Source organism: Myxine glutinosa, chromosome 6, assembly GCF_964187855.1.
Source record: "Myxine glutinosa chromosome 6, kmMyxGlut1.1, whole genome shotgun sequence".
Lineage (NCBI taxonomy): Eukaryota > Metazoa > Chordata > Myxini > Myxiniformes > Myxinidae > Myxine > Myxine glutinosa.
The window spans coordinates 26,178,940-27,274,634 of record NC_136266.1 but is presented as its reverse complement, the minus strand read 5'-3'; the positions used below and the strand labels follow the sequence as shown (position 1 = coordinate 27,274,634).

Here is a 1,095,695-nt window from a genome sequence, read left to right as displayed (position 1 = left end):
ATCTTTCCTTCTCCTTGGTTTCTTTGAGCCTGTAAATAGTAAATAAATTATATTCGTATTTCCAACCTTTTTGTCTTCTTCCTCTTCACATCCGTGTCGCCTTAGTCTTTTCCCTATTGAATATCTGTGGCGCGATCCGGCCAACGTTCGGGGATCGGGTGAATCGGGGAAACTATTAGGTCGCGGTGCCATCCGCTCGGCAAACCAATATCCTTAACCGCGGACCGTAACAATTGGTGTCTGGGAGTGAGATACGAGGCCCGAACCAAATTTTAAAAAAAACATCTAGAAAAAAATTTGGTCAAAATTTGGAGTGGCCGAAATTTGTTTTGTTTTACAAAACCCGAATTTTGAAATCGCGCCATGGCTGGTCAAGGCGACGGGATGTCGGTGGGAGAGATAGACGGGGTAGAATCGACCCAGGACCTCGGGGAAATGTATGTGGAGGAAAGAGAGGAGGAGAACATTGGCAATGTGGTTGAGGAGGTTTCAAGCGCACAAAATGGCGCTCTCGCGCAGGTGGTATCAGACGCACAAAGTGGCAGCTCGCACGAGCACGGGGTAGCCGCGCCCGCTGCGCAAATAGGGGGAATTGATGTGCGGGACCTCATGGCGCAGATTAATGCAGCCATACTAATGGCGAATATGGGGCTAGAAGCCAAAATGGAAGAGAACAGGGAGCGATTAGAGGACCAAATGAGGGACGAAGCGAGGGGTACCATTGAGGGGTTAGACAAGAAATTTGAGGGGTTAGACAAGAAATTTGAGGGGTTAGACAAGAAATTTGAGGGGTTAGACAAGAAATTTGAGGGGTTAGACAATGGGATAGAAGGGGTGAAACATGGGTTAACGGGGGTGGAAAATAGAATGGCTGCCCAGGAGAATCAGATAGAGGGGGTGAAAAATGGGTTGAGGGGGCTAGAAGATAGGATGGAAGACAAATTGCAGGAAATAGGGGAGCAATCCGCCCGAGAAATTAAACAAATGGGAGAGCAGATAGAGGAGGTGAAAATCGGGGTAGAAACCAAATTGGATGCTCAGAGGGATGAATTGGGACAGATGAGGGTGGCATCTACAAAAGAGAGGGAGGAGATGAAGGAGGAGATGAAGGAGGAGATGGAGGAGGAGATGAAGGAGGAGATGAAGGAGGAGATGAAGGAGGAGATGAAGGAGGAGATGAAGGAGGAGATGAAGGAGGAGATGAAGGAGGAGATGAAGGAGGAGATGAAGGAGGAGATGAAGGAGGAGATGAAGGAGGAGATGAAGGAGGAGATGAAGGAGGAGATGAAGGAGGAGATGAAGGAGGAGATGAAGGAGGAGATGAAGGAGGAGATGAAGGAGGAGATACGACGAGGTGTAAGCAAGGAGGTCTCGGGGGTACGCGAGGAGGTAAAGCGAGGTGCAAAGCGTATAGAGAAAGAGGTGAGAAATGGGACGGCAAAGTTACAAGGGGGCATAGAGGACTTGACGCAGGAGGTGGAACAGCTGACGGTGGGACAGACGGAGTTAGTGGAGCAGGTACAAAGGAACACTGCGGTACTAGGAGGGTTAAAAGCGACACAAAACGACATTAAAAATGTTTTGATAGCGACACAGAGGCAATGTCAGATGGTACGTGAGGGACTGACAATGAGGTTGGACGAGGTGACAGAAGTAATGGAGACGAAGGACCGGGAGGTGAGGACGCACATAGAGACGGTCAAGGTAGCCTTAGAGGACGAGATTGAGGAGACGCACCGGGAGATAAAAGGGGTGAAGCAAAAGTTAAAGGAGGTGGAAGAGGGGGTGAGTGAAATTAAGAAGAGATGGACAGAAACTAAGAGAGAAATACAGGAGGAGGTGATGGAATATGTACAAGGTCGGTGCTCAAATCATGATGATGTGCTCGCTAACCAAATAAAGAGTTTGCAGGTGGCGAAGGAGGTGCGGAGACGAGGTGCCAAGGTGAGTGGCGATATATTCGGAAATGCATATGATGTGAGGGGAGCTTCAGTCGGCTTGGGGGTTGATTTGGATCTGGGTGTTCGTGAGAGGCCATTGGTGAAGTGTGCGACAGGTACGGTGTGCGACCGAGGTGTGCGAGAATGTCCGACTCTGGGGTGTGTGAGGAAAAAGTGCGCGCCGAGGAGTGAGTGTGCTGTCGAGAGCGAGTCGGTCGTGGCGCGTGTGCAAGGGAGCACATGGAAGCGTGTAGTGAGGAGTGTTACAGAGGATGTAACAAGAAAGTGTACCCCTGTGGTGAGTGTTACGGAGGAAGTAACAGGAGAGTGTGCGCAAGAGGAAGTGCAAGAAAGGTGTGTAACAGACAGGTGCATGAGGAAAGAGTGCGCTGTCAAGAGTAAGGGAGAATGCACACCTGTGGTGAGTGTTACAGAGAGTGTAACGGGAGAGTGTGCGCAGAGTGTGCGCGAGAAAGGTGTGTAACGGACGGGTGCATGAGGAAAGAGTGCGCTGTCAAAAGTAAGGGCGAGTGCGCGACCAAAAGTGGTGGTGAGAGTAGTGAGAGTGACACGGAGCGTGAGTTGGTTGTGGCAGGTGAGAGAGGATGTACACCTGGAATGGAAGGATGCACACCTGGATTGGTAGAGCGTGTGTGGGAATGCACACTTGAGTTAGTAGTGAGGCACGTGGTTGGGTGTGCGAGTGAGAGCACACCTGTGATTGTCACGGAGGAGGTGACCGAGAAGGGGGCGCGAAGAGGTGTGTTGGTAAGGTGTGCGAACGACGAGTGTGTGCAAAGGTGTGCGGTGGTCAGGTGTGTGACCAAGTCTGTGAGCGAAAGAACGAGTGCCATAGCGAAGTACGCGGGGTGTACGGGCGGCGTTGGAGCACCGAGCTCGGTGAGGGTGAAAGGGGTAGCGTATGCGTGTGAGCATGCAGGTGAAGCATCGACGGTAACCGGGTTAGCGGTTAGAACGACATTTAGCCGAATCGGGCCCTCGGTGCGCGCCGAGCAGCTTCGCGTGCCGCGAGGACCAGCGGGGATCCGAACCACGGCTGTTTCGAAAGGACCGCCGTACGCGATCCATGCCGGGCCGCGCTTTGAACGGCCGCGTCCGTGCTCCACTAGGCGGAAAGGGCAGCCCGATAGGAAGGGTCGTCATGGCGACCCCCTTTTGTTGAGGCGTTCCGGCAGGTCGAGATCGGGCCATTGGATGGCTCCATGCCGAGGTGGTGCGTGGGATCTCGGCCCGGGTAAACCTCCTTCCCTTCACCGAGTGTCGGACGTATCCAACCGCCAACACCAAGCAACCCGCATTCATTGCTCGGCTGTACGAAGCCGAGCTTTAGAGATGAATTGGCGCACCGAGAGGATCTAGTAAGTAGACGGGTGATGAGGTTAGTGTTTTTGATCCGAAATTTAGAAAAGTGAATAGAATTGGCAGTAAATAGAAAATTTTTGATTGGTTGGAATTTGGAGAGCAAAATTGGTAGTGAGAGATACCCGATGTGATGGGATGGCAACTCTGCCATCTCTCACAGCGGGGGCAAAGGAGCACTAGATTTATGGGGTTTGGCAGTGAAAACTAGCCCGGGAGGGTTAGGATAAAATGATAGGGACCTAGAAGATGACAATAGGTAACGTTAAGATTAGTTAGTGACAATGATACCTGTAGTGGGGACGCAGGTAGATTAGTGTGGATGATAATGACGTGGTATGTGCTTAGTTTAAAGGGAAGACGGGGAGCACTAAGTTAGCAGGGCAACAGGTAGTTTAGATGATGCCGTGTGAGTGTTGGAGGTGTATTTAGAAGTGTATTGTGAAAAGTGTGTGAGGAACAGGTGTGATTGCACAGGTGTGCAACTGGACAGGTGAATGGAGCAGTGTATGAGTGAGTGATAGTGATGTGAGTTGTATTGACCGAATGGTCCAGGAAGGAAGGAGGGTGCAGGTGGCACCAGGTGTGATTGCACAGGTGTGCAACGACAGGTGTATGGAGAATGGTTGTGTGGAATAAATGGTAGTGTGGAATATCTGGAGTATTGGAATGGATGGTCGTGGAGTGAGTATGGTGGAAACTATGGAGTGGAGTGGATGGTGCGAAGGTGTGAATGGGGGAAGGATGGACCCCCATCACGAATACCCGGGGAGGGTAGTGTAAGTGTTAGGGAGAGGGTATAGGTAAATTGTGGTTGGATATTGGCATCTGTGGTGCGGGTGAAAGAATGGAATATGGATGGGTGCATTAGTGTTGTGGAAATGGCTGGGCGTGTAGCCTGTTAGTGTGTGTAGTTGGTTTGGGCACTCCACCACTGTGAGGATGTCGGCCAGGTGAGGCCGCAGGTGGGCTCTGGGAGCCGGTAGAGTTGTTGTGGATGGGGCCCGAGGATCCGGAGGACGGACCCGGGTAGCCCAGTGCCAGAGGGCACCGAGGGGTGACAGAGCCAGGAGGGGCCTTCCCCAATTAGATAGGTTAGGGTGAGGAGCTAGGTAAGCTCGGGTGGCAACTGCAGTGGTGGAGGTGTGCAGGTGGGTAGACCTGCCGGGAGAGCTACACGCCCCAGCCCTGAAATTGTGCAAGGGCACAGGGAGTTGAATCGGGGGAGTGAGACCCCAAATTGAGAAGCACCACAGTTTGGTCAATGGGAATTGGTTTTTAGAACCCATAGTGTAAGTGGCCAATGGATTGGCAGGGAAAGACCCCGGGTAGTGTAAAGTGTGTTGAAGTCATTTAGAGGATAGTTAGGATTGAAGTCTCCTCGCACCATCTACATCCACTCACCTGAGATGACGTACCTCCACACCATGCCAGGTGGTTTTTTATTATTTTTGATGCAAATGTTTGGATTGTGAGACGCATCATGACGTGGGTGTGACATTGTGCTTTGTTGTTCCATCTCTTCCTCCTTATGAGGATTGATGATGAATTGGGTGATGGCAAATTTTGGCTAGAGGGATTGTGAAGACGAATTTGGAATCGAAGAAATATGGGGAAGACGTGACAGTAGCGACGAATTTGTAAAGGTGTAGATTTTGTAAATATGGGGTAGGGGCAAGGGTAGAGTAGGTGACAGGGGAGGTGACGTACGGAAGGGACGAGCTTTTCTCACTTCGCTCTCCGTACGCATTTCGCCTTGCATTGCCTTGTTTGATGTGTACCCTTGTGACCTTACCCCTCGCTCATCTGTCTGTCCCCCCTTTTGTCTCCCACATGAGGACCTGTGCGCACTGGGCGCCGAGGGGAGCGTGCGTGAGTCCGCCATTGTGCGCCCGGAACTCCCAGAACCAGCTGTCTGCATCGATGCACCACATTATGGACCACATGTCTGTGGCCGAGCACCACTGATGGACCCCATGGGTTGGGGCATGGCCCCTCTGCTGGAACCGGCCATGAAGGCCCGAAATCTTGCTGGCGGACCTTGGCCACAGGGCACCGATGCCCCACAGGTGAACCACACTAGTCGGCCCTGTGGGCCATAAATAAAATAAATAGACATGGACACATTGGGTGCAAGTTTTATTACAAATAGGCCGCCAGCAAAGGAAGATGACAACACCAGGAAAATAGTAATAGCCAGCAGAGGGAGCCGAAGAGCAAGAGACCACCTGCAGGGTTAGGGGTTGTTTGGTTATTTTTATTATTGAACAGTGATGACTGTGCACCGATTGGTGCTTGAGGGTGCTTTGATGCGTTTTGGGTGCTTTCATGGTGCGTCGATGCAGAGCAGACTGTCTCCCCCCCAGAAAGAACAATCACAGGTCCTGGGTTGCGTTTTGTAAATAAAAGTAGCGTCAATTGTAAATAATGCTCCCCACCGTCAGTGTATAGTTTGAGGACCATTCCGCAATTCGGTTAGCTGTGGGTGTGAGTCTGTTAGGTAGGGTGCAATGGAGCAGCGGGACATATTTATTTATGTTTTAAAACTGTCGCACTCAGGGTCAGGTTAAATGTAGAGGGAACTACACCTACGTGTCACACTAAATTAAAGTTATAGGCCCGGGACGTGCCTAAGAGGAGGAGGGTGCAGTGTTGTGGATATGAGGATTGTGTTTTTTTGATTGTGTTTTTATTATTATTACTTTATTCTGAGCCCTCCTTGCTCCAGTGTGTATAAAGGTCAAAGGGCGTTCCCGTAGTTAGTTCCATAAAGCATACATGAAGGACACTATAATATCCCTGTTCAGTAGTTTATTTCCTTATTCTGTGTATTAGGTTAAGGCTTTGTCTTCCATTAAAATGACACTCCATTGCACCAAGTGAAATAAGATAGATTCCCTTCATTCTTCATTCCCATTCCCAAAACCTCCATTTCCCCTTTCGACATGGCCAAGCCTCGATTGCCAATATTACATCCCCTCCAAAACCACCATTGAACATGTGCTCGGGTCGGGGAAGAAAGGCGTGCCCGCCCGTCGTCATCAAGGGCGGAGCCAGAGGGTCGCGCGACCAACCAGGGCCGAGGTGAGCACACCAATGGGCCTGTCCCGAAGGCCGGCGGCTTGATCGCCGGAGGCGTTATAAAAGTGCGCGCGCAAGGTACTGCGTGAGAAGATCCAGATGAGCTTTGAAGAGAGAGAAGGTTCAAGGTCAATTACAAGCAGTTGCGCCAGAGACGGCAGACGCGTCCTGAGGTGAGGCAGAGAAGCAGCTTTGACTCCACCAGGCAGCTTCAACCCGTTACCCCGCGGGAACCAGATAGCGGTGGCATCGGTGGCCGTCGAGGTCCAGCCGACGTCCCGTGCGGGATCAAGCCCGAACCATCTGCCCCAGCTGAACCTTCCCATTCCTCCTTCCAGCATTCATTCCTGCCATTCCATCCTTCTTGTGTACGTGAGTTTGTTCTGTTTGTTCTGTCCTGGGTTAATTAAGACTGCATAGGTAAGCTAGCGATTTTCACTGTGTCCTTCTGGTCCGTCCCTCTGTCTATTTTATTTTATTATCTTTCCTTCTCCTTGGTTTCTTTGAGCCTGTAAATAGTAAATAAATTATATTCGTATTTCCAACCTTTTTGTCTTCTTCTTCTTCACATCCGTGTCGCCTTAGTCTTTTCCCTATTGAATATCTGTGGCGCGATCCGGCCAACGTTCGAGGATCGGGTGAATCGGGGAAACTGTTAGGTCGCGGTGCCATCCGCTTGGCAAACCAACATCCTTAACCGCGGACCGTAACAATATATATATATACACACACGTACACATATATCATATATTATTTATATATATATATATATATATATATATATATATATATATATATATATATATATATATATATATATATATATATATTAGGGTGCATCAAACGCCCCTATTATATGTCAAGAAAACAATCTGTCCCCAATTTTATTTTGTTCCAGTCATAAAATAAAGTTCCTATGCAAAATTTGGTAAGGTTTTGATATCATCTTCTGGGTCCACCTCAGCAAATTAGATTTTGAGTCGGTAGTATCAGAGTCAGAAATTTGACACGCAGCTGTTTTGAGGCCCATAAATAAAAATGAAAGGATTGACCGATTGCTACATACAATAGCTCTTTGGAAAGGTATTATTATGCTCTGTAGCAATATATAATCATCTTAGGGATAGGGATATAATTCACTTATACACAAATAGTCAAAATCATGATTTTATTGGTATAATCATATGTATTATAGATACCAGAATGATATAATTTTTATTACAGTAGAATCATATATACACAATCTTAGCATTTATCATCTTAATACGAGTACATCTGACTATGGATGAACATGAAAATAGAAACAAAACAAAGATACTGTAGTTTTCATGGATATTTCTGACAGTTTAGTCTTGAGCTGCTCGCCTTCGAAGATTCGGTTTCTCCTTGCGGTTGTGCTCAACAACTTGTAGCACATTTTGGTAGTGGTCTTCACTTCTGGCTGCTGAAAGGAAGTCAGAGCTAAGCTTAACTCCCCTTTCTGCAGAGTCATTCACCACATTCAAGGCTTCAACATTAGTCCATGATGTCTGGTAGGTTGCAGAGTTAGTCCATTCTTGAACATCGGTAACTAGAAATGCCCAGTCAAGCTTCAGATGATGAAATAGGTACCATGAATCTGGTCCAACAAAATCAGCCAGAGTGGTCTTCTCAGTCAAGTCATCAGGAAATCTGGGCTTTCCAAACCCAGTACCAAACCGTCCTTGTGGGTTGGTTACTGGAAAATCTGGCTGAACCTCCAGAAGTCTGTCTGCCAGAGCACGGCGATGGTCATGAGGAACAACTGAGCTGAAGAGGGCAAGTGGAACCATCTCTTCTGTGAGGTACCAGAGATGTCGTTTGAAGGCTTTCAGGGCACTTCTTGAGATTCCAGCATTGACAGCTTCATACTGTTTCAGTTTGGAGATGAGCTGCAGGTCATTCCATGGGGCATCGGTGACAGAGGTACATGTCATCCACCAGGAGCTGTATACTAGAGTGACAAACGTGACAAATTCTCTGATCTTTGGCACTTGTTTTTCTGTGGTAATTGTACCTGCTGGAAGATCAGCGATTTGTTTTTCGAAGAGACATAATTTGATTGAGTAGAGGAGCTTCGCCATCCATCTGGCTTTATGCAGTGCACCAGGATGCTTGAAGGTTATTTGATGTTCAGCTACTTCACCATCAAGGAATACAGTACACAGATCAACAAATTCCAAATAATCATCACGTCTTAGAGATTGCTCGGTGTGACAGAGTCTGAGAACATTATTTTGCCAGTCACTTGTCAAACTTGTTGCTGCTTCATTTAGTTGAGATGGATCAAATCGTGAAAGTGGTTCATTGAATGTGTGTGGAAACATTTCAAAGTTCTTGCGAAACCTTGAGAAGAGGAAGATATCTGGTGACTTAGATGCTTCAACTTTAAGATCAGTAAAAATGTGCGTAAGAATGACTTCACCAATGTGGTGTCTGCAGCCTGACCACAGAAGAGCTTTGTTAAGCCGTTGTTGAATTGTTACACAAGCTGCACTGATGTGGCCGGTGTTAGATGCAGTTGTGTCAAATGTCAAGTTGACAACATTCTCTTGGCAGTTCCATGATTCAAGTAGGTTATTAGTCAGCTGAGCAATTATATCTCCAGATTTACGGTCTGTTCCAGGCTTGTAGGATGGAACACCCAGCAGCTTCATATCAGTTTGAGAACCCAAAAGCACAGCCAGGCGTTCTTCAAAAGTGTTTTGGTTAGTTAAGCATGGAAGCAGCTTTGAGTCCCAGTGCAACGTAGCAAGCTTCGGAGGAATCCATTTGTCCTTACAGGTAGTAGCAATATGCTGTCCAATTTTGCGTCTTAATTTATCTGCTGTAGCATATGATGTTGACACCTTCGCTACATCCCCTCCTGTTTCTTCAATAAGAGCTTCTGTGAAAGCAGCCTGTTGGGTTGGTGTCATCTTCATCCTTGTTGCCAGTGAAACAAGACTGGGCCTCTTCAGGATGTCATGTGGAATGAAAACTGATGTGCCAGGTCTAACTAAACGATGATGACTTCTTGAGGTTGTTGGTGTGCTTGTTGAAGGTCCAAGAGTTACTTCTTCATCACTGTCACTAATATTATACACAGTGGTTGTAGTATTTATGTTGAACTCCAGCTCCATACTTGCTCGCCTCTCTGATTCTTTTTCCTCGCGGTTCACTTTACGCTGCATCTTATCTGCCAACAGTTTATCTTGGCAGCCAAATGTTGCACAGCGATCTGTCTTCATAGATTCCAGGAATGCTAAGTCTTCAGGATTCTTGATGTGAGAACTAGCATCATTGGGCCACAAGGGAAATGTCTCCATAAATTTCATCTCCATTTGATTCACCTTTGTGATGCTTGCTGGAGTTGTTCTTCGGTTGATAGGGATTGATCTAAGCTTGGAATTATCATCTGCAAGTTTGATAATTTTCTCAATAGCCTTGCGTTCAGAGATGATAGGAATATTAGCCTTGCCATAAAATGGTGTCACTTTCTGCAGTACAAGCTTTGCTGATTCCCACCGAGAGCGTCGTTCAAGTTTGCCATCTTCCGTGTGCCACATGAAACAACGTAGTACTTGTAAACAAGTTGGAAGTCTGGTGCCATTGATCTGGGAATCTTGTTCAGTTATGGCACTTCCAAGACCAAACACCTTGGTGGACTCTCTTGTTGCAACAGATGCTTTCTTTACTGTGCCATCCATTGTTTTATCTGAAAGAAAAAGGTAGTATTAGTAACAATAATGTCATTTCATAATTATGTACAACAAATAAATCAATTATCCAATTTTATTGGAGTATAGCCTAATAATTGTTTTAATCATCTTGTCTAGTTAAAAGATCTCTGTAAAGACAAGATGACTACAACATTCAGGATATTCTTTAATTTATATATTATATTTTAAAAATACTCTTCATTTAGCTTTATATCCATATTTTGAAAAAAATCATTATTTTGACTATTTGTATATAAATGAATTGTATCCCTATCCCTATGATGATGATATATTGCTACAGAGCACAATAATACCTTTACAAAGAGTTATTATATGTAGCAATCAGTCAATCCTTTCATTTTTATTTATGGGCCTCAAAACAGCTGCGTGTCAAATTTCCAACTCTGATACCACCGACTCAAAATATGAAATGGTGAGGTAGACCCAGAAGATGATGTCCAAACCTTACCAAATTTTGCATAGCAACTTTATTTTATGATTGGAACAAAATAAAATTTGGGACAGATCAATCCAACATCTTTTTAAAAATAGTTGGGCGTTTGATGCATATATATATATATATATACATATATATATACATATATATATATATATACTGTATATATATATATATATATATATATATATATATATATATATATATATATATATATATATATATATATATATATATATATATATATATATATATATATATATATAGAGTTACGGATCCGGGGGACGGCACTCCCGTTAGCAAGGGGGGGGGAGGGGAGGGGGTTAGTCCCCTTGTCCTGTTAAGCTGGCCGTCCGACCGGTCCTGGTACCTGTAACGCTCTTTTGCGGGGTGGGATTGATCAGGGTTATTGGTCCAGGGTTTATCCCGAATACCTTTATCAATCCCTCCGCAGAACAGGGAGACAAGTACCGCTCAAACCACAGACAAGATGGTATTTGCCGAACCGTTTAGCAATCCGCGGTTCGAGTCGTTATCAGCAGACTAAACCCGATTCCGAGCATTGGCCAAATCGTGCCACAGGTATTCAATCAGGAAAAGACTAAAGCGATCGGGGAAGAATGAAACCAAAAGGGTAAGAAATAACAGACATTTATAAATTATTTACAACAAACCAAAGGAAGAGACACGAAAGTAATATACAGTGAAGAAGAAGAAGATACACAGGGCAGCCTTAAACAGTCTTAATTATTGAATCCCAGACAACACACAGGACAGACCACGGACTTACATGACAAAGGGGAAATTGCAGGCAGGGATGCGCCAGGGAGCGAATGGTTCAGGCCGATGGTAAGGATGCGCCAGGGAGAGAATGGTTCAGGCAGGGTAAGCATTGAGGTTCACGCTCCGGGCTCGAAGCCAACAGCAGCCGGCAGCTCCGCGTCTCAACAGCCGGCGACAATAGGGCCCTAGAGGGTCTCGGTCTATTGCCGCAATACGAGCACCCCCTTTCGTCTCTCTCTCTCTTCTCTGGTTCGGCTGGATCACTCCTCTCCTTCTCGTGCCTTCTCACCGACTCCCCGAAGCAGTCCCTTGCAGTTGCTTTTATTGCCCTCTCCAAAATCAAGCCGCCGGCTGCGAGGGCACGCCTACCGGGTCGCTCACCGTGGTGCTGGTTGGCTGTTAGGGCTGGCCGACTCCACCTGCGATCATGACGACGTACCACGCCCGTGATTTCACGGCCCCTCCCCCCTTCTTCTCCGAGATGAGCACATGGGCAATGGCGGCGTGGTGCCAACAAAAACAGCCCAATGCAACGGCGGCGAACGCCGCCCTACGGTTACTTTGCGGAGACGTGGGTGAGGCGATTAGGGAATTGAAAGGGGCCTATCTTATTTGATTAATGCAACGTGGAGTCAAACTATTGGAAACACAGCCTTACCTGAAACACATAATAATGAAATAACTATTAAGAGGGCCTATGGTTCGCTACGTGTTGCGATGTGGACTAACTAGGGGACGACCTTTGACCTTTACAAGAAATGGAGGTATTTACAAAAAGAATTATTTACAAAGGGTATATTTACAACAATTTATACAGTGCAGGGTTCTCAAAACCCCAACAATATATATAGTGTTGCGGTTTTGAGTATTGTACAATAAAGGTTCAAATTTCCCCCTCATAGTTTAGACACACAACATGTGGCCTCGTGATAGTTCAGTTATCTCTTAGTATTTGTGAGCATAGTCCTTTTCCTGTGTTAGTCTTGCGTTGAGTAGGATAATGAGAGCAAGTCCTTCATTGTTCCATTGCCTTATGCCGCTTCCATTGCCTTTGCCACTTCCATTGCCTTATGCCGCCTTACGCCTCTTTGTGCTGCCTTTGGCTTTTTGGCGCGAATTGACATGAGGCGGGCCTGGCGGGTCGATTCGGGACCGAATGAGGGCGGCGAAGAAGTTGACGGTAAGCGCAAGCCGCCAATCAGGGCTCAAGGGGAGTGGCTGCGGCAATGCGTCACAGGGCGTGGTTGGAACGTTCGAGAGGGCTCAGGGCGTGTCCATATAACCCGTTGCGCAAAGCCCTCACCAGCAGTAGTTGAGGAGAGCAGTTGAGTTCAAGCAGTTCGCGCAGTTCGGGGAGAGGTGAGCTTGGTGCATTGAGCGATTGGAGAGGCGCGTATTGATGAAGAGTTACGAGATCGAAGAAAGACGTGCATGAACCAAGTATAAGCGCTGCTATTAAAGTGGACGCTCGGTTAAGCTTGAGGCTGAGCCTCTATTGCATTGGGTTACGTGAGTGACAGTGCGCTGGTGACAACGCGCTGTGGAAAGCCGCCGAGAGACGCGTACATTCCTTCCCGCCTTCCTGCCTCATCTGCTGCCTTTTGTTCGAGAGACGCGCTGCGAGGATCTTTTCCACCACCTGCTTGCCATCTTCGCGGGACGTGCTGGGACCGTGGAGAGCACGCTGGGCCGCCGTTCCTTGACGACCAAGGCAGTGCGTGGACACCATTCTACCTGCATTTCCCCTGTGTGAGTGTGATCGGGCCCGTGTCTGGGATTTAGTGTATAAGACTGATTAAGTTCTGCTCTGTGTATGCTTTCTACTGAATTGTACATTGTGTAAATAATAGTAATTAAATCCTGTTATTTCTTTATTCGACCGCCTCGTGTTTTCCCTCATTGACTAAGCGTGGAACGAATAGAACCGCTCGAATCGGGTTCCAATACTAACGGTAACTGCACAGACCACGTGGTACGCCATCCGCTCGGTGTACTCAAATTACACGTGGCTCGTGCGAGGCTTGTGTTACGGATTTGTCACTTCCGCTGTTGTGGTTTTCCTCCACTTGAAAGATTTCTGATTCTATGTACTATTATTGTCTTCCAAAGGTTTATTGTTTATGAACAGTTAGTAAAAGTTAAAAAGGTTAACGTAAAATGATACAGGAAACCGAACCGGAAGACAATGAGGTGAAGGAGAAGAGGCGGTGAGAAAAGTGGAGAAGAAGCTGGTTGCTTTGCGGTCTGCAACGCACGTTGTCGAGCATGAGTCACGTACTTTGGGATTCCTGGGAAAAAGGAATTCCTGCGATAAAGTTGTTATCGCTGTGACTGACCCTCCTGCGTGTCAGGGTTGGCGTTAGATTCCGAAGATTCATCGCTGGGTCGTGACGACTCGAGAACGAGCCAACGGCCATTTTGACTCGTGCGCTTCGCGCGTCGACCAAACTTTCCTTGCTACGTCAACCGTTTCAACCGCGTTCAGACGTATCTGTGGTGTGTGTGTGCACCGAGGTTTCTGACGATTACTTTGCAGCTCGCCGAGCGTGAACAGTGAAAGTTCGTACCTGGAGGGGGCCTTTGGATTTCCCAGTCGCCGTGAGTGCGCCTTTGTGCCACTTTAACCATGTGACCCTTTTCTCTGCATTGGGCCGCGTGCGCCTTGGTGCCGTTTTGGGCGGCGTGTCTGTGCCTGCCCTCGGAACGAGATTCTGGTTTAGAGTCTACATCGTTCCGTTGATCACTGGAGGGGACCAACTCTGAGCTCGAAGACGGGAATATAGAGACATTGGGGAAGGTTCTTTCCACTCACTTAGAACACTGTGAGTTACCTTATGCATGCTAGCTGATGGCATAGAGAGTGCACTCTTAATTGTCATTTGTGGTAATGTTATTCCTGTGTGATTTATAATATATTATTGGTTTGTTCATAACCATTGGTGTGGTTTCCTTATTGATTTCGACACGGAATAATATATTTTTCTGCCGTGGCTCCTCCCAGGGTTCGGAGGTATACCGAGACCAGGAGGTCGGGGAGGAACACATAACAGAAATTGGGGGCTCGTCCAATTGACTCGTGGGCTCAAAATTGGGTCTGCGTCCAGGATCTAAAATTCCATAAATTTAGTCCGGGAAATAATTCCCTAACATTTCCAGAATTTGGAACTTTTCCAACATTCCCAAATTTCCCCCCCCCCCCCCCCAAAAAGAAAAATTTTTTTTTTTTAAATTTCTTGTATTAAGGTTAACAGGTGTTAACAGTAGTCACCATGGAGTTTGACGCAGAGAAGTTTGCAGTGACCCCTAGTGAAGCACAGTTCAGAGCGTTAGTAAAATCGGACCTCTTGAAATTGGCCAAACATTTTAGCTTGGAGGACCGAACTAATATGAGGAAGGCAGAGATGCAGACAGTGGTGATACAATCTATGGTGGGATTAGGAACATGGGAAGAAGTAGCCTGGGATTGGTTACCCGAAGAACCAGAAGATGTGGAGCTCCGGAAACTGGAGTTGCAATTGCAGAGCCAGGAAAGGTTAAAAGCAGAGGAAAGGGAAGCAGAAAAGGAAAGAGCAGAACAGGAACGAGAACTCCAGGAAAGGTTAAAAGCAGAGGAAAGGAAAGCAGAAGAGAGAAGAGAGGAGAAACAAGCAGAGGAAAGGAGAGAGGAATGAGAACTCCAGGAAAGGTTAGAAGAGAAAAAAGCAGAGGAGAGAAAAGCCGAAAGGGAGTTAAGGGAAAGGGATTTGGCGCTTCAGCAGGAACTTAAACTCAAGGAGCTGGATTTAATGAAAGAACGGGGAGAGGTACCATCCATGCCGACTGGTTCGACACCCAGTCAGAACACCTGGGATGTTGGCAGACATGTGAGGCTGGTTCCACCCTTCAATGAAAAGGAGGTAGCCAATTTTCTTTCACACTTTGAGAAAGTGGCTCAACTGCTAAACTGGCCTGAGGAGTCCTGGACCATATTAGTGCAAAGTGTTCTGGTGGGTAAAGCTCAAGATATTTATTCGGCTTTACCGATTGGCCAATGTGAGAAATCGCCCTCAAAAGGGTTACCAACCATTTATTTCAAAGGGGTTGGTGTCACTGGGTGGAGACCCGACTAACCGGAGACCTGTTAGGGTGTTGAGGGACACAGGAGCACATCAATCTTTAATGCTGGAAGGCATCTTGCCATTGTCAGAGGAGACGGCAACTGGTGATAGTGTTCGTTTACAGGGGATTGGTGGCTGTGTTAGAGCTCCACTTCATGCCATCCATTTGGAGTCCGATTTGGTGTGAGGGCCGGTCACCGTAGGTTTACAAGCCACTCTTCCTGTAGAGGGAGTATCTGTTGTTATCGGGAATGATTTGGCCGGTGGTCAAGTTTATGCTAACCCGATGGTTGTTAAAAAGCCCAGTAGGGAAAATAACACCACACCAGTTATGGATGGCGACAAATGTAGCAAGTTATTTGTCGGTGGACTGAACTTCAAAACAAAGGAAGAAGTTCTGACATCTGTCTTCAGCAAATATGGACCGCTTTTGGAAGTGCGGTTGGTAAAAGACAGGGAAATGCACAAGTCAAGAGGGTTTGGCTTTGTCACGTTTGAAAGCACAAAGGCTGCCAAAGAGGCAGAGAAGAATTGGAATGGTAAGGATTTGGAGGGTCGGACCATAGCCGTAGAGAAGGCAGGCCGTAGGTGGCGAGGGGACAATGAGGTGAAGGAGAAGAGGCAGTGAGAAAAGTGGAGAAGAAGCTGGTTGCTTTGCGGTCTGCAACGCACGTTGTCGAGCATGAGTCACATACTTTGGGATTCCTGGGAAAAAGGAATTCCTGCGATAAAGTTGTTATCGCTGTGACTGACCCTCCTGTGTGTCAGGGTTGGCGTTAGATTCCGAAGACTCATCGCTGGGTCGTGACGACTCGAGAACTAGCCAACGGCCATTTTGACTCGTGCGCTTCGCGAGTCGAGCAAACTTTCCTTGCTTCGTCAACCGTTTCCACCGCGTTCAGACGTATCTGTGGTGTGTGTGTGCACCGAGGCTTCTGACGATTACCTTGCGGCTCGCCGACCGTGATCAGTGAAAGTTCGTACCTGGAGGGGGCCTTTGGATTTCCCAGTCGCCGTGAGTGCGCCTTTGTGCCACTTTAACCACGTGACCCTTTTCTCTGCTTTGGGCCGCGTGCGCCTTGGTGCCGTTTTGGGCGGCGTGTCTGTGCCTGCCCTAGGAACGAGATTCTGGTTTAGAGTTGACATCGTTCCGTTGATCACTGGAGGGGACCAACTCTGAGCTCGAAGACGGGAATATAGAGACATTGGGGAAGGTTCTTTCCACTCACTTGGAACACTGTGAGTTACCTTATGCATGCTAGCTGATGGTATAGAGAGTGCACTCTTAATTGTCATTTGTGGTAATGTTATTCCTGTGTGATTTATAATATATTGTTGCGGATATGGGATTTGGCCTCCATCCATATCCGCTTGTAAATATTCCCCTATTTCCCCAATACTCCCCAACTATCCCCAATCCCCCATTCCCTAGTCCCATTGCCTGTAAATAACACTCTGTAGAACCGACCTTCCCCTTTTTCCCCCATTAAATGTCATGCCCAGGTCCACCGCATCTCACGTAGACAACTTTCGGACATCTTGCTAGTTATTCTTAGTCTATGTCAGTTAAGGACTCGTTTCCATTAATTCTGACTCTTCGTTGCACCAGAATGTGATTGTATGGCACCAGTAGTGAGTTTAGGACCTTCCCTTACCTCCTCCCATCTTCCCCATGAAACAACAACAACAACAACAACTACAACTACAACAACAGAGGAGATTGGGGGCGGCGCGGCGGGGGAGTGTGCGTCCTCACACCGGCTCGGTTAGCCGCCATTGACCATGCGCTCCGACGGGGTTACCACGAAGGGGCTGGCTGTCAGCTCCTCGTCAAGGGCGGAGCCTGGTAACCCCCCCGCACCCAATAAGAAGGGCGGACCGATTCCATCTGGGGCGGAGCTAACGAGCCGAGGGCGTGTCACTCCCCGCCGGATATACGCGACGACTAACCGGATGTGACGTCAGATGCGCCCCCAGCTTGGAAAGAGAAGTCACTACCTCCGAGCGCTGAGAGACCTCCTGCATCTTTTGGGCCGCGCTATCCTGTCCCTGGGCACAAGGTGCACCTTGTGCTGGCCATCGAAGACCCGCTTTCCTTGCCATCAATCCCCGTGTGAGTCAGTTTTTGTCCTGTTTATCTGTCGTCTGTCGGGGCTATTATAAGACCGTGTTTAAGTGCCTATCTTCCTATGCTGTCCCTCTTGTCGTTGTAATCTGACCTTCCGCCATAATATAACCTCCTCCGGAGGTCTTGAGAACTGAACCCTTGGTGTCGTGTCATTTTAACCCAGCCGTTGTGTCTTTTTCCTCAATTGATTTAGCATAGCGCGATTTGGCCAACGTTCGAGTGGAATCGGGTAAACTGTGCAGACGTGGTCATACCAAACCGCTCGGTAAACCAACATCCACAACCGCGTCTGTAACAATATTATTGGTTTGTTCATAACCATTGGTGTGGTTTCCTCATTGATTTCGACACGGAATAATATATTTTTCTGCCGTGGCTCCTCCCGGGGTTCGGAGGTATACCGAGACCAGGAAGTCGGGGAGGAACACGTAACACTTGCTTCCCCGCTTCCGTGGTGGCGCAGGTATTTAGATATGTGTGAGACTTGGTCCCGAAACCCTACCTTGCGTTTGCCCGGAAGGGGCGTTTCAAGTCTCGGTTACGCCAGGCCCAGAAAGAACAAGGGACTTAATCTCCCCTTGGTAAGGGTAGGAAGGGCGGTGGAAAACCGTAACAATATATGTATACACTCGTGGGGTCACCCGTGAGAATCCCACGGGCATGGACGTGTGTGACATTTCGACATATTGAATTCGATGCTGCATATTCATTTTTACAAAATGGTTACTGGCAATTCATCATATCCAGAAATGGTGTAATGAACACAATTTATGTATTTCACCTAATATGTGACCCCTCACTCCTCTCCATCCTCACGCCTCTCCAATCCCACTCCTCCTCACAATCCTCTCCAATACCTCCTCACACTCCTCTCCAATACCTCCTCACACTCCTCTCCAAAACCTCCTCACCAATACCTCCTCACCCTCTCCAATACCTCCTCACACTCCTCTCCAATACCTCCGCACACTCTCCATTACCTCCTCACACTCCTCTCCAATACCTCCTCACACTCCTCTCCAATACCTCCTCACACTCCTCTCCAATACCTCCTCACACTCCTCTCCAATACCTCCTCACACTCCTCTCCAATACCTCCTCACACTCCTCTGCAATACCTCCTCACACTCCTCTCCAATACCTCCTCACACTCCTCTCCAATACCTCCTCACACTCCTCTGCAATACCTCCTCACACTCCTCTGCAATACCTCCTCACACTCCTCTCCAATACCTCCTCTCCAATCGCGACTCATTCGCCTCTCCAATCGCGACTCACTCGCTTCTCCAATCGCACCTCACTTGCCTCTCCAAGCGCTCCTCACTCTCCTCTCCAATCGCGCCTCACTCGCCTCTCCAATCGCTACTCACTACTCACTCTCCAATCGGCCCTTACTCTCCAACCCCTCGCTCCTCTCCAACTCCTCGCTCCTCTCCAACCCCTCGCTCCTCTCCAACCCCTCGCTCCTCTCCAACCCCTCGCTCCTCTCCAACCCCTCACTCCTCTCCAACCCCTCGCTCCTCTCCACCCCTCGCTCCTCTCCAACCCCTCACACTCCTCTCTAATACCTCCTCACACTCCTCTCCAATACCTCCTTACACTCCTCTCCAATACCTCCTCACACTCCTCTCCAATACCTCCTCACACTCTCCAATACCTCCTCCCTCTCCAACACCTCCTCACACTCCTCTCCAACACCTCCTCACACTCCTCTCCAACACCTCCTCACACTCCTCTCCAATCGCGACTCACTCGCCTCTCCAATCGCGACTCACTCGCCTCTCCAATCGCAACTCACTCGCCTCTCCAATCGCACCTCACTCGCCTCTCCAATCGCTCCTCACTCGCCTCTCCAATCGCTCCTCACTCGCCTCTCCAATCGCTCCTCACTCTCCTCTCCAATCGGCTTTTTCCCATTTCGTTTCTCTCGTTTTTCTCCCGTCTCGTTCTTTTTCTTGCTGCATAATGTTCAAGTTTGCATTGACGTTCGTCGACGGACTCATTCGCCAGTCTCATTCGTTTTCTTGCTGCATCCTGTTCAAGTCTGCGTTCTTCATCGATCGTCTCATTCATTTTGGAAATGGAAGTTTCCACGCAACGCATGAATTGTCACGATCCTCAAGAGGAAGTGCCTCGTAATCATCAAATGACAAATGGCAAGTAAATTACATTGTGAAAATTAAAGATTTCAAATAAACCTATTTAAAGTGTATGCGCACATAAATAATAAAAAAAGAAAATGAAGAAATATCTCTTGGTAATTTCCTGAAACATATTTTACTTCCGGATAATAATGTTGAATGAAATAAGAACGAAGAAATATAACGTCGTTTTTGTGACGACTGTCATCAAAAGTAAAAGTAATATATCTTAACGGAAAAGAAAAAGCGAATTTTTAATATATGTTGACATTTACCCCGTCTGTTATTTTAGGCGGTGTATTTTCGTGTATCATCATGGCGCGATTTTTATAAATATATCTCTGCATTTTCCAGTGTATGCGTGAATGTTCTCAATTATTTCTGACACCGAGTCTAAAACCATCGATAAAAATTAAATCAGATGGTGAATTCGACATAAAATCGTGAGGGTGACTCAATGAATGGGCTTTATTTTACAGGCCTTTGAGAAATAATTTCGTTCTATAAACGGAAACTTTCATGGGATTCTCTTCCCGTTTTTTTTCAACCGAGTCTAAAACTATGTTAGCGACTGTTAAAAATGAAATGATATATCGAATTAGAGTTGAAATAAACCTGTGTGAGAGAGAAAGACAGCACGGGCCTAACTAAACAGGCCTCAAAGCTATTCGAGTTAATAAAATGGTGGATATTTGTTTAAATGAAGCCTCTCCAAGAATGGGTGGAGCTACTCTGTAAACAGAGTAAGCCACACCCCCGGACAGACAGACAGACAGAATCACCGTAGCCTATTATAATAGATATTGTTACGTTTGTAGGGGTAGACAATGATTACCTTCGAGCCAGGTTGAGTGTACAGATTAGTGTGCTCTGACTCGTGAAGAGGAAGAAACCCCATGTAATAAGTAGGAAATTTGTATAGACCGTATGTTGTGGAAGAGCTTGTATCTTCGTCCCCATGAGAGGGGTGGGGTTTGTTAACTTGCGAGGGATTATGGGTCAATTAATCCCCTGTATGTAATTGCCTCTGTCATCTTTTCCTGTGTTCCTTATGACACCATACTAAACACCATAGCTAAGCCAAGCAAGCGACACCATAATTATTATAACGCTAAATAAAAAGCAACCAGAAACCAGGCATCGAACACTACCATGGATAACATCGACTTGGTGAGCACACAGGACAGGCAGGTTTGTGAGGCCATGCCTAGAAGAGCAGTGATTGGTCCTGGATTTGATTGGCACAAGGGCTAATAATATGGACTCTTGCTGATAGGAACTCGCTGATAGGACACGGAGACGTCGTGGGATGACGTCAAACCCTCAAGTACAAAACAATTAGAGCGGCGGACATTTTGTCTCTTTCGGGTTCTGGATCTGGTGGTGAACGGTCGTGTGCCAACATTTTCTGCTTCTCGTTCTGGATTCCATAGTGAACGGTCGCTATTGCTCTTGCGCAAGGAAGATTAATCACGAACGGTCGTGTTCAGACATCTTCATAGTGATCATGAGGAGGAAGGGCTGCGGACCACGAACTGCGGTTTCCCGCACACGGACGACAAAGACGAGCACGGCTGGGCAAATGCGGGTACGCGAGAGGCCCAGTTCGCGCCCACAGCAGTGCAGCCTGCACATTTTCCCGCCAAGGACACGAGGGGGTTTTGACGATTCCTGACGAGATTCAAGAGTCGATTCGAGCTAAGTGCCACAAACTACACATTTATTTTTCAGTTATATTATCCCTTGTCTGTATTTAGGTCTGTATGGGAGCGCTCCAATTAGGAATTTAGTTTATCGTGTATTTTCTTTGTTACCGGACTTTTGGTTAATAAAGCCGGCATTTTCTTATACATTTTAAATCCTGTGTCGGTGGAATTAATTATTGCAGGTTTTTGAGACTGCCGGTGGGATCCGTGAAGGGAAGCGCACACGGCTTCTCCCCCACTTGCTTCCCCATGCGTATAACGAAGGTCCGCCATTGGATTGAAAGCCTTGGAGTTTAAAGCTGGTTTGATAATCTGTGTCACCCTGCGGTGTTCACCACACAGGGTAGTCATGTGACAACTGGTGTCAGGAGTGGGATTCGGACTCGACTGGCACTCTGTGTTCGAGGGTTGCGAGTTTGACACCCGCTGAGGGCGAAATTGCGCTCAACCTTTCGGGAATCCAAAAATTAACGATTGTCTTTTCCTCGTAGAGGGGGAGGTAATCATAGTACCGGGGTGTCTACATTTTGTAGTTTATTGGTGAGCGAAGCACAACGTCGTGTTTTCGAACAATTAAAAAAAAATTTTTTCTTTGTCTGAGGTAAAATACGCGCGAGGGAGAACTGCTTTCTCACCGCAGATGGCAGAAGCGAGTAAGATGGCCGAGGGGGTTGGGAATTCCGAAGACTATGGAAGTGGGCCAGAGATAAAGGGATTAGAGGATATGATTGAAACCTCCCCGTTCCGAGCGTTCGAACCCCCTCCCCTGTAATGCCGGGGCCTGGAATGCTGTGAACGGCTGCGATGCCCGACCAGGTCTGGATGCAAATGTTTATTGAACAATTGGGTGAACAAATGAATGAAAAAATGAATGCCCATTATGAACGAATGGAAAATAATAAAAAAGGAAATGGGTAAACAATTAAGGGGAGAATTTAAGGGACGAATTAATGGAATGAAAACACAAAAGGAAGAAAAAAATAATGTTGCAATTGGGGCACAGGAGCAGAAGCCATGGGCAACAGAATATGAATCAAAACGGGAGGAATTAACATCAAAAATAGAAGAGGGTGACACCCAGTCTGACAGACTCGGGTCACAGGAGAAGCAGCCATGGGCAACAGAATTTGATTCAAAACGGGGGGCATTAACAGTGGGAATGGAAGAGTGTGAAAGCTGATCCACTTGGGGCCCAGGAGGGGGAAAATTTAAATAGGGAATGTTTGACTGAAAAAGACCTGGAAGGTTGTCGGGCTGGTGTGGATGTCACAATGCAACAACAGGGAGAGGAATTGGGACTTGAGCAGCACCAGTGCGGAGCAACGGGGGGGGGGGGGGGTGGGGGGAGGGGCGGAAGAACCCGAGGAAGGGGTCATCACCTGCAGCTGCGGTTGTTGGGCACACAAGGCCAAAATATTTAAAATAAAAAGTAAATTGAGATTTAAATGTGAGTTTAATTTGGCACAGCCTTGGAGCGAATTGATCCCGGGCTGCGGAATTCAGACCAGGAGAGGTCATTGGGGTTGGCCTCTGGAAAAATTTGATTACCTTATTTTCATTTTTATGTGTTTGTGTTGTTTTTTTTACCTCATTACCCTAACGTTTAGCGTACGCACGTCTGCATTTTTAAAATCCTTTTCTCAGCAACCGTTGGTCCGATTGACACAAAATGTTACCATAGGAGTGCCTCCACCTGTAGAATTTTTTTATTCATAATTATGACATCATAGGTTGCGTGGTACGGACACCATCTTGGAAAAACGTTACACCTCTATATCTCCGAAACAAGGCTCAATGTCAAGTACTCCCCATGGGAAATGAGATACGTTAATGAGGATGTTATTAGCCTGGTGTTGGGCTAGCGGCTAGGGTGCCAGCTTAGGATCCTAGGATCCTGGGTTCGAATCCCGGTGATCGCTGAATTAACGCCAGGGGGGTTGACTCAGCCTGTCATCCTTCCGAGGTCGGCTAATTGAGTACCAGTTCACTGGTAATTCCCTGTTTGTCGTAAAAAGGCGACAAAAAAGGTTGGCAGCAGGAAGGGCATCTTAGTCCTTGAGCCAACCGGCCATTTTTTGAAGTGAATGCTCCGGGGGGGGGGGGGGGGGGGGGGAGTAATTCTCATTATGATTTTCCATTAGACCAATGTCTCAAGTGTCAGAAAAGGTGTGATGGACATCTGAGAACGGTAGCTTAGTGCCCGGATGGACGCCATCTTTGAAACCACCCAGCTCGAAAATGCCCATTTGGTGGGGTACATTGTTGCACGTGTATCTGGACTTCTATACTAGCTATCGATGTGCGGTTGACGACTAAATATACGTCCGATGTGTACCGTCTAAATAAAAAATAATATGAAGCATTTTGTTTTAGATTAATTATTATAAAAATCAATTATCGAAAAAAAATCATATATTTTTCAATATTTTATTATTAGACTTGTACTTTTTTTAGTGAAACAACACTGGTATGATTTTCCAAATTATGCATTGTGCTACACCGTTTATCTGTCTATAAAAATAACTCAAAAACTAAAACATATCATCCACCACGAGTGTACACAAAAAATATATGAAAAGGCATGCACTTTCCACAAACCGAAACTATGTCAGTTGGAATTTCCCGCCGATAATCAACCCACAGAACCCAGTGCCGAAAGTGACGTCAGTCTATTCTATATCTATATTCTATATTCTATATCTCAGTCTGAGATTTGTTGCGTGATTAATTTCTGAGGGGGGGGGGGGGGGTGGGTGGCTTAAGAACTAAAAGTGAACATGTTAGATGGCGCCACATACAACTCTATTATAGAGTTGTATTGTGGCGCCATCTAACATGTTCACTGACTTGGATGAGTATGTCTATGTAAGCTGGCGAGCTTTTCGGATATCGGAGTAATCTAACGTCAGTCTTTTTGTTCTTTCAGCTGAGATGGCCGGTGTCGAGGCGAAACGGGCGAAGATTGAACCTGAGTCCGGAACGTGCATCCTGTGCAGCAAGAAGTCGCCACTCTCTGAACTAAGCAAGGCAGCGGGCAACAGTTCTTGGAAGACATTGTGTGACGCAGCCGCAGTTAGAAACTTTTATCCAATTCTAAAGCTAGTCCAAGAAGGCACAGTTGAACTTCCTAATATTCCAATATTATACCATAGGGCTTGTAGATCAGACTTCACTCACAAAAACCACCTAGCTACTTTGACCAATGCAGCTAGAAGTTCTTCAGTTGATACTGGCGATGCGGTGCGACGGCGATCATCACGGGAAGAGACAGGATCAACTTCAACGGTCTACGATGATAAATGCATTTTTTGCCAGCGTGCTTCAAAATTCATAAAAGGCAGTCGTACCCGTGAAACAGTTGTCTTGGCTGTTGAACTTCGAGCAGATAAGACAATAAGAGATGCTGCGACAGCTCGCAATGATGAGAGAGTTTTGGCATTGACTACACGAGATATGGTTGCAGCTGAGGCTCACTACCACTTCTCCTGCTATAGAAACTACACACGGCCCCAAAAACCTCAAGTAGAAACTGACATTGAAGATAATATCGAGAAAAAAGAAATGATACGATGTATATTCAATTTCATTCGCACTGACTTGTTCTTGAACCCGAGGATTGTTCCAATAGTTGATGTTGCAACAGATATCCTGTCTTCAGATACATTTTCAGTTGATGTTCGTGACTCCATCAAGAAGAATCTGCAGCGCACATTACAAAGAGAGTTTGGAGAATCGCTCATCTTCTTCAATGTGAAACACCGTGTATACTTGATGCCCGATAATCTGACAAAGCGAGAGATTGCTGCAGAGTGCGTAAACCTGAAAGCAGAAGTGAAAGCATTTGAACGAACGGACGGTGAAAGTAACATTGTGCGTGCAGCTACTTCACTGCGACACCAGATCAAAGATGCTCATTACAATGAACGTTGGCTGCCTCAGCCAGCAGAACTCACTTCAGATTACGTGAAGATACCAGATTCTCTTCGTGTATTTCTGCATACTTTGATTTGCGGGAGTGGGGGTAGCTCTGCGCGTGCCGACACACTGGTATGGTCGATGGCTCAAGATATCATCAATGCTGTACACCGGGGTACCATCAGAACATCGAAGCATGTCCTACTTCCGTGGGTCATGAAAACGCTCACCGGTAATACAGAGGTCATCAGAATATTGAATCGACTCGGGCACGGATGTTCGTACACAGTTCTGGAAGAAATCGAGACAGCGCTATGCATAGACAAATTAGCAAGTGTGGAGAAAGATACAGTACCACTTCCGTCACATGTGCACCCTTCGGTCCCGACTGTATTAGCATTCGATAACATCGACAGGCTAGAGGAATCGCTGAGTGGTGGCGGAACATCGCATCGCGTCAACGGTATCATCGTCCAACCGAAGTCGCAGTCGTGTTTGCCGCCCCAACCTCCATCGGCAGTATCCAAAGCAGATAAGAAGCGATCTATCCCGTCATCCAGCGATTTAGTTCCAATATACAGCGGTGGGAAACGAGAGGGCCCACCTGCAATCAAGCCTGCAGATCTTTCTGACACTCTTGCAGGCGCAACATCCCTTGCGCAGCGCCGAAATCACGTATGGATTATGACTCGCATGCTGGAACCATGCGACCAGACAATCAGTTCGTGGACTGGTTTCAACATCATGACTAGAGATCGTGTTCAGGTGACGGAAGATGTAGTTGGCTACCTGCCGACTATAAACGCGCCTGCCACAGATATGGCAACAGTGCAAGAAATCCTCAGAGAAGCTCTGAACATCATGTCATCACTTCAGCTTGAGCGTATACCGGTGGTGCTAGACCAGGCACTATTTGCTAAGGCGACCGAAATAGCATGGAAAGATGTCGATCGATATGGAAGAATCGTGCTCATGATGGGGAACTTCCATACCATCTGTAACTTCATGTCGAGCATTGGGAAAATGTTTGGAGATGCAGGCCTTCGGGATGTAGCTGTTGAGTCAGGAGTAATCGCTGAAGGTTCCATCAACAGGGTTCTGGAAGGCAAGCAATACAACCGTGCTGTGCGACTCCACAAGTTGATGTACGAGGCACTAATGCGCATCATTTGGAAGGGCTTCCAGGTGTGGATAGAAAGCAATCATCCTGACAAGGAACCCCAGATTCGAAGCACTGACCTCAAAATTCGCAGCATCAAGGAGAATGTTTGCCACGAGACTCTCGCTGCTGCTCTCGATGATGATTCATGTGTACAGAGCTTTGACATGTTCGCGAAATACCTACATTTTCTGCGAACCAAACATGGAGACCTGGCTCGCTTCTGGATGATGTATATTGATATGGTAGAGACCCTGCTGGGGTTGATTCGTGCGGATAGAGAAGGCGACTGGATGCTTCACTTGGCTTGTGTCAGAAGAGTGATCCCTTGGTGTTTCGCAATGAACAAGGTGAACTATGCTAGATATCTACCAGTGTACTATGCACAGATGACGCAACTCCACGAAACATGCCCCGAGTTGTACAGGCATTTCAATCAAGGCTACTTCTCCGTACAGCTTAGACCAGGGAATCCATTTGCCAGAATCGCTGTTGATCAGACAACAGAAGAAACAGTAAACAAAGATACGCAAACAGCTGGAGGAACACGAGGTTTTAGTCTTCGACAAGGGGCTGTGTCACGATACTATCTAACTGCAGAAAATCGGGCTACTGCACTGAGGCAACTACGAGAAACTATCCTTGTGAATGGCAGCGACACATCTCACGCCAAGCACCCTGACTTGTCTACTTCTCGCATCAAACGTGATGAGTCTGGCATCACAGCTATCTGTGATCTACTGGAAAATGACTGGACCAATCCATTCGCCGATGATCCGTCATGTCTTCTCAGTATATCTACCGGAGCGGCTGCGAGGGAGGACGTTTCTAATGACCTACTCAACACCCTGCAAAAGGGGGAAGCGGCGTATCAAAGCTTCCAGAAACGTCTTGAAGAGGGAACAGGCTTTCATGACACATTGAACAAGCTAAACTTGAAGACCTTTGGTAAGATCAAGCAGAAAGTTGTGAAGGGCACAAACAAGGAGATCGTCCTGAGAGCTGACAGACAACTGTTTGCCACCATGATACTCATCGCCAAGACAAGGAACCTCGACATGCAACTTGTCCTTTGTCACCCACTAGGGCCGTTACCATGGTCTTTGGCAAACGTTGATGGGTCAATGAAAAAAACGAACAAAGCTGCACTTGCGAAACACATGGAAGGTCTTGTGGAACCAGCCGAGAACGTTGACAAGCGAAGTGCAACAATAATTGATGCGATGGCTCTCATACAAAAGATGCATGGCGAGAACGACACGTTCGAAGAACTATCTGACCGCATCCTTGCTGCAGCGCTTCACGCTGGTCAAGGCAGTGAGCGCATCGATGTTGTCTTTGACACATACACAGAAGAATCCATCAAAGCAGCTGAGCGTGTGAACCGCGGTTCAAATGAAGGCATCAGTTTCAGCGAGATCAGACCCGCACACAAAATCATGAACTGGCGGCGTCTCCTTGCTTGCAGCCAGACAAAGGAGAAACTGGTTGTGTTTCTGGCGGAGTCGTGGAAACATGAAACAAATCGCGAAAAGCTAGGCAACAGAACACTGTATGTCACCTGTGGTGAAAAATGTCTGGTACTGACCCGCGATAGGTGGAAGTTGGTGCAAGCACTCGAATGTAGCCACGAGGAAGCAGACACGCGTATGTTTCTCCACGCAAAGCACGCCGCTACCCACTACAAGACGATCATCTTAGTGGCAGATGACACCGACGTTCTGATCATCAGTCTTCATCTCAGCAGAACCATCGATAGTCAGCTCTTCATCAGACGAGGAACAAAGGTTCGAGTCAGAATGATCGACGTTGGAAAGTTGGCTGCGGTATTGGGGTCTGGAGTTTGCAGTGCATTGCCAGGGCTTCATGCATGGAGCGGGTGTGACACTGTGAGTGCTCTGGCTAGCCAAGGAAAGATAAAGGCTTTGAAGCTTGTGCAAGCGAATGAGCTGTATCTTCAAGCATTCACAGATCTGGGATCTTCGTGGAATGTACCAACAGACGTCTTCAATAGCATTCAGGCCTTCACGTGTCAGCTGTACGCCAAGAACACGAAGATCGTCGGTGTTAATTCGCTCCGTTATCACATGTTCTGTGCAAAGAAGGGCCAGATCGAATCTGGACAATTGCCGCCTTGTGAAGACTCCTTGATGCAGCATACGCTTAGGGCCAACTATCAGGCGGATATCTGGCGACGCAGCCTTGAAAACCTACCAGACGTCCCAACACCATCAGCAGGACATGGTTGGGAACTCGATGATGGCGGTTCGCTCACAATCCGATGGATGGCGGGTCTACCAGCTCCAGATGTCGTCTTGAATCTCATCTCATGCACATGCAGAAGGACGTGTCGACCGTCAGATTGCTCCTGCATACTGAATGGGTTGAAGTGCACTGTTGTGTGTAAGCTGCAGGGATGCTCCAACATGGTGCAGGATGATGCTATCGTGGCTCAGGATGCCAATGACTCTGATGGCGACTCTGATGATTAACTTTGTGTGCACTGTATATTGTATAGCATATGTTGTTCTCTATTATAATGCAGGCCAAATTGCCTGAAAATCTTTAGAGACAGATAAACGGTTTAGCAAAATGTATAATTTGGAAGATCATACCGGTGTTATTTGACTAAAACATGACATGTTCAATGATACCTCCGCTTGCTTATTAGGAATATACATCGTATGGTGTTAAAATCAGCTCCATACGTCTTTCCAAACTCTAGTAATGAATAATTAATATAATTGGCGGCCATTTTGAAATCCAAGATGGCCACCAAAGTGCAGATTTCCTATGTAACAATTTCCGCCTGCTTATTAGATATCGTATGGTGTTAAAATCCTCTCCGTACGACATTCCTAACTTGCGTTATCGTCAGAATAGATAATGCCAGCGGCGGCCTAAGTCATTTTATGCCTCTTTACATTTATTTGTTGTAAACTCGTGGTGGATGATATGTTTTAGTTTTTGAGTTATTTTTATAGACAGATAAACGGTGTAGCACAATGCATAATTTGGAAAATCATACCAGTGTTGTTTCACTAAAAAAAGTACAAGTCTAATAATAAAATATTGAAAAATATATGATTTTTTTTCGATAATTGATTTTTATAATAATTAATCTAAAACAAAATGCTTCATATTATTTTTTATTTAGACGGTACACATCGGACGTATATTTAGTCGTCAACCGCACATCGATAGCTAGTATAGAAGTCCAGATACACGTGCAACAATGTACCCCACCAAATGGGCATTTTCGAGCTGGGTGGTTTCAAAGATGGCGTCCATCCGGGCACTAAGCTACCGTTCTCAGATGTCCATCACACCTTTTCTGACACTTGAGACATTGGTCTAATGGAAAATCATAATGAGAATTACTCCCCCCGCCGGAGCATTACTTTTGGTCTGGCTCAAGGACTATCTGGCTGTAAAACATTGCTTCAAAAAGGGGACCAAAAAACAACAACAACCACGGTCCCCGAAAAAGGCCAACCCCCACTTTGCGGGGAAAAATGGCCTCTAAAGGTGTTTTTTTTTTTTTAATGAGGATGTCATTGGTGCCATCATTATGACATCATAATTGGACAAGTGCAACGCTTGATATAAGTATGAATAAAAAAAAATTCTCTGCAACTGTTAGTCCGATGGACACGAAATTATGACCATAGGAGTGCCTACTCCTGTAGAATATTTAAATGATAATTATGTCATAGGTCACGTGATACAGGCGCCATCTTGGAAAAACGAAAAAGCGTTGCACCTCTATGTCTCTGAAGCCGCTGCATGGAAAAAATTGAAACGTGGCTCATTGTAAAGAACTCCGCATGGGGAATAAGTGTTGTTGACGACTTCTTAATTTGTACCTTAATTATGACGTCATAATTCGATACGGACAACAGTTAGTCTGATGAGTTTGAACTTTCTTGAGCCTGATCCTCATAACAATTATTTTAGAGAATATAAATGTATGCCATCATCGCTCACATGGTCTGGCAGACATATTGGATCAATTTTAAAAACCCTTCAAAAACAGAACAGTTGGCTCGCACCAAGTTGACTGTGTGAGGTAAGTATTCTATGAATACCATCTAGTTTCTAAAGTTGTCACATATTCCCCACTTTCTTTTAAAATCTCCTTCCACGGTAGCGAAGGAACTAGTCCAGACTCCCGAAGTACATATGCATTCAAAATTTTGTAAACATGTGAGCCCCGCACCTTCTCACTCTGTTGGAGCAATGTTGTCCTATTCACACAGTCGTACCCACAGTCGCAGCAATGTTGTCCTATCCAAGTCAATTCCCATTCTTCAATTTGCCAATTGCCATTATGGCTTCTCTCCTGCGTGAGCTCATTCCAAGATTGATGTCCATTTGTGTTTGAGAAGGTAATTACAGAGCATTAATTAGCGTGGAAACTAATGCATGCTGTGCAATTACATGTGACATTTGTATGCATGAAAAGAATGAGTACATTTGTTGCAAAAACAGGATGCGTTTAAAATGCGGTATAAATGAGACGGCCAGAATTCCTGCATTTCTTGCCTTATTATGTATGGCAAAGCTGAGCATATCTTTGGAGATAATAATGTACTCTTACTGCAGTGGTGGCCTAGGTGCCACAACTTGGGCTATGATATATATATATATATATATATATTGTTGCGGTTCTGAGAAATGTACATATTGATTAATGAAGGTTAAAGGTTTTGCCCCCATAGTTAGTCCACATGTAACACGTAGGCCACCGAAGAACGTTAGTTCTATTTCATAGTATATGTGAGATCAGGCCATTTTTCAATAGTGATACCTGCGTTGTGTAAAATAAATAAATAAGAGTAGGTCCCGTTCATTTTGCAGCCCACCCTCCAATCGACCTTGTTCGGCACCATCGAGTCTGCGCCCCATTCCCCATTGCGCACCATCCAGTCTGCGCCCCATTCCCCATTGCGCACCATCCAGTCTGCGCCCCATTCCCCAGTCACGTGAAAAAGTAAGTACACCCCATGTAAAGTTTTGACTTTTTCAACATATTTCAACATACAGATATTTGATCTTCATTTCAACAATATTGATAGATAAAGGTGATATAATACAACAAATATCATGAAACATTTACATTTTGTAGTCCATTGTATAATTTACATAAACATAAATGCAAATTTCGCATGTGGAAAAAGTAAGTACACCCCAACATTTATCACTACTTCAAATACCTAAAATTAGAATCAGGTGCACCAGCTCAGGTGCAAATGATTAGAACATCGTTAGAAAGGATCTTGGAGGAACCTGTCTTATTTAAACCTCAGACATTTAGTTTGGTTTGCTCTTTGTTGTTGAAGTGTGCGGCGTCAGCATGCCTAGATCAAAAGAGCTCTCTGAGGCCTTCAGAAAAAAGGTTATAGATGCCCACGAGTCTGGGAAGGGATTTAAAAAGATCTCCAAACCATTTGAAATCAATCACTCGACTGTCCGAAAGATCATCTACAAGTGGAGAAGATTCCAAACAACTGCCGACTTCTGCAGGACAGGCCGCCCCAGCAAGTTCAGCCCGAGAGCAGACCGCAAGATGCTGCCAGAAGTCTCAAAGAACCCCAGAATGTCATCACGGGACCTACAGGTAGCTCTTGCCACTGTGGATGTCAAAGTGCACGAGTCTACCATTAGAAAGAGGCTGCACAAATTTGATCCACAAGGGAGGTGGGCCAGGAAGAAACCTTTGCTGTCCAGAAAGAACATCAGGGCAAGACTAAAGTTTGCCAATGAACACCGAGGCAAATACCAGCACTTCTGGAACAATGTGCTCTGGACAGATGAGTCAAAGGTAGAGCTATTTGGCCACAGTACCAGAAGACATGCTTGGCGAAAACCAAAGACAGCATTTGACCACAAGAACCTGATAACAACTGTAAAGCATGGTGGTGTAAATGTTATGGTTTGGGCCAGCTCCCTCGCTCCTCCCCTCCTAGACTCCCCTCTCACCCCTCCTCCACCCCGCCTCTTCCCCCTTCCATCTTTCACCTTCATCTCCCTCAACCTTCTGCCTCACTCTTCCCCCTCCTCAAATAACACCTCACTGCGCCTCACCCAATCACCATCAAACCTTTTGTCCACCCCATTCTTCCCTTTCTCCAAGCTATTCTGAAATCTCTGACACACCTTCAACAGCTCTCCCTACCTCTTCCTCCTCTTCCACATCTTACCCTACCGCCCCCCCCCCCCCCTGTTCTGTATCCAATGCTCCCCCTTCCTCTTCTTTAACAGTATGGACCTCAAACATCCGGGGCCTTCGCTCAAACTTGACTGATCTCTCCATACAGGTTGCTTCTGACAAACCAGACGTGATCTGCTGAACAGAAACTTTCCTCCTTCATGATGTCTCTGATTCCTTGGTATCTCTCCCAGGTTACTCCCTCCTCCGGTATGATAGACCTGAGCCTCGTCCTGGAGGTGGGGTTGCTATCTTTATAAAAAAAACTCTCTTCCTCACTCGCCCTGCACTGCCCTCTCTCCACCTCACCCCCAGGAATACCTTTGGCTACGGATTCCCCTTCGCTCCCACCTTTTGTTCATATGTGTGTTGTACCGTCCACCAAACAGTGATGACTCCATCTCCATCTCGCTGTCTGATAATATGGACCAACTTCTATCTACCCATCCCAACTCTCTCTTCCTTATATGTGGTGATTTCAACTGTCACCATGCCAGTTGGCTGGGTGTGGGTACCTCTCTCACCAGCCATGGCTCTTCAGCAAAGGACTTCTGTGACTCACTGGGACTGACACAATCTGTCAATTTCCCGACCCGGATCTCAGTCAATGGAGCATCTTCTCTTCTGGACTTGGTTATGACTAACTTCCCTGAAAATGTCTGCTGCTCTTCTTCTGCTCCATTCGGCTCATCTGATCATGTGCTTCTTAAAGTGGACATCTCTCTGACCATTCTCAGAGAGCCTCCTCAGCGTCGACGAGTCTGGCATTTCACTCAGGCCAACTGGCACGGTCTTCAAGCAGCCATCAATCATCTGGACTGGTCTCCCATCTCTACCGCCTCTGACATCAACTCATCCTGGGAATGCTTCCAAAGTAAATTGCTCTCTCTCATGCACAGATTTATCCCATCTCATCTTCAGTTGTCATACCCTTCCTCCCGTCCATGGTACACGGAATCTTGTGGTGAGGCTATTGCCCAGAAACAACTTGCTTTCGTCTCCTGGAAAGCAAATCCAACGGAAGGAAATCTCATTTCCTTTCACAAAGCCCGAAACAAGTGTGTGTCCACCCTCAGGAGAGCCAGGAAACAATATCTCTCCGTTCTCAGGACCGAACTCTCTTATCTGTCTCCCTCTTCCAAATCCTGGTGGCGTCTGGTCAAATCTATTTCTGGTGTTTGTTCCCCCCTCCATCCCCTCCCTCACCTCAAATGGCCACACGGCTGACTCCGCACGTGAAAAAGCTGAATGCCTCAACTCTGTGTTTGCCTCTAAATCTTGTGTCCCAAACCCATCCCTCTCTGTACCCACCGTACCCAGTCGTACCCAGCTGCTCCTGGACTCTGTGTCCTTTCCTCCTGACAAGGTGGAAAAGTTTCTGTCAACCCTCGACTCTGATTCTGCAACTGGACCTGACGGCATCAGCCCACGGGTCCTAAAATCCTGTTCTTCCGCTCTTTCACTCCCTCTCTCTGTTCTCTTCACCCTCTCTTTTGCTCAAGGTCATCTTCCATCTGCTTGGAAATCTGACAACATCACCGCTTTGCACAAAAAAGGTGCAAAAACAGATCCCAGCAACTACAGACCAATCAGCCTTCTCCCAATTATCAGCAAAGTCATGGAATCCATCATTGCTTCAGATATGAAATCTTTCCTCTTCTCCAGTGGCTTGATCTCTGATCATCAATTTGGTTTCAGACCTGGTCACTTTACTCTGGACATGCTGCTTCTGCTTTCTCAACAATGGATGGAGGTCCTCAATGCCAAACAGGAAATTAGAGCAGTCTCCCTTGACATATCACGTGCCTTCGATACGGTCTGGCACCCCGCTCTGCTCACCAAACTCTCCTCTTTTGGTATCCATGGAAATCTCCACGCATGGCTGGCGGACTACCTCTCTAGTCGTAGTCAACGTGTGGCCATGAATGTGTTTCTCTCATCTCCTCTTCCTGTTCAGGCTGGAGTTCCCCAAGGCAGTGTTCTGGGCCCTGTGCTTTTTCTGGTCTACATCAATGATCTCTCTGACTCTCTTGAAAATCCTCTCTATCTCTTTGCTGATGAGTCTACTCTCTGTCGCTCCATTCTTCATCCCTCAGATCGGCAGTCTGCAGCCTCCTCACTCTCTGCAGACCTGGACAAAATCACAGACTGGGCAAACAAGTGGAACATGTCTTTCCATCCTGACAAATCTCACACTCTTACGATGTCTCTCCGAAAAGACCGACTGGACAACCCTCCCATCCACTTTCTGAATAATCCTCTCCAAGAAGTTCTGTCACTCAAGCTTTTGGGTCTCACTATCTGCCGTGATCTTTCCTGGGAAAACCACATTTCAAATCTGGCCTCCAATGCCAGTCGCCGACTGGGCATCCTCCGTCGTGCGAAGTCCTTCCTTGGCACACCTGATGAGCTCCTCACCACATACAAGGCTTTCATCCACAGCTCAATGGAATACTGCTCTCCCCTCTGGGCTGGTGCTCCTGCCTCACACCTAGCTCGTCTTTTTTTTTTTTTTTTTGTTATACAGAGGCGAGGCTCGTGAAAGAGCTAACATTTATCAAACAAACAAATCAAACAAACAAGCAAACAAAGTATATAAAAAGGGGAGCGGTCGACAAGATGGGGAGAGAAGGGGAGGAAGCACACAAACACAACATTTGAGAGCAGGGACATCCAGAGATGTTTAGGAGGGAGAGGGCCTGGGGGGAGGCAGGATAGGTATAAAACACAAGGACACCAATGACTTCCAGGAAAGAAGACAAAAGTCACCTCAAAAAAGTGGATTTGGGGTGAAATTAGCGGGGGTAGAAAAGATCAAGGTTTTGGATTGGGGAAGACAAGAGATGGTGGTGAACAGCCGTTTTAAAGACCTGGAGGGAGGAGTGGGATTGAAGAGAGTGAGGGAGTTTGTTCCAGAGGCGGGAGAAAAGAGGAATGAAGGAGTGAAGGTGAGCAGAGAGTCTTGATTTTGGCAGTTTAACCATAAGAGGGTTGCAGGCAGATCTTGTGCGACCTGCAGGAATATTTCGGGGACAGAGCCAAGAGAGAGCTGGGGGAGCAAGGCCGGAGAGGAGTCGGTAGAAGACGGAAAGACCACCAACCTGCCTGCGGTGAGTAAGTGAAAGGCCCTCGGAGATAGCGTCATCGCGTCTTCACGCTGTTGAAACCAAAGCATTCAGAATCATTGGAATCTCCCGCCATGAAGCTAACTCCAAGGGCCTCTCACTGACTCACCGCAGGCAGGTTGGTGGTCTTTCCGTCTTCTACCGACTCCTCTCTGGCCTTGCCCCCCCAGCTCTCTCTGGGCTCTGTCCCACAAATATTCCTACAGGTCGCACAAGATCTGCCTGCAAACCTCTTATGGTTAAACTGCCAAAATCAAGACTCTCTGCTCACCTTCACTCCTCTTTTCTCCCACCTCTGGAACAAACTCCCTCACTCTCTTCAATCCCACTCCTCCCTCCAGGTCTTTAAAACAGCTGTTCACCACCATCTCTTATCTTCCCCCATCCAAAACCTTGATCTTTTCTACCCCCGCTAATTTCACCCCAATTCCACTTTTTTGAAATACCAACTTGTCCTGGAAGTCCTTGTGTTTTATACTTCTCCCTACCCCCACGCCTCCTCCCCCCAAGCCTCTCCATTCCACACATCTCCCTGCTCTCAAATGTTGTGTTTGTGTGCTCCCCCTTCTCTCCCCATCTTGTCTTCCGCTCCCTGTTTTTATATATTTTGTTTGTCTGGTTGATTTGTTTGTGAAGTAAATGTTAGCTCTTTCACGAGCCTCGATTCAGTATTAAAAATAAAAAAAAATAAAAAAAATACAATGTTCTTCAATGTGTACACTTCATCCCTCGTCTCCATACACAGTGCGGATACCCTGATCAAGTGAAACGTCTTGGTGTGTTCATATGTGTCAGTATCACTTTCGTAACTATCAGTATCATCATCGCCTTCAGACTTCAGTAAAATACCCCGACACTTCATTCACCGAGGTCCCATTATTGTTACTTCCTCCGAAGCATACCTCTCAACTTGCTTCTGCTGACGGCCTCTTCCTCTTCCACCCCTGGCGGGACGGCCTCTTCCTCTTCCACACCTGGCGGGACGGCCTCTTCCTCTTCCACACCTGGCGGGACGGCCTCTTCCTCTTCCACCTCTTCCACCTCTTCCACCTCTTCCACCTCTTCCACCTCTTCCGCCAGCTCCGAGCTGGACCAGTCCATTGTCGGGAACTTCGCCATGTTGAAAAACCACGGAACGTGCTGCCACGATAATCCGCCAAGATCCAAAGTCCAAATTCGGGAAAGAAAAGAAGAGCAAAAGTCAAACTGCTTGTTGATCTTCACGATACCGCCGCTGCCACCATGTAGTAAGTTCAGGACTCTCCTTCAATCAAGTTGTTTATTAACGACGATACCAAGTTCTCACAGAAGTCAGAACAGACGGCCATCTTGACGAGCTGCCAGCAACCACTGAAGCCACGCCCCCAGACGTCACGACGCAGTACGTAATCGTCACGCAACATCGCAACAGTGACGTCACGTGCAGATTATCGGGGGTGTTCGTGCGAGGAGGTTGACGAGATCAAAATGAAAATAACACCTCATATTAAAACAGTTACAATGTATTAATTCAAGAAAGGATTTTAAAATTGACATTACTATGATAATGTTTAAAATAGAAATAGGTTGAACACACTTCCGGTGTCCCATACCACCCGAAAGCAACTGTTCCCCAAAATAAATATATAACGATTGATTTGTTTCAAAATTATTAATAAATAACGATGAAGAGTTGGAATCCACCAATCTGATCGCGGTTAGACGACTAGGAAGGTGTATGACGTCACAAATGTATCACGTGGCAACAACGGCATCATTTGGACGTGGATTTCTTGTGAAGTGTCGACGTCTTTTCGTTACCTCACGGATTTTTCAATTGATACGTTCTTTAAAAGCGATTTTTATTTCCCAAGATGTCGCTTTTTGAGAAGAAATCGCAAAGAAGGTACCAGGCACGGGTTTTCACAACATTCAGTGAATTTTATCGTTTCTTTTCACGTCGAGTATTGTTGTGCGCTAATCATCAATATACGAAATCACCTCAGGAAAACATGTCGTCACCTCGTTCGTGTCGTTAATTATTTATTAATGGTTGAGGATGAGACGCCATAGCATAATTGCGCACGGAAAGACTCATTGGGAGTTGTGGTATTTTCGGTACGAAAGGTGGTTTAAGCAAATTAAGCACAAACCACGAAACCCTGCGATCCATCGAAGAATCCGATTTTTTTAAATCCCCCATCAGAACCCCCGTAATCTCAATGGGGGAAAAGCGAACTCGGTGGTGTTTTGGTGAGGGCGTCCGCTGCGCGTGTGTGTGTGGAGACGTCGGTGGATCAAACCCCGGCCGAGTCGTACCGTGGACTTTAAAAATGGTACGTGCTGCCTCCTCACTCGTCATTCAGCATTTAAAAGGATGAGAACTACGGGTTTGACTCGTCAGAACTATTAACAGTAGTTTGACTCTGAAATTGGTACGGAATGTCGTCCCGAGCGCACACAGGATGACAGGAGAATAAAATATTGAAAATCATTCCAAACATGAAACTTCTTGTTTTAGTGTCGTCATAAAAAAAAACACAAACACCAGGCACAAATAACGAATTAAACGTGTTAAATAAGGTGGTGTAAAAATATCAATGGCGGTAAACTTCTGAAAAAAATAAGTTTCTCGAGCCTTTAAAACTTTTATTTTAAATTAATTAAATATTTGAACACTGCAGAACACAAATCACCTTTTTCACCTTCAGTTTCAAAAACGCTCCAGTTAAGCATTTGCAGTACTTGGACAAAATATTACCCCATCTCGACCAATCAAATTTGATGAGCTCGTGCTCTCTGCTTTGGGGAAATTGAGATTTGGACAAAATCCCGGCCTGAAGGAAATATACGTATAATATACGGAGATCGTGCTCGGAAAGGCAAAGCAAGATTTGAAAAGACGTTTCGTATGTCCTTTTTCTCAAGACTGCGGGGAGTAAGGTGTTCTATGAACTCTCTAGTTTACTTATGATCACTTGCCAGAGGGAGGGTGCGAGAGTGCGGACAACGTACAGGAGCATCATCAGGGAATGAGGTGTGTCAGCTGATGGATGAACAAACATCGAGAGCACATTCATTTGTCCACCTGCCCATCTCGACCAAAATAATGGGTTTTCTTTGTTATTCTTTCATGCACCTTTGCCCGATATTGTTTTATTTTACGTGATGTTTACTGGAGGGGACATTATTCTGTCATTTGTTGAAATGGAGAATGTATATGATTTCCGGTGAAGCACATTTGTCCACAGTTGTGGATTAAGAGTCCTTTTCTTTTGCAGGAAACCAAAGATGAAAAAGTCTTCATCAACCAAGCCAAATAAAATCAGTTGTTGGAAGCGTCTGAAGTAAATAATTTTCTTTTCCTCCTCTTGACCTTTTAAACTTGTTTTTGGATATATCTACCGTGACAAATGTACAATAAACTGACTTTTCAATATTTTTCAACCCAGGCAAAAGTTTACCACACATGATAAGAAGAACAAGTGTCGTGGTGACATTGCACATGACGTCTAAATAAGAGGAAATATCGCTTTGGAATGTCCTTTTATTTTATTTTATTTTTTTGAACACAGGATCGAGGCTCGTGAAAGAGCGAACATTTTTCACACAAAAAATCAAAACAGACACACAAAGTACGTAATAAGGGGAGCTATAAAATAAGGTGAGCGGTAGACAAGATGGGAATAGAAGGGGAAGCACACAAACACAGCATTTGAGAGCGGACATCGGGAGATCTGTGGGAGGGAGAGGGCTGGGGGGGAGGAGGCATGGGGAGGGGGTGGGGGTGTGAGATGTATAAAACACAAGGATACCACAAGGACTTCCAAGAAAAAAAGTTGGTATTTAAAAAAGTGGATCTGGGGTGAAATTAGCGGGGGTAGAAAAGATCAAGGTTTTGGATGGGGGAAGATAAGAGCTGGTGGTGAACAGCTGTTTTAAAGACCTGGAGGGAGGAGTGGGATTGAAGAGAGTGAGGGAGTTTGTTCCAGAGGTGGGAGAAAAGAGGAATGAAGGAGAGAAGGTGAGCAGAGGGTCTTGATTTTGGCAGTTTAACCATAAGAGGGTTGCTGGCGGATCTTGTGCGACCTTGAGGTATATATGGGGGACAGAAACCAGAGAGAGCTGGGGGAGCAAGGCCGGAGAGGAGTCGGTAGAAGACAGAAAGACCACCAACCTGCCTGCGGTGAGTAAGTGAGAGGCCCTCGGAGTTAGCTTCATCGCAGGAGATTCCAATGATTCTGAAAGCTTTCGTTTCAACAGCGTGAAGCCGAGCTAGGTGTGAGGCAGGAGCACCGGCCCAGAGGGGAGAACAGCATTCCATTGAGCTACGGATGAAAGCCTTATATGTGGTGAGGAGCTCAGGTGTGCCAAGGAAGGACTTCGCACGACGGAGGATGCGCAATCGGCGACTGGCTTTGGAGGCCAGATTTGAAATGTGGTTTTCACAGGAAAGATCATGGCAGATAGTGAGACCCAAAAGCTTGAGTGACAGAACTTATTGGAGAGGATTGTTCAGAAAGTGGATGGGAGGGTTGTCCAGTCGGTCTTTTCGGAGAGACATAGTAAGAGTTTGAGATTTGTCAGGATTGAAAGACGTGTTCCACTTGTTTGACCAGTCTGATTTTGTCCAGGTCTGCAGAGAGTGAGGAGGCTGCAGAATGCCGATCTGAGGGATGAGAAATGGAGTGGCAGAGAGTGGAGTCATCAGCAAAGAGATGGAGAGGATTTTCAAGAGAGTCAGAGAGATCATTGATGAAGACCAGAAAAAGCACAGGGCCCAGAACACTGCCTTGGGGAACTCCAGCCTGAACAGGAAGGGGAGATGAGAGAAACCCATCCAGGGCCACACGTCGACTACGACTAGAGAGGAAGTCCGTAAGCCATGCGTGGAGATTTCCATGGATACCATAGGAGCGTTTGGTGAGTGGAGCGGGGTGCCAGACCGTATCGAAGGCACGTGATATGTCAAGGGAGACGGCTCTAATTTCCTGTTTGGCATTGAGGACCTCCATCCATTGTTGAGACAGCAGAAGCAGCATGTCCAGAGTAGAGTGACCTGGTCCGAAACCAAATTGATCATCAGGGATCAAGCCTTTGGAGAAGAGGAAAGATTTGATATCCGAAGCAATGATGGATTCCATGACTTTGCTGATAATTGGGAGAAGGCTGATTGGTCTGCAGTTGCGAGGATCTGTTTTTGCACCTTTTTTGTGTAAAACGGTGATGTTGGCTGATTTCCAAGCTGATGGCAGATGACCTTGAGCAAAGGAGAAGGTGAAGGGAACAGAGAGAGGGAGTGAAAGAGCGGCAGAGCAGGATTTTAGGACCCGTGGGCTGATGCCATCAGGTCCAGTTGCAGAATAAGAGTCGAGGGTTGACAGAAACTTCTCCACCTTGTCAGGAGGAAACGACACAGACTCCAGGAGCAGCTGGGTACGACTGTGTACGGTGGGTACAGAGAGGGATGGGTTTGGGACACACGATTTAGAGGCAAACACAGAGTTGAGGCATTTAGCTTTTTCATGTGCGGAGTCAGCTGTGTAGCCGTTTGAGGTAAGGGAGGGGATGGAGGGGGAACAAACACCAGAAACAGATTTGACCAGACGCCACCAGGATTTGGAAGAGGGAGACAGGTTTCAGAGTTCAGTCTTGAGAGTGGAGAGATTTTGTTTCCTGGCTCTCCTGAGGGTGGACACACACTTGTTTCGGGATTTGTGGATGGAAATGAGATTTCCTTCCGTTGGATTTGCTTTCCAGGAGGCAAAGTCAAGTTGTTTCTGGGCAACTGCCTCACCACAAGATTCCGTGTACCATGGACGGGAGGAAGGGTATGACAACTGAAGATGAGATGGGATAAATCTGTGCATGAGAGAGAGAAATTTACTTTGGAAGAATTTTCAGGATGAGTTGATGTCAGAGGCGGTAGAGATGGTAGACCAGTCCAGATGATTGATGGCTCCTTGAAGACCGTGCCAGTTGGCCTGAGTGAAATGCCAGACTCGTCGACGCTGATCAGGCTCTCTGAGAATGGTCAGAGAGATCTGCACTTTAACAAGCACATGATCAGATGAGCCGATTGGAGCAGAAGAAGAGCAGCAGACATTTGCAGGGAAGTTGGTCATAACTAAGTCTCGAAGACAAGATGCTCCGTTGACTGAGATCCGGGTCGGGAAATTGACAGATTGTGTCAGTCCCATTGAGTCGCAGAAGTCCTTTGCTGAGGAGCCATGGCTGGTGAGAGAGGTACCCACACCCAGCCAACTGGCATGGTGACAATTGAAATCACCACATATGAGGAAGAGAGAGTTGGGATGAGTCGATACAAGTTGGTCCATATTATCAGACAGCGAGATGTAGATGGAGTCATCACTGTTTGGTGGACGGTACAACACACATATGAACAAAAGGTGGGAGCGTAGGGGAAGCCATAGCCAGATGTACTCCTGGGGGTGAGGTGGAGAGAGGGCAGTGCAGGATGAGTGAGGAATAGAGTTTTTGATAAAGATAGCAACCCCACCTCCAGGATGAGGCATTGTCTGACTTTGGCTCACTGCAGGCCAAGTCTCCCCCGAGCATTCGCTCGGCCAGATCTTAAATGGCCTCATGCCCCTGGCGGCCGACACCTTCAATTCCTCTTCTCCTTCATAACATTGATTGCACATTCACTTGTCCGTCTGCCCATCTTGACCAAATCATGGGTTTTTTATGTTTTATTTTCTGCACCTTTGCCCACATTGTTTTATTTTATGTGATGTTTACTGGAGGGGACATTATTTTGTCAGTTGTTGAAATGGAGAATGTATATGACAGCCGCTTTAGCACATTTGTCCTCAGTTGTGGATTAAGAGTTCTGTTCTTTTGCAGGGAACCAAAGATGACCAAGTCTTTATCAACCAAGACAAAGAAAATCAGTTGTTGGAAGCGTCTGAAGTAAATAATTTTCTTTTCCTCTTGACTTTTTAAACTTGCTTTTTTGGATATATCTACCATGAAAAATGCACAATAAACTGACTTTTCAATATTTTTCAACCTAGGCAAAAGTTTATCACACATGATAAGAAGAACAAGTGTCGCGGTGACATTGCAGATGACGTGTAAGTAAGAGGAAATATCGCTTTGGAATGCCCTTTTTTTTTGTTTGTTTACAGGATCGAGGCTCGTGAAAGAGCAAACATTTATCACACAAAAAATCAAAACAGACACATCAAGTATATAATAATGGGAGCGGTAGACAAGATGGGGGAGAGAAGGCGAAGCACACAAACACAACATTTGAGAGCAGGGACATCGGGAGATCTGTGGGAGGGAGAGGGCTTGGGGGGGAGGAGGCGTGGGAAGGGGGTGGGGGTGTGAGAAGTATAAAACACAAGGATACTACAAGGAATTCCAGCAAAAAAAGTTGGTATTTCAAAAAAGTGGATCTTGGGTGAAATTAGCGGGGGTAGAAAATATCAAGGTTTTGGATGGGGGAAGATAAGAGATGGTGGTGAACAGCTGTTTTAAAGACCTGGAGGGAGGAGTGGGATTGAAGAGAGTGAGGGAGTTTGTTCCAGAGGCGGGAGAAAAGAGGAATGAAGGATTGAAGGTGAGCAGCGAGTCTTGATTTTGGCAGTTTAACGACAAGAGGGTTGCACGCGGATGTTGTGCGACCTGTAGGAATATTTGGGGGCAGAGCCCAGAGAGAGCTGGGTGAGCAAGGCCGTAGAGGAGTCGGTAGAAGACAAAGACCACCAACCTGCCTGCGGTGAGTAAGTGAGAGGCCCTCGGAGATGGCTTCATCGTGGGAAATTCCAATGATTCTGAAAGCTTTGGTTTCAACAGCGTGAAGCCGAGCTATGTTTGAGGCAGGAGCACCGGCCCAGAGGGGAGAACAGTATTCCATTGAGCTGCGGATGAAAGCCTTGTGTGTGGTGAGGAGCTCAGGTGTGCCAAGGAAGGACTTTGCACGATGGAGGATGCCAGTCGGCGACTGGCTTTGGAGGCCAGCTTGGAAATGTGGTTTTCCCAGGAAAGATCATGGCAGATAGTGAGACCCAAAAGCTTGAGTGACAGAACTTCTTGGAGATGATTGTTCAGAAAGTGGATGGGAGGGTTGTCCAGTCAGTCTTTTCGGAGAGACATAGTAAGAGTGTGAGATTTGTCAGGATTGAAAGACATGTTCCACTTGTTTGACCAGTCTGTGATTTTATCCAGGTCTGCAGAGAGTGAGGAGGCTGCAGACTGCCGATCTGAGGGATGAGGAATGGAGCGGCAGAGAGTGGAGTCATCAGCAAAGAGATGGAGAGGATTTTCAAGACAGTCAGAGAGAACATTGATGAAGACCAGAAAAAGCACAGGGCCCAGAACACTACCTTGAGGAACTCCAGCCTGAACAGGAAAGGGAGATGAGAGAAACCCATTCAGGGCCACACGTTGACTCCAACTAGAGAGGAAGCCCGCCAGCCATGCATGGAGATTTCCATGGATACCATAGGAGGAGAGTTTGGTGAGCAGAGCGGGGTGCCAGACCGTATCGAAGGCACGTGATATGTCAAGGGAGACGGCTATAATTTCCTGTTTGGCATTGAGGACCTCCATCCATTGTTGAGACAGCAGAAGCAGCATGTCCAGAGTAGAGTGACCTGGTCTGAAACCAAATTGATGATCAGAGATGAAGCCATTGGAGAAGAGTAAAGATTTGATATCCGAAGCAATGATGGATTCCATGACTTTGCTGATAATTGGGAGAAGGCTGATTGGTCTGTGGTTACAAGGATCTGTTTTTGCACCTTTTTGTGTAAAGCGGTGATGTTGGCTGATTTCCAAGCTGATGGCAGATGATCTTGAGCAAAAGAGAGGGTGAAGAGAACAGAGAGAGGGAGTGAAAGAGCGGCAGAGCAGGATTTTAGGACCCGTGGGCTGATGCCATCAGGTCCAGTTGCAGAATAAGAGTCGAGGGTTGACAGAAACTTCTCCACCTTGTCAGGAGGAAACGACACAGACTCCAGGAGCAGCTGGGTACGACTGGGTATGGTGGGTACAGAGAGGGATGGGTTTGGGACACACGATTTAGAGGCAAACACAGAGTTGAGGCATTTAGCTTTTTCACGTGCGGAGTCAGCTGTGTAGCCGTTTGAGGTAAGGGAGAGGATGGAGGGGGAACAAACACCAGAAACAGATTTGACCAGACGCCACCAGGATTTGGAAGAGGGAGCCATGATTGATAGTTCCGTCTTGAGAGTGGAGAGATATTGTTTCCTGGCTCTCCTGAGGGTGGACACACACTTGTTTCGGGCTTTGTGAAAGGAAATGAGATTTCCTTCCGTTGGATTTGCTTTCCAGGAGGTGAAGGCAAGTTGTTTCTGGGCAACTGCCTCGCCACAAGATTCCGTCTACCATGGACGGGAGGAAGGGTTTGACAACTGAAGACGAGATGGGATAAATCTGTGCATGAGAGAGAGCAATTTACTTTGGAAGAATTCCCAGGATGAGTTGATGTCAGAGGTGGAAGAGATGGGAGACCAGTCCAGATGATTGATGGCTCCTTGAAGACCCTGTCAGTATGCCTGAGTGAAATGCCAGACTCGTCGACGCTGAGGAGGCTCTCTGAGAATGGCCAGAGAGATGTCCACTTTAACAAGCACGTGATCAGATGAGCCGATTGGAGCAGAAGAAGAGCAGCAGACATTTGCAGGGAAGTTAGCCAAAACCAAGTCAAGATGAGAAGATGCTCCGTTGACTGAGATCCGGGTCGGGAAATTGACAGATTGTGTCAGTCTCAGTGAGTCGCAGAAGTCCTTTGCTGAGGAGCCATGGCTGGTGAGAGAGGTGCCCACACCCAGCCAACTGGCATGATAACAATTGAAATCACCACATATGAGGAAGAGAGAGTTGGGATGAGTCGATAGAAGTTGGTCCATATTATCAGACAGCGAGATGTAGATGGAGTCATCACTGTTTGGTGGACAGCACAACACACATTTGAACAAAAGGTGGGAGCGTAGGGGAAGCCATAGCCAGAGGTACTCCTGGTGGTGAGGTGGAGAGAGCACAGTGCAGGATGAGTGAGGAAGAGAGTTTTTGATAAAGATAGCAACCCCACCTCCAGGATGAGGCATTGTCTGACTTTGGCTCACCACAGGCCAAGTCTCCCCCGAGCATTCGCGCGGCCAGATCTTAAATGGCCTCATGCCCCTGGCGGCCGACACCTTCAATTCCTCTTCTTCTTCATAACATTGATTGCACAATCACTTGTCCGTCTGCCTATCTTGACCAAATCATGGGTTTTTTATGTTTTATTTTCTTCACCTTTGCCCACATTGTTTTATTTTTTGTGATGTTTACTGGAGGGGACATTATTTTGTCAGTTGTTGAAATGGAGATTGTATATGACATCCGCTTTAGCACATTTGTCCTCAGTTGTGGATTAAGAGGTCTGTTCTTTTTCAGGGAACCAAAGATGACCAAGTCTTTATCAACCAAGACAAAGAAAACCAGTTGTTGGAAGCGTCTGAAGTAAATAATTACCTTTTCCTCGACTTTTTAAACTAGCTTTTTTGGATATATCTACCGTGACAAATGTACAATAAACTGACTTTTCAATATTTTTCAACCTAGGCAAAAGTTTACCAAACATTATAAGAAGAACAAGTGTCGTGGTGACATTGCAGATGACGTGTAAGTAAGAGGAAATATCGCTTTGGAATGCCCTTTTTTTTGTTTGTTTACAGGAGCGAGGCTCGTGAAAGAGCAAACATTTATCACACAAAAAATCAAAACAGACACACCATGTATATAATAAGGGGAGCTGTAGACAAGATGGGGGAGAGAAGGCGAAGCACACAAACACAACATTTGAGAGCAGGGACATCGGGAGATCTGTGGGTGGGAGAGGGCTTGGGGGGAGGAGGCGTGGGAAGGGGGTGGGGGTGTGAGAAGTATAAAACACAAGGATACTACAAGGAATTCCAGCAAAAAAAAAGTTGGTATTTCAAAAAAAAAGTGGATGAAATGAATATATGAATGAATATGATGAAATGAATGATCGTTTTAAGGCCATTTTCCCTGCCCGCTAGAGCAGGGGTTAGCCTTGCGGGCCCCATGACAATCATGGTTCCCTGTTCGAGGTAATGTTTTTATGGCCGGATGCCCTTCCTGACGCCAACCCTTGGTCACGGTCTTCGATGCGCAGGGATACTGTGTACCTATTCTAAACCGGGGTACACACCGAGATCATTCATCCCAGCAAGCTGGTACTCAATTTGCCGACCTCGGAAGTATGACAGGCTGAGTCAACCCCCTTGGCGTTAATTCAGCGATCGACCAGGGTTCGAACCCAGGATCCTAGGATCCCAAGTCGGCACCCTAACCGCTAAACCAACACCAGGCTTATTTTAGAAAAAAAAAAAAAAAGTGGATCTGGGGTGAAATTAGCGGGGGTAGAAAATATCAAGGTTTTGGATGGGGGAAGATAAGAGATGGTGGTGAACAGCTGTTTTAAAGACCTGGAGGGAGGAGTGGGATTGAAGAGAGTGAGGGAGTTTGTTCCAGAGGCGGGAGAAAAGAGGAATGAAGGATTGAAGGTGAGCAGCGAGTCTTGATTTTGGCAGTTTAACGACAAGAGGGTTGCAGGCGGATGTTGTGCGACCTGCAGGAATATTTGGGGGCAGAGCCCAGCGAGAGCTGGGTGAGCAAGGCTGTAGAGGAGTCGGTCGAAGACAAAGACCACCAACCTGCCTGTGGTGAGTAAGTGAGAGGCCCTCGGAGTTAGCTTCATCGCGGGAGATTCCAATGATTCTGAGAGCTTTGGTTTCAACAGCGTGAAGCCGAGCTATGTTTGAGGCAGGAGCACCGGCCCAGAGGGGAGAACAGTATTCCATTGAGCTGTGGATGAAAGCCTTGTAGTGGTGAGGAGCTCAGGTGTGCCAAGGAAGGACTTCGCACGATGGAGGATGCCAGTCGGCGACTGGCTTTGAAGGGCAGCTTGGAAATGTGGTTTTCCCAGGAAAGATCATGGCAGATAGTGAGACCCAAAAGCTTGAGTGACAGAACTTCTTGGAGATGATTGTTCAGAAAGTGGATGGGAGGGTTGTCCAGTCGGTCTTTTCGGAGAGACATAGTCAGAGTGTGAGATTTGTCAGGATTGAAAGACATGTTCCACTTGTTTGACCAGTCTGTGATTTTGTCCAGGTCTGCAGAGAGTGAGGAGGCTGCAGACTGCCGATCTGAGGGATGAGGAATGGAGCGGCAGAGAGTGGAGTCATCAGCAAAGAGATGGAGAGGATTTTCAAGACAGTCAGAGAGAACATTGATGAAGACCAGAAAAAGCATAGGGCCCAGAACACTGCCTTGAGGAACTCTAGCCTGAACAGGAAGGGGAGATGATAGAAACCCATTCAGGGCCACACGTTGACTCCAACTAGAGAGGAAGCCCGCCAGCCATGCATGGAGATTTCCATGGATACCATAGGAGGAGAGTTTGGTGAGCAGAGCGGGGTGCCAGACCGTATCGAAGGCACGTGATATGTCAAGGGAGACGGCTATAATTTCCTGTTTGGCATTGAGGACCTCCATCCATTGTTGAGACAGCAGAAGCAGCATGTGCAGAGTAGAGTGACCTGGTCTGAAACCAAATTGATGATCAGAGATGAAGCCATTGGAGAAGAGTAAAGATTTGATATCAGACGCAATGATGGATTCCATGACTTTGCTGATAATTGGGAGAAGGCTGATTGGTCTGTGGTTACAAGGATCTGTTTTTGCACCTTTTTTGTGTAAAGCAGTGATGTTGGCTGATTTCCAAGCTGATGGCAGATGATCTTGAGCAAAAGAGAGTGTGAAGAGAACAGAGAGAGGGAGTGAAAGAGCGGAAGAGCAGGATTTTAGGACCCGTGGGCTGATGCCGTCAGGTCCAGTTGCAGAATCAGAGTCGAGGGTTGACAGAAACTTCTTCACCTTGTCAGGAGGAAAGGACACAGAGTCCAGGAGCAGCTGGGCACGACTGGGTACGGTGGGTACAGAGAGGAATGGGTTTGGGACACACGATTTAGAGGCAAACACAGTTGAGGCATTTATCTTTTTCACGTGCGGAGTCAGCTGTGTCGCCGTTTGAGGTAAGGGAGGGGATGGAGGGGGAACAAACACCAGAAACAGATTTGACCAGACGCCACCAGGATTTGGAAGAGGGAGCCATGATTGAGAGTTCCGTCTTGAGATTGGAGAGATATTGTTTCCTGGCTCTCCTGAGGGTGGCCACGCACTTGTTTCGGGCTTTGTGAAAGGAAATGCGATTTCCTTCCGTTGGATTTGCTTTCCAGGAGGTGAAGGCAAGTTGTTTCTGGGCAACTGCCTCGCCACAAGATTCCGTCTACCATGGACAGGAGGAAGGGTATGACAACTGAAGACGAGATGGGATAAATCTGTGCATGAGAGAGAGAAATTTACTTTGGAAGAATTCCCAGGATGTGTTGATGTCAGAGGTGGAAGAGATAGGAGACCAGTCCAGATGATTGATGGCTCCTTGAAGACCCTGCCAGTTTGCCTGAGTGAAATGCCAGACTCGTCGACGCTGAGGAGGCTCTCTGAGAATGGCCAGAGAGATGTCCACTTTAACAAGCATGTGATCAGATGAGCCGATTGGAGCAGAAGAAGAGCAGCAGACATTTGCAGGGAAGTTAGTCAAAACAAGTCTAGAAGAGAAGATGCTCCGTTGACTGAGATCCGGGTCGGGAAATTGACAGATTGTGTCAGTCCCAGTGAGTCGCAGAAGTCCTTTGCTGAGGAGCCATGGCTGGTGAGAGAGGTACCCACACCCAGCCAACTGGCATGATAACAATTTAAATCACCACATATGAGGAAGAGAGATTTGGGATGAGTCGATAGAAGTTGGTCCATATTATCAGACAGCGAGATGTAGATGGAGTCATCACTGTTTGGTGGACAGCACAACACACGTATGAACAAAAGGTGGGAGCGTAGGGGAAGCCATAGCCAGAGGTACTCCTGGGGGTGAGGTGGAGAGAGGGCAGTGCAGGATGAGTGAGGAAGAGAGTTTTTGATGAAGATAGCAACCCCACCTCCAGGATGAGGCATTGTCTGACTTTGGCTCACCGCAGGCCAAGTCTCCCCCGAGCATTCGCGCGGCCAGATCTTAAATGGCCTCATGCCCCTGGCGGCCAACACCTCCAATTCCTCTTCTTCTTCATAACATTGATTGCACAATCACTTGTCCGTCTGCCCATCTTAACCAAATCATGGGTTTTTTATGTTTTATTTTCTACACCTTTGCCCACATTGTTTTATTTTATGTGATGTTTACTGGAGGGGACATTATTTTGTTAGTTGTTGAAATGGAGAATGTATATGACATCCGCTTTAGCACATTTGTCCTCAGTTGTGGATTAAGAGTTCTCTTCTTTTGCAGGGAACCAAAGATGACCAAGTCTTTATCAACCAAGACAAAGAAAATCAGTTGGTGGAAGCGTCTGAAGTAAATAATTTTCTTTTCCTCTTGACTTTTTAAACTTGCTTTTTTGGATATATCTACCGTGAAATGTCCAATAAACTGACTTTTCAATATTTTTCAACCCAGGCAAAAGCTTACCACACATGATAAGAAGAACAAGTGTCGTGGTGACATTGCACATGACGTGTATGTAAGAGGAAATATCGCTTTGGAATGTCCTTTTATTTTATTTTATTTTATTTTTTTGGATGCAGGATCGAGGCTCGTGAAAGAGCTAACATTTATCACACACAAAAAAATCAAAACAGACACACAAAGTACATAATAAGGGGAGCTATATAATAAGGGGAGCGGTAGACAAGTTGGGGGAGAGAAGGCAAAGCACACAAACACAACATTTGAGAGCAGGGACATTGGGAGATCTGTGGGCGGGAGAGGGCTTGGGGGGAGGAGGCGTGGGAAGGGGGTGGGGGTGTGAGAAGTATAAAACACAAGGATACCACAAGGACTTCCAGGAAAAAAAGGTGGTATTTCAAAAAAGTGGATCTGGGGTGAAATTAGCGGGGGTAGAAAAGATCAAGGTTTTGTATGGGGGAAGATAAGAGATGGTGGTGAACAGCTGTTTTAAAGACCTGGAGGGAGGAGTGTGATTGAAGAGAGTGAGGGAGTTTGTTCCAGAGGCGGGAGAAAAGAGGAATGAAGGAGTGAAGGTGAGCAGTGTCTTGATTTTGGCAGTTTAACCATAAGAGGGTTGCAGGTGGATCTTGTGCGACTTGTAGGAATATTAGGGGGACAGAGCACAGAGAGAGTTGGGGGAGCAAGGCCGGAGAGGATCTGTAGAACACAGAAAGACCACCAACCTGCCTGTGGTGAGTGAGTGAAAGGCCCTCGGCGTTAGCTTCATCGCAGGAGATTCCAATGATTCAGAAAACTTGGGTTTCAACAGCGTGAAGCCGAGCTAGGTGTGAGGCAGGAGCACCGGCCCAGAGGGGAGAACAGTATTCCATTGAGCTGCGGATGAAAGCCTTGTATGTGGTGAGGAGCTCAGGTGTGCCAAGGAAGGACTTCGCATGACGGAGGATACCCAGTCGGCGACTGGCTTTGGAGGCCAGATTTGAAATGTGGTTTTCCCAGGAAAGATCATGGCAGATAGTGAGACCCGAAAGCTTGAGTGACAGAACTTCTTGGAGAGGATTGTTCAGAAAGTGGATGGGAGGGTTGTCCAGTCGGTCTTTTCGGAGAGACATAGTCAGAGTGTGAGATTTGTCAGGATTGAAAGACATGTTCCACTTGTTTGACCAGTCTGTGATTTTGTCCAGGTCTGCAGAGAGTGAGGAGGCTGCAGACTGCCAATCTGAGGGATGAGGAATGGAGCGGCAGAGAGTGGAGTCATCAGCAAAGAGATGGAGAGGATTTTCAAGACAGTCAGAGAGAACATTGATGAAGACCAGAAAAAGCACAGGGCCCAGAACACTGCCTTGAGGAACTCCAGCCTGAACAGGAAGGGGAGATGAGAGAATGGAGAGAGAGGGGATGCAGGGGGAACAAACACCAGAAACAGATTTGACCAGATGCCACCTGGATTTGGAAGAGGGAGACAGGTTTGAGAGTTCGATCTTGAGAGTGGAGAGATATTGTTTCGTGGCTGTCCTGAGGGTGGACACACACTTGTTTTGGGCTTTGTGAAAGGAAATAAGATTTCCTTCCGTTGGATTTGTTTTCCAGGAGGCAAACGCAAGTTGTTTCTGAGCAACTGCCTCACCACAAGATTCCGTGTACCATGGATGGGAGGAAGGGTATGTCAACTGAAGACGAGATGGGATAAATCTGTGGATGAGAGAGAGCAATTTACTTTGGAAGAATTCCCGGGATGAGTTGATGTCAGAGGCGGCAGAGATGGGAGACCAGTCCAGATGATTGATGGCTCCTTGAAGACCGTGCCAGTTGGCCTGAGTGAAATGCCAGACTCGTCGATGCTGAGGAGGCTCTCTGAGAATGGTCAGAGAGATGTCAACTTTAACAAGCACATGATCAGATGAGCCGATTGGAGCAGAAGAAGAGCAGCAGACATTTGCAGGGAAGTTAGTCATAACCAAGTCTAGAAGAGAAGATGCTCCGTTGACTGAGATCCGGGTCGGGAAATTGACAGATTGTGTCAGTCCCAGTGAGTCCCAGTGAGTCGCAGAAGTCCTTTGCTGAGGAGCCATGGCTGGTGTGAGAGGTACCCACACCCAGCCAACTGGCATGGTGACAATTGAAATCACCACATATGAGGAAGAGAGAGTTGGGATGAGTCGATACAAGTTGGTCCATATTATCAGACAGCGAGATGTAGATGGAGTCATCACTGTTTGGTGGACGGTACAACACACATATGAACAAAAGGTGGGAGCGAAACCATAGGTGGGATGCCGGCTAGACTTGCGTAGTGAATCAGTGGGGTACAACCTCCCTTCTATTTATTGTAGAGTACGTCTGACCAATGAAGGAAAGAGACAATCACTCGCAAAAATCCCCTCCACTTCCACTTCGCTGTGAAGCTGTGTTGGATGCTTTTGTTTGAACCTGCACTTAAAATGAACAATAAAACAATTTAAATGATTCTCACTCAGATTTCAACATCACTGGAATGCACATTATCAAGTTGTTTAAACTTTCTTTGTACAAGAAAAAGATTATTTGGCATACCGGATACCGATGCCACCGGGTGGGACTAAACGATACACATTTACAGAGAGAGAATTTCGGTCACCTCCCCACTCTGAACCCACTCTCACAGATATGCTACCCAGACAGAAACCATACTTGGGGTACCCTTCGGCAACATGCAAACTTTGAGTGTTTTGTTTAGTTTTTGAAGAATATATATAACTCGAGCAATGTGACTGTGTCGCCAATATGCCTCTGCGTAGTCCCACAATGGGTAGATGCCAATGTTCACTGTCCTAAAAATAAACAAGTTTGATTTAAATCCCTTCAGCTGTTTTCAAGTATCACATTTTCACCAGCTATGACAGGTTTAACATCGATCGGTGAAGCGGTTTCAGAGAAGGGATTTTTTTTATATCGGCTTTCAAGCTAATATGGCTGCCAGGCCACGTGACATAGGATCTTAAAATGTACACTCTGCATATGTATGGGTAGGGGATCATGTTTGTGAAGTTTCTGTTGATTCGTTTTTCGTTTTTCGTTTCATTTTTCTTTCATAATGTTCGTTTTTCTATCCAGGATGGTTGTCAAACCACGTGACCTACGACATCATTTTCAAACTATATGCATTGTGTTCGATGATATTTGTAAAATTTCATTTTGATAGGGTAAGTGTTTTCAGAGATATAATTATTTCATATTTCCCTTCAATCCAATATGGCTGCCACACCATGTGACCAATGATGTTTTCGTGATTATCTTTTAATCACCATGCCGAGTCAATGACACTCGTAAAGTTTTGAGTCAATTGATCTGGTGGTTTGGAAGAAGATGTTTTTTTTTTTACAGATTTTAGGTTAAATCCAATATGGCTGCCAAACCATGTGACTTATGATGTCACAAATTTAATATTTCAAAACAAATGGGTCACAGATCATGTGCATGCAATTTCAGATTTTTAGGATAAGGAATTCAATTAAAACATTTTGGCTGGTATATCACTTCACCAATGATGACATAATTATCATGCTTTTGTCCCCCATTGGGAGTAATTGACAATGTGCCAGGTTTCAATTTTTTCCATTCAGCGGTTTCTGAGAAATAATTTTTAAAATTATTTGCATTTAATCCAAGATGGCTGCCATACCACGTGACCTATGATGTCACAATTATCATAAAAAACATTCTGCATGGGTGTCACTCCGACACTGAAAGTTTTGTTTCAATCGGACATGTGGTTGCTGAGAAAAACGAGGTTTAGCTGGAACGGACGGACGGATGGATGGACCGCCAGATGGACAACCTCAAAATGTAATGCCTCCGGCCACCTTCGGGGGCGGAGGCATAACAAAAACTATTTGCCTAAAACAAGGCTGAAAGCAACTACATGTAAAGAGCTACAAGGAAAAAGAAGAGGAGAAACTGGCAAAACCTTCACCTCATCCTGAAACAAGGAAACCTCTTCACAGGACCACTGTGCAGGAGGGAGTAACTAGGCCAGTGGAAAAATTAATTTTCCTACTCCCATTGGGTGTCTTTCAAGAGACCCCATCTCCACACTGGAAGGCCGTTGGCTCCTGAAGGGAGCTCATCCACCCTGATGGGTGTGGTTTAGTCACTAATGATAACAGGCCTTGTTCTGATTGATCCCCCAGGAACTCCATGACTTGCATCCTTCCAGGCAGACACTTTCCCATTCACAGCCACTCTTGGGTTCCTATCACTCCTCCAGTTAGTTCTTAGTTTAAACTTCTGATAGTTTAGATGCACTGCATGCATAACACTTCCCTCATCCATCCAATCTTGGACTTTCAAAATCAGCACTCGCTAATGTGGAGGATTGCTGGAAGTGAGTACTGCATTTGAAATTTGCATTTTGATGAAATGTTGGGCTGTTTCGACTCTCCATTAAAGCACTTGCCTCTTTGAGGTGCAGAGAAATCTTCTTTAGTATAATGCACATGGCTGTGGAAAGCATCATTTGCAGGCAGGTTTAACGTACAGTCGTGGCCAAAAATATTGGCACCCTTACACTTTTTTCAAATAATGCACCATTTCTTCCAGAAAATTGTTGAAATTAAAAAATATTTTGGTCTCCACATATGTATTTCTTTGGTTTGCAGTAGAACAAAACAAAAAAAGCTGAAAAAAATACTAAATCTAAGCTTATTCCACACAGAAATCCTAAAATGGCCAGGACAATTTTATTGGCACCTTTTAGAAGTTGTTAGAAATAATTAGATTTCAAGCAGGTGATTCTCCTTTTTTTATGGAATTTAACTCGTCGCCTTTGGGGAGTTGCAGATGCCTGCAATATAAATTTCACTCATTCAACCAGTTTGAATGGAGAAAAGGAGTCATTCTATTGTTTTGTGTCACTGTGTGTACCGCAATGAGCATGGAAAAAAGAAAGAAAACCAGAGAATTGTCTGAGGAGGTCAGACACAAGAGGACACTTGGCTACAGCCAAGCATGGACAATCTCAAGGCTACAAGTCCATCTCCAGAGACTTTGATGTTCATGTGTCCACTGTATGCAATGTTATCAGGAAGTTTAAGGTCCATGGCACTGTAGACAACCTCCCTGGACGTGGCCGCAAGAGAAAACTTGATCGAAGATTGCTGCGAAGGATTGTTCGAATGGTGGAGAAAGCACCTCTATCAATGACCAAACAGATTCAAGCTGACCTTCAGACACAAGGTACAACAGTTTCAACTCGCACCATCCGTTGCCAACTCAATGAAAAGGGGTTCTATGGTCGGAGACTGTTATGGATTTGTCACTTCCACCTTTGTTGTTATTATATATTTGTAGGATTTATAGTTTCAGCTAATATTGTTGTCAAGATTTCTGTGTGAAATGGAGATGACTAGTAAAAGGTAAAAATAAATGTTTGTGGAGAAAAAAGAAAAATGCGGTAAAGAAACCTGAAGAGGATAGAGGAAGAAATTAGGTGGGCTAAAGAGACAGCCGTAAGTTGCAACGAGGCTGCGAGCGGACTTCCTTGATATTGGTCGCGAATGAATTGAGGCTTCCCAGGAAAGGGATTGCCTGTGACATCATCCCATATTGCGATTGCAATTAAACCTGCGTCTCAGGTTTTGGTACCAAGCGTGAACTACTGTTGGCGGGAAAGCAAGAGCCTCCATTACAGGCCGATCTGCCATTTTTCCTCAAGGAGACTGTCCACCTAGTGCATCGGTTTTGTTGTTGAGATTCCCTTATCAACATCATCATGTGGATCGCCATTGGTTTCACTATCTGCTCAATTTCCATATCGACCTCTATCGTGTTGATTTCCGTTGGTTTCCAGATCGGATCAATTCCCATATCAACCTCTCACCTCATAACTCCTCATCCTCATCCACAGCCACGCCGATACCTGCCTATTGTTCATGTTATTCTGCACGACTTCGACCTTCACCCAGCGTGCGGATTCGTGCACGGACTTTGGGATTGTTACATTCCACTCACGTTTGGAATATTGTGAGTTTATTGCTTTGTGAGCATTAGGGAATGATGGTTCCATCATATGTATTATTCATTTGATGCAAGTGACATTTTCATGGTACATTCTTTAATAGTATTATTATTGTGTATGTGAGAGTGCTTAATACAATTACTTATTTTGTTCTACACGATTACATTGGTGTGGTTTTACCAGGGTTTATTAGAATGCTCAAAAATAACATCTTTCTGCTGCGCTCCCTCTCAAGACTCTGAGGGGCACCGTGACCGGAGTTTGGGGAGGTAACATGTAACGACCCAGGAGGACCCACCACTGAGAGACATAAGAAAGCCTGACTGGAGTTTGCCAAAACACCCCTGAACAAGCCAAAATCCTCTGTGGACAGATGAGACCAAATTAGAGCTTTTTGGTAAAGCACATCAACTCTATGTTTACAGAAAACAAAATGAAGCCTTCAATGAAAAGAACACCTTCCCTACAGTCAGACATGGAGGGCGTTCAGTGATCTTTTGGGGTTGATGTGCTGCCTCTGGCACTGGGTGCCTTTAATGGGTGCATGACATCATGAAATCAGGAGATTACCAAGGCATTTTGGAGGGCAATGTTCAACGCCGGGTCAGAAAGCTGGAGCTCCGTCGAGGGTCATGGGTCTTGCAGCAGGACAATGACCCCAAACACACTTCAAAAAGCACCCAGGAATGGTTCAATACAAAACGCTGGACTGTTCTGAAATGGCCAGCAATGAGTCCAGATCTAAATTCCATTGAACACCTGTGGGGAGATCTGAAAGCAGCAGTTGGGAGAAGGCATCCTTAAAATCTGGGAGAAATGGAGAAGAGTGGGCCAGTAGAAAGGTGTGGGAAGCTCAATCATGGGTATAGGAAGTGCTTGACTGGAGTTATTTTGTCCAAAGGCTTCCAAATATTAAGTCTAGGGTGTCAATAATTTTGTCAACGTCATTTTTTAAAATTTTCTGATTTAAAAGGATATATTAAGTTCTGAATCAAAAACAAAGGTTCTGTCATATTAACAGTGAAATAAAGAATTGTGGAGACCAAATACTTTTGTGAATTTCAACTTATTTTTGAGAAAATTGTGAGTTATTTGAAAAAAGTGCAAGGGTGCCAATATTTTTGTCCACGACTATACATCCGAAGGATGGCACACACATTTATAAATCATCCTTTCTGTGAATTACCAGGTTGAGAGTATATTGCTGAGCTGGGATTCAATCCCAGGTTAGATAGTTTGGGGGTGAGTGGAGCTTGGGATACGAAGGGGAAAGAAAAAGTGGTCTAAAAATTTTTTTTGGTGACCTTCACCCCCTCTTCACCACGTGACATTTCTTTGCTTCATTGGCAACTGTGTTTGAAGTTAGTTGGTCGGGTAGCACAGTGGAGTGGTGTTGTTTGCTGTCTGAATGTAGAAAACAAAGAATCAATGCAGTCTGATTTTCACCTGCCTGACTGCACATTTATTCTGACAGTTTCTTATTTAAGACATTTATTTAACGACAGCTTTACAAAATCTTTATTTTCTGCAGGAATGTTGAGCCTAAAGTGTCAAATGGATCTGTTGAGGAAGAGTCCGCTGGGCCTCAAGTGAAAAATGTATCTGTTGATGAAGAGCTGCTAACTGGTGAGTTTTGAGAATTAATCTTCACAAAATAAATTATTACAAGTAATAAATTATTACAAAATAAATTATGAAATTACATTATAAATTACATTATAAATTATTACATTATAAAATTACATTATAAATTATAAATTACAAAATTAACAATACAAAATAAATTATGTAATAATAAATTATTACAAAATTACAAGTACAATAAATGTTTGAAAATGTTTGTTGTTGTTTTGTATCTTTTTCAATTTTCCGGTGGTGTCTGTTTGTTCCTCGTGACAGTGGCACAAACAACTTCCTCTCATCACAGTAATCTTTCCCATACGTGCTCCAAACCTTTTTAGTACAGCGGATAAGCTCATATTCTAACAAATTGTGCATTTTTTGAGAAAAGCATAAAATTTCTAGCATAATTAGTATATACCATAAGGTTTATTTTCAGATGTGGAGGGAAGTCAGATTTGACCTCTGAGGACCGTGAGAGGTCAAATCCAAAATGGCCACCAGTCCACCGGGTCTAATGTTCAAACGTGCTTATAGGTGTCATTTCCAACTAAATTGGGGATACCCATTCATTTGGTGATACTTTTGAGATCGCCAGAACTCAAGGACATGCATTTAGGTCACGGTCAAGGTCAAATTACGTTAAATATCTATTTTTATGATACTGCAGTTGGAACTGCTATTGGAAAAAGTTCATTTGAACTTTTAAAACTTTATTTTTTCAGGTACAGGGATAGGTACAGAACACCCAAAGACCAGAAATGATGAAAAAAAAGTGTTTACACTGCAAGGAATGATGCAATAACCTCTGAAAAAATAACTGTAGTTAACCAAGTATGTCCACCAAAGCTTACATTAAATCAAGTGCAATGATGAAAATTGGTAATGATCTAAATCTAACAGTCTCCAGAACAGAAGCACAGTGCAGTGCACTTGAATGCAGCTTTGGCACACTTGCAGCATCCAGTGCACCCTTTCTTGCAGCCACAGTCGATCAATTCATGGCACGATTTTGATGCTTCAGGAAGAGTGGTCCAAAGAGGCTGCCATCCAGTTGTCTCCTTTGTCCAGCCCCAGTCAGGTGGGTCTGGTATCTCTGGATCCATGACCAATGCCTGGTTACAACAGTTGGCCTGGTAGCAAGTGCGCTTGATGTGCTGCTTGAGTGTTGCCTGGGTTGGAGGAATGTTCTCTAGAGTTCTACACTTCTGTGTGAAGAGCTGTTTCCTGGCATCATTCACTTCCGTGCTCTCACTGGTTCTATCGTACATCAGCACCACAAATCGCTCTAGCAGTAAAATTGAGCCTTCACTGACCTCACTTGGCATGCCTAGGAGTTCATTGAAAACATCATTCACCTCTGGGCATCCCCAATTTAGTTGGAAATGACACCGATAATGTTTTTCTACACTATTTGGTTCCAAAATTAAGCGCGTTTGAACATTAGACTCGGTGGACTGGCGGCCATTTTGGATGTGACCTCTCACGGTTCTCAGAGGTCAAATCTGACTTCCCTCCACATCTGAAAATAAACCTTATGGTATGCACTAACTATGTTCAAAATTTCATGCTTTTCTCATAAAATGCACAATTTTTGTGTTTATCTGCTGCACTATTTGTTTTGATCCTCCAGTAACGTCCTGACGGTGTTTTAACAGCTTCACTCGGTCACAGGTGTAACTATGGTGCAGAAGGCACCCAATGTTTAATATTTGGCCAAGTTCAGCATCACTTCAACCAATACAAAACAATACTGATTGGTAATATTACTGGTAGAGGAGGGAGGCAAGGATTAAAATGGACAGACAAGATGATGGAATAGATGAGGAATTTCAAGATCGAGCTGCTGGATATTATGTCTGGTAGCATTAGTTTGGAGACATTAAACATCTCTCGGTGTCTTTCATGGAGAGGATTAAAATGGACAGACAAGATGATGGAATAGATGAGGAATTTCAAGATCGAGCTGCTGGATATTCTGTCTGGTAGCATTAGTTTGGAGACATTAAACATCTCTCGGTGTTTTTCATGGAGAGTTGCCAAGTCAATGCCGGCACCCTGAACAAATTACAAATTCCTGCCTTTACCCACTACAATCATGTCAGGCTCAGCCAACCAGTTCCTGAAAGACGTGGGCCAATTCTGCATGTTCTGAGCCCTTGACCTCTTACTAGGGGATATGGTATGTGAACACCTGTCTGGCAAAGAAGAAGGTGAAGACTAATTTGTGAAATTGATCTCATCTTACTATAATTCACCAAATGTCCGTCTGTCCATTCGAAGGTACTGCAAAAACGGCTGAACCGATCACAACGATATTTTGGGTGGGTAATTCTGGGACCCCCTGGAGTAAAATAGGCTATATTGTTTTTCCAATTTTCCAGTTTTTCCAAACACAATGGAATAATATTTACTGATATGAACAGTGATGTGGCTTTTGTTTAAATTCTACAAATACTGTTTATTCTACGTACCAGGAGAGAGTAGATCGACTCCTGATGAACTCTTCCTATATAAACGTGTGGCTCACAAGGCAGCGTGTGCAAAGCGACTGAGAAACAGGTGTAGCGGCCGCTTCCGTGTTATAGATTCGGCGCGCACTCTTCACACATAAACGTGCGACTGAGAAAGACGTGTAGCGGCCGCTTCCGTTTTGCAGAATTCAATCTTTTTTCAAAATGGGCGTCATGTACTGTTTAGATTTTGATGATTTGCGTGTGATTTGATTCAACGGATGTTTATATGAATCGTTTAAAATAAAAAAGCCTTAAATTTCTGATATTTTGCCTTTTCATTTGGGCTTCCCAATTGAAGCCCTGCCCATAGGGCGGGTACTGTTGCTAGTTTGCACAATGCACACACATCTGAACATGGTGGTATTCTGTCCATTGATATTTTTCTGTCAGAATATCTGTTTTATGTTAATTTTCCCTCTTCTTTCCAGGATCTTCTCTCCGCCATGGAGAAGATGATAAGGTTGCTGTCAGCACCAACTTTCAGGGATGTTCTCTCTGTCATGGTGATGATGATGTGGTTGCTGTCAACACCAACTTTCAGGGATCTTCTCTCCGTCATGGTGAAGATGTTGAGAGTGCTTTCAGTGATGAGGATGAAGAGTGCCATGTGGGGCAGGTCATGGTAAGCAAGACATTTGATTACCTTTTTACAGTAATAGCTCGGTTTGCGTCGGGGATGCGTTCCTGAAAAGTGTGACAATTATCAAAACGACGTAAATTAGAACAATTTTTATAACTCTGGCGCCGAAGTCACCGGAGGCATTATGTTTTCAGGTTGTCCGTCTGTATGACCATCCCGTACGTCCGTGCATCCGTCCGTGATAGGATTTCATTACCGTGTTAACTTGAGAAGGGCTGAAGGGATCTCAGTCAAACTTGGTGCAGGTCCACGACCGGTCAAAAGTTAAAGAACACGTCAATTTTTCCAGTTTTTATTGAAATGTACGCAGTTTAATGTCTCAATGTACTCTGAAATTAAGCATGGAACAAATAAACAATTGGAGATAAAAAAAAGAAATCATAGAATCATTTGGTTTAACAAAATTTAATTTAATTTTTTGACTCGGCAAAGTAGCCACCTTTTGCAGAAAAACTGCCGAACGCACTCATGGCATTCTTTCTGCAATGGAAATCAAATATTGTTCGGGAAGTTCTTCCCAACACTGTTGCAGAAGTTCCCACAAATGTGTTGCACTTGTAGTTTACTTTGCTTTCACCCTTCTGTCGAGTTTATCCCAAACCAGCTCGATGGGGGTTAAGTCTGGAGACTGTGCTGGCCATTCCATGATTTGAAGCCTACCGTCTTGTTATTTTCCTCGAAGGTAGTTTTGACATAGCCTGGAGGCGTGTTTAGGGTCATTATCTTGCTGTACGATGAACCTCTGACCAACTAGGCGTATACCAGAGGGTATTGCATGGCGCTGCAAAATGCTGTGGTCGCCCTTTTGGTTCAGGGTGCCGGTCACTCTGTGCAAGTTTCCGACTCTGGATCCAGCAAAAGAGCCCCAGACCATCACGCTTCCTCCTCCATGTTTGACAGTTGGTGTCACACACTGAGGAACCATCCTTTCGCCTACTCGACGACGTACAAAAACCCTGCGTGACGAACCAAATATTTCAAATTTTGATTCATAGGTCCATAAGACCTTCTTCCAGTCTTCATTTGTCCACTGGCAGTGCTTCATGGCCCAGGCAAGCCTCTTTTTCTTATTTTGCCATCTTAGCAATGGCTTTCTTACTGCCACTCGACCTGTCAAACCTGCAGCTCGAAGTCTCTCTTCACAGTTGAAACTGAGACTTGCTTACTTCGACCAGTGTTAAGCTGTACTTGAAGCTGTTGTCCTGTGAGCCGCCTATCATGCAAGCTGTTGACTCTCAGAAACTTGTCTTCTGATTCTGTTGTAGCTTTGGGTCTGCCAGACCTCTTCCTGTCAGAGTTTCCACCAGTTTCCAACATACTACTTCCTGCAGTGCAATATTGTCCAAATAATGCTTCAGAGGGTGTAATAACAATCTGTTCCAATCCTGCTTTTATACAGACAGGGGGTTTGTAATCAAGTAATCAGCAGAGGTTGGGACACCTGCAGGAATTGTTTGCATCAACTTTCAAGGCTTAATTTACTTACATTGCTGCAGAACAGCTGCAAGTTGTTAACCCATTACTTGTTCCCTGAAGAAGGCTTTTTTTTTTTTAACAATATAACTGTGCAATTTACATTATTTTTCCGTTTTTAAAAAACCTAAGCTTTTTTTTTTTTTTTTTTACCTCGAGCAGTTTACTGCTTACCTTGGTACCATTTCAGTTTATTCACTGGACATTAAACTGCGTAAATTTCAATTAAAACTGGAAAAATTTAGGTGTTCTAAAACTTTTGACTGGTAGTGTATGTGTAATGAGTTAAAGATGAACTGATCCATTTTGTGGTCATGAGGTCAAAGGTCAGAGGTCATGCTAGGTAAAAGTTATGTTACCGCGATAACTTGTGAACCAGTGATGTGATTCTGACCATCGTTGGAACAAGTATGCATTATGATGCAAAAATGAACTTATTTGATTTTGGCATCAAAAGGTCAAAGGTCAAAGTCTGTGATAGTTCTCTAAGTTGAGAATGACTGAAGTGATCTAATTCAAACTTGGCACAGGAATGTGTAATGATTTAAAGATTAACTGATTAGATTTTCAAGTCAAGAGGTCAGAGGTCATGTTAAGTAAAAAATTATGTTGCTGCTCCAACTCGTGAATTCCGCTCCGCGGGGAAAAATGGCCTCTAAAGGTGGTTCTTTTTCTCCAACTCGTGAACCAGTAATGGGATTTTGAACAAACTTGGTATTAGTATATACGATGCAAAGATGAACTCATTGGATTGTGGCATCAACAGATCAAAGATCAGAGGTCATGTCAGGTAAAAATGTGACAACTTGAGAACAGCTGAAGTGATTTAAATCTAACTTTGTACAGCTATTATCATGATGTAAACATTAACTGATGAAATTTTGATGTCAAAGGTTAGAGGTTCCATTAAGTAAAAAAATCTGTCACTGTTCTAACTTGTGAATCGGTGATGCGATTTTGCCTAATCTTGGTATAAGTATATATTATGATGCAAAGATGAACTGAGTATTGCTATTAATTTTTGGGTAGGAATATCTAGATTTAGGTAGATCTGCATAGCTCGGTGTCCGGCTGTCGTGATGGGGAACCTCACCTGTAATTTCTGTGTTTAGGCGGTTTGTCGGGGTGAGTGTATACCTGTGATCATACAAGGATGTTTGTGTGTTAAATAGTTCTAGGGACTAAGATTATTCCTCTGTGTGTCAGACCTGGTGATCTACCCTTTGTCCCTTGTGGCAACGCACTCTTATAGACACTTAGATAGGCCCTTGGTGCACCACATTAATTAATTCCCCCCCTTACAATGACTGACCGGAAAAACCAACAGGCAACAGCCACGCAGTACGCCACCATGGCGACAAACATGGTACCAGGCAGGCTGGGAGCCATGCCCAGGAGAACATGTGATTGGTCAGGGAAGGGACTAAAAGCTTCCCTGTGATTGGGGGTGAGAAAGGTGAAGGAGCGGCACACTGATTGGCCACCGACCGATGACACCTCGGCTAATCAGTGCGGAAGGTGCGAACATTCGGCCAATTGGTGCGGAAGGCGCAAAACCACTACCTAGAAGCAGGTCGCTGTCGCTGATTGAAGGACAAGCGCCGGTGACGTCAGAAGGCGCGAAAGACCACCAAGAAACGACGCACTGGTTCGGGGAGATAGAGAGTGACGTCAGAAGACGATCAGAAAAACGACTGGCTCGCCAGCCTTTTGCCCTTCTCGCTTTGGCTTCGTTCCTGCCTGGACCTCCCTTCTGCTTTGCCTTCCGTTCCCGGTTGGACCTTCTTTTTGCGAACCGCAAATTATCTGTTGGAGAAACATTGGAGCACCATCGATTCTCCTCCTTGGCGTTCACGAAGCGAGCAAGGCTTGCCAATGGAGCGGGCAAGACCAGGGCGAGCGAGTGGCTCGGTGGCAGAGCAGCACGCGAATGGGTGCATCGAGGCCTACTTCCCGCCAAGCACGGAGCCGCGTCGGATGACGGCGCTCGAAGCTGACGAGTCCTGACTCCCCACAGACAGAGCTAAGTCCCCACGAACAACACAACATCTTATTTGCTTCATTCTCCCTTTGTCTCGTTTCTGAAGTCTGGTGTGGAGACGTCCCAACTTAGGATTTAGTTTGAGCATCGTGTTTCCCTGTCCCGAAAATTGTTTTAAATAAACCCTTTTATTATTTTATTTTCTATTCAACATCCTGTGTTCGTGTAAGTTTAATCACCATGCAGGTTGAAGACGCTGGCGCGCGCGGGCCGTGAGGTAAGAGCTCTCAACGCTTCTTCTTCTTCTTCTTCCGCCTGTGCTTGTATAGTCAAATCCGTCATTGAATAAACGCCTCCATTAAAGCTCGTTTGGCGATCCGCGATTCCAGGTCTTAACCAAGGGGCAATCGTGCGACAATATATTTTGGCATAAAATGTGAGAAATGAGGTGATTTTGTGATTTTGGTGAGGTTAGGTCATGTTAGGTAAAAATGTGATACTTGATGACAGCTGAATGGATTTAAATCAAACCTGCTGCAAGTATGTACAATGATGCAGTAATGTGGGCGGAGGCATATCAGTCGATGTTATGACGTCGAAGAGTGTCGTTCTAGTTATCATTAGCCTGAATAGGATAAGTGTGGGATACGTTCCAAACGTCGCCACTTCACGTATCGTATTCCACTTCTTAACGGTGATATTCCCCACTTTTTGATTAATGATAGCTTTATTCAAGTGCACAAACGTACAGTAGGTCTGTCAACGATTTTGCGATCTCCCAATTTTGTACTTTGCGATGTATTATGGCATTTCTATCAGTCTTGTAAGCTCTGTACTGTAGGTGTTCTGTGTTCTGTTCTGCAGTTTGTTAGTTGTTCTGGAAGTACGTTCGAGAATAGTATGTATGGATTGTAAAGCGATGCAAATGTGGGTTGAGGTGACGCGAGTCAGGTATTGGTATAATTACGTGATGACATAATGGGTGGTCTATTATATAGGTATTATATAATAGACCTTTAGGTATTAGGTATTACTATTATAAATAGGTATTACTCTATTTATTTATTTTACCAATTATTTCCTCCTTTTTAGTTCCCATGAGATTTCTTACAGTCGTTGACATGAGCTGCCTCGCCTGGGTTTAAATCTCAACCCAGCTATAAACTGTCATTCCAGTGTTTCATAGGCAGGGTGATTCATCAATGTGTGTGCCGTCCTTCGTATGGACGTTAAATTGGTCATCCGTATGCCGGAATTCGTTGGTGGACATGAAAGATCCCATGGTGTCCTTCACAAAGAGGAGGCAAACTATCGCTGTCACCCTGAACGCATTTCAAATTCCTTCCCTAACTTCCTGAGCCGGAGTGGCGACTTGACCAGAATTGTGGCCAAGTTTCTGCTCTGCCTCGAGTATGGTACATGAATATGAATATGATGATGATGATTATCGAGTTGATGTGAAATAATCATAAAAACATGGCTTTATTATTACCCTCGCCAGAGGAGAGGGTATTGCATTGAGTCCGTTTGTTTGTTTGTTTGTCTGCACAGAATAAATATAATTTTCTCTGCAACCGTTGATCAGATTGACAGGAAATATTCACCATCGGTGCTCCTCCTCCTGCAGAATTTGTAATGATAATGATGACCTCATCAGTCACGTGTTATGGGCTACATCTTGGAAAAAACGAAGAAGTTTGCACCTCTATATCTCCGAAAGTTCTGCATAGAAAAGATTGAGATATGGCTCATTGTAAAGAACTCTCCATGTGTAATAACATATGTTAATGATGATGTCATAGGTGCCTCCATCATGACGTCATAATTCAACAAGTACAAAACTTCATCCGATCAAGATCAAATTTATTGCAGTATTATCTAGGGATAAATTGGTGGAGAAAAATAATAATAATGATGACTTCATCGGTCACGTGGTTCGGCTGCCATATTTGTTTGAACACAAAAGCCTTAAAAACCATGAAAAAGACGTTCTGGAGAGGGTCTGCGATCTCTGATTGCTCTTTCTTGTTTCTATTTGATTTCAGAAGCACTGTTGTGAAGCTCTGTTTGTGCCTTTGTTTCAGGTCGGGATGTCCGAGGTTATCTCCAAAATTGGGGAAGCAGGTGCTGGATTCGTTTACAAAGCAAGGAATGCCAACTCTGCAGAAGAGGTACAAGCTTGTGATATACTTCCTGTGTCTTCATTTCACTTTCTGGGAAATGGAACAGCTTGTGGGAAGCGAGATGGAACACAGAACAGAACAGAACACGGTGGAAAATACAGATAGCAGGGTAGAGGGACACAATGGAGAGCCACATGGAAGAAGAATGATAGCAAAGGGATCGGGAAATTCTCCTGCATCTGAACGTATCTTCTCTATTTCTGATGAGATGAACGATGATTTTCTTTTGACTTGCAGGCCCCACATCACCTGTGGAATATTACATCATAGATGTGATGACGATGTACAAATAATGTGTAATCTGTGAGAGGTGATGGTTGTGTGTCAGAAATCTCACCAAAAATAATGGGAAAATCCCCGTGATGCAAAGTTGAGGGGGCTTCTTCATTCCTACCATTGCTTTTCACCTCTCAGCCCAATGGGCTAAGGGGTATTGTCACGGGCGTTGTCCGGGCCGGTGAGCTGGCGTCCGGGCGTGCGGGCGTCCGTCGACTTTTGGTTTCCGTCAATTTCAAGGAGAACGGCTTGTCCGATTAAATCCATTTTTGCAGTGTGTGTTGGGGTTGACTAGACGAAGGTTCCTTTCGAAAATGGGCGTGCTGCCATTTTCAATATGGCCACCACGGCAGCCATCCGGGCTTCCGTCAACTTTTGGTTTCCGTCAATTTCGAGCAGAACGGCTTGTCCGATTAAATCCATTTTTGCAGTGTGTGTTGGGGTTGAGTGGAGGAAGGCTCCTTTCGAAAATGGGCGCGCTGCGATTTTCAATATGGCCGCCACGGCAGCCATCTTGAAATTGGTTTCCATCAATTTTCAGCAGAATGGCTTGTCCGATTAAATCCATGTTTGCAGTGTGTGTTGGGGTTGAGTAGAGCAAGGTGCCTTTCGAAAATGGGTGCGATGTGATTTTCAATATGGCCGCCACGGCAGCCATCTTGAAATTGGTTTCCGTCAATTTCGAGCAGAACGGCTTGTCCGATTAAATCCATTTTTGCAGTGCGTGTCGGGGTTTTTTTTTTGTTTGTTTTTTGTTTTTTTTGAAAGATTTGAAGATTTGAAAGGAATGGGTGATTGGGAAGATTTGGAGGGGAGGGGCAAGGGGGAAGATTTGAAAGAGATGGGTGATGGGGATGATTTGGAGGGGAGGGGCAAGGGGGTAGATTTAGAGGGGAGGGGTGATGGGAATTTGGGGTGATGGGATTTTGAAAAATGTACGATTAATGGGAAACGAACATTTATTGCAAAATGAGTTTCTTGAGACATTCGAGTCAAAAATACGTTTGAGGACGTTGGAGGGAGGATGGAGTGCTGGAGAGTTTAGGGAATGAATGAAAGATGCACTGTAAGAGATGGAATTTTTTTTTGGAATGAATAGATTTGGTGAGCAAGTCGAAAGCATCCTTTTATAGAAGAAGAAAAAGGTGTTATATAAAATGACACGTGAATGCTGCGATTTTCAATATGGCCGCCACGGCACCCATCTTGAAATTGGTTTCCGTCAATTTTGAGCAGAACGGCTTGTCCGATTAAATCCATTTTTGCAGTGTGTGTTGGGGTTGAGTAGAGGAAGGTTCATGGGCATGAAATGGGTTAATGAGTTCATGGGCGAAAATTTCATGACTTGCAGTTCCTTCTCGGTACACAACTTCGCTTCAAATAACAAATTATCATCAATGCTTCCTTTCACTATGAATGGGCTGAGGGGTTACGCCCGCTTTGCGGTACTATTTATTATTTTCTTTTTTCCCCCAATTAACACTTCACTTGTGGTGTGTTGGTGTAATGGTTTACCTGTCCCCCTTTTATCCACCGTCTATGTGAAGTTGTTCATTTGTTACATTTATATCCAACGTTGACTTCCGTATAAACAGAAAAATAATTGTACATCACAACATACCAATATCGTATGTTTTACTCATTTTCCCACATTGTAACTGAGATGTTATAATCCGATCTCTCGTCACCTCTGTCAGGTTGCTTTGAAGAAGGCAAGATCTTTGGAAGATTCAGTACACGTAAGTTTGTGTTTATATGGAGATAGTGGGTTTTAACTGTTTTTAACTGGAGAACGAGCAACGCAGTTTAACTTACCCCTAAACTGTCCTGGTAGAGCCTTTGTCTGTGATACATATTTGTCTCTTGGCCCCTGAGGCTGTGCGTCTCTGTGTGTGAGTTACAATCTTGTGGTTTTTGTAATGGGTTGACTTAACTTTCATCCAGCTTACAATTCATTCATTCATTCAGCTTACAGAAGCAATTTGTATAATTTTCTCTTGCTCTTTTCTCCTTTCTTTTTTTGCAGGTCTGGCATGAAGCTCCGATAATGAAGGCGCTAAATCACGCAAACATTAGTAAGTATGGATTTCACTCAAACTTCAAATGAAGTTTGATTGAAATAGAATATACTAATATAATAATAATAATAATAATATGAATGCTTAGAATGAAATACACCTCGTTAAATCAACTTCAGTGACTTCAAGAAGGAATTTGATCGTGTTGATACAGCAAGCCTGTGGAAGACACGGAGATCTTATGGAATTCCAAAGAAGATGATCACTCTAATAAGCAAATTCTATGAACACTTTGAATGCAGTGTTATCATGAACACCCCCTTGTCAGAGTAGTTCCCGGGAGAGTCTGGAGTTCGCCATGGTTGTATTATATCACATATCCTCTTTCTGATTACTCTTGACTGGATCACGAGGAACACCACATCAGATAGACCTCGAGGCATTCATTGAACCCTTTACACCAAACTTGAAGATCTGGACTTTGCTGACGATGTAGCTGTTTTGTCATCAAGGAACACGCATTTGCAAGGAAAAATGACGGGCTAGCTAGCTTTGCCAGAAGAACAGGTCTTAATATCAACACCACCAAGACCAAGGTGATGAACATCAACATGGTACCTCATGCATCCATTACTGTAGATGAGTTTGAGAAGCCCTAGAGACTGTAGATGAGTTTACATACCTAGGCAGAGACTGTAAATGAGTTTACAAACCCAGGCAGAGACTGTAGATGAGTTTGCATACCTAGGCAGAGACTGTAGATGAGTTTGCATACCTAGGCAGAGACTGTAGATGAGTTTACATACCTAGGCAGAGACTGTAGATGAGTTTGCATACCTAGGCAGAGACTGTAAATGAGTTTACAAACCCAGGCAGAGACTGTAGATGAGTTTGCATACCTAGGCAGAGACTGTAGATGAGTTTGCATACCTAGGCAGAGACTGTAGATGAGTTTACATACCTAGGCAGAGACGGTAGATGAGTTTACAAACCTAGGCAGAAACTGTAGATGAGTTTACATTCCTAGGCAGAGACTGTAGATGAGTTTACATACCTAGGCAGAGACTGTAGATGAGTTTACATACCGAGGCAGAGACTGTAGATGAGTTTACATACCTTGGCAGAGACTGTAGATGAGTTTGCATACCTAGGCAGAGACTGTAGATGAGTTTGCATACCTCGGCAGAGACTGCAGATGAGTTTACATTCCTAGGCAGAGACTGGAAATGAGTTTACATACCTAGGCAGAGACTGTAGATGAGTTTACATACCTAGGCAGAGACTGTAGATGAGTTTGCATACCTAGGCAGAGACTGTAGATGAGTTTACATACCGAGGCAGAAACTGTCGATGAGTTTACATACCTAGGCAGAGACTGTAGATGAGTTTGCATACCTAGGCAGAGACTGTAGATGAGTTTACATACCGAGGCAGAGACTGTAGATGAGTTTACATACCTAGGCAGAGACGGAAGATGAGTTTACATACCGAGGCAGAGACTGTAGATGAGTTTACATACCTAGGCAGAAGACTGTAGATGAGGCAATCTAATCAGCAAAGACAATGCAGCCAAGAAAGACATCAAGGCAAGACTCCGCAAAGCTTGTCGTGCATTCGCTCATCTCCATATTATTATTATTTTTTTGTATACAGAGTCGACGCTCGTGAAAGAGCTAACATTTATCAAACATACAAATCAAACAAACAAGCAAACAAAGTACGTATATAAAAAGGGAAGCGGTCGACAAGATGGGGAGAGAAGGGGAGGAAGCACACAAGCACAACATTTGAGAGCAGGGACATCGGGAGATGTGTGGGAGGGAGAGGGCCTGGGGGGGGGGGGCAGGATAGGTATAAAAGGCTAGGACACCAAGGACTTCCAGGAAAGAAGTCGGCACCTCAAAAAGTGGATTTGGGGTGAAATTAGCAGGGGTAGAAAAGATCAAGGTTTTGGATTGGGGAAGATAAGAGATGGTGGTGAACAGCCGTTTTAAAGACCTGGAGGGAGGAGTGGGATTGAAGGGAGTGAGGGAGTTTGTTCCAGAGGCGGGAGAAAAGAGGAATGAAGGAGTGAAGGTGAGCAGAGAGTCTTGATTTTGGCAGTTTAACCATAAGAGGATTGCAGGCAGATCTTGTGCGACCTGTCGGAATATTTGGGGGACAGAGCCCAGAGAGAGCTGGGGGAGCAAGGCCAGAGAGGAGTCGGTAGAAGACGGAAAGACCACCAACCTGCCTGCGGTGAGTAAGTGAAAGTCGTAAGGTGAGTGAGTGGTGGTGTTTGGTGGTGAGTGAGTTGGTGGTGAGTAAGACCACCAACCATTCTATCTGGAAGTCGAAGCAGTACAGCCTGAAGACGAAAATAAGACTTTATAACAGCAGCGCCAAATCTGTTCTTCTGTAGAGCTCTGAGTGCTGGTGGGTAATTAAGTCAGATATGGGCAAGCTCGAATCTTTCCACGATGGAGGAAAGTGGAGAAAAGGAAAAAAAGGAAATGGAGGAAAGTCTGCCGCATCCTCTGGTGATATAAGCTATCCAACAAAGACTTGCATGAAAACTCCGGTTGTCACAGCATTACCCTTGGAATTAAGTGTCCCCACCTCCAATGGATACATATATACATGTATATGCCAAAGCTTAACTCATGGGGGTAGACACTTATTCTACCAAGATAAGCTAGTTTTGTATTTTTCATTAATTTTCTGAAATTCGTCGAATTGGTTTTTCATTTGGAAGTTGTGGGTTACGATGTGTAAATAAAAGTGGAAAAAGTCAGATTTAATGCAATTTAATTCCAGGCAAAAAGGCAACAAAAGGTTTGAAGTTTGAAGGGGGTGTAGACTTTCTATTGGGACTGTATGTGTGCGTATGCATCGTTAATGTCTGGCTTCCTTCTTGGGACTTACAGTGCAGTAATTGGCTTTATTTTGATTATCGCAGCATGAAAAAAATCATGTAACAAATTGTGCTTCTGTGGCGTGAATTTCTCACCTACCTCGACGATTGACTTTTCTTCAACTTTCTTCAACTTCACAGTTCAAGTTTACAAAAAAACCTTTTTGCTCCGTCTCTTCATACTCTGTCACAGAATGCCTTTGTCACCAAAGCAGCTTCCTCAGCAAGGATACTATGGGTCTTTAACCTCTACCAAGTAATTCTAGCAGACGGGATGCGAGTTTGACTTTCCTCCGTGGGATGGCACAATTATTGAATCACCCTGGCTGTGAAACACCCGGTTGACAGTTTATAGCTGGGCCGAGTTTCCAACCCAGGAGAGACGGTCTTGAGGCGAGTCTGCACACATCTGGAGCTCCAGGCCATCCTGTCATCCCCCTTTTGGATTGATTGTTCTTCAATAGAAATATCGCTTTCACTCTATCATATCCTGCGTCAGAGTGGCGACGTATCCAGGATGGTTCCTCCCACCACCTTCAGTGTTGTAGTCGAGTCCACCTGGTCCGAGTCAGAATCCGAGTCAGAGTCCAAGCTGTCAGAGCCTGAGTGCGAAGCATTCTGAGTCCAAGTCCTGTTATTTTTCCTTGTGCTTTGGACCTGCCTGTGTTTTCGATGGTCTCGGGTGCCAAATTTGGTGACGAGAAGCTATCTGTAATTTTTCTGCGATTTTCCATCCTCCGAACCTGAACATGCACATTTGTTGTGCTGTGCACTTGGTGGCACAAACGTCCCAGCTATTGTGTTTTTTTGTTTTTTTCATCGTGCAAGTGCATGCGAGCACTCGTTCTTCTCTGCAACATTCCATCCACACTGTGGTGACATTAAAATTTGATTTCGATATCGGGGACATTTTCTGAAGCCGAAAATGGGTGGTTATTCTTCTTTATCATGAAATCTCTGAACACAATTGATAAGTACTTGCAATGAAATGACCATCATCACAATTCCTTTCTCAGGGAGACTTGAATAACTAGTTTTAGATAATAAATGTACTTATTGAGATTGAAACGCAATTCTATTTGAGCTCTTGAGTCTGGGTGCAGATCCCACCATCAGACTGGTACTTCACCTATAACAGGGTAATGGACGGAAGAGGACAACGTTTGAAGGAAGATAGAGTGAGAGAAGGAGGAAGAGGACACAGATGCTGAACAAGCTGAATAAGGATGTTTTTTTTAGCGAGGATGGAAATCGTTGTTGTTTCGTATGCAGCCTCAGCTTGCTGGTTGCAACATTTTCTAGAAATGCGGCTGTGACGCTGACGAAGTGCCCCTGCTACCAGTAGGCCTTTACTCATTTTATGACGTCGGAAGGATAACAGGCTGAGTCAACCCACCTGGTGGTATTTCAGCGGCACGGCATGGGCTCAAATTCCACACAAGAAGATCTGCAGCCAGCCACCTTAACGGTTAAGCCAACAAAAGGCTTCATGAGGTCTAGTGATGGTGATTGACCATGCATTTCACTTTCATTTGTTTTTGTGAGATCAATAATGAGGCACCAACACACTGTAAATCAAGTGTACTCAGCAAACCGCATCTGAGCTGTGTGTTCGCCAAATGTTGTGTTATCGGAAGAATTCTCATCAGTTGTTTGCCGAAACTTAAGTCTACTCGATACCAATTGCGATTCGTGTACACACACTACCCAGATAACCCTATGCCGTTCCAGCCTCGTTTGGACCATTTGTATACTGGTATCGACCGTTCCCACACTCACCTATGCTTATTTAATCGATTAAATTATGAGTGTTGCTGTTCTACCCAAATGTTTACAGACAAGATCAGGAATGGTGATGGTGAAAGGACTATGTTGAGTGTCACCTGTTGACTACCTGTCATCACACAAAATGTGCATGTTTATCATGTCGTTTAAAGGTGTTTGACTTTGGATGGGTTTCTTAAGCCATATTAACTTATGCTCCACTATCTTGTTTCCCTTCAGTCAAGTTTATCGACAGCCCGATAAAAAATCCATTCCCGCACCGAGCGGTACTCATTTTGGAGTCTGGGGAAGCAGGTGAGGTTTCTGACGTCATTTTGCTGAAAATCCACTGTTTGTGTCTATCAAGTACACTTTTCCTTGAGTAGCTAAATATGTTAGTAATTAGTAAACATGAATTAATAGTCCTTATTTTTGGACCATCTCTTTCAGTTCTGACAAATCTCAGTTTCACCCTGTCACTGTGGCATGATTGTCAAAAACAACCAAATAATCTCTTTTTCAGGTCAGACACAGGAAGTGGTTTAGTTTCTTGACTGTATCTGCTTCACCATCAGCCATGATGTGGGTCACATATCAAAGCTGTTTTTCAAACTGAGCTGCAGATTCCATCACTCCAAATAATTCCTTGAACTCCTCGCATACACGGTGTCTGTGTTGTCCAATGGAGACCTCTTGAGAGCTTTATATTCCACAGGATCCAGGAGACCCGTTTGTGATTGTGCTTCCTCACATAGGTGATGAGATGGCAGCATCAAAAGCTGATTTGGTTTCTGTTCAATAAGAAGCTCATAATATAATCATGTCAGCTGATGAGGCTCAAACACATTACCGGTTCTTCACATGGCAGATGGGGTGGCTCATCTCATTTATACGGCATGTCAAAACACAGAGCGTCTTGGAAGAGACTGATAAGTCTCCCGCTCCTTCACTACACAAGTTCCTCCAGTAATCCCCTCCTGGTTCAACTCTCGCTCTTTTAAACTCTTAAATGAGTACCGGCCTACTGGCAGGTGGTGCCACCTCATGTCACCCTCCATCCTTTCCTCAATATTTTTTCCCCATGAATCCTCTTTTCATTCTACCCTTCACTTCCAGTGTCCTGTGTTTACTCCTCTCTCTCTCTCTCTCTCCCTCTCCCTCTCTCTCTCCCTCTCCCTCTCTCTCTCTCTCCCTCTCCCTCTCCCTCTCCCTCTCTCTCTCTCTCTCTCCCTTTTTTCCTGTTCTTTCTTTCCCCTACTTGTGTCCAATTGTGGCCCTCTTCCACCTTGCTCTTCCATGACCTTTGATTTTGCAAGCAAATTTTTATCTTCATCATTTTGTGTTTATTTTAACAATGAAAGATTCAACCACAAAACAACTTTTCCTCTACTCGTTTCTAAAAAATGAAAAATCTATGTTGCTGTCTGATGCGTGCAGGTTCACTTGCTTCCCATCTTCGTTTTCTGAGGAATCTTCCCGTAAGAGAGTTGTGGTTTCCCATGAAGCAGGTGAGCTGAAGCTGAAGTTGGCTTCAGCCTCAGTGTGATGTTTTTGACATGGTTTGAAATATGACAGAAAGAATTGCACTCAAAATTGTAAATTCTTAACAACCACAATCTGTGTCCATGTTTGAATATTTCATCTGTAAATGATGCACACCGTCCTCCCCCCCAGATGGCTGATGCTTTTGAGTACATGCACACCCGGAACTTCGTGCACAGGGATATAAAGGTAACCAACTACACCAGTGCAGACCGTGATACATTCTGCGTAACACTGCAATGAAAACCAATTTTTGTTCAAGCAAAGGAAGGAATGAGCGTGAGAAGTGGAGGGGGAAGGAAAGAACAAAATTGATATTGTTGGGTAATGACCTACAATGGAGGGAAAGAGGGGGAATCTGTCACATATGGATCCTTTTTGTGTTCATTACATAATTAATTAAACTTGAAATGTAAATAGAAAGTAATATATCACAATTAAATACTCATTCCAGCTTGGTTGTAGTCTGTGAAAAAGACAGCCCCCCACTGTTGGAATTTGTGTTTAATTTTGTTGTCTCTATTCACGGCGACATTGTGAAGATGTTGTTGCACATTTCTCTGATCCTGATTGCCCTCCTGGTAATTTATCCCAATTTAAGGCAACTCTCCTCATACTCTCAAAATTTATCTCCTGACGTCTGATAACCTCATCCTCCAATCTCAATCTTGTCTTCACAGAATCCACTTACACACACTATGTTATGGTCACTTGTCCATAAATGCTGTTCTTCCTCAACCTTGTCCACCATATTCAGATTATTACCTTAGAAGAGGTCAAACTCCTCATGGGATTATCAACAAACTCCATTAAAAAGCAATCCTGGACAAGATCACGAAATCCCTCCTCTGCCCTTTCCTTGTTTCTGAACCCAGTCTATCTATCCCTGGCAAATTAATACAACAACAACAACATGCATTTTAAAGGCCATTTTCCCTGCTAGAGCAGGGGTTAGCCTTGCGGTCCCTATGACAATCCTCCATTTTGCCCTATTTTCTGCATCTCTCCTTGTTAACCCCCTTGCCCGCATTTCTTCTTCCACCATCTTTAGCCAAGTCTTTCTCGGTCTTCCCCGTCCTCTGCTTCCTTCTACATTCATTTCCATCACTCTTCTCAACCAGTCACTTTCATCCTTCCTCAACACATGACAAAACCATCTCAACCTGTTCCTCTTCACAGCATCAATCACAGGCTCTCTTCCCATCATCTTTCGCAATTCATCATTTGTCTTCCTCTCTCTCAACGATACTCCGCACATCCGTCGAACCATTCGCATTTCCACCCTTTCCAACCTTCGTTGCTGCTCTACGTTCATTACCCATGTCTCGCTCCCATAAATCATAACACTTCTCACACATGCGGCATACACCTTTCCCTTCAGCTTCAACGACACTCCCCTCATCATCAGCACGCCACCCAGTTCCCGAAACTTCTTCCATGCACATCTCACTCGAGCAACCGTTGCCGAGTCTGATCCACCTTCTCCATTCAGCATGTCTCCGAGGTAGCAAAATGTTTTCACACCTTCCAGCTTCACGCTGTCTCCAAGATCCAACTCAACATTTCCTCCATCTGTAGCTCCCTCTGTGCACACCTTACATTTGAATGTAGCTGCCACACTGGTTAATGACCCTCTCAGACCACTACATTTTTGATGAACCCACTCAGCGCACATTGTACATTGAATGGAGTTCACTCCGACACCCTTCCTGCACACAGCACAGGGCCACTTCCCAGTTCTTTCCACCTCACCACATGCTTTACCACTTGCCATCACCTTCGTCTTTCCGATATTCACCTTCAAACCTTTTGTCTCCATACATTCCTTCCACGTGTTCATCTTTTCCTTCAGTCCATCCATACTTTCCGCAATCAACACCAGATCATCTGCATACAACAACTCCCACGGTAAACCCTCCTTTACGTTCTGAGCCAGCACCTCCATCACAGCCACAAATAGTAGTGGACTTAGTACCGACCCCTGATGCACTCCCACCTTCACCTCAAACTCACTACTGTTCCCGTCCTTCGTCCTTACAGCTGTGCGCGCTCTTTTGTACATTGCCATCACTACTCTGATCGACCATTCCTCCACTCCTAACTTCCTCAATGCCCATGTCAATACTTTGCGTGGTACCCTATCGAATGCTTTCTCCAGATCAACAAACCCAAGAAACAACTTCTTCCTCTTCTCCATGTACTTCTCCTGCAACTGCCTCACAATGAAAAGCGCGTCTGTCGTTCCTCTTCCTGGCATGAATCCAAACTGCATTTCGCCGATCTTCACTTTCTTCCTTATCCTCCTCTCCAACACCCTTTCCAATACCTTCATTCCATGCTCCAATAACTTTATCGCTCGGTACGAGCCACACTCCAGAGGGTCACCTTTCCCCTTGTATAGAGGGACGAGGGTACTCAGTTCCCAATCCACTGGAATGCGGCCTTCTTTCACCACCAGATTACAGATCTCTGTCATTCTCTTCACACCCCAACTTCCTGCTGCCTTCAACATATCTCCCACAACTCCCGTCGGCCCTCCCGCTTTTCTACCCTTCATTGCTTTTATCGCTTCCTCAACTTCCTTCTCAGTTATCTTCTCTGCCGGTCCTAAAACTGGGTTACTCTTTGTTGCCATCCCATTCATTCTCTGTTTTCAACAGCATTTCCATATATCTTTTCCATCTTCCTTTAATTCCATCTGGGTCGACAACGATTTGTCCCACTTCATCCTTCAAGCAACTCACCCCCATCACATCACACCTCTCTTTCGCCATCTGCTTTGCAATCCTGAATAATGCTTTCTGACCCTCTTCCGAATCCAAGCGTTCTCCGAACATTTTCCTACATGCCTCCTGCGCCTTTGCTACCTCTTTCTTTGCAGCCTTCCTGGCTGCCTTATAACTTTCATGCTCTGCTGTTTCTGCTCCTGTACCCTTCGCCTTCTGCCACTCCTTGAACTTCTTCCTCTTCTCGTCAATCCTCTTTCCAACTTCATCATCCCACCACCATGTTTCCGAGTGCCTCGGTGGTCCTTTTGTCCATCCACATACCTCACCAACGGCTCCCAACAGACTAGCTTTCAACGACATCCAACCACTTTCAAGCTCAACCACATCATCCTCGACCCTACTCAGCCTCTCTTTTAATGCCTCCCTTACTGTCACATCTTTCAACCTCCACACCTTCATTCTCGGTTGGTACTTCACCCGCCGAGCTCTCCTCGCACCTTTCACCCTGATGTCGCAGACAACCAAGTGGTGCTGTGAAACAGCCTCCTCCCCCGGGATCACCTTTGTGTCCCGGAGGTGCCCCCTATCTCGCCTACGCACCATCAGGTAGTCAACGGTTGTCGTCGACCCACCTGACGTGTATGTAACAAGCTTATTATCCTCTTTCTGGAACTGAGTATTACAAATCAACAAATCAGCTCCATCAGCAAACTCCAAAATCCTTTCACCTTCTCCATTTCTCACACCATATCCGTAACCCCCATGAACTCCGTCAAAACCATCCATACTCCTTCCCACATGTCCATTTAGGTCTCCTCCTACCACAACAATTTCCTCATCTTTCACGTTTTCCATCAGCTTCTCTATCGCACACCAGAACTTGTCCTTTTCTTCATCGCTTCGACCAACCTGCGGAGCATATCCCGAGATGACGTTCACCAAGAGCTTTCCAATCATCATTTTCACCATCATCAACCTATCACTCACTCGAGTCACACTCACCACACTGTCTGCAAACTCCTCAGAAAACAGGACACCAACACCATTCACGCCCTCCAGGCACCATTGCCACACAAACTTGTATTTCTGTCCCTGCCTACCCTTCACCACTCTCACACCACTTCCCTTCCATCTCGTCTCTTGCACACAACATATGTCCACTCTTCTTCTGACCAATACTTCCACCACTTCTCCTGATCTCCCTGTCATTGTCCCTACATTCCATGTCCCAAACCTCAGAAACCGATCTCCACTTCGGGCTGTACCCTGCCCATATGTAGTTGTAATTGTCATGGTTCTCCTTTTGAGGCAATGTTTTTCATGGCCGGATGCCCTTCCTGACGCCAACCCTCTTAGTCGTCTTTTACGACACGCAGGGATACAGTGTACCTATTCTTATCCAGGGTACACACCGGGAAACGTTTAAAACATGGAAATTCTGGGGGGTTGGGGGGGGGGCGGCGTCAAGGGAAAGATAAAATGAAAATAAACCCCTTCAGCCAGCACTTAGCTTGGCGTCCCAAAGAGTACTTTCAGGAGCTTGGCGGCTGTTAAAACTGGGGTAGCCACTCATGCGGGAAGTGGTCCAAAATGGCGGTGTCGAACACCGCGCGTCGAAGACACAACAAGCGTGAGGCGAGCAGATTAGACGGCCTCCTTTCGATTCTCTACCGTCAAGCCCAATGCGGCCTTCAGCTTCCAAGAGCCCAGCAGTTGTCCAAAACCTCGTGTGGGGAAATGTGGTATCTGTCCGTCGTCTTGTCCACCGTCCACACGCGGCTTCAAGCTCCGGCGCGAGGAAGCCCTCCGTCCACCCGCATGCTTCGCCAGGCCCCGATGCTTTATACGACTTGCTTTATACGCATTGTTAAAAGTAAATAATGACATGTTTTCTTTCACAATCTTGCGAGATTTCCAGAACTCCTCGGCGTCAAGGGAAAGATAAAATGAAAATAAACCCCTTCAGCCGGCACTTAGCTTGGCGTCCCAAAGAGTACTTTCAGGAGCTTGGCGGCTGTTGAAACTGGGTTAGCCACTCATGCGGGAAGTGGTCCAAAATGGCGGTGTCGAACACCGCGCGTCGAAGACACAACAAGCGTGAGGCGAGCAGATTAGACGGCCTCCTTTCGATTCTCTACCGTCAAGCCCAATGCGGCCTTCAGCATCCAAGAGCCCAGCAGTTGTCCAAAACCTCGTGTGGGTTAATCGAGATCAACGTTCGTATCTTTCCGGAGCCGTACAATTCCTGGAATTAACGTTTTTGAGCATCCAAATGAATGAATTCCGTTCATCTTTCATTAATCATCCACTTTCTAAACTCCCCCCTTGCCCCTCCCCTTCAAATCTCCCCCCCAACCATCCCTCCCAAATTCTCCCTCCTCCCACCTCCTTCTCAAAGCTGCCTCCTCCCCACTTCCTCTCCCTCCTATGTCATACCTCCACCTCCCCCAACCTTCTACTTTCCTCTGCCCCCCTCAAACAAACTCTCACTGTGCCTCATTCCATCACCATCAACCTTTTCGTCCTCCTCATCCTTCCCTTTCTTGTAACTCTTCTGTAATCTCTGACACACTATCAACTGCTCTTCCTACATCCCCCTCTCACCCTTCATCTGACCCTACCCCTCCCATCCCCTGTCCTGCAACCGATGCTCCCCCTCTCTCCTCACTAACGGTATGGACCTCAAACATCCGGGGCCTTCGCTCAAACCTGATTGATCTCTCCATTCAGGTTGATTCTGAAAATCTAGACTTGATCTGCTTAACAGAAACTTTCCTCCTTCAAGATGTCTCTGATTCCTTAATATCTCTTCCTGGTTACTCCCTCCTCCGGTACGATAGACCTGATCCTCGTCCTGGTGGTGGGGTGGCTATCTTTATCAAAAACTCTCTTCCTCACTCTCCCTGCACTGCCCTCTCTCCACCCCACCCACAGGAGTACCTCTGGCTACGGCTTCCTCTCCGCTCCCACCTTTTGTTCAGATGTGTTCTGTACCGTCCTCCAAACAGTGATGGCTCCATTTACATTTCTCTGTCGGACAACATGGACCAACTTCTATCAACTCATCCAAACTCTCTCTTCCTCATATGTGGCGACTTCAACTGTCATCATGCCAGCTGGCTGGGTGTGGGTTCATCTCTCACCAGCCATGGCACCTCAGCAAAGGACTTCTGCGACTCATTGGGACTGACACAATCTGTCAATTTCCCGACCCGGATTTCAGTCAATGGAGTATCTTCTCTTCTGGACTTGGTTATGACTAACTTCCCTGCAAATGTCTGCTGCTCTTCTTCTGCTCCAATCGGTTCTTCTGATCATGTGCTTGTTAAAGTGGACATCTCACTGGCCATTCTCAGAGAGCCTCCTCAGCGCCGACGAGTCTGGCATTTCACTCAGGCCGACTGGCACGGTCTGCAAGCAGCCATCAATCAACTGGACTGGTCTCCCATCTCTAATGCCTCTGACATCAATTCTTCCTGGGAATTCTTCCAAAGCAAACTGCTCTCTCTCATGCACAGATTTATCCCATCTCGTCTTCAGTTGTCTTACCCTTCCTCCCGTCCATGGTACACTGAATCTTGTGGTGAGGCTGTTGCCCTGAAACAACTTGCCTTTGGTCTTGGAAGGCAAATCCAACTGAAGGCATTCTCAGTTCCTTCCACTAAGCTCGAAACAAGTGTGTTTCTACCCTCAGGAGTGCCAGGAAGCACTATCTCTCCACACTCAAGATTGAACTCTCAAACCTGTCTCCTTCCTCCAAATCCTGGTGGCGTCTGGTCAAATCCGTTTCTGGTGTTTGTTCCCCCTCCATCTCCTCCCTTGAGGTAAGGGAGGGGATGGAGGGGGAACAAACACCAGAAACGGCTACACAGTTGACACCGCACGTGACAAAGCCGAATGCCTCAACTCTGTGTTTGCCTCAAAATCTTGTGTCCCAAACCCATCTCTCTCTGTTCCCACCTTTCCCAGTCGAACCCAACTGCTCCTGGACTCTGTGTCCTTCTCTCCTGACAAGGTGGAGAAGTTTTTATCAAACCTCGACTCTGATTCTGCACCTGGACCAGATGGCATCAGCCCTCGGGTCCTAAAATCCTGCTCTGCCGCTCTATCTCACCCTCTCTCTGTTCTTTTCACCCTCTCTTTTGTCAAGGTCATATGCCAGCATCTTGGAAATCAGCAAACATTACCGCTTTACACAAAAAGGTGCAAAAACAGATCCTTGCAACTACAGACCAATCAGCCTGCTCCCAATTATCAGCAAAGTCATGGAATCCATCATTGCTTCAGATATCAAATCCTTCCTCTTCTCCAATGGCTTGATCTCTGATCATCAATTTGGATTCAGACCAGGTCATTCTACTCTGGACATGTTGCTTCTGCTGTCTCAACAATGGATGGAGGTCCTCAATGCCAAACAGGAAATCAGAGCTGTCTCACTTGACATATCACGTGCCTTCGATACGGTCTGGCACCCAGCTCTGCTCACCAAACTCACCTCCTATGGTATTCAGGGAAATCTCCACTCATGGCTTGCGGATTTCCTCTCTGGTCGTAGGCAACGTGTGGCCCAGAATGGATTTCTCTCATCTTCCCTGCCTGTTCTGGCTGGAGTTCCCCAAGGTAGTGTTCTGGGCCCTGTGCTATTTCTGGTCTTCATCAATGACCTCTCCGACTCTCTGGAAAATCCTCTCTATCTCTTTGCTGATGACTCCACTATTCCTCATCCCTCAGATCGGCAGTCTGCAGCCTCCTCACTCTCTGCAGACCTGGACAAAATCACAGACTGGTCAAACAAATGGAACATGTCTTTCAATCCTGACAAATCTCACACTCTTACAATGTCTCTGCGAAAGGACCGACTGGACAACCCTCCCATCTACTTTCTCAACAATCCTCTCCAAGAAGTTCTGTCGCTCAAGCTTTTGGGTCTCACTATCTGCCATGATCTTTCTTGGGAAAACCACATTTCCAAGCTGGCCTCCAAAGCCAGTCGACGACTGGGCATCCTCCGTCGTGCGAAGTCCTTCCTTGGCACACCTGAGTTCCTCACCACATACAAGGCTTTCAGCCGCAGCTCAATGGAATACTGTTCCCCCGTCTGGGCTGGTGCTCCTGCCTCACACCTTGCTCGGCTTCACGCTGTTGAGGCCAAAGCTTTCAGAATCATTGGAATCCCCTGCTATGTAGTCAACTCCGAGGGCCTTTCACTCACTCACCGCAGGCAGGTTGGTGGTCTTTCTGTCTTCTACCGACTCCTCTCCGGCCTTGCTCCCCCAGCTCTCTCTGTGCTCTGTCCCTCCAATATTCCTTCAGGTCGCACAAGATCTGCCTGTAACCCTCTTATGGTTAAACTGCCAAAGTCTAGGCTCTTTGCTCACCTTCACTCTTTCATTCCCCTTTTCTCCCGCCTCTGGAACAAACTCCCCCACTCCCTTCAATCCCACTCCTCCCTCCAGGTCTTTAAAACAGCTGTTCACCACCATCTCTTATCTTCCCCCATCGAAAACCTTGATCTTTTCTACCCCCGGTAATTCACCCCAGAGTCCTTGCAGTGTTCATATGTTTTATTCCTCTCCCACCTCCCCCCAAGTCCTCCCGATGTCCCTGCTCTCAAATGTTGTGTTTGTGTCCTTCCCCCTCTCTCCCCATCTTGTCTGCCGCTCCCCTTGTTTTTTGTGTTTTGTGTGTCGGTTTGTCTTTTTGTGTGATTAATGTTAGCTCTTTCACGAGCCTCGATCTTGTATACAAAAAAAAAATAAAAAAAATCCAATGACCGTGCTCTCAGTCCGTGGTGAGAAGGAAGCAAGGCCGCGTCGCGAGCTCCCTGGCAAATTAATATCACTCACTTCACTTCAAAGCAAAAGTACTCTTCCTTCACCACAATCCTTTCTTAATTCTTGATGAACCTTTTAATCTTACTCTCCCGTCACACCAAGAGCCTGATCATACGTGCCAAAATACTCATCCATCACGAATCTCTATCCACACAGAACACTCTTCATTCACGCCCTGCTTCAGATCGCCCTTTTCTCTTGAGAAAATATTGTCCTTTACCTAGATTGCGACACTTTTCCGACTTTCTCTTTCTTTTCACACCTCTACATCTTGTGGCCTTCGATTCCTGTCATTTAGCTAAACCAAGTCTCACTTCCTGCGACTCTATCGTTTGTACTCCTCGCTATCTACTCTCGCTTCAACCTCCTCTCTATTATGTAAACTCCTGACTGACATTGGGAGAGGATGTTTTTTTAAGTTTTCTCTTTCTAGAATTTTCTGTCCTGTGTGCCCATCGCATTTATATTCGCATATTTCCTTCAACATAATTTATCACCAGAGGTTTTATGTTTTTAACATATCTATTTTTGTTTGATCTCCAGCCACAAAACATGCTTTTGAGCAATAAGGGGATCGTGAAGGTCATCGACTTTGACCTTTCCACACCTTTCAAACATGGCAGAAATTTTTACGAAAACAGGGGCACACCTGGTTATAAGGCACCAGAGGTGACAAAAGCGCATGGCTACGAAGGTCCCCCAGTCGATGTGTGGGCACTTGGCGTCCTATTCACGACATTATTTGGTGGACTTCACTTTGATGGACATAATATTATTGAAGTGAGTATTGTTTTTGATGGTGTCATGATCATGAATGTGGTGTGAAGGAGATGCAGTTGCTGAGGGTGTGTTGTGTGAAGGGAATCTTGAGTGTTTCATATGCAGTGCCTTGAGAAGGTATTCATGCCACTTAACTTTTTTCCCTTTTGTTGTGTTACAGCCTGAACTTAAAATGGATTAAATTCACATTTTTTGTAACTGATCTACACATACAACAACACAACATGCATTTTAAAGGCCATTTTCCCTGCTAGAGCGGGGGTTAGCCTTGCGGTCCTCATGACAATCCTCTCCATTTTGCCCTATTTTCTGCATCTCTCCTTGTTAACCCCCTTGCCCGCATTTCTTCTTCCACCATCTTTAGCCAAGTCTTTTTCGGTCTTCCCCGTCCTCTGCTTCCTTCTACATTCATTTCCATCACTCTTCTCAACCAGTCACTTTCATCCTTCCTCAACACATGACCAAACCATCTCAACCTGTTCCTCTTCACAGCATCAATCACAGGCTCTATTCCCATCATCTTTCGCAATTCATCATTTGTCTTCCTCTCTCTCAACGATACTCCACACATCCACCGAACCATTCGCATTTCCACCCTTTCCAACCTTCGTTGCTGCTCTACGTTTATTACCCATGTCTCGCTCCCATAAATCATAACACTTCTCACACATGCAGCATACACCTTTCCCTTCAGCTTCAACGACACTCCCCTCATCATCAGCACGCCACCCAGTTCCCGAAACTTCTTCCATGCACATCTCACTCGAGCAACCGTTGCCGAGTCTGATCCACCTTCTCCATTCAGCATGTCTCCGAGGTAGCAAAATGTTTTCACACCTTCCAGCTTCACGCCATCTCCAAGATCCAACTCAACATTTCCTCCATCTGCAGCTCCCTCTGTGCACACCTTACATTTGAATGTAGCTGCCACACTGGTTAATGACCCTCTCAGACCACTACATTTTTGATGAACCCACTCAGCGCACATTGTACATTGAATGGAGTTCACTCCGACACCCTTCCTACACACAGCACAGGGCCACTTCCCAGTTCTTTCCACCTCACCACATGCTTTACCACTTGCCATCACCTTCGTCTTTCCGATATTCACCTTCAGACCTTTTGTCTCCATACATTCCTTCCACGTGGTCATCTTTTGCTTCAGTCCATCCATACTTTCCGCAATCAACACCAGATCATCTGCATACAACAACTCCCACGGTAAACCCTCCTTTACGTTCTGAGCCAGCACCTCCATCACAGCTACAAATAGTAATGGACTTAGTACCGACCCCTGATGCACTCCCACCTTCACCTCAAACTCACCACTGTTCCCGTCCTTCGTCCTTACAGCTGTGCGCGCTCTTTTGTACATTGCCATCACTACTCTGATCAACCATTCCTCCACTCCTAACTTCCTCAATGCCCATGTCAATACTTTGCGTGGTACCCTATCGAATGCTTTCTCCAGATCAACAAACCCAAGAAACAACTTCTTCCTCTTCTCCATGTACTTCTCCTGCAACTGCCTCACAATGAAAAGCACGTCTGTCGTTCCTCTTCCTGGCATGAATCCAAACTGCATTTCGTCGATCTTCACTTTCTTCCTTATCCTCCTCTCCAACACCCTTTCCAATACCTTCATTCCATGCTCCAATAACTTTATCGCTCGGTACGAGCCACACTCCAGAGGGTCACCTTTCCCCTTGTATAGAGGGACGAGGGTACTCAGTTCCCAATCCACTGGAATGCGGCCTTCTTTCACCACCAGATTACAGATCTCTGTCATTCTCTTCACACCCCAACTTCCTGCTGCCTTCAACATATCTCCCACAACTCCCGTCGGCCCTCCCGCTTTTCTACCCTTCATTGCTTTTATCGCTTCCTCAACTTCCTTCTCAGTTATCTTCTCTGCCGGTCCTAAAACAGGGTTACTCTCTATGTTGCCATCCCATTCATTCTCTGTATTCAACAGCATTTCCATATATCTTTTCCATCTTCCTTTAATTCCATCTGGGTCGACAACGATTTGTCCCACTTCATCCTTCAAGCAACTCACCCCCATCACATCACACCTCTCTTTCGCTATCTGCTTTGCAATCCTGAATACTGCTTTCTGACCCTCTTCCGAATCCAAGCGTTCTCCGAACATTTTCCTACATGCCTCCTGCGCCTTTGCTACCTCTTTCTTTGCAGCCTTCCTGGCTGCCTTATAACTTTCATGCTAGTAGAACTGATCTACACATAATACCCCATAATGTCAAAGTGGATTAAAAAAATATATTTTTTACAAAATAATTTCAAATGAAAAGCTGAAATGTCAATAAGTCTTCAACCCCTTTGCGATGACACTCCAAATTGAGGTCATGTGCATCCAATTTCCTTTGATCGTCCTTGAGATTCTCCAGAACCTGATTAGGGTACACACGAGGCCAATTCAATTGATTGGACATTATTTAAAAAGAAACACACCTTTCTATATAAGGTCCCACAGTTGACATTGCATGTCATAGCAGAAACGCGACCATGAAGTCCAAGATACTGTCTGTAGAACTCTGAGATAGAATTCTGAGGAGGCATAGATCTGGGGAAGGAGATAAAACAATTTCTAGTGTTTTGAAAGTTCCCAAGAGCACAGTTAGTATGGCAGATAGGTGCAGGAATTGTGCCTTTGATGATACAAGTATGGCATTTTGCACACAGTCAGAGTACGTCCTAAGAAAGATATTTGGCTATAGGGCCATCGCAGATTTGTCCTTTTTTGAAAAATGGCCACCGTTGTCACAGGAAAAATCTGCGATGGCCCGACAGCCAATATCTTCCTTAGGGCATACTCTGTGTGCCAACTCTTGTGCTTCTATCATCAAAGGCACAATTCTCCCAAATATTTCATCTATCTGCCGTACTAAAAATTGGGTGCCATTTTTATTGGACACATCTGTGATGACTCCAATAGTCAGAATATTTAACTGTGTACCAAATACCATGCTGGGATGATTCAAACAGCAGTTTATACAAATGAATATGCCATATTCCATATACCATAATATACCATATAAATGATGGCCATTTTCAAATCATTGTTGTCACAGGACAAATATATGACAACCCGATAGTTAAGGGTCTTTAATTATGTGCCAAATGTCAAGCTTGTATGACCACAACAACAGTTTATACACAGTAATGTACCAAATATATGTAAAATAACAAGCAATGGAGGCCATTTTGAAAAATGGCCGCCATTGTTGTCACAGGACAAATCTGCAATGGCCCTTTCACCAAATATCTTCCTAAGGGCATACTCTAACTGTGTGCCAACTCTCGTGCTTGCATCATCAAAGTCACAATTCTCCCAAATATTTCACCTGTCTGCCGTACTAAGTGAGCTCCCCATGAGGAAATGCAAAGAATATGAAACTACCCAGACTTTTTCGGGGTTAGTCCCTTGTTGTCCGACCAAACTGAGCAACCCATCAAGAAGGACCTTTGTCAGAGAGGTGACCAAGAACGCAATGACCACTCTGAGAGAACCACAGAGTTCCTTGGCTGAGAAGGGAGAACCTGCCAGGTGGACAACAGTCGCTGCAGCACGTCACAAATCTATGCTTTATGGGAGAGTGGACAGACGGAGGCCTTTCCTGAGAAAAACGCATGACAGCATGCCTGGATTTTGCAAAAAGGCACGTGAAAGACTCAGAGCATGAGGTATATGATTCTGTGGTCTGATGAGACAAATATTGAACTATTTGGCCTGAATGCAAAGGGCCACGTCTGCAGGAAAAACAAACACAGCTCATCACCCATCTAACACCATCATTGCTGTGAAGCATGGTGGTGGCAGCATCATGCTATGAGGATGCTTTTCAGCGGCAGGGACGGGGAGACTTGCAAGGATAGAGGGGGTAATGTGGGTGGTTTGTGTACACCCACCCAGCTGCTGGTGGCATCATTTTTCTGTGGGCGCATCTGCCGCTGATGCAATGCCTCTCCTTAACCAGTTATCTGGGACTCGTTTTGCCGAGCTCGGAAGGATGACAGGCTGAGTCAACCCCACCTGGCGTTCATGCAACGGGATTCGAACTCAGGACCTTATAATCCCAAGCCCGCTGCCCTAACCATGAGGCCAACACCAGGTGATGAGGCAACAATGAATGGAGCCAAATACAGACAAATCCTTGAGGAGAACCTTCTTTTTCCTTTTGGAGAACCTTTTTTTTTCCTTGAGGAGAACCTTTTCTTCAGAGTATGCAAGACCTAAGAATGCAGCAGAGATTTACGTTCCAACAGGGCAATGACCCCAAGCATACTGCCAAACCAACACAGGAATGGCTTGATAACAAGAACGTGAAAGTCCTTCAGTGCCCCCAACCAGAGCCCAGACTTTAATCGCATTGAGAATCTGTGGGAAGACTTGAAGAATGATGTTCACTGACACTCCTCATCCAACTTGACAGAGCTTGAGCAAATCTGCAATGCAGAATGGAAGAAAGTCCCCAAATCCAGATGTGCAAAACCGAAAGATACCGAAGAAGACTCAAAGCTTTAAAAAAAAAACTTTTTTTTTTTTTTTTTGGTATACAAGATCGAGGCATGTGGAAGAGCTAACATCAATCACAAAAAAAAAACGGAAACACAAAATGGAGGAGCAGAGGACAAGATGGGGAGAGAGAGGGAAGCACACAAGTACAACAGAACAACACAGGGACAAAGAGAACAGGGACAATTGAATATCCGTGGGAGGGAGAGGGCTTGGGGGGAGGAGGCATGGGAAGGCGGGGGGTGGGGGGAAGGTATAAAACACATGGACACTGCTAGAACTTCCAGGAAAGAAAGAAGTCAGGATTTCAAAATAAGTGGATCTGGGGTGAATTAACGGGGGTAGAAAAGATAAAGGTTTTGGATGCGGGAAGACAAGAGATGGTGGTGAACAGCTGTTTTAAAGACCTGGAGGGAGGAGTGGAATTGAAGAGAGTGAGGGGGTTTTTTCCAGAGGCAGGAGTAAAGAAGAATGAAGGTGTGAAGGTGAGCAGAGAGTCTTGATTTTGGCAATTTCACCAGAAGAGGGTGACTGGCAGATCTTGTGCGACCTGTCGGAATATTTGGGGGACAGAACGCAGATAGAGCTGGGGGAGCTCGGCCGGATAGGAGTCGGTACAAGACAGAACTGTTCAATTTTAAAATGTTTAAACTTTCCCCTGAAGTGCTGTATTCTGTCGTATATTATAACACTTTTTTGTTCTTCTTCCTTAAAAGGGTGCTTTCGACTTGATCACCAAATCTATTCATTCCATCTCTCACAGTTCCTCCTTTCTACATTCCCTAAACTCACCAGCACTCCACCCCCCCTCCAGCGTCCTCAAACGTATCTCTGACTTGAAAGTCACAAGATACTCATTTTGCAATAAATGTTCGTTTTCCATTAATCGTACACTTTCTAAAATCCAAATTCACTCCTCCCCTCCAAATCTTCCCCATCACCCATCCCTTTCAAATCTCCCCCCTTGCCCCTTCCCTCCTAAACTCCAACCTGACCCCTCCCCTCCGAGACTCCCCCTCGCTCCTCCCCTCCTAAACTCCCCCCCACCCTCCCCTCCAAATCGCCCCCATCTCCCATCCCTTTCAAATCCCCCCCTTGCCCCTTCCCTCCTAAACTCCCCCATAACCCCTCCCCCTATAAAATCTGCCCTCACCCCTCCCCTCAAAATATCCCCACCCTCATTTTTTCTCCATTTCCCTCCTCTCACCCCACCTCCTCAAAGCGTCCTCCCCGCTTCTTCCCCCTTCCAACTTTCCCCTTCATCTCCCCCAAACTTCTTCCTCGCTCTGCCCCCTCCTCAAATAACACCTCACTGTGCCTCACCCAATCACCATCAAACCTTTTCTCCATCCCATCCTTCCCTTTCTCCTAGCTATTCTGAAATCTCTGACACACATTCAACAGCTCTTCCTCCTCTTCCACATCTTAACCTATTCCTCACCCCCCCCCCCCTGTTCTGCAGGTGGGGTTGCTATCTTTATCAAAAACTCTCTTCCTCACTCACCCTGCACTGCCCTCTCTCCACCTCACCCCCAGGAGTACCTCTGGCTACGGCTTCCCCTTCGCTCCCACCGTTTTGTTCATATGTGTGTTGTACCGGCCACCAAACAGTGATGACTCCATCGACATCTGGCTGTCTGATAATATGGACCAACTTCTATCTACTCATCCCAACTCTCTCTTCCTCATATGTGGTGATTTCAATTGTCACCATGCCAGTTGGCTGGGTGTGGGTACCTCTCTCACCAGCCATGGCTTCTCAGCAAAGGACTTCTGTGACTCACTGGGACTGACACAATCTGTCAATTTCCCTACCCCGATCTCAGTCAACGGAGCATCTTCTGTTCTTGAATTGGTTATGACTAACTTCCCTGCAAATGTCTGCTGCTCTTCTTTTGCTCCAATCGGCTCATCTGATCATGTGCTTGTTAAAGTGGACATCTCTCTGACCATTTTCAGAGAGCCTCTTCAGCGTCGACGAGTCTGGCATTACACTCAGGCCAACTGGCACGGTCTTCAAGCAGCCATCAATCATCTGGACTGGTCTCCCATCTCCACCGCCTCTGACATCAACTCATCCTGGGACTTCTTCCAAAGTAAATTGCTCTCTCTCATGCACAGATTTATCCCATCTCGTCTTCAGTTGTCATACCTTCCTCCCGTCCATGGTTCACGGAATCTTGTGGTGAGGCAGTTGCCCAGAAACAACTTGCCTTCGCCTCCTGGAAAGCAAATCCAACGGAAGGAATCAAACAAGTGTGTGTCCACCCTCAGGAGAGCGAGGAAACAATATCTCTCCTCACTCAAGACTGAACTCTCAAACCTGTCTCCCTCTTGCAAATCCTGGTGGTGTCTGGTCAAATCTGTTCCTGGTGTTTGTTCCCCCTCCATCCCCTCCCTTACCTCAAACGGCTACACAGCTGACTCCGCTCGTGAAAACGCTGAATTCCTAAACTCTGTGTTTGCCTCTAAATCTTGTGTCCCAAACTCACCCCTTCTCTGTATCCACTGTGCCCAGTCGAACCCAGCTGCTCCTGGACTCTGTGTCCTTTTCTCCTGACAAGGTGGAGAAGTTTCTGTCATCCCTCAACTCTGATTCTGCAATTGGACCTGACGGCCTCAGCCCACGGGTCCTAAAATCCTGCTCTGCCACTCTTTCACTCCCTCTCTCTGTTCTCTTCACCCTCTCTTTTGCTCAAGGTCATCTGCCATCAGCTTGGAAATCAGCCAACATCACCGCTTCACACAAACAAGGTGCATAAACAGATCCTTGCAACTACAGACCAATCAGCCTTCTCCCAGTTATCAGCAAAGTTATGGAATCTATGCACACCTGAGCTCCTCACCACATACAAGGCTTTCATCCGCAGCTCAAAGGAATAGGCCACGTGCAAAGGCCTCTGGGCCAGTGCTCCTGCCTCACACCTAGCTCGTCTTCACGCTGTTGAAACCAAAGCTTTCAGAATCATTGGAATCTCCCGCGATGAAGCTAACTCCGAGGGCCTTTTGACTCACTCGCCGCAGGCAGGTTTGTGGTCTTTCTGTCTTCGACCGACTCCTCTCCGGCCTTGCTCCCCCAGCTCTCTCTGTGCTCTGTCCCCCAAATATTCCGACAGGTCGCACAAGATCTGCCAGCAACCCTCTTATGGTTAAACTGCCAAAATCAAGACTCTCTGCTCACCTTCACTCTTTCATTCCTCGCTTCTCCCGTCTCTGGAACAAACTCCCTCATGCTCTTCAATCCCACTCCTCCCTCCAGGTCTTTAAAACAGCTGTTCACCATCATCTCTGATCTTCCCGCATCCAAAACCTTGATCTTTTCTACTGTTACGTGGTCCCCTCGGTGAATACCTGGTCTCGGTGACCCCCGGACCGTGAGAGGAACTTCGCCAGAAAGCTGTATTATATATGCGCTTTCGCCACGCAATCCATATGAATTTCACCCAAGAGACAACTGATGTTCAAGGATATATTTCAATGGTAATGATACCATACAATTTCAAGGATACAACCACGGAGATTTTCCCCGCGCAATCAACAATACACAACCATCAACAATTCCCAACCCACCATCAATTCCCTATGATTAAGATGGCCATCTTATATACGTGTGTCCCGGTGAGTACTCACGACCCCCTTTTGGTCTCGGTCCCGCACAATGTCTCTGGGCCCCTCCTGACCAAGATGATGGTCGGCGTCGCCGCACTCGGGCGGTTGAACGAACCCCGGGTGGACGTGTTTCCACCGGGCAGGTATCGTACCCGGCACCCCGGCTACAGCCCCTCGCGGCCACGCGAAGCGGGGACGGGAAAGCAAGCCAAAAGCCCCACGCCGCTTGCCAGGCGTGTTAGGCCCCAACGGGCGACCCGTACGCGTCTTTTTAGACGGGGTCGCGAACGGCGCCAAACGCTGGGTCGGTGCACGGCCACACGACCGTTTGACGTCCACCGGGCAGGTATCCGTCCCGGTAACTCCTCTCGCCAGACAGGCTCGGGAACGCCGCTTTTCCACATGGCTCAATCAATCCCACCTTTCGTCGGTGCGGGGCGAGGAAGAAGAATACTCGTCCTTTTTTCCTCGTGTCTTTTCCCTTCCGTTTCCGGTCACTTCCGTTTCCGGCCACTTTTTCAGAAGGGCTCCTGACCCTCCAACCACAACAACTACACAACAACTTAATATACTACACACGGATAAGCAAAGACCTGAATGGTAATTCACATACATTCACATAAATATGTAACACTCCCCCCCTTCAAGAAAGAAAGTTTGAACCCAGCGAAAACTTTCTTTGCCGGCCAATTTGGAGAAACAAACCAGATAACTCAACCCCCCCCCCACATTATCAGTTCCCCCCGGGTACAGTTATCACTTAAAAATAAAGCAACCAAAATTTCACCACAACCCCTCCAGATTACTCACTCTGGACTAAGCACCAGCAACGACATTGTCCCTGCCAAATCAAACTCCATCTCATGACCCTCTGACTTTGACCGTCAGTTTCTTGTGAATGAAGGTTAAGGGGTTGATCAAAGATCCAAAGTTAAGCCACTCGATAGCACTTTTTCCGGGAGGCCAAGCCGAGTATTCACTACATGGATGCCTTTAGGAACGTGGAGTTCATGGTTAGTCCGTGCAGGAAAGTTCTCTACATGGGCGCCTTGAGGAACGTGGAGTTCACGGTTAGTCCGTGCATGAAAGTTCACTACCTGGACGCCTTTAGGAACGGCGTTCACGGTTAATCCGTGTAGGAATCTTGGCTCGGCGGCTCCGCCGCATTCAGTGCTTCAACTTCTCAGAACTTCCTTAATAATGAGGGTGGGACCACTTGTCCCTGTAGTCCCATGAATAGCGGTCTCCTTCTCGGCCACTACTTTGCCCATCCTTCCTTCGGGAGCGGCCGTAACTCAGGGAGCCTCCATAATAATATTGATTGCGGCCACCACCAAAACTACCGCCCAGTTGTCCTCTCCTGTAGACCTCTCGACGCCTACGAAATGCCTTCCCTACTGTTATGGTCCGACCCTCCAAATCCTTGCCATTCCAATTCTTCTCTGCCTCTCTGGCGTCTTTTGTGCTGGCAAACGTGACAAAGCCGAACCCTCTTGACTGTTGCGTTTCCCAGTCTCTTACCAACCGCACTTCCACCAGCGGCCCATATCTGTTGAAGACAGAGGTCAGAACTTCTTCCTCTGTTTTGAAGTTCAGTCCCCCTACAAATAACTTGGCACTTTTGTCGCCATCCCGAGCTGGTGTGGTGTTATTTTCCCTGCTGGGCTCTGTACCAACCCTCAGGTTACCATAAACTTGACCCCCGGCCAAATCATTCCCGATAACCACAGATACACCCTCTACAGGAAGCGTGGCTTGTAAACCGACGGTGACCGGTCCTGACACCAAATCGGACTCCAAATGGATGACATGAAGGGGAGCACTAACACCGCCCCCGATCCCCTGTAAACGAACACTATCCCCCGTTGCCGTCTCCTCGGACCATGGCAAAATGCCTTCAAGCATTAAAGATTGATGTGCCCCTGTGTCCCTCAATATCCTAACCGGTTTCCGGTTAGTCGAGGCTCCATCCCGTGACACAAACCCCTCTGAAATAAATGGTTGGTAACCCTTTTGATGGCGATTTCTCACAATGGCCATTGCATTTGGAGTCGTAGTAGTCGGACTCCGCTCTGGGTCTTCGCTTTTCATGCGGTAACAACTGGACATCAAGTGTCCCGGTTTCTTGCAAAAAGCGCAAGTAGGCCCGGAGGAAAAACTCGTGGTCTGCCTCGGGCCCCCCGAACTATAAGTTTGTCTTGGGCCCGCATCCCTCTGATTTCGAACAGGTGGGGTATCATAGTTGTCCCCATAATCATCTCGAGGCCGCCGCCATGTATGGTCGTTCTCCGCACCTGCTGTTCCCCACCTCCCCTGCGGAGATCTAGGCGAGGAGTTAGGTTCGTGGACCCCTATTCGGTGGGTTAAGGCATAATCATCTGCCATGGTGGCTGCGTCCCACAACTTTGGTACTTTCTTTTCCTGCAGGTACACTTTGATGTCCTCGTGGACACACTGCTGGAATTCCTCCACCAGGATCAAGTCCCGCAATGTCTCGAAGTCTTTCCCGACTCCTTTTGACTCACACCACCGATCAAACATGTTTTCTTTCACTCTGGCAAACTCCACATGGGTCTCACTCTCCCTCTTCCTGGCATTCCTGAATTTTTGCCTGTAAGCTTCCGGAACCAACTCATACGCTTTGAGGATGTGCGTCTTCAGTACCTCATAATCTGCACATTGGTCCATTGGTAGCGCCGAATAAATTTCCTGAGCTTTCCCCACCAGCACACTTTGCACGAGTATGGTCCAGGCCTCCTCCGGCCAGTTTAATTGTCGAGCCACTTTCTCAAAGTGTGGAAAAAATTTCGCGACTTCTTTTTCACTGAACGGTGGAACCAGCCTCACATGTCTGCCCACATCCCAGGTTTTCTGGTTAGGTGTCGACCCCGTCAGCAAGGGTGGTGCCTCTCCCCGTTCTCTCATTAACTCCAGCTCCTTGAATTTGATTTCTTGCTGAAGCTCCATGTCACGTTCCTTTAATTCCCTTTCCGCTTTTCTCTCCTCTGCTTCGAGGTCCCTTGCAGCTCTCCTCTCCTCCGCTTTTCTCCCTTCTAACCTTTCCTGGAGTTCTCTTTCCACTCTCCTTTCCTCTGCTTGTTTCTCTTCTCTCCTCGCTTCTGCTTTCCTTTCCTCTTCTTTTAACCTTTCCTGGAGTTCTCGTTCCACTCTCCTTTCCTCTGCTTGTTTCTCTTCTCTCCTCTCTTCTGCTTTCCTTTCTTCTTCTGCTCTTTCCTTTTCTGCTTTCCTTTCTTCTTCTTTAATCCGTTCCTGGCTCTGTAATTGCAACTCCAGTTTCCGGAGCTCAACGTCTTCTGGTTCTTCGGGTAGCCACTCCCAGGCTAACTCGTCCCATGTTCCTAATCCCACCATAGATTCTATCACTGTGGCCTGCAACTCTGCCTTCCTCAAATTAGTTCGGACCTCCAAGTTAAAATGTTTGGCCAATTTCAAGAGGTCCGACTTTAGCAACGCTCGGAACTGTGCCTCACTCGGGGTTACCACAAAGTTCTGTGCCACAAACGCCATGGTGCCTATCGTTAACACCTGTTAACCTTCACCCAAGACTTTACCCCAATTTCTCAAAAATTTTTTTTTACCAATTAATAATTAATTAATAAATTTTAATTAATAAAAAATTATTATTTTATTATGTTATACAATTTTAAATCCCGGACGTAGACCCAATTGCGAAACCGCAAATCGTAATTTGGACGAGCCCCCAATTCTGTTACGTGGTCCCCTCGGTGAATACCTGGTCTCGGTGACCCCCGGACCGTGAGAGGAACTTCGCCAGAAAGCTGTATTATATATGCGCTTTCGCCACGCAATCCATATGAATTTCACCCAAGAGACAACTGATGTTCAAGGATATATTTTAATGGTAATGATACCATACAATTTCAAGGATACAACCACGGAGATTTTCCCCGCGCAATCAACAATATACAACCATCAACAATTCCCAACCCACCATCAATTCCCTATGATTAAGATGGCCATCTTATATACGTGTGTCCCGGTGAGTACTCACGTCCCCCTTTTGGTCTCGGTCCCGCACAATGTCTCTGGGCCCCTCCTGACCAAGATGATGGTCGGCGTCGCCGCACTCGGGCGGTTGAACGAACCCCGGGTGGACGTGTTTCCACCGGGCAGGTATCGTACCCGGCACCCCGGCTACAGCCCCTCGCGGCCACGCGAAGCGGGGACGGGAAAGCAAGCCAAAAGCCCCACGCCGCTTGCCAGGCGTGTTAGGCCCCAACGGGCGACCCGTACGCGTCTTTTTAGACGGGGTCGCGAACGGCGCCAAACGCTGGGTCGGTGCACGGCCACACGACCGTTTGACGTCCACCGGGCAGGTATCCGTCCCGGTAACTCCTCTCGCCAGACAGGCTCGGGAACGCCGCTTTTCCACACGGCTCAATCAATCCCACCTTTCGTCGGTGCGGGGCGAGGAAGAAGAATACTCGTCCTTTTTTCCTCGTGTCTTTTCCATTCCGTTTCCGGTCACTTCCGTTTCCGGCCACTTTTTCAGAAGGGCTCCTGACCCTCCAACCACAACAACTACACAACAACTTAATATACTACACACGGATAAGCAAAGACCTGAATGGTAATTCACATACATTCACATAAATATGTAACACTACCCCCGCTAATTTCACCCCAGATCCACTTTTGTGAAATACCAACTTCTTTCCTGGAAGGCCTTTCAGTGTCGATGTGTTTTCTACTTCTCCCACCTCCCCCCAAGCCCTCGACCTTCCGCAGATCTCCCGTTAACTCTGCTGTCAAATGTTGTACTTGTGTGCCCCCCTCTCTCCCCCTATCTTGTCCACTGCTCCCCATATTATATGTTTTATGTGTCTGTTTGATGTTTTGTGTGATTAATGTTTGCTCTTTCACGAGCCTCGATATTGTGTGCAAAAAATTATATATATATATATATATATATATATATATATATATATATATATATATTAGATATTTCTGTATTTCATTGTCAATTATTTTGCAAAAAATTCTTTTCAAAAAAAACTACTTTGGCATTATTTGGTGCCGTATTTTCGGTGTATTGACAGCGGCGGTGTATTAACCGCACCCTATTTTTCACCCTGCAAAAAAAAAATCATTAATCCTCCCGTCAAAGCTTGATGTAAGACTGGAAATGCGTCGTCTTATCAGCTGTGTCATCGTGTCGATGTTGGGTGATGTGTGTGCGACACCGAACCGACAGATCATGGCATGCCATTAACGAGTAGGCCCACGACGGGCTCGTCTTGATGTCCACAATGTCGTCCTCCTTGGCAAAGCTCCTTGCCTTCAGCCTGAGAGCAAGTGTTGAGCAATTGTTGCAAATGAAAACATGTAAATTAAAACTGCTTTCCCATTATATGAGGCAGAGGTTAATATGGAGGGTTTCCAGAAACTGAGAGAGCGGAAGACGATGGAGAGGGAAGGCAATCTAGCCAGAATCCGGGTGTTCTCACGAACACGTTTTCATGTTGTTCAGTGCGAAAATGTAATCGCAGCATTGCTTACGCACTCGAGTTACGCAATTCCTAAAAATGGTGTAAATGACAGATGCGCACGACTCCAAAAATGCGCAAACAGAACACACTTAAAACGCGAAGATACCAAACTGGACTGGAATTGTCACATTAAAGAGTGTGGTGATGTCACACGCGAGGAAATAGTGGTGTTTTTTTTTCATTTAAATCATGTATTTTTAGCCTTTCTGTGTGGAAGAAAAATTTAATCTGAATCACTTTACGAATTAATTTTGAAATCCAATGAAGCGATCTGCAGGGGAAGCGAAATGAGGCGCCCAAAATAGGTATTTGCTTTATTCTCAGAAACTACACACACAATTCTGATGAAACTTGACCACAACGTTGATTACCTGTGTTTTGCCAAAGTTTGTTCATGGCATTAAAAACTAGAACAATGCGACTGTGTCGCCAATATGCCTCCGCATAGAACTAACAATGGGTAGATGCCATCACTCTGCATATGTATGGGTTGGGGATTAATTTTGTGAAGTTTCGTGTTGATCGGATAACTTTCGGTTTTCTATCCAAGATGGCTACCAAATCACGTGTCCTATGACATCATCATTTTCAAACTATATGCAACAGTGCTGTTAGATGATGTTTGTAAAATTTCACATCGATAGGGTGAGCAGTTTCAGGGATACAATTATTTAAAATTTTCCTTCAATCCAATTTTGCTGCCAAATCATGTGACCTACGATGTCATGAATTTAATGTTTCAATGCAAATGGGTCATAGATCATGTGCATGCAATTTCAGATTTTTAGGATAAGTAATTCGATTAAAACATTTTTGGCTGGTATACCACTTCACCGATGATGTTATCATTATCATGCTTTTGTTCCCCATTGGGAGTACTTGACAATGTGCCAAGTTTCAAATTTTTCCATTCAGCGGTTTCCAAGAAATAATTTTTTTATTATTGCTTTTAATCCAAGATGGCTGCCATGCCAAGTGACCTATGACATCACAATTATCATAAAAACATTCTGCGTAGGTGTCACTCCTCCCCTGAAAGTTTTGTCTCAATCGGACATATGGTTGCTGAGAAAAACGAGGTTTTGCCCAGACGGACGGACGTACGGACGGACGGATGGATGGAACGACAGACAGACAGACAGACGGACGGATGGACAGACAACCTGAAAACATACTGCCTCCGGCGACTTTGTCGGTGGAGACATAAAAATCAGGCCCTATGAAGGTGTAGGAGGTTTGCCCCCCTCCCAAATTGGTATTTCCTTTCTTCTCAGAAACTGTACACACAATTTCGATGAATCTTGACCACAACCTTCATCACACGTGTTGTACAAAAAGTTTTTCACAGCATTTTAAAAAATCGGGCATTAGGAGGGTCTTTAGGGGGGGGGGGGGGTTGAAGGCAATGGGTGATTGACCACTATGGCCGGGCCCCTTCTGCTTGGGTGCCTGGCACAGAGGCGCCATAGGAGCCATTGTAAACCCGGCCCTGGAGCTCTAAACATTTCCCGATATGTAGAATGTAGATCCACTGGTATATGTGTGACAATTGGAATAGAATTGAGATTCAGCATTGATTGTTTCTAAGACTTTTTTTCTATATCTGTGGATTAACCACACCCCCCACTTTTAACTTTTTGTGGATAAAAAACGCAGTTAATACACCAGAGAATACGGTATTATGTGTCGTAATCAATGACAAAAAAAATCTCAATGTAATCCATTTTTAATTAACTGGTGAGGTACCCGTGCTACGCACAGGTGGGAGGACAGAAGCAAACAGACAATGCAGAAACGGCGAATGCTGAAGCATGAAACCAATAAATTCCACATTCCTGTAGCACCTTCAGTCACACGTCAGACATGGACAGCAAGTTTGTGAAGGACTTACATGAAAAACGTACCCGTTCGCAAACAAACGGGTACGTTTGTTCCATACCCAGTCAATGGTGAATCTGCACATGGCGATCCGTGAATTCACGTTTAGAAAGTAGAAACCATCACGGCATTTCGTCATTCACTTGAACTCGACATCTTTTTTGACTCCAAACAGCAAAACTCCAATCACAAATGAAATAACATTAATATCAAAAATAAACTTTTAACAACATTCGTGACATAAACAAATATTTAAATCCAGATGTGAAGTTCCGTACGGTTGGGTGAATACAATTACAAATTCAAAATCGTAATTGTATTCACTCAATTCCATTCATCAATTGATACTTTAACAAAACGATTAACACGATTAACGTTTAACGATTTAACATTACGATTGAATCACGGTTGAATTTGGATATGATCAAACCCGCGCATTGCCGTCATCTGTCCACTTCCGCATTCGCGGCAGGTTCATAATTGTCATCAAAATCTAAACAGTATTTCTATAATTTCAATTAAAGCCACATCACTGTTCTTGTCGGTAAATATTGTTGCGAATATGGAATTTGGCCTCCATATCCGCTTGTAAATATTCCCCTATCTTCTCCGATACTCCCCAACTCTCCCCTTACCCCATTCCCTAGTCCCATTGTCTGTAAACAACACCCATTAGAGCCGATCTTCCCCTTCATTCCCCCATTAAATGTCGTGCCCAGGTCCCCCGCACCACACGTAGACAATTATAGGACATCTTGCTAGTTATTCTTAATCTATGTCAGTTAAGGACTTGTTTCCATTAATTATGACTCTTCGTTGCACCAGAATGTGATGATATGGCACCAGTAGGAGTTTAGGACCTTCCCATACCTCCCCGCATCTCTTCCCATCATCTCAAGCTCCAACAACAACCACAACAACAGCGGCTTTGCGTCCTCACTCCGGCTCGGTTGGCCGCCATTGAACATGTGCTCGACGGGGTTACCCAGAAGGGGGCTCCCTGTCGGCCCCTCGTCAAGGGCGGAGCCGGTAACCCCCGCACCCAATGAGAAGCCATGGGCCGATGCCATATGGGGCGGAGCTAACGAGCGAGGGCGTGACTCCCCGCCGGATATACGCGGCCCCGCGCCGGACGTGACGTCAGATGCGCCCCGAGCTTGGAAGGACAAGACGCCACCCTCCCGAGCGCTGAGCGACCTCCCCGGCATCTCCACCAAAGTCGCGACCCACGAGCGCTGAGCGACCTCCCCGCATCTGCTGGACACCAACGTACGCGATTCTGTCCCTGAGCCAGGTGCACCTGAGCCATCGACTGCCGCTTTCCTGGCCATCAAACCCCGTGTGAGTGAGCCTTGTCCCGTTTATCTGTGGTCTGTCGAGGGTTAATATAAGAGTGTGTTTAAGTGCCCACCTTCCTATGTTTCCCTCTTGTCCCTGTAATCTAACCTTTTCCGCCTTAATATAACCTCCTCCGGAGGTCTTGAGAACTGAACCCCTGGTGTCGTATTGTGTGATTGTAATCCAGCCGGGTGTCTTCTTTTTCTTATTGAGCCAGCATAGCGCGGCTTCGTCGACGTTCGAGTACAATCGGGTAACTTGTACGGATACGGCGGCCATCCCGCTCGGCCCACCATACCATCAAAGTCGTATCTGTAACAATTGGTGTCGAGGAGTGAGATTGGACCCGGAGCGCGTTTACGCGCTCGAAATTATAACAGCGAAATTTGATTGTGTTTTACAAAAAAAAATAAATAATAAAAACCCGAATTTTGAAAGTCGCGCTATGGCGGATCAAGACGGCTGGGGTCCGGTAGGGGAGAGTGAAGCAGGGTCGGTCCAGGACCAAATTGAGGGACATGAGGGACATGAGGAGAGCGAAACAGCGGGGGTAGCAGACGCACGAAATTGCGCCTCGCACATAGCTACGGCGGCCGCACCCGCTGCACAAGTGGGAGGGATGGCCCAGATGCAGGTCCTCATGGAGCAATTTATGGCGCAAATGCAGGCGTCCCTCAAACTGCAGAGTAACCAATTGGGGAACCGGATGGATGCTCAGAGTGAGCAAATGAGGGTTGATAGTGGGCGAATGGAGGGCCAAATGGGGGTAATGAGGGACGAAGCGAGGGGTACCAGTGAGAAGTTAGACAATAATTTTGAGGGGTTAGACAACGGGATAAAAGAAGTGAAAAATGGGTTAACGGGGGTAGAAAACAGAATGGCCGCTCAAGAGAATCAAATGGAAGGGATGCAAAAGGGGTTAGAGGGGGTAGAAAATAGAATGGCTGCCCAGGAGAATCAGATAGAGGGAGTGAAAAATGGGTTAGAGGGGTTAGAAAACAGTATGGAAGGCAAATTGAGGGACATGAGGGACCAAGCGGAAAGGGAAGTTAAACAAATGGAGCAGCAGATAGAGGGGGTCAGAATGGGGGTAGAAACCAAACTGGATGCTCACAGGGAGGAAATGGAGCAGATGAGGGTGGCATCTGGGCAGGAGATGCAAGTGATGGGAGAGGAGATCAGAGGAGGAGTGAGTGAGGAGGTCGGAGGAGTGCGCGAGGAGGTGAGGCACTGTAAGGAGCGCATGGAGAAAGAGGTGAGAAAGGGGACTGTAAAATTGCAAGGTGGTATAGAGGAGTTGACGCTGGGAGTAGAACAACTGACAGTGGGACAAAAGGAGTTGGGGGACCAGGTAAAGAAGAACACAGCGGTAATAGAGGGTTTAAAATCGACACAGAAGGAGATGAAAAAGGACGTAGGGGTAATTAAAAAAGAGTGCCAGACGGTACATGAGGACCTGACGAGGAAAATGGACAAGGTGGTAGAGGTAATGGAGGTTAAAGAGCGGGAGGTGCGGGAGCACATAGAAAAAAATAAAGTGGAGTTAGAGGAAGAACTTAAAGGGGCGCACGAAGAGATGAAGGAGATGAAGCAAAAATTAGAGGAAGTGGAAGAAGGGGTGAGCGAAATTAAGAAGCGACGGAGAGAGGATAAGAAAGAGATAAAAGAGGAGATAAAAGAATTGGTCCAAAGTCTGTGTTTGGATCGTGATGATGTGCTCATTAACCGGATGAGGGATTCGCAGGTGATGGAGGAGAAGCGAAGAGGAAGAGGACCCGGTGTAAGTGGTGACCAATATGGTCGTGCGTATGATGCGCCAGGGGATTTAAGAAGCTTGGGGGTCGAGATGGACCCGGGTGTTCGTGAGAGGCCGCTGGTGAAGTGTGCGACAGGTCTGGTGTGCGAAAATGGAGGTGTGCAAGAAAGTCCGACTCTGGGGTGTGTGAGGAAAAAGTGCGTGCCAAGGAGTAGTGAGGGTGCTGGCGAGAGTGAGTCGGTCGTAGCGCGTGTGCGAGGGAGCACATGGAAGCGCGGTGTGGTAAGTGTTACAGAGGGTGTGACGGGAGAGTGTGCGCAGGAGTGTGCGCGAGAAAGGTGTGTGACGGACAGGTGCATGAGGAAGGAGTGCGCTGTCAGAAGTAAGGAAGAGTGTCCACCTGTGGTGAGTGTTACAGAGGGTGTAACGGGAGAGTGTGCGCGAGAAAGGGGTGTGACCGACAGGTGCATGAGGAAAGAGTGCGCTGTCAGAAGTAAGGAAGAGTGTCCACCTGTGGTGAGTGTTACAGAGGGTGTAACGGGAGAGTGTGCGCGAGAAAGGGGTGTGACCGACAGGTGCATGAGGAAAGAGTGCGCTGTCAGAAGTAAGGAAGAGTGTCCACCTGTGGTGAGTGTTACAGAGGGTGTAACGGGAGAGTGTGCGCGAGAAAGGTGTGTGACGGACAGGTGCATGGGGAAAGAGTGTGCTGTCAAGAGTAAGGGTGAGTGCGTTGTCACGAGTGGAGGTGAAAGTAGTGAGAGTGACATGGAGAGTGAGCTGGTTGTGACAGGTGAGCGAGGATGTACACCTGGGATGGAAGGATGCACACCTGGAATGGTGGAGCGTGAGTGGGAATGCACGCTGGAGTTGGTGGTGAGGCACGTGGTTGGGTGTGCGAATGAGGGCACGCCTGTGATTGTCACAGAGGAGGTGACCGAGGAGGGGGTGCGAAGCGGTGTGTTGGTGAGGTGTGCGACCAACGAATGTGTGCCAAAGTGTTCGGTGGTCAGGTGTGTGACCAAGGCTGTGAGTGGAATGGGTGCGCCTGGGTGTGTAAGGAACGGTACGAGGAGCATGGGCACGGCTGGATGTGTGAGCAAGGAACGGGCTGCGGGGTGTAAGCATGCAGGTGAAGCATCGACATTAAACGGGTTAGAGGTTAGAGCGACTTTTAGCCGAAGCAGGCCCTCGGTGCGTGCCGGGCCTCGCTTTGAACGGCCGCGTCCAGGCTCCACTAGGCGGAGCTGGCAGCCCGATAGAAAGGGTCGTCATGGCGACCACGTTTTGTTGAGACGTGCCGGCAGGTCGAGATCGGGACATTGGATGGCTCCACGCCGAGGTGATGCATGGGATCTCGGCCCGGGTAAGCCCCCGTCCCTGTCCCGAATGCCGGACGCATCCAGCCGCAGGCACAAAACAACCAGCATTCATTGTTTGGCTTTACGAAGCCGGGCTTTGGACGGGAATTGGCGCACCGAGAGGTATTAGTGAGTAGACTGGGTGATGAGGTTAGTGTTTTGGACCCAAAATTAGAGAAAAACAAAATTTGATGATTGGCAAGGGATTGGCAGTAGTGATTGGCAGATGATGGGCAGTGATTGGCAAATTTTTAATTTGTGGAAATTTGATGTGCAAAATTGGTAGTGAGAGACCCCCGATGTGGTGGGATGGCAAATCCACCATCCCTCACAGGTGTGGGGCAAAGGAGCACTAGATTATGGGGTGTATGGCAGTGAAAACTAGCCCGGGTGGGTTAGGATATGGTGTGTAGGGATCTAGCGAAGATTGACATTAGGTAACGTTAAGATTAGTTAGTGACTGATACCTGTAGTGGGGACGCAGGTAGATTAGTATGGATGATAATGACGAGGGAGCGCAATAGTTTAAAGGGACGACTGGGAAGCGCAAGTTTCAGAAGGGAGTAGTTAGCTGAGATGATGCCGTGTTTGTGAGAATTGAACAGGTGTGATTGCACAGGTGTGCAACTGGACAGGTGTGTGGAGCAGTGTATGAGTAGTGAGTGTTGTGGATCAGCGCGAATGCGCTTGGGGAGAGAAGGGTGCAGGTGGCACCAGGTGTGAGAGCACAGGTGTGTGGAGAGAGTTGGAGTGAGTGGTACGGAGTGGTGTGCATGGTGCGAAGGTGTGGATGGGGGAAGAGTGGACCCCTTTCACGAGTACCCGGGGCGGGTAGTGTAAGTGTTAGGTAGAGGGTGCAGGTAAATTGTGGTTGGATATTGGCATTTGTGGTGCGGTTGCAGAATGGTGTTGTGAATGGGTGCATTAGTGTTGTGGAAATGGCTGGGCGTGTAGCCTGTTAGTGTGTGTAGTTGGTTGGGCACTCCACCACTGTGAGGATGTCGGCCAGGTGAGGCCGCAGGTGGGCTCTGGGAGCCGGTAGTTGTGAGTGGGTGCCTGAGGATCCCGGGTGTGGATCGGGCAGCCCAGTGCCAGAGAGGGCACGGAGTGGGGAGAGAGCCAGAGGGCCTTCCCCTGGTAGTTAGGTTAGGGTAAGGAGCAGGTAAGCTCGGAGGCAACTGCAGTGGTGGAGGTGTGCAGGTGGGTAGACCCACTGGGAGAGGTACACGTCGCAGCCCAGAAATTGTACGAGGGCACCGGGAGATGAATCGGGGGAGTGAGACCCCAAATTGAAGAGCACCACAGTTTGGCCAATGGGAATTGGTTTTTAGAACCCATAGCGTAAGAGGGCCAATGGTTTGGCCGGAGAAAGACCCCGGGTAGTGTAAAGTTGTTAAAGTCATTTAGGAAATAGTTAGGATTGATGAACCTGTCGCACCATACGCAGCCACTTACCTGTGGTGATGATGATGACTCCACACCTGTGTTTTCTTTGTTTTGTGCAGGAAATGAGAATTGCTGTTGGATTTGTGAGACGCATCACGACGTGGATGAGACATTGGGGTGATTCCATCTCTCCCTCCCTAGGAGGGACTGATGATGAATTGGTGATGGCAAATTTTGATGTTGAGTTGGAGATGGCAAATTTTGATGAGAGTTGAAAATGGCAAATTTGATTGGTTAGGAGGGAGAGAAGACGAATTTGGTATATGGGAGGAACGGGGAAGACAGTAGGGATGTTTGTTGATTTGTAAAGTAGATGTTTATGAGTAGTGTTGTGTTGTGTGGATGCAGTAAGGGGTAAGGGAGGGGCCATGTAGGTTACCTGGTGGGGGGGGGGCGTACGATAGGAACGTACCTGTCTCACCTGGTTCCCATGTGCCCCCAGTGTGCATCATCTTGTATTGCGTGCACTTTTGCGCCCTTACCACCTTACTCACTTGTTTCTTCTGTTGTCTCCCACCTCCGAGGATCTGGCTTTGGGGTAGAGAGAGAGGAGAGAGAGGTGCTGGCGACGCAGTTGTGGGCCTGCACTTTCGCTGTTCGCTGCCTGGATCGGTACACCATATGGACCGCAATGTTTGTGGCCACCCACAATGGACCGCAGTTCGTTTGCGGCCAAGCACCACCCGGGGATGGACCTATGGGTCAACGTGGCACCTATGCCATACAGGTGAACCACTTTTAGTTAAACACCAAGTGCACCACAAGAAGAGCAAGAGACACCTGCAGGGTTAGGGGTTGTCGAATTTATTTTTATTCCAATGAACAATGGTGACTGCACCGATTGGTGGTGGGGTGGTGCTTTTGATGCTGGGAAAGGGTGCTCTGCACGTTATTAAAGGGCCGTCGGCCACAGAGCACTCGTGGGTTGGTGTATCGATGTTGGCAAGCGCGCTCTCTCTATGCATAACATCTGCATGTGTTCCTCCAAAGACAGGTCCTGGATCGTAGTGTAAATATCAGCGTAGTCTTGTAAATAATGCTCCCTACCGGCTGTATGTTTAGTTTGAGAATTCTTTCCGGATTCGGTTATCCTGTGGGTGTGTTTCTGAGAGGAGAAGGGTGCAACGTCGCAGGGGGACATATTTACTCATTTGTGAATATCTATAAAACTGTCGCACTCAGGGTAGAGTTAATAGTAGAGGGAACTACATTGCGTGCCACACTAAAGTAGGTAAAGATTTATCGGGTCGGGACGCCCCGAGGGTAGAGAAGGGTGCAATGTTGCGAATATGGAATTTGGCCTCCATATCCGCTTGTAAATATTCCCCTATCTTCTCCGATACTCCCCAACTCTCCCCTTACCCCATTCCCTAGTCCCATTGTCTGTAAACAACACCCATTAGAGCCGATCTTCCCCTTCATTCCCCCATTAAATGTCGTGCCCAGGTCCCCCGCACCACACGTAGACAATTATAGGACATCTTGCTAGTTATTCTTAATCTATGTCAGTTAAGGACTTGTTTCCATTAATTATGACTCTTCGTTGCACCAGAATGTGATGATATGGCACCAGTAGGAGTTTAGGACCTTCCCATACCTCCCCGCATCTCTTCCCATCATCTCAAGCTCCAACAACAACCACAACAACAGCGGCTTTGCGTCCTCACTCCGGCTCGGTTGGCCGCCATTGAACATGTGCTCGACGGGGTTACCCAGAAGGGGGCTCCCTGTCGGCCCCTCGTCAAGGGCGGAGCCGGTAACCCCCGCACCCAATGAGAAGCCATGGGCCGATGCCATATGGGGCGGAGCTAACGAGCGAGGGCGTGACTCCCCGCCGGATATACGCGGCCCCGCGCCGGACGTGACGTCAGATGCGCCCCGAGCTTGGAAGGACAAGACGCCACCCTCCCGAGCGCTGAGCGACCTCCCCGGCATCTCCACCAAAGTCGCGACCCACGAGCGCTGAGCGACCTCCCCGCATCTGCTGGACACCAACGTACGCGATTCTGTCCCTGAGCCAGGTGCACCTGAGCCATCGACTGCCGCTTTCCTGGCCATCAAACCCCGTGTGAGTGAGCCTTGTCCCGTTTATCTGTGGTCTGTCGAGGGTTAATATAAGAGTGTGTTTAAGTGCCCACCTTCCTATGTTTCCCTCTTGTCCCTGTAATCTAACCTTTTCCGCCTTAATATAACCTCCTCCGGAGGTCTTGAGAACTGAACCCCTGGTGTCGTATTGTGTGATTGTAATCCAGCCGGGTGTCTTCTTTTTCTTATTGAGCCAGCATAGCGCGGCTTCGTCGACGTTCGAGTACAATCGGGTAACTTGTACGGATACGGCGGCCATCCCGCTCGGCCCACCATACCATCAAAGTCGTATCTGTAACAATATTATTCCATCGTGTTTGGAAAATTGGAAAACTTGGAAAAATTGGAAAAACAATATAGCCTATTTTACTCCCAGGGGTCTCAGGAATACCCACCCAAAATATCGTTGAGATCGGTTGAGCCGTTTTTGCGGTACCTTCGAACGGACAGACAGACATTTGGTGAATAACACACCTACAACACAACTTGGAAAAATTGGAAAAACAATATAGCCTATTTTACTCCATTTTACTCCTTTCTAGTAAGATACTATAACACAACAAAATGTTTTTTTTTTTTAAGTCAAGGGGTGTGAATACTTTCTGAAGGCACTGTATCAGGAATAATTGATGAATGAAAATGTATTTTATTTGTTTCAAGTCAAACCTTGGTCATTGCATCAGTGAGTGCTTCTTTGGAATGTGCTTGTTATGCAAATGTAAGTATTCGATTGCGACAAATGTGTAGGATTCGGTCACAAATACATTTGTTTTGCTTCTTTGCAGATATCACATGACAAGACTGACTTCAATGTGGGAAGCAGTCCACCAACCTTTGCAAGGGATACATTGGTTTCCCTTCTGACTGCAATGCTTCGGAAGGATCCAATGGAGAGGCTCACCATGGCGGTGAGGGATTGATACCGTTTTGAACTGCAGTGTTTTAATTGCATGAACAAGAATGTTCATACATGCTGGAGTTACTGACCTCTTGTTATTGTTGATGAAAATACAATTGCTCACCAGTAGTCAGGGCCCTGAGGGATATTTTGGTTCAAATTCTTCCAAAAGCATCAAATTTGGCGCAGATGTTGCCCATGCCATACTCTTTCGATTTTTGACGGCACCAAGGGTGGTATGATCCGGGGACCATACCGGTCCATCCCGCCATGTCACCTGACGTATGACGTCATAATTAGGATATGCATCCAATCACATGGCGTACTATAAGTGGTCAAAGTTCAAAATGAATCGATCGAAAAATGAAGGCAGGGATCCATTTTAAAGGTTTTCATAAATCCAATATGGCCGCCAGGTCACATGACCTATGACGTCATATTTATGACATGTATACAATCATGTATACATGAACCCGGATCATGATTGCACAAAAATTCAACACAAGGAAATGGCATACAGTTCATAAAACATCAAAATCCGTACCTTTGTAATTAGACTGATGAACTGCATATGCCTGAAAATTAGGAAATAGACATGTAAATATTTCCTCTAATTGTCAAAAATAAGGTCAGAGTTCGATTACCCAACCCAGAAACATAAAATGGTGAACCTCGCGTAAATCTTGACAAAAAACTCAAAAACCGACATGTTTGACTCAAAAATGACCTTTAAGATGACCTTGAGGGTTGACCTTGACCTCGAATCATCAAAATAACATCATAATTGGATTCCTCGACCTCGAAAACCCCTGAAAAGTGGTATCATACATGATTCCATCCCTTTTGGTTATTTAACTGATTTTCCTCGAATCCGGGTGGCGGCCATTTAGTATTTCGCCAATATGGGGCCCCCGGGGGGGGGGGGTGCCCATCTTGGCGCCCGCCAAAAATCAAAAGAGTATGGCATGGGCAACATCTGGGCCAAATTTGGTGCTTTTGGAAGAATTTGAACCAAACAGCCCCAAAATATCCCTAAGGGCCCTGAATACAGTGCAGGTGTTTCCTGATCATGTTTATATTTGTTTCCAACACATCCAATGTTTTGCAGGAAATTGTGAACCACACATGGTTCAAGGAAAATCACCCGGTGAAATTTTTACGGTAACTGGCACTCCTTTTGTACTCTTTTTACATCTTCAATTCTTATTGTTTCACTGCAGAATGGAGCTTAATGGAAAAGCATGGTGATAGAGGACGTGAACTTATAATAGGGCAGCAGAGAAAGTCTTGAACAAAATAAACATGAACCTCCGGTTCCAGGTCCGAGTGTGTTAAACTTCAATCGTGCCACGTGTCTTTCCAGTTTATCAAAGCGAAGTGTTCAGACCAGATCCGTTGTCTCTCACTGTTTGTAGCTCTGCCACCATCAACGGGCGTAGGTTATGTTGTTGGCACTCCTGTCTGTCTATTTATTTGGTTGTCTGTGAAGAAGATATCTGAGTGTGGATGGATTTGGGCCAATTTGATTTTGGTTCACGTCTGGAATCGGATCCGGCCTATTGGTGGGATGCAGAACATAAACTGCTAAACCTTTCAGAGATATTGGCTCGACCGAATGCCCATTCTAGTCTATTTATCTGTTCTCCGCCAGTCTGTTTGTCTGTCTGTTCACTTAAAAATAAAGTCACCATCGCTTTTAAGCGGTGAAGCCGCTTCAATAGTTGGCTATCTCCTTTTGTCAATTATGAAGAAGAAGAACCTCTAACGCAATGTGTTTAGTTCCAAAGGGTAATTCTAATTGGTTCTAAAGGATAATTCTAAAGGTAGAAAAGAATAATTCCAATGGATTATCAAGGGTGATTCTAAAGGTTTCTGAAGGGTAATTATCATGAGTTCCAAAGGGTAATTCTCAAGGTATCTATATAATATTCTCCGTGGGTGATTCTGTCGAACGTCTGTCCGGGGGAGTGGCTACACCCGGTCTGGGAGGGTTTCACAAACAAATATCCACCATTTTGTTGACTCGCATAGCTTTGAGGCCTCTTTTGTTAGGCCTGCGGTGTCTTGCTCTCTCTCACAGTTTTCTTTTAACTCTAATTCGATATGTCATTTCATTTTTCACAGTCGCTAACATGGTTGCAGACTCGGTTGCAAAAAACGTGAAGAAAATTCAATTAAAGCTACCGTTTATAGAACAAAATGCATTTTCAAAGGCCTGTCACAGATAAAGGCCATTCATTGAGTCTCCATCACGGCGTTATCTCAACTCTAATTCACCATCTGATTTCATTTTTCACAGTCGCTGACATGGTTTTAGACTCGGTTGCACAAAACAGGAAGGAGATTTGTTGAAAGTTAACGCACAGGAAGGAAATAGACGAGATCGGCATGGTGCATCATATACCGCCCATATAACACAGACGAGAAATATTCAATGAAAGTTAACGTTTATAGAACAAAATGCATTTTTAATGAGAAGGCCTGTACAATGTAAACTAACTATGGAATACAATATTTATTAACAACGTTTGCTTTTAATCTATTTTTACTTTGAAAAGCGAAAAGTTTTCGATACATTCATGTTTAAAAATGAAGTCACCCATGACTGATGTGCATTTTAAGACTGAATTAACACGTCTTCGATCAAAAATTACTTTTTGAAGAAACAAAGGTACATTTAGATTACAACTCGAGCAAAGGAAACCAGGCAATGGCTGTTTCGTTCGGAGCGATTATACACCGTCCAAAGAAGATGCCTTTCTTTGCTATCGGAAATAAAACCGTGAAATCTTTCATAATTTTTTTGGGGGTTTTTGCACGGGTTTTCAAGGCTCAATCAATCATGTTCACATCCAGGCTTAATAAACGAACTCCATTTCACGTGTGCATGGACCTGCAATCACTTGTGTAAAATAAATAAATAAACAGACGGTAAATTGCCAAGAGGTTTTTTTCGTTCTTATTTTATAATTTATGTCCACGTACACTTCAAATAGGTTTATTTGAAATCTTTAATTTAAAACATGTCATTTTATATGCCCTAACGAAAAGAGTAACTTTGGTTTTCGTGGGGTATTAAGGTGCAATGTAATGTTCTTATACACCGCCCAAAATACTTTTTTCCCAGGGACTTTTCCATTTGAGCTGTATTCTTTATATCGTCGGAATGTTTCATTCTTTAGACGTTGTCACAATAAAAAATTGCAATTAGGTACTCTGCACATGGGGAGAATGGCGGAGCATCGTTTACGTGTCGCCACTCGTGTTTGTAAATGCTATCTTCAAAATGAATAAAAGAATGAGGGAATAGAACGAGACATTCAATGAACGTTAACCCAGACTTGCACGGGATGCTGAGCAACAAAGACATTGGAAGGTAATGTGTGCTCAGCAGACATATACAAGAGCAGCTTTAAAGAATCCGGATTAAGTATCGGATAATATTGTTGAAGATCATCATTGCTGTGCGAGTCTGATGACGTCACAAAGCTTGTGCTGTTCTGCGAAACATTTCATTCATGAATGAACAGGACGTGGGAGTGGATTTACACTGTGTTGCTCCAAGAGGAAAGTTAAATTACCTCTATTAAATATTTTCCGAACCTGCTTGATTGGAACAACTGTCGGAGTGAGAGGGGGGGAGGAGACTAGGGGAGGGGGCGAGGAGATTGAGGGAGGGCGAGGGGAGACTGGGGCGAGGAGGAGGGGAGACTGGGGGAGGGGGAGAGGAGTCTGGGGGAGGGTGAGAGGCGATGGGGGAGGGGGAGAGGAGACTGGGGGAGGGGGAGGTGAGACTGGGGGAGGGGAGAGGAGACTGGGGAAGGGGGAGAGGAGACTGGGGGAGGGGGAGAGGAGACTGGGGGAGTGGGAGAGGAGACTGGGGGAGGGGGAGAGGAGACGGGGAGCGGGAGAGGATACTGGGGGAGCGGGAGAGGAGACTGGGGGAGCGGGAAAGGAGACTGGGGGAGCGGGACAGGAGACTGAGGGAGCGGGACAGGAGACTGGGGGAGCAGGAGAGGAGACTGGGGGAGCAGAGAAGAGACTGGGGGAGGAGAGAGGAGACCGAGGGAGGGGAGAGGAGACCAAGGGAGGGGAGAGGAGACCGAGGGAGGAGAGAGGAGACCGAGGGAGGGGAGAGGAGACCGAGGGAGGGGGGAGAGGAGACCGAGGGAGGGGGGAGAGGAGACCGAGGGAGGGGGAAGAGGAGACCGAGGGACGGGGGAGAGGAGACCGAGCGAGTGGGGAGAGGAGACCGAGGGAGGGGGGGAGAGGCGACTGAGGGAGGGGGAGAGGAGACGGAGTGAGGGGGAGAGGAGACCGAGTGAGGAGGAGAGGAGACCGAGTGAGGAGGAGAGGAGACCGAGTGAGGAGGAGAGGAGACCGAGGGAGGGAGAGAGGGGAGCAGGGGGAGGGAGAGAGGGGACCGAGGGAGGTGGGAGAGGCGACTGAGGGAGGGGGAGAGGAGACCGAGGGAGGGGGAGAGGAGACCGAGGGAGGGGGAGAGGAGACTGAGTGAGGGGAGAGGAGACCGAGTGAGGAGGAGAGGAGACCGAGGGAGGGAGAGAGGGGAGCAGGGGGAGGGGGAGAGGAGACTCGGGGAAGGGAAGGGGAGACTGAGGGAGAGGAGACGAGACTGGGGGAGGGGAGGAGGAGACTGGGGGAGGAGGAGAGGAGACTGGGGGAGGAGGAGAGGAGACTGGGGGAGGGGGAGGTGAGACTGGGGGAGGGGGAGAGGAGACTGGGGGAGGGGAGAGGAGACTGGGGAAGGGGAGAGGAGACTGGGGAAGGGGGAGAGGAGACTGGGGGAGGGGGAGAGGAGACTGGGGGAGGGGGAGAGGAGACTGGGGAAGGGGGAGAGGAGACTGGGGGAGGGGGAGAGGAGACTGTGGGAGCGGGAGAGGATACTGGGGGAGCGGGAGAGGAGACTGGGGGAGCGGGAGAGGAGACTGGGGGAGCGGGAGAGGAGACTGGGGGAGCGGGACAGGAGACTGGGAGAGCGGGACAGGAGACTGAGAGAGCGGGACGGGAGACTGGTGGAGCGGGAGAGGAGACTGGGGGAGCGGGAGAGGAGACGGGGGGAGCGGGAGAGGAGACTGGGGGAGCTGGAGAGGAGACCGGGGGAGGAGAGAAGAGACCGAGGGAGGGGATAGGAGACCGAGGGAGGGGGAGAGGAGACCGAGGGAGGGGGGAGAGGAGACCGAGGGAGGGGGGAGAGGAGACCGAGGGAGGGGAGAGAGGAGACCGAGGGAGGGGGAAGAGGAGACCGAGTGAGGAGGAGAGGAGACCGAGTGAGGAGGAGAGGAGACCGAGTGAGGAGGAGAGGAGACTGAGGGAGGGGAGAGGTGACCGAGGGAGGGGGAGAGGAGACAGTGGGTGAGGGGAGCGGGGGGAGGGGGAGAGGAGACTTGGGGAAGGGGAGAGGAGACTAGGGGAAGGGGAGGGGAGACTGAGGGAGAGGAGACGAGACTGGGGGAGGGGAGGAGGAGACTGGGGGAGGAGGAGAGGAGACTGGGGGAGGAGGAGAGGAGACTGGGGGAGGAGGAGAGGAGACTGGGGGAGAGGGAGGGCAGACTGGGGGAGGGGGAGGAGGAGAGGAGACTGGGGGAGGGGGAGAGGAGACTGGGGGAGGGGGAGAGGGGACTGGGGGAGGGGGAGAGGGGACTGGTGGAGGGGGAGAGGACACCAGGGGAGGGGGAGAGGAGATTGGGTGAAGGGGGTGGGGAGAAGAGACTGGGTGAATGGGTAGAGGAGAGTTAGGGAAGGGGAGTGGAGACTGAGACTGAGGGAGAGGAGACTGGGGGAGGGGGGGAGGAGACTGGGGGAGGGGGGAGAGGAGACTGGGGGAGGGGGAGAGAAGTGAGGAGGAGTTTGAAAGGAATGACGGGAGAGTAGTAAAGCAACACCCACTCTCCCCCGTGTGTGTGCCCCATTCTCCCCCAGGTGTGTGCCCCAATCTCCCCCGTGTGTGTGACCCACTCTCCCCCGTGTGTGTGACCCACTCTCCCCCATGTGTGTGACCCACTCTCCCCCGTGTGTCCATAACTTTTTTCTCTCTGGGCCAATTCTTTTCAAATCTACACCAGCCTCCATGTGGACCCAAATTTTAGCTTGATCTTATGTCCTTTCATATTAAAAAAAACACATCATCCCCATTGACCCACAGATGGCCTCCAAAGTCCCCCATGAACAACATCATCGAGTCCAAAATCAAACACACTTTATTTAAATAATTGTGAATGTGAAACTGCATTCTTTTAACACAATCAAAAACAAAAACAGTGTTTAAAAACAAAATCTGTTTCGTAACAAAACAATCGTGCCAGGGCAGTCAGGCTATCAGTGTTACTTGGTGCTCTTGACCAGTTGATTTTTAGTGGCACTGGTTGGCAGAAGCTTCCGGTGATGCTCAAAGACCTGGTAGAGGAGCTGGCGCTGCTGGGCATTCTTGGTGAGGACTTCATTAAAGTCAGTAGCCAATTTGATTGCACGTTCTGTATAGTCGTTCACCACCTTCAGCTCACGAACAGTCTTGTACGCTGCAATGTTGTCATCAGCTCGAACCATGTGTGTACTGCGTCCGTCAGGAACTCCTGTGACAAATGAAGTGACTCAAAGAGGTTGAGCGAGCGCTGTGTGACAAACTGTGCCACGGGAAGGTTCCGGAACTCAGGGATCTTGTTTGGAGCCATACGTCGAACATCTTCTGGGAGTGGATCTCTCTGCAAAGCATTGACGATAGCCCCCTTATCTTCATCAGTGCGGTCATCGCTGAACAAAGGCAGTGCTGCAAGGTTCTCACTTAGGTACTACAAGTGCTACAACTTAGGTACCTCTCCCAGGAGCCAAAGTGTGAGTCTCGCAAACTCTCGGTCGTCTTCACGAGGTTGGACAGTCTCCAGGTGTTGTTGAAGGTTATGGACAACAAGAGTACGGCGAGATTCCAGCCATGCTTTCTCTGATGCACTCAAACTACCTGCACCAGCCTCGTCGCTATCAAGAGCATCAAACTTTGACTTGTCGATAACATCCCACTGTGACTTGATTCGACGAAAAAGCTCAATCTCTGGTCCCTTTGAGGTAAAGAAAGTATCGAAGACAAGAATTGTCTGAGAAGAAACAAAGTTATGGACACCAGAAATTTCACCGAATGCTGTCACACAGAGTACTTTTAGAGGGTTCTGGGAGACCACTTATTCTTGTTGGATTGCCATAAAACTTTTACTGTGTTATTTTTTCATCTAACCCCCTAGAATGACCGTGTGTGCGATATGAATGAATGAATGAATAAAATATGAATGAGCGTTTTAAGGCCATTTTCCCCGCTAGAGCGGGGGTTAGCCTTGCGGGCCCCATGACTATCATGGTTCCCTGTTTGAGGCAATGTTTTTATGGCCGGATGCCCTTCCTGACGCCAACCCTTAGTCGCCTCTTACGATGCGCAGGGATACAGTGTACCTATTCTAAACCGGGGTACACACCGTGAAAATGAGAAACGTGAAAAAAACGTGAAAACGTGAAACAAAGAAAAAAAATACGACATAAAAATTGGCCACCCGAATTCACATGTTATCAGAAGTAAATAAATTGTGTAGATTACATCCATTTGAGGATCTGATTAATTGCCAGGAACCATTTTGTAAAACAGAATGTGCAGGTGCAGCATCTAACCCAATATGTCCAAATGTCACACACGTCCATACCTGTGGGATTCCCATGGGTGACCCCATGAATGTAAAGGATAATTCTAATGGATTCTAAATGGTGATTCCAAAGGTTTAGAAAGTGCAATTCCAAAAAGTTCTAACGGGTAATTCTAGGGGGTTCCAAAGGTTTATTGTAAAGGTTTACAAAATGTAATTCTAATAGGGTTCCAAAGACTGTTTATATGTGATTATTAAAGGTAATTCTAATGGGTTTTGTGCGTTTCTCGGCTTTGCCAATTTCATATTAAAATGCCAAACGGAACCTCTTCCTTCAGACACTGGTGCGTTTTTGTCCCCGTCGCACAGCGTAGCGAAAGGGGGCTATGGCTTTCCCCTCCGTCCGTGTGTCCGTGCGTGCGTGCGTGTGTGCGTGCGGGCTTGCGTGTTTGTGTGCGGGCGTGCGTAAGCGAAGGACCGCATTCGAATTTGGTGTGTGGGTGCAACCCACGTCAAAATCCAAGATGGCCGCCGCCATGTATGTCTGATGCCATGTATGTCTTAACCTTGTGAGATGAATATCTTGAAAAATAAGCGAAGTACCAACGTCTAATCTGGTGTGTGGGTGTATCTAGGCATAAAGAAGAACGCTATTGAAAATTGGGTCGCCACGTCAAAATCCAAGATGGCCGCCACCATATATATGTCTGAAACGTGTGAGCGAAATATCTCGAAAAATAAGCGAAGTACCAACTGCTAATCTGGTGTGTGGGTGTATCTAGGCACAAGGAAGAACGCTGTTTAAAATTGGGTCGCCACGTCAAAATCCAAGATGGCCGCCGCCATGTATGTCTGAACCTTGTGAGATGAATATCTTGAAAAAATAAGCGATGTACCAACTTCTAATTTGGTGTGTGGGTGTATCTCGGCATAAGGAAGAACGCTATTGAAAATTGGGTCGCCACGTCAAAATCCAAGATGGCCGCCACCATATATATGTCTGAAACGTGTGAGCGAAATATCTCGAAAAATAAGCGAAGTACCAACTGCTAATCTGGTGTGTGGGTGTATCTAGGCACAAGGAAGAACGCTGTTTAAAATTGGGTCGCCACGTCAAAATCCAAGATGGCCGCCGCCATGTATGTCTGAACCTTGTGAGATGAATATCTTGAAAAATAAGCGAAGTACCAACTTCTAATATGGTGTGTGGGTGTATCTCGGCATAAGGAAGAACGCTATTGTAAATTGGGTCGCCAGGTCAAAATCCAAGATGGCCGCCACCATATATATGTCTGAAACTTGTGAGCATAATATCTTGAAAAATAAGCAAAGTACCAACTTCTAATCTGGTGTGTGGGTGTATCTAGGCATAAGGAAGAACGCTATTGAAAATTGGGTCGCCACGTCAAAATCCAAGATGGCCGCCACCATATATATGTCTGAAACTTGTGAGCATAATATCTTGAAAAATAAGCGAAGTACCAACTTCTAATATGGTGTGTGGGTGTATCTAGGCATAAGGAAGAACGCTATTGAAAATTGGGTCGCCACGTCAAAATCCAAGATGGCCACCGCCATGTATGTCTGAACCTTGTGAGTGGAATATCTTGAAAAATAATTGAAGTACCAACTTCTAATCTGGTGTGTGGGTGTATCTAGGCATAAGGAAGAACTCTATTGAAAATTGGGTGGCCACGTCAAAATCCAAGATGGCCGCCGCCATGTATGTCTGAACCTTGTGAGCGGAATATCTTGAAAAATAAGCGAAGTACCAACTTCTAATCTGGTCGGTGGGTGTATCTAGGCATAAGGAAGAACGCTATTGAAAATTGTGTGGCCACGTCAAAATCCAAGATGGCCGCCTCCATGTATGTCTGAACCTTGTGAGCGAAATATCATATCATAGCATGTTTTCTGCGTCTTCCACTTTGTCAACTCACATCACTTCACCGACGGGGGACCTAGGCGTAACGCTTGTTATTTTTAATTTATGGTTAAAAAGTCGAATTTTCTTGGGATTTGGTTGGGTTGAGTCTTAAACAATGTCAGTGGCAGTCAAAAATGATTTTAAAAAATTATCTCACAAGAATAGATCATGGAAGAGCCGAAAATGCTTTAGCTTTGTGAGGCCTCAAAGCACAGAACTTTTTAACATTAATAAAATCAAAACATGAGACCCCACAAACAAACCACTTTTTATGGCATAGCCCGTATTGCAAAGCCATCTAGAACAGTGTTTGTTTGTCCATATGTTCGTGTATGTATGTCCCTCACAAACGTACACCAATTAGAGCTGAGGATCTGGTCACATGACTGGGATGATGTGATGCGATTACGTCTGTGATGTCATTACGGTGTACAACGGCTGACGCCACACACCGCCATTTTGATTTCTATGCCGTTCAGACCGAACATATTGTCGAACCTGTCATATATCATCACAATCGCCATGCTCTACCTTTAGGTTTTTCATTCAGTGTGAAACACAAACAAACCCATTGTTCAAATGACCATCAAATATCGAAAGCATCGGCATTTCGGGTCTTCCAACAACACAGCACGTAAAGGCCTTCGGCTTCATGCCTTCATGCCTCACCTTCAGGCCACTTTGGACAAATTAGCCCAGGTTTCATAATACAGCAGTATCTTTTTCGTTATAACAATAATAATAACTAGCCGAAACCCGTGGAACATCCACGGAAGGGAGGATGTGGTGTATGGATAGAGTGCACCATGATGGATGGCATAGGGGATTTGCTTGTCCGAGTAAGAGTTAGGAAGAAAGATGAGAATGAAGAGTGCGTATATGAACAACGTATTTATTGCAATCTACTTAAATGACAACGCTACGATATACTTTTGAAAAATGAATGGATTCGTAATAGAATCGGCATAGCACCACTCTGGGATTGTCCCCTCAGTGGACGGCTTGCTGTCGCCTTCGACTGTCCAATCAGCGGACGGCTTGCTTCGCCTTCACCCAGCAGACGCCAATACGATGGCGTCGTAAGATGGCGTCGTATCGGCAGTTAATCGGATGCTTTTGGGCCCCAACGTCGGCTAATTCAGATTTTACGAGTATGCCTGTACTTGATAAACAAAGAGCGCGGTTCGTAGATCGTAAATCTATTAGTGCCGTGGGCATCGGGTCACTGGGTGCGGCGGAAAAGGGATATCAAAGTCGAGTCCTTACAGTATTATTATATAGACTAGCCGAAACCCGTGGAACATCCACGGAAGGGAGGATGTGGTGTATGGATAGAGTGTACCATTATGGATGGCATAGGGGAGCGCTCATGGGATCTTCTTCTTCCGTTGAGCTCCAATTTTTTCTCTTTAAGTTAAGTCCAATCAGTCCTCTCTGCTCGAAGTGCTCAGGCCATGCCTTCCCGCTCTCATACTTTTATTTCCATTTGGTGTAGAAAGAGATTGACATATCGTTTGTCTGTTTTCAGCTCGTTATCTTTAAGCTTCCTTACGTCTCGCCACCTGCTACACCTCTCTGAGTTACGAGGATTTATGCAACGTACCCTGAGTATCGCAACGTCACTCCATTTAACTTTATTAAAATGACGATAAAGACGTTTCCTTATATATCCTAATTTAAAATGTTCAAGGGAATAAAAAGACCATTTGGTTCACACCACTCGACTGTCCAATCAGCGGACGGCTCGCTTCGCCTTCGCCCAGCAGATGCCAATACGATGGCGTCGTAAGATGGTGTCGTATCGGCAGTTAATCGGATGCTTTTGGGCCCCAACGTCGGCTAATTCAGATTTTTCGAGTGTGGCTGTACGTGATAAACAAAGAGCGCGGTTCGTAGATCGTAAATCCATTAGTGCCGTGGGCATCGGGTCACTGGGTGCGGCGTAAAAGGGATAACAAAGTCGAGTCCTTACGCTATTATTATATAGCTAAAAAAAAAAAAAAAATTATATATAGATAATTATTATATCGATAATCGTAACATTATTAACATTAATAGAAATAATATAGTAAATATAATTGTAACACGGCAATCCCTTTGTCATGACTGCAAAGTTTGAAGCGGTGTATGGTTCATTGATGACTCAAAACAAATAGCATAAACCAGTGTCTCAGTGCAATGTCTTTATTGTCCCCCGTCGCACCACGGAGCGAAAGGGAGACTATGGTTTTCCCCTCCGTCCGTGTGTCCGTCCGTGTGTGCGGGCGTGTGTGCATGCGTGCGTAAGCGAAGGACCGCATTCAAATTTGGTGTGTGGGTGCAACCCATGTCAAAATCCAAGATGGCCGCCGCCATGTATGTCTGATGCCATGTATGTCTGAACCTTGTGAGCGGAATGTCTTGAAAAATAAGCGAAGTACCAACTTCTAATCTGGTGTGTCGCTGTATCTAGGCATAAGGAAGAACCCGATTGAAAATTGGGTCGCCAAGTCAAAATCCAAGATGGCCGCCGCCATGTATGTCTGAGCCTTGTGAGCAGAATATCTTGGAAAAATAAGCAAAGTACCAACTTCTAATCTGGTGTGTGGGTGTATCGAGGCACAACGAAGAAGGCTGTTGAAAATTGGGTCGCCACGTCAAAATCCAAGATGGCCGCCACCATATATATGTCTGAACCTTGTGAGCGAAATATCTTGAAAAATAAGCGAAGTACCAACTCCTAATCTGGTGTGTGGGTGTATCGAGGCATAAGGAAGAACCCTATTGAAAATTGGATCGCCACGTCAAAATCCAAGATGGCCACCGCCATGTATGTCTGAACCTTGTGAGCGGAATTTCTTGAAAAATAAGCGATGCACCAACTTCTAATCTGGTGTGTTGGTGTATCTAGACATAAGGAAGAACGTTATTGAAAATTGTGTCACCACGTCAAAATCCAAGATGGCCCCCTCCATGTATGTCTGAACCTTGTGAGCGAAATATCATATCACAGCATGTTTTCTGCGTCTTCCACTTTGTTTTCATGGTAACAGACAGCTTAGATACTTACAGTGATTCTAAATAATTTTACACTTACATTATTTGCTCCCCATGTCATATGATCCTCTTCAAGTGAAGTATCAAACAAGTCCGGCTGCACCGCTGGTGGACTTTTCGTCTTGCTTTCTTCTTTTCAAGAAACACTCGCCTCTCCAAATATCCACACTTGCACCCACTCACGTAACCACAGCACCGACGCTGGTAACTTGCAGCGATTCATGTATACCAGAGACCTGTGTGGCCTGAGAAACAACATGGAGAGAAAAAAGCAAAACCCATCAGAATTACCCTTTAGAACCCTGTAGAATGATCCTTTCGAACATTAGAACACTCTTGGATTCAAACCCAGGCTAAGGGGTGTTGCAAAATAAATGATACTTTTTTTTCTCCAAAGATGAAATGAAGTTTCAATCAGATGAAAATCCAGCCAAAGGCTTCATTTCATTCAAAAATTAAAAGCTCACTTTTAATATGCGTCAATATGTCCACCATTAGCTTCAGAAACCATTTGAAGTCGACTTATAAAAAATTTCACCGTATTCACGAACATTAGTTGCAAATATGACGGACACAACATGCAGGCAAAGTGCGCGACACGTCATGATGACGCAAGCAAAATTTGAATAAAAAAATCGCGGACATGTGGTCAATACAATCTGGGAGGGGAAAAGTATCATTTATTTTGCAACACCCTACAGACAGCTCACAGGTGAGTGTAGGAGCTTGGGACAATAAGGGGAAAGAAAGAAGTGTGGTTAAAAAAACAATGGTGATATTCATCCCCTCTTTACCACGTAACATTTCTTGGCTTCATTGGCAACTGTGTTTGAAGATAGTTGGACGGGTAGCACGGTGTAGTGGTGTTGTTTGCTGTCTGAATGTTGAAAACACAAAGTATGCAGTCTGATTTTCACCTGCCTGACTGCACTCTTATTCTGACATTGTTTCTTATTTGTGACATTTATTTAACGACACCTTTGCAAAATCTTTATTTTCTGCAGGAATGCTGAGCCTCAAGTGCAAAATGTATCTGTTGCTGAAGAGCTGCCAACTGGTGAGTTTTGAGAATTAATCTTCATAAAATATATTATTATCTCATTTACAGGTACAAGAAGAGACACCTGAAAATATTTGTTGTTGTTTTGTTTCTTTTTCAATTTGCCGGTGGTGGCTGCTTGTCCCTCATGACAGTGACACAAACAACTTCCTCTCACCACAGCAACCTTTCCCATGCATGCTCCAAACCAAATTGAGCATCACCTCAACCAATACAAAACAATACTGATTGGTAATATTAGTGGTGGAGGAGTAAGGCAAGGATTAAAATGGACAGACAAGATGATGGAATAGATGAGGAAGTTAAAGATCGAGCTGCTGGAAAAACATTTGAATGGCGTTCCCGAAGAGGCAACCTCTGGATCATAGATGGTACCAGATGATGGTGAGAAAGCAAATCAATTTCAATGAAAATGTAAAACGACATGATCAATGAGGTGGAGGAAACGCTGAAAGCAAGCAAGTAGTAGGTTTGGATTGGGAAGGATTAATGTTCCATAAATATTGTCATGTGGATGGCTCTATTAAGACAAAGCACCCACGGATGACAATCGAGCTTACTTTGAGGCGACGACCAAATACGGATTTCACTCGACAAGCACTGGAGGAAAAGAGAAGAAGAAGCGGCGAAGCTTTACCTGACACGACCCGCGCACAGTCTTCAACCCTACAGGAAATTAAACTCACGAACAAGGATTTTATATGTACAAAAATAAGACGGCTTTATTGCCGGACCCCGTGAACAAAGAGCACGATATCTAAAACCCATAATGAGCGCTTCTATATACAGACTTCTAACATGTACAGATGGGGAGGATATGAACGAAAATGCGTCGTTGTGTGTTCTGTGTGGTGTGAGCTTAGCTCTGTCTGGTTGAGGTGTGTCGGGGATCGTCAGGCTCGTTGGCGTCGTCCAGGCCCCAACCGTTCAAACCCGCCGCGGCACTGGTGTTGGCGGGAAGAAAAGCCGCCGTCCACCGTTCATGCTCTACTCGGCCCCCACTGAGCCACTCATTCGCCCCGGCCTCGTCCGCTGGCGTGCCACCGGCCCTCTGCGCGACTCGAACGGGTCGCGTGCAGCTCGCTCCTCCGGCCGTGCCTGGCTCCGAGCGCAGTCGTCCGACGCAATTCAATCTTTCAATCCTGACAAATCTCACTCTCACTATGTCTCTCCAAAAAGACCGACTGGACAACCCTCCCATCTACTTTCTGAACAATCTTCTCCAAGAAGTTCTGTCGCTCAAGCTTTTGGGTCTCACGATCTGCCATGATCTTTCCTTGGGAAACCACATTTCAAATCTGGCCTCCAAAGCCAGTCGCCGACTGGGCATCCTCCGTTATGCGAAGGTCCTTCCTTGGCACACCTGAGCTCCTCACCACATACAAGGCTTTCATCCGCAGTTCAATGGAATACAGCTCTCCCCTCTGGGCTGTTGCTCCTGCCTCACACCTAGCTCTTCTTCACGCTGTTGAAACCAAAGTGTTCAGAATCATTGGAATGTCCCGCGATGAAGCTAACTCCGAGGGCCTTTCACTCACTCACCGCAGGCAGGTAGGTGGTCTTTCTATCTTCTACCGACTCCTATCCGGCCTAGCTCCCCCAGCTCTACCTGTGCTCTGTCCCCCAAATATTCCTGCTGGACACACAAGATCTGCCAGCAATCCTCTTCGGGTGAAACTGCCAAAATCAAGACTCTCTGCTCACCTTCACTCCTTCATTCCTCTTTTCTCCTGCCTCTGGAACAAACTCGCACACATTTGAACATGGTGATATTTAGCCCATTTATATTTTTGTTTGATATCTGTCACAATATCTGTTTGATGGTCATTTTGCCTGTTTTTCCAGGATCTTTTCTCCATCATGGTGAAGATAAGGTTGCTGTCAGCCCAAACTTTCATGGTTATTTTGCCCCTCATGTTGAATATGATGAGAGTACTTCCAATGATGAGAGTGCTGCCAGTGATGACTATGCAGAGTACAATGTGGGGCAGGTCGTGGTAAGCAGTACATTTCATTATCTTTTCCAATAATAGCTCGGTTTGCGTCAGGGTTGCATTCCTTGAAAGTGTGACGATGATCAAACGACGTAAATCAAAACAATTTGTATGCCTCCGCCGACGAAGTCGCTGGAGGCATTATGTTTTCAGGTTATCCGTCCGGAGGTCTGTCCGTCCATTTCACCATCCCATCCGTAAGTCCATGATAGGAATTCGTTACCGCGTTAACATTAGAAGGGCTGAAGGGATCTTTGTCATACTTGATGCAGGTATGTATAATGAGTTAAAGATGAACTGATTCGATTTTGGGGTCAAAGGGCAAAGATCAGAGGTCATGTTAGGTAAAACTCCTGTTACAGTGATAACTTGTGAACCAGTGATGTGATTCTGACCAAAGTTAGTACAAGTTTGTATTATGACGTAAAGGTGAACTTGTTTGATTTTGGCATCAAGAGGTCAAAGGGCAAAGTCTGTGATTGGTCTATAAGTTGAGAATGACTGAAGTGATCTAATTCAAACTTGGCACAGGTAGTATGTATAATGATGTAAAGATTAACCGATTAGATTTTTGGGTAAATAGGTCAGAGGTCATGTTAAGTAAAAATTATGTTGCTGCACCAACTCGTGAACCAGTAATGGGATTTTGAACAAACTTGGTATTATTATATTCGAGCAGAAGTACCCGGCATTGCCGGACGGTGGAGGGGAGGGACAAGGGGAGGGGAGGAGAGGGGGGAGGGAGGGGAGAAGAGGGGGGAGGGGAAGGAGGGGGAGGAGGGGGGAGGTGGGGTAAGGGTGGAAGGGGGAGGGTAAGGGAGAAAGGGGAGGGGGTAGGGTGTAGGGGGAGGGGAGGGGAGGGGGTAGGGTGTAGGGGGAGGAAATCCTTCCGATGCCCATTGTAGTCTTTATAATATTGTCGTGCGATTCCCTCAATTAACACTGAGACAACCACGGAAGGCTTAAAGCAAGCTTTAACTTCGAGGTGACTATCAAATGCGGATTTTCTATACGTGCAGAGAAAGAAAGGCAAGGGCAAGCTGCAGAGCGCTTATTGTCCCCCGTTGCACTGCGGAGCGAAAGGGGGACTATGGTTTTCCCCTCCGTCCGTGTGTCCGCCCGTCCGTCCATGCGTGCGTGCGTGCGTGCGTAAGCGAAGGACCGCATTCGAATTTGGTGTGTGGGTGCAACCCACGTCAAAATCCAAGATGGCCGCCACCATGTATGTCTGATGCCATGTATGTCTGAACCTTGTGAGCTGAATATCTTGAGAAATAAGCAAAGTACCAACTTCGAATCTGGTGTGTGGGTGTATCGAGGCACAAGGAAGAACGCTATTGAAAATTGGGTCGCCACGTCAAAATCCAAGATGGCCGCCGCCATGTTTCTCTGAACCTTGAGATGAATATCTTGAAAAATAAGCGAAGTACCAACTTCGAATTTGGTGTGTGGGTGCAACCCACGTCAAAATCCAAGATGGCCACCGCCATGTATGTCTGATGCCATGTATGTCTGAACCTTGTGAGCTGAATATCTTGAAAAATAAGCGAAGTACCAACTTCTAATTTGGTGTGTAGGTGTATCTCGGCATAAGGAAGAACGCTATTGAAAATTTGGTCGCCACGTCAAAATCCAAGACGGCCACCACCATATATATGTCTCAACCTTGTGAGCGAAATATCTTGAAAAATAAGCGAAGTACCAACTTCTAATCTGGTGTGGGTGTATCTAGGCACAAGGAAGAACGCTATTGAAAATTGGGTCGCCACGTCAAAATCCAAGATGGCCACCTTGCGTCTTCCACTTTGTCAACTCGCGTCACTTCACCGACGGGGGACCTAGGTGTAACGCTTGTTTGTACGATCCCACTGGGCAGTCTTCCAACCTGCAAAAAGTAACTCAATCGGGAACAGGTTTAAAATGTACAGAAAATAACGAACGTGTTTATTCAAAAAAATATCGGGAACAAGAAAATGCGACGTGAAACTAAAACAAAATTCCTATCGTGGAGCGCTGCCGCACCAGACTTAAACACAGACAAAGTGATAGATAAAAAGAACTGGAAAATAATTGTGTTGAATTTAATTGTGAGGACTTAGCTCCGATCACTGGTAGGATCACTGGTGGGAATGATGATTCCCCCCACCATAGGTATTTGCTTTCTTCTTTGGAACTACACCCAATTTCGATGAAAATTGACCACAACCTTCGTCAACCGTGATGCATCAACGTTTGTTCACGGCATGAATGAATTAGGGTTGAAGGTGATGTACGGGGTGTTTGACCCCCTAAAATAGGTATTTGCGCTCTCCTCCGAAACTTCAAACGCAATTTTGTGAAGCTTGATCACAACTTTCATCACCCATGATGTACCAATGTTTGTTAAAAGCATTATATTAGAAAAATCAGGGTCGAAGCAGGTATATGGGTGGTTGGGTGGGGGCATTGCCCCCCAAAAAGAGTTTTTTTTGTTTGTTTAAAGCCTTATGATTACGTTAGTATGATTCTACATGCTGCCCTTTCTTCTAGCAATTGTTAAATTTGTTTGAAATCGGTGTTACTGGTAAAAAATACCTTCAGTCAGTGAAGTATACTGCTTTATTCTACCAGGTGAGCACCCAGAGGTATTGCCCCTATTTTTAAAAGCAGCATTATATTCTCCACATAATCTCTATTTGAACATAGCACAATGTGTACACTTTAACAAAAAAATCATTGGTCATGATCGGCCCCTTCTGATTGGGGGCCTGGCACCGAGGCGCCATAGCAGCCATTGTAAACCCGGCCCTGGAGCTCCAAATATTCCCCGATATGTAGAATGTAGATCTACTGGTGCATGTGTGACAATTGGAATATAATTGAAATTCAGCATTGATTGCTTTTAAGACTATTTTCTATATCTGTATATTAACCACACCCCCAACTTTTAACTTTTTTGCTGATAAAAAGCACGGTTATTGTCCCCCGTCGCACCGCGGAGCGAAAGGGGGACTATGGTTTTCCCCTCTGTCCGTCCGTCCGTCCGTCCGTGCGGGCATGCGTGCATGCGTGCGTGCGTGCGCGAAGGACCGCATTCGAATTTGGTGTGTGGGTGCAACCCACGTCAAAATCCAAGATGGCCGCCACCATGTATGTCTGACGCCATGTATGTCTGAACCTTGTGAGCGGAATATCTTGAAAAATAAGCGAAGTACCAACTTCTAATCTGGTGTGTGGGTGTATCTAGGCATAAGGAAGAACGCTATTGAAAATTGGGTCGCCACGTCAAAATCCAATATGGCCGCCGCCATGTATGTCTGAACCTTGTGAGCGGAATATCTTGAAAAATAAACGAACTACTAACATCTGGTGTGTGGGTGTATCTACGCATAAGGAAGAAAGCTATTGAAAATTGGGTCGCCAGGTCAAAATCCAAGATGGCCGCCGCCATGTGTGTCTGAACCTTGTGAGGGGAATATCTTGAAAAATAAACGAACTACTAACTTCTAATCTGGTGTGTAGGTGTATCTAGGCATAAGGAAGAAGGCTATTGAAAATTGGGTCACCACGTCAAAATCCAAGGTGGCCGCCACCATATATATGTCTGAACCTTGTGAGCAAAATATCTTGAAAAATAAACGAGCTGCTAACATCTGACCTGGTGCGTGGGTGTATCTACGCATAAGGAAGAATGCTATTGAAAATTGGGTCGCCAGGTCAAAATCCAAGATGGCCACCGCCATGTATGTCTGAACCTTGTGAGGGGAATATCTTGAAAAATAAACGAACTACTAACTTCTAATCTGGTGTGTGGGTGTATCTACGCATAAGGGAGAACGCTATTGAAAATTGGGTCGCCACGTCAAAATCCAAGATGGCCGCCTTGCGTCTTCCACTTTGTCAACTCGCATCACTTCACCGACGGGGGACCGAGGCGTAACGCTTGTTACACCAGAAAATACAGTATTATGTGTCAATCAGTGCCAAAAAATCTCAATTTAATCCATTTTAAATTCAGGTTGTGACACCAAAAAATGTTTTTAAAAAGTCAAGTGTGTGAATACTTTCTGAAGGCACTGTATCAGGAATAAACAGCCTTGTCCTCGCTTTGCTCGCCTTAGGCCGAATAAAGCCACATATACTTAATATCCAATTATTTAGATGACGGGGTTTCTTTTTCAGTTGAGAAAAAACTTTTGTGTTGCACACCATAACTTATTTGATGAATGCAAATGTATTTTATGAGTTTCGAGTCAAACCTTGGTCGTTGCATCAGTGAGTGCTTGTTTGGAATGTGCTTGTTATGCAAATGTAAGTATTCGATTGCGACAAATGTATAGGATTCGGTCACAAATACATTTGTTTTGCTTCTTTGCAGATATCACATGACAAGACTGACTTCAATGTGGGAAGCAGTCCACCAACCTTTGCAAGGTAAACATTGGTTTCCCTTCTGACTGCGATGCTTCGGAAGGATCCACTGACTGTGGCGGTGAGGGATTGATAGTTTTGAACTGCAGTGTTTTATTTGCATGAACAAGAATGTTCACACATGCTGGGGTTACTGATCTCTTGTTATTGTGGATCAAAATGCAATTGCTCACCAGTGGAGGTTTTTCCTGATCGTGTTCATATTTGATTCCAACACATACATTGTTTTGCAGGAGATTTTGAACCACACATGGTTCAAGGAAAATGGACTGTGATGGATTATTTCAGGTAACTGGCACTCCTTTTGTTCTGTTTTTACATCTTCCATTCTTATTATTCTCCGCAACATTGAGTCTCATGGAAAAGCATGGTGATGGAGAGCGTGAACTGATAATAGGGCAGCAGAGCAAATCTTGAACAAAATAAACATGAACTTCCGGTTCCAGGTCCGAGTGCATTTGACTTGAATCGTGCCATGTGTCTTTCCCGTTTATCAAAGCGAAGTGTTCGGGCCAGATCCGTTGTCTCTCCATGTTTGTAGCTCTGCCATGGTCGGTGGGTGCAGGTTATCTTGTTTCACTCCTGTCTGTCTATTTGTTTGTTTGTCTGTGAACAGGATATCTCAGAGAGTTGTGGATGGATTCGGAGAAATTTGGTGGAGAGGTTGAGTGTGTGACAAGGATGAAATGATGAAATTTTGGTTAAGATTCGGATCTGAGATTTTTTTCAAAGTGATTTCTCACAATTGAGTGATAAGCTTGGGCTAAAACCGATATGTAGCAGAATTGATTCAAATTTGGTGAATATCCAAATCCCAATACGAGAATTTTTAAAGTTTAGTGATTTTTTTTTACCATTGAGTGATAACGGCGAAAACCGATATTTAGCATGATATTTTGGACGAGTTACAACAAAACTCGATGCATGATTTGTATGGGTGACAAGAACAAGCCAATTTGATTTGGCTTCACGTCTGGAATCGGATCCGGCCTATTGGTGGGATACAAAACATAAACTGCTGAACCTTTCAGAGATGTTGGCTCTTCCGAATGCCCATTATAGTCTTTATAATATTGTCGTGCGATTACCTCAATTAACACTGAGAGAACCATGGTAGGCTTAAAGCAAGCTTTAACTCCGAGGCAACTATCAAATGCGCATTTTCTATACGTGCAGAGAAAGAAAGGGAAGGGCAAGCTGAAGAGCGCTTACTTGTACGATCCCACTGGGCAGTCTTCCAACCTGCAAAAAGTAACTCAAACGGGAACAGGTTTAAAATGTACAGAAAATAATGAGTGTTTATTCAAAAAAATATCGGTGACAAGAAAACGCGACGTGAAACTAAAACAAAATACCTATCGTGGAGCGCTCCCGCACCAGACTTAAACACAGACAAAGTGATAGATAAAAAGAACTGGAAAATAATTGTGTTGGATTTAATTGTGAGGACTTAGCTCCGATCACTGGTAGGATCACTGGTGGGAATGATGATTCCCCCCACCATAGGTATTTGCTTTCTTCTTTGGAACTACACCCAATTTCGATGAAAATTGACCACAACCTTCGTCAACCGTGATGCATCAACGTTTGTTCACGGCATGAATGAATTAGGGTTGAAGGTGATGTGCGGGGTATTTGACCCCCTAAAATAGGTATTTGCGCTCTCCTCCGAAACTTCAAACGCAATTTTGTGAAGCTTGATCACAACTTTCATCACCCATGATGTACCAATGTTTGTTAAAAGCATTAGAAAAATCAGGGTCGAAGCAGGTATAAGGGGGGTGGTTGGGTGGGGGGCATTGCCCCCCAAAAAGATTTTGTTTTGTTTGTTTAAAGCCTTATGATTACGTTAGTATGATTCTACATGCTGCCCTTTCTTCTAGCAATTGTTAAATTTCTTTGAAATAGGTGTTACTGGTAAAAAATACCTTTAGTCAGTGAAGTATACTGCTTTATTCTACCAGGTGAGCACCCAGAGGTATTGCCCCTATTTTTAAAAGCAGCATTATATTCTACACATAATCTCTATTTAAACATAGCACAATGTGTACACTTTTTTTTTTAAATCATTGGTCATGATCGGCCCCTTCTGATTGGGGGCCTGGCACCGAGGCGCCATAGCAGCCATTGTAAACCCGGCCCTGGAGCTCCAAATATTCCCCGATATGTAGAATGTAGATCTACTGGTGCATGTGTGACAATTGGAATATAATTGAAATTCAGCATTGATTGCTTTTAAGACTTTTTTTCTATATCTGTATATTAAGCACACCCCCAACTTTTAACTTTTTTGCTGATAAAAAGCACGGTTATTGTCCCCCGTCGCACCGCGGAGCGAAAGGGGGACTATGGTTTTCCCCTCCGTCCGTCCGTCCGTGCGTGCATGCGTGCGTAAGCGAAGGACCGCATTCGAATTTGGTGTGTGGGTGCAACCCACGTCAAAATCCAAGATGGCTGCCGCCATGTATGTCCGCCGCCATGTATGTCTGAACCTTGTGAGCGGAATATCTTGAAAAATAAGCGAAGTACCAACTTCTAATCTGGTGTGTGGGTGTACCTAGGCATAAGGAAGAACCCTATTGAAAATTGGGTCGCCACGTCAAAATCCAAGATGGCCGCCACCATATATATGTCTGAACCTTGTGAGCGAAATATCTTGAAAAATAAACGAACTACTAACGTCTAATCTGGTGTGTGGGTGTATCTACGCATGAGGAAGAACGCTATTGAAAATTGGGTCGCCACGTCAAAATCCAATATGGCCACCGCCATGTATGTCTGAACCTTGTGAGCGGAATATCTTGAAAAATAAGCGAAGTACCAACTTCTAATCTGGTGTGTGGGTGTATCTAGGCATAAGGAAGAACGCTATTGAAAATTGGGTCGCCACGTCAAAATCCAAGATGGCCACCTTGCGTCTTCCACTTTGTAAACTCACATCACTTCACCGACGGGGGGACCTAGGCGTCATGCTTCTTTATTGAAAATTGGCCAATTTAAACAAGTCAATTAAAAAATCGCCGTGACCCACGAGTTACCACAACAACGGCCATCTAGCTATGGTAACAGCTTACACAAACAGCTCTCCCGGGCTTATTTCAACCCCGATTTTAATTTTGTTTTCAACTCCAGTCCTACCTGGGGCAGGTTCACACTGGAACACAACAATCCGCTTCGAACGAGATAAAATAATGATTGTAGGTAATAGGCCGTGGACTTGACTAGTCAATAAAATGGTTTTAAAATATTTTCTCACGATTACTCGGTTATTTTATGATGCATGAGGTTACAAGGGACATGTGGGTGTATAAACTATTAATGCATGCATAAATTATTCACAAATCATGAATAACAGGAGTGTTACGTTACGGGAGTTTGCAATCTGCTTGGTGTGTTGTAATTTTTGCAAAGTCTAAATATGTCTTGGTATTCCTCGTGCAACAGTTGTGCAGATTGCAGGTCAACAAAAGTGAGTCCGGGTCCGAAGTCGTGTGCCCCCCAAGGTTATTGTGTTCAAGGAATCTCCACCAATGCTGTGTATATATCGTTGTATGCTATCGTTCTGGTTGTTGAAAGAAATAAGGAGTTGTGGCAAGCCCTGCTGACACGAGTATGAAGGTGCAGGGTACAGGTAAGCTAAGGTAAGTTGGTGTAAAGTGTCCTCACACCCTCAGCTTCACTCAAATCTCGTTCCACTCTCACCTCTTTCTCTCCCCTCTTCCTCCCTCTCACCCCCACTCTCTCTCTCTCTCCCAATTGGGGACAACCCCCCAAAATAAGACACCCCAAACAATGTGGGTACAAAGACCTCTCAATGGTGTAGTCCGACTTGTTTAATTATTTCTTACAACAAACTGACACACATTCGGTCAGCCTGTGGGGCTGTAAGTTATCATTGGGGGACCAAACAATTCTGAGTACTCCCATCTATAATTATGCCCACAGGAGCTCATGGTAAGTCTCTCCTCAATGAGAGGTGGGGTTGGGTTAGTTAACAAAATAATGGTAAATACTGTATGTCCAAGGTTTAGCCCAAGTTAAACGAAGTAAACTTCGTCGAAATTAAATTTATTTCCTCCGTCAACCCACTTCTAGGCAGTACGAGGTTAACACTACTTCCCCAATAAATTAACCAAGCTGTCTTCCCCAAATAGCGTGGGTACAAAGACCTTGAGGAAGGTAATCCGATTTATTGGATTATTTCCTACAAACTAACCGACTTGCATTGGTCAAGCCTGTGAGGTAACCATAGGGCTGGCTATAAGTTATCATTGGGGGATCAAATTACTTAGAAGACTCCCAACTACAATGAATGCCCACGGGAGCGAGTGGTAGGTCTCTCCTCTCGGGAGAGGTGGGGTTGGGTTAGTTGACAAAATAATTGCAAGTACTGTCGGGATAAGATCAAGGCAGAGTTTAACAAAGTAAACTCAGTCGAAATTAAATTGATTCCCTCCATCAACCCATTTCTCGGTTGTCTGAGGTTAACACTACCTCCCGAAGAAATTAACTAAGTTATCTTCCCCAAATACCATGGGTCTAAGATGTGTAGTGTTGGGGGCTCTGAAGGGATATAAGGGGTGGAAAGGGTCAAAAGGAGTCTGAGGGGTGTAAGGGGTGCAAGAGGTCTAAAGAGGTCTAAGGGGTTTAAAGGATCCAAGGAGAGTAAAGGGTATAAAGAGGTATAAGGGGTGTAAAGGGGTCTAAAGGTGTTCTCAGGGGTGTTTAGGGATCTAAGGGGGTGTAAAAGGTTGAAAGAGGTCTCAGTGGTTTAAAGGATCCAAGGAGAGTAAAGGGTATAAAGAGGTATAAGGGGTGTAAAGGTGTTTTAAGGGGTGTATAGGGATCTAAGGGGGGTGTAAAGGGTCGAAAGAGGTCTAAGGGGTTTAAAGGATCCAAGGAGAGTAAAGGGTATAAAGAGGTATAAGGGGTGTAAAGGGGTCTAAAGGTGTTCTCAGGGGTGTTTAGGGATCTAAGGGGGTGTAAAATGTCGAAAGAGGTCTCAGGGGTTTAAAGGGTCTAAGTTGTGTCGTGTAAGGGGTTTAAAGGGGGTCTGTCCCACCCCTCGCTCTCTTCCTCCCCCGTGGTCTCTCTCTCTCCCACCCATCTCAAGCCAATGATGCCTTTGTCACCCCTGTGTGAAGTGGGGCCATCGCCGTGAAATATAAAACACACAGGAAACGGTGCAATGTGCTGAGGCGCGGCGGTGATGGTCATGGTCATGGTTAACCCTCGGCCAGGCAAAGATCCCCGGAGGGTTAAACAGCACGGTGAAGTTTGCATGGCAGTTGTGAATGTTGCTCTGGTGGGGATGGTCTTTCATGTCGCAGTTATTCTTTCATGTAGCACGATGCCACGTTTCTTCCTCGGTGTCGATATTGTATGGTCAGGATTCACCTGTCTATCGGCCGCACTCAATTTGTGATGTGTGCTATCGTTCGAGCCCATAAGGCCAAGGTCCACTGCGTGTGTGAACTGATCTCTTGATCTGATCACTGATGAGTGAAAACTCATCTCTTCCCTCACTCCTACTTATTAATATTATCAGGACCATCATCCACCCTTGCATCTTGCTCACCTTTCCCATCGTTCTGCAAAAATGCCTCCTGACAATATGTACCGAAAATTCACTTAATCTTACCTTTGTCCTTGATGGCTGTGAATGACACTCGAGGATCTTGATGAGGTCCCATTCACCAAGGTTGAGAAGCATTCAGCCGCCGGAAATTCTTCCCCAGCACCACAAGCCTTCCCTTCACTCCAAGACAATCCCACACATCTCCATTTTAAATGGCCTTGTTCCACAGTTCACAACTTCAAACCACACCGTACCTCTCTTTGTCCATATGTCTTCACCTTGACATTGTACACATCAATGCATAAAGTTTCCTTTAAAAAAAACTCAATTTCCACCTCTGCCAGTTCATTGTGCGTCATGCAACAATCATTCATACATATCTAGCAATATGTACCAATAAAATAACAACATGTATGATCCTTTCTGTCCAATGAGACGTATGTTCGTGGATCGTTACCCACTTCATATGCCTTATTGAAGACTACCTAACTACCTCTACAGTTTAGAATCATACATATATTTATCCTTGTGCGGGTTTTCCCAGTATCTGTCAATACAATATTTATTTAAATACCTCCAAGCTTATCAGCCAGAACTACTGGGAAAAAGAAAAAAAAAACCCACTTCACCAACCATTTACGGCTGTTGTCCTTCAGTTTATGAGACAGCCAGCCGGTGAGTGAAATTTTTTATTTCCTTCTCAATTTAACCCTGTAGTTCCAAGAATGGTACGTTCAACAATCCATTGTGACAAAAAAAATTCATTCAAATTATAATACCCTGAAAGTCCAGAAAGCCTGTGATATCATCTATACCCTATTCCCTTCAGTTCGGCCATTTAATCATGATTCTAAATATGAGTGTCTCTTAATAATTCCAAGATGTTATTATTTATCTGAAGAAAAACTGTTATCACACCTTTTCCCATTCAATAACATTAAACATCCACTTTTCATATTCGTGAAGGTACTGCATAAAGTCTTGGATTTGGGAGGGGGTTGGTAGTGAAAATTGAGAGAAGGGGAGAGAAAAGGGTGGGGAGAGGGACTCGAAAGAAAGAAGAGGGAGAAAAGGAAGGTAGGAATGGAGGGAGGGAGGAAGGGGAATAGAGGGATTGGGAAGGTAGTATGGGGAAGGAAGGGGCGCAAATAGGAAAAGAAACAGAGAGAGAGAGAGACAGAGAGATCATACAGTTTGACCCCTCCCTCATCGGAGTGAGTTGCCATGACTAATTTATAGCACTTGTGAGGACTTCTTCTTTTTTAATAAAAAAGGTTAAAAAATAAATACAAATCAAACATTTAAACAGCCTTGGACATGCACCTTGACCCCACGGCCAAGGCACACCATCCATCAAGACTGTCCCATGAGCATACACATGCACCTCAACCATCCCTTCCCACGCCTCCTCCCCCCAAGCCCTCTCCCTCCCACACATCTCCCTGCTCTCAAATGTTGTGTTTGTGTGCTTCCCCTTCTCTCCCCATCTTGTCTTCCGCTCCCTCTTTTTATATATTTTGTTTGTCTGGTTGATTTGTTTGTGAAATAAATGTTAGCTCTTTCACGAGCCTCGATTCAGTATACAAAAAAAAAGAAGAAAAAAAAGGCTGAAGCACATGGTCAATCAGAACACATGCATCCTGATCCCGAAGGGTCATACGATTGGACCTCTCCTCCATAGGAGTGAGACCCCACGCCAGTCGTACCGGAGGACTCAGATTTACAGTAACTTTTTCCCCCTTTTAATCGCAGGACTTTATCTTCGATACTCCAGCTTTTGTTTCCGGTCATCATTTTGTTTTTACCTAAATTTTATGCACATATTGAACATTATGCAAATTGCATACTACAGATCTGACCCAAGACATTTCGTTTAATATTCTGACTTAGTTGCTTATAAAATTCCACCATTCGTTCCTATTTTTCAACGAATTGCAGTGAATATACATGCGACACTTATCAAACAAACTTCTCCAGCGTGATGACATGAATCGAACTCGATGACGTTCCTACGCAAATTACAATACCGGATAAAACCACCTTTAGAGGCCATTTTTCCCCGCAAAGCGGGGGTTGGCCTTTTTCGGGAACCGTGGTTGTTGTTGTTTTTTGGGTCCCCTTTTGAAGCAATGTTTTACGGCCGGATGCCCTTCCTGACGCCAACCCTTTTTGCCGCCTTTAACGACAAACAGGGAATTACCAGTGAACTGGTACTCAATTAGCCGACCTCGGAAGGACGACAGGCTGAGTCAACCCCCCTGGCGTTAATTCAGCGATCGACCAGGATTCGAACCCAGGATCCTAGGATCCTAAGCCGGCACCCTAGCCACTAGCCCAACACCAAATTACAATACCAGATGTGCGATACAAACCCATTCCTTGAACTCACTACGTCACCAAGTCACGTGCGCTCAACACTGAGCATGCAGTGATCGCACACGATTGGGTTAAACTTGATTGGCCAAACGAACACCATTGAAACCTATGTTGGCATCAATGGATGGCTACGTTAGCTACCTGACAGGAGTAGTACCTTGTCAGTGGACTCACTCCTATTGAGAGGAGTGGTCCAATTGTATGACCATGCATTGTGGCCCTTCGGGGTCAGGATGCATGTGTTTGAATGACCATGTGCTTCAGCCTTTGGGTTGAGGTGCATGTGTAATGTTATTGGGACAGCCTTGATAGACGTTGTGCCTTGGCCATGGGGTCAAGGTGCACGTCCAAGGCTGTTCAAATGTTTGATATTTTACCTTTTTTCATCGTAAAAAAAGGCAGGCCTTAGCTCTGGCCTCATAAGAGCCTTTGGGTTGAGGTGCATGTGTAATGTTATTAGGACAGCCTTGATAGACGGTGTGCCTTGGCCATGGGGTCAAGGTGCACATCCAAGGCTGTTCAAATGTTTGATTTTTTACCTTTTTTATTTTAAAAAAAGGCAGGCCTCAATGCTGGCCTCATAAGCACCATTGAAAAGCTAACCTTGTTCAAGTCTACCTTCTTACATACATGTCGATCTACCTATACCACTGGCGGATCCGACTCAAATGCACACAAAGGCGCCACGTCTCGAACATCAGGATAGCTATTAAAATCGAAGGTTATCTCGTGTCTGACACAGACAGAGACATCCGCCCTCCCATTTGTGCACCATTATCCGGTGTCCAGGATCCCTCAGTTATGATTTTGGGTTCATGCCTGCATATATGATCATACAGTATGCTTGCGCAGTACAGTGCACCCTGTTTACAATAAAGTCGGGTCGACCGTGAGGAGTCACAGCCCCCGGGGCATTTCTGCAGTTGCATTTTGAACGAACTTCACATCTGTATTGTTAAACTGTGTCCCATGTTCGCACACCACACGCGGAGAAACTGCCTCGGGCGGCGGTCGCTTCTATACCCACACGCGCACAGCACGAAGTTTCCATGTACGTCCCAGATCGATAGCTCCCCAGTACTTATTTGCATCAGTGATAGACGCTTCGTTTCAGCCACTCGTCCCTCTAAGTGTGACAACGCAAACAGACCGACCGTTATCGCAACGATCGTCGTTTGACTCGATGTGCTTCTTTTTTTTTTTTTTTGGTATCCAAGATCGAGGCTCTTGTAAGAGCTAACATCAATTACAAAAAAAAAAACGGACACACAAAACATACAATAAAGGGAGCAGGAGACAAGATAGGGAGAGAGAGGGAAGCACACAAGTACATCATTTGAGAGCAGGGAAAACGGGAGATCTGTGGGAGGGAGAGGGCTTGGGGGGAGGAGGCGTGGGAAGGGGGTGGGGGTGTGAGAGGTATAAAACACATGGACACTGCTAGAACTTCCAGGAAAGAAAGAAGTCGGGATTTCAAAAAAAAGTGGATCTGGGGTGAATTAACGGGAATAGAAGAGATCAAGGTTTTGGATGGAGGAAGATAAGAGATGGTGGTGAATAGCTGTTTTAAAGACCTGGAGGGAGGAGTTGGATTGAATAGAGTGATGGACTTTGTTCCACAGGCAGGAATAAAGAGGACTGAAGGAGTGAAGGTGAGCAGAGAGTCTTGATTTTGGCAATTTCACCAGAAGAGGGTTATTGGCAGATCTTGTGCGACCTGCAGGAATATTTGGGGGGGACAGAGCACAGACAGAGCTGGGGGAGCAAGGCCGGATAGCAGTCGATGGAAGACAGAAAGACCACCTACCTGCCTGCGGTGAGTGAGTGAAAGGCCCTCGCCGGTAGCTTCATCGCAGGAGATTCCAATGATTCTGAAAGCTTTGGTTTCAACAGCGTGAAGCCGAGCTAGGTGTGAGGCAGGAGCACCAGCCCAGAGGGGAGAACAGTATTCCATTGAGCTGCGGATGAAAGCCTTGTGTGTGGTGAGGAGCTCAGGTGTGCCAAGGAAGGACTTCACACGATGGAGGATGCCCAGTCGGCAACTGGCTTTGGAGGGCAGATTGGAAATGTGGTTTTCCCAGGAAAGATCATGGCAGATAGTGAGAACCAAAAGCTTGAGTGGCAGAACTTCTTGGAGAGGATTGTTCACAAAGTAGATGGGATGCTTGTCCAGTCGGTCTTTTTCGAGAGACATAGTAAGAGTGTGAGATTTGTCAGGATTGAAAGACATGTTCCACTTGTTTGACCAGTCTGTGATTTTGTCCAGGTCTGCAGAGAGTGAGGAGGCTGCCTAGGACGATGACTGCACTACACTGAGCTGGCCATCTGATGATACACGAAAGAAGAAGCAGAAGAAGAGGAGGCTGCAGACTGCCGATCTGAGGGATAAGGAAGAGAGCGGCACAGAGTGGAGTCATCAGCAAACAGACAGGATTTTCCAGAACACTGCCTTGGGGAACTCCAGCCTCAACATGAAGGGGAGATGAGAGAAACCCATTCACGGCCACACATTGACTACGACTAGAGAGGAAGTCCGCAAGCCATGCGTGGAGATTTCCATGGATAACATAGGAGGAGGGTTTGGTGAGCAGAGCGGGGTGCCAAACCGTATCGAAGGCATGTGATATGTCAAGGGAGACAGCTCTCATTTCCTGTTTAGCATTGAGGACCTCCACCCATTGTTGAGACAGCAGAAGCAGCATTGCTAGAGTAGAGTGACCTGGTGTGAAACCAAATTGATGATCAGAGATCAAGCCATTGGAGAAGAGGAAAGATTTGATATCCGAAGCAATGATGGATGGATTCCATGACTTTGCTGATAATTGGGAGAAGGCTGATTGGTCTTTATTTGTAAGGATCTGTTTTTGCACATTTTTTGTGTAAAGCGGTGATGTTGGCTGATTTCCAAGCTGATGGCAGATGACCTTGAGCAAAATAGAGGGTGAAGAGAACAGAGAGGGGAAGTGAAAGAGTGGCAGAGCAGGATTTTAGAACCCGTGGGCTGATGCCGTCTGGTCCAGTTGCAGAATCACATTTGAGGATTGACAGAAACTTCTCCACCTTGTCATGAGAGATGGACACAGAGTGCAGGAGCAGCTGGGTACGACTGGGTACGATGGGTACAGAGAGGGATGGGTTTGGGACACAAGATTTTGAGGCAAACACAGAGTTGAGGCATTCAGCTTTTTCAGATGCGGAGTCAGTTGTGTAGCCGTTTGAGGTAAGGGAGAGGATGGAAGGGGAACAAACACCAGAAAGAGATTTGACCACATGCCACCAGGATTTGGAAGAGGGAGACAGGTTTGAGAGTTCAGTCTTGAGAAAAAAAAAAAAAAACCACCTTTAGAGGCCATTTTTCCCCGCAAAGCGGGGGTTGGCCTTTTTCGGGAACCGTGGTTGTTGTTGTTTTTCGGTCCCCTATTTGAAGCAATGTTTTACGGCCGGATGCCCTTCCTGACGCCAACCCTTTTTGCCGCCTTTAACGACAAACAGGGAATTACCAGTGAACTGGTACTCAATTAGCCGACCTCGGAAGGATGACAGGCTGAGTCAACCCCCCTGGCGTTAATTCAGCGATCGACCGGGATTCGAACCCAGGATCCTAGGATCCTAAGCCGGCACCCTAGCCGCTAGCCCAACACCAGGGTTAGTCTTGAGAATGGAGAGATATTGCTTCCTGGCTCTCCTGAGGGTGGACACACACTTGTGTGTTCGGGCTTTGTGAAGGGAAATGAGATTTTGGATTTGCCTTTTGATTTTGCAAATCCAAAGTCCATTGGTGAAGGCAAGTTGTTTCAGGGCAACTGCCTCACCACACGATTCCATATACCATGGACAGGAGGAAGGGTATGACAACTGAAGACGAGATGGGATAAATTTGTGCATGAGAGAGCAATTTACTTTGGAAGAATTCCCAGGATGAGTTGATGTCAGAGGCAGTAGAGATGGGAGACCAGTCCAGATGATTGATGGCTGCTTGAAGACCGTGCCAGTTGGCCTGAGTGAAATGCCAGACTCGTCGACGCTGAGGAGGCTCTCTGAGAATGGCCAGAGAGATGTCCACTTTAACAAGCACATGATCATATGAACCCATTGGAGCAGAAGAAGAACAGCAGACATTTGCAGGGAAGTTAGTCATAACCAAGTCTAGAAGAGATGATGTACCGTTGACTGAGATCCGGGTCAGGTAATTGACAGATTATGTCAGTCCCAATGAGTTGTAGCAGTCCTTTGTTGAGGTGCCATGGCTGGTGAGAGAGGTATCTACACCCAGCCAGCTGGCATGGTGACAATTGAAGTCGCCACATATGAGGAAAAGAGAGTTGGGATGAATGGATAGAAGTTGGTCCATGTTGTTAGACAGCGAGATGTAAATGGCGATGAATGGATGTAAATCTGCATATGTCGCGAATTCACGTTTAGAAAGTAGAAACCATCATGGCATTTCGTCATTCACTTGAACTCGATATCTATTTTTTCATTCCAAACAGCACAACTCCAATCACAAAGTAAATAACATTAATATAAAAATAAACTTTTAACAACATTGGTGATGGAAACAAATATTTAAATCCTGATGTGAAGTTCCGTATGGTTGGGTGAATACAATTACGAATTCAAAATCGTAATTGTATTCACTCAATTCCAATCATCAATTGATACTTTAACAAAACGATTAACGTTTAAGGATTTAACATTACAATTGAATGACGGTTGTATTGGGATATATCAAACCCGCGCATTGCCGTCATCTGTCCACCTTCGCATTCGTGGCAGGTTCATAATTGTCATAAAAATCGAAACAGTATTTGTAGAATTTCAATAAAAGCCACATCACTGTTCATATCGGTAAATGTTATTCCATCATGTTTGGAAAATTGGAAAACTTGGAAAATTTGGAAAAACAATATAGCCTATTTTACTCCAGGTTGTCCCAGGATTACCCACCCAAAATTTCGTTGCGATCGGTTCAGCCGTTTTTGCGGTACCTGCGAACGGACGGACATTTGGTGAATTATAGTAAGATGGTATATCATATCAATCCACGTGAAATGGATTTTGCATTGAGAAAATATATCTAAAATCCGCATTTGTCCACTTTAATATAAAAGTGGTTGCAACATCAACTAATGGATTATGGGTGTCCAGGGATTTTTTTTTTTTTTAAATGCAAATTGCCCCAAACACGGCAGGAAGCCACTCGAGGGAAGGGGCTGCAGGAAAGTGAGATAAAGTTAAAGCAAAACAAGTAGAACTAGAATGGCACTCAGTAGAGAGCATATATCTCCACCAGACTGAATAGTTTACGTTTTGTATCCCACTGATAGGCCAGATCTGGATCCGGACATGAATCAAAATTGAATCGGCTTGTTCTTGTCACCTAACCAACTCATCCACAACTTTTTGAGATATCCTGTTCACAGACAAACAGACAGACAGGGATGAAAACATAACCCCCTACCACCAAAGGTGGGAGAAGAGATAAATAAAATAAAAGGTTAATAAAAATTTATTAATAAAATAAAAGAGGACAGAAGTAATAAAATAAAAAGAGGAAAAGAAGGGGAATAAAACATGTCCAAGACACAACCATAGAAGTACCAAAACACATTCACAAAAGAGGTGATAGCAATGCGAAGTCTCACTGAGGTGGGCGGCCATCTTGAAATCCAAGACAAATAATAAAATTAAATAAAGTTAGTTCAACGACAAAAGTGTGGTGAAATGGGATGAAACTTGAAAGGTTTAGAGAGCAGGAATTTATATTTCTCTTAAAGCTGAGTAGACCATCGGATGATGGGAATCACGTTACAGGAAGTGAATTCCAAAATATGACAGCATGAGGGGGGAAAAAAACAACTTTGCATCACACTTCGTTCGATACTTTGGATCAGATACAGTGTATGGATGCGCAGAGATGGCAAACAGAGTCCTGCGTTCAAACACTCGTCCAGAAGGAACCAAGTTAGAAAGGCCGGCGGGGCATTTCCTATGAAATATCTGTTGAACAACTCAAGAGTGGCTGTCCTACGGTTCTCCACACCAACCAAGTTAACTAAGCGTTTCTGTAGCCTATCAAGTAAGGGCACGTGGCAGGCTGGGGCGGTGGCAACAGTACTCCATGAAGGGATGTATAGTTGTCTTGTACAAGTACAAGACAGCATCAGGTGGTAAATACCTGTGCTTGCCATAGGAGATGATTGAGATATTTGGTCCTCAAGTACCACTTTCATCTCGCGATTTGTAAGGAGAGCTGAAATGATTGAATGCATACACCATATGACTGACGTTTGGGTAGCAGTCCCTAGTGCCACACCTTGTAAATGGCCTTCAATATATCAAAAACAACTAATGGAGCTTCACCCTTGTTGAGATCCAATGCCCTCTTGAAATGACAAGTAATGAAGGTCACCAACCAGTAGAGCGAAAATGGAAAAATCTCTATACCGTCAATGAGAAGTTCATCGTCCTCCAAGTGGCTGAGAAGTGTTGATTGATGAGTTATTCAAATACCTTACTTATTACAGGAAGCAGGCTGATGGGCGATAGTTACTTGGCTCAGAATGCTCACCGGCACCCATGAAAACAGGGACAACAGAAGCCACCTTCCAGGATGAAGGGAGCACCGACACAGACAAGCACAGGTTGAAGAGCTTGGCAAGAATCGATGACAGTTCAGGACAGCACATCTTCAACACAATAACAGGGATTCCATCAGGACCAGTCGCTTTTGAGGCATCTAGGGTATGAATAATTATGGCAAACTTCTTAGGAGTGATGAAGGGAACTGGAATATCAGTCTGTACAAGATGGATTAATTAGGAAGAGGATTTCCATGATCATTGAGGATTGAATTAGAAGCAAAGTGATCTGCAGAGGTTAGCCCTTTGGTATACATATTGTCATAGTTTAGTGAAAAACAATTGGCATTAAAATATATGTACGTAACTATATATGCGTAAATAGTAGTATTTTATTCATAAAAAGGGGATGTTCTCCTTATTGTATTTTGTTATACTTTTGATATTTTGTTAAGGGATGTCGTGGTAACATAACGGAAGTGTGGCCTGGCCCTAATTTACCCACTCAACTCCTGGACTACAAGAATGTTTTAATGTCTTCCAGGCCTTTTTTTATTTTGATTTTATGGGATATTTCCTGCCACAAAGCCAGAAGGCTTAGACCTTTATTGTCACCGTCAGAAAATGCAGCATCTTTGTGGATAAAACTTATTGCCTAATTAAAAAGAGGTGCAAAGGTGCTTGACCTTTTCTCCTGCCCCTCCTCTTTCCTCTCTCTCTCATTCTCTTCTCTCTCTCCAACCTCTTTCTCTCCAACCTCTCTCTCTCCAACCTCTCTCTTTCCAACCTCTCTCTCTCCAACCTCTCTCTTTCTCTCCAACCTCTCTCTTTCTCTCCAACCTCTCTCTCTCCAACCTCTCTCTCTCTCTCCAACCTCTCTCTCTCTCTCTCTCCAACCTCTCTCTCTCTCTCCAACCTCTCTCTCTCTCCAACCTCTCTCTCTCTCCAACCTCTCTCTCTCTCCAACTTCTCTCTCTCTCTCCAACCTCTTTCTCTCCTGCCCCTCCTCTTTCCTCTCTCTCTCCAACCTCTCTCTTTCCAACCTCTCTTTCTCTCCAACCTCTCTTTCTCTCCAACCTCTCTTTCTCTCCAACCTCTCTTTCTCTCCAACCTCTGTCTCTCCAACCTCTGTCTCTCCAACCTCTGTCTCTCCAACCTCTGTCTCTCCAACCTCTGTCTCTCCAACCTCTCTCTCTCCAACCTCTCTCTCTCTCCAACCTCTCTCTCTCCAACCTCTCTCTCTCTCCAATCTCTCTCTCTCTCTCTCTCTCTCTCTCTCTCTCTCTCTCTCTATCACTCTATCTCTCTATCTCTCTCTCTCCTATCACTCTCCCCACCCTGTCTCTCCTCCCCCCCCCTCTTTCTCTCTCTCCCCCTCTCTCTCTCGCACGCCTATCACTCTCCCCCTCCTCTCTCTCTCCCCCCCCCCTCCTCTCTCTCTCTCCCCCTCTCTCTCTTTCCCACCCCACTCTCCCCCCACCCCCACCCCTCTCTCTTAGTATTCTAGTCAGCGAAGCGATGCATGATATTGGGCAGTACTGAATATGTAGATGGCCCTTGTTCGAATAATTTAAATGAAAACATTTCTCTTGCTCTTCTAATGGTCATCATAATGCGCTCGAACCAGATTATTCTGCAATTACAATTACCGGGCTCAACAAGATTGGTTTACACTCGCATGTGGTCTGGGTTTGGAAACATGGGATTAAAGGGAAGTTTAAAGGTCACGCTCTCCTGAGGCTGCAGGTGCTCGAGGTGGTTGGAGACAACTTCATCACCACCAAATGATTCTTTATTATTGCAACAGCTTTCCTTTCTTGTTGCTATTATATCACAGGCCGGACAGGTCAGAAACCACAACAGAATGTTGAATAATCGTGCCTCGTCCCAGGAATACTCATTGCATAGGAATCGTCAGTTTGAATCAAAATTACATTTTATTATAATGTTTATATTGTCACGTGTATTCAGGTAAACTAAAATCCTTCAAGATGACAAGGTGGTGAAATTAACAACAATACCAAACTAATGTTATATGGTTTTTATTTTTTATTTTGATTGAAGGATCGTGGTCTCGCGAGGATGTAAATCAGATGAAGAACAACAACATGAGAAAACTAGAACGAAACTCGGTAGAGAGCATTCCTCCACCAGGCTTGACAGTTTACGTTTTGTATCCCAATAATAGGCCGGATCTGGATTCTGACCTGAACCAAACTCTCATCAGCTTGTTATTGTCACATACCAATCTCATCCACCAAGTTTTGTCCAAATCCGTCCATAACCTTTTGAGATATCCTGATTTGAGATACGACTCGCCACTTCGGTTAAAGGGAATCTCCAACCTCGACACCACGACAAATCACCAGTCTTGCTGAGTTGATGAATCAGCTTTTATTCACCAATCGCAATCATGCCGCACGAGGCAAAACCATAGCCAATCTCAACCCAACCCCTGCACGGTAACCCCGTGCCAGCCCTCACCAGTGGGTGTAATACACATCGTGGCGTGACCTCTTCTTACCCCTCTACATCCTTTCATTGTTGTACTCGTACCTTTAAGACAGTTCTCGAGGTTATACATGTAGAAAACAGGTGAGAGTAACTGGCTACTAACATTGATGGCTGAGTACAATAAAGGTAATGATCACCTACAATGTTGGAGGTCACGGATATTATGGACCACTGTATTGAGCGCACAGGGTCAACAAAACCCTTTACAGGTAAAACATTGAAAAACAAAACCCACTATAAACCAGGGATAAAGCACAAATAACAAATGAATAAGCAAAACATTTGGCAAATTACAATCTCACATACAGTCAACACTTCAAAGAAATGTACCAATTAGTCATGTATCTGCAAGTCTATTACAAGGTTTTTCCTCCGCTCCAACCTCAGGGACTATTCTGCTCCATTACAGGACTTAGGCAAGTACTATGACCATCATATGACGATCCTAAGCATCCAAAATATAATCCTTCAAGTACTTGGGCTGGTATCGTGGACGGCTGGAGCGTCCTGGTGCACAGTCGCTTGGAGACATTGTTGGATGATCCACACTGGTGTCACCGATGGCCTCAACAGATTGGGAGTGATCTGGTTGACGGGTGTTAAGCTTTGGGGGTGTAACGGAGATGTGATCCGGTGCTTGGCTGATAGGGATTGGTAAGGATTCAGAACTGTCAGCAGGTGTGGACAGCTCATCGGGGATATATGGGGGGTCTGGTGGTTTTGATGTTGGTTGGAGGCACACATCTTCAGTGTACAGAGAACAACCATGTACCCTATTGCGAGGAAGTGCGGGCATATCTTCCCAATAGTTGGATACCTTGTAGCATTCTGATTTTTTGACCCGATACGCTGCACTCCTCAATGGGGATCCGACAAACATACGTATGTTAGACCAGGTTCCATCGATGGCCGAAACGAGGTGGCGGTTTCTTGCGCATGACTTGTTGCGGTCAGAGTACAGATGGGCTAAATCACCAACTTCCACCAACGTGTTGGGCTTGACAGACCCCTTGGGCGCCTTGGCCTTCTCACTAAATGGGTGGTTTGTCGAACAAAGCTGGTGTTGGGTTTCTATCATTTGCAGGTCAGAGAACGGGATTTGTTGATTGGTGAACTGATCCCGCTGGCACCACATCTCACAGGCTGAGAGGCCCCGTGCATGAATTGCTGAATTCAGACTGGCAGTGCCCAGTGCGAGGGCGAGTCGGTTTACTGGTCCTCCCATAGGCTGCTGTTGTAAAAGTTCATCCTCAAGTTCACGAACTGCCTTCTCAGCGACGGGATTCTTGTTGGGATTTTTAATGTGACCAATCTCAATGCACATGTGATGACGTTTAAGAAGCTCGTCATGAACCAAATGTGTAAAGCCGGGGGCCGGATCGGTGCGGATGACAGCAGATGGACCATCCAATGGCTGGAGTTCTATGCATAAACGGACAGACCAAGTTATCGCGGAGTGTGCTGTGTTGTTCATTGTCCACAATACATGATGTTGTGTAAGAGGTGGTACATTCTCGCAATACAAGAATTAACTGGTGATTGCGTTTGATTGCATCTGCTGCGAAGGATACACCGACTGCACCGGGAGGGTCTCCAGTGGACTGTTTGATGATGCTGTGGGGTGTGTTGCACAATGCAGCTCACTGGTGGCACCGGGAGGGTCTCTCGTGGACTGTTTGATGATGGTGTGAGGTGTGTTGCGCAATGCAGCTCACTGGTGGCACCAGGAGGGTCTCCAGTGGACTGTTTGATGACTGTTTGGGGTGTGTTGCGCAATGCAGCACACTGGTGGCACTTGGATGTCACCTGATCAACTGCTCCATCCAAGTCGAGAGCGTAGAAATAGCGGTGAATGACGGATGAAATGACGGATTGATAACGACTCGGGTGATCCAACTGAATGTGTAATGCTGTTAGTAGGCCATTGAGTACCTGACGTGGGACAATGATGCACTGGTGTGCTGGGGACAGGGGCTCGTTATGACAAACTACTACTAGGCCATCTTTGGACACTGAAGCGACCTGGAGGTATCGTTTGACATCCTTGATCGTGGTCGCTTTCTTTGATGGGCGGGTGCCCTGAACGAGGTGGGCATGAGTCCGCCTTAAGTCTGGGCACTCCGCCTGCACTGCCAACCAAGCGGCTCTGTTGGTGAAGGGCAGTTTGGCACGACCGGAAATTATGTCCTGAGCTGATATATGCAGGACTACGGTTTCCTCCTCGCTTCTAATGAAGGCACAAATATGACAGGTGGTATCAGTGCAATTCGGAGCATTGCGGCTGGCAAAATCAGATGGAATGTTGGAGGACTGCGGCAGGACCACAGGTAAGCTCTTCAGCTTCTTATTCTTCTCTTTCTTCCTCCTGCGCATATATAGTAAAATCCCCATTTGATCATCGCCTTCGGAGTTAAAAGCTTGCTTTGGCTATCCATGATCCCTGCGGTGTTCACCTGGGGAATCACACGACAGTACCATTAGACCAGATCCAGCCCAAAATGGTAGTGCTCTTCGGGCATATAATAGTCTTTGAAGCAGAAAGGCTAAGTCGACATTTTTACCGAGCATGCAAAACCATTCGCCAGTTTTGGAGGAGCTCATCCAATGTGCTACCGCCACAATAGAGGTCTTCGCGAGCTTGGTGACGGTTCCCTTCTCCAAGAGATCAACAAGGATTCAAAATCACAGACTGGTCAAACAAGTGGAACATGTCTTTCAATCCTGACAAATCTCACACTCTTACTATGTCTCTCCAAAAAGACCGACTGGACAACCCTCCCATCTACTTTCTGAATAATCATCTCCAAGAAGTTCTGTCACTCAAGCTTTTGGGTCTCACTATCTGCCATGATCTTTCTTGGGAAAACCACATTTCAAATCTGGCCTCCAAAGCCAGTCGCCGACTGGGCATCCTCCATCGTGCGAAGTCCTTCCTTGGCACACCTGAGCTCCTCACCACATATAAGGCTTTCATTCGCAGCTCAATGGAATACTGTTCTCCCCTCTGGGCTGGTGCTCCTGCCTCACACCTAGCTCGGCTTCACGCTGTTGAAACCAAAGCTTTCAGAATCATTGGAATGTCCCGCGATGAAGCTAACTCCGAGGGCCTTTCACTCACTCACCGCAGGCAGGTTGGTGGTCTTTTTGTCTTCTACCGACTCCTATCCGGCCTTGCTCTCCCAGCTCTCTCTGTGCTCTGTCCCCCAAATATTCCTTCAGGTCGCACAAGATCTGCCAGCAACCCTCTTATGGTGAAATTGCCTTCTTTCCTGGAAATCCTACGTGTCCATGTGTTTTTTTTTTTACCTCTCCCACCCCCACCCCCCTTCCCATGCCTCCTCCCCCCAAGCCCTCTCCCTCCCACAGATCTCCTGATGTCCCTGCTCTCAAATGTTGTACTTGTGTGCTTCCCCTTCTCTCCCCATCTTGTCTCCCGCTCCCTTTATTTTGTCTCATGTGTCCGTTTGGTTTTTTTTGTCATTAATGTTAGCTCTTACATGAGCCTCGATCTTGTATAAATAAATAAAAAAAGACACGGCATGTGAGTTCTTCGAGAGCTGTTTCTGATCCAGGCATTCCCATTGCAGATCTGGTATACATGCGTATCCCACGGAAGGGTGTGGCCACACTGCAGTACTTCATGGACTTGTGGGATAATGGGATTTAATAGAAGGCACTCGTAAGGTCGGTCGTAACAAGGTACTTCCACTGCACAACCTTGCGGAGGATGGATTCGACATTTGGCAGAAGAGAGGGTTGGGGCTTCCCGTACCGGCCCACGTCAGCAAAGGCCGTGACCAAACGAAACCCACCATTGGGCTTCTTGATCAAGAATGGGGGACTCAGGTACTCCCCATGTATTCTGGGCGGGCACAGACTCCAAGTTTTTCCAAGTCATCAAACTTGCGTTGCAGTTCACATCATTTATCATGTGAATACTGTGGCAACCGGTCTTGCGCTGTGGGGGCCGAACGGGGCCCATGTTAACAAAAGCCTCGAAGGGACCTGCAGCGCCGTAGTAACCTTGGAAGACTGGGTCAAACACTTCATCATGTTCTTCCAGAAGTGCGCAAAACTTGGATCGCATTTCGGGAGTGAACATGTTGTCAGGGTCCAGGGTGACGGTTGTAGAGTGTTTTGTGGGCAAAATGGGTGTGCGTCTTACTTTAGGGGTGTTGGTCTCAGTATAAGCCCCTGATTGTTCTTTGGTCTATTCACGTATGTATATGGGGCGGATCTGGCAAAACTGCACCTGTCGTTTGAGAACTCGTGGTTCGTTGGTTAAATTGGGGATCCGAACCTTCCCACTGATGCTGTGAATAACACTGCGTGGAGGCCAGAGTTCACTGGATCGCAGTGACCTTGCAATAGGGGCATCCGTGCGAGGTTCAAGTGCAAACACCAAGTCCATATTCGACATGTCATTTGGGAGGAAGATTTCAACAAACTCTCCAGGCCACAGAGTACTTGAGTGAGGTGGGGCACGCAGGGGTGTAAATTCTCGATGTAAATGTGTACTGTGTAGCTCTACCCGGTGTTGGTGGCAGAGGGTATTACAATTTCCTTTTTTACCTGGGCAACACTCAGGTTAAAGCACTCTTTGCACGGGTAAATTTGTCCTCCTTCCCTTCCCCCCTCCCCTAAAACGGAGGGGCCTGTCAAAGCCACCCCCCCCCCCCCAAAGATGTATATGTAGTATATTTTCCCCTCCCTCTCCCCTCCCCCTTCCACTCCCCTCCCCCTTCCACTCCCTTCCTCACCCCTCCCTCTCCTGGGAGGAGACCCCTACCTTTCCAAAATTGGGCAGATGCTGTTGTTGACCACAAATCACATTCGACATGTGACTATCATAGGATGTCCAAGGCTACAAACAGATCGATGCAACATTCTCCCATGAAGCTACAGCCAACATTGCAAAAACGATAATGATATCTATCGTTAACTCTGAGTTTTGTGGCATGCAGGGCATTGCACCCAGGGGGCACAGGGATGATGACAGCGAAATATACAGTCGTAGCTTCACCAAGGGCAACTTTAAAGAGCTGCTGAAATTCTGAGTGGTTGCCGGAGATGATGTCTTGGAGGAACATTTTCTGAAGAGTTGTGCTAAGAATGCGACATACACATCTAAAACATCTCAAAACTAGAACGCCACTCAGTAGAGAGCATACATACCTACTCCTGGTTGGCCATAATCACTCAATGGTGAAGAATCACTCAAAAAATTCTACCAGCCGGATCCGGATCCAAATCTTTTTTTTTTTTTTTTTTGTATACAAGATCGAGGCTCGTGAAAGAGCGAACATTAATCACACAGAAAGACAAACTGACACATAAAACAAATAACATCGGGAGCGGTAGACAAGATGGGGAGAGAGGGGGAAGGACACAAACACAACATTTGAGAGCAGGGACCGAGAGACATGGAGACATCGAGAGATCTGAGAGAGGGCGAGGGCTTTGGGGGGGGGGGGGCATGGGAAGGGGGCGGTGGGAGAGGTATAAAACATATGGACACTGCCAGGACTTCCAGGAAAGAAGTTGGAATTTCAAACAAGGTGGATCTGGGGTGAATTAGCGGGGGTAGAAAAGATCAAGGTTTTGGATGGGGGAAGATAAGAGATGGTGGTGAACAGCTGTTTTAAAGACCTGGAGGGAGGAGTGGGATTGAAGGGAGTGAGGGAGTTTGTTCCGGAGGCGGGAGAAAAGAGGAATGAAAGAGTGAAGGTGAGCAGAGAGCCGAGATTTCGGCAGTTTAACCATCAGAGGGTTGCTGGCAGATCTTGTGCGACCTGTAGGAATATTTGGGGGACAGAGCACAGAGAGAGCTGGGGGTGCAAGGCCGGAGAGGAGTCGGTAGAAGACAGAAAGACCACCTACCTGCCTGCGGTGAGTGAGTGAAAGGCCCTCAGAGATAGCTTCATCACGGGAGATTCCAATAATTCTGAAAGCTTTGGTTTCAACAGCGTGAAGCCGAGCTAGGTGTGAGGCAGGAGCACCGGCCCATAGGGGAGAACAGTATTCCATTGAGCTGCGGATGAAAGCCTTGTATGTGGTGAGGAGCTCAGGTGTGCCGAGGAAGGACTTTGCACGACGGAGGATGCCCAGTCGGCGACTGGCTTTGGAGGCCAGCTTGGAAATGTGGTTTTCCCAAGAAAGATCATGGCAGATAGTGAGACCCAAAATCTTGAGCGACAGAACTTCTTGGAGAGGATTGTTGAGAAAGTAGATGGGAGGGTTGTCCAGTCGATCTTTTCGGAGAGACATAGTAAGAGTGTGAGATTTGTCAGGATTGAAAGACATGTTCCACTTGTTTGACCAGTCTGTGATTTTGTAACAGCCAGGAAATCTTCACCAAAATCGAATCGATTCTTCCTTGTCACACACTCATCATGTCCACCAGGTTTCGTACAAATCCGTCCACAACTTTTTGAGATATCCTGCTATATATGGGTTTTGCCATCTCTCAATGGTGAAGAATCACTTTTTTTTTTAAATCTTAGATACAGATTTTCAGCAAAATTTAATCATTTTCATCCGAATCTAATCATAATCTAATCACAATCACCAAATTTCATCCAATTCCGTCCACAACTTTGAGATATCCTGTTCACAAACAAACAAACAGCCAAACAAGAGATATGTCGTGCATAGCATGCATGATACTTGTGAAATTCCTAAAAATAATTTGTTGACCTTTGGCCGATGTTGACCTAAAAAAATAATTGGTGGTTGAATTCAGTGGCCTGACATGCAAATCCTATTCAAATTTCAAGTCAATCGGATGAAAATTGACAATTTTAGAAATTGCACCGAAGTTGTTGACCTTTGGCATATGTTGACCTTTTGATCTCAAAATCAATAGGATTCTTCCTTATGACTAACTCCACAATGTGGTGAAGTTTCATGAATTTTTCCTTTCACAAAGCCCGAAACAAGTGTGTGTCCACCCTCAGGAGAGCCAGGAAACAATATATCTCCGTTCTCAAGACCGAAATCTCTTATCTGTCTCCCTCTTCCAAATCCTGGTGGCGTCTGGTCAAATCTGTTTCTGGTGTTTGTTCCCCCTCCATCCCCTCCCTCACCTCAAACGGCTACACGGCTGACTCCGCACGTGAAAAAGCTGAATGCCTCAACTCTGTGTTTGCCTCTAAATCTTGTGTCCCAAACCCATCCCTCTCTGTACCCACCGTTCCCAGTCATACCCAGCTGCTCCTGGACTCCGTGTCCTTTCCTCCTGACAAGGTGGAAAAGTTTCTGTCAACCCTCGACTCTGATTCTGATTCTGCAACTGGACCTGACGGCATCAGCCCACGGGTCCTAAATCCTGTTTTTCCGCTCTTTCACTCCCTCTCTCTGTTGTCTTCACCCTCTCTTTTGCTCAAGGTCATCTGCCATCTGCTTGGAAATCAGCCAACATCACCGCTTTGCACAAAAAAGGTGCAAAAACAGATCCTAGCAAATACAGACCAATCAGCCTTCTCCCAACTATCAGCAAAGTCATGGAATCCATCATTGCTTCGGATATGAAATCTTTCCTCTTCTCCAATGGCTTGATCTCTGATCATCAATTTGGTTTCAGACCTGGTCACTCTACTGAGGACATGCTACTTCTGCTGTCTCAACAATGGATGGAGGTCCTCAATGCCAAACAGGAAATTAGAGCTGTCTCCCTTGACATATCACGTGCCTTCGATACGGTCTGGCACCCCGCTCTGCTCACCAAACTCTCCTCTTTTGGTATCCATAGAAATCTCCACGCATGGCTGGTGGACTTCCTCTCTAGTCGTAGTCAACGTGTGGCCCTGAATGGGTTTCTCTCATCTCCTCTTCCTGTTCAGGCTGGAGTTCCCCAAGGCAGTGTTCTGGGCCCTGTGCTTTTTTTTTTTTTAATCAATGATCTCTCTGACTCTTGAAAATCCTCTCTATCTCTTTGCTGATGACTCTACTCTCTGTCGCTCCATTCCTCATCCCTCAGATCGGCAGTCTGCAGCCTCCTCACTCTCTGCAGACCTGGACAAAATCACAGACTGGGCAAACAAGTGAAACATGTCTTTCAATCCTGACAAATCTCACACTCTTACGATTTCTCTCCGAAAAGACTGACTGGACAACCCTCCCATCCACTTTCTGAATAATCCTCTCCAAGAAGTTCTGTCACTCAAGCTTTTGGGTCTCACTATCTGCCATGATCTTTCCTGGGAAAACCACATTGCAAATCTGGCCTCCAAAGCCAGTCGCCGACTGGGCATCCTCCGTCGTGCGAAGTCCTTCCTTGGCACACCTGAGCTCCTCACCACATACAAGGCTTTCATCCACAGCTCAATGGAATACTGCTCTCCCCTCTGGGCTGGTGCTCCTGCCTCACACCTAGTCCTGGAAGTCCTTGGTGTCCTTGTGTTTTATACTTCTCCCACCCACCCTCCCTCCCTCCGCCTTCCCACGCCTCCTCCCCCCAAGCCCTCTCCCTCCCACACATCTCCTGATGTCCCTGCTCTCAAATGTTGTGTTTGTGTGCTTCCCCTTCTCTCCCCATATTGTCTACCGCTCCCTCTTTTTATATATTTTGTTTGTTTGATTTGTTTGTGAAATAAATGTTAGCTCTTTCACGAGCCTCGATTCTGTATACAAAAAAAAAAAAAGGTGATTTGAAATTGTGACCTGGATGCGATTAACATATAGACAAACAAACAGATGGGTGAAAACAATCTCCATCCGCCTTCTGTGGCGTAGGTAATAATAATACTAATTATAATAGCATAATATTAATGTTATTCCAAAATAATATTACTAATCTACTGTACTAATGATATCCCCTCTCCCCAAGGGATTTTTCCTCCCGGCATGGCCACCCCACCATAAGTAAAACATATAAATCGCAAGCAAGTGTGATTGCCCTTTAAAACAGTTGCTACTGCTGCTTAACACGACAAAAATTAATTTGGAGGAATCCTGACATCCTTGAGGCATTCTATGCTTATCACGTCCACCACAGATGAACGGACCTGAGCGTAGATCTACTGTAATATATATACACCACAGAGGACAGATAATACCATAACCCTTCCTGTCGCTTCTGTGGGTAGTGGGTGTACCAGTACACAAAAACTGCATTTCCTTTTCTCACGTTAAAAAACACACCTTTGTGCATAATTAAACACACCTGTGTGAACAATCAATGTGATGGAGGCACAATCGGCATGCTGCGCTGCAGCATTGCCCCCTAAGGGTGGCAGGTGGTAAAAGCTGGAGAACTAAATATCATCTTCGGCTGAAACTGGGCTTTCTAGCCAACAATCTTTCAATTACAAAGCACTCAGCTTTGAGTGATAGCCAGTGCTGGCGTATGGCACCCATAAAGGCAGAATGAGCTCTTGAAATACCATTAAAACCAAAAGGTCTACCTTCCCCTTGTTGATAAACCACAATGGAAGCAAAACAGATGTCAATGTAGTTGCTCCTTCTCATCAACTAAAGGCTTCGTTAAATGAATTTATTCTTACATTCTTTGAAACCTGTGCAGCATGAAAGTAGGTAAAAGCTCACCTCTGCACCACAAACACATGAACTAGGCAAAGACAACATGGTGGTCTTTTTTTGGTTAAAAATAAGCTAGTCTTTTCCTCAGGTCTTTTCCCCCGTTATTCTATTATACAGTGCTTATCTTGCTAGACTGGCACGCTGGATGGCTGTTTATTTCATACTAGTATAAAGCCCGTCAAAAATGACGGGTCGAAACAGTTTATTTGATGGTGCAACCGTATGAGCATACCAAAGTCTGAAGCTGAAGCCTCGTGTCAGGTGTGCTTACATCTCCTTTATTTATTAGACATCCCACAGACGAACATGATCACTCGATTTACTCTGCGCATGTTGCACATCACGTGCAGCGAATTTCACGTCACTGCGCCTTGTATTTATTGTTATTTTTAAAAACGCTTCTGTACACCGCCCTTGAGGCTCGGTTTGCAAGCCACCTTCTACAATTCCAATGTAAGAGACATAATTACTCTTCTTTTGGGTCTTCGGAGTCCTTGGGGCCTTTTGGGTCCTCTTGGTCATTTGGGTCTCTTGGGTGCTCATGGTCTTTTGCATCCTCAGGATCTTTTGTGTCCTTGGGATATTTTGGGTCCTCAGGGTCTTTTGTGTCTTCTGGTTCCTCAGGGTATTTCGGGTCATTTGAGTCTTTTGGGTCCTCTAGATCTTTGGGGTCCTCAGGTCTTTGGGCTATTTAAGGGTAGTTGGGGTATTTAAGGGCCATTGGGGTCTATGGGGACTTTTAGGTCTTTAAGGGTATTTTGGGTCTTTAGGGTATTTTGAGTCTTTGGGGTATTTTGGTTCTTTAAGGGTCTTTTCAGTCTTTTGGTTCTTCGAGGTCTTTAAAGTCTTTGGGGGTATTTTGGGTCTCCAGGGTCTTTTCAGTCTTTAGGGTCATTTGGGTGTTCCAGGTCTTTTGGGGCTTCAGGGTATTTGGGGTCTTTAGAGTCCTTGGGCTCTTCTGGGTCCTTGGGGTTTTCTGGGTCCCTTGGGGTATTTTGCATCCTCTGGTTCATTTATATCCTCGGGGTCATTTGGGTCTTTTGGATCATTGGGGTCTTTTTAGTCTTCTGGGTCCTTGGGGTATTTTGGGTCATTGGGTGCTCATGGTCTTTTGTATCCTCAGGATCTAAGTCTTTTAACCGGTGGACACACCGGTTTGATTGTGTGTGATTTGACACGTGTGCATTGTGTGTTTTGTCACATTGTGTCACAATCAATGTCACAATTGTGTCACAATCAATGTCACAATTGTGTCGCAATTTGTCACATTGTGTGTGATTGTGGTTTGATTTGACGTGTGCAAAGATTGCCCATTAAAACCCCACTCAAATCGCTCCTAAAGCGCTACGCAAAGCCTTTAAAACTTATGGGGACAGACATCACACAAATACACAAACACACATTGTGTTTTATATGGTAGATTTCATTTAATCTCTTTAAAAAGGCATGGATTTTACATTTAAGTCAAAGTAACTTAATAGCAACGGCTAACGAATGCAGCCACCAATACGTATCGATGAACATGAAACAGCACCAATGTATGAAAAAACGTCCATAAACAACATGTCGGTGACTAAAAATATTTTTAGGTCCCGCCTCTCTTCATCCCGCCCGGGTCTGGAGGGAACTGATCTGATAGGCTGGTGGTACAGTCGTGGCCAAAAATATTGGAACCCTTGCACTTTTTTCAAATAACTCACAATTTTCTCTAAAAATGGTATAGATGAACAATGGAACATGGACACATTTACAGATTTTTATAAATGTTTATAATGTTTTCTGTGTACACATTCATGTACAAATACACGGACACAGCCTTGGAATAAAGATATCGGTATATTTTTTTATAAATCATGTGCACTAAAGTGATTATTTGCTGTAATAAAATAATTATTTAGTAATTAATTAACATGGGAATTGATCGTCAATCACCATATATACAAACCATGCAAAAAAATTTTTTTTTTTAAATTAAAATAGTAGATTTTATTCTATCAGGAGCACAGTATATTTACCCAGCAACCATATCTCAGACTGATTTCTATGGTATTTTAAGGTGGCCATTTTGAATAAACTTAAGATAATATTCAAACCTTGCTTTACTAACACTGGCGCTCCAACAAAGAATCATCACCCCAAAATGAAGTGCTCGTAAGTGTGTTGGGGAAGTTGCAATGGAATTGTATGCCAAAATGGTCTTCAATCTACTTCTAGATTTTTCCAGACATTTTAGATTTTTTTTGCTCATAAAATCACCAAACTCTTTAGAGTTTAGAAGACAGGGTATGCCAAATTTTACTCAAAAATGCCTGGGGGTGTCACAATTCCTGAAAATGGGACTTGACTATGCAAAGCTTAGGGTTGGAGGAGAGGGGGGAGGCAGTTGGGAGCGGGGGACACAGATCCCTCTGTAATGCAAAAAAGGGCAAATGAGATATTGGGAACAGTTGAAGCACCTTGTGTTTGTAATAACCCAATCACAGTTATAGCGCTTCAGTCATGGAACAGATCAGAACGAACTTATGGTGAAGAATAACAAATAACAATTTGGAGGAATGTACAATTTTTATTTGTCTTCAGAATGCAAAATATTGCAGTGCTTATATTTTTGCATTGGATGCATTAAAGCTGAACAAAGTTTATAAAATACATATTTCAACTTTCTATTTACCAACAAATGCAACAGCACACAAGTCTTGCAACACAAGTGAGATGCATTAAGCTGCATTCTGTAGCAATTATCTGAAATTATTCCTTGAACTTCCTCAAACCATTGCACGTTACTGATCTTTTTTGAAAAGTTTGTTTTTTAAATTAACGATTGTCTTTTCCTCATAGAGGGGGAGGTAATCATAGTACCGGGGTGTCTACATTTTGTAGTTTATTGGTGAGCGAAGCACAACGTCGCGTTTTCAAACAATTTAAAATTTTTTTTTTCTTTGTCTGAGGTAAAATACACGCGAGGGAGAACTGCTTTCTCACCGCAGATGGCAGAAGCGAGTAAGATGGCCGAGGGGGTTGGGAATTCCGAAGACTATGGAAGTGGGCCAGAGATAAAGGGATTAGAGGATATGATTGAAACCTCCCCGTTCCGAGCGTTCGAACCCCCTCCCCTGTAATGCCGGGGCCTGGAATGCTGTGAACGGCTGCGATGCCCGACCAGGTCTGGATGCAAATGCTTATTGAACAATTGGGTGAACAAATGAATGAAAAAATGAATGCCCATTATGAACGAATGGAAAATAATATAAAGGAAATGGGTAAACAATTAAGGGGAGAATTTAAGGGACGAATTAATGGAATGAAAACACAAAAGGAAGAAAAAAATAATGTTGCAATTGGGGCACAGGAGCAGAAGCCATGGGCAACAGAATATGAATCAAAACGGGAGGAATTAACATCAAAAATAGAAGAGGGTGACACCCAGTCTGACAGACTCGGGTCACAGGAGAAGCAGCCATGGGCAACAGAATTTGATTCAAAACGGGGGGCATTAACAGTGGGAATGGAAGAGTGTGAAAGCTGATCCACTTGGGGCCCAGGAGGGGGAAAATTTAAATAGGGTATGTGTAGTGAAATTATACCAAGGTGAACCCAGGGTGTGCTCGCTACAGAAGGGGCGTCTATAAGACCCGGGACAACCGGGGCGCGCGGACACTCCAGCGGAACTCACTGTGACATAGTCCTGTAGTTTGAATGGTATGTACGCCCCTAAATGCTGCGCTGACTGTCCTCTCTGTTGGACCTTTGCTATATTGAATCGACCATTGCTCATGAAATACTCTGATTTTAATGCCTGTTGCATGCATGTATTCTTACAGGATGTACTACAGATCTAAATGATATTAAACCTACCCAGAGGTCAAGTTGTGTCTGAGCTTGATTTTCACGACATTTAATATCATTTAGATCGCCGGAATGGCTGACCACAAGATGATCGTGGTACCGATTCTCGGAGCCGACCCTCAAGCTGAGGGATCAGCATCGGAGTTCACTCACTGGCTCAAAACGCTGGAGAATTACTTTGCTGCTCACGAAACAGAGCCCACCGCAGCGATGAAGCTGTCCGTGTTACAGTCGAAGGTCTATCACACCGTTTTCCGGAACATTTCTCGATTTGGGACGTACGCTACGGCTCTAGCCGAGCTGAAGCGCCTCTACGTAAAGACACGGAGCGCTGTGCAACGGCCGGCATCAACTCTCTCAGCGGCGACAACAACCATCTGAATCGATCGATCGCTTCGCGCAGGAGTTGCGCTACCTGTTGGCAGACTGCGTGCAGGACGTCCGGACCCACGAGCAAGTGCAGGACGACTTGCTCCGAGATTCATTCATCTCCGGAATTAATTCTGGAGTCTTGCGGCTCCGACTCCTGGAGGTCGCGGATCTGACATTTACAGAGGCACTACGGCTGGCACGCGTATACACAGATGCCCGAGAACAATCCACCGCATATGATCACCCACGAGTCGTGGCGGGGACCTCGCAACTCGCGCGACCGGAGAGGGCTACCGCCGAGGATACGGAGGAGGACCCGACCACTACGGCCGAGTCTCTGGGAGCTCCTGAAGCGGACTCCGCTTCCGGCCTCACTGCTGCCGCCGCTGCCCGGCCACGGCCTGACCGGTATGCAAAATGTTATTTTTGCGGGAATCGGCAGCACCCTCGCTCTGAATGCCCGGCCCGGGAGGCTACATGCCACCTGTGCTCCACCAAGGGCCATTTTGCAAAGGTCTGCAGGAAGGCCGCTCGGGGCACGCGTCCCCCGCGCGACCTTGAATGGGCTCATCGCGGAGCCAACGGATCGAGCGCCGGACGGGGCGCCTCACTCGGCTTTGAAGAGCCGCTCTCCTTCTCGCGGGCCTCTGGCTACACGCCCGACCTTGGTGAGATACACCGGGCCGTCGAAACAAATGGCGCGAACGCGACCGGCCACCGCGCGACCGACCTTGACTGGCGTTTGAACGCCTACTTCAAACAAGCGACATGCTCCTGCTTTGGAAACTCCTCTCGATGTACGGCAAACGCAGCACGTGACTCGAGCCCCATCTGACGGCGGCTCTTACGAATTACATGCACCCACTTTGGCATATGAATCTGCAGACGGCAGAGATCTTTCTCACGTGACGCGAGCGCCATCTGGCGGCGGCTCTTACGAATTACATGCACCCACTTTGGCATATGAATCTGCAGACGGCAGAGATCTTTCTCACGTGACTCGAGCGCCATCTGGCGGCTGCTCTTACGACCTACACACACCCACTCTGGCAAATGAAACTGCTGATGAGCCAACTGACTTCAATGCTCCTGCTGAGGCCCAACCTGCCGACGCTGCCCGAAGGATTGCAGCCGGCGTGGGATCCACCCGCGAGGCGCGATCTTCTCGCCCGGCCGGTACAATACCTGCTGGGTCTGCCGGCCTTGCGCAGGCCATCATTCCGCTCACGGTCGCGGGCGTTTTTGCGCAAGCTTTGATTGACATGGGGTCCACGGATAGTTTTATCGATCAGCGACTCGTGCATCAACATGGGTGGCCGGTTCTCGGGACAACCCGCCGGATCTTCATGGCCTCTCAGGGACTTTGGTTGAGCACAAAAGGGGCGTGTCGATTGAAACTTGTGATAAAGGGACGCACGTTCCCGGACGTGTATCTCATGGTATTACCTGCTTTATGCGCTGACGTTCTGTTAGGACTTGATTTCCTTAAGCGGCATGGACGTTTGGAAATAGACTTCGGTGGGCCGGACACGCTCGCTGTGTGCGCCCTCGCTCAAATGGACATGGAGCCACTCTCACTGTTCCCCAACCTGACCACTGATTGTACCCCTGTAGCCGTCAAATCGCGGCGCTACTCTCGCGCGGACGCGCAATTCATTGCGGAAGAAACGGCCCTGCTCTTAAAGGACGGTATTATAGAACACAGTAGGTCACCGTGGCGGGCCCAAGTCTTAGTGGTGCGGAGTGAGGCCCACCGCCGGCGCATGGTAATCGACTATTCGCAGACGATTAATCGTTTTACACAGCTGGATGCCTACCCCTTACCGGGGATGGACGCCCTGGTACGCCAGGTGGCCCTGTATTCCGTTTATAGCACTCTCGATCTGCGTAGTGCGTATCATCAAGTCCCCATCTCTAGGGCTGATCGCGTCTTTGCAGCCTTTGAATCGGGTCAGCGGTTGTACCAGTTCACGAGACTTCCCTTTGGGGTAACTAACGGAGTCGCTTGTTTTCAGAGGGCTATGGATGACCTCGTTGCGAAGGAGAATTTGACCGATGTCTTTGTCTATCTGGACAATCTTACGGTTTGTGGGTATGACCAGGAGCATCACGACGCTAATCTGAAACGCTTCCTCGAGGTCGCGCGGAAATATCGCCTAACCATGAATGCGGCTAAGTGTCGATACTCTCTACGCACGGTAGACCTTTTGGGGTACACCGTGACCCATGGCTCCGTCTCTCCGGATAAGGAGCGTCTGCGCCCTTTGCTCGATATGGCTCCGCCTAGCGATCGGGCTTCGCTGAAACGCGCTCTAGGGCTGTTCGCCCACTACTCAAAGTGGGTGCAAAATTTCTCCACGAAGCTCCGCCCCCTCGTGGCCTGCGACACTTTCCCCATGGGCCCGGCCGCCCTGGCGGCCTTCGAGGGCCTTAAAGTCGACATCGCTGGCGCCGCTGTCGCGACGATTGACGAGAGTGCCTCTTTCGTTTTGGAGAGTGATGCCTCGGATCATGCGATAGCGGCGACTCTCTCCCAAGGAGGCCGCCCTGTGGCTTTCTTCTCGCGGACTCTCATCTCCGCCGAGCGGAGGCATTCGTCTGTCGAAAAGGAAGCGTACGCGATCGTCGAATCAATTCGGCGATGGCGGCCGTATCTGCTTGGGCGGAGTTTCCAAATCGTCACGGACCAACAGAGTGTTGTGTTTATGTACGACACCTTACATGCTCAGCGCATTAAGAATGAGAAAATCACCCGTTGGCGTATCGAACTCGCCGACTTCTGCTACACCATCAAATACCGCCCGGGGAAGGATAACCTGGTCGCTGACGCCTTATCGAGGCCGGCCACTTGCGCGGGGGTTGTAACTTTGGAGGGGCTGCGCACTTTGCACGGCACTATGTGTCATCCCGGGGTAACGCGCTTCGCGCATTTTGTGCGCGAGGGCAATCTGCCGTACTCGATTGAGGACATCCGCCGCATCTGCCGTGATTGCGCGATCTGTGCGGAACTCAAACCGCGTTTTTATAACCCTCCTATGGGGACACTCGTTAGGGCTACTAGACCGTGGGAGCGCTTGGCGATGGACTTCAAAGGGCCGCTGCCAATGTCGAGCAACTCTCGCTATCTGCTCACTATCGTCGATGAGTATTCCCGATTCCCCTTTGCTTACACGTGCGGGGATATGTCGGCTGCCACGGTTATTCGGTGCCTGCAGAATTTGTTTTCTATGTTCGGGTATCCGGCCTACGTGCATACCGATCGGGGTGCGGTGTTCCTGTCCCAGGAGGTGAGGGGCTACTTGCTCCAGCATAATGTCGCTTCGAGCTACACCACCCCGTACCGGCCCCAAGCGAATGGGCAGATCGAATGCTTTAATGGGATTATATGGAGGGCCGTCATGCTAAGCCTTCGGACCCTCGGCCGAGGCCTCGATAAATGGGCGTGGTCGCTACCTGCCGCTCTAAACTCGATCCGGGCTCTCCTATGTACTGCCACCAACCAGACTCCTCACGAACGACTGTTCCACCACCCTAGAAGCTCCGGCAGTATCCAATCTTTACCCAGCTGGCTCGCTGAACCGGGGCCCGCCTATCTCAAACGAGCGGTTCACGCTAGCAAGTACGACCCCCTTGTTGACAAGGTGCAGGTCCTCCAGGCTAATCCCGAGCATGCTCGCGTGTTAACGGCGGATGGCCGCGAGTCTACTGTCTCCGTACGCCATCTCGCCCCATGTGGGGACGACGACAGGGATATCGACGAACCCGTCTACGAGTCTATGGACTCTACCGAAGCTTCCCCTATGGAACTACCACCGTTACTCCCGTCGTTCCCCACTCCCGTGCCCGAAGGCGCAGGGGCGCCCCCTCCGACTCCCACCTAAGGCGGCTATTCCGACGCGGGGGACTCCGGGCTTGGGGCGGAAGAACCCGAGGAAGGGGTCATCACCTGCAGCTGCGGTTGTTGGGCACACAAGGCCAAAATATTTAAAATAAAAATTAAATTGAGATTTAAATGTGAGTTTAATTTGGCACAGCCTTGGAGCGAATTGATCCCGGGCTGCGGAATTCGGACCAGGAGAGGTCATTGGGGTTGGCCTCTGGAAAAATTTGATTACCTTATTTTCATTTTTATGTGTTTGTGTTGTTTTTTTTACCTCATTACCCTAACGTTTAGCGTACGCACGTCTGCATTTTTAAAATCCTTTTCTCAGCAACCGTTGGTCCGATTGACACAAAATGTTACCATAGGAGTGCCTCCACCTGTAGAATTTTTTTATTCATAATTATGACGTCATAGGTTGCGTGGTACGGACACCATCTTGGAAAAACGTTACACCTCTATATCTCCGAAACAAGGCTCAATGTCAAGTACTCCCCATGGGAAATAAGATACGTTAATGAGGATGTCATTAGCCTGGTGTTGGGCTAGCGGCTAGGGTGCCAGCTTAGGATCCTAGGATCCTGGGTTCGAATCCCGGTGATCAATGAATTAACGCCAGGGGGGTTGACTCAGCCTGTCATCCTTCCGAGGTCGGCTAATTGAGTACCAGTTCACTGGTAATTCCCTGTTTGTCGTAAAAAGGCGACAAAAAAGGTTGGCGGCAGGAAGGGCATCCGGCCGTAAAACATTGCTTCAAAAAGGGGACCAAAAAACAACAACAACCACGGTCCCTGAAAAAGGCCAACCCCCACTTTGCGGGGAAAAATGGCCTCTAAAGGTGTTTTTTTTTTTTTTAATGAGGATGTCATTGGTGCCGTCATTATGACGTCATAATTGGACAAGTGCAACGCTTGATATAAGTATGAATAAAAAAAAATTCTCTGCAACTGTTAGTCCGATGGACACGAAATTATGACCATAGGAGTGCCTACTCCTGTAGAATATTTAAATGATAATTATGTCATAGGTCACGTGATACAGGTGCCATCTTGGAAAAACGAAAAAGCGTTGCACCTCTATGTCTCTGAAGCCGCTGCATGGAAAAAATTGAAACGTGGCTCGTTGTAAAGAACTCCGCATGGGGAATAAGTGTTGTTGACGACTTCTTAATTTGTACCTTAATTATGACGTCATAATTCGATACGGACAACAGTTAGTCTGATGAGTTTGAACTTTCTTGAGCCTGATCCTCATAACAATTATTTTAGAGAATATAAATGTATGCCATCATCGCTCACATGGTCTGGCAGACATATTGGATCAATTTTAAAAACCCTTCAAAAACAGAACAGTTGGCTCGCACCAAGTTGACTGTGTGAGGTAAGTATTCTATGAATACCATCTAGTTTCTAAAGTTGTCACATATTCCCCACTTTCTTTTAAAATCTCCTTCCACGGTAGCGAAGGAACTAGTCCAGACTCCCGAAGTACATACGCATTCAAAATTTTGTAAACATGTGAGCCCCGCACCTTCTCACTCTGTTGGAGCAATGTTGTCCTATTCACACAGTCGTACCCACAGTCGCAGCAATGTTGTCCTATCCAAGTCAATTCCCATTCTTCAATTTGCCAAATGCCATTATGGCTTCTCTCCTGCGTGGGCTCATTCCAAGATTGATGTCCATTTGTGTTTGAGAAGGTAATTACAGAGCATTAATTAGCGTGGAAACTAATGCATGCTGTGCAATTACATGTGACATTTGTATGCATGAAAAGAATGAGTACATTTGTTGCAAAAACAGGATGCGTTTAAAATGCGGTATAAATGAGATGGCCAGAATTCCTGCATTTCTTGCCTTATTATGTATGGCAAAGCTGAGCATATCTTTGGAGATAATAATGTACTCTTACTGCAGTGGTGGCCTAGGTGCCACAACTTGGGCTATAAAAACCACCTTTAGAGGCCATTTTTCCCCGCAAGCGGGGGTTGGCCTTTTTCGGGAACTGTGGTTGTTGTTGTTTTTCGGTCCCCTTTTTGAAGCAATGTTTTACGGCCGGATGCCCTTCCTGACGCCAACCCTTTTTGCCGACTTTAACGACAAGCAGGGAATTACCAGTGAACTGGTACTCAATTTGCCGACCTCGGAAGGATGACAGGCTGAGTCAACCCCCCTGGCGTTAATTCAGCGATTGACCGGGATTCGAACCCAGGATCCTAGCCTAAGCCGGCACCCTAGCCACTAGCCCAACACCAGATATATATATATATATATATTGTTGCGGTTCTGCGAAATGTACATATTGATTAATAAAGGTTAAAGGTTTTGCCCCCATAGTTAGTCCACATGCAACACGTAGGCCACCGAAGAACGTTCTATTTCATAGTATATGTGAGATCAGGCCATTTTTCAATAGTGATACCTGCGTTGTGTAAAATAAATAAATAAGAGTAGGTCCCGTTCATTTTGCAGCCCACCCTCCAATCGACCTTGTTAGGCACCATCGAGTCTGCGCCCCATTCCCCATTGCGCACCATCCAGTCTGCGCCCCATTCCCCATTGCGCACCATCCAGTCTGCGCCCCATTCCCCAGTCACGTGAAAAAGTAAGTACACCCCATGTAAAGTTTTGACTTTTTCAACATATTTCAACATACAGATATTTGATCTTCATTTCAACAATATTGATAGATAAAGGTGATATAAAACAACAAATATCATGAAACATTTACATTTTGTAGTCCATTGTATAATTTAAATAAACATAAATGCAAATTTCGCATGTGGAAAAAGTAAGTACACCCCAACATTTATCACTACTTCAAATACCTAAAATTAGAATCAGGTGCACCAGCTCAGGTGCAAATGATTAGAACATCGTTAGAAAGGATCTTGGAGGAACCTGTCTTATTTAAACCTCAGACATTTAGTTTGGTTTGCTCTTTGTTGTTGAAGTGTGCGGCGTCAGCATGCCTAGATCAAAAGAGCTCTCTGAGGCCTTCAGAAAAAAGGTTATAGATGCCCACGAGTCTGGGAAGGGATTTAAAAAGATCTCCAAACCATTTGAAATCAATCATTCGACTGTCCGAAAGATCATCTACAAGTGGAGAAGATTCCAAACAACTGCCGACTTGTGCAGGACAGGCCGCCCCAGCAAGTTCAGCCCGAGAGCAGACCGCAAGATGCTGACAGAAGTCTCAAAGAACCCCAGAATGTCATCACGGGACCTACAGGTAGCTCTTGCCACTGTGGATGTCAAAGTGCACGAGTCTACCATTAGAAAGAGGCTGCACAAATTTGATCCACAAGGGAGGTGGGCCAGGAAGAAACCTTTGCTGTCCAGAAAGAACATCAGGGCAAGACTAACGTTTGCCAATGAACACCTAGGCAAAGACCAGCACTTCTGGAACAATGTGCTCTGGACAGTTGAGTCAAAGGTAAAGCTATTTGGCCACAGTACCAGAAGACATGTTTGGCGAAAACCAAAGACAGCATTTGACCACAAGAACCTGATACCAACTGAAAAGCATGGTAGTGCAAATATTATGGTTTGGGGCAGCTCACTATCATAGAATCCACTATGAATTCTTCATTGTACCAGAGGGTGCTTGAGGATAATGTGAGGCCATCTGTCAGGACGTTGAAGCTCAACCGAAGGTGGACCTTGCAGCATGACAATGACCCTAAACATACCAGTAAATCCACCAAGGAATGGCTGAAAAGAAAGAAATGGAGGGTTCTGGAATGGCCAAGTCAAAGCCCGGTTCTAAATCCCATCGAGATGTTGTGGGGATATTTGAAACGAGCTGTGCATGCAAGAAACCCCTCAAACATCGCAAAGCTGAAAGAATTCTGCATGGAGGAGTGGGCAAAAATTTCTCCCAGTCGGTCAGAGACTGGTCGACAGTTATAAGAAACGCCTACTTGAGGTTGTTTCTGCCAAAGGGGGCAATACCACCTATTAGAGCCAAGGGTGTACTAACTTTTTCCACATGCGAAATTTGCATTTATGTTTACTTAAATTATACAATGGACTACAAAATGTAAATGTTTCATGATATTTGTTATATTATATCACCTTTATCTATCAATATTGTTGAAATGAAGATCAAATAGCTGTATGTTAAAATATGTTAAAAAAGTCAAAACTTTACATGGGGTGTATTTACTTTCTCACGTGAATATATATATATATATATATATATATATATATATATATATATATATATATATATATATATATATATATCAGGGTGGAGCTTATTTTTGAACTTTTGAAATATGATCTTCTTACCGTCTCAATTTGTTCCTATATATGAAATAATAATTCAGGCAAAATATGAGCACAATTGAACAATATGTAGGGGTAGCTCAATGATGGTAAAGTTTCTGATACCCCAAAGCTGCGGCCACCCTTTTATTTCGCATACTACTGATAATAGATTAATTCTGTTGATAAATTAAGAACCCAATTTTAACTACTAAGTAAATTGACACTCTCTCCTATCATCATACACACAACGTGCAATCATTGTGGTAAAATTAATTCCTGGGAACACAGATAAAACCTTTAAGTTATAAAACTCTGTGCTCCATTAAATAAATAATTACAGTAGTAATATGTACATTGTACATACACAATATCTGTTATAATAAAAGAGTAAAATGTTCGTTGAGCTAGAGTCTGCTAGACAATAAATGCTAAAATGAGATGTAGCGCTGAGCTGGGAACGCTTATCACCATAGTATCTAAAAGTAAACACTGTACATAGGTGTATCACAGAACACTATTTGAAAATAAAAACGAAGTTATCACAGGCTTTGCAGAGAATCACAGACACAATGGGTGTATAAACATGGTATAATGTTATCACAGATTATAGAAGCATAATAATCATTGTGGTTCAACTGGTTCATATCTATTATCCAACCAATCATCCGAATCCCATTGTTTTGCTGATAAATTGATAATGCAAATTTTCCATGAATTTATATTCCAGACATGTTCAGACTTGTTTACTGTTTGGACTCAATGGACTGACTATGCTGACTAAGCAACAGTTGCAACACTGTTGCAGCAGTATGTTTGTGTAATTGCTTCAGGCATTGTGCTCACTGCTCAGTTATTAATAGAACTGTTTGAATTTTCTTGATTCTTAATTTCTTAATGCTATGTTCTATTTCTTTCAGATTCATATCTGATTGAAAATGTCATCTGTGGAAAAAGCAACAAGATCTCAAACCAAGTTGTATCTCCTTGGCGACTCTGTGACTGAATTAAGTGGCAGCAAGTTGCCATCATTGCGTATGGCTCTTGGATTTTTCCTACGTCACCATCTCGATCTGAAGGAGACTGTAAGACAATCGTCGGATGTTACCATCACGGAAATAGCTAACTTTTGGAAGAAAGCTGGAATCCCGATGAGAGCTCATCAAAACTGCCAAACCAAGCTTGAGCAGACATTTGAAGAATGGCGTCTTCTGAAAAAGAACAAAGCGCAAACGTCACCAACTCAACTCGCGAGAGAGTCGGCTTTTGTTTCCAGGCTTGAAGACCTTTTTGATGTCGCTCACGCTGATGCTCTGACCAATACGTCAGTATTACAAGAAGACAAGGATTTCTTGTTAGCCCAGCGAGAAAAGGGAAGAAGGGGGTCGCTGGCTGGAGTAGATGTAAAGCTTGCTGCGAAGGAGAAAACGGCGTCCAAAAGAGAGAAGGAAATGTTTGCCAGGCGACAGCGAATGGAGCAAATGAAACAGTTAGCAGCTTCTACAGCTGAACTGATTTCATCTGGTTCTGAATCTGAAAACAGCTCAGCAGAAGATAGTGAAAAGATGGAAACTGGGGACAATGCAAGTGAGGGAGCTGCTGGAGGCATCACATTTCAGACACGAAAAAGAAAGAGGGGGCGAAAAACTGTCGTTACTGAAGAACTCGCAGCCGCTCTAGATCGCACAAAAGTGTCAGACCGCAAAGCCGTTTTTGTTATAGCAGAAACTGCCAAAAGCTTGGGACAAAACATTGATGAACTTGCTCTAAACAGAGACTCAATTCGCCGACAAAGAGTACAACACCGAGTCCAGAGATCTGCAAATATAAAGGCGGAGTTTCAGGGTAACGTTCCCCTTGTTGTTCACTGGGACGGCAAACTGATCCTTGATCTAATTGGAAAAGAGAAGGTTGATCGCCTGCCAGTATTGGTTTCAGGGAAAGGAGTTTCTCAGCTACTCACAGTTGCCAAGCTTCCATCTGGAACAGGCGAGGCTCAGGCTGCTGCTGTCTTTGGAGCCATTGAAGACTGGGGCGTAGCCGACAGCATCCGAGCTATGTGTTTTGACACGACCAGCTCAAACACTGGTCGGATCGCTGGTGCCTGTGTCCTCCTAGAGCAGAAGCTTGAGAAGGAGCTCTTGTCACTAGCTTGCAGGCATCACATTATGGAATTGATAATTGGTGCAGTGTTCCAAGTGTGTATGGGATTGGGAGCCAAATCTTCTCCCGAGGTTCCACTCTTCAAACGCTTCCAGGAATACTGGGGATTCATAGACACAGCCAAGTATGAACCAGGGATTGCAGCTGATGACGTGGCAAGTCTAGTGGAAGACATAAAGCAAGGCACTATCGATTATGCCAACAAGCATCTTGAACAGAGTCAGCCGAGAGATGATTATAAAGAATTCTTGGAACTTGTGATTGTCTTTCTCGGTGCTGCTCCTGCCAGAGGAGTGCGATTCATGTCACCCGGAGCAATGCACCACGCCCGCTGGATGTCCAAAGTAATATACTGTCTCAAGATCTGGATGTTCAAGGCTCAATTCAAACTGACTCATGCAGAAAAGAGAGGATTACGTGATGTGTGTGTAATCACAGTACGTGTCTACCTGACAGCCTGGATCTCTGCACCTCAAGCATCAGGTGCTCCTTACAGTGACCTGCTGCTGCTGAAGTCACTGCTTGAATACTCATCAATCCATCCAGCCATCTCAAAGTCAACATCACGCAAGTTTTCCAATCACGTGTGGTACTTGTCACAGGAACTTGTTAGCTTGGCTTTCTTCGACAGTCGGGTCAGTTCGGCAACCAAGAGACTGATGGTGAGTGCCATGAAGAATGAAGAAGACCAAGATCAGGATCATTCCAAGCAAATCACTGTTGCTCTTGATTCATTCAAGGACAAGAACTTGGAAGATTTTGTCACAGCAAGGTCAATGAAACTTCTGCGAATGATGGAACTTCCAGATGGATTTCTCGCGGTTGATCCGGACTTGTGGGATGACAGAGATGACTACAAGCAGGCTGCAGAAAGTCAACTCTCTAAAAGTTGTCAATGACTACGCTGAACGTGGAGTGGCACTCATTCAGGAGTACAGTGGGTTGATAACCCGCGATGAAACTCAGCTGCAATTCCTGCTGCAAGTTGTCGAGGACCATCGCAGAATGTACCCTGATAGCAGAAAACATACACTGTCCGGGATGCCATGAAAATAATAAATTTGGGGTTTGCTGGACATTGTCAGACTGATAATAATAATAATAATTCATTTATTTTGTATAGCGCTTTTCCAGAAGCCCAAAGGCGCTTTGACAGAGTGGCAAACATAATGCATAACAATACATGAAAACAACAATTGCAAAAAGACAAGAATCAATAGGGAAATATTTAAAGCAAAAGGAGGGAGAAGGAGAAGAGATAGTCAGGGGTTAAATGCTGTGGGTTGAATGTTGAATGCAGTGTTGAACAGGTGGGTCTTGAGTGATGTTTTGAATGTGGTGAGTGAGGAGGAGTCTCTGATGGTGTGAGGTAGCGAGTTCCAGAGGGTGGGAGCAGCGATGGAGAAGGCCCTGTCCCCCCAGGATCTAAATTTGGTCCGGATGGAGGGGGTCAGGAGGTTGGTACCAGCAGAGCGGAGGTTGCGGGTGGGAGTGTGTCTGGAGAGGAGGTCAGCCAGGTAGGATGGGGCCAGGTTATGGAGGGCTTTGTATGTCAAGAGGAGGATTTTGTACTGGATTCTCTGGGGGATGGGGAGCCAGTGAAGCTTGTAAAGGACGGGGGTGATGTGGTCACGGGTCCGGGAATGGGTGAGTAGACGGGCAGCGGAGTTCTGAATGTATTGGAGTTTATTGGTGATTTTTGAGGGTGAACCATAGAGGAGGCTATTGCAGTAGTCCAGACGGGAGGTGATGAAGGCGTGGATGAGGGTTTCTGCAGCCGTGGAGGAGAGGGATGAGCGGAGACGGGCAATGTTTTTCAGGTGAAAGAAGGCTGACTTTGTGATCTGTTTAGTGTATTTGTCGAAGGAAAGGGTTTGGTCAAAGATGACGCCAAGATTCCGGATGTGAGGGGAGGTGGATACTGGGATACCGTCGATGTTGAGGGCAAAGTTATGGGTGGATTTTGTGAGCGTTTTTGGGCCAATGATGATTATTTCAGATTTATCACAGTTAAGCTTGAGGAAGTTGATTTGAAGCCAGGATTTTATTTCAGTGATGCAGTTTGTCAGGATAGAGTGGGTGTCGGTGGAGACGGACTTGGTGGAGATGAAAAGCTGGATGTCATCGGCGAAGCAGTGGAATTGGAGACCATGACGGCGGATTAAGTGACCGAGCGGGGACAGGTAAAGGATGAAGAGGAGGGGGCCAAGAACTGAACCTTGGGGGACACCTTGGGGGAGGGGAGCAGTGGGGGATTTGCAGTTATTGATGGAGATGAACTGGCATCTGTCAGAGAGGTATGATTTAATCCAAGAGAGGGCAGTGCCGGTAACGTTAAAGGTGGATTCAAGTCGGGTGAGGAGGATAGTGTGATCGATGGTGTCAAAGGCGGCGCTGAGGTCGAGGAGGACGAGAATGTTGAGGTTGCCAGCGTCAGAGGAGAGGAGAAGGTCGTTGGTGATTTTGAGGAGAGCAGTTTCAGTAGTGTGGTTGGACCGGAATCCGGATTGGAATGTTTCATACAGGTTATTGGCAGAGAGATGATGTTTGAGTTGAGTGGCTACAGTGCGTTCCAAAACTTTTGACAGAAAGGGTAGGTTGGAGATGGGTCTGAAGTTGTTTAGGGTGTCAGGGTTTAGACCAGGTTTTTTTAGAATGGGGGTAACAGCAGCAATTTTGAGGGAAGGTGGGACGATGCCTGTAGACAGGGAGGAGTTTATTGTTGCAATGATAAGTGGAGAGAGAGCAGGGAGGGAGGCTTTGACAAAGCTGGAGGGGATGGGGTCAAGAGTGCAGGTGGCAGTTTTCATTCCTATGAGGAGTTCAGATAGGTCAGTAGGGGAGATTGGGGAGAACCGAGACAGGGGATGGCAGGACAAGGGGGGGCAGGTGGTTGGAGGGGGAGCGGGTGCGGCGGTGGTCAAGCTGTTGTAGATGTTGTCAATTTTGCGTTGGAAGAAAGAGAGGAAGGAGATGCAGTTGTCTACTGTGAATGACTGGGTGGTGGTGTTCAGGGGGCGGAGGAGTTTGTTTATTGTCGAGAAGAGTGCTTTTGGGTTTCCGGAGCCAGAGTGGATAATTTGAGAGTAGTAGGCAGAGCGGGCGCGGGAGAGGGCATCTTTGTAGTGTTGTAGGTGGTCCTTGTAGGCTTGGGAGTGAACTGTGAGACCCGTTTTATTGCGGAGTCTTTCAAGTTGGCGAGCACGAGTTTTCATCAGGTGGAGTTCAGGGGTAAACCAGGGAGCAGAATGGGTGAAAGAAACTGTTTTGGTTTTTACAGGCGCAAGCTGGTCAAGGCAGGAGGAGAGAGTGTGGTTGTAGTAGTCAGTGAGGTCGGAAGGGGTGTGGAGGTCAATGAAGGGAGAAGTGGACATATTTTCAGAGAGGGTGGATGAGAATGAGGTAGGTGAAAGAGCGTTTAGCTTACGGAAGTTGATTGTGCGATAATGCCTTGGTGTTGGGGCGGGGATGTTGATGGTCAGAGTGATGGCTAAGTGGTCAGAGAGGGTGAGGTCGGAGCCATAGAGATGGTGCAAATTTAATCCAGTGGAGCAGACAAGGTCCAAAATGTGACCACGGATATGGGTAGGAAAGTCGACATGTTGAGTGAGGTTAAAGCAGGTGAGTAAATCAGTGAAGTCAGTGGTTATTGTGGAGTCAGTGGAGTCCATGTGGATATTGAAATCACCAAGGAGGAGGATTGAGGGGGAGAGGGAACATAGCTGGGTCAGAAAGTAGGAGAAGTCAGACAGGAATGATGGGTGTGGTTTGGGAGGGCGGTAGACGACAGCCATGACTGACTGCGTGCGACCAGAGAGTTTTAAAGCCAGGTGTTCAAATGATGGAGCAGATGAGATGGAGATGAGGTTGGTCTTGATGTCTTGTCGGTGGATAACGGCAATTCCACCACCTCGGCCCTCCGAGCGTGGTTTATTGACGTAGGAATATCCATTGGGTGTGGTGAGGTTAAGTGTGTAGTAGTCCAGAGGTTGTTGCCAGGTTTCGGTGAGACAGAGAAAGTCCAGTTTGTTATCCAGGATGTATTCGTTCAGGATGAGGCATTTGTTGTTGAGGGACCGGGTGTTGAACAGGGTGAGCTTGATGTTGTTTTGAACAGCAGGGATGAATTCAGGTGATTTAGCCAGGGTTCGTAGGCAGGAGGTGCGATCGTGTGCGTTGCTGTGACCAGGTGCGCTGGGACGAAGAGTGAGAGTGCGCTGAGCCGACCAGAGGATGGGGATGGAGTGACCTGATTGCAAATAAACAAACTTACGACCGGAGCCACGGTGAATGTACCTGGGTCGTCGGAGGAGTCCATTTGATTTGATGGCAGAGATGCATGATGGGGTGGAGCGGGTATTGAGCAGAAGAAGCCTTGCGGCGGAGTACCTCAGAGCCATGCCAGGCAGGAGCGAAGGGACGAGTACGAGGCCAAGGTCGAGGAGGCAAAGCGGCAAACGCAGCGGCAAACGACTGCAGCCGCTAATCAAGACCACAGCGGCAAACAGCCACCGCCGCAAACAACGGGAGCGGGCCTGAGGAAACAGTGGAGGAGCCGGGCAGGCGAAGCCAGGAGCAGAGGGCAGACCCAATGGTCAAAAATCCGCCACGACCACCAGAAAAGCAAACTATGTACAATGGCCCAGTCGGAGAAGCGGCGAACAAGTAACGCCAGCGTCCTCTCCAGACCGGACCGGAAGCGGAAATCGATACTGTTTTCAAATCTGGATTGGCGGCTCTGCTTGATGTTTAGCCAATGGGGACCAATGAATAAATCTCTGTCTGTTGACAGAGTGGCCGGGCTGAAGCCTCCAGAAGACCCTTTGGGTCGGAGGTGACGCTTTGGTCTAGGACTTCGGTCCACAGGAGATCGGGACAGCGCTCGTCACGCTGTTATGTTCGTTGATTATTATCCCCGCCGATCGCACCGCACCCCCTGGTTTTGGTTTGCACTGGTGGGAACGATGGTCTGTGTGGCAGACAGGCTGTTGGTTCCTTGCGGGTTATGCGGTATTTACCGTGTGAGACATAATTCGTGGCTGGTGCTCACCATTAAAGCTAGGAGGTGCCTTGATCATATATATATATATATATATATATATATTGGTATATATATATTGGTATATATATATTGGGGTGTATCATGATGGTGAATAACGACCATCAGAAATCAGCCCTTGTTGCTTGTAATGTTGGTGCAGAGACAATCCGTTGATTGAAATGGCGGACATTGGAATGATTCTGCGTTTTCTGTGTTTTAGCTAATCATACTGAGCAGTAATTACATTTTTCATGTCAGGGCATACAAGTACTGCGCATGCGCAAGATTTGAGGTCACGTCTCTTCAAAGCTGTCCATGTGCGCACGCTTTCGAAGTTAAGTAATTTTTCACAATTGTGTTTTTGTCGAAACTGTATCATTCTTTCAGTGTATGTACCTATAGTGTAGCAGCATAGCAAACCTGTTGTGCATTTTGTGATACAAGCACCAAATTTGGCACAAATGTACATTAATATGTTGCGAACATTTTCAGATATTGGGCCACTTGAAATTCTCTCTTTATGTCCGCCATATTGGATTTCAAAATGGCCGCCACTTGAAATCTACATTTGCTATTATCTCTGGACGTAATGCAGCTATTGACTTGATTCTGGTATCTAAATGTATGTTTTTGGGGGCAAGGAATCCAATGGTACCAATTTCAACTTAATATTATCTATCACAGTCTGTTATATAATTTTATTTGGAAATTATCTAGGCAAATATTGGATTCAACACAATACTTTGAAAAGAATGTCTTAGTTCTGTAAATGTCTTAGGTATAATACTGACATGCTACATGGTCTAGTATTTGAGGCTAGGTGTACTGGTATCTGAGGCTAGGTATATACCGGTACTGAAGATACGTGTACATAAACAGTGTCATGTTAACAAGTTCAGCATTGCCACAAGTACATGTATGTTGTTGACTCATCGTCATGTGCAGTCCCCTTCACACACACAGAGGGCTGTGCACTGAAGGGCAGCCTTTTTGCACTTGCAGCACCTCACACACCCTTTCTTGCACTTGCAAGAAACCAGCTCAATGCAGCTGTGAGCTGCCTCAGTTAGCCTGGTCCAGTAAGGTGTGTACTGTCCTTCTCCAGTCCTTGACCAACCCCAGTTGGTTGGTGGAGGGAGCTCTGGTGCTGGCAGCAGTATCTGACCCCACACATGTCCACCTTGATACACTGCCCTCTTGACATGTTCCTCCAGAGCTGCCTTCGTTGGAGGGATGAGCTGCACATTGTTCTTCCTTGCAAAGAGTTTCCTCCTGGCCTTGTCAATGTCTGTGCATTTGCTGGTTCGATCATACAACAGGATCACGAACCTCTCGATGATGCGCATTGCATCGTCTGGTATGTCACGAGGTGCAGAGGACAGCAGCAGCAGCGCCTCAGTGAGTTCTGGCAGTACCGTCCAGACTGCCCACGCAGTGTTCTTGCCATGTCTATGAAAACTAGACACAGTGTCGCATCCAGTTAGAGCGTGGAACATTGGCAGTGCACGAGCCTTCTCTCGTCCCAATCCAGCTGCTATTTCGTGTGCTGCTAGGTATCGGAAACTCTGGCCTGTTCCGAATGCCAGCCACAGTTTGTCTTCTGGTTGCAACTCCTGTGCCAGGGACACTGCCAACAAGAAGGATGTTGTATGAGGGAGATAGCGGTACCATGGAAGGAGTCCTTTGATGTTGTTGCACTGGGGTTGTGATCTATGTTGTCTACAGCGGCAGTTGTAAACACTTTGCCACGCATCTTCGGAGGGCAGACCACTCGTTCTCTGTGAAACTGTTGGCAGACACTGTTGCCCATCTGTGCTGAGAGCTGGAGCACTCTATCATAGGAGATGCTCAGGCCAAGGTGTGACAGTCTGTCGACCAATTCCTTCTTGCGTGTATGAGCATGCAGCATCATCCCTATGTATATTGGAAGTGGGGTCTCCTGTGCAACACTGTGCCTGACACTGGTGGATGATGTGGTGCCACGTGTTCGCTTGTGTTTGATGCTGTTGAACTTCAGTATCTGAGCTGTGGCAATTGCTGCAGGGTTAGTGTCTGCCATCTGTTCCTTGATGCTGGGTCCCTCTAGGATCATACTGACTAGGACAAGCAGCAACGGTGGCACAGATTCTTCTTGACATACTTCAGGGAATCCTGTGAAGGGCTTGACTTCTCCAAACATGTGACGGCGAACAATCTGTGCAGCATGGGCAAGATGGACTGCATCACTATCACTGTCCAGCTCGCAGGCTTTGGCAAGAGCAGCACCGACATCTTCTTCAAATGCCATCAGGATGTCTCTCCCCTTGGTGTGTGCCCGCATGTCAGGAAACTGAGCCAACAGTCTCTGTTTCAGTCGTGTGGAGTGGACTCTCGTGTCGAGCTGGACTCCTAGCTGTTCCATTCTGGACTGATAGAGCTGGACAAGGTCAGCCAATCTGAATACTGGTGCCGTCTCCTCATCTTTTCTGGTTTCTTCAATGTAGAGGACGAGTTCAGCGAAGACAACTGCCGACATTGCTCGCTCTTGTTTTGTGTCCTGTGATCCTGTTGACTGGGCCTTTCTTGTGCGATTGTAAAGTCCTATCAAGCACCGTGGGTGATACTGGGCGTCCAACGCTATCATGTCCCCACCACTGAGACGGCCCAGCAGTTCTGTATCACCAAGAAGGGTTGCACAGGCACGCACCCGTTTGTCCATTTGGAATGTTGCAGCTTTCCGAAGACTGTCAGCCCCAGCAGGTTGTTCACAGAAGAAACAATTTTCTGGGACCTTCTTCTCTGTACTCGATGAGCGTGAATGTAACCTGGTGCGTTTGCATGCAGCTTGTTCCTCATCGCTCTCACATTCTTTCTTGAGTGCTCTCTTTTGTGCTCTCTGCAGTTTGGTGTTGTTGTACTGGAGCCTGCATGTCTGATGATATTTTGCACCGTGTGCAACCATCGCAGCTTCAATGCCATGACCATCATCGAGTCTTTCCAGGTGAAATGATCCTGGAAGCTCTCCAAGTTCACTGAATTTGACCAAGTTCTCTGCGAGTGAACTGTACCCACTCCCAATGTCTTTTCTCTTTGATTGGTCAGGTTTGGTCAGTGTCTCCGTCTTGTCCTCTTGACATATAAGGCATAACTTCCAGTCAGTTGTGGTGAGGTGTTGTGATGTTGATGGTGAAGTTCGCTCAACATCAGCTAGTCTGAAGCTCTTGGACATGGTGGAACTGTCTTCTGAATCTGCAACGATACAATGATATAATGTTAACATTTTGTTATATATATAATAGAGGGGTTTCCTCCGCCATACTAATGGAGAGGAGGATAATTCCTCTATATCGTAGAGCATTTAGCTTGGCACACTTAGGGAATTAGTTTTGTGAGATTATGCCGGAATTAAATTTTCACCCATACCGGAGGCAAGAAGAGAAATAAAATCACATGAGATTCTTTAGTGAAAAAATATTCCCAAATTTATTGAATATTTACAAAACATTTGAATTCATAAATTCTTACAATATTTACACAGCCAAGATTTAAATATAAATCAGTCTAAACTCTTATTAGGTTGGACAGTACATTTTCCAGACATACCCCGTTCTGTTAATTACAGCCTTCGTGTTAAATTCAGAACATGTCAAAACTGTCAGTGTGGAATACACACTTCACTCAAAATACTACTTTATATAAAACATTTCTAATTTAAAGCCATATAGTAAGAATTTCAGATAAACCCCAAAAAAGTAAGACCAGGTTGGCTATTAGACAACCTGCCTCTGTCGTGCCCACCAGACAAGTGGTTTTAGCCAGCACACATGTGTATCAGGTAAGCTTGTGCTGAGTACATCATACCTGAACAACTCAGTGAGGCAGAACACAGCAGTGCACACCAGGGTGACCCCTTCAGTGCATAAACCAATTAACCTGTCCACTGCAGGGCATATAGAAATGAAGTTATTTTCTGCATATAATAATAATATAAGTTCAGTTCTATATAACAATTTCTGTTATCACCACTACCACTACAACTACCACTACTACAAGCTTTGTCTGGAATTTTGTGGACTAACAGACAAACAGACATACAGACAAGCTGGGATCAAAACATTACCTCCTTCCACCATTGAGTGTAGAGGTAAACATCATGGAAATTATATCATGCCCTAGATTTAATTCATGCTTACCCGTGTATTTGCTTCACTGGTTCACAAGGTCTTTTGCATACATGTAATTCAGACTCTCGTCTTCATTGCTGACCACACAATGTTGTCTAGCTGAGCCCAGATTGTATGTAATTAACTCATTTATGTGGAGTCACAAGGTGATTTAAACACAGCCACACACAAAGAACACAGTTGATGTGGGTCAACACACATGCAGCCTCTCTACTCTTTTATTTGGGTCAGGGCTGTGATTAAAGACATGTAGTGGAGTCATGTTTGTAAACATTGTTAAAGACATGCTACAGTGCATTGTTAAGGAAACAAGACAGATGGAAGCCTATACAAGAAATTTCTGTACTCTAGAAACACAAAAGATGGCTTAAAGGGTCTAGGAAAAGGGGATTATGCATGTTTGGTATTTATTGACAATATGAATGTAATGTTACATAAAATATGCATATGAAAAACACAAATGAATGGGTCACTTTGTTTCCTAATGGGATATGAATTTATATTTTAGACTGCCAGTATATATGAGCTTGTCTGAGTTGTTACTAGTGATTTAGTATAGTTTTTTTTATTATTTATATTTACAGAACTAAGACATTCTTTTCAAAGTATTGTGTTGAATCCAATATTTGCCTAGATAATTTCCAAATAAAATTATATAACAGACTGTGATAGATAATATTAAGTTGAAATTGGTACCATTGGATTCCTTGCCCCCAAAAACATACATTTAGATACCAGAATCAAGTCAATAGCTGCATTACGTCCAGAGATAATAGCAAATGTAGATTTCAAGTGGCGGCCATTTTGAAATCCAATATGGCGGACATAAAGAGAGAATTTCAAGTGGCCCAATATCTGAAAATGTTCGCAACATATTAATGTACATTTGTGCCAAATTTGGTGCTTGTATCACAAAATGCACAATTCTTTTGAATATTTGGGCTAAGCCGCCCCACTACTATTGGTGTGTCTTTAATAGGATTCTCGGTGTTGGTTTTTCATACCTGTGTACAGAATCGTCGGTTAGTTCGTGTCGTGTATTCTGAGGCCTAGTGTAGAAGGCTACCGTGTCCGACCTTGGCTTGAGGCTTTGTTTTTGTCTCAGCGGTTCTTCTATCGCGCTGCAATTACTTTCGGTCTCTGTTTTTCCCGGTCTTTTCACCCCATACTTCCTTGTTTTAAAATCTCCTCAAAAAAAAAAAACCAAAAAAATATTTCCTTCTCTGTTCTTATCCGTTTGTTCGTTCTTATTTGTTCGTTCGTTCTTCGACCATGTTGTTCGTGATAACGTGATCACGTTGTTAAAAAATGTTTAATCTGTCCCCTGAAGAACTGTGTTCTGTCGTATTCTATAACACCTTTTCTTCTTCTTCTATAAAAGGATGCTTTCGACTTGCTCACCAAATCTATTCATTCCAAAAAAAAATTCCATCTCTTACAGTGCCTCTTTCATACATTCCCTAAACTCTCCACCCATCCTTCAGCATCCTCAAACGTATTTTTGACTCGAATGTCTCAAGAAACCCATTTTGCAATAAATGTTTGTTTCCCATTAATCGTACACTTTTCAAAATCCAATCTCACCCCTCCCCTCCAAATCTTCCCCATCACCCCTTCCCTCCAAATCTACCCCCTTGCCCCTCCCCTCCAAATCTTCCCCATCACCCATCTCTTTCAAATCTTCCCCCTTGCCCCTCCCCTCCAAATCTTCCCCATCACCCATCCCTTTCAAATCTCCCCTCTTGCCCCTTCCCTCCTAAACTCCCCCCACACCAGTCCCCTCCGAGACTCTCCCTCGCTCCTCCCCTCCTAGACTCCCCTCTCACCCCTCCTCCTCCCCGCCTCTTCCCCCTTCCATCTTTCACCTTCATCTCCCTCAACCTTCTGCCTCACTCTTCCCCCTCCTCAAATAACACCTCACTGCGCCTCACCCAATCACCATCAAACCTTTTGTCCGCCCCATTCTTCCCTTTCTCCAAGCTATTCTGAAATCTCTGACACACCTTCAACAGCTCTCCCTACCTCTTCCTCCTCTTCCACATCTTACCCTACCGCCCCCCCCCCCCCCACTGTTCTGTCTCCAATGCTCCCCCTTCCTCTTCTTTAACAGTATGGACCTCAAACATCCGGGGCCTTCGCTCAAACTTGACTGATCTCTCCATACAGGTTGCTTCTGACAAACCAGACGTGATCTGCTGAACAGAAACTTTCCTCCTTCATGATGTCTCTGATTCCTTGGTATCTCTCCCAGGTTACTCCCTCCTCCGGTATGATAGACCTGAGCCTCGTCCTGGAGGTGGGGTTGCTATCTTTATATAAAAAAACTCTCTTCCTCACTCGCCCTGCACTGCCCTCTCTCCACCTCACCCCCAGGAATACCTTTGGCTACGGATTCCCCTTCGCTCCCAACTTTTGTTCATATGTGTGTTGTACCGTCCACCAAACAGTGATGACTCCATCTCCATCTCGCTGTCTGATAATATGGACCAACTTCTATCTACCCATCCCAACTCTCTCTTCCTCATATGTGGTGATTTCAACTGTCACCATGCCAGTTGGCTGGGTGTGGGTACCTCTCTCACCAGCCATGGCTCTTCAGCAATGGACTTCTGTGACTCACTGGGACTGACACAATCTGTCAATTTCCCGACCCGGATCTCAGTCAATGGAGCATCTTCTCTTCTGGACTTGGTTATGACTAACTTCCCTGAAAATGTCTGCTGCTCTTCTTCTGCTCCATTCGGCTCATCTGATCATGTGCTTCTTAAAGTGGACATCTCTCTGACCATTCTCAGAGAGCCTCCTCAGCGTCGACGAGTCTGGCATTTCACTCAGGCCAACTGGCACGGTCTTCAAGCAGCCATCAATCATCTGGACTGGTCTCCCATCTCTACCGCCTCTGACATCAACTCATCCTGGGAATTCTTCCAAAGTAAATTGCTCTCTCTCATGCACAGATTTATCCCATCTCGTCTTCAGTTGTCATACCCTTCCTCCCGTCCATGGTACACGGAATCTTGTGGTGAGGCTATTGCCCAGAAACAACTTGCTTTCGTCTCCTGGAAAGCAAATCCAACGGAAGGAAATCTCATTTCCTTTCACAAAGCCCGAAACAAGTGTGTGTCCACCCTCAGGAGAGCCAGGAAACAATATCTCTCCGTTCTCAGGACCGAACTCTCTTATCTGACTCCCTCTTCCAAATCCTGGTGGCGTCTGGTCAAATCTGTTTCTGGTGTTTGTTCCCCCTCCATCCCCTCCCTCACCTCAAATGGCCACACGGCTGACTCCGCACGTGAAAAAGCTGAATGCCTCAACTCTGTGTTTGCCTCTAAATCTTGTGTCCCAAACCCATCCCTCTCTGTACCCACCGTACCCAGTCGTACCCAGCTGCTCCTGGACTCTGTGTCCTTTCCTCCTGACAAGGTGGAAACGTTTCTGTCAACCCTCGACTCTGATTCTGCAACTGGACCTGACGGCATCAGCCCACGGGTCCTAAAATCCTGTTCTTCCGCTCTTTCACTCCCTCTCTCTGTTCTCTTCACCCTCTCTTTTGCTCAAGGTCATCTTCCATCTGCTTGGAAATCTGCCAACATCACCGCTTTGCACAAAAAAGGTGCAAAAACAGATCCCAGCAACTACAGACCAATCAGCCTTCTCCCAATTATCAGCAAAGTCATGGAATCCATCATTGCTTCAGATATGAAATCTTTCCTCTTCTCCAATGGCTTGATCTCTGATCATCAATTTGGTTTCAGACCTGGTCACTCTACTCTGGACATGCTGCTTCTGCTTTCTCAACAATGGATGGAGGTCCTCAATGCCAAACAGGAAATTAGAGCAGTCTCCCTTGACATATCACGTGCCTTCGATACGGTCTGGCACCCCGCTCTGCTCACCAAACTCTCCTCTTTTGGTATCCATGGAAATCTCCACGCATGGCTGGCGGACTTCCTCTCTAGTCGTAGTCAACGTGTGGCCCTGAATGTGTTTCTCTCATCTCCTCTTCCTGTTCAGGCTGGAGTTCCCCAAGGCAGTGTTCTGGGCCCTGTGCTTTTTCTGGTCTACATCAATGATCTCTCTGACTCTCTTGAAAATCCTCTCTATCTCTTTGCTGATGAGTCTACTCTCTGTCGCTCCATTCTTCATCCCTCAGATCGGCAGTCTGCAGCCTCCTCACTCTCTGCAGACCTGGACAAAATCACAGACTGGGCAAACAAGTGGAACATGTCTTTCCATCCTGACAAATCTCACACTCTTACGATGTCTCTCCGAAAAGACCGACTGGACAACCCTCCCATCCACTTTCTGAATAATCCTCTCCAAGAAGTTCTGTCACTCAAGCTTTTGGGTCTCACTATCTGCCGTGATCTTTCCTGGGAAAACCACATTTCAAATCTGGCCTCCAATGCCAGTCGCCGACTGGGCATCCTCCGTCGTGCGAAGTCCTTCCTTGGCACACCTGATGAGCTCCTCACCACATACAAGGCTTTCATCCGCAGCTCAATGGAATACTGCTCTCCCCTCTGGGCTGGTGCTCCTGCCTCACACCTCGCTCGTCTTTTTTTTTTTTTTTGGTTATACAGAGTCGAGGCTTGTGAAAGAGCTAACATTTATCAAACAAACAAATCAAACAAACAAGCAAACAAAGTATATAAAAAGGGGAGCGGTCGACAAGATGGGGAGAGAAGGGGAGGAAGCACACAAACACAACATTTGAGAGCAGGGACATCCAGAGATGTTTAGGAGGGAGAGGGCCTGGGGGGAGGCAGGATAGGTATAAAACACAAGGACACCAATGACTTCCAGGAAAGAAGACAAAAGTCACCTCAAAAAAGTGGATTTGGGGTGAAATTAGCGGGGGTAGAAAAGATCAAGGTTTTGGATTGGGGAAGACAAGAGATGGTGGTGAACAGCCGTTTTAAAGACCTGGAGGGAGGAGTGGGATTGAAGAGAGTGAGGGAGTTTGTTCCAGAGGCGGGAGAAAAGAGGAATGAAGGAGTGAAGGTGAGCAGAGAGTCTTGATTTTGGCAGTTTAACCATAAGAGGGTTGCAGGCAGATCTTGTGCGACCTGCAGGAATATTTGGGGGACAGAGCCCAGAGAGAGCTGGGGGAGCAAGGCCGGAGAGGAGTCGGTAGAAGACGGAAAGACCACCAACCTGCCTGCAGTGAGTAAGTGAAAGGCCCTCGGAGATAGCTTCATCGCGTCTTCACGCTGTTGAAACCAAAGCATTCAGAATCATTGGAATCTCCCGCCATGAAGCTAACTCCAAGGGCCTCTCACTGACTCACCGCAGGCAGGTTGGTGGTCTTTCCGTCTTCTACCGACTCCTCTCTGGCCTTGCCCCCCCAGCTCTCTCTGGGCTCTGTCCCGCAAATACTCCTACAGGTCGCACAAGATCTGCCTGAAAACCTCTTATGGTTAAACTGCCAAAATCAAGACTCTCTGCTCACCTTCACTCCTTCATTCCTCTTTTCTCCCACCTCTGGAACAAACTCCCTCACTCTCTTCAATCCCACTCCACCCTCCAGGTCTTTAAAACAGCTGTTCACCACCATCTCTTATCTTCCCCCATCCAAAACCTTGATCTTTTCTACCCCCGCTAATTTCACCCGAATTCCACTTTTTTGAAATAGCAACTTCTGTCCTGGAAGTCCTTGTGTTTTATACTTCTCCCTACCCCCACGCCTCCTCCCCCCAAGCCCTCTCCCTTCCACACATCTCCCTGCTCTCAAATGTTGTGTTTGTGTGCTCCCCCTTCTCTCCCCATCTTGTCTTCCGCTCCCTGTTTTTATATATTTTGTTTGTCTGGTTGATTTGTTTGTGAAGTAAATGTTAGCTCTTTCACGAGCCTCGATTCAGTATTAAAAAAAAATAAATAAATAAATAAATACAATGTTCTTCAATGTGTACACTTCATCCCTCGTCTCCATACACAGTGCGGATACCCTGATCAAGTGAAACGTCTTGGTGTGTTCATATGTGTCAGTATCACTTTCGTAACTATCAGTATCATCATCGCCTTCAGACTTCAGTAAAATACCCCGACACTTCATTCATCGAGGTCCCATTATTGTTACTTCCCCCGAAGCATACCTCTCAACTTGCTTCTGCTGACGGCCTCTTCCTCTTCCACCCCTGGCGGGACGGCCTCTTCCTCTTCCACCCCTGGCGGGACGGCCTCTTCCTCTTCCACCTCTTCCACCTCTTCCGCCAGCTCCGAGCTGGACCAGTCTAGAGTCCCTGTATAAAGAGAGTTGCGCCATGCGCTGACCCGAGATTTCTGGTCACGTGATTTCGTGGCGCCATTTTGTGTCTAACTTCACCGTGCGTGAACGTCAGCTTGGTACGGGAATGTTGTTTATTGCCAAACAAAATGACTGGTTGTTCTGCTTTTGGTTGTTCAAACCAATCTGGGAAATATAAGATGTATAGATTTCCAAGTGATAAAGTCAGAAGACAAATTTGGGAAGCGAAAGTCAGACGAAAGAGCTGGAAAGCGATCGACTCCTCGAGACTCTGCCAGGTAGGCCCACGCCGCTTGATGATCGATGTTCAAAAGCAATTCTATCTGCTCGGTTTTTTTTTGGTTGTCTGTCCGTTGAAACCCCTTTTAAAGGGAAGTGATTTGTGTTTGTTTATAATCTTCAAGGAGCTGACCAAAAATGCATTTCCGTGGGAAGAACCCTGCTCAATTTTTTTCGGGTAGTCCTAGCGGACCGCATATTGTCATTGATTGATGAAATGTCCCGGTACAGTGACATTGCCTGGTCTGCGGTTGGGTAGTCTGCGGGCAATGTCACTGTACTTTTTCAGAGGGAATTAATTTTGATTTTATAGGGGTGGGAAACCCATGGTCCGTTTTGTTTTCAGTTGTCTGTCCGTCCATTCAAAACTTATTCCGAGGCAAGTTATTTTTTTGGTTTAAAATCTTTAGCCTAATCGGCAATCATAAAAGCAATTTTAGGGGGGGACCTGCTCAATTTTTTTGCGGGTTGTGCAGCCATCCATACGTCCAAAATTTGACGAGTTATTGTTTGCTTTGTACAGTGCTCATGCGTCTTGTGAGGGGGATGCTCACTTGTGAGGAGTGAACGGAGTAGTGATGAGTCTCACTTGTGAGGAGTGAACGGAGTAGTGATGAGTCTCACTTGTGAGGAGTGAACGGAGTAGTGATGAGTCTCACTTGTGAGGAGTGAACGGAGTAGTGATGAGTCTCACTTGTGAGGAGTGAACGGAGTAGTGATGAGTTTCACTTGTGAGGAGTGAACGTAGTGGGATGAAGTGTTGGTCTGGTCAGAGTGTTGTATTACGGGCAGAGTTTTCTTACGGTCTGAATGTATGAATCATGTTCTGTACTGAATGTATGAACCAAGTTTTGTACTGAATGTTTACTGTGTTGGCCTCATCGTGTTCCTGGTGAAATTAAACAAGTGATGGTGAATACGACGTCTTATCTGTGCTTTTCCATATCTGTTCGACTAGACGAACCGTGCACACTGCAGGTATTTTATTAAAAAAATTTCTCTGTTTAATTACGGCTTGGCGCAGTCGAAAATTAAGTGTTAATTAAGTCGCCAGCTATGAAACATATTGTTACAGACGCGGTTTTGGATGTTAGTTTACCGAGCGGTTTGGTATGACCGCGTCTGCACAGTTTACCCGATTATACTCGAACGTTGGCCGAGTCGCGCTACGCTAAATCAATTAAGGAAAGGACACAACGGCTGGGCTAAATGACACGACACCAGGGGTACAGTTCTCAAGACCTCCGGAGGAGGTTATAATATTTGTATGCGGAACGTTTAGATTACAAGGACAAGAGGTACAGCATAGGAAGGTAGGCACTTAGACACACTTATCTTAATCCCGACAGACCACAGATAAACGGGACAAGACTGACTCACACAGGGATTGATGGCAAGGAAGGGCAGGTAGTCGATGGACAGCACAAGGTGCACCTTGGCTCAGGGACAGGATAGCGCGGTCCAAAAGATGCAGGGAGGTATCGTCGCGCTGGAGGTGGCGTCTGGTTCTCTTCAAGCTGGGGGCGCATCTCACGTCACCTCCGGTAAGTGGTTGCGTATATCCAGCGGGGAGTGACACGCCCTCGGCTCGTTAGCTCCGCCCCAGATGGAATCGGCCCGCCGCTTCTTATTGGGTGCGGGGGGTTACCGGGCTCCGCCCTTGACGAGGAGCTGACAGTCAGCCCCTTCGTGGTAACCCCGCCGGAGCACATGGGCAATGGCGGCTAACCAAGCCGGAGTGAGGACGCACACTCCCCGCGCGCTGTTGTTGTAGTTGTTGTTGTTGTTGTAGTTTCATGAGGAAGATGGGAGGAGGTATGGGGAGGTCCTAAACTCACTACTGGTGCCATACAATCACATTCTGGTGCAACGAAGAGTCAGAATTAATGGAAACGAGTCCTTAACTGACATAGACTAAGAATAACTAGCAAGATGTCCTATAGTTGTCTACGTGAGATGCGGTGAACCTGGGCACGACATTTAATGGGGGAAAAAGGGGAAGGTCGGTTCTACAGAGTGTTGTTTACAGACAATGGGACTAGGGAATGGGGGATTGGGGATAGTTGGGGAGTATTGGGGAAATAGGGGAATATTTACAAGCGGATATGGATGGAGGCCAAATCCCATATCCGCAACATTGCACCCTTCTCTACCTCGGGGCGTCCCGACCCGATAAATCTTTACCTACGTTAGTGTGGCACTCAGATGTAGTTCCCTCTACTATTAACTCTACCCTGAGTGCGACAGTTTTACAGATGTTCACAAATGAGTAAATATGTCCCCCTGCGACGTTGCACCCTTCTCCTCACAGAAACACACCCACAGGATAACCGAATCGCGGAAAGAATTCTCAAACTAAACATACAGCCGGTAGGGAGCATTATTTACACAAGACTACGCTGATATTTACACTACGATCCAGGACCTGTTTTTGGAGGAACACATGCAGATGTTATGCATAGAGAGAGCACGCATGCCAGCATCGATACACCAACCCACGAGTGCTCTGTGGCCTTACGGCCTTTAATAATGTGCAGAGCACCCCATCCAAGCACCAAAAGCACCACCCCATAACACAGTCAGCACCATCCGGTGCACCAATAAAGCGTTCATAAATCACCGGTGGTGTCGCAGCCGGCCGATGTTCTGCCGCTGGTCTTGCCTTCGTGTGGTGCACTTGGCCTTCTGGCTTCTTTAAAAAAATAAAGAAAGGCGCCAACCGCGTCCATTTCCTTATTGTGGCCGTCAGGGGGCCAACTATTAGTGGTTCACCTGGATGGCATAGGTGCCATGTTGACCCAGAGGTCCATCCACGGGTGGTGCTTGCCCGCAAGAGAACTGCGGTCCATGGTGGGCGGCCACAAAAATTGCGGTCCATATGGTGTATCGATCCCGGCAGCAAGCAGCGAAAGTGCAGGCCCACAACTGCGGAGCCAGCACCTCTCTCTCCTCTCTCTCTGCCCCAAAGCCAGATCCTCGGAGGTGGGAGACAAAAGAAAAGACAAGTGAGTAAGGTGGTAAGGGCGCAAAAGTGCACGCAATACCAGGTAATGCACACTGGGGGCACATGGGAACCAGGTGAGACAGGTACGTTCCTACCGTACGCCCCCCCCTCCCCACCAGGTAACCTACATTGCCCCCCCCCTTACCCCTTACTGTATCCACAAAACACAACACTACCCATAAACATCTACTTTACAAATCAACAAATGTCCCTACTGTCTTCCCCGTTCCTCCCATAAACCAAATTCGTCTTCTCTCCCTCCTAACCAATTAAATTTGCTATTTCCAACTCTCATCACAATTTGCCATCTCCAATTCAACATCAAAATTTGCCATCACCAATTCATCATCAGTCCCTCCTAAGGAGGGAGAGATGGAATCACCCCAACGTCTTATCCACGTCGTGATGCATCTCACAAATCCTCACAGCAATTCTCATTTCCTGCACACAGAACAAAGAAACACAGGTGTGGAGTCATCATCATCACCACAGGTAAGTGGCTGCGTATGGTGCGACAGGTTCATCAATCCTAACTATTTCCTAAATGACTTTAACAACTTTACATTACCCGGGGTCTTTCTCCTGCCAAACCATTGGCCCTCTTACACTATGGGTTCTAAAAACCAATTCCCATTGACCAAACTGTGGTGCTTTTCAATTTGGGGTCTCACTCCCCCGATTCATCTCCCGGTGCCCTCGCACAATTTCTGGGCCGCGACGTGTAGCTCTCCCAGCCGGTATACCCACCTGCACACCTCCACCACTGCAGTTGCCTCCGAGCTTACCTGCTCCTCACCCTACCCTATCTACCTGGGGAAGGCCCTCTGGCGCTCTCCCCACTCGGTGCCCTCTCTGGCACTGGGCTACCCGGGTCCGTCCCCCGGATCCTCGGGCCCCATCCACAACTCTACCGGCTCCCAGAGCCCACCTGCGGCCTCACCTGGCCGACATCCTCACAGTGGTGGAGTGCCCAACCAACTACACACACTAACAGGCTACACGCCCAGCCATTTCCACAACACTAATGCACCCATCCGCAATACCATTCTGTCACCCGCACCACCGATGCCAATATCCAACCACAATTTACCTATACCCTCTACCTAACACTTACACTACCCGCCCCGGGTACTCGTGAAAGGGGTCCACTCTTCCCCCATCCACACCTTCGCACCATGCACACCACTCCGTACCACTTACTCCAACTCTCTCCACACCACTCATTCTCTGCTCCATATATTCCACACACCTGCACTTGCACACCTGTGCTCTCACACCTGGTGCCACCTGCACCCTTCTCTCCCCAAGCGCATTCGCACTGATCCACAACACTCACTACTCACACCCTGCTCCACACTGCTCCACACACCTGTCCAGTTCTCACACAGCATCATCTCATCTAACTACTCCCCTCTGAGACTTGCGCTTCCCAGTCGTCCCTTTAAACTATTGCGCTCCCACGTCATTATCATCCATACTAATCTACCTGCGTCCCCACTACAGGTATCAGTCACTATCTAACCTTAACGTCACCTAATGTCATCTTCTAGGGCCCTATCAATATCCTAACCCACCCGGGCTAGTTTTCACTGCCATACACCCCATAATCTATTGCGCATTTGCCCCACAAATGGGAAGGATGGTGGATTTGCCATCCCACCACATCGGGGGTCTCCCACTACCAATTTTGCCCATCAAATTTCAAACAAATCAAAAATTTGCCAATCACGACTCATCATCTGCCAATCATTACTGCCAATCCTTTGCCAATCATCAAATTTTGTTTTTCTAATTTCGGGGCCAAAACACTAACCTCGTCACACAGTCTACTCACTAATGCCTCTCGGTGCGCCAATTCCTGTCCAAAGCCCGGCTTCGTAAAGCCGAGCAATGAATGCGGGTTGTTTGGTGCCAGCGGCTGGATACGTCCCGCATTCGGGGCAGGGACGGGGGCTTACCCGGCCCGAGACCCCACGCACCACCTTGGCGTGGAGCCATCCAATGTCCCGACCTCGACCTGCCGGCACGTCTCAACAAAAAGGGGTCGCCATGACGACCCTTCCTATCGGGCTGCCCGCTCCGCCTAGTGGAGCACGGACGCGGCCGTTCAAAGCGAGGCCCGGCACGCACCGAGGGCCCGATTCGGCTAAAAGTCGCTCTAACCTCTAACCCGGTTACTGTCGATGCTTCCCCTGGATGCTTACATGCATACGCTACCCCTTTCTTGCTCACACCCCCAGCCGTTTCCATGCTCCTCGTCGTACCTTCTCTTCCACACCCAGGTACACTCATTCCACTCACAGCCTTGGTCACACACCTGACCACCGAACACTTTGGCACACATTCGTCGCTCGCACACCTCACCAACACACCTCTTCGCGCCCCCTCCTCGGTCACCTCCTCTGTGACAATCACAGGTGTGCTCTCACTCGCACACCCAACCACGTGCCTCACTACCAATTCCAGCGTGCATTCCCACTCACGCTCTACCATTCCAGGTGTGCTTCCTTTCTCACCTGTCACCACCAACTCACGCTCCGTGTCACTCGTACTACTCTCACCTCCACTCTTGACAGTGCACTCACCCTTACTCTTGACAGCGCACTCTTTCCTCATGCATCCGTCCGTTACACACCTTCCTCGCGCACACTCTCCCGTTACACCCTCTGTAACACTCACCACAGGCATGCATTCTCCCTTGCCTTTGACAGCGCACTCTTTCCCCATGCACCTGTCCGTCACACACCTTTCTCGCGCACACTCTCCTGTCACACCCTCTGTAACACTCACCACAGGTGTGCATTCTTCCTTGCCTTTGACAGCGCACTCTTTCCCCATGCACCTGTCCGTCACACACCTTTCTCGCGCACACTCTCCCGTCACACCCTCTGTAACACTCACCACACCGCGCTTCCATGTGCTCCCTCGCACACGCGCTACGACCGACTCACTCTCGCCAGCACCCTCACTCCTTGGCACGCACTTTTTCCTCACACACCCCAGAGTCGGACTTTCTCGCACACCTCCTTTTTCGCACACCAGACCTGTCGCACACTTCACCAACGGCCTCTCACGAACACCCGGGTCCATCTCGACCCCCAAGCTTCTTAAATCCCCTGGCGCATCATACGCACGACCATATTGGTCACCACTTACACCGGGTCCTCTTCCTCTTCGCTTCTCCTCCATCACCTGCGAATCCCTCATCCGGTTAATGAGCACATCATCACGATCCGAACACAGACTTTGGACCAATTCTTTTATCTCCTCTTTTATCTCTTTCTTATCCCCTCTCCGTCGCTTCTTAATTTCGCTCACCCCTTCTTCCACTTCTTCTAATTTCTGCTTCACCTCTTTTATTCCCCGGTACGTCTCCTCAAGCTCGTCCTCCAAGGCTACCTTGACCGTTTCCATGTGGGTCCTCACCTGCCGGTCCTTCGTCTCCATTACCTCTATCACCTCGTCCAACCTCGTTGTCAGTCCCTCACGTACCATCTGACATTCCCTCTTTGTCGCTATCAAGTCGTTTTTTATGTCGTTTTGTGTCGCTTTTAACCCTCCTAATACCGCAGTGTTCCTTTGAACCTGCTCCGTTAGTCCTTTTTGTCCCTCCGTCAGCTGTTCCACCTCCTGCGTCAGGTCCTCTATGCCCCCTTGCAATTTTACAGTCCCCTTTCTCACCTCCTTCTCCATGTGCTCCTTACAGTGCCTCACCTCCTCGCGCACTCCTCCGACCTCCTCACTCACACCTCTTCTGATCTCCTCTCCCATCACTTGCATCTCCTGCCCAGATGCCACCCTCATCTGCTCCATTTCCTCCCTGTGAGCATCCAGTTTAGTTTCTACCCCCATTCTGACCCCCTCTATCTGCTGCCCCATTTGTTTAACTTCCCTTTCCGCTTGGTCCCTCATGTCCCTCAATTTGCCTTCCATCCTGTTTTCTAACCCCTCTAACCCCTTTTGCATCCCTTCCATTTGATTCTCTTGAGCGGCCATTCTGTTTTCTACCCCCATTAACCCATTTCTCACCTCTTTTATCCCGTTGTCTAACCCCTCAAAATTATTGTCTAACTTCCCAAATTTCTTGTCTAACTCCTCAAAATTATTGTCTAACTTCCCAAATTTCTTGTCTAATCCCTTAAAATTATTGTCTAACCCCTCACTGGTACCCCTCGCTTCGTCCCTCATTCCCACAATTTGGTCTCCCATTCGTTCCATAAGGGCCCTCATTTGCAGGAGGAAAAGGTTTGAATCCACCAGCGGCGCTACCACGGTCGCGGGCGTGGTCGCCGTGGCCATGTGCGAGGCGCCATTTTGCGCGCCCGCAACCTCGTGCGCGACGACGCTATTTTGCGAATCTGCTACCCTCACTGCTTCGCTCTCCTCTTGTCCCTCAATTTGGTCCTGGATCGACCCTGCCTCACTCTCTTCTACCGGTACCCAGCCGTCTTGGTCTGCCATAGCGCGACTTTCAAAATTCGGGTTTTTATTTTTTTTGTAAAACACAATTAAATTTCGCTGTTATAATTTCGAGCGCGTGAAACGCGCTCCGGATCGAATCCCACTTCCCGACACCAAATGTTACTCTAATAGTACAATTGGTGTTCCAAAATTTGGGCCTAACAAATTTAGTCCCAGGTCCGAATCCAACTCCTCGACACCAAATGTTACAGACGCGGTTTTGGATGTTGGTTTACCGAGCGGTTTGGTATGACCGCGTCTGCACAGTTTACCCGATTATACTCGAATGTTGGCCGAGTCGCGCTACGCTAAATCAATTAAGGAAAGGACACAACGGCTGGGCTAAATGACACGACACCAGGGGTACAGTTCTCAAGACCTCCGGAGGAGGTTATAATATTTGTATGCGGAACGTTTAGATTACAAGGACAAGAGGTACAGCATAGGAAGGTAGGCACTTAGACACACTTATCTTATTCCCGACAGACCACAGATAAACGGGACAAGACTGACTCACACAGGGATTGATGGCAAGGAAGGGCAGGTAGTCGATGGACAGCACAAGGTGCACCTTGGCTCAGGGACAGGATAGCGCGGTCCAAAAGATGCAGGGAGGTATCGTCGCGCTGGAGGTGGCGTCTGGTTCTCTTCAAGCTGGGGGCGCATCTCACGTCACCTCCGGTAAGTGGTTGCGTTTATCCAGCGGGGAGTGACACGCCCTCGGCTCGTTAGCTCCGCCCCAGATGGAATCGGCCCGCCGCTTCTTATTGGGTGCGGGGGGTTACCGGGCTCCGCCCTTGACGAGGAGCTGACAGTCAGCCCCTTCGTGGTAACCCCGCCGGAGCACATGGGCAATGGCGGCTAACCAAGCCGGAGTGAGGACGCACACTCCCCGCGCGCTGTTGTTGTAGTTGTTGTTGTTGTTGTAGTTTCATGAGGAAGATGGGAGGAGGTATGGGGAGGTCCTAAACTCACTACTGGTGCCATACAATCACATTCTGGTGCAACGAAGAGTCAGAATTAATGGAAACGAGTCCTTAACTGACATAGACTAAGAATAACTAGCAAGATGTCCTATAGTTGTCTACGTGAGATGCGGTGAACCTGGGCACGACATTTAATGGGGGAAAAAGGGGAAGGTCGGTTCTACAGAGTGTTGTTTACAGACAATGGGACTAGGGAATGGGGGATTGGGGATAGTTGGGGAGTATTGGGGAAATAGGGGAATATTTACAAGCGGATATGGATGGAGGCCAAATCCCATATCCGCAACAATATTAATCGATCAGGCAATATCCATCAGAGTTCTGGGCAAGGGTGTAGTAATAAATGAACGTTTCAATCTTACTAGATGCCGATGACGTTTTCCTTATGTCAGAGACAGAAGCTGACTTGCAGCTTGTTAAATCATTACAATGGAAATTGAATATAAATGTCGATAAAACTAAAGTTGTACACTATAGAAATATGGCAATACCACGTACAGAATTTGTTTTAAGTGTGTTAGACTATATGTCGGCTGGAAGTCCTACACCGGAATTGCTCTCGGCACCCTTTAAAAAATATTGGATATGCCCACACTCCTTTCTAAAAGTTATTAAAATTCAGAGAACGACAGCATTGGTTTGTCTTACTTATAATGTTAGCTCTTATATGCAGTGTTGGCTTGTAATATGCATTGCCGTACCACTTTTAATATCACCGCACAGCTCTTTTTCACGGCAATAGCTGAGTTTTTGACAAAACAAATATCACCTGTATGTAATAATAAGACTAAATATGTGTAGTAAATTTTTTTTTAGCAGGTTTAGAATATATCACCCCATATCGCGAATGTACATGGATATCTAATCCGACACACTTAGACACAAAATGGCGTCCAAATTTGAGTTGACACAACTCTCTATATACAGGGACTCTAGACCAGTCCATTGTCGGGAACTTCGCCATGTTGAAAAACCACGGAACGTGCTGCCACGATAATCCGCCAAGATCCAAAGTCCAAATTCGGGAAAGAAAAGAAGAGCAAAAGTCAAACTGCTTGTTGATCTTCACGATACCGCCGCTGCCACCATGTAGTAAGTTCAGGACTCTCCTTCAATCAAGTTGTTTATTAACGACGATACCAAGTTCTCACAGAAGTCAGAACAGACGGCCATCTTGACGAGCTGCCAGCAACCACTGAAGCCACGCCCCCAGACGTCACGACGCAGTACGTAATCGTCACGCAACATCGCAACAGTGACGTCACGTGCAGATTATCGGGGGTGTTCGTGCGAGGAGGTTGACGAGATCAAAATGAAAATAACACCTCATATTAAAACAGTTACAATGTATTAATTCAAGAAAGGATTTTAAAATTGACATTACTATGATAATGTTTAAAATAGAAATAGGTTGAACACACTTCCGGTGTCCGGTGTCCCATACCACCCGAAAGCAACTGTTCCCCAAAATAAATATATAACGATTGATTTGTTTCAAAATTATTAATAAATAACGATGAAGAGTTGGAATCCACCAATCTGATCGCGGTTAGACGACTAGGAAGGTGTATGACGTCACAAATGTATCACGTGGCAACAACGGCATCATTTGGACGTGGATTTCTTGTGAGTGTCGACGTCTTTTCGTTACCTCACGGATTTTTCAATTTATATGTTCTTTAAAAGCGATTTTTATTTCCCAAGATGTCGCTTTTTGAGAAGAAATCGCAAAGAAGGTACCAGGCACGGGTTTTCACAACATTCAGTGAATTTTATCGTTTCTTTTCACGTCGAGTATCGTGCGCTAATCATCAATGTACGAAATCACCTCAGGAAAACATGTCGTCACCTCGTTCGTGTCGTTAATTATTTATTAATGGTTGAGGATGAGACGCCATAGCATAATTGCGCACGGAAAGACTCATTGGGAGTTGTGGTATTTTCGGTACGAAACGTGGTTTAAGCAAATTAAGCACAAACCACGAAACCCTGCGATCCATCGAAGAATCCGATTTTTTTTAATCCCCCATCAGAACCCCCGTAATCTCAATGGGGGAAAAGCGAACTCGGTGGTGTTTTGGTGAGGGCGTCCGCTGCGCGTGTGTGTGTGGAGACGTCGGTGGATCAAACCCCGGCCGAGTCGTACCGTGGACTTTAAAAATGGTACGTGCTGCCTCCTCACTCGTCATTCAGCATTTAAAAGGATGAGAACTACGGGTTTGACTCGTCAGAACTATTAACAGTAGTTTGACTCTGAAATTGGTACGGAATGTCGTCCCGAGCGCACACAGGATGACAGGAGAATAAAATATTGAAAATCATTCCAAACATGAAACTTCTTGTTTTAGTGACGTCATAAAAAAAACACAAACACCAGGCACAAATAACGAATTAAACGTGTTAAATAAGGTGGTGTAAAAATATCAATGGCGGTAAACTTCTGAAAAAAATAAGTTTCTCGAGCCTTTAAAACTTTTATTTTAAATTAATTAAATATTTGAACACTGCAGAACACAAATCGCCTTTTTCACCTTCAGTTTCAAAAACGCTCCAGTTTAGCATTTGCAGTACTTGGACAAAATATTACCCCATCTCGACCAATCAAATTTGATGAGCTCGTGCTCTCTGCTTTGGGGAAATTGAGATTTGGACAAAATCCCGGCCTGAAGGAAATATACGTATAATATACGGAGATCGTGCTCGGAAAGGCAAAGCAAGATTTGAAAAGACGTTTCGTATGTCCTTTTTCTCAAGACTGCGGGGAGTAAGGTGTTCTATGAACTCTCTAGTTTACTTATGATCACTTGCCAGAGGGAGGGTGCGAGAGTGCGGAGTACGTACAGGAGCATCATCAGGGAATGAGGTGTGTCAGCTGATGGATGAACAAACATCGAGAGCACATTCATTTGTCCACCTGCCCATCTCGACCAAAATAATGGGTTTTCTTTGTTATTCTTTCATGCACCTTTGCCCGATATTGTTTTATTTTACGTGATGTTTACTGGAGGGGACATTATTCTGTCATTTGTTGAAATGGAGAATGTATATGATTTCCGGTGAAGCACATTTGTCCACAGTTGTGGATTAAGAGTCCTTTTCTTTTGCAGGAAACCAAAGATGAAAAAGTCTTCATCAACCAAGCCAAAGAAAATCAGTTGTTGGAAGCGTCTGAAGTAAATAATTTTCTTTTCCTCCTCTTGACCTTTTAAACTTGTTTTTGGATATATCTACCGTGACAAATGTACAATAAACTGACTTTTCAATATTTTTCAACCCAGGCAAAAGTTTACCACACATGATAAGAAGAACAAGTGTCGTGGTGACATTGCACATGACGTCTAAATAAGAGGAAATATCGCTTTGGAATGTCCTTTTATTTTATTTTATTTTTTTGAACACAGGATCGAGGCTCGTGAAAGAGCGAACATTTTTCACACAAAAAATCAAAACAGACACACAAAGTACGTAATAAGGGGAGCTATAAAATAAGGTGAGCGGTAGACAAGATGGGAATAGAAGGGGAAGCACACAAACACAGCATTTGAGAGCGGAGATCGGGAGATCTGTGGGAGGGAGAGGGCTGGGGGGGGAGGAGGCATGGGGAGGGGGTGGGGGTGTGAGATGTATAAAACACAAGGATACCACAAGGACTTCCAAGAAAAAAAGTTGGTATTTAAAAAAGTGGATCTGGGGTGAAATTAGCGGGGGTAGAAAAGATCAAGGTTTTGGATGGGGGAAGATAAGAGCTGGTGGTGAACAGCTGTTTTAAAGACCTGGAGGGAGGAGTGGGATTGAAGAGAGTGAGGGAGTTTGTTCCAGAGGTGGGAGAAAAGAGGAATGAAGGAGAGAAGGTGAGCAGAGGGTCTTGATTTTGGCAGTTTAACCATAAGAGGGTTGCAGGCGGATCTTGTGCGACCTTGAGGAATATATGGGGGACAGAAACCAGAGAGAGCTGGGGGAGCAAGGCCGGAGAGGAGTCGGTAGAAGATGGAAAGACCACCAACCTGCCTGCGGTGAGTAAGTGAGAGGCCCTCGGAGTTAGCTTCATCGCAGGAGATTCCAATGATTCTGAAAGCTTTCGTTTCAACAGCGTGAAGCCGAGCTAGGTGTGAGGCAGGAGCACCGGCCCAGAGGGGAGAACAGCATTCCATTGAGCTACGGATGAAAGCCTTATATGTGGTGAGGAGCTCAGGTGTGCCAAGGAAGGACTTCGCACGACGGAGGATGCGCAATCGGCGACTGGCTTTGGAGGCCAGATTTGAAATGTGGTTTTCACAGGAAAGATCATGGCAGATAGTGAGACCCAAAAGCTTGAGTGACAGAACTTCTTGGAGAGGATTGTTCAGAAAGTGGATGGGAGGGTTGTCCAGTCGGTCTTTTCGGAGAGACATAGTAAGAGTTTGAGATTTGTCAGGATTGAAAGACGTGTTCCACTTGTTTGACCAGTCTGATTTTGTCCAGGTCTGCAGAGAGTGAGGAGGCTGCAGAATGCCGATCTGAGGGATGAGAAATGGAGTGGCAGAGAGTGGAGTCGTCAGCAAAGAGATGGAGAGGATTTTCAAGAGAGTCAGAGAGATCATTGATGAAGACCAGAAAAAGCACAGGGCCCAGAACACTGCCTTGGGGAACTCCAGCCTGAACAGGAAGGGGAGATGAGAGAAACCCATCCAGGGCCACACGTCGACTACGACTAGAGAGGAAGTCCGTAAGCCATGCGTGGAGATTTCCATGGATACCATAGGAGCGTTTGGTGAGTGGAGCGGGGTGCCAGACCGTATCGAAGGCACGTGATATGTCAAGGGAGACGGCTCTAATTTCCTGTTTGGCATTGAGGACCTCCATCCATTGTTGAGACAGCAGAAGCAGCATGTCCAGAGTAGAGTGACCTGGTCTGAAACCAAATTGATCATCAGGGATCAAGCCTTTGGAGAAGAGGAAAGATTTGATATCCGAAGCAATGATGGATTCCATGACTTTGCTGATAATTGGGAGAAGGCTAATTGGTCTGCAGTTGCGAGGATCTGTTTTTGCACCTTTTTTGTGTAAAACGGTGATGTTGGCTGATTTCCAAGCTGATGGCAGATGACCTTGAGCAAAGGAGAAGGTGAAGGGAACAGAGAGAGGGAGTGAAAGAGCGGCAGAGCAGGATTTTAGGACCCGTGGGCTGATGCCATCAGGTCCAGTTGCAGAATAAGAGTCGAGGGTTGACAGAAACTTCTCCACCTTGTCAGGAGGAAACGACACAGACTCCAGGAGCAGCTGGGTACGACTGGGTACGGTGGGTACAGAGAGGGATGGGTTTGGGACACACGATTTAGAGGCAAACACAGAGTTGAGGCATTTAGCTTTTTCATGTGTGGAATCAGCTGTGTAGCCGTTTGAGGTAAGGGAGGGGATGGAGGGGGAACAAACACCAGAAACAGATTTGACCAGACGCCACCAGGATTTGGAGGAGGGAGACAGGTTTCAGAGTTCAGTCTTGAGCGTGGAGAGATTTTGTTTCCTGGCTCTCCTGAGGGTGGACACACACTTGTTTCGGGATTTGTGGATGGAAATGAGATTTCCTTCCGTTGGATTTGCTTTCCAGGAGGCAAAGTCAAGTTGTTTCTGGGCAACTGCCTCACCACAAGATTCCGTGTACCATGGACGGGAGGAAGGGTATGACAACTGAAGATGAGATGGGATAAATCTGTGCATGAGAGAGAGAAATTTACTTTGGAAGAATTTTCAGGATGAGTTGATGTCAGAGGCGGTAGAGATGGTAGACCAGTCCAGATGATTGATGGCTCCTTGAAGACAGTGCCAGTTGGCCTGAGTGAAATGCCAGACTCGTCGACGCTGATCAGGCTCTCTGAGAATGGTCAGAGAGATCTGCACTTTAACAAGCACATGATCAGATGAGCCGATTGGAGCAGAAGAAGAGCAGCAGACATTTGCAGGGAAGTTGGTCATAACTAAGTCTCGAAGACAAGATGCTCCGTTGACTGAGATCCGGGTCGGGAAATTGACAGATTGTGTCAGTCCCATTGAGTCGCAGAAGTCCTTTGCTGAGGAGCCATGGCTGGTGAGAGAGGTACCCACACCCAGCCAACTGGCATGGTGACAATTGAAATCACCACATATGAGGAAGAGAGAGTTGGGATGAGTCGATACAAGTTGGTCCATATTATCAGACAGCGAGATGTAGATGGAGTCATCACTGTTTGGTGGACGGTACAACACACATATGAACAAAAGGTGGGAGCGTAGGGGAAGCCATAGCCAGATGTACTCCTGGGGGTGAGGTGGAGAGAGGGCAGTGCAGGATGAGTGAGGAATAGAGTTTTTGATAAAGATAGCAACCCCACCTCCAGGATGAGGCATTGTCTGACTTTGGCTCACCGCAGGCCAAGTCTCCCCCGAGCATTCGCTCGGCCAGATCTTAAATGGCCTCATGCCCCTGGCGGCCGACACCTTCAATTCCTCTTCTCCTTCATAACATTGATTGCACATTCACTTGTCCGTCTGCCCATCTTGACCAAATCATGGGTTTTTTATGTTTTATTTTCTGCACCTTTGCCCACATTGTTTTATTTTATGTGATGTTTACTGGAGGGGACATTATTTTGTCAGTTGTTGAAATGGAGAATGTATATGACAGCCGCTTTAGCACATTTGTTCTCAGTTGTGGATTAAGAGTTCTGTTCTTTTGCAGGGAACCAAAGATGACCAAGTCTTTATCAACCAAGACAAAGAAAATCAGTTGTTGGAAGCGTCTGAAGTAAATAATTTTCTTTTCCTCTTGACTTTTTAAACTTGCTTTTTTGATATATCCACCGTGACAAATGTACAATAAACTGACTTTTCAATATTTTTCAACCTAGGCAAAAGTTTACCACACATGATAAGAAGAACAAGTGTCGTGGTGACATTGCACATGACGTGTAAGTAAGAGGAAATATCGCTTTGGAATGTCCTTTTATTTTATTTTTTTGTATTTTTTTGTATGCAGGATCGAGGCTCGTGAAAGAGCGAACATTTTTCACACAAAAAATCAAAACAGACACACAAAGTACGTAATAAGGGGAGCTATAAAATAAGGTGAGCGGTAGACAAGATGGGAATAGAAGGGGAAGCACACAAACACAGCATTTGAGAGCGGACATCGGGAGATCTGTGGGAGGGAGAGGGCTGGGGGGGGGAGGAGGCATGGGGAGGGGGTGGGGGTGTGAGATGTATAAAACACAAGGATACCACAAGGACTTCCAAGAAAAAAAGTTGGTATTTAAAAAAGTGGATCTGGGGTGAAATTAGCGGGGGTAGAAAAGATCAAGGTTTTGGATGGGGGAAGATAAGAGCTGGTGGTGAACAGCTCTTTTAAAGACCTGGAGGGAGGAGTGGGATTGAAGAGAGTGAGGGAGTTTGTTCCAGAGGTGGGAGAAAAGAGGAATGAAGGAGAGAAGGTGAGCAGAGGGTCTTGATTTTGGCAGTTTAACCATAAGAGGGTTGCAGGCGGATCTTGTGCGACCTTGAGGAATATATGGGGGACAGAAACCAGAGAGAGCTGGGGGAGCAAGGCCGGAGAGGAGTCGGTAGAAGACGGAAAGACCACCAACCTGCCTGCGGTGAGTAAGTGAGAGGCCCTCGGAGTTAGCTTCATCGCAGGAGATTCCAATGATTCTGAAAGCTTTCGTTTCAACAGCGTGAAGCCGAGCTAGGTGTGAGGCAGGAGCACCGGCCCAGAGGGGAGAACAGCATTCCATTGAGCTACGGATGAAAGCCTTGTATGTGGTGAGGAGCTCAGGTGTGCCAAGGAAGGACTTCGCACGACGGAGGATGCGCAATCGGCGACTGGCTTTGGAGGCCAGATTTGAAATGTGGTTTTCACAGGAAAGATCATGGCAGATAGTGAGACCCAAAAGCTTGAGTGACAGAACTTCTTGGAGAGGATTGTTCAGAAAGTGGATGGGAGGGTTGTCCAGTCGGTCTTTTCGGAGAGACATAGTAAGAGTTTGAGATTTGTCAGGATTGAAAGACGTGTTCCACTTGTTTGACCAGTCTGATTTTGTCCAGGTCTGCAGAGAGTGAGGAGGCTGCAGAATGCCGATCTGAGGGATGAGAAATGGAGTGGCAGAGAGTGGAGTCGTCAGCAAAGAGATGGAGAGGATTTTCAAGAGAGTCAGAGAGATCATTGATGAAGACCAGAAAAAGCACAGGGCCCAGAACACTGCCTTGGGGAACTCCAGGCTGAACAGGAAGGGGAGATGAGAGAAACCCATCCAGGGCCACACGTCGACTACGACTAGAGAGGAAGTCCATAAGCCATGCGTGGAGATTTCCATGGATACCATAGGAGCGTTTGGTGAGTGGAGCGGGGTGCCAGACCGTATCGAAGGCACGTGATATGTCAAGGGAGACGGCTCTAATTTCCTGTTTGGCATTGAGGACCTCCATCCATTGTTGAGACAGCAGAAGCAGCATGTCCAGAGTAGAGTGACCTGGTCTGAAACCAAATTGATCATCAGGGATCAAGCCTTTGGAGAAGAGGAAAGATTTGATATCCGAAGCAATGATGGATTCCATGACTTTGCTGATAATTGGGAGAAGGCTGATTGGTCTGCAGTTGCGAGGATCTGTTTTTGCACCTTTTTTGTGTAAAACGGTGATGTTGGCTGATTTCCAAGCTAATGGCAGATGACCTTGAGCAAAGGAGAAGGTGAAGGGAACAGAGAGAGGGAGTGAAAGAGCGGCAGAGCAGGATTTTAGGACCCGTGGGCTGATGCCATCAGGTCCAGTTGCAGAATAAGAGTCGAGGGTTGACAGAAACTTCTCCACCTTGTCAGGAGGAAACGACACAGACTCCAGGAGCAGCTGGGTACGACTGGGTACGGTGGGTACAGAGAGGGATGGGTTTGGGACACACGATTTAGAGGCAAACACAGAGTTGAGGCATTTAGCTTTTTCATGTGTGGAGTCAGCTGTGTAGCCGTTTGAGGTAAGTGAGGGGATGGAGGGGGAACAAACACCAGAAACAGATTTGACCAGACGCCACCAGGATTTGGAAGAGGGAGACAGGTTTCAGAGTTCAGTCTTGAGAGTGGAGAGATTTTGTTTCCTGGCTCTCCTGAGGGTGGACACACACTAGTTTCGGGATTTGTGGATGGAAATGAGATTTCCTTCCGTTGGATTTGCTTTCCAGGAGGCAAAGTCAAGTTGTTTCTGGGCAACTGCCTCACCACAAGATTCCGTGTACCATGGACGGGAGGAAGGGTATGACAACTGAAGATGAGATGGGATAAATCTGTGCATGAGAGAGAGAAATTTACTTTGGAAGAATTTTCAGGATGAGTTGATGTCAGAGGCGGTAGAGATGGTAGACCAGTCCAGATGATTGATGGCTCCTTGAAGACCGTGCCAGTTGGCCTGAGTGAAATGCCAGACTCGTCGACGCTGATCAGGCTCTCTGAGAATGGTCAGAGAGATCTGCACTTTAACAAGCACATGATCAGATGAGCCGATTGGAGCAGAAGAAGAGCAGCAGACATTTGCAGGGAAGTTGGTCATAACTAAGTCTCGAAGACAAGATGCTCCGTTGACTGAGATCCGGGTCGGGAAATTGACAGATTGTGTCAGTCCCATTGAGTCGCAGAAGTCCTTTGCTGAGGAGCCATGGCTGGTGAGAGAGGTACCCACACCCAGCCAACTGGCATGGTGACAATTGAAATCACCACATATGAGGAAGAGAGAGTTGGGATGAGTCGATACAAGTTGGTCCATATTATCAGACAGCGAGATGTAGATGGAGTCATCACTGTTTGGTGGACGGTACAACACACATATGAACAAAAGGTGGGAGCGTAGGGGAAGCCATAGCCAGATGTACTCCTGGGGGTGAGGTGGAGAGAGGGCAGTGCAGGATGAGTGAGGAATAGAGTTTTTGATAAAGATAGCAACCCCACCTCCAGGATGAGGCATTGTCTGACTTTGGTCCACCGCAGGCCAAGTCTCCCCCGAGCATTCGCTCGGCCAGATCTTAAATGGCCTCATGCCCCTGGCGGCCGACACCTTCAATTCCTCTTCTCCTTCATAACATTGATTGCACATTCACTTGTCCGTCTGCCCATCTTGACCAAATCATGGGTTTTTTATGTTTTATTTTCTGCACCTTTGCCCACATTGTTTTATTTTATGTGATGTTTACTGGAGGGGACATTATTTTGTCAGTTGTTGAAATGGAGAATGTATATGACAGCCGCTTTAGCACATTTGTCCTCAGTTGTGGATTAAGAGTTCTGTTCTTTTGCAGGGAACCAAAGATGACCAAGTCTTTATCAACCAAGACAAAGAAAATCAGTTGTTGGAAGCGTCTGAAGTAAATAATTTTCTTTTCCTCTTGACTTTTTAAACTTGCTTTTTTGGATATATCTACCGTGAAAAATGCACAATAAACTGACTTTTCAATATTTTTCAACCTAGGCAAAAGTTTATCACACATGATAAGAAGAACAAGTGTCGCGGTGACATTGCAGATGACGTGTAAGTAAGAGGAAATATCGCTTTGGAATGCCCTTTTTTTTTGTTTGTTTACAGAATCGAGGCTCGTGAAAGAGCAAACATTTATCACACAAAAAATCAAAACAGACACAGCAAGTATATAATAAGGGGAGCGGTAGACAAGATGGGGGAGAGAAGGCGAAGCACACAAACACAACATTTGAGAGCAGGGACATCGGGAGATCTGTGGGAGGGAGAGGGCTTGGGGGGGAGGAGGCGTGGGAAGGGGGTGGGGGTGTGAGAAGTATAAAACACAAGGATACTACAAGGAATTCCAGCAAAAAAAGTTGGTATTTCAAAAAAGTGGATCTTGGGTGAAATTAGCAGGGGTAGAAAATATCAAGGTTTTGGATGGGGGAAGATAAGAGATGGTGGTGAACAGCTGTTTTAAAGACCTGGAGGGAGGAGTGGGATTGAAGAGAGTGAGGGAGTTTGTTCCAGATGTGGGAGAAAAGAGGAATGAAGGATTGAAGGTGAGCAGCGAGTCTTGATTTTGGCAGTTTAACGACAAGAGGGTTGCAGGCGGATGTTGTGCGACCTGCAGGAATATTTGGGGGCAGAGCCCAGCGAGAGCTGGGTGAGCAAGGCTGTAGAGGAGTCGGTCGAAGACAAAGACCACCAACCTGCCTGCGGTGAGTAAGTGAGAGGCCCTCGGAGTTAGCTTCATCGCGGGAGATTCCAATGATTCTGAGAGCTTTGGTTTCAACAGCGTGAAGCCAAGCTATGTTTGAGGCAGGAGCACCGGCCCAGAGGGGAGAACAGTATTCCATTGAGCTGTGGATGAAAGCCTTGTAGTGGTGAGGAGCTCAGGTGTGCCAAGGAAGGACTTCGCACGATGGAGGATGCCAGTCGGCGACTGGCTTTGAAGGGCAGCTTGGAAATGTGGTTTTCCCAGGAAAGATCATGGCAGATAGTGAGACCCAAAAGCTTGAGTGACAGAACTTCTTGGAGATGATTGTTCAGAAAGTGGATGGGAGGGTTGTCCAGTCGGTCTTTTCGGAGAGACATAGTCAGAGTGTGAGATTTGTCAGGATTGAAAGACATGTTCCACTTGTTTGACCAGTCTGTGATTTTGTCCAGGTCTGCAGAGAGTGAGGAGGCTGCAGACTGCCGATCTGAGGGATGAGGAATGGAGCGGCAGAGAGTGGAGTCATCAGCAAAGAGATGGAGAGGATTTTCAAGACAGTCAGAGAGAACATTGATGAAGACCAGAAAAAGCACAGGGCCCAGAACACTGCCTTGAGGAACTCTAGCCTGAACAGGAAGGGGAGATGAGAGAAACCCATTCAGGGCCACACGTTGACTCCAACTAGAGAGGAAGCCCGCCAGCCATGCATGGAGATTTCCATGGATACCATAGGAGGAGAGTTTGGTGAGCAGAGCAGGGTGCCAGACCGTATCGAAGGCACGTGATATGTCAAGGGAGACGGCTATAATTTCCTGTTTGGCATTGAGGACCTCCATCCATTGTTGAGACAGCAGAAGCAGCATGTGCAGAGTAGAGTGACCTGGTCTGAAACCAAATTGATGATCAGAGATGAAGCCATTGGAGAAGAGTAAAGATTTGATATCAGACGCAATGATGGATTCCATGACTTTGCTGATAATTGGGAGAAGGCTGATTGGTCTGTGGTTACAAGGATCTGTGTTTGCACCTTTTTTGTGTAAAGCAGTGATGTTGGCTGATTTCCAAGCTGATGGCAGATGATCTTGAGCAAAAGAGAGTGTGAAGAGAACAGAGAGAGGGAGTGAAAGAGCGGCAGAGCAGGATTTTAGGACCCGTGGGCTGATGCCGTCAGGTCCAGTTGCAGAATCAGAGTCGAGGGTTGACAGAAACTTCTTCACCTTGTCAGGAGGAAAGGACACAGAGTCCAGGAGCAGCTGGGCACGACTGGGTACGGTGGGTACAGAGAGGAATGGGTTTGGGACACACGATTTAGAGGCAAACACAGTTGAGGCATTTATCTTTTTCACGTGCGGAGTCAGCCGTGTCGCCGTTTGAGGTAAGGGAGGGGATGGAGGGGGAACAAACACCAGAAACAGATTTGACCAGACGCCACCAGGATTTGGAAGAGGGAGCCATGATTGAGAGTTCCGTCTTGAGATTGGAGAGATATTGTTTCCTGGCTCTCCTGAGGGTGGCCACGCACTTGTTTCGGGCTTTGTGAAAGGAAATGCGATTTCCTTCCGTTGGATTTGCTTTCCAGGAGGTGAAGGCAAGTTGTTTCTGGGCAACTGCCTCGCCACAAGATTCCGTCTACCATGGACAGGAGGAAGCGTATGACAACTGAAGACGAGATGGGATAAATCTGTGCATGAGAGAGAGAAATTTACTTTGGAAGAATTCCCAGGATGTGTTGATTGCAGAGGTGGAAGAGATAGGAGACCAGTCCAGATGATTGATGGCTCCTTGAAGACCCTGCCAGTTTGCCTGAGTGAAATGCCAGACTCGTCGACGCTGAGGAGGCTCTCTGAGAATGGCCAGAGAGATGTCCACTTTAACAAGCATGTGATCAGATGAGCCGATTGGAGCAGAAGAAGAGCAGCAGACATTTGCAGGGAAGTTAGTCAAAACCAAGTCTAGAAGAGAAGATGCTCCGTTGACTGAGATCCGGGTCGGGAAATTGACAGATTGTGTCAGTCCCAGTGAGTCGCAGAAGTCCTTTGCTGAGGAGCCATGGCTGGTGAGAGAGGTACCCACACCCAGCCAACTGGCATGATAACAATTTAAATCACCACATATGAGGAAGAGAGAGTTGGGATGAGTCGATAGAAGTTGGTCCATATTATCAGACAGCGAGATGTAGATGGAGTCATCACTGTTTGGTGGACAGCACAACACACGTATGAACAAAAGGTGGGAGCGTAGGGGAAGCCATAGCCAGAGGTACTCCTGGGGGTGAGGTGGAGAGAGGGCAGTGCAGGATGAGTGAGGAAGAGAGTTTTTGATAAAGAGAGCAACCCCACCTCCAGGATGAGGCATTGTCTGACTTTGGCTCACCGCAGGCCAAGTCTCCCCCGAGCATTCGCGCGGCCAGATCTTAAATGGCCTCATGCCCCTGGCGGCCAACACCTCCAATTCCTCTTCTTCTTCATAACATTGATTGCACAATCACTTGTCCGTCTGCCCATCTTGACCAAATCATGGGTTTTTTATGTTTTATTTTCTCCACCTTTGCCCACATTGTTTTATTTTATGTGATGTTTACTGGAGGGGACATTATTTTGTTAGTTGTTGAAATGGAGAATGTATATGACATCCGCTTTAGCACATTTGTCCTCAGTTGTGGATTAAGAGTTCTCTTCTTTTGCAGGGAACCAAAGATGACCAAGCCTTTATCAACCAAGACAAAGAAAATCAGTTGTTGGAAGCGTCTGAAGTAAATAATTTTCTTTTCCTCTTGACTTTTTAAACTTGCTTTTTTGATATATCCACCGTGACAAATGTACAATAAACTGACTTTTCAATATTTTTCAACCTAGGCAAAAGTTTACCACACATGATAAGAAGAACAAGTGTCGTGGTGACATTGCACATGATGTGTAAGTAAGAGGAAATATCGCTTTGGAATGTCCTTTTATTTTATTTTTTTGTATTTTTTTGTATGCAGGATCGAGGCTCGTGAAAGAGCGAACATTTATCACACAAAAAAAATCAAAACATACACACAAAGTATATAATAAGGGGAGCTATATAATAAGGGGAGCGGTAGACAGAGGGGGAGAGAAGGCGAAGCACACAAACACAACATTTGAGAGCAGGGACATCGGGAGATCTGTGGGCGGGAGAGGGCTTGGGGGGAGGAGGCGTGGGAAGGGGGTGGGGTTGTGAGAAGTATAAAACACAAGGACACCACAAGGACTTCCAGGAAAAAAAGGTGGTATTTCAAAAAAGTGGATCTGGGGTGAAATTAGCGGGGGTAGAAAAGATCAAGGTTTTGTATGGGGGAAGATAAGAGATAGTGGTGAACAGCTGTTTTAAAGACCTGGAGGAAGGAGTGGGATTGAAGTGAGTGAGGGAGTTTGTTCCAGAGGTGGGAGAAAAGAGGAATGAAGGAGTGAAGGTGAGCAGAGTCTTGATTTTGGCAGTTTAACCATAAGAGGGTTGGTTGCATGTGGATCTTGTGCGACCTGTCGGAATATTTGGGGGACAGAGCCCAGAGAGAGCTGGAGAAGCAAGGCCGGAGAGGAGTCGGTAGAAGACAAAGACCACCAACCTGCCTGCGGTGAGTAAGTGAGAGGCCCTCGAAGTTAGCTTCATCGCGGGAGATTCCAATGATTCTGAAAGCTTTGGTTTCAACAGCGTGAAGCCGAGCTATGTCTGAGGCAGGAGCACCGGCCCAGAGGGGACAAGAGTATTCCATTGAGCTGCGTATGAAAGCCTTGTATGTGGTGAGGAGCTCAGGTGTGCCAAGGAAGGACTTCGCACGATGGAGGATGCCACTCGGCGACTGGCTTTGGAGGCCAGCTTGGAAATGTGGTTTTCCCTGGAAAGATCATGGCAGATAGTGAGACCCAAAAACTTGAGTGATAGAACTTCTTGGAGATGATTGTTCAGAAAGTGGATGGGAGGGTTGTCCAGTCGGTCTTTTCGGAGAGACATAGTAAGAGTGTGAGATTTGTCAGGATTGAAAGACATGTTCCACTTGTTTGACCAGTCTGTAATTTTGTCCAGGTCTGCAGAGAGTGAGGAGGCTGCAGACTGCCGATCTGAGGGATGAGGAATGGAGCGGCAGAGAGTGGAGTCATCAGCAAAGAGATGGAGAGGATTTTCAAGAGAGGCAGAGAGATCATTGATGAAGACCAGAAAAATCACAGGGCTCAGAACACTGCCTTGAGGAACTCCAGCCTGAACAGGAAGGGGAGATGAGAGAAACCCATTCAGGGCCACACGTTGACTCCAACTAGAGAGGAAGCCCGCAAGCCATGTGTGGAGATTTCCATGGATACCATAGGAGGAGAGTTTGGTGAGCAGAGCGGGGTGTCAGACCGTATCGAAGGCACGTGATATGTCAAGGGAGACGGCTATAATTTCCTGTTTGGCATTGAGGACCTCCATCCATTGTTGAGACAGCAGAAGCAGCATGTCCAGATTAGAGTGACCTGGTCTGAAACCAAATTGATGATCAGAGATGAAGCCATTGGAGAAGAGTAAAGATTTGATATCCAAAGCAATGATGGATTCCATGACTTTGCTGATAATTGGGAGAAGGCTGATTGGTCTGTGGTTACAAGGATCTGTTTTTGCACCTTTTTTGTGTAAAGCAGTGATGTTGGCTGATTTCCACGCTGATGGCAGATGATCTTGAGCAAAAGAGAGGGTGAAAATAACAGAGAGAGGGAGTGAAAGAGCGGCAGAGCAGGATTTTAGGACCCGTGGGCTGATGCCGTCAGGTCCAGTTGCAGAATCAGAGTCGAGGGTTGACAGAAACGTCTTCGCCTTGTCAGGAGGAAAGGACACAGAGTCCAGGAGCAGCTGGGTACGACTGGGTACGGTGGGTACAGAGAGGGATGCGTTTGGGACACCCGATTTAGAGGCAAACACAGAGTTGAGGCATTTAGCTTTTTCACGTGCGGAGTCAGCTGTGTAGCCGTTTGAGGTAAGGGAGGGGATGGAGGGGGAACAAACACCAGAAACAGATTTGACCAGACGCCACCAGGATTTGGAAGAGGGAGCCATGATTGAGAGTTCCTTCTTGAGAGTGGAGAGATATTGTTTCCTGGCTCTCCTGAGGGTGGACACGCACTTGTTTCGGGCTTTGTGAAAGGAAATGCGATTTCCTTCCGTTGGATTTGCTTTGCAGGAGGTGAAGGCAAGTTGTTTCTGGGCAACTGCCTCGCCACAAGATTCCGTCTACCATGGACGGGAGGAAGGGTATGACAACTGAAGACGAGATGGGATAAATCTGTGCATGAGAGAGAGCAATTTACTTTGGAAGAATTCCCAGGATGAGTTGGTGGAAGAGATGGGAGACCCGTCCAGATGATTGATGGCTCCTTGAAGACCCTGCCAGTTTGCCTGATTGAAATGCCAGACTCGTCGATGCTGAGGAGGCTCTCTGAGAATGGCCAGAGAGATGTCCACTTAAACAAGCACGTGATCAGATGAGCCGATTGGAGCAGAAGAAGAGCAGCAGACATTTGCAGGGAAGTTAGTCAAAACCAAGTCTAGAAGAGAAGATGCTCTGTTGACTGAGATCCGGGTCGGGAAATTGACAGATTGTGGCAGTCCCAATGAGTCGCAGAAGTCCTTTGCTGAGGAGCCATGGCTGGTGAGAGAGGTACCCACACCCAGCCACCTGGCATGATAACAATTGAAATCACCACATATGAGGAAGAGAGAGTTGGGATGAGTCGATAGAAGTTGGTCCATATTATCAGACAGCGAGATGTCGATGGAGTCATCACTGTTTGGTCGACAGCACAACACACATATGAACAAAAGGTGGGAGCGTAGGGGAAGCCATAGCCAGATGTACTCCTGGGGGTGAGGTGGAGAGAGGGCAGTGCAGGATGAGTGAGGAAGAGAGTTTTTGATAAAGATAGCAACCCCACCTCCAGGATGAGGCATTGTCTGACTTTGGCTCACCGCAGGCCGTCTCCCCCGAGCATTCACGCGGCCAGATCTTAAATGGCCTCATGCCCCTGGCGGCCGACACCTTCAATTCCTCTTCTTCTTCATAACATTGATTGCACAATCACTTGTCCGTCTGCCCATCTTGACCAAATCATGGGTTTTTTATGTTTTATTTTCTACACCTTTGCTCACATTGTTTTATTTTATGTGATGTTTACTGGAGGGGACATTATTTTGTCAGTTGTTGAAATGGAGAATGTATATGACATCCGCTTTAGCACATTTGTCCTCAGTTGTGGATTAAGAGTTCTGTTCTTTTGCAGGGAACTAAAGATGACCAAGTCTTTATCAACCAAGACAAAGAAAATCAGTTGTTGGAAGAGTCTGAAGTAAATAATTTTCTTTTCCTCTTGACTTTTAAAACTTGCTTTTTTGGATATATCTACCGTGAAATGTCCAATAAACTGACTTTTCAATATTTTTCAACCCAGGCAAAAGCTTACCACACATGATAAGAAGAACAAGTGTCGTGGTGACATTGCACATAACGTGTATGTAAGAGGAAATATCGCTTTGGAATGTCCTTTTATTTTATTTTATTTTATCTTATTGTTTTGGATGCAGGATCGAGGCTCGTGAAAGAGCTAACATTTATCACACACAAAAAAATCAAAACAGACACACAAAGTACATAATAAGGGGAGCTATATAATAAGGGGAGCGGTAGACAAGATGGGGGAGAGAAGGCGAAGCACACAAACACAACATTTGAGAGCAGGGACATCAGGAGATCTGTGGGCGGGAGAGGGCTTGGGGGGAGGAGGCGTGGGAAGGGCGTGGGGGTGTGAGAAGTATAAAACACAAGGACACCACAAGGACTTCCAGGAAAAAAAGGTGGTATTTCAAAAAAGTGGATCTGGGGTGAAATTAGCGGGGGTAGAAAAGATCAAGGTTTTGTATGGGGGAAGATAAGAGATGGTGGTGAACAGCTGTTTTAAAGACCTGGAGGGAGGAGTGTGATTGAAGAGAGTGAGGGAGTTTGTTCCAGAGGCGGGAGAAAAGAGGAATGAAGGAGTGAAGGTGAGCAGAGTCTTGATTTTGGCAGTTTAACCATCAGAGGGTTGCAGGTGGATCTTGTGCGACTTGTAGGAATATTAGGGGGACAGAGCACAGAGAGAGTTGGGGGAGCAAGGCCGGAGAGGATCTGTAGAACACAGAAAGACCACCAACCTGCCTGTGGTGAGTGAGTGAAAGGCCCTCGGCGTTAGCTTCATCGCAGGAGATTCCAATGATTCAGAAAACTTGGGTTTCAACAGCGTGAAGCCGAGCTAGGTGTGAGGCAGGAGCACCGGCCAAGAGGGAGGGAACAGTATTCCATTGAGCTGCGGATGAAAGCCTTGTATGTGGTGAGGAGCTCAGGTGTGCCAAGGAAGGACTTCGCACGACGGAGGATGCCCAGTCGGCGACTGGCTTTGGAGGCCAGATTTGAAATGTGGTTTTCCCAGGAAAGATCATGGCAGATAGTGAGACCCAAAAGCTTGAGTGACAGAACTTCTTGGAGAGGATTGTTCAGAAAGTGGATGGGAGGGTTGTCCAGTCGGTCTTTTCGGAGAGACATAGTCAGAGTGTGAGATTTGTCAGGATTGAAAGACATGTTCCACTTGTTTGACCAGTCTGTGATTTTGTCCAGGTCTGCAGAGAGTGAGGAAGCTGCAGACTGCCGATCTGAGGGATGAGGAATGGAGCGGCAGAGAGTGGAGTCATCAGCAAAGAGATGGAGAGGATTTTCAAGACAGTCAGAGAGAACATTGATGAAGACCAGAAAAAGCACAGGGCCCAGAACACTGCCTTGAGGAACTCCAGCCTGAACAGGAAGGGGAGATGAGAGAATGGAGAGAGAGGGGATGCAGGGGGAACAAACACCAGAAACAGATTTGACCAGATGCCACCTGGATTTGGAAGAGGGAGACAGGTTTGAGAGTTCGGTCTTGAGAGTGGAGAGATATTGTTTCGTGGCTCTCCTGAGGGTGGACACACACTTGTTTTGGGCTTTGTGAAAGGAAATAAGATTTCCTTCCGTTGGATTTGTTTTCCAGGAGGCAAACGCAAGTTGTTTCTGAGCAACTGCCTCACCACAAGATTCTGTGTACCATGGTTGGGAGGAAGGGTATGTCAACTGAAGACGAGATGGGATAAATCTGTGGATGAGAGAGAGCAATTTACTTTGGAAGAATTCCCGGGATGAGTTGATGTCAGAGGCGGCAGAGATGGGAGACCAGTCCAGATGATTGATGGCTCCTTGAAGACCGTGCCAGTTGGCCTGAGTGAAATGCCAGACTCGTCGATGCTGAGGAGGCTCTCTGAGAATGGTCAGAGAGATGTCAACTTTAACAAGCACATGATCAGATGAGCCGATTGGAGCAGAAGAAGAGCAGCAGACATTTGCAGGGAAGTTAGTCATAACCAAGTCTAGAAGAGAAGATGCTCCGTTGACTGAGATCCGGGTCGGGAAATTGACAGATTGTGTCAGTCCCAGTGAGTCGCAGAAGTCCTTTGCTGAGGAGCCATGGCTGGTGTGAGAGGTACCCACACCCTGCCAACTGGCATGGTGACAATTGAAATCACCACATATGAGGAAGAGAGAGTTGGGATGAGTCGATACAAGTTGGTCCATATTATCAGACAGCGAGATGTAGATGGAGTCATCACTGTTTGGTGGACGGTACAACACACATATGAACAAAAGGTGGGAGCGAAACTATAGGTGGGATGCCGGCTAGACTTGCGTAGTGAATCAGTGGGGTACAACCTCCCTTCTATTTATTGTAGAGTACGTCTGACCAATGAAGGAAAGAGACAATCACTCGCAAAAATCACCTCCACTTCCACTTCGCTGTGAAGCTGTGTTGGATGCTTTTGTTTGAACCTGCACTTAAAATGAACAATAAAACAATTTAAATGATTCTCACTCAGATTTCAACATCACTGGAATGCACATTATCAAGTTGTTTAAACTTTCTTTGTACAAGAAAAAGATTATTTGGCATACCGGATACCGATACCACCGGGTGGGACTAAACGATACACATTTACAGAGAGAGAATTTCGGTCTCCTCCCCACTCTGAACCCACTCTCACAGATATGCTACCCAGACAGAAACCATACTTGGGGTACCCTTCGGCAACATGCAAACTTTGAGTGTTTTGTTTAGTTTTTGAAGAATCTATCTATAATTCCACTAATCTCTGTGTGTATGTTTGTTTGTATGTTTGTATGTTTGTATGTCTGTGACCGCTGTTTCTCGACAACTACCGGTCCGATATACTTTAAACTTGCCAGGTATATTGCTGGGGACCCGAGGATGTGCCTTTTCAAGGTTTGAAATTAATCGGACAAGTAGTTACCGAGCTATGTCCAAAAACGATTCAACCAATCAGAGAGCAGCGAGCTATCACGTGTGCCGAACGTGGCGAACAGACTCTGCCTCGGACGGCACATTTGAGAGCGTATTCATTTATTTGACGTTGGCAAACTATGTTGGCGTTAAACTATGTTTTAAAACGAATTAAAACTACTTTGCGATTCATCGTAACTGCGATTCGTAACTGCCGTTCGCTTTGGCTTTGCGAATGGACCAAACCATTTCATGTAAATAGAGGGGGGGGATTGTCACCGTACTCGCAAGCCGTTCGCTTTGGACCAAACCATTTCATGTAAATAGAGGGGGGGGATATAATTTTAGATATAGATATAGTACGGGCATGCCCTAGTATATATAACTCGAGCAATGTGACTGTGTCGCCATATGCCTCTGCGTAGTCCCACAATGGGTAGATGCCAACGTTCACTGTCCTAAAAATAAACAAGTTTGATTCAAATCCCTTCAGCTGTTTTCAAGTATCACATTTTCACCAGCTATGACAGGTTTAACTTCGATCGGTGAAGCGGTTTCAGAGAATGGATTTTTTTTATATCGGCTTTCAAGCTAATATGGCTGCCAGGCCACGTGACATAGGATCTTAAAATGTACACTCTGCATATGTATGGGTAGGGGATCATGTTTGTGAAGTTTCTGTTGATTCGTTTTTCGTTTTTCGTTTCATTTTTCTTTCGTAATGTTCGTTTTTCTATCCAGGATAGTTGTCAAACCACGTGACCTACGACATCATTTTCAAACTATATGCATTGTGTTCGATGATATTTGTAAAATTTCATCATTGCAGGGAAGCTACAAACTACAGCTACAGGGAAACTACAAAGCTACAAAACAAAATCATGTTTGTGAAGTTTCTGTTGATTCGTTTTTCGTTTTTCGTTTCATTTTTCTTTCGTAATGTTCGTTTTTCTATCCAGGATAGTTGTCAAACCACGTGACCTACGACATCATTTTCAAACTATATGCATTGTGTTCGATGATATTTGTAAAATTTCACTTTTTTTTTTTTTTTTTTTTTTTTTTTCTTTGTATACAAGATCGAGGCTCGTGAAAGAGCTAACATTAATCACACAAAAAGACAAACCGACACACAAAACACAAAAAACAAGGGGAGTGGGAGACAAGATGGGGAGAGAGGGGGAAGGACACAAAAGAGAGGGGGAAGGACACAAACACAACATTTGAGAGCAGGGACATCGGGAGGACTTGGGGGGAGGTGGGAGAGGATTAAAACATATGAACACTGCAAGGACTCTGGGGTGAATTACCGGGGGTAGAAAAGATCAAGGTTTTCGATGGGGGAAGATAAGAGATGGTGGTGAACAGCTGTTTTAAAGACCTGGAGGGAGGAGTGGGATTGAAGGGAGTGGGGGAGTTTGTTCCAGAGGCGGGAGAAAAGGGGAATGAAAGAGTGAAGGTGAGCAGAGAGCCTAGACTTTGGCAGTTTAACCAGAAGAGGGTTGCAGGCAGATCTTGTGCGACCTGAAGGAATATTGGGGGGACAGAGCACAGAGAGAAAAGATAGGGTAAGTGTTTTCAGAGATATAATTATTTCATATTTCCCTTCAATCCAATATGGCTGCCACACCATGTGACCAATGATGTTTTCGTGATTATCTTTTAATCACCATGCCGAGTCAATGACACTCGTAAAGTTTTGAGTCAATTGATCTGGTGGTTTGGAAGAAGATGTTTTTTTTTTACAGATTTTAGGTTAAATCCAATATGGCTGCCAAACCATGTGACTTATGATGTCACAAATTTAATATTTCAAAACAAATGGGTCACAGATCATGTGCATGCAATTTCAGATTTTTAGGATAAGGAATTCAATGAAAACATTTTGGCTGGTATATCACTTCACCAATGATGACATAATTATCATGCTTTTGTCCCCCATTGGGAGTAATTGACAATGTGCCAGGTTTCAATTTTTTCCATTCAGCGGTTTCTGAGAAATAATTTTTACAATTATTTGCATTTAATCCAAGATGGCTGCCATACCACGTGACCTATGATGTCACAATTATCATAAAAAACATTCTGCATTTGTTTCAAACAAACAAAGTTTTGTTTCAATCGGACATGTGGTTGCTGAGAAAAACGAGGTTTAGCTGGAACGGACGGACGGATGGATGGACCGCCAGATGGACAACCTGAAAATGTAATGCCTCCGGCCACCTTCGGGGGCGGAGGCATAACAAAAACTATTTGCCTAAAACAAGGCTGAAAGCAACTACATGTAAAGAGCTACAAGGAAAAAGAAGAGGAGAAACTGGCAAAACCTTCACCTCATCCTGAAACAAGGAAACCTCTTCACAGGACCACTGTGCAGGAGGGAGTAACTAGGCCAGTGGAAAAATTAATTTTCCTACTCCCATTGGGTGTCTTTCAAGAGACCCCATCTCCACACTGGAAGGCCGTTGGCTCCTGAAGGGAGCTCATCCACCCTGATGGGTGTGGTTTAGTCACTAATGATAACAGGCCTTGTACTGATTGATCCCTCAGGAACTCCATGACTTGCATCCTTCCAGGCAGACACTTTCCCATTCACAGCCACTCTTGGGTTCCTATCACTCCTCCAGTTAGTTCTTAGTTTAAACTTCTGATAGTTTAGATGCACTGCATGCATAACACTTCCCTCATCCATCCAATCTTGGACTTTCAAAATCAGCACTCGCTAATGTGGAGGATTGCTGGAAGTGAGTACTGCATTTGAAATTTGCATTTTGATGAAATGTTGGGCTGTTTCGACTCTCCATTAAAGCACTTGCCTCTTTGAGGTGCAGAGAAATCTTCTTTAGTATAATGCACATGGCTGTGGAAAGCATCATTTGCAGGCAGGTTTAACGTACAGTCGTGGCCAAAAATATTGGCACCCTTACACTTTTTTCAAATAATGCACCATTTCTTCCAGAAAATTGTTGAAATTAAAAAATATTTTGGTCTCCACATATGTATTTCTTTGGTTTGCAGTAGAACAAAACAAAAAAAGCTGAAAAAAATACTAAATCTAAGCTTATTCCACACAGAAATCCTAAAATGGCCAGGACAATTTTATTGGCACCTTTTAGAAGTTGTTAGAAATAATTAGATTTCAAGCAGGTGATTCTCCTTTTTTTATGGAATTTAACTCGTCGCCTTTGGGGAGTTGCAGATGCCTGCAATATAAATTTCACTCATTCAACCAGTTTGAATGGAGAAAAGGAGTCATTCTATTGTTTTGTGTCACTGTGTGTACCGCAATGAGCATGGAAAAAAGAAAGAAAACCAAAGAATTGTCTGAGGAGGTCAGACACAAGAGGACACTTGGCTACAGCCAAGCATGGACAATCTCAAGGCTACAAGTCCATCTCCAGAGACTTTGATGTTCATGTGTCCACTGTATGCAATGTTATCAGGAAGTTTAAGGTCCATGGCACTGTAGACAACCTCCTTGGACGTGGCCGCAAGAGAAAACTTGATCGAAGATTGCAGCGAAGGATTGTTCGAATGGTGGAGAAAGCACCTCTATCAATGACCAAACAGATTCAAGCTGACCTTCAGACACAAGGTACAACAGTTTCAACTCGCACCATCCGTTGCCAACTCAATGAAAAGGGGTTCTATGATCGGAGACTGTTATGGATTTGTCACTTCCACCTTTGTTGTTATTATATATTTGTAGGATTTATAGTTTCAGCTAATATTGTTGTCAAGATTTCTGTGTGAAATGGAGATGACTAGTAAAAGGTAAAAATAAATGTTTGTGGAGAAAAAAGAAAAATGCGGTAAAGAAACCTGAAGAGGATAGAGGAAGAAATTAGGTGGGCTAAAGAGACAGCCGTAAGTCGCAACGAGGCTGCGAGCGGACTTCCTTGATATTGGTCGCGAATGAATTGAGGCTTCCCAGGAAAGGGATTGCCTGTGACATCATCCCATATTGCGATTGCAATTAAACCTGCGTCTCAGGTTTTGGTACCAAGCGTGAACTACTGTTGGCGGGAAAGCAAGAGCCTCCATTACAGGCCGATCTGCCATTTTTCCTCGAGGAGACTGTCCACCTAGTGCATCGGTTTTGTTGTTGAGATTCCCTTATCAACATCATCATGTGGATCGCCATTGGTTTCACTATCTGCTCAATTTCCATATCGACCTCTATCGTGTTGATTTCCGTTGGTTTCCAGATCGGATCAATTCCCATATCAACCTCTCACCTCATAACTCCTCATCCTCATCCACAGCCACGCCGATACCTGCCTATTGTTCATGTTATTCTGCACGACTTCGACCTTCACCCAGCGTGCGGATTCGTGCACGGACTTTGGGATTGTTACATTCCACTCACGTTTGGAATATTGTGAGTTTATTGCTTTGTGAGCATTAGGGAATGATGGTTCCATCATATGTATTATTCATTTGATGCAAGTGACATTTTCATGGTACATTCTTTAATAGTATTATTATTGTGTATGTGAGAGTGCTTAATACAATTACTTATTTTGTTCCACACGATTACATTGGTGTGGTTTTACCAGGGTTTATTAGCATGCTCAAAAATAACATCTTTCTGCTGCGCTCCCTCTCAAGACTCTGAGGGGCACCGTGACCGGAGTTTGGGGAGGTAACATGTAACGACCCAGGAGGACCCACCACTGAGAGACATAAGAAAGCCTGACTGGAGTTTGCCAAAACACCCCTGAACAAGCCAAAATCCTCTGTGGACAGATGAGACCAAATTAGAGCTTTTTGGTAAAGCACATCAACTCTATGTTTACAGAAAACAAAATGAAGCATTCAATGAAAAGAACACCTTCCCTACAGTCAGACATGGAGGGCGTTCAGTGATCTTTTGGGGTTGATGTGCTGCCTCTGGCACTGGGTGCCTTTAATGGGTGCATGACATCATGAAATCAGGAGATTACCAAGGCATTTTGGAGGGCAATGTTCAACGCCGGGTCAGAAAGCTGGAGCTCCGTCGAGGGTCATGGGTCTTGCAGCAGGACAATGACCCCAAACACACTTCAAAAAGCACCCAGGAATGGTTCAATACAAAACGCTGGACTGTTCTGAAATGGCCAGCAATGAGTCCAGATCTAAATTCCATTGAACACCTGTGGGGAGATCTGAAAGCAGCAGTTGGGAGAAGGCATCCTTAAAATCTGGGAGAAATGGAGAAGAGTGGGCCAGTAGAAAGGTGTGGGAAGCTCAATCATGGGTATAGGAAGTGCTTGACTGGAGTTATTTTGTCCAAAGGCTTCCAAATATTAAGTCTAGGGTGTCAATAATTTTGTCAACGTCATTTTTTTAAATTTTCTGATTTAAAAGGATATATTAAGTTCTGAATCAAAAACAAAGGTTCTGTCATATTAACAGTGAAATAAAGAATTGTGGAGACCAAATACTTTTGTGAATTTCAACTTATTTTTGAGAAAATTGTGAGTTATTTGAAAAAAGTGCAAGGGTGCCAATATTTTTGTCCACGACTATACATCCGAAGGATGGCACACACATTTATAAATCATCCTTTCTGTGAATTACCAGGTTGAGAGTATATTGCTGAGCTGGGATTCAATCCCAGGTTAGATAGTTTGGGGGTGAGTGGAGCTTGGGATACGAAGGGGAAAGAAAAAGTGGTCTAAAAATTTTTTTGGGTGACCTTCACCCCCTCTTCACCACGTGACATTTCTTTGCTTCATTGGCAACTGTGTTTGAAGTTAGTTGGTCGGGTAGCACAGTGGAGTGGTGTTGTTTGCTGTCTGAATGTAGAAAACAAAGAATCAATGCAGTCTGATTTTCACCTGCCTGACTGCACATTTATTCTGACAGTTTCTTATTTAAGACATTTATTTAACGACAGCTTTACAAAATCTTTATTTTCTGCAGGAATGTTGAGCCTAAAGTGTCAAATGGATCTGTTGAGGAAGAGTCCGCTGGGCCTCAAGTGAAAAATGTATCTGTTGATGAAGAGCTGCTAACTGGTGAGTTTTGAGAATTAATCTTCACAAAATAAATTATTACAAGTAATAAATTATTACAAAATAAATTATGAAATTACATTAAAAATTACATTATAAATTATTACATTATAAAATTACATTATAAATTATAAATTACAAAATTAACAATACAAAATTAATTATGTAATAATAAATTATTACAAAATTACAAGTACAATAAATGTTTGAAAATGTTTGTTGTTGTTTTGTATCTTTTTCAATTTTCCGGTGGTGTCTGTTTGTTCCTCGTGACAGTGGCACAAACAACTTCCTCTCATCACAGTAATCTTTCCCATACGTGCTCCAAACCTTTTTAGTACAGCGGATAAGCTCATATTCTAACAAATTGTGCATTTTTTGAGAAAAGCATAAAATTTCTAGCATAATTAGTATATACCATAAGGTTTATTTTCAGATGTGGAGGGAAGTCAGATTTGACCTCTGAGGACCGTGAGAGGTCAAATCCAAAATGGCCACCAGTCCACCGGGTCTAATGTTCAAACGTGCTTATAGGTGTCATTTCCAACTAAATTGGGGATACCCATTCATTTGGTGATACTTTTGAGATCGCCAGAACTCAAGGACATGCATTTAGGTCACGGTCAAGGTCAAATTACGTTAAATATCTATTTTTATGATACTGCAGTTGGAACTGCTATTGGAAAAAGTTCATTTGAACTTTTAAAACTTTATTTTTTTCAGGTACAGGGATAGGTACAGAACACCCAAAGACCAGAAATGATGAAAAAAAGTGTTTACACTGCAAGGAATGATGCAATAACCTCTGAAAAAATAACTGTAGTTAACCAAGTATGTCCACCAAAGCTTACATTAAATCAAGTGCAATGATGAAAATTGGTAATGATCTAAATCTAACAGTCTCCAGAACAGAAGCACAGTGCAGTGCACTTGAATGCAGCTTTGGCACACTTGCAGCATCCAGTGCACCCTTTCTTGCAGCCACAGTCGATCAATTCATGGCACGATTTTGATGCTTCAGGAAGAGTGGTCCAAAGAGGCTGCCATCCAGTTGTCTCCTTTGTCCAGCCCCAGTCAGGTGGGTCTGGTATCTCTGGATCCATGACCAATGCCTGGTTACAACAGTTGGCCTGGTAGCAAGTGCGCTTGATGTGCTGCTTGAGTGTTGCCTGGGTTGGAGGAATGTTCTCTAGAGTTCTACACTTCTGTGTGAAGAGCTGTTTCCTGGCATCATTCACTTCCGTGCTCTCACTGGTTCTATCGTACATCAGCACCACAAATCGCTCTAGCAGTAAAATTGAGCCTTCACTGACCTCACTTGGCATGCCTAGGAGTTCATTGAAAACATCATTCACCTCTGGGCATCCCCAATTTAGTTGGAAATGACACCGATAATGTTTTTCTACACTATTTGGTTCCAAAATTAAGCGCGTTTGAACATTAGACTCGGTGGACTGGCGGCCATTTTGGATGTGACCTCTCACGGTTCTCAGAGGTCAAATCTGACTTCCCTCCACATCTGAAAATAAACCTTATGGTATGCACTAACTATGTTCAAAATTTCATGCTTTTCTCATAAAATGCACAACTTTTGTGTTTATCTGCTGCACTATTTGTTTTGATCCTCCAGTAACGTCCTGACGGTGTTTTAACAGCTTCACTCGGTCACAGGTGTAACTATGGTGCAGAAGGCACCCAATGTTTAATATTTGGCCAAGTTCAGCATCACTTCAACCAATACAAAACAATACTGATTGGTAATATTACTGGTAGAGGAGGGAGGCAAGGATTAAAATGGACAGACAAGATGATGGAATAGATGAGGAATTTCAAGATCGAGCTGCTGGATATTCTGTCTGGTAGCATTAGTTTGGAGACATTAAACATCTCTCGGTGTCTTTCATGGAGAGTTGCCAAGTCAATGCCGGCACCCTGAACAAATTACAAATTCCTGCCTTTACCCACTACAATCATGTCAGGCCCAGCCAACCAGTTCCTGAAAGACGTGGGCCAATTCTGCATGTTCTGAGCCCTTGACCTCTTACTAGGGGATATGGTATGTGAACACCTGTCTGGCAAAGAAGAAGGTGAAGACTAATTTGTGAAATTGATCTCATCTTACTATAATTCACCAAATGTCCGTCTGTCCATTCGAAGGTACTGCAAAAACGGCTGAACCGATCACAACGATATTTTGGGTGGGTAATTCTGGGACCCCCTGGAGTAAAATAGGCTATATTGTTTTTCCAATTTTCCAGTTTTTCCAAACACAATGGAATAATATTTACTGATATGAACAGTGATGTGGCTTTTGTTTAAATTCTGCAAATACTGTTTATTCTACGTACCAGGAGAGAGTAGATCGACTCCTGATGAACTCTTCCTATATAAACGTGTGGCTCACAAGGCAGCGTGTGCAAAGCGACTGAGAAACAGGTGTAGCGGCCGCTTCCGTGTTATAGATTCGGCGCGCACTCTTCACACATAAACGTGCGACTGAGAAAGACGTGTAGCGGCCGCTTCCGTTTTGCAGAATTCAATCTTTTTTCAAAATGGGCGTCATGTACTGTTTAGATTTTGATGATTTGCGTGTGATTTGATTCAACGGATGTTTATATGAATCGTTTAAAATAAAAAAGCCTTAAATTTCTGATATTTTGCCTTTTCATTTGGGCTTCCCAATTGAAGCCCTGCCCATAGGGCGGGTACTGTTGCTAGTTTGCACAATGCACACACATCTGAACATGGTGGTATTCTGTCCATTGATATTTTTCTGTCAGAATATCTGTTTTATGTTAATTTTCCCTCTTCTTTCCAGGATCTTCTCTCCGCCATGGAGAAGATGATAAGGTTGCTGTCAGCACCAACTTTCAGGGATGTTCTCTCTGTCATGGTGATGATGATGTGGTTGCTGTCAACACCAACTTTCAGGGATCTTCTCTCCGTCATGGTGAAGATGTTGAGAGTGCTTTCAGTGATGAGGATGAAGAGTGCCATGTGGGGCAGGTCATGGTAAGCAAGACATTTGATTACCTTTTTACAGTAATAGCTCGGTTTGCGTCGGGGATGCGTTCCTGAAAAGTGTGACAATTATCAAAACGACGTAAATTAGAACAATTTTTATAACTCTGGCGCCGAAGTCACCGGAGGCATTATGTTTTCAGGTTGTCCGTCTGTATGACCATCCCGTACGTCCGTGCATCCGTCCGTGATAGGATTTCATTACCGTGTTAACTTGAGAAGGGCTGAAGGAATCTCAGTCAAACTTGGTGCAGGTCCACGACCGGTCAAAAGTTAAAGAACACGTCAATTTTTCCAGTTTTTATTGAAATTTACGCAGTTTAATGTCTCAATGTACTCTGAAATTAAGCATGGAACAAATAAACAATTGGAGATAAAAAAAAGAAATCATAGAATCATTTGGTTTAACAAAATTTAATTAAATTTTTTGACTCGGCAAAGTAGCCACCTTTTGCAGAAAAACTGCCGAACGCACTCATGGCATTCTTTCTGCAATGGAAATCAAATATTGTTCGGGAAGTTCTTCCCAACACTGTTGCAGAAGTTCCCACAAATGTGTTGCACTTGTAGTTTGCTTTGCTTTCACCCTTCTGTCGAGTTCATCCCAAACCAGCTCGATGGGGGTTAAGTCTGGAGACTGTGCTGGCCATTCCATGATTTGAAGCCTACCGTCTTGTTATTTTCCTCGAAGGTAGTTTTGACATAGCCTGGAGGCGTGTTTAGGGTCATTATCTTGCTGTACGATGAACCTCTGACCAACTAGGCGTATACCAGAGGGTATTGCATGGCGCTGCAAAATGCTGTGGTCGCCCTTTTGGTTCAGGGTGCCGGTCACTCTGTGCAAGTTTCCGACTCTGGATCCAGCAAAAGAGCCCCAGACCATCACGCTTCCTCCTCCATGTTTGACAGTTGGTGTCACACACTGAGGAACCATCCTTTCGCCTACTCGACGACGTACAAAAACCCTGCGTGACGAACCAAATATTTCAAATTTTGATTCATAGGTCCATAAGACCTTCTTCCAGTCTTCATTTGTCCACTGGCAGTGCTTCATGGCCCAGGCAAGCCTCTTTTTCTTATTTTGCCATCTTAGCAATGGCTTTCTTACTGCCACTCGACCTGTCAAACCTGCAGCTCGAAGTCTCTCTTCACAGTTGAAACTGAGACTTGCTTACTTCGACCAGTGTTAAGCTGTACTTGAAGCTGTTGTCCTGTGAGCCGTCTATCATGCAAGCTGTTGACTCTCAGAAACTTGTCTTCTGATTCTGTTGTGGCTTTGGGTCTGCCAGACCTCTTCCTGTCAGAGTTTCCACCAGTTTCCAACATACTACTTCCTGCAGTGCAATATTGTCCAAATAATGCTTCAGAGGGTGTAATAACAATCTGTTCCAATACTGCTTTTATACAGACAGGGGGTTTGTAATCAAGTAATCAGCAGAGGTTGGGACACCTGTAGGAATTGTTTGCATCAACTTTCAAGGCTTAATTTACTTACATTGCTGCAGAACAGCTGCAAGTTGTTAACCCATTACTTGTTCCCTGAAGAAGGCTTTTTTTTTTTTAACAATATAACTGCAATTTACATTATTTTTCCGTTTTTAAAAAACCTAAGCTTTTTTTTTTTTTTTACCTCGAGCAGTTTACTGCTTACCTTGGTACCATTTCAGTTTATTCACTGGACATTAAACTGCGTAAATTTCAATTAAAACTGGAAAAATTTAGGTGTTCTAAAACTTTTGACCGGTAGTGTATGTGTAATGAGTTAAAGATGAACTGATCCATTTTGTGGTCATGAGGTCAAAGGTCAGAGGTCATGCTAGGTAAAAGTTATGTTATCGCGATAACTTGTGAACCAGTGATGTGATTCTGACCATCGTTGGAACAAGTATGCATTATGATGCAAAAATGAACTTATTTGATTTTGGCATCAAAAGGTCAAAGGTCAAAGTCTGTGATAGTTCTCTAAGTTGAGAATGACTGAAGTGATCTAATTCAAACTTGGCACAGGAATGTGTAATGATTTAAAGATTAACTGATTAGATTTTCAAGTCAAGAGGTCAGAGGTCATGTTAAGTAAAAAATTATGTTGCTGCTCCAACTCGTGAATTCCGCTCCGCGGGGAAAAATGGCCTCTAAAGGTGGTTCTTTTTCTCCAACTCGTGAACCAGTAATGGGATTTTTAACAAACTTGGTATTAGTATATACGATGCAAAGATGAACTCATTGGATTGTGGCATCAACAGATCAAAGATCAGAGGTCATGTCAGGTAAAAATGTGACAACTTGAGAACAGCTGAAGTGATTTAAATCTAACTTTGTACAGCTATTATCATGATGTAAACATTAACTGATGAAATTTTGATGTCAAAGGTTAGAGGTTCCATTAAGTAAAAAAATCTGTCACTGTTCTAACTTGTGAATCGGTGATGTGATTTTGCCTAATCTTGGTATAAGTATATATTATGATGCAAAGATGAACTGAGTATTGCTATGAATTTTTGGGTAGGAATATCTAGATTTAGGTAGATCTGCATAGCTCGGTGTCCGGCTGTCGTGATGGGGAACCTCACCTGTAATTTCTGTGTTTAGGCAGTTTGTCGGGGTGAGTATATACCTGTGATCATACAAGGATGTTTGTGTGTTAAATAGTTCTAGGGACTAAGATTATTCCTCTGTGTGTCAGACCTGGTGATCTACCCTTTGTCCCTTGTGGCAACGCACTCTTATAGACACTTAGATAGGCCCTTGGTGCACCACATTAATTAATTCCCCCCCTTACAATGACTGACCGGAAAAACCAACAGGCAACAGCCACGCAGTACGCCACCATGGCGACAAACATGGTACCAGGCAGGCTGGGAGCCATGCCCAGGAGAACATGTGATTGGTCAGGGAAGGGACTAAAAGCTTCCCTGTGATTGGGGGTGAGAAAGGTGAAGGAGCGGCACACTGATTGGCCACCGACCGATGACACCTCGGCTAATCAGTGCGGAAGGTGCGAACATTCGGCCAATTGGGGCGGAAGGCGCAAAACCACTACCTAGAAGCAGGTCGCTGTCGCTGATTGAAGGACAAGCGCCGGTGACGTCAGAAGGCACGAAAGACCACCAAGAAACGACTCATTGGTTCGGGGAGATAGAGAGTGACGTCAGAAGACGATCGGAAAAACGACTGGCTCGCCAGCCTTTTGCCCTTCTCGCTTTGGCTTCGTTCCTGCCTGGACCTCCCTTCTGCTTTGCCTTCCGTTCCCGGTTGGACCTTCTTTTTGCGAACCGCAAATTATCTGTTGGAGAAACATTGGAGCACCATCGATTCTCCTCCTTGGCGTTCACGAAGCGAGCAAGGCTTGCCAATGGAGCGGGCAAGACCAGGGCGAGCGAGTGGCTCGGTGGCTGAGCAGCACGCGAATGGGTGCATCGAGGCCTACTTCCCGCCAAGCACGGAGCCGCGTCGGATGACGGCGCTCGAAGCTGACGAGTCCTGACTCCCCACAGACAGAGCTAAGTCCCCACGAACAACACAACATCTTATTTGCTTCATTCTCCCTTTGTCTCGTTTCTGAAGTCTGGTGTGGAGACGTCCCAACTTAGGATTTAGTTTGAGCATCGTGTTTCCCTGTCCCGAAAATTGTTTTAAATAAACCCTTTTATTATTTTATTTTCTATTCAACATCCTGTGTTCGTGTAAGTTTAATCACCATGCAGGTTGAAGACGCTGGCGCGCGCGGGCCGTGAGGTAAGAGCTCTCAACGCTTCTTCTTCTTCTTCTTCCGCCTGTGCTTGTATAGTCAAATCCGTCATTGAATAAACGCCTCCATTAAAGCTCGTTTGGCGATCCGCGATTCCAGGTCTTAACCAAGGGGCAATCGTGCGACAATATATTTTGGCATAAAATGTGAGAAATGAGGTGATTTTGTGATTTTGGTGAGGTTAGGTCATGTTAGGTAAAAATGTGATACTTGATGACACCTGAATGGATTTAAATCAAACTTGCTGCAAGTATGTACAATGATGCAGTAATGTGGGCGGAGGCATATCAGTCGATGTTATGACGTCGAAGAGTGTCGTTCTAGTTATCATTAGCCTGAATAGGATAAGTGTGGGATACGTTCCAAACGTCGCCACTTCACGTATCGTATTCCACTTCTTAACGGTGATATTCCCCACTTTTTGATTAATGATAGCTTTATTCAAGTGCACAAACGTACAGTAGGTCTGTCAACGATTTTGCGATCTCCCAATTTTGTACTTTGCGATGTATTATGGCATTTCTATCAGTCTTGTAAGCTCTGTACTGTAGGTGTTCTGTGTTCTGTTCTGCAGTTTGTTAGTTGTTCTGGAAGTACGTTCGAGAATAGTATGTATGGATTGTAAAGCGATGCAAATGTGGGTTGAGGTGACGCGAGTCAGGTATTGGTATAATTACGTGATGACATAATGGGTGGTCTATTATATAGGTATTATATAATAGACCTTTAGGTATTAGGTATTACTATTATAAATAGGTATTACTCTATTTATTTATTTTACCAATTATTTCCTCCTTTTTAGTTCCCATGAGATTTCTTACAGTCGTTGACATGAGCTGCCTAGCCTGGGTTTAAATCTCAACCCAGCTATAAACTGTCATTCCAGTGTTTCATAGGCAGGGTGATTCATCAATGTGTGTGCCGTCCTTCGGATGGACGTTAAATTGGTCATCCGTATGCCGGAATTCGTTGGTGGACATGAAAGATCCCATGGTGTCCTTCACAAAGAGGAGGCAAACTATCGCTGTCACCCTGAACGCATTTCAAATTCCTTCCCTAACTTCCTGAGCCGGAGTGGCGACTTGACCAGAATTGTGGCCAAGTTTCTGCTCTGCCTCGAGTATGGTACATGAATATGAATATGATGATGATGATTATCGAGTTGATGTGAAATAATCATAAAAACATGGCTTTATTATTACCCTCGCCAGAGGAGAGGGTATTGCATTGAGTCCGTTTGTTTGTTTGTTTGTCTGCACAGCATAAATATAATTTTCTCTGCAACCGTTGATCAGATTGACAGGAAATATTCACCATCGGTGCTCCTCCTCCTGCAGAATTTGTAATGATAATGATGACGTCATCAGTCACGTGTTATGGGCTACATCTTGGAAAAAACGAAGAAGTTTGCACCTCTATATCTCCGAAAGTTCTGCATAGAAAAGATTGAGATATGGCTCATTGTAAAGAACTCTCCATGTGTAATAACATGTGTTAATGATGATGTCATAGGTGCCTCCATCATTACGTCATAATTCAACAAGTACAAAACTTCATCCGATCAAGATCAAATTTATTGCAGTATTATCTAGGGATAAATTGGTGGAGAAAAATAATAATAATGATGACTTCATCGGTCACGTGGTTCGGCTGCCATATTTGTTTGAACACAAAAGCCTTAAAAACCATGAAAAAGACGTTCTGGAGAGGGTCTGCGATCTCTGATTGCTCTTTCTTGTTTCTATTTGATTTCAGAAGCACTGTTGTGAAGCTCTGTTTGTGCTTTTGTTTCAGGTCGGGATGTCGGAGGTTATCTCCAAAATTGGGGAAGCAGGTGCTGGATTCGTTTACAAAGCAAGGAATGCCAACTCTGCAGAAGAGGTACAAGCTTGTGATATACTTCCTGTGTCTTCATTTCACTTTCTGGGAAATGGAACAGCTTGTGGGAAGCGAGATAGAACACAGAACAGAACAGAACACGGTGGAAAATACAGATAGCAGGGTAGAGGGACACAATGGAGAGCCACATGGAAGAAGAATGATAGCAAAGGGATCGGGAAATTCTCCTGCATCTGAACGTATCTTCTCTATTTCTGATGAGATGAACGATGATTTTCTTTTGACTTGCAGGCCCCACATCACCTGTGGAATATTACATCATAGATGTGATGACGATTTCCAAATAATGTGTAATCTGTGAGAGGTGATGGTTGTGTGTCAGAAATCTCACCAAAAAGAATGGGAAAATCCCCCTGATGCAAAGTTGAGGGGGCTTCTTCATTCCTACCATTGCTTTTCACCCCTCAGCCCAATGGGCTAAGGGGTATTGTCACGGGCGTTGTCCGGGCCGGCGAGCTGGCGTCCGGGCGTGCGGGCGTCCGTCGACTTTTGTTTTCCGTCAATTTCAAGGAGAACGGCTTGTCCGATTAAATCCATTTTTGCAGTGTGTGTTGGGGTTGACTAGACGAAGGTTCCTTTCGAAAATGGGCGTGCTGCCATTTTCAATATGGCCACCACGGCAGCCATCCGGGCTTCCGTCAACTTTTGGTTTCCGTCAATTTCGAGCAGAACGGCTTGTCCGATTAAATCCATTTTTGCAGTGTGTGTTGGGGTTGAGTGGAGGAAGGCTCCTTTCGAAAATGGGCGCGCTGCGATTTTCAATATGGCCGCCACGGCAGCCATCTTGAAATTGGTTTCCATCAATTTTCAGCAGAATGGCTTGTCCGATTAAATTCATCTTTGCAGTTTGTGTTGGGGTTGAGTCGAGGAAGGTTCCTTACGAAAATGGGTGCGCTGCGATTTTCAATATGGCCGCCACGGTAGCCATCTTGAAATTGGTTTCCGTCAATTTCTAGCAGAACGGCTTGTCCGATTAAATCCATGTTTGCAGTGTGTGTTGGGGTTGAGTAGAGCAAGGTGCCTTTCGAAAATGGGTGCGATGTGATTTTCAATATGGCCGCCACGGCAGCCATCTTGAAATTGGTTTCCGTCAATTTCGAGCAGAACGGCTTGTCCGATTAAATCCATTTTTGCAGTGCGTGTCGGGGGTTTTTTTTTTTTTCTTTTGTTTTTTTTTTTTTGAAAGATTTGAAGATTTGAAAGGAATGGGTGATTGGGAAGATTTGGAGGGGAGGGGCAAGGGGGAAGATTTGAAAGAGATGGGTGATGGGGATGATTTGGAGGGGAGGGGCAAGGGGGTAGATTTAGAGGGGAGGGGTGATGGGAAATGGGAATTTGGGGTGATGGGATTTTGAAAAATGTACGATTAATGGGAAACGAACATTTATTGCAAAATGAGTTTCTTGAGACATTCGAGTCAAAAATACGTTTGAGGACGCTGGAGGGAGGATGGAGTGCTGGAGAGTTTAGGGAATGAATGAAAGATGCACTGTAAGAGATGGAATTTTTTTTTGGAATGAATAGATTTGGTGAGCAAGTTGAAAGCATCCTTTTATAGAAGAAGAAGAAAAAGGTGTTATATAAAATGACAGAATACAGGTCTTCAGGGGTCAGATGAGACATTTTTTAACAACGTGATCACGTGATCACAAACAACGTGGTCGAAGAAAGAACGAACAAATAAGAACGAATAAACGAATAAGAACAGACGGAAATGTTTTTGGTTTTTTTTTTTTTTTTTGAGATTTTAAAACAAGGAAGTATGGGATGAAAAGACCGTGAAAAACAGAGACCGGAAAGTAATTGCAGCGCGATCGGAGAACCGCTGAGACAAAAACAAAGCCTCAAGCCAAGGTCGGACACGGTAGCCTAGTACTACACTTAGGCCTCAGAATACGCGATAAGAAAGACCGACGATTCTGTACACAGGTATGAAAAACCAACGCCAAGAATACTATTAAAGACACACCAATAGTTACATACACCGAGAGAAAGATACAGTTTCGACAAAAACACAATTGTGAAAAGTTACTTAACTTCGAAAGCGAGCGCGCATGGACAGCTTTGAAGAGACGAGACCTCCAATCTTGCGCATGCGCAGATCGGTTGAGTAGAGGAAAGTGCCTTTCAAAATTGGGCGTGCTGCGATTTTCAATATGGCCGCCACGGCACCCATCTTGAAATTGGTTTCCGTCAATTTTGAGCAGAACGGCTTGTCCGATTAAGGGAGCATTACACTGAACACAGTAAAAACAACACAAAATCACAGTAATGCACTTTTTGATAAAATGTCTTGATTGAAAATATGCAAAACTATATATGTACATGTTGCTTGATATATGAACATTACATTGGTATACATTACATAGCATTATATTATGCATGGTTACCATGGTAACCAGATGCATACAAATGATGAATTACCACTTTTCAGCTTATATCTTCTCTATGACAAGTCCATTTACGTTCAAACTTGGTACATATATACAATACTAGGAAACAAACATTTTAATTGATGCATTTGTATAATTGGCATTTCGTGTTGCCATGGCAACCATTAATCGTCCAATGAGAATTGACATCCTTTAAATTAAAAACCCAAGGTCATAATACAATAAAACTCTATTAATATCTTTGTTGGGTCATTATCAATATCTGTGCCAAATTTGAAGTGAAAAGAATTAAGAATTCCAAAGTTATAGGGGAAAATGTAAACTAATATTATGTAAACACACATTTGCTGTAAGTGGCCATTGAAATCAGGATTCCGTTTCCTATACATTGAAATTACAATTGCGTACAATGTTTGTCCATTATTTCATGAATCTGGAGTTCACTTTGCAAGTTGTTTCAAATTTGCAAGTTTGCAACTTTGCAAATAATGCCCCCTTAAATCCATTTTTGCAGTGTGTGTTGGGGTTGAGTAGAGGAAGGTTCATGGGCATGAAATGGGTTAATGAGTTCATGGGCGAAAATTTCATGACTTGCAGTTCCTTCTCGGTACACAACTTCGCTTCAAATAACAAATTATCATCAATGCTTCCTTTCACTATGAATGGGCTGAGGGGTTACGCCCGCTTTGCGGTACTATTTATTATTTTCTTTTTTCCCCCAATTAACACTTCACTTGTGGTGTGTTGGTGTAATGGTTTACCTGTCCCCCTTTTATCCACCGTCTATGTGAAGTTGTTCATTTGTTACATTTATATCCAACGTTGACTTCCGTATAAACAGAAAAATAATTGTACATCACAACATACCAATATCGTATGTTTTACTCATTTTCCCACATTGTAACTGAGATGTTATAATCCGATCTCTCGTCACCTCTGTCAGGTTGCTTTGAAGAAGGCAAGATCTTTGGAAGATTCAGTACACGTAAGTTTGTGTTTATATGGAGATAGTGGTTTTTAACTGTTTTTAACTGGAGAACGAGCAACGCAGTTTAACTTACCCCTAAACTGTCCTGGTAGAGCCTTTGTCTGTGATACATATTTGTCTCTTGGCCCCTGAGGCTGTGCGTCTCTGTGTGTGAGTTACAATCTTGTGGTTTTTGTAATGGGTTGACTTAACTTTCATCCAGCTTACAATTCATTCATTCATTCAGCTTACAGAAGCAATTTGTATAATTTTCTCTTGCTCTTTTCTCCTTTCTTTTTTTGCAGGTCTGGCATGAAGCTCCGATAATGAAGGCGCTAAATCACGCAAACATTAGTAAGTATGGATTTCACTCAAACTTCAAATGAAGTTTGATTGAAATAGAATATACTAATATAATAATAATAAATAATAATAATATGAATGCTTAGAATGAAATACACCTCGTTAAATCAACTTCAGTGACTTCAAGAAGGAATTTGATCGTGTTGATACAGCAAGCCTGTGGAAGACACGGAGATCTTATGGAATTCCAAAGAAGATGATCACTCTAATAAGCAAATTCTATGAACACTTTGAATGCAGTGTTATCATGAACACCCCCATGTCAGAGTAGTTCCCGGGAGAGTCTGGAGTTCGCCATGGTTGTATTATATCACATATCCTCTTTCTGATTACTCTTGACTGGATCACGAGGAACACCACATCAGATAGACCTCGAGGCATTCATTGAACCCTTTACACCCAACTTGAAGATCTGGACTTTGCTGACGATGTAGCTGTTTTGTCATCAAGGAACACGCATTTGCAAGGAAAACTGACGGGCTAGCTAGCTTTGCCAGAAGAACAGGTCTTAATATCAACACCACCAAGACCAAGGTGATGAACATCAACATGGTACCTCATGCATCCATTACTGTAGATGAGTTTGAGAAGCCCTAGAGACTGTAGATGAGTTTGCATACCTAGGCAGAGACTGTAGATGAGTTTACAAACCCAGGCAGAGACTGTAGATGAGTTTACATACCGAGGCAGAGACGGTAGCTGAGTTTACATACCTAGGCAGAGACTGTAGATGAGGTTACAAACTGAGGCAGAGACTGTAGATGAGTTTACATACCTAGGCAGAGACTGTAGATGAGTTTACATACCTAGGCAGAAACTGTAGATGAGTTTACATACCGAGGCAGAGACTGTAGATGAGTTTACATACCGAGGCAGAGACTGTAGATGAGTTTACATACCGAGTCAGAGACTGTAGATGCGTTTGCATACCTAGGCAGAGACTGTAGATGAGTTTACATACCGAGGCAGAGACTGCAGATGAGTTTGCAAACCTGGGCAGAGACGGTAGTTGAGTTTACAAACCTAGGCAGAGACTGTAGATGAGTTTACAAACCGAGGCAGAGACTGTAGATGAGTTTACAAACCTAGGCAGAGACTGTAGATGAGTTTACATACCGAGGCAGAGACTGTGGATGAGTTTGCAAACCTAGGCAGAGACTGTAGATGAGTTTACATACCTAGGCAGAGACTGTAGATGAGTTTGCAAACCTAGGCAGAGACTGTAGATGAGTTTACAAACCTAGGCAGAGACTGCAGATGAGTTTGCAAACCTAGGCAGAGACGGTAGCTGAGTTTACATACCTAGGCAGAGACTGTAGATGAGGTTACAAACTGAGGCAGAGACTGTAGATGAGTTTACATACCTAGGCAGAGACTGTAGATGAGTTTACATACCTAGGCAGAAACTGTAGATGAGTTTACATACCGAGGCAGAGACTGTAGATGAGTTTACATACCGAGGCAGAGACTGTAGATGAGTTTACATACCGAGTCAGAGACTGTAGATGAGTTTGCATACCTAGGCAGAGACTGTAGATGAGTTTACATACCGAGGCAGAGACTGCAGATGAGTTTGCAAACCTGGGCAGAGACGGTAGTTGAGTTTACAAACCTAGGCAGAGACTGTAGATGAGTTTACAAACCTAGGCAGAGACTGTAGATGAGTTTACAAACCTAGGCAGAGACTGTAGATGAGTTTACATACCGAGGCAGAGACTGTGGATGAGTTTACATACCGAGGCAGAGACTGTAGATGAGTTTACATACCTAGGCAGAGACTGTAGATGAGTTTACATACCGAGGCAGAGACTGTAGATGAGTTTACATACCTAGGCAGAGACTGTAGATGAGTTTGTATACCTAGGCAGAGACTGTAGATGAGTTTGCATACCTAGGCAGAGACTGCAGATGAGTGTACATACCTAGGCAGAAACTGTGGATGAGTTTACATACCTAGGCAGAGACTGTCGATGAGTTTACATACCTAGGCAGAGACTGTAGATGAGTTTGCATACCTAGGCAGAGACTGTAGATGAGTTTGCATACCTAGGCAGAGACTGTAGATGAGTTTACATACCTAGGCAGAGACGGTAGATGAGTTTACAAACCTAGGCTGAGACTGTAGATGAGTTTACAAACCTAGGCAGAGACTGCAGATGAGTTTACAAACCTCGGCAGAGACTGTAGATGAGTTTACATACCTAGGCAGAAACTGTAGATGAGTTTACATACCTAGGCAGAGACTGTAGATGAGTTTGCATACCTCGGCAGAGACTGCAGATGAGTTTACATTCCTAGGCAGAGACTGGAAATGAGTTTACATACCTAGGCAGAGACTGTAGATGAGTTTACATACCTAGGCAGAGACTGTAGATGAGTTTGCATACCTCGGCAGAGACTGTAAATGAGTTTACATACCTAGGCAGAGACTGTAGATGAGTTTACATACCTAGGCAGAGACTGTAGATGAGTTTACATACCGAGGCAGAAACTGTCGATGAGTTTACATACCTAGGCAGAGACTGTAGATGAGTTTGCATACCTAGGCAGAGACTGTAGATGAGTTTACATACCTAGGCAGAGACGGAAGATGAGTTTACATACCGAGGCAGAGACTGTAGATGAGTTTACATACCCAGGCAGAAGACTGTAGATGAGGCAATCTAATCAGCAAAGACAATGCAGCCAAGAAAGACATCAAGGCAAGACTCCGCAAAGCTTGTCATGCATTCGCTCATCTCCATATTATTATTATTTTTTTGTATACAGAGTCGACGCTCGTGAAAGAGCTAACATTTATCAAACATACAAATCAAACAAACAAGCAAACAAAGTATATAAAAAGGGAAGCGGTCGACAAGATGGGGAGAGAAGGGGAGGAAGCACACAAGCACAACATTTGAGAGCAGGGACATCGGGAGATGTGTGGGAGGGAGAGGGCCTGGGGGGGGGGGCAGGATAGGTATAAAACGCTAGGACACCAAGGACTTCCAGGAAAGAAGTCGGCACCTCAAAAAGTGGATTTGGGGTGAAATTAGCAGGGGTAGAAAAGATCAAGGTTTTGGATTGGGGAAGATAAGAGATGGTGGTGAACAGCCGTTTTAAAGACCTGGAGGGAGGAGTGGGATTGAAGGGAGTGAGGGAGTTTGTTCCAGAGGCGGGAGAAAAGAGGAATGAAGGAGTGAAGGTGAGCAGAGAGTCTTGATTTTGGCAGTTTAACCATAAGAGGATTGCAGGCAGATCTTGTGCGACCTGTCGGAATATTTGGGGGACATAGCCCAGAGAGAGCTGGGGGAGCAAGGCCAGAGAGGAGTCGGTAGAAGACGGAAAGACCACCAACCTGCCTGTGGTGAGTAAGTGAAAGTCGTAAGGTGAGTGAGTGGTGGTGTTTGGTGGTGAGTGAGTTGGTGGTGAGTAAGACCACCAACCATTCTATCTGGAAGTCGAAGCAGTACAGCCTGAAGACGAAAATAAGACTTTATAACAGCAGCGCCAAATCTGTTCTTCTGTAGAGCTCTGAGTGCTGGTGGGTAATTAAGTCAGATATGGGCAAGCTCGAATCTTTCCACGATGGAGGAAAGTGGAGGAAAGGAAAAAAAGGAAATGGAGGAAAGTCTGCCGCATCCTCTGGTGATATAAGCTATCCAACAAAGACTTGCATGAAAACTCCGGTTGTCACAGCATTACCCTTGGAATTAAGTGTCCCCACCTCCAATGGATACATATATACATGTATATGCCAAAGCTTAACTCATGGGGGTAGACACTTATTCTACCAAGATAAGCTAGTTTTGTATTTTTCATTAATTTTCTGAAATTCGTCGAATTGGTTTTTCATTTGGAAGTTGTGGGTTACGATGTGTAAATAAAAGTGGAAAAAGTCAGATTTAATGCAATTTAATTCCAGGCAAAAAGGCAACAAAAGGTTTGAAGTTTGAAGGGGGTGTAGACTTTCTATTGGGACTGTATGTGTGCGTATGCATCGTTAATGTCTGGCTTCCTTCTTGGGACTTACAGTGCAGTAATTGGCTTTATTTTGATTATCGCAGCATGAAAAAAATCATGTAACAAATTGTGCTTCTGTGGCGTGAATTTCTCACCTACCTCGACGATTGACTTTTCTTCAACTTTCTTCAACTTCACAGTTCAAGTTTACAAAAAAACCTTTTTGCTCCGTCTCTTCATACTCTGTCACAGAATGCCTTTGTCACCAAAGCAGCTTCCTTAGCAAGGATACTATGGGTCTTTAACCTCTACCAAGTAATTCTAGCAGACGGGATGCGAGTTTGACTTTCCTCCGTGGGATGGCACAATTATTGAATCACCCTGGCTGTGAAACACCCGGTTGACAGTTTATAGCTGGGCCGAGTTTCCAACCCAGGAGAGACGGCCTTGAGGCGAGTCTGCACACATCTGGAGCTCCAGGCCATCCTGTCATCCCCCTTTTGGATTGATTGTTCTTCAATAGAAATATCGCTTTCACTCTATCATATCCTGCGTCAGAGTGGCGACGTATCCAGGATGGTTCTTCCCACCACCTTCAGTGTTGTAGTCGAGTCCACCTGGTCCGAGTCAGAATCCGAGTCAGAGTCCAAGCTGTCAGAGCCTGAGTGCGAAGCATTCTGAGTCCAAGTCCTGTTATTTTTCCTTGTGCTTTGGACCTGCCTGTGTTTTCGATGGTCTCGGGTGCCAAATTTGGTGACGAGAAGCTATCTGTAATTTTTCTGCGATTTTCCATCCTCCGAACCTGAACATGCACATTTGTTCAGGCAAATTTGTTGTGCTGTGCACTTGGTGGCACAAACGTCCCAGCTATTGTGTTTTTTTGTTTTTTTCATCGTGCAAGTGCATGCGAGCACTCGTTCTTCTCTGCAACATTCCATCCACACTGTGGTGACATTAAAATTTGATTTCGATATCGGGGACATTTTCTGAAGCCGAAAATGGGTGGTTATTCTTCTTTATCATGAAATCTCTGAACAAAATTGATAAGTACTTGCAATGAAATGACCATCATCACAATTCCTTTCTCAGGGAGACTTGAATAACTAGTTTTAGATAATAAATGTACTTATTGAGATTGAAACGCAATTCTATTTGAGCTCTTGAGTCTGGGTGCAGATCCCACCATCAGACTGGTACTTCACCTATAACAGGGTAATGGACGGAAGAGGACAACGTTTGAAGGAAGATAGAGTGAGAGAAGGAGGAAGAGGACACAGATGCTGAACAAGCTGAATAAGGATGGTTTTTTTAGCGAGGATGGAAATCGTTGTTGTTTCGTATGCAGCCTCAGCTTGCTGGTTGCAACATTTTCTAGAAATGCGGCTGTGACGCTGACGAAGTGCCCCTGCTACCAGTAGGCCTTTACTCATTTTATGACGTCGGAAGGATAACAGGCTGAGTCAACCCACCTGGTGGTATTTCAGCGGCACGGTATGGGCTCAAATTCCACACAAGAAGATCTGCAGCCAGCCACCTTAACGGTTAAGCCAACAAAAGGCTTCATGAGGTCTAGTGATGGTGATTGACCATGCATTTCACTTTCATTTGTTTTTGTGAGATCAATAATGAGGCACCAACACACTGTAAATCAAGTATACTCAGCAAACCGCATCTGAGCTGTGTGTTCGCCAAATGTTGTGTTATCGGAAGAATTCTCATCAGTTGTTTGCCGAAACTTAAGTCTACTCGATACCAATTGCGATTCGTGTACACACACTACCCAGATAACCCTCTGCCGTTCCAGCCTCGTTTGGACCATTTGTATACTGGTATCGACCATTCCCACACTCACCTATGCTTATTTAATCGATTAAATTATGAGTGTTGCTGTTCTACCCAAATGTTTACAGACAAGATCAGGAATGGTGATGGTGAAAGGACTATGTTGAGTGTCACCTGTTGACTACCTGTCATCACACAAAATGTGCATGTTTATCATGTCGTTTAAAGGTGTTTGACTTTGGATGGGTTTCTTAAGCCATATTAACTTATGCTCCACTATCTTGTTTCCCTTCAGTCAAGTTTATCGACAGCCCGATAAAAAATCCATTCCCGCACCGAGCGGTACTCATTTTGGAGTCTGGGGAAGCAGGTGAGGTTTCTGACGTCATTTTGCTGAAAATCCACTGTTTGTGTCTATCAAGTACACTTTTCCTTGAGTAGCTAAATATGTTAGTAATTAGTAAACATGAATTAATAGTCCTTATTTTTGGACCATCTCTTTCAGTTCTGACAAATCTCAGTTTCACCCTGTCACTGTGGCATGATTGTCAAAAACAACCAAATAATCTCTTTTTCAGGTCAGACACAGGAAGTGGTTTAGTTTCTTGACTGTATCTGCTTCACCATCAGCCATGATGTGGGTCACATATCAAAGCTGTTTTTCAAACTGAGCTGCAGATTCCATCACTCCAAATAATTCCTTGAACTCCGAGCATACACGGTGTCTGTGTTGTCCAATGGAGACCTCTTGAGAGCTTTATATTCCACAGGATCCAGGAGACCCGTTTGTGATTGTGCTTCCTCACATAGGTGATGAGATGGCAGCATCAAAAGCTGATTTGGTTTCTGTTCAATAAGAAGCTCATAATATAATCATGTCAGCTGATGAGGCTCAAACACATTACCGGTTCTTCACATGGCAGATGGGGTGGCTCATCTCATTTATACGGCATGTCAAAACACAGAGCGTCTTGGAAGAGACTGATAAGTCTCCCGCTCCTTCACTACACAAGTTCCTCCAGTAATCCCCTCCTGGTTCAACTCTCGCTCTTTTAAACTCTTAAATGAGTACCGGCCTACTGGCAGGTGGTGCCACCTCATGTCACCCTCCATCCTTTCCTCAATATTTTTTCCCCATGAATCCTCTTTTCATTCTACCCTTCACTTCCAGTGTCCTGTGTTTACTCCTCTCTCTCTCTCTCTCTCTCTCCCTCTCCCTCTCTCTCTCCCTCTCCCTCTCTCTCTCTCCCTCTCCCTCTCCCTCTACCTCTCTCTCTCTCTCTCCCTTTTTTCCTGTTCTTTCTTTCCCCTACTTGTGTCCAATTGTGGCCCTCTTCCACCTTGCTCTTCCATGACCTTTGATTTTGCAAGCAAATTTTTATCTTCATCATTTTGTGTTTATTTTAACAATGAAAGATTCAACCACAAAACAACTTTTCCTCTACTCGTTTCTAAAAAATGAAAAATCTATGTTGCTGTCTGATGTGTGCAGGTTCACTTGCTTCCCATCTTCGTTTTCTGAGGAATCTTCCCGTAAGAGAGTTGTGGTTTCCCATGAAGCAGGTGAGCTGAAGCTGAAGTTGGCTTCAGCCTCAGTGTGATGTTTTTGACATGGTTTGAAATATGACAGAAAGAATTGCACTCAAAATTGTAAATTCTTAACAACCACAATCTGTGTCCATGTTTGAATATTTCATCTGTAAATGATGCACACCGTCCTCCCCCCCAGATGGCTGATGCTTTTGAGTACATGCACACCCGGAACTTCGTGCACAGGGATATAAAGGTAACCAACTACACCAGTGCAGACCGTGATACATTCTGCGTAACACTGCAATGAAAACCAATTTTTGTTCAAGCAAAGGAAGGAATGAGCGTGAGAAGTGGAGGGGGAAGGAAAGAACAAAATTGATATTGTTGGGTAATGACCTACAATGGAGGGAAAGAGGGGGAATCTGTCACATATGGATCCTTTTTGTGTTCATTACATAATTAATTAAACTTGAAATGTAAATAGAAAGTAATATATCACAATTAAATACTCATTCCAGCTTGGTTGTAGTCTGTGAAAAAGACAGCCCCCCACTGTTGGAATTTGTGTTTAATTTTGTTGTCTCTCTTCACGGCGACATTGTGAAGATGTTGTTGCACATTTCTCTGATCCTGATTGCCCTCCTGGTAATTTATCCCAATTTAAGGCAACTCTCCTCATACTCTCAAAATTTATCTCCTGACGTCTGATAACCTCATCCTCCAATCTCAATCTTGTCTTCACAGAATCCACTTACACACACTATGTTATGGTCACTTGTCCATAAATGCTGTTCTTCCTCAACCTTGTCCACCATATTCAGATTATTACCTTAGAAGAGGTCAAACTCCTCATGGGATTATCAACAAACTCCATTAAAAAGCAATCCTGGACAAGATCACGAAATCCCTCCTCTGCCCTTTCCTTGTTTCTGAACCCAGTCTATCTATCCCTGGCAAATTAATACAACAACAACAACATGCATTTTAAAGGCCATTTTCCCTGCTAGAGCAGGGGTTAGCCTTGCGGTCCCTATGACAATCCTCCATTTTTCCCTATTTTCTGCATCTCTCCTTGTTAACCTCCTTGCCCGCATTTCTTCTTCCACCATCTTTAGCCAAGTCTTTCTCGGTCTTCCCCGTCCTCTGCTTCCTTCTACATTCATTTCCATCACTCTTCTCAACCAGTCACTTTCATCCTTCCTCAACACATGACAAAACCATCTCAACCTGTTCCTCTTCACAGCATCAATCACAGGCTCTCTTCCCATCATCTTTCGCAATTCATCATTTGTCTTCCTCTCTCTCAACGATACTCCGCACATCCGTCGAACCATTCGCATTTCCACCCTTTCCAACCTTCGTTGCTGCTCTACGTTCATTACCCATGTCTCGCTCCCATAAATCATAACACTTCTCACACATGCGGCATACACCTTTCCCTTCAGCTTCAACGACACTCCCCTCATCATCAGCACGCCACTCAGTTCCCGAAACTTCTTCCATGCACATCTCACTCGAGCAACCGTTGCCGAGTCTGATCCACCTTCTCCATTCAGCATGTCTCCGAGGTAGCAAAATGTTTTCACACCTTCCAGCTTCACGCTGTCTCCAAGATCCAACTCAACATTTCCTCCATCTGTAGCTCCCTCTGTGCACACCTTACATTTGAATGTAGCTGCCACACTGGTTAATGACCCTCTCAGACCACTACATTTTTGATGAACCCACTCAGCGCACATTGTACATTGAATGGAGTTCACTCCGACACCCTTCCTGCACACAGCACAGGGCCACTTCCCAGTTCTTTCCACCTCACCACATGCTTTACCACTTGCCATCACCTTCGTCTTTCCGATATTCACCTTCAAACCTTTTGTCTCCATACATTCCTTCCACGTGTTCATCTTTTCCTTCAGTCCATCCATACTTTCCGCAATCAACACCAGATCATCTGCATACAACAACTCCCACGGTAAACCCTCCTTTACGTTCTGAGCCAGCACCTCCATCACAGCCACAAATAGTAGTGGACTTAGTACCGACCCCTGATGCACTCCCACCTTCACCTCAAACTCACTACTGTTCCCGTCCTTCGTCCTTACAGCTGTGCGCGCTCTTTTGTACATTGCCATCACTACTCTGATCGACCATTCCTCCACTCCTAACTTCCTCAATGCCCATGTCAATACTTTGCGTGGTACCCTATCGAATGCTTTCTCCAGATCAACAAACCCAAGAAACAACTTCTTCCTCTTCTCCATGTACTTCTCCTGCAACTGCCTCACAATGAAAAGCGCGTCTGTCGTTCCTCTTCCTGGCATGAATCCAAACTGCATTTCGCCGATCTTCACTTTCTTCCTTATCCTCCTCTCCAACACCCTTTCCAATACCTTCATTCCATGCTCCAATAACTTTATCGCTCGGTACGAGCCACACTCCAGAGGGTCACCTTTCCCCTTGTATAGAGGGACGAGGGTACTCAGTTCCCAATCCACTGGAATGCGGCCTTCTTTCACCACCAGATTACAGATCTCTGTCATTCTCTTCACACCCCAACTTCCTGCTGCCTTCAACATATCTCCCACAACTCCCGTCGGCCCTCCCGCTTTTCTACCCTTCATTGCTTTTATCGCTTCCTCAACTTCCTTCTCAGTTATCTTCTCTGCCGGTCCTAAAACTGGGTTACTCTTTGTTGCCATCCCATTCATTCTCTGTTTTCAACAGCATTTCCATATATCTTTTCCATCTTCCTTTAATTCCATCTGGGTCGACAACGATTTGTCCCACTTCATCCTTCAAGCAACTCACCCCCATCACATCACACCTCTCTTTCGCCATCTGCTTTGCAATCCTGAATAATGCTTTCTGACCCTCTTCCGAATCCAAGCGTTCTCCGAACATTTTCCTACATGCCTCCTGCGCCTTTGCTACCTCTTTCTTTGCAGCCTTCCTGGCTGCCTTATAACTTTCATGCTCTGCTGTTTCTGCTCCTGTACCCTTCGCCTTCTGCCACTCCTTGAACTTCTTCCTCTTCTCGTCAATCCTCTTTCCAACTTCATCATCCCACCACCATGTTTCCGAGTGCCTCGGTGGTCCTTTTGTCCATCCACATACCTCACCAACGGCTCCCAACAGACTAGCTTTCAATGACATCCAACCACTTTCAAGCTCAACCACATCATCCTCGACCCTACTCAGCCTCTCTTTTAATGCCTCCCTTACTGTCACATCTTTCAACCTCCACACCTTCATTCTTGGTTGGTACTTCACCCGCCGAGCTCTCCTCGCACCTTTCACCCTGATGTCGCAGGCAACCAAGTGGTGCTGTGAAACAGCCTCCTCCCCCGGGATCACCTTTGTGTCCCGGAGGTGCCCCCTATCTCGCCTACGCACCATCAGGTAGTCAACAGTTGTCGTCGACCCACCTGACGTGTATGTAACAAGCTTATTATCCTCTTTCTGGAACTGAGTATTACAAATCAACAAATCAGCTCCATCAGCAAACTCCAAAATCCTTTCACCTTCTCCATTTCTCACACCATATCCGTAACCCCCATGAACTCCGTCAAAACCATCCATACTCCTTCCCACATGTCCATTTAGGTCTCCTCCTACCACAACAATTTCCTCATCTTTCACGTTTTCCATCAGCTTCTCTATCGCACACCAGAACTTGTCCTTTTCTTCATCGCTTCGACCAACCTGCGGAGCATATCCCGAGATGACGTTCACCAAGAGCTTTCCAATCATCATTTTCACCATCATCAACCTATCACTCACTCGAGTCACACTCACCACACTGTCTGCAAACTCCTCAGAAAACAGGACACCAACACCATTCACGCCCTCCAGGCACCATTGCCACACAAACTTGTATTTCTGTCCCTGCCTACCCTTCACCACTCTCACACCACTTCCCTTCCATCTCGTCTCTTGCACACAACATATGTCCACTCTTCTTCTGACCAATACTTCCACCACTTCTCCTGATCTCCCTGTCATTGTCCCTACATTCCATGTCCCAAACCTCAGAAACCGATCTCCACTTCGGGCTGTACCCTGCCCATATGTAGTTGTAATTGTCATGGTTCTCCTTTTGAGGCAATGTTTTTCATGGCCGGATGCCCTTCCTGACGCCAACCCTCTTAGTCGTCTTTTACGACACGCAGGGATACAGTGTACCTATTCTTATCCAGGGTACACACCGGGAAACGTTTAAAACATGGAAATTCTGGCGGGTTGGGGGGGGGGCGGCGTCAAGGGAAAGATAAAATGAAAATAAACCCCTTCAGCCAGCACTTAGCTTGGCGTCCCAAAGAGTACTTTCAGGAGCTTGGCGGCTGTTAAAACTGGGGTAGCCACTCATGCGGGAAGTGGTCCAAAATGGCGGTGTCGAACACCGCGCGTCGAAGACACAACAAGCGTGAGGCGAGCAGATTAGACGGCCTCCTTTCGATTCTCTACCGTCAAGCCCAATGCGGCCTTCAGCTTCCAAGAGCCCAGCAGTTGTCCAAAACCTCGTGTGGGGAAATGTGGTATCTGTCCGTCGTCTTGTCCACCGTCCACACGCGGCTTCAAGCTCCGGCGCGAGGAAGCCCTCCGTCCACCCGCACGCTTCGCCAGGCCCCGATGCTTTATACGACTTGCTTTATACGCATTGTTAAAAGTAAATAATGACATGTTTTCTTTCACAATCTTGCGAGATTTCCAGAACTCCTCGGCGTCAAGGGAAAGATAAAATGAAAATAAACCCCTTCAGCCGGCACTTAGCTTGGCGTCCCAAAGAGTACTTTCAGGAGCTTGGCGGCTGTTGAAACTGGGTTAGCCACTCATGCGGGAAGTGGTCCAAAATGGCGGTGTCGAACACCGCGCGTCGAAGACACAACAAGCGTGAGGCGAGCAGATTAGACGGCCTCCTTTCGATTCTCTACCATCAAGCCCAATGCGGCCTTCAGCATCCAAGAGCCCAGCAGTTGTCCAAAACCTCGTGTGGGTTAATCGAGATCAACGTTCGTATCTTTCCGGAGCCGTACAATTCCTGGAATTAACGTTTTTGAGCATCCAAATGAATGAATTCCGTTCATCTTTCATTAATCATCCACTTTCTAAACTCCCCCCTTGCCCCTCCCCTTCAAATCTCCCCCCCAACCATCCCTCCCAAATTCTCCCTCCTCCCACCTCCTTCTCAAAGCTGCCTCCTCCCCACTTCCTCTCCCTCCTATGTCATACCTCCACCTCCCCCAACCTTCTACTTTCCTCTGCCCCCCTCAAACAAACTCTCACTGTGCCTCATTCCATCACCATCAACCTTTTCGTCCTCCTCATCCTTCCCTTTCTTGTAACTCTTCTGTAATCTCTGACACACTATCAACTGCTCTTCCTACATCCCCCTCTCACCCTTCATCTGACCCTACCCCTCCCATCCCCTGTCCTGCACCCGATGCTCCCCCTCTCTCCTCACTAACGGTATGGACCTCAAACATCCGGGGCCTTCGCTCAAACCTGATTGATCTCTCCATTCAGGTTGATTCTGAAAATCTAGACTTAATCTGCTTAACAGAAACTTTCCTCCTTCAAGATGTCTCTGATTCCTTAATATCTCTTCCTGGTTACTCCCTCCTCCGGTACGATAGACCTGATCCTCGTCCTGGTGGTGGGGTGGCTATCTTTATCAAAAACTCTCTTCCTCACTCTCCCTGCACTGCCCTCTCTCCACCCCACCCACAGGAGTACCTCTGGCTACGGCTTCCTCTCCGCTCCCACCTTTTGTTCAGATGTGTTCTGTACCGTCCTCCAAACAGTGATGGCTCCATTTACATTTCTCTGTCGGACAACATGGACCAACTTCTATCAACTCATCCAAACTCTCTCTTCCTCATATGTGGCGACTTCAACTGTCATCATGCCAGCTGGCTGGGTGTGGGTTCATCTCTCACCAGCCATGGCACCTCAGCAAAGGACTTCTGCGACTCATTGGGACTGACACAATCTGTCAATTTCCCGACCCGGATTTCAGTCAATGGAGTATCTTCTCTTCTGGACTTGGTTATGACTAACTTCCCTGCAAATGTCTGCTGCTCTTCTTCTGCTCCAATCGGTTCTTCTGATCATGTGCTTGTTAAAGTGGACATCTCACTGGCCATTCTCAGAGAGCCTCCTCAGCGCCGACGAGTCTGGCATTTCACTCAGGCCGACTGGCACGGTCTGCAAGCAGCCATCAATCAACTGGACTGGTCTCCCATCTCTAATGCCTCTGACATCAATTCTTCCTGGGAATTCTTCCAAAGCAAACTGCTCTCTCTCATGCACAGATTTATCCCATCTCGTCTTCAGTTGTCTTACCCTTCCTCCCGTCCATGGTACACTGAATCTTGTGGTGAGGCTGTTGCCCTGAAACAACTTGCCTTTGGTCTTGGAAGGCAAATCCAACTGAAGGCATTCTCAGTTCCTTCCACTAAGCTCGAAACAAGTGTGTTTCTACCCTCAGGAGTGCCAGGAAGCACTATCTCTCCACACTCAAGATTGAACTCTCAAACCTGTCTCCTTCCTCCAAATCCTGGTGGCGTCTGGTCAAATCCGTTTCTGGTGTTTGTTCCCCCTCCATCTCCTCCCTTGAGGTAAGGGAGGGGATGGAGGGGGAACAAACACCAGAAACGGCTACACAGTTGACACCGCACGTGACAAAGCCGAATGCCTCAACTCTGTGTTTGCCTCAAAATCTTGTGTCCCAAACCCATCTCTCTCTGTTCCCACCTTTCCCAGTCGAACCCAACTGCTCCTGGACTCTGTGTCCTTCTCTCCTGACAAGGTGGAGAAGTTTTTATCAAACCTCGACTCTGATTCTGCACCTGGACCAGATGGCATCAGCCCTCGGGTCCTAAAATCCTGCTCTGCCGCTCTATCTCACCCTCTCTCTGTTCTTTTCACCCTCTCTTTTGTCAAGGTCATATGCCAGCATCTTGGAAATCAGCAAACATTACCGCTTTACACAAAAAGGTGCAAAAACAGATCCTTGCAACTACAGACCAATCAGCCTGCTCCCAATTATCAGCAAAGTCATGGAATCCATCATTGCTTCAGATATCAAATCCTTCCTCTTCTCCAATGGCTTGATCTCTGATCATCAATTTGGATTCAGACCAGGTCATTCTACTCTGGACATGTTGCTTCTGCTGTCTCAACAATGGATGGAGGTCCTCAATGCCAAACAGGAAATCAGAGCTGTCTCACTTGACATATCACGTGCCTTCGATACGGTCTGGCACCCAGCTCTGCTCACCAAACTCACCTCCTATGGTATTCAGGGAAATCTCCACTCATGGCTTGCGGATTTCCTCTCTGGTCGTAGGCAACGTGTGGCCCAGAATGGATTTCTCTCATCTTCCCTGCCTGTTCTGGCTGGAGTTCCCCAAGGTAGTGTTCTGGGCCCTGTGCTATTTCTGGTCTTCATCAATGACCTCTCCGACTCTCTGGAAAATCCTCTCTATCTCTTTGCTGATGACTCCACTATTCCTCATCCCTCAGATTGGCAGTCTGCAGCCTCCTCACTCTCTGCAGACCTGGACAAAATCACAGACTGGTCAAACAAATGGAACATGTCTTTCAATCCTGACAAATCTCACACTCTTACAATGTCTCTGCGAAAGGACCGACTGGACAACCCTCCCATCTACTTTCTCAACAATCCTCTCCAAGAAGTTCTGTCGCTCAAGCTTTTGGGTCTCACTATCTGCCATGATCTTTCTTGGGAAAACCACATTTCCAAGCTGGCCTCCAAAGCCAGTCGACGACTGGGCATCCTCCGTCGTGCGAAGTCCTTCCTTGGCACACCTGAGTTCCTCACCACATACAAGGCTTTCAGCCGCAGCTCAATGGAATACTGTTCCCCCGTCTGGGCTGGTGCTCCTGCCTCACACCTTGCTCGGCTTCACGCTGTTGAGGCCAAAGCTTTCAGAATCATTGGAATCCCCTGCTATGTAGTCAACTCCGAGGGCCTTTCACTCACTCACCGCAGGCAGGTTGGTGGTCTTTCTGTCTTCTACCGACTCCTCTCCGGCCTTGCTCCCCCAGCTCTCTCTGTGCTCTGTCCCTCCAATATTCCTTCAGGTCGCACAAGATCTGCCTGCAACCCTCTTATGGTTAAACTGCCAAAGTCTAGGCTCTTTGCTCACCTTCACTCTTTCATTCCCCTTTTCTCCCGCCTCTGGAACAAACTCCCCCACTCCCTTCAATCCCACTCCTCCCTCCAGGTCTTTAAAACAGCTGTTCACCACCATCTCTTATCTTCCCCCATCGAAAACCTTGATCTTTTCTACCCCCGGTAATTCACCCCAGAGTCCTTGCAGTGTTCATATGTTTTATTCCTCTCCCACCTCCCCCCAAGTCCTCCCGATGTCCCTGCTCTCAAATGTTGTGTTTGTGTCCTTCCCCCTCTCTCCCCATCTTGTCTGCCGCTCCCCTTGTTTTTTGTGTTTTGTGTGTCGGTTTGTCTTTTTGTGTGATTAATGTTAGCTCTTTCACGAGCCTCGATCTTGTATACAAAAAAAAAAAAAAAAAAATCCAATGACCGTGCTCTCAGTCCGTGGTGAGAAGGAAGCAAGGCCGCGTCGCGAGCTCCCTGGCAAATTAATATCACTCACTTCACTTCAAAGCAAAAGTACTCTTCCTTCACCACAATCCTTTCTTAATTCTTGATGAACCTTTTAATCTTACTCTCCCGTCACACCAAGAGCCTGATCATACGTGCCAAAATACTCATCCATCACGAATCTCTATCCACACAGAACACTCTTCATTCACGCCCTGCTTCAGATCGCCCTTTTCTCTTGAGAAAATATTGTCCTTTACCTAGATTGCGACACTTTTCCGACTTTCTCTTTCTTTTCACACCTCTACATCTTGTGGCCTTCGATTCCTGTCATTTAGCTAAACCAAGTCTCACTTCCTGCGACTCTATCGTTTGTACTCCTCGCTATCTACTCTCGCTTCAACCTCCTCTCTATTATGTAAACTCCTGACTGACATTGGGAGAGGATGTTTTTTTAAGTTTTCTCTTTCTAGAATTTTCTGTCCTGTGTGCCCATCGCATTTATATTCGCATATTTCCTTCAACATAATTTATCACCAGAGGTTTTATGTTTTTAACATATCTATTTTTGTTTGATCTCCAGCCACAAAACATGCTTTTGAGCAATAAGGGGATCGTGAAGGTCATCGACTTTGACCTTTCCACACCTTTCAAACATGGCAGAAATTTTTACGAAAACAGGGGCACACCTGGTTATAAGGCACCAGAGGTGACAAAAGCGCATGTCTACGAAGGTCCCCCAGTCGATGTGTGGGCACTTGGCGTCCTATTCACGACATTATTTGGTGGACTTCACTTTGATGGACATAATATTATTGAAGTGAGTATTGTTTTTGATGGTGTCATGATCATGAATGTGGTGTGAAGGAGATGCAGTTGCTGAGGGTGTGTTGTGTGAAGGGAATCTTGAGTGTTTCATATGCAGTGCCTTGAGAAGGTATTCATGCCACTTAACTTTTTTCCCTTTTGTTGTGTTACAGCCTGAACTTAAAATGGATTAAATTCACATTTTTTGTAACTGATCTACACATAATACCCCATAATGTCAAAGTGGATTAAAAAAATATATTTTTTACAAAATAATTTCAAATGAAAAGCTGAAATGTCAATAAGTCTTCAACCCCTTTGCGATGACACTCCAAATTGAGGTCATGTGCATCCAATTTCCTTTGATCGTCCTTGAGATTCTCCAGAACCTGATTAGGGTACACACGAGGCCAATTCAATTGATTGGACATTATTTAAAAAGAAACACACCTTTCTATATAAGGTCCCACAGTTGACATTGCATGTCATAGCAGAAACGCGACCATGAAGTCCAAGATACTGTCTGTAGAACTCTGAGATAGAATTCTGAGGAGGCATAGATCTGGGGAAGGAGATAAAACAATTTCTAGTGTTTTGAAAGTTCCCAAGAGCACAGTTAGTATGGCAGATAGGTGCAGGAATTGTGCCTTTGATGATACAAGTATGGCATTTTGCACACAGTCAGAGTACGTCCTAAGAAAGATATTTGGCTATAGGGCCATCGCAGATTTGTCCTTTTTTGAAAAATGGCCACCGTTGTCACAGGAAAAATCTGCGATGGCCCGACAGCCAATATCTTCCTTAGGGCATACTCTGTGTGCCAACTCTTGTGCTTCTATCATCAAAGGCACAATTCTCCCAAATATTTCATCTATCTGCCGTACTAAAAATTGGGTGCCATTTTTATTGGACACATCTGTGATGACTCCAATAGTCAGAATATTTAACTGTGTACCAAATACCATGCTGGGATGATTCAAACAGCAGTTTATACAAATGAATATGCCATATTCCATATACCATAATATACCATATAAATGATGGCCATTTTCAAATCATTGTTGTCACAGGACAAATATATGACAACCCGATAGTTAAGGGTCTTTAATTATGTGCCAAATGTCAAGCTTGTATGACCACAACAACAGTTTATACACAGTAATGTACCAAATATATGTAAAATAACAAGCAATGGAGGCCATTTTGAAAAATGGCCGCCATTGTTGTCACAGGACAAATCTGCAATGGCTCTTTCACCAAATATCTTCCTAAGGGCATACTCTAACTGTGTGCCAACTCTCGTGCTTGCATCATCAAAGTCACAATTCTCCCAAATATTTCACCTGTCTGCCGTACTAAGTGAGCTCCCCATGAGGAAATGCAAAGAATATGAAACTACCCAGACTTTTTCGGGGTTAGTCCCTTGTTGTCCGACCAAACTGAGCAACCCATCAAGAAGGACCTTTGTCAGAGAGGTGACCAAGAACGCAATGACCACTCTGAGAGAACCACAGAGTTCCTTGGCTGAGAAGGGAGAACCTGCCAGGTGGACAACAGTCGCTGCAGCACGTCACAAATCTATGCTTTATGGGAGAGTGGACAGACGGAGGCCTTTCCTGAGAAAAACGCATGACAGCATGCCTGGATTTTGCAAAAAGGCACGTGAAAGACTCAGAGCATGAGGCATATGATTCTGTGGTCTGATGAGACAAATATTGAACTATTTGGCCTGAATGCAAAGGGCCACGTCTGCAGGAAAAACAAACACAGCTCATCACCCATCTAACACCATCATTGCTGTGAAGCATGGTGGTGGCAGCATCATGCTATGAGGATGCTTTTCAGCGGCAGGGACGGGGAGACTTGCAAGGATAGAGGGGGTAATGTGGGTGGTTTGTGTACACCCACCCAGCTGCTGGTGGCATCATTTTTCTGTGGGCGCATCTGCCGCTGATGCAATGCCTCTCCTTAACCAGTTATCTGGGACTCATTTTGCCGAGCTCGGAAGGATGACAGGCTGAGTCAACCCCACCTGGCGTTCATGCAACGGGATTCGAACTCAGGACCTTATAATCCCAAGCCCGCTGCCCTAACCATGAGGCCAACACCAGGTGATGAGGCAACAATGAATGGAGCCAAATACAGACAAATCCTTGAGGAGAACCTTCTTTTTCCTTTTGGAGAACCTTTTTTTTTCCTTGAGGAGAACCTTTTCTTCAGAGTATGCAAGACCTAAGAATGCAGCAGAGATTTACGTTCCAACAGGGCAATGACCCCAAGCATACTGCCAAACCAACACAGGAATGGCTTGATAACAAGAACGTGAAAGTCCTTCAGTGCCCCAACCAGAGCCCAGACTTTAATCGCATTGAGAATCTGTGGGAAGACTTGAAGAATGATGTTCACTGACACTCCTCATCCAACTTGACAGAGCTTGAGCAAATCTGCAATGCAGAATGGAAGAAAGTCCCCAAATCCAGATGTGCAAAACCGAAAGATACCGAAGAAGACTCAAAGCTTAAAAAAAAAAACTTTTTTTTTTTTTTTTTGTATACAAGATCGAGGCATGTGGAAGAGCTAACATCAATCACAAAAAAAAAACGGAAACACAAAATGGAGGAGCAGAGGACAAGATGGGGAGAGAGAGGGAAGCACACAAGTACAACAGAACAACACAGGGACAAAGAGAACAGGGACAATTGAATATCCGTGGGAGGGAGAGGGCTTGGGGGGAGGAGGCATGGGAAGGCGGGGGGTGGGGGGAAGGTATAAAACACATGGACACTGCTAGAACTTCCAGGAAAGAAAGAAGTCAGGATTTCAAAATAAGTGGATCTGGGGTGAATTAACGGGGGTAGAAAAGATAAAGGTTTTGGATGCGGGAAGACAAGAGATGGTGGTGAACAGCTGTTTTAAAGACCTGGAGGGAGGAGTGGAATTGAAGAGAGTGAGGGGGTTTTTTCCAGAGGCAGGAGTAAAGAAGAATGAAGGTGTGAAGGTGAGCAGAGAGTCTTGATTTTGGCAATTTCACCAGAAGAGGGTGACTGGCAGATCTTGTGCGACCTGTCGGAATATTTGGGGGACAGAACGCAGATAGAGCTGGGGGAGCTCGGCCGGATAGGAGTCGGTACAAGACAGAACTGTTCAATTTTAAAATGTTTAAACTTTCCCCTGAAGTGCTGTATTCTGTCGTATATTATAACACTTTTTTGTTCTTCTTCCTTAAAAGGGTGCTTTCGACTTGATCACCAAATCTATTCATTCCATCTCTCACAGTTCCTCCTTTCTACATTCCCTAAACTCACCAGCACTCCACCCCCCCTCCAGCGTCCTCAAACGTATCTCTGACTTGAAAGTCACAAGATACTCATTTTGCAATAAATGTTCGTTTTCCATTAATCGTACACTTTCTAAAATCCAAATTCACTCCTCCCCTCCAAATCTTCCCCATCACCCATCCCTTTCAAATCTCCCCCCTTGCCCCTTCCCTCCTAAACTCCAACCTGACCCCTCCCCTCCGAGACTCCCCCTCGCTCCTCCCCTCCTAAACTCCCCCCCACCCTCCCCTCCAAATCGCCCCCATCTCCCATCCCTTTCAAATCCCCCCCTTGCCCCTTCCCTCCTAAACTCCCCCATAACCCCTCCCCCTATAAAATCTGCCCTCACCCCTCCCCTCAAAATATCCCCACCCTCATTTTTTCTCCATTTCCCTCCTCTCACCCCACCTCCTCAAAGCGTCCTCCCCGCTTCTTCCCCCTTCCAACTTTCCCCTTCATCTCCCCCAAACTTCTTCCTCGCTCTGCCCCCTCCTCAAATAACACCTCACTGTGCCTCACCCAATCACCATCAAACCTTTTCTCCATCCCATCCTTCCCTTTCTCCTAGCTATTCTGAAATCTCTGACACACATTCAACAGCTCTTCCTCCTCTTCCACATCTTAACCTATTCCTCACCCCCCCCCCCCCTGTTCTGCAGGTGGGGTTGCTATCTTTATCAAAAACTCTCTTCCTCACTCACCCTGCACTGCCCTCTCTCCACCTCACCCCCAGGAGTACCTCTGGCTACGGCTTCCCCTTCGCTCCCACCGTTTTGTTCATATGTGTGTTGTACCGGCCACCAAACAGTGATGACTCCATCGACATCTGGCTGTCTGATAATATGGACCAACTTCTATCTACTCATCCCAACTCTCTCTTCCTCATATGTGGTGATTTCAATTGTCACCATGCCAGTTGGCTGGGTGTGGGTACCTCTCTCACCAGCCATGGCTTCTCAGCAAAGGACTTCTGTGACTCACTGGGACTGACACAATCTGTCAATTTCCCTACCCCGATCTCAGTCAACGGAGCATCTTCTGTTCTTGAATTGGTTATGACTAACTTCCCTGCAAATGTCTGCTGCTCTTCTTTTGCTCCAATCGGCTCATCTGATCATGTGCTTGTTAAAGTGGACATCTCTCTGACCATTTTCAGAGAGCCTCTTCAGCGTCGACGAGTCTGGCATTACACTCAGGCCAACTGGCACGGTCTTCAAGCAGCCATCAATCATCTGGACTGGTCTCCCATCTCCACCGCCTCTGACATCAACTCATCCTGGGACTTCTTCCAAAGTAAATTGCTCTCTCTCATGCACAGATTTATCCCATCTCGTCTTCAGTTGTCATACCTTCCTCCCGTCCATGGTTCACGGAATCTTGTGGTGAGGCAGTTGCCCAGAAACAACTTGCCTTCGCCTCCTGGAAAGCAAATCCAACGGAAGGAATCAAACAAGTGTGTGTCCACCCTCAGGAGAGCGAGGAAACAATATCTCTCCTCACTCAAGACTGAACTCTCAAACCTGTCTCCCTCTTGCAAATCCTGGTGGTGTCTGGTCAAATCTGTTCCTGGTGTTTGTTCCCCCTCCATCCCCTCCCTTACCTCAAACGGCTACACAGCTGACTCCGCTCGTGAAAACGCTGAATTCCTAAACTCTGTGTTTGCCTCTAAATCTTGTGTCCCAAACTCACCCCTTCTCTGTATCCACTGTGCCCAGTCGAACCCAGCTGCTCCTGGACTCTGTGTCCTTTTCTCCTGACAAGGTGGAGAAGTTTCTGTCATCCCTCAACTCTGATTCTGCAATTGGACCTGACGGCCTCAGCCCACGGGTCCTAAAATCCTGCTCTGCCACTCTTTCACTCCCTCTCTCTGTTCTCTTCACCCTCTCTTTTGCTCAAGGTCATCTGCCATCAGCTTGGAAATCAGCCAACATCACCGCTTCACACAAACTAGAACGGGCACTCGGTAGAGCGCATACCTTCGCCGCAGCTACTGTTCTGTACTTGCCATGGGAGTGTAGGGAACAGAACAGTGAACAGTTTGGTGCTGATTTCATGCAAATCGGATAAGAATTGACCGAGTTATGACAAATAAAAATACGATTTTGACCTTTTCGTGACCTTGACCTTGACCTTTGACCCGATTGCTCCCAAAATCTAATCAAATGTGTCCCGTATAATAACCAATCATCCCACCAAATTTCATGCAATTCGGTTGAATACTTTTTGAGTTATGCGAATAACATACACACACACACACACACACACAGACATACAAATAAATACACAGCGATCAAAACATAACCTTCCGCTTTTGCGAAGGTAACAAGGTGCATAAACAGATCCTTGCAACTACAGACCAATCAGCCTTCTCCCAGTTATCAGCAAAGTTATGGAATCTATGCACACCTGAGCTCCTCACCACATACAAGGCTTTCATCCGCAGCTCAAAGGAATAGGCCACGTGCAAAGGCCTCTGGGCCAGTGCTCCTGCCTCACACCCAGCTCGTCTTCACGCTGTTGAAACCAAAGCTTTCAGAATCATTGGAATCTCCCGCGATGAAGCTAACTCCGAGGGCCTTTTGACTCACTCACCGCAGGCAGGTTTGTGGTCTTTCTGTCTTCGACCGACTCCTCTCCGGCCTTGCTCCCCCAGCTCTCTCTGTGCTCTGTCCCCCAAATATTCCGACAGGTCGCACAAGATCTGCCAGCAACCCTCTTATGGTTAAACTGCCAAAATCAAGACTCTCTGCTCACCTTCACTCTTTCATTCCTCTCTTCTCCCGTCTCTGGAACAAACTCCCTCATGCTCTTCAATCCCACTCCTCCCTCCAGGTCTTTAAAACAGCTGTTCACCATCATCTCTGATCTTCCCGCATCCAAAACCTTGATCTTTTCTACTGTTACGTGGTCCCCTCGGTGAATACCTGGTCTCGGTGACCCCCAGACCGTGAGAGGAACTTCGCCAGAAAGCTGTATTATATATGCGCTTTCGCCACGCAATCCATATGAATTTCACCCAAGAGACAACTGATGTTCAAGGATATATTTCAATGGTAATGATACCATACAATTTCAAGGATACAACCACGGAGATTTTCCCCGCGCAATCAACAATACACAACCATCAACAATTCCCAACCCACCATCAATTCCCTATGATTAAGATGGCCATCTTATATACGTGTGTCCCGGTGAGTACTCACGACCCCCTTTTGGTCTCGGTCCCGCACAATGTCTCTGGGCCCCTCCTGACCAAGATGATGGTTGGCGTCGCCGCACTCGGGCGGTTGAACGAACCCCGGGTGGACGTGTTTCCACCGGGCAGGTATCGTACCCGGCACCCCGGCTACAGCCCCTCGCGGCCACGCGAAGCGGGGACGGGAAAGCAAGCCAAAAGCCCCACGCCGCTTGCCAGGCGTGTTAGGCCCCAACGGGCGACCCGTACGCGTCTTTTTAGACGGGGTCGCGAACGGCGCCAAACGCTGGGTCGGTGCACGGCCACACGACCGTTTGACGTCCACCGGGCAGGTATCCGTCCCGGTAACTCCTCTCGCCAGACAGGCTCGGGAACGCCGCTTTTCCACACGGCTCAATCAATCCCACCTTTCGTCGGTGCGGGGCGAGGAAGAAGAATACTCGTCCTTTTTTCCTCGTGTCTTTTCCCTTCCGTTTCCGGTCACTTCCGTTTCCGGCCACTTTTTCAGAAGGGCTCCTGACCCTCCAACCACAACAACTACACAACAACTTAATATACTACACACGGATAAGCAAAGACCTGAATGGTAATTCACATACATTCACATAAATATGTAACACTCCCCCCCTTCAAGAAAGAAAGTTTGAACCCAGCGAAAACTTTCTTTGCCGGCCAATTTGGAGAAACAAACCAGATAACTCAACCCCCCCCACATTATCAGTTCCCCCCGGGAACAGTTATCACTTAAAAATAAAGCAACCAAAATTTCACCACAACCCCTCCAGATTACTCACTCTGGACTAAGCACCAGCAACGACATTGTCCCTGCCAAATCAAACTCCATCTCATGACCCTCTGACTTTGACCGTCAGTTTCTTGTGAATGAAGGTTAAGGGGTTGATCAAAGATCCAAAGTTAAGCCACTCGATAGCACTTTTTCCGGGAGGCCAAGCCGAGTATTCACTACATGGATGCCTTTAGGAACGTGGAGTTCACGGTTAGTCCGTGCAGGAAAGTTCTCTACATGGGCGCCTTGAGGAACGTGGAGTTCACGGTTAGTCCGTGCATGAAAGTTCACTACCTGGACGCCTTTAGGAACGGCGTTCACGGTTAATCCGTGTAGGAATCTTGGCTCGGCGGCTCCGCCGCATTCAGTGCTTCAACTTCTCAGAACTTCCTTAATAATGAGGGTGGGACCACTTGTCCCTGTAGTCCCATGAATAGCGGTCTCCTTCTCGGCCACTACTTTGCCCATCCTTCCTTCGGGAGCGGCCGTAACTCAGGGAGCCTCCATAATAATATTGATTGCGGCCACCACCAAAACTACCGCCCAGTTGTCCTCTCCTGTAGACCTCTCGACGCCTACGAAATGCCTTCCCTACTGTTATGGTCCGACCCTCCAAATCCTTGCCATTCCAATTCTTCTCTGCCTCTCTGGCGTCTTTTGTGCTGGCAAACGTGACAAAGCCGAACCCTCTTGACTGTTGCGTTTCCCAGTCTCTTACCAACCGCACTTCCACCAGCGGCCCATATCTGTTGAAGACAGAGGTCAGAACTTCTTCCTCTGTTTTGAAGTTCAGTCCCCCTACAAATAACTTGGCACTTTTGTCGCCATCCCGAGCTGGTGTGGTGTTATTTTCCCTGCTGGGCTCTGTACCAACCCTCAGGTTACCATAAACTTGACCCCCGGCCAAATCATTCCCGATAACCACAGATACACCCTCTACAGGAAGCGTGGCTTGTAAACCGACGGTGACCGGTCCTGACACCAAATCGGACTCCAAATGGATGACATGAAGGGGAGCACTAACACCGCCCCCGATCCCCTGTAAACGAACACTATCCCCCGTTGCCGTCTCCTCGGACCATGGCAAAATGCCTTCAAGCATTAAATATTGATGTGCCCCTGTGTCCCTCAATATCCTAACCGGTTTCCGGTTAGTCGAGGCTCCATCCCGTGACACAAACCCCTCTGAAATAAATGGTTGGTAACCCTTTTGATGGCGATTTCTCACAATGGCCATTGCATTTGGAGTCGTAGTAGTCGGACTCCGCTCTGGGTCTTCGCTTTTCATGCGGTAACAACTGGACATCAAGTGTCCCGGTTTCTTGCAAAAAGCGCAAGTAGGCCCGGAGGAAAAACTCGTGGTCTGCCTCGGGCCCCCCGAACTATAAGTTTGTCTTGGGCCCGCATCCCTCTGATTTCGAACAGGTGGGGTATCATAGTTGTCCCCATAATCATCTCGAGGCCGCCGCCATGTATGGTCGTTCTCCGCACCTGCTGTTCCCCACCTCCCCTGCGGAGATCTAGGCGAGGAGTTAGGTTCGTGGACCCCTATTCGGTGGGTTAAGGCATAATCATCTGCCATGGTGGCTGCGTCCCACAACTTTGGTACTTTCTTTTCCTGCAGGTACACTTTGATGTCCTCGTGGACACACTGCTGGAATTCCTCCACCAGGATCAAGTCCCGCAATGTCTCGAAGTCTTTCCCGACTCCTTTTGACTCACACCACCGATCAAACATGTTTTCTTTCACTCTGGCAAACTCCACATGGGTCTCACTCTCCCTCTTCCTGGCATTCCTGAATTTTTGCCTGTAAGCTTCCGGAACCAACTCATACGCTTTGAGGATGTGCATCTTCAGTACCTCATAATCTGCACATTGGTCCATTGGTAGCGCCGAATAAATTTCCTGAGCTTTCCCCACCAGCACACTTTGCACGAGTATGGTCCAGGCCTCCTCCGGCCAGTTTAATTGTCGAGCCACTTTCTCAAAGTGTGGAAAAAATTTCGCGACTTCTTTTTCACTGAACGGTGGAACCAGCCTCACATGTCTGCCCACATCCCAGGTTTTCTGGTTAGGTGTCGACCCCGTCAGCAAGGGTGGTGCCTCTCCCCGTTCTCTCATTAACTCCAGCTCCTTGAATTTGATTTCTTGCTGAAGCTCCATGTCACGTTCCTTTAATTCCCTTTCCGCTTTTCTCTCCTCTGCTTCGAGGTCCCTTGCAGCTCTCCTCTCCTCCGCTTTTCTCCCTTCTAACCTTTCCTGGAGTTCTCTTTCCACTCTCCTTTCCTCTGCTTGTTTCTCTTCTCTCCTCGCTTCTGCTTTCCTTTCCTCTTCTTTTAACCTTTCCTGGAGTTCTCGTTCCACTCTCCTTTCCTCTGCTTGTTTCTCTTCTCTCCTCTCTTCTGCTTTCCTTTCTTCTTCTGCTCTTTCCTTTTCTGCTTTCCTTTCTTCTTCTTTAATCCGTTCCTGGCTCTGTAATTGCAACTCCAGTTTCCGGAGCTCAACGTCTTCTGGTTCTTCGGGTAGCCACTCCCAGGCTAACTCGTCCCATGTTCCTAATCCCACCATAGATTCTATCACCGTGGCCTGCAACTCTGCCTTCCTCAAATTAGTTCGGACCTCCAAGTTAAAATGTTTGGCCAATTTCAAGAGGTCCGACTTTAGCAACGCTCGGAACTGTGCCTCACTCGGGGTTACCACAAAGTTCTGTGCCACAAACGCCATGGTGCCTATCGTTAACACCTGTTAACCTTCACCCAAGACTTTACCCCAATTTCTCAAAAAATTTTTTTTACCAATTAATAATTAATTAATAAATTTTAATTAATAAAAAATTATTATTTTATTATGTTATACAATTTTAAATCCCGGACGTAGACCCAATTGCGAAACCGCAAATCGTAATTTGGACGAGCCCCCAATTCTGTTACGTGGTCCCCTCGGTGAATACCTGGTCTCGGTGACCCCCGGACCGTGAGAGGAACTTCGCCAGAAAGCTGTATTATATATGCGCTTTCGCCACGCAATCCATATGAATTTCACCCAAGAGACAACTGATGTTCAAGGATATATTTCAATGGTAATGATACCATACAATTTCAAGGATACAACCACGGAGATTTTCCCCGCGCAATCAACAATACACAACCATCAACAATTCCCAACCCACCATCAATTCCCTATGATTAAGATGGCCATCTTATATACGTGTGTCCCGGTGAGTACTCACGTCCCCCTTTTGGTCTCGGTCCCGCACAATGTCTCTGGGCCCCTCCTGACCAAGATGATGGTCGGCGTCGCCGCACTCGGGCGGTTGAACGAACCCCGGGTGGACGTGTTTCCACCGGGCAGGTATCGTACCCGGCACCCCGGCTACAGCCCCTCGCGGCCACGCGAGGCGGGGACGGGAAAGCAAGCCAAAAGCCCCACGCCGCTTGCCAGGCGTGTTAGGCCCCAACGGGCGACCCGTACGCGTCTTTTTAGACGGGGTCGCGAACGGCGCCAAACACTGGGTCGGTGCACGGCCACACGACCGTTTGACGTCCACCGGGCAGGTATCCGTCCCGGTAACTCCTCTCGCCAGACAGGCTCGGGAACGCCGCTTTTCCACACGGCTCAATCAATCCCACCTTTCGTCGGTGCGGGGCGAGGAAGAAGAATACTCGTCCTTTTTTCCTCGTGTCTTTTCCCTTCCGTTTCCGGTCACTTCCGTTTCCGGCCACTTTTTCAGAAGGGCTCCTGACCCTCCAACCACAACAACTACACAACAACTTAATATACTACACACGGATAAGCAAAGACCTGAATGGTAATTCACATACATTCACATAAATATGTAACACTACCCCCGCTAATTTCACCCCAGATCCACTTTTGTGAAATACCAACTTCTTTCCTGGAAGGCCTTTCAGTGTCGATGTGTTTTCTACTTCTCCCACCTCCCCCCAAGCCCTCGACCTTCCGCAGATCTCCCGTTAACTCTGCTGTCAAATGTTGTACTTGTGTGCCCCCCTCTCTCCCCCTATCTTGTCCACTGCTCCCCATATTATATGTTTTATGTGTCTGTTTGATGTTTTGTGTGATTAATGTTTGCTCTTTCACGAGCCTCGATATTGTGTGCAAAAAATTATATATATATATATATATATATATATATATATATATATATATATATATATATATTAGATATTTCTGTATTTCATTGTCAATTATTTTGCAAAAAATTCTTTTCAAAAAAAACTACTTTGGCATTATTTGGTGCCGTATTTTCCGGTGTATTGACAGCGGCGGTGTATTAACCGCACCCTATTTTTCACCCTGCAAAAAAAAAATCATTAATCCTCCCGTCAAAGCTTGATGTAAGACTGGAAATGCGTCGTCTTATCAGCTGTGTCATCGTGTCGATGTTGGGTGATGTGTGTGCGACACCGAACCGACAGATCATGGCATGCCATTAACGAGTAGGCCCACGACGGGCTCGTCTTGATGTCCACAATGTCGTCCTCCTTGGCAAAGCTCCTTGCCTTCAGCCTGAGAGCAAGTGTTGAGCAATTGTTGCAAATGAAAACATGTAAATTAAAACTGCTTTCCCATTATATGAGGCAGAGGTTAATATGGAGGGTTTCCAGAAACTGAGAGAGCGGAAGACGATGGAGAGGGAAGGCAATCTAGCCAGAATCCGGGTGTTCTCACGAACACGTTTTCATGTTGTTCAGTGCGAAAATGTAATCGCAGCATTGCTTACGCACTCGAGTTACGCAATTCCTAAAAATGGTGTAAATGACAGATGCGCACGACTCCAAAAATGCGCAAACAGAACACACTTAAAACGCGAAGATACCAAACTGGACTGGAATTGTCACATTAAAGAGTGTGGTGATGTCACACGCGAGGAAATAGTGGTGTTTTTTTTTCATTTAAATCATGTATTTTTAGCCTTTCTGTGTGGAAGAAAAATTTAATCTGAATCACTTTACGAATTAATTTTGAAATCCAATGAAGCGATCTGCAGGGGAAGCGAAATGAGGCGCCCAAAATAGGTATTTGCTTTATTCTCAGAAACTACACACACAATTCTGATGAAACTTGACCACAACGTTGATTACCTGTGTTTTGCCAAAGTTTGTTCATGGCATTAAAAACTAGAACAATGCGACTGTGTCGCCAATATGCCTCCGCATAGAACTAACAATGGGTAGATGCCATCACTCTGCATATGTATGGGTTGGGGATTAATTTTGTGAAGTTTCGTGTTGATCGGATAACTTTCGGTTTTCTATCCAAGATGGCTACCAAATCACGTGTCCTATGACATCATCATTTTCAAACTATATGCAACAGTGCTGTTAGATGATGTTTGTAAAATTTCACATCGATAGGGTGAGCAGTTTCAGGGATACAATTATTTAAAATTTTCCTTCAATCCAATTTTGCTGCCAAATCATGTGACCTACGATGTCATGAATTTAATGTTTCAATGCAAATGGGTCATAGATCATGTGCATGCAATTTCAGATTTTTAGGATAAGTAATTCGATTAAAACATTTTTGGCTGGTATACCACTTCACCGATGATGTTATCATTATCATGCTTTTGTTCCCCATTGGGAGTACTTGACAATGTGCCAAGTTTCAAATTTTTCCATTCAGCGGTTTCCAAGAAATAATTTTTTTATTATTGCTTTTAATCCAAGATGGCTGCCATGCCAAGTGACCTATGACATCACAATTATCATAAAAACATTCTGCGTAGGTGTCACTCCTCCCCTGAAAGTTTTGTCTCAATCGGACATATGGTTGCTGAGAAAAACGAGGTTTTGCCCAGACGGACGGACGTACGGACGGACGGATGGATGGAACGACAGACAGACAGACAGACGGACGGATGGACAGACAACCTGAAAACATACTGCCTCCGGCGACTTTGTCGGTGGAGACATAAAAATCAGGCCCTATGAAGGTGTAGGGGGTTTGCCCCCCTCCCAAATTGGTATTTCCTTTCTTCTCAGAAACTGTACACACAATTTCGATGAATCTTGACCACAACCTTCATCACACGTGTTGTACAAAAAGTTTTTCACAGCATTTTTAAAAATCGGGCATTAGGAGGGTCTTTAGGGGGGGCGGAGTTGAAGGTTGAAGGTTGAAGGTTGAAGGTTGAAGGCAATGAAGTGGTATACCAATGTTGAACAAAACCAGGTTGAAGGCAATGGGTGATTGACCACTATGGCCGGGCCCCTTCTGCTTGGGTGCCTGGCACAGAGGCGCCATAGGAGCCATTGTAAACCCGGCCCTGGAGCTCTAAACATTTCCCGATATGTAGAATGTAGATCCACTGGTATATGTGTGACAATTGGAATAGAATTGAGATTCAGCATTGATTGTTTCTAAGACTTTTTTTCTATATCTGTGGATTAACCACACCCCCCACTTTAACTTTTTGTGGATAAAAAACGCAGTTAATACACCAGAGAATACGGTATTATGTGTCGTAATCAATGACAAAAAAAATCTCAATGTAATCCATTTTTAATTAACTGGTGAGGTACCCGTGCTACGCACAGGTGGGAGGACAGAAGCAAACAGACAATGCAGAAACGGCGAATGCTGAAGCATGAAACCAATAAATTCCACATTCCTGTAGCACCTTCAGTCACACGTCAGACATGGACAGCAAGTTTGTGAAGGACTTACATGAAAAACGTACCCGTTCGCAAACAAACGGGTACGTTTGTTCCATACCCAGTCAATGGTGAATCTGCACATGGCGATCCGTGAATTCACGTTTAGAAAGTAGAAACCATCACGGCATTTCGTCATTCACTTGAACTCGACATCTTTTTTGACTCCAAACAGCAAAACTCCAATCACAAATGAAATAACATTAATATCAAAAATAAACTTTTAACAACATTCGTGACATAAACAAATATTTAAATCCAGATGTGAAGTTCCGTACGGTTGGGTGAATACAATTACAAATTCAAAATCGTAATTGTATTCACTCAATTCCATTCATCAATTGATACTTTAACAAAACGATTAACACGATTAACGTTTAACGATTTAACATTACGATTGAATCACGGTTGAATTTGGATATGATCAAACCCGCGCATTGCCGTCATCTGTCCACTTCCGCATTCGCGGCAGGTTCATAATTGTCATCAAAATCTAAACAGTATTTCTATAATTTCAATTAAAGCCACATCACTGTTCTTGTCGGTAAATATTATTCCATCGTGTTTGGAAAATTGGAAAACTTGGAAAAATTGGAAAAACAATATAGCCTATTTTACTCCCAGGGGTCTCAGGAATACCCACCCAAAATATCGTTGAGATCGGTTGAGCCGTTTTTGCGGTACCTTCGAACGGACAGACGGACATTTGGTGAATAACACACCTACAACACAACTTGGAAAAATTGGAAAAACAATATAGCCTATTTTACTCTATTTTACTCCATTTTACTCCTTTCTAGTAAGATACTATAACACAACAAAATGTTTTTTTTTTTTAAGTCAAGGGGTGTGAATACTTTCTGAAGGCACTGTATCAGGAATAATTGATGAATGAAAATGTATTTTATTTGTTTCAAGTCAAACCTTGGTCATTGCATCAGTGAGTGCTTCTTTGGAATGTGCTTGTTATGCAAATGTAAGTATTCGATTGCGACAAATGTGTAGGATTCGGTCACAAATACATTTGTTTTGCTTCTTTGCAGATATCACATGACAAGACTGACTTCAATGTGGGAAGCAGTCCACCAACCTTTGCAAGGGATACATTGGTTTCCCTTCTGACTGCAATGCTTCGGAAGGATCCAATGGAGAGGCTCACCATGGCGGTGAGGGATTGATACCGTTTTGAACTGCAGTGTTTTAATTGCATGAACAAGAATGTTCATACATGCTGGAGTTACTGACCTCTTGTTATTGTTGATGAAAATACAATTGCTCACCAGTAGTCAGGGCCCTTAGGGATATTTTGGTTCAAATTCTTCCAAAAGCATCAAATTTGGCGCAGATGTTGCCCATGCCATACTCTTTCGATTTTTGACGGCACCAAGGGTGGTATGATCCGGGGACCATACCGGTCCATCCCGCCATGTCACCTGACGTATGACGTCATAATTAGGATATGCATCCAATCACATGGCGTACTATAAGTGGTCAAAGTTCAAAATGAATCGATCGAAAAATGAAGGCAGGGATCCATTTTAAAGGTTTTCATAAATCCAATATGGCCGCCAGGTCACATGACCTATGACGTCATATTTATGACATGTATACAATCATGTATACATGAACCCGGATCATGATTGCACAAAAATTCAACACAAGGAAATGGCATACAGTTCATAAAACATCAAAATCCGTACCTTTGTAATTAGACTGATGAACTGCATATGCCTGAAAATTAGGAAATAGACATGTAAATATTTCCTCTAATTGTCAAAAATAAGGTCAGAGTTCGATTACCCAACCCAGAAACATAAAATGGTGAACCTCGCGTAAATCTTGACAAAAAACTCAAAAACCGACATGTTTGACTCAAAAATGACCTTTAAGATGACCTTGAGGGTTGACCTTGACCTCGAATCATCAAAATAACATCATAATTGGATTCCTCGACCTCGAAAACCCCTGAAAAGTGGTATCATACATGATTCCATCCCTTTTGGTTATTTAACTGATTTTCCTCGAATCCGGGTGGCGGCCATTTAGTATTTCGCCAATATGGGGCCCCCGGGGGGGGGGGGGTGCCCATCTTGGCGCCCGCCAAAAATCAAAAGAGTATGGCATGGGCAACATCTGGGCCAAATTTGGTGCTTTTGGAAGAATTTGAACCAAACAGCCCCAAAATATCCCTAAGGGCCCTGACTACAGTGCAGGTGTTTCCTGATCATGTTTATATTTGTTTCCAACACATCCAATGTTTTGCAGGAAATTGTGAACCGCACATGGTTCAAGGAAAATCACCCGGTGAAATTTTTACGGTAACTGGCACTCCTTTTGTACTCTTTTTACATCTTCAATTCTTATTGTTTCACTGCAGAATGGAGCTTAATGGAAAAGCATGGTGATAGAGGACGTGAACTTATAATAGGGCAGCAGAGAAAGTCTTGAACAAAATAAACATGAACCTCCGGTTCCAGGTCCGAGTGTGTTAAACTTCAATCGTGCCACGTGTCTTTCCAGTTTATCAAAGCGAAGTGTTCAGACCAGATCCGTTGTCTCTCACTGTTTGTAGCTCTGCCACCATCAACGGGCGTAGGTTATGTTGTTGGCACTCCTGTCTGTCTATTTATTTGGTTGTCTGTGAAGAAGATATCTGAGTGTGGATGGATTTGGGCCAATTTGATTTTGGTTCACGTCTGGAATCGGATCCGGCCTATTGGTGGGATGCAGAACATAAACTGCTAAACCTTTCAGAGATATTGGCTCGACCGAATGCCCATTCTAGTCTATTTATCTGTTCTCCGCCAGTCTGTTTGTCTGTCTGTTCACTTAAAAATAAAGTCACCATCGCTTTTAAGCGGTGAAGCCGCTTCAATAGTTGGCTATCTCCTTTTGTCAATTATGAAGAAGAAGAACCTCTAACGCAATGTGTTTAGTTCCAAAGGGTAATTCTAATTGGTTCTAAAGGATAATTCTAAAGGTAGAAAAGAATAATTCCAATGGATTATCAAGGGTGATTCTAAAGGTTTCTGAAGGGTAATTATCATGAGTTCCAAAGGGTAATTCTCAAGGTATCTATATAATATTCTCCGTGGGTGATTCTGTCGAACGTCTGTCCGGGGGAGTGGCTACACCCGGTCTGGGAGGGTTTCACAAACAAATATCCACCATTTTGTTGACTCGCATAGCTTTGAGGCCTCTTTTGTTAGGCCTGCGGTGTCTTGCTCTCTCTCACAGTTTTCTTTTAACTCTAATTCGATATGTCATTTCATTTTTCACAGTCGCTAACATGGTTGCAGACTCGGTTGCAAAAAACGTGAAGAAAATTCAATTAAAGCTACCGTTTATAGAACAAAATGCATTTTCAAAGGCCTGTCACAGATAAAGGCCATTCATTGAGTCTCCATCACGGCGTTATCTCAACTCTAATTCACCATCTGATTTCATTTTTCAGTCGCTGACATGGTTTTAGACTCGGTTGCACAAAACAGGAAGGAGATTTGTTGAAAGTTAACGCACAGGAAGGAAATAGACGAGATCGGCATGGTGCATCATATACCGCCCATATAACACAGACGAGAAATATTCAATGAAAGTTAACGTTTATAGAACAAAATGCATTTTTAATGAGAAGGCCTGTACAATGTAAACTAACTATGGAATACAATATTTATTAACAACGTTTGCTTTTAATCTATTTTTACTTTGAAAAGCGAAAAGTTTTCGATACATTCATGTTTAAAAATGAAGTCACCCATGACTGATGTGCATTTTAAGACTGAATTAACACGTCTTCGATCAAAAATTACTTTTTGAAGAAACAAAGGTACATTTAGATTACAACTCGAGCAAAGGAAACCAGGCAATGGCTGTTTCGTTCGGAGCGATTATACACCGTCCAAAGAAGATGCCTTTCTTTGCTATCGGAAATAAAACCGTGAAATCTTTCATAATTTTTTTGGGGGTTTTTGCACGGGTTTTCAAGGCTCAATCAATCATGTTCACATCCAGGCTTAATAAACGAACTCCATTTCACGTGTGCATGGACCTGCAATCACTTGTGTAAAATAAATAAATAAACAGACGGTAAATTGCCAAGAGGTTTTTTTCGTTCTTATTTTATAATTTATGTCCACGTACACTTCAAATAGGTTTATTTGAAATCTTTAATTTAAAACATGTCATTTTATATGCCCTAACGAAAAGAGTAACTTTGGTTTTCGTGGGGTATTAAGGTGCAATGTAATGTTCTTATACACCGCCCAAAATACTTTTTTCCCAGGGACTTTTCCATTTGAGCTGTATTCTTTATATCGTCGGAATGTTTCATTCTTTAGACGTTGTCACAATAAAAAATTGCAATTAGGTACTCTGCACATGGGGAGAATGGCGGAGCATCGTTTACGTGTCGCCACTCGTGTTTGTAAATGCTATCTTCAAAATGAATAAAAGAATGAGGGAATAGAACGAGACATTCAATGAACGTTAACCCAGACTTGCACGGGATGCTGAGCAACAAAGACATTGGAAGGTAATGTGTGCTCAGCAGACATATACAAGAGCAGCTTTAAAGAATCCGGATTAAGTATCGGATAATATTGTTGAAGATCATCATTGCTGTGCGAGTCTGATGACGTCACAAAGCTTGTGCTGTTCTGCGAAACATTTCATTCATGAATGAACAGGATGTGGGAGTGGGTTTACACTGTGTTGCTCCAAGAGGAAAGTTAAATTACCTCTATTAAATATTTTCCGAACCTGCTTGATTGGAACAACTGTCGGAGACTCGGAGTGAGAGGGGGGGAGGAGACTAGGGAGGGGGCGAGGAGATTGAGGGAGGGCGAGGGGAGACTGGGGCGAGGGGGAGGGGAGACTGGGGGAGGGGGAGAGGAGTCTGGGGGAGGGTGAGAGGCGATGGGGGAGGGGGAGAGGAGACTGGGGGAGGGGGAGGTGAGACTGGGGGAGGGGAGAGGAGACTGGGGAAGGGGGAGAGGAGACTGGGGGAGGGGGAGAGGAGACTGGGGGAGTGGGAGAGGAGACTGGGGGAGGGGGAGAGGAGACGGGGAGCGGGAGAGGATACTGGGGGAGCGGGAGAGGAGACTGGGGGAGCGGGAAAGGAGACTGGGGGAGCGGGACAGGAGACTGAGGGAGCGGGACAGGAGACTGGGGGAGCAGGAGAGGAGACTGGGGGAGGAGAGAAGAGACTGGGGGAGGAGAGAGGAGACCGAGGGAGGGGAGAGGAGACCGAGGGAGGGGAGAGGAGACTGAGGGAGGAGAGAGGAGACCGAGGGAGGGGAGAGGAGACCGAGGGAGGGGGGAGAGGAGACCGAGGGAGGGGGGAGAGGAGACCGAGGGAGGGGGAAGAGGAGACCGAGGGACGGGGGAGAGGAGACCGAGCGAGTGGGGAGAGGAGACCGAGGGAGGGGGGAGAGGCGACTGAGGGAGGGGGAGAGGAGACGGAGTGAGGGGGAGAGGAGACCGAGTGAGGAGGAGAGGAGACCGAGTGAGGAGGAGAGGAGACCGAGTGAGGAGGAGAGGAGACCGAGGGAGGGAGAGAGGGGAGCAGGGGGAGGGAGAGAGGGGACCGAGGGAGGTGGGAGAGGCGACTGAGGGAGGGGGAGAGGAGACCGAGGGAGGGGGAGAGGAGACGGAGTGAGGGGAGAGGAGACCGAGTGAGGAGGAGAGGAGACCGAGGGAGGGAGAGAGGGGAGCAGGGGGAGGGGGAGAGGAGACTCGGGGAAGGGAAGGGGAGACTGAGGGAGAGGAGACGAGACTGGGGGAGGGGAGGAGGAGACTGGGGGAGGAGGAGAGGAGACTGGGGGAGGAGGAGAGGAGACTGGGGGAGGGGGAGGTGAGACTGGGGGAGGTGAGACTGGGGGAGGGGGAGAGGAGACTGGGGGAGGGGAGAGGAGACTGGGGAAGGGGAGAGGAGACTGGGGAAGGGGGAGAGGAGACTGGGGGAGGGGGAGAGGAGACTGGGGGAGGGGGAGAGGAGACTGGGGAAGGGGGAGAGGAGACTGGGGGAGGGGGAGAGGAGACTGTGGGAGCGGGAGAGGATACTGGGGGAGCGGGAGAGGAGACTGGGGGAGCGGGAGAGGAGACTGGGGGAGCGGGAGAGGAGACTGGGGGAGCGGGACAGGAGACTGGGAGAGCGGGACAGGAGACTGAGAGAGCGGGACGGGAGACTGGTGGAGCGGGACGGGAGACTGGTGGAGCGGGAGAGGAGACTGGGGGAGCGGGAGAGGAGACTGGGGGAGCGGGAGAGGAGACTGGGGGAGCTGGAGAGGAGACCGGGGGAGGAGAGAAGAGACCGAGGGAGGGGATAGGAGACCGAGGGAGGGGGAGAGGAGACCGAGGGAGGAGGGAGAGGAGACCGAGGGAGGAGGAGAGGAGACTGAGGGAGGGGAGAGGTGACCGAGGGAGGGGGAGAGGAGACAGTGGGTGAGGGGAGCGGGGGGAGGGGGAGAGGAGACTTGGGGAAGGGGAGAGGAGACTAGGGGAAGGGGAGGGGAGACTGAGGGAGAGGAGACGAGACTGGGGGAGGGGAGGAGGAGACTGGGGGAGGAGGAGAGGAGACTGGGGGAGGAGGAGAGGAGACTGGGGGAGGAGGAGAGGAGACTGGGGGAGGAGGAGAGGAGACTGGGGGAGAGGGAGGGCAGACTGGGGGAGGGGGAGGAGGAGAGGAGACTGGGGGAGGGGGAGAGGAGACTGGGGGAGGGGGAGAGGGGACTGGGGGAGGGGGAGAGGGGACTGGTGAAGGGGGAGAGGACACCAGGGGAGGGGGAGAGGAGATTGGGTGAAGGGGGTGGGGAGAAGAGACTGGGTGAATGGGTAGAGGAGAGTTAGGGAAGGGGAGTGGAGACTGAGACTGAGGGAGAGGAGACTGGGGGAGGGGGGGAGGAGACTGGGGGAGGGGGGAGAGGAGACTGGGGGAGGGGGAGAGAAGTGAGGAGGAGTTTGAAAGGAATGACGGGAGAGTAGTAAAGCAACACCCACTCTCCCCCGTGTGTGTGCCCCATTCTCCCCCAGGTGTGTGCCCCAATCTCCCCCGTGTGTGTGACCCACTCTCCCCCATGTGTGTGACCCACTCTCCCCCATGTGTGTGACCCACTCTCCCCCGTGTGTCCATAACTTTTTTCTCTCTGGGCCAATTCTTTTCAAATCTACACCAGCCTCCATGTGGACCCAAATTTTAGCTTGATCTTATGTCCTTTCATATTAAAAAAAACACATCATCCCCATTGACCCACAGATGGCCTCCAAAGTCCCCCATGAACAACATCATCGAGTCCAAAATCAAACACACTTTATTTAAATAATTGTGAATGTGAAACTGCATTCTTTTAACACAATCAAAACCAAAAACAGTGTTTAAAAACAAAATCTGTTTCGTAACAAAACAATCGTGCCAGGGCAGTCAGGCTATCAGTGTTACTTGGTGCTCTTGACCAGTTGATTGCAAAGCATTGACGATAGCCCCCTTATCTTCATCAGTGCGGTCATCGCTGAACAAAGGCAGTGCTGCAAGGTTCTCACTTAGGTACTACAAGTGCTACAACTTAGGTACCTCTCCCAGGAGCCAAAGTGTGAGTCTCGCAAACTCTCGGTCGTCTTCACGAGGTTGGACAGTCTCCAGGTGTTGTTGAAGGTTATGGACAACAAGAGTACGGCGAGATTCCAGCCATGCTTTCTCTGATGCACTCAAACTACCTGCACCAGCCTCGTCGCTATCAAGAGCATCAAACTTTGACTTGTCGATAACATCCCACTGTGACTTGATTCGACGAAAAAGCTCAATCTCTGGTCCCTTTGAGGTAAAGAAAGTATCGAAGACAAGAATTGTCTGAGAAGAAACAAAGTTATGGACACCAGAAATTTCACCGAATGCTGTCACACAGAGTACTTTTAGAGGGTTCTGGGAGACCACTTATTCTTGTTGGATTGCCATAAAACTTTTACTGTGTTATTTTTTCATCTAACCCCCTAGAATGACCGTGTGTGCGATATGAATGAATGAATGAATAAAATATGAATGACCGTTTTAAGGCCATTTTCCCCGCTAGAGCGGGGGTTAGCCTTGCGGGCCCCATGACTATCATGGTTCCCTGTTTGAGGCAATGTTTTTATGGCCGGATGCCCTTCCTGACGCCAACCCTTAGTCGCCTCTTACGATGCGCAGGGATACAGTGTACCTATTCTAAACCGGGATACACACCGTGAAAATGAGAAACGTGAAAAAAACGTGAAAACGTGAAACAAAGAAAAAAAATACGACATAAAAATTGGCCACCCGAATTCACATGTTATCAGAAGTAAATAAATTGTGTAGATTACATCCATTTGAGGATCTGATTAATTGCCAGGAACCATTTTGTAAAACAGAATGTGCAAGTGCAGCATCTAACCCAATATGTCCAAATGTCACACACGTCCATACCTGTGGGATTCCCATGGGTGACCCCATGAATGTAAAGGATAATTCTAATGGATTCTAAATGGTGATTCCAAAGGTTTAGAAAGTGCAATTCCAAAAAGTTCTAACGGGTAATTCTAGGGGGTTCCAAAGGTTTATTGTAAAGGTTTACAAAATGTAATTCTAATAGGGTTCCAAAGACTGTTTATATGTGATTATTAAAGGTAATTCTAATGGGTTTTGTGCGTTTCTCGGCTTTGCCAATTTCATATTAAAATGCCAAACGGAACCTCTTCCTTCAGACACTGGTGCGTTTTTGTCCCCGTCGCACAGCGTAGCGAAAGGGGGACTATGGCTTTCCCCTCCGTCCGTGTGTCCGTGCGTGCGTGCGTGTGTGCGTGCGGGCTTGCGTGTTTGTGTGCGGGCGTGCGTAAGCGAAGGACCGCATTCGAATTTGGTGTGTGGGTGCAACCCACGTCAAAATCCAAGATGGCCGCCGCCATGTATGTCTGATGCCATGTATGTCTTAACCTTGTGAGATGAATATCTTGAAAAATAAGCGAAGTACCAACGTCTAATCTGGTGTGTGGGTGTATCTAGGCATAAAGAAGAACGCTATTGAAAATTGGGTCGCCACGTCAAAATCCAAGATGGCCGCCACCATATATATGTCTGAAACGTGTGAGCGAAATATCTCGAAAAATAAGCGAAGTACCAACTGCTAATCTGGTGTGTGGGTGTATCTAGGCACAAGGAAGAACGCTGTTTAAAATTGGGTCGCCACGTCAAAATCCAAGATGGCCGCCGCCATGTATGTCTGAACCTTGTGAGATGAATATCTTGAAAAATAAGCGAAGTACCAACTTCTAATATGGTGTGTGGGTGTATCTCGGCATAAGGAAGAACGCTATTGTAAATTGGGTCGCCAGGTCAAAATCCAAGATGGCCGCCACCATATATATGTCTGAAACTTGTGAGCATAATATCTTGAAAAATAAGCAAAGTACCAACTTCTAATCTGGTGTGTGGGTGTATCTAGGCATAAGGAAGAACGCTATTGAAAATTGTGTGGCCACGTCAAAATCCAAGATGGCCGCCTCCATGTATGTCTGAACCTTGTGAGCGAAATATCATATCATAGCATGTTTTCTGCGTCTTCCACTTTGTCAACTCACATCACTTCACCGACGGGGGACCTAGGCGTAACGCTTGTTATTTTTAATTTATGGTTAAAAAGTCGAATTTTCTTGGGATTTGGTTGGGTTGAGTCTTAAACAATGTCAGTGGCAGTCAAAAATGATTTTAAAAAATTATCTCACAAGAATAGATCATGGAAGAGCCGAAAATGCTTTAGCTTTGTGAGGCCTCAAAGCACAGAACTTTTTAACATTAATAAAATCAAAACATGAGACCCCACAAACAAACCACTTTTTATGGCATAGCCCGTATTGCAAAGCCATCTAGAACAGTGTTTGTTTGTCCATATGTTCGTGTATGTATGTCCCTCACAAACGTACACCAATTAGAGCTGAGGATCTGGTCACATGACTGGGATGATGTGATGCGATTACGTCTGTGATGTCATTACGGTGTACAACGGCTGACGCCACACACCGCCATTTTGATTTCTATGCCGTTCAGACCGAACATATTGTCGAACCTGTCATATATCATCACAATCGCCATGCTCTACCTTTAGGTTTTTCATTCAGTGTGAAACACAAACAAACCCATTGTTCAAATGACCATCAAATATCGAAAGCATCGGCATTTCGGGTCTTCCAACAACACAGCACGTAAAGGCCTTCGGCTTCATGCCTTCATGCCTCACCTTCAGGCCACTTTGGACAAATTAGCCCAGGTTTCATAATACAGCAGTATCTTTTTCGTTATAACAATAATAATAACTAGCCGAAACCCGTGGAACATCCACGGAAGGGAGGATGTGGTGTATGGATAGAGTGCACCATGATGGATGGCATAGGGGATTTGCTTGTCCGAGTAAGAGTTAGGAAGAAAGATGAGAATGAAGAGTGCGTATATGAACAACGTATTTATTGCAATCTACTTAAATGACAACGCTACGATATACTTTTGAAAAATGAATGGATTCGTAATAGAATCGGCATAGCACCACTCTGGGATTGTCCCCTCAGTGGACGGCTTGCTGTCGCCTTCGACTGTCCAATCAGCGGACGGCTTGCTTCGCCTTCACCCAGCAGACGCCAATACGATGGCGTCGTAAGATGGCGTCGTATCGGCAGTTAATCGGATGCTTTTGGGCCCCAACGTCGGCTAATTCAGATTTTTCGAGTATGCCTGTACTTGATAAACAAAGAGCGCGGTTCGTAGATCGTAAATCTATTAGTGCCGTGGGCATCGGGTCACTGGGTGCGGCGGAAAAGGGATATCAAAGTCGAGTCCTTACGGTATTATTATATAGACTAGCCGAAACCCGTGGAACATCCACGGAAGGGAGGATGTGGTGTATGGATAGAGTGTACCATTATGGATGGCATAGGGGAGCGCTCATGGGATGATCTTCTTCCGTTGAGCTCCAATTTTTTCTCTTTAAGTTAAGTCCAATCAGTCCTCTCTGCTCGAAGTGCTCAGGCCATGCCTTCCCGCTCTCATACTTTTATTTCCATTTGGTGTAGAAAGAGATTGACATATCGTTTGTCTGTTTTCAGCTCGTTATCTTTAAGCTTCCTTACGTCTCGCCACCTGCTACACCTCTCTGAGTTACGAGGATTTATGCAACGTACCCTGAGTATCGCAACGTCACTCCATTTAACTTTATTAAAATGACGATAAAGACGTTTCCTTATATATCCTAATTTAAAATGTTCAAGGGAATAAAAAGACCATTTGGTTCACACCACTCGACTGTCCAATCAGCGGACGGCTCGCTTCGCCTTCGCCCAGCAGATGCCAATACGATGGCGTCGTAAGATGGTGTCGTATCGGCAGTTAATCGGATGCTTTTGGGCCCCAACGTCGGCTAATTCCGATTTTTCGAGTGTGGCTGTACGTGATAAACAAAGAGCGCGGTTCGTAGATCGTAAATCCATTAGTGCCGTGGGCATCGGGTCACTGGGTGCGGCGTAAAAGGGATAACAAAGTCGAGTCCTTACGCTATTATTATATAGCTAAAAAAAAAAAAAAAATTATATATAGATAATTATTATATCGATAATCGTAACATTATTAACATTAATAGAAATAATATAGTAAATATAATTGTAACACGGCAATCCCTTTGTCATGACTGCAAAGTTTGAAGCGGTGTATGGTTCATTGATGACTCAAAACAAATAGCATAAACCAGTGTCTCAGTGCAATGTCTTTATTGTCCCCCGTCGCACCACGGAGCGAAAGGGAGACTATGGTTTTCCCCTCCGTCCGTGTGTCCGTCCGTGTGTGCGGGCGTGTGTGCGTGCGTGCGTAAGCGAAGGACCGCATTCGAATTTGGTGTGTGGGTGCAACCCATGTCAAAATCCAAGATGGCCGCCGCCATGTATGTCTGATGCCATGTATGTCTGAACCTTGTGAGCGGAATGTCTTGAAAAATAAGCGAAGTACCAACTTCTAATCTGGTGTGTCGCTGTATCTAGGCATAAGGAAGAACCCGATTGAAAATTGGGTCGCCAAGTCAAAATCCAAGATGGCCGCCGCCATGTATGTCTGAGCCTTGTGAGCAGAATATCTTGGAAAAATAAGCAAAGTACCAACTTCTAATCTGGTGTGTGGGTGTATCGAGGCACAACGAAGAAGGCTGTTGAAAATTGGGTCGCCACGTCAAAATCCAAGATGGCCGCCACCATATATATGTCTGAACCTTGTGAGCGAAATATCTTGAAAAATAAGCGAAGTACCAACTCCTAATCTGGTGTGTGGGTGTATCGAGGCATAAGGAAGAACCCTATTGAAAATTGGATCGCCACGTCAAAATCCAAGATGGCCACCGCCATGTATGTCTGAACCTTGTGAGCGGAATATCTTGAAAAATAAGCGAAGTACCAACTCCTAATCTGGTGTGTGGGTGTATCTAGGCATAAGGAAGAACGCTATTGAAAATTGTGTCGCCACTTCAAAATCCAAGATGGCCGCCACCATATATATGTCTGAACCTTGTGAGCGAAATATCTTGAAAAATAAGCGATGTACCAACATCTAATCTGGTGTGTGGGTGTATCTAGGCATCAGGAAGAAACCTATTGAAAATTGGATTGCCACGTCAAAATCCAAGATGGCCACCGCCATGTATGTCTGAACCTTGTGAGCGGAATTTCTTGAAAAATAAGCGATGCACCAACTTCTAATCTGGTGTGTTGGTGTATCTAGACATAAGGAAGAACGTTATTGAAAATTGTGTCACTACGTCAAAATCCAAGATGGCCCCCTCCATGTATGTCTGAACCTTGTGAGCGAAATATCATATCACAGCATGTTTTCTGCGTCTTCCACTTTGTTTTCATGGTAACAGACAGCTTAGATACTTACAGTGATTCTAAATAATTTTACACTTACATTATTTGCTCCCCATGTCATATGATCCTCTTCAAGTGAAGTATCAAACAAGTCCGGCTGCACCGCTGGTGGACTTTTCGTCTTGCTTTCTTCTTTTCAAGAAACACTCGCCTCTCCAAATATCCACACTTGCACCCACTCACGTAACCACAGCACCGACGCTGGTAACTTGCAGCGATTCATGTATACCAGAGACCTGTGTGGCCTGAGAAACAACATGGAGAGAAAAAAGCAAAACCCATCAGAATTACCCTTTAGAACCCTGTAGAATGATCCTTTCGAACATTAGAACACTCTTGGATTCAAACCCAGGCTAAGGGGTGTTGCAAAATAAATGATACTTTTTTTTCTCCAAAGATGAAATGAAGTTTCAATCAGATGAAAATCCAGCCAAAGGCTTCATTTCATTCAAAAATTAAAAGCTCACTTTTAATATGCGTCAATATGTCCACCATTAGCTTCAGAAACCATTTGAAGTCGACTTATAAAAAATTTCACCGTATTCACGAACATTAGTTGCAAATATGACGGACACAACATGCAGGCAAAGTGCGCGACACGTCATGATGACGCAAGCAAAATTTGAATTAAAAAATCGCGGACATGTGGTCAATACAATCTGGGAGGGGAAAAGTATCATTTATTTTGCAACACCCTACAGACAGCTCACAGGTGAGTGTAGGAGCTTGGGACAATAAGGGGAAAGAAAGAAGTGTGGTTAAAAAAACAATGGTGATATTCATCCCCTCTTTACCACGTAACATTTCTTGGCTTCATTGGCAACTGTGTTTGAAGATAGTTGGACGGGTAGCACGGTGTAGTGGTGTTGTTTGCTGTCTGAATGTTGAAAACACAAAGTATGCAGTCTGATTTTCACCTGCCTGACTGCACTCTTATTCTGACATTGTTTCTTATTTGTGACATTTATTTAACGACACCTTTGCAAAATCTTTATTTTCTGCAGGAATGCTGAGCCTCAAGTGCAAAATGTATCTGTTGCTGAAGAGCTGCCAACTGGTGAGTTTTGAGAATTAATCTTCATAAAATATATTATTATCTCATTTACAGGTACAAGAAGAGACACCTGAAAATATTTGTTGTTGTTTTGTTTCTTTTTCAATTTGCCGGTGGTGGCTGCTTGTCCCTCATGACAGTGACACAAACAACTTCCTCTCACCACAGCAACCTTTCCCATGCATGCTCCAAACCAAATTGAGCATCACCTCAACCAATACAAAACAATACTGATTGGTAATATTAGTGGTGGAGGAGTAAGGCAAGGATTAAAATGGACAGACAAGATGATGGAATAGATGAGGAAGTTAAAGATCGAGCTGCTGGAAAAACATTTGAATGGCGTTCCCGAAGAGGCAACCTCTGGATCATAGATGGTACCAGATGATGGTGAGAAAGCAAATCAATTTCAATGAAAATGTAAAACGACATGATCAATGAGGTGGAGGAAACGCTGAAAGCAAGCAAGTAGTAGGTTTGGATTGGGAAGGATTAATGTTCCATAAATATTGTCATGTGGATGGCTCTATTAAGACAAAGCACCCACGGATGACAATCGAGCTTACTTTGAGGCGACGACCAAATACGGATTTCACTCGACAAGCACTGGAGGAAAAGAGAAGAAGAAGCGGCGAAGCTTTACCTGACACGACCCGCGCACAGTCTTCAACCCTACAGGAAATTAAACTCACGAACAAGGATTTTATATGTACAAAAATAAGACGGCTTTATTGCCGGACCCCGTGAACAAAGAGCACGATATCTAAAACCCATAATGAGCGCTTCTATATACAGACTTCTAACATGTACAGATGGGGAGGATATGAACGAAAATGCGTCGTTGTGTGTTCTGTGTGGTGTGAGCTTAGCTCTGTCTGGTTGAGGTGTGTCGGGGATCGTCAGGCTCGTTGGTGTCGTCCAGGCCCCAACCGTTCAAACCCGCCGCGGCACTGGTGTTGGCGGGAAGAAAAGCCGCCGTCCACCGTTCATGCTCTACTCGGCCCCCACTGAGCCACTCATTCGCCCCGGCCTCGTCCGCTGGCGTGCCACCGGCCCTCTGCGCGACTCGAACGGGTCGCGTGCAGCTCGCTCCTCCGGCCGTGCCTGGCTCCGAGCGCAGTCGTCCGACGCAATTCAATCTTTCAATCCTGACAAATCTCACTCTCACTATGTCTCTCCAAAAAGACCGACTGGACAACCCTCCCATCTACTTTCTGAACAATCTTCTCCAAGAAGTTCTGTCGCTCAAGCTTTTGGGTCTCACGATCTGCCATGATCTTTCCTTGGGAAACCACATTTCAAATCTGGCCTCCAAAGCCAGTCGCCGACTGGGCATCCTCCGTTATGCGAAGGTCCTTCCTTGGCACACCTGAGCTCCTCACCACATACAAGGCTTTCATCCGCAGTTCAATGGAATACAGCTCTCCCCTCTGGGCTGTTGCTCCTGCCTCACACCTAGCTCTTCTTCACGCTGTTGAAACCAAAGTGTTCAGAATCATTGGAATGTCCCGCGATGAAGCTAACTCCGAGGGCCTTTCACTCACTCACCGCAGGCAGGTAGGTGGTCTTTCTATCTTCTACCGACTCCTATCCGGCCTAGCTCCCCCAGCTCTACCTGTGCTCTGTCCCCCAAATATTCCTGCTGGACACACAAGATCTGCCAGCAATCCTCTTCGGGTGAAACTGCCAAAATCAAGACTCTCTGCTCACCTTCACTCCTTCATTCCTCTTTTCTCCTGCCTCTGGAACAAACTCGCACACATTTGAACATGGTGATATTTAGCCCATTTATATTTTTGTTTGATATCTGTCACAATATCTGTTTGATGGTCATTTTGCCTGTTTTTCCAGGATCTTTTCTCCATCATGGTGAAGATAAGGTTGCTGTCAGCCCAAACTTTCATGGTTATTTTGCCCCTCATGTTGAATATGATGAGAGTACTTCCAATGATGAGAGTGCTGCCAGTGATGACTATGCAGAGTACAATGTGGGGCAGGTCGTGGTAAGCAGTACATTTCATTATCTTTTCCAATAATAGCTCGGTTTGCGTCAGGGTTGCATTCCTTGAAAGTGTGACGATGATCAAACGACGTAAATCAAAACAATTTGTATGCCTCCGCCGACGAAGTCGCTGGAGGCATTATGTTTTCAGGTTATCCGTCCGGAGGTCTGTCCGTCCATTTCACCATCCCATCCGTAAGTCCATGATAGGAATTCGTTACCGCGTTAACATTAGAAGGGCTGAAGGGATCTTTGTCATACTTGATGCAGGTATGTATAATGAGTTAAAGATGAACTGATTCGATTTTGGGGTCAAAGGGCAAAGATCAGAGGTCATGTTAGGTAAAACTCCTGTTACAGTGATAACTTGTGAACCAGTGATGTGATTCTGACCAAAGTTAGTACAAGTTTGTATTATGACGTAAAGGTGAACTTGTTTGATTTTGGCATCAAGAGGTCAAAGGGCAAAGTCTGTGATTGGTCTATAAGTTGAGAATGACTGAAGTGATCTAATTCAAACTTGGCACAGGTAGTATGTATAATGATGTAAAGATTAACCGATTAGATTTTTGGGTAAATAGGTCAGAGGTCATGTTAAGTAAAAATTATGTTGCTGCACCAACTCGTGAACCAGTAATGGGATTTTGAACAAACTTGGTATTATTATATTCGAGCAGAAGTACCCGGCATTGCCGGACGGTGGAGGGGAGGGACAAGGGTAGGGGAGGAGAGGGGGGAGGGAGGGGAGAAGAGGGGGGAGGGGAAAGAGGGGGAGGAGGGGGGAGGTGGGGTAAGGGTGGAAGGGGGAGGGTAAGGGAGAAAGGGGAGGGGGTAGGGTGTAGGGGGAGGGGAGGGGAGGGGGTAGGGTGTAGGGGGAGGAAATCCTTCCGATGCCCATTGTAGTCTTTATAATATTGTCGTGCGATTCCCTCAATTAACACTGAGACAACCACGGAAGGCTTAAAGCAAGCTTTAACTTCGAGGTGACTATCAAATGCGGATTTTCTATACGTGCAGAGAAAGAAAGGCAAGGGCAAGCTGCAGAGCGCTTATTGTCCCCCGTTGCACTGCGGAGCGAAAGGGGGACTATGGTTTTCCCCTCCGTCCGTGTGTCCGCCCGTCCGTCCATGCGTGCGTGCGTGCGTGCGTAAGCGAAGGACCGCATTCGAATTTGGTGTGTGGGTGCAACCCACGTCAAAATCCAAGATGGCCGCCACCGTGTATGTCTGATGCCATGTATGTCTGAACCTTGTGAGCTGAATATCTTGAGAAATAAGCAAAGTACCAACTTCGAATCTGGTGTGTGGGTGTATCGAGGCACAAGGAAGAACGCTATTGAAAATTGGGTCGCCACGTCAAAATCCAAGATGGCCGCCGCCATGTTTCTCTGAACCTTGAGATGAATATCTTGAAAAATAAGCGAAGTACCAACTTCGAATTTGGTGTGTGGGTGCAACCCACGTCAAAATCCAAGATGGCCACCGCCATGTATGTCTGATGCCATGTATGTCTGAACCTTGTGAGCTGAATATCTTGAAAAATAAGCGAAGTACCAACTTCTAATTTGGTGTGTGGGTGTATCTCGGCATGAGGAAGAACGCTATTGAAAATTTGGTCGCCACGTCAAAATCCAAGACGGCCACCACCATATATATGTCTCAACCTTGTGAGCGAAATATCTTGAAAAATAAGCGAAGTACCAACTTCTAATCTGGTGTGGGTGTATCTAGGCACAAGGAAGAACGCTATTGAAAATTGGGTCGCCACGTCAAAATCCAAGATGGCCACCTTGCGTCTTCCACTTTGTCAACTCGCGTCACTTCACCGACGGGGGACCTAGGTGTAACGCTTGTTTGTACGATCCCACTGGGCAGTCTTCCAACCTGCAAAAAGTAACTCAATCGGGAACAGGTTTAAAATGTACAGAAAATAACGAACGTGTTTATTCAAAAAAATATCGGGAACAAGAAAATGCGACGTGAAACTAAAACAAAATTCCTATCGTGCAGCGCTGCCGCACCAGACTTAAACACAGACAAAGTGATAGATAAAAAGAACTGGAAAATAATTGTGTTGAATTTAATTGTGAGGACTTAGCTCCGATCACTGGTAGGATCACTGGTGGGAATGATGATTCCCCCCACCATAGGTATTTGCTTTCTTCTTTGGAACTACACCCAATTTCGATGAAAATTGACCACAACCTTCGTCAACCGTGATGCATCAACGTTTGTTCACGGCATGAATGAATTAGGGTTGAAGGTGATGTACGGGGTGTTTGACCCCCTAAAATAGGTATTTGCGCTCTCCTCCGAAACTTCAAACGCAATTTTGTGAAGCTTGATCACAACTTTCATCACCCATGATGTACCAATGTTTGTTAAAAGCATTATATTAGAAAAATCAGGGTCGAAGCAGGTATATGGGTGGTTGGGTGGGGGCATTGCCCCCCAAAAAGAGTTTTTTTTGTTTGTTTAAAGCCTTATGATTACGTTAGTATGATTCTACATGCTGCCCTTTCTTCTAGCAATTGTTAAATTTGTTTGAAATCGGTGTTACTGGTAAAAAATACCTTCAGTCAGTGAAGTATACTGCTTTATTCTACCAGGTGAGCACCCAGAGGTATTGCCCCTATTTTTAAAAGCAGCATTATATTCTCCACATAATCTCTATTTGAACATAGCACAATGTGTACACTTTAACAAAAAAATCATTGGTCATGATCGGCCCCTTCTGATTGGGGGCCTGGCACCGAGGCACCATAGCAGCCATTGTAAACCCGGCCCTGGAGCTCCAAATATTCCCCGATATGTAGAATGTAGATCTACTGGTGCATGTGTGACAATTGGAATATAATTGAAATTCAGCATTGATTGCTTTTAAGACTATTTTCTATATCTGTATATTAACCACACCCCCAACTTTTAACTTTTTTGCTGATAAAAAGCACGGTTATTGTCCCCCGTCGCACCGCGGAGCGAAAGGGGGACTATGGTTTTCCCCTCTGTCCGTCCGTCCGTCCGTCCGTGCGGGCATGCGTGCATGCGTGCGTGCGTGCGCGAAGGACCGCATTCGAATTTGGTGTGTGGGTGCAACCCACGTCAAAATCCAAGATGGCCGCCACCATGTATGTCTGATGCCATGTATGTCTGAACCTTGTGAGCGGAATATCTTGAAAAATAAGCGAAGTACCAACTTCTAATCTGGTGTGTGGGTGTATCTAGGCATAAGGAAGAACGCTATTGAAAATTGGGTCGCCACGTCAAAATCCAATATGGCCGCCGCCATGTATGTCTGAACCTTGTGAGCGGAATATCTTGAAAAATAAACGAACTACTAACATCTGCTGTGTGGGTGTATCTACGCATAAGGAAGAAAGCTATTGAAAATTGGGTCGCCAGGTCAAAATCCAAGATGGCCGCCGCCATGTGTGTCTGAACCTTGTGAGGGGAATATCTTGAAAAATAAACGAACTACTAACTTCTAATCTGGTGTGTAGGTGTATCTAGGCATAAGGAAGAAGGCTATTGAAAATTGGGTCACCACGTCAAAATCCAAGGTGGCCGCCACCATATATATGTCTGAACCTTGTGAGCAAAATATCTTGAAAAATAAACGAGCTGCTAACATCTGACCTGGTGCGTGGGTGTATCTACGCATAAGGAAGAATGCTATTGAAAATTGGGTCGCCAGGTCAAAATCCAAGATGGCCACCGCCATGTATGTCTGAACCTTGTGAGGGGAATATCTTGAAAAATAAACGAACTACTAACTTCTAATCTGGTGTGTGGGTGTATCTACGCATAAGGGAGAACGCTATTGAAAATTGGGTCGCCACGTCAAAATCCAAGATGGCCGCCTTGCGTCTTCCACTTTGTCAACTCGCATCACTTCACCGACGGGGGACCGAGGCGTAACGCTTGTTACACCAGAAAATACAGTATTATGTGTCAATCAGTGCCAAAAAATCTCAATTTAATCCATTTTAAATTCAGGTTGTGACACCAAAAAATGTTTTTAAAAAGTCAAGTGTGTGAATACTTTCTGAAGGCACTGTATCAGGAATAAACAGCCTTGTCCTCGCTTTGCTCGCCTTAGGCCGAATAAAGCCACATATACTTAATATCCAATTATTTAGATGACGGGGTTTCTTTTTCAGTTGAGAAAAAACTTTTGTGTTGCACACCATAACTTATTTGATGAATGCAAATGTATTTTATGAGTTTCGAGTCAAACCTTGGTCGTTGCATCAGTGAGTGCTTGTTTGGAATGTGCTTGTTATGCAAATGTAAGTATTCAATTGCGACAAATGTATAGGATTCGGTCACAAATACATTTGTTTTGCTTCTTTGCAGATATCACATGACAAGACTGACTTCAATGTGGGAAGCAGTCCACCAACCTTTGCAAGGTAAACATTGGTTTCCCTTCTGACTGCGATGCTTCGGAAGGATCCACTGACTGTGGCGGTGAGGGATTGATAGTTTTGAACTGCAGTGTTTTATTTGCATGAACAAGAATGTTCACACATGCTGGGGTTACTGATCTCTTGTTATTGTGGATCAAAATGCAATTGCTCACCAGTGGAGGTTTTTCCTGATCGTGTTCATATTTGATTCCAACACATACATTGTTTTGCAGGAGATTTTGAACCACACATGGTTCAAGGAAAATGGACTGTGATGGATTATTTCAGGTAACTGGCACTCCTTTTGTTCTGTTTTTACATCTTCCATTCTTATTATTCTCCGCAACATTGAGTCTCATGGAAAAGCATGGTGATGGAGAGCGTGAACTGATAATAGGGCAGCAGAGCAAATCTTGAACAAAATAAACATGAACTTCCGGTTCCAGGTCCGAGTGCATTTGACTTGAATCGTGCCATGTGTCTTTCCCGTTTATCAAAGCGAAGTGTTCGGGCCAGATCCGTTGTCTCTCCATGTTTGTAGCTCTGCCATGGTCGGTGGGTGCAGGTTATCTTGTTTCACTCCTGTCTGTCTATTTGTTTGTTTGTCTGTGAACAGGATATCTCAGAGAGTTGTGGATGGATTCGGAGAAATTTGGTGGAGAGGTTGAGTGTGTGACAAGGATGAAATGATGAAATTTTGGTTAAGATTCGGATCTGAGATTTTTTTCGAAGTGATTTCTCACAATTGAGTGATAAGCTTGGGCTAAAACCGATATGTAGCAGAATTGATTCAAATTTGGTGAATATCCAAATCCCAATACGAGAATTTTTAAAGTTTAGTGATTTTTTTTTACCATTGAGTGATAACGGCGAAAACCGATATTTAGCATGATATTTTGGACGAGTTACAACAAAACTCGATGCATGATTTGTATGGGTGACAAGAACAAGCCAATTTGATTTGGCTTCACGTCTGGAATCGGATCCGGCCTATTGGTGGGATACAAAACATAAACTGCTGAACCTTTCAGAGATGTTGGCTCTTCCGAATGCCCATTATAGTCTTTATAATATTGTCGTGCGATTACCTCAATTAACACTGAGAGAACCATGGTAGGCTTAAAGCAAGCTTTAACTCCGAGGCAACTATCAAATGCGCATTTTCTATACGTGCAGAGAAAGAAAGGGAAGGGCAAGCTGAAGAGCGCTTACTTGTACGATCCCACTGGGCAGTCTTCCAACCTGCAAAAAGTAACTCAAACGGGAACAGGTTTAAAATGTACAGAAAATAATGAGTGTTTATTCAAAAAAATATCGGTGACAAGAAAACGCGACGTGAAACTAAAACAAAATACCTATCGTGGAGCGCTCCCGCACCAGACTTAAACACAGACAAAGTGATAGATAAAAAGAACTGGAAAATAATTGTGTTGGATTTAATTGTGAGGACTTAGCTCCGATCACTGGTAGGATCACTGGTGGGAATGATGATTCCCCCCACCATAGGTATTTGCTTTCTTCTTTGGAACTACACCCAATTTCGATGAAAATTGACCACAACCTTCGTCAACCGTGATGCATCAACGTTTGTTCACGGCATGAATGAATTAGGGTTGAAGGTGATGTGCGGGGTATTTGACCCCCTAAAATAGGTATTTGCGCTCTCCTCCGAAACTTCAAACGCAATTTTGTGAAGCTTGATCACAACTTTCATCACCCATGATGTACCAATGTTTGTTAAAAGCATTAGAAAAATCAGGGTCGAAGCAGGTATAAGGGGGGTGGTTGGGTGGGGGGCATTGCCCCCCAAAAAGATTTTGTTTTGTTTGTTTAAAGCCTTATGATTACGTTAGTATGATTCTACATGCTGCCCTTTCTTCTAGCAATTGTTAAATTTCTTTGAAATAGGTGTTACTGGTAAATAATACCTTTAGTCAGTGAAGTATACTGCTTTATTCTACCAGGTGAGCACCCAGAGGTATTGCCCCTATTTTTAAAAGCAGCATTATATTCTACACATAATCTCTATTTAAACATAGCACAATGTGTACACTTTTTTTTTTAAATCATTGGTCATGATCGGCCCCTTCTGATTGGTGGCCTGGCACCGAGGCGCCATAGCAGCCATTGTAAACCCGGCCCTGGAGCTCCAAATATTCCCCGATATGTAGAATGTAGATCTACTGGTGCATGTGTGACAATTGGAATATAATTGAAATTCAGCATTGATTGCTTTTAAGACTTTTTTTCTATATCTGTATATTAAGCACACCCCCAACTTTTAACTTTTTTGCTGATAAAAAGCACGGTTATTGTCCCCCGTCGCACCGCGGAGCGAAAGGGGGACTATGGTTTTCCCCTCCGTCCGTCCGTCCGTGCGTGCATGCGTGCGTAAGCGAAGGACCGCATTCGAATTTGGTGTGTGGGTGCAACCCACGTCAAAATCCAAGATGGCTGCCGCCATGTATGTCCGCCGCCATGTATGTCTGAACCTTGTGAGCGGAATATCTTGAAAAATAAGCGAAGTACCAACTTCTAATCTGGTGTGTGGGTGTACCTAGGCATAAGGAAGAACCCTATTGAAAATTGGGTCGCCACGTCAAAATCCAAGATGGCCGCCACCATATATATGTCTGAACCTTGTGAGCGAAATATCTTGAAAAATAAACGAACTACTAACGTCTAATCTGGTGTGTGGGTGTATCTACGCATGAGGAAGAACGCTATTGAAAATTGGGTCGCCACGTCAAAATCCAATATGGCCACCGCCATGTATGTCTGAACCTTGTGAGCGGAATATCTTGAAAAATAAGCGAAGTACCAACTTCTAATCTGGTGTGTGGGTGTATCTAGGCATAAGGAAGAACGCTATTGAAAATTGGGTCGCCACGTCAAAATCCAAGATGGCCACCTTGCGTCTTCCACTTTGTAAACTCACATCACTTCACCGACGGGGGGACCTAGGCGTCATGCTTCTTTATTGAAAATTGGCCAATTTAAACAAGTCAATTAAAAAATCGCCGTGACCCACGAGTTACCACAACAACGGCCATCTAGCTATGGTAACAGCTTACACAAACAGCTCTCCCGGGCTTATTTCAACCCCGATTTTAATTTTGTTTTCAACTCCAGTCCTACCTGGGGCAGGTTCACACTGGAACACAACAATCCGCTTCGAACGAGATAAAATAATGATTGTAGGTAATAGGCCGTGGACTTGACTAGTCAATAAAATGGTTTTAAAATGTTTTCTCACGATTACTCGGTTATTTTATGATGCATGAGGTTACAAGGGACATGTGGGTGTATAAACTATTAATGCATGCATAAATTATTCACAAATCATGAATAACAGGAGTGTTACGGGAGTTTGCAATCTGCTTGGTGTGTTGTAATTTTTGCAAAGTCTAAATATGTCTTGGTATTCCTCGTGCAACAGTTGTGCAGATTGCAGGTCAACAAAAGTGAGTCCGGGTCCGAAGTCGTGTGCCCCCCAAGGTTATTGTGTTCAAGGAATCTCCACCAATGCTGTGTATATATCGTTGTATGCTATCGTTCTGGTTGTTGAAAGAAATAAGGAGTTGTGGCAAGCCCTGCTGACACGAGTATGAAGGTGCAGGGTACAGGTAAGCTAAGGTAAGTTGGTGTAAAGTGTCCTCACACCCTCAGCTTCACTCAAATCTCGTTCCACTCTCACCTCTTTCTCTCCCCTCTTCCTCCCTCTCACCCCCACTCTCTCTCTCTCTCCCAATTGGGGACAACCCCCCAAAATAAGACACCCCAAACAATGTGGGTACAAAGACCTCTCAATGGTGTAGTCCGACTTGTTTAATTATTTCTTACAACAAACTGACACACATTCGGTCAGCCTGTGGGGCTGTAAGTTATCATTGGGGGACCAAACAATTCTGAGTACTCCCATCTATAATTATGCCCACAGGAGCTCATGGTAAGTCTCTCCTCAATGAGAGGTGGGGTTGGGTTAGTTAACAAAATAATGGTAAATACTGTATGTCCAAGGTTTAGCCCAAGTTAAACGAAGTAAACTTCGTCGAAATTAAATTTATTTCCTCCGTCAACCCACTTCTAGGCAGTACGAGGTTAACACTACTTCCCCAATAAATTAACCAAGCTGTCTTCCCCAAATAGCGTGGGTACAAAGACCTTGAGGAAGGTAATCCGATTTATTGGATTATTTCCTACAAACTAACCGACTTGCATTGGTCAAGCCTGTGAGGTAACCATAGGGCTGGCTATAAGTTATCATTGGGGGATCAAATTACTTAGAAGACTCCCAACTACAATGAATGCCCACGGGAGCGAGTGGTAGGTCTCTCCTCTCGGGAGAGGTGGGGTTGGGTTAGTTGACAAAATAATTGCAAGTACTGTCGGGATAAGATCAAGGCAGAGTTTAACAAAGTAAACTCAGTCGAAATTAAATTGATTCCCTCCATCAACCCATTTCTCGGTTGTCTGAGGTTAACACTACCTCCCGAAGAAATTAACTAAGTTATCTTCCCCAAATACCATGGGTCTAAGATGTGTAGTGTTGGGGGCTCTGAAGGGATATAAGGGGTGGAAAGGGTCAAAAGGAGTCTGAGGGGTGTAAGGGGTGCAAGAGGTCTAAAGAGGTCTAAGGGGTTTAAAGGATCCAAGGAGAGTAAAGGGTATAAAGAGGTATAAGGGGTGTAAAGGGGTCTAAAGGTGTTCTCAGGGGTGTTTAGGGATCTAAGGGGGTGTAAAAGGTTGAAAGAGGTCTCAGTGGTTTAAAGGATCCAAGGAGAGTAAAGGGTATAAAGAGGTATAAGGGGTGTAAAGGTGTTTTAAGGGGTGTATAGGGATCTAAGGGGGTGTAAAGGGTCGAAAAAGGTCTAAGGGGTTTAAAGGATCCAAGGAGAGTAAAGGGTATAAAGAGGTATAAGGGGTGTAAAGGGGTCTAAAGGTGTTCTCAGGGGTGTTTAGGGATCTAAGGGGGTGTAAAATGTCGAAAGAGGTCTCAGGGGTTTAAAGGGTCTAAGTTGTGTCGTGTAAGGGGTTTAAAGGGGGTCTGTCCCACCCCTCGCTCTCTTCCTCCCCCGTGGTCTCTCTCTCTCCCACCCATCTCAAGCCAATGATGCCTTTGTCACCCCTGTGTGAAGTGGGGCCATCGCCGTGAAATATAAAACACACAGGAAACGGTGCAATGTGCTGAGGCGCGGCGGTGATGGTCATGGTCATGGTTAACCCTCGGCCAGGCAAAGATCCCCGGAGGGTTAAACAGCACGGTGAAGTTTGCATGGCAGTTGTGAATGTTGCTCTGGTGGGGATGGTCTTTCATGTCGCAGTTATTCTTTCATGTAGCACGATGCCACGTTTCTTCCTCGGTGTCGATATTGTATGGTCAGGATTCACCTGTCTATCGGCCGCACTCAATTTGTGATGTGTGCTATCGTTCGAGCCCATAAGGCCAAGGTCCACTGCGTGTGTGAACTGATCTCTTGATCTGATCACTGATGAGTGAAAACTCATCTCTTCCCTCACTCCTACTTATTAATATTATCAGGACCATCATCCACCCTTGCATCTTGCTCACCTTTCCCATCGTTCTGCAAAAATGCCTCCTGACAATATGTACCGAAAATTCACTTAATCTTACCTTTGTCCTTGATGGCTGTGAATGACACTCGAGGATCTTGATGAGGTCCCATTCACCAAGGTTGAGAAGCATTCAGCCGCCGGAAATTCTTCCCCAGCACCACAAGCCTTCCCTTCACTCCAAGACAATCCCACACATCTCCATTTTAAATGGCCTTATTCCACAGTTCACAACTTCAAACCACACCGTACCTCTCTTTGTCCATATGTCTTCACCTTGACATTGTACACATCAATGCATAAAGTTTCCTTTAAAAAAAACTCAATTTCCACCTCTGCCAGTTCATTGTGCGTCATGCAACAATCATTCATACATATCTAGCAATATGTACCAATAAAATAACAACATGTATGATCCTTTCTGTCCAATGAGACGTATGTTCGTGGATCGTGACCCACTTCATATGCCTTATTGAAGACTACCTAACTACCTCTACAGTTTAGAATCATACATATATTTATCCTTGTGCGGGTTTTCCCAGTATCTGTCAATACAATATTTATTTAAATACCTCCAAGCTTATCAGCCAGAACTACTGGGAAAAAAAAAAAAAAACCCACTTCACCAACCATTTACGGCTGTTGTCCTTCAGTTTATGAGACAGCCAGCCGGTGAGTGAAATTTTTTATTTCCTTCTCAATTTAACCCTGTAGTTCCAAGAATGGTACGTTCAACAATCCATTGTGACAAAAAAATTCATTCAAATTATAATACCCTGAAAGTCCAGAAAGCCTGTGATATCATCTATACCCTATTCCCTTCAGTTCGGCCATTTAATCATGATTCTAAATATGAGTGTCTCTTAATAATTCCAAGATGTTATTATTTATCTGAAGAAAAACTGTTATCACACCTTTTCCCATTCAATAACATTAAACATCCACTTTTCATATTCGTGAAGGTACTGCATAAAGTCTTGGATTTGGGAGGGGGTTGGTAGTGAAAATTGAGAGAAGGGGAGAGAAAAGGGTGGGGAGAGGGACTCGAAAGAAAGAAGAGGGAGAAAAGGAAGGTAGGAATGGAGGGAGGGAGGAAGGGGAATAGAGGGATTGGGAAGGTAGTATGGGGAAGGAAGGGGGGCAAATAGGAAAAGAAACAGAGAGAGAGAGAGAGACAGAGAGATCATACAGTTTGACCCCTCCCTCATCGGAGTGAGTTGCCATGACTAATTTATAGCACTTGTGAGGACTTCTTCTTTTTTAATAAAAAAGGTTAAAAAATAAATACAAATCAAACATTTAAACAGCCTTGGACGTGCACCTTGACCCCACGGCCAAGGCACACCATCCATCAAGACTGTCCCATGAGCATACACATGCACCTCAACCATCCCTTCCCACGCCTCCTCCCCCCAAGCCCTCTCCCTCCCACACATCTCCCTGCTCTCAAATGTTGTGTTTGTGTGCTTCCCATTCTCTCCCCATCTTGTCTTCCGCTCCCTCTTTTTATATATTTTGTTTGTCTGGTTGATTTGTTTGTGAAATAAATGTTAGCTCTTTCACGAGCCTCGATTCAGTATACAAAAAAAAAGAAGAAAAAAAAGGCTGAAGCACATGGTCAATCAGAACACATGCATCCTGATCCCGAAGGGTCATACGATTGGACCTCTCCTCCATAGGAGTGAGACCCCACGCCAGTCGTACCGGAGGACTCAGATTTACAGTAACTTTTTCCCCCTTTTAATCGCAGGACTTTATCTTCGATACTCCAGCTTTTGTTTCCGGTCATCATTTTGTTTTTACCTAAATTTTATGCACATATTGAACATTATGCAAATTGCATACTACAGATCTGACCCAAGACATTTCGTTTAATATTCTGACTTAGTTGCTTATAAAATTCCACCATTCGTTCCTATTTTTCAACGAATTGCAGTGAATATACATGCGACACTTATCAAACAAACTTCTCCAGCGTGATGACATGAATCGAACTCGATGACGTTCCTACGCAAATTACAATACCGGATAAAACCACCTTTAGAGGCCATTTTTCCCCGCAAAGCGGGGGTTGGCCTTTTTCGGGAACCGTGGTTGTTGTTGTTTTTTGGGTCCCCTTTTGAAGCAATGTTTTACGGCCGGATGCCCTTCCTGACGCCAACCCTTTTTGCCGCCTTTAACGACAAACAGGGAATTACCAGTGAACTGGTACTCAATTAGCCGACCTCGGAAGGACGACAGGCTGAGTCAACCCCCCTGGCGTTAATTCAGCGATCGACCAGGATTCGAACCCAGGATCCTAGGATCCTAAGCCGGCACCCTAGCCACTAGCCCAACACCAAATTACAATACCAGATGTGCGATACAAACCCATTCCTTGAACTCACTACGTCACCAAGTCACGTGCGCTCAACACTGAGCATGCAGTGATCGCACACGATTGGGTTAAACTTGATTGGCCAAACGAACACCATTGAAACCTATGTTGGCATCAATGGATGGCTACGTTAGCTACCTGACAGGAGTAGTACCTTGTCAGTGGACTCACTCCTATTGAGAGGAGTGGTCCAATTGTATGACCATGCATTGTGGCCCTTCGGGGTCAGGATGCATGTGTTTGAATGACCATGTGCTTCAGCCTTTGGGTTGAGGTGCATGTGTAATGTTATTGGGACAGCCTTGATAGACGTTGTGCCTTGGCCATGGGGTCAAGGTGCACGTCCAAGGCTGTTCAAATGTTTGATATTTTACCTTTTTTCATCGTAAAAAAAGGCAGGCCTTAGCTCTGGCCTCATAAGAGCCTTTGGGTTGAGGTGCATGTGTAATGTTATTGGGACAGCCTTGATAGACGGTGTGCCTTGGCCATGGGGTCAAGGTGCACATCCAAGGCTGTTCAAATGTTTGATTTTTTACCTTTTTTATTTTAGAAAAAGGCAGGCCTCAATGCTGGCCTCATAAGCACCATTGAAAAGCTAACCTTGTTCAAGTCTACCTTCTTACATACATGTCGATCTACCTATACCACTGGCGGATCCGACTCAAATGCACACAAAGGCGCCACGTCTCGAACATCAGGATAGCTATTAAAATCGAAGGTTATCTCGTGTCTGACACAGACAGAGACATCCGCCCTCCCATTTGTGCACCATTATCCGGTGTCCAGGATCCCTCAGTTATGATTTTGGGTTCATGCCTGCATATATGATCATACAGTATGCTTGCGCAGTACAGTGCACCCTGTTTACAATAAAGTCGGGTCGACCGTGAGGAGTCACAGCCCCGGGGCATTTCTGCAGTTGCATTTTGAACGAACTTCACATCTGTATTGTTAAACTGTGTCCCATGTTCGCACACCACACGCGGAGAAACTGCCTCGGGCGGCGGTCGCTTCTATACCCACACGCGCACAGCACGAAGTTTCCATGTACGTCCCAGATCGATAGCTCCCCAGTACTTATTTGCATCAGTGATAGACGCTTCGTTTCAGCCACTCGTCCCTCTAAGTGTGACAACGCAAACAGACCGACCGTTATCGCAACGATCGTCGTTTGACTCGATGTGCTTCTTTTTTTTTTTTTTTGGTATCCAAGATCGAGGCTCTTGTAAGAGCTAACATCAATTACAAAAAAAAAAACGGACACACAAAACATACAATAAAGGGAGCAGGAGACAAGATAGGGAGAGAGAGGGAAGCACACAAGTACATCATTTGAGAGCAGGGAAAACGGGAGATCTGTGGGAGGGAGAGGGCTTGGGGGGAGGAGGCGTGGGAAGGGGGTGGGGGTGTGAGAGGTATAAAACACATGGACACTGCTAGAACTTCCAGGAAAGAAAGAAGTCGGGATTTCAAAAAAAAGTGGATCTGGGGTGAATTAACGGGAATAGAAGAGATCAAGGTTTTGGATGGAGGAAGATAAGAGATGGTGGTGAATAGCTGTTTTAAAGACCTGGAGGGAGGAGTTGGATTGAATAGAGTGATGGACTTTGTTCCACAGGCAGGAATAAAGAGGACTGAAGGAGTGAAGGTGAGCAGAGAGTCTTGATTTTGGCAATTTCACCAGAAGAGGGTTATTGGCAGATCTTGTGCGACCTGCAGGAATATTTGGGGGGGACAGAGCACAGACAGAGCTGGGGGAGCAAGGCCGGATAGGAGTCGATGGAAGACAGAAAGACCACCTACCTGCCTGCGGTGAGTGAGTGAAAGGCCCTCGCAGGTAGCTTCATCACAGGAGATTCCAATGATTCTGAAAACTTTGGTTTCAACAGCGTGAAGCCGAGCTAGGTGTGAGGCAGGAGCACCAGCCCAGAGGGGAGAACAGTATTCCATTGAGCTGCGGATGAAAGCCTTGTGTGTGGTGAGGAGCTCAGGTGTGCCAAGGAAGGACTTCACACGATGGAGGATGCCCAGTCGGCAACTGGCTTTGGAGGGCAGATTGGAAATGTGGTTTTCCCAGGAAAGATCATGGCAGATAGTGAGAACCAAAAGCTTGAGTGGCAGAACTTCTTGGAGAGGATTGTTCACAAAGTAGATGGGATGCTTGTCCAGTCGGTCTTTTTCGAGAGACATAGTAAGAGTGTGAGATTTGTCAGGATTGAAAGACATGTTCCACTTGTTTGACCAGTCTGTGATTTTGTCCAGGTCTGCAGAGAGTGAGGAGGCTGCCTAGGACGATGACTGCACTACACTGAGCTGGCCATCTGATGATACACGAAAGAAGAAGAAGAAGAAGAGGAGGCTGCAGACTGCCGATCTGAGGGATAAGGAAGAGAGCGGCACAGAGTGGAGTCATCAGCAAACAGACAGGATTTTCCAGAACACTGCCTTGGGGAACTCCAGCCTCAACATGAAGGGGAGATGAGAGAAACCCATTCACGGCCACACATTGACTACGACTAGAGAGGAAGTCCGCAAGCCATGCGTGGAGATTTCCATGGATACCATAGGAGGAGGGTTTGGTGAGCAGAGCGGGGTGCCAAACCGTATCGAAGGCATGTGATATGTCAAGGGAGACAGCTCTCATTTCCTGTTTAGCATTGAGGACCTCCACCCATTGTTGAGACAGCAGAAGCAGCATTGCTAGAGTAGAGTGACCTGGTGTGAAACCAAATTGATGATCAGAGATCAAGCCATTGGAGAAGAGGAAAGATTTGATATCCGAAGCAATGATGGATGGATTCCATGACTTTGCTGATAATTGGGAGAAGGCTGATTGGTCTTTATTTGTAAGGATCTGTTTTTGCACATTTTTTGTGTAAAGCGGTGATGTTGGCTGATTTCCAAGCTGATGGCAGATGACCTTGAGCAAAATAGAGGGTGAAGAGAACAGAGAGGGGAAGTGAAAGAGTGGCAGAGCAGGATTTTAGAACCCGTGGGCTGATGCCGTCTGGTCCAGTTGCAGAATCACATTTGAGGATTGACAGAAACTTCTCCACCTTGTCATGAGAGATGGACACAGAGTGCAGGAGCAGCTGGGTACGACTGGGTACGGTGGGTACAGAGAGGGATGGGTTTGGGACACAAGATTTTGAGGCAAACACAGAGTTGAGGCATTCAGCTTTTTCAGATGCGGAGTCAGTTGTGTAGCCGTTTGAGGTAAGGGAGAGGATGGAAGGGGAACAAACACCAGAAAGAGATTTGACCACATGCCACCAGGATTTGGAAGAGGGAGACAGGTTTGAGAGTTCAGTCTTGAGAAAAAAAAAAAAAAACCACCTTTAGAGGCCATTTTTCCCCGCAAAGCGGGGGTTGGCCTTTTTCGGGAACCGTGGTTGTTGTTGTTTTTCGGTCCCCTATTTGAAGCAATGTTTTACGGCCGGATGCCCTTCCTGACGCCAACCCTTTTTGCCGCCTTTAACGACAAACAGGGAATTACCAGTGAACTGGTACTCAATTAGCCGACCTCGGAAGGATGACAGGCTGAGTCAACCCCCCTGGCGTTAATTCAGCGATCGACTGGGATTCGAACCCAGGATCCTAGGATCCTAAGCCGGCACCCTGGCCGCTAGCCCAACACCAGGGTTAGTCTTGAGAATGGAGAGATATTGCTTCCTGGCTCTCCTGAGGGTGGACACACACTTGTTTCGGGCTTTGTGAAGGGAAATGAGATTTTGGATTTGCCTTTTGATTTTGCAAATCCAAAGTCCATTGGTGAAGGCAAGTTGTTTCAGGGCAACTGCCTCACCACACGATTCCATATACCATGGACAGGAGGAAGGGTATGACAACTGAAGACGAGATGGGATAAATTTGTGCATGAGAGAGCAATTTACTTTGGAAGAATTCCCAGGATGAGTTGATGTCAGAGGCAGTAGAGATGGGAGACCAGTCCAGATGATTGATGGCTGCTTGAAGACCGTGCCAGTTGGCCTGAGTGAAATGCCAGACTCGTCGACGCTGAGGAGGCTCTCTGAGAATGGCCAGAGAGATGTCCACTTTAACAAGCACATGATCAGATGAACCCATTGGAGCAGAAGAAGAACAGCAGACATTTGCAGGGAAGTTAGTCATAACCAAGTCTAGAAGAGATGATGTACCGTTGACTGAGATCCGGGTCAGGTAATTGACAGATTATGTCAGTCCCAATGAGTTGTAGCAGTCCTTTGTTGAGGTGCCATGGCTGGTGAGAGAGGTATCTACACCCAGCCAGCTGGCATGGTGACAATTGAAGTCGCCACATATGAGGAAAAGAGAGTTGGGATGAATGGATAGAAGTTGGTCCATGTTGTTAGACAGCGAGATGTAAATGGCGATGAATGGATGTAAATCTGCATATGTCGATCCGCGAATTCACGTTTAGAAAGTAGAAACCATCATGGCATTTCGTCATTCACTTGAACTCGATATCTATTTTTTCATTCCAAACAGCACAACTCCAATCACAAAGTAAATAACATTAATATAAAAATAAACTTTTAACAACATTGGTGATGGAAACAAATATTTAAATCCTGATGTGAAGTTCCGTATGGTTGGGTGAATACAATTACGAATTCAAAATCGTAATTGTATTCACTCAATTCCAATCATCAATTGATACTTTAACAAAACGATTAACGTTTAAGGATTTAACATTACAATTGAATGACGGTTGTATTGGGATATATCAAACCCGCGCATTGCCGTCATCTGTCCACCTTCGCATTCGTGGCAGGTTCATAATTGTCATAAAAATCGAAACAGTATTTGTAGAATTTCAATAAAAGCCACATCACTGTTCATATCGGTAAATGTTATTCCATCATGTTTGGAAAATTGGAAAACTTGGAAAATTTGGAAAAACAATATAGCCTATTTTACTCCAGGTTGTCCCAGGATTACCCACCCAAAATTTCGTTGCGATCGGTTCAGCCGTTTTTGCGGTACCTGCGAACGGACGGACATTTGGTGAATTATAGTAAGATGGTATATCATATCAATCCACGTGAAATGGATTTTGCATTGAGAAAATATATCTAAAATCCGCATTTGTCTACTTTAATATAAAAGTGGTTGCAACATCAACTAATGGATTATGGGTGTCCAGGGATATTTTTTTTTTTTAAATGCAAATTGCCCCAAACACGGCAGGAAGCCACTCGAGGGAAGGGGCTGCAGGAAAGTTAGATAAAGTTAAAGCAAAACAAGTAGAACTAGAATGGCACTCAGTAGAGAGCATATATCTCCACCAGACTGAATAGTTTACGTTTTGTATCCCACTGATAGGCCAGATCTGGATCCGGACATGAATCAAAATTGAATCGGCTTGTTCTTGTCACCTAACCAACTCATCCACAACTTTTTGAGATATCCTGTTCACAGACAAACAGACAGACAGGGATGAAAACATAACCCCCTACCACCAAAGGTGGGAGAAGAGATAAATAAAATAAAAGGTTAATAAAAATTTATTAATAAAATAAAAGAGGACAGAAGTAATAAAATAAAAAGAGGAAAAGGAGGGGAATAAAACATGTCCAAGACACAACCATAGAAGTACCAAAACACATTCACAAAAGAGGTGATAGCAATGCGAAGTCTCACTGAGGTGGGCGGCCATCTTGAAATCCAAGACAAATAATAAAATTAAATAAAGTTAGTTCAACGACAAAAGTGTGGTGAAATGGGATGAAACTTGAAAGGTATAGAGAGCAGGAATTTATATTTCTCTTAAAGCTGAGTAGACCATCGGATGATGGGAATCACGTTACAGGAAGTGAATTCCAAAATATGAGAGCATGAGGGGGGAAAAAAACAACTTTGCATCACACTTCGTTCGATACTTTGGATCAGATACAGTGTATGGATGCGCAGAGATGGCAAACAGAGTCCTGCGTTCAAACACTCGTCCAGAAGGAACCAAGTTAGAAAGGCCGGCGGGGCATTTCCTATGAAATATCTGTTGAACAACTCAAGAGTGGCTGTCCTACGGTTCTCCACACCAACCAAGTTAACTAAGCGTTTCTGTAGCCTATCAAGTAAGGGCACGTGGCAGGCTGGGGCGGTGGCAACAGTACTCCATGAAGGGATGTATAGTTGTCTTGTACAAGTACAAGACAGCATCAGGTGGTAAATACCTGTGCTTGCCATAGGAGATGATTGAGATATTTGGTCCTCAAGTACCACTTTCATCTCGCGATTTGTAAGGAGAGCTGAAATGATTGAATGCATACACCATATGACTGACGTTTGGGTAGCAGTCCCTAGTGCCACACCTTGTAAATGGCCTTCAATATATCAAAAACAACTAATGGAGCTTCACCCTTGTTGAGATCCAATGCCCTCTTGAAATGACAAGTAATGAAGGTCACCAACCAGTAGAGCGAAAATGGAAAAATCTCTATACCGTCAATGAGAAGTTCATCGTCCTCCAAGTGGCTGAGAAGTGTTGATTGATGAGTTATTCAAATACCTTACTTATTACAGGAAGCAGGCTGATGGGCGATAGTTACTTGGCTCAGAATGCTCACCGGCACCCATGAAAACAGGGACAACAGAAGCCACCTTCCAGGATGAAGGGAGCACCGACACAGACAAGCACAGGTTGAAGAGCTTGGCAAGAATCGATGACAGTTCAGGACAGCACATCTTCAACACAATAACAGGGATTCCATCAGGACCAGTCGCTTTTGAGGCATCTAGGGTATGAATAATTATGGCAAACTTCTTAGGAGTGATGAAGGGAACTGGAATATCAGTCTGTACAAGATGGATTAATTAGGAAGAGGATTTCCATGATCATTGAGGATTGAATTAGAAGCAAAGTGATCTGCAGAGGTTAGCCCTTTGGTATACATATTGTCATAGTTTAGTGAAAAACAATTGGCATTAAAATATATGTACGTAACTATATATGCGTAAATAGTAGTATTTTATTCATAAAAAGGGGATGTTCTCCTTATTGTATTTTGTTATACTTTTGATATTTTGTTAAGGGATGTCGTGGTAACATAACGGAAGTGTGGCCTGGCCCTAATTTACCCAATCAACTCCTGGACTACAAGAATGTTTTAATGTCTTCCAGGCCTTTTTTTATTTTGATTTTATGGGATATTTCCTGCCACAAAGCCAGAAGGCTTAGACCTTTATTGTCACCGTCAGAAAATGCAGCATCTTTGTGGATAAAACTTATTGCCTAATTAAAAAGAGGTGCAAAGGTGCTTGACCTTTTCTCCTGCCCCTCCTCTTTCCTCTCTCTCTCTCATTCTCTTCTCTCTCTCCAACCTCTTTCTCTCCAACCTCTCTCTCTCCAACCTCTCTCTTTCCAACCTCTCTCTCTCCAACCTCTCTCTTTCTCTCCAACCTCTCTCTTTCTCTCCAACCTCTCTCTCTCCAACCTCTCTATCTCTCTCCAACCTCTCTCTCTCTCTCCAACCTCTCTCTCTCTCTCCAACCTCTCTCTCTCTCCAACCTCTCTCTCTCTCCAACCTCTCTCTCTCCAACTTCTCTCTCTCTCTCCAACCTCTTTCTCTCCTGCCCCTCCTCTTTCCTCTCTCTCTCCAACCTCTCTCTTTCCAACCTCTCTTTCTCTCCAACCTCTCTTTCTCTCCAACCTCTCTTTCTCTCCAACCTCTCTTTCTCTCCAACCTCTGTCTCTCCAACCTCTGTCTCTCCAACCTCTGTCTCTCCAACCTCTGTCTCTCCAACCTCTGTCTCTCCAACCTCTCTCTCTCCAACCTCTCTCTCTCTCCAACCTCTCTCTCTCTCCAACCTCTCTCTCTCCAACCTCTCTCTCTCTCCAATCTCTCTCTCTCTCTCTCTCTCTATCTCTCTATCTCTCTCTCTCCTATCACTCTCCCCACCCTGTCTCTCCTCCCCCCCCCTCTTTCTCTCTCTCCCCCTCTCTCTCTCGCACACCTATCACTCTCCCCCTCCTCTCTCTCTCCCCCCCCTCCTCTCTCTCTCTCCCCCTCTCTCTCTTTCCCACCCCACTCTCCCCCCACCCCCACCCCTCTCTCTTAGTATTCTAGTCAGCGAAGCGATGCATGATATTGGGCAGTACTGAATATGTAGATGGCCCTTGTTCGAATAATTTAAATGAAAACATTTCTCTTGCTCTTCTAATGGTCATCATAATGCGCTCGAACCAGATTATTCTGCAATTACAATTACCGGGCTCAACAAGATTGGTTTACACTCGCATGTGGTCTGGGTTTGGAAACATGGGATTAAAGGGAAGTTTAAAGGTCACGCTCTCCTGAGGCTGCAGGTGCTCGAGGTGGTTGGAGACAACTTCATCACCACCAAATGATTCTTTATTATTGCAACAGCTTTCCTTTCTTGTTGCTATTATATCACAGGCCGGACAGGTCAGAAACCACAACAGAATGTTGAATAATCGTGCCTCGTCCCAGGAATACTCATTGCATAGGAATCGTCAGTTTGAATCAAAATTACATTTTATTATAATGTTTATATTGTCACGTGTATTCAGGTAAACTAAAATCCTTCAAGATGACAAGGTGGTGAAATTAACAACAATACCAAACTAATGTTATATGGTTTTTATTTTTAATTTTGATTGAAGGATCGTGGTCTCGCGAGGATGTAAATCAGATGAAGAACAACAACATGAGAAAACTAGAACGAAACTCGGTAGAGAGCATTCCTCCACCAGGCTTGACAGTTTACGTTTTGTATCCCAATAATAGGCCGGATCTGGATTCTGACCTGAACCAAACTCTCATCAGCTTGTTATTGTCACATACCAATCTCATCCACCAAGTTTTGTCCAAATCCGTCCATAACCTTTTGAGATATCCTGATTTGAGATATGACTCGCCACTTCGGTTAAAGGGAATCTCCAACCTCGACACCACGACAAATCACCAGTCTTGCTGAGGTGATGAATCAGCTTTTATTCACCAATCGCAATCATGCCGCACGAGGCAAAACCATAGCCAATCTCAACCCAACCCCTGCACGGTAACCCCGTGCCAGCCCTCACCAGTGGGTGTAATACACATCGTGGCGTGACCTCTTCTTACCCCTCTACATCCTTTCATTGTTGTACTCGTACCTTTAAGACAGTTCTCGAGGTTATACATGTAGAAAACAGGTGAGAGTAACTGGCTACTAACATTGATGGCTGAGTACAATAAAGGTAATGATCACCTACAATGTTGGAGGTCACGGATATTATGGACCACTGTATTGAGCGCACAGGGTCAACAAAACCCTTTACAGGTAAAACATTGAAAAACAAAACCCACTATAAACCAGGGATAAAGCACAAATAACAAATGAATAAGCAAAACATTTGGCAAATTACAATCTCACATACAGTCAACACTTCAAAGAAATGTACCAATTAGTCATGTATCTGCAAGTCTATTACAAGGTTTTTCCTCCGCTCCAACCTCAGGGACTATTCTGCTCCATTACAGGACTTAGGCAAGTACTATGACCATCATATGACGATCCTAAGCATCCAAAATATAATCCTTCAAGTACTTGGGCTGGTATCGTGGACGGCTGGAGCGTCCTGGTGCACAGTCGCTTGGAGACATTGTTGGATGATCCACACTGGTGTCACCGATGGCCTCAACAGATTGGGAGTGATCTGGTTGACGGGTGTTAAGCTTTGGGGGTGTAACGGAGATGTGATCCGGTGCTTGGCTGATAGGGATTGGTAAGGATTCAGAACTGTCAGCAGGTGTGGACAGCTCATCGGGGATATATGGGGGGTCTGGTGGTTTTGATGTTGGTTGGAGGCACACATCTTCAGTGTACAGAGAACAACCATGTACCCTATTGCGAGGAAGTGCGGGCATATCTTCCCAATAGTTGGATACCTTGTAGCATTCTGATTTTTTGACCCGATACGCTGCACTCCTCAATGGGGATCCGACAAACATACGTATGTTAGACCAGGTTCCATCGATGGCCGAAACGAGGTGGCGGTTTCTTGCGCATGACTTGTTGCGGTCAGAGTACAGATGGGCTAAATCACCAACTTCCACCAACGTGTTGGGCTTGACAGACCCCTTGGGCGCCTTGGCCTTCTCACTAAATGGGTGGTTTGTCGAACAAAGCTGGTGTTGGGTTTCTATCATTTGCAGGTCAGAGAACGGGATTTGTTGATTGGTGAACTGATCCCGCTGGCACCACATCTCACAGGCTGAGAGGCCCCGTGCATGAATTGCTGAATTCAGACTGGCAGTGCCCAGTGCGAGGGCGAGTCGGTTTACTGGTCCTCCCATAGGCTGCTGTTGTAAAAGTTCATCCTCAAGTTCATGAACTGCCTTCTCAGCGACGGGATTCTTGTTGGGATTTTTAATGTGACCAATCTCAATGCACATGTGATGACGTTTAAGAAGCTCGTCATGAACCAAATGTGTAAAGCCGGGGGCCGGATCGGTGCGGATGACAGCAGATGGACCATCCAATGGCTGGAGTTCTATGCATAAACGGACAGACCAAGTTATCGCGGAGTGTGCTGTGTTGTTCATTGTCCACAATACATGATGTTGTGTAAGAGGTGGTACATTCTCGCAATACAAGAATTAACTGGTGATTGCGTTTGATTGCATCTGCTGCGAAGGATACACCGACTGCACCGGGAGGGTCTCCAGTGGACTGTTTGATGATGCTGTGGGGTGTGTTGCACAATGCAGCTCACTGGTGGCACCGGGAGGGTCTCTCGTGGACTGTTTGATGATGGTGTGAGGTGTGTTGCGCAATGCAGCTCACTGGTGGCACCAGGAGGGTCTCCAGTGGACTGTTTGATGACTGTGTGGGGTGTGTTGCGCAATGCAGCACACTTGTGGCACTTGGATGTCACCTGATCAACTGCTCCATCCAAGTCGAGAGCGTAGAAATAGCGGTGAATGACGGATGAAATGACGGATTGATAACGACTCGGGTGATCCAACTGAATGTGTAATGCTGTTAGTAGGCCATTGAGTACCTGACGTGGGACAATGATGCACTGGTGTGCTGGGGACAGGGGCTCGTTATGACAAACTACTACTAGGCCATCTTTGGACACTGAAGCGACCTGGAGGTATCGTTTGACATCCTTGATCGTGGTCGCTTTCTTTGATGGGCGGGTGCCCTGAACGAGGTGGGCATGAGTCCGCCTTAAGTCTGGGCACTCCGCCTGCACTGCCAACCAAGCGGCTCTGTTGGTGAAGGGCAGTTTGGCACGACCGGAAATTATGTCCTGAGCTGATATATGCAGGACTACGGTTTCCTCCTCGCTTCTAATGAAGGCACAAATATGACAGGTGGTATCAGTGCAATTCGGAGCATTGCGGCTGGCAAAATCAGATGGAATGTTGGAGGACTGCGGCAGGACCACAGGTAAGCTCTTCAGCTTCTTATTCTTCTCTTTCTTCCTCCTGCGCATATATAGTAAAATCCCCATTTGATCATCGCCTTCGGAGTTAAAAGCTTGCTTTGGCTATCCATGATCCCTGCGGTGTTCACCTGGGGAATCACACGACAGTACCATTAGACCAGATCCAGCCCAAAATGGTAGTGCTCTTCGGGCATATAACAGTCTTTGAAGCAGAAAGGCTAAGTCGACATTTTTACCGAGCATGCAAAACCATTCGCCAGTTTTGGAGGAGCTCATCCAATGTGCTACCGCCACAATAGAGGTCTTCGCGAGCTTGGTGACGGTTCCCTTCTCCAAGAGATCAACAAGGATTCAAAATCACAGACTGGTCAAACAAGTGGAACATGTCTTTCAATCCTGACAAATCTCACACTCTTACTATGTCTCTCCAAAAAGACCGACTGGACAACCCTCCCATCTACTTTCTGAATAATCATCTCCAAGAAGTTCTGTCACTCAAGCTTTTGGGTCTCACTATCTGCCATGATCTTTCTTGGGAAAACCACATTTCAAATCTGGCCTCCAAAGCCAGTCGCCGACTGGGCATCCTCCATCGTGCGAAGTCCTTCCTTGGCACACCTGAGCTCCTCACCACATATAAGGCTTTCATTCGCAGCTCAATGGAATACTGTTCTCCCCTCTGGGCTGGTGCTCCTGCCTCACACCTAGCTCGGCTTCACGCTGTTGAAACCAAAGCTTTCAGAATCATTGGAATGTCCCGCGATGAAGCCAACTCCGAGGGCCTTTCACTCACTCACCGCAGGCAGGTTGGTGGTCTTTTTGTCTTCTACCGACTCCTATCCGGCCTTGCTCTCCCAGCTCTCTCTGTGCTCTGTCCCCCAAATATTCCTTCAGGTCGCACAAGATCTGCCAGCAACCCTCTTATGGTGAAATTGCCTTCTTTCCTGGAAATCCTACGTGTCCATGTGTTTTTTTTTTTTACCTCTCCCACCCCCACCCCCCTTCCCATGCCTCCTCCCCCCAAGCCCTCTCCCTCCCACAGATCTCCTGATGTCCCTGCTCTCAAATGTTGTACTTGTGTGCTTCCCCCTCTCTCCCCATCTTGTCTCCCGCTCCCTTTATTTTGTCTCATGTGTCCGTTTGGTTTTTTTTGTCATTAATGTTAGCTCTTACATGAGCCTCGATCTTGTATAAATAAAATAAAAAAGACACGGCATGTGAGTTCTTCGAGAGCTGTTTCTGATCCAGGCATTCCCATTGCAGATCTGGTATACATGCGTATCCCACGGAAGGGTGTGGCCACACTGCAGTACTTCATGGACTTGTGGGATAATGGGATTTAATAGAAGGCACTCGTAAGGTCGGTCGTAACAAGGTACTTCCACTGCACAACCTTGCGGAGGATGGATTCGACATTTGGCAGAAGAGAGGGTTGGGGCTTCCCGTACCGGCCCACGTCAGCAAAGGCCGTGACCAAACGAAACCCACCATTGGGCTTCTTGATCAAGAATGGGGGACTCAGGTACTCCCCATGTATTCTGGGCGGGCACAGACTCCAAGTTTTTCCAAGTCATCAAACTTGCGTTGCAGTTCACATCATTTATCATGTGAATACTGTGGCAACCGGTCTTGCGCTGTGGGGGCCGAACGGGGCCCATGTTAACAAAAGCCTCGAAGGGACCTGCAGCGCCGTAGTAACCTTGGAAGACTGGGTCAAACACTTCATCATGTTCTTCCAGAAGTGCGCAAAACTTGGATCGCATTTCGGGAGTGAACATGTTGTCAGGGTCCAGGGTGACGGTTGTAGAGTGTTTTGTGGGCAAAATGGGTGTGCGTCTTACTTTAGGGGTGTTGGTCTCAGTATAAGCCCCTGATTGTTCTTTGGTCTATTCACGTATGTATATGGGGCGGATCTGGCAAAACTGCACCTGTCGTTTGAGAACTCGTGGTTCGTTGGTTAAATTGGGGATCCGAACCTTCCCACTGATGCTGTGAATAACACTGGGTGGAGGCCAGAGTTCACTGGATCGCAGTGACCTTGCAATAGGGGCATCCGTGCGAGGTTCAAGTGCAAACACCAAGTCCATATTCGACATGTCATTTGGGAGGAAGATTTCAACAAACTCTCCAGGCCACAGAGTACTTGAGTGAGGTGGGGCACGCAGGGGTGTAAATTCTCGATGTAAATGTGTACTGTGTCGCTCTACCCGGTGTTGGTGGCAGAGGGTATTACAATTTCCTTTTTTACCTGGGCAACACTCAGGTTAAAGCACTCTTTGCACGGGTAAATTTGTCCTCCTTCCCTTCCCCCCTCCCCTAAAACGGAGGGGCCTGTCAAAGCCACCCCCCCCCCCCAAAGATGTATATGTAGTATATTTTCCCCTCCCTCTCCCCTCCCCCTTCCACTCCCCTCCCCCTTCCACTCCCTTCCTCACCCCTCCCTCTCCTGGGAGGAGACCCCTACCTTTCCAAAATTGGGCAGATGCTGTTGTTGACCACAAATCACATTCGACATGTGACTATCATAGGATGTCCAAGGCTACAAACAGATCGATGCAACATTCTCCCATGAAGCTACAGCCAACATTGCAAAAACGATAATGATATCTATCGTTAACTCGGAGTTTTGTGGCATGCAGGGCATTGCACCCAGGGGGCACAGGGATGATGACAGCGAAATATACAGTCGTAGCTTCACCAAGGGCAACTTTAAAGAGCTGCTGAAATTCTGAGTGGTTGCCGGAGATGATGTCTTGGAGGAACATTTTCTGAAGAGTTGTGCTAAGAATGCGACATACACATCTAAAACATCTCAAAACTAGAACGCCACTCAGTAGAGAGCATACATACCTACTCCTGGTTGGCCATAATCACTCAATGGTGAAGAATCACTCAAAAAATTCTACCAGCCGGATCTGGATCCAAATCTTCACCAAAATCGAATCGATTCTTCCTTGTCACACACTCATCATGTCCACCAGGTTTCGTACAAATCCGTCCACAACTTTTTGAGATATCCTGCTATATATGGGTTTTGCCATCTCTCAATGGTGAAGAATCACTTTTTTTTTTAAATCTTAGATACAGATTTTCAGCAAAATTTAATCATTTTCATCCGAATCTAATCATAATCTAATCACAATCACCAAATTTCATCCAATTCCGTCCACAACTTTGAGATATCCTGTTCACAAACAAACAAACAGCCAAACAAGAGATATGTCGTGCATAGCATGATACTTGTGAAATTCCTAAAAATAATTTGTTGACCTTTGGCCGATGTTGACCTAAAAAAATAATTGGTGGTTGAATTCAGTGGCCTGACATGCAAATCCTATTCAAATTTCAAGTCAATCGGATGAAAATTGACAATTTTAGAAATTGCACCGAAGTTGTTGACCTTTGGCATATGTTGACCTTTTGATCTCAAAATCAATAGGATTCTTCCTTATGACTAACTCCACAATGTGGTGAAGTTTCATGAATTTTTCCTTTCACAAAGCCTGAAACAAGTGTGTGTCCACCCTCAGGAGAGCCAGGAAACAATATATCTCCGTTCTCAAGACCGAAATCTCTTATCTGTCTCCCTCTTCCAAATCCTGGTGGCGTCTGGTCAAATCTGTTTCTGGTGTTTGTTCCCCCTCCATCCCCTCCCTCACCTCAAACGGCTACACGGCTGACTCCGCACGTGAAAAAGCTGAATGCCTCAACTCTGTGTTTGCCTCTAAATCTTGTGTCCCAAACCCATCCCTCTCTGTACCCACCGTTCCCAGTCATACCCAGCTGCTCCTGGACTCCGTGTCCTTTCCTCCTGACAAGGTGGAAAAGTTTCTGTCAACCCTCGACTCTGATTCTGATTCTGCAACTGGACCTGACGGCATCAGCCCACGGGTCCTAAATCCTGTTTTTCCGCTCTTTCACTCCCTCTCTCTGTTGTCTTCACCCTCTCTTTTGCTCAAGGTCATCTGCCATCTGCTTGGAAATCAGCCAACATCACCGCTTTGCACAAAAAAGGTGCAAAAACAGATCCCAGCAAATACAGACCAATCAGCCTTCTCCCAACTATCAGCAAAGTCATGGAATCCATCATTGCTTCGGATATGAAATCTTTCCTCTTCTCCAATGGCTTGATCTCTGATCATCAATTTGGTTTCAGACCTGGTCACTCTACTGAGGACATGCTACTTCTGCTGTCTCAACAATGGATGGAGGTCCTCAATGCCAAACAGGAAATTAGAGCTGTCTCCCTTGACATATCACGTGCCTTCGATACGGTCTGGCACCCGCTCTGCTCACCAAACTCTCCTCTTTTGGTATCCATAGAAATCTCCACGCATGGCTGGTGGACTTCCTCTCTAGTCGTAGTCAACGTGTGGCCCTGAATGGGTTTCTCTCATCTCCTCTTCCTGTTCAGGCTGGAGTTCCCCAAGGCAGTGTTCTGGGCCCTGTGCTTTTTTTTTTTTTAATCAATGATCTCTCTGACTCTTGAAAATCCTCTCTATCTCTTTGCTGATGACTCTACTCTCTGTCGCTCCATTCCTCATCCCTCAGATCGGCAGTCTGCAGCCTCCTCACTCTCTGCAGACCTGGACAAAATCACAGACTGGGCAAACAAGTGAAACATGTCTTTCAATCCTGACAAATCTCACACTCTTACGATTTCTCTCCGAAAAGACTGACTGGACAACCCTCCCATCCACTTTCTGAATAATCCTCTCCAAGAAGTTCTGTCACTCAAGCTTTTGGGTCTCACTATCTGCCATGATCTTTCCTGGGAAAACCACATTGCAAATCTGGCCTCCAAAGCCAGTCGCCGACTGGGCATCCTCCGTCGTGCGAAGTCCTTCCTTGGCACACCTGAGCTCCTCACCACATACAAGGCTTTCATCCACAGCTCAATGGAATACTGCTCTCCCCTCTGGGCTGGTGCTCCTGCCTCACACCTAGTCCTGGAAGTCCTTGGTGTCCTTGTGTTTTATACTTCTCCCACCCACCCTCCCTCCCTCCGCCTTCCCACGCCTCCTCCCCCCAAGCCCTCTCCCTCCCACACATCTCCTGATGTCCCTGCTCTCAAATGTTGTGTTTGTGTGCTTCCCCTTCTCTCCCCATATTGTCTACCGCTCCCTCTTTTTATATATTTTGTTTGTTTGATTTGTTTGTGAAATAAATGTTAGCTCTTTCACGAGCCTCGATTCTGTATACAAAAAAAAAAAAAGGTGATTTGAAATTGTGACCTGGATGCGATTAACATATAGACAAACAAACAGATGGGTGAAAACAATCTCCATCCGCCTTCTGTGGCGTAGGTAATAATAATACTAATTATAATAGCATAATATTAATGTTATTCCAAAATAATATTACTAATCTACTGTACTAATGATATCCCCTCTCCCCAAGGGATTTTTCCTCCCGGCATGGCCACCCCACCATAAGTAAAACATATAAATCGCAAGCAAGTGTGATTGCCCTTTAAAACAGTTGCTACTGCTGCTTAACACGACAAAAATTAATTTGGAGGAATCCTGACATCCTTGAGGCATTCTATGCTTATCACGTCCACCACAGATGAACGGACCTGAGCGTAGATCTACTGTAATATATATACACCACAGAGGACAGATAATACCATAACCCTTCCTGTCGCTTCTGTGGGTAGTGGGTGTACCAGTACACAAAAACTGCATTTCCTTTTCTCACGTTAAAAAACACACCTTTGTGCATAATTAAACACACCTGTGTGAACAATCAATGTGATGGAGGCACAATCGGCATGCTGCGCTGCAGCATTGCCCCCTAAGGGTGGCAGGTGGTAAAAGCTGGAGAACTAAATATCATCTTCGGCTGAAACTGGGCTTTCTAGCCAACAATCTTTCAATTACAAAGCACTCAGCTTTGAGTGATAGCCAGTGCTGGCGTATGGCACCCATAAAGGCAGAATGAGCTCTTGAAATACCATTAAAACCAAAAGGTCTACCTTCCCCTTGTTGATAAACCACAATGGAAGCAAAACAGATGTCAATGTAGTTGCTCCTTCTCATCAACTAAAGGCTTCGTTAAATGAATTTATTCTTACATTCTTTGAAACCTGTGCAGCATGAAAGTAGGTAAAAGCTCACCTCTGCACCACAAACACATGAACTAGGCAAAGACAACATGGTGGTCTTTTTTTGGTTAAAAATAAGCTAGTCTTTTCCTCAGGTCTTTTCCCCCGTTATTCTATTATACAGTGCTTATCTTGCTAGACTGGCACGCTGGATGGCTGTTTATTTCATACTAGTATAAAGCCCGTCAAAAATGACGGGTCGAAACAGTTTATTTGATGGTGCAACCGTATGAGCATACCAAAGTCTGAAGCTGAAGCCTCGTGTCAGGTGTGCTTACATCTCCTTTATTTATTAGACATCCCACAGACGAACATGATCACTCGATTTACTCTGCGCATGTTGCACATCACGTGCAGCGAATTTCACGTCACTGCGCCTTGTATTTATTGTTATTTTTAAAAACGCTTCTGTACACCGCCCTTGAGGCTCGGTTTGCAAGCCACCTTCTACAATTCCAATGTAAGAGACATAATTACTCTTCTTTTGGGTCTTCGGAGTCCTTGGGGCCTTTTGGGTCCTCTTGGTCATTTGGGTCTCTTGGGTGCTCATGGTCTTTTGCATCCTCAGGATCTTTTGTGTCCTTGGGATATTTTGGGTCCTCAGGGTCTTTTGTGTCTTCTGGTTCCTCAGGGTATTTCGGGTCATTTGAGTCTTTTGGGTCCTCTAGATCTTTGGGGTCCTCAGGTCTTTGGGCTATTTAAGGGTAGTTGGGGTATTTAAGGGCCATTGGGGTCTATGGGGACTTTTAGGTCTTTAAGGGTATTTTGGGTCTTTAGGGTATTTTGAGTCTTTGGGGTATTTTGGTTCTTTAAGGGTCTTTTCAGTCTTTTGGTTCTTCGAGGTCTTTAAAGTCTTTGGGGGTATTTTGGGTCTCCAGGGTCTTTTCAGTCTTTAGGGTCATTTGGGTGTTCCAGGTCTTTTGGGGCTTCAGGGTATTTGGGGTCTTTAGAGTCCTTGGGCTCTTCTGGGTCCTTGGGGTTTTCTGGGTCCCTTGGGGTATTTTGCATCCTCTGGTTCATTTATATCCTCGGGGTCATTTGGGTCTTTTGGATCATTGGGGTCTTTTTAGTCTTCTGGGTCCTTGGGGTATTTTGGGTCATTGGGTGCTCATGGTCTTTTGTATCCTCAGGATCTAAGTCTTTTAACCGGTGGACACACCGGTTTGATTGTGTGTGATTTGACACGTGTGCATTGTGTGTTTTGTCACATTGTGTCACAATCAATGTCACAATTGTGTCACAATCAATGTCACAATTGTGTCGCAATTTGTCACATTGTGTGTGATTGTGGTTTGATTTGACGTGTGCAAAGATTGCCCATTAAAACCCCACTCAAATCGCTCCTAAAGCGCTACGCAAAGCCTTTAAAACTTATGGGGACAGACATCACACAAATACACAAACACACATTGTGTTTTATATGGTAGATTTCATTTAATCTCTTTAAAAAGGCATGGATTTTACATTTAAGTCAAAGTAACTTAATAGCAACGGCTAACGAATGCAGCCACCAATACGTATCGATGAACATGAAACAGCACCAATGTATGAAAAAACGTCCATAAACAACATGTCGGTGACTAAAAATATTTTTAGGTCCCGCCTCTCTTCATCCCGCCCGGGTCTGGAGGGAACTGATCTGATAGGCTGGTGGTACAGTCGTGGCCAAAAATATTGGAACCCTTGCACTTTTTTCAAATAACTCACAATTTTCTCTAAAAATGGTATAGATGAACAATGGAACATGGACACATTTACAGATTTTTATAAATGTTTATAATGTTTTCTGTGTACACATTCATGTACAAATACACGGACACAGCCTTGGAATAAAGATATCGGTATATTTTTTTATAAATCATGTGCACTAAAGTGATTATTTGCTGTAATAAAATAATTATTTAGTAATTAATTAACATGGGAATTGATCGTCAATCACCATATATACAAACCATGCAAAAAAATTTTTTTTTTTAAATTAAAATAGTAGATTTTATTCTATCAGGAGCACAGTATATTTACCCAGCAACCATATCTCAGACTGATTTCTATGGTATTTTAAGGTGGCCATTTTGAATAAACTTAAGATAATATTCAAACCTTGCTTTACTAACACTGGCGCTCCAACAAAGAATCATCACCCCAAAATGAAGTGCTCGTAAGTGTGTTGGGGAAGTTGCAATGGAATTGTATGCCAAAATGGTCTTCAATCTACTTCTAGATTTTTCCAGACATTTTAGATTTTTTTTGCTCATAAAATCACCAAACTCTTTAGAGTTTAGAAGATAGGGTATGCCAAATTTTACTCAAAAATGCCTGGGGGTGTCACAATTCCTGAAAATGGGACTTGACTATGCAAAGCTTAGGGTTGGAGGAGAGGGGGGAGGCAGTTGGGAGCGGGGGACACAGATCCCTCTGTAATGCAAAAAAGGGCAAATGAGATATTGGGAACAGTTGAAGCACCTTGTGTTTGTAATAACCCAATCACAGTTATAGCGCTTCAGTCATGGAACAGATCAGAACGAACTTATGGTGAAGAATAACAAATAACAATTTGGAGGAATGTACAATTTTTATTTGTCTTCAGAATGCAAAATATTGCAGTGCTTATATTTTTGCATTGGATGCATTAAAGCTGAACAAAGTTTATAAAATACATATTTCAACTTTCTATTTACCAACAAATGCAACAGCACACAAGTCTTGCAACACAAGTGAGATGCATTAAGCTGCATTCTGTAGCAATTATCTGAAATTATTCCTTGAACTTCCTCAAACCATTGCACGTTACTGATCTTTTTTGAAAAGTTTGTTTTTTAAATTAACGATTGTCTTTTCCTCATAGAGGGGGAGGTAATCATAGTACCGGGGTGTCTACATTTTGTAGTTTATTGGTGAGCGAAGCACAACGTCGCGTTTTCAAACAATTTAAAAAAATTTTTTTCTTTGTCTGAGGTAAAATACACGCGAGGGAGAACTGCTTTCTCACCGCAGATGGCAGAAGCGAGTAAGATGGCCGAGGGGGTTGGGAATTCCGAAGACTATGGAAGTGGGCCAGAGATAAAGGGATTAGAGGATATGATTGAAACCTCCCCGTTCCGAGCGTTCGAACCCCCTCCCCTGTAATGCCGGGGCCTGGAATGCTGTGAACGGCTGCGATGCCCGACCAGGTCTGGATGCAAATGCTTATTGAACAATTGGGTGAACAAATGAATGAAAAAATGAATGCCCATTATGAACGAATGGAAAATAATATAAAGGAAATGGGTAAACAATTAAGGGGAGAATTTAAGGGACGAATTAATGGAATGAAAACACAAAAGGAAGAAAAAAATAATGTTGCAATTGGGGCACAGGAGCAGAAGCCATGGGCAACAGAATATGAATCAAAACGGGAGGAATTAACATCAAAAATAGAAGAGGGTGACACCCAGTCTGACAGACTCGGGTCACAGGAGAAGCAGCCATGGGCAACAGAATTTGATTCAAAACGGGGGGCATTAACAGTGGGAATGGAAGAGTGTGAAAGCTGATCCACTTGGGGCCCAGGAGGGGGAAAATTTAAATAGGGTATGTGTAGTGAAATTATACCAAGGTGAACCCAGGGTGTGCTCGCTACAGAAGGGGCGTCTATAAGACCCGGGACAACCGGGGCGCGCGGACACTCCAGCGGAACTCACTGTGACATAGTCCTGTAGTTTGAATGGTATGTACGCCCCTAAATGCTGCGCTGACTGTCCTCTCTGTTGGACCTTTGCTATATTGAATCGACCATTGCTCATGAAATACTCTGATTTTAATGCCTGTTGCATGCATGTATTCTTACAGGATGTACTACAGATCTAAATGATATTAAACCTACCCAGAGGTCAAGTTGTGTCTGAGCTTGATTTTCACGACATTTAATATCATTTAGATCGCCGGAATGGCTGACCACAAGATGATCGTGGTACCGATTCTCGGAGCCGACCCTCAAGCTGAGGGATCAGCATCGGAGTTCACTCACTGGCTCAAAACGCTGGAGAATTACTTTGCTGCTCACGAAACAGAGCCCACCGCAGCGATGAAGCTGTCCGTGTTACAGTCGAAGGTCTATCACACCGTTTTCCGGAACATTTCTCGATTTGGGACGTACGCTACGGCTCTAGCCGAGCTGAAGCGCCTCTACGTAAAGACACGGAGCGCTGTGCACGGCCGGCATCAACTCTCTCAGCGGCGACAACAACCATCTGAATCGATCGATCGCTTCGCGCAGGAGTTGCGCTACCTGTTGGCAGACTGCGTGCAGGACGTCCGGACCCACGAGCAAGTGCAGGACGACTTGCTCCGAGATTCATTCATCTCCGGAATTAATTCTGGAGTCTTGCGGCTCCGACTCCTGGAGGTCGCGGATCTGACATTTACAGAGGCACTACGGCTGGCACGCGTATACACAGATGCCCGAGAACAATCCACCGCATATGATCACCCACGAGTCGTGGCGGGGACCTCGCAACTCGCGCGACCGGAGAGGGCTACCGCCGAGGATACGGAGGAGGACCCGACCACTACGGCCGAGTCTCTGGGAGCTCCTGAAGCGGACTCCGCTTCCGGCCTCACTGCTGCCGCCGCTGCCCGGCCACGGCCTGACCGGTATGCAAAATGTTATTTTTGCGGGAATCGGCAGCACCCTCGCTCTGAATGCCCGGCCCGGGAGGCTACATGCCACCTGTGCTCCACCAAGGGCCATTTTGCAAAGGTCTGCAGGAAGGCCGCTCGGGGCACGCGTCCCCGCGCGACCTTGAATGGGCTCATCGCGGAGCCAACGGATCGAGCGCCGGACGGGGCGCCTCACTCGGCTTTGAAGAGCCGCTCTCCTTCTCGCGGGCCTCTGGCTACACGCCCGACCTTGGTGAGATACACCGGGCCGCCGAAACAAATGGCGCGAACGCGACCGGCCACCGCGCGACCGACCTTGACTGGCGTTTGAACGCCTACTTCAAACAAGCGACATGCTCCTGCTTTGGAAACTCCTCTCGATGTACGGCAAACGCAGCACGTGACTCGAGCCCCATCTGACGGCGGCTCTTACGAATTACATGCACCCACTTTGGCATATGAATCTGCAGACGGCAGAGATCTTTCTCACGTGACGCGAGCGCCATCTGGCGGCGGCTCTTACGAATTACATGCACCCACTTTGGCATATGAATCTGCAGACGGCAGAGATCTTTCTCACGTGACTCGAGCGCCATCTGGCGGCTGCTCTTACGACCTACACACACCCACTCTGGCAAATGAAACTGCTGATGAGCCAACTGACTTCAATGCTCCTGCTGAGGCCCAACCTGCCGACGCTGCCCGAAGGATTGCAGCCGGCGTGGGATCCACCCGCGAGGCGCGATCTTCTCGCCCGGCCGGTACAATACCTGCTGGGTCTGCCGGCCTTGCGCAGGCCATCATTCCGCTCACGGTCGCGGGCGTTTTTGCGCAAGCTTTGATTGACATGGGGTCCACGGATAGTTTTATCGATCAGCGACTCGTGCATCAACATGGGTGGCCGGTTCTCGGGACAACCCGCCGGATCTTCATGGCCTCTCAGGGACTTTGGTTGAGCACAAAAGGGGCGTGTCGATTGAAACTTGTGATAAAGGGACGCACGTTCCCGGACGTGTATCTCATGGTATTACCTGCTTTATGCGCTGACGTTCTGTTAGGACTTGATTTCCTTAAGCGGCATGGACGTTTGGAAATAGACTTCGGTGGGCCGGACACGCTCGCTGTGTGCGCCCTCGCTCAAATGGACATGGAGCCACTCTCACTGTTCCCCAACCTGACCACTGATTGTACCCCTGTAGCCGTCAAATCGCGGCGCTACTCTCGCGCGGACGCGCAATTCATTGCGGAAGAAACGGCCCTGCTCTTAAAGGACGGTATTATAGAACACAGTAGGTCACCGTGGCGGGCCCAAGTCTTAGTGGTGCGGAGTGAGGCCCACCGCCGGCGCATGGTAATCGACTATTCGCAGACGATTAATCGTTTTACACAGCTGGATGCCTACCCCTTACCGGGGATGGACGCCCTGGTACGCCAGGTGGCCCTGTATTCCGTTTATAGCACTCTCGATCTGCGTAGTGCGTATCATCAAGTCCCCATCTCTAGGGCTGATCGCGTCTTTGCAGCCTTTGAATCGGGTCAGCGGTTGTACCAGTTCACGAGACTTCCCTTTGGGGTAACTAACGGAGTCGCTTGTTTTCAGAGGGCTATGGATGACCTCGTTGCGAAGGAGAATTTGACCGATGTCTTTGTCTATCTGGACAATCTTACGGTTTGTGGGTATGACCAGGAGCATCACGACGCTAATCTGAAACGCTTCCTCGAGGTCGCGCGGAAATATCGCCTAACCATGAATGCGGCTAAGTGTCGATACTCTCTACGCACGGTAGACCTTTTGGGGTACACCGTGACCCATGGCTCCGTCTCTCCGGATAAGGAGCGTCTGCGCCCTTTGCTCGATATGGCTCCGCCTAGCGATCGGGCTTCGCTGAAACGCGCTCTAGGGCTGTTCGCCCACTACTCAAAGTGGGTGCAAAATTTCTCCACGAAGCTCCGCCCCCTCGTGGCCTGCGACACTTTCCCCATGGGCCCGGCCGCCCTGGCGGCCTTCGAGGGCCTTAAAGTCGACATCGCTGGCGCCGCTGTCGCGACGATTGACGAGAGTGCCTCTTTCGTTTTGGAGAGTGATGCCTCGGATCATGCGATAGCGGCGACTCTCTCCCAAGGAGGCCGCCCTGTGGCTTTCTTCTCGCGGACTCTCATCTCCGCCGAGCGGAGGCATTCGTCTGTCGAAAAGGAAGCGTACGCGATCGTCGAATCAATTCGGCGATGGCGGCCGTATCTGCTTGGGCGGAGTTTCCAAATCGTCACGGACCAACAGAGTGTTGTGTTTATGTACGACACCTTACATGCTCAGCGCATTAAGAATGAGAAAATCACCCGTTGGCGTATCGAACTCGCCGACTTCTGCTACACCATCAAATACCGCCCGGGGAAGGATAACCTGGTCGCTGACGCCTTATCGAGGCCGGCCACTTGCGCGGGGGTTGTAACTTTGGAGGGGCTGCGCACTTTGCACGGCACTATGTGTCATCCCGGGGTAACGCGCTTCGCGCATTTTGTGCGCGAGGGCAATCTGCCGTACTCGATTGAGGACATCCGCCGCATCTGCCGTGATTGCGCGATCTGTGCGGAACTCAAACCGCGTTTTTATAACCCTCCTATGGGGACACTCGTTAGGGCTACTAGACCGTGGGAGCGCTTGGCGATGGACTTCAAAGGGCCGCTGCCAATGTCGAGCAACTCTCGCTATCTGCTCACTATCGTCGATGAGTATTCCCGATTCCCCTTTGCTTACACGTGCGGGGATATGTCGGCTGCCACGGTTATTCGGTGCCTGCAGAATTTGTTTTCTATGTTCGGGTATCCGGCCTACGTGCATACCGATCGGGGTGCGGTGTTCCTGTCCCAGGAGGTGAGGGGCTACTTGCTCCAGCATAATGTCGCTTCGAGCTACACCACCCCGTACCGGCCCCAAGCGAATGGGCAGATCGAATGCTTTAATGGGATTATATGGAGGGCCGTCATGCTAAGCCTTCGGACCCTCGGCCGAGGCCTCGATAAATGGGCGTGGTCGCTACCTGCCGCTCTAAACTCGATCCGGGCTCTCCTATGTACTGCCACCAACCAGACTCCTCACGAACGACTGTTCCACCACCCTAGAAGCTCCGGCAGTATCCAATCTTTACCCAGCTGGCTCGCTGAACCGGGGCCCGCCTATCTCAAACGAGCGGTTCACGCTAGCAAGTACGACCCCCTTGTTGACAAGGTGCAGGTCCTCCAGGCTAATCCCGAGCATGCTCGCGTGTTAACGGCGGATGGCCGCGAGTCTACTGTCTCCGTACGCCATCTCGCCCCATGTGGGGACGACGACAGGGATATCGACGAACCCGTCTACGAGTCTATGGACTCTACCGAAGCTTCCCCTATGGAACTACCACCGTTACTCCCGTCGTTCCCCACTCCCGTGCCCGAAGGCGCAGGGGCGCCCCCTCCGACTCCCACCTAAGGCGGCTATTCCGACGCGGGGGACTCCGGGCTTGGGGCGGAAGAACCCGAGGAAGGGGTCATCACCTGCAGCTGCGGTTGTTGGGCACACAAGGCCAAAATATTTAAAATAAAAATTAAATTGAGATTTAAATGTGAGTTTAATTTGGCACAGCCTTGGAGCGAATTGATCCCGGGCTGCGGAATTCGGACCAGGAGAGGTCATTGGGGTTGGCCTCTGGAAAAATTTGATTACCTTATTTTCATTTTTATGTGTTTGTGTTGTTTTTTTTACCTCATTACCCTAACGTTTAGCGTACGCACGTCTGCATTTTTAAAATCCTTTTCTCAGCAACCGTTGGTCCGATTGACACAAAATGTTACCATAGGAGTGCCTCCACCTGTAGAATTTTTTTATTCATAATTATGACGTCATAGGTTGCGTGGTACGGACACCATCTTGGAAAAACGTTACACCTCTATATCTCCGAAACAAGGCTCAATGTCAAGTACTCCCCATGGGAAATAAGATACGTTAATGAGGATGTCATTAGCCTGGTGTTGGGCTAGCGGCTAGGGTGCCAGCTTAGGATCCTAGGATCCTGGGTTCGAATCCCGGTGATCAATGAATTAACGCCAGGGGGGTTGACTCAGCCTGTCATCCTTCCGAGGTCGGCTAATTGAGTACCAGTTCACTGGTAATTCCCTGTTTGTCGTAAAAAGGCGACAAAAAAGGTTGGCGGCAGGAAGGGCATCCGGCCGTAAAACATTGCTTCAAAAAGGGGACCAAAAAACAACAACAACCACGGTCCCTGAAAAAGGCCAACCCCCACTTTGCGGGGAAAAATGGCCTCTAAAGGTGTTTTTTTTTTTTTTAATGAGGATGTCATTGGTGCCGTCATTATGACGTCATAATTGGACAAGTGCAACGCTTGATATAAGTATGAATAAAAAAAAATTCTCTGCAACTGTTAGTCCGATGGACACGAAATTATGACCATAGGAGTGCCTACTCCTGTAGAATATTTAAATGATAATTATGTCATAGGTCACGTGATACAGGTGCCATCTTGGAAAAACGAAAAAGCGTTGCACCTCTATGTCTCTGAAGCCGCTGCATGGAAAAAATTGAAACGTGGCTCGTTGTAAAGAACTCCGCATGGGGAATAAGTGTTGTTGACGACTTCTTAATTTGTACCTTAATTATGACGTCATAATTCGATACGGACAACAGTTAGTCTGATGAGTTTGAACTTTCTTGAGCCTGATCCTCATAACAATTATTTTAGAGAATATAAATGTATGCCATCATCGCTCACATGGTCTGGCAGACATATTGGATCAATTTTAAAAACCCTTCAAAAACAGAACAGTTGGCTCGCACCAAGTTGACTGTGTGAGGTAAGTATTCTATGAATACCATCTAGTTTCTAAAGTTGTCACATATTCCCCACTTTCTTTTAAAATCTCCTTCCACGGTAGCGAAGGAACTAGTCCAGACTCCCGAAGTACATACGCATTCAAAATTTTGTAAACATGTGAGCCCCGCACCTTCTCACTCTGTTGGAGCAATGTTGTCCTATTCACACAGTCGTACCCACAGTCGCAGCAATGTTGTCCTATCCAAGTCAATTCCCATTCTTCAATTTGCCAAATGCCATTATGGCTTCTCTCCTGCGTGGGCTCATTCCAAGATTGATGTCCATTTGTGTTTGAGAAGGTAATTACAGAGCATTAATTAGCGTGGAAACTAATGCATGCTGTGCAATTACATGTGACATTTGTATGCATGAAAAGAATGAGTACATTTGTTGCAAAAACAGGATGCGTTTAAAATGCGGTATAAATGAGATGGCCAGAATTCCTGCATTTCTTGCCTTATTATGTATGGCAAAGCTGAGCATATCTTTGGAGATAATAATGTACTCTTACTGCAGTGGTGGCCTAGGTGCCACAACTTGGGCTATAAAAACCACCTTTAGAGGCCATTTTTCCCCGCAAGCGGGGGTTGGCCTTTTTCGGGAACTGTGGTTGTTGTTGTTTTTCGGTCCCCTTTTTGAAGCAATGTTTTACGGCCGGATGCCCTTCCTGACGCCAACCCTTTTTGCCGACTTTAACGACAAGCAGGGAATTACCAGTGAACTGGTACTCAATTTGCCGACCTCGGAAGGATGACAGGCTGAGTCAACCCCCCTGGCGTTAATTCAGCGATTGACCGGGATTCGAACCCAGGATCCTAGCCTAAGCCGGCACCCTAGCCACTAGCCCAACACCAGATATATATATATATATATATTGTTGCGGTTCTGCGAAATGTACATATTGATTAATAAAGGTTAAAGGTTTTGCCCCCATAGTTAGTCCACATGCAACACGTAGGCCACCGAAGAACGTTCTATTTCATAGTATATGTGAGATCAGGCCATTTTTCAATAGTGATACCTGCGTTGTGTAAAATAAATAAATAAGAGTAGGTCCCGTTCATTTTGCAGCCCACCCTCCAATCGACCTTGTTAGGCACCATCGAGTCTGCGCCCCATTCCCCATTGCGCACCATCCAGTCTGCGCCCCATTCCCCATTGCGCACCATCCAGTCTGCGCCCCATTCCCCAGTCACGTGAAAAAGTAAGTACACCCCATGTAAAGTTTTGACTTTTTCAACATATTTCAACATACAGATATTTGATCTTCATTTCAACAATATTGATAGATAAAGGTGATATAAAACAACAAATATCATGAAACATTTACATTTTGTAGTCCATTGTATAATTTAAATAAACATAAATGCAAATTTCGCATGTGGAAAAAGTAAGTACACCCCAACATTTATCACTACTTCAAATACCTAAAATTAGAATCAGGTGCACCAGCTCAGGTGCAAATGATTAGAACATCGTTAGAAAGGATCTTGGAGGAACCTGTCTTATTTAAACCTCAGACATTTAGTTTGGTTTGCTCTTTGTTGTTGAAGTGTGCGGCGTCAGCATGCCTAGATCAAAAGAGCTCTCTGAGGCCTTCAGAAAAAAGGTTATAGATGCCCACGAGTCTGGGAAGGGATTTAAAAAGATCTCCAAACCATTTGAAATCAATCATTCGACTGTCCGAAAGATCATCTACAAGTGGAGAAGATTCCAAACAACTGCCGACTTGTGCAGGACAGGCCGCCCCAGCAAGTTCAGCCCGAGAGCAGACCGCAAGATGCTGACAGAAGTCTCAAAGAACCCCAGAATGTCATCACGGGACCTACAGGTAGCTCTTGCCACTGTGGATGTCAAAGTGCACGAGTCTACCATTAGAAAGAGGCTGCACAAATTTGATCCACAAGGGAGGTGGGCCAGGAAGAAACCTTTGCTGTCCAGAAAGAACATCAGGGCAAGACTAACGTTTGCCAATGAACACCTAGGCAAAGACCAGCACTTCTGGAACAATGTGCTCTGGACAGTTGAGTCAAAGGTAAAGCTATTTGGCCACAGTACCAGAAGACATGTTTGGCGAAAACCAAAGACAGCATTTGACCACAAGAACCTGATACCAACTGAAAAGCATGGTAGTGCAAATATTATGGTTTGGGGCAGCTCACTATCATAGAATCCACTATGAATTCTTCATTGTACCAGAGGGTGCTTGAGGATAATGTGAGGCCATCTGTCAGGACGTTGAAGCTCAACCGAAGGTGGACCTTGCAGCATGACAATGACCCTAAACATACCAGTAAATCCACCAAGGAATGGCTGAAAAGAAAGAAATGGAGGGTTCTGGAATGGCCAAGTCAAAGCCCGGTTCTAAATCCCATCGAGATGTTGTGGGGATATTTGAAACGAGCTGTGCATGCAAGAAACCCCTCAAACATCGCAAAGCTGAAAGAATTCTGCATGGAGGAGTGGGCAAAAATTTCTCCCAGTCGGTCAGAGACTGGTCGACAGTTATAAGAAACGCCTACTTGAGGTTGTTTCTGCCAAAGGGGGCAATACCACCTATTAGAGCCAAGGGTGTACTAACTTTTTCCACATGCGAAATTTGCATTTATGTTTACTTAAATTATACAATGGACTACAAAATGTAAATGTTTCATGATATTTGTTATATTATATCACCTTTATCTATCAATATTGTTGAAATGAAGATCAAATAGCTGTATGTTAAAATATGTTTAAAAAGTCAAAACTTTACATGGGGTGTATTTACTTTCTCACGTGAATATATATATATATATATATATATATATATATATATATATATATATATATATATATATATATATATATATATATATATATATCAGGGTGGAGCTTATTTTTGAACTTTTGAAATATGATCTTCTTACCGTCTCAATTTGTTCCTATATATGAAATAATAATTCAGGCAAAATATGAGCACAATTGAACAATATGTAGGGGTAGCTCAATGATGGTAAAGTTTCTGATACCCCAAAGCTGCGGCCACCCTTTTATTTCGCATACTACTGATAATAGATTAATTCTGTTGATAAATTAAGAACCCAATTTTAACTACTAAGTAAATTGACACTCTCTCCTATCATCATACACACAACGTGCAATCATTGTGGTAAAATTAATTCCTGGGAACACAGATAAAACCTTTAAGTTATAAAACTCTGTGCTCCATTAAATAAATAATTACAGTAGTAATATGTACATTGTACATACACAATATCTGTTATAATAAAAGAGTAAAATGTTCGTTGAGCTAGAGTCTGCTAGACAATAAATGCTAAAATGAGATGTAGCGCTGAGCTGGGAACGCTTATCACCATAGTATCTAAAAGTAAACACTGTACATAGGTGTATCACAGAACACTATTTGAAAATAAAAACGAAGTTATCACAGGCTTTGCAGAGAATCACAGACACAATGGGTGTATAAACATGGTATAATGTTATCACAGATTATAGAAGCATAATAATCATTGTGGTTCAACTGGTTCATATCTATTATCCAACCAATCATCCGAATCCCATTGTTTTGCTGATAAATTGATAATGCAAATTTTCCATGAATTTATATTCCAGACATGTTCAGACTTGTTTACTGTTTGGACTCAATGGACTGACTATGCTGACTAAGCAACAGTTGCAACACTGTTGCAGCAGTATGTTTGTGTAATTGCTTCAGGCATTGTGCTCACTGCTCAGTTATTAATAGAACTGTTTGAATTTTCTTGATTCTTAATTTCTTAATGCTATGTTCTATTTCTTTCAGATTCATATCTGATTGAAAATGTCATCTGTGGAAAAAGCAACAAGATCTCAAACCAAGTTGTATCTCCTTGGCGACTCTGTGACTGAATTAAGTGGCAGCAAGTTGCCATCATTGCGTATGGCTCTTGGATTTTTCCTACGTCACCATCTCGATCTGAAGGAGACTGTAAGACAATCGTCGGATGTTACCATCACGGAAATAGCTAACTTTTGGAAGAAAGCTGGAATCCCGATGAGAGCTCATCAAAACTGCCAAACCAAGCTTGAGCAGACATTTGAAGAATGGCGTCTTCTGAAAAAGAACAAAGCGCAAACGTCACCAACTCAACTCGCGAGAGAGTCGGCTTTTGTTTCCAGGCTTGAAGACCTTTTTGATGTCGCTCACGCTGATGCTCTGACCAATACGTCAGTATTACAAGAAGACAAGGATTTCTTGTTAGCCCAGCGAGAAAAGGGAAGAAGGGGGTCGCTGGCTGGAGTAGATGTAAAGCTTGCTGCGAAGGAGAAAACGGCGTCCAAAAGAGAGAAGGAAATGTTTGCCAGGCGACAGCGAATGGAGCAAATGAAACAGTTAGCAGCTTCTACAGCTGAACTGATTTCATCTGGTTCTGAATCTGAAAACAGCTCAGCAGAAGATAGTGAAAAGATGGAAACTGGGGACAATGCAAGTGAGGGAGCTGCTGGAGGCATCACATTTCAGACACGAAAAAGAAAGAGGGGGCGAAAAACTGTCGTTACTGAAGAACTCGCAGCCGCTCTAGATCGCACAAAAGTGTCAGACCGCAAAGCCGTTTTTGTTATAGCAGAAACTGCCAAAAGCTTGGGACAAAACATTGATGAACTTGCTCTAAACAGAGACTCAATTCGCCGACAAAGAGTACAACACCGAGTCCAGAGATCTGCAAATATAAAGGCGGAGTTTCAGGGTAACGTTCCCCTTGTTGTTCACTGGGACGGCAAACTGATCCTTGATCTAATTGGAAAAGAGAAGGTTGATCGCCTGCCAGTATTGGTTTCAGGGAAAGGAGTTTCTCAGCTACTCACAGTTGCCAAGCTTCCATCTGGAACAGGCGAGGCTCAGGCTGCTGCTGTCTTTGGAGCCATTGAAGACTGGGGCGTAGCCGACAGCATCCGAGCTATGTGTTTTGACACGACCAGCTCAAACACTGGTCGGATCGCTGGTGCCTGTGTCCTCCTAGAGCAGAAGCTTGAGAAGGAGCTCTTGTCACTAGCTTGCAGGCATCACATTATGGAATTGATAATTGGTGCAGTGTTCCAAGTGTGTATGGGATTGGGAGCCAAATCTTCTCCCGAGGTTCCACTCTTCAAACGCTTCCAGGAATACTGGGGATTCATAGACACAGCCAAGTATGAACCAGGGATTGCAGCTGATGACGTGGCAAGTCTAGTGGAAGACATAAAGCAAGGCACTATCGATTATGCCAACAAGCATCTTGAACAGAGTCAGCCGAGAGATGATTATAAAGAATTCTTGGAACTTGTGATTGTCTTTCTCGGTGCTGCTCCTGCCAGAGGAGTGCGATTCATGTCACCCGGAGCAATGCACCACGCCCGCTGGATGTCCAAAGTAATATACTGTCTCAAGATCTGGATGTTCAAGGCTCAATTCAAACTGACTCATGCAGAAAAGAGAGGATTACGTGATGTGTGTGTAATCACAGTACGTGTCTACCTGACAGCCTGGATCTCTGCACCTCAAGCATCAGGTGCTCCTTACAGTGACCTGCTGCTGCTGAAGTCACTGCTTGAATACTCATCAATCCATCCAGCCATCTCAAAGTCAACATCACGCAAGTTTTCCAATCACGTGTGGTACTTGTCACAGGAACTTGTTAGCTTGGCTTTCTTCGACAGTCGGGTCAGTTCGGCAACCAAGAGACTGATGGTGAGTGCCATGAAGAATGAAGAAGACCAAGATCAGGATCATTCCAAGCAAATCACTGTTGCTCTTGATTCATTCAAGGACAAGAACTTGGAAGATTTTGTCACAGCAAGGTCAATGAAACTTCTGCGAATGATGGAACTTCCAGATGGATTTCTCGCGGTTGATCCGGACTTGTGGGATGACAGAGATGACTACAAGCAGGCTGCAGAAAGTCAACTCTCTAAAAGTTGTCAATGACTACGCTGAACGTGGAGTGGCACTCATTCAGGAGTACAGTGGGTTGATAACCCGCGATGAAACTCAGCTGCAATTCCTGCTGCAAGTTGTCGAGGACCATCGCAGAATGTACCCTGATAGCAGAAAACATACACTGTCCGGGATGCCATGAAAATAATAAATTTGGGGTTTGCTGGACATTGTCAGACTGATAATAATAATAATAATTCATTTATTTTGTATAGCGCTTTTCCAGAAGCCCAAAGGCGCTTTGACAGAGTGGCAAACATAATGCATAACAATACATGAAAACAACAATTGCAAAAAGACAAGAATCAATAGGGAAATATTTAAAGCAAAAGGAGGGAGAAGGAGAAGAGATAGTCAGGGGTTAAATGCTGTGGGTTGAATGTTGAATGCAGTGTTGAACAGGTGGGTCTTGAGTGATGTTTTGAATGTGGTGAGTGAGGAGGAGTCTCTGATGGTGTGAGGTAGCGAGTTCCAGAGGGTGGGAGCAGCGATGGAGAAGGCCCTGTCCCCCCAGGATCTAAATTTGGTCCGGATGGAGGGGGTCAGGAGGTTGGTACCAGCAGAGCGGAGGTTGCGGGTGGGAGTGTGTCTGGAGAGGAGGTCAGCCAGGTAGGATGGGGCCAGGTTATGGAGGGCTTTGTATGTCAAGAGGAGGATTTTGTACTGGATTCTCTGGGGGATGGGGAGCCAGTGAAGCTTGTAAAGGACGGGGGTGATGTGGTCACGGGTCCGGGAATGGGTGAGTAGACGGGCAGCGGAGTTCTGAATGTATTGGAGTTTATTGGTGATTTTTGAGGGTGAACCATAGAGGAGGCTATTGCAGTAGTCCAGACGGGAGGTGATGAAGGCGTGGATGAGGGTTTCTGCAGCCGTGGAGGAGAGGGATGAGCGGAGACGGGCAATGTTTTTCAGGTGAAAGAAGGCTGACTTTGTGATCTGTTTAGTGTATTTGTCGAAGGAAAGGGTTTGGTCAAAGATGACGCCAAGATTCCGGATGTGAGGGGAGGTGGATACTGGGATACCGTCGATGTTGAGGGCAAAGTTATGGGTGGATTTTGTGAGCGTTTTTGGGCCAATGATGATTATTTCAGATTTATCACAGTTAAGCTTGAGGAAGTTGATTTGAAGCCAGGATTTTATTTCAGTGATGCAGTTTGTCAGGATAGAGTGGGTGTCGGTGGAGACGGACTTGGTGGAGATGAAAAGCTGGATGTCATCGGCGAAGCAGTGGAATTGGAGACCATGACGGCGGATTAAGTGACCGAGCGGGGACAGGTAAAGGATGAAGAGGAGGGGGCCAAGAACTGAACCTTGGGGGACACCTTGGGGGAGGGGAGCAGTGGGGGATTTGCAGTTATTGATGGAGATGAACTGGCATCTGTCAGAGAGGTATGATTTAATCCAAGAGAGGGCAGTGCCGGTAACGTTAAAGGTGGATTCAAGTCGGGTGAGGAGGATAGTGTGATCGATGGTGTCAAAGGCGGCGCTGAGGTCGAGGAGGACGAGAATGTTGAGGTTGCCAGCGTCAGAGGAGAGGAGAAGGTCGTTGGTGATTTTGAGGAGAGCAGTTTCAGTAGTGTGGTTGGACCGGAATCCGGATTGGAATGTTTCATACAGGTTATTGGCAGAGAGATGATGTTTGAGTTGAGTGGCTACAGTGCGTTCCAAAACTTTTGACAGAAAGGGTAGGTTGGAGATGGGTCTGAAGTTGTTTAGGGTGTCAGGGTTTAGACCAGGTTTTTTTAGAATGGGGGTAACAGCAGCAATTTTGAGGGAAGGTGGGACGATGCCTGTAGACAGGGAGGAGTTTATTGTTGCAATGATAAGTGGAGAGAGAGCAGGGAGGGAGGCTTTGACAAAGCTGGAGGGGATGGGGTCAAGAGTGCAGGTGGCAGTTTTCATTCCTATGAGGAGTTCAGATAGGTCAGTAGGGGAGATTGGGGAGAACCGAGACAGGGGATGGCAGGACAAGGGGGGGCAGGTGGTTGGAGGGGGAGCGGGTGCGGCGGTGGTCAAGCTGTTGTAGATGTTGTCAATTTTGCGTTGGAAGAAAGAGAGGAAGGAGATGCAGTTGTCTACTGTGAATGACTGGGTGGTGGTGTTCAGGGGGCGGAGGAGTTTGTTTATTGTCGAGAAGAGTGCTTTTGGGTTTCCGGAGCCAGAGTGGATAATTTGAGAGTAGTAGGCAGAGCGGGCGCGGGAGAGGGCATCTTTGTAGTGTTGTAGGTGGTCCTTGTAGGCTTGGGAGTGAACTGTGAGACCCGTTTTATTGCGGAGTCTTTCAAGTTGGCGAGCACGAGTTTTCATCAGGTGGAGTTCAGGGGTAAACCAGGGAGCAGAATGGGTGAAAGAAACTGTTTTGGTTTTTACAGGCGCAAGCTGGTCAAGGCAGGAGGAGAGAGTGTGGTTGTAGTAGTCAGTGAGGTCGGAAGGGGTGTGGAGGTCAATGAAGGGAGAAGTGGACATATTTTCAGAGAGGGTGGATGAGAATGAGGTAGGTGAAAGAGCGTTTAGCTTACGGAAGTTGATTGTGCGATAATGCCTTGGTGTTGGGGCGGGGATGTTGATGGTCAGAGTGATGGCTAAGTGGTCAGAGAGGGTGAGGTCGGAGCCATAGAGATGGTGCAAATTTAATCCAGTGGAGCAGACAAGGTCCAAAATGTGACCACGGATATGGGTAGGAAAGTCGACATGTTGAGTGAGGTTAAAGCAGGTGAGTAAATCAGTGAAGTCAGTGGTTATTGTGGAGTCAGTGGAGTCCATGTGGATATTGAAATCACCAAGGAGGAGGATTGAGGGGGAGAGGGAACATAGCTGGGTCAGAAAGTAGGAGAAGTCAGACAGGAATGATGGGTGTGGTTTGGGAGGGCGGTAGACGACAGCCATGACTGACTGCGTGCGACCAGAGAGTTTTAAAGCCAGGTGTTCAAATGATGGAGCAGATGAGATGGAGATGAGGTTGGTCTTGATGTCTTGTCGGTGGATAACGGCAATTCCACCACCTCGGCCCTCCGAGCGTGGTTTATTGACGTAGGAATATCCATTGGGTGTGGTGAGGTTAAGTGTGTAGTAGTCCAGAGGTTGTTGCCAGGTTTCGGTGAGACAGAGAAAGTCCAGTTTGTTATCCAGGATGTATTCGTTCAGGATGAGGCATTTGTTGTTGAGGGGCCGGGTGTTGAACAGGGTGAGCTTGATGTTGTTTTGAACAGCAGGGATGAATTCAGGTGATTTAGCCAGGGTTCGTAGGCAGGAGGTGCGATCGTGTGCGTTGCTGTGACCAGGTGCGCTGGGACGAAGAGTGAGAGTGCGCTGAGCCGACCAGAGGATGGGGATGGAGTGACCTGATTGCAAATAAACAAACTTACGACCGGAGCCACGGTGAATGTACCTGGGTCGTCGGAGGAGTCCATTTGATTTGATGGCAGAGATGCATGATGGGGTGGAGCGGGTATTGAGCAGAAGAAGCCTTGCGGCGGAGTACCTCAGAGCCATGCCAGGCAGGAGCGAAGGGACGAGTACGAGGCCAAGGTCGAGGAGGCAAAGCGGCAAACGCAGCGGCAAACGACTGCAGCCGCTAATCAAGACCACAGCGGCAAACAGCCACCGCCGCAAACAACGGGAGCGGGCCTGAGGAAACAGTGGAGGAGCCGGGCAGGCGAAGCCAGGAGCAGAGGGCAGACCCAATGGTCAAAAATCCGCCACGACCACCAGAAAAGCAAACTATGTACAATGGCCCAGTCGGAGAAGCGGCGAACAAGTAACGCCAGCGTCCTCTCCAGACCGGACCGGAAGCGGAAATCGATACTGTTTTCAAATCTGGATTGGCGGCTCTGCTTGATGTTTAGCCAATGGGGACCAATGAATAAATCTCTGTCTGTTGACAGAGTGGCCGGGCTGAAGCCTCCAGAAGACCCTTTGGGTCGGAGGTGACGCTTTGGTCTAGGACTTCGGTCCACAGGAGATCGGGACAGCGCTCGTCACGCTGTTATGTTCGTTGATTATTATCCCCGCCGATCGCACCGCACCCCCTGGTTTTGGTTTGCACTGGTGGGAACGATGGTCTGTGTGGCAGACAGGCTGTTGGTTCCTTGCGGGTTATGCGGTATTTACCGTGTGAGACATAATTCGTGGCTGGTGCTCACCATTAAAGCTAGGAGGTGCCTTGATCATATATATATATATATATATATATATATTGGTATATATATATTGGTATATATATATTGGGGTGTATCATGATGGTGAATAACGACCATCAGAAATCAGCCCTTGTTGCTTGTAATGTTGGTGCAGAGACAATCCGTTGATTGAAATGGCGGACATTGGAATGATTCTGCGTTTTCTGTGTTTTAGCTAATCATACTGAGCAGTAATTACATTTTTCATGTCAGGGCATACAAGTACTGCGCATGCGCAAGATTTGAGGTCACGTCTCTTCAAAGCTGTCCATGTGCGCACGCTTTCGAAGTTAAGTAATTTTTCACAATTGTGTTTTTGTCGAAACTGTATCATTCTTTCAGTGTATGTACCTATAGTGTAGCAGCATAGCAAACCTGTTGTGCATTTTGTGATACAAGCACCAAATTTGGCACAAATGTACATTAATATGTTGCGAACATTTTCAGATATTGGGCCACTTGAAATTCTCTCTTTATGTCCGCCATATTGGATTTCAAAATGGCCGCCACTTGAAATCTACATTTGCTATTATCTCTGGACGTAATGCAGCTATTGACTTGATTCTGGTATCTAAATGTATGTTTTTGGGGGCAAGGAATCCAATGGTACCAATTTCAACTTAATATTATCTATCACAGTCTGTTATATAATTTTATTTGGAAATTATCTAGGCAAATATTGGATTCAACACAATACTTTGAAAAGAATGTCTTAGTTCTGTAAATGTCTTAGGTATAATACTGACATGCTACATGGTCTAGTATTTGAGGCTAGGTGTACTGGTATCTGAGGCTAGGTATATACCGGTACTGAAGATACGTGTACATAAACAGTGTCATGTTAACAAGTTCAGCATTGCCACAAGTACATGTATGTTGTTGACTCATCGTCATGTGCAGTCCCCTTCACACACACAGAGGGCTGTGCACTGAAGGGCAGCCTTTTTGCACTTGCAGCACCTCACACACCCTTTCTTGCACTTGCAAGAAACCAGCTCAATGCAGCTGTGAGCTGCCTCAGTTAGCCTGGTCCAGTAAGGTGTGTACTGTCCTTCTCCAGTCCTTGACCAACCCCAGTTGGTTGGTGGAGGGAGCTCTGGTGCTGGCAGCAGTATCTGACCCCACACATGTCCACCTTGATACACTGCCCTCTTGACATGTTCCTCCAGAGCTGCCTTCGTTGGAGGGATGAGCTGCACATTGTTCTTCCTTGCAAAGAGTTTCCTCCTGGCCTTGTCAATGTCTGTGCATTTGCTGGTTCGATCATACAACAGGATCACGAACCTCTCGATGATGCGCATTGCATCGTCTGGTATGTCACGAGGTGCAGAGGACAGCAGCAGCAGCGCCTCAGTGAGTTCTGGCAGTACCGTCCAGACTGCCCACGCAGTGTTCTTGCCATGTCTATGAAAACTAGACACAGTGTCGCATCCAGTTAGAGCGTGGAACATTGGCAGTGCACGAGCCTTCTCTCGTCCCAATCCAGCTGCTATTTCGTGTGCTGCTAGGTATCGGAAACTCTGGCCTGTTCCGAATGCCAGCCACAGTTTGTCTTCTGGTTGCAACTCCTGTGCCAGGGACACTGCCAACAAGAAGGATGTTGTATGAGGGAGATAGCGGTACCATGGAAGGAGTCCTTTGATGTTGTTGCACTGGGGTTGTGATCTATGTTGTCTACAGCGGCAGTTGTAAACACTTTGCCACGCATCTTCGGAGGGCAGACCACTCGTTCTCTGTGAAACTGTTGGCAGACACTGTTGCCCATCTGTGCTGAGAGCTGGAGCACTCTATCATAGGAGATGCTCAGGCCAAGGTGTGACAGTCTGTCGACCAATTCCTTCTTGCGTGTATGAGCATGCAGCATCATCCCTATGTATATTGGAAGTGGGGTCTCCTGTGCAACACTGTGCCTGACACTGGTGGATGATGTGGTGCCACGTGTTCGCTTGTGTTTGATGCTGTTGAACTTCAGTATCTGAGCTGTGGCAATTGCTGCAGGGTTAGTGTCTGCCATCTGTTCCTTGATGCTGGGTCCCTCTAGGATCATACTGACTAGGACAAGCAGCAACGGTGGCACAGATTCTTCTTGACATACTTCAGGGAATCCTGTGAAGGGCTTGACTTCTCCAAACATGTGACGGCGAACAATCTGTGCAGCATGGGCAAGATGGACTGCATCACTATCACTGTCCAGCTCGCAGGCTTTGGCAAGAGCAGCACCGACATCTTCTTCAAATGCCATCAGGATGTCTCTCCCCTTGGTGTGTGCCCGCATGTCAGGAAACTGAGCCAACAGTCTCTGTTTCAGTCGTGTGGAGTGGACTCTCGTGTCGAGCTGGACTCCTAGCTGTTCCATTCTGGACTGATAGAGCTGGACAAGGTCAGCCAATCTGAATACTGGTGCCGTCTCCTCATCTTTTCTGGTTTCTTCAATGTAGAGGACGAGTTCAGCGAAGACAACTGCCGACATTGCTCGCTCTTGTTTTGTGTCCTGTGATCCTGTTGACTGGGCCTTTCTTGTGCGATTGTAAAGTCCTATCAAGCACCGTGGGTGATACTGGGCGTCCAACGCTATCATGTCCCCACCACTGAGACGGCCCAGCAGTTCTGTATCACCAAGAAGGGTTGCACAGGCACGCACCCGTTTGTCCATTTGGAATGTTGCAGCTTTCCGAAGACTGTCAGCCCCAGCAGGTTGTTCACAGAAGAAACAATTTTCTGGGACCTTCTTCTCTGTACTCGATGAGCGTGAATGTAACCTGGTGCGTTTGCATGCAGCTTGTTCCTCATCGCTCTCACATTCTTTCTTGAGTGCTCTCTTTTGTGCTCTCTGCAGTTTGGTGTTGTTGTACTGGAGCCTGCATGTCTGATGATATTTTGCACCGTGTGCAACCATCGCAGCTTCAATGCCATGACCATCATCGAGTCTTTCCAGGTGAAATGATCCTGGAAGCTCTCCAAGTTCACTGAATTTGACCAAGTTCTCTGCGAGTGAACTGTACCCACTCCCAATGTCTTTTCTCTTTGATTGGTCAGGTTTGGTCAGTGTCTCCGTCTTGTCCTCTTGACATATAAGGCATAACTTCCAGTCAGTTGTGGTGAGGTGTTGTGATGTTGATGGTGAAGTTCGCTCAACATCAGCTAGTCTGAAGCTCTTGGACATGGTGGAACTGTCTTCTGAATCTGCAACGATACAATGATATAATGTTAACATTTTGTTATATATATAATAGAGGGGTTTCCTCCGCCATACTAATGGAGAGGAGGATAATTCCTCTATATCGTAGAGCATTTAGCTTGGCACACTTAGGGAATTAGTTTTGTGAGATTATGCCGGAATTAAATTTTCACCCATACCGGAGGCAAGAAGAGAAATAAAATCACATGAGATTCTTTAGTGAAAAAATATTCCCAAATTTATTGAATATTTACAAAACATTTGAATTCATAAATTCTTACAATATTTACACAGCCAAGATTTAAATATAAATCAGTCTAAACTCTTATTAGGTTGGACAGTACATTTTCCAGACATACCCCGTTCTGTTAATTACAGCCTTCGTGTTAAATTCAGAACATGTCAAAACTGTCAGTGTGGAATACACACTTCACTCAAAATACTACTTTATATAAAACATTTCTAATTTAAAGCCATATAGTAAGAATTTCAGATAAACCCCAAAAAAGTAAGACCAGGTTGGCTATTAGACAACCTGCCTCTGTCGTGCCCACCAGACAAGTGGTTTTAGCCAGCACACATGTGTATCAGGTAAGCTTGTGCTGAGTACATCATACCTGAACAACTCAGTGAGGCAGAACACAGCAGTGCACACCAGGGTGACCCCTTCAGTGCATAAACCAATTAACCTGTCCACTGCAGGGCATATAGAAATGAAGTTATTTTCTGCATATAATAATAATATAAGTTCAGTTCTATATAACAATTTCTGTTATCACCACTACCACTACAACTACCACTACTACAAGCTTTGTCTGGAATTTTGTGGACTAACAGACAAACAGACATACAGACAAGCTGGGATCAAAACATTACCTCCTTCCACCATTGAGTGTAGAGGTAAACATCATGGAAATTATATCATGCCCTAGATTTAATTCATGCTTACCCGTGTATTTGCTTCACTGGTTCACAAGGTCTTTTGCATACATGTAATTCAGACTCTCGTCTTCATTGCTGACCACACAATGTTGTCTAGCTGAGCCCAGATTGTATGTAATTAACTCATTTATGTGGAGTCACAAGGTGATTTAAACACAGCCACACACAAAGAACACAGTTGATGTGGGTCAACACACATGCAGCCTCTCTACTCTTTTATTTGGGTCAGGGCTGTGATTAAAGACATGTAGTGGAGTCATGTTTGTAAACATTGTTAAAGACATGCTACAGTGCATTGTTAAGGAAACAAGACAGATGGAAGCCTATACAAGAAATTTCTGTACTCTAGAAACACAAAAGATGGCTTAAAGGGTCTAGGAAAAGGGGATTATGCATGTTTGGTATTTATTGACAATATGAATGTAATGTTACATAAAATATGCATATGAAAAACACAAATGAATGGGTCACTTTGTTTCCTAATGGGATATGAATTTATATTTTAGACTGCCAGTATATATGAGCTTGTCTGAGTTGTTACTAGTGATTTAGTATAGTTTTTTTTATTATTTATATTTACAGAACTAAGACATTCTTTTCAAAGTATTGTGTTGAATCCAATATTTGCCTAGATAATTTCCAAATAAAATTATATAACAGACTGTGATAGATAATATTAAGTTGAAATTGGTACCATTGGATTCCTTGCCCCCAAAAACATACATTTAGATACCAGAATCAAGTCAATAGCTGCATTACGTCCAGAGATAATAGCAAATGTAGATTTCAAGTGGCGGCCATTTTGAAATCCAATATGGCGGACATAAAGAGAGAATTTCAAGTGGCCCAATATCTGAAAATGTTCGCAACATATTAATGTACATTTGTGCCAAATTTGGTGCTTGTATCACAAAATGCACAATTCTTTTGAATATTTGGGCTAAGCCGCCCCACTACTATTGGTGTGTCTTTAATAGGATTCTCGGTGTTGGTTTTTCATACCTGTGTACAGAATCGTCGGTTAGTTCGTGTCGTGTATTCTGAGGCCTAGTGTAGAAGGCTACCGTGTCCGACCTTGGCTTGAGGCTTTGTTTTTGTCTCAGCGGTTCTTCTATCGCGCTGCAATTACTTTCGGTCTCTGTTTTTCCCGGTCTTTTCACCCCATACTTCCTTGTTTTAAAATCTCCTCAAAAAAAAAAAACCAAAAAAATATTTCCTTCTCTGTTCTTATCCGTTTGTTCGTTCTTATTTGTTCGTTCGTTCTTCGACCATGTTGTTCGTGATAACGTGATCACGTTGTTAAAAAATGTTTAATCTGTCCCCTGAAGAACTGTGTTCTGTCGTATTCTATAACACCTTTTCTTCTTCTTCTATAAAAGGATGCTTTCGACTTGCTCACCAAATCTATTCATTCCAAAAAAAAATTCCATCTCTTACAGTGCCTCTTTCATACATTCCCTAAACTCTCCACCCATCCTTCAGCATCCTCAAACGTATTTTTGACTCGAATGTCTCAAGAAACCCATTTTGCAATAAATGTTTGTTTCCCATTAATCGTACACTTTTCAAAATCCAATCTCACCCCTCCCCTCCAAATCTTCCCCATCACCCCTTCCCTCCAAATCTACCCCCTTGCCCCTCCCCTCCAAATCTTCCCCATCACCCATCTCTTTCAAATCTTCCCCCTTGCCCCTCCCCTCCAAATCTTCCCCATCACCCATCCCTTTCAAATCTCCCCTCTTGCCCCTTCCCTCCTAAACTCCCCCCACACCAGTCCCCTCCGAGACTCTCCCTCGCTCCTCCCCTCCTAGACTCCCCTCTCACCCCTCCTCCTCCCCGCCTCTTCCCCCTTCCATCTTTCACCTTCATCTCCCTCAACCTTCTGCCTCACTCTTCCCCCTCCTCAAATAACACCTCACTGCGCCTCACCCAATCACCATCAAACCTTTTGTCCGCCCCATTCTTCCCTTTCTCCAAGCTATTCTGAAATCTCTGACACACCTTCAACAGCTCTCCCTACCTCTTCCTCCTCTTCCACATCTTACCCTACCGCCCCCCCCCCCCCCCCACTGTTCTGTCTCCAATGCTCCCCCTTCCTCTTCTTTAACAGTATGGACCTCAAACATCCGGGGCCTTCGCTCAAACTTGACTGATCTCTCCATACAGGTTGCTTCTGACAAACCAGACGTGATCTGCTGAACAGAAACTTTCCTCCTTCATGATGTCTCTGATTCCTTGGTATCTCTCCCAGGTTACTCCCTCCTCCGGTATGATAGACCTGAGCCTCGTCCTGGAGGTGGGGTTGCTATCTTTATATAAAAAAACTCTCTTCCTCACTCGCCCTGCACTGCCCTCTCTCCACCTCACCCCCAGGAATACCTTTGGCTACGGATTCCCCTTCGCTCCCAACTTTTGTTCATATGTGTGTTGTACCGTCCACCAAACAGTGATGACTCCATCTCCATCTCGCTGTCTGATAATATGGACCAACTTCTATCTACCCATCCCAACTCTCTCTTCCTCATATGTGGTGATTTCAACTGTCACCATGCCAGTTGGCTGGGTGTGGGTACCTCTCTCACCAGCCATGGCTCTTCAGCAATGGACTTCTGTGACTCACTGGGACTGACACAATCTGTCAATTTCCCGACCCGGATCTCAGTCAATGGAGCATCTTCTCTTCTGGACTTGGTTATGACTAACTTCCCTGAAAATGTCTGCTGCTCTTCTTCTGCTCCATTCGGCTCATCTGATCATGTGCTTCTTAAAGTGGACATCTCTCTGACCATTCTCAGAGAGCCTCCTCAGCGTCGACGAGTCTGGCATTTCACTCAGGCCAACTGGCACGGTCTTCAAGCAGCCATCAATCATCTGGACTGGTCTCCCATCTCTACCGCCTCTGACATCAACTCATCCTGGGAATTCTTCCAAAGTAAATTGCTCTCTCTCATGCACAGATTTATCCCATCTCGTCTTCAGTTGTCATACCCTTCCTCCCGTCCATGGTACACGGAATCTTGTGGTGAGGCTATTGCCCAGAAACAACTTGCTTTCGTCTCCTGGAAAGCAAATCCAACGGAAGGAAATCTCATTTCCTTTCACAAAGCCCGAAACAAGTGTGTGTCCACCCTCAGGAGAGCCAGGAAACAATATCTCTCCGTTCTCAGGACCGAACTCTCTTATCTGACTCCCTCTTCCAAATCCTGGTGGCGTCTGGTCAAATCTGTTTCTGGTGTTTGTTCCCCCTCCATCCCCTCCCTCACCTCAAATGGCCACACGGCTGACTCCGCACGTGAAAAAGCTGAATGCCTCAACTCTGTGTTTGCCTCTAAATCTTGTGTCCCAAACCCATCCCTCTCTGTACCCACCGTACCCAGTCGTACCCAGCTGCTCCTGGACTCTGTGTCCTTTCCTCCTGACAAGGTGGAAAAGTTTCTGTCAACCCTCGACTCTGATTCTTCAACTGGACCTGACGGCATCAGCCCACGGGTCCTAAAATCCTGTTCTTCCGCTCTTTCACTCCCTCTCTCTGTTCTCTTCACCCTCTCTTTTGCTCAAGGTCATCTTCCATCTGCTTGGAAATCTGCCAACATCACCGCTTTGCACAAAAAAGGTGCAAAAACAGATCCCAGCAACTACAGACCAATCAGCCTTCTCCCAATTATCAGCAAAGTCATGGAATCCATCATTGCTTCAGATATGAAATCTTTCCTCTTCTCCAATGGCTTGATCTCTGATCATCAATTTGGTTTCAGACCTGGTCACTCTACTCTGGACATGCTGCTTCTGCTTTCTCAACAATGGATGGAGGTCCTCAATGCCAAACAGGAAATTAGAGCAGTCTCCCTTGACATATCACGTGCCTTCGATACGGTCTGGCACCCCGCTCTGCTCACCAAACTCTCCTCTTTTGGTATCCATGGAAATCTCCACGCATGGCTGGTGGACTTCCTCTCTAGTCGTAGTCAACCCCTGAATGTGTTTCTCTCATCTCCTCTTCCTGTTCAGGCTGGAGTTCCCCAAGGCAGTGTTCTGGGCCCTGTGCTTTTTCTGGTCTACATCAATGATCTCTCTGACTCTCTTGAAAATCCTCTCTATCTCTTTGCTGATGAGTCTACTCTCTGTCGCTCCATTCTTCATCCCTCAGATCGGCAGTCTGCAGCCTCCTCACTCTCTGCAGACCTGGACAAAATCACAGACTGGGCAAACAAGTGGAACATGTCTTTCCATCCTGACAAATCTCACACTCTTACGATGTCTCTCCGAAAAGACCGACTGGACAACCCTCCCATCCACTTTCTGAATAATCCTCTCCAAGAAGTTCTGTCACTCAAGCTTTTGGGTCTCACTATCTGCCGTGATCTTTCCTGGGAAAACCACATTTCAAATCTGGCCTCCAATGCCAGTCGCCGACTGGGCATCCTCCGTCGTGCGAAGTCCTTCCTTGGCACACCTGATGAGCTCCTCACCACATACAAGGCTTTCATCCGCAGCTCAATGGAATACTGCTCTCCCCTCTGGGCTGGTGCTCCTGCCTCACACCTCGCTCGTCTTTTTTTTTTTTTTTGGTTATACAGAGTCGAGGCTTGTGAAAGAGCTAACATTTATCAAACAAACAAATCAAACAAACAAGCAAACAAAGTATATAAAAAGGGGAGCGGTCGACAAGATGGGGAGAGAAGGGGAGGAAGCACACAAACACAACATTTGAGAGCAGGGACATCCAGAGATGTTTAGGAGGGAGAGGGCCTGGGGGGAGGCAGGATAGGTATAAAACACAAGGACACCAATGACTTCCAGGAAAGAAGACAAAAGTCACCTCAAAAAAGTGGATTTGGGGTGAAATTAGCGGGGGTAGAAAAGATCAAGGTTTTGGATTGGGGAAGACAAGAGATGGTGGTGAACAGCCGTTTTAAAGACCTGGAGGGAGGAGTGGGATTGAAGAGAGTGAGGGAGTTTGTTCCAGAGGCGGGAGAAAAGAGGAATGAAGGAGTGAAGGTGAGCAGAGAGTCTTGATTTTGGCAGTTTAACCATAAGAGGGTTGCAGGCAGATCTTGTGCGACCTGCAGGAATATTTGGGGGACAGAGCCCAGAGAGAGCTGGGGGAGCAAGGCCGGAGAGGAGTCGGTAGAAGACGGAAAGACCACCAACCTGCCTGCGGTGAGTAAGTGAAAGGCCCTCGGAGATAGCGTCATCGCGTCTTCACGCTGTTGAAACCAAAGCATTCAGAATCATTGGAATCTCCCGCCATGAAGCTAACTCCAAGGGCCTCTCACTGACTCACCGCAGGCAGGTTGGTGGTCTTTCCGTCTTCTACCGACACCTCTCTGGCCTTGCCCCCCCAGCTCTCTCTGGGCTCTGTCCCGCAAATACTCCTACAGGTCGCACAAGATCTGCCTGCAAACCTCTTATGGTTAAACTGCCAAAATCAAGACTCTCTGCTCACCTTCACTCCTTCATTCCTCTTTTCTCCCACCTCTGGAACAAACTCCCTCACTCTCTTCAATCCCACTCCACCCTCCAGGTCTTTAAAACAGCTGTTCACCACCATCTCTTATCTTCCCCCATCCAAAACCTTGATCTTTTCTACCCCCGCTAATTTCACCCGAATTCCACTTTTTTGAAATAGCAACTTCTGTCCTGGAAGTCCTTGTGTTTTATACTTCTCCCTACCCCCACGCCTCCTCCCCCCAAGCCCTCTCCCTTCCACACATCTCCCTGCTCTCAAATGTTGTGTTTGTGTGCTCCCCCTTCTCTCCCCATCTTGTCTTCCGCTCCCTGTTTTTATATATTTTGTTTGTCTGGTTGATTTGTTTGTGAAGTAAATGTTAGCTCTTTCACGAGCCTCGATTCAGTATTAAAAAATAAAAAAAAATAAAAAAAATACAATGTTCTTCAATGTGTACACTTCATCCCTCGTCTCCATACACAGTGCGGATACCCTGATCAAGTGAAACGTCTTGGTGTGTTCATATGTGTCAGTATCACTTTCGTAACTATCAGTATCATCATCGCCTTCAGACTTCAGTAAAATACCCCGACACTTCATTCATCGAGGTCCCATTATTGTTACTTCCCCCGAAGCATACCTCTCAACTTGCTTCTGCTGACGGCCTCTTCCTCTTCCACCCCTGGCGGGACGGCCTCTTCCTCTTCCACCCCTGGCGGGACGGCCTCTTCCTCTTCCACCCCTGGCGGGACGGCCTCTTCCTCTTCCACCTCTTCCACCTCTTCCGCCAGCTCCGAGCTGGACCAGTCTAGAGTCCCTGTATAAAGAGAGTTGCGCCATGCGCTGACCCGAGATTTCTGGTCACGTGATTTCGTGGCGCCATTTTGTGTCTAACTTCACCGTGCGTGAACGTCAGCTTGGTACGGGAATGTTGTTTATTGCCAAACAAAATGACTGGTTGTTCTGCTTTTGGTTGTTCAAACCAATCTGGGAAATATAAGATGTATAGATTTCCAAGTGATAAAGTCAGAAGACAAATTTGGGAAGCGAAAGTCAGACGAAAGAGCTGGAAAGCGATCGACTCCTCGAGACTCTGCCAGGTAGGCCCACGCCGCTTGATGATCGATGTTCAAAAGCAATTCTATCTGCTCGGTTTTTTTTTGGTTGTCTGTCCGTTGAAACCCCTTTTAAAGGGAAGTGATTTGTGTTTGTTTATAATCTTCAAGGAGCTGACCAAAAATGCATTTCCGTGGGAAGAACCCTGCTCAATTTTTTTCGGGTAGTCCTAGCGGACCGCATATTGTCATTGATTGATGAAATGTCCCGGTACAGTGACATTGCCTGGTCTGTGGTTGGGTAGTCTGCGGGCAATGTCACTGTACTTTTTCAGAGGGAATTAATTTTGATTTTATAGGGGTGGGAAACCCATGGTCCGTTTTGTTTTCAGTTGTCTGTCCGTCCATTCAAAACTTATTCCGAGGCAAGTTATTTTTTTGGTTTAAAATCTTTAGCCTAATCGGCAATCATAAAAGCAATTTTAGGGGGGGACCTGCTCAATTTTTTTGCGGGTTGTGCAGCCATCCATACGTCCAAAATTTGACGAGTTATTGTTTGCTTTGTACAGTGCTCATGCGTCTTGTGAGGGGGATGCTCACTTGTGAGGAGTGAACGGAGTAGTGATGAGTCTCACTTGTGAGGAGTGAACGGAGTAGTGATGAGTCTCACTTGTGAGGAGTGAACGGAGTAGTGATGAGTCTCACTTGTGAGGAGTGAACGGAGTAGTGATGAGTCTCACTTGTGAGGAGTGAACGGAGTAGTGATGAGTTTCACTTGTGAGGAGTGAACGTAGTGGGATGAAGTGTTGGTCTGGTCAGAGTGTTGTATTACGGGCAGAGTTTTCTTACGGTCTGAATGTATGAATCATGTTCTGTACTGAATGTATGAACCAAGTTTTGTACTGAATGTTTACTGTGTTGGCCTCATCGTGTTCCTGGTGAAATTAAACAAGTTATGGTGAATACGACGTCTTATCTGTGCTTTTCCATATCTGTTCGACTAGACGAACCGTGCACACTGCAGGTATTTTTAAAAAAAAATTTCTCTGTTTAATTACGGCTTGGCGCAGTCGAAAATTAAGTGTTAATTAAGTCGCCAGCTATGAAACATATTGTTACAGACGCGGTTTTGGATGTTAGTTTACCGAGCGGTTTGGTATGACCGCGTCTGCACAGTTTACCCGATTATACTCGAACGTTGGCCGAGTCGCGCTACGCTAAATCAATTAAGGAAAGGACACAACGGCTGGGCTAAATGACACGACACCAGGGGTACAGTTCTCAAGACCTCCGGAGGAGGTTATAATATTTGTATGCGGAACGTTTAGATTACAAGGACAAGAGGTACAGCATAGGAAGGTAGGCACTTAGACACACTTATCTTAATCCCGACAGACCACAGATAAACGGGACAAGACTGACTCACACAGGGATTGATGGCAAGGAAGGGCAGGTAGTCGATGGATAGCACAAGGTGCACCTTGGCTCAGGGACAGGATAGCGCGGTCCAAAAGATGCAGGGAGGTATCGTCGCGCTGGAGGTGGCGTCTGGTTCTCTTCAAGCTGGGGGCGCATCTCACGTCACCTCCGGTAAGTGGTTGCGTATATCCAGCGGGGAGTGACACGCCCTCGGCTCGTTAGCTCCGCCCCAGATGGAATCGGCCCGCCGCTTCTTATTGGGTGCGGGGGGTTACCGGGCTCCGCCCTTGACGAGGAGCTGACAGTCAGCCCCTTCGTGGTAACCCCGCCGGAGCACATGGCCAATGGCGGCTAACCAAGCCGGAGTGAGGACGCACACTCCCCGCGCGCTGTTGTTGTAGTTGTTGTTGTTGTTGTAGTTTCATGAGGAAGATGGAAGGAGGTATGGGGAGGTCCTAAACTCACTACTGGTGCCATACAATCACATTCTGGTGCAACGAAGAGTCAGAATTAATGGAAACGAGTCCTTAACTGACATAGACTAAGAATAACTAGCAAGATGTCCTATAGTTGTCTACGTGAGATGCGGTGAACCTGGGCACGACATTTAATGGGGGAAAAAGGGGAAGGTCGGTTCTACAGAGTGTTGTTTACAGACAATGGGACTAGGGAATGGGGGATTGGGGATAGTTGGGGAGTATTGGGGAAACAGGGGAATATTTACAAGCGGATATGGATGGAGGCCAAATCCCATATCCGCAACATTGCACCCTTCTCTACCTCGGGGCGTCCCGACCCGATAAATCTTTACCTACGTTAGTGTGGCACTCAGATGTAGTTCCCTCTACTATTAACTCTACCCTGAGTGCGACAGTTTTACAGATGTTCACAAATGAGTAAATATGTCCCCCTGCGACGTTGCACCCTTCTCCTCACAGAAACACACCCACAGGATAACCGAATCGCGGAAAGAATTCTCAAACTAAACATACAGCCGGTAGGGAGCATTATTTACACAAGACTACGCTGATATTTACACTACGATCCAGGACCTGTTTTTGGAGGAACACATGCAGATGTTATGCATAGAGAGAGCACGCATGCCAGCATCGATACACCAACCCACGAGTGCTCTGTGGCCTTACGGCCTTTAATAATGTGCAGAGCACCCCATCCAAGCACCAAAAGCACCACCCCATAACACAGTCAGCACCATCCGGTGCACCAATAAAGCGTTCATAAATCACCGGTGGTGTCGCAGCCGGCCGATGTTCTGCCGCTGGTCTTGCCTTCGTGTGGTGCACTTGGCCTTCTGGCTTCTTTAAAAAAATAAAGAAAGGCGCCAACCGCGTCCATTTCCTTATTGTGGCCGTCAGGGGGCCAACTATTAGTGGTTCACCTGGATGGCATAGGTGCCACGTTGACCCAGAGGTCCATCCACGGGTGGTGCTTGCCCGCAAGAGAACTGCGGTCCATGGTGGGCGGCCACAAAAATTGCGGTCCATATGGTGTATCGATCCCGGCAGCAAGCAGCGAAAGTGCAGGCCCACAACTGCGGAGCCAGCACCTCTCTCTCCTCTCTCTCTGCCCCAAAGCCAGATCCTCGGAGGTGGGAGACAAAAGAAAAGACAAGTGAGTAAGGTGGTAAGGGCGCAAAAGTGCACGCAATACCAGGTAATGCACACTGGGGGCACATGGGAACCAGGTGAGACAGGTACGTTCCTACCGTACGCCCCCCCCCCCACCAGGTAACCTACATTGCCCCCCCCTTACCCCTTACTGTATCCACAAAACACAACACTACCCATAAACATCTACTTTACAAATCAACAAATGTCCCTACTGTCTTCCCCGTTCCTCCCATAAACCAAATTCGTCTTCTCTCCCTCCTAACCAATCAAATTTGCTATTTCCAACTCTCATCACAATTTGCCATCTCCAATTCAACATCAAAATTTGCCATCACCAATTCATCATCAGTCCCTCCTAAGGAGGGAGAGATGGAATCACCCCAACGTCTTATCCACGTCATGATGCATCTCACAAATCCTCACAGCAATTCTCATTTCCTGCACACAGAACAAAGAAACACAGGTGTGGAGTCATCATCATCACCACAGGTAAGTGGCTGCGTATGGTGCGACAGGTTCATCAATCCTAACTATTTCCTAAATGACTTTAACAACTTTACATTACCCGGGGTCTTTCTCCTGCCAAACCATTGGCCCTCTTACACTATGGGTTCTAAAAACCAATTCCCATTGACCAAACTGTGGTGCTTTTCAATTTGGGGTCTCACTCCCCCGATTCATCTCCCGGTGCCCTCGCACAATTTCTGGGCCGCGACGTGTAGCTCTCCCAGCCGGTATACCCACCTGCACACCTCCACCACTGCAGTTGCCTCCGAGCTTACCTGCTCCTCACCCTACCCTATCTACCTGGGGAAGGCCCTCTGGCGCTCTCCCCACTCGGTGCCCTCTCTGGCACTGGGCTACCCGGGTCCGTCCCCCGGATCCTCGGGCCCCATCCACAACTCTACCGGCTCCCAGAGCCCACCTGCGGCCTCACATGGCCGACATCCTCACAGTGGTGGAGTGCCCAACCAACTACACACACTAACAGGCTACACGCCCAGCCATTTCCACAACACTAATGCACCCATCCGCAATACCATTCTGTCACCCGCACCACCGATGCCAATATCCAACCACAATTTACCTATACCCTCTACCTAACACTTACACTACCCGCCCCGGGTACTCGTGAAAGGGGTCCACTCTTCCCCCATCCACACCTTCGCACCATGCACACCACTCCGTACCACTTACTCCAACTCTCTCCACACCACTCATTCTCTGCTCCATATATTCCACACACCTGCACTTGCACACCTGTGCTCTCACACCTGGTGCCACCTGCACCCTTCTCTCCCCAAGCGCATTCGCGCTGATTCACAACACTCACTACTCACACCCTGCTCCACACTGCTCCACACACCTGTCCAGTTCTCACACAGCATCATCTCATCTAACTACTCCCCTCTGAGACTTGCGCTTCCCAGTCGTCCCTTTAAACTATTGCGCTCCCACGTCATTATCATCCATACTAATCTACCTGCGTCCCCACTACAGGTATCAGTCACTATCTAACCTCAACGTCACCTAATGTCATCTTCTAGGGCCCTATCAATATCCTAACCCACCCGGGCTAGTTTTCACTGCCATACACCCCATAATCTATTGCGCATTTGCCCCACAAATGGGAAGGATGGTGGATTTGCCATCCCACCACATCGGGGGTCTCCCACTACCAATTTTGCCCATCAAATTTCAAACAAATCAAAAATTTGCCAATCACGACTCATCATCTGCAAATCATTACTGCCAATCCTTTGCCAATCATCAAATTTTGTTTTTCTAATTTCGGGGCCAAAACACTAACCTCGTCACACAGTCTACTCACTAATGCCTCTCGGTGCGCCAATTCCTGTCCAAAGCCCGGCTTCGTAAAGCCGAGCAATGAATGCGGGTTGTTTGGTGCCAGCGGCTGGATACGTCCCGCATTCGGGGCAGGGACGGGGGCTTACCCGGCCCGAGACCCCATGCACCACCTTGGCGTGGAGCCATCCAATGTCCCGACCTCGACCTGCCGGCACGTCTCAACAAAAAGGGGTCGCCATGACGACCCTTCCTATCGGGCTGCCCGCTCCGCCTAGTGGAGCACGGACGCGGCCGTTCAAAGCGAGGCCCGGCACGCACCGAGGGCCCGATTCGGCTAAAAGTCGCTCTAACCTCTAACCCGGTTACCGTCGATGCTTCCCCTGGATGCTTACATGCATACGCTACCCCTTTCTTGCTCACACCCCCAGCCGTTTCCATGCTCCTCGTCGTACCTTCTCTTCCACACCCAGGTACACTCATTCCACTCACAGCCTTGGTCACACACCTGACCACCGAACACTTTGGCACACATTCGTCGCTCGCACACCTCACCAACACACCTCTTCGCGCCCCCTCCTCGGTCACCTCCTCTGTGACAATCACAGGTGTGCTCTCACTCGCACACCCAACCACGTGCCTCACTACCAATTCCAGCGTGCATTCCCACTCACGCTCTACCATTCCAGGTGTGCTTCCTTTCTCACCTGTCACCACCAACTCACGCTCCGTGTCACTCGTACTACTCTCACCTCCACTCTTGACAGCGCACTCACCCTTACTCTTGACAGCGCACTCTTTCCTCATGCATCCGTCCGTTACACACCTTCCTCGCGCACACTCTCCCGTTACACCCTCTGTAACACTCACCACAGGCGTGCATTCTCCCTTGCCTTTGACAGCGCACTCTTTCCCCATGCACCTGTCCGTCACACACCTTTCTCGCGCACACTCTCCTGTCACACCCTCTGCAACACTCACCACAGGTGTGCATTCTTCCTTGCCTTTGACAGCGCACTCTTTCCCCATGCACCTGTCCGTCACACACCTTTCTCGCGCACACTCTCCCGTCACACCCTCTGTAACACTCACCACACCGCGCTTCCATGTGCTCCCTCGCACACGCGCTACGACCGACTCACTCTCGCCAGCACCCTCACTCCTTGGCACGCACTTTTTCCTCACACACCCCAGAGTCGGACTTTCTCGCACACCTCCTTTTTCGCACACCAGACCTGTCGCACACTTCACCAACGGCCTCTCACGAACACCCGGGTCCATCTCGACCCCCAAGCTTCTTAAATCCCCTGGCGCATCATACGCACGACCATATTGGTCACCACTTACACCGGGTCCTCTTCCTCTTCGCTTCTCCTCCATCACCTGCGAATCCCTCATCCGGTTAATGAGCACATCATCACGATCCGAACACAGACTTTGGACCAATTCTTTTATCTCCTCTTTTATCTCTTTCTTATCCCCTCTCCGTCGCTTCTTAATTTCGCTCACCCCTTCTTCCACTTCTTCTAATTTCTGCTTCACCTCTTTTATTCCCCGGTACGTCTCCTCAAGCTCGTCCTCCAAGGCTACCTTGACCGTTTCCATGTGGGTCCTCACCTGCCGGTCCTTCGTCTCCATTACCTCTATCACCTCGTCCAACCTCGTTGTCAGTCCCTCACGTACCATCTGACATTCCCTCTTTGTCGCTATCAAGTCGTTTTTTATGTCGTTTTGTGTCGCTTTTAACCCTCCTAATACCGCAGTGTTCCTTTGAACCTGCTCCGTTAGTCCTTTTTGTCCCTCCGTCAGCTGTTCCACCTCCTGCGTCAGGTCCTCTATGCCCCCTTGCAATTTTACAGTCCCCTTTCTCACCTCCTTCTCCATGTGCTCCTTACAGTGCCTCACCTCCTCGCGCACTCCTCCGACCTCCTCACTCACACCTCTTCTGATCTCCTCTCCCATCACTTGCATCTCCTGCCCAGATGCCACCCTCATCTGCTCCATTTCCTCCCTGTGAGCATCCAGTTTAGTTTCTACCCCCATTCTGACCCCCTCTATCTGCTGCCCCATTTGTTTAACTTCCCTTTCCGCTTGGTCCCTCATGTCCCTCAATTTGCCTTCCATCCTGTTTTCTAACCCCTCTAACCCCTTTTGCATCCCTTCCATTTGATTCTCTTGAGCGGCCATTCTGTTTTCTACCCCCATTAACCCATTTCTCACCTCTTTTATCCCGTTGTCTAACCCCTCAAAATTATTGTCTAACTTCCCAAATTTCTTGTCTAACTCCTCAAAATTATTGTCTAACTTCCCAAATTTCTTGTCTAATCCCTTAAAATTATTGTCTAACCCCTCACTGGTACCCCTCGCTTCGTCCCTCATTCCCACAATTTGGTCTCCCATTCGTTCCATAAGGGCCCTCATTTGCAGGAGGAAAAGGTTTGAATCCACCAGCGGCGCTACCACGGTCGCGGGCGTGGTCGCCGTGGCCATGTGCGAGGCGCCATTTTGCGCGCCCGCAACCTCGTGCGCGACGACGCTATTTTGCGAATCTGCTACCCTCACTGCTTCGCTCTCCTCTTGTCCCTCAATTTGGTCCTGGATCGACCCTGCCTCACTCTCTTCTATCGGAACCCAGCCGTCTTGGTCTGCCATAGCGCGACTTTCAAAATTCGGGTTTTTATTTTTTTTGTAAAACACAATTAAATTTCGCTGTTATAATTTCGAGCGCGTGAAACGCGCTCCGGATCGAATCCCACTTCCCGACACCAAATGTTACTCTAATAGTACAATTGGTGTTCCAAAATTTGGGCCTAACAAATTTAGTCCCAGGTCCGAATCCAACTCCTCGACACCAAATGTTACAGACGCGGTTTTGGATGTTGGTTTACCGAGCGGTTTGGTATGACCGCGTCTGCACAGTTTACCCGATTATACTCGAACGTTGGCCGAGTCGCGCTACGCTAAATCAATTAAGGAAAGGACACAACGGCTGGGCTAAATGACACGACACCAGGGGTACAGTTCTCAAGACCTCCGGAGGAGGTTATAATATTTGTATGCGGAACGTTTAGTTTACAAGGACATTGTACAGCATTGTACAGCATAGGAAGGTAGGCACTTAGACACACTTATCTTATTCCCGACAGACCACAGATAAACGGGACAAGACTGACTCACACAGGGATTGATGGCAAGGAAGGGCAGGTAGTCGATGGACAGCACAAGGTGCACCTTGGCTCAGGGACAGGATAGCGCGGTCCAAAAGATGCAGGGAGGTATCGTCGCGCTGGAGGTGGCGTCTGGTTCTCTTCAAGCTGGGGGCGCATCTCACGTTACCTCCGGTAAGTGGTTGCGTATATCCAGCGGGGAGTGACACGCCCTCGGCTCGTTAGCTCCGCCCCAGATGGAATCGGCCCGCCGCTTCTTATTGGGTGCGGGGGGTTACCGGGCTCCGCCCTTGACGAGGAGCTGACAGTCAGCCCCTTCGTGGTAACCCCGCCGGAGCACATGGGCAATGGCGGCTAACCAAGCCGGAGTGAGGACGCACACTCCCCGCGCGCTGTTGTTGTAGTTGTTGTTGTTGTTGTAGTTTCATGAGGAAGATGGGAGGAGGTATGGGGAGGTCCTAAACTCACTACTGGTGCCATACAATCACATTCTGGTGCAACGAAGAGTCAGAATTAATGGAAACGAGTCCTTTACTGACATAGACTAAGAATAACTAGCAAGATGTCCTATAGTTGTCTACGTGAGATGCGGTGAACCTGGGCACGACATTTAATGGGGGAAAAAGGGGAAGGTCGGTTCTACAGAGTGTTGTTTACAGACAATGGGACTAGGGAATGGGGGATTGGGGATAGTTGGGGAGTATTGGGGAAATAGGGGAATATTTACAAGCGGATATGGATGGAGGCCAAATCCCATATCCACAACAATATTAATCGATCAGGCAATATCCATCAGAGTTCTGGGCAAGGGTGTAGTAATAAATGAACGTTTCAATCTTACTAGATGCCGATGACGTTTTCCTTATGTCAGAGACAGAAGCTGACTTGCAGCTTGTTAAATCATTACAATGGAAATTGAATATAAATGTCGATAAAACTAAAGTTGTACACTATAGAAATATGGCAATACCACGTACAGAATTTGTTTTAAGTGTGTTAGACTATATGTCGGCTGGAAGTCCTACACCGGAATTGCTCTCGGCACCCTTTAAAAAATATTGGATATGCCCACACTCCTTTCTAAAAGTTATTAAAATTCAGAGAACGACAGCATTGGTTTGTCTTACTTATAATGTTAGCTCTTATATGCAGTGTTGGCTTGTAATATGCATTGCCGTACCACTTTTAATATCACCGCACAGCTCTTTTTCACGGCAATAGCTGAGTTTTTGACAAAACAAATATCACCTGTATGTAATAATAAGACTAAATATGTGTAGTAAATTTTTTTTTAGCAGGTTTAGAATATATCACCCCATATCGCGAATGTACATGGATATCTAATCCGACACACTTAGACACAAAATGGCGTCCAAATTTGAGTTGACACAACTCTCTATATACAGGGACTCCAGACCAGTCCATTGTCGGGAACTTCGCCATGTTGAAAAACCACGGAACGTGCTGCCACGATATAAATCCGCCAAGATCCAAAGTCCAAATTCGGGAAAGAAAAGAAGACCAAAAGTCAAACTGCTTGTTGATCTTCACGATACCGCCGCTGCCACCATGTAGTAAGTTCAGGACTCTCCTTCAATCAAGTTGTTTATTAACGACGATACCAAGTTCTCACAGAAGTCAGAACAGACGGCCATCTTGACGAGCTGCCAGCAACCACTGAAGCCACGCCCCCAGACGTCACGACGCAGTACGTAATCGTCACGCAACATCGCAACAGTGACGTCACGTGCAGATTATCGGGGGTGTTCGTGCGAGGAGGTTGACGAGATCAAAATGAAAATAACACCTCATATTGAAACAGTTACAATGTATTAATTCAAGAAAGGATTTTAAAATTGACATTACTATGATAATGTTTAAAATAGAAATAGGTTGAACACACTTCCGGTGTCCGGTGTCCCATACCACCCGAAAGCAACTGTTCCCCAAAATAAATATATAACGATTGATTTGTTTCAAAATTATTAATAAATAACGATGAAGAGTTGGAATCCACCAATCTGATCGCGGTTAGACGACTAGGAAGGTGTATGACGTCACAAATGTATCACGTGGCAACAACGGCATCATTTGGACGTGGATTTCTTGTGAGTGTCGACGTCTTTTCGTTACCTCACGGATTTTTCAATTTATACGTTCTTTAAAAGCGATTTTTATTTCCCAAGATGTCGCTTTTTGAGAAGAAATCGCAAAGAAGGTACCAGGCACGGGTTTTCACAACATTCAGTGAATTTTATCGTTTCTTTTCACGTCGAGTATCGTGCGCTAATCATCAATGTACGAAATCACCTCAGGAAAACATGTCGTCACCTCGTTCGTGTCGTTAATTATTTATTAATGGTTGAGGATGAGACGCCATAGCATAATTGCGCACGGAAAGACTCATTGGGAGTTGTGGTATTTTCGGTACGAAACGTGGTTTAAGCAAATTAAGCACAAACCACGAAACCCTGCGATCCATCGAAGAATCCGATTTTTTTAAATCCCCCATCAGAACCCCCGTAATCTCAATGGGGGAAAAGCGAACTCGGTGGTGTTTTGGTGAGGGCGTCCGCTGCGCGTGTGTGTGTGGAGACGTCGGTGGATCAAACCCCGGCCGAGTCGTACCGTGGACTTTAAAAATGGTACGTGCTGCCTCCTCACTCGTCATTCAGCATTTAAAAGGATGAGAACTACGGGTTTGACTCGTCAGAACTATTAACAGTAGTTTGACTCTGAAATTGGTACGGAATGTCGTCCCGAGCGCACACAGGATGACAGGAGAATAAAATATTGAAAATCATTCCAAACATGAAACTTCTTGTTTTAGTGTCGTCATAAAAAAAACACAAACACCAGGCACAAATAACGAATTAAACGTGTTAAATAAGGTGGTGTAAAAATATCAATGGCGGTAAACTTCTGAAAAAAATAAGTTTCTCGAGCCTTTAAAACTTTTATTTTAAATTAATTAAATATTTGAACACTGCAGAACACAAATCGCCTTTTTCACCTTCAGTTTCAAAAACGCTCCAGTTTAGCATTTGCAGTACTTGGACAAAATATTACCCCATCTCGACCAATCAAATTTGATGAGCTCGTGCTCTCTGCTTTGGGGAAATTGAGATTTGGACAAAATCCCGGCCTGAAGGAAATATACGTATAATATACGGAGATCGTGCTCGGAAAGGCAAAGCAAGATTTGAAAAGACGTTTCGTATGTCCTTTTTCTCAAGACTGCGGGGAGTAAGGTGTTCTATGAACTCTCTAGTTTACTTATGATCACTTGCCAGAGGGAGGGTGCGAGAGTGCGGAGTACGTACAGGAGCATCATCAGGGAATGAGGTGTGTCAGCTGATGGATGAACAAACATCGAGAGCACATTCATTTGTCCACCTGCCCATCTCGACCAAAATAATGGGTTTTCTTTGTTATTCTTTCATGCACCTTTGCCCGATATTGTTTTATTTTACGTGATGTTTACTGGAGGGGACATTATTCTGTCATTTGTTGAAATGGAGAATGTATATGATTTCCGGTGAAGCACATTTGTCCACAGTTGTGGATTAAGAGTCCTTTTCTTTTGCAGGAAATCAAAGATGAAAAAGTCTTCATCAACCAAGCCAAAGAAAATCAGTTGTTGGAAGCGTCTGAAGTAAATAATTTTCTTTTCCTCCTCTTGACCTTTTAAACTTGTTTTTGGATATATCTACCGTGACAAATGTACAATAAACTGACTTTTCAATATTTTTCAACCCAGGCAAAAGTTTACCACACATGATAAGAAGAACAAGTGTCGTGGTGACATTGCACATGACGTCTAAATAAGAGGAAATATCGCTTTGGAATGTCCTTTTATTTTATTTTATTTTTTTGAACACAGGATCGAGGCTCGTGAAAGAGCGAACATTTTTCACACAAAAAATCAAAACAGACACACAAAGTACGTAATAAGGGGAGCTATAAAATAAGGTGAGCGCGAGACAAGATGGGAATAGAAGGGGAAGCACACAAACACAGCATTTGAGAGCGGAGATCGGGAGATCTGTGGGAGGGAGAGGGCTGGGGGGGGAGGAGGCATGGGGAGGGGGTGGGGGTGTGAGATGTATAAAACACAAGGATACCACAAGGACTTCCAAGAAAAAAAGTTGGTATTTAAAAAAGTGGATCTGGGGTGAAATTAGCGGGGGTAGAAAAGATCAAGGTTTTGGATGGGGGAAGATAAGAGCTGGTGGTGAACAGCTGTTTTAAAGACCTGGAGGGAGGAGTGGGATTGAAGAGAGTGAGGGAGTTTGTTCCAGAGGTGGGAGAAAAGAGGAATGAAGGAGAGAAGGTGAGCAGAGGGTCTTGATTTTGGCAGTTTAACCATAAGAGGGTTGCAGGCGGATCTTGTGCGACCTTGAGGAATATATGGGGGACAGAAACCAGAGAGAGCTGGGGGAGCAAGGCCGGAGAGGAGTCGGTAGAAGATGGAAAGACCACCAACCTGCCTGCGGTGAGTAAGTGAGAGGCCCTCGGAGTTAGCTTCATCGCAGGAGATTCCAATGATTCTGAAAGCTTTCGTTTCAACAGCGTGAAGCCGAGCTAGGTGTGAGGCAGGAGCACCGGCCCAGAGGGGAGAACGGCATTCCATTGAGCTACGGATGAAAGCCTTATATGTGGTGAGGAGCTCAGGTGTGCCAAGGAAGGACTTCGCACGACGGAGGATGCGCAATCGGCGACTGGCTTTGGAGGCCAGATTTGAAATGTGGTTTTCACAGGAAAGATCATGGCAGATAGTGAGACCCAAAAGCTTGAGTGACAGAACTTCTTGGAGAGGATTGTTCAGAAAGTGGATGGGAGGGTTGTCCAGTCGGTCTTTTCGGAGAGACATAGTAAGAGTTTGAGATTTGTCAGGATTGAAAGACGTGTTCCACTTGTTTGACCAGTCTGATTTTGTCCAGGTCTGCAGAGAGTGAGGAGGCTGCAGAATGCCGATCTGAGGGATGAGAAATGGAGTGGCAGAGAGTGGAGTCGTCAGCAAAGAGATGGAGAGGATTTTCAAGAGAGTCAGAGAGATCATTGATGAAGACCAGAAAAAGCACAGGGCCCAGAACACTGCCTTGGGGAACTCCAGCCTGAACAGGAAGGGGAGATGAGAGAAACCCATCCAGGGCCACACGTCGACTACGACTAGAGAGGAAGTCCATAAGCCATGCGTGGAGATTTCCATGGATACCATAGGAGCGTTTGGTGAGTGGAGCGGGGTGCCAGACCGTATCGAAGGCACGTGATATGTCAAGGGAGACGGCTCTAATTTCCTGTTTGGCATTGAGGACCTCCATCCATTGTTGAGACAGCAGAAGCAGCATGTCCAGAGTAGAGTGACCTGGTCTGAAACCAAATTGATCATCAGGGATCAAGCCTTTGGAGAAGAGGAAAGATTTGATATCCGAAGCAATGATGGATTCCATGACTTTGCTGATAATTGGGAGAAGGCTAATTGGTCTGCAGTTGCGAGGATCTGTTTTTGCACCTTTTTTGTGTAAAACGGTGATGTTGGCTGATTTCCAAGCTGATGGCAGATGACCTTGAGCAAAGGAGAAGGTGAAGGGAACAGAGAGAGGGAGTGAAAGAGCGGCAGAGCAGGATTTTAGGACCCGTGGGCTGATGCCATCAGGTCCAGTTGCAAAATAAGAGTCGAGGGTTGACAGAAACTTCTCCACCTTGTCAGGAGGAAACGACACAGACTCCAGGAGCAGCTGGGTACGACTGGGTACGGTGGGTACAGAGAGGGATGGGTTTGGGACACACGATTTAGAGGCAAACACAGAGTTGAGGCATTTAGCTTTTTCATGTGTGGAGTCAGCTGTGTAGCCGTTTGAGGTAAGGGAGGGGATGGAGGGGGAACAAACACCAGAAACAGATTTGACCAGACGCCACCAGGATTTGGAGGAGGGAGACAGGTTTCAGAGTTCAGTCTTGAGCGTGGAGAGATTTTGTTTCCTGGCTCTCCTGAGGGTGGACACACACTTGTTTCGGGATTTGTGGATGGAAATGAGATTTCCTTCCGTTGGATTTGCTTTCCAGGAGGCAAAGTCAAGTTGTTTCTGGGCAACTGCCTCACCACAAGATTCCGTGTACCATGGACGGGAGGAAGGGTATGACAACTGAAGATGAGATGGGATAAATCTGTGCATGAGAGAGAGAAATTTACTTTGGAAGAATTTTCAGGATGAGTTGATGTCAGAGGCGGTAGAGATGGTAGACCAGTCCAGATGATTGATGGCTCCTTGAAGACAGTGCCAGTTGGCCTGAGTGAAATGCCAGACTCGTCGACGCTGATCAGGCTCTCTGAGAATGGTCAGAGAGATCTGCACTTTAACAAGCACATGATCAGATGAGCCGATTGGAGCAGAAGAAGAGCAGCAGACATTTGCAGGGAAGTTGGTCATAACTAAGTCTCGAAGACAAGATGCTCCGTTGACTGAGATCCGGGTCGGGAAATTGACAGATTGTGTCAGTCCCATTGAGTCGCAGAAGTCCTTTGCTGAGGAGCCATGGCTGGTGAGAGAGGTACCCACACCCAGCCAACTGGCATGGTGACAATTGAAATCACCACATATGAGGAAGAGAGAGTTGGGATGAGTCGATACAAGTTGGTCCATATTATCAGACAGCGAGATGTAGATGGAGTCATCACTGTTTGGTGGACGGTACAACACACATATGAACAAAAGGTGGGAGCGTAGGGGAAGCCATAGCCAGATGTACTCCTGGGGGTGAGGTGGAGAGAGGGCAGTGCAGGATGAGTGAGGAATAGAGTTTTTGATAAAGATAGCAACCCCACCTCCAGGATGAGGCATTGTCTGACTTTGGCTCACCGCAGGCCAAGTCTCCCCCGAGCATTCGCTCGGCCAGATCTTAAATGGCCTCATGCCCCTGGCGGCCGACACCTTCAATTCCTCTTCTCCTTCATAACATTGATTGCACATTCACTTGTCCGTCTGCCCATCTTGACCAAATCATGGGTTTTTTATGTTTTATTTTCTGCACCTTTGCCCACATTGTTTTATTTTATGTGATGTTTACTGGAGGGGACATTATTTTGTCAGTTGTTGAAATGGAGAATGTATATGACAGCCGCTTTAGCACATTTGTCCTCAGTTGTGGATTAAGAGTTCTGTTCTTTTGCAGGGAACCAAAGATGACCAAGTCTTTATCAACCAAGACAAAGAAAATCAGTTGTTGGAAGCGTCTGAAGTAAATAATTTTCTTTTCCTCTTGACTTTTTAAACTTGCTTTTTTGATATATCCACCGTGACAAATGTACAATAAACTGACTTTTCAATATTTTTCAACCCAGGCAAAAGTTTACCACACATGATAAGAAGAACAAGTGTCGTGGTGACATTGCACATGACGTCTAAATAAGAGGAAATATCGCTTTGGAATGTCCTTTTATTTTATTTTATTTTTTTGAACACAGGATCGAGGCTCGTGAAAGAGCGAACATTTTTCACACAAAAAATCAAAACAGACACACAAAGTACGTAATAAGGGGAGCTATAAAATAAGGTGAGCGCGAGACAAGATGGGAATAGAAGGGGAAGCACACAAACACAGCATTTGAGAGCGGAGATCGGGAGATCTGTGGGAGGGAGAGGGCTGGGGGGGGAGGAGGCATGGGGAGGGGGTGGGGGTGTGAGATGTATAAAACACAAGGATACCACAAGGACTTCCAAGAAAAAAAGTTGGTATTTAAAAAAGTGGATCTGGGGTGAAATTAGCGGGGGTAGAAAAGATCAAGGTTTTGGATGGGGGAAGATAAGAGCTGGTGGTGAACAGCTGTTTTAAAGACCTGGAGGGAGGAGTGGGATTGAAGAGAGTGAGGGAGTTTGTTCCAGAGGTGGGAGAAAAGAGGAATGAAGGAGAGAAGGTGAGCAGAGGGTCTTGATTTTGGCAGTTTAACCATAAGAGGGTTGCAGGCGGATCTTGTGCGACCTTGAGGAATATATGGGGGACAGAAACCAGAGAGAGCTGGGGGAGCAAGGCCGGAGAGGAGTCGGTAGAAGATGGAAAGACCACCAACCTGCCTGCGGTGAGTAAGTGAGAGGCCCTCGGAGTTAGCTTCATCGCAGGAGATTCCAATGATTCTGAAAGCTTTCGTTTCAACAGCGTGAAGCCGAGCTAGGTGTGAGGCAGGAGCACCGGCCCAGAGGGGAGAACGGCATTCCATTGAGCTACGGATGAAAGCCTTATATGTGGTGAGGAGCTCAGGTGTGCCAAGGAAGGACTTCGCACGACGGAGGATGCGCAATCGGCGACTGGCTTTGGAGGCCAGATTTGAAATGTGGTTTTCACAGGAAAGATCATGGCAGATAGTGAGACCCAAAAGCTTGAGTGACAGAACTTCTTGGAGAGGATTGTTCAGAAAGTGGATGGGAGGGTTGTCCAGTCGGTCTTTTCGGAGAGACATAGTAAGAGTTTGAGATTTGTCAGGATTGAAAGACGTGTTCCACTTGTTTGACCAGTCTGATTTTGTCCAGGTCTGCAGAGAGTGAGGAGGCTGCAGAATGCCGATCTGAGGGATGAGAAATGGAGTGGCAGAGAGTGGAGTCGTCAGCAAAGAGATGGAGAGGATTTTCAAGAGAGTCAGAGAGATCATTGATGAAGACCAGAAAAAGCACAGGGCCCAGAACACTGCCTTGGGGAACTCCAGCCTGAACAGGAAGGGGAGATGAGAGAAACCCATCCAGGGCCACACGTCGACTACGACTAGAGAGGAAGTCCATAAGCCATGCGTGGAGATTTCCATGGATACCATAGGAGCGTTTGGTGAGTGGAGCGGGGTGCCAGACCGTATCGAAGGCACGTGATATGTCAAGGGAGACGGCTCTAATTTCCTGTTTGGCATTGAGGACCTCCATCCATTGTTGAGACAGCAGAAGCAGCATGTCCAGAGTAGAGTGACCTGGTCTGAAACCAAATTGATCATCAGGGATCAAGCCTTTGGAGAAGAGGAAAGATTTGATATCCGAAGCAATGATGGATTCCATGACTTTGCTGATAATTGGGAGAAGGCTAATTGGTCTGCAGTTGCGAGGATCTGTTTTTGCACCTTTTTTGTGTAAAACGGTGATGTTGGCTGATTTCCAAGCTGATGGCAGATGACCTTGAGCAAAGGAGAAGGTGAAGGGAACAGAGAGAGGGAGTGAAAGAGCGGCAGAGCAGGATTTTAGGACCCGTGGGCTGATGCCATCAGGTCCAGTTGCAGAATAAGAGTCGAGGGTTGACAGAAACTTCTCCACCTTGTCAGGAGGAAACGACACAGACTCCAGGAGCAGCTGGGTACGACTGGGTACGGTGGGTACAGAGAGGGATGGGTTTGGGACACACGATTTAGAGGCAAACACAGAGTTGAGGCATTTAGCTTTTTCATGTGTGGAGTCAGCTGTGTAGCCGTTTGAGGTAAGGGAGGGGATGGAGGGGGAACAAACACCAGAAACAGATTTGACCAGACGCCACCAGGATTTGGAGGAGGGAGACAGGTTTCAGAGTTCAGTCTTGAGCGTGGAGAGATTTTGTTTCCTGGCTCTCCTGAGGGTGGACACACACTTGTTTCGGGATTTGTGGATGGAAATGAGATTTCCTTCCGTTGGATTTGCTTTCCAGGAGGCAAAGTCAAGTTGTTTCTGGGCAACTGCCTCACCACAAGATTCCGTGTACCATGGACGGGAGGAAGGGTATGACAACTGAAGATGAGATGGGATAAATCTGTGCATGAGAGAGAGAAATTTACTTTGGAAGAATTTTCAGGATGAGTTGATGTCAGAGGCGGTAGAGATGGTAGACCAGTCCAGATGATTGATGGCTCCTTGAAGACAGTGCCAGTTGGCCTGAGTGAAATGCCAGACTCGTCGACGCTGATCAGGCTCTCTGAGAATGGTCAGAGAGATCTGCACTTTAACAAGCACATGATCAGATGAGCCGATTGGAGCAGAAGAAGAGCAGCAGACATTTGCAGGGAAGTTGGTCATAACTAAGTCTCGAAGACAAGATGCTCCGTTGACTGAGATCCGGGTCGGGAAATTGACAGATTGTGTCAGTCCCATTGAGTCGCAGAAGTCCTTTGCTGAGGAGCCATGGCTGGTGAGAGAGGTACCCACACCCAGCCAACTGGCATGGTGACAATTGAAATCACCACATATGAGGAAGAGAGAGTTGGGATGAGTCGATACAAGTTGGTCCATATTATCAGACAGCGAGATGTAGATGGAGTCATCACTGTTTGGTGGACGGTACAACACACATATGAACAAAAGGTGGGAGCGTAGGGGAAGCCATAGCCAGATGTACTCCTGGGGGTGAGGTGGAGAGAGGGCAGTGCAGGATGAGTGAGGAATAGAGTTTTTGATAAAGATAGCAACCCCACCTCCAGGATGAGGCATTGTCTGACTTTGGCTCACCGCAGGCCAAGTCTCCCCCGAGCATTCGCTCGGCCAGATCTTAAATGGCCTCATGCCCCTGGCGGCCGACACCTTCAATTCCTCTTCTCCTTCATAACATTGATTGCACATTCACTTGTCCGTCTGCCCATCTTGACCAAATCATGGGTTTTTTATGTTTTATTTTCTGCACCTTTGCCCACATTGTTTTATTTTATGTGATGTTTACTGGAGGGGACATTATTTTGTCAGTTGTTGAAATGGAGAATGTATATGACAGCCGCTTTAGCACATTTGTCCTCAGTTGTGGATTAAGAGTTCTGTTCTTTTGCAGGGAACCAAAGATGACCAAGTCTTTATCAACCAAGACAAAGAAAATCAGTTGTTGGAAGCGTCTGAAGTAAATAATTTTCTTTTCCTCTTGACTTTTTAAACTTGCTTTTTTGATATATCCACCGTGACAAATGTACAATAAACTGACTTTTCAATATTTTTCAACCTAGGCAAAAGTTTACCACACATGATAAGAAGAACAAGTGTCGTGGTGACATTGCACATGACGTGTAAGTAAGAGGAAATATCGCTTTGGAATGTCCTTTTATTTTATTTTTTTGTATTTTTTTGTATGCAGGATCGAGGCTCGTGAAAGAGCGAACATTTTTCACACAAAAAATCAAAACAGACACACAAAGTACGTAATAAGGGGAGCTATAAAATAAGGTGAGCGGTAGACAAGATGGGAATAGAAGGGGAAGCACACAAACACAGCATTTGAGAGCGGACATCGGGAGATCTGTGGGAGGGAGAGGGCTGGGGGGGGGGAGGAGGCATGGGGAGGGGGTGGGGGTGTGAGATGTATAAAACACAAGGATACCACAAGGACTTCCAAGAAAAAAAGTTGGTATTTAAAAAAGTGGATCTGGGGTGAAATTAGCGGGGGTAGAAAAGATCAAGGTTTTGGATGGGGGAAGATAAGAGCTGGTGGTGAACAGCTCTTTTAAAGACCTGGAGGGAGGAGTGGGATTGAAGAGAGTGAGGGAGTTTGTTCCAGAGGTGGGAGAAAAGAGGAATGAAGGAGAGAAGGTGAGCAGAGGGTCTTGATTTTGGCAGTTTAACCATAAGAGGGTTGCAGGCGGATCTTGTGCGACCTTGAGGAATATATGGGGGACAGAAACCAGAGAGAGCTGGGGGAGCAAGGCCGGAGAGGAGTCGGTAGAAGACGGAAAGACCACCAACCTGCCTGCGGTGAGTAAGTGAGAGGCCCTCGGAGTTAGCTTCATCGCAGGAGATTCCAATGATTCTGAAAGCTTTCGTTTCAACAGCGTGAAGCCGAGCTAGGTGTGAGGCAGGAGCACCGGCCCAGAGGGGAGAACAGCATTCCATTGAGCTACGGATGAAAGCCTTGTATGTGGTGAGGAGCTCAGGTGTGCCAAGGAAGGACTTCGCACGACGGAGGATGCGCAATCGGCGACTGGCTTTGGAGGCCAGATTTGAAATGTGGTTTTCACAGGAAAGATCATGGCAGATAGTGAGACCCAAAAGCTTGAGTGACAGAACTTCTTGGAGAGGATTGTTCAGAAAGTGGATGGGAGGGTTGTCCAGTCGGTCTTTTCGGAGAGACATAGTAAGAGTTTGAGATTTGTCAGGATTGAAAGACGTGTTCCACTTGTTTGACCAGTCTGATTTTGTCCAGGTCTGCAGAGAGTGAGGAGGCTGCAGAATGCCGATCTGAGGGATGAGAAATGGAGTGGCAGAGAGTGGAGTCGTCAGCAAAGAGATGGAGAGGATTTTCAAGAGAGTCAGAGAGATCATTGATGAAGACCAGAAAAAGCACAGGGCCCAGAACACTGCCTTGGGGAACTCCAGGCTGAACAGGAAGGGGAGATGAGAGAAACCCATCCAGGGCCACACGTCGACTACGACTAGAGAGGAAGTCCATAAGCCATGCGTGGAGATTTCCATGGATACCATAGGAGCGTTTGGTGAGTGGAGCGGGGTGCCAGACCGTATCGAAGGCACGTGATATGTCAAGGGAGACGGCTCTAATTTCCTGTTTGGCATTGAGGACCTCCATCCATTGTTGAGACAGCAGAAGCAGCATGTCCAGAGTAGAGTGACCTGGTCTGAAACCAAATTGATCATCAGGGATCAAGCCTTTGGAGAAGAGGAAAGATTTGATATCCGAAGCAATGATGGATTCCATGACTTTGCTGATAATTGGGAGAAGGCTGATTGGTCTGCAGTTGCGAGGATCTGTTTTTGCACCTTTTTTGTGTAAAACGGTGATGTTGGCTGATTTCCAAGCTAATGGCAGATGACCTTGAGCAAAGGAGAAGGTGAAGGGAACAGAGAGAGGGAGTGAAAGAGCGGCAGAGCAGGATTTTAGGACCCGTGGGCTGATGCCATCAGGTCCAGTTGCAGAATAAGAGTCGAGGGTTGACAGAAACTTCTCCACCTTGTCAGGAGGAAACGACACAGACTCCAGGAGCAGCTGGGTACGACTGGGTACGGTGGGTACAGAGAGGGATGGGTTTGGGACACACGATTTAGAGGCAAACACAGAGTTGAGGCATTTAGCTTTTTCATGTGTGGAGTCAGCTGTGTAGCCGTTTGAGGTAAGTGAGGGGATGGAGGGGGAACAAACACCAGAAACAGATTTGACCAGACGCCACCAGGATTTGGAAGAGGGAGACAGGTTTCAGAGTTCAGTCTTGAGAGTGGAGAGATTTTGTTTCCTGGCTCTCCTGAGGGTGGACACACACTAGTTTCGGGATTTGTGGATGGAAATGAGATTTCCTTCCGTTGGATTTGCTTTCCAGGAGGCAAAGTCAAGTTGTTTCTGGGCAACTGCCTCACCACAAGATTCCGTGTACCATGGACGGGAGGAAGGGTATGACAACTGAAGATGAGATGGGATAAATCTGTGCATGAGAGAGAGAAATTTACTTTGGAAGAATTTTCAGGATGAGTTGATGTCAGAGGCGGTAGAGATGGTAGACCAGTCCAGATGATTGATGGCTCCTTGAAGACCGTGCCAGTTGGCCTGAGTGAAATGCCAGACTCGTCGACGCTGATCAGGCTCTCTGAGAATGGTCAGAGAGATCTGCACTTTAACAAGCACATGATCAGATGAGCCGATTGGAGCAGAAGAAGAGCAGCAGACATTTGCAGGGAAGTTGGTCATAACTAAGTCTCGAAGACAAGATGCTCCGTTGACTGAGATCCGGGTCGGGAAATTGACAGATTGTGTCAGTCCCATTGAGTCGCAGAAGTCCTTTGCTAAGGAGCCATGGCTGGTGAGAGAGGTACCCACACCCAGCCAACTGGCATGGTGACAATTGAAATCACCACATATGAGGAAGAGAGAGTTGGGATGAGTCGATACAAGTTGGTCCATATTATCAGACAGCGAGATGTAGATGGAGTCATCACTGTTTGGTGGACGGTACAACACACATATGAACAAAAGGTGGGAGCGTAGGGGAAGCCATAGCCAGATGTACTCCTGGGGGTGAGGTGGAGAGAGGGCACTGCAGGATGAGTGAGGAATAGAGTTTTTGATAAAGATAGCAACCCCACCTCCAGGATGAGGCATTGTCTGACTTTGGCCCACCGCAGGCCAAGTCTCCCCCGAGCATTCGCTCGGCCAGATCTTAAATGGCCTCATGCCCCTGGCGGCCGACACCTTCAATTCCTCTTCTCCTTCATAACATTGATTGCACATTCACTTGTCCGTCTGCCCATCTTGACCAAATCATGGGTTTTTTATGTTTTATTTTCTGCACCTTTGCCCACATTGTTTTATTTTATGTGATGTTTACTGGAGGGGACATTATTTTGTCAGTTGTTGAAATGGAGAATGTATATGACAGCCGCTTTAGCACATTTGTCCTCAGTTGTGGATTAAGAGTTCTGTTCTTTTGCAGGGAACCAAAGATGACCAAGTCTTTATCAACCAAGACAAAGAAAATCAGTTGTTGGAAGCGTCTGAAGTAAATAATTTTCTTTTCCTCTTGACTTTTTAAACTTGCTTTTTTGGATATATCTACCGTGAAAAATGCACAATAAACTGACTTTTCAATATTTTTCAACCTAGGCAAAAGTTTATCACACATGATAAGAAGAACAAGTGTCGCAGTGACATTGCAGATGACGTGTAAGTAAGAGGAAATATCGCTTTGGAATGCCCTTTTTTTTTGTTTGTTTACAGGATCGAGGCTCGTGAAAGAGCAAACATTTATCACACAAAAAATCAAAACAGACACACCAAGTATATAATAAGGGGAGCGGTAGACAAGATGGGGGAGAGAAGGCGAAGCACACAAACACAACATTTGAGAGCAGGGACATCGGGAGATCTGTGGGAGGGAGAGGGCTTGGGGGGGAGGAGGCGTGGGAAGGGGGTGGGGGTGTGAGAAGTATAAAACACAAGGATACTACAAGGAATTCCAGCAAAAAAAGTTGGTATTTCAAAAAAGTGGATCTTGGGTGAAATTAGCAGGGGTAGAAAATATCAAGGTTTTGGATGGGGGAAGATAAGAGATGGTGGTGAACAGCTGTTTTAAAGACCTGGAGGGAGGAGTGGGATTGAAGAGAGTGAGGGAGTTTGTTCCAGATGTGGGAGAAAAGAGGAATGAAGGATTGAAGGTGAGCAGCGAGTCTTGATTTTGGCAGTTTAACGACAAGAGGGTTGCAGGCGGATGTTGTGCGACCTGCAGGAATATTTGGGGGCAGAGCCCAGCGAGAGCTGGGTGAGCAAGGCTGTAGAGGAGTCGGTCGAAGACAAAGACCACCAACCTGCCTGCGGTGAGTAAGTGAGAGGCCCTCGGAGTTAGCTTCATCGCGGGAGATTCCAATGATTCTGAGAGCTTTGGTTTCAACAGCGTGAAGCCAAGCTATGTTTGAGGCAGGAGCACCGGCCCAGAGGGGAGAACAGTATTCCATTGAGCTGTGGATGAAAGCCTTGTAGTGGTGAGGAGCTCAGGTGTGCCAAGGAAGGACTTCGCACGATGGAGGATGCCAGTCGGCGACTGGCTTTGAAGGGCAGCTTGGAAATGTGGTTTTCCCAGGAAAGATCATGGCAGATAGTGAGACCCAAAAGCTTGAGTGACAGAACTTCTTGGAGATGATTGTTCAGAAAGTGGATGGGAGGGTTGTCCAGTCGGTCTTTTCGGAGAGACATAGTCAGAGTGTGAGATTTGTCAGGATTGAAAGACATGTTCCACTTGTTTGACCAGTCTGTGATTTTGTCCAGGTCTGCAGAGAGTGAGGAGGCTGCAGACTGCCGATCTGAGGGATGAGGAATGGAGCGGCAGAGAGTGGAGTCATCAGCAAAGAGATGGAGAGGATTTTCAAGACAGTCAGAGAGAACATTGATGAAGACCAGAAAAAGCACAGGGCCCAGAACACTGCCTTGAGGAACTCTAGCCTGAACAGGAAGGGGAGATGAGAGTAACCCATTCAGGGCCACACGTTGACTCCAACTAGAGAGGAAGCCCGCCAGCCATGCATGGAGATTTCCATGGATACCATAGGAGGAGAGTTTGGTGAGCAGAGCAGGGTGCCAGACCGTATCGAAGGCACGTGATATGTCAAGGGAGACGGCTATAATTTCCTGTTTGGCATTGAGGACCTCCATCCATTGTTGAGACAGCAGAAGCAGCATGTGCAGAGTAGAGTGACCTGGTCTGAAACCAAATTGATGATCAGAGATGAAGCCATTGGAGAAGAGTAAAGATTTGATATCAGACGCAATGATGGATTCCATGACTTTGCTGATAATTGGGAGAAGGCTGATTGGTCTGTGGTTACAAGGATCTGTGTTTGCACCTTTTTTGTGTAAAGCAGTGATGTTGGCTGATTTCCAAGCTGATGGCAGATGATCTTGAGCAAAAGAGAGTGTGAAGAGAACAGAGAGAGGGAGTGAAAGAGCGGCAGAGCAGGATTTTAGGACCCGTGGGCTGATGCCGTCAGGTCCAGTTGCAGAATCAGAGTCGAGGGTTGACAGAAACTTCTTCACCTTGTCAGGAGGAAAGGACACAGAGTCCAGGAGCAGCTGGGCACGACTGGGTACGGTGGGTACAGAGAGGAATGGGTTTGGGACACACGATTTAGAGGCAAACACAGTTGAGGCATTTATCTTTTTCACGTGCGGAGTCAGCTGTGTCGCCGTTTGAGGTAAGGGAGGGGATGGAGGGGGAACAAACACCAGAAACAGATTTGACCAGACGCCACCAGGATTTGGAAGAGGGAGCCATGATTGAGAGTTCCGTCTTGAGATTGGAGAGATATTGTTTCCTGGCTCTCCTGAGGGTGGCCACGCACTTGTTTCGGGCTTTGTGAAAGGAAATGCGATTTCCTTCCGTTGGATTTGCTTTCCAGGAGGTGAAGGCAAGTTGTTTCTGGGCAACTGCCTCGCCACAAGATTCCGTCTACCATGGACAGGAGGAAGCGTATGACAACTGAAGACGAGATGGGATAAATCTGTGCATGAGAGAGAGAAATTTACTTTGGAAGAATTCCCAGGATGTGTTGATTGCAGAGGTGGAAGAGATAGGAGACCAGTCCAGATGATTGATGGCTCCTTGAAGACCCTGCCAGTTTGCCTGAGTGAAATGCCAGACTCGTCGACGCTGAGGAGGCTCTCTGAGAATGGCCAGAGAGATGTCCACTTTAACAAGCATGTGATCAGATGAGCCGATTGGAGCAGAAGAAGAGCAGCAGACATTTGCAGGGAAGTTAGTCAAAACCAAGTCTAGAAGAGAAGATGCTCCGTTGACTGAGATCCGGGTCGGGAAATTGACAGATTGTGTCAGTCCCAGTGAGTCGCAGAAGTCCTTTGCTGAGGAGCCATGGCTGGTGAGAGAGGTACCCACACCCAGCCAACTGGCATGATAACAATTTAAATCACCACATATGAGGAAGAGAGAGTTGGGATGAGTCGATAGAAGTTGGTCCATATTATCAGACAGCGAGATGTAGATGGAGTCATCACTGTTTGGTGGACAGCACAACACACGTATGAACAAAAGGTGGGAGCGTAGGGGAAGCCATAGCCAGAGGTACTCCTGGGGGTGAGGTGGAGAGAGGGCAGTGCAGGATGAGTGAGGAAGAGAGTTTTTGATAAAGAGAGCAACCCCACCTCCAGGATGAGGCATTGTCTGACTTTGGCTCACCGCAGGCCAAGTCTCCCCCGAGCATTCGCGCGGCCAGATCTTAAATGGCCTCATGCCCCTGGCGGCCAACACCTCCAATTCCTCTTCTTCTTCATAACATTGATTGCACAATCACTTGTCCGTCTGCCCATCTTGACCAAATCATGGGTTTTTTATGTTTTATTTTCTCCACCTTTGCCCACATTGTTTTATTTTATGTGATGTTTACTGGAGGGGACATTATTTTGTTAGTTGTTGAAATGGAGAATGTATATGACATCCGCTTTAGCACATTTGTCCTCAGTTGTGGATTAAGAGTTCTCTTCTTTTGCAGGGAACCAAAGATGACCAAGCCTTTATCAACCAAGACAAAGAAAATCAGTTGTTGGAAGCGTCTGAAGTAAATAATTTTCTTTTCCTCTTGACTTTTTAAACTTGCTTTTTTGATATATCCACCGTGACAAATGTACAATAAACTGACTTTTCAATATTTTTCAACCTAGGCAAAAGTTTACCACACATGATAAGAAGAACAAGTGTCGTGGTGACATTGCACATGATGTGTAAGTAAGAGGAAATATCGCTTTGGAATGTCCTTTTATTTTATTTTTTTGTATTTTTTTGTATGCAGGATCAAGGCTCGTGAAAGAGCGAACATTTATCACACAAAAAAAATCAAAACATACACACAAAGTATATAATAAGGGGAGCTATATAATAAGGGGAGCGGTAGACAGAGGGGGAGAGAAGGCGAAGCACACAAACACAACATTTGAGAGCAGGGACATCGGGAGATCTGTGGGCGGGAGAGGGCTTGGGGGGAGGAGGCGTGGGAAGGGGGTGGGGTTGTGAGAAGTATAAAACACAAGGACACCACAAGGACTTCCAGGAAAAAAAGGTGGTATTTCAAAAAAGTGGATCTGGGGTGAAATTAGCGGGGGTAGAAAAGATCAAGGTTTTGTATGGGGGAAGATAAGAGATGGTGGTGAACAGCTGTTTTAAAGACCTGGAGGAAGGAGTGGGATTGAAGTGAGTGAGGGAGTTTGTTCCAGAGGTGGGAGAAAAGAGGAATGAAGGAGTGAAGGTGAGCAGAGTCTTGATTTTGGCAGTTTAACCATAAGAGGGTTGCATGTGGATCTTGTGCGACCTGTCGGAATATTTGGGGGACAGAGCCCAGAGAGAGCTGGAGAAGCAAGGCCGGAGAGGAGTCGGTAGAAGACAAAGACCACCAACCTGCCTGCGGTGAGTAAGTGAGAGGCCCTCGAAGTTAGCTTCATCGCGGGAGATTCCAATGATTCTGAAAGCTTTGGTTTCAACAGCGTGAAGCCGAGCTATGTCTGAGGCAGGAGCACCGGCCCAGAGGGGACAAGAGTATTCCATTGAGCTGCGTATGAAAGCCTTGTATGTGGTGAGGAGCTCAGGTGTGCCAAGGAAGGACTTCGCACGATGGAGGATGCCACTCGGCGACTGGCTTTGGAGGCCAGCTTGGAAATGTGGTTTTCCCTGGAAAGATCATGGCAGATAGTGAGACCCAAAAACTTGAGTGATAGAACTTCTTGGAGATGATTGTTCAGAAAGTGGATGGGAGGGTTGTCCAGTCGGTCTTTTCGGAGAGACATAGTAAGAGTGTGAGATTTGTCAGGATTGAAAGACATGTTCCACTTGTTTGACCAGTCTGTAATTTTGTCCAGGTCTGCAGAGAGTGAGGAGGCTGCAGACTGCTGATCTGAGGGATGAGGAATGGAGCGGCAGAGAGTGGAGTCATCAGCAAAGAGATGGAGAGGATTTTCAAGAGAGGCAGAGAGATCATTGATGAAGACCAGAAAAATCACAGGGCTCAGAACACTGCCTTGAGGAACTCCAGCCTGAACAGGAAGGGGAGATGAGAGAAACCCATTCAGGGCCACACGTTGACTCCAACTAGAGAGGAAGCCCGCAAGCCATGTGTGGAGATTTCCATGGATACCATAGGAGGAGAGTTTGGTGAGCAGAGCGGGGTGTCAGACCGTATCGAAGGCACGTGATATGTCAAGGGAGACGGCTATAATTTCCTGTTTGGCATTGAGGACCTCCATCCATTGTTGAGACAGCAGAAGCAGCATGTCCAGATTAGAGTGACCTGGTCTGAAACCAAATTGATGATCAGAGATGAAGCCATTGGAGAAGAGTAAAGATTTGATATCCAAAGCAATGATGGATTCCATGACTTTGCTGATAATTGGGAGAAGGCTGATTGGTCTGTGGTTACAAGGATCTGTTTTTGCACCTTTTTTGTGTAAAGCAGTGATGTTGGCTGATTTCCACGCTGATGGCAGATGATCTTGAGCAAAAGAGAGGGTGAAAATAACAGAGAGAGGGAGTGAAAGAGCGGCAGAGCAGGATTTTTGGACCCGTGGGCTGATGCCGTCAGGTCCAGTTGCAGAATCAGAGTCGAGGGTTGACAGAAACGTCTTCGCCTTGTCAGGAGGAAAGGACACAGAGTCCAGGAGCAGCTGGGTACGACTGGGTACGGTGGGTACAGAGAGGGATGCGTTTGGGACACCCGATTTAGAGGCAAACACAGAGTTGAGGCATTTAGCTTTTTCACTTGCGGAGTCAGCTGTGTAGCCGTTTGAGGTAAGGGAGGGGATGGAGGGGGAACAAACACCAGAAACAGATTTGACCAGACGCCACCAGGATTTGGAAGAGGGAGCCATGATTGAGAGTTCCTTCTTGAGAGTGGAGAGATATTGTTTCCTGGCTCTCCTGAGGGTGGACACGCACTTGTTTCGTGCTTTGTGAAAGGAAATGCGATTTCCTTCCGTTGGATTTGCTTTGCAGGAGGTGAAGGCAAGTTGTTTCTGGGCAACTGCCTCGCCACAAGATTCCGTCTACCATGGACGGGAGGAAGGGTATGACAACTGAAGACGAGATGGGATAAATCTGTGCATGAGAGAGAGCAATTTACTTTGGAAGAATTCCCAGGATGAGTTGGTGGAAGAGATGGGAGACCCGTCCAGATGATTGATGGCTCCTTGAAGACCCTGCCAGTTTGCCTGATTGAAATGCCAGACTCGTCGATGCTGAGGAGGCTCTCTGAGAATGGCCAGAGAGATGTCCACTTAAACAAGCACGTGATCAGATGAGCCGATTGGAGCAGAAGAAGAGCAGCAGACATTTGCAGGGAAGTTAGTCAAAACCAAGTCTAGAAGAGAAGATGCTCTGTTGACTGAGATCCGGGTCGGGAAATTGACAGATTGTGGCAGTCCCAATGAGTCGCAGAAGTCCTTTGCTGAGGAGCCATGGCTGGTGAGAGAGGTACCCACACCCAGCCACCTGGCATGATAACAATTGAAATCACCACATATGAGGAAGAGAGAGTTGGGATGAGTCGATAGAAGTTGGTCCATATTATCAGACAGCGAGATGTCGATGGAGTCATCACTGTTTGGTCGACAGCACAACACACATATGAACAAAAGGTGGGAGCGTAGGGGAAGCCATAGCCAGATGTACTCCTGGGGGTGAGGTGGAGAGAGGGCAGTGCAGGATGAGTGAGGAAGAGAGTTTTTGATAAAGATAGCAACCCCACCTCCAGGATGAGGCATTGTCTGACTTTGGCTCACCGCAGGCCGTCTCCCCCGAGCATTCACGCGGCCAGATCTTAAATGGCCTCATGCCCCTGGCGGCCGACACCTTCAATTCCTCCTCTTCTTCATAACATTGATTGCACAATCACTTGTCCGTCTGCCCATCTTGACCAAATCATGGGTTTTTTATGTTTTATTTTCTACACCTTTGCTCACATTGTTTTATTTTATGTGATGTTTACTGGAGGGGACATTATTTTGTCAGTTGTTGAAATGGAGAATGTATATGACATCCGCTTTAGCACATTTGTCCTCAGTTGTGGATTAAGAGTTCTGTTCTTTTGCAGGGAACTAAAGATGACCAAGTCTTTATCAACCAAGACAAAGAAAATCAGTTGTTGGAAGAGTCTGAAGTAAATAATTTTCTTTTCCTCTTGACTTTTAAAACTTGCTTTTTTGGATATATCTACCGTGAAATGTCCAATAAACTGACTTTTCAATATTTTTCAACCCAGGCAAAAGCTTACCACACATGATAAGAAGAACAAGTGTCGTGGTGACATTGCACATAACGTGTATGTAAGAGGAAATATCGCTTTGGAATGTCCTTTTATTTTATTTTATTTTATCTTATTGTTTTTGATGCAGGATCGAGGCTCGTGAAAGAGCTAACATTTATCACACACAAAAAAATCAAAACAGACACACAAAGTACATAATAAGGGGAGCTATATAATAAGGGGAGCGGTAGACAAGATGGGGGAGAGAAGGCGAAGCACACAAACACAACATTTGAGAGCAGGGACATCAGGAGATCTGTGGGCGGGAGAGGGCTTGGGGGGAGGAGGCGTGGGAAGGGGGTGGGGGTGTGAGAAGTATAAAACACAAGGACACCACAAGGACTTCCAGGAAAAAAAGGTGGTATTTCAAAAAAGTGGATCTGGGGTGAAATTAGCGGGGGTAGAAAAGATCAAGGTTTTGTATGGGGGAAGATAAGAGATGGTGGTGAACAGCTGTTTTAAAGACCTGGAGGGAGGAGTGTGATTGAAGAGAGTGAGGGAGTTTGTTCCAGAGGCGGGAGAAAAGAGGAATGAAGGAGTGAAGGTGAGCAGAGTCTTGATTTTGGCAGTTTAACCATCAGAGGGTTGCAGGTGGATCTTGTGCGACTTGTAGGAATATTAGGGGGACAGAGCACAGAGAGAGTTGGGGGAGCAAGGCCGGAGACGATCTGTAGAACACAGAAAGACCACCAACCTGCCTGTGGTGAGTGAGTGAAAGGCCCTCGGCGTTAGCTTCATCGCAGGAGATTCCAATGATTCAGAAAACTTGGGTTTCAACAGCGTGAAGCCGAGCTAGGTGTGAGGCAGGAGCACCGGCCAAGAGGGAGGGAACAGTATTCCTTTGAGCTGCGGATGAAAGCCTTGTATGTGGTGAGGAGCTCAGGTGTGCCAAGGAAGGACTTCGCACGACGGAGGATGCCCAGTCGGCGACTGGCTTTGGAGGCCAGATTTGAAATGTGGTTTTCCCAGGAAAGATCATGGCAGATAGTGAGACCCAAAAGCTTGAGTGACAGAACTTCTTGGAGAGGATTGTTCAGAAAGTGGATGGGAGGGTTGTCCAGTCGGTCTTTTCGGAGAGACATAGTCAGAGTGTGAGATTTGTCAGGATTGAAAGACATGTTCCACTTGTTTGACCAGTCTGTGATTTTGTCCAGGTCTGCAGAGAGTGAGGAAGCTGCAGACTGCCGATCTGAGGGATGAGGAATGGAGCGGCAGAGAGTGGAGTCATCAGCAAAGAGATGGAGAGGATTTTCAAGACAGTCAGAGAGAACATTGATGAAGACCAGAAAAAGCACAGGGCCCAGAACACTGCCTTGAGGAACTCCAGCCTGAACAGGAAGGGGAGATGAGAGAATGGAGAGAGAGGGGATGCAGGGGGAACAAACACCAGAAACAGATTTGACCAGATGCCACCTGGATTTGGAAGAGGGAGACAGGTTTGAGAGTTCGGTCTTGAGAGTGGAGAGATATTGTTTCGTGGCTCTCCTGAGGGTGGACACACACTTGTTTTGGGCTTTGTGAAAGGAAATAAGATTTCCTTCCGTTGGATTTGTTTTCCAGGAGGCAAACGCAAGTTGTTTCTGAGCAACTGCCTCACCACAAGATTCCGTGTACCATGGTTGGGAGGAAGGGTATGTCAACTGAAGACGAGATGGGATAAATCTGTGGATGAGAGAGAGCAATTTACTTTGGAAGAATTCCCGGGATGAGTTGATGTCAGAGGCGGCAGAGATGGGAGACCAGTCCAGATGATTGATGGCTCCTTGAAGACCGTGCCAGTTGGCCTGAGTGAAATGCCAGACTCGTCGATGCTGAGGAGGCTCTCTGAGAATGGTCAGAGAGATGTCAACTTTAACAAGCACATGATCAGATGAGCCGATTGGAGCAGAAGAAGAGCAGCAGACATTTGCAGGGAAGTTAGTCATAACCAAGTCTAGAAGAGAAGATGCTCCGTTGACTGAGATCCGGGTCGGGAAATTGACAGATTGTGTCAGTCCCAGTGAGTCGCAGAAGTCCCTTGCTGAGGAGCCATGGCTGGTGTGAGAGGTACCCACACCCTGCCAACTGGCATGGTGACAATTGAAATCACCACATATGAGGAAGAGAGAGTTGGGATGAGTCGATACAAGTTGGTCCATATTATCAGACAGCGAGATGTAGATGGAGTCATCACTGTTTGGTGGACGGTACAACACACATATGAACAAAAGGTGGGAGCGAAACCATAGGTGGGATGCCGGCTAGACTTGCGTAGTGAATCAGTGGGGTACAACCTCCCTTCTATTTATTGTAGAGTACGTCTGACCAATGAAGGAAAGAGACAATCACTCGCAAAAATCACCTCCACTTCCACTTCGCTGTGAAGCTGTGTTGGATGCTTTTGTTTGAACCTGCACTTAAAATGAACAATAAAACAATTTAAATGATTCTCACTCAGATTTCAACATCACTGGAATGCACATTATCAAGTTGTTTAAACTTTCTTTGTACAAGAAAAAGATTATTTGGCATACCGGATACCGATACCACCGGGTGGGACTAAACGATACACATTTACAGAGAGAGAATTTCGGTCTCCTCCCCACTCTGAACCCACTCTCACAGATATGCTACCCAGACAGAAACCATACTTGGGGTACCCTTCGGCAACATGCAAACTTTGAGTGTTTTGTTTAGTTTTTGAAGAATCTATCTATAATTCCACTAATCTCTGTGTGTATGTTTGTTTGTATGTTTGTATGTTTGTATGTCTGTGACCGCTGTTTCTCGACAACTACCGGTCCGATATACTTTAAACTTGCCAGGTATATTGCTGGGGACCCGAGGATGTGCCTTTTCAAGGTTTGAAATTAATCGGACAAGTAGTTACCGAGCTATGTCCAAAAACGATTCAACCAATCAGAGAGCAGCGAGCTATCACGTGTGCCGAACGTGGCGAACAGACTCTGCCTCGGACGGCACATTTGAGAGCGTATTCATTTATTTCACGTTGGCAAACTATGTTGGCGTTAAACTATGTTTTAAAACTAATTAAAACTACTTTGCGATTCATCGTAACTGCGATTCGTAACTGCCGTTCGCTTTGGCTTTGCGAATGGACCAAACCATTTCATGTAAATAGAGGGGGGGGATTGTCACCGTACTCGCAAGCCGTTCGCTTTGGACCAAACCATTTCATGTAAATAGAGGGGGGGGATATAATTTTAGATATAGATATAGTACGGGCATGCCCTAGTATATATAACTCGAGCAATGTGACTGTGTCGCCAATATGCCTCTGCGTAGTCCCACAATGGGTAGATGCCAACGTTCACTGTCCTAAAAATAAACAAGTTTGATTCAAATCCCTTCAGCTGTTTTCAAGTATCACATTTTCACCAGCTATGACAGGTTTAACTTCGATCGGTGAAGCGGTTTCAGAGAATGGATTTTTTTTATATCGGCTTTCAAGCTAATATGGCTGCCAGGCCACGTGACATAGGATCTTAAAATGTACACTCTGCATATGTATGGGTAGGGGATCATGTTTGTGAAGTTTCTGTTGATTCGTTTTTCGTTTTTCGTTTCATTTTTCTTTCGTAATGTTCGTTTTTCTATCCAGGATGGTTGTCAAACCACGTGACCTACGACATCATTTTCAAACTATATGCATTGTGTTCGATGATATTTGTAAAATTTCACTTCTTTTTTTTTTCTTTTTTTTTTTTTCTTTGTATACAAGATCGAGGCTCGTGAAAGAGCTAACATTAATCACACAAAAAGACAAACCGACACACAAAACACAAAAAACAAGGGGAGTGGGAGACAAGATGGGGAGAGAGGGGGAAGGACACAAAAGAGAGGGGGAAGGACACAAACACAACATTTGAGAGCAGGGACATCGGGAGGACTTGGGGGGAGGTGGGAGAGGATTAAAACATATGAACACTGCAAGGACTCTGGGGTGAATTACCGGGGGTAGAAAAGATCAAGGTTTTCGATGGGGGAAGATAAGAGATGGTGGTGAACAGCTGTTTTAAAGACCTGGAGGGAGGAGTGGGATTGAAGGGAGTGGGGGAGTTTGTTCCAGAGGCGGGAGAAAAGGGGAATGAAAGAGTGAAGGTGAGCAGAGAGCCTAGACTTTGGCAGTTTAACCAGAAGAGGGTTGCAGGCAGATCTTGTGCGACCTGAAGGAATATTGGGGGGACAGAGCACAGAGAGAAAAGATAGGGTAAGTGTTTTCAGAGATATAATTATTTCATATTTCCCTTCAATCCAATATGGCTGCCACACCATGTGACCAATGATGTTTTCGTGATTATCTTTTAATCACCATGCCGAGTCAATGACACTCGTAAAGTTTTGAGTCAATTGATCTGGTGGTTTGGAAGAAGATGTTTGTTTTTTTACAGATTTTAGGTTAAATCCAATATGGCTGCCAAACCATGTGACTTATGATGTCACAAATTTAATATTTCAAAACAAATGGGTCACAGATCATGTGCATGCAATTTCAGATTTTTAGGATAAGGAATTCAATGAAAACATTTTGGCTGGTATATCACTTCACCAATGATGACATAATTATCATGCTTTTGTCCCCCATTGGGAGTAATTGACAATGTGCCAGGTTTCAATTTTTTTCATTCAGCGGTTTCTGAGAAATAATATTTTTAATTATTTTTTTTTTTTTTTTTTTTTTTTTTGTATACAAGATCGAGGCTCGTGAAAGAGCAAACATTAATCACACAAAAAGACAAACTGACACACAAAACACAAAAAACAAGGGGAGCGGCAGACAAGATGGGGAGAGAGGGGGGAGGACACAAAAGAGAGGGGGAAGAAGGGGAAGGACACAAACACAACATTTGAGAGCAGGGACATCGGGAGGACTTGGGGGGAGGTGGGAGAGGATTAAAACATATGAACACTGCAAGGACTCTGGGGTGAATTACCGGGGGTAGAAAAGATCAAGGTTTTCGATGGGGGAAGATAAGAGATGGTGGTGAACAGCTGTTTTAAAGACCTGGAGGGAGGAGTGGGATTGAAGGGAGTGGGGGAGTTTGTTCCAGAGGCGGGATAAAAGGGGAATGAAAGAGTGAAGGTGAGCAGAGAGCCTAGACTTTGGCAGTTTAACCATAAGAGGGTTGCAGGTAGATCTTGTGCGACCTGAAGGAATATTGGGGGAACAGAGCACAGAGAGAGCTAGGGGAGCAAGGCCGGAGAGGAGTCGGTAGAAGACAGAAAGACCACCAACCTGCCTGCGGTGAGTTTTTTTTTTTTTTTTTTTTTTTTTTTTTTTGTATACAAGGTCGAGGCTCGTGAAAGAGCGAACATTAATCACACAGAAAGACAAACCGACACATAAAACATATAACATAGGGAGCGGTAGACAAGATGGGGAGAGAGGGGGAAGGACACAAACACAACATTTGAGAGCAGGGACCGAGAGACATGGAGACATCGAGAGATCTGAGAGAGGGCGAGGGCTTTGGGGGGGGGGGGCGTGGGAAGGGGGCGGTGGGAGAGGTATAAAACATATGGACACTGCCAGGACTTCCAGGAAAGAAGTTGGAATTTCAAACAAGTTGGATCTGGGGTGAATTAGCGGGGGTAGAAAAGATCAAGGTTTTGGATGGGGGAAGATAAGAGATGGTGGTGAACAGCTGTTTTAAAGACCTGGAGGGAGGAGTGGGATTGAAGGGAGTGAGGGAGTTTGTTCCAGAGGCGGGAGAAAAGAGGAATGAAAGAGTGAAGGTGAGCAGAGAGCCGAGATTTCGGCAGTTTAACCATCAGAGGGTTGCTGGCAGATCTTGTGCGACCTGTAGGAATATTTGGGGGACAGAGCACAGAGAGAGCTGGGGGTGCAAGGCCGGAGAGGAGTCGGTAGAAGACAGAAAGACCACCTACCTGCCTGCGGTGAGTGAGTGAAAGGCCCTCAGAGATAGCTTCATCGCGGGAGATTCCAATAATTCTGAAAGCTTTGGTTTCAACAGCGTGAAGCCGAGCTAGGTGTGAGGCAGGAGCACCGGCCCATAGGGGAGAACAGTATTCCATTGAGCTGCGGATGAAAGCCTTGTATGTGGTGAGGAGCTCAGGTGTGCCGAGGAAGGACTTCGCACGACGGAGGATGCCCAGTCGGCGACTGGCTTTGGAGGCCAGCTTGGAAATGTGGTTTTCCCAAGAAAGATCATGGCAGATAGTGAGACCCAAAATCTTGAGCGACAGAACTTCTTGGAGAGGATTGTTGAGAAAGTAGATGGGAGGGTTGTCCAGTCGATCTTTTCGGAGAGACATAGTAAGAGTGTGAGATTTGTCAGGATTGAAAGACATGTTCCACTTGTTTGACCAGTCTGTGATTTTGTCCAGGTCTTCAGAGAGTGAGGAGGCAGCAGACTGCCGATCTGAGGGAAGAGGAATGGAGCGGCAGAGAGTGGAGTCATCAGCAAAGAGATAGAGAGGATTTTCGAGAGAGTCAGAGAGATCATTGATGAAGACCAGAAAAAGCACGGGGCCCAGAACACTGCCTTGGGGAACTCCAGCCTGAACAGGAAGAGGAGATGAGAGAAACCCATTCAGGGCCACACGTTGACGACGACTAGAGAGGAAGTCCGCCAGCCATGCGTGGAGATTTCCATGGATACCAAAGGAGGAGAGTTTGGTGAGCAGAGCGGGGTGCCAGACCGTGTCGAAGGCACGTGATATGTCGAGGGAGACAGCTCTAATTTCCTGTTTGGCATTGAGGACCTCCATCCATTGTTGAGACAGCAGAAGCAGCATGTCCAGAGTAGAGTGACCTGGTCTGAAACCAAATTGATGATCAGAGATCAAGCCATTGGAGAAGAGGAAAGATTTCATATCCGAAGCAATGATGGATTCCATGACTTTGCTGATAATTGGGAGAAGGCTGATTGGTCTGTAGTTGCTAGGATCTGTTTTTGCACCTTTTTTGTGCAAAGCGGTGATGTTGGCTGATTTCCAAGCAGATGGCAGTTGACCTTGAGCAAAAGAGAGGGTGAAGAGAACAGAGAGAGGGTGAGATAGAGCAGCAGAGCAGGATTTTAGGACCCGTGGGCTGATGCCGTCGGGTCCAGTTGCAGAATCAGAGTCGAGCGTTGACAGAAACTTTTCCACCTTGTCAGGAGGAAAGGACACGGAGTCCAGGAGCAGCAGGGTACGACTGGGTATGGTGGGTACAGAGAGGGATGGGTTTGGGACACAAGATTTAGAGGCAAACACAGAGTTGAGGCATTCAGCTTTTTCACGTGCGGAGTCAGCTGTGTAGCCGTTTGAGGTAAGGGAGGGGATGGAGGGGGAACAAACACCAGAAACGGATTTGACCAGGCGCCACCAGGATTTGGAAGAGGGAGACAGATAAGAGAGTTCGGTCTTGAGAACGGAGAGATATTGTTTCCTGGCTCTCCTGAGGGTGGACACACACTTGTTTCGGGCTTTGTGAAAGGAAATGAGATTTCCTTCCGTTGGATTTGCTTTCCAGGAGACGAAGGCAAGTTGTTTCTGGGCAACAGCCTCACCACAAGATTCCGTGTACCATGGACGGGAGGAAGGGTATGACAACTGAAGACGAGATGGGATAAATCTGTGCATGAGAGAGAGCAATTTACTTTGGAAGAATTCCCAGGATGAGTTGATGTCAGAGGTGGTAGAGATGGGAGACCAGTCCAGATGATTTATGGCTGCTTGAAGACCGTGCCAGTTGGCCTGAGTGAAATGCCAGACTCGTCGACGCTGAGCAGGCTCCCTGAGGATGGTCAGAGAGATGTCCACTTTAACAAGGACATGATCAGATGATCCGATCGGAGCAGAAGAAGAGCAGCAGACATTTTCAGGGAAGTTAGTCATAACCAAGTCCAGAAGAGAAGATGTTCCGTTGACTGAGATCCGGGTCGGGAAATTGACAGATTGTGTCAGTCCCAGTGAGTCGCAGAAGTCCTTTGCTGAGGAGCCATGGCTGGTGAGAGAGGTACCCACACCCAGCCAACTGGCATGATGACAGTTGAAATCACCACATATGAGGAAGAGAGAGTTGGGATGAGTAGATAGAAGTTGGTCCATATCATCAGACAGCGAGATGTAGATGGAGTCATCACTGTTTGGTGGACGGTACAACACACATATGAACAAGAGGTGGGAGCGAAGGGGAAGCCGTAGCCAGAGGTATTCCTGGGGGTGAGGTGGAGAGAGTGCAGTGCAGGGCGAGTGAGGAAGAGAGTTTTTGATAAAGATAGCAACCCCGCCTCCAGGACGAGGCTCAGGTCTATCATACCGGAGGAGGGAGTAGCCCGGGAGAGATACTATGGAATCAGAGACATCATAAAGGAGGAAAGTTTCTGTTAAGCAGATCACGTCTGGTTTGACAGAAGCAACCTGTATGGAGAGATCAGTTAAGTTTGAACGAAGGCCCCGGATGTTTGAGGTCCATACCGTTAATGAAGAGGAAGGGGGAGCATCAGATACAGAACAGGGGGGAGGAGGGGTAGGGTAAGATGTGGAAGAGGTGGAAGAGGTAGGGAGAGCTGTTGAAGGTGTGTCAGAGATTTCAGAATAGCTCGGAGAAAGGGAAGGATGGGGCGGACAAAAGGTTTGATGGTGATTGGGTGAGCCACAATGAGGTGTTATTTGAGGAGGGGGAAGAGCGAGGCAGAAGGTTGGGGGAGATGGAGGTGAGAGTTTGAAGGGGGAAGAAGCGGGGAGGACGCTTTGAGGAGGGGGTGTGAGAGGGGGGAAATTGAGAAGCAATGAGGGTGGGGAGATTTGAAGGGGAGGGGTGAGGGGGGAGTTTGGGAGGGAAGGGGCAAGGGGAGGGATTTGAAAGGGATGGGATATAGGGGAGATTTGGAGGGGAGGGGTGAGGCAGGAGTCTAGGAGGGGAGGGGCGAGGGGGCGTCTTGGCGGGGAGGGGTGAGGGGGTAGTTTAGGAGGGAGGGGGCAAGGGGGGAGATTTGAAAGGGATGGGTGATGGGGAAGATTTGGAGGGGAGGGGTGATGGGGAAGATTTGGAGGGGAGGGGTTATGGGGAAGATTTGGAGGGGAGGGGTGAGATTGGATTTTTGAAAGTGTACGATTTATGGGAAACGAACATTTATTGCAAAATGAGTTTCTTGTGACCTTCGAGTTAAAAATACGTTTAAGGACACTGGATGGAGGATGGAGTGCAGGAGAGTTTAGGGAATGTAGAAAAAAGGCACTATACGAGATGGATATTTTTTTTGGGATGAATTGATTTGGTGAGCAAGTCGAAAGCAGCCTTTTAAAGAAGAAGAAGAAAAAGGTGTTATAAAATATGACGGAATACATACCTTGAGGGGAAAGTGTAAACATTGAAGGTTAATGAGTGAAAACTATCTGGGGAAATGGGGGAGAAACACGTGGTCGAAGAACGAACGAACGAATAAGAATGAATAAACGAATGAGAACAGAGAAGGAAAATGTTTTTTTTTTTTTTTTTTTTTTTTTTTTTTTTTGAGTTGAGATTTACACAAGGAAGTAGGCTATGGGTGAAAAGACTGGGAATACAGAGAACGAAAGTTATTGGATCACAAAAGACGGACCGCTGAGAGAAAAACAAAGCCTCAAGGTTGTACAGTGCACACTGTACAAGGCCTCAAGACACGACACGGCAAACAGACGATCAATTTATGAAAGATAAACACCGAGAAACAACCAAAGTTGCACACAATAACTTCACACACCGAAAGATAAATACAGTTTCGACAAAATACAATTGTGAACAGACTTAACTTCGAAAAACGTGGAGACCGTGTGGAGCTTCGAAAATCCCTGCCGCCGTCTCTAAGATCTCGCGAGATCTTAGGAGTGAGTGAAAGGCCCTCGGCGTTGACTACATCGCAGGAGATTCCAATGATTCTGAAAGCTTTGGCCTCAACAGCGTGAAGCCGAGCAAGGTGTGAGGCAGGAGCACCAGCCCAGAGGGGGGAACAGTATTCCATTGAGCTGCGGATGAAAGCCTTGTATGTGGTGAGGAGCTCAGGTGTGCCAAGGAAGGACTTCGCACGACGGAGGATGCCCAGTCGGCGACTGGCTTTGGAGGCCAGCTTGGAAATGTGGTTTTCCCAAGAAAGATCATGGCAGATAGTGAGACCCAAAAGCTTGAGCGACAGAACTTCTTGGAGAGGATTGTTGAGAAAGTAGATGGGAGGGTTGTCCAGTCGGTCCTTTCGGAGAGACATTGTAAGAGTGTGAGATTTGTCAGGATTGAAAGACATGTTCCACTTGTTTGACCAGTCTGTGATTTTGTCCAGGTCTGCAGAGAGTGAGGAGGCTGCAGACTGCCGATCTGAGGGATGAGGAATGGAGCGACAGAGAGTAGAGTCGTCAGCAAAGAGATAGAGAGGATTTTCAAGAGAGTCAGAGAGATCATTGATGAAGACCAGAAAAAGCACAGGGCTTGCATTATTTGCATTTAATCCAAGATGGCTGCCATACCACGTGACCTATGATGTCACAATTATCATAAAAAACATTCTGCATGGGTGTCACTCCGACACTGAAAGTTTTGTTTCAATCGGACATGTGGTTGCTGAGAAAAACGAGGTTTAGCTGGAACGGACGGACGGATGGATGGACCGCCAGATGGACAACCTGAAAATGTAATGCCTCCGGCCACCTTCGGGGGCGGAGGCATAAAAAAAACTATTTGCCTAAAACAAGGCTGAAAGCAACTACATGTAAAGAGCTACAAGGAAAAAGAAGAGGAGAAACTGGCAAAACCTTCACCTCATCCTGAAACAAGGAAACCTCTTCACAGGACCACTGTGCAGGAGGGAGTAACTAGGCCAGTGGAAAAATTAATTTTCCTACTCCCATTGGGTGTCTTTCAAGAGACCCCATCTCCACACTGGAAGGCCGTTGGCTCCTGAAGGGAGCTCATCCACCCTGATGGGTGTGGTTTAGTCACTAATGATAACAGGCCTTGTACTGATTGATCCCTCAGGAACTCCATGACTTGCATCCTTCCAGGCAGACACTTTCCCATTCACAGCCACTCTTGGGTTCCTATCACTCCTCCAGTTAGTTCTTCGTTTAAACTTCTGATAGTTTAGATGCACTGCATGCATAACACTTCCCTCATCCATCCAATCTTGGACTTTCAAAATCAGCACTCGCTAATGTGGAGGATTGCTGGAAGTGAGTACTGCATTTGAAATTTGCATTTTGATGAAATGTTGGGCTGTTTCGACTCTCCATTAAAGCACTTGCCTCTTTGAGGTGCAGAGAAATCTTCTTTAGTATAATGCACATGGCTGTGGAAAGCATCATTTGCAGGCAGGTTTAACGTACAGTCGTGGCCAAAAATATTGGCACCCTTACACTTTTTTCAAATAATGCACCATTTCTTCCAGAAAATTGTTGAAATTAAAAAATATTTTGGTCTCCACATATGTATTTCTTTGGTTTGCCGTAGAACAAAACAAAAAAAGCTGAAAAAAATACTAAATCTAAGCTTATTCCACACAGAAATCCTAAAATGGCCAGGACAATTTTATTGGCACCTTTTAGAAGTTGTTAGAAATAATTAGATTTCAAGCAGGTGATTCTCCTTTTTTTATGGAATTTAACTCGTCGCCTTTGGGGAGTTGCAGATGCCTGCAATATAAATTTCACTCATTCAACCAGTTTGAATGGAGAAAAGGAGTCATTCTATTGTTTTGTGTCACTGTGTGTACCGCAATGAGCATGGAAAAAAGAAAGAAAACCAGAGAATTGTCTGAGGAGGTCAGACACAAGAGGACACTTGGCTACAGCCAAGCATGGACAATCTCAAGGCTACAAGTCCATCTCCAGAGACTTTGATGTTCCTGTGTCCACTGTATGCAATGTTATCAGGAAGTTTAAGGTCCATGGCACTGTAGACAACCTCCCTGGACGTGGCCGCAAGAGAAAACTTGATCGAAGATTGCAGCGAAGGATTGTTCGAATGGTGGAGAAAGCACCTCTATCAATGACCAAACAGATTCAAGCTGACCTTCAGACACAAGGTACAACAGTTTCAACTCGCACCATCCGTTGCCAACTCAATGAAAAGGGGTTCTATGGTCGGAGACTGTTATGGATTTGTCACTTCCACCTTTGTTGTTATTATATATTTGTAGGATTTATAGTTTCAGCTAATATTGTTGTCAAGATTTCTGTGTGAAATGGAGATGGCTAGTAAAAGGTAAAAATAAATGTTTGTGGAGAAAAAAGAAAAATGCGGTAAAGAAACCTGAAGAGGATAGAGGAAGAAATTAGGTGGGCTAAAGAGACAGCCGTAAGTCGCAACGAGGCTGCGAGCGGACTTCCTTGATATTGGTCGCGAATGAATTGAGGCTTCCCAGGAAAGGGATTGCCTGTGACATCATCCCATATTGCGATTGCAATTAAACCTGCGTCTCAGGTTTTGGTACCAAGCGTGAACTACTGTTGGCGGGAAAGCAAGAGCCTCCATTACAGGCCGATCTGCCATTTTTCCTCGAGGAGACTGTCCACCTAGTGCATCGGTTTTGTTGTTGAGATTCCCTTATCAACATCATCATGTGGATCGCCGTTGGTTTCACTATCTGCTCAATTTCCATATCGACCTCTATCGTGTTGATTTCCGTTGGTTTCCAGATCGGATCAATTCCCATATCAACCTCTCACCTCATAACTCCTCATCCACAGCCACGCCGATACCTGCCTATTGTTCATGTTATTCTGCACGACTTCGACCTTCACCCAGCGTGCGGATTCGTGCACGGACTTTGGGATTGTTACATTCCACTCACGTTTGGAATATTGTGAGTTTATTGCTTTGTGAGCATTAGGGAATGATGGTTCCATCATATGTATTATTCATTTGATGCAAGTGACATTTTCATGGTACATTCTTTAATAGTATTATTATTGTGTATGTGAGAGTGCTTAATACAATTACTTATTTTGTTCTACACGATTACATTGGTGTGGTTTTACCAGGGTTTATTAGAATGCTCAAAAATAACATCTTTCTGCTGCGCTCCCTCTCAAGACTCTGAGGGGCACCGTGACCGGAGTTTGGGGAGGTAACATGTAACGACCCAGGAGGACCCACCACTGAGAGACATAAGAAAGCCTGACTGGAGTTTGCCAAAACACCCCTGAACAAGCCAAAATCCTCTGTGGACAGATGAGACCAAATTAGAGCTTTTTGGTAAAGCACATCAACTCTATGTTTACAGAAAACAAAATGAAGCCTTCAATGAAAAGAACACCTTCCCTACAGTCAGACATGGAGGGCGTTCAGTGATCTTTTGGGGTTGATGTGCTGCCTCTGGCACTGGGTGCCTTTAATGGGTGCATGACATCATGAAATCAGGAGATTACCAAGGCATTTTGGAGGGCAATGTTCAACGCCGGGTCAGAAAGCTGGAGCTCCGTCGAGGGTCATGGGTCTTGCAGCAGGACAATGACCCCAAACACACTTCAAAAAGCACCCAGGAATGGTTCAATACAAAACGCTGGACTGTTCTGAAATGGCCAGCAATGAGTCCAGATCTAAATTCCATTGAACACCTGTGGGGAGATCTGAAAGCAGCAGTTGGGAGAAGGCATCCTTAAAATCTGGGAGAAATGGAGAAGAGTGGGCCAGTAGAAAGGTGTGGGAAGCTCAATCATGGGTATAGGAAGTGCTTGACTGGAGTTATTTTGTCCAAAGGCTTCCAAATATTAAGTCTAGGGTGTCAATAATTTTGTCAACGTCATCTTTTAAAATTTTCTGATTTAAAAGGATATATTAAGTTCTGAATCAAAAACAAAGGTTCTGTCATATTAACAGTGAAATAAAGAATTGTGGAGACCAAATACTTTTGTGAATTTCAACTTATTTTTGAGAAAATTGTGAGTTATTTGAAAAAAGTGCAAGGGTGCCAATATTTTTGTCCACGACTATACATCCGAAGGATGGCACACACATTTATAAATCATCCTTTCTGTGAATTACCAGGTTGAGAGTATATTGCTGAGCTGGGATTCAATCCCAGGTTAGATAGTTTGGGGGTGAGTGGAGCTTGGGATACGAAGGGGAAAGAAAAAGTGGTCTAAAAATTTTTTTGGGTGACCTTCACCCCCTCTTCACCACGTGACATTTCTTTGCTTCATTGGCAACTGTGTTTGAAGTTAGTTGGTCGGGTAGCACAGTGGAGTGGTGTTGTTTGCTGTCTGAATGTAGAAAACAAAGAATCAATGCAGTCTGATTTTCACCTGCCTGACTGCACATTTATTCTGACAGTTTCTTATTTAAGACATTTATTTAACGACAGCTTTACAAAATCTTTATTTTCTGCAGGAATGTTGAGCCTAAAGTGTCAAATGGATCTGTTGAGGAAGAGTCCGCTGGGCCTCAAGTGAAAAATGTATCTGTTGATGAGCTGCTAACTGGTGAGTTTTGAGAATTAATCTTCACAAAATAAATTATTACAAGTAATAAATTATTACAAAATAAATTATGAAATTACATTATAAATTACATTATAAATTATTACATTATAAAATTACATTATAAATTATAAATTACAAAATTAACAATACAAAATAAATTATGTAATAATAAATTATTACAAAATTACAAGTACAATAAATGTTTGAAAATGTTTGTTGTTGTTTTGTATCTTTTTCAATTTGCCGGTGGTGTCTGTTTGTTCCTCGTGACAGTGGCACAAACAACTTCCTCTCATCACAGTAATCTTTCCCATACGTGCTCCAAACCTTTTTAGTACAGCGGATAAGCTCATATTCTAACAAATTGTGCATTTTTTGAGAAAAGCATAAAATTTCTAGCATAATTAGTATATACCATAAGGTTTATTTTCAGATGTGGAGGGAAGTCAGATTTGACCTCTGAGGACCGTGAGAGGTCAAATCCAAAATGGCCACCAGTCCACCGGGTCTAATGTTCAAACGTGCTTATAGGTGTCATTTCCAACTAAATTGGGGATACCCATTCATTTGGTGATACTTTTGAGATCGCCAGAACTCAAGGACATGCATTTAGGTCACGGTCAAGGTCAAATTACGTTAAATATCTATTTTTATGATACTGCAGTTGGAACTGCTATTGGAAAAAGTTCATTTGAACTTTTAAAACGTTATTTTTTCAGGTACAGGGATAGGTACAGAACACCCAAAGACCAGAAATGATGAAAAAAAAGTGTTTACACTGCAAGGAATGATGCAATAACCTCTGAAAAAATAACTGTAGTTAACCAAGTATGTCCACCAAAGCTTACATTAAATCAAGTGCAATGATGAAAATTGGTAATGATCTAAATCTAACAGTCTCCAGAACAGAAGCACAGTGCAGTGCACTTGAATGCAGCTTTGGCACACTTGCAGCATCCAGTGCACCCTTTCTTGCAGCCACAGTCGATCAATTCATGGCACGATTTTGATGCTTCAGGAAGAGTGGTCCAAAGAGGCTGCCATCCAGTTGTCTCCTTTGTCCAGCCCCAGTCAGGTGGGTCTGGTATCTCTGGATCCATGACCAATGCCTGGTTACAACAGTTGGCCTGGTAGCAAGTGCGCTTGATGTGCTGCTTGAGTGTTGCCTGGGTTGGAGGAATGTTCTCTAGAGTTCTACACTTCTGTGTGAAGAGCTGTTTCCTGGCATCATTCACTTCCGTGCTCTCACTGGTTCTATCGTACATCAGCACCACAAATCGCTCTAGCAGTAAAATTGAGCCTTCACTGACCTCACTTGGCATGCCTAGGAGTTCATTGAAAACATCATTCACCTCTGGGCATCCCCAATTTAGTTGGAAATGACACCGATAATGTTTTTCTACACTATTTGGTTCCAAAATTAAGCGCGTTTGAACATTAGACTCGGTGGACTGGCGGCCATTTTGGATGTGACCTCTCACGGTTCTCAGAGGTCAAATCTGACTTCCCTCCACATCTGAAAATAAACCTTATGGTATGCACTAACTATGTTCAAAATTTCATGCTTTTCTCATAAAATGCACAATTTTTGTGTTTATCTGCTGCACTATTTGTTTTGATCCTCCAGTAACGTCCTGACGGTGTTTTAACAGCTTCACTCGGTCACAGGTGTAACTATGGTGCAGAAGGCACCCAATGTTTAATATTTGGCCAAGTTCAGCATCACTTCAACCAATACAAAACAATACTGATTGGTAATATTACTGGTAGAGGAGGGAGGCAAGGATTAAAATGGACAGACAAGATGATGGAATAGATGAGGAATTTCAAGATCGAGCTGCTGGATATTCTGTCTGGTAGCATTAGTTTGGAGACATTAAACATCTCTCGGTGTCTTTCATGGAGAGGATTAAAATGGACAGACAAGATGATGGAATAGATGAGGAATTTCAAGATCGAGCTGCTGGATATTCTGTCTGGTAGCATTAGTTTGGAGACATTAAACATCTCTCGGTGTCTTTCATGGAGAGTTGCCAAGTCAATGCCGGCACCCTGAACAAATTACAAATTCCTGCCTTTACCCACTACAATCATGTCAGGCCCAGCCAACCAGTTCCTGAAAGACGTGGGCCAATTCTGCATGTTCTGAGCCCTTGACCTCTTACTAGGGGATATGGTATGTGAACACCTGTCTGGCAAAGAAGAAGGTGAAGACTAATTTGTGAAATTGATCTCATCTTACTATAATTCACCAAATGTCCGTCTGTCCATTCGAAGGTACTGCAAAAACGGCTGAACCGATCACAACGATATTTTGGGTGGGTAATTCTGGGACCCCCTGGAGTAAAATAGGCTATATTGTTTTTCCAATTTTCCAGTTTTTCCAAACACAATGGAATAATATTTACTGATATGAACAGTGATGTGGCTTTTGTTTAAATTCTACAAATACTGTTTATTCTACGTACCAGGAGAGAGTAGATCGACTCCTGATGAACTCTTCCTATATAAACGTGTGGCTCACAAGGCAGCGTGTGCAAAGCGACTGAGAAACAGGTGTAGCGGCCGCTTCCGTGTTATAGATTCGGCGCGCACTCTTCACACATAAACGTGCGACTGAGAAAGACGTGTAGCGGCCGCTTCCGTTTTGCAGAATTCAATCTTTTTTCAAAATGGGCGTCATGTACTGTTTAGATTTTGATGATTTGCGTGTGATTTGATTCAACGGATGTTTATATGAATCGTTTAAAATAAAAAAGCCTTAAATTTCTGATATTTTGCCTTTTCATTTGGGCTTCCCAATTGAAGCCCTGCCCATAGGGCGGGTACTGTTGCTAGTTTGCACAATGCACACACATCTGAACATGGTGGTATTCTGTCCATTGATATTTTTCTGTCAGAATATCTGTTTTATGTTAATTTTCCCTCTTCTTTCCAGGATCTTCTCTCCGCCATGGAGAAGATGATAAGGTTGCTGTCAGCACCAACTTTCAGGGATGTTCTCTCTGTCATGGTGATGATGATGTGGTTGCTGTCAACACCAACTTTCAGGGATCTTCTCTCCGTCATGGTGAAGATGTTGAGAGTGCTTTCAGTGATGAGGATGAAGAGTGCCATGTGGGGCAGGTCATGGTAAGCAAGACATTTGATTACCTTTTTACAGTAATAGCTCGGTTTGCGTCGGGGATGCGTTCCTGAAAAGTGTGACAATTATCAAAACGCCGTAAATTAGAACAATTTTTATAACTCTGGCGCCGAAGTCACCGGAGGCATTATGTTTTCAGGTTGTCCGTCTGTATGACCATCCCGTACGTCCGTGCATCCGTCCGTGATAGGATTTCATTACCGTGTTAACTTGAGAAGGGCTGAAGGGATCTCAGTCAAACTTCGTGCAGGTCCACGACCGGTCAAAAGTTAAAGAACACGTCAATTTTTCCAGTTTTTATTGAAATTTACGCAGTTTAATGTCTCAATGTACTCTGAAATTAAGCATGGAACAAATAAACAATTGGAGATAAAAAAAAGAAATCATAGAATCATTTGGTTTAACAAAATTTAATTAAATTTTTTGACTCGGCAAAGTAGCCACCTTTTGCAGAAAAACTGCCGAACGCACTCATGGCATTCTTTCTGCAATGGAAATCAAATATTGTTCGGGAAGTTCTTCCCAACACTGTTGCAGAAGTTCCCACAAATGTGTTGCACTTGTAGTTTGCTTTGCTTTCACCCTTCTGTCGAGTTCATCCCAAACCAGCTCGATGGGGGTTAAGTCTGGAGACTGTGCTGGCCATTCCATGATTTGAAGCCTACCGTCTTGTTATTTTCCTCGAAGGTAGTTTTGACATAGCCTGGAGGCGTGTTTAGGGTCATTATCTTGCTGTACGATGAACCTCTGACCAACTAGGCGTATACCAGAGGGTATTGCATGGCGCTGCAAAATGCTGTGGTCGCCCTTTTGGTTCAGGGTGCCGGTCACTCTGTGCAAGTTTCCGACTCTGGATCCAGCAAAAGAGCCCCAGACCATCACGCTTCCTCCTCCATGTTTGACAGTTGGTGTCACACACTGAGGAACCATCCTTTCGCCTACTCGACGACGTACAAAAACCCTGCGTGACGAACCAAATATTTCAAATTTTGATTCATAGGTCCATAAGACCTTCTTCCAGTCTTCATTTGTCCACTGGCAGTGCTTCATGGCCCAGGCAAGCCTCTTTTTCTTATTTTGCCATCTTAGCAATGGCTTTCTTACTGCCACTCGACCTGTCAAACCTGCAGCTCGAAGTCTCTCTTCACAGTTGAAACTGAGACTTGCTTACTTCGACCAGTGTTAAGCTGTACTTGAAGCTGTTGTCCTGTGAGCCGCCTATCATGCAAGCTGTTGACTCTCAGAAACTTGTCTTCTGATTCTGTTGTGGCTTTGGGTCTGCCAGACCTCTTCCTGTCAGAGTTTCCACCAGTTTCCAACATACTACTTCCTGCAGTGCAATATTGTCCAAATAATGCTTCAGAGGGTGTAATAACAATCTGTTCCAATACTGCTTTTATACAGACAGGGGGTTTGTAATCAAGTAATCAGCAGAGGTTGGGACACCTGTAGGAATTGTTTGCATCAACTTTCAAGGCTTAATTTACTTACATTGCTGCAGAACAGCTGCAAGTTGTTAACCCATTACTTGTTCCCTGAAGAAGGCTTTTTTTTTTTTTAACAATATAACTGTGCAATTTACATTATTTTTCCGTTTTTAAAAAACCTAAGCTTTTTTTTTTTTTTACCTCGAGCAGTTTACTGCTTACCTTGGTACCATTTCAGTTTATTCACTGGACATTAAACTGCGTAAATTTCAATTAAAACTGGAAAAATGTAGGTGTTCTAAAACTTTTGACCGGTGTATGTGTAATGAGTTAAAGATGAACTGATCCATTTTGTGGTCATGAGGTCAAAGGTCAGAGGTCATGCTAGGTAAAAGTTATGTTACCGCGATAACTTGTGAACTAGTGATGTGATTCTGACCATCGTTGGAACAAGTATGCATTATGATGCAAAAATGAACTTATTTGATTTTGGCATCAAAAGGTCAAAGGTCAAAGTCTGTGATAGTTCTCTAAGTTGAGAATGACTGAAGTGATCTAATTCAAACTTGGCACAGGAATGTGTAATGATTTAAAGATTAACTGATTAGATTTTCAAGTCAAGCGGTCAGAGGTCATGTTAAGTAAAAAATTATGTTGCTGCTCCAACTCGTGAATTCCGCTCCGCGGGGAAAAATGGCCTCTAAAGGTGGTTCTTTTTCTCCAACTCATGAACCAGTAATGGGATTTTGAACAAACTTGGTATTAGTATATACGATGCAAAGATGAACTCATTGGATTGTGGCATCAACAGATCAAAGATCAGAGGTCATGTCAGGTAAAAATGTGACAACTTGAGAACAGCTGAAGTGATTTAAATCTAACTTTGTACAGCTATTATCATGATGTAAACATTAACTGATGAAATTTTGATGTCAAAGGTTAGAGGTTCCATTAAGTAAAAAAAATCTGTCACTGTTCTAACTTGTGAATCGGTGATGCGATTTTGCCTAATCTTGGTATAAGTATATATTATGATGCAAAGATGAACTGAGTATTGCTATGAATTTTTGGGTAGGAATATCTAGATTTAGGTAGATCTGCATAGCTCGGTGTCCGGCTGTCGTGATGGGGAACCTCACCTGTAATTTCTGTGTTTAGGCGGTTTGTCGGGGTGAGTGTATACCTGTGATCATACAAGGATGTTTGTGTGTTAAATAGTTCTAGGGACTAAGATTATTCCTCTGTGTGTCAGACCTGGTGATCTACCCTTTGTCCCTTGTGGCAACGCACTCTTATAGACACTTAGATAGGCCCTTGGTGCACCACATTAATTAATTCCCCCCCTTACAATGACTGACCGGAAAAACCAACAGGCAACAGCCACGCAGTACGCCACCATGGCGACAAACATGGTACTAGGCAGGCTGGGAGCCATGCCCAGGAGAACATGTGATTGGTCAGGGAAGGGACTAAAAGCTTCGCTGTGATTGGGGGTGAGAAAGGTGAAGGAGCGGCACACTGATTGGCCACCGACCGATGACACCTCGGCTAATCAGTGCGGAAGGTGCGAACATTCGGCCAATTGGTGCGGAAGGCGCAAAACCACTACCTAGAAGCAGGTCACTGTCGCTGATTGAAGGACAAGCGCCGGTGACGTCAGAAGGCGCGAAAGACCACCAAGAAACGACGCACTGGTTCGGGGAGATAGAGAGTGACGTCAGAAGACGATCGGAAAAACGACTGGCTCGCCAGCCTTTTGCCCTTCTCGCTTTGGCTTCGTTCCTGCCTGGACCTCCCTTCTGCTTTGCCTTCCGTTCCCGGTTGGACCTTCTTTTTGCGAACCGCAAATTATCTGTTGGAGAAACATTGGAGCACCATCGATTCTCCTCCTTGGCGTTCACGAAGCGAGCAAGGCTTGCCAATGGAGCGGGCAAGACCAGGGCGAGCGAGTGGCTCGGTGGCCGAGCAGCACGCGAATGGGTGCATCGAGGCCTACTTCCCGCCAAGCACGGAGCCGCGTCGGATGACGGCGCTCGAAGCTGACGAGTCCTGACTCCCCACAGACAGAGCTAAGTCCCCACGAACAACACAACATCTTATTTGCTTCATTCTCCCTTTGTCTCATTTCTGAAGTCTGGTGTGGAGACGTCCCAACTTAGGATTTAGTTTGAGCATCGTGTTTCCCTGTCCCGAAAATTGTTTTAAATAAACCCTTTTATTATTTTATTTTCTATTCAACATCCTGTGTTCGTGTAAGTTTAATCACCATGCAGGTTGAAGACGCTGGCGCGCGCGGGCCGTGAGGTAAGAGCTCTCAACGCTTCTTCTTCTTCTTCTTCCGCCTGTGCTTGTATAGTCAAATCCGTCATTGAATAAACGCCTCCATTAAAGCTCGTTTGGCGATCCGCGATTCCAGGTCTTAACCAAGGGGCAATCGTGCGACAATATATTTTGGCATAAAATGTGAGAAATGAGGTGATTTTGTGATTTTGGTGAGGTTAGGTCATGTTAGGTAAAAATGTGATACTTGATGACAGCTGAATGGATTTAAATCAAACTTGCTGCAAGTATGTACAATGATGCAGTAATGTGGGCGGAGGCATATCAGTCGATGTTATGACGTCGAAGAGTGTCGTTCTAGTTATCATTAGCCTGAATAGGATAAGTGTGGGATACGTTCCAAACGTCGCCACTTCACGTATCGTATTCCACTTCTTAACGGTGATATTCCCCACTTTTTGATTAATGATAGCTTTATTCAAGTGCACAAACGTACAGTAGGTCTGTCAACGATTTTGCGATCTCCCAATTTTGTACTTTGCGATGTATTATGGCATTTCTATCAGTGTTGTAAGCTCTGTACTGTAGGTGTTCTGTGTTCTGTTCTGCAGTTTGTTAGTTGTTCTGGAAGTACGTTCGAGAATAGTATGTATGGATTGTAAAGCGATGCAAATGTGGGTTGAGGTGACGCGAGTCAGGTATTGGTATAATTACGTGATGACATAATGGGTGGTCTATTATATAGGTATTATATAATAGACCTTTAGGTATTAGGTATTACTATTATAAATAGGTATTACTCTATTTATTTATTTTACCAATTATTTCCTCCTTTTTAGTTCCCATGAGATTTCTTACAGTCGTTGACATGAGCTGCCTAGCCTGGGTTTAAATCTCAACCCAGCTATAAACTGTCATTCCAGTGTTTCATAGGCAGGGTGATTCATCAATGTGTGTGCCGTCCTTCGGATGGACGTTAAATTGGTCATCCGTATGCCGGAATTCGTTGGTGGACATGAAAGATCCCATGGTGTCCTTCACAAAGAGGAGGCAAACTATCGCTGTCACCCTGAACGCATTTCAAATTCCTTCCCTAACTTCCTGAGCCGGAGTGGCGACTTGACCAGAATTGTGGCCAAGTTTCTGCTCTGCCTCGAGTATGGTACATGAATATGAATATGATGATGATGATTATCGAGTTGATGTGAAATAATCATAAAAACATGGCTTTATTATTACCCTCGCCAGAGGAGAGGGTATTGCATTGAGTCCGTTTGTTTGTTTGTTTGTCTGCACAGAATAAATATAATTTTCTCTGCAACCGTTGATCAGATTGACAGGAAATATTCACCATCGGTGTTCCTCCTCCTGCAGAATTTGTAATGATAATGATGACGTCATCAGTCACGTGTTATAGGCTACATCTTGGAAAAAACGAAGAAGTTTGCACCTCTATATCTCCGAAAGTTCTGCATAGAAAAGATTGAGATATGGCTCATTGTAAAGAACTCTCCATGTGTAATAACATATGTTAATGATGATGTCATAGGTGCCTCCATCATGACGTCATAATTCAACAAGTACAAAACTTCATCCGATCAAGATCAAATTTATTGCAGTATTATCTAGGTATAAATTGGTGGAGAAAAATAATAATAATGATGACTTCATCGGTCACGTGGTTCGGCTGCCATATTTGTTTGAACACAAAAGCCTTAAAAACCATGAAAAAGACGTTCTGGAGAGGGTCTGCGATCTCTGATTGCTCTTTCTTGTTTCTATTTGATTTCAGAAGCACTGTTGTGAAGCTCTGTTTGTGCCTTTGTTTCAGGTCGGGATGTCGGAGGTTATCTCCAAAATTGGGGAAGCAGGTGCTGGATTCGTTTACAAAGCAAAGAATATCAACTCTGCAGAAGAGGTACAAGCTTGTGATATACTTCCTGTGTCTTCATTTCACTTTCTGGGAAATAGAACAGCTTGTGGGAAGCGAGATAGAACACAGAACAGAACAGAACACGGTGGAAAATACAGATAGCAGGGTAGAGGGACACAATGGAGAGCCACATGGAAGAAGAATGATAGCAAAGGGATCGGGAAATTCTCCTGCATCTGAACGTATCTTCTCTATTTCTGATGAGATGAACGATGATTTTCTTTTGACTTGCAGGCCTCACATCACCTGTGGAATATTACATCATAGATGTGATGACGATGTACAAATAATGTGTAATCTGTGAGAGGTGATGGTTGTGTGTCAGAAATCTCACCAAAAATAATGGGAAAATCCCCGTGATGCAAAGTTGAGGGGGCTTCTTCATTCCTACCATTGCTTTTCACCTCTCAGCCCAATGGGCTAAGGGGTATTGTCACGGGCGTTGTCCGGGCTGGCGTCCGGGCGTGCGGGCGTCCGTCGACTTTTGGTTTCCGTCAATTTCAAGGAGAACGGCTTGTCCGATTAAATCCATTTTTGCAGTGTGTGTTGGGGTTGACTAGACGAAGGTTCCTTTCGAAAATGGGCGTGCTGCCATTTTCAATACTAGGGCATGCCCGTACTATATATATATCTAAAATTATATCCCCCGCCTCTATTTACATGAAATGGTTTGGTCCAAAGCGAACGGCTTGCGAGTGGTGACAATCCCCCCCCCCCTCTATTTACATGAAATGGTTTGGTCCAAAGCGAACGGCTTGCGAGTACGGTGTTTTTTATCGGACCCGTGGAATTATATATAGTAGTTTTAATTAGTTTTAAAACATAGTTTAACGGCAACATAGTTTTCCAACGTGAAATAAATGAATACGCTCTCAAATGTGCCGTCCGAGGCAGAGTGTGTTCGCCACGTTCGGCACACGCGATAGCTCGCTGCTCTCTGATTGGTTGAATCGTTTTTTGGACATAGCTCGGTAAGTAATTGTCCGATTAATATGAAACCTTGAAAAGGCACATCCTCGGGTCCCCAGCAATATACCTGGCAAGTTTAAAGTATATCGGACCCGTGGTTGTCGAGAAACAGCGGTCACAGACAAACATACACACATACACACATACACACATACACACATACACACAGAGATTAATGGAATTATAGATAGATGGCCACCACGGCAGCCATCCGGGCTTCCGTCAACTTTTGGTTTCCGTCAATTTCGAGCAGAACGGCTTGTCCGATTAAATCCATTTTTGCAGTGTGTGTTGGGGTTGAGTGGAGGAAGGCTCCTTTCGAAAATGGGCGCGCTGCGATTTTCAATATGGCCGCCACGGCAGCCATCTTGAAATTGGTTTCCATCAATTTTCAGCAGAATGGCTTGTCCGATTAAATCCATGTTTGCAGTGTGTGTTGGGGTTGAGTAGAGCAAGGTGCCTTTCGAAAATGGGTGCGATGTGATTTTCAATATGGCCGCCACGGCAGCCATCTTGAAATTGGTTTCCGTCAATTTCGAGCAGAACGGCTTGTCCGATTAAATCCATTTTTGCAGTGCGTGTCGGGGGTTTTTTTTTTTGTTTGTTTTTTGTTTTTTTTGAAAGATTTGAAGATTTGAAAGGAATGGGTGATTGGGAAGATTTGGAGGGGAGGGGCAAGGGGGAAGATTTGAAAGAGATGGGTGATGGGGATGATTTGGAGGGGAGGGGCAAGGGGGTAGATTTAGAGGGGAGGGGTGATGGGAATTTGGGGTGATGGGATTTTGAAAAATGTACGATTAATGGGAAACGAACATTTATTGCAAAATGAGTTTCTTGAGACATTCGAGTCAAAAATACGTTTGAGGACGTTGGAGGGAGGATGGAGTGCTGGAGAGTTTAGGGAATGAATGAAAGATGCACTGTAAGAGATGGAATTTTTTTTTGGAATGAATAGATTTGGTGAGCAAGTCGAAAGCATCCTTTTATAGAAGAAGAAGAAAAAGGTGTTATATAAAATGACACGTGAATGCTGCGATTTTCAATATGGCCGCCACGGCACCCATCTTGAAATTGGTTTCCGTCAATTTTGAGCAGAACGGCTTGTCCGATTAAATCCATTTTTGCAGTGTGTGTTGGGGTTGAGTAGAGGAAGGTTCATGGGCATGAAATGGGTTAATGAGTTCATGGGCGAAAATTTCATGACTTGCAGTTCCTTCTCGGTACACAACTTCGCTTCAAATAACAAATTATCATCAATGCTTCCTTTCACTATGAATGGGCTGAGGGGTTACGCCCGCTTTGCGGTACTATTTATTATTTTCTTTTTTCCCCCAATTAACACTTCACTTGTGGTGTGTTGGTGTAATGGTTTACCTGTCCCCCTTTTATCCACCGTCTATGTGAAGTTGTTCATTTGTTACATTTATATCCAACGTTGACTTCCGTATAAACAGAAAAATAATTGTACATCACAACATACCAATATCGTATGTTTTACTCATTTTCCCACATTGTAACTGAGATGTTATAATCCGATCTCTCGTCACCTCTGTCAGGTTGCTTTGAAGAAGGCAAGATCTTTGGAAGATTCAGTACACGTAAGTTTGTGTTTATATGGAGATAGTGGTTTTTAACTGTTTTTAACTGGAGAACGAGCAACGCAGTTTAACTTACCCCTAAACTGTCCTGGTAGAGCCTTTGTCTGTGATACATATTTGTCTCTTGGCCCCTGAGGCTGTGCGTCTCTGTGTGTGAGTTACAATCTTGTGGTTTTTGTAATGGGTTGACTTAACTTTCATCCAGCTTACAATTCATTCATTCATTCAGCTTACAGAAGCAATTTGTATAATTTTCTCTTGCTCTTTTCTCCTTTCTTTTTTTGCAGGTCTGGCATGAAGCTCCGATAATGAAGGCGCTAAATCACGCAAACATTAGTAAGTATGGATTTCACTCAAACTTCAAATGAAGTTTGATTGAAATAGAATATACTAATATAATAATAATAATAATAATATGAATGCTTAGAATGAAATACACCTCGTTAAATCAACTTCAGTGACTTCAAGAAGGAATTTGATCGTGTTGATACAGCAAGCCTGTGGAAGACACGGAGATCTTATGGAATTCCAAAGAAGATGATCACTCTAATAAGCAAATTCTATGAACACTTTGAATGCAGTGTTATCATGAACACCCCCTTGTCAGAGTAGTTCCCGGGAGAGTCTGGAGTTCGCCATGGTTGTATTATATCACATATCCTCTTTCTGATTACTCTTGACTGGATCACGAGGAACACCACATCAGATAGACCTCGAGGCATTCATTGAACCCTTTACACCCAACTTGAAGATCTGGACTTTGCTGACGATGTAGCTGTTTTGTCATCAAGGAACACGCATTTGCAAGGAAAACTGACGGGCTAGCTAGCTTTGCCAGAAGAACAGGTCTTAATATCAACACCACCAAGACCAAGGTGATGAACATCAACATGGTACCTCATGCATCCATTACTGTAGATGAGTTTGAGAAGCCCTAGAGACTGTAGATGAGTTTGCATACCTAGGCAGAGACTGTAGATGAGTTTACAAACCCAGGCAGAGACTGTAGATGAGTTTCCATACCTAGGCAGAGACTGTAGATGAGTTTACATACCGAGGCAGAAACTGTAGATGAATTTACATACCGAGGCAGAGACTGCAGATGAGTTTGCAAACCTAGGCAGAGACTGTAGATGAGTTTACAAACCTAGGCAGAGACTGCAGATGAGTTTGCAAACCTAGGCAGAGACGGTAGCTGAGTTTACATACCTAGGCAGAGACTGTAGATGAGGTTACAAACTGAGGCAGAGACTGCAGATGAGTTTGCAAACCTAGGCAGAGACGGTAGCTGAGTTTACATACCTAGGCAGAGACTGTAGATGAGGTTACAAACCGAGGCAGAGACTGTAGATGAGTTTACATACCTAGGCAGAGACTGTAGATGAGTTTACATACCTAGGCAGAAACTGTAGATGAGTTTACATACCGAGGCAGAGACTGTAGATGAGTTTACATACCGAGGCAGAGACTGTAGATGAGTTTACATACCGAGTCAGAGACTGTAGATGAGTTTGCATACCTAGGCAGAGACTGTAGATGAGTTTACATACCGAGGCAGAGACTGCAGATGAGTTTGCAAACTTGGGCAGAGACGGTAGTGGAGTTTACAAACCTAGGCAGAGACTGTAGATGAGTTTACAAACCTAGGCAGAGACTGTAGATGAGTTTACAAACCTCGGCAGAGACTGTAGATGAGTTTACATACCGAGGCAGAGACTGTGGATGAGTTTACATACCGAGGCAGAGACTGTAGATGAGTTTACATACCTAGGCAGAGACTGTAGATGAGTTTACATACCGAGGCAGAGACTGTAGATGAGTTTACATACCTAGGCAGAGACTGTAGATGAGTTTGTATACCTAGGCAGAGACTGTAGATGAGTTTGCATACCTAGGCAGAGACTGCAGATGAGTGTACATACCTAGGCAGAAACTGTGGATGAGTTTACATACCTAGGCAGAGACTGTCGATGAGTTTACATACCTAGGCAGAGACTGTAGATGAGTTTGCATACCTAGGCAGAGACTGTAGATGAGTTTGCATACCTAGGCAGAGACTGTAGATGAGTTTACATACCTAGGCAAAGACGGTAGATGAGTTTACAAACCTAGGCTGAGACTGTAGATGAGTTTACAAACCTAGGCAGAGACTGCAGATGAGTTTACAAACCTCGGCAGAGACTGTAGATGAGTTTACATACCTCGGCAGAGACTGCAGATGAGTTTACATTCCTAGGCAGAGACTGGAAATGAGTTTACATACCTAGGCAGAGACTGTAGATGAGTTTACATACCTAGGCAGAGACTGTAGATGAGTTTGCATACCTCGGCAGAGACTGTAAATGAGTTTACATACCTAGGCAGAGACTGTAGATGAGTTTACATACCTAGGCAGAGACTGTAGATGAGTTTACATACCGAGGCAGAAACTGTCGATGAGTTTACATACCTAGGCAGAGACTGTAGATGAGTTTGCATACCTAGGCAGAGACTGTAGATGAGTTTACATACCTAGGTAGAGACGGAAGATGAGTTTACATACCGAGGCAGAGACTGTAGATGAGTTTGCATACCTAGGCAGAGACTGTAGATGAGTTTACATACCTAGGCAGAGACGGAAGATGAGTTTACATACCGAGGCAGAGACTGTAGATGAGTTTACATACCTAGGCAGAGACGGAAGATGAGTTTACATACCTAGGCAGAGACTGTAGATGAGTTTGCATACCTAGGCAGAGACTGTAGATGAGTTTGCATACCTAGGCCGAGACTGTAGATGAGTTTACATACCTAGGCAGAGATGGAAGATGAGTTTACATACCGAGGCAGAGACTGTAGATGAGTGTACATACCCAGGCAGAAGACTGTAGATGAGGCAATCTAATCAGCAAAGACAATGCAGCCAAGAAAGACATCAAGGCAAGACTCCGCAAAGCTTGTCATGCATTCGCTCATCTCCATATTATTATTATTTTTTTGTATACAGAGTCGACGCTCGTGAAAGAGCTAACATTTATCAAACATACAAATCAAACAAACAAGCAAACAAAGTATATAAAAAGGGAAGCGGTCGACAAGATGGGGAGAGAAGGGGAGGAAGCACAGAAGCACAACATTTGAGAGCAGGGACATCGGGAGATGTGTGGGAGGGAGAGGGCCTGGGGGGGGGGGGGGGCAGGATAGGTATAAAACGCTAGGACATCAAGGACTTCCAGGAAAGAAGTCGGCACCTCAAAAAGTGGATTTGGGGTGAAATTAGCAGGGGTAGAAAAGATCAAGGTTTTGGATTGGGGAAGATAAGAGATGGTGGTGAACAGCCGTTTTAAAGACCTGGAGGGAGGAGTGGGATTGAAGGGAGTGAGGGAGTTTGTTCCAGAGGCGGGAGAAAAGAGGAATGAAGGAGTGAAGGTGAGCAGAGAGTCTTGATTTTGGCAGTTTAACCATAAGAGGATTGCAGGCAGATCTTGTGCGACCTGTCGGAATATTTGGGGGACATAGCCCAGAGAGAGCTGGGGGAGCAAGGCCAGAGAGGAGTCGGTAGAAGACGGAAAGACCACCAACCTGCCTGTGGTGAGTAAGTGAAAGTCGTAAGGTGAGTGAGTGGTGGTGTTTGGTGGTGAGTGAGTTGGTGGTGAGTAAGACCACCAACCATTCTATCTGGAAGTCGAAGCAGTACAGCCTGAAGACGAAAATAAGACTTTATAACAGCAGCGCCAAATCTGTTCTTCTGTAGAGCTCTGAGTGCTGGTGGGTAATTAAGTCAGATATGGGCAAGCTCGAATCTTTCCACGATGGAGGAAAGTGGAGGAAAGGAAAAAAAGGAAATGGAGGAAAGTCTGCCGCATCCTCTGGTGATATAAGCTATCCAACAAAGACTTGCATGAAAACTCCGGTTGTCACAGCATTACCCTTGGAATTAAGTGTCCCCACCTCCAATGGATACATATATACATGTATATGCCAAAGCTTAACTCATGGGGGTAGACACTTATTCTACCAAGATAAGCTAGTTTTGTATTTTTCATTAATTTTCTGAAATTCGTCGAATTGGTTTTTCATTTGGAAGTTGTGGGTTACGATGTGTAAATAAAAGTGGAAAAAGTCAGATTTAATGCAATTTAATTCCAGGCAAAAAGGCAACAAAAGGTTTGAAGTTTGAAGGGGGTGTAGACTTTCTATTGGGACTGTATGTGTGCGTATGCATCGTTAATGTCTGGCTTCCTTCTTGGGACTTACAGTGCAGTAATTGGCTTTATTTTGATTATCGCAGCATGAAAAAAATCATGTAACAAATTGTGCTTCTGTGGCGTGAATTTCTCACCTACCTCGACGATTGACTTTTCTTCAACTTTCTTCAACTTCACAGTTCAAGTTTACAAAAAAACCTTTTTGCTCCGTCTCTTCATACTCTGTCACAGAATGCCTTTGTCACCAAAGCAGCTTCCTCAGCAAGGATACTATGGGTCTTTAACCTCTACCAAGTAATTCTAGCAGACGGGATGCGAGTTTGACTTTCCTCCGTGGGATGGCACAATTATTGAATCACCCTGGCTGTGAAACACCCGGTTGACAGTTTATAGCTGGGCCGAGTTTCCAACCCAGGAGAGACGGCCTTGAGGCGAGTCTGCACACATCTGGAGCTCCAGGCCATCCTGTCATCCCCCTTTTGGATTGATTGTTCTTCAATAGAAATATCGCTTTCACTCTATCATATCCTGCGTCAGAGTGGCGACGTATCCAGGATGGTTCCTCCCACCACCTTCAGTGTTGTAGTCGAGTCCACCTGGTCCGAGTCAGAATCCGAGTCAGAGTCCAAGCTGTCAGAGCCTGAGTGCGAAGCATTCTGAGTCCAAGTCCTGTTATTTTTCCTTGTGCTTTGGACCTGCCTGTGTTTTCGATGGTCTCGGGTGCCAAATTTGGTGACGAGAAGCTATCTGTAATTTTTCTGCGATTTTCCATCCTCCGAACCCGAACATGCACATTTGTTCAGGCAAATTTGTTGTGCTGTGCACTTGGTGGCACAAACGTCCCAGCTATTGTGTTTTTTTGTTTTTTTCATCGTGCAAGTGCATGCGAGCACTCGTTCTTCTCTGCAACATTCCATCCACACTGTGGTGACATTAAAATTTGATTTCGATATCGGGGACATTTTCTGAAGCCGAAAATGGGTGGTTATTCTTCTTTATCATGAAATCTCTGAACACAATTGATAAGTACTTGCAATGAAATGACCATCATCACAATTCCTTTCTCAGGGAGACTTGAATAACTAGTTTTAGATAATAAATGTACTTATTGAGATTGAAACGCAATTCTATTTGAGCTCTTGAGTCTGGGTGCAGATCCCACCATCAGACTGGTACTTCACCTATAACAGGGTAATGGACGGAAGAGGACAACGTTTGAAGGAAGATAGAGTGAGAGAAGGAGGAAGAGGACACAGATGCTGAACAAGCTGAATAAGGATGTTTTTTTTTAGCGAGGATGGAAATCGTTGTTGTTTCGTATGCAGCCTCAGCTTGCTGGTTGCAACATTTTCTAGAAATGCGGCTGTGACGCTGACGAAGTGCCCCTGCTACCAGTAGGCCTTTACTCATTTTATGACGTCGGAAGGATAACAGGCTGAGTCAACCCAACTGGTGGTATTTCAGCGGCACGGTATGGGCTCAAATTCCACACAAGAAGATCTGCAGCCAGCCACCTCAACGGTTAAGCCAACACCAGGCTTCATGAGGTCTAGTGATGGTGATTGACCATGCATTTCACTTTCATTTGTTTTTGTGAGATCAATAATGAGGCACCAACACACTGTAAATCAAGTGTACTCAGCAAACCGCATCTGAGCTGTGTGTTCGCCAAATGTTGTGTTATCGGAAGAATTCTCATCAGTTGTTTGCCGAAACTTAAGTCTACTCGATACCAATTGCGATTCGTGTACACACACTACCCAGATAACCCTCTGCCGTTCCAGCCTCGTTTGGACCATTTGTATACTGGTATCGACCGTTCCCACACTCACCTATGCTTATTTAATCGATTAAATTATGAGTGTTGCTGTTCTACCCAAATGTTTACAGACAAGATCAGGAATGGTGATGGTGAAAGGACTATGTTGAGTGTCACCTGTTGACTACCTGTCATCACACAAAATGTGCATGTTTATCATGTCGTTTAAAGGTGTTTGACTTTGGATGGGTTTCTTAAGCCATATTAACTTATGCTCCACTATCTTGTTTCCCTTCAGTCAAGTTTATCGACAGCCCGATAAAAAATCCATTCCCGCACCGAGCGGTACTCATTTTGGAGTCTGGGGAAGCAGGTGAGGTTTCTGACGTCATTTTGCTGAAAATCCACTGTTTGTGTCTATCAAGTACACTTTTCCTTGAGTAGCTAAATATGTTAGTAATTAGTAAACATGAATTAATAGTCCTTATTTTTGGACCATCTCTTTCAGTTCTGACAAATCTCAGTTTCACCCTGTCACTGTGGCATGATTGTCAAAAACAACCAAATAATCTCTTTTTCAGGTCAGACACAGGAAGTGGTTTAGTTTCTTGACTGTATCTGCTTCACCATCAGCCATGATGTGGGTCACATATCAAAGCTGTTTTTCAAACTGAGCTGCAGATTCCATCACTCCAAATAATTCCTTGAACTCCGAGCATACACGGTGTCTGTGTTGTCCAATGGAGACCTCTTGAGAGCTTTATATTCCACAGGATCCAGGAGACCCGTTTGTGATTGTGCTTCCTCACATAGGTGATGAGATGGCAGCATCAAAAGCTGATTTGGTTTCTGTTCAATAAGAAGCTCATAATATAATCATGTCAGCTGAGGAGGCTCAAACACATTACCGGTTCTTCACATGGCAGATGGGGTGGCTCATCTCATTTATACGGCATGTCAAAACACAGAGCGTCTTGGAAGAGACTGATAAGTCTCCCGCTCCTTCACTACACAAGTTCCTCCAGTAATCCCCTCCTGGTTCAACTCTCGCTCTTTTAAACTCTTAAATGAGTACCGGCCTACTGGCAGGTGGTGCCACCTCATGTCACCCTCCATCCTTTCCTCAATATTTTTTCCCCATGAATCCTCTTTTCATTCTACCCTTCACTTCCAGTGTCCTGTGTTTACTCCTCTCTCTCTCTCTCTCTCCCTCTCCCTCTCTCTCTCCCTCTCCCTCTCTCTCTCTCCCTCTCCCTCTCCCTCTCCCTCTCTCTCTCTCTCTCCCTTTTTTCCTGTTCTTTCTTTCCCCTACTTGTGTCCAATTGTGGCCCTCTTCCACCTTGCTCTTCCATGACCTTTGATTTTGCAAGCAAATTTTTATCTTCATCATTTTGTGTTTATTTTAACAATGAAAGATTCAACCACAAAACAACTTTTCCTCTACTCGTTTCTAAAAAATGAAAAATCTATGTTGCTGTCTGATGTGTGCAGGTTCACTTGCTTCCCATCTTCGTTTTCTGAGGAATCTTCCCGTAAGAGAGTTGTGGTTTCCCATGAAGCAGGTGAGCTGAAGCTGAAGTTGGCTTCAGCCTCAGTGTGATGTTTTTGACATGGTTTGAAATATGACAGAAAGAATTGCACTCAAAATTGTAAATTCTTAACAACCACAATCTGTGTCCATGTTTGAATATTTCATCTGTAAATGATGCACACCGTCCTCCCCCCCAGATGGCTGATGCTTTTGAGTACATGCACACCCGGAACTTCGTGCACAGGGATATAAAGGTAACCAACTACACCAGTGCAGACCGTGATACATTCTGCGTAACACTGCAATGAAAACCAATTTTTGTTCAAGCAAAGGAAGGAATGAGCGTGAGAAGTGGAGGGGGAAGGAAAGAACAAAATTGATATTGTTGGGTAATGACCTACAATGGAGGGAAAGAGGGGGAATCTGTCACATATGGATCCTTTTTGTGTTCATTACATAATTAATTAAACTTGAAATGTAAATAGAAAGTAATATATCACAATTAAATACTCATTCCAGCTTGGTTGTAGTCTGTGAAAAAGACAGCCCCCCACTGTTGGAATTTGTGTTTAATTTTGTTGTCTCTATTCACGGCGACATTGTGAAGATGTTGTTGCACATTTCTCTGATCCTGATTGCCCTCCTGGTAATTTATCCCAATTTAAGGCAACTCTCCTCATACTCTCAAAATTTATCTCCTGACGTCTGATAACCTCATCCTCCAATCTCAATCTTGTCTTCACAGAATCCACTTACACACACTATGTTATGGTCACTTGTCCATAAATGCTGTTCTTCCTCAACCTTGTCCACCATATTCAGATTATTACCTTAGAAGAGGTCAAACTCCTCATGGGATTATCAACAAACTCCATTAAAAAGCAATCCTGGACAAGATCACGAAATCCCTCCTCTGCCCTTTCCTTGTTTCTGAACCCAGTCTATCTATCCCTGGCAAATTAATACAACAACAACAACATGCATTTTAAAGGCCATTTTCCCTGCTAGAGCAGGGGTTAGCCTTGCGGTCCCTATGACAATCCTCCATTTTGCCCTATTTTCTGCATCTCTCCTTGTTAACCCCCTTGCCCGCATTTCTTCTTCCACCATCTTTAGCCAAGTCTTTCTCGGTCTTCCCCGTCCTCTGCTTCCTTCTACATTCATTTCCATCACTCTTCTCAACCAGTCACTTTCATCCTTCCTCAACACATGACAAAACCATCTCAACCTGTTCCTCTTCACAGCATCAATCACAGGCTCTCTTCCCATCATCTTTCGCAATTCATCATTTGTCTTCCTCTCTCTCAACGATACTCCGCACATCCGTCGAACCATTCGCATTTCCACCCTTTCCAACCTTCGTTGCTGCTCTACGTTCATTACCCATGTCTCGCTCCCATAAATCATAACACTTCTCACACATGCGGCATACACCTTTCCCTTCAGCTTCAACGACACTCCCCTCATCATCAGCACGCCACTCAGTTCCCGAAACTTCTTCCATGCACATCTCACTCGAGCAACCGTTGCCGAGTCTGATCCACCTTCTCCATTCAGCATGTCTCCGAGGTAGCAAAATGTTTTCACACCTTCCAGCTTCACGCTGTCTCCAAGATCCAACTCAACATTTCCTCCATCTGTAGCTCCCTCTGTGCACACCTTACATTTGAATGTAGCTGCCACACTGGTTAATGACCCTCTCAGACCACTACATTTTTGATGAACCCACTCAGCGCACATTGTACATTGAATGGAGTTCACTCCGACACCCTTCCTGCACACAGCACAGGGCCACTTCCCAGTTCTTTCCACCTCACCACATGCTTTACCACTTGCCATCACCTTCGTCTTTCCGATATTCACCTTCAAACCTTTTGTCTCCATACATTCCTTCCACGTGTTCATCTTTTCCTTCAGTCCATCCATACTTTCCGCAATCAACACCAGATCATCTGCATACAACAACTCCCACGGTAAACCCTCCTTTACGTTCTGAGCCAGCACCTCCATCACAGCCACAAATAGTAGTGGACTTAGTACCGACCCCTGATGCACTCCCACCTTCACCTCAAACTCACTACTGTTCCCGTCCTTCGTCCTTACAGCTGTGCGCGCTCTTTTGTACATTGCCATCACTACTCTGATCGACTATTCCTCCACTCCTAACTTCCTCAATGCCCATGTCAATACTTTGCGTGGTACCCTATCGAATGCTTTCTCCAGATCAACAAACCCAAGAAACAACTTCTTCCTCTTCTCCATGTACTTCTCCTGCAACTGCCTCACAATGAAAAGCGCGTCTGTCGTTCCTCTTCCTGGCATGAATCCAAACTGCATTTCGCCGATCTTCACTTTCTTCCTTATCCTCCTCTCCAACACCCTTTCCAATACCTTCATTCCATGCTCCAATAACTTTATCGCTCGGTACGAGCCACACTCCAGAGGGTCACCTTTCCCCTTGTATAGAGGGACGAGGGTACTCAGTTCCCAATCCACTGGAATGCGGCCTTCTTTCACCACCAGATTACAGATCTCTGTCATTCTCTTCACACCCCAACTTCCTGCTGCCTTCAACATATCTCCCACAACTCCCATCGGCCCTCCCGCTTTTCTACCCTTCATTGCTTTTATCGCTTCCTCAACTTCCTTCTCAGTTATCTTCTCTGCCGGTCCTAAAACTGGGTTACTCTTTGTTGCCATCCCATTCATTCTCTGTTTTCAACAGCATTTCCATATATCTTTTCCATCTTCCTTTAATTCCATCTGGGTCGACAACGATTTGTCCCACTTCATCCTTCAAGCAACTCACCCCCATCACATCACACCTCTCTTTCGCCATCTGCTTTGCAATCCTGAATAATGCTTTCTGACCCTCTTCCGAATCCAAGCGTTCTCCGAACATTTTCCTACATGCCTCCTGCGCCTTTGCTACCTCTTTCTTTGCAGCCTTCCTGGCTGCCTTATAACTTTCATGCTCTGCTGTTTCTGCTCCTGTACCCTTCGCCTTCTGCCACTCCTTGAACTTCTTCCTCTTCTCGTCAATCCTCTTTCCAACTTCATCATCCCACCACCATGTTTCCGAGTGCCTCGGTGGTCCTTTTGTCCATCCACATACCTCACCAACGGCTCCCAACAGACTAGCTTTCAACGACATCCAACCACTTTCAAGCTCAACCACATCATCCTCGACCCTACTCAGCCTCTCTTTTAATGCCTCCCTTACTGTCACATCTTTCAACCTCCACACCTTCATTCTCGGTTGGTACTTCACCCGCCGAGCTCTCCTCGCACCTTTCACCCTGATGTCGCAGACAACCAAGTGGTGCTGTGAAACAGCCTCCTCCCCCGGGATCACCTTTGTGTCCCGGAGGTGCCCCCTATCTCGCCTACGCACCATCAGGTAGTCAACGGTTGTCGTCGACCCACCTGACGTGTATGTAACAAGCTTATTATCCTCTTTCTGGAACTGAGTATTACAAATCAACAAATCAGCTCCATCAGCAAACTCCAAAATCCTTTCACCTTCTCCATTTCTCACACCATATCCGTAACCCCCATGAACTCCGTCAAAACCATCCATACTCCTTCCCACATGTCCATTTAGGTCTCCTCCTACCACAACAATTTCCTCATCTTTCACGTTTTCCATCAGCTTCTCTATCGCACACCAGAACTTGTCCTTTTCTTCATCGCTTCGACCAACCTGCGGAGCATATCCCGAGATGACGTTCACCAAGAGCTTTCCAATCATCATTTTCACCATCATCAACCTATCACTCACTCGAGTCACACTCACCACACTGTCTGCAAACTCCTCAGAAAACAGGACACCAACACCATTCACGCCCTCCAGGCACCATTGCCACACAATCTTGTATTTCTGTCCCTGCCTACCCTTCACCACTCTCACACCACTTCCCTTCCATCTCGTCTCTTGCACACAACATATGTCCACTCTTCTTCTGACCAATACTTCCACCACTTCTCCTGATCTCCCTGTCATTGTCCCTACATTCCATGTCCCAAACCTCAGAAACCGATCTCCACTTCGGGCTGTACCCTGCCCATATGTAGTTGTAATTGTCATGGTTCTCCTTTTGAGGCAATGTTTTTCATGGCCGGATGCCCTTCCTGACGCCAACCCTCTTAGTCGTCTTTTACGACACGCAGGGATACAGTGTACCTATTCTTATCCAGGGTACACACCGGGAAACGTTTAAAACATGGAAATTCTGGGGGGTTGGGGGGGGGCGGCGTCAAGGGAAAGATAAAATGAAAATAAACCCCTTCAGCCAGCACTTAGCTTGGCGTCCCAAAGAGTACTTTCAGGAGCTTGGCGGCTGTTAAAACTGGGGTAGCCACTCATGCGGGAAGTGGTCCAAAATGGCGGTGTCGAACACCGCGCGTCGAAGACACAACAAGCGTGAGGCGAGCAGATTAGACGGCCTCCTTTCGATTCTCTACCGTCAAGCCCAATGCGGCCTTCAGCTTCCAAGAGCCCAGCAGTTGTCCAAAACCTCGTGTGGGGAAATGTGGTATCTGTCCGTCGTCTTGTCCACCGTCCACACGCGGCTTCAAGCTCCGGCGCGAGGAAGCCCTCCGTCCACCCGAACGCTTCGCCAGGCCCCGATGCTTTATACGACTTGCTTTATACGCATTGTTAAAAGTAAATAATGACATGTTTTCTTTCACAATCTTGCGAGATTTCCAGAACTCCTCGGCGTCAAGGGAAAGATAAAATGAAAATAAACCCCTTCAGCCGGCACTTAGCTTGGCGTCCCAAAGAGTACTTTCAGGAGCTTGGCGGCTGTTGAAACTGGGTTAGCCACTCATGCGGGAAGTGGTCCAAAATGGCGGTGTCGAACACCGCGCGTCGAAGACACAACAAGCGTGAGGCGAGCAGATTAGACGGCCTCCTTTCGATTCTCTACCGTCAAGCCCAATGCGGCCTTCAGCATCCAAGAGCCCAGCAGTTGTCCAAAACCTCGTGTGGGTTAATCGAGATCAACGTTCGTATCTTTCCGGAGCCGTACAATTCCTGGAATTAACGTTTTTGAGCATCCAAATGAATGAATTCCGTTCATCTTTCATTAATCATCCACTTTCTAAACTCCCCCCTTGCCCCTCCCCTTCAAATCTCCCCCCCAACCATCCCTCCCAAATTCTCCCTCCTCCCACCTCCTTCTCAAAGCTGCCTCCTCCCCACTTCCTCTCCCTCCTATGTCATACCTCCACCTCCCCCAACCTTCTACTTTCCTCTGCCCCCCTCAAACAAACTCTCACTGTGCCTCATTCCATCACCATCAACCTTTTCGTCCTCCTCATCCTTCCCTTTCTTGTAACTCTTCTGTAATCTCTGACACACTATCAACTGCTCTTCCTACATCCCCCTCTCACCCTTCATCTGACCCTACCCCTCCCATCCCCTGTCCTGCACCCGATGCTCCCCCTCTCTCCTCACTAACGGTATGGACCTCAAACATCCGGGGCCTTCGCTCAAACCTGATTGATCTCTCCATTCAGGTTGATTCTGAAAATCTAGACTTGATCTGCTTAACAGAAACTTTCCTCCTTCAAGATGTCTCTGATTCCTTAATATCTCTTCCTGGTTACTCCCTCCTCCGGTACGATAGACCTGATCCTCGTCCTGGTGGTGGGGTGGCTATCTTTATCAAAAACTCTCTTCCTCACTCTCCCTGCACTGCCCTCTCTCCACCCCACCCACAGGAGTACCTCTGGCTACGGCTTCCTCTCCGCTCCCACCTTTTGTTCAGATGTGTTCTGTACCGTCCTCCAAACAGTGATGGCTCCATTTACATTTCTCTGTCGGACAACATGGACCAACTTCTATCAACTCATCCAAACTCTCTCTTCCTCATATGTGGCGACTTCAACTGTCATCATGCCAGCTGGCTGGGTGTGGGTTCATCTCTCACCAGCCATGGCACCTCAGCAAAGGACTTCTGCGACTCATTGGGACTGACACAATCTGTCAATTTCCCGACCCGGATTTCAGTCAATGGAGTATCTTCTCTTCTGGACTTGGTTATGACTAACTTCCCTGCAAATGTCTGCTGCTCTTCTTCTGCTCCAATCGGTTCTTCTGATCATGTGCTTGTTAAAGTGGACATCTCACTGGCCATTCTCAGAGAGCCTCCTCAGCGCCGACGAGTCTGGCATTTCACTCAGGCCGACTGGCACGGTCTGCAAGCAGCCATCAATCAACTGGACTGGTCTCCCATCTCTAATGCCTCTGACATCAATTCTTCCTGGGAATTCTTCCAAAGCAAACTGCTCTCTCTCATGCACAGATTTATCCCATCTCGTCTTCAGTTGTCTTACCCTTCCTCCCGTCCATGGTACACTGAATCTTGTGGTGAGGCTGTTGCCCTGAAACAACTTGCCTTTGGTCTTGGAAGGCAAATCCAACTGAAGGCATTCTCAGTTCCTTCCACTAAGCTCGAAACAAGTGTGTTTCTACCCTCAGGAGTGCCAGGAAGCACTATCTCTCCACACTCAAGATTGAACTCTCAAACCTGTCTCCTTCCTCCAAATCCTGGTGGCGTCTGGTCAAATCCGTTTCTGGTGTTTGTTCCCCCTCCATCTCCTCCCTTGAGGTAAGGGAGGGGATGGAGGGGGAACAAACACCAGAAACGGCTACACAGTTGACACCGCACGTGACAAAGCCGAATGCCTCAACTCTGTGTTTGCCTCAAAATCTTGTGTCCCAAACCCATCTCTCTCTGTTCCCACCTTTCCCAGTCGAACCCAACTGCTCCTGGACTCTGTGTCCTTCTCTCCTGACAAGGTGGAGAAGTTTTTATCAAACCTCGACTCTGATTCTGCACCTGGACCAGATGGCATCAGCCCTCGGGTCCTAAAATCCTGCTCTGCCGCTCTATCTCACCCTCTCTCTGTTCTTTTCACCCTCTCTTTTGTCAAGGTCATATGCCAGCATCTTGGAAATCAGCAAACATTACCGCTTTACACAAAAAGGTGCAAAAACAGATCCTTGCAACTACAGACCAATCAGCCTGCTCCCAATTATCAGCAAAGTCATGGAATCCATCATTGCTTCAGATATCAAATCCTTCCTCTTCTCCAATGGCTTGATCTCTGATCATCAATTTGGATTCAGACCAGGTCATTCTACTCTGGACATGTTGCTTCTGCTGTCTCAACAATGGATGGAGGTCCTCAATGCCAAACAGGAAATCAGAGCTGTCTCACTTGACATATCACGTGCCTTCGATACGGTCTGGCACCCAGCTCTGCTCACCAAACTCACCTCCTATGGTATTCAGGGAAATCTCCACTCATGGCTTGCGGATTTCCTCTCTGGTCGTAGGCAACGTGTGGCCCAGAATGGATTTCTCTCATCTTCCCTGCCTGTTCTGGCTGGAGTTCCCCAAGGTAGTGTTCTGGGCCCTGTGCTATTTCTGGTCTTCATCAATGACCTCTCCGACTCTCTGGAAAATCCTCTCTATCTCTTTGCTGATGACTCCACTATTCCTCATCCCTCAGATCGGCAGTCTGCAGCCTCCTCACTCTCTGCAGACCTGGACAAAATCACAGACTGGTCAAACAAATGGAACATGTCTTTCAATCCTGACAAATCTCACACTCTTACAATGTCTCTGCGAAAGGACCGACTGGACAACCCTCCCATCTACTTTCTCAACAATCCTCTCCAAGAAGTTCTGTCGCTCAAGCTTTTGGGTCTCACTATCTGCCATGATCTTTCTTGGGAAAACCACATTTCCAAGCTGGCCTCCAAAGCCAGTCGACGACTGGGCATCCTCCGTCGTGCGAAGTCCTTCCTTGGCACACCTGAGTTCCTCACCACATACAAGGCTTTCAGCCGCAGCTCAATGGAATACTGTTCCCCCGTCTGGGCTGGTGCTCCTGCCTCACACCTTGCTCGGCTTCACGCTGTTGAGGCCAAAGCTTTCAGAATCATTGGAATCCCCTGCTATGTAGTCAACTCCGAGGGCCTTTCACTCACTCACCGCAGGCAGGTTGGTGGTCTTTCTGTCTTCTACCGACTCCTCTCCGGCCTTGCTCCCCCAGCTCTCTCTGTGCTCTGTCCCTCCAATATTCCTTCAGGTCGCACAAGATCTGCCTGCAACCCTCTTATGGTTAAACTGCCAAAGTCTAGGCTCTTTGCTCACCTTCACTCTTTCATTCCCCTTTTCTCCCGCCTCTGGAACAAACTCCCCCACTCCCTTCAATCCCACTCCTCCCTCCAGGTCTTTAAAACAGCTGTTCACCACCATCTCTTATCTTCCCCCATCGAAAACCTTGATCTTTTCTACCCCCGGTAATTCACCCCAGAGTCCTTGCAGTGTTCATATGTTTTATTCCTCTCCCACCTCCCCCCAAGTCCTCCCGATGTCCCTGCTCTCAAATGTTGTGTTTGTGTCCTTCCCCCTCTCTCCCCATCTTGTCTGCCGCTCCCCTTGTTTTTTGTGTTTTGTGTGTCGGTTTGTCTTTTTGTGTGATTAATGTTAGCTCTTTCACGAGCCTCGATCTTGTATACAAAAAAAAAAAAAAAAAAAATCCAATGACCGTGCTCTCAGTCCGTGGTGAGAAGGAAGCAAGGCCGCGTCGCGAGCTCCCTGGCAAATTAATATCACTCACTTCACTTCAAAGCAAAAGTACTCTTCCTTCACCACAATCCTTTCTTAATTCTTGATGAACCTTTTAATCTTACTCTCCCGTCACACCAAGAGCCTGATCATACGTGCCAAAATACTCATCCATCACGAATCTCTATCCACACAGAACACTCTTCATTCACGCCCTGCTTCAGATCGCCCTTTTCTCTTGAGAAAATATTGTCCTTTACCTAGATTGCGACACTTTTCCGACTTTCTCTTTCTTTTCACACCTCTACATCTTGTGGCCTTCGATTCCTGTCATTTAGCTAAACCAAGTCTCACTTCCTGCGACTCTATCGTTTGTACTCCTCGCTATCTACTCTCGCTTCAACCTCCTCTCTATTATGTAAACTCCTGACTGACATTGGGAGAGGATGTTTTTTAAAGTTTTCTCTTTCTAGAATTTTCTGTCCTGTGTGCCCATCGCATTTATATTCGCATATTTCCTTCAACATAATTTATCACCAGAGGTTTTATGTTTTTAACATATCTATTTTTGTTTGATCTCCAGCCACAAAACATGCTTTTGAGCAATAAGGGGATCGTGAAGGTCATCGACTTTGACCTTTCCACACCTTTCAAACATGGCAGAAATTTTGACGAAAACAGGGGCACACCTGGTTATAAGGCACCAGAGGTGACAAAAGCGCATGGCTACGAAGGTCCCCCAGTCGATGTGTGGGCACTTGGCGTCCTATTCACGACATTATTTGGTGGACTTCACTTTGATGGACATAATATTATTGAAGTGAGTATTGTTTTTGATGGTGTCATGATCATGAATGTGGTGTGAAGGAGATGCAGTTGCTGAGGGTGTGTTGTGTGAAGGGAATCTTGAGTGTTTCATATGCAGTGCCTTGAGAAGGTATTCATGCCACTTAACTTTTTTCCCTTTTGTTGTGTTACAGCCTGAACTTAAAATGGATTAAATTCACATTTTTTGTAACTGATCTACACATAATACCCCATAATGTCAAAGTGGATTAAAAAAAAATATTTTTTACAAAATAATTTCAAATGAAAAGCTGAAATGTCAATAAGTCTTCAACCCCTTTGCGATGACACTCCAAATTGAGGTCATGTGCATCCAATTTCCTTTGATCGTCCTTGAGATTCTCCAGAACCTGATTAGGGTACACACGAGGCCAATTCAATTGATTGGACATTATTTAAAAAGAAACACACCTTTCTATATAAGGTCCCACAGTTGACATTGCATGTCATAGCAGAAACGCGACCATGAAGTCCAAGATACTGTCTGTAGAACTCTGAGATAGAATTCTGAGGAGGCATAGATCTGGGGAAGGAGATAAAACAATTTCTAGTGTTTTGAAAGTTCCCAAGAGCACAGTTAGTATGGCAGATAGGTGCAGGAATTGTGCCTTTGATGATACAAGTATGGCATTTTGCACACAGTCAGAGTACGTCCTAAGAAAGATATTTGGCTATAGGGCCATCGCAGATTTGTCCTTTTTTGAAAAATGGCCACCGTTGTCACAGGAAAAATCTGCGATGGCCCGACAGCCAATATCTTCCTTAGGGCATACTCTGTGTGCCAACTCTTGTGCTTCTATCATCAAAGGCACAATTCTCCCAAATATTTCATCTATCTGCCGTACTAAAAATTGGGTGCCATTTTTATTGGACACATCTGTGATGACTCCAATAGTCAGAATATTTAACTGTGTACCAAATACCATGCTGGGATGATTCAAACAGCAGTTTATACAAATGAATATGCCATATTCCATATACCATAATATACCATATAAATGATGGCCATTTTCAAATCATTGTTGTCACAGGACAAATATATGACAACCCGATAGTTAAGGGTCTTTAATTATGTGCCAAATGTCAAGCTTGTATGACCACAACAACAGTTTATACACAGTAATGTACCAAATATATGTAAAATAACAAGCAATGGAGGCCATTTTGAAAAATGGCCGCCATTGTTGTCACAGGACAAATCTGCAATGGCTCTTTCACCAAATATCTTCCTAAGGGCATACTCTAACTGTGTGCCAACTCTCGTGCTTGCATCATCAAAGTCACAATTCTCCCAAATATTTCACCTGTCTGCCGTACTAAGTGAGCTCCCCATGAGGAAATGCAAAGAATATGAAACTACCCAGACTTTTTCGGGGTTAGTCCCTTGTTGTCCGACCAAACTGAGCAACCCATCAAGAAGGACCTTTGTCAGAGAGGTGACCAAGAACGCAATGACCACTCTGAGAGAACCACAGAGTTCCTTGGCTGAGAAGGGAGAACCTGCCAGGTGGACAACAGTCGCTGCAGCACGTCACAAATCTATGCTTTATGGGAGAGTGGACAGACGGAGGCCTTTCCTGAGAAAAACGCATGACAGCATGCCTGGATTTTGCAAAAAGGCACGTGAAAGACTCAGAGCATGAGGCATATGATTCTGTGGTCTGATGAGACAAATATTGAACTATTTGGCCTGAATGCAAAGGGCCACGTCTGCAGGAAAAACAAACACAGCTCATCACCCATCTAACACCATCATTGCTGTGAAGCATGGTGGTGGCAGCATCATGCTATGAGGATGCTTTTCAGCGGCAGGGACGGGGAGACTTGCAAGGATAGAGGGGGTAATGTGGGTGGTTTGTGTACACCCACCCAGCTGCTGGTGGCATCATTTTTCTGTGGGCGCATCTGCCGCTGATGCAATGCCTCTCCTTAACCAGTTATCTGGGACTCATTTTGCCGAGCTCGGAAGGATGACAGGCTGAGTCAACCCCACCTGGCGTTCATGCAACGGGATTCGAACTCAGGACCTTATAATCCCAAGCCCGCTGCCCTAACCATGAGGCCAACACCAGGTGATGAGGCAACAATGAATGGAGCCAAATACAGACAAATCCTTGAGGAGAACCTTCTTTTTCCTTTTGGAGAACCTTTTTTTTTCCTTGAGGAGAACCTTTTCTTCAGAGTATGCAAGACCTAAGAATGCAGCAGAGATTTACGTTCCAACAGGGCAATGACCCCAAGCATACTGCCAAACCAACACAGGAATGGCTTGATAACAAGAACGTGAAAGTCCTTCAGTGCCCCAACCAGAGCCCAGACTTTAATCGCATTGAGAATCTGTGGGAAGACTTGAAGAATGATGTTCACTGACACTCCTCATCCAACTTGACAGAGCTTGAGCAAATCTGCAATGCAGAATGGAAGAAAGTCCCCAAATCCAGATGTGCAAAACCGAAAGATACCGAAGAAGACTCAAAGCTTTAAAAAAAAAACTTTTTTTTTTTTTTTTTGTATACAAGATCGAGGCATGTGGAAGAGCTAACATCAATCACAAAAAAAAACGGAAACACAAAATGGAGGAGCAGAGGACAAGATGGGGAGAGAGAGGGAAGCACACAAGTACAACAGAACAACACAGGGACAAAGAGAACAGGGACAATTGAATATCCGTGGGAGGGAGAGGGCTTGGGGGGAGGAGGCATGGGAAGGCGGGGGGTGGGGGGAAGGTATAAAACACATGGACACTGCTAGAACTTCCAGGAAAGAAAGAAGTCAGGATTTCAAAATAAGTGGATCTGGGGTGAATTAACGGGGGTAGAAAAGATAAAGGTTTTGGATGCGGGAAGACAAGAGATGGTGGTGAACAGCTGTTTTAAAGACCTGGAGGGAGGAGTGGAATTGAAGAGAGTGAGGGGGTTTTTTCCAGAGGCAGGAGTAAAGAAGAATGAAGGTGTGAAGGTGAGCAGAGAGTCTTGATTTTGGCAATTTCACCAGAAGAGGGTGACTGGCAGATCTTGTGCGACCTGTCGGAATATTTGGGGGACAGAACGCAGATAGAGCTGGGGGAGCTCGGCCGGATAGGAGTCGGTACAAGACAGAACTGTTCAATTTTAAAATGTTTAAACTTTCCCCTGAAGTGCTGTATTCTGTCGTATATTATAACACTTTTTTGTTCTTCTTCCTTAAAAGGGTGCTTTCGACTTGATCACCAAATCTATTCATTCCATCTCTCACAGTTCCTCCTTTCTACATTCCCTAAACTCACCAGCACTCCACCCCCCCTCCAGCGTCCTCAAACGTATCTCTGACTTGAAAGTCACAAGATACTCATTTTGCAATAAATGTTCGTTTTCCATTAATCGTACACTTTCTAAAATCCAAATTCACTCCTCCCCTCCAAATCTTCCCCATCACCCATCCCTTTCAAATCTCCCCCCTTGCCCCTTCCCTCCTAAACTCCAACCTGACCCCTCCCCTCCGAGACTCCCCCTCGCTCCTCCCCTCCTAAACTCCCCCCCACCCTCCCCTCCAAATCGCCCCCATCTCCCATCCCTTTCAAATCCCCCCCTTGCCCCTTCCCTCCTAAACTCCCCCATAACCCCTCCCCCTATAAAATCTGCCCTCACCCCTCCCCTCAAAATATCCCCACCCTCATTTTTTCTCCATTTCCCTCCTCTCACCCCACCTCCTCAAAGCGTCCTCCCCGCTTCTTCCCCCTTCCAACTTTCCCCTTCATCTCCCCCAAACTTCTTCCTCGCTCTGCCCCCTCCTCAAATAACACCTCACTGTGCCTCACCCAATCACCATCAAACCTTTTCTCCATCCCATCCTTCCCTTTCTCCTAGCTATTCTGAAATCTCTGACACACATTCAACAGCTCTTCCTCCTCTTCTACATCTTAACCTATTCCTCACCCCCCCCCCCCCTGTTCTGCAGGTGGGGTTGCTATCTTTATCAAAAACTCTCTTCCTCACTCACCCTGCACTGCCCTCTCTCCACCTCACCCCCAGGAGTACCTCTGGCTACGGCTTCCCCTTCGCTCCCACCGTTTTGTTCATATGTGTGTTGTACCGGCCACCAAACAGTGATGACTCCATCGACATCTGGCTGTCTGATAATATGGACCAACTTCTATCTACTCATCCCAACTCTCTCTTCCTCATATGTGGTGATTTCAATTGTCACCATGCCAGTTGGCTGGGTGTGGGTACCTCTCTCACCAGCCATGGCTTCTCAGCAAAGGACTTCTGTGACTCACTGGGACTGACACAATCTGTCAATTTCCCTACCCCGATCTCAGTCAACGGAGCATCTTCTGTTCTTGAATTGGTTATGACTAACTTCCCTGCAAATGTCTGCTGCTCTTCTTTTGCTCCAATCGGCTCATCTGATCATGTGCTTGTTAAAGTGGACATCTCTCTGACCATTTTCAGAGAGCCTCTTCAGCGTCGACGAGTCTGGCATTACACTCAGGCCAACTGGCACGGTCTTCAAGCAGCCATCAATCATCTGGACTGGTCTCCCATCTCCACCGCCTCTGACATCAACTCATCCTGGGACTTCTTCCAAAGTAAATTGCTCTCTCTCATGCACAGATTTATCCCATCTCGTCTTCAGTTGTCATACCTTCCTCCCGTCCATGGTTCACGGAATCTTGTGGTGAGGCAGTTGCCCAGAAACAACTTGCCTTCGCCTCCTGGAAAGCAAATCCAACGGAAGGAATCAAACAAGTGTGTGTCCACCCTCAGGAGAGCGAGGAAACAATATCTCTCCTCACTCAAGACTGAACTCTCAAACCTGTCTCCCTCTTGCAAATCCTGGTGGTGTCTGGTCAAATCTGTTCCTGGTGTTTGTTCCCCCTCCATCCCCTCCCTTACCTCAAACGGCTACACAGCTGACTCCGCTCGTGAAAACGCTGAATTCCTAAACTCTGTGTTTGCCTCTAAATCTTGTGTCCCAAACTCACCCCTTCTCTGTATCCACTGTGCCCAGTCGAACCCAGCTGCTCCTGGACTCTGTGTCCTTTTCTCCTGACAAGGTGGAGAAGTTTCTGTCATCCCTCAACTCTGATTCTGCAATTGGACCTGACGGCCTCAGCCCACGGGTCCTAAAATCCTGCTCTGCCACTCTTTCACTCCCTCTCTCTGTTCTCTTCACCCTCTCTTTTGCTCAAGGTCATCTGCCATCAGCTTGGAAATCAGCCAACATCACCGCTTCACACAAACAAGGTGCATAAACAGATCCTTGCAACTACAGACCAATCAGCCTTTTCCCAGTTATCAGCAAAGTTATGGAATCTATGCACACCTGAGCTCCTCACCACATACAAGGCTTTCATCCGCAGCTCAAAGGAATAGGCCACGTGCAAAGGCCTCTGGGCCAGTGCTCCTGCCTCACACCTAGCTCGTCTTCACGCTGTTGAAACCAAAGCTTTCAGAATCATTGGAATCTCCCGCGATGAAGCTAACTCCGAGGGCCTTTTGACTCACTCACCGCAGGCAGGTTTGTGGTCTTTCTGTCTTCGACCGACTCCTCTCCGGCCTTGCTCCCCCAGCTCTCTCTGTGCTCTGTCCCCCAAATATTCCGACAGGTCGCACAAGATCTGCCAGCAACCCTCTTATGGTTAAACTGCCAAAATCAAGACTCTCTGCTCACCTTCACTCTTTCATTCCTCTCTTCTCCCGTCTCTGGAACAAACTCCCTCATGCTCTTCAATCCCACTCCTCCCTCCAGGACTTTAAAACAGCTGTTCACCATCATCTCTGATCTTCCCGCATCCAAAACCTTGATCTTTTCTACTGTTACGTGGTCCCCTCGGTGAATACCTGGTCTCGGTGACCCCCGGACCGTGAGAGGAACTTCGCCAGAAAGCTGTATTATATATGCGCTTTCGCCACGCAATCCATATGAATTTCACCCAAGAGACAACTGATGTTCAAGGATATATTTCAATGGTAATGATACCATACAATTTCAAGGATACAACCACGGAGATTTTCCCCGCGCAATCAACAATACACAACCATCAACAATTCCCAACCCACCATCAATTCCCTATGATTAAGATGGCCATCTTATATACGTGTGTCCCAGTGAGTACTCACGACCCCCTTTTGGTCTCGGTCCCGCACAATGTCTCTGGGCCCCTCCTGACCAAGATGATGGTCGGCGTCGCCGCACTCGGGCGGTTGAACGAACCCCGGGTGGACGTGTTTCCACCGGGCAGGTATCGTACCCGGCACCCCGGCTACAGCCCCTCGCGGCCACGCGAAGCGGGGACGGGAAAGCAAGCCAAAAGCCCCACGCCGCTTGCCAGGCGTGTTAGGCCCCAACGGGCGACCCGTACGCGTCTTTTTAGACGGGGTCGCGAACGGCGCCAAACGCTGGGTCGGTGCACGGCCACACGACCGTTTGACGTCCACCGGGCAGGTATCCGTCCCGGTAACTCCTCTCGCCAGACAGGCTCGGGAACGCCGCTTTTCCACACGGCTCAATCAATCCCACCTTTCGTCGGTGCGGGGCGAGGAAGAAGAATACTCGTCCTTTTTTCCTCGTGTCTTTTCCCTTCCGTTTCCGGTCACTTCCGTTTCCGGCCACTTTTTCAGAAGGGCTCCTGACCCTCCAACCACAACAACTACACAACAACTTAATATACTACACACGGATAAGCAAAGACCTGAATGGTAATTCACATACATTCACATAAATATGTAACACTCCCCCCCTTCAAGAAAGAAAGTTTGAACCCAGCGAAAACTTTCTTTGCCGGCCAATTTGGAGAAACAAACCAGATAACTCAACCCCCCCCCCCACATTATCAGTTCCCCCCGGGTACAGTTATCACTTAAAAATAAAGCAACCAAAATTTCACCACAACCCCTCCAGATTACTCACTCTGGACTAAGCACCAGCAACGACATTGTCCCTGCCAAATCAAACTCCATCTCATGACCCTCTGACTTTGACCGTCAGTTTCTTGTGAATGAAGGTTAAGGGGTTGATCAAAGATCCAAAGTTAAGCCACTCGATAGCACTTTTTCCGGGAGGCCAAGCCGAGTATTCACTACATGGATGCCTTTAGGAACGTGGAGTTCACGGTTAGTCCGTGCAGGAAAGTTCTCTACATGGGCGTCTTGAGGAACGTGGAGTTCACGGTTAGTCCGTGCATGAAAGTTCACTACCTGGACGCCTTTAGGAACGGCGTTCACGGTTAATCCGTGTAGGAATCTTGGCTCGGCGGCTCCGCCGCATTCAGTGCTTCAACTTCTCAGAACTTCCTTAATAATGAGGGTGGGACCACTTGTCCCTGTAGTCCCATGAATAGCGGTCTCCTTCTCGGCCACTACTTTGCCCATCCTTCCTTCGGGAGCGGCCGTAACTCAGGGAGCCTCCATAATAATATTGATTGCGGCCACCACCAAAACTACCGCCCAGTTGTCCTCTCCTGTAGACCTCTCGACGCCTACGAAATGCCTTCCCTACTGTTATGGTCCGACCCTCCAAATCCTTGCCATTCCAATTCTTCTCTGCCTCTCTGGCGTCTTTTGTGCTGGCAAACGTGACAAAGCCGAACCCTCTTGACTGTTGCGTTTCCCAGTCTCTTACCAACCGCACTTCCACCAGCGGCCCATATCTGTTGAAGACAGAGGTCAGAACTTCTTCCTCTGTTTTGAAGTTCAGTCCCCCTACAAATAACTTGGCACTTTTGTCGCCATCCCGAGCTGGTGTGGTGTTATTTTCCCTGCTGGGCTCTGTACCAACCCTCAGGTTACCATAAACTTGACCCCCGGCCAAATCATTCCCGATAACCACAGATACACCCTCTACAGGAAGCGTGGCTTGTAAACCGACGGTGACCGGTCCTGACACCAAATCGGACTCCAAATGGATGACATGAAGGGGAGCACTAACACCGCCCCCGATCCCCTGTAAACGAACACTATCCCCCGTTGCCGTCTCCTCGGACCATGGCAAAATGCCTTCAAGCATTAAAGATTGATGTGCCCCTGTGTCCCTCAATATCCTAACCGGTTTCCGGTTAGTCGAGGCTCCATCCCGTGACACAAACCCCTCTGAAATAAATGGTTGGTAACCCTTTTGATGGCGATTTCTCACAATGGCCATTGCATTTGGAGTCGTAGTAGTCGGACTCCGCTCTGGGTCTTCGCTTTTCATGCGGTAACAACTGGACATCAAGTGTCCCGGTTTCTTGCAAAAAGCGCAAGTAGGCCCGGAGGAAAAACTCGTGGTCTGCCTCGGGCCCCCCGAACTATAAGTTTGTCTTGGGCCCGCATCCCTCTGATTTCGAACAGGTGGGGTATCATAGTTGTCCCCATAATCATCTCGAGGCCGCCGCCATGTATGGTCGTTCTCCGCACCTGCTGTTCCCCACCTCCCCTGCGGAGATCTAGGCGAGGAGTTAGGTTCGTGGACCCCTATTCGGTGGGTTAAGGCATAATCATCTGCCATGGTGGCTGCGTCCCACAACTTTGGTACTTTCTTTTCCTGCAGGTACACTTTGATGTCCTCGTGGACACACTGCTGGAATTCCTCCACCAGGATCAAGTCCCGCAATGTCTCGAAGTCTTTCCCGACTCCTTTTGACTCACACCACCGATCAAACATGTTTTCTTTCACTCTGGCAAACTCCACATGGGTCTCACTCTCCCTCTTCCTGGCATTCCTGAATTTTTGCCTGTAAGCTTCCGGAACCAACTCATACGCTTTGAGGATGTGCGTCTTCAGTACCTCATAATCTGCACATTGGTCCATTGGTAGCGCCGAATAAATTTCCTGAGCTTTCCCCACCAGCACACTTTGCACGAGTATGGTCCAGGCCTCCTCCGGCCAGTTTAATTGTCGAGCCACTTTCTCAAAGTGTGGAAAAAATTTCGCGACTTCTTTTTCACTGAACGGTGGAACCAGCCTCACATGTCTGCCCACATCCCAGGTTTTCTGGTTAGGTGTCGACCCCGTCAGCAAGGGTGGTGCCTCTCCCCGTTCTCTCATTAACTCCAGCTCCTTGAATTTGATTTCTTGCTGAAGCTCCATGTCACGTTCCTTTAATTCCCTTTCCGCTTTTCTCTCCTCTGCTTCGAGGTCCCTTGCAGCTCTCCTCTCCTCCGCTTTTCTCCCTTCTAACCTTTCCTGGAGTTCTCTTTCCACTCTCCTTTCCTCTGCTTGTTTCTCTTCTCTCCTCGCTTCTGCTTTCCTTTCCTCTTCTTTTAACCTTTCCTGGAGTTCTCGTTCCACTCTCCTTTCCTCTGCTTGTTTCTCTTCTCTCCTCTCTTCTGCTTTCCTTTCTTCTTCTGCTCTTTCCTTTTCTGCTTTCCTTTCTTCTTCTTTAATCCGTTCCTGGCTCTGTAATTGCAACTCCAGTTTCCGGAGCTCAACGTCTTCTGGTTCTTCGGGTAGCCACTCCCAGGCTAACTCGTCCCATGTTCCTAATCCCACCATAGATTCTATCACCGTGGCCTGCAACTCTGCCTTCCTCAAATTAGTTCGGACCTCCAAGTTAAAATGTTTGGCCAATTTCAAGAGGTCCGACTTTAGCAACGCTCGGAACTGTGCCTCACTCGGGGTTACCACAAAGTTCTGTGCCACAAACGCCATGGTGCCTATCGTTAACACCTGTTAACCTTCACCCAAGACTTTACCCCAATTTCTCAAAATTTTTTTTTAACCAATTAATAATTAATTAATAAATTTTAATTAATAAAAAATTATTATTTTATTATGTTATACAATTTTAAATCCCGGACGTAGACCCAATTGCGAAACCGCAAATCGTAATTTGGACGAGCCCCCAATTCTGTTACGTGGTCCCCTCGGTGAATACCTGGTCTCGGTGACCCCCGGACCGTGAGAGGAACTTCGCCAGAAAGCTGTATTATATATGCGCTTTCGCCACGCAATCCATATGAATTTCACCCAAGAGACAACTGATGTTCAAGGATATATTTCAATGGTAATGATACCATACAATTTCAAGGATACAACCACGGAGATTTTCCCCGCGCAATCAACAATACACAACCATCAACAATTCCCAACCCACCATCAATTCCCTATGATTAAGATGGCCATCTTATATACGTGTGTCCCGGTGAGTACTCACGACCCCCTTTTGGTCTCGGTCCCGCACAATGTCTCTGGGCCCCTCCTGACCAAGATGATGGTCGGCGTCGCCGCACTCGGGCGGTTGAACGAACCCCGGGTGGACGTGTTTCCACCGGGCAGGTATCGTACCCGGCACCCCGGCTACAGCCCCTCGCGGCCACGCGAAGCGGGGACGGGAAAGCAAGCCAAAAGCCCCACGCCGCTTGCCAGGCGTGTTAGGCCCCAACGGGCGACCCGTACGCGTCTTTTTAGACGGGGTCGCGAACGGCGCCAAACGCTGGGTCGGTGCACGGCCACACGACCGTTTGACGTCCACCGGGCAGGTATCCGTCCCGGTAACTCCTCTCGCCAGACAGGCTCGGGAACGCCGCTTTTCCACACGGCTCAATCAATCCCACCTTTCGTCGGTGCGGGGCGAGGAAGAAGAATACTCGTCCTTTTTTCCTCGTGTCTTTTCCCTTCCGTTTCCGGTCACTTCCGTTTCCGGCCACTTTTTCAGAAGGGCTCCTGACCCTCCAACCACAACAACTACACAACAACTTAATATACTACACACGGATAAGCAAAGACCTGAATGGTAATTCACATACATTCACATAAATATGTAACACTCCCCCCCTTCAAGAAAGAAAGTTTGAACCCAGCGAAAACTTTCTTTGCCGGCCAATTTGGAGAAACAAACCAGATAACTCAACCCCCCCCCCACATTATCAGTTCCCCCCGGGTACAGTTATCACTTAAAAATAAAGCAACCAAAATTTCACCACAACCCCTCCAGATTACTCACTCTGGACTAAGCACCAGCAACGACATTGTCCCTGCCAAATCAAACTCCATCTCATGACCCTCTGACTTTGACCGTCAGTTTCTTGTGAATGAAGGTTAAGGGGTTGATCAAAGATCCAAAGTTAAGCCACTCGATAGCACTTTTTCCGGGAGGCCAAGCCAAGTATTCACTACATGGATGCCTTTAGGAACGTGGAGTTCACGGTTAGTCCGTGCAGGAAAGTTCTCTACATGGGCGCCTTGAGGAACGTGGAGTTCACGGTTAGTCCGTGCATGAAAGTTCACTACCTGGACGCCTTTAGGAACGGCGTTCACGGTTAATCCGTGTAGGAATCTTGGCTCGGCGGCTCCGCCGCATTCAGTGCTTCAACTTCTCAGAACTTCCTTAATAATGAGGGTGGGACCACTTGTCCCTGTAGTCCCATGAATAGCGGTCTCCTTCTCGGCCACTACTTTGCCCATCCTTCCTTCGGGAGCGGCCGTAACTCAGGGAGCCTCCATAATAATATTGATTGCGGCCACCACCAAAACTACCGCCCAGTTGTCCTCTCCTGTAGACCTCTCGACGCCTACGAAATGCCTTCCCTACTGTTATGGTCCGACCCTCCAAATCCTTGCCATTCCAATTCTTCTCTGCCTCTCTGGCGTCTTTTGTGCTGGCAAACGTGACAAAGCCGAACCCTCTTGACTGTTGCGTTTCCCAGTCTCTTACCAACCGCACTTCCACCAGCGGCCCATATCTGTTGAAGACAGAGGTCAGAACTTCTTCCTCTGTTTTGAAGTTCAGTCCCCCTACAAATAACTTGGCACTTTTGTCGCCATCCCGAGCTGGTGTGGTGTTATTTTCCCTGCTGGGCTCTGTACCAACCCTCAGGTTACCATAAACTTGACCCCCGGCCAAATCATTCCCGATAACCACAGATACACCCTCTACAGGAAGCGTGGCTTGTAAACCGACGGTGACCGGTCCTGACACCAAATCGGACTCCAAATGGATGACATGAAGGGGAGCACTAACACCGCCCCCGATCCCCTGTAAACGAACACTATCCCCCGTTGCCGTCTCCTCGGACCATGGCAAAATGCCTTCAAGCATTAAAGATTGATGTGCCCCTGTGTCCCTCAATATCCTAACCGGTTTCCGGTTAGTCGAGGCTCCATCCCGTGACACAAACCCCTCTGAAATAAATGGTTGGTAACCCTTTTGATGGCGATTTCTCACAATGGCCATTGCATTTGGAGTCGTAGTAGTCGGACTCCGCTCTGGGTCTTCGCTTTTCATGCGGTAACAACTGGACATCAAGTGTCCCGGTTTCTTGCAAAAAGCGCAAGTAGGCCCGGAGGAAAAACTCGTGGTCTGCCTCGGGCCCCCCGAACTATAAGTTTGTCTTGGGCCCGCATCCCTCTGATTTCGAACAGGTGGGGTATCATAGTTGTCCCCATAATCATCTCGAGGCCGCCGCCATGTATGGTCGTTCTCCGCACCTGCTGTTCCCCACCTCCCCTGCGGAGATCTAGGCGAGGAGTTAGGTTCGTGGACCCCTATTCGGTGGGTTAAGGCATAATCATCTGCCATGGTGGCTGCGTCCCACAACTTTGGTACTTTCTTTTCCTGCAGGTACACTTTGATGTCCTCGTGGACACACTGCTGGAATTCCTCCACCAGGATCAAGTCCCGCAATGTCTCGAAGTCTTTCCCGACTCCTTTTGACTCACACCACCGATCAAACATGTTTTCTTTCACTCTGGCAAACTCCACATGGGTCTCACTCTCCCTCTTCCTGGCATTCCTGAATTTTTGCCTGTAAGCTTCCGGAACCAACTCATACGCTTTGAGGATGTGCGTCTTCAGTACCTCATAATCTGCACATTGGTCCATTGGTAGCGCCGAATAAATTTCCTGAGCTTTCCCCACCAGCACACTTTGCACGAGTATGGTCCAGGCCTCCTCCGGCCAGTTTAATTGTCGAGCCACTTTCTCAAAGTGTGGAAAAAATTTCGCGACTTCTTTTTCACTGAACGGTGGAACCAGCCTCACATGTCTGCCCACATCCCAGGTTTTCTGGTTAGGTGTCGACCCCGTCAGCAAGGGTGGTGCCTCTCCCCGTTCTCTCATTAACTCCAGCTCCTTGAATTTGATTTCTTGCTGAAGCTCCATGTCACGTTCCTTTAATTCCCTTTCCGCTTTTCTCTCCTCTGCTTCGAGGTCCCTTGCAGCTCTCCTCTCCTCCGCTTTTCTCCCTTCTAACCTTTCCTGGAGTTCTCTTTCCACTCTCCTTTCCTCTGCTTGTTTCTCTTCTCTCCTCGCTTCTGCTTTCCTTTCCTCTTCTTTTAACCTTTCCTGGAGTTCTCGTTCCACTCTCCTTTCCTCTGCTTGTTTCTCTTCTCTCCTCTCTTCTGCTTTCCTTTCTTCTTCTGCTCTTTCCTTTTCTGCTTTCCTTTCTTCTTCTTTAATCCGTTCCTGGCTCTGTAATTGCAACTCCAGTTTCCGGAGCTCAACGTCTTCTGGTTCTTCGGGTAGCCACTCCCAGGCTAACTCGTCCCATGTTCCTAATCCCACCATAGATTCTATCACCGTGGCCTGCAACTCTGCCTTCCTCAAATTAGTTCGGACCTCCAAGTTAAAATGTTTGGCCAATTTCAAGAGGTCCGACTTTAGCAACGCTCGGAACTGTGCCTCACTCGGGGTTACCACAAAGTTCTGTGCCACAAACGCCATGGTGCCTATCATTAACACCTGTTAACCTTCACCCAAGACTTTACCCCAATTTCTCAAAAAATTTTTTTTACCAATTAATAATTAATTAATAAATTTTAATTAATAAAAAAATATTATTTTATTATGTTATACAATTTTAAATCCCGGACGTAGACCCAATTGCGAAACCGCAAATCGTAATTTGGACGAGCCCCCAATTCTGTTACGTGGTCCCCTCGGTGAATACCTGGTCTCGGTGACCCCCGGACCGTGAGAGGAACTTCGCCAGAAAGCTGTATTATATATGCGCTTTCGCCACGCAATCCATATGAATTTCACCCAAGAGACAACTGATGTTCAAGGATATATTTCAATGGTAATGATACCATACAATTTCAAGGATACAACCACGGAGATTTTCCCCGCGCAATCAACAATACACAACCATCAACAATTCCCAACCCACCATCAATTCCCTATGATTAAGATGGCCATCTTATATACGTGTGTCCCGGTGAGTACTCACGTCCCCCTTTTGGTCTCGGTCCCGCACAATGTCTCTGGGCCCCTCCTGACCAAGATGATGGTCGGCGTCGCCGCACTCGGGCGGTTGAACGAACCCCGGGTGGACGTGTTTCCACCGGGCAGGTATCGTACCCGGCACCCCGGCTACAGCCCCTCGCGGCCACGCGAAGCGGGGACGGGAAAGCAAGCCAAAAGCCCCACGCCGCTTGCCAGGCGTGTTAGGCCTCAACGGGCGACCCGTACGCGTCTTTTTAGACGGGGTCGCGAACGGCGCCAAACGCTGGGTCGGTGCACGGCCACACGACCGTTTGACGTCCACCGGGCAGGTATCCGTCCCGGTAACTCCTCTCGCCAGACAGGCTCGGGAACGCCGCTTTTCCACACGGCTCAATCAATCCCACCTTTCGTCGGTGCGGGGCGAGGAAGAAGAATACTCGTCCTTTTTTCCTCGTGTCTTTTCCCTTCCGTTTCCGGTCACTTCCGTTTCCGGCCACTTTTTCAGAAGGGCTCCTGACCCTCCAACCACAACAACTACACAACAACTTAATATACTACACACGGATAAGCAAAGACCTGAATGGTAATTCACATACATTCACATAAATATGTAACACTACCCCCGCTAATTTCACCCCAGATCCACTTTTGTGAAATACCAACTTCTTTCCTGGAAGGCCTTTCAGTGTCGATGTGTTTTCTACTTCTCCCACCTCCCCCCAAGCCCTCGACCTTCCGCAGATCTCCCGTTAACTCTGCTGTCAAATGTTGTACTTGTGTGCCCCCCTCTCTCCCCCTATCTTGTCCACTGCTCCCCATATTATATGTTTTATGTGTCTGTTTGATGTTTTGTGTGATTAATGTTTGCTCTTTCACGAGCCTCGATATTGTGTGCAAAAAATTATATATATATATATATATATATATATATATATATATATATATATATATATATATATATATATATATATTAGATATTTCTGTATTTCATTGTCAATTATTTTGCAAAAAATTCTTTTCAAAAAAAACTACTTTGGCATTATTTGGTGCCGTATTTTCCGGTGTATTGACAGCGGCGGTGTATTAACCGCACCCTATTTTTCACCCTGCAAAAAAAAAATCATTAATCCTCCCGTCAAAGCTTGATGTAAGACTGGAAATGCGTCGTCTTATCAGCTGTGTCATCGTGTCGATGTTGGGTGATGTGTGTGCGACACCGAACCGACAGATCATGGCATGCCATTAACGAGTAGGCCCACGACGGGCTCGTCTTGATGTCCACAATGTCGTCCTCCTTGGCAAAGCTCCTTGCCTTCAGCCTGAGAGCAAGTGTTGAGCAATTGTTGCAAATGAAAACATGTAAATTAAAACTGCTTTCCCATTATATGAGGCAGAGGTTAATATGGAGGGTTTCCAGAAACTGAGAGAGCGGAAGACGATGGAGAGGGAAGGCAATCTAGCCAGAATCCGGGTGTTCTCACGAACACGTTTTCATGTTGTTCAGTGCGAAAATGTAATCGCAGCATTGCTTACGCACTCGAGTTACGCAATTCCTAAAAATGGTGTAAATGACAGATGCGCACGACTCCAAAAATGCGCAAACAGAACACACTTAAAACGCGAAGATACCAAACTGGACTGGAATTGTCACATTAAAGAGTGTGGTGATGTCACACGCGAGGAAATAGTGGTGTTTTTTTTTCATTTAAATCATGTATTTTTAGCCTTTCTGTGTGGAAGAAAAATTTAATCTGAATCACTTTACGAATTAATTTTGAAATCCAATGAAGCGATCTGCAGGGGAAGCGAAATGAGGCGCCCAAAATAGGTATTTGCTTTATTCTCAGAAACTACACACACAATTCTGATGAAACTTGACCACAACGTTGATTACCTGTGTTTTGCCAAAGTTTGTTCATGGCATTAAAAACTAGAACAATGCGACTGTGTCGCCAATATGCCTCCGCATAGAACTAACAATGGGTAGATGCCATCACTCTGCATATGTATGGGTTGGGGATTAATTTTGTGAAGTTTCGTGTTGATCGGATAACTTTCGGTTTTCTATCCAAGATGGCTACCAAATCACGTGTCCTATGATATCATCATTTTCAAACTATATGCAACAGTGCTGTTAGATGATGTTTGTAAAATTTCACATCGATAGGGTGAGCAGTTTCAGGGATACAATTATTTAAAATTTTCCTTCAATCCAATTTTGCTGCCAAATCATGTGACCTACGATGTCATGAATTTAATGTTTCAATGCAAATGGGTCATAGATCATGTGCATGCAATTTCAGATTTTTAGGATAAGTAATTCGATTAAAACATTTTTGGCTGGTATACCACTTCACCGATGATGTTATCATTATCATGCTTTTGTTCCCCATTGGGAGTACTTGACAATGTGCCAAGTTTCAAATTTTTCCATTCAGCGGTTTCCAAGAAATAATTTTTTTATTATTGCTTTTAATCCAAGATGGCTGCCATGCCAAGTGACCTATGACATCACAATTATCATAAAAACATTCTGCGTAGGTGTCACTCCTCCCCTGAAAGTTTTGTCTCAATCGGACATATGGTTGCTGAGAAAAACGAGGTTTTGCCCAGACGGACGGACGTACGGACGGACGGATGGATGGAACGACAGACAGACAGACAGACGGACGGATGGACAGACAACCTGAAAACATACTGCCTCCGGCGACTTTGTCGGTGGAGACATAAAAATCAGGCCCTATGAAGGTGTAGGGGGTTTGCCCCCCTCCCAAATTGGTATTTCCTTTCTTCTCAGAAACTGTACACACAATTTCGATGAATCTTGACCACAACCTTCATCACACGTGTTGTACAAAAAGTTTTTCACAGCATTTTAAAAAATCGGGCATTAGGAGGGTCTTTAGGGGGGGGGGGGGGGGTTGAAGGCAATGGGTGATTGACCACTATGGCCGGGCCCCTTCTGCTTGGGTGCCTGGCACAGAGGCGCCATAGGAGCCATTGTAAACCCGGCCCTGGAGCTCTAAACATTTCCCGATATGTAGAATGTAGATCCACTGGTATATGTGTGACAATTGGAATAGAATTGAGATTCAGCATTGATTGTTTCTAAGACTTTTTTTCTATATCTGTGGATTAACCACACCCCCCACTTTTAACTTTTTGTGGATAAAAAACGCAGTTAATACACCAGAGAATACGGTATTATGTGTCGTAATCAATGACAAAAAAAATCTCAATGTAATCCATTTTTAATTAACTGGTGAGGTACCCGTGCTACGCACAGGTGGGAGGACAGAAGCAAACAGACAATGCAGAAACGGCGAATGCTGAAGCATGAAACCAATAAATTCCACATTCCTGTAGCACCTTCAGTCACACGTCAGACATGGACAGCAAGTTTGTGAAGGACTTACATGAAAAATGTACCTGTTCGCAAACAAACGGGTACGTTTGTTCCATACCCAGTCAATGGTGAATCTGCACATGGCGATCCGTGAATTCACGTTTAGAAAGTAGAAACCATCACGGCATTTCGTCATTCACTTGAACTCGACATCTTTTTTGACTCCAAACAGCAAAACTCCAATCACAAATGAAATAACATTAATATCAAAAATAAACTTTTAACAACATTCGTGACATAAACAAATATTTAAATCCAGATGTGAAGTTCCGTACGGTTGGGTGAATACAATTACAAATTCAAAATCGTAATTGTATTCACTCAATTCCATTCATCAATTGATACTTTAACAAAACGATTAACACGATTAACGTTTAACGATTTAACATTACGATTGAATCACGGTTGAATTTGGATATGATCAAACCCGCGCATTGCCGTCATCTGTCCACTTCCGCATTCGCGGCAGGTTCATAATTGTCATCAAAATCTAAACAGTATTTCTATAATTTCAATTAAAGCCACATCACTGTTCTTGTCGGTAAATATTATTCCATCGTGTTTGGAAAATTGGAAAACTTGGAAAAATTGGAAAAACAATATAGCCTATTTTACTCCCAGGGGTCTCAGGAATACCCACCCAAAATATCGTTGAGATCGGTTGAGCCGTTTTTGCGGTACCTTCGAACGGACAGACGGACATTTGGTGAATAACACACCTACAACACAACTTGGAAAAATTGGAAAAACAATATAGCCTATTTTACTCTATTTTACTCCATTTTACTCCTTTCTAGTAAGATACTATAACACAACAAAATGTTTTTTTTTTTTAAGTCAAGGGGTGTGAATACTTTCTGAAGGCACTGTATCAGGAATAATTGATGAATGAAAATGTATTTTATTTGTTTCAAGTCAAACCTTGGTCATTGCATCAGTGAGTGCTTCTTTGGAATGTGCTTGTTATGCAAATGTAAGTATTCGATTGCGACAAATGTGTAGGATTCGGTCACAAATACATTTGTTTTGCTTCTTTGCAGATATCACATGACAAGACTGACTTCAATGTGGGAAGCAGTCCACCAACCTTTGCAAGGGATACATTGGTTTCCCTTCTGACTGCAATGCTTCGGAAGGATCCAATGGAGAGGCTCACCATGGCGGTGAGGGATTGATACCGTTTTGAACTGCAGTGTTTTAATTGCATGAACAAGAATGTTCATACATGCTGGAGTTACTGACCTCTTGTTATTGTTGATGAAAATACAATTGCTCACCAGTAGTCAGGGCCCTTAGGGATATTTTGGTTCAAATTCTTCCAAAAGCATCAAATTTGGCGCAGATGTTGCCCATGCCATACTCTTTCGATTTTTGACGGCACCAAGGGTGGTATGATCCGGGGACCATACCGGTCCATCCCGCCATGTCACCTGACGTATGACGTCATAATTAGGATATGCATCCAATCACATGGCGTACTATAAGTGGTCAAAGTTCAAAATGAATCGATCGAAAAATGAAGGCAGGGATCCATTTTAAAGGTTTTCATAAATCCAATATGGCCGCCAGGTCACATGACCTATGACGTCATATTTATGACATGTATACAATCATGTATACATGAACCCGGATCATGATTGCACAAAAATTCAACACAAGGAAATGGCATACAGTTCATAAAACATCAAAATCCGTACCTTTGTAATTAGACTGATGAACTGCATATGCCTGAAAATTAGGAAATAGACATGTAAATATTTCCTCTAATTGTCAAAAATAAGGTCAGAGTTCGATTACCCAACCCAGAAACATAAAATGGTGAACCTCGCGTAAATCTTGACAAAAAACTCAAAAACCGACATGTTTGACTCAAAAATGACCTTTAAGATGACCTTGAGGACCTTGACCTCGAATCATCAAAATAACATCATAATTGGATTCCTCGACCTCGAAAACCCCTGAAAAGTTGTATCATACATGATTCCATCCCTTTTGGTTATTTAACTGATTTTCCTCGAATCCGGGTGGCGGCCATTTAGTATTTCGCCAATATGGGGCCCCCGGGGGGGGGGGGGGGTGCCCATCTTGGCGCCCGCCAAAAATCAAAAGAGTATGGCATGGGCAACATCTGGGCCAAATTTGGTGCTTTTGGAAGAATTTGAACCAAACAGCCCCAAAATATCCCTAAGGGCCCTGACTACAGTGCAGGTGTTTCCTGATCATGTTTATATTTGTTTCCAACACATCCAATGTTTTGCAGGAAATTGTGAACCACACATGGTTCAAGGAAAATCACCCGGTGAAATTTTTACGGTAACTGGCACTCCTTTTGTACTCTTTTTACATCTTCAATTCTTATTGTTTCACTGCAGAATGGAGCTTAATGGAAAAGCATGGTGATAGAGGACGTGAACTTATAATAGGGCAGCAGAGAAAGTCTTGAACAAAATAAACATGAACCTCCGGTTCCAGGTCCGAGTGTGTTAAACTTCAATCGTGCCACGTGTCTTTCCAGTTTATCAAAGCGAAGTGTTCAGACCAGATCCGTTGTCTCTCACTGTTTGTAGCTCTGCCACCATCAACGGGCGTAGGTTATGTTGTTGGCACTCCTGTCTGTCTATTTATTTGGTTGTCTGTGAAGAAGATATCTGAGTGTGGATGGATTTGGGCCAATTTGATTTTGGTTCACGTCTGGAATCGGATCCGGCCTATTGGTGGGATGCAGAACATAAACTGCTAAACCTTTCAGAGATATTGGCTCGACCGAATGCCCATTCTAGTCTATTTATCTGTTCTCCGCCAGTCTGTTTGTCTGTCTGTTCACTTAAAAATAAAGTCACCATCGCTTTTAAGCGGTGAAGCCGCTTCAATAGTTGGCTATCTCCTTTTGTCAATTATGAAGAAGAAGAACCTCTAACGCAATGTGTTTAGTTCCAAAGGGTAATTCTAATTGGTTCTAAAGGATAATTCTAAAGGTAGAAAAGAATAATTCCAATGGATTATCAAGGGTGATTCTAAAGGTTTCTGAAGGGTAATTATCATGAGTTCCAAAGGGTAATTCTCAAGGTATCTATATAATATTCTCCGTGGGTGATTCTGTCGAACGTCTGTCCGGGGGAGTGGCTACACCCGGTCTGGGAGGGTTTCACAAACAAATATCCACCATTTTGTTGACTCGCATAGCTTTGAGGCCTCTTTTGTTTGGCCTGCGGTGTCTTGCTCTCTCTCACAGTTTTCTTTTAACTCTAATTCGATATGTCATTTCATTTTTCACAGTCGCTAACATGGTTGCAGACTCGGTTGCAAAAAACGTGAAGAAAATTCAATTAAAGCTACCGTTTATAGAACAAAATGCATTTTCAAAGGCCTGTCACAGATAAAGGCCATTCATTGAGTCTCCATCACGGCGTTATCTCAACTCTAATTCACCATCTGATTTCATTTTTCACAGTCGCTGACATGGTTTTAGACTCGGTTGCACAAAACAGGAAGGAGATTTGTTGAAAGTTAACGCACAGGAAGGAAATAGACGAGATCGGCATGGTGCATCATATACCGCCCATATAACACAGACGAGAAATATTCAATGAAAGTTAACGTTTATAGAACAAAATGCATTTTTAATGAGAAGGCCTGTACAATGTAAACTAACTATGGAATACAATATTTATTAACAACGTTTGCTTTTAATCTATTTTTACTTTGAAAAGCGAAAAGTTTTCGATACATTCATGTTTAAAAATGAAGTCACCCATGACTGATGTGCATTTTAAGACTGAATTAACACGTCTTCGATCAAAAATTACTTTTTGAAGAAACAAAGGTACATTTAGATCACAACTCGAGCAAAGGAAACCAGGCAATGGCTGTTTCGTTCGGAGCGATTATACACCGTCCAAAGAAGATGCCTTTCTTTGCTATCGGAAATAAAACCGTGAAATCTTTCATAATTTTTTTGGGGGTTTTTGCACGGGTTTTCAAGGCTCAATCAATCATGTTCACATCCAGGCTTAATAAACGAACTCCATTTCACGTGTGCATGGACCTGCAATCACTTGTGTAAAATAAATAAATAAACAGACGGTAAATTGCCAAGAGGTTTTTTTCGTTCTTATTTTATAATTTATGTCCACGTACACTTCAAATAGGTTTATTTGAAATCTTTAATTTAAAACATGTCATTTTATATGCCCTAACGAAAAGAGTAACTTTGGTTTTCGTGGGGTATTAAGGTGCAATGTAATGTTCTTATACACCGCCCAAAATACTTTTTTCCCAGGGACTTTTCCATTTGAGCTGTATTCTTTATATCGTCGGAATGTTTCATTCTTTAGACGTTGTCACAATAAAAAATTGCAATTAGGTACTCTGCACATGGGGAGAATGGCGGAGCATCGTTTACGTGTCGCCACTCGTGTTTGTAAATGCTATCTTCAAAATGAATAAAAGAATGAGGGAATAGAACGAGACATTCAATGAACGTTAACCCAGACTTGCACGGGATGCTGAGCAACAAAGACATTGGAAGGTAATGTGTGCTCAGCAGACATATACAAGAGCAGCTTTAAAGAATCCGGATTAAGTATCGGATAATATTGTTGAAGATCATCATTGCTGTGCGAGTCTGATGACGTCACAAAGCTTGTGCTGTTCTGCGAAACATTTCATTCATGAATGAACAGGACGTGGGAGTGGATTTACACTGTGTTGCTCCAAGAGGAAAGTTAAATTACCTCTATTAAATATTTTCCGAACCTGCTTGATCTATCTATAATTCCAGTAATCTCTGTCTGTCTGTCTGTACGTTTGTTTGTTTGTCTGTGACCGCTGTTTCTCGACAACTACCGGTCCGATATACTTGAAACTTGCCAGGTATATTGCTGGGGACCCGAGGATGTGCCTTTTCAAGGTTTCATATTAATCGGACAATTACTTACCGAGCTATGTCCAAAAAACGATTCAACCAATCAGAGAGCAGCGAACGATCGTGTGTGCCGAACGTGGAGGACACACTCTGCCTCGGATGGCACATTTGAGAGCGTATTCATTTATTTCACGTTTGCAAACTATGTTGGCGTTAAACTATGTTTTAAAACTAATAAAACCGAATTTGCGATTCATTCGCTTTCCTGCGCGTTTGTGCACGCGATGGCGATTTCTTTACCAAACTCCGGAAGCCGTTCGCTTTGGACCAAACCATTTCATGTAAATAGAGGGGGGGGATATAATTTTAGATATAGATATAGTACGGGCAATGCCCTAGTTGGAACAACTGTCGGAGTGAGAGGGGGGGAGGAGACTAGGGGAGGGGGCGAGGAGATTGAGGGAGGGCGAGGGGAGACTGGGGCGAGGGGGAGGGGAGACTGGGGGAGGGGGAGAGGAGTCTGGGGGAGGGTGAGAGGCGATGGGGGAGGGGGAGAGGAGACTGGGGGAGGGGGAGGTGAGACTGGGGGAGGGGAGAGGAGACTGGGGAAGGGGGAGAGGAGACTGGGGGAGGGGGAGAGGAGACTGGGGGAGTGGGAGAGGAGACTGGGGGAGGGGGAGAGGAGACGGGGAGCGGGAGAGGATACTGGGGGAGCGGGAGAGGAGACTGGGGGAGCGGGAAAGGAGACTGGGGGAGCGGGACAGGAGACTGAGGGAGCGGGACAGGAGACTGGGGGAGCAGGAGAGGAGACTGGGGGAGCAGGAGAGGAGACTGGGGGAGGAGAGAAGAGACCGGGGGAGGAGAGAGGAGACCGAGGGAGGGGAGAGGAGACCGAGGGAGGGGAGAGGAGACCGAGGGAGGAGAGAGGAGACCGAGGGAGGAGAGAGGAGACCGAGGGAGGGGGGAGAGGAGACCGAGGGAGGGGGGAGAGGAGACCGAGGGAGGGGGAAGAGGAGACTGAGGGACGGGGGAAGAGGAGACCGAGGGACGGGGGAGAGGAGACCGAGCGAGTGGAGAGAGGAGACCGAGGGAGGGGGGAGAGGCGACTGAGGGAGGGGGAGAGGAGACGGAGTGAGGGGGAGAGGAGACCGAGTGAGGAGGAGAGGAGACCGAGGAGGAGAGTAGACCGAGTGAGGAGGAGAGGAGACCGAGGGAGGGAGAGAGGGGAGCAGGGGGAGGGAGAGAGGGGACCGAGGGAGGTGGGAGAGGCGACTGAGGGAGGGGGAGAGGAGACCGAGGGAGGGGGAGAGGAGACCGAGGGAGGGGGAGAGGAGACGGAGTGAGGGGAGAGGAGACCGAGTGAGGAGGAGAGGAGACCGAGGGAGGGAGAGAGGGGAGCAGGGGGAGGGGGAGAGGAGACTCGGGGAAGGGAAGGGGAGACTGAGGGAGAGGAGACGAGACTGGGGGAGGGGAGGAGGAGACTGGGGGAGGAGGAGAGGAGACTGGGGGAGGAGGAGAGGAGACTGGGGGAGGGGGAGGTGAGACTGGGGGAGGGGGAGAGGAGACTGGGGGAGGGGAGAGGAGACTGGGGAAGGGGAGAGGAGACTGGGGAAGGGGGAGAGGAGACTGGGGGAGGGGGAGAGGAGACTGGGGGAGCGGGAGAGGATACTGGGGGAGCGGGAGAGGAGACTGGGGGAGCGGGAGAGGAGACTGGGGGAGCGGGAGAGGAGACTGGGGGAGCGGGACAGGAGACTGGGAGAGCGGGACAGGAGACTGAGAGAGCGGGACGGGAGACTGGTGGAGCGGGAGAGGAGACTGGTGGAGCGGGAGAGGAGACTGGGGGAGCGGGAGAGGAGACTGGTGGAGCTGGAGAGGAGACCGGGGGAGGAGAGAAGAGACCGAGGGAGGGGATAGGAGACCGAGGGAGGGGGAGAGGAGACCGAGGGAGGGGGGAGAGGAGACCGAGGGAGGGGGGAGAGGAGACCGAGGGAGGGGAGAGAGGAGACCGAGGGAGGGGGAAGAGGAGACCGAGTGAGGAGGAGAGGAGACCGAGTGAGGAGGAGAGGAGACTGAGGGAGGGGAGAGGTGACCGAGGGAGGGGGAGAGGAGACAGTGGGTGAGGGGAGCGGGGGGAGGGGGAGAGGAGACTTGGGGAAGGGGAGAGGAGACTAGGGGAAGGGGAGGGGAGACTGAGGGAGAGGAGACGAGACTGGGGGGGGGGAGGAGGAGACTGGGGGAGGAGGAGAGGAGACTGGGGGAGGAGGAGAGGAGACTGGGGGAGGAGGAGAGGAGACTGGGGGAGGAGGAGAGGAGACTGGGGGAGAGGGAGGGCAGACTGGGGGAGGGGGAGGAGGAGAGGAGACTGGGGGAGGGGGAGAGGAGACTGGGGGAGGGGGAGAGGGGACTGGGGGAGGGGGAGAGGGGACTGGGGGAGGGGGAGAGGGGACTGGTGGAGGGGGAGAGGACACCAGGGGAGGGGGAGAGGAGATTGGGTGAAGGGGGTGGGGAGAAGAGACTGGGTGAATGGGTAGAGGAGAGTTAGGGAAGGGGAGTGGAGACTGAGACTGAGGGAGAGGAGACTGGGGGAGGGGGGGAGGAGACTGGGGGAGGGGGGAGAGGAGACTGGGGGAGGGGGAGAGAAGTGAGGAGGAGTTTGAAAGGAATGACGGGAGAGTAGTAAAGCAACACCCACTCTCCCCCGTGTGTGTGCCCCATTCTCCCCCAGGTGTGTGCCCCAATCTCCCCCGTGTGTGTGACCCACTCTCCCCCGTGTGTGTGACCCACTCTCCCCCATGTGTGTGACCCACTCTCCCCCGTGTGTCCATAACTTTTTTCTCTCTGGGCCAATTCTTTTCAAATCTACACCAGCCTCCATGTGGACCCAAATTTTAGCTTGATCTTATGTCCTTTCATATTAAAAAAAAACACATCATCCCCATTGACCCACAGATGGCCTCCAAAGTCCCCCATGAACAACATCATCGAGTCCAAAATCAAACACACTTTATTTAAATAATTGTGAATGTGAAACTGCATTCTTTTAACACAATCAAAAACAAAAACAGTGTTTAAAAACAAAATCTGTTTCGTAACAAAACAATCGTGCCAGGGCAGTCAGGCTATCAGTGTTACTTGGTGCTCTTGACCAGTTGATTTTTAGTGGCACTGGTTGGCAGAAGCTTCCGGTGATGCTCAAAGACCTGGTAGAGGAGCTGGCGCTGCTGGGCATTCTTGGTGAGGACTTCATTAAAGTCAGTAGCCAATTTGATTGCACGTTCTGTATAGTCGTTCACCACCTTCAGCTCACGAACAGTCTTGTACGCTGCAATGTTGTCATCAGCTCGAACCATGTGTGTACTGCGTCCGTCAGGAACTCCTGTGACAAATGAAGTGACTCAAAGAGGTTGAGCGAGCGCTGTGTGACAAACTGTGCCACGGGAAGGTTCCGGAACTCAGGGATCTTGTTTGGAGCCATACGTCAAACATCTTCTGGGAGTGGATCTCTCTGCAAAGCATTGACGATAGCCCCCTTATCTTCATCAGTGCGGTCATCGCTGAACAAAGGCAGTGCTGCAAGGTTCTCACTTAGGTACTACAAGTGCTACAACTTAGGTACCTCTCCCAGGAGCCAAAGTGAGTCTCGCAAACTCTCGGTCGTCTTCACGAGGTTGGACAGTCTCCAGGTGTTGTTGAAGGTTATGGACAACAAGAGTACGGCGAGATTCCAGCCATGCTTTCTCTGATGCACTCAAACTACCTGCACCAGCCTCGTCGCTATCAAGAGCATCAAACTTTGACTTGTCGATAACATCCCACTGTGACTTGATTCGACGAAAAAGCTCAATCTCTGGTCCCTTTGAGGTAAAGAAAGTATCGAAGACAAGAATTGTCTGAGAAGAAACAAAGTTATGGACACCAGAAATTTCACCGAATGCTGTCACACAGAGTACTTTTAGAGGGTTCTGGGAGACCACTTATTCTTGTTGGATTGCCATAAAACTTTTACTGTGTTATTTTTTCATCTAACCCCCTAGAATGACCGTGTGTGCGATATGAATGAATGAATGAATAAAATATGAATGATCGTTTTAAGGCCATTTTCCCCGCTAGAGCGGGGGTTAGCCTTGCGGGCCCCATGACTATCATGGTTCCCTGTTTGAGGCAATGTTTTTATGGCCGGATGCCCTTCCTGACGCCAACCCTTAGTCGCCTCTTACGATGCGCAGGGATACAGTGTACCTATTCTAAACCGGGGTACACACCGTGAAAATGAGAAACGTGAAAAAAACGTGAAAACGTGAAACAAAGAAAAAAAATACGACATAAAAATTGGCCACCCGAATTCACATGTTATCAGAAGTAAATAAATTGTGTAGATTACATCCATTTGAGGATCTGATTAATTGCCAGGAACCATTTTGTAAAACAGAATGTGCAGGTGCAGCATCTAACCCAATATGTCCAAATGTCACACACGTCCATACCTGTGGGATTCCCATGGGTGACCCCATGAATGTAAAGGATAATTCTAATGGATTCTAAATGGTGATTCCAAAGGTTTAGAAAGTGCAATTCCAAAAAGTTCTAACGGGTAATTCTAGGGGGTTCCAAAGGTTTATTGTAAAGGTTTACAAAATGTAATTCTAATAGGGTTCCAAAGACTGTTTATATGTGATTATTAAAGGTAATTCTAATGGGTTTTGTGCGTTTCTCGGCTTTGCCAATTTCATATTAAAATGCCAAACGGAACCTCTTCCTTCAGACACTGGTGCGTTTTTGTCCCCGTCGCACAGCGTAGCGAAAGGGGGACTATGGCTTTCCCCTCCGTCCGTGTGTCCGTGCGTGCGTGCGTGTGTGCGTGCGGGCTTGCGTGTTTGTGTGCGGGCGTGCGTAAGCGAAGGACCGCATTCGAATTTGGTGTGTGGGTGCAACCCACGTCAAAATCCAAGATGGCCGCCGCCATGTATGTCTGATGCCATGTATGTCTTAACCTTGTGAGATGAATATCTTGAAAAATAAGCGAAGTACCAACGTCTAATCTGGTGTGTGGGTGTATCTAGGCATAAAGAAGAACGCTATTGAAAATTGGGTCGCCACGTCAAAATCCAAGATGGCCGCCACCATATATATGTCTGAAACGTGTGAGCGAAATATCTCGAAAAATAAGCGAAGTACCAACTGCTAATCTGGTGTGTGGGTGTATCTAGGCACAAGGAAGAACGCTGTTTAAAATTGGGTCGCCACGTCAAAATCCAAGATGGCCGCCGCCATGTATGTCTGAACCTTGTGAGATGAATATCTTGAAAAATAAGCGAAGTACCAACTTCTAATATGGTGTGTGGGTGTATCTCGGCATAAGGAAGAACGCTATTGTAAATTGGGTCGCCAGGTCAAAATCCAAGATGGCCGCCACCATATATATGTCTGAAACTTGTGAGCATAATATCTTGAAAAATAAGCAAAGTACCAACTTCTAATCTGGTGTGTGGGTGTATCTAGGCATAAGGAAGAACGCTATTGAAAATTGGGTCGCCACGTCAAAATCCAAGATGGCCACCGCCATGTATGTCTGAACCTTGTGAGTGGAATATCTTGAAAAATAATTGAAGTACCAACTTCTAATCTGGTGTGTGGGTGTATCTAGGCATAAGGAAGAACTCTATTGAAAATTGGGTGGCCACGTCAAAATCCAAGATGGCCGCCGCCATGTATGTCTGAACCTTGTGAGCGGAATATCTTGAAAAATAAGCGAAGTACCAACTTCTAATCTGGTCGGTGGGTGTATCTAGGCATAAGGAAGAACGCTATTGAAAATTGTGTGGCCACGTCAAAATCCAAGATGGCCGCCTCCATGTATGTCTGAACCTTGTGAGCGAAATATCATATCATAGCATGTTTTCTGCGTCTTCCACTTTGTCAACTCACATCACTTCACCGACGGGGGACCTAGGCGTAACGCTTGTTATTTTTAATTTATGGTTAAAAAGTCGAATTTTCTTGGGATTTGGTTGGGTTGAGTCTTAAACAATGTCAGTGGCAGTCAAAAATGATTTAAAAAAATTATCTCACAAGAATAGATCATGGAAGAGCCGAAAATGCTTTAGCTTTGTGAGGCCTCAAAGCACAGAACTTTTTAACATTAATAAAATCAAAACATGAGACCCCACAAACAAACCACTTTTTATGGCATAGCCCGTATTGCAAAGCCATCTAGAACAGTGTTTGTTTGTCCATATGTTCGTGTATGTATGTCCCTCACAAACGTACACCAATTAGAGCTGAGGATCTGGTCACATGACTGGGATGATGTGATGCGATTACGTCTGTGATGTCATTACGGTGTACAACGGCTGACGCCACACACCGCCATTTTGATTTCTATGCCGTTCAGACCGAACATATTGTCGAACCTGTCATATATCATCACAATCGCCATGCTCTACCTTTAGGTTTTTCATTCAGTGTGAAACACAAACAAACCCATTGTTCAAATGACCATCAAATATCGAAAGCATCGGCATTTCGGGTCTTCCAACAACACAGCACGTAAAGGCCTTCGGCTTCATGCCTTCATGCCTCACCTTCAGGCCACTTTGGACAAATTAGCCCAGGTTTCATAATACAGCAGTATCTTTTTCGTTATAACAATAATAATAACTAGCCGAAACCCGTGGAACATCCACGGAAGGGAGGATGTGGTGAAAATGAATGGATTCGTAATAGAATCGGCATAGCACCACTCTGGGATTGTCCCCTCAGTGGACGGCTTGCTGTCGCCTTCGACTGTCCAATCAGCGGACGGCTTGCTTCGCCTTCACCCAGCAGACGCCAATACGATGGCGTCGTAAGATGGCGTCGTATCGGCAGTTAATCGGATGCTTTTGGGCCCCAACGTCGGCTAATTCAGATTTTTCGAGTATGCCTGTACTTGATAAACAAAGAGCGCGGTTCGTAGATCGTAAATCTATTAGTGCCGTGGGCATCGGGTCACTGGGTGCGGCGGAAAAGGGATATCAAAGTCGAGTCCTTACGGTATTATTATATAGACTAGCCGAAACCCGTGGAACATCCACGGAAGGGAGGATGTGGTGTATGGATAGAGTGTACCATTATGGATGGCATAGGGGAGCGCTCATGGGATCTTCTTCTTCCGTTGAGCTCCAATTTTTTCTCTTTAAGTTAAGTCCAATCAGTCCTCTCTGCTCGAAGTGCTCAGGCCATGCCTTCCCGCTCTCATACTTTTATTTCCATTTGGTGTAGAAAGAGATTGACATATCGTTTGTCTGTTTTCAGCTCGTTATCTTTAAGCTTCCTTACGTCTCGCCACCTGCTACACCTCTCTGAGTTACGAGGATTTATGCAACGTACCCTGAGTATCGCAACGTCACTCCATTTAACTTTATTAAAATGACGATAAAGACGTTTCCTTATATATCCTAAATTAAAATGTTCAAGGGAATAAAAAGACCATTTGGTTCACACCACTCGACTGTCCAATCAGCGGACGGCTCGCTTCGCCTTCGCCCAGCAGATGCCAATACGATGGCGTCGTAAGATGGTGTCGTATCGGCAGTTAATCGGATGCTTTTGGGCCCCAACGTCGGCTAATTCAGATTTTTCGAGTGTGGCTGTACGTGATAAACAAAGAGCGCGGTTCGTAGATCGTAAATCCATTAGTGCCGTGGGCATCGGGTCACTGGGTGCGGCGTAAAAGGGATAACAAAGTCGAGTCCTTACGCTATTATTATATAGCTAAAAAAAAAAAAAAAATTATATATAGATAATTATTATATCGATAATCGTAACATTATTAACATTAATAGAAATAATATAGTAAATATAATTGTAACACGGCAATCCCTTTGTCATGACTGCAAAGTTTGAAGCGGTGTATGGTTCATTGATGACTCAAAACAAATAGAATAAACCAGTGTCTCAGTGCAATGTCTTTATTGTCCCCCGTCGCACCACGGAGCGAAAGGGAGACTATGGTTTTCCCCTCCGTCCGTGTGTCCGTCCGTGTGTGCGGGCGTGTGTGCGTGCGTGCGTAAGCGAAGGACCGCATTCGAATTTGGTGTGTGGGTGCAACCCATGTCAAAATCCAAGATGGCCGCCGCCATGTATGTCTGATGCCATGTATGTCTGAACCTTGTGAGCGGAATGTCTTGAAAAATAAGCGAAGTACCAACTTCTAATCTGGTGTGTCGCTGTATCTAGGCATAAGGAAGAACCCGATTGAAAATTGGGTCGCCAAGTCAAAATCCAAGATGGCCGCCGCCATGTATGTCTGAGCCTTGTGAGCAGAATATCTTGGAAAAATAAGCAAAGTACCAACTTCTAATCTGGTGTGTGGGTGTATCGAGGCACAACGAAGAAGGCTGTTGAAAATTGGGTCGCCACGTCAAAATCCAAGATGGCCGCCACCATATATATGTCTGAACCTTGTGAGCGAAATATCTTGAAAAATAAGCGAAGTACCAACTCCTAATCTGGTGTGTGGGTGTATCGAGGCATAAGGAAGAACCCTATTGAAAATTGGATCGCCACGTCAAAATCCAAGATGGCCACCGCCATGTATGTCTGAACCTTGTGAGCGGAATATCTTGAAAAATAAGCGAAGTACCAACTCCTAATCTGGTGTGTGGGTGTATCTAGGCATAAGGAAGAACGCTATTGAAAATTGTGTCGCCACTTCAAAATCCAAGATGGCCGCCACCATATATATGTCTGAACCTTGTGAGCGAAATATCTTGAAAAATAAGCGATGTACCAACATCTAATCTGGTGTGTGGGTGTATCTAGGCATCAGGAAGAAACCTATTGAAAATTGGATTGCCACGTCAAAATCCAAGATGGCCACCGCCATGTATGTCTGAACCTTGTGAGCGGAATTTCTTGAAAAATAAGCGATGCACCAACTTCTAATCTGGTGTGTTGGTGTATCTAGACATAAGGAAGAACGTTATTGAAAATTGTGTCACCACGTCAAAATCCAAGATGGCCCCCTCCATGTATGTCTGAACCTTGTGAGCGAAATATCATATCACAGCATGTTTTCTGCGTCTTCCACTTTGTTTTCATGGTAACAGACAGCTTAGATACTTACAGTGATTCTAAATAATTTTACACTTACATTATTTGCTCCCCATGTCATATGATCCTCTTCAAGTGAAGTATCAAACAAGTCCGGCTGCACCGCTGGTGGACTTTTCGTCTTGCTTTCTTCTTTTCAAGAAACACTCGCCTCTCCAAATATCCACACTTGCACCCACTCACGTAACCACAGCACCGACGCTGGTAACTTGCAGCGATTCATGTATACCAGAGACCTGTGTGGCCTGAGAAACAACATGGAGAGAAAAAAGCAAAACCCATCAGAATTACCCTTTAGAACCCTGTAGAATGATCCTTTCGAACATTAGAACACTCTTGGATTCAAACCCAGGCTAAGGGGTGTTGCAAAATAAATGATACTTTTTTTTCTCCAAAGATGAAATGAAGTTTCAATCAGATGAAAATCCAGCCAAAGGCTTCATTTCATTCAAAAATTAAAAGCTCACTTTTAATATGCGTCAATATGTCCACCATTAGCTTCAGAAACCATTTGAAGTCGACTTATAAAAAATTTCACCGTATTCACGAACATTAGTTGCAAATATGACGGACACAACATGCAGGCAAAGTGCGCGACACGTCATGATGACGCAAGCAAAATTTGAATTAAAAAATCGCGGACATGTGGTCAATACAATCTGGGAGGGGAAAAGTATCATTTATTTTGCAACACCCTACAGACAGCTCACAGGTGAGTGTAGGAGCTTGGGACAATAAGGGGAAAGAAAGAAGTGTGGTTAAAAAAACAATGGTGATATTCATCCCCTCTTTACCACGTAACATTTCTTGGCTTCATTGGCAACTGTGTTTGAGGATAGTTGGACGGGTAGCACGGTGTAGTGGTGTTGTTTGCTGTCTGAATGTTGAAAACACAAAGTATGCAGTCTGATTTTCACCTGCCTGACTGCACTCTTATTCTGACATTGTTTCTTATTTGTGACATTTATTTAACGACACCTTTGCAAAATCTTTATTTTCTGCAGGAATGCTGAGCCTCAAGTGCAAAATGTATCTGTTGCTGAAGAGCTGCCAACTGGTGAGTTTTGAGAATTAATCTTCATAAAATATATTATTATCTCATTTACAGGTACAAGAAGAGACACCTGAAAATATTTGTTGTTGTTTTGTTTCTTTTTCAATTTGCCGGTGGTGGCTGCTTGTCCCTCATGACAGTGACACAAACAACTTCCTCTCACCACAGCAACCTTTCCCATGCATGCTCCAAACCAAATTGAGCATCACCTCAACCAATACAAAACAATACTGATTGGTAATATTAGTGGTGGAGGAGTAAGGCAAGGATTAAAATGGACAGACAAGATGATGGAATAGATGAGGAAGTTAAAGATCGAGCTGCTGGAAAAACATTTGAATGGCGTTCCCGAAGAGGCAACCTCTGGATCATAGATGGTACCAGATGATGGTGAGAAAGCAAATCAATTTCAATGAAAATGTAAAACGACATGATCAATGAGGTGGAGGAAACGCTGAAAGCAAGCAAGTAGTAGGTTTGGATTGGGAAGGATTAATGTTCCATAAATATTGTCATGTGGATGGCTCTATTAAGACAAAGCACCCACGGATGACAATCGAGCTTACTTTGAGGCGACGACCAAATACGGATTTCACTCGACAAGCACTGGAGGAAAAGAGAAGAAGAAGCGGCGAAGCTTTACCTGACACGACCCGCGCACAGTCTTCAACCCTACAGGAAATTAAACTCACGAACAAGGATTTTATATGTACAAAAATAAGACGGCTTTATTGCCGGACCCCGTGAACAAAGAGCACGATATCTAAAACCCATAATGAGCGCTTCTATATACAGACTTCTAACATGTACAGATGGGGAGGATATGAACGAAAATGCGTCGTTGTGTGTTCTGTGTGGTGTGAGCTTAGCTCTGTCTGGTTGAGGTGTGTCGGGGATCGTCAGGCTCGTTGGCGTCGTCCAGGCCCCAACCGTTCAAACCCGCCGCGGCACTGGTGTTGGCGGGAAGAAAAGCCACCGTCCACCGTTCATGCTCTACTCGGCCCCCACTGAGCCACTCATTCGCCCCGGCCTCGTCCGCTGGCGTGCCACCGGCCCTCTGCGCGACTCGAACGGGTCGCGTGCAGCTCGCTCCTCCGGCCGTGCCTGGCTCCGAGCGCAGTCGTCCGACGCAATTCAATCTTTCAATCCTGACAAATCTCACTCTCACTATGTCTCTCCAAAAAGACCGACTGGACAACCCTCCCATCTACTTTCTGAACAATCTTCTCCAAGAAGTTCTGTCGCTCAAGCTTTTGGGTCTCACGATCTGCCATGATCTTTCCTTGGGAAACCACATTTCAAATCTGGCCTCCAAAGCCAGTCGCCGACTGGGCATCCTCCGTTATGCGAAGGTCCTTCCTTGGCACACCTGAGCTCCTCACCACATACAAGGCTTTCATCCGCAGTTCAATGGAATACAGCTCTCCCCTCTGGGCTGTTGCTCCTGCCTCACACCTAGCTCTTCTTCACGCTGTTGAAACCAAAGTGTTCAGAATCATTGGAATGTCCCGCGATGAAGCTAACTCCGAGGGCCTTTCACTCACTCACCGCAGGCAGGTAGGTGGTCTTTCTATCTTCTACCGACTCCTATCCGGCCTAGCTCCCCCAGCTCTACCTGTGCTCTGTCCCCCAAATATTCCTGCTGGACACACAAGATCTGCCAGCAATCCTCTTCGGGTGAAACTGCCAAAATCAAGACTCTCTGCTCACCTTCACTCCTTCATTCCTCTTTTCTCCTGCCTCTGGAACAAACTCGCACACATTTGAACATGGTGATATTTAGCCCATTTATATTTTTGTTTGATATCTGTCACAATATCTGTTTGATGGTCATTTTGCCTGTTTTTCCAGGATCTTTTCTCCATCATGGTGAAGATAAGGTTGCTGTCAGCCCAAACTTTCATGGTTATTTTGCCCCTCATGTTGAATATGATGAGAGTACTTCCAATGATGAGAGTGCTGCCAGTGATGACTATGCAGAGTACAATGTGGGGCAGGTCGTGGTAAGCAGTACATTTCATTATCTTTTCCAATAATAGCTCGGTTTGCGTCAGGGTTGCATTCCTTGAAAGTGTGACGATGATCAAACGACGTAAATCAAAACAATTTGTATGCCTCCGCCGACGAAGTCGCTGGAGGCATTATGTTTTCAGGTTATCCGTCCGGAGGTCTGTCCGTCCATTTCACCATCCCATCCGTAAGTCCATGATAGGAATTCGTTACCGCGTTAACATTAGAAGGGCTGAAGGGATCTTTGTCATACTTGATGCAGGTATGTATAATGAGTTAAAGATGAACTGATTCGATTTTGGGGTCAAAGGGCAAAGATCAGAGGTCATGTTAGGTAAAACTCCTGTTACAGTGATAACTTGTGAACCAGTGATGTGATTCTGACCAAAGTTAGTACAAGTTTGTATTATGACGTAAAGGTGAACTTGTTTGATTTTGGCATCAAGAGGTCAAAGGGCAAAGTCTGTGATTGGTCTATAAGTTGAGAATGACTGAAGTGATCTAATTCAAACTTGGCACAGGTAGTATGTATAATGATGTAAAGATTAACCGATTAGATTTTTGGGTAAATAGGTCAGAGGTCATGTTAAGTAAAAATTATGTTGCTGCACCAACTCGTGAACCAGTAATGGGATTTTGAACAAACTTGGTATTATTATATTCGAGCAGAAGTACCCGGCATTGCCGGACGGTGGAGGGGAGGGACAAGGGGAGGGGAGGAGAGGGGGGAGGGAGGGGAGAAGAGGGGGGAGGGGAAGGAGGGGGAGGAGGGGGGAGGTGGGGTAAGGGTGGAAGGGGGAGGGTAAGGGAGAAAGGGGAGGGGGTAGGGTGTAGGGGGAGGGGAGGGGAGGGGGTAGGGTGTAGGGGGAGGAAATCCTTCCGATGCCCATTGTAGTCTTTATAATATTGTCGTGCGATTCCCTCAATTAACACTGAGACAACCACGGAAGGCTTAAAGCAAGCTTTAACTTCGAGGTGACTATCAAATGCGGATTTTCTATACGTGCAGAGAAAGAAAGGCAAGGGCAAGCTGCAGAGCGCTTATTGTCCCCCGTTGCACTGCGGAGCGAAAGGGGGACTATGGTTTTCCCCTCCGTCCGTGTGTCCGCCCGTCCGTCCATGCGTGCGTGCGTGCGTGCGTAAGCGAAGGACCGCATTCGAATTTGGTGTGTGGGTGCAACCCACGTCAAAATCCAAGATGGCCGCCACCATGTATGTCTGATGCCATGTATGTCTGAACCTTGTGAGCTGAATATCTTGAGAAATAAGCAAAGTACCAACTTCGAATCTGGTGTGTGGGTGTATCGAGGCACAAGGAAGAACGCTATTGAAAATTGGGTCGCCACGTCAAAATCCAAGATGGCCGCCGCCATGTTTCTCTGAACCTTGAGATGAATATCTTGAAAAATAAGCGAAGTACCAACTTCGAATTTGGTGTGTGGGTGCAACCCACGTCAAAATCCAAGATGGCCACCGCCATGTATGTCTGATGCCATGTATGTCTGAACCTTGTGAGCTGAATATCTTGAAAAATAAGCGAAGTACCAACTTCTAATTTGGTGTGTGGGTGTATCTCGGCATAAGGAAGAACGCTATTGAAAATTGGGTCGCCACGTCAAAATCCAAGATGGCCACCTTGCGTCTTCCACTTTGTCAACTCGCGTCACTTCACCGACGGGGGACCTAGGTGTAACGCTTGTTTGTACGATCCCACTGGGCAGTCTTCCAACCTGCAAAAAGTAACTCAATCGGGAACAGGTTTAAAATGTACAGAAAATAACGAACGTGTTTATTCAAAAAAATATCGGGAACAAGAAAATGCGACGTGAAACTAAAACAAAATTCCTATCGTGGAGCGCTGCCGCACCAGACTTAAACGCAGACAAAGTGATAGATAAAAAGAACTGGAAAATAATTGTGTTGAATTTAATTGTGAGGACTTAGCTCCGATCACTGGTAGGATCACTGGTGGGAATGATGATTCCCCCCACCATAGGTATTTGCTTTCTTCTTTGGAACTACACCCAATTTCGATGAAAATTGACCACAACCTTCGTCAACCGTGATGCATCAACGTTTGTTCACGGCATGAATGAATTAGGGTTGAAGGTGATGTACGGGGTGTTTGACCCCCTAAAATAGGTATTTGCGCTCTCCTCCGAAACTTCAAACGCAATTTTGTGAAGCTTGATCACAACTTTCATCACCCATGATGTACCAATGTTTGTTAAAAGCATTATATTAGAAAAATCAGGGTCGAAGCAGGTATATGGGTGGTTGGGTGGGGGCATTGCCCCCCTAAAAAGAGTTTTTTTTGTTTGTTTAAAGCCTTATGATTACGTTAGTATGATTCTACATGCTGCCCTTTCTTCTAGCAATTGTTAAATTTGTTTGAAATCGGTGTTACTGGTAAAAAATACCTTCAGTCAGTGAAGTATACTGCTTTATTCTACCAGGTGAGCACCCAGAGGTATTGCCCCTATTTTTAAAAGCAGCATTATATTCTCCACATAATCTCTATTTGAACATAGCACAATGTGTACACTTTAACAAAAAAATCATTGGTCATGATCGGCCCCTTCTGATTGGGGGCCTGGCACCGAGGCGCCATAGCAGCCATTGTAAACCCGGCCCTGGAGCTCCAAATATTCCCCGATATGTAGAATGTAGATCTACTGGTGCATGTGTGACAATTGGAATATAATTGAAATTCAGCATTGATTGCTTTTAAGACTATTTTCTATATCTGTATATTAACCACACCCCCAACTTTTAACTTTTTTGCTGATAAAAAGCACGGTTATTGTCCCCCGTCGCACCGCGGAGCGAAAGGGGGACTATGGTTTTCCCCTCTGTCCGTCCGTGCGGGCATGCGTGCATGCGTGCGTGCGTGCGCGAAGGACCGCATTCGAATTTGGTGTGTGGGTGCAACCCACGTCAAAATCCAAGATGGCCGCCACCATGTATGTCTGACGCCATGTATGTCTGAACCTTGTGAGCGGAATATCTTGAAAAATAAGCGAAGTACCAACTTCTAATCTGGTGTGTGGGTGTATCTAGGCATAAGGAAGAACGCTATTGAAAATTGGGTCGCCACGTCAAAATCCAATATGGCCGCCGCCATGTATGTCTGAACCTTGTGAGCGGAATATCTTGAAAAATAAACGAACTACTAACATCTGGTGTGTGGGTGTATCTACGCATAAGGAAGAAAGCTATTGAAAATTGGGTCGCCAGGTCAAAATCCAAGATGGCCGCCGCCATGTGTGTCTGAACCTTGTGAGGGGAATATCTTGAAAAATAAACGAACTACTAACTTCTAATCTGGTGTGTAGGTGTATCTAGGCATAAGGAAGAAGGCTATTGAAAATTGGGTCACCACGTCAAAATCCAAGGTGGCCGCCACCATATATATGTCTGAACCTTGTGAGCAAAATATCTTGAAAAATAAACGAGCTGCTAACATCTGACCTGGTGCGTGGGTGTATCTACGCATAAGGAAGAATGCTATTGAAAATTGGGTCGCCAGGTCAAAATCCAAGATGGCCACCGCCATGTATGTCTGAACCTTGTGAGGGGAATATCTTGAAAAATAAACGAACTACTAACTTCTAATCTGGTGTGTGGGTGTATCTACGCATAAGGGAGAACGCTATTGAAAATTGGGTCGCCACGTCAAAATCCAAGATGGCCGCCTTGCGTCTTCCACTTTGTCAACTCGCATCACTTCACCGACGGGGGACCGAGGCGTAACGCTTGTTACACCAGAAAATACAGTATTATGTGTCAATCAGTGCCAAAAAATCTCAATTTAATCCATTTTAAATTCAGGTTGTGACACCAAAAAATGTTTTTAAAAAGTCAAGTGTGTGAATACTTTCTGAAGGCACTGTATCAGGAATAAACAGCCTTGTCCTCGCTTTGCTCGCCTTAGGCCGAATAAAGCCACATATACTTAATATCCAATTATTTAGATGACGGGGTTTCTTTTTCAGTTGAGAAAAAACTTTTGTGTTGCACACCATAACTTATTTGATGAATGCAAATGTATTTTATGAGTTTCGAGTCAAACCTTGGTCGTTGCATCAGTGAGTGCTTGTTTGGAATGTGCTTGTTATGCAAATGTAAGTATTCGATTGCGACAAATGTATAGGATTCGGTCACAAATACATTTGTTTTGCTTCTTTGCAGATATCACATGACAAGACTGACTTCAATGTGGGAAGCAGTCCACCAACCTTTGCAAGGTAAACATTGGTTTCCCTTCTGACTGCGATGCTTCGGAAGGATCCACTGACTGTGGCGGTGAGGGATTGATAGTTTTGAACTGCAGTGTTTTATTTGCATGAACAAGAATGGAACACACATGCTGGGGTTACTGATCTCTTGTTATTGTGGATCAAAATGCAATTGCTCACCAGTGGAGGTTTTTCCTGATCGTGTTCATATTTGATTCCAACACATACATTGTTTTGCAGGAGATTTTGAACCACACGTGGTTCAAGGAAAATGGACTGTGATGGATTATTTCAGGTAACTGGCACTCCTTTTGTTCTGTTTTTACATCTTCCATTCTTATTATTCTCCGCAACATTGAGTCTCATGGAAAAGCATGGTGATGGAGAGCGTGAACTGATAATAGGGCAGCAGAGCAAATCTTGAACAAAATAAACATGAACTTCCGGTTCCAGGTCCGAGTGCATTTGACTTGAATCGTGCCATGTGTCTTTCCCGTTTATCAAAGCGAAGTGTTCGGGCCAGATCCGTTGTCTCTCCATGTTTGTAGCTCTGCCATGGTCGGTGGGTGCAGGTTATCTTGTTTCACTCCTGTCTGTCTATTTGTTTGTTTGTCTGTGAACAGGATATATCAGAGAGTTGTGGATGGATTCGGAGAAATTTGGTGGAGAGGTTGAGTGTGTGACAAGGATGAAATGATGAAATTTTGGTTAAGATTCGGATCTGAGATTTTTTTCAAAGTGATTTCTCACAATTGAGTGATAAGCTTGGGCTAAAACCGATATGTAGCAGAATTGATTCAAATTTGGTGAATATCCAAATCCCAATACGAGAATTTTTAAAGTTTAGTGATTTTTTTTTACCATTGAGTGATAACGGCGAAAACCGATATTTAGCATGATATTTTGGACGAGTTACAACAAAACTCGATGCATGATTTGTATGGGTGACAAGAACAAGCCAATTTGATTTGGCTTCACGTCTGGAATCGGATCCGGCCTATTGGTGGGATACAAAACATAAACTGCTGAACCTTTCAGAGATGTTGGCTCTTCCGAATGCCCATTATAGTCTTTATAATATTGTCGTGCGATTACCTCAATTAACACTGAGAGAACCATGGTAGGCTTAAAGCAAGCTTTAACTCCGAGGCAACTATCAAATGCGCATTTTCTATACGTGCAGAGAAAGAAAGGGAAGGGCAAGCTGAAGAGCGCTTACTTGTACGATCCCACTGGGCAGTCTTCCAACCTGCAAAAAGTAACTCAAACGGGAACAGGTTTAAAATGTACAGAAAATAATGAGTGTTTATTCAAAAAAATATCGGTGACAAGAAAACGCGACGTGAAACTAAAACAAAATACCTATCGTGGAGCGCTCCCGCACCAGACTTAAACACAGACAAAGTGATAGATAAAAAGAACTGGAAAATAATTGTGTTGGATTTAATTGTGAGGACTTAGCTCCGATCACTGGTAGGATCACTGGTGGGAATGATGATTCCCCCCACCATAGGTATTTGCTTTCTTCTTTGGAACTACACCCAATTTCGATGAAAATTGACCACAACCTTCGTCAACCGTGATGCATCAACGTTTGTTCACGGCATGAATGAATTAGGGTTGAAGGTGATGTGCGGGGTATTTGACCCCCTAAAATAGGTATTTGCGCTCTCCTCCGAAACTTCAAACGCAATTTTGTGAAGCTTGATCACAACTTTCATCACCCATGATGTACCAATGTTTGTTAAAAGCATTAGAAAAATCAGGGTCGAAGCAGGTATAAGGGGGGTGGTTGGGTGGGGGGCATTGCCCCCCAAAAAGATTTTGTTTTGTTTGTTTAAAGCCTTATGATTACGTTAGTATGATTCTACATGCTGCCCTTTCTTCTAGCAATTGTTAAATTTCTTTGAAATAGGTGTTACTGGTAAAAAATACCTTTAGTCAGTGAAGTATACTGCTTTATTCTACCAGGTGAGCACCCAGAGGTATTGCCCCTATTTTTAAAAGCAGCATTATATTCTACACATAATCTCTATTTAAACATAGCACAATGTGTACACTTTTTTTTTTAAATCATTGGTCATGATCGGCCCCTTCTGATTGGTGGCCTGGCACCGAGGCGCCATAGCAGCCATTGTAAACCCGGCCCTGGAGCTCCAAATATTCCCCGATATGTAGAATGTAGATCTACTGGTGCATGTGTGACAATTGGAATATAATTGAAATTCAGCATTGATTGCTTTTAAGACTTTTTTTCTATATCTGTATATTAAGCACACCCCCAACTTTTAACTTTTTTGCTGATAAAAAGCACGGTTATTGTCCCCCGTCGCACCGCGGAGCGAAAGGGGGACTATGGTTTTCCCCTCCGTCCGTCCGTCCGTGCGTGCATGCGTGCGTAAGCGAAGGACCGCATTCGAATTTGGTGTGTGGGTGCAACCCACGTCAAAATCCAAGATGGCTGCCGCAATGTATGTCCGCCGCCATGTATGTCTGAACCTTGTGAGCGGAATATCTTGAAAAATAAGCGAAGTACCAACTTCTAATCTGGTGTGTGGGTGTACCTAGGCATAAGGAAGAACCCTATTGAAAATTGGGTCGCCACGTCAAAATCCAAGATGGCCGCCACCATATATATGTCTGAACCTTGTGAGCGAAATATCTTGAAAAATAAACGAACTACTAACGTCTAATCTGGTGTGTGGGTGTATCTACGCATGAGGAAGAACGCTATTGAAAATTGGGTCGCCACGTCAAAATCCAATATGGCCACCGCCATGTATGTCTGAACCTTGTGAGCGGAATATCTTGAAAAATAAGCGAAGTACCAACTTCTAATCTGGTGTGTGGGTGTATCTAGGCATAAGGAAGAACGCTATTGAAAATTGGGTCGCCACGTCAAAATCCAAGATGGCCACCTTGCGTCTTCCACTTTGTAAACTCACATCACTTCACCGACGGGGGGACCTAGGCGTCATGCTTCTTTATTGAAAATTGGCCAATTTAAACAAGTCAATTAAAAAATCGCCGTGACCCACGAGTTACCACAACAACGGCCATCTAGCTATGGTAACAGCTTACACAAACAGCTCTCCCGGGCTTATTTCAACCCCGATTTTAATTTTGTTTTCAACTCCAGTCCTACCTGGGGCAGCTTCACACTGGAACACAACAATCCGCTTCGAACGAGATAAAATAATGATTGTAGGTAATAGGCCGTGGACTTGACTAGTCAATAAAATGGTTTTAAAATATTTTCTCACGATTACTCGGTTATTTTATGATGCATGAGGTTACAAGGGACATGTGAGTGTATAAACTATTAATGCATGCATAAATTATTCACAAATCATGAATAACAGGAGTGTTACGGGAGTTTGCAATCTGCTTGGTGTGTTGTAATTTTTGCAAAGTCTAAATATGTCTTGGTATTCCTCGTGCAACAGTTGTGCAGATTGCAGGTCAACAAAAGTGAGTCCGGGTCCGAAGTCGTGTGCCCCCCAAGGTTATTGTGTTCAAGGAATCTCCACCAATGCTGTGTATATATCGTTGTATGCTATCGTTCTGGTTGTTGAAAGAAATAAGGAGTTGTGGCAAGCCCTGCTGACACGAGTATGAAGGTGCAGGGTACAGGTAAGCTAAGGTAAGTTGGTGTAAAGTGTCCTCACACCCTCAGCTTCACTCAAATCTCGTTCCACTCTCACCTCTTTCTCTCCCCTCTTCCTCCCTCTCACCCCCACTCTCTCTCTCTCTCCCAATTGGGGACAACCCCCCAAAATAAGACACCCCAAACAATGTGGGTACAAAGACCTCTCAATGGTGTAGTCCGACTTGTTTAATTATTTCTTACAACAAACTGACACACATTCGGTCAGCCTGTGGGGCTGTAAGTTATCATTGGGGGACCAAACAATTCTGAGTACTCCCATCTATAATTATGCCCACAGGAGCTCATGGTAAGTCTCTCCTCAATGAGAGGTGGGGTTGGGTTAGTTAACAAAATAATGGTAAATACTGTATGTCCAAGGTTTAGCCCAAGTTAAACGAAGTAAACTTCGTCGAAATTAAATTTATTTCCTCCGTCAACCCACTTCTAGGCAGTACGAGGTTAACACTACTTCCCCAATAAATTAACCAAGCTGTCTTCCCCAAATAGCGTGGGTACAAAGACCTTGAGGAAGGTAATCCGATTTATTGGATTATTTCCTACAAACTAACCGACTTGCATTGGTCAAGCCTGTGAGGTAACCATAGGGCTGGCTATAAGTTATCATTGGGGGATCAAATTACTTAGAAGACTCCCAACTACAATGAATGCCCACGGGAGCGAGTGGTAGGTCTCTCCTCTCGGGAGAGGTGGGGTTGGGTTAGTTGACAAAATAATTGCAAGTACTGTCGGGATAAGATCAAGGCAGAGTTTAACAAAGTAAACTCAGTCGAAATTAAATTGATTCCCTCCATCAACCCATTTCTCGGTTGTCTGAGGTTAACACTACCTCCCGAAGAAATTAACTAAGTTATCTTCCCCAAATACCATGGGTCTAAGATGTGTAGTGTTGGGGGCTCTGAAGGGATATAAGGGGTGGAAAGGGTCAAAAGGAGTCTGAGGGGTGTAAGGGGTGCAAGAGGTCTAAAGAGGTCTAAGGGGTTTAAAGGATCCAAGGAGAGTAAAGGGTATAAAGAGGTATAAGGGGTGTAAAGGGGTCTAAAGGTGTTCTCAGGGGTGTTTAGGGATCTAAGGGGGTGTAAAAGGTTGAAAGAGGTCTCAGTGGTTTAAAGGATCCAAGGAGAGTAAAGGGTATAAAGAGGTATAAGGGGTGTAAAGGTGTTTTAAGGGGTGTATAGGGATCTAAGGGGGTGTAAAGGGTCGAAAGAGGTCTAAGGGGTTTAAAGGATCCAAGGAGAGTAAAGGGTATAAAGAGGTATAAGGGGTGTAAAGGGGTCTAAAGGTGTTCTCAGGGGTGTTTAGGGATCTAAGGGGGTGTAAAATGTCGAAAGAGGTCTCAGGGGTTTAAAGGGTCTAAGTTGTGTCGTGTAAGGGGTTTAAAGGGGGTCTGTCCCACCCCTCGCTCTCTTCCTCCCCCGTGGTCTCTCTCTCTCCCACCCATCTCAAGCCAATGATGCCTTTGTCACCCCTGTGTGAAGTGGGGCCATCGCCGTGAAATATAAAACACACAGGAAACGGTGCAATGTGCTGAGGCGCGGCGGTGATGGTCATGGTCATGGTTAACCCTCGGCCAGGCAAAGATCCCCGGAGGGTTAAACAGCACGGTGAAGTTTGCATGGCAGTTGTGAATGTTGCTCTGGTGGGGATGGTCTTTCATGTCGCAGTTATTCTTTCATGTAGCACGATGCCACGTTTCTTCCTCGGTGTCGATATTGTATGGTCAGGATTCACCTGTCTATCGGCCGCACTCAATTTGTGATGTGTGCTATCGTTCGAGCCCATAAGGCCAAGGTCCACTGCGTGTGTGAACTGATCTCTTGATCTGATCACTGATGAGTGAAAACTCATCTCTTCCCTCACTCCTACTTATTAATATTAACAGGACCATCATCCACCCTTGCATCTTGCTCACCTTTCCCATCGTTCTGCAAAAATGCCTCCTGACAATATGTACCGAAAATTCACTTAATCTTACCTTTGTCCTTGATGGCTGTGAATGACACTCGAGGATCTTGATGAGGTCCCATTCACCAAGGTTGAGAAGCATTCAGCCGCCGGAAATTCTTCCCCAGCACCACAAGCCTTCCCTTCACTCCAAGACAATCCCACACATCTCCATTTTAAATGGCCTTGTTCCACAGTTCACAACTTCAAACCACACCGTACCTCTCTTTGTCCATATGTCTTCACCTTCACATTGTACACATCAATGCATAAAGTTTCCTTTAAAAAAAACTCAATTTCCACCTCTGCCAGTTCATTGTGCGTCATGCAACAATCATTCATACATATCTAGCAATATGTACCAATAAAATAACAACATGTATGATCCTTTCTGTCCAATGAGACGTATGTTCGTGGATCGTTACCCACTTCATATGCCTTATTGAAGACTACCTAACTACCTCTACAGTTTAGAATCATACATATATTTATCCTTGTGCGGGTTTTCCCAGTATCTGTCAATACAATATTTATTTAAATACCTCCAAGCTTATCAGCCAGAACTATTGGGAAAAAAAAAAAAAAACCCACTTCACCAACCATTTACGGCTGTTGTCCTTCAGTTTATGAGACAGCCAGCCGGTGAGTGAAATTTTTTATTTCCTTCTCAATTTAACCCTGTAGTTCCAAGAATGGTACGTTCAACAATCCATTGTGACAAAAAAATTCATTCAAATTATAATACCCTGAAAGTCCAGAAAGCCTGTGATATCATCTATACCCTATTCCCTTCAGTTCGGCCATTTAATCATGATTCTAAATATGAGTGTCTCTTAATAATTCCAAGATGTTATTATTTATCTGAAGAAAAACTGTTATCACACCTTTTCCCATTCAATAACATTAAACATCCACTTTTCATATTCGTGAAGGTACTGCATAAAGTCTTGGATTTGGGAGGGGGTTGGTAGTGAAAATTGAGAGAAGGGGAGAGAAAAGGGTGGGGAGAGGGACTCGAAAGAAAGAAGAGGGAGAAAAGGAAGGTAGGAATGGAGGGAGGGAGGAAGGGGAATAGAGGGATTGGGAAGGTAGTATGGGGAAGGAAGGGGGCAAATAGGAAAAGAAACAGAGAGAGAGAGAGAGACAGAGAGATCATACAGTTTGACCCCTCCCTCATCGGAGTGAGTTGCCATGACTAATTTATAGCACTTGTGAGGACTTCTTCTTTTTTAATAAAAAAGGTTAAAAAATAAATACAAATCAAACATTTAAACAGCCTTGGACGTGCACCTTGACCCCACGGCCAAGGCACACCATCCATCAAGACTGTCCCATGAGCATACACATGCACCTCAACCATCCCTTCCCACGCCTCCTCCCCCCAAGCCCTCTCCCTCCCACACATCTCCCTGCTCTCAAATGTTGTGTTTGTGTGCTTCCCCTTCTCTCCCCATCTTGTCTTCCGCTCCCTCTTTTTATATATTTTGTTTGTCTGGTTGATTTGTTTGTGAAATAAATGTTAGCTCTTTCACGAGCCTCGATTCAGTATACAAAAAAAAAGAAGACAAAAAAGGCTGAAGCACATGGTCAATCAGAACACATGCATCCTGATCCCGAAGGGTCATACGATTGGACCTCTCCTCCATAGGAGTGAGACCCCACGCCAGTCGTACCGGAGGACTCAGATTTACAGTAACTTTTTCCCCCTTTTAATCGCAGGACTTTATCTTCGATACTCCAGCTTTTGTTTCCGGTCATCATTTTGTTTTTACCTAAATTTTATGCACATATTGAACATTATGCAAATTGCATACTACAGATCTGACCCAAGACATTTCGTTTAATATTCTGACTTAGTTGCTTATAAAATTCCACCATTCGTTCCTATTTTTCAACGAATTGCAGTGAATATATACACAAAGAATTAAGTTAAGCACCCCCCCCGTTTTTTTACAACCTCGCACATTACAAGTTTGTTGTCGTCAAAACAGTGTAATATACCCATGATATTGCTATATTTTCTGGAGAAGTGATATTATGGTCACATAAAAACATAACAATCATGCCGTTTTCAATATTTTATTCTGAATAATTTAAGGTGAAATTTTTTGGGAATTTTAGGCATATTTTCACCTCAATTTAAGTATGGAGCTATAGGTCCATCACGGACAGTGTGGATGACGTTTATGTTTTCTAACGTACAGTCATTGTTCTGAGAAGACCTCTAGCGATCTTTGCGTCAATAACGTGTGTAGGACCCACGTGATCGGATCACTGACTCAACCAATCACTTTTTTTCACTTTGATCACTCAATTTCATCAATGGATAATTGCTAATGTCATACCAATCATTATTTGATCTCACATACCTTAGAATATATGCCAATGTATACATATACACAAAGAATATATATTAGGGGGTGCTTACCTTAATTCGTTGTGTAGGGGTGCTTAACTTAATTCTTTGTGTATACATGCGACACATATCAAACAAACTTCTCCAGCGTGATGACATGAATCGAACTCGATGACGTTCCTACGCAAATTACAATACCGGATAAAACCACCTTTAGAGGCCATTTTTCCCCGCAAAGCGGGGGTTGGCCTTTTTCGGGAACCGTGGTTGTTGTTGTTTTTTGGGTCCCCTTTTGAAGCAATGTTTTACGGCCGGATGCCCTTCCTGACGCCAACCCTTTTTGCCGCCTTTAACGACAAACAGGGAATTACCAGTGAACTGGTACTCAATTAGCCGACCTCGGAAGGACGACAGGCTGAGTCAACCCCCCTGGCGTTAATTCAGCGATCGACCAGGATTCGAACCCAGGATCCTAGGATCCTAAGCCGGCACCCTAGCCACTAGCCCAACACCAAATTACAATACCAGATGTGCGATACAAACCCATTCCTTGAACTCACTACGTCACCAAGTCACGTGCGCTCAACACTGAGCATGCAGTGATCGCACACGATTGGGTTAAACTTGATTGGCCAAACGAACACCATTGAAACCTATGTTGGCATCAATGGATGGCTACGTTAGCTACCTGACAGGAGTAGTACCTTGTCAGTGGACTCACTCCTATTGAGAGGAGTGGTCCAATTGTATGACCATGCATTGTGGCCCTTCGGGGTCAGGATGCATGTGTTTGAATGACCATGTGCTTCAGCCTTTGGGTTGAGGTGCATGTGTAATGTTATTGGGACAGCCTTGATAGACGTTGTGCCTTGGCCATGGGGTCAAGGTGCACGTCCAAGGCTGTTCAAATGTTTGATATTTTACCTTTTTTCATCGTAAAAAAAGGCAGGCCTTAGCTCTGGCCTCATAAGAGCCTTTGGGTTGAGGTGCATGTGTAATGTTATTAGGACAGCCTTGATAGACGGTGTGCCTTGGCCATGGGGTCAAGGTGCACATCCAAGGCTGTTCAAATGTTTGATTTTTTACCTTTTTTATTTTAAAAAAAGGCAGGCCTCAATGCTGGCCTCATAAGCACCATTGAAAAGCTAACCTTGTTCAAGTCTACCTTCTTACATACATGTCGATCTACCTATACCACTGGCGGATCCGACTCAAATGCACACAAAGGCGCCACGTCTCGAACATCAGGATAGCTATTAAAATCGAAGGTTATCTCGTGTCTGACACAGACAGAGACATCCGCCCTCCCATTTGTGCACCATTATCCGGTGTCCAGGATCCCTCAGTTATGATTTTGGGTTCATGCCTGCATATATGATCATACAGTATGCTTGCGCAGTACAGTGCACCCTGTTTACAATAAAGTCGGGTCGACCGTGAGGAGTCACAGCCCCCGGGGCATTTCTGCAGTTGCATTTTGAACGAACTTCACATCTGTATTGTTAAACTGTGTCCCATGTTCGCACACCACACGCGGAGAAACTGCCTCGGGCGGCGGTCGCTTCTATACCCACACGCGCACAGCACGAAGTTTCCATGTACGTCCCAGATCGATAGCTCCCCAGTACTTATTTGCATCAGTGATAGACGCTTCGTTTCAGCCACTCGTCCCTCTAAGTGTGACAACGCAAACAGACCGACCGTTATCGCAACGATCGTCGTTTGACTCGATGTGCCTCTTTTTTTTTTTTTTTGGTATCCAAGATCGAGGCTCTTGTAAGAGCTAACATCAATTACAAAAAAAAAAACGGACACACAAAACATACAATAAAGGGAGCAGGAGACAAGATAGGGAGAGAGAGGGAAGCACACAAGTACATCATTTGAGAGCAGGGAAAACGGGAGATCTGTGGGAGGGAGAGGGCTTGGGGGGAGGAGGCGTGGGAAGGGGGTGGGGGTGTGAGAGGTATAAAACACATGGACACTGCTAGAACTTCCAGGAAAGAAAGAAGTCGGGATTTCAAAAAAAAGTGGATCTGGGGTGAATTAACGGGAATAGAAGAGATCAAGGTTTTGGATGGAGGAAGATAAGAGATGGTGGTGAATAGCTGTTTTAAAGACCTGGAGGGAGGAGTTGGATTGAATAGAGTGATGGACTTTGTTCCACAGGCAGGAATAAAGAGGACTGAAGGAGTGAAGGTGAGCAGAGAGTCTTGATTTTGGCAATTTCACCAGAAGAGGGTTATTGGCAGATCTTGTGCGACCTGCAGGAATATTTGGGGGGGACAGAGCACAGACAGAGCTGGGGGAGCAAGGCCGGATAGGAGTCGATGGAAGACAGAAAGACCACCTACCTGCCTGCGGTGAGTGAGTGAAAGGCCCTCGCAGGTAGCTTCATCGCAGGAGATTCCAATGATTCTGAAAGCTTTGGTTTCAACAGCGTGAAGCCGAGCTAGGTGTGAGGCAGGAGCACCAGCCCAGAGGGGAGAACAGTATTCCATTGAGCTGCGGATGAAAGCCTTGTGTGTGGTGAGGAGCTCAGGTGTGCCAAGGAAGGACTTCACACGATGGAGGATGCCCAGTCGGCAACTGGCTTTGGAGGGCAGATTGGAAATGTGGTTTTCCCAGGAAAGATCATGGCAGATAGTGAGAACCAAAAGCTTGAGTGGCAGAACTTCTTGGAGAGGATTGTTCACAAAGTAGATGGGATGCTTGTCCAGTCGGTCTTTTTCGAGAGACATAGTAAGAGTGTGAGATTTGTCAGGATTGAAAGACATGTTCCACTTGTTTGACCAGTCTGTGATTTTGTCCAGGTCTGCAGAGAGTGAGGAGGCTGCCTAGGACGATGACTGCACTACACTGAGCTGGCCATCTGATGATACACGAAAGAAGAAGAAGAAGAGGAGGCTGCAGACTGCCGATCTGAGGGATAAGGAAGAGAGCGGCACAGAGTGGAGTCATCAGCAAACAGACAGGATTTTCCAGAACACTGCCTTGGGGAACTCCAGCCTCAACATGAAGGGGAGATGAGAGAAACCCATTCACGGCCACACATTGACTACGACTAGAGAGGAAGTCCGCAAGCCATGCGTGGAGATTTCCATGGATACCATAGGAGGAGGGTTTGGTGAGCAGAGCGGGGTGCCAAACCGTATCGAAGGCATGTGATATGTCAAGGGAGACAGCTCTCATTTCCTGTTTAGCATTGAGGACCTCCACCCATTGTTGAGACAGCAGAAGCAGCATTGCTAGAGTAGAGTGACCTGGTGTGAAACCAAATTGATGATCAGAGATCAAGCCATTGGAGAAGAGGAAAGATTTGATATCCGAAGCAATGATGGATGGATTCCATGACTTTGCTGATAATTGGGAGAAGGCTGATTGGTCTTTATTTGTAAGGATCTGTTTTTGCACATTTTTTGTGTAAAGCGGTGATGTTGGCTGATTTCCAAGCTGATGGCAGATGACCTTGAGCAAAATAGAGGGTGAAGAGAACAGAGAGGGGAAGTGAAAGAGTGGCAGAGCAGGATTTTAGAACCCGTGGGCTGATGCCGTCTGGTCCAGTTGCAGAATCACATTTGAGGATTGACAGAAACTTCTCCACCTTGTCATGAGAGATGGACACAGAGTGCAGGAGCAGCTGGGTACGACTGGGTACGGTGGGTACAGAGAGGGATGGGTTTGGGACACAAGATTTTGAGGCAAACACAGAGTTGAGGCATTCAGCTTTTTCAGATGCGGAGTCAGTTGTGTAGCCGTTTGAGGTAAGGGAGAGGATGGAAGGGGAACAAACACCAGAAAGAGATTTGACCACATGCCACCAGGATTTGGAAGAGGGAGACAGGTTTGAGAGTTCAGTCTTGAGAAAAAAAAAAAAAAACCACCTTTAGAGGCCATTTTTCCCCGCAAAGCGGGGGTTGGCCTTTTTCGGGAACCGTGGTTGTTGTTGTTTTTCGGTCCCCTATTTGAAGCAATGTTTTACGGCCGGATGCCCTTCCTGACGCCAACCCTTTTTGCCGCCTTTAACGGCAAACAGGGAATTACCAGTGAACTGGTACTCAATTAGCCGACCTCGGAAGGATGACAGGCTGAGTCAACCCCCCTGGCGTTAATTCAGCGATCGACCGGGATTCGAACCCAGGATCCTAGGATCCTAAGCCGGCACCCTAGCCGCTAGCCCAACACCAGGGTTAGTCTTGAGAATGGAGAGATATTGCTTCCTGGCTCTCCTGAGGGTGGACACACACTTGTTTCGGGCTTTGTGAAGGGAAATGAGATTTTGGATTTGCCTTTTGATTTTGCAAATCCAAAGTCCATTGGTGAAGGCAAGTTGTTTCAGGGCAACTGCCTCACCACACGATTCCATATACCATGGACAGGAGGAAGGGTATGACAACTGAAGACGAGATGGGATAAATTTGTGCATGAGAGAGCAATTTACTTTGGAAGAATTCCCAGGATGAGTTGATGTCAGAGGCAGTAGAGATGGGAGACCAGTCCAGATGATTGATGGCTGCTTGAAGACCGTGCCAGTTGGCCTGAGTGAAATGCCAGACTCGTCGACGCTGAGGAGGCTCTCTGAGAATGGCCAGAGAGATGTCCACTTTAACAAGCACATGATCAGATGAACCCATTGGAGCAGAAGAAGAACAGCAGACATTTGCAGGGAAGTTAGTCATAACCAAGTCTAGAAGAGATGATGTACCGTTGACTGAGATCTGGGTCAGGTAATTGACAGATTATGTCAGTCCCAATGAGTTGTAGCAGTCCTTTGTTGAGGTGCCATGGCTGGTGAGAGAGGTATCTACACCCAGCCAGCTGGCATGGTGACAATTGAAGTCGCCACATATGAGGAAAAGAGAGTTGGGATGAATGGATAGAAGTTGGTCCATGTTGTTAGACAGCGAGATGTAAATGGCGATGAATGGATGTAAATCTGCATATGTCGATCCGCGAATTCACGTTTAGAAAGTAGAAACCATCATGGCATTTCGTCATTCACTTGAACTCGATATCTATTTTTTCATTCCAAACAGCACAACTCCAATCACAAAGTAAATAACATTAATATAAAAATAAACTTTTAACAACATTGGTGATGGAAACAAATATTTAAATCCTGATGTGAATTTCCGTATGGTTGGGTGAATACAATTACGAATTCAAAATCGTAATTGTATTCACTCAATTCCAATCATCAATTGATACTTTAACAAAACGATTAACGTTTAAGGATTTAACATTACAATTGAATGACGGTTGTATTGGGATATATCAAACCCGCGCATTGCCGTCATCTGTCCACCTTCGCATTCGTGGCAGGTTCATAATTGTCATAAAAATCGAAACAGTATTTGTAGAATTTCAATAAAAGCCACATCACTGTTCATATCGGTAAATGTTATTCCATCATGTTTGGAAAATTGGAAAACTTGGAAAATTTGGAAAAACAATATAGCCTATTTTACTCCAGGTTGTCCCAGGATTACCCACCCAAAATTTCGTTGCGATCGGTTCAGCCGTTTTTGCGGTACCTGCGAACGGACGGACATTTGGTGAATTATAGTAAGATGGTATATCATATCAATCCACGTGAAATGGATTTTGCATTGAGAAAATATATCTAAAATCCGCATTTGTCTACTTTAATATAAAAGTGGTTGCAACATCAACTAATGGATTATGGGTGTCCAGGGATATATATTTTTTTTAAATGCAAATTGCCCCAAACACGGCAGGAAGCCACTCGAGGGAAGGGGCTGCAGGAAAGTTAGATAAAGTTAAAGCAAAACAAGTAGAACTAGAATGGCACTCAGTAGAGAGCATATATCTCCACCAGACTGAATAGTTTACATTTTGTATCCCACTGATAGGCCAGATCTGGATCCGGACATGAATCAAAATTGAATCGGCTTGTTCTTGTCACCTAACCAACTCATCCACAACTTTTTGAGATATCCTGTTCACAGACAAACAGACAGACAGGGATGAAAACATAACCCCCTACCACCAAAGGTGGGAGAAGAGATAAATAAAATAAAAGGTTAATAAAAATTTATTAATAAAATAAAAGAGGACAGAAGTAATAAAATAAAAAGAGGAAAAGAAGGGGAATAAAACATGTCCAAGACACAACCATAGAAGTACCAAAACACATTCACAAAAGAGGTAATAGCAATGCGAAGTCTCACTGAGATGGGCGGCCATCTTGAAATCCAAGACAAATAATAAAATTAAATAAAGTTAGTTCAACGACAAAAGTGTGGTGAAATGGGATGAAACTTGAAAGGTATAGAGAGCAGGAATTTATATTTCTCTTAAAGCTGAGTAGACCATCGGATGATGGGAATCACGTTACAGGAAGTGAATTCCAAAATATGAGAGCATGAGGGGGGAAAAAAACAACTTTGCATCACACTTCGTTCGATACTTTGGATCAGATACAGTGTATGGATGCGCAGAGATGGCAAACAGAGTCCTGCGTTCAAACACTCGTCCAGAAGGAACCAAGTTAGAAAGGCCGGCGGGGCATTTCCTATGAAATATCTGTTGAACAACTCAAGAGTGGCTGTCCTACGGTTCTCCACACCAACCAAGTTAACTAAGCGTTTCTGTAGCCTATCAAGTAAGGGCACGTGGCAGGCTGGGGCGGTGGCAACAGTACTCCATGAAGGGATGTATAGTTGTCTTGTACAAGTACAAGACAGCATCAGGTGGTAAATACCTGTGCTTGCCATAGGAGATGATTGAGATATTTGGTCCTCAAGTACCACTTTCATCTCGCGATTTGTAAGGAGAGCTGAAATGATTGAATGCATACACCATATGACTGACGTTTGGGTAGCATTCCCTAGTGCCACACCTTGTAAATGGCCTTCAATATATCAAAAACAACTAATGGAGCTTCACCCTTGTTGAGATCCAATGCCCTCTTGAAATGACAAGTAATGAAGGTCACCAACCAGTAGAGCGAAAATGGAAAAATCTCTATACCGTCAATGAGAAGTTCATCGTCCTCCAAGTGGCTGAGAAGTGTTGATTGATGTGTTATTCAAATACCTTACTTATTACAGGAAGCAGGCTGATGGGCGATAGTTACTTGGCTCAGAATGCTCACCGGCACCCATGAAAACAGGGACAACAGAAGCCACCTTCCAGGATGAAGGGAGCACCGACACAGACAAGCACAGGTTGAAGAGCTTGGCAAGAATCGATGACAGTTCAGGACAGCACATCTTCAACACAATAACAGGGATTCCATCAGGACCAGTCGCTTTTGAGGCATCTAGGGTATGAATAATTATGGCAAACTTCTTAGGAGTGATGAAGGGAACTGGAATATCAGTCTGTACAAGATGGATTAATTAGGAAGAGGATTTCCATGATCATTGAGGATTGAATTAGAAGCAAAGTGATCTGCAGAGGTTAGCCCTTTGGTATACATATTGTCATAGTTTAGTGAAAAACAATTGGCATTAAAATATATGTACGTAACTATATATGCGTAAATAGTAGTATTTTATTCATAAAAAGGGGATGTTCTCCTTATTGTATTTTGTTATACTTTTGATATTTTGTTAAGGGATGTCGTGGTAACATAACGGAAGTGTGGCCTGGCCCTAATTTACCCAATCAACTCCTGGACTACAAGAATGTTTTAATGTCTTCCAGGCCTTTTTTTATTTTGATTTTATGGGATATTTCCTGCCACAAAGCCAGAAGGCTTAGACCTTTATTGTCACCGTCAGAAAATGCAGCATCTTTGTGGATAAAACTTATTGCCTAATTAAAAAGAGGTGCAAAGGTGCTTGACCTTTTCTCCTGCCCCTCCTCTTTCCTCTCTCTCTCTCATTCTCTTCTCTCTCTCCAACCTCTTTCTCTCCAACCTCTCTCTCTCCAACCTCTCTCTTTCCAACCTCTCTCTCTCCAACCTCTCTCTTTCTCTCCAACCTCTCTCTTTCTCTCCAACCTCTCTCTCTCCAACCTCTCTCTCTCTCTCCAACCTCTCTCTCTCTCTCCAACCTCTCTCTCTCTCTCCAACCTCTCTCTCTCTCCAACCTCTCTCTCTCTCCAACCTCTCTCTCTCCAACTTCTCTCTCTCTCTCCAACCTCTTTCTCTCCTGCCCCTCCTCTTTCCTCTCTCTCTCCAACCTCTCTCTTTCCAACCTCTCTTTCTCTCCAACCTCTCTTTCTCTCCAACCTCTCTTTCTCTCCAACCTCTCTTTCTCTCCAACCTCTCTTTCTCTCCAACCTCTCTTTCTCTCCAACCTCTGTCTCTCCAACCTCTGTCTCTCCAACCTCTGTCTCTCCAACCTCTCTCTCTCCAACCTCTCTCTCTCTCCAACCTCTCTCTCTCCAACCTCTCTCTCTCTCCAATCTCTCTCTCTCTCTCTCTCTCTCTCTCTCTATCACTCTATCTCTCTCTCTCCTATCACTCTCCCCACCCTGTCTCTCCTCCCCCCCCCCCTCTTTCTCTCTCTCCCCCTCTCTCTCTCGCACACCTATCACTCTCCCCCTCCTCTCTCTCACCCCCCCCTCCTCTCTCTCTCTCCCCCTCTCTCTCTTTCCCACCCCACTCTCCCCCCACCCCCACCCCTCTCTCTTAGTATTCTAGTCAGCGAAGCGATGCATGATATTGGGCAGTACTGAATATGTAGATGGCCCTTGTTCGAATAATTTAAATGAAAACATTTCTCTTGCTCTTCTAATGGTCATCATAATGCGCTCGAACCAGATTATTCTGCAATTACAATTACCGGGCTCAACAAGATTGGTTTACACTCGCATGTGGTCTGGGTTTGGAAACATGGGATTAAAGGGAAGTTTAAAGGTCACGCTCTCCTGAGGCTGCAGGTGCTCGAGGTGGTTGGAGACAACTTCATCACCACCAAATGATTCTTTATTATTGCAACAGCTTTCCTTTCTTGTTGCTATTATATCACAGGCCGGACAGGTCAGAAACCACAACAGAATGTTGAATAATCGTGCCTCGTCCCAGGAATACTCATTGCATAGGAATCGTCAGTTTGAATCAAAATTACATTTTATTATAATGTTTATATTGTCACGTGTATTCAGGTAAACTAAAATCCTTCAAGATGACAAGGTGGTGAAATTAACAACAATACCAAACTAATGTTATATGGTTTTTATTTTTAATTTTGATTGAAGGATCGTGGTCTCGCGAGGATGTAAATCAGATGAAGAACAACAACATGAGAAAACTAGAACGAAACTCGGTAGAGAGCATTCCTCCACCAGGCTTGACAGTTTACGTTTTGTATCCCAATAATAGGCCGGATCTGGATTCTGACCTGAACCAAACTCTCATCAGCTTGTTATTGTCACATACCAATCTCATCCACCAAGTTTTGTCCAAATCCGTCCATAACCTTTTGAGATATCCTGATTTGAGATACGACTCGCCACTTCGGTTAAAGGGAATCTCCAACCTCGACACCACGACAAATCACCAGTCTTGCTGAGGTGATGAATCAGCTTTTATTCACCAATCGCAATCATGCCGCACGAGGCAAAACCATAGCCAATCTCAACCCAACCCCTGCACGATAACCCCGTGCCAGCCCTCACCAGTGGGTGTAATACACATCGTGGCGTGACCTCTTCTTACCCCTCTACATCCTTTCATTGTTGTACTCGTACCTTTAAGACAGTTCTCGAGGTTATACATGTAGAAAACAGGTGAGAGTAACTGGCTACTAACATTGATGGCTGAGTACAATAAAGGTAATGATCACCTACAATGTTGGAGGTCATGGATATTATGGACCACTGTATTGAGCGCACAGGGTCAACAAAACCCTTTACAGGTAAAACATTGAAAAACAAAACCCACTATAAACCAGGGATAAAGCACAAATAACAAATGAATAAGCAAAACATTTGGCAAATTACAATCTCACATACAGTCAACACTTCAAAGAAATGTACCAATTAGTCATGTATCTGCAAGTCTATTACAAGGTTTTTCCTCCGCTCCAACCTCAGGGACTATTCTGCTCCATTACAGGACTTAGGCAAGTACTATGACCATCATATGACGATCCTAAGCATCCAAAATATAATCCTTCAAGTACTTGGGCTGGTATCGTGGACGGCTGGAGCGTCCTGGTGCACAGTCGCTTGGAGACATTGTTGGATGATCCACACTGGTGTCACCGATGGCCTCAACAGATTGGGAGTGATCTGGTTGACGGGTGTTAAGCTTTGGGGGTGTAACGGAGATGTGATCCGGTGCTTGGCTGATAGGGATTGGTAAGGATTCAGAACTGTCAGCAGGTGTGGACAGCTCATCGGGGATATATGGGGGGTCTGGTGGTTTTGATGTTGGTTGGAGGCACACATCTTCAGTGTACAGAGAACAACCATGTACCCTATTGCGAGGAAGTGCGGGCATATCTTCCCAATAGTTGGATACCTTGTAGCATTCTGATTTTTTGACCCGATACGCTGCACTCCTCAATGGGGATCCGACAAACATACGTATGTTAGACCAGGTTCCATCGATGGCCGAAACGAGGTGGCGGTTTCTTGCGCATGACTTGTTGCGGTCAGAGTACAGATGGGCTAAATCACCAACTTCCACCAACGTGTTGGGCTTGACAGACCCCTTGGGCGCCTTGGCCTTCTCACTAAATGGGTGGTTTGTCGAACAAAGCTGGTGTTGGGTTTCTATCATTTGCAGGTCAGAGAACGGGATTTGTTGATTGGTGAACTGATCCCGCTGGCACCACATCTCACAGGCTGAGAGGCCCCGTGCATGAATTGCTGAATTCAGACTGGCAGTGCCCAGTGCGAGGGCGAGTCGGTTTACTGGTCCTCCCATAGGCTGCTGTTGTAAAAGTTCATCCTCAAGTTCACGAACTGCCTTCTCAGCGACGGGATTCTTGTTGGGATTTTTAATGTGACCAATCTCAATGCACATGTGATGACGTTTAAGAAGCTCGTCATGAACCAAATGTGTAAAGCCGGGGGCCGGATCGGTGCGGATGACAGCAGATGGACCATCCAATGGCTGGAGTTCTATGCATAAACGGACAGACCAAGTTATCGCGGAGTGTGCTGTGTTGTTCATTGTCCACAATACATGATGTTGTGTAAGAGGTGGTACATTCTCGCAATACAAGAATTAACTGGTGATTGCGTTTGATTGCATCTGCTGCGAAGGATACACCGACTGCACCGGGAGGGTCTCCAGTGGACTGTTTGATGATGCTGTGGGGTGTGTTGCACAATGCAGCTCACTGGTGGCACCGGGAGGGTCTCTCGTGGACTGTTTGATGATGGTGTGAGGTGTGTTGCGCAATGCAGCTCACTGGTGGCACCAGGAGGGTCTCCAGTGGACTGTTTGATGACTGTGTGGGGTGTGTTGCGCAATGCAGCACACTGGTGGCACTTGGATGTCACCTGATCAACTGCTCCATCCAAGTCGAGAGCGTAGAAATAGCGGTGAATGACGGATGAAATGACGGATTGATAACGACTCGGGTGATCCAACTGAATGTGTAATGCTGTTAGTAGGCCATTGAGTACCTGACGTGGGACAATGATGCACTGGTGTGCTGGGGACAGGGGCTCGTTATGACAAACTACTACTAGGCCATCTTTGGACACTGAAGCGACCTGGAGGTATCGTTTGACATCCTTGATCGTGGTCGCTTTTTTTGATGGGCGGGTGCCCTGAACGAGGTGGGCATGAGTCCGCCTTAAGTCTGGGCACTCCGCCTGCACTGCCAACCAAGCGGCTCTGTTGGTGAAGGGCAGTTTGGCACGACCGGAAATTATGTCCTGAGCTGATATATGCAGGACTACGGTTTCCTCCTCGCTTCTAATGAAGGCACAAATATGACAGGTGGTATCAGTGCAATTCGGAGCATTGCGGCTGGCAAAATCAGATGGAATGTTGGATGACTGCGGCAGGACCACAGGTAAGCTCTTCAGCTTCTTATTCTTCTCTTTCTTCCTCCTGCGCATATATAGTAAAATCCCCATTTGATCATCGCCTTCAGAGTTAAAAGCTTGCTTTTTCGCATAAATGCAAATTTCGCATGTGGAAAAAGTAAGTACACCCCAACATTTATCACTACTTCAAATACCTAAAATTAGAATCAGGTGCACCAGCTCAGGTGCAAATGATTAGAACATCGTTAGAAAGGATCTTGGAGGAACCTGTCTTATTTAAACCTCAGACATTTAGTTTGGTTTGCTCTTTGTTGTTGAAGTGTGCGGCGTCAGCATGCCTAGATCAAAAGAGCTCTCTGAGGCCTTCAGAAAAAAGGTTATAGATGCCCACGAGTCTGGGAAGGGATTTAAAAAGATCTCCAAACCATTTGAAATCAATCATTCGACTGTCCGAAAGATCATCTACAAGTGGAGAAGATTCCAAACAACTGCCGACTTGTGCAGGACAGGCCGCCCCAGCAAGTTCAGCCCGAGAGCAGACCGCAAGATGCTGACAGAAGTCTCAAAGAACCCCAGAATGTCATCACGGGACCTACAGGTAGCTCTTGCCACTGTGGATGTCAAAGTGCACGAGTCTACCATTAGAAAGAGGCTGCACAAATTTGATCCACAAGGGAGGTGGGCCAGGAAGAAACCTTTGCTGTCCAGAAAGAACATCAGGGCAAGACTAACGTTTGCCAATGAACACCTAGGCAAAGACCAGCACTTCTGGAACAATGTGCTCTGGACAGTTGAGTCAAAGGTAAAGCTATTTGGCCACAGTACCAGAAGACATGTTTGGCGAAAACCAAAGACAGCATTTGACCACAAGAACCTGATACCAACTGAAAAGCATGGTAGTGCAAATATTATGGTTTGGGGCAGCTCACTATCATGGAATCCACTATGAATTCTTCATTGTACCAGAGGGTGCTTGAGGATAATGTGAGGCCATCTGTCAGGACGTTTAAGCTCAACCGAAGGTGGACCTTGCAGCATGACAATGACCCTAAACATACCAGTAAATCCACCAAGGAATGGCTGAAAAGAAAGAAATGGAGGGTTCTGGAATGGCCAAGTCAAAGCCCGGTTCTAAATCCCATCGAGATGTTGTGGGGATATTTGAAACGAGCTGTGCATGCAAGAAACCCCTCAAACATCGCAAAGCTGAAAGAATTCTGCATGGAGGAGTGGGCAAAAATTTCTCCCAGTCGGTCAGAGACTGGTCGACAGTTATAAGAAACGCCTACTTGAGGTTGTTTCTGCCAAAGGGGGCAATACCACCTATTAGAGCCAAGGGTGTACTAACTTTTTCCACATGCGAAATTTGCATTTATGTTTACTTAAATTATACAATGGACTACAAAATGTAAATGTTTCATGATATTTGTTATATTATATCACCTTTATCTATCAATATTGTTGAAATGAAGATCAAATAGCTGTATGTTAAAATATGTTAAAAAAGTCAAAACTTTACATGGGGTGTATTTACTTTCTCACGTGAATATATATATATATATATATATATATATATATATATATATATATGTGTGTGTGTATGTATATATATATATATATATATATATATATATATATATATATATATATATATCAGGGTGGAGCTTATTTTTGAACTTTTGAAATATGATCTTCTTACCGTCTCAATTTGTTCCTATATATGAAATAATAATTCAGGCAAAATATGAGCACAATTGAACAATATGTAGGGGTAGCTCAATGATGGTAAAGTTTCTGATACCCCAAAGCTGCGGCCACCCTTTTATTTCGCATACTACTGATAATAGATTAATTCTGTTGATAAATTAAGAACCCAATTTTAACTACTAAGTAAATTGACACTCTCTCCTATCATCATACACACAACGTGCAATCATTGTGGTAAAATTAATTCCTGGGAACACAGATAAAACCTTTAAGTTATAAAACTCTGTGCTCCATTAAATAAATAATTACAGTAGTAATATGTACATTGTACATACACAATATCTGTTATAATAAAAGAGTAAAATGTTCGTTGAGCTAGAGTCTGCTAGACAATAAATGCTAAAATGAGATGTAGCGCTGAGCTGGGAACGCTTATCACCATAGTATCTAAAAGTAAACACTGTACATAGGTGTATCACAGAACACTATTTGAAAATAAAAACGAAGTTATCACAGGCTTTGCAGAGAATCACAGACACAATGGGTGTATAAACATGGTATAATGTTATCACAGATTATAGAAGCATAATCATTGTGGTTCAACTGGTTCATATCTATTATCCAACCAATCATCCGAATCCCATTGTTTTGCTGATAAATTGATAATGCAAATTTTCCATGAATTTATATTCCAGACATGTTCAGACTTGTTTACTGTTTGGACTCAATGGACTGACTATGCTGACTAAGCAACAGTTGCAACACTGTTGCAGCAGTATGTTTGTGTAATTGCTTCAGGCATTGTGCTCACTGCTCAGTTATTAATAGAACTGTTTGAATTTTCTTGATTCTTAATTTCTTAATGCTATGTTCTATTTCTTTCAGATTCATATCTGATTGAAAATGTCATCTGTGGAAAAAGCAACAAGATCTCAAACCAAGTTGTATCTCCTTGGCGACTCTGTGACTGAATTAAGTGGCAGCAAGTTGCCATCATTGCGTATGGCTCTTGGATTCTTCCTACGTCACCATCTCGATCTGAAGGAGACTGTAAGACAATCGTCGGATGTTACCATCACGGAAATAGCTAACTTTTGGAAGAAAGCTGGAATCCCGATGAGAGCTCATCAAAACTGCCAAACCAAGCTTGAGCAGACATTTGAAGAATGGCGTCTTCTGAAAAAGAACAAAGCGCAAACGTCACCAACTCAACTCGCGAGAGAGTCGGCTTTTGTTTCCAGGCTTGAAGACCTTTTTGATGTCGCTCACGCTGATGCTCTGACCAATACGTCAGTATTACAAGAAGACAAGGATTTCTTGTTAGCCCAGCGAGAAAAGGGAAGAAGGGGGTCGCTGGCTGGAGTAGATGTAAAGCTTGCTGCGAAGGAGAAAACGGCGTCCAAAAGAGAGGAGGAAATGTTTGCCAGGCGACAGCGAATGGAGCAAATGAAACAGTTAGCAGCTTCTACAGCTGAACTGATTTCATCTGGTTCTGAATCTGAAAACAGCTCAGCAGAAGATAGTGAAAAGATGGAAACTGGGGACAATGCAAGTGAGGGAGCTGCTGGAGGCATCACATTTCAGACACGAAAAAGAAAGAGGGGGCGAAAAACTGTCGTTACTGAAGAACTCGCAGCCGCTCTAGATCGCACAAAAGTGTCAGACCGCAAAGCCGTTTTTGTTATAGCAGAAACTGCCAAAAGCTTGGGACAAAACATTGATGAACTTGCTCTAAACAGAGACTCAATTCGCCGACAAAGAGTACAACACCGAGTCCAGAGATCTGCAAATATAAAGGCGGAGTTTCAGGGTAACGTTCCCCTTGTTGTTCACTGGGACGGCAAACTGATCCTTGATCTAATTGGAAAAGAGAAGGTTGATCGCCTGCCAGTATTGGTTTCAGGGAAAGGAGTTTCTCAGCTACTCACAGTTGCCAAGCTTCCATCTGGAACAGGCGAGGCTCAGGCTGCTGCTGTCTTTGGAGCCATTGAAGACTGGGGCGTAGCCGACAGCATCCGAGCTATGTGTTTTGACACGACCAGCTCAAACACTGGTCGGATCGCTGGTGCCTGTGTCCTCCTAGAGCAGAAGCTTGAGAAGGAGCTCTTGTCACTAGCTTGCAGGCATCACATTATGGAATTGATTAATTGGTGCAGTGTTCCAAGTGTGTATGGGATTGGGAGCCAAATCTTCTCCCGAGGTTCCACTCTTCAAACGCTTCCAGGAATACTGGGGATTCATAGACACAGCCAAGTATGAACCAGGGATTGCAGCTGATGACGTGGCAAGTCTAGTGGAAGACATAAAGCAAGGCACTATCGATTATGCCAACAAGCATCTTGAACAGAGTCAGCCGAGAGATGATTATAAAGAATTCTTGGAACTTGTGATTGTCTTTCTCGGTGCTGCTCCTGCCAGAGGAGTGCGATTCATGTCACCCGGAGCAATGCACCACGCCCGCTGGATGTCCAAAGTAATATACTGTCTCAAGATCTGGATGTTCAAGGCTCAATTCAAACTGACTCATGCAGAAAAGAGAGGATTACGTGATGTGTGTGTAATCACAGTACGTGTCTACCTGACAGCCTGGATCTCTGCACCTCAAGCATCAGGTGCTCCTTACAGTGACCTGCTGCTGCTGAAGTCACTGCTTGAATACTCATCAATCCATCCAGCCATCTCAAAGTCAACATCACGCAAGTTTTCCAATCACGTGTGGTACTTGTCACAGGAACTTGTTAGCTTGGCTTTCTTCGACAGTCGGGTCAGTTCGGCAACCAAGAGACTGATGGTGAGTGCCATGAAGAATGAAGAAGACCAAGATCAGGATCATTCCAAGCAAATCACTGTTGCTCTTGATTCATTCAAGGACAAGAACTTGGAAGATTTTGTCACAGCAAGGTCAATGAAACTTCTGCGAATGATGGAACTTCCAGATGGATTTCTCGCGGTTGATCCGGACTTGTGGGATGACAGAGATGACTACAAGCAGGCTGCAGAAAGTCAACTCTCTAAAAGTTGTCAATGACTACGCTGAACGTGGAGTGGCACTCATTCAGGAGTACAGTGGGTTGATAACCCGCGATGAAACTCAGCTGCAATTCCTGCTGCAAGTTGTCGAGGACCATCGCAGAATGTACCCTGATAGCAGAAAACATACACTGTCCGGGATGCCATGAAAATAATAAATTTGGGGTTTGCTGGACATTGTCAGACTGATAATAATAATAATAATTCATTTATTTTGTATAGCGCTTTTCCCGAAGCCCAAAGGCGCTTTGACAGAGTGGCAAACATAATGCATAACAATACATGAAAACAACAATTGCAAAAAGACAAGAATCAATAGGGAAATATTTAAAGCAAAAGGAGGGAGAAGGAGAAGAGATAGTCAGGGGTTAAATGCTGTGGGTTGAATGTTGAATGCAGTGTTGAACAGGTGGGTCTTGAGTGATGTTTTGAATGTGGTGAGTGAGGAGGAGTCTCTGATGGTGTGAGGTAGCGAGTTCCAGAGGGTGGGAGCAGCGATGGAGAAGGCCCTGTCCCCCCAGGATCTAAATTTGGTCCGGATGGAGGGGGTCAGGAGGTTGGTACCAGCAGAGCGGAGGTTGCGGGTGGGAGTGTGTCTGGAGAGGAGGTCAGCCAGGTAGGATGGGGCCAGGTTATGGAGGGCTTTGTATGTCAAGAGGAGGATTTTGTACTGGATTCTCTGGGGGATGGGGAGCCAGTGAAGCTTGTAAAGGACGGGGGTGATGTGGTCACGGGTCCGGGAATGGGTGAGTAGACGGGCAGCGGAGTTCTGAATGTATTGGAGTTTATTGGTGATTTTTGAGGGTGAACCATAGAGGAGGCTATTGCAGTAGTCCAGACGGGAGGTGATGAAGGCGTGGATGAGGGTTTCTGCAGCCGTGGAGGAGAGGGATGAGCGGAGACGGGCAATGTTTTTCAGGTGAAAGAAGGCTGACTTTGTGATCTGTTTAGTGTATTTGTCGAAGGAAAGGGTTTGGTCAAAGATGACGCCAAGATTCCGGATGTGAGGGGAGGTGGATACTGGGATACCGTCGATGTTGAGGGCAAAGTTATGGGTGGATTTTGTGAGCGTTTTTGGGCCAATGATGATTATTTCAGATTTATCACAGTTAAGCTTGAGGAAGTTGATTTGAAGCCAGGATTTTATTTCAGTGATGCAGTTTGTCAGGATAGAGTGGGTGTCGGTGGAGACGGACTTGGTGGAGATGAAAAGCTGGATGTCATCGGCGAAGCAGTGGAATTGGAGACCATGACGGCGGATTAAGTGACCGAGCGGGGACAGGTAAAGGATGAAGAGGAGGGGGCCAAGAACTGAACCTTGGGGGACACCTTGGGGGAGGGGAGCAGTGGGGGATTTGCAGTTATTGATGGAGATGAACTGGCATCTGTTAGAGAGGTATGATTTAATCCAAGAGAGGGCAGTGCCGGTAACGTTAAAGGTGGATTCAAGTCGGGTGAGGAGGATAGTGTGATCGATGGTGTCAAAGGCGGCGCTGAGGTCGAGGAGGACGAGAATGTTGAGGTTGCCAGCGTCAGAGGAGAGGAGAAGGTCGTTGGTGATTTTGAGGAGAGCAGTTTCAGTACTGTGGTTGGACCGGAATCCGGATTGGAATGTTTCATACAGGTTATTGGCAGAGAGATGATGTTTGAGTTGAGTGGCTACAGTGCGTTCCAAAACTTTTGACAGAAAGGGTAGGTTGGAGATGGGTCTGAAGTTGTTTAGGGTGTCAGGGTTTAGACCAGGTTTTTTTAGAATGGGGGTAACAGCAGCAATTTTGAGGGAAGGTGGGACGATGCCTGTAGACAGGGAGGAGTTTATTGTTGCAATGATAAGTGGAGAGAGAGCAGGGAGGGAGGCTTTGACAAAGCTGGAGGGGATGGGGTCAAGAGTGCAGGTGGCAGTTTTCATTCCTATGAGGAGTTCAGATAGGTCAGTAGGGGAGATTGGGGAGAACCGAGACAGGGGATGGCAGGACAAGGGGGGGCAGGTGGTTGGAGGGGGAGCGGGTGCGGCGGTGGTCAAGCTGTTGTAGATGTTGTCAATTTTGCGTTGGAAGAAAGAGAGGAAGGAGATGCAGTTGTCTACTGTGAATGACTGGGTGGTGGTGTTCAGGGGGCGGAGGAGTTTGTTTATTGTCGAGAAGAGTGCTTTTGGGTTTCCGGAGCCAGAGTGGATAATTTGAGAGTAGTAGGCAGAGCGGGCGCGGGAGAGGGCATCTTTGTAGTGTTGTAGGTGGTCCTTGTAGGCTTGGGAGTGAACTGTGAGACCCGTTTTATTGCGGAGTCTTTCAAGTTGGCGAGCACGAGTTTTCATCAGGTGGAGTTCAGGGGTAAACCAGGGAGCAGAATGGGTGAAAGAAACTGTTTTGGTTTTTACAGGCGCAAGCTGGTCAAGGCAGGAGGAGAGAGTGTGGTTGTAGTAGTCAGTGAGGTCGGAAGGGGTGTGGAGGTCAATGAAGGGAGAAGTGGACATATTTTCAGAGAGGGTGGATGAGAATGAGGTAGGTGAAAGAGCGTTTAGCTTACGGAAGTTGATTGTGCGATAATGCCTTGGTGTTGGGGCGGGGATGTTGATGGTCAGAGTGATGGCTAAGTGGTCAGAGAGGGTGAGGTCGGAGCCATAGAGATGGTGCAAATTTAATCCAGTGGAGCAGACAAGGTCCAAAATGTGACCACGGATATGGGTAGGAAAGTCGACATGTTGAGTGAGGTTAAAGCAGGTGAGTAAATCAGTGAAGTCAGTGGTTATTGTGGAGTCAGTGGAGTCCATGTGGATATTGAAATCACCAAGGAGGAGGATTGAGGGGGAGAGGGAACATAGCTGGGTCAGAAAGTAGGAGAAGTCAGACAGGAATGATGGGTGTGGTTTGGGAGGGCGGTAGACGACAGCCATGACTGACTGCGTGCGACCAGAGAGTTTTAAAGCCAGGTGTTCAAATGATGGAGCAGATGAGATGGAGATGAGGTTGGTCTTGATGTCTTGTCGGTGGATAACGGCAATTCCACCACCTCGGCCCTCCGAGCGTGGTTTATTGACGTAGGAATATCCATTGGGTGTGGTGAGGTTAAGTGTGTAGTAGTCCAGAGGTTGTTGCCAGGTTTCGGTGAGACAGAGAAAGTCCAGTTTGTTATCCAGGATGTATTCGTTCAGGATGAGGCATTTGTTGTTGAGGGACCGGGTGTTGAACAGGGTGAGCTTGATGTTGTTTTGAACAGCAGGGATGAATTCAGGTGATTTATCCAGGGTTCGTAGGCAGGAGGTGCGATCGTGTGCGTTGCTGTGACCAGGTGCGCTGGGACGAAGAGTGAGAGTGCGCTGAGCCGACCAGAGGATGGGGATGGAGTGACCTGATTGCAAATAAACAAACTTACGACCGGAGCCACGGTGAATGTACCTGGGTCGTCGGAGGAGTCCATTTGATTTGATGGCAGAGATGCATGATGGGGTGGAGCGGGTATTGAGCAGAAGAAGCCTTGCGGCGGAGTACCTCAGAGCCATGCCAGGCAGGAGCGAAGGGACGAGTACGAGGCCAAGGTCGAGGAGGCAAAGTGGCAAACGCAGCGGCAAACGACTGCAGCCGCTAATCAAGACCACAGCGGCAAACAGCCACCGCCGCAAACAACGGGAGCGGGCCTGAGGAAACAGTGGAGGAGCCGGGCAGGCGAAGCCAGGAGCAGAGGGCAGACCCAATGGTCAAAAATCCGCCACGACCACCAGTAAAGCAAACTATGTACAATGGCCCAGTCGGAGAAGCGGCGAACAAGTAACGCCAGCGTCCTCTCCAGACCGGACCGGAAGCGGAAATCGATACTGTTTTCAAATCTGGATTGGCGGCTCTGCTTGATGTTTAGCCAATGGGGACCAATGAATAAATCTCTGTCTGTTGACAGAGTGGCCGGGCTGAAGCCTCCAGAAGACCCTTTGGGTCGGAGGTGACGCTTTGGTCTAGGACTTCGGTCCACAGGAGATCGGGACAGCGCTCGTCACGCTGTTATGTTCGTTGATTATTATCCCCGCCGATCGCACCGCACCCCCTGGTTTTGGTTTGCACTGGTGGGAACGATGGTCTGTGTGGCAGACAGGCTGTTGGTTCCTTGCGGGTTATGCGGTATTTACCGTGTGAGACATAATTCGTGGCTGGTGCTCACCATTAAAGCTAGGAGGTGCCTTGATCATATATATATATATATATATATATATATATATTGGTATATATATATTGGTATATATATATTGGTATATATATATTGGTATATATATATTGGGGTGTATCATGATGGTGAATAACGACCATCAGAAATCAGCCCTTGTTGCTTGTAATGTTGGTGCAGAGACAATCCGTTGATTGAAATGGCGGACATTGGAATGATTCTGCGTTTTCTGTGTTTTAGCTAATCATACTGAGCAGTAATTACATTTTTCATGTCAGGGCATACAAGTACTGCGCATGCGCAAGATTTGAGGTCACGTCTCTTCAAAGCTGTCCATGTGCGCACGCTTTCGAAGTTAAGTAATTTTTCACAATTGTGTTTTTGTCGAAACTGTATCATTCTTTCAGTGTATGTACCTATAGTGTAGCAGCATAGCAAACCTGTTGTGCATTTTGTGATACAAGCACCAAATTTGGCACAAATGTACATTAATATGTTGCGAACATTTTCAGATATTGGGCCACTTGAAATTCTCTCTTTATGTCCGCCATATTGGATTTCAAAATGGCCGCCACTTGAAATCTACATTTGCTATTATCTCTGGACGTAATGCAGCTATTGACTTGATTCTGGTATCTAAATGTATGTTTTTGGGGGCAAGGAATCCAATGGTACCAATTTCAACTTAATATTATCTATCACAGTCTGTTATATAATTTTATTTGGAAATTATCTAGGCAAATATTGGATTCAACACAATACTTTGAAAAGAATGTCTTAGTTCTGTAAATGTCTTAGGTATAATACTGACATGCTACATGGTCTAGTATTTGAGGCTAGGTGTACTGGTATCTGAGGCTAGGTATATACCGGTACTGAAGATACGTGTACATAAACAGTGTCATGTTAACAAGTTCAGCATTGCCACAAGTACATGTATGTTGTTGACTCATCGTCATGTGCAGTCCCCTTCACACACACAGAGGGCTGTGCACTGAAGCGCAGCCTTTTTGCACTTGCAGCACCTCACACACCCTTTCTTGCACTTGCAAGAAACCAGCTCAATGCAGCTGTGAGCTGCCTCAGTTAGCCTGGTCCAGTAAGGTGTGTACTGTCCTTCTCCAGTCCTTGACCAACCCCAGTTGGTTGGTGGAGGGAGCTCTGGTGCTGGCAGCAGTATCTGACCCCACACATGTCCACCTTGATACACTGCCCTCTTGACATGTTCCTCCAGAGCTGCCTTCGTTGGAGGGATGAGCTGCACATTGTTCTTCCTTGCGAAGAGTTTCCTCCTGGCCTTGTCAATGTCTGTGCATTTGCTGGTTCGATCATACAACAGGCTCACGAACCTCTCGATGATGCGCATTGCATCGTCTGGTATGTCACGAGGTGCAGAGGACAGCAGCAGCAGCGCCTCAGTGAGTTCTGGCAGTACCGTCCAGACTGCCCACGCAGTGTTCTTGCCATGTCTATGAAAACTAGACACAGTGTCGCATCCAGTTAGAGCGTGGAACATTGGCAGTGCACGAGCCTTCTCTCGTCCCAATCCAGCTGCTATTTCGTGTGCTGCTAGGTATCGGAAACTCTGGCCTGTTCCGAATGCCAGCCACAGTTTGTCTTCTGGTTGCAACTCCTGTGCCAGGGACACTGCCAACAAGAAGGATGTTGTATGAGGGAGATAGCGGTACCATGGAAGGAGTCCTTTGATGTTGTTGCACTGGGGTTGTGATCTATGTTGTCTACAGCGGCAGTTGTAAACACTTTGCCACGCATCTTCGGAGGGCAGACCACTCGTTCTCTGTGAAACTGTTGGCAGACACTGTTGCCCATCTGTGCTGAGAGCTGGAGCACTCTATCATAGGAGATGCTCAGGCCAAGGTGTGACAGTCTGTCGACCAATTCCTTCTTGTGTGTATGAGCATGCAGCATCATCCCTATGTATATTGGAAGTGGGGTCTCCTGTGCAACACTGTGCCTGACACTGGTGGATGATGTGGTGCCACGTGTTCGCTTGTGTTTGATGCTGTTGAACTTCAGTATCTGAGCTGTGGCAATTGCTGCAGGGTTAGTGTCTGCCATCTGTTCCTTGATGCTGGGTCCCTCTAGGATCATACTGACTAAGACAAGCAGCAACGGTGGCACAGATTCTTCTTGACATACTTCAGGGAATCCTGTGAAGGGCTTGGCTTCTCCAAACATGTGACGGCGAACAATCTGTGCAGCATGGGCAAGATGGACTGCATCACTATCACTGTCCAGCTCGCAGGCTTTGGCAAGAGCAGCACCGACATCTTCTTCAAATGCCATCAGGATGTCTCTCCCCTTGGTGTGTGCCCGCATGTCAGGAAACTGAGCCAACAGTCTCTGTTTCAGTCGTGTGGAGTGGACTCTCGTGTCGAGCTGGACTCCTAGCTGTTCCATTCTGGACTGATAGAGCTGGACAAGGTCAGCCAATCTGAATACTGGTGCCGTCTCCTCATCTTGTCTGGTTTCTTCAATGTAGAGGACGAGTTCAGCGAAGACAACTGCCGACATTGCTCGCTCTTGTTTTGTGTCCTGTGATCCTGTTGACTGGGCCTTTCTTGTGCGATTGTAAAGTCCTATCAAGCACCGTGGGTGATACTGGGCGTCCAACGCTATCATGTCCCCACCACTGAGACGGCCCAGCAGTTCTGTATCACCAAGAAGGGTTGCACAGGCACGCACCCGTTTGTCCATTTGGAATGTTGCAGCTTTCCGAAGACTGTCAGCCCCAGCAGGTTGTTCACAGAAGAAACAATTTTCTGGGACCTTCTTCTCTGTACTCGATGAGCGTGAATGTAACCTGGTGCGTTTGCATGCAGCTTGTTCCTCATCGCTCTCACATTCTTTCTTGAGTGCTCTCTTTTGTGCTCTCTGCAGTTTGGTGTTGTTGTACTGGAGCCTGCATGTCTGATGATATTTTGCACCGTGTGCAACCATCGCAGCTTCAATGCCATGACCATCATCGAGTCTTTCCAGGTGAAATGATCCTGGAAGCTCTCCAAGTTCACTGAATTTGACCAAGTTCTCTGTGAGTGAACTGTACCCACTCCCAATGTCTTTTCTCTTTGATTGGTCAGGTTTGGTCAGTGTCTCCGTCTTGTCCTCTTGACATATAAGGCATAACTTCCAGTCAGTTGTGGTGAGGTGTTGTGATGTTGATGGTGAAGTTCGCTCAACATCAGCTAGTCTGAAGCTCTTGGACATGGTGGAACTGTCTTCTGAATCTGCAACGATACAATGATATAATGTTAACATTTTGTTATATATATAATAGAGGGGTTTCCTCCGCCATACTAATGGAGAGGAGGATAATTCCTCTATATCGTAGAGCATTTAGCTTGGCACACTTAGGGAATTAGTTTTGTGAGATTATGCCGGAATTAAATTTTCACCCATACCGGAGGCAAGAAGAGAAATAAAATCACATGAGATTCTTTAGTTAAAAAATATTCCCAAATTTATTGAATATTTACAAAACATTTGAATTCATAAATTCTTACAATATTTACACAGCCAAGATTTAAATATAAATCAGTCTAAACTCTTATTAGGTTGGACAGTACATTTTCCAGACATACCCCGTTCTGTTAATTACAGCCTTCGTGTTAAATTCAGAACATGTCAAAACTGTCAGTGTGGAATACACACTTCACTCAAAATACTACTTTATATAAAACATTTCTAATTTAAAGCCTTATAGTAAGAATTTCAGATAAACCCCAAAAAAGTAAGACCAGGTTGGCTATTAGACAACCTGCCTCTGTCGTGCCCACCAGACAAGTGGTTTTAGCCAGCACACATGTGTATCAGGTAAGCTTGTGCTGAGTACATCATACCTGAACAACTCAGTGAGGCAGAACACAGCAGTGCACACCAGGGTGACCCCTTCAGTGCATAAACCAATTAACCTGTCCACTGCAGGGCATATAGAAATGAAGTTATTTTCTGCATATAATAATAATATAAGTTCAGTTCTATATAACAATTTCTGTTATCACCACTACCACTACAACTACCACTACTACAAGCTTTGTCTGGAATTTTGTGGACTAACAGACAAACAGACATACAGACAAGCTGGGATCAAAACATTACCTCCTTCCACCATTGAGTGTAGAGGTAAACATCATGGAAATTATATCATGCCCTAGATTTAATTCATGCTTACCCGTGTATTTGCTTCACTGGTTCACAAGGTCTTTTGCATACATGTAATTCAGACTCTCGTCTTCATTGCTGACCACACAATGTTGTCTAGCTGAGCCCAGATTGTATGTAATTAACTCATTTATGTGGAGTCACAAGGTGATTTAAACACAGCCACACACAAAGAACACAGTTGATGTGGGTCAACACACATGCAGCCTCTCTACTCTTTTATTTGGGTCAGGGCTGTGATTAAAGACATGTAGTGGAGTCATGTTTGTAAACATTGTTAAAGACATGCTACAGTGCATTGTTAAGGAAACAAGACAGATGGAAGCCTATACAAGAAATTTCTGTACTCTAGAAACACAAAAGATGGCTTAAAGGGTCTAGGAAAAGGGGATTATGCATGTTTGGTATTTATTGACAATATGAATGTAATGTTACATAAAATATGCATATGAAAAACACAAATGAATGGGTCACTTTGTTTCCTAATGGGATATGAATTTATATTTTAGACTGCCAGTATATATGAGCTTGTCTGAGTTGTTACTAGTGATTTAGTATAGTTTTTTTTATTATTTATATTTACAGAACTAAGACATTCTTTTCAAAGTATTGTGTTGAATCCAATATTTGCCTAGATAATTTCCAAATAAAATTATATAACAGACTGTGATAGATAATATTAAGTTGAAATTGGTACCATTGGATTCCTTGCCCCCAAAAACATACATTTAGATACCAGAATCAAGTCAATAGCTGCATTACGTCCAGAGATAATAGCAAATGTAGATTTCAAGTGGCGGCCATTTTGAAATCCAATATGGCGGACATAAAGAGAGAATTTCAAGTGGCCCAATATCTGAAAATGTTCGCAACATATTAATGTACATTTGTGCCAAATTTGGTGCTTGTATCACAAAATGCACAATTCTTTTGAATATTTGGGCTAAGCCGCCCCACTACTATTGGTGTGTCTTTAATAGGATTCTCGGTGTTGGTTTTTCATACCTGTGTACAGAATCGTCGGTTAGTTCGTGTCGTGTATTCTGAGGCCTAGTGTAGAAGGCTACCGTGTCCGACCTTGGCTTGAGGCTTTGTTTTTGTCTCAGCGGTTCTTCTATCGCGCTGCAATTACTTTCGGTCTCTGTTTTTCCCGGTCTTTTCACCCCATACTTCCTTGTTTTAAAATCTCCTCAAAAAAAAAAAACCAAAAAAATATTTCCTTCTCTGTTCTTATCCGTTTGTTCGTTCTTATTTGTTCGTTCGTTCTTCGACCATGTTGTTCGTGATAACGTGATCACGTTGTTAAAAAATGTTTAATCTGTCCCCTGAAGAACTGTGTTCTGTCGTATTCTATAACACCTTTTCTTCTTCTTCTATAAAAGGATGCTTTCGACTTGCTCACCAAATCTATTCATTCCAAAAAAAAATTCCATCTCTTACAGTGCCTCTTTCATACATTCCCTAAACTCTCCACCCATCCTTCAGCATCCTCAAACGTATTTTTGACTCGAATGTCTCAAGAAACCCATTTTGCAATAAATGTTTGTTTCCCATTAATCGTACACTTTTCAAAATCCAATCTCACCCCTCCCCTCCAAATCTTCCCCATCACCCCTTCCCTCCAAATCTACCCCCTTGCCCCTCCCCTCCAAATCTTCCCCATCACCCATCTCTTTCAAATCTTCCCCCTTGCCCCTCCCCTCCAAATCTTCCCCATCACCCATCCCTTTCAAATCTCCCCTCTTGCCCCTTCCCTCCTAAACTCCCCCCACACCAGTCCCCTCCGAGACTCTCCCTCGCTCCTCCCCTCCTAGACTCCCCTCTCACCCCTCCTCCTCCCCGCCTCTTCCCCCTTCCATCTTTCACCTTCATCTCCCTCAACCTTCTGCCTCACTCTTCCCCCTCCTCAAATAACACCTCACTGCGCCTCACCCAATCACCATCAAACCTTTTGTCCGCCCCATTCTTCCCTTTCTCCAAGCTATTCTGAAATCTCTGACACACCTTCAACAGCTCTCCCTACCTCTTCCTCCTCTTCCACATCTTACCCTACCGCCCCCCCCCCCCCCCCCCACTGTTCTGTCTCCAATGCTCCCCCTTCCTCTTCTTTAACAGTATGGACCTCAAACATCCGGGGCCTTCGCTCAAACTTGACTGATCTCTCCATACAGGTTGCTTCTGACAAACCAGACGTGATCTGCTGAACAGAAACTTTCCTCCTTCATGATGTCTCTGATTCCTTGGTATCTCTCCCAGGTTACTCCCTCCTCCGGTATGATAGACCTGAGCCTCGTCCTGGAGGTGGGGTTGCTATCTTTATAAAAAAAAACTCTCTTCCTCACTCGCCCTGCACTGCCCTCTCTCCACCTCACCCCCAGGAATACCTTTGGCTACGGATTCCCCTTCGCTCCCAACTTTTGTTCATATGTGTGTTGTACCGTCCACCAAACAGTGATGACTCCATCTCCATCTCGCTGTCTGATAATATGGACCAACTTCTATCTACCCATCCCAACTCTCTCTTCCTCATATGTGGTGATTTCAACTGTCACCATGCCAGTTGGCTGGGTGTGGGTACCTCTCTCACCAGCCATGGCTCTTCAGCAAAGGACTTCTGTGACTCACTGGGACTGACACAATCTGTCAATTTCCCGACCCGGATCTCAGTCAATGGAGCATCTTCTCTTCTGGACTTGGTTATGACTAACTTCCCTGAAAATGTCTGCTGCTCTTCTTCTGCTCCATTCGGCTCATCTGATCATGTGCTTCTTAAAGTGGACATCTCTCTGACCATTCTCAGAGAGCCTCCTCAGCGTCGACGAGTCTGGCATTTCACTCAGGCCAACTGGCACGGTCTTCAAGCAGCCATCAATCATCTGGACTGGTCTCCCATCTCTACCGCCTCTGACATCAACTCATCCTGGGAATTCTTCCAAAGTAAATTGCTCTCTCTCATGCACAGATTTATCCCATCTCGTCTTCAGTTGTCATACCCTTCCTCCCGTCCATGGTACACGGAATCTTGTGGTGAGGCTATTGCCCAGAAACAACTTGCTTTCGTCTCCTGGAAAGCAAATCCAACGGAAGGAAATCTCATTTCCTTTCACAAAGCCCGAAACAAGTGTGTGTCCACCCTCAGGAGAGCCAGGAAACAATATCTCTCCGTTCTCAGGACCGAACTCTCTTATCTGACTCCCTCTTCCAAATCCTGGTGGCGTCTGGTCAAATCTGTTTCTGGTGTTTGTTCCCCCTCCATCCCCTCCCTCACCTCAAATGGCCACACGGCTGACTCCGCACGTGAAAAAGCTGAATGCCTCAACTCTGTGTTTGCCTCTAAATCTTGTGTCCCAAACCCATCCCTCTCTGTACCCACCGTACCCAGTCGTACCCAGCTGCTCCTGGACTCTGTGTCCTTTCCTCCTGACAAGGTGGAAAAGTTTCTGTCAACCCTCGACTCTGATTCTGCAACTGGACCTGACGGCATCAGCCCACGGGTCCTAAAATCCTGTTCTTCCGCTCTTTCACTCCCTCTCTCTGTTCTCTTCACCCTCTCTTTTGCTCAAGGTCATCTTCCATCTGCTTGGAAATCTGCCAACATCACCGCTTTGCACAAAAAAGGTGCAAAAACAGATCCCAGCAACTACAGACCAATCAGCCTTCTCCCAATTTTCAGCAAAGTCATGGAATCCATCATTGCTTCAGATATGAAATCTTTCCTCTTCTCCAATGGCTTGATCTCTGATCATCAATTTGGTTTCAGACCTGGTCACTCTACTCTGGACATGCTGCTTCTGCTTTCTCAACAATGGATGGAGGTCCTCAATGCCAAACAGGAAATTAGAGCAGTCTCCCTTGACATATCACGTGCCTTCGATACGGTCTGGCACCCCGCTCTGCTCACCAAACTCTTCTCTTTTGGTATCCATGGAAATCTCCACGCATGGCTGGCGGACTTCCTCTCTAGTCGTAGTCAACGTGTGGCCCTGAATGTGTTTCTCTCATCTCCTCTTCCTGTTCAGGCTGGAGTTCCCCAAGGCAGTGTTCTGGGCCCTGTGCTTTTTCTGGTCTACATCAATGATCTCTCTGACTCTCTTGAAAATCCTCTCTATCTCTTTGCTGATGAGTCTACTCTCTGTCGCTCCATTCTTCATCCCTCAGATCGGCAGTCTGCAGCCTCCTCACTCTCTGCAGACCTGGACAAAATCACAGACTGGGCAAACAAGTGGAACATGTCTTTCCATCCTGACAAATCTCACACTCTTACGATGTCTCTCCGAAAAGACCGACTGGACAACCCTCCCATCCACTTTCTGAATAATCCTCTCCAAGAAGTTCTGTCACTCAAGCTTTTGGGTCTCACTATCTGCCGTGATCTTTCCTGGGAAAACCACATTTCAAATCTGGCCTCCAATGCCAGTCGCCGACTGGGCATCCTCCGTCGTGCGAAGTCCTTCCTTGGCACACCTGATGAGCTCCTCACCACATACAAGGCTTTCATCCGCAGCTCAATGGAATACTGCTCTCCCCTCTGGGCTGGTGCTCCTGCCTCACACCTCGCTCGTCTTTTTTTTTTTTTTTGGTTATACAGAGTCGAGGCTTGTGAAAGAGCTAACATTTATCAAACAAACAAATCAAACAAACAAGCAAACAAAGTATATAAAAAGGGGAGCGGTCGACAAGATGGGGAGAGAAGGGGAGGAAGCACACAAACACAACATTTGAGAGCAGGGACATCCAGAGATGTTTAGGAGGGAGAGGGCCTGGGGGGAGGCAGGATAGGTATAAAACACAAGGACACCAATGACTTCCAGGAAAGAAGACAAAAGTCACCTCAAAAAAGTGGATTTGGGGTGAAATTAGCGGGGGTAGAAAAGATCAAGGTTTTGGATTGGGGAAGACAAGAGATGGTGGTGAACAGCCGTTTTAAAGACCTGGAGGGAGGAGTGGGATTGAAGAGAGTGAGGGAGTTTGTTCCAGAGGCGGGAGAAAAGAGGAATGAAGGAGTGAAGGTGAGCAGAGAGTCTTGATTTTGGCAGTTTAACCATAAGAGGGTTGCAGGCAGATCTTGTGCGACCTGCAGGAATATTTGGGGGACAGAGCCCAGAGAGAGCTGGGGGAGCAAGGCCGGAGAGGAGTCGGTAGAAGACGGAAAGACCACCAACCTGCCTGCAGTGAGTAAGTGAAAGGCCCTCGGAGATAGCGTCATCGCGTCTTCACGCTGTTGAAACCAAAGCATTCAGAATCATTGGAATCTCCCGCCATGAAGCTAACTCCAAGGGCCTCTCACTGACTCACCGCAGGCAGGTTGGTGGTCTTTCCGTCTTCTACCGACTCCTCTCTGGCCTTGCCCCCCCAGCTCTCTCTGGGCTCTGTCCCGCAAATACTCCTACAGGTCGCACAAGATCTGCCTGAAAACCTCTTATGGTTAAACTGCCAAAATCAAGACTCTCTGCTCACCTTCACTCCTTCATTCCTCTTTTCTCCCACCTCTGGAACAAACTCCCTCACTCTCTTCAATCCCACTCCACCCTCCAGGTCTTTAAAACAGCTGTTCACCACCATCTCTTATCTTCCCCCATCCAAAACCTTGATCTTTTCTACCCCCGCTAATTTCACCCGAATTCCACTTTTTTGAAATAGCAACTTCTGTCCTGGAAGTCCTTGTGTTTTATACTTCTCCCTACCCCCACGCCTCCTCCCCCCAAGCCCTCTCCCTTCCACACATCTCCCTGCTCTCAAATGTTGTGTTTGTGTGCTCCCCCTTCTCTCCCCATCTTGTCTTCCGCTCCCTGTTTTTATATATTTTGTTTGTCTGGTTGATTTGTTTGTGAAGTAAATGTTAGCTCTTTCACGAGCCTCGATTCAGTATTAAAAAAAAAAAAATAAATAAATAAATACAATGTTCTTCAATGTGTACACTTCATCCCTCGTCTCCATACACAGTGCGGATACCCTGATCAAGTGAAACGTCTTGGTGTGTTCATATGTGTCAGTATCACTTTCGTAACTATCAGTATCATCATCGCCTTCAGACTTCAGTAAAATACCCCGACACTTCATTCATCGAGGTCCCATTATTGTTACTTCCCCCGAAGCATACCTCTCAACTTGCTTCTGCTGACGGCCTCTTCCTCTTCCACCCCTGGCGGGACGGCCTCTTCCTCTTCCACCCCTGGCGGGACGGCCTCTTCCTCTTCCACCTCTTCCACCTCTTCCGCCAGCTCCGAGCTGGACCAGTCTAGAGTCCCTGTATAAAGAGAGTTGCGCCATGCGCTGACCCGAGATTTCTGGTCACGTGATTTCGTGGCGCCATTTTGTGTCTAACTTCACCGTGCGTGAACGTCAGCTTGGTACGGGAATGTTGTTTATTGCCAAACAAAATGACTGGTTGTTCTGCTTTTGGTTGTTCAAACCAATCTGGGAAATATAAGATGTATAGATTTCCAAGTGATAAAGTCAGAAGACAAATTTGGGAAGCGAAAGTCAGACGAAAGAGCTGGAAAGCGATCGACTCCTCGAGACTCTGCCAGGTAGGCCCACGCCGCTTGATGATCGATGTTCAAAAGCAATTCTATCTGCTCGGTTTTTTTTTGGTTGTCTGTCCGTTGAAACCCCTTTTAAAGGGAAGTGATTTGTGTTTGTTTATAATCTTCAAGGAGCTGACCAAAAATGCATTTCCGTGGGAAGAACCCTGCTCAATTTTTTTCGGGTAGTCCTAGCGGACCGCATATTGTCATTGATTGATGAAATGTCCCGGTACAGTGACATTGCCTGGTCTGCGGTTGGGTAGTCTGCGGGCAATGTCACTGTACTTTTTCAGAGGGAATTAATTTTGATTTTATAGGGGTGGGAAACCCATGGTCCGTTTTGTTTTCAGTTGTCTGTCCGTCCATTCAAAACTTATTCCGAGGCAAGTTATTTTTTTGGTTTAAAATCTTTAGCCTAATCGGCAATCATAAAAGCAATTTTAGGGGGGGACCTGCTCAATTTTTTTGCGGGTTGTGCAGCCATCCATACGTCCAAAATTTGACGAGTTATTGTTTGCTTTGTACAGTGCTCATGCGTCTTGTGAGGGGGATGCTCACTTGTGAGGAGTGAACGGAGTAGTGATGAGTCTCACTTGTGAGGAGTGAACGGAGTAGTGATGAGTCTCACTTGTGAGGAGTGAACGGAGTAGTGATGAGTCTCACTTGTGAGGAGTGAACGGAGTAGTGATGAGTCTCACTTGTGAGGAGTGAACGGAGTAGTGATGAGTTTCACTTGTGAGGAGTGAACGTAGTGGGATGAAGTGTTGGTCTGGTCAGAGTGTTGTATTACGGGCAGAGTTTTCTTACGGTCTGAATGTATGAATCATGTTCTGTACTGAATGTATGAACCAAGTTTTGTACTGAATGTTTACTGTGTTGGCCTCATCGTGTTCCTGGTGAAATTAAACAAGTTATGGTGAATACGACGTCTTATCTGTGCTTTTCCATATCTGTTCGACTAGACGAACCGTGCACACTGCAGGTATTTTTTTAAAAAAATTTCTCTGTTTAATTACGGCTTGGCGCAGTCGAAAATTAAGTGTTAATTAAGTCGCCAGCTATGAAACATATTGTTACAGACGCGGTTTTGGATGTTAGTTTACCGAGCGGTTTGGTATGACCGCGTCTGCACAGTTTACCCGATTATACTCGAACGTTGGCCGAGTCGCGCTACGCTAAATCAATTAAGGAAAGGACACAACGGCTGGGCTAAATGACACGACACCAGGGGTACAGTTCTCAAGACCTCCGGAGGAGGTTATAATATTTGTATGCGGAACGTTTAGATTACAAGGACAAGAGGTACAGCATAGGAAGGTAGGCACTTAGACACACTTATCTTAATCCCGACAGACCACAGATAAACGGGACAAGACTGACTCACACAGGGATTGATGGCAAGGAAGGGCAGGTAGTCGATGGACAGCACAAGGTGCACCTTGGCTCAGGGACAGGATAGCGCGGTCCAAAAGATGCAGGGAGGTATCGTCGCGCTGGAGGTGGCGTCTGGTTCTCTTCAAGCTGGGGGCGCATCTCACGTCACCTCCGGTAAGTGGTTGCGTATATCCAGCGGGGAGTGACACGCCCTCGGCTCGTTAGCTCCGCCCCAGATGGAATCGGCCCGCCGCTTCTTATTGGGTGCGGGGGGTTACCGGGCTCCGCCCTTGACGAGGAGCTGACAGTCAGCCCCTTCGTGGTAACCCCGCCGGAGCACATGGGCAATGGCGGCTAACCAAGCCGGAGTGAGGACGCACACTCCCCGCGCGCTGTTGTTGTAGTTGTTGTTGTTGTTGTAGTTTCATGAGGAAGATGGGAGGAGGTATGGGGAGGTCCTAAACTCACTACTGGTGCCATACAATCACATTCTGGTGCAACGAAGAGTCAGAATTAATGGAAACGAGTCCTTAACTGACATAGACTAAGAATAACTAGCAAGATGTCCTATAGTTGTCTACGTGAGATGCGGTGAACCTGGGCACGACATTTAATGGGGGAAAAAGGGGAAGGTCGGTTCTACAGAGTGTTGTTTACAGACAATGGGACTAGGGAATGGGGGATTGGGGATAGTTGGGGAGTATTGGGGAAATAGGGGAATATTTACAAGCGGATATGGATGGAGGCCAAATCCCATATCCGCAACATTGCACCCTTCTCTACCTCGGGGCGTCCCGACCCGATAAATCTTTACCTACGTTAGTGTGGCACTCAGATGTAGTTCCCTCTACTATTAACTCTACCCTGAGTGCGACAGTTTTACAGATGTTCACAAATGAGTAAATATGTCCCCCTGCGACGTTGCACCCTTCTCCTCACAGAAACACACCCACAGGATAACCGAATCGCGGAAAGAATTCTCAAACTAAACATACAGCCGGTAGGGAGCATTATTTACACAAGACTACGCTGATATTTACACTACGATCCAGGACCTGTTTTTGGAGGAACACATGCAGATGTTATGCATAGAGAGAGCACGCATGCCAGCATCGATACACCAACCCACGAGTGCTCTGTGGCCTTACGGCCTTTAATAATGTGCAGAGCACCCCATCCAAGCACCAAAAGCACCACCCCATAACACAGTCAGCACCATCCGGTGCACCAATAAAGCGTTCATAAATCACCGGTGGTGTCGCAGCCGGCCGATGTTCTGCCGCTGGTCTTGCCTTCGTGTGGTGCACTTGGCCTTCTGGCTTCTTTAAAAAAATAAAGAAAGGCGCCAACCGCGTCCATTTCCTTATTGTGGCCGTCAGGGGGCCAACTATTAGTGGTTCACCTGGATGGCATAGGTGCCATGTTGACCCAGAGGTCCATCCACGGGTGGTGCTTGCCCGCAAGAGAACTGCGGTCCATGGTGGGCGGCCACAAAAATTGCGGTCCATATGGTGTATCGATCCCGGCAGCAAGCAGCGAAAGTGCAGGCCCACAACTGCGGAGCCAGCACCTCTCTCTCCTCTCTCTCTGCCCCAAAGCCAGATCCTCGGAGGTGGGAGACAAAAGAAAAGACAAGTGAGTAAGGTGGTAAGGGCGCAAAAGTGCACGCAATACCAGGTAATGCACACTGGGGGCACATGGGAACCAGGTGAGACAGGTACGTTCCTACCGTACGCCCCCCCCCTCCCCACCAGGTAACCTACATTGCCCCCCCCTTACCCCTTACTGTATCCACAAAACACAACACTACCCATAAACATCTACTTTACAAATCAACAAATGTCCCTACTGTCTTCCCCGTTCCTCCCATAAACCAAATTCGTCTTCTCTCCCTCCTAACCAATCAAATTTGCTATTTCCAACTCTCATCACAATTTGCCATCTCCAATTCAACATCAAAATTTGCCATCACCAATTCATCATCAGTCCCTCCTAAGGAGGGAGAGATGGAATCACCCCAACGTCTTATCCACGTCGTGATGCATCTCACAAATCCTCACAGCAATTCTCATTTCCTGCACACAGAACAAAGAAACACAGGTGTGGAGTCATCATCATCACCACAGGTAAGTGGCTGCGTATGGTGCGACAGGTTCATCAATCCTAACTATTTCCTAAATGACTTTAACAACTTTACATTACCCGGGGTCTTTCTCCTGCCAAACCATTGGCCCTCTTACACTATGGGTTCTAAAAACCAATTCCCATTGACCAAACTGTGGTGCTTTTCAATTTGGGGTCTCACTCCCCCGATTCATCTCCCGGTGCCCTCGCACAATTTCTGGGCCGCGACGTGTAGCTCTCCCAGCCGGTATACCCACCTGCACACCTCCACCACTGCAGTTGCCTCCGAGCTTACCTGCTCCTCACCCTACCCTATCTACCTGGGGAAGGCCCTCTGGCGCTCTCCCCACTCGGTGCCCTCTCTGGCACTGGGCTACCCGGGTCCGTCCCCCGGATCCTCGGGCCCCATCCACAACTCTACCGGCTCCCAGAGCCCACCTGCGGCCTCACCTGGCCGACATCCTCACAGTGGTGGAGTGCCCAACCAACTACACACACTAACAGGCTACACGCCCAGCCATTTCCACAACACTAATGCACCCATCCGCAATACCATTCTGTCACCCGCACCACCGATGCCAATATCCAACCACAATTTACCTATACCCTCTACCTAACACTTACACTACCCGCCCCGGGTACTCGTGAAAGGGGTCCACTCTTCCCCCATCCACACCTTCGCACCATGCACACCACTCCGTACCACTTACTCCAACTCTCTCCACACCACTCATTCTCTGCTCCATATATTCCACACACCTGCACTTGCACACCTGTGCTCTCACACCTGGTGCCACCTGCACCCTTCTCTCCCCAAGCGCATTCGCACTGATCCACAACACTCACTACTCACACCCTGCTCCACACTGCTCCACACACCTGTCCAGTTCTCACACAGCATCATCTCATCTAACTACTCCCCTCTGAGACTTGCGCTTCCCAGTCGTCCCTTTAAACTATTGCGCTCCCACGTCATTATCATCCATACTAATCTACCTGCGTCCCCACTACAGGTATCAGTCACTATCTAACCTTAACGTCACCTAATGTCATCTTCTAGGGCCCTATCAATATCCTAACCCACCCGGGCTAGTTTTCACTGCCATACACCCCATAATCTATTGCGCATTTGCCCCACAAATGGGAAGGATGGTGGATTTGCCATCCCACCACATCGGGGGTCTCCCACTACCAATTTTGCCCATCAAATTTCAAACAAATCAAAAATTTGCCAATCACGACTCATCATCTGCCAATCATTACTGCCAATCCTTTGCCAATCATCAAATTTTGTTTTTCTAATTTCGGGGCCAAAACACTAACCTCGTCACACAGTCTACTCACTAATGCCTCTCGGTGCGCCAATTCCTGTCCAAAGCCCGGCTTCGTAAAGCCGAGCAATGAATGCGGGTTGTTTGGTGCCAGCGGCTGGATACGTCCCGCATTCGGGGCAGGGACGGGGGCTTACCCGGCCCGAGACCCCACGCACCACCTTGGCGTGGAGCCATCCAATGTCCCGACCTCGACCTGCCGGCACGTCTCAACAAAAAGGGGTCGCCATGACGACCCTTCCTATCGGGCTGCCCGCTCCGCCTAGTGGAGCACGGACGCGGCCGTTCAAAGCGAGGCCCGGCACGCACCGAGGGCCCGATTCGGCTAAAAGTCGCTCTAACCTCTAACCCGGTTACCGTCGATGCTTCCCCTGGATGCTTACATGCATACGCTACCCCTTTCTTGCTCACACCCCCAGCCGTTTCCATGCTCCTCGTCGTACCTTCTCTTCCACACCCAGGTACACTCATTCCACTCACAGCCTTGGTCACACACCTGACCACCGAACACTTTGGCACACATTCGTCGCTCGCACACCTCACCAACACACCTCTTCGCGCCCCCTCCTCGGTCACCTCCTCTGTGACAATCACAGGTGTGCTCTCACTCGCACACCCAACCACGTGCCTCACTACCAATTCCAGCGTGCATTCCCACTCACGCTCTACCATTCCAGGTGTGCTTCCTTTCTCACCTGTCACCACCAACTCACGCTCCGTGTCACTCGTACTACTCTCACCTCCACTCTTGACAGTGCACTCACCCTTACTCTTGACAGCGCACTCTTTCCTCATGCATCCGTCCGTTACACACCTTCCTCGCGCACACTCTCCCGTTACACCCTCTGTAACACTCACCACAGGCGTGCATTCTCCCTTGCCTTTGACAGCGCACTCTTTCCCCATGCACCTGTCCGTCACACACCTTTCTCGCGCACACTCTCCTGTCACACCCTCTGTAACACTCACCACAGGTGTGCATTCTTCCTTGCCTTTGACAGCGCACTCTTTCCCCATGCACCTGTCCGTCACACACCTTTCTCGCGCACACTCTCCCGTCACACCCTCTGTAACACTCACCACACCGCGCTTCCATGTGCTCCCTCGCACACGCGCTACGACCGACTCACTCTCGCCAGCACCCTCACTCCTTGGCACGCACTTTTTCCTCACACACCCCAGAGTCGGACTTTCTCGCACACCTCCTTTTTCGCACACCAGACCTGTCGCACACTTCACCAACGGCCTCTCACGAACACCCGGGTCCATCTCGACCCCCAAGCTTCTTAAATCCCCTGGCGCATCATACGCACGACCATATTGGTCACCACTTACACCGGGTCCTCTTCCTCTTCGCTTCTCCTCCATCACCTGCGAATCCCTCATCCGGTTAATGAGCACATCATCACGATCCGAACACAGACTTTGGACCAATTCTTTTATCTCCTCTTTTATCTCTTTCTTATCCCCTCTCCGTCGCTTCTTAATTTCGCTCACCCCTTCTTCCACTTCTTCTAATTTCTGCTTCACCTCTTTTATTCCCCGGTACGTCTCCTCAAGCTCGTCCTCCAAGGCTACCTTGACCGTTTCCATGTGGGTCCTCACCTGCCGGTCCTTCGTCTCCATTACCTCTATCACCTCGTCCAACCTCGTTGTCAGTCCCTCACGTACCATCTGACATTCCCTCTTTGTCGCTATCAAGTCGTTTTTTATGTCGTTTTGTGTCGCTTTTAACCCTCCTAATACCGCAGTGTTCCTTTGAACCTGCTCCGTTAGTCCTTTTTGTCCCTCCGTCAGCTGTTCCACCTCCTGCGTCAGGTCCTCTATGCCCCCTTGCAATTTTACAGTCCCCTTTCTCACCTCCTTCTCCATGTGCTCCTTACAGTGCCTCACCTCCTCGCGCACTCCTCCGACCTCCTCACTCACACCTCTTCTGATCTCCTCTCCCATCACTTGCATCTCCTGCCCAGATGCCACCCTCATCTGCTCCATTTCCTCCCTGTGAGCATCCAGTTTAGTTTCTACCCCCATTCTGACCCCCTCTATCTGCTGCCCCATTTGTTTAACTTCCCTTTCCGCTTGGTCCCTCATGTCCCTCAATTTGCCTTCCATCCTGTTTTCTAACCCCTCTAACCCCTTTTGCATCCCTTCCATTTGATTCTCTTGAGCGGCCATTCTGTTTTCTACCCCCATTAACCCATTTCTCACCTCTTTTATCCCGTTGTCTAACCCCTCAAAATTATTGTCTAACTTCCCAAATTTCTTGTCTAACTCCTCAAAATTATTGTCTAACTTCCCAAATTTCTTGTCTAATCCCTTAAAATTATTGTCTAACCCCTCACTGGTACCCCTCGCTTCGTCCCTCATTCCCACAATTTGGTCTCCCATTCGTTCCATAAGGGCCCTCATTTGCAGGAGGAAAAGGTTTGAATCCACCAGCGGCGCTACCACGGTCGCGGGCGTGGTCGCCGTGGCCATGTGCGAGGCGCCATTTTGCGCGCCCGCAACCTCGTGCGCGACGACGCTATTTTGCGAATCTGCTACCCTCACTGCTTCGCTCTCCTCTTGTCCCTCAATTTGGTCCTGGATCGACCCTGCCTCACTCTCTTCTACCGGAACCCAGCCGTCTTGGTCTGCCATAGCGCGACTTTCAAAATTCGGGTTTTTATTTTTTTTGTAAAACACAATTAAATTTCGCTGTTATAATTTCGAGCGCGTGAAACGCGCTCCGGATCGAATCCCACTTCCCGACACCAAATGTTACTCTAATAGTACAATTGGTGTTCCAAAATTTGGGCCTAACAAATTTAGTCCCAGGTCCGAATCCAACTCCTCGACACCAAATGTTACAGACGCGGTTTTGGATGTTGGTTTACCGAGCGGTTTGGTATGACCGCGTCTGCACAGTTTACCCGATTATACTCGAATGTTGGCCGAGTCGCGCTACGCTAAATCAATTAAGGAAAGGACACAACGGCTGGGCTAAATGACACGACACCAGGGGTACAGTTCTCAAGACCTCCGGAGGAGGTTATAATATTTGTATGCGGAACGTTTAGATTACAAGGACAAGAGGTACAGCATAGGAAGGTAGGCACTTAGACACACTTATCTTATTCCCGACAGACCACAGATAAACGGGACAAGACTGACTCACACAGGGATTGATGGCAAGGAAGGGCAGGTAGTCGATGGACAGCACAAGGTGCACCTTGGCTCAGGGACAGGATAGCGCGGTCCAAAAGATGCAGGGAGGTATCGTCGCGCTGGAGGTGGCGTCTGGTTCTCTTCAAGCTGGGGGCGCATCTCACGTCACCTCCGGTAAGTGGTTGCGTTTATCCAGCGGGGAGTGACACGCCCTCGGCTCGTTAGCTCCGCCCCAGATGGAATCGGCCCGCCGCTTCTTATTGGGTGCGGGGGGTTACCGGGCTCCGCCCTTGACGAGGAGCTGACAGTCAGCCCCTTCGTGGTAACCCCGCCGGAGCACATGGGCAATGGCGGCTAACCAAGCCGGAGTGAGGACGCACACTCCCCGCGCGCTGTTGTTGTAGTTGTTGTTGTTGTTGTAGTTTCATGAGGAAGATGGGAGGAGGTATGGGGAGGTCCTAAACTCACTACTGGTGCCATACAATCACATTCTGGTGCAACGAAGAGTCAGAATTAATGGAAACGAGTCCTTAACTGACATAGACTAAGAATAACTAGCAAGATGTCCTATAGTTGTCTACGTGAGATGCGGTGAACCTGGGCACGACATTTAATGGGGGAAAAAGGGGAAGGTCGGTTCTACAGAGTGTTGTTTACAGACAATGGGACTAGGGAATGGGGGATTGGGGATAGTTGGGGAGTATTGGGGAAATAGGGGAATATTTACAAGCGGATATGGATGGAGGCCAAATCCCATATCCGCAACAATATTAATCGATCAGGCAATATCCATCAGAGTTCTGGGCAAGGGTGTAGTAATAAATGAACGTTTCAATCTTACTAGATGCCGATGACGTTTTCCTTATGTCAGAGACAGAAGCTGACTTGCAGCTTGTTAAATCATTACAATGGAAATTGAATATAAATGTCGATAAAACTAAAGTTGTACACTATAGAAATATGGCAATACCACGTACAGAATTTGTTTTAAGTGTGTTAGACTATATGTCGGCTGGAAGTCCTACACCGGAATTGCTCTCGGCACCCTTTAAAAAATATTGGATATGCCCACACTCCTTTCTAAAAGTTATTAAAATTCAGAGAACGACAGCATTGGTTTGTCTTACTTATAATGTTAGCTCTTATATGCAGTGTTGGCTTGTAATATGCATTGCCGTACCACTTTTAATATCACCGCACAGCTCTTTTTCACGGCAATAGCTGAGTTTTTGACAAAACAAATATCACCTGTATGTAATAATAAGACTAAATATGTGTAGTAAATTTTTTTTTAGCAGGTTTAGAATATATCACCCCATATCGCGAATGTACATGGATATCTAATCCGACACACTTAGACACAAAATGGCGTCCAAATTTGAGTTGACACAACTCTCTATATACAGGGACTCTAGACCAGTCCATTGTCGGGAACTTCGCCATGTTGAAAAACCACGGAACGTGCTGCCACGATAATCCGCCAAGATCCAAAGTCCAAATTCGGGAAAGAAAAGAAGAGCAAAAGTCAAACTGCTTGTTGATCTTCACGATACCGCCGCTGCCACCATGTAGTAAGTTCAGGACTCTCCTTCAATCAAGTTGTTTATTAACGACGATACCAAGTTCTCACAGAAGTCAGAACAGACGGCCATCTTGACGAGCTGCCAGCAACCACTGAAGCCACGCCCCCAGACGTCACGACGCAGTACGTAATCGTCACGCAACATCGCAACAGTGACGTCACGTGCAGATTATCGGGGGTGTTCGTGCGAGGAGGTTGACGAGATCAAAATGAAAATAACACCTCATATTGAAACAGTTACAATGTATTAATTCAAGAAAGGATTTTAAAATTGACATTACTATGATAATGTTTAAAATAGAAATAGGTTGAACACACTTCCGGTGTCCGGTGTCCCATACCACCCGAAAGCAACTGTTCCCCAAAATAAATATATAACGATTGATTTGTTTCAAAATTATTAATAAATAACGATGAAGAGTTGGAATCCACCAATCTGATCGCGGTTAGACGACTAGGAAGGTGTATGACGTCACAAATGTATCACGTGGCAACAACGGCATCATTTGGACGTGGATTTCTTGTGAAGTGTCGACGTCTTTTCGTTACCTCACGGATTTTTCAATTGATACGTTCTTTAAAAGCGATTTTTATTTCCCAAGATGTCGCTTTTTGAGAAGAAATCGCAAAGAAGGTACCAGGCACGGGTTTTCACAACATTCAGTGAATTTTATCGTTTCTTTTCACGTCGAGTATCGTGCGCTAATCATCAATGTACGAAATCACCTCAGGAAAACATGTCGTCACCTCGTTCGTGTCGTTAATTATTTATTAATGGTTGAGGATGAGACGCCATCGCATAATTGCGCACGTAAAGACTCATTGGGAGTTGTGGTATTTTCGGTACGAAACGTGGTTTAAGCAAATTAAGCACAAACCACGAAACCCTGCGATCCATCGAAGAATCCGATTTTTTTAAATCCCCCATCAGAACCCCCGTAATCTCAATGGGGGAAAAGCGAACTCGGTGGTGTTTTGGTGAGGGCGTCCGCTGCGCGTGTGTGTGTGGAGACGTCGGTGGATCAAACCCCGGCCGAGTCGTACCGTGGACTTTAAAAATGGTACGTGCTGCCTCCTCACTCGTCATTCAGCATTTAAAAGGATGAGAACTACGGGTTTGACTCGTCAGAACTATTAACAGTAGTTTGACTCTGAAATTGGTACGGAATGTCGTCCCGAGCGCACACAGGATGACAGGAGAATAAAATATTGAAAATCATTCCAAACATGAAACTTCTTGTTTTAGTGACGTCATAAAAAAAACACAAACACCAGGCACAAATAACGAATTAAACGTGTTAAATAATGTGGTGTAAAAATATCAATGGCGGTAAACTTCTGAAAAAAATAAGTTTCTCGAGCCTTTAAAACTTTTATTTTAAATTAATTAAATATTTGAACACTGCAGAACACAAATCACCTTTTTCACCTTCAGTTTCAAAAACGCTCCAGTTTAGCATTTGCAGTACTTGGACAAAATATTACCCCATCTCGACCAATCAAATTTGATGAGCTCGTGCTCTCTGCTTTGGGGAAATTGAGATTTGGACAAAATCCCGGCCTGAAGGAAATATACGTATAATATACGGAGATCGTGCTCGGAAAGGCAAAGCAAGATTTGAAAAGACGTTTCGTATGTCCTTTTTCTCAAGACTGCGGGGAGTAAGGTGTTCTATGAACTCTCTAGTTTACTTATGATCACTTGCCAGAGGGAGGGTGCGAGAGTGCGGAGTACGTACAGGAGCATCATCAGGGAATGAGGTGTGTCAGCTGATGGATGAACAAACATCGAGAGCACATTCATTTGTCCACCTGCCCATCTCGACCAAAATAATGGGTTTTCTTTGTTATTCTTTCATGCACCTTTGCCCGATATTGTTTTATTTTACGTGATGTTTACTGGAGGGGACATTATTCTGTCATTTGTTGAAATGGAGAATGTATATGATTTCCGGTGAAGCACATTTGTCCACAGTTGTGGATTAAGAGTCCTTTTCTTTTGCAGGAAATCAAAGATGAAAAAGTCTTCATCAACCAAGCCAAAGAAAATCAGTTGTTGGAAGCGTCTGAAGTAAATAATTTTCTTTTCCTCCTCTTGACCTTTTAAACTTGTTTTTGGATATATCTACCGTGACAAATGTACAATAAACTGACTTTTCAATATTTTTCAACCCAGGCAAAAGTTTATCACACATGATAAGAAGAACAAGTGTCGTGGTGACATTGCACATGACGTCTAAATAAGAGGAAATATCGCTTTGGAATGTCCTTTTATTTTATTTTATTTTTTTGAACACAGGATCGAGGCTCGTGAAAGAGCGAACATTTTTCACACAAAAAATCAAAACAGACACACAAAGTACGTAATAAGGGGAGCTATAAAATAAGGTGAGCGGTAGACAAGATGGGAATAGAAGGGGAAGCACACAAACACCGCATTTGAGAGCGGACATCGGGAGATCTGTGGGAGGGAGAGGGCTGGGGGGGAGGAGGCATGGGGAGGGGGTGGGGGTGTGAGATGTATAAAACACAAGGATACCACAAGGACTTCCAAGAAAAAAAGTTGGTATTTAAAAAAGTGGATCTGGGGTGAAATTAGCGGGGGTAGAAAAGATCAAGGTTTTGGATGGGGGAAGATAAGAGCTGGTGGTGAACAGCTGTTTTAAAGACCTGGAGGGAGGAGTGGGATTGAAGAGAGTGAGGGAGTTTGTTCCAGAGGTGGGAGAAAAGAGGAATGAAGGAGAGAAGGTGAGCAGAGGGTCTTGATTTTGGCAGTTTAACCATAAGAGGGTTGCAGGCGGATCTTGTGCGACCTTGAGGAATATATGGGGGACAGAAACCAGAGAGAGCTGGGGGAGCAAGGCCGGAGAGGAGTCGGTAGAAGACAAAGACCACCAACCTGCCTGGGGTGAGTAAGTGAGAGGCCCTCGGAGTTAGCTTCATCGCAGGAGATTCCAATGATTCTGAAAGCTTTCGTTTCAACAGCGTGAAGCCGAGCTAGGTGTGAGGCAGGAGCACCGGCCCAGAGGGGAGAACAGCATTCCATTGAGCTACGGATGAAAGCCTTATATGTGGTGAGGAGCTCAGGTGTGCCAAGGAAGGACTTCGCACGACGGAGGATGCGCAATCGGCGACTGGCTTTGGAGGCCAGATTTGAAATGTGGTTTTCACAGGAAAGATCATGGCAGATAGTGAGACCCAAAAGCTTGAGTGACAGAACTTCTTGGAGAGGATTGTTCAGAAAGTGGATGGGAGGGTTGTCCAGTCGGTCTTTTCGGAGAGACATAGTAAGAGTTTGAGATTTGTCAGGATTGAAAGACGTGTTCCACTTGTTTGACCAGTCTGATTTTGTCCAGGTCTGCAGAGAGTGAGGAGGCTGCAGAATGCCGATCTGAGGGATGAGAAATGGAGTGGCAGAGAGTGGAGTCATCAGCAAAGAGATGGAGAGGATTTTCAAGAGAGTCAGAGAGATCATTGATGAAGACCAGAAAAAGCACAGGGCCCAGAACACTGCCTTGGGGAACTCCAGCCTGAACAGGAAGGGGAGATGAGAGAAACCCATCCAGGGCCACACGTCGACTACGACTAGAGAGGAAGTCCGTAAGCCATGCGTGGAGATTTCCATGGATACCATAGGAGCGTTTGGTGAGTGGAGCGGGGTGCCAGACCGTATCGAAGGCACGTGATATGTCAAGGGAGACGGCTCTAATTTCCTGTTTGGCATTGAGGACCTCCATCCATTGTTGAGACAGCAGAAGCAGCATGTCCAGAGTGGAGTGACCTGGTCCGAAACCAAATTGATCATCAGGGATCAAGCCTTTGGAGAAGAGGAAAGATTTGATATCCGAAGCAATGATGGATTCCATGACTTTGCTGATAATTGGGAGAAGGCTGATTGGTCTGCAGTTGCGAGGATCTGTTTTTGCACCTTTTTTGTGTAAAACGGTGATGTTGGCTGATTTCCAAGCTGATGGCAGATGACCTTGAGCAAAGGAGAAGGTGAAGGGAACAGAGAGAGGGAGTGAAAGAGCGGCAGAGCAGGATTTTAGGACCCGTGGGCTGATGCCATCAGGTCCAGTTGCAGAATAAGAGTCGAGGGTTGACAGAAACTTCTCCACCTTGTCAGGTGGAAACGGCACAGACTCCAGGAGCAGCTGGGTACGACTGGGTACGGTGGGTACAGAGAGGGATGGGTTTGGGACACACGATTTAGAGGCAAACACAGAGTTGAGGCATTTAGCTTTTTCATGTGCGGAGTCAGCTGTGTCGCCGTTTGAGGTAAGGGAGGGGATGGAGGGGGAACAAACACCAGAAACAGATTTGACCAGACGCCACCAGGATTTGGAAGAGGGAGACAGGTTTCAGAGTTCAGTCTTGAGAGTGGAGAGATTTTGTTTCCTGGCTCTCCTGAGGGTGGACACACACTTGTTTCGGGATTTGTGGATGGAAATGAGATTTCCTTCCGTTGGATTTGCTTTCCAGGAGGCAAAGTCAAGTTGTTTCTGGGCAACTGCCTCACCACAAGATTCCGTGTACCATGGACGGGAGGAAGGGTATGACAACTGAAGATGAGATGGGATAAATCTGTGCATGAGAGAGAGAAATTTACTTTGGAAGAATTTTCAGGATGAGTTGATGTCAGAGGCGGTAGAGATGGTAGACCAGTCCAGATGATTGATGGCTCCTTGAAGACCGTGCCAGTTAGCCTGAGTGAAATGCCAGACTCGTCGACGCTGATCAGGCTCTCTGAGAATGGTCAGAGAGATCTGCACTTTAACAAGCACATGATCAGATGAGCCGATTGGAGCAGAAGAAGAGCAGCAGACATTTGCAGGGAAGTTGGTCATAACTAAGTCTCGAAGACAAGATGCTCCGTTGACTGAGATCCGGGTCGGGAAATTGACAGATTGTGTCAGTCCCATTGAGTCGCAGAAGTCCTTTGCTGAGGAGCCATGGCTGGTGAGAGAGGTACCCACACCCAGCCAACTGGCATGGTGACAATTGAAATCACCACATATGAGGAAGAGAGAGTTGGGATGAGTCGATACAAGTTGGTCCATATTATCAGACAGCGAGATGTAGATGGAGTCATCACTGTTTGGTGGACGGTACAACACACATATGAACAAAAGGTGGGAGCGTAGGGGAAGCCATAGCCAGATGTACTCCTGGGGGTGAGGTGGAGAGAGGGCAGTGCAGGATGAGTGAGGAATAGAGTTTTTGATAAAGATAGCAACCCCACCTCCAGGATGAGGCATTGTCTGATTTTGGCTCACTGCAGGCCAAGTCTCCCCCGAGCATTCGCTCGGCCAGATCTTAAATGGCCTCATGCCCCTGGCGGCCGACACCTTCAATTCCTCTTCTCCTTCATAACATTGATTGCACATTCACTTGTCCGTCTGCCCATCTTGACCAAATCATGGGTTTTTTATGTTTTATTTTCTGCACCTTTGCCCACATTGTTTTATTTTATGTGATGTTTACTGGAGGGGACATTATTTTGTCAGTTGTTGAAATGGAGAATGTATATGACAGCCGCTTTAGCACATTTGTCCTCAGTTGTGGATTAAGAGTTCTGTTCTTTTGCAGGGAACCAAAGATGACCAAGTCTTTATCAACCAAGACAAAGAAAATCAGTTGTTGGAAGCGTCTGAAGTAAATAATTTTCTTTTCCTCTTGACTTTTTAAACTTGCTTTTTTGGATATATCTACCGTGAAAAATGCACAATAAACTGACTTTTCAATATTTTTCAACCTAGGCAAAAGTTTATCACACATGATAAGAAGAACAAGTGTCGCGGTGACATTGCAGATGACGTGTAAGTAAGAGGAAATATCGCTTTGGAATGCCCCTTTTTTTTTGTTTGTTTACAGGATCGAGGCTCGTGAAAGAGCAAACATTTATCACACACAAAATCAAAACAGACACATCAAGTATATAATAATGGGAGCGGTAGACAAGATGGGGGAGAGAAGGCGAAGCACACAAACACAACATTTGAGAGCAGGGACATCGGGAGATCTGTGGGAGGGAGAGGGCTTGGGGGGGAGGAGGCGTGGGAAGGGGGTGGGGGTGTGAGAAGTATAAAACACAAGGATACTACAAGGAATTCCAGCAAAAAAAGTTGGTATTTCAAAAAAGTGGATCTTGGGTGAAATTAGCGGGGGTAGAAAATATCAAGGTTTTGGATGGGGGAAGATAAGAGATGGTGGTGAACAGCTGTTTTAAAGACCTGGAGGGAGGAGTGGGATTGAAGAGAGTGAGGGAGTTTGTTCCAGAGGCGGGAGAAAAGAGGAATGAAGGATTGAAGGTGAGCAGCGAGTCTTGATTTTGGCAGTTTAACGACAAGAGGGTTGCACGCGGATGTTGTGCGAGCTGTAGGAATATTTGGGGGCAGAGCCCAGAGAGAGCTGAGTGAGCAAGGCCGTAGAGGAGTCGGTAGAAGACAAAGACCACCAACCTGCCTGCGGTGAGTAAGTGAGAGGCCCTCGGAGATAGCTTCATCGTGGGAAATTCCAATGATTCTGAAAGCTTTGGTTTCAACAGCGTGAAGCCGAGCTATGTTTGAGGCAGGAGCACCGGCCCAGAGGGGAGAACAATATTCCATTGAGCTGCGGATGAAAGCCTTGTGTGTGGTGAGGAGCTCAGGTGTGCCAAGGAAGGACTTTTCACGATGGAGGATGCCAGTCGGCGACTGGCTTTGGAGGCCAGCTTGGAAATGTGGTTTTCCCAGGAAAGATCATGGCAGATAGTGAGACCCAAAAGCTTGAGTGACAGAACTTCTTGGAGATGATTGTTCAGAAAGTGGATGGGAGGGTTGTCCAGTCAGTCTTTTCGGAGAGACATAGTAAGAGTGTGAGATTTGTCAGGATTGAAAGACATGTTCCACTTGTTTGACCAGTCTGTGATTTTATCCAGGTCTGCAGAGAGTGAGGAGGCTGCAGACTGCCGATCTGAGGGATGAGGAATGGAGCGGCAGAGAGTGGAGTCATCAGCAAAGAGATGGAGAGGATTTTCAAGACAGTCAGAGAGAACATTGATGAAGACCAGAAAAAGCACAGGGCCCAGAACACTACCTTGAGGAACTCCAGCCTGAACAGGAAAGGGAGATGAGAGAAACCCATTCAGGGCCACACGTTGACTCCAACTAGAGAGGAAGCCCGCCAGCCATGCGTGGAGATTTCCATGGATACCATAGGAGGAGAGTTTGGTGAGCAGAGCGGGGTGCCAGACCGTATCGAAGGCACGTGATATGTCAAGGGAGACGGCTATAATTTCCTGTTTGGCATTGAGGACCTCCATCCCTTGTTGAGACAGCAGAAGCAGCATGTCCAGAGTAGAGTGACCTGGTCTGAAACCAAATTGATGATCAGAGATGAAGCCATTGGAGAAGAGTAAAGATTTGATATCCGAAGCAATGATGGATTCCATGACTTTGCTGATAATTGGGAGAAGGCTGATTGGTCTGTGGTTACAAGGATCTGTTTTTGCACCTTTTTGTGTAAAGCGGTGATGTTGGCTGATTTCCAAGCTGATGGCAGATGATCTTGAGCAAAAGAGAGGGTGAAGAGAACAGAGAGAGGGAGTGAAAGAGCGGCAGAGCAGGATTTTAGGACCCGTGGGCTGATGCCGTCAGGTCCAGTTGCAGAATCAGAGTCGAGGGTTGACAGAAACTTCTTCACCTTGTCAGGAGGAAAGGACACAGAGTCCAGGAGCAGCTGGGTACGACTGGGTATGGTGGGTACAGAGAGGGATGGGTTTGGGACACACGATTTAGAGGCAAACACAGAGTTGAGGCATTTAGCTTTTTCACGTGCGGAGTCAGCTGTGTAGCCGTTTGAGGTAAGGGAGGGGATGGAGGGGGAACAAACACCAGAAACAGATTTGACCAGACGCCACCAGGATTTGGAAGAGGGAGCCATGATTGATAGTTCCGTCTTGAGAGTGGAGAGATATTGTTTCCTGGCTCTCCTGAGGGTGGACACACACTTGTTTCGGGCTTTGTGAAAGGAAATGAGATTTCCTTCCGTTGGATTTGCTTTCCAGGAGGTGAAGGCAAGTTGTTTCTGGGCAACTGCCTCGCCACAAGATTCCGTCTACCATGGATGGGAGGAAGGGTTTGACAACTGAAGACGAGATGGGATAAATCTGTGCATGAGAGAGAGCAATTTACTTTGGAAGAATTCCCAGGATGAGTTGATGTCAGAGGTGGAAGAGATGGGAGACCAGTCCAGATGATTGATGGCTCCTTGAAGACCCTGTCAGTTTGCCTGAGTGAAATGCCAGACTCGTCGATGCTGAGGAGGCTCTCTGAGAATGGCCAGAGAGATGTCCACTTTAACAAGCACGTGATCAGATGAGCCGATTGGAGCAGAAGAAGAGCAGCAGACATTTGCAGGGAAGTTAGCCAAAACCAAGTCAAGATGAGAAGATGCTCCGTTGACTGGGATCCGGGTCGGGAAATTGACAGATTGTGTCAGTCTCAGTGAGTCGCAGAAGTCCTTTGCTGAGGAGCCATGGCTGGTGAGAGAGGTGCCCACACCCAGCCAACTGGCATGATAACAATTGAAATCACCACATATGAGGAAGAGAGAGTTGGGATGAGTCGATAGAAGTTGGTCCATATTATCAGACAGCGAGATGTAGATGGAGTCATCACTGTTTGGTGGACGGCACAACACACATTTGAACAAAAGGTGGGAGCGTAGGGGAAGCCATAGCCAGAGGTACTCCTGGTGGTGAGGTGGAGAGAGCACAGTGCAGGATGAGTGAGGAAGAGAGTTTTTGATAAAGATAGCAACCCCACCTCCAGGATGAGGCATTGTCTGACTTTGGCTCACCGCAGGCCAAGTCTCCCCCGAGCATTCGCGCGGCCAGATCTTAAATGGCCTCATGCCCCTGGCGGCCGACACCTTCAATTCCTCTTCTTCTTCATAACATTGATTGCACAATCACTTGTCCGTCTGCCCATCTTGACCAAATCATGGGTTTTTTATGTTTTATTTTCTTCACCTTTGCCCACATTGTTTTATTTTTTGTGATGTTTACTGGAGGGGACATTATTTTGTCAGTTGTTGAAATGGAGATTGTATATGACATCCGCTTTAGCACATTTGTCCTCAGTTGTGGATTAAGAGGTCTGTTCTTTTTCAGGGAACCAAAGATGACCAAGTCTTTATCAACCAAGACAAAGAAAACCAGTTGTTGGAAGCGTCTGAAGTAAATAATTTTCTTTTCCTCGACTTTTTAAACTAGCTTTTTTGGATATATCTACCGTGACAAATGTACAATAAACTGACTTTTCAATATTTTTCAACCTAGGCAAAAGTTTACCAAACATTATAAGAAGAACAAGTGTCGTGGTGACATTGCAGATGACGTGTAAGTAAGAGGAAATATCGCTTTGGAATGCCCTTTTTTTTGTTTGTTTACAGGAGCGAGGCTCGTGAAATAGCAAACATTTATCACACAAAAAATCAAAACAGACACACCAAGTATATTGTTATGAATTTGGTAATGCAACATCTAGAGCTAGGTAGATCTGAATAGGTAGGTATTCGGCTGTCGTGACAGGGACTCTACATGTAATAAGTTATTGATGTTCAGGCGGTTGTCGGGGTAAGATGTATGAGTGTGGATCTACCTGGAGATTCGAGTGTTAAATAGTGAGGGATTAAAGGTAACGCCCCTGTGAGTCTCACCTAGTAGTCAAACCTTTGTCCATTATGGCACTGCAAACCACATAAACATTAGTTAGGTCCTTAGCGCAACATTAAATAATCCCCTTTCCCTGACAAGGACTTCGTATTAAATTGACAGGAAACCAGGTCAAAAACACCGCCACGATTGGCCGCCACCGTGTACACCTCCAAAGGCCTACAAACCTGGCCGGCACGTGTTATGCCAGGACCGCAGGGTCGCGTAACGGGGGAGATGTCAGGAGTCGCGGGAGGCTTTGATTGGCTGAGGAGTGCGCAATGTGACGTCATCGGCCACCAATATAGGCGACGGTCGGACGCCATTTCAGTAGTTGAGTTGAGTTCGTGGCAGGCACTGCAGACGCAGGCAGGCACCAGAGAGTTGAGCGGTGGTGGAGAGTTGGAGAGGACACGCCATTCCAGTCGCAGTTCGAGTGCAGTTCGGGTTGTAGGGAGTCGCAGGAGACACACGAGAGCACACCCAGTTGGCACTGAGCAGTTCGTTGGCACTTGGCTGCCAGCACTCCCGCGTCGTCGAGTCGAGGAGTTGAAAGGAGTCCTTCCTGTCCCTGGTCAAGTGGAGCCGCTGGCCTGCGTCGGACGCGTGGTGCTTGGAGCGAGGGGCCTCGTGGTGTGCGATCGGGCCGGAAGGAGCGGTGCTGGACACCAACAATACAAGACGACAAAGACAGATAAGCCCGATCTCCGCGTATATTTTGAACGACGGGACGTGTTATTTTCGTGATTAATCTCCCTCGTTTGTGTTTGCTGTCAGTCGTGTGGGGACGTCCCGATTTAGGTTTATTAGAATTATTAGATTTACCGGCGGGCTTTTTCACTGGCTTTACTTTTCCTAATAAACCCTTATATTACTTTTTGTACATAATATCTGAACGCAGTTTTCCTGGGTGTTTGATTTTAATAGATAAGGTTGCGGAGCCTTCGCTGCGCCCCGCCATTCCGCGCGTTGGTGTTGAACTTGAGTCCGCCATTGAGTGTTCGCCTCGGGAGTTAAAGTCTCGCAAACCGGTCATCCGTAACTGTGGTGTTAATCACGGTTACGCGACAATATAATAAGGGGAGCTGTAGACAAGATGGGGGAGAGAAGGCGAAGCACACAAACACAACATTTGAGAGCAGGGACATCGGGAGATCTGTGGGTGGGAGAGGGCTTGGGGGGAGGAGGCGTGGGAAGGGGGTGGGGGTGTGAGAAGTATAAAACACAAGGATACTACAAGGAATTCCAGCAAAAAAAAAGTTGGTATTTCAAAAAAAAAGTGGATGAAATGAATATATGAATGAATATGATGAAATGAATGATCGTTTTAAGGCCATTTTCCCTGCCCGCTAGAGCAGGGGTTAGCCTTGCGGGCCCCATGACAATCATGGTTCCCTGTTCGAGGCAATGTTTTCATGGCCGGATGCCCTTCCTGACGCCAACCCTTGGTCACGATCTTCGATGCGCAGGGATACTGTGTACCTATTCTAAACCGGGGTACACACCGGGATCATTCATCCCAGCAAGCTGGTACTCAATTTGCCGACCTCAGAAGGATGACAGGCTGAGTCAACCCCCTTGGCGTTAATTCAGCGATCGACCAGGATTCGAACCCAGGATCCTAGGATCCCAAGCCGGCACCCTAACCGCTAAACCAACACCAGGGTTATTTAAAAAAAAAAAAAAAAAAGTGGATCTGGGGTGAAATTAGCGGGGGTAGAAAATATCAAGGTTTTGGATGGGGGAAGATAAGAGATGGTGGTGAACAGCTGTTTTAAAGACCGGGAGGGAGGAGTGGGATTGAAGAGAGTGAGGGAGTTTGTTCCAGAGGCGGGAGAAAAGAGGAATGAAGGATTGAAGGTGAGCAGCGAGTCTTGATTTTGGCAGTTTAACGACAAGAGGGTTGCAGGCGGATGTTGTGCGACCTGCAGGAATATTTGGGGGCAGAGCCCAGCGAGAGCTGGGTGAGCAAGGCTGTAGAGGAGTCGGTCGAAGACAAAGACCACCAACCTGCCTGTGGTGAGTAAGTGAGAGGCCCTCGGAGTTAGCTTCATCGCGGGAGATTCCAATGATTCTGAGAGCTTTGGTTTCAACAGCGTGAAGCCGAGCTATGTTTGAGGCAGGAGCACCGGCCCAGAGGGGAGAACAGTATTCCATTGAGCTGTGGATGAAAGCCTTGTAGTGGTGAGGAGCTCAGGTGTGCCAAGGAAGGACTTCGCACGATGGAGGATGCCAGTCGGCGACTGGCTTTGAAGGGCAGCTTGGAAATGTGGTTTTCCCAGGAAAGATCATGGCAGATAGTGAGACCCAAAAGCTTGAGTGACAGAACTTCTTGGAGATGATTGTTCAGAAAGTGGATGGGAGGGTTGTCCAGTCGGTCTTTTCGGAGAGACATAGTCAGAGTGTGAGATTTGTCAGGATTGAAAGACATGTTCCACTTGTTTGACCAGTCTGTGATTTTGTCCAGGTCTGCAGAGAGTGAGGAGGCTGCAGACTGCCGATCTGAGGGATGAGGAATGGAGCGGCAGAGAGTGGAGTCATCAGCAAAGAGATGGAGAGGATTTTCAAGACAGTCAGAGAGAACATTGATGAAGACCAGAAAAAGCACAGGGCCCAGAACACTGCCTTGAGGAACTCTAGCCTGACCAGGAAGGGGAGATGAGAGAAACCCATTCAGGGCCACACGTTGACTCCAACTAGAGAGGAAGCCCGCCAGCCATGCATGGAGATTTCCATGGATACCATAGGATGAGAGTTTGGTGAGCAGAGCGGGGTGCCAGACCGTATCGAAGGCACGTGATATGTCAAGGGAGACGGCTATAATTTCCTGTTTGGCATTGAGGACCTCCATCCATTGTTGAGACAGCAGAAGCAGCATGTGCAGAGTAGAGTGACCTGGTCTGAAACCAAATTGATGATCAGAGATGAAGCCATTGGAGAAGAGTAAAGATTTGATATCAGACGCAATGATGGATTCCATGACTTTGCTGATAATTGGGAGAAGGCTGATTGGTCTGTGGTTACAAGGATCTGTTTTTGCACCTTTTTTGTGTAAAGCAGTGATGTTGGCTGATTTCCAAGCTGATGGCAGATGATCTTGAGCAAAAGAGAGTGTGAAGAGAACAGAGAGAGGGAGTGAAAGAGCGGCAGAGCAGGATTTTAGGACCCGTGGGCTGATGCCGTCAGGTCCAGTTGCAGAATCAGAGTCGAGGGTTGACAGAAACTTCTTCACCTTGTCAGGAGGAAAGGACACAGAGTCCAGGAGCAGCTGGGCACGACTGGGTACGGTGGGTACAGAGAGGAATGGGTTTGGGACACACGATTTAGAGGCAAACACAGTTGAGGCATTTATCTTTTTCACTTGCGGAGTCAGCTGTGTCGCCGTTTGAGGTAAGGGAGGGGATGGAGGGGGAACAAACACCAGAAACAGATTTGACCAGACGCCACCAGGATTTGGAAGAGGGAGCCATGATTGAGAGTTCCGTCTTGAGATTGGAGAGATATTGTTTCCTGGCTCTCCTGAGGGTGGCCACGCACTTGTTTCGGGCTTTGTGAAAGGAAATGCGATTTCCTTCCGTTGGATTTGCTTTCCAGGAGGTGAAGGCAAGTTGTTTCTGGGCAACTGCCTCGCCACAAGATTCCGTTTACCATGGACAGGAGGAAGGGTATGACAACTGAAGACGAGATGGGATAAATCTGTGCATGAGAGAGAGAAATTTACTTTGGAAGAATTCCCAGGATGTGTTGATGTCAGAGGTGGAAGAGATAGGAGACCAGTCCAGATGATTGATGGCTCCTTGAAGACCCTGCCAGTTTGCCTGAGTGAAATGCCAGACTCGTCGACGCTGAGGAGGCTCTCTGAGAATGGCCAGAGAGATGTCCACTTTAACAAGCATGTGATCAGATGAGCCGATTGGAGCAGAAGAAGAGCAGCAGACATTTGCAGGGAAGTTAGTCAAAACCAAGTCTAGAAGAGAAGATGCTCCGTTGACTGAGATCCGGGTCGGGAAATTGACAGATTGTGTCAGTCCCAGTGAGTCGAAGAAGTCCTTTGCTGAGGAGCCATGGCTGGTGAGAGAGGTACCCACACCCAGCCAACTGGCATGATAACAATTTAAATCACCACATATGAGGAAGAGAGAGTTGGGATGAGTCGATAGAAGTTGGTCCATATTATCAGACAGCGAGATGTAGATGGAGTCATCACTGTTTGGTGGACAGCACAACACACGTATGAACAAAAGGTGGGAGCGTAGGGGAAGCCATAGCCAGAGGTACTCCTGGGGGTGAGGTGGAGAGAGGGCAGTGCAGGATGAGTGAGGAAGAGAGTTTTTGATAAAGATAGCAACCCCACCTCCAGGATGAGGCATTGTCTGACTTTGGCTCACCGCAGGCCAAGTCTCCCCCGAGCATTCGCGCGGCCAGATCTTAAATGGCCTCATGCCCCTGGCGGCCAACACCTCCAATTCCTCCTCTTCTTCATAACATTGATTGCACAATCACTTGTCCGTCTGCCCATCTTGACCAAATCATGGGTTTTTTATGTTTTATTTTCTACACCTTTGCCCACATTGTTTTATTTTATGTGATGTTTACTGGAGGGGACATTATTTTGTTAGTTGTTGAAATGGAGAATGTATATGACATCCGCTTTAGCACATTTGTCCTCAGTTGTGGATTAAGAGTTCTCTTCTTTTGCAGGGAACCAAAGATGACCAAGTCTTTATCAACCAAGACAAAGAAAATCAGTTGGTGGAAGCGTCTGAAGTAAATAATTTTCTTTTCCTCTTGACTTTTTAAACTTGCTTTTTTGGATATATCTACCGTGAAATGTCCAATAAACTGACTTTTCAATATTTTTCAACCCAGGCAAAAGCTTACCACACATGATAAGAAGAACAAGTGTCGTGGTGACATTGCACATGACGTGTATGTAAGAGGAAATATCGCTTTGGAATGTCCTTTTATTTTATTTTATTTTATTTTTTTGGATGCAGGATCGAGGCTCGTGAAAGAGCTAACATTTATCACACACAAAAAAATCAAAACAGACACTCAAAGTACATAATAAGGGGAGCTATATAATAAGGGGAGCGATAGACAAGATGGGGGAGAGAAGGCAAAGCACACAAACACAACATTTGAGAGCAGGGACATCGGGAGATCTGTGGGCGGGAGAGGGCTTGGGGGGAGGAGGCGTGGGAAGGGGGTGGGGGTGTGAGAAGTATAAAACACAAGGACACCACAAGGACTTCCAGGAAAAAAAGGTGGTATTTCAAAAAAGTGGATCTGGGGTGAAATTAGCGGGGGTAGAAAAGATCAAGGTTTTGTATGGGGGAAGATAAGAGATGGTGGTGAACAGCTGTTTTAAAGACCTGGAGGGAGGAGTGTGATTGAAGAGAGTGAGGGAGTTTGTTCCAGAGGCGGGAGAAAAGAGGAATGAAGGAGTGAAGGTGAGCAGAGTCTTGATTTTGGCAGTTTAACCATAAGAGGGTTGCAGGTGGATCTTGTGCGACTTGTAGGAATATTAGGGGGACAGAGCACAGAGAGAGTTGGGGGAGCAAGGCCGGAGAGGATCTGTAGAACACAGAAAGACCACCAACCTGCCTGTGGTGAGTGAGTGAGAGGCCCTCGGCGTTAGCTTCATCGCAGGAGATTCCAATGATTCAGAAAACTTGGGTTTCAACAGCGTGAAGCCGAGCTAGGTGTGAGGCAGGAGCACTGGCCAAGAGGGAGGGAACAGTATTCCATTGAGCTGCGGATGAAAGCCTTGTATGTGGTGAGGAGCTCAGGTGTGCCAAGGAAGGACTTCGCATGACGGAGGATGCCCAGTCGGCGACTGGCTTTGGAGGCCAGATTTGAAATGTGGTTTTCCCAGGAAAGATCATGGCAGATAGTGAGACCCGAAAGCTTGAGTGACAGAACTTCTTGGAGAGGATTGTTCAGAAAGTGGATGGGAGGGTTGTCCAGTCGGTCTTTTCGGAGAGACATAGTCAGAGTGTGAGATTTGTCAGGATTGAAAGACATGTTCCACTTGTTTGACCAGTCTGTGATTTTGTCCAGGTCTGCAGAGAGTGAGGAGGCTGCAGACTGCCGATCTGAGGGATGAGGAATGGAGCGGCAGAGAGTGGAGTCATCAGCAAAGAGATGGAGAGGATTTTCAAGACAGTCAGAGAGAACATTGATGAAGACCAGAAAAAGCACAGGGCCCAGAACACTGCCTTGAGGAACTCCAGCCTGAACAGGAAGGGGAGATGAGAGAATGGAGAGAGAGGGGATGCAGGGGGAACAAACACCAGAAACAGATTTGACCAGATGCCACCTGGATTTGGAAGAGGGAGACAGGTTTGAGAGTTCGGTCTTGAGAGTGGAGAGATATTGTTTCGTGGCTCTCCTGAGGGTGGACACACACTTGTTTTGGGCTTTGTGAAAGGAAATAAGATTTCCTTCCGTTGGATTTGTTTTCCAGGAGTCAAACGCAAGTTGTTTCTGAGCAACTGCCTCACCACAAGATTCCGTGTACCATGGATGGGAGGAAGGGTATGTCAACTGAAGACGAGATGGGATAAATCTGTGGATGAGAGAGAGCAATTTACTTTGGAAGAATTCCCGGGATGAGTTGATGTCAGAGGCGGCAGAGATGGGAGACCAGTCCAGATGATTGATGGCTCCTTGAAGACCGTGCCAGTTGGCCTGAGTGAAATGCCAGACTCGTCGATGCTGAGGAGGCTCTCTGAGAATGGTCAGAGAGATGTCAACTTTAACAAGCACATGATCAGATGAGCCGATTGGAGCAGAAGAAGAGCAGCAGACATTTGCAGGGAAGTTAGTCATAACCAAGTCTAGAAGAGAAGATGCTCCGTTGACTGAGATCCGGGTCGGGAAATTGACAGATTGTGTCAGTCCCAGTGAGTCCCAGTGAGTCGCAGAAGTCCTTTGCTGAGGAGCCATGGCTGGTGTGAGAGGTACCCACACCCAGCCAACTGGCATGGTGACAATTGAAATCACCACATATGAGGAAGAGAGAGTTGGGATGAGTCGATACAAGTTGGTCCATATTATCAGACAGCGAGATGTAGATGGAGTCATCACTGTTTGGTGGACGGTACAACACACATATGAACAAAAGGTGGGAGCGAAACCATAGGTGGGATGCCGGCTAGACTTGCGTAGTGAATCAGTGGGGTACAACCTCCCTTCTATTTATTGTAGAGTACGTCTGACCAATGAAGGAAAGAGACAATCACTCGCAAAAATCACCTCCACTTCCACTTCGCTGTGAAGCTGTGTTGGATGCTTTTGTTTGAACCTGCACTTAAAATGAACAATAAAACAATTTAAATGATTCTCACTCAGATTTAAACATCACTGGAATGCACATTATCAAGTTGTTTAAACTTTCTTTGTACAAGAAAAAGATTATTTGGCATACCGGATACCGATGCCACCGGGTGGGACTAAACGATACACATTTACAGAGAGAGAATTTCGGTCTCCTCCCCACTCTGAACCCACTCTCACAGATATGCTACCCAGACAGAAACCATACTTGGGGTACCCTTCGGCAACATGCAAACTTTGAGTGTTTTGTTTAGTTTTTGAAGAATATATATAACTCGAGCAATGTGACTGTGTCGCCAATATGCCTCTGCGTAGTCCCACAATGGGTAGATGCCAACGTTCACTGTCCTAAAAATAAACAAGTTTGATTTAAATCCCTTCAGCTGTTTTCAAGTATCACATTTTCACCAGCTATGACAGGTTTAACATCGATCGGTGAAGCGGTTTCAGAGAAGGGATTTTTTTTATATCGGCTTTCAAGCTAATATGGCTGCCAGGCCACGTGACATAGGATCTTAAAATGTACACTCTGCATATGTATGGGTAGGGGATCATGTTTGTGAAGTTTCTGTTGATTCGTTTTTCGTTTTTCGTTTCATTTTTCTTTCATAATGTTCGTTTTTCTATCCAGGATGGTTGTCAAACCACGTGACCTACGACATCATTTTCAAACTATATGCATTGTGTTCGATGATATTTGTAAAATTTCATTTTGATAGGGTAAGTGTTTTCAGAGATATAATTATTTCATATTTCCCTTCAATCCAATATGGCTGCCACACCATGTGACCAATGATGTTTTCGTGATTATCTTTTAATCACCATGCCGAGTCAATGACACTCGTAAAGTTTTGAGTCAATTGATCTGGTGGTTTGGAAGAAGATGTTTTTTTTTTACAGATTTTAGGTTAAATCCAATATGGCTGCCAAACCATGTGACTTATGATGTCACAAATTTAATATTTCAAAACAAATGGGTCACAGATCATGTGCATGCAATTTCAGATTTTTAGGATAAGGAATTCAATTAAAACATTTTGGCTGGTATATCACTTCACCAATGATGACATAATTATCATGCTTTTGTCCCCCATTGGGAGTAATTGACAATGTGCCAGGTTTCAATTTTTTCCATTCAGCGGTTTCTGAGAAATAATTTTTAAAATTATTTGCATTTAATCCAAGATGGCTGCCATACCACGTGACCTATGATGTCACAATTATCATAAAAAACATTCTGCATGGGTGTCACTCTGACACTGAAAGTTTTGTTTCAATCGGACATGTGGTTGCTGAGAAAAACGAGGTTTAGCTGGAACGGTGCCTTTTGGCGGCTGGAATTTCCCCCCCCTTCACATGCCTCCCCCCCCAAATCCCTCTCCCTCCCACAGATCTCTCGATGTCTCCATGTCTCTCGGTCCCTGCTCTCAAATGTTGTGTTTGTGTCCTTCCCCCTCTCTCCCCATCTTGTCTACCGCTCCCGATGTTATTTGTTTTATGTGTCTGTTTGTCTTTCTGTGTGATAAATGTTCGCTCTTTCACGAGCCTCGATCTTGTATACAACAAAAAAAAAAAAAAAAAAAAAAAAAAAAAAAAAAACGGACGGACGGATGGATGGACCGCCAGATGGACAACCTGAAAATGTAATGCCTCCGGCCACCTTCGGGGGCGGAGGCATAACAAAAACTATTTGCCTAAAACAAGGCTGAAAGCAACTACATGTAAAGAGCTACAAGGAAAAAGAAGAGGAGAAACTGGCAAAACCTTCACCTCATCCTGAAACAAGGAAACCTCTTCACAGGACCACTGTGCAGGAGGGAGTAACTAGGCCAGTGGAAAAATTAATTTTCCTACTCCCATTGGGTGTCTTTCAAGAGACCCCATCTCCACACTGGAAGGCCGTTGGCTCCTGAAGGGAGCTCATCCACCCTGATGGGTGTGGTTTAGTCACTAATGATAACAGGCCTTGTACTGATTGATCCCTCAGGAACTCCATGACTTGCATCCTTCCAGGCAGACACTTTCCCATTCACAGCCACTCTTGGGTTCCTATCACTCCTCCAGTTAGTTCTTCGTTTAAACTTCTGATAGTTTAGATGCACTGCATGCATAACACTTCCCTCATCCATCCAATCTTGGACTTTCAAAATCAGCACTCGCTAATGTGGAGGATTGCTGGAAGTGAGTACTGCATTTGAAATTTGCATTTTGATGAAATGTTGGGCTGTTTCGACTCTCCATTAAAGCACTTGCCTCTTTGAGGTGCAGAGAAATCTTCTTTAGTATAATGCACATGGCTGTGGAAAGCATCATTTGCAGGCAGGTTTAACGTACAGTCGTGGCCAAAAATATTGGCACCCTTACACTTTTTTCAAATAATGCACCATTTCTTCCAGAAAATTGTTGAAATTAAAAAATATTTTGGTCTCCACATATGTATTTCTTTGGTTTGCAGTAGAACAAAACAAAAAAAGCTGAAAAAAATACTAAATCTAAGCTTATTCCACACAGAAATCCTAAAATGGCCAGGACAATTTTATTGGCACCTTTTAGAAGTTGTTTGAAATAATTAGATTTCAAGCAGGTGATTCTCCTTTTTTTATGGAATTTAACTCGTCGCCTTTGGGGAGTTGCAGATGCCTGCAATATAAATTTCACTCATTCAACCAGTTTGAATGGAGAAAAGGAGTCATTCTATTGTTTTGTGTCACTGTGTGTACCGCAATGAGCATGGAAAAAAAGAAAACCAGAGAATTGTCTGAGGAGGTCAGACACAAGAGGACACTTGGCTACAGCCAAGCATGGACAATCTCAAGGCTACAAGTCCATCTCCAGAGACTTTGATGTTCATGTGTCCACTGTATGCAATGTTATCAGGAAGTTTAAGGTCCATGGCACTGTAGACAACCTCCCTGGACGTGGCCGCAAGAGAAAACTTGATCGAAGATTGCAGCGAAGGATTGTTCGAATGGTGGAGAAAGCACCTCTATCAATGACCAAACAGATTCAAGCTGACCTTCAGACACAAGGTACAACAGTTTCAACTCGCACCATCCGTTGCCAACTCAATGAAAAGGGGTTCTATGGTCGGAGACTGTTATGGATTTGTCACTTCCACCTTTGTTGTTATTATATATTTGTAGGATTTATAGTTTCAGCTAATATTGTTGTCAAGATTTCTGTGTGAAATGGAGATGACTAGTAAAAGGTAAAAATAAATGTTTGTGGAGAAAAAAGAAAAATGCGGTAAAGAAACCTGAAGAGGATAGAGGAAGAAATTAGGTGGGCTAAAGAGACAGCCGTAAGTCGCAACGAGGCTGCGAGCGGACTTCCTTGATATTGGTCGCGAATGAATTGAGGCTTCCCAGGAAAGGGATTGCCTGTGACATCATCCCATATTGCGATTGCAATTAAACCTGCGTCTCAGGTTTTGGTACCAAGCGTGAACTACTGTTGGCGGGAAAGCAAGAGCCTCCATTACAGGCCGATCTGCCATTTTTCCTCGAGGAGACTGTCCACCTAGTGCATCGGTTTTGTTGTTGAGATTCCCTTATCCAACATCATCATGTGGATCGTCATTGGTTTCACTATCTGCTCAATTTCCATATCGACCTCTATCGTGTTGATTTCCGTTGGTTTCCAGATCGGATCAATTCCCATATCAACCTCTCACCTCATAACTCCTCATCCTCATCCACAGCCACGCCGATACCTGCCTATTGTTCATGTTATTCTGCACGACTTCGACCTTCACCCAGCGTGCGGATTCGTGCACGGACTTTGGGATTGTTACATTCCACTCACGTTTGGAATATTGTGAGTTTATTGCTTTGTGAGCATTAGGGAATGATGGTTCCATCATATGTATTATTCATTTGATGCAAGTGACATTTTCATGGTACATTGTTTAATAGTATTATTATTGTGTATGTGAGAGTGCTTAATACAATTACTTATTTTGTTCTACACGATTACATTGGTGTGGTTTTACCAGGGTTTATTAGAATGCTCAAAAATAACATCTTTCTGCTGCGCTCCCTCTCAAGACTCTGAGGGGCACCGTGACCGGAGTTTGGGGAGGTAACATGTAACGACCCAGGAGGACCCACCACTGAGAGACATAAGAAAGCCTGACTGGAGTTTGCCAAAACACCCCTGAACAAGCCAAAATCCTCTGTGGACAGATGAGACCAAATTAGAGCTTTTTGGTAAAGCACATCAACTCTATGTTTACAGAAAACAAAATGAAGCCTTCAATGAAAAGAACACCTTCCCTACAGTCAGACATGGAGGGCGTTCAGTGATCTTTTGGGGTTGATGTGCTGCCTCTGGCACTGGGTGCCTTTAATGGGTGCATGACATCATGAAATCAGGAGATTACCAAGGCATTTTGGAGGGCAATGTTCAACGCCGGGTCAGAAAGCTGGAGCTCCGTCGAGGGTCATGGGTCTTGCAGCAGGACAATGACCCCAAACACACTTCAAAAAGCACTCAGGAATGGTTCAATACAAAACGCTGGACTGTTCTGAAATGGCCAGCAATGAGTCCAGATCTAAATTCCATTGAACACCTGTGGGGAGATCTGAAAGCAGCAGTTGGGAGAAGGCATCCTTAAAATCTGGGAGAAATGGAGAAGAGTGGGCCAGTAGAAAGGTGTGGGAAGCTCAATCATGGGTATAGGAAGTGCTTGACTGGAGTTATTTTGTCCAAAGGCTTCCAAATATTAAGTCTAGGGTGTCAATAATTTTGTCAACGTCATTTTTTAAAATTTTCTGATTTAAAAGGATATATTAAGTTCTGAATCAAAAACAAAGGTTCTGTCATATTAACAGTGAAATAAAGAATTGTGGAGACCAAATACTTTTGTGAATTTCAACTTATTTTTGAGAAAATTGTGAGTTATTTGAAAAAAGTGCAAGGGTGCCAATATTTTTGTCCACGACTATACATCTGAAGGATGGCACACACATTTATAAATCATCCTTTCTGTGAATTACCAGGTTGAGAGTATATTGCTGAGCTGGGATTCAATCCCAGGTTAGATAGTTTGGGGGTGAGTGGAGCTTGGGATACGAAGGGGAAAGAAAAAGTGGTCTAAAAATTTTTTTTGGTGACCTTCACCCCCTCTTCACCACGTGACATTTCTTTGCTTCATTGGCAACTGTGTTTGAAGTTAGTTGGTCGGGTAGCACAGTGGAGTGGTGTTGTTTGCTGTCTGAATGTAGAAAACAAAGAATCAATGCAGTCTGATTTTCACCTGCCTGACTGCACATTTATTCTGACAGTTTCTTATTTAAGACATTTATTTAACGACAGCTTTACAAAATCTTTATTTTCTGCAGGAATGTTGAGCCTAAAGTGTCAAATGGATCTGTTGAGGAAGAGTCCGCTGGGCCTCAAGTGAAAAATGTATCTGTTGATGAAGAGCTGCTAACTGGTGAGTTTTGAGAATTAATCTTCACAAAATAAATTATTACAAGTAATAAATTATTACAAAATAAATTATGAAATTACATTATAAATTACATTATAAATTATTACATTATAAAATTACATTATAAATTATAAATTACAAAATTAACAATACAAAATAAATTATGTAATAATAAATTATTACAAAATTACAAGTACAATAAATGTTTGAAAATGTTTGTTGTTGTTTTGTATCTTTTTCAATTTTCCGGTGGTGTCTGTTTGTTCCTCGTGACAGTGGCACAAACAACTTCCTCTCATCACAGTAATCTTTCCCATACGTGCTCCAAACCTTTTTAGTACAGCGGATAAGCTCATATTCTAACAAATTGTGCATTTTTTGAGAAAAGCATAAAATTTCTAGCATAATTAGTATATACCATAAGGTTTATTTTCAGATGTGGAGGGAAGTCAGATTTGACCTCTGAGGACCGTGAGAGGTCAAATCCAAAATGGCCACCAGTCCACCGGGTCTAATGTTCAAACATGCTTATAGGTGTCATACTTTTGAGATCGCCAGAACTCAAGGACATGCATTTAGGTCACGGTCAAGGTCAAATTACGTTAAATATCTATTTTTATGATACTGCAGTTGGAACTGCTATTGGAAAAAGTTCATTTGAACTTTTAAAACTTAATTTTTTCAGGTACAGGGATAGGTACAGAACACCCAAAGACCAGAAATGATGAAAAAAAAGTGTTTACACTGCAAGGAATGATGCAATAACCTCTGAAAAAATAACTGTAGTTAACCAAGTATGTCCACCAAAGCTTACATTAAATCAAGTGCAATGTTGAAAATTGGTAATGATCTAAATCTAACAGTCTCCAGAACAGAAGCACAGTGCAGTGCACTTGAATGCAGCTTTGGCACACTTGCAGCATCCAGTGCACCCTTTCTTGCAGCCACAGTCAATCAATTCATGGCACGATTTTGATGCTTCAGGAAGAGTGGTCCAAAGAGGCTGCCATCCAGTTGTCTCCTTTGTCCAGCCCCAGTCAGGTGGGTCTGGTATCTCTGGATCCATGACCAATGCCTGGTTACAACAGTTGGCCTGGTAGCAAGTGCGCTTGATGTGCTGCTTGAGTGTTGCCTGGGTTGGAGGAATGTTCTCTAGAGTTCTGCACTTCTGTGTGAAGAGCTGTTTCCTGGCATCATTCACTTCCGTGCTCTCACTGGTTCTATCGTACATCAGCACCACAAATCGCTCTAGCAGTAAAATTGAGCCTTCACTGACCTCACTTGGCATGCCTAGGAGTTCATTGAAAACATCATTCACCTCTGGGCATCCCCAATTTAGTTGGAAATGACACCGATAATGTTTTTCTACACTATTTGGTTCCAAAATTAAGCGCGTTTGAACATTAGACTCGGTGGACTGGCGGCCATTTTGGATGTGACCTCTCACGGTTCTCAGAGGTCAAATCTGACTTCCCTCCACATCTGAAAATAAACCTTATGGTATGCACTAACTATGTTCAAAATTTCATTCTTTTCTCATAAAATGCACAATTTTTGTGTTTATCTGCTGCACTATTTGTTTTGATCCTCCAGTAACGTCCTGACGGTGTTTTAACAGCTTCACTCGGTCACAGGTGTAACTATGGTGCAGAAGGCACCCAATGTTTAATATTTGGCCAAGTTCAGCATCACTTCAACCAATACAAAACAATACTGATTGGTAATATTACTGGTAGAGGAGGGAGGCAAGGATTAAAATGGACAGACAAGATGATGGAATAGATGAGGAATTTCAAGATCGAGCTGCTGGATATTCTGTCTGGTAGCATTAGTTTGGAGACATTAAACATCTCTCGGTGTCTTTCATGGAGAGGATTAAAATGGACAGACAAGATGATGGAATAGATGAGGAATTTCAAGATCGAGCTGCTGGATATTCTGTCTGGTAGCATTAGTTTGGAGACATTAAACATCTCTCGGTGTCTTTCATGGAGAGTTGCCAAGTCAATGCCGGCACCCTGAACAAATTACAAATTCCTGCCTTTACCCACTACAATCATGTCAGGCCCAGCCAACCAGTTCCTGAAAGACGTGGGCCAATTCTGCATGTTCTGAGCCCTTGACCTCTTACTAGGGGATATGGTATGTGAACACCTGTCTGGCAAAGAAGAAGGTGAAGACTAATTTGTGAAATTGATCTCATCTTACTATAATTCACCAAATGTCCGTCTGTCCATTCGAAGGTACTGCAAAAACGGCTGAACCGATCACAACGATATTTTGGGTGGGTAATTCTGGGACCCCCTGGAGTAAAATAGGCTATATTGTTTTTCCAATTTTCCAGTTTTTCCAAACACAATGGAATAATATTTACTGATATGAACAGTGATGTGGCTTTTGTTTAAATTCTACAAATACTGTTTATTCTACGTACCAGGAGAGAGTAGATCGACTCCTGATGAACTCTTCGCATATAAACGTGTGCTCACAAGGCAGCGTGTGCAAAGCGACTGAGAAACAGGTGTAGCGGCCGCTTCCGTGTTATAGATTCGGCGCGCACTCTTCACACATAAACGTGCGACTGAGAAAGACGTGTAGCGGCCGCTTCCGTTTTGCAGAATTCAATCTTTTTTCAAAATGGGCGTCATGTACTGTTTAGATTTTGATGATTTGCGTGTGATTTGATTCAACGGATGTTTATATGAATCGTTTAAAATAAAAAAGCCTTAAATTTCTGATATTTTGCCTTTTCATTTGGGCTTCCCAATTGAAGCCCTGCCCATAGGGCGGGTACTGTTGCTAGTTTGCACAATGCACACACATCTGAACATGGTGGTATTCTGTCCATTGATATTTTTCTGTCAGAATATCTGTTTTATGTTAATTTTCCCTCTTCTTTCCAGGATCTTCTCTCCGCCATGGAGAAGATGATAAGGTTGCTGTCAGCACCAACTTTCAGGGATGTTCTCTCTGTCATGGTGATGATGATGTGGTTGCTGTCAACACCAACTTTCAGGGATCTTCTCTCCGTCATGGTGAAGATGTTGAGAGTGCTTTCAGTGATGAGGATGAAGAGTGTCATGTGGGGCAGGTCATGGTAAGCAAGACATTTGATTACCTTTTTACAGTAATAGCTCGGTTTGCGTCGGGGATGCGTTCCTGAAAAGTGTGACAATTATCAAAACGACGTAAATTAGAACAATTTTTATAACTCTGGCGCCGAAGTCACCGGAGGCATTATGTTTTCAGGTTGTCCGTCTGTATGACCATCCCGTACGTCCGTGCATCCGTCCGTGATAGGATTTCATTACCGTGTTAACTTGAGAAGGGCTGAAGGGATCTCAGTCAAACTTGGTGCAGGTCCACGACCGGTCAAAAGTTAAAGAACACGTCAATTTTTCCAGTTTTTATTGAAATTTACGCAGTTTAATGTTTCAATGTACTCTGAAATTAAGCATGGAACAAATAAACAATTGGAGATAAAAAAAAGAAATCATAGAATCATTTGGTTTAACAAAATTTAATTTAATTTTTTGACTCGGCAAAGTAGCCACCTTTTGCAGAAAAACTGCCGAACGCACTCATGGCATTCTTTCTGCAATGGAAATCAAATATTGTTCGGGAAGTTCTTCCCAACACTGTTGCAGAAGTTCCCACAAATGTGTTGCACTTGTAGTTTGCTTTGCTTTCACCCTTCTGTCGAGTTCATCCCAAACCAGCTCGATGGGGGTTAAGTCTGGAGACTGTGCTGGCCATTCCATGATTTGAAGCCTACCGTCTTGTTATTTTCCTCGAAGGTAGTTTTCACATAGCCTGGAGGCATGTTTAGGGTCATTATCTTGCTGTACGATGAACCTCTGACCAACTAGGCGTATACCAGAGGGTATTGCATGGCGCTGCAAAATGCTGTGGTCGCCCTTTTGGTTCAGGGTGCCGGTCACTCTGTGCAAGTTTCCGACTCTGGATCCAGCAAAAGAGCCCCAGACCATCATGCTTCCTCCTCCATGTTTGACAGTTGGTGTCACACACTGAGGAACCATCCTTTCGCCTACTCGACGACGTACAAAAACCCTGCGTGACGAACCAAATATTTCAAATTTTGATTCATAGGTCCATAAGACCTTCTTCCAGTCTTCATTTGTCCACTGGCAGTGCTTCATGGCCCAGGCAAGCCTCTTTTTCTTATTTTGCCATCTTAGCAATGGCTTTCTTACTGCCACTCGACCTGTCAAACCTGCAGCTCGAAGTCTCTCTTCACAGTTGAAACTGAGACTTGCTTACTTCGACCAGTGTTAAGCTGTACTTGAAGCTGTTGTCCTGTGAGCCGCCTATCATGCAAGCTGTTGACTCTCAGAAACTTGTCTTCTGATTCTGTTGTGGCTTTGGGTCTGCCAGACCTCTTCCTGTCAGAGTTTCCACCAGTTTCCAACATACTACTTCCTGCAGTGCAATATTGTCCAAATAATGCTTCAGAGGGTGTAATAACAATCTGTTCCAATACTGCTTTTATACAGACAGGGGGTTTGTAATCAAGTAATCAGCAGAGGTTGGGACACCTGTAGGAATTGTTTGCATCAACTTTCAAGGCTTAATTTACTTACATTGCTGCAGAACAGCTGCAAGTTGTTAACCCATTACTTGTTCCCTGAAGAAGGCTTTTTTTTTTTTAACAATATAACTGTGCAATTTACATTATTTTTCCGTTTTTAAAAAACCTAAGCTTTTTTTTTTTTTTTACCTCGAGCAGTTTACTGCTTACCTTGGTACCATTTCAGTTTATTCACTGGACATTAAACTGCGTAAATTTCAATTAAAACTGGAAAAATTTAGGTGTTCTAAAACTTTTGACTGGTAGTGTATGTGTAATGAGTTAAAGATGAACTGATCCATTTTGTGGTCATGAGGTCAAAGGTCAGAGGTCATGCTAGGTAAAAGTTATGTTACCGCGATAACTTGTGAACCAGTGATGTGATTCTGACCATCGTTGGAACAAGTATGCATTATGATGCAAAAATGAACTTATTTGATTTTGGCATCAAAAGGTCAAAGGTCAAAGTCTGTGATAGTTCTCTAAGTTGAGAATGACTGAAGTGATCTAATTCAAACTTGGCACAGGAATGTGTAATGATTTAAAGATTAACTGATTAGATTTTCAAGTCAAGAGGTCAGAGGTCATGTTAAGTAAAAAATTATGTTGCTGCTCCAACTCGTGAATTCCGCTCCGCGGGGAAAAATGGCCTCTAAAGGTGGTTCTTTTTCTCCAACTCGTGAACCAGTAATGGGATTTTGAACAAACTTGGTATTAGTATATACGATGCAAAGATGAACTCATTGGATTGTGGCATCAACAGATCAAAGATCAGAGGTCATGTCAGGTAAAAATGTGACAACTTGAGAACAGCTGAAGTGATTTAAATCTAACTTTGTACAGCTATTATCATGATGTAAACATTAACTGATGAAATTTTGATGTCAAAGGTTAGAGGTTCCATTAAGTAAAAAAATCTGTCACTGTTCTAACTTGTGAATCGGTGATGCGATTTTGCCTAATCTTGGTATAAGTATATATTATGATGCAAAGATGAACTGAGTATTGCTATTAATTTTTGGGTAGGAATATCTAGATTTAGGTAGATCTGCATAGCTCGGTGTCCGGCTGTCGTGATGGGGAACCTCACCTGTAATTTCTGTGTTTAGGCGGTTTGTCGGGGTGAGTGTATACCTGTGATCATACAAGGATGTTTGTGTGTTAAATAGTTCTAGGGACTAAGATTATTCCTCTGTGTGTCAGACCTGGTGATCTACCCTTTGTCCCTTGTGGCAACGCACTCTTATAGACACTTAGATAGGCCCTTGGTGCACCACATTAATTAATTCCCCCCCTTACAATGACTGACCGGAAAAACCAACAGGCAACAGCCACGCAGTACGCCACCATGGCGACAAACATGGTACCAGGCAGGCTGGGAGCCATGCCCAGGAGAACATGTGATTGGTCAGGGAAGGGACTAAAAGCTTCCCTGTGATTGGGGGTGAGAAAGGTGAAGGAGCGGCACACTGATTGGCCACCGACCGATGACACCTCGGCTAATCAGTGCGGAAGGTGCGAACATTCGGCCAATTGGTGCGCAAAACCACTACCTAGAAGCAGGTCGCTGTCGCTGATTGAAGGACAAGCGCCGGTGACGTCAGAAGGCGCGAAAGACCACCAAGAAACGACGCACTGGTTCGGGGAGATAGAGAGTGACGTCAGAAGACGATCGGAAAAACGACTGCCTCGCCAGCCTTTTGCCCTTCTCGCTTTGGCTTCGTTCCTGCCTGGACCTCCCTTCTGCTTTGCCTTCCGTTCCCGGTTGGACCTTCTTTTTGCGAACCGCAAATTATCTGTTGGAGAAACATTGGAGCACCATCGATTCTCCTCCTTGGCGTTCACGAAGCGAGCAACGCTTGCCAATGGAGCGGGCAAGACCAGGGCGAGCGAGTGGCTCGGTGGCAGAGCAGCACGCGAATGGGTGCATCGAGGCCTACTTCCCGCCAAGCACGGAGCCGCGTCGGATGACGGCGCTCGAAGCTGACGAGTCCTGACTCCCCACAGACAGAGCTAAGTCCCCACGAACAACACAACATCTTATTTGCTTCATTCTCCCTTTGTCTCGTTTCTGAAGTCTGGTGTGGAGACGTCCCAACTTAGGATTTAGTTTGAGCATCGTGTTTCCCTGTCCCGAAAATTGTTTTAAATAAACCCTTTTATTATTTTATTTTCTATTCAACATCCTGTGTTCGTGTAAGTTTAATCACCATGCAGGTTGAAGACGCTGGCGCGCGCGGGCCGTGAGGTAAGAGCTCTCAACGCTTCTTCTTCTTCTTCTTCCGCCTGTGCTTGTATAGTCAAATCCGTCATTGAATAAACGCCTCCATTAAAGCTTGTTTGGCGATCCGCGATTCCAGGTCTTAACCAAGGGGCAATCGTGCGACAATATATTTTGGCATAAAATGTGAGAAATGAGGTGATTTTGTGATTTTGGTGAGGTTAGGTCATGTTAGGTAAAAATGTGATACTTGATGACAGCTGAATGGATTTAAATCAAACTTGCTGCAAGTATGTACAATGATGCAGTAATGTGGGCGGAGGCATATCAGTCGATGTTATGACGTCGAAGAGTGTCGTTCTAGTTATCATTAGCCTGAATAGGATAAGTGTGGGATACGTTCCAAACGTCGCCACTTCACGTATAGTAACGGTGATATTCCCCATTTTTTGATTAATGATAGCTTTATTCAAGTGCACAAACGTACAGTAGGTCTGTCAACGATTTTGCGATCTCCCAATTTTGTACTTTGCGATGTATTATGGCATTTCTATCAGTCTTGTAAGCTCTGTACTGTAGGTGTTCTGTGTTCTGTTCTGCAGTTTGTTAGTTGTTCTGGAAGTACGTTCGAGAATAGTATGTATGGATTGTAAAGCGATGCAAATGTGGGTTGAGGTGACGCAAGTCAGGTATTGGTATAATTACGTGATGACATAATGGGTGGTCTATTATATAGGTATTATATAATAGACCTTTAGGTATTAGGTATTACTATTATAAATAGGTATTACTCTATTTATTTATTTTACCAATTATTTCCTCCTTTTTAGTTCCCATGAGATTTCTTACAGTCGTTGACATGAGCTGCCTCGCCTGGGTTTAAATCTCAACCCAGCTATAAACTGTCATTCCAGTGTTTCATAGGCAGGGTGATTCATCAATGTGTGTGCCGTCCTTCGTATGGACGTTAAATTGGTCATCCGTATGCCGGAATTCGTTGGTGGACATGAAAGATCCCATGGTGTCCTTCACAAAGAGGAGGCAAACTATCGCTGTCACCCTGAACGCATTTCAAATTCCTTCCCTAACTTCCTGAGCCGGAGTGGCGACTTGACCAGAATTGTGGCCAAGTTTCTGCTCTGCCTCGAGTATGGTACATGAATATGAATATGATGATGATGATTATCGAGTTGATGTGAAATAATCATAAAAACATGGCTTTATTATTACCCTCGCCAGAGGAGAGGGTATTGCATTGAGTCCGTTTGTTTGTTTGTCTGCACAGAATAAATATAATTTTCTCTGCAACCGTTGATCAGATTGACAGGAAATATTCACCATCGGTGCTCCTCCTCCTGCAGAATTTGTAATGATAATGATGACCTCATCAGTCACGTGTTATGGGCTACATCTTGGAAAAAACGAAGAAGTTTGCACCTCTATATCTCCGAAAGTTCTGCATAGAAAAGATTGAGATATGGCTCATTGTAAAGAACTCTCCATGTGTAATAACATATGTTAATGATGATGTCATAGGTGCCTCCATCATGACGTCATAATTCAACAAGTACAAAACTTCATCCGATCAAGATCAAATTTATTGCAGTATTATCTAGGGATAAATTGGTGGAGAAAAATAATAATAATGATGACTTCATCGGTCACGTGGTTCGGCTGCCATATTTGTTTGAACACAAAAGCCTTAAAAACCATGAAAAAGACGTTCTGGAGAGGGTCTGCGATCTCTGATTGCTCTTTCTTGTTTCTATTTGATTTCAGAAGCACTGTTGTGAAGCTCTGTTTGTGCCTTTGTTTCAGGTCGGGATGTCGGAGGTTATCTCCAAAATTGGGGAAGCAGGTGCTGGATTCGTTTACAAAGCAAGGAATGCCAACTCTGCAGAAGAGGTACAAGCTTGTGATATACTTCCTGTGTCTTCATTTCACTTTCTGGGAAATGGAACAGCTTGTGGGAAGCGAGATAGAACACAGAACAGAACAGAACAGAACACGGTGGAAAATACAGATAGCAGGGTAGAGGGACACAATGGAGAGCCACATGGAAGAAGAATGATAGCAAAGGGATCGGGAAATTCTCCTGCATCTGAACGTATCTTCTCTATTTCTGATGAGATGAACGATGATTTTCTTTTGACTTGCAGGCCCCACATCACCTGTGGAATATTACATCATAGATGTGATGACGATGTACAAATAATGTGTAATCTGTGAGAGGTGATGGTTGTGTGTCAGAAATCTCACCAAAAAGAATGGGAAAATCCCCCTGATGCAAAGTTGAGGGGGCTTCTTCATTCCTACCATTGCTTTTCACCCCTCAGCCCAATGGGCTAAGGGGTATTGTCACGGGCGTTGTCCGGGCCGGCGAGCTGGCGTCCGGGCGTGCGGGCGTCCGTCGACTTTTGGTTTCCGTCAATTTCAAGGAGAACGGCTTGTCCGATTAAATCCATTTTTGCAGTGTGTGTTGGGGTTGACTAGACGAAGGTTCCTTTCGAAAATGGGCGTGCTGCCATTTTCAATATGGCCACCACGGCAGCCATCCGGGCTTCCGTCAACTTTTGGTTTCCGTCAATTTCGAGCAGAACGGCTTGTCCGATTAAATCCATTTTTGCAGTGTGTGTTGGGGTTGAGTGGAGGAAGGCTCCTTTCGAAAATGGGCGCGCTGCGATTTTCAATATGGCCGCCACGGCAGCCATCTTGAAATTGGTTTCCATCAATTTTCAGCAGAATGGCTTGTCCGATTAAATTCATCTTTGCAGTTTGTGTTGGGGTTGAGTCGAGGAAGGTTCCTTACGAAAATGGGTGCGCTGCGATTTTCAATATGGCCGCCACGGTAGCCATCTTGAAATTGGTTTCCGTCAATTTCTAGCAGAACGGCTTGTCCGATTAAATCCATGTTTGCAGTGTGTGTTGGGGTTGAGTAGAGCAAGGTGCCTTTCGAAAATGGGTGCGATGTGATTTTCAATATGGCCGCCACGGCAGCCATCTTGAAATTGGTTTCCGTCAATTTCGAGCACAACGGCTTGTCCGATTAAATCCATTTTTGCAGTGCGTGTCGGGGGTTGTTGTTTTTTTCTTTCTTTTTTTTTTTTTGAAAGATTTGAAGATTTGAAAGGAATGGGTGATTGGGAAGATTTGGAGGGGAGGGGCAAGGGGGAAGATTTGAAAGAGATGGGTGATGGGGATGATTTGGAGGGGAGGGGCAAGGGGGTAGATTTAGAGGGGAGGGGTGATGGGAAATGGGAATTTGGGGTGATGGGATTTTGAAAAATGTACGATTAATGGGAAACTAACATTTATTGCAAAATGAGTTTCTTGAGACATTCGAGTCAAAAATACGTTTGAGGACGCTGGAGGGAGGATGGAGTGCTGGAGAGTTTAGGGAATGAATGAAAGATGCACTGTAAGAGATGGAATTTTTTTTTGGAATGAATAGATTTGGTGAGCAAGTCGAAAGCATCCTTTTATAGAAGAAGAAGAAAAAGGTGTTATATAAAATGACAGAATACAGGTCTTCAGGGGTCAGATGAGACATTTTTTAACAACGTGATCACGTGATCACAAACAACGTGGTCGAAGAAAGAACGAACAAATGAGAACGAATAAACGAATAAGAACAGACGGAAATGTTTTTTTTTTTCTTTTTTTTTTTTCTTTTTTTTGAGATTTTAAAACAAGGAAGTATGGGATGAAAAGACCGTGAAAAACAGAGACCGGAAAGTAATTGCAGCGCGATCGGAGAACCGCTGAGACAAAAACAAAGACTCAAGCCAAGGTCGGACACGGTAGCCTAGTACTAACCTTAGGCCTCAGAATACGCGATAAGAAAGACCGACGATTCTGTACACAGGTATGAAAAACCAACGCCAAGAATACTAGTAAAGACACACCAATAGTTACATACACCGAGAGAAAGATACAGTTTCGACAAAAACACAATTGTGAAAAGTTACTTAACTTCGAAAGCGAGCGCGCATGGACAGCTTTGAAGAGACGAGACCTCCAATCTTGCGCATGCGCAGATCGGTTGAGTAGAGGAAAGTGCCTTTCAAAATTGGGCGTGCTGCGATTTTCAATATGGCCGCCACGGCACCCATCTTGAAATTGGTTTCCGTCAATTTTGAGCAGAACGGCTTGTCCGATTAAATCCATTTTTGCAGTGTGTGTTGGGGTTGAGTAGAGGAAGGTTCATGGGCATGAAATGGGTTAATGAGTTCATGGGCGAAAATTTCATGACTTGCAGTTCCTTCTCGGTACACAACTTCGCTTCAAATAACAAATTATCATCAATGCTTCCTTTCACTATGAATGGGCTGAGGGGTTACGCCCGCTTTGCGGTACTATTTAGTATTTTCTTTTTTCCCCCAATTAACACTTCACTTGTGGTGTGTTGGTGTAATGGTTTACCTGTCCCCCTTTTATCCACCGTCTATGTGAAGTTGTTCATTTGTTACATTTATATCCAACGTTGACTTCCGTATAAACAGAAAAATAATTGTACATCACAACATACCAATATCGTATGTTTTACTCATTTTCCCACATTGTAACTGAGATGTTATAATCCGATCTCTCGTCACCTCTGTCAGGTTGCTTTGAAGAAGGCAAGATCTTTGGAAGATTCAGTACACGTAAGTTTGTGTTTATATGGAGATAGTGGTTTTTAACTGTTTTTAACTGGAGAACGAGCAACGCAGTTTAACTTACCCCTAAACTGTCCTGGTAGAGCCTTTGTCTGTGATACATATTTGTCTCTTGGCCCCTGAGGCTGTGCGTCTCTGTGTGTGAGTTACAATCTTGTGGTTTTTGTAATGGGTTGACTTAACTTTCATCCAGCTTACAATTCATTCATTCATTCAGCTTACAGAAGCAATTTGTATAATTTTCTCTTGCTCTTTTCTCCTTTCTTTTTTTGCAGGTCTGGCATGAAGCTCCGATAATGAAGGCGCTAAATCACGCAAACATTAGTAAGTATGGATTTCACTCAAACTTCAAATGAAGTTTGATTGAAATAGAATATACTAATATAATAATAATAATAATAATATGAATGCTTAGAATGAAATACACCTCGTTAAATCAACTTCAGTGACTTCAAGAAGGAATTTGATCGTGTTGATACAGCAAGCCTGTGGAAGACACGGAGATCTTATGGAATTCCAAAGAAGATGATCACTCTAATAAGCAAATTCTATGAACACTTTGAATGCAGTGTTATCATGAACACCCCCTTGTCAGAGTAGTTCCCGGGAGAGTCTGGAGTTCGCCATGGTTGTATTATATCACATATCCTCTTTCTGATTACTCTTGACTGGATCACGAGGAACACCACATCAGATAGACCTCGAGGCATTCATTGAACCCTTTACACCCAACTTGAAGATCTGGACTTTGCTGACGATGTAGCTGTTTTGTCATCAAGGAACACGCATTTGCAAGGAAAACTGACGGGCTAGCTAGCTTTGCCAGAAGAACAGGTCTTAATATCAACACCACCAAGACCAAGGTGATGAACATCAACATGGTACCTCATGCATCCATTACTGTAGATGAGTTTGAGAAGCCCTAGAGACTGTAGATGAGTTTGCATACCTAGGCAGAGACTGTAGATGAGTTTACAAACCCAGGCAGAGACTGTAGATGAGTTTCCATACCTAGGCAGAGACTGTAGATGAGTTTACATACCGAGGCAGAAACTGTAGATGAATTTACATACCGAGGCAGAGACTGCAGATGAGTTTGCAAACCTAGGCAGAGACTGCAGATGAGTTTGCAAACCTAGGCAGAGACTGTAGATGAGTTTACAAACCTAGGCAGAGACTACAGATGAGTTTGCAAACCTAGGCAGAGACTGTAGATGAGTTTACAAACCTAGGCAGAGACTGCAGATGAGTTTGCAAACCTAGGCAGAGACGGTAGCTGAGTTTACATACCTAGGCAGAGACTGTAGATGAGTTTACAAACCTAGGCAGAGACTGCAGATGAGTTTGCAAACCTAGGCAGAGACGGTAGATGAGTTTACATACCTAGGCAGAGACTGTAGATGAGGTTACAAACTGAGGCAGAGACTGTAGATGAGTTTACATACCTAGGCAGAGACTGTAGATGAGTTTACATACCTAGGCAGAAACTGTAGATGAGTTTACATACCGAGGCAGAGACTGTAGATGAGTTTACATACCGAGGCAGAGACTGTAGATGAGCTTGCATTCCTAGGCAGAGACTGTAGATGAATTTACATACCGAGGCAGAGACTGCAGATGAGTTTGCATACCTCGGCAGAGACTGCAGATGAGTTTGCAAACCTAGGCAGAGACGGTAGATGAGTTTACATACCTAGGCAGAGACTGTAGATGAGTTTACAAACCCAGGCAGAGACTGCAGATGAGTTTGCAAACCTAGGCAGAGACTGTAGATGAGTTTACAAACCTAGGCAGAGACTGCAGATGAGTTTGCAAACCTAGGCAGAGACTGCAGATGAGTTTCCATACCTAGGCAGAGACTGTAGATGAGTTTCCATACCTAGGCAGAGACTGTAGATGAGGTTACAAACTGAGGCAGAGACTGCAGATGAGTTTACATACCGAGTCAGAGACTGTAGATGAGTTTGCAAACCTAGGCAGAGACGGTAGATGAGTTTACATACCTAGGCAGAGACTGTAGATGAGGTTACAAACTGAGGCAGAGACTGTAGATGAGTTTACATACCTAGGCAGAGACTGTAGATGAGTTTACATACCTAGGCAGAGACTGTAGATGAGTTTACATACCTAGGCAGAAACTGTAGATGAGTTTACATACCGAGGCAGAGACTGTAGATGAGTTTACATACCGAGGCAGAGACTGTAGATGAGTTTACATACCGAGTCAGAGACTGTAGATGAGTTTGCATACCTAGGCAGAGACTGTAGATGAGTTTACATACCGAGGCAGAGACTGCAGATGAGTTTGCAAACCTGGGCAGAGACGGTAGTTGAGTTTACAAACCTAGGCAGAGACTAGATGATGAGTTTACAAACCTAGGCAGAGACTGTAGATGAGTTTACAAACCTAGGCAGAGACTGTAGATGAGTTCACATACCGAGGCAGAGACTGTGGATGAGTTTACATACCGAGGCAGAGACTGTAGATGAGTTTACATACCTAGGCAGAGACTGTAGATGAGTTTACATACCGAGGCAGAGACTGTAGATGAGTTTACATACCTAGGCAGAGACTGTAGATGAGTTTGTATACCTAGGCAGAGACTGTAGATGAGTTTGCATACCTAGGCAGAGACTGTAGATGAGTTTGCATACCTAGGCAGAGACTGTAGATGAGTTTGCATACCTAGGCAGAGACTGTAGATGAGTTTACATACCTAGGCAGAGACGGTAGATGAGTTTACAAACCTAGGCAGAGACTGTAGATGAGTTTGCATACCTAGGCAGAGACTGTAGATGAGTTTACAAACCTAGGCAGAGACTGCAGATGAGTTTACAAACCTCGGCAGAGACTGTAGATGAGTTTACATACCTAGGCAGAAACTGTAGATGAGTTTACATACCTAGGCAGAGACTGTAGATGAGTTTACATACCTAGGCAGAGACTGTAGATGAGGTTGCATACCTCGGCAGAGACTGTAGATGAGTTTACATACCTAGGCAGAGACGGTAGATGAGTTTACATACCTCGGCAGAGACTGTAGATGAGTTTGCATACCTAGGCAGAGACTGTAGATGAGTTTGCATACCTCGGCAGAGACTGCAGATGAGTTTGCAAACCTGGGCAGAGACAGTAGATGAGTTTACATACCTAGGCACTAGGCAGAGACTGTGGATGAGTTTACATACCTAGGCAGAGACTGTAGATGAGTTTACATACCTAGGCAGAGACTGTAGATGAGTTTACATACCTTGGCAGAGACTGTAGATGAGTTTGCATACCTAGGCAGAGACTGTAGATGAGTTTGCATACCTCGGCAGAGACTGCAGATGAGTTTACATTCCTAGGCAGAGACTGGAAATGAGTTTACATACATAGGCAGAGACTGTAGATGAGTTTACATACCTCGGCAGAGACTGTAAATGAGTTTACATACCTAGGCAGAGACTGTAGATGAGTTTACATACCTAGGCAGAGACTGTAGATGAGTTTACATACCGAGGCAGAAACTGTCGATGAGTTTACATACCGAGGCAGAGACTGTAGATGAGTTTACATACCTAGGCAGAGACTGTAGATGAGTTTGCATACCTAGGCAGAGACTGTAGATGAGTTTGCATACCTAGGCCGAGACTGTAGATGAGTTTACATACCTAGGCAGAGATGGAAGATGAGTTTACATACCGAGGCAGAGACTGTAGATGAGTTTACATACCTAGGCAGAAGACTGTAGATGAGGCAATCTAATCAGCAAAGACAATGCAGCCAAGAAAGACATCAAGGCAAGACTCCGCAAAGCTTGTCGTGCATTCGCTCATCTCCATATTATTATTATTTTTTTGTATACAGAGTCGACGCTCGTGAAAGAGCTAACATTTATCAAACATACAAATCAAACAAACAAGCAAACAAAGTATATAAAAAGGGAAGCGGTCGACAAGATGGGGAGAGAAGGGGAGGAAGCACACAAGCACAACATTTGAGAGCAGGGACATCGGGAGATGTGTGGGAGGGAGAGGGCCTGGGGGGGGGGGGGGGCAGGATAGGTATAAAACGCTAGGACACCAAGGACTTCCAGGAAAGAAGTCGGCACCTCAAAAAGTGGATTTGGGGTGAAATTAGCAGGGGTAGAAAAGATCAAGGTTTTGGATTGGGGAAGATAAGAGATGGTGGTGAACAGCCGTTTTAAAGACCTGGAGGGAGGAGTGGGATTGAAGGGAGTGAGGGAGTTTGTTCCAGAGGCGGGAGAAAAGAGGAATGAAGGAGTGAACGTGAGCAGAGAGTCTTGATTTTGGCAGTTTAACCATAAGAGGATTGCAGGCAGATCTTGTGCGACCTGTCGGAATATTTGGGGGACATAGCCCAGAGAGAGCTGGGGGAGCAAGGCCAGAGAGGAGTCGGTAGAAGACGGAAAGACCACCAACCTGCCTGCAGTGAGTAAGTGAAAGTCGTAAGGTGAGTGAGTGGTGGTGTTTGGTGGTGAGTGAGTTGGTGGTGAGTAAGACCACCAACCATTCTATCTGGAAGTCGAAGCAGTACAGCCTGAAGACGAAAATAAGACTTTATAACAGCAGCGCCAAATCTGTTCTTCTGTAGAGCTCTGAGTGCTGGTGGGTAATTAAGTCAGATATGGGCAAGCTCGAATCTTTCCACGATGGAGGAAAGTGGAGGAAAGGAAAAAAAGGAAATGGAGGAAAGTCTGCCGCATCCTCTGGTGATATAAGCTATCCAACAAAGACTTGCATGAAAACTCCGGTTGTCACAGCATTACCCTTGGAATTAAGTGTCCCCACCTCCAATGGATACATATATATATGTATATGCCAAAGCTTAACTCATGGGGGTAGACACTTATTCTACCAAGATAAGCTAGTTTTGTATTTTTCATTAATTTTCTGAAATTCGTCGAATTGGTTTTTCATTTGGAAGTTGTGGGTTACGATGTGTAAATAAAAGTGGAAAAAGTCAGATTTAATGCAATTTAATTCCAGGCAAAAAGGCAACAAAAGGTTTGAAGTTTGAAGGGGGTGTAGACTTTCTATTGGGACTGTATGTGTGCGTATGCATCGTTAATGTCTGGCTTCCTTCTTGGGACTTACAGTGCAGTAATTGGCTTTATTTTGATTATCGCAGCATGAAAAAAATCATGTAACAAATTGTGCTTCTGTGGCGTGAATTTCTCACCTACCTCGACGATTGACTTTTCTTCAACTTTCTTCAACTTCACAGTTCAAGTTTACAAAAAAACCTTTTTGCTCCGTCTCTTCATACTCTGTCACAGAATGCCTTTGTCACCAAAGCAGCTTCCTTAGCAAGGATACTATGGGTCTTTAACCTCTACCAAGTAATTCTAGCAGACGGGATGCGAGTTTGACTTTCCTCCGTGGGATGGCACAATTATTGAATCACCCTGGCTGTGAAACACCCGGTTGACAGTTTATAGCTGGGCCGAGTTTCCAACCCAGGAGAGACGGTCTTGAGGCTAGTCTGCACACATCTGGAGCTCCAGGCCATCCTGTCATCCCCCTTTTGGATTGATTGTTCTTCAATAGAAATATCGCTTTCACTCTATCATATCCTGCGTCAGAGTGGCGACGTATCCAGGATGGTTCCTCCCACCACCTTCAGTGTTGTAGTCGAGTCCACCTGGTCCGAGTCAGAATCCGAGTCAGAGTCCAAGCTGTCAGAGCCTGAGTGCGAAGCATTCTGAGTCCAAGTCCTGTTATTTTTCCTTGTGCTTTGGACCTGCCTGTGTTTTCGATGGTCTCGGGTGCCAAATTTGGTGACGAGAAGCTATCTGTAATTTTTCTGCGATTTTCCATCCTCCGAACCTGAACATGCACATTTGTTCAGGCAAATTTGTTGTGCTGTGCACTTGGTGGCACAAACGTCCCAGCTATTGTGTTTTTTTGTTTTTTTCATCGTGCAAGTGCATGCGAGCACTCGTTCTTCTCTGCAACATTCCATCCACACTGTGGTGACATTAAAATTTGATTTCGATATCGGGGACATTTTCTGAAGCCGAAAATGGGTGGTTATTCTTCTTTATCATGAAATCTCTGAACACAATTGATAAGTACTTGCAATGAAATGACCATCATCACAATTCCTTTCTCAGGGAGACTTGAATAACTAGTTTTAGATAATAAATGTACTTATTGAGATTGAAACGCAATTCTATTTGAGCTCTTGAGTCTGGGTGCAGATCCCACCATCAGACTGGTACTTCACCTATAACAGGGTAATGGACGGAAGAGGACAACGTTTGAAGGAAGATAGAGTGAGAGAAGGAGGAAGAGGACACAGATGCTGAACAAGCTGAATAAGGATGTTTTTTTTTAGCGAGGATGGAAATCGTTGTTGTTTCGTATGCAGCCTCAGCTTGCTGGTTGCAACATTTTCTAGAAATGCGGCTGTGACGCTGACGAAGTGCCCCTGCTACCAGTAGGCCTTTACTCATTTTTTGACGTCGGAAGGATAACAGGCTGAGTCAACCCACCTGGTGGTATTTCAGCGGCACGGTATGGGCTCAAATTCCACACAAGAAGATCTGCAGCCAGCCACCTCAACGGTTAAGCCAACACCAGGCTTCATGAGGTCTAGTGATGGTGATTGACCATGCATTTCACTTTCATTTGTTTTTGTGAGATCAATAATGAGACACCAACACACTGTAAATCAAGTGTACTCAGCAAACCGCATCTGAGCTGTGTGTTCGCCAAATGTTGTGTTATCGGAAGAATTCTCATCAGTTGTTTGCCGAAACTTAAGTCTACTCGATACCAATTGCGATTCGTGTACACACACTACCCAGATAACCCTCTGCCGTTCCAGCCTCGTTTGGACCATTTGTATACTGGTATCGACCGTTCCCACACTCACCTATGCTTATTTAATCGATTAAATTATGAGTGTTGCTGTTCTACCCAAATGTTTACAGACAAGATCAGGAATGGTGATGGTGAAAGGACTATGTTGAGTGTCACCTGTTGACTACCTGTCATCACACAAAATGTGCATGTTTATCATGTCGTTTAAAGGTGTTTGACTTTGGATGGGTTTCTTAAGCCATATTAACTTATGCTCCACTATCTTGTTTCCCTTCAGTCAAGTTTATCGACAGCCCGATAAAAAATCCATTCCCGCACCGAGCGGTACTCATTTTGGAGTCTGGGGAAGCAGGTGAGGTTTCTGACGTCATTTTGCTGAAAATCCACTGTTTGTGTCTATCAAGTACACTTTTCCTTGAGTAGCTAAATAAGTTAGTAATTAGTAAACATGAATTAATAGTCCTTATTTTTGGACCATCTCTTTCAGTTCTGACAAATCTCAGTTTCACCCTGTCACTGTGGCATGATTGTCAAAAACAACCAAATAATCTCTTTTTCAGGTCAGACACAGGAAGTGGTTTAGTTTCTTGACTGTATCTGCTTCACCATCAGCCATGATGTGGGTCACATATCAAAGCTGTTTTTCAAACTGAGCTGCAGATTCCATCACTCCAAATAATTCCTTGAACTCCTAGCATACACGGTGTCTGTGTTGTCCAATGGAGACCTCTTGAGAGCTTTATATTCCACAGGATCCAGGAGACCCGTTTGTGATTGTGCTTCCTCACATAGGTGATGAGATGGCAGCATCAAAAGCTGATTTGGTTTCTGTTCAATAAGAAGCTCATAATATAATCATGTCAGCTGATGAGGCTCAAACACATTACCGGTTCTTCACATGGCAGATGGGGTGGCTCATCTCATTTATACGGCATGTCAAAACACAGAGCGTCTTGGAAGAGACTGATAAGTCTCCCGCTCCTTCACTACACAAGTTCCTCCAGTAATCCCCTCCTGGTTCAACTCTCGCTCTTTTAAACTCTTAAATGAGTACCGGCCTACTGGCAGGTGGTGCCACCTCATGTCACCCTCCATCCTTTCCTCAATATTTTTTCCCCATGAATCCTCTTTTCATTCTACCCTTCACTTCCAGTGTCCTGTGTTTACTCCTCTCTCTCTCTCTCTCTCTCCCTCTCCCTCTCTCTCTCCCTCTCCCTCTCTCCCTCTCCCTCTCTCTCTCTCCCTCTCCCTCTCCCTCTCTCTCTCTCCCTTTTTTCCTGTTCTTTCTTTCCCCTACTTGTGTCCAATTGTGGCCCTCTTCCACCTTGCTCTTCCATGACCTTTGATTTTGCAAGCAAATTTTTATCTTCATCATTTTGTGTTTATTTTAACAATGAAAGATTCAACCACAAAACAACTTTTCCTCTACTCGTTTCTAAAAAATGAAAAATCTATGTTGCTGTCTGATGTGTGCAGGTTCACTTGCTTCCCATCTTCGTTTTCTGAGGAATCTTCCCGTAAGAGAGTTGTGGTTTCCCATGAAGCAGGTGAGCTGAAGCTGAAGTTGGCTTCAGCCTCAGTGTGATGTTTTTGACATGGTTTGAAATATGACAGAAAGAATTGCACTCAAAATTGTAAATTCTTAACAACCACAATCTGTGTCCATGTTTGAATATTTCATCTGTAAATGATGCACACCGTCCTCCCCCCCAGATGGCTGATGCTTTTGAGTACATGCACACCCGGAACTTCGTGCACAGGGATATAAAGGTAACCAACTACACCAGTGCAGACCGTGATACATTCTGCGTAACACTGCAATGAAAACCAATTTTTGTTCAAGCAAAGGAAGGAATGAGCGTGAGAAGTGGAGGGGGAAGGAAAGAACAAAATTGATATTGTTGGGTAATGACCTACAATGGAGGGAAAGAGGGGGAATCTGTCACATATGGATCCTTTTTGTGTTCATTACATAATTAATTAAACTTGAAATGTAAATAGAAAGTAATATATCACAATTAAATACTCATTCCAGCTTGGTTGTAGTCTGTGAAAAAGACAGCCCCCCACTGTTGGAATTTGTGTTTAATTTTGTTGTCTCTATTCACGGCGACATTGTGAAGATGTTGTTGCACATTTCTCTGATCCTGATTGCCCTCCTGGTAATTTATCCCAATTTAAGGCAACTCTCCTCATACTCTCAAAATTTATCTCCTGACGTCTGATAACCTCATCCTCCAATCTCAATCTTGTCTTCACAGAATCCACTTACACACACTATGTTATGGTCACTTGTCCATAAATGCTGTTCTTCCTCAACCTTGTCCACCATATTCAGATTATTACCTTAGAAGAGGTCAAACTCCTCATGGGATTATCAACAAACTCCATTAAAAAGCAATCCTGGACAAGATCACGAAATCCCTCCTCTGCCCTTTCCTTGTTTCTGAACCCAGTCTATCTATCCCTGGCAAATTAATACAACAACAACAACATGCATTTTAAAGGCCATTTTCCCTGCTAGAGCAGGGGTTAGCCTTGCGGTCCCTATGACAATCCTCCATTTTGCCCTATTTTCTGCATCTCTCCTTGTTAACCCCCTTGCCCGCATTTCTTCTTCCACCATCTTTAGCCAAGTCTTTCTCGGTCTTCCCCGTCCTCTGCTTCCTTCTACATTCATTTCCATCACTCTTCTCAACCAGTCACTTTCATCCTTCCTCAACACATGACAAAACCATCTCAACCTGTTCCTCTTCACAGCATCAATCACAGGCTCTCTTCCCATCATCTTTCGCAATTCATCATTTGTCTTCCTCTCTCTCAACGATACTCCGCACATCCGTCGAACCATTCGCATTTCCACCCTTTCCAACCTTCGTTGCTGCTCTACGTTCATTACCCATGTCTCGCTCCCATAAATCATAACACTTCTCACACATGCGGCATACACCTTTCCCTTCAGCTTCAACGACACTCCCCTCATCATCAGCACGCCACCCAGTTCCCGAAACTTCTTCCATGCACATCTCACTCGAGCAACCGTTGCCGAGTCTGATCCACCTTCTCCATTCAGCATGTCTCCGAGGTAGCAAAATGTTTTCACACCTTCCAGCTTCACGCTGTCTCCAAGATCCAACTCAACATTTCCTCCATCTGTAGCTCCCTCTGTGCACACCTTACATTTGAATGTAGCTGCCACACTGGTTAATGACCCTCTCAGACCACTACATTTTTGATGAACCCACTCAGCGCACATTGTACATTGAATGGAGTTCACTCCGACACCCTTCCTGCACACAGCACAGGGCCACTTCCCAGTTCTTTCCACCTCACCACATGCTTTACCACTTGCCATCACCTTCGTCTTTCCGATATTCACCTTCAAACCTTTTGTCTCCATACATTCCTTCCACGTGTTCATCTTTTCCTTCAGTCCATCCATACTTTCCGCAATCAACACCAGATCATCTGCATACAACAACTCCCACGGTAAACCCTCCTTTACGTTCTGAGCCAGCACCTCCATCACAGCCACAAATAGTAGTGGACTTAGTACCGACCCCTGATGCACTCCCACCTTCACCTCAAACTCACTACTGTTCCCGTCCTTCGTCCTTACAGCTGTGCGCGCTCTTTTGTACATTGCCATCACTACTCTGATCGACCATTCCTCCACTCCTAACTTCCTCAATGCCCATGTCAATACTTTGCGTGGTACCCTATCGAATGCTTTCTCCAGATCAACAAACCCAAGAAACAACTTCTTCCTCTTCTCCATGTACTTCTCCTGCAACTGCCTCACAATGAAAAGCGCGTCTGTCGTTCCTCTTCCTGGCATGAATCCAAACTGCATTTCGCCGATCTTCACTTTCTTCCTTATCCTCCTCTCCAACACCCTTTCCAATACCTTCATTCCATGCTCCAATAACTTTATCGCTCGGTACGAGCCACACTCCAGAGGGTCACCTTTCCCCTTGTATAGAGGGACGAGGGTACTCAGTTCCCAATCCACTGGAATGCGGCCTTCTTTCACCACCAGATTACAGATCTCTGTCATTCTCTTCACACCCCAACTTCCTGCTGCCTTCAACATATCTCCCACAACTCCCGTCGGCCCTCCCGCTTTTCTACCCTTCATTGCTTTTATCGCTTCCTCAACTTCCTTCTCAGTTATCTTCTCTGCCGGTCCTAAAACTGGGTTACTCTTTGTTGCCATCCCATTCATTCTCTGTTTTCAACAGCATTTCCATATATCTTTTCCATCTTCCTTTAATTCCATCTGGGTCGACAACGATTTGTCCCACTTCATCCTTCAAGCAACTCACCCCCATCACATCACACCTCTCTTTCGCCATCTGCTTTGCAATCCTGAATAATGCTTTCTGACCCTCTTCCGAATCCAAGCGTTCTCCGAACATTTTCCTACATGCCTCCTGCGCCTTTGCTACCTCTTTCTTTGCAGCCTTCCTGGCTGCCTTATAACTTTCATGCTCTGCTGTTTCTGCTCCTGTACCCTTCGCCTTCTGCCACTCCTTGAACTTCTTCCTCTTCTCGTCAATCCTCTTTCCAACTTCATCATCCCACCACCATGTTTCCGAGTGCCTCGGTGGTCCTTTTGTCCATCCACATACCTCACCAACGGCTCCCAACAGACTAGCTTTCAACGACATCCAACCACTTTCAAGCTCAACCACATCATCCTCGACCCTACTCAGCCTCTCTTTTAATGCCTCCCTTACTGTCACATCTTTCAACCTCCACACCTTCATTCTCGGTTGGTACTTCACCCGCCGAGCTCTCCTCGCACCTTTCACCCTGATGTCGCAGACAACCAAGTGGTGCTGTGAAACAGCCTCCTCCCCCGGGATCACCTTTGTGTCCCGGAGGTGCCCCCTATCTCGCCTACGCACCATCAGGTAGTCAACGGTTGTCGTCGACCCACCTGACGTGTATGTAACAAGCTTATTATCCTCTTTCTGGAACTGAGTATTACAAATCAACAAATCAGCTCCATCAGCAAACTCCAAAATCCTTTCACCTTCTCCATTTCTCACACCATATCCGTAACCCCCATGAACTCCGTCAAAACCATCCATACTCCTTCCCACATGTCCATTTAGGTCTCCTCCTACCACAACAATTTCCTCATCTTTCACGTTTTCCATCAGCTTCTCTATCGCACACCAGAACTTGTCCTTTTCTTCATCGCTTCGACCAACCTGCGGAGCATATCCCGAGATGACGTTCACCAAGAGCTTTCCAATCATCATTTTCACCATCATCAACCTATCACTCACTCGAGTCACACTCACCACACTGTCTGCAAACTCCTCAGAAAACAGGACACCAACACCATTCACGCCCTCCAGGCACCATTGCCACACAAACTTGTATTTCTGTCCCTGCCTACCCTTCACCACTCTCACACCACTTCCCTTCCATCTCGTCTCTTGCACACAACATATGTCCACTCTTCTTCTGACCAATACTTCCACCACTTCTCCTGATCTCCCTGTCATTGTCCCTACATTCCATGTCCCAAACCTCAGAAACCGATCTCCACTTCGGGCTGTACCCTGCCCATATGTAGTTGTAATTGTCATGGTTCTCCTTTTGAGGCAATGTTTTTCATGGCCGGATGCCCTTCCTGACGCCAACCCTCTTAGTCGTCTTTTACGACACGCAGGGATACAGTGTACCTATTCTTATCCAGGGTACACACCGGGAAACGTTTAAAACATGGAAATTCTGGGGGGTTGGGGGGGGGGGGGGCGGCGTCAAGGGAAAGATAAAATGAAAATAAACCCCTTCAGCCAGCACTTAGCTTGGCGTCCCAAAGAGTACTTTCAGGAGCTTGGCGGCTGTTAAAACTGGGGTAGCCACTCATGCGGGAAGTGGTCCAAAATGGCGGTGTCGAACACCGCGCGTCGAAGACACAACAAGCGTGAGGCGAGCAGATTAGACGGCCTCCTTTCGATTCTCTACCGTCAAGCCCAATGCGGCCTTCAGCTTCCAAGAGCCCAGCAGTTGTCCAAAACCTCGTGTGGGGAAATGTGGTATCTGTCCGTCGTCTTGTCCACCGTCCACACGCGGCTTCAAGCTCCGGCGCGAGGAAGCCCTCCGTCCACCCGCACGCTTCGCCAGGCCCCGATGCTTTATACGACTTGCTTTATACGCATTGTTAAAAGTAAATAATGACATGTTTTCTTTCACAATCTTGCGAGATTTCCAGAACTCCTCGGCGTCAAGGGAAAGATAAAATGAAAATAAACCCCTTCAGCCGGCACTTAGCTTGGCGTCCCAAAGAGTACTTTCAGGAGCTTGGCGGCTGTTGAAACTGGGTTAGCCACTCATGCGGGAAGTGGTCCAAAATGGCGGTGTCGAACACCGCGCGTCGAAGACACAACAAGCGTGAGGCGAGCAGATTAGACGGCCTCCTTTCGATTCTCTACCATCAAGCCCAATGCGACCTTCAGCATCCAAGAGCCCAGCAGTTGTCCAAAACCTCGTGTGGGTTAATCGAGATCAACGTTCGTATCTTTCCGGAGCCGTACAATTCCTGGAATTAACGTTTTTGAGCATCCAAATGAATGAATTCCGTTCATCTTTCATTAATCATCCACTTTCTAAACTCCCCCCTTGCCCCTCCCCTTCAAATCTCCCCCCCAACCATCCCTCCCAAATTCTCCCTCCTCCCACCTCCTTCTCAAAGCTGCCTCCTCCCCACTTCCTCTCCCTCCTATGTCATACCTCCACCTCCCCCAACCTTCTACTTTCCTCTGCCCCCCTCAAACAAACTCTCACTGTGCCTCATTCCATCACCATCAACCTTTTCGTCCTCCTCATCCTTCCCTTTCTTGTAACTCTTCTGTAATCTCTGACACACTATCAACTGCTCTTCCTACATCCCCCTCTCACCCTTCATCTGACCCTACCCCTCCCATCCCCTGTCCTGCACCCGATGCTCCCCCTCTCTCCTCACTAACGGTATGGACCTCAAACATCCGGGGCCTTCGCTCAAACCTGATTGATCTCTCCATTCAGGTTGATTCTGAAAATCTAGACTTGATCTGCTTAACAGAAACTTTCCTCCTTCAAGATGTCTCTGATTCCTTAATATCTCTTCCTGGTTACTCCCTCCTCCGGTACGATAGACCTGATCCTCGTCCTGGTGGTGGGGTGGCTATCTTTATCAAAAACTCTCTTCCTCACTCTCCCTGCACTGCCCTCTCTCCACCCCACCCACAGGAGTACCTCTGGCTACGGCTTCCTCTCCGCTCCCACCTTTTGTTCAGATGTGTTCTGTACCGTCCTCCAAACAGTGATGGCTCCATTTACATTTCTCTGTCGGACAACATGGACCAACTTCTATCAACTCATCCAAACTCTCTCTTCCTCATATGTGGCGACTTCAACTGTCATCATGCCAGCTGGCTGGGTGTGGGTTCATCTCTCACCAGCCATGGCACCTCAGCAAAGGACTTCTGCGACTCATTGGGACTGACACAATCTGTCAATTTCCCGACCCGGATTTCAGTCAATGGAGTATCTTCTCTTCTGGACTTGGTTATGACTAACTTCCCTGCAAATGTCTGCTGCTCTTCTTCTGCTCCAATCGGTTCTTCTGATCATGTGCTTGTTAAAGTGGACATCTCACTGGCCATTCTCAGAGAGCCTCCTCAGCGCCGACGAGTCTGGCATTTCACTCAGGCCGACTGGCACGGTCTGCAAGCAGCCATCAATCAACTGGACTGGTCTCCCATCTCTAATGCCTCTGACATCAATTCTTCCTGGGAATTCTTCCAAAGCAAACTGCTCTCTCTCATGCACAGATTTATCCCATCTCGTCTTCAGTTGTCTTACCCTTCCTCCCGTCCATGGTACACTGAATCTTGTGGTGAGGCTGTTGCCCTGAAACAACTTGCCTTTGGTCTTGGAAGGCAAATCCAACTGAAGGCATTCTCAGTTCCTTCCACTAAGCTCGAAACAAGTGTGTTTCTACCCTCAGGAGTGCCAGGAAGCACTATCTCTCCACACTCAAGATTGAACTCTCAAACCTGTCTCCTTCCTCCAAATCCTGGTGGCGTCTGGTCAAATCCGTTTCTGGTGTTTGTTCCCCCTCCATCTCCTCCCTTGAGGTAAGGGAGGGGATGGAGGGGGAACAAACACCAGAAACGGCTACACAGTTGACACCGCACGTGACAAAGCCGAATGCCTCAACTCTGTGTTTGCCTCAAAATCTTGTGTCCCAAACCCATCTCTCTCTGTTCCCACCTTTCCCAGTCGAACCCAACTGCTCCTGGACTCTGTGTCCTTCTCTCCTGACAAGGTGGAGAAGTTTTTATCAAACCTCGACTCTGATTCTGCACCTGGACCAGATGGCATCAGCCCTCGGGTCCTAAAATCCTGCTCTGCCGCTCTATCTCACCCTCTCTCTGTTCTTTTCACCCTCTCTTTTGTCAAGGTCATATGCCAGCATCTTGGAAATCAGCAAACATTACCGCTTTACACAAAAAGGTGCAAAAACAGATCCTTGCAACTACAGACCAATCAGCCTGCTCCCAATTATCAGCAAAGTCATGGAATCCATCATTGCTTCAGATATCAAATCCTTCCTCTTCTCCAATGGCTTGATCTCTGATCATCAATTTGGATTCAGACCAGGTCATTCTACTCTGGACATGTTGCTTCTGCTGTCTCAACAATGGATGGAGGTCCTCAATGCCAAACAGGAAATCAGAGCTGTCTCACTTGACATATCACGTGCCTTCGATACGGTCTGGCACCCAGCTCTGCTCACCAAACTCACCTCCTATGGTATTCAGGGAAATCTCCACTCATGGCTTGCGGATTTCCTCTCTGGTCGTAGGCAACGTGTGGCCCAGAATGGATTTCTCTCATCTTCCCTGCCTGTTCTGGCTGGAGTTCCCCAAGGTAGTGTTCTGGGCCCTGTGCTATTTCTGGTCTTCATCAATGACCTCTCCGACTCTCTGGAAAATCCTCTCTATCTCTTTGCTGATGACTCCACTATTCCTCATCCCTCAGATTGGCAGTCTGCAGCCTCCTCACTCTCTGCAGACCTGGACAAAATCACAGACTGGTCAAACAAATGGAACATGTCTTTCAATCCTGACAAATCTCACACTCTTACAATGTCTCTGCGAAAGGACCGACTGGACAACCCTCCCATCTACTTTCTCAACAATCCTCTCCAAGAAGTTCTGTCGCTCAAGCTTTTGGGTCTCACTATCTGCCATGATCTTTCTTGGGAAAACCACATTTCCAAGCTGGCCTCCAAAGCCAGTCGACGACTGGGCATCCTCCGTCGTGCGAAGTCCTTCCTTGGCACACCTGAGTTCCTCACCACATACAAGGCTTTCAGCCGCAGCTCAATGGAATACTGTTCCCCCGTCTGGGCTGGTGCTCCTGCCTCACACCTTGCTTGGCTTCACGCTGTTGAGGCCAAAGCTTTCAGAATCATTGGAATCCCCTGCTATGTAGTCAACTCCGAGGGCCTTTCACTCACTCACCGCAGGCAGGTTGGTGGTCTTTCTGTCTTCTACCGACTCCTCTCCGGCCTTGCTCCCCCAGCTCTCTCTGTGCTCTGTCCCTCCAATATTCCTTCAGGTCGCACAAGATCTGCCTGCAACCCTCTTATGGTTAAACTGCCAAAGTCTAGGCTCTTTGCTCACCTTCACTCTTTCATTCCCCTTTTCTCCCGCCTCTGGAACAAACTCCCCCACTCCCTTCAATCCCACTCCTCCCTCCAGGTCTTTAAAACAGCTGTTCACCACCATCTCTTATCTTCCCCCATCGAAAACCTTGATCTTTTCTACCCCCGGTAATTCACCCCAGAGTCCTTGCAGTGTTCATATGTTTTATTCCTCTCCCACCTCCCCCCAAGTCCTCCCGATGTCCCTGCTCTCAAATGTTGTGTTTGTGTCCTTCCCCCTCTCTCCCCATCTTGTCTGCCGCTCCCCTTGTTTTTTGTGTTTTGTGTGTCGGTTTGTCTTTTTGTGTGATTAATGTTAGCTCTTTCACGAGCCTCGATCTTGTATACAAAAAAAAAAAAAAAAAAATCCAATGACCGTGCTCTCAGTCCGTGGTGAGAAGGAAGCAAGGCCGCGTCGCGAGCTCCCTGGCAAATTAATATCACTCACTTCACTTCAAAGCAAAAGTACTCTTCCTTCACCACAATCCTTTCTTAATTCTTGATGAACCTTTTAATCTTACTCTCCCGTCACACCAAGAGCCTGATCATACGTGCCAAAATACTCATCCATCACGAATCTCTATCCACACAGAACACTCTTCATTCACGCCCTGCTTCAGATCGCCCTTTTCTCTTGAGAAAATATTGTCCTTTACCTAGATTGCGACACTTTTCCGACTTTCTCTTTCTTTTCACACCTCTACATCTTGTGGCCTTCGATTCCTGTCATTTAGCTAAACCAAGTCTCACTTCCTGCGACTCTATCGTTTGTACTCCTCGCTATCTACTCTCGCTTCAACCTCCTCTCTATTATGTAAACTCCTGACTGACATTGGGAGAGGATGTTTTTTTAAGTTTTCTCTTTCTAGAATTTTCTGTCCTGTGTGCCCATCGCATTTATATTCGCATATTTCCTTCAACATAATTTATCACCAGAGGTTTTATGTTTTTAACATATCTATTTTTGTTTGATCTCCAGCCACAAAACATGCTTTTGAGCAATAAGGGGATCGTGAAGGTCATCGACTTTGACCTTTCCACACCTTTCAAACATGGCAGAAATTTTGACGAAAACAGGGGCACACCTGGTTATAAGGCACCAGAGGTGACAAAAGCGCATGGCTACGAAGGTCCCCCAGTCGATGTGTGGGCACTTGGCGTCCTATTCACGACATTATTTGGTGGACTTCACTTTGATGGACATAATATTATTGAAGTGAGTATTGTTTTTGATGGTGTCATGATCATGAATGTGGTGTGAAGGAGATGCAGTTGCTGAGGGTGTGTTGTGTGAAGGGAATCTTGAGTGTTTCATATGCAGTGCCTTGAGAAGGTATTCATGCCACTTAACTTTTTTCCCTTTTGTTGTGTTACAGCCTGAACTTAAAATGGATTAAATTCACATTTTTTGTAACTGATCTACACATAATACCCCATAATGTCAAAGTGGATTAAAAAAAAATATTTTTTACAAAATAATTTCAAATGAAAAGCTGAAATGTCAATAAGTCTTCAACCCCTTTGCGATGACACTCCAAATTGAGGTCATGTGCATCCAATTTCCTTTGATCGTCCTTGAGATTCTCCAGAACCTGATTAGGGTACACACGAGGCCAATTCAATTGATTGGACATTATTTAAAAAGAAACACACCTTTCTATATAAGGTCCCACAGTTGACATTGCATGTCATAGCAGAAACGCGACCATGAAGTCCAAGATACTGTCTGTAGAACTCTGAGATAGAATTCTGAGGAGGCATAGATCTGGGGAAGGAGATAAAACAATTTCTAGTGTTTTGAAAGTTCCCAAGAGCACAGTTAGTATGGCAGATAGGTGCAGGAATTGTGCCTTTGATGATACAAGTATGGCATTTTGCACACAGTCAGAGTACGTCCTAAGAAAGATATTTGGCTATAGGGCCATCGCAGATTTGTCCTTTTTTGAAAAATGGCCACCGTTGTCACAGGAAAAATCTGCGATGGCCCGACAGCCAATATCTTCCTTAGGGCATACTCTGTGTGCCAACTCTTGTGCTTCTATCATCAAAGGCACAATTCTCCCAAATATTTCATCTATCTGCCGTACTAAAAATTGGGTGCCATTTTTATTGGACACATCTGTGATGACTCCAATAGTCAGAATATTTAACTGTGTACCAAATACCATGCTGGGATGATTCAAACAGCAGTTTATACAAATGAATATGCCATATTCCATATACCATAATATACCATATAAATGATGGCCATTTTCAAATCATTGTTGTCACAGGACAAATATATGACAACCCGATAGTTAAGGGTCTTTAATTATGTGCCAAATGTCAAGCTTGTATGACCACAACAACAGTTTATACACAGTAATGTACCAAATATATGTAAAATAACAAGCAATGGAGGCCATTTTGAAAAATGGCCGCCATTGTTGTCACAGAACAAATCTGCAATGGCCCTTTCACCAAATATCTTCCTAAGGGCATACTCTAACTGTGTGCCAACTCTCGTGCTTGCATCATCAAAGTCACAATTCTCCCAAATATTTCACCTGTCTGCCGTACTAAGTGAGCTCCCCATGAGGAAATGCAAAGAATATGAAACTACCCAGACTTTTTCGGGGTTAGTCCCTTGTTGTCCGACCAAACTGAGCAACCCATCAAGAAGGACCTTTGTCAGAGAGGTGACCAAGAACGCAATGACCACTCTGAGAGAACCACAGAGTTCCTTGGCTGAGAAGGGAGAACCTGCCAGGTGGACAACAGTCGCTGCAGCACGTCACAAATCTATGCTTTATGGGAGAGTGGACAGACGGAGGCCTTTCCTGAGAAAAACGCATGACAGCATGCCTGGATTTTGCAAAAAGGCACGTGAAAGACTCAGAGCATGAGGCATATGATTCTGTGGTCTGATGAGACAAATATTGAACTATTTGGCCTGAATGCAAAGGGCCACGTCTGCAGGAAAAACAAACACAGCTCATCACCCATCTAACACCATCATTGCTGTGAAGCATGGTGGTGGCAGCATCATGCTATGAGGATGCTTTTCAGCGGCAGGGACGGGGAGACTTGCAAGGATAGAGGGGGTAATGTGGGTGGTTTGTGTACACCCACCCAGCTGCTGGTGGCATCATTTTTCTGTGGGCGCATCTGCCGCTGATGCAATGCCTCTCCTTAACCAGTTATCTGGGACTCATTTTGCCGAGCTCGGAAGGATGACAGGCTGAGTCAACCCCACCTGGCGTTCATGCAACGGGATTCGAACTCAGGACCTTATAATCCCAAGCCCGCTGCCCTAACCATGAGGCCAACACCAGGTGATGAGGCAACAATGAATGGAGCCAAATACAGACAAATCCTTGAGGAGAACCTTCTTTTTCCTTTTGGAGAACCTTTTTTTTTCCTTGAGGAGAACCTTTTCTTCAGAGTATGCAAGACCTAAGAATGCAGCAGAGATTTACGTTCCAACAGGGCAATGACCCCAAGCATACTGCCAAACCAACACAGGAATGGCTTGATAACAAGAACGTGAAAGTCCTTCAGTGCCCCAACCAGAGCCCAGACTTTAATCGCATTGAGAATCTGTGGGAAGACTTGAAGAATGATGTTCACTGACACTCCTCATCCAACTTGACAGAGCTTGAGCAAATCTGCAATGCAGAATGGAAGAAAGTCCCCAAATCCAGATGTGCAAAACCGAAAGATACCGAAGAAGACTCAAAGCTTTAAAAAAAAAACTTTTTTTTTTTTTTTTTGTATACAAGATCGAGGCATGTGGAAGAGCTAACATCAATCACAAAAAAAAAACGGAAACACAAAATGGAGGAGCAGAGGACAAGATGGGGAGAGAGAGGGAAGCACACAAGTACAACAGAACAACACAGGGACAAAGAGAACAGGGACAATTGAATATCCGTGGGAGGGAGAAGGCTTGGGGGGAGGAGGCATGGGAAGGCGGGGGGTGGGGGGAAGGTATAAAACACATGGACACTGCTAGAACTTCCAGGAAAGAAAGAAGTCAGGATTTCAAAATAAGTGGATCTGGGGTGAATTAACGGGGGTAGAAAAGATAAAGGTTTTGGATGCGGGAAGACAAGAGATGGTGGTGAACAGCTGTTTTAAAGACCTGGAGGGAGGAGTGGAATTGAAGAGAGTGAGGGGGTTTTTTCCAGAGGCAGGAGTAAAGAAGAATGAAGGTGTGAAGGTGAGCAGAGAGTCTTGATTTTGGCAATTTCACCAGAAGAGGGTGACTGGCAGATCTTGTGCGACCTGTCGGAATATTTGGGGGACAGAACGCAGATAGAGCTGGGGGAGCTCGGCCGGATAGGAGTCGGTACAAGACAGAACTGTTCAATTTTAAAATGTTTAAACTTTCCCCTGAAGTGCTGTATTCTGTCGTATATTATAACACTTTTTTGTTCTTCTTCCTTAAAAGGGTGCTTTCGACTTGATCACCAAATCTATTCATTCCATCTCTCACAGTTCCTCCTTTCTACATTCCCTAAACTCACCAGCACTCCACCCCCCCTCCAGCGTCCTCAAACGTATCTCTGACTTGAAAGTCACAAGATACTCATTTTGCAATAAATGTTCGTTTTCCATTAATCGTACACTTTCTAAAATCCAAATTCACTCCTCCCCTCCAAATCTTCCCCATCACCCATCCCTTTCAAATCTCCCCCCTTGCCCCTTCCCTCCTAAACTCCAACCTGACCCCTCCCCTCCGAGACTCCCCCTCGCTCCTCCCCTCCTAAACTCCCCCCCACCCTCCCCTCCAAATCGCCCCCATCTCCCATCCCTTTCAAATCCCCCCCTTGCCCCTTCCCTCCTAAACTCCCCCATAACCCCTCCCCCTATAAAATCTGCCCTCACCCCTCCCCTCAAAATATCCCCACCCTCATTTTTTCTCCATTTCCCTCCTCTCACCCCACCTCCTCAAAGCGTCCTCCCCGCTTCTTCCCCCTTCCAACTTTCCCCTTCATCTCCCCCAAACTTCTTCCTCGCTCTGCCCCCTCCTCAAATAACACCTCACTGTGCCTCACCCAATCACCATCAAACCTTTTCTCCATCCCATCCTTCCCTTTCTCCTAGCTATTCTGAAATCTCTGACACACATTCAACAGCTCTTCCTCCTCTTCCACATCTTAACCTATTCCTCACCCCCCCCCCCCTGTTCTGCAGGTGGGGTTGCTATCTTTATCAAAAACTCTCTTCCTCACTCACCCTGCACTGCCCTCTCTCCACCTCACCCCCAGGAGTACCTCTGGCTACGGCTTCCCCTTCGCTCCCACCGTTTTGTTCATATGTGTGTTGTACCGGCCACCAAACAGTGATGACTCCATCGACATCTGGCTGTCTGATAATATGGACCAACTTCTATCTACTCATCCCAACTCTCTCTTCCTCATATGTGGTGATTTCAATTGTCACCATGCCAGTTGGCTGGGTGTGGGTACCTCTCTCACCAGCCATGGCTTCTCAGCAAAGGACTTCTGTGACTCACTGGGACTGACACAATCTGTCAATTTCCCTACCCCGATCTCAGTCAACGGAGCATCTTCTGTTCTTGAATTGGTTATGACTAACTTCCCTGCAAATGTCTGCTGCTCTTCTTTTGCTCCAATCGGCTCATCTGATCATGTGCTTGTTAAAGTGGACATCTCTCTGACCATTTTCAGAGAGCCTCTTCAGCGTCGACGAGTCTGGCATTACACTCAGGCCAACTGGCACGGTCTTCAAGCAGCCATCAATCATCTGGACTGGTCTCCCATCTCCACCGCCTCTGACATCAACTCATCCTGGGACTTCTTCCAAAGTAAATTGCTCTCTCTCATGCACAGATTTATCCCATCTCGTCTTCAGTTGTCATACCTTCCTCCCATCCATGGTTCACGGAATCTTGTGGTGAGGCAGTTGCCCAGAAACAACTTGCCTTCGCCTCCTGGAAAGCAAATCCAACGGAAGGAATCAAACAAGTGTGTGTCCACCCTCAGGAGAGCGAGGAAACAATATCTCTCCTCACTCAAGACTGAACTCTCAAACCTGTCTCCCTCTTGCAAATCCTGGTGGTGTCTGGTTAAATCTGTTCCTGGTGTTTGTTCCCCCTCCATCCCCTCCCTTACCTCAAACGGCTACACAGCTGACTCCGCTCGTGAAAACGCTGAATTCCTAAACTCTGTGTTTGCCTCTAAATCTTGTGTCCCAAACTCACCCCTTCTCTGTATCCACTGTGCCCAGTCGAACCCAGCTGCTCCTGGACTCTGTGTCCTTTTCTCCTGACAAGGTGGAGAAGTTTCTGTCATCCCTCAACTCTGATTCTGCAATTGGACCTGACGGCCTCAGCCCACGGGTCCTAAAATCCTGCTCTGCCACTCTTTCACTCCCTCTCTCTGTTCTCTTCACCCTCTCTTTTGCTCAAGGTCATCTGCCATCAGCTTGGAAATCAGCCAACATCACCGCTTCACACAAACAAGGTGCATAAACAGATCCTTGCAACTACAGACCAATCAGCCTTCTCCCAGTTATCAGCAAAGTTATGGAATCTATGCACACCTGAGCTCCTCACCACATACAAGGCTTTCATCCGCAGCTCAAAGGAATAGGCCACGTGCAAAGGCCTCTGGGCCAGTGCTCCTGCCTCACACCTAGCTCGTCTTCACGCTGTTGAAACCAAAGCTTTCAGAATCATTGGAATCTCCCGCGATGAAGCTAACTCCGAGGGCCTTTTGACTCACTCACCGCAGGCAGGTTTGTGGTCTTTCTGTCTTCGACCGACTCCTCTCCGGCCTTGCTCCCCCAGCTCTCTCTGTGCTCTGTCCCCCAAATATTCCGACAGGTCGCACAAGATCTGCCAGCAACCCTCTTATGGTTAAACTGCCAAAATCAAGACTCTCTGCTCACCTTCACTCTTTCATTCCTCTCTTCTCCCGTCTCTGGAACAAACTCCCTCATGCTCTTCAATCCCACTCCTCCCTCCAGGTCTTTAAAACAGCTGTTCACCATCATCTCTGATCTTCCCGCATCCAAAACCTTGAACTTTTCTACTGTTACGTGGTCCCCTCGGTGAATACCTGGTCTCGGTGACCCCCGGACCGTGAGAGGAACTTCGCCAGAAAGCTGTATTATATATGCGCTTTCGCCACGCAATCCATATGAATTTCACCCAAGAGACAACTGATGTTCAAGGATATATTTCAATGGTAATGATACCATACAATTTCAAGGATACAACCACGGAGATTTTCCCCGCGCAATCAACAATACACAACCATCAACAATTCCCAACCCACCATCAATTCCCTATGATTAAGATGGCCATCTTATATACGTGTGTCCCGGTGAGTACTCACGACCCCCTTTTGGTCTCGGTCCCGCACAATGTCTCTGGGCCCCTCCTGACCAAGATGATGGTCGGCGTCGCCGCACTCGGGCGGTTGAACGAACCCCGGGTGGACGTGTTTCCACCGGGCAGGTATCGTACCCGGCACCCCGGCTACAGCCCCTCGCGGCCACGCGAAGCGGGGACGGGAAAGCAAGCCAAAAGCCCCACGCCGCTTGCCAGGCGTGTTAGGCCCCAACGGGCGACCCGTACGCGTCTTTTTAGACGGGGTCGCGAACGGCGCCAAACGCTGGGTCGGTGCACGGCCACACGACCGTTTGACGTCCACCGGGCAGGTATCCGTCCCGGTAACTCCTCTCGCCAGACAGGCTCGGGAACGCCGCTTTTCCACACGGCTCAATCAATCCCACCTTTCGTCGGTGCGGGGCGAGGAAGAAGAATACTCGTCCTTTTTTCCTCGTGTCTTTTCCCTTCCGTTTCCGGTCACTTCCGTTTCCGGCCACTTTTTCAGAAGGGCTCCTGACCCTCCAACCACAACAACTACACAACAACTTAATATACTACACACGGATAAGCAAAGACCTGAATGGTAATTCACATACATTCACATAAATATGTAACACTCCCCCCCTTCAAGAAAGAAAGTTTGAACCCAGCGAAAACTTTCTTTGCCGGCCAATTTGGAGAAACAAACCAGATAACTCAACCCCCCCCCACATTATCAGTTCCCCCCGGGTACAGTTATCACTTAAAAATAAAGCAACCAAAATTTCACCACAACCCCTCCAGATTACTCACTCTGGACTAAGCACCAGCAACGACATTGTCCCTGCCAAATCAAACTCCATCTCATGACCCTCTGACTTTGACCGTCAGTTTCTTGTGAATGAAGGTTAAGGGGTTGATCAAAGATCCAAAGTTAAGCCACTCGATAGCACTTTTTCCGGGAGGCCAAGCCGAGTATTCACTACATGGATGCCTTTAGGAACGTGGAGTTCACGGTTAGTCCGTGCAGGAAAGTTCTCTACATGGGCGCCTTGAGGAACGTGGAGTTCACGGTTAGTCCGTGCATGAAAGTTCACTACCTGGACGCCTTTAGGAACGGCGTTCACGGTTAATCCGTGTAGGAATCTTGGCTCGGCGGCTCCGCCGCATTCAGTGCTTCAACTTCTCAGAACTTCCTTAATAATGAGGGTGGGACCACTTGTCCCTGTAGTCCCATGAATAGCGGTCTCCTTCTCGGCCACTACTTTGCCCATCCTTCCTTCGGGAGCGGCCGTAACTCAGGGAGCCTCCATAATAATATTGATTGCGGCCACCACCAAAACTACCGCCCAGTTGTCCTCTCCTGTAGACCTCTCGACGCCTACGAAATGCCTTCCCTACTGTTATGGTCCGACCCTCCAAATCCTTGCCATTCCAATTCTTCTCTGCCTCTCTGGCGTCTTTTGTGCTGGCAAACGTGACAAAGCCGAACCCTCTTGACTGTTGCGTTTCCCAGTCTCTTACCAACCGCACTTCCACCAGCGGCCCATATCTGTTGAAGACAGAGGTCAGAACTTCTTCCTCTGTTTTGAAGTTCAGTCCCCCTACAAATAACTTGGCACTTTTGTCGCCATCCCGAGCTGGTGTGGTGTTATTTTCCCTGCTGGGCTCTGTACCAACCCTCAGGTTACCATAAACTTGACCCCCGGCCAAATCATTCCCGATAACCACAGATACACCCTCTACAGGAAGCGTGGCTTGTAAACCGACGGTGACCGGTCCTGACACCAAATCGGACTCCAAATGGATGACATGAAGGGGAGCACTAACACCGCCCCCGATCCCCTGTAAACGAACACTATCCCCCGTTGCCGTCTCCTCGGACCATGGCAAAATGCCTTCAAGCATTAAAGATTGATGTGCCCCTGTGTCCCTCAATATCCTAACCGGTTTCCGGTTAGTCGAGGCTCCATCCCGTGACACAAACCCCTCTGAAATAAATGGTTGGTAACCCTTTTGATGGCGATTTCTCACAATGGCCATTGCATTTGGAGTCGTAGTAGTCGGACTCCGCTCTGGGTCTTCGCTTTTCATGCGGTAACAACTGGACATCAAGTGTCCCGGTTTCTTGCAAAAAGCGCAAGTAGGCCCGGAGGAAAAACTCGTGGTCTGCCTCGGGCCCCCCGAACTATAAGTTTGTCTTGGGCCCGCATCCCTCTGATTTCGAACAGGTGGGGTATCATAGTTGTCCCCATAATCATCTCGAGGCCGCCGCCATGTATGGTCGTTCTCCGCACCTGCTGTTCCCCACCTCCCCTGCGGAGATCTAGGCGAGGAGTTAGGTTCGTGGACCCCTATTCGGTGGGTTAAGGCATAATCATCTGCCATGGTGGCTGCGTCCCACAACTTTGGTACTTTCTTTTCCTGCAGGTACACTTTGATGTCCTCGTGGACACACTGCTGGAATTCCTCCACCAGGATCAAGTCCCGCAATGTCTCGAAGTCTTTCCCGACTCCTTTTGACTCACACCACCGATCAAACATGTTTTCTTTCACTCTGGCAAACTCCACATGGGTCTCACTCTCCCTCTTCCTGGCATTCCTGAATTTTTGCCTGTAAGCTTCCGGAACCAACTCATACGCTTTGAGGATGTGCGTCTTCAGTACCTCATAATCTGCACATTGGTCCATTGGTAGCGCCAAATAAATTTCCTGAGCTTTCCCCACCAGCACACTTTGCACGAGTATGGTCCAGGCCTCCTCCCGCCAGTTTAATTGTCGAGCCACTTTCTCAAAGTGTGGAAAAAATTTCGCGACTTCTTTTTCACTGAACGGTGGAACCAGCCTCACATGTCTGCCCACATCCCAGGTTTTCTGGTTAGGTGTCGACCCCGTCAGCAAGGGTGGTGCCTCTCCCCGTTCTCTCATTAACTCCAGCTCCTTGAATTTGATTTCTTGCTGAAGCTCCATGTCACGTTCCTTTAATTCCCTTTCCGCTTTTCTCTCCTCTGCTTCGAGGTCCCTTGCAGCTCTCCTCTCCTCCGCTTTTCTCCCTTCTAACCTTTCCTGGAGTTCTCTTTCCACTCTCCTTTCCTCTGCTTGTTTCTCTTCTCTCCTCGCTTCTGCTTTCCTTTCCTCTTCTTTTAACCTTTCCTGGAGTTCTCGTTCCACTCTCCTTTCCTCTGCTTGTTTCTCTTCTCTCCTCTCTTCTGCTTTCCTTTCTTCTTCTGCTCTTTCCTTTTCTGCTTTCCTTTCTTCTTCTTTAATCCGTTCCTGGCTCTGTAATTGCAACTCCAGTTTCCGGAGCTCAACGTCTTCTGGTTCTTCGGGTAGCCACTCCCAGGCTAACTCGTCCCATGTTCCTAATCCCACCATAGATTCTATCACCGTGGCCTGCAACTCTGCCTTCCTCAAATTAGTTCGGACCTCCAAGTTAAAATGTTTGGCCAATTTCAAGAGGTCCGACTTTAGCAACGCTCGGAACTGTGCCTCACTCGGGGTTACCACAAAGTTCTGTGCCACAAACGCCATGGTGCCTATCGTTAACACCTGTTAACCTTCACCCAAGACTTTACCCCAATTTCTCAAAATTTTTTTTTTACCAATTAATAATTAATTAATAAATTTTAATTAATAAAAAATTATTATTTTATTATGTTATACAATTTTAAATCCCGGACGTAGACCCAATTGCGAAACCGCAAATCGTAATTTGGACGAGCCCCCAATTCTGTTACGTTGTCCCCTCGGTGAATACCTGGTCTCGGTGACCCCCGGACCGTGAGAGGAACTTCGCCAGAAAGCTGTATTATATATGCGCTTTCGCCACGCAATCCATATGAATTTCACCCAAGAGACAACTGATGTTCAAGGATATATTTCAATGGTAATGATACCATACAATTTCAAGGATACAACCACGGAGATTTTCCCCGCGCAATCAACAATACACAACCATCAACAATTCCCAACCCACCATCAATTCCCTATGATTAAGATGGCCATCTTATATACGTGTGTCCCGGTGAGTACTCACGACCCCCTTTTGGTCTCGGTCCCGCACAATGTCTCTGGGCCCCTCCTGACCAAGATGATGGTCGGCGTCGCCGCACTCGGGCGGTTGAACGAACCCCGGGTGGACGTGTTTCCACCGGGCAGGTATCGTACCCGGCACCCCGGCTACAGCCCCTCGCGGCCACGCGAAGCGGGGACGGGAAAGCAAGCCAAAAGCCCCACGCCGCTTGCCAGGCGTGTTAGGCCCCAACAGGCGACCCGTACGCGTCTTTTTAGACGGGGTCGCGAACGGCGCCAAACGCTGGGTCGGTGCACGGCCACACGACCGTTTGACGTCCACCGGGCAGGTATCCGTCCCGGTAACTCCTCTCGCCAGACAGGCTCGGGAACGCCGCTTTTCCACACGGCTCAATCAATCCCACCTTTCGTCGGTGCGGGACGAGGAAGAAGAATACTCGTCCTTTTTTCCTCGTGTCTTTTCCCTTCCGTTTCCGGTCACTTCCGTTTCCGGCCACTTTTTCAGAAGGGCTCCTGACCCTCCAACCACAACAACTACACAACAACTTAATATACTACACACGGATAAGCAAAGACCTGAATGGTAATTCACATACATTCACATAAATATGTAACACTACCCCCGCTAATTTCACCCCAGATCCACTTTTGTGAAATACCAACTTCTTTCCTGGAAGGCCTTTCAGTGTCGATGTGTTTTCTACTTCTCCCACCTCCCCCCAAGCCCTCGACCTTCCGCAGATCTCCCGTTAACTCTGCTGTCAAATGTTGTACTTGTGTGCCCCCCTCTCTCCCCCTATCTTGTCCACTGCTCCCCATATTATATGTTTTATGTGTCTGTTTGATGTTTTGTGTGATTAATGTTTGCTCTTTCACGAGCCTCGATATTGTGTGCAAAAAATTATATATATATATATATATATATATATATATATATATATATATATATATTAGATATTTCTGTATTTCATTGTCAATTATTTTGCAAAAAATTCTTTTCAAAAAAAACTACTTTGGCATTATTTGGTGCCGTATTTTCCGGTGTATTGACAGCGGCGGTGTATTAACCGCACCCTATTTTTCACCCTGCAAAAAAAAAATCATTAATCCTCCCGTCAAAGCTTGATGTAAGACTGGAAATGCGTCGTCTTATCAGCTGTGTCATCGTGTCGATGTTGGGTGATGTGTGTGCGACACCGAACCGACAGATCATGGCATGCCATTAACGAGTAGGCCCACGACGGGCTCGTCTTGATGTCCACAATGTCGTCCTCCTTGGCAAAGCTCCTTGCCTTCAGCCTGAGAGCAAGTGTTGAGCAATTGTTGCAAATGAAAACATGTAAATTAAAACTGCTTTCCCATTATATGAGGCAGAGGTTAATATGGAGGGTTTCCAGAAACTGAGAGAGCGGAAGACGATGGAGAGGGAAGGCAATCTAGCCAGAATCCGGGTGTTCTCACGAACACGTTTTCATGTTGTTCAGTGCGAAAATGTAATCGCAGCATTGCTTATGCACTCGAGTTACGCAATTCCTAAAAATGGTGTAAATGACAGATGCGCACGACTCCAAAAATGCGCAAACAGAACACACTTAAAACGCGAAGATACCAAACTGGACTGGAATTGTCACATTAAAGAGTGTGGTGATGTCACACGCGAGGAAATAGTGGTGTTTTTTTTTCATTTAAATCATGTATTTTTAGCCTTTCTGTGTGGAAGAAAAATTTAATCTGAATCACTTTACGAATTAATTTTGAAATCCAATGAAGCGATCTGCAGGGGAAGCGAAATGAGGCGCCCAAAATAGGTATTTGCTTTATTCTCAGAAACTACACACACAATTCTGATGAAACTTGACCACAACGTTGATTACCTGTGTTTTGCCAAAGTTTGTTCATGGCATTAAAAACTAGAACAATGCGACTGTGTCGCCAATATGCCTCCGCATAGAACTAACAATGGGTAGATGCCATCACTCTGCATATGTATGGGTTGGGGATTAATTTTGTGAAGTTTCGTGTTGATCGGATAACTTTCGGTTTTCTATCCAAGATGGCTACCAAATCACGTGTCCTATGACATCATCATTTTCAAACTATATGCAACAGTGCTGTTAGATGATGTTTGTAAAATTTCACATCGATAGGGTGAGCAGTTTCAGGGATACAATTATTTAAAATTTTCCTTCAATCCAATTTTGCTGCCAAATCATGTGACCTACGATGTCATGAATTTAATGTTTCAATGCAAATGGGTCATAGATCATGTGAATGCAATTTCAGATTTTTAGGATAAGTAATTCGATTAAAACATTTTTGGCTGGTATACCACTTCACCGATGATGTTATCATTATCATGCTTTTGTTCCCCATTGGGAGTACTTGACAATGTGCCAAGAAATAATTTTTTTATTATTGCTTTTAATCCAAGATGGCTGCCATGCCAAGTGACCTATGACATCACAATTATCATAAAAACATTCTGCGTAGGTGTCACTCCTCCCCTGAAAGTTTTGTCTCAATCGGACATATGGTTGCTGAGAAAAACGAGGTTTTGCCCAGACGGACGGACGTACGGACGGACGGATGGATGGAACGACAGACAGACAGACAGACGGACGGATGGACAGACAACCTGAAAACATACTGCCTCCGGCGACTTTGTCGGTGGAGACATAAAAATCAGGCCCTATGAAGGTGTAGGGGGTTTGCCCCCCTCCCAAATTGGTATTTCCTTTCTTCTCAGAAACTGTACACACAATTTCGATGAATCTTGACCACAACCTTCATCACACGTGTTGTACAAAAAGTTTTTCACAGCATTTTAAAAAATCGGGCATTAGGAGGGTCTTTAGGGGGGGGGGGGTTGAAGGCAATGGGTGATTGACCACTATGGCCGGGCCCCTTCTGCTTGGGTGCCTGGCACAGAGGCGCCATAGGAGCCATTGTAAACCCGGCCCTGGAGCTCTAAACATTTCCCGATATGTAGAATGTAGATCCACTGGTATATGTGTGACAATTGGAATAGAATTGAGATTCAGCATTGATTGTTTCTAAGACTTTTTTTCTATATCTGTGGATTAACCACACCCCCCACTTTTAACTTTTTGTGGATAAAAAACGCAGTTAATACACCAGAGAATACGGTATTATGTGTCGTAATCAATGACAAAAAAAATCTCAATGTAATCCATTTTTAATTAACTGGTGAGGTACCCGTGCTACGCACAGGTGGGAGGACAGAAGCAAACAGACAATGCAGAAACGGCGAATGCTGAAGCATGAAACCAATAAATTCCACATTCCTGTAGCACCTTCAGTCACACGTCAGACATGGACAGCAAGTTTGTGAAGGACTTACATGAAAAACGTACCCGTTCGCAAACAAACGGGTACGTTTGTTCCATACCCAGTCAATGGTGAATCTGCACATGGCGATCCGTGAATTCACGTTTAGAAAGTAGAAACCATCACGGCATTTCGTCATTCACTTGAACTCGACATCTTTTTTGACTCCAAACAGCAAAACTCCAATCACAAATGAAATAACATTAATATCAAAAATAAACTTTTAACAACATTCGTGACATAAACAAATATTTAAATCCAGATGTGAAGTTCCGTACGGTTGGGTGAATACAATTACAAATTCAAAATCGTAATTGTATTCACTCAATTCCATTCATCAATTGATACTTTAACAAAACGATTAACACGATTAACGTTTAACGATTTAACATTACGATTGAATCACGGTTGAATTTGGATATGATCAAACCCGCGCATTGCCGTCATCTGTCCACTTCCGCATTCGCGGCAGGTTCATAATTGTCATCAAAATCTAAACAGTATTTCTATAATTTCAATTAAAGCCACATCACTGTTCTTGTCGGTAAATATTATTCCATCGTGTTTGGAAAATTGGAAAACTTGGAAAAATTGGAAAAACAATATAGCCTATTTTACTCCCAGGGGTCTCAGGAATACCCACCCAAAATATCGTTGAGATCGGTTGAGCCGTTTTTGCGGTACCTTCGAACGGACAGACGGACATTTGGTGAATAACACACCTACAACACAACTTGGAAAAATTGGAAAAACAATATAGCCTATTTTACTCTATTTTACTCCATTTTACTCCTTTCTAGTAAGATACTATAACACAACAAAATGTTGTTTTTTTTTAAGTCAAGGGGTGTGAATACTTTCTGAAGGCACTGTATCAGGAATAATTGATGAATGAAAATGTATTTTATTTGTTTCAAGTCAAACCTTGGTCATTGCATCAGTGAGTGCTTCTTTGGAATGTGCTTGTTATGCAAATGTAAGTATTCGATTGCGACAAATGTGTAGGATTCGGTCACAAATACATTTGTTTTGCTTCTTTGCAGATATCACATGACAAGACTGACTTCAATGTGGGAAGCAGTCCACCAACCTTTGCAAGGGATACATTGGTTTCCCTTCTGACTGCAATGCTTCGGAAGGATCCAATGGAGAGGCTCACCATGGCGGTGAGGGATTGATACCGTTTTGAACTGCAGTGTTTTAATTGCATGAACAAGAATGTTCATACATGCTGGAGTTACTGACCTCTTGTTATTGTTGATGAAAATACAATTGCTCACCAGTAGTCAGGGCCCTTAGGGATATTTTGGTTCAAATTCTTCCAAAAGCATCAAATTTGGCGCAGATGTTGCCCATGCCATACTCTTTCGATTTTTGACGGCACCAAGGGTGGTATGATCCGGGGACCATACCGGTCCATCCCGCCATGTCACCTGACGTATGACGTCATAATTAGGATATGCATCCAATCACATGGCGTACTATAAGTGGTCAAAGTTCAAAATGAATCGATCGAAAAATGAAGGCAGGGATCCATTTTAAAGGTTTTCATAAATCCAATATGGCCGCCAGGTCACATGACCTATGACGTCATATTTATGACATGTATACAATCATGTATACATGAACCCGGATCATGATTGCACAAAAATTCAACACAAGGAAATGGCATACAGTTCATAAAACATCAAAATCCGTACCTTTGTAATTAGACTGATGAACTGCATATGCCTGAAAATTAGGAAATAGACATGTAAATATTTCCTCTAATTGTCAAAAATAAGGTCAGAGTTCGATTACCCAACCCAGAAACATAAAATGGTGAACCTCGCGTAAATCTTGACAAAAAACTCAAAAACCGACATGTTTGACTCAAAAATGACCTTTAAGATGACCTTGAGGGTTGACCTTGACCTCGAATCATCAAAATAACATCATAATTGGATTCCTCGACCTCGAAAACCCCTGAAAAGTGGTATCATACATGATTCCATCCCTTTTGGTTATTTAACTGATTTTCCTCGAATCCGGGTGGCGGCCATTTAGTATTTCGCCAATATGGGGCCCCCTGGGGGGGGGGGGGGTGCCCATCTTGGCGCCCGCCAAAAATCAAAAGAGTATGGCATGGGCAACATCTGGGCCAAATTTGGTGCTTTTGGAAGAATTTGAACCAAACAGCCCCAAAATATCCCTAAGGGCCCTGACTACAGTGCAGGTGTTTCCTGATCATGTTTATATTTGTTTCCAACACATCCAATGTTTTGCAGGAAATTGTGAACCACACATGGTTCAAGGAAAATCACCCGGTGAAATTTTTACGGTAACTGGCACTCCTTTTGTACTCTTTTTACATCTTCAATTCTTATTGTTTCACTGCAGAATGGAGCTTAATGGAAAAGCATGGTGATAGAGGACGTGAACTTATAATAGGGCAGCAGAGAAAGTCTTGAACAAAATAAACATGAACCTCCGGTTCCAGGTCCGAGTGTGTTAAACTTCAATCGTGCCACGTGTCTTTCCAGTTTATCAAAGCGAAGTGTTCAGACCAGATCCGTTGTCTCTCACTGTTTGTAGCTCTGCCACCATCAACGGGCGTAGGTTATGTTGTTGGCACTCCTGTCTGTCTATTTATTTGGTTGTCTGTGAAGAAGATATCTGAGTGTGGATGGATTTGGGCCAATTTGATTTTGGTTCACGTCTGGAATCGGATCCGGCCTATTGGTGGGATGCAGAACATAAACTGCTAAACCTTTCAGAGATATTGGCTCGACCGAATGCCCATTCTAGTCTATTTATCTGTTCTCCGCCAGTCTGTTTGTCTGTCTGTTCACTTAAAAATAAAGTCACCATCGCTTTTAAGCGGTGAAGCCGCTTCAATAGTTGGCTATCTCCTTTTGTCAATTATGAAGAAGAAGAACCTCTAACGCAATGTGTTTAGTTCCAAAGGGTAATTCTAATTGGTTCTAAAGGATAATTCTAAAGGTAGAAAAGAATAATTCCAATGGATTATCAAGGGTGATTCTAAAGGTTTCTGAAGGGTAATTATCATGAGTTCCAAAGGGTAATTCTCAAGGTATCTATATAATATTCTCCGTGGGTGATTCTGTCGAACGTCTGTCCGGGGGAGTGGCTACACCCGGTCTGGGAGGGTTTCACAAACAAATATCCACCATTTTGTTGACTCGCATAGCTTTGAGGCCTCTTTTGTTAGGCCTGCGGTGTCTTGCTCTCTCTCACAGTTTTCTTTTAACTCTAATTCGATATGTCATTTCATTTTTCACAGTCGCTAACATGGTTGCAGACTCGGTTGCAAAAAACGTGAAGAAAATTCAATTAAAGCTACCGTTTATAGAACAAAATGCATTTTCAAAGGCCTGTCACAGATAAAGGCCATTCATTGAGTCTCCATCACGGCGTTATCTCAACTCTAATTCACCATCTGATTTCATTTTTCACAGTCGCTGACATGGTTTTAGACTCGGTTGCACAAAACAGGAAGGAGATTTGTTGAAAGTTAACGCACAGGAAGGAAATAGACGAGATCGGCATGGTGCATCATATACCGCCCATATAACACAGACGAGAAATATTCAATGAAAGTTAACGTTTATAGAACAAAATGCATTTTTAATGAGAAGGCCTGTACAATGTAAACTAACTATGGAATACAATATTTATTAACAACGTTTGCTTTTAATCTATTTTTACTTTGAAAAGCGAAAAGTTTTCGATACATTCATGTTTAAAAATGAAGTCACCCATGACTGATGTGCATTTTAAGACTGAATTAACACGTCTTCGATCAAAAATTACTTTTTGAAGAAACAAAGGTACATTTAGATTACAACTCGAGCAAAGGAAACCAGGCAATGGCTGTTTCGTTCGGAGCGATTATACACCGTCCAAAGAAGATGCCTTTCTTTGCTATCGGAAATAAAACCGTGAAATCTTTCATAATTTTTTTGGGGGTTTTTGCACGGGTTTTCAAGGCTCAATCAATCATGTTCACATCCAGGCTTAATAAACGAACTCCATTTCACGTGTGCATGGACCTGCAATCACTTGTGTAAAATAAATAAATAAACAGACGGTAAATTGCCAAGAGGTTTTTTTCGTTCTTATTTTATAATTTATGTCCACGTACACTTCAAATAGGTTTATTTGAAATCTTTAATTTAAAACATGTCATTTTATATGCCCTAACGAAAAGAGTAACTTTGGTTTTCGTGGGGTATTAAGGTGCAATGTAATGTTCTTATACACCGCCCAAAATACTTTTTTCCCAGGGACTTTTCCATTTGAGCTGTATTCTTTATATCGTCGGAATGTTTCATTCTTTAGACGTTGTCACAATAAAAAATTGCAATTAGGTACTCTGCACATGGGGAGAATGGCGGAGCATCGTTTACGTGTCGCCACTCGTGTTTGTAAATGCTATCTTCAAAATGAATAAAAGAATGAGGGAATAGAACGAGACATTCAATGAACGTTAACCCAGACTTGCACGGGATGCTGAGCAACAAAGACATTGGAAGGTAATGTGTGCTCAGCAGACATATACAAGAGCAGCTTTAAAGAATCCGGATTTAAAGTATCGGATAATATTGTTGAAGATCATCATTGCTGTGCGAGTCTGATGACGTCACAAAGCTTGTGCTGTTCTGCGAAACATTTCATTCATGAATGAACAGGATGTGGGAGTGGGTTTACACTGTGTTGCTCCAAGAGGAAAGTTAAATTACCTCTATTAAATATTTTCCGAACCTGCTTGATTGGAACAACTGTCGGAGTGAGAGGGGGGGAGGAGACTAGGGGAGGGGGCGAGGAGATTGAGGGAGGGCGAGGGGAGACTGGGGCGAGGGGGAGGGGAGACTGGGGGAGGGGGAGAGGAGTCTGGGGGAGGGTGAGAGGCGATGGGGGAGGGGGAGAGGAGACTGGGGGAGGGGGAGGTGAGACTGGGGGAGGGGAGAGGAGACTGGGGAAGGGGGAGAGGAGACTGGGGGAGGGGGAGAGGAGACTGGGGGAGTGGGAGAGGAGACTGGGGGAGGGGGAGAGGAGACGGGGAGCGGGAGAGGATACTGGGGGAGCGGGAGAGGAGACTGGGGGAGCGGGAAAGGAGACTGGGGGAGCGGGACAGGAGACTGAGGGAGCGGGACAGGAGACTGGGGGAGCAGGAGAGGAGACTGGGGGAGGAGAGAAGAGACTGGGGGAGGAGAGAGGAGACCGAGGGAGGGGAGAGGAGACCGAGGGAGGGGAGAGGAGACCGAGGGAGGAGAGAGGAGACCGAGGGAGGGGAGAGGAGACCGAGGGAGGGGGGAGAGGAGACCGAGGGAGGGGGGAGAGGAGACCGAGGGAGGGGGAAGAGGAGACCGAGGGACGGGGGAGAGGAGACCGAGCGAGTGGGGAGAGGAGACCGAGGGAGGGGGGAGAGGCGACTGAGGGAGGGGGAGAGGAGACGGAGTGAGGGGGAGAGGAGACCGAGTGAGGAGGAGAGGAGACCGAGTGAGGAGGAGAGGAGACCGAGTGAGGAGGAGAGGAGACCGAGGGAGGGAGAGAGGGGAGGCAGGGGGAGGGAGAGAGGGGACCGAGGGAGGTGGGAAAGGCGACTGAGGGAGGGGGAGAGGAGACCGAGGGAGGGGGAGAGGAGACCGAGGGAGGGGGAGAGGCGACGGAGTGAGGGGAGAGGAGACCGAGTGAGGAGGAGAGGAGACCGAGGGAGGGAGAGAGGGGAGCAGGGGGAGGGGGAGAGGAGACTCGGGGAAGGGAAGGAGAGACTGAGGGAGAGGAGACGAGACTGGGGGAGGGGAGGAGGAGACTGGGGGAGGAGGAGAGGAGACTGGGGGAGGAGGAGAGGAGACTGGGGGAGGGGGAGGTGAGACTGGGGGAGGGGGAGAGGAGACTGGGGGAGGGGGAGAGGAGACTGGGGGAGGGGAGAGGAGACTGGGGAAGGGGGAGAGGAGACTGGGGGAGGGGGGAGAGGAGACTGGGAAGGGGGAGAGGAGACTGGGGGAGGGGGAGAGGAGACTGTGGGAGCGGGAGAGGATACTGGGGGAGCGGGAGGGAGAGGAGACTGGGGGAGCGGGAGAGGAGACTGGGGGAGCGGGAGAGGAGACTGGGGGAGCGGGACAGGAGACTGGGAGAGCGGGACAGGAGACTGAGAGAGCGGGACGGGAGACTGGTGGAGCGGGAGAGGAGACTGGGGGAGCGGGAGAGGAGACTGGGGGAGCGGGAGAGGAGACTGGGGGAGCTGGAGAGGAGACCGGGGGAGGAGAGAAGAGACCGAGGGAGGGGATAGGAGACCGAGGGAGGGGGAGAGGAGACCGAGGGAGGGGGGAGAGGAGACCGAGGGAGGGGGGAGAGGAGACCGAGGGAGGGGGGAGAGGAGACCAAGGGAGGGGAGAGAGGAGACCGAGGGAGGGGGAAGAGGAGACCGAGTGAGGAGGAGAGGAGACCGAGTGAGGAGGAGAGGAGACCGAGGGAGGGTAGAGGTGACCGAGGGAGGGGGAGAGGAGACAGTGGGTGAGGGGAGCGGGGGGAGGGGGAGAGGAGACTTGGGGAAGGGGAGAGGAGACTAGGGGAAGGGGAGGGGAGACTGAGGGAGAGGAGACGAGACTGGGGGAGGGGAGGAGGAGACTGGGGGAGGAGGAGAGGAGACTGGGGGAGGAGGAGAGGAGACTGGGGGAGGAGGAGAGGAGACTGGGGGAGGAGGAGAGGAGACTGGGGGAGAGGGAGGGCAGACTGGGGGAGGGGGAGGAGGAGAGGAGACTGGGGGAGGGGGAGAGGAGACTGGGGGAGGGGGAGAGGGGACTGGGGGAGGGGGAGAGGGGACTGGTGGAGGGGGAGAGGACACCAGGGGAGGGGGAGAGGAGATTGGGTGAAGGGGGTGGGGAGAAGAGACTGGGTGAATGGGTAGAGGAGAGTTAGGGAAGGGGAGTGGAGACTGAGACTGAGGGAGAGGAGACTGGGGGAGGGGGGGAGGAGACTGGGGGAGGGGGGAGAGGAGACTGGGGGAGGGGGAGAGAAGTGAGGAGGAGTTTGAAAGGAATGACGGGAGAGTAGTAAAGCAACACCCACTCTCCCCCGTGTGTGTGCCCCATTCTCCCCCAGGTGTGTGCCCCAATCTCCCCCGTGTGTGTGACCCACTCTCCCCCGTGTGTGTGACCCACTCTCCCCCATGTGTGTGACCCACTCTCCCCCGTGTGTCCATAACTTTTTTCTCTCTGGGCCAATTCTTTTCAAATCTACACCAGCCTCCATGTGGACCCAAATTTTAGCTTGATCTTATGTCCTTTCATATTAAAAAAAAACACATCATCCCCATTGACCCACAGATGGCCTCCAAAGTCCCCCATGAACAACATCATCGAGTCCAAAATCAAACACACTTTATTTAAATAATTGTGAATGTGAAACTGCATTCTTTTAACACAATCAAAAACAAAAACAGTGTTTAAAAACAAAATCTGTTTCGTAACAAAACAATCGTGCCAGGGCAGTCAGGCTATCAGTGTTACTTGGTGCTCTTGACCAGTTGATTTTTAGTGGCACTGGTTGGCAGAAGCTTCCGGTGATGCTCAAAGACCTGGTAGAGGAGCTGGCGCTGCTGGGCATTCTTGGTGAGGACTTCATTAAAGTCAGTAGCCAATTTGATTGCACGTTCTGTATAGTCGTTCACCACCTTCAGCTCACGAACAGTCTTGTACGCTGCAATGTTGTCATCAGCTCGAACCATGTGTGTACTGCGTCCGTCAGGAACTCCTGTGACAAATGAAGTGACTCAAAGAGGTTGAGCGAGCGCTGTGTGACAAACTGTGCCACGGGAAGGTTCCGGAACTCAGGGATCTTGTTTGGAGCCATACGTCGAACATCTTCTGGGAGTGGATCTCTCTGCAAAGCATTGACGATAGCCCCCTTATCTTCATCAGTGCGGTCATCGCTGAACAAAGGCAGTGCTGCAAGGTTCTCACTTAGGTACTACAAGTGCTACAACTTAGGTACCTCTCCCAGGAGCCAAAGTGTGAGTCTCGCAAACTCTCGGTCGTCTTCACGAGGTTGGACAGTCTCCAGGTGTTGTTGAAGGTTATGGACAACAAGAGTACGGCGAGATTCCAGCCATGCTTTCTCTGATGCACTCAAACTACCTGCACCAGCCTCGTCGCTATCAAGAGCATCAAACTTTGACTTGTCGATAACATCCCACTGTGACTTGATTCGACGAAAAAGCTCAATCTCTGGTCCCTTTGAGGTAAAGAAAGTATCGAAGACAAGAATTGTCTGAGAAGAAACAAAGTTATGGACACCAGAAATTTCACCGAATGCTGTCACACAGAGTACTTTTAGAGGGTTCTGGGAGACCACTTATTCTTGTTGGATTGCCATAAAACTTTTACTGTGTTATTTTTTCATCTAACCCCCTAGAATGACCGTGTGTGCGATATGAATGAATGAATGAATAAAATATGAATGATCGTTTTAAGGCCATTTTCCCCGCTAGAGCGGGGGTTAGCCTTGCGGGCCCCATGACTATCATGGTTCCCTGTTTGAGGCAATGTTTTTATGGCCGGATGCCCTTCCTGACGCCAACCCTTAGTCGCCTCTTACGATGCGCAGGGATACAGTGTACCTATTCTAAACCGGGGTACACACCGTGAAAATGAGAAACGTGAAAAAAACGTGAAAACGTGAAACAAAGAAAAAAAATACGACATAAAAATTGGCCACCCGAATTCACATGTTATCAGAAGTAAATAAATTGTGTAGATTACATCCATTTGAGGATCTGATTAATTGCCAGGAACCATTTTGTAAAACAGAATGTGCAGGTGCAGCATCTAACCCAATATGTCCAAATGTCACACACGTCCATACCTGTGGGATTCCCATGGGTGACCCCATGAATGTAAAGGATAATTCTAATGGATTCTAAATGGTGATTCCAAAGGTTTAGAAAGTGCAATTCCAAAAAGTTCTAACGGGTAATTCTAGGGGGTTCCAAAGGTTTATTGTAAAGGTTTACAAAATGTAATTCTAATAGGGTTCCAAAGACTGTTTATATGTGATTATTAAAGGTAATTCTAATGGGTTTTGTGCGTTTCTCGGCTTTGCCAATTTCATATTAAAATGCCAAACGGAACCTCTTCCTTCAGACACTGGTGCGTTTTTGTCCCCGTCGCACAGCGTAGCGAAAGGGGGACTATGGCTTTCCCCTCCGTCCGTGTGTCCGTGCGTGCGTGCGTGTGTGCGTGCGGGCTTGCGTGTTTGTGTGCGGGCGTGCGTAAGCGAAGGACCGCATTCGAATTTGGTGTGTGGGTGCAACCCACGTCAAAATCCAAGATGGCCGCCGCCATGTATGTCTGATGCCATGTATGTCTTAACCTTGTGAGATGAATATCTTGAAAAATAAGCGAAGTACCAACGTCTAATCTGGTGTGTGGGTGTATCTAGGCATAAAGAAGAACGCTATTGAAAATTGGGTCGCCACGTCAAAATCCAAGATGGCCGCCACCATATATATGTCTGAAACGTGTGAGCGAAATATCTCGAAAAATAAGCGAAGTACCAACTGCTAATCTGGTGTGTGGGTGTATCTAGGCACAAGGAAGAACGCTGTTTAAAATTGGGTCGCCACGTCAAAATCCAAGATGGCCGCCGCCATGTATGTCTGAACCTTGTGAGATGAATATCTTGAAAAAATAAGCGATGTACCAACTTCTAATTTGGTGTGTGGGTGTATCTCGGCATAAGGAAGAACGCTATTGAAAATTGGGTCGCCACGTCAAAATCCAAGATGGCCGCCACCATATATATGTCTGAAACGTGTGAGCGAAATATCTCGAAAAATAAGCGAAGTACCAACTGCTAATCTGGTGTGTGGGTGTATCTAGGCACAAGGAAGAACGCTGTTTAAAATTGGGTCGCCACGTCAAAATCCAAGATGGCCGCCGCCATGTATGTCTGAACCTTGTGAGATGAATATCTTGAAAAATAAGCGAAGTACCAACTTCTAATATGGTGTGTGGGTGTATCTCGGCATAAGGAAGAACGCTATTGTAAATTGGGTCGCCAGGTCAAAATCCAAGATGGCCGCCACCATATATATGTCTGAAACTTGTGAGCATAATATCTTGAAAAATAAGCAAAGTACCAACTTCTAATCTGGTGTGTGGGTGTATCTAGGCATAAGGAAGAACGCTATTGAAAATTGGGTCGCCACGTCAAAATCCAAGATGGCCGCCACCATATATATGTCTGAAACTTGTGAGCATAATATCTTGAAAAATAAGCGAAGTACCAACTTCTAATATGGTGTGTGGGTGTATCTAGGCATAAGGAAGAACGCTATTGAAAATTGGGTCGCCACGTCAAAATCCAAGATGGCCACCGCCATGTATGTCTGAACCTTGTGAGTGGAATATCTTGAAAAATAATTGAAGTACCAACTTCTAATCTGGTGTGTGGGTGTATCTAGGCATAAGGAAGAACTCTATTGAAAATTGGGTGGCCACGTCAAAATCCAAGATGGCCGCCGCCATGTATGTCTGAACCTTGTGAGCGGAATATCTTGAAAAATAAGCGAAGTACCAACTTCTAATCTGGTCGGTGGGTGTATCTAGGCATAAGGAAGAACGCTATTGAAAATTGTGTGGCCACGTCAAAATCCAAGATGGCCGCCTCCATGTATGTCTGAACCTTGTGAGCGAAATATCATATCATAGCATGTTTTCTGCGTCTTCCACTTTGTCAACTCACATCACTTCACCGACGGGGGACCTAGGCGTAACGCTTGTTATTTTTAATTTATGGTTAAAAAGTCGAATTTTCTTGGGATTTGGTTGGGTTGAGTCTTAAACAATGTCAGTGGCAGTCAAAAATGATTTTAAAAAATTATCTCACAAGAATAGATCATGGAAGAGCCGAAAATGCTTTAGCTTTGTGAGGCCTCAAAGCACAGAACTTTTTAACATTAATAAAATCAAAACATGAGACCCCACAAACAAACCACTTTTTATGGCATAGCCCGTATTGCAAAGCCATCTAGAACAGTGTTTGTTTGTCCATATGTTCGTGTATGTATGTCCCTCACAAACGTACACCAATTAGAGCTGAGGATCTGGTCACATGACTGGGATGATGTGATGCGATTACGTCTGTGATGTCATTACGGTGTACAACGGCTGACGCCACACACCGCCATTTTGATTTCTATGCCGTTCAGACCGAACATATTGTCGAACCTGTCATATATCATCACAATCGCCATGCTCTACCTTTAGGTTTTTCATTCAGTGTGAAACACAAACAAACCCATTGTTCAAATGACCATCAAATATCGAAAGCATCGGCATTTCGGGTCTTCCAACAACACAGCACGTAAAGGCCTTCGGCTTCATGCCTTCATGCCTCACCTTCAGGCCACTTTGGACAAATTAGCCCAGGTTTCATAATACAGCAGTATCTTTTTCGTTATAACAATAATAATAACTAGCCGAAACCCGTGGAACATCCACGGAAGGGAGGATGTGGTGTATGGATAGAGTGCACCATGATGGATGGCATAGGGGATTTGCTTGTCCGAGTAAGAGTTAGGAAGAAAGATGAGAATGAAGAGTGCGTATATGAACAACGTATTTATTGCAATCTACTTAAATGACAACGCTACGATATACTTTTGAAAAATGAATGGATTCGTAATAGAATCGGCATAGCACCACTCTGGGATTGTCCCCTCAGTGGACGGCTTGCTGTCGCCTTCGACTGTCCAATCAGCGGACGGCTTGCTTCGCCTTCACCCAGCAGACGCCAATACGATGTCGTCGTAAGATGGCGTCGTATCGGCAGTTAATCGGATGCTTTTGGGCCCCAACGTCGGCTAATTCAGATTTTTCGAGTATGCCTGTACTTGATAAACAAAGAGCGCGGTTCGTAGATCGTAAATCTATTAGTGCCGTGGGCATCGGGTCACTGGGTGCGGCGGAAAAGGGATATCAAAGTCGAGTCCTTACGGTATTATTATATAGACTAGCCGAAACCCGTGGAACATCCACGGAAGGGAGGATGTGGTGTATGGATAGAGTGTACCATTATGGATGGCATAGGGGAGCGCTCATGGGATCTTCTTCTTCCGTTGAGCTCCAATTTTTTCTCTTTAAGTTAAGTCCAATCAGTCCTCTCTGCTCGAAGTGCTCAAGCCATGCCTTCCCGCTCTCATACTTTTATTTCCATTTGGTGTAGAAAGAGATTGACATATCGTTTGTCTGTTTTCAGCTCGTTATCTTTAAGCTTCCTTACGTCTCGCCACCTGCTACACCTCTCTGAGTTACGAGGATTTATGCAACGTACCCTGAGTATCGCAACGTCACTCCATTTAACTTTATTAAAATGACGATAAAGACGTTTCCTTATATATCCTAATTTAAAATGTTCAAGGGAATAAAAAGACCATTTGGTTCACACCACTCGACTGTCCAATCAGCGGACGGCTCGCTTCGCCTTCGCCCAGCAGATGCCAATACGATGGCGTCGTAAGATGGTGTCGTATCGGCAGTTAATCGGATGCTTTTGGGCCCCAACGTCGGCTAATTCAGATTTTTCGAGTGTGGCTGTACGTGATAAACAAAGAGCGCGGTTCGTAGATCGTAAATCCATTAGTGCCGTGGGCATCGGGTCACTGGGTGCGGCGTAAAAGGGATAACAAAGTCGAGTCCTTACGCTATTATTATATAGCTAAAAAAAAAAAAAAAATTATATATAGATAATTATTATATCGATAATCATAACATTATTAACATTAATAGAAATAATATAGTAAATATAATTGTAACACGGCAATCCCTTTGTCATGACTGCAAAGTTTGAAGCGGTGTATGGTTCATTGATGACTCAAAACAAATAGAATAAACCAGTGTCTCAGTGCAATGTCTTTATTGTCCCCCGTCGCACCACGGAGCGAAAGGGAGACTATGGTTTTCCCCTCCGTCCGTGTGTCCGTCCGTGTGTGCGGGCGTGTGTGCGTGCGTGCGTAAGCGAAGGACCGCATTCGAATTTGGTGTGTGGGTGCAACCCATGTCAAAATCCAAGATGGCCGCCGCCATGTATGTCTGATGCCATGTATGTCTGAACCTTGTGAGCGGAATGTCTTGAAAAATAAGCGAAGTACCAACTTCTAATCTGGTGTGTCGCTGTATCTAGGCATAAGGAAGAACCCGATTGAAAATTGGGTCGCCAAGTCAAAATCCAAGATGGCCGCCGCCATGTATGTCTGAGCCTTGTGAGCAGAATATCTTGGAAAAATAAGCAAAGTACCAACTTCTAATCTGGTGTGTGGGTGTATCGAGGCACAACGAAGAAGGCTGTTGAAAATTGGGTCGCCACGTCAAAATCCAAGATGGCCGCCACCATATATATGTCTGAACCTTGTGAGCGAAATATCTTGAAAAATAAGCGAAGTACCAACTCCTAATCTGGTGTGTGGGTGTATCGAGGCATAAGGAAGAACCCTATTGAAAATTGGATCGCCACGTCAAAATCCAAGATGGCCACCGCCATGTATGTCTGAACCTTGTGAGCGGAATATCTTGAAAAATAAGCGAAGTACCAACTCCTAATCTGGTGTGTGGGTGTATCTAGGCATAAGGAAGAACGCTATTGAAAATTGTGTCGCCACTTCAAAATCCAAGATGGCCGCCACCATATATATGTCTGAACCTTGTGAGCGAAATATCTTGAAAAATAAGCGATGTACCAACATCTAATCTGGTGTGTGGGTGTATCTAGGCATCAGGAAGAAACCTATTGAAAATTGGATTGCCACGTCAAAATCCAAGATGGCCACCGCCATGTATGTCTGAACCTTGTGAGCGGAATTTCTTGAAAAATAAGCGATGCACCAACTTCTAATCTGGTGTGTTGGTGTATCTAGACATAAGGAAGAACGTTATTGAAAATTGTGTCACCACGTCAAAATCCAAGATGGCCCCCTCCATGTATGTCTGAACCTTGTGAGCGAAATATCATATCACAGCATGTTTTCTGCGTCTTCCACTTTGTTTTCATGGTAACAGACAGCTTAGATACTTACAGTGATTCTAAATAATTTTACACTTACATTATTTGCTCCCCATGTCATATGATCCTCTTCAAGTGAAGTATCAAACAAGTCCGGCTGCACCGCTGGTGGACTTTTCGTCTTGCTTTCTTCTTTTCAAGAAACACTCGCCTCTCCAAATATCCACACTTGCACCCACTCACGTAACCACAGCACCGACGCTGGTAACTTGCAGCGATTCATGTATACCAGAGACCTGTGTGGCCTGAGAAACAACATGGAGAGAAAAAAGCAAAACCCATCAGAATTACCCTTTAGAACCCTGTAGAATGATCCTTTCGAACATTAGAACACTCTTGGATTCAAACCCAGGCTAAGGGGTGTTGCAAAATAAATGATACTTTTTTTTCTCCAAAGATGAAATGAAGTTTCAATCAGATGAAAATCCAGCCAAAGGCTTCATTTCATTCAAAAATTAAAAGCTCACTTTTAATATGCGTCAATATGTCCACCATTAGCTTCAGAAACCATTTGAAGTCGACTTATAAAAAATTTCACCGTATTCACGAACATTAGTTGCAAATATGACGGACACAACATGCAGGCAAAGTGCGCGACACGTCATGATGACGCAAGCAAAATTTGAATTAAAAAATCGCGGACATGTGGTCAATACAATCTGGGAGGGGAAAAGTATCATTTATTTTGCAACACCCTACAGACAGCTCACAGGTGAGTGTAGGAGCTTGGGACAATAAGGGGAAAGAAAGAAGTGTGGTTAAAAAAACAATGGTGATATTCATCCCCTCTTTACCACGTAACATTTCTTGGCTTCATTGGCAACTGTGTTTGAAGATAGTTGGACGGGTAGCACGGTGTAGTGGTGTTGTTTGCTGTCTGAATGTTGAAAACACAAAGTATGCAGTCTGATTTTCACCTGCCTGACTGCACTCTTATTCTGACATTGTTTCTTATTTGTGACATTTATTTAACGACACCTTTGCAAAATCTTTATTTTCTGCAGGAATGCTGAGCCTCAAGTGCAAAATGTATCTGTTGCTGAAGAGCTGCCAACTGGTGAGTTTTGAGAATTAATCTTCATAAAATATATTATTATCTCATTTACAGGTACAAGAAGAGACACCTGAAAATATTTGTTGTTGTTTTGTTTCTTTTTCAATTTGCCGGTGGTGGCTGCTTGTCCCTCATGACAGTGACACAAACAACTTCCTCTCACCACAGCAACCTTTCCCATGCATGCTCCAAACCAAATTGAGCATCACCTCAACCAATACAAAACAATACTGATTGGTAATATTAGTGGTGGAGGAGTAAGGCAAGGATTAAAATGGACAGACAAGATGATGGAATAGATGAGGAAGTTAAAGATCGAGCTGCTGGAAAAACATTTGAATGGCGTTCCCGAAGAGGCAACCTCTGGATCATAGATGGTACCAGATGATGGTGAGAAAGCAAATCAATTTCAATGAAAATGTAAAACGACATGATCAATGAGGTGGAGGAAACGCTGAAAGCAAGCAAGTAGTAGGTTTGGATTGGGAAGGATTAATGTTCCATAAATATTGTCATGTGGATGGCTCTATTAAGACAAAGCACCCACGGATGACAATCGAGCTTACTTTGAGGCGACGACCAAATACGGATTTCACTCGACAAGCACTGGAGGAAAAGAGAAGAAGAAGCGGCGAAGCTTTACCTGACACGACCCGCGCACAGTCTTCAACCCTACAGGAAATTAAACTCACGAACAAGGATTTTATATGTACAAAAATAAGACGGCTTTATTGCCGGACCCCGTGAACAAAGAGCACGATATCTAAAACCCATAATGAGCGCTTCTATATACAGACTTCTAACATGTACAGATGGGGAGGATATGAACGAAAATGCGTCGTTGTGTGTTCTGTGTGGTGTGAGCTTAGCTCTGTCTGGTTGAGGTGTGTCGGGGATCGTCAGGCTCGTTGGCGTCGTCCAGGCCCCAACCGTTCAAACCCGCCGCGGCACTGGTGTTGGCGGGAAGAAAAGCCGCCGTCCACCATTCATGCTCTACTCGGCCCCCACTGAGCCACTCATTCGCCCCGGCCTCGTCCGCTGGCGTGCCACCGGCCCTCTGCGCGACTCGAACGGGTCGCGTGCAGCTCGCTCCTCCGGCCGTGCCTGGCTCCGAGCGCAGTCGTCCGACGCAATTCAATCTTTCAATCCTGACAAATCTCACTCTCACTATGTCTCTCCAAAAAGACCGACTGGACAACCCTCCCATCTACTTTCTGAACAATCTTCTCCAAGAAGTTCTGTCGCTCAAGCTTTTGGGTCTCACGATCTGCCATGATCTTTCCTTGGGAAACCACATTTCAAATCTGGCCTCCAAAGCCAGTCGCCGACTGGGCATCCTCCGTTATGCGAAGGTCCTTCCTTGGCACACCTGAGCTCCTCACCACATACAAGGCTTTCATCCGCAGTTCAATGGAATACAGCTCTCCCCTCTGGGCTGTTGCTCCTGCCTCACACCTAGCTCTTCTTCACGCTGTTGAAACCAAAGTGTTCAGAATCATTGGAATGTCCCGCGATGAAGCTAACTCCGAGGGCCTTTCACTCACTCACCGCAGGCAGGTAGGTGGTCTTTCTATCTTCTACCGACTCCTATCCGGCCTAGCTCCCCCAGCTCTACCTGTGCTCTGTCCCCCAAATATTCCTGCTGGACACACAAGATCTGCCAGCAATCCTCTTCGGGTGAAACTGCCAAAATCAAGACTCTCTGCTCACCTTCACTCCTTCATTCCTCTTTTCTCCTGCCTCTGGAACAAACTCGCACACATTTGAACATGGTGATATTTAGCCCATTTATATTTTTGTTTGATATCTGTCACAATATCTGTTTGATGGTCATTTTGCCTGTTTTTCCAGGATCTTTTCTCCATCATGGTGAAGATAAGGTTGCTGTCAGCCCAAACTTTCATGGTTATTTTGCCCCTCATGTTGAATATGATGAGAGTACTTCCAATGATGAGAGTGCTGCCAGTGATGACTATGCAGAGTACAATGTGGGGCAGGTAAGCAGTACATTTCATTATCTTTTCCAATAATAGCTCGGTTTGCGTCAGGGTTGCATTCCTTGAAAGTGTGACGATGATCAAACGACGTAAATCAAAACAATTTGTATGCCTCCGCCGACGAAGTCGCTGGAGGCATTATGTTTTCAGGTTATCCGTCCGGAGGTCTGTCCGTCCATTTCACCATCCCATCCGTAAGTCCATGATAGGAATTCGTTACCGCGTTAACATTAGAAGGGCTGAAGGGATCTTTGTCATACTTGATGCAGGTATGTATAATGAGTTAAAGATGAACTGATTCGATTTTGGGGTCAAAGGGCAAAGATCAGAGGTCATGTTAGGTAAAACTCCTGTTACAGTGATAACTTGTGAACCAGTGATGTGATTCTGACCAAAGTTAGTACAAGTTTGTATTATGACGTAAAGGTGAACTTGTTTGATTTTGGCATCAAGAGGTCAAAGGGCAAAGTCTGTGATTGGTCTATAAGTTGAGAATGACTGAAGTGATCTAATTCAAACTTGGCACAGGTAGTATGTATAATGATGTAAAGATTAACCGATTAGATTTTTGGGTAAATAGGTCAGAGGTCATGTTAAGTAAAAATTATGTTGCTGCACCAACTCGTGAACCAGTAATGGGATTTTGAACAAACTTGGTATTATTATATTCGAGCAGAAGTACCCGGCATTGCCGGACGGTGGAGGGGAGGGACAAGGGGAGGGGAGGAGAGGGGGGAGGGAGGGGAGAAGAGGGGGGAGGGGGAGGAGGGGGGAGGTGGGGTAAGGGTGGAAGGGGGAGGGTAAGGGAGAAAGGGGAGGGGGTAGGGTGTAGGGGGAGGGGAGGGGAGGGGGTAGGGTGTAGGGGGAGGAAATCCTTCCGATGCCCATTGTAGTCTTTATAATATTGTCGTGCGATTCCCTCAATTAACACTGAGACAACCACAGAAGGCTTAAAGCAAGCTTTAACTTCGAGGTGACTATCAAATGCGGATTTTCTATACGTGCAGAGAAAGAAAGGCAAGGGCAAGCTGCAGAGCGCTTATTGTCCCCCGTTGCACTGCGGAGCAAAAGGGGGACTATGGTTTTCCCCTCCGTCCGTGTGTCCGCCCGTCCGTCCATGCGTGCGTGCGTGCGTGCGTGCGTAAGCGAAGGACCGCATTCGAATTTGGTGTGTGGGTGCAACCCACGTCAAAATCCAAGATGGCCACCGCCATGTATGTCTGATGCCATGTATGTCTGAACCTTGTGAGCTGAATATCTTGAAAAATAAGCGAAGTACCAACTTCTAATTTGGTGTGTGGGTGTATCTCGGCATAAGGAAGAACGCTATTGAAAATTTGGTCGCCACGTCAAAATCCAAGACGGCCACCACCATATATATGTCTCAACCTTGTGAGCGAAATATCTTGAAAAATAAGCGAAGTACCAACTTCTAATCTGGTGTGGGTGTATCTAGGCACAAGGAAGAACGCTATTGAAAATTGGGTCGCCACGTCAAAATCCAAGATGGCCACCTTGCGTCTTCCACTTTGTCAACTCGCGTCACTTCACCGACGGGGGACCTAGGTGTAACGCTTGTTTGTACGATCCCACTGGGCAGTCTTCCAACCTGCAAAAAGTAACTCAATCGGGAACAGGTTTAAAATGTACAGAAAATAACGAACGTGTTTATTCAAAAAAATATCGGGAACAAGAAAATGCGACGTGAAACTAAAACAAAATTCCTATCGTGGAGCGCTGCCGCACCAGACTTAAACACAGACAAAGTGATAGATAAAAAGAACTGGAAAATAATTGTGTTGAATTTAATTGTGAGGACTTAGCTCCGATCACTGGTAGGATCACTGGTGGGAATGATGATTCCCCCCACCATAGGTATTTGCTTTCTTCTTTGGAACTACACCCAATTTCGATGAAAATTGACCACAACCTTCGTCAACCGTGATGCATCAACGTTTGTTCACGGCATGAATGAATTAGGGTTGAAGGTGATGTACGGGGTGTTTGACCCCCTAAAATAGGTATTTGCGCTCTCCTCCGAAACTTCAAACGCAATTTTGTGAAGCTTGATCACAACTTTCATCACCCATGATGTACCAATGTTTGTTAAAAGCATTATATTAGAAAAATCAGGGTCGAAGCAGGTATATGGGTGGTTGGGTGGGGGCATTGCCCCCCAAAAAGAGTTTTTTTTGTTTGTTTAAAGCCTTATGATTACGTTAGTATGATTCTACATGCTGCCCTTTCTTCTAGCAATTGTTAAATTTGTTTGAAATCGGTGTTACTGGTAAAAAATACCTTCAGTCAGTGAAGTATACTGCTTTATTCTACCAGGTGAGCACCCAGAGGTATTGCCCCTATTTTTAAAAGCAGCATTATATTCTCCACATAATCTCTATTTGAACATAGCACAATGTGTACACTTTAACAAAAAAATCATTGGTCATGATCGGCCCCTTCTGATTGGGGGCCTGGCACCGAGGCGCCATAGCAGCCATTGTAAACCCGGCCCTGGAGCTCCAAATATTCCCCGATATGTAGAATGTAGATCTACTGGTGCATGTGTGACAATTGGAATATAATTGAAATTCAGCATTGATTGCTTTTAAGACTATTTTCTATATCTGTATATTAACCACACCCCAAACTTTTAACTTTTTTGCTGATAAAAAGCACGGTTATTGTCCCCCGTCGCACCGCGGAGCGAAAGGGGGACTATGGTTTTCCCCTCTGTCCGTCCGTCCGTCCGTCCGTGCGGGCGGGCATGCGTGCATGCGTGCGTGCGTGCGCGAAGGACCGCATTCGAATTTGGTGTGTGGGTGAAACCCACGTCAAAATCCAAGATGGCCGCCACCATGTATGTCTGACGCCATGTATGTCTGAACCTTGTGAGCGGAATATCTTGAAAAATAAGCGAAGTACCAACTTCTAATCTGGTGTGTGGGTGTATCTAGGCATAAGGAAGAACGCTATTGAAAATTGGGTCGCCACGTCAAAATCCAATATGGCCGCCGCCATGTATGTCTGAACCTTGTGAGCGGAATATCTTGAAAAATAAACGAACTACTAACATCTGGTGTGTGGGTGTATCTACGCATAAGGAAGAAAGCTATTGAAAATTGGGTCGCCAGGTCAAAATCCAAGATGGCCGCCGCCATGTGTGTCTGAACCTTGTGAGGGGAATATCTTGAAAAATAAACGAACTACTAACTTCTAATCTGGTGTGTAGGTGTATCTAGGCATAAGGAAGAAGGCTATTGAAAATTGGGTCACCACGTCAAAATCCAAGGTGGCCGCCACCATATATATGTCTGAACCTTGTGAGCAAAATATCTTGAAAAATAAACGAGCTGCTAACATCTGACCTGGTGCGTGGGTGTATCTACGCATAAGGAAGAATGCTATTGAAAATTGGGTCGCCAGGTCAAAATCCAAGATGGCCACCGCCATGTATGTCTGAACCTTGTGAGGGGAATATCTTGAAAAATAAACGAACTACTAACTTCTAATCTGGTGTGTGGGTGTATCTACGCATAAGGGAGAACGCTATTGAAAATTGGGTCGCCACGTCAAAATCCAAGATGGCCGCCTTGCGTCTTCCACTTTGTCAACTCGCATCACTTCACCGACGGGGGACCGAGGCGTAACGCTTGTTACACCAGAAAATACAGTATTATGTGTCAATCAGTGCCAAAAAATCTCAATTTAATCCATTTTAAATTCAGGTTGTGACACCAAAAAATGTTTTTAAAAAGTCAAGTGTGTGAATACTTTCTGAAGGCACTGTATCAGGAATAAACAGCCTTGTCCTCGCTTTGCTCGCCTTAGGCCGAATAAAGCCACATATACTTAATATCCAATTATTTAGATGACGGGGTTTCTTTTTCAGTTGAGAAAAAACTTTTGTGTTGCACACCATAACTTATTTGATGAATGCAAATGTATTTTATGAGTTTCGAGTCAAACCTTGGTCGTTGCATCAGTGAGTGCTTGTTTGGAATGTGCTTGTTATGCAAATGTAAGTATTCGATTGCGACAAATGTATAGGATTCGGTCACAAATACATTTGTTTTGCTTCTTTGCAGATATCACATGACAAGACTGACTTCAATGTGGGAAGCAGTCCACCAACCTTTGCAAGGTAAACATTGGTTTCCCTTCTGACTGCGATGCTTCGGAAGGATCCACTGACTGTGGCGGTGAGGGATTGATAGTTTTGAACTGCAGTGTTTTATTTGCATGAACAAGAATGTTCACACATGCTGGGGTTACTGATCTCTTGTTATTGTGGATCAAAATGCAATTGCTCACCAGTGGAGGTTTTTCCTGATCGTGTTCATATTTGATTCCAACACATACATTGTTTTGCAGGAGATTTTGAACCACACATGGTTCAAGGAAAATGGACTGTGATGGATTATTTCAGGTAACTGGCACTCCTTTTGTTCTGTTTTTACATCTTCCATTCTTATTATTCTCCGCAACATTGAGTCTCATGGAAAAGCATGGTGATGGAGAGCGTGAACTGATAATAGGGCAGCAGAGCAAATCTTGAACAAAATAAACATGAACTTCCGGTTCCAGGTCCGAGTGCATTTGACTTGAATCGTGCCATGTGTCTTTCCCGTTTATCAAAGCGAAGTGTTCGGGCCAGATCCGTTGTCTCTCCATGTTTGTAGCTCTGCCATGGTCGGTGGGTGCAGGTTATCTTGTTTCACTCCTGTCTGTCTATTTGTTTGTTTGTCTGTGAGCAGGATATCTCAGAGAGTTGTGGATGGATTTGGAGAAATTTGGTGGAGAGGTTGAGTGTGTGACAAGGATGAAATGATGAAATTTTGGTTAAGATTCGGATCTGAGATTTTTTTCAAAGTGATTTCTCACAATTGAGTGATAAGCTTGGGCTAAAACCGATATGTAGCAGAATTGATTCAAATTTGGTGAATATCCAAATCCCAATACGAGAATTTTTAAAGTTTAGTGATTTTTTTTTACCATTGAGTGATAACGGCGAAAACCGATATTTAGCATGATATTTTGGACGAGTTACAACAAAACTCGATGCATGATTTGTATGGGTGACAAGAACAAGCCAATTTGATTTGGCTTCACGTCTGGAATCGGATCCGGCCTATTGGTGGGATACAAAACATAAACTGCTGAACCTTTCAGAGATGTTGGCTCTTCCGAATGCCCATTATAGTCTTTATAATATTGTCGTGCGATTACCTCAATTAACACTGAGAGAACCATGGTAGGCTTAAAGCAAGCTTTAACTCCGAGGCAACTATCAAATGCGCATTTTCTATACGTGCAGAGAAAGAAAGGGAAGGGCAAGCTGAAGAGCGCTTACTTGTACGATCCCACTGGGCAGTCTTCCAACCTGCAAAAAGTAACTAAAACGGGAACAGGTTTAAAATGTACAGAAAATAATGAGTGTTTATTCAAAAAAATATCGGTGACAAGAAAACGCGACGTGAAACTAAAACAAAATACCTATCGTGGAGCGCTCCCGCACCAGACTTAAACACAGACAAAGTGAAAGATAAAAAGAACTGGAAAATAATTGTGTTGGATTTAATTGTGAGGACTTAGCTCCGATCACTGGTAGGATCACTGGTGGGAATGATGATTCCCCCCACCATAGGTATTTGCTTTCTTCTTTGGAACTACACCCAATTTCGATGAAAATTGACCACAACCTTCGTCAACCGTGATGCATCAACGTTTGTTCACGGCATGAATGAATTAGGGTTGAAGGTGATGTGCGGGGTATTTGACCCCCTAAAATAGGTATTTGCGCTCTCCTCCGAAACTTCAAACGCAATTTTGTGAAGCTTGATCACAACTTTCATCACCCATGATGTACCAATGTTTGTTAAAAGCATTAGAAAAATCAGGGTCGAAGCAGGTATAAGGGGGGTGGTTGGGTGGGGGGCATTGCCCCCCAAAAAGATTTTGTTTTGTTTGTTTAAAGCCTTATGATTACGTTAGTATGATTCTACATGCTGCCCTTTCTTCTCGCAATTGTTAAATTTCTTTGAAATAGGTGTTACTGGTAAAAAATACCTTTAGTCAGTGAAGTATACTGCTTTATTCTACCAGGTGAGCACCCAGAGGTATTGCCCCTATTTTTAAAAGCAGCATTATATTCTACACATAATCTCTATTTAAACATAGCACAATGTGTACACTTTTTTTAAAAATCATTGGTCATGATCGGCCCCTTCTGATTGGTGGCCTGGCACCGAGGCGCCATAGCAGCCATTGTAAACCCGGCCCTGGAGCTCCAAATATTCCCCGATATGTAGAATGTAGATCTACTGGTGCATGTGTGACAATTGGAATATAATTGAAATTCAGCATTGATTGCTTTTAAGACTTTTTTTCTATATCTGTATATTAAGCACACCCCCAACTTTTAACTTTTTTGCTGATAAAAAGCACGGTTATTGTCCCCCGTCGCACCGCGGAGCGAAAGGGGGACTATGGTTTTCCCCTCCGTCCGTCCGTCCGTGCGTGCATGCGTGCGTAAGCGAAGGACCGCATTCGAATTTGGTGTGTGGGTGCAACCCACGTCAAAATCCAAGATGGCTGCCGCCATGTATGTCCGCCGCCATGTATGTCTGAACCTTGTGAGCGGAATATCTTGAAAAATAAGCGAAGTACCAACTTCTAATCTGGTGTGTGGGTGTACCTAGGCATAAGGAAGAACCCTATTGAAAATTGGGTCGCCACGTCAAAATCCAAGATGGCCGCCACCATATATATGTCTGAACCTTGTGAGCGAAATATCTTGAAAAATAAACGAACTACTAACGTCTAATCTGGTGTGTGGGTGTATCTACGCATGAGGAAGAACGCTATTGAAAATTGGGTCGCCACGTCAAAATCCAATATGGCCACCGCCATGTATGTCTGAACCTTGTGAGCGGAATATCTTGAAAAATAAGCGAAGTACCAACTTCTAATCTGGTGTGTGGGTGTATCTAGGCATAAGGAAGAACGCTATTGAAAATTGGGTCGCCACGTCAAAATCCAAGATGGCCACCTTGCGTCTTCCACTTTGTAAACTCACATCACTTCACCGACGGGGGGACCTAGGCGTCATGCTTCTTTATTGAAAATTGGCCAATTTAAACAAGTCAATTAAAAAATCGCCGTGACCCACGAGTTACCACAACAACGGCCATCTAGCTATGGTAACAGCTTACACAAACAGCTCTCCCGGGCTTATTTCAACCCCGATTTTAATTTTGTTTTCAACTCCAGTCCTACCTGGGGCAGGTTCACACTGGAACACAACAATCCGCTTCGAACGAGATAAAATAATGATTGTAGGTAATAGGCCGTGGACTTGACTAGTCAATAAAATGGTTTTAAAATATTTTCTCACGATTACTCGGTTATTTTATGATGCATGAGGTTACAAGGGACATGTGGGTGTATAAACTATTAATGCATGCATAAATTATTCACAAATCATGAATAACAGGAGTGTTACGGGAGTTTGCAATCTGCTTGGTGTGTTGTAATTTTTGCAAAGTCTAAATATGTCTTGGTATTCCTCGTGCAACAGTTGTGCAGATTGCAGGTCAACAAAAGTGAGTCCGGGTCCGAAGTCGTGTGCCCCCCAAGGTTATTGTGTTCAAGGAATCTCCACCAATGCTGTGTATATATCGTTGTATGCTATCGTTCTGGTTGTTGAAAGAAATAAGGAGTTGTGGCAAGCCCTGCTGACACGAGTATGAAGGTGCAGGGTACAGGTAAGCTAAGGTAAGTTGGTGTAAAGTGTCCTCACACCCTCAGCTTCACTCAAATCTCGTTCCACTCTCACCTCTTTCTCTCCCCTCTTCCTCCCTCTCACCCCCACTCTCTCTCTCTCTCCCAATTGGGGACAACCCCCCAAAATAAGACACCCCAAACAATGTGGGTACAAAGACCTCTCAATGGTGTAGTCCGACTTGTTTAATTATTTCTTACAACAAACTGACACACATTCGGTCAGCCTGTGGGGCTGTAAGTTATCATTGGGGGACCAAACAATTCTGAGTACTCCCATCTATAATTATGCCCACAGGAGCTCATGGTAAGTCTCTCCTCAATGAGAGGTGGGGTTGGGTTAGTTAACAAAATAATGGTAAATACTGTATGTCCAAGGTTTAGCCCAAGTTAAACGAAGTAAACTTCGTCGAAATTAAATTTATTTCCTCCGTCAACCCACTTCTAGGCAGTACGAGGTTAACACTACTTCCCCAATAAATTAACCAAGCTGTCTTCCCCAAATAGCGTGGGTACAAAGACCTTGAGGAAGGTAATCCGATTTATTGGATTATTTCCTACAAACTAACCGACTTGCATTGGTCAAGCCTGTGAGGTAACCATAGGGCTGGCTATAAGTTATCATTGGGGGATCAAATTACTTAGAAGACTCCCAACTACAATGAATGCCCACGGGAGCGAGTGGTAGGTCTCTCCTCTCGGGAGAGGTGGGGTTGGGTTAGTTGACAAAATAATTGCAAGTACTGTCGGGATAAGATCAAGGCAGAGTTTAACAAAGTAAACTCAGTCGAAATTAAATTGATTCCCTCCATCAACCCATTTCTCGGTTGTCTGAGGTTAACACTACCTCCCGAAGAAATTAACGAAGTTATCTTCCCCAAATACCATGGGTCTAAGATGTGTAGTGTTGGGGGCTCTGAAGGGATATAAGGGGTGGAAAGGGTCAAAAGGAGTCTGAGGGGTGTAAGGGGTGCAAGAGGTCTAAAGGGGTCTAAGGGGTTTAAAGGATCCAAGGAGAGTAAAGGGTATAAAGAGGTATAAGGGGTGTAAAGGGGTCTAAAGGTGTTCTCAGGGGTGTTTAGGGATCTAAGGGGGTGTAAAAGGTTGAAAGAGGTCTCAGTGGTTTAAAGGATCCAAGGAGAGTAAAGGGTATAAAGAGGTATAAGGGGTGTAAAGGTGTTTTAAGGGGTGTATAGGGATCTAAGGGGGTGTAAAGGGTCGAAAGAGGTCTAAGGGGTTTAAAGGATCCAAGGAGAGTAAAGGGTATAAAGAGGTATAAGGGGTGTAAAGGGGTCTAAAGGTGTTCTCAGGGGTGTTTAGGGATCTAAGGGGGTGTAAAATGTCGAAAGAGGTCTCAGGGGTTTAAAGGGTCTAAGTTGTGTCGTGTAAGGGGTTTAAAGGGGGTCTGTCCCACCCCTCGCTCTCTTCCTCCCCCGTGGTCTCTCTCTCTCCCACCCATCTCAAGCCAATGATGCCTTTGTCACCCCTGTGTGAAGTGGGGCCATCGCCGTGAAATATAAAACACACAGGAAACGGTGCAATGTGCTGAGGCGCGGCGGTGATGGTCATGGTCATGGTTAACCCTCGGCCAGGCAAAGATCCCCGGAGGGTTAAACAGCACGGTGAAGTTTGCATGGCAGTTGTGAATGTTGCTCTGGTGGGGATGGTCTTTCATGTCGCAGTTATTCTTTCATGTAGCACGATGCCACGTTTCTTCCTCGGTGTCGATATTGTATGGTCAGGATTCACCTGTCTATCGGCCGCACTCAATTTGTGATGTGTGCTATCGTTCGAGCCCATAAGGCCAAGGTCCACTGCGTGTGTGAACTGATCTCTTGATCTGATCACTGATGAGTGAAAACTCATCTCTTCCCTCACTCCTACTTATTAATATTATCAGGACCATCATCCACCCTTGCATCTTGCTCACCTTTCCCATCGTTCTGCAAAAATGCCTCCTGACAATATGTACCGAAAATTCACTTAATCTTACCTTTGTCCTTGATGGCTGTGAATGACACTCGAGGATCTTGATGAGGTCCCATTCACCAAGGTTGAGAAGCATTCAGCCGCCGGAAATTCTTCCCCAGCACCACAAGCCTTCCCTTCACTCCAAGACAATCCCACACATCTCCATTTTAAATGGCCTTGTTCCACAGTTCACAACTTCAAACCACACCGTACCTCTCTTTGTCCATATGTCTTCACCTTGACATTGTACACATCAATGCATAAAGTTTCCTTTAAAAAAAACTCAATTTCCACCTCTGCCAGTTCATTGTGCGTCATGCAACAATCATTCATACATATCTAGCAATATGTACCAATAAAATAACAACATGTATGATCCTTTCTGTCCAATGAGACGTATGTTCGTGGATCGTTACCCACTTCATATGCCTTATTGAAGACTACCTAACTACCTCTACAGTTTAGAATCATACATATATTTATCCTTGTGCGGGTTTTCCCAGTATCTGTCAATACAATATTTATTTAAATACCTCCAAGCTTATCAGCCAGAACTACTGGGGAAAAAAACAAAAAACCCACTTCACCAACCATTTACGGCTGTTGTCCTTCAGTTTATGAGACAGCCAGCCGGTGAGTGAAATTTTTTATTTCCTTCTCAATTTAACCCTGTAGTTCCAAGAATGGTACGTTCAACAATCCATTGTGACAAAAAAAATTCATTCAAATTATAATACCCTGAAAGTCCAGAAAGCCTGTGATATCATCTATACCCTATTCCCTTCAGTTCGGCCATTTAATCATGATTCTAAATATGAGTGTCTCTTAATAATTCCAAGATGTTATTATTTATCTGAAGAAAAACTGTTATCACACCTTTTCCCATTCAATAACATTAAACATCCACTTTTCATATTCGTGAAGGTACTGCATAAAGTCTTGGATTTGGGAGGGGGTTGGTAGTGAAAATTGAGAGAAGGGGAGAGAAAAGGGTGGGGAGAGGGACTCGAAAGAAAGAAGAGGGAGAAAAGGAAGGTAGGAATGGAGGGAGGGAGGAAGGGGAAGAGAGGGATTGGGAAGGTAGTATGGGGAAGGAAGGGGGGCAAATAGGAAAAGAAACAGAGAGAGAGAGAGACAGAGAGATCATACAGTTTGACCCCTCCCTCATCGGAGTGAGTTGCCATGACTAATTTATAGCACTTGTGAGGACTTCTTCTTTTTTAATAAAAAAGGTTAAAAAATAAATACAAATCAAACATTTAAACAGCCTTGGACGTGCACCTTGACCCCACGGCCAAGGCACACCATCCATCAAGACTGTCCCATGAGCATACACATGCACCTCAACCATCCCTTCCCACGCCTCCTCCCCCCAAGCCCTCTCCCTCCCACACATCTCCCTGCTCTCAAATGTTGTGTTTGTGTGCTTCCCCTTCTCTCCCCATCTTGTCTTCCGCTCCCTCTTTTTATATATTTTGTTTGTCTGGTTGATTTGTTTGTGAAATAAATGTTAGCTCTTTCACGAGCCTCGATTCAGTATACAAAAAAAAAGAAGAAAAAAAAGGCTGAAGCACATGGTCAATCAGAACACATGCATCCTGATCCCGAAGGGTCATACGATTGGACCTCTCCTCCATAGGAGTGAGACCCCACGCCAGTCGTACCGGACTCAGATTTACAGTAACTTTTTCCCCCTTTTAATCGCAGGACTTTATCTTCGATACTCCAGCTTTTGTTTCCGGTCATCATTTTGTTTTTACCTAAATTTTATGCACATATTGAACATTATGCAAATTGCATACTACAGATCTGACCCAAGACATTTCGTTTAATATTCTGACTTAGTTGCTTATAAAATTCCACCATTCGTTCCTATTTTTCAACGAATTGCAGTGAATATACATGCGACACTTATCAAACAAACTTCTCCAGCGTGATGACATGAATCGAACTCGATGACGTTCCTACGCAAATTACAATACCGGATAAAACCACCTTTAGAGGCCATTTTTCCCCGCAAAGCGGGGGTTGGCCTTTTTCGGGAACCGTGGTTGTTGTTGTTTTTTGGGTCCCCTTTTGAAGCAATGTTTTACGGCCGGATGCCCTTCCTGACGCCAACCCTTTTTGCCGCCTTTAACGACAAACAGGGAATTACCAGTGAACTGGTACTCAATTAGCCGACCTCGGAAGGACGACAGGCTGAGTCAACCCTCCTGGCGTTAATTCAGCGATCGACCAGGATTCGAACCCAGGATCCTAGGATCCTAAGCCGGCACCCTAGCCACTAGCCCAACACCAAATTACAATACCAGATGTGCGATACAAACCCATTCCTTGAACTCACTACGTCACCAAGTCACGTGCGCTCAACACTGAGCATGCAGTGATCGCACACGATTGGGTTAAACTTGATTGGCCAAACGAACACCATTGAAACCTATGTTGGCATCAATGGATGGCTACGTTAGCTACCTGACAGGAGTAGTACCTTGTCAGTGGACTCACTCCTATTGAGAGGAGTGGTCCAATTGTATGACCATGCATTGTGGCCCTTCGGGGTCAGGATGCATGTGTTTGAATGACCATGTGCTTCAGCCTTTGGGTTGAGGTGCATGTGTAATGTTATTGGGACAGCCTTGATAGACGTTGTGCCTTGGCCATGGGGTCAAGGTGCACGTCCAAGGCTGTTCAAATGTTTGATATTTTACCTTTTTTCATCGTAAAAAAAGGCAGGCCTTAGCTCTGGCCTCATAAGAGCCTTTGGGTTGAGGTGCATGTGTAATGTTATTAGGACAGCCTTGATAGACGGTGTGCCTTGGCCATGGGGTCAAGGTGCACATCCAAGGCTGTTCAAATGTTTGATTTTTTACCTTTTTTATTTTAAAAAAAGGCAGGCCTCAATGCTGGCCTCATAAGCACCATTGAAAAGCTAACCTTGTTCAAGTCTACCTTCTTACATACATGTCGATCTACCTATACCACTGGCGGATCCGACTCAAATGCACACAAAGGCGCCACGTCTCGAACATCAGGATAGCTATTAAAATCGAAGGTTATCTCGTGTCTGACACAGACAGAGACATCCGCCCTCCCATTTGTGCACCATTATCCGGTGTCCAGGATCCCTCAGTTATGATTTTGGGTTCATGCCTGCATATATGATCATACAGTATGCTTGCGCAGTACAGTGCACCCTGTTTACAATAAAGTCGGGTCGACCGTGAGGAGTCACAGCCCCCGGGGCATTTCTGCAGTTGCATTTTGAACGAACTTCACATCTGTATTGTTAAACTGTGTCCCATGTTCGCACACCACACGCGGAGAAACTGCCTCGGGCGGCGGTCGCTTCTATACCCACACGCGCACAGCACGAAGTTTCCATGTACGTCCCAGATCGATAGCTCCCCAGTACTTATTTGCATCAGTGATAGACGCTTCGTTTCAGCCACTCGTCCCTCTAAGTGTGACAACGCAAACAGACCGACCGTTATCGCAACGATCGTCGTTTGACTCGATGTGCTTCTTTTTTTTTTTTTTTGGTATCCAAGATCGAGGCTCTTGTAAGAGCTAACATCAATTACAAAAAAAAAAACGGACACACAAAACATACAATAAAGGGAGCAGGAGACAAGATAGGGAGAGAGAGGGAAGCACACAAGTACATCATTTGAGAGCAGGGAAAACGGGAGATCTGTGGGAGGGAGAGGGCTTGGGGGGAGGAGGCGTGGGAAGGGGGTGGGGGTGTGAGAGGTATAAAACACATGGACACTGCTAGAACTTCCAGGAAAGAAAGAAGTCGGGATTTCAAAAAAAAGTGGATCTGGGGTGAATTAACGGGAATAGAAGAGATCAAGGTTTTGGATGGAGGAAGATAAGAGATGGTGGTGAATAGCTGTTTTAAAGACCTGGAGGGAGGAGTTGGATTGAATAGAGTGATGGACTTTGTTCCACAGGCAGGAATAAAGAGGACTGAAGGAGTGAAGGTGAGCAGAGAGTCTTGATTTTGGCAATTTCACCAGAAGAGGGTTATTGGCAGATCTTGTGCGACCTGCAGGAATATTTGGGGGGGACAGAGCACAGACAGAGCTGGGGTGAGCAAGGCCGGATAGGAGTCGATGGAAGACAGAAAGACCACCTACCTGCCTGCGGTGAGTGAGTGAAAGGCCCTCGCAGGTAGCTTCATCGCAGGAGATTCCAATGATTCTGAAAGCTTTGGTTTCAACAGCGTGAAGCCGAGCTAGGTGTGAGGCAGGAGCACCAGCCCAGAGGGGAGAACAGTATTCCATTGAGCTGCGGATGAAAGCCTTGTGTGTGGTGAGGAGCTCAGGTGTGCCAAGGAAGGACTTCACACGATGGAGGATGCCCAGTCGGCAACTGGCTTTGGAGGGCACATTGGAAATGTGGTTTTCCCAGGAAAGATCATGGCAGATAGTGAGAACCAAAAGCTTGAGTGGCAGAACTTCTTGGAGAGGATTGTTCACAAAGTAGATGGGATGCTTGTCCAGTCGGTCTTTTTCGAGAGACATAGTAAGAGTGTGAGATTTGTCAGGATTGAAAGACATGTTCCACTTGTTTGACCAGTCTGTGATTTTGTCCAGGTCTGCAGAGAGTGAGGAGGCTGCCTAGGACGATGACTGCACTACACTGAGCTGGCCATCTGATGATACACGAAAGAAGAAGAAGAAGAGGAGGCTGCAGACTGCCGATCTGAGGGATAAGGAAGAGAGCGGCACAGAGTGGAGTCATCAGCAAACAGACAGGATTTTCCAGAACACTGCCTTGGGGAACTCCAGCCTCAACATGAAGGGGAGATGAGAGAAACCCATTCACGGCCACACATTGACTACGACTAGAGAGGAAGTCCGCAAGCCATGCGTGGAGATTTCCATGGATACCATAGGAGGAGGGTTTGGTGAGCAGAGCGGGGTGCCAAACCGTATCGAAGGCATGTGATATGTCAAGGGAGACAGCTCTCATTTCCTGTTTAGCATTGAGGACCTCCACCCATTGTTGAGACAGCAGAAGCAGCATTGCTAGAGTAGAGTGACCTGGTGTGAAACCAAATTGATGATCAGAGATCAAGCCATTGGAGAAGAGGAAAGATTTGATATCCGAAGCAATGATGGATGGATTCCATGACTTTGCTGATAATTGGGAGAAGGCTGATTGGTCTTTATTTGTAAGGATCTGTTTTTGCACATTTTTTGTGTAAAGCGGTGATGTTGGCTGATTTCCAAGCTGATGGCAGATGACCTTGAGCAAAATAGAGGGTGAAGAGAACAGAGAGGGGAAGTGAAAGAGTGGCAGAGCAGGATTTTAGAACCCGTGGGCTGATGCCGTCTGGTCCAGTTGCAGAATCACATTTGAGGATTGACAGAAACTTCTCCACCTTGTCATGAGAGATGGACACAGAGTGCAGGAGCAGCTGGGTACGACTGGGTACGGTGGGTACAGAGAGGGATGGGTTTGGGACACAAGATTTTGAGGCAAACACAGAGTTGAGGCATTCAGCTTTTTCAGATGCGGAGTCAGTTGTGTAGCCGTTTGAGGTAAGGGAGAGGATGGAAGGGGAACAAACACCAGAAAGAGATTTGACCACATGCCACCAGGATTTGGAAGAGGGAGACAGGTTTGAGAGTTCAGTCTTGAGAAAAAAAAAAAAAACCACCTTTAGAGGCCATTTTTCCCCGCAAAGCGGGGGTTGGCCTTTTTCGGGAACCGTGGTTGTTGTTGTTTTTCGGTCCCCTATTTGAAGCAATGTTTTACGGCCGGATGCCCTTCCTGACGCCAACCCTTTTTGCCGCCTTTAACGACAAACAGGGAATTACCAGTGAACTGGTACTCAATTAGCCGACCTCGGAAGGATGACAGGCTGAGTCAACCCCCCTGGCGTTAATTCAGCGATCGACCGGGATTCGAACCCAGGATCCTAGGATCCTAAGCCGGCACCCTAGCCGCTAGCCCAACACCAGGGTTAGTCTTGAGAATGGAGAGATATTGCTTCCTGGCTCTCCTGAGGGTGGACACACACTTGTTTCGGGCTTTGTGAAGGGAAATGAGATTTTGGATTTGCCTTTTGATTTTGCAAATCCAAAGTCCATTGGTGAAGGCAAGTTGTTTCAGGGCAACTGCCTCACCACACGATTCCATATACCATGGACAGGAGGAAGGGTATGACAACTGAAGACGAGATGGGATAAATTTGTGCATGAGAGAGCAATTTACTTTGGAAGAATTCCCAGGATGAGTTGATGTCAGAGGCAGTAGAGATGGGAGACCAGTCCAGATGATTGATGGCTGCTTGAAGACCGTGCCAGTTGGCCTGAGTGAAATGCCAGACTCGTCGACGCTGAGGAGGCTCTCTGAGAATGGCCAGAGAGATGTCCACTTTAACAAGCACATGATCAGATGAACCCATTGGAGCAGAAGAAGAACAGCAGACATTTGCAGGGAAGTTAGTCATAACCAAGTCTAGAAGAGATGATGTACCGTTGACTGAGATCCGGGTCAGGTAATTGACAGATTATGTCAGTCCCAATGAGTTGTAGCAGTCCTTTGTTGAGGTGCCATGGCTGGTGAGAGAGGTATCTACACCCAGCCAGCTGGCATGGTGACAATTGAAGTCGCCACATATGAGGAAAAGAGAGTTGGGATGAATGGATAGAAGTTGGTCCATGTTGTTAGACAGCGAGATGTAAATGGCGATGAATGGATGTAAATCTGCATATGTCGATCCGCGAATTCACGTTTAGAAAGTAGAAACCATCATGGCATTTCGTCATTCACTTGAACTCGATATCTATTTTTTCATTCCAAACAGCACAACTCCAATCACAAAGTAAATAACATTAATATAAAAATAAACTTTTAACAACATTGGTGATGGAAACAAATATTTAAATCCTGATGTGAATTTCCGTATGGTTGGGTGAATACAATTACGAATTCAAAATCGTAATTGTATTCACTCAATTCCAATCATCAATTGATACTTTAACAAAACGATTAACGTTTAAGGATTTAACATTACAATTGAATGACGGTTGTATTGGGATATATCAAACCCGCGCATTGCCGTCATCTGTCCACCTTCGCATTCGTGGCAGGTTCATAATTGTCATAAAAATCGAAACAGTATTTGTAGAATTTCAATAAAAGCCACATCACTGTTCATATCGGTAAATGTTATTCCATCATGTTTGGAAAATTGGAAAACTTGGAAAATTTGGAAAAACAATATAGCCTATTTTACTCCAGGTTGTCCCAGGATTACCCACCCAAAATTTCGTTGCGATCGGTTCAGCCGTTTTTGCGGTACCTGCGAACGGACGGACATTTGGTGAATTATAGTAAGATGGTATATCATATCAATCCACGTGAAATGGATTTTGCATTGAGAAAATATATCTAAAATCCGCATTTGTCTACTTTAATATAAAAGTGGTTGCAACATCAACTAATGGATTATGGGTGTCCAGGGATATATATTTTTTTTAAATGCAAATTGCCCCAAACACGGCAGGAAGCCACTCGAGGGAAGGGGCTGCAGGAAAGTTAGATAAAGTTAAAGCAAAACAAGTAGAACTAGAATGGCACTCAGTAGAGAGCATATATCTCCACCAGACTGAATAGTTTACGTTTTGTATCCCACTGATAGGCCAGATCTGGATCCGGACATGAATCAAAATTGAATCGGCTTGTTCTTGTCACCTAACCAACTCATCCACAACTTTTTGAGATATCCTGTTAACAGACAAACAGACAGACAGGGATGAAAACATAACCCCCTACCACCAAAGGTGGGAGAAGAGATAAATAAAATAAAAGGTTAATAAAAATTTATTAATAAAATAAAAGAGGACAGAAGTAATAAAATAAAAAGAGGAAAAGAAGGGGAATAAAACATGTCCAAGACACAACCATAGAAGTACCAAAACACATTCACAAAAGAGGTGATAGCAATGCGAAGTCTCACTGAGGTGGGCGGCCATCTTGAAATCCAAGACAAATAATAAAATTAAATAAAGTTAGTTCAACGACAAAAGTGTGGTGAAATGGGATGAAACTTGAAAGGTATAGAGAGCAGGAATTTATATTTCTCTTAAAGCTGAGTAGACCATCGGATGATGGGAATCACGTTACAGGAAGTGAATTCCAAAATATGAGAGCATGAGGGGGGAAAAAAACAACTTTGCATCACACTTCGTTCGATACTTTGGATCAGATACAGTGTATGGATGCGCAGAGATGGCAAACAGAGTCCTGCGTTCAAACACTCGTCCAGAAGGAACCAAGTTAGAAAGGCCGGCGGGGCATTTCCTATGAAATATCTGTTGAACAACTCAAGAGTGGCTGTCCTACGGTTCTCCACACCAACCAAGTTAACTAAGCGTTTCTGTAGCCTATCAAGTAAGGGCACGTGGCAGGCTGGGGCGGTGGCAACAGTACTCCATGAAGGGATGTATAGTTGTCTTGTACAAGTACAAGACAGCATCAGGTGGTAAATACCTGTGCTTGCCATAGGAGATGATTGAGATATTTGGTCCTCAAGTACCACTTTCATCTCGCGATTTGTAAGGAGAGCTGAAATGATTGAATGCATACACCATATGACTGACGTTTGGGTAGCAGTCCCTAGTGCCACACCTTGTAAATGGCCTTCAATATATCAAAAACAACTAATGGAGCTTCACCCTTGTTGAGATCCAATGCCCTCTTGAAATGACAAGTAATGAAGGTCACCAACCAGTAGAGCGAAAATGGAAAAATCTCTATACCGTCAATGAGAAGTTCATCGTCCTCCAAGTGGCTGAGAAGTGTTGATTGATGAGTTATTCAAATACCTTACTTATTACAGGAAGCAGGCTGATCGGCGATAGTTACTTGGCTCAGAATGCTCACCGGCACCCATGAAAACAGGGACAACAGAAGCCACCTTCCAGGATGAAGGGAGCACCGACACAGACAAGCACAGGTTGAAGAGCTTGGCAAGAATCGATGACAGTTCAGGACAGCACATCTTCAACACAATAACAGGGATTCCATCAGGACCAGTCGCTTTTGAGGCATCTAGGGTATGAATAATTATGGCAAACTTCTTAGGAGTGATGAAGGGAACTGGAATATCAGTCTGTACAAGATGGATTAATTAGGAAGAGGATTTCCATGATCATTGAGGATTGAATTAGAAGCAAAGTGATCTGCAGAGGTTAGCCCTTTGGTATACATATTGTCATAGTTTAGTGAAAAACAATTGGCATTAAAATATATGTACGTAACTATATATGCGTAAATAGTAGTATTTTATTCATAAAAAGGGGATGTTCTCCTTATTGTATTTTGTTATACTTTTGATATTTTGTTAAGGGATGTCGTGGTAACATAACGGAAGTGTGGCCTGGCCCTAATTTACCCAATCAACTCCTGGACTACAAGAATGTTTTAATGTCTTCCAGGCCTTTTTTTATTTTGATTTTATGGGATATTTCCTGCCACAAAGCCAGAAGGCTTAGACCTTTATTGTCACCGTCAGAAAATGCAGCATCTTTGTGGATAAAACTTATTGCCTAATTAAAAAGAGGTGCAAAGGTGCTTGACCTTTTCTCCTGCCCCTCCTCTTTCCTCTCTCTCTCTCATTCTCTTCTCTCTCTACAACCTCTTTCTCTCCAACCTCTCTCTCTCCAACCTCTCTCTTTCCAACCTCTCTCTCTCCAACCTCTCTCTTTCTCTCCAACCTCTCTCTTTCTCTCCAACCTCTCTCTCTCCAACCTCTCTCTCTCTCTCCAACCTCTCTCTCTCTCTCCAACCTCTCTCTCTCTCTCCAACCTCTCTCTCTCTCTCCAACCTCTCTCTCTCTCCAACCTCTCTCTCTCCAACTTCTCTCTCTCTCTCCAACCTCTTTCTCTCCTGCCCCTCCTCTTTCCTCTCTCTCTCCAACCTCTCTCTTTCCAACCTCTCTTTCTCTCCAACCTCTCTTTCTCTCCAACCTCTCTTTCTCTCCAACCTCTCTTTCTCTCCAACCTCTGTCTCTCCAACCTCTGTCTCTCCAACCTCTGTCTCTCCAACCTCTGTCTCTCCAACCTCTGTCTCTCCAACCTCTCTCTCTCCAACCTCTCTCTCTCTCCAACCTCTCTCTCTCCAACCTCTCTCTCTCTCCAATCTCTCTCTCTCTCTCTCTCTCTATCACTCTATCTCTCTATCTCTCTCTCTCCTATCACTCTCCCCACCCTGTCTCTCCTCCCCCCCCCCTCTTTCTCTCTCTCCCCCTCTCTCTCTCGCACACCTATCACTCTCCCCCTCCTCTCTCTCCCCCCCCCTCCTCTCTCTCTCTCCCCCTCTCTCTCTTTCCCACCCCACTCTCCCCCCACCCCCACCCCTCTCTCTTAGTATTCTAGTCAGCGAAGCGATGCATGATATTGGGCAGTACTGAATATGTAGATGGCCCTTGTTCGAATAATTTAAATGAAAACATTTCTCTTGCTCTTCTAATGGTCATCATAATGCGCTCGAACCAGATTATTCTGCAATTACAATTACCGGGCTCAACAAGATTGGTTTACACTCGCATGTGGTCTGGGTTTGGAAACATGGGATTAAAGGGAAGTTTAAAGGTCACGCTCTCCTGAGGCTGCAGGTGCTCGAGGTGGTTGGAGACAACTTCATCACCACCAAATGATTCTTTATTATTGCAACAGCTTTCCTTTCTTGTTGCTATTATATCACAGGCCGGACAGGTCAGAAACCACAACAGAATGTTGAATAATCGTGCCTCGTCCCAGGAATACTCATTGCATAGGAATCGTCAGTTTGAATCAAAATTACATTTTATTATAATGTTTATATTGTCACGTGTATTCAGGTAAACTAAAATCCTTCAAGATGACAAGGTGGTGAAATTAACAACAATACCAAACTAATGTTATATGGTTTTTATTTTTAATTTTGATTGAAGGATCGTGGTCTCGCGAGGATGTAAATCAGATGAAGAACAACAACATGAGAAAACTAGAACGAAACTCGGTAGAGAGCATTCCTCCACCAGGCTTGACAGTTTACGTTTTGTATCCCAATAATAGGCCGGATCTGGATTCTGACCTGAACCAAACTCTCATCAGCTTGTTATTGTCACATACCAATCTCATCCACCAAGTTTTGTCCAAATCCGTCCATAACCTTTTGAGATATCCTGATTTGAGATACGACTCGCCACTTCGGTTAAAGGGAATCTCCAACCTCGACACCACGACAAATCACCAGTCTTGCTGAGGTGATGAATCAGCTTTTATTCACCAATCGCAATCATGCCGCACGAGGCAAAACCATAGCCAATCTCAACCCAACCCCTGCACGGTAACCCCGTGCCAGCCCTCACCAGTGGGTGTAATACACATCGTGGCGTGACCTCTTCTTACCCCTCTACATCCTTTCATTGTTGTACTCGTACCTTTAAGACAGTTCTCGAGGTTATACATGTAGAAAACAGGTGAGAGTAACTGGCTACTAACATTGATGGCTGAGTACAATAAAGGTAATGATCACCTGCAATGTTGGAGGTCACGGATATTATGGACCACTGTATTGAGCGCACAGGGTCAACAAAACCCTTTACAGGTAAAACATTGAAAAACAAAACCCACTATAAACCAGGGATAAAGCACAAATAACAAATGAATAAGCAAAACATTTGGCAAATTACAATCTCACATACAGTCAACACTTCAAAGAAATGTACCAATTAGTCATGTATCTGCAAGTCTATTACAAGGTTTTTCCTCCGCTCCAACCTCAGGGACTATTCTGCTCCATTACAGGACTTAGGCAAGTACTATGACCATCATATGACGATCCTAAGCATCCAAAATATAATCCTTCAAGTACTTGGGCTGGTATCGTGGACGGCTGGAGCGTCCTGGTGCACAGTCGCTTGGAGACATTGTTGGATGATCCACACTGGTGTCACCGATGGCCTCAACAGATTGGGAGTGATCTGGTTGACGGGTGTTAAGCTTTGGGGGTGTAACGGAGATGTGATCCGGTGCTTGGCTGATAGGGATTGGTAAGGATTCAGAACTGTCAGCAGGTGTGGACAGCTCATCGGGGATATATGGGGGGTCTGGTGGTTTTGATGTTGGTTGGAGGCACACATCTTCAGTGTACAGAGAACAACCATGTACCCTATTGCGAGGAAGTGCGGGCATATCTTCCCAATAGTTGGATACCTTGTAGCATTCTGATTATTTGACCTGATACGCTGCACTCCTCAATGGGGATCCGACAAACATACGTATGTTAGACCAGGTTCCATCGATGGCCGAAACGAGGTGGCGGTTTCTTGCGCATGACTTGTTGCGGTCAGAGTACAGATGGGCTAAATCACCAACTTCCACCAACGTGTTGGGCTTGACAGACCCCTTGGGCGCCTTGGCCTTCTCACTAAATGGGTGGTTTGTCGAACAAAGCTGGTGTTGGGTTTCTATCATTTGCAGGTCAGAGAACGGGATTTGTTGATTGGTGAACTGATCCCGCTGGCACCACATCTCACAGGCTGAGAGGCCCCGTGCATGAATTGCTGAATTCAGACTGGCAGTGCCCAGTGCGAGGGCGAGTGGGTTTACTGGTCCTCCCATAGGCTGCTGTTGTAAAAGTTCATCCTCAAGTTCACGAACTGCCTTCTCAGCGACGGGATTCTTGTTGGGATTTTTAATGTGACCAATCTCAATGCACATGTGATGACGTTTAAGAAGCTCGTCATGAACCAAATGTGTAAAGCCGGGGGCCGGATCGGTGCGGATGACAGCAGATGGACCATCCAATGGCTGGAGTTCTATGCATAAACGGACAGACCAAGTTATCGCGGAGTGTGCTGTGTTGTTCATTGTCCACAATACATGATGTTGTGTAAGAGGTGGTACATTCTCGCAATACAAGAATTAACTGGTGATTGCGTTTGATTGCATCTGCTGCGAAGGATACACCGACTGCACCGGGAGGGTCTCCAGTGGACTGTTTGATGATGCTGTGGGGTGTGTTGCACAATGCAGCTCACTGGTGGCACCGGGAGGGTCTCTCGTGGACTGTTTGATGATGGTGTGAGGTGTGTTGCGCAATGCAGCTCACTGGTGGCACCAGGAGGGTCTCCAGTGGACTGTTTGATGACTGTGTGGGGTGTGTTGCGCAATGCAGCACACTGGTGGCACTTGGATGTCACCTGATCAACTGCTCCATCCAAGTCGAGAGCGTAGAAATAGCGGTGAATGACGGATGAAATGACGGATTGATAACGACTCGGGTGATCCAACTGAATGTGTAATGCTGTTAGTAGGCCATTGAGTACCTGACGTGGGACAATGATGCACTGGTGTGCTGGGGACAGGGGCTCGTTATGACAAACTACTACTAGGCCATCTTTGGACACTGAAGCGACCTGGAGGTATCGTTTGACATCCTGGATCGTGGTCGCTTTCTTTGATGGGCGGGTGCCCTGAACGAGGTGGGCATGAGTCCGCCTTAAGTCTGGGCACTCCGCCTGCACTGCCAACCAAGCGGCTCTGTTGGTGAAGGGCAGTTTGGCACGACCGGAAATTATGTCCTGAGCTGATATATGCAGGACTACGGTTTCCTCCTCGCTTCTAATGAAGGCACAAATATGACAGGTGGTATCAGTGCAATTCGGAGCATTGCGGCTGGCAAAATCAGATGGAATGTTGGAGGACTGCGGCAGGACCACAGGTAAGCTCTTCAGCTTCTTATTCTTCTCTTTCTTCCTCCTGCGCATATATAGTAAAATCCCCATTTGATCATCGCCTTCGGAGTTAAAAGCTTGCTTTGGCTATCCATGATCCCTGCGGTGTTCACCTGGGGAATCACACGACAGTACCATTAGACCAGATCCAGCCCAAAATGGTAGTGCTCTTCGGGCATATAACAGTCTTTGAAGCAGAAAGGCTAAGTCGACATTTTTACCGAGCATGCAAAACCATTCGCCAGTTTTGGAGGAGCTCATCCAATGTGCTACCGCCACAATAGAGGTCTTCGCGAGCTTGGTGACGGTTCCCTTCTCCAAGAGATCAACAAGGATTCAAAATCACAGACTGGTCAAACAAGTGGAACATGTCTTTCAATCCTGACAAATCTCACACTCTTACTATGTCTCTCCAAAAAGACCGACTGGACAACCCTCCCATCTACTTTCTGAATAATCATCTCCAAGAAGTTCTGTCACTCAAGCTTTTGGGTCTCACTATCTGCCATGATCTTTCTTGGGAAAACCACATTTCAAATCTGGCCTCCAAAGCCAGTCGCCGACTGGGCATCCTCCATCGTGCGAAGTCCTTCCTTGGCACACCTGAGCTCCTCACCACATATAAGGCTTTCATTCGCAGCTCAATGGAATACTGTTCTCCCCTCTGGGCTGGTGCTCCTGCCTCACACCTAGCTCGGCTTCACGCTGTTGAAACCAAAGCTTTCAGAATCATTGGAATGTCCCGCGATGAAGCTAACTCCGAGGGCCTTTCACTCACTCACCGCAGGCAGGTTGGTGGTCTTTTTGTCTTATACCGACTCCTATCCGGCCTTGCTCTCCCAGCTCTCTCTGTGCTCTGTCCCCCAAATATTCCTTCAGGTCGCACAAGATCTGCCAGCAACCCTCTTATGGTGAAATTGCCTTCTTTCCTGGAAATCCTACGTGTCCATGTGTTTTTTTTTTTACCTCTCCCACCCCCACCCCCCTTCCCATGCCTCCTCCCCCCAAGCCCTCTCCCTCCCACAGATCTCCTGATGTCCCTGCTCTCAAATGTTGTACTTGTGTGCTTCCCCCTCTCTCCCCATCTTGTCTCCCGCTCCCTTTATTTTGTCTCATGTGTACGTTTGGTTTTTTTTGTCATTAATGTTAGCTCTTACATGAGCCTCGATCTTGTATAAAAAAAAAAAAAAAGACACGGCATGTGAGTTCTTCGAGAGCTGTTTCTGATAGGCATTCCCATTGCAGATCTGGTATACATGCGTATCCCACGGAAGGGTGTGGCCACACTGCAGTACTTCATGGACTTGTGGGATAATGGGATTTAATAGAAGGCACTCGTAAGGTCGGTCGTAACAAGGTACTTCCACTGCACAACCTTGCGGAGGATGGATTCGACATTTGGCAGAAGAGAGGGTTGGGGCTTCCCGTACCGGCCCACGTCAGCAAAGGCCGTGACCAAACGAAACCCACCATTGGGCTTCTTGATCAAGAATGGGGGACTCAGGTACTCCCCATGTATTCTGGGCGGGCACAGACTCCAAGTTTTTCCAAGTCATCAAACTTGCGTTGCAGTTCACATCATTTATCATGTGAATACTGTGGCAACCGGTCTTGCGCTGTGGGGTCCGAACGGGGCCCATGTTAACAAAAGCCTCGAAGGGACCTGCAGCGCCGTAGTAACCTTGGAAGACTGGGTCAAACACTTCATCATGTTCTTCCAGAAGTGCGCAAAACTTGGATCGCATTTCGGGAGTGAACATGTTGTCAGGGTCCAGGGTGACGGTTGTAGAGTGTTTTGTGGGCAAAATGGGTGTGCGTCTTACTTTAGGGGTGTTGGTCTCAGTATAAGCCCCTGATTGTTCTTTGGTCTATTCACGTATGTATATGGGGCGGATCTGGCAAAACTGCACCTGTCGTTTGAGAACTCGTGGTTCGTTGGTTAAATTGGGGATCCGAACCTTCCCACTGATGCTGTGAATAACACTGGGTGGAGGCCAGAGTTCACTGGATCGCAGTGACCTTGCAATAGGGGCATCCGTGCGAGGTTCAAGTGCAAACACCAAGTCCATATTCGACATGTCATTTGGGAGGAAGATTTCAACAAACTCTCCAGGCCACAGAGTACTTGAGTGAGGTGGGGCACGCAGGGGTGTAAATTCTCGATGTAAATGTGTACTGTGTAGCTCTACCCGGTGTTGGTGGCAGAGGGTATTACAATTTCCTTTTTTACCTGGGCAACACTCAGGTTAAAGCACTCTTTGCACGGGTAAATTTGTCCTCCTTCCTTTCCCCCCTCCCCTAAAACGGAGGGGCCTGTCAAAGCCACCCCCCCCCCAAAGATGTATATGTAGTATATTTTCCCCTCCCTCTCCCCTCCCCCTTCCACTCCCCTCCCCCTTCCACTCCCTTCCTCACCCCTCCCTCTCCTGGGAGGAGACCCCTACCTTTCCAAAATTGGGCAGATGCTGTTGTTGACCACAAATCACATTCGACATGTGACTATCATAGGATGTCCAAGGCTACAAACAGATCGATGCAACATTCTCCCATGAAGCTACAGCCAACATTGCAAAAACGATAATGATATCTATCGTTAACTCGGAGTTTTGTGGCATGCAGGGCATTGCACCCAGGGGGCACAGGGATGATGACAGCGAAATATACAGTCGTAGCTTCACCAAGGGCAACTTTAAAGAGCTGCTGAAATTCTGAGTGGTTGCCGGAGATGATGTCTTGGAGGAACATTTTCTGAAGAGTTGTGCTAAGAATGCGACATACACATCTAAAACATCTCAAAACTAGAACGCCACTCAGTAGAGAGCATACATACCTACTCCTGGTTGGCCATAATCACTCAATGGTGAAGAATCACTCAAAAAATTCTACCAGCCGGATCCGGATCCAAATCTTCACCAAAATCGAATCGATTCTTCCTTGTCACACACTCATCATGTCCACCAGGTTTCGTACAAATCCGTCCACAACTTTTTGAGATATCCTGCTATATATGGGTTTTGCCATCTCTCAATGGTGAAGAATCACTTTTTTTTTTAAATCTTAGATACAGATTTTCAGCAAAATTTAATCATTTTCATCCGAATCTAATCATAATCTAATCACAATCACCAAATTTCATCCAATTCCGTCCACAACTTTGAGATATCCTGTTCACAAACAAACAAACAGCCAAACAAGAGATATGTCGTGCATAGCATGATACTTGTGAAATTCCTAAAAATAATTTGTTGACCTTTGGCCGATGTTGACCTAAAAAAATAATTGGTGGTTGAATTCAGTGGCCTGACATGCAAATCCTATTCAAATTTCAAGTCAATCGGATGAAAATTGACAATTTTAGAAATTGCACCGAAGTTGTTGACCTTTGGCATATGTTGACCTTTTGATCTCAAAATCAATAGGATTCTTCCTTATGACTAACTCCACAATGTGGTGAAGTTTCATGAATTTTTCCTTTCACAAAGCCCGAAACAAGTGTGTGTCCACCCTCAGGAGAGCCAGGAAACAATATATCTCCGTTCTCAAGACCGAAATCTCTTATCTGTCTCCCTCTTCCAAATCCTGGTGGCGTCTGGTCAAATCTGTTTCTGGTGTTTGTTCCCCCTCCATCCCCTCCCTCACCTCAAACGGCTACACGGCTGACTCCGCACGTGAAAAAGCTGAATGCCTCAACTCTGTGTTTGCCTCTAAATCTTGTGTCCCAAACCCATCCCTCTCTGTACCCACCGTTCCCAGTCATACCCAGCTGCTCCTGGACTCCGTGTCCTTTCCTCCTGACAAGGTGGAAAAGTTTCTGTCAACCCTCGACTCTGATTCTGATTCTGCAACTGGACCTGACGGCATCAGCCCACGGGTCCTAAATCCTGTTTTTCCGCTCTTTCACTCCCTCTCTCTGTTGTCTTCACCCTCTCTTTTGCTCAAGGTCATCTGCCATCTGCTTGGAAATCAGCCAACATCACCGCTTTGCACAAAAAAGGTGCAAAAACAGATCATAGCAAATACAGACCAATCAGCCTTCTCCCAACTATCAGCAAAGTCATGGAATCCATCATTGCTTCGGATATGAAATCTTTCCTCTTCTCCAATGGCTTGATCTCTGATCATCAATTTGGTTTCAGACCTGGTCACTCTACTGAGGACATGCTACTTCTGCTGTCTCAACAATGGATGGAGGTCCTCAATGCCAAACAGGAAATTAGAGCTGTCTCCCTTGACATATCACGTGCCTTCGATACGGTCTGGCACCCCGCTCTGCTCACCAAACTCTCCTCTTTTGGTATCCATAGAAATCTCCACGCATGGCTGGTGGACTTCCTCTCTAGTCGTAGTCAACGTGTGGCCCTGAATGGGTTTCTCTCATCTCCTCTTCCTGTTCAGGCTGGAGTTCCCCAAGGCAGTGTTCTGGGCCCTGTGCTTTTTTTTTTTTTAATCAATGATCTCTCTGACTCTTGAAAATCCTCTCTATCTCTTTGCTGATGACTCTACTCTCTGTCGCTCCATTCCTCATCCCTCAGATCGGCAGTCTGCAGCCTCCTCACTCTCTGCAGACCTGGACAAAATCACAGACTGGGCAAACAAGTGAAACATGTCTTTCAATCCTGACAAATCTCACACTCTTACGATTTCTCTCCGAAAAGACTGACTGGACAACCCTCCCATCCACTTTCTGAATAATCCTCTCCAAGAAGTTCTGTCACTCAAGCTTTTGGGTCTCACTATCTGCCATGATCTTTCCTGGGAAAACCACATTGCAAATCTGGCCTCCAAAGCCAGTCGCCGACTGGGCATCCTCCGTAGTGCGAAGTCCTTCCTTGGCACACCTGAGCTCCTCACCACATACAAGGCTTTCATCCACAGCTCAATGGAATACTGCTCTCCCCTCTGGGCTGGTGCTCCTGCCTCACACCTAGTCCTGGAAGTCCTTGGTGTCCTTGTGTTTTATACTTCTCCCACCCACCCTCCCTCCCTCCGCCTTCCCACGCCTCCTCCCCCCAAGCCCTCTCCCTCCCACACATCTCCTGATGTCCCTGCTCTCAAATGTTGTGTTTGTGTGCTTCCCCTTCTCTCCCCATATTGTCTACCGCTCCCTCTTTTTATATATTTTGTTTGTTTGATTTGTTTGTGAAATAAATGTTAGCTCTTTCACGAGCCTCGATTCTGTATACAAAAAAAAAAAAAGGTGATTTGAAATTGTGACCTGGATGCGATTAACATATAGACAAACAAACAGATGGGTGAAAACAATCTCCATCCGCCTTCTGTGGCGTAGGTAATAATAATACTAATTATAATAGCATAATATTAATGTTATTCCAAAATAATATTACTAATCTACTGTACTAATGATATCCCCTCTCCCCAAGGGATTTTTCCTCCCGGCATGGCCACCCCACCATAAGTAAAACATATAAATCGCAAGCAAGTGTGATTGCCCTTTAAAACAGTTGCTACTGCTGCTTAACACGACAAAAATTAATTTGGAGGAATCCTGACATCCTTGAGGCATTCTATGCTTATCACGTCCACCACAGATGAACGGACCTGAGCGTAGATCTACTGTAATATATATACACCACAGAGGACAGATAATACCATAACCCTTCCTGTCGCTTCTGTGGGTAGTGGGTGTACCAGTACACAAAAACTGCATTTCCTTTTCTCACGTTAAAAAACACACCTTTGTGCATAATTAAACACACCTGTGTGAACAATCAATGTGATGGAGGCACAATCGGCATGCTGCGCTGCAGCATTGCCCCCTAAGGGTGGCAGGTGGTAAAAGCTGGAGAACTAAATATCATCTTCGGCTGAAACTGGGCTTTCTAGCCAACAATCTTTCAATTACAAAGCACTCAGCTTTGAGTGATAGCCAGTGCTGGCGTATGGCACCCATAAAGGCAGAATGAGCTCTTGAAATACCATTAAAACCAAAAGGTCTACCTTCCCCTTGTTGATAAACCACAATGGAAGCAAAACAGATGTCAATGTAGTTGCTCCTTCTCATCAACTAAAGGCTTCGTTAAATGAATTTATTCTTACATTCTTTGAAACCTGTGCAGCATGAAAGTAGGTAAAAGCTCACCTCTGCACCACAAACACATGAACTAGGCAAAGACAACATGGTGGTCTTTTTTTGGTTAAAAATAAGCTAGTCTTTTCCTCAGGTCTTTTCCCCCGTTATTCTATTATACAGTGCTTATCTTGCTAGACTGGCACGCTGGATGGCTGTTTATTTCATACTAGTATAAAGCCCGTCAAAAATGACGGGTCGAAACAGTTTATTTGATGGTGCTGAAGGAGCTGTGGCTCCCACGTCGATCGAAAGAATGGACGCGACAAAAAGCTTGAATTCATCTGAGTTGCTTTAATGAAATCAAACACTCAGGCACTCTGGGAAAAACGTTTTACGGTCGGCAATATATATCTATTCCGCCAGGGGGTTTGCCCAGGCCTGGCGCCAGGGGGCGTGGCCCCGCGGGCCGGCTGCGGCCTGGCAAGCCGAGGGCGAGCCTGCCCGGGCGTCCCGACCGAGGCCTGGCAAGTCGAGCGCGGGCCTGCCCGGGCGTCCTGGACGAGCCCGGCCTGGTGATCGCTCCGCGTCCTTGATAGGTGCAAGGCGATTGTGTAACCCCAGCGGCAGCCGCTACACACGTCCCCCCAGAATCGACTTGCACCGGCAGGGTCAACTTGAGGGGGGTCCTGATGACCCGGCCGAAGCGACCCCTGGTGGGTCGTGGGAGGGGGTCCGGTGAGGTGGTGGGCGGTCGAGTGGGGGGCACCGTGGACGGGGGGCGGCCTCGCCGCGGCGGGAGGGCCACCCGTGGTGGGTGGTCGACGTCCACGTGCGCCGGCTTGAGGCGGTCCACTGCAATCCGGTCCGACCTGCCGCCGATGTCGATTACGAACGACTTGTCGTCCCGTCGCAGCACCCGGAAGGGCCCGTCGTACGGCGGCTGGAGTGGCCGCCGATGTGCGTCGTGACGCACAAAAACATACTCCGCGGTGCGGAGTGCTGGGGGGACGTAGGACTGGGGGTCACCGTGGTGGGATGTCGGCACGGGGGCAAACCGTCGGGCGGCCTCCTGGAGGTCCGAGCGCTGGCGAGCTGCGGACCAGGGGCTGGTAGCGTCGGGCACGAATTCGCCCGGGACGCGTAGCACCTGGCCATAGACCAGCTCGGCGGTGGATGCCTGGAGGTCCTCCTTGGGGGCCGTGCGAAGGCCCAAAAGGACCCACGGCAGCCGGTCGGCCCAACCGCCGTCTTGAAGGCCGGCCATGAGCGCGGCCTTCATGGAGCGGTGGAATCGCTCGCACAACCCGTTTGCTTGGGGGTGGTAGGCCGTAGTACGGTGGAGCTTGACCCCCAGGTTGCGGGCGACCGCGCCCCACAGCTCGGAGGTGAACTGTGGTCCGCGGTCTGACGAGATGTCCGCCGGTGCGCCGAAGCGGGCGACCCAGGTGGCGATGAAGGCCTGCGCCACGTCGGCGGTGGTGGTGGAGACGAGGGGAACGGCCTCCGGCCACCTGGTGGTCCTGTCCACCATGGTGAGCAGGTGTGTGAACCCTCGTGATGGGGGAAGGGGGCCCACCAGATCCACGTTGACGTGGTCGAAACGTCGTTCGGGCACGGTGAAAGGTGCCAGCGGGGCCTGGGTGTGTCGGTGGACCTTGGCCCGTTGGCAGGCGGTGCAGGCGCTGGTCCAATCGCGGACGTCCCGACGAAGGCCGTGCCAGACGAAACGCGCCGACACCAGCTTCTGGGAAGCTTTCCGGCCCGGGTGGGAAAGGCCGTGGAGGGAGGCGAAGATGCGGCGTTGCCAGGTGACGGGCACGATGGGGCGAGGCCGGCCTTGGGAGACGTCGCAGAGCAGGACAGTGTCCGCGCAGGGGATGTCGGCCAGGCGGAGGCCCGTGTCCGCCGCCCGGAGGGCTTGCACCGTGGTGTCGGTGGTTTGGTCCGCCGCCATAAGCGCAAAATCCACGCCCAGGTGGACCGCGTTCGCGCTGGCCCGGGAAAGACAGTCGGCCACGGCGTTGTTTTTGCCGGCGACGTGCCGGATGTCCGTGGTAAACTCCGACACGGCGGAGAGGTGGCGCTGTTGGCGGGCCGACCATGGCTCCGTGACCTTGGCCATGGCGTAAACCAACGGCTTGTGGTCGACGAACGCCGTGAAAGGTCGACCCTCCAGGAGGTGGCGGAAATGGCGGACGGCCAGGTGTAGACCGAGGAGCTCCCGGTCAAACGTGCTGTATTTGAGCTCGTTCGGCCGGAGCTGCCGGCTGAAAAAAGCGAGTGGCTGCCAAACCCCGTTCACCCATTGCTCATGTACGGCGCCCACCGCGTAGTCGGAGGCATCCGTGGTGAGGGCGATGGGAGCGTTGAGCACCGGGTGAGCGAGCAGTGTTGCGTCGGCGAGGGCCCGCTTTGAGCTTTGGAAGGCCGCATCCATTGCTGCGGACCAGGCGATGTCGTGCTTGGCCGGCTTGCCCCGGAGGGCTTCGTAGAGGGGCCGCATGAGTTGAGCAGCGCGGGGCACGAAGCGGTGATAAAAATTCACCATTCCCAGGAATTCCTGCAGGGCCTTTATGGTGCGGGGACGCGGGAAAGTGGTGATGGCCTCGACCTTGGTTGGCAGCGGCACAGCCCCGTTCTTGGTGATGTGGTGGCCCAAAAAATCAACGGCCGTCGTGCCGAAGTGGCATTTGGCCGGGTTGACGATGAGGCCGTGCTCGCTGAGGCGCCCGAACAGTGTTCGGAGGTGGAGGAGGTGCTCGGCCCGGGACGTGCTGGCGACGAGGATGTCGTCCAGGTAAACGAAAAGGAACGGCAGGTCACGCAGCACGCCGTCCATCAAGCGCTGGAACGCCTGAGCCGCGTTCTTGAGACCAAACGGCATCCGCAAGAACTCGAATAAGCCGAACGGCGTGATGACTGCCGTTTTAGGGACGTCGGCCGCCCTGACAGGTACCTGGTGATATCCCCGTATGAGATCAATTTTCGAAAAAATGACCCGTCCCGCCAGACGGGCGGAGAAGTCTTGGATATGCGGGATCGGGTACCTGTCGGGTGTTGTAGCGTCATTAAGACGGCGGTAGTCGCCACACGGGCGCCATCCACCCCCCGGCTTTGGCACGATGTGCAGTGGCGAGGCCCACGCGCTATCGGAGCGCCGCACGATGCCGAGGTGCTCCAACGCGTCGAATTCGGCCTTCGCAACGGCAAGCTTGGCTGGGTCGAGGCGGCGGGCCCTGGCGTAGACCGGCGGGCCCGTGGTTGGTATGTGGTGCTCGATCCCATGCCGTACTGCGACGGCCGAAAACGTCGGCCGCGTGAGGGCCGGGAACTCCGCGAGCAGGCGAGCAAACTCGTTCGCCGCCGGGACGGTGCGTGCCAGCTCGGTCGGCGCGGAGCGGCTTAATGTGCATACCAGGGAGCTGAAGGTTTCAGCGTTGATTAAACGACGCCGTTGGACGTCCACCAGCAGTCCGTGTGCGCAGAGGAAGTCGGCGCCTAGCAGAGCCATGGGCACGTTGGCGGTTACAAACGTCCAAGCAAAGCGTTGGCCGCCGAAGCAGAGGGTGACGTTGCGCGGGCCGAAGGTGCGGATAGTCGATCCGTTGGCCGCAACCAAGGAGGGGCCGCAAACCGCGGATTGCCTGTCCTGGTCAGAGGCGGGCATGACGCTCAGTTGGGCGCCGGTGTCGCACAGGAAGCGCCGTCCGGACGCTTTGTCCGTGATGAACAGTAAGTTGCCCGTGTGACTGTGGCCGGCGCTCATGGCAGGTAATGAACGCCGGCCTGGCCGTTTCCCGACCCGCCGAAGGTGCACGGGGGTCGGCATGTCCGGGCCTTCTGTCCGAACCTGGCATGATAGGAACACCACGCTTGGTCGGGTGGAGGCTTCGGACGTCGTGCTGGACGTGGTCGGCTCGGTATAGCGGCCGCCAATGGCGTCGGCAGTTCGGCCGTCGAACGCGCCGGGTGCTCGGGCGCCATGGATGGTGCATCAGGCGGCGGCGGGTCCCATGTCGCCGCTGCGATGCGCTGTCCCGCGGCGGAGATTTTGTCGGCTTCTCTGGCAAGGGCCCGGGGATCTGTGATCGTCGTGCTTGCCAGGGCGAGGCGTACCGGGTTAGGCAGCTGACGGAGGAACAGCTCCCGGAACAGGAATGCCGGAGAGTGCTCGCCGAGCAGCGAAAGCATGTAGTCCATTCGCTCGGAAGGGCGCGTGTCGCCGAGCTCGGGCAAATCGAGCAGGCGCCGTGCGCGTTCCGCCGCTGGGAGGGCGAAAGCATCGAGTAGAAGCTTCTTAATCGCGCCGTATTTGTCAGCAGCCGGCGGGTGCTCGAGGAGGCTCAAGGCGCGGGCCGCGGTGGCGGAACCAAGCGCCGCCACAACATGGTGGAAGCGGGTGTCGTCCGCGGTGATGCCTCGCAGGGCGAACTGAGAGTCCGCCTGAGCGAACCAAACAGCCGCGTGAGCCTCCCAGAAGGTAGGCAGTTTAAGCGTCACTGCCGTGTCCATGTCGGTAGGTCACCAATGAAGGAGCTGTGGCTCCCACGTCGATCGAAAGAATGGACGCGACAAAAAGCTTGAATTCATCTGAGTTGCTTTAATGAAATCAAACACTCAGGCACTCTGGGAAAAACGTTTTACGGTCGGCAATATATATCTATTCCGCCAGGGGGTTTGCCCAGGCCTGGCGCCAGGGGGCGTGGCCCCGCGGGCCGGCTGCGGCCTGGCAAGCCGAGGGCGAGCCTGCCCGGGCGTCCCGACCGAGGCCTGGCAAGTCGAGCGCGGGCCTGCCCGGGCGTCCTGGACGAGCCCGGCCTGGTGATCGCTCCGCGTCCTTGATAGGTGCAAGGCGATTGTGTAACCCCAGCGGCAGCCGCTACAGTGCAACCGTATGAGCATACCAAAGTCTGAAGCTGAAGCCTCGTGTCAGGTGTGCTTACATCTCCTTTATTTATTAGACATCCCACAGACGAACATGATCACTCGATTTACTCTGCGCATGTTGCACATCACGTGCAGCGAATTTCACGTCACTGCGCCTTGTATTTATTGTTATTTTTAAAAACGCTTCTGTACACCGCCCTTGAGGCTCGGTTTGCAAGCCACCTTCTACAATTCCAATGTAAGAGACATAATTACTCTTCTTTTGGGTCTTCGGAGTCCTTGGGGCCTTTTGGGTCCTCTTGGTCATTTGGGTCTCTTGGGTGCTCATGGTCTTTTGCATCCTCAGGATCTTTTGTGTCCTTGGGATATTTTGGGTCCTCAGGGTCTTTTGTGTCTTCTGGTTCCTCAGGGTATTTCGGGTCATTTGAGTCTTTTGGGTCCTCTAGATCTTTGGGGTCCTCAGGTCTTTGGGCTATTTAAGGGTAGTTGGGGTATTTAAGGGCCATTGGGGTCTATGGGGACTTTTAGGTCTTTAAGGGTATTTTGGGTCTTTAGGGTATTTTGAGTCTTTGGGGTATTTTGGTTCTTTAAGGGTCTTTTCAGTCTTTTGGTTCTTCGAGGTCTTTAAAGTCTTTGGGGGTATTTTGGGTCTCCAGGGTCTTTTCAGTCTTTAGGGTCATTTGGGTGTTCCAGGTCTTTTGGGGCTTCAGGGTATTTGGGGTCTTTAGAGTCCTTGGGCTCTTCTGGGTCCTTGGGGTTTTCTGGGTCCCTTGGGGTATTTTGCATCCTCTGGTTCATTTATATCCTCGGGGTCATTTGGGTCTTTTGGATCATTGGGGTCTTTTTAGTCTTCTGGGTCCTTGGGGTATTTTGGGTCATTGGGTGCTCATGGTCTTTTGTATCCTCAGGATCTAAGTCTTTTAACCGGTGGACACACCGGTTTGATTGTGTGTGATTTGACACGTGTGCATTGTGTGTTTTGTCACATTGTGTCACAATCAATGTCACAATTGTGTCACAATCAATGTCACAATTGTGTCGCAATTTGTCACATTGTGTGTGATTGTGGTTTGATTTGACGTGTGCAAAGATTGCCCATTAAAACCCCACTCAAATCGCTCCTAAAGCGCTACGCAAAGCCTTTAAAACTTATGGGGACAGACATCACACAAATACACAAACACACATTGTGTTTTATATGGTAGATTTCATTTAATCTCTTTAAAAAGGCATGGATTTTACATTTAAGTCAAAGTAACTTAATAGCAACGGCTAACGAATGCAGCCACCAATACGTATCGATGAACATGAAACAGCACCAATGTATGAAAAAACGTCCATAAACAACATGTCGGTGACTAAAAATATTTTTAGGTCCCGCCTCTCTTCATCCCGCCCGGGTCTGGAGGGAACTGATCTGATAGGCTGGTGGTACAGTCGTGGCCAAAAATATTGGAACCCTTGCACTTTTTTCAAATAACTCACAATTTTCTCTAAAAATGGTATAGATGAACAATGGAACATGGACACATTTACAGATTTTTATAAATGTTTATAATGTTTTCTGTGTACACATTCATGTACAAATACACGGACACAGCCTTGGAATAAAGATATCGGTATATTTTTTTATAAATCATGTGCACTAAAGTGATTATTTGCTGTAATAAAATAATTATTTAGTAATTAATTAACATGGGAATTGATCGTCAATCACCATATATACAAACCATGCAAAAAAAATTTTTTTTTAAAATTAAAATAGTAGATTTTATTCTATCACGAGCACAGTATATTTACCCAGCAACCATATCTCAGACTGATTTCTATGGTATTTTAAGGTGGCCATTTTGAATAAACTTAAGATAATATTCAAACCTTGCTTTACTAACACTGGCGCTCCAACAAAGAATCATCACCCCAAAATGAAGTGCTCGTAAGTGTGTTGGGGAAGTTGCAATGGAATTGTATGCCAAAATGGTCTTCAATCTACTTCTAGATTTTTCCAGACATTTTAGATTTTTTTTGCTCATAAAATCACCAAACTCTTTAGAGTTTAGAAGACAGGGTATGCCAAATTTTACTCAAAAATGCCTGGGGGTGTCACAATTCCTGAAAATGGGACTTGACTATGCAAAGCTTAGGGTTGGAGGAGAGGGGGGAGGCAGTTGGGAGCGGGGGACACAGATCCCTCTGTAATGCAAAAAAGGGCAAATGAGATATTGGGAACAGTTGAAGCACCTTGTGTTTGTAATAACCCAATCACAGTTATAGCGCTTCAGTCATGGAACAGATCAGAACGAACTTATGGTGACGAATAACAAATAACAATTTGGAGGAATGTACAATTTTTATTTGTCTTCAGAATGCAAAATATTGCAGTGCTTATATTTTTGCATTGGATGCATTAAAGCTGAACAAAGTTTATAAAATACATATTTCAACTTTCTATTTACCAACAAATGCAACAGCACACAAGTCTTGCAACACAAGTGAGATGCATTAAGCTGCATTCTGTAGCAATTATCTGAAATTATTCCTTGAACTTCCTCAAACCATTGCACGTTACTGATCTTTTTTGAAAAGTTTGTTTTTTAAATTAACGATTGTCTTTTCCTCATAGAGGGGGAGGTAATCATAGTACCGGGGTGTCTACATTTTGTAGTTTATTGGTGAGCGAAGCACAACGTCGCGTTTTCAAACAATTTAAAAAATTTTTTTTCTTTGTCTGAGGTAAAATACACGCGAGGGAGAACTGCTTTCTCACCGCAGATGGCAGAAGCGAGTAAGATGGCCGAGGGGGTTGGGAATTCCGAAGACTATGGAAGTGGGCCAGAGATAAAGGGATTAGAGGATATGATTGAAACCTCCCCGTTCCGAGCGTTCGAACCCCCTCCCCTGTAATGCCGGGGCCTGGAATGCTGTGAACGGCTGCGATGCCCGACCAGGTCTGGATGCAAATGCTTATTGAACAATTGGGTGAACAAATGAATGAAAAAATGAATGCCCATTATGAACGAATGGAAAATAATATAAAGGAAATGGGTAAACAATTAAGGGGAGAATTTAAGGGACGAATTAATGGAATGAAAACACAAAAGGAAGAAAAAAATAATGTTGCAATTGGGGCACAGGAGCAGAAGCCATGGGCAACAGAATATGAATCAAAACGGGAGGAATTAACATCAAAAATAGAAGAGGGTGACACCCAGTCTGACAGACTCGGGTCACAGGAGAAGCAGCCATGGGCAACAGAATTTGATTCAAAACGGGGGGCATTAACAGTGGGAATGGAAGAGTGTGAAAGCTGATCCACTTGGGGCCCAGGAGGGGGAAAATTTAAATAGGGTATGTGTAGTGAAATTATACCAAGGTGAACCCAGGGTGTGCTCGCTACAGAAGGGGCGTCTATAAGACCCGGGACAACCGGGGCGCGCGGACACTCCAGCGGAACTCACTGTGACATAGTCCTGTAGTTTGAATGGTATGTACGCCCCTAAATGCTGCGCTGACTGTCCTCTCTGTTGGACCTTTGCTATATTGAATCGACCATTGCTCATGAAATACTCTGATTTTAATGCCTGTTGCATGCATGTATTCTTACAGGATGTACTACAGATCTAAATGATATTAAACCTACCCAGAGGTCAAGTCGTGTCTGAGCTTGATTTTCACGACATTTAATATCATTTAGATCGCCGGAATGGCTGACCACAAGATGATCGTGGTACCGATTCTCGGAGCCGACCCTCAAGCTGAGGGATCAGCATCGGAGTTCACTCACTGGCTCAAAACGCTGGAGAATTACTTTGCTGCTCACGAAACAGAGCCCACCGCAGCGATGAAGCTGTCCGTGTTACAGTCGAAGGTCTATCACACCGTTTTCCGGAACATTTCTCGATTTGGGACGTACGCTACGGCTCTAGCCGAGCTGAAGCGCCTCTACGTAAAGACACGGAGCGCTGTGCACGGCCGGCATCAACTCTCTCAGCGGCGACAACAACCATCTGAATCGATCGATCGCTTCGCGCAGGAGTTGCGCTGCCTGTTGGCAGACTGCGTGCAGGACGTCCGGACCCACGAGCAAGTGCAGGACGACTTGCTCCGAGATTCATTCATCTCCGGAATTAATTCTGGAGTCTTGCGGCTCCGACTCCTGGAGGTCGCGGATCTGACATTTACAGAGGCACTACGGCTGGCACGCGTATACACAGATGCCCGAGAACAATCCACCGCATATGATCACCCACGAGTCGTGGCGGGGACCTCGCAACTCGCGCGACCGGAGAGGGCTACCGCCGAGGATACGGAGGAGGACCCGACCACTACGGCCGAGTCTCTGGGAGCTCCTGAAGCGGACTCCGCTTCCGGCCTCACTGCTGCCGCCGCTGCCCGGCCACGGCCTGACCGGTATGCAAAATGTTATTTTTGCGGGAATCGGCAGCACCCTCGCTCTGAATGCCCGGCCCGGGAGGCTACATGCCACCTGTGCTCCACCAAGGGCCATTTTGCAAAGGTCTGCAGGAAGGCCGCTCGGGGCACGCGTCCCCGCGCGACCTTGAATGGGCTCATCGCGGAGCCAACGGATCGAGCGCCGGACGGGGCGCCTCACTCGGCTTTGAAGAGCCGCTCTCCTTCTCGCGGGCCTCTGGCTACACGCCCGACCTTGGTGAGATACACCGGGCCGCCGAAACAAATGGCGCGAACGCGACCGGCCACCGCGCGACCGACCTTGACTGGCGTTCGAACGCCTACTTCAAACAAGCGACATGCTCCTGCTTTGGAAACTCCTCTCGATGTACGGCAAACGCAGCACGTGACTCGAGCCCCATCTGACGGCGGCTCTTACGAATTACATGCACCCACTTTGGCATATGAATCTGCAGACGGCAGAGATCTTTCTCACGTGACGCGAGCGCCATCTGGCGGCGGCTCTTACGAATTACATGCACCCACTTTGGCATATGAATCTGCAGACGGCAGAGATCTTTCTCACGTGACTCGAGCGCCATCTGGCGGCTGCTCTTACGACCTACACACACCCACTCTGGCAAATGAAACTGCTGATGAGCCAACTGACTTCAATGCTCCTGCTGAGGCCCAACCTGCCGACGCTGCCCGAAGGATTGCAGCCGGCGTGGGATCCACCCGCGAGGCGCGATCTTCTCGCCCGGCCGGTACAATACCTGCTGGGTCTGCCGGCCTTGCGCAGGCCATCATTCCGCTCACGGTCGCGGGCGTTTTTGCGCAAGCTTTGATTGACATGGGGTCCACGGATAGTTTTATCGATCAGCGACTCGTGCATCAACATGGGTGGCCGGTTCTCGGGACAACCCGCCGGATCTTCATGGCCTCTCAGGGACTTTGGTTGAGCACAAAAGGGGCGTGTCGATTGAAACTTGTGATAAAGGGACGCACGTTCCCGGACGTGTATCTCATGGTATTACCTGCTTTATGCGCTGACGTTCTGTTAGGACTTGATTTCCTTAAGCGGCATGGACGTTTGGAAATAGACTTCGGTGGGCCGGACACGCTCGCTGTGTGCGCCCTCGCTCAAATGGACATGGAGCCACTCTCACTGTTCCCCAACCTGACCACTGATTGTACCCCTGTAGCCGTCAAATCGCGGCGCTACTCTCGCGCGGACGCGCAATTCATTGCGGAAGAAACGGCCCTGCTCTTAAAGGACGGTATTATAGAACACAGTAGGTCACCGTGGCGGGCCCAAGTCTTAGTGGTGCGGAGTGAGGCCCACCGCCGGCGCATGGTAATCGACTATTCGCAGACGATTAATCGTTTTACACAGCTGGATGCCTACCCCTTACCGGGGATGGACGCCCTGGTACGCCAGGTGGCCCTGTATTCCGTTTATAGCACTCTCGATCTGCGTAGTGCGTATCATCAAGTCCCCATCTCTAGGGCTGATCGCGTCTTTGCAGCCTTTGAATCGGGTCAGCGGTTGTACCAGTTCACGAGACTTCCCTTTGGGGTAACTAACGGAGTCGCTTGTTTTCAGAGGGCTATGGATGACCTCGTTGCGAAGGAGAATTTGACCGATGTCTTTGTCTATCTGGACAATCTTACGGTTTGTGGGTATGACCAGGAGCATCACGACGCTAATCTGAAACGCTTCCTCGAGGTCGCGCGGAAATATCGCCTAACCATGAATGCGGCTAAGTGTCGATACTCTCTACGCACGGTAGACCTTTTGGGGTACACCGTGACCCATGGCTCCGTCTCTCCGGATAAGGAGCGTCTGCGCCCTTTGCTCGATATGGCTCCGCCTAGCGATCGGGCTTCGCTGAAACGCGCTCTAGGGCTGTTCGCCCACTACTCAAAGTGGGTGCAAAATTTCTCCACGAAGCTCCGCCCCCTCGTGGCCTGCGACACTTTCCCCATGGGCCCGGCCGCCCTGGCGGCCTTCGAGGGCCTTAAAGTCGACATCGCTGGCGCCGCTGTCGCGACGATTGACGAGAGTGCCTCTTTCGTTTTGGAGAGTGATGCCTCGGATCATGCGATAGCGGCGACTCTCTCCCAAGGAGGCCGCCCTGTGGCTTTCTTCTCGCGGACTCTCATCTCCGCCGAGCGGAGGCATTCGTCTGTCGAAAAGGAAGCGTACGCGATCGTCGAATCAATTCGGCGATGGCGGCCGTATCTGCTTGGGCGGAGTTTCCAAATCGTCACGGACCAACAGAGTGTTGTGTTTATGTACGACACCTTACATGCTCAGCGCATTAAGAATGAGAAAATCACCCGTTGGCGTATCGAACTCGCCGACTTCTGCTACACCATCAAATACCGCCCGGGGAAGGATAACCTGGTCGCTGACGCCTTATCGAGGCCGGCCACTTGCGCGGGGGTTGTAACTTTGGAGGGGCTGCGCACTTTGCACGGCACTATGTGTCATCCCGGGGTAACGCGCTTCGCGCATTTTGTGCGCGAGGGCAATCTGCCGTACTCGATTGAGGACATCCGCCGCATCTGCCGTGATTGCGCGATCTGTGCGGAACTCAAACCGCGTTTTTATAACCCTCCTATGGGGACACTCGTTAGGGCTACTAGACCGTGGGAGCGCTTGGCGATGGACTTCAAAGGGCCGCTGCCAATGTCGAGCAACTCTCGCTATCTGCTCACTATCGTCGATGAGTATTCCCGATTCCCCTTTGCTTACACGTGCGGGGATATGTCGGCTGCCACGGTTATTCGGTGCCTGCAGAATTTGTTTTCTATGTTCGGGTATCCGGCCTACGTGCATACCGATCGGGGTGCGGTGTTCCTGTCCCAGGAGGTGAGGGGCTACTTGCTCCAGCATAATGTCGCTTCGAGCTACACCACCCCGTACCGGCCCCAAGCGAATGGGCAGATCGAATGCTTTAATGGGATTATATGGAGGGCCGTCATGCTAAGCCTTCGGACCCTCGGCCGAGGCCTCGATAAATGGGCGTGGTCGCTACCTGCCGCTCTAAACTCGATCCGGGCTCTCCTATGTACTGCCACCAACCAGACTCCTCACGAACGACTGTTCCACCACCCTAGAAGCTCCGGCAGTATCCAATCTTTACCCAGCTGGCTCGCTGAACCGGGGCCCGCCTATCTCAAACGAGCGGTTCGCTCTAGCAAGTACGACCCCCTTGTTGACAAGGTGCAGGTCCTCCAGGCTAATCCCGAGCATGCTCGCGTGTTAACGGCGGATGGCCGCGAGTCTACTGTCTCCGTACGCCATCTCGCCCCATGTGGGGACGACGACAGGGATATCGACGAACCCGTCTACGAGTCTATGGACTCTACCGAAGCTTCCCCTATGGAACTACCACCGTTACTCCCGTCGTTCCCCACTCCCGTGCCCGAAGGCGCAGGGGCGCCCCCTCCGACTCCCACCTAAGGCGGCTATTCCGACGCGGGGGACTCCGGGCTTGGGGCGGAAGAACCCGAGGAAGGGGTCATCACCTGCAGCTGCGGTTGTTGGGCACACAAGGCCAAAATATTTAAAATAAAAATTAAATTGAGATTTAAATGTGAGTTTAATTTGGCACAGCCTTGGAGCGAATTGATCCCGGGCTGCGGAATTCGGACCAGGAGAGGTCATTGGGGTTGGCCTCTGGAAAAATTTGATTACCTTATTTTCATTTTTATGTGTTTGTGTTGTTTTTTTTACCTCATTACCCTAACGTTTAGCGTACGCACGTCTGCATTTTTAAAATCCTTTTCTCAGCAACCGTTGGTCCGATTGACACAAAATGTTACCATAGGAGTGCCTCCACCTGTAGAATTTTTTTATTCATAATTATGACGTCATAGGTTGCGTGGTACGGACACCATCTTGGAAAAACGTTACACCTCTATATCTCCGAAACAAGGCTCAATGTCAAGTACTCCCCATGGGAAATGAGATACGTTAATGAGGATGTCATTAGCCTGGTGTTGGGCTAGCGGCTAGGGTGCCAGCTTAGGATCCTAGGATCCTGGGTTCGAATCCCGGTGATCACTGAATTAACGCCAGGGGGGTTGACTCAGCCTGTCATCCTTCCGAGGTCGGCTAATTGAGTACCAGTTCACTGGTAATTCCCTGTTTGTCGTAAAAAGGCGACAAAAAAGGTTGGCGGCAGGAAGGGCATCCGGCCGTAAAACATTGCTTCAAAAAGGGGACCAAAAAACAACAACAACCACGGTCCCTGAAAAAGGCCAACCCCCACTTTGCGGGGAAAATGGCCTCTAAAGGTGTTTTTTTTTTTTTAAATGAGGATGTCATTGGTGCCGTCATTATGACGTCATAATTGGACAAGTGCAACGCTTGATATAAGTATGAATAAAAAAAAATTCTCTGCAACTGTTAGTCCGATGGACACGAAATTATGACCATAGGAGTGCCTACTCCTGTAGAATATTTAAATGATAATTATGTCATAGGTCACGTGATACAGGTGCCATCTTGGAAAAACGAAAAAGCGTTGCACCTCTATGTCTCTGAAGCCGCTGCATGGAAAAAATTGAAACGTGGCTCGTTGTAAAGAACTCCGCATGGGGAATAAGTGTTGTTGACGACTTCTTAATTTGTACCTTAATTATGACGTCATAATTCGATACGGACAACAGTTAGTCTGATGAGTTTGAACTTTCTTGAGCCTGATCCTCATAACAATTATTTTAGAGAATATAAATGTATGCCATCATCGCTCACATGGTCTGGCAGACATATTGGATCAATTTTAAAAACCCTTCAAAAACAGAACATTTGGCTCGCACCAAGTTGACTGTGTGAGGTAAGTATTCTATGAATACCATCTAGTTTCTAAAGTTGTCACATATTCCCCACTTTCTTTTAAAATCTCCTTCCACGGTAGCGAAGGAACTAGTCCAGACTCCCGAAGTACATACGCATTCAAAATTTTGTAAACATGTGAGCCCCGCACCTTCTCACTCTGTTGGAGCAATGTTGTCCTATTCACACAGTCGTACCCACAGTCGCAGCAATGTTGTCCTATCCAAGTCAATTCCCATTCTTCAATTTGCCAAATGCCATTATGGCTTCTCTCCTGCGTGGGCTCATTCCAAGATTGATGTCCATTTGTGTTTGAGAAGGTAATTACAGAGCATTAATTAGCGTGGAAACTAATGCATGCTGTGCAATTACATGTGACATTTGTATGCATGAAAAGAATGAGTACATTTGTTGCAAAAACAGGATGCGTTTAAAATGCGGTATAAATGAGATGGCCAGAATTCCTGCATTTCTTGCCTTATTATGTATGGCAAAGCTGAGCATATCTTTGGAGATAATAATGTACTCTTACTGCAGTGGTGGCCTAGGTGCCACAACTTGGGCTATAAAAACCACCTTTAGAGGCCATTTTTCCCCGCAAGCGGGGGTTGGCCTTTTTCGGGAACTGTGGTTGTTGTTGTTTTTCGGTCCCCTTTTTGAAGCAATGTTTTACGGCCGGATGCCCTCCCTGACGCCAACCCTTTTTGCCGACTTTAACGACAAGCAGGGAATTACCAGTGAACTGGTACTCAATTTGCCGACCTCGGAAGGATGACAGGCTGAGTCAACCCCCCTGGCGTTAATTCAGCGATTGACCGGGATTCGAACCCAGGATCCTAGCCTAAGCCGGCACCCTAGCCACTAGCCCAACACCAGATATATATATATATATATATTGTTGCGGTTCTGAGAAATGTACATATTGATTAATAAAGGTTAAAGGTTTTGCCCCCATAGTTAGTCCACATGCAACACGTAGGCCACCGAAGAACGTTCTATTTCATAGTATATGTGAGATCAGGCCATTTTTCAATAGTGATACCTGCGTTGTGTAAAATAAATAAATAAGAGTAGGTCCCGTTCATTTTGCAGCCCACCCTCCAATCGACCTTGTTAGGCACCATCGAGTCTGCGCCCCATTCCCCATTGCGCACCATCCAGTCTGCGCCCCATTCCCCATTGCGCACCATCCAGTCTGCGCCCCATTCCCCAGTCACGTGAAAAAGTAAGTACACCCCATGTAAAGTTTTGACTTTTTCAACATATTTCAACATACAGATATTTGATCTTCATTTCAACAATATTGATAGATAAAGGTGATATAAAACAACAAATATCATGAAACATTTACATTTTGTAGTCCATTGTATAATTTAAATAAACATAAATGCAAATTTCGCATGTGGAAAAAGTAAGTACACCCCAACATTTATCACTACTTCAAATACCTAAAATTAGAATCAGGTGCACCAGCTCAGGTGCAAATGATTAGAACATCGTTAGAAAGGATCTTGGAGGAACCTGTCTTATTTAAACCTCAGACATTTAGTTTGGTTTGCTCTTTGTTGTTGAAGTGTGCGGCGTCAGCATGCCTAGATCAAAAGAGCTCTCTGAGGCCTTCAGAAAAAAGGTTATAGATGCCCACGAGTCTGGGAAGGGATTTAAAAAGATCTCCAAACCATTTGAAATCAATCATTCGACTGTCCGAAAGATCATCTACAAGTGGAGAAGATTCCAAACAACTGCCGACTTGTGCAGGACAGGCCGCCCCAGCAAGTTCAGCCCGAGAGCAGACCGCAAGATGCTGACAGAAGTCTCAAAGAACCCCAGAATGTCATCACGGGACCTACAGGTAGCTCTTGCCACTGTGGATGTCAAAGTGCACGAGTCTACCATTAGAAAGAGGCTGCACAAATTTGATCCACAAGGGAGGTGGGCCAGGAAGAAACCTTTGCTGTCCAGAAAGAACATCAGGGCAAGACTAACGTTTGCCAATGAACACCTAGGCAAAGACCAGCACTTCTGGAACAATGTGCTCTGGACAGTTGAGTCAAACGTAAAGCTATTTGGCCACAGTACCAGAAGACATGTTTGGCGAAAACCAAAGACAGCATTTGACCACAAGAACCTGATACCAACTGAAAAGCATGGTAGTGCAAATATTATGGTTTGGGGCAGCTCACTATCATAGAATCCACTATGAATTCTTCATTGTACCAGAGGGTGCTTGAGGATAATGTGAGGCCATCTGTCAGGACGTTGAAGCTCAACCGAAGGTGGACCTTGCAGCATGACAATGACCCTAAACATACCAGTAAATCCACCAAGGAATGGCTGAAAAGGAAGAAATGGAGGGTTCTGGAATGGCCAAGTCAAAGCCCGGTTCTAAATCCCATCGAGATGTTGTGGGGATATTTGAAACGAGCTGTGCATGCAAGAAACCCCTCAAACATCGCAAAGCTGAAAGAATTCTGCATGTTGGAGTGGGCAAAAATTTCTCCCAGTCGGTCAGAGACTGGTCGACAGTTATAAGAAACGCCTACTTGAGGTTGTTTCTGCCAAAGGGGGCAATACCACCTATTAGAGCCAAGGGTGTACTAACTTTTTCCACATGCGAAATTTGCATTTATGCTTACTTAAATTATACAATGGACTACAAAATGTAAATGTTTCATGATATTTGTTATATTATATCACCTTTATCTATCAATATTGTTGAAATGAAGATCAAATAGCTGTATGTTAAAATATGTTAAAAAAGTCAAAACTTTACATGGGGTGTATTTACTTTCTCACGTGAATATATATATATATATATATATATATATATATATATATATATATATATATATATATATATATATATATATATATATATATACATATATATATATATATATATATATATATATATATATATATATATATATATATATATATATATATATATGTGTGTGTGTGTATGTATATATATATATATATATATATATATATATATATATATATATATTTATATATATATATATGTGTATATATATATATATATATATATATATATATATATATATATATCAGGGTGGAGCTTATTTTTGAACTTTTGAAATATGATCTTCTTACCGTCTCAATTTGTTCCTATATATGAAATAATAATTCAGGCAAAATATGAGCACAATTGAACAATATGTAGGGGTAGCTCAATGATGGTAAAGTTTCTGATACCCCAAAGCTGCGGCCACCCTTTTATTTCGCATACTACTGATAATAGATTAATTCTGTTGATAAATTAAGAACCCAATTTTAACTACTAAGTAAATTGACACTCTCTCCTATCATCATACACACAACGTGCAATCATTGTGGTAAAATTAATTACTGGGAACACAGATAAAACCTTTAAGTTATAAAACTCTGTGCTCCATTAAATAAATAATTACAGTAGTAATATGTACATTGTACATACACAATATCTGTTATAATAAAAGAGTAAAATGTTCGTTGAGCTAGAGTCTGCTAGACAATAAATGCTAAAATGAGATGTAGCGCTGAGCTGGGAACGCTTATCACCATAGTATCTAAAAGTAAACACTGTACATAGGTGTATCACAGAACACTATTTGAAAATAAAAACGAAGTTATCACAGGCTTTGCAGAGAATCACAGACACAATGGGTGTATAAACATGGTATAATGTTATCACAGATTATAGAAGCATAATCATTGTGGTTCAACTGGTTCATATCTATTATCCAACCAATCATCCGAATCCCATTGTTTTGCTGATAAATTGATAATACAAATTTTCCATGAATTTATATTCCAGACATGTTCAGACTTGTTTACTGTTTGGACTCAATGGACTGACTATGCTGACTAAGCAACAGTTGCAACACTGTTGCAGCAGTATGTTTGTGTAATTGCTTCAGGCATTGTGCTCACTGCTCAGTTATTAATAGAACTGTTTGAATTTTCTTGATTCTTAATTTCTTAATGCTATGTTCTATTTCTTTCAGATTCATATCTGATTGAAAATGTCATCTGTGGAAAAAGCAACAAGATCTCAAACCAAGTTGTATCTCCTTGGCGACTCTGTGACTGAATTAAGTGGCAGCAAGTTGCCATCATTGCGTATGGCTCTTGGATTCTTCCTACGTCACCATCTCGATCTGAAGGAGACTGTAAGACAATCGTCGGATGTTACCATCACGGAAATAGCTAACTTTTGGAAGAAAGCTGGAATCCCGATGAGAGCTCATCAAAACTGCCAAACCAAGCTTGAGCAGACATTTGAAGAATGGCGTCTTCTGAAAAAGAACAAAGCGCAAACGTCACCAACTCAACTCGCGAGAGAGTCGGCTTTTGTTTCCAGGCTTGAAGACCTTTTTGATGTCGCTCACGCTGATGCTCTGACCAATACGTCAGTATTACAAGAAGACAAGGATTTCTTGTTAGCCCAGCGAGAAAAGGGAAGAAGGGGGTCGCTGGCTGGAGTAGATGTAAAGCTTGCTGCGAAGGAGAAAACGGCGTCCAAAAGAGAGGAGGAAATGTTTGCCAGGCGACAGCGAATGGAGCAAATGAAACAGTTAGCAGCTTCTACAGCTGAACTGATTTCATCTGGTTCTGAATCTGAAAACAGCTCAGCAGAAGATAGTGAAAAGATGGAAACTGGGGACAATGCAAGTGAGGGAGCTGCTGGAGGCATCACATTTCAGACACGAAAAAGAAAGAGGGGGCGAAAAACTGTCGTTACTGAAGAACTCGCAGCCGCTCTAGATCGCACAAAAGTGTCAGACCGCAAAGCCGTTTTTGTTATAGCAGAAACTGCCAAAAGCTTGGGACAAAACATTGATGAACTTGCTCTAAACAGAGACTCAATTCGCCGACAAAGAGTACAACACCGAGTCCAGAGATCTGCAAATATAAAGGCGGAGTTTCAGGGTAACGTTCCCCTTGTTGTTCACTGGGACGGCAAACTGATCCTTGATCTAATTGGAAAAGAGAAGGTTGATCGCCTGCCAGTATTGGTTTCAGGGAAAGGAGTTTCTCAGCTACTCACAGTTGCCAAGCTTCCATCTGGAACAGGCGAGGCTCAGGCTGCTGCTGTCTTTGGAGCCATTGAAGACTGGGGCGTAGCCGACAGCATCCGAGCTATGTGTTTTGACACGACCAGCTCAAACACTGGTCGGATCGCTGGTGCCTGTGTCCTCCTAGAGCAGAAGCTTGAGAAGGAGCTCTTGTCACTAGCTTGCAGGCATCACATTATGGAATTGATAATTGGTGCAGTGTTCCAAGTGTGTATGGGATTGGGAGCCAAATCTTCTCCCGAGGTTCCACTCTTCAAACGCTTCCAGGAATACTGGGGATTCATAGACACAGCCAAGTATGAACCAGGGATTGCAGCTGATGACGTGGCAAGTCTAGTGGAAGACATAAAGCAAGGCACTATCGATTATGCCAACAAGCATCTTGAACAGAGTCAGCCGAGAGATGATTATAAAGAATTCTTGGAACTTGTGATTGTCTTTCTCGGTGCTGCTCCTGCCAGAGGAGTGCGATTCATGTCACCCGGAGCAATGCACCACGCCCGCTGGATGTCCAAAGTAATATACTGTCTCAAGATCTGGATGTTCAAGGCTCAATTCAAACTGACTCATGCAGAAAAGAGAGGATTACGTGATGTGTGTGTAATCACAGTACGTGTCTACCTGACAGCCTGGATCTCTGCACCTCAAGCATCAGGTGCTCCTTACAGTGACCTGCTGCTGCTGAAGTCACTGCTTGAATACTCATCAATCCATCCAGCCATCTCAAAGTCAACATCACGCAAGTTTTCCAATCACGTGTGGTACTTGTCACAGGAACTTGTTAGCTTGGCTTTCTTCGACAGTCGGGTCAGTTCGGCAACCAAGAGACTGATGGTGAGTGCCATGAAGAATGAAGAAGACCAAGATCAGGATCATTCCAAGCAAATCACTGTTGCTCTTGATTCATTCAAGGACAAGAACTTGGAAGATTTTGTCACAGCAAGGTCAATGAAACTTCTGCGAATGATGGAACTTCCAGATGGATTTCTCGCGGTTGATCCGGACTTGTGGGATGACAGAGATGACTACAAGCAGGCTGCAGAAAGTCAACTCTCTAAAAGTTGTCAATGACTACGCTGAACGTGGAGTGGCACTCATTCAGGAGTACAGTGGGTTGATAACCCGCGATGAAACTCAGCTGCAATTCCTGCTGCAAGTTGTCGAGGACCATCGCAGAATGTACCCTGATAGCAGAAAACATACACTGTCCGGGATGCCATGAAAATAATAAATTTGGGGTTTGCTGGACATTGTCAGACTGATACTATGAACTCTGTCAGAAACTGAACAAAGAATTCACTATTAACGTGTTCAAAAATAAATACTGTGTTCAAGTGTGTTGTTTAAAATAAATTAAGATATAGTCTGATATACTCGTAATTCGTTGAATTTTTATAATTTTCATAATCTTTGCGGCCCTTGAGCTACCCCTAAACATAATAATTTAGTGCTCAAACGTTTTATACAGTGTTCCTATATTATATGGAACAGATTAAGGCGGTAAGACTTTCAAAAATAAAAATTTAGTTTTTTTTAAATTTTAAGCTCCACCGTAATATATATGTATATATATATATATATGTATATATATATATATATATATATGTATATATATGTATATATATATTATATGTATATATAATATACTCCACTGGCTCCCCATCCCCCAGAGAATCCAGTACAAAATCCTCCTCTTGACATACAAAGCCCTCCATAACCTGGCCCCATCCTACCTGGCTGACCTCCTCTCCAGACACACTCCCACCCGCAACCTCCGCTCTGCTGGTACAAACCTCCTGACCCCCTCCATCCGGACCAAATTCAGATCCTGGGGGGACAGGGCCTTCTCCATCGCTGCGCCCACCCTCTGGAACTCACTACCTCACACCATCAGAGACTCCTCCTCACTCACCACATTCAAAACATCACTAAAGACCCACCTGTTCAACACTGCATTCAACATTCAACCCACAGCATTTAACCCCTGACTATCTCTTCTCCTTCTCCCTCCTTTTGCTTTAAATATTTCCCTATTGATTCTTGTCTTTTTTGAAATTGTTGTTTTCATGTATTGTTATGCATTATGTTTGCCACTCTGTCAAAGCGCGTTTGGGCTTCTGGAAAAGCGCTATACAAAATAAATGAATTATTATTATTATTATTATTATTATATATATATATATATATATATATATATATATATATATATATATATATATATATATATATATATAATCAACGAACATAACAGCGTGACGAGCGCTGTCCCGATCTCCTGTGGACCGAAGTCCTAGACCAAAGCGTCACCTCCGACTCAAAGGGTCTTCTGGAGGCTTCAGCCCGGCCACTCTGTCAACAGACAGAGATTTATTCATTGGTCCCCATTGGCTAAACATCAAGCAGAGCCGCCAATCCAGATTTCGGGCTTATTAACCTGTATTGGGGGCCACAGGGAAGCCCTGCCTTTTTTACAAGAAAAAAGGTAAAAAGTCAAACATTTGAACAGCCTTGGACATGCACCTTGACCCCATGGTCAAGGCACATCGTCAACAAGGCTGTCCCCATAACAATACACATGCGCCTCAACCCCGAGGGGGAAACGCATGGTCATTCAAACGCATGCATCATGCCCCCGGAGGGCCACAATGCATGGTCATACAGGTGGGACCACTCCTCTTAATAGGAGTGAGACCCCTTAATCCACCGGCAGGGAATTACTCCTGCCAGGTCCGATTTGCATGCAGTTCTTTGCTCATTTAGGGCCCGCACAGAAGGCCTGCCTTTTTTGCAGTGAAAAAAGGTAAAAACTCAAACATTTGAACAGCCTTGGACGTGCATCTTGACCCCATGGTCAAGGCACATCGTCAACAAGGCTGTCCCCAAAACAATACACATGCGCCTCAACCCCGAGGGGGAAGCACATGGTCATTCAAACGCATGCATCATGCCCCCGTAGGGCCACAATGCATGGTCATACAGATGGGACCACTCCTCTTAATAGGAGTGAGACCCCTTAATCCACTGGCAGGGAATTACTCCTGCCAGGTCCGATTTCCATGCAGTACTTGCGCACATGTTTAGGGCCCACACGGAAGGCCTGCCTTTTTTACAAGAAAAAAGGTAAAAATTCAAACATTTGAACAGCCTTGGACGTGCACCTTGACCCCATGGTCAAGGCACATCGTCAACAATGCTGTCCCCATTACAATACACATGCGCCTCAACCCCGAGGGGGAAACGCATGGTCATTCAAAACGCATGCATCATGCCCCCAGAGGGCCACAATGCATGGTCATACTGGTGGGACCACTCCTCTTAATAGGAGTGAGACCCCTTAATCCACTGGCAGGGAATTACTCCTGCCAGGTCCGATTTCCATGCAGTACTTGCGCATTTAGGGCCCGAACAGAAGGCCTGCCTTTTTTGCAGTGAAAAAAGGTAAAAACTCAAACATTTGAACAGCCTTGGACGTGCACCTTGACCCCATGGTCAAGGCACATCGTCAACAAGGCTGTCCCCAAAACAATACACATGCGCCTCAACCCCGAGGGGGAAGCACATGGTCATTCAAACGCATGCATCATGCCCCCGAAGGGCCACAATGCATGGTCATACAGGTGGGACCACTCCTCTTAATAGGAGTGAGACCCCTTAATCCACTGGCAGGGAATTACTCCTGCCAGGTCCGATTTCCATGCAGTACTTGCGCATTTAGGGCCCGCGCGAAGGCCTGCCTTTTTTGCAGTGAAAAAAGGTAAAAACTCAAACATTTGAACAGCCTTGGGCATGCACCTTGACCCCATGGTCAAGGCACATCGTCAACAAGGCTGTCCCCAAAACAATACACATGCGCCTCAACCCCGAGGGGGAAGCGCATGGTCATTCAAACGCATGCATCATGCCCCCCAAAGGGCCACAATGCATGGTCATACAGGTGGGACCACTCCTCTTAATAGGAGTGAGACCCCTTAATCCACCGGCAGGGAATTACTCCTGCCAGGTCCGATTTCCATGCAGTACTTGCGCATGTTTAGGGCCCACACGGAAGGCCTGCCTTTTTTACAAGAAAAAAGGTAAAAATTCAAACATTTGAACAGCCTTGGACGTGCACCTTGACCCCATGGTCAAGGCACATCGTCAACAAGGCTGTCCCCATTACAATACACATGCGCCTCAACCCCGAGGGGGAAACGCATGGTCATTCAAAACGCATGCATCATGCCCCCAGAGGGCCACAATGCATGGTCATACTGGTGGGACCACTCCTCTTAATAGGAGTGAGACCCCTTAATCCACTGGCAGGGAATTACTCCTGCCAGGTCCGATTTCCATGCAGTACTTGCGCCCGTTTTAGGGCCCCGGACAGGGCCTGCCTTTTTTACAAGAAAAAAGGTAAAAAGTCAAACATTTGAACAGCCTTGGACGTGCACCTTGACCCCATGGTCAAGGCACATCGTCAACAAGGCTGTCCCCATAACAATACACATGCGCCTCAACCCCGAGGGGGAAGCGCATGGTCATTCAAACGCATGCATCATGCCCCCGAAGGGCCACAATGCATGGTCATACAGGTGGGACCACTCCTCTTAATAGGAGTGAGACCCCTTAATCCACCGGCAGGGAATTACTCCTGCCAGGTCCGATTTCCATGCAGTACTTGCGCATGTTTAGGGCCCACACGGAAGGCCTGCCTTTTTTACAAGAAAAAAGGTAAAAATTCAAACATTTGAACAGCCTTGGACGTGCACCTTGACCCCATGGTCAAGGCACATCGTCAACAAGGCTGTCCCCATTACAATACACATGCGCCTCAACCCCGAGGGGGAAACGCATGGTCATTCAAAACGCATGCATCATGCCCCCAGAGGGCCACAATGCATGGTCATACTGGTGGGACCACTCCTCTTAATAGGAGTGAGACCCCTTAATCCACTGGCAGGGAATTACTCCTGCCAGGTCCGATTTCCATGCAGTACTTGCGCCCGTTTTAGGGCCCCGGACAGGGCCTGCCTTTTTTACAAGAAAAAAGGTAAAAAGTCAAACATTTGAACAGCCTTGGACGTGCACCTTGACCCCATGGTCAAGGCACATCGTCAACAAGGCTGTCCCCATAACAATACACATGCGCCTCAACCCCGAGGGGGAAGCGCATGGTCATTCAAACGCATGCATCATGCCCCCGAAGGGCCACAATGCATGGTCATACAGGTGGGACCACTCCTCTTAATAGGAGTGAGACCCCTTAATCCACCGGCAGGGAATTACTCCTGCCAGGTCCGATTTGCATGCAGTTCTTTGCTTCCGTTTTAGGGCCCCGGACAGGGCCTGCCTTTTTTACAAAGAAAAAAGGTAAAAAGTCAAACATTTGAACAGCCTTGGACGTGCACCTTGACCCCATGGTCAAGGCACATCGACAACAAGGCTGTCCCCATAACAATACACATGCGCCTCAACCCCGAGTGGGAAGCGCATGGTCATTCAAACGCATGCATCATGCCCCCCGAAGGGCCACAATGCATGGTCATACAGGTGGGACCACTCCTCTTAATAGGAGTGAGACCCCTTAATCCACCGGCAGGGAATTACTCCTGCCAGGTCCGATTTCCATGCAGTTTTTCGCGTCCGTTTTAGGGCCCCGGACAGGGCCTGCCTTTTTTACAAAGAAAAAAGGTAAAAAGTCAAACATTTGAACAGCCTTGGACGTGCACCTTGACCCCATGGTCAAGGCACATCGTCAACAAGGCTGTCCCCATAACAATACACATGCGCCTCAACCCCGAGGGGGAAGCGCATGGTCATTCAAACGCATGCATCATGCCCCCGAAGGGCCACAATGCATGGTCATACAGGTGGGACCACTCCTCTTAATAGGAGTGAGACCCCTTAATCCACCGGCAGGGAATTACTCCTGCCAGGTCCGATTTCCATGCAGTTTTGCGGTCCGTTTTAGGGCCCCGGACAGGGCCTGCCTTTTTTACAAGAAAAAAGGTAAAAAGTCAAACATTTGAACAGCCTTGGACGTGCACCTTGACCCCATGGTCAAGGCACATCGTCAACAAGGCTGTCCCCATAACAATACACATGCGCCTCAACCCCGAGGGGGAAGCGCATGGTCATTCAAACGCATGCATCATGCCCCCCGAAGGGCCACAATGCATGGTCATACAGGTGGGACCACTCCTCTTAATAGGAGTGAGACCCCTTAATCCACCGGCAGGGAGTTACTCCTGCCAGGTCCGATTTCCATGCAGTTTTTCGCGTCCGTTTTAGGGCCCCGGACAGGGCCTGCCTTTTTTACAAGAAAAAAGGTAAAAAGTCAAACATTTGAACAGCCTTGGACGTGCACCTTGACCCCATGGTCAAGGCACATCGTCAACAAGGCTGTCCCCATAACAATACACATGCGCCTCAACCCTGAGGGGGAAGCGCATGGCCATTCAAACGCATGCATCATGCCCCCCGAAGGGCCACAATGCATGGTCATACAATTGGGACCACTCCTCTTAATAGGAGTGAGACCCCTTAATCCACCGGCAGGGCATTACTCCTGCCAGGTCCGATTTGCATGCAGTTCTTGTATTGGGGGCCACAGGGAAGCCCTGCCTTTTTTACAAGAAAAAAGGTAAAAATTCAAACATTTGAACAGCCTTGGACGTGCACCTTGACCCCATGGTCAAGGCACATCGTCAACAAGGCTGTCCCCATTACAATACACATGCGCCTCAACCCCGAGGGGGAAACGCATGGTCATTCAAAACGCATGCATCATGCCCCCAGAGGGCCACAATGCATGGTCATACTGGTGGGACCACTCCTCTTAATAGGAGTGAGACCCCTTAATCCACTGGCAGGGAATTACTCCTGCCAGGTCCGATTTCCATGCAGTACTTGCGCATTTAGGGCCTGCGCGAAGGCCTGCCTTTTTTGCAGTGAAAAAAGGTAAAAACTCAAACATTTGAACAGCCTTGGACGTGCACCTTGACCCCATGGTCAAGGCACATCGTCAACAAGGCTGTCCCCAAAACAATACACATGCGCCTCAACCCCGAGGGGGAAGCACATGGTCATTCAAACGCATGCATCATGCCCCCGAAGGGCCACAATGCATGGTCATACAGGTGGGACCACTCCTCTTAATAGGAGTGAGACCCCTTAATCCACCGGCAGGGCATTACTCCTGCCAGGTCCGATTTGCATGCAGTTTTTGCCAACTGGTTTAGGGCCGCAGTCAGGGCCTGCCTTTTTTACGTGTGAAAAAAGGTAAAAAGTCCAAACATTTGAACAGCCTCGGACGTGCACCTTGACCCCATGGCCAAGGCACAACGTCAACAAGGCTGTCCCCATAACAATACACATGCGCCTCAACCCCGAGGGGGAAGCACATGGTCATTCAAACGCATGCATCATGCCCCCGAAGGGCCACAATGCATGGTCATACAGTTGGGACCACTCCTCTTAATAGGAGTAAGACCCCTTAATCCACCAGCAGGGCATTACTCCTGCCAGGTCCGATTTGCATGCAGTTTTTGCCAACTGGTTTAGGGCCACAGTCAGGGCCTGCCTTTTTTACGTGTGAAAAAAGGTAAAAATTCAAACATTTGAACAGCCTTGGACGTGCACCTTGACCCCATGGTCAAGGCACATCGTCAACAAGGCTGTCCCCAAAACAATACACATGCGCCTCAACCCCGAGGGGGAAGCGCATGGTCATTCAAACGCATGCATCATGCCCCCCGAAGGGCCACAATGCATGGTCATACAGGTGGGACCACTCCTCTTAATAGGAGTGAGACCCCTTAATCCACCGGCAGGGCATTACTCCTGCCAGGTCCGATTTGCATGCAGTTTTTGCCAACGCCACAGGGCGGCACACTGCGAAAAATCTAACCAATGAGGACCAAAATCGTCTATTAAGATGATCAAGGCACCTCCTAGCTTTAATGGTGAGCACCAGCCACGAATTATGTCTCACACGGTAAATACCGCATAACCCGCAAGGAACCAACAGCCTGTCTGCCACACAGACCATCGTTCCCACCAGTGCAAACCAAAACCAGGGGGTGCGGTGCGATCGGCGGGGATAATAATCAACGAACATAACAGCGTGACGAGCGCTGTCCCGATCTCCTGTGGACCGAAGTCCTAGACCAAAGCGTCACCTCCGACCCAAAGGGTCTTCTGGAGGCTTCAGCCCGGCCACTCTGTCAACAGACAGAGATTTATTCATTGGTCCCCATTGGCTAAACATCAAGCAGAGCCGCCAATCCAGATTTCGGGCTTATTAACCTGTATTGGGGGCCACAGGGAAGCCCTGCCTTTTTTACAAGAAAAAAGGTAAAAAGTCAAACATTTGAACAGCCTTGGACGTGCACCTTGACCCCATGGTCAAGGCACATCGTCAACAAGGCTGTCCCCATAACAATACACATGCGCCTCAACCCCGAGGGGGAAACGCATGGTCATTCAAACGCATGCATCATGCCCCCCAAAGGGCCACAATGCATGGTCATACAGTTGGGACCACTCCTCTTAATAGGAGTGAGACCCCTTAATCCACCGGCAGGGCATTACTCCTGCCAGGTCCGATTTGCATGCAGTTTTATTTACCTGTATTGGGGGCCACAGGGAAGCCCTGCCTTTTTTACTATGAAAAAAGGTAAAAAGTCAAACATTTGAACAGCCTTGGACGTGCACCTTGACCCCATGGTCAAGGCACAACGTCAACAAGGCTGTCCCCATAACAATACACATGCGCCTCAACCCCGAGGGGGAAACGCATGGTCATTCAAACGCATGCATCATGCCCCCCAAAGGGCCACAATGCATGGTCATACAGTTGGGACCACTCCTCTTAATAGGAGTGAGACCCCTTAATCCACCGGCAGGGAATTACTCCTGCCAGGTCCGATTTCCATGCAGTTTTTCGCGTCGCCACAGGGCGGCACACTGCGAAAAATCTAACCAATGAGGACCAAAATCGTCTATTAAGATGATCAAGGCACCGTGGCTGGTGGCTGGTGCTCACCATTAAAGCTAGGAGGTGCCTTGATCATCTTAATAGACGATTTTGGTCCTCATTGGTTAGATTTTTCGCAGTGTGCCGCCCTGTGGCGTTGGCAAAAACTGCATGGAAATCGGACCTGGCAGGAGTAATTCCCTGCCGGTGGATTAAGGGGTCTCACTCCTATTAAGAGGAGTGGTCCCACCTGTATGACCATGCATTGTGGCCCTTTGGGGGGCATGATGCATGCGTTTGAATGACCATGCGCTTCCCCCTCGGGGTTGAGGCGCATGTGTATTGTTTTGGGGACAGCCTTGTTGACGATGTGCCTTGACCATGGGGTCAAGGTGCACGTCCAAGGCTGTTCAAATGTTTGAATTTTTACCTTTTTTCACACGTAAAAAAGGCAGGCCCTGACTGTGGCCCTAAACCAGTTGGCAAAAACTGCATGCAAATCGGACCTGGCAGGAGTAATGCCCTGCCGGTGGATTAAGGGGTCTCACTCCTATTAAGAGGAGTGGTCCCACCTGTATGACCATGCATTGTGGCCCTTCGGGGGCATGATGCATGCGTTTGAATGACCATGTGCTTCCCCCTCGGGGTTGAGGCGCATGTGTATTGTTTTGGGGACAGCCTTGTTGACGATGTGCCTTGACCATGGGGTCAAGGTGCACGTCCAAGGCTGTTCAAATGTTTGAGTTTTTACCTTTTTTCACTGCAAAAAAGGCAGGCCTTCGCGCGGGCCCTAAATGTGCGCAAGTACTGCATGGAAATCGGACCTGGCAGGAGTAATTCCCTGCCAGTGGATTAAGGGGTCTCACTCCTATTAAGAGGAGTGGTCCCACCAGTATGACCATGCATTGTGGCCCTCTGGGGGCATGATGCATGCGTTTTGAATGACCATGCGTTTCCCCCTCGGGGTTGAGGCGCATGTGTATTGTAATGGGGACAGCCTTGTTGACGATGTGCCTTGACCATGGGGTCAAGGTGCACGTCCAAGGCTGTTCAAATGTTTGAATTTTTACCTTTTTTCTTGTAAAAAAGGCAGGGCTTCCCTGTGGCCCCCAATACAGGCGCGAAAAACTGCATGGAAATCGGACCTGGCAGGAGTAATTCCCTGCCGGTGGATTAAGGGGTCTCACTCCTATTAAGAGGAGTGGTCCCACCTGTATGACCATGCATTGTGGCCCTTCGGGGGCATGATGCATGCGTTTGAATGACCATGCGCTTCCCCCTCGGGGTTGAGGCGCATGTGTATTGTTATGGGGACAGCCTTGTTGACGATGTGCCTTGACCATGGGGTCAAGGTGCACGTCCAAGGCTGTTCAAATGTTTGACTTTTTACCTTTTTTCTTTGTAAAAAAGGCAGGCCCTGTCCGGGGCCCTAAAACGGACGCGAAAACTGCATGCAAATCGGACCTGGCAGGAGTAATGCCCTGCCGGTGGATTAAGGGGTCTCACTCCTATTAAGAGGAGTGGTCCCAATTGTATGACCATGCATTGTGGCCCTTCGGGGGGCATGATGCATGCGTTTGAATGACCATGCGCTTCCCCCTCGGGGTTGAGGCGCATGTGTATTGTTATGGGGACAGCCTTGTTGACGATGTGCCTTGACCATGGGGTCAAGGTGCACGTCCAAGGCTGTTCAAATGTTTGACTTTTTACCTTTTTTCTTTGTAAAAAAGGCAGGCCCTGTCCGGGGCCCTAAAACGGACGCGAAAAACTGCATGCAAATCGGACCTGGCAGGAGTAATGCCCTGCCGGTGGATTAAGGGGTCTCACTCCTATTAAGAGGAGTGGTCCCAACTGTATGACCATGCATTGTGGCCCTTCGGGGGGCATGATGCATGCGTTTGAATGACCATGCGCTTCCCCCTCGGGGTTGAGGCGCATGTGTATTGTTATGGGGACAGCCTTGTTGACGTTGTGCCTTGACCATGGGGTCAAGGTGCACGTCCAAGGCTGTTCAAATGTTTGACTTTTTACCTTTTTTCAGTGTAAAAAAGGCAGGCCCTGTCCGGGGCCCTAAAACGGACGCGAAAAACTGCATGCAAATCGGACCTGGCAGGAGTAATTCCCTGCCGGTGGATTAAGGGGTCTCACTCCTATTAAGAGGAGTGGTCCCAACTGTATGACCATGCATTGTGGCCCTTTGGGGGGCATGATGCATGCGTTTGAATGACCATGCGCTTCCCCCTCGGGGTTGAGGCGCATGTGTATTGTTATGGGGACAGCCTTGTTGACGTTGTGCCTTGACCATGGGGTCAAGGTGCACGTCCGAGGCTGTTCAAATGTTTGGCTTTTTACCTTTTTTCATCGTAAAAAAGGCAGGCCTTCCGTGTGGGCCCTAAACACGCGAAAAACTGCATGGAAATCGGACCTGGCAGGAGTAATTCCCTGCCGGTGGATTAAGGGGTCTCACTCCTATTAAGAGGAGTGGTCCCACCTGTATGACCATGCATTGTGGCCCTTCGGGGGGCATGATGCATGCGTTTGAATGACCATGCGCTTCCCCCTCGGGGTTGAGGCGCATGTGTATTGTTATGGGGACAGCCTTGTTGACGATGTGCCTTGACCATGGGGTCAAGGTGCACGTCCAAGGCTGTTCAAATGTTTGACTTTTTACCTTTTTTCTTTGTAAAAAAGGCAGGCCCTGTCCGGGGCCCTAAAACGGGGGCCCTTCGGGGGGCATGATGCATGCGTTTGAATGACCATGCGCTTCCCCCTCGGGGTTGAGGCGCATGTGTATTGTTATGGGGACAGCCTTGTTGACGATGTGCCTTGACCATGGGGTCAAGGTGCACGTCCAAGGCTGTTCAAATGTTTGACTTTTTACCTTTTTTCTTTGTAAAAAAGGCAGGCCCTGTCCGGGGCCCTAAAACGGGCAAAAAAACTGCATGCAAATCTGACCTGGCAGGAGTAATTCCCTGCCGGTGGATTAAGGGGTCTCACTCCTATTAAGAGGAGTGGTCCCACCTGTATGACCATGCATTGTGGCCCTTTGGGGGGCATGATGCATGCGTTTGAATGACCATGCGCTTCCCCCTCGGGGTTGAGGCGCATGTGTATTGTTTTGGGGACAGCCTTGTTGACGATGTGCCTTGACCATGGGGTCAAGGTGCACGTCCAAGGCTGTTCAAATGTTTGACTTTTTACCTTTTTTCAGTGTAAAAAAGGCTGGCCTTTTTTGAGCGGGCCCTAAACGCTTAAAGACCTGCATGCAAATCGGACCTGGCAGGAGTAATTCCCTGCCGGTGGATTAAGGGGTCTCACTCCTATTAAGGGGAGTGGTCCCAACTGTATGACCATGCATTGTGGCCCTTCGGGGGCATGATGCATGCGTTTGAATGACCATGTGCTTCCCCCTCGGGGTTGAGGCGCATGTGTATTGTTATGGGGACAGCCTTGTTGACGTTGTGGCTTGGCCATGGGGTCAAGGTGCACGTCCGAGGCTGTTCAAATGTTTGGACTTTTTACCTTTTTTCACACGTAAAAAAGGCAGGCCCTGACTGCGGCCCTAAACCAGTTAAAGACCTGCATGCAAATCGGACCTGGCAGGAGTAATTCCCTGCCGGTGGATTAAGGGGTCTCACTCCTATTAAGAGGAGTGGTCCCAATTGTATGACCATGCATTGTGGCCCTTCGGGGGGCATGATGCATGCGTTTGAATGACCATGCGCTTCCCCCTCGGGGTTGAGGCGCATGTGTATTGTTATGGGGACAGCCTTGTTGACGATGTGCCTTGACCATGGGGTCAAGGTGCACGTCCAAGGCTGTTCAAATGTTTGACTTTTTACCTTTTTTCAGTGTAAAAAAGGCTGGCCTTTTTTGAGCGGGCCCTAAACGCTTAAAGACCTGCATGCAAATCGGACCTGGCAGGAGTAATTCCCTGCCGGTGGATTAAGGGGTCTCACTCCTATTAAGGGGAGTGGTCCCAACTGTATGACCATGCATTGTGGCCCTTCGGGGGCATGATGCATGCGTTTGAATGACCATGTGCTTCCCCCTCGGGGTTGAGGCGCATGTGTATTGTTATGGGGACAGCCTTGTTGACGTTGTGGCTTGGCCATGGGGTCAAGGTGCACGTCCGAGGCTGTTCAAATGTTTGGACTTTTTACCTTTTTTCACACGTAAAAAAGGCAGGCCCTGACTGCGGCCCTAAACCAGTTAAAGACCTGCATGCAAATCGGACCTGGCAGGAGTAATTCCCTGCCGGTGGATTAAGGGGTCTCACTCCTATTAAGAGGAGTGGTCCCAATTGTATGACCATGCATTGTGGCCCTTCGGGGGGCATGATGCATGCGTTTGAATGACCATGCGCTTCCCCCTCGGGGTTGAGGCGCATGTGTATTGTTATGGGGACAGCCTTGTTGACGATGTGCCTTGACCATGGGGTCAAGGTGCACGTCCAAGGCTGTTCAAATGTTTGACTTTTTACCTTTTTTCAGTGTAAAAAAGGCTGGCCTTTTTTGAGCGGGCCCTAAACGTTTAAAGACCTGCATGCAAATCGGACCTGGCAGGAGTAATGCCCTGCCGGTGGATTAAGGGGTCTTACTCCTATTAAGAGGAGTGGTCCCAACTGTATGACCATGCATTGTGGCCCTTCGGGGGCATGATGCATGCGTTTGAATGACCATGTGCTTCCCCCTCGGGGTTGAGGCGCATGTGTATTGTTATGGGGACAGCCTTGTTGACGTTGTGCCTTGGCCATGGGGTCAAGGTGCACGTCCGAGGCTGTTCAAATGTTTGGACTTTTTACCTTTTTTCACACGTAAAAAAGGCAGGCCCTGACTGCGGCCCTAAACCAGTTAAAGACCTGCATGCAAATCGGACCTGGCAGGAGTAATGCCCTGCCGGTGGATTAAGGGGTCTCACTCCTATTAAGAGGAGTGGTCCCAACTGTATGACCATGCATTGTGGCCCTTTGGGGGGCATGATGCATGTGTTTGAATGACCATGCGTTTCCCTCTCGGGGTTGAGGCGCATGGGTATTGTTATGGGGACAGCCTTGTTGACGATGTGCCTTGACCATGGGGTCAAGGTGCACGTCCAAGGCTGTTCAAATGTTTGACTTTTTACCTTTTTTCTTGTAAAAAAGGCAGGGCTTCCCTGTGGCCCCCAATACTGGACAAATAACTGCATGCAAATCGGACCTGGCAGGAGTAATTCCCTGCCGGTGGATTAAGGGGTCTCACTCCTATTAAGAGGAGTGGTCCCAATTGTATGACCATGCATTGTGGCCCTTCGGGGGCATGATGCATGTGTTTGAATGACCATGCGCTTCCCCCTCGGGGTTGAGGCGCATGTGTATTGTTATGGGGACAGCCTCGTTGACGTTGTGCCTTGGCCATGGGGTCAAGATGCACGTCCGAGGCTGTTCGAATGTTTGACTTTTTACCTTTTTTCATTGTAAAAAAGGCAGGCCTTCTGTGCGGGCCCTAAACGTACAAATAACTGCATGCAAATCGGACCTGGCAGGAGTAATTCCCTGCCGGTGGATTAAGGGGTCTCACTCCTATTAAGAGGAGTGGTCCCAATTGTATGACCATGCATTGTGGCCCTTCGGGGGGCATGATGCATGCGTTTGAATGACCATGCGCTTCCCCTTCGGGGTTGAGGCGCATGTGTATTGTTATGGGGACAGCCTTGTTGACGATGTGCCTTGACCATGGGGTCAAGGTGCACGTCCAAGGCTGTTCAAATGTTTGACTTTTTACCTTTTTTCTTTGTAAAAAAGGCAGGCCCTGTCCGGGGCCCTAAAACGGAAGCATAAAACTGCATGCAAATCTGACCTGGCAGGAGTAATTCCCTGCCGGTGGATTAAGGGGTCTCACTCCTATTAAGAGGAGTGGTCCCACCTGTATGACTATGCATTGTGGCCCTTTGGGGGGCATGATGCATGCGTTTGAATGACCATGCGCTTCCCCCTCGGGGTTGAGGCGCATGTGTATTGTTTTGGGGACAGCCTTGTTGACGATGTGCCTTGACCATGGGGTCAAGGTGCACGTCCAAGGCTGTTCAAATGTTTGAGTTTTTACCTTTTTTCACTGCAAAAAAGGCAGGCCTTCGCGCGGGCCCTAAATGCGCAAGTACTGCATGGAAATCGGACCTGGCAGGAGTAATTCCCTGCCAGTGGATTAAGGGGTCTCACTCCTATTAAGAGGAGTGGTCCCACCTGTATGACCATGCATTGTGGCCCTTCGGGGGCATGATGCATGCGTTTGAATGACCATGTGCTTCCCCCTCGGGGTTGAGGCGCATGTGTATTGTTTTGGGGACAGCCTTGTTGACGATGTGCCTTGACCATGGGGTCAAGGTGCACGTCCAAGGCTGTTCAAATGTTTGAGTTTTTACCTTTTTTCACTGCAAAAAAGGCAGGCCTTCTGTGTGGGCCCTAAATGCGCAAAAACCTGCATGCAAATCGGACCTGGCAGGAGTAATGCCCTGCCGGTGGATTAAGGGGTCTCACTCCTATTAAGAGGAGTGGTCCCAATTGTATGACCATGCATTGTGGCCCTTCGGGGGGCATGATGCATGCGTTTGAATGACCATGCGCTTCCCCCTCGGGGTTGAGGCGCATGTGTATTGTTATGGGGACAGCCTTGTTGACGATGTGCCTTGACCATGGGGTCAAGGTGCACGTCCAAGGCTGTTCAAATGTTTGACTTTTTACCTTTTTTCATTGTAAAAAAGGCAGGCCCTGTCCGGGGCCCTAAAACGGACGTGAAAAACTGCATGCAAATCGGACCTGGCAGGAGTAATTCCCTGCCGGTGGATTAAGGGGTCTCACTCCTATTAAGAGGAGTGGTCCCACCTGTATGACCATGCATTGTGGCCCTTCGGGGGCATGATGCATGCGTTTGAATGACCATGTGCTTCCCCCTCGGGGTTGAGGCGCATGTGTATTGTTTTGGGGACAGCCTTGTTGACGCTGTGCCTTGACCATGGGGTCAAGGTGCACGTCCGAGGCTGTTCAAATGTTTGAATTTTTACCTTTTTTCTTGTAAAAAAGGCAGGCCTTCGGTCAGGCCCTAAACGGACGCGAAAAACTGCATGGAAATCGGACCTGGCAGGAGTAATTCCCTGCCGGTGGATTAAGGGGTCTCACTCCTATTAAGAGGAGTGGTCCCACCTGTATGACCATGCATTGTGGCCCTTTGGGGGGCATGATGCATGCGTTTGAATGACCATGCGTTTCCCCCTCGGGGTTGAGGCGCATGTGTATTGTTATGGGGACAGCCTTGTTGACGATGTGCCTTGACCATGGGGTCAAGGTGCACGTCCAAGGCTGTTCAAATGTTTGACTTTTTACCTTTTTTCTTGTAAAAAAGGCAGGGCTTCCCTGTGGCCCCCAATACAGGTAAATAAAACTGCATGCAAATCGGACCTGGCAGGAGTAATACCCTGCCGGTGGATTAAGGGGTCTCACTCCTATTAAGAGGAGTGGTCCCAACTGTATGACCATGCATTGTGGCCCTTCTGGGGGCATGATGCATGCGTTTGAATGACCATGCGCTTCCCCCTCGGGGTTGAGGCGCATGTGTATTGTTATGGGGACAGCCTTGTTGACATTGTGCCTTGACCATGGGGTCAAGGTGCACGTCCAAGGCTGTTCAAATGTTTGACTTTTTACCTTTTTTCATAGTAAAAAAGGCAGGGCTTCCCTGTGGCCCCCAATACAGGTTAATAAGCCCGAAATCTGGATTGGCGGCTCTGCTTGATGTTTAGCCAATGGGGACCAATGAATAAATCTCTGTCTGTTGACAGAGTGGCCGGGCTGAAGCCTCCAGAAGACCCTTTGGGTCGGAGGTGACGCTTTGGTCTAGGACTTCGGTCCACAGGAGATCGGGACAGCGCTCGTCACGCTGTTATGTTCGTTGATTATTATCCCCGCCGATCGCACCGCACCCCCTGGTTTTGGTTTGCACTGGTGGGAACGATGGTCTGTGTGGCAGACAGGCTGTTGGTTCCTTGCGGGTTATGCGGTATTTACCGTGTGAGACATAATTCGTGGCTGGTGCTCACCATTAAAGCTAGGAGGTGCCTTGATCATATATATATATATATATATATATATATTGGTATATATATATTGGGGTGTATCATGATGGTGAATAACGACCATCAGAAATCAGCCCTTGTTGCTTGTAATGTTGGTGCAGAGACAATCCGTTGATTGAAATGGCGGACATTGGAATGATTCTGCGTTTTCTGTGTTTTAGCTAATCATACTGAGCAGTAATTACATTTTTCATGTCAGGGCATACAAGTACTGCGCATGCGCAAGATTTGAGGTCACGTCTCTTCAAAGCTGTCCATGTGCGCACGCTTTCGAAGTTAAGTAATTTTTCACAATTGTGTTTTTGTCGAAACTGTATCATTCTTTCAGTGTATGTACCTATAGTGTAGCAGCATAGCAAACCTGTTGTGCATTTTGTGATACAAGCACCAAATTTGGCACAAATGTACATTAATATGTTGCGAACATTTTCAGATATTGGGCCACTTGAAATTCTATCTTTATGTCCGCCATATTGGATTTCAAAATGGCCGCCACTTGAAATCTACTTTTGCTATTATCTCTGGACGTAATGCAGCTATTGACTTGATTCTGGTATCTAAATGTATGTTTTTGGGGGCAAGGAATCCAATGGTACCAATTTCAACTTAATATTATCTATCACAGTCTGTTATATAATTTTATTTGGAAATTATCTAGGCAAATATTGGATTCAACACAATACTTTGAAAAGAATGTCTTAGTTCTGTAAATGTCTTAGGTATAATACTGACATGCTACATGGTCTAGTATTTGAGGCTAGGTGTACTGGTATCTGAGGCTAGGTATATACCGGTACTGAAGATACGTGTACATAAACAGTGTCATGTTAACAAGTTCAGCATTGCCACAAGTACATGTATGTTGTTGACTCATCGTCATGTGCAGTCCCCTTCACACACACAGAGGGCTGTGCACTGAAGGGCAGCCTTTTTGCACTTGCAGCACCTCACACACCCTTTCTTGCACTTGCAAGAAACCAGCTCAATGCAGCTGTGAGCTGCCTCAGTTAGCCTGGTCCAGTAAGGTGTGTACTGTCCTTCTCCAGTCCTTGACCAACCCCAGTTGGTTGGTGGAGGGAGCTCTGGTGCTGGCAGCAGTATCTGACCCCACACATGTCCACCTTGATACACTGCCCTCTTGACATGTTCCTCCAGAGCTGCCTTCGTTGGAGGGATGAGCTGCACATTGTTCTTCCTTGCGAAGAGTTTCCTCCTGGCCTTGTCAATGTCTGTGCATTTGCTGGTTCGATCATACAACAGGATCACGAACCTCTCGATGATGCGCATTGCATCGTCTGGTATGTCACGAGGTGCAGAGGACAGCAGCAGCAGCGCCTCAGTGAGTTCTGGCAGTACCGTCCAGACTGCCCACGCAGTGTTCTTGCCATGTCTATGAAAACTAGACACAGTGTCGCATCCAGTTAGAGCGTGGAACATTGGCAGTGCACGAGCCTTCTCTCGTCCCAATCCAGCTGCTATTTCGTGTGCTGCTAGGTATCGGAAACTCTGGCCTGTTCCGAATGCCAGCCACAGTTTGTCTTCTGGTTGCAACTCCTGTGCCAGGGACACTGCCAACAAGAAGGATGTTGTATGAGGGAGATAGCGGTACCATGGAAGGAGTCCTTTGATGTTGTTGCACTGGGGTTGTGATCTATGTTGTCTACAGCGGCAGTTGTAAACACTTTGCCACGCATCTTCGGAGGGCAGACCACTCGTTCTCTGTGAAACTGTTGGCAGACACTGTTGCCCATCTGTGCTGAGAGCTGGAGCACTCTATCATAGGAGATGCTCAGGCCAAGGTGTGACAGTCTGTCGACCAATTCCTTCTTGCGTGTATGAGCATGCAGCATCATCCCTATGTATATTGGAAGTGGGGTCTCCTGTGCAACACTGTGCCTGACACTGGTGGATGATGTGGTGCCACGTGTTCGCTTGTGTTTGATGCTGTTGAACTTCAGTATCTGAGCTGTGGCAATTGCTGCAGGGTTAGTGTCTGCCATCTGTTCCTTGATGCTGGGTCCCTCTAGGATCATACTGACTAGGACAAGCAGCAACGGTGGCACAGATTCTTCTTGACATACTTCAGGGAATCCTGTGAAGGGCTTGGCTTCTCCAAACATGTGACGGCGAACAATCTGTGCAGCATGGGCAAGATGGACTGCATCACTATCACTGTCCAGCTCGCAGGCTTTGGCAAGAGCAGCACCGACATCTTCTTCAAATGCCATCAGGATGTCTCTCCCCTTGGTGTGTGCCCGCATGTCAGGAAACTGAGCCAACAGTCTCTGTTTCAGTCGTGTGGAGTGGACTCTCGTGTCGAGCTGGACTCCTAGCTGTTCCATTCTGGACTGATAGAGCTGGACAAGGTCAGCCAATCTGAATACTGGTGCCGTCTCCTCATCTTGTCTGGTTTCTTCAATGTAGAGGACGAGTTCAGCGAAGACAACTGCCGACATTGCTCGCTCTTGTTTTGTGTCCTGTGATCCTGTTGACTGGGCCTTTCTTGTGCGATTGTAAAGTCCTATCAAGCACCGTGGGTGATACTGGGCGTCCAACGCTATCATGTCCCCACCACTGAGACGGCCCAGCAGTTCTGTATCACCAAGAAGGGTTGCACAGGCACGCACCCGTTTGTCCATTTGGAATGTTGCAGCTTTCCGAAGACTGTCAGCCCCAGCAGGTTGTTCACAGAAGAAACAATTTTCTGGGACCTTCTTCTCTGTACTCGATGAGCGTGAATGTAACCTGGTGCGTTTGCATGCAGCTTGTTCCTCATCGCTCTCACATTCTTTCTTGAGTGCTCTCTTTTGTGCTCTCTGCAGTTTGGTGTTGTTGTACTGGAGCCTGCATGTCTGATGATATTTTGCACCGTGTGCAACCATCGCAGCTTCAATGCCATGACCATCATCGAGTCTTTCCAGGTGAAATGATCCTGGAAGCTCTCCAAGTTCACTGAATTTGACCAAGTTCTCTGCGAGTGAACTGTACCCACTCCCAATGTCTTTTCTCTTTGATTGGTCAGGTTTGGTCAGTGTCTCCGTCTTGTCCTCTTGACATATAAGGCATAACTTCCAGTCAGTTGTGGTGAGGTGTTGTGATGTTGATGGTGAAGTTCGCTCAACATCAGCTAGTCTGAAGCTCTTGGACATGGTGGAACTGTCTTCTGAATCTGCAACGATACAATGATATAATGTTAACATTTTGTTATATATATAATAGAGGGGTTTCCTCCGCCATACTAATGGAGAGGAGGATAATTCCTCTATATCGTAGAGCATTTAGCTTGGCACACTTAGGGAATTAGTTTTGTGAGATTATGCCGGAATTAAATTTTCACCCATACCGGAGGCAAGAAGAGAAATAAAATCACATGAGATTCTTTAGTTAAAAAATATTCCCAAATTTATTGAATATTTACAAAACATTTGAATTCATAAATTCTTACAATATTTACACAGCCAAGATTTAAATATAAATCAGTCTAAACTCTTATTAGGTTGGACAGTACATTTTCCAGACATACCCCGTTCTGTTAATTACAGCCTTCGTGTTAAATTCAGAACATGTCAAAACTGTCAGTGTGGAATACACACTTCACTCAAAATACTACTTTATATAAAACATTTCTAATTTAAAGCCTTATAGTAAGAATTTCAGATAAACCCCCAAAAAGTAAGACCAGGTTGGCTATTAGACAACCTGCCTCTGTCGTGCCCACCAGACAAGTGGTTTTAGCCAGCACACATGTGTATCAGGTAAGCTTGTGCTGAGTACATCATACCTGAACAACTCAGTGAGGCAGAACACAGCAGTGCACACCAGGGTGACCCCTTCAGTGCATAAACCAATTAACCTGTCCACTGCAGGGCATATAGAAATGAAGTTATTTTCTGCATATAATAATAATATAAGTTCAGTTCTATATAACAATTTCTGTTATCACCACTACCACTACAACTACCACTACTACAAGCTTTGTCTGGAATTTTGTGGACTAACAGACAAACAGACATACAGACAAGCTGGGATCAAAACATTACCTCCTTCCACCATTGAGTGTAGAGGTAAACATCATGGAAATTATATCATGCCCTAGATTTAATTCATGCTTACCCGTGTATTTGCTTCACTGGTTCACAAGGTCTTTTGCATACATGTAATTCAGACTCTCGTCTTCATTGCTGACCACACAATGTTGTCTAGCTGAGCCCAGATTGTATGTAATTAACTCATTTATGTGGAGTCACAAGGTGATTTAAACACAGCCACACACAAAGAACACAGTTGATGTGGGTCAACACACATGCAGCCTCTCTACTCTTTTATTTGGGTCAGGGCTGTGATTAAAGACATGTAGTGGAGTCATGTTTGTAAACATTGTTAAAGACATGCTACAGTGCATTGTTAAGGAAACAAGACAGATGGAAGCCTATACAAGAAATTTCTGTACTCTAGAAACACAAAAGATGGCTTAAAGGGTCTAGGAAAAGGGGATTATGCATGTTTGGTATTTATTGACAATATGAATGTAATGTTACATAAAATATGCATATGAAAAACACAAATGAATGGGTCACTTTGTTTCCTAATGGGATATGAATTTATATTTTAGACTGCCAGTATATATGAGCTTGTCTGAGTTGTTACTAGTGATTTAGTATAGTTTTTTTAATTATTTATATTTACAGAACTAAGACATTCTTTTCAAAGTATTGTGTTGAATCCAATATTTGCCTAGATAATTTCCAAATAAAATTATATAACAGACTGTGATAGATAATATTAAGTTGAAATTGGTACCATTGGATTCCTTGCCCCCAAAAACATACATTTAGATACCAGAATCAAGTCAATAGCTGCATTACGTCCAGAGATAATAGCAAATGTAGATTTCAAGTGGCGGCCATTTTGAAATCCAATATGGCGGACATAAAGAGAGAATTTCAAGTGGCCCAATATCTGAAAATGTTCGCAACATATTAATGTACATTTGTGCCAAATTTGGTGCTTGTATCACAAAATGCACAATTCTTTTGAATATTTGGGCTAAGCCGCCCCACTACTATTGGTGTGTCTTTAATAGGATTCTCGGTGTTGGTTTTTCATACCTGTGTACAGAATCGTCGGTTAGTTCGTGTCGTGTATTCTGAGGCCTAGTGTAGAAGGCTACCGTGTCCGACCTTGGCTTGAGGCTTTGTTTTTGTCTCAGCGGTTCTTCTATCGCGCTGCAATTACTTTCGGTCTCTGTTTTTCCTGGTCTTTTCACCCCATACTTCCTTGTTTTAAAATCTCCTCAAAAAAAAAAAACCAAAAAAATATTTCCTTCTCTGTTCTTATCCGTTTGTTCGTTCTTATTTGTTCGTTCGTTCTTCGACCATGTTGTTCGTGATAACGTGATCACGTTGTTAAAAAATGTTTAATCTGTCCCCTGAAGAACTGTGTTCTGTCGTATTCTATAACACCTTTTCTTCTTCTTCTATAAAAGGATGCTTTCGACTTGCTCACCAAATCTATTCATTCCAAAAAAAAATTCCATCTCTTACAGTGCCTCTTTCATACATTCCCTAAACTCTCCACCCATCCTTCAGCATCCTCAAACGTATTTTTGACTCGAATGTCTCAAGAAACCCATTTTGCAATAAATGTTTGTTTCCCATTAATCGTACACTTTTCAAAATCCAATCTCACCCCTCCCCTCCAAATCTTCCCCATCACCCCTTCCCTCCAAATCTACCCCCTTGCCCCTCCCCTCCAAATCTTCCCCATCACCCATCTCTTTCAAATCTTCCCCCTTGCCCCTCCCCTCCAAATCTTCCCCATCACCCATCCCTTTCAAATCTCCCCTCTTGCCCCTTCCCTCCTAAACTCCCCCCACACCAGTCCCCTCCGAGACTCTCCCTCGCTCCTCCCCTCCTAGACTCCCCTCTCACCCCTCCTCCTCCCCGCCTCTTCCCCCTTCCATCTTTCACCTTCATCTCCCTCAACCTTCTGCCTCACTCTTCCCCCTCCTCAAATAACACCTCACTGCGCCTCACCCAATCACCATCAAACCTTTTGTCCGCCCCATTCTTCCCTTTCTCCAAGCTATTCTGAAATCTCTGACACACCTTCAACAGCTCTCCCTACCTCTTCCTCCTCTTCCACATCTTACCCTACCGCCCCCCCCCCCCCCCCCCACTGTTCTGTCTCCAATGCTCCCCCTTCCTCTTCTTTAACAGTATGGACCTCAAACATCCGGGGCCTTCGCTCAAACTTGACTGATCTCTCCATACAGGTTGCTTCTGACAAACCAGACGTGATCTGCTGAACAGAAACTTTCCTCCTTCATGATGTCTCTGATTCCTTGGTATCTCTCCCAGGTTACTCCCTCCTCCGGTATGATAGACCTGAGCCTCGTCCTGGAGGTGGGGTTGCTATCTTTATTAAAAAAAACTCTCTTCCTCACTCGCCCTGCACTGCCCTCTCTCCACCTCACCCCCAGGAATACCTTTGGCTACGGATTCCCCTTCGCTCCCAACTTTTGTTCATATGTGTGTTGTACCGTCCACCAAACAGTGATGACTCCATCTCCATCTCGCTGTCTGATAATATGGACCAACTTCTATCTACCCATCCCAACTCTCTCTTCCTCATATGTGGTGATTTCAACTGTCACCATGCCAGTTGGCTGGGTGTGGGTACCTCTCTCACCAGCCATGGCTCTTCAGCAAAGGACTTCTGTGACTCACTGGGACTGACACAATCTGTCAATTTCCCGACCCGGATCTCAGTCAATGGAGCATCTTCTCTTCTGGACTTGGTTATGACTAACTTCCCTGAAAATGTCTGCTGCTCTTCTTCTGCTCCATTCGGCTCATCTGATCATGTGCTTCTTAAAGTGGACATCTCTCTGACCATTCTCAGAGAGCCTCCTCAGCGTCGACGAGTCTGGCATTTCACTCAGGCCAACTGGCACGGTCTTCAAGCAGCCATCAATCATCTGGACTGGTCTCCCATCTCTACCGCCTCTGACATCAACTCATCCTGGGAATTCTTCCAAAGTAAATTGCTCTCTCTCATGCACAGATTTATCCCATCTCGTCTTCAGTTGTCATACCCTTCCTCCCGTCCATGGTACACGGAATCTTGTGGTGAGGCTATTGCCCAGAAACAACTTGCTTTCGTCTCCTGGAAAGCAAATCCAACGGAAGGAAATCTCATTTCCTTTCACAAAGCCCGAAACAAGTGTGTGTCCACCCTCAGGAGAGCCAGGAAACAATATCTCTCCGTTCTCAGGACCGAACTCTCTTATCTGACTCCCTCTTCCAAATCCTGGTGGCGTCTGGTCAAATCTGTTTCTGGTGTTTGTTCCCCCTCCATCCCCTCCCTCACCTCAAATGGCCACACGGCTGACTCCGCACGTGAAAAAGCTGAATGCCTCAACTCTGTGTTTGCCTCTAAATCTTGTGTCCCAAACCCATCCCTCTCTGTACCCACCGTACCCAGTCGTACCCAGCTGCTCCTGGACTCTGTGTCCTTTCCTCCTGACAAGGTGGAAAAGTTTCTGTCAACCCTCGACTCTGATTCTGCAACTGGACCTGACGGCATCAGCCCACGGGTCCTAAAATCCTGTTCTTCCGCTCTTTCACTCCCTCTCTCTGTTCTCTTCACCCTCTCTTTTGCTCAAGGTCATCTTCCATCTGCTTGGAAATCTGCCAACATCACCGCTTTGCACAAAAAAGGTGCAAAAACAGATCCCAGCAACTACAGACCAATCAGCCTTCTCCCAATTATCAGCAAAGTCATGGAATCCATCATTGCTTCAGATATGAAATCTTTCCTCTTCTCCAATGGCTTGATATCTGATCATCAATTTGGTTTCAGACCTGGTCACTCTACTCTGGACATGCTGCTTCTGCTTTCTCAACAATGGATGGAGGTCCTCAATGCCAAACAGGAAATTAGAGCAGTCTCCCTTGACATATCACGTGCCTTCGATACGGTCTGGCACCCCGCTCTGCTCACCAAACTCTCCTCTTTTGGTATCCATGGAAATCTCCACGCATGGCTGGCGGACTTCCTCTCTAGTCGTAGTCAACGTGTGGCCCTGAATGTGTTTCTCTCATCTCCTCTTCCTGTTCAGGCTGGAGTTCCCCAAGGCAGTGTTCTGGGCCCTGTGCTTTTTCTGGTCTACATCAATGATCTCTCTGACTCTCTTGAAAATCCTCTCTATCTCTTTGCTGATGAGTCTACTCTCTGTCGCTCCATTCTTCATCCCTCAGATCGGCAGTCTGCAGCCTCCTCACTCTCTGCAGACCTGGACAAAATCACAGACTGGGCAAACAAGTGGAACATGTCTTTCCATCCTGACAAATCTCACACTCTTACGATGTCTCTCCGAAAAGACCGACTGGACAACCCTCCCATCCACTTTCTGAATAATCCTCTCCAAGAAGTTCTGTCACTCAAGCTTTTGGGTCTCACTATCTGCCGTGATCTTTCCTGGGAAAACCACATTTCAAATCTGGCCTCCAATGCCAGTCGCCGACTGGGCATCCTCCGTCGTGCGAAGTCCTTCCTTGGCACACCTGATGAGCTCCTCACCACATACAAGGCTTTCATCTGCAGCTCAATGGAATACTGCTCTCCCCTCTGGGCTGGTGCTCCTGCCTCACACCTCGCTCGTCTTTTTTTTTTTTTTTGGTTATACAGAGTCGAGGCTTGTGAAAGAGCTAACATTTATCAAACAAACAAATCAAACAAACAAGCAAACAAAGTATATAAAAAGGGGAGCGGTCGACAAGATGGGGAGAGAAGGGGAGGAAGCACACAAACACAACATTTGAGAGCAGGGACATCCAGAGATGTTTAGGAGGGAGAGGGCCTGGGGGGAGGCAGGATAGGTATAAAACACAAGGACACCAATGACTTCCAGGAAAGAAGACAAAAGTCACCTCAAAAAAGTGGATTTGGGGTGAAATTAGCGGGGGTAGAAAAGATCAAGGTTTTGGATTGGGGAAGACAGGAGATGGTGGTGAACAGCCGTTTTAAAGACCTGGAGGGAGGAGTGGGATTGAAGAGAGTGAGGGAGTTTGTTCCAGAGGCGGGAGAAAAGAGGAATGAAGGAGTGAAGGTGAGCAGAGAGTCTTGATTTTGGCAGTTTAACCATAAGAGGGTTGCAGGCAGATCTTGTGCGACCTGCAGGAATATTTGGGGGACAGAGCCCAGAGAGAGCTGGGGGAGCAAGGCCGGAGAGGAGTCGGTAGAAGACGGAAAGACCACCAACCTGCCTGCGGTGAGTAAGTGAAAGGCCCTCGGAGATAGCGTCATCGCGTCTTCACGCTGTTGAAACCAAAGCATTCAGAATCATTGGAATCTCCCGCCATGAAGCTAACTCCAAGGGCCTCTCACTGACTCACCGCAGGCAGGTTGGTGGTCTTTCCGTCTTCTACCGACTCCTCTCTGGCCTTGCCCCCCCAGCTCTCTCTGGGCTCTGTCCCGCAAATACTCCTACAGGTCGCACAAGATCTGCCTGCAAACCTCTTATGGTTAAACTGCCAAAATCAAGACTCTCTGCTCACCTTCACTCCTTCATTCCTCTTTTCTCCCACCTCTGGAACAAACTCCCTCACTCTCTTCAATCCCACTCCACCCTCCAGGTCTTTAAAACAGCTGTTCACCACCATCTCTTATCTTCCCCCATCCAAAACCTTGATCTTTTCTACCCCCGCTAATTTCACCCGAATTCCACTTTTTTGAAATAGCAACTTCTGTCCTGGAAGTCCTTGTGTTTTATACTTCTCCCTACCCCCACGCCTCCTCCCCCCAAGCCCTCTCCCTTCCACACATCTCCCTGCTCTCAAATGTTGTGTTTGTGTGCTCCCCCTTCTCTCCCCATCTTGTCTTCCGCTCCCTGTTTTTATATATTTTGTTTGTCTGGTTGATTTGTTTGTGAAGTAAATGTTAGCTCTTTCACGAGCCTCGATTCAGTATTAAAAAATAAAAAAAAATAAAAAAAATACAATGTTCTTCAATGTGTACACTTCATCCCTCGTCTCCATACACAGTGCGGATACCCTGATCAAGTGAAACGTCTTGGTGTGTTCATATGTGTCAGTATCACTTTCGTAACTATCAGTATCATCATCGCCTTCAGACTTCAGTAAAATACCCCGACACTTCATTCATCGAGGTCCCATTATTGTTACTTCCCCCGAAGCATACCTCTCAACTTGCTTCTGCTGACGGCCTCTTCCTCTTCCACCCCTGGCGGGACGGCCTCTTCCTCTTCCACCCCTGGCGGGACGGCCTCTTCCTCTTCCACCCCTGGCGGGACGGCCTCTTCCTCTTCCACCTCTTCCACCTCTTCCGCCAGCTCCGAGCTGGACCAGTCTAGAGTCCCTGTATAAAGAGAGTTGCGCCATGCGCTGACCCGAGATTTCTGGTCACGTGATTTCGTGGCGCCATTTTGTGTCTAACTTCACCGTGCGTGAACGTCAGCTTGGTACGGGAATGTTGTTTATTGCCAAACAAAATGACTGGTTGTTCTGCTTTTGGTTGTTCAAACCAATCTGGGAAATATAAGATGTATAGATTTCCAAGTGATAAAGTCAGAAGACAAATTTGGGAAGCGAAAGTCAGACGAAAGAGCTGGAAAGCGATCGACTCCTCGAGACTCTGCCAGGTAGGCCCACGCCGCTTGATGATCGATGTTCAAAAGCAATTCTATCTGCTCGGTTTTTTTTTGGTTGTCTGTCCGTTGAAACCCCTTTTAAAGGGAAGTGATTTGTGTTTGTTTATAATCTTCAAGGAGCTGACCAAAAATGCATTTCCGTGGGAAGAACCCTGCTCAATTTTTTTCGGGTAGTCCTAGCGGACCGCATATTGTCATTGATTGATGAAATGTCCCGGTACAGTGACATTGCCTGGTCTGCGGTTGGGTAGTCTGCGGGCAATGTCACTGTACTTTTTCAGAGGGAATTAATTTTGATTTTATAGGGGTGGGAAACCCATGGTCCGTTTTGTTTTCAGTTGTCTGTCCGTCCATTCAAAACTTATTCCGAGGCAAGTTATTTTTTTGGTTTAAAATCTTTAGCCTAATCGGCAATCATAAAAGCAATTTTAGGGGGGGACCTGCTCAATTTTTTTGCGGGTTGTGCAGCCATCCATACGTCCAAAATTTGACGAGTTATTGTTTGCTTTATACAGTGCTCATGCGTCTTGTGAGGGGGATGCTCACTTGTGAGGAGTGAACGGAGTAGTGATGAGTCTCACTTGTGAGGAGTGAACGGAGTAGTGATGAGTCTCACTTGTGAGGAGTGAACGGAGTAGTGATGAGTCTCACTTGTGAGGAGTGAACGGAGTAGTGATGAGTCTCACTTGTGAGGAGTGAACGGAGTAGTGATGAGTTTCACTTGTGAGGAGTGAACGTAGTGGGATGAAGTGTTGGTCTGGTCAGAGTGTTGTATTACGGGCAGAGTTTTCTTACGGTCTGAATGTATGAATCATGTTCTGTACTGAATGTATGAACCAAGTTTTGTACTGAATGTTTACTGTGTTGGCCTCATCGTGTTCCTGGTGAAATTAAACAAGTTATGGTGAATACGACGTCTTATCTGTGCTTTTCCATATCTGTTCGACTAGACGAACCGTGCACACTGCAGGTATTTTTTTTTAAAAATTTCTCTGTTTAATTACGGCTTGGCGCAGTCGAAAATTAAGTGTTAATTAAGTCGCCAGCTATGAAACATATTGTTACAGACGCGGTTTTGGATGTTAGTTTACCGAGCGGTTTGGTATGACCGCGTCTGCACAGTTTACCCGATTATACTCGAACGTTGGCCGAGTCGCGCTACGCTAAATCAATTAAGGAAAGGACACAACGGCTGGGCTAAATGACACGACACCAGGGGTACAGTTCTCAAGACCTCCGGAGGAGGTTATAATATTTGTATGCGGAACGTTTAGATTACAAGGACAAGAGGTACAGCATAGGAAGGTAGGCACTTAGACACACTTATCTTAATCCCGACAGACCACAGATAAACGGGACAAGACTGACTCACACAGGGATTGATGGCAAGGAAGGGCAGGTAGTCGATGGACAGCACAAGGTGCACCTTGGCTCAGGGACAGGATAGCGCGGTCCAAAAGATGCAGGGAGGTATCGTCGCGCTGGAGGTGGCGTCTGGTTCTCTTCAAGCTGGGGGCGCATCTCACGTCACCTCCGGTAAGTGGTTGCGTATATCCAGCGGGGAGTGACACGCCCTCGGCTCGTTAGCTCCGCCCCAGATGGAATCGGCCCGCCGCTTCTTATTGGGTGCGGGGGGTTACCGGGCTCCGCCCTTGACGAGGAGCTGACAGTCAGCCCCTTCGTGGTAACCCCGCCGGAGCACATGGGCAATGGCGGCTAACCAAGCCGGAGTGAGGACGCACACTCCCCGCGCGCTGTTGTTGTAGTTGTTGTTGTTGTTGTAGTTTCATGAGGAAGATGGGAGGAGGTATGGGGAGGTCCTAAACTCACTACTGGTGCCATACAATCACATTCTGGTGCAACGAAGAGTCAGAATTAATGGAAACGAGTCCTTAACTGACATAGACTAAGAATAACTAGCAAGATGTCCTATAGTTGTCTACGTGAGATGCGGTGAACCTGGGCACGACATTTAATGGGGGAAAAAGGGGAAGGTCGGTTCTACAGAGTGTTGTTTACAGACAATGGGACTAGGGAATGGGGGATTGGGGATAGTTGGGGAGTATTGGGGAAATAGGGGAATATTTACAAGCGGATATGGATGGAGGCCAAATCCCATATCCGCAACATTGCACCCTTCTCTACCTCGGGGCGTCCCGACCCGATAAATCTTTACCTACGTTAGTGTGGCACTCAGATGTAGTTCCCTCTACTATTAACTCTACCCTGAGTGCGACAGTTTTACAGATGTTCACAAATGAGTAAATATGTCCCCCTGCGACGTTGCACCCTTCTCCTCACAGAAACACACCCACAGGATAACCGAATCGCGGAAAGAATTCTCAAACTAAACATACAGCCGGTAGGGAGCATTATTTACACAAGACTACGCTGATATTTACACTACGATCCAGGACCTGTTTTTGGAGGAACACATGCAGATGTTATGCATAGAGAGAGCACGCATGCCAGCATCGATACACCAACCCACGAGTGCTCTGTGGCCTTACGGCCTTTAATAATGTGCAGAGCACCCCATCCAAGCACCAAAAGCACCACCCCATAACACAGTCAGCACCATCCGGTGCACCAATAAAGCGTTCATAAATCACCGGTGGTGTCGCAGCCGGCCGATGTTCTGCCGCTGGTCTTGCCTTCGTGTGGTGCACTTGGCCTTCTGGCTTCTTTAAAAAAATAAAGAAAGGCGCCAACCGCGTCCATTTCCTTATTGTGGCCGTCAGGGGGCCAACTATTAGTGGTTCACCTGGATGGCATAGGTGCCACGTTGACCCAGAGGTCCATCCACGGGTGGTGCTTGCCCGCAAGAGAACTGCGGTCCATGGTGGGCGGCCACAAAAATTGCGGTCCATATGGTGTATCGATCCCGGCAGCAAGCAGCGAAAGTGCAGGCCCACAACTGCGGAGCCAGCACCTCTCTCTCCTCTCTCTCTGCCCCAAAGCCAGATCCTCGGAGGTGGGAGACAAAAGAAAAGACAAGTGAGTAAGGTGGTAAGGGCGCAAAAGTGCACGCAATACCAGGTAATGCACACTGGGGGCACATGGGAACCAGGTGAGACAGGTACGTTCCTACCGTACGCCCCCCCCCCCCCACCAGGTAACCTACATTGCCCCCCCCTTACCCCTTACTGTATCCACAAAACACAACACTACCCATAAACATCTACTTTACAAATCAACAAATGTCCCTACTGTCTTCCCCGTTCCTCCCATAAACCAAATTCGTCTTCTCTCCCTCCTAACCAATCAAATTTGCTATTTCCAACTCTCATCACAATTTGCCATCTCCAATTCAACATCAAAATTTGCCATCACCAATTCATCATCAGTCCCTCCTAAGGAGGGAGAGATGGAATCACCCCAACGTCTTATCCACGTCGTGATGCATCTCACAAATCCTCACAGCAATTCTCATTTCCTGCACACAGAACAAAGAAACACAGGTGTGGAGTCATCATCATCACCACAGGTAAGTGGCTGCGTATGGTGCGACAGGTTCATCAATCCTAACTATTTCCTAAATGACTTTAACAACTTTACATTACCCGGGGTCTTTCTCCTGCCAAACCATTGGCCCTCTTACACTATGGGTTCTAAAAACCAATTCCCATTGACCAAACTGTGGTGCTTTTCAATTTGGGGTCTCACTCCCCCGATTCATCTCCCGGTGCCCTCGCACAATTTCTGGGCCGCGACGTGTAGCTCTCCCAGCCGGTATACCCACCTGCACACCTCCACCACTGCAGTTGCCTCCGAGCTTACCTGCTCCTCACCCTACCCTATCTACCTGGGGAAGGCCCTCTGGCGCTCTCCCCACTCGGTGCCCTCTCTGGCACTGGGCTACCCGGGTCCGTCCCCCGGATCCTCGGGCCCCATCCACAACTCTACCGGCTCCCAGAGCCCACCTGCGGCCTCACCTGGCCGACATCCTCACAGTGGTGGAGTGCCCAACCAACTACACACACTAACAGGCTACACGCCCAGCCATTTCCACAACACTAATGCACCCATCCGCAATTCCATTCTGTCACCCGCACCACCGATGCCAATATCCAACCACAATTTACCTATACCCTCTACCTAACACTTACACTACCCGCCCCGGGTACTCGTGAAAGGGGTGCACTCTTCCCCCATCCACACCTTCGCACCATGCACACCACTCCGTACCACTTACTCCAACTCTCTCCACACCACTCATTCTCTGCTCCATATATTCCACACACCTGCACTTGCACACCTGTGCTCTCACACCTGGTGCCACCTGCACCCTTCTCTCCCCAAGCGCATTCGCGCTGATCCACAACACTCACTACTCACACCCTGCTCCACACTGCTCCACACACCTGTCCAGTTCTCACACAGCATCATCTCATCTAACTACTCCCCTCTGAGACTTGCGCTTCCCAGTCGTCCCTTTAAACTATTGCGCTCCCACGTCATTATCATCCATACTAATCTACCTGCGTCCCCACTACAGGTATCAGTCACTATCTAACCTTAACGTCACCTAATGTCATCTTCTAGGGCCCTATCAATATCCTAACCCACCCGGGCTAGTTTTCACTGCCATACACCCCATAATCTATTGCGCATTTGCCCCACAAATGGGAAGGATGGTGGATTTGCCATCCCACCACATCGGGGGTCTCCCACTACCAATTTTGCCCATCAAATTTCAAACAAATCAAAAATTTGCCAATCACGACTCATCATCTGCCAATCATTACTGCCAATCCTTTGCCAATCATCAAATTTTGTTTTTCTAATTTCGGGGCCAAAACACTAACCTCGTCACACAGTCTACTCACTAATGCCTCTCGGTGCGCCAATTCCTGTCCAAAGCCCGGCTTCGTAAAGCCGAGCAATGAATGCGGGTTGTTTGGTGCCAGCGGCTGGATACGTCCCGCATTCGGGGCAGGGACGGGGGCTTACCCGGCCCGAGACCCCACGCACCACCTTGGCGTGGAGCCATCCAATGTCCCGACCTCGACCTGCCGGCATGTCTCAACAAAAAGGGGTCGCCATGACGACCCTTCCTATCGGGCTGCCCGCTCCGCCTAGTGGAGCACGGACGCGGCCGTTCAAAGCGAGGCCCGGCACGCACCGAGGGCCCGATTCGGCTAAAAGTCACTCTAACCTCTAACCCGGTTACCGTCGATGCTTCCCCTGGATGCTTACATGCATACGCTACCCCTTTCTTGCTCACACCCCCAGCCGTTTCCATGCTCCTCGTCGTACCTTCTCTTCCACACCCAGGTACACTCATTCCACTCACAGCCTTGGTCACACACCTGACCACCGAACACTTTGGCACACATTCGTCGCTCGCACACCTCACCAACACACCTCTTCGCGCCCCCTCCTCGGTCACCTCCTCTGTGACAATCACAGGTGTGCTCTCACTCGCACACCCAACCACGTGCCTCACTACCAATTCCAGCGTGCATTCCCACTCACGCTCTACCATTCCAGGTGTGCTTCCTTTCTCACCTGTCACCACCAACTCACGCTCCGTGTCACTCGTACTACTCTCACCTCCACTCTTGACAGCGCACTCACCCTTACTCTTGACAGCGCACTCTTTCCTCATGCATCCGTCCGTTACACACCTTCCTCGCGCACACTCTCCCGTTACACCCTCTGTAACACTCACCACAGGCGTGCATTCTCCCTTGCCTTTGACAGCGCACTCTTTCCCCATGCACCTGTCCGTCACACACCTTTCTCGCGCACACTCTCCTGTCACACCCTCTGTAACACTCACCACAGGTGTGCATTCTTCCTTGCCTTTGACAGCGCACTCTTTCCCCATGCACCTGTCCGTCACACACCTTTCTCGCGCACACTCTCCCGTCACACCCTCTGTAACACTCACCACACCGCGCTTCCATGTGCTCCCTCGCACACGCGCTACGACCGACTCACTCTCGCCAGCACCCTCACTCCTTGGCACGCACTTTTTCCTCACACACCCCAGAGTCGGACTTTCTCGCACACCTCCTTTTTCGCACACCAGACCTGTCGCACACTTCACCAACGGCCTCTCACGAACACCCGGGTCCATCTCGACCCCCAAGCTTCTTAAATCCCCTGGCGCATCATACGCACGACCATATTGGTCACCACTTACACCGGGTCCTCTTCCTCTTCGCTTCTCCTCCATCACCTGCGAATCCCTCATCCGGTTAATGAGCACATCATCACGATCCGAACACAGACTTTGGACCAATTCTTTTATCTCCTCTTTTATCTCTTTCTTATCCCCTCTCCGTCGCTTCTTAATTTCGCTCACCCCTTCTTCCACTTCTTCTAATTTCTGCTTCACCTCTTTTATTCCCCGGTACGTCTCCTCAAGCTCGTCCTCCAAGGCTACCTTGACCGTTTCCATGTGGGTCCTCACCTGCCGGTCCTTCGTCTCCATTACCTCTATCACCTCGTCCAACCTCGTTGTCAGTCCCTCACGTACCATCTGACATTCCCTCTTTGTCGCTATCAAGTCGTTTTTTATGTCGTTTTGTGTCGCTTTTAACCCTCCTAATACCGCAGTGTTCCTTTGAACCTGCTCCGTTAGTCCTTTTTGTCCCTCCGTCAGCTGTTCCACCTCCTGCGTCAGGTCCTCTATGCCCCCTTGCAATTTTACAGTCCCCTTTCTCACCTCCTTCTCCATGTGCTCCTTACAGTGCCTCACCTCCTCGCGCACTCCTCCGACCTCCTCACTCACACCTCTTCTGATCTCCTCTCCCATCACTTGCATCTCCTGCCCAGATGCCACCCTCATCTGCTCCATTTCCTCCCTGTGAGCATCCAGTTTAGTTTCTACCCCCATTCTGACCCCCTCTATCTGCTGCCCCATTTGTTTAACTTCCCTTTCCGCTTGGTCCCTCATGTCCCTCAATTTGCCTTCCATCCTGTTTTCTAACCCCTCTAACCCCTTTTGCATCCCTTCCATTTGATTCTCTTGAGCGGCCATTCTGTTTTCTACCCCCATTAACCCATTTCTCACCTCTTTTATCCCGTTGTCTAACCCCTCAAAATTATTGTCTAACTTCCCAAATTTCTTGTCTAACTCCTCAAAATTATTGTCTAACTTCCCAAATTTCTTGTCTAATCCCTTAAAATTATTGTCTAACCCCTCACTGGTACCCCTCGCTTCGTCCCTCATTCCCACAATTTGGTCTCCCATTCGTTCCATAAGGGCCCTCATTTGCAGGAGGAAAAGGTTTGAATCCACCAGCGGCGCTACCACGGTCACGGGCGTGGTCGCCGTGGCCATGTGCGAGGCGCCATTTTGCGCGCCCGCAACCTCGTGCGCGACGACGCTATTTTGCGAATCTGCTACCCTCACTGCTTCGCTCTCCTCTTGTCCCTCAATTTGGTCCTGGATCGACCCTGCCTCACTCTCTTCTACCGGAACCCAGCCGTCTTGGTCTGCCATAGCGCGACTTTCAAAATTCGGGTTTTTATTTTTTTTGTAAAACACAATTAAATTTCGCTGTTATAATTTCGAGCGCGTGAAACGCGCTCCGGATCGAATCCCACTTCCCAACACCAAATGTTACTCTAATAGTACAATTGGTGTTCCAAAATTTGGGCCTAACAAATTTAGTCCCAGGTCCGAAGCCAACTCCTCGACACCAAATGTTACAGACGCGGTTTTGGATGTTGGTTTACCGAGCGGTTTGGTATGACCGCGTCTGCACAGTTTACCCGATTATACTCGAACGTTGGCCGAGTCGCGCTACGCTAAATCAATTAAGGAAAGGACACAACGGCTGGGCTAAATGACACGACACCAGGGGTACAGTTCTCAAGACCTCCGGAGGAGGTTATAATATTTGTATGCGGAACGTTTAGATTACAAGGACAAGAGGTACAGCATAGGAAGGTAGGCACTTAGACACACTTATCTTATTCCTGACAGACCACAGATAAACGGGACAAGACTGACTCACACAGGGATTGATGGCAAGGAAGGGCAGGTAGTCGATGGACAGCACAAGGTGCACCTTGGCTCAGGGACAGGATAGCGCGGTCCAAAAGATGCAGGGAGGTATCGTCACGCTGGAGGTGGCGTCTGGTTCTCTTCAAGCTGGGGGCGCATCTCACGTCACCTCCGGTAAGTGGTTGCGTATATCCAGCGGGGAGTGACACGCCCTCGGCTCGTTAGCTCCGCCCCAGATGGAATCGGCCCGCCGCTTCTTATTGGGTGCGGGGGGTTACCGGGCTCCGCCCTTGACGAGGAGCTGACAGTCAGCCCCTTCGTGGTAACCCCGCCGGAGCACATGGGCAATGGCGGCTAACCAAGCCGGAGTGAGGACGCACACTCCCCGCGCGCTGTTGTTGTAGTTGTTGTTGTTGTTGTAGTTTCATGAGGAAGATGGGAGGAGGTATGGGGAGGTCCTAAACTCACTACTGGTGCCATACAATCACATTCTGGTGCAACGAAGAGTCAGAATTAATGGAAACGAGTCCTTAACTGACATAGACTAAGAATAACTAGCAAGATGTCCTATAGTTGTCTACGTGAGATGCGGTGAACCTGGGCACGACATTTAATGGGGGAAAAAGGGGAAGGTCGGTTCTACAGAGTGTTGTTTACAGACAATGGGACTAGGGAATGGGGGATTGGGGATAGTTGGGGAGTATTGGGGAAATAGGGGAATATTTACAAGCGGATATGGATGGAGGCCAAATCCCATATCCGCAACAATATTAATCGATCAGGCAATATCCATCAGAGTTCTGGGCAAGGGTGTAGTAATAAATGAACGTTTCAATCTTACTAGATGCCGATGACGTTTTCCTTATGTCAGAGACAGAAGCTGACTTGCAGCTTGTTAAATCATTACAATGGAAATTGAATATAAATGTCGATAAAACTAAAGTTGTACACTATAGAAATATGGCAATACCACGTACAGAATTTGTTTTAAGTGTGTTAGACTATATGTCGGCTGGAAGTCCTACACCGGAATTGCTCTCGGCACCCTTTAAAAAATATTGGATATGCCCACACTCCTTTCTAAAAGTTATTAAAATTCAGAGAACGACAGCATTGGTTTGTCTTACTTATAATGTTAGCTCTTATATGCAGTGTTGGCTTGTAATATGCATTGCCGTACCACTTTTAATATCACCGCACAGCTCTTTTTCACGGCAATAGCTGAGTTTTTGACAAAACAAATATCACCTGTATGTAATAATAAGACTAAATATGTGTAGTAAATTTTTTTTTAGCAGGTTTAGAATATATCACCCCATATCGCGAATGTACATGGATATCTAATCCGACACACTTAGACACAAAATGGCGTCCAAATTTGAGTTGACACAACTCTCTATATACAGGGACTCCAGACCAGTCCATTGTCGGGAACTTCGCCATGTTGAAAAACCACGGAACGTGCTGCCACGATAATCCGCCAAGATCCAAAGTCCAAATTCGGGAAAGAAAAGAAGACCAAAAGTCAAACTGCTTGTTGATCTTCACGATACCGCCGCTGCCACCATGTAGTAAGTTCAGGACTCTCCTTCAATCAAGTTGTTTATTAACGACGATACCAAGTTCTCACAGAAGTCAGAACAGACGGCCATCTTGACGAGCTGCCAGCAACCACTGAAGCCACGCCCCCAGACGTCACGACGCAGTACGTAATCGTCACGCAACATCGCAACAGTGACGTCACGTGCAGATTATCGGGGGTGTTCGTGCGAGGAGGTTGACGAGATCAAAATGAAAATAACACCTCATATTAAAACAGTTACAATGTATTAATTCAAGAAAGGATTTTAAAATTGACATTACTATGATAATGTTTAAAATAGAAATAGGTTGAACACACTTCCGGTGTCCGGTGTCCCATACCACCCGAAAGCAACTGTTCCCCAAAATAAATATATAACGATTGATTTGTTTCAAAATTATTAATAAATAACGATGAAGAGTTGGAATCCACCAATCTGATCGCGGTTAGACGACTAGGAAGGTGTATGACGTCACAAATGTATCACGTGGCAACAACGGCATCATTTGGACGTGGATTTCTTGTGAGTGTCGACGTCTTTTCGTTACCTCACGGATTTTTCAATTTATACGTTCTTTAAAAGCGATTTTTATTTCCCAAGATGTCGCTTTTTGAGAAGAAATCGCAAAGAAGGTACCAGGCACGGGTTTTCACAACATTCAGTGAATTTTATCGTTTCTTTTCACGTCGAGTATCGTGCGCTAATCATCAATGTACGAAATCACCTCAGGAAAACATGTCGTCACCTCGTTCGTGTCGTTAATTATTTATTAATGGTTGAGGATGAGACGCCATAGCATAATTGCGCACGGAAAGACTCATTGGGAGTTGTGGTATTTTCGGTACGAAACGTGGTTTAAGCAAATTAAGCACAAACCACGAAACCCTGCGATCCATCGAAGAATCCGATTTTTTTTAATCCCCCATCAGAACCCCCGTAATCTCAATGGGGGAAAAGCGAACTCGGTGGTGTTTTGGTGAGGGCGTCCGCTGCGCGTGTGTGTGTGGAGACGTCGGTGGATCAAACCCCGGCCGAGTCGTACCGTGGACTTTAAAAATGGTACGTGCTGCCTCCTCACTCGTCATTCAGCATTTAAAAGGATGAGAACTACGGGTTTGACTCGTCAGAACTATTAACAGTAGTTTGACTCTGAAATTGGTACGGAATGTCGTCCCGAGCGCACACAGGATGACAGGAGAATAAAATATTGAAAATCATTCCAAACATGAAACTTCTTGTTTTAGTGTCGTCATAAAAAAAAACACAAACACCAGGCACAAATAACGAATTAAACGTGTTAAATAAGGTGGTGTAAAAATATCAATGGCGGTAAACTTCTGAAAAAAATAAGTTTCTCGAGCCTTTAAAACTTTTATTTTAAATTAATTAAATATTTGAACACTGCAGAACACAAATCGCCTTTTTCACCTTCAGTTTCAAAAACGCTCCAGTTTAGCATTTGCAGTACTTGGACAAAATATTACCCCATCTCGACCAATCAAATTTGATGAGCTCGTGCTCTCTGCTTTGGGGAAATTGAGATTTGGACAAAATCCCGGCTTGAAGGAAATATACGTATAATATACGGAGATCGTGCTCGGAAAGGCAAAGCAAGATTTGAAAAGACGTTTCGTATGTCCTTTTTCTCAAGACTGCGGGGAGTAAGGTGTTCTATGAACTCTCTAGTTTACTTATGATCACTTGCCAGAGGGAGGGTGCGAGAGTGCGGAGTACGTACAGGAGCATCATCAGGGAATGAGGTGTGTCAGCTGATGGATGAACAAACATCGAGAGCACATTCATTTGTCCACCTGCCCATCTCGACCAAAATAATGGGTTTTCTTTGTTATTCTTTCATGCACCTTTGCCCGATATTGTTTTATTTTACGTGATGTTTACTGGAGGGGACATTATTCTGTCATTTGTTGAAATGGAGAATGTATATGATTTCCGGTGAAGCACATTTGTCCACAGTTGTGGATTAAGAGTCCTTTTCTTTTGCAGGAAACCAAAGATGAAAAAGTCTTCATCAACCAAGCCAAATAAAATCAGTTGTTGGAAGCGTCTGAAGTAAATAATTTTCTTTTCCTCCTCTTGACCTTTTAAACTTGTTTTTGGATATATCTACCGTGACAAATGTACAATAAACTGACTTTTCAATATTTTTCAACCCAGGCAAAAGTTTACCACACATGATAAGAAGAACAAGTGTCGTGGTGACATTGCACATGACGTCTAAATAAGAGGAAATATCGCTTTGGAATGTCCTTTTATTTTATTTTATTTTTTTGAACACAGGATCGAGGCTCGTGAAAGAGCGAACATTTTTCACACAAAAAATCAAAACAGACACACAAAGTACGTAATAAGGGGAGCTATAAAATAAGGTGAGCGGTAGACAAGATGGGAATAGAAGGGGAAGCACACAAACACAGCATTTGAGAGCGGAGATCTGTGGGAGGGAGAGGGCTGGGGGGGGAGGAGGCATGGGGAGGGGGTGGGGGTGTGAGATGTATAAAACACAAGGATACCACAAGGACTTCCAAGAAAAAAAGTTGGTATTTAAAAAAGTGGATCAGGGGTGAAATTAGCGGGGGTAGAAAAGATCAAGGTTTTGGATGGGGGAAGATAAGAGCTGGTGTTGAACAGCTGTTTTAAAGACCTGGAGGGAGGAGTGGGATTGAAGAGAGTGAGGGAGTTTGTTCCAGAGGTGGGAGAAAAGAGGAATGAAGGAGAGAAGGTGAGCAGAGGGTCTTGATTTTGGCAGTTTAACCATAAGAGGGTTGCAGGCGGATCTTGTGCGACCTTGAGGAATATATGGGGGACAGAAACCAGAGAGAGCTGGGGGAGCAAGGCCGGAGAGGAGTCGGTAGAAGATGGAAAGACCACCAACCTGCCTGTGGTGAGTAAGTGAGAGGCCCTCGGAGTTAGCTTCATCGCAGGAGATTCCAATGATTCTGAAAGCTTTCGTTTCAACAGCGTGAAGCCGAGCTAGGTGTGAGGCAGGAGCACCGGCCCAGAGGGGAGAACAGCATTCCATTGAGCTACGGATGAAAGCCTTATATGTGGTGAGGAGCTCAGGTGTGCCAAGGAAGGACTTCGCACGACGGAGGATGCCAGTCGGCGACTGGCTTTGGAGGCCAGATTTGAAATGTGGTTTTCACAGGAAAGATCATGGCAGATAGTGAGACCCAAAAGCTTGAGTGACAGAACTTCTTGGAGAGGATTGTTCAGAAAGTGGATGGGAGGGTTGTCCAGTCGGTCTTATCGGAGAGACATAGTAAGAGTTTGAGATTTGTCAGGATTGAAAGACGTGTTCCACTTGTTTGACCAGTCTGATTTTGTCCAGGTCTGCAGAGAGTGAGGAGGCTGCAGAATGCCGATCTGAGGGATGAGAAATGGAGTGGCAGAGAGTGGAGTCATCAGCAAAGAGATGGAGAGGATTTTCAAGAGAGTCAGAGAGATCATTGATGAAGACCAGAAAAAGCACAGGGCCCAGAACACTGCCTTGGGGAACTCCAGCCTGAACAGGAAGGGGAGATGAGAGAAACCCATCCAGGGCCACACGTCGACTACGACTGGAGAGGAAGTCCGTAAGCCATGCGTGGAGATTTCCATGGATACCATAGGAGCGTTTGGTGAGTGGAGCGGGGTGCCAGACCGTATCGAAGGCACGTGATATGTCAAGGGAGACGGCTCTAATTTCCTGTTTGGCATTGAGGACCTCCATCCATTGTTGAGACAGCAGAAGCAGCATGTCCAGAGTAGAGTGACCTGGTCTGAAACCAAATTGATCATCAGGGATCAAGCCTTTGGAGAAGAGGAAAGATTTGATATCTGAAGCAATGATGGATTCCATGACTTTGCTGATAATTGGGAGAAGGCTGATTGGTCTGCAGTTGCGAGGATCTGTTTTTGCACCTTTTTTGTGTAAAACAGTGATGTTGGCTGATTTCCAAGCTGATGGCAGATGACCTTGAGCAAAGGAGAAGGTGAAGGGAACAGAGAGAGGGAGTGAAAGAGCGGCAGAGCAGGATTTTAGGACCCGTGGGCTGATGCCATCAGGTCCAGTTGCAGAATAAGAGTCGAGGGTTGACAGAAACTTCACCACCTTGTCAGGAGGAAACGACACAGACTCCAGGAGCAGCTGGGTACGACTGGGTACGGTGGGTACAGAGAGGGATGGGTTTGGGACACACGATTTAGAGGCAAACACAGAGTTGAGGCATTTAGCTTTTTCATGTGCGGAGTCAGCTGTGTAGCCGTTTGAGGTAAGGGAGGGGATGGAGGGGGAACAAACACCAGAAACAGATTTGACCAGACGCCACCAGGATTTGGAAGAGGGAGACAGGTTTCAGAGTTCAGTCTTGAGAGTGGAGAGATTTTGTTTCCTGGCTCTCCTGAGGGTGGACACACACTTGTTTCGGGATTTGTGGATGGAAATGAGATTTCCTTCCGTTGGATTTGCTTTCCAGGAGGCAAAGTCAAGTTGTTTCTGGGCAACTGCCTCACCACAAGATTCCGTGTACCATGGACGGGAGGAAGGGTATGACAACTGAAGATGAGATGGGATAAATCTGTGCATGAGAGAGAGAAATTTACTTTGGAAGAATTTTCAGGATGAGTTGATGTCAGAGGCGGTAGAGATGGTAGACCAGTCCAGATGATTGATGGCTCCTTGAAGACCGTGCCAGTTGGCCTGAGTGAAATGCCAGACTCGTCGACGCTGATCAGGCTCTCTGAGAATGGTCAGAGAGATCTGCACTTTAACAAGCACATGATCAGATGAGCCGATTGGAGCAGAAGAAGAGCAGCAGACATTTGCAGGGAAGTTGGTCATAACTAAGTCTCGAAGACAAGATGCTCCGTTGACTGAGATCCGGGTCGGGAAATTGACAGATTGTGTCAGTCCCATTGAGTCGCAGAAGTCCTTTGCTGAGGAGCCATGGCTGGTGAGAGAGGTACCCACACCCAGCCAACTGGCATGGTGACAATTGAAATCACTACATATGAGGAAGAGAGAGTTGGGATGAGTCGATACAAGTTGGTCCATATTATCAGACAGCGAGATGTAGATGGAGTCATCACTGTTTGGTGGACGGTACAACACACATATGAACAAAAGGTGGGAGCGTAGGGGAAGCCATAGCCAGATGTACTCCTGGGGGTGAGGTGGAGAGAGGGCAGTGCAGGATGAGTGAGGAATAGAGTTTTTGATAAAGATAGCAACCCCACCTCCAGGATGAGGCATTGTCTGACTTTGGCTCACTGCAGGCCAAGTCTCTCCCGAGCATTCGCTCGGCCAGATCTTAAATGGCCTCATGCCCCTGGCGGCCGACACCTTCAAATCCTCTTCTCCTTCATAACATTGATTGCACATTCACTTGTCCGTCTGCCCATCTTGACCAAATCATGGGTTTTTTATGTTTTATTTTCTGCACCTTTGCCCACATTGTTTTATTTTATGTGATGTTTACTGGAGGGGACATTATTTTGTCAGTTGTTGAAATGGAGAATGTATATGACAGCCGCTTTAGCACATTTGTCCTCAGTTGTGGATTAAGAGTTCTGTTCTTTTGCAGGGAACCAAAGATGACCAAGTCTTTATCAACCAAGACAAAGAAAATCAGTTGTTGGAAGCGTCTGAAGTAAATAATTTTCTTTTCCTCTTAACTTTTTAAACTTGCTTTTTTGGATATATCTACCGTGAAAAATGCACAATAAACTGACTTTTCAATATTTTTCAACCTAGGCAAAAGTTTATCACACATGATAAGAAGAACAAGTGTCGCGGTGACATTGCAGATGACGTGTAAGTAAGAGGAAATATCACTTTGGAATGCCCTTTTTTTTTGTTTGTTTACAGGATCGAGGCTTGTGAAAGAGCAAACATTTATCACACAAAAAATCAAAACAGACACACCAAGTATATAATAATGGGAGCGGTAGACAAGATGGGGGAGAGAAGGCGAAGCACACAAACACAACATTTGAGAGCAGGGACATCGGGGGATCTGTGGGAGGGAGAGGGCTTGGGGGGGAGGAGGCGTGGGAAGGGGGTGGGGGTGTGAGAAGTATAAAACACAAGGATACTACAAGGAATTCCAGCAAAAAAAGTTGGTATTTCAAAAAAGTGGATCTTGGGTGAAATTAGCGGGGGTAGAAAATATCAAGGTTTTGGATGGGGGAAGATAAGAGATGGTGGTGAACAGCTGTTTTAAAGACCTGGAGGGAGGAGTGGGATTGAAGAGAGTGAGGGAGTTTGTTCCATAGGCGGGAGAAAAGAGGAATGAAGGATTGAAGGTGAGCAGCGAGTCTTGATTTTGGCAGTTTAACGACAAGAGGGTTGCAGGCGGATGTTGTGCGACCTGTAGGAATACTTGGGGGGCAGAGCCCAGAGAGAGCTGGGTGAGCAAGGCCGTAGAGGAGTCGGTAGAAGACAAAGACCACCAACCTGCCTGCGGTGAGTAAGTGAGAGGCCCTCGGAGATAGCTTCATCGTGGGAAATTCCAATGATTCTGAAAGCTTTGGTTTCAACAGCGTGAAGCCGAGCTATGTTTGAGGCAGGAGCACCGGCCCAGAGGGGAGAACAGTATTCCATTGAGCTGCGGATGATAGCCTTGTGTGTGGTGAGGAGCTCAGGTGTGCCAAGGAAGGACTTTGCACGATGGAGGATGCCAGTCGGCGACTGGCTTTGGAGGCCAGCTTGGAAATGTGGTTTTCCCAGGAAAGATCATGGCAGATAGTGAGACCCAAAAGCTTGAGTGACAGAACTTCTTGGAGATGATTGTTCAGAAAGTGGATGGGAGGGTTGTCCAGTCAGTCTTTTCGGAGAGACATAGTAAGAGTGTGAGATTTGTCAGGATTGAAAGACATGTTCCACTTGTTTGACCAGTCTGTGATTTTATCCAGGTCTGCAGAGAGTGAGGAGGCTGCAGACTGCCGATCTGAGGGATGAGGAATGGAGCGGCAGAGAGTGGAGTCATCAGCAAAGAGATGGAGAGGATTTTCAAGACAGTCAGAGAGAACATTGATGAAGACCAGAAAAAGCACAGGGCCCAGAACACATACCTTGAGGAACTCCAGCCTGAACAGGAAAGGGAGATGAGAGAAACCCATTCAGGGCCACACGTTGACTCCAACTAGAGAGGAAGCCCGCCAGCCATGCGTGGAGATTTCCATGGATACCATAGGAGGAGAGTTTGGTGAGCAGAGCGGGGTGCCAGACCGTATCGAAGGCACGTGATATGTCAAGGGAGACGGCTATAATTTCCTGTTTGGCATTGAGGACCTCCATCCCTTGTTGAGACAGCAGAAGCAGCATGTCCAGAGTAGAGTGACCTGGTCTGAAACCAAATTGATGATCAGAGATGAAGCCATTGGAGAAGAGTAAAGATTTGATATCCGAAGCAATGATGGATTCCATGACTTTGCTGATAATTGGGAGAAGGCTGATTGGTCTGTGGTTACAAGGATCTGTTTTTGCACCTTTTTGTGTAAAGCGGTGATGTTGGCTGATTTCCAAGCTGATGGCAGATGATCTTGAGCAAAAGAGAGGGTGAAGAGAACAGAGAGAGGGAGTGAAAGAGCGGCAGAGCAGGATTTTAGTACCCGTGGGCTGATGCCGTCAGGTCCAGTTGCAGAATCAGAGTCGAGGGTTGACAGAAACTTCTCCACCTTGTCAGGAGGAAACGACACAGACTCCAGGAGCAGCTGGGTACGACTGGGTACGGTGGGTACAGAGAGGGATGGGTTTGGGACACACAATTTAGAGGCAAACACAGAGTTGAGGCATTTAGCTTTTTCATGTGCGGAGTCAGCTGTGTAGCCGTTTGAAGTAAGGGAGGGGATGGAGGGGGAACAAACACCAGAAACAGATTTGACCAGACGCCACCAGGATTTGGAAGAGGGAGACAGGTTTCAGAGTTCAGTCTTGAGAGTGGAGAGATTTTGTTTCCTGGCTCTACTGAGGGTGGACACACACTTGTTTCGGGATTTGTGGATGGAAATGAGATTTCCTTCCGTTGGATTTGCTTTCCAGGAGGCAAAGTCAAGTTGTTTCTGGGCAACTGCCTCACCACAAGATTCCGTGTACCATGGACGGGAGGAAGGGTATGACAACTGAAGATGAGATGGGATAAATCTGTGCATGAGAGAGAGAAATTTACTTTGGAAGAATTTTCAGGATGAGTTGATGTCAGAGGCGGTAGAGATGGTAGACCAGTCCAGATGATTGATGGCTCCTTGAAGACCGTGCCAGTTGGCCTGAGTGAAATGCCAGACTCGTCGACGCTGATCAGGCTCTCTGAGAATGGTCAGAGAGATCTGCACTTTAACAAGCACATGATCAGATGAGCCGATTGGAGCAGAAGAAGAGCAGCAGACATTTGCAGGGAAGTTGGTCATAACTAAGTCTCGAAGACAAGATGCTCCGTTGACTGAGATCCGGGTCAGGAAATTGACAGATTGTGTCAGTCCCATTGAGTCGCAGAAGTCCTTTGCTGAGGAGCCATGGCTGGTGAGAGAGGTACCCACACCCAGCCAACTGGCATGGTGACAATTGAAATCACCACATATGAGGAAGAGAGAGTTGGGATGAGTCGATACAAGTTGGTCCATATTATCAGACAGCGAGATGTAGATGGAGTCATCACTGTTTGGTGGACGGTACAACACACATATGAACAAAAGGTGGGAGCGTAGGGGAAGCCATAGCCAGATGTACTCCTGGGGGTGAGGTGGAGAGAGGGCAGTGCAGGATGAGTGAGGAATAGAGTTTTTGATAAAGATAGCAACCCCACCTCCAGGATGAGGCATTGTCTGACTTTGGCTCACTGCAGGCCAAGTCTCCCCCGAGCATTCGCTCGGCCAGATCTTAAATGGCCTCATGCCCCTGGCGGCCGACACCTTCAAATCCTCTTCTCCTTCATAACATTGATTGCACATTCACTTGTCCGTCTGCCCATCTTGACCAAATCATGGGTTTTTTATGTTTTATTTTCTGCACCTTTGCCCACATTGTTTTATTTTATGTGATGTTTACTGGAGGGGACATTATTTTGTCAGTTGTTGAAATGGAGAATGTATATGACAGCCGCTTTAGCACATTTGTCCTCAGTTGTGGATTAAGAGTTCTGTTCTTTTGCAGGGAACCAAAGATGACCAAGTCTTTATCAACCAAGACAAAGAAAATCAGTTGTTGGAAGCGTCTGAAGTAAATAATTTTCTTTTCCTCTTGACTTTTTAAACTTGCTTTTTTGGATATATCTACCGTGAAAAATGCACAATAAACTGACTTTTCAATATTTTTCAACCTAGGCAAAAGTTTATCACACATGATAAGAAGAACAAGTGTCGCGGTGACATTGCAGATGACGTGTAAGTAAGAGGAAATATCGCTTTGGAATGCCCTTTTTTTTTTGTTTGTTTACAGGAGCGAGGCTCGTGAAAGAGCAAACATTTATCACACAAAAAATCAAAACAGACACACCAAGTATATAATAATGGGAGCGGTAGACAAGATGGGGGAGAGAAGGCGAAGCACACAAACACAACATTTGAGAGCAGGGACATCGGGAGATCTGTGGGAGGGAGAGGGCTTGGGGGGGAGGAGGCGTGGGAAGGGGGTGGGGGTGTGAGAAGTATAAAACACAAGGATACTACAAGGAATTCCAGCAAAAAAAGTTGGTATTTAAAAAAAGTGGATCTTGGGTGAAATTAGCGGGGGTAGAAAATATCAAGGTTTTGGATGGGGGAAGATAAGAGATGGTGGTGAACAGCTGTTTTAAAGACCTGGAGGGAGGAGTGGGATTGAAGAGAGTGAGGGAGTTTGTTCCAGAGGCGGGAGAAAAGAGGAATGAAGGATTGAAGGTGAGCAGCGAGTCTTGATTTTGGCAGTTTAACGACAAGCGGGTTGCAGGCGGATGTTGTGCGACCTGTAGGAATATTTGGGGGCAGAGCCCAGAGAGAGCTGGGTGAGCAAGGCCGTAGAGGAGTCGGTAGAAGACAAAGACCACCAACCTGCCTGCGGTGAGTAAGTGAGAGGCCCTCGGAGATAGCTTCATCGTGGGAAATTCCAATGATTCTGAAAGCTTTGGTTTCAACAGCGTGAAGCCGAGCTATGTTTGAGGCAGGAGCACCGGCCCAGAGGGGAGAACAGTATTCCATTGAGCTGCGGATGATAGTCTTGTGTGTGGTGAGGAGCTCAGGTGTGCCAAGGAAGGACTTTGCATGATGGAGGATGCCAGTCGGCGACTGGCTTTGGAGGCCAGCTTGGAAATGTGGTTTTCCCAGGAAAGATCATGGCCGATAGTGAGGCCCAAAAGCTTGAGTGACAGAACTTCTTGGAGATGATTGTTCAGAAAGTGGATGGGAGGGTTGTCCAGTCAGTCTTTTCGGAGAGACATAGTAAGAGTGTGAGATTTGTCAGGATTGAAAGACATGTTCCACTTGTTTGACCAGTCTGTGATTTTATCCAGGTCTGCAGAGAGTGAGGAGGCTGCAGACTGCCGATCTGAGGGATGAGGAATGGAGCGGCAGAGAGTGGAGTCATCAGCAAAGAGATGGAGAGGATTTTCAAGACAGTCAGAGAGAACATTGATGAAGACCAGAAAAAGCACAGGGCCCAGAACACATACCTTGAGGAACTCCAGCCTGAACAGGAAAGGGAGATGAGAGAAACCCATTCAGGGCCACACGTTGACTCCAACTAGAGAGGAAGCCCGCCAGCCATGCGTGGAGATTTCCATGGATACCATAGGAGGAGAGTTTGGTGAGCAGAGCGGGGTGCCAGACCGTATCGAAGGCACGTGATATGTCAAGGGAGACGGCTATAATTTCCTGTTTGGCATTGAGGACCTCCATCCCTTGTTGAGACAGCAGAAGCAGCATGTCCAGAGTAGAGTGACCTGGTCTGAAACCAAATTGATGATCAGAGATGAAGCCATTGGAGAAGAGTAAAGATTTGATATGCGAAGCAATGATGGATTCCATGACTTTGCTGATAATTGGGAGAAGGCTGATTGGTCTGTGGTTACAAGGATCTGTTTTTGCACCTTTTTGTGTAAAGCGGTGATGTTGGCTGATTTCCAAGCTGATGGCAGATGATCTTGAGCAAAAGAGAGGGTGAAGAGAACAGAGAGAGGGAGTGAAAGAGCGGCAGAGCAGGATTTTAGGACCCGTGGGCTGATGCCGTCAGGTCCAGTTGCAGAATCAGAGTCGAGGGTTGACAGAAACTTCTTCACCTTGTCAGGAGGAAAGGACACAGAGTCCAGGAGCAGCTGGGTACGACTGGGTATGGTGGGTACAGAGAGGGATGGGTTTGGGACACACGATTTAGAGGCAAACACAGAGTTGAGGCATTTAGCTTTTTCACGTGCGGAGTCAGCTGTGTAGCCGTTTGAGGTAAGGGAGGGGATGGAGGGGGAACAAACACCAGAAACAGATTTGACCAGACGCCACCAGGATTTGGAAGAGGGAGCCATGATTGATAGTTCCGTCTTGAGAGTGGAGAGATATTGTTTCCTGGCTCTCCTGAGGGTGGACACACACTTGTTTCGGGCTTTGTGAAAGGAAATGAGATTTCCTTCCGTTGGATTTGCTTTCCAGGAGGTGAAGGCAAGTTGTTTCTGGGCAACTGCCTCGCCACAAGATTCCGTCTACCATGGATGGGAGGAAGGGTTTGACAACTGAAGACGAGATGGGATAAATCTGTGCATGAGAGAGAGCAATTTACTTTGGAAGAATTCCCAGGATGAGTTGATGTCAGAGGTGGAAGAGATGGGAGACCAGTCCAGATGATTGATGGCTCCTTGAAGACCCTGTCAGTTTGCCTGAGTGAAATGCCAGACTCGTCGACGCTGAGGAGGCTCTTTGAGAATGGCCAGAGAGATGTCCACTTTAACAAGCACGTGATCAGATGAGCCGATTGGAGCAGAAGAAGAGCAGCAGACATTTGCAGGGAAGTTAGCCAAAACCAAGTCAAGATGAGAAGATGCTCCGTTGACTGAGATCCGGGTCGGGAAATTGACAGATTGTGTCAGTCTCAGTGAGTCGCAGAAGTCCTTTGCTGAGGAGCCATGGCTGGTGAGAGAGGTGCCCACACCCAGCCAACTGGCATGATAACAATTGAAATCACCACATATGAGGAAGAGAGAGTTGGGATGAGTCGATAGAAGTTGGTCCATATTATCAGACAGCGAGATGTAGATGGAGTCATCACTGTTTGGTGGACAGCACAACACACATTTGAACAAAAGGTGGGAGCGTAGGGGAAGCCATAGCCAGAGGTACTCCTGGTGGTGAGGTGGAGAGAGCACAGTGCAGGATGAGTGAGGAAGAGAGTTTTTGATAAAGATAGCAACCCCACCTCCAGGATGAGGCATTGTCTGACTTTGGCTCACCGCAGGCCAAGTCTCCCCCGAGCATTCGCGCGGCCAGATCTTAAATGGCCTCATGCCCCTGGCGGCCGACACCTTCAATTCCTCTTCTTCTTCATAACATTGATTGCACAATCACTTGTCCGTCTGCCCATCTTGACCAAATCATGGGTTTTTTATGTTTTATTTTCTTCACCTTTGCCCACATTGTTTTATTTTTTGTGATGTTTACTGGAGGGGACATTATTTTGTCAGTTGTTGAAATGGAGATTGTATATGACATCCGCTTTAGCACATTTGTCCTCAGTTGTGGATTAAGAGGTCTGTTCTTTTTCAGGGAACCAAAGATGACCAAGTCTTTATCAACCAAGACAAAGAAAACCAGTTGTTGGAAGCGTCTGAAGTAAATAATTTTCTTTTCCTCGACTTTTTAAACTAGCTTTTTTGGATATATCTACCGTGACAAATGTACAATAAACTGACTTTTCAATATTTTTCAACCTAGGCAAAAGTTTACCAAACATTATAAGAAGAACAAGTGTCGTGGTGACATTGCAGATGACGTGTAAGTAAGAGGAAATATCGCTTTGGAATGCCCTTTTTTTTGTTTGTTTACAGGAGCGAGGCTCGTGAAAGAGCAAACATTTATCACACAAAAAATCAAAACAGACACACCAAGTATATAATAAGGGGAGCTGTAGACAAGATGGGGGAGAGAAGGCGAAGCACACAAACACAACATTTGAGAGCAGGGACATCGGGAGATCTGTGGGTGGGAGAGGGCTTGGGGGGAGGAGGCGTGGGAAGGGGGTGGGGGTGTGAGAAGTATAAAACACAAGGATACTACAAGGAATTCCAGCAAAAAAAAAGTTGGTATTTCAAAAAAAAAGTGGATGAAATGAATATATGAATGAATATGATGAAATGAATGATCGTTTTAAGGCCATTTTCCCTGCCCGCTAGAGCAGGGGTTAGCCTTGCGGGCCCCATGACAATCATGGTTCCCTGTTCGAGGCAATGTTTTTATGGCCGGATGCCCTTCCTGACGCCAACCCTTGGTCACGATCTTCGATGCGCAGGGATACTGTGTACCTATTCTAAACCGGGGTACACACCGGGATCATTCATCCCAGCAAGCTGGTACTCAATTTGCCGACCTCGGAAGGATGACAGGCTGAGTCAACCCCCTTGGCGTTAATTCAGCGATCGACGAGGATTCGAACCCAGGATCCTAGGATCCCAAGCCGGCACCCTAACCACTAAACCAACACCAGGCTTATTTAAAAAAAAAAAAAAAAAGTGGATCTGGGGTGAAACTAGCGGGGGTAGAAAATATCAAGGTTTTGGATGGGGGAAGATAAGAGATGGTGGTGAACAGCTGTTTTAAAGACCTGGAGGGAGGAGTGGGATTGAAGAGAGTGAGGGAGTTTGTTCCAGAGGCGGGAGAAAAGAGGAATGAAGGATTGAAGGTGAGCAGCGAGTCTTGATTTTGGCAGTTTAACGACAAGAGGGTTGCAGGCGGATGTTGTGCGACCTGCAGGAATATTTGGGGGCAGAGCCCAGCGAGAGCTGGGTGAGCAAGGCTGTAGAGGAGTCGGTCGAAGACAAAGACCACCAACCTGCCTGCGGTGAGTAAGTGAGAGGCCCTCGGAGTTAGCTTCATCGCGGGAGATTCCAATGATTCTGAGAGCTTTGGTTTCAACAGCGTGAAGCCGAGCTATGTTTGAGGCAGGAGCACCGGCCCAGAGGGGAGAACAGTATTCCATTGAGCTGTGGATGAAAGCCTTGTAGTGGTGAGGAGCTCAGGTGTGCCAAGGAAGGACTTCGCACGATGGAGGATGCCAGTCGGCGACTGGCTTTGAAGGGCAGCTTGGAAATGTGGTTTTCCCAGGAAAGATCATGGCAGATAGTGAGACCCAAAAGCTTGAGTGACAGAACTTCTTGGAGATGATTGTTCAGAAAGTGGATGGGAGGGTTGTCCAGTCGGTCTTTTCGGAGAGACATAGTCAGAGTGTGAGATTTGTCAGGATTGAAAGACATGTTCCACTTGTTTGACCAGTCTGTGATTTTGTCCAGGTCTGCAGAGAGTGAGGAGGCTGCAGACTGCCGATCTGAGGGATGAGGAATGGAGCGGCAGAGAGTGCAGTCATCAGCAAAGAGATGGAGAGGATTTTCAAGACAGTCAGAGAGAACATTGATGAAGACCAGAAAAAGCACAGGGCCCAGAACACTGCCTTGAGGAACTCTAGCCTGAACAGGAAGGGGAGATGAGAGAAACCCATTCAGGGCCACACGTTGACTCCAACTAGAGAGGAAGCCCGCCAGCCATGCATGGAGATTTCCATGGATACCATAGGAGGAGAGTTTGGTGAGCAGAGCGGGGTGCCAGACCGTATCGAAGGCACGTGATATGTCAAGGGAGACGGCTATAATTTCCTGCTTGGCATTGAGGACCTCCATCCATTGTTGAGACAGCAGAAGCAGCATGTGCAGAGTAGAGTGACATGGTCTGAAACCAAATTGATGATCAGAGATGAAGCCATTGGAGAAGAGTAAAGATTTGATATCAGACGCAATGATGGATTCCATGACTTTGCTGATAATTGGGAGAAGGCTGATTGGTCTGTGGTTACAAGGATCTGTATTTGCACCTTTTTTGTGTAATGCAGTGATGTTGGCTGATTTCCAAGCTGATGGCAGATGATCTTGAGCAAAAGAGAGTGTGAAGAGAACAGAGAGAGGGAGTGAAAGAGCGGCAGAGCAGGATTTTAGGACCCGTGGGCTGATGCCGTCAGGTCCAGTTACAGAATCAGAGTCGAGGGTTGACAGAAACTTCTTCACCTTGTCAGGAGGAAAGGACACAGAGTCCAGGAGCAGCTGGGCACGACTGGGTACGGTGGGTACAGAGAGGAATGGGTTTGGGACACACGATTTAGAGGCAAACACAGTTGAGGCATTTATCGTTTTCACGTGCGGAGTCAGCTGTGTCGCCGTTTGAGGTAAGGGAGGGGATGGAGGGGGAACAAACACCAGAAACAGATTTGACCAGACGCCACCAGGATTTGGAAGAGGGAGCCATGATTGAGAGTTCCGTCTTGAGATTGGAGAGATATTGTTTCCTGGCTCTCCTGAGGGTGGCCACGCACTTGTTTCAGGCTTTGTGAAAGGAAATGCAATTTCCTTCCGTTGGATTTGCTTTCCAGGAGGTGAAGGCAAGTTGTTTCTGGGCAACTGCCTCGCCACAAGATTCCGTCTACCATGGACAGGAGGAAGGGTATGACAACTGAAGACGAGATGGGATAAATCTGTGCATGAGAGAGAGAAATTTACTTTGGAAGAATTCCCAGGATGAGTTGGTGGAAGAGATGGGAGACCCGTCCAGATGATTGATGGCTCCTTGAAGACCCTGCCAGTTTGCCTGAGTGAAATGCCAGACTCGTCGACGCTGAGGAGGCTCTCTGAGAATGGCCAGAGAGATGTCCACTTTAACAAGCATGTGATCAGATGAGCCGATTGGAGCAGAAGAAGAGCAGCAGACATTTGCAGGGAAGTTAGTCAAAACCAAGTCTAGAAGAGAAGATGCTCCGTTGACTGAGATCCGGGTCGGGAAATTGACAGATTGTGTCAGTCCCAGTGAGTCGCAGAAGTCCTTTGCTGAGGAGCCATGGCTGGTGAGAGAGGTACCCACACCCAGCCAACTGGCATGATAACAATTTAAATCACCACATATGAGGAAGAGAGAGTTGGGATGAGTCGATAGAAGTTGGTCCATATTATCAGACAGCGAGATGTAGATGGAGTCATCACTGTTTGGTGGACAGCACAACACACGTATGAACAAAAGGTGGGAGCGTAGGGGAAGCCATAGCCAGAGGTACTCCTGGGGGTGAGGTGGAGAGAGGGCAGTGCAGGATGAGTGAGGAAGAGAGTTTTTGATAAAGATAGCAACCCCACCTCCAGGATGAGGCATTGTCTGACTTTGGCTCACCGCAGGCCAAGTCTCCCCCGAGCATTCGCGCGGCCAGATCTTAAATGGCCTCATGCCCCTGGCGGCCAACACCTCCAATTCCTCCTCTTCTTCATAACATTGATTGCACAATCACTTGTCCGTCTGCCCATCTTGACCAAATCATGGGTTTTTTATGTTTTATTTTCTACACCTTTGCCCACATTGTTTTATTTTATGTGATGTTTACTGGAGGGGACATTATTTTGTTAGTTGTTGAAATGGAGAATGTATATGACATCCGCTTTAGCACATTTGTCCTCAGTTGTGGATTAAGAGTTCTCTTCTTTTGCAGGGAACCAAAGATGACCAAGTCTTTATCAACCAAGACAAAGAAAATCAGTTGTTGGAAGCGTCTGAAGTAAATAATTTTCTTTTCCTCTTGACTTTTTAAACTTGCTTTTTTGGATATATCTACCGTGAAATGTCCAATAAACTGACTTTTCAATATTTTTCAACCCAGGCAAAAGCTTACCACACATGATAAGAAGAACAAGTGTCGTGGTGACATTGCACATGACGTGTATGTAAGAGGAAATATCGCTTTGGAATGTCCTTTTATTTTATTTTATTTTATTTTTTTGGATGCAGGATCGAGGCTCGTGAAAGAGCTAACATTTATCACACACAAAAAAATCAAAACAGACACACAAAGTACATAATAAGGGGAGCTATATAATAAGGGGAGCGGTAGACAAGATGGGGGAGAGAAGGCGAAGCACACAAACACAACATTTGAGAGCAGGGACATCGGGAGATCTGTGGGCGGGAGAGGGCTTAGGGGGAGGAGGCGTGGGAAGGGGGTGGGGGTGTGAGAAGTATAAAACACAAGGACACCACAAGGACTTCCAGGAAAAAAAGGTGGTATTTCAAAAAAGTGGATCTGGGGTGAAATTAGCGGGGGTAGAAAAGATCAAGGTTTTGTATGGGGGAAGATAAGAGATGGTGGTGAACAGCTGTTTTAAAGACCTGGAGGGAGGAGTGTGATTGAAGAGAGTGAGGGAGTTTGTTCCAGAGGCGGGAGAAAAGAGGAATGAAGGAGTGAAGGTGAGCAGAGTCTTGATTTTGGCAGTTTAACCATAAGAGGGTTGCAGGTGGATCTTGTGCGACTTGTAGGAATATTAGGGGGACAGAGCACAGAGAGAGTTAGGGGAGCAAGGCCGGAGAGGATCTGTAGAACACAGAAAGACCACCAACCTGCCTGTGGTGAGTGAGTGAAAGGCCCTCGGCGTTAGCTTCATCGCAGGAGATTCCAATGATTCAGAAAACTTGGGTTTCAACAGCGTGAAGCCGAGCTAGGTGTGAGGCAGGAGCACTGGCCAAGAGGGAGGGAACAGTATTCCATTGAGCTGCGGATGAAAGCCTTGTATGTGGTGAGGAGCTCAGGTGTGCCAAGGAAGGACTTCGCATGACGGAGGATGCCCAGTCGGCGACTGGCTTTGGAGGCCAGATTTGAAATGTGGTTTTCCCAGGAAAGATCATGGCAGATAGTGAGACCCGAAAGCTTGAGTGACAGAACTTCTTGGAGAGGATTGTTCAGAAAGTGGATGGGAGGGTTGTCCAGTCGGTCTTTTCGGAGAGACATAGTCAGAGTGTGAGATTTGTCAGGATTGAAAGACATGTTCCACTTGTTTGACCAGTCTGTGATTTTGTCCAGGTCTGCAGAGAGTGAGGAGGCTGCAGACTGCCGATCTGAGGGATGAGGAATGGAGCGGCAGAGAGTGGAGTCATCAGCAAAGAGATGGAGAGGATTTTCAAGACAGTCAGAGAGAACATTGATGAAGACCAGAAAAAGCACAGGGCCCAGAACACTGCCTTGAGGAACTCCAGCCTGAACAGGAAGGGGAGATGAGAGAATGGAGAGAGAGGGGATGCAGGGGGAACAAACACCAGAAACAGATTTGACCAGATGCCACCTGGATTTGGAAGAGGGAGACAGGTTTGAGAGTTCGGTCTTGAGAGTGGAGAGATATTGTTTCGTGGCTCTCCTGAGGGTGGACACACACTTGTTTTGGGCTTTGTGAAAGGAAATAAGATTTCCTTCCGTTGGATTTGTTTTCCAGGAGGCAAACGCAAGTTGTTTCTGAGCAACTGCCTCACCACAAGATTCCGTGTACCATGGATGGGAGGAAGGGTATGTCAACTGAAGACGAGATGGGATAAATCTGTGGATGAGAGAGAGCAATTTACTTTGGAAGAATTCCCGGGATGAGTTGATGTCAGAGGCGGCAGAGATGGGAGACCAGTCCAGATGATTGATGGCTCCTTGAAGACCGTGCCAGTTGGCCTGAGTGAAATGCCAGACTCGTCGATGCTGAGGAGGCTCTCTGAGAATGGTCAGAGAGATGTCAACTTTAACAAGCACATGATCAGATGAGCCGATTGGAGCAGAAGAAGAGCAGCAGACATTTGCAGGGAAGTTAGTCATAACCAAGTCTAGAAGAGAAGATGCTCCGTTGACTGAGATCCGGGTCGGGAAATTGACAGATTGTGTCAGTCCCAGTGAGTCGCAGAAGTCCTTTGCTGAGGAGCCATGGCTGGTGTGAGAGGTACCCACACCCAGCCAACTGGCATGGTGACAATTGAAATCACCACATATGAGGAAGAGAGAGTTGGGATGAGTCGATACAAGTTGGTCCATATTATCAGACAGCGAGATGTAGATGGAGTCATCACTGTTTGGTGGACGGTACAACACACATATGAATAAAAGGTGGGAGCGAAACCATAGGTGGGATGCCGGCTAGACTTGCGTAGTGAATCAGTGGGGTACAACCTCCCTTCTATTTATTGTAGAGTACGTCTGACCAATGAAGGAAAGAGACAATCACTCGCAAAAATGACCTCCACTTCCACTTCGCTGTGAAGCTGTGTTGGATGCTTTTGTTTGAACCTGCACTTAAAATGAACAATAAAACAATTTAAATGATTCTCACTCAGATTTCAACATCACTGGAATGCACATTATCAAGTTGTTTAAACTTTCTTTGTACAAGAAAAAGATTATTTGGCATACCGGATACCGATGCCACCGGGTGGGACTAAACGATACACATTTACAGAGAGAGAATTTCGGTCTCCTCCCCACTCTGAACCCACTCTCACAGATATGCTACCCAGACAGAAACCATACTTGGGGTACCCTTCGGCAACATGCAAACTTTGAGTGTTTTGTTTAGTTTTTGAAGAATATATATAACTCGAGCAATGTGACTGTGTCGCCAATATGCCTCTGCGTTGTCCCACAATGGGTAGATGCCAACGTTCACTGTCCTAAAAATAAACAAGTTTGATTTAAATCCCTTCAGCTGTTTTCAAGTATCACATTTTCACCAGCTATGACAGGTTTAACATCGATCGGTGAAGCGGTTTCAGAGAAGGGATTTTTTTTATATCGGCTTTCAAGCTAATATGGCTGCCAGGCCACGTGACATAGGATCTTAAAATGTACACTCTGCATATGTATGGGTAGGGGATCATGTTTGTGAAGTTTCTGTTGATTCGTTTTTCGTTTTTCGTTTCATTTTTCTTTCATAATGTTCGTTTTTCTATCCAGGATGGTTGTCAAACCACGTGACCTACGACATCATTTTCAAACTATATGCATTGTGTTCGATGATATTTGTAAAATTTCATTTTGATAGGGTAAGTGTTTTCAGAGATATAATTATTTCATATTTCCCTTCAATCCAATATGGCTGCCACACCATGTGACCAATGATGTTTTCGTGATTATCTTTTAATCACCATGCCGAGTCAATGACACTCGTAAAGTTTGGAGTCAATTGATCTGGTGGTTTGGAAGAAGATGTTTTTTTTTTTACAGATTTTAGGTTAAATCCAATATGGCTGCCAAACCATGTGACTTATGATGTCACAAATGTAATATTTCAAAACAAATGGGTCACAGATCATGTGCATGCAATTTCAGATTTTTAGGATAAGGAATTCAATTAAAACATTTTGGCTGGTATATCACTTCACCAATGATGACATAATTATCATGCTTTTGTCCCCCATTGGGAGTAATTGACAATGTGCCAGGTTTCAATTTTTTCCATGCAGCGGTTTCTGAGAAATAATTTTTTTAATTATTTGCATTTAATCCAAGATGGCTGCCATACCACGTGACCTATGATGTCACAATTATCATAAAAAACATTCTGCATGGGTGTCACTCCGACACTGAAAGTTTTGTTTCAATCGGACATGTGGTTGCTGAGAAAAACGAGGTTTAGCTGGAACGGACGGACGGATGGATGGACCGCCAGATGGACAACCTGAAAATGTAATGCCTCCGGCCACCTTCGGGGGCGGAGGCATAACAAAAACTATTTGCCTAAAACAAGGCTGAAAGCAACTACATGTAAAGAGCTACAAGGAAAAAGAAGAGGAGAAACTGGCAAAACCTTCACCTCATCCTGAAACAAGGAAACCTCTTCACAGGACCACTGTGCAGGAGGGAGTAACTAGGCCAGTGGAAAAATTATTTTTCCTACTCCCATTGGGTGTCTTTCAAGAGACCCCATCTCCACACTGGAAGGCCGTTGGCTCCTGAAGGGAGCTCATCCACCCTGATGGGTGTGGTTTAGTCACTAATGATAACAGGCCTTGTACTGATTGATCCCTCAGGAACTCCATGACTTGCATCCTTCCAGGCAGACACTTTCCCATTCACAGCCACTCTTGGGTTCCTATCACTCCTCCAGTTAGTTCTTAGTTTAAACTTCTGATAGTTTAGATGCACTGCATGCATAACACGTCCCTCATCCATCCAATCTTGGACTTTCAAAATCAGCACTCGCTAATGTGGAGGATTGCTGGAAGTGAGTACTGCATTTGAAATTTGCATTTTGATGAAATGTTGGGCTGTTTCGACTCTCCATTAAAGCACTTGCCTCTTTGAGGTGCAGAGAAATCTTCTTTAGTATAATGCACATGGCTGTGGAAAGCATCATTTGCAGGCAGGTTTAACGTACAGTCGTGGCCAAAAATATTGGCACCCTTACACTTTTTTCAAATAATGCACCATTTCTTCCAGAAAATTGTTGAAATTAAAAAATATTTTGGTCTCCACATATGTATTTCTTTGGTTTGCAGTAGAACAAAACAAAAAAAGCTGAAAAAAATACTAAATCTAAGCTTATTCCACACAGAAATCCTAAAATGGCCAGGACAATTTTATTGGCACCTTTTAGAAGTTGTTAGAAATAATTAGATTTCAAGCAGGTGATTCTCCTTTTTTTATGGAATTTAACTCGTCGCCTTTGAGGAGTTGCAGATGCCTGCAATATAAATTTCACTCATTCAACCAGTTTGAATGGAGAAAAGGAGTCATTCTATTGTTTTGTGTCACTGTGTGTACCGCAATGAGCATGGAAAAAAGAAAGAAAACCAGAGAATTGTCTGAGGAGGTCAGACACAAGAGGACACTTGGCTACAGCCAAGCATGGACAATCTCAAGGCTACAAGTCCATCTCCAGAGACTTTGATGTTCATGTGTCCACTGTATGCAATGTTATCAGGAAGTTTAAGGTCCATGGCACTGTAGACAACCTCCCTGGACGTGGCCGCAAGAGAAAACTTGATCGAAGATTGCAGCGAAGGATTGTTCGAATGGTGGAGAAAGCACCTCTATCAATGACCAAACAGATTCAAGCTGACCTTCAGACACAAGGTACAACAGTTTCAACTCGCACCATCCGTTGCCAACTCAATGAAAAGGGGTTCTATGGTCGGAGACTGTTATGGATTTGTCACTTCCACCTTTGTTGTTATTATATATTTGTAGGATTTATAGTTTCAGCTAATATTGTTGTCAAGATTTCTGTGTGAAATGGAGATGAATAGTAAAAGGTAAAAATAAATGTTTGTGGAGAAAAAAGAAAAATGCGGTAAAGAAACCTGAAGAGGATAGAGGAAGAAATTAGGTGGGCTAAAGAGACAGCCGTAAGTCGCAACGAGGCTGCGAGCGGACTTCCTTGATATTGGTCGCGAATGAATTGAGGCTTCCCAGGAAAGGGATTGCCTGTGACATCATCCCATATTGCGATTGCAATTAAACCTGCGTCTCAGGTTTTGGTACCAAGCGTGAACTACTGTTGGCGGGAAAGCAAGAGCCTCCATTACAGGCCGATCTGCCATTTTTCCTCGAGGAGACTGTCCACCTAGTGCATCGGTTTTGTTGTTGAGATTCCCTTATCAACATCATCATGTGGATCGCCGTTGGTTTCACTATCTGCTCAATTTCCATATCGACCTCTATCGTGTTGATTTCCGTTGGTTTCCAGATCGGATCAATTCCCATATCAACCTCTCACCTCATAACTCCTCATCCTCATCCACAGCCACGCCGATACCTGCCTATTGTTCATGTTATTCTGCACGACTTCGACCTTCACCCAGCGTGCGGATTCGTGCACGGACTTTGGGATTGTTACATTCCACTCACGTTTGGAATATTGTGAGTTTATTGCTTTGTGAGCATTAGGGAATGATGGTTCCATCATATGTATTATTCATTTGATGCAAGTGACATTTTCATGGTACATTCTTTAATAGTATTATTATTGTGTATGTGAGAGTGCTTAATACAATTACTTATTTTGTTCTACACGATTACATTGGTGTGGTTTTACCAGGGTTTATTAGAATGCTCAAAAATAACATCTTTCTGCTGCGCTCCCTCTCAAGACTCTGAGGGGCACCGTGACCGCAGTTTGGGGAGGTAACATGTAACGACCCAGGAGGACCCACCACTGAGAGACATAAGAAAGCCTGACTGGAGTTTGCCAAAACACCCCTGAACAAGCCAAAATCCTCTGTGGACAGATGAGACCAAATTAGAGCTTTTTGGTAAAGCACATCAACTCTATGTTTACAGAAAACAAAATGAAGCCTTCAATGAAAAGAACACCTTCCCTACAGTCAGACATGGAGGGCGTTCAGTGATCTTTTGGGGTTGATGTGCTGCCTCTGGCACTGGGTGCCTTTAATGGGTGCATGACATCATGAAATCAGGAGATTACCAAGACATTTTGAAGGGCAATGTTCAACGCCGGGTCAGAAAACTGGAGCTCCGTCGAGGGTCATGGGTCTTGCAGCAGGACAATGACCCCAAACACACTTCAAAAAGCACCCAGGAATGGTTCAATACAAAACGCTGGACTGTTCTGAAATGGCCAGCAATGAGTCCAGATCTAAATTCCATTGAACACCTGTGGGAAGATCTGAAAGCAGCAGTTGGGAGAAGGCATCCTTAAAATCTGGGAGAAATGGAGAAGAGTGGGCCAGTAGAAAGGTGTGGGAAGCTCAATCATGGGTATAGGAAGTGCTTGACTGAAGTTATTTTGTCCAAAGGCTTCCAAATATTAAGTCTAGGGTGTCAATAATTTTGTCAACGTCATTTTTTAAAATTTTCTGATTTAAAAGGATATATTAAGTTCTGAATCAAAAACAAAGGTTCTGTCATATTAACAGTGAAATAAAGAATTGTGGAGACCAAATACTTTTGTGAATTTCAACTTATTTTTGAGAAAATTGTGAGTTATTTGAAAAAAGTGCAAGGGTGCCAATATTTTTGTCCACGACTATACATCCGAAGGATGGCACACACATTTATAAATCATCCTTTCTGTGAATTACCAGGTTGAGAGTATATTGCTGAGCTGGGATTCAATCCCAGGTTAGATAGTTTGGGGGTGAGTGGAGCTTGGGATACGAAGGGGAAAGAAAAAGTGGTCTAAAAATTTTTTTTGGTGACCTTCACCCCCTCTTCACCACGTGACATTTCTTTGCTTCATTGGCAACTGTGTTTGAAGTTAGTTGGTCGGGTAGCACAGTGGAGTGGTGTTGTTTGCTGTCTGAATGTAGAAAACAAAGAATCAATGCAGTCTGATTTTCACCTGCCTGACTGCACATTTATTCTGACAGTTTCTTATTTAAGACATTTATTTAACGACAGCTTTACAAAATCTTTATTTTCTGCAGGAATGTTGAGCCTAAAGTGTCAAATGGATCTGTTGAGGAAGAGTCCGCTGGGCCTCAAGTGAAAAATGTATCTGTTGATGAAGAGCTGCTAACTGGTGAGTTTTGAGAATTAATCTTCACAAAATAAATTATTACAAGTAATAAATTATTACAAAAGAAATTATGAAATTACATTATAAATTACATTATAAATTATTACATTATAAAATTACATTATAAATTATAAATTACAAAATTAACAATACAAAATAAATTATGTAATAATAAATTATTACAAAATTACAAGTACAATAAATGTTTGAAAATGTTTGTTGTTGTTTTGTATCTTTTTCAATTTTCCGGTGGTGTCTGTTTGTTCCTCGTGACAGTGGCACAAACAACTTCCTCTCATCACAGTAATCTTTCCCATACGTGCTCCAAACCTTTTTGGTACAGCGGATAAGCTCATATTCTAACAAATTGTGCATTTTTTGAGAAAAGCATAAAATTTCTAGCATAATTAGTATATACCATAAGATTTATTTTCAGATGTGGAGGGAAGTCAGATTTGACCTCTGAGGACCGTGAGAGGTCAAATCCAAAATGGCCACCAGTCCACCGGGTCTAATGTTCAAACGTGCTTATAGGTGTCATTTCCAACTAAATTGGGGATACCCATTCATTTGGTGATACTTTTGAGATCGCCAGAACTCAAGGACATGCATTTAGGTCACGGTCAAGGTCAAATTACGTTAAATATCTATTTTTATGATACTGCAGTTGGAACTGCTATTGGAAAAAGTTCATTTGAACTTTTAAAACTTTATTTTTTCAGGTACAGGGATAGGTACAGAACACCCAAAGACCAGAAATGATGAAAAAAAAAGTGTTTACACTGCAAGGAATGATGCAATAACCTCTGAAAAAATAACTGTAGTTAACCAAGTATGTCCACCAAAGCTTACATTAAATCAAGTGCAATGATGAAAATTGGTAATGATCTAAATCTAACAGTCTCCAGAACAGAAGCACAGTGCAATGCACTTGAATGCAGCTTTGGCACACTTGCAGCATCCAGTGCACCCTTTCTTGCAGCCACAGTCGATCAATTCATGGCACGATTTTGATGCTTCAGGAAGAGTGGTCCAAAGAGGCTGCCATCCAGTTGTCTCCTTTGTCCAGCCCCAGTCAGGTGGGTCTGGTATCTCTGGATCCATGACCAATGCCTGGTTACAACAGTTGGCCTGGTAGCAAGTGCGCTTGATGTGCTGCTTGAGTGTTGCCTGGGTTGGAGGAATGTTCTCTAGAGTTCTACACTTCTGTGTGAAGAGCTGTTTCCTGGCATCATTCACTTCCGTGCTCTCACTGGTTCTATCGTACATCAGCACCACAAATCGCTCTAGCAGTAAAATTGAGCCTTCACTGACCTCACTTGGCATGCCTAGGAGTTCATTGAAAACATCATTCACCTCTGGGCATCCCCAATTTAGTTGGAAATGACACCGATAATGTTTTTCTACACTATTTGGTTCCAAAATTAAGCGCGTTTGAACATTAGACTCGGTGGACTGGCGGCCATTTTGGATGTGACCTCTCACGGTTCTCAGAGGTCAAATCTGACTTCCCTCCACATCTGAAAATAAACCTTATGGTATGCACTAACTATGTTCAAAATTTCATGCTTTTCTCATAAAATGCACAATTTTTGTGTTTATCTGCTGCACTATTTGTTTTGATCCTCCAGTAACGTCCTGACGGTGTTTTAACAGCTTCACTCGGTCACAGGTGTAACTATGGTGCAGAAGGCACCCAATGTTTAATATTTGGCCAAGTTCAGCATCACTTCAACCAATACAAAACAATACTGATTGGTAATATTACTGGTAGAGGAGGGAGGCAAGGATTAAAATGGACAGACAAGATGATGGAATAGATGAGGAATTTCAAGATCGAGCTGCTGGATATTCTGTCTGGTAGCATTAGTTTGGAGACATTAAACATCTCTCGGTGTCTTTCATGGAGAGTTGCCAAGTCAATGCCGGCACCCTGAACAAATTACAAATTCCTGCCTTTACCCACTACAATCATGTCAGGCTCAGCCAACCAGTTCCTGAAAGACGTGGGCCAATTCTGCATGTTCTGAGCCCTTGACCTCTTACTAGGGGATATGGTATGTGAACACCTGTCTGGCAAAGAAGAAGGTGAAGACTAATTTGTGAAATTGATCTCATCTTACTATAATTCACCAAATGTCCGTCTGTCCATTCGAAGGTACTGCAAAAACGGCTGAACAGATCACAACGATATTTTGGGTGGGTAATTCTGGGACCCCCTGGAGTAAAATAGGCTATATTGTTTTTCCAATTTTCCAGTTTTTCCAAACACAATGGAATAATATTTACTGATATGAACAGTGATGTGGCTTTTGTTTAAATTCTACAAATACTGTTTATTCTACGTACCAGGAGAGAGTAGATCGACTCCTGATGAACTCTTCGCATATAAACGTGTGCTCACAAGGCAGCGTGTGCAAAGCGACTGAGAAACAGGTGTAGCGGCCGCTTCCGTGTTATAGATTCGGCGCGCACTCTTCACACATAAACGTGCGACTGAGAAAGACGTGTAGCGGCCGCTTCCGTTTTGCAGAATTCAATCTTTTTTCAAAATGGGCGTCATGTACTGTTTAGATTTTGATGATTTGCGTGTGATTTGATTCAACGGATGTTTATATGAATCGTTTAAAATAAAAAAGCCTTAAATTTCTGATATTTTTCCTTTTCATTTGGGCTTCCCAATTGAAGCCCTGCCCATAGGGCGGGTACTGTTGCTAGTTTGCACAATGCACACACATCTGAACATGGTGGTATTCTGTCCATTGATATTTTTCTGTCAGAATATCTGTTTTATGTTAATTTTCCCTCTTCTTTCCAGGATCTTCTCTCCGCCATGGAGAAGATGATAAGGTTGCTGTCAGCACCAACTTTCAGGGATGTTCTCTCTGTCATGGTGATGATGATGTGGTTGCTGTCAACACCAACTTTCAGGGATCTTCTCTCCGTCATGGTGAAGATGTTGAGAGTGCTTTCAGTGATGAGGATGAAGAGTGCCATGTGGGGCAGGTCATGGTAAGCAAGACATTTGATTACCTTTTTACAGTAATAGCTCGGTTTGCGTCGGGGATGCGTTCCTGAAAAGTGTGACAATTATCAAAACGACGTAAATTAGAACAATTTTTATAACTCTGGCGCCGAAGTCACCGGAGGCATTATGTTTTCAGGTTGTCCGTCTGTATGACCATCCCGTACGTCCGTGCATCCGTCCGTGATAGGATTTCATTACCGTGTTAACTTGAGAAGGGCTGAAGGAATCTCAGTCAAACTTGGTGCAGGTCCACGACCGGTCAAAAGTTAAAGAACACGTCAATTTTTCCAGTTTTTATTGAAATTTACGCAGTTTAATGTCTCAATGTACTCTGAAATTAAGCATGGAACAAATAAACAATTGGAGATAAAAAAAAGAAATCATAGAATCATTTGGTTTAACAAAATTTAATTAAATTTTTTGACTCGGCAAAGTAGCCACCTTTTGCAGAAAAACTGCCGAACGCACTCATGGCATTCTTTCTGCAATGGAAATCAAATATTGTTCGGGAAGTTCTTCCCAACACTGTTGCAGAAGTTCCCACAAATGTGTTGCACTTGTAGTTTGCTTTGCTTTCACCCTTCTGTCGAGTTCATCCCAAACCAGCTCGATGGGGGTTAAGTCTGGAGACTGTGCTGGCCATTCCATGATTTGAAGCCTACCGTCTTGTTATTTTCCTCGAAGGTAGTTTTGACATAGCCTGGAGGCGTGTTTAGGGTCATTATCTTGCTGTACGATGAACCTCTGACCAACTAGGCGTATACCAGAGGGTATTGCATGGCGCTGCAAAATGCTGTGGTCGCCCTTTTGGTTCAGGGTGCCGGTCACTCTGTGCAAGTTTCCGACTCTGGATCCAGCAAAAGAGCCCCAGACCATCACGCTTCCTCCTCCATGTTTGACAGTTGGTGTCACACACTGAGGAACCATCCTTTCGCCTACTCGACGACATACAAAAACCCTGCGTGACGAACCAAATATTTCAAATTTTGATTCATAGGTCCATAAGACCTTCTTCCAGTCTTCATTTGTCCACTGGCAGTGCTTCATGGCCCAGGCAAGCCTCTTTTTCTTATTTTGCCATCTTAGCAATGGCTTTCTTACTGCCACTCGACCTGTCAAACCTGCAGCTCGAAGTCTCTCTTCACAGTTGAAACTGAGACTTGCTTACTTCGACCAGTGTTAAGCTGTACTTGAAGCTGTTGTCCTGTGAGCCGCCTATCATGCAAGCTGTTGACTCTCAGAAACTTGTCTTCTGATTCTGTTGTGGCTTTGGGTCTGCCAGACCTCTTCCTGTCAGAGTTTCCACCAGTTTCCAACATACTACTTCCTGCAGTGCAATATTGTCCAAATAATGCTTCAGAGGGTGTAATAACAATCTGTTCCAATACTGCTTTTATACAGACAGGGGGTTTGTAATCAAGTAATCAGCAGAGGTTGGGACACCTGTAGGAATTGTTTGCATCAACTTTCAAGGCTTAATTTACTTACATTGCTGCAGAACAGCTGCAAGTTGTTAACCCATTACTTGTTCCCTGAAGAAGGCTTTTTTTTTTTTAACAATATAACTGTGCAATTTACATTATTTTTCCGTTTTTAAAAAACCTAAGCTTTTTTTTTTTTTTTACCTCGAGCAGTTTACTGCTTACCTTGGTACCATTTCAGTTTATTCACTGGACATTAAACTGCGTAAATTTCAATTAAAACTGGAAAAATTTAGGTGTTCTAAAACTTTTGACCGGTAGTGTATGTGTAATGAGTTAAAGATGAACTGATCCATTTTGTGGTCATGAGGTCAAAGGTCAGAGGTCATGCTAGGTAAAAGTTATGTTATCGCGATAACTTGTGAACCAGTGATGTGATTCTGACCATCGTTGGAACAAGTATGCATTATGATGCAAAAATGAACTTATTTGATTTTGGCATCAAAAGGTCAAAGGTCAAAGTCTGTGATAGTTCTCTAAGTTGAGAATGACTGAAGTGATCTAATTCAAACTTGGCACAGGAATGTGTAATGATTTAAAGATTAACTGATTAGATTTTCAAGTCAAGAGGTCAGAGGTCATGTTAAGTAAAAAATTATGTTGCTGCTCCAACTCGTGAATTCCGCTCCGCGGGGAAAAATGGCCTCTAAAGGTGGTTCTTTTTCTCCAACTCGTGAACCAGTAATGGGATTTTTAACAAACTTGGTATTAGTATATACGATGCAAAGATGAACTCATTGGATTGTGGCATCAACAGATCAAAGATCAGAGGTCATGTCAGGTAAAAATGTGACAACTTGAGAACAGCTGAAGTGATTTAAATCTAACTTTGTACAGCTATTATCATGATGTAAACATTAACTGATGAAATTTTGATGTCAAAGGTTAGAGGTTCCATTAAGTAAAAAAATCTGTCACTGTTCTAACTTGTGAATCGGTGATGTGATTTTGCCTAATCTTGGTATAAGTATATATTATGATGCAAAGATGAACTGAGTATTGCTATGAATTTTTGGGTAGGAATATCTAGATTTAGGTAGATCTGCATAGCTCGGTGTCCGGCTGTCGTGATGGGGAACCTCACCTGTAATTTCTGTGTTTAGGCAGTTTGTCGGGGTGAGTGTATACCTGTGATCATACAAGGATGTTTGTGTGTTAAATAGTTCTAGGGACTAAGATTATTCCTCTGTGTGTCAGACCTGGTGATCTACCCTTTGTCCCTTGTGGCAACGCACTCTTATAGACACTTAGATAGGCCCTTGGTGCACCACATTAATTAATTCCCCCCCTTACAATGACTGACCGGAAAAACCAACAGGCAACAGCCACGCAGTACGCCACCATGGCGACAAACATGGTACCAGGCAGGCTGGGAGCCATGCCCAGGAGAACATGTGATTGGTCAGGGAAGGGACTAAAAGCTTCCCTGTGATTGGGGGTGAGAAAGGTGAAGGAGCGGCACACTGATTGGCCACCGACCGATGACACCTCGGCTAATCAGTGCGGAAGGTGCGAACATTCTGCCAATTGGTGCGGAAGGCGCAAAACCACTACCTAGAAGCAGGTCGCTGTCGCTGATTGAAGGACAAGCGCCGGTGACGTCAGAAGGCACGAAAGACCACCAAGAAACGACTCATTGGTTCGGGGAGATAGAGAGTGACGTCAGAAGACGATCGGAAAAACGACTGGCTCGCCAGCCTTTTGCCCTTCTCGCTTTGGCTTCGTTCCTGCCTGGACCTCCCTTCTGCTTTGCCTTCCGTTCCCGGTTGGACCTTCTTTTTGCGAACCGCAAATTATCTGTTGGAGAAACATTGGAGCACCATCGATTCTCCTCCTTGGCGTTCACGAAGCGAGCAAGGCTTGCCAATGGAGCGGGCAAGACCAGGGCGAGCGAGTGGCTCGGTGGCTGAGCAGCACGCGAATGGGTGCATCGAGGCCTACTTCCCGCCAAGCACGGAGCCGCGTCGGATGACGGCGCTCGAAGCTGACGAGTCCTGACTCCCCACAGACAGAGCTAAGTCCCCACGAACAACACAACATCTTATTTGCTTCATTCTCCCTTTGTCTCGTTTCTGAAGTCTGGTGTGGAGACGTCCCAACTTAGGATTTAGTTTGAGCATCGTGTTTCCCTGTCCCGAAAATTGTTTTAAATAAACCCTTTTATTATTTTATTTTCTATTCAACATCCTGTGTTCGTGTAAGTTTAATCACCATGCAGGTTGAAGACGCTGGCGCGCGCGGGCCGTGAGGTAAGAGCTCTCAACGCTTCTTCTTCTTCTTCTTCCGCCTGTGCTTGTATAGTCAAATCCGTCATTGAATAAACGCCTCCATTAAAGCTCGTTTGGCGATCCGCGATTCCAGGTCTTAACCAAGGGGCAATCGTGCGACAATATATTTTGGCATAAAATGTGAGAAATGAGGTGATTTTGTGATTTTGGTGAGGTTAGGTCATGTTAGGTAAAAATGTGATACTTGATGACACCTGAATGGATTTAAATCAAACTTGCTGCAAGTATGTACAATGATGCAGTAATGTGGGTGGAGGCATATCAGTCGATGTTATGACGTCGAAGAGTGTCGTTCTAGTTATCATTAGCCTGAATAGGATAAGTGTGGGATACGTTCCAAACGTCGCCACTTCACGTATCGTATTCCACTTCTTAACGGTGATATTCCCCACTTTTTGATTAATGATAGCTTTATTCAAGTGCACAAACGTACAGTAGGTCTGTCAACGATTTTGCGATCTCCCAATTTTGTACTTTGCGATGTATTATGACATTTCTATCAGTCTTGTAAGCTCTGTACTGTAGGTGTTCTGTGTTCTGTTCTGCAGTTTGTTAGTTGTTCTGGAAGTACGTTCGAGAATAGTATGTATGGATTGTAAAGCGATGCAAATGTGGGTTGAGGTGACGCGAGTCAGGTATTGGTATAATTACGTGATGACATAATGGGTGGTCTATTATATAGGTATTATATAATAGACCTTTAGGTATTAGGTATTACTATTATAAATAGGTATTACTCTATTTATTTATTTTACCAATTATTTCCTCCTTTTTAGTTCCCATGAGATTTCTTACAGTTGTTGACATGAGCTGCCTAGCCTGGGTTTAAATCTCAACCCAGCTATAAACTGTCATTCCAGTGTTTCATAGGCAGGGTGATTCATCAATGTGTGTGCCGTCCTTCGGATGGACGTTAAATTGGTCATCCGTATGCCGGAATTCGTTGGTGGACATGAAAGATCCCATGGTGTCCTTCACAAAGAGGAGGCAAACTATCGCTGTCACCCTGAACGCATTTCAAATTCCTTCCCTAACTTCCTGAGCCGGAGTGGCGACTTGACCAGAATTGTGGCCAAGTTTCTGCTCTGCCTCGAGATGGTACATGAATATGAATATGATGATGATGATTATCGAGTTGATGTGAAATAATCATAAAAACATGGCTTTATTATTACCCTCGCCAGAGGAGAGGGTATTGCATTGAGTCCGTTTGTTTGTTTGTTTGTCTGCACAGAATAAATATAATTTTCTCTGCAACCGTTGATCAGATTGACAGGAAATATTCACCATCGGTGCTCCTCCTCCTGCAGAATTTGTAATGATAATGATGACGTCATCAGTCACGTGTTATGGGCTACATCTTGGAAAAAACGAAGAAGTTTGCACCTCTATATCTCCGAAAGTTCTGCAGAGAAAAGATTGAGATATGGCTCATTGTAAAGAACTCTCCATGTGTAATAACATATGTTAATGATGATGTCATAGGTGCCTCCATCATTACGTCATAATTCAACAAGTACAAAACTTCATCCGATCAAGATCAAATTTATTGCAGTATTATCTCGGGATAAATTGGTGGAGAAAAATAATAATAATGATGACTTCATCGGTCACGTGGTTCGGCTGCCATATTTGTTTGAACACAAAAGCCTTAAAAACCATGAAAAAGACGTTCTGGAGAAGGTCTGCGATCTCTGATTGCTCTTTCTTGTTTCTATTTGATTTCAGAAGCACTGTTGTGAAGCTCTGTTTGTGCTTTTGTTTCAGGTCGGGATGTCGGAGGTTATCTCCAAAATTGGGGAAGCAGGTGCTGGATTCGTTTACAAAGCAAAGAATATCAACTCTGCAGAAGAGGTACAAGCTTGTGATATACTTCCTGTGTCTTCATTTCACTTTCTGGGAAATGGAACAGCTTGTGGGAAGCGAGATAGAACACAGAACAGAACAGAACACGGTGGAAAATACAGATAGCAGGGTAGAGGGACACAATGGAGAGCCACATGGAAGAAGAATGATAGCAAAGGGATCGGGAAATTCTCCTGCATCTGAACGTATCTTCTCTATTTCTGATGAGATGAACGATGATTTTCTTTTGACTTGCAGGCCCCACATCACCTGTGGAATATTACATCATAGATGTGATGACGATTTCCAAATAATGTGTAATCTGTGAGAGGTGATGGTTGTGTGTCAGAAATCTCACCAAAAAGAATGGGAAAATCCCCCTGATGCAAAGTTGAGGGGGCTTCTTCATTCCTACCATTGCTTTTCACCCCTCAGCCCAATGGGCTAAGGGGTATTGTCACGGGCGTTGTCCGGGCCGGCGAGCTGGCGTCCGGGCGTGCGGGCGTCCGTCGACTTTTGTTTTCCGTCAATTTCAAGGAGAACGGCTTGTCCGATTAAATCCATTTTTGCAGTGTGTGTTGGGGTTGACTAGACGAAGGTTCCTTTCGAAAATGGGCGTGCTGCCCTTTTCAATATGGCCACCACGGCAGCCATCCGGGCTTCCGTCAACTTTTGGTTTCCGTCAATTTCGAGCAGAACGGCTTGTCCGATTAAATCCATTTTTGCAGTGTGTGTTGGGGTTGAGTGGAGGAAGGCTCCTTTCGAAAATGGGCGCGCTGCGATTTTCAATATGGCCGCCACGGCAGCCATCTTGAAATTGGTTTCCATCAATTTTCAGCAGAATGGCTTGTCCGATTAAATTCATCTTTGCAGTTTGTGTTGGGGTTGAGTCGAGGAAGGTTCCTTACGAAAATGGGTGCGCTGCGATTTTCAATATGGCCGCCACGGTAGCCATCTTGAAATTGGTTTCCGTCAATTTCTAGCAGAACGGCTTGTCCGATTAAATCCATGTTTGCAGTGTGTGTTGGGGTTGAGTAGAGCAAGGTGCCTTTCGAAAATGGGTGCGATGTGATTTTCAATATGGCCGCCACGGCAGCCATCTTGAAATTGGTTTCCGTCAATTTCGAGCAGAACGGCTTGTCCGATTAAATCCATTTTTGCAGTGCGTGTCGGGGGTTTTTTTTTTCTTCTTTTTTTTCTTTTTTTTGAAAGATTTGAAGATTTGAAAGGAATGGGTGATTGGGAAGATTTGGAGGGGAGGGGCAAGGGGGAAGATTTGAAAGAGATGGGTGATGGGGATGATTTGGAGGGGAGGGGCAAGGGGGTAGATTTAGAGGGGAGGGGTGATGGGAAATGGGAATTTGGGGTGATGGGATTTTGAAAAATGTACGATTAATGGGAAACGAACATTTATTGCAAAATGAGTTTCTTGAGACATTCGAGTCAAAAATACGTTTGAGGACGCTGGAGGGAGGATGGAGTGCTGGAGAGTTTAGGGAATGAATGAAAGATGCACTGTAAGAGATGGAATTTTTTTTTGGAATGAATAGATTTGGTGAGCAAGTTGAAAGCATCCTTTTATAGAAGAAGAAGAAAAAGGTGTTATATAAAATGACAGAATACAGGTCTTCAGGGGTCAGATGAGACATTTTTTAACAACGTGATCACGTGATCACAAACAACGTGGTCGAAGAAAGAACGAACAAATAAGAACGAATAAACGAATAAGAACAGACGGAAATGTTTTTGGTTTTTTTTTTTTTTTTTGAGATTTTAAAACAAGGAAGTATGGGATGAAAAGACCGTGAAAAACAGAGACCGGAAAGTAATTGCAGCGCGATCGGAGAACCGCTGAGACAAAAACAAAGCCTCAAGCCAAGGTCGGACACGGTAGCCTAGTACTACACTTAGGCCTCAGAATACGCGATAAGAAAGACCGACGATTCTGTACACAGGTATGAAAAACCAACGCCAAGAATACTATTAAAGACACACCAATAGTTACATACACCGAGAGAAAGATACAGTTTCGACAAAAACACAATTGTGAAAAGTTACTTAACTTCGAAAGCGAGCGCGCATGGACAGCTTTGAAGAGACGAGACCTCCAATCTTGCGCATGCGCAGATCGGTTGAGTAGAGGAAAGTGCCTTTCAAAATTGGGCATGCTGCGATTTTCAATATGGCCGCCACGGCACCCATCTTGAAATTGGTTTCCGTCAATTTTGAGCAGAACGGCTTGTCCGATTAAGGGAGCATTACACTGAACACAGTAAAAACAACACAAAATCACAGTAATGCACTTTTTGATAAAATGTCTTGATTGAAAATATGCAAAACTATATATGTACATGTTGCTTGATATATGAACATTACATTGGTATACATTACATAGCATTATATTATGCATGGTTACCATGGTAACCAGATGCATACAAATGATGAATTACCACTTTTCAGCTTATATCTTCTCTATGACAAGTCCATTTACGTTCAAACTTGGTACATATATACAATACTAGGAAACAAACATTTTAATTGATGCATTTGTATAATTGGCATTTCGTGTTGCCATGGCAACCATTAATCGTCCAATGAGAATTGACATCCTTTAAATTAAAAACCCAAGGTCATAATACAATAAAACTCTATTAATATCTTTGTTGGGTCATTATCAATATCTGTGCCAAATTTGAAGTGAAAAGAATTAAGAATTCCAAAGTTATAGGGGAAAATGTAAACTAATATTATGTAAACACACATTTGCTGTAAGTGGCCATTGAAATCAGGATTCCGTTTCCTATACATTGAAATTACAATTGCGTACAATGTTTGTCCATTATTTCATGAATCTGGAGTTCACTTTGCAAGTTGTTTCAAATTTGCAAGTTTGCAACTTTGCAAATAATGCCCCCTTAAATCCATTTTTGCAGTGTGTGTTGGGGCTGAGTAGAGGAAGGTTCATGGGCATGAAATGGGTTAATGAGTTCATGGGCGAAAATTTCATGACTTGCAGTTCCTTCTCGGTACACAACTTCGCTTCAAATAACAAATTATCATCAATGCTTCCTTTCACTATGAATGGGCTGAGGGGTTACGCCCGCTTTGCGGTACTATTTATTATTTTCTTTTTTCCCCCAATTAACACTTCACTTGTGGTGTGTTGGTGTAATGGTTTACCTGTCCCCCTTTTATCCACCGTCTATGTGAAGTTGTTCATTTGTTACATTTATATCCAACGTTGACTTCCGTATAAACAGAAAAATAATTGTACATCACAACATACCAATATCGTATGTTTTACTCATTTTCCCACATTGTAACTGAGATGTTATAATCCGATCTCTCGTCACCTCTGTCAGGTTGCTTTGAAGAAGGCAAGATCTTTGGAAGATTCAGTACACGTAAGTTTGTGTTTATATGGAGATAGTGGTTTTTAACTGTTTTTAACTGGAGAACGAGCAACGCAGTTTAACTTACCCCTAAACTGTCCTGGTAGAGCCTTTGTCTGTGATACATATTTGTCTCTTGGCCCCTGAGGCTGTGCGTCTCTGTGTGTGAGTTACAATCTTGTGGTTTTTGTAATGGGTTGACTTAACTTTCATCCAGCTTACAATTCATTCATTCATTCAGCTTACAGAAGCAATTTGTATAATTTTCTCTTGCTCTTTTCTCCTTTCTTTTTTTGCAGGTCTGGCATGAAGCTCCGATAATGAAGGCGCTAAATCACGCAAACATTAGTAAGTATGGATTTCACTCAAACTTCAAATGAAGTTTGATTGAAATAGAATATACTAATATAATAATAATAATAATAATAATATGAATGCTTAGAATGAAATACACCTCGTTAAATCAACTTCAGTGACTTCAAGAAGGAATTTGATCGTGTTGATACAGCAAGCCTGTGGAAGACACGGAGATCTTATGGAATTCCAAAGAAGATGATCACTCTAATAAGCAAATTCTATGAACACTTTGAATGCAGTGTTATCATGAACACCCCCTTGTCAGAGTAGTTCCCGGGAGAGTCTGGAGTTCGCCATGGTTGTATTATATCACATATCCTCTTTCTGATTACTCTTGACTGGATCACGAGGAACACCACATCAGATAGACCTCGAGGCATTCATTGAACCCTTTACACCCAACTTGAAGATCTGGACTTTGCTGACGATGTAGCTGTTTTGTCATCAAGGAACACGCATTTGCAAGGAAAACTGACGGGCTAGCTAGCTTTGCCAGAAGAACAGGTCTTAATATCAACACCACCAAGACCAAGGTGATGAACATCAACATGGTACCTCATGCATCCATTACTGTAGATGAGTTTGAGAAGCCCTAGAGACTGTAGATGAGTTTACAAACCCAGGCAGAGACTGTAGATGAGTTTACATACCGAGGCAGAAACTGTAGATGAATTTACATACCTAGGCAGAGACTGTAGATGAGGTTACAAACTGAGGCAGAGACTGTAGATGAGTTTACATACCTAGGCAGAGACTGTAGATGAGTTTACATACCTAGGCAGAAACTGTAGATGAGTTTACATACCGAGGCAGAGACTGTAGATGAGTTTACATACCGAGGCAGAGACTGTAGATGAGTTTACATACCGAGTCAGAGACTGTAGATGAGTTTGCATACCTAGGCAGAGACTGTAGATGAGTTTACATACCGAGGCAGAGACTGCAGATGAGTTTGCAAACCTGGGCAGAGACGGTAGTTGAGTTTACAAACCTAGGCAGAGACTGTAGATGAGTTTACAAACCTAGGCAGAGACTGTAGATGAGTTTACAAACCTAGGCAGAGACTGTAGATGAGTTTACATACCGAGGCAGAGACTGTGGATGAGTTTACATACCGAGGCAGAGACTGTAGATGAGTTTACATACCTAGGCAGAGACTGTAGATGAGTTTACATACCGAGGCAGAGACTGTAGATGAGTTTACATACCTAGGCAGAGACTGTAGATGAGTTTGTATACCTAGGCAGAGACTGTAGATGAGTTTGCATACCTAGGCAGAGACTGCAGATGAGTGTACATACCTAGGCAGAAACTGTGGATGAGTTTACATACCTAGGCAGAGACTGTCGATGAGTTTACATACCTAGGCAGAGACTGTAGATGAGTTTGCATACCTAGGCAGAGACTGTAGATGAGTTTACATACCGAGTCAGAGACTGTAGATGAGTTTGCATACCTAGGCAGAGACTGTAGATGAGTTTACATACCGAGTCAGAGACTGTAGATGAGTTTGCATACCTAGGCAGAGACTGTAGATGAGTTTACATACCGAGGCAGAGACTGCAGATGAGTTTGCAAACCTGGGCAGAGACGGTAGTTGAGTTTACAAACCTAGGCAGAGACTGTAGATGAGTTTACAAACCTAGGCAGAGACTGTAGATGAGTTTACAAACCTAGGCAGAGACTGTAGATGAGTTTACATACCGAGGCAGAGACTGTGGATGAGTTTACATACCGAGGCAGAGACTGTAGATGAGTTTACATACCTAGGCAGAGACTGTAGATGAGTTTACATACCGAGGCAGAGACTGTAGATGAGTTTACATACCTAGGCAGAGACTGTAGATGAGTTTGTATACCTAGGCAGAGACTGTAGATGAGTTTGCATACCTAGGCAGAGACTGCAGATGAGTGTACATACCTAGGCAGAAACTGTGGATGAGTTTACATACCTAGGCAGAGACTGTCGATGAGTTTACATACCTAGGCAGAGACTGTAGATGAGTTTGCATACCTAGGCAGAGACTGTAGATGAGTTTGCATACCTAGGCAGAGACTGTAGATGAGTTTACATACCTAGGCAGAGACGGTAGATGAGTTTACAAACCTAGGCTGAGACTGTAGATGAGTTTACAAACCTAGGCAGAGACTGCAGATGAGTTTACAAACCTCGGCAGAGACTGTAGATGAGTTTACATACCTAGGCAGAAACTGTAGATGAGTTTACATACCTAGGCAGAGACTGTAGATGAGTTTGCATACCTCGGCAGAGACTGCAGATGAGTTTACATTCCTAGGCAGAGACTGGAAATGAGTTTACATACCTAGGCAGAGACTGTAGATGAGTTTACATACCTAGGCAGAGACTGTAGATGAGTTTGCATACCTCGGCAGAGACTGTAAATGAGTTTACATACCTAGGCAGCGACTGTAGATGAGTTTACATACCTAGGCAGAGACTGTAGATGAGTTTACATACCGAGGCAGAAACTGTCGATGAGTTTACATACCTAGGCAGAGACTGTAGATGAGTTTGCATACCTAGGCAGAGACTGTAGATGAGTTTACATACCTAGGCAGAGACGGAAGATGAGTTTACATACCGAGGCAGAGACTGTAGATGAGTTTACATACCCAGGCAGAAGACTGTAGATGAGTTTACATACCTAGGCAGAGACGGAAGATGAGTTTACATACCGAGGCAGAGACTGTAGATGAGTTTACATACCTAGGCAGAGACTGTAGATGAGTTTACATACCGAGGCAGAGACTGTAGATGAGTTTACATACCTAGGCAGAAGACTGTAGATGAGGCAATCTAATCAGCAAAGACAATGCAGCCAAGAAAGACATCAAGGCAAGACTCCGCAAAGCTTGTCATGCATTCGCTCATCTCCATATTATTATTATTTTTTTGTATACAGAGTCGACGCTCGTGAAAGAGCTAACATTTATCAAACATACAAATCAAACAAACAAGCAAACAAAGTATATAAAAAGGGAAGCGGTCGACAAGATGGGGAGAGAAGGGGAGGAAGCACACAAGCACAACATTTGAGAGCAGGGACATCGGGAGATGTGTGGGAGGGAGAGGGCCTGGCGGGGGGGGGGCAGGATAGGTATAAAACGCTAGGACACCAAGGACTTCCAGGAAAGAAGTCGGCACCTCAAAAAGTGGATTTGGGGTGAAATTAGCAGGGGTAGAAAAGATCAAGGTTTTGGATTGGGGAAGATAAGAGATGGTGGTGAACAGCCGTTTTAAAGACCTGGAGGGAGGAGTGGGATTGAAGGGAGTGAGGGAGTTTGTTCCAGAGGCGGGAGAAAAGAGGAATGAAGGAGTGAAGGTGAGCAGAGAGTCTTGATTTTGGCAGTTTAACCATAAGAGGATTGCAGGCAGATCTTGTGCGACCTGTCGGAATATTTGGGGGACATAGCCCAGAGAGAGCTGGGGGAGCAAGGCCAGAGAGGAGTCGGTAGAAGACGGAAAGACCACCAACCTGCCTGTGGTGAGTAAGTGAAAGTCGTAAGGTGAGTGAGTGGTGGTGTTTGGTGGTGAGTGAGTTGGTGGTGAGTAAGACCACCAACCATTCTATCTGGAAGTCGAAGCAGTACAGCCTGAAGACGAAAATAAGACTTTATAACAGCAGCGCCAAATCTGTTCTTCTGTAGAGCTCTGAGTGCTGGTGGGTAATTAAGTCAGATATGGGCAAGCTCGAATCTTTCCACGATGGAGGAAAGTGGAGGAAAGGAAAAAAAGGAAATGGAGGAAAGTCTGCCGCATCCTCTGGTGATATAAGCTATCCAACAAAGACTTGCATGAAAACTCCGGTTGTCACAGCATTACCCTTGGAATTAAGTGTCCCCACCTCCAATGGATACATATATACATGTATATGCCAAAGCTTAACTCATGGGGGTAGACACTTATTCTACCAAGATAAGCTAGTTTTGTATTTTTCATTAATTTTCTGAAATTCGTCGAATTGGTTTTTCATTTGGAAGTTGTGGGTTACGATGTGTAAATAAAAGTGGAAAAAGTCAGATTTAATGCAATTTAATTCCAGGCAAAAAGGCAACAAAAGGTTTGAAGTTTGAAGGGGGTGTAGACTTTCTATTGGGACTGTATGTGTGCGTATGCATCGTTAATGTCTGGCTTCCTTCTTGGGACTTACAGTGCAGTAATTGGCTTTATTTTGATTATCGCAGCATGAAAAAAATCATGTAACAAATTGTGCTTCTGTGGCGTGAATTTCTCACCTACCTCGACGATTGACTTTTCTTCAACTTTCTTCAACTTCACAGTTCAAGTTTACAAAAAAACCTTTTTGCTCCGTCTCTTCATACTCTGTCACAGAATGCCTTTGTCACCAAAGCAGCTTCCTCAGCAAGGATACTATGGGTCTTTAACCTCGACCAAGTAATTCTAGCAGACGGGATGCGAGTTTGACTTTCCTCCGTGGGATGGCACAATTATTGAATCACCCTGGTTGTGAAACACCCGGTTGACAGTTTATAGCTGGGCCGAGTTTCCAACCCAGGAGAGACGGCCTTGAGGCGAGTCTGCACACATCTGGAGCTCCAGGCCATCCTGTCATCCCCCTTTTGGATTGATTGTTCTTCAATAGAAATATCGCTTTCACTCTATCATATCCTGCGTCAGAGTGGCGACGTATCCAGGATGGTTCCTCCCACCACCTTCAGTGTTGTAGTCGAGTCCACCTGGTCCGAGTCAGAATCCGAGTCAGAGTCCAAGCTGTCAGAGCCTGAGTGCGAAGCATTCTGAGTCCAAGTCCTGTTATTTTTCCTTGTGCTTTGGACCTGCCTGTGTTTTCGATGGTCTCGGGTGCCAAATTTGGTGACGAGAAGCTATCTGTAATTTTTCTGCGATTTTCCATCCTCCGAACCTGAACATGCACATTTGTTCAGGCAAATTTGTTGTGCTGTGCACTTGGTGGCACAAACGTCCCAGCTATTGTGTTTTTTTGTTTTTTTCATCGTGCAAGTGCATGCGAGCACTCGTTCTTCTCTGCAACATTCCATCCACACTGTGGTGACATTAAAATTTGATTTCGATATCGGGGACATTTTCTGAAGCCGAAAATGGGTGGTTATTCTTCTTTATCATGAAATCTCTGAACACAATTGATAAGTACTTGCAATGAAATGACCATCATCACAATTCCTTTCTCAGGGAGACTTGAATAACTAGTTTTAGATAATAAATGTACTTATTGAGATTGAAACGCAATTCTATTTGAGCTCTTGAGTCTGGGTGCAGATCCCACCATCAGACTGGTACTTCACCTATAACAGGGTAATGGACGGAAGAGGACAACGTTTGAAGGAAGATAGAGTGAGAGAAGGAGGAAGAGGACACAGATGCTGAACAAGCTGAATAAGGATGTTTTTTTTAGCGAGGATGGAAATCGTTGTTGTTTCGTATGCAGCCTCAGCTTGCTGGTTGCAACATTTTCTAGAAATGCGGCTGTGACGCTGACGAAGTGCCCCTGCTACCAGTAGGCCTTTACTCATTTTATGACGTCGGAAGGATAACAGGCTGAGTCAACCCACCTGGTGGTATTTCAGCGGCACGGCATGGGCTCAAATTCCACACAAGAAGATCTGCAGCCAGCCACCTTAACGGTTAAGCCAACAAAAGGCTTCATGAGGTCTAGTGATGGTGATTGACCATGCATTTCACTTTCATTTGTTTTTGTGAGATCAATAATGAGGCACCAACACACTGTAAATCAAGTGTACTCAGCAAACCGCATCTGAGCTGTGTGTTCGCCAAATGTTGTGTTATCGGAAGAATTCTCATCAGTTGTTTGCCGAAACTTAAGTCTACTCGATACCAATTGCGATTCGTGTACACACACTACCCAGATAACCCTATGCCGTTCCAGCCTCGTTTGGACCATTTGTATACTGGTATCGACCGTTCCCACACTCACCTATGCTTATTTAATCGATTAAATTATGAGTGTTGCTGTTCTACCCAAATGTTTACAGACAAGATCAGGAATGGTGATGGTGAAAGGACTATGTTGAGTGTCACCTGTTGACTACCTGTCATCACACAAAATGTGCATGTTTATCATGTCGTTTAAAGGTGTTTGACTTTGGATGGGTTTCTTAAGCCATATTAACTTATGCTCCACTATCTTGTTTCCCTTCAGTCAAGTTTATCGACAGCCCGATAAAAAATCCATTCCCGCACCGAGCGGTACTCATTTTGGAGTCTGGGGAAGCAGGTGAGGTTTCTGACGTCATTTTGCTGAAAATCCACTGTTTGTGTCTATCAAGTACACTTTTCCTTGAGTAGCTAAATATGTTAGTAATTAGTAAACATGAATTAATAGTCCTTATTTTTGGACCATCTCTTTCAGTTCTGACAAATCTCAGTTTCACCCTGTCACTGTGGCATGATTGTCAAAAACAACCAAATAATCTCTTTTTCAGGTCAGACACAGGAAGTGGTTTAGTTTCTTGACTGTATCTGCTTCACCATCAGCCATGATGTGGGTCACATATCAAAGCTGTTTTTCAAACTGAGCTGCAGATTCCATCACTCCAAATAATTCCTTGAACTCCTCGCATACACGGTGTCTGTGTTGTCCAATGGAGACCTCTTGAGAGCTTTATATTCCACAGGATCCAGGAGACCCGTTTGTGATTGTGCTTCCTCACATAGGTGATGAGATGGCAGCATCAAAAGCTGATTTGGTTTCTGTTCAATAAGAAGCTCATAATATAATCATGTCAGCTGATGAGGCTCAAACACATTACCGGTTCTTCACATGGCAGATGGGGTGGCTCATCTCATTTATACGGCATGTCAAAACACAGAGCGTCTTGGAAGAGACTGATAAGTCTCCCGCTCCTTCACTACACAAGTTCCTCCAGTAATCCCCTCCTGGTTCAACTCTCGCTCTTTTAAACTCTTAAATGAGTACCGGCCTACTGGCAGGTGGTGCCACCTCATGTCACCCTCCATCCTTTCCTCAATATTTTTTCCCCATGAATCCTCTTTTCATTCTACCCTTCACTTCCAGTGTCCTGTGTTTACTCCTCTCTCTCTCTCTCTCTCCCTCTCCCTCTCTCTCTCCCTCTCCCTCTCTCTCTCTCTCCCTCTCCCTCTCCCTCTCCCTCTCTCTCTCTCTCTCTCCCTTTTTTCCTGTTCTTTCTTTCCCCTACTTGTGTCCAATTGTGGCCCTCTTCCACCTTGCTCTTCCATGACCTTTGATTTTGCAAGCAAATTTTTATCTTCATCATTTTGTGTTTATTTTAACAATGAAAGATTCAACCACAAAACAACTTTTCCTCTACTCGTTTCTAAAAAATGAAAAATCTATGTTGCTGTCTGATGCGTGCAGGTTCACTTGCTTCCCATCTTCGTTTTCTGAGGAATCTTCCCGTAAGAGAGTTGTGGTTTCCCATGAAGCAGGTGAGCTGAAGCTGAAGTTGGCTTCAGCCTCAGTGTGATGTTTTTGACATGGTTTGAAATATGACAGAAAGAATTGCACTCAAAATTGTAAATTCTTAACAACCACAATCTGTGTCCATGTTTGAATATTTCATCTGTAAATGATGCACACCGTCCTCCCCCCCAGATGGCTGATGCTTTTGAGTACATGCACACCCGGAACTTCGTGCACAGGGATATAAAGGTAACCAACTACACCAGTGCAGACCGTGATACATTCTGCGTAACACTGCAATGAAAACCAATTTTTGTTCAAGCAAAGGAAGGAATGAGCGTGAGAAGTGGAGGGGGAAGGAAAGAACAAAATTGATATTGTTGGGTAATGACCTACAATGGAGGGAAAGAGGGGGAATCTGTCACATATGGATCCTTTTTGTGTTCATTACATAATTAATTAAACTTGAAATGTAAATAGAAAGTAATATATCACAATTAAATACTCATTCCAGCTTGGTTGTAGTCTGTGAAAAAGACAGCCCCCCACTGTTGGAATTTGTGTTTAATTTTGTTGTCTCTATTCACGGCGACATTGTGAAGATGTTGTTGCACATTTCTCTGATCCTGATTGCCCTCCTGGTAATTTATCCCAATTTAAGGCAACTCTCCTCATACTCTCAAAATTTATCTCCTGACGTCTGATAACCTCATCCTCCAATCTCAATCTTGTCTTCACAGAATCCACTTACACACACTATGTTATGGTCACTTGTCCATAAATGCTGTTCTTCCTCAACCTTGTCCACCATATTCAGATTATTACCTTAGAAGAGGTCAAACTCCTCATGGGATTATCAACAAACTCCATTAAAAAGCAATCCTGGACAAGATCACGAAATCCCTCCTCTGCCCTTTCCTTGTTTCTGAACCCAGTCTATCTATCCCTGGCAAATTAATACAACAACAACAACATGCATTTTAAAGGCCATTTTCCCTGCTAGAGCAGGGGTTAGCCTTGCGGTCCCTATGACAATCCTCCATTTTGCCCTATTTTCTGCATCTCTCCTTGTTAACCCCCTTGCCCGCATTTCTTCTTCCACCATCTTTAGCCAAGTCTTTCTCGGTCTTCCCCGTCCTCTGCTTCCTTCTACATTCATTTCCATCACTCTTCTCAACCAGTCACTTTCATCCTTCCTCAACACATGACAAAACCATCTCAACCTGTTCCTCTTCACAGCATCAATCACAGGCTCTCTTCCCATCATCTTTCGCAATTCATCATTTGTCTTCCTCTCTCTCAACGATACTCCGCACATCCGTCGAACCATTCGCATTTCCACCCTTTCCAACCTTCGTTGCTGCTCTACGTTCATTACCCATGTCTCGCTCCCATAAATCATAACACTTCTCACACATGCGGCATACACCTTTCCCTTCAGCTTCAACGACACTCCCCTCATCATCAGCACGCCACCCAGTTCCCGAAACTTCTTCCATGCACATCTCACTCGAGCAACCGTTGCCGAGTCTGATCCACCTTCTCCATTCAGCATGTCTCCGAGGTAGCAAAATGTTTTCACACCTTCCAGCTTCACGCTGTCTCCAAGATCCAACTCAACATTTCCTCCATCTGTAGCTCCCTCTGTGCACACCTTACATTTGAATGTAGCTGCCACACTGGTTAATGACCCTCTCAGACCACTACATTTTTGATGAACCCACTCAGCGCACATTGTACATTGAATGGAGTTCACTCCGACACCCTTCCTGCACACAGCACAGGGCCACTTCCCAGTTCTTTCCACCTCACCACATGCTTTACCACTTGCCATCACCTTCGTCTTTCCGATATTCACCTTCAAACCTTTTGTCTCCATACATTCCTTCCACGTGTTCATCTTTTCCTTCAGTCCATCCATACTTTCCGCAATCAACACCAGATCATCTGCATACAACAACTCCCACGGTAAACCCTCCTTTACGTTCTGAGCCAGCACCTCCATCACAGCCACAAATAGTAGTGGACTTAGTACCGACCCCTGATGCACTCCCACCTTCACCTCAAACTCACTACTGTTCCCGTCCTTCGTCCTTACAGCTGTGCGCGCTCTTTTGTACATTGCCATCACTACTCTGATCGACCATTCCTCCACTCCTAACTTCCTCAATGCCCATGTCAATACTTTGCGTGGTACCCTATCGAATGCTTTCTCCAGATCAACAAACCCAAGAAACAACTTCTTCCTCTTCTCCATGTACTTCTCCTGCAACTGCCTCACAATGAAAAGCGCGTCTGTCGTTCCTCTTCCTGGCATGAATCCAAACTGCATTTCGCCGATCTTCACTTTCTTCCTTATCCTCCTCTCCAACACCCTTTCCAATACCTTCATTCCATGCTCCAATAACTTTATCGCTCGGTACGAGCCACACTCCAGAGGGTCACCTTTCCCCTTGTATAGAGGGACGAGGGTACTCAGTTCCCAATCCACTGGAATGCGGCCTTCTTTCACCACCAGATTACAGATCTCTGTCATTCTCTTCACACCCCAACTTCCTGCTGCCTTCAACATATCTCCCACAACTCCCGTCGGCCCTCCCGCTTTTCTACCCTTCATTGCTTTTATCGCTTCCTCAACTTCCTTCTCAGTTATCTTCTCTGCCGGTCCTAAAACTGGGTTACTCTTTGTTGCCATCCCATTCATTCTCTGTTTTCAACAGCATTTCCATATATCTTTTCCATCTTCCTTTAATTCCATCTGGGTCGACAACGATTTGTCCCACTTCATCCTTCAAGCAACTCACCCCCATCACATCACACCTCTCTTTCGCCATCTGCTTTGCAATCCTGAATAATGCTTTCTGACCCTCTTCCGAATCCAAGCGTTCTCCGAACATTTTCCTACATGCCTCCTGCGCCTTTGCTACCTCTTTCTTTGCAGCCTTCCTGGCTGCCTTATAACTTTCATGCTCTGCTGTTTCTGCTCCTGTACCCTTCGCCTTCTGCCACTCCTTGAACTTCTTCCTCTTCTCGTCAATCCTCTTTCCAACTTCATCATCCCACCACCATGTTTCCGAGTGCCTCGGTGGTCCTTTTGTCCATCCACATACCTCACCAACGGCTCCCAACAGACTAGCTTTCAACGACATCCAACCACTTTCAAGCTCAACCACATCATCCTCGACCCTACTCAGCCTCTCTTTTAATGCCTCCCTTACTGTCACATCTTTCAACCTCCACACCTTCATTCTCGGTTGGTACTTCACCCGCCGAGCTCTCCTCGCACCTTTCACCCTGATGTCGCAGACAACCAAGTGGTGCTGTGAAACAGCCTCCTCCCCCGGGATCACCTTTGTGTCCCGGAGGTGCCCCCTATCTCGCCTACGCACCATCAGGTAGTCAAGGTTGTCGTCGACCCACCTGACGTGTATGTAACAAGCTTATTATCCTCTTTCTGGAACTGAGTATTACAAATCAACAAATCAGCTCCATCAGCAAACTCCAAAATCCTTTCACCTTCTCCATTTCTCACACCATATCCGTAACCCCCATGAACTCCGTCAAAACCATCCATACTCCTTCCCACATGTCCATTTAGGTCTCCTCCTACCACAACAATTTCCTCATCTTTCACGTTTTCCATCAGCTTCTCTATCGCACACCAGAACTTGTCCTTTTCTTCATCGCTTCGACCAACCTGCGGAGCATATCCCGAGATGACGTTCACCAAGAGCTTTCCAATCATCATTTTCACCATCATCAACCTATCACTCACTCGAGTCACACTCACCACACTGTCTGCAAACTCCTCAGAAAACAGGACACCAACACCATTCACGCCCTCCAGGCACCATTGCCACACAAACTTGTATTTCTGTCCCTGCCTACCCTTCACCACTCTCACACCACTTCCCTTCCATCTCGTCTCTTGCACACAACATATGTCCACTCTTCTTCTGACCAATACTTCCACCACTTCTCCTGATCTCCCTGTCATTGTCCCTACATTCCATGTCCCAAACCTCAGAAACCGATCTCCACTTCGGGCTGTACCCTGCCCATATGTAGTTGTAATTGTCATGGTTCTCCTTTTGAGGCAATGTTTTTCATGGCCGGATGCCCTTCCTGACGCCAACCCTCTTAGTCGTCTTTTACGACACGCAGGGATACAGTGTACCTATTCTTATCCAGGGTACACACCGGGAAACGTTTAAAACATGGAAATTGTGGGGGGTTGGGGGGGGGGGGGCGGCGTCAAGGGAAAGATAAAATGAAAATAAACCCCTTCAGCCAGCACTTAGCTTGGCGTCCCAAAGAGTACTTTCAGGAGCTTGGCGGCTGTTAAAACTGGGGTAGCCACTCATGCGGGAAGTGGTCCAAAATGGCGGTGTCGAACACCGCGCGTCGAAGACACAACAAGCGTGAGGCGAGCAGATTAGACGGCCTCCTTTCGATTCTCTACCGTCAAGCCCAATGCGGCCTTCAGCTTCCAAGAGCCCAGCAGTTGTCCAAAACCTCGTGTGGGGAAATGTGGTATCTGTCCGTCGTCTTGTCCACCGTCCACACGCGGCTTCAAGCTCCGGCGCGAGGAAGCCCTCCGTCCACCCGCACGCTTCGCCAGGCCCCGATGCTTTATACGACTTGCTTTATACGCATTGTTAAAAGTAAATAATGACATGTTTTCTTTCACAATCTTGCGAGATTTCCAGAACTCCTCGGCGTCAAGGGAAAGATAAAATGAAAATAAACCCCCTCAGCCGGCACTTAGCTTGGCGTCCCAAAGAGTACTTTCAGGAGCTTGGCGGCTGTTGAAACTGGGTTAGCCACTCATGCGGGAAGTGGTCCAAAATGGCGGTGTCGAACACCGCGCGTCGAAGACACAACAAGCGTGAGGCGAGCAGATTAGACGGCCTCCTTTCGATTCTCTACCGTCAAGCCCAATGCGGCCTTCAGCATCCAAGAGCCCAGCAGTTGTCCAAAACCTCGTGTGGGTTAATCGAGATCAACGTTCGTATCTTTCCGGAGCCGTACAATTCCTGGAATTAACGTTTTTGAGCATCCAAATGAATGAATTCCGTTCATCTTTCATTAATCATCCACTTTCTAAACTCCCCCCTTGCCCCTCCCCTTCAAATCTCCCCCACAACCATCCCTCCCAAATTCTCCCTCCTCCCACCTCCTTCTCAAAGCTGCCTCCTCCCCACTTCCTCTCCCTCCTATGTCATACCTCCACCTCCCCCAACCTTCTACTTTCCTCTGCCCCCCTCAAACAAACTCTCACTGTGCCTCATTCCATCACCATCAACCTTTTCGTCCTCCTCATCCTTCCCTTTCTTGTAACTCTTCTGTAATCTCTGACACACTATCAACTGCTCTTCCTACATCCCCCTCTCACCCTTCATCTGACCCTACCCCTCCCATCCCCTGTCCTGCACCCGATGCTCCCCCTCTCTCCTCACTAACGGTATGGACCTCAAACATCCGGGGCCTTCGCTCAAACCTGATTGATCTCTCCATTCAGGTTGATTCTGAAAATCTAGACTTGATCTGCTTAACAGAAACTTTCCTCCTTCAAGATGTCTCTGATTCCTTAATATCTCTTCCTGGTTACTCCCTCCTCCGGTACGATAGACCTGATCCTCGTCCTGGTGGTGGGGTGGCTATCTTTATCAAAAACTCTCTTCCTCACTCTCCCTGCACTGCCCTCTCTCCACCCCACCCACAGGAGTACCTCTGGCTACGGCTTCCTCTCCGCTCCCACCTTTTGTTCAGATGTGTTCTGTACCGTCCTCCAAACAGTGATGGCTCCATTTACATTTCTCTGTCGGACAACATGGACCAACTTCTATCAACTCATCCAAACTCTCTCTTCCTCATATGTGGCGACTTCAACTGTCATCATGCCAGCTGGCTGGGTGTGGGTTCATCTCTCACCAGCCATGGCACCTCAGCAAAGGACTTCTGCGACTCATTGGGACTGACACAATCTGTCAATTTCCCGACCCGGATTTCAGTCAATGGAGTATCTTCTCTTCTGGACTTGGTTATGACTAACTTCCCTGCAAATGTCTGCTGCTCTTCTTCTGCTCCAATCGGTTCTTCTGATCATGTGCTTGTTAAAGTGGACATCTCACTGGCCATTCTCAGAGAGCCTCCTCAGCGCCGACGAGTCTGGCATTTCACTCAGGCCGACTGGCACGGTCTGCAAGCAGCCATCAATCAACTGGACTGGTCTCCCATCTCTAATGCCTCTGACATCAATTCTTCCTGGGAATTCTTCCAAAGCAAACTGCTCTCTCTCATGCACAGATTTATCCCATCTTGTCTTCAGTTGTCTTACCCTTCCTCCCGTCCATGGTACACTGAATCTTGTGGTGAGGCTGTTGCCCTGAAACAACTTGCCTTTGGTCTTGGAAGGCAAATCCAACTGAAGGCATTCTCAGTTCCTTCCACTAAGCTCGAAACAAGTGTGTTTCTACCCTCAGGAGTGCCAGGAAGCACTATCTCTCCACACTCAAGATTGAACTCTCAAACCTGTCTCCTTCCTCCAAATCCTGGTGGCGTCTGGTCAAATCCGTTTCTGGTGTTTGTTCCCCCTCCATCTCCTCCCTTGAGGTAAGGGAGGGGATGGAGGGGGAACAAACACCAGAAACGGCTACACAGTTGACACCGCACGTGACAAAGCCGAATGCCTCAACTCTGTGTTTGCCTCAAAATCTTGTGTCCCAAACCCATCTCTCTCTGTTCCCACCTTTCCCAGTCGAACCCAACTGCTCCTGGACTCTGTGTCCTTCTCTCCTGACAAGGTGGAGAAGTTTTTATCAAACCTCGACTCTGATTCTGCACCTGGACCAGATGGCATCAGCCCTCGGGTCCTAAAATCCTGCTCTGCCGCTCTATCTCACCCTCTCTCTGTTCTTTTCACCCTCTCTTTTGTCAAGGTCATATGCCAGCATCTTGGAAATCAGCAAACATTACCGCTTTACACAAAAAGGTGCAAAAACAGATCCTTGCAACTACAGACCAATCAGCCTGCTCCCAATTATCAGCAAAGTCATGGAATCCATCATTGCTTCAGATATCAAATCCTTCCTCTTCTCCAATGGCTTGATCTCTGATCATCAATTTGGATTCAGACCAGGTCATTCTACTCTGGACATGTTGCTTCTGCTGTCTCAACAATGGATGGAGGTCCTCAATGCCAAACAGGAAATCAGAGCTGTCTCACTTGACATATCACGTGCCTTCGATACGGTCTGGCACCCAGCTCTGCTCACCAAACTCACCTCCTATGGTATTCAGGGAAATCTCCACTCATGGCTTGCGGATTTCCTCTCTGGTCGTAGGCAACGTGTGGCCCAGAATGGATTTCTCTCATCTTCCCTGCCTGTTCTGGCTGGAGTTCCCCAAGGTAGTGTTCTGGGCCCTGTGCTATTTCTGGTCTTCATCAATGACCTCTCCGACTCTCTGGAAAATCCTCTCTATCTCTTTGCTGATGACTCCACTATTCCTCATCCCTCAGATCGGCAGTCTGCAGCCTCCTCACTCTCTGCAGACCTGGACAAAATCACAGACTGGTCAAACAAATGGAACATGTCTTTCAATCCTGACAAATCTCACACTCTTACAATGTCTCTGCGAAAGGACCGACTGGACAACCCTCCCATCTACTTTCTCAACAATCCTCTCCAAGAAGTTCTGTCGCTCAAGCTTTTGGGTCTCACTATCTGCCATGATCTTTCTTGGGAAAACCACATTTCCAAGCTGGCCTCCAAAGCCAGTCGACGACTGGGCATCCTCCGTCGTGCGAAGTCCTTCCTTGGCACACCTGAGTTCCTCACCACATACAAGGCTTTCAGCCGCAGCTCAATGGAATACTGTTCCCCCGTCTGGGCTGGTGCTCCTGCCTCACACCTTGCTCGGCTTCACGCTGTTGAGGCCAAAGCTTTCAGAATCATTGGAATCCCCTGCTATGTAGTCAACTCCGAGGGCCTTTCACTCACTCACCGCAGGCAGGTTGGTGGTCTTTCTGTCTTCTACCGACTCCTCTCCGGCCTTGCTCCCCCAGCTCTCTCTGTGCTCTGTCCCTCCAATATTCCTTCAGGTCGCACAAGATCTGCCTGCAACCCTCTTATGGTTAAACTGCCAAAGTCTAGGCTCTTTGCTCACCTTCACTCTTTCATTCCCCTTTTCTCCCGCCTCTGGAACAAACTCCCCCACTCCCTTCAATCCCACTCCTCCCTCCAGGTCTTTAAAACAGCTGTTCACCACCATCTCTTATCTTCCCCCATCGAAAACCTTGATCTTTTCTACCCCCGGTAATTCACCCCAGAGTCCTTGCAGTGTTCATATGTTTTATTCCTCTCCCACCTCCCCCCAAGTCCTCCCGATGTCCCTGCTCTCAAATGTTGTGTTTGTGTCCTTCCCCCTCTCTCCCCATCTTGTCTGCCGCTCCCCTTGTTTTTTGTGTTTTGTGTGTCGGTTTGTCTTTTTGTGTGATTAATGTTAGCTCTTTCACGAGCCTCGATCTTGTATACAAAAAAAAAAAAAAAAAAATCCAATGACCGTGCTCTCAGTCCGTGGTGAGAAGGAAGCAAGGCCGCGTCGCGAGCTCCCTGGCAAATTAATATCACTCACTTCACTTCAAAGCAAAAGTACTCTTCCTTCACCACAATCCTTTCTTAATTCTTGATGAACCTTTTAATCTTACTCTCCCGTCACACCAAGAGCCTGATCATACGTGCCAAAATACTCATCCATCACGAATCTCTATCCACACAGAACACTCTTCATTCACGCCCTGCTTCAGATCGCCCTTTTCTCTTGAGAAAATATTGTCCTTTACCTAGATTGCGACACTTTTCCGACTTTCTCTTTCTTTTCACACCTCTACATCTTGTGGCCTTCGATTCCTGTCATTTAGCTAAACCAAGTCTCACTTCCTGCGACTCTATCGTTTGTACTCCTCGCTATCTACTCTCGCTTCAACCTCCTCTCTATTATGTAAACTCCTGACTGACATTGGGAGAGGATGTTTTTTTAAGTTTTCTCTTTCTAGAATTTTCTGTCCTGTGTGCCCATCGCATTTATATTCGCATATTTCCTTCAACATAATTTATCACCAGAGGTTTTATGTTTTTAACATATCTATTTTTGTTTGATCTCCAGCCACAAAACATGCTTTTGAGCAATAAGGGGATCGTGAAGGTCATCGACTTTGACCTTTCCACACCTTTCAAACATGGCAGAAATTTTGACGAAAACAGGGGCACACCTGGTTATAAGGCACCAGAGGTGACAAAAGCGCATGGCTACGAAGGTCCCCCAGTCGATGTGTGGGCACTTGGCGTCCTATTCACGACATTATTTGGTGGACTTCACTTTGATGGACATAATATTATTGAAGTGAGTATTGTTTTTGATGGTGTCATGATCATGAATGTGGTGTGAAGGAGATGCAGTTGCTGAGGGTGTGTTGTGTGAAGGGAATCTTGAGTGTTTCATATGCAGTGCCTTGAGAAGGTATTCATGCCACTTAACTTTTTCCCTTTTGTTGTGTTACAGCCTGAACTTAAAATGGATTAAATTCACATTTTTTGTAACTGATCTACACATAATACCCCATAATGTCAAAGTGGATTAAAAAAATATATTTTTTACAAAATAATTTCAAATGAAAAGCTGAAATGTCAATAAGTCTTCAACCCCTTTGCGATGACACTCCAAATTGAGGTCATGTGCATCCAATTTCCTTTGATCGTCCTTGAGATTCTCCAGAACCTGATTAGGGTACACACGAGGCCAATTCAATTGATTGGACATTATTTAAAAAGAAACACACCTTTCTATATAAGGTCCCACAGTTGACATTGCATGTCATAGCAGAAACGCGACCATGAAGTCCAAGATACTGTCTGTAGAACTCTGAGATAGAATTCTGAGGAGGCATAGATCTGGGGAAGGAGATAAAACAATTTCTAGTGTTTTGAAAGTTCCCAAGAGCACAGTTAGTATGGCAGATAGGTGCAGGAATTGTGCCTTTGATGATACAAGTATGGCATTTTGCACACAGTCAGAGTACGTCCTAAGAAAGATATTTGGCTATAGGGCCATCGCAGATTTGTCCTTTTTTGAAAAATGGCCACCGTTGTCACAGGAAAAATCTGCGATGGCCCGACAGCCAATATCTTCCTTAGGGCATACTCTGTGTGCCAACTCTTGTGCTTCTATCATCAAAGGCACAATTCTCCCAAATATTTCATCTATCTGCCGTACTAAAAATTGGGTGCCATTTTTATTGGACACATCTGTGATGACTCCAATAGTCAGAATATTTAACTGTGTACCAAATACCATGCTGGGATGATTCAAACAGCAGTTTATACAAATGAATATGCCATATTCCATATACCATAATATACCATATAAATGATGGCCATTTTCAAATCATTGTTGTCACAGGACAAATATATGACAACCCGATAGTTAAGGGTCTTTAATTATGTGCCAAATGTCAAGCTTGTATGACCACAACAACAGTTTATACACAGTAATGTACCAAATATATGTAAAATAACAAGCAATGGAGGCCATTTTGAAAAATGGCCGCCATTGTTGTCACAGGACAAATCTGCAATGGCTCTTTCACCAAATATCTTCCTAAGGGCATACTCTAACTGTGTGCCAACTCTCGTGCTTGCATCATCAAAGTCACAATTCTCCCAAATATTTCACCTGTCTGCCGTACTAAGTGAGCTCCCCATGAGGAAATGCAAAGAATATGAAACTACCCAGACTTTTTCGGGGTTAGTCCCTTGTTGTCCGACCAAACTGAGCAACCCATCAAGAAGGACCTTTGTCAGAGAGGTGACCAAGAACGCAATGACCACTCTGAGAGAACCACAGAGTTCCTTGGCTGAGAAGGGAGAACCTGCCAGGTGGACAACAGTCGCTGCAGCACGTCACAAATCTATGCTTTATGGGAGAGTGGACAGACGGAGGCCTTTCCTGAGAAAAACGCATGACAGCATGCCTGGATTTTGCAAAAAGGCACGTGAAAGACTCAGAGCATGAGGCATATGATTCTGTGGTCTGATGAGACAAATATTGAACTATTTGGCCTGAATGCAAAGGGCCACGTCTGCAGGAAAAACAAACACAGCTCATCACCCATCTAACACCATCATTGCTGTGAAGCATGGTGGTGGCAGCATCATGCTATGAGGATGCTTTTCAGCGGCAGGGACGGGGAGACTTGCAAGGATAGAGGGGGTAATGTGGGTGGTTTGTGTACACCCACCCAGCTGCTGGTGGCATCATTTTTCTGTGGGCGCATCTGCCGCTGATGCAATGCCTCTCCTTAACCAGTTATCTGGGACTCATTTTGCCGAGCTCGGAAGGATGACAGGCTGAGTCAACCCCACCTGGCGTTCATGCAACGGGATTCGAACTCAGGACCTTATAATCCCAAGCCCGCTGCCCTAACCATGAGGCCAACACCAGGTGATGAGGCAACAATGAATGGAGCCAAATACAGACAAATCCTTGAGGAGAACCTTCTTTTTCCTTTTGGAGAACCTTTTTTTTTCCTTGAGGAGAACCTTTTCTTCAGAGTATGCAAGACCTAAGAATGCAGCAGAGATTTATGTTCCAACAGGGCAATGACCCCAAGCATACTGCCAAACCAACACAGGAATGGCTTGATAACAAGAACGTGAAAGTCCTTCAGTGCCCCAACCAGAGCCCAGACTTTAATCGCATTGAGAATCTGTGGGAAGACTTGAAGAATGATGTTCACTGACACTCCTCATCCAACTTGACAGAGCTTGAGCAAATCTGCAATGCAGAATGGAAGAAAGTCCCCAAATCCAGATGTGCAAAACCGAAAGATACCGAAGAAGACTCAAAGCTTAAAAAAAAAAACTTTTTTTTTTTTTTTTTGTATACAACATCGAGGCATGTGGAAGAGCTAACATCAATCACAAAAAAAAAACGGAAACACAAAATGGAGGAGCAGAGGACAAGATGGGGAGAGAGAGGGAAGCACACAAGTACAACAGAACAACACAGGGACAAAGAGAACAGGGACAATTGAATATCCGTGGGAGGGAGAGGGCTTGGGGGGAGGAGGCATGGGAAGGCGGGGGGTGGGGGGAAGGTATAAAACACATGGACACTGCTAGAACTTCCAGGAAAGAAAGAAGTCAGGATTTCAAAATAAGTGGATCTGGGGTGAATTAACGGGGGTAGAAAAGATAAAGGTTTTGGATGCGGGAAGACAAGAGATGGTGGTGAACAGCTGTTTTAAAGACCTGGAGGGAGGAGTGGAATTGAAGAGAGTGAGGGGGTTTTTTCCAGAGGCAGGAGTAAAGAAGAATGAAGGTGTGAAGGTGAGCAGAGAGTCTTGATTTTGGCAATTTCACCAGAAGAGGGTGACTGGCAGATATTGTGCGACCTGTCGGAATATTTGGGGGACAGAACGCAGATAGAGCTGGGGGAGCTCGGCCGGATAGGAGTCGGTACAAGACAGAACTGTTCAATTTTAAAATGTTTAAACTTTCCCCTGAAGTGCTGTATTCTGTCGTATATTATAACACTTTTTTGTTCTTCTTCCTTAAAAGGGTGCTTTCGACTTGATCACCAAATCTATTCATTCCATCTCTCACAGTTCCTCCTTTCTACATTCCCTAAACTCACCAGCACTCCACCCCCCCCTCCAGCGTCCTCAAACGTATCTCTGACTTGAAAGTCACAAGATACTCATTTTGCAATAAATGTTCGTTTTCCATTAATCGTACACTTTCTAAAATCCAAATTCACTCCTCCCCTCCAAATCTTCCCCATCACCCATCCCTTTCAAATCTCCCCCCTTGCCCCTTCCCTCCTAAACTCCAACCTGACCCCTCCCCTCCGAGACTCCCCCTCGCTCCTCCCCTCCTAAACTCCCCCCCACCCTCCCCTCCAAATCGCCCCCATCTCCCATCCCTTTCAAATCCCCCCCTTGCCCCTTCCCTCCTAAACTCCCCCATAACCCCTCCCCCTATAAAATCTGCCCTCACCCCTCCCCTCAAAATATCCCCACCCTCATTTTTTCTCCATTTCCCTCCTCTCACCCCACCTCCTCAAAGCGTCCTCCCCGCTTCTTCCCCCTTCCAACTTTCCCCTTCATCTCCCCCAAACTTCTTCCTCGCTCTGCCCCCTCCTCAAATAACACCTCACTGTGCCTCACCCAATCACCATCAAACCTTTTCTCCATCCCATCCTTCCCTTTCTCCTAGCTATTCTGAAATCTCTGACACACATTCAACAGCTCTTCCTCCTCTTCCACATCTTAACCTATTCCTCACCCCCCCCCCCCCTGTTCTGCAGGTGGGGTTGCTATCTTTATCAAAAACTCTCTTCCTCACTCACCCTGCACTGCCCTCTCTCCACCTCACCCCCAGGAGTACCTCTGGCTACGGCTTCCCCTTCGCTCCCACCGTTTTGTTCATATGTGTGTTGTACCGGCCACCAAACAGTGATGACTCCATCGACATCTGGCTGTCTGATAATATGGACCAACTTCTATCTACTCATCCCAACTCTCTCTTCCTCATATGTGGTGATTTCAATTGTCACCATGCCAGTTGGCTGGGTGTGGGTACCTCTCTCACCAGCCATGGCTTCTCAGCAAAGGACTTCTGTGACTCACTGGGACTGACACAATCTGTCAATTTCCCTACCCCGATCTCAGTCAACGGAGCATCTTCTGTTCTTGAATTGGTTATGACTAACTTCCCTGCAAATGTCTGCTGCTCTTCTTTTGCTCCAATCGGCTCATCTGATCATGTGCTTGTTAAAGTGGACATCTCTCTGACCATTTTCAGAGAGCCTCTTCAGCGTCGACGAGTCTGGCATTACACTCAGGCCAACTGGCACGGTCTTCAAGCAGCCATCAATCATCTGGACTGGTCTCCCATCTCCACCGCCTCTGACATCAACTCATCCTGGGACTTCTTCCAAAGTAAATTGCTCTCTCTCATGCACAGATTTATCCCATCTCGTCTTCAGTTGTCATACCTTCCTCCCGTCCATGGTTCACGGAATCTTGTGGTGAGGCAGTTGCCCAGAAACAACTTGCCTTCGCCTCCTGGAAAGCAAATCCAACGGAAGGAATCAAACAAGTGTGTGTCCACCCTCAGGAGAGCGAGGAAACAATATCTCTCCTCACTCAAGACTGAACTCTCAAACCTGTCTCCCTCTTGCAAATCCTGGTGGTGTCTGGTCAAATCTGTTCCTGGTGTTTGTTCCCCCTCCATCCCCTCCCTTACCTCAAACGGCTACACAGCTGACTCCGCTTGTGAAAACGCTGAATTCCTAAACTCTGTGTTTGCCTCTAAATCTTGTGTCCCAAACTCACCCCTTCTCTGTATCCACTGTGCCCAGTCGAACCCAGCTGCTCCTGGACTCTGTGTCCTTTTCTCCTGACAAGGTGGAGAAGTTTCTGTCATCCCTCAACTCTGATTCTGCAATTGGACCTGACGGCCTCAGCCCACGGGTCCTAAAATCCTGCTCTGCCACTCTTTCACTCCCTCTCTCTGTTCTCTTCACACTCTCTTTTGCTCAAGGTCATCTGCCATCAGCTTGGAAATCAGCCAACATCACCGCTTCACACAAACAAGGTGCATAAACAGATCCTTGCAACTACAGACCAATCAGCCTTCTCCCAGTTATCAGCAAAGTTATGGAATCTATGCACACCTGAGCTCCTCACCACATACAAGGCTTTCATCCGCAGCTCAAAGGAATAGGCCACGTGCAAAGGCCTCTGGGCCAGTGCTCCTGCCTCACACCTAGCTCGTCTTCACGCTGTTGAAACCAAAGCTTTCAGAATCATTGGAATCTCCCGCGATGAAGCTAACTCCGAGGGCCTTTTGACTCACTCACCGCAGGCAGGTTTGTGGTCTTTCTGTCTTCGACCGACTCCTCTCCGGCCTTGCTCCCCCAGCTCTCTCTGTGCTCTGTCCCCCAAATATTCCGACAGGTCGCACAAGATCTGCCAGCAACCCTCTTATGGTTAAACTGCCAAAATCAAGACTCTCTGCTCACCTTCACTCTTTCATTCCTCGCTTCTCCCGTCTCTGGAACAAACTCCCTCATGCTCTTCAATCCCACTCCTCCCTCCAGGTCTTTAAAACAGCTGTTCACCATCATCTCTGATCTTCCCGCATCCAAAACCTTGATCTTTTCTACTGTTACGTGGTCCCCTCGGTGAATACCTGGTCTCGGTGACCCCCGGACCGTGAGAGGAACTTCGCCAGAAAGCTGTATTATATATGCGCTTTCGCCACGCAATCCATATGAATTTCACCCAAGAGACAACTGATGTTCAAGGATATATTTCAATGGTAATGATACCATACAATTTCAAGGATACAACCACGGAGATTTTCCCCGCGCAATCAACAATACACAACCATCAACAATTCCCAACCCACCATCAATTCCCTATGATTAAGATGGCCATCTTATATACGTGTGTCCCGGTGAGTACTCACGACCCCCTTTTGGTCTCGGTCCCGCACAATGTCTCTGGGCCCCTCCTGACCAAGATGATGGTCGGCGTCGCCGCACTCGGGCGGTTGAACGAACCCCGGGTGGACGTGTTTCCACCGGGCAGGTATCGTACCCGGCACCCCGGCTACAGCCCCTCGCGGCCACGCGAAGCGGGGACGGGAAAGCAAGCCAAAAGCCCCACGCCGCTTGCCAGGCGTGTTAGGCCCCAACGGGCGACCCGTACGCGTCTTTTTAGACGGGGTCGCGAACGGCGCCAAACGCTGGGTCGGTGCACGGCCACACGACCGTTTGACGTCCACCGGGCAGGTATCCGTCCCGGTAACTCCTCTCGCCAGACAGGCTCGGGAACGCCGCTTTTCCACACGGCTCAATCAATCCCACCTTTCGTCGGTGCGGGGCGAGGAAGAAGAATACTCGTCCTTTTTTCCTCGTGTCTTTTCCCTTCCGTTTCCGGTCACTTCCGTTTCCGGCCACTTTTTCAGAAGGGATCCTGACCCTCCAACCACAACAACTACACAACAACTTAATATACTACACACGGATAAGCAAAGACCTGAATGGTAATTCACATACATTCACATAAATATGTAACACTCCCCCCCTTCAAGAAAGAAAGTTTGAACCCAGCGAAAACTTTCTTTGCCGGCCAATTTGGAGAAACAAACCAGATAACTCAACCCCCCCCCACATTATCAGTTCCCCCCGGGTACAGTTATCACTTAAAATAAAGCAACCAAAATTTCACCACAACCCCTCCAGATTACTCACTCTGGACTAAGCACCAGCAACGACATTGTCCCTGCCAAATCAAACTCCATCTCATGACCCTCTGACTTTGACCGTCAGTTTCTTGTGAATGAAGGTTAAGGGGTTGATCAAAGATCCAAAGTTAAGCCACTCGATAGCACTTTTTCCGGGAGGCCAAGCCGAGTATTCACTACATGGATGCCTTTAGGAACGTGGAGTTCACGGTTAGTCCGTGCAGGAAAGTTCTCTACATGGGCGCCTTGAGGAACGTGGAGTTCACGGTTAGTCCGTGCATGAAAGTTCACTACCTGGACGCCTTTAGGAACGGCGTTCACGGTTAATCCGTGTAGGAATCTTGGCTCGGCGGCTCCGCCGCATTCAGTGCTTCAACTTCTCAGAACTTCCTTAATAATGAGGGTGGGACCACTTGTCCCTGTAGTCCCATGAATAGCGGTCTCCTTCTCGGCCACTACTTTGCCCATCCTTCCTTCGGGAGCGGCTGTAACTCAGGGAGCCTCCATAATAATATTGATTGCGGCCACCACCAAAACTACCGCCCAGTTGTCCTCTCCTGTAGACCTCTCGACGCCTACGAAATGCCTTCCCTACTGTTATGGTCCGACCCTCCAAATCCTTGCCATTCCAATTCTTCTCTGCCTCTCTGGCGTCTTTTGTGCTGGCAAACGTGACAAAGCCGAACCCTCTTGACTGTTGCGTTTCCCAGTCTCTTACCAACCGCACTTCCACCAGCGGCCCATATCTGTTGAAGACAGAGGTCAGAACTTCTTCCTCTGTTTTGAAGTTCAGTCCCCCTACAAATAACTTGGCACTTTTGTCGCCATCCCGAGCTGGTGTGGTGTTATTTTCCCTGCTGGGCTCTGTACCAACCCTCAGGTTACCATAAACTTGACCCCCGGCCAAATCATTCCCGATAACCACAGATACACCCTCTACAGGAAGCGTGGCTTGTAAACCGACGGTGACCGGTCCTGACACCAAATCGGACTCCAAATGGATGACATGAAGGGGAGCACTAACACCGCCCCCGATCCCCTGTAAACGAACACTATCCCCCGTTGCCGTCTCCTCGGACCATGGCAAAATGCCTTCAAGCATTAAAGATTGATGTGCCCCTGTGTCCCTCAATATCCTAACCGGTTTCCGGTTAGTCGAGGCTCCATCCCGTGACACAAACCCCTCTGAAATAAATGGTTGGTAACCTTTTTGATGGCGATTTCTCACAATGGCCATTGCATTTGGAGTCGTAGTAGTCGGACTCCGCTCTGGGTCTTCGCTTTTCATGCGGTAACAACTGGACATCAAGTGTCCCGGTTTCTTGCAAAAAGCGCAAGTAGGCCCGGAGGAAAAACTCGTGGTCTGCCTCGGGCCCCCCGAACTATAAGTTTGTCTTGGGCCCGCATCCCTCTGATTTCGAACAGGTGGGGTATCATAGTTGTCCCCATAATCATCTCGAGGCCGCCGCCATGTATGGTCGTTCTCCGCACCTGCTGTTCCCCACCTCCCCTGCGGAGATCTAGGCGAGGAGTTAGGTTCGTGGACCCCTATTCGGTGGGTTAAGGCATAATCATCTGCCATGGTGGCTGCGTCCCACAACTTTGGTACTTTCTTTTCCTGCAGGTACACTTTGATGTCCTCGTGGACACACTGCTGGAATTCCTCCACCAGGATCAAGTCCCGCAATGTCTCGAAGTCTTTCCCGACTCCTTTTGACTCACACCACCGATCAAACATGTTTTCTTTCACTCTGGCAAACTCCACATGGGTCTCACTCTCCCTCTTCCTGGCATTCCTGAATTTTTGCCTGTAAGCTTCCGGAACCAACTCATACGCTTTGAGGATGTGCGTCTTCAGTACCTCATAATCTGCACATTGGTCCATTGGTAGCGCCGAATAAATTTCCTGAGCTTTCCCCACCAGCACACTTTGCACGAGTATGGTCCAGGCCTCCTCCGGCCAGTTTAATTGTCGAGCCACTTTCTCAAAGTGTGGAAAAAATTTCGCGACTTCTTTTTCACTGAACGGTGGAACCAGCCTCACATGTCTGCCCACATCCCAGGTTTTCTGGTTAGGTGTCGACCCCGTCAGCAAGGGTGGTGCCTCTCCCCGTTCTCTCATTAACTCCAGCTCCTTGAATTTGATTTCTTGCTGAAGCTCCATGTCACGTTCCTTTAATTCCCTTTCCGCTTTTCTCTCCTCTGCTTCGAGGTCCCTTGCAGCTCTCCTCTCCTCCGCTTTTCTCCCTTCTAACCTTTCCTGGAGTTCTCTTTCCACTCTCCTTTCCTCTGCTTGTTTCTCTTCTCTCCTCGCTTCTGCTTTCCTTTCCTCTTCTTTTAACCTTTCCTGGAGTTCTCGTTCCACTCTCCTTTCCTCTGCTTGTTTCTCTTCTCTCCTCTCTTCTGCTTTCCTTTCTTCTTCTGCTCTTTCCTTTTCTGCTTTCCTTTCTTCTTCTTTAATCCGTTCCTGGCTCTGTAATTGCAACTCCAGTTTCCGGAGCTCAACGTCTTCTGGTTCTTCGGGTAGCCACTCCCAGGCTAACTCGTCCCATGTTCCTAATCCCACCATAGATTCTATCACCGTGGCCTGCAACTCTGCCTTCCTCAAATTAGTTCGGACCTCCAAGTTAAAATGTTTGGCCAATTTCAAGAGGTCCGACTTTAGCAACGCTCGGAACTGTGCCTCACTCGGGGTTACCACAAAGTTCTGTGCCACAAACGCCATGGTGCCTATCGTTAACACCTGTTAACCTTCACCCAAGACTTTACCCCAATTTCTCAAAAAATTTTTTTTACCAATTAATAATTAATTAATAAATTTTAATTAATAAAAAATTATTATTTTATTATGTTATACAATTTTAAATCCCGGACGTAGACCCAATTGCGAAACCGCAAATCGTAATTTGGACGAGCCCCCAATTCTGTTACGTGGTCCCCTCGGTGAATACCTGGTCTCGGTGACCCCCGGACCGTGAGAGGAACTTCGCCAGAAAGCTGTATTATATATGCGCTTTCGCCACGCAATCCATATGAATTTCACCCAAGAGACAACTGATGTTCAAGGATATATTTCAATGGTAATGATACCATACAATTTCAAGGATACAACCACGGAGATTTTCCCCGTGCAATCAACAATACACAACCATCAACAATTCCCAACCCACCATCAATTCCCTATGATTAAGATGGCCATCTTATATACGTGTGTCCCGGTGAGTACTCACGTCCCCCTTTTGGTCTCGGTCCCGCACAATGTCTCTGGGCCCCTCCTGACCAAGATGATGGTCGGCGTCGCCGCACTCGGGCGGTTGAACGAACCCTGGGTGGACGTGTTTCCACCGGGCAGGTATCGTACCCGGCACCCCGGCTACAGCCCCTCGCGGCCACGCGAAGCGGGGACGGGAAAGCAAGCCAAAAGCCCCACGCCGCTTGCCAGGCGTGTTAGGCCCCAACGGGCGACCCGTACGCGTCTTTTTAGACGGGGTCGCGAACGGCGCCAAACGCTGGGTCGGTGCACGGCCACACGACCGTTTGACGTCCACCGGGCAGGTATCCGTCCCGGTAACTCCTCTCGCCAGACAGGCTCGGGAACGCCGCTTTTCCACACGGCTCAATCAATCCCACCTTTCGTCGGTGCGGGGCGAGGAAGAAGAATACTCGTCCTTTTTTCCTCGTGTCTTTTCCCTTCCGTTTCCGGTCACTTCCGTTTCCGGCCACTTTTTCAGAAGGGCTCCTGACCCTCCAACCACAACAACTACACAACAACTTAATATACTACACACGGATAAGCAAAGACCTGAATGGTAATTCACATACATTCACATAAATATGTAACACTACCCCCGCTAATTTCACCCCAGATCCACTTTTGTGAAATACCAACTTCTTTCCTGGAAGGCCTTTCAGTGTCGATGTGTTTTCTACTTCTCCCACCTCCCCCCAAGCCCTCGACCTTCCGCAGATCTCCCGTTAACTCTGCTGTCAAATGTTGTACTTGTGTGCCCCCCTCTCTCCCCCTATCTTGTCCACTGCTCCCCATATTATATGTTTTATGTGTCTGTTTGATGTTTTGTGTGATTAATGTTTGCTCTTTCACGAGCCTCGATATTGTGTGCAAAAAATTATATATATATATATATATATATATATATATATATATATATATATATATATATATTAGATATTTCTGTATTTCATTGTCAATTATTTTGCAAAAAATTCTTTTCAAAAAAAACTACTTTGGCATTATTTGGTGCCGTATTTTCCGGTGTATTGACAGCGGCGGTGTATTAACCGCACCCTATTTTTCACCCTGCAAAAAAAAAATCATTAATCCTCCCGTCAAAGCTTGATGTAAGACTGGAAATGCGTCGTCTTATCAGCTGTGTCATCGTGTCGATGTTGGGTGATGTGTGTGCGACACCGAACCGACAGATCATGGCATGCCATTAACGAGTAGGCCCACGACGGGCTCGTCTTGATGTCCACAATGTCGTCCTCCTTGGCAAAGCTCCTTGCCTTCAGCCTGAGAGCAAGTGTTGAGCAATTGTTGCAAATGAAAACATGTAAATTAAAACTGCTTTCCCATTATATGAGGCAGAGGTTAATATGGAGGGTTTCCAGAAACTGAGAGAGCGGAAGACGATGGAGAGGGAAGGCAATCTAGCCAGAATCCGGGTGTTCTCACGAACACGTTTTCATGTTGTTCAGTGCGAAAATGTAATCGCAGCATTGCTTACGCACTCGGGTTACGCAATTCCTAAAAATGGTGTAAATGACAGATGCGCACGACTCCAAAAATGCGCAAACAGAACACACTTAAAACGCGAAGATACCAAACTGGACTGGAATTGTCACATTAAAGAGTGTGGTGATGTCACACGCGAGGAAATAGTGGTGTTTTTTTTTCATTTAAATCATGTATTTTTAGCCTTTCTGTGTGGAAGAAAAATTTAATCTGAATCACTTTACGAATTAATTTTGAAATCCAATGAAGCGATCTGCAGGGGAAGCGAAATGAGGCGCCCAAAATAGGTATTTGCTTTATTCTCAGAAACTACACACACAATTCTGATGAAACTTGACCACAACGTTGATTACCTGTGTTTTGCCAAAGTTTGTTCATGGCATTAAAAACTAGAACAATGCGACTGTGTCGCCAATATGCCTCCGCATAGAACTAACAATGGGTAGATGCCATCACTCTGCATATGTATGGGTTGGGGATTAATTTTGTGAAGTTTCGTGTTGATCGGATAACTTTCGGTTTTCTATCCAAGATGGCTACCAAATCACGTGTCCTATGACATCATCATTTTCAAACTATATGCAACAGTGCTGTTAGATGATGTTTGTAAAATTTCACATCGATAGGGTGAGCAGTTTCAGGGATACAATTATTTAAAATTTTCCTTCAATCCAATTTTGCTGCCAAATCATGTGACCTACGATGTCATGAATTTAATGTTTCAATGCAAATGGGTCATAGATCATGTGCATGCAATTTCAGATTTTTAGGATAAGTAATTCGATTAAAACATTTTTGGCTGGTATACCACTTCACCGATGATGTTATCATTATCATGCTTTTGTTCCCCATTGGGAGTACTTGACAATGTGCCAAGTTTCAAATTTTTCCATTCAGCGGTTTCCAAGAAATAATTTTTTTATTATTGCTTTTAATCCAAGATGGCTGCCATGCCAAGTGACCTATGACATCACAATTATCATAAAAACATTCTGCGTAGGTGTCACTCCTCCCCTGAAAGTTTTGTCTCAATCGGACATATGGTTGCTGAGAAAAACGAGGTTTTGCCCAGACGGACGGACGTACGGACGGACGGATGGATGGAACGACAGACAGACAGACAGACGGACGGATGGACAGACAACCTGAAAACATACTGCCTCCGGCGACTTTGTCGGTGGAGACATAAAAATCAGGCCCTATGAAGGTGTAGGGGGTTTGCCCCCCTCCCAAATTGGTATTTCCTTTCTTCTCAGAAACTGTACACACAATTTCGATGAATCTTGACCACAACCTTCATCACACGTGTTGTACAAAAAGTTTTTCACAGCATTTTAAAAAATCGGGCATTAGGAGGGTCTTTAGGGGGGGGGGGGGGGGTTGAAGGCAATGGGTGATTGACCACTATGGCCGGGCCCCTTCTGCTTGGGTGCCTGGCACAGAGGCGCCATAGGAGCCATTGTAAACCCGGCCCTGGAGCTCTAAACATTTCCCGATATGTAGAATGTAGATCCACTGGTATATCTATCTATAATTCCAGTAATCTCTGTTTGTTTGTACGTTTGTACGTTTGTTTGTCTGTGACCGCTGTTTCTCGACAACCACGGGTCCGATATACTTTTAACTTGCCAGGTATATTGCTGGGGACCCGAGGATGTGCCTTTTCAAGGTTTCATATTAATCGGACAATTACTTACCGAGCTATGTCCAAAAAACGATTCAACCAATCAGAGAGCAGCGAACTATCGCGTGTGCCGAACGTGGCGGACACACTCTGCCTCGGATGGCACATTTGAGAGCGTATTCATTTATTTCACGTTTGCAAACTATGTTGGCGTTAAACTATGTTTTAAAACTAATAAAAACGAATTTGCGATTCATTCGCTTTCCTGCGCGTTTGTGCACGCGATGGCGATTTCTTTACCAAACTCCGGAAGCCGTTCGCTTTGGACCAAACCATTTCATGTAAATAGAGGGGGGGGATATAATTTTAGATATAGATATAGTACGGGCAATGCCCTAGTGTGTGACAATTGGAATAGAATTGAGATTCAGCATTGATTGTTTCTAAGACTTTTTTTCTATATCTGTGGATTAACCACACCCCCCACTTTTAACTTTTTGTGGATAAAAAACGCAGTTAATACACCAGAGAATACGGTATTATGTGTCGTAATCAATGACAAAAAAAATCTCAATGTAATCCATTTTTAATTAACTGGTGAGGTACCCATGCTACGCACAGGTGGGAGGACAGAAGCAAACAGACAATGCAGAAACGGCGAATGCTGAAGCATGAAACCAATAAATTCCACATTCCTGTAGCACCTTCAGTCACACGTCAGACATGGACAGCAAGTTTGTGAAGGACTTACATGAAAAACGTACCCGTTCGCAAACAAACGGGTACGTTTGTTCCATACCCAGTCAATGGTGAATCTGCACATGGCGATCCGTGAATTCACGTTTAGAAAGTAGAAACCATCACGGCATTTCGTCATTCACTTGAACTCGACATCTTTTTTGACTCCAAACAGCAAAACTCCAATCACAAATGAAATAACATTAATATCAAAAATAAACTTTTAACAACATTTGTGACATAAACAAATATTTAAATCCAGATGTGAAGTTCCGTACGGTTGGGTGAATACAATTACAAATTCAAAATCGTAATTGTATTCACTCAATTATATTCATCAATTGATACTTTAACAAAACGATTAACACGATTAACGTTTAACGATTTAACATTACGATTGAATCACGGTTGAATTTGGATATGATCAAACTCGCGCATTGCCGTCATCTGTCCACTTCCGCATTCGCGGCAGGTTCATAATTGTCATCAAAATCTAAACAGTATTTCTATAATTTCAATTAAAGCCACATCACTGTTCTTGTCGGTAAATATTATTCCATCGTGTTTGGAAAATTGGAAAACTTGGAAAAATTGGAAAAACAATATAGCCTATTTTACTCCCAGGGGTCTCAGGAATACCCACCCAAAATATCGTTGAGATCGGTTGAGCCGTTTTTGCGGTACCTTCGAACGGACAGACGGACATTTGGTGAATAACACACCTACAACACAACTTGGAAAAATTGGAAAAACAATATAGCCTATTTTACTCTATTTTACTCCATTTTACTCCTTTCTAGTAAGATACTATAACACAACAAAATGTTTTTTTTTTTTAAGTCAAGGGGTGTGAATACTTTCTGAAGGCACTGTATCAGGAATAATTGATGAATGAAAATGTATTTTATTTGTTTCAAGTCAAACCTTGGTCATTGCATCAGTGAGTGCTTCTTTGGAATGTGCTTGTTATGCAAATGTAAGTATTCGATTGCGACAAATGTGTAGGATTCGGTCACAAATACATTTGTTTTGCTTCTTTGCAGATATCACATGACAAGACTGACTTCAATGTGGGAAGCAGTCCACCAACCTTTGCAAGGGATACATTGGTTTCCCTTCTGACTGCAATGCTTCGGAAGGATCCAATGGAGAGGCTCACCATGGCGGTGAGGGATTGATACCGTTTTGAACTGCAGTGTTTTAATTGCATGAACAAGAATGTTCATACATGCTGGAGTTACTGACCTCTTGTTATTGTTGATGAAAATACAATTGCTCACCAGTAGTCAGGGCCCTTAGGGATATTTTGGTTCAAATTCTTCCAAAAGCATCAAATTTGGCGCAGATGTTGCCCATGCCATACTCTTTCGATTTTTGACGGCACCAAGGGTGGTATGATCCGGGGACCATACCGGTCCATCCCGCCATGTCACCTGACGTATGACGTCATAATTAGGATATGCATCCAATCACATGGCGTACTATAAGTGGTCAAAGTTCAAAATGAATCGATCGAAAAATGAAGGCAGGGATCCATTTTAAAGGTTTTCATAAATCCAATATGGCCGCCAGGTCACATGACCTATGACGTCATATTTATGACATGTATACAATCATGTATACATGAACCCGGATCATGATTGCACAAAAATTCAACACAAGGAAATGGCATACAGTTCATAAAACATCAAAATCCGTACCTTTGTAATTAGACTGATGAACTGCATATGCCTGAAAATTAGGAAATAGACATGTAAATATTTCCTCTAATTGTCAAAAATAAGGTCAGAGTTCGATTACCCAACCCAGAAACATAAAATGGTGAACCTCGCGTAAATCTTGACAAAAAACTCAAAAACCGACATGTTTGACTCAAAAATGACCTTTAAGATGACCTTGAGGGTTGACCTTGACCTCGAATCATCAAAATAACATCATAATTGGATTCCTCGACCTCGAAAACCCCTGAAAAGTGGTATCATACATGATTCCATCCCTTTTGGTTATTTAACTGATTTTCCTCGAATCCGGGTGGCGGCCATTTAGTATTTCGCCAATATGGGGCCCCCGGGGGGGGGGGGGTGCCCATCTTGGCGCCCGCCAAAAATCAAAAGAGTATGGCATGGGCAACATCTGGGCCAAATTTGGTGCTTTTGGAAGAATTTGAACCAAACAGCCCCAAAATATCCCTAAGGGCCCTGACTACAGTGCAGGTGTTTCCTGATCATGTTTATATTTGTTTCCAACACATCCAATGTTTTGCAGGAAATTGTGAACCACACATGGTTCAAGGAAAATCACCCGGTGAAATTTTTACGGTAACTGGCACTCCTTTTGTACTCTTTTTACATCTTCAATTCTTATTGTTTCACTGCAGAATGGAGCTTAATGGAAAAGCATGGTGATAGAGGACGTGAACTTATAATAGGGCAGCAGAGAAAGTCTTGAACAAAATAAACATGAACCTCCGGTTCCAGGTCCGAGTGTGTTAAACTTCAATCGTGCCACGTGTCTTTCCAGTTTATCAAAGCGAAGTGTTCAGACCAGATCCGTTGTCTCTCACTGTTTGTAGCTCTGCCACCATCAACGGGCGTAGGTTATGTTGTTGGCACTCCTGTCTGTCTATTTATTTGGTTGTCTGTGAAGAAGATATCTGAGTGTGGATGGATTTGGGCCAATTTGATTTTGGTTCACGTCTGGAATCGGATCCGGCCTATTGGTGGGATGCAGAACATAAACTGCTAAACCTTTCAGAGATATTGGCTCGACCGAATGCCCATTCTAGTCTATTTATCTGTTCTCCGCCAGTCTGTTTGTCTGTCTGTTCACTTAAAAATAAAGTCACCATCGCTTTTAAGCAGTGAAGCCGCTTCAATAGTTGGCTATCTCCTTTTGTAAATTATGAAGAAGAAGAACCTCTAACGCAATGTGTTTAGTTCCAAAGGGTAATTCTAATTGGTTCTAAAGGATAATTCTAAAGGTAGAAAAGAATAATTCCAATGGATTATCAAGGGTGATTCTAAAGGTTTCTGAAGGGTAATTATCATGAGTTCCAAAGGGTAATTCTCAAGGTATCTATATAATATTCTCCGTGGGTGATTCTGTCGAACGTCTGTCCGGGGGAGTGGCTACACCCGGTCTGGGAGGGTTTCACAAACAAATATCCACCATTTTGTTGACTCGCATAGCTTTGAGGCCTCTTTTGTTAGGCCTGCGGTGTCTTGCTCTCTCTCACAGTTTTCTTTTAACTCTAATTCGATATGTCATTTCATTTTTCACAGTCGCTAACATGGTTGCAGACTCGGTTGCAAAAAACGTGAAGAAAATTCAATTAAAGCTACCGTTTATAGAACAAAATGCATTTTCAAAGGCCTGTCACAGATAAAGGCCATTCATTGAGTCTCCATCACGGCGTTATCTCAACTCTAATTCACCATCTGATTTCATTTTTCACAGTCGCTGACATGGTTTTAGACTCGGTTGCACAAAACAGGAAGGAGATTTGTTGAAAGTTAACGCACAGGAAGGAAATAGACGAGATCGGCATGGTGCATCATATACCGCCCATATAACACAGACGAGAAATATTCAATGAAAGTTAACGTTTATAGAACAAAATGCATTTTTAATGAGAAGGCCTGTACAATGTAAACTAACTATGGAATACAATATTTATTAACAACGTTTGCTTTTAATCTATTTTTACTTTGAAAAGCGAAAAGTTTTCGATACATTCATGTTTAAAAATGAAGTCACCCATGACTGATGTGCATTTTAAGACTGAATTAACACGTCTTCGATCAAAAATTACTTTTTGAAGAAACAAAGGTACATTTAGATTACAACTCGAGCAAAGGAAACCAGGCAATGGCTGTTTCGTTCGGAGCGATTATACACCGTCCAAAGAAGATGCCTTTCTTTGCTATCGGAAATAAAACCGTGAAATCTTTCATAATTTTTTTGGGGGTTTTTGCACGGGTTTTCAAGGCTCAATCAATCATGTTCACATCCAGGCTTAATAAACGAACTCCATTTCACGTGTGCATGGACCTGCAATCACTTGTGTAAAATAAATAAATAAACAGACGGTAAATTGCCAAGAGGTTTTTTTCGTTCTTATTTTATAATTTATGTCCACGTACACTTCAAATAGGTTTATTTGAAATCTTTAATTTAAAACATGTCATTTTATATGCCCTAACGAAAAGAGTAACTTTGGTTTTCGTGGGGTATTAAGGTGCAATGTAATGTTCTTATACACCGCCCAAAATACTTTTTTCCCAGGGACTTTTCCATTTGAGCTGTATTCTTTATATCGTCGGAATGTTTCATTCTTTAGACGTTGTCACAATAAAAAATTGCAATTAGGTACTCTGCACATGGGGAGAATGGCGGAGCATCGTTTACGTGTCGCCACTCGTGTTTGTAAATGCTATCTTCAAAATGAATAAAAGAATGAGGGAATAGAACGAGACATTCAATGAACGTTAACCCAGACTTGCACGGGATGCTGAGCAACAAAGACATTGGAAGGTAATGTGTGCTCAGCAGACATATACAAGAGCAGCTTTAAAGAATCCGGATTAAGTATCGGATAATATTGTTGAAGATCATCATTGCTGTGCGAGTCTGATGACGTCACAAAGCTTGTGCTGTTCTGCGAAACATTTCATTCATGAATGAACAGGACGTGGGAGTGGATTTACACTGTGTTGCTCCAAGAGGAAAGTTAAATTACCTCTATTAAATATTTTCCGAACCTGCTTGATTGGAACAACTGTCGGAGTGAGAGGGGGGGAGGAGACTAGGGGAGGGGGCGAGGAGATTGAGGGAGGGCGAGGGGAGACTGGGGCGAGGGGGAGGGGAGACTGGGGGAGGGGGAGAGGAGACTGGGGGAGGGGGAGAGGAGTCTGGGGGAGGGTGAGAGGCGATGGGGGAGGGGGAGAGGAGACTGGGGGAGGGGGAGGTGAGACTGGGGGAGGGGAGAGGAGACTGGGGAAGGGGGAGAGGAGACTGGGGGAGGGGGAGAGGAGACTGGGGGAGTGGGAGAGGAGACTGGGGGAGGGGGAGAGGAGACGGGGAGCGGGAGAGGATACTGGGGGAGCGGGAGAGGAGACTGGGGGAGCGGGAAAGGAGACTGGGGGAGCGGGACAGGAGACTGAGGGAGCGGGACAGGAGACTGGGGGAGCAGGAGAGGAGACTGGGGGAGGAGAGAAGAGACTGGGGGAGGAGAGAGGAGACCGAGGGAGGGGAGAGGAGACCGAGGGAGGGGAGAGGAGACCGAGGGAGGAGAGAGGAGACCGAGGGAGGGGAGAGGAGACCGAGGGAGGGGGGAGAGGAGACCGAGGGAGGGGGGAGAGGAGACCGAGGGAGGGGGAAGAGGAGACCGAGGGACGGGGGAGAGGAGACCGAGCGAGTGGGGAGAGGAGACCGAGGGAGGGGGGAGAGGCGACTGAGGGAGGGGGAGAGGAGACGGAGTGAGGGGGAGAGGAGACCGAGTGAGGAGGAGAGGAGACCGAGGAGGAGAGGAGACCGAGTGAGGAGGAGAGGAGACCGAGGGAGGGAGAGAGGGGAGCAGGGGGAGGGAGAGAGGGGACCGAGGGAGGTGGGAGAGGCGACTGAGGGAGGGGGAGAGGAGACCGAGGGAGGGGGAGAGGAGACCGAGGGAGGGGGAGAGGAGACGGAGTGAGGGGAGAGGAGACCGAGTGAGGAGGAGAGGAGACCGAGGGAGGGAGAGAGGGGAGCAGGGGGAGGGGGAGAGGAGACTCGGGGAAGGGAAGGGGAGACTGAGGGAGAGGAGACGAGACTGGGGGAGGGGAGGAGGAGACTGGGGGAGGAGGAGAGGAGACTGGGGGAGGAGGAGAGGAGACTGGGGAAGGGGAGAGGAGACTGGGGAAGGGGGAGAGGAGACTGGGGGAGGGGGAGAGGAGACTGGGGGAGGGGGAGAGGAGACTGGGGAAGGGGGAGAGGAGACTGGGGGAGGGGGAGAGGAGACTGTGGGAGCGGGAGAGGATACTGGGGGAGCGGGAGAGGAGACTGGGGGAGCGGGAGAGGAGACTGGGGGAGCGGGAGAGGAGACTGGGGGAGCGGGACAGGAGACTGGGAGAGCGGGACAGGAGACTGAGAGAGCGGGACGGGAGACTGGTGGAGCGGGACAGGAGACTGGGGGAGCGGGAGAGGAGACTGGGGGAGCGGGAGAGGAGACTGGGGGAGCTGGAGAGGAGACCGGGGGAGGAGAGAAGAGACCGAGGGAGGGGATAGGAGACCGAGGGAGGGGGAGAGGAGACCGAGGGAGGGGGGAGAGGAGACCGAGGGAGGGGGGAGAGGAGACCGAGGGAGGGGAGAGAGGAGACCGAGGGAGGGGGAAGAGGAGACCGAGTGAGGAGGAGAGGAGACCGAGTGAGGAGGAGAGGAGACTGAGGGAGGGGAGAGGTGACCGAGGGAGGGGGAGAGGAGACAGTGGGTGAGGGGAGCGGGGGGAGGGGGAGAGGAGACTTGGGGAAGGGGAGAGGAGACTAGGGGAAGGGGAGGGGAGACTGAGGGAGAGGAGACGAGACTGGGGGAGGGGAGGAGGAGACTGGGGGAGGAGGAGAGGAGACTGGGGGAGGAGGAGAGGAGACTGGGGGAGGAGGAGAGGAGACTGGGGGAGGAGGAGAGGAGACTGGGGGAGAGGGAGGGCAGACTGGGGGAGGGGGAGGAGGAGAGGAGACTGGGGGAGGGGGAGAGGAGACTGGGGGAGGGGGAGAGGGGACTGGGGGAGGGGGAGAGGGGACTGGTGGAGGGGGAGAGGACACCAGGGGAGGGGGAGAGGAGATTGGGTGAAGGGGGTGGGGAGAAGAGACTGGGTGAATGGGTAGAGGAGAGTTAGGGAAGGGGAGTGGAGACTGAGACTGAGGGAGAGGAGACTGGGGGAGGGGGGGAGGAGACTGGGGGAGGGGGAGAGAAGTGAGGAGGAGTTTGAAAGGAATGACGGGAGAGTAGTAAAGCAACACCCACTCTCCCCCGTGTGTGTGCCCCATTCTCCCCCAGGTGTGTGCCCCAATCTCCCCCGTGTGTGTGACCCACTCTCCCCCGTGTGTGTGACCCACTCTCCCCCATGTGTGTGACCCACTCTCCCCCGTGTGTCCATAACTTTTTTCTCTCTGGGCCAATTCTTTTCAAATCTACACCAGCCTCCATGTGGACCCAAATTTTAGCTTGATCTTATGTCCTTTCATATTAAAAAAAAACACATCATCCCCATTGACCCACAGATGGCCTCCAAAGTCCCCCATGAACAACATCATCGAGTCCAAAATCAAACACACTTTATTTAAATAATTGTGAATGTGAAACTGCATTCTTTTAACACAATCAAAAACAAAAACAGTGTTTAAAAACAAAATCTGTTTCGTAACAAAACAATCGTGCCAGGGCAGTCAGGCTATCAGTGTTACTTGGTGCTCTTGACCAGTTGATTTTTAGTGGCACTGGTTGGCAGAAGCTTCCGGTGATGCTCAAAGACCTGGTAGAGGAGCTGGCGCTGCTGGGCATTCTTGGTGAGGACTTCATTAAAGTCAGTAGCCAATTTGATTGCACGTTCTGTATAGTCGTTCACCACCTTCAGCTCACGAACAGTCTTGTACGCTGCAATGTTGTCATCAGCTCGAACCATGTGTGTACTGCGTCCGTCAGGAACTCCTGTGACAAATGAAGTGACTCAAAGAGGTTGAGCGAGCGCTGTGTGACAAACTGTGCCACGGGAAGGTTCCGGAACTCAGGGATCTTGTTTGGAGCCATACGTCGAACATCTTCTGGGAGTGGATCTCTCTGCAAAGCATTGACGATAGCCCCCTTATCTTCATCAGTGCGGTCATCGCTGAACAAAGGCAGTGCTGCAAGGTTCTCACTTAGGTACTACAAGTGCTACAACTTAGGTACCTCTCCCAGGAGCCAAAGTGTGAGTCTCGCAAACTCTCGGTCGTCTTCACGAGGTTGGACAGTCTCCAGGTGTTGTTGAAGGTTATGGACAACAAGAGTACGGCGAGATTCCAGCCATGCTTTCTCTGATGCACTCAAACTACCTGCACCAGCCTCGTCGCTATCAAGAGCATCAAACTTTGACTTGTCGATAACATCCCACTGTGACTTGATTCGACGAAAAAGCTCAATCTCTGGTCCCTTTGAGGTAAAGAAAGTATCGAAGACAAGAATTGTCTGAGAAGAAACAAAGTTATGGACACCAGAAATTTCACCGAATGCTGTCACACAGAGTACTTTTAGAGGGTTCTGGGAGACCACTTATTCTTGTTGGATTGCCATAAAACTTTTACTGTGTTATTTTTTCATCTAACCCCCTAGAATGACCGTGTGTGCGATATGAATGAATGAATGAATAAAATATGAATGATCGTTTTAAGGCCATTTTCCCCGCTAGAGCGGGGGTTAGCCTTGCGGGCCCCATGACTATCATGGTTCCCTGTTTGAGGCAATGTTTTTATGGCCGGATGCCCTTCCTGACGCCAACCCTTAGTCGCCTCTTACGATGCGCAGGGATACAGTGTACCTATTCTAAACCGGGGTACACACCGTGAAAATGAGAAACGTGAAAAAAACGTGAAAACGTGAAACAAAGAAAAAAAATACGACATAAAAATTGGCCACCCGAATTCACATGTTATCAGAAGTAAATAAATTGTGTAGATTACATCCATTTGAGGATCTGATTAATTGCCAGGAACCATTTTGTAAAACAGAATGTGCAGGTGCAGCATCTAACCCAATATGTCCAAATGTCACACACGTCCATACCTGTGGGATTCCCATGGGTGACCCCATGAATGTAAAGGATAATTCTAATGGATTCTAAATGGTGATTCCAAAGGTTTAGAAAGTGCAATTCCAAAAAGTTCTAACGGGTAATTCTAGGGGGTTCCAAAGGTTTATTGTAAAGGTTTACAAAATGTAATTCTAATAGGGTTCCAAAGACTGTTTATATGTGATTATTAAAGGTAATTCTAATGGGTTTTGTGCGTTTCTCGGCTTTGCCAATTTCATATTAAAATGCCAAACGGAACCTCTTCCTTCAGACACTGGTGCGTTTTTGTCCCCGTCGCACAGCGTAGCGAAAGGGGGACTATGGCTTTCCCCTCCGTCCGTGTGTCCGTGCGTGCGTGCGTGTGTGCGTGCGGGCTTGCGTGTTTGTGTGCGGGCGTGCGTAAGCGAAGGACCGCATTCGAATTTGGTGTGTGGGTGCAACCCACGTCAAAATCCAAGATGGCCGCCGCCATGTATGTCTGATGCCATGTATGTCTTAACCTTGTGAGATGAATATCTTGAAAAATAAGCGAAGTACCAACGTCTAATCTGGTGTGTGGGTGTATCTAGGCATAAAGAAGAACGCTATTGAAAATTGGGTCGCCACGTCAAAATCCAAGATGGCCGCCACCATATATATGTCTGAAACGTGTGAGCGAAATATCTCGAAAAATAAGCGAAGTACCAACTGCTAATCTGGTGTGTGGGTGTATCTAGGCACAAGGAAGAACGCTGTTTAAAATTGGGTCGCCACGTCAAAATCCAAGATGGCCGCCGCCATGTATGTCTGAACCTTGTGAGATGAATATCTTGAAAAAATAAGCGATGTACCAACTTCTAATTTGGTGTGTGGGTGTATCTCGGCATAAGGAAGAACGCTATTGAAAATTGGGTCGCCACGTCAAAATCCAAGATGGCCGCCACCATATATATGTCTGAAACGTGTGAGCGAAATATCTCGAAAAATAAGCGAAGTACCAACTGCTAATCTGGTGTGTGGGTGTATCTAGGCACAAGGAAGAACGCTGTTTAAAATTGGGTCGCCACGTCAAAATCCAAGATGGCCGCCGCCATGTATGTCTGAACCTTGTGAGATGAATATCTTGAAAAAATAAGCGATGTACCAACTTCTAATTTGGTGTGTGGGTGTATCTAGGCACAAGGAAGAACGCTGTTTAAAATTGGGTCGCCACGTCAAAATCCAAGATGGCCGCCGCCATGTATGTCTGAACCTTGTGAGATGAATATCTTGAAAAATAAGCGAAGTACCAACTTCTAATATGGTGTGTGGGTGTATCTCGGCATAAGGAAGAACGCTATTGTAAATTGGGTCGCCAGGTCAAAATCCAAGATGGCCGCCACCATATATATGTCTGAAACTTGTGAGCATAATATCTTGAAAAATAAGCAAAGTACCAACTTCTAATCTGGTGTGTGGGTGTATCTAGGCATAAGGAAGAACGCTATTGAAAATTGGGTCGCCACGTCAAAATCCAAGATGGCCGCCACCATATATATGTCTGAAACTTGTGAGCATAATATCTTGAAAAATAAGCGAAGTACCAACTTCTAATATGGTGTGTGGGTGTATCTAGGCATAAGGAAGAACGCTATTGAAAATTGGGTCGCCACGTCAAAATCCAAGATGGCCACCGCCATGTATGTCTGAACCTTGTGAGTGGAATATCTTGAAAAATAATTGAAGTACCAACTTCTAATCTGGTGTGTGGGTGTATCTAGGCATAAGGAAGAACTCTATTGAAAATTGGGTGGCCACGTCAAAATCCAAGATGGCCGCCGCCATGTATGTCTGAACCTTGTGAGCGGAATATCTTGAAAAATAAGCGAAGTACCAACTTCTAATCTGGTCGGTGGGTGTATCTAGGCATAAGGAAGAACGCTATTGAAAATTGTGTGGCCACGTCAAAATCCAAGATGGCCGCCTCCATGTATGTCTGAACCTTGTGAGCGAAATATCATATCATAGCATGTTTTCTGCGTCTTCCACTTTGTCAACTCACATCACTTCACCGACGGGGGACCTAGGCGTAACGCTTGTTATTTTTAATTTATGGTTAAAAAGTCGAATTTTCTTGGGATTTGGTTGGGTTGAGTCTTAAACAATGTCAGTGGCAGTCAAAAATGATTTAAAAAAATTATCTCACAAGAATAGATCATGGAAGAGCCGAAAATGCTTTAGCTTTGTGAGGCCTCAAAGCACAGAACTTTTTAACATTAATAAAATCAAAACATGAGACCCCACAAACAAACCACTTTTTATGGCATAGCCCGTATTGCAAAGCCATCTAGAACAGTGTTTGTTTGTCCATATGTTCGTGTATGTATGTCCCTCACAAACGTACACCAATTAGAGCTGAGGATCTGGTCACATGACTGGGATGATGTGATGCGATTACGTCTGTGATGTCATTACGGTGTACAACGGCTGACGCCACACACCGCCATTTTGATTTCTATGCCGTTCAGACCGAACATATTGTCGAACCTGTCATATATCATCACAATCGCCATGCTCTACCTTTAGGTTTTTCATTCAGTGTGAAACACAAACAAACCCATTGTTCAAATGACCATCAAATATCGAAAGCATCGGCATTTCGGGTCTTCCAACAACACAGCACGTAAAGGCCTTCGGCTTCATGCCTTCATGCCTCACCTTCAGGCCACTTTGGACAAATTAGCCCAGGTTTCATAATACAGCAGTATCTTTTTCGTTATAACAATAATAATAACTAGCCGAAACCCGTGGAACATCCACGGAAGGGAGGATGTGGTGTATGGATAGAGTGCACCATGATGGATGGCAATGGCATAGGGGATTTGCTTGTCCGAGTAAGAGTTAGGAAGAAAGATGAGAATGAAGAGTGCGTATATGAACAACGTATTTATTGCAATCTACTTAAATGACAACGCTACGATATACTTTTGAAAAATGAATGGATTCGTAATAGAATCGGCATAGCACCACTCTGGGATTGTCCCCTCAGTGGACGGCTTGCTGTCGCCTTCGACTGTCCAATCAGCGGACGGCTTGCTTCGCCTTCACCCAGCAGACGCCAATACGATGGCGTCGTAAGATGGCGTCGTATCGGCAGTTAATCGGATGCTTTTGGGCCCCAACGTCGGCTAATTCAGATTTTTCGAGTATGCCTGTACTTGATAAACAAAGAGCGCGGTTCGTAGATCGTAAATCTATTAGTGCCGTGGGCATCGGGTCACTGGGTGCGGCGGAAAAGGGATATCAAAGTCGAGTCCTTACGGTATTATTATATAGACTAGCCGAAACCCGTGGAACATCCACGGAAGGGAGGATGTGGTGTATGGATAGAGTGTACCATTATGGATGGCATAGGGGAGCGCTCATGGGATCTTCTTCTTCCGTTGAGCTCCAATTTTTTCTCTTTAAGTTAAGTCCAATCAGTCCTCTCTGCTCGAAGTGCTCAGGCCATGCCTTCCCGCTCTCATACTTTTATTTCCATTTGGTGTAGAAAGAGATTGACATATCGTTTGTCTGTTTTCAGCTCGTTATCTTTAAGCTTCCTTACGTCTCGCCACCTGCTACACCTCTCTGAGTTACGAGGATTTATGCAACGTACCCTGAGTATCGCAACGTCACTCCATTTAACTTTATTAAAATGACGATAAAGACCTTTCCTTATATATCCTAATTTAAAATGTTCAAGGGAATAAAAAGACCATTTGGTTCACACCACTCGACTGTCCAATCAGCGGACGGCTCGCTTCGCCTTCGCCCAGCAGATGCCAATACGATGGCGTCGTAAGATGGTGTCGTATCGGCAGTTAATCGGATGCTTTTGGGCCCCAACGTCGGCTAATTCAGATTTTTCGAGTGTGGCTGTACGTGATAAACAAAGAGCGCGGTTCGTAGATCGTAAATCCATTAGTGCCGTGGGCATCGGGTCACTGGGTGCGGCGTAAAAGGGATAACAAAGTCGAGTCCTTACGCTATTATTATATAGCTTAAAAAAAAAAAAAATTATATATAGATAATTATTATATCGATAATCGTAACATTATTAACATTAATAGAAATAATATAGTAAATATAATTGTAACACGGCAATCCCTTTGTCATGACTGCAAAGTTTGAAGCGGTGTATGGTTCATTGATGACTCAAAACAAATAGAATAAACCAGTGTCTCAGTGCAATGTCTTTATTGTCCCCCGTCGCACCACGGAGCGAAAGGGAGACTATGGTTTTCCCCTCCGTCCGTGTGTCCGTCCGTGTGTGCGGGCGTGTGTGCGTGCGTGCGTAAGCGAAGGACCGCATTCGAATTTGGTGTGTGGGTGCAACCCATGTCAAAATCCAAGATGGCCGCCGCCATGTATGTCTGATGCCATGTATGTCTGAACCTTGTGAGCGGAATGTCTTGAAAAATAAGCGAAGTACCAACTTCTAATCTGGTGTGTCGCTGTATCTAGGCATAAGGAAGAACCCGATTGAAAATTGGGTCGCCAAGTCAAAATCCAAGATGGCCGCCGCCATGTATGTCTGAGCCTTGTGAGCAGAATATCTTGGAAAAATAAGCAAAGTACCAACTTCTAATCTGGTGTGTGGGTGTATCGAGGCACAACGAAGAAGGCTGTTGAAAATTGGGTCGCCACGTCAAAATCCAAGATGGCCGCCACCATATATATGTCTGAACCTTGTGAGCGAAATATCTTGAAAAATAAGCGAAGTACCAACTCCTAATCTGGTGTGTGGGTGTATCGAGGCATAAGGAAGAACCCTATTGAAAATTGGATCGCCACGTCAAAATCCAAGATGGCCACCGCCATGTATGTCTGAACCTTGTGAGCGGAATATCTTGAAAAATAAGCGAAGTACCAACTCCTAATCTGGTGTGTGGGTGTATCTAGGCATAAGGAAGAACGCTATTGAAAATTGTGTCGCCACTTCAAAATCCAAGATGGCCGCCACCATATATATGTCTGAACCTTGTGAGCGAAATATCTTGAAAAATAAGCGATGTACCAACATCTAATCTGGTGTGTGGGTGTATCTAGGCATCAGGAAGAAACCTATTGAATATTGGATTGCCACGTCAAAATCCAAGATGGCCACCGCCATGTATGTCTGAACCTTGTGAGCGGAATTTCTTGAAAAATAAGCGATGCACCAACTTCTAATCTGGTGTGTTGGTGTATCTAGACATAAGGAAGAACGTTATTGAAAATTGTGTCACCACGTCAAAATCCAAGATGGCCCCCTCCATGTATGTCTGAACCTTGTGAGCGAAATATCATATCACAGCATGTTTTCTGCGTCTTCCACTTTGTTTTCATGGTAACAGACAGCTTAGATACTTACAGTGATTCTAAATAATTTTACACTTACATTATTTGCTCCCCATGTCATATGATCCTCTTCAAGTGAAGTATCAAACAAGTCCGGCTGCACCGCTGGTGGACTTTTCGTCTTGCTTTCTTCTTTTCAAGAAACACTCGCCTCTCCAAATATCCACACTTGCACCCACTCACGTAACCACAGCACCGACGCTGGTAACTTGCAGCGATTCATGTATACCAGAGACCTGTGTGGCCTGAGAAACAACATGGAGAGAAAAAAGCAAAACCCATCAGAATTACCCTTTAGAACCCTGTAGAATGATCCTTTCGAACATTAGAACACTCTTGGATTCAAACCCAGGCTAAGGGGTGTTGCAAAATAAATGATACTTTTTTTTCTCCAAAGATGAAATGAAGTTTCAATCAGATGAAAATCCAGCCAAAGGCTTCATTTCATTCAAAAATTAAAAGCTCACTTTTAATATGCGTCAATATGTCCACCATTAGCTTCAGAAACCATTTGAAGTCGACTTATAAAAAATTTCACCGTATTCACGAACATTAGTTGCAAATATGACGGACACAACATGCAGGCAAAGTGCGCGACACGTCATGATGACGCAAGCAAAATTTGAATTAAAAAATCGCGGACATGTGGTCAATACAATCTGGGAGGGGAAAAGTATCATTTATTTTGCAACACCCTACAGACAGCTCACAGGTGAGTGTAGGAGCTTGGGACAATAAGGGGAAAGAAAGAAGTGTGGTTAAAAAAACAATGGTGATATTCATCCCCTCTTTACCACGTAACATTTCTTGGCTTCATTGGCAACTGTGTTTGAAGATAGTTGGACGGGTAGCACGGTGTAGTGGTGTTGTTTGCTGTCTGAATGTTGAAAACACAAAGTATGCAGTCTGATTTTCACCTGCCTGACTGCACTCTTATTCTGACATTGTTTCTTATTTGTGACATTTATTTAACGACACCTTTGCAAAATCTTTATTTTCTGCAGGAATGCTGAGCCTCAAGTGCAAAATGTATCTGTTGCTGAAGAGCTGCCAACTGGTGAGTTTTGAGAATTAATCTTCATAAAATATATTATTATCTCATTTACAGGTACAAGAAGAGACACCTGAAAATATTTGTTGTTGTTTTGTTTCTTTTTCAATTTGCCGGTGGTGGCTGCTTGTCCCTCATGACAGTGACACAAACAACTTCCTCTCACCACAGCAACCTTTCCCATGCATGCTCCAAACCAAATTGAGCATCACCTCAACCAATACAAAACAATACTGATTGGTAATATTAGTGGTGGAGGAGTAAGGCAAGGATTAAAATGGACAGACAAGATGATGGAATAGATGAGGAAGTTAAAGATCGAGCTGCTGGAAAAACATTTGAATGGCGTTCCCGAAGAGGCAACCTCTGGATCATAGATGGTACCAGATGATGGTGAGAAAGCAAATCAATTTCAATGAAAATGTAAAACGACATGATCAATGAGGTGGAGGAAACGCTGAAAGCAAGCAAGTAGTAGGTTTGGATTGGGAAGGATTAATGTTCCATAAATATTGTCATGTGGATGGCTCTATTAAGACAAAGCACCCACGGATGACAATCGAGCTTACTTTGAGGCGACGACCAAATACGGATTTCACTCGACAAGCACTGGAGGAAAAGAGAAGAAGAAGCGGCGAAGCTTTACCTGACACGACCCGCGCACAGTCTTCAACCCTACAGGAAATTAAACTCACGAACAAGGATTTTATATGTACAAAAATAAGACGGCTTTATTGCCGGACCCCGTGAACAAAGAGCACGATATCTAAAACCCATAATGAGCGCTTCTATATACAGACTTCTAACATGTACAGATGGGGAGGATATGAACGAAAATGCGTCGTTGTGTGTTCTGTGTGGTGTGAGCTTAGCTCTGTCTGGTTGAGGTGTGTCGGGGATCGTCAGGCTCGTTGGCGTCGTCCAGGCCCCAACCGTTCAAACCCGCCGCGGCACTGGTGTTGGCGGGAAGAAAAGCCGCCGTCCACCGTTCATGCTCTACTCGGCCCCCACTGAGCCACTCATTCGCCCCGGCCTCGTCCGCTGGCGTGCCACCGGCCCTCTGCGCGACTCGAACGGGTCGCGTGCAGCTCGCTCCTCCGGCCGTGCCTGGCTCCGAGCGCAGTCGTCCGACGCAATTCAATCTTTCAATCCTGACAAATCTCACTCTCACTATGTCTCTCCAAAAAGACCGACTGGACAACCCTCCCATCTACTTTCTGAACAATCTTCTCCAAGAAGTTCTGTCGCTCAAGCTTTTGGGTCTCACGATCTGCCATGATCTTTCCTTGGGAAACCACATTTCAAATCTGGCCTCCAAAGCCAGTCGCCGACTGGGCATCCTCCGTTATGCGAAGGTCCTTCCTTGGCACACCTGAGCTCCTCACCACATACAAGGCTTTCATCCGCAGTTCAATGGAATACAGCTCTCCCCTCTGGGCTGTTGCTCCTGCCTCACACCTAGCTCTTCTTCACGCTGTTGAAACCAAAGTGTTCAGAATCATTGGAATGTCCCGCGATGAAGCTAACTCCGAGGGCCTTTCACTCACTCACCGCAGGCAGGTAGGTGGTCTTTCTATCTTCTACCGACTCCTATCCGGCCTAGCTCCCCCAGCTCTACCTGTGCTCTGTCCCCCAAATATTCCTGCTGGACACACAAGATCTGCCAGCAATCCTCTTCGGGTGAAACTGCCAAAATCAAGACTCTCTGCTCACCTTCACTCCTTCATTCCTCTTTTCTCCTGCCTCTGGAACAAACTCGCACACATTTGAACATGGTGATATTTAGCCCATTTATATTTTTGTTTGATATCTGTCACAATATCTGTTTGATGGTCATTTTGCCTGTTTTTCCAGGATCTTTTCTCCATCATGGTGAAGATAAGGTTGCTGTCAGCCCAAACTTTCATGGTTATTTTGCCCCTCATGTTGAATATGATGAGAGTACTTCCAATGATGAGAGTGCTGCCAGTGATGACTATGCAGAGTACAATGTGGGGCAGGTCGTGGTAAGCAGTACATTTCATTATCTTTTCCAATAATAGCTCGGTTTGCGTCAGGGTTGCATTCCTTGAAAGTGTGACGATGATCAAACGACGTAAATCAAAACAATTTGTATGCCTCCGCCGACGAAGTCGCTGGAGGCATTATGTTTTCAGGTTATCCGTCCGGAGGTCTGTCCGTCCATTTCACCATCCCATCCGTAAGTCCATGATAGGAATTCGTTACCGCGTTAACATTAGAAGGGCTGAAGGGATCTTTGTCATACTTGATGCAGGTATGTATAATGAGTTAAAGATGAACTGATTCGATTTTGGGGTCAAAGGGCAAAGATCAGAGGTCATGTTAGGTAAAACTCCTGTTACAGTGATAACTTGTGAACCAGTGATGTGATTCTGACCAAAGTTAGTACAAGTTTGTATTATGACGTAAAGGTGAACTTGTTTGATTTTGGCATCAAGAGGTCAAAGGGCAAAGTCTGTGATTGGTCTATAAGTTGAGAATGACTGAAGTGATCTAATTCAAACTTGGCACAGGTAGTATGTATAATGATGTAAAGATTAACCGATTAGATTTTTGGGTAAATAGGTCAGAGGTCATGTTAAGTAAAAATTATGTTGCTGCACCAACTCGTGAACCAGTAATGGGATTTTGAACAAACTTGGTATTATTATATTCGAGCAGAAGTACCCGGCATTGCCGGACGGTGGAGGGGAGGGACAAGGGGAGGGGAGGAGAGGGGGGAGGGAGGGGAGAAGAGGGGGGGAGGGGGAGGAGGGGGGAGGTGGGGTAAGGGTGGAAGGGGGAGGGTAAGGGAGAAAGGGGAGGGGGTAGGGTGTAGGGGGAGGGGAGGGGAGGGGGTAGGGTGTAGGGGGAGGAAATCCTTCCGATGCCCATTGTAGTCTTTATAATATTGTCGTGCGATTCCCTCAATTAACACTGAGACAACCACGGAAGGCTTAAAGCAAGCTTTAACTTCGAGGTGACTATCAAATGCGGATTTTCTATACGTGCAGAGAAAGAAAGGCAAGGGCAAGCTGCAGAGCGCTTATTGTCCCCCGTTGCACTGCGGAGCGAAAGGGGGACTATGGTTTTCCCCTCCGTCCGTGTGTCCGCCCGTCCGTCCATGCGTGCGTGCGTGCGTGCGTAAGCGAAGGACCGCATTCGAATTTGGTGTGTGGGTGCAACCCACGTCAAAATCCAAGATGGCCGCCACCATGTATGTCTGATGCCATGTATGTCTGAACCTTGTGAGCTGAATATCTTGAGAAATAAGCAAAGTACCAACTTCGAATCTGGTGTGTGGGTGTATCGAGGCACAAGGAAGAACGCTATTGAAAATTGGGTCGCCACGTCAAAATCCAAGATGGCCGCCGCCATGTTTCTCTGAACCTTGAGATGAATATCTTGAAAAATAAGCGAAGTACCAACTTCGAATTTGGTGTGTGGGTGCAACCCACGTCAAAATCCAAGATGGCCACCGCCATGTATGTCTGATGCCATGTATGTCTGAACCTTGTGAGCTGAATATCTTGAAAAATAAGCGAAGTACCAACTTCTAATTTGGTGTGTGGGTGTATCTCGGCATAAGGAAGAACGCTATTGAAAATTGGGTCGCCACGTCAAAATCCAAGATGGCCACCTTGCGTCTTCCACTTTGTCAACTCGCGTCACTTCACCGACGGGGGACCTAGGTGTAACGCTTGTTTGTACGATCCCACTGGGCAGTCTTCCAACCTGCAAAAAGTAACTCAATCGGGAACAGGTTTAAAATGTACAGAAAATAACGAACGTGTTTATTCAAAAAAATATCGGGAACAAGAAAATGCGACGTGAAACTAAAACAAAATTCCTATCGTGGAGCGCTGCCGCACCAGACTTAAACACAGACAAAGTGATAGATAAAAAGAACTGGAAAATAATTGTGTTGAATTTAATTGTGAGGACTTAGCTCCGATCACTGGTAGGATCACTGGTGGGAATGATGATTCCCCCCACCATAGGTATTTGCTTTCTTCTTTGGAACTACACCCAATTTCGATGAAAATTGACCACAACCTTCGTCAACCGTGATGCATCAACGTTTGTTCACGGCATGAATGAATTAGGGTTGAAGGTGATGTACGGGGTGTTTGACCCCCTAAAATAGGTATTTGCGCTCTCCTCCGAAACTTCAAACGCAATTTTGTGAAGCTTGATCACAACTTTCATCACCCATGATGTACCAATGTTTGTTAAAAGCATTATATTAGAAAAATCAGGGTCGAAGCAGGTATATGGGTGGTTGGGTGGGGGCATTGCCCCCCAAAAAGAGTTTTTTTTGTTTGTTTAAAGCCTTATGATTACGTTAGTATGATTCTACATGCTGCCCTTTCTTCTAGCAATTGTTAAATTTGTTTGAAATCGGTGTTACTGGTAAAAAATACCTTCAGTCAGTGAAGTATACTGCTTTATTCTACCAGGTGAGCACCCAGAGGTATTGCCCCTATTTTTAAAAGCAGCATTATATTCTCCACATAATCTCTATTTGAACATAGCACAATGTGTACACTTTAACAAAAAAATCATTGGTCATGATCGGCCCCTTCTGATTGGGGGCCTGGCACCGAGGCGCCATAGCAGCCATTGTAAACCCGGCCCTGGAGCTCCAAATATTCCCCGATATGTAGAATGTAGATCTACTGGTGCATGTGTGACAATTGGAATATAATTGAAATTCAGCATTGATTGCTTTTAAGACTATTTTCTATATCTGTATATTAACCACACCCCAAACTTTTAACTTTTTTGCTGATAAAAAGCACGGTTATTGTCCCCCGTCGCACCGCGGAGCGAAAGGGGGACTATGGTTTTCCCCTCTGTCCGTCCGTCCGTCCGTGCGGGCATGCGTGCATGCGTGCGTGCGTGCGCGAAGGACCGCATTCGAATTTGGTGTGTGGGTGCAACCCACGTCAAAATCCAAGATGGCCGCCACCATGTATGTCTGACGCCATGTATGTCTGAACCTTGTGAGCGGAATATCTTGAAAAATAAGCGAAGTACCAACTTCTAATCTGGTGTGTGGGTGTATCTAGGCATAAGGAAGAACGCTATTGAAAATTGGGTCGCCACGTCAAAATCCAATATGGCCGCCGCCATGTATGTCTGAACCTTGTGAGCGGAATATCTTGAAAAATAAACGAACTACTAACATCTGGTGTGTGGGTGTATCTACGCATAAGGAAGAAAGCTATTGAAAATTGGGTCGCCAGGTCAAAATCCAAGATGGCCGCCGCCATGTGTGTCTGAACCTTGTGAGGGGAATATCTTGAAAAATAAACGAACTACTAACTTCTAATCTGGTGTGTAGGTGTATCTAGGCATAAGGAAGAAGGCTATTGAAAATTGGGTCACCACGTCAAAATCCAAGGTGGCCGCCACCATATATATGTCTGAACCTTGTGAGCAAAATATCTTGAAAAATAAACGAGCTGCTAACATCTGACCTGGTGCGTGGGTGTATCTACGCATAAGGAAGAATGCTATTGAAAATTGGGTCGCCAGGTCAAAATCCAAGATGGCCACCGCCATGTATGTCTGAACCTTGTGAGGGGAATATCTTGAAAAATAAACGAACTACTAACTTCTAATCTGGTGTGTGGGTGTATCTACGCATAAGGGAGAACGCTATTGAAAATTGGGTCGCCACGTCAAAATCCAAGATGGCCGCCTTGCGTCTTCCACTTTGTCAACTCGCATCACTTCACCGACGGGGGACCGAGGCGTAACGCTTGTTACACCAGAAAATACAGTATTATGTGTCAATCAGTGCCAAAAAATCTCAATTTAATCCATTTTAAATTCAGGTTGTGACACCAAAAAATGTTTTTAAAAAGTCAAGTGTGTGAATACTTTCTGAAGGCACTGTATCAGGAATAAACAGCCTTGTCCTCGCTTTGCTCGCCTTAGGCCGAATAAAGCCACATATACTTAATATCCAATTATTTAGATGACGGGGTTTCTTTTTCAGTTGAGAAAAAACTTTTGTGTTGCACACCATAACTTATTTGATGAATGCAAATGTATTTTATGAGTTTCGAGTCAAACCTTGGTCGTTGCATCAGTGAGTGCTTGTTTGGAATGTGCTTGTTATGCAAATGTAAGTATTCGATTGCGACAAATGTATAGGATTCGGTCACAAATACATTTGTTTTGCTTCTTTGCAGATATCACATGACAAGACTGACTTCAATGTGGGAAGCAGTCCACCAACCTTTGCAAGGTAAACATTGGTTTCCCTTCTGACTGCGATGCTTCGGAAGGATCCACTGACTGTGGCGGTGAGGGATTGATAGTTTTGAACTGCAGTGTTTTATTTGCATGAACAAGAATGTTCACACATGCTGGGGTTACTGATCTCTTGTTATTGTGGATCAAAATGCAATTGCTCACCAGTGGAGGTTTTTCCTGATCGTGTTCATATTTGATTCCAACACATACATTGTTTTGCAGGAGATTTTGAACCACACATGGTTCAAGGAAAATGGACTGTGATGGATTATTTCAGGTAACTGGCACTCCTTTTGTTCTGTTTTTACATCTTCCATTCTTATTATTCTCCGCAACATTGAGTCTCATGGAAAAGCATGGTGATGGAGAGCGTGAACTGATAATAGGGCAGCAGAGCAAATCTTGAACAAAATAAACATGAACTTCCGGTTCCAGGTCCGAGTGCATTTGACTTGAATCGTGCCATGTGTCTTTCCCGTTTATCAAAGCGAAGTGTTCGGGCCAGATCCGTTGTCTCTCCATGTTTGTAGCTCTGCCATGGTCGGTGGGTGCAGGTTATCTTGTTTCACTCCTGTCTGTCTATTTGTTTGTTTGTCTGTGAACAGGATATCTCAGAGAGTTGTGGATGGATTCGGAGAAATTTGGTGGAGAGGTTGAGTGTGTGACAAGGATGAAATGATGAAATTTTGGTTAAGATTCGGATCTGAGATTTTTTTCAAAGTGATTTCTCACAATTGAGTGATAAGCTTGGGCTAAAACCGATATGTAGCAGAATTGATTCAAATTTGGTGAATATCCAAATCCCAATACGAGAATTTTTTAAGTTTAGTGATTTTTTTTTACCATTGAGTGATAACGGCGAAAACCGATATTTAGCATGATATTTTGGACGAGTTACAACAAAACTCGATGCATGATTTGTATGGGTGACAAGAACAAGCCAATTTGATTTGGCTTCACGTCTGGAATCGGATCCGGCCTATTGGTGGGATACAAAACATAAACTGCTGAACCTTTCAGAGATGTTGGCTCTTCCGAATGCCCATTATAGTCTTTATAATATTGTCGTGCGATTACCTCAATTAACACTGAGAGAACCATGGTAGGCTTAAAGCAAGCTTTAACTCCGAGGCAACTATCAAATGCGCATTTTCTATACGTGCAGAGAAAGAAAGGGAAGGGCAAGCTGAAGAGCGCTTACTTGTACGATCCCACTGGGCAGTCTTCCAACCTGCAAAAAGTAACTCAAACGGGAACAGGTTTAAAATGTACAGAAAATAATGAGTGTTTATTCAAAAAAATATCGGTGACAAGAAAACGCGACGTGAAACTAAAACAAAATACCTATCGTGGAGCGCTCCCGCACCAGACTTAAACACAGACAAAGTGATAGATAAAAAGAACTGGAAAATAATTGTGTTGGATTTAATTGTGAGGACTTAGCTCCGATCACTGGTAGGATCACTGGTGGGAATGATGATTCCCCCCACCATAGGTATTTGCTTTCTTCTTTGGAACTACACCCAATTTCGATGAAAATTGACCACAACCTTCGTCAACCGTGATGCATCAACGTTTGTTCACGGCATGAATGAATTAGGGTTGAAGGTGATGTGCGGGGTATTTGACCCCCTAAAATAGGTATTTGCGCTCTCCTCCGAAACTTCAAACGCAATTTTGTGAAGCTTGATCACAACTTTCATCACCCATGATGTACCAATGTTTGTTAAAAGCATTAGAAAAATCAGGGTCGAAGCAGGTATAAGGGGGGTGGTTGGGTGGGGGGCATTGCCCCCCAAAAAGATTTTGTTTTGTTTGTTTAAAGCCTTATGATTACGTTAGTATGATTCTACATGCTGCCCTTTCTTCTAGCAATTGTTAAATTTCTTTGAAATAGGTGTTACTGGTAAAAAATACCTTTAGTCAGTGAAGTATACTGCTTTATTCTACCAGGTGAGCACCCAGAGGTATTGCCCCTATTTTTAAAAGCAGCATTATATTCTACACATAATCTCTATTTAAACATAGCACAATGTGTACACTTTTTTTTTTTAATCATTGGTCATGATCGGCCCCTTCTGATTGGTGGCCTGGCACCGAGGCGCCATAGCAGCCATTGTAAACCCGGCCCTGGAGCTCCAAATATTCCCCGATATGTAGAATGTAGATCTACTGGTGCATGTGTGACAATTGGAATATAATTGAAATTCAGCATTGATTGCTTTTAAGACTTTTTTTCTATATCTGTATATTAAGCACACCCCCAACTTTTAACTTTTTTGCTGATAAAAAGCACGGTTATTGTCCCCCGTCGCACCGCGGAGCGAAAGGGGGACTATGGTTTTCCCCTCCGTCCGTCCGTCCGTGCGTGCATGCGTGCGTAAGCGAAGGACCGCATTCGAATTTGGTGTGTGGGTGCAACCCACGTCAAAATCCAAGATGGCTGCCGCAATGTATGTCCGCCGCCATGTATGTCTGAACCTTGTGAGCGGAATATCTTGAAAAATAAGCGAAGTACCAACTTCTAATCTGGTGTGTGGGTGTACCTAGGCATAAGGAAGAACCCTATTGAAAATTGGGTCGCCACGTCAAAATCCAAGATGGCCGCCACCATATATATGTCTGAACCTTGTGAGCGAAATATCTTGAAAAATAAACGAACTACTAACGTCTAATCTGGTGTGTGGGTGTATCTACGCATGAGGAAGAACGCTATTGAAAATTGGGTCGCCACGTCAAAATCCAATATGGCCACCGCCATGTATGTCTGAACCTTGTGAGCGGAATATCTTGAAAAATAAGCGAAGTACCAACTTCTAATCTGGTGTGTGGGTGTATCTAGGCATAAGGAAGAACACTATTGAAAATTGGGTCGCCACGTCAAAATCCAAGATGGCCACCTTGCGTCTTCCACTTTGTAAACTCACATCACTTCACCGACGGGGGGACCTAGGCGTCATGCTTCTTTATTGAAAATTGGCCAATTTAAACAAGTCAATTAAAAAATCGCCGTGACCCACGAGTTACCACAACAACGGCCATCTAGCTATGGTAACAGCTTACACAAACAGCTCTCCCGGGCTTATTTCAACCCCGATTTTAATTTTGTTTTCAACTCCAGTCCTACCTGGGGCAGGTTCACACTGGAACACAACAATCCGCTTCGAACGAGATAAAATAATGATTGTAGGTAATAGGCCGTGGACTTGACTAGTCAATAAAATGGTTTTAAAATATTTTCTCACGATTACTCGGTTATTTTATGATGCATGAGGTTACAAGGGACATGTGGGTGTATAAACTATTAATGCATGCATAAATTATTCACAAATCATGAATAACAGGAGTGTTACGGGAGTTTGCAATCTGCTTGGTGTGTTGTAATTTTTGCAAAGTCTAAATATGTCTTGGTATTCCTCGTGCAACAGTTGTGCAGATTGCAGGTCAACAAAAGTGAGTCCGGGTCCGAAGTCGTGTGCCCCCCAAGGTTATTGTGTTCAAGGAATCTCCACCAATGCTGTGTATATATCGTTGTATGCTATCGTTCTGGTTGTTGAAAGAAATAAGGAGTTGTGGCAAGCCCTGCTGACACGAGTATGAAGGTGCAGGGTACAGGTAAGCTAAGGTAAGTTGGTGTAAAGTGTCCTCACACCCTCAGCTTCACTCAAATCTCGTTCCACTCTCACCTCTTTCTCTCCCCTCTTCCTCCCTCTCACCCCCACTCTCTCTCTCTCTCCCAATTGGGGACAACCCCCCAAAATAAGACACCCCAAACAATGTGGGTACAAAGACCTCTCAATGGTGTAGTCCGACTTGTTTAATTATTTCTTACAACAAACTGACACACATTCGGTCAGCCTGTGGGGCTGTAAGTTATCATTGGGGGACCAAACAATTCTGAGTACTCCCATCTATAATTATGCCCACAGGAGCTCATGGTAAGTCTCTCCTCAATGAGAGGTGGGGTTGGGTTAGTTAACAAAATAATGGTAAATACTGTATGTCCAAGGTTTAGCCCAAGTTAAACGAAGTAAACTTCGTCGAAATTAAATTTATTTCCTCCGTCAACCCACTTCTAGGCAGTACGAGGTTAACACTACTTCCCCAATAAATTAACCAAGCTGTCTTCCCCAAATAGTGTGGGTACAAAGACCTTGAGGAAGGTAATCCGATTTATTGGATTATTTCCTACAAACTAACCGACTTGCATTGGTCAAGCCTGTGAGGTAACCATAGGGCTGGCTATAAGTTATCATTGGGGGATCAAATTACTTAGAAGACTCCCAACTACAATGAATGCCCACGGGAGCGAGTGGTAGGTCTCTCCTCTCGGGAGAGGTGGGGTTGGGTTAGTTGACAAAATAATTGCAAGTACTGTCGGGATAAGATCAAGGCAGAGTTTAACAAAGTAAACTCAGTCGAAATTAAATTGATTCCCTCCATCAACCCATTTCTCGGTTGTCTGAGGTTAACACTACCTCCCGAAGAAATTAACTAAGTTATCTTCCCCAAATACCATGGGTCTAAGATGTGTAGTGTTGGGGGCTCTGAAGGGATATAAGGGGTGGAAAGGGTCAAAAGGAGTCTGAGGGGTGTAAGGGGTGCAAGAGGTCTAAAGAGGTCTAAGGGGTTTAAAGGATCCAAGGAGAGTAAAGGGTATAAAGAGGTATAAGGGGTGTAAAGGGGTCTAAAGGTGTTCTCAGGGGTGTTTAGGGATCTAAGGGGGTGTAAAAGGTTGAAAGAGGTCTCAGTGGTTTAAAGGATCCAAGGAGAGTAAAGGGTATAAAGAGGTATAAGGGGTGTAAAGGTGTTTTAAGGGGTGTATAGGGATCTAAGGGGGTGTAAAGGGTCGAAAGAGGTCTAAGGGGTTTAAAGGATCCAAGGAGAGTAAAGGGTATAAAGAGATATAAGGGGTGTAAAGGGGTCTAAAGGTGTTCTCAGGGGTGTTTAGGGATCTAAGGGGGTGTAAAATGTCGAAAGAGGTCTCAGGGGTTTAAAGGGTCTAAGTTGTGTCGTGTAAGGGGTTTAAAGGGGGTCTGTCCCACCCCTCGCTCTCTTCCTCCCCCGTGGTCTCTCTCTCTCCCACCCATCTCAAGCCAATGATGCCTTTGTCACCCCTGTGTGAAGTGGGGCCATCGCCGTGAAATATAAAACACACAGGAAACGGTGCAATGTGCTGAGGCGCGGCGGTGATGGTCATGGTCATGGTTAACCCTCGGCCAGGCAAAGATCCCCGGAGGGTTAAACAGCACGGTGAAGTTTGCATGGCAGTTGTGAATGTTGCTCTGGTGGGGATGGTCTTTCATGTCGCAGTTATTCTTTCATGTAGCACGATGCCACGTTTCTTCCTCGGTGTCGATATTGTATGGTCAGGATTCACCTGTCTATCGGCCGCACTCAATTTGTGATGTGTGCTATCGTTCGAGCCCATAAGGCCAAGGTCCACTGCGTGTGTGAACTGATCTCTTGATCTGATCACTGATGAGTGAAAACTCATCTCTTCCCTCACTCCTACTTATTAATATTATCAGGACCATCATCCACCCTTGCATCTTGCTCACCTTTCCCATCGTTCTGCAAAAATGCCTCCTGACAATATGTACCGAAAATTCACTTAATCTTACCTTTGTCCTTGATGGCTGTGAATGACACTCGAGGATCTTGATGAGGTCCCATTCACCAAGGTTGAGAAGCATTCAGCCGCCGGAAATTCTTCCCCAGCACCACAAGCCTTCCCTTCACTCCAAGACAATCCCACACATCTCCATTTTAAATGGCCTTGTTCCACAGTTCACAACTTCAAACCACACCGTACCTCTCTTTGTCCATATGTCTTCACCTTGACATTGTACACATCAATGCATAAAGTTTCCTTTAAAAAAAACTCAATTTCCACCTCTGCCAGTTCATTGTGCGTCATGCAACAATCATTCATACATATCTAGCAATATGTACCAATAAAATAACAACATGTATGATCCTTTCTGTCCAATGAGACGTATGTTCGTGGATCGTTACCCACTTCATATGCCTTATTGAAGACTACCTAACTACCTCTACAGTTTAGAATCATACATATATTTATCCTTGTGCGGGTTTTCCCAGTATCTGTCAATACAATATTTATTTAAATACCTCCAAGCTTATCAGCCAGAACTACTGGGAAAAAGAAAAAAAAAACCCACTTCACCAACCATTTACGGCTGTTGTCCTTCAGTTTATGAGACAGCCAGCCGGTGAGTGAAATTTTTTATTTCCTTCTCAATTTAACCCTGTAGTTCCAAGAATGGTACGTTCAACAATCCATTGTGACAAAAAAAATTCATTCAAATTATAATACCCTGAAAGTCCAGAAAGCCTGTGATATCATCTATACCCTATTCCCTTCAGTTCGGCCATTTAATCATGATTCTAAATATGAGTGTCTCTTAATAATTCCAAGATGTTATTATTTATCTGAAGAAAAACTGTTATCACACCTTTTCCCATTCAATAACATTAAACATCCACTTTTCATATTCGTGAAGGTACTGCATAAAGTCTTGGATTTGGGAGGGGGTTGGTAGTGAAAATTGAGAGAAGGGGAGAGAAAAGGGTGGGGAGAGGGACTCGAAAGAAAGAAGAGGGAGAAAAGGAAGGTAGGAATGGAGGGAGGGAGGAAGGGGAATAGAGGGATTGGGAAGGTAGTATGGGGAAGGAAGGGGCGCAAATAGGAAAAGAAACAGAGAGAGAGAGAGACAGAGAGATCATACAGTTTGACCCCTCCCTCATCGGAGTGAGTTGCCATGACTAATTTATAGCACTTGTGAGGACTTCTTCTTTTTTAATAAAAAAGGTTAAAAAATAAATACAAATCAAACATTTAAACAGCCTTGGACATGCACCTTGACCCCACGGCCAAGGCACACCATCCATCAAGACTGTCCCATGAGCATACACATGCACCTCAACCATCCCTTCCCACGCCTCCTCCCCCCAAGCCCTCTCCCTCCCACACATCTCCCTGCTCTCAAATGTTGTGTTTGTGTGCTTCCCCTTCTCTCCCCATCTTGTCTTCCGCTCCCTCTTTTTATATATTTTGTTTGTCTGGTTGATTTGTTTGTGAAATAAATGTTAGCTCTTTCACGAGCCTCGATTCAGTATACAAAAAAAAAGAAGAAAAAAAAGGCTGAAGCACATGGTCAATCAGAACACATGCATCCTGATCCCGAAGGGTCATACGATTGGACCTCTCCTCCATAGGAGTGAGACCCCACGCCAGTCGTACCGGAGGACTCAGATTTACAGTAACTTTTTCCCCCTTTTAATCGCAGGACTTTATCTTCGATACTCCAGCTTTTGTTTCCGGTCATCATTTTGTTTTTACCTAAATTTTATGCACATATTGAACATTATGCAAATTGCATACTACAGATCTGACCCAAGACATTTCGTTTAATATTCTGACTTAGTTGCTTATAAAATTCCACCATTCGTTCCTATTTTTCAACGAATTGCAGTGAATATACATGCGACACTTATCAAACAAACTTCTCCAGCGTGATGACATGAATCGAACTCGATGACGTTCCTACGCAAATTACAATACCGGATAAAACCACCTTTAGAGGCCATTTTTCCCCGCAAAGCGGGGGTTGGCCTTTTTCGGGAACCGTGGTTGTTGTTGTTTTTTGGGTCCCCTTTTGAAGCAATGTTTTACGGCCGGATGCCCTTCCTGACGCCAACCCTTTTTGCCGCCTTTAACGACAAACAGGGAATTACCAGTGAACTGGTACTCAATTAGCCGACCTCGGAAGGACGACAGGCTGAGTCAACCCCCCTGGCGTTAATTCAGCGATCGACCAGGATTCGAACCCAGGATCCTAGGATCCTAAGCCGGCACCCTAGCCACTAGCCCAACACCAAATTACAATACCAGATGTGCGATACAAACCCATTCCTTGAACTCACTACGTCACCAAGTCACGTGCGCTCAACACTGAGCATGCAGTGATCGCACACGATTGGGTTAAACTTGATTGGCCAAACGAACACCATTGAAACCTATGTTGGCATCAATGGATGGCTACGTTAGCTACCTGACAGGAGTAGTACCTTGTCAGTGGACTCACTCCTATTGAGAGGAGTGGTCCAATTGTATGACCATGCATTGTGGCCCTTCGGGGTCAGGATGCATGTGTTTGAATGACCATGTGCTTCAGCCTTTGGGTTGAGGTGCATGTGTAATGTTATTGGGACAGCCTTGATAGACGTTGTGCCTTGGCCATGGGGTCAAGGTGCACGTCCAAGGCTGTTCAAATGTTTGATATTTTACCTTTTTTCATCGTAAAAAAAGGCAGGCCTTAGCTCTGGCCTCATAAGAGCCTTTGGGTTGAGGTGCATGTGTAATGTTATTAGGACAGCCTTGATAGACGGTGTGCCTTGGCCATGGGGTCAAGGTGCACATCCAAGGCTGTTCAAATGTTTGATTTTTTACCTTTTTTATTTTAAAAAAAGGCAGGCCTCAATGCTGGCCTCATAAGCACCATTGAAAAGCTAACCTTGTTCAAGTCTACCTTCTTACATACATGTCGATCTACCTATACCACTGGCGGATCCGACTCAAATGCACACAAAGGCGCCACGTCTCGAACATCAGGATAGCTATTAAAATCGAAGGTTATCTCGTGTCTGACACAGACAGAGACATCCGCCCTCCCATTTGTGCACCATTATCCGGTGTCCAGGATCCCTCAGTTATGATTTTGGGTTCATGCCTGCATATATGATCATACAGTATGCTTGCGCAGTACAGTGCACCCTGTTTACAATAAAGTCGGGTCGACCGTGAGGAGTCACAGCCCCCGGGGCATTTCTGCAGTTGCATTTTGAACGAACTTCACATCTGTATTGTTAAACTGTGTCCCATGTTCGCACACCACACGCGGAGAAACTGCCTCGGGCGGCGGTCGCTTCTATACCCACACGCGCACAGCACGAAGTTTCCATGTACGTCCCAGATCGATAGCTCCCCAGTACTTATTTGCATCAGTGATAGACGCTTCGTTTCAGCCACTCGTCCCTCTAAGTGTGACAACGCAAACAGACCGACCGTTATCGCAACGATCGTCGTTTGACTCGATGTGCTTCTTTTTTTTTTTTTTTGGTATCCAAGATCGAGGCTCTTGTAAGAGCTAACATCAATTACAAAAAAAAAAACGGACACACAAAACATACAATAAAGGGAGCAGGAGACAAGATAGGGAGAGAGAGGGAAGCACACAAGTACATCATTTGAGAGCAGGGAAAACGGGAGATCTGTGGGAGGGAGAGGGCTTGGGGGGAGGAGGCGTGGGAAGGGGGTGGGGGTGTGAGAGGTATAAAACACATGGACACTGCTAGAACTTCCAGGAAAGAAAGAAGTCGGGATTTCAAAAAAAAGTGGATCTGGGGTGAATTAACGGGAATAGAAGAGATCAAGGTTTTGGATGGAGGAAGATAAGAGATGGTGGTGAATAGCTGTTTTAAAGACCTGGAGGGAGGAGTTGGATTGAATAGAGTGATGGACTTTGTTCCACAGGCAGGAATAAAGAGGACTGAAGGAGTGAAGGTGAGCAGAGAGTCTTGATTTTGGCAATTTCACCAGAAGAGGGTTATTGGCAGATCTTGTGCGACCTGCAGGAATATTTGGGGGGGACAGAGCACAGACAGAGCTGGGGGAGCAAGGCCGGATAGGAGTCGATGGAAGACAGAAAGACCACCTACCTGCCTGCGGTGAGTGAGTGAAAGGCCCTCGCAGGTAGCTTCATCGCAGGAGATTCCAATGATTCTGAAAGCTTTGGTTTCAACAGCGTGAAGCCGAGCTAGGTGTGAGGCAGGAGCACCAGCCCAGAGGGGAGAACAGTATTCCATTGAGCTGCGGATGAAAGCCTTGTGTGTGGTGAGGAGCTCAGGTGTGCCAAGGAAGGACTTCACACGATGGAGGATGCCCAGTCGGCAACTGGCTTTGGAGGGCAGATTGGAAATGTGGTTTTCCCAGGAAAGATCATGGCAGATAGTGAGAACCAAAAGCTTGAGTGGCAGAACTTCTTGGAGAGGATTGTTCACAAAGTAGATGGGATGCTTGTCCAGTCGGTCTTTTTCGAGAGACATAGTAAGAGTGTGAGATTTGTCAGGATTGAAAGACATGTTCCACTTGTTTGACCAGTCTGTGATTTTGTCCAGGTCTGCAGAGAGTGAGGAGGCTGCCTAGGACGATGACTGCACTACACTGAGCTGGCCATCTGATGATACACGAAAGAAGAAGAAGAAGAGGAGGCTGCAGACTGCCGATCTGAGGGATAAGGAAGAGAGCGGCACAGAGTGGAGTCATCAGCAAACAGACAGGATTTTCCAGAACACTGCCTTGGGGAACTCCAGCCTCAACATGAAGGGGAGATGAGAGAAACCCATTCACGGCCACACATTGACTACGACTAGAGAGGAAGTCCGCAAGCCATGCGTGGAGATTTCCATGGATACCATAGGAGGAGGGTTTGGTGAGCAGAGCGGGGTGCCAAACCGTATCGAAGGCATGTGATATGTCAAGGGAGACAGCTCTCATTTCCTGTTTAGCATTGAGGACCTCCACCCATTGTTGAGACAGCAGAAGCAGCATTGCTAGAGTAGAGTGACCTGGTGTGAAACCAAATTGATGATCAGAGATCAAGCCATTGGAGAAGAGGAAAGATTTGATATCCGAAGCAATGATGGATGGATTCCATGACTTTGCTGATAATTGGGAGAAGGCTGATTGGTCTTTATTTGTAAGGATCTGTTTTTGCACATTTTTTGTGTAAAGCGGTGATGTTGGCTGATTTCCAAGCTGATGGCAGATGACCTTGAGCAAAATAGAGGGTGAAGAGAACAGAGAGGGGAAGTGAAAGAGTGGCAGAGCAGGATTTTAGAACCCGTGGGCTGATGCCGTCTGGTCCAGTTGCAGAATCACATTTGAGGATTGACAGAAGCTTCTCCACCTTGTCATGAGAGATGGACACAGAGTGCAGGAGCAGCTGGGTACGACTGGGTACGGTGGGTACAGAGAGGGATGGGTTTGGGACACAAGATTTTGAGGCAAACACAGAGTTGAGGCATTCAGCTTTTTCAGATGCGGAGTCAGTTGTGTAGCCGTTTGAGGTAAGGGAGAGGATGGAAGGGGAACAAACACCAGAAAGAGATTTGACCACATGCCACCAGGATTTGGAAGAGGGAGACAGGTTTGAGAGTTCAGTCTTGAGAAAAAAAAAAAAAACCACCTTTAGAGGCCATTTTTCCCCGCAAAGCGGGGGTTGGCCTTTTTCGGGAACCGTGGTTGTTGTTGTTTTTCGGTCCCCTATTTGAAGCAATGTTTTACGGCCGGATGCCCTTCCTGACGCCAACCCTTTTTGCCGCCTTTAACGACAAACAGGGAATTACCAGTGAACTGGTACTCAATTAGCCGACCTCAGAAGGATGACAGGCTGAGTCAACCCCCCTGGCGTTAATTCAGCGATCGACCGGGATTCGAACCCAGGATCCTAGGATCCTAAGCCGGCACCCTAGCCGCTAGCCCAACACCAGGGTTAGTCTTGAGAATGGAGAGATATTGCTTCCTGGCTCTCCTGAGGGTGGACACACACTTGTTTCGGGCTTTGTGAAGGGAAATGAGATTTTGGATTTGCCTTTTGATTTTGCAAATCCAAAGTCCATTGGTGAAGGCAAGTTGTTTCAGGGCAACTGCCTCACCACACGATTGCATATACCATGGACAGGAGGAAGGGTATGACAACTGAAGACGAGATGGGATAAATTTGTGCATGAGAGAGCAATTTACTTTGGAAGAATTCCCAGGATGAGTTGATGTCAGAGGCAGTAGAGATGGGAGACCAGTCCAGATGATTGATGGCTGCTTGAAGACCGTGCCAGTTGGCCTGAGTGAAATGCCAGACTAGTCGACGCTGAGGAGGCTCTCTGAGAATGGCCAGAGAGATGTCCACTTTAACAAGCACATGATCAGATGAACCCATTGGAGCAGAAGAAGAACAGCAGACATTTGCAGGGAAGTTAGTCATAACCAAGTCTAGAAGAGATGATGTACCGTTGACTGAGATCTGGGTCAGGTAATTGACAGATTATGTCAGTCCCAATGAGTTGTAGCAGTCCTTTGTTGAGGTGCCATGGCTGGTGAGAGAGGTATCTACACCCAGCCAGCTGGCATGGTGACAATTGAAGTCGCCACATATGAGGAAAAGAGAGTTGGGATGAATGGATAGAAGTTGGTCCATGTTGTTAGACAGCGAGATGTAAATGGCGATGAATGGATGTAAATCTGCATATGTCGATCCGCGAATTCACGTTTAGAAAGTAGAAACCATCATGGCATTTCGTCATTCACTTGAACTCGATATCTATTTTTTCATTCCAAACAGCACAACTCCAATCACAAAGTAAATAACATTAATATAAAAATAAACTTTTAACAACATTGGTGATGGAAACAAATATTTAAATCCTGATGTGAATTTCCGTATGGTTGGGTGAATACAATTACGAATTCAAAATCGTAATTGTATTCACTCAATTCCAATCATCAATTGATACTTTAACAAAACGATTAACGTTTAAGGATTTAACATTACAATTGAATGACGGTTGTATTGGGATATATCAAACCCGCGCATTGCCGTCATCTGTCCACCTTCGCATTCGTGGCAGGTTCATAATTGTCATAAAAATCGAAACAGTATTTGTAGAATTTCAATAAAAGCCACATCACTGTTCATATCGGTAAATGTTATTCCATCATGTTTGGAAAATTGGAAAACTTGGAAAATTTGGAAAAACAATATAGCCTATTTTACTCCAGGTTGTCCCAGGATTACCCACCCAAAATTTCGTTGCGATCGGTTCAGCCGTTTTTGCGGTACCTGCGAACGGACGGACATTTGGTGAATTATAGTAAGATGGTATATCATATCAATCCACGTGAAATGGATTTTGCATTGAGAAAATATATCTAAAATCCGCATTTGTCTACTTTAATATAAAAGTGGTTGCAACATCAACTAATGGATTATGGGTGTCCAGGGATATTTTTTTTTTTTAAATGCAAATTGCCCCAAACACGGCAGGAAGCCACTCGAGGGAAGGGGCTGCAGGAAAGTTAGATAAAGTTAAAGCAAAACAAGTAGAACTAGAATGGCACTCAGTAGAGAGCATATATCTCCACCAGACTGAATAGTTTACATTTTGTATCCCACTGATAGGCCAGATCTGGATCCGGACATGAATCAAAATTGAATCGGCTTGTTCTTGTCACCTAACCAACTCATCCACAACTTTTTGAGATATCCTGTTCACAGACAAACAGACAGACAGGGATGAAAACATAACCCCCTACCACCAAAGGTGGGAGAAGAGATAAATAAAATAAAAGGTTAATAAAAATTTATTAATAAAATAAAAGAGGACAGAAGTAATAAAATAAAAAGAGGAAAAGAAGGGGAATAAAACATGTCCAAGACACAACCATAGAAGTACCAAAACACATTCACAAAAGAGGTGATAGCAATGCGAAGTCTCACTGAGATGGGCGGCCATCTTGAAATCCAAGACAAATAATAAAATTAAATAAAGTTAGTTCAACGACAAAAGTGTGGTGAAATGGGATGAAACTTGAAAGGTATAGAGAGCAGGAATTTATATTTCTCTTAAAGCTGAGTAGACCATCGGATGATGGGAATCACGTTACAGGAAGTGAATTCCAAAATATGAGAGCATGAGGGGGGAAAAAAACAACTTTGCATCACACTTCGTTCGATACTTTGGATCAGATACAGTGTATGGATGCGCAGAGATGGCAAACAGAGTCCTGCGTTCAAACACTCGTCCAGAAGGAACCAAGTTAGAAAGGCCGGCGGGGCATTTCCTATGAAATATCTGTTGAACAACTCAAGAGTGGCTGTCCTACGGTTCTCCACACCAACCAAGTTAACTAAGCGTTTCTGTAGCCTATCAAGTAAGGGCACGTGGCAGGCTGGGGCGGTGGCAACAGTACTCCATGAAGGGATGTATAGTTGTCTTGTACAAGTACAAGACAGCATCAGGTGGTAAATACCTGTGCTTGCCATAGGAGATGATTGAGATATTTGGTCCTCAAGTACCACTTTCATCTCGCGATTTGTAAGGAGAGCTGAAATGATTGAATGCATACACCATATGACTGACGTTTGGGTAGCAGTCCCTAGTGCCACACCTTGTAAATGGCCTTCAATATATCAAAAACAACTAATGGAGCTTCACCCTTGTTGAGATCCAATGCCCTCTTGAAATGACAAGTAATGAAGGTCACCAACCAGTAGAGCGAAAATGGAAAAATCTCTATACCGTCAATGAGAAGTTCATCGTCCTCCAAGTGGCTGAGAAGTGTTGATTGATGTGTTATTCAAATACCTTACTTATTACAGGAAGCAGGCTGATGGGCGATAGTTACTTGGCTCAGAATGCTCACCGGCACCCATGAAAACAGGGACAACAGAAGCCACCTTCCAGGATGAAGGGAGCACCGACACAGACAAGCACAGGTTGAAGAGCTTGGCAAGAATCGATGACAGTTCAGGACAGCACATCTTCAACACAATAACAGGGATTCCATCAGGACCAGTCGCTTTTGAGGCATCTAGGGTATGAATAATTATGGCAAACTTCTTAGGAGTGATGAAGGGAACTGGAATATCAGTCTGTACAAGATGGATTAATTAGGAAGAGGATTTCCATGATCATTGAGGATTGAATTAGAAGCAAAGTGATCTGCAGAGGTTAGCCCTTTGGTATACATATTGTCATAGTTTAGTGAAAAACAATTGGCATTAAAATATATGTACGTAACTATATATGCGTAAATAGTAGTATTTTATTCATAAAAAGGGGATGTTCTCCTTATTGTATTTTGTTATACTTTTGATATTTTGTTAAGGGATGTCGTGGTAACATAACGGAAGTATGGCCTGGCCCTAATTTACCCACTCAACTCCTGGACTACAAGAATGTTTTAATGTCTTCCAGGCCTTTTTTTATTTTGATTTTATGGGATATTTCCTGCCACAAAGCCAGAAGGCTTAGACCTTTATTGTCACCGTCAGAAAATGCAGCATCTTTGTGGATAAAACTTATTGCCTAATTAAAAAGAGGTGCAAAGGTGCTTGACCTTTTCTCCTGCCCCTCCTCTTTCCTCTCTCTCTCTCATTCTCTTCTCTCTCTCCAACCTCTTTCTCTCCAACCTCTCTCTCTCCAACCTCTCTCTTTCCAACCTCTCTCTCTCCAACCTCTCTCTTTCTCTCCAACCTCTCTCTTTCTCTCCAACCTCTCTCTCTCCAACCTCTCTCTCTCTCTCCAACCTCTCTCTCTCTCTCTCCAACCTCTCTCTCTCTCCAACCTCTCTCTCTCTCCAACCTCTCTCTCTCCAACTTCTCTCTCTCTCTCCAACCTCTTTCTCTCCTGCCCCTCCTCTTTCCTCTCTCTCTCCAACCTCTCTCTTTCCAACCTCTCTTTCTCTCCAACCTCTCTTTCTCTCCAACCTCTCTTTCTCTCCAACCTCTCTTTCTCTCCAACCTCTGTCTCTCCAACCTCTGTCTCTCCAACCTCTGTCTCTCCAACCTCTGTCTCTCCAACCTCTGTCTCTCCAACCTCTCTCTCGCCAACCTCTCTCTCTCTCCAACCTCTCTCTCTCCAACCTCTCTCTCTCTCCAATCTCTCTCTCTCTCTCTCTCTCTATCACTCTATCTCTCTATCTCTCTCTCTCCTATCACTCTCCCCACCCTGTCTCTCCTCCCCCCCCCCTCTTTCTCTCTCTCCCCCTCTCTCTCTCGCACACCTATCACTCTCCCCCTCCTCTCTCTCTCCCCCCCCCTCCTCTCTCTCTCTCCCCCTCTCTCTCTTTCCCACCCCACTCTCCCCCCACCCCCACCCCTCTCTCTTAGTATTCTCGTCAGCGAAGCGATGCATGATATTGGGCAGTACTGAATATGTAGATGGCCCTTGTTCGAATAATTTAAATGAAAACATTTCTCTTGCTCTTCTAATGGTCATCATAATGCGCTCGAACCAGATTATTCTGCAATTACAATTACCGGGCTCAACAAGATTGGTTTACACTCGCATGTGGTCTGGGTTTGGAAACATGGGATTAAAGGGAAGTTTAAAGGTCACGCTCTCCTGAGGCTGCAGGTGCTCGAGGTGGTTGGAGACAACTTCATCACCACCAAATGATTCTTTATTATTGCAACAGCTTTCCTTTCTTGTTGCTATTATATCACAGGCCGGACAGGTCAGAAACCACAACAGAATGTTGAATAATCGTGCCTCGTCCCAGGAATACTCATTGCATAGGAATCGTCAGTTTGAATCAAAATTACATTTTATTATAATGTTTATATTGTCACGTGTATTCAGGTAAACTAAAATCCTTCAAGATGACAAGGTGGTGAAATTAACAACAATACCAAACTAATGTTATATGGTTTTTATTTTTAATTTTGATTGAAGGATCGTGGTCTCGCGAGGATGTAAATCAGATGAAGAACAACAACATGAGAAAACTAGAACGAAACTCGGTAGAGAGCATTCCTCCACCAGGCTTGACAGTTTACGTTTTGTATCCCAATAATAGGCCGGATCTGGATTCTGACCTGAACCAAACTCTCATCAGCTTGTTATTGTCACATACCAATCTCATCCACCAAGTTTTGTCCAAATCCGTCCATAACCTTTTGAGATATCCTGATTTGAGATACGACTCGCCACTTCGGTTAAAGGGAATCTCCAACCTCGACACCACGACAAATCACCAGTCTTGCTGAGGTGATGAATCAGCTTTTATTCACCAATCGCAATCATGCCGCACGAGGCAAAACCATAGCCAATCTCAACCCAACCCCTGCACGGTAACCCCGTGCCAGCCCTCACCAGTGGGTGTAATACACATCGTGGCGTGACCTCTTCTTACCCCTCTACATCCTTTCATTGTTGTACTCGTACCTTTAAGACAGTTCTCGAGGTTATACATGTAGAAAACAGGTGAGAGTAACTGGCTACTAACATTGATGGCTGAGTACAATAAAGGTAATGATCACCTACAATGTTGGAGGTCACGGATATTATGGACCACTGTATTGAGCGCACAGGGTCAACAAAACCCTTTACAGGTAAAACATTGAAAAACAAAACCCACTATAAACCAGGGATAAAGCACAAATAACAAATGAATAAGCAAAACATTTGGCAAATTACAATCTCACATACAGTCAACACTTCAAAGAAATGTACCAATTAGTCATGTATCTGCAAGTCTATTACAAGGTTTTTCCTCCGCTCCAACCTCAGGGACTATTCTGCTCCATTACAGGACTTAGGCAAGTACTATGACCATCATATGACGATCCTAAGCATCCAAAATATAATCCTTCAAGTACTTGGGCTGGTATCGTGGACGGCTGGAGCGTCCTGGTGCACAGTCGCTTGGAGACATTGTTGGATGATCCACACTGGTGTCACCGATGGCCTCAACAGATTGGGAGTGATCTGGTTGACGGGTGTTAAGCTTTGGGGGTGTAACGGAGATGTGATCCGGTGCTTGGCTGATAGGGATTGGTAAGGATTCAGAACTGTCAGCAGGTGTGGACAGCTCATCGGGGATATATGGGGGGTCTGGTGGTTTTGATGTTGGTTGGAGGCACACATCTTCAGTGTACAGAGAACAACCATGTACCCTATTGCGAGGAAGTGCGGGCATATCTTCCCAATAGTTGGATACCTTGTAGCATTCTGATTTTTTGACCCGATACGCTGCACTCCTCAATGGGGATCCGACAAACATACGTATGTTAGACCAGGTTCCATCGATGGCCGAAACGAGGTGGCGGTTTCTTGCGCATGACTTGTTGCGGTCAGAGTACAGATGGGCTAAATCACCAACTTCCACCAACGTGTTGGGCTTGACAGACCCCTTGGGCGCCTTGGCCTTCTCACTAAATGGGTGGTTTGTCGAACAAAGCTGGTGTTGGGTTTCTATCATTTGCAGGTCAGAGAACGGGATTTGTTGATTGGTGAACTGATCCCGCTGGCACCACATCTCACAGGCTGAGAGGCCCCGTGCATGAATTGCTGAATTCAGACTGGCAGTGCCCAGTGCGAGGGCGAGTCGGTTTACTGGTCCTCCCATAGGCTGCTGTTGTAAAAGTTCATCCTCAAGTTCACGAACTGCCTTCTCAGCGACGGGATTCTTGTTGGGATTTTTAATGTGACCAATCTCAATGCACATGTGATGACGTTTAAGAAGCTCGTCATGAACCAAATGTGTAAAGCCGGGGGCCGGATCGGTGCGGATGACAGCAGATGGACCATCCAATGGCTGGAGTTCTATGCATAAACGGACAGACCAAGTTATCGCGGAGTGTGCTGTGTTGTTCATTGTCCACAATACATGATGTTGTGTAAGAGGTGGTACATTCTCGCAATACAAGAATTAACTGGTGATTGCGTTTGATTGCATCTGCTGCGAAGGATACACCGACTGCACCGGGAGGGTCTCCAGTGGACTGTTTGATGATGCTGTGGGGTGTGTTGCACAATGCAGCTCACTGGTGGCACCGGGAGGGTCTCTCGTGGACTGTTTGATGATGGTGTGAGGTGTGTTGCGCAATGCAGCTCACTGGTGGCACCAGGAGGGTCTCCAGTGGACTGTTTGATGACTGTGTGGGGTGTGTTGCGCAATGCAGCACACTGGTGGCACTTGGATGTCACCTGATCAACTGCTCCATCCAAGTCGAGAGCGTAGAAATAGCGGTGAATGACGGATGAAATGACGGATTGATAACGACTCGGGTGATCCAACTGAATGTGTAATGCTGTTAGTAGGCCATTGAGTACCTGACGTGGGACAATGATGCACTGGTGTGCTGGGGACAGGGGCTCGTTATGACAAACTACTACTAGGCCATCTTTGGACACTGAAGCGACCTGGAGGTATCGTTTGACATCCTCGATCGTGGTCGCTTTCTTTGATGGGCGGGTGCCCTGAACGAGGTGGGCATGAGTCCGCCTTAAGTCTGGGCACTCCGCCTGCACTGCCAACCAAGCGGCTCTGTTGGTGAAGGGCAGTTTGGCACGACCGGAAATTATGTCCTGAGCTGATATATGCAGGACTACGGTTTCCTCCTCGCTTCTAATGAAGGCACAAATATGACAGGTGGTATCAGTGCAATTCGGAGCATTGCGGCTGGCAAAATCAGATGGAATGTTGGAGGACTGCGGCAGGACCACAGGTAAGCTCTTCAGCTTCTTATTCTTCTCTTTCTTCCTCCTGCGCATATATAGTAAAATCCCCATTTGATCATCGCCTTCGGAGTTAAAAGCTTGCTTTGGCTATCCATGATCCCTGCGGTGTTCACCTGGGGAATCACACGACAGTACCATTAGACCAGATCCAGCCCAAAATGGTAGTGCTCTTCGGGCATATAACAGTCTTTGAAGCAGAAAGGCTAAGTCGACATTTTTACCGAGCATGCAAAACCATTCGCCAGTTTTGGAGGAGCTCATCCAATGTGCTACCGCCACAATAGAGGTCTTCGCGAGCTTGGTGACGGTTCCCTTCTCCAAGAGATCAACAAGGATTCAAAATCACAGACTGGTCAAACAAGTGGAACATGTCTTTCAATCCTGACAAATCTCACACTCTTACTATGTCTCTCCAAAAAGACCGACTCCTCACACCTAGCTCGGCTTCACGCTGTTGAAACCAAAGCTTTCAGAATCATTGGAATGTGCCGCGATGAAGCTAACTCCGAGGGCCTTGCACTCACTCACCGCAGGCAGGTTGGTGGTCTTTTTGTCTTCTACCGACTCCTATCCGGCCTTGCTCTCCCAGCTCTCTCTGTGCTCTGTCCCCCAAATATTCCTTCAGGTCGCACAAGATCTGCCAGCAACCCTCTTATGGTGAAATTGCCTTCTTTCCTGGAAATCCTACGTGTCCATGTGTTTTTTTTTTTACCTCTCCCACCCCCACCCCCCTTCCCATGCCTCCTCCCCCCAAGCCCTCTCCCTCCCACAGATCTCCTGATGTCCTTGCTCTCAAATGTTGTACTTGTGTGCTTCCCCCTCTCTCCCCATCTTGTCTCCCGCTCCCTTTATTTTGTCTCATGTGTCCGTTTGGTTTTTTTTGTCATTAATGTTAGCTCTTACATGAGCCTCGATCTTGTATAAATAAATAAAAAAAGACACGGCATGTGAGTTCTTCGAGAGCTGTTTCTGATCCAGGCATTCCCATTGCAGATCTGGTATACATGCGTATCCCACGGAAGGGTGTGGCCACACTGCAGTACTTCATGGACTTGTGGGATAATGGGATTTAATAGAAGGCACTCGTAAGGTCGGTCGTAACAAGGTACTTCCACTGCACAACCTTGCGGAGGATGGATTCGACATTTGGCAGAAGAGAGGGTTGGGGCTTCCCGTACCGGCCCACGTCAGCAAAGGCCGTGACCAAACGAAACCCACCATTGGGCTTCTTGATCAAGAATGGGGGACTCAGGTACTCCCCATGTATTCTGGGCGGGCACAGACTCCAAGTTTTTCCAAGTCATCAAACTTGCGTTGCAGTTCACATCATTTATCATGTGAATACTGTGGCAACCGGTCTTGCGCTGTGGGGGCCGAACGGGGCCCATGTTAACAAAAGCCTCGAAGGGACCTGCAGCGCCGTAGTAACCTTGGAAGACTGGGTCAAACACTTCATCATGTTCTTCCAGAAGTGCGCAAAACTTGGATCGCATTTCGGGAGTGAACATGTTGTCAGGGTCCAGGGTGACGGTTGTAGAGTGTTTTGTGGGCAAAATGGGTGTGCGTCTTACTTTAGGGGTGTTGGTCTCAGTATAAGCCCCTGATTGTTCTTTGGTCTATTCACGTATGTATATGGGGCGGATCTGGCAAAACTGCACCTGTCGTTTGAGAACTCGTGGTTCGTTGGTTAAATTGGGGATCCGAACCTTCCCACTGATGCTGTGAATAACACTGGGTGGAGGCCAGAGTTCACTGGATCGCAGTGACCTTGCAATAGGGGCATCCGTGCGAGGTTCAAGTGCAAACACCAAGTCCATATTCGACATGTCATTTGGGAGGAAGATTTCAACAAACTCTCCAGGCCACAGAGTACTTGAGTGAGGTGGGGCACGCAGGGGTGTAAATTATCGATGTAAATGTGTACTGTGTAGCTCTACCCGGTGTTGGTGGCAGAGGGTATTACAATTTCCTTTTTTACCTGGGCAACACTCAGGTTAAAGCACTCTTTGCACGGGTAAATTTGTCCTCCTTCCCTTCCCCCCTCCCCTAAAACGGAGGGGCCTGTCAAAGCCACCCCCCCCCCAAAGATGTATATGTAGTATATTTTCCCCTCCCTCTCCCCTCCCCCTTCCACTCCCCTCCCCCTTCCACTCCCTTCCTCACCCCTCCCTCTCCTGGGAGGAGACCCCTACCTTTCCAAAATTGGGCAGATGCTGTTGTTGACCACAAATCACATTCGACATGTGACTATCATAGGATGTCCAAGGCTACAAACAGATCGATGCAACATTCTCCCATGAAGCTACAGCCAACATTGCAAAAACGATAATGATATCTATCGTTAACTCGGAGTTTTGTGGCATGCAGGGCATTGCACCCAGGGGGCACAGGGATGATGACAGCGAAATATACAGTCGTAGCTTCACCAAGGGCAACTTTAAAGAGCTGCTGAAATTCTGAGTGGTTGCCGGAGATGATGTCTTGGAGGAACATTTTCTGAAGAGTTGTGCTAAGAATGCGACATACACATCTAAAACATCTCAAAACTAGAACGCCACTCAGTAGAGAGCATACATACCTACTCCTGGTTGGCCATAATCACTCAATGGTGAAGAATCACTCAAAAAATTCTACCAGCCGGATCCGGATCCAAATCTTCACCAAAATCGAATCGATTCTTCCTTGTCACACACTCATCATGTCCACCAGGTTTCGTACAAATCCGTCCACAACTTTTTGAGATATCCTGCTATATATGGGTTTTGCCATCTCTCAATGGTGAAGAATCACTTTTTTTTTTAAATCTTAGATACAGATTTTCAGCAAAATTTAATCATTTTCATCCGAATCTAATCATAATCTAATCACAATCACCAAATTTCATCCAATTCCGTCCACAACTTTGAGATATCCTGTTCACAAACAAACAAACAGCCAAACAAGAGATATGTCGTGCATAGCATGATACTTGTGAAATTCCTAAAAATAATTTGTTGACCTTTGGCCGATGTTGACCTAAAAAAATAATTGGTGGTTGAATTCAGTGGCCTGACATGCAAATCCTATTCAAATTTCAAGTCAATCGGATGAAAATTGACAATTTTAGAAATTGCACCGAAGTTGTTGACCTTTGGCATATGTTGACCTTTTGATCTCAAAATCAATAGGATTCTTCCTTATGACTAACTCCACAATGTGGTGAAGTTTCATGAATTTTTCCTTTCACAAAGCCCGAAACAAGTGTGTGTCCACCCTCAGGAGAGCCAGGAAACAATATATCTCCGTTCTCAAGACCGAAATCTCTTATCTGTCTCCCTCTTCCAAATCCTGGTGGCGTCTGGTCAAATCTGTTTCTGGTGTTTGTTCCCCCTCCATCCCCTCCCTCACCTCAAACGGCTACACGGCTGACTCCGCACGTGAAAAAGCTGAATGCCTCAACTCTGTGTTTGCCTCTAAATCTTGTGTCCCAAACCCATCCCTCTCTGTACCCACCGTTCCCAGTCATACCCAGCTGCTCCTGGACTCCGTGTCCTTTCCTCCTGACAAGGTGGAAAAGTTTCTGTCAACCCTCGACTCTGATTCTGATTCTGCAACTGGACCTGACGGCATCAGCCCACGGGTCCTAAATCCTGTTTTTCCGCTCTTTCACTCCCTCTCTCTGTTGTCTTCACCCTCTCTTTTGCTCAAGGTCATCTGCCATCTGCTTGGAAATCAGCCAACATCACCGCTTTGCACAAAAAAGGTGCAAAAACAGATCCTAGCAAATACAGACCAATCAGCCTTCTCCCAACTATCAGCAAAGTCATGGAATCCATCATTGCTTCGGATATGAAATCTTTCCTCTTCTCCAATGGCTTGATCTCTGATCATCAATTTGGTTTCAGACCTGGTCACTCTACTGAGGACATGCTACTTCTGCTGTCTCAACAATGGATGGAGGTCCTCAATGCCAAACAGGAAATCAGAGCTGTCTCCCTTGACATATCACGTGCCTTCGATACGGTCTGGCACCCCGCTCTGCTCACCAAACTCTCCTCTTTTGGTATCCATAGAAATCTCCACGCATGGCTGGTGGACTTCCTCTCTAGTCGTAGTCAACGTGTGGCCCTGAATGGGTTTCTCTCATCTCCTCTTCCTGTTCAGGCTGGAGTTCCCCAAGGCAGTGTTCTGGGCCCTGTGCTTTTTTTTTTTTTAATCAATGATCTCTCTGACTCTTGAAAATCCTCTCTATCTCTTTGCTGATGACTCTACTCTCTGTCGCTCCATTCCTCATCCCTCAGATCGGCAGTCTGCAGCCTCCTCACTCTCTGCAGACCTGGACAAAATCACAGACTGGGCAAACAAGTGAAACATGTCTTTCAATCCTGACAAATCTCACACTCTTACGATTTCTCTCCGAAAAGACTGACTGGACAACCCTCCCATCCACTTTCTGAATAATCCTCTCCAAGAAGTTCTGTCACTCAAGCTTTTGGGTCTCACTATCTGCCATGATCTTTCCTGGGAAAACCACATTGCAAATCTGGCCTCCAAAGCCAGTCGCCGACTGGGCATCCTCCGTCGTGCGAAGTCCTTCCTTGGCACACCTGAGCTCCTCACCACATACAAGGCTTTCATCCACAGCTCAATGGAATACTGCTCTCCCCTCTGGGCTGGTGCTCCTGCCTCACACCTAGTCCTGGAAGTCCTTGGTGTCCTTGTGTTTTATACTTCTCCCACCCACCCTCCCTCCCTCCGCCTTCCCACGCCTCCTCCCCCCAAGCCCTCTCCCTCCCACACATCTCCTGATGTCCCTGCTCTCAAATGTTGTGTTTGTGTGCTTCCCCTTCTCTCCCCATATTGTCTACCGCTCCCTCTTTTTATATATTTTGTTTGTTTGATTTGTTTGTGAAATAAATGTTAGCTCTTTCACGAGCCTCGATTCTGTATACAAAAAAAAAAAAAGGTGATTTGAAATTGTGACCTGGATGCGATTAACATATAGACAAACAAACAGATGGGTGAAAACAATCTCCATCCGCCTTCTGTGGCGTAGGTAATAATAATACTAATTATAATAGCATAATATTAATGTTATTCCAAAATAATATTACTAATCTACTGTACTAATGATATCCCCTCTCCCCAAGGGATTTTTCCTCCCGGCATGGCCACCCCACCATAAGTAAAACATATAAATCGCAAGCAAGTGTGATTGCCCTTTAAAACAGTTGCTACTGCTGCTTAACACGACAAAAATTAATTTGGAGGAATCCTGACATCCTTGAGGCATTCTATGCTTATCACGTCCACCACAGATGAACGGACCTGAGCGTAGATCTACTGTAATATATATACACCACAGAGGACAGATAATACCATAACCCTTCCTGTCGCTTCTGTGGGTAGTGGGTGTACCAGTACACAAAAACTGCATTTCCTTTTCTCACGTTAAAAAACACACCTTTGTGCATAATTAAACACACCTGTGTGAACAATCAATGTGATGGAGCATTGCCCCCTAAGGGTGGCAGGTGGTAAAAGCTGGAGAACTAAATATCATCTTCGGCTGAAACTGGGCTTTCTAGCCAACAATCTTTCAATTACAAAGCACTCAGCTTTGAGTGATAGCCAGTGCTGGCGTATGGCACCCATAAAGGCAGAATGAGCTCTTGAAATACCATTAAAACCAAAAGGTCTACCTTCCCCTTGTTGATAAACCACAATGGAAGCAAAACAGATGTCAATGTAGTTGCTCCTTCTCATCAACTAAAGGCTTCGTTAAATGAATTTATTCTTACATTCTTTGAAACCTGTGCAGCATGAAAGTAGGTAAAAGCTCACCTCTGCACCACAAACACATGAACTAGGCAAAGACAACATGGTGGTCTTTTTTTGGTTAAAAATAAGCTAGTCTTTTCCTCAGGTCTTTTCCCCCGTTATTCTATTATACAGTGCTTATCTTGCTAGACTGGCACGCTGGATGGCTGTTTATTTCATACTAGTATAAAGCCCGTCAAAAATGACGGGTCGAAACAGTTTATTTGATGGTGCAACCGTATGAGCATACCAAAGTCTGAAGCTGAAGCCTCGTGTCAGGTGTGCTTACATCTCCTTTATTTATTAGACATCCCACAGACGAACATGATCACTCGATTTACTCTGCGCATGTTGCACATCACGTGCAGCGAATTTCACGTCACTGCGCCTTGTATTTATTGTTATTTTTAAAAACGCTTCTGTACACCGCCCTTGAGGCTCGGTTTGCAAGCCACCTTCTACAATTCCAATGTAAGAGACATAATTACTCTTCTTTTGGGTCTTCGGAGTCCTTGGGGCCTTTTGGGTCCTCTTGGTCATTTGGGTCTCTTGGGTGCTCATGGTCTTTTGCATCCTCAGGATCTTTTGTGTCCTTGGGATATTTTGGGTCCTCAGGGTCTTTTGTGTCTTCTGGTTCCTAAGGGTATTTCGGGTCATTTGAGTCTTTTGGGTCCTCTAGATCTTTGGGGTCCTCAGGTCTTTGGGCTATTTAAGGGTAGTTGGGGTATTTAAGGGCCATTGGGGTCTATGGGGACTTTTAGGTCTTTAAGGGTATTTTGGGTCTTTAGGGTATTTTGAGTCTTTGGGGTATTTTGGTTCTTTAAGGGTCTTTTCAGTCTTTTGGTTCTTCGAGGTCTTTAAAGTCTTTGGGGGTATTTTGGGTCTCCAGGGTCTTTTCAGTCTTTAGGGTCATTTGGGTGTTCCAGGTCTTTTGGGGCTTCAGGGTATTTGGGGTCTTTAGAGTCCTTGGGCTCTTCTGGGTCCTTGGGGTTTTCTGGGTCCCTTGGGGTATTTTGCATCCTCTGGTTCATTTATATCCTCGGGGTCATTTGGGTCTTTTGGATCATTGGGGTCTTTTTAGTCTTCTGGGTCCTTGGGGTATTTTGGGTCATTGGGTGCTCATGGTCTTTTGTATCCTCAGGATCTAAGTCTTTTAACCGGTGGACACACCGGTTTGATTGTGTGTGATTTGACACGTGTGCATTGTGTGTTTTGTCACATTGTGTCACAATCAATGTCACAATTGTGTCACAATCAATGTCACAATTGTGTCGCAATTTGTCACATTGTGTGTGATTGTGGTTTGATTTGACGTGTGCAAAGATTGCCCATTAAAACCCCACTCAAATCGCTCCTAAAGCGCTACGCAAAGCCTTTAAAACTTATGGGGACAGACATCACACAAATACACAAACACACATTGTGTTTTATATGGTAGATTTCATTTAATCTCTTTAAAAAGGCATGGATTTTACATTTAAGTCAAAGTAACTTAATAGCAACGGCTAACGAATGCAGCCACCAATACGTATCGATGAACATGAAACAGCACCAATGTATGAAAAAACGTCCATAAACAACATGTCGGTGACTAAAAATATTTTTAGGTCCCGCCTCTCTTCATCCCGCCCGGGTCTGGAGGGAACTGATCTGATAGGCTGGTGGTACAGTCGTGGCCAAAAATATTGGAACCCTTGCACTTTTTTCAAATAACTCACAATTTTCTCTAAAAATGGTATAGATGAACAATGGAACATGGACACATTTACAGATTTTTATAAATGTTTATAATGTTTTCTGTGTACACATTCATGTACAAATACACGGACACAGCCTTGGAATAAAGATATCGGTATATTTTTTTATAAATCATGTGCACTAAAGTGATTATTTGCTGTAATAAAATAATTATTTAGTAATTAATTAACATGGGAATTGATCGTCAATCACCATCTATCTATAATTCCAGCAATCTCTGTGTGTGTGTGTGTGTGTGTGTCTGTCTGTGTGTTTGTTTGTCTGTGACCGCTGTTTCTCGACAACCACGGGTCCGATATACTTTTAACTTGCCAGGTATATTGCTGGGGACCCGAGGATGTGCCTTTTCAAGGTTTCATATTAATCGGACAATTACTTACCGAGCGATGTCCAAAAAACGATTCAACCAATCAGAGAGCAGCGAACTAGCGCGTGTGCCGAACGTGGCGGACACACTCTGCCTCGGATGGCACATTTGAGAGCGTATTCATTTATTTCACGTTTGCAAACTATGTTGGCGCTATGTTGGCGTTAAACGATGTTTTAAAACTAATAAAAACGAATTTGCGATTCATTCGCTTTCCTGCGCGTTTGTGTACGCGATGGCGATTTCTTTACCAAACTCCGGAAGCCGTTCGCTTTGGACCGAACCATTTCATGTAAATAGAGGGGGGGGTTCTGTGGTCGTTGCGAATGGACCAAACCATTCATGTAAATAGAGGGGGGGGATTGTCACTGTACTCGCAAGCCGTTCGCCGTTCGCTTTGGCGTTGCGAATGGACCAAACCATTTCATGTAAATAGAGGGGGGGGATATAATTTTAGATAGATATATAGTACGGGCATATATATAGTACGGGCATGCCCTAGTATATACAAACCATGCAAAAAAATTTTTTTTTAAAAATTAAAATAGTAGATTTTATTCTATCAGGAGCACAGTATATTTACCCAGCAACCATATCTCAGACTGATTTCTATGGTATTTTAAGGTGGCCATTTTGAATAAACTTAAGATAATATTCAAACCTTGCTTTACTAACACTGGCGCTCCAACAAAGAATCATCACCCCAAAATGAAGTGCTCGTAAGTGTGTTGGGGAAGTTGCAATGGAATTGTATGCCAAAATGGTCTTCAATCTACTTCTAGATTTTTCCAGACATTTTAGATTTTTTTTGCTCATAAAATCACCAAACTCTTTAGAGTTTAGAAGATAGGGTATGCCAAATTTTACTCAAAAATGCCTGGGGGTGTCACAATTCCTGAAAATGGGACTTGACTATGCAAAGCTTAGGGTTGGAGGAGAGGGGGGAGGCAGTTGGGAGCGGGGGACACAGATCCCTCTGTAATGCAAAAAAGGGCAAATGAGATATTGGGAACAGTTGAAGCACCTTGTGTTTGTAATAACCCAATCACAGTTATAGCGCTTCAGTCATGGAACAGATCAGAACGAACTTATGGTGAAGAATAACAAATAACAATTTGGAGGAATGTACAATTTTTATTTGTCTTCAGAATGCAAAATATTGCAGTGCTTATATTTTTGCATTGGATGCATTAAAGCTGAACAAAGTTTATAAAATACATATTTCAACTTTCTATTTACCAACAAATGCAACAGCACACAAGTCTTGCAACACAAGTGAGATGCATTAAGCTGCATTCTGTAGCAATTATCTGAAATTATTCCTTAAACTTCCTCAAACCATTGCACGTTACTGATCTTTTTTGAAAAGTTTGTTTTTTAAATTAACGATTGTCTTTTCCTCATAGAGGGGGAGGTAATCATAGTACCGGGGTGTCTACATTTTGTAGTTTATTGGTGAGCGAAGCACAACGTCGCGTTTTCAAACAATTTAAAAAAATTTTTTTCTTTGTCTGAGGTAAAATACACGCGAGGGAGAACTGCTTTCTCACCGCAGATGGCAGAAGCGAGTAAGATGGCCGAGGGGGTTGGGAATTCCGAAGACTATGGAAGTGGGCCAGAGATAAAGGGATTAGAGGATATGATTGAAACCTCCCCGTTCCGAGCGTTCGAACCCCCTCCCCTGTAATGCCGGGGCCTGGAATGCTGTGAACGGCTGCGATGCCCGACCAGGTCTGGATGCAAATGCTTATTGAACAATTGGGTGAACAAATGAATGAAAAAATGAATGCCCATTATGAACGAATGGAAAATAATATAAAGGAAATGGGTAAACAATTAAGGGGAGAATTTAAGGGACGAATTAATGGAATGAAAACACAAAAGGAAGAAAAAAATAATGTTGCAATTGGGGCACAGGAGCAGAAGCCATGGGCAACAGAATATGAATCAAAACGGGAGGAATTAACATCAAAAATAGAAGAGGGTGACACCCAGTCTGACAGACTCGGGTCACAGGAGAAGCAGCCATGGGCAACAGAATTTGATTCAAAACGGGGGGCATTAACAGTGGGAATGGAAGAGTGTGAAAGCTGATCCACTTGGGGCCCAGGAGGGGGAAAATTTAAATAGGGTATGTGTAGTGAAATTATACCAAGGTGAACCCAGGGTGTGCTCGCTACAGAAGGGGCGTCTATAAGACCCGGGACAACCGGGGCGCGCGGACACTCCAGCGGAACTCACTGTGACATAGTCCTGTAGTTTGAATGGTATGTACGCCCCTAAATGCTGTGCTGACTGTCCTCTCTGTTGGACCTTTGCTATATTGAATCGACCATTGCTCATGAAATACTCTGATTTTAATGCCTGTTGCATGCATGTATTCTTACAGGATGTACTACAGATCTAAATGATATTAAACCTACCCAGAGGTCAAGTCGTGTCTGAGCTTGATTTTCACGACATTTAATATCATTTAGATCGCCGGAATGGCTGACCACAAGATGATCGTGGTACCGATTCTCGGAGCCGACCCTCAAGCTGAGGGATCAGCATCGGAGTTCACTCACTGGCTCAAAACGCTGGAGAATTACTTTGCTGCTCACGAAACAGAGCCCACCGCAGCGATGAAGCTGTCCGTGTTACAGTCGAAGGTCTATCACACCGTTTTCCGGAACATTTCTCGATTTGGGACGTACGCTACGGCTCTAGCCGAGCTGAAGCGCCTCTACGTAAAGACACGGAGCGCTGTGCACGGCCGGCATCAACTCTCTCAGCGGCGACAACAACCATCTGAATCGATCGATCGCTTCGCGCAGGAGTTGCGCTACCTGTTGGCAGACTGCGTGCAGGACGTCCGGACCCACGAGCAAGTGCAGGACGACTTGCTCCGAGATTCATTCATCTCCGGAATTAATTCTGGAGTCTTGCGGCTCCGACTCCTGGAGGTCGCGGATCTGACATTTACAGAGGCACTACGGCTGGCACGCGTATACACAGATGCCCGAGAACAATCCACCGCATATGATCACCCACGAGTCGTGGCGGGGACCTCGCAACTCGCGCGACCGGAGAGGGCTACCGCCGAGGATACGGAGGAGGACCCGACCACTACGGCCGAGTCTCTGGGAGCTCCTGAAGCGGACTCCGCTTCCGGCCTCACTGCTGCCGCCGCTGCCCGGCCACGGCCTGACCGGTATGCAAAATGTTATTTTTGCGGGAATCGGCAGCACCCTCGCTCTGAATGCCCGGCCCGGGAGGCTACATGCCACCTGTGCTCCACCAAGGGCCATTTTGCAAAGGTCTGCAGGAAGGCCGCTCGGGGCACGCGTCCCCGCGCGACCTTGAATGGGCTCATCGCGGAGCCAACGGATCGAGCGCCGGACGGGGCGCCTCACTCGGCTTTGAAGAGCCGCTCTCCTTCTCGCGGGCCTCTGGCTACACGCCCGACCTTGGTGAGATACACCGGGCCGCCGAAACAAATGGCGCGAACGCGACCGGCCACCGCGCGACCGACCTTGACTGGCGTTCGAACGCCTACTTCAAACAAGCGACATGCTCCTGCTTTGGAAACTCCTCTCGATGTACGGCAAACGCAGCACGTGACTCGAGCCCCATCTGACGGCGGCTCTTACGAATTACATGCACCCACTTTGGCATATGAATCTGCAGACGGCAGAGATCTTTCTCACGTGACGCGAGCGCCATCTGGCGGCGGCTATTACGAATTACATGCACCCACTTTGGCATATGAATCTGCAGACGGCAGAGATCTTTCTCACGTGACTCGAGCGCCATCTGGCGGCTGCTCTTACGACCTACACACACCCACTCTGGCAAATGAAACTGCTGATGAGCCAACTGACTTCAATGCTCCTGCTGAGGCCCAACCTGCCGACGCTGCCCGAAGGATTGCAGCCGGCGTGGGATCCACCCGCGAGGCGCGATCTTCTCGCCCGGCCGGTACAATACCTGCTGGGTCTGCCGGCCTTGCGCAGGCCATCATTCCGCTCACGGTCGCGGGCGTTTTTGCGCAAGCTTTGATTGACATGGGGTCCACGGATAGTTTTATCGATCAGCGACTCGTGCATCAACATGGGTGGCCGGTTCTCGGGACAACCCGCCGGATCTTCATGGCCTCTCAGGGACTTTGGTTGAGCACAAAAGGGGCGTGTCGATTGAAACTTGTGATAAAGGGACGCACGTTCCCGGACGTGTATCTCATGGTATTACCTGCTTTATGCGCTGACGTTCTGTTAGGACTTGATTTCCTTAAGCGGCATGGACGTTTGGAAATAGACTTCGGTGGGCCGGACACGCTCGCTGTGTGCGCCCTCGCTCAAATGGACATGGAGCCACTCTCACTGTTCCCCAACCTGACCACTGATTGTACCCCTGTAGCCATCAAATCGCGGCGCTACTCTCGCGCGGACGCGCAATTCATTGCGGAAGAAACGGCCCTGCTCTTAAAGGACGGTATTATAGAACACAGTAGGTCACCGTGGCGGGCCCAAGTCTTAGTGGTGCGGAGTGAGGCCCACCGCCGGCGCATGGTAATCGACTATTCGCAGACGATTAATCGTTTTACACAGCTGGATGCCTACCCCTTACCGGGGATGGACGCCCTGGTACGCCAGGTGGCCCTGTATTCCGTTTATAGCACTCTCGATCTGCGTAGTGCGTATCATCAAGTCCCCATCTCTAGGGCTGATCGCGTCTTTGCAGCCTTTGAATCGGGTCAGCGGTTGTACCAGTTCACGAGACTTCCCTTTGGGGTAACTAACGGAGTCGCTTGTTTTCAGAGGGCTATGGATGACCTCGTTGCGAAGGAGAATTTGACCGATGTCTTTGTCTATCTGGACAATCTTACGGTTTGTGGGTATGACCAGGAGCATCACGACGCTAATCTGAAACGCTTCCTCGAGGTCGCGCGGAAATATCGCCTAACCATGAATGCGGCTAAGTGTCGATACTCTCTACGCACGGTAGACCTTTTGGGGTACACCGTGACCCATGGCTCCGTCTCTCCGGATAAGGAGCGTCTGCGCCCTTTGCTCGATATGGCTCCGCCTAGCGATCGGGCTTCGCTGAAACGCGCTCTAGGGCTGTTCGCCCACTACTCAAAGTGGGTGCAAAATTTCTCCACGAAGCTCCGCCCCCTCGTGGCCTGCGACACTTTCCCCATGGGCCCGGCCGCCCTGGCGGCCTTCGAGGGCCTTAAAGTCGACATCGCTGGCGCCGCTGTCGCGACGATTGACGAGAGTGCCTCTTTCGTTTTGGAGAGTGATGCCTCGGATCATGCGATAGCGGCGACTCTCTCCCAAGGAGGCCGCCCTGTGGCTTTCTTCTCGCGGACTCTCATCTCCGCCGAGCGGAGGCATTCGTCTGTCGAAAAGGAAGCGTACGCGATCGTCGAATCAATTCGGCGATGGCGGCCGTATCTGCTTGGGCGGAGTTTCCAAATCGTCACGGACCAACAGAGTGTTGTGTTTATGTACGACACCTTACATGCTCAGCGCATTAAGAATGAGAAAATCACCCGTTGGCGTATCAAACTCGCCGACTTCTGCTACACCATCAAATACCGCCCGGGGAAGGATAACCTGGTCGCTGACGCCTTATCGAGGCCGGCCACTTGCGCGGGGGTTGTAACTTTGGAGGGGCTGCGCACTTTGCACGGCACTATGTGTCATCCCGGGGTAACGCGCTTCGCGCATTTTGTGCGCGAGGGCAATCTGCCGTACTCGATTGAGGACATCCGCCGCATCTGCCGTGATTGCGCGATCTGTGCGGAACTCAAACCGCGTTTTTATAACCCTCCTATGGGGACACTCGTTAGGGCTACTAGACCGTGGGAGCGCTTGGCGATGGACTTCAAAGGGCCGCTGCCAATGTCGAGCAACTCTCGCTATCTGCTCACTATCGTCGATGAGTATTCCCGATTCCCCTTTGCTTACACGTGCGGGGATATGTCGGCTGCCACGGTTATTCGGTGCCTGCAGAATTTGTTTTCTATGTTCGGGTATCCGGCCTACGTGCATACCGATCGGGGTGCGGTGTTCCTGTCCCAGGAGGTGAGGGGCTACTTGCTCCAGCATAATGTCGCTTCGAGCTACACCACCCCGTACCGGCCCCAAGCGAATGGGCAGATCGAATGCTTTAATGGGATTATATGGAGGGCCGTCATGCTAAGCCTTCGGACCCTCGGCCGAGGCCTCGATAAATGGGCGTGGTCGCTACCTGCCGCTCTAAACTCGATCCGGGCTCTCCTATGTACTGCCACCAACCAGACTCCTCACGAACGACTGTTCCACCACCCTAGAAGCTCCGGCAGTATCCAATCTTTACCCAGCTGGCTCGCTGAACCGGGGCCCGCCTATCTCAAACGAGCGGTTCGCGCTAGCAAGTACGACCCCCTTGTTGACAAGGTGCAGGTCCTCCAGGCTAATCCCGAGCATGCTCGCGTGTTAACGGCGGATGGCCGCGAGTCTACTGTCTCCGTACGCCATCTCGCCCCATGTGGGGACGACGACAGGGATATCGACGAACCCGTCTACGAGTCTATGGACTCTACCGAAGCTTCCCCTATGGAACTACCACCGTTACTCCCGTCGTTCCCCACTCCCGTGCCCGAAGGCGCAGGGGCGCCCCCTCCGACTCCCACCTAAGGCGGCTATTCCGACGCGGGGGACTCCGGGCTTGGGGCGGAAGAACCCGAGGAAGGGGTCATCACCTGCAGCTGCGGTTGTTGGGCACACAAGGCCAAAATATTTAAAATAAAAATTAAATTGAGATTTAAATGTGAGTTTAATTTGGCACAGCCTTGGAGCGAATTGATCCCGGGCTGCGGAATTCGGACCAGGAGAGGTCATTGGGGTTGGCCTCTGGAAAAATTTGATTACCTTATTTTCATTTTTATGTGTTTGTGTTGTTTTTTTTACCTCATTACCCTAACGTTTAGCGTACGCACGTCTGCATTTTTAAAATCCTTTTCTCAGCAACCGTTGGTCCGATTGACACAAAGTGTTACCATAGGAGTGCCTCCACCTGTAGAATTTTTTTATTCATAATTATGACGTCATAGGTTGCGTGGTACGGACACCATCTTGGAAAAACGTTACACCTCTATATCTCCGAAACAAGGCTCAATGTCAAGTACTCCCCATGGGAAATGAGATACGTTAATGAGGATGTCATTAGCCTGGTGTTGGGCTAGCGGCTAGGGTGCCAGCTTAGGATCCTAGGATCCTGGGTTCGAATCCCGGTGATCACTGAATTAACGCCAGGGGGGTTGACTCAGCCTGTCATCCTTCCGAGGTCGGCTAATTGAGTACCAGTTCACTGGTAATTCCCTGTTTGTCGTAAAAAGGCGACAAAAAAGGTTGGCGGCAGGAAGGGCATCCGGCCGTAAAACATTGCTTCAAAAAGGGGACCAAAAAACAACAACAACCACGGTCCCTGAAAAAGGCCAACCCCCACTTTGCGGGGAAAAATGGCCTCTAAAGGTGTTTTTTTTTTTTTAAATGAGGATGTCATTGGTGCCGTCATTATGACGTCATAATTGGACAAGTGCAACGCTTGATATAAGTATGAATAAAAAAAAATTCTCTGCAACTGTTAGTCCGATGGACACGAAATTATGACCATAGGAGTGCCTACTCCTGTAGAATATTTAAATGATAATTATGTCATAGGTCACGTGATACAGGTGCCATCTTGGAAAAACGAAAAAGCGTTGCACCTCTATGTCTCTGAAGCCGCTGCATGGAAAAAATTGAAACGTGGCTCGTTGTAAAGAACTCCGCATGGGGAATAAGTGTTGTTGACGACTTCTTAATTTGTACCTTAATTATGACGTCATAATTCGATACGGACAACAGTTAGTCTGATGAGTTTGAACTTTCTTGAGCCTGATCCTCATAACAATTATTTTCGAGAATATAAATGTATGCCATCATCGCTCACATGGTCTGGCAGACATATTGGATCAATTTTAAAAACCCTTCAAAAACAGAACAGTTGGCTCGCACCAAGTTGACTGTGTGAGGTAAGTATTCTATGAATACCATCTAGTTTCTAAAGTTGTCACATATTCCCCACTTTCTTTTAAAATCTCCTTCCACGGTAGCGAAGGAACTAGTCCAGACTCCCGAAGTACATACGCATTCAAAATTTTGTAAACATGTGAGCCCCGCACCTTCTCACTCTGTTGGAGCAATGTTGTCCTATTCACACAGTCGTACCCACAGTCGCAGCAATGTTGTCCTATCCAAGTCAATTCCCATTCTTCAATTTGCCAAATGCCATTATGGCTTCTCTCCTGCGTGGGCTCATTCCAAGATTGATGTCCATTTGTGTTTGAGAAGGTAATTACAGAGCATTAATTAGCGTGGAAACTAATGCATGCTGTGCAATTACATGTGACATTTGTATGCATGAAAAGAATGAGTACATTTGTTGCAAAAACAGGATGCGTTTAAAATGCGGTATAAATGAGATGGCCAGAATTCCTGCATTTCTTGCCTTATTATGTATGGCAAAGCTGAGCATATCTTTGGAGATAATAATGTACTCTTACTGCAGTGGTGGCCTAGGTGCCACAACTTGGGCTATAAAAACCACCTTTAGAGGCCATTTTTCCCCGCAAGCGGGGGTTGGCCTTTTTCGGGAACTGTGGTTGTTGTTGTTTTTCGGTCCCCTTTTTGAAGCAATGTTTTACGGCCGGATGCCCTTCCTGACGCCAACCCTTTTTGCCGACTTTAACGACAAGCAGGGAATTACCAGTGAACTGGTACTCAATTTGCCGACCTCGGAAGGATGACAGGCTGAGTCAACCCCCCTGGCGTTAATTCAGCGATTGACCGGGATTCGAACCCAGGATCCTAGCCTAAGCCGGCACCCTAGCCACTAGCCCAACACCAGATATATATATATATATATATATTGTTGCGGTTCTGAGAAATGTACATATTGATTAATAAAGGTTAAAGGTTTTGCCCCCATAGTTAGTCCACATGCAACACGTAGGCCACCGAAGAACGTTCTATTTCATAGTATATGTGAGATCAGGCCATTTTTCAATAGTGATACCTGCGTTGTGTAAAATAAATAAATAAGAGTAGGTCCCGTTCATTTTGCAGCCCACCCTCCAATCGACCTTGTTAGGCACCATCGAGTCTGCGCCCCATTCCCCATTGCGCACCATCCAGTCTGCGCCCCATTCCCCATTGCGCACCATCCAGTCTGCGCCCCATTCCCCAGTCACGTGAAAAAGTAAGTACACCCCATGTAAAGTTTTGACTTTTTCAACATATTTCAACATACAGATATTTGATCTTCATTTCAACAATATTGATAGATAAAGGTGATATAAAACAACAAATATCATGAAACATTTACATTTTGTAGTCCATTGTATAATTTAAATAAACATAAATGCAAATTTCGCATGTGGAAAAAGTAAGTACACCCCAACATTTATCACTACTTCAAATTCCTAAAATTAGAATCAGGTGCACCAGCTCAGGTGCAAATGATTAGAACATCGTTAGAAAGGATCTTGGAGGAACCTGTCTTATTTAAACCTCAGACATTTAGTTTGGTTTGCTCTTTGTTGTTGAAGTGTGCGGCGTCAGCATGCCTAGATCAAAAGAGCTCTCTGAGGCCTTCAGAAAAAAGGTTATAGATGCCCACGAGTCTGGGAAGGGATTTAAAAAGATCTCCAAACCATTTGAAATCAATCATTCGACTGTCCGAAAGATCATCTACAAGTGGAGAAGATTCCAAACAACTGCCGACTTGTGCAGGACAGGCCGCCCCAGCAAGTTCAGCCCGAGAGCAGACCGCAAGATGCTGACAGAAGTCTCAAAGAACCCCAGAATGTCATCACGGGACCTACAGGTAGCTCTTGCCACTGTGGATGTCAAAGTGCACGAGTCTACCATTAGAAAGAGGCTGCACAAATTTGATCCACAAGGGAGGTGGGCCAGGAAGAAACCTTTGCTGTCCAGAAAGAACATCAGGGCAAGACTAACGTTTGCCAATGAACACCTAGGCAAAGACCAGCACTTCTGGAACAATGTGCTCTGGACAGTTGAGTCAAAGGTAAAGCTATTTGGCCACAGTACCAGAAGACATGTTTGGCGAAAACCAAAGACAGCATTTGACCACAAGAACCTGATACCAACTGAAAAGCATGGTAGTGCAAATATTATGGTTTGGGGCAGCTCACTATCATGGAATCCACTATGAATTCTTCATTGTACCAGAGGGTGCTTGAGGATAATGTGAGGCCATCTGTCAGGACGTTTAAGCTCAACCGAAGGTGGACCTTGCAGCATGACAATGACCCTAAACATACCAGTAAATCCACCAAGGAATGGCTGAAAAGAAAGAAATGGAGGGTTCTGGAATGGCCAAGTCAAAGCCCGGTTCTAAATCCCATCGAGATGTTGTGGGGATATTTGAAACGAGCTGTGCATGCAAGAAACCCCTCAAACATCGCAAAGCTGAAAGAATTCTGCATGGAGGAGTGGGCAAAAATTTCTCCCAGTCGGTCAGAGACTGGTCGACAGTTATAAGAAACGCCTACTTGAGGTTGTTTCTGCCAAAGGGGGCAATACCACCTATTAGAGCCAAGGGTGTACTAACTTTTTCCACATGCGAAATTTGCATTTATGTTTACTTAAATTATACAATGGACTACAAAATGTAAATGTTTCATGATATTTGTTATATTATATCACCTTTATCTATCAATATTGTTGAAATGAAGATCAAATAGCTGTATGTTAAAATATGTTAAAAAAGTCAAAACTTTACATGGGGTGTATTTACTTTCTCACGTGAATATATATATATATATATATATATATATATATATATATATATATATATATATATATATGTGTGTGTGTGTATGTATACATATATATATATATATATATATATATATATATATATCAGGGTGGAGCTTATTTTTGAACTTTTGAAATATGATCTTCTTACCGTCTCAATTTGTTCCTATATATGAAATAATAATTCAGGCAAAATATGAGCACAATTGAACAATATGTAGGGGTAGCTCAATGATGGTAAAGTTTCTGATACCCCAAAGCTGCGGCCACCCTTTTATTTCGCATACTACTGATAAATAGATTAATTCTGTTGATAAATTAAGAACCCAATTTTAACTACTAAGTAAATTGACACTCTCTCCTATCATCATACACACAACGTGCAATCATTGTGGTAAAATTAATTACTGGGAACACAGATAAAACCTTTAAGTTATAAAACTCTGTGCTCCATTAAATAAATAATTACAGTAGTAATATGTACATTGTACATACACAATATCTGTTATAATAAAAGAGTAAAATGTTCGTTGAGCTAGAGTCTGCTCGACAATAAATGCTAAAATGAGATGTAGCGCTGAGCTGGGAACGCGTATCACCATAGTATCTAAAAGTAAACACTGTACATAGGTGTATCACAGAACACTATTTGAAAATAAAAACGAAGTTATCACAGGCTTTGCAGAGAATCACAGACACAATGGGTGTATAAACATGGTATAATGTTATCACAGATTATAGAAGCATAATCATTGTGGTTCAACTGGTTCATATCTATTATCCAACCAATCATCCGAATCCCATTGTTTTGCTGATAAATTGATAATGCAAATTTTCCATGAATTTATATTCCAGACATGTTCAGACTTGTTTACTGTTTGGACTCAATGGACTGACTATGCTGACTAAGCAACAGTTGCAACACTGTTGCAGCAGTATGTTTGTGTAATTGCTTCAGGCATTGTGCTCACTGCTCAGTTATTAATAGAACTGTTTGAATTTTCTTGATTCTTAATTTCTTAATGCTATGTTCTATTTCTTTCAGATTCATATCTGATTGAAAATGTCATCTGTGGAAAAAGCAACAAGATCTCAAACCAAGTTGTATCTCCTTGGCGACTCTGTGACTGAATTAAGTGGCAGCAAGTTGCCATCATTGCGTATGGCTCTTGGATTCTTCCTACGTCACCATCTCGATCTGAAGGAGACTGTAAGACAATCGTCGGATGTTACCATCACGGAAATAGCTAACTTTTGGAAGAAAGCTGGAATCCCGATGAGAGCTCATCAAAACTGCCAAACCAAGCTTGAGCAGACATTTGAAGAATGGCGTCTTCTGAAAAAGAACAAAGCGCAAACGTCACCAACTCAACTCGCGAGAGAGTCGGCTTTTGTTTCCAGGCTTGAAGACCTTTTTGATGTCGCTCACGCTGATGCTCTGACCAATACGTCAGTATTACAAGAAGACAAGGATTTCTTGTTAGCCCAGCGAGAAAAGGGAAGAAGGGGGTCGCTGGCTGGAGTAGATGTAAAGCTTGCTGCGAAGGAGAAAACGGCGTCCAAAAGAGAGGAGGAAATGTTTGCCAGGCGACAGCGAATGGAGCAAATGAAACAGTTAGCAGCTTCTACAGCTGAACTGATTTCATCTGGTTCTGAATCTGAAAACAGCTCAGCAGAAGATAGTGAAAAGATGGAAACTGGGGACAATGCAAGTGAGGGAGCTGCTGGAGGCATCACATTTCAGACACGAAAAAGAAAGAGGGGGCGAAAAACTGTCGTTACTGAAGAACTCGCAGCCGCTCTAGATCGCACAAAAGTGTCAGACCGCAAAGCCGTTTTTGTTATCTATCTATAATTCCAGTAATCTCTGTGTGTGTGTGTGTCTGTCTGTGTGTTTGTTTGTCTGTGACCGCTGTTTCTCGACAACCACGGGTCCGATATACTTGAAACTTGCCAGGTATATTGCTGGGGACCCGAGGATGTGCCTTTTCAAGGTTTCATATTAATCGGACAATTACTTACCGAGATATGTCCAAAAAACGCTTCAACCAATCAGAGAGCAGCGAGCTATCACGTGTGCCGAACGTGGCGATCAGACTCTACCTCGGACGGCACATTTGAGAGCGTATTCATTTATTTCACGTTTGCAAACTATGTTGGCGTTAAACTATGTTTTAATAAAGTTTTAAAACTAATAAAAACGAATTTGCGATTCATTCGCTTTCCTGCGCGTTTGTGTACGCGATGGCGATTTCTTTACCAAACTCCGGAAGCCGTTCGCTTTGGACCGAACCATTTCATGTAAATAGAGGGGGGGGTTCTGTGGTCGTTGCGAATGGACCAAACCATTCATGTAAATAGAGGGGGGGGATTGTCACTGTACTCGCAAGCCGTTCGCCGTTCGCTTTGGCGTTGCGAATGGACCAAACCATTTCATGTAAATAGAGGGGGGGGATATAATTTTAGATAGATATATAGTACGGGCATATATATAGTACGGGCATGCCCTAGTAGCAGAAACTGCCAAAAGCTTGGGACAAAACATTGATGAACTTGCTCTAAACAGAGACTCAATTCGCCGACAAAGAGTACAACACCGAGTCCAGAGATCTGCAAATATAAAGGCGGAGTTTCAGGGTAACGTTCCCCTTGTTGTTCACTGGGACGGCAAACTGATCCTTGATCTAATTGGAAAAGAGAAGGTTGATCGCCTGCCAGTATTGGTTTCAGGGAAAGGAGTTTCTCAGCTACTCACAGTTGCCAAGCTTCCATCTGGAACAGGCGAGGCTCAGGCTGCTGCTGTCTTTGGAGCCATTGAAGACTGGGGCGTAGCCGACAGCATCCGAGCTATGTGTTTTGACACGACCAGCTCAAACACTGGTCGGATCGCTGGTGCCTGTGTCCTCCTAGAGCAGAAGCTTGAGAAGGAGCTCTTGTCACTAGCTTGCAGGCATCACATTATGGAATTGATAATTGGTGCAGTGTTCCAAGTGTGTATGGGATTGGGAGCCAAATCTTCTCCCGAGGTTCCACTCTTCAAACGCTTCCAGGAATACTGGGGATTCATAGACACAGCCAAGTATGAACCAGGGATTGCAGCTGATGACGTGGCAAGTCTAGTGGAAGACATAAAGCAAGGCACTATCGATTATGCCAACAAGCATCTTGAACAGAGTCAGCCGAGAGATGATCTATCTATAATTCCAGTAATCTCTGTGTGTGTGTGTGTGTGTATGTCTGTCTGTGTGTTTGTTTGTCTGTGACCGCTGTTTCTCGACAACCACGGGTCCGATATACTTGAAACTTGCCAGGTATATTGCTGGGGACCCGAGGATGTGCCTTTTCAAGGTTTCATATTAATCGGACAATTACTTACCGAGCGATGTCCAAAAAACGATTCAACCAATCAGAGAGCAGCGAACTAGCGCGTGTGCCGAACGTGGCGGACACACTCTGCCTCGGATGGCACATTTGAGAGCGTATTCATTTATTTCACGTTTGCAAACTATGTTGGCGCTATGTTGGCGTTAAACGATGTTTTAAAACTAATAAAAACGAATTTGCGATTCATTCGCTTTCCTGCGCGTTTGTGTACGCGATGGCGATTTCTTTACCAAACTCCGGAAGCCGTTCGCTTTGGACCGAACCATTTCATGTAAATAGAGGGGGGGGTTCTGTGGTCGTTGCGAATGGACCAAACCATTCATGTAAATAGAGGGGGGGGATTGTCACTGTACTCGCAAGCCGTTCGCCGTTCGCTTTGGCGTTGCGAATGGACCAAACCATTTCATGTAAATAGAGGGGGGGGATATAATTTTAGATAGATATATAGTACGGGCATATATATAGTACGGGCATGCCCTAGTTATAAAGAATTCTTGGAACTTGTGATTGTCTTTCTCGGTGCTGCTCCTGCCAGAGGAGTGCGATTCATGTCACCCGGAGCAATGCACCACGCCCGCTGGATGTCCAAAGTAATATACTGTCTCAAGATCTGGATGTTCAAGGCTCAATTCAAACTGACTCATGCAGAAAAGAGAGGATTACGTGATGTGTGTGTAATCACAGTACGTGTCTACCTGACAGCCTGGATCTCTGCACCTCAAGCATCAGGTGCTCCTTACAGTGACCTGCTGCTGCTGAAGTCACTGCTTGAATACTCATCAATCCATCCAGCCATCTCAAAGTCAACATCACGCAAGTTTTCCAATCACGTGTGGTACTTGTCACAGGAACTTGTTAGCTTGGCTTTCTTCGACAGTCGGGTCAGTTCGGCAACCAAGAGACTGATGGTGAGTGCCATGAAGAATGAAGAAGACCAAGATCAGGATCATTCCAAGCAAATCACTGTTGCTCTTGATTCATTCAAGGACAAGAACTTGGAAGATTTTGTCACAGCAAGGTCAATGAAACTTCTGCGAATGATGGAACTTCCAGATGGATTTCTCGCGGTTGATCCGGACTTGTGGGATGACAGAGATGACTACAAGCAGGCTGCAGAAAGTCAACTCTCTAAAAGTTGTCAATGACTACGCTGAACGTGGAGTGGCACTCATTCAGGAGTACAGTGGGTTGATAACCCGCGATGAAACTCAGCTGCAATTCCTGCTGCAAGTTGTCGAGGACCATCGCAGAATGTACCCTGATAGCAGAAAACATACACTGTCCGGGATGCCATGAAAATAATAAATTTGGGGTTTGCTGGACATTGTCAGACTGATAATAATAATAATAATTCATTTATTTTGTATAGCGCTTTTCCAGAAGCCCAAAGGCGCTTTGACAGAGTGGCAAACATAATGCATAACAATACATGAAAACAACAATTGCAAAAAGACAAGAATCAATAGGGAAATATTTAAAGCAAAAGGAGGGAGAAGGAGAAGAGATAGTCAGGGGTTAAATGCTGTGGGTTGAATGTTGAATGCAGTGTTGAACAGGTGGGTCTTGAGTGATGTTTTGAATGTGGTGAGTGAGGAGGAGTCTCTGATGGTGTGAGGTAGCGAGTTCCAGAGGGTGGGAGCAGCGATGGAGAAGGCCCTGTCCCCCCAGGATCTAAATTTGGTCCGGATGGAGGGGGTCAGGAGGTTGGTACCAGCAGAGCGGAGGTTGCGGGTGGGAGTGTGTCTGGAGAGGAGGTCAGCCAGGTAGGATGGGGCCAGGTTATGGAGGGCTTTGTATGTCAAGAGGAGGATTTTGTACTGGATTCTCTGGGGGATGGGGAGCCAGTGAAGCTTGTAAAGGACGGGGGTGATGTGGTCACGGGTCCGGGAATGGGTGAGTAGACGGGCAGCGGAGTTCTGAATGTATTGGAGTTTATTGGTGATTTTTGAGGGTGAACCATAGAGGAGGCTATTGCAGTAGTCCAGACGGGAGGTGATGAAGGCGTGGATGAGGGTTTCTGCAGCCGTGGAGGAGAGGGATGAGCGGAGACGGGCAATGTTTTTCAGGTGAAAGAAGGCTGACTTTGTGATCTGTTTAGTGTATTTGTCGAAGGAAAGGGTTTGGTCAAAGATGATGCCAAGATTCCGGATGTGAGGGGAGGTGGATACTGGGATACCGTCGATGTTGAGGGCAAAGTTATGGGTGGATTTTGTGAGCGTTTTTGGGCCAATGATGATTATTTCAGATTTATCACAGTTAAGCTTGAGGAAGTTGATTTGAAGCCAGGATTTTATTTCAGTGATGCAGTTTGTCAGGATAGAGTGGGTGTCGGTGGAGACGGACTTGGTGGAGATGAAAAGCTGGATGTCATCGGCGAAGCAGTGGAATTGGAGACCATGACGGCGGATTAAGTGACCGAGCGGGGACAGGTAAAGGATGAAGAGGAGGGGGCCAAGAACTGAACCTTGGGGGACACCTTGGGGGAGGGGAGCAGTGGGGGATTTGCAGTTATTGATGGAGATGAACTGGCATCTGTCAGAGAGGTATGATTTAATCCAAGAGAGGGCAGTGCCGGTAACGTTAAAGGTGGATTCAAGTCGGGTGAGGAGGATAGTGTGATCGATGGTGTCAAAGGCGGCGCTGAGGTCGAGGAGGACGAGAATGTTGAGGTTGCCAGCGTCAGAGGAGAGGAGAAGGTCGTTGGTGATTTTGAGGAGAGCAGTTTCAGTACTGTGGTTGGACCGGAATCCGGATTGGAATGTTTCATACAGGTTATTGGCAGAGAGATGATGTTTGAGTTGAGTGGCTACAGTGCGTTCCAAAACTTTTGACAGAAAGGGTAGGTTGGAGATGGGTCTGAAGTTGTTTAGGGTGTCAGGGTTTAGACCAGGTTTTTTTAGAATGGGGGTAACAGCAGCAATTTTGAGGGAAGGTGGGACGATGCCTGTAGACAGGGAGGAGTTTATTGTTGCAATGATAAGTGGAGAGAGAGCAGGGAGGGAGGCTTTGACAAAGCTGGAGGGGATGGGGTCAAGAGTGCAGGTGGCAGTTTTCATTCCTATGAGGAGTTCAGATAGGTCAGTAGGGGAGATTGGGGAGAACCGAGACAGGGGATGGCAGGACAAGGGGGGGCAGGTGGTTGGAGGGGGAGCGGGTGCGGCGGTGGTCAAGCTGTTGTAGATGTTGTCAATTTTGCGTTGGAAGAAAGAGAGGAAGGAGATGCAGTTGTCTACTGTGAATGACTGGGTGGTGGTGTTCAGGGGGCGGAGGAGTTTGTTTATTGTCGAGAAGAGTGCTTTTGGGTTTCCGGAGCCAGAGTGGATAATTTGAGAGTAGTAGGCAGAGCGGGCGCGGGAGAGGGCATCTTTGTAGTGTTGTAGGTGGTCCTTGTAGGCTTGGGAGTGAACTGTGAGACCCGTTTTATTGCGGAGTCTTTCAAGTTGGCGAGCACGAGTTTTCATCAGGTGGAGTTCAGGGGTAAACCAGGGAGCAGAATGGGTGAAAGAAACTGTTTTGATTTTTACAGGCGCAAGCTGGTCAAGGCAGGAGGAGAGAGTGTGGTTGTAGTAGTCAGTGAGGTCGGAAGGGGTGTGGAGGTCAATGAAGGGAGAAGTGGACATATTTTCAGAGAGGGTGGATGAGAATGAGGTAGGTGAAAGAGCGTTTAGCTTACGGAAGTTGATTGTGCGATAATGCCTTGGTGTTGGGGCGGGGATGTTGATGGTCAGAGTGATGGCTAAGTGGTCAGAGAGGGTGAGGTCGGAGCCATAGAGATGGTGCAAATTTAATCCAGTGGAGCAGACAAGGTCCAAAATGTGACCACGGATATGGGTAGGAAAGTCGACATGTTGAGTGAGGTTAAAGCAGGTGAGTAAATCAGTGAAGTCAGTGGTTATTGTGGAGTCAGTGGAGTCCATGTGGATATTGAAATCACCAAGGAGGAGGATTGAGGGGGAGAGGGAACATAGCTGGGTCAGAAAGTAGGAGAAGTCAGACAGGAATGATGGGTGTGGTTTGGGAGGGCGGTAGACGACAGCCATGACTGACTGCGTGCGACCAGAGAGTTTTAAAGCCAGGTGTTCAAATGATGGAGCAGATGAGATGGAGATGAGGTTGGTCTTGATGTCTTGTCGGTGGATAACGGCAATTCCACCACCTCGGCCCTCCGAGCGTGGTTTATTGACGTAGGAATATCCATTGGGTGTGGTGAGGTTAAGTGTGTAGTAGTCCAGAGGTTGTTGCCAGGTTTCGGTGAGACAGAGAAAGTCCAGTTTGTTATCCAGGATGTATTCGTTCAGGATGAGGCATTTGTTGTTGAGGGACCGGGTGTTGAACAGGGTGAGCTTGATGTTGTTTTGAACAGCAGGGATGAATTCAGGTGATTTATCCAGGGTTCGTAGGCAGGAGGTGCGATCGTGTGCGTTGCTGTGACCAGGTGCGCTGGGACGAAGAGTGAGAGTGCGCTGAGCCGACCAGAGGATGGGGATGGAGTGACCTGATTGCAAATAAACAAACTTACGACCGGAGCCACGGTGAATGTACCTGGGTCGTCGGAGGAGTCCATTTGATTTGATGGCAGAGATGCATGATGGGGTGGAGCGGGTATTGAGCAGAAGAAGCCTTGCGGCGGAGTACCTCAGAGCCATGCCAGGCAGGAGCGAAGGGACGAGTACGAGGCCAAGGTCGAGGAGGCAAAGCGGCAAACGCAGCGGCAAACGACTGCAGCCGCTAATCAAGACCACAGCGGCAAACAGCCACCGCCGCAAACAACGGGAGCGGGCCTGAGGAAACAGTGGAGGAGCCGGGCAGGCGAAGCCAGGAGCAGAGGGCAGACCCAATGGTCAAAAATCCGCCACGACCACCAGTAAAGCAAACTATGTACAATGGCCCAGTCGGAGAAGCGGCGAACAAGTAACGCCAGCGTCCTCTCCAGACCGGACCGGAAGCGGAAATCGATACTGTTTTCAAATCTGGATTGGCGGCTCTGCTTGATGTTTAGCCAATGGGGACCAATGAATAAATCTCTGTCTGTTGACAGAGTGGCCGGGCTGAAGCCTCCAGAAGACCCTTTGGGTCGGAGGTGACGCTTTGGTCTAGGACTTCGGTCCACAGGAGATCGGGACAGCGCTCGTCACGCTGTTATGTTCGTTGATTATTATCCCCGCCGATCGCACCGCACCCCCTGGTTTTGGTTTGCACTGGTGGGAACGATGGTCTGTGTGGCAGACAGGCTGTTGGTTCCTTGCGGGTTATGCGGTATTTACCGTGTGAGACATAATTCGTGGCTGGTGCTCACCATTAAAGCTAGGAGGTGCCTTGATCATATATATATATATATATATATTGGTATATATATATTGGTATATATATATTGGGGTGTATCATGATGGTGAATAACGACCATCAGAAATCAGCCCTTGTTGCTTGTAATGTTGGTGCAGAGACAATCCGTTGATTGAAATGGCGGACATTGGAATGATTCTGCGTTTTCTGTGTTTTAGCTAATCATACTGAGCAGTAATTACATTTTTCATGTCAGGGCATACAAGTACTGCGCATGCGCAAGATTTGAGGTCACGTCTCTTCAAAGCTGTCCATGTGCGCACGCTTTCGAAGTTAAGTAATTTTTCACAATTGTGTTTTTGTCGAAACTGTATCATTCTTTCAGTGTATGTACCTATAGTGTAGCAGCATAGCAAACCTGTTGTGCATTTTGTGATACAAGCACCAAATTTGGCACAAATGTACATTAATATGTTGCGAACATTTTCAGATATTGGGCCACTTGAAATTCTCTCTTTATGTCCGCCATATTGGATTTCAAAATGGCCGCCACTTGAAATCTACATTTGCTATTATCTCTGGACGTAATGCAGCTATTGACTTGATTCTGGTATCTAAATGTATGTTTTTGGGGGCAAGGAATCCAATGGTACCAATTTCAACTTAATATTATCTATCACAGTCTGTTATATAATTTTATTTGGAAATTATCTAGGCAAATATTGGATTCAACACAATACTTTGAAAAGAATGTCTTAGTTCTGTAAATGTCTTAGGTATAATACTGACATGCTACATGGTCTAGTATTTGAGGCTAGGTGTACTGGTATCTGAGGCTAGGTATATACCGGTACTGAAGATACGTGTACATAAACAGTGTCATGTTAACAAGTTCAGCATTGCCACAAGTACATGTATGTTGTTGACTCATCGTCATGTGCAGTCCCCTTCACACACACAGAGGGCTGTGCACTGAAGGGCAGCCTTTTTGCACTTGCAGCACCTCACACACCCTTTCTTGCACTTGCAAGAAACCAGCTCAATGCAGCTGTGAGCTGCCTCAGTTAGCCTGGTCCAGTAAGGTGTGTACTGTCCTTCTCCAGTCCTTGACCAACCCCAGTTGGTTGGTGGAGGGAGCTCTGGTGCTGGCAGCAGTATCTGACCCCACACATGTCCACCTTGATACACTGCCCTCTTGACATGTTCCTCCAGAGCTGCCTTCGTTGGAGGGATGAGCTGCACATTGTTCTTCCTTGCGAAGAGTTTCCTCCTGGCCTTGTCAATGTCTGTGCATTTGCTGGTTCGATCATACAACAGGATCACGAACCTCTCGATGATGCGCATTGCATCGTCTGGTATGTCACGAGGTGCAGAGGACAGCAGCAGCAGCGCCTCAGTGAGTTCTGGCAGTACCGTCCAGACTGCCCACGCAGTGTTCTTGCCATGTCTATGAAAACTAGACACAGTGTCGCATCCAGTTAGAGCGTGGAACATTGGCAGTGCACGAGCCTTCTCTCGTCCCAATCCAGCTGCTATTTCGTGTGCTGCTAGGTATCGGAAACTCTGGCCTGTTCCGAATGCCAGCCACAGTTTGTCTTCTGGTTGCAACTCCTGTGCCAGGGACACTGCCAACAAGAAGGATGTTGTATGAGGGAGATAGCGGTACCATGGAAGGAGTCCTTTGATGTTGTTGCACTGGGGTTGTGATCTATGTTGTCTACAGCGGCAGTTGTAAACACTTTGCCACGCATCTTCGGAGGGCAGACCACTCGTTCTCTGTGAAACTGTTGGCAGACACTGTTGCCCATCTGTGCTGAGAGCTGGAGCACTCTATCATAGGAGATGCTCAGGCCAAGGTGTGACAGTCTGTCGACCAATTCCTTCTTGTGTGTATGAGCATGCAGCATCATCCCTATGTATATTGGAAGTGGGGTCTCCTGTGCAACACTGTGCCTGACACTGGTGGATGATGTGGTGCCACGTGTTCGCTTGTGTTTGATGCTGTTGAACTTCAGTATCTGAGCTGTGGCAATTGCTGCAGGGTTAGTGTCTGCCATCTGTTCCTTGATGCTGGGTCCCTCTAGGATCATACTGACTAGGACAAGCAGCAACGGTGGCACAGATTCTTCTTGACATACTTCAGGGAATCCTGTGAAGGGCTTGGCTTCTCCAAACATGTGACGGCGAACAATCTGTGCAGCATGGGCAAGATGGACTGCATCACTATCACTGTCCAGCTCGCAGGCTTTGGCAAGAGCAGCACCGACATCTTCTTCAAATGCCATCAGGATGTCTCTCCCCTTGGTGTGTGCCCGCATGTCAGGAAACTGAGCCAACAGTCTCTGTTTCAGTCGTGTGGAGTGGACTCTCGTGTCGAGCTGGACTCCTAGCTGTTCCATTCTGGACTGATAGAGCTGGACAAGGTCAGCCAATCTGAATACTGGTGCCGTCTCCTCATCTTGTCTGGTTTCTTCAATGTAGAGGACGAGTTCAGCGAAGACAACTGCCGACATTGCTCGCTCTTGTTTTGTGTCCTGTGATCCTGTTGACTGGGCCTTTCTTGTGCGATTGTAAAGTCCTATCAAGCACCGTGGGTGATACTGGGCGTCCAACGCTATCATGTCCCCACCACTGAGACGGCCCAGCAGTTCTGTATCACCAAGAAGGGTTGCACAGGCACGCACCCGTTTGTCCATTTGGAATGTTGCAGCTTTCCGAAGACTGTCAGCCCCAGCAGGTTGTTCACAGAAGAAACAATTTTCTGGGACCTTCTTCTCTGTACTCGATGAGCGTGAATGTAACCTGGTGCGTTTGCATGCAGCTTGTTCCTCATCGCTCTCACATTCTTTCTTGAGTGCTCTCTTTTGTGCTCTCTGCAGTTTGGTGTTGTTGTACTGGAGCCTGCATGTCTGATGATATTTTGCACCGTGTGCAACCATCGCAGCTTCAATGCCATGACCATCATCGAGTCTTTCCAGGTGAAATGATCCTGGAAGCTCTCCAAGTTCACTGAATTTGACCAAGTTCTCTGCGAGTGAACTGTACCCACTCCCAATGTCTTTTCTCTTTGATTGGTCAGGTTTGGTCAGTGTCTCCGTCTTGTCCTCTTGACATATAAGGCATAACTTCCAGTCAGTTGTGGTGAGGTGTTGTGATGTTGATGGTGAAGTTCGCTCAACATCAGCTAGTCTGAAGCTCTTGGACATGGTGGAACTGTCTTCTGAATCTGCAACGATACAATGATATAATGTTAACATTTTGTTATATATATAATAGAGGGGTTTCCTCCGCCATACTAATGGAGAGGAGGATAATTCCTCTATATCGTAGAGCATTTAGCTTGGCACACTTAGGGAATTAGTTTTGTGAGATTATGCCGGAATTAAATTTTCACCCATACCGGAGGCAAGAAGAGAAATAAAATCACATGAGATTCTTTAGTTAAAAAATATTCCCAAATTTATTGAATATTTACAAAACATTTGAATTCATAAATTCTTACAATATTTACACAGCCAAGATTTAAATATAAATCAGTCTAAACTCTTATTAGGTTGGACAGTACATTTTCCAGACATACCCCGTTCTGTTAATTACAGCCTTCGTGTTAAATTCAGAACATGTCAAAACTGTCAGTGTGGAATACACACTTCACTCAAAATACTACTTTATATAAAACATTTCTAATTTAAAGCCTTATAGTAAGAATTTCAGATAAACCCCCAAAAAGTAAGACCAGGTTGGCTATTAGACAACCTGCCTCTGTCGTGCCCACCAGACAAGTGGTTTTAGCCAGCACACATGTGTATCAGGTAAGCTTGTGCTGAGTACATCATACCTGAACAACTCAGTGAGGCAGAACACAGCAGTGCACACCAGGGTGACCCCTTCAGTGCATAAACCAATTAACCTGTCCACTGCAGGGCATATAGAAATGAAGTTATTTTCTGCATATAATAATAATATAAGTTCAGTTCTATATAACAATTTCTGTTATCACCACTACCACTACAACTACCACTACTACAAGCTTTGTCTGGAATTTTGTGGACTAACAGACAAACAGACATACAGACAAGCTGGGATCAAAACATTACCTCCTTCCACCATTGAGTGTAGAGGTAAACATCATGGAAATTATATCATGCCCTAGATTTAATTCATGCTTACCCGTGTATTTGCTTCACTGGTTCACAAGGTCTTTTGCATACATGTAATTCAGACTCTCGTCTTCATTGCTGACCACACAATGTTGTCTAGCTGAGCCCAGATTGTATGTAATTAACTCATTTATGTGGAGTCACAAGGTGATTTAAACACAGCCACACACAAAGAACACAGTTGATGTGGGTCAACACACATGCAGCCTCTCTACTCTTTTATTTGGGTCAGGGCTGTGATTAAAGACATGTAGTGGAGTCATGTTTGTAAACATTGTTAAAGACATGCTACAGTGCATTGTTAAGGAAACAAGACAGATGGAAGCCTATACAAGAAATTTCTGTACTCTAGAAACACAAAAGATGGCTTAAAGGGTCTAGGAAAAGGGGATTATGCATGTTTGGTATTTATTGACAATATGAATGTAATGTTACATAAAATATGCATATGAAAAACACAAATGAATGGGTCACTTTGTTTCCTAATGGGATATGAATTTATATTTTAGACTGCCAGTATATATGAGCTTGTCTGAGTTGTTACTAGTGATTTAGTATAGTTTTTTTTATTATTTATATTTACAGAACTAAGACATTCTTTTCAAAGTATTGTGTTGAATCCAATATTTGCCTAGATAATTTCCAAATAAAATTATATAACAGACTGTGATAGATAATATTAAGTTGAAATTGGTACCATTGGATTCCTTGCCCCCAAAAACATACATTTAGATACCAGAATCAAGTCAATAGCTGCATTACGTCCAGAGATAATAGCAAATGTAGATTTCAAGTGGCGGCCATTTTGAAATCCAATATGGCGGACATAAAGAGAGAATTTCAAGTGGCCCAATATCTGAAAATGTTCGCAACATATTAATGTACATTTGTGCCAAATTTGGTGCTTGTATCACAAAATGCACAATTCTTTTGAATATTTGGGCTAAGCCGCCCCACTACTATTGGTGTGTCTTTAATAGGATTCTCGGTGTTGGTTTTTCATACCTGTGTACAGAATCGTCGGTTAGTTCGTGTCGTGTATTCTGAGGCCTAGTGTAGAAGGCTACCGTGTCCGACCTTGGCTTGAGGCTTTGTTTTTGTCTCAGCGGTTCTTCTATCGCGCTGCAATTACTTTCGGTCTCTGTTTTTCCCGGTCTTTTCACCCCATACTTCCTTGTTTTAAAATCTCCTCAAAAAAAAAAAACCAAAAAAATATTTCCTTCTCTGTTCTTATCCGTTTGTTCGTTCTTATTTGTTCGTTCGTTCTTCGACCATGTTGTTCGTGATAACGTGATCACGTTGTTAAAAAATGTTTAATCTGTCCCCTGAAGAACTGTGTTCTGTCGTATTCTATAACACCTTTTCTTCTTCTTCTATAAAAGGATGCTTTCGACTTGCTCACCAAATCTATTCATTCCAAAAAAAAATTCCATCTCTTACAGTGCCTCTTTCATACATTCCCTAAACTCTCCACCCATCCTTCAGCATCCTCAAACGTATTTTTGACTCGAATGTCTCAAGAAACCCATTTTGCAATAAATGTTTGTTTCCCATTAATCGTACACTTTTCAAAATCCAATCTCACCCCTCCCCTCCAAATCTTCCCCATCACCCCTTCCCTCCAAATCTACCCCCTTGCCCCTCCCCTCCAAATCTTCCCCATCACCCATCTCTTTCAAATCTTCCCCCTTGCCCCTCCCCTCCAAATCTTCCCCATCACCCATCCCTTTCAAATCTCCCCTCTTGCCCCTTCCCTCCTAAACTCCCCCCACACCAGTCCCCTCCGAGACTCTCCCTCGCTCCTCCCCTCCTAGACTCCCCTCTCACCCCTCCTCCTCCCCGCCTCTTCCCCCTTCCATCTTTCACCTTCATCTCCCTCAACCTTCTGCCTCACTCTTCCCCCTCCTCAAATAACACCTCACTGCGCCTCACCCAATCACCATCAAACCTTTTGTCCGCCCCATTCTTCCCTTTCTCCAAGCTATTCTGAAATCTCTGACACACCTTCAACAGCTCTCCCTACCTCTTCCTCCTCTTCCACATCTTACCCTACCGCCCCCCCCCCCCCCCACTGTTCTGTCTCCAATGCTCCCCCTTCCTCTTCTTTAACAGTATGGACCTCAAACATCCGGGGCCTTCGCTCAAACTTGACTGATCTCTCCATACAGGTTGCTTCTGACAAACCAGACGTGATCTGCTGAACAGAAACTTTCCTCCTTCATGATGTCTCTGATTCCTTGGTATCTCTCCCAGGTTACTCCCTCCTCCGGTATGATAGACCTGAGCCTCGTCCTGGAGGTGGGGTTGCTATCTTTATAAAAAAAAACTCTCTTCCTCACTCGCCCTGCACTGCCCTCTCTCCACCTCACCCCCAGGAATACCTTTGGCTACGGATTCCCCTTCGCTCCCAACTTTTGTTCATATGTGTGTTGTACCGTCCACCAAACAGTGATGACTCCATCTCCATCTCGCTGTCTGATAATATGGACCAACTTCTATCTACCCATCCCAACTCTCTCTTCCTCATATGTGGTGATTTCAACTGTCACCATGCCAGTTGGCTGGGTGTGGGTACCTCTCTCACCAGCCATGGCTCTTCAGCAATGGACTTCTGTGACTCACTGGGACTGACACAATCTGTCAATTTCCCGACCCGGATCTCAGTCAATGGAGCATCTTCTCTTCTGGACTTGGTTATGACTAACTTCCCTGAAAATGTCTGCTGCTCTTCTTCTGCTCCATTCGGCTCATCTGATCATGTGCTTCTTAAAGTGGACATCTCTCTGACCATTCTCAGAGAGCCTCCTCAGCGTCGACGAGTCTGGCATTTCACTCAGGCCAACTGGCACGGTCTTCAAGCAGCCATCAATCATCTGGACTGGTCTCCCATCTCTACCGCCTCTGACATCAACTCATCCTGGGAATTCTTCCAAAGTAAATTGCTCTCTCTCATGCACAGATTTATCCCATCTCGTCTTCAGTTGTCATACCCTTCCTCCCGTCCATGGTACACGGAATCTTGTGGTGAGGCTATTGCCCAGAAACAACTTGCTTTCGTCTCCTGGAAAGCAAATCCAACGGAAGGAAATCTCATTTCCTTTCACAAAGCCCGAAACAAGTGTGTGTCCACCCTCAGGAGAGCCAGGAAACAATATCTCTCCGTTCTCAGGACCGAACTCTCTTATCTGACTCCCTCTTCCAAATCCTGGTGGCGTCTGGTCAAATCTGTTTCTGGTGTTTGTTCCCCCTCCATCCCCTCCCTCACCTCAAATGGCCACACGGCTGACTCCGCACGTGAAAAAGCTGAATGCCTCAACTCTGTGTTTGCCTCTAAATCTTGTGTCCCAAACCCATCCCTCTCTGTACCCACCGTACCCAGTCATACCCAGCTGCTCCTGGACTCTGTGTCCTTTCCTCCTGACAAGGTGGAAAAGTTTCTGTCAACCCTCGACTCTGATTCTGCAACTGGACCTGACGGCATCAGCCCACGGGTCCTAAAATCCTGTTCTTCCGCTCTTTCACTCCCTCTCTCTGTTCTCTTCACCCTCTCTTTTGCTCAAGGTCATCTTCCATCTGCTTGGAAATCTGCCAACATCACCGCTTTGCACAAAAAAGGTGCAAAAACAGATCCCAGCAACTACAGACCAATCAGCCTTCTCCCAATTATCAGCAAAGTCATGGAATCCATCATTGCTTCAGATATGAAATCTTTCCTCTTCTCCAATGGCTTGATCTCTGATCATCAATTTGGTTTCAGACCTGGTCACTCTACTCTGGACATGCTGCTTCTGCTTTCTCAACAATGGATGGAGGTCCTCAATGCCAAACAGGAAATTAGAGCAGTCTCCCTTGACATATCACGTGCCTTCGATACGGTCTGGCACCCCGCTCTGCTCACCAAACTCTCCTCTTTTGGTATCCATGGAAATCTCCACGCATGGCTGGCGGACTTCCTCTCTAGTCGTAGTCAACGTGTGGCCCTGAATGTGTTTCTCTCATCTCCTCTTCCTGTTCAGGCTGGAGTTCCCCAAGGCAGTGTTCTGGGCCCTGTGCTTTTTCTGGTCTACATCAATGATCTCTCTGACTCTCTTGAAAATCCTCTCTATCTCTTTGCTGATGAGTCTACTCTCTGTCGCTCCATTCTTCATCCCTCAGATCGGCAGTCTGCAGCCTCCTCACTCTCTGCAGACCTGGACAAAATCACAGACTGGGCAAACAAGTGGAACATGTCTTTCCATCCTGACAAATCTCACACTCTTACGATGTCTCTCCGAAAAGACCGACTGGACAACCCTCCCATCCACTTTCTGAATAATCCTCTCCAAGAAGTTCTGTCACTCAAGCTTTTGGGTCTCACTATCTGCCGTGATCTTTCCTGGGAAAACCACATTTCAAATCTGGCCTCCAATGCCAGTCGCCGACTGGGCATCCTCCGTCGTGCGAAGTCCTTCCTTGGCACACCTGATGAGCTCCTCACCACATACAAGGCTTTCATCCGCAGCTCAATGGAATACTGCTCTCCCCTCTGGGCTGGTGCTCCTGCCTCACACCTCGCTCGTCTTTTTTTTTTTTTTTGGTTATACAGAGTCGAGGCTTGTGAAAGAGCTAACATTTATCAAACAAACAAATCAAACAAACAAGCAAACAAAGTATATAAAAAGGGGAGCGGTCGACAAGATGGGGAGAGAAGGGGAGGAAGCACACAAACACAACATTTGAGAGCAGGGACATCCAGAGATGTTTAGGAGGGAGAGGGCCTGGGGGGAGGCAGGATAGGTATAAAACACAAGGACACCAATGACTTCCAGGAAAGAAGACAAAAGTCACCTCAAAAAAGTGGATTTGGGGTGAAATTAGCGGGGGTAGAAAAGATCAAGGTTTTGGATTGGGGAAGACAAGAGATGGTGGTGAACAGCCGTTTTAAAGACCTGGAGGGAGGAGTGGGATTGAAGAGAGTGAGGGAGTTTGTTCCAGAGGCGGGAGAAAAGAGGAATGAAGGAGTGAAGGTGAGCAGAGAGTCTTGATTTTGGCAGTTTAACCATAAGAGGGTTGCAGGCAGATCTTGTGCGACCTGCAGGAATATTTGGGGGACAGAGCCCAGAGAGAGCTGGGGGAGCAAGGCCGGAGAGCAGTCGGTAGAAGACGGAAAGACCACCAACCTGCCTGCGGTGAGTAAGTGAAAGGCCCTCGGAGATAGCGTCATCGCGTCTTCACGCTGTTGAAACCAAAGCATTCAGAATCATTGGAATCTCCCGCCATGAAGCTAACTCCAAGGGCCTCTCACTGACTCACCGCAGGCAGGTTGGTGGTCTTTCCGTCTTCTACCGACTCCTCTCTGGCCTTGCCCCCCCAGCTCTCTCTGGGCTCTGTCCCGCAAATACTCCTACAGGTCGCACAAGATCTGCCTGAAAACCTCTTATGGTTAAACTGCCAAAATCAAGACTCTCTGCTCACCTTCACTCCTTCATTCCTCTTTTCTCCCACCTCTGGAACAAACTCCCTCACTCTCTTCAATCCCACTCCACCCTCCAGGTCTTTAAAACAGCTGTTCACCACCATCTCTTATCTTCCCCCATCCAAAACCTTGATCTTTTCTACCCCCGCTAATTTCACCCGAATTCCACTTTTTTGAAATAGCAACTTCTGTCCTGGAAGTCCTTGTGTTTTATACTTCTCCCTACCCCCACGCCTCCTCCCCCCAAGCCCTCTCCCTTCCACACATCTCCCTGCTCTCAAATGTTGTGTTTGTGTGCTCCCCCTTCTCTCCCCATCTTGTCTTCCGCTCCCTGTTTTTATATATTTTGTTTGTCTGGTTGATTTGTTTGTGAAGTAAATGTTAGCTCTTTCACGAGCCTCGATTCAGTATTAAAAAAAAGAAGAAAAAAAAGGCTGAAGCACATGGTCAATCAGAACACATGCATCCTGATCCCGAAGGGTCATACGATTGGACCTCTCCTCCATAGGAGTGAGACCCCACGCCAGTCGTACCGGAGGACTCAGATTTACAGTAACTTTTTTCCCCTTTTAATCGCAGGACTTTATCTTCGATACTCCAGCTTTTGTTTCCGGTCATCATTTTATATATTTTGTTTGTCTGGTTGATTTGTTTGTGAAGTAAATGTTAGCTCTTTCACGAGCCTCGATTCAGTATTAAAAAATAAAAAAAAATAAAAAAAATACAATGTTCTTCAATGTGTACACTTCATCCCTCGTCTCCATACACAGTGCGGATACCCTGATCAAGTGAAACGTCTTGGTGTGTTCATATGTGTCAGTATCACTTTCGTAACTATCAGTATCATCATCGCCTTCAGACTTCAGTAAAATACCCCGACACTTCATTCATCGAGGTCCCATTATTGTTACTTCCCCCGAAGCATACCTCTCAACTTGCTTCTGCTGACGGCCTCTTCCTCTTCCACCCCTGGCGGGACGGCCTCTTCCTCTTCCACCCCTGGCGGGACGGCCTCTTCCTCTTCCACCCCTGGCGGGACGGCCTCTTCCTCTTCCACCTCTTCCACCTCTTCCGCCAGCTCCGAGCTGGACCAGTCTAGAGTCCCTGTATAAAGAGAGTTGCGCCATGCGCTGACCCGAGATTTCTGGTCACGTGATTTCGTGGCGCCATTTTGTGTCTAACTTCACCGTGCGTGAACGTCAGCTTGGTACGGGAATGTTGTTTATTGCCAAACAAAATGACTGGTTGTTCTGCTTTTGGTTGTTCAAACCAATCTGGGAAATATAAGATGTATAGATTTCCAAGTGATAAAGTCAGAAGACAAATTTGGGAAGCGAAAGTCAGACGAAAGAGCTGGAAAGCGATCGACTCCTCGAGACTCTGCCAGGTAGGCCCACGCCGCTTGATGATCGATGTTCAAAAGCAATTCTATCTGCTCGGTTTTTTTTTGGTTGTCTGTCCGTTGAAACCCCTTTTAAAGGGAAGTGATTTGTGTTTGTTTATAATCTTCAAGGAGCTGACCAAAAATGCATTTCCGTGGGAAGAACCCTGCTCAATTTTTTTCGGGTAGTCCTAGCGGACCGCATATTGTCATTGATTGATGAAATGTCCCGGTACAGTGACATTGCCTGGTCTGCGGTTGGGTAGTCTGCGGGCAATGTCACTGTACTTTTTCAGAGGGAATTAATTTTGATTTTATAGGGGTGGGAAACCCATGGTCCGTTTTGTTTTCAGTTGTCTGTCCGTCCATTCAAAACTTATTCCGAGGCAAGTTATTTTTTTGGTTTAAAATCTTTAGCCTAATCGGCAATCATAAAAGCAATTTTAGGGGGGGACCTGCTCAATTTTTTTGCGGGTTGTGCAGCCATCCATACGTCCAAAATTTGACGAGTTATTGTTTGCTTTGTACAGTGCTCATGCGTCTTGTGAGGGGGATGCTCACTTGTGAGGAGTGAACGGAGTAGTGATGAGTCTCACTTGTGAGGAGTGAACGGAGTAGTGATGAGTCTCACTTGTGAGGAGTGAACGGAGTAGTGATGAGTCTCACTTGTGAGGAGTGAACGGAGTAGTGATGAGTTTCACTTGTGAGGAGTGAACGTAGTGGGATGAAGTGTTGGTCTGGTCAGAGTGTTGTATTACGGGCAGAGTTTTCTTACGGTCTGAATGTATGAATCATGTTCTGTACTGAATGTATGAACCAAGTTTTGTACTGAATGTTTACTGTGATGGCCTCATCGTGTTCCTGGTGAAATTAAACAAGTTATGGTGAATACGACGTCTTATCTGTGCTTTTCCATATCTGTTCGACTAGACGAACCGTGCACACTGCAGGTATTTTTTTTTAAAAATTTCTCTGTTTAATTACGGCTTGGCGCAGTCGAAAATTAAGTGTTAATTAAGTCGCCAGCTATGAAACATATTGTTACAGACGCGGTTTTGGATGTTAGTTTACCGAGCGGTTTGGTATGACCGCGTCTGCACAGTTTACCCGATTATACTCGAACGTTGGCTGAGTCGCGCTACGCTAAATCAATTAAGGAAAGGACACAACGGCTGGGCTAAATGACACGACACCAGGGGTACAGTTCTCAAGACCTCCGGAGGAGGTTATAATATTTGTATGCGGAACGTTTAGATTACAAGGACAAGAGGTACAGCATAGGAAGGTAGGCACTTAGACACACTTATCTTAATCCCGACAGACCACAGATAAACGGGACAAGACTGACTCACACAGGGATTGATGGCAAGGAAGGGCAGGTAGTCGATGGACAGCACAAGGTGCACCTTGGCTCAGGGACAGGATAGCGCGGTCCAAAAGATGCAGGGAGGTATCGTCGCGCTGGAGGTGGCGTCTGGTTCTCTTCAAGCTGGGGGCGCATCTCACGTCACCTCCGGTAAGTGGTTGCGTATATCCAGCGGGGAGTGACACGCCCTCGGCTCGTTAGCTCCGCCCCAGATGGAATCGGCCCGCCGCTTCTTATTGGGTGCGGGGGGTTACCGGGCTCCGCCCTTGACGAGGAGCTGACAGTCAGCCCCTTCGTGGTAACCCCGCCGGAGCACATGGGCAATGGCGGCTAACCAAGCCGGAGTGAGGACGCACACTCCCCGCGCGCTGTTGTTGTAGTTGTTGTTGTTGTAGTTTCATGAGGAAGATGGGAGGAGGTATGGGGAGGTCCTAAACTCACTACTGGTGCCATACAATCACATTCTGGTGCAACGAAGAGTCAGAATTAATGGAAACGAGTCCTTAACTGACATAGACTAAGAATAACTAGCAAGATGTCCTATAGTTGTCTACGTGAGATGCGGTGAACCTGGGCACGACATTTAATGGGGGAAAAAGGGGAAGGTCGGTTCTACAGAGTGTTGTTTACAGACAATGGGACTAGGGAATGGGGGATTGGGGATAGTTGGGGAGTATTGGGGAAATAGGGGAATATTTACAAGCGGATATGGATGGAGGCCAAATCCCATATCCGCAACATTGCACCCTTCTCTACCTCGGGGCGTCCCGACCCGATAAATCTTTACCTACGTTAGTGTGGCACTCAGATGTAGTTCCCTCTACTATTAACTCTACCCTGAGTGCGACAGTTTTACAGATGTTCACAAATGAGTAAATATGTCCCCCTGCGACGTTGCACCCTTCTCCTCACAGAAACACACCCACAGGATAACCGAATCGCGGAAAGAATTCTCAAACTAAACATACAACCGGTAGGGAGCATTATTTACACAAGACTACGCTGATATTTACACTACGATCCAGGACCTGTTTTTGGAGGAACACATGCAGATGTTATGCATAGAGAGAGCACGCATGCCAGCATCGATACACCAACCCACGAGTGCTCTGTGGCCTTACGGCCTTTAATAATGTGCAGAGCACCCCATCCAAGCACCAAAAGCACCACCCCATAACACAGTCAGCACCATCCGGTGCACCAATAAAGCGTTCATAAATCACCGGTGGTGTCGCAGCCGGCCGATGTTCTGCCGCTGGTCTTGCCTTCGTGTGGTGCACTTGGCCTTCTGGCTTCTTTAAAAAAATAAAGAAAGGCGCCAACCGCGTCCATTTCCTTATTGTGGCCGTCAGGGGGCCAACTATTAGTGGTTCACCTGGATGGCATAGGTGCCACGTTGACCCAGAGGTCCATCCACGGGTGGTGCTTGCCCGCAAGAGAACTGCGGTCCATGGTGGGCGGCCACAAAAATTGCGGTCCATATGGTGTATCGATCCCGGCAGCAAGCAGCGAAAGTGCAGGCCCACAACTGCGGAGCCAGCACCTCTCTCTCCTCTCTCTCTGCCCCAAAGCCAGATCCTCGGAGGTGGGAGACAAAAGAAAAGACAAGTGAGTAAGGTGGTAAGGGCGCAAAAGTGCACGCAATACCAGGTAATGCACACTGGGGGCACATGGGAACCAGGTGAGACAGGTACGTTCCTACCGTACGCCCCCCCCTCCCCACCAGGTAACCTACATTGCCCCCCCCTTACCCCTTACTGTATCCACAAAACACAACACTACCCATAAACATCTACTTTACAAATCAACAAATGTCCCTACTGTCTTCCCCGTTCCTCCCATAAACCAAATTCGTCTTCTCTCCCTCCTAACCAATCAAATTTGCTATTTCCAACTCTCATCACAATTTGCCATCTCCAATTCAACATCAAAATTTGCCATCACCAATTCATCATCAGTCCCTCCTAAGGAGGGAGAGATGGAATCACCCCAACGTCTTATCCACGTCGTGATGCATCTCACAAATCCTCACAGCAATTCTCATTTCCTGCACACAGAACAAAGAAACACAGGTGTGGAGTCATCATCATCACCACAGGTAAGTGGCTGCGTATGGTGCGACAGGTTCATCAATCCTAACTATTTCCTAAATGACTTTAACAACTTTACATTACCCGGGGTCTTTCTCCTGCCAAACCATTGGCCCTCTTACACTATGGGTTCTAAAAACCAATTCCCATTGACCAAACTGTGGTGCTTTTCAATTTGGGGTCTCACTCCCCCGATTCATCTCCCGGTGCCCTCGCACAATTTCTGGGCCGCGACGTGTAGCTCTCCCAGCCGGTATACCCACCTGCACACCTCCACCACTGCAGTTGCCTCCGAGCTTACCTGCTCCTCACCCTACCCTATCTACCTGGGGAAGGCCCTCTGGCGCTCTCCCCACTCGGTGCCCTCTCTGGCACTGGGCTACCCGGGTCCGTCCCCCGGATCCTCGGGCCCCATCCACAACTCTACCGGCTCCCAGAGCCCACCTGCGGCCTCACCTGGCCGACATCCTCACAGTGGTGGAGTGCCCAACCAACTACACACACTAACAGGCTACACGCCCAGCCATTTCCACAACACTAATGCACCCATCCGCAATACCATTCTGTCACCCGCACCACCGATGCCAATATCCAACCACAATTTACCTATACCCTCTACCTAACACTTACACTACCCGCCCCGGGTACTCGTGAAAGGGGTCCACTCTTCCCCCATCCACACCTTCGCACCATGCACACCACTCCGTACCACTTACTCCAACTCTCTCCACACCACTCATTCTCTGCTCCATATATTCCACACACCTGCACTTGCACACCTGTGCTCTCACACCTGGTGCCACCTGCACCCTTCTCTCCCCAAGCGCATTCGCGCTGATCCACAACACTCACTACTCACACCCTGCTCCACACTGCTCCACACACCTGTCCAGTTCTCACACAGCATCATCTCATCTAACTACTCCCCTCTGAGACTTGCGCTTCCCAGTCGTCCCTTTAAACTATTGCGCTCCCACGTCATTATCATCCATACTAATCTACCTGCGTCCCCACTACAGGTATCAGTCACTATCTAACCTTAACGTCACCTAATGTCATCTTCTAGGGCCCTATCAATATCCTAACCCACCCGGGCTAGTTTTCACTGCCATACACCCCATAATCTATTGCGCATTTGCCCCACAAATGGGAAGGATGGTGGATTTGCCATCCCACCACATCGGGGGTCTCCCACTACCAATTTTGCCCATCAAATTTCAAACAAATCAAAAATTTGCCAATCACGACTCATCATCTGCCAATCATTACTGCCAATCCTTTGCCAATCATCAAATTTTGTTTTTCTAATTTCGGGGCCAAAACACTAACCTCGTCACACAGTCTACTCACTAATGCCTCTCGGTGCGCCAATTCCTGTCCAAAGCCCGGCTTCGTAAAGCCGAGCAATGAATGCGGGTTGTTTGGTGCCAGCGGCTGGATACGTCCCGCATTCGGGGCAGGGACGGGGGCTTACCCGGCCCGAGACCCCACGCACCACCTTGGCGTGGAGCCATCCAATGTCCCGACCTCGACCTGCCGGCACGTCTCAACAAAAAGGGGTCGCCATGACGACCCTTCCTATCGGGCTGCCCGCTCCGCCTAGTGGAGCACGGACGCGGCCGTTCAAAGCGAGGCCCGGCACGCACCGAGGGCCCGATTCGGCTAAAAGTCGCTCTAACCTCTAACCCGGTTACCGTCGATGCTTCCCCTGGATGCTTACATGCATACGCTACCCCTTTCTTGCTCACACCCCCAGCCGTTTCCATGCTCCTCGTCGTACCTTCTCTTCCACACCCAGGTACACTCATTCCACTCACAGCCTTGGTCACACACCTGACCACCGAACACTTTGGCACACATTCGTCGCTCGCACACCTCACCAACACACCTCTTCGCGCCCCCTCCTCGGTCACCTCCTCTGTGACAATCACAGGTGTGCTCTCACTCGCACACCCAACCACGTGCCTCACTACCAATTCCAGCGTGCATTCCCACTCACGCTCTACCATTCCAGGTGTGCTTCCTTTCTCACCTGTCACCACCAACTCACGCTCCGTGTCACTCGTACTACTCTCACCTCCACTCTTGACAGTGCACTCACCCTTACTCTTGACAGCGCACTCTTTCCTCATGCATCCGTCCGTTACACACCTTCCTCGCGCACACTCTCCCGTTACACCCTCTGTAACACTCACCACAGGCGTGCATTCTCCCTTGCCTTTGACAGCGCACTCTTTCCCCATGCACCTGTCCGTCACACACCTTTCTCGCGCACACTCTCCTGTCACACCCTCTGTAACACTCACCACAGGTGTGCATTCTTCCTTGCCTTTGACAGCGCACTCTTTCCCCATGCACCTGTCCGTCACACACCTTTCTCGCGCACACTCTCCCGTCACACCCTCTGTAACACTCACCACACCGCGCTTCCATGTGCTCCCTCGCACACGCGCTACGACCGACTCACTCTCGCCAGCACCCTCACTCCTTGGCACGCACTTTTTCCTCACACACCCCAGAGTCGGACTTTCTCGCACACCTCCTTTTTCGCACACCAGACCTGTCGCACACTTCACCAACGGCCTCTCACGAACACCCGGGTCCATCTCGACCCCCAAGCTTCTTAAATCCCCTGGCGCATCATACGCACGACCATATTGGTCACCACTTACACCGGGTCCTCTTCCTCTTCGCTTCCCCTCCATCACCTGCGAATCCCTCATCCGGTTAATGAGCACATCATCACGATCCGAACACAGACTTTGGACCAATTCTTTTATCTCCTCTTTTATCTCTTTCTTATCCCCTCTCCGTCGCTTCTTAATTTCGCTCACCCCTTCTTCCACTTCTTCTAATTTCTGCTTCACCTCTTTTATTCCCCGGTACGTCTCCTCAAGCTCGTCCTCCAAGGCTACCTTGACCGTTTCCATGTGGGTCCTCACCTGCCGGTCCTTCGTCTCCATTACCTCTATCACCTCGTCCAACCTCGTTGTCAGTCCCTCACGTACCATCTGACATTCCCTCTTTGTCGCTATCAAGTCGTTTTTTATGTCGTTTTGTGTCGCTTTTAACCCTCCTAATACCGCAGTGTTCCTTTGAACCTGCTCCGTTAGTCCTTTTTGTCCCTCCGTCAGCTGTTCCACCTCCTGCGTCAGGTCCTCTATGCCCCCTTGCAATTTTACAGTCCCCTTTCTCACCTCCTTCTCCATGTGCTCCTTACAGTGCCTCACCTCCTCGCGCACTCCTCCGACCTCCTCACTCACACCTCTTCTGATCTCCTCTCCCATCACTTGCATCTCCTGCCCAGATGCCACCCTCATCTGCTCCATTTCCTCCCTGTGAGCATCCAGTTTAGTTTCTACCCCCATTCTGACCCCCTCTATCTGCTGCCCCATTTGTTTAACTTCCCTTTCCGCTTGGTCCCTCATGTCCCTCAATTTGCCTTCCATCCTGTTTTCTAACCCCTCTAACCCCTTTTGCATCCCTTCCATTTGATTCTCTTGAGCGGCCATTCTGTTTTCTACCCCCATTAACCCATTTCTCACCTCTTTTATCCCGTTGTCTAACCCCTCAAAATTATTGTCTAACTTCCCAAATTTCTTGTCTAACTCCTCAAAATTATTGTCTAACTTCCCAAATTTCTTGTCTAATCCCTTAAAATTATTGTCTAACCCCTCACTGGTACCCCTCGCTTCGTCCCTCATTCCCACAATTTGGTCTCCCATTCGTTCCATAAGGGCCCTCATTTGCAGGAGGAAAAGGTTTGAATCCACCAGCGGCGCTACCACGGTCGCGGGCGTGGTCGCCGTGGCCATGTGCGAGGCGCCATTTTGCGCGCCCGCAACCTCGTGCGCGACGACGCTATTTTGCGAATCTGCTACCCTCACTGCTTCGCTCTCCTCTTGTCCCTCAATTTGGTCCTGGATCGACCCTGCCTCACTCTCTTCTACCGGAACCCAGCCGTCTTGGTCTGCCATAGCGCGACTTTCAAAATTCGGGTTTTTATTTTTTTTGTAAAACACAATTAAATTTCGCTGTTATAATTTCGAGCGCGTGAAACGCGCTCCGGATCGAATCCCACTTCCCAACACCAAATGTTACTCTAATAGTACAATTGGTGTTCCAAAATTTGGGCCTAACAAATTTAGTCCCAGGTCCGAAGCCAACTCCTCGACACCAAATGTTACAGACGCGGTTTTGGATGTTGGTTTACCGAGCGGTTTGGTATGACCGCGTCTGCACAGTTTACCCGATTATACTCGAATGTTGGCCGAGTCGCGCTACGCTAAATCAATTAAGGAAAGGACACAACGGCTGGGCTAAATGACACGACACCAGGGGTACAGTTCTCAAGACCTCCGGAGGAGGTTATAATATTTGTATGCGGAACGTTTAGATTACAAGGACAAGAGGTACAGCATAGGAAGGTAGGCACTTAGACACACTTATCTTATTCCCGACAGACCACAGATAAACGGGACAAGACTGACTCACACAGGGATTGATGGCAAGGAAGGGCAGGTAGTCGATGGACAGCACAAGGTGCACCTTGGCTCAGGGACAGGATAGCGCGGTCCAAAAGATGCAGGGAGGTATCGTCGCGCTGGAGGTGGCGTCTGGTTCTCTTCAAGCTGGGGGCGCATCTCACGTCACCTCCGGTAAGTGGTTGCGTTTATCCAGCGGGGAGTGACACGCCCTCGGCTCGTTAGCTCCGCCCCAGATGGAATCGGCCCGCCGCTTCTTATTGGGTGCGGGGGGTTACCGGGCTCCGCCCTTGACGAGGAGCTGACAGTCAGCCCCTTCGTGGTAACCCAGCCGGAGCACATGGGCAATGGCGGCTAACCAAGCCGGAGTGAGGACGCACACTCCCCGCGCGCTGTTGTTGTAGTTGTTGTTGTTGTTGTAGTTTCATGAGGAAGATGGGAGGAGGTATGGGGAGGTCCTAAACTCACTACTGGTGCCATACAATCACATTCTGGTGCAACGAAGAGTCAGAATTAATGGAAACGAGTCCTTAACTGACATAGACTAAGAATAACTAGCAAGATGTCCTATAGTTGTCTACGTGAGATGCGGTGAACCTGGGCACGACATTTAATGGGGGAAAAAGGGGAAGGTCGGTTCTACAGAGTGTTGTTTACAGACAATGGGACTAGGGAATGGGGGATTGGGGATAGTTGGGGAGTATTGGGGAAATAGGGGAATATTTACAAGCGGATATGGATGGAGGCCAAATCCCATATCCGCAACAATATTAATCGATCAGGCAATATCCATCAGAGTTCTGGGCAAGGGTGTAGTAATAAATGAACGTTTCAATCTTACTAGATGCCGATGACGTTTTCCTTATGTCAGAGACAGAAGCTGACTTGCAGCTTGTTAAATCATTACAATGGAAATTGAATATAAATGTCGATAAAACTAAAGTTGTACACTATAGAAATATGGCAATACCACGTACAGAATTTGTTTTAAGTGTGTTAGACTATATGTCGGCTGGAAGTCCTACACCGGAATTGCTCTCGGCACCCTTTAAAAAATATTGGATATGCCCACACTCCTTTCTAAAAGTTATTAAAATTCAGAGAACGACAGCATTGGTTTGTCTTACTTATAATGTTAGCTCTTATATGCAGTGTTGGCTTGTAATATGCATTGCCGTACCACTTTTAATATCACCGCACAGCTCTTTTTCACGGCAATAGCTGAGTTTTTGACAAAACAAATATCACCTGTATGTAATAATAAGACTAAATATGTGTAGTAAATTTTTTTTTAGCAGGTTTAGAATATATCACCCCATATCGCGAATGTACATGGATATCTAATCCGACACACTTAGACACAAAATGGCGTCCAAATTTGAGTTGACACAACTCTCTATATACAGGGACTCTAGACCAGTCCATTGTCGGGAACTTCGCCATGTTGAAAAACCACGGAACGTGCTGCCACGATAATCCGCCAAGATCCAAAGTCCAAATTCGGGAAAGAAAAGAAGACCAAAAGTCAAACTGCTTGTTGATCTTCACGATACCGCCGCTGCCACCATGTAGTAAGTTCAGGACTCTCCTTCAATCAAGTTGTTTATTAACGACGATACCAAGTTCTCACAGAAGTCAGAACAGACGGCCATCTTGACGAGCTGCCAGCAACCACTGAAGCCACGCCCCCAGACGTCACGACGCAGTACGTAATCGTCACGCAACATCGCAACAGTGACGTCACGTGCAGATTATCGGGGGTGTTCGTGCGAGGAGGTTGACGAGATCAAAATGAAAATAACACCTCATATTAAAACAGTTACAATGTATTAATTCAAGAAAGGATTTTAAAATTGACATTACTATGATAATGTTTAAAATAGAAATAGGTTGAACACACTTCCGGTGTCCGGTGTCCCATACCACCCGAAAGCAACTGTTCCCCAAAATAAATATATAACGATTGATTTGTTTCAAAATTATTAATAAATAACGATGAAGAGTTGGAATCCACCAATCTGATCGCGGTTAGACGACTAGGAAGGTGTATGACGTCACAAATGTATCACGTGGCAACAACGGCATCATTTGGACGTGGATTTCTTGTGAGTGTCGACGTCTTTTCGTTACCTCACGGATTTTTCAATTTATATGTTCTTTAAAAGCGATTTTTATTTCCCAAGATGTCGCTTTTTGAGAAGAAATCGCAAAGAAGGTACCAGGCACGGGTTTTCACAACATTCAGTGAATTTTATCGTTTCTTTTCACGTCGAGTATCGTGCGCTAATCATCAATGTACGAAATCACCTCAGGAAAACATGTCGTCACCTCGTTCGTGTCGTTAATTATTTATTAATGGTTGAGGATGAGACGCCATAGCATAATTGCGCACGGAAAGACTCATTGGGAGTTGTGGTATTTTCGGTACGAAACGTGGTTTAAGCAAATTAAGCACAAACCACGAAACCCTGCGATCCATCGAAGAATCCGATTTTTTTAAATCCCCCATCAGAACCCCCGTAATCTCAATGGGGGAAAAGCGAACTCGGTGGTGTTTTGGTGAGGGCGTCCGCTGCGCGTGTGTGTGTGGACTGTGGAGACGTCGGTGGATCAAACCCCGGCCGAGTCGTACCGTGGACTTTAAAAATGGTACGTGCTGCCTCCTCAGTCCTCACTCGTCATTCAGCATTTAAAAGGACTAGGGCATGCCCGTACTATATCTATATCTAAAATTATATCCCCCCCCCTCTATTTACATGAAATGGTTTGGTCCAAAGCGAACGGCTTGCGAGTGGTGACAATCCCCCCCCTCTATTTACATGCAATGGTTTGGTCCAAAGCGAACGGCTTCCGGAGTTTGGTAAAGAAATCGCCATCGCGTGCACAAACGCGCAGGAAAGCGAATGAATCGCAAATTCGTTTTTATTAGTTGTAAAACATAGTTTAACGCCAACATAGTTTGCAAACGTGAAATAAATGAATACGCTCTCAAATGTGCCATCCGAGGCAGAGTGTGCCCGCCACGTTCGGCACACGCGATCGTTCGCTGCTCTCTGATTGGTTGAATCGTTTTTTGGACATAGCTCGGTAAGTAATTGTCCGATTAATATGAAACCTTGAAAAGGCACATCCTCGGGTCCCCAGCAATATACCTGGCAAGTTAAAAGTATATCGGACCCGTGGTTGTCGAGAAACAGCGGTCACAGACAAACGTACAGACGTACAGACAGACAGACAGAGATTACTGGAATTATAGATAGATGAGAACTACGGGTTTGACTCGTCAGAACTATTAACAGTAGTTTGACTCTGAAATTGGTACGGAATGTCGTCCCGAGCGCACACAGGATGACAGGAGAATAAAATATTGAAAATCATTCCAAACATGAAACTTCTTGTTTTAGTGACGTCATAAAAAAAACACAAACACCAGGCACAAATAACGAATTAAACGTGTTAAATAAGGTGGTGTAAAAATATCAATGGCGGTAAACTTCTGAAAAAAATAAGTTTCTCGAGCCTTTAAAACTTTTATTTTAAATTAATTAAATATTTGAACACTGCAGAACACAAATCACCTTTTTCACCTTCAGTTTCAAAAACGCTCCAGTTTAGCATTTGCAGTACTTGGACAAAATATTACCCCATCTCGACCAATCAAATTTGATGAGCTCGTGCTCTCTGCTTTGGGGAAATTGAGATTTGGACAAAATCCCGGCCTGAAGGAAATATACGTATAATATACGGAGATCGTGCTCGGAAAGGCAAAGCAAGATTTGAAAAGACGTTTCGTATGTCCTTTTTCTCAAGACTGCGGGGAGTAAGGTGTTCTATGAACTCTCTAGTTTACTTATGATCACTTGCCAGAGGGAGGGTGCGAGAGTGCGGAGTACGTACAGGAGCATCATCAGGGAATGAGGTGTGTCAGCTGATGGATGAACAAACATCGAGAGCACATTCATTTGTCCACCTGCCCATCTCGACCAAAATAATGGGTTTTCTTTGTTATTCTTTCATGCACCTTTGCCCGATATTGTTTTATTTTACGTGATGTTTACTGGAGGGGACATTATTCTGTCATTTGTTGAAATGGAGAATGTATATGATTTCCGGTGAAGCACATTTGTCCACAGTTGTGGATTAAGAGTCCTTTTCTTTTGCAGGAAACCAAAGATGAAAAAGTCTTCATCAACCAAGCCAAAGAAAATCAGTTGTTGGAAGCGTCTGAAGTAAATAATTTTCTTTTCCTCCTCTTGACCTTTTAAACTTGTTTTTGGATATATCTACCGTGACAAATGTACAATAAACTGACTTTTCAATATTTTTCAACCCAGGCAAAAGTTTATCACACATGATAAAGAAGAACAAGTGTCGTGGTGACATTGCACATGACGTCTAAATAAGAGGAAATATCGCTTTGGAATGTCCTTTTATTTTATTTTATTTTTTTGAACACAGGATCGAGGCTCGTGAAAGAGCGAACATTTTTCACACAAAAAATCAAAACAGACACACAAAGTACGTAATAAGGGGAGCTATAAAATAAGGTGAGCGGTAGACAAGATGGGAATAGAAGGGGAAGCACACAAACACAGCATTTGAGAGCGGAGATCTGTGGGAGGGAGAGGGCTGGGGGGGGAGGAGGCATGGGGAGGGGGTGGGGGTGTGAGATGTATAAAACACAAGGATACCACAAGGACTTCCAAGAAAAAAAGTTGGTATTTAAAAAAGTGGATCTGGGGTGAAATTAGCGGGGGTAGAAAAGATCAAGGTTTTGGATGGGGGAAGATAAGAGCTGGTGGTGAACAGCTGTTTTAAAGACCTGGAGGGAGGAGTGGGATTGAAGAGAGTGAGGGAGTTTGTTCCAGAGGTGGGAGAAAAGAGGAATGAAGGAGAGAAGGTGAGCAGGGTCTTGATTTTGGCAGTTTAACCATAAGAGGGTTGCAGGCGGATCTTGTGCGACCTTGAGGAATATATGGGGGACAGAAACCAGAGAGAGCTGGGGGAGCAAGGCCGGAGAGGAGTCGGTAGAAGATGGAAAGACCACCAACCTGCCTGCGGTGAGTAAGTGAGAGGCCCTCGGAGTTAGCTTCATCGCAGGAGATTCCAATGATTCTGAAAGCTTTCGTTTCAACAGCGTGAAGCCGAGCTAGGTGTGAGGCAGGAGCACCGGCCCAGAGGGGAGAACAGCATTCCATTGAGCTACGGATGAAAGCCTTATATGTGGTGAGGAGCTCAGGTGTGCCAAGGAAGGACTTCGCACGACGGAGGATGCGCAATCGGCGACTGGCTTTGGAGGCCAGATTTGAAATGTGGTTTTCACAGGAAAGATCATGGCAGATAGTGAGACCCAAAAGCTTGAGTGACAGAACTTCTTGGAGAGGATTGTTCAGAAAGTGGATGGGAGGGTTGTCCAGTCGGTCTTTTCGGAGAGACATAGTAAGAGTTTGAGATTTGTCAGGATTGAAAGACGTGTTCCACTTGTTTGACCAGTCTGATTTTGTCCAGGTCTGCAGAGAGTGAGGAGGCTGCAGAATGCCGATCTGAGGGATGAGAAATGGAGTGGCAGAGAGTGGAGTCGTCAGCAAAGAGATGGAGAGGATTTTCAAGAGAGTCAGAGAGATCATTGATGAAGACCAGAAAAAGCACAGGGCCCAGAACACTGCCTTGGGGAACTCCAGCCTGAACAGGAAGGGGAGATGAGAGAAACCCATCCAGGGCCACACGTCGACTACGACTAGAGAGGAAGTCCATAAGCCATGCGTGGAGATTTCCATGGATACCATAGGAGCGTTTGGCGAGTGGAGCGGGGTGCCAGACCGTATCGAAGGCACGTGATATGTCGAGGGAGACGGCTCTAATTTACTGTTTGGCATTGAGGACCTCCATCCATTGTTGAGACAGCAGAAGCAGCATGTCCAGAGTAGAGTGACCTGGTCTGAAACCAAATTGATCATCAGGGATCAAGCCTTTGGAGAAGAGGAAAGATTTGATATCCGAAGCAATGATGGATTCCATGACTTTGCTGATAATTGTGAGAAGGCTAATTGGTCTGCAGTTGCGAGGATCTGTTTTTGCACCTTTTTTGTGTAAAACGGTGATGTTGGCTGATTTCCAAGCTGATGGCAGATGACCTTGAGCAAAGGAGAAGGTGAAGGGAACAGAGAGAGGGAGTGAAAGAGCGGCAGAGCAGGATTTTAGGACCCGTGGGCTGATGCCATCAGGTCCAGTTGCAGAATAAGAGTCGAGGGTTGACAGAAACTTCTCCACCTTGTCAGGAGGAAACGACACAGACTCCAGGAGCAGCTGGGTACGACTGGGTACGGTGGGTACAGAGAGGGATGGGTTTGGGACACACGATTTAGAGGCAAACACAGAGTTGAGGCATTTAGCTTTTTCATGTGTGGAGTCAGCTGTGTAGCCGTTTGAGGTAAGGGAGGGGATGGAGGGGGAACAAACACCAGAAACAGATTTGACCAGACGCCACCAGGATTTGGAGGAGGGAGACAGCTTTCAGAGTTCAGTCTTGAGCGTGGAGAGATTTTGTTTCCTGGCTCTCCTGAGGGTGGACACACACTTGTTTCGGGATTTGTGGATGGAAATGAGATTTCCTTCCGTTGGATTTGCTTTCCAGGAGGCAAAGTCAAGTTGTTTCTGGGCAACTGCCTCACCACAAGATTCCGTGTACCATGGACGGGAGGAAGGGTATGACAACTGAAGATGAGATGGGATAAATCTGTGCATGAGAGAGAGAAATTTACTTTGGAAGAATTTTCAGGATGAGTTGATGTCAGAGGCGGTAGAGATGGTAGACCAGTCCAGATGATTGATGGCTCCTTGAAGACAGTGCCAGTTGGCCTGAGTGAAATGCCAGACTCGTCGACGCTGATCAGGCTCTCTGAGAATGGTCAGAGAGATCTGCACTTTAACAAGCACATGATCAGATGAGCCGATTGGAGCAGAAGAAGAGCAGCAGACATTTGCAGGGAAGTTGGTCATAACTAAGTCTCGAAGACAAGATGCTCCGTTGACTGAGATCCGGGTCGGGAAATTGACAGATTGTGTCAGTCCCATTGAGTCGCAGAAGTCCTTTGCTGAGGAGCCATGGCTGGTGAGAGAGGTACCCACACCCAGCCAACTGGCATGGTGACAATAGAAATCACCACATATGAGGAAGAGAGAGTTGGGATGAGTCGATACAAGTTGGTCCATATTATCAGACAGCGAGATGTAGATGGAGTCATCACTGTTTGGTGGACGGTACAACACACATATGAACAAAAGGTGGGAGCGTAGGGGAAGCCATAGCCAGATGTACTCCTGGGGGTGAGGTGGAGAGAGGGCAGTGCAGGATGAGTGAGGAATAGAGTTTTTGATAAAGATAGCAACCCCACCTCCAGGATGAGGCATTGTCTGACTTTGGCTCACCGCAGGCCAAGTCTCCCCCGAGCATTCGCTCGGCCAGATCTTAAATGGCCTCATGCCCCTGGCGGCCGACACCTTCAATTCCTCTTCTCCTTCATAACATTGATTGCACATTCACTTGTCCGTCTGCCCATCTTGACCAAATCATGGGTTTTTTATGTTTTATTTTCTGCACCTTTGCCCACATTGTTTTATTTTATGTGATGTTTACTGGAGGGGACATTATTTTGTCAGTTGTTGAAATGGAGAATGTATATGACAGCCGCTTTAGCACATTTGTCCTCAGTTGTGGATTAAGAGTTCTGTTCTTTTGCAGGGAACCAAAGATGACCAAGTCTTTATCAACCAAGAAAAAGAAAATCAGTTGTTGGAAGCGTCTGAAGTAAATAATTTTCTTTTCCTCTTGACTTTTTAAACTTGCTTTTTTGATATATCCACCGTGACAAATGTACAATAAACTGACTTTTCAATATTTTTCAACCTAGGCAAAAGTTTACCACACATGATAAGAAGAACAAGTGTCGTGGTGACATTGCACATGACGTGTAAGTAAGAGGAAATATCGCTTTGGAATGTCCTTTTATTTTATTTTTTTGTATTTTTTTGTATGCAGGATCGAGGCTCGTGAAAGAGCGAACATTTTTCACACAAAAAATCAAAACAGACACACAAAGTACGTAATAAGGGGAGCTATAAAATAAGGTGAGCGGTAGACAAGATGGGAATAGAAGGGGAAGCACACAAACACAGCATTTGAGAGCGGACATCGGGAGATCTGTGGGAGGGAGAGGGCTGGGGGGGGGGAGGAGGCATGGGGAGGGGGTGGGGGTGTGAGATGTATAAAACACAAGGATACCACAAGGACTTCCAAGAAAAAAAGTTGGTATTTAAAAAAGTGGATCTGGGGTGAAATTAGCGGGGGTAGAAAAGATCAAGGTTTTGGATGGGGGAAGATAAGAGCTGGTGGTGAACAGCTCTTTTAAAGACCTGGAGGGAGGAGTGGGATTGAAGAGAGTGAGGGAGTTTGTTCCAGAGGTGGGAGAAAAGAGGAATGAAGGAGAGAAGGTGAGCAGAGGGTCTTGATTTTGGCAGTTTAACCATAAGAGGGTTGCAGGCGGATCTTGTGCGACCTTGAGGAATATATGGGGGACAGAAACCAGAGAGAGCTGGGGGAGCAAGGCCGGAGAGGAGTCGGTAGAAGACGGAAAGACCACCAACCTGCCTGCGGTGAGTAAGTGAGAGGCCCTCGGAGTTAGCTTCATCGCAGGAGATTCCAATGATTCTGAAAGCTTTCGTTTCAACAGCGTGAAGCCGAGCTAGGTGTGAGGCAGGAGCACCGGCCCAGAGGGGAGAACAGCATTCCATTGAGCTACGGATGAAAGCCTTGTATGTGGTGAGGAGCTCAGGTGTGCCAAGGAAGGACTTCGCACGACGGAGGATGCGCAATCGGCGACTGGCTTTGGAGGCCAGATTTGAAATGTGGTTTTCACAGGAAAGATCATGGCAGATAGTGAGACCCAAAAGCTTGAGTGACAGAACTTCTTGGAGAGGATTGTTCAGAAAGTGGATGGGAGGGTTGTCCAGTCGGTCTTTTCGGAGAGACATAGTAAGAGTTTGAGATTTGTCAGGATTGAAAGACGTGTTCCACTTGTTTGACCAGTCTGATTTTGTCCAGGTCTGCAGAGAGTGAGGAGGCTGCAGAATGCCGATCTGAGGGATGAGAAATGGAGTGGCAGAGAGTGGAGTCGTCAGCAAAGAGATGGAGAGGATTTTCAAGAGAGTCAGAGAGATCATTGATGAAGACCAGAAAAAGCACAGGGCCCAGAACACTGCCTTGGGGAACTCCAGGCTGAACAGGAAGGGGAGATGAGAGAAACCCATCCAGGGCCACACGTCGACTACGACTAGAGAGGAAGTCCATAAGCCATGTGTGGAGATTTCCATGGATACCATAGGAGCGTTTGGTGAGTGGAGCGGGGTGCCAGACCGTATCGAAGGCACGTGATATGTCAAGGGAGACGGCTCTAATTTCCTGTTTGGCATTGAGGACCTCCATCCATTGTTGAGACAGCAGAATCAGCATGTCCAGAGTAGAGTGACCTGGTCTGAAACCAAATTGATCATCAGGGATCAAGCCTTTGGAGAAGAGGAAAGATTTGATATCTGAAGCAATGATGGATTCCATGACTTTGCTGATAATTGGGAGAAGGCTGATTGGTCTGCAGTTGCGAGGATCTGTTTTTGCACCTTTTTTGTGTAAAACGGTGATGTTGGCTGATTTCCAAGCTAATGGCAGATGACCTTGAGCAAAGGAGAAGGTGAAGGGAACAGAGAGAGGGAGTGAAAGAGCGGCAGAGCAGGATTTTAGGACCCGTGGGCTGATGCCATCAGGTCCAGTTGCAGAATAAGAGTCGAGGGTTGACAGAAACTTCTCCACCTTGTCAGGAGGAAACGACACAGACTCCAGGAGCAGCTGGGTACGACTGGGTACGGTGGGTACAGAGAGGGATGGGTTTGGGACACACGATTTAGAGGCAAACACAGAGTTGAGGCATTTAGCTTTTTCATGTGTGGAGTCAGCTGTGTAGCCGTTTGAGGTAAGTGAGGGGATGGAGGGGGAACAAACACCAGAAACAGATTTGACCAGACGCCACCAGGATTTGGAAGAGGGAGACAGGTTTCAGAGTTCAGTCTTGAGAGTGGAGAGATTTTGTTTCCTGGCTCTCCTGAGGGTGGACACACACTAGTTTCGGGATTTGTGGATGGAAATGAGATTTCCTTCCGTTGGATTTGCTTTCCAGGAGGCAAAGTCAAGTTGTTTCTGGGCAACTGCCTCACCACAAGATTCCGTGTACCATGGACGGGAGGAAGGGTATGACAACTGAAGATGAGATGGGATAAATCTGTGCATGAGAGAGAGAAATTTACTTTGGAAGAATTTTCAGGATGAGTTGATGTCAGAGGCGGTAGAGATGGTAGACCAGTCCAGATGATTGATGGCTCCTTGAAGACCGTGCCAGTTGGCCTGAGTGAAATGCCAGACTCGTCGACGCTGATCAGGCTCTCTGAGAATGGTCAGAGAGATCTGCACTTTAACAAGCACATGATCAGATGAGCCGATTGGAGCAGAAGAAGAGCAGCAGACATTTGCAGGGAAGTTGGTCATAACTAAGTCTCGAAGACAAGATGCTCCGTTGACTGAGATCCGGGTCGGGAAATTGACAGATTGTGTCAGTCCCATTGAGTCGCAGAAGTCCTTTGCTGAGGAGCCATGGCTGGTGAGAGAGGTACCCACACCCAGCCAACTGGCATGGTGACAATTGAAATCACCACATATGAGGAAGAGAGAGTTGGGATGAGTCGATACAAGTTGGTCCATATTATCAGACAGCGAGATGTAGATGGAGTCATCACTGTTTGGTGGACGGTACAACACACATATGAACAAAAGGTGGGAGCGTAGGGGAAGCCATAGCCAGATGTACTCCTGGGGGTGAGGTGGAGAGAGGGCAGTGCAGGATGAGTGAGGAATAGAGTTTTTGATAAAGATAGCAACCCCACCTCCAGGATGAGGCATTGTCTGACTTTGGTCCACCGCAGGCCAAGTCTCCCCCGAGCATTCGCTCGGCCAGATCTTAAATGGCCTCATGCCCCTGGCGGCCGACACCTTCAATTCCTCTTCTCCTTCATAACATTGATTGCACATTCACTTGTCCGTCTGCCCATCTTGACCAAATCATGGGTTTTTTATGTTTTATTTTCTGCACCTTTGCCCACATTGTTTTATTTTATGTGATGTTTACTGGAGGGGACATTATTTTGTCAGTTGTTGAAATGGAGAATGTATATGACAGCCGCTTTAGCACATTTGTCCTCAGTTGTGGATTAAGAGTTCTGTTCTTTTGCAGGGAACCAAAGATGACCAAGTCTTTATCAACCAAGACAAAGAAAATCAGTTGTTGGAAGCGTCTGAAGTAAATAATTTTCTTTTCCTCTTGACTTTTTAAACTTGCTTTTTTGGATATATCTACCGTGAAAAATGCACAATAAACTGACTTTTCAATATTTTTCAACCTAGGCAAAAGTTTATCACACATGATAAGAAGAACAAGTGTCGCGGTGACATTGCAGATGACGTGTAAGTAAGAGGAAATATCGCTTTGGAATGCCCTTTTTTTTTGTTTGTTTACAGGATCGAGGCTCGTGAAAGAGCAAACATTTATCACACAAAAAATCAAAACAGACACACCAAGTATATAATAAGGGGAGCGGTAGACAAGATGGGGGAGAGAAGGCGAAGCACACAAACACAACATTTGAGAGCAGGGACATCGGGAGATCTGTGGGAGGGAGAGGGCTTGGGGGGGAGGAGGCGTGGGAAGGGGGTGGGGGTGTGAGAAGTATAAAACACAAGGATACTACAAGGAATTCCAGCAAAAAAAGTTGGTATTTCAAAAAAGTGGATCTTGGGTGAAATTAGCAGGGGTAGAAAATATCAAGGTTTTGGATGGGGGAAGATAAGAGATGGTGGTGAACAGCTGTTTTAAAGACCTGGAGGGAGGAGTGGGATTGAAGAGAGTGAGGGAGTTTGTTCCAGATGTGGGAGAAAAGAGGAATGAAGGATTGAAGGTGAGCAGCGAGTCTTGATTTTGGCAGTTTAACGACAAGAGTGTTGCAGGCGGATGTTGTGCGACCTGCAGGAATATTTGGGGGCAGAGCCCAGCGAGAGCTGGGTGAGCAAGGCTGTAGAGGAGTCGGTCGAAGACAAAGACCACCAACCTGCCTGCGGTGAGTAAGTGAGAGGCCCTCGGAGTTAGCTTCATCGCGGGAGATTCCAATGATTCTGAGAGCTTTGGTTTCAACAGCGTGAAGCCAAGCTATGTTTGAGGCAGGAGCACCGGCCCAGAGGGGAGAACAGTATTCCATTGAGCTGTGGATGAAAGCCTTGTAGTGGTGAGGAGCTCAGGTGTGCCAAGGAAGGACTTCGCACGATGGAGGATGCCAGTCGGCGACTGGCTTTGAAGGGCAGCTTGGAAATGTGGTTTTCCCAGGAAAGATCATGGCAGATAGTGAGACCCAAAAGCTTGAGTGACAGAACTTCTTGGAGATGATTGTTCAGAAAGTGGATGGGAGGGTTGTCCAGTCGGTCTTTTCGGAGAGACATAGTCAGAGTGTGAGATTTGTCAGGATTGAAAGACATGTTCCACTTGTTTGACCAGTCTGTGATTTTGTCCAGGTCTGCAGAGAGTGAGGAGGCTGCAGACTGCCGATCTGAGGGATGAGGAATGGAGCGGCAGAGAGTGGAGTCATCAGCAAAGAGATGGAGAGGATTTTCAAGACAGTCAGAGAGAACATTGATGAAGACCAGAAAAAGCACAGGGCCCAGAACACTGCCTTGAGGAACTCTAGCCTGAACAGGAAGGGGAGATGAGAGAAACCCATTCAGGGCCACACGTTGACTCCAACTAGAGAGGAAGCCCGCCAGCCATGCATGGAGATTTCCATGGATACCATAGGAGGAGAGTTTGGTGAGCAGAGCAGGGTGCCAGACCGTATCGAAGGCACGTGATATGTCAAGGGAGACGGCTATAATTTCCTGTTTGGCATTGAGGACCTCCATCCATTGTTGAGACAGCAGAAGCAGCATGTGCAGAGTAGAGTGACCTGGTCTGAAACCAAATTGATGATCAGAGATGAAGCCATTGGAGAAGAGTAAAGATTTGATATCAGACGCAATGATGGATTCCATGACTTTGCTGATAATTGGGAGAAGGCTGATTGGTCTGTGGTTACAAGGATCTGTGTTTGCACCTTTTTTGTGTAAAGCAGTGATGTTGGCTGATTTCCAAGCTGATGGCAGATGATCTTGAGCAAAAGAGAGTGTGAAGAGAACAGAGAGAGGGAGTGAAAGAGCGGCAGAGCAGGATTTTAGGACCCGTGGGCTGATGCCGTCAGGTCCAGTTGCAGAATCAGAGTCGAGGGTTGACAGAAACTTCTTCACCTTGTCAGGAGGAAAGGACACAGAGTCCAGGAGCAGCTGGGCACGACTGGGTACGGTGGGTACAGAGAGGAATGGGTTTGGGACACACGATTTAGAGGCAAACACAGTTGAGGCATTTATCTTTTTCACGTGCGGAGTCAGCTGTGTCGCCGTTTGAGGTAAGGGAGGGGATGGAGGGGGAACAAACACCAGAAACAGATTTGACCAGACGCCACCAGGATTTGGAAGAGGGAGCCATGATTGAGAGTTCCGTCTTGAGATTGGAGAGATATTGTTTCCTGGCTCTCCTGAGGGTGGCCACGCACTTGTTTCGGGCTTTGTGAAAGGAAATGCGATTTCCTTCCGTTGGATTTGCTTTCCAGGAGGTGAAGGCAAGTTGTTTCTGGGCAACTGCCTCGCCACAAGATTCCGTCTACCATGGACAGGAGGAAGCGTATGACAACTGAAGACGAGATGGGATAAATCTGTGCATGAGAGAGAGAAATTTACTTTGGAAGAATTCCCAGGATGTGTTGATTGCAGAGGTGGAAGAGATAGGAGACCAGTCCAGATGATTGATGGCTCCTTGAAGACCCTGCCAGTTTGCCTGAGTGAAATGCCAGACTCGTCGACGCTGAGGAGGCTCTCTGAGAATGGCCAGAGAGATGTCCACTTTAACAAGCATGTGATCAGATGAGCCGATTGGAGCAGAAGAAGAGCAGCAGACATTTGCAGGGAAGTTAGTCAAAACCAAGTCTAGAAGAGAAGATGCTCCGTTGACTGAGATCCGGGTCGGGAAATTGACAGATTGTGTCAGTCCCAGTGAGTCGCAGAAGTCCTTTGCTGAGGAGCCATGGCTGGTGAGAGAGGTACCCACACCCAGCCAACTGGCATGATAACAATTTAAATCACCACATATGAGGAAGAGAGAGTTGGGATGAGTCGATAGAAGTTGGTCCATATTATCAGACAGCGAGATGTAGATGGAGTCATCACTGTTTGGTGGACAGCACAACACACGTATGAACAAAAGGTGGGAGCGTAGGGGAAGCCATAGCCAGAGGTACTCCTGGGGGTGAGGTGGAGAGAGGGCAGTGCAGGATGAGTGAGGAAGAGAGTTTTTGATAAAGAGAGCAACCCCACCTCCAGGATGAGGCATTGTCTGACTTTGGCTCACCGCAGGCCAAGTCTCCCCCGAGCATTCGCGCGGCCAGATCTTAAATGGCCTCATGCCCCTGGCGGCCAACACCTCCAATTCCTCTTCTTCTTCATAACATTGATTGCACAATCACTTGTCCGTCTGCCCATCTTGACCAAATCATGGGTTTTTTATGTTTTATTTTCTCCACCTTTGCCCACATTGTTTTATTTTATGTGATGTTTACTGGAGGGGACATTATTTTGTTAGTTGTTGAAATGGAGAATGTATATGACATCCGCTTTAGCACATTTGTCCTCAGTTGTGGATTAAGAGTTCTCTTCTTTTGCAGGGAACCAAAGATGACCAAGCCTTTATCAACCAAGACAAAGAAAATCAGTTGTTGGAAGCGTCTGAAGTAAATAATTTTCTTTTCCTCTTGACTTTTTAAACTTGCTTTTTTGATATATCCACCGTGACAAATGTACAATAAACTGACTTTTCAATATTTTTCAACCTAGGCAAAAGTTTACCACACATGATAAGAAGAACAAGTGTCGTGGTGACATTGCACATGATGTGTAAGTAAGAGGAAATATCGCTTTGGAATGTCCTTTTATTTTATTTTTTTGTATTTTTTTGTATGCAGGATCGAGGCTCGTGAAAGAGCGAACATTTATCACACAAAAAAAATCAAAACATACACACAAAGTATATAATAAGGGGAGCTATATAATAAGGGGAGCGGTAGACAGAGGGGGAGAGAAGGCGAAGCACACAAACACAACATTTGAGAGCAGGGACATCGGGAGATCTGTGGGCGGGAGAGGGCTTGGGGGGAGGAGGCGTGGGAAGGGGGTGGGGTTGTGAGAAGTATAAAACACAAGGACACCACAAGGACTTCCAGGAAAAAAAGGTGGTATTTCAAAAAAGTGGATCTGGGGTGAAATTAGCGGGGGTAGAAAAGATCAAGGTTTTGTATGGGGGAAGATAAGAGATGGTGGTGAACAGCTGTTTTAAAGACCTGGAGGAAGGAGTGGGATTGAAGTGAGTGAGGGAGTTTGTTCCAGAGGTGGGAGAAAAGAGGAATGAAGGAGTGAAGGTGAGCAGAGTCTTGATTTTGGCAGTTTAACCATAAGAGGGTTGCATGTGGATCTTGTGCGACCTGTCGGAATATTTGGGGGACAGAGCCCAGAGAGAGCTGGAGAAGCAAGGCCGGAGAGGAGTCGGTAGAAGACAAAGACCACCAACCTGCCTGCGGTGAGTAAGTGAGAGGCCCTCGAAGTTAGCTTCATCGCGGGAGATTCCAATGATTCTGAAAGCTTTGGTTTCAACAGCGTGAAGCCGAGCTATGTCTGAGGCAGGAGCACCGGCCCAGAGGGGACAAGAGTATTCCATTGAGCTGCGTATGAAAGCCTTGTATGTGGTGAGGAGCTCAGGTGTGCCAAGGAAGGACTTCGCACGATGGAGGATGCCACTCGGCGACTGGCTTTGGAGGCCAGCTTGGAAATGTGGTTTTCCCTGGAAAGATCATGGCAGATAGTGAGCCCCAAAAACTTGAGTGATAGAACTTCTTGGAGATGATTGTTCAGAAAGTGGATGGGAGGGTTGTCCAGTCGGTCTTTTCGGAGAGACATAGTAAGAGTGTGAGATTTGTCAGGATTGAAAGACATGTTCCACTTGTTTGACCAGTCTGTAATTTTGTCCAGGTCTGCAGAGAGTGAGGAGGCTGCAGACTGCCGATCTGAGGGATGAGGAATGGAGCGGCAGAGAGTGGAGTCATCAGCAAAGAGATGGAGAGGATTTTCAAGAGAGGCAGAGAGATCATTGATGAAGACCAGAAAAATCACAGGGCTCAGAACACTGCCTTGAGGAACTCCAGCCTGAACAGGAAGGGGAGATGAGAGAAACCCATTCAGGGCCACACGTTGACTCCAACTAGAGAGGAAGCCCGCAAGCCATGTGTGGAGATTTCCATGGATACCATAGGAGGAGAGTTTGGTGAGCAGAGCGGGGTGTCAGACCGTATCGAAGGCACGTGATATGTCAAGGGAGATGGCTATAATTTCCTGTTTGGCATTGAGGACCTCCATCCATTGTTGAGACAGCAGAAGCAGCATGTCCAGATTAGAGTGACCTGGTCTGAAACCAAATTGATGATCAGAGATGAAGCCATTGGAGAAGAGTAAAGATTTGATATCCAAAGCAATGATGGATTCCATGACTTTGCTGATAATTGGGAGAAGGCTGATTGGTCTGTGGTTACAAGGATCTGTTTTTGCACCTTTTTTGTGTAAAGCAGTGATGTTGGCTGATTTCCACGCTGATGGCAGATGATCTTGAGCAAAAGAGAGGGTGAAAATAACAGAGAGAGGGAGTGAAAGAGCGGCAGAGCAGGATTTTTGGACCCGTGGGCTGATGCCGTCAGGTCCAGTTGCAGAATCAGAGTCGAGGGTTGACAGAAACGTCTTCGCCTTGTCAGGAGGAAAGGACACAGAGTCCAGGAGCAGCTGGGTACGACTGGGTACGGTGGGTACAGAGAGGGATGCGTTTGGGACACCCGATTTAGAGGCAAACACAGAGTTGAGGCATTTAGCTTTTTCACTTGCGGAGTCAGCTGTGTAGCCGTTTGAGGTAAGGGAGGGGATGGAGGGGGAACAAACACCAGAAACAGATTTGACCAGACGCCACCAGGATTTGGAAGAGGGAGCCATGATTGAGAGTTCCTTCTTGAGAGTGGAGAGATATTGTTTCCTGGCTCTCCTGAGGGTGGACACGCACTTGTTTCGGGCTTTGTGAAAGGAAATGCGATTTCCTTCCGTTGGATTTGCTTTGCAGGAGGTGAAGGCAAGTTGTTTCTGGGCAACTGCCTCGCCACAAGATTCCGTCTACCATGGACGGGAGGAAGGGTATGACAACTGAAGACGAGATGGGATAAATCTGTGCATGAGAGAGAGCAATTTACTTTGGAAGAATTCCCAGGATGAGTTGGTGGAAGAGATGGGAGACCCGTCCAGATGATTGATGGCTCCTTGAAGACCCTGCCAGTTTGCCTGATTGAAATGCCAGACTCGTCGACGCTGAGGAGGCTCTCTGAGAATGGCCAGAGAGATGTCCACTTAAACAAGCACGTGATCAGATGAGCCGATTGGAGCAGAAGAAGAGCAGCAGACATTTGCAGGGAAGTTAGTCAAAACCAAGTCTAGAAGAGAAGATGCTCTGTTGACTGAGATCCGGGTCGGGAAATTGACAGATTGTGGCAGTCCCAATGAGTCGCAGAAGTCCTTTGCTGAGGAGCCATGGCTGGTGAGAGAGGTACCCACACCCAGCCACCTGGCATGATAACAATTGAAATCACCACATATGAGGAAGAGAGAGTTGGGATGAGTCGATAGAAGTTGGTCCATATTATCAGACAGCGAGATGTCGATGGAGTCATCACTGTTTGGTCGACAGCACAACACACATATGAACAAAAGGTGGGAGCGTAGGGGAAGCCATAGCCAGATGTACTCCTGGGGGTGAGGTGGAGAGAGGGCAGTGCAGGATGAGTGAGGAAGAGAGTTTTTGATAAAGATAGCAACCCCACCTCCAGGATGAGGCATTGTCTGACTTTGGCTCACCGCAGGCCGTCTCCCCCGAGCATTCACGCGGCCAGATCTTAAATGGCCTCATGCCCCTGGCGGCCGACACCTTCAATTCCTCCTCTTCTTCATAACATTGATTGCACAATCACTTGTCCGTCTGCCCATCTTGACCAAATCATGGGTTTTTTATGTTTTATTTTCTACACCTTTGCTCACATTGTTTTATTTTATGTGATGTTTACTGGAGGGGACATTATTTTGTCAGTTGTTGAAATGGAGAATGTATATGACATCCGCTTTAGCACATTTGTCCTCAGTTGTGGATTAAGAGTTCTGTTCTTTTGCAGGGAACTAAAGATGACCAAGTCTTTATCAACCAAGACAAAGAAAATCAGTTGTTGGAAGAGTCTGAAGTAAATAATTTTCTTTTCCTCTTGACTTTTAAAACTTGCTTTTTTGGATATATCTACCGTGAAATGTCCAATAAACTGACTTTTCAATATTTTTCAACCCAGGCAAAAGCTTACCACACATGATAAGAAGAACAAGTGTCGTGGTGACATTGCACATAACGTGTATGTAAGAGGAAATATCGCTTTGGAATGTCCTTTTATTTTATTTTATTTTATCTTATTGTTTTTGATGCAGGATCGAGGCTCGTGAAAGAGCTAACATTTATCACACACAAAAAAATCAAAACAGACACACAAAGTACATAATAAGGGGAGCTATATAATAAGGGGAGCGGTAGACAAGATGGGGGAGAGAAGGCGAAGCACACAAACACAACATTTGAGAGCAGGGACATCAGGAGATCTGTGGGCGGGAGAGGGCTTGGGGGGAGGAGGCGTGGGAAGGGGGTGGGGGTGTGAGAAGTATAAAACACAAGGACACCACAAGGACTTCCAGGAAAAAAAGGTGGTATTTCAAAAAAGTGGATCTGGGGTGAAATTAGCGGGGGTAGAAAAGATCAAGGTTTTGTATGGGGGAAGATAAGAGATGGTGGTGAACAGCTGTTTTAAAGACCTGGAGGGAGGAGTGTGATTGAAGAGAGTGAGGGAGTTTGTTCCAGAGGCGGGAGAAAAGAGGAATGAAGGAGTGAAGGTGAGCAGAGTCTTGATTTTGGCAGTTTAACCATCAGAGGGTTGCAGGTGGATCTTGTGCGACTTGTAGGAATATTAGGGGGACAGAGCACAGAGAGAGTTGGGGGAGCAAGGCCGGAGAGGATCTGTAGAACACAGAAAGACCACCAACCTGCCTGTGGTGAGTGAGTGAAAGGCCCTCGGCGTTAGCTTCATCGCAGGAGATTCCAATGATTCAGAAAACTTGGGTTTCAACAGCGTGAAGCCGAGCTAGGTGTGAGGCAGGAGCACCGGCCAAGAGGGAGGGAACAGTATTCCTTTGAGCTGCGGATGAAAGCCTTGTATGTGGTGAGGAGCTCAGGTGTGCCAAGGAAGGACTTCGCACGACGGAGGATGCCCAGTCGGCGACTGGCTTTGGAGGCCAGATTTGAAATGTGGTTTTCCCAGGAAAGATCATGGCAGATAGTGAGACCCAAAAGCTTGAGTGACAGAACTTCTTGGAGAGGATTGTTCAGAAAGTGGATGGGAGGGTTGTCCAGTCGGTCTTTTCGGAGAGACATAGTCAGAGTGTGAGATTTGTCAGGATTGAAAGACATGTTCCACTTGTTTGACCAGTCTGTGATTTTGTCCAGGTCTGCAGAGAGTGAGGAAGCTGCAGACTGCCGATCTGAGGGATGAGGAATGGAGCGGCAGAGAGTGGAGTCATCAGCAAAGAGATGGAGAGGATTTTCAAGACAGTCAGAGAGAACATTGATGAAGACCAGAAAAAGCACAGGGCCCAGAACACTGCCTTGAGGAACTCCAGCCTGAACAGGAAGGGGAGATGAGAGAATGGAGAGAGAGGGGATGCAGGGGGAACAAACACCAGAAACAGATTTGACCAGATGCCACCTGGATTTGGAAGAGGGAGACAGGTTTGAGAGTTCGGTCTTGAGAGTGGAGAGATATTGTTTCGTGGCTCTCCTGAGGGTGGACACACACACTTGTTTTGGGCTTTGTGAAAGGAAATAAGATTTCCTTCCGTTGGATTTGTTTTCCAGGAGGCAAACGCAAGTTGTTTCTGAGCAACTGCCTCACCACAAGATTCCGTGTACCATGGTTGGGAGGAAGGGTATGTCAACTGAAGACGAGATGGGATAAATCTGTGGATGAGAGAGAGCAATTTACTTTGGAAGAATTCCCGGGATGAGTTGATGTCAGAGGCGGCAGAGATGGGAGACCAGTCCAGATGATTGATGGCTCCTTGAAGACCGTGCCAGTTGGCCTGAGTGAAATGCCAGACTCGTCGATGCTGAGGAGGCTCTCTGAGAATGGTCAGAGAGATGTCAACTTTAACAAGCACATGATCAGATGAGCCGATTGGAGCAGAAGAAGAGCAGCAGACATTTGCAGGGAAGTTATGTCATAACCAAGTCTAGAAGAGAAGATGCTCCGTTGACTGAGATCCGGGTCGGGAAATTGACAGATTGTGTCAGTCCCAGTGAGTCGCAGAAGTCCTTTGCTGAGGAGCCATGGCTGGTGTGAGAGGTACCCACACCCTGCCAACTGGCATGGTGACAATTGAAATCACCACATATGAGGAAGAGAGAGTTGGGATGAGTCGATACAAGTTGGTCCATATTATCAGACAGCGAGATGTAGATGGAGTCATCACTGTTTGGTGGACGGTACAACACACATATGAACAAAAGGTGGGAGCGAAACCATAGGTGGGATGCCGGCTAGACTTGCGTAGTGAATCAGTGGGGTACAACCTCCCTTCTATTTATTGTAGAGTACGTCTGACCAATGAAGGAAAGAGACAATCACTCGCAAAAATCACCTCCACTTCCACTTCGCTGTGAAGCTGTGTTGGATGCTTTTGTTTGAACCTGCACTTAAAATGAACAATAAAACAATTTAAATGATTCTCACTCAGATTTCAACATCACTGGAATGCACATTATCAAGTTGTTTAAACTTTCTTTGTACAAGAAAAAGATTATTTGGCATACCGGATACCGATACCACCGGGTGGGACTAAACGATACACATTTACAGAGAGAGAATTTCGGTCTCCTCCCCACTCTGAACCCACTCTCACAGATATGCTACCCAGACAGAAACCATACTTGGGGTACCCTTCGGCAACATGCAAACTTTGAGTGTTTTGTTTAGTTTTTGAAGAATCTATCTATAATTCCACTAATCTCTGTGTGTATGTTTGTTTGTATGTTTGTATGTTTGTATGTCTGTGACCGCTGTTTCTCGACAACTACCGGTCCGATATACTTTAAACTTGCCAGGTATATTGCTGGGGACCCGAGGATGTGCCTTTTCAAGGTTTGAAATTAATCGGACAAGTAGTTACCGAGCTATGTCCAAAAACGATTCAACCAATCAGAGAGCAGCGAGCTATCACGTGTGCCGAACGTGGCGAACAGACTCTGCCTCGGACAGCACATTTGAGAGCGTATTCATTTATTTCACGTTGGCAAACTATGTTGGCGTTAAACTATGTTTTAAAACTAATTAAAACTACTTTGCGATTCATCGTAACTGCGATTCGTAACTGCCGTTCGCTTTGGCTTTGCGAATGGACCAAACCATTTCATGTAAATAGAGGGGGGGGATTGTCACCGTACTCGCAAGCCGTTCGCTTTGGACCAAACCATTTCATGTAAATAGAGGGGGGGGGATATAATTTTAGATATAGATATAGTACGGGCATGCCCTAGTATATATAACTCGAGCAATGTGACTGTGTCGCCAATATGCCTCTGCGTAGTCCCACAATGGGTAGATGCCAACGTTCACTGTCCTAAAAATAAACAAGTTTGATTCAAATCCCTTCAGCTGTTTTCAAGTATCACATTTTCACCAGCTATGACAGGTTTAACTTCGATCGGTGAAGCGGTTTCAGAGAATGGATTTTTTTTATATCGGCTTTCAAGCTAATATGGCTGCCAGGCCACGTGACATAGGATCTTAAAATGTACACTCTGCATATGTATGGGTAGGGGATCATGTTTGTGAAGTTTCTGTTGATTCGTTTTTCGTTTTTCGTTTCATTTTTCTTTCGTAATGTTCGTTTTTCTATCCAGGATGGTTGTCAAACCACGTGACCTACGACATCATTTTCAAACTATATGCATTGTGTTCGATGATATTTGTAAAATTTCACTTTTTTTTTTTTTTTTTTTTTTTTTTTTCTTTGTATACAAGATCGAGGCTCGTGAAAGAGCTAACATTAATCACACAAAAAGACAAACCGACACACAAAACACAAAAAACAAGGGGAGTGGGAGACAAGATGGGGAGAGAGGGGGAAGGACACAAAAGAGAGGGGGAAGGACACAAAAGAGAGGGGGAAGGACACAAACACAACATTTGAGAGCAGGGACATCGGGAGGACTTGGGGGGAGGTGGGAGAGGATTAAAACATATGAACACTGCAAGGACTCTGGGGTGAATTACCGGGGGTAGAAAAGATCAAGGTTTTCGATGGGGGAAGATAAGAGATGGTGGTGAACAGCTGTTTTAAAGACCTGGAGGGAGGAGTGGGATTGAAGGGAGTGGGGGAGTTTGTTCCAGAGGCGGGAGAAAAGGGGAATGAAAGAGTGAAGGTGAGCAGAGAGCCTAGACTTTGGCAGTTTAACCAGAAGAGGGTTGCAGGCAGATCTTGTGCGACCTGAAGGAATATTGGGGGGACAGAGCACAGAGAGAAAAGATAGGGTAAGTGTTTTCAGAGATATAATTATTTCATATTTCCCTTCAATCCAATATGGCTGCCACACCATGTGACCAATGATGTTTTCGTGATTATCTTTTAATCACCATGCCGAGTCAATGACACTCGTAAAGTTTTGAGTCAATTGATCTGGTGGTTTGGAAGAAGATGTTTTTTTTTTACAGATTTTAGGTTAAATCCAATATGGCTGCCAAACCATGTGACTTATGATGTCACAAATTTAATATTTCAAAACAAATGGGTCACAGATCATGTGCATGCAATTTCAGATTTTTAGGATAAGGAATTCAATGAAAACATTTTGGCTGGTATATCACTTCACCAATGATGACATAATTATCATGCTTTTGTCCCCCATTGGGAGTAATTGACAATGTGCCAGGTTTCAATTTTTTCCATTCAGCGGTTTCTGAGAAATAAATTTTTTTTTTTTTTTTTTTTTTTTTTTTTTTGTATACAAGATCGAGGCTCGTGAAAGAGCAAACATTAATCACACAAAAAGACAAACTGACACACAAAACACAAAAAACAAGGGGAGCGGCAGACAAGATGGGGAGAGAGGGGGGAGGACACAAAAGAGAGGGGGAAGAAGGGGAAGGACACAAACACAACATTTGAGAGCAGGGACATCGGGAGGACTTGGGGGGAGGTGGGAGAGGATTAAAACATATGAACACTGCAAGGACTCTGGGGTGAATTACCGGGGGTAGAAAAGATCAAGGTTTTCGATGGGGGAAGATAAGAGATGGTGGTGAACAGCTGTTTTAAAGACCTGGAGGGAGGAGTGGGATTGAAGGGAGTGGGGGAGTTTGTTCCAGAGGCGGGATAAAAGGGGAATGAAAGAGTGAAGGTGAGCAGAGAGCCTAGACTTTGGCAGTTTAACCATAAGAGGGTTGCAGGTAGATCTTGTGCGACCTGAAGGAATATTGGGGGAACAGAGCACAGAGAGAGCTAGGGGAGCAAGGCCGGAGAGGAGTCGGTAGAAGACAGAAAGACCACCAACCTGCCTGCGGTGAGTTATTTTTTTTTTTTTTTTTTTTTTTTTTGTATACAAGGTCGAGGCTCGTGAAAGAGCGAACATTAATCACACAGAAAGACAAACCGACACATAAAACATATAACATAGGGAGCGGTAGACAAGATGGGGAGAGAGGGGGAAGAACACAAACACAACATTTGAGAGCAGGGACCGAGAGACATGGAGACATCGAGAGATCTGAGAGAGGGCGAGGGCTTTGGGGGGGGGGGGGGGGGCGTGGGAAGGGGGCGGTGGGAGAGGTATAAAACATATGGACACTGCCAGGACTTCCAGGAAAGAAGTTGGAATTTCAAACAAGTTGGATCTGGGGTGAATTAGCGGGGGTAGAAAAGATCAAGGTTTTGGATGGGGGAAGATAAGAGATGGTGGTGAACAGCTGTTTTAAAGACCTGGAGGGAGGAGTGGGATTGAAGGGAGTGAGGGAGTTTGTTCCAGAGGCGGGAGAAAAGAGGAATGAAAGAGTGAAGGTGAGCAGAGAGCCGAGATTTCGGCAGTTTAACCATCAGAGGGTTGCTGGCAGATCTTGTGCGACCTGTAGGAATATTTGGGGGACAGAGCACAGAGAGAGCTGGGGGTGCAAGGCCGGAGAGGAGTCGGTAGAAGACAGAAAGACCACCTACCTGCCTGCGGTGAGTGAGTGAAAGGCCCTCAGAGATAGCTTCATCGCGGGAGATTCCAATAATTCTGAAAGCTTTGGTTTCAACAGCGTGAAGCCGAGCTAGGTGTGAGGCAGGAGCACCGGCCCATAGGGGAGAACAGTATTCCATTGAGCTGCGGATGAAAGCCTTGTATGTGGTGAGGAGCTCAGGTGTGCCGAGGAAGGACTTCGCACGACGGAGGATGCCCAGTCGGCGACTGGCTTTGGAGGCCAGCTTGGAAATGTGGTTTTCCCAAGAAAGATCATGGCAGATAGTGAGACCCAAAATCTTGAGCGACAGAACTTCTTGGAGAGGATTGTTGAGAAAGTAGATGGGAGGGTTGTCCAGTCGATCTTTTCGGAGAGACATAGTAAGAGTGTGAGATTTGTCAGGATTGAAAGACATGTTCCACTTGTTTGACCAGTCTGTGATTTTGTCCAGGTCTTCAGAGAGTGAGGAGGCAGCAGACTGCCGATCTGAGGGAAGAGGAATGGAGCGGCAGAGAGTGGAGTCATCAGCAAAGAGATAGAGAGGATTTTCGAGAGAGTCAGAGAGATCATTGATGAAGACCAGAAAAAGCACGGGGCCCAGAACACTGCCTTGGGGAACTCCAGCCTGAACAGGAAGAGGAGATGAGAGAAACCCATTCAGGGCCACACGTTGACGACGACTAGAGAGGAAGTCCGCCAGCCATGCGTGGAGATTTCCATGGATACCAAAGGAGGAGAGTTTGGCGAGCAGAGCGGGGTGCCAGACCGTGTCGAAGGCACGTGATATGTCGAGGGAGACAGCTCTAATTTCCTGTTTGGCATTGAGGACCTCCATCCATTGTTGAGACAGCAGAAGCAGCATGTCCAGAGTAGAGTGACCTGGTCTGAAACCAAATTGATGATCAGAGATCAAGCCATTGGAGAAGAGGAAAGATTTCATATCCGAAGCAATGATGGATTCCATGACTTTGCTGATAATTGGGAGAAGTCTGATTGGTCTGTAGTTGCTAGGATCTGTTTTTGCACCTTTTTTGTGCAAAGCGGTGATGTTGGCTGATTTCCAAGCAGATGGCAGTTGACCTTGAGCAAAAGAGAGGGTGAAGAGAACAGAGAGAGGGTGAGATAGAGCAGCAGAGCAGGATTTTAGGACCCATGGGCTGATGCCGTCGGGTCCAGTTGCAGAATCAGAGTCGAGGGTTGACAGAAACTTTTCCACCTTGTCAGGAGGAAAGGACACGGAGTCCAGGAGCAGCAGGGTACGACTGGGTATGGTGGGTACAGAGAGGGATGGGTTTGGGACACAAGATTTAGAGGCAAACACAGAGTTGAGGCATTCAGCTTTTTCACGTGCGGAGTCAGCTGTGTAGCCGTTTGAGGTAAGGGAGGGGATGGAGGGGGAACAAACACCAGAAACGGATTTGACCAGGCGCCACCAGGATTTGGAAGAGGGAGACAGATAAGAGAGTTCGGTCTTGAGAACGGAGAGATATTGTTTCCTGGCTCTCCTGAGGGTGGACACACACTTGTTTCGGGCTTTGTGAAAGGAAATGAGATTTCCTTCCGTTGGATTTGCTTTCCAGGAGACGAAGGCAAGTTGTTTCTGGGCAACAGCCTCACCACAAGATTCCGTGTACCATGGACGGGAGGAAGGGTATGACAACTGAAGACGAGACGGGATAAATCTGTGCATGAGAGAGAGCAATTTACTTTGGAAGAATTCCCAGGATGAGTTGATGTCAGAGGTGGTAGAGATGGGAGACCAGTCCAGATGATTTATGGCTGCTTGAAGACCGTGCCAGTTGGCCTGAGTGAAATGCCAGACTCGTCGACGCTGAGCAGGCTCCCTGAGGATGGTCAGAGAGATGTCCACTTTAACAAGGACATGATCAGATGATCCGATCGGAGCAGAAGAAGAGCAGCAGACATTTTCAGGGAAGTTAGTCATAACCAAGTCCAGAAGAGAAGATGTTCCGTTGACTGAGATCCGGGTCGGGAAATTGACAGATTGTGTCAGTCCCAGTGAGTCGCAGAAGTCCTTTGCTGAGGAGCCATGGCTGGTGAGAGAGGTACCCACACCCAGCCAACTGGCATGATGACAGTTGAAATCACCACATATGAGGAAGAGAGAGTTGGGATGAGTAGATAGAAGTTGGTCCATATCATCAGACAGCGAGATGTAGATGGAGTCATCACTGTTTGGTGGACGGTACAACACACATATGAACAAGAGGTGGGAGCGAAGGGGAAGCCGTAGCCAGAGGTATTCCTGGGGGTGAGGTGGAGAGAGTGCAGTGCAGGGCGAGTGAGGAAGAGAGTTTTTGATAAAGATAGCAACCCCGCCTCCAGGACGAGGCTCAGGTCTATCATACCGGAGGAGGGAGTAGCCCGGGAGAGATACTATGGAATCAGAGACATCATAAAGGAGGAAAGTTTCTGTTAAGCAGATCACGTCTGGTTTGACAGAAGCAACCTGTATGGAGAGATCAGTTAAGTTTGAACGAAGGCCCCGGATGTTTGAGGTCCATACCGTTAATGAAGAGGAAGGGGGAGCATCAGATACAGAACAGGGGGGAGGAGGGGTAGGGTAAGATGTGGAAGAGGTGGAAGAGGTAGGGAGAGCTGTTGAAGGTGTGTCAGAGATTTCAGAATAGCTCGGAGAAAGGGAAGGATGGGGCGGACAAAAGGTTTGATGGTGATTGGGTGAGCCACAATGAGGTGTTATTTGAGGAGGGGGAAGAGCGAGGCAGAAGGTTGGGGGAGATGGAGGTGAGAGTTTGAAGGGGGAAGAAGCGGGGAGGACGCTTTGAGGAGGGGGAGTGAGAGGGGGGAAATTGAGAAGCAATGAGGGTGGGGAGATTTGAAGGGGAGGGGTGAGGGGGGAGTTTGGGAGGGAAGGGGCAAGGGGAGGGATTTGAAAGGGATGGGATATGGGGGAGATTTGGAGGGGAGGGGTGAGGCAGGAGTCTAGGAGGGGAGGGGCGAGGGGGCGTCTTGGCGGGGAGGGGTGAGGGGGTAGTTTAGGAGGGAGGGGGCAAGGGGGGAGATTTGAAAGGGATGGGTGATGGGGAAGATTTGGAGGGGAGGGGTGATGGGGAAGATTTGGAGGGGAGGGGTTATGGGGAAGATTTGGAGGGGAGGGGTGAGATTGGATTTTTGAAAGTGTACGATTTATGGGAAACGAACATTTATTGCAAAATGAGTTTCTTGTGACCTTCGAGTTAAAAATACGTTTAAGGACGCTGGATGGAGGATGGAGTGCAGGAGAGTTTAGGGAATGTAGAAAAAAGGCACTATACGAGATGGATATTTTTTTTGGGATGAATTGATTTGGTGAGCAAGTCGAAAGCAGCCTTTTAAAGAAGAAGAAGAAAAAGGTGTTATAAAATATGACGGAATACATAACTTGAGGGGAAATTGTAAACATTGAAGGTTAATGAGTGAAAACTATCTGGGGAAATGGGGGAGAAACACGTGGTCGAAGAACGAACGAACGAATAAGAATGAATAAACGAATGAGAACAGAGAAGGAAAATGTTTTTTTTTTTTTTTTTTTTTTTTTTTTTTTTTTTGAGTTGAGATTTACACAAGGAAGTAGGCTATGGGTGAAAAGACTGGGAATACAGAGAACGAAAGTTATTGGATCACAAAAGACGGACCGCTGAGAGAAAAACAAAGCCTCAAGGTTGTACAGTGCACACTGTACAAGGCCTCAAGACACGACACGGCAAACAGACGATCAATTTATGAAAGATAAACACCGAGAAACAACCAAAGTTGCACACAATAACTTCACACACCGAAAGATAAATACAGTTTCGACAAAATACAATTGTGAACAGACTTAACTTCGAAAAACGTGGAGACCGTGTGGAGCTTCGAAAATCCCTGCCGCCGTCTCTAAGATCTCGCGAGATCTTAGGAGTGAGTGAAAGGCCCTCGGCGTTGACTACATCGCAGGAGATTCCAATGATTCTGAAAGCTTTGGCCTCAACAGCGTGAAGCCGAGCAAGGTGTGAGGCAGGAGCACCAGCCCAGAGGGGGGAACAGTATTCCATTGAGCTGCGGATGAAAGCCTTGTATGTGGTGAGGAGCTCAGGTGTGCCAAGGAAGGACTTCGCACGACGGAGGATGCCCAGTCGGCGACTGGCTTTGGAGGCCAGCTTGGAAATGTGGTTTTCCCAAGAAAGATCATGGCAGATAGTGAGACCCAAAAGCTTGAGCGACAGAACTTCTTGGAGAGGATTGTTGAGAAAGTAGATGGGAGGGTTGTCCAGTCGGTCCTTTCGGAGAGACATTGTAAGAGTGTGAGATTTGTCAGGATTGAAAGACATGTTCCACTTGTTTGACCAGTCTGTGATTTTGTCCAGGTCTGCAGAGAGTGAGGAGGCTGCAGACTGCCGATCTGAGGGATGAGGAATGGAGCGACAGAGAGTAGAGTCGTCAGCAAAGAGATAGAGAGGATTTTCAAGAGAGTCAGAGAGATCATTGATGAAGACCAGAAAAAGCACAGGGCTTGCATTATTTGCATTTAATCCAAGATGGCTGCCATACCACGTGACCTATGATGTCACAATTATCATAAAAAACATTCTGCATGGGTGTCACTCCGACACTGAAAGTTTTGTTTCAATCGGACATGTGGTTGCTGAGAAAAACGAGGTTTAGCTGGAACGGACGGACGGATGGATGGACCGCCAGATGGACAACCTGAAAATGTAATGCCTCCGGCCACCTTCGTGGGCGGAGGCATAAAAAAAACTATTTGCCTAAAACAAGGCTGAAAGCAACTACATGTAAAGAGCTACAAGGAAAAAGAAGAGGAGAAACTGGCAAAACCTTCACCTCATCCTGAAACAAGGAAACCTCTTCACAGGACCACTGTGCAGGAGGGAGTAACTAGGCCAGTGGAAAAATTAATTTTCCTACTCCCATTGGGTGTCTTTCAAGAGACCCCATCTCCACACTGGAAGGCCGTTGGCTCCTGAAGGGAGCTCATCCACCCTGATGGGTGTGGTTTAGTCACTAATGATAACAGGCCTTGTACTGATTGATCCCTCAGGAACTCCATGACTTGCATCCTTCCAGGCAGACACTTTCCCATTCACAGCCACTCTTGGGTTCCTATCACTCCTCCAGTTAGTTCTTCGTTTAAACTTCTGATAGTTTAGATGCACTGCATGCATAACACTTCCCTCATCCATCCAATCTTGGACTTTCAAAATCAGCACTCGCTAATGTGGAGGATTGCTGGAAGTGAGTACTGCATTTGAAATTTGCATTTTGATGAAATGTTGGGCTGTTTCGACTCTCCATTAAAGCACTTGCCTCTTTGAGGTGCAGAGAAATCTTCTTTAGTATAATGCACATGGCTGTGGAAAGCATCATTTGCAGGCAGGTTTAACGTACAGTCGTGGCCAAAAATATTGGCACCCTTACACTTTTTTCAAATAATGCACCATTTCTTCCAGAAAATTGTTGAAATTAAAAAATATTTTGGTCTCCACATATGTATTTCTTTGGTTTGCCGTAGAACAAAACAAAAAAAGCTGAAAAAAATACTAAATCTAAGCTTATTCCACACAGAAATCCTAAAATGGCCAGGACAATTTTATTGGCACCTTTTAGAAGTTGTTAGAAATAATTAGATTTCAAGCAGGTGATTCTCCTTTTTTTATGGAATTTAACTCGTCGCCTTTGGAGAGTTGCAGATGCCTGCAATATAAATTTCACTCATTCAACCAGTTTGAATGGAGAAAAGGAGTCATTCTATTGTTTTGTGTCACTGTGTGTACCGCAATGAGCATGGAAAAAAGAAAGAAAACCAGAGAATTGTCTGAGGAGGTCAGACACAAGAGGACACTTGGCTACAGCCAAGCATGGACAATCTCAAGGCTACAAGTCCATCTCCAGAGACTTTGATGTTCCTGTGTCCACTGTATGCAATGTTATCAGGAAGTTTAAGGTCCATGGCACTGTAGACAACCTCCCTGGACGTGGCCGCAAGAGAAAACTTGATCGAAGATTGCAGCGAAGGATTGTTCGAATGGTGGAGAAAGCACCTGTATCAATGACCAAACAGATTCAAGCTGACCTTCAGACACAAGGTACAACAGTTTCAACTCGCACCATCCGTTGCCAACTCAATGAAAAGGGGTTCTATGGTCGGAGACTGTTATGGATTTGTCACTTCCACCTTTGTTGTTATTATATATTTGTAGGATTTATAGTTTCAGCTAATATTGTTGTCAAGATTTCTGTGTGAAATGGAGATGGCTAGTAAAAGGTAAAAATAAATGTTTGTGGAGAAAAAAGAAAAATGCGGTAAAGAAACCTGAAGAGGATAGAGGAAGAAATTAGGTGGGCTAAAGAGACAGCCGTAAGTCGCAACGAGGCTGCGAGCGGACTTCCTTGATATTGGTCGCGAATGAATTGAGGCTTCCCAGGAAAGGGATTGCCTGTGACATCATCCCATATTGCGATTGCAATTAAACCTGCGTCTCAGGTTTTGGTACCAAGCGTGAACTACTGTTGGCGGGAAAGCAAGAGCCTCCATTACAGGCCGATCTGCCATTTTTCCTCGAGGAGACTGTCCACCTAGTGCATCGGTTTTGTTGTTGAGATTCTCTTATCAACATCATCATGTGGATCGCCGTTGGTTTCACTATCTGCTCAATTTCCATATCGACCTCTATCGTGTTGATTTCCGTTGGTTTCCAGATCGGATCAATTCCCATATCAACCTCTCACCTCATAACTCCTCATCCACAGCCACGCCGATACCTGCCTATTGTTCATGTTATTCTGCACGACTTCGACCTTCACCCAGCGTGCGGATTCGTGCACGGACTTTGGGATTGTTACATTCCACTCACGTTTGGAATATTGTGAGTTTATTGCTTTGTGAGCATTAGGGAATGATGGTTCCATCATATGTATTATTCATTTGATGCAAGTGACATTTTCATGGTACATTCTTTAATAGTATTATTATTGTGTATGTGAGAGTGCTTAATACAATTACTTATTTTGTTCTACACGATTACATTGGTGTGGTTTTACCAGGGTTTATTAGAATGCTCAAAAATAACATCTTTCTGCTGCGCTCCCTCTCAAGACTCTGAGGGGCACCGTGACCGGAGTTTGGGGAGGTAACATGTAACGACCCAGGAGGACCCACCACTGAGAGACATAAGAAAGCCTGACTGGAGTTTGCCAAAACACCCCTGAACAAGCCAAAATCCTCTGTGGACAGATGAGACCAAATTAGAGCTTTTTGGTAAAGCACATCAACTCTATGTTTACAGAAAACAAAATGAAGCCTTCAATGAAAAGAACACCTTCCCTACAGTCAGACATGGAGGGCGTTCAGTGATCTTTTGGGGTTGATGTGCTGCCTCTGGCACTGGGTGCCTTTAATGGGTGCATGACATCATGAAATCAGGAGATTACCAAGGCATTTTGGAGGGCAATGTTCAACGCCGGGTCAGAAAGCTGGAGCTCCGTCATGGGTCTTGCAGCAGGACAATGACCCCAAACACACTTCAAAAAGCACCCAGGAATGGTTCAATACAAAACGCTGGACTGTTCTGAAATGGCCAGCAATGAGTCCAGATCTAAATTCCATTGAACACCTGTGGGGAGATCTGAAAGCAGCAGTTGGGAGAAGGCATCCTTAAAATCTGGGAGAAATGGAGAAGAGTGGGCCAGTAGAAAGGTGTGGGAAGCTCAATCATGGGTATAGGAAGTGCTTGACTGGAGTTATTTTGTCCAAAGGCTTCCAAATATTAAGTCTAGGGTGTCAATAATTTTGTCAACGTCATCTTTTAAAATTTTCTGATTTAAAAGGATATATTAAGTTCTGAATCAAAAACAAAGGTTCTGTCATATTAACAGTGAAATAAAGAATTGTGGAGACCAAATACTTTTGTGAATTTCAACTTATTTTTGAGAAAATTGTGAGTTATTTGAAAAAAGTGCAAGGGTGCCAATATTTTTGTCCACGACTATACATCCGAAGGATGGCACACACATTTATAAATCATCCTTTCTGTGAATTACCAGGTTGAGAGTATATTGCTGAGCTGGGATTCAATCCCAGGTTAGATAGTTTGGGGGTGAGTGGAGCTTGGGATACGAAGGGGAAAGAAAAAGTGGTCTAAAAATTTTTTTGGGTGACCTTCACCCCCTCTTCACCACGTGACATTTCTTTGCTTCATTGGCAACTGTGTTTGAAGTTAGTTGGTCGGGTAGCACAGTGGAGTGGTGTTGTTTGCTGTCTGAATGTAGAAAACAAAGAATCAATGCAGTCTGATTTTCACCTGCCTGACTGCACATTTATTCTGACAGTTTCTTATTTAAGACATTTATTTAACGACAGCTTTACAAAATCTTTATTTTCTGCAGGAATGTTGAGCCTAAAGTGTCAAATGGATCTGTTGAGGAAGAGTCCGCTGGGCCTCAAGTGAAAAATGTATCTGTTGATGAAGAGCTGCTAACTGGTGAGTTTTGAGAATTAATCTTCACAAAATAAATTATTACAAGTAATGAATTATTACAAAATAAATTATGAAATTACATTATAAATTACATTATAAATTATTACATTATAAAATTACATTATAAATTATAAATTACAAAATTAACAATACAAAATAAATTATGTAATAATAAATTATTACAAAATTACAAGTACAATAAATGTTTGAAAATGTTTGTTGTTGTTTTGTATCTTTTTCAATTTGCCGGTGGTGTCTGTTTGTTCCTCGTGACAGTGGCACAAACAACTTCCTCTCATCACAGTAATCTTTCCCATACGTGCTCCAAACCTTTTTAGTACAGCGGATAAGCTCATATTCTAACAAATTGTGCATTTTTTGAGAAAAGCATAAAATTTCTAGCATAATTAGTATATACCATAAGGTTTATTTTCAGATGTGGAGGGAAGTCAGATTTGACCTCTGAGGACCGTGAGAGGTCAAATCCAAAATGGCCACCAGTCCACCGGGTCTAATGTTCAAACGTGCTTATAGGTGTCATTTCCAACTAAATTGGGGATACCCATTCATTTGGTGATACTTTTGAGATCGCCAGAACTCAAGGACATGCATTTAGGTCACGGTCAAGGTCAAATTACGTTAAATATCTATTTTTATGATACTGCAGTTGGAACTGCTATTGGAAAAAGTTCATTTGAACTTTTAAAACGTTATTTTTTCAGGTACAGGGATAGGTACAGAACACCCAAAGACCAGAAATGATGAAAAAAAAGTGTTTACACTGCAAGGAATGATGCAATAACCTCTGAAAAAATAACTGTAGTTAACCAAGTATGTCCACCAAAGCTTACATTAAATCAAGTGCAATGATGAAAATTGGTAATGATCTAAATCTAACAGTCTCCAGAACAGAAGCACAGTGCAGTGCACTTGAATGCAGCTTTGGCACACTTGCAGCATCCAGTGCACCCTTTCTTGCAGCCACAGTCGATCAATTCATGGCACGATTTTGATGCTTCAGGAAGAGTGGTCCAAAGAGGCTGCCATCCAGTTGTCTCCTTTGTCCAGCCCCAGTCAGGTGGGTCTGGTATCTCTGGATCCATGACCAATGCCTGGTTACAACAGTTGGCCTGGTAGCAAGTGCGCTTGATGTGCTGCTTGAGTGTTGCCTGGGTTGGAGGAATGTTCTCTAGAGTTCTACACTTCTGTGTGAAGAGCTGTTTCCTGGCATCATTCACTTCCGTGCTCTCACTGGTTCTATCGTACATCAGCACCACAAATCGCTCTAGCAGTAAAATTGAGCCTTCACTGACCTCACTTGGCATGCCTAGGAGTTCATTGAAAACATCATTCACCTCTGGGCATCCCCAATTTAGTTGGAAATGACACCGATAATGTTTTTCTACACTATTTGGTTCCAAAATTAAGCGCGTTTGAACATTAGACTCGGTGGACTGGCGGCCATTTTGGATGTGACCTCTCACGGTTCTCAGAGGTCAAATCTGACTTCCCTCCACATCTGAAAATAAACCTTATGGTATGCACTAACTATGTTCAAAATTTCATGCTTTTCTCATAAAATGCACAATTTTTGTGTTTATCTGCTGCACTATTTGTTTTGATCCTCCAGTAACGTCCTGACGGTGTTTTAACAGCTTCACTCGGTCACAGGTGTAACTATGGTGCAGAAGGCACCCAATGTTTAATATTTGGCCAAGTTCAGCATCACTTCAACCAATACAAAACAATACTGATTGGTAATATTACTGGTAGAGGAGGGAGGCAAGGATTAAAATGGACAGACAAGATGATGGAATAGATGAGGAATTTCAAGATCGAGCTGCTGGATATTCTGTCTGGTAGCATTAGTTTGGAGACATTAAACATCTCTCGGTGTCTTTCATGGAGAGGATTAAAATGGACAGACAAGATGATGGAATAGATGAGGAATTTCAAGATCGAGCTGCTGGATATTCTGTCTGGTAGCATTAGTTTGGAGACATTAAACATCTCTCGGTGTCTTTCATGGAGAGTTGCCAAGTCAATGCCGGCACCCTGAACAAATTACAAATTCCTGCCTTTACCCACTACAATCATGTCAGGCCCAGCCAACCAGTTCCTGAAAGACGTGGGCCAATTCTGCATGTTCTGAGCCCTTGACCTCTTACTAGGGGATATGGTATGTGAACACCTGTCTGGCAAAGAAGAAGGTGAAGACTAATTTGTGAAATTGATCTCATCTTACTATAATTCACCAAATGTCCGTCTGTCCATTCGAAGGTACTGCAAAAACGGCTGAACCGATCACAACGATATTTTGGGTGGGTAATTCTGGGACCCCCTGGAGTAAAATAGGCTATATTGTTTTTCCAATTTTCCAGTTTTTCCAAACACAATGGAATAATATTTACTGATATGAACAGTGATGTGGCTTTTGTTTAAATTCTACAAATACTGTTTATTCTACGTACCAGGAGAGAGTAGATCGACTCCTGATGAACTCTTCCTATATAAACGTGTGGCTCACAAGGCAGCGTGTGCAAAGCGACTGAGAAACAGGTGTAGCGGCCGCTTCCGTGTTATAGATTCGGCGCGCACTCTTCACACATAAACGTGCGACTGAGAAAGACGTGTAGCGGCCGCTTCCGTTTTGCAGAATTCAATCTTTTTTCAAAATGGGCGTCATGTACTGTTTAGATTTTGATGATTTGCGTGTGATTTGATTCAACGGATGTTTATATGAATCGTTTAAAATAAAAAAGCCTTAAATTTCTGATATTTTTCCTTTTCATTTGGGCTTCCCAATTGAAGCCCTGCCCATAGGGCGGGTACTGTTGCTAGTTTGCACAATGCACACACATCTGAACATGGTGGTATTCTGTCCATTGATATTTTTCTGTCAGAATATCTGTTTTATGTTAATTTTCCCTCTTCTTTCCAGGATCTTCTCTCCGCCATGGAGAAGATGATAAGGTTGCTGTCAGCACCAACTTTCAGGGATGTTCTCTCTGTCATGGTGATGATGATGTGGTTGCTGTCAACACCAACTTTCAGGGATCTTCTCTCCGTCATGGTGAAGATGTTGAGAGTGCTTTCAGTGATGAGGATGAAGAGTGCCATGTGGGGCAGGTCATGGTAAGCAAGACATTTGATTACCTTTTTACAGTAATAGCTCGGTTTGCGTCGGGGATGCGTTCCTGAAAAGTGTGACAATTATCAAAACGCCGTAAATTAGAACAATTTTTATAACTCTGGCGCCGAAGTCACCGGAGGCATTATGTTTTCAGGTTGTCCGTCTGTATGACCATCCCGTACGTCCGTGCATCCGTCCGTGATAGGATTTCATTACCGTGTTAACTTGAGAAGGGCTGAAGGGATCTCAGTCAAACTTCGTGCAGGTCCACGACCGGTCAAAAGTTAAAGAACACGTCAATTTTTCCAGTTTTTATTGAAATTTACGCAGTTTAATGTCTCAATGTACTCTGAAATTAAGCATGGAACAAATAAACAATTGGAGATAAAAAAAAGAAATCATAGAATCATTTGGTTTAACAAAATTTAATTAAATTTTTTGACTCGGCAAAGTAGCCACCTTTTGCAGAAAAACTGCCGAACGCACTCATGGCATTCTTTCTGCAATGGAAATCAAATATTGTTCGGGAAGTTCTTCCCAACACTGTTGCAGAAGTTCCCACAAATGTGTTGCACTTGTAGTTTGCTTTGCTTTCACCCTTCTGTCGAGTTCATCCCAAACCAGCTCGATGGGGGTTAAGTCTGGAGAGACTGTGCTGGCCATTCCATGATTTGAAGCCTACCGTCTTGTTATTTTCCTCGAAGGTAGTTTTGACATAGCCTGGAGGCGTGTTTAGGGTCATTATCTTGCTGTACGATGAACCTCTGACCAACTAGGCGTATACCAGAGGGTATTGCATGGCGCTGCAAAATGCTGTGGTCGCCCTTTTGGTTCAGGGTGCCGGTCACTCTGTGCAAGTTTCCGACTCTGGATCCAGCAAAAGAGCCCCAGACCATCACGCTTCCTCCTCCATGTTTGACAGTTGGTGTCACACACTGAGGAACCATCCTTTCGCCTACTCGACGACGTACAAAAACCCTGCGTGACGAACCAAATATTTCAAATTTTGATTCACAGGTCCATAAGACCTTCTTCCAGTCTTCATTTGTCCACTGGCAGTGCTTCATGGCCCAGGCAAGCCTCTTTTTCTTATTTTGCCATCTTAGCAATGGCTTTCTTACTGCCACTCGACCTGTCAAACCTGCAGCTCGAAGTCTCTCTTCACAGTTGAAACTGAGACTTGCTTACTTCGACCAGTGTTAAGCTGTACTTGAAGCTGTTGTCCTGTGAGCCGCCTATCATGCAAGCTGTTGACTCTCAGAAACTTGTCTTCTGATTCTGTTGTGGCTTTGGGTCTGCCAGACCTCTTCCTGTCAGAGTTTCCACCAGTTTCCAACATACTACTTCCTGCAGTGCAATATTGTCCAAATAATGCTTCAGAGGGTGTAATAACAATCTGTTCCAATACTGCTTTTATACAGACAGGGGGTTTGTAATCAAGTAATCAGCAGAGGTTGGGACACCTGTAGGAATTGTTTGCATCAACTTTCAAGGCTTAATTTACTTACATTGCTGCAGAACAGCTGCAAGTTGTTAACCCATTACTTGTTCCCTGAAGAAGGCTTTTTTTTTTTTAACAATATAACTGTGCAATTTACATTATTTTTCCGTTTTTAAAAAACCTAAGCTTTTTTTTTTTTTTACCTCGAGCAGTTTACTGCTTACCTTGGTACCATTTCAGTTTATTCACTGGACATTAAACTGCGTAAATTTCAATTAAAACTGGAAAAATGTAGGTGTTCTAAAACTTTTGACCGGTAGTGTATGTGTAATGAGTTAAAGATGAACTGATCCATTTTGTGGTCATGAGGTCAAAGGTCAGAGGTCATGCTAGGTAAAAGTTATGTTACCGCGATAACTTGTGAACTAGTGATGTGATTCTGACCATCGTTGGAACAAGTATGCATTATGATGCAAAAATGAACTTATTTGATTTTGGCATCAAAAGGTCAAAGGTCAAAGTCTGTGATAGTTCTCTAAGTTGAGAATGACTGAAGTGATCTAATTCAAACTTGGCACAGGAATGTGTAATGATTTAAAGATTAACTGATTAGATTTTCAAGTCAAGAGGTCAGAGGTCATGTTAAGTAAAAAATTATGTTGCTGCTCCAACTCGTGAATTCCGCTCCGCGGGGAAAAATGGCCTCTAAAGGTGGTTCTTTTTCTCCAACTCATGAACCAGTAATGGGATTTTGAACAAACTTGGTATTAGTATATACGATGCAAAGATGAACTCATTGGATTGTGGCATCAACAGATCAAAGATCAGAGGTCATGTCAGGTAAAAATGTGACAACTTGAGAACAGCTGAAGTGATTTAAATCTAACTTTGTACAGCTATTATCATGATGTAAACATTAACTGATGAAATTTTGATGTCAAAGGTTAGAGGTTCCATTAAGTAAAAAAAATCTGTCACTGTTCTAACTTGTGAATCGGTGATGCGATTTTGCCTAATCTTGGTATAAGTATATATTATGATGCAAAGATGAACTGAGTATTGCTATGAATTTTTGGGTAGGAATATCTAGATTTAGGTAGATCTGCATAGCTCGGTGTCCGGCTGTCGTGATGGGGAACCTCACCTGTAATTTCTGTGTTTAGGCGGTTTGTCGGGGTGAGTGTATACCTGTGATCATACAAGGATGTTTGTGTGTTAAATAGTTCTAGGGACTAAGATTATTCCTCTGTGTGTCAGACCTGGTGATCTACCCTTTGTCCCTTGTGGCAACGCACTCTTATAGACACTTAGATAGGCCCTTGGTGCACCACATTAATTAATTCCCCCCCCTTACAATGACTGACCGGAAAAACCAACAGGCAACAGCCACGCAGTACGCCACCATGGCGACAAACATGGTACCAGGCAGGCTGGGAGCCATGCCCAGGAGAACATGTGATTGGTCAGGGAAGGGACTAAAAGCTTCGCTGTGATTGGGGGTGAGAAAGGTGAAGGAGCGGCACACTGATTGGCCACCGACCGATGACACCTCGGCTAATCAGTGCGGAAGGTCCGAACATTCGGCCAATTGGTGCGGAAGGCGCAAAACCACTACCTAGAAGCAGGTCACTGTCGCTGATTGAAGGACAAGCGCCGGTGACGTCAGAAGGCGCGAAAGACCACCAAGAAACGACGCACTGGTTCGGGGAGATAGAGAGTGACGTCAGAAGACGATCGGAAAAACGACTGGCTCGCCAGCCTTTTGCCCTTCTCGCTTTGGCTTCGTTCCTGCCTGGACCTCCCTTCTGCTTTGCCTTCCGTTCCCGGTTGGACCTTCTTTTTGCGAACCGCAAATTATCTGTTGGAGAAACATTGGAGCACCATCGATTCTCCTCCTTGGCGTTCACGAAGCGAGCAAGGCTTGCCAATGGAGCGGGCAAGACCACGGCGAGCGAGTGGCTCGGTGGCCGAGCAGCACGCGAATGGGTGCATCGAGGCCTACTTCCCGCCAAGCACGGAGCCGCGTCGGATGACGGCGCTCGAAGCTGACGAGTCCTGACTCCCCACAGACAGAGCTAAGTCCCCACGAACAACACAACATCTTATTTGCTTCATTCTCCCTTTGTCTCGTTTCTGAAGTCTGGTGTGGAGACGTCCCAACTTAGGATTTAGTTTGAGCATCGTGTTTCCCTGTCCCGAAAATTGTTTTAAATAAACCCTTTTATTATTTTATTTTCTATTCAACATCCTGTGTTCGTGTAAGTTTAATCACCATGCAGGTTGAAGACGCTGGCGCGCGCGGGCCGTGAGGTAAGAGCTCTCAACGCTTCTTCTTCTTCTTCTTCCGCCTGTGCTTGTATAGTCAAATCCGTCATTGAATAAACGCCTCCATTAAAGCTCGTTTGGCGATCCGCGATTCCAGGTCTTAACCAAGGGGCAATCGTGCGACAATATATTTTGGCATAAAATGTGAGAAATGAGGTGATTTTGTGATTTGGGTGAGGTTAGGTCATGTTAGGTAAAAATGTGATACTTGATGACAGCTGAATGGATTTAAATCAAACTTGCTGCAAGTATGTACAATGATGCAGTAATGTGGGCGGAGGCATATCAGTCGATGTTATGACGTCGAAGAGTGTCGTTCTAGTTATCATTAGCCTGAATAGGATAAGTGTGGGATACGTTCCAAACGTCGCCACTTCACGTATCGTATTCCACTTCTTAACGGTGATATTCCCCACTTTTTGATTAATGATAGCTTTATTCAAGTGCACAAACGTACAGTAGGTCTGTCAACGATTTTGCGATCTCCCAATTTTGTACTTTGCGATGTATTATGGCATTTCTATCAGTCTTGTAAGCTCTGTACTGTAGGTGTTCTGTGTTCTGTTCTGCAGTTTGTTAGTTGTTCTGGAAGTACGTTCGAGAATAGTATGTATGGATTGTAAAGCGATGCAAATGTGGGTTGAGGTGACGCGAGTCAGGTATTGGTATAATTACGTGATGACATAATGGGTGGTCTATTATATAGGTATTATATAATAGACCTTTAGGTATTAGGTATTACTATTATAAATAGGTATTACTCTATTTATTTATTTTACCAATTATTTCCTCCTTTTTAGTTCCCATGAGATTTCTTACAGTCGTTGACATGAGCTGCCTAGCCTGGGTTTAAATCTCAACCCAGCTATAAACTGTCATTCCAGTGTTTCATAGGCAGGGTGATTCATCAATGTGTGTGCCGTCCTTCGGATGGACGTTAAATTGGTCATCCGTATGCCGGAATTCGTTGGTGGACATGAAAGATCCCATGGTGTGCTTCACAAAGAGGAGGCAAACTATCGCTGTCACCCTGAACGCATTTCAAATTCCTTCCCTAACTTCCTGAGCCGGAGTGGCGACTTGACCAGAATTGTGGCCAAGTTTCTGCTCTGCCTCGAGTATGGTACATGAATATGAATATGATGATGATGATTATCGAGTTGATGTGAAATAATCATAAAAACATGGCTTTATTATTACCCTCGCCAGAGGAGAGGGTATTGCATTGAGTCCGTTTGTTTGTTTGTTTGTCTGCACAGAATAAATATAATTTTCTCTGCAACCGTTGATCAGATTGACAGGAAATATTCACCATCGGTGTTCCTCCTCCTGCAGAATTTGTAATGATAATGATGACGTCATCAGTCACGTGTTATGGGCTACATCTTGGAAAAAACGAAGAAGTTTGCACCTCTATATCTCCGAAAGTTCTGCATAGAAAAGATTGAGATATGGCTCATTGTAAAGAACTCTCCATGTGTAATAACATATGTTAATGATGATGTCATAGGTGCCTCCATCATGACGTCATAATTCAACAAGTACAAAACTTCATCCGATCAAGATCAAATTTATTGCAGTATTATCTAGGTATAAATTGGTGGAGAAAAATAATAATAATGATGACTTCATCGGTCACGTGGTTCGGCTGCCATATTTGTTTGAACACAAAAGCCTTAAAAACCATGAAAAAGACGTTCTGGAGAGGGTCTGCGATCTCTGATTGCTCTTTCTTGTTTCTATTTGATTTCAGAAGCACTGTTGTGAAGCTCTGTTTGTGCTTTTGTTTCAGGTCGGGATGTCGGAGGTTATCTCCAAAATTGGGGAAGCAGGTGCTGGATTCGTTTACAAAGCAAAGAATATCAACTCTGCAGAAGAGGTACAAGCTTGTGATATACTTCCTGTGTCTTCATTTCACTTTCTGGGAAATGGAACAGCTTGTGGGAAGCGAGATAGAACACAGAACAGAACAGAACACGGTGGAAAATACAGATAGCAGGGTAGAGGGACACAATGGAGAGCCACATGGAAGAAGAATGATAGCAAAGGGATCGGGAAATTCTCCTGCATCTGAACGTATCTTCTCTATTTCTGATGAGATGAACGATGATTTTCTTTTGACTTGCAGGCCTCACATCACCTGTGGAATATTACATCATAGATGTGATGACGATGTACAAATAATGTGTAATCTGTGAGAGGTGATGGTTGTGTGTCAGAAATCTCACCAAAAATAATGGGAAAATCCCCGTGATGCAAAGTTGAGGGGGCTTCTTCATTCCTACCATTGCTTTTCACCTCTCAGCCCAATGGGCTAAGGGGTATTGTCACGGGCGTTGTCCGGGCTGGCGTCCGGGCGTGCGGGCGTCCGTCGACTTTTGGTTTCCGTCAATTTCAAGGAGAACGGCTTGTCCGATTAAATCCATTTTTGCAGTGTGTGTTGGGGTTGACTAGACGAAGGTTCCTTTCGAAAATGGGCGTGCTGCCATTTTCAATATGGCCACCACGGCAGCCATCCGGGCTTCCGTCAACTTTTGGTTTCCGTCAATTTCGAGCAGAACGGCTTGTCCGATTAAATCCATTTTTGCAGTGTGTGTTGGGGTTGAGTGGAGGAAGGCTCCTTTCGAAAATGGGCGCGCTGCGATTTTCAATATGGCCGCCACGGCAGCCATCTTGAAATTGGTTTCCATCAATTTTCAGCAGAATGGCTTGTCCGATTAAATCCATGTTTGCAGTGTGTGTTGGGGTTGAGTAGAGCAAGGTGCCTTTCGAAAATGGGTGCGATGTGATTTTCAATATGGCCGCCACGGCAGCCATCTTGAAATTGGTTTCCGTCAATTTCGAGCAGAACGGCTTGTCCGATTAAATCCATTTTTGCAGTGCGTGTCGGGGTTTTTTTTTTGTTTGTTTTTTGTTTTTTTTGAAAGATTTGAAGATTTGAAAGGAATGGGTGATTGGGAAGATTTGGAGGGGAGGGGCAAGGGGGAAGATTTGAAAGAGATGGGTGATGGGGATGATTTGGAGGGGAGGGGCAAGGGGGTAGATTTAGAGGGGAGGGGTGATGGGAATTTGGGGTGATGGGATTTTGAAAAATGTACGATTAATGGGAAACGAACATTTATTGCAAAATGAGTTTCTTGAGACATTCGAGTCAAAAATACGTTTGAGGACGTTGGAGGGAGGATGGAGTGCTGGAGAGTTTAGGGAATGAATGAAAGATGCACTGTAAGAGATGGAATTTTTTTTTGGAATGAATAGATTTGGTGAGCAAGTCGAAAGCATCCTTTTATAGAAGAAGAAGAAAAAGGTGTTATATAAAATGACACGTGAATGCTGCGATTTTCAATATGGCCGCCACGGCACCCATCTTGAAATTGGTTTCCGTCAATTTTGAGCAGAACGGCTTGTCCGATTAAATCCATTTTTGCAGTGTGTGTTGGGGTTGAGTAGAGGAAGGTTCATGGGCATGAAATGGGTTAATGAGTTCATGGGCGAAAATTTCATGACTTGCAGTTCCTTCTCGGTACACAACTTCGCTTCAAATAACAAATTATCATCAATGCTTCCTTTCACTATGAATGGGCTGAGGGGTTACGCCCGCTTTGCGGTACTATTTATTATTTTCTTTTTTCCCCCAATTAACACTTCACTTGTGGTGTGTTGGTGTAATGGTTTACCTGTCCCCCTTTTATCCACCGTCTATGTGAAGTTGTTCATTTGTTACATTTATATCCAACGTTGACTTCCGTATAAACAGAAAAATAATTGTACATCACAACATACCAATATCGTATGTTTTACTCATTTTCCCACATTGTAACTGAGATGTTATAATCCGATCTCTCGTCACCTCTGTCAGGTTGCTTTGAAGAAGGCAAGATCTTTGGAAGATTCAGTACACGTAAGTTTGTGTTTATATGGAGATAGTGGTTTTTAACTGTTTTTAACTGGAGAACGAGCAACGCAGTTTAACTTACCCCTAAACTGTCCTGGTAGAGCCTTTGTCTGTGATACATATTTGTCTCTTGGCCCCTGAGGCTGTGCGTCTCTGTGTGTGAGTTACAATCTTGTGGTTTTTGTAATGGGTTGACTTAACTTTCATCCAGCTTACAATTCATTCATTCATTCAGCTTACAGAAGCAATTTGTATAATTTTCTCTTGCTCTTTTCTCCTTTCTTTTTTTGCAGGTCTGGCATGAAGCTCCGATAATGAAGGCGCTAAATCACGCAAACATTAGTAAGTATGGATTTCACTCAAACTTCAAATGAAGTTTGATTGAAATAGAATATACTAATATAATAATAATAATAATAATAATATGAATGCTTAGAATGAAATACACCTCGTTAAATCAACTTCAGTGACTTCAAGAAGGAATTTGATCGTGTTGATACAGCAAGCCTGTGGAAGACACGGAGATCTTATGGAATTCCAAAGAAGATGATCACTCTAATAAGCAAATTCTATGAACACTTTGAATGCAGTGTTATCATGAACACTCCCTTGTCAGAGTAGTTCCCGGGAGAGTCTGGAGTTCGCCATGGTTGTATTATATCACATATCCTCTTTCTGATTACTCTTGACTGGATCACGAGGAACACCACATCAGATAGACCTCGAGGCATTCATTGAACCCTTTACACCCAACTTGAAGATCTGGACTTTGCTGACGATGTAGCTGTTTTGTCATCAAGGAACACGCATTTGCAAGGAAAACTGACGGGCTAGCTAGCTTTGCCAGAAGAACAGGTCTTAATATCAACACCACCAAGACCAAGGTGATGAACATCAACATGGTACCTCATGCATCCATTACTGTAGATGAGTTTGAGAAGCCCTAGAGACTGTAGATGAGTTTGCATACCTAGGCAGAGACTGTAAATGAGTTTACAAACCCAGGCAGAGACTGTAGATGAGTTTGCATACCTAGGCAGAGACTGTAGATGAGTTTGCATACCTAGGCAGAGACTGTAGATGAGTTTGCATACCTAGGCAGAGACTGTAGATGAGTTTACATACCTAGGCAGAGACTGTAGATGAGTTTGCATACCTAGGCAGAGACTGTAAATGAGTTTACAAACCCAGGCAGAGACTGTAGATGAGTTTGCATACCTAGGCAGAGACTGTAGATGAGTTTGCATACCTAGGCAGAGACTGTAGATGAGTTTACATACCGAGGCAGAGACTGTAGATGAGTTTACATACCTAGGCAGAGACGGAAGATGAGTTTACATACCGAGGCAGAGACTGTAGATGAGTTTACATACCTAGGCAGAAGACTGTAGATGAGGCAATCTAATCAGCAAAGACAATGCAGCCAAGAAAGACATCAAGGCAAGACTCCGCAAAGCTTGTCATGCATTCGCTCATCTCCATATATATATATTTTTTTTGTATACAGAGTCGACGCTCGTGAAAGAGCTAACATTTATCAAACATACAAATCAAACAAACAAGCAAACAAAGTACGTATATAAAAAGGGAAGCGGTCGACAAGATGGGGAGAGAAGGGGAGGAAGCACACAAGCACAACATTTGAGAGCAGGGACATCGGGAGATGTGTGGGAGGGAGAGGGCCTGGGGGGGGGGGGCAGGATAGGTATAAAAGGCTAGGACACCAAGGACTTCCAGGAAAGAAGTCGGCACCTCAAAAAGTGGATTTGGGGTGAAATTAGCAGGGGTAGAAAAGATCAAGGTTTTGGATTGGGGAAGATAAGAGATGGTGGTGAACAGCCGTTTTAAAGACCTGGAGGGAGGAGTGGGATTGAAGGGAGTGAGGGAGTTTGTTCCAAAGGCGGGAGAAAAGAGGAATGAAGGAGTGAAGGTGAGCAGAGAGTCTTGATTTTGGCAGTTTAACCATAAGAGGATTGCAGGCAGATCTTGTGCGACCTGTCGGAATATTTGGGGGACAGAGCCCAGAGAGAGCTGGGGGAGCAAGGCCAGAGAGGAGTCGGTAGAAGACGGAAAGACCACCAACCTGCCTGCGGTGAGTAAGTGAAAGTCGTAAGGTGAGTGAGTGGTGGTGTTTGGTGGTGAGTGAGTTGGTGGTGAGTAAGAGCACCAACCATTCTATCTGGAAGTCGAAGCAGTACAGCCTGAAGACGAAAATAAGACTTTATAACAGCAGCGCCAAATCTGTTCTTCTGTAGAGCTCTGAGTGCTGGTGGGTAATTAAGTCAGATATGGGCAAGCTCGAATCTTTCCACGATGGAGGAAAGTGGAGGAAAGGAAAAAAAGGAAATGGAGGAAAGTCTGCCGCATCCTCTGGTGATATAAGCTATCCAACAAAGACTTGCATGAAAACTCCGGTTGTCACAGCATTACCCTTGGAATTAAGTGTCCCCACCTCCAATGGATACATATATACATGTATATGCCAAAGCTTAACTCATGGGGGTAGACACTTATTCTACCAAGATAAGCTAGTTTTGTATTTTTCATTAATTTTCTGAAATTCGTCGAATTGGTTTTTCATTTGGAAGTTGTGGGTTACGATGTGTAAATAAAAGTGGAAAAAGTCAGATTTAATGCAATTTAATTCCAGGCAAAAAGGCAACAAAAGGTTTGAAGTTTGAAGGGGGTGTAGACTTTCTATTGGGACTGTATGTGTGCGTATGCATCGTTAATGTCTGGCTTCCTTCTTGGGACTTACAGTGCAGTAATTGGCTTTATTTTGATTATCGCAGCCTGAAAAAAATCATGTAACAAATTGTGCTTCTGTGGCGTGAATTTCTCACCTACCTCGACGATTGACTTTTCTTCAACTTTCTTCAACTTCACAGTTCAAGTTTACAAAAAAACCTTTTTGCTCCGTCTCTTCATACTCTGTCACAGAATGCCTTTGTCACCAAAGCAGCTTCCTCAGCAAGGATACTATGGGTCTTTAACCTCTACCAAGTAATTCTAGCAGACGGGATGCGAGTTTGACTTTCCTCCGTGGGATGGCACAATTATTGAATCACCCTGGCTGTGAAACACCCGGTTGACAGTTTATAGCTGGGCCGAGTTTCCAACCCAGGAGAGACGGCCTTGAGGCGAGTCTGCACACATCTGGAGCTCCAGGCCATCCTGTCATCCCCCTTTTGGATTGATTGTTCTTCAATAGAAATATCGCTTTCACTCTATCATATCCTGCGTCAGAGTGGCGACGTATCCAGGATGGTTCCTCCCACCACCTTCAGTGTTGTAGTCGAGTCCACCTGGTCCGAGTCAGAATCCGAGTCAGAGTCCAAGCTGTCAGAGCCTGAGTGCGAAGCATTCTGAGTCCAAGTCCTGTTATTTTTCCTTGTGCTTTGGACCTGCCTGTGTTTTCGATGGTCTCGGGTGCCAAATTTGGTGACGAGAAGCTATCTGTAATTTTTCTGCGATTTTCCATCCTCCGAACCTGAACATGCACATTTGTTCAGGCAAATTTGTTGTGCTGTGCACTTGGTGGCACAAACGTCCCAGCTATTGTGTTTTTTTGTTTTTTTCATCGTGCAAGTGCATGCGAGCACTCGTTCTTCTCTGCAACATTCCATCCACACTGTGGTGACATTAAAATTTGATTTCGATATCGGGAACATTTTCTGAAGCCGAAAATGGGTGGTTATTCTTCTTTATCATGAAATCTCTGAACACAATTGATAAGTACTTGCAATGAAATGACCATCATCACAATTCCTTTCTCAGGGAGACTTGAATAACTAGTTTTAGATAATAAATGTACTTATTGAGATTGAAACGCAATTCTATTTGAGCTCTTGAGTCTGGGTGCAGATCCCACCATCAGACTGGTACTTCACCTATAACAGGGTAATGGACGGAAGAGGACAACGTTTGAAGGAAGATAGAGTGAGAGAAGGAGGAAGAGGACACAGATGCTGAACAATCTGAATAAGGATGGTTTTTTTTAGCGAGGATGGAAATCGTTGTTGTTTCGTATGCAGCCTCAGCTTGCTGATTGCAACATTTTCTAGAAATGCGGCTGTGACGCTGACGAAGTGCCCCTGCTACCAGTAGGCCTTTACTCATTTTATGACGTCGGAAGGATAACAGGCTGAGTCAACCCACCTGGTGGTATTTCAGCGGCACGGCATGGGCTCAAATTCCACACAAGAAGATCTGCAGCCAGCCACCTCAACGGTTAAGCCAACACCAGGCTTCATGAGGTCTAGTGATGGTGATTGACCATGCATTTCACTTTCATTTGTTTTTGTGAGATCAATAATGAGGCACCAACACACTGTAAATCAAGTGTACTCAGCAAACCGCATCTGAGCTGTGTGTTCGCCAAATGTTGTGTTATCGGAAGAATTCTCATCAGTTGTTTGCCGAAACTTAAGTCTACTCGATACCAATTGCGATTCGTGTACACACACTACCCAGATAACCCTGTGCCGTTCCAGCCTCGTTTGGACCATTTGTATACTGGTATCGACCGTTCCCACACTCACCTATGCTTATTTAATCGATTAAATTATGAGTGTTGCTGTTCTACCCAAATGTTTACAGACAAGATCAGGAATGGTGATGGTGAAAGGACTATGTTGAGTGTCACCTGTTGACTACCTGTCATCACACAAAATGTGCATGTTTATCATGTCGTTTAAAGGTGTTTGACTTTGGATGGGTTTCTTAAGCCATATTAACTTGTGCTCCACTATCTTGTTTCCCTTCAGTCAAGTTTATCGACAGCCCGATAAAAAATCCATTCCCGCACCGAGCGGTACTCATTTTGGAGTCTGGGGAAGCAGGTGAGGTTTCTGACGTCATTTTGCTGAAAATCCACTGTTTGTGTCTATCAAGTACACTTTTCCTTGAGTAGCTAAATATGTTAGTAATTAGTAAACATGAATTAATAGTCCTTATTTTTGGACCATCTCTTTCAGTTCTGACAAATCTCAGTTTCACCCTGTCACTGTGGCATGATTGTCAAAAACAACCAAATAATCTCTTTTTCAGGTCAGACACAGGAAGTGGTTTAGTTTCTTGACTGTATCTGCTTCACCATCAGCCATGATGTGGGTCACATATCAAAGCTGTTTTTCAAACTGAGCTGCAGATTCCATCACTCCAAATAATTCCTTGAACTCCTAGCATACACGGTGTCTGTGTTGTCCAATGGAGACCTCTTGAGAGCTTTATATTCCACAGGATCCAGGAGACCCGTTTGTGATTGTGCTTCCTCACATAGGTGATGAGATGGCAGCATCAAAAGCTGATTTGGTTTCTGTTCAATAAGAAGCTCATAATATAATCATGTCAGCTGATGAGGCTCAAACACATTACCGGTTCTTCACATGGCAGATGGGGTGGCTCATCTCATTTATACGGCATGTCAAAACACAGAGCGTCTTGGAAGAGACTGATAAGTCTCCCGCTCCTTCACTACACAAGTTCCTCCAGTAATCCCCTCCTGGTTCAACTCTCGCTCTTTTAAACTCTTAAATGAGTACCGGCCTACTGGCAGGTGGTGCCACCTCATGTCACCCTCCATCCTTTCCTCAATATTTTTTCCCCATGAATCCTCTTTTCATTCTACCCTTCACGTCCAGTGTCCTGTGTTTACTCCTCTCTCTCTCTCTCTCTCTCTCTCTCCCTCTCCCTCTCTCTCTCCCTCTCCCTCTCTCTCTCTCCCTCTCCCTCTCCCTCTCTCTCTCTCTCTCTCCCTTTTTTCCTGTTCTTTCTTTCCCCTACTTGTGTCCAATTGTGGCCCTCTTCCACCTTGCTCTTCCATGACCTTTGATTTTGCAAGCAAATTTTTATCTTCATCATTTTGTGTTTATTTTAACAATGAAAGATTCAACCACAAAACAACTTTTCCTCTACTCGTTTCTAAAAAATGAAAAATCTATGTTGCTGTCTGATGTGTGCAGGTTCACTTGCTTCCCATCTTCGTTTTCTGAGGAATCTTCCCGTAAGAGAGTTGTGGTTTCCCATGAAGCAGGTGAGCTGAAGCTGAAGTTGGCTTCAGCCTCAGTGTGATGTTTTTGACATGGTTTGAAATATGACAGAAAGAATTGCACTCAAAATTGTAAATTCTTAACAACCACAATCTGTGTCCATGTTTGAATATTTCATCTGTAAATGATGCACACCGTCCTCCCCCCCAGATGGCTGATGCTTTTGAGTACATGCACACCCGGAACTTCGTGCACAGGGATATAAAGGTAACCAACTACACCAGTGCAGACCGTGATACATTCTGCGTAACACTGCAATGAAAACCAATTTTTGTTCAAGCAAAGGAAGGAATGAGCGTGAGAAGTGGAGGGGGAAGGAAAGAACAAAATTGATATTGTTGGGTAATGACCTACAATGGAGGGAAAGAGGGGGAATCTGTCACATATGGATCCTTTTTGTGTTCATTACATAATTAATTAAACTTGAAATGTAAATAGAAAGTAATATATCACAATTAAATACTCATTCCAGCTTGGTTGTAGTCTGTGAAAAAGACAGCCCCCCACTGTTGGAATTTGTGTTTAATTTTGTTGTCTCTATTCACGGCGACATTGTGAAGATGTTGTTGCACATTTCTCTGATCCTGATTGCCCTCCTGGTAATTTATCCCAATTTAAGGCAACTCTCCTCATACTCTCAAAATTTATCTCCTGACGTCTGATAACCTCATCCTCCAATCTCAATCTTGTCTTCACAGAATCCACTTACACACACTATGTTATGGTCACTTGTCCATAAATGCTGTTCTTCCTCAACCTTGTCCACCATATTCAGATTATTACCTTAGAAGAGGTCAAACTCCTCATGGGATTATCAACAAACTCCATTAAAAAGCAATCCTGGACAAGATCACGAAATCCCTCCTCTGCCCTTTCCTTGTTTCTGAACCCAGTCTATCTATCCCTGGCAAATTAATACAACAACAACAACATGCATTTTAAAGGCCATTTTCCCTGCTAGAGCAGGGGTTAGCCTTGCGGTCCCTATGACAATCCTCCATTTTGCCCTATTTTCTGCATCTCTCCTTGTTAACCCCCTTGCCCGCATTTCTTCTTCCACCATCTTTAGCCAAGTCTTTCTCGGTCTTCCCCGTCCTCTGCTTCCTTCTACATTCATTTCCATCACTCTTCTCAACCAGTCACTTTCATCCTTCCTCAACACATGACAAAACCATCTCAACCTGTTCCTCTTCACAGCATCAATCACAGGCTCTCTTCCCATCATCTTTCGCAATTCATCATTTGTCTTCCTCTCTCTCAACGATACTCCGCACATCCGTCGAACCATTCGCATTTCCACCCTTTCCAACCTTCGTTGCTGCTCTACGTTCATTACCCATGTCTCGCTCCCATAAATCATAACACTTCTCACACATGCGGCATACACCTTTCCCTTCAGCTTCAACGACACTCCCCTCATCATCAGCACACCACTCAGTTCCCGAAACTTCTTCCATGCACATCTCACTCGAGCAACCGTTGCCGAGTCTGATCCACCTTCTCCATTCAGCATGTCTCCGAGGTAGCAAAATGTTTTCACACCTTCCAGCTTCACGCTGTCTCCAAGATCCAACTCAACATTTCCTCCATCTGTAGCTCCCTCTGTGCACACCTTACATTTGAATGTAGCTGCCACACTGGTTAATGACCCTCTCAGACCACTACATTTTTGATGAACCCACTCAGCGCACATTGTACATTGAATGGAGTTCACTCCGACACCCTTCCTGCACACAGCACAGGGCCACTTCCCAGTTCTTTCCACCTCACCACATGCTTTACCACTTGCCATCACCTTCGTCTTTCCAATATTCACCTTCAAACCTTTTGTCTCCATACATTCCTTCCACGTGTTCATCTTTTCCTTCAGTCCATCCATACTTTCCGCAATCAACACCAGATCATCTGCATACAACAACTCCCACGGTAAACCCTCCTTTACGTTCTGAGCCAGCACCTCCATCACAGCCACAAATAGTAGTGGACTTAGTACCGACCCCTGATGCACTCCCACCTTCACCTCAAACTCACTACTGTTCCCGTCCTTCGTCCTTACAGCTGTGCGCGCTCTTTTGTACATTGCCATCACTACTCTGATCGACCATTCCTCCACTCCTAACTTCCTCAATGCCCATGTCAATACTTTGCGTGGTACCCTATCGAATGCTTTCTCCAGATCAACAAACCCAAGAAACAACTTCTTCCTCTTCTCCATGTACTTCTCCTGCAACTGCCTCACAATGAAAAGCGCGTCTGTCGTTCCTCTTCCTGGCATGAATCCAAACTGCATTTCGCCGATCTTCACTTTCTTCCTTATCCTCCTCTCCAACACCCTTTCCAATACCTTCATTCCATGCTCCAATAACTTTATCGCTCGGTACGAGCCACACTCCAGAGGGTCACCTTTCCCCTTGTATAGAGGGACGAGGGTACTCAGTTCCCAATCCACTGGAATGCGGCCTTCTTTCACCACCAGATTACAGATCTCTGTCATTCTCTTCACACCCCAACTTCCTGCTGCCTTCAACATATCTCCCACAACTCCCGTCGGCCCTCCCGCTTTTCTACCCTTCATTGCTTTTATCGCTTCCTCAACTTCCTTCTCAGTTATCTTCTCTGCCGGTCCTAAAACTGGGTTACTCTTTGTTGCCATCCCATTCATTCTCTGTTTTCAACAGCATTTCCATATATCTTTTCCATCTTCCTTTAATTCCATCTGGGTCGACAACGATTTGTCCCACTTCATCCTTCAAGCAACTCACCCCCATCACATCACACCTCTCTTTCGCCATCTGCTTTGCAATCCTGAATAATGCTTTCTGACCCTCTTCCGAATCCAAGCGTTCTCCGAACATTTTCCTACATGCCTCCTGCGCCTTTGCTACCTCTTTCTTTGCAGCCTTCCTGGCTGCCTTATAACTTTCATGCTCTGCTGTTTCTGCTCCTGTACCCTTCGCCTTCTGCCACTCCTTGAACTTCTTCCTCTTCTCGTCAATCCTCTTTCCAACTTCATCATCCCACCACCATGTTTCCGAGTGCCTCGGTGGTCCTTTTGTCCATCCACATACCTCACCAACGGCTCCCAACAGACTAGCTTTCAACGACATCCAACCACTTTCAAGCTCAACCACATCATCCTCGACCCTACTCAGCCTCTCTTTTAATGCCTCCCTTACTGTCACATCTTTCAACCTCCACACCTTCATTCTCGGTTGGTACTTCACCCGCCGAGCTCTCCTCGCACCTTTCACCCTGATGTCGCAGACAACCAAGTGGTGCTGTGAAACAGCCTCCTCCCCCGGGATCACCTTTGTGTCCCGGAGGTGCCCCCTATCTCGCCTACGCACCATCAGGTAGTCAACGGTTGTCGTCGACCCACCTGACGTGTATGTAACAAGCTTATTATCCTCTTTCTGGAACTGAGTATTACAAATCAACAAATCAGCTCCATCAGCAAACTCCAAAATCCTTTCACCTTCTCCATTTCTCACACCATATCCGTAACCCCCATGAACTCCGTCAAAACCATCCATACTCCTTCCCACATGTCCATTTAGGTCTCCTCCTACCACAACAATTTCCTCATCTTTCACGTTTTCCATCAGCTTCTCTATCGCACACCAGAACTTGCCCTTTTCTTCATCGCTTCGACCAACCTGCGGAGCATATCCCGAGATGACGTTCACCAAGAGCTTTCCAATCATCATTTTCACCATCATCAACCTATCACTCACTCGAGTCACACTCACCACACTGTCTGCAAACTCCTCAGAAAACAGGACACCAACACCATTCACGCCCTCCAGGCACCATTGCCACACAAACTTGTATTTCTGTCCCTGCCTACCCTTCACCACTCTCACACCACTTCCCTTCCATCTCGTCTCTTGCACACAACATATGTCCACTCTTCTTCTGACCAATACTTCCACCACTTCTCCTGATCTCCCTGTCATTGTCCCTACATTCCATGTCCCAAACCTCAGAAACCGATCTCCACTTCGGGCTGTACCCTGCCCATATGTAGTTGTAATTGTCATGGTTCTCCTTTTGAGGCAATGTTTTTCATGGCCGGATGCCCTTCCTGACGCCAACCCTCTTAGTCGTCTTTTACGACACGCAGGGATACAGTGTACCTATTCTTATCCAGGGTACACACCGGGAAACGTTTAAAACATGGAAATTCTGGGGGGTTGGGGGGGGGGCGGCGTCAAGGGAAAGATAAAATGAAAATAAACCCCTTCAGCCAGCACTTAGCTTGGCGTCCCAAAGAGTACTTTCAGGAGCTTGGCGGCTGTTAAAACTGGGGTAGCCACTCATGCGGGAAGTGGTCCAAAATGGCGGTGTCGAACACCGCGCGTCGAAGACACAACAAGCATGAGGCGAGCAGATTAGACGGCCTCCTTTCGATTCTCTACCGTCAAGCCCAATGCGGCCTTCAGCTTCCAAGAGCCCAGCAGTTGTCCAAAACCTCGTGTGGGGAAATGTGGTATCTGTCCGTCGTCTTGTCCACCGTCCACACGCGGCTTCAAGCTCCGGCGCGAGGAAGCCCTCCGTCCACCCGCATGCTTCGCCAGGCCCCGATGCTTTATACGACTTGCTTTATACGCATTGTTAAAAGTAAATAATGACATGTTTTCTTTCACAATCTTGCGAGATTTCCAGAACTCCTCGGCGTCAAGGGAAAGATAAAATGAAAATAAACCCCTTCAGCCGGCACTTAGCTTGGCGTCCCAAAGAGTACTTTCAGGAGCTTGGCGGCTGTTGAAACTGGGTTAGCCACTCATGCGGGAAGTGGTCCAAAATGGCGGTGTCGAACACCGCGCGTCGAAGACACAACAAGCGTGAGGCGAGCAGATTAGACGGCCTCCTTTCGATTCTCTACCGTCAAGCCCAATGCGGCCTTCAGCATCCAAGAGCCCAGCAGTTGTCCAAAACCTCGTGTGGGTTAATCGAGATCAACGTTCGTATCTTTCCGGAGCCGTACAATTCCTGGAATTAACGTTTTTGAGCATCCAAATGAATGAATTCCGTTCATCTTTCATTAATCATCCACTTTCTAAACTCCCCCCTTGCCCCTCCCCTTCAAATCTCCCCCCCAACCATCCCTCCCAAATTCTCCCTCCTCCCACCTCCTTCTCAAAGCTGCCTCCTCCCCACTTCCTCTCCCTCCTATGTCATACCTCCACCTCCCCCAACCTTCTACTTTCCTCTGCCCCCCTCAAACAAACTCTCACTGTGCCTCATTCCATCACCATCAACCTTTTCGTCCTCCTCATCCTTCCCTTTCTTGTAACTCTTCTGTAATCTCTGTCATGTCATGGTTCCCATCTATACCATTCCTCCACTCCTAACTTCCTCAATGCCCATGTCAATACTTTGCGTGGTACCCTATCGAATGCTTTCTCCAGATCAACAAACCCAAGAAACAACTTCTTCCTCTTCTCCATGTACTTCTCCTGCAACTGCCTCACAATGAAAAGCGCGTCTGTCGTTCCTCTTCCTGGCATGAATCCAAACTGCATTTCGTCGATCTTCACTTTCTTCCTTATCCTCCTCTCCAACACCCTTTCCAATACTTTCATTCCATGCTCCAATAACTTTATCGCTCGGTACGAGCCACACTCCAGAGGGTCACCTTTCCCCTTGTATAGAGGGATGAGGGTACTCAGTTCCCAATCCACTGGAATGCGGCCTTCTTTCACCACCAGATTACAGATCTCTGTCATTCTCTTCACACCCCAACTTCCTGCTGCCTTCAACATATCTCCCACAACTCCCGTCGGCCCTCCCGCTTTTCTACCCTTCATTGCTTTTATCGCTTCCTCAACTTCCTTCTCAGTTATCTTCTCTGCCGGTCCTAAAACAGGGTTACTCTCTATGTTGCCATCCCATTCATTCTCTGTATTCAACAGCATTTCCATATATCTTTTCCATCTTCCTTTAATTCCATCTGGGTCGACAACGATTTGTCCCACTTCATCCTTCAAGCAACTCACCCCCATCACATCACACCTCTCTTTCGCTATCTGCTTTGCAATCCTGAATACTGCTTTCTGACCCTCTTCCGAATCCAAGCGTTCTCCGAACATTTTCCTACATGCCTCCTGCGCCTTTGCTACCTCTTTCTTTGCAGCCTTCCTGGCTGCCTTATAACTTTCATGCTAGTAGAACTGATCTACACATAATACCCCATAATGTCAAAGTGGATTAAAAAAATATATTTTTTACAAAATAATTTCAAATGAAAAGCTGAAATGTCAATAAGTCTTCAACCCCTTTGCGATGACACTCCAAATTGAGGTCATGTGCATCCAATTTCCTTTGATCGTCCTTGAGATTCTCCAGAACCTGATTAGGGTACACACGAGGCCAATTCAATTGATTGGACATTATTTAAAAAGAAACACACCTTTCTATATAAGGTCCCACAGTTGACATTGCATGTCATAGCAGAAACGCGACCATGAAGTCCAAGATACTGTCTGTAGAACTCTGAGATAGAATTCTGAGGAGGCATAGATCTGGGGAAGGAGATAAAACAATTTCTAGTGTTTTGAAAGTTCCCAAGAGCACAGTTAGTATGGCAGATAGGTGCAGGAATTGTGCCTTTGATGATACAAGTATGGCATTTTGCACACAGTCAGAGTACGTCCTAAGAAAGATATTTGGCTATAGGGCCATCGCAGATTTGTCCTTTTTTGAAAAATGGCCACCGTTGTCACAGGAAAAATCTGCGATGGCCCGACAGCCAATATCTTCCTTAGGGCATACTCTGTGTGCCAACTCTTGTGCTTCTATCATCAAAGGCACAATTCTCCCAAATATTTCATCTATCTGCCGTACTAAAAATTGGGTGCCATTTTTATTGGACACATCTGTGATGACTCCAATAGTCAGAATATTTAACTGTGTACCAAATACCATGCTGGGATGATTCAAACAGCAGTTTATACAAATGAATATGCCATATTCCATATACCATAATATACCATATAAATGATGGCCATTTTCAAATCATTGTTGTCACAGGACAAATATATGACAACCCGATAGTTAAGGGTCTTTAATTATGTGCCAAATGTCAAGCTTGTATGACCACAACAACAGTTTATACACAGTAATGTACCAAATATATGTAAAATAACAAGCAATGGAGGCCATTTTGAAAAATGGCCGCCATTGTTGTCACAGGACAAATCTGCAATGGCCCTTTCACCAAATATCTTCCTAAGGGCATACTCTAACTGTGTGCCAACTCTCGTGCTTGCATCATCAAAGTCACAATTCTCCCAAATATTTCACCTGTCTGCCGTACTAAGTGAGCTCCCCATGAGGAAATGCAAAGAATATGAAACTACCCAGACTTTTTCGGGGTTAGTCCCTTGTTGTCCGACCAAACTGAGCAACCCATCAAGAAGGACCTTTGTCAGAGAGGTGACCAAGAACGCAATGACCACTCTGAGAGAACCATAGAGTTCCTTGGCTGAGAAGGGAGAACCTGCCAGGTGGACAACAGTCGCTGCAGCACGTCACAAATCTATGCTTTATGGGAGAGTGGACAGACGGAGGCCTTTCCTGAGAAAAACGCATGACAGCATGCCTGGATTTTGCAAAAAGGCACGTGAAAGACTCAGAGCATGAGGCATATGATTCTGTGGTCTGATGAGACAAATATTGAACTATTTGGCCTGAATGCAAAGGGCCACGTCTGCAGGAAAAACAAACACAGCTCATCACCCATCTAACACCATCATTGCTGTGAAGCATGGTGGTGGCAGCATCATGCTATGAGGATGCTTTTCAGCGGCAGGGACGGGGAGACTTGCAAGGATAGAGGGGGTAATGTGGGTGGTTTGTGTACACCCACCCAGCTGCTGGTGGCATCATTTTTCTGTGGGCGCATCTGCCGCTGATGCAATGCCTCTCCTTAACCAGTTATCTGGGACTCATTTTGCCGAGCTCGGAAGGATGACAGGCTGAGTCAACCCCACCTGGCGTTCATGCAACGGGATTCGAACTCAGGACCTTATAATCCCAAGCCCGCTGCCCTAACCATGAGGCCAACACCAGGTGATGAGGCAACAATGAATGGAGCCAAATACAGACAAATCCTTGAGGAGAACCTTCTTTTTCCTTTTGGAGAACCTTTTTTTTTCCTTGAGGAGAACCTTTTCTTCAGAGTATGCAAGACCTAAGAATGCAGCAGAGATTTACGTTCCAACAGGGCAATGACCCCAAGCATACTGCCAAACCAACACAGGAATGGCTTGATAACAAGAACGTGAAAGTCCTTCAGTGCCCCAACCAGAGCCCAGACTTTAATCGCATTGAGAATCTGTGGGAAGACTTGAAGAATGATGTTCACTGACACTCCTCATCCAACTTGACAGAGCTTGAGCAAATCTGCAATGCAGAATGGAAGAAAGTCCCCAAATCCAGATGTGCAAAACCGAAAGATACCGAAGAAGACTCAAAGCTTTAAAAAAAAAACTTTTTTTTTTTTTTTTTGTATACAAGATCGAGGCATGTGGAAGAGCTAACATCAATCACAAAAAAAAAACGGAAACACAAAATGGAGGAGCAGAGGACAAGATGGGGAGAGAGAGGGAAGCACACAAGTACAACAGAACAACACAGGGACAAAGAGAACAGGGACAATCGAATATCCGTGGGAGGGAGAGGGCTTGGGGGGAGGAGGCATGGGAAGGCGGGGGGTGGGGGGAAGGTATAAAACACATGGACACTGCTAGAACTTCCAGGAAAGAAAGAAGTCAGGATTTCAAAATAAGTGGATCTGGGGTGAATTAACGGGGGTAGAAAAGATAAAGGTTTTGGATGCGGGAAGACAAGAGATGGTGGTGAACAGCTGTTTTAAAGACCTGGAGGGAGGAGTGGAATTGAAGAGAGTGAGGGGGTTTTTTCCAGAGGCAGGAGTAAAGAAGAATGAAGGTGTGAAGGTGAGCAGAGAGTCTTGATTTTGGCAATTTCACCAGAAGAGGGTGACTGGCAGATCTTGTGCGACCTGTCGGAATATTTGGGGGACAGAACGCAGATAGAGCTGGGGGAGCTCGGCCGGATAGGAGTCGGTACAAGACAGAACTGTTCAATTTTAAAATGTTTAAACTTTCCCCTGAAGTGCTGTATTCTGTCGTATATTATAACACTTTTTGTTCTTCTTCCTTAAAAGGGTGCTTTCGACTTGATCACCAAATCTATTCATTCCATCTCTCACAGTTCCTCCTTTCTACATTCCCTAAACTCACCAGCACTCCACCCCCCCTCCAGCGTCCTCAAACGTATCTCTGACTTGAAAGTCACAAGATACTCATTTTGCAATAAATGTTCGTTTTCCATTAATCGTACACTTTCTAAAATCCAAATTCACTCCTCCCCTCCAAATCTTCCCCATCACCCATCCCTTTCAAATCTCCCCCCTTGCCCCTTCCCTCCTAAACTCCAACCTGACCCCTCCCCTCCGAGACTCCCCCTCGCTCCTCCCCTCCTAAACTCCCCCCCACCCTCCCCTCCAAATCGCCCCCATCTCCCATCCCTTTCAAATCCCCCCCTTGCCCCTTCCCTCCTAAACTCCCCCATAACCCCTCCCCCTATAAAATCTGCCCTCACCCCTCCCCTCAAAATATCCCCACCCTCATTTTTTCTCCATTTCCCTCCTCTCACCCCACCTCCTCAAAGCGTCCTCCCCGCTTCTTCCCCCTTCCAACTTTCCCCTTCATCTCCCCCAAACTTCTTCCTCGCTCTGCCCCCTCCTCAAATAACACCTCACTGTGCCTCACCCAATCACCATCAAACCTTTTCTCCATCCCATCCTTCCCTTTCTCCTAGCTATTCTGAAATCTCTGACACACATTCAACAGCTCTTCCTCCTCTTCCACATCTTAACCTATTCCTCACCCCCCCCCCCCCCTGTTCTGCAGGTGGGGTTGCTATCTTTATCAAAAACTCTCTTCCTCACTCACCCTGCACTGCCCTCTCTCCACCTCACCCCCAGGAGTACCTCTGGCTACGGCTTCCCCTTCGCTCCCACCGTTTTGTTCATATGTGTGTTGTACCGGCCACCAAACAGTGATGACTCCATCGACATCTGGCTGTCTGATAATATGGACCAACTTCTATCTACTCATCCCAACTCTCTCTTCCTCATATGTGGTGATTTCAATTGTCACCATGCCAGTTGGCTGGGTGTGGGTACCTCTCTCACCAGCCATGGCTTCTCAGCAAAGGACTTCTGTGACTCACTGGGACTGACACAATCTGTCAATTTCCCTACCCCGATCTCAGTCAACGGAGCATCTTCTGTTCTTGAATTGGTTATGACTAACTTCCCTGCAAATGTCTGCTGCTCTTCTTTTGCTCCAATCGGCTCATCTGATCATGTGCTTGTTAAAGTGGACATCTCTCTGACCATTTTCAGAGAGCCTCTTCAGCGTCGACGAGTCTGGCATTACACTCAGGCCAACTGGCACGGTCTTCAAGCAGCCATCAATCATCTGGACTGGTCTCCCATCTCCACCGCCTCTGACATCAACTCATCCTGGGACTTCTTCCAAAGTAAATTGCTCTCTCTCATGCACAGATTTATCCCATCTCGTCTTCAGTTGTCATACCTTCCTCCCGTCCATGGTTCACGGAATCTTGTGGTGAGGCAGTTGCCCAGAAACAACTTGCCTTCGCCTCCTGGAAAGCAAATCCAACGGAAGGAATCAAACAAGTGTGTGTCCACCCTCAGGAGAGCGAGGAAACAATATCTCTCCTCACTCAAGACTGAACTCTCAAACCTGTCTCCCTCTTGCAAATCCTGGTGGTGTCTGGTCAAATCTGTTCCTGGTGTTTGTTCCCCCTCCATCCCCTCCCTTACCTCAAACGGCTACACAGCTGACTCCGCTCGTGAAAACGCTGAATTCCTAAACTCTGTGTTTGCCTCTAAATCTTGTGTCCCAAACTCACCCCTTCTCTGTATCCACTGTGCCCAGTCGAACCCAGCTGCTCCTGGACTCTGTGTCCTTTTCTCCTGACAAGGTGGAGAAGTTTCTGTCATCCCTCAACTCTGATTCTGCAATTGGACCTGACGGCCTCAGCCCACGGGTCCTAAAATCCTACTCTGCCACTCTTTCACTCCCTCTCTCTGTTCTCTTCACCCTCTCTTTTGCTCAAGGTCATCTGCCATCAGCTTGGAAATCAGCCAACATCACCGCTTCACACAAACAAGGTGCATAAACAGATCCTTGCAACTACAGACCAATCAGCCTTCTCCCAGTTATCAGCAAAGTTATGGAATCTATGCACACCTGAGCTCCTCACCACATACAAGGCTTTCATCCGCAGCTCAAAGGAATAGGCCACGTGCAAAGGCCTCTGGGCCAGTGCTCCTGCCTCACACCTAGCTCGTCTTCACGCTGTTGAAACCAAAGCTTTCAGAATCATTGGAATCTCCCGCGATGAAGCTAACTCCGAGGGCCTTTTGACTCACTCACCGCAGGCAGGTTTGTGGTCTTTCTGTCTTCGACCGACTCCTCTCCGGCCTTGCTCCCCCAGCTCTCTCTGTGCTCTGTCCCCCAAATATTCCGACAGGTCGCACAAGATCTGCCAGCAACCCTCTTATGGTTAAACTGCCAAAATCAAGACTCTCTGCTCACCTTCACTCTTTCATTCCTCGCTTCTCCCGTCTCTGGAACAAACTCCCTCATGCTCTTCAATCCCACTCCTCCCTCCAGGTCTTTAAAACAGCTGTTCACCATCATCTCTGATCTTCCCGCATCCAAAACCTTGATCTTTTCTACTGTTACGTGGTCCCCTCGGTGAATACCTGGTCTCGGTGACCCCCGGACCGTGAGAGGAACTTCGCCAGAAAGCTGTATTATATATGCGCTTTCGCCACGCAATCCATATGAATTTCACCCAAGAGACAACTGATGTTCAAGGATATATTTCAATGGTAATGATACCATACAATTTCAAGGATACAACCACGGAGATTTTCCCCGCGCAATCAACAATACACAACCATCAACAATTCCCAACCCACCATCAATTCCCTATGATTAAGATGGCCATCTTATATACGTGTGTCCCGGTGAGTACTCACGACCCCCTTTTGGTCTCGGTCCCGCACAATGTCTCTGGGCCCCTCCTGACCAAGATGATGGTCGGCGTCGCCGCACTCGGGCGGTTGAACGAACCCCGGGTGGACGTGTTTCCACCGGGCAGGTATCGTACCCGGCACCCCGGCTACAGCCCCTCGCGGCCACGCGAAGCGGGGACGGGAAAGCAAGCCAAAAGCCCCACGCCGCTTGCCAGGCGTGTTAGGCCCCAACGGGCGACCCGTACGCGTCTTTTTAGACGGGGTCGCGAACGGCGCCAAACGCTGGGTCGGTGCACGGCCACACGACCGTTTGACGTCCACCGGGCAGGTATCCGTCCCGGTAACTCCTCTCGCCAGACAGGCTCGGGAACGCCGCTTTTCCACACGGCTCAATCAATCCCACCTTTCGTCGGTGCGGGGCGAGGAAGAAGAATACTCGTCCTTTTTTCCTCGTGTCTTTTCCCTTCCGTTTCCGGTCACTTCCGTTTCCGGCCACTTTTTCAGAAGGGCTCCTGACCCTCCAACCACAACAACTACACAACAACTTAATATACTACACACGGATAAGCAAAGACCTGAATGGTAATTCACATACATTCACATAAATATGTAACACTCCCCCCCTTCAAGAAAGAAAGTTTGAACCCAGCGAAAACTTTCTTTGCCGGCCAATTTGGAGAAACAAACCAGATAACTCAACCCCCCCCCCCCCCCACATTATCAGTTCCCCCCGGGTACAGTTATCACTTAAAAATAAAGCAACCAAAATTTCACCACAACCCCTCCAGATTACTCACTCTGGACTAAGCACCAGCAACGACATTGTCCCTGCCAAATCAAACTCCATCTCATGACCCTCTGACTTTGACCGCCAGTTTCTTGTGAATGAAGGTTAAGGGGTTGATCAAAGATCCAAAGTTAAGCCACTCGATAGCACTTTTTCCGGGAGGCCAAGCCGAGTATTCACTACATGGATGCCTTTAGGAACGTGGAGTTCACGGTTAGTCCGTGCAGGAAAGTTCTCTACATGGGCGCCTTGAGGAACGTGGAGTTCACGGTTAGTCCGTGCATGAAAGTTCACTACCTGGACGCCTTTAGGAACGGCGTTCACGGTTAATCCGTGTAGGAATCTTGGCTCGGCGGCTCCGCCGCATTCAGTGCTTCAACTTCTCAGAACTTCCTTAATAATGAGGGTGGGACCACTTGTCCCTGTAGTCCCATGAATAGCGGTCTCCTTCTCGGCCACTACTTTGCCCATCCTTCCTTCGGGAGCGGCCGTAACTCAGGGAGCCTCCATAATAATATTGATTGCGGCCACCACCAAAACTACCGCCCAGTTGTCCTCTCCTGTAGACCTCTCGACGCCTACGAAATGCCTTCCCTACTGTTATGGTCCGACCCTCCAAATCCTTGCCATTCCAATTCTTCTCTGCCTCTCTGGCGTCTTTTGTGCTGGCAAACGTGACAAAGCCGAACCCTCTTGACTGTTGCGTTTCCCAGTCTCTTACCAACCGCACTTCCACCAGCGGCCCATATCTGTTGAAGACAGAGGTCAGAACTTCTTCCTCTGTTTTGAAGTTCAGTCCCCCTACAAATAACTTGGCACTTTTGTCGCCATCCCGAGCTGGTGTGGTGTTATTTTCCCTGCTGGGCTCTGTACCAACCCTCAGGTTACCATAAACTTGACCCCCGGCCAAATCATTCCCGATAACCACAGATACACCCTCTACAGGAAGCGTGGCTTGTAAACCGACGGTGACCGGTCCTGACACCAAATCGGACTCCAAATGGATGACATGAAGGGGAGCACCAACACCGCCCCCGATCCCCTGTAAACGAACACTATCCCCCGTTGCCGTCTCCTCGGACCATGGCAAAATGCCTTCAAGCATTAAAGATTGATGTGCCCCTGTGTCCCTCAATATCCTAACCGGTTTCCGGTTAGTCGAGGCTCCATCCCGTGACACAAACCCCTCTGAAATAAATGGTTGGTAACCCTTTTGATGGCGATTTCTCACAATGGCCATTGCATTTGGAGTCGTAGTAGTCGGACTCCACTCTGGGTCTTCGCTTTTCATGCGGTAACAACTGGACATCAAGTGTCCCGGTTTCTTGCAAAAAGCGCAAGTAGGCCCGGAGGAAAAACTCGTGGTCTGCCTCGGGCCCCCCGAACTATAAGTTTGTCTTGGGCCCGCATCCCTCTGATTTCGAACAGGTGGGGTATCATAGTTGTCCCCATAATCATCTCGAGGCCGCCGCCATGTATGGTCGTTCTCCGCACCTGCTGTTCCCCACCTCCCCTGCGGAGATCTAGGCGAGGAGTTAGGTTCGTGGACCCCTATTCGGTGGGTTAAGGCATAATCATCTGCCATGGTGGCTGCGTCCCACAACTTTGGTACTTTCTTTTCCTGCAGGTACACTTTGATGTCCTCGTGGACACACTGCTGGAATTCCTCCACCAGGATCAAGTCCCGCAATGTCTCGAAGTCTTTCCCGACTCCTTTTGACTCACACCACCGATCAAACATGTTTTCTTTCACTCTGGCAAACTCCACATGGGTCTCACTCTCCCTCTTCCTGGCATTCCTGAATTTTTGCCTGTAAGCTTCCGGAACCAACTCATACGCTTTGAGGATGTGCGTCTTCAGTACCTCATAATCTGCACATTGGTCCATTGGTAGCGCCGAATAAATTTCCTGAGCTTTCCCCACCAGCACACTTTGCACGAGTATGGTCCAGGCCTCCTCCGGCCAGTTTAATTGTCGAGCCACTTTCTCAAAGTGTGGAAAAAATTTCGCGACTTCTTTTTCACTGAACGGTGGAACCAGCCTCACATGTCTGCCCACATCCCAGGTTTTCTGGTTAGGTGTCGACCCCGTCAGCAAGGGTGGTGCCTCTCCCCGTTCTCTCATTAACTCCAGCTCCTTGAATTTGATTTCTTGCTGAAGCTCCATGTCACGTTCCTTTAATTCCCTTTCCGCTTTTCTCTCCTCTGCTTCGAGGTCCCTTGCAGCTCTCCTCTCCTCCGCTTTTCTCCCTTCTAACCTTTCCTGGAGTTCTCTTTCCACTCTCCTTTCCTCTGCTTGTTTCTCTTATCTCCTCGCTTCTGCTTTCCTTTCCTCTTCTTTTAACCTTTCCTGGAGTTCTCGTTCCACTCTCCTTTCCTCTGCTTGTTTCTCTTCTCTCCTCTCTTCTGCTTTCCTTTCTTCTTCTGCTCTTTCCTTTTCTGCTTTCCTTTCTTCTTCTTTAATCCGTTCCTGGCTCTGTAATTGCAACTCCAGTTTCCGGAGCTCAACGTCTTCTGGTTCTTCGGGTAGCCACTCCCAGGCTAACTCGTCCCATGTTCCTAATCCCACCATAGATTCTATCACCGTGGCCTGCAACTCTGCCTTCCTCAAATTAGTTCGGACCTCCAAGTTAAAATGTTTGGCCAATTTCAAGAGGTCCGACTTTAGCAACGCTCGGAACTGTGCCTCACTCGGGGTTACCACAAAGTTCTGTGCCACAAACGCCATGGTGCCTATCGTTAACACCTGTTAACCTTCACCCAAGACTTTACCCCAATTTCTCAAAAATTTTTTTTTACCAATTAATAATTAATTAATCAATTTTAATTAATTAAAAATTATTATTTTATTATGTTATACAATTTTAAATCCCGGACGTAGACCCAATTGCGAAACCGCAAATCGTAATTTGGACGAGCCCCCAATTCTGTTACGTGGTCCCCTCGGTGAATACCTGGTCTCGGTGACCCCCGGACCGTGAGAGGAACTTCGCCAGAAAGCTGTATTATATATGCGCTTTCGCCACGCAATCCATATGAATTTCACCCAAGAGACAACTGATGTTCAAGGATATATTTCAATGGTAATGATACCATACAATTTCAAGGATACAACCACGGAGATTTTCCCCGCGCAATCAACAATACACAACCATCAACAATTCCCAACCCACCATCAATTCCCTATGATTAAGATGGCCATCTTATATACGTGTGTCCCGGTGAGTACTCACGTCCCCCTTTTGGTCTCGGTCCCGCACAATGTCTCTGGGCCCCTCCTGACCAAGATGATGGTCGGCGTCGCCGCACTCGGGCGGTTGAACGAACCCCGGGTGGACGTGTTTCCACCGGGCAGGTATCGTACCCGGCACCCCGGCTACAGCCCCTCGCGGCCACGCGAAGCGGGGACGGGAAAGCAAGCCAAAAGCCCCACGCCGCTTGCCAGGCGTGTTAGGCCCCAACGGGCGACCCGTACGCGTCTTTTTAGACGGGGTCGCGAACGGCGCCAAACGCTGGGTCGGTGCACGGCCACACGACCGTTTGACGTCCACCGGGCAGGTATCCGTCCCGGTAACTCCTCTCGCCAGACAGGCTCGGGAACGCCGCTTTTCCACACGGCTCAATCAATCCCACCTTTCGTCGGTGCGGGGCGAGGAAGAAGAATACTCGTCCTTTTTTCCTCGTGTCTTTTCCATTCCGTTTCCGGTCACTTCCGTTTCCGGCCACTTTTTCAGAAGGGCTCCTGACCCTCCAACCACAACAACTACACAACAACTTAATATACTACACACGGATAAGCAAAGACCTGAATGGTAATTCACATACATTCACATAAATATGTAACACTACCCCCGCTAATTTCACCCCAGATCCACTTTTGTGAAATACCAACTTCTTTCCTGGAAGGCCTTTCAGTGTCGATGTGTTTTCTACTTCTCCCACCTCCCCCCAAGCCCTCGACCTTCCGCAGATCTCCCGTTAACTCTGCTGTCAAATGTTGTACTTGTGTGCCCCCCTCTCTCCCCCTATCTTGTCCACTGCTCCCCATATTATATGTTTTATGTGTCTGTTTGATGTTTTGTGTGATTAATGTTTGCTCTTTCACGAGCCTCGATATTGTGTGCAAAAAATTATATATATATATATATATATATATATATATATATATTAGATATTTCTGTATTTCATTGTCAATTATTTTGCAAAAAATTCTTTTCAAAAAAAACTACTTTGGCATTATTTGGTGCCGTATTTTCCGGTGTATTGACAGCGGCGGTGTATTAACCGCACCCTATTTTTCACCCTGCAAAAAAAAAATCATTAATCCTCCCGTCAAAGCTTGATGTAAGACTGGAAATGCGTCGTCTTATCAGCTGTGTCATCGTGTCGATGTTGGGTGATGTGTGTGCGACACCGAACCGACAGATCATGGCATGCCATTAACGAGTAGGCCCACGACGGGCTCGTCTTGATGTCCACAATGTCGTCCTCCTTGGCAAAGCTCCTTGCCTTCAGCCTGAGAGCAAGTGTTGAGCAATTGTTGCAAATGAAAACATGTAAATTAAAACTGCTTTCCCATTATATGAGGCAGAGGTTAATATGGAGGGTTTCCAGAAACTGAGAGAGCGGAAGACGATGGAGAGGGAAGGCAATCTAGCCAGAATCCGGGTGTTCTCACGAACACGTTTTCATGTTGTTCAGTGCGAAAATGTAATCGCAGCATTGCTTACGCACTCGAGTTACGCAATTCCTAAAAATGGTGTAAATGACAGATGCGCACGACTCCAAAAATGCGCAAACAGAACACACTTAAAACGCGAAGATACCAAACTGGACTGGAATTGTCACATTAAAGAGTGTGGTGATGTCACACGCGAGGAAATAGTGGTGTTTTTTTTTCATTTAAATCATGTATTTTTAGCCTTTCTGTGTGGAAGAAAAATTTAATCTGAATCACTTTACGAATTAATTTTGAAATCCAATGAAGCGATCTGCAGGGGAAGCGAAATGAGGCGCCCAAAATAGGTATTTGCTTTATTCTCAGAAACTACACACACAATTCTGATGAAACTTGACCACAACGTTGATTACCTGTGTTTTGCCAAAGTTTGTTCATGGCATTAAAAACTAGAACAATGCGACTGTGTCGCCAATATGCCTCCGCATAGAACTAACAATGGGTAGATGCCATCACTCTGCATATGTATGGGTTGGGGATTAATTTTGTGAAGTTTCGTGTTGATCGGATAACTTTCGGTTTTCTATCCAAGATGGCTACCAAATCACGTGTCCTATGACATCATCATTTTCAAACTATATGCAACAGTGCTGTTAGATGATGTTTGTAAAATTTCACATCGATAGGGTGAGCAGTTTCAGGGATACAATTATTTAAAATTTTCCTTCAATCCAATTTTGCTGCCAAATCATGTGACCTACGATGTCATGAATTTAATGTTTCAATGCAAATGGGTCATAGATCATGTGCATGCAATTTCAGATTTTTAGGATAAGTAATTCGATTAAAACATTTTTGGCTGGTATACCACTTCACCGATGATGTTATCATTATCATGCTTTTGTTCCCCATTGGGAGTACTTGACAATGTGCCAAGTTTCAAATTTTTCCATTCAGCGGTTTCCAAGAAATAATTTTTTTTTTATTGCTTTTAATCCAAGATGGCTGCCATGCCAAGTGACCTATGACATCACAATTATCATAAAAACATTCTGCGTAGGTGTCACTCCTCCCCTGAAAGTTTTGTCTCAATCGGACATATGGTTGCTGAGAAAAACGAGGTTTTGCCCAGACGGACGGACGTACGGACGGACGGATGGATGGAACGACAGACAGACAGACAGACGGACGGATGGACAGACAACCTGAAAACATACTGCCTCCGGCGACTTTGTCGGTGGAGACATAAAAATCAGGCCCTATGAAGGTGTAGGGGGTTTGCCCCCCTCCCAAATTGGTATTTCCTTTCTTCTCAGAAACTGTACACACAATTTCGATGAATCTTGACCACAACCTTCATCACACGTGTTGTACAAAAAGTTTTTCACAGCATTTTTAAAAATCGGGCATTAGGAGGGTCTTTAGGGGGGGGGGGGGGTTGAAGGCAATGGGTGATTGACCACTATGGCCGGGCCCCTTCTGCTTGGGTGCCTGGCACAAAGGCGCCATAGGAGCCATTGTAAACCCGGCCCTGGAGCTCTAAACATTTCCCGATATGTAGAATGTAGATCCACTGGTATATGTGTGACAATTGGAATAGAATTGAGATTCAGCATTGATTGTTTCTAAGACTTTTTTTCTATATCTGTGGATTAACCACACCCCCCACTTTTAACTTTTTGTGGATAAAAAACGCAGTTAATACACCAGAGAATACGGTATTATGTGTCGTAATCAATGACAAAAAAAATCTCAATGTAATCCATTTTTAATTAACTGGTGAGGTACCCGTGCTACGCACAGGTGGGAGGACAGAAGCAAACAGACAATGCAGAAACGGCGAATGCTGAAGCATGAAACCAATAAATTCCACATTCCTGTAGCACCTTCAGTCACACGTCAGACATGGACAGCAAGTTTGTGAAGGACTTACATGAAAAACGTACCCGTTCGCAAACAAACGGGTACGTTTGTTCCATACCCAGTCAATGGTGAATCTGCACATGGCGATCCGTGAATTCACGTTTAGAAAGTAGAAACCATCACGGCATTTCGTCATTCACTTGAACTCGACATCTTTTTTGACTCCAAACAGCAAAACTCCAATCACAAATGAAATAACATTAATATCAAAAATAAACTTTTAACAACATTCGTGACATAAACAAATATTTAAATCCAGATGTGAAGTTCCGTACGGTTGGGTGAATACAATTACAAATTCAAAATCGTAATTGTATTCACTCAATTCCATTCATCAATTGATACTTTAACAAAACGATTAACACGATTAACGTTTAACGATTTAACATTACGATTGAATCACGGTTGAATTTGGATATGATCAAACCCGCGCATTGCCGTCATCTGTCCACTTCCGCATTCGCGGCAGGTTCATAATTGTCATCAAAATCTAAACAGTATTTCTATAATTTCAATTAAAGCCACATCACTGTTCTTGTCGGTAAATATTATTCCATCGTGTTTGGAAAATTGGAAAACTTGGAAAAATTGGAAAAACAATATAGCCTATTTTACTCCCAGGGGTCTCAGGAATACCCACCCAAAATATCGTTGAGATCGGTTGAGCCGTTTTTGCGGTACCTTCGAACGGACAGACGGACATTTGGTGAATAACACACCTACAACACAACTTGGAAAAATTGGAAAAACAATATAGCCTATTTTACTCTATTTTACTCCATTTTACTCCTTTCTAGTAAGATACTATAACACAACAAAATGTTGTTTTTTTTTAAGTCAAGGGGTGTGAATACTTTCTGAAGGCACTGTATCAGGAATAATTGATGAATGAAAATGTATTTTATTTGTTTCAAGTCAAACCTTGGTCATTGCATCAGTGAGTGCTTCTTTGGAATGTGCTTGTTATGCAAATGTAAGTATTCGATTGCGACAAATGTGTAGGATTCGGTCACAAATACATTTGTTTTGCTTCTTTGCAGATATCACATGACAAGACTGACTTCAATGTGGGAAGCAGTCCACCAACCTTTGCAAGGGATACATTGGTTTCCCTTCTGACTGCAATGCTTCGGAAGGATCCAATGGAGAGGCTCACCATGGCGGTGAGGGATTGATACCGTTTTGAACTGCAGTGTTTTAATTGCATGAACAAGAATGTTCATACATGCTGGAGTTACTGACCTCTTGTTATTGTTGATGAAAATACAATTGCTCACCAGTAGTCAGGGCCCTTAGGGATATTTTGGTTCAAATTCTTCCAAAAGCATCAAATTTGGCGCAGATGTTGCCCATGCCATACTCTTTCGATTTTTGACGGCACCAAGGGTGGTATGATCCGGGGACCATACCGGTCCATCCCGCCATGTCACCTGACGTATGACGTCATAATTAGGATATGCATCCAATCACATGGCGTACTATAAGTGGTCAAAGTTCAAAATGAATCGATCGAAAAATGAAGGCAGGGATCCATTTTAAAGGTTTTCATAAATCCAATATGGCCGCCAGGTCACATGACCTATGACGTCATATTTATGACATGTATACAATCATGTATACATGAACCCGGATCATGATTGCACAAAAATTCAACACAAGGAAATGGCATACAGTTCATAAAACATCAAAATCCGTACCTTTGTAATTAGACTGATGAACTGCATATGCCTGAAAATTAGGAAATAGACATGTAAATATTTCCTCTAATTGTCAAAAATAAGGTCAGAGTTCGATTACCCAACCCAGAAACATAAAATGGTGAACCTCGCGTAAATCTTGACAAAAAACTCAAAAACCGACATGTTTGACTCAAAAATGACCTTTAAGATGACCTTGAGGGTTGACCTTGACCTCGAATCATCAAAATAACATCATAATTGGATTCCTCGACCTCGAAAACCCCTGAAAAGTGGTATCATACATGATTCCATCCCTTTTGGTTATTTAACTGATTTTCCTCGAATCCGGGTGGCGGCCATTTAGTATTTCGCCAATATGGGGCCCCCGGGGGGGGGGGGGGGTGCCCATCTTGGCGCCCGCCAAAAATCAAAAGAGTATGGCATGGGCAACATCTGGGCCAAATTTGGTGCTTTTGGAAGAATTTGAACCAAACAGCCCCAAAATATCCCTAAGGGCCCTGACTACAGTGCAGGTGTTTCCTGATCATGTTTATATTTGTTTCCAACACATCCAATGTTTTGCAGGAAATTGTGAACCACACATGGTTCAAGGAAAATCACCCGGTGAAATTTTTACGGTAACTGGCACTCCTTTTGTACTCTTTTTACATCTTCAATTCTTATTGTTTCACTGCAGAATGGAGCTTAATGGAAAAGCATGGTGATAGAGGACGTGAACTTATAATAGGGCAGCAGAGAAAGTCTTGAACAAAATAAACATGAACCTCCGGTTCCAGGTCCGAGTGTGTTAAACTTCAATCGTGCCACGTGTCTTTCCAGTTTATCAAAGCGAAGTGTTCAGACCAGATCCGTTGTCTCTCACTGTTTGTAGCTCTGCCACCATCAACGGGCATAGGTTATGTTGTTGGCACTCCTGTCTGTCTATTTATTTGGTTGTCTGTGAAGAAGATATCTGAGTGTGGATGGATTTGGGCCAATTTGATTTTGGTTCACATCTGGAATCGGATCCGGCCTATTGGTGGGATGCAGAACATAAACTGCTAAACCTTTCAGAGATATTGGCTCGACCGAATGCCCATTCTAGTCTATTTATCTGTTCTCCGCCAGTCTGTTTGTCTGTCTGTTCACTTAAAAATAAAGTCACCATCGCTTTTAAGCGGTGAAGCCGCTTCAATAGTTGGCTATCTCCTTTTGTCAATTATGAAGAAGAAGAACCTCTAACGCAATGTGTTTAGTTCCAAAGGGTAATTCTAATTGGTTCTAAAGGATAATTCTAAAGGTAGAAAAGAATAATTCCAATGGATTATCAAGGGTGATTCTAAAGGTTTCTGAAGGGTAATTATCATGAGTTCCAAAGGGTAATTCTCAAGGTATCTATATAATATTCTCCGTGGGTGATTCTGTCGAACGTCTGTCCGGGGGAGTGGCTACACCCGGTCTGGGAGGGTTTCACAAACAAATATCCACCATTTTGTTGACTCGCATAGCTTTGAGGCCTCTTTTGTTAGGCCTGCGGTGTCTTGCTCTCTCTCACAGTTTTCTTTTAACTCTAATTCGATATGTCATTTCATTTTTCACAGTCGCTAACATGGTTGCAGACTCGGTTGCAAAAAACGTGAAGAAAATTCAATTAAAGCTACCGTTTATAGAACAAAATGCATTTTCAAAGGCCTGTCACAGATAAAGGCCATTCATTGAGTCTCCATCACGGCGTTATCTCAACTCTAATTCACCATCTGATTTCATTTTTCACAGTCGCTGACATGGTTTTAGACTCGGTTGCACAAAACAGGAAGGAGATTTGTTGAAAGTTAACGCACAGGAAGGAAATAGACGAGATCGGCATGGTGCATCATATACCGCCCATATAACACAGACGAGAAATATTCAATGAAAGTTAACGTTTATAGAACAAAATGCATTTTTAATGAGAAGGCCTGTACAATGTAAACTAACTATGGAATACAATATTTATTAACAACGTTTGCTTTTAATCTATTTTTACTTTGAAAAGCGAAAAGTTTTCGATACATTCATGTTTAAAAATGAAGTCACCCATGACTGATGTGCATTTTAAGACTGAATTAACACGTCTTCGATCAAAAATTACTTTTTGAAGAAACAAAGGTACATTTAGATTACAACTCGAGCAAAGGAAACCAGGCAATGGCTGTTTCGTTCGGAGCGATTATACACCGTCCAAAGAAGATGCCTTTCTTTGCTATCGGAAATAAAACCGTGAAATCTTTCATAATTTTTTTGGGGGTTTTTGCACGGGTTTTCAAGGCTCAATCAATCATGTTCACATCCAGGCTTAATAAACGAACTCCATTTCACGTGTGCATGGACCTGCAATCACTTGTGTAAAATAAATAAATAAACAGACGGTAAATTGCCAAGAGGTTTTTTTCGTTCTTATTTTATAATTTATGTCCACGTACACTTCAAATAGGTTTATTTGAAATCTTTAATTAAAAACATGTCATTTTATATGCCCTAACGAAAAGAGTAACTTTGGTTTTCGTGGGGTATTAAGGTGCAATGTAATGTTCTTATACACCGCCCAAAATACTTTTTTCCCAGGGACTTTTCCATTTGAGCTGTATTCTTTATATCGTCGGAATGTTTCATTCTTTAGACGTTGTCACAATAAAAAATTGCAATTAGGTACTCTGCACATGGGGAGAATGGCGGAGCATCGTTTACGTGTCGCCACTCGTGTTTGTAAATGCTATCTTCAAAATGAATAAAAGAATGAGGGAATAGAACGAGACATTCAATGAACGTTAACCCAGACTTGCACGGGATGCTGAGCAACAAAGACATTGGAAGGTAATGTGTGCTCAGCAGACATATACAAGAGCAGCTTTAAAGAATCCGGATTAAGTATCGGATAATATTGTTGAAGATCATCATTGCTGTGCGAGTCTGATGACGTCACAAAGCTTGTGCTGTTCTGCGAAACATTTCATTCATGAATGAACAGGACGTGGGAGTGGATTTACACTGTGTTGCTCCAAGAGGAAAGTTAAATTACCTCTATTAAATATTTTCCGAACCTGCTTGATTGGAACAACTGTCGGAGTGAGAGGGGGGGGAGGAGACTAGGGGAGGGGGCGAGGAGATTGAGGGAGGGCGAGGGGAGACTGGGGCGAGGGGGAGGGGAGACTGGGGGAGGGGGAGAGGAGTCTGGGGGAGGGTGAGAGGCGATGGGGGAGGGGGAGAGGAGACTGGGGGAGGGGGAGGTGAGACTGGGGGAGGGGAGAGGAGACTGGGGAAGGGGGAGAGGAGACTGGGGGAGGGGGAGAGGAGACTGGGGGAGTGGGAGAGGAGACTGGGGGAGGGGGAGAGGAGACGGGGAGCGGGAGAGGATACTGGGGGAGCGGGAGAGGAGACTGGGGGAGCGGGAAAGGAGACTGGGGGAGCGGGACAGGAGACTGAGGGAGCGGGACAGGAGACTGGGGGAGCAGGAGAGGAGACTGGGGGAGCAGAGAAGAGACTGGGGGAGGAGAGAGGAGACCGAGGGAGGGGAGAGGAGACCGAGGGAGGGGAGAGGAGACCGAGGGAGGAGAGAGGAGACCGAGGGAGGGGAGAGGAGACCGAGGGAGGGGGGAGAGGAGACCGAGGGAGGGGGGAGAGGAGACCGAGGGAGGGGGAAGAGGAGACCGAGGGACGGGGGAGAGGAGACCGAGCGAGTGGGGAGAGGAGACCGAGGGAGGGGGGAGAGGCGACTGAGGGAGGGGGAGAGGAGACGGAGTGAGGGGGAGAGGAGACCGAGTGAGGAGGAGAGGAGACCGAGTGAGGAGGAGAGGAGACCGAGTGAGGAGGAGAGGAGACCGAGGGAGGGAGAGAGGGGAGCAGGGGGAGGGAGAGAGGGGACCGAGGGAGGTGGGAGAGGCGACTGAGGGAGGGGGAGAGGAGACCGAGGGAGGGGGAGAGGAGACCGAGGGAAGGGGAGAGGAGACTGAGTGAGGGGAGAGGAGACCGAGTGAGGAGGAGAGGAGACCGAGGGAGGGAGAGAGGGGAGCAGGGGGAGGGGGAGAGGAGACTCGGGGAAGGGAAGGGGAGACTGAGGGAGAGGAGACGAGACTGGGGGAGGGGAGGAGGAGACTGGGGGAGGAGGAGAGGAGACTGGGGGAGGAGGAGAGGAGACTGGGGGAGGGGGAGGTGAGACTGGGGGAGGGGGAGAGGAGACTGGGGGAGGGGAGAGGAGACTGGGGAAGGGGAGAGGAGACTGGGGAAGGGGGAGAGGAGACTGGGGGAGGGGGAGAGGAGACTGGGGGAGGGGGAGAGGAGACTGGGGAAGGGGGAGAGGAGACTGGGGGAGGGGGAGAGGAGACTGTGGGAGCGGGAGAGGATACTGGGGGAGCGGGAGAGGAGACTGGGGGAGCGGGAGGGGAGACTGGGGGAGCGGGAGAGGAGACTGGGGGAGCGGGACAGGAGACTGGGAGAGCGGGACAGGAGACTGAGAGAGCGGGACGGGAGACTGGTGGAGCGGGAGAGGAGACTGGGGGAGCGGGAGAGGAGACTGGGGGAGCGGGAGAGGAGACTGGGGGAGCTGGAGAGGAGACCGGGGGAGGAGAGAAGAGACCGAGGGAGGGGATAGGAGACCGAGGGAGGGGGAGAGGAGACCGAGGGAGGGGGGAGAGGAGACCGAGGGAGGGGGGAGAGGAGACCGAGGGAGGGGAGAGAGGAGACCGAGGGAGGGGGAAGAGGAGACCGAGTGAGGAGGAGAGGAGACCGAGTGAGGAGGAGAGGAGACCGAGTGAGGAGGAGAGGAGACTGAGGGAGGGGAGAGGTGACCGAGGGAGGGGGAGAGGAGACAGTGGGTGAGGGGAGCGGGGGGAGGGGGAGAGGAGACTTGGGGAAGGGGAGAGGAGACTAGGGGAAGGGGAGGGGAGACTGAGGGAGAGGAGACGAGACTGGGGGAGGGGAGGAGGAGACTGGGGGAGGAGGAGAGGAGACTGGGGGAGGAGGAGAGGAGACTGGGGGAGGAGGAGAGGAGACTGGGGGAGGAGGAGAGGAGACTGGGGGAGAGGGAGGGCAGACTGGGGGAGGGGGAGGAGGAGAGGAGACTGGAGGAGGGGGAGAGGAGACTGGGGGAGGGGGAGAGGGGACTGGGGGAGGGGGAGAGGGGACTGGTGGAGGGGGAGAGGACACCAGGGGAGGGGGAGAGGAGATTGGGTGAAGGGGGTGGGGAGAAGAGACTGGGTGAATGGGTAGAGGAGAGTTAGGGAAGGGGAGTGGAGACTGAGACTGAGGGAGAGGAGACTGGGGGAGGGGGGGAGGAGACTGGGGGAGGGGGGAGAGGAGACTGGGGGAGGGGGAGAGAAGTGAGGAGGAGTTTGAAAGGAATGACGGGAGAGTAGTAAAGCAACACCCACTCTCCCCCGTGTGTGTGCCCCATTCTCCCCCAGGTGTGTGCCCCAATCTCCCCCGTGTGTGTGACCCACTCTCCCCCGTGTGTGTGACCCACTCTCCCCCATGTGTGTGACCCACTCTCCCCCGTGTGTCCATAACTTTTTTCTCTCTGGGCCAATTCTTTTCAAATCTACACCAGCCTCCATGTGGACCCAAATTTTAGCTTGATCTTATGTCCTTTCATATTAAAAAAAACACATCATCCCCATTGACCCACAGATGGCCTCCAAAGTCCCCCATGAACAACATCATCGAGTCCAAAATCAAACACACTTTATTTAAATAATTGTGAATGTGAAACTGCATTCTTTTAACACAATCAAAAACAAAAACAGTGTTTAAAAACAAAATCTGTTTCGTAACAAAACAATCGTGCCAGGGCAGTCAGGCTATCAGTGTTACTTGGTGCTCTTGACCAGTTGATTTTTAGTGGCACTGGTTGGCAGAAGCTTCCGGTGATGCTCAAAGACCTGGTAGAGGAGCTGGCGCTGCTGGGCATTCTTGGTGAGGACTTCATTAAAGTCAGTAGCCAATTTGATTGCACGTTCTGTATAGTCGTTCACCACCTTCAGCTCACGAACAGTCTTGTACGCTGCAATGTTGTCATCAGCTCGAACCATGTGTGTACTGCGTCCGTCAGGAACTCCTGTGACAAATGAAGTGACTCAAAGAGGTTGAGCGAGCGCTGTGTGACAAACTGTGCCACGGGAAGGTTCCGGAACTCAGGGATCTTGTTTGGAGCCATACGTCGAACATCTTCTGGGAGTGGATCTCTCTGCAAAGCATTGACGATAGCCCCCTTATCTTCATCAGTGCGGTCATCGCTGAACAAAGGCAGTGCTGCAAGGTTCTCACTTAGGTACTACAAGTGCTACAACTTAGGTACCTCTCCCAGGAGCCAAAGTGTGAGTCTCGCAAACTCTCGGTCGTCTTCACGAGGTTGGACAGTCTCCAGGTGTTGTTGAAGGTTATGGACAACAAGAGTACGGCGAGATTCCAGCCATGCTTTCTCTGATGCACTCAAACTACCTGCACCAGCCTCGTCGCTATCAAGAGCATCAAACTTTGACTTGTCGATAACATCCCACTGTGACTTGATTCGACGAAAAAGCTCAATCTCTGGTCCCTTTGAGGTAAAGAAAGTATCGAAGACAAGAATTGTCTGAGAAGAAACAAAGTTATGGACACCAGAAATTTCACCGAATGCTGTCACACAGAGTACTTTTAGAGGGTTCTGGGAGACCACTTATTCTTGTTGGATTGCCATAAAACTTTTACTGTGTTATTTTTTCATCTAACCCCCTAGAATGACCGTGTGTGCGATATGAATGAATGAATGAATAAAATATGAATGATCGTTTTAAGGCCATTTTCCCCGCTAGAGCGGGGGTTAGCCTTGCGGGCCCCATGACTATCATGGTTCCCTGTTTGAGGCAATGTTTTTATGGCCGGATGCCCTTCCTGACGCCAACCCTTAGTCGCCTCTTACGATGCGCAGGGATACAGTGTACCTATTCTAAACCGGGGTACACACCGTGAAAATGAGAAACGTGAAAAAAACGTGAAAACGTGAAACAAAGAAAAAAAATACGACATAAAAATTGGCCACCCGAATTCACATGTTATCAGAAGTAAATAAATTGTGTAGATTACATCCATTTGAGGATCTGATTAATTGCCAGGAACCATTTTGTAAAACAGAATGTGCAGGTGCAGCATCTAACCCAATATGTCCAAATGTCACACACGTCCATACCTGTGGGATTCCCATGGGTGACCCCATGAATGTAAAGGATAATTCTAATGGATTCTAAATGGTGATTCCAAAGGTTTAGAAAGTGCAATTCCAAAAAGTTCTAACGGGTAATTCTAGGGGGTTCCAAAGGTTTATTGTAAAGGTTTACAAAATGTAATTCTAATAGGGTTCCAAAGACTGTTTATATGTGATTATTAAAGGTAATTCTAATGGGTTTTGTGCGTTTCTCGGCTTTGCCAATTTCATATTAAAATGCCAAACGGAACCTCTTCCTTCAGACACTGGTGCGTTTTTGTCCCCGTCGCACAGCGTAGCGAAAGGGGGACTATGGCTTTCCCCTCCGTCCGTGTGTCCGTGCGTGCGTGCGTGTGTGCGTGCGGGCTTGCGTGTTTGTGTGCGGGCGTGCGTAAGCGAAGGACCGCATTCGAATTTGGTGTGTGGGTGCAACCCACGTCAAAATCCAAGATGGCCGCCGCCATGTATGTCTGATGCCATGTATGTCTTAACCTTGTGAGATGAATATCTTGAAAAATAAGCGAAGTACCAACGTCTAATCTGGTGTGTGGGTGTATCTAGGCATAAAGAAGAACGCTATTGAAAATTGGGTCGCCACGTCAAAATCCAAGATGGCCGCCACCATATATATGTCTGAAACGTGTGAGCGAAATATCTCGAAAAATAAGCGAAGTACCAACTGCTAATCTGGTGTGTGGGTGTATCTAGGCACAAGGAAGAACGCTGTTTAAAATTGGGTCGCCACGTCAAAATCCAAGATGGCCGCCGCCATGTATGTCTGAACCTTGTGAGATGAATATCTTGAAAAAATAAGCGATGTACCAACTTCTAATTTGGTGTGTGGGTGTATCTCGGCATAAGGAAGAACGCTATTGAAAATTGGGTCGCCACGTCAAAATCCAAGATGGCCGCCACCATATATATGTCTGAAACGTGTGAGCGAAATATCTCGAAAAATAAGCGAAGTACCAACTGCTAATCTGGTGTGTGGGTGTATCTAGGCACAAGGAAGAACGCTGTTTAAAATTGGGTCGCCACGTCAAAATCCAAGATGGCCGCCGCCATGTATGTCTGAACCTTGTGAGATGAATATCTTGAAAAATAAGCGAAGTACCAACTTCTAATATGGTGTGTGGGTGTATCTCGGCATAAGGAAGAACGCTATTGTAAATTGGGTCGCCAGGTCAAAATCCAAGATGGCCGCCACCATATATATGTCTGAAACTTGTGAGCATAATATCTTGAAAAATAAGCAAAGTACCAACTTCTAATCTGGTGTGTGGGTGTATCTAGGCATAAGGAAGAACGCTATTGAAAATTGGGTCGCCACGTCAAAATCCAAGATGGCCGCCACCATATATATGTCTGAAACTTGTGAGCATAATATCTTGAAAAATAAGCGAAGTACCAACTTCTAATATGGTGTGTGGGTGTATCTAGGCATAAGGAAGAACGCTATTGAAAATTGGGTCGCCACGTCAAAATCCAAGATGGCCACCGCCATGTATGTCTGAACCTTGTGAGTGGAATATCTTGAAAAATAATTGAAGTACCAACTTCTAATCTGGTGTGTGGGTGTATCTAGGCATAAGGAAGAACTCTATTGAAAATTGGGTGGCCACGTCAAAATCCAAGATGGCCGCCGCCATGTATGTCTGAACCTTGTGAGCGGAATATCTTGAAAAATAAGCGAAGTACCAACTTCTAATCTGGTCGGTGGGTGTATCTAGGCATAAGGAAGAACGCTATTGAAAATTGTGTGGCCACGTCAAAATCCAAGATGGCCGCCTCCATGTATGTCTGAACCTTGTGAGCGAAATATCATATCATAGCATGTTTTCTGCGTCTTCCACTTTGTCAACTCACATCACTTCACCGACGGGGGACCTAGGCGTAACGCTTGTTATTTTTAATTTATGGTTAAAAAGTCGAATTTTCTTGGGATTTGGTTGGGTTGAGTCTTAAACAATGTCAGTGGCAGTCAAAAATGATTTAAAAAAATTATCTCACAAGAATAGATCATGGAAGAGCCGAAAATGCTTTAGCTTTGTGAGGCCTCAAAGCACAGAACTTTTTAACATTAATAAAATCAAAACATGAGACCCCACAAACAAACCACTTTTTATGGCATAGCCCGTATTGCAAAGCCATCTAGAACAGTGTTTGTTTGTCCATATGTTCGTGTATGTATGTCCCTCACAAACGTACACCAATTAGAGCTGAGGATCTGGTCACATGACTGGGATGATGTGATGCGATTACGTCTGTGATGTCATTACGGTGTACAACGGCTGACGCCACACACCGCCATTTTGATTTCTATGCCGTTCAGACCGAACATATTGTCGAACCTGTCATATATCATCACAATCGCCATGCTCTACCTTTAGGTTTTTCATTCAGTGTGAAACACAAACAAACCCATTGTTCAAATGACCATCAAATATCGAAAGCATCGGCATTTCGGGTCTTCCAACAACACAGCACGTAAAGGCCTTCGGCTTCATGCCTTCATGCCTCACCTTCAGGCCACTTTGGACAAATTAGCCCAGGTTTCATAATACAGCAGTATCTTTTTCGTTATAACAATAATAATAACTAGCCGAAACCCGTGGAACATCCACGGAAGGGAGGATGTGGTGTATGGATAGAGTGCACCATGATGGATGGCATAGGGGATTTGCTTGTCCGAGTAAGAGTTAGGAAGAAAGATGAGAATGAAGAGTGCGTATATGAACAACGTATTTATTGCAATCTACTTAAATGACAACGCTACGATATACTTTTGAAAAATGAATGGATTCGTAATAGAATCGGCATAGCACCACTCTGGGATTGTCCCCTCAGTGGACGGCTTGCTGTCGCCTTCGACTGTCCAATCAGCGGACGGCTTGCTTCGCCTTCACCCAGCAGACGCCAATACGATGGCGTCGTAAGATGGCGTCGTATCGGCAGTTAATCGGATGCTTTTGGGCCCCAACGTCGGCTAATTCAGATTTTACGAGTATGCCTGTACTTGATAAACAAAGAGCACGGTTCGTAGATCGTAAATCTATTAGTGCCGTGGGCATCGGGTCACTGGGTGCGGCGGAAAAGGGATATCAAAGTCGAGTCCTTACGGTATTATTATATAGACTAGCCGAAACCCGTGGAACATCCACGGAAGGGAGGATGTGGTGTATGGATAGAGTGTACCATTATGGATGGCATAGGGGAGCGCTCATGGGATCTTCTTCTTCCGTTGAGCTCCAATTTTTTCTCTTTAAGTTAAGTCCAATCAGTCCTCTCTGCTCGAAGTGCTCAGGCCATGCCTTCCGGCTCTCATACTTTTATTTCCATTTGGTGTAGAAAGAGATTGACATATCGTTTGTCTGTTTTCAGCTCGTTATCTTTAAGCTTCCTTACGTCTCGCCACCTGCTACACCTCTCTGAGTTACGAGGATTTATGCAACGTACCCTGAGTATCGCAACGTCACTCCATTTAACTTTATTAAAATGACGATAAAGACGTTTCCTTATATATCCTAATTTAAAATGTTCAAGGGAATAAAAAGACCATTTGGTTCACACCACTCGACTGTCCAATCAGCGGACGGCTCGCTTCGCCTTCGCCCAGCAGATGCCAATATGATGGCGTTGTAAGATGGTGTCGTATCGGCAGTTAATCGGATGCTTTTGGGCCCCAACGTCGGCTAATTCAGATTTTTCGAGTGTGGCTGTACGTGATAAACAAAGAGCGCGGTTCGTAGATCGTAAATCCATTAGTGCCGTGGGCATCGGGTCACTGGGTGCGGCGTAAAAGGGATAACAAAGTCGAGTCCTTACGCTATTATTATATAGCTAAAAAAAAAAAAAAATTATATATAGATAATTATTATATCGATAATCGTAACATTATTAACATTAATAGAAATAATATAGTAAATATAATTGTAACACGGCAATCCCTTTTTCATGACTGCAAAGTTTGAAGCGGTGTATGGTTCATTGATGACTCAAAACAAATAGCATAAACCAGTGTCTCAGTGCAATGTCTTTATTGTCCCCCGTCGCACCACGGAGCGAAAGGGAGACTATGGTTTTCCCCTCCGTCCGTGTGTCCGTCCGTGTGTGCGGGCGTGTGTGCATGCGTGCGTAAGCGAAGGACCGCATTCGAATTTGGTGTGTGGGTGCAACCCATGTCAAAATCCAAGATGGCCGCCGCCATGTATGTCTGATGCCATGTATGTCTGAACCTTGTGAGCGGAATGTCTTGAAAAATAAGCGAAGTACCAACTTCTAATCTGGTGTGTCGCTGTATCTAGGCATAAGGAAGAACCCGATTGAAAATTGGGTCGCCAAGTCAAAATCCAAGATGGCCGCCGCCATGTATGTCTGAGCCTTGTGAGCAGAATATCTTGGAAAAATAAGCAAAGTACCAACTTCTAATCTGGTGTGTGGGTGTATCGAGGCACAACGAAGAAGGCTGTTGAAAATTGGGTCGCCACGTCAAAATCCAAGATGGCCGCCACCATATATATGTCTGAACCTTGTGAGCGAAATATCTTGAAAAATAAGCGAAGTACCAACTCCTAATCTGGTGTGTGGGTGTATCGAGGCATAAGGAAGAACCCTATTGAAAATTGGATCGCCACGTCAAAATCCAAGATGGCCACCGCCATGTATGTCTGAACCTTGTGAGCGGAATATCTTGAAAAATAAGCGAAGTACCAACTTCTAATCTGGTGTGTGGGTGTATCTAGGCATAAGGAAGAACGCTATTGAAAATTGTGTCGCCACTTCAAAATCCAAGATGGCCGCCACCATATATATGTCTGAACCTTGTGAGCGAAATATCTTGAAAAATAAGCGATGTACCAACATCTAATCTGGTGTGTGGGTGTATCTAGGCATCAGGAAGAAACCTATTGAAAATTGGATTGCCACGTCAAAATCCAAGATGGCCACCGCCATGTATGTCTGAACCTTGTGAGCGGAATTTCTTGAAAAATAAGCGATGCACCAACTTCTAATCTGGTGTGTTGGTGTATCTAGACATAAGGAAGAACGTTATTGAAAATTGTGTCACCACGTCAAAATCCAAGATGGCCCCCTCCATGTATGTCTGAACCTTGTGAGCGAAATATCATATCACAGCATGTTTTCTGCGTCTTCCACTTTGTTTTCATGGTAACAGACAGCTTAGATACTTACAGTGATTCTAAATAATTTTACACTTACATTATTTGCTCCCCATGTCATATGATCCTCTTCAAGTGAAGTATCAAACAAGTCCGGCTGCACCGCTGGTGGACTTTTCGTCTTGCTTTCTTCTTTTCAAGAAACACTCGCCTCTCCAAATATCCACACTTGCACCCACTCACGTAACCACAGCACCGACGCTGGTAACTTGCAGCGATTCATGTATACCAGAGACCTGTGTGGCCTGAGAAACAACATGGAGAGAAAAAAGCAAAACCCATCAGAATTACCCTTTAGAACCCTGTAGAATGATCCTTTCGAACATTAGAACACTCTTGGATTCAAACCCAGGCTAAGGGGTGTTGCAAAATAAATGATACTTTTTTTTCTCCAAAGATGAAATGAAGTTTCAATCAGATGAAAATCCAGCCAAAGGCTTCATTTCATTCAAAAATTAAAAGCTCACTTTTAATATGCGTCAATATGTCCACCATTAGCTTCAGAAACCATTTGAAGTCGACTTATAAAAAATTTCACCGTATTCACGAACATTAGTTGCAAATATGACGGACACAACATGCAGGCAAAGTGCGCGACACGTCATGATGACGCAAGCAAAATTTGAATTAAAAAATCGCGGACATGTGGTCAATACAATCTGGGAGGGGAAAAGTATCATTTATTTTGCAACACCCTACAGACAGCTCACAGGTGAGTGTAGGAGCTTGGGACAATAAGGGGAAAGAAAGAAGTGTGGTTAAAAAAACAATGGTGATATTCATCCCCTCTTTACCACGTAACATTTCTTGGCTTCATTGGCAACTGTGTTTGAAGATAGTTGGACGGGTAGCACGGTGTAGTGGTGTTGTTTGCTGTCTGAATGTTGAAAACACAAAGTATGCAGTCTGATTTTCACCTGCCTGACTGCACTCTTATTCTGACATTGTTTCTTATTTGTGACATTTATTTAACGACACCTTTGCAAAATCTTTATTTTCTGCAGGAATGCTGAGCCTCAAGTGCAAAATGTATCTGTTGCTGAAGAGCTGCCAACTGGTGAGTTTTGAGAATTAATCTTCATAAAATATATTATTATCTCATTTACAGGTACAAGAAGAGACACCTGAAAATATTTGTTGTTGTTTTGTTTCTTTTTCAATTTGCCGGTGGTGGCTGCTTGTCCCTCATGACAGTGACACAAACAACTTCCTCTCACCACAGCAACCTTTCCCATGCATGCTCCAAACCAAATTGAGCATCACCTCAACCAATACAAAACAATACTGATTGGTAATATTAGTGGTGGAGGAGTAAGGCAAGGATTAAAATGGACAGACAAGATGATGGAATAGATGAGGAAGTTAAAGATCGAGCTGCTGGAAAAACATTTGAATGGCGTTCCCGAAGAGGCAACCTCTGGATCATAGATGGTACCAGATGATGGTGAGAAAGCAAATCAATTTCAATGAAAATGTAAAACGACATGATCAATGAGGTGGAGGAAACGCTGAAAGCAAGCAAGTAGTAGGTTTGGATTGGGAAGGATTAATGTTCCATAAATATTGTCATGTGGATGGCTCTATTAAGACAAAGCACCCACGGATGACAATCGAGCTTACTTTGAGGCGACGACCAAATACGGATTTCACTCGACAAGCACTGGAGGAAAAGAGAAGAAGAAGCGGCGAAGCTTTACCTGACACGACCCGCGCACAGTCTTCAACCCTACAGGAAATTAAACTCACGAACAAGGATTTTATATGTACAAAAATAAGACGGCTTTATTGCCGGACCCCGTGAACAAAGAGCACGATATCTAAAACCCATAATGAGCGCTTCTATATACAGACTTCTAACATGTACAGATGGGGAGGATATGAACGAAAATGCGTCGTTGTGTGTTCTGTGTGGTGTGAGCTTAGCTCTGTCTGGTTGAGGTGTGTCGGGGATCGTCAGGCTCGTTGGCGTCGTCCAGGCCCCAACCGTTCAAACCCGCCGCGGCACTGGTGTTGGCGGGAAGAAAAGCCGCCGTCCACCGTTCATGCTCTACTCGGCCCCCACTGAGCCACTCATTCGCCCCGGCCTCGTCCGCTGGCGTGCCACCGGCCCTCTGCGCGACTCGAACGGGTCGCGTGCAGCTCGCTCCTCCGGCCGTGCCTGGCTCCGAGCGCAGTCGTCCGACGCAATTCAATCTTTCAATCCTGACAAATCTCACTCTCACTATGTCTCTCCAAAAAGACCGACTGGACAACCCTCCCATCTACTTTCTGAACAATCTTCTCCAAGAAGTTCTGTCGCTCAAGCTTTTGGGTCTCACGATCTGCCATGATCTTTCCTTGGGAAACCACATTTCAAATCTGGCCTCCAAAGCCAGTCGCCGACTGGGCATCCTCCGTTATGCGAAGGTCCTTCCTTGGCACACCTGAGCTCCTCACCACATACAAGGCTTTCATCCGCAGTTCAATGGAATACAGCTCTCCCCTCTGGGCTGTTGCTCCTGCCTCACACCTAGCTCTTCTTCACGCTGTTGAAACCAAAGTGTTCAGAATCATTGGAATGTCCCGCGATGAAGCTAACTCCGAGGGCCTTTCACTCACTCACCGCAGGCAGGTAGGTGGTCTTTCTATCTTCTACCGACTCCTATCCGGCCTAGCTCCCCCAGCTCTACCTGTGCTCTGTCCCCCAAATATTCCTGCTGGACACACAAGATCTGCCAGCAATCCTCTTCGGGTGAAACTGCCAAAATCAAGACTCTCTGCTCACCTTCACTCCTTCATTCCTCTTTTCTCCTGCCTCTGGAACAAACTCGCACACATTTGAACATGGTGATATTTAGCCCATTTATATTTTTGTTTGATATCTGTCACAATATCTGTTTGATGGTCATTTTGCCTGTTTTTCCAGGATCTTTTCTCCATCATGGTGAAGATAAGGTTGCTGTCAGCCCAAACTTTCATGGTTATTTTGCCCCTCATGTTGAATATGATGAGAGTACTTCCAATGATGAGAGTGCTGCCAGTGATGACTATGCAGAGTACAATGTGGGGCAGGTCGTGGTAAGCAGTACATTTCATTATCTTTTCCAATAATAGCTCGGTTTGCGTCAGGGTTGCATTCCTTGAAAGTGTGACGATGATCAAACGACGTAAATCAAAACAATTTGTATGCCTCCGCCGACGAAGTCGCTGGAGGCATTATGTTTTCAGGTTATCCGTCCGGAGGTCTGTCCGTCCATTTCACCATCCCATCCGTAAGTCCATGATAGGAATTCGTTACCGCGTTAACATTAGAAGGGCTGAAGGGATCTTTGTCATACTTGATGCAGGTATGTATAATGAGTTAAAGATGAACTGATTCGATTTTGGGGTCAAAGGGCAAAGATCAGAGGTCATGTTAGGTAAAACTCCTGTTACAGTGATAACTTGTGAACCAGTGATGTGATTCTGACCAAAGTTAGTACAAGTTTGTATTATGACGTAAAGGTGAACTTGTTTGATTTTGGCATCAAGAGGTCAAAGGGCAAAGTCTGTGATTGGTCTATAAGTTGAGAATGACTGAAGTGATCTAATTCAAACTTGGCACAGGTAGTATGTATAATGATGTAAAGATTAACCGATTAGATTTTTGGGTAAATAGGTCAGAGGTCATGTTAAGTAAAAATTATGTTGCTGCACCAACTCGTGAACCAGTAATGGGATTTTGAACAAACTTGGTATTATTATATTCGAGCAGAAGTACCCGGCATTGCCGGACGGTGGAGGGGAGGGACAAGGGGAGGGGAGGAGAGGGGGGAGGGAGGGGAGAAGAGGGGGGAGGGGAAGGAGGGGGAGGAGGGGGGAGGTGGGGTAAGGGTGGAAGGGGGAGGGTAAGGGAGAAAGGGGAGGGGGTAGGGTGTAGGGGGAGGGGAGGGGAGGGGGTAGGGTGTAGGGGGAGGAAATCCTTCCGATGCCCATTGTAGTCTTTATAATATTGTCGTGCGATTCCCTCAATTAACACTGAGACAACCACGGAAGGCTTAAAGCAAGCTTTAACTTCGAGGTGACTATCAAATGCGGATTTTCTATACGTGCAGAGAAAGAAAGGCAAGGGCAAGCTGCAGAGCGCTTATTGTCCCCCGTTGCACTGCGGAGCGAAAGGGGGACTATGGTTTTCCCCTCCGTCCGTGTGTCCGCCCGTCCGTCCATGCGTGCGTGCGTGCGTGCGTGCGTAAGCGAAGGACCGCATTCGAATTTGGTGTGTGGGTGCAACCCACGTCAAAATCCAAGATGGCCGCCACCATGTATGTCTGATGCCATGTATGTCTGAACCTTGTGAGCTGAATATCTTGAGAAATAAGCAAAGTACCAACTTCGAATCTGGTGTGTGGGTGTATCGAGGCACAAGGAAGAACGCTATTGAAAATTGGGTCGCCATGTCAAAATCCAAGATGGCCGCCGCCATGTTTCTCTGAACCTTGAGATGAATATCTTGAAAAATAAGCGAAGTACCAACTTCGAATTTGGTGTGTGGGTGCAACCCACGTCAAAATCCAAGATGGCCACCGCCATGTATGTCTGATGCCATGTATGTCTGAACCTTGTGAGCTGAATATCTTGAAAAATAAGCGAAGTACCAACTTCTAATTTGGTGTGTAGGTGTATCTCGGCATAAGGAAGAACGCTATTGAAAATTTGGTCGCCACGTCAAAATCCAAGACGGCCACCACCATATATATGTCTCAACCTTGTGAGCGAAATATCTTGAAAAATAAGCGAAGTACCAACTTCTAATCTGGTGTGGGTGTATCTAGGCACAAGGAAGAACGCTATTGAAAATTGGGTCGCCACGTCAAAATCCAAGATGGCCACCTTGCGTCTTCCACTTTGTCAACTCGCGTCACTTCACCGACGGGGGACCTAGGTGTAACGCTTGTTTGTACGATCCCACTGGGCAGTCTTCCAACCTGCAAAAAGTAACTCAATCGGGAACAGGTTTAAAATGTACAGAAAATAACGAACGTGTTTATTCAAAAAAATATCGGGAACAAGAAAATGCGACGTGAAACTAAAACAAAATTCCTATCGTGGAGCGCTGCCGCACCAGACTTAAACACAGACAAAGTGATAGATAAAAAGAACTGGAAAATAATTGTGTTGAATTTAATTGTGAGGACTTAGCTCCGATCACTGGTAGGATCACTGGTGGGAATGATGATTCCCCCCACCATAGGTATTTGCTTTCTTCTTTGGAACTACACCCAATTTCGATGAAAATTGACCACAACCTTCGTCAACCGTGATGCATCAACGTTTGTTCACGGCATGAATGAATTAGGGTTGAAGGTGATGTACGGGGTGTTTGACCCCCTAAAATAGGTATTTGCGCTCTCCTCCGAAACTTCAAACGCAATTTTGTGAAGCTTGATCACAACTTTCATCACCCATGATGTACCAATGTTTGTTAAAAGCATTATATTAGAAAAATCAGGGTCGAAGCAGGTATATGGGTGGTTGGGTGGGGGCATTGCCCCCCAAAAAGAGTTTTTTTTGTTTGTTTAAAGCCTTATGATTACGTTAGTATGATTCTACATGCTGCCCTTTCTTCTAGCAATTGTTAAATTTGTTTGAAATCGGTGTTACTGGTAAAAAATACCTTCAGTCAGTGAAGTATACTGCTTTATTCTACCAGGTGAGCACCCAGAGGTATTGCCCCTATTTTTAAAAGCAGCATTATATTCTCCACATAATCTCTATTTGAACATAGCACAATGTGTACACTTTAACAAAAAAATCATTGGTCATGATCGGCCCCTTCTGATTGGGGGCCTGGCACCGAGGCGCCATAGCAGCCATTGTAAACCCGGCCCTGGAGCTCCAAATATTCCCCGATATGTAGAATGTAGATCTACTGGTGCATGTGTGACAATTGGAATATAATTGAAATTCAGCATTGATTGCTTTTAAGACTATTTTCTATATCTGTATATTAACCACACCCCCAACTTTTAACTTTTTTGCTGATAAAAAGCACGGTTATTGTCCCCCGTCGCACCGCGGAGCGAAAGGGGGACTATGGTTTTCCCCTCTGTCCGTCCGTCCGTCCGTCCGTGCGGGCATGCGTGCATGCGTGCGTGCGTGCGCGAAGGACCGCATTCGAATTTGGTGTGTGGGTGCAACCCACGTCAAAATCCAAGATGGCCGCCACCATGTATGTCTGACGCCATGTATGTCTGAACCTTGTGAGCGGAATATCTTGAAAAATAAGCGAAGTACCAACTTCTAATCTGGTGTGTGGGTGTATCTAGGCATAAGGAAGAACGCTATTGAAAATTGGGTCGCCACGTCAAAATCCAATATGGCCGCCGCCATGTATGTCTGAACCTTGTGAGCGGAATATCTTGAAAAATAAACGAACTACTAACATCTGGTGTGTGGGTGTATCTACGCATAAGGAAGAAAGCTATTGAAAATTGGGTCGCCAGGTCAAAATCCAAGATGGCCGCCGCCATGTGTGTCTGAACCTTGTGAGGGGAATATCTTGAAAAATAAACGAACTACTAACTTCTAATCTGGTGTGTAGGTGTATCTAGGCATAAGGAAGAAGGCTATTGAAAATTGGGTCACCACGTCAAAATCCAAGGTGGCCGCCACCATATATATGTCTGAACCTTGTGAGCAAAATATCTTGAAAAATAAACGAGCTGCTAACATCTGACCTGGTGCGTGGGTGTATCTACGCATAAGGAAGAATGCTATTGAAAATTGGGTCGCCAGGTCAAAATCCAAGATGGCCACCGCCATGTATGTCTGAACCTTGTGAGGGGAATATCTTGAAAAATAAACGAACTACTAACTTCTAATCTGGTGTGTGGGTGTATCTACGCATAAGGGAGAACGCTATTGAAAATTGGGTCGCCACGTCAAAATCCAAGATGGCCGCCTTGCGTCTTCCACTTTGTCAACTCGCATCACTTCACCGACGGGGGACCGAGGCGTAACGCTTGTTACACCAGAAAATACAGTATTATGTGTCAATCAGTGCCAAAAAATCTCAATTTAATCCATTTTAAATTCAGGTTGTGACACCAAAAAATGTTTTTAAAAAGTCAAGTGTGTGAATACTTTCTGAAGGCACTGTATCAGGAATAAACAGCCTTGTCCTCGCTTTGCTCGCCTTAGGCCGAATAAAGCCACATATACTTAATATCCAATTATTTAGATGACGGGGTTTCTTTTTCAGTTGAGAAAAAACTTTTGTGTTGCACACCATAACTTATTTGATGAATGCAAATGTATTTTATGAGTTTCGAGTCAAACCTTGGTCGTTGCATCAGTGAGTGCTTGTTTGGAATGTGCTTGTTATGCAAATGTAAGTATTCGATTGCGACAAATGTATAGGATTCGGTCACAAATACATTTGTTTTGCTTCTTTGCAGATATCACATGACAAGACTGACTTCAATGTGGGATGCAGTCCACCAACCTTTGCAAGGTAAACATTGGTTTCCCTTCTGACTGCGATGCTTCGGAAGGATCCACTGACTGTGGCGGTGAGGGATTGATAGTTTTGAACTGCAGTGTTTTATTTGCATGAACAAGAATGTTCACACATGCTGGGGTTACTGATCTCTTGTTATTGTGGATCAAAATGCAATTGCTCACCAGTGGAGGTTTTTCCTGATCGTGTTCATATTTGATTCCAACACATACATTGTTTTGCAGGAGATTTTGAACCACACATGGTTCAAGGAAAATGGACTGTGATGGATTATTTCAGGTAACTGGCACTCCTTTTGTTCTGTTTTTACATCTTCCATTCTTATTATTCTCCGCAACATTGAGTCTCATGGAAAAGCATGGTGATGGAGAGCGTGAACTGATAATAGGGCAGCAGAGCAAATCTTGAACAAAATAAACATGAACTTCCGGTTCCAGGTCCGAGTGCATTTGACTTGAATCGTGCCATGTGTCTTTCCCGTTTATCAAAGCGAAGTGTTCGGGCCAGATCCGTTGTCTCTCCATGTTTGTAGCTCTGCCATGGTCGGTGGGTGCAGGTTATCTTGTTTCACTCCTGTCTGTCTATTTGTTTGTTTGTCTGTGAACAGGATATCTCAGAGAGTTGTGGATGGATTCGGAGAAATTTGGTGGAGAGGTTGAGTGTGTGACAAGGATGAAATGATGAAATTTTGGTTAAGACTCGGATCTGAGATTTTTTTCAAAGTGATTTCTCACAATTGAGTGATAAGCTTGGGCTAAAACCGATATGTAGCAGAATTGATTCAAATTTGGTGAATATCCAAATCCCAATACGAGAATTTTTAAAGTTTAGTGATTTTTTTTTACCATTGAGTGATAACGGCGAAAACCGATATTTAGCATGATATTTTGGACGAGTTACAACAAAACTCGATGCATGATTTGTATGGGTGACAAGAACAAGCCAATTTGATTTGGCTTCACGTCTGGAATCGGATCCGGCCTATTGGTGGGATACAAAACATAAACTGCTGAACCTTTCAGAGATGTTGGCTCTTCCGAATGCCCATTATAGTCTTTATAATATTGTCGTGCGATTACCTCAATTAACACTGAGAGAACCATGGTAGGCTTAAAGCAAGCTTTAACTCCGAGGCAACTATCAAATGCGCATTTTCTATACGTGCAGAGAAAGAAAGGGAAGGGCAAGCTGAAGAGCGCTTACTTGTACGATCCCACTGGGCAGTCTTCCAACCTGCAAAAAGTAACTCAAACGGGAACAGGTTTAAAATGTACAGAAAATAATGAGTGTTTATTCAAAAAAATATCGGTGACAAGAAAACGCGACGTGAAACTAAAACAAAATACCTATCGTGGAGCGCTCCCGCACCAGACTTAAACACAGACAAAGTGATAGATAAAAAGAACTGGAAAATAATTGTGTTGGATTTAATTGTGAGGACTTAGCTCCGATCACTGGTAGGATCACTGGTGGGAATGATGATTCCCCCCACCATAGGTATTTGCTTTCTTCTTTGGAACTACACCCAATTTCGATGAAAATTGACCACAACCTTCGTCAACCGTGATGCATCAACGTTTGTTCACGGCATGAATGAATTAGGGTTGAAGGTGATGTGCGGGGTATTTGACCCCCTAAAATAGGTATTTGCGCTCTCCTCCGAAACTTCAAACGCAATTTTGTGAAGCTTGATCACAACTTTCATCACCCATGATGTACCAATGTTTGTTAAAAGCATTAGAAAAATCAGGGTCGAAGCAGGTATAAGGGGGGTGGTTGGGTGGGGGGCATTGCCCCCCAAAAAGATTTTGTTTTGTTTGTTTAAAGCCTTATGATTACGTTAGTATGATTCTACATGCTGCCCTTTCTTCTAGCAATTGTTAAATTTCTTTGAAATAGGTGTTACTGGTAAAAAATACCTTTAGTCAGTGAAGTATACTGCTTTATTCTACCAGGTGAGCACCCAGAGGTATTGCCCCTATTTTTAAAAGCAGCATTATATTCTACACATAATCTCTATTTAAACATAGCACAATGTGTACACTTTAAAAAAAAAAATCATTGGTCATGATCGGCCCCTTCTGATTGGTGGCCTGGCACCGAGGCGCCATAGCAGCCATTGTAAACCCGGCCCTGGAGCTCCAAATATTCCCCGATATGTAGAATGTAGATCTACTGGTGCATGTGTGACAATTGGAATATAATTGAAATTCAGCATTGATTGCTTTTAAGACTTTTTTTCTATATCTGTATATTAAGCACACCCCCAACTTTTAACTTTTTTGCTGATAAAAAGCACGGTTATTGTCCCCCGTCGCACCGCGGAGCGAAAGGGGGACTATGGTTTTCCCCTCCGTCCGTCCGTCCGTGCGTGCATGCGTGCGTAAGCGAAGGACCGCATTCGAATTTGGTGTGTGGGTGCAACCCACGTCAAAATCCAAGATGGCTGCCGCCATGTATGTCCGCCGCCATGTATGTCTGAACCTTGTGAGCGGAATATCTTGAAAAATAAGCGAAGTACCAACTTCTAATCTGGTGTGTGGGTGTACCTAGGCATAAGGAAGAACCCTATTGAAAATTGGGTCGCCACGTCAAAATCCAAGATGGCCGCCACCATATATATGTCTGAACCTTGTGAGCGAAATATCTTGAAAAATAAACGAACTACTAACGTCTAATCTGGTGTGTGGGTGTATCTACGCATGAGGAAGAACGCTATTGAAAATTGGGTCGCCACGTCAAAATCCAATATGGCCACCGCCATGTATGTCTGAACCTTGTGAGCGGAATATCTTGAAAAATAAGCGAAGTACCAACTTCTAATCTGGTGTGTGGGTGTATCTAGGCATAAGGAAGAACGCTATTGAAAATTGGGTCGCCACGTCAAAATCCAAGATGGCCACCTTGCGTCTTCCACTTTGTAAACTCACATCACTTCACCGACGGGGGGACCTAGGCGTCATGCTTCTTTATTGAAAATTGGCCAATTTAAACAAGTCAATTAAAAAATCGCCGTGACCCACGAGTTACCACAACAACGGCCATCTAGCTATGGTAACAGCTTACACAAACAGCTCTCCCGGGCTTATTTCAACCCCGATTTTAATTTTGTTTTCAACTCCAGTCCTACCTGGGGCAGGTTCACACTGGAACACAACAATCCGCTTCGAACGAGATAAAATAATGATTGTAGGTAATAGGCCGTGGACTTGACTAGTCAATAAAATGGTTTTAAAATATTTTCTCACGATTACTCGGTTATTTTATGATGCATGAGGTTACAAGGGACATGTGGGTGTATAAACTATTAATGCATGCATAAATTATTCACAAATCATGAATAACAGGAGTGTTACGGGAGTTTGCAATCTGCTTGGTGTGTTGTAATTTTTGCAAAGTCTAAATATGTCTTGGTATTCCTCGTGCAACAGTTGTGCAGATTGCAGGTCAACAAAAGTGAGTCCGGGTCCGAAGTCGTGTGCCCCCCAAGGTTATTGTGTTCAAGGAATCTCCACCAATGCTGTGTATATATCGTTGTATGCTATCGTTCTGGTTGTTGAAAGAAATAAGGAGTTGTGGCAAGCCCTGCTGACACGAGTATGAAGGTGCAGGGTACAGGTAAGCTAAGGTAAGTTGGTGTAAAGTGTCCTCACACCCTCAGCTTCACTCAAATCTCGTTCCACTCTCACCTCTTTCTCTCCCCTCTTCCTCCCTCTCACCCCCACTCTCTCTCTCTCTCCCAATTGGGGACAACCCCCCAAAATAAGACACCCCAAACAATGTGGGTACAAAGACCTCTCAATGGTGTAGTCCGACTTGTTTAATTATTTCTTACAACAAACTGACACACATTCGGTCAGCCTGTGGGGCTGTAAGTTATCATTGGGGGACCAAACAATTCTGAGTACTCCCATCTATAATTATGCCCACAGGAGCTCATGGTAAGTCTCTCCTCAATGAGAGGTGGGGTTGGGTTAGTTAACAAAATAATGGTAAATACTGTATGTCCAAGGTTTAGCCCAAGTTAAACGAAGTAAACTTCGTCGAAATTAAATTTATTTCCTCCGTCAACCCACTTCTAGGCAGTACGAGGTTAACACTACTTCCCCAATAAATTAACCAAGCTGTCTTCCCCAAATAGCGTGGGTACAAAGACCTTGAGGAAGGTAATCCGATTTATTGGATTATTTCCTACAAACTAACCGACTTGCATTGGTCAAGCCTGTGAGGTAACCATAGGGCTGGCTATAAGTTATCATTGGGGGATCAAATTACTTAGAAGACTCCCAACTACAATGAATGCCCACGGGAGCGAGTGGTAGGTCTCTCCTCTCGGGAGAGGTGGGGTTGGGTTAGTTGACAAAATAATTGCAAGTACTGTCGGGATAAGATCAAGGCAGAGTTTAACAAAGTAAACTCAGTCGAAATTAAATTGATTCCCTCCATCAACCCATTTCTCGGTTGTCTGAGGTTAACACTACCTCCCGAAGAAATTAACTAAGTTATCTTCCCCAAATACCATGGGTCTAAGATGTGTAGTGTTGGGGGCTCTGAAGGGATATAAGGGGTGGAAAGGGTCAAAAGGAGTCTGAGGGGTGTAAGGGGTGCAAGAGGTCTAAAGAGGTCTAAGGGGTTTAAAGGATCCAAGGAGAGTAAAGGGTATAAAGAGGTATAAGGGGTGTAAAGGGGTCTAAAGGTGTTCTCAGGGGTGTTTAGGGATCTAAGGGGGTGTAAAAGGTTGAAAGAGGTCTCAGTGGTTTAAAGGATCCAAGGAGAGTAAAGGGTATAAAGAGGTATAAGGGGTGTAAAGGTGTTTTAAGGGGTGTATAGGGATCTAAGGGGGTGTAAAGGGTCGAAAGAGGTCTAAGGGGTTTAAAGGATCCAAGGAGAGTAAAGGGTATAAAGAGGTATAAGGGGTGTAAAGGGGTCTAAAGGTGTTCTCAGGGGTGTTTAGGGATCTAAGGGGGTGTAAAATGTCGAAAGAGGTCTCAGGGGTTTAAAGGGTCTAAGTTGTGTCGTGTAAGGGGTTTAAAGGGGGTCTGTCCCACCCCTCGCTCTCTTCCTCCCCCGTGGTCTCTCTCTCTCCCACCCATCTCAAGCCAATGATGCCTTTGTCACCCCTGTGTGAAGTGGGGCCATCGCCGTGAAATATAAAACACACAGGAAACGGTGCAATGTGCTGAGGCGCGGCGGTGATGGTCATGGTCATGGTTAACCCTCGGCCAGGCAAAGATCCCCGGAGGGTTAAACAGCACGGTGAAGTTTGCATGGCAGTTGTGAATGTTGCTCTGGTGGGGATGGTCTTTCATGTCGCAGTTATTCTTTCATGTAGCACGATGCCACGTTTCTTCCTCGGTGTCGATATTGTATGGTCAGGATTCACCTGTCTATCGGCCGCACTCAATTTGTGATGTGTGCTATCGTTCGAGCCCATAAGGCCAAGGTCCACTGCGTGTGTGAACTGATCTCTTGATCTGATCACTGATGAGTGAAAACTCATCTCTTCCCTCACTCCTACTTATTAATATTATCAGGACCATCATCCACCCTTGCATCTTGCTCACCTTTCCCATCGTTCTGCAAAAATGCCTCCTGACAATATGTACCGAAAATTCACTTAATCTTACCTTTGTCCTTGATGGCTGTGAATGACACTCGAGGATCTTGATGAGGTCCCATTCACCAAGGTTGAGAAGCATTCAGCCGCCGGAAATTCTTCCCCAGCACCACAAGCCTTCCCTTCACTCCAAGACAATCCCACACATCTCCATTTTAAATGGCCTTGTTCCACAGTTCACAACTTCAAACCACACCGTACCTCTCTTTGTCCATATGTCTTCACCTTGACATTGTACACATCAATGCATAAAGTTTCCTTTAAAAAAAACTCAATTTCCACCTCTGCCAGTTCATTGTGCGTCATGCAACAATCATTCATACATATCTAGCAATATGTACCAATAAAATAACAACATGTATGATCCTTTCTGTCCAATGAGACGTATGTTCGTGGATCGTTACCCACTTCATATGCCTTATTGAAGACTACCTAACTACCTCTACAGTTTAGAATCATACATATATTTATCCTTGTGCGGGTTTTCCCAGTATCTGTCAATACAATATTTATTTAAATACCTCCAAGCTTATCAGCCAGAACTACTGGGAAAAAAAAAAAAAAACCCACTTCACCAACCATTTACGGCTGTTGTCCTTCAGTTTACTAGGACGTGCCCGTACGTGGGTGCCCGTTCCGTGGCCAAAAAAAAAAAAAAAACAATTTCCAAATTTAAATCAAGTGTACCTCCCTGTCTTTGCTAGCCATGACATTCGATGCCATTGACCATTGCCACTCCTACGCCACGGTGAGGCGACAGGGTAGGATTTGTAGGAGACCTGAAAGTGCAGTGTCAGTATGTATTCCATGTTCGAATTGTATTAGTTTTAAAATAGTAAAAAAAAAAAAAGGTTTGCAAAGCATATCAGCAAATTGAAACAGAATTGAAACAGAGCAGAATTCGTTATTATTATTATATCTATTACTACAAATTATTACAAATTATTACATTACAAATGTTATTCGTTAATGTTAATTCCCTGCCATCACCCTCTGCCATCACCCTCTGCCATCACCCTCTGCCATCACCCTCTGCCATCACCCTCTGCCATCACCCTCTGCCATCACCCTCTGCCATCACCCTCTGCCATCACCCTCTGCCATCACCCTCTGCCATCACCCTCTGCCATCACCCTTCCATCACCCTGCCATCACCCTCCCATCACCCTGCCATCACCCTGCCATCACCCAGCCCCATCACCCTGCCCCATCACCCTGCCCCATCACCCTCCCATCTCCCCCCCATCACCCTCCCATCACCCTCCCATCACCCTGCCATCTCCCTCCCACCACCCTCTGCCACCACCCTTTGCCATCACCCTCTGCCATCACCCTCTGCAATCACCCTCTGCTATCACCCTCTGCCATCACCGTCCCATCACCCAGCCATCACCCTCCCATCACCCTGCCATCACCCTCCCATCACCCTCCCATCACCCTGCCATCTCCCCCCCACCACCCTCTGCCACCACCCTCTGCCATCACCCTGCCATCACCCTGCCACAGCACCCTGCCACATCACCCTCCCATCTTCCCCCCATCACCCTCCCATCACTCTCCCATCACCCTCTGCCATCACCCTCTGCCATCACCCTCCCATCACCCTGCCATCACCCTCCCATCACCCTGCCATCATCCTCCCATCACCCTGCCCCATCACCCTCCCATCTCCCTCCCAAACAAAGAATAATAAAAATTGTCTACATGTACATTGTACACACCTTTAGGTCGTTAGCACCACTTCATAAGGCACCACGTACGGGCTTCTTCTTTGTTTCCTCGTCCTGGGCAAGAATGCGGAGGCTGCTGGAACTGCCAACCCTAGAGGTCGCCACGTAGAACTGGCAATGGCTGAAGAAGGCCCTTGGGCAGAAGATCCCAACATGGTGTAGCGACTGCCAAAAGAAGTTGTGCATGTATTTTGATGAAATATTTTCGGAACCATTTTCTCTTCAAGTAATAAATAAATAATAAGAATTGTCCACATGTACACACCTGTATGTCGTTAGCAGCTCTTCATAAACAACATTGCTGAGGAAACGGCACTTCTCCAGGAGATCCTCACATGGTGTACAACTGGCAAAAGAAGTAGTGCACTTATTTTGATGAAATCTTTTCGTAACAATTTTTCCTCAAGCAAAAAATAAAAAATAAGAATTGTCCACATGTACACACCTGTATGTCGTTAGCAGCTCTTCATAAACAACATAGCTGAGGAAACGGCACTTCTCCAGGAGATCCTCACATGGTGTACAACTGGCAAAAGAAGTAGTGCACTTATTTTGATGAAATCTTTTCGTAACAATTTTTCCTCAAGCAAAAAATAAAAAATAAGAATTGTCCACATGTACACACCTGTATGTCGTTAGCAGCTCTTCATAAACAACATTGCTGAGGAAACGGCACTTCTCCAGGAGATCCTCACATGGTGTACAACTGCCAAAAGAAGTTGTGCACTTATTTTGATGAATTCTTTGCGAAACAATGTTTCTTCAATCAATAAATAAATAATAAGAATTGTCCACATGTACACACCTGTATGTCGTTAGCAGCTCTTCATAAACAACATTGGTGAGGAAACGGCACCTCTCCAGGAGATCCCAACATGGTGTACGACTGCCAAAAGAAGTTGTGCACTATTTTTGAAGAATTCGTTCGAAACAATTGTTCTTCAATAAATAAATAATAATAAAAATTGCCTACATGTCCATTGTACACACCTTTATCTCGTTAGCACCTCTTCATAAACAACGTTGCTGAGGAAACGGCGCTTCTTCTTTGTTTCCTCGTCCAGGGCAAGAATGCGGAGGCTGCTGGATCTGCCAACCCTACTGGCCGCCACGTAGAACTGACCATGGCTGAAGAAGTCTCGTGAGCAGAAGATCCCAACATGGTGTAGCGACTGTCCTTGGGATTTATTCACAGTCATGGCAAAGCAGGGTCGTACCGGAAACTGCCGACGCCGCAGAGTGAACGGGAACATGTTGTCAGATGGACTCAAGGTTATGCGTGGAATGAGCAATGTGCGTCCAGAATTGACACCCATCACAGATTGTGCAACCAACAGATTTGGAAGGATCTGAAGTATGATGTACCTTGAGCCATTGCAGTGCCCGCTCTGCTGGTCGAAGTTTCGCAGCAGCATGATGACCATACCCACCTTGAGAGAGATACGATGTGGCGGCATACCAGATGGACAGAGGGTGTTCAGGAACTCAGGCGGATACAAATGATCACCCTCAGATTCCGCTGTATCGACGCTACAGCAAACATGTTCCTCCCCTGGAAATATGGTCGTCATGTAGGCATTTACCTGATCGACTTCAGAATTGGTCGGACATAGTATAACACGCTCGCAAAGCCACTTGGGGTTGCTAATGTTGTTATGCAAGTCTTCGTACACCCAAGTGACAATATCCTGAAGTTTTTCACCAGGAAGAATGAGCGGTTCCCTGAGCTCAATAGCAAATTCACCCTCTTCTGGATTGACAGGAATCTTCCCTTCACCCAGATCCAGCAGGAATTTTGCAAAAGCAGATTCGTCCTGTTGTTCTCCAGCACCCTGCATGATCCTCATGTTTACTCTGAGACGAAGAATCTGCACTTTTCTCCACAGGTATGAGCTCTTGAAGCACCTTCCAACTATGTCAATACGGCTACCGTGTGGCACAACAGTAAGGATTTGCCTCCAGTCACCACTGAAAACCATTGCGATGCCGCCAAATGGTTCCTCGGAGCCCCGAAGCCACTGGAATGTTCGATCTGCTGCCTCCAATGCGCGACGATCCATCATTGAAACCTCATCCACCACCATCAGATTAGTCATGCGTATGAGTGCTGCAGTGGTGTCATTTTCACTGATGTTGCAAGTGGACTCATCAGTGAGAATGAGAGGACACTTGGTCCTACTATGGAAGGTGGCCCCTTTAGGCAGCAGCGTAGCTGCAATACCACTTGCAGCAGTTGCAAGAGCCACTTTGCCCATTGCGCGCACTTTGTTGAGTATATGAGACAATGTGAAGGTTTTCCCAGTCCCACCACTTGCATCAACAGCAAGCATGCAGCCATGTCCGTGTTCCACACTCCACATCACTGTATCGACAACAACGCGCTGCTCGTCATTAAGAAGGCACTCTGTTTGAGCGATGTGAGCCTCAAGTTCTCCTATATTGTGCACTGTTTCGTGCTCGATGACGCGCGGAATGCGAGACTGGAAATGAACTGGGTCAGGCTCAGGAAGGCCAAAGGTCCTACTGAGCGAAAAGCCGTGGCACTCAACTTTGTTCCTCAGCTCTAGTAGCACTGCACTCACAATGCGTCCATTTGGAACATTCACACCTGCAGCACGCATGAAGTCCTCGCACAGCACATACTTGTGCCTTTCCCAGAACTGCACGTGGTTGCCTCTGAGAACGAATATGAGCATGTTGGCAAATACTTCGCGGACTGCAGGGCCAAAAGCAATATTTGCAGCCTCTTCCATAACAGAATCCACCTCCTGGTCATTGTCAACGATGCCATATGCAATGCAGGCTGCCAGATAGGTCTCCATGACCCTACCACCAACACGACGGAGATCCAGAAAGCATGTGGGGCCAGGCACGCGGTACAGTAGCATGCGGAGATAGTACAACTCGGCAGTATGGGAGTTGACGGGAATAATGGGGAGCCGCCCAACCGTATCAGCCTTACGGTTATCCTGGAAACTCAGCCTTCTCTTCCGCAATTGAAACCTTTTCCTCAAGTAGGTGAAGTGCTGGAATACATCTGGATATAGAACATGACGCATGTGTGGATGGAGATTCATGGCTTCGAAAAAGGCGGTGAGGGTTGTTGCAGGGGGTCCTGACTCTGCCACGTTCTGTATGGCACCTTCGTCAGTGAACGTGATCACCTGCTCATCCTGTAGATGGAGTGCCAGCATCTCGACTGGTGGGTATTTGCGTTGAATGGGGAAATCGTATATGCGCCAGTATCCCTCAGATGCGGTGATGTAACGCCCTAGTTCGTAGCGTGCCACTTCATCATGTCGTAATGCCTCTCGCATCCTCTCATGAGGCTCTAGTCTGACCAGGCACTGGTCCGGGCCCTTTTCAAGGTATTTGTACAGGTACTTGACACAGGTGACAGCACAGACGATCTCAAGGTTGATGTGAGCATCGTACCTGAGGACAATATATGGATTGTAAGGCACAACCCATGCATTGTTAACTAATACGTTAGCACCGCCTCGTATTGTCTTCATGATGGGATCACCAGGTGCTGCTTCTGCCCGTCTTCTGTACAGGGGATAGGAGTCATCAGAGAAGCTTGTCGTTTGACGTAGGGCTTTGGGATAGTCCTTTGTGCACTTCCGGTCTGCCATGCAAGGGCTCAAGATGTTCCATTCCCCACAGGGGCCGTGAATCATGTGTGATGTCACAATACGGTGTAGTTCCGGATTTGTGAGGCTGTCAGGAATCTCAGCAGAGACCACGCGATCGACATCTGCAGGTGTTCTGGGCTTGTCGCGAGGTACCACGGTCAGGAGCATGTGTATATGGGGAAGGTGACGCTTTTGCGTTTCCTTCACCATCACGTAAGCGTCCACATGCCCCAAGATGTCATGCTTGAGGAGGTCTGCGAGGAGTGCTTCCACCTTCATATGAAACACCCGGGCGATGATATCAGGTCTTGCATTGGGTGGCTGACCCTCAAAAACCGATGCTTTAATTTCTGGCCACTTTGGGTTGCAGGTGAAAGTTAGGAAAAAGTCTGGTTTTCCCTTGACTCGGACTAAAGCCATTGCATCCTGAAACTCTTTGGCATACCAACGTGGCGACCCATAAATTGACGGAGGCAGAATGGTGAGGCGTCCAGGTAGCACCTCAGCATCACTGTTTAACGCATCAACGATGATCTTATACTTTTCTGCCTTAATTGACTTCTGGTTGCAGCGAATCCAAGTGAGACGGTGTGACTCAATTTTTGCCATCATGTCGCATACGTACTGCTGTGTCAACCTTCCACCACGAAGCAGTAGATTGAAGTGATGAGTAGGATCACGTACTTGTAGATGGTAGCGGTAGAAAGTTGTTGGCGTAGTCCCTGCCAACTCAGTGTGGTACCCCTGAGAGCCGCAGGGTAGCAGAAGTATGTATGATAGTGGGTCATACGCTGGATGCATGGCGTCTATTGTCTGTAAACCTCCTCCCCTGAGGTGAACAGCGACTGCCAGCCTTCCAAACTGCTCAGTTGTCATAGCCCCTGGAGCAATGACAGCCACATCGCTGTCTGCTGAGGGAAGGTTGACGGTACCATGATGAAGGTCTCGGCGCCGCGTGCGACCTGTTAACACAATATTCAGTTCATTGGCGCTATCATTATGAACCACATACTCAATGGCTGATTTGAATTGCTGGACGTATGGGTTGCACTCATGAATGGCCTGTTGTGCTCTTAGCAAAAACTGTTCATTCAGGCCACTGTTCGAGGTGTGGGCACGACGATAATCCAGCTCATGGGCTGGATCGTGAAAGTAGATCTGAGCAAAGCGTGGGGTACAACCCAGATCGGCAAGAGGAGCACCAATGTAATGGTAAACCTTACCTTGTATGCGCACTCCAGGATTGAAGCCAGGCATACGTATCTCTCGGACACCGATACTTGCCATTGCCAGCGCGTTGTTGTACTGTTTCGCGTGCTTCACAAAGTCCTGGTTAAGGAAAAGGTTTTTAATAGCATCTGGAGGTTGAGATGGAATTGAACCGGGTTTTGGATTCGTAGGATCATGCATAAGAACGACCTTGCCGTGGTTGCAGCAAAATCCTCTTCTCTCCTCATGCCACACCAAAGCAGCACAATGCGAGCATTTAGGGCATTGAAATATTGAGGTCCTGCTCAACGCGTGCCTGTACTCACCATGAAGGACCTCTCGGAAGAAATCGGTATCATCGAATCGAGCAAGGTTGCGATTGTCATGGTGAGCCTGCTCCAGTCTCACACGGTGTACAGCCTCATGACGCAGGGCATCCCTTACTTGCCGGTCTTCTCGCTGGTGAGGGATTTCTTCAGCACGACGCCTTGTCATGCGTCCAGTGTTGTCTGCCAAGCGAGCAGTCCGATCTTCATCCGTTTCAGCTGCACGACGCCTTGTCACGCGCGTAACGTCGCGTGTCAAGCGAGCAGCGCGTTCTTCAGCAGTTTCAGCTGCACGACGCCTAGTCACGCGCGTAACGTCGCGTGTCAAGCGAGCAGCGCGTTCTTCAGCAGTTTCTTCTGTACGACGCCTTGACATGCGTCCAGTGTTGTCTGCCAAGCGATCAGTCCGTTCTTCAGCCGTTTCAGCTGCACGACGACTTGCCACGCGTCCAGTGTTGTCTGCCAAGCGAGCAGTCCGTTCTTCATCCCTTTCAGCTGCACGACGCCGTGTCACGCGCGTAACGACGCGTGCCAGGCGAGCAGCTCGTTCCTCGTCAGATTCCATTGCGCGTGCACTACGTGCAGCTTCGTTCCTTCGTTCTCGTAAACGACGACTCGATTGGGGCATTGTCTTTATCTACAATCTATCTATAAGATAGACAGTAAGTAATAAGTATATAGCCGGTAAGTATAGAGCACTTTCGTAAGGCCGGAAGTGAAGTCTACACTGTCCGGAAGTTCGCATATCGCATATCTATCTATCTATCTATTAATGCCCAATTATTCAATTATCGCCAACGTATTTTGGCTTTTTGCAATTTAATCGCAAGGAAAAGTAGAAAGAGAAGAGGGAAAAAAAGAAAAGCTTTCCCTTGCTGCAAACAGCTGCTGCAAACAACAACAACATGGAAGGCTGCACTGTCCGGAAGTTGGCATATCGCAGTTACGATTATTTTAGTGTTAATGGCCAATTATTCAATTAGCGCCAACGTATTTTGGCTGTTTGCAATTTAATCGCAAGGAAAAGTAGAAAGAGAAGAGGGGAAAAAACGAAAAGCCTTGCATTAACGCATTAACGCTTGCATTGCATTAACGGTTCGGCACACGTGATAGCTCGCTGCTCTCTGATTGGTTGAAGCGTTTTTTGGACATATCTCGGTAAGTAATTGTCCGATTAATATGAAACCTTGAAAAGGCACATCCTCGGGTCCCCAGCAATATACCTGGCAAGTTTCAAGTATATCGGACCCGTGGTTGTCGAGAAACAGCGGTCGCATACAAACACACAGACAGACACACAGAGATTACTGGAATTATAGATAGATGAGACAGCCAGCCGGTGAGTGAAATTTTTTATTTCCTTCTCAATTTAACCCTGTAGTTCCAAGAATGGTACGTTCAACAATCCATTGTGACAAAAAAAATTCATTCAAATTATAATACCCTGAAAGTCCAGAAAGCCTGTGATATCATCTATACCCTATTCCCTTCAGTTCGGCCATTTAATCATGATTCTAAATATGAGTGTCTCTTAATAATTCCAAGATGTTATTATTTATCTGAAGAAAAACTGTTATCACACCTTTTCCCATTCAATAACATTAAACATCCACTTTTCATATTCGTGAAGGTACTGCATAAAGTCTTGGATTTGGGAGGGGGTTGGTAGTGAAAATTGAGAGAAGGGGAGAGAAAAGGGTGGGGAGAGGGACTCGAAAGAAAGAAGAGGGAGAAAAGGAAGGTAGGAATGGAGGGAGGGAGGAAGGGGAATAGAGGGATTGGGAAGGTAGTATGGGGAAGGAAGGGGGGCAAATAGGAAAAGAAACAGAGAGAGAGAGAGACAGAGAGATCATACAGTTTGACCCCTCCCTCATCGGAGTGAGTTGCCATGACTAATTTATAGCACTTGTGAGGACTTCTTCTTTTTTAATAAAAAAGGTTAAAAAATAAATACAAATCAAACATTTAAACAGCCTTGGACGTGCACCTTGACCCCACGGCCAAGGCACACCATCCATCAAGACTGTCCCATGAGCATACACATGCACCTCAACCATCCCTTCCCACGCCTCCTCCCCCCAAGCCCTCTCCCTCCCACACATCTCCCTGCTCTCAAATGTTGTGTTTGTGTGCTTCCCCTTCTCTCCCCATCTTGTCTTCCGCTCCCTCTTTTTATATATTTTGTTTGTCTGGTTGATTTGTTTGTGAAATAAATGTTAGCTCTTTCACGAGCCTCGATTCAGTATACAAAAAAAAAGAAGAAAAAAAAGGCTGAAGCACATGGTCAATCAGAACACATGCATCCTGATCCCGAAGGGTCATACGATTGGACCTCTCCTCCATAGGAGTGAGACCCCACGCCAGTCGTACCGGAGGACTCAGATTTACAGTAACTTTTTCCCCCTTTTAATCGCAGGACTTTATCTTCGATACTCCAGCTTTTGTTTCCGGTCATCATTTTGTTTTTACCTAAATTTTATGCACATATTGAACATTATGCAAATTGCATACTACAGATCTGACCCAAGACATTTCGTTTAATATTCTGACTTAGTTGCTTATAAAATTCCACCATTCGTTCCTATTTTTCAACGAATTGCAGTGAATATACATGCGACACTTATCAAACAAACTTCTCCAGCGTGATGACATGAATCGAACTCGATGACGTTCCTACGCAAATTACAATACCGGATAAAACCACCTTTAGAGGCCATTTTTCCCCGCAAAGCGGGGGTTGGCCTTTTTCGGGAACCGTGGTTGTTGTTGTTTTTTGGGTCCCCTTTTGAAGCAATGTTTTACGGCCGGATGCCCTTCCTGACGCCAACCCTTTTTGCCGCCTTTAACGACAAACAGGGAATTACCAGTGAACTGGTACTCAATTAGCCGACCTCGGAAGGACGACAGGCTGAGTCAACCCCCCTGGCGTTAATTCAGCGATCGACCAGGATTCGAACCCAGGATCCTAGGATCCTAAGCCGGCACCCTAGCCACTAGCCCAACACCAAATTACAATACCAGATGTGCGATACAAACCCATTCCTTGAACTCACTACGTCACCAAGTCACGTGCGCTCAACACTGAGCATGCAGTGATCGCACACGATTGGGTTAAACTTGATTGGCCAAACGAACACCATTGAAACCTATGTTGGCATCAATGGATGGCTACGTTAGCTACCTGACAGGAGTAGTACCTTGTCAGTGGACTCACTCCTATTGAGAGGAGTGGTCCAATTGTATGACCATGCATTGTGGCCCTTCGGGGTCAGGATGCATGTGTTTGAATGACCATGTGCTTCAGCCTTTGGGTTGAGGTGCATGTGTAATGTTATTGGGACGGCCTTGATAGACGTTGTGCCTTGGCCATGGGGTCAAGGTGCACGTCCAAGGCTGTTCAAATGTTTGATATTTTACCTTTTTTCATCGTAAAAAAAGGCAGGCCTTAGCTCTGGCCTCATAAGAGCCTTTGGGTTGAGGTGCATGTGTAATGTTATTAGGACAGCCTTGATAGACGGTGTGCCTTGGCCATGGGGTCAAGGTGCACATCCAAGGCTGTTCAAATGTTTGATTTTTTACCTTTTTTATTTTAAAAAAAGGCAGGCCTCAATGCTGGCCTCATAAGCACCATTGAAAAGCTAACCTTGTTCAAGTCTACCTTCTTACATACATGTCGATCTACCTATACCACTGGCGGATCCGACTCAAATGCACACAAAGGCGCCACGTCTCGAACATCAGGATAGCTATTAAAATCGAAGGTTATCTCGTGTCTGACACAGACAGAGACATCCGCCCTCCCATTTGTGCACCATTATCCGGTGTCCAGGATCCCTCAGTTATGATTTTGGGTTCATGCCTGCATATATGATCATACAGTATGCTTGCGCAGTACAGTGCACCCTGTTTACAATAAAGTCGGGTCGACCGTGAGGAGTCACAGCCCCCGGGGCATTTCTGCAGTTGCATTTTGAACGAACTTCACATCTGTATTGTTAAACTGTGTCCCATGTTCGCACACCACACGCGGAGAAACTGCCTCGGGCGGCGGTCGCTTCTATACCCACACGCGCACAGCACGAAGTTTCCATGTACGTCCCAGATCGATAGCTCCCCAGTACTTATTTGCATCAGTGATAGACGCTTCGTTTCAGCCACTCGTCCCTCTAAGTGTGACAACGCAAACAGACCGACCGTTATCGCAACGATCGTCGTTTGACTCGATGTGCTTCTTTTTTTTTTTTTTTGGTATCCAAGATCGAGGCTCTTGTAAGAGCTAACATCAATTACAAAAAAAAAAACGGACACACAAAACATACAATAAAGGGAGCAGGAGACAAGATAGGGAGAGAGAGGGAAGCACACAAGTACATCATTTGAGAGCAGGGAAAACGGGAGATCTGTGGGAGGGAGAGGGCTTGGGGGGAGGAGGCGTGGGAAGGGGGTGGGGGTGTGAGAGGTATAAAACACATGGACACTGCTAGAACTTCCAGGAAAGAAAGAAGTCGGGATTTCAAAAAAAAGTGGATCTGGGGTGAATTAACGGGAATAGAAGAGATCAAGGTTTTGGATGGAGGAAGATAAGAGATGGTGGTGAATAGCTGTTTTAAAGACCTGGAGGGAGGAGTTGGATTGAATAGAGTGATGGACTTTGTTCCACAGGCAGGAATAAAGAGGACTGAAGGAGTGAAGGTGAGCAGAGAGTCTTGATTTTGGCAATTTCACCAGAAGAGGGTTATTGGCAGATCTTGTGCGACCTGCAGGAATATTTGGGGGGGACAGAGCACAGACAGAGCTGGGGGAGCAAGGCCGGATAGGAGTCGATGGAAGACAGAAAGACCACCTACCTGCCTGCGGTGAGTGAGTGAAAGGCCCTCGCAGGTAGCTTCATCGCAGGAGATTCCAATGATTCTGAAAGCTTTGGTTTCAACAGCGTGAAGCCGAGCTAGGTGTGAGGCAGGAGCACCAGCCCAGAGGGGAGAACAGTATTCCATTGAGCTGCGGATGAAAGCCTTGTGTGTGGTGAGGAGCTCAGGTGTGCCAAGGAAGGACTTCACACGATGGAGGATGCCCAGTCGGCAACTGGCTTTGGAGGGCAGATTGGAAATGTGGTTTTCCCAGGAAAGATCATGGCAGATAGTGAGAACCAAAAGCTTGAGTGGCAGAACTTCTTGGAGAGGATTGTTCACAAAGTAGATGGGATGCTTGTCCAGTCGGTCTTTTTCGAGAGACATAGTAAGAGTGTGAGATTTGTCAGGATTGAAAGACATGTTCCACTTGTTTGACCAGTCTGTGATTTTGTCCAGGTCTGCAGAGAGTGAGGAGGCTGCCTAGGACGATGACTGCACTACACTGAGCTGGCCATCTGATGATACACGAAAGAAGAAGAAGAAGAGGAGGCTGCAGACTGCCGATCTGAGGGATAAGGAAGAGAGCGGCACAGAGTGGAGTCATCAGCAAACAGACAGGATTTTCCAGAACACTGCCTTGGGGAACTCCAGCCTCAACATGAAGGGGAGATGAGAGAAACCCATTCACGGCCACACATTGACTACGACTAGAGAGGAAGTCCGCAAGCCATGCGTGGAGATTTCCATGGATACCATAGGAGGAGGGTTTGGTGAGCAGAGCGGGGTGCCAAACCGTATCGAAGGCATGTGATATGTCAAGGGAGACAGCTCTCATTTCCTGTTTAGCATTGAGGACCTCCACCCATTGTTGAGACAGCAGAAGCAGCATTGCTAGAGTAGAGTGACCTGGTGTGAAACCAAATTGATGATCAGAGATCAAGCCATTGGAGAAGAGGAAAGATTTGATATCCGAAGCAATGATGGATGGATTCCATGACTTTGCTGATAATTGGGAGAAGGCTGATTGGTCTTTATTTGTAAGGATCTGTTTTTGCACATTTTTTGTGTAAAGCGGTGATGTTGGCTGATTTCCAAGCTGATGGCAGATGACCTTGAGCAAAATAGAGGGTGAAGAGAACAGAGAGGGGAAGTGAAAGAGTGGCAGAGCAGGATTTTAGAACCCGTGGGCTGATGCCGTCTGGTCCAGTTGCAGAATCACATTTGAGGATTGACAGAAACTTCTCCACCTTGTCATGAGAGATGGACACAGAGTGCAGGAGCAGCTGGGTACGACTGGGTACGGTGGGTACAGAGAGGGATGGGTTTGGGACACAAGATTTTGAGGCAAACACAGAGTTGAGGCATTCAGCTTTTTCAGATGCGGAGTCAGTTGTGTAGCCGTTTGAGGTAAGGGAGAGGATGGAAGGGGAACAAACACCAGAAAGAGATTTGACCACATGCCACCAGGATTTGGAAGAGGGAGACAGGTTTGAGAGTTCAGTCTTGAGAAAAGAAAAAAAAAACCACCTTTAGAGGCCATTTTTCCCCGCAAAGCGGGGGTTGGCCTTTTTCGGGAACCGTGGTTGTTGTTGTTTTTCGGTCCCCTATTTGAAGCAATGTTTTACGGCCGGATGCCCTTCCTGACGCCAACCCTTTTTGCCGCCTTTAACGACAAACAGGGAATTACCAGTGAACTGGTACTCAATTAGCCGACCTCGGAAGGATGACAGGCTGAGTCAACCCCCCTGGCGTTAATTCAGCGATCGACCGGGATTCGAACCCAGGATCCTAGGATCCTAAGCCGGCACCCTAGCCGCTAGCCCAACACCAGGGTTAGTCTTGAGAATGGAGAGATATTGCTTCCTGGCTCTCCTGAGGGTGGACACACACTTGTTTCGGGCTTTGTGAAGGGAAATGAGATTTTGGATTTGCCTTTTGATTTTGCAAATCCAAAGTCCATTGGTGAAGGCAAGTTGTTTCAGGGCAACTGCCTCACCACACGATTCCATATACCATGGACAGGAGGAAGGGTATGACAACTGAAGACGAGATGGGATAAATTTGTGCATGAGAGAGCAATTTACTTTGGAAGAATTCCCAGGATGAGTTGATGTCAGAGGCAGTAGAGATGGGAGACCAGTCCAGATGATTGATGGCTGCTTGAAGACCGTGCCAGTTGGCCTGAGTGAAATGCCAGACTCGTCGACGCTGAGGAGGCTCTCTGAGAATGGCCAGAGAGATGTCCACTTTAACAAGCACATGATCAGATGAACCCATTGGAGCAGAAGAAGAACAGCAGACATTTGCAGGGAAGTTAGTCATAATCAAGTCTAGAAGAGATGATGTACCGTTGACTGAGATCCGGGTCAGGTAATTGACAGATTATGTCAGTCCCAATGAGTTGTAGCAGTCCTTTGTTGAGGTGCCATGGCTGGTGAGAGAGGTATCTACACCCAGCCAGCTGGCATGGTGACAATTGAAGTCGCCACATATGAGGAAAAGAGAGTTGGGATGAATGGATAGAAGTTGGTCCATGTTGTTAGACAGCGAGATGTAAATGGCGATGAATGGATGTAAATCTGCATATGTCGATCCGCGAATTCACGTTTAGAAAGTAGAAACCATCATGGCATTTCGTCATTCACTTGAACTCGATATCTATTTTTTCATTCCAAACAGCACAACTCCAATCACAAAGTAAATAACATTAATATAAAAATAAACTTTTAACAACATTGGTGATGGAAACAAATATTTAAATCCTGATGTGAAGTTCCGTATGGTTGGGTGAATACAATTACGAATTCAAAATCGTAATTGTATTCACTCAATTCCAATCATCAATTGATACTTTAACAAAACGATTAACGTTTAAGGATTTAACATTACAATGAATGACGGTTGTATTGGGATATATCAAACCCGCGCATTGCCGTCATCTGTCCACCTTCGCATTCGTGGCAGGTTCATAATTGTCATAAAAATCGAAACAGTATTTGTAGAATTTCAATAAAAGCCACATCACTGTTCATATCGGTAAATGTTATTCCATCATGTTTGGAAAATTGGAAAACTTGGAAAATTTGGAAAAACAATATAGCCTATTTTACTCCAGGTTGTCCCAGGATTACCCACCCAAAATTTCGTTGCGATCGGTTCAGCCGTTTTTGCGGTACCTGCGAACGGACGGACATTTGGTGAATTATAGTAAGATGGTATATCATATCAATCCACGTGAAATGGATTTTGCATTGAGAAAATATATCTAAAATCCGCATTTGTCTACTTTAATATAAAAGTGGTTGCAACATCAACTAATGGATTATGGGTGTCCAGGGATATTTTTTTTTTTTAAATGCAAATTGCCCCAAACACGGCAGGAAGCCACTCGAGGGAAGGGGCTGCAGGAAAGTTAGATAAAGTTAAAGCAAAACAAGTAGAACTAGAATGGCACTCAGTAGAGAGCATATATCTCCACCAGACTGAATAGTTTACGTTTTGTATCCCACTGATAGGCCAGATCTGGATCCGAACATGAATCAAAATTGAATCGGCTTGTTCTTGTCACCTAACCAACTCATCCACAACTTTTTGAGATATCCTGTTCACAGACAAACAGACAGACAGAGATGAAAACATAACCCCCTACCACCAAAGGTGGGAGAAGAGATAAATAAAATAAAAGGTTAATAAAAATTTATTAATAAAATAAAAGAGGACAGAAGTAATAAAATAAAAAGAGGAAAAGAAGGGGAATAAAACATGTCCAAGACACAACCATAGAAGTACCAAAACACATTCACAAAAGAGGTGATAGCAATGCGAAGTCTCACTGAGGTGGGCGGCCATCTTGAAATCCAAGACAAATAATAAAATTAAATAAAGTTAGTTCAACGACAAAAGTGTGGTGAAATGGGATGAAACTTGAAAGGTATAGAGAGCAGGAACTTATATTTCTCTTAAAGCTGAGTAGACCATCGGATGATGGGAATCACGTTACAGGAAGTGAATTCCAAAATATGAGAGCATGAGGGGGGAAAAAAACAACTTTGCATCACACTTCGTTCGATACTTTGGATCAGATACAGTGTATGGATGCGCAGAGATGGCAAACAGAGTCCTGCGTTCAAACACTCGTCCAGAAGGAACCAAGTTAGAAAGGCCGGCGGGGCATTTCCTATGAAATATCTGTTGAACAACTCAAGAGTGGCTGTCCTACGGTTCTCCACACCAACCAAGTTAACTAAGCGTTTCTGTAGCCTATCAAGTAAGGGCACGTGGCAGGCTGGGGCGGTGGCAACAGTACTCCATGAAGGGATGTATAGTTGTCTTGTACAAGTACAAGACAGCATCAGGTGGTAAATACCTGTGCTTGCCATAGGAGATGATTGAGATATTTGGTCCTCAAGTACCACTTTCATCTCGCGATTTGTAAGGAGAGCTGAAATGATTGAATGCATACACCATATGACTGACGTTTGGGTAGCAGTCCCTAGTGCCACACCTTGTAAATGGCCTTCAATATATCAAAAACAACTAATGGAGCTTCACCCTTGTTGAGATCCAATGCCCTCTTGAAATGACAAGTAATGAAGGTCACCAACCAGTAGAGCGAAAATGGAAAAATCTCTATACCGTCAATGAGAAGTTCATCGTCCTCCAAGTGGCTGAGAAGTGTTGATTGATGAGTTATTCAAATACCTTACTTATTACAGGAAGCAGGCTGATGGGCGATAGTTACTTGGCTCAGAATGCTCACCGGCACCCATGAAAACAGGGACAACAGAAGCCACCTTCCAGGATGAAGGGAGCACCGACACAGACAAGCACAGGTTGAAGAGCTTGGCAAGAATCGATGACAGTTCAGGACAGCACATCTTCAACACAATAACAGGGATTCCATCAGGACCAGTCGCTTTTGAGGCATCTAGGGTATGAATAATTATGGCAAACTTCTTAGGAGTGATGAAGGGAACTGGAATATCAGTCTGTACAAGATGGATTAATTAGGAAGAGGATTTCCATGATCATTGAGGATTGAATTAGAAGCAAAGTGATCTGCAGAGGTTAGCCCTTTGGTATACATATTGTCATAGTTTAGTGAAAAACAATTGGCATTAAAATATATGTACGTAACTATATATGCGTAAATAGTAGTATTTTATTCATAAAAAGGGGATGTTCTCCTTATTGTATTTTGTTATACTTTTGATATTTTGTTAAGGGATGTCGTGGTAACATAACGGAAGTGTGGCCTGGCCCTAATTTACCCAATCAACTCCTGGACTACAAGAATGTTTTAATGTCTTCCAGGCCTTTTTTTATTTTGATTTTATGGGATATTTCCTGCCACAAAGCCAGAAGGCTTAGACCTTTATTGTCACCGTCAGAAAATGCAGCATCTTTGTGGATAAAACTTATTGCCTAATTAAAAAGAGGTGCAAAGGTGCTTGACCTTTTCTCCTGCCCCTCCTCTTTCCTCTCTCTCTCATTCTCTTCTCTCTCTCCAACCTCTTTCTCTCCAACCTCTCTCTCTCCAACCTCTCTCTTTCCAACCTCTCTCTCTCCAACCTCTCTCTTTCTCTCCAACCTCTCTCTTTCTCTCCAACCTCTCTCTCTCCAACCTCTCTCTCTCTCTCCAACCTCTCTCTCTCTCTCCAACCTCTCTCTCTCTCTCCAACCTCTCTCTCTCTCCAACCTCTCTCTCTCTCCAACCTCTCTCTCTCCAACTTCTCTCTCTCTCTCCAACCTCTTTCTCTCCTGCCCCTCCTCTTTCCTCTCTCTCTCCAACCTCTCTCTTTCCAACCTCTCTTTCTCTCCAACCTCTCTTTCTCTCCAACCTCTCTTTCTCTCCAACCTCTCTTTCTCTCCAACCTCTGTCTCTCCAACCTCTGTCTCTCCAACCTCTGTCTCTCCAACCTCTGTCTCTCCAACCTCTGTCTCTCCAACCTCTCTCTCTCCAACCTCTCTCTCTCTCCAACCTCTCTCTCTCTCCAACCTCTCTCTCTCCAACTTCTCTCTCTCTCTCCAACCTCTTTCTCTCCTGCCCCTCCTCTTTCCTCTCTCTCTCCAACCTCTCTCTTTCCAACCTCTCTTTCTCTCCAACCTCTCTTTCTCTCCAACCTCTCTTTCTCTCCAACCTCTCTTTCTCTCCAACCTCTCTTTCTCTCCAACCTCTGTCTCTCCAACCTCTGTCTCTCCAACCTCTGTCTCTCCAACCTCTGTCTCTCCAACCTCTGTCTCTCCAACCTCTCTCTCTCCAACCTCTCTCTCTCTCCAACCTCTCTCTCTCCAACCTCTCTCTCTCCAACCTCTCTCTCTCTCCAACCTCTCTCTCTCCAACCTCTCTCTCTCTCCAACCTCTCTCTTTCCAACCTCTCTCTCTCCAACCTCTCTCTTTCTCTCCAACCTCTCTCTTTCTCTCCAACCTCTCTCTCTCCAACCTCTCTCTCTCTCTCCAACCTCTCTCTCTCTCTCCAACCTCTCTCTCTCTCTCCAACCTCTCTCTCTCTCCAACCTCTCTCTCTCTCCAACCTCTCTCTCTCCAACTTCTCTCTCTCTCTCCAACCTCTTTCTCTCCTGCCCCTCCTCTTTCCTCTCTCTCTCCAACCTCTCTCTTTCCAACCTCTCTTTCTCTCCAACCTCTGTCTCTCCAACCTCTGTCTCTCCAACCTCTGTCTCTCCAACCTCTGTCTCTCCAACCTCTCTCTCTCCAACCTCTCTCTCTCTCCAACCTCTCTCTCTCCAACCTCTCTCTCTCTCCAATCTCTCTCTCTCTCTCTCTCTCTCTATCACTCTATCTCTCTATCTCTCTCTCTCCTATCACTCTCCCCACCCTGTCTCTCCTCCCCCCCCCCTCTTTCTCTCTCTCCCCCTCTCTCTCTCGCACACCTATCACTCTCCCCCTCCTCTCTCTCTCCCCCCCCCTCCTCTCTCTCTCTCCCCCTCTCTCTCTTTCCCACCCCACTCTCCTCCCACCCCCACCCCTCTCTCTTAGTATTCTAGTCAGCGAAGCGATGCATGATATTGGGCAGTACTGAATATGTAGATGGCCCTTGTTCGAATAATTTAAATGAAAACATTTCTCTTGCTCTTCTAATGGTCATCATAATGCGCTCGAACCAGATTATTCTGCAATTACAATTACCGGGCTCAACAAGATTGGTTTACACTCGCATGTGGTCTGGGTTTGGAAACATGGGATTAAAGGGAAGTTTAAAGGTCACGCTCTCCTGAGGCTGCAGGTGCTCGAGGTGGTTGGAGACAACTTCATCACCACCAAATGATTCTTTATTATTGCAACAGCTTTCCTTTTCTTGTTGCTATTATATCACAGGCCCGGACAGGTCAGAAACCACAACAGAATGTTGAATAATCGTGCCTCGTCCAGGAATACTCATTGCATAGAATCGTCAGTTTGAAATCAAAATTACATTTTATTATATGTTTATATTGTCACGTGTATTCAGGTAAACTAAAATCCTTCAAGATGACAAGGTGGTGAAATTAACAACAATACCAAACTAATGTTATATGGTTTTTATTTTAATTTTGATTGAAGGATCGTGGTCTCGCGAGGATGTAAATCAGATGAAGAACAACAACATGAGAAAACTAGAACGAAACTCGGTAGAGAGCATTCCTCCACCAGGCTTGACAGTTTACGTTTTGTATCCCAATAATAGGCCGGATCTGGATTCTGACCTGAACAAACTCTCATCAGCTTGTTATTGTCACATACCAATCTCATCCACCAAGTTTTGTCCAAATCCGTCATAACCTTTGAGATATCCTGATTTGAGATACGACTCGCCACTTCGGTTAAAGGGAATCTCCAACCTCGACACCACGACAAATCACCAGTCTTGCTGAGGTGATGAATCAGCTTTTATTCACCAATCGCAATCATGCGCACGAGGCAAAACCATAGCCAATCTCAACCCAACCCCTGCACGGTAACCCCGTGCCAGCCCTCACCAGTGGGTGTAATACACATCGTGGCGTGACCTCTTCTTACCCCTCTACATCCTTTCATTGTTGTACTCGTACCTTTAAGACAGTTCTCGAGGTTATACATGTAGAAAACAGGTGAGAGTAACTGGCTACTAACATTGATGGCTGAGTACAATAAAGGTAATGATCACCTACATGTTGGAGGTCACGGATATTATGGACCACTGTATTGAGCGCACAGGGTCAACAAAACCCTTTACAGGTAAAACATTGAAAAACAAAACCCACTATAAACCAGGGATAAAGCACAAATAACAAATGAATAAGCAAAACATTTGGCAAATTACAATCTCACATACAGTCAACACTTCAAAGAAATGTACCAATTAGTCATGTATCTGCAAGTCTATTACAAGGTTTTTCCTCCGCTCCAACCTCAGGGACTATTCTGCTCCATTACAGGACTTAGGCAAGTACTATGACCATCATATGACGATCCTAAGCATCCAAAATATAATCCTTCAAGTACTTGGGCTGGTATCGTGGACGGCTGGAGCGTCCTGGTGCACAGTCGCTTGGAGACATTGTTGGATGATCCACACTGGTGTCACCGATGGCCTCAACAGATTGGGAGTGATCTGGTTGACGGGTGTTAAGCTTTGGGGGTGTAACGGAGATGTGATCCGGTGCTTGGCTGATAGGGATTGGTAAGGATTCAGAACTGTCAGCAGGTGTGGACAGCTCATCGGGGATATATGGGGGGTCTGGTGGTTTTGATGTTGGTTGGAGGCACACATCTTCAGTGTACAGAGAACAACCATGTACCCTATTGCGAGGAAGTGCGGGCATATCTTCCCAATAGTTGGATACCTTGTAGCATTCTGATTTTTTGACCCGATACGCTGCACTCCTCAATGGGGATCCGACAAACATACGTATGTTAGACCAGGTTCCATCGATGGCCGAAACGAGGTGGCGGTTTCTTGCGCATGACTTGTTGCGGTCAGAGTACAGATGGGCTAAATCACCAACTTCCACCAACGTGTTGGGCTTGACAGACCCCTTGGGCGCCTCGGCCTTCTCACTAAATGGGTGGTTTGTCGAACAAAGCTGGTGTTGGGTTTCTATCATTTGCAGGTCAGAGAACGGGATTTGTTGATTGGTGAACTGATCCCGCTGGCACAACATCTCACAGGCTGAGAGGCCCCGTGCATGAATTGCTGAATTCAGACTGGCAGTGCCCAGTGCGAGGGCGAGTCGGTTTACTGGTCCTCCCATAGGCTGCTGTTGTAAAAGTTCATCCTCAAGTTCACGAACTGCCTTCTCAGCGACGGGATTCTTGTTGGGATTTTTAATGTGACCAATCTCAATGCACATGTGATGACGTTTAAGAAGCTCGTCATGAACCAAATGTGTAAAGCCGGGGGCCGGATCGGTGCGGATGACAGCAGATGGACCATCCAATGGCTGGAGTTCTATGCATAAACGGACAGACCAAGTTATCGCGGAGTGTGCTGTGTTGTTCATTGTCCACAATACATGATGTTGTGTAAGAGGTGGTACATTCTCGCAATACAAGAATTAACTGGTGATTGCGTTTGATTGCATCTGCTGCGAAGGATACACCGACTGCACCGGGAGGGTCTCCAGTGGACTGTTTGATGATGCTGTGGGGTGTGTTGCACAATGCAGCTCACTGGTGGCACCGGGAGGGTCTCTCGTGGACTGTTTGATGATGGTGTGAGGTGTGTTGCGCAATGCAGCTCACTGGTGGCACCAGGAGGGTCTCCAGTGGACTGTTTGATGACTGTGTGGGGTGTGTTGCGCAATGCAGCACACTGGTGGCACTTGGATGTCACCTGATCAACTGCTCCATCCAAGTCGAGAGCGTAGAAATAGCGGTGAATGACGGATGAAATGACGGATTGATAACGACTCGGGTGATCCAACTGAATGTGTAATGCTGTTAGTAGGCCATTGAGTACCTGACGTGGGACAATGATGCACTGGTGTGCTGGGGACAGGGGCTCGTTATGACAAACTACTACTAGGCCATCTTTGGACACTGAAGCGACCTGGAGGTATCGTTTGACATCCTTGATCGTGGTCGCTTTCTTTGATGGGCGGGTGCCCTGAACGAGGTGGGCATGAGTCCGCCTTAAGTCTGGGCACTCCGCCTGCACTGCCAACCAAGCGGCTCTGTTGGTGAAGGGCAGTTTGGCACGACCGGAAATTATGTCCTGAGCTGATATATGCAGGACTACGGTTTCCTCCTCGCTTCTAATGAAGGCACAAATATGACAGGTGGTATCAGTGCAATTCGGAGCATTGCGGCTGGCAAAATCAGATGGAATGTTGGAGGACTGCGGCAGGACCACAGGTAAGCTCTTCAGCTTCTTATTCTTCTCTTTCTTCCTCCTGCGCATATATAGTAAAATCCCCATTTGATCATCGCCTTCAGAGTTAAAAGCTTGCTTTGGCTATCCATGATCCCTGCGGTGTTCACCTGGGGAATCACACGACAGTACCATTAGACCAGATCCAGCCCAAAATGGTAGTGCTCTTCGGGCATATAACAGTCTTTGAAGCAGAAAGGCTAAGTCGACATTTTTACCGAGCATGCAAAACCATTCGCCAGTTTTGGAGGAGCTCATCCAATGTGCTACCGCCACAATAGAGGTCTTCGCGAGCTTGGTGACGGTTCCCTTCTCCAAGAGATCAACAAGGATTCAAAATCACAGACTGGTCAAACAAGTGGAACATGTCTTTCAATCCTGACAAATCTCACACTCTTACTATGTCTCTCCAAAAAGACCGACTGGACAACCCTCCCATCTACTTTCTGAATAATCATCTCCAAGAAGTTCTGTCACTCAAGCTTTTGGGTCTCACTATCTGCCATGATCTTTCTTGGGAAAACCACATTTCAAATCTGGCCTCCAAAGCCAGTCGCCGACTGGGCATCCTCCATCGTGCGAAGTCCTTCCTTGGCACACCTGAGCTCCTCACCACATATAAGGCTTTCATTCGCAGCTCAATGGAATACTGTTCTCCCCTCTGGGCTGGTGCTCCTGCCTCACACCTAGCTCGGCTTCACGCTGTTGAAACCAAAGCTTTCAGAATCATTGGAATGTCCCGCGATGAAGCTAACTCCGAGGGCCTTTCACTCACTCACCGCAGGCAGGTTGGTGGTCTTTTTGTCTTCTACCGACTCCTATCCGGCCTTGCTCTCCCAGCTCTCTCTGTGCTCTGTCCCCCAAATATTCCTTCAGGTCGCACAAGATCTGCCAGCAACCCTCTTATGGTGAAATTGCCTTCTTTCCTGGAAATCCTACGTGTCCATGTGTTTTTTTTTTTTACCTCTCCCACCCCCACCCCCCTTCCCATGCCTCCTCCCCCCAAGCCCTCTCCCTCCCACAGATCTCCTGATGTCCCTGCTCTCAAATGTTGTACTTGTGTGCTTCCCCCTCTCTCCCCATCTTGTCTCCCGCTCCCTTTATTTTGTCTCATGTGTCCGTTTGGTTTTTTTTGTCATTAATGTTAGCTCTTACATGAGCCTCGATCTTGTATAAATAAATAAAAAAAGACACGGCATGTGAGTTCTTCGAGAGCTGTTTCTGATCCAGGCATTCCCATTGCAGATCTGGTATACATGCGTATCCCACGGAAGGGTGTGGCCACACTGCAGTACTTCATGGACTTGTGGGATAATGGGATTTAATAGAAGGCACTCGTAAGGTCGGTCGTAACAAGGTACTTCCACTGCACAACCTTGCGGAGGATGGATTCGACATTTGGCAGAAGAGAGGGTTGGGGCTTCCCGTACCGGCCCACGTCAGCAAAGGCCGTGACCAAACGAAACCCACCATTGGGCTTCTTGATCAAGAATGAGGGACTCAGGTACTCCCCATGTATTCTGGGCGGGCACAGACTCCAAGTTTTTCCAAGTCATCAAACTTGCGTTGCAGTTCACATCATTTATCATGTGAATACTGTGGCAACCGGTCTTGCGCTGTGGGGGCCGAACGGGGCCCATGTTAACAAAAGCCTCGAAGGGACCTGCAGCGCCGTAGTAACCTTGGAAGACTGGGTCAAACACTTCATCATGTTCTTCCAGAAGTGCGCAAAACTTGGATCGCATTTCGGGAGTGAACATGTTGTCAGGGTCCAGGGTGACGGTTGTAGAGTGTTTTGTGGGCAAAATGGGTGTGCGTCTTACTTTAGGGGTGTTGGTCTCAGTATAAGCCCCTGATTGTTCTTTGGTCTATTCACGTATGTATATGGGGCGGATCTGGCAAAACTGCACCTGTCGTTTGAGAACTCGTGGTTCGTTGGTTAAATTGGGGATCCGAACCTTCCCACTGATGCTGTGAATAACACTGCGTGGAGGCCAGAGTTCACTGGATCGCAGTGACCTTGCAATAGGGGCATCCGTGCGAGGTTCAAGTGCAAACACCAAGTCCATATTCGACATGTCATTTGGGAGGAAGATTTCAACAAACTCTCCAGGCCACAGAGTACTTGAGTGAGGTGGGGCACGCAGGGGTGTAAATTCTCGATGTAAATGTGTACTGTGTAGCTCTACCCGGTGTTGGTGGCAGAGGGTATTACAATTTCCTTTTTTACCTGGGCAACACTCAGGTTAAAGCACTCTTTGCACGGGTAAATTTGTCCTCCTTCCCTTCCCCCCTCCCCTAAAACGGAGGGGCCTGTCAAAGCCACCCCCCCCCCAAAGATGTATATGTAGTATATTTTCCCCTCCCTCTCCCCTCCCCCTTCCACTCCCCTCCCCCTTCCACTCCCTTCCTCACCCCTCCCTCTCCTGGGAGGAGACCCCTACCTTTCCAAAATTGGGCAGATGCTGTTGTTGACCACAAATCACATTCGACATGTGACTATCATAGGATGTCCAAGGCTACAAACAGATCGATGCAACATTCTCCCATGAAGCTACAGCCAACATTGCAAAAACGATAATGATATCTATCGTTAACTCGGAGTTTTGTGGCATGCAGGGCATTGCACCCAGGGGGCACAGGGATGATGACAGCGAAATATACAGTCGTAGCTTCACCAAGGGCAACTTTAAAGAGCTGCTGAAATTCTGAGTGGTTGCCGGAGATGATGTCTTGGAGGAACATTTTCTGAAGAGTTGTGCTAAGAATGCGACATACACATCTAAAACATCTCAAAACTAGAACGCCACTCAGTAGAGAGCATACATACCTACTCCTGGTTGGCCATAATCACTCAATGGTGAAGAATCACTCAAAAAATTCTACCAGCCGGATCCGGATCCAAATCTTTTTTTTTTTTGTTGTATACAAGATCGAGGCTCGTGAAAGAGCGAACATTAATCACACAGAAAGACAAACTGACACATAAAACAAATAACATCGGGAGCGGTAGACAAGATGGGGAGAGAGGGGGAAGGACACAAACACAACATTTGAGAGCAGGGACCGAGAGACATGGAGACATCGAGAGATCTGAGAGAGGGCGAGGGCTTTGGGGGGGGGGCATGGGAAGGGGGCGGTGGGAGAGGTATAAAACATATGGACACTGCCAGGACTTCCAGGAAAGAAGTTGGAATTTCAAACAAGGTGGATCTGGGGTGAATTAGCGGGGGTAGAAAAGATCAAGGTTTTGGATGGGGGAAGATAAGAGATGGTGGTGAACAGCTGTTTTAAAGACCTGGAGGGAGGAGTGGGATTGAAGGGAGTGAGGGAGTTTGTTCCAGAGGCGGGAGAAAAGAGGAATGAAAGAGTGAAGGTGAGCAGAGAGCCGAGATTTCGGCAGTTTAACCATCAGAGGGTTGCTGGCAGATCTTGTGCGACCTGTAGGAATATTTGGGGGACAGAGCACAGAGAGAGCTGGGGGTGCAAGGCCGGAGAGGAGTCGGTAGAAGACAGAAAGACCACCTACCTGCCTGCGGTGAGTGAGTGAAAGGCCCTCAGAGATAGCTTCATCACGGGAGATTCCAATAATTCTGAAAGCTTTGGTTTCAACAGCGTGAAGCCGAGCTAGGTGTGAGGCAGGAGCACCGGCCCATAGGGGAGAACAGTATTCCATTGAGCTGCGGATGAAAGCCTTGTATGTGGTGAGGAGCTCAGGTGTGCCGAGGAAGGACTTTGCACGACGGAGGATGCCCAGTCGGCGACTGGCTTTGGAGGCCAGCTTGGAAATGTGGTTTTCCCAAGAAAGATCATGGCAGATAGTGAGACCCAAAATCTTGAGCGACAGAACTTCTTGGAGAGGATTGTTGAGAAAGTAGATGGGAGGGTTGTCCAGTCGATCTTTTCGGAGAGACATAGTAAGAGTGTGAGATTTGTCAGGATTGAAAGACATGTTCCACTTGTTTGACCAGTCTGTGATTTTGTAACAGCCAGGAAATCTTCACCAAAATCGAATCGATTCTTCCTTGTCACACACTCATCATGTCCACCAGGTTTCGTACAAATCCGTCCACAACTTTTTGAGATATCCTGCTATATATGGGTTTTGCCATCTCTCAATGGTGAAGAATCACTTTTTTTTTTAAATCTTAGATACAGATTTTCAGCAAAATTTAATCATTTTCATCCGAATCTAATCATAATCTAATCACAATCACCAAATTTCATCCAATTCCGTCCACAACTTTGAGATATCCTGTTCACAAACAAACAAACAGCCAAACAAGAGATATGTCGTGCATAGCATGATACTTGTGAAATTCCTAAAAATAATTTGTTGACCTTTGGCCGATGTTGACCTAAAAAAATAATTGGTGGTTGAATTCAGTGGCCTGACATGCAAATCCTATTCAAATTTCAAGTCAATCGGATGAAAATTGACAATTTTAGAAATTGCACCGAAGTTGTTGACCTTTGGCATATGTTGACCTTTTGATCTCAAAATCAATAGGATTCTTCCTTATGACTAACTCCACAATGTGGTGAAGTTTCATGAATTTTTCCTTTCACAAAGCCCGAAACAAGTGTGTGTCCACCCTCAGGAGAGCCAGGAAACAATATATCTCCGTTCTCAAGACCGAAATCTCTTATCTGTCTCCCTCTTCCAAATCCTGGTGGCGTCTGGTCAAATCTGTTTCTGGTGTTTGTTCCCCCTCCATCCCCTCCCTCACCTCAAACGGCTACACGGCTGACTCCGCACGTGAAAAAGCTGAATGCCTCAACTCTGTGTTTGCCTCTAAATCTTGTGTCCCAAACCCATCCCTCTCTGTACCCACCGTTCCCAGTCATACCCAGCTGCTCCTGGACTCCGTGTCCTTTCCTCCTGACAAGGTGGAAAAGTTTCTGTCAACCCTCGACTCTGATTCTGATTCTGCAACTGGACCTGACGGCATCAGCCCACGGGTCCTAAATCCTGTTTTTCCGCTCTTTCACTCCCTCTCTCTGTTGTCTTCACCCTCTCTTTTGCTCAAGGTCATCTGCCATCTGCTTGGAAATCAGCCAACATCACCGCTTTGCACAAAAAAGGTGCAAAAACAGATCCTAGCAAATACAGACCAATCAGCCTTCTCCCAACTATCAGCAAAGTCATGGAATCCATCATTGCTTCGGATATGAAATCTTTCCTCTTCTCCAATGGCTTGATCTCTGATCATCAATTTGGTTTCAGACCTGGTCACTCTACTGAGGACATGCTACTTCTGCTGTCTCAACAATGGATGGAGGTCCTCAATGCCAAACAGGAAATTAGAGCTGTCTCCCTTGACATATCACGTGCCTTCGATACGGTCTGGCACCCCGCTCTGCTCACCAAACTCTCCTCTTTTGGTATCCATAGAAATCTCCACGCATGGCTGGTGGACTTCCTCTCTAGTCGTAGTCAACGTGTGGCCCTGAATGGGTTTCTCTCATCTCCTCTTCCTGTTCAGGCTGGAGTTCCCCAAGGCAGTGTTCTGGGCCCTGTGCTTTTTTTTTTTTTAATCAATGATCTCTCTGACTCTTGAAAATCCTCTCTATCTCTTTGCTGATGACTCTACTCTCTGTCGCTCCATTCCTCATCCCTCAGATCGGCAGTCTGCAGCCTCCTCACTCTCTGCAGACCTGGACAAAATCACAGACTGGGCAAACAAGTGAAACATGTCTTTCAATCCTGACAAATCTCACACTCTTACGATTTCTCTCCGAAAAGACTGACTGGACAACCCTCCCATCCACTTTCTGAATAATCCTCTCCAAGAAGTTCTGTCACTCAAGCTTTTGGGTCTCACTATCTGCCATGATCTTTCCTGGGAAAACCACATTGCAAATCTGGCCTCCAAAGCCAGTCGCCGACTGGGCATCCTCCGTCGTGCGAAGTCCTTCCTTGGCACACCTGAGCTCCTCACCACATACAAGGCTTTCATCCACAGCTCAATGGAATACTGCTCTCCCCTCTGGGCTGGTGCTCCTGCCTCACACCTAGTCCTGGAAGTCCTTGGTGTCCTTGTGTTTTATACTTCTCCCACCCACCCTCCCTCCCTCCGCCTTCCCACGCCTCCTCCCCCCAAGCCCTCTCCCTCCCACACATCTCCTGATGTCCCTGCTCTCAAATGTTGTGTTTGTGTGCTTCCCCTTCTCTCCCCATATTGTCTACCGCTCCCTCTTTTTATATATTTTGTTTGTTTGATTTGTTTGTGAAATAAATGTTAGCTCTTTCACGAGCCTCGATTCTGTATACAAAAAAAAAAAAAGGTGATTTGAAATTGTGACCTGGATGCGATTAACATATAGACAAACAAACAGATGGGTGAAAACAATCTCCATCCGCCTTCTGTGGCGTAGGTAATAATAATACTAATTATAATAGCATAATATTAATGTTATTCCAAAATAATATTACTAATCTACTGTACTAATGATATCCCCTCTCCCCAAGGGATTTTTCCTCCCGGCATGGCCACCCCACCATAAGTAAAACATATAAATCGCAAGCAAGTGTGATTGCCCTTTAAAACAGTTGCTACTGCTGCTTAACACGACAAAAATTAATTTGGAGGAATCCTGACATCCTTGAGGCATTCTATGCTTATCACGTCCACCACAGATGAACGGACCTGAGCGTAGATCTACTGTAATATATATACACCACAGAGGACAGATAATACCATAACCCTTCCTGTCGCTTCTGTGGGTAGTGGGTGTACCAGTACACAAAAACTGCATTTCCTTTTCTCACGTTAAAAAACACACCTTTGTGCATAATTAAACACACCTGTGTGAACAATCAATGTGATGGAGGCACAATCGGCATGCTGCGCTGCAGCATTGCCCCCTAAGGGTGGCAGGTGGTAAAAGCTGGAGAACTAAATATCATCTTCGGCTGAAACTGGGCTTTCTAGCCAACAATCTTTCAATTACAAAGCACTCAGCTTTGAGTGATAGCCAGTGCTGGCGTATGGCACCCATAAAGGCAGAATGAGCTCTTGAAATACCATTAAAACCAAAAGGTCTACCTTCCCCTTGTTGATAAACCACAATGGAAGCAAAACAGATGTCAATGTAGTTGCTCCTTCTCATCAACTAAAGGCTTCGTTAAATGAATTTATTCTTACATTCTTTGAAACCTGTGCAGCATGAAAGTAGGTAAAAGCTCACCTCTGCACCACAAACACATGAACTAGGCAAAGACAACATGGTGGTCTTTTTTTGGTTAAAAATAAGCTAGTCTTTTCCTCAGGTCTTTTCCCCCGTTATTCTATTATACAGTGCTTATCTTGCTAGACTGGCACGCTGGATGGCTGTTTATTTCATACTAGTATAAAGCCCGTCAAAAATGACGGGTCGAAACAGTTTATTTGATGGTGCAACCGTATGAGCATACCAAAGTCTGAAGCTGAAGCCTCGTGTCAGGTGTGCTTACATCTCCTTTATTTATTAGACATCCCACAGACGAACATGATCACTCGATTTACTCTGCGCATGTTGCACATCACGTGCAGCGAATTTCACGTCACTGCGCCTTGTATTTATTGTTATTTTTAAAAACGCTTCTGTACACCGCCCTTGAGGCTCGGTTTGCAAGCCACCTTCTACAATTCCAATGTAAGAGACATAATTACTCTTCTTTTGGGTCTTCGGAGTCCTTGGGGCCTTTTGGGTCCTCTTGGTCATTTGGGTCTCTTGGGTGCTCATGGTCTTTTGCATCCTCAGGATCTTTTGTGTCCTTGGGATATTTTGGGTCCTCAGGGTCTTTTGTGTCTTCTGGTTCCTCAGGGTATTTCGGGTCATTTGAGTCTTTTGGGTCCTCTAGATCTTTGGGGTCCTCAGGTCTTTGGGCTATTTAAGGGTAGTTGGGGTATTTAAGGGCCATTGGGGTCTATGGGGACTTTTAGGTCTTTAAGGGTATTTTGGGTCTTTAGGGTATTTTGAGTCTTTGGGGTATTTTGGTTCTTTAAGGGTCTTTTCAGTCTTTTGGTTCTTCGAGGTCTTTAAAGTATTTGGGGGTATTTTGGGTCTCCAGGGTCTTTTCAGTCTTTAGGGTCATTTGGGTGTTCCAGGTCTTTTGGGGCTTCAGGGTATTTGGGGTCTTTAGAGTCCTTGGGCTCTTCTGGGTCCTTGGGGTTTTCTGGGTCCCTTGGGGTATTTTGCATCCTCTGGTTCATTTATATCCTCGGGGTCATTTGGGTCTTTTGGATCATTGGGGTCTTTTTAGTCTTCTGGGTCCTTGGGGTATTTTGGGTCATTGGGTGCTCATGGTCTTTTGTATCCTCAGGATCTAAGTCTTTTAACCGGTGGACACACCGGTTTGATTGTGTGTGATTTGACACGTGTGCATTGTGTGTTTTGTCACATTGTGTCACAATCAATGTCACAATTGTGTCACAATCAATGTCACAATTGTGTCGCAATTTGTCACATTGTGTGTGATTGTGGTTTGATTTGACGTGTGCAAAGATTGCCCATTAAAACCCCACTCAAATCGCTCCTAAAGCGCTACGCAAAGCCTTTAAAACTTATGGGGACAGACATCACACAAATACACAAACACACATTGTGTTTTATATGGTAGATTTCATTTAATCTCTTTAAAAAGGCATGGATTTTACATTTAAGTCAAAGTAACTTAATAGCAACGGCTAACGAATGCAGCCACCAATACGTATCGATGAACATGAAACAGCACCAATGTATGAAAAAACGTCCATAAACAACATGTCGGTGACTAAAAATATTTTTAGGCCCCGCCTCTCTTCATCCCGCCCGGGTCTGGAGGGAACTGATCTGATAGGCTGGTGGTACAGTCGTGGCCAAAAATATTGGAACCCTTGCACTTTTTTCAAATAACTCACAATTTTCTCTAAAAATGGTATAGATGAACAATGGAACATGGACACATTTACAGATTTTTATAAATGTTTATAATGTTTTCTGTGTACACATTCATGTACAAATACACGGACACAGCCTTGGAATAAAGATATCGGTATATTTTTTTATAAATCATGTGCACTAAAGTGATTATTTGCTGTAATAAAATAATTATTTAGTAATTAATTAACATGGGAATTGATCGTCAATCACCATATATACAAACCATGCAAAAAAATTTTTTTTTTTAAATTAAAATAGTAGATTTTATTCTATCAGGAGCACAGTATATTTACCCAGCAACCATATCTCAGACTGATTTCTATGGTATTTTAAGGTGGCCATTTTGAATAAACTTAAGATAATATTCAAACCTTGCTTTACTAACACTGGCGCTCCAACAAAGAATCATCACCCCAAAATGAAGTGCTCGTAAGTGTGTTGGGGAAGTTGCAATGGAATTGTATGCCAAAATGGTCTTCAATCTACTTCTAGATTTTTCCAGACATTTTAGATTTTTTTTGCTCATAAAATCACCAAACTCTTTAGAGTTTAGAAGATAGGGTATGCCAAATTTTACTCAAAAATGCCTGGGGGTGTCACAATTCCTGAAAATGGGACTTGACTATGCAAAGCTTAGGGTTGGAGGAGAGGGGGGAGGCAGTTGGGAGCGGGGGACACAGATCCCTCTGTAATGCAAAAAAGGGCAAATGAGATATTGGGAACAGTTGAAGCACCTTGTGTTTGTAATAACCCAATCACAGTTATAGCGCTTCAGTCATGGAACAGATCAGAACGAACTTATGGTGAAGAATAACAAATAACAATTTGGAGGAATGTACAATTTTTATTTGTCTTCAGAATGCAAAATATTGCAGTGCTTATATTTTTGCATTGGATGCATTAAAGCTGAACAAAGTTTATAAAATACATATTTCAACTTTCTATTTACCAACAAATGCAACAGCACACAAGTCTTGCAACACAAGTGAGATGCATTAAGCTGCATTCTGTAGCAATTATCTGAAATTATTCCTTGAACTTCCTCAAACCATTGCACGTTACTGATCTTTTTTGAAAAGTTTGTTTTTTAAATTAACGATTGGCTTTTCCTCATAGAGGGGGAGGTAATCATAGTACCGGGGTGTCTACATTTTGTAGTTTATTGGTGAGCGAAGCACAACGTCGCGTTTTCAAACAATTTAAAAAAATTTTTTTCTTTGTCTGAGGTAAAATACACGCGAGGGAGAACTGCTTTCTCACCGCAGATGGCAGAAGCGAGTAAGATGGCCGAGGGGGTTGGGAATTCCGAAGACTATGGAAGTGGGCCAGAGATAAAGGGATTAGAGGATATGATTGAAACCTCCCCGTTCCGAGCGTTCGAACCCCCTCCCCTGTAATGCCGGGGCCTGGAATGCTGTGAACGGCTGCGATGCCCGACCAGGTCTGGATGCAAATGCTTATTGAACAATTGGGTGAACAAATGAATGAAAAAATGAATGGCCATTATGAACGAATGGAAAATAATATAAAGGAAATGGGTAAACAATTAAGGGGAGAATTTAAGGGACGAATTAATGGAATGAAAACACAAAAGGAAGAAAAAAATAATGTTGCAATTGGGGCACAGGAGCAGAAGCCATGGGCAACAGAATATGAATCAAAACGGGAGGAATTAACATCAAAAATAGAAGAGGGTGACACCCAGTCTGACAGACTCGGGTCACAGGAGAAGCAGCCATGGGCAACAGAATTTGATTCAAAACGGGGGGCATTAACAGTGGGAATGGAAGAGTGTGAAAGCTGATCCACTTGGGGCCCAGGAGGGGGAAAATTTAAATAGGGTATGTGTAGTGAAATTATACCAAGGTGAACCCAGGGTGTGCTCGCTACAGAAGGGGCGTCTATAAGACCCGGGACAACCGGGGCGCGCGGACACTCCAGCGGAACTCACTGTGACATAGTCCTGTAGTTTGAATGGTATGTACGCCCCTAAATGCTGTGCTGACTGTCCTCTCTGTTGGACCTTTGCTATATTGAATCGACCATTGCTCATGAAATACTCTGATTTTAATGCCTGTTGCATGCATGTATTCTTACAGGATGTACTACAGATCTAAATGATATTAAACCTACCCAGAGGTCAAGTCGTGTCTGAGCTTGATTTTCACGACATTTAATATCATTTAGATCGCCGGAATGGCTGACCACAAGATGATCGTGGTACCGATTCTCGGAGCCGACCCTCAAGCTGAGGGATCAGCATCGGAGTTCACTCACTGGCTCAAAACGCTGGAGAATTACTTTGCTGCTCACGAAACAGAGCCCACCGCAGCGATGAAGCTGTCCGTGTTACAGTCGAAGGTCTATCACACCGTTTTCCGGAACATTTCTCGATTTGGGACGTACGCTACGGCTCTAGCCGAGCTGAAGCGCCTCTACGTAAAGACACGGAGCGCTGTGCACGGCCGGCATCAACTCTCTCAGCGGCGACAACAACCATCTGAATCGATCGATCGCTTCGCGCAGGAGTTGCGCTACCTGTTGGCAGACTGCGTGCAGGACGTCCGGACCCACGAGCAAGTGCAGGACGACTTGCTCCGAGATTCATTCATCTCCGGAATTAATTCTGGAGTCTTGCGGCTCCGACTCCTGGAGGTCGCGGATCTGACATTTACAGAGGCACTACGGCTGGCACGCGTATACACAGATGCCCGAGAACAATCCACCGCATATGATCACCCACGAGTCGTGGCGGGGACCTCGCAACTCGCGCGACCGGAGAGGGCTACCGCCGAGGATACGGAGGAGGACCCGACCACTACGGCCGAGTCTCTGGGAGCTCCTGAAGCGGACTCCGCTTCCGGCCTCACTGCTGCCGCCGCTGCCCGGCCACGGCCTGACCGGTATGCAAAATGTTATTTTTGCGGGAATCGGCAGCACCCTCGCTCTGAATGCCCGGCCCGGGAGGCTACATGCCACCTGTGCTCCACCAAGGGCCATTTTGCAAAGGTCTGCAGGAAGGCCGCTCAGGGCACGCGTCCCCGCGCGACCTTGAATGGGCTCATCGCGGAGCCAACGGATCGAGCGCCGGACGGGGCGCCTCACTCGGCTTTGAAGAGCCGCTCTCCTTCTCGCGGGCCTCTGGCTACACGCCCGACCTTGGTGAGATACACCGGGCCGCCGAAACAAATGGCGCGAACGCGACCGGCCACCGCGCGACCGACCTTGACTGGCGTTCGAACGCCTACTTCAAACAAGCGACATGCTCCTGCTTTGGAAACTCCTCTCGATGTACGGCAAACGCAGCACGTGACTCGAGCCCCATCTGACGGCGGCTCTTACGAATTACATGCACCCACTTTGGCATATGAATCTGCAGACGGCAGAGATCTTTCTCACGTGACGCGAGCGCCATCTGGCGGCGGCTATTACGAATTACATGCACCCACTTTGGCATATGAATCTGCAGACGGCAGAGATCTTTCTCACGTGACTCGAGCGCCATCTGGCGGCTGCTCTTACGACCTACACACACCCACTCTGGCAAATGAAACTGCTGATGAGCCAACTGACTTCAATGCTCCTGCTGAGGCCCAACCTGCCGACGCTGCCCGAAGGATTGCAGCCGGCGTGGGATCCACCCGCGAGGCGCGATCTTCTCGCCCGGCCGGTACAATACCTGCTGGGTCTGCCGGCCTTGCGCAGGCCATCATTCCGCTCACGGTCGCGGGCGTTTTTGCGCAAGCTTTGATTGACATGGGGTCCACGGATAGTTTTATCGATCAGCGACTCGTGCATCAACATGGGTGGCCGGTTCTCGGGACAACCCGCCGGATCTTCATGGCCTCTCAGGGACTTTGGTTGAGCACAAAAGGGGCGTGTCGATTGAAACTTGTGATAAAGGGACGCACGTTCCCGGACGTGTATCTCATGGTATTACCTGCTTTATGCGCTGACGTTCTGTTAGGACTTGATTTCCTTAAGCGGCATGGACGTTTGGAAATAGACTTCGGTGGGCCGGACACGCTCGCTGTGTGCGCCCTCGCTCAAATGGACATGGAGCCACTCTCACTGTTCCCCAACCTGACCACTGATTGTACCCCTGTAGCCGTCAAATCGCGGCGCTACTCTCGCGCGGACGCGCAATTCATTGCGGAAGAAACGGCCCTGCTCTTAAAGGACGGTATTATAGAACACAGTAGGTCACCGTGGCGGGCCCAAGTCTTAGTGGTGCGGAGTGAGGCCCACCGCCGGCGCATGGTAATCGACTATTCGCAGACGATTAATCGTTTTACACAGCTGGATGCCTACCCCTTACCGGGGATGGACGCCCTGGTACGCCAGGTGGCCCTGTATTCCGTTTATAGCACTCTCGATCTGCGTAGTGCGTATCATCAAGTCCCCATCTCTAGGGCTGATCGCGTCTTTGCAGCCTTTGAATCGGGTCAGCGGTTGTACCAGTTCACGAGACTTCCCTTTGGGGTAACTAACGGAGTCTCTTGTTTTCAGAGGGCTATGGATGACCTCGTTGCGAAGGAGAATTTGACCGATGTCTTTGTCTATCTGGACAATCTTACGGTTTGTGGGTATGACCAGGAGCATCACGACGCTAATCTGAAACGCTTCCTCGAGGTCGCGCGGAAATATCGCCTAACCATGAATGCGGCTAAGTGTCGATACTCTCTACGCACGGTAGACCTTTTGGGGTACACCGTGACCCATGGCTCCGTCTCTCCGGATAAGGAGCGTCTGCGCCCTTTGCTCGATATGGCTCCGCCTAGCGATCGGGCTTCGCTGAAACGCGCTCTAGGGCTGTTCGCCCACTACTCAAAGTGGGTGCAAAATTTCTCCACGAAGCTCCGCCCCCTCGTGGCCTGCGACACTTTCCCCATGGGCCCGGCCGCCCTGGCGGCCTTCGAGGGCCTTAAAGTCGACATCGCTGGCGCCGCTGTCGCGACGATTGACGAGAGTGCCTCTTTCGTTTTGGAGAGTGATGCCTCGGATCATGCGATAGCGGCGACTCTCTCCCAAGGAGGCCGCCCTGTGGCTTTCTTCTCGCGGACTCTCATCTCCGCCGAGCGGAGGCATTCGTCTGTCGAAAAGGAAGCGTACGCGATCGTCGAATCAAGCCCTGCGATGGCGGCCGTATCTGCTTGGGCGGAGTTTCCAAATCGTCACGGACCAACAGAGTGTTGTGTTTATGTACGACACCTTACATGCTCAGCGCATTAAGAATGAGAAAATCACCCGTTGGCGTATCGAACTCGCCGACTTCTGCTACACCATCAAATACCGCCCGGGGAAGGATAACCTGGTCGCTGACGCCTTATCGAGGCCGGCCACTTGCGCGGGGGTTGTAACTTTGGAGGGGCTGCGCACTTTGCACGGCACTATGTGTCATCCCGGGGTAACGCGCTTCGCGCATTTTGTGCGCGAGGGCAATCTGCCGTACTCGATTGAGGACATCCGCCGCATCTGCCGTGATTGCGCGATCTGTGCGGAACTCAAACCGCGTTTTTATAACCCTCCTATGGGGACACTCGTTAGGGCTACTAGACCGTGGGAGCGCTTGGCGATGGACTTCAAAGGGCCGCTGCCAATGTCGAGCAACTCTCGCTATCTGCTCACTATCGTCGATGAGTATTCCCGATTCCCCTTTGCTTACACGTGCGGGGATATGTCGGCTGCCACGGTTATTCGGTGCCTGCAGAATTTGTTTTCTATGTTCGGGTATCCGGCCTACGTGCATACCGATCGGGGTGCGGTGTTCCTGTCCCAGGAGGTGAGGGGCTACTTGCTCCAGCATAATGTCGCTTCGAGCTACACCACCCCGTACCGGCCCCAAGCGAATGGGCAGATCGAATGCTTTAATGGGATTATATGGAGGGCCGTCATGCTAAGCCTTCGGACCCTCGGCCGAGGCCTCGATAAATGGGCGTGGTCGCTACCTGCCGCTCTAAACTCGATCCGGGCTCTCCTATGTACTGCCACCAACCAGACTCCTCACGAACGACTGTTCCACCACCCTAGAAGCTCCGGCAGTATCCAATCTTTACCCAGCTGGCTCGCTGAACCGGGGCCCGCCTATCTCAAACGAGCGGTTCGCGCTAGCAAGTACGACCCCCTTGTTGACAAGGTGCAGGTCCTCCAGGCTAATCCCGAGCATGCTCGCGTGTTAACGGCGGATGGCCGCGAGTCTACTGTCTCCGTACGCCATCTCGCCCCATGTGGGGACGACGACAGGGATATCGACGAACCCGTCTACGAGTCTATGGACTACCGAAGCTTCCCCTATGGAACTACCACCGTTACTCCCGTCGTTCCCCACTCCCGTGCCCGAAGGCGCAGGGGCGCCCCCTCCGACTCCCACCTAAGGCGGCTATTCCGACGCGGGGGACTCCGGGCTTGGGGCGGAAGAACCCGAGGAAGGGGTCATCACCTGCAGCTGCGGTTGTTGGGCACACAAGGCCAAAATATTTAAAATAAAAATTAAATTGAGATTTAAATGTGAGTTTAATTTGGCACAGCCTTGGAGCGAATTGATCCCGGGCTGCGGAATTCGGACCAGGAGAGGTCATTGGGGTTGGCCTCTGGAAAAATTTGATTACCTTATTTTCATTTTTATGTGTTTGTGTTGTTTTTTTTACCTCATTACCCTAACGTTTAGCGTACGCACGTCTGCATTTTTAAAATCCTTTTCTCAGCAACCGTTGGTCCGATTGACACAAAATGTTACCATAGGAGTGCCTCCACCTGTAGAATTTTTTTATTCATAATTATGACGTCATAGGTTGCGTGGTACGGACACCATCTTGGAAAAACGTTACACCTCTATATCTCCGAAACAAGGCTCAATGTCAAGTACTCCCCATGGGAAATGAGATACGTTAATGAGGATGTCATTAGCCTGGTGTTGGGCTAGCGGCTAGGGTGCCAGCTTAGGATCCTAGGATCCTGGGTTCGAATCCCGGTGATCACTGAATTAACGCCAGGGGGGTTGACTCAGCCTGTCATCCTTCCGAGGTCGGCTAATTGAGTACCAGTTCACTGGTAATTCCCTGTTTGTCGTAAAAAGGCGACAAAAAAGGTTGGCGGCAGGAAGGGCATCCGGCCGTAAAACATTGCTTCAAAAAGGGGACCAAAAAACAACAACAACCACGGTCCCTGAAAAAGGCCAACCCCCACTTTGCGGGGAAAAATGGCCTCTAAAGGTGTTTTTTTTTTTTTTTAATGAGGATGTCATTGGTGCCGTCATTATGACGTCATAATTGGACAAGTGCAACGCTTGATATAAGTATGAATAAAAAAAAATTCTCTGCAACTGTTAGTCCGATGGACACGAAATTATGACCATAGGAGTGCCTACTCCTGTAGAATATTTAAATGATAATTATGTCATAGGTCACGTGATACAGGTGCCATCTTGGAAAAACGAAAAAGCGTTGCACCTCTATGTCTCTGAAGCCGCTGCATGGAAAAAATTGAAACGTGGCTCGTTGTAAAGAACTCCGCATGGGGAATAAGTGTTGTTGACGACTTCTTAATTTGTACCTTAATTATGACGTCATAATTCGATACGGACAACAGTTAGTCTGATGAGTTTGAACTTTCTTGAGCCTGATCCTCATAACAATTATTTTAGAGAATATAAATGTATGCCATCATCGCTCACATGGTCTGGCAGACATATTGGATCAATTTAAAAAACCCTTCAAAAACAGAACAGTTGGCTCGCACCAAGTTGACTGTGTGAGGTAAGTATTCTATGAATACCATCTAGTTTCTAAAGTTGTCACATATTCCCCACTTTCTTTTAAAATCTCCTTCCACGGTAGCGAAGGAACTAGTCCAGACTCCCGAAGTACATACGCATTCAAAATTTTGTAAACATGTGAGCCCCGCACCTTCTCACTCTGTTGGAGCAATGTTGTCCTATTCACACAGTCGTACCCACAGTCGCAGCAATGTTGTCCTATCCAAGTCAATTCCCATTCTTCAATTTGCCAAATGCCATTATGGCTTCTCTCCTGCGTGGGCTCATTCCAAGATTGATGTCCATTTGTGTTTGAGAAGGTAATTACAGAGCATTAATTAGCGTGGAAACTAATGCATGCTGTGCAATTACATGTGACATTGTATGCATGAAAAGAATGAGTACATTTGTTGCAAAAACAGGATGCGTTTAAAATGCGGTATAAATGAGATGGCCAGAATTCCTGCATTTCTTGCCTTATTATGTATGGCAAAGCTGAGCATATCTTTGGAGATAATAATGTACTCTTACTGCAGTGGTGGCCTAGGTGCCACAACTTGGGCTATAAAAACGACCTTTAGAGGCCATTTTTCCCCGCAAGCGGGGGTTGGCCTTTTTCGGGAACTGTGGTTGTTGTTGTTTTTCGGTCCCCTTTTTGAAGCAATGTTTTACGGCCGGATGCCCTTCCTGACGCCAACCCTTTTTGCCGACTTTAACGACAAGCAGGGAATTACCAGTGAACTGGTACTCAATTTGCCGACCTCGGAAGGATGACAGGCTGAGTCAACCCCCCTGGCGTTAATTCAGCGATTGACCGGGATTCGAACCCAGGATCCTAGCCTAAGCCGGCACCCTAGCCACTAGCCCAACACCAGATATATATATATATATATATTGTTGCGGTTCTGAGAAATGTACATATTGATTAATAAAGGTTAAAGGTTTTGCCCCCATAGTTAGTCCACATGCAACACGTAGGCCACCGAAGAACGTTCTATTTCATAGTATATGTGAGATCAGGCCATTTTTCAATAGTGATACCTGCGTTGTGTAAAATAAATAAATAAGAGTAGGTCCCGTTCATTTTGCAGCCCACCCTCCAATCGACCTTGTTAGGCACCATCGAGTCTGCGCCCCATTCCCCATTGCGCACCATCCAGTCTGCGCCCCATTCCCCATTGCGCACCATCCAGTCTGCGCCCCATTCCCCAGTCACGTGAAAAAGTAAGTACACCCCATGTAAAGTTTTGACTTTTTCAACATATTTCAACATACAGATATTTGATCTTCATTTCAACAATATTGATAGATAAAGGTGATATAAAACAACAAATATCATGAAACATTTACATTTTGTAGTCCATTGTATAATTTAAATAAACATAAATGCAAATTTCGCATGTGGAAAAAGTAAGTACACCCCAACATTTATCACTACTTCAAATTCCTAAAATTAGAATCAGGTGCACCAGCTCAGGTGCAAATGATTAGAACATCGTTAGAAAGGATCTTGGAGGAACCTGTCTTATTTAAACCTCAGACATTTAGTTTGGTTTGCTCTTTGTTGTTGAAGTGTGCGGCGTCAGCATGCCTAGATCAAAAGAGCTCTCTGAGGCCTTCAGAAAAAAGGTTATAGATGCCCACGAGTCTGGGAAGGGATTTAAAAAGATCTCCAAACCATTTGAAATCAATCATTCGACTGTCCGAAAGATCATCTACAAGTGGAGAAGATTCCAAACAACTGCCGACTTGTGCAGGACAGGCCGCCCCAGCAAGTTCAGCCCGAGAGCAGACCGCAAGATGCTGACAGAAGTCTCAAAGAACCCCAGAATGTCATCACGGGACCTACAGGTAGCTCTTGCCACTGTGGATGTCAAAGTGCACGAGTCTACCATTAGAAAGAGGCTGCACAAATTTGATCCACAAGGGAGGTGGGCCAGGAAGAAACCTTTGCTGTCCAGAAAGAACATCAGGGCAAGACTAACGTTTGCCAATGAACACCTAGGCAAAGACCAGCACTTCTGGAACAATGTGCTCTGGACAGTTGAGTCAAAGGTAAAGCTATTTGGCCACAGTACCAGAAGACATGTTTGGCGAAAACCAAAGACAGCATTTGACCACAAGAACCTGATACCAACTGAAAAGCATGGTAGTGCAAATATTATGGTTTGGGGCAGCTCACTATCATGGAATCCACTATGAATTCTTCATTGTACCAGAGGGTGCTTGAGGATAATGTGAGGCCATCTGTCAGGACGTTTAAGCTCAACCGAAGGTGGACCTTGCAGCATGACAATGACCCTAAACATACCAGTAAATCCACCAAGGAATGGCTGAAAAGAAAGAAATGGAGGGTTCTGGAATGGCCAAGTCAAAGCCCGGTTCTAAATCCCATCGAGATGTTGTGGGGATATTTGAAACGAGCTGTGCATGCAAGAAACCCCTCAAACATCGCAAAGCTGAAAGAATTCTGCATGGAGGAGTGGGCAAAAATTTCTCCCAGTCGGTCAGAGACTGGTCGACAGTTATAAGAAACGCCTACTTGAGGTTGTTTCTGCCAAAGGGGGCAATACCACCTATTAGAGCCAAGGGTGTACTAACTTTTTCCACATGCAATATTTGCATTTATGTTTACTTAAATTATACAATGGACTACAAAATGTAAATGTTTCATGATATTTGTTATATTATAACACCTTTATCTATCAATATTGTTGAAATGAAGATCAAATAGCTGTATGTTAAAATATGTTAAAAAAGTCAAAACTTTACATGGGGTGTATTTACTTTCTCACGTGAATATATATATATATATATATATATGTGTGTGTGTGTATGTATATATATATATATATATATATATATATATATATATTTATATATATATATATGTGTATATATATATATATATATATATATATATATATATATATATATCAGGGTGGAGCTTATTTTTGAACTTTTGAAATATGATCTTCTTACCGTCTCAATTTGTTCCTATATATGAAATAATAATTCAGGCAAAATATGAGCACAATTGAACAATATGTAGGGGTAGCTCAATGATGGTAAAGTTTCTGATACCCCAAAGCTGCGGCCACCCTTTTATTTCGCATACTACTGATAATAGATTAATTCTGTTGATAAATTAAGAACCCAATTTTAACTACTAAGTAAATTGACACTCTCTCCTATCATCATACACACAACGTGCAATCATTGTGGTAAAATTAATTACTGGGAACACAGATAAAACCTTTAAGTTATAAAACTCTGTGCTCCATTAAATAAATAATTACAGTAGTAATATGTACATTGTACATACACAATATCTGTTATAATAAAAGAGTAAAATGTTCGTTGAGCTAGAGTCTGCTAGACAATAAATGCTAAAATGAGATGTAGCGCTGAGCTGGGAACGCTTATCACCATAGTATCTAAAAGTAAACACTGTACATAGGTGTATCACAGAACACTATTTGAAAATAAAAACGAAGTTATCACAGGCTTTGCAGAGAATCACAGACACAATGGGTGTATAAACATGGTATAATGTTATCACAGATTATAGAAGCATAATCATTGTGGTTCAACTGGTTCATATCTATTATCCAACCAATCATCCGAATCCCATTGTTTTGCTGATAAATTGATAATGCAAATTTTCCATGAATTTATATTCCAGACATGTTCAGACTTGTTTACTGTTTGGACTCAATGGACTGACTATGCTGACTAAGCAACAGTTGCAACACTGTTGCAGCAGTATGTTTGTGTAATTGCTTCAGGCATTGTGCTCACTGCTCAGTTATTAATAGAACTGTTTGAATTTTCTTGATTCTTAATTTCTTAATGCTATGTTCTATTTCTTTCAGATTCATATCTGATTGAAAATGTCATCTGTGGAAAAAGCAACAAGATCTCAAACCAAGTTGTATCTCCTTGGCGACTCTGTGACTGAATTAAGTGGCAGCAAGTTGCCATCATTGCGTATGGCTCTTGGATTCTTCCTACGTCACCATCTCGATCTGAAGGAGACTGTAAGACAATCGTCGGATGTTACCATCACGGAAATAGCTAACTTTTGGAAGAAAGCTGGAATCCCGATGAGAGCTCATCAAAACTGCCAAACCAAGCTTGAGCAGACATTTGAAGAATGGCGTCTTCTGAAAAAGAACAAAGCGCAAACGTCACCAACTCAACTCGCGAGAGAGTCGGCTATTGTTTCCAGGCTTGAAGACCTTTTTGATGTCGCTCACGCTGATGCTCTGACCAATACGTCAGTATTACAAGAAGACAAGGATTTCTTGTTAGCCCAGCGAGAAAAGGGAAGAAGGGGGTCGCTGGCTGGAGTAGATGTAAAGCTTGCTGCGAAGGAGAAAACGGCGTCCAAAAGAGAGGAGGAAATGTTTGCCAGGCGACAGCGAATGGAGCAAATGAAACAGTTAGCAGCTTCTACAGCTGAACTGATTTCATCTGGTTCTGAATCTGAAAACAGCTCAGCAGAAGATAGTGAAAAGATGGAAACTGGGGACAATGCAAGTGAGGGAGCTGCTGGAGGCATCACATTTCAGACACGAAAAAGAAAGAGGGGGCGAAAAACTGTCGTTACTGAAGAACTCGCAGCCGCTCTAGATCGCACAAAAGTGTCAGACCGCAAAGCCGTTTTTGTTATAGCAGAAACTGCCAAAAGCTTGGGACAAAACATTGATGAACTTGCTCTAAACAGAGACTCAATTTGCCGACAAAGAGTACAACACCGAGTCCAGAGATCTGCAAATATAAAGGCGGAGTTTCAGGGTAACGTTCCCCTTGTTGTTCACTGGGACGGCAAACTGATCCTTGATCTAATTGGAAAAGAGAAGGTTGATCGCCTGCCAGTATTGGTTTCAGGGAAAGGAGTTTCTCAGCTACTCACAGTTGCCAAGCTTCCATCTGGAACAGGCGAGGCTCAGGCTGCTGCTGTCTTTGGAGCCATTGAAGACTGGGGCGTAGCCGACAGCATCCGAGCTATGTGTTTTGACACGACCAGCTCAAACACTGGTCGGATCGCTGGTGCCTGTGTCCTCCTAGAGCAGAAGCTTGAGAAGGAGCTCTTGTCACTAGCTTGCAGGCATCACATTATGGAATTGATAATTGGTGCAGTGTTCCAAGTGTGTATGGGATTGGGAGCCAAATCTTCTCCCGAGGTTCCACTCTTCAAACGCTTCCAGGAATACTGGGGATTCATAGACACAGCCAAGTATGAACCAGGGATTGCAGCTGATGACGTGGCAAGTCTAGTGGAAGACATAAAGCAAGGCACTATCGATTATGCCAACAAGCATCTTGAACAGAGTCAGCCGAGAGATGATTATAAAGAATTCTTGGAACTTGTGATTGTCTTTCTCGGTGCTGCTCCTGCCAGAGGAGTGCGATTCATGTCACCCGGAGCAATGCACCACGCCCGCTGGATGTCCAAAGTAATATACTGTCTCAAGATCTGGATGTTCAAGGCTCAATTCAAACTGACTCATGCAGAAAAGAGAGGATTACGTGATGTGTGTGTAATCACAGTACGTGTCTACCTGACAGCCTGGATCTCTGCACCTCAAGCATCAGGTGCTCCTTACAGTGACCTGCTGCTGCTGAAGTCACTGCTTGAATACTCATCAATCCATCCAGCCATCTCAAAGTCAACATCACGCAAGTTTTCCAATCACGTGTGGTACTTGTCACAGGAACTTGGTAGCTTGGCTTTCTTCGACAGTCGGGTCAGTTCGGCAACCAAGAGACTGATGGTGAGTGCCATGAAGAATGAAGAAGACCAAGATCAGGATCATTCCAAGCAAATCACTGTTGCTCTTGATTCATTCAAGGACAAGAACTTGGAAGATTTTGTCACAGCAAGGTCAATGAAACTTCTGCGAATGATGGAACTTCCAGATGGATTTCTCGCGGTTGATCCGGACTTGTGGGATGACAGAGATGACTACAAGCAGGCTGCAGAAAGTCAACTCTCTAAAAGTTGTCAATGACTACGCTGAACGTGGAGTGGCACTCATTCAGGAGTACAGTGGGTTGATAACCCGCGATGAAACTCAGCTGCAATTCCTGCTGCAAGTTGTCGAGGACCATCGCAGAATGTACCCTGATAGCAGAAAACATACACTGTCCGGGATGCCATGAAAATAATAAATTTGGGGTTTGCTGGACATTGTCAGACTGATAATAATAATAATAATTCATTTATTTTGTATAGCGCTTTTCCAGAAGCCCAAAGGCGCTTTGACAGAGTGGCAAACATAATGCATAACAATACATGAAAACAACAATTGCAAAAAGACAAGAATCAATAGGGAAATATTTAAAGCAAAAGGAGGGAGAAGGAGAAGAGATAGTCAGGGGTTAAATGCTGTGGGTTGAATGTTGAATGCAGTGTTGAACAGGTGGGTCTTGAGTGATGTTTTGAATGTGGTGAGTGAGGAGGAGTCTCTGATGGTGTGAGGTAGCGAGTTCCAGAGGGTGGGAGCAGCGATGGAGAAGGCCCTGTCCCCCCAGGATCTAAATTTGGTCCGGATGGAGGGGGTCAGGAGGTTGGTACCAGCAGAGCGGAGGTTGCGGGTGGGAGTGTGTCTGGAGAGGAGGTCAGCCAGGTAGGATGGGGCCAGGTTATGGAGGGCTTTGTATGTCAAGAGGAGGATTTTGTACTGGATTCTCTGGGGGATGGGGAGCCAGTGAAGCTTGTAAAGGACGGGGGTGATGTGGTCACGGGTCCGGGAATGGGTGAGTAGACGGGCAGCGGAGTTCTGAATGTATTGGAGTTTATTGGTGATTTTTGAGGGTGAACCATAGAGGAGGCTATTGCAGTAGTCCAGACGGGAGGTGATGAAGGCGTGGATGAGGGTTTCTGCAGCCGTGGAGGAGAGGGATGAGCGGAGACGGGCAATGTTTTTCAGGTGAAAGAAGGCTGACTTTGTGATCTGTTTAGTGTATTTGTCGAAGGAAAGGGTTTGGTCAAAGATGACGCCAAGATTCCGGATGTGAGGGGAGGTGGATACTGGGATACCGTCGATGTTGAGGGCAAAGTTATGGGTGGATTTTGTGAGCGTTTTTGGGCCAATGATGATTATTTCAGATTTATCACAGTTAAGCTTGAGGAAGTTGATTTGAAGCCAGGATTTTATTTCAGTGATGCAGTTTGTCAGGATAGAGTGGGTGTCGGTGGAGACAGACTTGGTGGAGATGAAAAGCTGGATGTCATCGGCGAAGCAGTGGAATTGGAGACCATGACGGCGGATTAAGTGACCGAGCGGGGACAGGTAAAGGATGAAGAGGAGGGGGCCAAGAACTGAACCTTGGGGGACACCTTGGGGGAGGGGAGCAGTGGGGGATTTGCAGTTATTGATGGAGATGAACTGGCATCTGTTAGAGAGGTATGATTTAATCCAAGAGAGGGCAGTGCCGGTAACGTTAAAGGTGGATTCAAGTCGGGTGAGGAGGATAGTGTGATCGATGGTGTCAAAGGCGGCGCTGAGGTCGAGGAGGACGAGAATGTTGAGGTTGCCAGCGTCAGAGGAGAGGAGAAGGTCGTTGGTGATTTTGAGGAGAGCAGTTGCAGTACTGTGGTTGGACCGGAATCCGGATTGGAATGTTTCATACAGGTTATTGGCAGAGAGATGATGTTTGAGTTGAGTGGCTACAGTGCGTTCCAAAACTTTTGACAGAAAGGGTAGGTTGGAGATGGGTCTGAAGTTGTTTAGGGTGTCAGGGTTTAGACCAGGTTTTTTTAGAATGGGGGTAACAGCAGCAATTTTGAGGGAAGGTGGGACGATGCCTGTAGACAGGGAGGAGTTTATTGTTGCAATGATAAGTGGAGAGAGAGCAGGGAGGGAGGCTTTGACAAAGCTGGAGGGGATGGGGTCAAGAGTGCAGGTGGCAGTTTTCATTCCTATGAGGAGTTCAGATAGGTCAGTAGGGGAGATTGGGGAGAACCGAGACAGGGGATGGCAGGACAAGGGGGGGCAGGTGGTTGGAGGGGGAGCGGGTGCGGCGGTGGTCAAGCTGTTGTAGATGTTGTCAATTTTGCGTTGGAAGAAAGAGAGGAAGGAGATGCAGTTGTCTACTGTGAATGACTGGGTGGTGGTGTTCAGGGGGCGGAGGAGTTTGTTTATTGTCGAGAAGAGTGCTTTTGGGTTTCCGGAGCCAGAGTGGATAATTTGAGAGTAGTAGGCAGAGCGGGCGTGGGAGAGGGCATCTTTGTAGTGTTGTAGGTGGTCCTTGTAGGCTTGGGAGTGAACTGTGAGACCCGTTTTATTGCGGAGTCTTTCAAGTTGGCGAGCACGAGTTTTCATCAGGTGGAGTTCAGGGGTAAACCAGGGAGCAGAATGGGTGAAAGAAACTGTTTTGGTTTTTACAGGCGCAAGCTGGTCAAGGCAGGAGGAGAGAGTGTGGTTGTAGTAGTCAGTGAGGTCGGAAGGGGTGTGGAGGTCAATGAAGGGAGAAGTGGACATATTTTCAGAGAGGGTGGATGAGAATGAGGTAGGTGAAAGAGCGTTTAGCTTACGGAAGTTGATTGTGCGATAATGCCTTGGTGTTGGGGCGGGGATGTTGATGGTCAGAGTGATGGCTAAGTGGTCAGAGAGGGTGAGGTCGGAGCCATAGAGATGGTGCAAATTTAATCCAGTGGAGCAGACAAGGTCCAAAATGTGACCGCGGATATGGGTAGGAAAGTCGACATGTTGAGTGAGGTTAAAGCAGGTGAGTAAATCAGTGAAGTCAGTGGTTATTGTGGAGTCAGTGGAGTCCATGTGGATATTGAAATCACCAAGGAGGAGGATTGAGGGGGAGAGGGAACATAGCTGGGTCAGAAAGTAGGAGAAGTCAGACAGGAATGATGGGTGTGGTTTGGGAGGGCGGTAGACGACAGCCATGACTGACTGCGTGCGACCAGAGAGTTTTAAAGCCAGGTGTTCAAATGATGGAGCAGATGAGATGGAGATGAGGTTGGTCTTGATGTCTTGTCGGTGGATAACGGCAATTCCACCACCTCGGCCCTCCGAGCGTGGTTTATTGACGTAGGAATATCCATTGGGTGTGGTGAGGTTAAGTGTGTAGTAGTCCAGAGGTTGTTGCCAGGTTTCGGTGAGACAGAGAAAGTCCAGTTTGTTATCCAGGATGTATTCGTTCAGGATGAGGCATTTGTTGTTGAGGGACCGGGTGTTGAACAGGGTGAGCTTGATGTTGTTTTGAACAGCAGGGATGAATTCAGGTGATTTAGCCAGGGTTCGTAGGCAGGAGGTGCGATCGTGTGCGTTGCTGTGACCAGGTGCGCTGGGACGAAGAGTGAGAGTGCGCTGAGCCGACCAGAGGATGGGGATGGAGTGACCTGATTGCAAATAAACAAACTTACGACCGGAGCCACGGTGAATGTACCTGGGTCGTCGGAGGAGTCCATTTGATTTGATGGCAGAGATGCATGATGGGGTGGAGCGGGTATTGAGCAGAAGAAGCCTTGCGGCGGAGTACCTCAGAGCCATGCCAGGCAGGAGCGAAGGGACGAGTACGAGGCCAAGGTCGAGGAGGCAAAGCGGCAAACGCAGCGGCAAACGACTGCAGCCGCTAATCAAGACCACAGCGGCAAACAGCCACCGCCGCAAACAACGGGAGCGGGCCTGAGGAAACAGTGGAGGAGCCGGGCAGGCGAAGCCAGGAGCAGAGGGCAGACCCAATGGTCAAAAATCCGCCACGACCACCAGAAAAGCAAACTATGTACAATGGCCCAGTCGGAGAAGCGGCGAACAAGTAACGCCAGCGTCCTCTCCAGACCGGACCGGAAGCGGAAATCGATACTGTTTTCAAATCTGGATTGGCGGCTCTGCTTGATGTTTAGCCAATGGGGACTGTCAGGGAATTTGTACTGGGGGACTCACAGGACTCCAACGACCGGACACAGGTTACAAAGGTCTAGTTTATTAAACTGTATTCACTTCATCCAATTACCAAAATGATACCGCATAATATAATGGATCAGGTTAACTCTTTTCGCTGGTCCTTCTCGTTCATCCGACACTCCCGTTCGGTCAGCGCTTCACGTAGCAAGTCCTCTCGACTCCAGCCGCAGCTCCCGCTTATATGGACCAACTCGACTTAATCCTCTGTCCGCTGAACTCGTAATCTCTTCTCCGCTAATGTCCCGAGGTCATGCATCGCACCGAGTCCTGGCATCAGCTCGCTCCCCTCCTGCTGTGATCTCCATTTACACAGCAGGGGGGGGTGCTCTAGCCTGGGGCCTTGACCAGGTGTTTCCAAAGGATTATCATGTTCATGCACATTCTGCTTCGTTACCAGATTTAATCAATGAGTTACCAGGGCCAATCAATACGTTACACTGAGTTACACTTCCACAATTCCCTCATCTTTTTGTTTTTGTTTATATTAACCATTAATCTAAACATCAATATAAGTAAACAATCAATCACTACTAGTAAACATCATTACAAGTATAAGTAAATAATCAATCACTTTGTAAACATCATTACAAGTATAAGTAAATAATCAATCACTTTGGTAATCAAATTCCCTTAGGCATACACCGTCATCCTGCAAGAATCACAAAACATTTCGTTGGTCATTGACTCCTTCCATATTGTTCAATCTATTGCATTTGCATCACAAATATATTTTCAAAACAACACTTCACCATCACCAAGATACAACAATTTCACTTCATTTTCAAGTTTTGTAAAGCATCTGCACCATCTGGCAAAAACGTTTGCCTCCACACAAATGTTAACTTTGTTTGAAAGGAAGGGCTGATCACTTGTGTTTGAATCCAGGTATGAAACATTTTCTCCTAATGTCTTCATAGCTCCTGCACTACTTCGTGTAGGATTTCGCTGTTGTGGTAACACTGCGGAGTCATAGACTGACCCTTCTCTCCATGTAGCATTCTTGCCACTTTTTTTGCTGTGAACCATAATGATTCCTTGAACAAGGCCTTCACCCAGTTGTAGTCGACTTGCCTCTTCCCTCATTGTGAGTGGGCAGCAAGTATTGGTGTGACGTTGATTGGCCAGCAAGATGTGGAACAGGGATGCCGGATGCATCCACACTGATGTTGGGACCATGGTGTTCAGGTCATTCATGGTCCTTACCAGGAGCAACCAGCAGAATCGTGCACAGCTGTTGTGACAAGGGCACAGCCGTTTTTTGCAGCTCCATGCTGGTTCCCCGGACGTTGGTGAAGTAATAACATATGTCCCCGCATTTCACAGAGGTTGCAGGTAAAATGTCGTTGTCCTGCAACTTCTGATGTGGTGAATGTTCGAAGTCTTCGAACAAGAGTAAGTGATCGCCTTTCTTTCATATGTTGCAGTGTGATCCAGGCAAATGGTCACATAAATTTCCTTGGTGAAGGTAAGCATTCATCTCCAAGTTACACGGGAGAATGTCTTCATCATTCTTTGAGAAAGAGGGTGTATGCCACGATTAACTTCATTTTTTTAGCCACAAATTTTCTTTCTTTCTTCTTCCCAATTCCGTTAGCAATCCCTCCAAAATGTGATCTCGTCTTATCCTTATGCTCAGTCATATCTGAATCTGCTTTCCGCACACACTGAATCAGATAGGGTACTTCTTACCATGAAATCAGCATAATCATGTATATCTTCCGACAGTTTCACATTCAACAATTTGTTGTTTTTCCTTAACACAAAAAGTTATATTCATTTATATGCGTCACACAAATAATATTCAATCAGGTATGTATTTTATTACTAAACTAAGAATAGCATTGTATATGATTACAATCACAAACGGGAATACCTAATTCCCAACAACAATTTTCCCAAACCAACAAATTAAGCATAATGTATTATTACCATAATTCCTCTCCACTTTTTCTTTTCCCTCTTTTTCCTAACAGTGTGTCACTCGTGGTGATATGAGTTCATTGATATTGTAATTGACACAACTCATAACATTGTCGTTATGCCATTATCTTAATTCTACTGTTTATGTCGCCATAAAAGTCTTCCTTTTCTGGTTCCACATTTCTTTCCTCATTTGTCACTTCATGTGTTATCATCGTGTTGTTGGTTACCTTATTCAAACACACCGTCACTAAGGCTTTCAAGCAAGCCACCACTAAAACAATTGCCAATATAACTACTAAACCAACAAACAAGTCTGCTACTCCTTGTATATATTCATATCTATGACATAGTTATATGTCGATGACATTTAACATTATATACCAAACTAACAAGCTTCCTAAAAGGTAAATAAAGAAAATCCCTTAATATGTAACATAATCAGATTATTTGTCTTACCCTGATCCCCCTATCTCCCGGGGTTGAACTCAATCCCCTGGTCATGAGTGTAGTTGTGATACATTTTTTCACTCATGCTGTATTAATATCAGCAGGTAATTGTATGTCATGTAGGCAAATAAATGTCACTATTCCAAGTAGGAATATCACATGTTGAAAATGTAATGTTTATCAATGCAAGGGGTGTTAAAATGTAATTCAAATGACTGTAAATCATGACTATCATTTTTCTACCACTGAATGTTCTGCTGGGCTGCTAGGTGCAGCCTCATTTTCTGTGGGATCGTCCACCTTAGCCCCATGTGCTTGCTTGCAATGAGAGGCATGAATCCAACTTTCTATTTTGGGTCCATATTTGTTTCTATTCTTATCAATCTCCTATGGTTTATCAATTCGTTCCAAGATACCGCAACCAAAGGTTTTAACCAAAGCTCTACCAAACTATTTCCAATTTGAACAAAAATGCCAGTGAAACAATGATTCGAAGGATTAACTTCAAGGGGTCAATAAATTTATTCTATAGCCAGATCTAATTTTCCCATCCAATAGTTTGCCTTGCCACATGTCATATTATAACACCTTAATAAACCTTCGAAAAAATGTTTCCCATCTCAACAAATTTCCTTTTTTACAAATAGCCATGTGTAACTTACGTATTTAACTACAATTTCCTCTCAATTTGTTTGGCCTAACTGGCCGCAAAAGTGGCTGCCAGCATGCAGTACCGTTTTTATCTACCAAGGAAGTGTTCCACACAAGACCTCTACCAAAATGTTGTTTGTAAAAACAAATCTGGGATTTCTGATTACATGGATGCACACTCTCAGGACATTTTCAGGCTGCTGTTAACAATCCACTACGATGACTTAATTCCTTTACCCACAATCAAATAATTAGTACAAATTGAGGATATTATCCCTATCACATTCTTTTATAGATTCATTATGTTGGATCTAATTTTTTCCAATAATTTTCCACTGCTGTAAGGCGGAACAATAGCTCTCATAAGTCTTAGTAATATCGTACTTAATTTGCCCAGCAGAGAATAATTTATTTACTATCCTTTCTCATCTGTTAACCAGTGACTTTGTTTAAACTCCAGAACTGAAAAACCCACAATAGTTCAAACCAGCAAAATTTTCTTTCCTCTTTTCCCATATCATCTATGCCTAAAACACATCCATACATACAGCACAATTTATATGCTGATAAAATTCAAGTTTATATATATAAAATCCATGAGCAGAGTATTCTGGGAAGTCAGTGTAAGACCTCTCCCAAATTTGGATGATTTTGTACTTCCTCATTTCCTTTTATGAAGCTCATATCCATAAATAGATGTTATTCTCATATACATTCTATCAAAAATGGAATCCCAAAATTACTCACAATTTTACTATTAATTAATGGCTGCTCATAACCCAGCACATCAAATTTTTTTATATTCCATTTCCCTTGACAAAAGAGATAATGTTCATAATCAAATTATATTTCTATTTTATTTTACGGATTCTCTGGATATTCAATCCCATCCACATATCCCAATCCCATCCACATATAACTATCCATTTCCAGACAGGCACACTGTCGGTGTCAACAATCTTGTAAGATTGATACACAAAAACACACACACACATGCATTATGCATATTTGTTTGCGTTGGAACCATTATTTACAGATCAGATGGGTGTCAATTTTATTTCAATTTCATAAAATTTGTCAATCAAATTCAAAATGCTTATAGACAAATAAACCAAAAGTCCATTCTTAGAAAACCCTTATGATGTCAAATTGAAATTACCCTTTCTGCCTTCACAATAATCTATCCAAATTTTGACTACACACCCATTTGCATGTCAGTCGACCATTGACCTATCAATCGTGCGGAACAATAGTCCGAAATTCCCACCTGATCATCATGTGACTCTTGTTACTTGGTTTGCCAACAATTGCAACGCAATTGTTCCAAACTTTGTAAATTTAAAATTGCTGTGCCCAAAATAGAAGATCCAATTTTGGCATTTGATCAATTAATTATTAATTTGTTAACAAGCAAAAAGAAAAATGAATCATTCTTGCTCTGAAAACTTTTCAGACACAAGAATCATTGACAGTTGTTCATGTTTGTCCAGTAATCGAATCTGTTGAGGCCAATCATCATTTGGGATTTGCAGCAATGAAGGCCTAATCATTGTCTGAGGTACCGGTAAGCACTGGTACGCTTGATCTTGGTTTGCCCCATGACCTTGTCTTCCTGTTGACATACGGACATCTTCTTCTCCAATGTCCCATCTTTCCACACTCGAAACACCTGTTTCTGTCGTTGTCTGATCTGTGCGCCTGTGCACTTGTATTGCTGGGCTGCATCTCTACATCCCTGAGTTGCCACTGCAATCTCTCGTTATCTCCTGAAACACGAAAAAATTCTCTGTACCGTCCTTTTTGGGGAGACAACTGGAAATCAGATGGGACAACTGTGACTTTCATTCCTAATTTCGAGGGCAGTTGTGCATTTGTCTCCTCCACTGTATCCTGTATCCTTTTTATTTTAAGTTCTAGTTCCGTTATCCGTTCTTGCTGTTCCCGTTGTCTGGATTCACCATCCCAAAGATGGAATGCAAGCCAGTCTACCGTTAGATTCTGTCTCTTCCTGGCTTTCAATCTTTGTTCCAATCTTTCCAATCGACTTCGCTCAAATGTACCATCTCTTGGAAACTCCTCATCATGTCCCTTTGTCCACAAATACCAATTCTCGACCTGCCTTATAGCTTAGGCACCATAACGGTCGTACATATGATGTGTACAAGTACCTTTTTGTGGAATCTCTGGTTGTCCTTGTGTGTTCTTGCAGGCTCCATTTCCCATTCTGCCTTTTATCAAAGTAGCGTTGGATGTGTTGTAGCTTGTTCCAGGTTCCTCTAAAGCTTCACTCGTACCTCCAGGAAGGATCTCTCCACCTGTTCGCACGGTGATTTCCAGAGAATCTCCCTCAGCTGTGGCTTTTGCACAATCCAATCTCACAGATCAGTATTTGCAGATGAGCCGGAGGGTCAGTATGAAGTGGGTGAATCCTCAGGTGTCCGCTCTGTTTGACGGGGAAATCACACAATGGTAACCGCACATATATATCTGTATATAAACTCACCACCTTGCTCAATTTTCCCAGGTTGTCTCCACATTGATAATATCTCGCAAAGATATCAAAGCTTCTTTCTTGAGACCGCATTTTCATCAATCAAACAATCAATATATTCAATTCAATTTATTCAGTTCAATTTATGCAATTAAATTCAATCAATTAGATTCAATCAATTAACAATTCAATCAATTATTCAATTTCAATTAATTCATCAATATTCATCAATAAATCAAATTAATCATTTTGAATGACTCCTTGCATAAGCCCTTTCCCCAATGATGTCAGGACAGGTCCATCCATTGACTGAGATCGACTCATCGGTCGTCACCTCTGGTTCGTACCTCATGTCAATTGATGAATCACCGTCCTGTCCTAGGGTCATATCTGACATATTTCCCCATTTTGCCTGGTCTCCACAAATTTTCTTTGCAACCACTAAAGGCAACTCATCCTTCATTCGTGAGACAGCCAAAATGGATGGCAGATATTAAAGTTCATTGGAAAAATATCTCATCATTTTTCCTTTAATAGTACCCAAAATCTCTTGGCAATTTAAATTTCGTAAAACTCCTGAAATAAGACTGTAAAATTCCTTCAATCATGCTAAATTTTGAAGCTCCATTGCTTGTAACACCCAATTTATCCCATAGGGCTTGAAAGTTCTTTCCCAAGTTCATGCAATCATTCTGCATTTGAACCCTATGATATCATTCATAATAATCATCATGATTTTATAGTCATGGTCATATCATAATCATCTATTTAAAACGAACATTTCCTTTATCACCACAATTATGTGGTATAATCAACAATAGAATAAAACTGTACATAGCAACAGGCTACCTCATGGCCACTCAGTATACCTATTGACAATAAGTCATAACAATATCGAATAATCATTGAACAATTCAAAAATCGCTTCCACTGCTCCAGCCGCAGCATTCGTCATTTTGTTTGCTCATCCGCATGACCAAAACGAAATAAAGGGAGCTCAACCATTACACAGCGCTTTTAATGGCGCATGCCATAGAAACTCAACGCAATTTCGACTCAGCCAGAAACGAGCAAATTTTGCAGGATGTTAACTGGAATTAGTCGTGAAAATATATCCAAAATACACAAAAAATACACATCCACAAAATAAACAACAAACCCAAACAAACCCAAGGTCGACCCTCTTACACAGTAAATTACATCATTTCAGCATCGTATTGATTGCTGAAATATTCCAGGGTTTATACATACCTTAAAAGAGGTATGCGTGGTGTTGCCCCCTCCCACGTTTATTCCAGGGTTTATACACACCTTAAAAGAGGTATGCGTGGTGTTGCCCCCTCCCACTTTTAATTCCTCATTAAATTACTTATTAAATTACTTATTAAATTACTCATTAAATTACTCATTAAATTACTCATTAAATTACTCATTAAATTATTCGTTAAATTACTCATTAAATTACTCATTAAATTACTCATTAACTTATTCGTTAAATTACTCATTAAATTACTCATTAAATTACTCATTAAATTACTCAGTAAATTACTCATTAACTTAACTTACATAGTTTCAGCATTGTATTGATTGCTGAAATATTCCAGGGTTTATACACACCTTAAAAGAGGTATGCGTGGTGTTGCCCCCTCCCACTTTTAATTACTCATTACATCGTTTCCATTAAAAAAAACATCGCTTCTACTGCTCCAGCCGCAGCATTTGTCACTTTGTTTGCTCATCCGCATGACCAAACCGAAATAAAAGGAGCTCAACCATTACACAGCGCTTTTAATGGCGCATGCCATAGAAACTCAACGCAATTTCGACTCGGCCAGCAAACGAGCAAATTTTGCAGGATGTTAACTGGAATTAGTCGTGAAAATATATCCAAAATACACAAGAAATACACAAAAATACACTCCCACACAAATAAACAACATTTATTCCGTTCAACAGAACAAACATTTCCTCTATCATGACACGCATGTCTTCAAAATTATATGACCAAGAGAAAAGTAAAATTAATTAAAACTGCGGGCAGTGATGATCCGGGGACCATACCGCTCCATCCTGATTGGACGAGTGCGTGCTAGAGTCGTTAACAACGACAGTCCAGATCCGATTGTTCAAAATTTCAACTCAATCGATCGAAAAATGAACGCAGGGATGCATTTTAAAGGTGCAGTGGCACTAACTGAGTTGCCACGAATATGGCCACGAAATTGCCAATATGGCCATCACAAAATATTTTCCTTAATCAATTGGCTCATAGCATAACCAATCTGCAAGTATTTCATCCGAAGATGTATCTCTCAGGAATTTTAATTAAATAAGTCATTTATAAATCAACGAGTTAATTTATTAAATGATTAATCAATAAATCAATATTTTCCTTGACAGCCACATCACTTGGTCAGTGTCATGTCCAAATATCAGCTTCCTTACTCAAAAGGTGCCTGAGTTAATGTAATGTAATTACTGTAATAAGATTACTGCAATTACTGTAATGATTACTGTAATTACTGTAATTACCGGAACTGTAATTACTGTAATTACCTCAGGTAATTACTGTAATGTAATTACTGTAATGTAATAAGAAATGTAATTAATTAAATAAGTACTTCATTAATCGTTAATAATGAAATAATTCCTGAATTCTCATTCGATTCACTTGACATTCGAATGTCCCCAAAACGTTGGAGCAAAACGTTGCAACAACGAAAGTGAAACGTTGTAGTGACGTTGTGGAAACGTTAGCAAAACCCAACATTTGAATGTTCCCATTCATTCCAACAACAAGTTCCAACAACAAGTTCCAACAACAAGTTCCAACAACAAGTTCCAACAACAAGTTCCAACAGCAAGTTCCAACAACAAGTTCCAACAACAAGTTCCAACAACAAGTTCCAACAAGTTCCAACAGCAAGTTCCAACAGCAAGTTGCAACAACAAGTTCCAACAAGTTCCAACAACAAGTTCCAACAACAAGTTCCAACAACAAGTTCCAACAGCAAGTTCCAACAGCAAGTTCCAACAACAAGTTCCAACAGCAAGTTCCAACAACAAGTTCCAACAACAAGTTCCAACAACAAGTTCCAACAAGTTCCAACAGCAAGTTCCAACAACAAGTTCCAACAGCAAGTTTCAACAACAAGTTCCAACAACAAGTTCCAACAACAAGTTCCAACAAGTTCCAACAGCAAGTTCCAACAACAAGTTCCAACAACAAGTTCCAACAACAAGTTCCAACAAGTTCCAACAGCAAGTTCCAACAACAAGTTCCAACAGCAAGTTCCAACAACAAGTTCCAACAACAAGTTCCAACAACAAGTTCCAACAACAAGTTCCAACAGCAAGTTCCAACAACAAGTTCCAACAACAAGTTCCAACAAGTTCCAACAGCAAGTTCCAACAGCAAGTTGCAACAACAAGTTCCAACAAGTTCCAACAACAAGTTCCAACAACAAGTTCCAACAGCAAGTTCCAACAGCAAGTTCCAACAACAAGTTCCAACAACAAGTTCCAACAACAAGTTCCAACAAGTTCCAACAGCAAGTTCCAACAACAAGTTCCAACAGCAAGTTCCAACAACAAGTTCCAACAACAAGTTCCAACAAGTTCCAACAGCAAGTTCCAACAGCAAGTTGCAACAACAAGTTCCAACAAGTTCCAACAACAAGTTCCAACAACAAGTTCCAACAACAAGTTCCAACAGCAAGTTCCAACAGCAAGTTCCAACAGCAAGTTCCAACAACAAGTTCCAACAACAAGTTCCAACAACAAGTTCCAACAAGTTCCAACAGCAAGTTCCAACAACAAGTTCCAACAGCAAGTTCCAACAACAAGTTCCAACAAGTTCCAACAAGTTCCAACAGCAAGTTCCAACAGCAAGTTGCAACAACAAGTTCCAACAACAAGTTCCAACAACAAGTTCCAACAAGTTCCAACAGCAAGTTCCAACAAGTTCCAACAGCAAGTTCCAACAGCAAGTTCCAACAAGTTCCAACAACAAGTTCCAACAGCAAGTTCCAACAACAAGTTCCAACAACAAGTTCCAACAAGTTCCAACAGCAAGTTCCAACAGCAAGTTCCAACAACAAGTTCCAACAACAAGTTCCAACAAGTTCCAACAAGTGCCAACAGCAAGTTCCAACAACAAGTTCCAACAACAAGTTCCAACAACAAGTTCCAACAACAAGTTCCAACAACAAGTTCCAACAGCAAGTTCCAACAAGTTCCAACAACAAGTTCCAACAGCAAGTTCCAACAACAAGTTCCAACAACAAGTTCCAACAGCAAGTTCCAACAAGTTCCAACAACAAGTTCCAACAACAAGTTCCAACAAGTTCCAACAACAAGTTCCAACAGCAAGTTCCAACAACAAGTTCCAACAACAAAACTTTGAAACCACGTGGCAGTAACGACCACAGAACCACCCTCCTATTTGCATGGAATGGTTTGGTCCATTCGCAAAGCCAAAACGAACGACCACAGAACCACCCTCCTATTTACATGCAATGGTTCGGTCCATTCGCAAAGCCAAAACGAACGACCTGCGAGTACGGTGACCATACCTTGGGACCCCCTTGTCCGATTAATTTCAAACCTTGACAAATTTTCCATTCCTTCCCTTCCTGATCTTTCGTGGCATCTCTGCCATTTAAAATCCCATATTTTGTGAGCGTGCCGAATCAGTAAGCATCACCCCTTCTATGAGCCTCGACCAGAGGGTGGTTGTTACTCACAAACACCATTTCCTGTAATTATCTCTCACTAGGGCATGCCCGTACTATATATATATCTAAAATTATATCCCCCGCCGAGCAAGTCGCTGGCTCCAAGTCGAGTGCTTTGAACAAAAAAAAAGAAGTACTCTAAACGGTGGTTTTTTATTCAACCGTGAAGCATGTCTCAAAGGCTTCTTGATGGACCTGGACAAAATTTGATGCAATTTTTTTTCTCAATCGCCATCTTTCATCATAATTCTGGACCGGCATGAGGGGGGTTGTCTGTCATGAATTTATAGGCATGGCGGGAAAACTGAAAAAAATTATTTATTTAAAACGGGTGTACACGATTGTACACGTGTACGGAAGGACCTTACCGAACCGGCAAACAAGTCGCTTCATGCACATCAGTGGTGCGTTTCTTCGTGGCGCGTGTCAGAAGAATTACACAGCGCAGGAAAAATACGTATTTACAGAAATCGTTAAAAAAAAACTCGGATAATCGCTAAAATCGTTGTGGCCGGTGTACCATATTGGAAATATATATATATATAAGTATAATTCCGTTTCCCGGTTCCCTGTCGCTCGCCAAGCGCCGATCAAGTCAAGTGCTTCGAACAAGTGCAAAAAAAAAAGTAGTACTTTATCCGTGTGCTGGTGGGTAAACGAGTGTACCGGCCTTACACGTCCTGGAAGCAAGCGGTCGCAAGGTGCACACTTGCTCCGCCCGCTTCCAGGTCACAGTAAGGCCCTTTAATAACCAGCGCAAAAATACGTATTTACAGAAATCATTTAGAAAAAAAACGAATAAATTGCTACAGTCGTTTATCGAAATCCCATTCGTGATGGCTCACGCCACCTATATCGCGGCATCGGTGCGCAAAGAAGCCCCAGATCACCTGCTCCCCCATGTATGTACCCATAACTTCCAAGTTCGTAAATCATATTGGACAAGACAAGACACACTCACCTTTTAAAGAAGACTTGCTTGTACAATTGATCGCAGCGGTGCCTCCAAGATTGTCAGGGAATTTGTACTGGGGGACTCACAGGACTCCAACGACCGGACACAGGTTACAAAGGTCTAGTTTATTAAACTGTATTCACTTCATCCAATTACCAAAATGATACCGCATAATATAATGGATCAGGTTAACTCTTTTCGCTGGTCCTTCTCGTTCATCCGACACTCCCGTTCGGTCAGCGCTTCACGTAGCAAGTCCTCTCGACTCCAGCCGCAGCTCCCGCTTATATGGACCAACTCGACTTAATCCTCTGTCCGCTGAACTCGTAATCTCTTCTCCGCTAATGTCCCGAGGTCATGCATCGCACCGAGTCCTGGCATCAGCTCGCTCCCCTCCTGCTGTGATCTCCATTTACACAGCAGGGGGGGGTGCTCTAGCCTGGGGCCTTGACCAGGTGTTTCCAAAGGATTATCATGTTCATGCACATTCTGCTTCGTTACCAGATTTAATCAATGAGTTACCAGGGCCAATCAATACGTTACACTGAGTTACACTTCCACAGGACCAATGAATAAATCTCTGTCTGTTGACAGAGTGGCCGGGCTGAAGCCTCCAGAAGACCCTTTGGGTCGGAGGTGACGCTTTGGTCTAGGACTTCGGTCCACAGGAGATCGGGACAGCGCTCGTCACGCTGTTATGTTCGTTGATTATTATCCCCGCCGATCGCACCGCACCCCCTGGTTTTGGTTTGCACTGGTGGGAACGATGGTCTGTGTGGCAGACAGGCTGTTGGTTCCTTGCGGGTTATGCGGTATTTACCGTGTGAGACATAATTCGTGGCTGGTGCTCACCATTAAAGCTAGGAGGTGCCTTGATCATATATATATATATATATATATATATTGGTATATATATATTGGTATATATATATTGGGGTGTATCATGATGGTGAATAACGACCATCAGAAATCAGCCCTTGTTGCTTGTAATGTTGGTGCAGAGACAATCCGTTGATTGAAATGGCGGACATTGGAATGATTCTGCGTTTTCTGTGTTTTAGCTAATCATACTGAGCAGTAATTACATTTTTCATGTCAGGGCATACAAGTACTGCGCATGCGCAAGATTTGAGGTCACGTCTCTTCAAAGCTGTCCATGTGCGCACGCTTTCGAAGTTAAGTAATTTTTCACAATTGTGTTTTTGTCGAAACTGTATCATTCTTTCAGTGTATGTACCTATAGTGTAGCAGCATAGCAAACCTGTTGTGCATTTTGTGATACAAGCACCAAATTTGGCACAAATGTACATTAATATGTTGCGAACATTTTCAGATATTGGGCCACTTGAAATTCTCTCTTTATGTCCGCCATATTGGATTTCAAAATGGCCGCCACTTGAAATCTACATTTGCTATTATCTCTGGACGTAATGCAGCTATTGACTTGATTCTGGTATCTAAATGTATGTTTTTGGGGGCAAGGAATCCAATGGTACCAATTTCAACTTAATATTATCTATCACAGTCTGTTATATAATTTTATTTGGAAATTATCTAGGCAAATATTGGATTCAACACAATACTTTGAAAAGAATGTCTTAGTTCTGTAAATGTCTTAGGTATAATACTGACATGCTACATGGTCTAGTATTTGAGGCTAGGTGTACTGGTATCTGAGGCTAGGTATATACCGGTACTGAAGATACGTGTACATAAACAGTGTCATGTTAACAAGTTCAGCATTGCCACAAGTACATGTATGTTGTTGACTCATCGTCATGTGCAGTCCCCTTCACACACACAGAGGGCTGTGCACTGAAGGGCAGCCTTTTTGCACTTGCAGCACCTCACACACCCTTTCTTGCACTTGCAAGAAACCAGCTCAATGCAGCTGTGAGCTGCCTCAGTTAGCCTGGTCCAGTAAGGTGTGTACTGTCCTTCTCCAGTCCTTGACCAACCCCAGTTGGTTGGTGGAGGGAGCTCTGGTGCTGGCAGCAGTATCTGACCCCACACATGTCCACCTTGATACACTGCCCTCTTGACATGTTCCTCCAGAGCTGCCTTCGTTGGAGGGATGAGCTGCACATTGTTCTTCCTTGCGAAGAGTTTCCTCCTGGCCTTGTCAATGTCTGTGCATTTGCTGGTTCGATCATACAACAGGATCACGAACCTCTCGATGATGCGCATTGCATCGTCTGGTATGTCACGAGGTGCAGAGGACAGCAGCAGCAGCGCCTCAGTGAGTTCTGGCAGTACCGTCCAGACTGCCCACGCAGTGTTCTTGCCATGTCTATGAAAACTAGACACAGTGTCGCATCCAGTTAGAGCGTGGAACATTGGCAGTGCACGAGCCTTCTCTCGTCCCAATCCAGCTGCTATTTCGTGTGCTGCTAGGTATCGGAAACTCTGGCCTGTTCCGAATGCCAGCCACAGTTTGTCTTCTGGTTGCAACTCCTGTGCCAGGGACACTGCCAACAAGAAGGATGTTGTATGAGGGAGATAGCGGTACCATGGAAGGAGTCCTTTGATGTTGTTGCACTGGGGTTGTGATCTATGTTGTCTACAGCGGCAGTTGTAAACACTTTGCCACGCATCTTCGGAGGGCAGACCACTCGTTCTCTGTGAAACTGTTGGCAGACACTGTTGCCCATCTGTGCTGAGAGCTGGAGCACTCTATCATAGGAGATGCTCAGGCCAAGGTGTGACAGTCTGTCGACCAATTCCTTCTTGTGTGTATGAGCATGCAGCATCATCCCTATGTATATTGGAAGTGGGGTCTCCTGTGCAACACTGTGCCTGACACTGGTGGATGATGTGGTGCCACGTGTTCGCTTGTGTTTGATGCTGTTGAACTTCAGTATCTGAGCTGTGGCAATTGCTGCAGGGTTAGTGTCTGCCATCTGTTCCTTGATGCTGGGTCCCTCTAGGATCATACTGACTAAGACAAGCAGCAACGGTGGCACAGATTCTTCTTGACATACTTCAGGGAATCCTGTGAAGGGCTTGGCTTCTCCAAACATGTGACGGCGAACAATCTGTGCAGCATGGGCAAGATGGACTGCATCACTATCACTGTCCAGCTCGCAGGCTTTGGCAAGAGCAGCACCGACATCTTCTTCAAATGCCATCAGGATGTCTCTCCCCTTGGTGTGTGCCCGCATGTCAGGAAACTGAGCCAACAGTCTCTGTTTCAGTCGTGTGGAGTGGACTCTCGTGTCGAGCTGGACTCCTAGCTGTTCCATTCTGGACTGATAGAGCTGGACAAGGTCAGCCAATCTGAATACTGGTGCCGTCTCCTCATCTTGTCTGGTTTCTTCAATGTAGAGGACGAGTTCAGCGAAGACAACTGCCGACATTGCTCGCTCTTGTTTTGTGTCCTGTGATCCTGTTGACTGGGCCTTTCTTGTGCGATTGTAAAGTCCTATCAAGCACCGTGGGTGATACTGGGCGTCCAACGCTATCATGTCCCCACCACTGAGACGGCCCAGCAGTTCTGTATCACCAAGAAGGGTTGCACAGGCACGCACCCGTTTGTCCATTTGGAATGTTGCAGCTTTCCGAAGACTGTCAGCCCCAGCAGGTTGTTCACAGAAGAAACAATTTTCTGGGACCTTCTTCTCTGTACTCGATGAGCGTGAATGTAACCTGGTGCGTTTGCATGCAGCTTGTTCCTCATCGCTCTCACATTCTTTCTTGAGTGCTCTCTTTTGTGCTCTCTGCAGTTTGGTGTTGTTGTACTGGAGCCTGCATGTCTGATGATATTTTGCACCGTGTGCAACCATCGCAGCTTCAATGCCATGACCATCATCGAGTCTTTCCAGGTGAAATGATCCTGGAAGCTCTCCAAGTTCACTGAATTTGACCAAGTTCTCTGCGAGTGAACTGTACCCACTCCCAATGTCTTTTCTCTTTGATTGGTCAGGTTTGGTCAGTGTCTCCGTCTTGTCCTCTTGACATATAAGGCATAACTTCCAGTCAGTTGTGGTGAGGTGTTGTGATGTTGATGGTGAAGTTCGCTCAACATCAGCTAGTCTGAAGCTCTTGGACATGGTGGAACTGTCTTCTGAATCTGCAACGATACAATGATATAATGTTAACATTTTGTTATATATATAATAGAGGGGTTTCCTCCGCCATACTAATGGAGAGGAGGATAATTCCTCTATATCGTAGAGCATTTAGCTTGACACACTTAGGGAATTAGTTTTGTGAGATTATGCCGGAATTAAATTTTCACCCATACCGGAGCGGAGGCAAGAAGAGAAATAAAATCACATGAGATTCTTTAGTTAAAAAATATTCCCAAATTTATTGAATATTTACAAAACATTTGAATTCATAAATTCTTACAATATTTACACAGCCAAGATTTAAATATAAATCAGTCTAAACTCTTATTAGGTTGGACAGTACATTTTCCAGACATACCCCGTTCTGTTAATTACAGCCTTCGTGTTAAATTCAGAACATGTCAAAACTGTCAGTGTGGAATACACACTTCACTCAAAATACTACTTTATATAAAACATTTCTAATTTAAAGCCTTATAGTAAGAATTTCAGATAAACCCCAAAAAAGTAAGACCAGGTTGGCTATTAGACAACCTGCCTCTGTCGTGCCCACCAGACAAGTGGTTTTAGCCAGCACACATGTGTATCAGGTAAGCTTGTGCTGAGTACATCATACCTGAACAACTCAGTGAGGCAGAACACAGCAGTGCACACCAGGGTGACCCCTTCAGTGCATAAACCAATTAACCTGTCCACTGCAGGGCATATAGAAATGAAGTTATTTTCTGCATATAATAATAATATAAGTTCAGTTCTATATAACAATTTCTGTTATCACCACTACCACTACAACTACCACTACTACAAGCTTTGTCTGGAATTTTGTGGACTAACAGACAAACAGACATACAGACAAGCTGGGATCAAAACATTACCTCCTTCCACCATTGAGTGTAGAGGTAAACATCATGGAAATTATATCATGCCCTAGATTTAATTCATGCTTACCCGTGTATTTGCTTCACTGGTTCACAGGTCTTTTGCATACATGTAATTCAGACTCTCGTCTTCATTGCTGACCACACAATGTTGTCTAGCTGAGCCCAGATTGTATGTAATTAACTCATTTATGTGGAGTCACAAGGTGATTTAAACACAGCCACACACAAAGAACACAGTTGATGTGGGTCAACACACATGCAGCCTCTCTACTCTTTTATTTGGGTCAGGGCTGTGATTAAAGACATGTAGTGGAGTCATGTTTGTAAACATTGTTAAAGACATGCTACAGTGCATTGTTAAGGAAACAAGACAGATGGAAGCCTATACAAGAAATTTCTGTACTCTAGAAACACAAAAGATGGCTTAAAGGGTCTAGGAAAAGGGGATTATGCATGTTTGGTATTTATTGACAATATGAATGTAATGTTACATAAAATATGCATATGAAAAACACAAATGAATGGGTCACTTTGTTTCCTAATGGGATATGAATTTATATTTTAGACTGCCAGTATATATGAGCTTGTCTGAGTTGTTACTAGTGATTTAGTATAGTTTTTTTTATTATTTATATTTACAGAACTAAGACATTCTTTTCAAAGTATTGTGTTGAATCCAATATTTGCCTAGATAATTTCCAAATAAAATTATATAACAGACTGTGATAGATAATATTAAGTTGAAATTGGTACCATTGGATTCCTTGCCCCCAAAAACATACATTTAGATACCAGAATCAAGTCAATAGCTGCATTACGTCCAGAGATAATAGCAAATGTAGATTTCAAGTGGCGGCCATTTTGAAATCCAATATGGCGGACATAAAGAGAGAATTTCAAGTGGCCCAATATCTGAAAATGTTCGCAACATATTAATGTACATTTGTGCCAAATTTGGTGCTTGTATCACAAAATGCACAATTCTTTTGAATATTTGGGCTAAGCCGCCCCACTACTATTGGTGTGTCTTTAATAGGATTCTCGGTGTTGGTTTTTCATACCTGTGTACAGAATCGTCGGTTAGTTCGTGTCGTGTATTCTGAGGCCTAGTGTAGAAGGCTACCGTGTCCGACCTTGGCTTGAGGCTTTGTTTTTGTCTCAGCGGTTCTTCTATCGCGCTGCAATTACTTTCGGTCTCTGTTTTTCCCGGTCTTTTCACCCCATACTTCCTTGTTTTAAAATCTCCTCAAAAAAAAAAAACCAAAAAAATATTTCCTTCTCTGTTCTTATCCGTTTGTTCGTTCTTATTTGTTCGTTCGTTCTTCGACCATGTTGTTCGTGATAACGTGATCACGTTGTTAAAAAATGTTTAATCTGTCCCCTGAAGAACTGTGTTCTGTCGTATTCTATAACACCTTTTCTTCTTCTTCTATAAAAGGATGCTTTCGACTTGCTCACCAAATCTATTCATTCCAAAAAAAAATTCCATCTCTTACAGTGCCTCTTTCATACATTCCCTAAACTCTCCACCCATCCTTCAGCATCCTCAAACGTATTTTTGACTCGAATGTCTCAAGAAACCCATTTTGCAATAAATGTTTGTTTCCCATTAATCGTACACTTTTCAAAATCCAATCTCACCCCTCCCCTCCAAATCTTCCCCATCACCCCTTCCCTCCAAATCTACCCCCTTGCCCCTCCCCTCCAAATCTTCCCCATCACCCATCTCTTTCAAATCTTCCCCCTTGCCCCTCCCCTCCAAATCTTCCCCATCACCCATCCCTTTCAAATCTCCCCTCTTGCCCCTTCCCTCCTAAACTCCCCCCACACCAGTCCCCTCCGAGACTCTCCCTCGCTCCTCCCCTCCTAGACTCCCCTCTCACCCCTCCTCCTCCCCGCCTCTTCCCCCTTCCATCTTTCACCTTCATCTCCCTCAACCTTCTGCCTCACTCTTCCCCCTCCTCAAATAACACCTCACTGCGCCTCACCCAATCACCATCAAACCTTTTGTCCGCCCCATTCTTCCCTTTCTCCAAGCTATTCTGAAATCTCTGACACACCTTCAACAGCTCTCCCTACCTCTTCCTCCTCTTCCACATCTTACCCTACCGCCCCCCCCCCCCCCCACTGTTCTGTCTCCAATGCTCCCCCTTCCTCTTCTTTAACAGTATGGACCTCAAACATCCGGGGCCTTCGCTCAAACTTGACTGATCTCTCCATACAGGTTGCTTCTGACAAACCAGACGTGATCTGCTGAACAGAAACTTTCCTCCTTCATGATGTCTCTGATTCCTTGGTATCTCTCCCAGGTTACTCCCTCCTCCGGTATGATAGACCTGAGCCTCGTCCTGGAGGTGGGGTTGCTATCTTTATAAAAAAAAACTCTCTTCCTCACTCGCCCTGCACTGCCCTCTCTCCACCTCACCCCCAGGAATACCTTTGGCTACGGATTCCCCTTCGCTCCCAACTTTTGTTCATATGTGTGTTGTACCGTCCACCAAACAGTGATGACTCCATCTCCATCTCGCTGTCTGATAATATGGACCAACTTCTATCTACCCATCCCAACTCTCTCTTCCTCATATGTTGTGATTTCAACTGTCACCATGCCAGTTGGCTGGGTGTGGGTACCTCTCTCACCAGCCATGGCTCTTCAGCAAAGGACTTCTGTGACTCACTGGGACTGACACAATCTGTCAATTTCCCGACCCGGATCTCAGTCAATGGAGCATCTTCTCTTCTGGACTTGGTTATGACTAACTTCCCTGAAAATGTCTGCTGCTCTTCTTCTGCTCCATTCGGCTCATCTGATCATGTGCTTCTTAAAGTGGACATCTCTCTGACCATTCTCAGAGAGCCTCCTCAGCGTCGACGAGTCTGGCATTTCACTCAGGCCAACTGGCACGGTCTTCAAGCAGCCATCAATCATCTGGACTGGTCTCCCATCTCTACCGCCTCTGACATCAACTCATCCTGGGAATTCTTCCAAAGTAAATTGCTCTCTCTCATGCACAGATTTATCCCATCTCGTCTTCAGTTGTCATACCCTTCCTCCCGTCCATGGTACACGGAATCTTGTGGTGAGGCTATTGCCCAGAAACAACTTGCTTTCGTCTCCTGGAAAGCAAATCCAACGGAAGGAAATCTCATTTCCTTTCACAAAGCCCGAAACAAGTGTGTGTCCACCCTCAGGAGAGCCAGGAAACAATATCTCTCCGTTCTCAGGACCGAACTCTCTTATCTGACTCCCTCTTCCAAATCCTGGTGGCGTCTGGTCAAATCTGTTTCTGGTGTTTGTTCCCCCTCCATCCCCTCCCTCACCTCAAATGGCCACACGGCTGACTCCGCACGTGAAAAAGCTGAATGCCTCAACTCTGTGTTTGCCTCTAAATCTTGTGTCCCAAACCCATCCCTCTCTGTACCCACCGTACCCAGTCGTACCCAGCTGCTCCTGGACTCTGTGTCCTTTCCTCCTGACAAGGTGGAAAAGTTTCTGTCAACCCTCGACTCTGATTCTGCAACTGGACCTGACGGCATCAGCCCACGGGTCCTAAAATCCTGTTCTTCCGCTCTTTCACTCCCTCTCTCTGTTCTCTTCACCCTCTCTTTTGCTCAAGGTCATCTTCCATCTGCTTGGAAATCTGCCAACATCACCGCTTTGCACAAAAAAGGTGCAAAAACAGATCCCAGCAACTACAGACCAATCAGCCTTCTCCCAATTATCAGCAAAGTCATGGAATCCATCATTGCTTCAGATATGAAATCTTTCCTCTTCTCCAATGGCTTGATCTCTGATCATCAATTTGGTTTCAGACCTGGTCACTCTACTCTGGACATGCTGCTTCTGCTTTCTCAACAATGGATGGAGGTCCTCAATGCCAAACAGGAAATTAGAGCAGTCTCCCTTGACATATCACGTGCCTTCGATACGGTCTGGCACCCCGCTCTGCTCACCAAACTCTCCTCTTTTGGTATCCATGGAAATCTCCACGCATGGCTGGCGGACTTCCTCTCTAGTCGTAGTCAACGTGTGGCCCTGAATGTGTTTCTCTCATCTCCTCTTCCTGTTCAGGCTGGAGTTCCCCAAGGCAGTGTTCTGGGCCCTGTGCTTTTTCTGGTCTACATCAATGATCTCTCTGACTCTCTTGAAAATCCTCTCTATCTCTTTGCTGATGAGTCTACTCTCTGTCGCTCCATTCTTCATCCCTCAGATCGGCAGTCTGCAGCCTCCTCACTCTCTGCAGACCTGGACAAAATCACAGACTGGGCAAACAAGTGGAACATGTCTTTCCATCCTGACAAATCTCACACTCTTACGATGTCTCTCCGAAAAGACCGACTGGACAACCCTCCCATCCACTTTCTGAATAATCCTCTCCAAGAAGTTCTGTCACTCAAGCTTTTGGGTCTCACTATCTGCCGTGATCTTTCCTGGGAAAACCACATTTCAAATCTGGCCTCCAATGCCAGTCGCCGACTGGGCATCCTCCGTCGTGCGAAGTCCTTCCTTGGCACACCTGATGAGCTCCTCACCACATACAAGGCTTTCATCCGCAGCTCAATGGAATACTGCTCTCCCCTCTGGGCTGGTGCTCCTGCCTCACACCTCGCTCGTCTTTTTTTTTTTTTTTGGTTATACAGAGTCGAGGCTTGTGAAAGAGCTAACATTTATCAAACAAACAAATCAAACAAACAAGCAAACAAAGTATATAAAAAGGGGAGCGGTCGACAAGATGGGGAGAGAAGGGGAGGAAGCACACAAACACAACATTTGAGAGCAGGGACATCCAGAGATGTTTAGGAGGGAGAGGGCCTGGGGGGAGGCAGGATAGGTATAAAACACAAGGACACCAATGACTTCCAGGAAAGAAGACAAAAGTCACCTCAAAAAAGTGGATTTGGGGTGAAATTAGCGGGGGTAGAAAAGATCAAGGTTTTGGATTGGGGAAGACAAGAGATGGTGGTGAACAGCCGTTTTAAAGACCTGGAGGGAGGAGTGGGATTGAAGAGAGTGAGGGAGTTTGTTCCAGAGGCGGGAGAAAAGAGGAATGAAGGAGTGAAGGTGAGCAGAGAGTCTTGATTTTGGCAGTTTAACCATAAGAGGGTTGCAGGCAGATCTTGTGCGACCTGCAGGAATATTTGGGGGACAGAGCCCAGAGAGAGCTGGGGGAGCAAGGCTGGAGAGGAGTCGGTAGAAGACGGAAAGACCACCAACCTGCCTGCGGTGAGTAAGTGAAAGGCCCTCGGAGATAGCGTCATCGCGTCTTCACGCTGTTGAAACCAAAGCATTCAGAATCATTGGAATCTCCCGCCATGAAGCTAACTCCAAGGGCCTCTCACTGACTCACCGCAGGCAGGTTGGTGGTCTTTCCGTCTTCTACCGACTCCTCTCTGGCCTTGCCCCCCCAGCTCTCTCTGGGCTCTGTCCCGCAAATACTCCTACAGGTCGCACAAGATCTGCCTGAAAACCTCTTATGGTTAAACTGCCAAAATCAAGACTCTCTGCTCACCTTCACTCCTTCATTCCTCTTTTCTCCCACCTCTGGAACAAACTCCCTCACTCTCTTCAATCCCACTCCACCCTCCAGGTCTTTAAAACAGCTGTTCACCACCATCTCTTATCTTCCCCCATCCAAAACCTTGATCTTTTCTACCCCCGCTAATTTCACCCGAATTCCACTTTTTTGAAATAGCAACTTCTGTCCTGGAAGTCCTTGTGTTTTATACTTCTCCCTACCCCCACGCCTCCTCCCCCCAAGCCCTCTCCCTTCCACACATCTCCCTGCTCTCAAATGTTGTGTTTGTGTGCTCCCCCTTCTCTCCCCATCTTGTCTTCCGCTCCCTGTTTTTATATATTTTGTTTGTCTGGTTGATTTGTTTGTGAAGTAAATGTTAGCTCTTTCACGAGCCTCGATTCAGTATTAAAAAATTAAAAAAAAAAAAAAAATACAATGTTCTTCAATGTGTACACTTCATCCCTTGTCTCCATACACAGTGCGGATACCCTGATCAAGTGAAACGTCTTGGTGTGTTCATATGTGTCAGTATCACTTTCGTAACTATCAGTATCATCATCGCCTTCAGACTTCAGTAAAATACCCCGACACTTCATTCATCGAGGTCCCATTATTGTTACTTCCCCCGAAGCATACCTCTCAACTTGCTTCTGCTGACGGCCTCTTCCTCTTCCACCCCTGGCGGGACGGCCTCTTCCTCTTCCACCCCTGGCGGGACGGCCTCTTCCTCTTCCACCCCTGGCGGGACGGCCTCTTCCTCTTCCACCTCTTCCACCTCTTCCGCCAGCTCCGAGCTGGACCAGTCTAGAGTCCCTGTATAAAGAGAGTTGCGCCATGCGCTGACCCGAGATTTCTGGTCACGTGATTTCGTGGCGCCATTTTGTGTCTAACTTCACCGTGCGTGAACGTCAGCTTGGTACGGGAATGTTGTTTATTGCCAAACAAAATGACTGGTTGTTCTGCTTTTGGTTGTTCAAACCAATCTGGGAAATATAAGATGTATAGATTTCCAAGTGATAAAGTCAGAAGACAAATTTGGGAAGCGAAAGTCAGACGAAAGAGCTGGAAAGCGATCGACTCCTCGAGACTCTGCCAGGTAGGCCCACGCCGCTTGATGATCGATGTTCAAAAGCAATTCTATCTGCTCGTTTTTTTTTTGGTTGTCTGTCCGTTGAAACCCCTTTTAAAGGGAAGTGATTTGTGTTTGTTTATAATCTTCAAGGAGCTGACCAAAAATGCATTTCCGTGGGAAGAACCCTGCTCAATTTTTTTCGGGTAGTCCTAGCGGACCGCATATTGTCATTGATTGATGAAATGTCCCGGTACAGTGACATTGCCTGGTCTGCGGTTGGGTAGTCTGCGGGCAATGTCACTGTACTTTTTCAGAGGGAATTAATTTTGATTTTATAGGGGTGGGAAACCCATGGTCCGTTTTGTTTTCAGTTGTCTGTCCGTCCATTCAAAACTTATTCCGAGGCAAGTTATTTTTTTGGTTTAAAATCTTTAGCCTAATCGGCAATCATAAAAGCAATTTTAGGGGGGGACCTGCTCAATTTTTTTGCGGGTTGTGCAGCCATCCATACGTCCAAAATTTGACGAGTTATTGTTTGCTTTGTACAGTGCTCATGCGTCTTGTGAGGGGGATGCTCACTTGTGAGGAGTGAACGGAGTAGTGATGAGTCTCACTTGTGAGGAGTGAACGGAGTAGTGATGAGTCTCACTTGTGAGGAGTGAACGGAGTAGTGATGAGTCTCACTTGTGAGGAGTGAACGGAGTAGTGATGAGTCTCACTTGTGAGGAGTGAACGGAGTAGTGATGAGTTTCACTTGTGAGGAGTGAACGTAGTGGGATGAAGTGTTGGTCTGGTCAGAGTGTTGTATTACGGGCAGAGTTTTCTTACGGTCTGAATGTATGAATCATGTTCTGTACTGAATGTATGAACCAAGTTTTGTACTGAATGTTTACTGTGTTGGCCTCATCGTGTTCCTGGTGAAATTAAACAAGTTATGGTGAATACGACGTCTTATCTGTGCTTTTCCATATCTGTTCGACTAGACGAACCGTGCACACTGCAGGTATTTTTAAAAAAAAATTTCTCTGTTTAATTACGGCTTGGCGCAGTCGAAAATTAAGTGTTAATTAAGTCGCCAGCTATGAAACATATTGTTACAGACGCGGTTTTGGATGTTAGTTTACCGAGCGGTTTGGTATGACCGCGTCTGCACAGTTTACCCGATTATACTTGAACGTTGGCCGAGTCGCGCTACGCTAAATCAATTAAGGAAAGGACACAACGGCTGGGCTAAATGACACGACACCAGGGGTACAGTTCTCAAGACCTCCGGAGGAGGTTATAATATTTGTATGCGGAACGTTTAGATTACAAGGACAAGAGGTACAGCATAGGAAGGTAGGCACTTAGACACACTTATCTTAATCCCGACAGACCACAGATAAATGGGACAAGACTGACTCACACAGGGATTGATGGCAAGGAAGGGCAGGTAGTCGATGGACAGCACAAGGTGCACCTTGGCTCAGGGACAGGATAGCGCGGTCCAAAAGATGCAGGGAGGTATCGTCGCGCTGGAGGTGGCGTCTGGTTCTCTTCAAGCTGGGGGCGCATCTCACGTCACCTCCGGTAAGTGGTTGCGTATATCCAGCGGGGAGTGACACGTCCTCGGCTCGTTAGCTCCGCCCCAGATGGAATCGGCCCGCCGCTTCTTATTGGGTGCGGGGGGTTACCGGGCTCCGCCCTTGACGAGGAGCTGACAGTCAGCCCCTTCGTGGTAACCCCGCCGGAGCACATGGGCAATGGCGGCTAACCAAGCCGGAGTGAGGACGCACACTCCCCGCGCGCTGTTGTTGTAGTTGTTGTTGTTGTTGTAGTTTCATGAGGAAGATGGGAGGAGGTATGGGGAGGTCCTAAACTCACTACTGGTGCCATACAATCACATTCTGGTGCAACGAAGAGTCAGAATTAATGGAAACGAGTCCTTAACTGACATAGACTAAGAATAACTAGCAAGATGTCCTATAGTTGTCTACGTGAGATGCGGTGAACCTGGGCACAACATTTAATGGGGGAAAAAGGGGAAGGTCGGTTCTACAGAGTGTTGTTTACAGACAATGGGACTAGGGAATGGGGGATTGGGGATAGTTGGGGAGTATTGGGGAAATAGGGGAATATTTACAAGCGGATATGGATGGAGGCCAAATCCCATATCCGCAACATTGCACCCTTCTCTACCTCGGGGCATCCCGACCCGATAAATCTTTACCTACGTTAGTGTGGCACTCAGATGTAGTTCCCTCTACTATTAACTCTACCCTGAGTGCGACAGTTTTACAGATGTTCACAAATGAGTAAATATGTCCCCCTGCGACGTTGCACCCTTCTCCTCACAGAAACACACCCACAGGATAACCGAATCGCGGAAAGAATTCTCAAACTAAACATACAGCCGGTAGGGAGCATTATTTACACAAGACTACGCTGATATTTACACTACGATCCAGGACCTGTTTTTGGAGGAACACATGCAGATGTTATGCATAGAGAGAGCACGCATGCCAGCATCGATACACCAACCCACGAGTGCTCTGTGGCCTTACGGCCTTTAATAATGTGCAGAGCACCCCATCCAAGCACCAAAAGCACCACCCCATAACACAGTCAGCACCATCCGGTGCACCAATAAAGCGTTCATAAATCACCGGTGGTGTCGCAGCCGGCCGATGTTCTGCCGCTGGTCTTGCCTTCGTGTGGTGCACTTGGCCTTCTGGCTTCTTTAAAAAAATAAAGAAAGGCGCCAACCGCGTCCATTTCCTTATTGTGGCCGTCAGGGGGCCAACTATTAGTGGTTCACCTGGATGGCATAGGTGCCACGTTGACCCAGAGGTCCATCCACGGGTGGTGCTTGCCCGCAAGAGAACTGCGGTCCATGGTGGGCGGCCACAAAAATTGCGGTCCATATGGTGTATCGATCCCGGCAGCAAGCAGCGAAAGTGCAGGCCCACAACTGCGGAGCCAGCACCTCTCTCTCCTCTCTCTCTGCCCCAAAGCCAGATCCTCGGAGGTGGGAGACAAAAGAAAAGACAAGTGAGTAAGGTGGTAAGGGCGCAAAAGTGCACGCAATACCAGGTAATGCACACTGGGGGCACATGGGAACCAGGTGAGACAGGTACGTTCCTACCGTACGCCCCCCCCTCCCCACCAGGTAACCTACATTGCCCCCCCCTTACCCCTTACTGTATCCACAAAACACAACACTACCCATAAACATCTACTTTACAAATCAACAAATGTCCCTACTGTCTTCCCCGTTCCTCCCATAAACCAAATTCGTCTTCTCTCCCTCCTAACCAATCAAATTTGCTATTTCCAACTCTCATCACAATTTGCCATCTCCAATTCAACATCAAAATTTGCCATCACCAATTCATCATCAGTCCCTCCTAAGGAGGGAGAGATGGAATCACCCCAACGTCTTATCCACGTCGTGATGCATCTCACAAATCCTCACAGCAATTCTCATTTCCTGCACACAGAACAAAGAAACACAGGTGTGGAGTCATCATCATCACCACAGGTAAGTGGCTGCGTATGGTGCGACAGGTTCATCAATCCTAACTATTTCCTAAATGACTTTAACAACTTTACATTACCCGGGGTCTTTCTCCTGCCAAACCATTGGCCCTCTTACACTATGGGTTCTAAAAACCAATTCCCATTGACCAAACTGTGGTGCTTTTCAATTTGGGGTCTCACTCCCCCGATTCATCTCCCGGTGCCCTCGCACAATTTCTGGGCCGCGACGTGTAGCTCTCCCAGCCGGTATACCCACCTGCACACCTCCACCACTGCAGTTGCCTCCGAGCTTACCTGCTCCTCACCCTACCCTATCTACCTGGGGAAGGCCCTCTGGCGCTCTCCCCACTCGGTGCCCTCTCTGGCACTGGGCTACCCGGGTCCGTCCCCCGGATCCTCGGGCCCCATCCACAACTCTACCGGCTCCCAGAGCCCACCTGCGGCCTCACCTGGCCGACATCCTCACAGTGGTGGAGTGCCCAACCAACTACACACACTAACAGGCTACACGCCCAGCCATTTCCACAACACTAATGCACCCATCCGCAATACCATTCTGTCACCCGCACCACCGATGCCAATATCCAACCACAATTTACCTATACCCTCTACCTAACACTTACACTACCCGCCCCGGGTACTCGTGAAAGGGGTCCACTCTTCCCCCATCCACACCTTCGCACCATGCACACCACTCCGTACCACTTACTCCAACTCTCTCCACACCACTCATTCTCTGCTCCATATATTCCACACACCTGCACTTGCACACCTGTGCTCTCACACCTGGTGCCACCTGCACCCTTCTCTCCCCAAGCGCATTCGCGCTGATCCACAACACTCACTACTCACACCCTGCTCCACACTGCTCCACACACCTGTCCAGTTCTCACACAGCATCATCTCATCTAACTACTCCCCTCTGAGACTTGCGCTTCCCAGTCGTCCCTTTAAACTATTGCGCTCCCACGTCATTATCATCCATACTAATCTACCTGCGTCCCCACTACAGGTATCAGTCACTATCTAACCTTAACGTCACCTAATGTCATCTTCTAGGGCCCTATCAATATCCTAACCCACCCGGGCTAGTTTTCACTGCCATACACCCCATAATCTATTGCGCATTTGCCCCACAAATGGGAAGGATGGTGGATTTGCCATCCCACCACATCGGGGGTCTCCCACTACCAATTTTGCCCATCAAATTTCAAACAAATCAAAAATTTGCCAATCACGACTCATCATCTGCCAATCATTACTGCCAATCCTTTGCCAATCATCAAATTTTGTTTTTTCTAATTTCGGGGCCAAAACACTAACCTCGTCACACAGTCTACTCACTAATGCCTCTCGGTGCGCCAATTCCTGTCCAAAGCCCGGCTTCGTAAAGCCGAGCAATGAATGCGGGTTGTTTGGTGCCAGCGGCTGGATACGTCCCGCATTCGGGGCAGGGACGGGGGCTTACCCGGCCCGAGACCCCACGCACCACCTTGGCGTGGAGCCATCCAATGTCCCGACCTCGACCTGCCGGCACGTCTCAACAAAAAGGGGTCGCCATGACGACCCTTCCTATCGGGCTGCCCGCTCCGCCTAGTGGAGCACGGACGCGGCCGTTCAAAGCGAGGCCCGGCACGCACCGAGGGCCCGATTCGGCTAAAAGTCGCTTTAACCTCTAACCCGGTTACCGTCGATGCTTCCCCTGGATGCTTACATGCATACGCTACCCCTTTCTTGCTCACACCCCCAGCCGTTTCCATGCTCCTCGTCGTACCTTCTCTTCCACACCCAGGTACACCCATTCCACTCACAGCCTTGGTCACACACCTGACCACCGAACACTTTGGCACACATTCGTCGCTCGCACACCTCACCAACACACCTCTTCGCGCCCCCTCCTCGGTCACCTCCTCTGTGACAATCACAGGTGTGCTCTCACTCGCACACCCAACCACGTGCCTCACTACCAATTCCAGCGTGCATTCCCACTCACGCTCTACCATTCCAGGTGTGCTTCCTTTCTCACCTGTCACCACCAACTCACGCTCCGTGTCACTCGTACTACTCTCACCTCCACTCTTGACAGCGCACTCACCCTTACTCTTGACAGCGCACTCTTTCCTCATGCATCCGTCCGTTACACACCTTCCTCGCGCACACTCTCCCGTTACACCCTCTGTAACACTCACCACAGGCGTGCATTCTCCCTTGCCTTTGACAGCGCACTCTTTCCCCATGCACCTGTCCGTCACACACCTTTCTCGCGCACACTCTCCTGTCACACCCTCTGTAACACTCACCACAGGTGTGCATTCTTCCTTGCCTTTGACAGCGCACTCTTTCCCCATGCACCTGTCCGTCACACACCTTTCTCGCGCACACTCTCCCGTCACACCCTCTGTAACACTCACCACACCGCGCTTCCATGTGCTCCCTCGCACACGCGCTACGACCGACTCACTCTCGCCAGCACCCTCACTCCTTGGCACGCACTTTTTCCTCACACACCCCAGAGTCGGACTTTCTCGCACACCTCCTTTTTCGCACACCAGACCTGTCGCACACTTCACCAACGGCCTCTCACGAACACCCGGGTCCATCTCGACCCCCAAGCTTCTTAAATCCCCTGGCGCATCATACGCACGACCATATTGGTCACCACTTACACCAGGTCCTCTTCCTCTTCGCTTCTCCTCCATCACCTGCGAATCCCTCATCCGGTTAATGAGCACATCATCACGATCCGAACACAGACTTTGGACCAATTCTTTTATCTCCTCTTTTATCTCTTTCTTATCCCCTCTCCGTCGCTTCTTAATTTCGCTCACCCCTTCTTCCACTTCTTCTAATTTCTGCTTCACCTCTTTTATTCCCCGGTACGTCTCCTCAAGCTCGTCCTCCAAGGCTACCTTGACCGTTTCCATGTGGGTCCTCACCTGCCGGTCCTTCGTCTCCATTACCTCTATCACCTCGTCCAACCTCGTTGTCAGTCCCTCACGTACCATCTGACATTCCCTCTTTGTCGCTATCAAGTCGTTTTTTATGTCGTTTTGTGTCGCTTTTAACCCTCCTAATACCGCAGTGTTCCTTTGAACCTGCTCCGTTAGTCCTTTTTGTCCCTCCGTCAGCTGTTCCACCTCCTGCGTCAGGTCCTCTATGCCCCCTTGCAATTTTACAGTCCCCTTTCTCACCTCCTTCTCCATGTGCTCCTTACAGTGCCTCACCTCCTCGCGCACTCCTCCGACCTCCTCACTCACACCTCTTCTGATCTCCTCTCCCATCACTTGCATCTCCTGCCCAGATGCCACCCTCATCTGCTCCATTTCCTCCCTGTGAGCATCCAGTTTAGTTTCTACCCCCATTCTGACCCCCTCTATCTGCTGCCCCATTTGTTTAACTTCCCTTTCCGCTTGGTCCCTCATGTCCCTCAATTTGCCTTCCATCCTGTTTTCTAACCCCTCTAACCCCTTTTGCATCCCTTCCATTTGATTCTCTTGAGCGGCCATTCTGTTTTCTACCCCCATTAACCCATTTCTCACCTCTTTTATCCCGTTGTCTAACCCCTCAAAATTATTGTCTAACTTCCCAAATTTCTTGTCTAACTCCTCAAAATTATTGTCTAACTTCCCAAATTTCTTGTCTAATCCCTTAAAATTATTGTCTAACCCCTCACTGGTACCCCTCGCTTCGTCCCTCATTCCCACAATTTGGTCTCCCATTCGTTCCATAAGGGCCCTCATTTGCAGGAGGAAAAGGTTTGAATCCACCAGCGGCGCTACCACGGTCGCGGGCGTGGTCGCCGTGGCCATGTGCGAGGCGCCATTTTGCGCGCCCGCAACCTCTTGCGCGACGACGCTATTTTGCGAATCTGCTACCCTCACTGCTTCGCTCTCCTCTTGTCCCTCAATTTGGTCCTGGATCGACCCTGCCTCACTCTCTTTTACCGGAACCCAGCCGTCTTGGTCTGCCATAGCGCGACTTTCAAAATTCGGGTTTTTATTTTTTTTGTAAAACACAATTAAATTTCGCTGTTATAATTTCGAGCGCGTGAAACGCGCTCCGGATCGAATCCCACTTCCCGACACCAAATGTTACTCTAATAGTACAATTGGTGTTCCAAAATTTGGGCCTAACAAATTTAGTCCCAGGTCCGAATCCAACTCCTCGACACCAAATGTTACAGACGCGGTTTTGGATGTTGGTTTACCGAGCGGTTTGGTATGACCGCGTCTGCACAGTTTACCCGATTATACTCGAACGTTGGCCGAGTCGCGCTACGCTAAATCAATTAAGGAAAGGACACAACGGCTGGGCTAAATGACACGACACCAGGGGTACAGTTCTCAAGACCTCCGGAGGAGGTTATAATATTTGTATGTGGAACGTTTAGATTACAAGGACAAGAGGTACAGCATAGGAAGGTAGGCACTTAGACACACTTATCTTATTCCCGACAGACCACAGATAAACGGGACAAGACTGACTCACACAGGGATTGATGGCAAGGAAGGGCAGGTAGTCGATGGACAGCACAAGGTGCACCTTGGCTCAGGGACAGGATAGCGCGGTCCAAAAGATGCAGGGAGGTATCGTCGCGCTGGAGGTGGCGTCTGGTTCTCTTCAAGCTGGGGGCGCATCTCACGTCACCTCCGGTAAGTGGTTGCGTTTATCCAGCGGGGAGTGACACGCCCTCGGCTCGTTAGCTCCGCCCCAGATGGAATCGGCCCGCCGCTTCTTATTGGGTGCGGGGGGTTACCGGGCTCCGCCCTTGACGAGGAGCTGACAGTCAGCCCCTTCGTGGTAACCCCGCCGGAGCACATGGGCAATGGCGGCTAACCAAGCCGGAGTGAGGACGCACACTCCCCGCGCGCTGTTGTTGTAGTTGTTGTTGTTGTTGTAGTTTCATGAGGAAGATGGGAGGAGGTATGGGGAGGTCCTAAACTCACTACTGGTGCCATACAATCACATTCTGGTGCAACGAAGAGTCAGAATTAATGGAAACGAGTCCTTAACTGACATAGACTAAGAATAACTAGCAAGATGTCCTATAGTTGTCTACGTGAGATGCGGTGAACCTGGGCACGACATTTAATGGGGGAAAAAGGGGAAGGTCGGTTCTACAGAGTGTTGTTTACAGACAATGGGACTAGGGAATGGGGGATTGGGGATAGTTGGGGAGTATTGGGGAAATAGGGGAATATTTACAAGCGGATATGGATGGAGGCCAAATCCCATATCCGCAACAATATTAATCGATCAGGCAATATCCATCAGAGTTCTGGGCAAGGGTGTAGTAATAAATGAACGTTTCAATCTTACTAGATGCCGATGACGTTTTCCTTATGTCAGAGACAGAAGCTGACTTGCAGCTTGTTAAATCATTACAATGGAAATTGAATATAAATGTCGATAAAACTAAAGTTGTACACTATAGAAATATGGCAATACCACGTACAGAATTTGTTTTAAGTGTGTTAGACTATATGTCGGCTGGAAGTCCTACACCGGAATTGCTCTCGGCACCCTTTAAAAAATATTGGATATGCCCACACTCCTTTCTAAAAGTTATTAAAATTCAGAGAACGACAGCATTGGTTTGTCTTACTTATAATGTTAGCTCTTATATGCAGTGTTGGCTTGTAATATGCATTGCCGTACCACTTTTAATATCACCGCACAGCTCTTTTTCACGGCAATAGCTGAGTTTTTGACAAAACAAATATCACCTGTATGTAATAATAAGACTAAATATGTGTAGTAAATTTTTTTTTAGCAGCTTTAGAATATATCACCCCATATCGCGAATGTACATGGATATCTAATCCGACACACTTAGACACAAAATGGCGTCCAAATTTGAGTTGACACAACTCTCTATATACAGGGACTCCAGACCAGTCCATTGTCGGGAACTTCGCCATGTTGAAAAACCACGGAACGTGCTGCCACGATAATCCGCCAAGATCCAAAGTCCAAATTCGGGAAAGAAAAGAAGACCAAAAGTCAAACTGCTTGTTGATCTTCACGATACCGCCGCTGCCACCATGTAGTAAGTTCAGGACTCTCCTTCAATCAAGTTGTTTATTAACGACGATACCAAGTTCTCACAGAAGTCAGAACAGACGGCCATCTTGACGAGCTGCCAGCAACCACTGAAGCCACGCCCCCAGACGTCACGACGCAGTACGTAATCGTCACGCAACATCGCAACAGTGACGTCACGTGCAGATTATCGGGGGTGTTCGTGCGAGGAGGTTGACGAGATCAAAATGAAAATAACACCTCATATTAAAACAGTTACAATGTATTAATTCAAGAAAGGATTTTAAAATTGACATTACTATGATAATGTTTAAAATAGAAATAGGTTGAACACACTTCCGGTGTCCGGTGTCCCATACCACCCGAAAGCAACTGTTCCCCAAAATAAATATATAACGATTGATTTGTTTCAAAATTATTAATAAATAACGATGAAGAGTTGGAATCCACCAATCTGATCGCGGTTAGACGACTAGGAAGGTGTATGACGTCACAAATGTATCACGTGGCAACAACGGCATCATTTGGACGTGGATTTCTTGTGAGTGTCGACGTCTTTTCGTTACCTCACGGATTTTTCAATTGATATCTTCTTTAAAAGCGATTTTTATTTCCCAAGATGTCGCTTTTTGAGAAGAAATCGCAAAGAAGGTACCAGGCACGGGTTTTCACAACATTCAGTGAATTTTATCGTTTCTTTTCACGTCGAGTATCGTGCGCTAATCATCAATGTACGAAATCACCTCAGGAAAACATGTCGTCACCTCGTTCGTGTCGTTAATTATTTATTAATGGTTGAGGATGAGACGCCATAGCATAATTGCGCACGGAAAGACTCATTGGGAGTTGTGGTATTTTCGGTACGAAACGTGGTTTAAGCAAATTAAGCACAAACCACGAAACCCTGCGATCCATCGAAGAATCCTATTTTTTTAAATCCCCCATCAGAACCCCCGTAATCTCAATGGGGGAAAAGCGAACTCGGTGGTGTTTTGGTGAGGGCGTCCGCTGCGCGTGTGTGTGTGGAGACGTCGGTGGATCAAACCCCGGCCGAGTCGTACCGTGGACTTTAAAAATGGTACGTGCTGCCTCCTCACTCGTCATTCAGCATTTAAAAGGATGAGAACTACGGGTTTGACTCGTCAGAACTATTAACAGTAGTTTGACTCTGAAATTGGTACGGAATGTCGTCCCGAGCGCACACAGGATGACAGGAGAATAAAATATTGAAAATCATTCCAAACATGAAACTTCTTGTTTTAGTGACGTCATAAAAAAAACACAAACACCAGGCACAAATAACGAATTAAACGTGTTAAATAAGGTGGTGTAAAAATATCAATGGCGGTAAACTTCTGAAAAAAATAAGTTTCTCGAGCCTTTAAAACTTTTATTTTAAATTAATTAAATATTTGAACACTGCAGAACACAAATCGCCTTTTTCACCTTCAGTTTCAAAAACGCTCCAGTTTAGCATTTGCAGTACTTGGACAAAATATTACCCCATCTCGACCAATCAAATTTGATGAGCTCGTGCTCTCTGCTTTGGGGAAATTGAGATTTGGACAAAATCCCGGCTTGAAGGAAATATACGTATAATATACGGAGATCGTGCTCGGAAAGGCAAAGCAAGATTTGAAAAGACGTTTCGTATGTCCTTTTTCTCAAGACTGCGGGGAGTAAGGTGTTCTATGAACTCTCTAGTTTACTTATGATCACTTGCCAGAGGGAGGGTGCGAGAGTGCGGAGTACGTACAGGAGCATCATCAGGGAATGAGGTGTGTCAGCTGATGGATGAACAAACATCGAGAGCACATTCATTTGTCCACCTGCCCATCTCGACCAAAATAATGGGTTTTCTTTGTTATTCTTTCATGCACCTTTGCCCGATATTGTTTTATTTTACGTGATGTTTACTGGAGGGGACATTATTCTGTCATTTGTTGAAATGGAGAATGTATATGATTTCCGGTGACGCACATTTGTCCACAGTTGTGGATTAAGAGTCCTTTTCTTTTGCAGGAAACCAAAGATGAAAAAGTCTTCATCAACCAAGCCAAAGAAAATCAGTTGTTGGAAGCGTCTGAAGTAAATAATTTTCTTTTCCTCCTCTTGACCTTTTAAACTTGTTTTTGGATATATCTACCGTGACAAATGTACAATAAACTGACTTTTCAATATTTTTCAACCCAGGCAAAAGTTTACCACACATGATAAGAAGAACAAGTGTCGTGGTGACATTGCACATGACGTCTAAATAAGAGGAAATATCGCTTTGGAATGTCCTTTTATTTTATTTTATTTTTTTGAACACAGGATCGAGGCTCGTGAAAGAGCGAACATTTTTCACACAAAAAATCAAAACAGACACACAAAGTACGTAATAAGGGGAGCTATAAAATAAGGTGAGCGGTAGACAAGATGGGAATAGAAGGGGAAGCACACAAACACAGCATTTGAGAGCGGAGATCGGGAGATCTGTGGGAGGGAGAGGGCTGGGGGGGGAGGAGGCATGGGGAGGGGGTGGGGGTGTGAGATGTATAAAACACAAGGATACCACAAGGACTTCCAAGAAAAAAAGTTGGTATTTAAAAAAGTGGATCTGGGGTGAAATTAGCGGGGGTAGAAAAGATCAAGGTTTTGGATGGGGGAAGATAAGAGCTGGTGGTGAACAGCTGTTTTAAAGACCTGGAGGGAGGAGTGGGATTGAAGAGAGTGAGGGAGTTTGTTCCAGAGGTGGGAGAAAAGAGGAATGAAGGAGAGAAGGTGAGCAGAGGGTCTTGATTTTGGCAGTTTAACCATAAGAGGGTTGCAGGCGGATCTTGTGCGACCTTGAGGAATATATGGGGGACAGAAACCAGAGAGAGCTGGGGGAGCAAGGCCGGAGAGGAGTCGGTAGAAGACAGAAAGACCACCAACCTGCCTGCGGTGAGTAAGTGAGAGGCCCTCGGAGTTAGCTTCATCGCAGGAGATTCCAATGATTCTGAAAGCTTTCGTTTCAACAGCGTGAAGCCGAGCTAGGTGTGAGGCAGGAGCACCGGCCCAGAGGGGAGAACAGCATTCCATTGAGCTACGGATGAAAGCCTTATATGTGGTGAGGAGCTCAGGTGTGCCAAGGAAGGACTTCGCACGACGGAGGATGCGCAATCGGCGACTGGCTTTGGAGGCCAGATTTGAAATGTGGTTTTCACAGGAAAGATCATGGCAGATAGTGAGACCCAAAAGCTTGAGTGACAGAACTTCTTGGAGAGGATTGTTCAGAAAGTGGATGGGAGGGTTGTCCAGTCGGTCTTATCGGAGAGACATAGTAAGAGTTTGAGATTTGTCAGGATTGAAAGACGTGTTCCACTTGTTTGACCAGTCTGATTTTGTCCAGGTCTGCAGAGAGTGAGGAGGCTGCAGAATGCCGATCTGAGGGATGAGAAATGGAGTGGCAGAGAGTGGAGTCGTCAGCAAAGAGATGGAGAGGATTTTCAAAAGAGTCAGAGAGATCATTGATGAAGACCAGAAAAAGCACAGGGCCCAGAACACTGCCTTGGGGAACTCCAGCCTGAACAGGAAGGGGAGATGAGAGAAACCCATCCAGGGCCACACGTCGACTACGACTAGAGAGGAAGTCCATAAGCCATGCGTGGAGATTTCCATGGATACCATAGGAGCGTTTGGTGAGTGGAGCGGGGTGCCAGACCGTATCGAAGGCACGTGATATGTCAAGGGAGATGGCTCTAATTTCCTGTTTGGCATTGAGGACCTCCATCCATTGTTGAGACAGCAGAAGCAGCATGTCCAGAGTAGAGTGACCTGGTCTGAAACCAAATTGATCATCAGGGATCAAGCCTTTGGAGAAGAGGAAAGATTTGATATCCGAAGCAATGATGGATTCCATGACTTTGCTGATAATTGGGAGAAGGCTAATTGGTCTGCAGTTGCGAGGATCTGTTTTTGCACCTTTTTTGTGTAAAACGGTGATGTTGGCTGATTTCCAAGCTGATGGCAGATGACCTTGAGCAAAGGAGAAGGTGAAGGGAACAGAGAGAGGGAGTGAAAGAGCGGCAGAGCAGGATTTTAGGACCCGTGGGCTGATGCCATCAGGTCCAGTTGCAGAATAAGAGTCGAGGGTTGACAGAAACTTCTCCACCTTGTCAGGAGGAAACGACACAGACTCCAGGAGCAGCTGGGTACGACTGGGTACGGTGGGTACAGAGAGGGATGGGTTTGGGACACACGATTTAGAGGCAAACACAGAGTTGAGGCATTTAGCTTTTTCATGTGTGGAGTCAGCTGTGTAGCCGTTTGAGGTAAGGGAGGGGATGGAGGGGGAACAAACACCAGAAACAGATTTGACCAGACGCCACCAGGATTTGGAGGAGGGAGACAGGTTTCAGAGTTCAGTCTTGAGCGTGGAGAGATTTTGTTTCCTGGCTCTCCTGAGGGTGGACACACACTTGTTTCGGGATTTGTGGATGGAAATGAGATTTCCTTCCGTTGGATTTGCTTTCCAGGAGGCAAAGTCAAGTTGTTTCTGGGCAACTGCCTCACCACAAGATTCCGTGTACCATGGACGGGAGGAAGGGTATGACAACTGAAGATGAGATGGGATAAATCTGTGCATGAGAGAGAGAAATTTACTTTGGAAGATTTTTCAGGATGAGTTGATGTCAGAGGCGGTAGAGATGGTAGACCAGTCCAGATGATTGATGGCTCCTTGAAGACAGTGCCAGTTGGCCTGAGTGAAATGCCAGACTCGTCGACGCTGATCAGGCTCTCTGAGAATGGTCAGAGAGATCTGCACTTTAACAAGCACATGATCAGATGAGCCGATTGGAGCAGAAGAAGAGCAGCAGACATTTGCAGGGAAGTTGGTCATAACTAAGTCTCGAAGACAAGATGCTCCGTTGACTGAGATCCGGGTCGGGAAATTGACAGATTGTGTCAGTCCCATTGAGTCGCAGAAGTCCTTTGCTGAGGAGCCATGGCTGGTGAGAGAGGTACCCACACCCAGCCAACTGGCATGGTGACAATTGAAATCACCACATATGAGGAAGAGAGAGTTGGGATGAGTCGATACAAGTTGGTCCATATTATCAGACAGCGAGATGTAGATGGAGTCATCACTGTTTGGTGGACGGTACAACACACATATGAACAAAAGGTGGGAGCGTAGGGGAAGCCATAGCCAGATGTACTCCTGGGGGTGAGGTGGAGAGAGGGCAGTGCAGGATGAGTGAGGAATAGAGTTTTTGATAAAGATAGCAACCCCACCTCCAGGATGAGGCATTGTCTGACTTTGGCTCACCGCAGGCCAAGTCTCCCCCGAGCATTCGCTCGGCCAGATCTTAAATGGCCTCATGCCCCTGGCGGCCGACACCTTCAATTCCTCTTCTCCTTCATACCATTGATTGCACATTCACTTGTCCGTCTGCCCATCTTGACCAAATCATGGGTTTTTTATGTTTTATTTTCTGCACCTTTGCCCACATTGTTTTATTTTATGTGATGTTTACTGGAGGGGACATTATTTTGTCAGTTGTTGAAATGGAGAATGTATATGACAGCCGCTTTAGCACATTTGTCCTCAGTTGTGGATTAAGAGTTCTGTTCTTTTGCAGGGAACCAAAGATGACCAAGTCTTTATCAACCAAGACAAAGAAAATCAGTTGTTGGAAGCGTCTGAAGTAAATAATTTTCTTTTCCTCTTGACTTTTTAAACTTGCTTTTTTGATATATCCACCGTGACAAATGTACAATAAACTGACTTTTCAATATTTTTCAACCTAGGCAAAAGTTTACCACACATGATAAGAAGAACAAGTGTCGTGGTGACATTGCACATGACGTGTAAGTAAGAGGAAATATCGCTTTGGAATGTCCTTTTATTTTATTTTTTTGTATTTTTTTGTATGCAGGATCGAGGCTCGTGAAAGAGCGAACATTTTTCACACAAAAAATCAAAACAGACACACAAAGTACGTAATAAGGGGAGCTATAAAATAAGGTGAGCGGTAGACAAGATGGGAATAGAAGGGGAAGCACACAAACACAGCATTTGAGAGCGGACATCGGGAGATCTGTGGGAGGGAGAGGGCTGGGGGGGGGGGGGGAGGAGGCATGGGGAGGGGGTGGGGGTGTGAGATGTATAAAACACAAGGATACCACAAGGACTTCCAAGAAAAAAAGTTGGTATTTAAAAAAGTGGATCTGGGGTGAAATTAGCGGGGGTAGAAAAGATCAAGGTTTTGGATGGGGGAAGATAAGAGCTGGTGGTGAACAGCTCTTTTAAAGACCTGGAGGGAGGAGTGGGATTGAAGAGAGTGAGGGAGTTTGTTCCAGAGGTGGGAGAAAAGAGGAATGAAGGAGAGAAGGTGAGCAGAGGGTCTTGATTTTGGCAGTTTAACCATAAGAGGGTTGCAGGCGGATCTTGTGCGACCTTGAGGAATATATGGGGGACAGAAACCAGAGAGAGCTGGGGGAGCAAGGCCGGAGAGGAGTCGGTAGAAGACGGAAAGACCACCAACCTGCCTGCGGTGAGTAAGTGAGAGGCCCTCGGAGTTAGCTTCATCGCAGGAGATTCCAATGATTCTGAAAGCTTTCGTTTCAACAGCGTGAAGCCGAGCTAGGTGTGAGGCAGGAGCACCGGCCCAGAGGGGAGAACAGCATTCCATTGAGCTACGGATGAAAGCCTTGTATGTGGTGAGGAGCTCAGGTGTGCCAAGGAAGGACTTCGCACGACGGAGGATGCGCAATCGGCGACTGGCTTTGGAGGCCAGATTTGAAATGTGGTTTTCACAGGAAAGATCATGGCAGATAGTGAGACCCAAAAGCTTGAGTGACAGAACTTCTTGGAGAGGATTGTTCAGAAAGTGGATGGGAGGGTTGTCCAGTCGGTCTTTTCGGAGAGACATAGTAAGAGTTTGAGATTTGTCAGGATTGAAAGACGTGTTCCACTTGTTTGACCAGTCTGATTTTGTCCAGGTCTGCAGAGAGTGAGGAGGCTGCAGAATGCCGATCTGAGGGATGAGAAATGGAGTGGCAGAGAGTGGAGTCGTCAGCAAAGAGATGGAGAGGATTTTCAAGAGAGTCAGAGAGATCATTGATGAAGACCAGAAAAAGCACAGGGCCCAGAACACTGCCTTGGGGAACTCCAGGCTGAACAGGAAGGGGAGATGAGAGAAACCCATCCAGGGCCACACGTCGACTACGACTAGAGAGGAAGTCCATAAGCCATGCGTGGAGATTTCCATGGATACCATAGGAGCGTTTGGTGAGTGGAGCGGGGTGCCAGACCGTATCGAAGGCACGTGATATGTCAAGGGAGACGGCTCTAATTTCCTGTTTGGCATTGAGGACCTCCATCCATTGTTGAGACAGCAGAAGCAGCATGTCCAGAGTAGAGTGACCTGGTCTGAAACCAAATTGATCATCAGGGATCAAGCCTTTGGAGAAGAGGAAAGATTTGATATCCGAAGCAATGATGGATTCCATGACTTTGCTGATAATTGGGAGAAGGCTGATTGGTCTGCAGTTGCGAGGATCTGTTTTTGCACCTTTTTTGTGTAAAACGGTGATGTTGGCTGATTTCCAAGCTAATGGCAGATGACCTTGAGCAAAGGAGAAGGTGAAGGGAACAGAGAGAGGGAGTGAAAGAGCGGCAGAGCAGGATTTTAGGACCCGTGGGCTGATGCCATCAGGTCCAGTTGCAGAATAAGAGTCGAGGGTTGACAGAAACTTCTCCACCTTGTCAGGAGGAAACGACACAGACTCCAGGAGCAGCTGGGTACGACTGGGTACGGTGGGTACAGAGAGGGATGGGTTTGGGACACACGATTTAGAGGCAAACACAGAGTTGAGGCATTTAGCTTTTTCATGTGTGGAGTCAGCTGTGTAGCCGTTTGAGGTAAGTGAGGGGATGGAGGGGGAACAAACACCAGAAACAGATTTGACCAGACGCCACCAGGATTTGGAAGAGGGAGACAGGTTTCAGAGTTCAGTCTTGAGAGTGGAGAGATTTTGTTTCCTGGCTCTCCTGAGGGTGGACACACACTAGTTTCGGGATTTGTGGATGGAAATGAGATTTCCTTCCGTTGGATTTGCTTTCCAGGAGGCAAAGTCAAGTTGTTTCTGGGCAACTGCCTCACCACAAGATTCCGTGTACCATGGACGGGAGGAAGGGTATGACAACTGAAGATGAGATGGGATAAATCTGTGCATGAGAGAGAGAAATTTACTTTGGAAGAATTTTCAGGATGAGTTGATGTCAGAGGCGGTAGAGATGGTAGACCAGTCCAGATGATTGATGGCTCCTTGAAGACCGTGCCAGTTGGCCTGAGTGAAATGCCAGACTCGTCGACGCTGATCAGGCTCTCTGAGAATGGTCAGAGAGATCTGCACTTTAACAAGCACATGATCAGATGAGCCGATTGGAGCAGAAGAAGAGCAGCAGACATTTGCAGGGAAGTTGGTCATAACTAAGTCTCGAAGACAAGATGCTCCGTTGACTGAGATCCGGGTCGGGAAATTGACAGATTGTGTCAGTCCCATTGAGTCGCAGAAGTCCTTTGCTGAGGAGCCATGGCTGGTGAGAGAGGTACCCACACCCAGCCAACTGGCATGGTGACAATTGAAATCACCACATATGAGGAAGAGAGAGTTGGGATGAGTCGATACAAGTTGGTCCATATTATCAGACAGCGAGATGTAGATGGAGTCATCACTGTTTGGTGGACGGTACAACACACATATGAACAAAAGGTGGGAGCGTAGGGGAAGCCATAGCCAGATGTACTCCTGGGGGTGAGGTGGAGAGAGGGCAGTGCAGGATGAGTGAGGAATAGAGTTTTTGATAAAGATAGCAACCCCACCTCCAGGATGAGGCATTGTCTGACTTTGGTCCACCGCAGGCCAAGTCTCCCCCGAGCATTCGCTCGGCCAGATCTTAAATGGCCTCATGCCCCTGGCGGCCGACACCTTCAATTCCTCTTCTCCTTCATAACATTGATTGCACATTCACTTGTCCGTCTGCCCATCTTGACCAAATCATGGGTTTTTTATGTTTTATTTTCTGCACCTTTGCCCACATTGTTTTATTTTATGTGATGTTTACTGGAGGGGACATTATTTTGTCAGTTGTTGAAATGGAGAATGTATATGACAGCCGCTTTAGCACATTTGTCCTCAGTTGTGGATTAAGAGTTCTGTTCTTTTGCAGGGAACCAAAGATGACCAAGTCTTTATCAACCAAGACAAAGAAAATCAGTTGTTGGAAGCGTCTGAAGTAAATAATTTTCTTTTCCTCTTGACTTTTTAAACTTGCTTTTTTGGATATATCTACCGTGAAAAATGCACAATAAACTGACTTTTCAATATTTTTCAACCTAGGCAAAAGTTTATCACACATGATAAGAAGAACAAGTGTCGCGGTGACATTGCAGATGACGTGTAAGTAAGAGGAAATATCGCTTTGGAATGCCCTTTTTTTTTGTTTGTTTACAGGATCGAGGCTCGTGAAAGAGCAAACATTTATCACACAAAAAATCAAAACAGACACACCAAGTATATAATAAGGGGAGCGGTAGACAAGATGGGGGAGAGAAGGCGAAGCACACAAACACAACATTTGAGAGCAGGGACATCGGGAGATCTGTGGGAGGGAGAGGGCTTGGGGGGGAGGAGGCGTGGGAAGGGGGTGGGGGTGTGAGAAGTATAAAACACAAGGATACTACAAGGAATTCCAGCAAAAAAAGTTGGTATTTCAAAAAAGTGGATCTTGGGTGAAATTAGCAGGGGTAGAAAATATCAAGGTTTTGGATGGGGGAAGATAAGAGATGGTGGTGAACAGCTGTTTTAAAGACCTGGAGGGAGGAGTGGGATTGAAGAGAGTGAGGGAGTTTGTTCCAGATGTGGGAGAAAAGAGGAATGAAGGATTGAAGGTGAGCAGCGAGTCTTGATTTTGGCAGTTTAACGACAAGAGGGTTGCAGGCGGATGTTGTGCGACCTGCAGGAATATTTGGGGGCAGAGCCCAGCGAGAGCTGGGTGAGCAAGGCTGTAGAGGAGTCGGTCGAAGACAAAGACCACCAACCTGCCTGCGGTGAGTAAGTGAGAGGCCCTCGGAGTTAGCTTCATCGCGGGAGATTCCAATGATTCTGAGAGCTTTGGTTTCAACAGCGTGAAGCCAAGCTATGTTTGAGGCAGGAGCACCGGCCCAGAGGGGAGAACAGTATTCCATTGAGCTGTGGATGAAAGCCTTGTAGTGGTGAGGAGCTCAGGTGTGCCAAGGAAGGACTTCGCACGATGGAGGATGCCAGTCGGCGACTGGCTTTGAAGGGCAGCTTGGAAATGTGGTTTTCCCAGGAAAGATCATGGCAGATAGTGAGACCCAAAAGCTTGAGTGACAGAACTTCTTGGAGATGATTGTTCAGAAAGTGGATGGGAGGGTTGTCCAGTCGGTCTTTTCGGAGAGACATAGTCAGAGTGTGAGATTTGTCAGGATTGAAAGACATGTTCCACTTGTTTGACCAGTCTGTGATTTTGTCCAGGTCTGCAGAGAGTGAGGAGGCTGCAGACTGCCGATCTGAGGGATGAGGAATGGAGCGGCAGAGAGTGGAGTCATCAGCAAAGAGATGGAGAGGATTTTCAAGACAGTCAGAGAGAACATTGATGAAGACCAGAAAAAGCACAGGGCCCAGAACACTGCCTTGAGGAACTCTAGCCTGAACAGGAAGGGGAGATGAGAGAAACCCATTCAGGGCCACACGTTGACTCCAACTAGAGAGGAAGCCCGCCAGCCATGCATGGAGATTTCCATGGATACCATAGGAGGAGAGTTTGGTGAGCAGAGCAGGGTGCCAGACCGTATCGAAGGCACGTGATATGTCAAGGGAGACGGCTATAATTTCCTGTTTGGCATTGAGGACCTCCATCCATTGTTGAGACAGCAGAAGCAGCATGTGCAGAGTAGAGTGACCTGGTCTGAAACCAAATTGATGATCAGAGATGAAGCCATTGGAGAAGAGTAAAGATTTGATATCAGACGCAATGATGGATTCCATGACTTTGCTGATAATTGGGAGAAGGCTGATTGGTCTGTGGTTACAAGGATCTGTGTTTGCACCTTTTTTGTGTAAAGCAGTGATGTTGGCTGATTTCCAAGCTGATGGCAGATGATCTTGAGCAAAAGAGAGTGTGAAGAGAACAGAGAGAGGGAGTGAAAGAGCGGCAGAGCAGGATTTTAGGACCCGTGGGCTGATGCCGTCAGGTCCAGTTGCAGAATCAGAGTCGAGGGTTGACAGAAACTTCTTCACCTTGTCAGGAGGAAAGGACACAGAGTCCAGGAGCAGCTGGGCACGACTGGGTACGGTGGGTACAGAGAGGAATGGGTTTGGGACACACGATTTAGAGGCAAACACAGTTGAGGCATTTATCTTTTTCACGTGCGGAGTCAGCTGTGTCGCCGTTTGAGGTAAGGGAGGGGATGGAGGGGGAACAAACACCAGAAACAGATTTGACCAGACGCCACCAGGATTTGGAAGAGGGAGCCATGATTGAGAGTTCCGTCTTGAGATTGGAGAGATATTGTTTCCTGGCTCTCCTGAGGGTGGCCACGCACTTGTTTCGGGCTTTGTGAAAGGAAATGCGATTTCCTTCCGTTGGATTTGCTTTCCAGGAGGTGAAGGCAAGTTGTTTCTGGGCAACTGCCTCGCCACAAGATTCCGTCTACCATGGACAGGAGGAAGCGTATGACAACTGAAGACGAGATGGGATAAATCTGTGCATGAGAGAGAGAAATTTACTTTGGAAGAATTCCCAGGATGTGTTGATTGCAGAGGTGGAAGAGATAGGAGACCAGTCCAGATGATTGATGGCTCCTTGAAGACCCTGCCAGTTTGCCTGAGTGAAATGCCAGACTCGTCGACGCTGAGGAGGCTCTCTGAGAATGGCCAGAGAGATGTCCACTTTAACAAGCATGTGATCAGATGAGCCGATTGGAGCAGAAGAAGAGCAGCAGACATTTGCAGGGAAGTTAGTCAAAACCAAGTCTAGAAGAGAAGATGCTCCGTTGACTGAGATCCGGGTCGGGAAATTGACAGATTGTGTCAGTCCCAGTGAGTCGCAGAAGTCCTTTGCTGAGGAGCCATGGCTGGTGAGAGAGGTACCCACACCCAGCCAACTGGCATGATAACAATTTAAATCACCACATATGAGGAAGAGAGAGTTGGGATGAGTCGATAGAAGTTGGTCCATATTATCAGACAGCGAGATGTAGATGGAGTCATCACTGTTTGGTGGACAGCACAACACACGTATGAACAAAAGGTGGGAGCGTAGGGGAAGCCATAGCCAGAGGTACTCCTGGGGGTGAGGTGGAGAGAGGGCAGTGCAGGATGAGTGAGGAAGAGAGTTTTTGATAAAGAGAGCAACCCCACCTCCAGGATGAGGCATTGTCTGACTTTGGCTCACCGCAGGCCAAGTCTCCCCCGAGCATTCGCGCGGCCAGATCTTAAATGGCCTCATGCTCCTGGCGGCCAACACCTCCAATTCCTCTTCTTCTTCATAACATTGATTGCACAATCACTTGTCCGTCTGCCCATCTTGACCAAATCATGGGTTTTTTATGTTTTATTTTCTCCACCTTTGCCCACATTGTTTTATTTTATGTGATGTTTACTGGAGGGGACATTATTTTGTTAGTTGTTGAAATGGAGAATGTATATGACATCCGCTTTAGCACATTTGTCCTCAGTTGTGGATTAAGAGTTCTCTTCTTTTGCAGGGAACCAAAGATGACCAAGCCTTTATCAACCAAGACAAAGAAAATCAGTTGTTGGAAGCGTCTGAAGTAAATAATTTTCTTTTCCTCCTGACTTTTTAAACTTGCTTTTTTGATATATCCACCGTGACAAATGTACAATAAACTGACTTTTCAATATTTTTCAACCTAGGCAAAAGTTTACCACACATGATAAGAAGAACAAGTGTCGTGGTGACATTGCACATGATGTGTAAGTAAGAGGAAATATCGCTTTGGAATGTCCTTTTATTTTATTTTTTTGTATTTTTTTGAATGCAGCATCGAGGCTCGTGAAAGAGCGAACATTTATCACACAAAAAAAATCAAAACATACACACAAAGTATATAATAAGGGGAGCTATATAATAAGGGGAGCGGTAGACAGAGGGGGAGAGAAGGCGAAGCACACAAACACAACATTTGAGAGCAGGGACATCGGGAGATCTGTGGGCGGGAGAGGGCTTGGGGGGAGGAGGCGTGGGAAGGGGGTGGGGTTGTGAGAAGTATAAAACACAAGGACACCACAAGGACTTCCAGGAAAAAAAGGTGGTATTTCAAAAAAGTGGATCTGGGGTGAAATTAGCGGGGGTAGAAAAGATCAAGGTTTTGTATGGGGGAAGATAAGAGATAGTGGTGAACAGCTGTTTTAAAGACCTGGAGGAAGGAGTGGGATTGAAGTGAGTGAGGGAGTTTGTTCCAGAGGTGGGAGAAAAGAGGAATGAAGGAGTGAAGGTGAGCAGAGTCTTGATTTTGGCAGTTTAACCATAAGAGGGTTGGTTGCATGTGGATCTTGTGCGACCTGTCGGAATATTTGGGGGACAGAGCCCAGAGAGAGCTGGAGAAGCAAGGCCGGAGAGGAGTCGGTAGAAGACAAAGACCACCAACCTGCCTGCGGTGAGTAAGTGAGAGGCCCTCGAAGTTAGCTTCATCGCGGGAGATTCCAATGATTCTGAAAGCTTTGGTTTCAACAGCGTGAAGCCGAGCTATGTCTGAGGCAGGAGCACCGGCCCAGAGGGGACAAGAGTATTCCATTGAGCTGCGTATGAAAGCCTTGTATGTGGTGAGGAGCTCAGGTGTGCCAAGGAAGGACTTCGCACGATGGAGGATGCCAGTCGGCGACTGGCTTTGGAGGCCAGCTTGGAAATGTGGTTTTCCCTGGAAAGATCATGGCAGATAGTGAGACCCAAAAACTTGAGTGATAGAACTTCTTGGAGATGATTGTTCAGAAAGTGGATGGGAGGGTTGTCCAGTCGGTCTTTTCGCAGAGACATAGTAAGAGTGTGAGATTTGTCAGGATTGAAAGACATGTTCCACTTGTTTGACCAGTCTGTAATTTTGTCCAGGTCTGCAGAGAGTGAGGAGGCTGCAGACTGCCGATCTGAGGGATGAGGAATGGAGCGGCAGAGGGTGGAGTCATCAGCAAAGAGATGGAGAGGATTTTCAAGAGAGGCAGAGAGATCATTGATGAAGACCAGAAAAATCACAGGGCTCAGAACACTGCCTTGAGGAACTCCAGCCTGAACAGGAAGGGGAGATGAGAGAAACCCATTCAGGGCCACACGTTGACTCCAACTAGAGAGGAAGCCCGCAAGCCATGTGTGGAGATTTCCATGGATACCATAGGAGGAGAGTTTGGTGAGCAGAGCGGGGTGTCAGACCGTATCGAAGGCACGTGATATGTCAAGGGAGACGGCTATAATTTCCTGTTTGGCATTGAGGACCTCCATCCATTGTTGAGACAGCAGAAGCAGCATGTCCAGATTAGAGTGACCTGGTCTGAAACCAAATTGATGATCAGAGATGAAGCCATTGGAGAAGAGTAAAGATTTGATATCCAAAGCAATGATGGATTCCATGACTTTGCTGATAATTGGGAGAAGGCTGATTGGTCTGTGGTTACAAGGATCTGTTTTTGCACCTTTTTTGTGTAAAGCAGTGATGTTGGCTGATTTCCACGCTGATGGCAGATGATCTTGAGCAAAAGAGAGGGTGAAAATAACAGAGAGAGGGAGTGAAAGAGCGGCAGAGCAGGATTTTAGGACCCGTGGGCTGATGCCGTCAGGTCCAGTTGCAGAATCAGAGTCGAGGGTTGACAGAAACGTCTTCGCCTTGTCAGGAGGAAAGGACACAGAGTCCAGGAGCAGCTGGGTACGACTGGGTACGGTGGGTACAGAGAGGGATGCGTTTGGGACACCCGATTTAGAGGCAAACACAGAGTTGAGGCATTTAGCTTTTTCACGTGCGGAGTCAGCTGTGTAGCCGTTTGAGGTAAGGGAGGGGATGGAGGGGGAACAAACACCAGAAACAGATTTGACCAGACGCCACCAGGATTTGGAAGAGGGAGCCATGATTGAGAGTTCCTTCTTGAGAGTGGAGAGATATTGTTTCCTGGCTCTCCTGAGGGTGGACACGCACTTGTTTCGGGCTTTGTGAAAGGAAATGCGATTTCCTTCCGTTGGATTTGCTTTGCAGGAGGTGAAGGCAAGTTGTTTCTGGGCAACTGCCTCGCCACAAGATTCCGTCTACCATGGACGGGAGGAAGGGTATGACAACTGAAGACGAGATGGGATAAATCTGTGCATGAGAGAGAGCAATTTACTTTGGAAGAATTCCCAGGATGAGTTGGTGGAAGAGATGGGAGACCCGTCCAGATGATTGATGGCTCCTTGAAGACCCTGCCAGTTTGCCTGATTGAAATGCCAGACTCGTCGATGCTGAGGAGGCTCTCTGAGAATGGCCAGAGAGATGTCCACTTAAACAAGCACGTGATCAGATGAGCCGATTGGAGCAGAAGAAGAGCAGCAGACATTTGCAGGGAAGTTAGTCAAAACCAAGTCTAGAAGAGAAGATGCTCTGTTGACTGAGATCCGGGTCGGGAAATTGACAGATTGTGGCAGTCCCAATGAGTCGCAGAAGTCCTTTGCTGAGGAGCCATGGCTGGTGAGAGAGGTACCCACACCCAGCCACCTGGCATGATAACAATTGAAATCACCACATATGAGGAAGAGAGAGTTGGGATGAGTCGATAGAAGTTGGTCCATATTATCAGACAGCGAGATGTCGATGGAGTCATCACTGTTTGGTCGACAGCACAACACACATATGAACAAAAGGTGGGAGCGTAGGGGAAGCCATAGCCAGATGTACTCCTGGGGGTGAGGTGGAGAGAGGGCAGTGCAGGATGAGTGAGGAAGAGAGTTTTTGATAAAGATAGCAACCCCACCTCCAGGATGAGGCATTGTCTGACTTTGGCTCACCGCAGGCCGTCTCCCCCGAGCATTCACGCGGCCAGATCTTAAATGGCCTCATGCCCCTGGCGGCCGACACCTTCAATTCCTCTTCTTCTTCATAACATTGATTGCACAATCACTTGTCCGTCTGCCCATCTTGACCAAATCATGGGTTTTTTATGTTTTATTTTCTACACCTTTGCTCACATTGTTTTATTTTATGTGATGTTTACTGGAGGGGACATTATTTTGTCAGTTGTTGAAATGGAGAATGTATATGACATCCGCTTTAGCACATTTGTCCTCAGTTGTGGATTAAGAGTTCTGTTCTTTTGCAGGGAACTAAAGATGACCAAGTCTTTATCAACCAAGACAAAGAAAATCAGTTGTTGGAAGAGTCTGAAGTAAATAATTTTCTTTTCCTCTTGACTTTTAAAACTTGCTTTTTTGGATATATCTACCGTGAAATGTCCAATAAACTGACTTTTCAATATTTTTCAACCCAGGCAAAAGCTTACCACACATGATAAGAAGAACAAGTGTCGTGGTGACATTGCACATAACGTGTATGTAAGAGGAAATATCGCTTTGGAATGTCCTTTTATTTTATTTTATTTTATCTTATTGTTTTGGATGCAGGATCGAGGCTCGTGAAAGAGCTAACATTTATCACACACAAAAAAATCAAAACAGACACACAAAGTACATAATAAGGGGAGCTATATAATAAGGGGAGCGGTAGACAAGATGGGGGAGAGAAGGCGAAGCACACAAACACAACATTTGAGAGCAGGGACATCAGGAGATCTGTGGGCGGGAGAGGGCTTGGGGGGAGGAGGCGTGGGAAGGGGGTGGGGGTGTGAGAAGTATAAAACACAAGGACACCACAAGGACTTCCAGGAAAAAAAGGTGGTATTTCAAAAAAGTGGATCTGGGGTGAAATTAGCGGGGGAAGAAAAGATCAAGGTTTTGTATGGGGGAAGATAAGAGATGGTGGTGAACAGCTGTTTTAAAGACCTGGAGGGAGGAGTGTGATTGAAGAGAGTGAGGGAGTTTGTTCCAGAGGCGGGAGAAAAGAGGAATGAAGGAGTGAAGGTGAGCAGAGTCTTGATTTTGGCAGTTTAACCATCAGAGGGTTGCAGGTGGATCTTGTGCGACTTGTAGGAATATTAGGGGGACAGAGCACAGAGAGAGTTGGGGGAGCAAGGCCGGAGAGGATCTGTAGAACACAGAAAGACCACCAACCTGCCTGTGGTGAGTGAGTGAAAGGCCCTCGGCGTTAGCTTCATCGCAGGAGATTCCAATGATTCAGAAAACTTGGGTTTCAACAGCGTGAAGCCGAGCTAGGTGTGAGGCAGGAGCACCGGCCAAGAGGGAGGGAACAGTATTCCATTGAGCTGCGGATGAAAGCCTTGTATGTGGTGAGGAGCTCAGGTGTGCCAAGGAAGGACTTCGCACGACGGAGGATGCCCAGTCGGCGACTGGCTTTGGAGGCCAGATTTGAAATGTGGTTTTCCCAGGAAAGATCATGGCAGATAGTGAGACCCAAAAGCTTGAGTGACAGAACTTCTTGGAGAGGATTGTTCAGAAAGTGGATGGGAGGGTTGTCCAGTCGGTCTTTTCGGAGAGACATAGTCAGAGTGTGAGATTTGTCAGGATTGAAAGACATGTTCCACTTGTTTGACCAGTCTGTGATTTTGTCCAGGTCTGCAGAGAGTGAGGAAGCTGCAGACTGCCGATCTGAGGGATGAGGAATGGAGCGGCAGAGAGTGGAGTCATCAGCAAAGAGATGGAGAGGATTTTCAAGACAGTCAGAGAGAACATTGATGAAGACCAGAAAAAGCACAGGGCCCAGAACACTGCCTTGAGGAACTCCAGCCTGAACAGGAAGGGGAGATGAGAGAATGGAGAGAGAGGGGATGCAGGGGGAACAAACACCAGAAACAGATTTGACCAGATGCCACCTGGATTTGGAAGAGGGAGACAGGTTTGAGAGTTCAATCTTGAGTGTGGAGAGATAGTGCTTCCTGGCACTCCTGAGGGTAGAAACACACTTGTTTCGAGCTTAGTGGAAGGAACTGAGAATGCCTTCAGTTGGATTTGCCTTCCAAGACCAAACGCAAGTTGTTTCTGAGCAACTGCCTCACCACAAGATTCCGTGTACCATGGTTGGGAGGAAGGGTATGTCAACTGAAGACGAGATGGGATAAATCTGTGGATGAGAGAGAGCAATTTACTTTGGAAGAATTCCCGGGATGAGTTGATGTCAGAGGCGGCAGAGATGGGAGACCAGTCCAGATGATTGATGGCTCCTTGAAGACCGTGCCAGTTGGCCTGAGTGAAATGCCAGACTCGTCGATGCTGAGGAGGCTCTCTGAGAATGGTCAGAGAGATGTCAACTTTAACAAGCACATGATCAGATGAGCCGATTGGAGCAGAAGAAGAGCAGCAGACATTTGCAGGGAAGTTAGTCATAACCAAGTCTAGAAGAGAAGATGCTCCGTTGACTGAGATCCGGGTCGGGAAATTGACAGATTGTGTCAGTCCCAGTGAGTCGCAGAAGTCCTTTGCTGAGGAGCCATGGCTGGTGTGAGAGGTACCCACACCCTGCCAACTGGCATGGTGACAATTGAAATCACCACATATGAGGAAGAGAGAGTTGGGATGAGTCGATACAAGTTGGTCCATATTATCAGACAGCGAGATGTAGATGGAGTCATCACTGTTTGGTGGACGGTACAACACACATATGAACAAAAGGTGGGAGCGAAACTATAGGTGGGATGCCGGCTAGACTTGCGTAGTGAATCAGTGGGGTACAACCTCCCTTCTATTTATTGTAGAGTACGTCTGACCAATGAAGGAAAGAGACAATCACTCGCAAAAATCACCTCCACTTCCACTTCGCTGTGAAGCTGTGTTGGATGCTTTTGTTTGAACCTGCACTTAAAATGAACAATAAAACAATTTAAATGATTCTCACTCAGATTTCAACATCACTGGAATGCACATTATCAAGTTGTTTAAACTTTCTTTGTACAAGAAAAAGATTATTTGGCATACCGGATACCGATACCACCGGGTGGGACTAAACGATACACATTTACAGAGAGAGAATTTCGGTCTCCTCCCCACTCTGAACCCACTCTCACAGATATGCTACCCAGACAGAAACCATACTTGGGGTACCCTTCGGCAACATGCAAACTTTGAGTGTTTTGTTTAGTTTTTGAAGAATCTATCTATAATTCCACTAATCTCTGTGTGTATGTTTGTTTGTATGTTTGTATGTTTGTATGTCTGTGACCGCTGTTTCTCGACAACTACCGGTCCGATATACTTTAAACTTGCCAGGTATATTGCTGGGGACCCGAGGATGTGCCTTTTCAAGGTTTGAAATTAATCGGACAAGTAGTTACCGAGCTATGTCCAAAAACGATTCAACCAATCAGAGAGCAGCGAGCTATCACGTGTGCCGAACGTGGCGAACAGACTCTGCCTCGGACGGCACATTTGAGAGCGTATTCATTTATTTGACGTTGGCAAACTATGTTGGCGTTAAACTATGTTTTAAAACGAATTAAAACTACTTTGCGATTCATCGTAACTGCGATTCGTAACTGCCGTTCGCTTTGGCTTTGCGAATGGACCAAACCATTTCATGTAAATAGAGGGGGGGGATTGTCACCGTACTCGCAAGCCGTTCGCTTTGGACCAAACCATTTCATGTAAATAGAGGGGGGGGATATAATTTTAGATATAGATATAGTACGGGCATGCCCTAGTATATATAACTCGAGCAATGTGACTGTGTCGCCATATGCCTCTGCGTAGTCCCACAATGGGTAGATGCCAACGTTCACTGTCCTAAAAATAAACAAGTTTGATTCAAATCCCTTCAGCTGTTTTCAAGTATCACATTTTCACCAGCTATGACAGGTTTAACTTCGATCGGTGAAGCGGTTTCAGAGAATGGATTTTTTTTATATCGGCTTTCAAGCTAATATGGCTGCCAGGCCACGTGACATAGGATCTTAAAATGTACACTCTGCATATGTATGGGTAGGGGATCATGTTTGTGAAGTTTCTGTTGATTCGTTTTTCGTTTTTCGTTTCATTTTTCTTTCGTAATGTTCGTTTTTCTATCCAGGATAGTTGTCAAACCACGTGACCTACGACATCATTTTCAAACTATATGCATTGTGTTCGATGATATTTGTAAAATTTCATCATTGCAGGGAAGCTACAAACTACAGCTACAGGGAAACTACAAAGCTACAAAACAAAATCATGTTTGTGAAGTTTCTGTTGATTCGTTTTTCGTTTTTCGTTTCATTTTTCTTTCGTAATGTTCGTTTTTCTATCCAGGATAGTTGTCAAACCACGTGACCTACGACATCATTTTCAAACTATATGCATTGTGTTCGATGATATTTGTAAAATTTCACTTTTTTTTTTTTTTTTTTTTTTTTTTTCTTTGTATACAAGATCGAGGCTCGTGAAAGAGCTAACATTAATCACACAAAAAGACAAACCGACACACAAAACACAAAAAACAAGGGGAGTGGGAGACAAGATGGGGAGAGAGGGGGAAGGACACAAAAGAGAGGGGGAAGGACACAAACACAACATTTGAGAGCAGGGACATCGGGAGGACTTGGGGGGAGGTGGGAGAGGATTAAAACATATGAACACTGCAAGGACTCTGGGGTGAATTACCGGGGGTAGAAAAGATCAAGGTTTTCGATGGGGGAAGATAAGAGATGGTGGTGAACAGCTGTTTTAAAGACCTGGAGGGAGGAGTGGGATTGAAGGGAGTGGGGGAGTTTGTTCCAGAGGCGGGAGAAAAGGGGAATGAAAGAGTGAAGGTGAGCAGAGAGCCTAGACTTTGGCAGTTTAACCAGAAGAGGGTTGCAGGCAGATCTTGTGCGACCTGAAGGAATATTGGGGGGACAGAGCACAGAGAGAAAAGATAGGGTAAGTGTTTTCAGAGATATAATTATTTCATATTTCCCTTCAATCCAATATGGCTGCCACACCATGTGACCAATGATGTTTTCGTGATTATCTTTTAATCACCATGCCGAGTCAATGACACTCGTAAAGTTTTGAGTCAATTGATCTGGTGGTTTGGAAGAAGATGTTTTTTTTTTACAGATTTTAGGTTAAATCCAATATGGCTGCCAAACCATGTGACTTATGATGTCACAAATTTAATATTTCAAAACAAATGGGTCACAGATCATGTGCATGCAATTTCAGATTTTTAGGATAAGGAATTCAATGAAAACATTTTGGCTGGTATATCACTTCACCAATGATGACATAATTATCATGCTTTTGTCCCCCATTGGGAGTAATTGACAATGTGCCAGGTTTCAATTTTTTCCATTCAGCGGTTTCTGAGAAATAATTTTTAAAATTATTTGCATTTAATCCAAGATGGCTGCCATACCACGTGACCTATGATGTCACAATTATCATAAAAAACATTCTGCATTTGTTTCAAACAAACAAAGTTTTGTTTCAATCGGACATGTGGTTGCTGAGAAAAACGAGGTTTAGCTGGAACGGACGGACGGATGGATGGACCGCCAGATGGACAACCTGAAAATGTAATGCCTCCGGCCACCTTCGGGGGCGGAGGCATAACAAAAACTATTTGCCTAAAACAAGGCTGAAAGCAACTACATGTAAAGAGCTACAAGGAAAAAGAAGAGGAGAAACTGGCAAAACCTTCACCTCATCCTGAAACAAGGAAACCTCTTCACAGGACCACTGTGCAGGAGGGAGTAACTAGGCCAGTGGAAAAATTAATTTTCCTACTCCCATTGGGTGTCTTTCAAGAGACCCCATCTCCACACTGGAAGGCCGTTGGCTCCTGAAGGGAGCTCATCCACCCTGATGGGTGTGGTTTAGTCACTAATGATAACAGGCCTTGTACTGATTGATCCCTCAGGAACTCCATGACTTGCATCCTTCCAGGCAGACACTTTCCCATTCACAGCCACTCTTGGGTTCCTATCACTCCTCCAGTTAGTTCTTAGTTTAAACTTCTGATAGTTTAGATGCACTGCATGCATAACACTTCCCTCATCCATCCAATCTTGGACTTTCAAAATCAGCACTCGCTAATGTGGAGGATTGCTGGAAGTGAGTACTGCATTTGAAATTTGCATTTTGATGAAATGTTGGGCTGTTTCGACTCTCCATTAAAGCACTTGCCTCTTTGAGGTGCAGAGAAATCTTCTTTAGTATAATGCACATGGCTGTGGAAAGCATCATTTGCAGGCAGGTTTAACGTACAGTCGTGGCCAAAAATATTGGCACCCTTACACTTTTTTCAAATAATGCACCATTTCTTCCAGAAAATTGTTGAAATTAAAAAATATTTTGGTCTCCACATATGTATTTCTTTGGTTTGCAGTAGAACAAAACAAAAAAAGCTGAAAAAAATACTAAATCTAAGCTTATTCCACACAGAAATCCTAAAATGGCCAGGACAATTTTATTGGCACCTTTTAGAAGTTGTTAGAAATAATTAGATTTCAAGCAGGTGATTCTCCTTTTTTTATGGAATTTAACTCGTCGCCTTTGGGGAGTTGCAGATGCCTGCAATATAAATTTCACTCATTCAACCAGTTTGAATGGAGAAAAGGAGTCATTCTATTGTTTTGTGTCACTGTGTGTACCGCAATGAGCATGGAAAAAAGAAAGAAAACCAAAGAATTGTCTGAGGAGGTCAGACACAAGAGGACACTTGGCTACAGCCAAGCATGGACAATCTCAAGGCTACAAGTCCATCTCCAGAGACTTTGATGTTCATGTGTCCACTGTATGCAATGTTATCAGGAAGTTTAAGGTCCATGGCACTGTAGACAACCTCCCTGGACGTGGCCGCAAGAGAAAACTTGATCGAAGATTGCAGCGAAGGATTGTTCGAATGGTGGAGAAAGCACCTCTATCAATGACCAAACAGATTCAAGCTGACCTTCAGACACAAGGTACAACAGTTTCAACTCGCACCATCCGTTGCCAACTCAATGAAAAGGGGTTCTATGATCGGAGACTGTTATGGATTTGTCACTTCCACCTTTGTTGTTATTATATATTTGTAGGATTTATAGTTTCAGCTAATATTGTTGTCAAGATTTCTGTGTGAAATGGAGATGACTAGTAAAAGGTAAAAATAAATGTTTGTGGAGAAAAAAGAAAAATGCGGTAAAGAAACCTGAAGAGGATAGAGGAAGAAATTAGGTGGGCTAAAGAGACAGCCGTAAGTCGCAACGAGGCTGCGAGCGGACTTCCTTGATATTGGTCGCGAATGAATTGAGGCTTCCCAGGAAAGGGATTGCCTGTGACATCATCCCATATTGCGATTGCAATTAAACCTGCGTCTCAGGTTTTGGTACCAAGCGTGAACTACTGTTGGCGGGAAAGCAAGAGCCTCCATTACAGGCCGATCTGCCATTTTTCCTCGAGGAGACTGTCCACCTAGTGCATCGGTTTTGTTGTTGAGATTCCCTTATCAACATCATCATGTGGATCGCCATTGGTTTCACTATCTGCTCAATTTCCATATCGACCTCTATCGTGTTGATTTCCGTTGGTTTCCAGATCGGATCAATTCCCATATCAACCTCTCACCTCATAACTCCTCATCCTCATCCACAGCCACGCCGATACCTGCCTATTGTTCATGTTATTCTGCACGACTTCGACCTTCACCCAGCGTGCGGATTCGTGCACGGACTTTGGGATTGTTACATTCCACTCACGTTTGGAATATTGTGAGTTTATTGCTTTGTGAGCATTAGGGAATGATGGTTCCATCATATGTATTATTCATTTGATGCAAGTGACATTTTCATGGTACATTGTTTAATAGTATTATTATTGTGTATGTGAGAGTGCTTAATACAATTACTTATTTTGTTCTACACGATTACATTGGTGTGGTTTTACCAGGGTTTATTAGAATGCTCAAAAATAACATCTTTCTGCTGCGCTCCCTCTCAAGACTCTGAGGGGCACCGTGACCGGAGTTTGGGGAGGTAACATGTAACGACCCAGGAGGACCCACCACTGAGAGACATAAGAAAGCCTGACTGGAGTTTGCCAAAACACCCCTGAACAAGCCAAAATCCTCTGTGGACAGATGAGACCAAATTAGAGCTTTTTGGTAAAGCACATCAACTCTATGTTTACAGAAAACAAAATGAAGCCTTCAATGAAAAGAACACCTTCCCTACAGTCAGACATGGAGGGCGTTCAGTGATCTTTTGGGGTTGATGTGCTGCCTCTGGCACTGGGTGCCTTTAATGGGTGCATGACATCATGAAATCAGGAGATTACCAAGGCATTTTGGAGGGCAATGTTCAACGCCGGGTCAGAAAGCTGGAGCTCCGTCGAGGGTCATGGGTCTTGCAGCAGGACAATGACCCCAAACACACTTCAAAAAGCACTCAGGAATGGTTCAATACAAAACGCTGGACTGTTCTGAAATGGCCAGCAATGAGTCCAGATCTAAATTCCATTGAACACCTGTGGGGAGATCTGAAAGCAGCAGTTGGGAGAAGGCATCCTTAAAATCTGGGAGAAATGGAGAAGAGTGGGCCAGTAGAAAGGTGTGGGAAGCTCAATCATGGGTATAGGAAGTGCTTGACTGGAGTTATTTTGTCCAAAGGCTTCCAAATATTAAGTCTAGGGTGTCAATAATTTTGTCAACGTCATTTTTTTAAATTTTCTGATTTAAAAGGATATATTAAGTTCTGAATCAAAAACAAAGGTTCTGTCATATTAACAGTGAAATAAAGAATTGTGGAGACCAAATACTTTTGTGAATTTCAACTTATTTTTGAGAAAATTGTGAGTTATTTGAAAAAAGTGCAAGGGTGCCAATATTTTTGTCCACGACTATACATCCGAAGGATGGCACACACATTTATAAATCATCCTTTCTGTGAATTACCAGGTTGAGAGTATATTGCTGAGCTGGGATTCAATCCCAGGTTAGATAGTTTGGGGGTGAGTGGAGCTTGGGATACGAAGGGGAAAGAAAAAGTGGTCTAAAAATTTTTTTGGGTGACCTTCACCCCCTCTTCACCACGTGACATTTCTTTGCTTCATTGGCAACTGTGTTTGAAGTTAGTTGGTCGGGTAGCACAGTGGAGTGGTGTTGTTTGCTGTCTGAATGTAGAAAACAAAGAATCAATGCAGTCTGATTTTCACCTGCCTGACTGCACATTTATTCTGACAGTTTCTTATTTAAGACATTTATTTAACGACAGCTTTACAAAATCTTTATTTTCTGCAGGAATGTTGAGCCTAAAGTGTCAAATGGATCTGTTGAGGAAGAGTCCGCTGGGCCTCAAGTGAAAAATGTATCTGTTGATGAAGAGCTGCTAACTGGTGAGTTTTGAGAATTAATCTTCACAAAATAAATTATTACAAGTAATAAATTATTACAAAATAAATTATGAAATTACATTATAAATTACATTATAAATTATTACATTATAAAATTACATTATAAATTATAAATTACAAAATTAACAATACAAAATTAATTATGTAATAATAAATTATTACAAAATTACAAGTACAATAAATGTTTGAAAATGTTTGTTGTTGTTTTGTATCTTTTTCAATTTTCCGGTGGTGTCTGTTTGTTCCTCGTGACAGTGGCACAAACAACTTCCTCTCATCACAGTAATCTTTCCCATACGTGCTCCAAACCTTTTTAGTACAGCGGATAAGCTCATATTCTAACAAATTGTGCATTTTTTGAGAAAAGCATAAAATTTCTAGCATAATTAGTATATACCATAAGGTTTATTTTCAGATGTGGAGGGAAGTCAGATTTGACCTCTGAGGACCGTGAGAGGTCAAATCCAAAATGGCCACCAGTCCACCGGGTCTAATGTTCAAACGTGCTTATAGGTGTCATTTCCAACTAAATTGGGGATACCCATTCATTTGGTGATACTTTTGAGATCGCCAGAACTCAAGGACATGCATTTAGGTCACGGTCAAGGTCAAATTACGTTCAATATCTATTTTTATGATACTGCAGTTGGAACTGCTATTGGAAAAAGTTCATTTGAACTTTTAAAACGTTATTTTTTCAGGTACAGGGATAGGTACAGAACACCCAAAGACCAGAAATGATGAAAAAAAAGTGTTTACACTGCAAGGAATGATGCAATAACCTCTGAAAAAATAACTGTAGTTAACCAAGTATGTCCACCAAAGCTTACATTAAATCAAGTGCAATGATGAAAATTGGTAATGATCTAAATCTAACAGTCTCCAGAACAGAAGCACAGTGCAGTGCACTTGAATGCAGCTTTGGCACACTTGCAGCATCCAGTGCACCCTTTCTTGCAGCCACAGTCGATCAATTCATGGCACGATTTTGATGCTTCAGGAAGAGTGGTCCAAAGAGGCTGCCATCCAGTTGTCTCCTTTGTCCAGCCCCAGTCAGGTGGGTCTGGTATCTCTGGATCCATGACCAATGCCTGGTTACAACAGTTGGCCTGGTAGCAAGTGCGCTTGATGTGCTGCTTGAGTGTTGCCTGGGTTGGAGGAATGTTCTCTAGAGTTCTACACTTCTGTGTGAAGAGCTGTTTCCTGGCATCATTCACTTCCGTGCTCTCACTGGTTCTATCGTACATCAGCACCACAAATCGCTCTAGCAGTAAAATTGAGCCTTCACTGACCTCACTTGGCATGCCTAGGAGTTCATTGAAAACATCATTCACCTCTGGGCATCCCCAATTTAGTTGGAAATGACACCGATAATGTTTTTCTACACTATTTGGTTCCAAAATTAAGCGCGTTTGAACATTAGACTCGGTGGACTGGCGGCCATTTTGGATGTGACCTCTCACGGTTCTCAGAGGTCAAATCTGACTTCCCTCCACATCTGAAAATAAACCTTATGGTATGCACTAACTATGTTCAAAATTTCATGCTTTTCTCATAAAATGCACAATTTTTGTGTTTATCTGCTGCACTATTTGTTTTGATCCTCCAGTAACGTCCTGACGGTGTTTTAACAGCTTCACTCGGTCACAGGTGTAACTATGGTGCAGAAGGCACCCAATGTTTAATATTTGGCCAAGTTCAGCATCACTTCAACCAATACAAAACAATACTGATTGGTAATATTACTGGTAGAGGAGGGAGGCAAGGATTAAAATGGACAGACAAGATGATGGAATAGATGAGGAATTTCAAGATCGAGCTGCTGGATATTCTGTCTGGTAGCATTAGTTTGGAGACATTAAACATCTCTCGGTGTCTTTCATGGAGAGTTGCCAAGTCAATGCCGGCACCCTGAACAAATTACAAATTCCTGCCTTTACCCACTACAATCATGTCAGGCTCAGCCAACCAGTTCCTGAAAGACGTGGGCCAATTCTGCATGTTCTGAGCCCTTGACCTCTTACTAGGGGATATGGTATGTGAACACCTGTCTGGCAAAGAAGAAGGTGAAGACTAATTTGTGAAATTGATCTCATCTTACTATAATTCACCAAATGTCCGTCTGTCCATTCGAAGGTACTGCAAAAACGGCTGAACCGATCACAACGATATTTTGGGTGGGTAATTCTGGGACCCCCTGGAGTAAAATAGGCTATATTGTTTTTCCAATTTTCCAGTTTTTCTAAACACAATGGAATAATATTTACTGATATGAACAGTGATGTGGCTTTTGTTTAAATTCTGCAAATACTGTTTATTCTACGTACCAGGAGAGAGTAGATCGACTCCTGATGAACTCTTCCTATATAAACGTGTGGCTCACAAGGCAGCGTGTGCAAAGCGACTGAGAAACAGGTGTAGCGGCCGCTTCCGTGTTATAGATTCGGCGCGCACTCTTCACACATAAACGTGCGACTGAGAAAGACGTGTAGCGGCCGCTTCCGTTTTGCAGAATTCAATCTTTTTTCAAAATGGGCGTCATGTACTGTTTAGATTTTGATGATTTGCGTGTGATTTGATTCAACGGATGTTTATATGAATCGTTTAAAATAAAAAAGCCTTAAATTTCTGATATTTTTCCTTTTCATTTGGGCTTCCCAATTGAAGCCCTGCCCATAGGGCGGGTACTGTTGCTAGTTTGCACAATGCACACACATCTGAACATGGTGGTATTCTGTCCATTGATATTTTTCTGTCAGAATATCTGTTTTATGTTAATTTTCCCTCTTCTTTCCAGGATCTTCTCTCCGCCATGGAGAAGATGATAAGGTTGCTGTCAGCACCAACTTTCAGGGATGTTCTCTCTGTCATGGTGATGATGATGTGGTTGCTGTCAACACCAACTTTCAGGGATCTTCTCTCCGTCATGGTGAAGATGTTGAGAGTGCTTTCAGTGATGAGGATGAAGAGTGCCATGTGGGGCAGGTCATGGTAAGCAAGACATTTGATTACCTTTTTACAGTAATAGCTCGGTTTGCGTCGGGGATGCGTTCCTGAAAAGTGTGACAATTATCAAAACGACGTAAATTAGAATAATTTTTATAACTCTGGCGCCGAAGTCACCGGAGGCATTATGTTTTCAGGTTGTCCGTCTGTATGACCATCCCGTACGTCCGTGCATCCGTCCGTGATAGGATTTCATTACCGTGTTAACTTGAGAAGGGCTGAAGGAATCTCAGTCAAACTTGGTGCAGGTCCACGACCGGTCAAAAGTTAAAGAACACGTCAATTTTTCCAGTTTTTATTGAAATTTACGCAGTTTAATGTCTCAATGTACTCTGAAATTAAGCATGGAACAAATAAACAATTGGAGATAAAAAAAAGAAATCATAGAATCATTTGGTTTAACAAAATTTAATTAAATTTTTTGACTCGGCAAAGTAGCCACCTTTTGCAGAAAAACTGCCGAACGCACTCATGGCATTCTTTCTGCAATGGAAATCAAATATTGTTCGGGAAGTTCTTCCCAACACTGTTGCAGAAGTTCCCACAAATGTGTTGCACTTGTAGTTTGCTTTGCTTTCACCCTTCTGTCGAGTTCATCCCAAACCAGCTCGATGGGGGTTAAGTCTGGAGACTGTGCTGGCCATTCCATGATTTGAAGCCTACCGTCTTGTTATTTTCCTCGAAGGTAGTTTTGACATAGCCTGGAGGCGTGTTTAGGGTCATTATCTTGCTGTACGATGAACCTCTGACCAACTAGGCGTATACCAGAGGGTATTGCATGGCGCTGCAAAATGCTGTGGTCGCCCTTTTGGTTCAGGGTGCCGGTCACTCTGTGCAAGTTTCCGACTCTGGATCCAGCAAAAGAGCCCCAGACCATCACGCTTCCTCCTCCATGTTTGACAGTTGGTGTCACACACTGAGGAACCATCCTTTCGCCTACTCGACGACATACAAAAACCCTGCGTGACGAACCAAATATTTCAAATTTTGATTCATAGGTCCATAAGACCTTCTTCCAGTCTTCATTTGTCCACTGGCAGTGCTTCATGGCCCAGGCAAGCCTCTTTTTCTTATTTTGCCATCTTAGCAATGGCTTTCTTACTGCCACTCGACCTGTCAAACCTGCAGCTCGAAGTCTCTCTTCACAGTTGAAACTGAGACTTGCTTACTTCGACCAGTGTTAAGCTGTACTTGAAGCTGTTGTCCTGTGAGCCGTCTATCATGCAAGCTGTTGACTCTCAGAAACTTGTCTTCTGATTCTGTTGTGGCTTTGGGTCTGCCAGACCTCTTCCTGTCAGAGTTTCCACCAGTTTCCAACATACTACTTCCTGCAGTGCAATATTGTCCAAATAATGCTTCAGAGGGTGTAATAACAATCTGTTCCAATACTGCTTTTATACAGACAGGGGGTTTGTAATCAAGTAATCAGCAGAGGTTGGGACACCTGTAGGAATTGTTTGCATCAACTTTCAAGGCTTAATTTACTTACATTGCTGCAGAACAGCTGCAAGTTGTTAACCCATTACTTGTTCCCTGAAGAAGGCTTTTTTTTTTTTAACAATATAACTGTGCAATTTACATTATTTTTCCGTTTTTAAAAAACCTAAGCTTTTTTTTTTTTTTTACCTCGAGCAGTTTACTGCTTACCTTGGTACCATTTCAGTTTATTCACTGGACATTAAACTGCGTAAATTTCAATTAAAACTGGAAAAATTTAGGTGTTCTAAAACTTTTGACCGGTAGTGTATGTGTAATGAGTTAAAGATGAACTGATCCATTTTGTGGTCATGAGGTCAAAGGTCAGAGGTCATGCTAGGTAAAAGTTATGTTATCGCGATAACTTGTGAACCAGTGATGTGATTCTGACCATCGTTGGAACAAGTATGCATTATGATGCAAAAATGAACTTATTTGATTTTGGCATCAAAAGGTCAAAGGTCAAAGTCTGTGATAGTTCTCTAAGTTGAGAATGACTGAAGTGATCTAATTCAAACTTGGCACAGGAATGTGTAATGATTTAAAGATTAACTGATTAGATTTTCAAGTCAAGAGGTCAGAGGTCATGTTAAGTAAAAAATTATGTTGCTGCTCCAACTCGTGAATTCCGCTCCGCGGGGAAAAATGGCCTCTAAAGGTGGTTCTTTTTCTCCAACTCGTGAACCAGTAATGGGATTTTTAACAAACTTGGTATTAGTATATACGATGCAAAGATGAACTCATTGGATTGTGGCATCAACAGATCAAAGATCAGAGGTCATGTCAGGTAAAAATGTGACAACTTGAGAACAGCTGAAGTGATTTAAATCTAACTTTGTACAGCTATTATCATGATGTAAACATTAACTGATGAAATTTTGATGTCAAAGGTTAGAGGTTCCATTAAGTAAAAAAATCTGTCACTGTTCTAACTTGTGAATCGGTGATGTGATTTTGCCTAATCTTGGTATAAGTATATATTATGATGCAAAGATGAACTGAGTATTGCTATGAATTTTTGGGTAGGAATATCTAGATTTAGGTAGATCTGCATAGCTCGGTGTCCGGCTGTCGTGATGGGGAACCTCACCTGTAATTTCTGTGTTTAGGCAGTTTGTCGGGGTGAGTGTATACCTGTGATCATACAAGGATGTTTGTGTGTTAAATAGTTCTAGGGACTAAGATTATTCCTCTGTGTGTCAGACCTGGTGATCTACCCTTTGTCCCTTGTGGCAACGCACTCTTATAGACACTTAGATAGGCCCTTGGTGCACCACATTAATTAATTCCCCCCCTTACAATGACTGACCGGAAAAACCAACAGGCAACAGCCACGCAGTACGCCACCATGGCGACAAACATGGTACCAGGCAGGCTGGGAGCCATGCCCAGGAGAACATGTGATTGGTCAGGGAAGGGACTAAAAGCTTCCCTGTGATTGGGGGTGAGAAAGGTGAAGGAGCGGCACACTGATTGGCCACCGACCGATGACACCTCGGCTAATCAGTGCGGAAGGTGCGAACATTCGGCCAATTGGTGCGGAAGGCGCAAAACCACTACCTAGAAGCAGGTCGCTGTCGCTGATTGAAGGACAAGCGCCGGTGACGTCAGAAGGCACGAAAGACCACCAAGAAACGACTCATTGGTTCGGGGAGATAGAGAGTGACGTCAGAAGACGATCGGAAAAACGACTGGCTCGCCAGCCTTTTGCCCTTCTCGCTTTGGCTTCGTTCCTGCCTGGACATCCCTTCTGCTTTGCCTTCCGTTCCCGGTTGGACCTTCTTTTTGCGAACCGCAAATTATCTGTTGGAGAAACATTGGAGCACCATCGATTCTCCTCCTTGGCGTTCACGAAGCGAGCAAGGCTTGCCAATGGAGCGGGCAAGACCAGGGCGAGCGAGTGGCTCGGTGGCCGAGCAACACGCGAATGGGTGCATCGAGGCCTACTTCCCGCCAAGCACGGAGCCGCGTCGGATGACGGCGCTCGAAGCTGACGAGTCCTGACTCCCCACAGACAGAGCTAAGTCCCCACGAACAACACAACATCTTATTTGCTTCATTCTCCCTTTGTCTCGTTTCTGAAGTCTGGTGTGGAGACGTCCCAACTTAGGATTTAGTTTGAGCATCGTGTTTCCCTGTCCCGAAAATTGTTTTAAATAAACCCTTTTATTATTTTATTTTCTATTCAACATCCTGTGTTCGTGTAAGTTTAATCACCATGCAGGTTGAAGACGCTGGCGCGCGCGGGCCGTGAGGTAAGAGCTCTCAACGCTTCTTCTTCTTCTTCTTCCGCCTGTGCTTGTATAGTCAAATCCGTCATTGAATAAACGCCTCCATTAAAGCTCGTTTGGCGATCCGCGATTCCAGGTCTTAACCAAGGGGCAATCGTGCGACAATATATTTTGGCATAAAATGTGAGAAATGAGGTGATTTTGTGATTTTGGTGAGGTTAGGTCATGTTAGGTAAAAATGTGATACTTGATGACACCTGAATGGATTTAAATCAAACTTGCTGCAAGTATGTACAATGATGCAGTAATGTGGGCGGAGGCATATCAGTCGATGTTATGACGTCGAAGAGTGTCGTTCTAGTTATCATTAGCCTGAATAGGATAAGTGTGGGATACGTTCCAAACGTCGCCACTTCACGTATCGTATTCCACTTCTTAACGGTGATATTCCCCACTTTTTGATTAATGATAGCTTTATTCAAGTGCACAAACGTACAGTAGGTCTGTCAACGATTTTGCGATCTCCCAATTTTGTACTTTGCGATGTATTATGGCATTTCTATCAGTCTTGTAAGCTCTGTACTGTAGGTGTTCTGTGTTCTGTTCTGCAGTTTGTTAGTTGTTCTGGAAGTACGTTCGAGAATAGTATGTATGGATTGTAAAGCGATGCAAATGTGGGTTGAGGTGACGCGAGTCAGGTATTGGTATAATTACGTGATGACATAATGGGTGGTCTATTATATAGGTATTATATAATAGACCTTTAGGTATTAGGTATAACTATTATAAATAGGTATTACTCTATTTATTTATTTTACCAATTATTTCCTCCTTTTTAGTTCCCATGAGATTTCTTACAGTTGTTGACATGAGCTGCCTAGCCTGGGTTTAAATCTCAACCCAGCTATAAACTGTCATTCCAGTGTTTCATAGGCAGGGTGATTCATCAATGTGTGTGCCGTCCTTCGTATGGACGTTAAATTGGTCATCCGTATGCCGGAATTCGTTGGTGGACATGAAAGATCCCATGGTGTCCTTCACAAAGAGGAGGCAAACTATCGCTGTCACCCTGAACGCATTTCAAATTCCTTCCCTAACTTCCTGAGCCGGAGTGGCGACTTGACCAGAATTGTGGCCAAGTTTCTGCTCTGCCTCGAGTATGGTACATGAATATGAATATGATGATGATGATTATCGAGTTGATGTGAAATAATCATAAAAACATGGCTTTATTATTACCCTCGCCAGAGGAGAGGGTATTGCATTGAGTCCGTTTGTTTGTTTGTTTGTCTGCACAGAATAAATATAATTTTCTCTGCAACCGTTGATCAGATTGACAGGAAATATTCACCATCGGTGCTCCTCCTCCTGCAGAATTTGTAATGATAATGATGACGTCATCAGTCACGTGTTATGGGCTACATCTTGGAAAAAACGAAGAAGTTTGCACCTCTATATCTCCGAAAGTTCTGCATAGAAAAGATTGAGATATGGCTCATTGTAAAGAACTCTCCATGTGTAATAACATATGTTAATGATGATGTCATAGGTGCCTCCATCATTACGTCATAATTCAACAAGTACAAAACTTCATCCGATCAAGATCAAATTTATTGCAGTATTATCTAGGTATAAATTGGTGGAGAAAAATAATAATAATGATGACTTCATCGGTCACGTGGTTCGGCTGCCATATTTGTTTGAACACAAAAGCCTTAAAAACCATGAAAAAGACGTTCTGGAGAGGGTCTGCGATCTCTGATTGCTCTTTCTTGTTTCTATTTGATTTCAGAAGCACTGTTGTGAAGCTCTGTTTGTGCTTTTGTTTCAGGTCGGGATGTCGGAGGTTATCTCCAAAATTGGGGAAGCAGGTGCTGGATTCGTTTACAAAGCAAGGAATGCCAACTCTGCAGAAGAGGTACAAGCTTGTGATATACTTCCTGTGTCTTCATTTCACTTTCTGGGAAATAGAACAGCTTGTGGGAAGCGAGATAGAACACAGAACAGAACAGAACACGGTGGAAAATACAGATAGCAGGGTAGAGGGACACAATGGAGAGCCACATGGAAGAAGAATGATAGCAAAGGGATCGGGAAATTCTCCTGCATCTGAACGTATCTTCTCTATTTCTGATGAGATGAACGATGATTTTCTTTTGACTTGCAGGCCCCACATCACCTGTGGAATATTACATCATAGATGTGATGACGATTTCCAAATAATGTGTAATCTGTGAGAGGTGATGGTTGTGTGTCAGAAATCTCACCAAAAAGAATGGGAAAATCCCCCTGATGCAAAGTTGAGGGGGCTTCTTCATTCCTACCATTGCTTTTCACCCCTCAGCCCAATGGGCTAAGGGGTATTGTCACGGGCGTTGTCCGGGCCGGCGAGCTGGCGTCCGGGCGTGCGGGCGTCCGTCGACTTTTGTTTTCCGTCAATTTCAAGGAGAACGGCTTGTCCGATTAAATCCATTTTTGCAGTGTGTGTTGGGGTTGACTAGACGAAGGTTCCTTTCGAAAATGGGCGTGCTGCCATTTTCAATATGGCCACCACGGCAGCCATCCGGGCTTCCGTCAACTTTTGGTTTCCGTCAATTTCGAGCAGAACGGCTTGTCCGATTAAATCCATTTTTGCAGTGTGTGTTGGGGTTGAGTGGAGGAAGGCTCCTTTCGAAAATGGGCGCGCTGCGATTTTCAATATGGCCGTCACGGCAGCCATCTTGAAATTGGTTTCCATCAATTTTCAGCAGAATGGCTTGTCCGATTAAATTCATCTTTGCAGTTTGTGTTGGGGTTGAGTCGAGGAAGGTTCCTTACGAAAATGGGTGCGCTGCGATTTTCAATATGGCCGCCACGGTAGCCATCTTGAAATTGGTTTCCGTCAATTTCTAGCAGAACGGCTTGTCCGATTAAATCCATGTTTGCAGTGTGTGTTGGGGTTGAGTAGAGCAAGGTGCCTTTCGAAAATGGGTGCGATGTGATTTTCAATATGGCCGCCACGGCAGCCATCTTGAAATTGGTTTCCGTCAATTTCGAGCAGAACGGCTTGTCCGATTAAATCCATTTTTGCAGTGCGTGTCGGGGGGTTTTTTTTTTTTCTTTTGTTTTTTTTTTTTTGAAAGATTTGAAGATTTGAAAGGAATGGGTGATTGGGAAGATTTGGAGGGGAGGGGCAAGGGGGAAGATTTGAAAGAGATGGGTGATGGGGATGATTTGGAGGGGAGGGGCAAGGGGGTAGATTTAGAGGGGAGGGGTGATGGGAAATGGGAATTTGGGGTGATGGGATTTTGAAAAATGTACGATTAATGGGAAACGAACATTTATTGCAAAATGAGTTTCTTGAGACATTCGAGTCAAAAATACGTTTGAGGACGCTGGAGGGAGGATGGAGTGCTGGAGAGTTTAGGGAATGAATGAAAGATGCACTGTAAGAGATGGAATTTTTTTTTGGAATGAATAGATTTGGTGAGCAAGTTGAAAGCATCCTTTTATAGAAGAAGAAGAAAAAGGTGTTATATAAAATGACAGAATACAGGTCTTCAGGGGTCAGATGAGACATTTTTTAACAACGTGATCACGTGATCACAAACAACGTGGTCGAAGAAAGAACGAACAAATAAGAACGAATAAACGAATAAGAACAGACGGAAATGTTTTTGGTTTTTTTTTTTTTTTTTGAGATTTTAAAACAAGGAAGTATGGGATGAAAAGACCGTGAAAAACAGAGACCGGAAAGTAATTGCAGCGCGATCGGAGAACCGCTGAGACAAAAACAAAGCCTCAAGCCAAGGTCGGACACGGTAGCCTAGTACTACACTTAGGCCTCAGAATACGCGATAAGAAAGACCGACGATTCTGTACACAGGTATGAAAAACCAACGCCAAGAATACTATTAAAGACACACCAATAGTTACATACACCGAGAGAAAGATACAGTTTCGACAAAAACACAATTGTGAAAAGTTACTTAACTTCGAAAGCGAGCGCGCATGGACAGCTTTGAAGAGACGAGACCTCCAATCTTGCGCATGCGCAGATCGGTTGAGTAGAGGAAAGTGCCTTTCAAAATTGGGCGTGCTGCGATTTTCAATATGGCCGCCACGGCACCCATCTTGAAATTGGTTTCCGTCAATTTTGAGCAGAACGGCTTGTCCGATTAAGGGAGCATTACACTGAACACAGTAAAAACAACACAAAATCACAGTAATGCACTTTTTGATAAAATGTCTTGATTGAAAATATGCAAAACTATATATGTACATGTTGCTTGATATATGAACATTACATTGGTATACATTACATAGCATTATATTATGCATGGTTACCATGGTAACCAGATGCATACAAATGATGAATTACCACTTTTCAGCTTATATCTTCTCTATGACAAGTCCATTTACGTTCAAACTTGGTACATATATACAATACTAGGAAACAAACATTTTAATTGATGCATTTGTATAATTGGCATTTCGTGTTGCCATGGCAACCATTAATCGTCCAATGAGAATTGACATCCTTTAAATTAAAAACCCAAGGTCATAATACAATAAAACTCTATTAATATCTTTGTTGGGTCATTATCAATATCTGTGCCAAATTTGAAGTGAAAAGAATTAAGAATTCCAAAGTTATAGGGGAAAATGTAAACTAATATTATGTAAACACACATTTGCTGTAAGTGGCCATTGAAATCAGGATTCCGTTTCCTATACATTGAAATTACAATTGCGTACAATGTTTGTCCATTATTTCATGAATCTGGAGTTCACTTTGCAAGTTGTTTCAAATTTGCAAGTTTGCAACTTTGCAAATAATGCCCCCTTAAATCCATTTTTGCAGTGTGTGTTGGGGCTGAGTAGAGGAAGGTTCATGGGCATGAAATGGGTTAATGAGTTCATGGGCGAAAATTTCATGACTTGCAGTTCCTTCTCGGTACACAACTTCGCTTCAAATAACAAATTATCATCAATGCTTCCTTTCACTATGAATGGGCTGAGGGGTTACGCCCGCTTTGCGGTACTATTTATTATTTTCTTTTTTCCCCCAATTAACACTTCACTTGTGGTGTGTTGGTGTAATGGTTTACCTGTCCCCCTTTTATCCACCGTCTATGTGAAGTTGTTCATTTGTTACATTTATATCCAACGTTGACTTCCGTATAAACAGAAAAATAATTGTACATCACAACATACCAATATCGTATGTTTTACTCATTTTCCCACATTGTAACTGAGATGTTATAATCCGATCTCTCGTCACCTCTGTCAGGTTGCTTTGAAGAAGGCAAGATCTTTGGAAGATTCAGTACACGTAAGTTTGTGTTTATATGGAGATAGTGGTTTTTAACTGTTTTTAACTGGAGAACGAGCAACGCAGTTTAACTTACCCCTAAACTGTCCTGGTAGAGCCTTTGTCTGTGATACATATTTGTCTCTTGGCCCCTGAGGCTGTGCGTCTCTGTGTGTGAGTTACAATCTTGTGGTTTTTGTAATGGGTTGACTTAACTTTCATCCAGCTTACAATTCATTCATTCATTCAGCTTACAGAAGCAATTTGTATAATTTTCTCTTGCTCTTTTCTCCTTTCTTTTTTTGCAGGTCTGGCATGAAGCTCCGATAATGAAGGCGCTAAATCACGCAAACATTAGTAAGTATGGATTTCACTCAAACTTCAAATGAAGTTTGATTGAAATAGAATACACTAATATCTATCTATAATTCCAGTAATCTCTGTCTGTACGTTTGTACGTTTGTACGTTTGTCTGTGACCGCTGTTTCTCGACAACCACGGGTCCGATATACTTTTAACTTGCCAGGTATATTGCTGGGGACCCGAGGATGTGCCTTTTCAAGGTTTCATATTAATCGGACAATTACTTACCGAGCTATGTCCAAAAAACGATTCAACCAATCAGAGAGCAGCGAACGATCGCGTGTGCCGAACGTGGCGGGCACACTCTGCCTCGGATGGCACATTTGAGAGCGTATTCATTTATTTCACGTTTGCAAACTATGTTGGTGTTAAACTATGTTTTACAACTAATAAAAACGAATTTGCGATTCATTCGCTTTCCTGCGCGTTTGTGCACGCGATGGCGATTTCTTTACCAAACTCCGGAAGCCGTTCGCTTTGGACCAAACCATTGCATGTAAATAGAGGGGGGGGATTGTCACCACTCGCAAGCCGTTCGCTTTGGACCAAACCATTTCATGTAAATAGAGGGGGGGGATATAATTTTAGATATAGATATAGTACGGGCATGCCCTAGTAATAATAATAATAATAATATGAATGCTTAGAATGAAATACACCTCGTTAAATCAACTTCAGTGACTTCAAGAAGGAATTTGATCGTGTTGATACAGCAAGCCTGTGGAAGACACGGAGATCTTATGGAATTCCAAAGAAGATGATCACTCTAATAAGCAAATTCTATGAACACTTTGAATGCAGTGTTATCATGAACACCCCCATGTCAGAGTAGTTCCCGGGAGAGTCTGGAGTTCGCCATGGTTGTATTATATCACATATCCTCTTTCTGATTACTCTTGACTGGATCACGAGGAACACCACATCAGATAGACCTCGAGGCATTCATTGAACCCTTTACACCCAACTTGAAGATCTGGACTTTGCTGACGATGTAGCTGTTTTGTCATCAAGGAACACGCATTTGCAAGGAAAACTGACGGGCTAGCTAGCTTTGCCAGAAGAACAGGTCTTAATATCAACACCACCAAGACCAAGGTGATGAACATCAACATGGTACCTCATGCATCCATTACTGTAGATGAGTTTGAGAAGCCCTAGAGACTGTAGATGAGTTTGCATACCTAGGCAGAGACTGTAGATGAGTTTACAAACCCAGGCAGAGACGGTAGCTGAGTTTACATACCTAGGCAGAGACTGTAGATGAGGTTACAAACTGAGGCAGAGACTGTAGATGAGTTTACATACCTAGGCAGAGACTGTAGATGAGTTTACATACCTAGGCAGAAACTGTAGATGAGTTTACATACCGAGGCAGAGACTGTAGATGAGTTTACATACCGAGGCAGAGACTGTAGATGAGTTTACATACCGAGTCAGAGACTGTAGATGCGTTTGCATACCTAGGCAGAGACTGTAGATGAGTTTACATACCGAGGCAGAGACTGCAGATGAGTTTGCAAACCTGGGCAGAGACGGTAGTTGAGTTTACAAACCTAGGCAGAGACTGTAGATGAGTTTACAAACCGAGGCAGAGACTGTAGATGAGGTTACAAACTGAGGCAGAGACTGTAGATGAGTTTACATACCTAGGCAGAGACTGTAGATGAGTTTACATACCTAGGCAGAAACTGTAGATGAGTTTACATACCGAGGCAGAGACTGTAGATGAGTTTACATACCGAGGCAGAGACTGTAGATGAGTTTACATACCGAGTCAGAGACTGTAGATGAGTTTGCATACCTAGGCAGAGACTGTAGATGAGTTTACATACCGAGGCAGAGACTGCAGATGAGTTTGCAAACCTGGGCAGAGACGGTAGTTGAGTTTACAAACCTAGGCAGAGACTGTAGATGAGTTTACAAACCTAGGCAGAGACTGTAGATGAGTTTACAAACCTAGGCAGAGACTGTAGATGAGTTTACATACCGAGGCAGAGACTGTGGATGAGTTTACATACCGAGGCAGAGACTGTAGATGAGTTTACATACCTAGGCAGAGACTGTAGATGAGTTTACATACCGAGGCAGAGACTGTAGATGAGTTTACATACCTAGGCAGAGACTGTAGATGAGTTTGTATACCTAGGCAGAGACTGTAGATGAGTTTGCATACCTAGGCAGAGACTGCAGATGAGTGTACATACCTAGGCAGAAACTGTGGATGAGTTTACATACCTAGGCAGAGACTGTCGATGAGTTTACATACCTAGGCAGAGACTGTAGATGAGTTTGCATACCTAGGCAGAGACTGTAGATGAGTTTGCATACCTAGGCAGAGACTGTAGATGAGTTTACATACCTAGGCAGAGACGGTAGATGAGTTTACAAACCTAGGCTGAGACTGTAGATGAGTTTACAAACCTAGGCAGAGACTGCAGATGAGTTTACAAACCTCGGCAGAGACTGCAGATGAGTTTACAAACCTCGGCAGAGACTGTAGATGAGTTTACATACCTAGGCAGAAACTGTAGATGAGTTTACATACCTAGGCAGAGACTGTAGATGAGTTTGCATACCTCGGCAGAGACTGCAGATGAGTTTACATTCCTAGGCAGAGACTGGAAATGAGTTTACATACCTAGGCAGAGACTGTAGATGAGTTTACATACCTAGGCAGAGACTGTAGATGAGTTTGCATACCTCGGCAGAGACTGTAAATGAGTTTACATACCTAGGCAGAGACTGTAGATGAGTTTACATACCTAGGCAGAGACTGTAGATGAGTTTACATACCGAGGCAGAAACTGTCGATGAGTTTACATACCTAGGCAGAGACTGTAGATGAGTTTGCATACCTAGGCAGAGACTGTAGATGAGTTTACATACCTAGGCAGAGACGGAAGATGAGTTTACATACCGAGGCAGAGACTGTAGATGAGTTTACATACCCAGGCAGAAGACTGTAGATGAGGCAATCTAATCAGCAAAGACAATGCAACCAAGAAAGACATCAAGGCAAGACTCCGCAAAGCTTGTCATGCATTCGCTCATCTCCATATTATTATTATTTTTTTGTATACAGAGTCGACGCTCGTGAAAGAGCTAACATTTATCAAACATACAAATCAAACAAACAAGCAAACAAAGTATATAAAAAGGGAAGCGGTCGACAAGATGGGGAGAGAAGGGGAGGAAGCACACAAGCACAACATTTGAGAGCAGGGACATCGGGAGATGTGTGGGAGGGAGAGGGCCTGGGGGGGGGGGGGGCAGGATAGGTATAAAACGCTAGGACACCAAGGACTTCCAGGAAAGAAGTCGGCACCTCAAAAAGTGGATTTGGGGTGAAATTAGCAGGGGTAGAAAAGATCAAGGTTTTGGATTGGGGAAGATAAGAGATGGTGGTGAACAGCCGTTTTAAAGACCTGGAGGGAGGAGTGGGATTGAAGGGAGTGAGGGAGTTTGTTCCAGAGGCGGGAGAAAAGAGGAATGAAGGAGTGAAGGTGAGCAGAGAGTCTTGATTTTGGCAGTTTAACCATAAGAGGATTGCAGGCAGATCTTGTGCGACCTGTCGGAATATTTGGGGGACATAGCCCAGAGAGAGCTGGGGGAGCAAGGCCAGAGAGGAGTCGGTAGAAGACGGAAAGACCACCAACCTGCCTGTGGTGAGTAAGTGAAAGTCGTAAGGTGAGTGAGTGGTGGTGTTTGGTGGTGAGTGAGTTGGTGGTGAGTAAGACCACCAACCATTCTATCTGGAAGTCGAAGCAGTACAGCCTGAAGACGAAAATAAGACTTTATAACAGCAGCGCCAAATCTGTTCTTCTGTAGAGCTCTGAGTGCTGGTGGGTAATTAAGTCAGATATGGGCAAGCTCGAATCTTTCCACGATGGAGGAAAGTGGAGGAAAGGAAAAAAAGGAAATGGAGGAAAGTCTGCCGCATCCTCTGGTGATATAAGCTATCCAACAAAGACTTGCATGAAAACTCCGGTTGTCACAGCATTACCCTTGGAATTAAGTGTCCCCACCTCCAATGGATACATATATACATGTATATGCCAAAGCTTAACTCATGGGGGTAGACACTTATTCTACCAAGATAAGCTAGTTTTGTATTTTTCATTAATTTTCTGAAATTCGTCGAATTGGTTTTTCATTTGGAAGTTGTGGGTTACGATGTGTAAATAAAAGTGGAAAAAGTCAGATTTAATGCAATTTAATTCCAGGCAAAAAGGCAACAAAAGGTTTGAAGTTTGAAGGGGGTGTAGACTTTCTATTGGGACTGTATGTGTGCGTATGCATCGTTAATGTCTGGCTTCCTTCTTGGGACTTACAGTGCAGTAATTGGCTTTATTTTGATTATCGCAGCATGAAAAAAATCATGTAACAAATTGTGCTTCTGTGGCGTGAATTTCTCACCTACCTCGACGATTGACTTTTCTTCAACTTTCTTCAACTTCACAGTTCAAGTTTACAAAAAAACCTTTTTGCTCCGTCTCTTCATACTCTGTCACAGAATGCCTTTGTCACCAAAGCAGCTTCCTCAGCAAGGATACTATGGGTCTTTAACCTCTACCAAGTAATTCTAGCAGACGGGATGCGAGTTTGACTTTCCTCCGTGGGATGGCACAATTATTGAATCACCCTGGCTGTGAAACACCCGGTTGACAGTTTATAGCTGGGCCGAGTTTCCAACCCAGGAGAGACGGCCTTGAGGCGAGTCTGCACACATCTGGAGCTCCAGGCCATCCTGTCATCCCCCTTTTGGATTGATTGTTCTTCAATAGAAATATCGCTTTCACTCTATCATATCCTGCGTCAGAGTGGCGACGTATCCAGGATGGTTCCTCCCACCACCTTCAGTGTTGTAGTCGAGTCCACCTGGTCCGAGTCAGAATCCGAGTCAGAGTCCAAGCTGTCAGAGCCTGAGTGCGAAGCATTCTGAGTCCAAGTCCTGTTATTTTTCCTTGTGCTTTGGACCTGCCTGTGTTTTCGATGGTCTCGGGTGCCAAATTTGGTGACGAGAAGCTATCTGTAATTTTTCTGCGATTTTCCATCCTCCGAACCTGAACATGCACATTTGTTCAGGCAAATTTGTTGTGCTGTGCACTTGGTGGCACAAACGTCCCAGCTATTGTGTTTTTTTGTTTTTTTCATCGTGCAAGTGCATGCGAGCACTCCTTCTTCTCTGCAACATTCCATCCACACTGTGGTGACATTAAAATTTGATTTCGATATCGGGGACATTTTCTGAAGCCGAAAATGGGTGGTTATTCTTCTTTATCATGAAATCTCTGAACACAATTGATAAGTACTTGCAATGAAATGACCATCATCACAATTCCTTTCTCAGGGAGACTTGAATAACTAGTTTTAGATAATAAATGTACTTATTGAGATTGAAACGCAATTCTATTTGAGCTCTTGAGTCTGGGTGCAGATCCCACCATCAGACTGGTACTTCACCTATAACAGGGTAATGGACGGAAGAGGACAACGTTTGAAGGAAGATAGAGTGAGAGAAGGAGGAAGAGGACACAGATGCTGAACAAGCTGAATAAGGATGGTTTTTTTTAGCGAGGATGGAAATCGTTGTTGTTTCGTATGCAGCCTCAGCTTGCTGGTTGCAACATTTTCTAGAAATGCGGCTGTGACGCTGACGAAGTGCCCCTGCTACCAGTAGGCCTTTACTCATTTTATGACGTCGGAAGGATAACAGGCTGAGTCAACCCACCTGGTGGTATTTCAGCGGCACGGTATGGGCTCAAATTCCACACAAGAAGATCTGCAGCCAGCCACCTCAACGGTTAAGCCAACACCAGGCTTCATGAGGTCTAGTGATGGTGATTGACCATGCATTTCACTTTCATTTGTTTTTGTGAGATCAATAATGAGGCACCAACACACTGTAAATCAAGTATACTCAGCAAACCGCATCTGAGCTGTGTGTTCGCCAAATGTTGTGTTATCGGAAGAATTCTCATCAGTTGTTTGCCGAAACTTAAGTCTACTCGATACCAATTGCGATTCGTGTACACACACTACCCAGATAACCCTCTGCCGTTCCAGCCTCGTTTGGACCATTTGTATACTGGTATCGACCGTTCCCACACTCACCTATGCTTATTTAATCGATTAAATTATGAGTGTTGCTGTTCTACCCAAATGTTTACAGACAAGATCAGGAATGGTGATGGTGAAAGGACTATGTTGAGTGTCACCTGTTGACTACCTGTCATCACACAAAATGTGCATGTTTATCATGTCGTTTAAAGGTGTTTGACTTTGGATGGGTTTCTTAAGCCATATTAACTTATGCTCCACTATCTTGTTTCCCTTCAGTCAAGTTTATCGACAGCCCGATAAAAAATCCATTCCCGCACCGAGCGGTACTCATTTTGGAGTCTGGGGAAGCAGGTGAGGTTTCTGACGTCATTTTGCTGAAAATCCACTGTTTGTGTCTATCAAGTACACTTTTCCTTGAGTAGCTAAATATGTTAGTAATTAGTAAACATGAATTAATAGTCCTTATTTTTGGACCATCTCTTTCAGTTCTGACAAATCTCAGTTTCACCCTGTCACTGTGGCATGATTGTCAAAAACAACCAAATAATCTCTTTTTCAGGTCAGACACAGGAAGTGGTTTAGTTTCTTGACTGTATCTGCTTCACCATCAGCCATGATGTGGGTCACATATCAAAGCTGTTTTTCAAACTGAGCTGCAGATTCCATCACTCCAAATAATTCCTTGAACTCCTAGCATACACGGTGTCTGTGTTGTCCAATGGAGACCTCTTGAGAGCTTTATATTCCACAGGATCCAGGAGACCCGTTTGTGATTGTGCTTCCTCACATAGGTGATGAGATGGCAGCATCAAAAGCTGATTTGGTTTCTGTTCAATAAGAAGCTCATAATATAATCATGTCAGCTGATGAGGCTCAAACACATTACCGGTTCTTCACATGGCAGATGGGGTGGCTCATCTCATTTATACGGCATGTCAAAACACAGAGCGTCTTGGAAGAGACTGATAAGTCTCCCGCTCCTTCACTACACAAGTTCCTCCAGTAATCCCCTCCTGGTTCAACTCTCGCTCTTTTAAACTCTTAAATGAGTACCGGCCTACTGGCAGGTGGTGCCACCTCATGTCACCCTCCATCCTTTCCTCAATATTTTTTCCCCATGAATCCTCTTTTCATTCTACCCTTCACTTCCAGTGTCCTGTGTTTACTCCTCTCTCTCTCTCTCTCTCTCTCTCTCTCTCTCTCTCCCCCTCTCCCTCTCTCTCTCCCTCTCCCTCTCTCTCTCTCCCTCTCCCTCTCCCTCTCCCTCTCTCTCTCTCTCTCCCTTTTTTCCTGTTCTTTCTTTCCCCTACTTGTGTCCAATTGTGGCCCTCTTCCACCTTGCTCTTCCATGACCTTTGATTTTGCAAGCAAATTTTTATCTTCATCATTTTGTGTTTATTTTAACAATGAAAGATTCAACCACAAAACAACTTTTCCTCTACTCGTTTCTAAAAAATGAAAAATCTATGTTGCTGTCTGATGCGTGCAGGTTCACTTGCTTCCCATCTTCGTTTTCTGAGGAATCTTCCCGTAAGAGAGTTGTGGTTTCCCATGAAGCAGGTGAGCTGAAGCTGAAGTTGGCTTCAGCCTCAGTGTGATGTTTTTGACATGGTTTGAAATATGACAGAAAGAATTGCACTCAAAATTGTAAATTCTTAACAACCACAATCTGTGTCCATGTTTGAATATTTCATCTGTAAATGATGCACACCGTCCTCCCCCCCAGATGGCTGATGCTTTTGAGTACATGCACACCCGGAACTTCGTGCACAGGGATATAAAGGTAACCAACTACACCAGTGCAGACCGTGATACATTCTGCGTAACACTGCAATGAAAACCAATTTTTGTTCAAGCAAAGGAAGGAATGAGCGTGAGAAGTGGAGGGGGAAGGAAAGAACAAAATTGATATTGTTGGGTAATGACCTACAATGGAGGGAAAGAGGGGGAATCTGTCACATATGGATCCTTTTTGTGTTCATTACATAATTAATTAAACTTGAAATGTAAATAGAAAGTAATATATCACAATTAAATACTCATTCCAGCTTGGTTGTAGTCTGTGAAAAAGACAGCCCCCCACTGTTGGAATTTGTGTTTAATTTTGTTGTCTCTATTCACGGCGACATTGTGAAGATGTTGTTGCACATTTCTCTGATCCTGATTGCCCTCCTGGTAATTTATCCCAATTTAAGGCAACTCTCCTCATACTCTCAAAATTTATCTCCTGACGTCTGATAACCTCATCCTCCAATCTCAATCTTGTCTTCACAGAATCCACTTACACACACTATGTTATGGTCACTTGTCCATAAATGCTGTTCTTCCTCAACCTTGTCCACCATATTCAGATTATTACCTTAGAAGAGGTCAAACTCCTCATGGGATTATCAACAAACTCCATTAAAAAGCAATCCTGGACAAGATCACGAAATCCCTCCTCTGCCCTTTCCTTGTTTCTGAACCCAGTCTATCTATCCCTGGCAAATTAATACAACAACAACAACATGCATTTTAAAGGCCATTTTCCCTGCTAGAGCAGGGGTTAGCCTTGCGGTCCCTATGACAATCCTCCATTTTGCCCTATTTTCTGCATCTCTCCTTGTTAACCCCCTTGCCCGCATTTCTTCTTCCACCATCTTTAGCCAAGTCTTTCTCGGTCTTCCCCGTCCTCTGCTTCCTTCTACATTCATTTCCATCACTCTTCTCAACCAGTCACTTTCATCCTTCCTCAACACATGACAAAACCATCTCAACCTGTTCCTCTTCACAGCATCAATCACAGGCTCTCTTCCCATCATCTTTCGCAATTCATCATTTGTCTTCCTCTCTCTCAACGATACTCCGCACATCCGTCGAACCATTCGCATTTCCACCCTTTCCAACCTTCGTTGCTGCTCTACGTTCATTACCCATGTCTCGCTCCCATAAATCATAACACTTCTCACACATGCGGCATACACCTTTCCCTTCAGCTTCAACGACACTCCCCTCATCATCAGCACGCCACTCAGTTCCCGAAACTTCTTCCATGCACATCTCACTCGAGCAACCGTTGCCGAGTCTGATCCACCTTCTCCATTCAGCATGTCTCCGAGGTAGCAAAATGTTTTCACACCTTCCAGCTTCACGCTGTCTCCAAGATCCAACTCAACATTTCCTCCATCTGTAGCTCCCTCTGTGCACACCTTACATTTGAATGTAGCTGCCACACTGGTTAATGACCCTCTCAGACCACTACATTTTTGATGAACCCACTCAGCGCACATTGTACATTGAATGGAGTTCACTCCGACACCCTTCCTGCACACAGCACAGGGCCACTTCCCAGTTCTTTCCACCTCACCACATGCTTTACCACTTGCCATCACCTTCGTCTTTCCGATATTCACCTTCAAACCTTTTGTCTCCATACATTCCTTCCACGTGTTCATATTTTCCTTCAGTCCATCCATACTTTCCGCAATCAACACCAGATCATCTGCATACAACAACTCCCACGGTAAACCCTCCTTTACGTTCTGAGCCAGCACCTCCATCACAGCCACAAATAGTAGTGGACTTAGTACCGACCCCTGATGCACTCCCACCTTCACCTCAAACTCACTACTGTTCCCGTCCTTCGTTCTTACAGCTGTGCGCGCTCTTTTGTACATTGCCATCACTACTCTGATCGACCATTCCTCCACTCCTAACTTCCTCAATGCCCATGTCAATACTTTGCGTGGTACCCTATCGAATGCTTTCTCCAGATCAACAAACCCAAGAAACAACTTCTTCCTCTTCTCCATGTACTTCTCCTGCAACTGCCTCACAATGAAAAGCGCGTCTGTCGTTCCTCTTCCTGGCATGAATCCAAACTGCATTTCGCCGATCTTCACTTTCTTCCTTATCCTCCTCTCCAACACCCTTTCCAATACCTTCATTCCATGCTCCAATAACTTTATCGCTCGGTACGAGCCACACTCCAGAGGGTCACCTTTCCCCTTGTATAGAGGGACGAGGGTACTCAGTTCCCAATCCACTGGAATGCGGCCTTCTTTCACCACCAGATTACAGATCTCTGTCATTCTCTTCACACCCCAACTTCCTGCTGCCTTCAACATATCTCCCACAACTCCCGTCGGCCCTCCCGCTTTTCTACCCTTCATTGCTTTTATCGCTTCCTCAACTTTCTTCTCAGTTATCTTCTCTGCCGGTCCTAAAACTGGGTTACTCTTTGTTGCCATCCCATTCATTCTCTGTTTTCAACAGCATTTCCATATATCTTTTCCATCTTCCTTTAATTCCATCTGGGTCGACAACGATTTGTCCCACTTCATCCTTCAAGCAACTCACCCCCATCACATCACACCTCTCTTTCGCCATCTGCTTTGCAATCCTGAATAATGCTTTCTGACCCTCTTCCGAATCCAAGCGTTCTCCGAACATTTTCCTACATGCCTCCTGCGCCTTTGCTACCTCTTTCTTTGCAGCCTTCCTGGCTGCCTTATAACTTTCATGCTCTGCTGTTTCTGCTCCTGTACCCTTCGCCTTCTGCCACTCCTTGAACTTCTTCCTCTTCTCGTCAATCCTCTTTCCAACTTCATCATCCCACCACCATGTTTCCGAGTGCCTCGGTGGTCCTTTTGTCCATCCACATACCTCACCAACGGCTCCCAACAGACTAGCTTTCAACGACATCCAACCACTTTCAAGCTCAACCACATCATCCTCGACCCTACTCAGCCTCTCTTTTAATGCCTCCCTTACTGTCACATCTTTCAACCTCCACACCTTCATTCTCGGTTGGTACTTCACCCGCCGAGCTCTCCTCGCACCTTTCACCCTGATGTCGCAGACAACCAAGTGGTGCTGTGAAACAGCCTCCTCCCCCGGGATCACCTTTGTGTCCCGGAGGTGCCCCCTATCTCGCCTACGCACCATCAGGTAGTCAATGGTTGTCGTCGACCCACCTGACGTGTATGTAACAAGCTTATTATCCTCTTTCTGGAACTGAGTATTACAAATCAACAAATCAGCTCCATCAGCAAACTCCAAAATCCTTTCACCTTCTCCATTTCTCACACCATATCCGTAACCCCCATGAACTCCGTCAAAACCATCCATACTCCTTCCCACATGTCCATTTAGGTCTCCTCCTACCACAACAATTTCCTCATCTTTCACGTTTTCCATCAGCTTCTCTATCGCACACCAGAACTTGTCCTTTTCTTCATCGCTTCGACCAACCTGCGGAGCATATCCCGAGATGACGTTCACCAAGAGCTTTCCAATCATCATTTTCACCATCATCAACCTATCACTCACTCGAGTCACACTCACCACACTGTCTGCAAACTCCTCAGAAAACAGGACACCAACACCATTCACGCCCTCCAGGCACCATTGCCACACAAACTTGTATTTCTGTCCCTGCCTACCCTTCACCACTCTCACACCACTTCCCTTCCATCTCGTCTCTTGCACACAACATATGTCCACTCTTCTTCTGACCAATACTTCCACCACTTCTCCTGATCTCCCTGTCATTGTCCCTACATTCCATGTCCCAAACCTCAGAAACCGATCTCCACTTCGGGCTGTACCCTGCCCATATGTAGTTGTAATTGTCATGGTTCTCCTTTTGAGGCAATGTTTTTCATGGCCGGATGCCCTTCCTGACGCCAACCCTCTTAGTCGTCTTTTACGACACGCAGGGATACAGTGTACCTATTCTTATCCAGGGTACACACCGGGAAACGTTTAAAACATGGAAATTCTGGGGGGTTGGGGGGGGGGCGGCGTCAAGGGAAAGATAAAATGAAAATAAACCCCTTCAGCCAGCACTTAGCTTGGCGTCCCAAAGAGTACTTTCAGGAGCTTGGCGGCTGTTAAAACTGGGGTAGCCACTCATGCGGGAAGTGGTCCAAAATGGCGGTGTCGAACACCGCGCGTCGAAGACACAACAAGCGTGAGGCGAGCAGATTAGACGGCCTCCTTTCGATTCTCTACCGTCAAGCCCAATGCGGCCTTCAGCTTCCAAGAGCCCAGCAGTTGTCCAAAACCTCGTGTGGGGAAATGTGGTATCTGTCCGTCGTCTTGTCCACCGTCCACACGCGGCTTCAAGCTCCGGCGCGAGGAAGCCCTCCGTCCACCCGCACGCTTCGCCAGGCCCCGATGCTTTATACGACTTGCTTTATACGCATTGTTAAAAGTAAATAATGACATGTTTTCTTTCACAATCTTGCGAGATTTCCAGAACTCCTCGGCGTCAAGGGAAAGATAAAATGAAAATAAACCCCCTCAGCCGGCACTTAGCTTGGCGTCCCAAAGAGTACTTTCAGGAGCTTGGCGGCTGTTGAAACTGGGTTAGCCACTCATGCGGGAAGTGGTCCAAAATGGCGGTGTCGAACACCGCGCGTCGAAGACACAACAAGCGTGAGGCGAGCAGATTAGACGGCCTCCTTTCGATTCTCTACCGTCAAGCCCAATGCGGCCTTCAGCATCCAAGAGCCCAGCAGTTGTCCAAAACCTCGTGTGGGTTAATCGAGATCAACGTTCGTATCTTTCCGGAGCCGTACAATTCCTGGAATTAACGTTTTTGAGCATCCAAATGAATGAATTCCGTTCATCTTTCATTAATCATCCACTTTCTAAACTCCCCCCTTGCCCCTCCCCTTCAAATCTCCCCCCCAACCATCCCTCCCAAATTCTCCCTCCTCCCACCTCCTTCTCAAAGCTGCCTCCTCCCCACTTCCTCTCCCTCCTATGTCATACCTCCACCTCCCCCAACCTTCTACTTTCCTCTGCCCCCCTCAAACAAACTCTCACTGTGCCTCATTCCATCACCATCAACCTTTTCGTCCTCCTCATCCTTCCCTTTCTTGTAACTCTTCTGTAATCTCTGACACACTATCAACTGCTCTTCCTACATCCCCCTCTCACCCTTCATCTGACCCTACCCCTCCCATCCCCTGTGCTGCACCCGATGCTCCCCCTCTCTCCTCACTAACGGTATGGACCTCAAACATCCGGGGCCTTCGCTCAAACCTGATTGATCTCTCCATTCAGGTTGATTCTGAAAATCTAGACTTGATCTGCTTAACAGAAACTTTCCTCCTTCAAGATGTCTCTGATTCCTTAATATCTCTTCCTGGTTACTCCCTCCTCCGGTACGATAGACCTGATCCTCGTCCTGGTGGTGGGGTGGCTATCTTTATCAAAAACTCTCTTCCTCACTCTCCCTGCACTGCCCTCTCTCCACCCCACCCACAGGAGTACCTCTGGCTACGGCTTCCTCTCCGCTCCCACCTTTTGTTCAGATGTGTTCTGTACCGTCCTCCAAACAGTGATGGCTCCATTTACATTTCTCTGTCGGACAACATGGACCAACTTCTATCAACTCATCCAAACTCTCTCTTCCTCATATGTGGCGACTTCAACTGTCATCATGCCAGCTGGCTGGGTGTGGGTTCATCTCTCACCAGCCATGGCACCTCAGCAAAGGACTTCTGCGACTCATTGGGACTGACACAATCTGTCAATTTCCCGACCCGGATTTCAGTCAATGGAGTATCTTCTCTTCTGGACTTGGTTATGACTAACTTCCCTGCAAATGTCTGCTGCTCTTCTTCTGCTCCAATCGGTTCTTCTGATCATGTGCTTGTTAAAGTGGACATCTCACTGGCCATTCTCAGAGAGCCTCCTCAGCGCCGACGAGTCTGGCATTTCACTCAGGCCGACTGGCACGGTCTGCAAGCAGCCATCAATCAACTGGACTGGTCTCCCATCTCTAATGCCTCTGACATCAATTCTTCCTGGGAATTCTTCCAAAGCAAACTGCTCTCTCTCATGCACAGATTTATCCCATCTCGTCTTCAGTTGTCTTACCCTTCCTCCCGTCCATGGTACACTGAATCTTGTGGTGAGGCTGTTGCCCTGAAACAACTTGCCTTTGGTCTTGGAAGGCAAATCCAACTGAAGGCATTCTCAGTTCCTTCCACTAAGCTCGAAACAAGTGTGTTTCTACCCTCAGGAGTGCCAGGAAGCACTATCTCTCCACACTCAAGATTGAACTCTCAAACCTGTCTCCTTCCTCCAAATCCTGGTGGCGTCTGGTCAAATCCGTTTCTGGTGTTTGTTCCCCCTCCATCTCCTCCCTTGAGGTAAGGGAGGGGATGGAGGGGGAACAAACACCAGAAACGGCTACACAGTTGACACCGCACGTGACAAAGCCGAATGCCTCAACTCTGTGTTTGCCTCAAAATCTTGTGTCCCAAACCCATCTCTCTCTGTTCCCACCTTTCCCAGCCGAACCCAACTGCTCCTGGACTCTGTGTCCTTCTCTCCTGACAAGGTGGAGAAGTTTTTATCAAACCTCGACTCTGATTCTGCACCTGGACCAGATGGCATCAGCCCTCGGGTCCTAAAATCCTGCTCTGCCGCTCTATCTCACCCTCTCTCTGTTCTTTTCACCCTCTCTTTTGTCAAGGTCATATGCCAGCATCTTGGAAATCAGCAAACATTACCGCTTTACACAAAAAGGTGCAAAAACAGATCCTTGCAACTACAGACCAATCAGCCTGCTCCCAATTATCAGCAAAGTCATGGAATCCATCATTGCTTCAGATATCAAATCCTTCCTCTTCTCCAATGGCTTGATCTCTGATCATCAATTTGGATTCAGACCAGGTCATTCTACTCTGGACATGTTGCTTCTGCTGTCTCAACAATGGATGGAGGTCCTCAATGCCAAACAGGAAATCAGAGCTGTCTCACTTGACATATCACGTGCCTTCGATACGGTCTGACATCCAGCTCTGCTCACCAAACTCACCTCCTATGGTATTCAGGGAAATCTCCACTCATGGCTTGCGGATTTCCTCTCTGGTCGTAGGCAACGTGTGGCCCAGAATGGATTTCTCTCATCTTCCCTGCCTGTTCTGGCTGGAGTTCCCCAAGGTAGTGTTCTGGGCCCTGTGCTATTTCTGGTCTTCATCAATGACCTCTCCGACTCTCTGGAAAATCCTCTCTATCTCTTTGCTGATGACTCCACTATTCCTCATCCCTCAGATCGGCAGTCTGCAGCCTCCTCACTCTCTGCAGACCTGGACAAAATCACAGACTGGTCAAACAAATGGAACATGTCTTTCAATCCTGACAAATCTCACACTCTTACAATGTCTCTGCGAAAGGACCGACTGGACAACCCTCCCATCTACTTTCTCAACAATCCTCTCCAAGAAGTTCTGTCGCTCAAGCTTTTGGGTCTCACTATCTGCCATGATCTTTCTTGGGAAAACCACATTTCCAAGCTGGCCTCCAAAGCCAGTCGACGACTGGGCATCCTCCGTCGTGCGAAGTCCTTCCTTGGCACACCTGAGTTCCTCACCACATACAAGGCTTTCAGCCGCAGCTCAATGGAATACTGTTCCCCCGTCTGGGCTGGTGCTCCTGCCTCACACCTTGCTCGGCTTCACGCTGTTGAGGCCAAAGCTTTCAGAATCATTGGAATCCCTGCTATGTAGTCAACTCCGAGGGCCTTTCACTCACTCACCGCAGGCAGGTTGGTGGTCTTTCTGTCTTCTACCGACTCCTCTCCGGCCTTGCTCCCCCAGCTCTCTCTGTGCTCTGTCCCTCCAATATTCCTTCAGGTCGCACAAGATCTGCCTGCAACCCTCTTATGGTTAAACTGCCAAAGTCTAGGCTCTTTGCTCACCTTCACTCTTTCATTCCCCTTTTCTCCCGCCTCTGGAACAAACTCCCCCACTCCCTTCAATCCCACTCCTCCCTCCAGGTCTTTAAAACAGCTGTTCACCACCATCTCTTATCTTCCCCCATCGAAAACCTTGATCTTTTCTACCCCCGGTAATTCACCCCAGAGTCCTTGCAGTGTTCATATGTTTTATTCCTCTCCCACCTCCCCCCAAGTCCTCCCGATGTCCCTGCTCTCAAATGTTGTGTTTGTGTCCTTCCCCCTCTCTCCCCATCTTGTCTGCCGCTCCCCTTGTTTTTTGTGTTTTGTGTGTCGGTTTGTCTTTTTGTGTGATTAATGTTAGCTCTTTCACGAGCCTCGATCTTGTATACAAAAAAAATAAAAAAAAAATCCAATGACCGTGCTCTCAGTCCGTGGTGAGAAGGAAGCAAGGCCGCGTCGCGAGCTCCCTGGCAAAGTAATATCACTCACTTCACTTCAAAGCAAAAGTACTCTTCCTTCACCACAATCCTTTCTTAATTCTTGATGAACCTTTTAATCTTACTCTCCCGTCACACCAAGAGCCTGATCATACGTGCCAAAATACTCATCCATCACGAATCTCTATCCACACAGAACACTCTTCATTCACGCCCTGCTTCAGATCGCCCTTTTCTCTTGAGAAAATATTGTCCTTTACCTAGATTGCGACACTTTTCCGACTTTCTCTTTCTTTTCACACCTCTACATCTTGTGGCCTTCGATTCCTGTCATTTAGCTAAACCAAGTCTCACTTCCTGCGACTCTATCGTTTGTACTCCTCGCTATCTACTCTCGCTTCAACCTCCTCTCTATTATGTAAACTCCTGACTGACATTGGGAGAGGATGTTTTTTTAAGTTTTCTCTTTCTAGAATTTTCTGTCCTGTGTGCCCATCGCATTTATATTCGCATATTTCCTTCAACATAATTTATCACCAGAGGTTTTATGTTTTTAACATATCTATTTTTGTTTGATCTCCAGCCACAAAACATGCTTTTGAGCAATAAGGGGATCGTGAAGGTCATCGACTTTGACCTTTCCACACCTTTCAAACATGGCAGAAATTTTTACGAAAACAGGGGCACACCTGGTTATAAGGCACCAGAGGTGACAAAAGCGCATGGCTACGAAGGTCCCCCAGTCGATGTGTGGGCACTTGGCGTCCTATTCACGACATTATTTGGTGGACTTCACTTTGATGGACATAATATTATTGAAGTGAGTATTGTTTTTGATGGTGTCATGATCATGAATGTGGTGTGAAGGAGATGCAGTTGCTGAGGGTGTGTTGTGTGAAGGGAATCTTGAGTGTTTCATATGCAGTGCCTTGAGAAGGTATTCATGCCACTTAACTTTTTTCCCTTTTGTTGTGTTACAGCCTGAACTTAAAATGGATTAAATTCACATTTTTTGTAACTGATCTACACATAATACCCCATAATGTCAAAGTGGATTAAAAAAATATATTTTTTACAAAATAATTTCAAATGAAAAGCTGAAATGTCAATAAGTCTTCAACCCCTTTGCGATGACACTCCAAATTGAGGTCATGTGCATCCAATTTCCTTTGATCGTCCTTGAGATTCTCCAGAACCTGATTAGGGTACACACGAGGCCAATTCAATTGATTGGACATTATTTAAAAAGAAACACACCTTTCTATATAAGGTCCCACAGTTGACATTGCATGTCATAGCAGAAACGCGACCATGAAGTCCAAGATACTGTCTGTAGAACTCTGAGATAGAATTCTGAGGAGGCATAGATCTGGGGAAGGAGATAAAACAATTTCTAGTGTTTTGAAAGTTCCCAAGAGCACAGTTAGTATGGCAGATAGGTGCAGGAATTGTGCCTTTGATGATACAAGTATGGCATTTTGCACACAGTCAGAGTACGTCCTAAGAAAGATATTTGGCTATAGGGCCATCGCAGATTTGTCCTTTTTTGAAAAATGGCCACCGTTGTCACAGGAAAAATCTGCGATGGCCCGACAGCCAATATCTTCCTTAGGGCATACTCTGTGTGCCAACTCTTGTGCTTCTATCATCAAAGGCACAATTCTCCCAAATATTTCATCTATCTGCCGTACTAAAAATTGGGTGCCATTTTTATTGGACACATCTGTGATGACTCCAATAGTCAGAATATTTAACTGTGTACCAAATACCATGCTGGGATGATTCAAACAGCAGTTTATACAAATGAATATGCCATATTCCATATACCATAATATACCATATAAATGATGGCCATTTTCAAATCATTGTTGTCACAGGACAAATATATGACAACCCGATAGTTAAGGGTCTTTAATTATGTGCCAAATGTCAAGCTTGTATGACCACAACAACAGTTTATACACAGTAATGTACCAAATATATGTAAAATAACAAGCAATGGAGGCCATTTTGAAAAATGGCCGCCATTGTTGTCACAGGACAAATCTGCAATGGCCCTTTCACCAAATATCTTCCTAAGGGCATACTCTAACTGTGTGCCAACTCTCGTGCTTGCATCATCAAAGTCACAATTCTCCCAAATATTTCACCTGTCTGCCGTACTAAGTGAGCTCCCCATGAGGAAATGCAAAGAATATGAAACTACCCAGACTTTTTCGGGGTTAGTCCCTTGTTGTCCGACCAAACTGAGCAACCCATCAAGAAGGACCTTTGTCAGAGAGGTGACCAAGAACGCAATGACCACTCTGAGAGAACCACAGAGTTCCTTGGCTGAGAAGGGAGAACCTGCCAGGTGGACAACAGTCGCTGCAGCACGTCACAAATCTATGCTTTATGGGAGAGTGGACAGACGGAGGCCTTTCCTGAGAAAAACGCATGACAGCATGCCTGGATTTTGCAAAAAGGCACGTGAAAGACTCAGAGCATGAGGCATATGATTCTGTGGTCTGATGAGACAAATATTGAACTATTTGGCCTGAATGCAAAGGGCCACGTCTGCAGGAAAAACAAACACAGCTCATCACCCATCTAACACCATCATTGCTGTGAAGCATGGTGGTGGCAGCATCATGCTATGAGGATGCTTTTCAGCGGCAGGGACGGGGAGACTTGCAAGGATAGAGGGGGTAATGTGGGTGGTTTGTGTACACCCACCCAGCTGCTGGTGGCATCATTTTTCTGTGGGCGCATCTGCCGCTGATGCAATGCCTCTCCTTAACCAGTTATCTGGGACTCATTTTGCCGAGCTCGGAAGGATGACAGGCTGAGTCAACCCCACCTGGCGTTCATGCAACGGGATTCGAACTCAGGACCTTATAATCCCAAGCCCGCTGCCCTAACCATGAGGCCAACACCAGGTGATGAGGCAACAATGAATGGAGCCAAATACAGACAAATCCTTGAGGAGAACCTTCTTTTTCCTTTTGGAGAACCTTTTTTTTTCCTTGAGGAGAACCTTTTCTTCAGAGTATGCAAGACCTAAGAATGCAGCAGAGATTTACGTTCCAACAGGGCAATGACCCCAAGCATACTGCCAAACCAACACAGGAATGGCTTGATAACAAGAACGTGAAAGTCCTTCAGTGCCCCAACCAGAGCCCAGACTTTAATCGCATTGAGAATCTGTGGGAAGACTTGAAGAATGATGTTCACTGACACTCCTCATCCAACTTGACAGAGCTTGAGCAAATCTGCAATGCAGAATGGAAGAAAGTCCCCAAATCCAGATGTGCAAAACCGAAAGATACCGAAGAAGACTCAAAGCTTTAAAAAAAAAACTTTTTTTTTTTTTTTTTGTATACAACATCGAGGCATGTGGAAGAGCTAACATCAATCACAAAAAAAAAACGGAAACACAAAATGGAGGAGCAGACGACAAGATGGGGAGAGAGAGGGAAGCACACAAGTACAACAGAACAACACAGGGACAAAGAGAACAGGGACAATTGAATATCCGTGGGAGGGAGAGGGCTTGGGGGGAGGAGGCATGGGAAGGCGGGGGGTGGGGGGAAGGTATAAAACACATGGACACTGCTAGAACTTCCAGGAAAGAAAGAAGTCAGGATTTCAAAATAAGTGGATCTGGGGTGAATTAACGGGGGTAGAAAAGATAAAGGTTTTGGATGCGGGAAGACAAGAGATGGTGGTGAACAGCTGTTTTAAAGACCTGGAGGGAGGAGTGGAATTGAAGAGAGTGAGGGGGTTTTTTCCAGAGGCAGGAGTAAAGAAGAATGAAGGTGTGAAGGTGAGCAGAGAGTCTTGATTTTGGCAATTTCACCAGAAGAGGGTGACTGGCAGATCTTGTGCGACCTGTCGGAATATTTGGGGGACAGAACGCAGATAGAGCTGGGGGAGCTCGGCCGGATAGGAGTCGGTACAAGACAGAACTGTGCAATTTTAAAATGTTTAAACTTTCCCCTGAAGTGCTGTATTCTGTCGTATATTATAACACTTTTTTGTTCTTCTTCCTTAAAAGGGTGCTTTCGACTTGATCACCAAATCTATTCATTCCATCTCTCACAGTTCCTCCTTTCTACATTCCCTAAACTCACCAGCACTCCACCCCCCCCTCCAGCGTCCTCAAACGTATCTCTGACTTGAAAGTCACAAGATACTCATTTTGCAATAAATGTTCGTTTTCCATTAATCGTACACTTTCTAAAATCCAAATTCACTCCTCCCCTCCAAATCTTCCCCATCACCCATCCCTTTCAAATCTCCCCCCTTGCCCCTTCCCTCCTAAACTCCAACCTGACCCCTCCCCTCCGAGACTCCCCCTCGCTCCTCCCCTCCTAAACTCCCCCCCACCCTCCCCTCCAAATCGCCCCCATCTCCCATCCCTTTCAAATCCCCCCCTTGCCCCTTCCCTCCTAAACTCCCCCATAACCCCTCCCCCTATAAAATCTGCCCTCACCCCTCCCCTCAAAATATCCCCACCCTAATTTTTTCTCCATTTCCCTCCTCTCACCCCACCTCCTCAAAGCGTCCTCCCCGCTTCTTCCCCCTTCCAACTTTCCCCTTCATCTCCCCCAAACTTCTTCCTCGCTCTGCCCCCTCCTCAAATAACACCTCACTGTGCCTCACCCAATCACCATCAAACCTTTTCTCCATCCCATCCTTCCCTTTCTCCTAGCTATTCTGAAATCTCTGACACACATTCAACAGCTCTTCCTCCTCTTCCACATCTTAACCTATTCCTCACCCCCCCCCCCCCCCTGTTCTGCAGGTGGGGTTGCTATCTTTATCAAAAACTCTCTTCCTCACTCACCCTGCACTGCCCTCTCTCCACCTCACCCCCAGGAGTACCTCTGGCTACGGCTTCCCCTTCGCTCCCACCGTTTTGTTCATATGTGTGTTGTACCGGCCACCAAACAGTGATGACTCCATCGACATCTGGCTGTCTGATAATATGGACCAACTTCTATCTACTCATCCCAACTCTCTCTTGCTCATATGTGGTGATTTCAATTGTCACCATGCCAGTTGGCTGGGTGTGGGTACCTCTCTCACCAGCCATGGCTTCTCAGCAAAGGACTTCTGTGACTCACTGGGACTGACACAATCTGTCAATTTCCCTACCCCGATCTCAGTCAACGGAGCATCTTCTGTTCTTGAATTGGTTATGACTAACTTCCCTGCAAATGTCTGCTGCTCTTCTTTTGCTCCAATCGGCTCATCTGATCATGTGCTTGTTAAAGTGGACATCTCTCTGACCATTTTCAGAGAGCCTCTTCAGCGTCGACGAGTCTGGCATTACACTCAAGCCAACTGGCACGGTCTTCAAGCAGCCATCAATCATCTGGACTGGTCTCCCATCTCCACCGCCTCTGACATCAACTCATCCTGGGACTTCTTCCAAAGTAAATTGCTCTCTCTCATGCACAGATTTATCCCATCTCGTCTTCAGTTGTCATACCTTCCTCCCGTCCATGGTTCACGGAATCTTGTGGTGAGGCAGTTGCCAAGAAACAACTTGCCTTCGCCTCCTGGAAAGCAAATCCAACGGAAGGAATCAAACAAGTGTGTGTCCACCCTCAGGAGAGCGAGGAAACAATATCTCTCCTCACTCAAGACTGAACTCTCAAACCTGTCTCCCTCTTGCAAATCCTGGTGGTGTCTGGTCAAATCTGTTCCTGGTGTTTGTTCCCCCTCCATCCCCTCCCTTACCTCAAACGGCTACACAGCTGACTCCGCTCGTGAAAACGCTGAATTCCTAAACTCTGTGTTTGCCTCTAAATCTTGTGTCCCAAACTCACCCCTTCTCTGTATCCACTGTGCCCAGTCGAACCCAGCTGCTCCTGGACTCTGTGTCCTTTTCTCCTGACAAGGTGGAGAAGTTTCTGTCATCCCTCAACTCTGATTCTGCAATTGGACCTGACGGCCTCAGCCCACGGGTCCTAAAATCCTGCTCTGCCACTCTTTCACTCCCTCTCTCTGTTCTCTTCACCCTCTCTTTTGCTCAAGGTCATCTGCCATCAGCTTGGAAATCAGCCAACATCACCGCTTCACACAAACAAGGTGCATAAACAGATCCTTGCAACTACAAACCAATCAGCCTTCTCCCAGTTATCAGCAAAGTTATGGAATCTATGCACACCTGAGCTCCTCACCACATACAAGGCTTTCATCCGCAGCTCAAAGGAATAGGCCACGTGCAAAGGCCTCTGGGCCAGTGCTCCTGCCTCACACCTAGCTCGTCTTCACGCTGTTGAAACCAAAGCTTTCAGAATCATTGGAATCTCCCGCGATGAAGCTAACTCCGAGGGCCTTTTGACTCACTCACCGCAGGCAGGTTTGTGGTCTTTCTGTCTTCGACCGACTCCTCTCCGGCCTTGCTCCCCCAGCTCTCTCTGTGCTCTGTCCCCCAAATATTCCGACAGGTCGCACAAGATCTGCCAGCAACCCTCTTATGGTTAAACTGCCAAAATCAAGACTCTCTGCTCACCTTCACTCTTTCATTCCTCTCTTCTCCCGTCTCTGGAACAAACTCCCTCATGCTCTTCAATCCCACTCCTCCCTCCAGGTCTTTAAAACAGCTGTTCACCATCATCTCTGATCTTCCCGCATCCAAAACCTTGATCTTTTCTACTGTTACGTGGTCCCCTCGGTGAATACCTGGTCTCGGTGATCCCCGGACCGTGAGAGGAACTTCGCCAGAAAGCTGTATTATATATGCGCTTTCGCCACGCAATCCATATGAATTTCACCCAAGAGACAACTGATGTTCAAGGATATATTTCAATGGTAATGATACCATACAATTTCAAGGATACAACCACGGAGATTTTCCCCGCGCAATCAACAATACACAACCATCAACAATTCCCAACCCACCATCAATTCCCTATGATTAAGATGGCCATCTTATATACGTGTGTCCCGGTGAGTACTCACGACCCCCTTTTGGTCTCGGTCCCGCACAATGTCTCTGGGCCCCTCCTGACCAAGATGATGGTCGGCGTCGCCGCACTCGGGCGGTTGAACGAACCCCGGGTGGACGTGTTTCCACCGGGCAGGTATCGTACCCGGCACCCCGGCTACAGCCCCTCGCGGCCACGCGAAGCGGGGACGGGAAAGCAAGCCAAAAGCCCCACGCCGCTTGCCAGGCGTGTTAGGCCCCAACGGGCGACCCGTACGCGTCTTTTTAGACGGGGTCGCGAACGGCGCCAAACGCTGGGTCGGTGCACGGCCACACGACCGTTTGACGTCCATCGGGCAGGTATCCGTCCCGGTAACTCCTCTCGCCAGACAGGCTCGGGAACGCCGCTTTTCCACACGGCTCAATCAATCCCACCTTTCGTCGGTGCGGGGCGAGGAAGAAGAATACTCGTCCTTTTTTCCTCGTGTCTTTTCCCTTCCGTTTCCGGTCACTTCCGTTTCCGGCCACTTTTTCAGAAGGGCTCCTGACCCTCCAACCACAACAACTACACAACAACTTAATATACTACACACGGATAAGCAAAGACCTGAATGGTAATTCACATACATTCACATAAATATGTAACACTCCCCCCCTTCAAGAAAGAAAGTTTGAACCCAGCGAAAACTTTCTTTGCCGGCCAATTTGGAGAAACAAACCAGATAACTCAACCCCCCCCACATTATCAGTTCCCCCCGGGTACAGTTATCACTTAAAAATAAAGCAACCAAAATTTCACCACAACCCCTCCAGATTACTCACTCTGGACTAAGCACCAGCAACGACATTGTCCCTGCCAAATCAAACTCCATCTCATGACCCTCTGACTTTGACCGTCAGTTTCTTGTGAATGAAGGTTAAGGGGTTGATCAAAGATCCAAAGTTAAGCCACTCGATAGCACTTTTTCCGGGAGGCCAAGCCGAGTATTCACTACATGGATGCCTTTAGGAACGTGGAGTTCACGGTTAGTCCGTGCAGGAAAGTTCTCTACATGGGCGCCTTGAGGAACGTGGAGTTCACGGTTAGTCCGTGCATGAAAGTTCACTACCTGGACGCCTTTAGGAACGGCGTTCACGGTTAATCCGTGTAGGAATCTTGGCTCGGCGGCTCCGCCGCATTCAGTGCTTCAACTTCTCAGAACTTCCTTAATAATGAGGGTGGGACCACTTGTCCCTGTAGTCCCATGAATAGCGGTCTCCTTCTCGGCCACTACTTTGCCCATCCTTCCTTCGGGAGCGGCCGTAACTCAGGGAGCCTCCATAATAATATTGATTGCGGCCACCACCAAAACTACCGCCCAGTTGTCCTCTCCTGTAGACCTCTCGACACCTACGAAATGCCTTCCCTACTGTTATGGTCCGACCCTCCAAATCCTTGCCATTCCAATTCTTCTCTGCCTCTCTGGCGTCTTTTGTGCTGGCAAACGTGACAAAGCCGAACCCTCTTGACTGTTGCGTTTCCCAGTCTCTTACCAACCGCACTTCCACCAGCGGCCCATATCTGTTGAAGACAGAGGTCAGAACTTCTTCCTCTGTTTTGAAGTTCAGTCCCCCTACAAATAACTTGGCACTTTTGTCGCCATCCCGAGCTGGTGTGGTGTTATTTTCCCTGCTGGGCTCTGTACCAACCCTCAGGTTACCATAAACTTGACCCCCGGCCAAATCATTCCCGATAACCACAGATACACCCTCGACAGGAAGCGTGGCTTGTAAACCGACGGTGACCGGTCCTGACACCAAATCGGACTCCAAATGGATGACATGAAGGGGAGCACTAACACCGCCCCCGATCCCCTGTAAACGAACACTATCCCCCGTTGCCGTCTCCTCGGACCATGGCAAAATGCCTTCAAGCATTAAAGATTGATGTGCCCCTGTGTCCCTCAATATCCTAACCGGTTTCCGGTTAGTCGAGGCTCCATCCCGTGACACAAACCCCTCTGAAATAAATGGTTGGTAACCCTTTTGATGGCGATTTCTCACAATGGCCATTGCATTTGGAGTCGTAGTAGTCGGACTCCGCTCTGGGTCTTCGCTTTTCATGCGGTAACAACTGGACATCAAGTGTCCCGGTTTCTTGCAAAAAGCGCAAGTAGGCCCGGAGGAAAAACTCGTGGTCTGCCTCGGGCCCCCCGAACTATAAGTTTGTCTTGGGCCCGCATCCCTCTGATTTCGAACAGGTGGGGTATCATAGTTGTCCCCATAATCATCTCGAGGCCGCCGCCATGTATGGTCGTTCTCCGCACCTGCTGTTCCCCACCTCCCCTGCGGAGATCTAGGCGAGGAGTTAGGTTCGTGGACCCCTATTCGGTGGGTTAAGGCATAATCATCTGCCATGGTGGCTGCGTCCCACAACTTTGGTACTTTCTTTTCCTGCAGGTACACTTTGATGTCCTCGTGGACACACTGCTGGAATTCCTCCACCAGGATCAAGTCCCGCAATGTCTCGAAGTCTTTCCCGACTCCTTTTGACTCACACCACCGATCAAACATGTTTTCTTTCACTCTGGCAAACTCCACATGGGTCTCACTCTCCCTCTTCCTGGCATTCCTGAATTTTTGCCTGTAAGCTTCCGGAACCAACTCATACGCTTTGAGGATGTGCGTCTTCAGTACCTCATAATCTGCACATTGGTCCATTGGTAGCGCCGAATAAATTTCCTGAGCTTTCCCCACCAGCACACTTTGCACGAGTATGGTCCAGGCCTCCTCCGGCCAGTTTAATTGTCGAGCCACTTTCTCAAAGTGTGGAAAAAATTTCGCGGCTTCTTTTTCACTGAACGGTGGAACCAGCCTCACATGTCTGCCCACATCCCAGGTTTTCTGGTTAGGTGTCGACCCCGTCAGCAAGGGTGGTGCCTCTCCCCGTTCTCTCATTAACTCCAGCTCCTTGAATTTGATTTCTTGCTGAAGCTCCATGTCACGTTCCTTTAATTCCCTTTCCGCTTTTCTCTCCTCTGCTTCGAGGTCCCTTGCAGCTCTCCTCTCCTCCGCTTTTCTCCCTTCTAACCTTTCCTGGAGTTCTCTTTCCACTCTCCTTTCCTCTGCTTGTTTCTCTTCTCTCCTCGCTTCTGCTTTCCTTTCCTCTTCTTTTAACCTTTCCTGGAGTTCTCGTTCCACTCTCCTTTCCTCTGCTTGTTTCTCTTCTCTCCTCTCTTCTGCTTTCCTTTCTTCTTCTGCTCTTTCCTTTTCTGCTTTCCTTTCTTCTTCTTTAATCCGTTCCTGGCTCTGTAATTGCAACTCCAGTTTCCGGAGCTCAACGTCTTCTGGTTCTTCGGGTAGCCACTCCCAGGCTAACTCGTCCCATGTTCCTAATCCCACCATAGATTCTATCACCGTGGCCTGCAACTCTGCCTTCCTCAAATTAGTTCGGACCTCCAAGTTAAAATGTTTGGCCAATTTCAAGAGGTCCGACTTTAGCAACGCTCGGAACTGTGCCTCACTCGGGGTTACCACAAAGTTCTGTGCCACAAACGCCATGGTGCCTATCGTTAACACCTGTTAACCTTCACCCAAGACTTTACCCCAATTTCTCAAAAAATTTTTTTTACCAATTAATAATTAATTAATAAATTTTAATTAATAAAAAATTATTATTTTATTATGTTATACAATTTTAAATCCCGGACGTAGACCCAATTGCGAAACCGCAAATCGTAATTTGGACGAGCCCCCAATTCTGTTACGTGGTCCCCTCGGTGAATACCTGGTCTCGGTGACCCCCGGACCGTGAGAGGAACTTCGCCAGAAAGCTGTATTATATATGCGCTTTCGCCACGCAATCCATATGAATTTCACCCAAGAGACAACTGATGTTCAAGGATATATTTCAATGGTAATGATACCATACAATTTCAAGGATACAACCACGGAGATTTTCCCCGCGCAATCAACAATACACAACCATCAACAATTCCCAACCCACCATCAATTCCCTATGATTAAGATGGCCATCTTATATACGTGTGTCCCGGTGAGTACTCACGTCCCCCTTTTGGTCTCGGTCCCGCACAATGTCTCTGGGCCCCTCCTGACCAAGATGATGGTCGGCGTCGCCGCACTCGGGCGGTTGAACGAACCCCGGGTGGACGTGTTTCCACCGGGCAGGTATCGTACCCGGCACCCCGGCTACAGCCCCTCGCGGCCACGCGAAGCGGGGACGGGAAAGCAAGCCAAAAGCCCCACGCCGCTTGCCAGGCGTGTTAGGCCCCAACGGGCGACCCGTACGCGTCTTTTTAGACGGGGTCGCGAACGGCGCCAAACGCTGGGTCGGTGCACGGCCACACGACCGTTTGACGTCCACCGGGCAGGTATCCGTCCCGGTAACTCCTCTCGCCAGACAGGCTCGGGAACGCCGCTTTTCCACACGGCTCAATCAATCCCACCTTTCGTCGGTGCGGGGCGAGGAAGAAGAATACTCGTCCTTTTTTCCTCGTGTCTTTTCCCTTCCGTTTCCGGTCACTTCCGTTTCCGGCCACTTTTTCAGAAGGGCTCCTGACCCTCCAACCACAACAACTACACAACAACTTAATATACTACACACGGATAAGCAAAGACCTGAATGGTAATTCACATACATTCACATAAATATGTAACACTACCCCCGCTAATTTCACCCCAGATCCACTTTTGTGAAATACCAACTTCTTTCCTGGAAGGCCTTTCAGTGTCGATGTGTTTTCTACTTCTCCCACCTCCCCCCAAGCCCTCGACCTTCCGCAGATCTCCCGTTAACTCTGCTGTCAAATGTTGTACTTGTGTGCCCCCCTCTCTCCCCCTATCTTGTCCACTGCTCCCCATATTATATGTTTTATGTGTCTGTTTGATGTTTTGTGTGATTAATGTTTGCTCTTTCACGAGCCTCGATATTGTGTGCAAAAAATTATATATATATATATATATATATATATATATATAGATATTTCTGTATTTCATTGTCAATTATTTTGCAAAAAATTCTTTTCAAAAAAAACTACTTTGGCATTATTTGGTGCCGTATTTTCCGGTGTATTGACAGCGGCGGTGTATTAACCGCACCCTATTTTTCACCCTGCAAAAAAAAAATCATTAATCCTCCCGTCAAAGCTTGATGTAAGACTGGAAATGCGTCGTCTTATCAGCTGTGTCATCGTGTCGATGTTGGGTGATGTGTGTGCGACACCGAACCGACAGATCATGGCATGCCATTAACGAGTAGGCCCACGACGGGCTCGTCTTGATGTCCACAATGTCGTCCTCCTTGGCAAAGCTCCTTGCCTTCAGCCTGAGAGCAAGTGTTGAGCAATTGTTGCAAATGAAAACATGTAAATTAAAACTGCTTTCCCATTATATGAGGCAGAGGTTAATATGGAGGGTTTCCAGAAACTGAGAGAGCGGAAGACGATGGAGAGGGAAGGCAATCTAGCCAGAATCCGGGTGTTCTCACGAACACGTTTTCATGTTGTTCAGTGCGAAAATGTAATCGCAGCATTGCTTACGCACTCGAGTTACGCAATTCCTAAAAATGGTGTAAATGACAGATGCGCACGACTCCAAAAATGCGCAAACAGAACACACTTAAAACGCGAAGATACCAAACTGGACTGGAATTGTCACATTAAAGAGTGTGGTGATGTCACACGCGAGGAAATAGTGGTGTTTTTTTTTCATTTAAATCATGTATTTTTAGCCTTTCTGTGTGGAAGAAAAATTTAATCTGAATCACTTTACGAATTAATTTTGAAATCCAATGAAGCGATCTGCAGGGGAAGCGAAATGAGGCGCCCAAAATAGGTATTTGCTTTATTCTCAGAAACTACACACACAATTCTGATGAAACTTGACCACAACGTTGATTACCTGTGTTTTGCCAAAGTTTGTTCATGGCATTAAAAACTAGAACAATGCGACTGTGTCGCCAATATGCCTCCGCATAGAACTAACAATGGGTAGATGCCATCACTCTGCATATGTATGGGTTGGGGATTAATTTTGTGAAGTTTCGTGTTGATCGGATAACTTTCGGTTTTCTATCCAAGATGGCTACCAAATCACGTGTCCTATGACATCATCATTTTCAAACTATATGCAACAGTGCTGTTAGATGATGTTTGTAAAATTTCACATCGATAGGGTGAGCAGTTTCAGGGATACAATTATTTAAAATTTTCCTTCAATCCAATTTTGCTGCCAAATCATGTGACCTACGATGTCATGAATTTAATGTTTCAATGCAAATGGGTCATAGATCATGTGCATGCAATTTCAGATTTTTAGGATAAGTAATTCGATTAAAACATTTTTGGCTGGTATACCACTTCACCGATGATGTTATCATTATCATGCTTTTGTTCCCCATTGGGAGTACTTGACAATGTGCCAAGTTTCAAATTTTTCCATTCAGCGGTTTCCAAGAAATAATTTTTTTATTATTGCTTTTAATCCAAGATGGCTGCCATGCCAAGTGACCTATGACATCACAATTATCATAAAAACATTCTGCGTAGGTGTCACTCCTCCCCTGAAAGTTTTGTCTCAATCGGACATATGGTTGCTGAGAAAAACGAGGTTTTGCCCAGACGGACGGACGTACGGACGGACGGATGGATGGAACGACAGACAGACAGACAGACGGACGGATGGACAGACAACCTGAAAACATACTGCCTCCGGCGACTTTGTCGGTGGAGACATAAAAATCAGGCCCTATGAAGGTGTAGGGGGTTTGCCCCCCTCCCAAATTGGTATTTCCTTTCTTCTCAGAAACTGTACACACAATTTCGATGAATCTTGACCACAACCTTCATCACACGTGTTGTACAAAAAGTTTTTCACAGCATTTTAAAAAATCGGGCATTAGGAGGGTCTTTAGGGGGGGGGGGGTTGAAGGCAATGGGTGATTGACCACTATGGCCGGGCCCCTTCTGCTTGGGTGCCTGGCACAGAGGCGCCATAGGAGCCATTGTAAACCCGGCCCTGGAGCTCTAAACATTTCCCGATATGTAGAATGTAGATCCACTGGTATATGTGTGACAATTGGAATAGAATTGAGATTCAGCATTGATTGTTTCTAAGACTTTTTTTCTATATCTGTGGATTAACCACACCCCCCACTTTTAACTTTTTGTGGATAAAAAACGCAGTTAATACACCAGAGAATACGGTATTATGTGTCGTAATCAATGACAAAAAAAATCTCAATGTAATCCATTTTTAATTAACTGGTGAGGTACCCGTGCTACGCACAGGTGGGAGGACAGAAGCAAACAGACAATGCAGAAACGGCGAATGCTGAAGCATGAAACCAATAAATTCCACATTCCTGTAGCACCTTCAGTCACACGTCAGACATGGACAGCAAGTTTGTGAAGGACTTACATGAAAAACGTACCCGTTCGCAAACAAACGGGTACGTTTGTTCCATACCCAGTCAATGGTGAATCTGCACATGGCGATCCGTGAATTCACGTTTAGAAAGTAGAAACCATCACGGCATTTCGTCATTCACTTGAACTCGACATCTTTTTTGACTCCAAACAGCAAAACTCCAATCACAAATGAAATAACATTAATATCAAAAATAAACTTTTAACAACATTCGTGACATAAACAAATATTTAAATCCAGATGTGAAGTTCCGTACGGTTGGGTGAATACAATTACAAATTCAAAATCGTAATTGTATTCACTCAATTCCATTCATCAATTGATACTTTAACAAAACGATTAACACGATTAACGTTTAACGATTTAACATTACGATTGAATCACGGTTGAATTTGGATATGATCAAACCCGCGCATTGCCGTCATCTGTCCACTTCCGCATTCGCGGCAGGTTCATAATTGTCATCAAAATCTAAACAGTATTTCTATAATTTCAATTAAAGCCACATCACTGTTCTTGTCGGTAAATATTATTCCATCGTGTTTGGAAAATTGGAAAACTTGGAAAAATTGGAAAAACAATATAGCCTATTTTACTCCCAGGGGTCTCAGGAATACCCACCCAAAATATCGTTGAGATCGGTTGAGCCGTTTTTGCGGTACCTTCGAACGGACAGACGGACATTTGGTGAATAACACACCTACAACACAACTTGGAAAAATTGGAAAAACAATATAGCCTATTTTACTCTATTTTACTCCATTTTACTCCTTTCTAGTAAGATACTATAACACAACAAAATGTTTTTTTTTTTTAAGTCAAGGGGTGTGAATACTTTCTGAAGGCACTGTATCAGGAATAATTGATGAATGAAAATGTATTTTATTTGTTTCAAGTCAAACCTTGGTCATTGCATCAGTGAGTGCTTCTTTGGAATGTGCTTGTTATGCAAATGTAAGTATTCGATTGCGACAAATGTGTAGGATTCGGTCACAAATACATTTGTTTTGCTTCTTTGCAGATATCACATGACAAGACTGACTTCAATGTGGGAAGCAGTCCACCAACCTTTGCAAGGGATACATTGGTTTCCCTTCTGACTGCAATGCTTCGGAAGGATCCAATGGAGAGGCTCACCATGGCGGTGAGGGATTGATACCGTTTTGAACTGCAGTGTTTTAATTGCATGAACAAGAATGTTCATACATGCTGGAGTTACTGACCTCTTGTTATTGTTGATGAAAATACAATTGCTCACCAGTAGTCAGGGCCCTTAGGGATATTTTGGTTCAAATTCTTCCAAAAGCATCAAATTTGGCGCAGATGTTGCCCATGCCATACTCTTTCGATTTTTGACGGCACCAAGGGTGGTATGATCCGGGGACCATACCGGTCCATCCCGCCATGTCACCTGACGTATGACGTCATAATTAGGATATGCATCCAATCACATGGCGTACTATAAGTGGTCAAAGTTCAAAATGAATCGATCGAAAAATGAAGGCAGGGATCCATTTTAAAGGTTTTCATAAATCCAATATGGCCGCCAGGTCACATGACCTATGACGTCATATTTATGACATGTATACAATCATGTATACATGAACCCGGATCATGATTGCACAAAAATTCAACACAAGGAAATGGCATACAGTTCATAAAACATCAAAATCCGTACCTTTGTAATTAGACTGATGAACTGCATATGCCTGAAAATTAGGAAATAGACATGTAAATATTTCCTCTAATTGTCAAAAATAAGGTCAGAGTTCGATTACCCAACCCAGAAACATAAAATGGTGAACCTCGCGTAAATCTTGACAAAAAACTCAAAAACCGACATGTTTGACTCAAAAATGACCTTTAAGATGACCTTGAGGGTTGACCTTGACCTCGAATCATCAAAATAACATCATAATTGGATTCCTCGACCTCGAAAACCCCTGAAAAGTGGTATCATACATGATTCCATCCCTTTTGGTTATTTAACTGATTTTCCTCGAATCCGGGTGGCGGCCATTTAGTATTTCGCCAATATGGGGCCCCCGGGGGGGGGGGTGCCCATCTTGGCGCCCGCCAAAAATCAAAAGAGTATGGCATGGGCAACATCTGGGCCAAATTTGGTGCTTTTGGAAGAATTTGAACCAAACAGCCCCAAAATATCCCTAAGGGCCCTGACTACAGTGCAGGTGTTTCCTGATCATGTTTATATTTGTTTCCAACACATCCAATGTTTTGCAGGAAATTGTGAACCACACATGGTTCAAGGAAAATCACCCGGTGAAATTTTTACGGTAACTGGCACTCCTTTTGTACTCTTTTTACATCTTCAATTCTTATTGTTTCACTGCAGAATGGAGCTTAATGGAAAAGCATGGTGATAGAGGACGTGAACTTATAATAGGGCAGCAGAGAAAGTCTTGAACAAAATAAACATGAACCTCCGGTTCCAGGTCCGAGTGTGTTAAACTTCAATCGTGCCACGTGTCTTTCCAGTTTATCAAAGCGAAGTGTTCAGACCAGATCCGTTGTCTCTCACTGTTTGTAGCTCTGCCACCATCAACGGGCGTAGGTTATGTTGTTGGCACTCCTGTCTGTCTATTTATTTGGTTGTCTGTGAAGAAGATATCTGAGTGTGGATGGATTTGGGCCAATTTGATTTTGGTTCACGTCTGGAATCGGATCCGGCCTATTGGTGGGATGCAGAACATAAACTGCTAAACCTTTCAGAGATATTGGCTCGACCGAATGCCCATTCTAGTCTATTTATCTGTTCTCCGCCAGTCTGTTTGTCTGTCTGTTCACTTAAAAATAAAGTCACCATCGCTTTTAAGCGGTGAAGCCGCTTCAATAGTTGGCTATCTCCTTTTGTCAATTATGAAGAAGAAGAACCTCTAACGCAATGTGTTTAGTTCCAAAGGGTAATTCTAATTGGTTCTAAAGGATAATTCTAAAGGTAGAAAAGAATAATTCCAATGGATTATCAAGGGTGATTCTAAAGGTTTCTGAAGGGTAATTATCATGAGTTCCAAAGGGTAATTCTCAAGGTATCTATATAATATTCTCCGTGGGTGATTCTGTCGAACGTCTGTCCGGGGGAGTGGCTACACCCGGTCTGGGAGGGTTTCACAAACAAATATCCACCATTTTGTTGACTCGCATAGCTTTGAGGCCTCTTTTGTTAGGCCTGCGGTGTCTTGCTCTCTCTCACAGTTTTCTTTTAACTCTAATTCGATATGTCATTTCATTTTTCACAGTCGCTAACATGGTTGCAGACTCGGTTGCAAAAAACGTGAAGAAAATTCAATTAAAGCTACCGTTTATAGAACAAAATGCATTTTCAAAGGCCTGTCACAGATAAAGGCCATTCGTTGAGTCTCCATCACGGCGTTATCTCAACTCTAATTCACCATCTGATTTCATTTTTCACAGTCGCTGACATGGTTTTAGACTCGGTTGCACAAAACAGGAAGGAGATTTGTTGAAAGTTAACGCACAGGAAGGAAATAGACGAGATCGGCATGGTGCATCATATACCGCCCATATAACACAGACGAGAAATATTCAATGAAAGTTAACGTTTATAGAACAAAATGCATTTTTAATGAGAAGGCCTGTACAATGTAAACTAACTATGGAATACAATATTTATTAACAACGTTTGCTTTTAATCTATTTTTACTTTGAAAAGCGAAAAGTTTTCGATACATTCATGTTTAAAAATGAAGTCACCCATGACTGATGTGCATTTTAAGACTGAATTAACACGTCTTCGATCAAAAATTACTTTTTGAAGAAACAAAGGTACATTTAGATTACAACTCGAGCAAAGGAAACCAGGCAATGGCTGTTTCGTTCGGAGCGATTATACACCGTCCAAAGAAGATGCCTTTCTTTGCTATCGGAAATAAAACCGTGAAATCTTTCATAATTTTTTTGGGGGTTTTTGCACGGGTTTTCAAGGCTCAATCAATCATGTTCACATCCAGGCTTAATAAACGAACTCCATTTCACGTGTGCATGGACCTGCAATCACTTGTGTAAAATAAATAAATAAACAGACGGTAAATTGCCAAGAGGTTTTTTTCGTTCTTATTTTATAATTTATGTCCACGTACACTTCAAATAGGTTTATTTGAAATCTTTAATTTAAAACATGTCATTTTATATGCCCTAACGAAAAGAGTAACTTTGGTTTTCGTGGGGTATTAAGGTGCAATGTAATGTTCTTATACACCGCCCAAAATACTTTTTTCCCAGGGACTTTTCCATTTGAGCTGTATTCTTTATATCGTCGGAATGTTTCATTCTTTAGACGTTGTCACAATAAAAAATTGCAATTAGGTACTCTGCACATGGGGAGAATGGCGGAGCATCGTTTACGTGTCGCCACTCGTGTTTGTAAATGCTATCTTCAAAATGAATAAAAGAATGAGGGAATAGAACGAGACATTCAATGAACGTTAACCCAGACTTGCACGGGATGCTGAGCAACAAAGACATTGGAAGGTAATGTGTGCTCAGCAGACATATACAAGAGCAGCTTTAAAGAATCCGGATTAAGTATCGGATAATATTGTTGAAGATCATCATTGCTGTGCGAGTCTGATGACGTCACAAAGCTTGTGCTGTTCTGCGAAACATTTCATTCATGAATGAACAGGACGTGGGAGTGGATTTACACTGTGTTGCTCCAGGAGGAAAGTTAAATTACCTCCATTAAATATTTTCCGAACCTGCTTGATTGGAACAACTGTCGGAGTGAGAGGGGGGGAGGAGACTAGGGGAGGGGGCGAGGAGATTGAGGGAGGGCGAGGGGAGACTGGGGCGAGGGGGAGGGGAGACTGGGGGAGGGGGAGAGGAGTCTGGGGGAGGGTGAGAGGCGATGGGGGAGGGGGAGAGGAGACTGGGGGAGGGGGAGGTGAGACTGGGGGAGGGGAGAGGAGACTGGGGAAGGGGGAGAGGAGACTGGGGGAGGGGGAGAGGAGACTGGGGGAGTGGGAGAGGAGACTGGGGGAGGGGGAGAGGAGACGGGGAGCGGGAGAGGATACTGGGGGAGCGGGAGAGGAGACTGGGGGAGCGGGAAAGGAGACTGGGGGAGCGGGACAGGAGACTGAGGGAGCGGGACAGGAGACTGGGGGAGCAGGAGAGGAGACTGGGGGAGGAGAGAAGAGACTGGGGGAGGAGAGAGGAGACCGAGGGAGGGGAGAGGAGACCGAGGGAGGGGAGAGGAGACCGAGGGAGGAGAGAGGAGACCGAGGGAGGAGAGAGGAGACCGAGGGAGGGGGGAGAGGAGACCGAGGGAGGGGGGAGAGGAGACCGAGGGAGGGGGAAGAGGAGACCGAGGGACGGGGGAGAGGAGACCGAGCGAGTGGGGAGAGGAGACCGAGGGAGGGGGGAGAGGCGACTGAGTGAGGGGGAGAGGAGACCGAGTGAGGAGGAGAGGAGACCGAGGAGGAGAGGAGACCGAGTGAGGAGGAGAGGAGACCGACGGAGGGAGAGAGGGGACCGAGGGAGGTGGGAGAGGCGACTGAGGGAGGGGGAGAGGAGACCGAGGGAGGGGGAGAGGAGACCGAGGGAGGGGGAGAGGAGACGGAGTGAGGGGAGAGGAGACCGAGTGAGGAGGAGAGGAGACCGAGGGAGGGAGAGAGGGGAGCAGGGGGAGGGGGAGAGGAGACTCGGGGAAGGGAAGGGGAGACTGAGGGAGAGGAGACGAGACTGGGGGAGGGGAGGAGGAGACTGGGGGAGGAGGAGAGGAGACTGGGGGAGGAGGAGAGGAGACTGGGGGAGGGGGAGGTGAGACTGGGGGAGGGGGAGAGAAGTGAGGAGGAGTTTGAAAGGAATGACGGGAGAGTAGTAAAGCAACACCCACTCTCCCCCGTGTGTGTGCCCCATTCTCCCCCAGGTGTGTGCCCCAATCTCCCCCGTGTGTGTGACCCACTCTCCCCCATGTGTGTGACCCACTCTCCCCCGTGTGTCCATAACTTTTTTCTCTCTGGGCCAATTCTTTTCAAATCTACACCAGCCTCCATGTGGACCCAAATTTTAGCTTGATCTTATGTCCTTTCATATTAAAAAAAACACATCATCCCCATTGACCCACAGATGGCCTCCAAAGTCCCCCATGAACAACATCATCGAGTCCAAAATCAAACACACTTTATTTAAATAATTGTGAATGTGAAACTGCATTCTTTTAACACAATCAAAAACAAAAACAGTGTTTAAAAACAAAGTCTGTTTCGTAACAAAACAATCGTGCCAGGGCAGTCAGGCTATCAGTGTTACTTGGTGCTCTTGACCAGTTGATTTTTAGTGGCACTGGTTGGCAGAAGCTTCCGGTGATGCTCAAAGACCTGGTAGAGGAGCTGGCGCTGCTGGGAATTCTTGGTGAGGACTTCATTAAAGTCAGTAGCCAATTTGATTGCACGTTCTGTATAGTCGTTCACCACCTTCAGCTCACGAACAGTCTTGTACGCTGCAATGTTGTCATCAGCTCGAACCATGTGTGTACTGCGTCCGTCAGGAACTCCTGTGACAAATGAAGTGACTCAAAGAGGTTGAGCGAGCGCTGTGTGACAAACTGTGCCACGGGAAGGTTCCGGAACTCAGGGATCTTGTTTGGAGCCATACGTCGAACATCTTCTGGGAGTGGATCTCTCTGCAAAGCATTGACGATAGCCCCCTTATCTTCATCAGTGCGGTCATCGCTGAACAAAGGCAGTGCTGCAAGGTTCTCACTTAGGTACTACAAGTGCTACAACTTAGGTACCTCTCCCAGGAGCCAAAGTGTGAGTCTCGCAAACTCTCGGTCGTCTTCACGAGGTTGGACAGTCTCCAGGTGTTGTTGAAGGTTATGGACAACAAGAGTACGGCGAGATTCCAGCCATGCTTTCTCTGATGCACTCAAACTACCTGCACCAGCCTCGTCGCTATCAAGAGCATCAAACTTTGACTTGTCGATAACATCCCACTGTGACTTGATTCGACGAAAAAGCTCAATCTCTGGTCCCTTTGAGGTAAAGAAAGTATCGAAGACAAGAATTGTCTGAGAAGAAACAAAGTTATGGACACCAGAAATTTCACCGAATGCTGTCACACAGAGTACTTTTAGAGGGTTCTGGGAGACCACTTATTCTTGTTGGATTGCCATAAAACTTTTACTGTGTTATTTTTTCATCTAACCCCCTAGAATGACCGTGTGTGCGATATGAATGAATGAATGAATAAAATATGAATGATCGTTTTAAGGCCATTTTCCCCGCTAGAGCGGGGGTTAGCCTTGCGGGCCCCATGACTATCATGGTTCCCTGTTTGAGGCAATGTTTTTATGGCCGGATGCCCTTCCTGACGCCAACCCTTAGTCGCCTCTTACGATGCGCAGGGATACAGTGTACCTATTCTAAACCGGGGTACACACCGTGAAAATGAGAAACGTGAAAAAAACGTGAAAACGTGAAACAAAGAAAAAAAATACGACATAAAAATTGGCCACCCGAATTCACATGTTATCAGAAGTAAATAAATTGTGTAGATTACATCCATTTGAGGATCTGATTAATTGCCAGGAACCATTTTGTAAAACAGAATGTGCAGGTGCAGCATCTAACCCAATATGTCCAAATGTCACACACGTCCATACCTGTGGGATTCCCATGGGTGACCCCATGAATGTAAAGGATAATTCTAATGGATTCTAAATGGTGATTCCAAAGGTTTAGAAAGTGCAATTCCAAAAAGTTCTAACGGGTAATTCTAGGGGGTTCCAAAGGTTTATTGTAAAGGTTTACAAAATGTAATTCTAATAGGGTTCCAAAGACTGTTTATATGTGATTATTAAAGGTAATTCTAATGGGTTTTGTGCGTTTCTCGGCTTTGCCAATTTCATATTAAAATGCCAAACGGAACCTCTTCCTTCAGACACTGGTGCGTTTTTGTCCCCGTCGCACAGCGAAGCGAAAGGGGGACTATGGCTTTCCCCTCCGTCCGTGTGTCCGTGCGTGCGTGCGTGTGTGCGTGCGGGCTTGCGTGTTTGTGTGCGGGCGTGCGTAAGCGAAGGACCGCATTCGAATTTGGTGTGTGGGTGCAACCCACGTCAAAATCCAAGATGGCCGCCGCCATGTATGTCTGATGCCATGTATGTCTTAACCTTGTGAGATGAATATCTTGAAAAATAAGCGAAGTACCAACGTCTAATCTGGTGTGTGGGTTTATCTAGGCATAAAGAAGAACGCTATTGAAAATTGGGTCGCCACGTCAAAATCCAAGATGGCCGCCACCATATATATGTCTGAAACGTGTGAGCGAAATATCTCGAAAAATAAGCGAAGTACCAACTGCTAATCTGGTGTGTGGGTGTATCTAGGCACAAGGAAGAACGCTGTTTAAAATTGGGTCGCCACGTCAAAATCCAAGATGGCCGCCGCCATGTATGTCTGAACCTTGTGAGATGAATATCTTGAAAAAATAAGCGATGTACCAACTTCTAATTTGGTGTGTGGGTGTATCTCGGCATAAGGAAGAACGCTATTGAAAATTGGGTCGCCACGTCAAAATCCAAGATGGCCGCCACCATATATATGTCTGAAACGTGTGAGCGAAATATCTCGAAAAATAAGCGAAGTACCAACTGCTAATCTGGTGTGTGGGTGTATCTAGGCACAAGGAAGAACGCTGTTTAAAATTGGGTCGCCACGTCAAAATCCAAGATGGCCGCCGCCATGTATGTCTGAACCTTGTGAGATGAATATCTTGAAAAATAAGCGAAGTACCAACTTCTAATATGGTGTGTGGGTGTATCTCGGCATAAGGAAGAACGCTATTGTAAATTGGGTCGCCAGGTCAAAATCCAAGATGGCCGCCACCATATATATGTCTGAAACTTGTGAGCATAATATCTTGAAAAATAAGCAAAGTACCAACTTCTAATCTGGTGTGTGGGTGTATCTAGGCATAAGGAAGAACGCTATTGAAAATTGGGTCGCCACGTCAAAATCCAAGATGGCCGCCACCATATATATGTCTGAAACTTGTGAGCATAATATCTTGAAAAATAAGCGAAGTACCAACTTCTAATATGGTGTGTGGGTGTATCTAGGCATAAGGAAGAACGCTATTGAAAATTGGGTCGCCACGTCAAAATCCAAGATGGCCACCGCCATGTATGTCTGAACCTTGTGAGTGGAATATCTTGAAAAATAATTGAAGTACCAACTTCTAATCTGGTGTGTGGGTGTATCTAGGCATAAGGAAGAACGCTATTGAAAATTGGGTGGCCACGTCAAAATCCAAGATGGCCGCCTCCATGTATGTCTGAACCTTGTGAGCGAAATATCATATCATAGCATGTTTTCTGCGTCTTCCACTTTGTCAACTCACATCACTTCACCGACGGGGGACCTAGGCGTAACGCTTGTTATTTTTAATTTATGGTTAAAAAGTCGAATTTTCTTGGGATTTGGTTGGGTTGAGTCTTAAACAATGTCAGTGGCAGTCAAAAATGATTTTAAAAAATTATCTCACAAGAATAGATCATGGAAGAGCCGAAAATGCTTTAGCTTTGTGAGGCCTCAAAGCACAGAACTTTTTAACATTAATAAAATCAAAACATGAGACCCCACAAACAAACCACTTTTTATGGCATAGCCCGTATTGCAAAGCCATCTAGAACAGTGTTTGTTTGTCCATATGTTCGTGTATGTATGTCCCTCACAAACGTACACCAATTAGAGCTGAGGATCTGGTCACATGACTGGGATGATGTGATGCGATTACGTCTGTGATGTCATTACGGTGTACAACGGCTGACGCCACACACCGCCATTTTGATTTCTATGCCGTTCAGACCGAACATATTGTCGAACCTGTCATATATCATCACAATCGCCATGCTCTACCTTTAGGTTTTTCATTCAGTGTGAAACACAAACAAACCCATTGTTCAAATGACCATCAAATATCGAAAGCATCGGCATTTCGGGTCTTCCAACAACACAGCACGTAAAGGCCTTCGGCTTCATGCCTTCATGCCTCACCTTCAGGCCACTTTGGACAAATTAGCCCAGGTTTCATAATACAGCAGTATCTTTTTCGTTATAACAATAATAATAACTAGCCGAAACCCGTGGAACATCCACGGAAGGGAGGATGTGGTGTATGGATAGAGTGCACCATGATGGATGGCATAGGGGATTTGCTTGTCCGAGTAAGAGTTAGGAAGAAAGATGAGAATGAAGAGTGCGTATATGAACAACGTATTTATTGCAATCTACTTAAATGACAACGCTACGATATACTTTTGAAAAATGAATGGATTCGTAATAGAATCGGCATAGCACCACTCTGGGATTGTCCCCTCAGTGGACGGCTTGCTGTCGCCTTCGACTGTCCAATCAGCGGACGGCTTGCTTCGCCTTCACCCAGCAGACGCCAATACGATGGCGTCGTAAGATGGCGTCGTATCGGCAGTTAATCGGATGCTTTTGGGCCCCAACGTCGGCTAATTCAGATTTTTCGAGTATGCCTGTACTTGATAAACAAAGAGCGCGGTTCGTAGATCGTAAATCTATTAGTGCCGTGGGCATCGGGTCACTGGGTGCGGCGGAAAAGGGATATCAAAGTCGAGTCCTTACGGTATTATTATATAGACTAGCCGAAACCCGTGGAACATCCACGGAAGGGAGGATGTGGTGTATGGATAGAGTGTACCATTATGGATGGCATAGGGGAGCGCTCATGGGATCTTCTTCTTCCGTTGAGCTCCAATTTTTTCTCTTTAAGTTAAGTCCAATCAGTCCTCTCTGCTCGAAGTGCTCAGGCCATGCCTTCCCGCTCTCATACTTTTATTTCCATTTGGTGTAGAAAGAGATTGACATATCGTTTGTCTGTTTTCAGCTCGTTATCTTTAAGCTTCCTTACGTCTCGCCACCTGCTACACCTCTCTGAGTTACGAGGATTTATGCAACGTACCCTGAGTATCGCAACGTCACTCCATTTAACTTTATTAAAATGACGATAAAGACGTTTCCTTATATATCCTAATTTAAAATGTTCAAGGGAATAAAAAGACCATTTGGTTCACACCACTCGACTGTCCAATCAGCGGACGGCTCGCTTCGCCTTCGCCCAGCAGATGCCAATACGATGGCGTCGTAAGATGGTGTCGTATCGGCAGTTAATCGGATGCTTTTGGGCCCCAACGTCGGCTAATTCAGATTTTTCGAGTGTGGCTGTACGTGATAAACAAAGAGCGCGGTTCGTAGATCGTAAATCCATTAGTGCCGTGGGCATCGGGTCACTGGGTGCGGCGTAAAAGGGATAACAAAGTCGAGTCCTTACGCTATTATTATATAGCTAAAAAAAAAAAAAAAATTATATATAGATAATTATTATATCGATAATCGTAACATTATTAACATTAATAGAAATAATATAGTAAATATAATTGTAACACGGCAATCCCTTTGTCATGACTGCAAAGTTTGAAGCGGTGTATGGTTCATTGATGACTCAAAACAAATAGAATAAACCAGTGTCTCAGTGCAATGTCTTTATTGTCCCCCGTCGCACCACGGAGCGAAAGGGAGACTATGGTTTTCCCCTCCGTCCGTGTGTGCGGGCGTGTGTGCGTGCGTGCGTAAGCGAAGGACCGCATTCGAATTTGGTGTGTGGGTGCAACCCATGTCAAAATCCAAGATGGCCGCCGCCATGTATGTCTGATGCCATGTATGTCTGAACCTTGTGAGCGGAATGTCTTGAAAAATAAGCGAAGTACCAACTTCTAATCTGGTGTGTCGCTGTATCTAGGCATAAGGAAGAACCCGATTGAAAATTGGGTCGCCAAGTCAAAATCCAAGATGGCCGCCGCCATGTATGTCTGAGCCTTGTGAGCAGAATATCTTGGAAAAATAAGCAAAGTACCAACTTCTAATCTGGTGTGTGGGTGTATCGAGGCACAACGAAGAAGGCTGTTGAAAATTGGGTCGCCACGTCAAAATCCAAGATGGCCGCCACCATATATATGTCTGAACCTTGTGAGCGAAATATCTTGAAAAATAAGCGAAGTACCAACTCCTAATCTGGTGTGTGGGTGTATCGAGGCATAAGGAAGAACCCTATTGAAAATTGGATCGCCACGTCAAAATCCAAGATGGCCACCGCCATGTATGTCTGAACCTTGTGAGCGGAATATCTTGAAAAATAAGCGAAGTACCAACTCCTAATCTGGTGTGTGGGTGTATCTAGGCATAAGGAAGAACGCTATTGAAAATTGTGTCGCCACTTCAAAATCCAAGATGGCCGCCACCATATATATGTCTGAACCTTGTGAGCGAAATATCTTGAAAAATAAGCGATGTACCAACATCTAATCTGGTGTGTGGGTGTATCTAGGCATCAGGAAGAAACCTATTGAAAATTGGATTGCCACGTCAAAATCCAAGATGGCCACCGCCATGTATGTCTGAACCTTGTGAGCGGAATTTCTTGAAAAATAAGCGATGCACCAACTTCTAATCTGGTGTGTTGGTGTATCTAGACATAAGGAAGAACGTTATTGAAAATTGTGTCACCACGTCAAAATCCAAGATGGCCCCCTCCATGTATGTCTGAACCTTGTGAGCGAAATATCATATCACAGCATGTTTTCTGCGTCTTCCACTTTGTTTTCATGGTAACAGACAGCTTAGATATTTACAGTGATTCTAAATAATTTTACACTTACATTATTTGCTCCCCATGTCATATGATCCTCTTCAAGTGAAGTATCAAACAAGTCCGGCTGCACCGCTGGTGGACTTTTCGTCTTGCTTTCTTCTTTTCAAGAAACACTCGCCTCTCCAAATATCCACACTTGCACCCACTCACGTAACCACAGCACCGACGCTGGTAACTTGCAGCGATTCATGTATACCAGAGACCTGTGTGGCCTGAGAAACAACATGGAGAGAAAAAAGCAAAACCCATCAGAATTACCCTTTAGAACCCTGTAGAATGATCCTTTCGAACATTAGAACACTCTTGGATTCAAACCCAGGCTAAGGGGTGTTGCAAAATAAATGATACTTTTTTTTCTCCAAAGATGAAATGAAGTTTCAATCAGATGAAAATCCAGCCAAAGGCTTCATTTCATTCAAAAATTAAAAGCTCACTTTTAATATGCGTCAATATGTCCACCATTAGCTTCAGAAACCATTTGAAGTCGACTTATAAAAAATTTCACCGTATTCACGAACATTAGTTGCAAATATGACGGACACAACATGCAGGCAAAGTGCGCGACACGTCATGATGACGCAAGCAAAATTTGAATTAAAAAATCGCGGACATGTGGTCAATACAATCTGGGAGGGGAAAAGTATCATTTATTTTGCAACACCCTACAGACAGCTCACAGGTGAGTGTAGGAGCTTGGGACAATAAGGGGAAAGAAAGAAGTGTGGTTAAAAAAACAATGGTGATATTCATCCCCTCTTTACCACGTAACATTTCTTGGCTTCATTGGCAACTGTGTTTGAAGCTAGTTGGACGGGTAGCACGGTGTAGTGGTGTTGTTTGCTGTCTGAATGTTGAAAACACAAAGTATGCAGTCTGATTTTCACCTGCCTGACTGCACTCTTATTCTGACATTGTTTCTTATTTGTGACATTTATTTAACGACACCTTTGCAAAATCTTTATTTTCTGCAGGAATGCTGAGCCTCAAGTGCAAAATGTATCTGTTGCTGAAGAGCTGCCAACTGGTGAGTTTTGAGAATTAATCTTCATAAAATATATTATTATCTCATTTACAGGTACAAGAAGAGACACCTGAAAATATTTGTTGTTGTTTTGTTTCTTTTTCAATTTGCCGGTGGTGGCTGCTTGTCCCTCATGACAGTGACACAAACAACTTCCTCTCACCACAGCAACCTTTCCCATGCATGCTCCAAACCAAATTGAGCATCACCTCAACCAATACAAAACAATACTGATTGGTAATATTAGTGGTGGAGGAGTAAGGCAAGGATTAAAATGGACAGACAAGATGATGGAATAGATGAGGAAGTTAAAGATCGAGCTGCTGGAAAAACATTTGAATGGCGTTCCCGAAGAGGCAACCTCTGGATCATAGATGGTACCAGATGATGGTGAGAAAGCAAATCAATTTCAATGAAAATGTAAAACGACATGATCAATGAGGTGGAGGAAACGCTGAAAGCAAGCAAGTAGTAGGTTTGGATTGGGAAGGATTAATGTTCCATAAATATTGTCATGTGGATGGCTCTATTAAGACAAAGCACCCACGGATGACAATCGAGCTTACTTTGAGGCGACGACCAAATACGGATTTCACTCGACAAGCACTGGAGGAAAAGAGAAGAAGAAGCGGCGAAGCTTTACCTGACACGACCCGCGCACAGTCTTCAACCCTACAGGAAATTAAACTCACGAACAAGGATTTTATATGTACAAAAATAAGACGGCTTTATTGCCGGACCCCGTGAACAAAGAGCACGATATCTAAAACCCATAATGAGCGCTTCTATATACAGACTTCTAACATGTACAGATGGGGAGGATATGAACGAAAATGCGTCGTTGTGTGTTCTGTGTGGTGTGAGCTTAGCTCTGTCTGGTTGAGGTGTGTCGGGGATCGTCAGGCTCGTTGGCGTCGTCCAGGCCCCAACCGTTCAAACCCGCCGCGGCACTGGTGTTGGCGGGAAGAAAAGCCGCCGTCCACCGTTCATGCTCTACTCGGCCCCCACTGAGCCACTCATTCGCCCCGGCCTCGTCCGCTGGCGTGCCACCGGCCCTCTGCGCGACTCGAACGGGTCGCGTGCAGCTCGCTCCTCCGGCCGTGCCTGGCTCCGAGCGCAGTCGTCTGACGCAATTCAATCTTTCAATCCTGACAAATCTCACTCTCACTATGTCTCTCCAAAAAGACCGACTGGACAACCCTCCCATCTACTTTCTGAACAATCTTCTCCAAGAAGTTCTGTCGCTCAAGCTTTTGGGTCTCACGATCTGCCATGATCTTTCCTTGGGAAACCACATTTCAAATCTGGCCTCCAAAGCCAGTCGCCGACTGGGCATCCTCCGTTATGCGAAGGTCCTTCCTTGGCACACCTGAGCTCCTCACCACATACAAGGCTTTCATCCGCAGTTCAATGGAATACAGCTCTCCCCTCTGGGCTGTTGCTCCTGCCTCACACCTAGCTCTTCTTCACGCTGTTGAAACCAAAGTGTTCAGAATCATTGGAATGTCCCGCGATGAAGCTAACTCCGAGGGCCTTTCACTCACTCTGCAGGCAGGTAGGTGGTCTTTCTATCTTCTTCCGACTCCTATCCGGCCTAGCTACCCCAGCTCTACCTGTGCTCTGTCCCCCAAATATTCCTGCTGGACACACAAGATCTGCCAGCAATCCTCTTCGGGTGAAACTGCCAAAATCAAGACTCTCTGCTCACCTTCACTCCTTCATTCCTCTTTTCTCCTGCCTCTGGAACAAACTCGCACACATTTGAACATGGTGATATTTAGCCCATTTATATTTTTGTTTGATATCTGTCACAATATCTGTTTGATGGTCATTTTGCCTGTTTTTCCAGGATCTTTTCTCCATCATGGTGAAGATAAGGTTGCTGTCAGCCCAAACTTTCATGGTTATTTTGCCCCTCATGTTGAATATGATGAGAGTACTTCCAATGATGAGAGTGCTGCCAGTGATGACTATGCAGAGTACAATGTGGGGCAGGTCGTGGTAAGCAGTACATTTCATTATCTTTTCCAATAATAGCTCGGTTTGCGTCAGGGTTGCATTCCTTGAAAGTGTGACGATGATCAAACGACGTAAATCAAAACAATTTGTATGCCTCCGCCGACGAAGTCGCTGGAGGCATTATGTTTTCAGGTTATCCGTCCGGAGGTCTGTCCGTCCATTTCACCATCCCATCCGTAAGTCCATGATAGGAATTCGTTACCGCGTTAACATTAGAAGGGCTGAAGGGATCTTTGTCATACTTGATGCAGGTATGTATAATGAGTTAAAGATGAACTGATTCGATTTTGGGGTCAAAGGGCAAAGATCAGAGGTCATGTTAGGTAAAACTCCTGTTACAGTGATAACTTGTGAACCAGTGATGTGATTCTGACCAAAGTTAGTACAAGTTTGTATTATGACGTAAAGGTGAACTTGTTTGATTTTGGCATCAAGAGGTCAAAGGGCAAAGTCTGTGATTGGTCTATAAGTTGAGAATGACTGAAGTGATCTAATTCAAACTTGGCACAGGTAGTATGTATAATGATGTAAAGATTAACCGATTAGATTTTTGGGTAAATAGGTCAGAGGTCATGTTAAGTAAAAATTATGTTGCTGCACCAACTCGTGAACCAGTAATGGGATTTTGAACAAACTTGGTATTATTATATTCGAGCAGAAGTACCCGGCATTGCCGGACGGTGGAGGGGAGGGACAAGGGGAGGGGAGGAGAGGGGGGAGGGAGGGGAGAAGAGGGGGGAGGGGAAGGAGGGGGAGGAGGGGGGAGGTGGGGTAAGGGTGGAAGGGGGAGGGTAAGGGAGAAAGGGGAGGGGGTAGGGTGTAGGGGGAGGGGAGGGGGTAGGGTGGAGGGGGGGAAGGGGAGGATGGAGGGGGGAGGGGGAAAGGGGAGGATGGAGGGAGAGGGGGGATGGGGGAGGGGGAGGTCGGGGGAGGGGAGGGAGGGGGAGGGAGGGGTCGGGAGGGGCGGGAGGGGAGGGGAGGATGGAGGGGGAGGGTAAGTGGGGAGGGGGAAAGGGGAGGGGGGAGGGGGAAAGGGGAGGGTGGAGGGGGTAGGGTGGATGGGGAAGGGGAGGGTGGAGGGGAAGGGGAGGGGGGAAGGGGAGGGGGGAGGGGAGGGGAGGTAACATTACATTACACACACACAAACTGTGTTTTATGTTCAATGGTCTGGCGGCGGGGATGGAACATCACGTGATCGCTCTGAGCGAATCAGCGCGCTGCTCTGCCACCGGCTCAGATTCCGTGTATAATATTCCTCGCTGAAATGCGCTGAGGTAAATATGAATAAAAAATATGGATCTCGTCAAATATTTTGAGGAAGGCCATGTTCTTCCCAGGCTCAATGGCCATGTCTATGCCAAATATCAAGCACGTGAGCCTCTCCGTTTAGGAGTCTATCGGTAACATTACACACACACACACACACACACACACACACACACACACACACACACACACACACACAAACTGTGTTTTATATATATAGATGATGCAAACATGCACTGATTGGAGTGTGGCATCAACTGATCAAAGTTCAGAGGTCATGTCAAGTTAAAATGTGATAACTTGAGAACAGCTGAAGGGATTTAAATCAAACTTGGTACAGGTATTATCATGATGTAAACATGAATTGATTACATTTTGGGGTCAAGATGTCAGAGGTCCCGTTAAGGAAAAAAAATCTGTCACTGTTCTAACTTTTGAACCGGCAATGGGATTTTGCCCAAACTTGGTATAAATGTGTATAATGATGCAAAGATGAACTGATTATATTTTGGTATCAAATGTGAGAAGTGAGGTGATTTGGTGATTTTGGTGAGGTCATCGGTCACGTCAGGTAAAAATGTGTTGCTTGTTAACAGCTGAATGGATTGAAATCAAACTTGCTGCAAGTATCATTTATGATGTTATAATGTGGGCGGAGGCATATCGGTCGATGTCATGACGTCGAAGAGTGTCGTTCTTGTTCTCATTAGAATTAATAGGACTAGTGAGGTACCCGTGCTACGCATGGGTGGGAGGCCAGAAGGAAACAGACAATGCAGAAACCGCGAATGCTAAAGCATGAAACCAATAAATTCCACATTCTTGTAGCACCTTCAGTCACATGCCAGACATGGACAGCAAGTTCGTGAAGGACTTCCATGAAAAATGTACTCGTTGGCAAACAAACGGGTACGTTTGTTCCATACCCAGTCAATGGCGATCCGCGAATTCATGTTTAGAAAGTAGAAACATTCACGGCATTTCGTCATACACTTGAACTCGATGTCTCTTTTTTCATTCCAAACAACATAACTCCAATCACAAATGAAATAACATTAATATCAAAAAAGAAATTTTTAACAACATTTGTGACACAAACAATTATTTAAATCCTGATGTGAAGTTCCGTACGGTTGGGTGAATACAATTACGATTTCAAAATCGTAATTGTATTCACTCAATTCCAATCATCAATTGATACTTTGACAAAACGATTAACACGATTAACGTTTAACGGTTTAACATTACGATTGAATGACGGTTGTATTGGGATATTATCAAACCCGTGCATTGCCGTCATCTGTCCACTTCCGCATTCGCGGCAAGTTCATAATTGTCATCAAAATCTAAACAGTATTTGTCGAATTTCAATAAAAGCCACATCACTGTTCATATCGGTAAATATTATTCCATCCTGTTTGGAAAAACTGGAAAATTGGAAAACTTGGAAGAACAATATAGCCTATTTTACTCCCAGGGGTCCCTGGAATACCCACCCAAAATATCATTGCAATCGGTTGAGCCGTTTTTGAGGTACCTTCGAATGGACAGACGGACATTTGGTGAATTTTAGTAAGACCAGCAATGGTACCCGCCTTATGGGCGGGGCTTCAATTGTGAAGCCCAAATGAAAAGGCAAATTATCAGAAATTGAACGCTTTTTTATTTTAAACGATTCATATAAACATCCATTGAATCAAATCACACGCAAATCATCAAAATCTAAACAGTACATGGCGCCCATTTCGAAAAAAGTTTGAATTCTGCAAAACGGAAGCGGCCGCTACACGTCTTTCTCAGTCGCACGTTTATGTGTGAAGAGTGCGTGCCGAATCTGTAACACGGAAGCGGCCGCTACACCTGTTTCTCAGTCGCTTTTACACACGCTGCCATGTTACTTCGGAGCCGCACGTTTATATCGGAAGAGTTCGTCAGGAGTCGATCTACTCTCTCCTGGTACGTATAATTTCAACAAAAGCCACATCACTGTTCATATCGGTAAATATTATTCCATCGTGTTTGGAAAAATTGGAAAAACAATATCGCCTATTTTACTCCAAGGGGTCCTCGGAATACCCACCCAAAATATCGTTGTGATCGGTTCAGCCGTGTTTGCGGTACCTTCGAACGGACAGGCGGACATTTGGTGAATTATAGTAAGATAACCGTGGGATGCGTTCCTGACGTCGCCACTTCACGTATCGTATTTCCCTTTTTACCAGTGATATTCCTCTCTTTTTGATTCATTGCAGCTATATTCAAGTACACAAACGTGCAGTCGTTCTGTCAACGATTTTGCGATCTCCCAATTTTGTACTTTGCGATATATTATGGCATTTATATCAGTCTTGTAAGTTCTCAAAACGTTCGAGAATAATAGGTATAGCCTGTAAAGAGACGTAAGTGTGGGTTGAGGCGACCCAAGTCAGGTATTGGTTTAATTACGTGACGACATAATGGGTGTTATTACTCTATTTATTTATTTTACCAATTATTTCCTCCTTTTTAATTCCCATGAGATATCTTAGTCACTCATGTGAGCTGCCGAGCTTGGATTTGAATCCAACCCAGCCATAAACTGTCATTCCAGTGTTTCATAGTCCAGAGTGATTCATCAATGTGTGTGCCGTCCTTCGGATTGTCGTTAAATTGGTCATCCGTATGCCGGAATTCGTTGATGGACATTAAAGATCCCACAGTGTCCTTCACAAAGTGGAGGCAAACTATCGCTTTCACCCTGAACACATTTCAAATTCCTTCCCTAACTTCCTGAGCCGGAGTGGCGACTTGACCAGAATTGTGGCCAAGTTTCTGATCTGCCTTGAGTATGGTACATGAATATGAATATAATGATGATTATCGAGTTATGAAATAATCAGTTAAACATGGCTTTATTATTACCCTCGCCAGAGGAGAAGGTATGGCATTTCAGTACGTTTGTTACATGGAAAAAAAAAAGAATTTTTTTTCTGCAAGTATGTTGATCACTCCGGTTTGTGTGTGTGTTTGTCTGTTCGCTCACTTATACTTGCCTACAGGTCACAATTTTAAACCGATCCTCACAAAACTTCACCAAATGGTAGAGTTCCTGGTCCGACAAAATCCTATATATTTTTGAGGTCAAAAGTTCAAAAGGTCAACATAGGCCAAAGGTCAACCACTTTTTTCAAATTTCTAAAATCCTCAATTTTCATCCAATTGACTTGAAATTTGAATGGGATTTTCATATCAGCTAAATGAATTCAACCATAAACTATTTTTGAGATCAGCATCGGTAAAAAGGTCAACATAGACCAAAGATCAACAACTTTTTCGAAATTTCTAAAATCCTCAATTTTCATCCGATTGACTTGGAATTTGAATGGGATTTTCATATCAGCCAACTGAATTCCACCACCAACTATTTTTGAGGTCAACATAGGCCGAAAGGTCAACATAGGCCAAAGCTCAACCACTTTTTTTCGAATTTCTAAAATCCTCAATTTTCATCCGATTGACTTGAAATCTGAATAGGATTTGCATATCAGCTTGCTGAAACCAACCACCAACTATTTTTGAGGTCAACATAGGCCAAAAGGTCAACATAGGCCAAATTTCTAAAATTGTCAATTTTCATCCAATTAACTTAAACTTTGAAGACGATTTGCATATCAGGTCACTGAATTCAACCACCAATTATTTTTGAGGTCAAAAGGATGCTCTACTAAGTGCCATTCTACTCTGTTCTGTTTTGCCAAGTATCACTCTTTGAGTGATTTTTCATTTGTTTGTTTGTTACTTGCCGGAATAGATTCTGGCAAGTATGTTGGTTTTTTGGTTTGTCTGTCTGTCTGTCTGTTTGTCTGTCTGTCTGTCTGTTTGTGCGCAGTACTACGTCTACATCATTGCACGTAGCATCGCCATACTTCACACACATATTTGCCTTGCCCTGGATTAGACTGTGCCCAATTTTTAACTCTCGGCCCAAGGCCTCCATTATGACGTCATAATTCGACAAGTACAAAGCTTCATCCAATCAAGCTGCAATTTCTTGAGCGACATGTCGGCATAAACTGGTGGAGAAAAAAAAATAATGATGATGTCATCGGTCACGTCGTTCGGCCGCCATCTTGGAAAAACCGATAAAATTTGCACCTCTTCATCTCCAAAAGTGCTGAATAGAAAAAATTGAGACATGGCTCATTGCAAATAACTCTCCATGGGGAATAAAATATGTTAATGATGATGTCATAGGTGTCTCCATTATGGCGTCATAATTCGACAAGTACAAAACTTAATCCGATCAAGATGAAATTTCTTGAGCATAATCTAGGAATGAATTAGTTTAGAAAACAAATAATGATGACGTCATCGGTCACGTGATTCGGCCGCTATATTTGTTTTAACACAAAAGCCTTGAAAAACACTGAAAATACATCAGTGTTTTTGCGTGACCAATGACGTGAACATGAACGTGAACCAAACATCAATTTGATTGAACACAAAAGCCTTAAAAACCACTAAAACACGTCCTGGCTAGGGTCTGCAATCTCTGATTGCTTCTTCTTGTTTCTATTTTGTTTCAGAAGCACTGTGGTGAAGCTCTGTTTGTGCCTTTGTTTTCAGGTCGGGATGTGGGAGGTTATCTCCAAAATTGGAGAAGGACGTGCTGGATTCGTTTACAAAGCAAAGAATATCAACTCTGCAGAAGAGGTGCAAGCTTGTGATATACTTCCTGTGTCTTCATTTCACTTTCTGGGAAATGCAACAGCTTGTGGGAAGCGAGATAGAACACAGAACAGAACACGGTGGAAAATACAGATAGCAGGGTAGAGGGACACGACGGAGACACGTGGAATATGAATGAGAGCAAAGGGATCAGGAAATTCTCGTGCATCTGAATGTATCTTCTCTATTTCTGTTGAGGGGGCTTCTTCATTCCTACCATTACTTTTTCTTTTCTTTTTTTCCCCAATTAACACGTTGATGCACATCATTGCCAAACCCCCCCCCCCCCCCCCCCCTTCTACTCCCTCATCCCTTGTACCGCAATGTTTTGTCCTTCTTCCAATTCCTTCCACTCGACTAGATTCACTTGTAGTGTGTTGATGTAATTGTTTGTCTATCCCCCGTCTATGTGAAGTGGTTCCTTTGTGACATTTATTTCCGTTTGCAGAAGCTGAAGTAAGCACTTCAATTTATTGCAAAATAAAATCCACTGATCTTCACTTATCTCAGACCAATTTATTGAATAAATTCACACATGTGTGGAGAAGGTTGCTTGCCATGCACCAAGCTCTCTTCTGAAGCAGAAAGGTTCAATTCTCATATATATGCAAAACTCCGATGTCGGTTTACAAAGTCCCCAGTTAATCAGCAATGAGCAGCTTCCGATTACATCTTGGTTTCAGCTGAGTTGTCAAGGCACAGCATCTGATAGAATGCTTTAGTTGTGCTAGGCTAAGCAAAAACAGGCATTTTGGTAAAAGAGATAACTGTTGCAACAGGCATGTGCATATAAACTCAGGGCCGGCGCCAGACTATTTTGCGCCCTAGGCAAGGCCAGCTACTTGCATCCCCCCCCCCACCCCCCCAAATTTTTTTTTGCCAACTTCGATTATTACAAAACAGATGTCTTGTAGAGAAAATAAAAAGCAGAAAACTTGAAACTGCTAAATTTATTTTAACTTGCAAGAATAAGTACCATAAGATGCCAACAGCACCAATATTAAAGGCGCAATATCCATAAATATGGCACCACGCTGTTACCCCACGCTTTGGGGCAAATGGGCTTTCACTTAAAAAAAACATGACACTACATGTGGTTTGCAATGCAAAATAAAGAAAGTGGTCCCTTTATGAGTGTGTGAATGGAAATTACAGATAAACAAAACAGTGGTTTGAGCAATGTTTTATATATGGAAAATCAAAATTTTAAATAATCAATCTTTGATCATCTTTTGCAAATACAAAAGAAAATATTTTGGCACACAAATCATTTTGAACTAAAGGGCACTCGGTATACTGTGACCAGTCTTAAAACAATAATTTGTATGAAACTGTGACCCTTTAAGGTTCAGTAATGCGCCCCTCTGATGTCTGTGCCCTAGGCGGCTGCCGAGTTGGCCTAATGGTAGCGCCGGCCCTGTATAAACTAATTCCAAGAAGTATATATAGCAAGCATTTCTTGCTGCCTACATCAAGAACAAAAGTTATTTATTTTCACTTCTTCAAGCAAACAGATTTATTTACACTTTTACAGTTCTAAATCAAAATCTCTGAAACTACCATGCCACGCTGGTATTTCCCCCCGTGAGTTTTATTTAATTTCACCCACATGTTGACTTCAGTATAAACAGATATAATAATTGTACATCATGACACACCAATATCATATATTTTGCTCATTTTCCCACATTGCAACTGAGATGTTATGATACTATCTCTTGTCGCCTCTTTCAGGTTGTTTTGAAGAGGGCAAGATATTTGCGTGATTCACGAGATGTAAGTTTGTGCTGAAATGGAGATAGTGATTTTTAACTGCACAACTGGCAACGCAGTTTAACTTACCCCTGAACAGTCCTGGTAGAACCTTATCTGTGATACATCTTTGTCTTTTGGCCCCTGAGGCTGTGTGTCTCTGTGTGTGAGCTACAATCTTGTGATTATTGTGATGGGGTGACTTAACCTTCATCCAGCTTATAGAAGGAATTTGTATAATTTTCTCTTTCTCTTTTCTCCTTCTTCCTTTTTAATTTTTATTTTTATTTTTGCAGGTCTGGCGTGAAGCTTCAATAATGAACGCGCTAAATCACCCAAACATTAGTAAGTATGGATTTCAATCAAACTTAATAAATTTTGATTGAAATAGAATATAATATTGTTACGGCACGGGGTTCGGGTTTACTACGAGGGGGTTAACCTCAGTTCCCTCCCGAACTTGCTCGAAGCTGTCCCGACCTTCACGCACGCTCGAAGTTAAGTAATTGTTCACAATTGTATTTTTGTCAAAACTGTATTTATCTTACATGTGTGTACCTATGGTCGTATGGTGCGTCCCTTGGAAGATTATCGGTATTAATCTTTCATACCTGAATGGAGTGGTCGAGTATTTCGTGCCGCGATATATTGCGGCCTTGCTGTTGTTCTTTAAGCTTCCCACCTGGAGGCTTTGTTTTCTCTCAGCAGTCAATTGTGGTCCTGCTACTCTCGTTCTCTCAGTTTTTTCCCAGTCTTTTCACCCCATACTTCCTTGTTTAAAATCTTAACCAAAAAAAAAAACAAAAAAAAAAACATTTCCTTCTTTGTTCTTTTCGTTCGTTCGTTCTTCGACCACGTGTTTCAGCCCCATTTCACGCCATTCCCCAGATCTGTTTTGCCCTGTTCTTTTTGCTGACATATTTTGCCCTAATCACGTGACTCGTGGTTGTCCCTCTCGGCTCCCTCTCCCTGTTGTTGTTTTTTGGTGAATATTAGATTGTTCTTCACGGTTCTGTTTAAATATGTTTAAACTTTCCCCTGCAGTGTTTTATTCAGCGGTATATTACAACACGCTGTTTTTCTTCCTATTTAAAAGGCTCTTTTCAATTTCCTCGCCAACTCATTCTACTTCAAAAAAAATATTCAATCTCTTATAATTCTAAATCACAACATGCTCTAAATTCAAATTCATTCCACCCCTCCTCTATCGTTCTCAAACGGATCGCTAACTTGAAAATCACAATAAACCCAATTTGTTATAAATGTTTGTCTTTCATTAATCATCCACTTTCTAAACTACCCCCTTACCCCTCCCCTCCAAATCTCCCCCCTTGCCCCTCTCCTCCTAAACTCCAAACCTTGCCCCTCCCCTCCAGAACTCCCCCCTAACCCCTCCCCTTCAAAACTCCACCCCAACCCCTCCCCTTCAAATCTCCCCTCCTACAATCCCTCTCCAATTCCCCCCCTCCCTCCCCTTCTCAAAGCTGCCTCCTCCCGACTTCAGCTCCCTTCTTTCTCATACCTCCACCTCCCCCAACCTTCTACTTTCCTCTGCCACCCCTCAAAGAACCCCTCACTGTGCCACATCCCATCACCATCAAACCTTTAATCCTCATCCTTCCCTTTCTTGTAACTCTTCTGTAATCTCTGACACACTAGTAACTGCTCTTCCTACCTCCCCCGCCCATCCTTCATCTGCCCCTACCCTACCCCACCCCTCCCCTCTCCTGCACCCGATGCTCCCCCTCTCTCCTCATTAACGATATGGACCTCAAACATCTGAGGCCTTCACTCAAACCTGATTGATCTCTCCATTCAGGTTGCTTCTGACAATCCAGACTTGATCTGCTCAACAGAAACTTTCCTCCTTCAAGATGTCTCTGATTTTAGCTCTTTCACGAGCCTCGATTATGTATACAAAAAAAAAGAAAAAAAAGAAGAAGAAATTCCTTAATATCTCTTCCTGGTTACTCCCTTCTCCGGTATGATAGACCTGAGCCTCGTCCTGGTGGTGGGGTTGCTATCTTAATCAAAAAACTCTCTTCCTCACTCTCCTTGCACTGCCCTGTCTCCACCCCACCCCCAGGAGTACCTCTGGCTATGGCTTCCTCTCCGCTCCCACCTTTTGTTCATACGTGTTCTGTACCATCCTCCAAACAGTGATGACTCCATTTACATGTCGCTGTCTGACAACATGGACCAACTTCTATCAACTCATCCCAACTCTCTCTTCCTCATATGTGGTGACTTCAAGTGTCATCATGCCAGCTGGCTGGGTGTGGGTTCCTCTCTCACCAGCCATGGCACCTCAGCAAAGGACTTCTGTGACTCATTGGGACTGACACAATCTGTCAATTTCCCGACCCAAATCTCAGTCAATGGAGTATCTTCTCTTCTAGACTTGGTTATGACAAACTTCCCTGCAAATGTCTGCTGCTCTTCCACTGCTCCAATCAGTTCCTCTGATCATGTGCTCGTTAAAGTGGACATCTCTCTGGACATTCTCAGAGAGCCTCCTCGGCGTCAACGAGTCTGGCATTTCACTCAGGCCGACTGGCACGGGCTGCAAGCAGCCATCAATCATCTGGACTGGTCTCCCATCTCTACTGCCTCTGACATCAATTCTTCATGGGAATTCTTCCAAAGCAAAATGCTCTCTCTCATGCACAGATTTATCCCATCTCGTCTTCAGTTGTCTTACCCTTCCTCCCGTCCATGGTACACTGAATCTTGTGGTGAGGCAGTTGCCCTGAAACAACTTGCCTTTGCCTCTTGGAAGGCAAATCCAACTGAA

The 1,095,695-nt window shown here is 45.9% G+C and overlaps 5 long non-coding RNA genes across 5 annotated transcripts; all 5 read right to left on the bottom strand.

The window, feature by feature from the left end:
- Nucleotides 1–115,277: 115,277 nt before the first annotated feature.
- On the bottom strand, nt 115,278–116,257 carry LOC144892496 (uncharacterized). Its single transcript, XR_013623702.1, has 2 exons — nt 115,913–116,257; nt 115,278–115,801 (listed from the first exon to the last, which is right to left on the bottom strand). It is a non-coding gene; the product is annotated as an uncharacterized LOC144892496 (long non-coding RNA).
- A 5,495-nt stretch (nt 116,258–121,752) lies between these two features.
- LOC137429158 (uncharacterized) lies at nt 121,753–1,082,342 on the bottom strand. Its single transcript, XR_010984817.2, has 7 exons — nt 1,082,144–1,082,342; nt 907,039–907,243; nt 750,501–750,705; nt 579,577–579,781; nt 443,983–444,187; nt 276,922–277,126; nt 121,753–121,930 (listed from the first exon to the last, which is right to left on the bottom strand). It is a non-coding gene; the product is annotated as an uncharacterized LOC137429158 (long non-coding RNA).
- On the bottom strand, nt 572,836–573,892 carry LOC137429159 (uncharacterized). The gene is made up of 2 exons (XR_010984818.1): nt 573,471–573,892; nt 572,836–573,359 (listed from the first exon to the last, which is right to left on the bottom strand). It is a non-coding gene; the product is annotated as an uncharacterized LOC137429159 (long non-coding RNA).
- Nucleotides 743,609–744,665, bottom strand: LOC144892495 (uncharacterized). The gene is made up of 2 exons (XR_013623701.1): nt 744,244–744,665; nt 743,609–744,132 (listed from the first exon to the last, which is right to left on the bottom strand). It is a non-coding gene; the product is annotated as an uncharacterized LOC144892495 (long non-coding RNA).
- On the bottom strand, nt 900,299–901,355 carry LOC137429157 (uncharacterized). Its single transcript, XR_013623700.1, has 2 exons — nt 900,934–901,355; nt 900,299–900,822 (listed from the first exon to the last, which is right to left on the bottom strand). It is a non-coding gene; the product is annotated as an uncharacterized LOC137429157 (long non-coding RNA).
- Nucleotides 1,082,343–1,095,695: the final 13,353 nt, after the last annotated feature.